This window comes from Lepidochelys kempii, chromosome 19 (assembly GCF_965140265.1).
Source record: "Lepidochelys kempii isolate rLepKem1 chromosome 19, rLepKem1.hap2, whole genome shotgun sequence".
Taxonomy (NCBI): domain Eukaryota; kingdom Metazoa; phylum Chordata; order Testudines; family Cheloniidae; genus Lepidochelys; species Lepidochelys kempii.
Window position 1 is genome coordinate 4,430,597 of NC_133274.1, and position 1,119,092 is coordinate 5,549,688.

A 1,119,092-nucleotide genomic window follows, 5' to 3' on the forward strand; every position below is an offset into this window, starting at 1 on the left:
CTCAGTTGGATTTTGATTTTGCAAAACCCCAAGCCAGGGTATTTCACATCTAGGTTTCTTTATCTAATTTACCAAAGTTTTGTGGGTTGGTGGAGGGGAAGGAAGAAAGAGAGAGAAATTGTTCATGTTTTGATCCCTCTCTACTGCAAACACTTTCTTCTATCTTGATTGATATGGGATTCATCCCTCTGCCCCCACTCAAGTTTCAAAGTTAAATGGACCTCAAAGCCACACAAGAAGGTGACATGCACGTGACACAAAACCCATAAAATTGCATCAGTTTCACTGAAAATGGAACCCAGATTTGCACTAAGATTCATGGACCTCAGCAGAAATTTGCCAAGAATCTGGTCTGTGTTCCAAGTCCATTTTAAACTTTCATTACAAACACAGCTCTCCATTTCATGTCAGGCCATGGTAGCCCAGACAGGCAGTGCTATTAGGTCTAATGAAACCAGGACCAAGGCCACCTAGAGTAACAATTTGGGGGCAGATTCTCAATTTGAGAACTGTCATAGCTCCTCTGATGTCCATGGAACTATGAGATCTAGAGTAAAGTACCAGAGCATTTTTTTTTTGTCGTCAACATCCATAATTTTCACTACATTTTGAAATCTGAAAAACACTGACCAATTATAGAGCTGACCCAGAGACATGAGAAAATAGCATGGATATTTCTTCAAAATGTCGTATGGGAGTTTATTTGTCTGAAAATGAAATTTTAACAAAGATGGTCATCAGAAAATTGGATTTCAGAAAATACAGACCTGTCCTACTTTCAGAGTATTCCAAAGGTTTCCAGGCTTGCTGCTTTCATTGTTTAGTGAAAGAACCCAGCTGTTACAGGCAAAGGATTATGGATCATGTCTAGCTGCTCTCCTGCCCATGGGGGCTAGATTCTGCTTTCAGCTACACGAGTGTCAATCCTGAGTAACTCCACTGATTACACAAGAGTCACCCGGGCTTTACACCAATGTAATTAAGAGCAAGGTTGGAACCCTTGACTTTCCATAGCCTCTTAGCTGGCTGCATGGAGTTGATAACCCCAGAAAGTCGCTGTTCATTAAGTCACAAGTCTTCATGCTTCTTCTTAAGGGGTTGTATCCGGAGAGTTACTCTCCTCACCTCTACAGACCCAACCCGATATGAATAAATGCACAAGCTACCTGAATGCCGGTTGCTTGTTGAACTGTAGCCTGCCAAAGGGCTCTCTCATCAAAGCAGAAGCCAATCAAATTCATTTCAATATTTATTTTAATCCTCCCAATGAAAACCATAAATATTTAATCCTGTGTCCTTCCTAAGGAAGCGAAGCTGAGGCTGGGGGAGGGAGTAACCACGCAGGCTGCTTGTTCATGCTAATGGCTGCCCAAGGATACATGGCTGATCTGGGCCATTAATATTCTTCAATGACTCTAGCTTGTTTGAGTCCTTAGAGAACCTGTATAGCTAGAGGTCAGAGCCAAGGTGCTTGAGGCAAACGGCAAGTCAGGTTTTGCTCCTCATGGTTGCGGGGGGAGGGAACTTCCAACCCTAGAGATAAATGTCTATAGCAAAATCCGGGTGCCCCAATAGGCTTCTGACAATGCTCTGTTACCCTGACCACCTGCTGGAGTAACCACCACAGCTCAGTGCCCACCTGCACCAATGGCCACCAGGCAGCTCTGCCAACTCCCCAGCAAAGCTCCTGTGATTACTCGCCCCAGCAAAGCAACATGCAGCTGCGCTCATGGGTGAAAATCTGCCGTGCCCTGTGCACCTCTCTTGCACTTAGATTTTGGGGAGATGGGTGTTATACGAAACTGATAGTTAGACAGGTATGCAAGGCAAATAGACCGATGAATAGATGTAGCAGAACCACATCATTTTCACTGCCACCCAACCCTTACCACCTGCAAAGAAGTGAGAAGAAGGGCAGTGAAAGACACAGAGAGATGAATTAAAGATCTAAGAGAAGAACCTGGACAGTAACTCATAGCTCTGACCAAACACCCCACCAGTGGGTTTTCTTAATCAGTATTTAAGGACACACGACTGATTTCTAAAGAACAGCATTAATAAATCAGGCTTTTTGACAGGGATTCAGTTTTCCAGAGAGAGCCATTTAATAAGTTTCACTCAGGAAGTCTCTGCTCCCCATAAAGGCTTAACAAAGTTAATTATACTAAACAGTAATTATCGTGTCCCTTCATTGTTCAATTATCTTGCTGAACTGGTGTTTCCTGATTAATTTTCTGATTAAAATGTATTAAACTGAGAAAAGCTTGCAAACACAAGATGACAGATTTTTCCACCACTCAGTGAGATTTCAGGCAGCCAGGAAAGCAAGAATGGGACGATGCCAGCTTAGGAACCAAGCCATTCCCTGACAGCAAGCAACATACGGTGTTTTGGCTGAGGAAGAAGAGCGGGCCATTGATGGGAGTAGAAGAGATCCCTGCATAATGTTCAGAAGCAAGGAACTCAACTTGTTTTACACTCCTGAGTTGTGCAGGTGAACTCACTGCACGGAAAAGAGCTGGGATAACATTGGGAAGGGGTTGTGCAGGCTGTACCCCAAGAACTCTGCCAATGCACCTCAAACCTAACCTGCAGCAATCCCAGATGTTCCAGCCATGGGCTCTGCTGATGCTGATCTGCCTTATCCCTTGCTATTCCAGCTGTGAGCCCTCACCACCACTTTGCCAGTGCAACTCAATTCTCCAGAAGCATCTCTTGTTATCTGTCCCAGGCCTCCACGCACCTCTGCCAGTCCACCTAACCTCGACACCATACCCGCTGCTAGTCCAGGTTTGGATCCCCACACTGTTCTTTTGGTGCAACTCGGGTCTTGATTGGCACCCCCCACAGATGCCCACACACCGCTGTGCTGATGCACCGCCATCCTGCTCTACTTGAAATAGGAATTAACTAGGAGAAATTCTCTGGCCTGTGTTATGCAGGAGGTCAGACTAGATTATCACAAGAATCCCTTCTGGCCTCCAAATCTATGTACCACAGCACTCCCCAGCTCTTCCAGTCCTGGTTCTTGTCTCTGTAGTGTCATGTTCACCTGACACAGACAAATATGCACCAGAACTTGACCACCCAATTCATCTCCACATGTGACCTAAATGAAGGCCTGGATGTTCAGCATGTCCCTGCAGGTGAGCCCCTGGTTCCCTGATCCATCTGGGTAACACTTCTGCATGAGTGTGGTTTAGGAGCCAGAACAACATGGCTTTCCATGAGGACCGTTTTAGTATGCACTCTTAGCAATCTGGTAATCATCGGCATTTTGATCAGTTGCTGCTGCCATTTGCATATCCTTTGTAAGACAAAATCAGAAAATGGGATTAATTTGTCTTTCTTCGCTTAAATATCACCTGTGGCTGAGGCAAAAACAAACAAATTCCTCGTCTTCTTCCCCAAATCCACACGATTAGGGTTATGAGAGCCCAAGACTTAAATTATTGAATGGATGCTGCTGAGGCCAGGCCCTACAGTGGGCTTATTTTGAGTTCCATAATGCTTGTAAGCCTTGATTAACTCACTGCAAGCATGAGGCAGGGAGGATGAGAGAAATCTTGGAGGCACCGGTGTGATTAACACTAGAATAGGAAGTTTGGCTCTGAATGAAATATTCAGTTCAGTACACAGTTGTGCATGGAATAAACACCCTTCCAGAAGAGGGTTTAACAGGCATATGGATCATTTTTTTTCCTATTTGCTCCTGAAGAAATTCAACAGAAAGCCCATCGCCACTGTTCCCTCTAAGCTGTGTGCATGTGAGCATGCACACAGATCCTAAACACCGTGCGCACAACAATTTGCACAGAAGCACAAAAATTTGCACAGCAGAAATTTTTTGCACACACAGCCTGTCAAGGTTCCTTCCCCACTCTGAACTCTAGGGTACAGATGTGGGGACCTGCATGAAAACCTCCTAAGCTTACTTTTACCAGCTTAGGTTAAAACTTCCCCAAGGTACAAAACTATTTTACCCTTTGCCCTTGGACTTTCGCTGCCACCACCAAACATTTAACCGGTTACTGGGAAAGAGTTGTTTGGAAACGTCTTTCCCCCCAAAATCCTCCCAACTCTTGCACCCCACTTCCTGGGGAAGGTTTGGTAAAAATCCTCACCAATTTGCATAGGTGACCACAGACCCAAACCCTTGGATCTTAAGAACAATGAAAAAGCATTCCATTTCTGAAAAGAAGAGTTTTAACAGAAGTAAAAAGAATCACCTCTGTAAAATCAAGATGGTAAATACCTTACAGGGTAATTAGATTCAAAACATAGAGAATCCCTCTAGACAAAACCTTAAGTTATAAAAAGACACAAAGGCAAGAATATCCATTCCTTTCAGCACAGCTTATTTTCTCAGCCATTTAAAGAAATCATAATCTAACGCATATCTAGTTAGATTACTTACTAAGTTCTAAGACTCCATTCCTGTTCTGTCCCCAGCAAAAGCATCACCCAGACAGACTGAGACCCTTTGTTTCTCCCTCCCCCCAGCTTTTGGGATTATCTTGTCTCCTCATTGGTCATTTTAGTCAGGTGCCAGCGAGGTTATCCTAGCTTCTTAATCCTTTACAGGTGAAAGGGTTTTTCCTCTGGCCAGGAGGGATTTTAAAGGTGTTTAGCCTTCCCTTTATATTTATGACACGGCCTGTCAAAAATTTGCACAGAAGACATTTTTTGTGCACACGGCCCGTCAAAAATCAGAGGGAACATTGCCTGTCGCTATTGTTGAGGCTTTGGTCCAGATCCTCAGCTGGTGCAAATCAGCAGAGCTCCGGTAACTCAACGGATCTACAGCTGCTGATTTAGGGCAGTGGAGAGTACATTTGCACTGCAATCAGAGGTGTGACCGCAGCATACGTAGACACCCCTGAGCTAACTTTCATCTTGCTAGCTCCAATGGCAAGAGCAGTGAGGCTGCAGCAGCATGCATGGTGATGTAAAACCAGCTAGCCAGTGCTGCCTGGCTTCGCTGCTATTGTTATTCAAGCTAGCTGGATCAAAGCTAGCTTGGGTGTGTCTATACATATGGTAGTCTTTTGTCTTATGCTTAGATTGTAAGCTGTTTGGGGCAGGGACTGTCTTTTTGTTCTGTATTTGTACAGCACATAGCACAGCGGGGTCCTGGTCCATGACTAGGGCTCCTAAGCGCTACTGTAAATAATAAAAATGTTCATCTTACAAATATAACTTCCCCTTTTTTAAATTTGGAATCTTTCTTTTCGTTCTAGAAAAGAAAACCTGAGTTTCTTGCCAATTTTCACTAGTGTTCCCATTTGCTTCTGCAGGATGTCATGTTTTGGCACCATGCAACACTGTGTTTGTTTGTGCAGGTATATACTGTAGGCGGCAGCTCTGCACCCAAGAATGATTTTGCTCACTCAGAAAGAGAGTAAGTCAGGCAAGAAGCTGACTTTGCTTGTGACATGCTCAGCTTCTGAAAAGCAGTACATCAAAGCTAACAACAAGCATCTGTCGAAGTGCTAACTCCTTATACATTCAGAGGAATCATAAGCAACAAGGCCACCTGCAAGAGTGTCTTCTACTGACTTCCAATAATGTTACATGGGACACATTTTTACAAACATCTTACATTTGCAGCAACTTTAGATCCGTTCAAAAGGCTACACAACTTTGTTATGGTTTTAATTTCCAATTCCCACAGCAAAAAAAATTTAAATGACCAGAGTAGCTTTTAAATTTGTTTTCATTAATAATATAGCTAAGTAATGAATCAAACTGCATTTGGGTTCCAAACTATTAGTTAGTAAACAATTACGCTTATGACAACCAAACCTAATCACAATGTTTTAACATGACCCCAGGTTTACCAGCTTACAGTCATATTTATCCTGCATCAGGCTGAACGGAGGTGTCAGTAGGGGGTTAGCTGTGAAATGTTTGATTTCAAAAGCCTCCAGCAAGTTGATTCAGGTCTATTTAATTTTTCCAGGCAGTTGCACTGGCGTGAGTGTGTGTATGTGTGTTTATGTGTGTGTGTATCACAAAGCCAGCAGCACAGTCTTACCAAGCTGTGCAATACCGCATATCTTTAATTAAAACACATGCACGTAAGGGGAAATAGTGAAGGAGTTGGGGGAAAATCCTATTATCCTAGTTAAGCCAGTATTTTTGTGCTGAAAACCGAAAAAGCCATTTTCTATCAAAAGTCCCAAACCAGCACTTTTTAATTATGCTGGAATTCACTACATAATCAATTTAAATCTGGGTGAGATTGTACGTCAGCACAGAGCCCAGTACACATTGCAACAGAGGTTAATTAGACTGAACTAGCCAAGCTCTGTCAGTCCCTTACTCAATACCGGAGATTTTGGATGCTGTGAAGCAGCGTTCACTCTCTGACACGTTACCTGGGCTATAAAGACAATACCATTGTACGGTACCCCGCTAATGGTTACAAGGTCATCTTCCGTATCTTCTCAGCGTGGCAGCAACACAACTCTCTGCCATGAGAGAGTAAAAGGCAGGTCCCAATCCTGCAGTCTGATCCACTTGGACTGATTCCTGCATCTACTCAGAGCTCCATTCCAATCAGAAGGGCTGCCCATGAAGATCCAACTGTAAGCTCAAGGCTTTACCATTGCTACTGGTATATAATTAGAGGAAGGATGGCTCAGTGGTTAGACTGCCAAGGCTGGTATTCTGGAGACCAGCGCTCAATTCCTTGCTCTGCCACATACTCTGTGTATGACCTTGGGTAGACCATTTAGCCTGTCCGTACTTCATTTTCCCGTCTGTAGAATGGGGATAATAGCACTGCGCTACCCTAAAAGGGGGTTTTATGCAGGAAGATAAAGATAGCATGTTACGGTTGGGGTGGGCATACAACATAAGTACCTTGGACAGATAGAAACCTTCCATGTGGCAGGACCAGCCATGGGAAATAAGGTGTTTCCTACTTAAAGAAGTGAAGTAGCACACACAACTTTGAAATGCTCACTGAGAATTCAAGATCAGTCCTATTTTTTTCAATATTTTCACGCTAAAATGAGACCAGGTGCAAATAACCTATTTATAATAGCATTCTAGTCGTGTCTAAAGGCCTTCTGAGAGCAGGGCTGTCTCGTGCTAGGCACTTTATAAAATACATACTTAGGGAACATCCCTGCTCTAGAGTGCTTACGATCTCAATAGACAAGATTGTCAGTGGGAGACAAAACCGAGATAGAGAGAGGTGAAGTGACTTGCCCCAGGTCAAACAGCTGGTCAGTGGCAGAACCAGGATCAGAAGTCAAATCTCCCAGGGTCTTTGCCAGCAGGCCATGCTCCTGGATAAATGCAGACACAAGTTCTTTACAAAATCTGGCTTCCAGTACAGGTAGGACATGGAACAGAGAAAAAAAATGAATTTCTAAGCTATGCTCATTTCCAAACAAGTCCAGAGTACACTATTAACGAAGATAAATAAAAAAGGTCCCACTCTGAGCTGCTACTCCGTAGCATACTGCAGCATGGTGCGTTTTGTCCAAATAGCTTGTTATATGAAAAGCATATTACATGATTAATACTGCAGGGAAGATCTCCTTTGCATTCATTTACTGAGTGTTCATGAGTCCCTCTCGCCCAGCAGCTCATCGCATGTCAACGGTGCATGACAAACACCAGGCACATTAAATGCTGTTACAACTAACGATACACCCTAGGAACCACAGCAACTTGACACACGAACAGAAAGAGACCTCTGTGCAACGGCGGGGGCGGGGGGCATTAGACCCCATTAAAGCCAGAGGAGCTGAAATCCCATGAGGTTCCATTGTGCAGAGGCTGTAATGAAGTTTGCAGGGTTTATTTCCAACTGCGGGATATTTACAATGCAACAGTTTGTTGCTGATGATGGCTGTTGTCTTTTTTCTTTCACAAACGCATTCAGGGAGGGAAGCAGACTAGAAAGCCTCCCCCTTAGGGGCTCAGTTGTTTAAGAAAGAGCACCAAGGAGCTTTCATTCTGGAAACAAAACAGGATGCTCTGTGTTTGATTCTGCTGGCACAGAGAATGCTCCTTGCAAGATGCCCTGAGCGGCCATTGGCTCCACCCTGCAGCCTTGGGTCCCCCTCCAAACACGGTCATTTGCACTGCAAGCACCAGCTCACATTTTTCCCATTCACAGCTGCTTCATTGGGGCTCTCGGAGAGACTAGAAAGGCTCGGCTGTTGCAGATGTATGGACCCAATACTGCTCTGCAGGGTGCTTTGCTATCTTTACACCAAGAACAAATAGGGCTGTAAAACGGAAGAGGCCCTCATTAAAAAACACACTAGCTGGAACTCAGAGTTTTTTTAATCTTAATTTAAGCCCACCCCCACCTCCACCCGTATCTGGCTGGAGGGGTGGAGTACAGCCAGGCTGCCATCCAAAAATTTTTTGCTACAGCCAGGAAAACTCTATTTTAGCTTTCCTGCTCTGCAGCAACAAGGATGCAGAGTAGGATTTTCAAAGGAGCACAATGGAAGTATTTGGGTACCTAACTCCCTTTGACAGTCCTAGCCAACTCCTGGCTATAAGCGTATGCAGGCCCAATGAAAAGGGGCTAAAGTCTACTAGGACTCCTTCCATTTCAGAACAGAGAAGAGGGTGGGTTGGTATAGTGGCTGATAGCTCATTTCAAACTCAAGGGGCCCAGTTCTCCTCCCAGGCCAGTCTAACACTGGTCTGACTTTCAGTAATGTCACTCCTGATTGGCACCCGTATAAATAAGAGAAGCAGAAGAACACCCAGTTTTTAATCCATAGATCTCAAAGTGCTTCACAAAGGAGGTCAGTATCATTATCACCATCCTATGCATGGGGAAGCTGAGGCACAGAGCAGAAGTGACTTGCCCAAGATGACCCAGCAGGTCAGTAGCAGTGCTGGGAAAGAACTCAGATCCCCACAGTGCCAAGCCAGTGTTCTATCTAGTAGACCTCCCTGCCTCTCAAATCCAAGCTCTTCCAATGCATTTACAATCAATGACTTGCACACTAGACCGTCATTGCTGAGGTCAGCCTAACCTCCCCTCTGTAAAAGGAGAACAATATAGCACCTGCTTTGCATATTTGGATATTTGTAAAATTTTGGACAGGGCCTATCTCTCACTTTGGACAGTGCCTAACAGCTGGGTTGGGGCTGCTAGGTTCTACTGTAATACAAATAACAACAGTCTAGAAACAAATGCTCTTAAAAGGAAAGCCACTCATGACTCTAACCCCCGTGATGCTGGTTCCCTTAGGAGCAGATGCAAACAACAAAGATAAAGCAAAGAATATTAGTTAATAATGGTTTGCCTTGGCGGACAGAGGAGCAGCACTCCAAATCCAGCTCTATCCCATACAGAGAAACCATTATACAAAAGAACAGCTTCATAAGGAACAAAACCACAAGGAATAAATGTTCCTAGTGTATTTAACAATGCTCCAGCCTCCGGTGTATGTAAAGAGCAAAGCAATTAATAAGGTATATTTAGCATGCTAAGATGAGGTGCTCGGCTCCCACAGCAACTGAGCTACGGCAATTTCAATAACATTTATCTTAAAAATCACCCTGGCTGTGCCTGCAAAGACCACTTCACACACTGTTGCATTAGCCTCTTAGACATTCAGGGCGCTGGACTGTGCTCAGAACCCCAAGCAAAGGGTCAGTTGCCAACTGCACCAGCCCGGGAGCCGCGACAGACGGGGAGACGCCCTCCGAGGAATTAGTCCCTCACCGTTTCTTCCTTGGCCTGGGAATGTGCGGCTGGCCTGTGCAAGCCACTCCCTGCACTGGCCAGAGAGCAGGAGCAGGGAGCCAAGCTTCTAAGCATTCCCCACCCCTTCCATTCAGTCCTGACCCCGCTGCTCTGTGTTGTAATTTCCAGCTTGGGTAGACATACAGACACTAGCTTTGATCAAGCTCACACACAAAAAATAGCAATGTCACCACAGCGGCATGAGCGGCAGCATGGGCTAGCTGCTGAGTACGTATCTAGCTTGCAGAGCTGGATTATACCTAGGGTGGTCCATGGCTACGCTGCCATTTTTAGTGTCCTAGCTTGAGAAGCAAGTATGGGTACACCTACCTGACCTGGAAATTCTACCTCCAGCTTCAGAGTAGATAGGAGTAAACAGACACCGGGAGTCTATGTGCCCACACAGGGGTGTAAGGCATGGTCAGATTCCCCCCTGCTCCCTTGGGTGTGTAGCCCAAGTTACAGCCTCACCCCCAAGGCTTGTTAGATCCCAAAGAATGGCTCTGCCTTTTGCGGGGGAGGAAAGAAATGTTACATACAAAAACAAGAACATTATAAAGATGACTAGGCAGGTAAAATACATCAACAAATCCGAGTGATGAGTTCAAGGGTTGCTACCCTGGCTAAAATGAAATTCTAAAAGGGTCTCAGTTCTCATACTTCAAGGCACAAGCTGATCACCATCCGGGCTCAGGAGGGAATTTCTCCTTCTGGCCATAGTATTGTATATTTAGGTGCACGGTGCAGAGGATTTCCTTTTGTCCTGAAGGAACCATGTGGCTCATCAGACTAGATGACTCATGGGGTCCATTTCAAAGCTGCAACCCACACATATGGCTGAGAAATTGTAGGCAATAACTGAGCGGAAGGAAGATAAACGCTCACGCTTCAGGGCTATGTAGAAATTTGTCCTCAGGGGCTTTCTTGGACCATATGCTCTTCCAGTGTGTGCTGTCTGAGAGAGGGGAGGAAAAGTGGAGAGAGATTTATCTCCTTGGCAGTTTTCACCCAGATCCTTCCTGGGCTGTTATACCAGAGCGACCCTTTTTGTGGTTTACTCCAAAACCACCCTCCCTGGGGGCTTTGTAAATGGGGCAGCTGAGTCAGTATAAGAAAGTTCAATATACGAAGTCATTGGGATTTGGAATAGCCTCCGAAAATAATTGGGTGAAATGACTTTTCACCTTGATCTTGCCCACTCCCAGCCTGTGTCAGTCTCGGTTTGACTGAAGAAGCCCTCACTGCAGCTGGTTTAAAAAGAAAAAATCCTGAAAAAACTTTGTTGAGAACCACAGAATGAAAAGAAAAGGTTAAAAAAAAGAGAGGGCGGGGGGGGGGGGGAGAGAGAGACCTGCTCCCAGAGGAATCTGTATGCAAATGAGGAGTTAAACTTCCAAAATGTAACATTATTGTCCTGGAAGTAAGAGTCATCATACAGACTTCGACTGCTGAAAGGAGATGAAGGCCTGGAACATATGGTTTTGGGGTTGTTTTATTATTATTTTAACGGCTTAGCTTTACAGAGCTTCGCATGTGATGGATGATCCAGCCCTGATCCATATAGGCCCAAAGGCAGATAGGTTTGGTGGTTTTTTGTTTGGGGTGGCTGTAAAACTGAAGAAGTTACAGGAGGAAGAGGGTGGATTTTATATAAATGGAAAGAGGGGAAAGGTGTCGAGCCGTGATTTTTTAACCCTGTCCTAAATTACAAAGTCATGGGTTCCATTCTTTATTCATATTTCACTAACTGCAAACCTACCCATGCAATGCACCCCACACATTATTTTGTGCTGACATCCAATCAGATCTTATTAATAAAGCAAGGCGCATGAGAACTGTTATAAAGTCCTTATTACCAGCCATTCTACACTCCACAGTCATCTGGTCCCTTGGTGGTAAGGTAGATGGCAGAGAAGACTGTAGGTCTTCCTAAAAATTTATCCTCCAGATCAACCACAAGTTGTCAGGTTTCATGCAGCGAAAACAGAGTGAAATTTATGGCCCGTGTCATGCAGAAGGTCAGACTAAATGATCATAACAGTCCCTTCTGACCCTAAAACCTATGAATCCACCACATCCCTGGCTAGCAGACAACATATTGATCAAATTCACCAAGGGAGGCAACACTGTCTAGTGATTTCAGCAGAGGACTAGGAGCTGGCACTCTGGAGCTCTAATCGCTGCTGTGACATGGATTTGTTTTGTGGATTCTTACTAGCTTCTGCCTTTCCATTTTATCCTCCTGTTCTGCAAAATGCATCACTCCTTCAACTATCTCACCAAAGCATTGAGAGAATTCACTGACTCATGTTTTCAAAGCGCTTTGGGATCCTCGGGTGAAAGGGAACACGTGAGCGCACGTTATTGTGATGATGATTAGCACGCGCCGTTCCCAGGCAGCAGTGCACAGCTAGGCACCAAGAGGAGCGAGCAGTGGAACAGGATACTGATTCTGAGCAGAGACCGGCCAACTGTGTTCAGTTCAAGGGAGATATTCCACTAGTCAGCCTGGCTTGTTTGGTTTTGAAATGGTTTTGAAATTAAGACATAAGTTGAGAGGTTAAGAGACCCAGACACGTCTAGGGCTAGAGAAAAGAGGGGATGCAGACAGTATTGGCCACTACTGGTGATAGTATATAGGGCTAGATGGATCCCCGGTCTGATCCAGTGTGAGAATTCCTTTGATAAGGGGACAGGAATTGAGTCTCACCAGTCCACAAGGAGAAAAGAAATGGTACAGTCACAGTCTTAAGCTGCAGAAGGGCTGATGTAAGGGAATACTTTGTAATTTTAAGAACAAAGAGGCAATGGAAGGAGCTGCCAAAGGAAGATGTGCAATCATTCATTGCCGGAGATGTTTTTGGGAGAGGTTCATTAGTCCTCTCTTCGGGACGGTTTAGCAATAGTGAAATCAAACCCACCATGAGGCACTGGGATGGGATGCTGTGGATCAGAATGGATCAATGGATCAGAACCATGGATTCAAGGGGTCAGCAGAATCCGAACCACATGCCCAAGTGATTCAAACCCCACTAGTTTCAGGGCCTCCAGAAAAGTATTCTCGGGCCCTGTTTCCACGGGGATTTTAGCCACTGGTGTAGCTGCATGACTGCAACTCTCTTACTTAGAAACAATCTACACCGGCACTGTAGAGCGCGTGGTACTGATACAAATCATGCTGCACCAATGTAAATCGTGTCCACACCAAAGGTCTGCACTGATGTAGCTAAAAACCCAGTGTGAAATCCTGGGCCCCATTGAAGGCAACGGGAAACTGACTCGAACGAGGCCAGGATTTCAATCTTCACATAGATCCTCTGTGCTGCTTCCCACCTGCGACTATTGGCATCACACTACTATAGTGGTAGGGCACACTATTGCCCTACCACTATATGCACCAAGGGAAATTAACGACGCTCTCCTCCAATGCATGTGTTTGCACACATCTTTGCATCAACTGTTTTTCTGTGAACATTCCTACAGACAAATCTTTGCTCATCCCATGGTTCATGGAGGGCAGATAAAAGGGGATTTGCAAAAACCAACCAAGTCAGTTTGGGGGTTTTATATCAAACAAATGGTCAAAAAATGGAATTTTTTTTCCCTTTTGCAATATTTTCCCCAGCTCTACCCTGCAGTTCTGGGAGACTGCAGTTTGTTGCTGACCTTAGCCCTCTGTTCCCCAAGATCTCACAAAACTATGAAAGTTCCACTAAAATAGTAACTAAACATCGGTCTCCTTTATAGCAGCTGCCACCTGGAGTATACCGCCGGAGTAAAGGCTGTTCTGACCTCACTGTTGCGAGAGTCTTTGGAAACGACATCACATCTAATAGGAGCAATAAGGACATGCTGCATTTCTGCACCAAGGAATTGTAAAGTGCTTTGCAAACACTGAATTAGCCACAGCACACCCTGTAAATTATTATGTCCATTTTACAGCTGGGGATACCGGCGTGTGGAGAAGGTAAGTGGTCTCCTGGAAAGCACGTAGGTGATCTGGGAACAGAACCCAGAATTCTTGAGTCCCAGGCCAATTGCTGTCACCAGCAGGCAACATCTGCGTGCCAGACCAGGGAACAGAAACCGGGAGTCCTGATTCCCGTCCTCTGATACCAGAGCAGAGGCAGTGTGTTCTTGTGGGTAGCACACCAAAAATCAGGGGAGCTGGATTGTACCCCTGTGTGGTGATTGAAGTGATTTGTTACCTTCAGCACACTGCTCCATCTCTCTGTCCCTCTGTTTCCCCTCCCTCCCTCCCTCCCTCGGCCTGCCTGGTCTGCACTGTAAGTTCTTTGGGGCAGGGTCTGTCTGCTATAGTATATTCGTTTGGCGCCTGATCTTGGCTGACACTTCTAGCCACGAACTGGTCTATTATTAGTGTAGCATAGTCTGTTACTAGTAGTAGGACTACTCCTCTCCCTTTGACAGCCGGGAATAGATACCTAATTCCTAGCCCCCTGCTCTAACAACGAGCTACACAGCCACATGACGCCTATTACGGCAACTGCAACACACTTACACTTGAAATAGTGTAATCGCTTGTGGATAACTGACCAGCAGCCACGAAAGATGAAGGGCTGCAGACTACAGGAATTAAATGTTTTAAAAGGGGGGGAAATAAACAGACGAGAAAAATGTAGGACAAAATGTAAACCCCATTATAAAGCAAACAAAAGCAGCTGTATATTAAAAAAAAACAGACAGACAATGCAGACCAAAAATATTCTTTATGATGCACTGACGGATAGACAGCAGGCTGAAATAATTAATTGTATCCTATTACAGCTGAATGAGCGACCAGATGTGAGTGTTGACAGAATTATCCTTTTTTTTTCCTGGGGTGGCAAGTTGCAAACTGTGTAACTCATCACTCCAATAAATTTAAAGAAGGAAACTGACACATTTTACTGGCCTGATCTACACTGGTGATATAGATGGAAACTCAGCTTGGGCTGAGGCCATTGCAAAGGGAACAGCATATCTGCTGTTAAAATGAAGTTTGGAGCTATTCTTCAGTTGTAAGACTGCAGAGTTAATTGAGCAGAATTGGGGTATAATCTAGAGGTGAATTTACAAAATCACATGAGTTGGGTGATTTAATTGATACCTGGGTTTATTTAAGGATGCCCCTGGTAGATTTCAAAATGCCACCTGAAAAGGTTGAATCAGAGTGAGCCAGCATGGGAATTCCTTATAGCTGCATAAATGACCTTCAAATGTAACAGGTTACAAGGGGCCTGATTCTGCTATTAGTTACACCGGCGGAAATCAGGACTAACTCTAGTGTTGTGAATGACATCGCCTTGGTATGAAAACAGTACACCTGATGGGAAAAAAATAATTTTTTAAACATTTTTCCTGTTTTTCAGCCAGCACTTAGAATAACAATCTTTCAAAAAAATTGAAATTTTGACCCAAAAAACCCCCAAGATTTTTTTTTTTTAATTTTACACGAAATATTCCCTTTTTTATGGTTCATGACAAGTGCTAGACTGACACACTGGAAGATGAAAGGAGACCTGCACAGCAGAGTTTTTAAAAACATCATTCTATGCTACCTCAGGAAGCAGGCTGCTTTAAGCTTTATGAGATACAATAGTCTCAAGTCTCAGCTGGTGTAAACTGGGGGAGCTGGCTTGAGTGAAAATATGCCAGTTTACATCAACTGAGAATCAGGCTGTTTGATTTTGCCATAAGCATTTAGGCCCCTATTAAGTCATTAATTATTATTATCATCATCATTATTAAAGCAGCATCTGGGGCCTCAATCTGTGACCCTGATGTGCTAGGCACTGTTCATACACACACACACAATCCTGGCCCCCCAAGAAATCTTACAATCTAAGTAATTAGAAAGGATGGTTCAAAACAATCTATAGAAAGGGCATAATTTATAAGGCTTTTCTATACAGGAAGGTATGTGAAATAAAGTTTATGGACTAAAAGCAGGCACGTCTCCATGTCAGCTCCAAGACATGCCAAACATCTCCTAAGAGCTACCAAAAGCAAAATCTTAAGGCAAAGGGAAACTAAAGAAGTCCTGTTCTCTTCTGTATTTAGCTACAAACTTCAGCTGAGCATCATTTGTTAAGAATTAGAGAGAAGCAGGATGCAATATGTGAATGCATCAAATCTCACCTCTGGAAACCTTAATACAAATTCTGATCTCTCACAACCGAAGAGGAGTTTAATGGTTTTTTTCAATTCACCCCAACCCCTACCAATGCTGTCATAAATATAAAGGGAAGGGTAAACCCCTTTGAAATCCCTCCTGACCAGGGGAAAGCTCCTCTCACCTGTAAAGGGTTAAGAAGCTAAAGGTAACCTCGCTGGCACCTGACCAAAATGACCAATGAGGAGACAAGATACTTTCAAAAGCTGGGAGGAGGGAGAGAAACAAAGGGTCTGTATGTCTGTCTATAGTCTGTCTTGGCTGGGGATAGACCAGGAATGGAGTCTTAGCACTTTTAGTAAGTAATCTAGCTAGGTATGTGTTAGATTATGATTTCTTTAAATGGCTGAGAAAAGAACTGTGCTGAATAGAATAACTATTTCTGTCTGTGTATCTTTTTTGTAACTTAAGGTTTTGCCTAGAGGGGTTCTCTATGTTTTGAATCTAATTACCCTGTAAGGTATCTACCATCCTGATTTTACAGGGAGGATTTCTTTATTTCTATTTACTTCTATTTTTATTAAAAGTCTTCTTGTAAGAAAACTGAATGCTTTTTCATTGTTCTCAGATCCAAGGGTTTGGGTCTGTGGTCACCTATGCAAATTGGTGAGGCTTTTTATCCAACATTTCCCAGGAAAGGGGGGGTGCAAGTGTTGGGAGGATTGTTCATTGTTCTTAAGATCCAAGGGTCTGGGTCTGTAGTCACCTAGGCAAATTGGTGAGGCTTTTTACCAAACCTTGTCCAGGAAGTGGGGTGCAAGGTTTTGGGAAGTATTTTGGGGGGAAAGACGCGTCCAAACAGCTCTTCCCCAGTAACCAGTATTAGTTTGGTGGTGGTAGCGGCCAATCCAAGGACAAAGGGTGGAATATTTTGTACCTTGGGGAAGTTTTGACCTAAGCTGGTAAAGATAAGCTTAGGAGGTTTTTCATGCAGGTCCCCACATCTGTACCCTAGAGTTCAGAGTGGGGGAGGAACCTTGACAAATGCACATTAAAAGACCCTCCAACAATGTAGAATGACAGAGGGTTTCTGTGCAGCAGGGGACCAGGTCAGCCATAGTTGGAGAAACTGAAGGAGAGAGGGTGGAGGTTCACTGACGTGGAGGCCAGGAATGGAAAAGCAAGGGGTTCTGAAGTGTTTTAGCCAAGCTCTATTGTTGGATCATATTAAAGAAGTTCTGTATTAAAATCACAAATGAGTTTGATTCCCCAGAGTTTAAATTCCAGGGTATTACTAATTAAGAGATCTCTTGGTTTTTGGTACTGTTTCTCTCCCTCTGTGTGAAACTTGCAAGCTGCTAATTGTGTTAGTACATTCTAAGACAGAGTCTGTTCTCAAAGCAATTCACAGAGAGAGAGAGACTCAAAGCAATACTCTAACAACAGAAACAGCACCCAGAGACTCCCCACCCTTTTGTTGTATTAACAATTGTGATTAAAATAGAGATAGAGGATGTATGTGGATGGATGCTTGGTGTGGATAATAACTGAATGATCAGGGAGGTGCCAGCCTAAGAATCCAGTGTCCATCGGCTGAAGAAGGCGTCAAGTGGAAATAACCAGAGGACCCCCCCGGAGGGCAGACTGGAATCCACCCAACAGCCTCAAGAATGGGAGAACCAAAGAACAAGATAACATCTTGGAGCCGTCAGGAATGTGCTATCTGCTGATTGATTCAGCAACAGCATGATGAAGCAATTCCCATAGACTGCCATAGGAAGAAATTCCTATAAAAATAGACTCTAAAAAGTGAGAACTTTGGGGTCTGATTCTGCAAACCAACTTCCAGGAGCATCAGATGAGCATCTGACAAGGCCCTGCTCCCTCCTCATGTCCAGGCCACCTGGCCAGTGACTTGGCATGAGCAACTCTAAGGCTGGTAACTATGATAACAACCTTGCAGAACCTGTGTGTGTGTGTGTGTGTGTATGTTTGTATGAATGAATGAATGTGAGAATAAATTTGAGATTGAATGGAATGTTATAACTATAACTAACTGCTTACTATGATTCTTTCTGTATTCACAATAAATGTGGTATTTTGCCTTTTTCCCTTTAATAAGATCCTGCTGGTTTTTATTTTATTGGTACAACACTATCCTCAGGACCAGGGATTATGCCAACTGAGGTAGATTGGCAGAACTGGAACAGTCAAAGTTGCTAGAGGGAGGGATTGAGGTGTGTTGGCAGAGCTGGGCGGGGGTCTGGGGCTGGACTAGCAAGGGTTGCTGTAGGGAAGGACTGATATGCGTTGGCAGAGCTGGGTGAGTTTCACAAGCATTGAATTTACTCTTTTTATTTTATATGTCAATATCAATTAAAAATTACAGTTGAAATTACTGTAAAATATTACACACCAAGCCAAGTAACTGTTGGAGATATTCCAGACTGACTGAGTGAATTCAGATGGAAATCCAGAGCAACTCTTCTGGAGTTACTCCAGACTGACAGTAATATACATGAGATCACATATAAATCCAGCCTAATTCTACCAAGTTTATTCTGGGCTGATACTAATCTAAATAAGATTAGATGTAAATCCAGAATAATTATTAAGGTTACTCTGGTTTTACGCCAACGTACATGAGATTTGATGTGAGTCCAGACAAACAACCCTGGGGTTGCTCTGGATTTAAAGCCAATGTACACAAAACCAGATTCTGACCGCTAGTAGCCAGCACATTTTTGAACTCTGCACATCCCCCCCATATTATATGTAAGGGGCCTGCTGGCCCCTTACTACAGCTCAGTGGGTTTTTTGGTTGGTTAGCTCCTAGTACCAAAAGAGACAGGAAGGGGCGATGGGGAATCAAAACCCTGAAACTGACAGTCCCCAGGAACAATGGGGAGAGGCCAATGCTCCAGGTCAGCCTGATTGACAGGGCGGGCAGGCTAATCAGGGAGTCAGAAGACCAGGGGGGTCCCATCTTCTTTGTGAGCTCGAATTGCCTGGAACAGAGTAAGGCCGAGATAAGGAGACAGGAGGGGCCCAGGGCCGTGCCTGCCGGAGAAGCAGCCCAGGGAGCAGACCTGTGCTGGGAGGAGAAGCTGCAGAAACCAGAGCCAGAGGGGCCAGAGAAGCAGCCCAGGGAGCTGGAGGCAGAGCAGCAGCCATGCTGAGGCAGGGTCAGGGTGGAGCTGAGGCCGAGTCATGGAGCTGGAGCCGTCCGGAGCCAGGTGCGGTGAGCAGCTGGGGAGACCCTCAGCCAAGAGGCCCTGCAGGCCAGACTTGGAGGGGGATTGTAACCCCAACACGGGGCGGGGAGCTGATGCTGGGAAGAAGGGTCCTGCCACCCAGAGCCTGAAGGCATGTGGCCACGGCTAGAGCAAGTGGCCGACCCACAGCATCCCTGCGGCACAGCCAGGGCCTGGGCAGGAGGCCTGGGACTTGTGAGGAACAGACTGAACTGCCCTGACATTCCGGAGATGCTGGTTGTGAGGATCCCTGTGCCACAGAGCGGGGTGACCGTTTTTCTTTTAACCTTTCCCATTTTTCCTTCTTTTTTTAATTGTTTGCTGTTTAATAAATTGTATTTGCTTTGAACTGTATGTGATCATCAGTGGGTCAGGGAAGCATCCAGTGCAGAGAGAGCACCCCAGAGTGGGGACACCCTAGCCCCTGCCCTGAGTGACCACAACAAGGTTGGGAGTCGAGCCCCCCAAGAATCCTGGGCCCAGCCTTGTTGGGGTTACGAGGACTCTGCCACATGGGAGGGAGGGAGGAAGGGGAGCCCTCGAGGTCAGGCAGGGCTCTGGGTGAAGGAAGTGGGAGCAAGGACTCAGATCCTTTCGCTAGCCCATTTCACTGGGGTAGTGTATAAGCCAGGAAAGTTCCCCACAATAGTGGGACTATTCCCCCGCTTACATATATACCAACCTCTCCTTCGCTTACGTTTTCATTTCATAGAGCAGAAAACTCCACTATCAATATTACAGTCAATAACTGCCTTAAACACACCTGCTGTTTGACCATGTAAATCAACCTGAAGGCCATTCACCAGAGCCAGGACAACACCTCTAATTGCAATGAAAGGGATGATGGCCAGGAACACTGGAATTGTAAATATTCATGTCACCTGTGGAGCCTCCTCTGCTAAAGGTCATTTGAGATTGGATAAACAGGCTGTCACCGATACTGAATGATTCTGTCTGCATTTTGAGGGCGTTGTAAGACAAAGGCTTAATGGACCCAAACAGTGTAGGTGATTCACGAGTGCAGTGAGTCTAACTACGCTGAACTCCTTTCTTACTCCCAGCCAGTTTCCTCCAGGAGCCCCATAACACCTTTCATTTAAAAGTGCTGTAATCTATTCCCTGTCTGCTACCTCTTAAAGTTGTGTTGATTTCCTCCTTGGTGCTTTGCAGACATGACATTTTCCACTGTGTTAGCTTCTTCTTTTGTGTGGCTTCGTTTGGATGAGAAGCCGCAGGCCTGCATTTTCCCTCTGTTAACCCTTTCTGTTAAGGTACTCATGCACAGATAGGTTTTTGTCCCTAATGCACAAAGACACAGAGCCTGCAGCTGGAGGCTGGCACACTCCCATCCACCCCAGGCACTGTGAAAAAGGAAATTAAAAAAAATAAGAAAAAATTCAAATACCACTGGTTGATTTTTGTTTCGTTGTAATTTGGGGTAAATCTGAGTGCTTGGGAAAGACAAGGACTGATATCAGTGGGATGAGCCAGACTGAATCAGTCATCGGCCCAACCAAAAACCTGGGCCCAATCCCCAGCTGGTGCAAATCAGGAAAATTCCATTGAGTTCTGGTTTGTGCCAGTTGAGGATCTGTCCCCCTCGGGTTCAAACACTGTATTGAAGCACCTAAAAAAGTGGCTTGATTTTCAATGTTTGCTGAGTGCCTGCTGCTCACATTAATTTTAGTGACATTTTTGCATGCTCAGCACTTCTGAAAATCAGGCCACTGTTATGTAGGTGTTTAAATTTGGATTTAGTTGCCTAATTTAAGAGCCCAAGTTTAAAAACGCTGGTCTAAATGACTTGCCCATGGTAACAACATAGTGACTCAGTGGGACCGCTGGGAATAGAACTCATGAATACAGATGTCTCATGTCCTGCTCTGACCACTGGACTCTCACATGGTTCCGGGATCACTTCAGGCTAGTCAAAATGTTTCATTTTGATAATGTTGAAATGTTTTCTTTCCATTTTGGCCTTTTATTTCCTTTAACTTTTTTTTTATTCTAAATTTTACAAAATGTCAAAAGCAAAAGTTGTTTTGACTCAAAAAGACCCAATACATTTTGTTTAGAAAATGTCAAAACCAGGACATTGTGACGATTTCAAAACTTTGTTTCAATTTGGGCATTTCGTCAAAACCAGCCCTCGTTTCTCGAACAGTTTTGGTTTTGACAAAATCAGCATTTCTTACCTAAAAAGCAGTTTGTCCAAAAATGTCTGACTAGCTCTACCAATCGATGGAAGAGGGACTGTAAAGAAGTGATTTTAAGCTCTATTGGAAGTTTGGGCTCCCACGCTCCTGCTGTAACCACTAGACCCCAGGTGCTCCCTAAATTATGGAAGAAGGGAGAGGGGGTGTAAACAAATAGCGATCAGAACTAGAAAGAACCTCTCTTTTTGTCTGACTGACCATATGTTTACCAGTGGAAATCACAAGCTTTCATTACAGGGTGGATATCGCAATGGGATGCTGTGTAAATGGTTCTCAATGCCACAGAGAGAAGACTGTTCCCTTGAGTACAGAATAAGCAATAGGAACAGATAAGCATTTTACAAGCAAAGTTCTTGTTTCCATGCAAATAGTCTCAATAATAAAAGGACCAGGGGAAAGAGATACAGAAAAACATCTGATTAGCTATGCAGAGTCCTTAATACACAGACAACGTGTTTGTAACATTCTCAGTGAGGCATTTTCTTAGTGCATCTTAATGTTTGACATCATTTATATATATATTTGGAGCTATTGTGATCAGGCTTCCACTTCAGCTGCTATAAACCCAGGCTGACAAGCCCTCTCGGGGTGGTGTGGGTAACCCATCACATGAGTTAAGTCTGCTCCTCAAATTTGTATCTAGCTATCCCAAGAAAGTTTGGGGCCTGATTCAACACCCATTGAACTTAATCAGAGTCTTTCCATGGTCTTCAACGTGTAATGGGCCAGATCCTTCTTCTTTTTATGGCACACTCCAGCTTTCCAGCTTCCTCTTTAATGATGGTGTACTATGCCAGCAGCACTTGTAAAATACAAACACCCTGGTGTTTTAATCTTCATTTGCAAAATGTAACCAACACATGCACTCCAGCCACTTGCCAATGGGGGCCCAAGGCGTCTAGTTCAATTCCTTACCTACTGCAACATGTGTCTTTGTGGAGTTTATTCAAAGGGGTTGTTTTTATGCCCAGAACCTTCGAAGATGGAGTTATTAAGTGTGTTTAAAAGGAGGAACTGGTCCCGATAATGCTTGGATGTAATTAGTTACAAGCTAATGTACTTTGATGACAAAGGGGCTTTGAGCTTGTGGACTGTTCAGAGGCCAATTGCTGATAGCAGTCACAGCAAGGCAAACTCTGACGTTATGTAACTCAACCAAAATTATATCACTTGGGTTTAACACTCCGGCTAATGCCTGGACTTTGGCAAACACCCTTAACAATCAACATTTTGTTTTAAAGCAAGAAATAAGAACTAGAAACACAGAAAATAAGCAAAAAGAATCCAGCCATTCTTGCAACAGGCAGTACCCGTGCTTTGAGCCTGAACTTCTGGCAGGTACCATTAGCACAGCAGAGAGAGGTAATAAAAATAAGTAAAACCTGTTTGCCCAAGAGATCTGCTCATTGTTTCTCATTGTGCCTTCTCTCTGCTGCATGGAGTTTGGGGCATTGGGAGCATTCATCATGCCATGCGCTGCAGGGACTGGGAGGAATTTGCCAATGAGCAGCATTGTCGCTCACCTGTGAATTTCCATCCAATTGACCAGGGGCCTCATCCAAACCCCGCTGGAGTCAGGGGGTGTCTTTCCTTTGTCTCAGTTGGGACCTTTGAAGACAACGTCCCTTGGCCCAGGAAAAGATCAGTGTAGGCTGTTTGTATCTGCGAGAGAGAAAAGAGACTGGATAGAGAAAGGAGGGGAGCACCGTGGGAAATGGGTGGATAAGGAAGAAGAGCCCACATCAGCTGGTGGGTCAAGGACATGAGGTGTTCAGAAGCAGGCAGTGGGGAAAGTGAGAAAGCGAGTGGGGAATGGGGAAGCTCAGACAGCTAGTGGAGAGAATTCAGGCTGCTGGCAAAGTTCAGACCGTGGAGGGATGTGGGGTGCAGGAGCTCCGTAAGCAGATGGCTGGAAGGAGATAGAGCATCTCAGGTCCCATGGGTTGCCAGCTATGGACAACTCCTCCTCAGACGTGCTCCTCTGTCCCTCCCAAAACACAGCAAACTGAGCAGGGCAACAGCACAACAAACTAAAGTCATCGTTGCCATGTCAACTGCCAACCTCCGGCTGACGGATAAGGAGTTTGTGACAGATGAGTCTTCATTCCCATTCTCCATTCTGTCTCCTCGATGCAGTATTAATGTCATCCCATCATCCTGCCTGACCTTGGCTACAGCTCATCCTGGTCTGCAGCAGCGCTCTGCCGACGGGAAGGAGATACCTAGGACTCCCAAAATGGGGGACATTTCAGGGTCTGCAGGGCTATGGTAAACCCAGCCTGATTGTAACAATACTGAGCCCTTCCGCTGCAAACATAACCAATCTGAAACTCACCTGCCACTCAACAAAATAGCCACGGATGCGTATTAATCTTGGGTCAATCGAGCAATGGGGACACAGGGATATTTTAATGAGTGGAGACATAAAAATTACCTCACTGTCATTATTCCTGCAGGCCATGGTGACATTTCAACCTCCTGACCTCTTGATCTCAATGCTGATGACCACAGGGTCATCAAATGAACCGGTATTTCTTTTCTGATATGGTGGTCTCACTTATCAGAGTTCACGGCTCTCATTACATTTCTGGATAGTTCTGAGTTTGTTTGGTCCCTTGAGTGGGAGCTGAGGGTCCAAGACAAATCTTATTACCCAGCTTTATGTCATCAGAGCCTCTCAAAGTTCCAGCCTGTAGGTTTTTTCTTTTCAAACTGACAGTAGATCCTGTTAGGCCCACAGACATGGCTTTGCAAACTTTGATACCCAAACTCTACATCCAAGAGCAAAATTCAACGCTGAATCCTCAGCTGGTGTAAATTAGCATAACTCCACTAGCTTTAGGGTAGCTATGTTGATTTGCGCCATACAAGAATCTGACCCATTGGCACAAAAACAATCAATTTTAAACTCCTAAGTGCAGATGGGAGCATTCAAACACATTGCATAATGACTGGGTGCATTACGGGTGGGGTTTTCTTCCTTCCTCCCTGCAATGGTACTAAACAAGCAACACCTCAGATCAGGGTAAGAAAAACACATGATGCTAATATTTCCATACACTGTACTATATGGATGTTAGACACAGATAGAAGCAGCAAAGTTCAAAAGATCCAAACTTTCCCAAAGTTCTGAGGTGTTAAGGCTTAGAATAGAGCTGGGATCTGGACTGTCTCAAATTTTGGGGATTCCTGTTTCCAGGATTTTGCACTGGGCTCCTCTCTGATATAAATACTTGTATAAACCAGAGGACCAAAGAGTATGTGCTGGTTATTCCATCACCCACAAATCGCCAGGAAGAAGACAAGTTGCTTGGGGGATTTTCTTGAATCCCCTAAATCCAATTACCTCCTCCCAGAGTCTGTTCCTAAAGAGTTCATATGGTTGATACCACTGTTGAATGTACAATTAACTTGCTGATCTGAAGCTGTGATAATAGATGTCTCCTGCAACTGAGCACACATTAAACAACAGAGGGAGTGGGAGTCAATAATTCCTCTTGTCATGCCAATGACATGGAACCGAGACGACTAATTTCAGCAATGCGGGGTCGGGGGAGTGGAGGAGGGTAGAAGCCATTTCCATATTTATTGACAAATTTAATTTACACCCTGAGTTTTCACTTTGGAGAGAATATATTTCACTTTAAATATATCAGTCTTTAACAGTCAGTCCAGCAATAATGATTTCTGTGCCCACAGACACTTTTATACTGGGATACTAAATTTATATGTAATACTTTTAAAGAAAATGATATTAAAATTCACCATTTAGAACCAAGCTGTAAATGTACTGTAACCAAGAACAAATGAGGGGGTGGGAGAGGAACTTTTGTTTTCAGCTTTTAGGATGTAATTCCATGAATACAACATGCCCAGCTGAGCTCGTTATTAGCTCTGGTGCTAGTACGAGACAGTGGTTAGGGAGCAGTGTCAAGAAGGCTAGAGTGTCCCACCAAGCAAGGACAAAGTTGAGTAACCCCTGCAATTCCTGCTGCCACAGGACGTATAAGGACATCCCTTCTAACATACCAAAGAAGAATCAAGATGCAAAACAGAATCTCAGCAGCAGGTACGGAGTTGAAATGAAGTCAGGTCACTTCCAGTCCCTGTTTCAAGGCAGGTGAGAAGACAGCATGGAAGAATGTTCTCACACTTTTCATCTGGCAATTTCAAGGCAGCTGCCAAACAAAAGTCATTTAGAGACACAACACCTACTGTGAGGCATATAAGAATTATTATACCCATTTTACTGACTGGAGCAGGGTCAGAACCCACAGACAACTACCAGTTAGGAGGAGGTTCCCAGGAGGCAAACTACACAGAGAAAGAGAAAGCTCGTGTAAAGGAAATTCCACCAATCAAATTAACACCTTGGAAGTTTAAAAGGGCTGGAGGAGCTACAGTTTGACTTGCCTTCCCCCTCAAAACACCCTCCTATACTTTTACATAAAATTGATATATCCATCTTTTGCGATTTTTTTTATGTTTCCCCACATAAAATGCAAATGTATGCAAATGTCTTAGCCACCATCTTGGGGATTGAAGCCAGGACCTCCAGAACGAAAAGAATAAGTGGGGGAGGGGGACGGGGAGGGGGCTACAGTTGGAGCCAAAGAGCTACGCCTCTGTAGTCAGCGGCTGTAACAGTTCATCTCCTTTCTGAATTGGCCGAGGGGGGGGAGCCTGTAACACAGGCTCATGAGCGGGTTACACAAATATTTTTTCAGTTGAAAAATATAATCAGTGCCAACAGCCCAGGATCCTATTTTGAGCAGCCCTATAACAACAAACCGACGCACGCCTAAGCAACCCTACAATAACAAAAACAGTATGCTCATGAAAAACCCTATGAAAACAAGAATGCACTTTTGAGGAACCCTACAACAACAAAAGAGTGTGTTACTCAACAAGCCGATGATAATAATCCAGTGCACCCCTACACACCCCTAAAATAACACACCAATTTCCCCATCAAGAACCATACAATAACAAAAACTAATCTTAAGTGAAGGGTGCTCATGACAGTAACAAGCCACTATGCTCCTGAACAATACCACAGAAACGAAATAGTCCAACATGAGCAACCCTACACCAACAAACCGAATTACGATAACACAGCAGCACGTGTGGGTGGTGGTGGGAGAAGATACTTTTAAGGAAACATTAAAGATCTGAGCTTCTCCAGTGTCACCAACTCTCACAATTTTATGGCAACTCTCATGGTATTTTGTGTTTATCAGAAAGCCCCAGCTCCTGGAGTCATGTGAATACGTAAGTTTCTAGCCTTCATGGTTGCAGAAACCACTTGGAAATATGAGCCCAAAAGACTGAAAAAAGCAGCAGGCAAACATGCTTGTTTTTTTTAAATCCCATGTTTTAAGCTGATCTACTGATTTTTGGGGCCCTGCCTCACAATTTTTGACTGCTTGGTGCTGGGAATGCTTCTTCTGAGATGTTAACAAGGAGGGAAAATAAATGACGATTTCACAAGGATTGGCCGTATCGTTAGCAGGTGTAAATTGGCAAAGCTCCACGAACGTCACTGGAACCAGACCAGGGCTTAATTTGTAATGAAAGAGGTGCCGGCACTCCAGTAATTTTTTTACTTTTATCACTGACAGGGCAGGCCCAGAGGAGCCGGGGCTACGAATTGCCAAGCCCAGAGGTGCCGGGGCTCAGCCCCCCCGGCACAAATTAAACACTGAGCCAGACTAGATTACAGCAGCTCAGGATCTGGCCCTATGACAAAAATATCTTTCTTAATGTCCATCTTGCTTCAGGAAGGGCCTTAAAAAGCACCTGTCTACCCACCTGCTGGAATCTGGGCAGATCATTTACAACTCTCCAACTGTCCTGGCTAGTAGCCATCTCATTTCTGGAGGATGAGGACAGTACTTCAACACATAACAATAACCGTACAAGCTGTAGTTATGCAAGGTAAACCTGACCCAGTCGGTTTCCTAGAAGTATATCCCACTGCATCCTTTTTGACACATAAGGGGCCCGTAGAGAACAATAGTCTTTGTAAGTGGAAAGCAAAAGACGCATCATAACAAAGGTTCTTTCATGGGCATGGAGTTTTCTCTTCTAAGAAGTTATTCTGGAGAGGGTGAGGTCTGGCATATACGTGGATTTGGTGTGAGGGGACAAATGAGGCCTCATTTGTCGCTGCCCTCAGGACACCAGCTTCTTACCAACATTCAGTAATTAGTGACCTATCTTGTCATGCACTCACTCAGTTAAAGGGCCAGGGTATGCGTCGCAAGGCTAATTGACATTTTATACCTCATTAAAATAATAGCTTTAGGTTACAAAATGTCACCTGCACCTGTATACTTGTTACACTGTTCTCAGTTACTCTGGGGTAAATCGCAGAAATGCAGGGCTAGAAAGGGACCCAAGAGGTTAATCTCCTCCATTACTCCATGTTGAGGCAGGACCAAGGACATACAGACCATCCTGGACAGGTGTTTGTCTAAGCTGTTAAAAACCTCCAAAGACAGGGATTCTACAATCTCCAGTGGTAACCTGCTCCAGAACTTAACTATCTTTAGAGACAGAAAGTTTCTTCCTACTATTTAACGTGCAACTCCCTTGCTGAAGATTAAGCAGATTACTTCTAGTCCTACCTCCCATGGACATGGAAAACAACTGATCACCATCCTCTTTGTAACAGCCCTTAACATATTTAAATACTGTTCTTAGAACCCCTTCAGTCTTCTTTTCTCAAGAATAAACATGCCCAGTATTTCTTAAGCCTTTCCTCATAGGTCAGGATTTCTAAACCTGGTATCAGTTTAGTTACTCTCCTATGGACTCTCTCCAATTTGCGAACCTCTTTCTTAAAGTGTAGCACCAAAATTGGACACAGCACTTCAACGGAGGCCTCACCAGCACCAAAGAGAGCAGGACAATGACCTGTGTTTTACATAGGAACCACTTGTTCATGTGCTCCAGAATGATATTAGCCTTTTTCTCAGTTGCATCACATAGTTGGGTCATAATTAACGTGTCACCCACTATCACTCCCAGACCCTTTTCTGCAGTACTACGGCGCAGCCAGTTCTTCACCATTTTGTATTTGTGCAAATCTATAGTAACGTCATTTAATCCAGAATAACTCTGCTTTCCGTTACACTGGTGTAAATGTATAGTAACTCAATCCAGAGTAACTCTGGTCTCAGTTACATGCATGTAAATCTATAAACTCCATTAATCTCAGTAACTCTACTCTTAGATTCACTTTGTGTAAATCTGAAGTAAGGAATTTGGACCAACCAGTCTCTGAACAGCCTGTATCATGTTCAAAGAACGTAAGAACCAAAGGCTGTCCCCTTCCAGCCACAATTCTCACCAAGCGAGCATTTTTCAGCAGCTTTGCTCATTAACACTGTGCTTACTGCGGACTGCCAGTCCACTCGGTAGAAGCAGACTCCTCTCCAAGGAGCTGTTCCTAAAGGAGTGTTCGAACCATTCATTCGCTCTGCGTTATAGCTCCACTTACTACTCGATTATCATTGCCAAAGAAGTAGAGCAGTGGGCTGCAGGAGCACGCATACTTATAAACAGAGGAGCAAATCAGCCTGGCTTTACTAATCAAATATTGCGGGCCCGTTTAGGTCTCAGAGCTTCACATGCCAACCCAGTCAGAGGGGACTGCCAGCATGTTCCTTGACCCTTTCCTTCAACTGACAGAGAGACACATTGTATATATTTTAGCAGGAAAGCAATTATCCGGTAACCTTACCACCTACGATTTGTTTCATATCCACATTCATTTAGTTGTTTCTTTGATGACTGGCCATGTAGCAACTGTGAGAGGGAAACCCTAAACCTACCAAGAGATTAATGACAGGCTCCAATGGAACAGATGTATATGAATAGCGAATGAGGCCACTGAAAGCTTCCTATAAAACTAATGACAGAAACCTTCACTGCAGCAGAATATAGTAGCAGAGATGGAAAAGTTCATCCCACGGCTCACCAATTAAGCAAGGCTTGGAGTAGGTTGGAGGTGGCACTGCAAATCTTCAAGATTAGGGGCCAGGTCTTCAGGGGGTATAAACTGGCATAAATTGATTTCACTGCACAGATTTGCACCAGCTCAGGAGTTGGCCCATCCTGCTGTGGTTCCCCCCACTCCATATGTTTACTGCATGTTTGCTAACCTGGACATTACACCATATAGGCTGATCCCCTACAGTGGTGAATATTGTGATGAATCAGGAGCTCAACTGGGTAATACAAGAAACTTTGAGCCAGCTCCTCGACTGGCCCTTAATCTTTAATTATTTGGCTGAGCACGCAAGGCCCTTACACTCAACTTGCTGGCATTTCTCTGTCTGTCTGTAATGCAATAATTTTTCAATGTTGAGTCTGATCAATCCCAATATTCCAGGGAATATTCTAGGCCTCATTGGGCAGAAGTGTATTGATTTTTGTGAAAATTGGGGAAAAAAAGGGGTGGGGGGCATACAGAGCCCCTGACATGGGGGGAGTAGGGGGTTACACAGAACCTTTCGGGGGGAGCATAGGGGATGCTGGCATGGGGAGACATGAGGGGAAGAAGGTTTGGGGGCAAATGGGGTTGCACCCAGAGGTCATGGCCTGGGAGGAGAGGGGAATGGGGAAGACACAGAGCCCCTCACATGAAGGATGGAATTGTAAGGAGACCTAAAATAAAGGGTGATGGGAGAGAGGCACCCGGGGAGCTTGAGGCGGAGAATGGAGAGAAGCTAGAAACACCCAAGCTCCTTGCAGACATCCGGCCTGTAGGAGTCTTTGATCGGGGGCCATAAAACAAATACTTGTTATTTATTTTAGCTCATCCATGGGTAACACAGTGTGGGAAACTGGACTCCGTTAAAGAAATGGATAGTTGTGGTAGTAGCAGGTATTTCCAAATCTGTGCCTCTCTGGTCCCTTGCTAAAGGCACTGACCGCGTGAAAACTACGTGATGAATTCTAACATGATTCCAAACCTGTTCACCATCCCCTCTTTTCCCATTGCCTCTGGAAAGTCCCTCCTGAGGCAGGGGAAGGGGAATATACTGAAGTTTAGCCAGTGCAAATTTAATGTTTTATCTGCCTAATTCTAATGCACTCGGCTCGGAAAGACAGGAACGAAAATCAGCCTAGATGACCCTGATGGTCCTTTCTGACCTTCAAGTCTATGAGTCAAAAAAAGGCAACAGTTAGCAAAAACACTGCCCTCCTCATGGACCATTACAGCTTGCAAAACGCTTTGAGCTCCTTAGATGAAAGAGGCTAAAAGTGAAAAATATTAGAAATGTCTTGGGAGAGCTCTGTGGCTGTCCTTTTCTGCTGAAAGTTGATCAAAACTGATTATATTGTTTCTTTTTCTCAAGCCTATATTCTGCAGGGCATCACACACACAGACTGAGGCAAACACACACACGCACATACATTCACACTCAAATACAAATTCACACACACATAGAGGCAAACACACACTCAACCGCAAATACGCATACCCAGCAACACATTTGTCATATTACCTTACATTCAGAGGTACTAACACACACATGAGCAAGTGCACCTCACACACTACACACACACTCACTAAAAAACTCATATGCCTGCAAACACACACACTCAAATTCAAGCGTGCGCTCGCACGCACGTACCCTTTTTGTCCATAAATCCTAGGCAGCAATCAGGGACTTATTCCATGAGTCAGACATTCACAAATCAGGCTGCCAGCCCTGAATAAAATTATATAGGTTGGAGCATTCTGCCATCTATGGAGGGTGTTTTTTCTCCTCTCAGATGAGGCCCTAGGTGAATCTGAATGTTGATCATCTGGGGAGTGAGAGAGCATGGGGAGAAAAAGCTTCATCTTGATCAGCCGCTGACACCCAAGACTTCATTTGCAGTCCTGGTAAAATTCAATCCAGTGTCCGCAACTCTCTAAAAATGCCAGTGCAGCAATACGCCCTCTCAGTCCTTTAGCAGCTGAGGCAGGGGGTTAGGGTGAATTTTGTTGGGGTGAGGAACTCCCTCTTTCATTGCTGTGTAACTCTTGCTATAAGGGACTGGATGGGAGTGTTCTTACTCTGCCCTTCTTGTACTGGAAATGAGACAAAGGGAAAAGACTTGGAAGTCTGGAGACATGCTCTTGAAGCATAAAGAGATGAAAAGTCAGGATGTGAAAATGTTACCAGGTGCCGGGCAGTCTTTAACAAGCAGTGACACTCAGGAGACTCCACTCTCAGATACAAGGACATAGATCGGGAGTACATGCCTCCGAAATGATGGAGTCAAGAGTGTTGCCAGCTCTTGCCATTTTATTGCCAATCTCACAGTTTTCTTCTTAAAACCCCAGCTCCTGGAGTCATGGGGTTATGTGAGAATCTTGCTTTACTAAAAAGGAAAGCTCTCTTTCTAGCCATAGTGGTTGCAAAGGAAATCTAGGAAATGTACCACATTCCCCTCCCCAAAGGCACAAAACCCAGAAGGCAAATATAACAAACCCTCAATTTAAAAAAAAATATTTGAAAGCCAAGCTCATGATTTTGGGGGTACCTGATTAACGATTTTGGAGCACTTGAAGCTAGCAATACTGCATTGGTGTAACTGAGATAAGAATCGAGGAAGGAAGGAGAGGGAGAGAAAAGGGAAGAAGAGGAGGAAAGAAACAAAGCATCTGAGGCTTGAGTTGTGCCTTTTGTTGCAGGGGATGAGGTATAAGTTGCACCACACCAGGAATAGCCGCAGGAAGCCTCATCACCCAAAGAGTCACAATCCATCCCCTATTTCTTCCCCGACATCTACCATCAGAACATTATGACACCCTTCTACTGTGGCTCACTTGCAATGACCAATGTTAAGAGCTGTATGTAAAGAGCCACCCAGCGTGCTCAAGAACCAGAAGTTTTACTGGGCCCAGAAAACCCAAAAGCAATGATGCATATTCTTGAGTGCCATCTGCTGGTGCCTTATCTATGAACTAGCTATTTATGTATGTCTAGACCTCTCTCTTTTCTGGAACACTCTAGTGACAGCCGGTTCATGGCCCGAGCGGAGCCATGGCTCCGCCCACTCTCCACCCACTGCCCCCCAAAGCCGACTGAAATGAATTTTCCGACCAAAAAAATCTTCCCACCAAAAAAATGCAACATTTTTTATGACATTTTTCAAATGGGGACAAAAATTGTCTGTTTAATTTCAAATGGCATTTTTCCTTTTGAGTTTTGGTTACTTGGTTATGTTCTGAAACCCACCCCCCCACCAGGGGCAAAAAAATCATTCATTATTTTTAATGGGGAAAAATAATACCCAGCTCTACTCCCCACCCACTTGCTTGATGAAGGATGCAGGTGAAAGACTCACAATGCTCATTTCCTCCACTTCAGAGGAGGCACTCCTTTGAGGTTAAGGGGTGTCTTGCTTCCCTGGGGACCCCCACATGAACATGCAGCCCATGGGACAGTCTAGCCCTTCATTTTTTGGGGAATGCATCCTTTGGAGTGAAAGAAAGAAGGGAGAAAAGTAAATATTTTTAGTCCGCGCTTGCTAGGCAATGAGAGGTCTGTTTTCAGCCAGGCCTGTTGGGACGCACCCCTTCTCCTTCCCTGAGGACATGTTGCTGAGTGCCTATAGCCATGCATCATGCAGCAAATGGAACCGTTGCCCCTAAGTTTTTTTATAGTGGAGTCTGAAGAAAAACTGGGAACCCAGCCCCTGGATCTGAATGGAATTTACAGTTCAAACTTAGCTCAGGAACAACTATAATAAGGTAAATCTGAACACCATGGACCAGATCCTCAGCTGGGGTAAAGTGGCCAAGCTCTTCAGTGGAGCTGAATGCTGATTTACATCAGCTGAGCGTCTGGCCCCAGTGATTGGAGACTCAACTGCCATGCATTTTGTGGAGTCCCTTGCAGCCAGGTGTGAAAGCAAGAATCGCAGTTTTCTGCAACCACTTTGCTCAGGTGTAAATGACCAGAGGAGGTGCAGCGGAGTGGAGAACCGGATACAAAACGTGGCTCGCCCTGGTCAGCCCCCATATAGGAGATCTCCAAAGAAAATCCAGAACACAGAGGGAAGCGATAACGGTGATCCAATAGGTGGCACTGTTTTATTTCTTCAATCTTCTGCCCTAAGACCCAGAATGTTGTTAGGAGGCGCCATGCAACCAGAAGTGCCATTTTTCAAACTAGATCTAAAACTCAGGGAGATCCCCAGGTACGACAGAAGATGTCAGATACAATGGGGATGGGTGAGGTATAGAAACCAAGAGAGAGAGACATAGACAGGCCATTCGTGGTCATTAAAGACCCCACTGAATTTTTCATCCAGAGTGGTCTTCAACGAACTTTGGATGCAAACTGCTCAGTGTAAGACATTGATATAATCTTAGTAGGAGATAGTAGGCTTTGCTACGCTACAGGAATATAGACAATAATCAGTAACTTCTCTGGTCAGCTTTTCCCCGGCATAACCTTCTCCTTTCTAAAAATCAACATTGAGAGCAGCTAGTAGTTCTGGGGCAGGGGGTGAGGGGTTGGGGGGCAGGAAGGCTGATATCTGTTGCCATTAAACTCAAGATAGCTTTCTGGTTTTCATAACAGATGTTAGTCTGTGAAAAGCACATCCCTGTGCTTCACATTTATGGCTCAGCTGGTGACTTGTGTCTCAAATCCACTCAGTTTAAAAGTCAAAACAGGATCTCCCTGCCCTAAACGACTATTGATCACATTACGACAAGGACAGAGTCAGACCCTAATTGAACGCACAACATGCTACCTGGCTTTGTCCGTCTATTTACAGTCGGAGCGGAATCAGTGTTTTATCACTGATGCTGTACACTTTGCTCAGACACAGTGGGCCAGGTCCTCAGATACAGTAAAGCAGCTTAGTGCCATTAACTTATTATGTGGATCACAGTAGACTCTGCAGACCCCAATCAAGGTCAGGGACCCCTTACACTAGGTAGTCTACAAACACATGGTAACAGAGAGCCTCTGCCCCTCTTGAATTTACAACAGAAACTCACAAAAGGTCAGAGGGGGACAAGAGGTGAAGTGACTTGCCAAGCGTCACACCATAGGTCAGTAGCAGAGCCAGAAACAGAACCCAGGTCTCCTGAGTCCTAATCTATTGACCTAGTAGTCCCTAGAGCACATTGCCTCCCCAAGCTAGCTACTCCTGTTTACAGCAACTGAGAATCTAGACTGGTATGTAAAACAATTCTATGCATGTCTTTAGCACCTTTTATCTCAGGGACCCTTTTCATCACACATATATTATGGGCCTCATTTTTAAAATGGACTCCAATAAGGACCCGCAAATGATTGAGGCCCAGCTGAGAGCTTTTCAAAAAATCAGCCCTAATTAATTAAGCCTCCGCCCTGCTGTGTGGTAAATTAGTATCCTTAACCCCATTTTCCAGACAGAGATATTGAGTCACAGAGAAGTTAAGTGACATATCGTGAAACACAAAGAAAGAAAAGAAAAGAAAAGAAAAGAAAAGAAAAGAAAAGAAAAGAAAAGCATGTGGGATGTATTTACCGGTTACCAATTTGATTTAAATAGAAAAATATAGAACCAGAGCCCCTTGCATTTTTACTCAAATAAGAATTTCTCTCCTGAAAAAAAAAATTACCCTGAACCAAAAAATTCATTGGTCAAGATTTTCAAAAGCAACTAGTGTTTTTGGGAGCATCAATTTGTACGTGGACAACTTGATAAACCTCAAAGAAGCCTGGTGTTCAGACAGCAAGTGCTCATCACTTACTGAAAATTAGCCCATTTAAGGCATCTCTAAGTTGGGCACCTGAAATCAGTAGCCACTTTGGAAAACCATAGCCACTTATTTTTGTACCAGTTGTGTCAAATCCATCCCTGGTGTAAACCCACACCCCTGATGAATCGCTCTGGGGAGGACCATGTCAATCAGTATAGCTGAGGATCTAGTCTCAGTCTTCCTATGATTTTGTACAGCACCCAGAACAATGGAACCCCACCCCTGACTGGAGCTTCTGGGCACTACTGCGACATGAATAACACTAAATCAGGCTAAGTGTGAGATCTGAACATCTAGCAGGGCTTTTTCCACCTAAAACACATTTACCAGGGATTATGTTGCTGAATGCAGCTAGACTGGGTCTTCAGTGCAGGCAGCACCAAGAATGCTGTCCTTGCCCATAACCTAAGCAGATAGGCTGTAGAGGTGGGCTCAAATTGCAGGACTGGGCCTTGAGCTCCTGGTTGCCAATAAAGCTAGTCCTTTGCGGCTGGGAGCTATCGTGTTAGCTCTTCATGGGTGTGAAAAAGAAGAACAACACACAACTAAAGATTGAATGAAGAACAACAAAAAGAAACGCAATGTCCCAGGGCAAAAAGCATGAACATTCTCAAAAAAGATGGAGTCTCTCAACCCAAACACATGGAAGGATCTACAAAGGATGGGCCAGATCATCTGGGAGCACAATAATCTACAGGTGAGGCTGCTTGGATGCATTTGGTATCTGCATCTACTTGAAAGAGGTGTAAGATATAGGTATTGGGCCTTTATTTTACTCTTGAGGTAATAGGCGAGTGCCATTCAAGAAGGAAGAAAGAAACCAAGAAAGGTTCTTTAAAAAATGAAATTACATTGCTCATCACCTCTTCTTTCATAGCAAGAAAAAGCCTAACACAGCTACTTAACATGAATCTGTATTACTCTAGTCCCTTGGCTGAGCCAAAGGAATCTCACTGCTTCAGCTCCACTTGGCCACATCTTACAGGTGTTGTCATGGCAATGATTTATGCAAGAATTAGTCACCTCTGCAGCACTTCTACAATAGGATGAAAAACAATGGGAAGATTGTAACATGTGGAAGTGCCTGTGACACACAGGTTGAGGGTGGGGAGTGGATAGCACATTTCCTTTTCCCCAAACAATCTCTCTGTGACATTTATACAGCTCAGAGAAAAGTTAGTACCTAATCAGAAATGTTATTAATAGTAATCTGACAATAAACCAAACTTCATATTAAACCTTGCCAGCAGCTGCCATAGCAAATTCTCTAATGGCCCATTCCTTTACTAAACTTCGATTGGGTAACAATCGGAGCGGGAGATGAAATTATTACATTTACATTGTTATATAAGATGAAAATTGGAATTTCTTGGCGATGGGGTCTGCAGGCTCTGCTGTGCCTTGGGGAGGCATTCGTGAAGGAGAGATAGCAAAGCAAAATTGCAAAGCTGCATTTGTCTCCTGTTGGCAAGATTGGCCCAGACAGGAGACCCAGTAGTTTACCAGGGCCTCTAAGGATATGTCTACACTGCAAAAAAAAAAAAAAAAAAAAAAGCCAAACAAACCCCTGGCGCCAAATCTCAAAACCCAGGTCAGCTGACTCAGGCTTGTCAGACCCAGGCTGTGGGGTTAAAAACAGCATGGGTAGATGTTCCCGCTCAGGCTGGAGCCTGGGCTCTGAAACCCAGCCAGGGGTATAAATCACATACGCTTAGGGTATGTCTACACTCTACTGTAAACCCAGGCTCTGATGGAGGTTTGAGCTCAAACCCCCTTCCATACACGCACAAATCAGTTTGTCTCGGGCCAGCAACCTCTCTGGACTCAGGCCCGCAAACAGTGCCGGGGGCGGGTCACAGTCTGAGTCCTGCTGAGACTCAGTCCAAGCCCTGTTCTTTTAGAGTGTGGACGCAGGTCAAGCCACAGGCCCGCACAGAAAGTCTGTGTAATGCAGTAGGGAGATGTTAGCACAGCTGTGAGACCTGGGCCAGCAACTGTAAACCCGGGTTTACTGTTCAGCGTGGATGCTTAAGTTCTGGTTTTGAAACACTGAGTTCACAAGTGTGGGTCCTACAGACCCAAGTTTACAGTGCAAAGTAGACATACCCTGAGCGGTTTTTGTAAATGTGGAATGCAGGTTAGGATCCTTTGAGAGGAAATCAGCCAAAGGAGAAGGGTGAGACTGTGGCTAAGGCACAAGAGTGGGATTCCCATGAGATCTGGGGTCACTTCATGGCTCTGCAACAGATTGTTCTCAGACACTGAGCAAATCCCTTAATCTTGCTTGGGTAAAATTTTCAACAGTGCCTAAGGAACTAAGGAGCTTAAGTCCCATTTTGAAAAGTAACAGGCAACTAGGAATCATTGAAAGTCAGTGAGTTTTAGACCCCAGATCCTCAAAATCTATTTAGATGCCTAACTCCGATAGTGTCAGTGGGAGTTAGGCACATAAATACCTTTGAAAATCTGCACCTAAGTGCCTAAGTCACTTTTCAAAATGGAACTTTGGCTCCTGTGTCCCCTGTGTGCTTTTGAAAATTGTATTCTCTGTGCCTCAGTTTCCCCATCTGTAAAATGAGATGAATAATGCTTGATTGTCTGTCTTCTCTAACTAAATGTGAACTCTGTTTTTTTGGGAGTGCGGGAACTGTATCTTACTAAGAGTTTGTACTGCACTGAGCATGCTGGAGGATTCAGCTGCTACTGTAGCACATATGAAAACTGTCGACCACATCATTGCAATCCAGTAGGAGCATGATAGCCCCACTACATAGCTGAGAACAGCATTTTGCCCTCCAAGTGTACGACAGTAATCATCAGTGATGGGTGAGGTTCAAAAGTGCTTGATTCAGTCAATAACAACATACATGTAGGGAAAGACAATGATGGATGATCAGATGAGCGCAGCATTAGGAAGACATTAACACACACTATCAGTAATGATTTATTCTTGTTTTCTTAAAAGGGCCAGATATAAATCAGCACCATTCCATTGATTTCAATGGCGCTCTACTGATTTACACAAGATAAGGAACTAGCCCTGGATATTTGGATGCTATAACAAAGGAAGTTCATTTAAAAAGTCAATTCCAGTGACAGTTACACTGAAAACTATGTTAACAGAACATTAAGGTTCCACTTAAAAGCTAGGAAAAGCCAGAATTAAGGTTGCCTGTGCAACCTTCATTTGGCCCTCTTGGGCATGTGCATTATGAGGCAATCTTTAATGACATGATCACATCCTAATTTTTCCATGTTTAATGTTTGGCAAACTTAGAAGCAACTAAAACAGGGTTTTATAATAATGGGAAGTGTCTGCAACTTTAATAGTAAGTAAAGCTACCAGCTCCACTGGTAATACAGGGTACAGTTCTGCACCCACATACTCTAACTTCATCTAAGCACCTAGACTTGATAGCAAGCTACAAAGCTATGGACTTCATTCCTCCTCTCTTGCTGGAATGAATTCAGAGATTTACCCAAGTGATGAGTTCAGAATCAGGCCCAACAGGTGTGAATTGAAGTTAAGAAAAGATCATTCAAAGCTAAGGTTGAACATCTGGATCTCTCACTCTTTCTGCCTCTTTTCCACCGGGTTCTGCTTTTCATCATCTTCACTGAGTTGAGGGGGTTATATCCTTCAACCTCAATCGCGATTTTCCCTTTTCTCTTGTGGGTTTCGCTCCCATCCTCATGGCTCCATGAACAGAGTTCTTCTGGAACTCAGCTTACCATTAATGTCTATTTCAGCTGACCAATAGATACACCCGAGAAAGCCTGATCTTCCCCTTTCCAGCCTATTGACAAGCTACAAATGCCGATAATTCCTCCAACCACAGTCCCCTCACAAGCCTAGACTTTGCAATCACTTTCATCCTCTTCCTCCTAAATTTTATTTTTTGGCTGGCAATAAATCTTTACTAACTTCTTAATAGTTTTTAAACATATGCATTGTCGTATCGGTTTACCATCAAACTCAGCTGTTAAGCCTACTGTAAGCCTCACAGGCACAGAACGTATCTGTTCAAATTATATCAGTTTGCGTGGATGTCTTTGGAAAATAACAGATCTGTACTGCATGCCAATGCTTCGGCAGAGGTAAAACATCTCCTCTCCTGGCTGCCTTTAGCCCATTTCATGCTGGACATCGCTGACCAGGGCACATGGCTGGTTAGCACTTGGAGCCCAGACAACAAAAGGCGGTGGTAGAGTGTCCATGCTTCACTGATAAGAAGCTCAGGGTGGGGAAGAAGATGGAGTGAAAGCAGAGGTGTCCGTCTCTGTTCTCAGCCTTTCTTCAACTCACACCTACACCGTTGACATTTACCAGAGCAAGGTTGGGTAAATGCACAGGGATCCACCACCTCAGAGCTATCACAAAATCCTGGAGTAACTTTTCTTCACCTGAAGTTTCAATGGCTGACTTTGGTGGTTGCTGGTTGTAGAAGTGCCTCGGGACATTTGCCTTCCATATTCTCAACCAGGACTCTGGAAGAGCCAGACAAGCAGCTGCACCAAGAAACTCTCCCCAGGTTTTGCACTGAGCCCAGCACTGGATGGGATAGAGCTTTGGGAGTCAGTCAGTGCTGTGGGGTTAATCATGCCATGTACATAGGAGCAATAAAACTCATAATCCTGAAAACTGCTATCAGTTCTCACTGACACCTCGAAGCTCCAGCCAAGCTTGGGGCCCCATTGTGGTAGGTGCAATACACACACACGCAGCAAGCTTCAGTCCCTGTGCTGACAAATTTAGTCACACAAGAGTGATTCGCTTATCCAGGGTCTTACAGTGAGCCTGTGTCAGAGGTGGGAATTGGATCCAGATCTCCTGGGTCCCAGTTCCATGCCTTAACCACAAGACCAAGCTTTCATCTTTGTACTGAGTTAATTTCATAAGCCCCCTGGCTGAAAGCCGTTCTTGCTTTGCTGTCACAGAGGTGTGGAGGCTAAATCTTGGACGATAACCCGCCAAGCAGCCACCAGCCTCAGGTGTGGATTCTGGAGATTGTAAACAGTAAGTGCCCTTCACAGCTGGCTCCATCCCCAGGTGACTAACACGTCTGGCTCTGAGCCATGCCTATGCATCCCATTTCATTCCTGATGGGTCTGAAGGCAAAGAGGGAGTTGGGAAAAGCCAAAAGTAAATGCCAAAATTAGACACGCTGAGGGTTTTGCCTGCTAAGCTGTGTCACTGATGCTTTCAAATAGATGCCCCAGGAGGTCCCTCACTTGTCAAGAGGCCACAGACAAGCCTCTCCATTCCAATGCCCACTGCATTCCCTATAGTGCTCAGATTCAAGAGATGATCGCCCCATCTGGTGCAATTGCCATGCAACTGTCCGAAACCACTTGGACCCATGTGACTTGAGGATGTTCCTCGAGTGAGAAAGACAAGAGAGGAACATCAACTAGGCACAATAATGCAATTGCATTTAAGTCAGCTGACTGATTCCAGGCACCACAGAGTCTGGAGTCACAGCCATCCTCTTCCACAATGGTACCGTAAAAGCGAGGCTTTCTCCAGAGCACTCAGAGCAGCCTTTGCCCAGCCAAGCAGCAGCTGCTTTATCCACTTTGCAGTAAAAGGCTTCTTCTGGTAGCTTACAGGACAAGCTGGCAGATTGCTCGAAGGCTGCAGGTGGGTGATGGATGATTGCGAGACTGTGTTTTGGGGTTGGAATAACAGTGTTCCCCACTGCAGACGAGGGTGGGGAGGCGGACTACACATGAGTAACGTTGCTGTAAGCCCAGAACCCTAAAATCAACCTGCTTTGCAGGAATAGCACTGATTAATTGCGGAAAAGCCACTCCCTTCAAACAGGCCAGATAGACTAGAGGGGCTAAAATCCTCGCACTGAAGTCCATTCCAAGATTCCCGTTGACTTCAGTGGGACCAGGATCTGGAGTCCCCTCTCACGTGGGGCAGAAAGAGCAGGGTGAATGATTCTGAGTGAACTGCCTATTCTGCGATTTCAGCCTGGGTTTGGTTTGTTCTTTTTGCTGGAAAAGGAGCTGAGACCAGGCTTCTATTTTGAAGACTGTGTTTGCTGTTCAAAGATACTCAGCACATGGTTGATACCAAGGTGCCTTGGCCTGTGGGTTGCTCACTAAGGGCTAGATTGCGCCTGTTAAGTGTTTAAGTGTCATTAACCAAGGACTAGCCCCAGGAGGCACCCCTCTGCCAGGCCTTTGCTCCTGATTTGCTGCTTGACTGGCTTAGCTGAACTGTCTGGTACATGGGGGGGTGGAACCAAGGCTCGGCCATACCTCACCTCACCCACCTGCTCTGCAAGAATGCAGCAAGCAGAGACTTATTCCTACATGCTTAGATCCAAGACCTGTCCTGTGTGGCCAATTCCCAGTCTTAGTTCTAACTATTTCCCATGCATCTTGCTTTAAGTGTTTGCTCTTCATACTTTGCACTGTGTGACGAGTTGCCTAAGGCACATGGGCCCAGATTTCAATAGGATTTTGTCTCCTAAGTGCCTAAATCCCTTTTGAAAATGAAAAGGCTCCTGAATCTGTAAGGCATTGCAATGCTGAGCAATGCCTAAATACCTTTAACACATCCAGAGCACGGCAACGTCTCAGTTCTCTGACTGGATGATTCCCAAACCTGAAAACAGCTGTGAAGGCAAGAACGCGAGAACTTCTTTATCAAGCACGCGTGACGATGTGGATCCGCACAAGTAGCTTTGGTCACAGAAACGTCTCCCAGCGAAGGCATGGGTTTATAGGGATAAATGCCCAAGTACAGCAGGGTTCCCACCATGCTGTTCAGATGCCGGCGATAACACAAGCCCTCGGTGTGTCTTTGAGACACAAAGGACTGTCCTAGGATACAGACCTGCAGCTGCTCCCCGACAATTCCCTTCTGCATCCTCGCTCCTGGAAAAACATTCTCCTTGCTGCATCCGACTCGGAACTGGGGAGCCATGAGCCACCTCCCTGCCTGTTGCAACAGATCAGCAAGCAGCTGATGAGCTTCAGCCAGGGCCCCTTTGGCTGCTTTATGTTACTTCTGAGGGAACACAGGATGGAATCAGCATCTTGGGCTGCACCCTGATCTGCACTGGAGCTACGCCAATGTCCTCTCGTCAAGGAGCGTGCCCTTTAGCCCTATTGCATGAGGCTGATAGAGGCCTGGGGCACACACAACATCGGACAAGCACAGCTGTGTCCAGCTGTCGCCGGGGAGGATCCTTAGCCTTGCTCTCTTCTATAAATGTCTCTCATTGCAACCGGCTGCGCGGACATTTGTTCACCCACCCGACTGACAAGTAGCCAAGCAGTGGGGAAGCAGCCATTGGAATGCAGAAGAAAGGAAGGCCTGGCAGAAAACCCTGCCCGGCAGGGTTTTATCTTGTGCCTGGAAACCTACGTCTCAGACATGCCTGAGCACACAAATGAAGCTGCGGATGCAAGCGGCACCGTTGGCTGGGAAGATCTGACATGCACAAATGAGATGCTTTTTCTCCTGGGTGGCGAAGAGGGACGGCTCTGGGGCAACTTCCTGGTGTGAATAATTGCCATGTGAGACGCAAAAGGAATTTAACAAGGAAGCGGACTAGCCTGGCACGTATTAGGCACAGACTGTGCTGATGCATGAGGGCTTTTTCTTCCCCGCTCCTCCTATTTGTTATGTGCCACATTGTGCCATGCGAGAGGGGGACCTTGCAGGAATGAGCTTAGGAAGACGGCGTCACGTCTCCTGATCCTCAGCTACCAGGCAGCCACGGGCTGACTCTATCAAGTGCTGGCAAACAAAAAGGGCCCTTTTTGGGAGCTCATGGTGTCAGCGGTGTTTGTCCTTGGGCAGCTGCGGACCGGCTCAGCAGTAGAGCACGTGATTCCTCCTTCCAGACTTCATAGCCTCAGGTTCCAAACAGCGTCAAGACATGGTCTGATGCCCAGGTAGCTCAGCTGGGAAACAGAGCTGGTCAAACTCTATACTGACCTACGCTGATGCAGCTGCGCTCACTCCAAACTATGCCTGCAGAAAAAAATTGGCTCCGAGTCTCAAATCTGGCTCAACTCTTTTCTTGTTCCCTTCTTTCTCCAGATGTCGTCCTTTTCTTTTGTTCCCATCCTTCCAGCATGTGCAGGAATTTGTCACTGGTGAAAGGTGATGGCTCAGCAGCTCTGGTTGCTGAAGCCCTGTTCACGCACAGAACAGGTGAAGCTCAGACAGCAGCCACACTAGATTCTTACACGTGGTCTCCCCACCACGACCTCTATCCTACCCCTATCGAAACTCAGCAGCAGAAGATCAGGCCCTAGGTGTCTCAGCCCTCCCTTGGGAGAGGTATCTTCGCTAGGGCCAAGAGGGCAGTTCAGCCCTGCAGTACTTCTCCATGCAGTGAGGCCATCTCAGAATAGCCACTCAGGAAAAAGCATGTTTTGATGGCGCACTTATTGCAAGTGCAGATTGCAATGCCCAGAGCAGGGAGCTGAGCCCAGCCAGCCCCATGGGACAGGAGCTGCAGAAGTCTCTGGTGTGGGGTGAATGCAGGGTAGGCTAACTCTGCAAATCCCTCCCTGGCACACATGCCTAACCCATGAAAAAACCGCAGAAATTGGGCTTGTTTTTGGCTTAACTAGCTTTTTTTTTTGATCGGCTCCCGGCAAGGGGGGGCAAGCAGGGGCAAGAAGGGGGAGAGAGTCAGGGGTGCACAGCGGGCCCACCACAGTCTCAGACTGCACGCTGTGGAGATCTAGTCACATAGAGTGTTGGGGTTCTTAGGGATTGTTTAGGTCTCTGTGCGCTGCCCCTCTCTGCAGGCACCACCCCTGCAACTCCCACTGGCCACAGTTCCCCATTCCCAGCCAATGGGAGCTGCGGGGACGGTGCTTTCAGGCAGGAGCAGCGTGCTGAGACCTCTGCTCTCCTCCTTACCCGCCCCGGGGCCATGGGGGTGTGCTGGCCACTTCCGGGAGTGGTGTGGGGCTGGGGCAGGCAGGGAGCCTGCCTTAGCTGCAGCCCCACTGCACCACCGGAAAGCACGATCAACAGGGAGCCGCACTTAGGGTCCATGGGAGCCGCCACTGGCTTGCGGGCCTTGCAATGAAGAACACTGGCATAGACAGATAGATCTGAATAGGGAGAGACTGATGGGTGTGTATGGGGACAGAGACGTAGACTGGTGTGTAAGGGGGTGGGGGAGAGAGAGAGATACCTCCCTGCTGACAGAGCTGCATGCCATCCTTCAGCATTATTATTCTTGCTGCCATGACATGTTCTCCCTATGCTCAAATGGACATGAAGATAACCTACCTTCATGTCAAGGTTCTGCCTCAGTGGGCTTGCTGGCAGAATCAGGGTCTACTAAGGAGGAAGATCTGGCACAAATCCTAAGCTCCTGATCCTCCTGCATCATCACGTTGTTTTGGAACCTGATCCTCCAGGCAGAGCACCAGAGGTTGGCCTGGGGCCTGTCCTTGCAAAGGCTGGGTTCATATGTCCTTGTTCAGTGTTTGCTCAGCTCTGACCATCAGATCAGTGAGCGGGAAGCTTGCAGAATTACTGTCTGTGCAGACATTAACCCCGCCCCACAAGCCCCTGTGAAGTCAGGAAGGATTAGCCCCACTCTTACAGATGAGGAAAGCAAGACCCAAGGAGGTTTCCGGACTCACCCATGTTCCTACAGAAAGGTTCCCGTGAAATCAACACAAGTTTTGCATTGGCCCAGTTCAGCCCTGTGACAGAGTGCTGGGCAACAGGAGCTGACCAGCATTCTGGTCACTACAACTCCAATTAATTACTGCAGAACAGACCTTGTTAAGAGCTAGGCTAATTGATGAGTGGAGGCGAGCTGGGAGGCTAATTAAGCCATTAGGCAGAGGATACAAAAAGGCACAGGAAGGAAGTAGGAAGGAGAGAGAGATTGCTTTCCCGTGCTTGCCTTAAGTGCTGAAGGCACCCTAAGACTGTAGGCACACGGCTGTATAGTGTAGAAGGGTAGTGGGAACCAACTTTGTAAAGAAACAGCACTGGGTGTCTTACCAGCATAAAGGTCTCTGTGCTGTTTGTGGGCTTGAACAAAAGCAAGAGAGAGCTTGGCCTGTCCTAAGCCCCGACAGCCCTAGTCCAAACCCCACCAAGGTCAATAGGAGTCTTTCTATAGACTTCAATGGCTTCTGGATCAGGCTCCTAGTCTGTGGGAGAGAGCCCAGAAGCCCTGACTTCCAGTTCTCTGTATGAGTCACTAGACCACACCCCCTTTAAAAGATGGGAATAGAACCCAGGAGTCCTGTCTCCCGCTCCTGTTCTGGGAAGACTACATCACTTTCCTTTCCAGGAAGAAATGAGGCTGTTGATGTGAAACAAAAAAGAAAAGGGGGGGGGGAAGAGCCATCTGCTGAATGAAAAGATATTTTCCTTTCCTCCTCCAAGAAAGACATGTCATGAGTATGTAAGTGAGTCAAAACTACACAGGTAATAGAAGTAGAATTACATTCGTATTAATATCTTAAACTGGTCCAAAGCATTTCAGCAATGTGAGTTGGCACTGGACCAGGAAGTTATAGCGGCAAGGTGATTCAGGGCAGGTAATTGCTAAAAACAGAGAGTGAGATTAATTAATAATTAACAGTGTAAGTAGAACTCGGCAGAAAATATAATTAGCACCTCACAAACTTGATGTAACTCTGCCTTCTTAAAGGCTAATAAAAGGCTCCGATGCTCCTTAGGAGGTAGCTGGGTTTTTAAAACTACATGGGGCCAGATCATCAGCTGGGGTAAATATGTGTAGCTCCAGTGACTTTGATTTACCCCAGCTGAGGTAATGGGGCCATGGTATTTCCTGCCTATGCACAGTGTGCGTAGATATAGGCATTTATTCAACTTCATCCAAAGCCTTTTATGGATATCATCAAAGCCTCCCAACAGACTTTTGAAGGACATTAATTATTATTACCCCTGCTTACTTCTAAGTGAATGGAGGTGAGGAGAGGTGAAGTGACTTGTCCAAGGGTCACAGTGCCAAATAAACACTTGTAGAATCAGGAACTCAGGAGCCCTGGACTCCACATCTCTAAGTGGCACTTTGCCCTGTAAGCAACTATTCACTAAATTGGGTTGCGTAATCAGCTATCAAACACAAAGGACCAATATATACCCCTGCCCTTGGGACGTTCTTCACAGCCTAAGAGACCTTGATGGTCCAAGTGACATCTCATTTGGTCATGAACTTCTACCATGGAGCTTTAATGCCATGGATCTTTTGTCTGGACTGGTACATGAAGAGTTGGAAACCACGGTTCACATCCTCAGATGGAGTAAATAATAATGCCAAAGACTTGTAAATCAACGTATCTCCATTTAAGTCAGTGGAGCTGTCCCAGTTTCCACTGACTGAAGATTCTGGCCCTGTAACTCATAACACTGCAGTAGGAAATAACTGGAACAAAGTGTTTTCGACTAAATACCCAGGAGGAAGCATCATGCGACAAGACTCACACAAAGCCATATGAGGGTCACCATGACCCAGAAATCATCTGTGAACGGTCCATGATGATGTGCTATGGATATGTGAAATACACCAATTTAGTTAAACTCACCAACTGAACGAACAATTCTAACCAGCTGTCTCAGACCAGCAGCGCAGCGCAAAACAATATTTTGTTCTGACAGGTAAATTAGATAGGGCACTGTTAAAGCAAAACTTCAAAGGGATTTCAAAGCAGAGTGACACATCTGCCATCAGCGTGTGCTATCTAAATCCGGCAGGATTCCGAACAACCATTTTGCTCTCCCAGCTCCAACTCCTGCTGCAAGCCTAAACCAAACGAATCTCCAATCCCAAGCCCGTATCCCCACAAATGGTGGAAGGAGGAGCAACTATTAGGCCAAGGTGCAAAAAAAACCAAAAAGCATAATAATGAAACCTAATACTAAATCTAAAATTCTAAAATGTTAAAAGAGTTATAAGTAAGATTGAAAAGGACATAGACCATTAAACTGTGTATGGTTACCATGCCACTTGCCTTTTCCTTCTTTTAGCGGCTGCCCATGCAGATAGAGCAACCACTTGGATCGCAGATATATCGTCAGCTCCTAACAAATATTCTGTTTTCTGAGAGGTTGTAGAAAAAAGGCATCTGGGACAAAAACACAGCAAGCCATTTTAACTTCCAGTGGCAATATAGGTTACAATGTCATAAATAATGGAGAAGGTCTTCCACACGTCCTAAGACACATGGGCGGTGGCAGTTACATTTCTTAGTGCCAGTATATTGGCCTTCTAAGTAGGTTGTCCGTACGGATTGCAAGCGGAGAGCTGTAAATGCCCTCCTTAGCGTGTTATTACACAAACTATCTAAATATCTGGCATACCAATGAGTCCTTTTAACAAGGGAAAACCCAGGTGACATATCTGAAAAAGAAACAACTGCCATATCCAGCTGCTTATTAATATACTTTATTCCCAACTTAATTATGGATTTCACATTTTTAAGCTTAAATCTAATTATTTCCAATTCTGAGAGGCCTAGAATAAAGGACAAGCTAATATTGCCCGTGGCGTTGCCAACTCTCATGATTATGTCTTCAGTCTCATGATCATTATTGTTTTACTTAAAGCTGCAGCTCCTGGAGTTAAGTGGATGTGATGATTTCAGCCACCACTCTTAAAGATAAAGTAAGTTTCTAGCCCTCGTGACTGTAGAGAAAGCTTCAAAATGTGACCCCCGTGCGCACTATAGGCTCAAATAGGAGAAGGCAAATAAAAAGAGCATCAAATCTATTATTTTTACATAATCTTATGATTTTAAAGCTTATCCCATGATTTTTGGTGAGCCTGACTCGTGCTTTTTGAACATTTTGAGGCTGACAATACTGTGCCCATTAGTTGGAGGAGGGGACCAGGAGGTCGGGTTCTGCCAATGACTTTGCTTTGTCTTTGAATGGATCTCATCAATACCTCATAGGGATGGTCTAAGGATTAATTGGGAAATGTTTGCAAAGTGCTTTGAACATGAAAAAACTTGCACTCTCTGTGCCTCTGTTTATACACCTGTTTAAAAAGTATCATACCTACCCTAGAGGGAGAATGGCAGGCTTAATTACTTCATGTTTGCAAAGCACTCCTAAATCCCAGATTAATGATGCTACAGAAGCAAATGGTATGACTGTTATTATAGACAGGTGCAAGCTGGAAAGTTCACAGCCAGGTCCAAACTTCTGCAAAGTTTGGAAAGAGTCCAGAACTGCAGTTTTGATTTGGATTCAAAATCTGGGTTCCAGGGACCTGGAGTTTTCTGTTAAGGTCTTTCTATATTTCATTACCTGTATAATGTAGGTAGTAAGTATTACTAGTTAAAAGCAAAAACAAAAGCCTTACCAGTCAAAGTCGTTTGTGCATTTTTAGCATGGTAGTACCGACAGACATCAGCCATGGCCAAGGCCCCATTATGTTAGATGCTGCACAGACCCATAGAAGGAGACAGTCCCTGCACTGAAGAGCTTACAAGCTAAGGATGGGACTTCCAAAGGGGCCTTCAGGAATTAGTCAATAGGAAGTGGGCACCTACTGTCCTTAGACACCTTTGAAGATCCCCGCTTAAAACAAACAAGACATGCTAAGAGAAACATCATTATCCCCAGATGGAGAACTGAGATGCAAAGAGGGGAAGTGATTTGCCTAAGGTCACACACTGGCGGTGCTGGGAAATGAAACCAGATCTACTGGGTCCCTAGCGCTTTCACTGTACGACCACATTTCCCATCATCAATGGACCGACTGGTTCCTTCCTCCCCGATTAAACAAATAGAACCAACTAATCTTATTTCCCAGCAGCCCACCCCTTGGGATACAATGTAAATTACCATTGAGTTTACACTCTGGATGGCATGTCATGGCACGGCATATGCATCTGCTTCCTTGGAAGAGCGTGGCATCTGAGCTGTGTGGCTTTATTTTAATTACCAGAAACAAATGGATGCCCAAAGGTGTTTGCTTCAATCATTTGGCATCACTGTGTGCCTCCAAGCTCCTGGGGTGACCGGTGATAAAACTAACCCCGGGGGGTCAATGGCTGTCTACTGTTCTTTCTCCGAAGTGAAATGCATCATATTGCTGGAGCCAGCTCGACCTGCTGAATTCTCCTCTCCCCGGCATAATGACGGCATCGCTCTTCGAAGCTAGCTTGCGAAGGAGCTAATTATGCTGCACTGAGGAAAGCTGGTGCACATTGCTCATGTGTCAGTTGCTCCAAGAGGGTTCAACCAGGAGCACTGGGGTAAAATTAAGCTCAGAATAATCTAGGCTGAACATTGGAATAAACTTCCTAACAGTAATACACACTCGACGGTGCAGTGAGCGGACATGGGAAGCACGGAAACATACTTTTTGAACCAGACAGGATGCAGCTTCAGCAGCAAGTGAAGGTGCCGGAGGGAACAATCCTGCATGGGACATCATGCTTACTAATCTCTTAAATTGTACAGGAGCAGTTTAGGGGTCTTATCCTTCCTTGGAGCCAGATTAGCAGCAGGGAAAGAAATATACAACGAGAAGCCTGCCCATCTGTACAAAATGCAAACAGATCATGTAATCCATGCACCTGGTCACTGGAAAAAAGGAAAGAAAGTGCAGTACTTGGGAAATGACTGCCGAGAGCCAGCCCTAAGGATCTGCATTCAGCACCATGGAGAGGGCTTGGGCGAGAAATTACCACCTGAAGAAGGAGGCAAAAGACAATACACACACTGGGCATTAACTGAGCTGGGGGGCAGGGAGAAAGCAAGAAAAAACCCTTTGTTTACAAGATCTTTATTCCAGTCATCTATAGGACTGTGGCATAATGGTTAGAGCAGGGGGCCAGGAGTGAAGGCTCCTGGGACCTAGTCCCACCTCAGAAAGAGAAGAGGCCAAGTGGTTAGAGAAGAGGCTTGGAGTCAGGAGGCCTGGGTTCTTTTCCCATCTGTGGCAGAAGAGTGTGGTTTGTGCAGATGTCAGCGAGACAGGACTCCTGGGTTCTCTTCCCAGTTCTGGGGCGGGGTAGGGTGATCTAGTGCTTAGAGAAAGGGGCTGGGAGCCAGGTCTCTTTAAGTAAACTAAGAGGAAGTAGAGTTTAACTTATTGCAAGGGTACAAAGAGTTGGTAGCAAAGACTGGAATAGAATCCAGGAGTCCTGACCCCCTGCTCTGACCACTTCAACACACTGGCCCCCTGACCTGGAAAAAATGAGGAAGTGGGTCTTTTGCCTCCCTAATTTTTCTGGATCCCTCAGGAGTGGTCCAATAGGGAAAATCCTTTTCTTTCCCCTGCTTTCCAGTTGTCCCCCATTTCTCTACTGTCTCTGCTGTCAGCAAACATCGACGGCGTTGGGAAAGCAACAATATTTCAGCTCTTAATAAATGCAGAGCAGGAACATACTTTGGCACCCATGCTCTTTGTTCTCTTGTCGTGACAACCTCGTGTACATCCTCTTAAAACTTGGTGGTGTGCATTCATGCCTTGGAATCAACCATCCCCCAGCTAGACTGTGTGAAGAGCTCAGGTAATTCTGATCTGCTCCTCTGCCTTAATGAAACTGATTTTCAAGCCACCTCTCCTGGTCGGTCAATAACCCATTCCCCATGGGACCCTGAAGATGGGCGAGTGAATTCAGGCCGACATTCCAGGAGGGATGGCTCTAATCAGCAAACCGGGACTATGCTTTCTAGAACTTTGTTTGTTTGTTTACAATGAAAGACAGAGCAGCCTATTAGGATAAGGGGGGATCAGAAGGGATAAATCCTACAAGCACCTCTAATAATTCCAGCACCACAAGGCAGTAGCCAGAGAAATCAGTAAGCCACAGGCAAGATTTCTGCCATCAATGAATATGGATTTTTTACTCCCTGGCTGATGACGTGACATGAAAAAAAATTATGATGATGTGTATTAAAGCTTTCCAATGAGTCCCCAAATGAAATCAGGGCCAAGTGATGCTATATGCTTCATGTATTAAGAGACAGCCCCTGTCCCAAGGAGCTTCCAATCTAAATAGATAAAGACCAGGGAAAAGGAAATGTTATCCCCATATTACAGATGTAAAATGGAGGCACAGAGAGATAAAGGCCCTGATTTAAGAAAGCACCCATTGCCCCTGACCTGATCTTGGAAAGTTTATAGTTTGAGGTTAAATTTAATTGATTTGCTATGCCTGTTTTCGGAATAATAGTTCATAATATTTCATAATAGTTATGAAATATTATATAAATAGTTTTATAATAGTTATGAAAACTGTAGCAAATAGGAGAGCACACGTAACTGGGTTATCAGCCTTTGCAATGGTTGAAGTCTTATTTTACTGGGGTGAGGCCTTGTGGGAGTAGTCAGGCTAAAGGCTGAATTTTCGCTAAAAAGTTTGCAGGCCCAAGAAAATAACCCCAGGTCGCAAATTCTGCACTTGCATTTGGAAAGACAAACAAGTAACCACAAAATGTCCAGTACACTGCAAGTTGCCCAAGCTGGAGGGAGTTTGGGGGACTTTTGTAATATGGTAACTAGACAGTAATGAGATAGGTAGACCACAGTGATGCACAGGAATGATTAAGAAATGATTAATGCAAGTTATTAATATTAATGATTAGGGGCATGATTATAAACACGTGGAATGCCACATGTGGATAATAGGCGGATATTAATCTTGTTATAGTTATGGAAATTGATCAGATATGGTTGTATAGCCAATAAGTTACACAAAATGGGGTACAAAAGACCCAGTCTAGTTTCCTAATTCTGCTGGTTCATCAGGTCCCCCAGATGTAAACTGAATCAGGACTTCCCTTCTGATTGACTCCACTTACTTTTACTTCCACCTTTGTTTTCAATAGCCTCCCCATGCAAGACTCTAAGTATGTACAAAATAAGATTGTAATTATGAACAATGCAAAAAACCACTTTAACTGCACTCATCTCACTCTTAGGCATATTGATTTTTTTTCATGATTTCAATTATATTTGTCTGAATTAACTATAAGACAATAAAGTTTCTGTGTGTGCGTCACCAGATTTTATCTTCTCAATTAACTCTAAGTAGCTGCCCGAAAAGGAACCTGTCATCCGCAACAAGTGCATGATGAACTCCAATAAATAATTCTTAATTATAGTAATTGATCAGGCTACACACCTAAGCACATCCTTGAGTCTATCCCTCATGTGCTCAAAGTTAAGAACACGTTTACGTGCCTTCCTGAAGAGGAATGAGCTGAAGCATAAGGTGAGCTGCCCTTCCTGGATCAGGGCCTAAATGACTTTTCCAAGGTCATGCAGGGACCCTGTGGCTGGGCTGGGAATTAACCTCAGACCTCCTGAGCCTCACTCCACTTCTTTTAAACCCAAGATCACCTTCCCCTTTGATATGGGGTTGTGAATGGATCGAGCTCCATCCATGGCTAGGATTATGATTTAATAGGCTGCCCTCCAGTGGTGGGTCTGGATACAACTGGACAGATAGCAAGGGGATAAAGATGGACGAGTTTAACCAGTCTATTCTTGTCCTGTCAGTATTGCAGGCTTTGCCTGGGGCACTCAAAGATAGTCTGTAAAGCCGTCTAGAATCCCCTAGCATTTGTTAGCAGCTGTCGGTCCCAGCAAGCAGCAGGGATAATGAAGAGCCTAAGTGGAAGAGTGATTTTTTTAAAAACTGGCAGGAAGGTCCCCAGCTGGAGAACCAACTCCACGCAACCCCATGTCGGGACTGCAGTTCGAATCCTGGCTTGGCCTTCTGATTCACAGTCTCAGCAAGAACTGGGAGAGTCGCATCTAGCCGTCTGTGGCTAGAAACGGACGCATTCTGCAGAGTGCTTTGCAGAACGGGGAGAGAGGAGCTTTAATAGCTTAGGAAGGACCAAACACTTAACAGAAGGCAGCTGCCTGTGGCTTTATCAGCTTCAGCTTCTAGGCCAGGCTGGCACTGCAGGGAGGGACCCGTCTCTGAAGTAAGGACGGTTACAAGAGCAATACAATACGGTTAACTCTTCAGTGTTTGAGCTCTTTACATGGTGGGAGGGAGTGGGATTTAAAAGAAGGGAAATATTATCTAAGGTACTTACATGGCCCACATTACCGGAGCACCCCTCAACCTCTGAGATATTTATCATCACAACACCCTGCAAGGTAATAGAAGGCTATTACCCTCAAAGACAGATGGGGAACAAAGCAAGGCACAGGGAGACATGACTTGCCCACGGTCACACACAAAGCCTGTAGCACAGAAAGAACTTGAATCCAGGTCTCCCATGTTACAGGTTAGTGCCTTAACGACTGGACTATCCTTCCTCTCTGGCAGCGAAAGGGCATCTTCAAGACTGCACTCTGGATGAACTGGATGGGGCAGGACTATGGATTCTATAGAAGTAAAAAACGATGATACTAATCACACAAATAAGCCCCAAATCTCCCATTAAAGCCACAAGGATTTGAAGAGACACATGACTATTATTGAGGCTACTGAAGAAACCTGAAGCCAGAGCCTCAGCTGATAGAAATCCTCAGACTGCACTTAAGTCATTGGAATTCCCACCAGCAGAGGTCTGGGGCCTTATGAACGTTTTAACAATAACACCCTGGCTCTTCAATAGCATTTACCCCCTACAGATCTCTACACAGGACAGCGAGCATCACTACCCCCATCTAGCAGATGGGGAAAAGGAGGCAGGGAACAAGTAAGTGACTTGCCTGAGGTCACTCAGAAAGTCAGGAGCAGAGCCTAGAATTGAAGCAAATCCAGCTCTTGTGCTTCCCAAGCCAGCACTTTACACACATGACCATCATTCTGCCCTAACTTATGACCCATTGATCTTATGTCACATGAGCCACCAGACACTCTCAGCAAATATCTCCAATGGCTGGAGCGGGACACTAGCTGGGGAGGGCTCTGAGTTACTACAGAGAATTCTTCCCAGTGTCCGACTGGTGGGTCTTGCCCACATGTCAGGGGCTAACTGATAGCTCTATTTGGGGTTGGGGAGGAATTTTCCCCCAGATCAGATTGGCGGAAACCCTGGGGGGAGGAGGGTTCACCTTCCTCTGAAAGCTGGGGCACGGGTCACCTGCAGGATTAAACTAGTGTAAATGGTGGATGCTCTGTAACTTGAAGTCTTTAAACCATGATTTGAGGATGTCAGTAACTCAGCCAGAGGTTCTGGGTCTATCACAGGAGTGGGTGGGGGAGGTTCTGTGGCCTGCAATGTGCAGCAGGTCAGAGTAGATGATCATGATGGTCCCGTCTGACCTTAAAGTCTATGAATCTATGGTAGCAACTTCTGACTCCGACAGGAAAGGATCTTTGGAGTGTCCATGCTGAGGATACAAGAAGGGCAAGTATCCCCATCAGCTCTCTCCAGGGGCAGGAGGCTAATTCAGAGTGAGGCGCTACCATTCCTTTCTCCACATTGCCCTTTCTCAGAACAAACTCACTGGAAAACTCTTTCAAATGATGCATAAAACTCAAAAGTGGATTCTAAATTTACAAGCCTGACCTTCGGAGCGCTGCTGTGCCCTAATAACTTAACAGAGCGGAGAGGATTCGCCAGCATGCTTTAAACTTTTCATGAAAGCAGAGCTCTGAACCCAGCCTCCTGCTTCTGTTCCCTCACACAGAGAATTATGCAAAGCCCCCTCTTTATTTTACGCCACTTTGCAGAACCAGTCTCTTGGTTGTGGCAGAATTGACAGGCTGGCTGAAGGGCAGGTGATTGGCAGAAGCCACTGAGGAGATGTCCACTCAGTGTGGAAAGGAGGGTGTAGCTAGCAGGGCATTACCCAGAGGCGCAGGGAAGTCTCTGCTGTGATATTCTCTCTCCTCGAGAGTCAGCTGCAACTCTTCATTTGTCTATGACTTTGGTGGTGGCCAGGGATTTGATGATAATAGATTTGCCCTGGTGTAGCACTCAGCTGTCCCACTATGGAGGAGTTAGGGGTCTCACTGGGCAGATAGGAATAGAAGAACACAGTGCAATCTAAAGCCCTGGTCCTGTGATATGACCAAGATGGCTGGTCTGCTGGGCCCACACACAGATGTCAGTGCAGCATCAGGTTCAGAGAGAATGGCTCCTTCCCAGGGGCAGAGGAGACAGAACACCTGCTTGTACCATGTACGACACCGCTCCCCTTACAATCCCTAAAGCTTTTCACCCACAGTTCTCCAAGCAGCCCGAGCAGAGAATGGAAGGGGAGGCCCAGAACTACCCACAGCCACACACAGGGACAGAGCCCGGGAGCCCTGTCCCCCAGTCCCAATCCCCACCCACTGGCACATGTGGCTTTGCTCAAACAGACCTTTCCCCTCCATACCCCCTAGAATGCTGGATGGAGCAGCGCTCGGTTGCCAGGATCAGAGCAAAGGGAGGCCAGGTGCTTTCTGCTTCAGCATTAAAAAATATAAACAGAAATAGTCCCTGAGCTCATCCTTTTCAGACTTGCTAATTTGTCCATCTGCAGAGGGGATTGGCTGGGGTAGGGGACACCAGAGCCCTCCCTGTACGGTTATAAAAATCACAAAAAGTGATGAATGACCCTGCACTGCACAGGATGGAGAGAAGCTGCTTTTTTCAGCGCAAGATAAATTGCTCCTGTCACAGCAGCTAGCGTAGTGATTTACCCGCAATACACCTAGGCCAGCTTGACTGTGACCTGGAATTGCCGGCCTAGCTTATTTCATCCCCAAGGGTTTGTAAAGACCTCCCAAAGGACGCTATGGGCAGTGCACAACAGTGGTCTGCGCTGGGCGTTCAAAGCCCAGAAACAATGCTACATATTCCCGAGTGCCATCTACTGGCCCATTTTTATTAACTGGCTATTTCCCTGTATGAAGAGAGCACACTTGGAACGATTTACACCCAGTGGAGCTTGCTACCCTTTGCCCTGCACCTTGTGCAATCACCGACACCAGTGCAAGGCGGCTATGAAACCTGGTTTCACACTCTGTATGTGCTAGGTTTAAGGACAGCCCAATATGATGGGCAGCAGAGAATCAAACCCATAGAGTGCAAAGGTGGCTTAAAGACACCAAGACACCTTCCCCACGCCATGTCCCAGTTGCAGCAATGGGGGCCTTGATCTTCAGAGAAAAAAGGCTGGTGCATTTAACCCCTCATATCCCCATCACCACAAGTCAATGTTACTGACCTAGAAGTCCTAACCAGAGGCAGCTGAGGAGGAGCATCGGGGAGGGACTGTCTTTTTTATTATTTCTTTGTATTACTGCTGCTCCTAGGAGCCCAGCTCATGGAATGGACCCTCATTGTGCTAGGTGCTGTACAAACACAGCCCCCAAAGGTTTACAATCTAAGTGCAAGACAAGCAACAGCAAGTGGATACAGGCAGACAGATGGGCGAGTACAAGGAACCAATATGACAGTATTGGCCAGCAGGACAGGCAGTGGTCTCAGCACCCCAGTGGTCTACACCCCGTCAAGTTTTTTGCAGGCATCACGGCAAAGGAGAATTTAAAGGAGGGGTTTGAAGCAGGGTAATAAGGCAGCTTTGTGGATGTCTGCAGGGAGCGCCTCCTAAGTACGAAAGGTAGCATGGGAGAAGGTACGAAGGTGCTTGTTTGTAAATGGAAGTGGCTTGGCTCTGTTTGTACAGCGCCTGGCACAATGGGGTCCTGACCCAAGACTGGGGCTCCTGGGTGCCACCCCAATACAAATTAATAAAAAGAGGGGAGTGATGATGAAGGCATGGCTGAGGAGGAAGAGCTAACAGTTCACAGGAGACATAGAAGACCTCCTCTCGCCACCCTCCTGTTCTGAATTTAAAAGATTTGGAAGTTGCACATGGAATACCCATTATCTCTGGCCTCTTCCAGGAAGCTGGCTCACCGTGCCACCTAATGCATTCATGTATGCAGGTTGGGGGATTGACAGATTTTTTTTTTTTATAAGCTGCTTCCCTGAGCCAGAATTCTCTTTTCATTAACGTGCTGATGGAGGAATAAACTTTTAACTCCAAGGATCAATCCTGTCAACCAGGAGAAGTTCTCTCCCTGCTGATCTGAAAGAGAAGTGAGTCAAGAGTGGAGATCTGCTCCAATCTAAGCAGGGGGCCTCCCTGGTCAACTTTAACTGGCCTGTTACAGCTGGTCAGAAGTGAGAGGAGCATTGTTTTCTTGCTTTCAAATCTACCTCTGATGTCTGGCTCCTTCCGTTAGGGTGTTTGGCTGTGCTTCTAATTTGATAATCTGCAGTGTTCAGTGGTTGTAACATGGAGCAAAGTTCCAGCTTGGAACGACAAGGCATTGGACCAAAAGGGATTCCAAGAGAGTGAGATGGAGAGGAAGGCGGGAAAGAAACAGAGACTCAGGAAGAGACAAAGAGAAAGGGAAAAGGTTACTTCTGCAAGAAGTGGAGGACATAGCTACTACAGAGAGAGAGAAAGAGAAAGATTGGCTGAAAGGGTTAATTTGATCCCCCTGTGTAGATCAGGAGTAACTCTTGTAAATTGAGTTCAAACGGTTCTGAGAGCAGAATCGGGCTCGATAGCTGCTGGAACAATGGGCTCAATCCTGATCTCATTTGCGCCAGTGTGAGCCTTGAGTAACTCCACTGATTTCAAGGAAGGTACTCCCTGTTAATGCTGGAGCAACCCACAGCAGAATTTTACCAGCATCCTGCTCTCAGTGTAGGATCAGCCCATCAGAGATGGTGCTGATGAACTTAGGGCCCGGTTCTTTGATTTAAATGAGGAGTGGCTCCATTAAAGCCAGTAGATCCACACAAAGGTCACCGGGAGGTCTTTTGTTACCAGGTTGCAGAGGCTGGAGGAGGGGAAGGGTTAAGGTCTGCGGGACCCATACAAACGTTCTCTCTCCCAGTCTTTCAGACTATGCATTCCCCAAGGCAGATGCATATTCAAACCCACAGCCTTAAGCAAAGAGATCTGGGTGATTTACTCCAGGCAAAGAGTGACGGGCATGGCTGTTGCTTTATTTTCAGCACGCAGTGCAAGACTCTCAATAATTTATTGCACTGTTTATCTGCTAATTCAATAAATCTCCATTGGAGAGGCCTCTGATTCCAGTTTTTGCTCTGCATCTGCTGGTCTTTTTTTTTTTTTTTATTTTGGGGTGAATCATCCGATTGCTTGTGAAAGAAGAAAGCCATGAGGAGAGGTGGGCAGAATGCACGCACAATGCAAGCTTTCTCCTGCCCCAGCTCTGCTAAAACACCTCAATCTTGACCCCTCCCACTCCCCCTCATTATTCCAGTCTAGTGCACCCCACCCCTCTGCTGATGCACCTCAATCCTGATCCACAGCCTCCCTGCTTTTCCACTTGAGCCCCTTCCCCCCTGGACTCCAGCTCTGCTAACACACTTCCTTACTGATCCACAGCCTCTCCTGGGATCCAAGCCCTGGGCTCTCCACCCACATAGAGCTCTGCCAATACCTTCCAATCTCAAGCCATAGAGCCACCTGCTAATCCAGTCCTGGGTTCCCCACACAGTCCTGCTGCTGTTCCGTAATCCTGCATCACCCCAACCCTTCGGGTTTTAGGCCATTCCTGAATGGAGGCTGCCAGCTGTAATTACTCCTACTAGTAATTAACACGTAGATCGCTGCTTTCCACCCAAGAATGTTCATAGTTTCTTCATAGAGGAGCGTGGGCATTAATAGTCCTATTTTATAGATGGGGGAATAGAAGCACAAAGAAGTGAAGGGACTACAGAAAATTAGCAGCACCGCTGGGAGTGAAACCCAAGAATCCTAAACCAGCCCTGGACCATCCTGCTGCCCAGACTGGCAGCCTCTTTTCATTCTCCCCCTCCCTGTTATTTTTGACCAGGCTAAACATGGAGAAAGAACCAGGCTGAAGGCCTGATCCATTGCCACAGTCACTGGGAGTCTTTATAGTGACTTCTGTGAACGCTGCATCAGGCCCTAAGAGACCACTACATCACATGGGGTGAAGGGCAAAAGGGACCCTCCAGCGAGGGAGCTAATGATAAAACTGTAGAAACGTAGGCCTGCTTCCCACTCACCACCCCCCTACCCTCTGACACCTGTTCTGTGGCCACTTAGCAACGACCTGGACCTAGGGCCCCACTACAATGAAGTGAGCAAAAATCTGCTATGGGAAGATAGCCAGGCTGAAGATTCTGAACAACCCCCATCTAAATTCCCAGCTGTTAACAGATGTGATGGGTCCTTTTCAAGCCACGCAGGAACCATCTTCCCGTGATTTTCACATCTCAACACCCACGTGCATACAAGTTGTTTTCCTCCATTTTACATAGAGAGTAATTTATTTTCATTTCCATATACACACACACAGATACACATACAAATCAGTTTCTTGGTGTGTTCTCTCTCTCTCTCTCTCTCACACACACACACACCACTTTCCAGGTGAAATGTAGCATGCATCTAAATTGTGTCCCTGTGAGACATATCGACAACACAGTCACTTTTCAGTTCTCCCCCGACCTCCTGGAAGATGTGTGTGGATGACACAATGACTCATCCTGGAGGTAAAAGATCCCCAGCAGAAAACACACTTAACTTGTCCTTATGAATCCAGTGCTCCCTCCCCCTCACTGGCCTGCTCCACTTATTTGTTTCAGTTTAACATCTTTAGGGAAAGCTGACAAACAGGGCTGGATGCAAAGGCCAGCCAAGCTTTGATGGATAGTATTTGACAATAAAGTAACCAGCCCTTTTTCACTTTTCAATTTAACTTCAGCCCTTCCCATCCCTGTGCTGGAAGGAGAAGACCTGCAAAACACTTACCCCAGGGGCAGCTGGAAAATTACTTTTCTGATGCCGTCTGTCATCATGATGCTCTATTGCAACTTATAGTGATGCCAGTTTCCATAGCGGACTGGGCGGACCTGAAATTGTTCAGGGTTCAATTCCGAAGGTCTGGACAACTTGTGCAAAGTTGATCCAAATTATCTGGATGCCTTGGCTCTGTGCTGGAAATCTCCTTCCTGTGTGTAGCCCAGCATGGGACCCATGAACCACTGGGACTTAAGTGATGCATAAGCCTTGTACTATCTATAGTATTTATATGGCCCCTTTACTCTAGTATCTGAGCCTGTCACAACCTTTAATGTATTTATCCTCACAACACCTTCGGGAGGCAGGGCAGTGCTAGTATCTCAATTTTACAGATGGGGAAACTGAGGCCCTGAGAGGTTAAATATCTTGCCCAAGGTCACACAAGAAGTCTGGGGTGGAGCAGAGACGTGAAGCCAGGTCTCCCAAACAGTTGGACACTGGACCATCCTTCCTACGCACCGCTGTGGAGTGAATTGCATCCTAGATGAATGGGTTCAGTGGATCAGTTCTCAAAGGTCCTGATGCCACCTGGAAATGTTGTGAAATGCTGGAAGCTGGACTGACCTGGGCACAAACACAGAATTAACAAGGGGCGGGGGTGGGGTGGGGGGAGGGAAGTCGGGGAACAAACAAAGAAAATCTACCTTAACACCGTTCCATTTGGATTGGTTTCCAGAAGCAGGCAAAGGTTCTGGGAGGCTCTTTGTTACATCAGCACAAAACTTGGCAAGTTGTTCTTCTCAGGGGTTCAGGGCCACCCCCAATATGCAAGTTGCAGGTTCCATTGACACCAAAAGCACCAACCCTGATCCTCCCCTGGGTTCAGATCTGCCCAGGGCCCAGCCTAAACCAACACAACAAATCTGGGGGAAGGTCCAGTTGGGAACTGGATGTCAAGCCCCCCTGTTCAGGAGTGTTTGGAGCTTGTTCAGCCAACTAGAGAAAGGGACCAGACCCTCAGCGGATGTCAATCTACTGAATGCTCATTTGGACCAGCAGCTGTCCTGGCCCATGAAGTTTGGCTCTGGCTTATTCAGTCTTTGGTTCCTCTGATGAGACTATCACTCAAGGGAGCAAATTAACATCCAGGCTGGCAGTGGTTTCATGGTGTGGACACTCATGCACTTGAACTGCCCAGTGGCCACTAGACTCATTTCACATGGGGGCCACTGAACAGCTGTCTGACCTCAGAGGGGTTGTAGTTGGTGGCCTTGCATTACAAGGCTTCCACTTTCCTCTGTCATCCCAGCACTTCCGGAATCTTTTCTCCTCTTGAAAAGCACCGGCTCTGCATCCATCCCAGCACAGCTCTGTCAGGCAGAGAATTCACAGCCAACTTTTGTCGTTGAGTTTGTTTTCAAGCACGAAGTCCCGAAGTCCTGTCAGGCCTTATTCAACCCAGCAGGGTCAAGAAGTGGCGACTCCCTCTAGTGCAGTGGGAGGATTTAGCAATAAAAACAAATCAATATGCTGAATGAAGACATAAAATGCCAGATGTTGCTCAAAGCTGCGTAAATTGTGTCAGTCAGAGGAGGAAGGGGAAAGGCAGAGGAACAAAAGCACCAAAGACCGAGGGAGAGAGGACAGCAAAGACCCAGAGACAAAGGTAGCAGTCCTCAGAAGGATGAGCAGTAGGATTTAAAATCAATTTCCCAGTCAAGACAAATCCATCCTACTAGAGTGATATATAATGTTCAAAACATAAAGGAGAAGGAGAGGGAGGCAAAAATTTTCTTCTAGCTGCCTGCAGCTCCACAGTTTATGAGACAAATAAATAACCTCCTAGATCATCATTCAGAGTAGCATCAGATGCGTCCATTTGACGCACCGGGAAATGAAGTACAAGCCCTCCCGGTTTAGACAATGTCATTCAGTGCCCATTGCCAGGCCTCGTCCCATCTGGGCAGTGATGGTGATTGCTTGGCACTGATGGGCGCTGGACACTGCACTTTGATTAGAAGAGACAGGAGCCCAGAAAGAGTCTTATGCCTCATGGGGGTTCTTGCAAGAGGAGGCCGAGAACTGGTGAGGCCAGCACCCTAAAGAACTTGGTCAGACGCTGCCTCCATTTTTCAGGGGAAGTAGTGGCATATACCATGCGTCGTCCTAATGTTGTGTCAGTCAGAAATGAAACCCATGGGATTATTAGCAGAGTGTGATGCTACGGGGAGGGGGCAGAATCTAGTCCTTACTGTTGGAGGACTGTATTCTGCTCTCAGTTACACCAGGATAACGCTGGAACAATTCCATCCCTGTTAGTTGAATTACACTGGTTTGAGGAGGGCATGACTGAGAACAGAAATGGCCCTAGTTTAGGGCCTGCTTCTACAATCCTTATTCACTTCGGTCTGGGTTGCTGAGCCCTTACTCACACTGGTGAGCTGTAGCTCACGAAAGCTCATGCTCAAATAAATTGGTTAGTCTCTAAGGTGCCACAAGTCCTCCTTTTCTTTTTGCGAATACAGACTAACACGGCTGTTACTCTGAAAACTGCTAATAGTGTTGCCAGCGTTGGTTGGATGAATTCCTGGAGGTTTCATCACATGACATTGTCTTTAATTTCTGGAGACACCGGGACAATCCTGGAGGCAACCCTAACTGCTAAGCAGCTGTTCACCTCAATAGTGCTCTCTGCAGAGAGCCTGCTCATGCGAGTGACTGCTTAGCAGTGTAAGAAGTTCACAAGCTGACCCCAGGAGCACCACCTTCCCCTGCAAGCTGTCCCCTCGATTTCAGTGCGACTAATCACGGAATACCTACTGTTCAACAGGTGCAGTTCCCTCTTGCCCTGCACCTCGTTCACACTAGTGTAAGACAAAAACAGAATAGCATCATTTTGCTCTGGTGTAAAGGACCGCAAAGGTGCAAGGGTATGGAGGATCAGGCCTAATGTAACTAAGGGTGGCAGAATCGGACTCTTCGACAGCACAGCAGAACCTCAATTATTGGAGCCTGTTGTCCAAACCTCTCCACCTTCTCTGGCCCCCATTACTAGAATATCTGAGCGCCTCACAAGTTTTAGCATATTTACCTTTGCAACCCCCCTGAGCTATTATCCCAAAGATGGGAAACTGATACCCATCAATATTAAGTACCTTGCCCGAGGCGTCTGCTATAGAGAGAGACTTTGAACAGAATGGAATCCAGGTGTCCTGCGTCCCAGGCAAGTGAACCGTCCTTCCACTCTATCACCCAAACCAGGGTAAAATCTCTTACCACCACCTAATAGTTACAGCAGGGAGTCCCTCAACTCTCCAAACCTTTGGCTATTCAACCGTTCCCCGTGGCCCACATGCCATGGGGACAATGGATGCTGCAGAGTGTTGCTGAAGAGCAGGGGCAAAGGACTATGACATCCATCAGTTGGATGAGTTAGGCTGGGCAGGTATATGTCCTTGTTTCCTCTCCCCACCAACATCGGAAATGTTAATGGGACTTGGATTTCGTTCTGGACGGTATTTCATAGCTGTGATCTCGGCGCTGGGAACAAGAGTTGATGGGTTAGTGGTGGCAGAGGAGTGTTTTTAGGAAGGGGTGCAGGAAGGAGAGGTACCTTAGCAAGCAGACGACCTCTGATTCCTTCTTATCAGAGCTTAGGAGCCAGGATGGGCTTTAAAAGGAACACCACTAGCTGGTCACGTCCAAAGCCTTTCTGCTTAGTACCAGCAGCATTCCTCCTCTCACCAGCACGCTCTTCCCAGCTTGCGAGTCTGGCTGCAGGAAGGGGAGTGGGAGGGGCTGAGATTTCACTTTGAGGCCTGGGAACTGATAGGTATAAACAAAGGCTGGGCATTTTACGGCCATTAATAATGTCTGTCATTATACAATCACAAGATTAAGGATAAATCAGCCTCATGCTTCAGGGCATGTGTCAAGCACCACAAGGGCCAGGAATGGGGCAGCAGTATTATTCCACCTGCCATGCACAGCTCTGCACAGTTAGCCAGGTGTGCTGTGGGAAACTATCACCTTCATCAGCAGCCTGAGCATAACCACCCTAGATACTGTGCTTCATAGTCTAAACTAATAGATCGTGTTTATTATTAATAATAATAATAATAATAATGGTAATAATTTGTATTGAATAGTGCCTAGGGACCCCAATCGTAGACCCCACTGTGTTAGGAGCTGTACAAACACTCAGCAAAATGACCGTCCATTCCCCTAGAGCTAACCAGCTAGTATAACTTACAGTTAAACCTTCCTTCTTCCAGTTTCAAAACACTTTCTAGGGATTTCCCATGTGTTGTTTTACCCATGACTCACTGCCTAGTCTCCATGTTCCAGCGTACCCATTCATTCCTGCAAACTACTGGCAGAGCTGAAAGCCAGATTTCCAAAGAGGTATCAACCTTAGCTATCTATCCCCAGGCCTCCCCATCTATCTATTCATCCATCCATCCATCCACCAGGTTTTACACCCCCCTCCCTTTCCAGGGTACCTTTATCTCCTATACTGAAGAGCCTTCTATTATCAAATTTCTGTTTCTCATGTAGGTACTTCTAGACTGTGAACAAGTCACCCCTTAACCTCCTCTGTCAAACTAAACAGATTGAGCTCCTGCAGTCTTTCATTACAAGGTACGTCTTCCAAGTCTTTACTCACTCTCGTGGCTCTTCTCGGAATCCCTTTGAATTGGGGACACAAGATCTGGGCACTTTATTCCGGAAGTGGTCGCACCAGTGCCCAATGCAGAGACAATATAACCTCCTTCCTCCTCCTCAGAAGTCACTTTGTTTTGTGACATTGCTTTCAAACTGTAGCCACAAGGAGAGGAAAAGAAATAACTGCAACAGAATTAGGTGAGTCCCAAAGTCCTTGCAGTGAAGTGTTCAGCAGCAGAAACCCAACGAACACAAAGAATTTCTTTAGTTAAAGCTCAGCTGTTTTTCTATCGCAATCTGTGCCTCTGAGCAGAGCGGGGACAGGTGCCTCGTGTGAGCCCTTACCAGACTGAGCAGCACGAGAAGACGGGTGCCTCACAAGAAGACATCAAGGTATGGTATCTCTTCTAGTGGTCAGAGCTGATTTGTCACGGAGCCAAAAGGGGGGATAGGGTACAGGGGTCCTGATTCTGTCTCTTGTTCCATGTAAGCTAAGTGCAGAAGATGGAGTGCTATGGAGGTCCTTCCCATACTAGATCTTTTCTCACTGCCGTAGCTGTTCCTATGTGACAACACCAGGGCAAACCCCCAGTGCAGATGCACTACAGTGATGTAGGACAGGGCTTGCACCACTGCAGCTTAGCCTGGCAGAGCAGCTTTTGATTTACACCAGGAAAGCAGGAAGAGAATCACGCCCAGTGACTTACAGCTGAGGTCTTGCTGATTTATTCAAGACAGATGAAAGGAGAATTGGCCCTCCTGAGTTCAGTGGAGTTACTCCTGATTTACACCAAGTGAGAGAGAGGAGAATCAAACCCACTGGCTTACAATGGTGTTACTCCTAATTTACCCCAGCATACGTGAAAAGAGAAGATCCCTGCAGCCTTATTATAAAACTGATCAGTTTGTTAGACAGGAAGAAACAGGAGGTCAAAATTCACGAGAGCGAAAACACAAGGTGCTTATTAATTCCTTGCAATTTCTGCTCATTCCTGCCAGTCTCTCTGATGTCCTTCGCTGCTCCAGAATAGCCATTCCAGAGGTGGCGGGGAGGGGTGAAGATAAGGGATGGTTATTAGACCTTATTTAAATTCCCTGTTTCTGGCTCTCTGTGTTTAACTGCTTGATTTCTCCTCACTGAGCTTAGATTTTTATTGGGAGGAATAAAAGACTGTGGTAAGTGGTATGGCCCTGCAGAGCCAGCTCATAATAACTGTTACAGAGCAATGCAGGCTTGTAAAACTAAAGGAAGCTAACTAAAGGCTCCGGAGATGATCAATCCTATACAGGAGGCTGCTGCACACACTTAATCTTCTGGCCCTGTAACAGCCCCTAAAACCAGCATAAAAGAGAGAGAGAGAATAATTCCAAAGCAGGGATTTGATGGCTCCAGTTAAAGCTCCTTGGACGGGGCAATGGGTTGGTAGCACGAGCCACCAGCAGTTTGTGCCTAGAACATGCACTCCTGGCAGCTCCTCTGCCTGGCAGCTCCTCTCTCTGAAAAGAGAATCCCTCGCTCAACCCCACCCAGCAGAGCCAGGCTTCAGCCCAGAGGTGACTTGAAAGGGAGACAGCAGAAGTGAGTGAGATGGAACGGTGTGTTCCAGCTGAGTGCGTGAAATGCACAGGGCCTTTGCCCAGGAAAGTTGCCCTCTGATAGTCTTTTATGCTCTCTCTCTCTCTCTCTGATAGGGTTGCCAGCCCTCCAGGCTTGTCCTGGAATTTCCAGGAATGAAAGATTAATCTCCAGGAATACAGCCAACCCCATCTGATACACATGCACGTATGCAAGTGTTCAGCTGACAACGTGAAGAGCAGCCCTTCCAAAGGGCAGCGCTCTCTGAAAACCCACCCAAACCCACCTTTTCTTAGGCAAATTTGGGCACCTGTCCAAACAGGCTCTTAGGCAAAAAGTAGGATCACAGAAGCCCATTAGATCATTAATTCTGTGCCCCTGCTGAGGCAGGTTACAGGCCCTGGTAGAGGACACATTAGCGACACTAAAGTGAGTGATTGAGGTGGTAGCTGTCTGCCCGATAAACATGGTGCAAAGGTGGCCTGCAAAGTGAAAAGGACCATGGTGCTTTGTTTTCGTTCTTTATGGAGGGTAAAAAGGGCTAAGCGGATTACAAATTCTGCATGGGTTTTTCTTAACGTTAGAAATTATGGTCTTGTTTAGCCTACGTGCAACTAGAGAATGAGTGAAATGGTGACAGTGCAAAAGGGCAACCGTTTAGCAATCAAGAGAGGAAAAGATTTCGAGTCAGACTGCTTAAGACTCTGTTTGACATTAATGCTTTATTTAACTCTATTCCCCAATACGCACTTCAGAGAAAGGACATCTTTAAAGATCAGCACCCCCACCTCTTCAGTTAAATATAGGCTCCAACCCATGGTCCATCTTGTCCAGTATCCTGTCTCCAACAGTAACCAGCCCCAGATTCCTCAGAGAAAAGGACAAGAAGCCCTGTAGCAGGCTGCTGTGGGATACTCTGCCCCACAGGAAGTTCTCATCCTAACCCCTAATAGTTAGAGGCTGACTTGAGCCCTGAAGCAGGAGGTTTTCTTATCAAAACTCTCTGTTTTAGCATTATCTATGTTAGCTCTGTAGATTTCTGTTATCCATATAAACGTCCAGTCCTCCTTTGTGAGGGTTCTGGTCTCAACAACCTCCTGTGGCAGTGAGTTCCACAGTCCAATTAAGTGTTGAACGAAAGACATGAGGCAGTTGCCAGCATATATCCCTGAGAGCCACAGGGAGTCCTCCAGTGATATCATCACAGCCAATCTTGACACAGCTGATGTAAAGTTAAAAATAAAAAGCGGGCAGACGGGGTAGGGGAGAACCCTTTCAGGCCATCTCTATCCACCATCAAGAACTGAAAAAGCGACATAAACCAAACTTTGAAACTCTCTTTGCAGGTCACAATTAAATACCTTTAGAGCAGAGGTGGGCAAACTATGGCCTGCGGGCAACATCCGGCCTGCGAGACCGTCCTGCCCGGCCCCTGAGCTCCTGGCCTGGGAGGCTGTCCCCCCTCCCCTGCAGCCATGCTGCCATGCAGCGCAATGCTCTGGGCGGCTGCAGAGCCCAGCCTGACCCGGTGCTCTGTGCTGCGCGGCGCAGCTGCCTGTCCTGGTGTGTCTGCAGTGCCAGGCACCGGTGCCCCAGGCAGCGCGGTCAGGGGGCAGGGAGCAGGGAGGGGATTGGATAGAGGGCAGGGGAGTTCGAGGGGTGGTCAGGGGCATGAATAGGGTCAGGGTGGTCAGAGGGCAGGGAACAGGGGTTGAATGGGGGCAGAGGTCCTAGGGGGGCAGTCAGGGGACAGGGAGCCGGGGGGGTGGGGGTGGATGGGGAAGGCGTCCCGGGGAGGGGGGGGCAGTCAGGAAGGAGAAGAAGGATTGAATGTGTTGGGGGGGGCAGTTAGGGGCGAGGGATCCAGGGGGCAGTCAGGAAGGAGGGGGGGTTGGATGGGGTGGCAGGGGGCAGTTAGGGGTGGGGGTTCTGGGGGTGGTCAGGGGACTGAGAGCAGGGGGGGAATGGATGGGGCAGGAGTCCCGGTGGGGCCTTCAGGGGGAAAGAAGCAGAAGGGTCAGATGGGGGCGGGGGCTAGGCAAGGCCTGGTTGTTTGGGGAGGCACAACCTCCCCTTACTGGCCCTCCATACAATTTCAGAAACCTGATGAGGCCCTCAGGCCAAAACGTTTGCCTGCCCCTGCATTAACCTGAAGTCCATTTGTCCTTGCAAACATTGAGGTTAGGATGGTGTGTACCAGCATAGGAGTTACATATATTGCTAGGACCATCCTTTGAAAACATGGCACAAGATACAGCACTTCCAATTGCCCAACCATCTGATCCCTGTTTCTCCGGGTAGATGCACAATTACACACTGTCTATTACACACAATTAATACATGTGTGCAGACAGACGGAGGGATCCAGCCATGTGTTAATAAAAGGCTGGGTGAAGAACAAAGCAAAACTTTCAGTTGCCATGAGGAAACGCTGCAGTATAAATAAATATGATGTAATGCACCCATCTGTAGCTGTGTACAGACATGCTCTCATTGTTCACCTATCCATAAAATCTACCCTTCGGCCATGCACAGCTCTAGCAACTGGGCCTGGCACATGGGGGGCAGATAGGGAGGCTGGACTCCCTGCAATATGCAACCCACTAGTTGCAACCCATGGGCTAGATCAGCAGCTGCTTCCCCTACCTACCCTCATATGGGGATGTCAAGCCAGTGAACAGGCCTGGTTCTCAGTTACGCCATTCCTGCACTTGGAACAGGGATGCAGCAGTGAAAGACGGGGTGGGGCTGAAGTGTCTTGAAGCCACCGTTGTGAACTCCAGGCAGAAGTCAGCCCAGTCCTTGGTATAAGTTAGAGGAGCCTTGAGGCTGCTCTAGTTATCCTTTGCCTTCCCTAGCTCCCAAGAGAAAAACAATAACCAGAGTGCAATGCGCTTTGACCACACCCGACCTGATCCACCCCAGATGGGGAGGTCTGTGTTTGGGGCCTTATCCTAACTCTACAGCTGTGTAGGGGGGAGGGGGATGTTCATATGGCCTTTCCCACATATTTAAGAGTCCTTTACATTGCCAGAGCAGCATGCCCAACGTATAAATAGGGAAACCTGGACAGATGACTAGGGAGGAGTATAAAGATATTGCTTGAGCATGCAGGGGTGTCATCAGGAAGGCCAAAGCACACTTGGAGTAGCAGCTAGCATGGGATGTGAAGGGGAACAAGAAGGGTTTCTACAGGCATGTTAGCAAGAAGATGATCAGGGAAAGTGTGGGACCCTTACTGAATGGGGGAGGCAACCTACTGACAGATGATGTGGAAAAAGCTGAAATACTCCATGCTTTTTTGGCCTCGGTCTTTACAGACAAGGTTGGCTCCCAGACTGCTGCACTGAGCAGCACAATATGGGGAGGAGGTGAGCAGCCCTCAGTGGTGAAAGAACAGATTAAGGACTATTTAGAAAATCTGGACATGCACCAGTCCATGGGGCTGGATGCAGTGCATCCAAGGATGCTGAGGGAGTTGGCGGATTGATTGCAGAGCCATTGGCCATTATCTCTGAAAACTCATGGCGATTGGGGGAGGTCCCAGATGACTGGAAAAAGGCAAATATAGTGCCCATCTTTAAAAAAAAGGAAGGAGGAGGATCCGGAGAACTACAGACCGTTTAGCCTCACTTCAGACCCCGGAAAAATCATGGAGCAGGTCCTCAAGGAATCCATTTTGAAGCACTTAGAGGAGAGGAAGGTGATCAGGAACAGTCAACATTGATTCACCAAGGAAAAGCCATGCCTGACCAACCTGACTGCCTTCTATGATGAGATAACTGGCTCTGTGGATATGGGGAAAGCGGTGGACGTGATATACCTTGACTTTAGCAAAGCTTGAGATACAGTCTCCCACAATATTCTTGCCAGCAAGTATGGATTGGATAAATGGACTATAAGGTGGATAGAAAGCTGGGTAGATCATCGGTCTCAACAGGTAGTGATCAACTGCTCGATGTCTATTTGGCAACCAGTATCAAGCGGAGTGCCCCAGGGGTAGGTCCTGGGGCTGGTTTAGGTCAACATCTTCATTAATGATCTGGATGATGGGATGGATTGCACCCTCAGCAAGTTCACGGATGATGCTAAACTGTGGGGGAGAGGTAGATATGCTGGAGGATAGGGATAGGATCCACAGTAACCTAGACAAATTGGCGGATTGGGCCAAAACAAATCTGATGCGTTTCAAGAAGGACAAGTGCAGAGTCCTGCACTAAGGACGGAAGAATCCCATACACTGCTACAGTCTGGGGACTGACTGGCTAAGCAGCAGTTCTGCAGAAAAGGACCTGGGGATTACAGTGGACAAGAATCTGGATATGAGTCAACAGTGCCAAGTGTTGACACTTGGCAGTGTTGCCAAGAAGACTAACAGCATATTGGGCTGCATTAGTAGGAGCATTGCCAGCAGATCGAGGGAAGTGATTCTTTCCCTCTATTCGGCACTGGTGAAGCCACATCTGGAGTACTGCATCCAGTTTTGGGCCCCCCACTACATAAAGGATGTGGACAAATTAGAGAGAGTCCAGCAGAAGGCAACGAAAATGATTGGGGTCTGGTGCATATAACTTATGAGAAGAGGCTGCGGGAACTGGGCTTATTTAGTCTGCAGAAGAGAAGAGTGAGGGGGGATTTGATAGCAGCCTTCAACTACCTGAATGGGGGGGTTCCAAAGAGGATGGAGCTCAGCTGTTCTCAGTGGTGGCAGATGACAGAACAAGGAGTAATGGTCTCCAGATGCAATGGGGGAGGTCTAGGTTGGATATTAGGAAAAAACTATTTCACTAGGAGGGTGGTGAAGCACTAGAATGGGTTACCTAGGGAGGTGGTGGAATCTCCATCCTCGGAGGTTTTTAAGCCCTGTCTTGACAAAGCCCTGACTGGGATGATTTAGTTGGTGTTGGTCCTGCTTTGAGCAGGGGATTGGACTAGATACCTCCTGAGGTCTCTTCCAACCCTTATCTATGATAAACTGAGGCACAGACATGACATGAACAAGAAGCTTACCCATGTGTTCTGCTATATCTTTGACAGCCTGGTCAATATGATCACCCCCAGTAAATAAAGGAGAAAAACGCCTGCCCAAGCAGTGAGTGGAACCCACCCCCAACTGATTCCCAATACTGCTTTTGCATTGACCACTAGATGGTGCTCCCTCCCATAGCCTTACCCCAGGAGCCTTTCAGTAGCCCCGGTCTGACTGTACCTATTGTTTTACCCCATCTACTAAAGTGACATTCCTTCAACAACCATTGCATCTTGAGGTTAATTATTTGAACAACAATGGCACCTAAAACTCAAGGTGAGATCAAGCCCCGCTGTGCATGATACCGTTCAGATGTGTAGTAAATAGCAATTCCTGCCCTGAAGATTCATAGATTAATTGATTAAATGGCCAGAAGGGAACACTGTGATCATCTAGTCTAACCTGCTGTCTAGCTAGGCTTTCGATTTGAATGGTGAGCCATCAGTAAACATCGATTTCACCTGGCACACACAAATTGACAACAAAAATAGCCACTGATAGTGGCAGGCAAGACCACCTTTCCTGGACTGGGAACCTCAACTTGGTGCTTTCCAGGGAAGGAAATAAAAGGTTTAGCTCAAAGAGGGGGGAAGAAAGTCTTTAAATCAAGCCACAATTATGGCCAAATGGGGCAGCAACCTTTCCCAAAGCGCTGTAATTGCTATATTCAGCACATGCAACCCCGGGTGCATGTGAATGTCTCTATCAATCACTGTGGAGAGGAATGAATTTTGGAAAGCGTCAGCTCGTTACAGAGCAGACGTGTTTTCCTTGATGCTTCTTCCCCCTTCTCCCACCCAATTAATACATGGTTATCAGAGATCTTTGGTGAGTTGGTGTCCAGAGTCAATTAGCTGCGTGAAGGCAGCATGTGCTCGGTGAGTGCAGAAATGGTGACTCTCCTGGATGTTATAAGAGAAGGTTTGTGAGTCCCTAATTGGAATGGGTTTGCCACCTCTTTATGGCTGTCTCATTAATAGCTTGAGGGTTGCTCAGACTCACAGTAATTGTTCAATCATTTGAAAGTTATGATTTCCAGATTATTAGTATTCATTAAAATGTCCCTTTTGATCTCAGCAAAGGGGCAACTAGCCCTCTGGGAGCTTGGCCTCTTTGGTTAGAGCAGCAGAACAGACCACTCACAGGTTTGCAGGCTACTGTCGAAGGATCTCTAACTGCGATGTTTTTCACTGGGGCGGTTTAGCGAGTACTGGCAATTGTCAGCTTGGGCAAGGCTTGTTTGGGGAACTGAAAAAAAAAAGTGACTTAAATCAGCTCAAGAAACGTTGTTGCTTTGCTCTTTATAACACCCTGCAACAGTGGTGTAGCCAGGACGGGACACCTGGGTGGGCCCCAACTCTGGGTGGGTGGGCAATGATGGGGTCAGGGGAGGAGGGGCAGAAGGGATCGGGGCTGCTTCCCCCTGCCCTCTCCAGTCAGCCTTGCAGGGGGCGATTTTGAGAGGTCTGGCTCATGACCTTTGGGTATCTGGACTTGGAAATACTGAACGTGTCCAAGATTCTCATTACTGGATCAGAGCCGGGTAAGAGTCCAAAAGGCTGGCATCATCTTTTTGTCCTGTGTTTGGACAGCGCAAACTATAACGAGATCTTGGTCTATAACTGGGACTCGTCGGCACCACCACGATACAAATATACAACAACAATAAAACACAGAACTCCTCTCCTCTTCAAACGTTGGAGGTCCAGATAAAATGGAACAGATCTAAACTGCAAAATCCTCCATGTTTCCGATGCTCAGGGTGAGACTCCTGGGGCCTTTAATGGTTTAAGTTGTTCAAAAGCTTTTAAGGGGCTTCAGAGGGACATTAGTAGTGCACAGGTTTTGTTCTGCCCTCCTGGGTAGGAGTGAATTTCACCTGCATTGAATTACAGCACAGTCAAAATGTGCCGCCCCCCGCACTCTCACACACTAATTGCAATCTGAATGCAGCAGAGCCGGGTGGAATCAGAGCAGCCCGGCAGCACCTCTTAGCCTTTTCAGCTGGGTTACAAACAACAGACACATTTATGGCCCCATACATTCCCAGGATAATCACTTCAGCGACTCAGTCCCTGCACCATACTTCCTTGGTAATGCGCTAAAGCTCCCCACTTATTAGCCAGGTCGTACCTTGTAAATGGTTTTTAAACTTAGGAAGCAAGTTGCACATGGAGTTCTCTGGAGCTGCAGCCCGCACCGTGCCTAGCAGAAGGAAGAGGCAAGAGCTCTGTGGATAGGATGAGATGCAGGAAATGGTTAAGGAGGTGAGGTCCAAAGGCACACATGGAAATTAAGCATCCAACCTCCATTTGTTTTTTAATGGGATTTGGGCACCTACGTCCTTAAAACATCCCAGCCTGTGTGTTGGGGTTGCTAATAAATGCGCTGTGGGTTTCACAACTGCTAAGGGGCAGGGGGTTAGAAATGAGCATCGCCAGCTGGATAAGCAGGCCCTACATCTTCTCTCCAGGTCCCTTCACCTTCTGTTCCAACAAATCGTTTTGTGCATCCAAAGACCGCTCTGGCTTCCTAAGTTCAACAGAAAGGTCCTGATTCTCTGCTCCATTACGCCAGATATACGTGGAAAATCTGCGGGATGATCCCAGGGGAAAAGTGGCATGATTAAGTGAAGAATCAAGGCCAATATGTTTACACTGATCAATAAAGTCTTGTGAGCCTAATGGGGACCAACCTGTGCTCCGGGACTGGGGGAGAGAGGGGGCGGCATGCCGCCCATTCACCCACCTGCCCAGTGCTGGGGGGTAGGGGAAGAGGGGAGGGCTCTGGGTTTCAGCGGGAGGGACGGGGCCTCAGGCAGAAGGGGCAGGGCGGGCCAGGGGCTAGCCTCCCCGAGCCCAAGGTTCATCCGCCACCCATGGTAGTGAGTACAATTCACCCCCATGCAAAGAGCAATTTACCGGTTATGTGAGAGTCATATAGAACTGTAGGACTAGAAGGGATCTTGAGAGGTGCACTCAAGGCAGGACTAAGTATTAACTAAACCATCCCTGACAGGTGTTTGTCCAACCAGGTGATTCCACAACCTCCCTAGGCAATTTATTCCAGTGCTTAACCACCCTGACAGTTAGGAAGTTTTTCCTAATGTCTAACCTAAACCTCCCTTTCTGCACTTTAAGCTCATTGCTTCTTGTCCTGTCCTCAGAGATTCATAAGAACAATTTTTCCTCCCTCCTCCTTGTAACAACCTTTTATATATTTGAAAACTGTTATCATGCCCCCCCCATCATGTTTTTTCTTCTACAGACTAAACAAACCCAATTTTTTCAGTCTTGCCTCATAGGTCATGTTTCTGAGACCTTTAATCATTTGTGTTGCTCTTCTCTGGACTTGTCGACATCTTTCCTGAAATGTGGCACCCAGAACAGGACACAATACTCCAGCTGAGGCCTTATCAGTGCGGAGTAGAGTGGACAAATTACTGCTCGTGTCTTGCTTACAACACTCCTGCTAATACTTCCCGGAATGATGGTGCAGAGGCTGTGGTTAGGCCTCTCTACATAGGTGATTAATTCAATACTAAATAGTTTATCTGAACAATTCCAGGCCCTGGGCTTGACCACTGACCACAACTGTTCATCATTTGTCATGTGCCATTGGTCACTGCAATCACCTGGCATTGCTCCAGCTCCCTGATTGGATGGCTGGAACTTTTTCTCTCCATTTGGGAACAAGAAATCATTAATTTTAACAAGTGTGCTAATGAGTGGTTAGAGTGGCCTGATGGGCAGAGCACTGGCCTGGGATGCAGGAGCCCTGGTTCTAGTGCCAGCTCTGCCACTGGCCTGCTGGGTGACCTTGGGTATGTCACTTCCGCTCTCTGTGCCTCAGTTTCCCCTGGGGATAATTATACTGACCTTCCTTTGTAAAACACTTTCAGATTGATGGCTGATAAGAGCTAGGCATTATTATTGATGGGGGGGGGCCCTCGCCAAAGAGCTCTTGTGTAGATAACTCCCATGATCCCAAGAAAGGCGTTGGGCCAAGGGCCACGTGGTGGTATGCACATGCCCCCGCATTTCCTTAACCTGGCCCTTTCAAGAATGATTCCTATTGACAAATGTGAGACCAAAGTTCTTGCCCTGACCACTAGCAGCCTCAGACCGGTCACTTCAGCCCATTGTGCCTCAGTACCCGCATCTGTAAAGTGGGGCTAATGATACTACCCCTCCCTTGTGACATGCTTTGAGAACTACAGATGGAAAGCTCTCTATACAAGTGTTATTATTGGGTATGGAACTGGAATGATAACCCAGCCTCTGCTGCATGGTCTTGCACTGTGTTCTTGGGTAAGTAATCTCCAATGTCCTGGCATATTGGAATGCATGGGCTGTTAAAGGCTGGGCGAGCAGCCTGCTTTGCTGCCCAATTACTGTGAGCAACACATCCCAGGTGTATCATCCTTAATTAGGAAAAAAGTCATCTCCAATACAGAATTAAATTTTTGATTCCCATGGCTGATCCCTGGCTTGCCTGCAACCTCCTCTACTGTTACAGAATAACATATTGAGAGAGAAAAGCTTGAAAGCATGCTCTGAACTGAAGACAACACTGCAATCCGTGTTCCTTGTTAAGAGAGAGTAAAGGGCTGGCATCTCACTTCTCTCGTTGCTGTCAGTCCAGCCTACTCACACAGTAGGAGTCAGTCTCCTGTTCTGAAGAGTTTGCAGTCTCAATGGACTAGACAGAAGGTGGGAGGGGATACAGAGGCAGAGAGAAGAAGTGACTCACTCAAGGTCTGGAATAGAAGAACCCAGAGGTCCCATCTCCTAGTCCAGATCCCTAACTGCTAGATCGCACTGCCTCCCCTACCATGGCAAAAATGACACTCAGAATCCATGCTGTAGTCCACTTTGATGTGTTCTTCAAATGATATTGTGGGCAGTGGAGGGGGGAAGAAATTGTAGCCTTCGCCCTTTCTCTTAAATGTCTCTGTGGCCTCCAACCACACAATCTCCTTTGATTCAATCCTCGTTAGAGCCTCCGTTCCACATTCAGCAGGCGTCCAAGCCAAGTGACCCATTGTCCCACACAGCATGTATGTGCGTGCGTGCGTGTACACACACACACACACACACACGGTGAGTGCCTTTCCTGCCTCTCCTTGTCATCCTCTCCGGAAACGGTTTGCCTTGCATTAGGACCCTCTGGAGTCCTGTTTGTCACTAAATGCTGGATGTGCAAAAATAAATCCAGAGAGGTTATATCTCAAATATCTAATGAATTGGGGTGGTTTCCTGGGGAGACCACTAACGAGAGCTGGACAGACAGTTGCAGGGGTTCTCAAACGTCAGTCCACCATGACTCCCTGCTGACAACAAAAAATACTCCACGACCCCAGAAGGGGGGGCCAAAGCCTGAGCCTCACTGCCCCAGGCAGGGGATGGGGGCAAAGCCAGAGCCCAAGGGCTTCAGCCCCAGGCAAGGGGTATGTAACCTGCCCTGCTGCCCAGGGTTGAAGCCCTCGAGCTTCGGCTTTGACGCTGAGCCCCAGCAACTCAAAGCCAGCCCTGGTGACCCCATTAAAATGGGGTCGTGACCCACAGTTTGAGACCCACTGGCCTATTGTTACTCTCCTTGATTATCTGTATTGCCCTGCTGCCGAGAGACCCCCCAGGCCCACCGTGCTAGCTGCTGGGCAAATACATCATGAAAAGGAAGTCCCTGCCTTGAGGGATTTACCATCGAAGTGGCCAAGGGTTGTGTTATTTAGGGTACAACCCAGTTGTGCCCTTTTGCCACCACCGCAATATAAAGATCAAATAAAATATAAGGCAAGCTATAAGGTGGATATAACAAGTCACGGAGCACAAGGTCAGAGAGATCAGAGTGGTAAGCAGTTGTCACAGCACGACAGCTGCCTATCCATTGCTGGACTAGCTGGAGCAAAACATGTATGTTACCTATTTAATGGACTGGGAGAAAACTACCTGGTGATACGAGACAGAGATAACCACACACCTTGGGCGGGGGGGGAGGGGCAGGTGGTGAGAAAAATAGTTTGGAGGCAGGCCTTGTGGCCCTGCTAAGTAAGTAACCAGCGGTAATTCTCCAGCCGCACTCTGCAGGAGATCCAACAAGATGATCTAATGGCCCCCTTCTGGCCTTAACATCTATGAATCCAGGTGAATATTGTCCAAGGGTGAAATCCACCCCCCCGTGCAATTTGCCTCGGCGCTACTGAAGGCCCACATTAGCCCTCCAAATCAGGAAGACCAGGTAAAGGAGTTATGAATGGGAGTGATTTGGGGGGCTCAGTTCTCCTTTTTGCTACCGCTAGCATGGAAATCAGGAGGGAATCTGTTAAGTTAGTGGAGTGACTCTGGTGTACAACTGTTGTAAGGGAGGAGAATCAGACCCTGTGATTCCAGGTAAGTTCTACATTTTGTAAAGTGAGTTCCCCCCTCCCCTCCACACATGGGACCCAGTCCTGATCCCGTTAGAGTCGACAGCTAACCGTCCACTGGCTGCTGCGAAAGAAAGATCAGGACTAACGCTGCTTACAGAGGAAGGAGGGCCTTGTGGGGCCTGGGCAGTAGGCAAAGATGGGTGCAATTCTTCTCTGTGCAACAGACTCCCTGTGTGACCTTGGTAAATCACTTAATCTCCCTGTGCCTCGCTCCCCAGCGGGCAAATGGAAGGCAGATTGGCCCTCTGGATGGAGCACCAGCGTGGGACTCCGGAGAGTTGGATTCTAGGTGCAGCTCTGCCACCAGCCTGCAAGTCACTTCCCTTCTCTGTAAACCAGGGACAATGACGCTGTAAAGTGCACGGAGAAGAGCCAGGTGAATAATCCCTCCTCCCTTCCACCTTGTCTGGTACGACGGTTAGCTTGTTGGGGCAAGCCCGGTCTCTGATAGCCCAGCACGGCGGTGCTCTGATCTCACCACTAACACGGCTGCGACTCGGAAACATGATCTCAGCTGCTATTAGTAATAAAATAAATGGGGATTAATTAAAGGGGTCAACCTTTACAGGGCCTGTAAGTCAGGGGGACTCCCTCGACTTCCTAGCAGGTACAGGCTCTCCCTGTGTTCGCTGCCATTTCACGTGGCAGTTCTCTTTCCCAGCTTTAGCTCACCCCCCACCCCCGCTGCCATTGGGGGGTTATCTCCAGGGCCCTTTACTATCCTGGAAAATCCAAAGGCTCTTCAGTGAGCAAAGCTCTTTCCTCCCACCAGAATGGTTTATTTTCTCCTGAAGCCGCGTGATCAATCAACCTGACACGCTTCAGCCTCCATGAAGCCTCCTCAGCTGTAAGAATAGTGCCACGACACATTTTGTCCCCCTTGCTCGGTACATTGTCAACGTTTAACTTCTATTTGTGCAAGCGGCTCGAGTCAGCCAAGATGGATGAGGCTGGCTAGCTAAGCCCCTTTCCTTATTCACGTAACGCTGGGAAATCTGTCCTGACTATGCCATTAAACAACCACAGAGCACTCACAGGATGACACCAGAAATGCACCCACAGGGATATCGATGCTCTGGTTGTACAGCCCAGCGTAGAATTCTCTCCACACTGCAGCCCATAGGAGCACTGGGTCAGAATCTCAGCTGATGCAAGTCACAATAGCGACATTGACTTCAATGGAGCCATTCTGATTAAAGCCAGTTGAGGATCTGGCCCATTGAACCCAATTTTTCTCTTCTCTACTCTGACGTAAATCCAGAATAACTCCGTCGATGCCAGCGTAAACAGAGCGATAACACAGAGTTTATAAACTGGGCACAAGTGGGACATAGTGTGGCGTAGGCCTTGTGCTGTGCATAAGAGTAAATTTCATCCTAAAAATATTTTTTAAAAGTGTTTCAGTGGCTCTTTTCTTTAAAAAGCAGGCAAGCGAACAAACAAATCAGTCAACCGTTTAATACTGAAGCATTCCCCTATATCCACCTAGCACACTGGGTCCCTGGATCCAGGATTTGGGCCTCTTGGCACTCCTACAACACAAATAATAAGTAGCAATACCACTATGGTACAATATCAAGCCAATGTGCGCAGACAAGATTTCATCAGGAACCTTACACTAACAGATGCACTCCCCAGACCTCACAGGCAACCCTAGAACAAGCCAGTGTTCACAGTCCAGCCTTCATGAACAATCTAGCATTAACAAAATAGTACGTATATGCATTCAGATGCTATGGCTAATAGCCTGGGCCAGGAACCTAGAGAGTAGAGCTGATCAAAAAACAAAATTTCCATTGCATGGGATAAACTCTAATATTTAAGCAGGGGGTTGGACTAGATGACCTCCTGAGGTCTCTCCCAACCCTAATATTCTATGATTCTGTTTCAACATTTGTCTTTGTCCCCAAAGTCAAAATATCAAAATTTTTAATAGCACAAAAAGTTCAGAAATATTTCACTTTGGAAATGAGAAAACGTTTCGTCTTGGGTTGGGTAGACATTAATCTTTGCAGCCACCTGAGATGCCTCCTGGGAGTTGTTGTTAAGGCTCCCTTGTGCCCCCATTCGTCCCTCTAGGCCTTGTTCCACAGCCAAACTACATCTCCCAAGATGCACTGCAGTCTCTCCCCGTGGTGGAGTCACTATAGTGCATCACATGATTCACACCATGAACCACGGCAGCTCAGGCACAAGAAGAGACTGCCGTCCATCATGCGATAGGTAGTTCAGGTTGCAGAGCGGGACTCAAGTCTTAGACTGGGAGTATGGCGGACCCAGAACTGCAACACCCATGAGGCACCATGATGGCGTAGGTAGATGCAGAGATTAATGTGGACCCCACCCTAAACAAAACACGTCGCGTAGGTTTTGTCTTTTCAGCTTTGTGTGTGAAATATTTCTCTCTCACCAAAATCCCGTTTTCAGATGTGAAAATGTTTTGTTCAAAATTTTTCAGTCAGCCCAACTGGAAAGGGAGGGAGGGAGCTAGCTAAGACAGATAGCTATCTAAGATCTCATGAGCTGACTATATAACAACAAATCAATATGCATAGGCACTGCAGCTTTTATGACATTCTCTCTGCAATAAAGTGACTGCATATCAGGCCCTTAAACAAGTCCCTGTAGAGCATCGAAGGTTTTATTGCACAGTCACACTTGCACTGCACATTTGGTGGCCTCAGCGGCTCGAGGCAAAGAGTTAAACTTTCTTCCCTGCCTCTTCCATAAAACCTTTGTTCCGGGAATGTAAATAAAACAAGAACACCGTTAAATCTGTCCTGTGTGGTTTAGATTTTTTTTTTTAAATGGTCCCACCTGCGATAAAAAACGTTTTCTCAGTGAATCGGCAGCTCTGAGTTCCCACAATCCCTTAATCCCCTGGTGAAAGAGCCCCATTATCTCTCCAGTACAAGGCACATTATTAATGGATTATGTTTGCAGCAAGTAAAGGTCATTTTTAATGCTTTTAATGATTTAAACCCAGATTTTCTTTCAGATTTACTGTTTTCAAGGAGCCTGGCGGTGAAATCCTCACCAAATAATTAATTTGCATCCAAAGGTGGAGACACAAGCCTATTTAATTCTCCAGTGTCGTGGCCTGGGATGGATAGTATATAACACCAACGCACGGTTTTCCAGTAGAGCTGTAACAAGCCAGTCAGGACAGAAATTAGGGGTCAGATTTTCAAGGGGCCTCTGAAATCAAGGATTCGCCAATTTAAAGAGCAATCTCACAATTTTGCATCTTCTGTGTAGACAACGGCCTGCTTTGCATGGCCAATGCCACTTTCTGCTGAGCAGATATTATGGGGTATTATTTCTCAGGTCTCTTCAGAACAGGCTTAGCCAGCATCTGCCTGCCGTGCCTCCTGGGTGGATTACACTGTGTTTGCCCATGCACAGCTCACTCGTCATGTGGTCTCCTATCAGCTCGGCCAGGATTGTGCAAAAGGTCTCCTACCTTCCTAGGGCACAGGTCACAATCCTGCAAAGCACAATCCTGTCAAAGATGATAGGAGGAACGAAGCTGTTCAGGCTTCAGAGAGAGACTGCTAGCCTAGGTCTGCATACAAAGGTGCACCAGTAGGGTTGCCAACCCTCCCAGTTTGGCCAGAAGTCTCCCGGAATCGGGCTCCATCTCCCGGAGGCTACCAAAGCTAATCGGGGAGATTTTAGACCTCTAAAAGTCTGGCAGCACAGCGCGGCTGCGGCAGGCTCCCTACCTGTCACAAGTGTCTTGCACTGGTGCTGCTTATTCCACAGCACCTACGCTAGGCAGGTGCACTCGAACAGTTCTGGTGTGGCCACCTCCGGGCCGGGCCAATGCATCCAGAGTGGACAGGGCCTCAGGTGTATTCCAGTGCGTGCTGTGAACTGCTAGGCCAGAGTGAGCTAAAAGAAGGAGAAGCTATGAAATAAATGTCATCCACTCTCACGCATCGGGCGCCTCCTCAGCCTCTGTGCTGCTTAATATCGGATTGTGTTTCTCCCAGTCATTGCAGCAAAGCTTAAGAACGTCTCTTGTTTAATTGGGCTGTCCAGCCCCTTCCCCATTCACGAGGGATCAGGTTGACAGCATGACTCACACAGAGAGACTGGAAACGTAATAACAGAGAGAGAGAGAAAAGGCAATACTTCGGGAAAATCACCCAGAATCAGAACCACACAAAAACAGAAGGAAGAGGAAAGAGGAAAAGAACATCATAATTCAGCCGTCTCTGGTCCTCCAAGAGCACCCACCGAACAACTGGAATGCAGCAGTACATGCCTTAAGAAATTCATCTGCAAGGGACCGGATCACAGCCGCCCCACAATGCCATCTCCCTGGCTGAGCCAATGGAGAGTTATCAGCCCCAAAGCAGGCCTGCACCCCCTGCCCAGCCCTTCTACGCTGGAATCTATTGAGGATTATTTCGACTACGGTAACATGTAGGAACACCAGTCAGAAATCAGGGCCCCGTTGTGCTAGACTTTCTATGGACAAGTAACAAAGACGACTGTCCCTGCCCCATATGGCTCCTGGTCTAGGATCCTGATTCAGGAAAGCACTTTCTTAACATTAAGCACATCCTTAAGTGACGTTCCTGAACAGAGATACTAGGTGGGATTTTCAAAGGTGCCTGAATTTTTTAGGAGCACAAGGCCAGTGGGATTTGTGCACTTAAGTCACTTAGGCACTTTTGAAAATCCACCAGGTTTTCTGAACTGGGGTCCAGGTGAGAGTTTAGAAACTAGTTTCACTCCTCGGACCAATTCACTGGAACCCAAGTGTGGTGCCTTTTTGAAGGTGAGACAAGCCGCATGCATTTTACTAGCTATAGGTGAAATTGATTCCTGTTCACATCAGGCCTGTGCACCATTTAAATCCTTCTCCAGGCTGCCTGCACCAGTGTGAATTTCACTCAGTATGTGTAAATGAATTGGACTTGCCTTTTGAGATCAAACACTATTTCCATTAGTTCTGTTCCCCGACCCGCATATTCCCGTCTGCCCAGTCCCTCAATCACAATGCCTGATACTCTCCACCATTTGCCAATTCCCCAACCCAGCTAATCAGCTCTCTCCTTTATTAATAATAAAGATATCGGAAATTATAATAATACCCATTGCCTACTGGAATGTCGCTGTGATGCATCAGCAAGAGAGGCTGATATCAGACACCTGAGACCCAAGGAGACACATTTGTCCATTAAGTTTTATTTTACTTTAGGAGAGCCCAGGAGCGAGCCAGGAAGTCACCTGTGCATCTAAGGCAAATGAAAATAGGTGCTGCTGACAAGGTAACAAAGGAAACAACACGGACTTTAAACAAAGGATGCAGGAAAGCGATGGACAAAACCAAGGCTGGAATTCAGGGCCCAAATCCCATTAAAGTAAATGAAATCAGCATAACTCCGTTTACTCTAATGGATCTACATTGATTGACACCTGCCCAGGACCTGGCCTATTGACGCTGATGGAACCCCACTGATTTACAGCAGCCGAGCATCTGACCCAAGAGGAGCAGGATGGATTTGGGTTTTGCAAACCTAAAACCAAGGGTGGTTTAGATCCTTGGTTCCATTTTAGCCAAGTCGCTGAAGTTCAAGCATCATGATGCACAACGTACAACAAATGCAAGGGAGAGACAAATCAGTATCTCTGTTGCATTGCAAAGTTCCCCCTGTTCCTGGAAAAGAAAACCCTCATTAGGGATTTTTTAAGCAAAGAGAAAACATCTTTAGATCATTGGGGGGAGGAATAATCACGCTAGTATCCAAAGACCGAGTAAAGCACCATTAGTCATTGTTTTGGTTTGGGCTTTTTTCCTCCAATTTTCCCCAAGCTATTTTGTTTGTATATTTCAAAATTGACGGATTGCACTCTGGGAAAGCAAAGATTTTGTTAAACGTTTCCAATATAAATTACAATTAACAGCCAGACTTTCACTGGAAGGCATTCATTTCAAAAGACTGTTTTAAATGTTATTTAAACAGGGACTCTAGCACTCATGAAGGCAAAGGGTTGATGCTGCGGGTGCCCTCTGTTCCCACTGACTTCAGGGAGAGCTCAGCACCTTGCAGGATTGCACCATACGATCAAACACTAACTGGGAGAATGCTAAGCTAGCTGCCCTCAAGAGGCTCTACCTATGTGTTTTAATGCAGACCTGCAACACCCACTGCTATGCCAGTCCCTGGGCCCCAACACCAACGCTTTGCCCGTGCCTCTTCATCCTCACCTGCCGGCCCTACCCCTGCTGTTCCAGTCTTGGAGCCCCCAGGCCACTCTGCTAACACACTTTAGTCCAGAGGCCCTCCCTCCCCCCGTTATTCCAGTCCATGGCCCCCTTTCTCTTCAGTGAAGATATGCTGATTTACATCTGTGCAGCATCTGGACCATAACGTCTGCCACGTTTGCCTAACACAGTCACTACATTATCAGTAAATGTAGTCATTATTTCAAAACACTTCACAATTGCTTGGCAGACTGCCTTGAGAGAGATGGACCAGGAATGGTGCTGTAAAAAGAAGCCACATTGTATTGTTCTCTGCTATCCTTTCCTATTATTCATAACAGAGATCATTTGATATTAAATGTGACTGTATGTCTTTTAAATGGAAGGTGGGTTTTTAAACACCTTTTTATTTATTGTAGTTTTTCTGGCAAATAATATATTAAAAGGTTGTAATGTGCCAGTTCTACCTGACAGCCCTGCAGGCTATTATTCATGTTAAATTACCCCCCCATCCCCCAAAAGGCCAAGAGATCTCATAAACATAACAATACCTTACATTTATACAACATTTTTCATGCACTGATCCCAAAGTGCTTTACCAACATTAAGAGCCTCATTAGACATCAGCCACAACTGAAAAGATATCAAACAAAGAGAGGAAGAATTCCCACTGATGGCCAGTCGACTTTGAAGTCATTGGAGATAAGTGAGTTAGCTAAGGGTCTGACCCCTTAGCTGGAATTTTCAGAAGGGCTCAGCACCCACAGGGGGCCCCAAATTTTTCCAAAATCTCAGCTCCTTTTCAGTCACCTAAATAAAGCATGGCTTAGTGGATAGAGCACTGGACTAGAATTCAGGAAACCTGCATTCTATCACTGGCTTGCAGAGTGTTTGAGGGCAAGTCACTTCCCTGCTCTGTGCCTTAGTTTCCCCATCTGTAAAATGGGGATTATGATGTTGCCCTCCTTTTTAAAGTGCTTTGAGATGGACTGATGAAAAATGCTATTGAAGAGCTAGGAATTGTTTTTTTTCCAAAGGGCTAGTGGCACTGGATGTGAGACCTATTGCAGATCTGGCCATCTGTATCGCAACAGGAGCTGCTGGGTTGTGAGCAGTGGCCCTTATGTACGCACTTAAATGAGAGCTTTGTGCTTGAAAAATCTACCCGAGTACTTCTGGGAGTCCAGCTCCATCGCATGCTCACCATCACTCCCACTTAGGAACATACAGATCCAAATCCTCAGCTGTGTGAACAAACAGGAGATGTTAGCCAGGCAGCTCATAGGAAGAAATGTTTGTTGGTGAAAGCTATGCATCAGGACTCCCAGCTTCTCTTTCTGGCTCTGCCACTGACTTACTGTAACCCTAGTCAAGTCACTTAAGTTCTCTATGCCTAAAATCCCAATTTATGAAATAAGGAGAGTAATTATAGCTTGTGCAAATGATGGATTTTTGGTTGTCTGGAGGTTCTGCAAAAATTTAAAAAAAACAAAAACCAGAGAACCAAAACATTTTGTTTAACCCCAAACAAAACTTTTCATTCAACCTGAAACAAAACAGTTTTGAGCTATTTAAAAAATGTTTAATTGTTTTAAAAAATGAAATGGGGGGGGGGAAGTAATTTTGAATAAAAAAAGTGAAATTTTTCATTTTGAAAATATCAAAAGAGAATATTTCATTGTTTTCTAAAATTCTTTATTGTTTTGTTTGATTTAGGTTCCTCCCCTCAGCCCCCAAACAAAGCTTGGTAAATTTGACACAAATTCATTAAATGTTTCAGGCAATCTGAATATGTATTTTTTGCCAAAAAAGCTTCAGAGGAAAACTTTTGACCAGCTCTAATAGAGAGCATTGGGTCATACTCATAGAAGGTTTGGAGATTGTCAGATGAAAGGTAATACAAGTAACAGGTTGAGTATTTATCATGTCTGCCCTACAAATAGGGAAACTGAGGCACAGAACGGTTAAGTGACTTGCCCAAGGTTACAGAACAGAGCTGAGAACAAAAGATAGGAGTCCTTATTCTGACTTCCCCTGCTTGAACCACTGAACACTCTCCCTCTGGGAATACAGGTGACAATAAAGACAGTCTTTATTATCTCATAGACACACTCAGTGCAGCTGGCTCCAACACTTGTGATCCCACAGACCTAGGCTGCCTGGATGCTCCTTCAAGTTTGTAGCACAGAATTCCAAAAACTGCATTTCTCCACACAGTATATTACATTAAAGCCTTCAGAGGAACAGCCTCTAAGGAATGTATATTTAAGCGGGACAATAGCCAAATGCCAAGGACCAAAATACAGGCCAGATCCTTAGCTGGAGTATATTGGCATAGTTCCTAGGGGCAGAGGGGAACAAAGCAATGTGTCTTCTTTTCTTTCTGCAGCACCGTTCGCAGCCCAGGTGTCTCTTTGCAGTGCCATTGTTAAGCATTTGCCATAATGACTAAAGTTATGCCAAGGGCATTAAGCAAACATGTCAAATATTATGGAGCTATGCCAGTTTACATCAACTGAGGATTCAGCCCCGTAAGCCTTGCTATCTTATCAGCCAGCTCCTAAAATAAATTAAAATCATTTGTTTCCTTCCTTTTTTCACCCTACAGCCCCTTTCCTAACCCAGGCAGCAGGAATCAGAATTCGTCCCATTTTCTGACCAAAGAAAAGTTAACTACCAAATCTATTCATCCCTACATCCTGCATCTGGTAAATAATTGTTACTTACTGGATGGGAGGTGATAAGGGGGGAAAGAATAAAAAGAAAGAAACCTGATGTTTCCAAGAAGTCAAATCACATGGGCAACATTACTGCTTTCCTGCGAGTGGGCATTCAAGCTAATGAGTTCTCCTGGTGCATTCAGAATGGTCTCTCCACCGTTTGTTTATTTGAAAGCTGTAGCTAGAGATTGGCAGGATTGCATGTTGCGAAATGTGAACGTTTTAAAAAGGGATGCGGGATTCAATAAAATATTCAAAATAAGGAAGCAGCAGCAAACATTCTTGGATCACTCCAGGAGGGATAGGACATCAAGCAAGCTGACGTCTGAGCAGAAATTCTGCATTAGACAACGTTATTAGTCTTTTCTCAGCTGGGAGCCTGATCCAAAGTCCCTGCATTAGGCTAGTGCAGTGGTTCTCTGCCTTTTCCATGCAGTAATTCCACATTAAAACAGCAATAAGATGAGGGACCTCTCACACATCTCGCCATAAGGAACGGAAGAGGGGTCATAATTAGGGTGGGTTCAGAGGTGGTAGTGGGAAGTTTCCCACTTTTTTTTTCTTTTTGGCAACAACAAAACGGTTTTCATTTCTGTCAGTATTTTTCTACAATTCTGGGGGGAGGTTTTTTATCGAACTTTTTTTTTTTTTTTAACTGGAAGCTGAAACATTTCCGCAGGTTGGGCAATATGTTGGTTTGCCGACATTTTCCACCTGACCTGATGGAATTTTTGCAGTTTCCAGCTGCGGAAAACCAAAAAGTGTTCAGCTTTCCCTAAGGGAATCTCCCCCCAGGATTTCATCAGAAATTAACATTGCCATTTTGATGTAACAGCTATTTTTCATTGAGAAAATGTTTCTTGTAAAAAAGTTTCTACCCACTCGAGATGTGACCCACTGATGCTTTTTTACCATTCTCCCCACGGGGCTCATGAGGACCCCGGAATGTGAAACCCAGGAGCTAGAATTGTTGAGTTCCATCTTTTGGATGAGGCATCAAGCGACGCTGATGACGAGGGTTTTGCTGCGCCATCATCGATTTCAGAGCTTAACGCCAGAAGGTTAAATCATCTAGTCTGACCTGCTGCACATTACAGGCCATTAAATGTCACCAAATATCCATTTACTGAGCCCGATGACTTTAGACAAAGCATGTCAGTCCTCAGGAGTGCCACAGGCAGAGCATGGGGACACCAGAGCCCAAGGCCCCTGCAAAGACAGGGAATTGATCAGGTGAGACATGCCCAGACAATCCCAGCAGGAGATCCACACCCCATACTGCAGAGGAAGGTGTAACCTCCCCACCTCCAGATCCGTGCCAATCTCACCTAAAGTGCTGCAGGTTTTCAGAGGCCGTGAGAGAGGGGCATGATCCCACACAGCACACCTGAGAGCCAGACAGCAGGAGCGCTTTCAATGATGGTTCGGATCAAAGAGGACTGGGTTTTAAGCCTGCCTTGGTGCTGGGGCATGACAGACAGCCACAGTCGGCCATGAGGAAATTTTGGGGTGGTCTCTGAAGGCAAAGCAGTTGCTGGGAGAAGCTTGGGAGGCAGGCCCCCCACAAAACACTTTGGATATAATTGCAGTCCTGGCTATCTGGCAATACCTGTCCTCCCAGGCACATGACGGCGTGAGTAAGAGAGCTAATAAGCCGAGAACGGAAGGTGGCTCCACTCACTCAGAGGCGCCGTAGACAGGCACGGGAGCAAAGAGACAGATTTCTCAGAACAACCCCCTCCTATTTGGAGAGTCACCTTAAAGAGATATTTTCTAACCCAAGTGCAGCGAGCAAATCCATATTTGTTTACTGCAGAGCCAAAAGGCCCAACACCAGACAGTTATCCATAATAAGTGCTGCCAAACACCATTCAAAGCCTATTGATCCCTACCGCCAGGACGCACTGGCAGAGCCGAATGACGGGTCATAACAGGGACTGTCTGAAAAGTTCTCTGGCTATGGGAGGAAGTAGCCCATCAATTTTGCCCCTTGTGGTGACCTTGATCATCTCGGGTTTACTTCAATCTCTTCATTATGCAAGATGCAGGCTGCAGAAAATTAAGTCAAGGAGAGAGGAAATTATTTTGGTTTGTGCCAGCATCAGTCATCTTCAGTAGGTTTTCTTTCCCCTGCAGCAATCACTTTGTTGTTGCGTTTGTTTTCTTCTTGCTGTCTGCATTTTTATTTTAAGTAACTGCCCAAGGAAATAAAGTTCAGACAGAAACCTTCTGCCATCCATCTGTCCACCCACAATAGTGTGTGTGTCCTGCTCACTCCCCTTGTTATTCTTTGATTGCCACTGTGCCGAGGGGTCTCAATGCAGATCAGAGCCCCATTGTGCTAGGTGCTGTACATACATATAGTGAGAGAGACAGCCCCTCCCTTGCCCTGCCCAGCTGAAAAACTAAATAGACCAGACAAATGAGTTGTGGAAGAAAGGAATGATTATTAGTCTCATTTTCCAGATGGGCTACTGATACTTAGACCCATGGGGTGTGTTATCACTAAACAGCCGAGCCAGGTTCTTAGCCAGGTATTTAACCCAACTGCTCTATCATCAACACAGAAAAATCCCTGACTTGCATATGGAGGTGCAGAAAGCCTGGGCTAGATGACTTGCCTGGGGCTATTGGTTGGAGCCTAGGCTCTGTTTTTATAACCCCTGCCTGCTTGGGGTGGTGCTCTGTCCCCATATAGTGGCATTAGACCATCTGGACATTGATGAGTCTGCTACAGCTGTAGCTAAGAGCAGTAGAGGCTCACATACACTAAACTTCAGAGGTCGCAGGTTCAATCCTGACTAGGGCTGCCAATTTTGGTTGGACGTATTCCTGGAGGTTTTAATCACATGACAATCTTTAATTAAAGATTGATCTTTAATTCCTGGGAGACTCCAGGACAACCCTGGAGGGTGGGCAACCCCAATCCTGTGTCAGCGTTATGCTTTCACTAAGGCTGGAAACTGCCCACTTTGCAGTGAGGGTGCAGGCAACAACAACAACAAAAAATCACTTGAATGCTATTAGCCTTCCAATGCCTTCCCACAATTCCTCTGAAAGACAGACAAGTTCTTCCACAATTGATACGAGTGACTAGGAAAGTCAAAGTGTCACAGCACAAAGAACCATGGGATACACCCCCAGACACAAGTGCAGAAACAGAGAAGACACACTAACACGGATAGGGTTTTGCTGCAGGGATGCTCACATCTGGGCTAGGCTAATCCATGTAGACCTAAGTGCGGATCACCCAGGTTAGCTGTGCAGTGACGATATATGAACAGAGTCTGGAGATGATCCCAGGTCTCCTAGCTCCTGCCCACAAGGCCACAAGCTTTCCCATTTACCCTGTACCTAGCAGTCTCAGTTTGATACGTACTCTCGGTCCAATTCATCTCTGAGGTAACTCCTTTGACTTCAGTGGAGTTGCACCAGGGTTGCACTTGACCCTGCAACTTCTGTGGTTCTTCTCAGAGTTGATTCAGCTTCTGCAATCTCTACCTGGATATTCCTAGAGCAAAAGAAAAACATCTCCTGGGCGTACAAAGCAGAGTCGGATTGCTCTTGCCCTTGGCCCTTGAGTGGCTATTCACGCCCGGGCAAAGCAGATGAGTGACACGGTTATTTGGAGCTCATGCTGCCAGGAAGCTGACTGAGGTCAGTGTGGGGCTGTGGGAGACCTGCGAGAACCAGGGAAGTTGGAGGCTTGATTACAGTGATGGCATCAGATTGGCACGAAAAGCCAGGGGTCTATTCCCAGGTCTGCCCCTCACTTCCTGGGTGACCTCAGGCAAACCATTTCCACTCTGTGTGTTTCTGTTTCCCCTCACACCCTTTATCTGTGTATGTTGATTGTAAACTCTTTGGCATGAGGACTGTATCTCATGATGTGTTTGTACAGCATCTTGCACAGTGGGGCTTGCATGCCAGCTGGAACCTCTGGATGCCACGGCAATGTGAATAACGTGAGCTAGAGCCAATCCCACCTCTGCTGGTGAGAGGAAGAGTTGGAAGGGATTGGTCGAATCCGCCTCCGTTTCTGCTGTTCAGGAATTACTCTTTCTCACACCTCCTCCAGATTCCCAATGCCTCGCTCCCAATGGGAACAGAGGGAGCGCAGCACTGCCTAGGTTCACATCTATGCCCAGCTGTGCTTATCACAAGATTAGCCCTGACCATTATACCCCCATATTTGAAGGCACAAAAATGTATTGGAATTGTTTCCATAAAACAGGAAAATACCTCCCTGGAGCCAGCAGCACTACTGCCAAGAGAGGCATTTGGACAGATATCTGCTATAGCAAAGTTAGGGTGACCAGATAGCAAGTGTGAAAAATCAAGTCAGGGGTGGGGAATAATAGGTGCCTATATAAGACAAAGCCCCGAATATCAGGACTGTCCTTACAAAATTGGGACATTTGGTCACCTTAAGCAATGTTCTAACCAAGGGGGAAATGAATGAGAAGTAGGGCCAGTTTCATCCCTTCTAAGCAGTATATTTGACCTATAGAGGTGGGGCGGGCGGGCGGGGGGGGTGGAATTCTGTATCTCAACCTGTGGCAAACTCTCTCCGCTGCAATAAGAACAGCTACTGCCCACTCCCCGCAGCTCTGAACCAGACCCAAACTTCTTAGAGGCTGCAAAAGATTTTTAAAACCCTTCTTTTATCATGATTACTGTGCCCTGTATTACACATGCACCTCGAAGCCCCAGAGGGGAAGGCATCATTCACACACAAAGTACGGGTGTGTCCCTGGCTGTTGTTAGCATGGTCGCTTGAGTGCAGTTAGCAGGAGCACATCTACCCGAGCTGGGAATTACCCCTCCCAGCTGCTGGGTAGACGGGGGCCTCAGAGACAGCCCGCGTCCTGAAGAGCTTACGTTTCAAACACACAACGGGTGGGAAATGAAACAGAGGCACAGAGAAGTGACCGTCTTTTCTCAGGTCCCCTAGCGAGCCAGTGGCCGAGCCAGGAATGGAACCAGATCTGTTGAATCTCAGGTCAGTGTCCTGTAACCAGCTGACCACACTGTCTCCATATTAATCCAGTTGATTCTAGGAGAGGCTCCCTGGCCCCAGACAAGGTTATGCCATGCTAAATAAATTCAAGTCCAAAACTGTTTATGGCTCCATTTCGTTAGAGACCTATTAGCATAAATGACAATATGGTTATTTGCATTGACCATCCACCGCCTTGTCGAGTGGATAGCTAAAAACACAGATGTGGAGCCTTCAGCTTCATGCCGGCTGCTGTTACAAACAAACAGGGGCACCAATAGCAGCAGCAGCCCGGATCATTCCTGTTTGGGGGTGATGGCTTCCCCATCTGGGGCAAACCATTCAGTAATTAATAGCACAGGCTGACCTACTCCTCCAAAGACCTTCCCTTTAACGGTTGCTAAGCTGAGGCTCTCCCTCATTTCTTCTGAATGAGAGGACTAGGGGATTCTGCAAATAAGACAGTTGCCATTTGTGTAGTGATTACTGACCTGGCCCTTTAATTTTGCCTGCAGGAAGGGGAGTGTCCAATTTAGAGGAACTCCAATCGACATCTCACGGCGGAACAGAAGAGATTTTGGTTGTGCGTGTTCTTTTTTAAAGGCTAGGAACACAAGAAACTAACTGTAGCATCAGCTGCTGCTGAATGATCTGCAATTGTTCTCCTACCTGTACAGGTCACGTAGTCACAGAAGCACCTGATTTACTCAGGGTTCATGCTTTCAGAGGGAAGAGAAGGGAAAACATGTTCTTTCCCACAGCATTTTTTCCAACTGCTTTAAACACTTACTAAAATTGCTTGTTCTTCTTTGCTTGCCCCAACCAATCCATATAATCTGCATGCTAAACAAGAGATGGTCTCACCTGTCACACTGCATCCCAGCCACCAGAACATATTATAATATCAGGCCCGCCGAGAAATTCTACAGGACGATCCCAAGGCAATAGGTTTTAGATTAGTTGGAAAGAGCAGAGTGACTTGAACTTTAAAGATGATGGGCTGGATCTTCAGATGGTATAAATCAGTGCAGTTCCACTGATCGTACACCAGCTGAGAATCTGGCCCTATATTCCCATTTCCTGACCCTTTTGTTTCTTTTAGGAGATTCCTGTTTAAGCTCTTCACTTTCTTAGCTAGTATTTTCCTTCTGGCCAGAAGAAGCTGTTGAGGATTCAGCACTTGAAGGTCTGTGTACAAGGCACATCACCAATATGAAGTGGATGAAAATTGAAATATCTTTCCCTGTTACCTGGGGTTTCGTGTTTCCTCTTCTCATTTATCACACTAACTTTATGAACCCTTTCAGACCAGCTTCTGACACGTTATACTTGGCAATAAAGAATATCAAGGGATAACGCAACAGCTCAGACACCGGCTGTTTTATGATTAACCATCTTGGGCATGTGTGTTTTCAATAAGGGTGTGATGTGCAAAGGCAGTGCAGTCATGCTGTTGGCAAATGGGCAGATATTTAAAATTTGTTTCATGGCTACACAGAATTCAGTTATCCATCTATATCAGCGAACTAGAGAGGCCTCAAATATAAATGAACTGAAGGATCACACCTTTAGTCTTCAGTACTCTATGCTTTAGTAAAAGGCTTTCATAAAAGTATATAGTAGATAACGGTCTGTTTTTCCATCCTTCACGCACCTGGAAGTAGGATGGATGGATAAACAGACTGACACTTTCCCATTGTAACAAAGTTTGATTCAAAAGGTGTTTGTTCTAAGCCTGCTTCCGCAAACCCTCAGTCTAACAGTCCCTTATTCAGGTGAGTAGTCCCATTAGTAGGGCCCTACCAAATTCTTGGCCGTGAATAACACATCACGAACTGTGAAATCTGGTCTTCCCCGTGAAATCTGGCTATTGTAGCCAGGGGTGGGTCGCAGTACCGCTACCCTTATTTCTGTGCTGCTTGCAGAGCTGGACGGCCAGAGAGAGGCAGCTACTGGTCAGGCACCTACCCCAGAGGGCAGCGTCACCTCCAGCTGCAGTGCAGAGGGGCAGCAGGGCATGGTATTGCCCCCCCCTTACTTCTCCGCTGCTGCTGGCATCCACACGGCCTTCAGAGCTGGGTTCTTGGCCAGAAGCCACCACTCTCCAGCCAGCCAGCTCTGAAGGCAGTGCAGAGGGAAGAGTAACGATACCACGACCCTCCTACAATAGCCTGGACCCCCCTCCCTGACCCTCTTTTTGGGTCAGGACCCCCCACGGCTACCATGAAATTTAAGATTTAAAAAAAGCTATGACCGGGAAATTTACCAAAATGGACCACGAATTTGGTAGGGTCCTCCCCCTTAGCGTCAATGTGCTTGATATTTCCTATCCTATCTACCATAGATGTATATAAATTCCCCCCTCTATCCATCCAGACTTCAATTTTATCCTTTAATTCTATCTAGCCAGCTAGCCTGGTTCTTATACCACACCCATCACCATGGCATCTGAGCACCACAATCGTCACCACAGTCTCTCTGCTAATCGCTCACTGCTTCTCTCCCAGTCCCTTCACACCTTCCGTGCTTGCAGATGTTCCTCCTAGAAGGTCTGCATTACACCCACTTTCACACTCCTTCTGCACCAACAGATGCCCTCCCTCCACATAAGTGAGCGTTATGCCATTGTTACGTTTGTCTCCAAAAATCTCCTTTCGCCCTATATCCAGGAGGAATAAAACTTGCTGATAGATGCATGAAGTTGCATTTGGTGCTGGTGTGTCAAGTTTTCAGAGTAATATATGGGATTGGCATAAGGTGCAATCCTGGCTCAGCATGTGATTAACAACTGTTTCTGCTACGATGAAAACAAGAACTTTGGCGAGTAATTATCAAGCTAATAGAGATGTTGAATGTCTCTGCAGGAGAGGCTAATTTATTGCACCAGCACTTTAAAAGTAATTCCCTGTCTGGTGGCCTTATTCAATACCTACATAAGAACGGCCATACTGGGTCAGACCAAAGGTCCATCTAGCCCAGTATCCTGTCTGCCGACAGTGGCCAGTGCCAGTGCCCCAGAGGGAATGAACAGAACAGGGAATCATCAAGTGATCCATTCCCTGTCGCCTATTGCCAGGTTCTGGCAGACAGAGGCTAAAGACACCATCCCTGCCCATCCTGGCTAATAGGCATTGATGGACCTATATTCCATCAACTTATCTAGTTCTTTTTTGAATCCTGTTACAGTCTTGGCCTTCACAACATCCTCTGGCAAAGAGTTCCACAGGTTCACTGCGTGTTGTGTGAAGAAATACCTGGAGGACAGGTGTCCACTTCACAGACAAAAAAGCACCTGGATGGAAGGGGAGCTGTTACCCATGTCTAGACAGATTGTGTATACACATACTAGGACAGAGCTTCAGCTGGTATAAACCAGCATAGATCTATAGATTTCCTAGTTTACACCAAATGAGAATCTGGCTCATTACTGTAGATACAGCTAGGAGTTGGGCTAACTATGTGCAGTCCCAGCTTTACCCCCTTCCTGGAGTTTGCCTTTAATAATAACTCATCAGCAGAATACAGCTTGCCTATCAGCCTAAGCTTTCTCCGCAAAACTGGTTGTTCTTATTGTTTCTTTGCAGGACCTCCTGTGTCCCAAACCCTAGATTCTTCTGCCTCTGACAGAGACATTCCAGCCCCTGTTATACTGTGGTCGGAGTTGCCACTCTAGGATCTTTTGTACCCTGGTTGATGACTTCAATGGCTGAGTATCTGGCTCTCAGGCATTGGAATCAGTATTAATAAGAAGGTCTCTTCCTTGCATTAGCTTTCTGTTAGCACAGCACTGCAGAAATCTGTTATTAATAAGCCTCTGAGCCATGTTTTCTAAATGTCCCACACAGGCTGTAATTTAGAAAGAGTGGTCTTCCCTGTGAAACACAGTATCTTGTTGTTTATAGGGCAGCCTTGTGGATTATTCATTATAGGTTTTCCCACTGAACATTTGCGGGATTTAAACCCTTTTAGGAGCGGCTGTGGGTTGAATCACACGGGGGGGGGGGGGAGGGGGGAAGCTGGGTTGCTATACAATTTTGGAGAAAAAGGAACACCCTGGCTAGCAAATCTGTAATTGCCATGTCAGGCTGACACCTTGTGTCAGGATGAATGTTCACTGACCTTAATGTCACTTTAAAATGTATGAACACCAGCCCACGCCATTGAATCAATGTTCAAAAGCATCATATGTCAGTTTCCCTCTGTGTTTGAGTCCTAATGGAGGAATGAGAGCACTCCTTTTTACCCAGTTATTTGTTGGTCTAAGCTACATGCTCCATGGGGGGGGGGGGGAGGACTTCTCTTGTCCCAACAACTTTTTCTTTTTTTTTTCTTTTAAAGAAAAGTCTCAATTTTCTGCAGTAATATGGGTAAAGAGAAAACTTTTCACAAACACAACATTAAAGGGATGCCACCAAGATAAGAATAATACATTGAAAACTGAAGGTTCATGAAACTGAAATCATGATATATTTCACCCTTAGTCCTGTATGTTTTACTGTTTACACTTGCTTCTAATTGGACAGTGCAATTAATAAATACTGTTTAGTTTCACTTCCTCTTCCTGGATCCCGTATATATAGCCTTGCCATCCTTTTATTGGATTTGGGTTTCTAGCACTGCAGGAGGGTAAGTGTTTAAATGGAAAGAACAGAACCTCTTCAGCGTTTGAGTAACTTTAGCTTCACACTGGCAGAACAGATCAGAATCCATCCAGATATCTCGGAGGTAAAGAGGTGCACAAACATCTTGTAAAACAGACAATGTAACCCGAAGTACTAGAAGGATTCCAGTAGCAAACTGCCAGTTTGTGCTCCAAAGTATGAGCAAAATATTCAACCACCTTTTGTGCTTCTAAAAACAAACAAGCAAACAAAACACTCCTACGCCATTTAGACATCTATCCCTGTTTAAATTGGTGATATACAATGGCATAAGTCCATGCCCAAGTCTCTTGTGGCTAATTTGTGTAGAATGCAACATGGTGGAACTTTCAGGAAGCGAGCAGTTGGCTTTATTCTCCAGGAAACTAATTATTTTTGACATACTTCTTTAAAACACCACAAAGAAAGATTTCCCTTTAATTTAAAGAAGTTGGGCTCCTTTGGACAAAGGAAAGAAATATGAGGACAAAAACATAGCGAAGTTGTTTTAACCAAATGCCATAAAAAAGCAGGTGAAGCATAAGATTTTATCGGAAGCCCCAGCTCAGGTGGGAAGGAATAATTTATTAAGTTACAAGCAATGCACAAAGCAAGCACCGTTGCACGTTTGACAGCTGGCTTCTTAGCCAACACACCAGTGATTGAACCAGGGACCTCCAGAGTTAAAGTCATCAGAGGCTACAGCTAGGGCTAAAAGCCAGGTTCTAGCTGGTGGAATAACAAACTCGCCTCCTCTGTGAAGTCAGCGCGAAGAGGAGCTTGCAGAAGCGAACGGTTCAATGTAAGAATCCCAAATATAGGAATTTATTATTCAAGGGTGAATTCAAGCCTGTGCAGAGGCCCAGCAGAAGCCCTATACAGCATGTAATTCCCACTTAGGACCTCAAAGAGCACAGCTTAAAGCGGGGTAAAGGCCCTGTGCTGTCTTTCTGCACAGGGATGAATTTTACCCCAAATCCTTAGAAAAGCTGCATAAAAATCTCTAAGCTGCAAACTGAGGTGAACAGTGTATCACAAAGTATGTATCCAACAATACTGCACACAAATTATCCTAAGGCCCGGTCTACACTTGAAAGTTATACCAGTATAACTATATTTGTTAGGAGTATGATTTTAACCAAAAGGGTGAACACAGTTATATGGGTATAAAGGTGCCTTTTACCCATATAGTTATCCCCCTTCCTGTACTGGAATAGCTACACCAAGCCTGGTCTACACTAGAAAAATATTACTGGCATAGCTATGGCGGTTATGTGGGTGGAAAAAAAAACATACCCCAAACCAGCATAGCTGTGCCAGCAAAAACCCTAGTGTAGATGCAGTTATACCGGCAAAATAGTACTTTGGCCAGTATAGCTTATTCTGTTCAGGGAACTGGTTGAACTCTTTTGCTGGTATATGCTGTGTCTCCACTCAGAGGGGGTTTGCTGGTACAACTATATTGGCTGAATTATACCAGTAAACATTTTCTAGTGTCGACAAGTCCCCAGTAGGAAACATCTTTATACTAATAAACTGCATCCACACGAGTAGAGTTTTACTCAGCCCTGGGAAGCAGCGAATGGCCATAGTGGAGTACATGATAGCCACATCTCTGATATACCACCTACACCGGGGGTGGCCAATCTGAGCCCGAGAAGGTGAGGCCTCATCTGGAGTAGTGTGTCCAGTTTTGGGCCCCACACTACAAGAAGGATGTGGAAAAATTGGAGAGAGTCCAGCGAAGGGCAACAAAAATGATTAGGGGCCTGGAACACATGACTTATGAGGAGAGGCTGAGGGGTCTGGGATTGTTTAGTCTACGGAAGAGAAGAATGAGGGGGGATTTGATAGCTGCTTTCAACTACCTGAAAGGGGGTTCCAAAGAGGATGGATCTAGACTATTTTTAGTGATAGCAGATGACAGGTCAAGGAGTAATGGTCTCAAGTTGCAGTGGGGGAGATTTAGGTTGGATATTAGGAAAAACTTTTTCACTAGGAAGGTGGTGAAACACTGGAATGCGTTACCTAGGGAGGTGGTGGAATCTCCTTCCTTAGGGGTTTTTAAGGTCAGGCTTGACAAAGCCCTGGCTGGGATGATTTAGTTGGGGATTGGTCCTGCTCTGGTCAGGGGGTTGGACTAGATGACCTCCAGAGGTCCCTTCCAACTCTGATATTCAATGATTCTAAGGAGCCAGAATTTACCAAAGAGCCACAGTAATACGTCAGCAGCCCCGCATCAGCTCCCCCACCCCTACTCCCAGCACCTCCTGCCCACCGACAGCCCCCCTAATCAGCGCTTCCCAATCAGCTGTTTTGTGGCATGCAGGAGGCTCTGGGGGGGAGGGGAGGAGTGAGGCATGGCAAACTCAGGGGAGGGGATGGGAATGGGTGGAGTGGGGACAGGGCCTGTGGCAGAGCCGGGGGTTGAGCAGTGAGCACCCCCCAGCACCTTGGAAAGTTGGCACCGGTAGCTCCAGCCCTGGAGTCGGTACCTAGACAAGGAGCCACATATTAACTTCTGAAGAGCCACATGTGGCTCCGGAGCCCCAGGTTGGCCACCCCTGGCCTAAACTGAGGGCTAAGAGACTTTACCCCAGCTGGGGAGGGCGTCGGCAGAGGAGTTATTCTCAGTGGGCTATTTCCACCCACTGTAAGATCCCAGAATAGTTACCCCAATTACAGAGGTCTGGGAGTAGACCTTACGAGTCCTGCCTCAGTACCAACCTTTGCTTTAACCACGAGCCCATTCTCCCAATGAAGCAGAGAGACCCAATATTAGAAAACTCATCTGATTCTTCCTCTAACGAGACAGAAGATAAGCATGTTGGTGAAAAGTATTAGGAAAAGAAGTTCCTGGGACAGATCCTCAGCTGGTGTAGATCAGCACAGTTCTATTGATGCCTGATTTACACCAGTTGAGAATCAGAATATCAGGGTTGGAAGGGACCTCAGGAGGTCATCTAGTCCAACCCCCTGCTCAAAGCAGGGCCAATCCCCAACTAAATCATCTAAGAGCTAATCAACTAAGAATCTCACCATGTAAACATACACACTGTACCTAATGTGCCTCTAACTTAGGCTGGCACACATCCGGAAGAACACCGCAAAACTGGTGGGAGTGATAGAAGAATCAGACAAAAATCGCCGACCATAAAAAAAAAAAAAAATCACTCAATGGATGACATTCGACCTTTCCACTACGGATTTCCACTTTGCATTGATTTCCGGGCATTTGTACAAATTTATGTCAGTGAAATAGACCCGATGAATTTTGTCAGGTGGCGTTTTGTAAACACAGGGCCTAATTCACCACTGCATTACTCCACTTTCGCTACTAGTTGAAAATCAATGGACTCTGATGGGTTTATAAGAGCAGTAACACAGTGATGAATCTGGCCTAAAAACGAGGGAGTAAAGCCAGTTGAAATTGTTTGGTCTAAAAGTTTCTCCAAGAAAAAATGGCTTTTGGCCCCAATTTTAGTTTGGTCTAAATTTTCCACGTTTTCAATGAAAATCAAAATCAGGGGGAAAAAATAGTTTGGGTTTTTCATTAAACACCGGGGGGGGGGGGGGTGTTGTGTTGTTTTTTTTAAATTTCCCATGAAAGACAAATGGCATTTTTCAAAGAACTCTTCTGGGTACCCTTCTTTTCTTACCCAATGCATTTGTGTTGATGCTGAATAGAAAGTCTAATGGAATCAAGACTTCTGTTTCTTCTCCTTATGTGTAGAACATTTGCATTAATGTGACGCAAACAAGGCAAAGATAATTTCCTTGCTCACATGAGTCATGGTTTCTCTGCACCTCATTTCCCATTCTATAAACATATCTGGTTTTTCCCCTTCTCTGACATGAGCTATTGTTTTCCTTTCCTAGCATTTCAAAATATACAATGTGCTAAATTACCTTGCACCGGGCCCTAGATGCCTGTTGTACATTATCAACCACTTTAAATTTACAAGGTTTCCAACACATTTGTATTTCCTTAGCTGCCCAGTTAATCACTCAGTTTAAACAACACTATCCAAAATTCATTTATTGCATTACTGGCCTTGTAATACACAACTGGACAATTTAATCCAGCTTTCTTTGATATGCAATTCTACAATACATCCCCAACTTTGGAGGCAGCACAGAGAAGATGACCTGGTCTTCTCAGATTGCATGATAATGATACAAAACATCCTATTTTAACATTTATTTCAAACAGCTACTGAATCGGAGGCACACTGGTATTTATGAAAGCAACCCAAGGAAATGAAATAATTTTTATCATCTGTCTTTTTGAGAGCAGGTTTTTGTTTTGTTTTGTTTTACACAAAATATCTAGACAGCTCTTGCAGACTACAAAATATTCTGTTGTTCCTGTCAAGTTTTGGACAAACCAACTTGGTTATTTTTTTTTGTTTTTGTTTTTCCCAGAAACAATTCTCTTCCCTTTCACCCCTTCTTTTATGGCATTCGCTGAAGGAAAGGTGCATCATCAGTGATAGGGTCTGCACATGACGAAATCTGATTGATGGGCTGTAATAAAAGAGATTATAATTCAACCTATATAATTATAATTCAGTGACTCCAATGAGGTAGCCAGATATATCAAAAGTGGAAGAAACAGGAGGGAATATCTGCAGAAAGTGATTATAGCTTTTGGCTATATTACTGGTTTCCTCTATGCATCTTGTGAAGAGACAGCCGTAGCGTGGTAACTGATTTGCAAACTGCTTGCAAATAAAGGCCATGTATACTAATCACCTGTATAATATTTCTAGCGACAGCTAAGTGGATTTTTTTTTTATAGAGCCACTATCATTAAAATACACCGTGGATGGGAACTGGATGGCTTAGGGGGTTGATATATGATTGAGAAGCCTTAGATCAGCAGGAATCTAAAGTCACTGGGTTGGGTCATTGTGGATTCCTGAGAGCGTAGAAGACCTCAGCTATACTGCCGTTTTACCTGCCACACCCGATAGAGCAACAAAAGAGGAAGGGATACAGCAGCCACTAACCACACCACCAGAGGATCCCTCTAAGATGGGTAATCCTTCCATCAGCAGCCATGCCAGCTTTACAGCCACTTGGCACAAAGTGCCATGGTGCCAAGGGGCTGCTCCACAGTGCAGAATCTGGGCCAGTGTTTCTCAACAGCAGCTTGGGGAGTAAGTAGCTGGCGGGTTCACTCCAGATCCCTGTGAAAAAAATTGTCACATTGCAAAAAGCATGACCTCAAATGGGCTCCCTTCCTGGCACTCGAAATGGAAAAGGCCTTGATGGGCCACAGAGAAGGAATTAACTGCTCACTCATGAAGATTTTCCAAAGGGCTCAAGTTCTCATCAGCTCCCACTGGTACAGCAATGGCTTGAATAGTTCTCAGCCTACCAAGGCCCAAATGTGGGATCCAATGTGTGACAGGCCCAAAAAGGGGGGTGGGGATGGGACACACAAATGACCAGCATGCAGAAATAATGCTGGAGCATTCCTTCCTCTTGTAAACATCTCTTTCTGCAACCTTGGGTTCATGATTCTTTATTTCTGATGCAAATAACTTTCAACGGTATAAGTAAGAGCACGGCAAATATATGTGGAATGGTGGTAACTTTGGGACTAAAATGAGCAATGTGCTATGAGACACACTTGGAGGTATGGTGGCCAGAAATTCAACATATGGTCTGGTCTAGTGGAGAGGACACTGAGAGCTGAAACCCCAGCATTCAGTTCTTAGTTCTAAGAATGACCTGTTGGGTAAGCCACGTCTCTGCTCTGGGCTTTTGTTTCCCCTCCCACCATTTGTCTATCTTGCTTATTTAAATTGTAAGATCTTCAGAGTCGGGATTTGTCTCTTGTTATGTATATATGAGACTGCCATCCTCTTGGCCAACACACTGGGGATTGAACTAGGGCTCTCCTAGAAAACCAAACTGCTTTAGCAGCCTGCTCCAGGAAAAAAAAATGTATTCTATCCCTGAAATCGCAGTTGATGACACACAGCTTAATGCAGTAGGAAAACACTGCTGTCTTCGCAGCACTTTATCTAATACCCTGTTCGATGGAGAAATCATGCAGTGCATTTTTAAAGCCAGTTCTGCCTTTGGGAGACTTTGTCACTGCCTGCAGAAGGAGTTAGACGCTAATTTTGGTGTGATGTCTATCATGCAATCGTGTTAAACACTCTTCTCTAGGACTGTGAAACATGGACACTGTCTAGCAGGCACTTGAATCAACTAGAGCATTTTCACATGTGGTCAGACAGGATACCAACCATCAAAGTCCTGGATCAGTGGTGCAGGTAGTGTTGAATCTCTAATCATACAGGTGCAACTTCTCCAGGCTGGTCACCTTGTACATATGGATAAGGGACTCCCCAAGGCCAGATTTTATAGCCAGTTGAAAAGGGCAGCATGTACCCTGGGAGGCCAGTGAACACAGCACAAAAGACACCCTCAAAGCTCACCTAGAAGCTGGCCAAGTCGACCTGAACATAGGCCCCAGTAGATCAAGATGGCAGCAGATCTACTGGCCTGCGGTTAAAAGCCATTGTGAACAGCAGAATGGGAAAAACCAAAAGAGAAGCGCGAGAGAAGAAAGCAGGCTGTTGTAAAAACACCTGGCCCAAAAAATGCACTGAAACAGACTGGCTCATCTGTCAACCACTATGGGAGACTCCAACTGTGGGGCCTCCCAGAACTGGAGAATTCAGCTGCCATATCTTGAGCTAAGGAGCTAAAACCTGAAGGGGGGTGGAGGGGGTGGGGCTGGAACAGCTCATACCCTGTGTGAATGGGCCCAGACAGGGATCTATAGTAATCACCCACTCACCATTGGGATACAGGTCTACAGCACAACAGGGCCCTGATCTCGGTTTGGCCTGAAGCTGCTGTTGTAACAAAAAAGCAACCTAATTTTCAGACGGCACCTCGATCTGTGGGCGCTCAGCACCACTTGAAATCAGGCAGGGTTACTATTCTGAGGAGGAATTAAAGGTGAAATGGAGGCAAAGCTCATTTAGTACGTTACAAAAAATCATCCCCCCGCGTGAGCATCAACACAGAGCCAAAAGTGGCACACCTGTCGATTGCATTGGAGTGATGTTAAGATAGCACAAATTAGCAAATTTTAAAACAAAACACGCATCCAAATTGGGTGAGGAGAAGAGAATGAGCTTTGTTTTACTTGTCACGATGCACAGCGGAGGGGAGCGGGGGAGGGGGAAATGCAACTTGCCTCACTTCATACATCTCTGGTCCTCTCCCCTTGCATCGCGTCCTTTCTCTTTACTCACTCCAGACATTTACACAAGTTGTTCCTTCAAGCATGAATGCTCCCCCCCCCTTCTTCCCCTAGGACATTACCTTTTTACAAAGTACTTTTTTTGTGGTCTCATGCGGTTGTTTTACAGCAGAAAAGGGGTACCTGGCTGTTAACATCTAAACTGCCTTCGGATTATTTTTCCTATGGAGAGAGGAAAAAAGAATCAGACCAGAGAAATTTGGTCATTTCATTTAAAAATTAACGGGGAGTGCTGCAAGTGGCTCATGCCCCTCAACGGCCAGGAGCCCTAATGCAGGGTGCAGTGAGTGACAAAGACCCAAAAATGGGGGAAAATTATCCATGCAGGAGCTTAAAATTCCTTCCATCAGGTAAATAACTCAGTTGTTGTTGTTGTTGTTGTATCAGGGGGTAGCCCTGTTAGTCTGTATCCCCAAAAATAACAAGGTGCCACCGGACTCCTGGTTATTGTTGTTGTCGTAGAACATATAGGCCCCAACTGAGATCGGTGCCTCACACTGGGTGCTATACAAAAACCTCAGAGACAGTCCCCACCCCAAAGAGGTTACAGTCTAAATAGATAACAAAGAGAAGGGGGGATTTGGCCTCCAGGTGACATAACAGAGTCGGGAAAAGAACATCAGTTACATGGGTTAAAGGTCAACACCTAATTTACTGGACCATGCGGCTTCTGTTGCCCTGCTATAGCTTGAATTTCATGAAAGTTCTCTATAGCTGATCTAAATCATGGTGCTAAACCAATTTACACCAGATGAGAATCTGGCCCAATACAAATGAATCCCCACCCTGAGATATTGTGAGGCTCAGTCAATGCTTCTAAAGAGTCGTGAGCCCTGCCGACAAAAACTGCACAGAATTGTTCCTCCTTTGACAATTGACTCCTGCACACTTAGTTCTGCACAGAATAGTTTGCCTGCATCCTCCTCCATGCACCACCACGTTTCGCTTACAAGAGATATTTTGATGCACTTTCTTATTATAACTATTAAAAATCATCATCATCCCCAACTGGTCATCAGAGACTCTCCTCTTCTGCATAGACAATACTATACCTCCCTCCCATCTCCCACACTTAGAGAGTGATTAATCTCATTACGTTTCCCTAGGGCTGGTTTAATCTGCATCCTTTTTTAAGAGATTGTGGTACAACAATTGCTAATCCTATTCCCGGCCCATCATCTGAAGCCTAACTTCTACCTGAGACAGTGAGAAGGAAGCTTCATATTTCACCTCTATTCTATTTTAACCACTTTGATTTATATTTGATTCCTCTCGCAACACAGTTTACCAGCCTGCCTGCATTCCCCACCACAACTGTGTACTGCCGAGAATTTTCCATAACAGTCAGACTTTGTTCTTGGTCAGTTTGTTACAATTGCCTGTAATCCCCCCCCCCAACCCCGCCAACAGTCTTTACTACCAAACCATTTGCTACCTTGCTTCAGCAGAGATCCTAATTCAAGACAGTACTTAAGTACCCTTCTTAAGTCTATTTAAAGTCACTGGGATTTAAACGCATGCTTAAAGATAAGTATGTGTTTAAATTTTGTCCTGAACAGGGATGGACCCCAAGCAACAGATCCTCAACAGGTGCAGCTTGGCAAATCTCCACAAATCTCAATGGAGCTACATCGATTTACATCAGCTGAGAATCTGGCTCCTAGATTGTTGTCGTTGTGAAAGACACATGGAACATCACAGCCTTTGTGGAAGAAGTTAAAACTCAATTACAGTCCACAAGTCCCTCCATGGAGGAGAGTTCTGACAGCAGACATCTCCTTAATCTAGCAGAAAAAGGCTTACCCAATCCAATGGTTGGAACCTGAAGCTAGACAAATTCACACTAGGACTCAGGCAAAAATGTCTAATACCAAGGGCAATTAACCATTGGAACAATTGACTGAGGAACCTCGTGGGCACTCCATCATCACTTGATAGTTTTAATCCAAGACTCAAAAAACTCTTTCTAAAAGAAGTATTATAGCTCAAGCAGAAGTGTAAATCCCGAGTAACTCCACTGATTTAAACCGAGTTGCTCCTGATTCAAACTGGTGTATCTAAGAGAAACATTTGGCCCTACACTTTTTAATCATGAGCCACAATGTCTCCATGGCATAACGCCATTGCCTGCCTACCAGGATTACACAAGGAGTGAACGCGGCCCAATGCACTTTGCCTTCACCTAATGCACCACTGGTGAAGCAGGTTGTTGCAGTAGGCTACTGCACCAGCATCGGCCTCCGAGAATTTTGTTTGAGTCGCTGTAAAAGTAGATTTGGGTTTCACTCTAGTGAAAATGTAACCTCTCCACAAGTGAAATGTATTTAACAGAGGTAAATCCCCCACCCCACCCCCGCAAGCAGCGGGTGCTGACATAGCTTCAAGAGAATGGAGCATGGACTGGAATAGCGGGGTGGGCTGTGGTTTGGGATTGAAGGGAGCTGTGGTAGGGGGAGCCCAGGAATGGGACAGCAATGGTGTTGGCAGAGCTGTGGAGGGACCCGATGAGCAATGGGTCCTGCAGGGCAACTCCGAGAAGTGCTGGCAGAGCTGTTCGTCCGGAGCCCAGGACTAGAAGGGCCGGGAGATGGGCACTTTCTGTAGGTCAGAACTGGGGTGCACTGGCAGCTAATGCACAGCACCCGACTGCACCATTCTGAGATCTTCTCACTATTAGTAGTCCCTCACTAAATCCACTCATGGAGGGTATTTTGCTGTTGCCCAAACACAGTCAAGAAACCCACCTCACTCTTCAGCAAGATCAGTAGTTTTTTTCCTTCCTTGTTTTTTCTAGATCATACAATATGGTGCCTCGCTAATCAAACTTCACACTGTAAGTCTTCCTCGGTTGTCAATGAGACAAATGAGCTCAAAGAACCTTTTGAAATAAAAAAGGAAGCATGCCCCAAATAAAAGCAAGCTGGGATGAAAGTGGCATCCAAAATTACTGATTTTTCCAATCTAATATTATTTATTTATTTGCTACAGAGAACATTTTCTGCCAGAAAAGAGTAATGAAATCTATCTCCCAAGCAAACTAGCTTCATCAGTTCTATTTTTCTGGGAGATTTCATCCGAGTCTCATACCAAAAAAATCGCTCTGCTTCCATGTCTGTACAGAAAGAAACTTCCCCTTTCATTCACTGCGTTTTCTTATACTTTAAGAATTCCCCAACATCAGCCGTAGACCTTCCATTACCCAACCGCTTTTCTGCCTGCCACCCGCAATAGTCTCCAAGAAGCAAAGAAAAGCCACGTCTCTCTAGATTCCTAAGTGACCCTCACCACCTAACACTCTAAGTACCTCATTAATGGATTTTAGCCTCACCATAACCTGAAGAGGTAGGAGAGTATTAGCTGCATTTTACAGATGGGGAGCTAAGGTACGCAGTAGGTTAAGTGGCTTGCATAAAGTCACATAGGATGTCAATAGCTAAACCAGAAATTAAAGCGAGTTCTCTCGAGTTTTAGTCGATCAACTGATCCACTGGAGCATCATTACCTGGGGCTTGAGGAGCAGTAGGACTGGTGTAGATCTTGTAGGCCAGTTCTGTATCAGCCTGGGAGTCCCTCCATGCAGAGGATATTCTCAGGGGGGCATTTATGGGCCTTTGCGGCTCCTTTAAGCTGCTGAAGTATACTTGAAAATCAGGCCTTGGGTCTTCCCAGCTTAACAATGAAATCATATAATGACTCTGTAAAAGTTTGAGGCAAGGGGGCAGATTGCTTAGGTAATGTCTGTGAGTTCTCAAGAGCAACATCTCCACGTGTCCTCAGGGCCTACCCCAGTGTGCACCTCTATAAAGGAGCATCAGACGCAGCTGAGTTTGTTGACTCAGTTCTTTGTGGGTTGTTTTATATCTTCCCCAGCAGATTATTGTTAAACTATGGTCCAGACGCAGCATCTAAAAGAGAAAATAACTACAGTTGTGTGGAATGGGATGGCAGTTCAAGGGACATCTGCTTTTCCAATATAAAAAAGGATCTTTATTTCCACTTTAAAAGTGCCCATAAAAACTTAAGGATCCATGAGAGGCTAAGATAAAATGCCACAGTCTCCTCTATAGCATGTATGGAAGGATTTTTTTTTTAAAGTGCATTTTTAATTATTAAAATCATGAAAGTCGCATATTTATCACCGCAGCAGAGTCTTCCCGATGCTACAGTATTTTTCAGGCATGCAGTAAAGGGTCATTCCAGTTACAACCCAATTTCCCTTGTAGATAGAGGAGAACCCTTTCCACAAAAATTAATAAATAAACTCCTGCAAATGAATCAGCTCATTATTTTCTGCAATTTAAAAAGGTTTCCTGGAGGAGCCAGGCAGGCGGGTAAATGACCCACACTAGCAAAGAAAAAGACACTTGTGGTTTCTGAAAAGCGATAGCAGCCTTAAGAAAAACAAACAAACCAACAACACAGATGAAAAATACCATCAGTGCTTCGCTGCCCTTAAAATGATCTGGCTGAGGATAAAGAATTCATCAGCTGCAGAGAATGGATATGAGTGCTAGGTAAATTACACACACACACACACACAGGGGGCAAGCTGGGATGACCACTCTGCTCCATAAACAGAGGCCTTTAGTACGTGAGCCACAGGTAATCTCTTTTGGCTGTTACACTACGTATGTTACGCCCAGTGAAGGCTGGTCAGCATGGGCAAAATTCTCTCTTGCATGCACATTTTATAATTTGCGAAATCATGGGGTTGTCTATTTTTTCCTTACTCTTCTCTTTTAATTCTACCCTTGAAAGCTGGAAAATGAAATATTTTCCTCTGAAAATACACACACACACACACACACCCTCTTGTTGTATCAAGCACATATTCATGTGTTGTCAAGCCATTGTTTGGAAGCGCACACCAGCTTGTAGCTTTCTCAGGGGAAGTGGCCTACCTGTATTTTTTACTTATTATGTTGCAGTAGCACCGAGAGGCTCCAACTGAGAGCAGGGTCCGCAGAGGCTGAACATACACATAGGAAGAGATGGTCCCTGCCCCAAAGAGTTTGCAACTTAAACAGAAAAGACAAAAAGTAAGAGTTAGGAAGTGTCATTATCCCCATTGTACAGATGGGAGAACTGATGCATACAGAGATACAGAGGTTGAGAGGAAGAATGGTACAGTGGTTTGGATGCTAGCCTAAGACTTAAAGATCTGGGTTTAAATCCCTGCTCTGCCACAGATTTGCCCTGTGACCTTAAGCTAGCCACTGCTCCTCATCTGTAAAATAGGGATACATAGCACTTATCCCACAGAGATGCTGTGAAGATGGGGGAATACACTGAAAAACTGAGGGGATCAGATAAAATGGCAATTGAGTGGCATACAAATACCACATAGAAATAGATTTGGCCAGAGAGACACAGGGAGTTATTAGCAGATCCAGGAACTGAACCCAGGTCGCCTGCGTCCTAAGCACCGCACCAGCCTTCCTCCTGATCATCATGCCCACACTGAGCCCAGATTCCCAGTCCAGTGCCTTCATCGGAAGATCATATTTCCTCTGTTTTAAAACAGAGAATCAGCACATCTGTGAGGGGCAAAGCGCATGCACGGAGAAAATCCAGAGGAGACTGACTTTCTAAACAGACCAAGGAAATAAAAGACTTAAAACAATGATCCTTTCAACACAAATCATTCCCCTTGGTGGATAAAAATTATAGCTTGGGAGGGTAATGGATGCAAAGCCAAGAACACGAGGCCTTCGATAAAGCATTTTTCTGCTCAGAAGTAAAATGCCTTTTGAAAAGATTAGTCTGAACTCATTTTTGCAGATAATGTACGTTACAGCTTTCCAAATGAATTTGGCATAAATATTTTACATGACACTATAATAAGCTTTGTGCAGAGAGCCTGGAAAATGTGGATTTTATTTACCATCATTCTGGAAGAATCAATTTCAATTGATCAATTTCTCAGAATCATTGTGCTTTTATTTTTTAAGCTGTTGCTGCTGCTGTTGTATTTAGTTTAGCTGTTAAACGGTGGAAATGGAAGTGGTTTCTTTCTTATATAAATAGTCCACTGCAGTCACTCTCTTTATGTCAACCAAGGGAACTGGCATAATATTTTGTAATAGAAGTGCAAGCATTCGAAAAGCTTAGAACTGACTAGGGAATCAATTCTGCAAAGTGCTCAGCAACCTCTCTGAAGCCACTATGTCTACACTGCAATGTAAACACAGGGTTAGTTGGGACTTGAGTTAGCTCACTCATGTTAGGGAAACCCTGGGCTTGAGCATCTACATTGTATTTTAACCCTACGTTAAGACTTTTCTAACCTCTGCATGAACCTTGGGCTCTGGAGTCCACACTGCAATGCACACACCTGGATCAAAATGAAGGGGGATGTATTGCAAATAATCTAAGAACATAAGAATGGCCATACTTTGTCAAACTAATGGTCCGTCAAGCCCAGTATCCTTTCTCCTAACAACGGCCAATGCCAGATGCTTCAGAGGGAAGGAACAGAGCAAGCAATCATCCAGTGATCCACCCCCAGTCATCCACTCCCCCTTCTGGCAGGCAGAGGCGAGGGACACCCAGAGCATGGGGTTGCATCTCTGACCATCTTGGCTAATATCCATTGATGGACCTATCCTCCAGGAACTTATCTAATTCTTTCTTTACCCATTATAGTTTTGAGCTTCACAACATCCCCTAACAAGGAGTTCCACACATTGACTGTGTGTTGTGTGAAGAAATACTTCCTTTTGTTTTTTTAAACCTGCTGCCTATTAATTGCCTATTCATCTACTGTTAAGACTGGTGTTAACTGGATCAATGTGGTCCAGTGGCTAGACTGCATGAGTGAGAATCAGGAGGTCTGGATCCCGGTTCTGATGGAGTCTGTGAGGGACCTTGGGGCAAGTCATCCCCCCCCCCCCGTGCCTCAGTTTCCCCATAGCTAACATTAGGTTGATGATGCTTACCAGACTTTTTAGAGACCAATTTCTATGGATTATGATGATGCCCATTTTACTGATGTCTCTGGTAATTGACCTAGACTTTTATATCACCCAAGGCCAGACAAACCTGGGTCACAGCTAGAAAAAGAACACAGGAGGCCTGATTCTCACTCACTTGCACTAACTAAATGCACATCCCTCCCAGCCTTAGTAAATGCCATTGCTTAAACAAGGATTGTTATGATGTTTCAACTGTCTTGGCAAATGTCTAAGCAGAGAAATATGAACAAAAAGAGCCTGTCAGCTGTTTATAATGCCATCAAATTTAAAGTTTATGTTGTTTAAACATAGTAATGCTGGTCTCGATGGCTTATGCAACAGAGAGATTGGGACTGGAGAAGGGAAAGCTCCCAGTGTGTTACAGGAGTGGAGGTGAAAGCCAGGTGCATGAAAAGAAGTCAAACCAGCAGAAAGACACTGACGGGGCTGGGAAGGATGTAATTTGTCATTTTCAAAAAGGAATCCTAATGACTCAAGGTTGGGTAGGAAGAGAAATTCTTCAGAGAGACCACAGTCCTGCCACTGGAGTGAGCAGTGCTAACCACAGGGGTTCCAGCTGTGGCGTCCCTCATAGATCTGTTCTGGTTTTCCTGAAAAGCCAGGGTAAAGCACAGTGGGCTACCCTCTTCCTTGATGTATAGAACTGAAGCTAGACAAATTCAGTCCAGGACAAAAGTTTTTAGCAGTGAGGTTTAACAACTATTTTGCATAACTTACCTACGGCCTTGGTGGATTCTTGAGCACTTGGAGTCACATCAAATCAAGATTGGAGGTCTCTCTAAAAAGATAAGATGATGAACTATTACCAGCAGGAGAGTGAGTTTGTGTGTGTATGGGGGTGGGGGGTGAGAAAACCTGGATTTGTGCTGGAAATGGTCCACCTTGATTATCATGCACATTGTAGGGAGAGTGGTCACTTTGGATGAACTGTTACCAGCAGGAGAGTGAGTTTGTGTGTGTGGTTTTTGGAAAAAAAAAAAAAAAAGGGGGGGGGGGTGAGAAAACCTGGATTTGTGCTGGAAATGGCCCACCTTGATTATCATACACATTGTAAAGAGAGTGGTCACTTTGGATGGGCTATTACCAGCAGGAGAGTGAGTTTGTGGGGGGGGGGGGAGCGGAGGGTGAGAAAACCTGGATTTGTGCTGGAAATGGCCCAACTTGATCATCATACACATTGTAAGGAGAGTGATCACATTAGATAAGCTATTACCAGCAGGAGAGTGGGGTGGGAGGAGGTGTTGTTTCATGGTCTCTGTGTATATAATGTCTTCTGCAGTTTCCACAGTATGCATCCGATGAAGTGAGCTGTAGCTCACAAAAGCTTATGCTCAAATAAATTGGTTAGTCTCTAAGGTGCCACAAGTACTCCTTTTCTTTTTGCGAATACAGACTAACACAGCTGTTACTCTGAAATCTAAAAAGATAGACACTAAATCTGCCATACGAGAGGGGGCAATTACTGCTTGAAATTCTATATCCTGTGGTATGGTGAAGGTCAGGCTAGATGATCATCAAGGTTCCTTCTGGCCTTAAAAATCTATCCATTCCATTGATTTCAATGACGACATCACTTTTCAAGAGGGGTAGACCAAGATTTTTTTTTAGAAAATGAGTGCTCTTGTGTGAGGTGTCCTTAGAAACAGGAGAATCTCAACAGAGAGAGGTGCTTATCTTGAGACATTTTGGTTTAGAAATCTCCTGCGATTCCATATGTCCATTACTTCCTGCCGCTGTTCAGGCTAGAAATATACACTCACTCATTAGATTTGACCAGCCGAAGCTTGGAATGGCAGAAGGCAGCCAAAACGGGTGGGAGGTATGTCACCAAACTCTTCTGAAGCTTTAGAAGGACTTGAGTTCCTTTTAGGCCCATTTAGATTTAGGCCCATTTTCGTCCCATTCAAGCCATCTTTCCACGTGCTAGCATAACCCTATGGTAAGGGTATGTGACAGGGCTCCATTTGGGTTTAATCCACAAGAGCGGAGTCTGTTACAGAAAGCCATGGCTCTAGCTCAAGCAGCTCTGGAGATCCCCAGTGTGTTGGCAGCTCTCACACTGGTTTATCCAACCGCCCCACTCTCCCAGCAAGCACCAGTGTTCAGAGAGCTCTAGAAAGGTGGTGGAGGATTTGTCTGCATCTTTCATTTGAACGATTTCCTTTAACAGCAGGAAAACAAAAGAAATACATGAAAGAGAAACATAAGAGAAACTGCCCTGGTGAATTGAATCCCAGCCCAGCAACACACTGCTCCCTTTTAATTCATTAAACCTGCATTTTTATTGCAGAGCCACATTAAGGAAGGAAAATAAAAGACATTTTATGCTGCTGCTGCGTTTCACGGCTGCCCGCAGGGTCAGTTTTAATGTTCGCCCCTTTGCTTACCGTGTGCACAAGGAAGAAGTGAAAGAGAGCCCATAGATACTGCATTTAATGGCACCTAGGAATTCTTCCAGCACACATCCAGTCACACCAGCTTTTTCGACAGTGCTCAGGCTGCGCTCACAAAGCCAAAGCACATGAGTATGCAAATAAATCACCATCCCCATAAAAAGGATCCTTGCCACAGCAACAACACCTGTAGGCAGCATGGTTTCAGAAGGCACATGGCAGCAGGGAGCTTTGGGAGGCACAGAGGGCATTTGACCAATGCAAGGTGCTTACACTGGTGTGCACTGCATAGATGGAGAGTACAATGAGCGGGGAGACAGAGGTCCTGGGTTCAATTCCCAGCTCTGCCAATGACCTGCCTTGTGACCTTGCGTCAGTGGTTTCTCCTTTCTGTGCCTCCGACTTCCTTCCCACCCTTTGCCTAATCAGCATGTAAGTGCTTTGGGCAAGGACTCTCTCCAACTGTGTGCGCATACAGCACCTAACACAATGAGACTTGGCCCTAATGGGGCTACCGTAATACACAATCATCATCTAGCCCACAGAACTAGCCACGGATAGTGCTATCATAGGACAAAAGTAAGGAGAGGATGACGATGGGCTCACCTCCATCAGGGGAATGGAGAAAGAACGTAACATCTTCAGACCCCCACAAAACTTTGGCTCAGAGGTAGTTAAAGTTTTGTGCAGAAGCTTGTGAGGGGAGGAGAACAGGACTGGCTCTTCTTTTACTTCCAGCACTAAAGGGTCCCAGATAACAGAGAGTAACAAAAAGCTGGGCCAGCTGCAGTCAAGTCAGGATGAACGTCCCCATGTTAGGGTGTATCTTGTGACTGCTCCCCTGGGGTCTCCCAACCCAGCTGCTTCACTCACCTTCAGAAATAACACACACCAAGCAAAGACGTTTTTCCTCGCGCTCTGCACTGCGGAACCCATAAAGCCACAGGAGTTGGTAACCAGAGGAGTGGCTTCAATGAACCCATGGCCTCACAGGACATTGCGGGGTTCCGCCCAGCATGGCTCACTACGCTTGCTACTTAAGATTCGGGAGCCTTTTCATCAATACCAGCAGAGCCATAGCATTCTCCTGTTGCCAGTCATTGCGATGGGACTCCTGGGTGGGAGTCTCAGCCCAGGAAGGTAGAAGAAAACTCTCACGAGCTTTCTGTGGGACAACTGCCAGAGCAAGACATGACACCCAAGTAGGCCTGACATTCCTTCCGGCAGAGACACTCATATTAGCATAAAAGTTGCAAGGATGCTAGGAATGGGTGGGAAGATAACCTGTCAACAATGCACTGGGTTAGCTGTGGGATGGAGAGAAACCAAGACGGGTACGAAGGAACAGGACAAGCTCCTGGTTTCCTGCTCTTGAAGAACTCCATCTACCTCTCCTTCAGTGGTACACCTAGGTCCTGACATCTGGAACCCCCAGAAGCAAAGGGCTGATGACAGCACAGTGGGGCGGTCTACCTCATTTGGAGTTGGAGGGGATGAGGGACATGGAAGTATGATCTCTCCTCGGGGCTGGGAACTAGGAAGGTGAAATCTTGATGACCCTTCTCAGCAGGATAGAGTTTTACATCCCAGTGTGTTCTGTAGACTTAAGTTCCAAGACAATGCATTATAAAATTGCTCCAACTTATTTCTTGGACTCCCTGCAGGTCTATGCAAAAGGGGCATTTTGCTGGAGATGGGCATGTGGTGGTAGGAGTAGGGAAGAGAGGCTGCTGCCTGACAGAGGATCTGGGATTGTCCCATATCTTCTTCCCTTTGGACAGCTGCTGTGATGGAAGCTGCCATGACCTTAGACTCCATAGGCAGGCTGATCCCAGGCAATCATGCTGCGGGCAGCTCTAATTCTTTGCACACTCCAAACTAGTGAGAAAGGGAGTTGGAGCCTCCTGTGGTTAACCAGAGCTGCCAAAAGGGCTGGTTCTGAATTGTTTGTTGTGGGAGTCATCCCCTTGCACAATTATGAATTGCAACATCCTCTCAGACATTTCACAGGCTTGCCTGGTGTAATTTCTCTGGACTCAATAGTTACACCACAAAAGAATCTGTCCTATAGCAAACTAACTCCCTTTACTCCACAATGCAGGGTGGATTATTACAGTCTTACCTGCACACCGAGATTGTAGGTCTAAGAGAGATCTTCTTTATTGTCTGTACAGCACCTAGCACAGTATGGCTTTGCTTGGCCCTTCTGTCATGGAAACAACAGATTATAAAACGTGGGGCCTGCTGCAGGACTGCTTTTATAGGAAGATGCTTTTCTAACATTGGCTGGCTTTCTTGAGTTGTGAACGGGCTCTTTAATCAATAATGTGATGTGTGTTTGGACCTGATCTGGTTTTGGGTTGCATTCTGGAAAGAGAAATTTCATCTGTAACTTCCCCCCGCTCCTTAATTGTTCCCTCTTTGTAGAAGGAAAAATATTTGAAAAATTCCGAAACTTTGAAAGCAGCTCATTTCTGGTTCTGTATCTCAGGAGCCCCTTGATGGAATGGCCTCAATTTCACCTCCCCCCATAAATTCTATCCGGGCCCTATCAACTTTCAGGTTCATGTGTCCCTTTCTGAATATTTTAAACAGAAAATAAGGTCTAGCCTTAACAGATGAATTAGCAGCCATTCCATAATGCCCATCATTACGGTGTACCACTCCATTAATTGAATTTATTGGTGACATGGTTAGCTTGCCCCGCTGTGAGTCTATCTGTACTAATTTTACTGCAAATGGCTTAATCAAATATTAATTTTAAATGAAAGGAAAGGCTAACGGCAGTCCATCCATGTGATGTGCATCACATCAACACGGCCGCCAGCCTAGTTCTCTGGTAGCCCTGTTGCTATATGAACAAAACTCCCTCTACTCCTTGTTTCGCAATTGAGATTCAGACCAGGTTCATCAAAGGGGTTATCACAAACCTTTTTGGAGAGCCTGGAAGTCGCTCAGAAACCAAGGTGACACGCCTAGAATTAAGAACCTCAAAAGATGTAATTTGGAAGCTTAATCAGAGGAACTCAGCAATTTTGACTGAGTTTCCCTTTGAGATTCTAACTCCAAACTCAGAAGCAAATGTCAGAGACTGGGAACCTCACACCAGTCAGAAGTGAAGTCACAACCCCTGCAAAGTAAAACAGGCAAGGTTTAGCTCAGCACCAGTACATGGCAGAAGGAGCACAGCTTGGTTCTCTGATGCTGGTTTGAAGCCAGCTGGGCAGGCAGTTAAACCAATTTTGGGTTGAGCTTGTGAAGTGAGGCTGTCATGGAAGAAATCAAAGGAGAATTGAAATGGATCTTCCAGAAGAAATGTCTATCCATAACTCAGCTCCCTTCTGACTTCTTTCTCTGTGTCTACTCATTAAAGAAGCTTCAAGTGACGCCCTTGTAAAACTAAGATCAATGGAACAGCGTTTGCAAGAAGCTGGGATATAATTAACACATGCTCATCAAAATTTAGGAGTAATTTCTATTACCTACGTGTTGCCTCAATCTTTGTAGGTTCCTACTGGTTTCTGCAGTTCTGTTCCAATTCCTGTGCCTCTTGACAAAAATCCATCAAAACAAGTTCCAAGTAACAAACCAAACTGAGGGAGCTGTCTCAGATTGCAATCACACTGTTTTACAAGTGGGACTACAGAGCTGTCATTGTTGTCTCTTTGATGGATGAGTCTTGATCAGGGCCAGATTCTGAACCATCATCTTCTTTCTGCAAGACGACAGTTTGAAAATATCCTGGTCGCCGTTTGCTATAATTCCTGGATATGCTGATGTGACAACAGCCCATGTTTAGTATTCACAGCTGCAGAGCCAGAGCTGGGGAGACAGAATATTACTCTGATACAGGCATGCTTTTACGGGTGCCTATTTGCTGGTTATTATTAGGTGCAGTGGTGTGTGGTGGTGGTGGGGGGTGTTGGCAGACTCATGGAATTTACTCCTTCAGAAAGCAGTTCAAACCAAGATGCAGCAAGTATTTTAATTACTCTTTTTTAAAAACATTGTTTATAATTTCTATTACAGTAGCATGTAGCAGGGCCAATCAGGGGGCAGCTCTGTTTTACCTGCAGTCCTTGCAGCATTTATAAGCAATCACAGTCTCTCCTTAGTCTCTGCTCCACCAGAAACGTCCAAAAATGACACACCAGCTTTTGAGATATACATTTCCTGGCACTGTCTTTGCTACTAGACCCCAATTCAGTCAGTCAATGGCAATATTCATATGTTCAAAATTAAGAACATACTTAAGCACTGTGCTGGATTGGGGCCCTATTTCCCCAAATCCGGTTCTCGGTCGATTCAATGGCAAGATTCCCACTGTAAAGCATTCTTCCTCAAAGCAAAGTGGTACATGCAGAAATGACATTGCAACGCAGAGTTTGGCGTACAAGTGGGTAACATACCCATGCTGTATCTGGTATCACACAACACAATTTCATGATAAAATTGCTCATTAATGAAACAGTGATATTTTGCCCTTATACAGCACCTTCCACCCAAGGATCACAAAGCTCCTTGCCAACTTTAATGAACCAAACCTTGTGTTGTCCCTGTGAGGGAGGGAGGCATCTCCATTTTTACAGATGGGGAAATGGAGGAACAGTTGAGATGACTCCTCTAAAGCTTTGTGGCAAGACACCTGTTGAACTGGGAAAACAAACCCAAAGTTCTGACATTCTATCCCCTGCTCTAAGCCGTAACACACTATCCCACATGCATTTTATGATGCTTACCCAGATTTTCCTCTTTGCATACTGCTATGGCATATTTTATTTCTCTCACAGCCCTAGCCTAGGCTTAGCCAAGTCCCCTCCTCTCATTATATCTCATTTTAGAGATAATAATCCCTTTATTTATGGAGAAAACATTGCAGGCCATAGCCTGTAACCAATACTGGAAGTGACCTGCATCTAATCCAGTCCTCACACCCAGTCAATGTACAGCAGGGAGGGTCTTCACTTTTCACAGCAGAGTCCCACCAAATTAAGGGATTGGTTGTGCACTTTAAGGCATCATTCTAGCAAGCTCCATTCAATTCCAAACTCAATTTAAGATGCAGGGGGTAGATGTAATGCACTAGCAAACTGCACAGTTCAGCCATTGCGATAGCCAATTTGAATTTTATTATCACCATTTATTTGCATTACAATAGAGGAGCCTAAGTAAATTAATGTTCATTTTGCTTTCTGCTTTGCTAAAGATCATAAAGAATCCCCTTGAGTGTAACAATTTGGTTAAATTCTCACATTTGCTGCAGCTGGCCTCTGCCTGCGCTCTTCTGCAAAATGGTAAATAGGGCTTATCATTAATAAATTGGGTTACAAAAAATAAAAGCAAAGAAGGGAGAAAAAGATACTTTACTGTTTATCTCAATATTTTATTCATGCAGGTTTGCAACTACTGGCCTGAGATTGCCAAGAGCCAGTTATTGTTCAAACTCTTGACTCTCCAGCCTACAGAAGCTACCACCATTGAAACAACAAGAAAAGTAGACAAAAGGCAACTTGTTTCTTGAAAGCAATTCTATTGGGTAATAGCCTTGATAGCAAACACCCCCAATATGATTTTGACTTTAGCTCAAGTGGTAAAGTTTAGTTTATAGTACAGAAAGTGCTAGGTTCAATCCTCAGTGATAATCTAGGCTATGGGTTTTGTCTAGATATTTAGGGGGCGGGGGGATAAAATCGGTTAAGAAAAGGGACCCAGAACCTCATCTGGTTCTGTGCTGATTTACACCACGTGAAGATCTGCCCCAGAAGACAGCTGGTCGAAAAATATATTTTATTTTCCATGGAAAGTTTCAAAGAATTCTACCCCTGCCCCCATGGATTTTTAGGGTTTCAGTGAAAAAATGAAAACTGAAAAATTTTGCAAAAATATGAAAAGTTTTTTTTCCTCTCTCTCCTTTTTTTTTTTTTTTTTTTTTTTTAAAAAAAAGCCATTTTTGTCCCCCCCCCCCCGAAAAGAAGTTTGCAGGAAAAAAATTCAACCATTTCTTCCGGGAAGGTGAAAGTGGAAGTACCCAGAAATGCTGCAATTCTGGAGATGCCACCATGCACTGGGACTTGTTTGCAGATGAGTAAGAACTGGGTTTTCATCCGCAGTGGGGGGAGGGGGAGTCAACACCCACGGAGGTCCCTGACCACCCATGCTTTTGTATATGGCTAAGTGGGACTAGGGTCCTGGTTAAAACAATAAGGGAGTGTAAGTGGGACCCAGATAGATGGAAAGGGACAGACTGGGCCTATTGATCTGAGAATGGGATTAAGAAGCCTGCTATGGATGTAGCCCAAAGAGAATAGTGGAGGAATATATGGAGCAGATGATTCTCATGAGGTTTCAAGTTCAGAAAAGCATCCACTGCAAAAAAAGTCTGCAAAATTAGACCTGAAATCTCATCTCAAAACCTGAAGAATGATGCTTTCCATTGTAGATATGAACAGTGGCCTCACGGGGTTCTTATTTGTCAAAGCTAGTTCACACACCCCTAAGAGAGACAGGTGCACACACATGGTCCCAAGTGATCTCAGGAAAACCACACCCAGAGATGAATCTGGTCTCGTGTACACAATAGCACTATTATGGTAGGCTGCGGTACTCCACCTAAGGTTACACTCGGTAAGACCATATTAAATACAGCACAATTGCTGGCTATGCACCTGTATATTACGTAAAACCTATTATATAGTTACTAAAAGTAATTACCCTGTAAAACAGTGCTCAAAATCACAGTAATATGCATGGTATAAGTGATACATTAGAGACAACCCAATAGATAGAGCCCTAGAGATACTGTAGGCAGACAAATAGATCTGGAAGCTGGTGTTAGGTGCTATTTACACTGAAACTTGTTACTACCACCAGGATTACTTCTTCTCTGGCCATAACAACAGGCTGCCTTGTGATGCATAGGATTAATATTGAGTTACTCTCATGGGATAGTGTTTTGAGGACAGGTAACCATAGTTAGCAGTTGGCTGTTAGCACAGATGGCTTTGTAATCACACAGTGACCTATTCTGCAGTCTGTGCTTCCCCTTTATAATCAAACTGATGTTTGCATTGAGCAAGAGTTGCCTGTTCAGGCCAGGAAGTTTAAATGAGTAATTATACTGTAGCTCCACGGTATTTATCAGGCTATTAAATAATCAATAGTTACTTTGTAAGAGGGCTTCCTATTAACCTCTGTACAGCTATATTCTGCAAGAGCCCTGAAACCCAAATGTCACAGCAAACTGCTTCTTACTGTATGCAGACTAGAACACTCCCAACTTGCCCTCAAGCCCTGACAGGATAGCCTGTTTTAATTCACTGCAATACCACAAAATGATGCAGACTCATTTTATGATGAGAAACCAATAAATACTTCTCTCCAGCCCTTTGGATTCTCTTCCCCGCTTGCTCTACAATTTATTACAAACGTCCCCCACCCCGGACCTGTGGTTGCTTTCCCTTGTTAATCTGCTGACCCAGCGAAGTCACCCATCTCTGAAATGCGTTCCTCTGTCATGGCCCAGACTTCTGAGGAGCAGCCTGCAGCTGATTCACCATGCCGTGCACTTTGTATGTGCCCCCACGTGGGACAAATAGAGGTATTGATTAAGCACCAGGTGAGTAGCCAATTAACAAAGTGATTCAGCTCCTCAGCTGAGGACTGTTGGGGCGGAAGAGGCTGGAGGAGGAGCCAGAGAAGCCCAGGATCTCAGGGAGGGGAGATCTCTTCCCCCTCTCCCCTCGTGTCTGGGAGAAGGTAAAAGCCTTATGCTGTAGGGAACAAGCACTTAATAGCACATTGTAAATGAAGCATATGGTGTTGCACATGCCACAGCATTATGGGAGGACTCCGCAACAAGGACTGCAGGATGAGGGAGCCCTGCCCTGTTACAGCTTCCTATCTCTGCATTCCTCAGTGTATTAATGACCTTGGAATAAGGAGATGCCAAGTCATTCCTCATGCAGACATCCACTGTGGTGCATGAAGTGTTTAGCTCCCTGGTGAAGTTTGTCATCTCCTTAGGTGTTGATGCTGGGTCTGCTCTTTAAGGGCGTGTAATGCCCATCAGTCCTTGTGCTTCCACCAGCCAACTTCTAAAATAGACTTTACCACTGTAGTTAAGTTTAGCTCTTAGATGCCTATAAGCAAAACCAACCCCACTCAGGCTAATCTGCAGGATTTGAACCTGGGACCTTCAGTGCTAAATATATGAGCTGCCACCAACTTCACTAGGTGAAACCGGAAGCAACCCCAAACCTCTTATATGGACCAGTCAGTCAGCAGGGACCATTAATCACAGCCCCATCAAGTTACAGGCAACGAGTATTGCATGGGTGTCCAAGTACAGAATTGGCTCTTAATCAGGAGGGTGTGCAAGTGCTAAAATAAGGTTAGTTCTTCTCCAGCGAGCAATTTGTATCATCTTGCTAATATGAGCTCCCTCTACTGGTTTCTTAAGGCTGGACTTCATGGACTAGCTTCAAAGGAGATCACACCCAGGGAAATGAGATCAGCATTTGGCCTCACCAGAGGCCAATGTATAAGATCAATAGTCACTAATATATTGGGAATTAGGCAGTGTAGCTAAGTGTGGTTTTCCATATTTTACAGATAATTTTTCTATACCTCAGTCACTTTAAGCAACTTGCAAAAGTCTGCAAAGAGAATTATTGTCAGAACCCTGGAGCAGGAGCCCCTTTGCTGGAGATGTACCTGCAATCAGAACTTAGGAATTCCTGGCTCCCAGGCCTGTTCTGGACAGGTAGTCCTTGCCTCTTATGCTCTACCCCTTATTGGTTTCCTCTGGTCCCTTTCTGCCCTTTGCCATGTGTTTTCAATGCCCTTGCCCCAATGCGCAAATGTAGGCCCTGTGAAAGATGGCTCAATGAAGGAGGTTCCACTATCCACAATCACAACCGTAGGGATGTTCAGTTTTATCTTGGCTGTGATACACTTCCTCGAGGAGGCCAATAAATATTTATAGGCCTAAACGCTCCGGGGTGAGGATAATCAAGTCTTCTGTAAATGGCATAGAATGAAACATTTCCTATGCTGATCCCTTCGCCACCCAGGCAGAGCGGGAGGATCCTGACCTTGCTCAGACAGAACAAGGATCAGTGACTGTGCAGGCCCCAGAGAGAGAAGTGGCTGGGGGTGGAGTGTGCCATAAGACCACCCCACTTACAGAAACGATCAACTCTCAAGTGCCTTACCAATGTCGGGTCGCATAATTATCAGCTGTATTATAGCAGACCCTGAACGAGACCCACAGCCCCATTGTGCTAGGTACTGCGTACAGAGAAAGAGACAGTTCCTGTCCCAAAGAGCTTACAAATAAGCCAAAAGTATTAATATCCCCTTTTTTACACATGGGGAAAGCATGGCACAGAGATCAAGTGATGTGCCCAAGGTCAAAGGGAATCTCTGGCAGAGACAGGAACCAAACCAGAGATCTTGTGAGTCCCAGTTAAATGCCTTAGCCAAAAGGCCAAGCTTCTTCTCTATATCTGATAGCACACCAAATCCTGAACTGAACCTTACATGGCTGGAGCTTTTGCTGATGGAATAGATCTCAGAGGACCATGTCTTGCCATCAGATTATGTTTCCCCCCCTCCATGTTCAAAAAGAACCTTCTCTTGTCCCTCCTACGAGTTGGAGAGCCAGGCTTAGAACCCTAGAATTTCATCTTCAGGAATTCAGACCTCCACTTCGGCAGCTCATCCTGCCACTGGGGCAGCTTCTTCAGCGGCAGGATGAACTGCCGAAGCTTCGGACAGAGGCTGGTGCCATGCCATAGCTGTGGGGCACAGAGCACGTTCACTCACCCACAGGTCCTTGGCCTTCCTGCTGGCTCCCAAGTGTTCAGACTTGCAGCCATTCTCTCTGCTTGCTTCGAAGGGCAGCGCAGCCCCCTGGTGTTGATCCTCGTGTTAGCTCTTTGGCTTCTGTGATGTCTCCGACACCTTGTGTTACCATGGAGAGCCGGGTCAGCCCTTTGCTCAGACTGTATGGGGATACAGGAGGGCATCCATCATGATTCACTATTGTTTCAATGGCTGGCAGATGCTCTAATGTCTCCAGCGACGAGATGCCAACAGAGACAAGGTCCTTACCAAGTAGGTTAATAAACTCTTAAAAATGCTTCCTAGATTAAAGTGTCTAGCACCCACTGTTCTCTTTACTCAGACTGTAACATCAGCCTGGGTGTGAACCCACCTACCATGACGAGCTGATGAAGAACACACCTTCTCACTGGCTATTCTGCTACCACAGAGGAATAGTTTCATGGCATCAGAGATTTTAAGAGATGTTCAGTACTGCCAACTCCCACTATTTCTGGCGCAAATCTCACAATATTTAGTGTTATTCTTAAAGCCCCTGGAATCTCGTGAGTAAGGGAGAATCTCAGCTTCCATTTTACTAAAGGAAGTCTCTAGCCTTCCTGGTTGCAGGGAAGAGCTGGAAAAGCAAAACTGAGTACGCACTCAACGTTCAAAAACCACAAGGCAAATAAAAAGAACCTAAAAAGAATTCACATTTCTTCAGTCAATCTCATGGTTTGGGGCAGAGGAGAGTAACTCATGATTTTTAAACATCTGGGGTTGGCAATATTATATCTTTCCCACCTGGTTTCTTTCATGATGGGATGTCTCCTCTCCACTGCAGCCCATCATCAGCAACAGTCAAATGTTCATTCATTCCACCCACGTGGGGCCTGATCCAAAGCCTACTGTAGTCAATGGGGCCCAGATTCTCCAAGGTATTTAGGCACCTAACGCCTAATATAAATGGTAATTAGGCACATATACCTTTGAGGATCTGGGCCAGGGAAGTCTTCCCACTGGCTTCCTTGGGCATTTGCTTGTTGCACATATACACTTACACCCTGTCTTAATTCTAAACCTGCCCAATGACAGTTTTATGGTCACAGAAAGAGCATAAATGCCTTGGATTGTTCTCCCTTCACCACATGGCACCGGTCAAGTCAATAGGTTTCCAGCAGAGGTGTTATGGGCTCAATTTGGAGTAGCTGTACCCCTGTACTAGGAAGTAGAGTCAGGAGCTGTCAAGGTCCCTTCCCAACTCTGAACTCTAGGGTACAGATGTGGGGACCTGCATGAAAAACCCCCTAAGCTTATATTTACCAGCTTAGGTTAAAACTTCCCCAAGGTACAAACTATTTTACCTTTTGTCCCTGGACCTTATTGCTGCCACTACCAAGCGTCTAACAAATATAACAGGGAAAGAGCCCACTTGGAAACATCTTTCCCTCCAAAATCCCCCCAAGCCCTACACCCCCTTTCCAGGCGAAGGCTTGATAAAAATCCTCACCAATTTGCATAGGTGAGCACAGACCCAAACCCTTGGATCTTAAGAACAATGAAAAAGCAATCAGGTCGCTAAAAGAAGAATTTTAATTAAAGAAAAAGTAAAAGAATCACCTCTGTAAAATCAGGATGGTAAATACCGTACAGGGTAATCAGATTCAAAACACTGAGAATCCCTCAAGGCAAAACCTTAAGTTACAAAAAGACACAAAAACAGGAACTTATTTTATCAGCCATTTAAACAAAACAGAATCTAACGCATATCTAACTAGATTTCTTACTGACTTTTTACCGGAGTTCTGACCTGCATCCCTGCTCTGGTCCCGGCAAAAGCATCACACAGAGAGAGAACCCTTTGTTTCCCCCCCCTCCAGCTTTGAAAGTATCTTGTCTCCTCCATTGGTCATTTTGGTCAGGTGCCAGCAAGGTTGTCTTAGCTTCTTAACCCTTTACAGGTGAAAGGGTTTTTCCTCTGGCCAGGAGGAATTTAAAGGTGTTTACCCTTCCCTTTATATTTATGACAGGAGCCCTTTTGCATCCATCCCTGCATAGGCCTGCATTGCTGGGGCTGCACAGGGTGATGGGAGGAGAGTGAATCATAGACGGTTAGGGTTGAAAGGGACCTCAGGAAGTCATCTAGTCCAACCCCCTGCTTGCAACAGGACCATTCCCCAATTTTTGCCCCAGATCCCTAAATGGCTTTGTGTTTAGTAGGCCAATGCTCAAACCACTGAGTTATCCCTCAAGCGCTGACTTGGGGATGCTCTTGCAATCATGATCTGCTCCTGGGACATGATGTTAGCAGCTGCACTTAGTAACAGAATTAGGTGCAACTACAGAGACCAAGGGTCAGGCTACTTCTTGGAAGGCTGGCACAGGATTGCAGGGAACTGCTGTTCACACCGCCCGCCATCTGCTTTTGTGCGAGAGTCACATGATGTTAAATACAGGCTCTCAGTGCCTTGCAAGAGAAGAATATCCCACGCGTTCCCCCACCCTCAGGCTGTAACATTATGATCTAGGCCTCTGGAATCAGGATGAGCTGATGTGGGTTGAAAGTTTCTCATCCCTGGTCTAACTGGGAGTCTGTAACCAAATGCTATTTGCTGCCATTTCCTTAAAATAAGGAGATTCACTCTTTGCCGAAGGGTTTGGAAAACGGACCCTTTTTGTGGCCACTAGAACTTGATGCCTCCAACCTGCAACATAGTTGCATTACGTTCATTACGTCTTCAGCAGAGACAATCTAGCTGCAATCAAGAAATCTCACCATCTTCTCCTTGGGAGCAATCCATCTAACTCAACATGATCTAGTGGAGGAGACAGCGTAGTTCTTTACAAATGGAGGGCAGAATCATTATTCAAGCTTGCAGATGCACCATCCTATGAACCCATTAACAAGATTAAGCAGGATTCCAGGCCAGTAGAGAAAACCCGGAGCCTCCAAGGAGAGGGGAAGGTTTGGTCGTTCGGTGCTGCTCTTCCATCTGCATCAGGGCTGAATCAATGCCTCAGCAGAGTTATAGGCAAATGAAGCGTGCACAGTTTCATTTACTTGAATTTGTCATCTACAGAGTAAAGGTCTAGTTTGTACTATGGAAAAATCACACTCATGCCACAAAGGACAGTGGTGATTGTCTAGACAGCTCAAACAAAACAAAAAAAACAACACCACACCACCATAAAAAAAGATAAAGAGAAATTGCAGTTATTCAGTGAATGGGGAGGGGGGAAAAGAATCCATGCCCAGATGAGATGACCCCTTTCATGTGATTGTGTTCCTTGATGGCTTCAGTGTTTGTACTATGGTTCAAACAGTTACCCAAGTCATGGTTCATTCTACACTGAAAATAATTATCTTGCTATTTGTACATTGGCAAGTCAGCATTACCAGGGAGAGAAAAAAAAATCCTCTCCTGTTTGGGAAGGGTGTTTTCTGTGCAATTGACTCACACGGTCACTCAGTCGGCAAGGACCATAAACAATGGGAGGAAAGGTAAAGCAACACTCACCCCTGCTCGTTTGAGTCTTCGGCTGGATGGCAAACTGGAGTTGATGTTAGTAGATTTATTATTTCCCATCTTTTTATCCTGAGGCCTTGGAAATGGAGGACTTCTAAATTACAGCCAAATAATTGCATGATCTGTATTCCTAGGAGATCTAAATTGAGACCTACTGAGTTTTTAAAGTGAACAGAACAAGCATTGCAACTTTTTATTCCCCTCCCTTTTCCCCATCTAACTTTTGCGTGCCATTTCTGTTAATTATTTTAACTCATTTGACGTGTATGCTAAGCACTATACTTCTCCATAAATGACATGAGTGCTTAGAAACTGCTTACAGGTGATGAAGGAAGAGACATAAGCACCCTTTCCCCCTCCCCCACAGCATGTCTCTGCCTTGACTGCATTCCAAGAAGCCTTGTTAGTAAATAATAATTTTAACAGATATAACTTTAAGTGTCCTGGAATAGCAGCAGGGGAATATCCTGAGACTGGGGCGAGAGGGGCAGGGGAAAACCAGCACCAGCAAGGATCACTGACTGACACTGGGTGCAGCTGTGCTGGCAAGGATTGCTACACTTCTTAAAGAGCTCTCTCTCAATTCCCCCAACCAAATTTTAAGTAAATAAGCCACTAACAATAACAGATGACTACATGACACCTGCATGGCACTTTTGGAACTAAGTATGTGTCATGGAGCCAGCAATAAGCTCTATCAATGCCCTACTTTTTAATTACACCATGCCTGCTTTCAAATCAAAGCCACATGCCCCAGCTAGAAACATGCAAACAAAGGCCCTGATTCTACTAACGGAGGCATTTACACTAAAGTCATCCAGGCTTTGCGCAACTCCAGATGGATGCAAAGATCCATAAGAATCCAACTGCAGGATCGATATCAAAAGAATTAGCTTCCTGGAACTAGACTAGAAGTCTGTCAAGCCTGGGGTCCAGCAATTGCCAAGAACTGTTTCTTTGAAGGCCAAATCTTCATTTAATTCACCTCACCTGTTGCACAATGCAGTTCTGGAATTCCTGTCTGACCATTGCAATGGGCAGTTTATACCTTGAAGCATGAACTTTGTGCACCCTGTTTTTGTAAGCCAGAGAGGGCACTGAGCATTCCTAACTTCCAACAAAGCCACGGGAGATGAGCCGCGCCACCCTCTCAAAAGCACCAACCAGATGCTGTAAACCATTGTCCAGGACAGCAGTACCAGTCTTCCCATTGAAGGAAATCAGCCACACCCTGAGCCTTAGCAACTCCTGTTGACTTCAGTGGGAACTACAGGTGCTCAGCACCATTCAGGATTTGGCCAAATAGAAAGACATGTGTAAGGAAGGGCTTGAAGGTTCAGGTCTCAGGCCTATGTGGGGTGGGGGTATGGGGACACAGGATGGTGCTTCAATTGAAAATAATGGCATATAGACAGGGGTGAATTTCATTTTCAAGCTCTGACTCAAAACTCAGTGAAGCCCACCAAACAGCTCCTGTTGCCTTCAGGCAGCCCCATATTGTATAACTCTGCATGCTGCAATTGCCCATAAAATGATCCAACCCTTTTAAAAATCCAGCTCTTCCCAAAGTGAATTCCAGGGGGTAAAATTGCAGTAGGGATCGGTAAAGAAAGCACACAAGACAAATATTTCACTTACAATCTTTGGTGCATTATCAAAACAAGCAGAATCCTGGGCGTCCTGGTTACTGTGTCACCAAGTTGTCAAGGTTTTAAGATCACGCCTTGTAAAAAAGCCAGGGACATTTCCATCAAGTGCAGAGAATATGGAATTAATGTTATTTATATTGAAAAATTAGATTCATTCACCACTGTGATAATTGATCTCCTAATCTGTTTTAGAGTTGGCAGCTGGTGATAAAAAAATTGCATTTTATTTTATTTATTAAAAAAAAACATTTTAATCCAAGTCTGGCAAGAAAAGCGGAGGGCGCTATTAAGTAAATTTACTGTTTACCAATCAGGTATTTCTACTGAATATCCTGAAACTAGATATGGAGGATATGAAAGGTGAGCAAGAGAACAATTGTGCAAGGGTTGGTGAAATTTACTAGGCATTGGGTTTAAGGGTCATGAAATGGACTCCTTTTCAGGGAATTAGCAGCACCGGGTCTACACACAAGTGCATACCTCCAAATAGGGTTGAAGTGGGACTTACACAATGCATCGGGATTTTTGTTAGCCGTCTGTCTAGGGGCAGTTTCCAGAGGGGTTGATTCTTCTCTCACCAAACTGCTTTTATGTGGATGTAACTCCACTGACCTCAGCGAAGTTACATCTGTCTGCTCAAAGGTAGCTACTACCACTCATGGTGGTAGATTAACTATAGCGATGGGAAAACTCCTTCTATCACTGTAGCCAGTGTCTACACTGCAGTATCTGTAAGGTAACATACCCTAAGGCTCCTGTATTGTTCTGCTTATGGGCACAGCTGTCCAGCCACACAGATCACAAGCTAATTGTACAAGGCAAGAAGAAAGGCACTATCATCATGCCCACTTGACTGATTGGGAATTGAGCTACAAAGAGATAAAGTGACATTTTCCAAGGTCATGTGAAAGCCAACGGTAGAACTAGAAATGTAACCCAGGTCTCTGGAATTCTAGTCTCATGCCTCAGCTACTAACGACCATCTTTACCTGCATTGTTGTCACATCTGTGTAAAACTGGTGTAAGCCTGCTCTGAATCAGCTCCTTGGTGCCGGTCATGGGTTAACATGCTCTGTAGGAGGAAAGCTAAACCAAGTAAGGGGAGCAGCTTAAAAAACAACAAATATAACTGCTATTAGACCAAGTGTATAACTGCTATTAGTCAGAGGTGTCTTAATTGGCCCAGTTCTGCTCCTGGTCATATGGGTGTGAAGGGGCTAGCCAAGATTTTCATTGATATTCCAATGAAAATGTCCATAAAAATCTTGACTGACTCCCCAAATGAGGAAAAAAACCCATTAACAAAAACTCACCTCTCTGTTTTTTGACTAGCTATAATGTATGATGCAAACGGCTTTGTTTTTCTTATTCCTTTTTTAAGACCATTGAGTTAAGACAGTCAGTCCTTGTTCTAAAGGAATCTATCTTCCCAAGCTCCCATCCTTCACCACATATCTACAAACATCACATATGTAATCTCTTTTCTTTCAGAGCATTAGCCAACCACCAACTACTGGGAGTTAAAAAGAAACTTTCCCTTGGAGACATATTATTCCACATTGTCCACAACAGGGTTTCTTGCACCTGATTCTGAAGAATATGGTACTAACCAGTGTGGCTATTCCTATACCCCTACAGCATGATAGTAAAACACAGGTAAGGTAGAAGGTTGGCTCTGGGACTACGTTTAACTTAATAAGATGGATTTAATTTATCTCAGCAATAATTGATGAATATTGATAAGATGATAATTTTGTCCCTGCTGTGCTGGAGATTGATACATCGCTGAACAAATTATAGTCGGAGTTGTCTTGTGCTCTGATTACACCAATAAATGATGCCTTAGAATTTTATTTATTTATTTTTTAAAACAGAAAACCTAAACTTCCCCAGAGTCATTACAATTAAGCCATTTTGACAGCACAATTAGGGTTAATCAGTCTCAAGATTCAAATTTGTTCTCTTCTGCATCTGTTCCAGTAGCAAAGGCAAACGTACACAAAATGCCACACGCACCATAACAGCACTGGCATAGTCGACAGAAATACCCAATTTTCACCAGCATGGGAAACTAAACCAGGCATTTGTAGAATACATCTGTGATTATTTATGCTACTATAGTGACAGGGTTCTGTTGCAGTAGGCTCTGAACAGACATATGGTAAGAGTGTCTCTCTTTGGAAGAGTTACAATCCAAATAGACCAGACAGACAAAATGAGGATTATTAAACTCCATTTTACAGATGGGGAGCGGAGACCCTGCATTATTAAATGACTTGTTCAAGGTCATCCAGTGAGTCTGCAGCAGATCTGGGAAATGAACACTGAACCTTCACCACAGGGCCCCCACCTACAGATTCTAACACATTTGTGTATTCTCTCTTCACCAGGCTGTCCCCAAAACTGATTGTCTGGCTAATGTTTCAGAGTAGCAGCCGTGTTAGTCTGTATTCGCAAAAAAAAAAGGAGGACTTGTGGCACCTTAGAGACTATGAAGTGAGCTGTAGCTCACGAAAGCTTATGCGCAAATAAATTTGTTAGTCTCTAAGGTGCCACGAGTCCTCCTTTTCTTTTGGCTAATGTTTGTTATTTCTCGGGGAGATAGTAATTCGGAAGCATAGTGCAAGATGTATCACTGTGACTGCAGTTTGCTGCTGGAGAACTATAAAGGAGGAGAGAACCAAATAGACTTGAAGTTTATGCAACAGACTTTCAGTGAGCAAGGAAATCCAGGCTAACTGGTTTGGTTGGAGGCACTGTTTCGCATCAAGCCCATCACTATAAAATAACCAGCCACAACACTGCAGTGAGGTTCCAGTCCAGCACAGTTACTTTAAGCAGCTGGATTCAATGGCACTATTCAGGGGAATTACATGCACGTGCTACGACTTTGCTGGATCAGTGCCTGAGGGTACAATAAAGATATTGCAGTGTCTATTGTCCTTTTCACATGGGAATTTAAAAACAAATTAAAGAAGCTTCACAAGCCCGCACTGCAAAATAGGTATCCTACAGGTAAGCCTAGCAAGAAACAGCAGGACTGTTTCAAGATAACATCTGTTCTAACAACTTTTCTGGTCCAATTTTGCAGGCAATAGAAGTTTGGCTAGTTAAGAGAAGCATCCAAACCCTCCTGAACACCAAACCTATGCAGCTGCTTCCTTCATTAGACACGGTATGTGGAGGTTCTTTTCTTTAGGTGCTACCATGAAGCGAGGTCCCAAATGAGATCTGAGGCACACTGTGCCAGGTGCTGCACAGACCCAGTGAGAGACAGCTAGGCCCCAAAGAGATTACAGCTTGAACATACAAGTCAAAGCATGGGAAGGGAAACTGAGGAACAGAGCACGGAAGCAACTTTCCCAGCAGCATACAGAACCAGGAAGAGAACCACATCACCTGAGTCCCAGCTGAGTGCTTGATCCACGGGTCCTCCCCCTCCCTCCTTTAAAAGGCTCATAGCCTTCTATTAACACAGGTTTGAATGTTTACATTTGGGATGTCAGTAGTTTAGACAAATACTCAGTGGAATTACACTGGAGGTGTGCAAGAGAGACGGACAGATGCCTGGGTCTATAATCAACAATTGACTGGCCTGTCATGAGGTATCAGCTGAGAAGCACAGGCTGAAGACCATGCCAGTTTAACAACATATGTGATAAGATTCCTGGTTCCTGGTTCACAATATATATATTATTTATATTGTGGCAGCTCCTGGGAGTGTCAATCATGGCCCAGGAGGCCAGTATGAGAGGCGCTGTATAGACACAGAACAAAGACCACCCCTGCCCTAAGGATCTTACAATCTAAGTAATCCACTTAGCGAGTAAATTACAATCACTGATTTACTGTCCGATCTTGAGCAAGTCACTGGCCCGCTCCGTGCCTCAGTTTTCCCATCCTTACAATGCTACCGACCTCAGGAGACTTAAGTAAAGGGTTTTGAGATCCCTAGCTAAAAGGCGCCAGGGAGGTACAGAGCACTGTGATTTAGAAAGCCTTGCATCTCACCGGGGCACACACGTGCATTGAAATGGAAATCAATCTATGGCTGTTATTTTCAGGGCCTTGTTTTACATGACAGCCTGAAAGCAGCACTTGTTGTACTGCATGGGGGAGGAGGAGATAAAACCCTTTTATATCACTACCAGGGAGTGAGGAGATAATTACTCAGTGAGTAAACTAGAATGCATAGGAACACATCTCTTATCACTACTCCTTGAAATATCTTGTCTATATTATTAAGACTTATGAGTTCGTGCCATGCTACTTCATATGGATTGAAATTTTGGGACTTTCATTACCCCATTATGTGTGCCCTGAACCAAGGAATGGCAGCAAATCTACTCAGTGTCGAGACGTATGTGTTAACAAGCTTTTCCCCTGAGCCTTCTGCCCATGGTGTTTCACCCCTCCACGCCCACCCCAAGGTAGCGGTGTGTGTGGGGGGGGAGAACGGGGAGGAGCAACTGGATTGGGGAGGGAAGGGAGAGCTTGAATTGCTACCCCCATTCATGGGAGGAGATGCCAAGGTTAGAAGGTCGGGCTGGGGGAGAGTGGGCAGGAAAGGTTCTACAGTCCCAGGAGGGGTTTAAACACCCTTGTGGTAGGTTTTGTTGTAGGGCAGAAAGTGAAGGGAAGGAATGTCCTGTCCCTTTAAGGGTCAATCCCAGCTACAAGAGAGTTTCCTCAGTCAAAGGCTAAAGCAACAGGCTGGGGCCTAACTCAAGATCACACCCCTGAGCGATGCAAGTTACATCGACTTAAGCGGTAGCGTCGACTTGCCCTGACTCTCTTAATCACAGTCTGGCCTTGGTCTGCTCCTGGAATGGTGCAGTTATGGGCTGCCCCTTGCTCCGGGCTTGTGGCAAACTCACTATTTACTATGTTAGGGAGCCAATTCATCCATGACTGTAGAGCGCCTGCACATTATTAACTAGTAAACAGGGCTGGTTGAAACCCAGTACTTGTTTCTTGCAAAATTCAAAAGAAATGAAGAAAACATTTTCCCATAGAATTTCTCCGTTTTCATCAATTCACATCAAAATGAAGAGTTTTCTTCATTTCTCTGATTTTTGTTGTTTTTCATCTTTTCTCCCCTCCATGGAGGAAGGCAGGGTGAGGACAGGCAAGAGAAACAAGTTTTTTAAAAAAAATCCAAACCAGTGTTTCATTTCAATTTTCTTTTGAGAAAAAAAAATCTTGAACATTAATATTTCTGTAGCCTTCGAAAAAAAAAATCTTGACAAGACCTGCAGCTAAGAATGAGGGTGAATCCTCCCCAAAATGACGGAGGAGTCACAATGATCCAAAGCCTCAGGATTTCAGCAATGCTTTGCCAGAACCTGTCCTGAGGGATGGAGGAAATCAGGGAGTCAAGTATAGGGATCCCCTCCCTTTTGTTACCATAAGTGATTTATGTTCTTACATATATTTATTGAGTTACATGATAAGATGTCAAATGCACAGATATACATTGTATTACAAGGAGCTATGCCCTAAAAGGTCTCTCTTACCCCTTGTAACTTATTAATAGGCGCTGTCATTGGGAGACTAGTTTAATGGTGCAGGAAATAAGTATACATTCTCTTTTACAGGTGATAAGGCATCATGGTCCATCGAGAAAGTAAATTAATTTACTATAGATGGGATTGAGGACAGAGGCCAAGGAGAATGAAGGCTAAACATGTCACCACAGACAAACACTGAACCTGATGCATTGTACTAAGCCTCTCTAAGCAGTTGCATTTATACAGCTCCTAGCAGCTTCTTATTTAAAATAGCCAGTATCCCTACCCCACACTACACGGGAGTGTGTCTGTGAGGGGTGGACGAACCAGATGGGATGAAAATGAAAAAGGTTCCCACTTCTCTTCCCCAACGAGCGCACAAGTCATTTGATTCTTGGTTACTCCATGCCTGCACTTGGGATAGGATTTAAGGTCACCTGTAAGCTAGAACAGCCTCACAACTCAGTGTGCAAGAGCAGTACAGCCAGGCAAGCTGTGTGACACCGTTGCAAAAAGAGCAAATCTCATTCTGGGGGTAGGTTAACAGGAGTGTTGTATGTAAGACAAGAGAGGTCATTGTTACTCTCTATTTGGTACTGGTGAGGTCTGAGTCCTGTGTCCAGTTTTGAGCACCGCACTTCAAGAAAGATGTGGAAACACTGGAGAGAGTCCAAAACAAAGAGAACAAAATATAGTTACAAAATGTTTAGAAAACCATCCCCCCTGAGGAAAGGTTGAAAGAATGGGGCATGTTTGGTCTAGAGAAGACTGGGGGGGACCATAGTCTTCAAATATGTAAAAGCTTATTATAAAGAGGACAGTGATCAATTGTTCTCTTTGTCCACTGAGGGTAGGGCAAGAAGTAAATCTGCTTACTCTACAGCTAGGGAGATTAGGTTAGACATGAGGAAAAACCTTCTAACTCTAAGAACAGTGAAGTACTGGAAGATGTTAGCGCTGTGCCCTCCTGTCACTGAAGGTTTTGAGAGCCAGCACCTGTCAGGGATGATCTAGATACACTTAAACCTGCCTCAGCATGAGGGACTGGACTAGAGGACCTCAAGATCCCTTCCAGTCCTACATTTCTATGATAAGTTCCTTACTGGGGATAGAGCTGATTCTGCGTACCCTGATACAGACCATGTTAGAGAGAGGGGCAACCATTTCTACTATACATGGAGTCTCTATACTGCATTATGCTCCGAGTACAGAGGGATTATATATATCCTGGACTTTTCCTTTTGAGATGGTTTGCCACCTGTCACGGGTCTCACTCACCGCTCACAGCACCTCCTGCTGGCCATCCTGGGGATTAGCTCTGCCAGCTTGGGCTCTGTCTTCTCCCATCTTGTCTCACTGTGCTGCCCTGCTCACTCCCGGGTCTGCAGCTTTCTTTCTGTGGCTTGGCCCTCCAGCCAGGTCACTAAAGTCCTCCCCTTCCAAGGAATTCACAGTCTTTCCAGACCCACTGCTTGTCTTACATCTCCCACACCGTTGCCACTCCCCACTGGCTGGTAGGGGAACCCAGGCATGCCTTCTACACTGGGTTCCAGCCCAGGGACCATATAACAATCAGCCACAGTCTCTGTACAGTCCTACCTCTTGCTGCTGTTTCCCTGGGCTTCTTCCTACATAACTGGCTTTCCCCCTCTCTGGGTTTGCCAGCCTCCAACTCCCTCCACTCTGAATAACCACCCTCTACTTCCCAACAGCAGCAGGCCACTCTGCAGCCAGCTGCCTGACTTTAAACAACCTAGGTGAACCTGTCCTTAATTAGAAAAGGAGTACTTGTGGCACCTTAGAGACTAACCAATTTATCTGAGCATGAGCTTTCGTGAGCTACAGCTCACTTCGTCGGACACATACTGTGGAAACTGCAGAAGACATTATATACACAGAGACCATGAAACAATACCTCCTCCCATCCCACTCTCCTGCTGGTAATAGCTTATCTAAAGTGATCACTCTCCTTACAATGTGTATGATAATCAAGTTGGGCCATTTCCAGCACAAATCCAGGTTTTCTCACCCTCCGCCCCCCCCCCCCCCCACACAAACTCACTCTCCTGCTGGTAATAGCCCATCCAAAGTGACCACTCTCTTTACAATGTGTACGATAATCAAGGTGGGCCATTTCCAGCACAAATCCAGGTTTTCTCACCCCCCACCCCCCCTCCAAAAACCACACACACAAACTCACTCTCCTGCTGGTAATAGCTTATCCAAAGTGACCACTCTCTTTACAATGTGTATGATAATCAAGGTGGGCCATTTCCGGCACAAATCCAGGTTTTCTCAGCCCCCACCCCCCCTCCAAAAACCACACACACAAACTCACTCTCCTGCTGGTAATAGCTTATCCAAAGTGACCACTCTCCTTACAATGTGTATGAAAATCAAGGTGGGCCATTTCCAGCACAAATCTAGGTTTTCTTACCCCCCCCCCCCAAACTCACTCTCCTGCTGGTAATAGCTCATCCAAACTAAGCTATTACCAGCAGGAGAGTGGGATGGGAGGAGGTATTGTTTCATGGTCTCTGTATATAATGTCTTCTGCAGTTTCCACAGTATGCATCCGATGAAGTGAGCTGTAGCTCACAAAAGCTTATGCTCTAATAAATTGGTTAGTCTCTAAGGTGCTACAAGTACTCCTTTTCTTTTTGCGAATACAGACTAATACGGCTGTTACTCTGAAACCTGTCCTTAATTAGCAGTCTCCAGACTAAATCTCCCCTGCTTGCAGCCTAATTAGCTGATTGGGCTCACCTGGCCCAATTCAGCTCTTGAAAGGCTAGTGTGGGGAGTCTACAGCATCCCACTCCTTCAAACCTTTCTTACTCTATCAGTTTTCAAAGCACTTTGGGAGGCAAGTGATCCTTATTCATTGCTAAGTTAGAAGTATTACTTAAACAGCCCCGAGGCTCCTGGTTTGTAAGTCAAAGCACAGCTGTGAGCAGGGTAGCATTCCCCATTTTGCCACTGATTTGCTGTGTCACCTTGAGCAACCCTCTCCCTTGCTATGTGCCTCGGTTTCCCCATCTGGGATTAATAATGCCTACCTTTACCAAGTGCACAGAGATCTTTAACTGGAAGGCACTAATATATGAAAGCTTTATATTCCCCACTATGACAACCATTACCAGAAAAAAATACAGAGGCACCAGCAAAGATAACTGTCTCTGCAACTTTCTTTTAAGAACCTTGCTGGCCTTTGGTGGGGTCTTTAAGACAGAGGATAATTCTATTCCAGTAAAGCTACTGGAGAAAACAAGAGCCACATCCAACAAAGCCCAATCTGGAGATCACACAGTGTTATGCAGGTCTTATACCTATTCCCTCTCTGCTCCGAAGCTGAGACTCCAAGCAGGGAGTTGAGAAAGGGAAGGGTGATCTTTAGCTTTGCATAATGGAAAAGGCCATTTAGCTGAGTGATGGGGGGGGGGGGGGAAAGAAATCTCTTTAGGAAACCAGATAATCCAGAAACTAGCGCTAATAAGTTATTGACTTTCCTGCAGTTCTTCTAGTGCATGCTGATAGCTTCTGGTAATCACTTTGCCACCATATTCAAGATGTCCAGCTGTGTCTCTTAGAAGAGCTCATTTATGGCAGCTTGTGATAATGTGATATTTTAGCAATGTCAGCTTTTATTCGTGTTATAAAAATCCTCTAATATATCGCCTCTTGCTCCCACCACACACATGGAACAGGAAAGGAACACATAAAAGTGTCTCTCTCATTCACATTTAGGTGAAAATTACTCTTTATTCCTATCTTCTCGCAAACTCCCTGCCAAGGATGAAGGAGCCACATGCCCTCCTTGTTCAGCTGCAATCATTCAGACTTTGGTATCAGCTGAACTACACTGAACAGAAAGTCACTAGGCTTAAAATGTGATACCACTCCTGCAAGCAACAAGGTAGCACAGTCTAGCAGACAGGGTGTGGGATGGGGAGTTATGAGACTGAGGTTCTGGCTCTTATGAGGACCTGCTCTGCTATGTTATGCCTCTGTATCCACTGGTCTGTCTAAGGGCATCTCTACACTGCAAGTGAAGGTGTGACTGTAGCATGGATAGGCATATCCGTGTGAGCTTCAATCTAAATAGTAGTGTAGATGTGGTGGCTTGGGGTAGCAACCAGGGCACGTACCAGGGTCCCCAGGGGGCTTGTACGCTAACTGCTAGCCCATGCTGCTCTATCTTCACTGCTGTTGTTACCTGTGCTAGCTAGATTGGGCCCTGCTCAGCACAACACATGTATGTTGATTTAACTGTGTCACTTAGGAGCGCGGAAAATCCACCCCCCAGAGAGAGGTCATTATACCAGCCTAACCCCCTGGTGTAGACAGCGCTATGGTGATGGGAGGGCTTCCCGTCGGTGTGGGCAGCACTTTCACTAAGCATGGCAGCGATGCCTCTGATGCGCTGTAAGTGTGGACAACTGCAGAGTCTTTATTATTGAAGATGTAGTAGCAGGAAAGAACTCAGCTTGACCCTCAGATTCCTAACTGAGTTTGCAGGGCTGGCATCATATCCTGTCCTAGGTGGAAGATAGACATGTCCTCGATGATCATCATTAATTCCATCCCAAACTATTTCTATCAATGCCTGTTGGCACATTCCATGGTCCAGCTACGATCTATTCACTTGGACACTCATTCAGCACAGCACTAAAGCATGCCGTTCGTTTAAACAGGACTTTGGCATATGCTTAAAGTTAAGCATATACTTAAGTGTTCTCCTGAATGGGGATAGTTTTTTTTAATATGGGCATTGAGTCCCGATCTGTCACCTGTAGAAGTCAATGGAAGCCTTCCCTTTGACTTCAATGGACTTTGGGTCTGGCCCATCCTAAGGAGATGTTATTTTGCCCTTGCATGCGAACAAATTTTGCAATTTTATTGCAAGTGGATTTCCCCATTTAAGTAGTAGTAATTTCATTCTCATCAATATTTTAATTGCTCTATAGTAATTCATTTAAGGGGATTTACTCTATTAAGGAAAAAATCCAAAAAACCCCTTCTCTCCTTATTTTTAAGAGCTGGCATGACAGCCCATGAATGACACCTTGCTATCACAGAGTACACGGGATGCCGAAAGCATTAAAACACTTCTATGTCCTGAATCAAAAATTGACCAGCAACCTGAGCCTGATATAATAAATCTTAGCAAACTGGAAGACATTATACTGTGTATATCACGCAAGACTGGCAGAGTCGCTCAGGGTTTTGGAAGTGGCAATAGTTCTCTCCAAGTTAAAAATGAAAAGAAATGATGATGCATGGTATGGTTGTCACCAAGGCCCATTGCAGTTCGAGTTGATAGTTCAATTTGTAGGTGAGAGTGTATACCCTGAGTCTTGGGGATACATTTCTTTAGCTGCCAGCCTACAGGGACTGGAAAAGGAACTAATTTTAGGAACATTCTTTAGGAATGGCAGAACTTCAGTGATCCTCAAAGCAGTTTGAGAAACTGTTGTCAGCTGGGGGAATTGTCAGTTTTGCTTGCCAGGAAAGAGCTGCTTGGACCTTAACAATCCTACCCTAAGTGCAGGGGAGAGAGAGAAAGAAAGTCTAGTTAATGTTCAAAGTGGAGTGACAAGTGCTAGAGAGGGGAAGGGAGCTGAGACTGTAAAAAAAAAAAAAAAAAGCTTAGCAGGTCTTCTTCTAAAAGCACTTCATTGGCTTGCTTTCTAGTCTTTGGTGTATGGAAAATAAGCTTTGTCTCAAAGCTGCTTTTTGCGAGGGACCCTTTCCACAGAGGCACAAGTGCAGGAAAATAGCTGGAGCAAATGATGAGCAATTAACACTAAGTGAGTATTAGCAGTATTACATTAGCACGGTGGAGACTCAGCTCCCTCTCAGCTGCCCTGGATAGAACTCAACCCTGATCTGGAATGACAACATTGGGTGAGACCCTCAGCAGGCGTAAATGGACGTCACTCCTTTGAAGTCTCTTCTTGAAGTCAATGGAGATATGCCCTTGTATGCCAGCTGGTAGCAGGGCTGTGGTGGTGGAAGCTCATGCTGCAGTCAGCCCTGTTCTATGGATAAACAGAGGCCTTCAGTTCAGCACCTTTCACTGGGATAAAAATTCAGCCCTTATTAAAAAAAAGAAAAAGAAAAAGAAAATAAAAAGGCGTCTGACCTTTTCCTGACTTAAAAAAAAAATCAATGCAAGTTTGGCTGAAGGTTCAGCTCTGATCTTATTCAACAAGTCACTGACTTGATGCAAGAGTTTCCGGGTGGAATTCCTGTTCTGTGTTATGCAAGAGGTGAGATCGTGGTGGGGTGCTGAAAAGTGCTCCAAAGTCACTTCGGAGTACAAGGAGAGGTTTTTCAAAATAAATAAATCACAACATCGTATTAGGAGTGCTCATGCCATTGGAAGTCAGTGGGACTTCTGCTCCTAAAGCCTTTAGTTGCCTTTAAAAAATCTTCCCCACAAGTAACATTGACTTTCAAGGTCATGTGCACGCCTAACTCCCTTAGGGGCTTTTGAAAAATTCCTCTCTAGATGATCACAGTGGTCCCTTCTAGCCTTAAAATCTCTGAATTATCCAGACTAGCTGAGACAGCTCCTGGGTGCAACGGAAGGGAAAGGGGAATCCTGATCATTAGTATTATTATTATTTTAATAGGAGGGGAAGCCACTTTTCAAACCGAAGCAGCTTTTCATGGAACACTACAGCACCAGACAGCCTCCCAGGAGATCAAATCCTGCCAAAGGTTCATATTTCACGGCTGCTCTTTCAAAGGTTAGGGTTTGCTAGGAGACAAAATGGTAACTTTGTCCTTCAGGCTAAAATTACAGAGCAGAACATATTTTTATTCAAATAAGAGCAGATTTTGTAGGATAAAGGGTAAGTGGGGCTGTGTGCGTGCATTGGAGGGGTAGTAGAATAGAAAATCCACAGCACATTGCCACAGGGGATCATGAAGGATATTGTGTGCCCAGATAGCACGGATGGTATTCAGGTGGGATCTGTGCACTGTTTAACCTACGCGGCTGAAGAGTTATGAGAAGCCAAAGCAAGGAAGTTATATCTGGTTAGAAGACATATAAATACATTCTGGTGTTTTCAAAAATACAATGCACTGCAAGAGAGAAAGACACACAGGCTATAGGAGCAAAAGGGTATCTCATGCAAACCGGTCTACTGGGGGCATCAAATCACTCCAACCATGCGAGAACAGCGTAGGAGAAATCAATAACCCAAGCAAGAAACCGTAATAACAGCTGACATTTATTTAGCATCTTACGTCCAGGTGTCCCGAAACACTTGATAAATATTGCAAACCAAACTGATTTAGAGACTGTGAGCCAGGGGGTTATTCCTGCACAGAGGCAATCAGCGGTCTTTACCAGAGCTGAGCAAATAGCTGATTTTTCAGTTTGGTGGCTGAACCAAAATAATACTCATAAAAAAATAATAATAATCCTCCTCCTCCCCCAAAATTAATTTTGGATCAAACAAAGCATTTTGTTCTCCCCCAAATGAAATTCTCTCGTTTCTCATATTTGTGGATAGGTTTTACCCTTTTATTAAACTAAATTTTTAAATAAAATGTAGTTTCAAAATGGAAAGTCAAAACATTTAATTTAAAACACATAAAAAAAAATTTAAAAAACCCCTAACCATTTCAACTTTCTCAAAAAAGATTCTTTGTTCTTTAGAGGCTTTTTGGCCAAAAATATTTCACCAAATTTGACGCAAATTCACTAATAGTTTCAGTGGCCATAAAACTGCATTTGGCAGCAAATAAACTATTTGACCAAAAAGTTTCACCCAGTTCTATTATTTACCCATTGCTTTGTTCCATGTACTCATGTCTTTTTCCCCATGCTGAGTGCTTATGCCCTTTACTCAGCTCTCGTCCACTCATGCCCCTTCTCTACCTATGCTACATTGATGACATCTTCATCATCTGGACCCATGAGAAGGAAACCCTAGAAGAATTCCACCATGATTTCAATAGCTTCCACCCCACCATCAACCTCAGCCTGGAACAATCTACATGGGAGGTCCACTTCCTAGACACTACAGTGCAAATAAGTGATGGTCACGTTAACACCACCCTATACCGAAAACCCACCGACTGCTATGCCTACCTTCATGCCTACAGCTTCCATCCCAGACACACCACACGATCCATTTTCTACAGCCAAGTGCTGAGGTACAACCACATTTGCTCCAACCCCTCAGACAGAGATCAACACCTACAAGATCTTCACCAGGCATTCTCAAAACTATGATACCCACACGAGGAAATAAGGAAACAGAGCCAGATGTGTACCCAGAAGCCTCCTGCTGCAAGACAAGCCCAAGAAAGAAACCAACAGAACTCCACTGGACATCACATACAGTCCTCAGCTAAAACCTCTCCAATGCATCATCAGTGATCTATAACCCATCCTGGACAATGATCCCTCACTTTCACAGGCCTTGGGAGGCAGGCCAGTCCTCGCCCACAGACAACCCGCCAACCTGAAGCATATTCTCACCAGCAATGACACACAGCACCATAGTAACTCACACAGGAACCAATCCATGCAACAAACCTCGATGCCAACTCTGCCCACATATCTACACCAGCGACACCCTCACAGAACCTAACCAGATCAGCCACATCATCACCGGTTCATTCACCTGCACGTCCACCAATGTAATATACGCCATCACGTGCCCCTCTGCTGTGTACATCGGCCAAACTGGACAGTCCCTACGTAAAAGGATAAATGGACACAAATCAGATATTAGGAATGGCAATATACAAAAGCCTGTAGGAGAACACTTCAATATCCCTGGACATACACTAGCAGATGTAAAGGCAGCCATCCTGCAGCAAAAAAACTTCAGGACCAAACTTCAAAGAGAAACTGCCGAGCTTCAATTCATTTGCAAATTTGACACCATCAGCTCAGGGTTAAACAAAGACTATGACTGGCTCGCCAACTACAAAGGCAGTTTCTCTCCCTTGGTGTTCACACCTCAACTGCTAGAAGAGGGCCTCATCCTCCCTGATTGAACTAACCTCGTTATCCCGAGCCTGATTCTTGCCTGCATATTTATACCTGCCTCTAGGAATTTCCACTACATGCATCCGACGAAGCAGGGATTCACCCACGAAAGCTTATGCTCCAATACGTCTGTTAGTCTATAAGGTGCCAAAGGACTCTTTACCGCTTTTACGGATCCAGACTAACACGGCTGCCCCTCTGATACTATGCCCTTTAAGTCCCACGTAGACAGTGCTTAGAAGAATTCTTCTGTTGACCTAGCTACTGCCTCTTGGGGAAGTGGATTTGCTATAGCGATGGGAGAACCCTCCCATCACTGCAGTAAGAGTCTACGCTAAAGCATTACAATGGTGCAACTGCGGCTGTGCAACTGTTTCCTATTAAGTATAGACATAGCCCTAGAGTAACATGAAGTATATAATATATAGGAGGGCTAAGCTACTTGCATTCAAATCCAAAAGTATTGTTGCGGTTATTTGTATGATGGTCCTGCCTAAGGACCCACATCCTGGAACTATTATAAATACAGAACTCGTAGATGGTCCCTGCCCTTTAAAGCTTAAGAATGTGCATAATTAACATAGAAAACAAGAACCCCAGATGATGGGCTTGAACCTGGATCTCTCAAGTGTCAGGCCAGAGTTTGAGCCTTAGGTCCTTTCTCCATCTCTAGATGCATTTGAGTACCACTGAGTGGAAGAGGGAGCTTGTCAGGTCTAACCAGAGAGTTTGTTTTCATTTTAAAAATATCAGTTTTTCCTTCACATCCAGAGCAGCATCTGAACACCCAGCATCTTCAAGCTAATGCAACTGTTTGGTTCTAATAATAATGCAAATATATGGGGGATTTTTTATTACTAATAAAAAAATTCCCCCTGAATTTTTCATGTGGTTTTCATCTTGTGTTTTCCTCCTCAGGACATCCCGCCCACACTGTGCAAAGAGCGTAGGAGGTAGAGACTGGAACCAGCATAGCTAGTGAGCCTCGACTGCAATGAGCGAGAGAACCACCCTCTGCAGTCACAAGACAGGAGAACTGTCTACTGCAATCAAGTGTCCCAGGAAAAAACAAGAAGCAATTCCCCAAACTTTCTTGCATTCCAAGAAAGGCTTCTTTCTATCTCTCCATTCCCGCAAATCTGATGTCCCTTCTGAGTCCCATTAGCCAGCGTAACTTCTTCACAGCATAAAGGCCAGATCCTTAGCTGGTGTAAATCAGCACAGTTCTGCTGACATCAATTTTAAACAGTCACCTTCCCCTGCACATTTCTTTGAGCAGAGGCAGCTGCTCTGTCTGTAGCTTGCTATTCGTCTAAATAAGTGTGTAAGACACATGTGGAGAATCAGGGGGAACAAAACTATGAAAAGTTTTCAAAGAGATCTTGAATTCTTTTCTCTCCCGTTCTCCCCCACCCCATGACATCATTGCTGCTGCTCATCTCTGCCACTCTGGGATGTGTGTGAATTTCTTCGCTATTTCACTAAGCCCCAGGAAATCAGCAGTCAGCAGAGAATGAATTTGCAAGTTACTAATGCCAAGGTTTCCAGAATCCAAATTATGAATGGAGCTTAATAGGAGGGCATCAAGGCTGACTGATTCCTCGGACAATAGACCCGGATTTCATTTGCTAGATCTCTTCACAGGCTTTTTCAAGTTCAGATACAGATAAATATCTCTGTATGACTTGTGAACGTGTGTTTGCTTTCCAAATGAATCCTTTCAAGCCTTTATAGAAGATAGTGGCCTAAATTTTCCAGACTGACTACTGATTTTGGGCCATGACCCTGAGACAACAGAAAGGGCCCTGATTTTCAGAGGGTGGGAGTCATTAAGCAACATAGGTGCCTAACCACCAGAGCTAGGCCCTTAAGTCCCCGAGCACAGCATTGCTATGATGCGTGAAACTCCCGCTCAGCTGCTGCCTAACCTCATAGGTGCCTAAACTCGCTCAGTGACTAACTTTCCGCAATGAGGGTTCCCTTCATATCTGTGTTTTAGACCCTGCTACCCACTGCTACCTCCTTCTAAGCGTCCGACACCTGCCTCCAGGAAGCCACAAAGCGAGTCACAAATGGGGGGAAGACAGGCATTTGGCTACCTATGTTGCATGTGGGCCCAAGCCAGTAGGCAGCCTCTGAGCTTGCCTACTCAATCAGTCCCATTCCCAATCCGGCCGGAGGAGGTGATGGTGGTGCCCGCCTTATAACTTTTAGTTCAGCAGTTTGAGCTCTCACCAATCCCCGTCCTGGAGGGGTGCGGAGAATTTGAATAGGGGTCTCCCACCACTCAGAAATGTGATCTAACCACTGACCTATGGGACACTGGGCTGCAGGGCTCCCTCCAGGTCTCCTGCTGAAGCTGTTCCACTGTGGATAACTAATAAAAGAGTGGCTGGAGCAGGGGGACTGGACCCAGGGTCTCCCTCCTCCCACCCAGGTGCCCCAACCACTGGTCTAGAGTCAGTCTCTCTCTCTCTCTCTCTGGCCCAATGGCTATCTTTAAGTATTTATCCACAGTGGAAGCGTCATTGGGCTAGAGAGAGAGAGAGAGAGAATGATTCTAGTCCAATGCTGAGGGCACCCTAACCCTGTTAATCTTTTCTCCCCCTCTGGCAGAGAAGGGGGAATTGAACTGGGGTCTCCCACATCCCAGGCGAGTGCACTAACAACCGGGTTAGAAGTCATAAGGTGGGCACCCGCACCGCCTTCACTGCCCCCATTTTGTGCAGCGTGGGGCAGGTGCCCCACTCATTCCTGCAAGGAGCTGCTTAGGCACCTGGTTCGCTAAGCGGAGATAGAAGCCTCCCAGCAGCCTGGACATCTCTGCACATAGCTCGGGGGGCTCAGCACACACCCCTCACATCGGCCTCTCCCAGCGGCTAGCTTAGGGAGTTCCCCACGGAGCCCAGTTGGCTTTTGGGGACTGCATTCTAGCAAGGCACCTGTCTCTTCCTACTCATTGTACGTGGAGCCAAGGCACTGCTCACAGTGTCTCTCCTGTGATTTTCTAGATGCCTAGAAGTTCGGCGTCACGATGCTCCGCATTGCAAAGCCTAAGTCACTTCCTGGATCCCACCCTGGGATCTCAATCTTTTCCTGAGAGTCAGGCCCCTTTCAAGTGTCTGAAGGAGGCCTCCATTTTTAGGAGCTCTCTGAAACCACTACTGAGGCCGTAAAATGTGGGCCAAATGGTATTAAGAGCCCATCTCGCCCTCATGAATAACGCTATAATTACAAATTAGTCTGTACAGCCCAGCATGTAAAACCCCACCATGAAAAACCATTAGGCACAGCTCAGTGCAAACAGGCAACCCTACAACAACCCCATGCACACTCAACCCAATCCGAGTTTGCACTGCAATACAGATCAACCATCCAGAGCCATGCTCCAAGGCACAAGCCGGCGCCAACAAATCCACATGTGTGCTGGGGGGGAAATGAATTTCATCTGGGAAGCAGATTCCAGTTTGAAGTGGACAAGAGATTATTGCAAATAAAAGAGAGGAAAAACATTTGGAAAATTCCAGAGAAACAGCCTAATCACCTGCACAGAGGCAAGTGCATGAAAGAGCAGAGAGATACAGGGGCAGACAAACAAGGGCAAGGAGGAGTGGAGGCATGGAGCTACACAAGAGCTCAAAAGGTACCTTTTCAAGGGCTCAGTTCCCACAACCGGAAGCCTCTAAGCGTCCGACACCTGCAGATCTTCAAAAGAGCTCGTCTCCTACCGAGGGTTCAAAACAAGGAGCAGGTTGTGAAGTGCTCAGCACTCAACCGCCCGCCTCGTGATGCTCCCCGCCAGATTTCCCAGAGGGCTCTGCACCCACACCCACTGGGCACTTCTGAAAATGAGGCCATTTGTCCCCGTGCCCAGATGGGAGCTCTTCTGAAAAACGTGGCCTCGATTGTAGGTTCTTTCAAATATCCCGGCTGACACAGGGCGGAGCTACCCCACCAACAGTGTTGAACCAGTGATTCTCAGACTATTTGTATTGGTGACCCCTTTGATACAGCAAGCCTAGGAGTGTGACACCTCCCCCCCCCACTTAGAAATTAAAAATGGGGGGAGTAAAAATGCATCTTGGATTTAAGCAAATCTCCACAGGTTTCCTGCACTCTTTGCTCATTTCAGCTAAATGGGAGTCTGCTCTGCTCTGGTGAGGGCAGAAATCTGTTGTGATAGGCATTCTTTATGCCGGCCAGAGAGCTAGGCCTGGCGGGAGCCTGAGGAAAAGTCAGATAGCAGACCAGGATTATGGAAAAGAACTATTGACCCTAGCACACTGTTGAGGAACCAGTAGAGTAGGGGAAAGATTTGTTTTGATTTCAGTGGACAATTCATCTGCGATGTTTTAATTAGTCAGATTCCATGAAATGGGAAAGGGGGATTGACTCATAAGAGTCTGGGTGCAGTTTTTGAGACCCCCAGTGAAGGGGAAAATGTGGCAGCAGCCAGGTCAGATGCTGGGTGCACTAAGACCCTGTTACATTGGCTAGTTGTTCTTTGGCTTTCAAGGCTTTTCAGGCCCTGGCAGAGCCAGAAAAGATCAGAGAGAAGAATTCCCTTAGCTAAACCGGCTGTTGCTTTTCTGATTGCTGCTAACGCACCTGCTGTTCTGTAGCCGCTTAGCTAGAAGCAAACTGGAATGAAGGTTTCTAGTTTGAAAAACAAGTTGTGGGAGGAAATTGGACTCCCAACATTTGTTCAGTGTTGTAAATGAAATCATCCGTCAAGCCCAACAAGTGTAAGCGGTTTCCATGAGAAGTGTTTCAGTTCTGTACAGTGCCACTGAGGTTTTGAGCCTGCACACATGGCATTTGCAAAGCCATTGATTCCTAGGACCTCTTTCTATCTCTCAATTGTATGGGCTAGCTCAGTGGTTCTCAGCCTTTCCAGACGACTGTACCCCTTTCAGGAGTCTGATTTGTCTCAGGTTATAACTCACTTAAAAACTACTTGCTTACAAAATCAGACGTAAAAATACAAAATGTGTCACAGTGCACGATTACTGAACAACTCCTGACTCATTTTTACCTCATAATTATAAAATAAATCCAATTGGAATATAAATATTGTACTTACATTTCAGTGTATGGGATATAAAGCAGGATAAACAAATCACGGTCTGTATGAAATTTTAGTTTACACCAACTTCGCTCATGCTTTTTATGTAGCCTGTTGTAAAACTAGGCAAATATCTAAGTGAGTTGATGTACCCTGTGAAAGACCGCTACGTACCCGCATGGGTTACATGTACCCCCAGTTGAGAACCACTGGGCTAGCTGACTCAATAGGTCTTTTTAGGCTCCCACTGGTCACACAGTGCCTAGCCTAACAGTACCTGTATGGCAGTGCAGAGCTGTCTCTACTGACTCATCCTGATAGACAAAGTAGGTGGAGCCAACTAGCTCTTTTCAGGAAGATAAAAGGCTGAAAGCTTTTCTGAAGCAAGCAAAAGCTATAGAAAAGGGCAGGAAGGAACACTGATGAACCCCCTCCAAAGGCAGCTTAGGAAATATGTACAGTCCTGTCCTAAATCCATTACTTTAAAGACCACGGGACCGAGGGAGAGGGTGAATTTGGGGCATTGTGTACCTGCTGGGTCACAAGCAGGGGTTAGAACCAAAATGGTAGGGATGGCTCTAAACCCACACTGCTCAATCCAAAGGAGTTTGGATTTTGAGGGTTTGCTTTTCAGCCACCTCTGATTTTTAGCTTTGCCCCCAAGTAGTCACTTTAGTCTCTCCAGTGGCTACAAAGTGCCAGGAAAGAGCAGCCATCACTCACCTGTGCTGAGAGCTCAAGCAGTAAACGCCTGTCTCACTGTGAGGATTACTTCTGGAAATTGCCAGCTCCTAAATCCCACTTGTTAACCTTTACTGCATGAGGGATTTGCCTCAGGGTAATAAAGAAGACTTGTTGTAGGAACAGTTTGTCAGCTTTAAACTTTACTACTTTTATATTCTCCTACTCCCCAACCTGTCATTTCCAATAACGGAGCTTTTTAATGAGATGCCAGAGGCAAACAGCCCATTTCTCTGCCAAGGTTATCATCGGGTTGCCAGGATTCCACTAACCTGCCCTTCCTAATTTGTTTTAAATGTTTCATCTTGTTTCCCTTCTAACACAACTCTTCCTTTTGCAAGTATGTTTCTGGTTCTCACATTTTAAAGGAGCAAAGATGCCTTGAGATGCATAAATCTGTTTAAGAAACCCAACAGCACATGAAATGTACCAGAATTAGCATCTTGATCCAAACCAGAAAGTTGGGCTGAATTCATCAATAGTTTTAATCAAGATCTCTAGCTCTTTTCTGATGCTGAATGTGTTTTTAAATGAAGATGAGCAAAGGGTGCAAGAAAACTCTGGAGATTTGCTTAAATCCAAGATGCATTTTTATTGTTATATGTTTGTGAACCTTATTGTTCAAACAGGAACGAAGTCATCCAAGCAGGGAACAGAAACATCACATGACTCAGGCCAGGTCTATGCTATCGCAGTAAATCGATCGAAGTTACGCTGCTTCCGTTACATGACAGGTTTCAGAGTAGCAGCCGTGTTAGTCTGTATTCACAAAAAGAAAAGGAGTACTTGTGTCTCTTAGGTGCCACAAGTACTCCTTTTCTTTTTCCGTTACATGAATAACTTAACTGATGTCGATGTAGCTAGATCTACTTACTGCGGTGTCTACACCGCGCTGTGTTGACGGGAGACCCTCTCCTGCTGACTTAACTTACGATTCTCAGCCCTGGTCTACACTGGGGCGGGCGGGGGGGGGGGGAGAATCGATCTAAGTTACGCAACTTCAGCTACGTGAATAATCTACGTGCGTAGATCGACTTACCGTGATGTCTTCACCGCCTGCGCCTCTCGGGAGAACACCATTTACAGATGGGGAAACTCTGGCACACAGAGTTTGAGCAATCTGGACCACCACGTCAGAGGAAAGCTGTTTTATACTCACATCTCCTAAATCCCAACCAAGTGCATCAACCACAAGACCATCCTGCCTACTGAGGCTGCCCTACTGAGCTCTTTATTTTGTATTTTAATGCAATCGTGTAAAATCTACCTTTAGCAAAAGAGAGCTTTCTCCTTTCTTTTGCATGTTGTAATAACAGCATTATACATATACTACAAAGAAAGTGTTAGTGGAACAGTAATTGGGTCTATCGTAACTGTGAGTCAAACAAATGAACATACCAATTACTGTCAAGCTTTATTCCACACTAATGTTCAAGTTAAACTCGCCAGCACAAACGCAAACAAAGTTTAACACCAGCCAGAAAGAAAAAACAGAAATAGTTCTCTGCGTAAACCTTGCACAAAGCCTGAGCCTACAGAAGATGCAATAGAAGCAACTTACTGTGCAAAACAGAAGGAAATTAAAAACAAATAGAAGCCATCTGGTTGCAGAAACCTAATTAAATCCCCATCGGTCTTAATATCAAGCCCCTCAGGATAGGTCGTTTCGTTTGCTCAAAGTTAGGGAATGTGTTTAGAAGACACAGATGTTTGTGGCTGATAGCCACCTAGCCAATTCTAGATGAAGGTGGTGGCAGGTTCCATAAGGAGGCAGAGGTCCCAAAAATTGACACCGTGGCTGCCTTCTTTCATGCCCAAAGTGCAAGTCATGGAAATTACGGCTGCTAGCATTCACGATGCTCCATTTTCCACTGCACTGAGACGGTGCACTGCATGCAGGCAGCTGAGGCTCAGTGGATGTCTGTGCTGGAGATCTGGTCCACTGTTGCTAAGCCAGACTAAAAATGCTGTCCATGTTTCTGGGGAGTTGCCATCCTGGCCCTCAGCTGGGCAAAGTTTGGACACGTGTGTAAAGCACCCAGCGCAGTGTGGCCACTGTCCTTGACTGCAGCTTTTACAGCCAGAAGGGAAAGATGTTCTTACAGTTGAGGCACTGGCAAGGGACTTAGGAGTTCTGGGTTCAAAACCTACCTCTTCCATAAACTCCTTCTGTGATGTTGGCCAAGACTCTTATTCTCTCTGTACCACCATTCCATTATAATGCTTCCTTTTATCTACTTCATGTCCATTTATATCATAAGCTCTCTGGGGCAGGTACTGTATCTTCCTGGACAAAGCTTAGCACAATGGGGCCCTGAATTCAGGGTTGCTAGACCCTGCCCTAATGCAAATAACAACAACGTAAGATACAGGAAGCCTACTCAGCTTCCCACTGGATGTAAATATTATTTTGAAGTCACAGACTAGAGAAGAGGGAGAGAGAATTTTCCCTCCTGCCCCGTTGCCAATAAAAGTTTGAGAGATAAAGCATTTACCTAGCGTGTGTATTTTAAGCGCATGGACAATGTTTTTTTAACTATCTAGAGAGCAAAGCATTTCCTATGTACAATAATCATAGTAGTAATTTGCACTTTCAGCGGTGGCCCTCACAGCACTTTGGAAGCAGTGAATTAAGCTTTATAAACCCCCTGTGACATAGGTAAGTGTTATTATCCCCCTTGTACATTATACACAGAAATTTCTGCCGCAACTGAGCACTACGGGGAAATGAGTAGGTGAGATTTTCTTTTTTATTATCTTTTTAAGCCTCAACGTTAAGTGATTGAAGCCTCCCTCAAAACCAGTCTCAGGACAGGAGACCAAAATAAATAAATAAATAGGCCTCAATTCTGGCTCTTATTCTTGCCCCTTTCCAAAACTCCTGTAGCATAAAAGAGACTGGAAAGCTGTTGCAGTATTGCCTATCCCAAATGGTCAAAAATCCTGAATTACACCCCCCTGACCCCCACCCAAGAAATAAGGAGATAGTTTTTCAGCCAATCACGAGACTTAAATGAAGAAATAAATGTTGAGTTCTTGTTCTTTTGCTTCTCATTTTTGAGCATTCAGAGGTCTGAGCTCTTCTCTGCAACCATGATGGCTAGAAACGCCCCTTTTTCAATGCAAGGTGCCAGTTTGGTGTAATCACCTCACCACAGGACCTGGGGCTTTAAAAACAAAGAAACAAAAAAAGAAGGATTGTGAAACTTGCAATAAAAATGCCAGAGCTGGCAACACCTCACTGGATCTCCCCGCTCAAGCATTCCTGGGTTCAGGAGGTTTGCCTAGGTGGTACAGGGCCAGCAAAACAGCCCAATGCCGCCACCCGCATGACTTCTCCCACAAGGAGGAATGGTGTGGCTGGGGAACGGGGGTGGCCAGAGCGTACTGTGCTCCACCTATTCTGCGTGCACCATTCATGTTCCTAGTTAAATGGAGACATGTAGAATTCAACGTATAGCAGAATTCTGACGCTGATGCTGCAGACGCTTCGTGCCAGATTTCCCTAAGAGCTCAGCTCCCTAAATGAAGCAGCCAGATTTCCAAAAGTGCTCCGCACCCCACTGATCTCATAGAGATCTTGTTGCAGCGTGGGGGAAATCTGGCCACTTAATGTGAATCTGCCTAAGTACTTCTTGGTCTAGGTATTTATGTGGCCACCACCACTGTAGTTTCTGTAGGCCCTGATTCAGCAGCAAAGTATTATGCACATACTTAAATCCATTCCTTTCTAGCAAAGCACACGTGCTTAACTTTAAACCTCACCCCACTGAAATCAATGGAACTTAAGTGTGTGGTTCAAGTTAAGCATGTGCTTCAAATTAAGCAGCGACTTATGCACCTTGCTGAAAAGAGATTGTTTGCTGAATCAGGGTCATACTGAACCATGCACAGAACAGAGGGCAGGCCACTTTATTTTTAGCAACTGGTGGATACAGAAGGTATCCAATTAACATCCTTTGCAACTTTTCTGACTACAGCTGAGTTTCTTCCCCCTCCTCCTTTCTTTTTCATATCGCGCACCACTTTAGATGTTTCTGTCCTATAAACACCGCATGCGTGATACATCAGTAAAGACTGGCAACGGTTGCTTCACTTTCACTTGTCAGCCGGTTACAGTCACCCTCCTAATTTAAGTTCATCCAGCTGGAAATGTACACAATTGATGTGAACTTGACAAAAAAAAATGCTTTGGGGGTTTTCGTCCTCCACATCTCCCTTCAGCACAGCGTGTACCTCAGTCAATCATGTGGGCTTGGTTAAGCTACAGATCTATTATCGCCTTCCATTTCCTGCATCTGCTCAAGCAGGACTTCCACCAAGAGAGAGCTTATATGTGAAGAAGGTGTAAAATAGATGGATCTATATATGTTGGTTTCTTGGTTGTCATTGGCACCTAAAAGTGAAATTGCAGTGAGGGGAACAAAAAAAACAAACAAGTAATATTTTTTTTCCCAATTACAATTGAGATTCTGCTTGGCTGATCACTGCTCTGACCTGCTTTCTGGGAGGGATGTAGGGACTGAAACACCTCCAGTTTTATGTGTATTCCTCTCATTTCATTCTCAGCCTCTTCCTCATGGAAGCTTATGCTCAAATAAATCTGTTAGTCTCTAAGGGGCCACAAGTCCTCCTGTTCTTTTTGCTAATATCTATAGTGCTTTGTGCTTTCAAACTGTGCCGAAAGCAGCCACTTGGTTATCAGTCTCCTCTAGCCAGATGCTTTCTCTCCCATCCACTCCCTGTGTTTCTCTCTCGGCCTGATTCAGGGCAGCACGCATGTATGTTCACGGCATGGTCAGAGTTAAACCCATGTTTTAGTGAATCAGGGCCTAAGGGTATGTGCCCACTTGAGCTGGAGCTGTGACTTCCAGCTCAGGTAGACGTGCACACAAGCTTTGAACGGGCTAGCAGGTGAAAGCGGCAGTGCAATGGCAGCGGTGCATGCAGCAGGACGGTTTAGCCCAGCGTTTCTCAAATGCAGCCACCAGGGGCTTTTCTTGCGGCCACAGCACCCTGGGCGGTGACTGGCAGTTTAGAGCCATTTACACTGTCTAGGCTAGGGGCGAGGTCCTGTGCTGCAAGTGGGAGGTGACGCACAGAACTTGCAGCCCTGGGGGTAAGGGACAAAGATGGTTTTACACCACATCTGCACCCTTGGGTTCCAGGCTACTTTAAGGGCTGAAGCAACCCCTGACGTAATATGCGCCCTTCCAGCCCCCTGCACTAGAGCTTGTGAGGGGAGCCACAGAGGATAGCCTCTGGTTCTCCCACACAGTGCCTAGGCCAGGAATATCTTCTTCCAGTCAGCGAAGGGGTTTTTGCCTGTTCTATTTGTATTGTGATTTTCATTGCAACGTCTGGCCCCTGTACCCTGCTAGGACATGCAGGGCTGAGGATCTCGCCCTAAAGGTCTGGGAGGTGAAATTAGGGCAAAACCCAGTGTAGACAAGGCCTCTGTCTCCTTCTCCCCGTCCTTGTTCTGCTTCACTTGAGGAAAAACCACCCCAACGGGCAGGGTCTTGCAATATCTGTCCTTGGGGACTCCCTCTTAACGCTCCCTGGATCTGGCTGATGATTCAATATCGACTGAAACAGGAGGGAAAAATCTACAGCTGAGAACCGAGTCTCACGTGGGCCCAAGTGGCATCGGTTCGACGTAAAATCAACATCAGGCTGGGAAAGCCAGGTGTGACGCAGACAGCCGCATCAAATTCGATTCCAAGACTTACGGGGGGAGAGGGAAAAATTTCACCCGGTGGAGCTGGAACTAAGACACAGCCTTTGTATCCAGCCTTTCCCAAACCAGTGACAAAATGACTCATTGAAAAATTCCCCGAGCTGTTCTAATTGTAAGCACTTTGAAGAAGTGTCTCTCATTGTGTATATGTACAGCACCTAGCACAATGGGCCCTGCTGTCGGTTGGGACCTCAAGGCACAACTGTTATATAAACCATTATGAGTAATAATAGGAGACCAGACTCCTGAGTTCTGTTTCTGGCTCTGACACTAAGTCCCTGTGATCTTGCGTGGGTACCTGACCCCTCTCTGTGCCTCAGATTCACCATGCTGTCTCACAGTAATACATTCAATAAAATGAGAGACCAGACAATTTGGCCAAGGGTTTCACATGGGCTAGTGATATTTTTGGGGGGCGGGGGGTCTTTGATTGCAGGGAGCCCAACTTGAGATGCCGTAAAGGATGCTCAGCTATTTCCTGAAAACCAGGCCCCCTTTAAAGGGTCTCAAATCAGACATTCCAAAATTAAGGCATCCCCAAATACGCTACTCACATTTGAAAAATCTCAGCCTACGATTCTCTGCTCTCGTCGTTGCCCCGGCCTTGGCAAGAAGGGTCTCAGAGGAGAGCAGTAAGAATCATGTGTGTTTCAAGCCTCTATTTTTTCCTTTTCGGCAAGAAAACGAAATAAAAAAATAGAAAAATAAGGGGGGTGGGGGAGAGTATACACAGCAGCTGTGGGAAGTCAGCTTTGTTCTGTATCCCGGAGCCCTAACGGGAGTGGACAAGAGAAGATGTAATGAGTTTGACAGCCAGGGTTTGAAAAAGATCGGTTATGTCAAGCGGCCTCACAGTTCCAGAAAAGCGGGGAACGAAAGGAGTGAGGACAGGAAAACGAGACGGATAAAAAAAAAATGTACGGTGTGTCATGGGAACAGCTCTGGCAATAAGACCCTTTCAACTGCAATCAATAGTGACACGAAGAGCCAGGCGGATGGGTGTTCGGTTGACCCCGCAGGGCTCAGAACAAGCCAGGGGTGCTTCAGCTTAGCGAGAATCTGACCTGATGGGTTGCCTTCTGCAATGATCAGCGTAGGCCTCAAAAGCACCCACGGTTCCTCCTTACGATTAACTGAAGGGAGAGGGGCAGAATATGTAAAAAATACTTGCAGAACGTACAGTCATCAGTAGGATCCGAACATCCACCTTTTGTTCCCAATACGCAGGCTCCTCCTCCTTGAGGTAAGGGATGCATTTTTCTCTCTAGCAGTAAGAATCAGGCTTTTGATGTCACTAGGTTTCACCACTACAACCACCTATGATCTCTCTTTCTCTCTCACACACACACCCCTCTCTTCAGAGGCAACGTGGAGGTGAGGGGGCGGGCATGGGGGATCATTTTCCGCCCTTCCCCAATTTCTGCCTTCCATTTAGCACAGAGGTTTTCAAACAGTTTGAAAACCACCGCCTCCTGCCAGGAGCCAGCGGATCGGAAGCTGGTGGGAGCCACCTGGCCCCTGGTCCCAGAGGCTGAGAATGAAATGAGAGGAATACACATAAAACTGGAGGTGTTTCAGTCCCTACATCCCTCCCAGAAAGCAGGCCAGAGCAGTGATCAGCCAAGCAGAATCTCAATTGTAATTGGAAAAAAAAATATTACTTTTTTGTTTGTTTGTTTTTTTGCGGTGGGAGCTGGGGCGTTGGCTGGCTGCCTGGCAGCCCTCCCTGCCCTGTTCCCCAAGCCAGGCCACCTCTGCACAGCCGGGCACGCCCCAGGCAGGGGGTGGCACAGCTCCGAGCTGCACCCCTTATGCCCTCTTGCCTCTCCTGGAGCCAGACCCGGCTGCCATGAGATGCTCCCCAAGGCCTTCTTCTGCCTTGGCGTGCTTGGCTCTGCTGCTGCTCCTCAGCCCAGGGGCAGTCACATGCCGCCCCCCCAAACTTTAAATTATGCCCCCTCACCATCAAGAGTTACGCATCGTCTCTGCCTTTCTCTCTACGATCCAGCTCCTTTGACATTAACATGAGGCTTAACATTAATTTGGGAATTGGATCAGGTCCTAACCTAGTAAATTGACACCTGCATGCTTAGAAGAACTATAGCTGACTGGGACCAAGGGGGCATGCTGGGAATTGGAGGGGCCTTGCTGGAGCTGAGCTACAGACTAACCCCGACCATCCAAATACAGACAGCAAAATTCAGACAGAAGTAACACAATGGAGAAACACACTAACCAGGATAAATAAAAAGAGAGAGACAAGGTGGGTGAGGTAATCTCTCGTATTGGACCAATGTCCATTGGTGAAGGAGACAAGCTTTCAAGCTGATAACTTGTCTCTCTCACCAACAGACTTTGATCCAATAAAAGATATCCTCTCGCCCACCTTGTGGGTCTATTATCCTGGGACCAACACAGCTGCAACAACATGGCACATAAAAAATAGACAGTTGAAGAGAAGCAAGAGGCTGTAAAATTCAGTAGAGCTATTTATATTTCTTGTAAACTTCTGGATATGGGTCCACAATGTTCCATATTCGTTCCAACGGAACCACTGATCCTTTTGACATTTGTCCAGCATATGGCTGTTTTTGACTTGATCACAATCTATAAATATGTACATCATGTGGCAAATTGCCAGTACGATTACAATGGGTCCTGCGCTTCCTCTTCTGGGGAGGTTCAGGGCGCAGTTTCCTGCCCCTGAACTAGGGTATTTACTGTCCCACCAGTAACCCAGAGAAGGGTAGTGGAGAGGGAGGGACCTGGGCCCGCCCTCTACACCAGGTCCCAGCCTAGGGGCCCTAGGGATAGTGGTAAACCACTTGAACTAGTGCTTCCTTCCCCAGGGCTACTTCCCTCTCCTGCTCTTCAGCTTGCGGGGCTTGTTCCCCGCTCTCTCTGCACAAGCCGGGTGTCTCTTTACCTAGGGTCTTGGTCTTCTAGCTAGCCACGGCACTTCTCCAAACCCTCCTCTGCTCCAAACTGCTCTCTGCTCTAACTCCTTCCCCTGGCTGATTGAAGCAGGGGGGTTTTATCAGGTGACTAGCTTCAGGTGCTCTAATTGGCTTCAGGTGCTTTTAATTAATCTATAGAAACCTTTCTTCCCTCTACAGGAAATAAGGCTTCTCCTCATCCTGGGACTTACATATCTCTCCTATATCACTCTCCTGCTGCCTTCTGGCCATGCTGTATCACATAGGGCAGAAAATTTCTGAAACCAGAAGGTTCTTTAATCCAGCAGAAAAATGGCATGATATGATCTAATGCCTGGAAGGTGAAGCTAGACAAATTCAAACTGGAAGTAAGGTGGAAATTTGCAAGGGTGATGGTAATTAACCACAGAAACAGCTTCTCAAGGGCTGGGATGGATTCTTGGAGTCTTTAAATCAAGACTGAACATCTTTCTAAAATATCTGCTCTAGTTCAACTAGAAGTTTTGGCCTTGATGCAGCAGTGACTTGGTGAAAATGGCCTGTGTTATGCACAGTCACAATGGTCTCTTTTGGCCTTCAAATCTACGAATCAGAACTAGAGACTTTGGTCTGTGACTTCACAAAAGTCCCACTGGTTGACACATCAAGCAAATAGCTTGTTTCTAACATACAAACTGGAAATTATATGTGTAGAAATCTCTCGTTTAACACCCATTTCACACTGGAAAAGGAACCGTCTTTGCTCTTCTTTGAACAATGTGGGCATCTTATTGAAGCCACCTGAGATGGTAGAGAACTGTTATAAAACCATGCAAAAGACAGGATAACGGGAATCATCTACTGAACAGCATGGCTAGGACGCCTTTCAATTGTCCACACGCTGGTCAGGAAAACATTGCTAGAATTCTACTACCAACACCACATTTAAACACTGCTGCAGATTGTGGTAATAACGGGGATTCCCAAATGTTGGAAGCAAGTTTCTTGCATCCATTAATGTAAAAGTCCCCAGAGATAAGGTGAGCAAATAGCAGGTGATTTTTGTCCCCATGGCGATTAACTGACAGAATTGACACAACTTTGCTCAGAGCAATTTAGTCCTACAATAACACAACAGTAGCAGCAACTCCCTGCTTAAACAAAGCTATGCAAGTTGAACACAAGCAATTTACAGCCCCTGTTGTACTCAAGTGATATTTGATTATATCTCAGAGAGCTGAATGGGCAACAAAATCACAAACCAATTTTGTAGCGTAGCAGCTGTACGACTTGTTGTGCAGTGTTGAGATGGCAGGTCAGACTAGGACATGAATGGAAGGTCTTCGCTTGCAAACACATATTGTCAGGCACACTTTAGAGTCCTAATTTTGAAAGATGTTAGATTGGAAGCTTTCCTTTATATGGAGGGCATGATGGGCTGAATATTATTTCTGAAAGCAGGGCAGCTTATTTCATAGTCTGAGAAACCAGCCTCTCAGAAATATACAGCCTTGTTGAAATACCTGGGAGTAATCACTTTTCTTCAGCTCTGCGCTATGTTACTGGACAAATAAATAAAACACAATTCAAACTCAGCCCCTGCGTTGTTGATAAAACCATATGACACTTTGACTCAGGATAAAGTCATTCTGGAAGGAAGGCAGCATTTACAAAAGCTCGATTGAGTTTGATTTAGGGGAGGAATACGTTGGAAGCAGTAGACGTCGACACTAAAATGTCTCCTTTTTTCCCCCTCTTAAAAAAAACGGTTTTTGCGGGATTGAAATGGATGAGAGGAATCGAAGCCAATTTCACACCAGCCCAGGGAATATTTCAAAGATGAGTGTTTCCATAAGCTAATTGGTGGCCATTATCGTGAAATTATAAGGCAGCGGGAGCAATTCAGCCTTGTCTTTTATTTTTTTTAACGATTATTTTCCAAGAGATGTCTCCATCTCTGAATAATTCCACCCACCCAAACACAGCCGATTCCATCTGCTCTGTGGCAACCCCGCTGCCAGAGCTTCACATCCCTTGTCAAGCAGGGGCTTCACACGGGAAGGTTCCAAGGTCCTAATAATGACAGTGATGGCAAGTGATAAGCATGAATCTGTGATGAAAGATTCCACAGATAACCAAGCAACACACCATTAAAATGTGGCCTCAGTCTCTTGTGAGATGCCAAGGTCAATAAAAGCCTCTCAGGGAAGTTTCAGAGTAGCAGCCGTGTTGGTCTGAATCTGCAAAAAGAAAAGGAGTACTTGTGGCACCTTAGAGACTAACAAGAAGTGAAACTATTTGGCTGTTTCCACTGTAAACTGGGTCATTACACACATTGAATCTATTTCCCCATGTTAAGTATCCTCACACCTTCTTGTCAACTGTCTAAATGGGCCATCTTGATTATCACTACAGAAGTTTTCTTCTCCTGCTGATAACAGCGCATCTTAATTAATTAGCCTCTTATTCCACCTTTTCATGTTCTCTGTATGTATGTATATATTGTCTTACTATATGTTCCATTCTATGCATCCGATGAAGTGGGCTGTACGAAAGCTTGTGCGCAAATAAATTTGTTAGTCTCTAAGGAGCCACAGTACTCCTGTTCTTTTTGTAAACTTACAGTGCCGTTCACTTAGGGCTCATCGACACATACAGCGCTGTAGCAGGGCAGCTGCAGCGGGTCTGGTGAAGATGCTCAATGCTAACGGGAGAAAGCTCTCCGGTTGGCATAATAAAACCACCTCTGTGAGCCCATGCTGGGCCATAGCCTGCTGGACTCCACTCATACAAGGAGCCCCATGGACTTTGATGACACGACTCATGCAAGCAAGGCAAGCAGGAGTTTGGCCCCTCTGGGGTTGGTTTATTGAAGATGATGCTCCAGTGAGATGCCAGAAGGTGGCAGCACGGTAGGGCCAGGATGCTGTCTTCCTCTGTGTTTGCGGTGTCTAGCCCCATGGGACTCAGCACGTCTACAACATCAGTATTAATAGCATTTGTATACTGTGGCCTAGTGGCTGGAGTCCTGGTTTAGGACTCTAAAGGCCTACGTTCTAGTCCCAGCTATGCAACTGAGTGAGCCTGGGGAAGTCTGTGCCTCAGGCACCAGTGGGGATTGTGATGGAAAGCTCTTTAAGACGTGTTGATGAAAAGGATTAGGTGTCACTGTTGTCCTATGGCCACACAGTGGCAGGCTTTGGCACAGCAGTCATCTTTGCTGTTTGTACAGCCCCTAGCACAGAGGGGTCCCAGCCCATTGCCATAATGAAGACAATCAACAATAAGTGGCAGGAGCCGAGTTTCTATCGCTAGAGACATCGGTGACAGATGCAGGGATGGTGCCGTTTCTTTATTTAAACGCTGTGCATGCATCCTGATCAGCTTTGACAGAGGTGGCTGGAACTGTGCAAAAGAAATGCCAGAGACCTCAGTTGAGTCACCCCTGCCCCAGCTTTGTTGCTGCCCCTCTCTGATTCCAAGCACCTTAGAACACCTTGTGCCCTTCGGAACACCTTGTTGCTCTCTCAGGCCCAAGCCCCTTGGCTCTTCACTGAGGATTACTCTACTCCAAAGTTTGCTCCATAGCACCACAGAAAAGCCTCTCCAGTAACTGTCCTTTCCTATAGCCCAACTCTCCTGCATGCAGAAACTTGATGGAGCATATGTATATTCCAGATGATGGTTGGGTGCTTGCATGGGCCCCTCAAAACGTTCAGCCTTTAATTTTGGATGCTTATTCAAAACCTCTTGAATGCAGGAGCGAGATGAAAATTGCATGGGGACATGCATTCTTTGTGAGATTTCTGTCACCATCCAGGCCCTTCTGTTCACCCGTTTCTATAGCGCCAGAACATTCGGTGACACCAAAATTTAAAACTAGCACAAGGCAATACCTTTATACACAAGAAGCAATTAGTCTGTGGAACTCATGGACACACTGTATCATTGAGGTCCAGAGCATAGGAAGAATCTAAAAAAAGGGCAGGAAGGGAACATAAGCTTTCCTTCAGCATGGGAGGTAGAAGATGCATAGATATTAAGGCCAGAAAGACAATTATAATCATCTAGACCCATGTCCTGCATCTTGCAGGCTACACAATTTCACCTTGGTCATTCCTGAGTTGGATCCTCTCTCATGACCACAGTCTCTATATGTGGATGCAGTCACAGCTCATTACACATGTGCGATTGATCTGGACACTTAACTCCCTTAAACTCCTTTTGCAAATCCCAGTTGCGGCCTCCACAAAGTTAAGTGATGGATCTTTGTCCGTTTATAAGTTGGGAACATTAACAGCCTCTCTCATGCTAGTGGCACGTCAGCAACCGTGTCATTTGGTTACAGATCGCAAAAATACCAGGGGTCCATCATGTTTTAAAGGCCAATTCTTGCAGCGGATTATTCATTCTGTGCAAAACTGAAGCTGCCCAGAATCCCAACACATCACAGCTGTTTGTTTACAGCACAGCCCTGAAGTGGATTGGCACCTCTTACAAACACTGTCGAAGAAAACAATTTGTTACTCGCCTGTAAGGAATCCCAAGGAAGCCCTGTTTATTGAAACAGAACTTCCCTTTACATTCTGCAGCTGCAAAAGTGAAATGAATCAGCTCCCGTATGTAACTTCCTCTGATTGTTGCCAGTGCTAATGGTGTGTGCTGGGAACTGTACTGCATAACTAGGTGTATTATGGGAGAGTTTTATACCTCTCCTATGCAGCATCAGCACTGGCCACCAGATACTGGACTAAACGGACCATTGGTCTATTCCGATATGGCAGCTCCTGTGGGAAGATTGTTCATTACTGAATTCTTATTAGCAGCAACAGGCAGATCTCTTAAATGTGCTTGATTGGTGATTATGAAGGCTGCCCGTCATTTTCAGCTCAGATTTAACTCCCTCCCACACAGATCTGGCGTTAGCTTGCTGTTTACGGCTGCAAATTATTGACATCACAAATGTTGAATCATGAGGCTGAGGTTAAAAGAAAGGATTCCTGCCTCGTTTCTAGCTCCCTCCACTTCTGGTCTCTGCCCATCCTCTTTCTTTGTGCACCTCACACTGGGTATGTGTCATGCATGGGAGTCTCAGAGGGATGAAAGCTATGGCAACAGGAGTTGTGCATCTAATTCTTGAAACGTACCGCTCAACCTCACATTTGCTATTCAGTGTAGCCAGGAGAATACAAGCAGGGCTGTTCAGATGTTTTTTTCCATTGAAACTAAACTTGGGGGAAAAACATGTAGTGAGAGAGACAGTCCCCGTCGTGAGGAGTTTGCAATCTAAGAACCTGATTTTCACAGGCGCTGATGACTGGTGAAGCCCATGGATTTTTAACAGCTTGGACTTACAATGGGATCCCGAGCTTTTCTTTTCTTGGCCAGTGGTTCAAACCCAGTTTAAGAATGAACGTCATTGCAATCTGAAAACTAGTAGATGTGCAATGAGTTTGGTTGGGTCTCAGTTCACTTACTAATGGGCAAATGTGCAAATCACCTCCATTTCTGTTTGTTCCAGCAGTGTCAGTAAGGGGGAACGGGTGTAGAAAGCTTCCCTAGGAGATGCTCTTTCCACATCAAGGCTAAGGCACATTGGGCCTGATCTAAATTTCTTTTGAAATCAATAGAAGAACTCCCATTGACTTTGAAGGGCTTTGGCTCAGGGCGGCCTGCGGGAAGTTTGCCTCACTGTCACCCATGCTGGATCTTTTCTGGGCATCGAATACTTGAATCTGCTGAAATTCAGCCCAGAATTCATGTATCTCCCCCTCCCTTCACAGTCATAAATAGAATGATCAGGCTTTAGCGAAGAACCAGATTGTAGCAGAGTTGTATGGGCTGGAGTTAAATTTGGGTCTAAACGAAGAACATTCCTTTGTAATTAGAGATGGATTTGAGACACAGAGTAATTAGGCAGGAAATTAACTGGACTGATCAGATGGCAAAGAGAGAGAATGTAAAAAAAAAAATTTAAAAAGGAGAGATTGAGATTAGATATCAGTAAACTGAGAAGAATGAGGAAGAAAAAGACCCCACTGAGAAAGGTCAAGGTGATCCAAGGAGATGGTGTCATTCCAGACAGGAGCATAAACAGCGAGAATGGTCCTCACAAAGGTACATAGGCACCTAAATCTGTGGTTTCAGAGCCTAAGTCCCTGTTTTGGTTCCACCACAACCCACACAATTCCTGCTGAACACTGTAGGTGCCTAAACTCACTTGGCACCTAAAATTCTGTAGGCATCTCTGCCCCGTCTGTGCACATGCCTACTGGATCAGGTCCCATGCAACATCCAAGGGGATGGAGGCAGTATTCACACCCTCCTTGTAACTTTTAACGCAGTGGCTAGAACACTCATTCTTTCTGTCTTTCTGCTGGGCCCAAAGTCTATTCTATTGTGGATAGAATAACAAGGAGCACAAGAACGACTCTGTATTGGGCACCCACCTGGGAGGCGGGAGACCCTGGCTCCAGTCCCTCTGCTCCACCTACTCCTTCACTGTGTCCCCACAGGCTTCAACAAGAGCGACTGAGGGAGCCCTGCACCAGGACGTCCCATAGTTCAGGGGTTAGAGCACTCTTCTGAGAGGTGGGTGACCCCTGCGCAAATCCTTTCTCCCCACCTCTAGCTGAGAAGGCGGAGGCGGGAACTGAAGCTGGGTCTCCCCCATCCCAGGCAAGAGCTCTAACCACTGGGCTAAAAGTTCTAAGTTCCCTTTGTCTCTAGCCATCTTGCATGGAGCAAGGCAGGAACCTAATTCATTCTCTCAAGAAGCAGCCTAGATACTTAAGGCACCTGACTCCAGATGGCCAGTGCTGCCCAGTGGCTTTCTAAACAAAGACAGGTGCCTGGACTTGGGTACCTATTTCCATGAGAGGGGGCCAAGCTTTGCCCATGTGGGCATCTCCTATTGGTTAAATTGGAGGTTAGGCGGCTCCTTACCTAGAGTCCTGGCTAAAAGTGAGACACCACAATGCTTAGTCTTGCACAGCCTCAGTCCCTGTGTGGCTCACACCCTAATGGTCAGATCCTTAGCTGGAGTCAATCAGCAGGTCTCCATTGTGTTCACTCACTGAGACCAGCTAAGGATGGGGCCTAGGTCAGTTCCTCTTAACCTTCCCAGACGACTGTACCCCTTTCAGGAGTCTGATTTGTCCTGCATACCCCCAAGTTTCGCCTTACTTAAAAACTACTTGCTTACAAAATTGGACATAAAAATACGAAAAAGTATCACAGCTACACTAGCACAGAAAAATTGCTGACTTTCTCATTTTTACCATGTCATTATAAAATAAATGAATTGGAGTATAAATATTGTACTTACATTTCAGTGTGTCGTATACAGAGTGGTATGAACAAGTCACTGTCTGTATAAAATGTTAGTTTGTACTGCCTTCCCTAGTGCTATTTATGTAGCCTGTTGTAAATATCTAGATGAGTTGATGTACCCCCTGAAAGACCTCTGCGTACCCCCAGGGGTACATGTACCCCTGGTTAAGAATCACTGGCCGAGGTACTTTGCTAGGCGGATGCTAGACTCTGCTGCTCCAGCTTGCCAAGAGTAAAACAGTTAAAATGGGCCAGAACCGCAGCTGGTGTCATGTGGTCAGCTGAACTGAAGTCAATGGAACTATTATGGTGATTCACACCAGCTGAGGCTCTGCCCCAGTGTTTTAAACTCTCCCTGGATGCCTGTGAATAGCTACATGCAGGAGCCTGGTTGACAGTAGAACTTCTAAAGGGTCTGTTTAGCCAATGACTCTGGCTTCTTCTGTGAACCAGGCAAAGTGGAGCAGGCAAGCCTGTAGGCGATGTGCTGTGAGAAAAGGAGTGTCTCTGACAAGCTTCCTGGTGTTTCCTGCTCACGGTCCCCTCAGGAAGCGGAATACGGGGCAACAGTGTAAAATGAATAAGCAACAGGAAAGAGGATTGCTAAAGTTTTTCAAAAGTGTGGGAAGGGATTGAGTTTAGCTTTAGTCTGGCGTGACGGTTCACTGGGGAGGGGGGTATTTTAATAAAATCAGTTTGCCTGTCCCTTAGAACTGACTCTGTGAGCATTTATATTCCACATAGGCCTGACCCAAAACTCTAACTCTCCTCACTCACCAACTGGTGGGTTTGAAATCTGGATTGGGCTTTGTGGGCTAGATTCTCCAATGATGTAAATTGGCACAGTGTAATGCTATCCTCCTGGGCGTATCCTCGCCCGTAGGAGTGAATCTGGAACCTCTGGTTCCAAAAGACCCTTATCTGTTAGGCCTGCTCCACTCTTAACATTCAGAGCAACAGAGCTACATGGCTCAGGGGTATGAATTCTCTTAGGAATTGCTATGCTGACCAAACCGTGAGGTAGAGGTGCCAAGGTGTATAGAAGAATGTGTCCATTGACCTAGCCAACCTGCCCAGGGAGGTGGGTTACGTACAGCAATGAACCAGCTTCTTCCGTTGCTGTACAAAGTATCTACAGAGCAGTGCTGAGGTGGCATGGTTACACCATAGCAGGGCTGCTGTAGTAGCCAGAATGTGGACAGAGCCTTAGCCAATGCTGCAGCAGGCTCATTAATTTCGAGCTATGGCCTGGCCACCACTAAAGCAGGCCAGAGTGGGCATGGATTATACTAGCTCCGGTGAAGCAAATGGGGTGAGGCCAATTTACCGCAGCTGAGGAGCTATTCCCTTCTCTTGAGCCCATCGCTAATTTATATGGCTGTGTTAGTAATGAGCCACGCAAATGGCCTGTTTTCCAGCTGTTAATGGCTGGAAGGTGGTGGCTGGCTTATCCAAGAGGTTTCACCACTGTATGCTAAGCACAACATATTTGTGATCCAAGAACAGATGCCGAATAAGTTTAGCTACTAAAGGATAAAGTTGCACCATTCAGTGTACTCTACGTATTTGTGCTGCTCAGGTACCGATTCCATTTTCTGCATCCTCCTGCTAACTGGCAAGAATCACCGGCTCTGATCTGGAAGTATCCTTGTTTCCTTTTCTTGAACTGCATCCAGGGGCAGTTCACACAAGGAGATTACAGAATCGTTAATACACACACCACGGTGCCCTCTCCAAACACGGACCTAGCGTGTTAATAAGTAAAGTAAACAGCGAAAGGTTCCACTCTGAGCTGATGGATCTCCTAATAACCAAAACCTTTCAGAGTCAACATTTGCCATCAAAACAATCTGCTAACTTGGGCACATATTTTCCCCCCCTCAATCTGTTGGACTAACTAGTGTCTGCTGTTGTGGGCTTCATGGCTAATCTCACCAAAGAAATGGCACTGGAGAATTAAACAAAGCTCCATAAATACCACACCTGGTATTTTTCCAACCTGCCTGGCAAATGAGTTTGCAAGGGGAAATCCTGGGAATGACTGCAGTTCACTGAGGGTTAATGTATTGTTATTTTTGTAACCCCCCCCCCCCCAAAAAAAAGAAAAGGAAATCATCAACTAATGATTAAAAAACAGACTAGCCTTTTACAAATCTCAAATGGGGTCACTGTAATGTACTGGGAACATGCTGACCAGGAGCTTGATTCGGTCACAGGCTAGATCTACATTTTTGGCAGCGTACAGAGCTCTACACCTTCAGCTAGCATGGGTATACATAGCAGTGTAGACAGGGAGGCCCTGCTTAGGTGAGTCGAGTAGAAACATGCCAGAACCCCTGGGCTATTCCCCTACACAGCTCTCTGCACACCCAAGTTGTACCTCCCACCTAAAAATGCTATTTTTAGCAGTGTAGTGTCTCGCAGCCTCTCACCTGCCAGAGCCTTTCCCAGTTGTCCTGTCTACAGTGGGGAAAGGCTCTGGCCAGGGCAGCTGCCAGAGCCTTTCCGTGATGTAGCCTGCCTGTCTCTGTGGCACGTAGCAATTACATGTATCCCACATGTCACCACAAGTGTAGACAAGGCCAAAGGTGAAACTGCCCCCAGCCTCAGAGAATCCGTTCCTGGTTTTGTGCTGAGCCCAGTGCATCTGGAGACAGAACGCTAGAGCTGAGGGCTCAGTCATGCACCCCTAAAGTCAAGGAGAGTTTCATGCCACAGACATAGGCTCTACATCAGTGGTGAGTGGATGGATACCATTCACCTACACAGGGCACAGCCTGCTCATATCTTTGCAGGTACAAATTGAACTGATACAAGACAGAAGCCACTAAACATCACTTAATAGCAAAGTTTTGGTCATTCCAAACATGGGCTGGATTTGAACCCACAGCCCTGAGGTGAAATTCTCTAACCCATCATCCCTCAGTAATCTTGGACTAAACTCCCATCTGTGTTAGAGTCTGGGAACAGAGGGAGAATGTTAGTGCTTTTCACTTTAAATAGGATATTTTTTTTTAATTAAAATTCACTGCATGTCTTATTCCACTTAGAGAACTTTGTAGGAAAAATATAAGCATCAGAAGGAATGCCTGATGGGCGTTTTATTTTGCATCTTGATATGAAAATAAGATGATGGTTCATAAGGCTGTAGGTAAAATCTCACTTTTTTAAGGTTTCAGCCAAACACTATCATATATAACTCTGGCAACCTGTAATTCTAGCAATGATATGTATCCAGCAGATGGTCTGTTTCTGCACAATATAGTCTGTTGTTCTTATTGTTCTGTATACAGATTACATCTATCATTATTTATTTGTATTCCAGTAGTGCCTACAATTTGCAAGACATTGATGCACACCACAAACACGTTGAAAGACTCAAGGTGAGCTTTCAAAAGTGCCTAATTGGCTCGGGAGCACAAGTCCCATTAAAAGTCAAAAACAGGGATTTTTAAAGGTGTTTAAGGGATTTAGGTGCCCAAATCCAATCACTTTTCAATGGAATATTTGTGCTCCTGAATCTCTTAGACACTCTTGAAAAATTCCACATTCCTCAAATCAAACAAGTCTCAGTCTAAGGTTGGGATTTTCCAAGCAATCTAGGGGATTTCGATATTATTAACTGAGTCGACATGTATCTAAATCTCCTGGACACTTTGGAAAATCTCAGTCTAAATGCCTGAGCCAAAGCCCATTGAAGATGAAGGAACCATTCCCATTGACTTCAATGGGCCTTGGATCAGGTCCTAAGAAGTTGCATGATATACAAAGGTTGACAAAGAGGGATGTTATCAAAATATGTATGCATTTTATATACATTAACATTTTTACATACACTGGGCCAAATTCTGCAGTCAGTGTCACAGGTGCAAATCCAGAATAACTCTTTTGACTTCAGTGGGAGTTGCTGGATGCTTGTTGTTTCCAAAATCAGATTTAGGTGCCTAAATAAGGACATAGGAGCCAACATTTAGACACTTGGCTTTGAAAAGCTGGCTCTGCCTCAAACACTCACACAGTCACCTTCCCGAAAGGACACAGCTACCTACTCTTGCTAGCCTCACTGTCTCCTCAAAACAGCCCAGCTTTTCCCAGGCTCTGGTGACTCAGCAGAGGCGCATTAAGCAAGAGGTCTTTGCATCCCTGTTGGATCTCCTCCCCACTGAGAACTGCTGAGAAAGGAGGGATGGGCCTATGGAGGAATATATAATAATTAGTAAAGGATCTGTCTTGTATACCTGGGTTCGTGTGCATTCCACAGAGGCTTCCAGGTGGCTTCCAAGTGGTTATGGGGACCTGTGAAGCTCAGAATGGTTTTGCTTTTTTGACTTTTCCATCCCTGTTTCAGATGTTAGCAGTTCTCAACATCTGAAGTGCCCAGGCCGGGCTATCTAAATAGCCCAGGTATGTAGATGGGCTCCATTACTGTAGTATCTCAGCACCTGATAATCTTTAATGTATTAATCCTCACAACACCCCTGTGAGGCAGGGCAGTGGTATCATCCCCCTTGCACGGCTGAGGACTGAGTGACTCACCCAAGGTCACACAAGAAGTCTGTGGTAGAACAGGGAACCAAACGCAGCTCTCAGAAGACTTAGACTAGTGTCCTAACCACTGGGCAATCCTTCCGCACTGTGAACTGGAGGGAGCGGATAGGAGGGAATCTGAACTTTCCCAGGCTCCTGGATTTCCACTTTGGGTTTGTGACTTTCTAGTACCAATTAAAAAGAACTTCACGGGAGCCTTTCAGTTTTTTTTTAATGGCAATTGGGTCAAATTGTAGAAAACTCTGGGCACTCCAAAGCACCTACAATTGTATGCCTAATCTAAGTAGACAAGTACATATGTAATGGCAGGAAACTAAGAAACTGTGTACACCCAAGTGGCTGTCTTCATGTCCATTATCTCATCTATACTTACAATGATGCTAACTCTACATGTGAATTAGACATGCAATTGTGTGAGCGTTTTACAGGCACATTTACATAGTGGCTTTGATAATAAAGATTTTTCTGTAGCGATTAAGCATCTTGTCATCACAGCTGGGTGAATACTACGAAACAAAACAAAAATTCTATGAATATTCATTTACATTGTAATATAAATTTACTCCAGGAATTCTTGTGTGTCTTCTGTGTGTTCACTTTCCATCAATAATTCTATGATCTGCTGATATCTGCACAAATATTTTCAGAAACCAAAATTTCCAAGCTGCATGGGCCAAGGACTTGTTAGATTTGCATCTGCTAACATTCGTGGCCAGAAGTGCTTGCATGTTCATCCAATCAAGGAACAGAAATAATGCCATGTGATTTATATGCCCAATCATGACTAATCAACCCAGGCAAACTGCAAATTCTTGCAGAGAACTGTTGGTTTAATAAAACTCCCATGAAAATTAATCAAATACTTTGGAATAACGGGGGGAAAGTTCAGGGCGACTGATCTCCTCTGAACAGTCTTTGAGCAATAAGACAAGCTAAATGATTTATTGCAAATTATTGGCTCTGTTCCTATGGTTGTGAACCAATTTTCTACCTCCTTAAATACCATTTCAAGAATCTCTTAAAGTTTTTCTGTGTGATGTTATGTATGCATTATGTGTCCCCTGCTTTGGTCAATCCACAGAGGATGTTACCTTTAGCCTGCAAAGCCTAGTTCAGGGGTCGGCAACCTATGGCACGCATGCCAAAGACGGCAGGCGAGCCGATTTTTAATGGCATGCTGCTGCAGCCTGCCGGGTCCCAGCCGCCGGCCCCGCTCAGCTCGCTGCCGAACCCAGGCCGGGATCCCGGCAGGCAGCAGCGAGCCATTAAAAATCCCGCCCGCTCCGGCCCGCTCTTCTCCGCACCCCCTGCCGTGGGGGCAGGGTGAAGAAGCTTGGTCCTGCCGGCTGCTGCTACAGGGCAGGCAAGGTCCCCCTGTCCCCCACCATGCTGGGTTCCTGCCCCTCCTCCTCTCACGCCCTGCCGCCGATCAGCTGATGGCCCTTGCGGGAGAGGGAGAAGCGGAGCCGCAGAGCGCTCGCTGCTCTGGGGAGGAGGCGGAGATGAGGTGGGGACGGGGCCTTGGGGAAGCGGGGGGAATCAGGGCATATCCCCTCCAGCCCCCTGCCATGAGCCACTCTGGGCAGGGCGCTGGGAGCACCCCCACAACCCTAGCCCACGCCCCCAGCCCCCTGCCCTGACTCCTGCACCCTCCTTACACACCCCCAGCCCTCTGCGTGACCTCTGCACCCCCCCACGACCCCAGCCTTTACTCCAGCCCCCCCCACCCCATGCCCTGACTCCTGCACCCTCCCCACACATACCCAGCCCCCCCACACCCCATGCCCTGACTCTTGCACCCCCCACATTCTCATCCCCACCCTGAGCACCAAATAGGAGCTCCTGCACCCCCCCATTCCTGCCTGCACCCCTCGCACCAAATGGGAGCTGCCCAGGTAAACACTCCACGCCCAAACCTCCTGCCCCAACCCTCCCTCATTCTAGCTCCTGGCCAGACCCTACACCCCAACCCCGAGCCCACTCCTTCACCCCCATCGCTGTGCTCAGTGCACTCCCACCCTCAGCTCAGTGCAGAGAGAGAGGAAGAGAATGGGCTAGAACCAGGGAGAAGGTAGGTACCTACTCTGTGTGGGCAGGGCTGGGATCCCAGGCCAGCAGCGGGCTGAGCAGGGCCGGCAGCCAGGACCCTGGCTGGCAGGAGCCGGCGGACGGAACCCCAGACCGGCAGCGGGCTGAGCCGCTCAGCCCACTGCCGGTCTGGGGTCCTGGCCGCCGGCCCCGCTCAGCCTGTTGCCGGCCCCTTGCCAGCCGGGGTCCTGGCCGCAGGCCCCGCTCAGCCCACTACCGGCCTAGGTGAACGGAACCCCAGGCTGGCAGTGGGCTGAGCGGGCCAGCGGCGTAAGATCAGCATTTTAATTTAATTTTAAAGGAAGCTTCTTAAACATTTTGAAAACCTTGTTTACTTTACATACGACAACAGTTTAGTTATATAATATATAGACTTGTAGAGAGAGACCTTATAAAAAACGTTAAAATGTATGACTGGCACATGAAACCTTAAATTAAAGTGAATAAATGAAGACTCGGCACACCACTTCTGAAAGGTTGCCGACCCCTGGCCTAGTTTGTTAGCACAAATTGTGGAAGCTCATGCTTGTAGGTCTGGAAGACCCTGGCTCAGTTCCCCGTGTCAGCCAAGATGGTGGCCATCACATCAACACCAGGGATTTTTTTTTTTTTTGCACCAGCACAGTGACACTGATGTTCTTGCCCTGGTACAAACTCCTAGTGCGGAAGCACTGCATCAGTGTAAAAAGTAGATGTCATTATAGTTTGATCATTTGCAAGTGACTCTTTGCACCAGGGCAGCTAAATCGGTATAGCTGCACCAGTGCAAAAATTCCCATTGTGCAGACGGGCTCTTAGATGTAAGAGTCTGAGGAGTGGTGTCACTTAATATATTTTAGGACTTGTCTATATGGGGAAATTGACCAGAATAGCTATCGTAGAATAAATGGCTATCCTGGAATAGCTTCCAGCGTGGACGCTCTAGAATAATGTGACTTTTACCTTATTTGGCAATAGCTATTCCACTGACTTCTCTGTGTACACGGGCCCTAAAATACCTTACACGAGATCGCCTCCATCTGATGGCTAAGAAATGTCAGTTGTCATTGTGAACGCTGTATCTTTCACAGCTTGTACGTGGTGTGAAGTGCTTCTCTTTTTCTGTGAATTTCCAGGTGACCAGGCTGAGCTAAGCAAAATGGGCAGGCTTTCTCTGTAACGGATGTTCCTCTTGTTAGACAGAGGGCATCCCTGCGACTGAGATGTTTTGCATCTCAGTGGATCTGGCCATGCATCAATAGAAAATAGAAGTGCTAAATATATAAACCAGCCTCTTTTTTTTTTTCTCTAGTGCATGCTGGGCCCAAGAGATTCTTTCCAAGGAACCTTCATGTTAATGTTAAATATACATAATATCTGTATTTATCTGAAGATTAGCTTCGCGGAGTAGTTACATTAACTTTAACAGACGCATTTGACCCAGAAAACAAGAACAAATCCAGACACGGAAGTTCAGAACTCGGAATATATGACGTGTCCCAAGTTTTACCTCATTTTGCTCTTGGGAATGCACATCAGGGCACGCATTGTGTTTCAGAACAAGCAGCTGTGTGCTTGGAGTCCAAAGAGCATTTATGTTGACTGAGTGAAACAAGAATAAATAGGGTAAAAGAAGTAAAATCTGACTGACCAAAAGTGCTAAATAGGACTAAGGAATCGCTATTATTATTATTTTATTAACGTAAACTTAAATTGTAAACTTTTTGAGGCAGAGAGTGTCTTTTAAAATGGGTTAGCACGACGCCTCGCACAACGGGCCTTTGATCTTGGCTGTGGTTCCTTGACACTAATAATAATGACTGTGAGGTTATACTATGGTAATAATATGTGTAAGGGGACTGTTGCCCCCTTACTAACATTCAGTGGGGGTGGTTTAGTTGCTAGCTCCCAGTACTAAAAAGGGGGAAGGGTCGATGGGGAATCAGGACCCTGAGACTGACAGCCTCCAGGTACAATGGGGAGAGGCCAATGCTTCAGGTCAGCCTGAATGACAGGGCGGGCAGGCTAATCAGGGAGTCAGGAGGCCAGGGAGGTCCTCTCCTCCGTGTCAGCTGGATTTGCCTGGGTCAGACAGAGTGGGGCTGAGCTAAGGAGAAGGCAGTGGCTGAGCTAAGTTGGGGAGCAGAGCTGGGCCAGATCCAGAGGGACCAGAAAAGCAGCCCAGAGAGAGCAGACCCTGTCCTGGGGGGCAGAGTTGCAGCCCCAAAGCCAGAGGCACAGCCCAGAGAGAGCAGACTTGCCCTGGGAGCAGAGCTGCAGCAACCAGAGCCAGAGGGGCCAGAGAAGCAGCCCAGGAAGCAGGTCAGTGCTGGGAGCAGAGTCACAAAAGCAGCCTGCAGAGCAGACCTATCCTGGGAGCAGAGCTGCAGCAACCAGAGCCAGAGGGGCCAGAGAAGCAGCCCAGGGAGCTGGAGGCAGAGCAGCAGCAGCAGTGCAGAGACCGAGTGGTGCAGCTGGGGCTGGAGCAGTCCAGAGCTGGGTGCGGTGAGCAGCTGGAGAGAGCGAGGGGGACCCTGGGCAGCAGGCCCAGCACAGGGACATGCCTCAGCCAAGAGGCTCTGCAGGCCAGGCTTGGATCATAACCCCGACAGGGCGGGGGCGACACTGGGCAGAAGGGTCCTACCACTTAGAGCCTGAGAGCGTGTAGCCACCACCAGAGCGAGTGTCCAACCCACAGCATCCCTGCAGCACAGGCAGGGCTGGAGAAGAAGGCCTGGGACTTAAAAGGAACAGACTGTGAACTGCCCTGACGTTCGAGAGACACTGTTTGTGATGTTCCCTGCCACAGAGCGGGGTGATATGTTTCCTTTAACCTTTCCCATGTTTTCTTATTCTTTTTAAAATTAATTGTTGATTAAATAACTTGTATTTGCTTTAAATTGTATGTAGTGGTCAGTGGGTCAGAGAAGTGCCCAGTGCAGAGAGAGTACCCCGGAGTGGGGACACCGTAGCCCCTATCCTAGGTGACCGCAGCAGGGTTGGGGGTCGAGCCCCCCAGGAATCCTGGGCCCAGCCTTGTTGGGGTTATGAGGACTCTGCCAGACAGGAGAGTGGAAGGGGAGTCCTCAAGGGCAGGGAGGCCACTGGGTAAAGGAAGTGGGAGCGAGGACTCAGATCCTTTCACTAGCCCACTTCACCGGGGTCGTGCAGAAGCCAGGAAAGTTCCCCACAATAGCAGGACTATTCCCCCTCTTACATATGCTTAGAATGAGCTGCCCTGAAACATAGAGTGGTGGGAAAGGACATGTACGTTTAAAGACCGAGAGAATAATGAGATCTAATGGGGAAAGAAGTCATTTGATTTTCAGGTTTCTGAGCGAAGGTGTCATAAGTAGTGGAAAGCTCAATGGTAATAGATTTTTAAAATTGCCCTTCCCTCCTCCCGGGCATAATTTTAATTTAAACGTAATAAAAACTTAAAAGGGAAAATTAAGATGCTGGAAGCAGTTAAGCAGCCTGTCTGGAGACATCTGCAAAATGGTTTTACTCCCAAGCAAATACAAGGAAACTGTGGGTGGTTGGTTGTGGGGTTTTTTTTTTATTGTCAAAAATAATAATGCCTGCTATTTCTACGGTGCTGTTTTCAGCCAAATCTTTTTCATAGATTACTTCCAAAGCGGCCCAGAGGTTGATTTATTTTTAAACTCTGTTCTTGTAACCCTTTTTCTCCCAGCGGCACAGCATCCGTTCATCATGGCAGCAGGTTATTGAGAGCTGAGCATGAGGTTATATATTTAAAACAGGGGCCTGTCTGCTGCATCACAGTGTAGCGGGAGCATGATTTTTGACCAGCTTTGATCCTTCTGTATGTCAGCCTGGTTCCCCCCTGTGCTTCAGTGTGCAGGGAGTCCTTTGGGAGACTTCCTATCTGCAGCCTTTTTTCCACTGGGCCAAACTCAGTCCCTGGTGTAATGGCAAGTTGGAGTTACACTCAGGCTGAACTGGGCCAGTTGTGCTCTGGGCACGCTCTGCAGCAGTGGGTGCTCTTTTGCACTGTCTGACCTTTCCCTTCTGATACCTTTATGCCACCTTCCCCCACCCACAGCACATCCAGGTGTTGGCAGATGTTCTCTGTGCATCCACCATTTATAGCCTGTCTCTTGCAGTCACTTCAGTGGAGGAGAAATCTTCCGGTGAGGTCCATGGGTTCAACTTACCCTGACCTCCCCTGGCGGGCACAAAAATCAAATGATCTGGTTGTTTCCTTCCATGAAAGATGAAGACAAAGGGGCATCCATTTCCTATATGTATCCTCTTCTTCTTTGCAGGAGGCAACAGGATTCTTGTAAAGAATATGGCTGCTATGACACCTGGCATATAGACAAGTCTTTTGGTCTGAGGATCTGAAAGTGCTTCTCAAAGGTTAGTCAACAGCGTTCTCACCATTTTTATGGGTGGAGCAGGAAATGAGGTACAAAGCCTAAAAGCTCACAGTGCGGATCCCATTGATTACTTGGAGCTGTAAGCATGTTTGTATCGAATGGCAGCATTAGGCATGGAGAATTTAAATGGGTAGACCAAGGCTTTTGATGTGAAGGTGGCTGCTTTGCAGCAGTCTCTTTAATGTATGTTGTTTTTTTAACGTGACCGGATACCCGCGGGTTCTGGAATAGTGATGCAGTAGCCAGATCAAGTGGGACTTTTTAGCTCCAGTGTAGGGATGTAATTCCATGCCTTGCAAAGAACCTCCTGTATGGAGAACTTGGAGATGCTCCAAGGCCCCGGGGCTGACCTAGGCTCAGGTTCAAGGATGTTTGCAAGAGGGATTTGAAAACTTTCAACATCAATTCCATAAACTGGGAAGATGCAACTAACAGGCCACATTGGATGGCTATGCTGCGCCAGGGATGGGATGGTCAAAGCGGCTGAAGGGAGGTGGTTGAGAAACCGGAAGGCAAAGAGAGCAAAGGGGAAAAGCACAGTAATGTGCCAGCTTCATGTTCTGACCTTGTGCCTTATGCCCGCATGATCTGTCAGTGGTTACTGTGTGTCATGCCAGACTTCTTAGCCACTTGCAATGCTGCAACGCGACACACAGTAACTGAGCTGCTTTGGCACTTACTCCATTGTCTTTTGAGACTGACAGTTGCCATAAGGAGTGTACAAGGGTTAAGAGGCCTCCAAAGGCAGCGGGGAACAAGGGGTAAGGATAAGCCATAGTCATAAGGTTGTTTGCTATTTATGTTAACTATTATGATGATGATGATTCAGTATTAATACAGCACTAGTGCCTTAGGAGGCCTCTTTGTGCTCCGTGCTCTGTCAACACACAGGGAGAGACAGTCCCATGCCCAAAGAGCGGATATTCTCTCTAGACCAGAGGCAGCAGGGGAACCAGAGGTCATACAGGTTGGTGGCGGAGCCAGAAGTAGAATCGAAGCCTTCTAAGTCCCAGTCCAGTACCCGATCCGCTGGGCCATACTACTGCAATAACTATAAAGGCAAAGCTGAAAAGATTATCCAATGTGTTAATGCGTTAGGGACAGAGGAGGAAGGCTCCATACTACAGTGAAATAGCCCAGTCTAATCTTGTTATTTGGTTACTTGATCCCACTTAAATAAATATATAAAACAAGCTAGGAGCAGGAGCAGAAGCAGCGCACTCCAGATTTCTGGGGATTTATATCAGGCTGAGTCAAGGATGTCTGCCAATTGCATTGACAATCTGTTCTCTTAGGTATCACGACTGGATGCCCCAGCCCCCTGCTAGGCCAGGAGGCAGGCTGAACAATAAAATGGGGGAAACTATGTGAAATGAACCTCAAGAGCCTGATTCTCCTCCCACTCACATCTGTTTTATGCCAGCGTGGGGGGAACTCCACTTCATTCCAGATTTACATGTTTGCAAGTGAGAACAGAATCAGGCCTGACCTCTACTCCCAGGAGCTGAGAAATCCAATCCCCAGGCTTTAGTGCCTTCCAGGAACCCACCCCTTTGTATTATATCTCTTGATATGCTCGTATACAGGAGGCAGGGGTGTACCGAGGGAGACCTTTTGTATCATGTAGGTAGGGGCGAAAGTAAGTCGAGTGATTTACCGGTACGCTGGGGCCAGCTCTGGCCCCTAGAAGGGGCGGGGCCTAGGGTGGAAGGGGCGGGGCTGAGGGGGTTAGAGCCAGCCCGAGCCCACCCTGTAAGGTAAGTGCCCCCCCCTCCCCCACCGGGATAGCAGCAGCGGCAGCCTGGGGCTCTGGGGCCTATTTAAAGGGCCTGTGGCTCCCCTGCTTCTACCGCCCCAGTCCTTTAAATAGCCCCCCGAGCCCTGGAGTAAATAGCAGCCAGAGCCCCACAGCCGCTACCCCAGGGCTCCAGCAGCGGGGCTCTGGAGGCAATTTAAAGGACCTGGGGCTCCAGCTACTGCTGGGAGCCCCAGGCCCTTTAAATTGCTCCCTGGGGAAGCCAGGCTGCCCCAGTACGGTGCACCGGCTCTTGCCGGTATGCCATACCGGGGCATACCAGCTTACTTTCACCTCTGCATATAGGCTCCAGTGTCATGGAACGTCGGATGTGTTACCAGTGGGATTTTAGCCTTTGGGTTCTACTGTTGGTTGGGCACAGGGTTCACCTTCATTCTCTTGTCCTTAAATGTCTTTTATGTGTGTGCTATTAAACGGCTGCCAAGTGTCACCCTAGAGGTGGCTGCATTTCAATGGTGAAGGGAGGTGATTTTTGTCGGGCACCCTCTGGGTTGGGAAGCACAGCATGGAAGATTGTCAGACCCTTTTTTGTTACTTTATGCACCTGGAGAATCGGCCGCTTTCCTAAGGGTTAGACAAATTAAGACACAAGGAAATTAATGTCCCACCCCGCTTTACGTCCTCATGCAAAAAAAAAAACACCTACAGACAAGGGACAGGAGAATGAGGAGGCTTTGAAGTTTACCTTGCTGGGTTTTCAGGTCCTCATTACAGAAGGACACAGAGTGAGGAGTGAACAGTGCCTCTAACCACGTGGCTTCTGGGCATGTGTAGAATAGGGGATGCAGAGAGCCACATGGGCAGGCTGCCTCTCTGTTGCTTTTCTCTCCATTCAGGAGCAGGGGTTCCACTGATTTACAGATTTACACTGATGTAAATGAGAGCAGAACTTAGCCCTCACTTTTTTTTTTCTTCTCTGAAGGGACTTTAAAGACAGCGGGGGAGGGAGGAGAAGTGGGATTTCTTTATAATCACGGTTGCATTTAACCTCATCACACCCCAGTGCATTATTACACGCCTCCATTTTGCTGAGGGGGAAAACTGAGGCACAAAGCGGTTAAGTGACTTGCCTAAAATCACAAAAATGAATCAGTGGCAGAGCCTGGAATTAGAACTCCTGACTCCCAGTTTGGAGTTTTAATTGCAAGAATTAAATTTCTCTCTGAAGAGAAATTTGCAGACCCGCAACCAATTAATAACCACTGTAAAAGAACATTGCAACCTAGAAATGCTGACAGAGCACTTATAGAACTCATGGAAGGCACGGGGATCGCAGCTTAATTAATTTAGGTTTGGAAAGCATGAGATCCTTGGATGAAAGGCTCTGTATAAATGCAACATGTGATTATTACTCATAATATTATCTATTCTAGTTGTGTAGAGACAGTAACCCTAGACCAGTACCAGTGCGAGTCATTGCAGTGACACCTGCCAAAAGGAAAAGATTGGGGCCTGATTCTCGGTTGCACTTATGGCCAATTTACCTCACTCTGGCAACATAAAAGGGACTTAGAGTGGGTGGAAATGGCCCTGGGAGATTCTCTCTCCCACATGTGCAGACATGGTGTCTGGCTCTCTTCTGACTGCTTCCCCTCTTTGATGTAAGGGTTGGATTGGGTGTGGCTGGAGTGCATTGTGGTTACTCTCTGCTTCCCAGGGCTCATGGGAAGCACAGTGTAAGTTAGAGCAGCCTCAGGCCTGCTCTGTCTGACACCAGGGAGTGGAAAGGAGGCTCTGAGTCATGTAACCCAGTGGTGAGTGTCTGTTATAAGTCTCCCTGTGTGCTGATCCACAGAAGACACGCATTGCTATAGCCTCGAGCTACAGAGCCTTGGCTTTTTAGCCCACGTTTCAGCACCTCACCCATTCAGCTCTGGAGGTGACTGGTTCATTCCCCATTGTGTTGACCAAGAAGGCTGCTGTCACAGTCACCTCCGTACTGCTTCTGCATGGCCCATTCCCCAAGCTCAGAAATGGAGTAACTGAAAATGCGTCTTGGAAGCTTTATCTTCCTATGAAGGTGCATACAGGGGATTTGTACTGTCCTTTGTAATGGACTCTGTTTGCAATGTCATTAAAATTCCCCTGTTCTGCTGCAAGGAGCTTCTGATTGTACCTCATACGAGCTGCTTTTTTCCCCAGTCATCAACATAAAAAAGACTTGTCACTTCCCCACAACAGGGTGGCCTATTTGTCACACTGCTCCTCTGCTTACGCCAGGCCCCTTGCTGCCTGGCTTTGAAGGAACCCTACCCAAAGAATCATGCTCTTAACTGAGAGCTCTTCCTTCCTGCTGAGCCGTGGCATGTGGAGATCACAGGAGCCAGTTTTCTGTCCTTGCCTCTCTCCTCTGACCATCAGCCAGTGCTTGGCAGCCACGCTGAGGACTAGAGATCTGGGGCGCGTCCTCTTCTTATTAAGATCCTGCATCTCAAAAGGCTTTGCATGAAAATGCCGTGAGTAGAAGGTGCATCTTGGAGAGACAGGTTGGGAAGTGAGAGAACTTCCCAAAGCTCTTTGCTAGGGCTAGGCTGAAGCATATGGCTCCTTGCATACACGGATTGCTACTGTCTGGTGTTCAGTGTAATTGCACATCTGGCTAACAGCCCTTCCAATTCAGATGTTGAAAAGGAGCTGCTGGTGACAATTACCAGGTTCCAATCCCTCCTCCCCCTTGCTGCCCTAATTAAGTTAAATATCAAGGTAAAACATTAAAGGTACTATAATAGACTTAATTAGACATTTATAACCCCCTGTCTAATCTGTTAGGGCATTCGTAATGCAAATAAATATAAATGAGCCTATGGAGGATGAGTTGCTAGAAGTCTGAGTAATAAACATATTTGTATCTTTCTCTGCAAGTGAGTTTAAATTGTTCCAAGTGGACTTAGAGTATTAAATTAGGCCTTATGCTCCTGAAATGTCTTGCAGTTCTGGGTGCAGTGAAATAAATCTTTAAACCTCCCAAAATAGTGAGTCAGGACCCCCCAAATCAAGAGTGGCTTAAAAACCTTGTGTTTTTTTTAAATTTAATGTTTGTGTTTATTTTAATTTGCTTTCCGATTTTTGAGCCTTTGGAGGCGGGGGTGGGGGCCCTCAGGTCATGTTTTTAAGCTCTTCACTGCAACCAGGAAGATAAAATGTGGATTTCTTTTATTTAAATGAATGATGAGATTCTCATGTAATCGCTTGACTCCAGGAACTGGAGCTTTAAGTAAAACACCAAGTATTATTTATGAGAGCAGGTCACATTCTACCTAGCTGCAGAGACTGCAGCCATTTTGCTCTCATACAAATCCCACTGCAGACAGCATCTTAAGAGCTGCCAGAGGAAGCCATTTTCAGTGCAGAGCTCAGTTGTATTGGTCCTTCAAAACCCAGAAACTGTTACCTGTTTTTAGGTGCTGTCTGCTGGCACCTTATCCACTAACTGTGTGTGTGCGTGTCCAGATACAGAGCACTCATGTAACACCTGTTACAGAAGAGAGATAAGCATGCAGGGGGCCCAATTTACAGCTCCCTGCAGCCTCCAGTGCAAAAGACGCCCACAAAAGCTGCAGGAGCCCCCTCCCTGCATGAATTTCCCCTGGTGGAGACCCTCTTCTTGTGTGCTCTTCCCCAGAAGGCTGTGGTACAGGGGGTGTTCCAGGGTATGGCTGAATGTTTTTTGTGCCCTTGCAATTCAGATGGCCTGGTGGTGACCTCACGACTGCCTTAACCTGCAGCAGGAACTCCAATGAGCTTTCCCTCTGCAGCCCCAGAATTAGGCTGGGACAAATCATCTCCCTGCTGTCCCAGCACTGAGCTCTGCAGCAACCAGAGACGAATCCAGGCCAAGGAAGACTGATTCTCTTCTTGCTTATTCCAGGCTTTCACAGGTTTCACTCCACTGGCCTCGATGGAGTTACTCCTGATTTACATGGGGGGGGGGTTGTGATCCAAATCAGGCCTCTACTCTTTGCATGCATATCTCGTTACAAGCAGCTTGCCTGTGCATCTGGGTTGGACATCTGGCAAGAGCAGGCTTTTGATTTTTGAGCCTCTGGTCACAACCTGGAAGTACCGATTCAGCACATCCATATCCCCTTGAAACTGGAAGAGAGTAGGGAGGAATGTACAATGGGCCTGAACCAAAATCCCAAATCCATTCCCCTTCTCCTCCCCTCCCCCCCCCGCACACACAAATGATACAGGATATATAGGACTAGCTCAGCTGTACACATCAACCCACATGGCCTTAGAAATAAACACCTGTTCTGTTCTCTCCTGTACCTTCAAAATCACAGAAGCAAGTGAGTGGGTAACCCGAGGGAGGATGGTCTGTAGTGAGAGGACTGGAAAGGGACTCAGGAAATGTGTTGCTCTCCCACAATTTTCCTATATTACCTTGGGCAAGTCACTTAATCTCTCCGCACCCATCGGGGATGGAACTGTGGGTGCTGCTGCACCCCCTGGCCTGAAGTGGTTTCCATCATATACAGGGTTTACAGTTTAATTCAATGTGTCTCAGCACCCCCGCTATACAAATTGTTCCAGCCCCCCTGTCTGTGCCTCAGTTCCCCATCTGTGAAATAAATATAGTACCCCCTTTTTTATCCGCCTCACCATTTAAACTACAAATTCTTTGGGAGTAGGGCCTGTCGGTTACTGTGTGTTTGTACAGCCCCTAGCACAATGAGGCCCCAGTCTCAGATCCTCTGGGTACTGCCATCCTACAAGTCACAATAATATTTAGGCTCCTCTTTTACTTTCAAGTTCAAAGGCAGCCCAGGATCAGAGCAGGGGTGCTGCTGGTATGATAGAAGGTGAGCTAACAGAGCACAGTGTGTCCAGTAACAAACTGTTTTGCTTTCTGCACTTTTTAGGGCATCCCCCAAATGAATCCGTATTTTAAAATGCACAGATAGGTGTGCCCAGTGCAGCCGATCACCTGTCTGCTCAGGCTGCTTTTGCCCATCTTGCAGCCGGTGCTGGACCATCTGACAGTGCCCCAGACAGGTGGGTTTTTGACGGATTCGTATGCGTGTGCACCCATTGGCTGTTGCTAAGGTATTAAAAATCTGGGCGATCGAACCAGCTGTAAGATGAAAAGAAAAACAAGGTACCTCACGCAGACAGTGCTGGGCAGGGAAAATCCGCTCAAAGGTGGTTTTTAAATACATCACTTCCCTTGGCTCTTTATGCATATGTCAGGTTGCATCTGATGGGCCTGATTCAACATGACATTGTGGCCCTCTGTGTGCCACCTAAGTGGGTACAAAGGGGATGTAGGGTAAGACCCCAAGGAATGCTCCACCAACACCCCTGGGTGGAGGGGGAATTCTGGAGGAGCTGGGAATGGAGCAGAGGCCAGGTAGGGCCAAAGGAGGAAGGGGCATAGCTGCAGAAGACTTGCACCCTAGTCATTCTGTGCCTATGCAAAGGTCAATAGGAGACACTGTTGCAGGGTCACTCGGATGTGCCCTGGTGTTTATACCGACTCCCATGGTCCCTTAAGAGGGGATGCCCCAGCTGCATTTCCTTTGTCCCTGCATTGGCTCCTGCGGTCGCTTAGAAGTGGATTCTTTCCTATAACGAGGAGTGTCTTCCTGTAGTACCCCCCACCCCTCTGAGTTTAATGACTGCATTCAGGTTAATGCCCTTGAAGTACTGTTACAGAGAGAGATGCACCAGGCTGGAATGGGCATTGTTATTCTTCAAAGAGAATTGGTTTAATTGCAGTGACGGCACCAAATAACTCCAGCCGCAGAACTGGATTGGTGTGCTGGAGTTTTATGGAACAAAACCTGGGGAGGGGGGTGGTTTTGTTTTTGTCTTTTTTTCCCCCCCATTGCCTTGTTCAGTTCGTTTTCTTGTTTTGTCTCGAACAATAAACTGATCAATGAGCATCTGCCCTCGGCTCGTCGAGCTAATTGCAACTAGTGAAGTGAAGTTACCGAAAGTCTGAACTGTTATGGAGATTGCATTTGAGAAGGGAAAAAGGCTGGAATGGGGGGGTAGGGGGTGGAGTAGGGTGACCAGATGTCCTGATATTGGGAGCTTTGTCTTATGTAGACCACCTATTGCACCCCCACCCCTTCCAATTTTTGACAGTTGCTATCTGGCCATTCTAAAGATGAGATCGTGACCAGGGAGCGCTGTGATTAATTTTGACTGGAGTCTGACAGTGAATCAAGAGCTCCTGGGGCTTTGGGGGAGGTCTGGATTCAGATCTTTTAGACTGTAAGCTCTTTGCAGCAGGGGCTGTCTTTCCTGGGGTGTTTGCACAATCCCGGGCCCAACTGAGCCCTGATCTGGTTTGGATCCTTAGGTGCTCCCATAATATCAATAATAGATGGCGAAGATCTGGATCCATACTTTGGGTCCTCCTTGTGCAATGGGCTAGATCAGAGGCCTGAATTTCAACAGCCACAGGTCATCGGCTGGGATTGACTCCAGGACCTTGAGCACCAAAGCACAGACTCTGTTAAATGAAATAAAAGAGCAGCTCCCACTCCTTGGCAGTAGCCACAGACTGTTACCCTGTGTGCGGATGAGCAAGTAGTGAGGGATGCCATGCTCTTCTCAAGCATATCATGTGAGCACTCCTGAAACTTGGGGAAAGTTCCCATCTAGATCCAAGTTTTGTTTGGGTCAATTTCTATCACTGAAATAATATATTCAATATGCAAATGAGGCTCTCTCAGTGTAAGTTACATGGCTAATCACTTCTGCTACATAAGGCAGGGTGGGTCAATCTTAAGGTCAGAGCATGGAGCTTGGACATCTGACTTCTGTTCCCAGCTCTGCCACAATGTCACTGTGACCTTGAGCCAAGTGCTCATTCTCTCTGTGCCTCAGTTTCCCATTTGGAGAATGGGGATGATGATCCTTCCCTACTTCATCAGAGGGTTATAAGGCTATATCCATTGAAGACTATGAGGTGCTTAGACCCACTGTGTTGTGAGGGCCATATAAGTACCTAGATAGATGTGCAAGTGCAGGACTGTTTGATATGCACAATGTTCAGCCCATCATTTCAAAACTATTCTGTCCCCTGGGTGTTGTGGTTAAAGACTGGAGTCGCATCAAACTGATCCGTTCAGTTAGACTGGACAAATGTATTTAAAACCTCAACTTTTCTGTTAGGATTAAATGGCAATAGGGAATAGCACCACCGTTCTGCACCTTACAGGCATAAGCAATGTTCTCACGTTCAAAACAGATGTAGGGAGCCAGGGTCTGCTGGAAAATCATTCACGGTTTAATTTTGAAAATAAGAAAGGCCCTTTCTGTACAGGTTGTACTGGCCTGAGGACTATTTTTGACAGACTCCGTCAAGCTCTCACTGAAGGTTCAGCTACAGGTATATCTAGGTTCACCAGATCTTTAAATGAGCGAAGGATTAGAAAGTCTGATTTACTCTAGTGCAGGAGAGGCCAAAAGATCTGAGATAGGTTATGAATTATGATAGACTGTCCTATTCATTCGAGCTAAGTGTGGCATAAGAAAAAAAAATAGAAGGAAACCATGTACTCTTTGGAATCCAGAGTGGATTAAATGATAGGGTTTTGAAATGAATAAATGTACTTATGTAACCTAATGTTCACACGCTGTTAAGTGCACAAATCTGCTCTGTATTTGTAATTCTGCAGCACCTCTAACACTAATTGACATAGAGTCCCAGGGCAATAACCCTACTTATAATTATAATCAAGTTTTTTGTTTTTACAATGGCTCTGAAATGCATTCAAGTCAAGTAGTGCATCTTACTTTTCCTCTGAATGTGTAGATCAGTGTATGAGAATCACAAGCCCCCCGTCACAGAAGCTGTGGGCCCCAGGTACCTTATATGGTTACAATACGTTTCTTAGCCTGGCATGCAGATGGGACAAAAGTAGGTTTTAAATGTGTCCCCGACTCATTCTAAAAACCCTGGGGGTAGTTCATGTTCTCAGCCTGATTCAGGGGCATGACTGAAATAAAGTTCAATTCTCTTTATAAGACCAGTTCACGTTTTAATGGCACTGGGCCCATCCATTTTGTGACTAGCCTCTGCAAACACAGTAGCTTTCTGAAGTGTCGATGGAAAAGTGACGTGGTATTGGAAGGAAGAAATGAATAATTGGTTAGTCCTTCTCTTGGGCATGCCAAATCCATTAACAATACACATGCTAGAAGTGGATGGAAAACATGGGGGAGACATTTCTAGGACAAATTTGATCCTTTCAGCAAATATCTGAGTACTACAACATGCGTAAGAATGGCCATCCTGGGTCAGACCAGTGGTCTATCTAGCCCAGTATCCTGTCTTCTGACAGCAGCCAATACCAGATGCTTCTCAGGGAGTGAACAGAAGAGGGCACTTTATCAAGTGATCCACCCCATTCAGCCAGAAACTGAAATATTTCCATTCAGAAATGTGTCTGGTGACTCATGGGAGTTGTAGTTTGGGTGACTCATGCTCCCAGTCTCTTCTATAAGCTGGACTTCTGGGTCAGACTACATTTCCAATCATGCAACACAGCTGCCCTTCTTGGTGAGGGGAGATGGTGCATCATGGGAGTCCTTGCTGGTGGTTCATCTTGGCAGATTTATCTGACTAGGCTATGGAGGTGAATGGGAACGTGGTACAATGTGAACTGCAACTTCCATTGGTATTGCAGCATCCTAGCCAAATAATATTTTTGGAGTTTGTTTTTTTGATGAAAAATATAAATTTTCCATGGAGAACAGATGCTTAAACATTCATTTAATCTAGAACCCAATTTTCGGTCAAAAAACTCTTTCAAGAGAAAATTTTCATCTAATCTGGAGTTGTCAGTGCCACTTCTTGGCTAAAGCCAATATTCCATGCTGCCTTTCAAATAACTTCTGGGTGTGAAAGGCTCTTTGCATTACCACACTGAGACGGCAAAAACATGTGCGGTAGTTGTGGCTTTGGTCCGTGAATCCTGCTTTCTTCCCATCATATGTTTGATCTTTGGATGGATGAGCTTTTTAAGTATATTTGAAGGTTATGACAGACACTTGTAAACAGACAGATATTGATAAAAATGTGTCTTGGAACCAGATAGCTGCCTTTCTTGAAATCCAATTACTGCTGATGGCGACTAGCCCAGAACTACCAGCAAAATGAATTAAACCAAACAGGGATGGGGTGCCCTTAAAGAGAACGTGCTAACAGCCTTATTTTCCTTCTTTTGCACAGGTGTAACTCCATTGGAGTTAATGGAATTGCTCCTGATTTACACCAGATAGCGAGAGAAGAGAATCAGGCCCTATCTCTGCTTATAGGTTTGCGGTGGGCCTATTGGACCAAGAGTACCAGTGGAACGGCACTGAGGACCGTAGCCAAATGTGCGAATCTTGCCAGCTTCTCCACTCACCTTCCGAGAGGCTTGCTCCAAAAGAGACAGTTCAGCATGAAAGATTCCTGTTGTTTGCTGCACTGTAAATCATGTTGAAAAATGTAAATGGGAGAAGCAAAATAGGAATTAACTAGGTTCATGAAGATCTTATTTTTAAAGCCGATCTCGTGCACATGGGATAGAAACACGTAACCCGATGGTTTTCAAAGGGATAGTGATTTGTAGTGATCCTCATTCCTAGGATCCAACGCGGGACATCTTTAAAGGGGCCTGATGTGCAGAGAGTGGGTATGCAGCACTTTCTGGAAATCAGGCCCTGTTAAGGCTTCTTAACTTGGACACCCAATAATGACAGCACCTAAAATCAGTTGTGTCTCTTGAAAATTTTGGCCAATATAACAAACTTTCTACTGGGCACATGTTCCCAACTAGACTCAGTTTGCGGCGATTTGGACCATGAAAATGGAAATCCTGTGGAATTTACCTGGTTTTATTCCACCCAGTCCAGGCTGTGAATTTCTTACCACTGCAATATCCACGCAGATGCCGCATGCACAAGTGAATATTCCATTGGTTCCAGCTGAGAAGCTGTAATTCTCCATCGCTTGCTTGTCCGTAAGCTCGAGAGGAGTCTTGTCACTTTGGCTACATCTATGCTCTGCTCTAGGACGGTGATTCCGCAGCTCTGGTGCGCATACTCGTGTGAGCATAATGTTGCTGCAGTCACACAGGCAGCAGGAGCAGCCATACCCACAGGGTATGCCCATGCCAGGGTTCCCAAACTGTTTATACTCCCGCTAGCTCTCATTGAGCTAGAGCGGGTACGTATACACGTGCAGGGAACCAGACCGCTCGTGTAGACGTAGCCTGAGCATCTAGTGGAGACTGCAGCCATTGTCCTAATTAGGACGGATTTGTGCAGAGAGATGATTCACGTGTGGCAAGACCTGAGCTCGTCCTGATCTTCGACTTTGAATGTGAGCTTGAAATGCAGTAATAGCAGAGACCACGGAGTTAGGTAAAAGGGTTGGAGTAGCAGAGAAAGGTGAAAGTAAGAGGATTTGGAAAAACAGAGGGAAGCTACATTTTCCAGGCGCTTGGAATAGGACCGCAAGGAGAGCTCTGGTGGTCAAGGCTCAGGTGATCTGGTTTCAATTCCCCGATCTGCCACAAACATCTCAGGCACATCATTTAGTCTAATTCAATGTCCCTATCCCCACACAGAGTAATGCTTTCCGTCTATCTTGCCTGTTTAGATTGTAAATTCCCTTAGACAGGGACTGTGATGAGCAGTGTCTAGCACGATGGGGTCTTTAGGAACTACTGTAATACAGACAATAACAACAAAGCCAACCTATTCACACCTGAGGTTTGTACAGTGTTTTGCTAGCATTATTGGCTCGGTGCATACTCCCATCACCATGGGACGTTAATGCATCTAACTTCTCATGGTTTCCTTGGCAGACGTGCAGAATGACTTTGCCACTTCACCTCAGCTGGGGAAACAACGTGTTTCATCTCTGTGTTTGGAAGAGGTCGCTAACGTCATATCCTTGTGGAAGATACGAAGGCACCTTAAGAGGATGCCATCCTGGCCCCGTTCATCACTGAAGATAATGTGGTGACACTGCAGACAGAAGAAATGCCTACATTCTGATAAAAGCGGCAAAGAGTTTACATTTTGATGTCCATTATTGTACACACCTAAAAATAATCATAAGAACCTGCTCTTGAGAACAAAGCACTCTTAACGTCAGGGAATATGTAGTCATTAACAACTGAATTCACTTCCCTGCTAACTCCCTCTGAGTGCTCCTCAAAGGTTGTGAAGGTAATATCTGTGTTTGGTATTAGGGAAAATCAAACTAAACAGCTTCATTTACCGGTAGTGCTTGGAAACACCAAGAAAGGGAGCTGAATCTTTTTGTAGGAAAACATGAATCGAAAGCTCCACAGAATTTTTTTTTTTAACTTTCAATATTTGAAGTGGAAGTTCTGGTTCTAATTCAACTCGCGCGCTGAAGTTTCCACACATGGAGAAATGGTGCTATTATAAAGCTCAGAAGCCAAGGTTGAAGTACAGAGCAGAGCACAAAGAGAGCAGTCTTCAGATGCAAGCATGGCTTTCAGAGAAGAAGCCAAACTGAGGAGAGGCCATTCCCAATCACACTTCACCTGGATCTCTCTCAGTCCTTCCCTTAGGAGCTTGTGTTCCATGCAGGTGCTTGGTTTCTAGCTTTATGTTGTCAATAAAACCCAACTCACTTGTGGCAAGCAGAGGATTAATGCAGATTTCAAGGACTATATTTAGAAGTAATTTAGCTATCACTCAAAGGGGAGGAGGACTTGTGGCACCTTAGAGACTAACTAATTTATTTGAGCATAAGCTTTCGTGAGCTACAGCTCACTCCGATGAACTGAGCTGTAGCTCACGAAAGCTCATGCTCAAATAAATTTGTTAGTCTCTAAGGTGCCACAAGTCCTCCTTTTCTTTTTGTGAATACAGACTAACACGGCTGCTACTCTGAAACCTGTCAAAGGGGAGGGGAGATCTGAGTTGCTTATTCATACCAACTGCATGTTCTGTGCATAGAGAGATTTATTTACCCTAACCAGGTCTCTTCCCATCACGCTTTCAGACCTCAAACAAAAAATTTGTCTCCTGAGCAGCAAAGATAAAAGGGGGTTGAATTTTGGTGAAGGGAGGAGCAGGGAGGCAGGTAGCTGGCTGGCTAATGAGACAGACCACTAAAGTTGGACTGATCGGACGGGAGGAAGTGATACATACCATGATAAGCAGAGGGATAGGAGACAGCTGGATGACAGTATTTTTTTTCTCGTGTTTTTTGATGATGCAGGTGTTCAGTGTAGGGTTGTTGTTGCTTTTTTAAAAGCTTGCTTCCAAAACAAGGAATGAAGCCCCTCACTAGAAGTTAAATTTATCTTATCACCACTCATTTAAAGAACAAAGTGGGTTTATTAGTTGAATAGATTTTTGTCTATTTTATGAAGGTGCAGTACTGATGGTTACCCCTTTTGGCCCACATGGCTAGCTAAAATCTGGGGTCTTGCAGGTTGTTCCCGTTGGGAGGAGAAATTGATCATGGAGTCTTTTTCCTTTCCTGCCATCTTGTTTGCTTACAAAGAACGTACAAAGTCATGATACCCTGAATGCAGGAGGAACCAAACAATTAGGAGGCAGTTTGCTTGGTCACAGCACCAAACTTCTTTCAGCCAGTACCCGCTAAAACTCACACTCTCAGGGTGGTGCTGCCAGCTGCTGCTTCAGGCTGTGTCTTGCTTTCTGCCCTCACTGTGTCTGTCCCCTTGTGTGCACCCCTTTCACCCAGATGGTTTGAATTCCTGAGCAGATTCACATATCCTTTGGTTCTGGGCAGTGAAATGTGCTTGACTGTCTCTTACAGCTATCTTAGATAAAGGGCAGTGGTTAAATCTATAACAATATTATTGTTTTATACCATTGTGCTAGGCACTGTACATACATACAGGAAGAGATGATCCTTGCCATGAAGAGTTTACAGTCTAAATTGACAGGACAGGTGGGAGAATGGAAATATTATTCCCGCCATTTTCCAGATGAGGAGTTGAGGCACGGAGAGAGATGAAGCAATTTGCCCAAGGTCACAAAGGAAATAATAAAAAGAAAAGGAGGACTTGTGGCACCTTAGAGACTAACCAATTTATTTGAGCATGAGCTTTCGTGAGCTATAGCTCACTTCACTCTGGGTTTGAGTGCACAAATGCGGAAAGTGTCGTTGTGCAAAGGTGCATGAATTTTTGGTATACACAAGTAGGCCCTAACCCTTTGGATATATGTCCCTCTGCTATCTTGACCTCCACCTAAAGGTCTTAAATAATTGCTCCCTGTCCTCTTCCCCGCTTCTTGCATTTCCCAAGAAGAGATTTCATTTCAGATTGCACTGCCAGAGCCTCACACTTTTTAGGGGCATTTATCAAATGGAATTACCAGAAACAATCATTGTACTGTAATAACATAGAGCGCTAGGGGAAGGAGATTAATTGCAAAGCTGTAATTCAGCTGAGGGAGGGTATAGACCGGGAGAGGGAAATTTGAACAGTTCAGCAGTAATAATAAGCACTTTTCATAGTACTTTTCATCCTAGGATCTAAATCCACTTGTCAAATGGTAATTTCCTAGGGTTCACAATCCCACTGTCAAGTAGGTTTTAATAGACCTTTCTTACAGATGGGGAAACTGAGGCACGGAGCCAGGCCGTGATGTGTCCAAGCTCATACACCAGGTTACTGTCAGAACTGGGACTAGAACCCAGGAGTCCTGACTCTAGTCCTTGCTCTCAGTGGAGAATAGTCCTTTCAATTCTATTGCAGCTCTTCCATATTCAGACAATAAAATTAAATGACTTGCCTAAGGTCACTCAGGAAGTCTGTGGCACAGCCAGGAATTGATTCCAGCTTGCCCGGTATTCAGGCTGTTGCCTTCACAGCAATACTATCCTCCTTTACTGGCTTCTGTCGGTCTGCACCCATTTACACCCACTGATAAGCTGGCCCACTATCTGTAACACAGTCTATTGAACACCTCTAGATAATTTAGAATGGAGCTGGGGCAGGGAGTAGCGAGTGTGGGAGGGATAGGGCAGGAAACTGTGGTGACCCCAAACCAAAGAGGATTTTTCATTCTAAGACAGGGGTTCATGTTTCTTACAGTGATTGCCGGGGAGGGCTAATTCCGACGACTAATTGCAAAATTTTTCTGTAGATGTAAGCAGTTGATTAATGACAGTTAGTAATCGACACCATGGAAACAAGGTCAAACCCAAGAACGAGACCCAATAAAAGTCACTTTCCCAAAAGTCATGTCAAAATTATTGCCAGGGAGCAGCTTTTTAAAACATAAATAAATAAATAAATAAAATAGATGCATCTGACGATGAGCTGTCTGACTTATGTAAATGCACAGGTATCTATGGGCTTTGACCTTTTTGCAGATGCAATTTAGCATTCAAGACACTGCTGTCTTGCCTACAAAGTCAAATTAGATGCTTGCTACTGCAACTGATAGCTGATCTCCGATCTGCTTCCAGAATAGGCAGTACAGCAGGTAGGCAGAGCTGTTTGCTACAAGAACAGGAAGCCACGTCTGACATACAAAGAGCTTGAAGGGTTGTGAATCAATTCTGATTAACAGTACACTTCATAGATGTATCTACGGGCCTGATCCTCAGTGGCATTCCGTGACGGTGCAAAATGGTTTAGGTGGAAATGACTCTCTGGGGCAATGCCCCCATCCCATCCTGGCTGGTTTACTACCAGCATAAGGGCTGTCTTCCAGCCCTGCTCCCAGCCTCCAGGACAGGGAGCAAACTGAGGGTGTGGCCCCATGGCACAGTACTACAGCTATTCTCTGCTTCCTAGGGTCCACAGGGGAATCAGAACAGAAGGTAGCACAGCCCTGAGGCTGTTCTAACTTATGTAAGCCAGCGGCTGGGAAGGCCCCAGAACAGGTGCAAAGGTGGCTTCCCTTCCCCAGCACAAGAAAGCAATAGCAGAGAATGAGCCCCTGTGTGTTGTGAAATGGGTTGGTGAAATGTTTTGCAGAGACAAGCTAATCCCACCCCCCTGGAGATCATTGACTTCAGTAGACCATGGATCAGGCCCCCAGATGCCCCCTGTTCCTTCCATTTGCAAACTCCATCAGATCCACGTAAGGAATAAAATAAAATTCTCTTCTCCACAAGACGGTCTAAGCCGCGACCATTTGCTGGAGGCTGCTCTAGTTCCCAAAGTGCCCTGACAATGTGCCGGGGGTGGGGTGGGGGGGGAAGCCGATCATGTTATGACAAGTCATGATTCAAACAGCTGCATCCGCCTCGACTTCATGGCGAATCAATGCCTGTCATAGTAAATGGACATGACTTGCTGGAGGACCACTTGCTCTTTCTGGCCCTCCTCTGACTGCAACATCTGAATAAGTCCCCACCATGAGACCTTGTCTCTGCAGCTGGAAGTTGCATAGCTGGTTTACTGTTGCTTTCCCCAATGGGCCTGATGCCCTGCCTCCCTGGCTAGTGCAGGGCTGACTCAAGACTTCTGCACCATCTCTATTCCCAGCCTCCATGCAGAGGGGCTGGCACAAGGTCCATGCACCACTCCAGCCCCATTCTGCTTGCTTAACTGAGACTTAAGTGGTGCATAGCCTGTCTGCACTAGCGCTTTTGTGCCTAGGTGAAATTCCTCCTGGATGCATAGGAAATGCCCACCGGAAATGGAGCACCAGGTTCTCCACAGCCTGGCACACCTTGCTTAGCTACTGACACCTCTGCAAAGTGGGCTGGTGTCAGTGAGTGGAGGTTTCTTATTTGGTCTGTTCTAGGGCCACTTTCTCTTTGGTAGTGATTTACACCGATGTTTTTCTATATTAGGTGGGACGAAAACATGGGGCGTGATTCTCCAACACTCTGCAGGTGACATTGACGGGCACCCCTGTGAAAAGAGGTGTAGAAGTAAGTTACTAAGAAGCAGCAGAAAAATCACGCTCTGTATCTTCCTTCTCCCTTGCACTGCAAAAGGCCAGGGGTGGCCAGATTCCAGTCTCACTTACATCAGCATGAATCCAATAGCTTCATTGGAGTTGTTCTGGATTTACATCGATAACTGAGAGCAGAATCTGGCCCTATTCCCCTTCCCTAACTCCTATGTTTATTGCCAGGAGCCAAATCTCATCTGGTGTAAACTGATGTCATTCCAGTGCTCTGCAGCTTGTGAAGTCATTTACCTTCAATGGAACTACACCAGTTTACACCAGGAGATAATTTGGTGCCAGGTATTTTGTTATATTCAATTCTTCACTTCTCTGAACTGTTTTGCTTCTGTCCCAGCTTCCAAATCAGGTGCTTTTATGCACTTTGAATCTGGCTAAGAGCACTCAAAATGGATCCAGCTGTGCCTCCTTTGCTCTTTAATGGCTCAGTTCAAACACAGGTTTTGTGTTTAATGCTTCATTATTTTTTTCCCCATTGTGTGACCGTTTGTAAACTGAAGATGAATTGCACAATCTGTTCTTCCTGAGCTTAAGGAGAGGACAAACCTCGGAGGATGATTTGGAAACTCCATTCCTTCAGTCTGAAAATAACATTTATTTTGTTGGAGTGGCTTTTACACATTGACATCTGACCACTTATTGCTACTGGCTTCATGTAACTGAGTCCGGAGCTTGTGCAGCCTGGTAAATTTCATTCAATGGGTCCCCATGCTTTGTTGCCCCAGCTCCCCAGAGTATGGTGTGCTGGGGGAGGGAGGGAATCTATCCATAGAACACTGCACGTCATCTGTTCTCAGCCACCAATGGCCCTATGGGGGCATGGGCAGTCTGAGCATAAGTTACAGCATCCCTAAAGCTGCTATAATTTATACCAGGGGAATTAACTGATTCCTGAATAGCCCCAAAATACGGGATGGCAAAGGTGGGGTGAGGCCACCTTCGTTTCTGTGCAGGAATGCAGCAGCAGACCCCAGTGGCTCTTGTTCCCCCAGGAACTTTCATGATTTTTATGGTGATTTGCTTTTGTTACGGACAAATTTTGGAGTAAAAAAACAAAAATGGGTGTGTTGACTTCAATGAACCATAGCAGTTAAGGCACCATGTCTGTCTTACTAGTTGACTTTAAATATTTCAATAATCACAGAATATCAGTGTTGGAAGGGACCTCAGGAGGTCATCTAGTCCAACCCCCCATTTGCTCAAAGCAGGACCAATCCCCAATTTTTGCCCCAGATCCCTAAATGGCCCCCTTAAGGATTGAACTCACAACCTTGGGTTTAGCAGGCCAATACTCAAACCACTGAGCTATCCCTGCCCCCATTAGTTTAGTCATCATCAATATTTAACTGTTTAGAAAAGGGCTTTCACATTAGGAAAGCATTTCTAATCTACCAAGCTTGAAAGCATAAATCGTTTTCACCTTTCACACATTCTTTAGCATGTTTCCCACTTGCAATCTCTTGAAAAAGCCTCTTGTTCAAACCTTTATTTTTCTCCCTGAAGATTTATGGAAGGCAAATGCACAGGAAATAAATATTGCGTCGAATTGTAATAAATATTTTTTTAAAAGGTAAACTGAAATGGCTTAAGTCAGAGCTCAACATTTAAAAGCAAAATGTTCCTGCAGGTAAAGGCTTGTTTATGCATTCATATTTATGTATCGTGTTTATATTGTTTGTGTTTCTGTTTAATACGCTATTAATATGTTTGATACATCACAGATGTGCTCACAGCTGGACAAGATCTCTGCCCCAATGAACTTACACTTTAGGGATAGTTGATGACTCTAGGGTTGGTAAGAAGTCAGCATACTTTGCACTTCTACAAAGTAAACCAGATCTCGGGGGGGGGGGGGCGCAGATTTCAATTTGGAGGACTTGGGATTGTACGTGGAAGTCTGTTTACTTTTGTGGCTCCCATTACCACAGTATCTGAACAGTCTTTAATTTATTTACCCTCACAGTACACCTGTGAGGTAGGGCAGCCCTTTATCCCTATTTTTCAGGTGAGAAACTGAGGCACAGACAAACGAAATGATCTCTGCCAAGTCACACACGAAGTCTGCAGCAGATCTAGGAATGGTGGTGGGGGGTGTCCCAACTCCCAAGCTATTCCCCTAGTCACTGGACCATCTGTCCTCTGCTGGTTTGCGGAGGCAGCACGTGCCTCAGTTTCTCCAACCAGAGGTGACATGACTTGCCCGAGGTCCCACAGTGAAGTGTTGCCAAATCTCACTATTTTGATCACGAGTCTTGTGATAATTGGTGCTCTTTTGAAAACTTCCAGCTCCTGGAGTCATATGATTGTGTGAAACTCTATACTTTGTTGGTTTTTTTGTTTGTTTGTTTTTGTAAAGTAAGTTTCTAGTCCTGGTGATTGCAAAGGAAAACTTGAGGAAGTGACCCCTAAATAGGACAAATAAGAATCCAACATTTATTTTTGATTTTAAGCCAATCTCATGAATTTGGAGCGCCTAATATAGAGCCTGCCTGGCTCTTGTTTTGAACACCTCGGGTTGGCAGCACTGCAGTGAGACTGTGGCCGCGCTAGGAAGGGGATCTAGGAGTCTGAGTTCCTGCTGCTCTTCTCTAGCCATTCTCTTTCCCTAGCACATGGGGAAGGAGTCATCAACATCCCCCTCTCCTTCACGAATTCAGCAGTCTTAAAGGATGCACTCTCTTTGTAAATGCAGTATCTGCAATGACACACTATGTTCTTAGAAGAATGTATTAATTTGTCTCTCCTGACAAAAAGCTATTAAACTATACAGGCAAGATTCTCTTTGTCTTGCCCTGGAGGCTTTGTCCACAGAGCTGAGGAGCAGGCAAAATATTTTCACTTATTAAAAACAAATGTCTGAAAATAGCGTTAGCCCACCTTCTCTCCGGCGGGATCCGTATGATGCAGAGGAAAATAAACCACTAGCCCAACTGGAAACAACAAATACACTTTTTTTTTTTTTTGGTTCGTTTGTTTGTTTGTTCTGTCTGCCTGCAGTTGCCGCTCTAAGAGTGTATTTAATCTGCGATACATACTCGAGCATAGCAACATCCACTCATGTTTCCGGATGGCCGAGCCCTTATTTACTGATAAAATAGCTAAAAAGATATATATCTTCCTCCCAGTGGCGGAGCAAGGCCTGTAGACCCGAATAGGCACTAACCCTTTTACACAGGCTTGGGGACTGACCAATCCGAAGTGTGTTGAGAGGAAAAATGTTATGACACTGGATCAGTACATCAGGAGACCTGTGTTTGGTTTGTAGCTTTGCCACAAACCCCCTGTGTGACCCTGAGAAAATCACTTAATCTCTACGAGCTTCGGTCCCCCACCTGTAAAAGGGGATGACAATGCATTGTCCATCCTGGCTATTCAGATCGCAGGCTCTTGGAGCTTGGAATTGTCTCTCGTTATGTGTATGCGTGGCACTCAGCACCAGAGGATGCTCGTTTTGGGTCTATAGGTGCTACTGTAACACAACAACAAATGAATGCATTGGCAGGGCGTACTTGTGGGTAGAATTGTATCATTTTTATTCAGTAGCAAATGAAAAAGTCTTTCCTCATTTGATTCTCCTGTGGTGACTTCTGAGGTTTTGGGCTCAGTCTAGTTCTGGGTAGAAAGACAACAGGGCCTCAATAAGCCAGAACTTCTCATGCAGAGATCTCAAAGGGAGGCAGGTATCAGTAACTCCATTTCACAGAGGCCACGGAGACGGGATGGGATTTGCCAGCAGGCTGACATTAGAGGCAGAGGCGTGGTCTCCTGAGTCCGCATCTATCCCCTTATCTACCCAACCCCATAGAGACAGACAAAGACAGATTTCATGAAGCCTGTCCCACAGCTGGCTCGATGCAGCACCTCCTGGCAGGTTCCCCCTCAACCTTCTCTTCTCAAGACTAAACATGACGAATATTTGTTAACCTTTCCTTGGGTCACTTATCATTTTTGTTGCTCTCCTTTGGACTCTCTCCAATTTGTCCACATCTTCCTTAAAGTCTGGCACCCAGAACTGGACAAAGTACTCCAGCTGAGGCCTCACTAGTGCTGAGAAATGGGGCAACTACCGCCTGTGTCTTACAGGCGACACTTCTGTTAATAAGCCCCAGAACGATGTTAGCCTTTTTTCGCAATGGCGTCACATTGTTGAGTCCTGTTCAATTTGTGATCCAGACCCTTGTCAGCAGTACTATCCCCTAGCCACTAATTCCCATTTTGGAGTTGTGCATTTTATTTTTGTTTCCTAAGTGTAGTACTTTGCCATAGTCTTTACTGAATTTCATCTGGTTGATTTCAGACCAAGTTTCCAACTTGTCAAGGTCATTTTGAATTCTAATCCTACTCTCCAAAGTCCTAGCAACCTCACTCAAGTTGGTGTCATCTGCAGATTTTATAAGCATACCTGCCACTTCATTATCTAAGTCATTAATGAAAATATTGAATAGTACTGGAGCCAGGACAGACTCCTGCAGGACCGACCCCACTAGATACATTCCTCCCCATTTGACAGCTAACCATGGAGAACTACGCTCTGAGTACTGTCTTTCAACCACTTTTGCATTCATCTTATAGTAATTTCATATGGATCACAGTTTCCTAGTTTGCTTATGAGACTGTCATGTGGGACTGTGTCAAAAGCCATACTAAAATCAAAATCTATCTTGTCTATAGCTTCCCTGCTATCCGCCATTAGGTTCATTTGACAAAAATTGTTCTTGCTGACTATTCCTTATAGCCCTATCATCCTCTAGGTGCTTACAAATTGGTTGTTTAATAAATTTGTTCCAATATCTTTCTAGGTATTCAAGTTAGGCTGTCTGGTCTATAGTTCCCTGGGTCCTCTTTGTGTTCCTTATTAAAGATAGGTACTATGATTGGCCAGTACTCGGGGACCTCAGCTGTCCTCAAAGATAATCACTGTCTGGAGACTGCTTCAGTGAGTTTCTTAAGTACCCTATGGTGAATTTCATCAGGCCCTGCTGACTTGAATACATCTAACTTATCTAAATATTCTTTAACCTCTTCTTTCCCTATTTTGGTTTCTGTTCATTCCCCTTTGTTGTTAATATTAATTGTGTTGAATATCTGGTCATTATTAACCTTTTTAGTGAAGACTGAAGTAAAATAGACATTAAACACCCTAGCCTTTTTGATGTCATCAGTTAAGCTCTCATTTATCTTTCTCTTGCTCCTAATGTTTTAAAGAGTCTATTTTTATTGCCTTTTACATCCCTTGCCAGGTGTAACTCATTTTGTGTTTTAGCCTTTCTGATTTTCTCCCTACATGCGTGTGCTATTCTTCGGAACTCCCCCTTAGCAATCAATCCATGTGTCACTTTTTGTAGGATTCCTCTTTGATTTTCTGGTAATTAAAGAACTCCTGATGGAGCCATATTGGTCTCTTACTATCCTTCCTATCTTTCCTTTGCATCGAGATCATGTTAAAGGCACAACTGCAAACTATCTCCTTGAGAAACTGCCAGCTCCCCTGAACTCCTTTATCCCTTCGATTTTCCTCCCATGAGACCTTACCTACCAGTTCTCTCAGTTTGTTAAAGTCTGCTTTTCTGAAGTCCATTGTCCTTATTCTGTTGCTCTCACTTCTTCCTTTCCTTAGAATCATGAAAACTGTCATTTCAAATCACTTTCATCCAAATGGCCTTCAACCTTCAAATTCACAACCAATTCCTCCCTGTTAGTCAAAATCAAGTCTAAAATGGCTGTTCTCATGGTTACTTCCTCCACCTGCTGAAATAAAAAGTTGTCCCCAGCACATTCCGAGAACTTTTTGGAAATGTTGTATTGTGCCGTCTTACTTTTGCAACAGCTATCTGGATAGTTAAGTTCCCCATTGTTAGCAGGTCTTAAGTTTTGGATATTGCTGTTATTTGTTCTACAAATGCCTCATCCACCTCCTCTTCCTGATCTGGTGGTCTATGTTAGACCTTTGCCATGATGCCATCCCTTTATTCCCTTTTATCTTCACCAGAGACTTTCAAATGGTCTACCTCTCACATGCCGTACCCCTCTATATCAATTTTCTAGTCACGAGATTTGTCCCATCAAATCTCTGTGACACCAGTTAAGCCATAATTTAGCTTATGTACTAATTTGATTGTGACAATCACAGCTGGTGCTGGGCTGGTTAGTTACATATATCATCCAATACCATGTAACCTGGACAGGTTCTCAGGGCAGCGTGAATATTTGGAAATTGAAGTTGATCTGGAAACCAGGAACTACGGTGGAAGAGAGTCACAATTCTGAATAGCAACTAAGTTAAAGAATTGTTGACTCAAGTTGCAAACGATCCATGAGCAGAACATGAGGGGGAAACATGTCAAATGATTCCCTGTAAATTATTCACCTGTCTCTAATAACTAGAGGGTAGAATCACCCCTACAGAGAGGGGCTAGCACAAATGAGTATGCATCACTTAAGTCCCAGTTAAGCCCTATTTTTAGGACATAAGTCATGCACAGCCCTTCTAGTGTCAGTCTGACGGGGGTGAATTTCACCCTCATGCGTAGGAATTTCCTGCTAGGTGGGCTGTGCATAATAGCCATTGCTGAGTCATGGAATATACATTTTGAAATGTTCTCCGTGCTCTGTAATGCCCTTTCACAGTCCCTCTCATAGCTCCACCATTCTTGTGTACACCTATGTGCACTACCATCCAGAATTTGCCCCTTCTCTGTATAGAGCCGGGACATAATCTGATGAACATTTGACAAATGACAGTTTGCTTCAAACTGGCTTTCTTACCATCACGCAATTCTCTCTTCGATGCGAGCTGTCTTTCACTGTGTGGTAATAACCTATTCTGTGTATTTCCTGCAGATTTTCAGATGAATTATTTGCAAAACAGAATGACACACAGGAAAATGTCATTGTCTACCCTTGGATCTGTTCTTTTCTCACCTCATTTTGTTAGAGAAATGGCACTTGGTCTTGAAAACTAAGAAAGAGACATACTTGAATATAGCCTGTCAAAGAAGCGTGCTATGATTAAAATGATATAAATCCCGTATTGGTGCTACTGATATTATTAAATGTTTGCAAGAGGCCCCAGTGGGGATCAGGGCTCTGTTGTGTTTGGTGCTGTACACACAGAGAGGAGGACATGGCCCCTGCCACTGGTGCACTAAGAGGATATTTTTTTCAATTATTCACAAAGTGACCCTGACTTCAGCAAATGTTGTTGGGAATTATTCACCAAATAGTTTCAATGAATTATTTCCAGACCATGGGATAGGATTTCTCAAAGCACCTGAATGATTGAGGAGGAGTGAAAGTTAATGGGACTTGAGTTCCTAAAGTCACACAGGTGCTTCTGAAAATCTCGCCATGTGTGTTGTTTACCGTGGTCCATATTCTGCAAAGTGATTGAGGATGTGCTTAACTCCTGTTGGATTAAGCACATGTTTAAGTGCCTTGCCGAACCAGGGCCTGATTGTTTGTGTCAGCAGTTGGTGGGATATAGTATGGTACCTAGTTCACATGGTATTGCCTCTGATCTCTAAAGGAAAAATGAAACACTTAACAGAATAAGAACTGTCAAATAACACACTGGTTGGTATGAATGTGTACCACTTGTCCACCAACTGGTGAAACATTCAGGATTTGGGAACTCTTTTCATTAATTGTCCTGCAATGTCTAATCCCTCACAGACAATTAAATGTGAATGGATGAGCCAGAGGGATCAGGACTCAGAGCTTTTATTCATGAAACTATTTGTCTTTTGGTTTGGTTTTACCATCCAACCAGCTCTGCTGGACAGTGGAGCCATAAAGGCCGCTTTCTGGATCTCAGGCAGCTGCATGGATGCTGTGTTTGGATTCCCCAAGCGGCAAGAGTTCTGTTTATTTTTTTTTTTGACAACACTTTTTTTAAATTGACCATTGAGGAAAATTGGAAACTTTTGGGGCCAGATCCTCAGCAGGTGTTAATTGTTGTAGCTATATCCACCTCAGGAGAGGAGCATCAATTTACACCAGCTGAGGAGCTGGCCCTATGTTCGTTAGATTTGGCTGGGCCTTGATTACACTAAATGTTGGGCCTAAGCCTGGCTAACAACATCCCTGTAAATACTGAAGGCCTCGTTATTATTTTTTTTCAGAGGGGCTGAGCACCCACAAATCTGGTTGACCTCAGTCAGTGCTGTGGATGCTCAGCACTTCTGAGTGTTTTAGGACGCACAGCTACTCAGTAATGCGCTCCATGCATTATTTAGATATTTTGATATTTTAGGTGCTGAGGTCAGCTCTGACACTGACTCCCTATGTGGCCTTGTACCAGCCACTTAATTACTCCGTCTTCATTCGCTGAGCTATTGAACAGGGACAATGCTGACTTCACAAGGTGATGTGAAGAAGAGCCAGTGTCTGCGGAGCGTTTTAAAGAGAACAGCCGAGAGTGATCCTCAGTGCATGCTCGGACATGACACTTAACCAGGACTCTAGTGACCTGAAGCAAGATCCTGGCTGCTTTGAAATCAATGGCAAAGCTCCTGTTGATGTCAAGCGTCCAGGATTTCACCCCTGGGTTACATTCCTATGTCTCTCTAGGCCTATTATATGACCTTGAACACGGGATTTCACCTCTGTCGCTGGTTTACCCTTTGTCTCTCCTATCCAGTTAGATTGTGAGCCCTGGCCTCGTTCTCTGGGTTTGTAGACATCTAGCCCAGTGGGGCCTCTGTTGTGGGTTGCAGGGCCCTGTTGATGTTATAAACAATAATAATAGTCTGGGCACGTCTGTCACTCATCAATATGCAGTTCTAAAGTCAGATTTTAATCTGAGCCGTTTTAGTGGATGCGATAAATTGTGCACTCGATCTTTGTTCCATTTAAACAAACAGTTTTCTCACCCCATTACTTAGGCGAAAGAGTATAAATGGGGTGATGCCTACCTGATTGGGAAAGGATAAATACAGCTAGGCATGGATGCCATGGTAATGCACTGCAATTAGAAATTGCTATATACGTTTACCGTAATTTCCCAAAAATTTAAGGAAGAATTATTGGTGTTCTCTTACTGGAAGCCATGCATTTAATTGGCACCTTAATGGAGACAACTGATCACTTTGCTTCTAAAACCGATTTAGCAGAAAACTGGCTGTTTTCAAGTTAAACCATCAAACCCAAATGTATGGAACCAGGTAATGAACTCCCTTTCCCAAGCTCGGCAGCGGATCGCCTCGTCTTCAGTGCAGCATCCAAGACAATCTGGGAAAGAGCTAGAGATTTCATGTTAATAATTTAGACTTTTGTTTAAACATTTATCAGTAAAAATGAACAGCCCTATATGAACAAAAGTGATTGCTTAAGTTAATATTAGAGTCTGTCTGAGGGATGTAAAAAGAATTGTGATAGAAAAGTAATAGGAAAATATACAGCTGGTTATTAAACTTGAGGCTATAGAGGAGAAAGACTGCACAACAAGACAAAAGAAATCATGGATCCTAGCGGCAGCCTTCAAACCCTGTAATAGATAAGCTCAAATACTGCAGTCCTTTGTCCTAATACGCCATTGTCCTCCTTTCTACTGGTGCACAGTGAGAGTAAAGTGGATGCCAAATTGCTGCACAAGCAGAGTGCTAGTGTTTTAAACCCAGTGTGCGCTCATTCTGCGCTGGTTTACAGGTACACATTTGGGGCCTGTTTTTCTGTTGCCCTTGCACCTAGGGTCAGAACGACACCCTTGCAAAGTGAGTTTTTATTAGCCGTTGCTCCTACTTTGCATGTAAACGATGACACAAGGGGCAGAGCAATGGGGTATCAGGCTCAAGATGGGGAACAATGGTGGATCAGGCCCCTGGATGTTTTGCAGGAGGTAAGAACTGCAAATCTTTACTCCTCCCAATCGTCCCATTGCCCTTGGTAGGACTGGGTGGTTGAGTAAGGACTGTTTGCATGTAGAAGAGTTGGTGCGATCAGGGACTTGTCTCACGCAGAGTTTCAGAGTGGGCATGAACAGAACCCGTCAGTCTAAAAGATGATCGGACTGCTTCACCGCCACCAAGTGGCTTCTGTCACAATTTACATGGGTGTAAAATGCTGCCTCTCTCATTTACACCCACCATGCCCCGGTGTAAATTAAAACAGACGGTGCCAGGCAGTTGGGAAGCAGGTTCCGGGAGGAAGATTTTGCATGGGATCTCTTAGGCCATATCTACATGAGCGAGCTTACACCGAGGCAGCTGCGCCACCGTAAGATCACTCGTGTAGACACTCTATGTCGATGGGAGAGAGCTCTCCCATCGGCATCATAAAACCACCTCAATATGCAGTGGTAGCTGTGTTGGTGGGAGAGTTGTGCCCATCACCACTGATGCCAGTGAATCTTATGCCGCTTAGGGGGTGTTTTTTTCGCACAAGCAACATGAGTTTTGCCATCATATGTGAAAGTATATCCATGGCCTTAGAAACAGACGTGTGTTTATTCCTCTAGGAGACGCATCTGCTTCCATGACTAGACTGAATTCAGCTCACAATTTTAGGGGAACAAAAAAGGCTCAAGTCAAATCATTCTTCAGTTACCCACAATTTACTCCCTAAAGTGAAGCAAAGGGTAGCAATAGCAGAGAAGTCATAAAAAAGAGGAGCTTGCATGCAGTGACATGCCATTTACAGGACTCGGTTCCTGTGGTTAATAGAGTCATTCGTGAAATCATTCTATAAACCCCGCTGCATCTTCTGCTGTGTCAAAGTGACATTGAAGCCCAGAAATAAGGTACAGCAGAATACATTTTGGAACGTTGATAATATTTTATACAGGTGCTGCATATTATTTTATTTTTTTAAACAAGAGGCTGGGGGGAAGGGGAAGGTTGCTGGCAATACTGTGACAGCAAGACCTTCCAGCTATAAAAGTTGTATCTAGGCAACACCATATTAATTGGGGTGAAGTGTTTACTCAACATCTTCCTGTTTGTCATCTACAAAGTATTCAACTTTACAGCCCCATTTACATGACCTGCTTCAAGAATTAAAGGCTGCCACTGTTGTTCTTGATCAGCAATCTTGCCAACCGTCATGATTTCCTTGTGAGTTTCGGGATAGCTGGTTTTTTCCTTAAAAGTCCCAGCAGCTGGATTCATGAGGATCTCGGCTGTCATTTTCAAGACAGGAAGCTTCTAGCCCCGTGATTCTGGAGAAGATCTGGAAAATGTGAAGCGAATGCAGGAAACAAAAGGCAAATAAAAAGAACACCAAATGTATCTTTTTTTAAACCCTCATGATTTTTAAGACAGCTTCATTGGGGTCGTGGGCGGTCTCAGTCTTGATTTTTGAATGGCTAGAATTGGCAGTACTGTATCAGTTCTATAAGAAGTGCTTTGGAAAGCCTTACTACTGTTATAAAACCATTAGCGAGCGCTGTTAAAATTCTGCTACCAGCACTCATTGCTGACTCCAGGGCCTGGTTTACAAAAGTCCCCTGGGTTACCAGCAAATCTTTGCAGTGTAGGCAAAACCTAGGTCACGACTGTGGGCGGCGCAGAGGGTGATTTGCTTGGGAACTGCTTAGAACCACTTTTTGAAAAGTGCCCCTTTGTGCTGTTGCTGCTAAGCTATTGCTAAGCTGGTGTTTCAGAGCCCCCCCCCCCCCCCCGTGGAAAGCGTGCACTGCACGGTTCTGGAATGAACCCCGCATGGGTGCTTCATGTCCCAGGGTTAGCCTGCCCAAGTAAGGCCCTTTGTGTACGTGAGTTGCCCATCAGAGAGCCCCTTAGCAAACAACGCAGGGGGAGTTTCAGAAGTGCCTAAGGGCTCTTTAGTTTTGACTTCCAATGGGACCTGCGCTCCTAACCCCCAGAGTCATTTCTGAAAATCCCCTGCTCAGACAGCAGGTCGTCGCTCTCCTCCTGTCTATTGCTGACTCCCTCTCACATGCCCCAACCATGTATCCAATCCCCTCTGCATAGTGCCAGACTCGGTGACTACATCCAGGTAGATAAACGTGGCTCAGGGAATGGGGAGATAATTAGTCTCTGTTTATGGAGAATGACCATCAGCCCTTGTACTGAGGTGAAATTCACTGCCTGGAGGCCTAAGCACCTCTTACATCCCACTAAGGACCACAAATTAGGGTTTAGCTTTATACCCGTGACCAGTCCCAGTGAAGGCAGTGGGATGGGGCACATTTATCAAGGTGAACGAGTGCATAGGACTTTGTAGAATCTCGGTGAGTAGAAACTGTTTCTATATCACGTTTCCTATATTCACATGTATTTGGCTTTGGCCAAATACCATTTCCAGTAACCTGATATTTAGCCAAATGCTAAAATCAGACACTCGGCAAATTGCCTGGTTTAGGCACCAGTGTTGCAATCTGCTTGTAATACACCAATGCGCACCTTCGATGCTTTTCGACAGACCACATGGAAGCCTTTTTTACCTTTGATTTCCCAGTTTGCTCAGCTCACTATCTAATCATTCTGTATTTGCACTTTTTAAAAAGGGAATCAGAGTTTGTTCTAGCCACAACGTCTTTATTTCCTCTTCCTTATGACCGATGTTAAGTAATTAAAGAACAGAGGGACAAATACAAATTAGACATTATAATTTCATTATACAAGTGAAAGGAAGTAAGAAAAAACCTTCTGAATATTATGTTCCATCATAAGATGCATTCAGCAGCATGAAAATAGTGAAGTATAGCAGCAACGCGTAGGCAATTACGAGTCCCTTATTCCAATAAGCAAGATATCTTACTGAAGGAGGGAAACAACTGTGCACACATCAGAATTCTCAGCTCTGTTCTTTTCAACCAGGATAAATGAGAGCAGAGTGCACCCACTTGGAAGAGAACTACTGAACTGAACAGGAAGTGGAGTCAGCAGAGTACTACAGAAATTAAATGAAGTGAGGTGGTGTCTTATCAAAATGTGTCCTACACTGAAATAGGTCTGTCCCATCCTCTTAATTTCCAGCAGGGCAAACCATGCTTGCATATTTTGGCACGTACTGAGAGCCCCAAAGGTGCCCTTCTCCCTGTGTACAGACCCAGCTGGAAGTGGCCACCTTGTGATGAGGACGGGGTGCCCATCCAGATATATATTACTACTGCATTTCTAACCCTGGCACCAAGACAGGCACATTCTGATGGGGTCCAGACCTGTCCAAATGTGCCCAGTTTTAGGCCTAGCCTCCTCGTTGTCTCCAGCCCGCATGCACTGAGGAGCACTCTTGGCTGTTCTCTTTAAAACGCTCCGCAGACACTGGCTCTTCTTCACATCACCTTGTGAAGTCAGCATTGTCCCTGTTCTACAGCTCAGCGAATGAAGACGGAGGAGGTTCCTTAGAAGTTTTTAAGGTCAGGCTTCACAGAGCCCTGGCTGGGATGATTTAATTGGGGATTGGTCCTGCCTTGAGCAGGGGGTTGGACTAGATGACCTCCCGAGGTCCCTTCCAACCCTAATATTCTATGATTCTATGATTCTACGAATTAAGTGGCTGGTACAAGGCCACATAGGGAGTCTGTGTCAGAGCTGACCTCAGCACCTAAAATATCTCAGCTCCTAGTCCTGAGTTCAAGCCCCTGGATCACCCTAATGCTCATCTACAGCACCATCCTCAGACTGAAAAGGGAGCAAATACTCTCTGTCGTTCAGGCTGCTTTGAAACCATCTTGCTTTATTCTCTCTTGCCTTTCCCAGCTAGCACTGATTTGCTGGAACCCCGCTGGGTACTGACATTTCATGATGCCTACAGAGAGAAGGGTTTTTCTTTATTTTATTTTATTTTATTTTATTTTATTTTATTTTAAATGTTCCTATCAAAGGTAGACTTTTTAGGGCCAAAGTTCCTGCTCGAGTATCTGAACTGGCTTCAGCGTCGAGAAGTCTGCAGAAAGCCTGGCACTTCAATTCCACACCACTCGAAAATCAAATGCTCCGATTCTGCAGTGGGGGTGGAGGGGACACATGACTGCTGTCAGCCAAAACGTCATTAATCAGAACAGGCCGTGCTGTCTTGTCATTCCCCTCAGCTTTGCCGTTCCCCAACCTCCTGCCCCTCTGCCGTCTTCCCCCACCCACACTCACTTTCTTCCCCGTTACAAGATTTGCTTAGGTCACAGCTAGCACAAAATATATAGAAGCAATAAGTCACCAGGGGCCCAGCTTCCATCATGGGAACTTTCTGTCTTATCAGCCGTGCTCCTTCTCTTTAATTGCACAGATGGAGAAGACCCTGACAGTAAATCATTGGAGTTCATCTCCCCCATTCTGTGAGGGAGCTGATGGGTCAAAGCGATAGCATTCAAGGCCCTATCGCTGTGTGACAGTGATGGATTGCTGGCAGACACTGATGAAGAGATGGTTACTAAATTCCTACCATTTCTAATCAATTCAAGGAGTTGGCAAACATTTTTTTCACCCCAGGCAACTTTACTTAAACTATAGAGAGGAGTATTATAGAGAGGTCTAGAGTAGCTCCTAAAATCAGAGCCAGGGTCCCATTGTGCGAGGTGTTACACAGGCGCAGAGAAAACGACAGTCCCCGTGAAAAAGAGCTTACCATTTTGGTTTAAGACAGGAAGTTACAGGTACATGATGTAAACAAAAAGAAAGAGTGTGGACTAGTGGATCAGCTGCTAACTGTGAGACAGGAGTCCTGGCTCCTATTCCCAGCTTGGCCTCTGACTTACTGCATGATCTTGGGTAGGCAGAGAGAGGATATTTCCCTATACCATTCATCTGTAGACTGTAAGCTCTTGGGGGGCAGGCATTGTCTCATATTATGTTTGCACGGTGCCTAGTACAGTGGAGCTTCTAGGAGCTACTGTCATATTCATAAGAGCAAAATTGTAATATGGGCCCAAGCCAGAACAATTTACCCTCTATTTCCCTATTCCACAGACATTTGGGACTTAGGGAAAATGGGACTTGGAATCCAAATGAACCCTTGGTTTGCAAAATTAAATACCAATTTAGAAATTATGGAATAACCAAAGCTAACACTTGTGTTGCATATCTCTTGATAAAAATAATAATAAAATAAAAAATTCCTTAGCACTGCTAGACTCTCCAGAAGAGAAATTAACAAACTGCCTACAGTTCTTAATCAATGGAAGAGATTTGCATCTAAATCTTTCTTTGTGTCTAAGAAAAAGTATAAAAGTAGAACCAGGAATGTATAAACTTCTCAAGTAGTGTGTGTCTTTTAAGCTGTACCACCTTATTCTGTGATCGTGTTAGTTTTTCTGCAAGCTAAGCAGAGCTGGGCGAGGTCAGTACTTAGAAGGGAGAGTGTCTAGAAAAATTTGTGCCAGAAGTGGTGATAGTGAAGGGAACGTCTTTCCCCCTCAGAACTGAACTATTGTTGTGCAGCTGCAGGCATGATGAGACAGAAAACCAAGGTGTTGGCTGCTTCTGGATGCTGACTAACCTATGGTGTTTCTGGCATTCCAGGGGAACTCAGGCTTGTTGGCACAAACATTTAGTTTGTGGCAAGCTGGGGTGTGAATCTACTGCACACTAAGTGTCTGAGTGGACTTTGCTGATGCGCATTAACAGATTGTTAGTGTGCTTTGATCTAGTCCCGTTTCAAAGTTCAGAGCTCACTAACAAACAGTTAATGCGTGACAGCAGGATCCGCACAGATGCTTAGGACAGGTCTACTCTACACACTTACTTCGGCATCACTACGTCATTCAAGGGTCCCTGAGCCTTGTAGTTGTACCAACCCTAACCCCCTGTGTAGACAGCACTGTGTCGGCGGGAAAGCTTCTCCTGCCAACATAGCTACCGCCTCTCACAGAGGTGGAGTAACTAAGCCGTAAGTAAGTTAGGGTTCTCTCCTGTCGGCTTAGAGTGTCTTCATCAAAGCGCTACAGAGGCACAGCTGCATCGGTGCAGCGGAGACCTGTCCTTGGTATGGGGCGGATTGACAAACCAGCTAGCTGCGAATGAAGTATTCGTGTAGACAAGCCTTCAGACTTTGTATGCTCCGCAGTCAGAGGTGCGTCTGGAGCACATGTAGACAGACGTGAGTCAGCTTCGATGTAGCTAGCTTGAATAACAGTAGCCGTGAAGCTGCAGCAGCACGGACTGTACAGCCCAGCCCGGGACCCGGGGTGTGTACTTGTGTGGCTAACTCGTGCTGCCGTGGGTGGTGCTTTGGTTTCACTGCGGCTATCATTACTCGAGCTGGCTCGATCAAAGCTGCCTCAGATATGCCTACACGTGCTGCACGCACACCTCTGCTTGCAGGCTTAAACCCAGTGTCCTGGGTAAATTCCAATATGGGTAGCTCCGTAAACCGTGGAACTTGTCCGCTTCTTGCTCATTCTGCAGAGATGCTTCTGCTATAGCAGCAGAACAGATAGTGACCTAGAGCAAGTGGTGTACAGACTCATGGATTACCAGGCCACTGTGTCCTCTAGCATAGCACAGACCAAACTCATTCCTGATGGAAGTAAAGCATATCTTTTGGAACAACATCCAATCTCGATTTAAAAATTTCCTGCAACTGAGAATCCAGCACAGCTCTTGGTAAGTTTTATAAGTGGGAGAATGTTGCTATTCTGCCCCTGTTCCTGGAATGGATGGATATCAGTGTCCTAGGGAAGAAATTGCATGGACCAAGTGTCTAGGGTGATCTTTACAAACATACATCAGGTGAGTGGATTGAAAGTAAATTACTGTATTAGACCACCAGCAGGAGGGAAAGGGGTGAAAAACCAGATAAGCAAAAGTGTATAGGCTTACAAAACAGCCTTAAAGTCCCCTTAAATAACCTATATGTCTCTGCAAAGCTCATACTACAGATAGAAACTAACATTTCTCCAATGTACATGGCCAAAGAATGGATGGTAGATATTAAGCAGGATTAACTCTGCACATTTTCCAGCAGAACAATCTTGTTCGTATCAGTTCTTTGAGCCTCCCTAAACCAGAGAAAGCCAAAGCAATCCAAAGCTCGCTTTCTGATGCATAGCAAATACATTTCCCCCAGGAAATGAACTCCCTCTACAGGCCCAGACTGGTAATGTTGAGCAGCCAAGGATTTAAAAATAAGAATCACTTGATATTTTTTTTAATCATAGTTACTAAAAGGCATTCCTGTCCCAAATAGAAGTGCAGTTGAATGGTGGAAAACCACTCATCTATAGAGGTTGATATATTTGACGAGAAGGAAGTCACAATCATCATATCTTGGGTCACTGTAAGAACATTTATTTTTGCCCATTTGGCTTTCGAAGAAAATTAAACTGATTTATAACTCGTGAATAAATGCTTGCACTGAGGTACCTGATACTTGTAATTAGCATTAAATGAATAATTTCTAATGATTCATTTTTTTCTGTTTGCAAATTGTCCAGATTTCTGGACGCAGGTTGCAAAATTCCCTGATTTCTTTTTTTTTGAAATTATGAGTGAGCTTTCTTCTGCCGGTGATTCTTCATCTCTGGAAATCATTCAGACTGTGAATATTATAAATGAATATACTGTCAACACCGTAACACAAACTTTTATACATACTGCAATAGCACCAAGAAGAGCCAACCATGAGCAAGGCCCTGTTGTGCGGGACCCTGTACCAATGTGAAGTCAAAGTCAGTCTTTGCTCTAACAACTTATAGTCTAGGCAGAGACAAGATGTGTCAGGTGCATATAGAAATACAACAGAGGTTTGGGGAGGGAGAATTCAAGATTCATGGTGATGAAACCATCCATCTATTGGTTAACTTCTCATTTCTTCTTTCTTATTTATTAAGACGTTTGTAGTTTATAAACTTAAATAACTTGACTCAGTGTGATTTTTGAATGGTATGTCGGACTGGAATTTTCAAGGCACCCTATTGACTCTAGACATAGGTGATCAATCACGGAATAGAAACTGCACCACATGGCTTATTCCACTGATGAACACAGAGCAAACTGAAAAGGAGGACTTGTGGCACCTTAGAGACTAACCAATTTATTTGAGCATGAGCTTTCGTGAGCTACAGCTCACTTCATCGGATGCATACTGTGGAAACTGCAGCAGACTTTATATACACACAGAGAACATGAAACAATACCTCCTCCCACCCCACTGTCCTGCTGGTAATAGCTTATCTAAAGTGATCATCAAGTTGGGCCATTTCCAGCACAAATCCAGGTGGGTGGGAGGAGGTATTGTTTCATGTTCTCTGTGTGTATATAAAGTCTGCTGCAGTTTCCACGGTATGCATCCGATGAAGTGAGCTGTAGCTCACGAAAGCTCATGCTCAAATAAATTGGTTAATCTCTAAGGTGCCACAAGTACTCCTTTTCTTTTTGCGAATACAGACTAACATGGCTGTTACTCTGAAATTTATTTGAGCATAAGCTTTCGTGAGCTACAGCGCACTTCATTGGCTCCATGGAGTGGAAAATACAGTGGAGAGATTTTATAAACACAGAGAACATGAAACCTCCTGTTCTTTTTGCGGATACAAACTAACACGGCTGCTACTCTGAAACAGAGCAAACTGAAATTCGCTGTCAGAGAATCTTGAAGGCATTTGAGCTAGAAATCCAGTCTTCGCACTTATTCATGTGGGGCAGGGTAACTGCTTCAGTGCTAGTGGAAAGATAACATGGAAGAATTGCGAATATGATCAGTCATGAATTTGTGTCGACTGTCTCCTGCAGTTTGCTCTGCTCTGGTGGTTACCTCTCTCCTCCCCGGGATCTGAACTCTGCTCTAAGGTAAGAGTGGAGCACAAATTCAACGAGACACTTAATTTCTGGTGAAGTCCCTCTTTTTGCATAAGCATCCAGCAGAGAATAACTGAGATGCACATTGGTAAAAGGTGAATATGCAGATAGAATTAGTTTTCATATCAACCCACTGGATACAATCCTGGGCCTCTGTCTCTCTCCTCTAACCCTGGGTAAGAACTAGTGACAATGTTCCCTATATCTCAATCACAGAGATGGATTTACCTGCAGAATCCTGTAGACAGCCTTCTTCCCTCCCGCAGTGGAATTACACTTACAGATTGATAAATACCTACTTTGTGTGTGATCTCGTCCCAAGGGGCTGCTAACAGTACAATACACTTATTACCTGTGTCTATCATGGTAAGGTAGAGTGTTAAGAGGTTAATGTGTAAAGCACAGCTAAGAGACTGAGAGAATTAAAGGCATGGAAGCATGCTTCCGATTTATCAACATAAATAAATGAGCTGCTCCCAATGTATAAGATTTATTGTTCACGACACTTTAAAGGGTGATAAAATTCTCGTTTTAAAATAGCTGGGGCAAGGTGTGATGGAAATGACTGCACAATGGACCTTACTCTGTCACAGGTGTAAATCAGGAGTGATTCCATTGAAATCGGTGGGGCTAACCTGGTGTAAAACCAGTATGGGAAGCAAATAAGGCTTGATAGTGTCTAATGGGGATAGTGTCTTATAATGGGGATAGTGTTTTATGCGGAAACGTAATTTATTATGTATGCTCTCTCTCCTCCCTAAATCATTCAGTTTCCCTTCTCTTGGTATAGAGGTGGCAGGCTTTGGTGGGAATTGGACATGGACCCAATCCTCCTACTTTCTCCTTATTGTTGCCCCCAAAATAGCAGCAAAAGAAACAATTTTATTGGTTCATTATAGTGACTTTTGCATTGCAGTGATCCGAATGCACTTTTTCAAAGACCAGAAGAGGACTGACAGCTATGGAGTGGAGCATGTCTGTTGTTTAACAGCATATAGCAACACTGTATGAGGATTTAGGACAGGACCTGGTGGCGGAATCCAATTGAAACCAGCTGCAGGGAGAATTGACAGTCCTCTTCAGGTAAAGCTCCTAATTTCTCATTTTAGGGTTTTCTGTCTTGTCAAATGATTTTTGCAGAATATTAGTGCATTCCTCTAAATCAGGCATGCCCTTCCTTCAGGAAGAAGGGGTTTTAAGTGAACATGGCTGTATTCCAGCAGACAATAAATGGTGTATGGTTAGCTCCCCTAACTTTTGCAGAAAGTGCCTTGATTTCCTTGGTTCTGACTTCCATTTTCCATGTCATTCAAGAGGCCTCTTCTCTTTTTTAGGGCTCTACAGTGAAGCTATCCCTAACTACAGCAGCCCCTCATGGTGCTTTTAGACCAGAGGGCTTTGCCCATTGATTGCATTGCACACCCTGTCATTTGGGCTCCTCTGTTCTGCTGTTGGAGCTGACACATGGATCTCAAGATCTTTGATTTGAGCACAGTTTTTTGTTTTTTTTTAAGTTACATTGGAAAATCAAATAGTGTTGGTGATGCAAAAGAGCCCTCACTTACTAAGCAGCTTCCCCAGGGGGAACCACCAAGGATCTGGGCACAATTCAGACCTGCTTTGCTGCTCCGGTTATTAATTATAATGGATGTTGCTTTTGCTGTGCCTTCTAGCACTGTCGTAGTGAATCCCCGAACCAGAGGGAAGAGAGTCAGCTACTGAATCATCAACTGCACACATGGGTTTTCCTTGGAGGTCTCCCATCCAAACACTAACTAGATTCCACCACAGTTGACTTGTGGGCTGTGCTGAATTCATAGCTGGGGTGGTATGGCTCCAGGGCACATGCTTAAGAATGTAATTCCATGACACTGCATTCCTGGGGGGAAATAATGACAATAGAAAAATGAGGTAACAGCAGGATTGGGGTAAATATGGGTTTAAAGGAAGGGGTGCTTCTTGACATGCTAGGCTTGTGACAAGGGGATGGTAACTAAAGAGTATAAGAACGTGGCTGGGGAAGAGAGGCGAGAAAGGATCTCGCTTCCCAGGAGCTGTCAGTAACACACCAATTTTTACAAAAATCTGCTCATCGCCTTGACAAATGAAATATTCCTGTCCTGCTGGGCTTTCGTGCCTAACAGGCCTTGGAGTGGGCTGGGTGGCTTTGGGCCATTCCTGCATTCCCTCTCTCACCGGGGACAGTGGAGGGCTGGAACAAGTCAAATCCTGGAACAAGTCAGAGCAGCGTCACTACATCAGCTGGATATTGGCAAAGAGGAGAGGTGTTCTGACCACGTCCCCTCCTCTTTTGACCATGCTGCCTAATCCAGTAGTTATGCCAGTGTTATTCTATGCAGATTCCAGCCCACTGTTAGAATCCCCAGCTGACCAGATGGGACATCTTTCTGGGGCCATGCACCAACAGCGCAGCACAAAGGTGATACAGTGGGGTCAAGAATCTGGACCAATGATTGTGTCTGATATTAACGTAACACACCAAGTGTCTTTCTGTCTTCCTCTTGTGGGTAGACTGTGTAATACATCTGTGAGTCTGCTACTGTCTCCAAATTAATCGACTTGATCCTTTAGATCAAAGCATAGAGGTTCATGCTTTTAGATACACAGAGAAAAGCTTTTATCTTAGGTTTTTCTCCACCCGTTGCAGTAGCATCTAATGTCAACAACAGTATAAACTTTTTGGCCTGGCATAACCTTATTCTGCATCAGTGACAATGAGTCTGTTTTGTTTTATTTTTTTTTAATTGCATTTTTATACAGTAGGGAACCTTTTAATTTTCTCCTCTTAGCTACATATACAAATATAACAGATAGGCAGAAATGTGTTATTAAAGCTATCTATTTTTCTTGGCATTCCAATAATTTAATAAACTGCTTGAGCTCTGCTACTGCACTTTATGACATCACGAGAATAAAACCCATCCTTTGATTAATAGCCATTCAATCAATCCCTCCTTCCCTCCCTCCCTCCATATTCTCTTAAGTGTAAGGGATTTGGGAGATGTGCAAGCTAATTAAAAAAAAAAGTTTGCTTTGGACAGAGGGGTTAACCATTGACTTTGCAAAGTCTGCAGTGGTGGCTACATGATCCATTCAGGGCAACTACATGTCATAAAGAGGTGAGGAGAGAGGGGGGGGGGGAATTGCTTCAGACCAATTGGTGTAGATGGTTATCTCACCACAGTAACATTGCAACAAATCTATGGAAACTTCAGACTTCTCAGTTGTCACTATGCTGCACAGCATGGCCACTTTGACCCACACACAGGAAACAAGGATAGATTTCAGACCCTCTGGGTGGCCAAAAAGCATAGGGACCCCCATCACAAGAGCTAATAGAAACTCACCATCAGGTAAAAGCAGTGTAGGGCATATGCAACATAGTGGAACAATTCTGATTTCATCCAATGGCCAGAAGAACAGAACCACAGCATGGTGAGAGAGGGGGAGAAATTCTGAAGATATATATTTAGAAGTGAAACTGCATCAGTGGTAGCAACGATGGGAAATTTGAGAGGGGAGAAGGCTGTTGAGGGCAAAGCTGCTAACGCTGCAACTGGCCTAGGGTCTGTTAAGAGCTTGACTTGGGACACGATTTGCAGTGCATAACAATTTTATTGAACCTACAAACATGTGACCAGTGATGCAACTCATATGTGCCAGAAGGTAGTGCTCATTGTATTAACTTTGTACATATGCAGATCGACTCCTTTATATAGAACTCTTGTAACACAATGCAGGTACCAGCCATACTGTTTACTCCTTAATAGCGGCGGTAGTGGACAAGACTGGAAAAAAGGCGAATTGTACTTTGGGGTGACTATGTGCTATAGAGTTACCAGCGGGATTATATTGGCAGAGTCTCTCTGCAACTCCAGCTATAGAGTTTCCATTTCAATTGTCTTCCGTCTGTGATGAATTAGAAGTGATAAAAACCTAAGAGGGGCATTAATCTTGAGAGGTTCTTGGATGAAGTCATGGAACCTCAGAGAATTACCTGAGTAGGTTTTTAAGGAGACAGAGAAGGAGGAGAGAGACAGCAGAGTTAGCATTCTCATCCAGACTGGCATTTCTGTCTGGAATGAGGGTTACCAACCTTGGGATAAGAGGGTTTGTTACTGTAACCCACATGCTTGCAGTGCAGCATTTAGTGGTGTAAATGGGGGAAAACCTGGAGAGGATATATAGTTTCTTAGTTTCGTTTTGGGGGACTCTGCCTGGAGACTCGGCAGAGCCAGGCAGTGCGGAACTCTGCGGGATGAGCCGAAATCATCCAAAAATTGGATGTGGGGAGTACTAGGCATGTTCATTAACTGTTTGAAGCTACTTAGGTGATTTCCATTGTGGACAAGCAGCCCGGCAGGACTCGGAGTCACTGACCAAGGGGAACTCAAGAGGAGGGGGAGGAGTTTATAAATAGGAAGAACGGGAGTACGAGCCACTGGAGTATTCAGTAGTGGAGCAGCACGAGGACCAGCAGGTTCTGCTGTAAGGATTGTGTTCCAGGGGCTTTGGGATTTTTGTTGGATTACGCTGCAGGCTCCCTCACCCACTGGAGAAGAAGAGGACTAGAATTTGCTTCAGGCTGTGCAGATGGCAGACTGAGGTTGCAAAGACTCAGTGGGAGTTTGAAGGAGCCGGTGGGGCTACCAGTCATTCCCCAACTTAAAGAGCTGGCATGCCCTGCAGAGGGCGTGGGCACCATTCCACAGAGTCTGAGAAGGGTCAGTCCTCCCAGAGAAGAGCCCAAGGGGAGGGAGTTCTGTATGTACATGCCGTGGTGGGGCAGATAACCTCCCCTGCCACACACACACATCAGTCCAGAAAGGGTTAAAGAACTTCTGTGGTTACAATCGGCCCCCACCCGATGCACCTGTAGGCTTGTCAGGCCTGGGGGCAGGCTCTGAAAGGAGATGAACTCAGCCCAGGTGTGGTGGGTGGTTCTCTGAAGCAAACAGAGCTAGAGCTCCCAGCCCAGGGCCACTTGCTGAGGAATGGCTGGAGTGCACTGTCAGCTCCTGCCTTCGGAGAGAAGGTGATGGGCTGATCTGTTGAAGTCCCCAGTACTAATTCTTGGCCCTAAACCCTGCAGGATGGCAGGAGCCGAGACTTGCTGAAAGGCTGCCTCCCCTCTTTTGGGTGAGGGAGGGGTCTGGCCCCTCAGGGGCTGTGGGGCCATTTCCATTTTGTTGGGGCTGTTTTATACCTACCCAGAGGACTTGGGAAGAGGAACAGAGAGAGGGCTATGCCACAGGACCAGACCACAGGACTGCAGTTGCCCAGGAAATGTCTGAGGTAAGTGAGGTGCCTCCCTTGCCCCCAAGGGGGCAACCTTGAGACATAACCTTCAACAGAGTATATATTTTATGTTGCATTTGGGCTTGTGTAATAATAAGCTCAACAACTTGGAGAAGCTCCCTGAACATTTTATCTTTAAAATGTTATTATTGACAAGAGTCTTATTTGTTCCATGAGTTCTAAGTCAACTGTTACATATTTATGAAAAGATTTAGTGTCACTTTTGTTCTCTCTGAGTTTTAACTCGGTGTATAACATATATAGAGAGGTTTCAGAGTAGCAGCCGTGTTAGTCTGTATTCACAAAAAGAAAAGGAGGACTTGTGGCACCTTAGAGACTAACCAATTTATTTGAGCATAAGCTTTCGTGAGCTACAGCTCACTTCATCAGATGCATATCGTGGAAACTGCAGCAGACTTTATATATACACAGAGAATATGAACCAATACCTCCTCCCACCCCATACCAGCAGGACAGTGGGGTGGGGGGAGGTATCTTTTTTTCATGCTTTGTGTGTATAAAAGATCTTCTACACTTTCCACAGTATGCATCCGATGAAGTGAGCTGTAGCTCACGAAAGCTTATGCTCTAATAAATTGGTTAGTCTCTAAGGTGCCACAAGTACTCCTTTTATATATAGAGAGATAAATTGAAGTCCTGAAAAGACTAAACTGTGGTCTGTACCCCTGTAGAGAGGTAAGCTGAGGTACAGGAAACAAATAACTAACATAAGCAAAGTGCTTTCCTCAAACCCGTTACATTCCAGTAGCTCGTATGCCTGTCTCTGCACATCAGCCTTCTGAAAAGCTGCATAAACCTTCCCAAGGTTCCTGAAACTTCAGCGTGTATTAAGAATAGACAGCGGGGAGTAACAGATCAAGATGACTGGTAAGGAGAGAAGTAATTAGCCCTTCCTTGGAGACTAACCTATCTTTAGGAAAGTGGCTGTCTTTGGTTGAAAAAGAACACAGCCAGGGGTTTGGAGAATAGATGCTGGTGGTGGAATATCAGAGTTGAATTGCGCTTTTAGGCCTTCTCTATGCTACAGTTAAAACTGTGAGCAGGAATCCTGTTATGATGTGGTTGGGAAAGGATCAGTGTTCTAGCATGATTGATCAGTTGCCTTCATGTGATTATAACATGATTTGGTCTCTTTGGAAAAACATAGTTAGGACAAGTCGATATTGGAACTAGGTTCCCTAACCTGGCTATTGCTCTAGCGCAGGGACTATGAAAGATGTGAAGGAACTGGAAGGGGTGGGGGTGGGGGGCTATCCTTTATGGGAGTGGGATTTTATTTTAAAGAGGGACTTTGTTTTGCACGTTTTGAGGGAGTCAGGTTGGAAGCTCATCACAACAGGGTTTATGGGGTGAAATCCTACCCTGTTGAAGTCAATGGGAGTTAATGACGTTTGACTTTAATAAGGCCAGAATTTTACCCCTTTTCTTTTTACACATTCTGTAAACCACTGAGGTGAGGCCACAGTCCTATACAGTTATTAAAGAACAATACCTCGTGATGATGGATTAATGGGAAAAAGCATGGTTAGAGAATTCCTCCGTAAAAAGAAATCCCTATGCCACAAACAGTAATTTTTTTTTAAAAAAGGTAAATTAAACAGACCTTTGTTTAATAAGCAGGCTCTTCTCAGACTATACTATGTTTTTAGGCACTGCAAGGGGAAGAGAGAAACAAAACAATACTTTCTCCCCAGCAAGGAAAGTCTGTGTGGTTGCATACGTAATCTATCACATTTACTGTGGGGCTGGGTTTCATGTACCCTGACCCAGAACCCGAAGGCTAAATGCCCTGAACTTTGGCTCTACAACCAAATTCATGGCTTTGGATAATCGCTGTCTTCCTGGGCTGAATGTGTCAGATGCGTAGGGAACACTAGACTTTCGGCAAAGGAGAAGATGTGGCTTGTCAGAGCAGGGCACCGAGTGTGGGACCTCCTGGGTTCTCTTCCTGGATTCCACGATCACTCTGCGGTCCCCACTTCATCTCTGTATTTTATTTTTCCTGCTCAGAAAAGTGGGTGCAAGAATACTTGCCTACCTTGCGGGGCACTGTGGGACTTCTTGTTTGGGCCATGAGATGGTTGGATGAAAGGTGCATATCATATTAGTAATAATCAGGGCCCTTTGATCTCTGGAAAAGGAAAGGACGTTAACTCTATCAAAGGTTCTTATATGGCATCAATTACTGTAGTATTTGAGCCCCTCTCAGCCTTAAATGTATTTATCCTCACAACACCCTGTAGGTCAGTGCTAATATCCCCATTTTACAGATGGGGAACTGAGGCACTGAAAGACAAAGGCCCAGATACTCAAAGGTGCTTAGGCACCTAACTCCCATTGAAACAATCCATTAGTGGTAAGCACATAAATACCTTTGAGGATCTGGGCCTACTCAAATGACTCACCAAAGGGCACACAGGAAGTCTGGCAGACCAGGGACATAAAGCCAGATTTCCTAGGCTCTAATCGCTGGACGAGCCTTCATGTCTGGTGCCCTTTTGCCCCCATGCCTCAGTTGAATGTTTATATGCCACAGAGTGCTGTAGAAAACAACTCGCAGCTTTCCTAAGTAGACTGTCTCTCCTTCAAGTTGACAGATGAGGATTTTTATTACATACTATTACTTAATGAACTCTTCTGTGGCAAATGTAATTCAATCTAGCTTCTGATTCCTAGTTTGTCATCAGTCCTTTACTAAGGAAGAAAAATGTAATAGGACTTGATGATGCTTTCATCTTGTTACATTAATTGTGTTAGGAATATTGAAGAAAAACCTCACAGCGGTTTTAAGGACTCGAGAACCCTACAATGTATTGTAATTCAGGGTGGGTAAATTCAGATGGAACCGAACCAAATTCTGAACCCTTTTTCCGGCTTGGAAAAAAGGTTTCGCTGGTTTTTATTTTGTTCCATTTTAAACTTTTTGCTCACATTTTCAGTTTTGTCTAGACTAGTGGATGAGAGGGATATTCTGACTTGGGTGGGACTAGGTAATGTTAGAAATCTCATGATATTTTTTGTCTGCCCACTGTTGGATATAAGCACTTGATTATGATGGGAACCAGATCTCCTGAACTTCCCAAGTTATTCCCATCCTGTAATCAAAACGTAATTGCTCTAATTGTCATATATGGAATAATCCTTTCAAATTGCAACACCAAGTGGGAGAAAATATGGTCCAGTGGTTATAGCAGTACCCTGGGACTTTAATGGTCTAGATTCTATTTGTTGCTTTGTCAAAGGCATGCTTGTGTTTTTATCTTACTATTACCCATTGGGAAACTGAGGCACGGTACAGGTTTGTTAGTTATTGACCCTTCATTTCCCCATCTGCAAAGTGGGGGTAATAACACTTCTATGTGGTGTTGAGAATTCATTATAGAGCTAGCTGGGAATTTTTTTTTTAAACAAATAAACATTTTTGCCTGGACAACCTTAATTCAGCTCCCTTGCACAGTTGATTATGTTACAGACTAATTATATGATCACAAACTATTTTTTGTGAGCCATGAGAGCCCACCTCATTCACTGCACAGAACGGACCTGCACTGGGGATGAATCAAGGGTGTGTGGTGAAGGAGGCTGTTGTGTGTAGGACCCTTGCTTCATTTGTTGCCAGAAGTTGAAAGGTGTGTAGTGAATGCGGCAGAGGGATTGCAGGGAAAGGAAGGACCATCTCATGGTTTACGCAGCTGACTGCTGCCCTAGAGAATCAGATTCTATCCCTGCTTCTGCCATAGAGTTCCTGGGTGATGCTGGGCGTGCAGACTTTTCAAAGTTGGTTGCTAATTGTGTGTTCATAGTTTCCTGGGTGCCTGACTTGAGAGCCTGGGGTTTGCCTTGCATCTGAGCACTCACATCTGCAGCTGAAGTCAATGTCTCAGTGTGCTTTGAGCATATAAAGTGCCATATAATGCTAAGTACTCTGAAAGATCAGGTACTGGGAGCTCAGATTGGGCACCCAAAATTAGTGGGTCCCCATCTGTAAAACAGAGATAATTCCACCCCCTCAGCATAAAGAGGTTTTATGAAGATAAATTCATGAATGTTTGTTGAGCAGGCAGGTACTACAGTGATAAGTGCTATTGAAAAGCCCATGAGGAAATGATTAATTTTGTCTTCAGAGCAGGGTTTGAATATTGTGCAGTAAATACATTGAACAATGAGGATAAAACAAAATATTGAATCATTAATTGAGTTCCGTCCGTCCTGTGCCCTGGCTGAGGCTGGGATGCTGTTGGAAAAAGAGTATTTGATCATGGAATTGAATACTGTATTACTGATGAATCATGATTATTGGTTGAGGGATAAATCAGAAGTTTTGTCCACTTGTTCAAGAGTACTGGAAGGGCAGTTACCTTCGTGTCCTTGCTAAATTCCAATTGGAATAACTGCATTCCTCTCACCTAAATTGCCCTTGCAGTATCAAACGGGTTCTTCCTTCCTATCCTAAACTGTGGTATAATGTTAATGGACCTAGTTAAACAGCTGCCATGTTCCTTCCAAAAGTGGGTGAAATTATCCCTGTATATAGCCTGTATATCAATGTGTAAAGTGCTCCAAGCCTTTCTGGATGAAAGGTGTTATAGAAATTGTCACTGACACCCATGAGAGCTTTTAGGGCAACATATGGCTTTGATTCCCCCCCCCTCGCTCCCCCCTCACCACCCCCCCCGCCCCCGCCGCCTTGGCATTCATTTAACAATATTTCAGCTTGTGTTCTATTATCAAGCTGTCACGTTCCCCACAAGCCATACATAGTGAAGGACATGGATATTTCACAAAAACACTGGAGATTCTTAATTGTTGGCCGAATTGTGTCTGGTAGAGTCTTTGCCTGTGGTTTGGCTTGTGGCACCTCTCCCCCTGCAGTAGCGTGGATTTCTTATCATACATTGTCATCAGTAGAATCAATCATCTGTACAACCTGAAATAAAATGCTGACACAGTGTGGAGAAAGAGAAAACGTAGGTTAATAGTATGTTTGAAATGTCACCTGAAGGATTGCTGTGAGATTAGATGTCAAGTGTAGCCAATATGGACGATGCAGCTCTGAAATCACTTAGGCCTTACTCATCTGAAGCCTGTAAAATATGGCAGGGCAAAAAAACATCCCCTCGGAGCACATTATGTGGTGTACAGGGAAGGGAGGTTTGAATTTATTTCCCAAACTCGGCTTTGTGGAGTGGGCTACCCAGAAGTTACTGCCATCTGTATTTGGGAGCTTGATCCTGCAAGATACTGAGCATTCTGCACCAATCCGAAGCCTATTAAAACAAGGGTGTTCAGGGCTGGTCCAAGGCACTTTGGATGACAATGTAGAGATGCCCAATATCTTCCAAAGTGCTTTGGATTGGGCCCTAAGAGAGGGGCTGAAAACCCTTAACTCCCATTGAATTTAAGATGGGTGTAGGGTGCTCTCCACCTTGCAGGGAACAAGTCTTGAAAACTCATGGGCAGGGATGGTGTCCCTGGCCTCTGTTTGCCCGAAGCTGAGAATGGGTAACGGGATGGATCACCTGATGATGACCTGTTCTGTTCATTCCCTGTGGGGCACCTGGAATTGGCCGCTGTCGGTAGACAGGACTGCGCTAGATGGACCTTTGGTCTGACCCAGTGTGGCCATTCTTATCTCTCTTGTCCCAGAGGTGTGATGGCAGAGATCAGCTTCCTTCTGTTTGAAATGAATGTATTACTCTTCCCAAATGTGCAGCTCATAAAGCTCATATATGGGTCAAGACTCTGTCTGGGAATTACACAGCCGTCGTAGTGTGGGCTTAATCTGATATCCCATTCCGCTGTGGTTATGTTCCAGATAATCCTTTTCCTCTCTGCATCAATTTCCCCTCATCATTCAGCAGAATGCAGTGCCTGCACAGAGCCCCATTATTTTATCCTTTGTATTGCAGAAGCACCTAGAAGACTTTTTCATGGACCAGGACCCCATTGGATGGGTGCTGTACAAACACAAAACAAAGAGAAGGTACTTGCCCCGTAAGGTTTACAATCTAAGGCCTTATCTACCCAAGAAATTATACTGGTATAATTAATCTATATAGTTAGACTCCCTGCGTGGACAGTCTTATCCTAGACTAGAGCGGCTTTTTCTGGTTTAACTTAAACTGCTATGAAAGCAACATAAGCTAAATCAAAAAAAGGCACTTATACTGGAAAGTGTTCACATGGGAGTTATACCAGTCCAACTTTAGTTATTGGTATTCACACTTAACCAGTATACCAGTATAACTCGCTATGTAGACAAGCCCTAAGTAAAGACCTACTGAAGTTAGTGCACAGGCAGACACTTACGTTATCGGTTGCAGGACCTTATAATTGCAGGTTGTAAACTCTTTGCAAGAGAGACGTTATTACCTTTATTTTTTTTTCTTTAAAAGCCAGAAGGGACCATTATGATCACCTAGTGAATCTGACCTCCAGCGTAACAGGCCACATAATTCCATTCAGTCCTTTCTGCATTTAAACCAACAGCTTATTGTTGAACTAGGGTAGAAAGACATCCATCATAGTTGTCTGTAGATCGCCTACCACTCTGAGGCTGTTTTAATGATATAGTCCCAAGCAAGAGCTATGTTGCAAGGGCAAAAGCTCACTTTCAAATGTTAGAGCCTGAAACTCTGAATTCAATAAAGGGAACATAGTAAAATAAGTTCCTTTGTACAGGCATTCTGGTTTCCTCTTCCTTAATGCTAAAACGTAGATCAGTATCATGGTTCCAGATACAAGACACAAGCATTTCCTCCACAGAATCAAGCCCCGTAGCTACTGAATGCCTGTGTGTTAATCTCACTTTGAATACACGACTCAAGTTATCGCCTCTGAAATTTGTGGTCATGATCCTTTTTATATCAGCCATCTTTATTACAGCAAAATTCAATTTTAAGCAGCTTAGGCATCTGTCATAAATAAAACATTTTTTTTATTATTTCTCTCCATCTTACCCCCCCCCCCCCCAAAATCTCATTTGCTTCCGCTAAACAAAACTCTCCTCTTTTGGATGAATTGTTGTATAGCTTTTTCTTTATGCACAAGTCATGTAGGCTCATTCTAGACAGAAATCTTCACTGTGGGAAATACAAAATAAGTCCTTATTTGACCTCAGAATTCCTAACAGTGACTGAAGCTTCAGGGTCTCCAGATGATGCGTCAAAAAGTTAGATGATCTAAAAGTTTATACCACTCCCATTGGAAGAGAAATATGGGTTTGTCCTCACAGATCCACCAGGTGTAGAACTAAACCTAAAAAACATTGAAATTAAATCCAGTTTCATTATGATTTCCTCCACAGTTTCCCCCCCACACACACACACGCTTCCTTTTGAAATTGTTTTTTGAAATCTTGATGAAGGGCCAGATTTTTAAAGGTATTTACATGCCTAAAGATACAGCTAGGTGCTTTTGAAAATCCCATCTGCATTGTTAGATGCCTAAATACCTTTAAAAATCCAGCCCTAAGAGTCATAGGCCTTGTATAGATACTTGTCTCTTCCCCCTAAACTTTCCCACTCTTGTTACAAACAAGTGGTCCTCCAGCATTTTAACCATCATGTCTAGGGATGCGTCTATACCGCAAATTAAGGTGAAATGTAGCTGGTAGACATAGCCCTGCTAGCTTTAATCTAGCTAGCAAGTGTAACAATAGGAGTGAAGATGCAGTGGTGTGCACCTCTGCATGGGCCAGCTGCCCTGGTACAAGTCCACCAGGGATCTTAGATTCATACTTGAGTTGCTAGCCCTTGCTGGGCTCCATAAATTCTACAAGAAATGGAAATTCAAAACATTTAGATTGGCCCCCTCTTGAAAAAGGGGAAGCATTTGTTTTCACAAAAGTCTCATCTAATTTTGTCCTATTCCTCCCACCCCACCCTGAATTTGGTGACTGAAAATTTTGTCATGACTTGAAAAATGTCCTAGAAATTCAAAACAACTTCCACCTCCCCTTTAGTGTTCTATCATTATTTTGATGGATATAGCTGTGTAACCATTAACATTTTGTTTCCTGAGACCCTTTACATTTTGAAGTCTGCCTGTGTGCAGGGACAGCTGTCATTTTTGCAAGGCAGGGCTGATGCTGCATGTTGCAGAGGAGACACACATACAAGGTGTTCTCTCTTTTATTTTTGTTCTTACGACTTTCCCTTTCTTTAAACTAAGACTCAAGATGAATGGTTTTGTGTCTGGAAGACAACTCATCTCAGAACATGCAGTGAAGGTCAGGGGTGGAGCTGATGGGGCTGGGGGAAACTTTAGATGGAGCAGTTTTCCATCAGATAGTATAGTTTTGTTGAAATCGAAACACTTTGCAGGAACATGGCAATTTTCACAATGTTTTTGTTGGAAAATAAATGAAATAAATTATTTTGACTTTTTTTAGATCAGGTAAAACGTTTGGTTTTGACTTTCATTTCATTTGTTTGGACTCATATTGAATTTTCTATAATATATTATAATGTTTCAACCTTACAGAAGTGAAACAAGTGAACATTATCACAACAAAACTTTTCTGGATTGATATTTTTTGGAAATTCTATTCGGTTGTAAATTTTGACTTTTTGTTCTGATTGGGTATTAAAAGCAGTTTGAAAAGTTAGAAATTCCAGCTGGATGGAAATTCCATTTTCCAACTAGCTCCAGTCAGTAGCTCCATGTGGCTTTACTGTAACTCACCAAACCCTCCCATGATGTGCTATGAGAACTAGACCACACATCAGTGTGGACGTACCCATATGAATGAGAAAAATGATACTGCGGCCCATCACCCGCCATTGCTGGTGGATCACGTACGCTGCTAGATGGTTTGGAGGGGTTCCTCTGCTGGTATGAATAACCGGGCTGGACCAGAGGGATATAGTTCAATAAAGGGGTGTAAGGTGACCGGAAAATCTGCTGTGGATTGTATGGAGTTACCTACAGATGGTAAAGAAACAAAGAGCAAGAAGTTGGTGAAATAAAATCTTTTACAGCCTGATCTGTAGATGCCAGTTGGAGCTAGAGATGGATGAAATATTTCAAATTTTGAAATGCAAAAATTATACTAAAAAGGGAAAATACTCCATGACATTTTTGCACAAAAATCCCCTTCTACTTTTTTTAATGACTGTGGGTCTCGTTAGAGTTTTGTTTTTTCTTAGGGTTGTTTTTTAAATCAGTGAATTTTCTAACTTTGATAAAACAGGGACATTTTAAAAAGAAATATATATATATATATATATATATTTCCCTTGCCCCATCACCATTTTTGACCAGATGAATTTAAGCGTTCAACTCTTACTGATGTCAAAGGGGTTGAAAGTGAACTCAGCACCTCCCAAAATCTAGCTCACAAGAAACTTAAGACATTATGATAATCAGCTGCAACTACAACAACAGGTATTTTTGCATTCATTCCTACAGAAGCCTTGCAAATGACACAAAACATGTCAAGGATATCAAAGCTGACAAGAGCTCCTCATTCTACTTCCTATTGTTCATCATACAAAGAAATCGTGGTGTCATTCAGATCTGATTCAGTTGCATTCAGCATGATGAAAGTGCTTCTCAGCCATGTCTCTGTTTGGAGAGAAAGTTGCAGTGATGTCTGCTATGTGGTATGCCCAGCTCTTAAATTTTGATCCGATGGGGTTTCTCCTTCACCCCACCCTCCTATAGAAGAGAAATGGAAGAGGAAAAAGCTGATATGTCTGAGTGCTGGGTGGGTTACATCTTGCTATAGAAGCCTCCTTATCTTGGAGTGAATGCCCAGAAGGGATTAGCTAATTTAGTGACTACAAGGGACCCAGCTCATGTTTGCCCAGAGAAAGGCCCACAAGTTGGTGACTTGGTTCCTTTTCAAACAAAAGTGCCATCCTTTTTGTAAAGTCTTGTCAGTTCTTCGGAAGGAAAAGATGGAAGAAGCAAGCAGAGCCAAAGCATCGTACAGACTGTCTAGGACAGAAGTGTGTTTGCTGAAAAGTAAACTACCTCTTGGACAACCCCCTAAGTTCCATTAGCTTGGCAGGGGCGTTTATGCGGCATGGGACACAGCATTCTGTTTTCCTTACCTATAGCAGTGCCGGCATATGGAACAGGGAGAGAGCCACTCCTTAGGCTGCAGTGATGACCATGGATCCACCATATGTATAGACGAGAATTTAGGCTATTGGACCAATGTAGTCCTGACTCCTGGCCACCCCCAAAACCATCTATGCCATCTATATTATTATTTATGAGCAGTTTTACTGTCCCAACTGAAATCGGGGCCTGCCTGTGGTAGATGCTGTGCAGTTATAGAGGAAAAGACAGTCCTTGGCCAAAGAACTTGCAATGTAAATAGACAAGACAGGTGAAGGGTGGGAGAGGACACAAGAAAATTTATCCTAGGTCACAGAGCAGAGTTGGGATGAGAACCCAGGTCTCTGGCTGTCAAGACCAGGGCCTTAGACTACACTGCTACACCATCTGGTAACATTTCTGTAGAATATGGTTATACTCTTTTCCCCCCAGCCCCCTGGGATAATACTGTGGGTGTTGCAGGACACTGCAAAATTCTCCGGGACTGCTGCCCTTTCAAAGTGATGGCATTTTCCCTAATTAATGTGTTAGCTCCCCAGCCCCAACTTGAGAAACCAGTTTGGATCTGACACCAGAAGCGCTGCAGTGACACGCACAAGATCAGCTCTGTTGAGACTCTCTTGGTGACATCCAAGCCACTCCAGCTCTCTGGGGTGCCTCCTACTGTCATAGCTTATCTCACTGCAGCTCATCCAGTGTTCTCCTCCTCATTCATACATTAACTCACAATAGAAATGCACCATTTCATGATGCTGATTGTACCATTCTTTACAAAGGAAAAAAAAAGACTTTCCTAAGTTAACACTAAATGGAGCAAATACAATTGGATATTTTGGTTAGAGGTTTGGGGCCAGGCCCTCAGCTAATGTAAATTGATGTAACTCCATAGAGCTATGCTGATTTACACCATCTGAGGATCTGGCCCCCAATTTTTTTTTTTTTGCACAGCTATCAATGACCGTTATGCCACATGACAAACAGCTCTGTCTAATTTTTGATGCTTAGCATCTGTGTTCTGCAAATGAAGGCATATTTATAACCATTTAGACACACCTGTCTTGAATAGCATCCTAGGGGAGGGTGTAAAGTCTGCTGGTATGGGATCCGTGCTCTCTGCTGATACAAACCCTGTTAAAATACAAAAGACATGACTGACTAGGTCTTATTTGTATTGTGCAGTACGCTCCTTTGTCTTTTCAAGGACATGCTATTTGTTCAAGGGAATGGAGGTCAGCTGAATTTAGTTAATATCTTTGGCCAAGACTCTCCACAAGTCTAGGTTTCTTCTCTACATTACAGCTCTCTGTGGTAGATTCTGCGCTCTCCATCCTGTTTTGCAATGAGCTCAACTTCCTGTTGACCTCCAGGAGAGAAGGATTAATTATGCATGCAGAGGATAGCTAACTTGTCATTGAACGTATCAAGTGGCTGGCGAATGCCTATTAAATACAACTGTAGTTGATTACAGAGTGCAAAAGTGCACCCACAAAATGATAGGCTGGGTTGAGGCCAGTCAAAGAACTTAGTCCTAAGGATGAGATTTTCAAAGTGGTTTAAGGGAGCTGGGTGTTCAAATCTCGTTGAAATTGGATAGGGTGAGCCAGTGTGAACAGGCCAGAGGGATGATAAGACTCTGCCTTACGGCTAGGGTGGTATCTAGTGTTAAATCTAACAGAGTGAGCTGAGGATAAGAGAAATGCAGAGATAAGATTGGTGGAAGGTGGGACATGACTGAAGAAACTATTGCACATGTTAAGTGAAAGGAGAAGAATAAAGCTGATTTGATTTTTTTTTTCTGGTGGAACATTTTTCCCTCACCAGAAAATCTTGGTACAGATAAATCAAAATATTCCACATATGTATTGAATGAGGCAGGGAATTTCAGGAAGAGAGAGGATGTTCTCATGGTTAAGGTAGTTAAATACCACCCTGGAAAATTGGATTCTATCCTTACCTCTGCCACAGAGTTCCTATGTGATGCTAGTCAAGTCACTTAAGCCACATTTTTCAGAGGGGGGTCACCAGTTGTGTATTCCTCATTTTCTGGGTGCCTGACTTGAGACCCTGGTATTTGACTTGTAGAAGTGCTGATTAAAGTCAATGGGAGCTGTGCTTTGAAGTGCTATTTTAGTTCTAAATACTCAGAAATATCAGGTCTTGGAGGTCTCAAATTGGGCACCCAAAATTAATGGATACTTTTGACCTTTATCGCAGTGCGTCGGTTTCCCATCAGAACCCCTCCCAGATCTTATAGGGGTATTGTGAAAATGAATTCATTCATGTTTGTGAGGCCCCCTAGATAATATAATGATGATGAGCACAATAGAAAAGCTCAGGAGGAAATTAACATTTCCATCTTCAGATGTGGGCTGTAATTGTGTGCAGTAAGTAAGGCCTGGGGCCATGCACAGAAGGAGGAGAAAACAAAATATTGATTAGTTGCTCATTGAGTGAGCATCATCCATTCTGTGCACTGAATGAGGCCGGGATCCTTTGGAAAAAATAGTCAGTCATAATGTATACACACAAGGAGAATCATAGAATAGAATATTAGGGTTGGAAGAGACCTCAGGAGGTCATCTAGTCCAACCCCCTTCTCAAAGCAGGACCAACACCAACTAAATCATCCTGGCCACGGCTTTGTGAAGCCGGGCCTTAAAAACATCTAAGGATGGAGATTCCACCACCTCCCTAGGTAACCCATTTCAGTGCTTCACCACCCTCCTAGTGAAATAGTGTTTCCTAATATCCAACCTAGACCTCCCCCACGGCAACTTGAGACTAAATTAAGGTTGTACAGGCAACCCTAGTTTTGGCATCCTTATCTGTAAACATGGCGGTCGTATCAAAAATCCATTTGGGGATCCTAGCAAATGAAAACTCTAAACTGGTGCTAACCTAGGAATGAAAACGAGTACAAAGCATGGTCAGTCATAACTCACTATGACTCATCAATTCAGCACCCTCCCAGTGAAGCATGAACACCCCTGATCACGAAACCACTTGTTCTCTTTATGTTTTGTTTGCCACCCAAAGTTATCCCCCGTTTTTTCCCCCGAAGCGCTCAGAGTTGGATAGCAGTCCATTTCCTTTCAGCTCCTTCCAATGGTACAAAGCAAAAAGGAGGTTTAGAAGCAGTGGGGGCTTCTAAGCAGTGGGGGCTTGCCAGGCTTAGATCTGCTGCATGTTTATTGTTCTGTTACCTGGAACTGTGGAAAGTTTGAATGGTTTGGATAGAGCGGGGGTGGAGGATAGTTCAGACTGAGCCACACTGGCTGGTTTAAGGAGGTGGTCGTTGAAGTGGTGGCAAAACGCGGGGTGAAAACGTTCCCATTGTATTTGAGGTTGTTCTTCTCTGATGCTGCCGTAGTTACTATAAAACAAAAGATGGTTACACACATTAGTCAACAGACGTGCCGGGCTTTTCTTTGCTCCAGTGGATCAGCCTAACTTAAAAGGGTGTGCTTTGCCCACAAACAAAATTTACTGAAGATCTCCACTACTTCCACTGGCTACAATCTTTCAGTATTGAGACCCAAGTTCAACAATTAGCATTTTAAATTCTCTAATTAGTAGGACCCATCCATCCAGTCATGAGAGGACTTGGAATTAAATGCAACTGAGGGATAAGGATGAATGAAATGGTTCAGCTAGAATAAGAATGGGACAAGACTCTTTGCATTGCATTCAAAACCTCTTTAGGGTTAGGGGGGAAAGCTGACTAGTTTTTCGTTTGCGTTAATTTTTTAGCATCTCTGGGTTTCAATAAACCTAGACCAAGATTTTCAAAATGGATTACTGATGTTGAGTGCCCATCCTGAGACATCTGATAGGGAGTTTCCGAGGATCGGTGCTCAGTACTTTCTGGCCCCTTTAAAGTGTTTTAAATTGGGCAACGAACAAATTATGGCCCCCAAAATACTTGAGTTAATTCTGGAAAATCTTGGGCCGTAGGGGTTAACTCTACCTCACAAAGTGTGAGATAATGCATTATGAACCCAATCAGTGCCCATTGCAGTCAATGGAAAGAGTCCTATTGTTTTCACTTGGCAGTGAACCAAACTCCGTATTTATCCCATAACCTTGATCATCTCAGTTTTGCCTACCATGAAAATGATACCCTTGCTAATACATAAGGAAAGAGATATGTGCAAGATTTATTTCTGACCAGGCTGGCATCAAGTGCTGCAGATAGTAAGGCAGTTCCATACAAACTTTCAAGTTGGCTTCTTTAAAAAGCTACCAGTCATATCCGCCAGTCCATGGGATTTCAATATTGGGGTCACCTCCCATCTTTTTAAGTGGGAGAAGGGTGTTGCATAGATCCCAGCTGGTTGACAGGGAGGATGCTGGGAGTGGATCCCACTATGGAAAAGGTTAAGAACCACTGAGTTTGTCCCCTATGAAATGACATCTCTATATATAGCAGTGAATGCCATACCTGTTGTCTATGGCTGCCTGCAATCACAGGGCACTGGACCTGACCCAGGGGTCCCTTCCCATTCGATGTTGGCTGCATTTTAAACATCTCTTGCTCTACTTTATTCCCCCCTCCCAATCATTCCCAAATTATGCTTCCCAAACACCCTGTACCTGTGTTCTGAAGTCCCTCAGGAACAGAGTCAGGATCAGTTTTTGAGCAGATCTTGGCAAACACCGGGAGCTGCTTCTTTGGCCCAGGGGCTTGGCTTTCTGCTGTTGTCGAAGGCGGAGGCACCACTGCACTCTCCTTATGGGTGGGGGAACTGAACATGTTACTTGGTAGGTAGTCCTTGGTCAGCCTGGTTTCCTCCGCCACCGTCTGGTTATCTGGCGCTTTGGCAGCCTCTGTGTGTTTCAACGGACACGGCACCAGTGACTTACTGGTCTCTTTGTTTGAAGCCACTGGGTTACTGCTCCCACTGTCCACTCCTCTTGCATTCTTGAAGGTGCATTTTGCAGGGCGCAGAATCCCAGCAATGGTGGATTTTGTAGAAAGCTGAGCGTCGCAGAGAGACCTGAGTTTCATCTCCCTTTCTTTGCTTCCCATCATTGCTCGATACATGCTTTCTACTGCTTCTGTTTCATCTAGCAACTGGTCCCTATCGGAAAGCAGGAAAAGGCTGTTGTTTGATGAACTCTGATTTAAAGTAGAGGCAGATTTTTTGCTTCCTTCTAAACCTTGCATATCTGTCCCGCTAATGTTCTCCTGGGTAAGACTCAAGTACTCCTGTTCCACCAGAAGGGAAATCTCATCTTTGACACAGTTCTGTTCCAACGATCTACATGAAAGAGAGAAATCTAACACGGTTAATGCACATTCAACAAGGATATCTGCAGACAACTTGGATGAAACACATTGTGGGAACGCAAAGAATTATTATGAGAGAGGTGCTTAAAGTAAATTCTGAGTCTATAAATATATTTTTGCTACAAAATGAAATCCAAGCCTTGTCTACAGTAGGAAAATGACTTACTGTTGTCAATAGGGGTGTATGAATTTGTTGCCAAGCCCAGTATGCTTGCAGTTTTGCAATATTTGCAGTATTGAGTTCAGCATCAGTTCACCTGGCCTTATCAGTTGTTAGCAGTGGGTTTTTTTCCGACAATCAGTTGAAAAATGGGGAGAGAGAATTGTCTCCGCCCCCACTCCTTTTTAACTGAAATTTGAAATGTTGATGAAATCATCACAATTTGGGGGGAGGGGGCCACCACAAAGCCCTAGTATAGATGAAGTTCCACTGAAGCCTACATTGTGTGACTGTATTTAAATGGCCGTCATCACTATAGTTTCATAATCACTAATGAATTTTGATCCTTCCAACACCCTTGTGAGGTAGGGACGAATTCTCTCCACTTCGCAGATGGGGAAACTGAGGCACAGGTAAATTAAGTGATGTGCCCCAAATCAGAGAGAGAGTTCACAGGTAGGCAGAGAATTGAACCTAGCTCTTGGGGGCAGGAGCTATCTTTTTATTCTGTGTTTGTACAGCGCCTGGCACAATGGGGCCCTGTAGCATCTGGGGCTCCTAGATGCTACAGCAATACAGATGATAATCTTTATAATAAAATTCCAGGTTTGTCTCTCTGTCTGGGTGCCACTCTGAAGCCAAGAATCTCTGTAGAGTCAGTGTGAAGTGATGGAAACCTCTAGAAGCATGTCAGAGAGCTTTTTATTGTTTAGAATATCACCAGGCTCAATCATCACTGGGATGGTCAGTCTAATACCATCCAATTTACGTTCTCAGCCATTTTTGGCTTTCATAGAATCATAGAATATCAGGGTCAGAAGGCACCTCAGGAGGTCATCTAGTCCAACCCCCTGCTCAAAGCAGGACCAGTCGCCAATTTTTGCCCCAGATCCCAAATGGCCCCCTCAAGGATTGAACTCACAACCCTGGGTTTAGCAGGCCAATGCTCAAACCACGGAGCTATCCACCTCCCCCCACAGTTTTACACAGTTTATGGATTATGCCTGTGTTACATCACAGATTGTCAGCTAGTAATAATAGTGTCTCTAGAATTCCAGAGAGACAAGACGGGTGAGGTAATATCTCCCAGTCGGTCCAGTAGCCTATTATCCACTAGACTGTCTTTCCCTACCTTTGGCCATTTAGGGGACCAATACATATCACTAGCTCCTTTGCAGAGGGAGTCAAACTTATGGTAGAACAAATGTTTACTGAAAGCATTGGGGGCAGGTTAGAGGTCAGTGAAGGCAGAGTTGGGTTTGATCTTTCAGTGCAGCTTGCAATGAGATTGGCTTCAATGTTAGAGTCAAGCTGATGCTCTGAGAACATAGCCCTGAATTTGAAGTCTAATGGGAATAGACAATCACCTGCTACATGCAATACAAATCTGTCTCTCTCAACACTCAAGTTCTTTATCCAAACTGCACACACTGGGTGCACAAAGCTAGGCTCCTGAATCAGTACTCTTGACCTAAAAGTGGTCTGATCTCCAGAGGAGCTTAGACTCACAACTCCAGTTGCAGTCAGAGATCCCAGTCCTAGAATGAGTTCTATGTGAATTCAATAAGTTTATGGAGGATAGGTCCATCAATGGCTATTAGCCAAGATGGTCAGGAATGTAACCCTGTGCTTTGGGTGCCCCTAGCCTGTGTCTGCCAGATGGTGGGACTGGATGACAGGGCATGACTGACTCAATTTTAAAATCTATTGGGCCCGATTCACCATTGAGCTGCATCTTGTGCACCACGCACACCAGTGCAGAGTATGAAATGCTCCTAAATCACAATGGTTATGTTTTACACCCATTCTGCCCTAGCGGGCTGTGTTACTATGTGTTTGTTTTGTGGCAGCACCTAGAAGCCCAGTCATGGGCCAGGACCCTGAGGTACTAGGAGCTGTACAAACACAGGACAAAAAGACAGTTCCTGTCCCACAGAGCTTGCAATCTATTGATGGCATATGGTGCAGGACAGTGGTGAAATGGGCACATTCATGGTGAGAAATTGGTTTCTTTTCAATAACTTTTTAATTATGGATCTTTCCAGTATGGTTGCCTGCTCACAATACTCCCGCCTTCTGTTGATTACTTGTGTGATGAGGGACCCAGTTTGCTCACTTATTACCAAATGTGATTAGTAACTTAATGCATAAACTGGTTATCCTTATTGGCTTGCGGGACGGGATGGCCAGGGTTATAAACATGTACATATAAATAGCTTGCCAAACTTCTTAATCATCAATTATAAATTCACCTAATTATGTCTGATTATGGACTCACTATGTAATTATCAGAGATTTTAAACTGCCTGGCTCTTCTCGTCCGAAAATAAAATAACCAAGAAACTTCAGTGAAATACTGTGGAGAGAAACAGCTGGTCAGTTTTGGCGGGAGTGTTTTTGGGAGGTGGTGAAGTGCAGCCTGTTTAATATTTTTAAAAGATATAACCTTTCTCCCCGCCTCTGACTTCCATTCCAGTTCAAAGCTACCTTTGCAGTACAGATTAGGGCCCTGACCCTGCAGTCATTTACACATGTGGTTTTGCCATTGGTTTCAGTGGGACTACTCATGTGAGTAAAGGTAAGCATCTGTATAAGGGTTTGGTGTGTCAAGTACCCTGATCACATCCAGTTCTGTTGTCTTGTGGTCAATCCAGGTATCCCAGAATGTGCTGGGAGAATAGGGAAGGGTCAGTTGGTGCAATCCCCATCACACCTGGTGCACAAATGGGGCCATCAGAGATTTCCAGCCTGAGGCTTTTTCAGGATCTAGGTGCTACAATGGCCTGGGAAGTCTTTGATAAAGACAGGAAGCCAAACCTCAGGAAGGGAAGTAAATTTAGGAAAGGGGAGTGAAGGTCTGTTGGTGGCGAGGCTGTTCGAGGCAATTCGTATCCACATAAAGGGAAAAAATATCTAACATGGAATCCCTACTGGTACAGTTTTCTGATGACACACAAATTAGTGACATGGTAAAAAATGGGCTCACTCAAACGTGTGTTATACTGTTAAATGTAAGGTTGTACATTCAAGGAACCAAGAATGCAAGTCTCACTTACTAGGATGGGGGGTATATTTTGGAAAGCATTGACTGAGAAAAGCATTTAAGGGTCATGGTGGCTAACCAGCTGAACCTGAGCTCCAGTACATTGCACTGGGAGAAGAAAGATGGGTTCCTTGGACGTATTAGCAGGGCAATACAGAGCAGAAGTAGGCAGGCGTTAAAACCATTCATTATGGTATCTTAGTGAGATCATTACTGGAATACTGGGGCCAGTTCTGGTGTCAATATTTTAAAAAGGATGTCAACAAATTGGAAAGGATTAAGAGCTGCAAATATGATTCAACGTCTGGAAATCCTGCCTTACACTGAATTTCTTTAGTCACTTGCTGTATCTAGTTTCTCCAAGGGAAGCTAAGAGGTGATTTGATCATAGTCTAGAAGTACCTATGCAGGGAAGAGATTTCTGATGGCAGGGGGCCTCTTTATTATAGCAGACGCAGGCGTAACAAATTCCTGTGGGTGGAAGCTGCTGAGATACATGTTCAGACTAGAAATAAGCTTCATATTTTTAACAGTGAGAGTAATTGACCAGATGAACAGTTTACGTAAGGGTGTGGTGGATTCCGCACCACTTGAAGCCTTTAAACAAGACTGGTGTTCTAAAAAAGATGCTCTAGTTCTCCCAGAACTTATGGGGCTTGATGCAGAGATGGTGAGATTTGCTTGGTGAAATTCTCTGGCCTGTGTTCTACAGGAGGTCAGACTAGATGATCATAACCGTCCCATCTGACATTAAAATCTACGAATCCATGTTGATCTCTATGATGGTTTATCATTATCGCTGCTTCCAAATAAAACTTCTCCTTCCTTAGAACTATTTCAAGCATTCTTCATATGGCACATCAGTTCTCAGAACCAAATTAATGCAAACACAGAAGGAAAGTTTTATAGCCAGATTTTAAAAGTGGGGAAGAACTTGAAAGGTGTGGCTGGCCAGTGGATAGGGCAGTGGGCTAGAAGTCACCAGACATGGTTTATGTTTCCAGTTCTCCATTGACCTGCTCTGTGACCTTCGGACAGACACTTAACCACATTGCTTCAGTCTCTCCATCCATAAATTGAAGAGGGTGTTGCTTTGATCTGTGGTTCAAGAGTCTGTGTAAGTGCTAGGTATTGTAAAGGGAGAGAGTCCTGTGTAGCTGGGACAGCTTAAAGGATCAAGCAAATACCATGAGCCAGCACTGAGAGCTGATGGGGTGAAAAGACACAAACAGGAAGGGAAACACCACCCCTTGGAAAATTCAGAGTTCTAAGATGCTACCAAGACTTTCCGTCTACTCTTGTATGACCCGTTCACCAATTCTTATCCAACCATCTGTAAAGAAATGCGGAGATGCAGACAAATCTTCAATATCAGATGAGCGCCTCTAAATTCTCACTGTAGCGCATAGTGTTTTTCAGTAAAGCTCTGCATTTCTACCATGCCTTTCATCCAACAAGTTCAAATTGTACCACAAATGTTAAACCACACAACCGTGTCTGAAGTATTGTTTCAATCATGTCTAAAATGCAGCCACTTCTGGAGTAGGAAATGCAGTTCCTGTTCAACCGCACCCAGGAATATTGCATAAAAGCTTAGGGCTGGAAGTGAAGACTGCCATATCCACCTGCAACTGCAGAAGAAATCAAGGGAGACAAACTCTGAGTATGTGGGTATGAATTTGCACACTAGACTTAAGAACACTAGTCATTCAAAAATAGTGACCAGATATCCCGTTTTTAAAGGGACAGTCCCGTTTTTGGGGGACTTTTTCTTATATAGGCACCTATTACCCGCCACCCCCATCCCGTGTTTTGCTATCTTTGCTACAGTTGCTATCTGGTCACCCTATTCAAAAAGGTCCACAGAGTCTTTAATGCTCACTAGTGGCGAGGACCTCCAGCATTACAGTAATCCCTGACACCGTACTGGGATATTGGGTTAAGTATTGACAGAGGCCCTAAACCTGCAAAAACGTGCTTAACTTGGCACAAATGAGCAGAGTCGTTTACTCCAATTGTACAGTCCCCCCCCCCCCCGCCCCCAAGTACGATTAAGCATGTGTGTTTACAAGATCACAATCTTTGAGGAAAAACTGCCACCTATCCATCCAATCTCTGAGCAGCAATCAGTGTAGGATATCTGTTTTTTGTGGAATATAGGACTCTGTGCATGCGAGCATGTGTATACACACACCGTGTGCATGGGCTGCTTGCCTTCGGCCTTCAGCTTAACAGCTCTTGAACAGTATATCATTCGCTCAGTAGTTCAGTATACATACCACCGAAAAAAAGGCAAAGTCAGTATAATCTCCCTGAATCAAACTACAGGTGAAAAATTGTTAGTGCTGGATGAGGACGCAAACATGAATCTCTACTGCCATGTTTCAGGCCTCCTTTAAAAATGGTGGTGAAGGCCCATCCAAAAATGTGTGTTGCCACACACAAGAGTGAATAAGAAAAAGAGAATGTCCCATTTGGTTTCAGTGCCTAAGTTGAGTCAAATTTTGACATCAGTGAAATATAAGACCGGTAAGTGCATGTGTACTCCACTGTCCTCTGCTGGATAGAATTGGAACTGATCAACTGTTTATCCTAGAGCCTATATGGCTAATGATGCTGCTGCTTTTGTGCAAGTGGTGGGGAACTTGTATGTTTTGGGGAGAAAGATCTGAGTTTTGTCTGTGCTGCTGCTGTCCTGTTTCAGGTAAACATGGTGCTGCTGCGAAGTTGCATGGCCACGGGTTACTTTTAATGCTAAAATACAAAAGCTAGAAAATGACCACGTGTAGATATCCCACTGGATAGATGTAAAATAGCCTAGACGGGCAAACAGCTCCATGAGCCAAATGCAGAGCAACGTCCTTTCAAACCTGAGAGAGTAGGAATGTTAATCCCAGAAGGATCGCTGAGGGGTTGGGAAGGGAGGTTGTATTGGACATAGACCATAGTGACCCAAAAAGCAGAAAATGGAGAGAATCAAGGATCCGTCAGTGGGGAAAGCTCACACGACGCAGGGAAGGTGTGTGTCAGGGAGGTGAAAGAGGAAGTCCTTTGGAGAGAGAAGGATCCTTAGCTAGGGTTGTGTGATACCTACAGGGGTGTGTAGGTATAACTGTCTGGCGCACCATTAGCTATTGGCTACAGCAAGGGACTGGAAGTCAGGAGGCCGGGGTTCTATTCCATGCTCTGCCACTGGGAGGACTTGTTTGTTGAGATTTTAAGGGGTTGTCCCTTAAGTGCTAAGGTAGTACAAATAATAATAAGGGGGCTTGGATACAATGCAAATTCTTTGCTGCAATATCGTCATAAGTCCTAGTGCAGCATCTGTAAAATGGGCTCAGCTTTTGTTTTTCCGATCGTAGTACTCGAATGGCATCTATTACCATCGTGTCTGAGCGCCTTGCAATCTTGTAATATATGTATCCTCACAACACCCCTGTGAGGCAGGGCAGTGCTGTTATCTCCATTTTACAGATGGGGAACTGAAGCATAAAGACACTAAGGCCCAGATCCGCAGAGATATTCAGGCACCTTTGAGGATCTGGAACCAAGTGATTTGCCCAAGGGCAGGCATGAAGTCTGTGGCAAAGAAGGGACTTGAAACCAGGTTTCCCAAGTCCTAAACAAGTCCTTAACCATCCTTCCTGAGCCATCCTTCCTGTCTACCTCATCTGTTTAGATTGTAAACTCTTCAAGGTAGTGAACTGTCTGTTACTAGATGTGTGAAAACACCTAGCAAAATGGGGCCCTGATCTCAATTGGGTCTACTAGGCGTGGTCACAATATGAATAAAACAGAACAGAGGCTCTGGATGTTTCCAGTGACTTGTCATCCTCCTATGCCTAAATATTCCAATAACAAAGCCAGGAAGGTGAAACTGTTTGTTCAAAAGATTTCAGATGCATTTAAAATGAATTTAGCTGTGATTTGCATAAGTCAATATTTTAAAATAATTAAAGTTTGCTAAATCAAGCAAGGTCACTAGGACTAATCTTGGCCCTCAGTGTTGTTGCAGATGACGAATCAGGTAATACATGGACCTTTATTGCCCATCAGCATAGACTGTGAGGTTTTTATAAATTCTCTTCCAGGAGAACGGATCTCCTGGCAGTTGGATAAGGACACTTATACCTCCAGGGTCAATGGTAAAAATATGGCCCAGGTTGGAATCCTCTCCCTGTCCTCATTTGAGCATCAGCGTTAGTTTCAGAGAGATTACTCAAATGAGTAGAGCGAAGCAGGTCTTGGCATTTGGTCAATGGTAACCAAAACCTATCTGAAGGCAGTTCGGTTATTACTTGTACAGGAACCAAGATCAGGGCCCCATAGCGCTAGTTGCTGCACAGACACAAAGTGAGAGACAGCCCCTGCCCTAAACAGACAAGACACAGGCTGTGAGGGAATGGGCGAGGTGACTTGCCCAAGGCCACCCAGCAGCTCCATGGTAGAGGTGTCAGTAGAACCCAGGTCTCCTGATTTCGAGGCTTAGTACACCTTGTCCACCGGCCCTCACTGCCTCTCTCATTGCATGAAAAACAAGTTTGATGGGTATCAGTCCAGTTTCTGTTTGTTCAGGTGTCCCCCTCAGAAGCTCCACCACGGCTCTGGTGCTCTTGTGAGCGGTCACGCAGCACAGATATAAAGGAAAGAGAGAGTATGGAACTACGCTCTAGTCTTCCCCTCTAGGTATGATAGTTTCAGGGCAGTTATGAGGCACTTTGGCAGGGGATAATGTTAGGTTGGTTGCCCTTGCAGAACTAACTAAACTCACTGCTAAAAAACAAAAATTCTGGTGCTTTAAGGGTCAATTTCATTTATTAAAATAGGGGAGGACTTAAAATTCAGATTTATAGTAGTTTAATTCTGTTCTACGCAGGCTCTTGTGCAGCCTTTCTCATCATCATATCTGAGCGCCTTCCACTAGTGCATTAACTGTTGTGATGAACATCTGGCTCATAAAGACGCTTGGGCCTGCATTCTCCTTTCACTTACCCCAGCTGTGCACTGGAGACTGACTTCAATGGAGTTACTCCAGATTCACCTGGATGTGAGAGGAGAAATGAGCCTGATTGACTCTTCATGTCTTCTGGAGCCTACCTTCAAGATTTTAGTATACTTAGCATGGATGGGGCACTGGATTTGGAGTCCGGACTCCTGGGTTCTATTCCTGGATACATATCACCGATTCACTATGTAACCTTGGTTAAATCCCTTCCCTTCAGTCTGTTTCCCCATCTGTATAAAGGGAGAAATGATACTAACTCACCTTTTATAAAGCAATTTAAGCTCTAATGTTACTTATTAACTGCATCAGAGCTGGCTGGGCCCATTCTGTGCAACCCTGACTGGTGTATTGCAGTTTTGCCTTAAGACCAGGACAGTTGCCATCCTCTGCTAATTCATTGCTGGGTTTGCAAATTTTACATTTTGTTTGTTTGTCCCACGTCCCCCCCCCCTCTGCTTCAGGAGAATACTATAAATACTTCCCTCTTAAATTTGAAAATTGTACCTCCTTCCCTTCCGATGACTTACCCCGTGGAGAGAGACTTGGCAGAAAAAAGTTCTCTGCCAAATTCAGCTTTCCTTTGTAAAGATCCGCTGTTTACAGTATCACATTTTAATTTTCTGCTTTGCTCTTTTGAATGCTGCTTTTGCTTCTTACTGTAAATATTTTGATCTTTTTTTAAATAAAAAAGCTGCGGTGGGGAACTGAATGCAGCAGCTGCTTACTGTGCTTCAGAATTACAGATGTGGCTCGGCATCACAGGGCGTTTTGCATAGGAAAATGAACGTGTGGAGGGAGAAGAGATCATTTTGCCCTCTGGGTTGGTGCTGTGAAAATAAACAACCACGGTGCCTTATCTCACCCAGTCTGAGAGCTTACCTACTCTGTTTGTACACATGTTCCCAAAGCTACTACAGGGAAGAAAGGGTGTAAGAGAGGGGTGAATTTCCATTTGGAGTTGGTCAGTGATCTCCTCTCTGACATTTTGAGAACACTCACTCTTTCAGGTAGTTGCTGCCCTCTTCTCTGAGGGGTTCTGATGACAAGACTGGGTGACAGGTAGGCTGCAGGACTGGTGACGTTGACGTAGGCTGGAGCTCTTCAGAAAGACCTTGAACCCGTTTCCAGATCTCGTGACAGGCTTTGTCCAAGCTGTCTTGAGGAGTGTTGTGGTGGATCCAGATGTGTCTTGGGAAAGGTCCTAGAGGAAATGGGCCTTTGGGGCTTATCGTCGGACCCTGGAGCCCACTCCCACGTGTGAGCATCTTTCAGTCTCTTCCCACCCAGGGACGAAAAGACAACTTTTTTTTTTTTTTTAAACAAAGTGTTTTTGTGGGTACAGAATAGAATGAAAAGCAACAAACCATGGTAACTCGGTAACCATAGAACCCCTGCGGCCTGGCAACTGGTATGAAGGACGACAAGCGGAAACAGCTCTAGGGTTGCCAGCACCACCCAAAGGAAGAAGTGGAAGAAGGAGCCACGTGTTCCCTGCCAAGCAAGGCTGAGAGCAGCCTCTGGGACCAGTCTCCATGTAATCGCCACTACTTCCAGACTCCATGTATTCTCAGGTCCATACATTAACCTTCCCCTCCTCCTTTCTTTGTTCTTTGCATTTAATGTACCCCTGGTGCATAGAGAGAGTTACCCCCAAGGTGTCTCCGGTGACGGTGTGGGGCCTCTCCTCAGCCATGTGTCCCTTCCCCTACGCCATATCAGGTCCCCTCCTTATCCTTCTCTCACAGAGATAAACTGAAGCAAAGAGACCGGAGGACTTACTTGGGAGAGGGTATGCATGTGTGGGACTCAGAACAGGGAGGTAAGAATCTCTTGTCCTGCTGTTAACCTCTGTTTCTCCAATCCAAGGAACAGGAGCACAGCTAGCCAAGTCTCCTCTTGTTCTGCAGATGGGCCCAAGAAACAACGTTTCAGAATTTGCCAGCATTTGCAGGTGTCTGGATATGGGATTTTGCTTTTGGAACTTTTTTTTTTTCTTAACGTTCTCTTTGAAGCATTGGGCACTGGCCACTAACTGATGCAGGATGCTGGGCAGTATAGCATGATCTGGTCCAGCAATTCCTGTTGCCGTGTGCTGACTTATGTTTGTCACCACTGCCTTTTGCTGGCTCAGCCTTGTGATTGCCACCCATGAAGGTATATCTACTACACTGCAGCTGGGAGCATGCTTCCCAGGGCAGGTAGTGGCATAGCCTGGCAGAGGAGACAATCCTTAATACTGCTACAGCTAATGAAGATTCTTCTTGCTCCCAAGCCCTGTTCCTGCTGATACGTAAGGCCATGAGGTGCGAGAATTATTAAACTAGGTTGTACCTGTGGACAGGTTTATCAGCTCTGGTTAAAACACATTTTGGTTTGGGGAGAGCAGTGGAATCTGAATGGGAAGAAGGAAGCCAGCACAGGCCAAGCTTCAGAAGCACTGGTTATATCTGCAAAAATTCATTTGGCAGTTGTGAGTCCAAAGCCCCCATGTCTGTGTGTGCACCGTGTGTATGACTGTGCCAAAAAAAAAAAAAAGGCGGGGGAGGCAGGCAAAAGTCATATTTTTACATGTAAAAGTGCCTTTGAACATCTGCAGGCACAACACTTGGGTGTGGATTTTTTTCATTCCTGCAGCTGTTGCACCTTCTTTTGAAATCTCCACTCCATGTGCAGTCTAATATAAAAAGTGAACTTTTCTATAATACATATGCAAAGTCACAGCGACTCCAGCCTCTGTATAAACAGAGATTATTTTCTGTATGCGGCTGTTGGCTAATACTTTATGCCCAGCTAAATGCTGCTCTTTTCACCCACAGCACCTGTGTTTGGTTAACAAAGTACACTTTGGGGATATTTTTATTTATCCAAACACCTTTCATATCCCTATGGAGACTTGCTAATTGTGGCGCTTTTTATCTTGGAGAAACATTCTAAGATCATGAGCCCTGATGAATTCTAGGACTCCTCATTCATAGCCACGGGGTCTGTATATACATGCTGGAGTGTCGTCTAGCAGCAGTAAGGGGTCATGGTGTCAGAACTCCCAGATGATGTCCCCAGTTTTGGCACCAATTCCCTTTGTGATCCTGGGAAAATTCTTTCTCCTTCCTGTGTCTCTGTTTCCTGATCTGTAAAATGGAGCAAATACTTCCTACATACCTCCAGACAATCATTGTGAGGACTAACTAAGCCCAAGTCTACATTACAGACCTATATTGGTATAACTACATTGCACAGGGGGATGAAAAATCCACACCCCTGAGCGAGGTCATTATACCCACCTAAGCCCTGGTGTGGACAGCTCTATGCCTCCCATTGACATAGCTACCGCCTCTTGGGTATGTGGATTAACTACATTGACAGGTGAAGCTCTCCTGTCGATGTAGTAGCATCTTCACAAACGTGCTACACGAGTGCAGCTTCACCGCTGTACGTGAAGACAAGTCCTAACATTTGTAAATCATGCCAAGATCCTTGGCTTACAGATGTTCAGCAATATTATGTTTATTGTTGTGTTTTGGGGGGAGAGGGTGTGTGTGTGTGTCTGTGTGTAATTATAGTCATTTACATGGCTTTGGCTCTGTTTGGAGAAATGATGGGATACAACGGGTGTTTTGAGCCTGGGGTCTGACTGTGGGTGGCAGTGCAGAGCAAAAATTCCCTGCTCCTTACTGGGTGGTTAGAAAGGCAAAATCCTGTGTCTAGTCTACTGTGGAAGTAATTTAGCAAGTTGTTCAGCTGCGGAGTGGAGGTTAAGAGCCGGGTTAACCAGAACACACACACACACACTTTCAGATGAGGGGCAAGTAAAATTAATCCTGAGAACCCTGATAGGTTTCTGCCACAAAAAAGAACTTGTCTTTACCAGTCATGCCCATTACCAAATATATGCAAAGCTTTTAAGAGAGATGGAGACCCTATGCCCAGCATTGCTATGAGGAAGACTTTTTTTTTTTAAAGCAGTTGATTTAGAAAAAGATATGATTTTACTAAGCAGGAATAAAGTGGGATTGTATCTCCCCAGTAACTTTATTATGTCTGCATATTGTTCTTGACCCCTTGCTAGTCTTCTTTGTCTCACCCTATAGCCTGTGAGCAGCAACCAAATCACACATTCAGCTGAATGCAACGCCAGGGGGGTTTCTCGGAGAGAACTGTCTGTGTAAGGGGCAAGGGATAGATGGAGCTGCGCAGTGGAGTACCCTCCTCTCTGATCCTTTTATATCTGGAGCCATGCCTTTGAACAATCAGGTCTATTTGAATAGGACACTGCAGTTTAAACAGACATAAAGCGACTCTTTCATGTACTAGCCCTGGTTGCTTTGGCTCTTGGCATCGGTTCCCGGTGGAGGGATTGAAAAGCAGAGGGGACAGAGTGAGAGAGAGGATTGATTCGCGGGTGGAGGGAGAGATGTACCAGCCCTGGGTATAAATGGTTTTCTAGCTGTCAGATGAGCTCATTCAAGGCAACCGTAACAAGTCTGAAGAAGGGGGTTTTGCAGCAAGGAACTGCAGCAAATGCAAAGCAATAACGTGTGTGTGTGGGGGGAGATGGGTGGCTAGTTCAAAAACACCCCCCCTCCGTCGCTTTAGAGGCGAGCCAAGGGAGGCAGGGATCGCAGCTAATTCTGGAGCAGCAGCGCTCACTCGCAGCTGGCATTGCAGACCGCCCAGTGGTGCCGCTGGACCGGCTCTCCCCCCCCCCCCCCACACCCCATGTGTTGCAGCTTTGGAGGAGGTTGCAATGGGAAAAGCAGCAGCAGCCCTTCCTCTTTCGCAGTGGTGCATGTTCTGGATGCCAAGGCAGTGTGAGAGCCTCAGATCTGCTGTGTGTGTGTCCCCCTCCCCTCCCTTCCCGAGGCGTGTCTCTCTGCCTTTCCCATGCACCCGCGCCCCCTTCTCCGGGGGGAGGCAAAACCTTCAGCTGGGGCCCCACCACCTCGGATCTAGTCCTGTCCCTTCGGCGCGGAAGGCTGAGCGGAATCCCCAGATACCTGGGGCGGGGGGGGTGTCTCTTGTGTTTGCCCAAAGGGACTGAGCTTAAAACTGTGTGAATGCAAAAGGGGGCAAAGGTGTGTGGGCTTTCTAATGTCTGGTGTGTCGCGGACGAGCCCCCACGGAGCTGAACATCATTGCGAAGTGCCTGAATGTGGCTTTAACAGGCTGGATTTTTTTTTATTTGCATGCAACCGTAGGGACAAATGTGCTAGTCCATGCAAAAAAAAAAAAAAATTAAAAAAAAATAATAAAAAAAAGCCAAAACCTTCCTCCTGCCAGCTCTGCAAAGCAGCAGCCCAGTGAAAAGAAGCATGCGCTGATTTGGGAAGAGGTGACGCAAAGCCCCCCCCGGATCTCCAAAAACATTTCCCCCTCTCCCCCGCTACAACCAGTCCCACCTGTCAGAACCTAATCTCTTCCCAGGAACACATGGTACTGGGAAAAGTAACAATTGCAAAGCGGGGAGCTTTCTCTGGGAGGTGTCTCCCCCCGCCCCCCAGCCTTGCAATCCCGCTTGTGTTTGTAACGCAATTTCCTTGGTCACGAAAAGGGTCCATGTCATCAAGGTGTTTACACAGCCCCCCAAAAAGACGGGGGGGGGGGCGTGGGAATTCTGGATGATGCATGCAAGATTTATTCTAGCGGATATGTGAACGCCAAGGAGAGCTGCCGATTGGACATCATATCTGTGTATTAAGAGGAATCTGCGGGAATTGCTTCTCTAAAGGAGACGAGACCTGGGGTGGGTATTAAAATGAACAAATAAAGGGGATCCTAAAACATAATGTGTTGTTTGTCGTTTCTGGGAGGATGGAGGGAAGGGGGGGGGGTAATAGTGGAATAAAAATCTTGAATCAGATACTGTGTGTGTGTCACACACGCAACCCCTCCGCCAAAATAACACAGCTGAAGTGCCCCCTTTCCCAGGATTTAAGAAAGAAGAGAACAAGGATGTGGAGGTGATTAGTCACCTGGATGCTGCTGATGTTGATCAAAAAGTGTAATTCCCTAGGAACCTTCTGCTGCTAATCCTGAAAAGCTTGATCCAAGATAGTCATTTTTAAGTGAGGGGAGGGAGGGGGAGAAAAAAGAGAGCCAGCCCTCCTCTCCCCAAGCCAGTGCGAGAGTTGGTTCATTCCAGCTGCAGAAGCTCAGAGCCTTCCATGCATTGGGATTTTTTCCCGAGCTAAAATAATAATCATAATCATCATCCTGACCTTCCCCACCCCCCCTTGCTTCCTCCTCTTCCTCCAGCCGATCCGAGGACCATCCCAGTTGTAAAGGGGAGAGGACCACAAAACCCCACGACCCCTTGACATGCAACCTTCTTTGGGATGGGACAGGACGGGATGCAGCTGCGGCTTTAGAAGGAATTGGGGGAAATTGGGGATCTTTGCTCTCATGACGGTGGAAGTGAGCTACTGGAGCCGGATTCTGCTGCTCTTTGTGGGGTTGTTGGCTGCATCAGCAACCGGTGAGTGCAATGGAGGAAGCTGGCAACTTTGGGAGCTTCCCCCCCCCCCTCACCTCTTGCTGCTTGATTCAGATGTAATTCTCTTGCATTTGGGGGGTTTATATATATATATATATATATGTGTGTGTGTTTTTGTGTCTCTATTTGGGTGGGAGGAGGAGATCCTCCTTTATAGCCCATGCAGGGATCACGTTTGTTGCTGTATATCTCCATAGGAAGATAAAGTTTGCAGGTACTGTATATCCTATGGGGGCAACAATTTTACAGTCTGTGTTCATAAAAAGGTGTTTTTGTTTCTTGTTTTACTCCCCAGCTTCAAAGGATCAGATCACTATGTCCCAATTGTGAGAGGACCAAGAAAAATGCCATCACTTCTTTTTTTTTGGCATCTTAGTTCATTATTTCTCTACCCCAGTGTTTGCCTACAGCCTATAAAATAGATTGAGGGACTTCTTACATGCAGATGGAAGCACTCTTATGATTCCTCCTTTCTCCTCAAACATTTCGGATTGCGGTGCTTTTAAGCACTAGCTGTTTGGCCCCGGCATTATATAGATATATATTTTTAGCCAAATATGTAGTTTTAATCTTAGGAAAGGTCAAAAATAGATTTTAAAGATGAGGTTTAACACTCTCCCCCCGCCCTTGCTTCTGAAACTGCCTTTGCAGCATAGCCGAAGCGAAGGATTCAGTTTGAAACTGAAGTTTGTGGTTTTTTTTCTGCTGTGGTCTTGTATTGAGTCTGGCTTTGTGTAATGGCGGGGGGAAAGGAGGGGGAAGAAAAACATTGTTCTTTTCTTCCTTTAACACTGAGGGGTTCCCAATTTCCCAATGTTTCTAAATAAGGTTTGTCTGAATGTGCCTCATGCAACAAGGCCAAAAGACTGTGTGTGTGTGTGTGTGTGTGTGTGTGTGTGTGTGTGTGCACATGGGGGTGGAAAACTGCCTTTTTTTTCTTTCTTTGTTTTTTGTTGTTATTGTTGTGTGTTTTTTGGTAAACTTTTATGTTGTATTTGAAATGCAACACTGATTTTGTGGTGTAAGGCAGACTTCCTCCAAGGAGACTCAGAAAGACCATCAGCACCTTTTCCTCCTGAGGTATCCAAAGAGTTTTACCAACCGGGGGCACCAATTAGGGTAGGAGGAAATCAGTTCCTTGGGAGTAAATATACAGATAGAGATCTTCTTGATTTTTTTTTCTCCCCTCAGCACAAGCATTGAGTCTGTCTGAGGACAGAGAAACCTCCCCCCAGCTCTGTGCTGTTTGGCTGGGTTGAGTGGAGTGCTGGACATAGACCTAAATGAGTGATTTACTATTTCAGGGGTTTACAATTCTCCTCTTTCTCTCTCCTTTCCCCCTTGCTCCCCATTGCTATATTTGACTCGTGCATGCAAGATTTTTGTTGGTTTTCTTTCAGTGCCTGGTTGTTTTGTGTTTAGTCCTTCTTGCTAGCACAGCTCCCTTCTTTTTTCTCCATTTTTGCTTCATTTAAAATTATACCTATCCAGGGTCCTTCACCGTTGGGCTGTTAATTGATTTGTACCCCCTTCCTCTTTTACACAAGTGCCAGCTCTGCGAAAGCTTTCCAGAAGTCCATCATTGTTTTAGCTGCAGTAGGATCACGAGGCAATGATCTCTCTGTGTGTGTTTGTGTGTGTTTTGGTTTTTTCCCTGCACGCCGCCACTTCTTCATGAGATTCTGAACAACCTTTTTATCAAAACAAGGGATCAACTCTGAGATTAGTAAGATGCAGCTCGTTAACAGCGATGCTGTAACTGTGCCTATTGGGTGAAGGTGCCTACTGGTTCCTGCAGTCCTCCGATCAGATATTTTCAGGTTAGCCTAGGGTTGGACTCGCTGGTCCTAATAATGAGCCTCTATGGGACCGCGTCCTCAACATGCTATCTCTTCAGCCTAGCCTTTCCCTGGGGATTGCGTGGCTAGCAATAACCATGAGTTCCCATAGTGTGGCACTAGAGGTGTATATATAAAACTATCAGTTAGTAGTTCTAGCCTGTCTCAAAAAAAGAAAAAGAGCAAAAAAAGAAAATTGAGAAATCATACTGTTATTACATTAACCTTACTCTATCTAATTATTTAGAGCTGTCAATATTCCTACAGCCTGATACAGTTCGGGGGCGGGGTGGGTGGGGGAATGGCAGATTGCTGCAGATGATCTCTACAGATGCAAGTGTTTCTCAGGAAATTACAAGCATGGTCAGTTGTCTTAATCTTCTGCAAGGAACTGAACCAACTGTAGCTAAAGCTATTCTCTTTATAAGGTAGGGGACATGCATTTTTCTTCAAAGAACAATAAATTTCTTACACACTCGCTGAATTTAAGAAGAGGTGCAGGAATAACCTGGCAGAGTTTGTTGTCTGTTTCGAGAAGATACTGGCGACTAGCAATATGCTGCTAGTCAGAGAGAGGGCATACCAAGTAATAGTTTTGTAGTTTTTCTTATCCCTCAAAGGCAAGTTCTTGTCATGATAATTTTTCACCCTAAGCTATCTGTGCATTGTTAATGAAAGATGTCTCTGAGATGGATTTGGGGTGCATAGGTTGGATAATATATATGGACAGACACATACAGCATATATTTTTTTAAAAAAGCCGTTGTAATGGAGGTCATTTGTACCATTATAGTTAAGACTGTGTTTTGGTGATTAACCTCCTGTTGATGACTGGATTATACAAAGATGTACTGGGTTGGAACATGGCCTAGACATTTGTTTCTTTTGTCCGGATAGAAAGTAGTTTTGGCTGATTTCTTTCTGAAAAGATGGGAGAAGGGAAGGAAAGTTGAGTATTCATTTTGAGCTGCTGTATGGGCACACAAATAATTCATTTTATTAATCATCCCCTTTTAAAGGGAGTTTCTTTCGTCGGATACGCCGGTACCTCGTACAGCAATAGCCTAGGATGTAACAACCTAGTGGTGCAATGGAGTTTAGGGCTAGACTAAGCCTGTAAACAATGTCCGATATAACTGTAATGAATTCCCTGCTCTCCCCTTATTCCTGGGGGAAGGGAAGCAGTCCTTTATTCCAGCCTTTTACTGGGTGCAGCTTATTTCCTCCTTCATGTTGGGACAACCCTGGCTAATGTGTAGAGGGCCGGGCAGAATAGGGGTGTCAGCCAATCCCTCTGCCTCCTTACATCCTTCCTGCCCACCTGCTTGCGAGAGGTGGGAAAACCAGGCACGCTGCTTCTGCTCTCCCTCCTTCCAGCAGTGTGGGGACCGTGGCTGCAGCCTCATGGGAGTGCGGGCTAAGCTGTGACTCCTCCTTCCCACATGAGACACTGCTAGGGCTGTAATAAACTCGCTTCATGCAAAGGTTTCCTTGTCTCCATCCATGCGCTGTTCATGCTCCTCAGTTTCCCATCAAACAATCAGGTTCAGACCCAAAATCTCAAAGCAGAATTTTTGGTGGAAAAACCTCTTAGTTTGGCCCAGTTTTGTGCTGGGAAGCTAAGAGTTGGGAATGAGCCTCCCAGGCAGAGAATTGGGAGTGTATTAGGCTGGGAGAAGTAATGGTTCCCCCGGGGGTTATCTCTTTCTCATTGGCAGCACAGAAGCAGTTCCTGCTGGCCAAGTAAGAACATTTCTGAGCCAGCTTTCAGATGGAGCACAACCGCCTAGAATCTTGGGGGATGTATCAGCCCAGTTCAGAGCAGGCTCCATATATCTGCATTTCCTGAGCCAATTGGACCAGGATGCTGGTGCGGAATTGCATGCGGTTTTGCACAGGGAGTCACACGGATTCTCTTCAAGTATAAACTGTTAGTGAATACGCTGGGGGAAGTGTTCCTTGAATGTTCACTACATGTCCTGAAGCTTTGGCTTTCTTTGCATTTGGGGGATCAGGATGGGAGTGGGAGAAAGTAATTTACTGGAGAGACAACATGGTGTAATGTCTAGGCCACTGCCCTATGATTCGGGAGACCCAGGAGCTATTCCATGCTCTGCCACTGCCTTTCTGTGTGACCTTGGGTAAGCCACTTCCCTTCTCCCTTGCCTATTTAGGTTCTGGACTCTCTGGGGGAGGCTCTGCCACTTACTTTATGTTTGTGTGGCAACTTGCGCAGCTGGGCTTGGGCTGCTCCACATTACTCAAATACAAATAATTATGTAGCTATTGAAATCTCAGACCTTAATTTCCTTCCTTGCCAGAAATATCTGTAGTTCCCCAAATATCTCCTGGTGAAATGGTTTATTTTCTGGATTGAGCCGTCTCCCAGCTGCAGTGCTACAGAGGATAGGTGTCTGATCAGACTAATCTTGAGTGGCCAGCTTCCAATTGTCTAGGAGCTTCTGTCCGAAGGGGAGACACATCAAAACGGGTTCAGGGAACATGATCCAGGCAATCTGCCATGGATCCCAATATTTGTACTCAGTGCCAAGTTGGTTCAGTTCTGAGACTATCACTGAGCAATTTGTCAGGATCCTTTGTACTATACCTGCTTTATAAGAAACCCTTTTTCCTTGCTCTGCAAAAATGGCTAGTCCAGTTGCTGGGAGAGGGCACAGTAATTCCCTTGTTCACCACCTTCACCTGTATTCCTGGCAGCTGCCAACCATGAGGCACACTGTGCTGCTTGCTGTCTGCTACTGTCTCCTGAGAAGCCACTTATCTATGAAATGTAGAACTTTGGTGTCTCAGATTTGTCAGTGTCACTGGTTAAGTCCAGGATTGTCTATTGAAAACGAGGGCCCAGAGCTGCAAACCTCGATAATTTGTTCATATCTGTTCTCCACATTTCTAAAAAATGAACTAAACTCGCAGTCTGTAGTATCCATCGTCTGCATTTCTTGGGGCGTGAGCCTGGCCTGACGTCATCATCATTATTACTTACGGTACATATTGCAGTAACGCCTCGTAGCCCCAGTCACAGACCAGGAGCCCATTCTACTAGGTGCTGCAAAAACACAGAACAAAAAGAGAGTCCCCGCTGCAAAGAGTTTACAGTGTAACTCCTGCATTCTGTTGGGCACCGGAAGGACAGAGGGATGTGTTCTTTGGTCCTCTAGAATGATGACTGCAGCACCAGCAGCCATAGGTTAAGGGATGGAGAGTAGGTGAAGGTTTACCAGGTTGGGACGTAAATCTTGCTTGCTGTTGATTGTGGTAGTATCTAGGGGTCCCACTCAGTTATCGGGACCCCCAGTATGACAGGCATTGTACAAGCACATCCTGAAAAGACACTTTTGTTTTTAATCCTCAGAAGATGGTGAGTATGTGGAGGTAGGAAGTGAGGGGAAGGAGAGTCTCCCTAATATATGAGACTCCTGCTGGGGTTTCTTCCATGATCCAAAGATCTGATGCTACCGGTTCTCTGGTCTCTTCTCTCCTCCTCCCACCAAGGAAAAATGAATTCTAAGCTGCTTGCTAGGCCCGGGTGTGAAATCTGAGCATGCTTTGCAATCTTGTTGAGGCAGGCTTGACACACAGATCAGTTCCAGCTTTGTTTCCCTGATGTGTGTTTGAGAGCCCCTCTGCAAGGCTGTGTGCAAGAAAAATGAGGACATTGGACTAACTGAAGCCTTGGATTTCTCTGAAGTTTGGATTACTGTATGGACAAAAGAAAGGTGCCATGAGGAAGAGTCCAGGGGGATCCCTGGCTTTTTGATACCTCCTGAAAAGAGAGGCTGGTCTTGCACCACTGAAATCAATGGGGATGTCGTCACTGACGTCATTGGGAGCAGGAGCAAGTCCTGTAAGATGTGGAAATTCTATAATGGTTATCTGTCAGTAAATGTAACTGGAAGAACACTACCGATGGCTTGTTCTGGGCTGTTACTTATTTTCAAGTTGGTTGTCATCAAGAGTATAGGCAACATCTTTCTATTTTAAGGTTTTATCATGCTGCTCATTACCATAGTATCTGAGAAGCTTCCATGTTAAAAAAAAAAAATCAATCCCATTCTTGAATGCTTGAATTACTCACAAAGCCTTTCTGTCATTAGAGCTAGAGAGTGCAAGCATCCAGGGAGGCTTATTGAGGATTGGCAGTCCTTGATAGCCTATTGTCACGATTATTGTAAAATAAACGTGAGTTTTTAGAAGGGGCATATAAAACCACCTGCTTCAAGGCCAAAACCAGCCTCTAATTCATGGCGGTCAGGAGGAAACTCTCCCTGAAGGCAGGTTATCCCTTAACTGAAAGGGTTCTTGTACCTCCCTCTGCAGCAGCTGGCTGGAGACAGGATACTGGTTTAGACAATCTGTTGCCGGGTGATCATTCTTAGGTTGCTATGGAGAGAACAGAAAAAGCATCTCAACTGCTGTACCAACTGTTGGTCTTTATAAAGACACCCAGGCCATGGGCGTACGTCGAGCGCTTCAGGGGCACTGCTGTGCTGCTAAAACTGCTGCGAGTCTGGTGAAGACGCTCTATGCCGGCGGGAGCGCGCTGTGCACATGAATGCTTATGTCGGTGTCGCGTACGTTGCCCCGGGGGGGGGGGTGGAATGTTTTCGCCCCTGAGCAACACAGGGTTCGCCCACATAGGCTGTAGTGTAGATTTCGCCGTAGGAATTACACGGGCGAGTTTAAAAAGTCTGTAATACGCGGTGACTTTAGTGCTGCGCGCTTGGTCACTACTAGTTGCAGAGTGGTGCTCTGCTCTACGTCACTCATTTTTAACCCTTTTCGGGCGGGGTGTTGTAAGTGATCAGCACTTGGTCCAGCGCAGCTGTGATCAGACTCCGTGGTAACCCCTCCCCCCCCCACCGCCCCAGACTTCAGCAGGAGCCGAGTTAGGGTGACACTAAGTGCTCTTGCAGATCACCCCCTCAGATGATTGTAATGTGAAATATACATCATTCTTGTCCAGAAGAAACTGATGACAATATTAATGGTCAGAGATATTCTGGAAAACTCAGGCAGTCTAACCTTATTTAGCATTGGTCATATAACATACGCCCTGTGGAGATTCCCAGCTGTACCTATAAAGAACTTTTGTGAGAGCTGACTCAGGAATGGCCTTTGAGTGTCTCATCTCTGAGCTTCCTTCAGCTGAAGGCAAGTCCTTAACAGCGTTTTCCACGGTGGAGCCCTAGTGTGAAATAAGGAAATGCTGTCTGCTGGACAGACGGGGACTTCCGATTCAATGATTCTGTTCCATCTCCGCAGCTGGCCGTGGGAAAGAGAACTTCTCCTGTCTGACTTCCATTTACTCATCTGTACAGCAGGTGGAATAATGCTTACACGACAATGTTGTTGTGTATAAAGTGCGTTAAGAGCCTTGGAGGGAAACTGCTATACAAGTGCAGAGCTTTATAGCAACAGCACGTAAGACTTCAACAGAGTCCTGCTAATCTGCCTTTGTATCAAGAATATCCCAAGACAGTGTGCCAACGTTATCTTCCATTGGTTTAAGTGGCATTCTATCGAGGCTGTATTTTATCCAGTAGGTTTAATAGGTTTTCACCTATTTCTTCTTTCTTTTCACCTATTCCTTCACACTGGTAGCTAGTTGGTCTGGCAATATCCGGAATGATCCAAGGTTTAAAATGTATCCACTTGTACAAATACAAAGCACAGAGCTCCCAAAGTGTTAGATAAAAGCTATAGGCCTTAAGAATAGGCCAGGAACTGGTAAGTTAACTCACAATGATCCTATATTCATTGAATCTATCAGTTCAGCAGTCAGTTTGCTTGTTCAGTCTATAGTGATTGCAAATGTCAGAGATGATATTATCACTGTTTAGGCAGAAGGGGGAATCCATCTTTTCCAAGGGCAGTCTCTGGCAGACGAAGATGTATGACAGGAGGTTAGCAAGTTCAACAGGCCGCTAAGTATTAAAAACAGGAAAATTTTTGAGTCCACCCATTGAAACCTTGGCAATGAAAAAGCAGAGGCGGCCTTATCAATTCTGCATATTAATGGGGGCTTTATATTCTAGCTCTGTAGCTTAATGAAGTCTCTGTGAGGCTATTTATAGGTACAGTGTACATATGAAATGTATTTATTGGGTCTTCCCTCCGTTTCAAGGAAGTGAGAAATCCAGCAGTATGTGCGCAAAGCATTTGACTTCTTGCAGTTACAGAGCAAAGCCTAGGTCATCATGCTCTTCTAATACCATCAAACCTCTTGGGAGGCTCTTTGGGAGAAGATACATACCTGGAACCAAGTGACTCCTATTTTCCTATTCTGTCCCTTCCACCCTCTGCTTCACCCTTCAGTCTTAGTGAGTGAGTGAATTTAGGGTTCATGAAAAGATGGAAGACTAGTACTGGCACCAACTCCTTAAACTGATCCAGAAGGCTCCTGTCAGAAGGCCCCCCTGCTAAAGTCCCTCTTCAAGACTTGTTTCTGCCATGTCGCTTCATGTGAAACGAGCTGACTCACGTAAACGGCCTCTTCATAGAATCATAGGACTGGAAGGGACCTCGGGAGATCATCTAGTCCAGTCCTCTGCATTCAAGGCAGGACTAAGTATTATCTAGATCACCCCTGACAGGTTGTTCCCTTTTCCCCTAACCGTTGTCCTTAGGCTGTGAGCGCTTCAGGCCAGGGACCGTCCCTTCTTGAGTGTTTGGAAAGCACTTTGTGGGTGCTGTAATAATCATCAAAGCAATGGCTAGAGTCAGGTCTTCTTTGGGTGAATGGCATGCAAGCTTCCCTGTTCTGCCGACTATTCCCCTCCTGAGTTCCTATGCAGCACTGTTCATGCATCTTGGTCCTGACTTGCAGCACACCCCAGGATATGGAGCGAAATAAGGGCTGCATCCTGCAGAAGTGCCCTTCTGGGGAATAAGAGAGGCCCCCTTGTACCTTCTAATGAGCACCAACATACAGAGACCATAATTCATCCCTTCAGCGTTTAAATCCTGGGGCTCCAACCAAAATCAGGGCCCTGTTGTGCTCGGTGCTGTATGTACACCTAGTAAAAGACAGTCTTTATCCCAAAGAGCTTACAATTTAAATTTATGAGCTAGGAGGGATGATTATCAGCATCTTACAGATGGGGAATGTACATCCAGAGAGACTGACTTGCCCAAGGTTGCGCAGGGTGGCTTTGTCAGAGGCAGGAATTGAACACAGGTCTTGAGAGTCCCAGTTGGTTGTCCTAACCCCAAGATCATCCTTCTCTGATTTGCCTATTAAAATATTTCTCTGTGTGGAGTATGTGTAACTTGTACTGGCGACAGGCCTTGGTAGTAGCTGTGTGTGCGCATAGTTAGAAGGTTTTGACACTCCCATCAGTGTGGTATCTCAGTGCCTGTCACCTGGAGTTTTGCTCTGGCACCTGATGAGCCTGCATTATTTTTATGGAAACCAGGATACAGTGATTAAAAAAATACTTAATAGTATCCCCCATAGTTACTGTATTGACGCTGCGCTGCTTGGAGTGAACTATGGTGCAATTATGGAAATCAGTGTACTTTGCTTCCAATACACACAATGCAGCGCAGTAATCTGCAAAAATATATACTCCAGACATGCAATGCAGTGGCAGACTAATGTAATGGTGGTTAATGTGTAACTGGGAAAATCCCATTGATTAAAGAAATCAAATTAACTCTGGTTCAGTCTCTTTGCTCGCTGCCATGGACACCGCCAGCCAGAATGGGGATATTATACTTCACACTGAGCCCAAATGTGTAACTTTTTTTAACACCTCCTTTGTGAAGAAGCAGAACAGAGGGTTTTTAATACGTCACTTCACAGTAGATTAAGTACAATGTTCTTCCTCTATGTTTAGATTCAGCGACGTCCCCATTTTCCTGATGGCGGGAATAATCGACGGTCTTTATTAAACGAAGGTTTTCTTGGTGTGGCAATGAACTATCTAGTGTGTGTGCACGTCCAGCAGAGGTTGGTGGTGTGGATTCAGATCTGCACAGCTCTAGCCGAAGCCCAGCGGTGCTAACAACCAGTGGAGATGCTCCATTCGGCCATGTGCTTCTGGAGCAGGAGGGTATCGTTTTTATCTCTGCAGCTGGGAGGTTCTGAGTGGCCTCCTCGGCTTTACATCCTAGGGGTGGCTGAAGTGCTAGGCAGCTGAGTGTCTGTTATGGAAAACCAGTGTAATGATGGGCTGGAGTAGCACAGAGTTCTGGGAAGCTGGTGGTGGGGAAAGAGTTGGGAAACTGCATCTTCCCCACTCCTACAAACACATGCAAAGCATGCTGTTTTATTATTTATATTGCGGTATTATCCCGGAGCCCAAGTTGGGATCGGGGCCCCCGCCGTACTGGGTGCTGGATAATGTAGTAAGAGACCGTACTTGTCCTGAAGGAGCTTGCAGTCTAAATGAAGATAATATGCAACAAACAGATGGAGTGTGGGAGGGTGTCTGTGATAGGGTCATGTAACGACAGACTGGTTGCATTCACAAGTTGCAGGTTTTTTAGTCGATGTTTTGTAAGGGTCTAAACATTCAAGATGGATTCATGGTAACAGTAACCCCAGCTGGCCACTCGCACATGGTGGTCATGTCTGACGGTAGAGTGCTGTTGGAGATAAGTGTCAAACTAGGATTTCAACAGAGTTCCCAAAGTGGGGTATGTGGACTGGTCCATCAGTGGTGTATGGGCCACTAATCTGGTGGTCCAGGGAGATCTAGCTGGTCCTGGCTGCTCCTCCTAGTTTCCAGCTGCCAAATTGCTTTGAAAGAAGCTAACAATAACTTAAATGCTTTGCTAGGGAGTCTTTTTTTTCTCCCATATAAAGCATCACTGTTGTTGACACTCATTACTGTATTACACTAGTAGTTAGAGGCCCCAGCCAGGAATGGAGTCCTATTGTGCTAGGCAGCATGCAGACATCGAGAGGCGGTCAGCACTTACATCTACGTAAGCAGAAAGTTGGATGGGAAACAAAGGCAAAGGGACTCTCCCAAATTAACAGAGTAAAGATTAGAGCCTAGATCTTCTGACTCCGAGTCCAGTATCTTATCCACTGGATTACATCATAGGGATGTTATGAGGCTGTTGATGGGAGAGGAGATGTTCATGAGACACTGTCTCTATATGAAAATATTGTGCCCATGCTAGCGGATCTGGAGGCATTTACAGGAGCTATGGTGAAACCAAAAAGTTTCTCAATCCATTTATCAAAGTGACTGCAGTCTTCGTTTCAAGGCAGATAAAACAACAATGAATATCAAGTGAAGATGTCTTTATCCAGAAAATTTTTAAAAAAGAAAAGGGAGAAGATCAGGGCGGTTGGCTGCTGTTTGTATCTGCTCTGTGAAAAGTTAAGCCTGTTCTATCCTAATTAAATTACTTTATTTGGATTTCCCTCACCTATCTTTAAAGCCATAGATTTCTTCTAGTATAAATCGTGCAGCTGCCTCTCAGACTGACTAGGAATTGAGAGAAAGACATGGTAGGTGTGGTAATATCTTTTATTGGACCTACTTCTGTTGGTGGAAGGTACAAGCTTTCAAGCTACACGGATCTCTTCTTGCGAGACCAAGTCAGACCAATGGACAATTTAGTCTGCTAACCTGTCTCGGATCATGATGCTGCTTCAGAGAAAAGTACAAGGAAAACTAGAAGTTGGTAACTATTGAATAAATTGCACAGGGAAGAAAGATGGTGCTGTTAGATGGCTAGTCTGGGACTTGCTACAGACTTTCTGTCTAATCTTGGGCCAGTCACTTAGTCTAATTTCCCCATCTGTAAAATGGGGACAACAGTGTTAGTGAATTCTCAAACTAATTAGGCTTTTGAAATGATTGTCAAACTTACTCTGCCAGCTGTTCTTAGGCTGGTTTGAAAAGCTTGTTGCAGACACTCAAAGTTCAAAATTTGCATTGTTAATCAGTCACATCAGTTGTGCTCTTGTTTCTGTTCCCTGAATGGACAGAGTGAATTATGACTCTTGCAATTTAATACACAATTTGAGCCCCACTTTCAATGACTATTTAGAGTAGAAGTTTTCTGTTTTCTAGTAAAGCTCAAATGCTGGAATATTCGCAGAAAGCCAACACAAAAGGTTTGAAAATAGAATCAAGTCAAAATCTGGTTACTATCCCAAAAGATATTTGCAGGTGAGACTTTCCACTGTTTGCCTGACTCTTTGTATGTTTGTGTACTTACGGTAGTGCCTCTTGCTGGAATATCTCAAAGCACTTCATAATTGTCCCATGCACTTTAGTATTGGTGAGAAAATAAGAAAATGGTTACAGATTAAATCAGTGCTTTTAAGAGGTGGCATTGGAACTTGTCAAGGACAAGAATTTTTAAACATCAGGGATCTGGATTCTGGTCACTGCAGTGGCAGGATACTGATCAAGAAGATGGTCCAGTGATTAGGGCGGTATCCTAGTCTGAAGGAGACTGGGATTCAATTCCCTGCCACAGACTTTGTGTGGTCCCGGGCAAGTCACTTACCGTCTCTGTGCTTCAGTTCCCCATCTGTAAAATGGGGATAAGATCACTTCCCTGTATGTTGTGAGGATAAGTACATTAAAGATTGTGAAACACCATTACTACATAAGAATGGCCAGACTGCATCAGACCAGTGGTGCATGTAGCCCAATATCCTGTCTTCTGACGGTTGCCAATGCCAGATGCTTCAGAGGGAATGAACAGAACGGGGCAATTATCAAGTCATCTCTCCCCTGTCATCCAGTCCCAGCATCTGGCAGTCAGAGGCTTAGGGACACCCAGAGCATGGGGTTGCATCCGTGACCATTTTGGCTAATCACCATTGATGAACCTGTCCTCCAAGAATTTATCTAATTCTTTTTTTAATCCAGTTATACTATGGTGATTATGGCTAGATAGGTACCATAGATATTTAATCATTTAGTAATGAAGACAAGAAGGTTTAGAAACTACTTTTATTAAATTCGTGGTGGAAAATACAAGAATGTTTCAAAGTATGATAGAATTAGGATTGATTGTGGATGAACCAGTGCTTCTGTGGAGACAGAAACTAGTGTGTTTTGTTTTGGAGATTATTGCATAAATCCATAGCTGTGTGGAGAGGCTGCCTTTTTAAGGATTATTTTTATGTTTGTGTACAGGATCACTGTAAAAGGTATCTTTCTGGCGAGGAAAAACACTCAGTCTAAAACCATTGAGCAATTTCTTAGATTTTGTTACGCTTTCCCAATCTCTTCTTTTGTTAGCAGTAAGTGAATCAGTGTTCCCGAACTTAAGAGATCTAATCACTTACCATGAGAATCCTTTGTTAATGCTCTGCTAGTTGAAATTAAACACTCCAGCTTGGTTTTAATCATCACTGAGGAAAGCTAGCCCTGCATTTTCAAAATGTAAGAGAGTAGCTGGGCCTCACTCTGTTCTCTCCCTTGCCTGTTTTACGTCTCTGAAACTCCATTGCGTTCGGTGGAATTACACCTGGTTTACATTGCTGTTTGTAAGAGGAGAATCAGGCCCACTGTTAGAATGAAGCTTGATCTGACATTTGATAAGACATTAATGCCAAGTTGTAGGTACAGAAAAGTGGAAGCTCATTTCTACTCTAACAAAGGCACAATTCAGTGTTCCTTTCCCGTTGGATATACTGAATAATACTATCAAGAAAAATATATTTCCTTCCAAATAGGAAGCATGTTTCCTGTTAAAGGTAATGAATCCTCGTGCTTTTTGAGAACCGACAGCATTTTTAAAGATGTTGCTCATATCACACAGCGTATCGATCGTCTCTCTGTTGTTTTTCGTGTATCCATTATGTAAAGGTTAGGCAATGATTGCGGACCCTGGACATCTGTCAGCAACTGTCTGGGAATATTTTCATTAAAGTTAAGCATCTTTCAGAGAAAGATGCAATATGTTAATAATAAAATGGTGTCACCTCCTGAAATGCTTAGCTTTGGAGATGTGGGAAAGCTGTACCTGATGGCAATGTTTTATTTTTAATCAGATGTTTAAAATGTTACACTCAAGGGAAAGCTTCTGAAAAGACTTAAGGCCATGAGCAGCCCCATTACTTACATGCTTCAGCCTCTGCGGAATTAGGCCCCAATTTTGCAGCCAAGATGAAACATCGTATTTTCTGTTAATGGAGTATGCCAAAGCTAGTAGATCAATAGTAAATAGAACTTGCTTTTAAACGTAAAATTACAGTCATCTGCGGAGTGCTTCCAGCTGGTCTGTTAAAGAAAATGACTGACATAGATTTAAAAATGAAAGGAGACCAGGGATGGGGCATAGGGGTAGAAGGCTAGTTGACAGGCTAGGATAGCTAGAGAAAAGTAGCTCATGGCAACTTTGTTGTTGTTCAAGTCGGTGGAAGACTGAGGGAGTTTTTCACTTCTAGATCATTTGGTTCTATCCCAGGTGAATAGTGTCAGAAAACAGTTCTTGTCCTGAAGTCCGCATGAAATTAGTAGGTGCTCTCAGATCAGTTTGTAGGGGGCTGGTGTTCATGTCACCCTTGACACTTAAGGCTTTGTCTGTACTTTGTCACTGTAACGTTTCACAGCACTAACCTTTTAACCCCTTGGTCCTCTAGATCTGCTTTGAGCTGGGTTAGGCAACAAGATGGTCCAAATGCCAGAGGCTGGTCAATGCTATGGAAGGCGAAGAGCTATTTAAGTTAAAGGACAATGATGGCAAAAGAACAAATAGGTCTAAACTGGCCATGAGTAAACTTAGGCTGGAAATTAGAAGAAGGTTTCCAGTCATCAGAGGAAGGAGGTTCTGGAATGTTCTTCCACTAGGAGTAATGGGAACCACCAGCCTAAGTGGCCTTAAGATGGAGCTTGACAACTTTGTAGGTCAGATTATACGACGGTTGCCTGTGATAGCCGGAGACTGGACTTGATTACTTAGAAGGTCCTTTCCAATCCTAAGTTTCTATGATACTAAGGAAACAGGATCCTTAGCAGTACCTTAGATAGTCCAGCTCCAAATGGACACTTGGTGCCAGAGCCAAAGGTCGTCGATGTCTCTCTGTTGGTTTAGTGGCTTTTGGATGAAGCCCTTGTGCCCTCAGCGTTTGGAAAAAGAGCAGCAGTGCATTTGACAGAGAAGCCAAGGAGACTCCTCTACCTTCCCTGAATCCTACCCGTGGTTCCTTTACATGGGCGTGGCGTGGGACAGAATCTTGTGCGGTCCGTGTGGCCCAGGCGGTGTGGATGCATAGCAGAATCGGTGCCCAGCTTGCAGTCTCCATGTAAAGAGTGAGTCTATTTCAGAGGATTTTCAGTGAGCAAGCAGCTAATGTTTTACAGAAGGGTCTGTCACTTATTCCCGCTAATCGCTGTGACAGTCTTAAACAAGAGAACAAATTATAGCCTTTTTCCCCCCTAGGAAATATGTACATTAAAAAAAGTTCACCCTGTGTTAACTATTCAGTTGAAAGCTATCTAAATTCGAGAAGAGAACAATTGATCTTTTTTTGGATTGAGAGGTAGGATTAAATAGAATAGGTCTAAGGAGGAAAATGAGGCTTTAAATGATCTAAGGATAGGAAAAAATAATGGCAGTGGAAACAGATTCCTAGACCCACATGAAAGCCATAAACCAGCAAGCATGACGCATGCACTTACAGCTCACACGTGTGAGTAGTTCATTGAAGTCGGTGGGAATACTTGTGCATAAACGGCAAGATGAGCACCAAAAGCGAGAATTTTCTTTAAAAGGATCTGCTGACTCCTATGTGTTAAAAAGAAGTCAAATGTAAGTGCCACGGTCAGTTAAGAGGAAAGAATTTGAACAGAGGGGCACTTAAAGTTGAGAGCAGAACTAATAGTTTGCAATGAAAATTCAAATTTTACTTTGTGTGAATCATCCATGAAGAGACTGGGAATATCCACAATCATTTCAAACATTCAATTAAATAACTTTTTTATTCTGCCATCAGTTCTTAGCTTGTTCACAAAAAGTTTGTTGCAGATACTCTCGGTTTGAAATTTTGAACTGTGCTGTTTGGCCACACAAGTCCTGTGCTCTTGTTTCTGTTGCCAGATTGGACAGAGTGAGTTGTGAATTTTGCAAATTAGTATACAATTTGAGATTCACTTTCAGTGACTATTAGATGTGGATGTTTCCTATTTGCTAGTAAAGTTCCAGTGCTGGAATATTCTCAGAAAACAAACACACAAGTGTCCTGAATAGAATTAAGACAAAATTTGATTAATATCTCAAATATTTGCAGGCAATATTTTCTACTGTTTGCATGTCTCTCTGTAATTTAGATGACTTTGTATTGTAATAATTAGCATTTGTGTACCTATGGTAGTGCCTTTTGGTGGAAGATCTCAAAGCACTTTGTCATAAATATAAAGGGAAGGGTAAACCCCTTTAAAATCCCTCCTGGCCAGAGAAGAAAATCCTCTCACCTGTAAAGGGTTAAGAAGCTAAAGGTAACCTCACTGGCACCTGACCGAAATGACCAATGAGGAGACAAGATACTTTCAAAAGCTGGGAGGAGGGAGAGTTACAAAGGGTCTGGTCTGGCTGTCTATATGCTGCTTTGCCGGGGATAGACCAGGAATGGAGTCTTAGCACTTTTAGTAAGTAATCTAGCTAGGTATGTGTTAGATTATGATTTCTTTAAATGGCTGAGAAAAGAATTGTGCTGAATAGAATAACTATTTCTGTCTGTGTATCTTTTTATAACTTAAGGTTTTGCCTAGAGGGGTTCTCTATGTTTTGAATCTAATTACCCTGTAAGGTATCTACCATCCTGATGTTACAGGGGGGATTTCTTTACTTCTATTTACTTCTATCTCTATTAAAAGTCTTCTTGTAAGGACACTGAATGCTTTTTCATTGTTCTTAGACCCAAACCCTTGGGAACAATGGTCACCTATGCAAACTGGTGAGGCTTTTTATCCAACATTCCCCAGGAAAGGGGGGGGGTGCAAGTGTTGGGAGGATTGTTCATTGTTCTTAAGATCCAAGGGTCTGGGTCTGTAGTCACCTAGGCAAATTGGTGAGGCTTTTTACCAAACCTTGTCCAGGAAGTGGGGTGCAAGGTTTTGGGAAGTATTTTGGGGGGAAAGACGTTTCCAAACAGCTCTTCCCCAGTAACCAGTATTTGTTTGGTGGTGGTAGCGGCCAATCCAAGGACAAAGGGTGGAATATTTTGTACCTTGGGGAAGTTTTGACCTAAGCTGGTAAAGATAAGCTTAGGAGGTTTTTCATGCAGGTCCCCACATCTGTACCCTTGCGTTCAGAGTGGGGAAGGAACCTTGACACACTTCATAAATGTCCTTTGTGCTTTTGTATAGATGAGAAAATAAGAAAATTGCAGCAACGAATAACTGAGTGCTTTTTAAGAGGATGGTGTTTGAGCTTGCCAAGGACAATAATTTTGTACATCGAGAAACTGGGCACTAATCACTGGCAAAAGTAGTCCAGTAGGCAGGGCGCTAGCCTAGAACTGTGTAGGAGAGCTGGGTTCAAGTTCCTGATCTGCCACAGACTTCCTGTGTGACCTTGGGCAAGTCACTTACTCTCTCTGTGCCTCCATTTCCCATCAGTAAAATGGGGATAACAGCACTGCCTTGCCTCACAGGGGAGTTGTGAGGATAAATAACTGAAGATTGTGTGATGCTCAGATGCTACAGTAATGGCCTGTAAACGTGTCTAAGACCGAAACTGGACATGCAAGACTTTTGCTTTGGAAATGGTAAATCCTGCATAGATATGGAAACAATCAGATTGCTACACTGATGTTTAGGGACATCTACCAGCAATTGAGACTTGAATCAGAACAATGGCTGCAACCTCACCTGAGGTGAGGTCAGACACATTTCTAAATAAGAATGTATTCCCAAGATGATGATCTCCCTGTACGCAGTTCCCCATCTGTAAAATTGAGATGATAGCACTTTCCTGCCTCACCGAGGATAAAACATTTTTGAGACTTTCAAGCATCAAAGTGATGGAGTCTGTTGCAGCTCTGCCACTGGCCTGCTGGATGACTTTGGGCAAGTCACTTCACTGCTCTGTGACTCAATGTCCCCATCAATAAAATGGGGATAGTGATACTGAACTCCTTTGTAAAGTGCTTTGAGAACTGCTGATGAAAAGAGTGACATAATTTTATTAATTTATTAATATGGATGCTATATACATAGCAAGTTAGATGGTAGGTGGAACTAGGTCAGATATCTTCTCTTATGGGGAGCGCCATTCCCACTGACCTTAAGAGTTCATTGACCTTTGTAGGTGGATACTTTGCTTCATAGTTAATAGAGATGAATGAAATCACAGCTAGCTTTAGATCGGTCCCGCCCAGGGTGACGGTTTTTTTGGTTGAAAATAAGAGTACAAAAACTAAGCAAGAATGAGAATCTAACAGGAAGGAATCTGTAAATTAGCCTTTTTCTTTGATTTGTGAGATGGTTCAAAATTAAATCCTGTTTTTTCCCCCCTTTCTATTTTTCTTTTCAGAGAAATGGACCCCCCACCACCTGAGCTGAAAGCGACTTTATATGTTTGAGTACGGTGTGTAAGCCATTTAAATGCAAATATCCTTCTGCCGCAAAATAATTGAAACCCAAATAGGAAAAACTTGTTTTGGGGATAATAATTAGTGCCTTTATAAATGAGGCTGCATAAAATCTCAGTTTGCGGGAGTTTGTACAAACCTTTTCATTTTAATTTTTATGGTGCTCAGCTTTGAGTTTTGCTTTCCCTCTCCAATTGAAATGAATCACACAATTCAAAGCAAACCACGTTTGAAATTGGATTGTACTATTCTTATTAAAATGTTTGTATTACAGCAGGGCTTGGAAGCCCCCACCTAGGTCAGGACCCCAGCATGCTTGTTGCTGCAGACACATGAGACAGTTCCTGCCCCAAAGAATTTAAATCTAAATAGACAAAGCATGGTATCATTGTCTCCATTTTACTGATGGAAGAGAGGTGACATTTTTCAAAAGCTCCTAAGACTACCAGTGAGACTGAGCCTTGTAGGTGCCAGATTGACAAGGGTATTTCGATGCCTAAAGATGCCAAGTGGGAAATACAATACCACCTAAACAGGGTAGATGCCAAACTCAGGCACTTCTGCAAATCCTACTAGATACCTGCCTGCATCTTCTGGTTCTTAAATGCCTTTGTAAATTTGCCCCAAGTGCCAAAATAACTTTCAAAAATGGACTTAGGATTCTAATTCACTTAGGCACTTTTGAAAATTACCCTAAAGGACTCGCCCAAGGTCTTACAGGGAGTGTATAGAGAGGCAGGAGTTGAACCCAAATCTCCTAAGTCCCAGCCTGGTGCCTTAACTGCAAGTTTGTCCTTCCTCTTGTGGGCCAGCTTCTGGTTTTGCATCAAAAACATTTGAACCTATGAGTTTGGATTCAAAGCCATCATGCTATCACGAGGCGGAATGTAGGAACTTTCTGCCGGCTCTGGCCCAGTTCTAAATGTAAGACATGGAAGAAACGCCAAATGAAGCTGCTGACTATTGCATTCCCTTAGAGGATAACCAGGGACATTTGAAAAACCGTGACAGGAAATCACTGAGAAAACCTAATGAGAATTTGAGGAACACTGGAGACAGCATGGGAAGAATGTGCATTAATTGGTTAATGCTTGTAAAGTGTTTTGAAGATGAAAATGGCTATATAAGTACTTGATATTATTACTATTATGCTGACAAAGGCTATGTAGAAAGGAGTCGTGGAGCTAAGGGAGCAATCGGAATTGATTAAGAGACAATTCTGAAAGAGTTTTTGAAGGGAGAAAATTGCGTCTCTTGAGAAAAGGCCATTTGGGCAGAATATTGGGATAACAGGCTTACTTGTCAGTAGTTAAGCAAATAACTTGTAGTGAGTGACTTTTGTTCCTCCTCTGTGTGAGTTGTCCATGCAAAGTTCCCAATTTCATCAAAATTATTTCTTCAGATCATTACGGGACTGTTGGTAGTTTTCAAACTGTTGGTTGAGTGTTTGATTTGTTGCTTAAAATTTGCTGTCCATGGGTATTCCTGCAAGATGAATATTTTAGTAAATGAGTTTATGGAAAGCAAACTCAGGAGGCACAAACAGGCAAACTATATTTTATTTGTTGAAAGCTTTTTGGAGTCTTCACCCAGCTGTCACTGTCCATGGTGAACCTCAGAAGGCTTAAAGGTTGGGCACAGATGAGCATTCTTGTGTTCAGATGCTTTTCTGCACATTATCCAAGCTCTCTGAACTGGTTGCATTTGCAGCCTCATGAGTGCCTCCGAGTGGGCCAGAAACCGTGAGAAGTTTCATGGAGTTTTTAGCACCTGCACGTTATGTTCCGTAGTTAGGTCAGAACATCACCACCGTGCTAGCTTGCTTCTGCCGTATTCTAGGAAGTTCTATCAAACATTAAGGATTTTAATGCCAAATAGTCTCATCAGTGGCATTTTCTAAACATTCCTTAAACTTCCAACAGAGGATATCGCAATGCTTGAGAAACATTAATTAATCCACGCAATCGCCCTATGAGTTAGGAAAGTTGAGTATGAGCTCTTTAGCAGTGGGGAATCTGAGGCATGTAGAGAGGAAAATGACCTGCCTAAGGTCATTCAGAAACTCTGTGGAAGAGCCAATTGCTGATGAGCCAGTGTCCTGGCTTCTGCTTCAAGTACCAGACCATACATTTGTAACCTTAGCATAGTGCCTTAGTATTCTCCTCCGCCTTTCCATCAGAGAATGCTTACACAGGTATTAACACCAGAAAGGAACATCAGAAGGTCAGACTAGATGCCCTTAAGTAAATCATGCCATGGAGATTCACCCACTGATTCCTGCATTTAGCTCAACAACTTGTGGTCGAACAAGAGCATGAGTTCTCATCCTTGGTTGTTGACCCATTGGGGGCTTTAGGGGGTTGCAACCACTCTCTCCTTTTGTTTATAGCTAGATGATGCCCACCCTCCACTTCCTTGAAACGTATGCCAGGAGGATACTGTAACTTGTGGTCAGGGTGTAGACGAGGTAAAGAACCACTAAATTAGACCATATTTCTTGGAAAAGCACCCTAGAATGATTTAGGCTTCAAGTGTTGGAGAATTCATTACCTCCCTGGGTGAGTTATCCCATGGGTTATTTGCCTTCCTGAAGTAACTTGAATCAGCATGCCATTCCCATCTTGGACCTGGAAGCAAAAATGAAAAATTATGATTGGTGGAAAGGATGGGGATCTTAGGTCAGTGTGACCCAGGAACCTTTTGATGCCAATTGGCAGAGGGCACAGGAGGTGCATAGAGTTGCATAGGGATCCCCTGGGTCAGATGCATGCATTATAATTCACTAAAGGATGGCACGTGCCAGTAGCCCACTGGTCATTGTAATCACTGTGAAATGTGTGTATGGCTCATATTTAAGGAGTTCTGTGTCTGTAATGAAAATTATGCTCATGGGGCAGGTAACCAGGAGGTGACACGTCTCGGACAGGTTCCTTTCAAGCAAGAGGTAACAGTTGCTTATTTCTGTCTGGTCATGTGGGTTGGGCATTGTCTACCTCACAATGAATGCCTGTTTGTATACTGAGCCAAATGCTAATCAAGACATTGTGAAATCTTCAAGAGAGGAAATTTTACAGGAAGAAACAAATGGCAGGAGATGTTCCTGTTTAGGGGTAAAGGCAATGGATTGGTGGTGTACATCGGGGGTTCTTCACTAAGGTACACCCTGAGCTCTTCATTAAGGAGGCAAGTGAATTGCGGGTTTGCCTTATGAAAGGAGGGGCACAGCCAAGCCTAGCTGTAAAGAGCTGGAAGGACTTTGGGTGAGCATTGCGCTATATGAAATAAAACTATCTAGTTAAGTAAGTCTAGGATCTAGAACATATGTTAGTTGTATTTTAAATGTAATCATTTGTGTCTAACACTTGCTATCACTTGACCCTATGGACTTCATTAAATAAACGTATACTTGTTTTCACTTACTCATATCTAAGTGCTAAGTGTTAAGCAAAGTGGTGGTCTGAGATGAAACTGGCAAGCTGGGGTGCACTGCACCTTTTGGAAGCAGTGAATCTGTGAACACTGCAAGTGTCCACACCGAGGGCACATGGCAGCAAGGGAGCTCACAGCCCTGGGAACCCCGGGAAGAGTCAAGTGTTCAGTTGGGCTTACGTTCATTCTTATTTTATCTGGCTGGTGGTTGGAGGTTAGGCTAAAGGAGAGAACGTTTTAAAAATTTGTCAGAACTCTTTTAAGAGTGGAGAATTCTCAGTGGCTGGAGAAGGTTGGATGGAGGAGAAGAGGTGGTGGTGGTGGTTGTTTTTGTGGTTTGGTTTAATTCATCCATATTGAAATATTCCCTGTGTAAGGCTGGCCTGCATCAGTGCCCTGCATGCCTTGGCTGCCACAGAAGATTAGCTCTGGGGGAGCATATTCACTTTGTGTGTTCAACTCTTCCAAAGAAGTTGTTTAACTTATTGGGCCTAATTCTTCATTGCTTTGCCCCCTGTGCAGTCATTCACACCCATGCATACACTTCCACACCAGAAGGTTAGTGTTTGACTCTCATTTGCCCTCCTATAAGTCATGCATGGGAATGATGTGAAGCTCTCACTTGGTGCTGATGTAAATGACTGCACAAGATATGCAGGGCAATGGAGAATCAGGTCCACTGTGGTGCTATCTCCTCGCTGCCCTGTGGTGGATGAAATGAGAAGTGCTCAGCCATGTGGCTTAGGCTTCACACTTCTCAGAGCTGAATATAACCCTCCCTTTTAGTTCATGTGGAAATGGCTCATGCTTCTGGAACAGGAAGATCTAGTTAAGGAGCTTTAATGTTTTACCTGTCCTGCAGGAGGCTTCCTGCCATGTAGGGTGAGTGTCACTGAGTTTAAATAGAGAGTGTGTGTGTGTGAGAAAACCCAGAACCCTGCTTGCTTGCAACAGGACACGTGGGAGTTTGAGGACTGTAAGTTCTATCCCTGTTGCTGCAGTCAAGTGGGAAAACTTACACAACCACTAGATTTGTTATAATATTACAGATGTGCCCAAACCAAAGCCCTGGAGCAGAGTACCCCAAACTCAAAATCTAGGTCCCATTTCTGTGGCTCAGGCCCACTGCTGGAAAAGTCAAGCCTGCTTCGGGCAGGCGCTGTCTCTTTTCTTCCTTGCCATGCTCTCCTTGGCTTCCTGCAATGGCCGAGTGCCCTGCGGTGCAGCGGAAAGCAATCTGTGTTGCTGAATGATGATGGCATGAATGCTGCAAAAGAAGAGGGGGAACAGCGTTATCTGTGAACCTCAGGAAACCTGTGACGTGGAAGGTCATTTTCAGACAAAGTAAGTTCCGAACTGGTGGCTAGTTGTTTGGCTTTAAAATATTTTTTTTTCAAATGTGTAGCTTTAATATTTTTTTGTTAAATTGCCAGCCCTGTGATGGAACTGCAGTTAAGCAACTGCATGTGTGCCTTTGCCTAGCAACCATGCCTAGCAACGTCGCAGCATCTCAGAGAACCCAACATTAGGGACTGAGCTGCTGGCTGTCAAGGAGCTGGTTAGAATGGTAATTTGTGATGAAAGATACTAGGGCCTCTCTTTATGAATCACGCAAAGCCTTGTTTCTAGTTTCTTGACCTTCAGGCTTCCTTGAATGCCTGCACACAGCTTTTCGACACTGTCCCTTGGCAGATGAGACAGGATGAGAACAGCCTTGGGGTTAGACCTTCATGAAACGTTCCTTGGTGCTTTTTTAAAACAGGACCAAAATTTAGCAGGAGGGCTGCGTGCAAACCCTGAGGGTTGGTCACCTCGTCATTTTCCTCTGGTAGATTCCACAGAGTTTCTTCTCAGGCTTTAAAAACCCCTTGCCTCTGGATGAAAGTGCTTGTCTGTCTATTTAGATCTCTTTTGTTATCGGCTACCAAAAGACCTTTTATTAAGAGCATAGCGTGCCCTCATGTTCAGAGAACTTTTTGCAGCCTGATATGATTGTTCTGAAGAGAGAGAAATGTTAACGTTTTGGAATGCTGGACACCAGCCAGAGTGTCTCAGGCTGTGGCAAAAAGAAAAGGAGGACTTGTGGCACCTTAGAGACTAACAAATTTATTTGAGCATAAGCTTTCAAGAGCGACAGCTCACTTCATCGGATGGCGACGCTCAAAAGTTGTACCACTATAACAGTATACAGTACAACCCCTGGTGCAGATGCGATTATACCAATATAAAATTGCGTATACCAGCATATCTTATTCCCATATGGGATGAGGAATAAATGATACCAGAATAAGATACTATTATTGGTATATCTGCACCCAAGCTAGGGGTTGTACCTGTATAACTATATTGGTAAAAAAATCACACCCCTAACCATTGTATTTATGCTGGCATAAAACTAAGATGTGGGCCAGGCTATAGCCGGAAAGGGAGAGAGCTTGATTCTGCCCTGCCTCGCATCTTGTGTTGTCATTTAAACAGTGCAAAGTGGATGTAAAATGCTACCAGATCATAGAATCATAGGACTAGAAGGGACCTCGAGAGGTCATCAAGGCAGGACTAAGTATTTTCTAGACCATCCCCGGCAGGTGTTTGTCCAACCTGCTCTTAAAAAATCCCCAGTGATGGAGATTCCACAACCTCCCTAGGCAGTTTATTCCGTGTGTGTGTGTATTGCACGACCATTTGTACCAGTGCCAAGTGAGGGTACAGTATGTGTAAAATGCTGCCAAAGGAGAAAGGGAGCATACAAAACTTGCTTCCAGGGGTGTAAATGGCTGCACAGGGTGCAGGGCAATGGAAAATTGGGCCCAGAGGTGCATCTGCACAAGTTAACAGGCCCGGTCTACACTACAGACTTCTGCCAACATAGCTGTGTCAGTCTGGGGTGTAAAGAGATGGGATCCTCGACTGGCATAGCTATGCTGGCAGAAGTCCCTCGTGCCGATGCATCTGTGCTGGCGAAGCTGTAGTGTTACTGGGATAGCTTATTTCAGTTGCGAAGGGTGTTTTCGCTGTCCTGGTACAAAGCACAGCTTAGCTGGTATAGCTGCGTCCACAGTGGGAGTGCTTTGCCGGCATAGTAGACCGGTATTTCTATCCTAGTAAAGCACGGCCGGTGTGGACATAGTCATGGTCTCATCATTGCAGGCCTAATGCACTGGCAATGTGCATTCTGAACTGCAGCTGCAGGTCCCTAGGGGATTGGAGCCAGTGTCTTAACTCTTGGACCCTACCTACGCTAGGAAAATAGGTGTATTTCAACCCCTGCTAAGATCCTAGTTTAGACAATGCAATTTGGAATTCTCACACATCAGCTGGTCAGAGTAAGCTCTTGGGTGGGAGCTCCAGGTTTACCTCAACCAGCTAACATGCTAAAACCACGCCTCCTCCACCCCCTCTAGTGGAGACAAGGCCTTGGATGCTTGTCCACAGGGATTTGAAGGTGTGAAACCTTTCACACGTCCCAGGGAACCGCTTGGATTCTGTACCAGTGGAGCTGATGGAACCTACAGCTCTGCAAATGCCACTTCTGTCTGTACTAGGTGTTGAGTGGTATTTTAAAGCATGTTCGCTGATGTGCTAACATACTTTTACCCCTCAGTGCTCAGGGTAGACGGGGTTTGACACCTTTAAAAATGTGTTCACTGGCTTTGGCCTACTCGATAGGGGAAGCCTAAGGATGCAGTCAGAGTGTGGAGAATCTACTCTAGGGCTAACATTTAAACCCTGTCTACACGAGTTGCTCTGTGGTGTTTAAAAATACTCTAATCAACACATTTTAGCTAAACACATTTTAAAGGACCACTTGTATTCCCAGCTGAGACAAGCCCGTAGTGACTTGTGAAGACCAGTGTAAGAACAGACGATGCCCTGTTAGTGCAGATACAGTTTGTACCTGACAGAGGTACTGAGTCTTTGGTATTGCAGTAGCAGGAGATGTAACCTGAACACTTGAGCAGGATGGGTGTGGCAGGCAGGAAGGAGACTGAGCAAACTAACCTCACTGGCTTGGCCTGTATAATGAAAGCCCTTTGCTGGCACAGAGCCCTGGGTGGTGGGTTATGCAGCAGATATGTGGATCTTAAAATGGGCGTGGCTCCTGGACAGATGAAAGCTCGTCTCTCTTGCAGACTGTGACTACATCGTTAGCATAAGGCTCCCGCCTATCACATCTCCCTCTCTTGTCACCTATAGGGCAAGTGGTCTAGCGGGTTCAGTAGAGGAGGAAGGAGCTCCTGTGGTCTAGTCCTGTTTCTGCCCTGGACTTTGTAAAGCAGCCTAGGGCCACTCCTCTAACCTCTGTTCCCTGTCTATAAATTGGGGATAACACTTATCCTCCTCCCAGGTTGGTGTTGGCATTTATGCACTTATGGCTGTATAACACTGTGAAAATGTAAAGTGCTAGAGAAGTTCTGAGTCTGATTAACCCTTTGGAAATGGCAGAAAATTGCATCCATCCTCGTAGGCAATCATTTGACTGGAAGTTTGAAAAATGTTCAAAGTACGAATGCATTTCAAACTCCTTCTCAGAGGCAGCAGCTGACTTTGATTGTTCTCTGGTTTTCAACTCCGTGATGTTTCAGCTAATAGTTTATCATGAATCTTGGGACGGCTTCTGCCTTAGGGTCCACACATGCACACAGTCCCTTTGCTGCTCCCACTGAATGCACTACCAAGGTGGAATTGAACTCAATATGATTTTCAAGAGAGAACCCCAACCCTGTTTTTGTTTTTGTCCCTGCGATTCTCACCAAGGTTTGTGAGAGGTGTTTGGGTGTCACGTTGACTGGTTGTCCATCATCCCAGCAGTGCAAATGATCTTGTGGTGCAAGCACAGGTTTGGGGTATGTCTGCACTGTGGTGGGGGGGCGGGGTTCCCCTGATTACACCCACTGGTGTTCAGGGGCCAGTGTAAACGCCTAGCATAGGCACAGCTCTGCCTTTGGATGTGTGGTGAAATTGTTGCATTCAGTGGGAGGAGGCACAAACCTGTGATTCGTATTAATGCAGCTTACTGTGCTTTCAGGCTGGTGCAGTGGTGCAAAGCAGTGGATGTTAGTGGCTTGCTTTGCTCACGCTAGGGTCTCGCTCTGGTACACCTCTGTTCTGTTTGAAGCTGGGGTGAGCTGTGGTACATATGGCTTTGCTGACAGTTGCCAAGTATTCATAAACTCTGAGTCTTTGTTCCCTTGTGAAAAGATTCAGGGTGCTTTTTTTCTTCCTGCTGCATGCAGCATCACTGGTATGAAGCGTGGTGATGTTGGAGGTGGTAATGTTTCGTTCCTGTCAGAGGAAGTTCTTCTTACAGTACCACACAGAGCTTGCGTAGTGTGTTGCCTACCTGGCCGATATATACTCGTTGCCTGTGCCCTAGGGCTAGGGCCTTTTTGTGGGGACCTTGCTGGCTAGCAGATATGAGAGCATAAATGTTCAGGAGGTCATGTATGTGCAGCCGAGCATGGTTGCTGAGGAGCAAGGTTCCTAGGGGAGGAAGATGTATCTGGTGCTCCTCATTGGCCTAGCTTTCAGGAGATGTAAGCCAGGCTTGTCACACGCAGCGATGCTGCAGACCAGGTAAGAAAAAGGATAGAGCAGAGAAGAATGCAAATGAGAGTGGGTTTCGGGAGATGGAGAGACATTGTTACAATCAAGTCCGCACTCACTTCTGGCTCTTCCGTTAGGCTCCCACCAAGCAAGCTTTTCTTGTCTGGCCAAGTTCAGTCTGTGCAGACTAGTAGAACAGAGAGACAATCTCTCCTTCTGCAGAATGGGCAGAGCCCATTTCTTTACCTTATGGTGCGGTTTTGCACATGTGTGTGCTAGGAGCCTCCCCAAATGACATGATCAATACGGCCTCTGTCATCTTCCACTGTGTTTTCAGGTGAAATGTAGAACTGAGTTCTGGTAAACATCCCAGGGTATCTTTGTAACCCAGGGTGGAAAAAGGTAACCCTGGTGCCCTAGGGTACGTCTCACTCTGCAATACAATACCTATGGCTGGCCCAGGTCTGCTGACTCAGGCTCACAGGGCTTGGGCTGCGGAGCTATAAAATTGAGGTAGAGATGTTTGGGCTCTGGCTGGAGTCCAGGCTCTAGGACCCTTCCCCATCATGGGGTCCCAGAGCCTGGGCCCCAGCTTGAACCCAAACGTCTACACTGCAGTTTTATAGCCCCGGGAGCCTGAGTCAGCTCACATAGGCTAGCCACAGGTGTTGTATTGCAGTGTAGACATACCACTAGTGTCCAGGCCTAATTCCTGTGGTGGTGATTTTAGGCTGCCTCCTTAAAGCCACCCTGCCACATCAACTAAATAATGTCTTCATTTCATGCCCTAAACTGTTTTCTAGGCTAGTTTAAGGGATATCGCGTCCTGCGCCAATGGTGAATTGAATGGAGTGAGTGTGTATGTGTGCGCGTGCATATAAATTTGAGATAGCAAAGCCAGAGTGCAATATTCTTTGAGTTGGAGTTGCACTGTATAAATATACAGGGAAATAGGTATTTTTTTATACCTCAATAAACAAGGATTTCCTAGTATTTTCTTTCTTTCTACTTACATTACCGAGCTTGCATAAGCAAAAATATTCTTTTGATGTGTCTTAGAAGTCAAACGCACTCCTGTTGTATTCATCAAAATATTTGTATAATCAATAAACTTCTGCAGAGTTCTCTCCTCCCAATAAGAGAGACTCATGGATAGTTGGTTATTAGGGACCCCTATGATGATTCAGGCCTGGCCTACACTTCACAGTTAGGGTGACCTAAGGCAGCTTACGTTGACCTAATTATGTCAGTGTACATGCTACAGCCTTGCTTCTACCGATGTAAGTGCCCTAGTACACCGACATAACACCACCACCTCCATGAGAGGCGTAGGGCTTATGTCAGTGTGTAGACAATGTGTTACTTACAGGAGCCGTGAAATTGACAAGAAAGCTGGGGATCTAGAGCCCAGCTGCTCCCTGCTGCTCTGTAGAGCTGGGTGGCTGGATCCCACTCCCAGCAGGGAGCTGGTGTGAGAAGCCCTGGTCGGCTTCCCCTCTGCGCCCAGCGAGGAAAGGGAGGTGAGAGGCCCTGGGAAGCCCTCCTGGAGCCAGTGGGACAGCCAGGCTCCCGGCAGGGAGCTGCTAGCAGAGAAGAGAGACCAGGCTCTCGGCTCCCCACGCTGCCCCTCTTAGGTCGGTGGAAGGCCTCCTGGTGAAGGCTGTGTACCGTCAATCCAAGGAAGGTAGTGTGGACATGTCCTACCGCAGTAATTACTGCGGTGGCTGTAAGTCAACCTGTATGAGGTTGACTTAAGTTTCTAGTGTAGACATACCCCTAGTTTCACCACCTGCATAGCAGAGGGCATAGAATTTCCCCCAGTTATTCTTAATCCTAATAGAGTTAATGAATATACTGCACATATACCCTGTCTGTATAGTCATCATTAGAACAGCAGTGAAATCCTTGATAAACGATCTACCAGATGCAGTTGTGATCTTAAGCCCTGGAAGCAAAGCTCAGCTGTTTCCTTCACACTCTGTTTATACTTTGCAAACACTCACGTACATATGGGCAGAAACTAACCTCGTTTTGATGTCTGTCCCCCGGAACCTGAGCAAGTCCTCTGTGGGCTGATAGGCTGTAGCACTGAATAACCCATGTGTAACGCTTATCCCTGTTCGAAGAAAGTTGGGCACAAGAACAGGTGCAAGGGTGTTGTGCATTGTCATAGCAACAGTCGCTGAGGTTCTCTTATTTTGCATTGTGTGTCCTCTTGCAAAGGCTGTTCTGTCTGCTGTAATCAGCACAAAATCTTTTTATTTGGATGATTTTTGTTATGTGTTGGATGGAGGTTCCCCCCCACGCCACCCAATATCGTCTCATCAGTATGCAGAGGTGAACATTTAGGCCTGTTTGTGTGTGTCTTGTGCTCTTTATACACACACACACACACACACACACGTACAGACGGTGGAGGGAAGGTTGTGGAATTGTTGTATTCTGAAAGTGGAATTGTAGGTTTTTCCCCTGTAAGGGCCCAGTCCTGCAGGGTGCCAGCTGCCTCTGCTCTGCAATGGGTGGGAGACCAGAGCACTCAGTGCCTCACAGGATTTGCCCTTGGTTCTGCATACATGCAACATTGCTCGCTCTTAAAGTTCACATTCTGTTACTGAGATGCTCTTCTCTCCCTCTCATGATGTGTCTTATGGCTGTGCCTAGACTGAGGCAGCAGCTCAGATCAGTGCCCCGTTGTGCAAGGTGCAGTACAAACGTGGTGAGACAGCCCTGGTCCTAAAGAGCCTAGAGTTTATAGACAAGACAGACAGATGGGGAGCTGAGGTATAGAGAGGTTAAGTGGCTCACCCACGGTGTCACAGATGTAGCAGAGCTGGGAATAGAAACTAGGTTTCTATAGTGCCATTCATATTCCCTAACCACAAGGCCATCCATCCCTGCTCTCCTTGCTTATGATATTAATTAGCTTTGTACTTTCCATGTAGTGTATGTTCGCTTAGTTTTTGAATTATTTTTCTTCCCCTAGATTTTGTATTCGCAGGACAAACTCTCATCTTTTCTAGATATGTCCTGTTTAATTTTCTTCTTGGATCCATCGATGCCACAAGCCTTTGCTTCAGCAGCATTAATGCAGGTAGAATCACTCTTGCCTTTGAAACCCTCTGATAACAGAGCTTCTTCCGATGGGAATCTGTCTAGTCTTTCCAGAGTAGCTTGAGGCTTCTTTGAAGTCAAGCAGTGACTTGGGTGGGGGGAGTGTTTTTTTGTCAAGATTCTAAGTGTCAAAGTATTTATCTGCTGGGCTTTGGGAGTTACAATATGTTAGAGAAATGTTGTTTTTATTTGATGTGATTTAGTTTTTGTTTCGTAATGTCTCGATTTCTTCAGTTCATGGGTGCCTACAAGCACCTTCCCCCTTGAGCTCAGGTCTCCCTTGCATCTAATTCCACCCTGGCATTAGAGCAGCTGTGGGGCTGCACTGATTTACATCAGTGAAAAATCAGCATAACAGAACTCCCAGTCCTCTCCAAAGAAGGCAGCAAATTCCAAGGTCTTGGACCCCCACCTAGCCTGCTGCCAGCTTTCTCCTGTGGGTCTCAGGAGGGGACTGAAGACGATTCTGCTATTTCTAATGTGGCAGTATTAGTGATGGGTCCCTGGATTTGCTCTGAGAATCCAGAACTGACCTGTCCTAGTCCCTCTTCCTCAAGCCTGTCTGAGTGCGGTGACGATGCAGTAAAAAGATCTGCCTGTTTGCTGCAGCTAATCTGCACCAGGACAGAGAACACTAAATCCCCAGCAAGGAAGAACGTTTGCAGAGGCCTGGTGAGCCACTACCGTGAGGGGTCCGAAGTTTATCGGGCACTATGCATGGGGACATAATGCTTACAAGGCAAAAGGGTGTCTGCAGTGTCCAGAGTTGAGGTATGGAGCTGGTTGTTACGTATGTGCTGGTTCCATTAGTGCTGTCTTCCTTCCATCTGTGAGAGTTGGGAAGAAGTGGGCTTGTCGCTTTTTCCAGCCTGCGGGGCACGTTATCTTCCTTTCATTGGAAACACCATCACCTCTCTGTGCCTAAGAAATATGGTAGTTTGTGTAACTTATAAGTACCTGCCATACCCTATTACGTTTCAGTGACTCCATGCATCGGGGCACATGACCAGTGTGGATAGTTACAGCTTTAGGACCAAATTCTTGCTCACCCTTGACTGCAGTGGAGTTACTCTGGATTTATACCAGTTTGTCCAGGAACAACATTTGGCTTTTGGCCTGCTAATGATCCATCAGTTTAACATCTTAGTTGCTCACTGAAATATTTTGCCTCCATCCAGTAAACTAAGAGGAGCTTTCTTCTTTAATTGCTTGCAATTTCTGTTCACGTCTCATTGAACCAATGGACTGATCTTACTATGGTTATAACATTTTAGGTTTGACTCACGTTCCAGCTGTGCAAGATTTTTTTGGTTATTGTTTTAAGAGAAGCTTTTACAAATATGTTCAGCTTTGCATGCAGTGGAATAGCCCAAAGCTTTGCCTTATTTGTAGTTTAAACGGAGGAGCCATTTTAGCATAGAAGATGGATGAAAGCCATTTTTCCTGTGCTTCACTACAGATCTCTCTTTACTTAGAAATAGGTCTAATTTTGCTTATTTTGTGCTTGGCAACAGTATGCATGTTAGCAAAATTACCCCCCCCCCCAAAAAAAAGGGTCTGTTGTAGAGATTGTGATGAAACGTGAAATCCCGAGTAGTTTTGCATTTCATTAGCAATATTTCAAACTCTGGTAGGGTACAGATACGGTGAGGGCTTCCCACTGCAGGTGTCTTCAGTGAGTACTGAGTGCGTGCAACACCTGAAAGATTTGTGATGTTAGGCCCTGATCCTGTAACGAGCTCCCTGTGAGCATACCCCTGTGCGTGCATGGATTTCCACCACAGTCACTGAAGCTCTGCATCTGCCCATGTTGGGCACTTAGGACTTAGTCCAAAGCCTGATGGGAGTCTTTCTGTTGGCTTAATTGGGCTTTGGATCAGGCCCATAGCTGGGATAAGCATCCAAAAATCCAGAGGGCAGATCATCAAGTGGTGTAAATTGTCTTAGCACCTTTGAAACTAAGGACGGTTTATGCCAGTTGAGGACCTGCCTCTGTATCTAAACTAACTGAGCCTAGAGCCTGAAAAATCAAAATAGAGACCTGTCGACAGGCTTTCTTTTGAGACTTCCCATGCTTTTTTGCTTCCTTTCATTTCTGGGGAACAAACATCCAGAGCAAGCTTTTTTCTTGGTGTACCTTCTGGGGCTTCAGCTCCAAGGCAGAATGAAGACATGTAGAAAGACTGAAGGAGAAAAACAGATTAATCAAACTTTTGTGGAACTCACAAAGTTCAGTTCAAGTTTTTGAGTAATGATTGGGGGAGTCATCTTTTAACCCACTTGCGTTTGCCCCATTCCAGTGATTAACCTCTGAGACAAGTGGGTTTCCAGTGGAAATACAAAGCTGGGCCAAATTTAGATCCAGCTTTGAACTGCTGCAGAATTTTGACTATTGGCTTTGGGGATGGGTGATTTTTGCAACAGGCACAGAAAACACAGTGAAGGCTCATCTGAATGAGAAACAGTAAATAGTACATCTGTGGGCCTATCGAGAAAGTATTTCTTTTCCCTTTGCACCTGCTGCATGGTTGTCTGTGGGGGACAAGGGGAGAGCTCTGTCCTCAGGAGAGCTGCCAGTTATTCCTTCCATTTAATTTTTTTGGCAGATACAAAATTAGCCATGTATTTGACTATTAGACCATCGCTCTTCTATATATGATATAGCCTTTTCCACTAGTCACTAGGTAAGGTCTATATATAACCATATGTGCCTTGGATTAGGTGACGGAAGGGATCTGCTGTAATACTGAGAGAGACTCTCCCCTCTACTCTAATTACATCATGCATTCATTGAACACAAAATCATGGATTTGAAGTAAATGTGCTGTCCTCAAAGGTGTCAGGATGGCAGCCCTGGAGAGTGAAGTCTTCTGCCACTTGACAGCTTGGGTAGCAAGAGTGAAAGCTAACTCCCCTTCCTCCAGCCCTGGCTGCTACTAGCATGCCTCAATCCTTGTCCAGCTAGCTGCATTCATGGCATGGAAGAGTTCATTCAGCCTTCGGTTGCCTGTTGAATCCTTGGCTCTTCTGTACTGTGACTGTCAGGAAGGGAGACCAGTTAATACCAACTGTGGGGGGATTTTTTTATTTATTTCTGTATGTTTGCGAAGCTGATATGTAAGGAATTTGTTGGAGACCCTCCGTCCCTAAACTCACTTTGTAGAGATCACCAATACAGCCTTCTGGGACGATGATTTTCAGCCCATCCTCTGCAATGAATTCCACATGGGCTTCTCACAGGCAGTCTCCTTTGCCTGAAATGGGGCTCGGCTGGGCGCCTTGTTGCAGGATTTGGTCCTGCAAATCTGCAGATATCCACGGACCAAGTCTGGGGATCGCAGATTGGATGTGGATAGACATTTTGCGGGTCTCTCCCTATTGGATTGGAACTTATAGCTATCGCTACTCTATTATTATTTATTATTTATTATTTTATTTTATTTTTTATTTTAAATTCACTCTTTTTTCCTTGTGGGGAAGGCTCTAAATTTCCAAGTATTTTTGATTGAAAACAAAACTCTTCTCTCATTTAATTTCTTTCCCCTCCACTTTTCCATTCCCTGTCCCAGTGGGAAAAAGAAAGGACGGAGGAAGGGAGAAGTCTGTGGAAGAATTAAGAAGGAAGCCATGGGTTTTTTCATTTCATTCCAAATATTTTCCAGAAAATATAACATTTTTTCAACCAGTTATACTGACAACCATCAAACTGAGCGCAGCAATTTAGAGGCTTCACCTCCATATTGCGATACTTCTCGCCTTTGTGTTTCCTGTCGATGGCCAAACCTTTTTCAGAATTGCTTTTCTAGGGCAAGAAAATGCCTCCATAACGTAGGCAGAGTTCTGCTCTTGAAACTGGTGTTCATTTAAGCCACTCTGAAGCCTTTCTCTTGGTCTGCAGATGGGTCAATTTTATTTGCTTGTTTGTGTGCCTGAGAAGAGACCAGCTTAATGCAAGGAACTCGATAGAATAATGAAATGACTGATGAATAGCTTGCTCTGGCAGTTACTTTCATAGCAGGTAGCGCTGCACGGAATTAGTACTCTGGCAGAGAAATGCTGCCCCTACCCATTGGAGTGATGAAAAGATGAGCACCTGAACTCTTCACAGAATAACTGACCGTGAAACATTACAAACCTCATCAATTATTTGTTGTAAAATGGGGCTTACGTGCTCAAGCGTTCTGATTGGCTAATTGCGGGCTGTGCAGCTATGGGGCAGCAGTCGCAGTGGGTGACACCATCAAACCAAACAGACTTCTCTCGAGGCAGGGCTTTTGGAGTGACCTTTATTTAAAATAAACAAATAAATAAATAAAGTGGCTTAAATAAGAATCTTGGTTGTTTTAGTATATCCGCAGTCAGGGACACACTTGAGTGTGCAGAGTTAACCCACAGCCGCATTGTGTTGGCTTGGGGGATTGGGAATGAGCAAAGGAGCCATTCGCTTCTTGGTCACTAGAGTAGATATGGTCTGGATGAGTAGAGATGGAACATTCAAGTTCCTCCTCCTTGTGTACAAGGCCTTGCATAATCTCAGCCCTGCCTACATCTCTGCTCCCCCCTGCTCTAACTTGTTATGTTTTCCCCATTGGTTAGTATGATTTGTATTGCGGTAGCACCCAGGAGCCCCAGTCATGGGCCCGACCCCATTGTGCTAGGTGCTGTACAAATTCAGAACAGAAAGATAGTTTGTGCACCAGAGAGCTTACAATCTGAGTAGTTGCATCTCTCTCTATCTCCCTTTCCAACTCTTGACGTGATACCTTCTATCCGGCCGACTCCATGTGTTCCATATCTGGACCATTCTCGTTGGCCAACCTCTACATCCCCTCCCCCACCATCTCTCCAGGCTCCCTCCCTTGAACCTGTGTCGTGTCTTGTGTTTGTCTTATTTAAGCAAGTTCCAATGGCTAGGCTAATTTAGACTGAAAACAAAAGTGCAGTTTTTTAACAGTGTGGGTAATTAATCATTGGAACAATTTACCAAGGATTGAGGGGGGACATTGGTAATTTTTAAATCAAGTTTGGACGATGTTCTAAAAGTTCTGTTGTAGTCAAACAGGAATTAATTCAGGGAAGCTCTCTGGTCCGTGTCATAGAGGATGTCAGACAGATGAAATCTAAAATCTATCCATAGATTATCAGGCCAGAAGGGACTTAAAGACTCCATCTGATGGAGGATCCCCTTCGTTCATGTGTAAACTGTTCTAATGGTTGTGATCAGGTGTTCTGGCATGTGTGTCTCTTGATTCGCAACAATCAGAGGCACTTATGGAGGAAGAAAAATCCAAACTCTTATCAACCTCAGTGAAATAATTTGGTTTCAGCTGAGGCTGAAGATGTGGTACATAAGAACAGAAGAGGGTCCATACTGCATCAGACCAAAGGTCCATCTAGCCCAGTATTCTGTCTTCCGACAGTGGCCAATGTCGGTGCCCCAGAAGGAATCATGGGTAATCACCAAGTGATCCATCCCCTGTCACGCATTCCCAGCTTCTGGTGCAAGGGAGAGATCTTATTTTGCATAAACCCCTCATTCATCCATCTTTATCAACCAATGACAAATTATTGCCCCTTTATCTTTTCATCTCCTGTGCCCTGCATTTCTACTTGGGAAGTCCTCAGAACTGAATGCTTCATCTGACTATTGCATCAGTGTCCATATGGGACAGGTCTCCCAGATAGTAGCCAGTCTCTAAGAACATGGGTTCCATTCTCAAGGTCCAGGCAGCGCTACATGAGACAGCGTGCAATGATGCTGAATGTGAGTGAAAGACGGACGGGGTGGATGGGAAGTAATGCCTGTCTCCAGAGTTCCCCCCGAGAGCTCAGTTAACATCTGGGAGAGCCGGTTCGATTTACAATAGTGCTGCATCATGGTGCTAGTCTGAAACCCCTCACTGCCACGGGTGCTACGTTCTCAGTTCCATTGGGGCAGGCACTGGAGTGCCTCCTCCAGGATGCAGGCAAAGCCGTGTGCTTCCTGTGCTTGCAGTCTTCTCCCGACGCAGAGACGGGCGGGCGCTGAGCATCGGAGATGGCAGTCTGCCCTTGAGTACATGTTCTCCTCAGTGCTGCTGGACTTTAACAGTTCTATTGTAAATGGAATCTCTCTGCATTATTTATTACCAGGCTTTGCTTTTGAGGCTGTAAGCTAAGTTAAGGGCTACAGCAAGCTGACAGTTTACTGAAAAGAGACTTAAATGTGTATATTTGCTCTGTGTGTGAATACATGTTGGCAAAAGTCATAGACACACCAGTAAGCTAGCTTTCTATTTAGGTATATGTATATATTGATTCCAGTGTGTTATGTATAAGAAGAATTAATTACTGATTAACTGTTCAAAGCAAGAATCTGTGAAAAAAGCCAGCTTGGGAAAATTTTACCTCCTTTTAGTATTTACTTGTTTTACAAGAGTTTTGAGTTACTTTAGAAGACTCTGATCCTTCAAAACCTGCATGTGAGTGACTGTGAGTAGTAACATGAGGCGATCTAGTAAGTAAAGTTATTTTTTCAGTGCTGGCAGAATCTTTCCGTTCTTTGTGTGTCTGAGTGGAACATATATGTGTGAAAGTAAAGTGTGCAGAGTAGTGGCTTTAGTTTTACTCTAGTGTCTTGTTTGAAGCTCACACATTTTATTGACTAGTAAAGAACAATACCAGAGAAAAACATACGAGTGTAAATAACAATAGCTAAGGAAAATCAAAACATTAAACGTCTACTGCAATAAGGAGAAAAGATGGCTATGTATCCTCCCTAGATTATATAGCTGAGAGGCAATGCATATGATTTGATTTTTGTCCTTTTTAAAATTGTGCTGTTGCCATATTTCAGTGTTGCTAAATTAGTTTTTGTTTCTGCTGAGACATTAAGTGCCTCAGCTTGTGTTATGAGAAACTGCAGAAATAAATTTTGCTTTCCCCCTTCTGCCATATAGTGGGCCAGATCCTTGGCTAATCTAAATCAGCATAGTTAATAGTTACGTTGATTCACACTGGCTGAGGATCTAGCCCAGTAAATTTAAGCCCTAAGAAGAGGCCAGAAGACAATAAAATGTTGGAAATTGCATTTTGTACTTCATGAACTGGCAATGTCAGGTGTCGGCTGTGTCTGTGATTTTAGTTTGATCTGACAGCTAGGAGAACATTTGTAATGACCGTGTTGGGACATGTAGGTTGTCTGACTCTGCTATGCTGCCTAAACGCTAAGATGGGATGGAGGGGAAACCATATGCTGAAGAGTCAAGTTTACTGAAAAGGGGTTTCCAGCTGGGTTTGCTCCTCAGTGTTTGTTTAAAAAAATTAAAGTCAATTAAAAATCTTAACTTCTCTCTGGCTCTTTTCATTTTTAAATGTGATTAAATGATTTGTTCATTTGTTTTCAGTTGAAACCTTCTGCAATGACGATAATTCTGCAACCCTTAGTTTGAGTGTTGCTAACACGGTTCAGAGCATGGGAACCTAATGCGTCAGACCTGCCGTCCGTCTAGTCCAGAATACTGTCTCCAACAGTAGTTGGTACCAGATACTTCAGAGGAAGATGCAGTTATGGAATCATTTGCTTATGGGGAGTTACCTCCTAAATCCCGTTAGAGTTTGGTTTATGCTGTGAAGCTTGGGTCTTATCATTTAAAAAAAAAGATCTGTCTAATGTAACTCTGGCTGTTCTCTGTCCATTTAAATGGCCAGTCATATTTTGAAATTTGCTAAGCTCTTTGGCTCCAGTGTTAATTTGTGGAGTCAGTTCCATAGACGGAGTGGGTGTGTGTGTGTGTATGTGTGAGTGATTTTTATGTAGTATTTCTTTTTATTGACTTAAAACATGCTGCTTTTTCAGCCATGTTGGAGTCAAGGGAGCCGCTCCCTTATGATGAGACATCACAGAATCAGGCCCATGTTTGTTTGTAACCCAGTCGTGGCATCATTTTGCAGGTGCACAAGAGCCAGACTATGAAACTGACTGCTCTGTTTATGTTGTTCAAGCTCAGTGTAGTGGATAAAATAGGCAAGAAGTAAATGGTGATGAGTAAAGGAGACTTTTCAGAGTCTTTCAGTTTCAGCTGTGGGTACTAATACTGATTGAGGTTTCCCTGCACAGGTATGAATCCTGCCAACTACACTTAATTTTTTACTTAGTTCTTGCCCCAAAGAGATTAGAATCTATCTTTTCATTATATAGAGCCTAGCACAATGTGGTCCTGCTCCTTGTCCATTGGTGCTACCACAATAAGATTAAATACATTCCGTTAATAGGATGCATGTTTTAAATCTGTCATTATCCTTCTAATAGAACACTTCCCAGAATTCCACTGCCAGCTGCCATTGTCAAGAACATGAGTGGAAGTGGCTCTTTTCTTGTTTACCGCCATCACAAAACTGGTCATGTCCATCCAAACGTGTGTATGCTGATGTGATTCCTGCAGCTGCAGTGCTATCATGAAGCTCTAGTCCATGAGCTATAGTATTAGAAGTTGGAAATGAATATTTACACTGCCATAAATATTTACTCTGCTGCCACATAGGGCTGGCTGGCAGATGACATCCAATCTGTTAGCTTTATCTATTTACCCTTTTTCATTCACTGTTGTGGCTCTTGAATTAGGGGTGACAACATGTAAGAGGAAGTGCTTTAAAAATACTACCCTCCTCGCCCCAAAATACAACAATTTTGGAAAAGTTTTAATCCTTCCTGTTTCAGAGCTTAAACCAACCTCTGACTAATGGGGGTCAGGAGGAAATTTCCTGGTACAGGCTGCTCAATATCTGCAGGGTTTCTTGCATCTTTCTCTGAATCGTCTGACACTGACCACTGTCAGAAGCAGGGTATAGGCCTGGATGGGCCACTGGTCTGATCCACTCTGGCACTTCCTACGTTCCCATGTGTATTGTGGGGAGAGGAGCGAAGTCTCATTTAGAACCTCTGGGCTGGGGAAAGCAAGTCAGAACCGTCACTGAAATATTGCTCTCCATTCAGAGCTCCTTTCATGTTGCATGGGACTCTCCCTAGCAAAGGCTGCAGCGATGTTTGCTACATTAAGGAAAATGTAAGCAACCGGGTTAACCGGTGACGGTTGTGTTTTACGTGGCTGTGCGCAGGGTTAGGGAATGGGTCTGATGAAATAGCGGCTCGGGCCATAGTGTATTTTGCAAGCAGAGTCCGGATGTTACAAAACCTGGACAGCATAGATCTAGCCCGGATTCAGGACGCTGCAGTTGCTAAGGGCTGGTCCCGTATGCAGAGTACAATGAATTTGGTTACTGTGCACACGACAGTATTGTTATAAAATGTGGCTTTTGCCCAAGTCTTCATGGTTATCACTGTGCTGCACTTCCTAGTGAGAGAGGGGACAGACCTCAGACCCTCTTTCTCCAAAAGCACAGACTTGATCTGGGTTTAGCTACTGGCAGATCTGTTAAGTGATTGCAATGCCATCCAGTAGGGGGCACTGGGGAGCCCACACATGCCATCAAGTTCATCCTGGTAGCTGGCACATTGTAGAAGAGCCGTCATGGCTAAGCCTACTTCAACGTATGATCACCTGATTTTAAGGATTTGTAACCTGAAAAATGGGGGGGGGAGCCTCTAATGTCTTATTTTTTATCATTTTTAATTGTGGTGGTGGGGGGTGGGGGGGTTGGCTAGATTGTGTCATGTAGACAGTGCCCTGAGAAGGGGTGGGTGCACCCCCCCATCTCAAGCCTTCCCAGTGCATAGTGGGACTATGCAGACCAGCAGGAGCCTGTTGACTTGCACCATCCTTTCTCATGCTCCCCATGTCATGCCTTGCCAGCTCTGCACTGTTTTTGGTGTGATGTGCACCAGCACCCCGGGGAGCACTAGGCGGGAGAAGCCCCTGGCTTTCCCTGAGTTCAGGGACTTTCCTTTGCCCTTGCACGGGACATGTGCTCCTGTTTCCCCCGAGGGCTCAAGTTTGCATGAGAAAGTATGGATTTCTTCTTGAGCACAGCACTGGCAGGCACACTCAAGAAGGCCCGTTGACAACACAGCCCTGAGGGCTCTCAAAGTATTAGTGTGGGTTTCACTCAAACATGCGTTCCTCTGTATTTATTGATGCCCCGGGGCCAAAGGGCTAAAGAGAATTGTAACCATGAGTCTTCAAAGGAGAAATGCAACATTTGATAGTCTTGTAACATAGACTTTAGATCAAGTCTTGGTGATCAAACCCAAAATGAACTAACTCAGACTTAAAACAGATGATTGGGTATGAGCAAAACCTCTTGTGATTCCTTGATCTATTCCCATGTCTGCCAGCTACTCTCATCTGTTTCCAACCTAAACAAAGTTCCTGGTTATTTCTGATGAAGGTGTATTGCCTTGTAGATTGTCAGCTCTTGAGAAATTAATTTTTGCGTCCAATAAGCAATTTTCTGTTAGCTGTGTCCATAAGAAGCAGAAGCTCATCTTGGGTCAGAATCATGAATGTGGAATTGTTTCAGTAGATTAGTTTGTTATAGAACCGTATCAGCTTTTTCTGTTGTCGTTTATTGTGTTTCTTCAGCTACTATAAGTTTGGGAGGATGTAGATTTTTGAAGCCATTGTTGTTTGTTCATGGTATTGATCTCTGAGCTAGGGCCACACTGGCATAACCAGATTGATTAAATCTTGTTTGTCCTCCAATGACCTTTTGTAGTGTTTGGAACACAGAATCTCTGACCTTGAATATGCTTCGTTAACATGATAGCTCGTAGCATCAACAGGTTTTATACCTGCAACAATTACATTGCTACAGCCTTTTTAATTGACCAATTTTCCCAAATCGTTCAGATGGCATTTACTCATGATTAAAATTAAGTGTTCTGTAGAGAAAATTATGTACCCACACTTCGCCTGCTGAATAACCGCCTCTGTGAAGGAAAGGGAATATGATCTAGTGGCTAGGCAGGGGAATTGAGAGTCAGGGCAGCTTATGGATCTCCCACTGTGGACTTGTGCTCAGTTTGCAATTTGTAAAATGGATTAATGTCGCCTGCTTTTCCAAGGATCACAGATATTCGCCCCTGCCCAGAATACCAGCACCAGATTTATGCATCACATAAGCCAAGTCCACAAACAAGTGCAATTTAACAGTGCATGGGGATGAATTTTGCTCACAGGGGTTGCACATGTGCTCTGTGATTGGTATTTGCAAAGCAAACCTAGCCACAAATGCTAGGTGCTGTAGAAATGCAAAGTTCTGTTATTTATCTTTGTTAACGAGTTTTTTATGAATGGGTCAGATTTACTCCACCGCTCTGGATTATAGGGCTATCCTCACTCTTATTCGTAAGATAGGCCATGTACAAAAATATTCCCCTTCGGGTAAATCTGATTGACTGCTGCAGTTCCATAAAGATACAAACTCTATCTTGCAGGGACAGAACAGGTTCTACTAAGCGTTTGGGTTCCAAGGCTAGGCCAATTGAATTGTAACTGGCTTTAATGAATGCTACTGTCATTCTTTACCTGTGGCTGGTCAGCACTCAGAAGTGCTAATAACTTTACTGATTTGGAAAAGAGCAAGGAGAAATCAAAGCCATGATTTCCAGTTTGAAATCCTCAGTAACCAGCATAAATAAGGGCAAACAAACCAGCATCAATGGAAGAAGCCAGACTTGTTTTGTAGAGCTCAGGAATCTCAACAGCGATCAGTCAAACTCAGCTTGATCATAGGATAACAAGGTCGCACAGTTTTTGTTTTGCACTGCATTTCCCTGCAAACAGTAGGGCTGCCAACTGCCTCATCGCACAAACCCAAACTCCCTTGCCCAGCCCCCGCGCACTCCATCCTCCCTCCCTCCATCGTTTGCTTTCCCCCACCCTAGCTCACTTTCACCAGGCTGGGGCAGGAGGTTGGGGTGCAGGAGAAGGTGTAGGGTGTTGGCTCTGGGAGGGCAGGAGGTGAGGGGTATGACATGGGGTGGGGGGTGCTTACCTCAGGTGTCTCCGGAAAGCGACCGGCGCATCCCTCTGGCAGCGGCTCATAGGCGGGGAGGTCAGGGGGTCTCCGTGTGCTGGCCCCAGGCACCGCCCCCGCTGCTCCCATTGGCCGCAGTTCCAATGGGAGCTGCGGAGTCGGTACTCGGGGCGGGGCAGTGTGCAGAGACCCCCTACCCCCACCCCCGAGAGCCAAAGGGACGTGCCGGCAGCTTCCAGGAGCAGCTTGGAGCCAAGGCAGGTATCTGCACTGCCAGACTTTTAGCGCTCACAATCTCCCGGTTTAGCCACATTATCTCCGGGAGATAGAGCGTGATTCTGGGAGACTCCCGGCGAAACCAGGAGGGTTGGCAGCCCCAGCAAATGGTGAGGCTGGAATTCAGCTCTGATGTAAACAGGAGCACTTCCACTAATGCCAGCAGGAGTTGTACCCCTTCATAGCAAGGGGTGAATTTGCCTCCCCAGGCTTGTCTTCACTGCAGCGGTTCGCTTTAGTGAGGCTGGCCGCACTACGAAGTAGTGCCAGGGCTACGCAGAGTGATCGGACGAGCAGCTGATGAGTTGCAAATCAAGCTGCTGCATCCCACTGCATTGCTAGCTGGAGCATCAGCCTGTGCCACGGATGGGCCAGCTAGCTTCAGTTCAAAGTGTTGGAGACTTGTGTGTGCGGACAGGAGCAGGGGCCAACCTCGAGTTCTACCTCAAACTAGCATTACAGTGATTACAAGTCCCGTGTTTCACAAAGCTTGAGTGTTCGGTAATAGAGTCTGCAAGGTTTAAAATAACACCAAAGGGAAAGTGAAGTAGACTAAGGAGAATTTCCATGTCTCTCAACCTTTGTTTCCTCCTACATTGGTCGAGGCTTCTAGGCATTAATGTAATGATACTAATAATCAAATAGCCTGCTTTGGCAATCACCTGTATACCTGGCCTACTCTAAGGGCATGTCTACACTACAGTCACTGCAGCTGTGCCACTGAAGTACTGTCGTGTAGACGCTTCAGACGTCAACTGAAGGATTTTTTCCATTGATCTAGGTAATCATCCCCACCCCTCCACCCACTCACACCCTGCAGTGCTGCAGTCATAGTAGCTAGGTCGATAGAAACATTCTTCTGTTGAGCTACCCCCCCGTCTCTCCGGAGAGGTTACGCTGACTTAACTATGGCACTCAAGAATGTGAATTTTTCTCCCCCTGAATGATGTAGCTAGCGCGAGCTAAATTTAAGTGTCGCCCAGGCCTCAACGAGTGCAAAGCTAGTCTGCCTCGTGATGACTCAGGCTTGTTTTATGGTCTGTTTGTGATGAGTGCAGCTCTAATAGTGCAAGTGTATTTCCAACCTGAACAAAAATCATTCTCCAGCAAGTGTTTGAAAATGAACAACCTCCATGTTGGCTCTGCTCGGAGGAGATCCATATCAGCGGTGATGTTGGTGTAGAATTATAAAGTCTGCTACAATAACCTGTTTGTCTTCTCTCTCGCCAGCCCAGAACTGCAGCTACGTCTTTCAAGGCCCAAACGGGACGATACAAAGTCCAGGATTTCCGTATGGATATCCAAATTATGCAAACTGCACGTGGACAATCACGGCTGAGGAGCAGAACAGAATACAGCTTGTGTTCCAGTCCTTTGCCTTAGAGGAAGATTTTGATGTATTATCAGTCTATGATGGACTGCCTCAGCCGGGGAATCTGAGAACAAGGTAAAGTGTGTGCTATAACAATTGATGGCCTTTATAAGCATGTTCAAGATTTCTGCCACTGGGATTAAAATACTTAGGTTGGAGGCTCGAACTGAATTAGGAGCTTATTTGTGAGAGAGATTCTCTTAACTGTTTTGATTTCTTACGTTTGATAAGATCCTAAATACTGCTGAGAGTGCCTGACAAACATGGCTTATCAATATATCCTAGACATCTGGAGAATTTAATTTAGAAAATGGAGCTAGAAGAGAGGAGGTCTGACATGAGGAAGATTTTCCCTTAAACCCAAAGCTTTACTATCTTAGAGAGACACAGGGTGGCCTTGTGGTTAAGGCATTGGACCAGGACGCAGGAGAGCTGGGGTTAATTCCTGGCTGTGCCACAGATTCTGTGTGTGACTTTGGGTAAATCACTTAAGCTCTCTGCATCAGTTTCCCCCTTCTGTACAATGGGGATAATAGTCCATTGATTCTGTAATGTCTGTTTAAATTGTAAATATTTTGGGGCTGAGAACTGTCACAGATAATGTGTTTGTACGATGCCTAGTGCAATGGCGCTTTTGTCTCAGTTGAGACCGCGACGTGCTGTCCTAATATTATGAATAATAAGTTAAACAGAGACGCTGATAATTAAAAATGGGTGTGCGAGAGAGAGAGAGAGAGAGAGACAGATATGTCGACTGGATCTTATGATTCAGAGACAAGACCCTAGATTTATTCCTAGGTTGTTGATTATGATGATAGGTTCAAAGGCTTCTTATTTCAGGTTTTAACCAATAAAACTGAATTTTGGTGTTGGCATTGCACAGTGAATTCAGTGACATGAAGTGGCTGCTTTGTGAGGAACTTGGACTAAAGGCTGTGATCTTGGGCGGGGAGAGTGCTCAAAGATTTTGTTTTATTTCATTTTAAGCCACTTGTTCACTGTGTGACTTAGGACAAGTCCTCTTGATGTCTCAGTTAACCCATCTGGAAAATCTGGGTTAGAGAAACAGAAACATTAAAGAAAACACTCTGTTGTATACAGTGGAGTTCAGGTGGGTGGATAAATTATGTCTTCACCTTGCAGCTATGCTAGAGAATTGTCTTGATTATGGGATTTCATTATTTCATCAGTGTTGATAAATGCAAAGTAATGCACATTGGAAGACATAATCCCAACTATACATATAAAATGATGGAGTCTAAATTAGCTGATACCACGCAAGAAAGAGATCTTGGAGTCATTGTGGATAGTTTTCTGAAAACATCCACTCAATGTGCAGCGGAAGTCAAAAAAGGAAACAGAATGTGGGGAATCCTTAAGAAAGGGATAGATAAGAAGACAGAAAATATCATGTTGCCTCTATATAAATCCATGGTATGCCCACATCTTGAATATTGCATGCAGATGTGGTCGCCCCATCTCAAAAAGATATATTAGACTTGGAAAAGGTTCAGAAAAGGGCAACAAAAATGATTAGGGATATCAAGTGGCTGCCATATGAGGAGAGATTGATAAGATTGGGACTTTTCAGCTTGGAAAAGAGACGACTAAGAGGGGATATGATAGAGGTCTATAAAATCATTACTGGTGAGAAAGTAAATAAGGAAGTGTTATTTACTCCTTCTCATAACACAAAAACTAGGGGCCAACCAAATGAAATGAAAAGGCAGCTGGTTTAAAACAAACAAAAGGAAGTATTTTTTCACACAACACACAGTCAGCCTGCGGAACTCTCTGTGAGAGGATGTTGTGAAGGCCAAGACGATAACAGTTCAAAAAAGAACTAGGTAAGTTCATAGAGGATAGGTCCATCAATGGCTATTAGCCAGGATGGGGAGGGATGGTGTCCCTAGCCTCTGTTTGCCAGAAGCTGGAAATGGGTGACAGGGGATGGATCACTTGATGATTGCCTGTTCTGTTAATTTCCTCTGAAGCACCTGGCATTGGCCACTGTCAGAAGAGAGGATGCTGGGCTAGATGGACCTTTGGTCTGGCCCAGTATGGCCGTTTTCATGCTCTTATTGAATCAAGAGGCAGAACATTACTTTGTTCTTGGTAATGTATAAAGGAGACCCACGTATGATCAGTTGAGGCTCAACTTCTTGTGAGGCAAGCTTTGCAGTGGTGGAGAGTCAATGCTGTGATTTGCCTCATCCCAAGTGGCCCCTGGGCAAATTACTGCATTCACCAGCATTGGCATTAACTACCTTTGCTCTCTGGAAGTCAGTGGGAGGTTCTGCTGAGGATGCAGAATCCATTAATGAGCTTAGATTGGAGGAAGGAGTCATGGTGGAGTGAATCAGTAAGGTTACTGTAGATAGATCACAACCAGGTATTCCTGTTCACTGCTAATTACTGCCAAGCACAATGGCGAGGAAATCTGAGTGTAAGCCATCAGTGCTAACAAACCTCTGGGATTCACAGTGCTTGGATGCTATGGTGGTTAGAGTTGTAAAGGGTACCTGGACTGATGGATATCATTAGAGGGTGAACAAATTCCCTAGTAAAAACATTTTAAGTTTTTTTGAACTGTAGTTTGAATTTACATAAACCTTTTTTTTTAAATGAGCAGACTTTCTGTAGTTTTGCTGAGTGTTAGGAATATTTTGAGTGACTGGCACATTTTTACTTGATAGTCCTGTTTTTGAGTGAAAAATCTCTTTATTGTAAAAAAAAAAATCACTGTTTAATTCAAAGGGTGAAAAAATAATTTTCTTATTAGGGAAACTAGTGAATAGTCCGACTTTCCTGTGTTTCATTGTGAACTGACTACTTCATGAGAAGCAAAATATCTGGCTTTGAAATGGCCTGGAGGGCAGTTGTGTGTTTAAACGAACAAAAAAGTTGTATGGCAAATCAGCAAATTTTGCATCAAAAATACAAATGGGGGAGATTTTCAATGGCAAAAAGCACAGCGAGGTTCCCAGCTCCCAGTGGCTTTCAATGGCAGTTGGTTGCCTTTGGAAATCTGGGTATTACAAATGTTAGAGCACTCACATAAAAGCATGTTTGCATTCTTTCTTACACTGTAAATTCGTTGAGACAGGGAGAGTCTCTTTTCATTCTGTGTTTTGTACAGCACCTGGCGCAATGAGGTGCTGGTCCATGATGGACTCTTCTAGGTATTACCACAGTTCAAATCATCATCATCATCATCATCATTCTGAAATGTGACTGCAAAAATAGCTTAGCAGAGGGTTCTACGTAGATTGTCTCCGTGACCCCAGATTAAATTTGCTCAGTTGATAAATTTCTAGTTTACCAGCCCTGCAAGCTCATTCTGGGATCTGAGAAATTAATGGGCTCTTCCCTCCTTATGCCTCATCAGTCGCCAACTGTGTCGCAGTATAGCTAGGGTTTATTGCCACCTGCAAAATAAAAAGTGAGTGTGAATTTCACCCTCTAATTTTTAGCTGTCATTTGTTTCCATGTCTACAATTGTGGAGCCACCCATAATAAAACTTCTGAAGCCAGCATGATGGGCATTTAGTGTGAGATTTTCAAAAGCATCAAAAGGGTTTAGGAGCTCAAGTCCCGCTGAAAGTCCAAAATGACTTTGGTGTTTCTCAGATTGCCCCATAGTTACAGAATGGCTCTTGAAATCAGAATTTGCTGTTTCTTGCCTGTTCAACATCTGTCTTTGTTCAGCTAATATTTTGTGCATCAATCTTTCCTTATTAAACTTTGCAGCTGTTGCCAGCGCTCAGTTTTCTTCTTTTTCTAGGATATCAATTTTATGTTTTTCCTCGGTCTGCTTTCCAAATGTACTCCATTCATCATCTAAGTGCTACGCTAGGAGATGGATGAACTGTACTTCATTTATCAAAGTTCATCAGTAAGCTGGCCAAAATAAGTGATAGGCAAGTGCAACGGGAGGGAAAAAACCTGCCTCTGTGAAGAGAATGTAGCTGTTCCATTCGCCATAATGGTGGCCATCAGTAAAATAGTTAACAGATGGACAATAATCTTCTCTTTTGGCCCTCCGGGTGTCCATTTGATTTTCACCTTAATAAACAAGAATCCCTTTTAAATGGAAGGAATTATAGTCTTCCTCTCAGTAGGCCAAATTCTGCGCTTGGTTGGCTGTGCATTGATTCTTTCAAATTCAACACAAATCGGATATGTGAGAATAGTGGTTCAAAGGGGGGGATTGGATGAATATTTGTATTGTAGCCATGTAGGGACACTGGCTTGTTTAGTGTGTCATTCTTCGCTCAACTTCTTGGTGCGGAAGAATGAGCTTGGTGGAAATTAATGTATTCCCTATTGGTGAAATTCACCCTTGTGCAGGAGGAACTTTACAAGGCCCTAATATTGCATTTAATCTCTGTATTACTGAGAATTTCCCCTGCTCTTTCTGCTGTGGGGCTTTGTGCGTCACGTCTAAGTGAATTTCTGAGAGGGAGTTAGTAATTCTATTCTTTGTGTTAGCAAACACCCTATTGTGTTGCGGTTTAATGTGGTATGAAAGTTCCCTAATACAATAAGAGTAAACTTAATTCAATGAGACACTTGCTAATAAACTGCTTTACTGTATGTTGGGAAATTTGCATCATGTGTTTGTGATGAGAACATGAGTATAAATGCATCTCCGTGTCTTCTTAATTTAGACCATCTAGAGCGGCTGTTGTCCTTATATAGCAATCAAGGAAGAATTGTGATATCAGCAGAGCTGACTCTTGGGGAGGGGTTGAGTCCTTATTTACTCCTGTAACATCTCATGAATGTGACCTTCTCAGATTCCTTCCTCTCCCAACACCTTACATATCTCCAGGGCTCATCTTCAGAGGGAATGTGGCAATAGAATCTCCTTCTTCTTTGGGTCTAGGCAATGCTAATAGCAAGAGATCACTTTCTTCCCTGACCAGAGTGAGAGGGTAGCATGTTTTCAATAATTCAGATTAAATGCTCCAGATCTTCTCTCAGATGTATGTGGGTAGCTCCCACTGGCTTCAGTGAGACTTGTCTGTGCATCATCAGGCCAGACAAAACTCTCCTCCATTCTCCAAGAGCAAAATGTGTTATGCTGGTCTTCTTAGGTCCCAGTCCTACGGGGCACTAAGTGCTCTAACTCCCTCTGAAATCGTCGGGATGGGTAAGAGGAATACATTTGGGGTTTTCTAATTTAAAGCTGCTCTTGTCCCAGTTCCCCAGTCATGCTTTGGTGAATGCAAAGGTGCACTTTGGTGCACTATAAGGTGGGTAGAAAGCTGGCTAGATTGTCGGGCTCAACGGGTAGTGATCAATGGCTCCATGTCTAGTTGGCAGCCGGTATCAAGTGGAGTACCCCAAGGGTCGGTCCTGGGGCCGGTTTTGTTCAATATCTTCATAAATGATCTGGAGGATGGTGTGGATTGCACTCTCAGCAAATTTGCGGATGATACTAAACTGGGAGGAGTGGTAGATATGCTGGAGGGGAGGGATAGGATACAGAAGGACCTAGACAAATTGGAGGATTGGGCCAAAAGAAATCTGATGAGGTTCAATAAGGATAAGTGCAGGGTCCTGCACTTAGGACGGAAGAACCCAATGCACAGCTACAGACTAGGGACCGAATGGCTAGGCAGCAGTTCTGCGGAAAAGGACCTAGGGGTGACAGTGGACGAGAAGCTGGATATGAGTCAGCAGTGTGCCCTTGTTGCCAAGAAGGCCAATGGCATTTTGGGATGTATAAGTAGGGGCATAGCGAGCAGATCGAGGGACGTGATCGTTCCCCTCTATTCGACATTGGTGAGGCCTCATCTGGAGTACTGTGTCCAGTTTTGGGCCCCACACTTCAAGAAGGATGTGGATAAATTGGAGAGAGTCCAGCGAAGGGCAACAAAAATTATTAGGAGACTGGAACACATGAGTTACGAGGAAAGGCTGAGGGAGCTGGGATTGTTTAGCCTGCAGAAGAGAAGAATGAGGGGGGATTTGATAGCTGCTTTCAACTACCTGAAAGGGGGTTCCAAAGAGGATGGCTCTAGACTGTTCTCAATGGTAGCAGATGACAGAACGAGGAGTAATGGTCTCAAGTTTCAGTGGGGGAGGTTTAGATTGGATATTAGGAAAAACTTTTTCACTAAGAGGGTGGTGAAACACTGGAATTCGTTACCTAGGGAGGTGGTAGAATCTCCTTCCTTAGAGGTTTTTAAGGTCAGGCTTGATAAAGCCCTGGCTGGGATGATTTAACTGGGAATTGGTCCTGCTTCGAGAAGGGGGTTGGACTAGATGACCTTCTGGGGTCCCTTCCAACCCTGATATTCTATGATTCTATGATTCTATGAATGTATCCTTGTTAAAGGGATGCTCCCGTCATCTTAGTTTGCAACGATTCATTTCTCACAGCTCTGTTCTGTGGGGCTATGCAGGAATGCAACTGAATCTGAGTAATAACTTGGAGCTATTTACGGGGCTGAAGTAATCAAGGGGAGTTGAGGGAACTTAGCACTTTCTAGGAACTGGCTGTCTGCACATGGAATCCCCAGGCTGAAGCTTCCTCTTTTGCCGCAGTGTTTTCTGGTGCATCCATCCGTGTAACGTTTTCTAAAGAATTTTCACTGGTGCTAATAATTTCCAATGACTTTCCAAATTTAAGAGCCCAAAATTGGGCAGCAGAATTCCTTATTTTAAGTCTCAGATGGCACTTTGCTACCTAGGCATGTATTTGCACATGTAAGTGTCTCATTAGATGGCCATTTTATAAACTACACTTGAAAGCTGAGCCAATAGGGAACAATGTGCAGGTGTAAGAAGATTTGGCAAGCTGGTTTGATGACAGCCAAAAATTCTAGAATATACCAGTAAGAATGCTTGTTGTATTAATTTAGATGGACTATATGGGCTAAAGGTGTATAACTCAGCATAACTCAGTCATTAAAGGAGGTTTTGGGGTTTAATATCTAGAGACTTTAGCTTGTTTAATCTTATGGTGAACATACTATTACAATTATTTTAACCTTTCATTAAAGATAAAGAAGAGAAGGAAAAACAGTAAAAATATTAAGGGAGGCTTTTATTTTAACAGTTTTTTAGAGAGTTTTTAGAAAGAAAAATTCCCTTGTTTGACCATTTTTTGGAGTGTTAAAGATGATAATAATTGTTTTTTGGGGGGGAAGAGAAGTTACCTGAGAGAGGCCAGAGTTGCTGTTTGGTTTGGTTTTATTTTAGATGGTGTCTGGGATTTAGCAGGAGCCAATCAAGGGCTGTGTCCGTTGGGTTCCCCCCTCCCCCTTTTTTTTTTGCCTGGGATGGTTAGGACACCTTTTAGGATTAGACAAAGAAGGGCCAGTGTTTAGGAGATTGTGTGCATAGCAGTTGTGATGGCGAAACTTGCTTTAGGAATTGAGGGTTAGTAAAAAAATTTTTAAGGAATTTAAACAGGGAGTGATGGGTGGAATAGCTTATTTGTATTATTTTGTGTACTAATTAGGCTTACCTTTTGCTATATTTATTTTGGTTTTATATTTTCTTAATCATGATTTTTAGATAGTTTTTGAGCTCCATTAGGTTTTTTTGTTTGGAAAAATTTAGTCTGTGATTTTGTATTTTTATGGTAGGCTATTGTGATATTTTATTAATTTAAATTCATTATTTATAATTAGGATACATTTGTAGGCTTAATTATTATAATAAATTTTAATGGACAAATTACACCTAGGGTTGGATATTGGTTCATAAAATTACAAAAAAACCTCACCTTTATTTTAGTTTTAAGCATTTAGAAGAAAGGAGGAAAAATATTTGGATATGAAGACTTATGCATTTTTTATTTTAAAGTTGGAATTTATAAATTTCATTTGACTAGACTTTATAAAATACTTAACTTTATTAAGATCTAAAAAGGTAAGAACTTGCAACTTATTTGTTGCTAAAAAAATTTAAAACTGCTTTAGTTACATGTTTTGTAAAATGTTGAAGAACAAATTGGCATTTATTACTCTTGGTTGTATTCTTAGGATGGATTTTTTTTTCTTCTTACACAGGTAAAGCCATATTTCTACATCAACTATGAAAATTTGCTGCAACAGTGGTTAAGATTACTTACTTGGAGGAAAAAAACTAGCTTTGATAGCATTTTACCTAAATGTGTTGCTTCCTTGAAAAAGAAGCAACAAAATTACGTCTCTTTGAAATTACTCTTGCATTGATGAGCAATTTGCAACACTCAAAGTGGTAAAAATGCAAAGGCATTTTTAGTCTGTCAGACCTTGCCCACCTGTTTTACCACTAACACTTGTTAGGGCAATGTGGCTGTTTTGGCCACTTAGCCCAATTGCTTGTCTGCCAATGTGCTACCTTTTGACTATGTATTTAACCTGTTAGGCCCCATGATGGGATGCTGAAATGTTGTATTAATTTAGATAGACTATATGAGCCAAAGGTGTTAGTATAATCCAATTACTATCTAATATTGAACAATGCTAACCAGGGTCAGGGGTTTGGCGTACAGAGACTTTAGCCTGCTTAGTCTCATGGCAAAATACTATTATTTTTTTTGAACTTTTTATTCAAGATAAAGAAAAGAAAGAACAACAGTTAAAGCATTTGAAAAGTAAAATATTAAGCGAGGCTTTTATTTTACCAACGTCCCTTGTCCCTTTCCCTTTATTTGGAGAGAGATTTTAGAACTAAAAAGCTCGTGTCTGACAGTCTCTTAGATTGTATCAAAGATGGTGATAACTGTCCTTTTTGGCAAAAGAGAAGAAGTTAGTTGAGATGGGCTGGAAGTGCTAGGGTTGTTAACATCTGGCCCCATTTTATTCCAGATGGTATTTGGAAATGAGATGGAGGTGGTAGAGGTGGCGATGTTACCTGGGTCTTTCTCTTTGTTGCTGGGCAGTCATGATGGTGAAGCTCATTCCAGTAGCTAGTTTTTCTTCCAAAGTCTCTTTCTTTAAGGACCTCAAAAGGGAAAGATGGGCAGAATAGTTCATGCCCTTATTATTTTGTCCAGGGCCTAGTTTTCGACACACCAATTTTGGTTTACTGATGTTTTGGTTGTACACTTTTCTTGTTTACCAAGCATGATTTTAATATGAGATATATCAGGAGGTCATTTTGTTTGGACTAATTCAGTTTGTCTCCCTTTTATACCTTTTCCCATTAACATTTGTTGTTCTAGGTTATTGCCACATTTTATGAACTTACACTCACTGCCTACAGTTAAATATACAATCAGTATATATTTGTTGGCCCGATTATTACAACATGTCCTGATGTAGATGCCATTCTTTCAGTTTTTAGAAATTCATTTAATTGTGTTTCACATTTTCCTGAGTTAAAATAAGTCATTAAGTAACTTGTTTTTTGTAATTAGGCATAAGTAATCTATCTAAGGCTAAGCCTACTACCATAAAATCTTACTCTTTTTTTTGTTACTGCTTTTACTGTTCTGATAAACTAATGTTTTAAAATATTTGACCATTTTTTACATTATTTGACAATATTTGGCTGGTCAACTGACCAAGTAGATTTGGACCAGTGAAATGCCCAATGCCCTTCGAGAGAGAATTGTGTAGCAGATAATATAACTTGTACTAAGCTACAATTAAGTGTTTATGGGCCAGATCCTCTGTTGGTATGAATTAGCATAACTTAGTTGACTGACTTCAGTGGAAATACGATGATTTATACTAGCTGCAGATCTGGTGCTATGGGTGTAGCATTATCAGAAATGGGTTCTAATTGTACAATTCATACCACACATGATGTCTGAACTTCCAAAGTCTAGGGGTGCTTGATTCTTGGGTTTATTTCAGGTCCTTCTTTTCAGTGTTCCAGGTTCTAGGACCTTACTATTAGATGGATCAGAAGGCTCTTCGGTTGGATGTTACCGTGATAAATTTTGCTTGGTTCGTTAGTTGTAAGACTTGCCAGTAAAATATAAGCTGATCCCATTTTCCTCAGGACTGGAGAACGAAGGTCCACACTTGGTCATACTGAGAACTGCTTCTTAAGAGGACAGTTTTTAATTAAAAGTTGCCACGTTATTTGTCCTATAGTAGCGTCTAGATGGCACGTCTTAGATCCAGGTCCCTTTGTGCAGCTTAGATCCATCTTAGTCCAGCTTTGTCCAGCTTAGATCCAGGTCCCTTTGTGCAGTGCCCGGCACAAACACATAGTGAGGAAAATGGGAAACTGGCACGGAGAAGAGAATGGACTTGCCCAAGGTCACATGGTAGTAACCCAGTGACAGAGCTGGGAATAAATGCCAGCCTTCAGAATAAGGAGGACTGGAGTAGAATAGATCCCATGTCTCCTAGCTCCCATTCTTGTGACCTATGTACTGGCCATCTTGATGTTGGCAAAGTGGCATCGTATAACTCTGGAGTGAGGAATGTGGTGCCTTAAGTGTTTGGAAAGAGCTCAGCGTAATGTGGGTGCAACTGGAACCTAGACAATGATGATGACAGTAAGTGAAAATCCTGTCGTTTGAGAACACGGACTGTTTTCGATACTTCCTTTAATATCGGTTCAAGCAATCAAGAAAACATTGTTTCTGTTTAAACATTAAACATTTTCTTTAAATATTTAAACAGAAACATTTTCTTCTGATTGTTCAGCCAGTAAAAGTAACTTGCCAAGAGGTCTTTTAAGGCAAGCTGCAGTGCTCATGTTAGTGTACTTTATTTTTAATAGGCTGTTGTGATAAGTGCCCGTTGGATAAATTTATGCATATTCAAGGGTTTAAACCATATGTTGCTGTTGTCTTTTATCTAGATTACAGTAGTGCATGGAGGCTGCAGTTTAGATCAGGGCCTCATAGCACTAGGTGTTATATTAATTCTTTGTAAGAAACAATCTCATTATTTTAAATAGTACAAGATTTTACACTCTAGATAGACGAGAGACAAAGAGCATAAGGGGAAAGACCAGCACAGAGAAGGGAGAATTCTTCTGCCATATTTTCATGGTTCTGTGTCTGGAGTTCCCAAGATAGAGAGCCCATTGTGCTAGGTGCTGTATAAATACATAGTATGAAACAGTGCTTGGCTTGAATAATTTACAGTCTAGATCAAGGATGAGAGGGGAAACTGAGTTACGGAGAAGGGAAGTGACATGCCTAAGATCGCACTGGTCAGTGACTGATCCAGGAATAGAACCCATGTCACTGGACTCCCAGTCCAGCAACCTATCTGCTAAATTGTGCTTCCTCTTAGAGCAAGTTAGCTGTACTGAGCAGAGTTCCAAGGCAAAATACCATGGTGCTATATCCTTATGTGGTAAAAGTGAAGGACAGTACTCTGTGCCCTTATAGTACCTGCCCAGAAGATCATTAAGGGCTATGCAGATATTAATGATTTGAGACTCTGATATCTGACGTGAGTATTGTGTTAAATTTAGAACCCACTGAGTCTTCGCTGCATGGTTATTTTGAGTTTAACTCCTCGCAAGTTAACTTAGCTCAGAGAGAGTGTTCACACTGCAAAACCCAGGAGCAGCACGGAATTCTTGCATTAGCAGCCGAGAGTACCTGAGTCCCCACTGCATTATCAGCTGTACTCGGGCGTCAGTCCACACCCCTGACGAAATAGCTAGCTTGAGTTTAAACCACCACTTATCTCAAGCTAGAGATTTTTGAGTACGGACAGGAGCCTGGTTAAGGGCAGCACTCACGTTACCTGAAGCTAACTCTGTGTAAAGGTTTCAGAGTAGTAGCCGTGTTAGTGTGTATCCGCAAAAAGAAAAGGAGTACTTATGGCACCAAGGATAAGTCCTGAGAGTGCCTTACCCACCAGATCACCTTGTTCCTCTCATGCATAGTAATGGTATTTAGTTCACTGGTGGGCCAGATTTCCAAAGGGACTCAGCATGAGAGTTGTATGGAGGATGGAAATCTTGTTTCGTGAAGGATTTCAAGTTTTCCAAACATTGGGAAATTCTCAGAGGAGGAATATTTTGAAAAAACAATGAAGTTTTGGATTGATTGAAAAGTTGTTTTGACACAATCAAAATGTTTTGTTTCACTTTTCAGTTTTCTGTTTTTATAGCATAATCCAAAATAAAACAAAAAACTAAATAAAAGATCATTTCACAATGAAAAGTCATAATGTTTTGTTCTGACAATGCTGAAATGGGAGGTTGGAATGTTTTCTTCCCGTTTTTCTCCTAAATGGCGTTTTGACAATATTGATGTGATTTCACAGAGTGTTTCAATTTTGACCATGGAAAATGGCTCCATCAAAGTTTTTCTCACCAGCTTTACTTAGTACACAGCACTTCCACTGTTCTTGATGTGGGGGGAATTTTCCATTGTCCTCAATGGTGAATCCCTTTGAAAATGACACTCCATGCTATTTCCGTCATCTTTCCTTATTTTCTTTTTAGCCATTTTAAATATTGTTGTCATAAAAAGGGGGAACAAATGTATAACTTCAGTACAAATAGAAAGCCTGATATTTTCTCTCACCAGTACACTGAATAAATGGATAAAGTAGCACATATGTGGAGAGGAGTCATTTAAGGATAAATATTTAAATAATTCCATATATAAATGAATGGCAAACACCCTTTCCCTTTTATCTCTTGCCTTTTTGATCATTTAATGGCTTCTCTTAGGTCAATGAATACTTTGCAGTGGATCCATTATGCAGCAGTTTTTAAAAGGTTTGTTCGAATACCATCTCATTCTTGTGTGCTTTTTGAGATATCTTTCCACCTTGCCTGGTCAAGATTTACTGTCCCATATACTGTCCACAAAGAATGTTGATGATTCTCTCTCCCCCTTTCCCCCCTGCCCCACCCCAATAACTGGCAGTGCAGCTGGAGCTATTTGACATTTTATCTGATCATGGAAATCTGGCCTGCAGTTCAGTATTTAGATGCTTGGCAAAGGGTGGGAACTGATCATAGAATCATAGAAATGTAGAATTCAAAAGGACCTAGATAGTCATTATAGTTGTTACCAGGTAAGTTCTGTCTTTAATGGCGTAATTTTAACTCTGGATTTCTCGTGTCTTGCTCATGCATCCAAGGGCTGGTATACGTACAGTTTTCATACTGCTGTAACTATATTGGATTAGGAACTGAAATAGTTAAAATGGTAATCCCCCCGTGGATGCAGTTAAACTGGTATAAAGGTGCTTTATATTTCCTCGCAAATGAAGTCTGACCCCGTACCCATTGAAGCCTATGACAAACTCCCATTGCTTTCAATGAAGAAAGATCAGGACCATGGAGAATTCAACTCCCAGTGACTATAACCCTTACCTGGGTTCTCCAACCAGTTCCATTTCTAAAGCTTATGCTCTAATAAATTTGTTAATCTCTAAGGTACCACAAGTACTCCTGTTCTTATTTCTAATTCTAACTCTGGGCCATCAGTGGCTCAAACCCTAACCTTATTCTGAAGCAACAAAGTAATCCTAACTCTAGACAGTTTCCAAGCATCAGTATCAGATGAAGAACCCAATTTTAAAATATAAATTGCCTTAATATGCTGTACAGCTGGGCCATTAAATCAGCACAAATGCTTACTAAGTGCTGATGAGAGCCTTCAGATATAGTGTTTGCACATCATGTTAAGATGCCCATATTTGATAATCACAGCTGTGTCCTCTGTTAAAAAGTATCCATAAAATTGTAACTCTCCCAGAGACTCTGTTACCATTCATGGTCACAGAGATTTTGGATGCATTACAATTACTGTTGGGAAAGATCTATTCTATACTCATATAATTAGATATGTCTGTCTTGTTCTAACTAATTGGTTCTCTGAACTTTTCTCAGCCTTCTCCCAGTATAGGTAGGTCTTCAGATGGTACTGAATTCAGTTGTTTGAAAAAATGTTTGGGTGGATGTTTCAAGAAAAGTGAGCGAATCCAGATTATGGGGCTGATTGAAACTGCTATAAATGGGTGTCGATCCATGGAATTCAATGAGATATGTGAACTTACTCAACCTTGAGAAACTGATCTGATATTTTCACAATATTTTACTGTTTCTAATTTTGCTCATGAATCTGTACTGTTAGAGACAATTGCTAAGAGTTACCACCGTGGCCTCCTACTCAAGGTACAGAGGCAATCTGTAGAATCTCAGATACAGTGTCACTGAGTAACTGTCTGGCACTAGATTCCATTTTAATGGCAACCACTGTATATAATGCAAAATATTGACCAGGATTATTGTAGGGAGACACCTGTTTTTTTTTTCCCCTGAAGAACTGTCAAGGAGGATTGAGGGGAATGATTGGTGTCAATGTACTGTGCATATATAGTTGCAAAATGCCCAGTCTCTTTGGCCATATTTAATTGACTGAAAGACTTAACAAAATACTGTATCTTAAGCTTGCAGGGCACTGCTTAAGGGAGATGAGTTACCTATTGGGGTGACCCATTTACAGATGATTCAAAAATATCTATTTTGTGCTGATAATCTAATTACCCTTCTGAAAAATTGGATTGGGCAATCTGTACTTGAGAGCCAGTGAGGAAAGCAAAACTTTCAAGCCTGTAAGTAAGGGGAAAATAAGACACTCTCTTTCCTCCTCGCCCTTCCACCCAAAATAGCTCCTTGCTTAAAATAACTTGCTGTCAAATTAATTCAGGCTTCCTGCATGAAAAATCCACCCATGACAAATTCACTTCCAAAGTGTTGGCAAAAATTGGTCTTTTCTCATAGGTGAGGTTATCATCCTTTGTCAGCATCTAGTACTTTACATGTAGAATACATATGATCCCCGTTTTACAGATGAGAAAGTGAGGTACAGGGAGATTACATGGATCACTGAAGGCTTTGCCACAAATCAGTGGCTGTGCTGGGGGATAGAATCCAAGTTTTCTAACTCCTCATCCTTTCACCCAGACCACGCTCTCCCTGTATAAGCACTGCAGAACTAAGTGTGTCTTTTCCTGAAGCTGCTCAGATCCCACGTTGCTGAGAGCTGCATAAATGCCTGGATGGATAGCATTTGTCATTGACCATTGGCAGACAGGAAACAGGACCCTTTGTCTATCCTGGTTCTCTGTGGGATCACTCTTGGTCCCATGAGACAGCCCTCTGCCGTCACCTCGGCTCTTCAAGGTGACCGTAGTTCATTCTGTTAAAATAGGGAAAATATCAGTGTCAACTAAATTCTTCTGTCAATCCTGGGGAACTTCTACTTCAGAATTTTACCACTTTTTCCCCGCCAGTGCAGTTTGTCATGTTGTGTTAACCCTGCAGGAATAAAAAGCACTTCAATCCATGCCCTCTAAATGGAATAAAATAAAATAAACAGTTGTATTTCTCTGAGATGATATTCACCCGAGCTGCTCCAGCGATGAGAAGATTGTTAGAGACTCTGTCCTATCACTCTGAGGAAATGCTGAGTATACAAGCCTCCTCTCTACCACAAGGCAGGTGCCAAATGTGAAGGTCAAGGTTGCCCCAGAGAAATTAATCAGGAACTTAAAAAAAAAAGACCCTCTGAAGAAATTCTGCCTTGGGCAAAATGTCCTTAAAGTTTGAGAGACTTTCAGTGCTGCTGTTCTGTGTTGGGCTCACATTTAGCAGATACAAAGATCTGAGGAAGGGGCATGAGCTAACAGCAGATTCTCACGTTGATGTAACATTGACTTCTGTAGGCTCTGAATGAGTCTCTAGGTAAGGCTTATTTTGGGTGTTTCTCTGACCTTCCGCACTTCAGATGTTGACACGCGTGGGAAAACTGAGAGGTAGTGTAGTCCAGAGGACTGAGTGTCAGGAGGAGCTGGATTCTCTTCCTGGCTCTCCCACTTACCTGCTTTGTGACATTACTTGTATTGTAAGCTCTTTGGAGCAGGGAGCTGTTTGTACAGCACCTAGCACAAAGGGGTCATAGTCCTTAGGCTTTGTCACAGCCCTAATAATAATAACAGGGAAAGTTGCTTCCCCTCTGTCTCCTGCCTTTTGCCTATTTAGATTGTAATCTCTTTCAGACAGGGACTATCTCTTGCATTGTGTCTAGCACAATGGGGCATTGATCTCTGTTGGAGCCTGAAGGTGCTACCATAATAAAAACAGTAAGGCTCTTGCCTGGAATTGGTTTCTTGTTCATCCTTTCCCTCCACACTGTGAGTAACTGTTAACAAGCATGGGGTTGGGGGGGGAAGACTCCAAGAAAAATCCTGGCAATGGTGCTTGTCCAGTATTAAGGTGTGCTGAATAAGGAAAGATTTTCTTTAATTAGATAGTACCTGAAATATTTAGTTAAGGCTATAAGATGGAATTTTCTTTGATTGGTCTCTCGGCTCTGGATGCCATTAGTAATTGAGGAGGTAGATTTTAGAGGTGTGTGGAAATAGTGTGTGTTTTGATTTCCTGTGTTCAAGTTATCGATGTGAGGTGAGAGAGACTGATCACCTGGATGCTTAGCAACAGCTCAAAGTGGGGGTTGTGGGGGATGCCCATAAATTGTATTTGCATCGTTATTCCTTGTGCAGTAGGACATCTTTTCAGTTTCACATTTCCAACTAAGATATTGTGAGGTTGCTCTGTTTAAGGAGGTGATGAGATCTAGTGGCAGTCAGGAGACCCCCAGTACTATTGCTGACCTGGCTGGGCAAGTCACTCCACATTTCTGGGCCTCCCTTTTCACACCCCACAGTTTCTCCCTCTTGTCTATTTGGGTAGCAAGCTCTTTGGTGCAGGGACTGCCTCTTACGATGTGTATGTACAGCACTGCACACAGTGGGACCTTGATCTCATGTTCAGATAATAATAATTTAGAGTCACTAGACCAAGTTCATCCCTACAGATGGTAAAAGTGGTGGCTCATTCGAGTGTCAAGTTAATTTTTTTAATATAGTAATTACTAGCTTTTAAAAAAGATTCTAGATCCTAATGAAGTTCCAATTATCATTATCTGCTTTAGCACTTCCTGTAGTGCCCAACACCACTGTATCAAAGCCTTTTGGATGTGGTGAGGTCACAAGCAGCCTCATGAGACCTGTGCTTTGCTCATTTTCCAGATTAGAAAATGTTACGGGGTTGGGGTTGCTAACTGCTACATTATGAGACGTGTTCTCCCGAGATGGACATTATCCCCTTTTTTTTATTTTTTTTTATTTTAAAAATGTTTCTTTAAAAAAGCAGCCACACATTTGTAACGGTTGAGTCGCAAGTTTCTTTTATCGGAAATGGCAATGTACAAAAGCCGGTTGGTGAGTGTTTGGGGTCATAGCAAGTGAGATTAAATTTCCAACACTAGAGGGAGAGAGGTGGTACTAATAATACTTAGCACTTACATGGTGCTTTTCATCAGGAGGATTTGGAAGGCTTTATGCAAGAGCTGAAGTATAGACTACAGTGGAATCTCAGTGTTACGAACTGACCAGTCAACCACACACCTCATTTGGAACCGGAAATTCGCAATCAGGCAGCAGCGGAGGTGACCAAAAAAAGAAGCAAATACAGTAGAGTACTGTGTTAAATGTAAACTACAAAAAAATAAAGGGGGAGTTTTAAATAAAGATTTGACAAGATCAGGAAACTGTTTCTGTGCTTGTTTCATTTAAATTAAGATGGTTAAATGCAGCATTTTTCTTCTGCATAGTGAAGTTTCAAAGTTGTATTAAGTCAATGTTCAGCTGTAAACTTTTGAAAGAACCACCATAATGTTTTGTTGAGAGTTATAAACAACCTCCATTCCCGAGGTGTTCATAACTCTGAGGTTCTACTTTACCACATTGCCTCTGTTTACCGATGGGGAAATGCAGCACAGAGAGGCTGACTTGCCAAAGGTGGCACAGTGAGTCATTGGCAGCTGAGAATAGAACCCAAATCTTCCGATTCCCACCCTTGCATTCTGGCTGCCAGATAAAGAGGAGGTGGTTAAGAGTTTGATCCTGGACCTATTGGAGTCCATAGCAGAAGTCCCTTTGACTGTGCGGGATCTGGCCATAAAGGAAAACCCTTAAATTCTTCTGCCCAGTAGTTTGTGGGTATTGGCCACAGTCTCCACCAATATTGACACTTTTCTCACCAAAAATTAGTGGCTATTCTCCGCAAAGAATAAATTCTGAGCAGTGCAACAAGCCATGGAAAATGTATGTCCCATAATGGAAGTATAGGCAGAATGTGTAGGTGAGACAGCACTGCCTAGTAAGAATTAGAGCCTCAGACAGGAGTCCTGAGTTCTGTTCCTAGCTCCGGAACAGATTTGCTCTCTGAGCTTGGGCAAGTCACTTAATCTCAGTTTTCCGATCTGTAAAACGTCTCTGGTAATACTTAGAGGTTTGGCGGGACTTAACTGTGGTTTGCAAAGTGCTTGAAGAGAAGGTATAAAGGAGGATTATTTGCTGGGGTGTGAAAATATGTAACAGAGGTGCACGATAGAATTTGCAAAGAGGAGTCTTAATTTCTTTTCCAGAAGGCAGGAAAAGTGGGAGGGGGAGGGGCAGGGGAGGGAGTGTGTGTGGGCCAGGGGAGGGAACCTTCTGAACTCAGTTAATCTTTAGGACAGTGCAGCTTTTATATCTGATTCTAAGGGATGACCTTCAAAGTTTCTGAAGCCGGGCACCTCTTCAGTCGGTGTATTTCCCTTTTATCAGAATTAATGACTGTCTGCAAGAAGCGATACAATCTTAGTAGATCAGGGGAGATACAATGACATTGTGGAGTGCTATTACTAGAGATATCAAATAGAAAATTGACAACTCTTCTGTGCCCACTGACTTTAATTCATTACTTCTGCTGCGTTGCAGAGGGTGGTGAGTCTTCTCAATTGAATACTCAGAATTGGTATTCGTCATGTGGGGAGAGCAACTGCAAACATTTGATCCTTTTAGTAGGTAAAGAATGCCATTGTCTGGTTTCAGTTTTATAAGTATTTGGAAAACAAAAAAAAGTTCTGCTCACTAAAAGGAGAGCCAGGCGGGGGGGGAGTTTCACTTAAATCGTCACCCCTTTGGTTGGCTAGTTCTCTGCTATGCCTGCGTGTCATTAACGTAACATAGTCCTATCCCTTGACTTCAATCTATCACGTTGCATATGGCTGATCTGATTTTTCCCCCCTCTTCATTTAGCACCTTGTTGTAGTCATTTGTTCCTGTGCAATGGTAAGTGTAAAATACTGCCATTCCATTTATTAGTGATGTTTGTTGGTGGTGTTATACCAGTCCTTAGAGGCTCCAACTTAGATCAGGGCTCCATTGGGCTAGGCAGCGTACAGACGCTCCTGTCCCCAAAAGCCCGTATTCTGCACAGACCAGGCAAATAAAGGGTGAAAGAAGAAAGAGAGGAAATGACTTGCCTAAGATCCAACGGCAGGCCAGTGGCAGAACCTGAATAAAACCTAGTGCTCTCCACTTGGACTAGGGCCTGTCTAATGGACCACATCATCGCAGGTCTGATTTGATAGCATTTTCCATCCACTGTGCACAGGTGTAAATGGCTGCACTGTGTGAAGGGCAATGGAGAATCAGGTCTGAAACGTTTAGCAATGCAGAATTCCTGGATGTACCTGCATCGGCAGGGACAAGATGGATTTTCGATTATCCAGATCTTTTCAATCTCTGATTTCTCAATCTAATTTCTCTGGCTCAAGTTTGGGGAAAAAAAAAAAAAAAGACAGCAGCTTCCAGCTCACCATATTTGCTGTCTGTGGCTGTGAAGAGTCATAGTTGAGTTTAAAAAAAATTGTTTTATTTTATTAACTGCGTGGGGACCTAGGCAAGAAGCTTTGGAGCAGTGAAAGGCTAACCAAGGGGAAAGATTGCTGATGCCAGATTCCTGAGCGCAGGCATAGAGTGTTATGAGTTGCTTTTGCTCATTTCAGATCCTTCTGTGGTAATAAAGCTGGTCTTGAGAAAAAGGCCTTGAGATGAACTGTAGCTCAGAACATAAGAATTGCTGGGCTGACTCAGGGTTCAGTCTAGCCCAGTATCCAGTCATCCACAGGTTTTATAAGCATACTCTCCACTCCATTATCTAAGGCACTAATTAACATGTTGAATAGAGCCAGACCTAGGACAGACACCTGTGGGACCTCACACCTTATTTCTCTCCCACCCCCCTGCAGTTTGAATGTGAACCATTAAAAACTACTTTTGAGTATAGTCTTTCAACCAGTTTTGCACCCATTTTATAGTCATTTAATCTAGACCACATTTCTCTAGTTTACTTATGAGAACAACATGTGGGAACTGTGTCAAAAACCTCACTAAAATCAAGATATATCATGTCTGCAGCTTCCCCTCTTCCGTTAGACCAGTAACCCTGTCAAAGAAGGAAATTAGATTTGTTTGATTTGATTTGTTCTTGATAAATTCATTCTGGCTAGTACTTATAACCCTATTATCCTCTAGGTGCTTACAAATTGTTTGGGGCTTTTTTTCATTATTTTGTTCCAATATCTTTCCAGGTATCTCAGAGATTGGATGTCACCAGAATAGCCTTTGGATTTAAGATCCAGGAAGCAAGCAGGTTCGAATCCCACTTGTGGCAGCTTTTCTTTTTCAAGAGCAAGTTTTTGGGCACATTACTGTTCACTTATAGAGCAGGGAAGAATAATTACTTCCACTGCAGGAATTCTGGAGTGAAACTCTAGGGTCTCTGTTATGTGGAATTCAGATTAGATTATTGCAGTGGTCCCGTCTGGTTTAAAATCTAGGGGTGAAATCCTGACCTCACTGAAGTCAGTGGGAGGAATCTCGGGAGCCGATTTATCCCTAGAGCATCAGACAAAGAGATGCCTCTTTATCAAGCAGACACAACCACCTCATTTTGCTCGTATCTTTTTCTTGCGCACAAACACATTTACTGTGGCCGACACAGCAGAGAAGGGGAATTGTTTGAAAATGGAGATACTCCCACGCCAGTCAAATATTTATGGAGCAAGCCTGTAATCGCAGGCGAAATCCTCATTTGTTGTGCAGATTTGTACTGTCTATACATATTTATATCGGTTATCAGCCACTGTTTATCGCTGCTAGATAGCATTCTTTTGTCTTAATCCCACTTCTGCAGTTAATGGCCTGTGTGTTCAGTTTCTATCAAGCTCAGATACAGAGTAAACACATATTTTTCAGTTTTGTTTCTAATCGCCCAAATGCCTGTATATCATGGAAACTTGCCATGTACATGAGGAATGGAATGATATTTTGAAATAAAACCTGTCCTGTTGAGCCATCGTCTTCTGGCTGCTGATTACAATTGCCTGAGTGGGTCTCATTTCTCTTCTCCCATCTTCCATAACACATTTGTGGCACACTGATGAAGGGGTAAATTTTGCCGGCTGCACACCGCTGAGACACAAATGGAGGTAATAAAAGAGATTAGCCTTGACCATCTGCATCTCTGGTTGGCTTTGCTCTGTCTGCAAGGATCTTTTTCTCTAAGCATCTCCTTGCCTGTCAATGGGCCAAATTGCCCATCAAAATTCATCTACCCCACCACCTTATTTTGTATTAAATCGCTCTTTAAACTTCCTTCTTCTGCGATGGCTGCAGATCATTCCCATCTGACATTGGCTAGGCTGGCAATCTCCTGTGACCTTTGGGTCTGCTGATTTATATAAACACACCATCTTGACTGTCACTTGTCTCTCCCAGCGTAACCCCATTTCTCTGCTTATCCACCTATTGTGTCTCAGCACAATCCTAGACTGGGGAGCTGTCTGTGGCAAGGGCTGGCTTGGTTTTACATGTTTGTACAATGGTCATCGTGGAAAAATGTCTGTGCAGATGGCAAGCCACCACTGAGGCACTTTGTGCAAGGGAATCCTGTTTTACTGTTACCTTGTCATCTACTTCCTTTTTCCTTGTCCCCATGTTTGCTTAGTCTGCCTGTTGTATCTGAGACTGTAAAGTCCTTGCGCCAGGGACTGTCTTTTTAATAAGCGCATGGGAGCGCCTTGAGTCTCACTGGAGTTTTTTGGGGTTACCGTAATACTAATTGAGTGTCTCTTGGGAGAAGATGGTAGCTTGGTGAGTCATGATTGGGATAGCTTTCAGCACAAAGGTGGCAGCATGGAGAAACACATGGAGGCAGCTGTGGGAGAAGGAAGTAGACAGAAGCATCACAGCTGGCTTCCCTGGTTGAGCAGAGGAGGTCTGGGGGAGGAGGTGTTGTGGGCATGATCCTGACAGAGGTGGAGTTGATTGCTAAGCTGCCCACTGGCTTCATTGGTGCAGGATCAAACCTTGTGAGCCAAGGTCTAAGGCACGGTTGTTTCTCATTGATGACATTGAGCTGTTAATTAAAAAAACACTTGGGTCCTGCCCTGATTCTGCCAATGGAATGCCTGCTTGCAGGATGCAGTAAAATGTCCCTTCCCAGGTGTCTCCCAAGGAAGGCCTTCCCGTGCGCTCTCAGCTGTGCTTTTGTCAGAAGAGGTGTGGGGATGTGGCTGGCATGTGCTCCCCCGGCTTTGCTTCTGCTTCATCCCTGAGGGGAAAAATAATCCTATATCTATTCAGAGCTTTGACTTTGGGCTCCACATGGTTTCTCCCCATTCTGTTCCTGAGATACATCGGGATCCTTGGGGCGTGGGGAGGGGGGGAAGGTATTTGAACATCTTTTCTTAATTGTCCTTTGCCTGCTCTTACAGCGCTGTCCGCTCTGCAGTTTAAATCACTCAGCATGCCCTTTGGGCTTCCTTCCAGATACTGGTTCACCCAGAAAGCTGTCTCCCTCCCTCCACCCCCAATCCAGCAAATTGCTTGAGCACATGCCGAACTTTAAACTCACAGGCAGTCCGATTGACTTTGACCAATTAAGAACAATTTCAGAGGAGCTACCCGTGTGGTTGAAGTGAGGTGTGTGTGTAAGAGTGTGGCTGATCCTGATCGGGGGCCTGATTCTCTTGTTTTCACTGTCATTTTCATTCCTTCTCCCAGGCTACCTGCTGTACCTGGAACTGTCCACCCTCTGTACAATTCACTTGTTCTGTGTGGGGCAAAAAAGCCAGTAAAAATGCTGCTTCCCAACCTGTTCTGTGCTGGTGGGATTTTTTGGGGGGGCGGGGGTGTATGTGTGTGAGGATTTAAGCTAGAACCTGCATCTAGGTCTCCAGTGTTAGGTGTTGGTGAAAGGACCTTATCTCCATAGGATACCAACTCTGGTGTGCTTGTCTTCTCTCCAGTCTGCTCCCTTTGCACTGCTGGGAAGTTAGCAGTGACTTGATTATCTGTCATGACACACAGGTCAGCTATGAGCTCCTGCCTCAGTGGGGGACAGGTGTGGCAAATAATTAATGCTGCTTTGGCAAATATCCAGTCCCTGGCCGTTTTGATGTTGGCGTTGGCTTATGGGCAAGAGTCATGCCCTTAATAGTCTGTATTGTCCTGCTGTTTTCAGAAGTGGACCGAACACTATGGCTATAAGTTAAATCCAAATGCAGTAGTGGGCTCTGATTCCTAAGCCAAAGATGTAAATGCACCATCAGCAGAAAAGATATTAGGCACCAGAATTAGGGGCATAAGGAGTAGGAAATTATTAGTAAAAAACTATATGATGAGTAGCTGGAGTGACTTTTTGCATGGAAACAGAAGCAGGGTCCCTGAAATGCCCCGAGAACAGATTTTCACATTGTTTGTACAGTATCATAACTATTCATTTGTATGTACACCACTGCCTCTACTGGATGGAATCAGAGCTGTGTACCTGTGTGTGTGTCATAGACTCCTTATGGCTGATGAAGATTCTCCTTTAGCTCTGGTGGCAGAGGCTGAGATTTTGGAGCAGGAGCATGCCATCACTGTGAATTTACAAGCAGCCCCCACTGTGACAGCCATGATGTTCTAGGCCCCCACCCTCCTTTCTGCATGCTGTTTTTTTAATCAAATAACCATCTTCTAATGCTAGTTGTGGATGATTGGTGTAGGAGGGGTGATATGGGCATGCTGGAACGCCCGCAGCTTAGGAGAGCACAATTTATGCCATGGCCTGTGTGTGGTGTAAGATGGTGGTAGCTGGACAACCAAAGGGTATGTATTGCTAGGTACCAGGCTTACCTTGCTTGTGTTGTGTTTGTGTGCATGGCAAATGCATCTGTTTTACAACAAAGGTCTTTGTCGGTTAAGTGACACTTATTCTATTTGGGCAGCCAAGCAGCCCATCTTTATTAAACAGGCAACTTCCATTTCAGTGAGATGCCAGGTGTCACAGAGGGGAAATGCATGGTAATTTGGGCAAATCAAAAGTAAAGATGCTTTTAGGACAGAAAATGGTTCTAAATGACTGCATTATAAAACCATTAAGTAGAAATGGAAAGGGGGGAAAAAAGGCCGTCACAAAGAAGAATGTTAAATTGACACTTACCCCAAACGACTTTAAATTGTTGATCAGAATGATTTAAAAATATATATATTGGATGTAACTGAACCAGTGTTTAAAAAAAGAGAAAGAAAAGAAGGGAAAAAAAATACCACCCCCAACATTTGCAGCAATTCCTGGAAGGGAATAATATTCTCTTTTGACATTATTGATTGCACAGTGCATATTCTCCTGGCAAGAAACATAATTAACCATTCTGTCATGCCCGCTAGATGGAACAGGCTGTCAGAATCTTTTCAAACTGACATTTTGTTGCTGCAGAAAAGAAAATAGCCCCACACAGAATAAAAAAGACCTTTTGCTTTGCACACGATATACATTTAATTGAATACATGCTAGTTATGACATGGAGTTGCCTGGTTCTTCTGATTAGTGTGTACAGTTATTGCAGCGTGACCCCAGATCTCCTCACTCAATCTTCCACCTCAGACCACTTAACCTTTCCTGACACATGAAGGCTCAGAAATCCCTCAGCGCTCTCTCCTCTCTGGATACTGCATTGTGGAAAGGCACCTGTTTGACTTATGCTGCCTTTGCATCACTGGGCCTTTTCCTTGATTTAGTATCCCCGGGAATAGCTTTGTGTTTCTAGTAATGCCTCTTAATTCACTATTCTTTTCATAAGTGCCTAGCTATTGAAGGCGGAGTCGCGTAGCTTGTTGGGTACGCACCCACCCTGCAGCATATAGAACTGATGGTGGCTCAAAGGAGCCCTCTCTACAGTTCACATGGTGGTCATAAAGATAATGCTTCCATCTAGGGGTTTCAGAGTGCTTCTCAAACAGTAATTAAGCCTCCTCAAAGCCCTGGGAGATAGTGGGGTTAGTCTTGCGATCCCCATTTTACAGACAGAGGAAACTCAGGTACAGATAGGTTGAGTGGTGTGCCTAAAGTCACTTAGCAAATCTGGGAATGTAACTATGGATTCCTGACTGTCAAGCCTGTGTGTTAAGCCAAACCCATGTGACCTCCCAGATGGGCAATCTTAAATAGGGTCGGGGACGTGAAGTTTCCGTTTGCAAGGTTTTGGGGTTTTGGTTTTCAAATTTTTGTTGTTTTGATGGAAACCCCAAAAATTTCAAAGCACAAAAATTGCCACTGCAAAAATTTCCATTTAATTAAAAAGTAAGTTTTGTCATGGGGGAGAAGGGAAGAATTGATGAAAAGTTTTCAATCAGCTCTCATGATATTGGGCATCTCAACTTTTAGGAGCATAATTTGAGGCAACCTTAGAGACTTGATTTTTAGACGGAGGATGTTTTCTGAAAATCCAAACCCTCTTTAAGGAGCTTCTGGTTGGGCACCCGAATACTCTTAAGCACCTAAAATCACTGGTCACCTTTGAAAATATTGGCCTGCATTACTTACAAGGAATCCATATCAATCTAATCATCCCATAAATCCTCGGTCTCGGCACAATCTCGATTAAATGTTGGATTTTTTTATTTACTCAATTTTTCCTAATATTTTGGTTTGCTCTACCACTAACAACCTAATTTATTTTCATTCCATTTCATTTTCCTTCTTCTATTTGCAGATATTAAGTGACTTGTATAACCAGAAGTAAATTTCTCCCCCAGAAACATTGTCAGCACAGAATTTGTTTCAATTTGTATATTTCACTGTACATTTTACACAGTTACCTGTGATTTGAAAAAGAACATTCTTCTATGCTAATTGAGTTCCTCCAATTTCTCTGCTGTTAATCATTCTGATTCATAGCTTTGGTGCTTCTGAGCCAGCAGGTGGCCCTATAACTTATTTTATGGCATTATCATATTTTAGGCAAGCTGGTTAATGCATACAACAGTTAGACAATTTCAGTAAGTGGGGAACTGTGTAGAATTATGAAAATTAAGGATTGGTCAGGGGATAATGTTTTGATTTTCACTTTCTAAGGTCTTAAGGCTCTGAGTTGAATTCTGCCAAAATGTTGCCATCACTTCCTCCACCCTGTGTCTGTCTTGTCTATTTTGACTATTATGTCTTTGGGCCAGGAACCGTCTACCATTCTGTGTTTGTACCGCACCTAGCACTGTGGAGCCCAATTCTTGTTAGACTCTTAGGCACTATCGTGATAAATATGATTAATAAAAGTCAAGGGTGTCAGATAAAATGATTTCTAGTCCGTCTCCTTTTTCTGTGGTTCTGTGATGCTGGATAATAACCCTAGTGATCCTTTGCACTCATACGGTGCCATTTGACAGGAAGGTGGGTTTTGTAGCTAAGGCTCTCTGGATTCAATTCCTGGCTTTCTCAGACTTGATCTGTGAGCCTGGGCAAGTCACTTAGGATATGTCTACACGGCAGCAGAGAGCATGCCTCCCCTGCTAACTCACTAAACATAGCAGCGTGGATGTTGTTGCAGGGCTGGTGACGAAGCCTAGCTGCCCAAGTCCAAGCCTGCCCAACCCCGTGGGTCCAGGTTTGGATGGCGAGCCCAAGCCACCGCCCACGCTGAGCGTCCGCACCGGTAGCGAAGCCAGGGTTTGAGCAGTGATGGAGGCGATGGTTCGTTGGAGATGCCACCTTTCCGTTATACCTATTGGCTTGAAAAGGAGCCACACGTACAGCCAAAGGCTGCTGGCTGGGCGGGGGTTGGATGGAGGGCTGGGAGTTGTCCCCCTCCAGCCATGTTAGCTCCTCCACTGGTCCACACTGCTGTTTTTTAGCATGCTAGCTTAAGCACAGCTAGTGAGCGTCTATCTACCCCAGCTTTCGGTCACACCTGGGACTGCAGCATAATCATATGCCCTTAATTGCTCAGTGCCTCAGTACCCCATTGGTAAAGTGGGAATGATAATACTTTTTCCCGCTCTTTGTGTGGTCTGTTTAAATTGTAGGCTTGCCAGGGGATGTCTCTTCCTATGTGATTGTATAGCATCTAACTTGACCGAGGCCTGATCTCAGACGGAGTCTAGTTTAGGCGTGTCGGTAATACTACTGCACATTGCATTTACATATATAGCCATATATAGTCGATGATACTTATTGTTCAAGCCTGCGTGGTTTTGAGTTTGCAGAGTTTTGCGAGAACTTTTTTCTCAGTCACTTGGGCTCGCACCCCTGAATTTCACTTCGAACAGAGCCGGAAAACAGGCAGAAACTACCACATTTCTGAGCTTTGCTTGATTTCCATCAGATTGGTCGAGATAGGCCCAAAAGTCGGCTCTAGTTCACCAAAACGCTTCTGAAACTGGGTTTCCTTGTTAGGTTTGTAACTAACACACCGTGAAACAAAGGACACTGCTGGCAAAATTTGGCGTAGATCTGCTTCCAACGCCGCAAGAAAGTAGAGGCAAAAATGAACGTGGAAGAGAAATGAGATAAAAATCTGAGTCCATGGATTTTGGATTGAGATGGTTACATGGCGTGAAAATCAGATTTATTGAGATTTGACGCTCAGCCTCTGATGTTTATGGATGTGAGAGATGTGAAGGACCAATATATCTGGTGTGGATGTGCAGACCTCATGCCCTATAAATAAGACTTGACTAGCAGGGATTCACCAAAACCCATTTTAAGTGAGCACGGAAATCCATCCACCCTGCAATTTATGATCCCTCTGACTGTCTCTAGAGATTGTGTTAGTTAATGAAGTCTTTTTCAGTGTCAGGTGAGCAAAGAACTCATTTTTGGCTTTATCAGTTACGTTCAGGAAAGAGAAGAGAAGAGAATGCAGGTGATTTCTCTGCCATATCAGCATGGGCTTTGATTGCATATTCCAATTTAGATTGAGCAGTGTTTGCAAAGCCTTAAAATGGTATTTTCTAAAGAGCCCAAGGGACATGTGTTTTAAAGGGTTTTCCTGAATTGAGGCTGTAATAGGTTGTCCCATCTGGTGGAAACCTGATCTAATAAGAGGTTCTCTGCCCTCCCCCCGCCCCAAACCCTTCCTTCACACGATTAGCAAGAATCAGAGCAGTTTCCAGCATTGGGAAGGCTGGATGCTCTTTCTCTGGTGGAGGAGATAATTGGTTGCGGTGCTGCAAATATACTATTGCTTTGTTATGTAACAGCTCAGTGCGGAGCTTGCTGGAGAGAAGTGGCTAGCTTACAAGCCCATCCAGAATATAACAACAAGATCTGAAAGTTGATGTAATTACAACACTCAAAACAGAAACAGTCATAGGCAGGGTACTTCTGATTTTCAAGAGCACTTTAGCCATCACGTTTGAAAATGATGGCCAGGAACTCATTCATTATCATGACCTCCTCTCTGCAACCTCTTGAAATAGGTAAGTATTTAGATCGATTTACAGATAGGCAAACCTCTCTCTGCCTCAGCTTACCTAAGGTCAGTAAGCAACAGAATTGGGAATAGAACCCAGGGTCCATACTAGCCTTTACCCACTAAACAGCACTGATTTTCTATCTGTTGAATTTACAGTGGATGTTCTGTCATCAAATCCCCTTTCATCTGTTCAAATTGATCAAGTGTTTTTGATGATTCAGTGTATGGACTTTTGTAGACCTAGCAGCTTACTCTTGTATTGCTGTAAAAACAAAGTGGACACATTCTACTGGCAAAGACTGATTATGAACGGAGTGAGTGTAAGGGACAGAGAAAGATGGTGGGTTTCTTAATGCCCATTGCTGTCCTCTTAAGAAAAATATATAATAATGAAATTCAGAGAGAGCAGGGAGTGAATTGATGATTTTATTTAAAAACAACTTAATTATCAACCAGCTAGGCAGACGGAATGATCATAAAGTGTCACAGAATAAAATAGGATCCTTGGCTTTGGTTGGCAGCAGAGGAGACTTGAGTTGTGCTCTGAAGTATGAACTGTGAATGTGCAAGGAACTCCTGGGTGGTGCTTGCTTGCAACATGCACATGATTGAAGGTGTTTGCTCAGGAATCTATTTGTAGCTTGACTGGAAAATAAAAGCAGCTTGATTTTGATCATAAATCATTCCAATGAGCCAAGTTAATCAGCATTCATCTCCACCATCCCGGTGATGCATTCTCTTTTGAGCTGAATGTGTGTCTTGTGCACAGAATTAAAAAATAAATAAAACTAGGGACTAAAGGTATGTCTTCACAGCCTGCAGAAGCAAGCCTCCCAGCCTGGGTCAACAGACTGAGGCTTCTTTAGCCCTCTAAAAATAGCTGTGTAGACAGCACTTGGAAGTTGTGGCTCAGGCTGGGGCTCGACCTCTGAAGCCTAAGGAGGGGGGTGCCACAGACTGTCTATCTTAGGGTTTTATCTACTGCCCATCACTGCAGTATCTGAGCACCTTCGATGTCAAATCAATAGCGAACTTCTTAGTGGACCTCATGGACTCCCTGTGTAATCATGTGCCAGTAACTGAATTCCTCTGCATGTCAGTTCCCCACCTATACAATGGGGATATACATTTTTCCTTTTTCTTTGTCTCTTTAGATTGTAACTTTTTGGAGACAAGAACTGTTTCTTAGGATGTGTATTTACAGTGCCCAGCCCAATGGGCCTCTGACCTTGGTTGGAGCCTCAGGTGGTACTCTAGTATAATTAATGGACATGGAAAGTGGGCTGATCTTACGCCTTAAAAGTTGGTCCCTGTGTGCTTGAGGAGCCACACAATGGCTGGGCAGACATGCATGGATTCTGTTAAGGTAGATTTGTGTTGTTTGGATGGAGAACTCCAGTCTTCAGCGATGTTGTTCTGAAGTGCTTGTCAAGAGTATGCTCTGTGTTATGTTTTAGCCCTGTGCCCCGCCCCCTCCAAAAGATATCCCCCCCTCAAACAAAACAGTGTCTTGAAAAGTCTCAGGACTTGATCTGTCAAGGTGCTGAGCACTTTGGCCCTGATCCTCCACAGCATGTAAGCACATGAGCAGCCTCACTGAAGTGTCTTGGACTGTTTGTGTGCTTAAAGCAAAGCCTGAGCGTAAGTACATTGCATGATTCGGGCTCTGCATCTTGCAAGATTGAGCCCTAAAAACACCTTCTCTAGCACTGAGTTCTCCTAAAACCCCACTGAAAACAACGTGCTAGCCGTTTCACTAGTTAAACTTCTGGTTCTTCCCATGGATTTAATTTGTCTTAGCGATAAGGGGGAGGGGGATTTATTTAATCACAAGAACATGGAACAAAAGCCATTGCACGAAGACAAATGGCCTCCAAGACTTGAACTGAAACTGTGCCTTTGTATTTCATTACAATATCATTTTAAATTGGTTGAGTTTTCTTGGCCTGGAGCACCATTCCTGCCTTGCAGGGATTCCAAATTAAAGGACAGCCATCTAAGTAAGTGCTGGTGAGTCTTGCCTTACAGTCAGTGCTGGCCTTTAAATGTTCCAAGATACGGCACGCTGCAGCTTGTCCTCAGTTTATACACAGCTCATTTTCTTGGCTGATTAATGAGGGCATTTAAAATATCAATTATGTTTCTACCAATATTAAAAAAAAAGTCAAACATTTCTCATTGTAATTCCTTGTTTTATTAAAAATTAAAGTAACAGGAGGAGGGAAAAAAAATTTGATGGCAGAGCTGCTGAAAACCCCCCTGAAGCCAGAAAGCAGTAGGAGTATGTGCGGCATACACGCAGTAGAGCTGCTGGCTCCTTAGATAGGTACCTTCCCTCAACCCCGGCTGAACAGAAGGTAAAGGATCAAGCCATTGGATGGGGCCGTTACCTAATTATGATGCAACCTGTCATAAATATAAAGGGAAGGGTAACCACCTTTCTGTCCACAGTGCTAATTTAATCCCTCCTGGCCAGAGGCAAAACCCTTTCACCTGTAAATGGTTAAGAAGCTAAGATAACCTCGCTGGTACCTGACCAAAATGACCAATGAGTAGACAAGATACTTTAAAAGCTGGAGCGGGGGAAGCAAAGGGTCTGTCTGTCTGTGTGATGCTTTTGCCAAGAACAGATCAGGAATGCATCTCAGAACTCCTGGAAAAAGTTAGTAAGTAATCTAGCTAGAAATGCATTAGATTTTCTTTTGTTTAATGGCTGGTAAAATAGCTGTGCTGAATGGAATGTACATTCCTGTTTTTGTGTCTTTTTGTAACTTAAGGTTTTGCTTAGAGGGATTCTCTGTGTTTTGAATCTGATTACCCTGTAATGTATTTACTATCCTGATTTTACAGAGGTAATTCTTTTACCTTTTCTTTAATTAAAATTCTTCTTTTAAGAACCTGATTGTTCTTAAGATCCAAGGGCTTGGGTCTGTGTTCACCTGTACAAATTGGTGAGGATTTTTATCAAGCCTTCCCCAGGAAAGAGGGTGTAGGGCTTGGGGGGATATTTTGGGGGAAGACGTCTCCAAGTGGGCTTTTTCCCTGTTCTTTGTTTAACACGCTTGGTGGCGGCAGCATAGGGTTCAAGGACAAGGCAAAGTTTGTACCTTGAGGAAGTTTTTAACCTAAACTGGTAAGAATAAGCTTAGGGGGACTTTCATGCCGGTCCCCACATCTGTACCCTAGTGTTCAGAGTGGGGAAGGAACCTTGACACAACCAATGGAGGGCTTAATTTCCAAATAGCTAGAAAAGGAAGTTTTATCTAGAGATCAGGGTTGGGACTGTATGTGGGAGAGAATCAAAGCAAGGTTGTCTGGAAGCTGGCTGCAGAAGGAAGGCCAGGAAATTGGGACTGGAAAACAGAGACGCACCCTTTGCTGGCATTAGCTGCTGCGGGAGGATAGAGATCTGGGATTTGGCCCATAATTTGAAAAGAGCATTCAGCTTCTTCAAAATGAAAGGCACCGTGTAAAGATAAGATATTACTTTGAATGCCAAGATGTTATTTCCATAAAGTACTTCACCCTTCAGAATACACCAGTAATTGTGTCCGTAAGGAAAACCAACCCCTAGTTATGAAATCTACTGTGAAATGGATTGACAGATAAATTTCCTTCTCTCTGTTGTATCTGCTCCTCCTTTTTCTTCATGGCATACTCTCCGAAGCAGCCTTGAGCATGACATCTGTGAGCAGTCATTGCCTTTCATATCTGGGGCTGGTTCACAGTCTCTTGAGGCTGCTTTTATTTTTCAGACACGCGGTGAGATATGGTTGAAGGTGTCATGTGCACACCAGCCGAAGTCTGAGGATTGCACATGTGTACTGAAAGGAGCATGTGTGGAGGAGGCGAGAGGGTGTCCCTTAGCTAGCCAAGATCCTTGTGTGTTCCTTGGTAATTGGTCTTTGTATTCCCCTCTGCATGATCTTTGCACCAGGGCTGATGTGAAGAGCTGCTGCCCCAGCTGTTTCAGTGAGGAGCCAGGCTTTGATCTAATGACTCCTTTCTCTGCCAGGGCAGTGCAATTTCTCCAAGGGTACTTCAGAAGACACCTTTAGGGTTATCAGCCGTAGTGGAATTGGAGAAGCTCCCTCATGTTTCTTTGTCTGACCTGCCATTTGGTGGCAGCAGTGGATGAATGGGATGTTTTAATCGGGGATTGGTCCTGCTTTGAGCAGGGGGTTGGACTAGATGACCTCCTGAGGTCCCTTCCAACCCTGACATTCTATGATTCTATGAATGTGCTGCACCCTTGGGGGAGCCTCTCTTCTAGTTTTTTTTTTCTTGCTGTGTCCTGCTGTGGGAAGGATGGGCTTGTGGCTCATAAGAAGCCAGGGGGTTGCTGTCCCATCTCGGCCACAGATTCCCTGTATAATTTTAGGCATATCAGTTTGCCTCTCTGTGTTTCCATTTCCACTTTTGTGAATTGGGGCTACCTGCACTCCCCTACTTCAAAGATGGCTTGTGAGGCTAAATTTGCTAATGATTGCAAAGTAGTTTGATATCCTTGGTTGTAAGGCATTATAGAACTGCAAAGTAGTAAGGAATTCTATACACACTAACCTTTCCCCTGGCTTTTTCCAGTTTGAATCCGTGTTGTCATGTCAGGAGCATTTCATCCCTTCTCTGTATCTTCATCACATTCTGCATGTAACTAAGACACCTTTTATCCCAGCATGTTTGAAAGGGGTTTAACCTATTCCTACGTGCTCACCACACTCTTGTGAAGTAGGTTTTGTCCCGGCTTCACTGATGGGGAAACGGAAACACGTGAAGATTGTGGGTTGCCCCAAGATCACATATTGAGTCAATGACCGAGAACCCAGGAGTCCTGACCCTCAGTCCCTCTGCTCTAAAGGCTGAAAACACGCTGCTGCTGGTGAAGATGAGAAATCTTATGGGCTAAAATGCCTTCTCTTAAGCACCGCACTGAAAGGTAGGTAAGCCCACGTCAAAGTCTAAGCACATGAATAATCCCATTGCAGTCAGTGAGACGACTCATGCACTTGAAGTTAAATCCCTTGTTAAATCAGGCCTGTAGGACACGCACTAGTGCCCACTGACGTCTTTCCACTGATGTCAGTTGGCTCTGGATCAGTTCCATATAAGTTTGATACCTTTTGCTTCAGGTTGACTCATGTTCATATCGGTTGTGAGACTGCCTGGCACCTGAAGAAAGAGTTCAGATATTAATTAGTACTCAGGCAGTATTTTACCAAACATTCCAAGCCACCTTTCTTACTTCACGGTGCTGTTTTTAACAGAGCTCCTTCCAACTGGCTTAGCTTGCGTTTTGTCCTGTGTCAGACAGGAAAATCAGTTTGGCCCTCCTGGCACCAATCATATTAATTGGGTATGGTTAAAAGTAAGAGAGTGGTTAATTTGATGAGAAATTCTCTTTAATGGGTGCATTTAAATTGCATGCAGGAAAAAAATCACTGAAGCATGATGTGGTGTAATTTAAAGCTGGGTTAAACGATGCAATCCAATAGGTTTTCATTAGAGGTGTGCAGAGAGGTTCTGAGGCATTTCTCTCGCCTTTGTGCTGTAAAGGGTGTTGGATTGCCAGCTGCAGTAACATTTTTGATTGCAGCCCAAGCTGACGGTGGGGCATCTGACCAGAAAAAGGAATGTGTGCTGTGTTATTTATGGCACCTGTGTTGCAAAATGGAGCCCATGTTGTGTTACATGACACAGTCAGGTTTGACGCACTGGAATAGCATAACATGCAGAGTGGGGAGACGAACACATTTAAAGGACTGAGATGGTCATCGACAGCTCTGTTCCTCAGGCACAATGGAGCTGACCACTGCAAGGGTAAAACTTGCCTTGCGCAGATGACAGATATCCTTCAGGGGCCCGTGTGAGACTGCAGAATGAACTTGCTCAGCAACTAAGTCCCCCATCTCCTCACTTCCCCAGCATCTCTTTGCTCTCCCAAATGCAATTTTGACTTTGCTGTTGCTAACATGAATACATAGTGCAAGGTAGAGCTTGTCTAAAAGTGTGTCCTAGTGAATGCATCCGATGAAGTGAGCTGTAGCTCACGAAAGCTTATGCTCAAATAAATGTTATTCTCTAAGGTGCCACAAGTACTCCTGTTCTTTTTGCGAATACAGACTAACATGTCTGCAACTCTGAATCCTAGTGGATAGTACACTGGGATTGGACTCCAGAGGTCTGGGTTCTATTCCAAACTCCGCCACTGGCTAGCTGGGTGACCTTGGGCAAGTCACTTTCCTTCCCGGTGCCTCAGTTTCCCCATTTGTAAAATTGGGATAATGGTGCCACTTTTGTAAATCTCTTTGAGGCTGTGCAGTGTGCGACCTAGATCCTATTATAAACAAAACAAAGAAAGTGGGGATGAAAACTGAGCAAAAGAAAACACTCAGCTGCATGTGCAATTTTGCCCATAGTGAAAGGATGAGAAAAGGAACCACATGTGACAGAAATTAGTCACTTTGCTGAAGTGCCCTACTTGAAGGCTCAAATGCTACAATGATGAGGATATGAGAACTAGCGTAGAATAGACCGTCCTGCATGCCTGTGGCCGTACCACTTCTGGCTGTGTCGTCTTAGCTCTCACAAGCTCTGAGCAGGATTGCCTGGGAAGCACTCCCCCTTGGCTTTATGTATTTCATTTGTTTGCCCGCTGCTCAGCAGATTGGGGCCCCAACCTGGTTGAAGCACTGCGTTGTAAACTTTCAGTAAGGACAGAATGTGTTGGCCCTGCTGAACAGCCATAGGTCAGCATGGAGGTGAATCTGCCCATGCTCTTCTCCTGTGACTGGGGAAGGTGACTTGTCTCTGGCAGGGGAGGACGGGAGCAGGTCCCAGAGGTATCTGAGGAGTGGGGCGTTGAAAGCAGTTGGTGGAGAGCGTACTAGGACCCACCAGGAGTTAGGACCCCATAGTAACTGAAGGATTTGCGGTGCTTGCTTAGGACTGGCATGCTGCTAGGAATTGGTGTGCGTGGCCCCACAGAGCCCCCATGAAAGGGCAGCGGGTGCAATAATGACTCGTTCATGTCAAAAATTGGTGCTGGGGCAGCTGCGTTTTAGGGCAAATTCTGCCCTTCTGTTGCACAGAGAGCCGTGTGCGCCTGGAACTCTTTGTGCAGCACTGTACTATGTCGCAGAGGAGACATGCACACTATGGTCTATGAGTTGGAGATTTGACGTAGTTTCTTTCCTGGTGTTTGCACTTAATTTTAAAATGGAAGCCATTCAGCTTGAAAGCACATCGCTGCCCCGTGTGTGTGTGTGGGGGGGAACCCAACAACAACTGGGCCAAGTCCCTCTTGCTCGTTTTATACTTGGTCCTTATTCAGGCAGAATCCGAGTGGAACCCCTGCACGCTGTGCCTGAATGAAAACCAAAGGAGAACTGCCGTATTTGATCCACAGCGGTTTCAGTGACAGTGAACAGAAGTGGAATGAGAATCCCAAATGGCTTCATTACAGTTGCAGTAATTTTTTCCCCTCCGCTTAAACTGAAGCGTTAACCCGGCTCTAGTTGCTCTTCATTCCTGAAAAAGTCCTAGTCTAATAATCCACTCCAAATGCCATGTTTATCACCTCCCAAAGCAAATACCACCTTTGCCTCTGCTCTGGCTAAGCCAAGGAGAGAGAAGTGGCAACTGAAGGAAACTCAGGACTTCTGGGCTGGCCACAGCCGATGCCGGCGTGGGGGTGGGGGCCCTGGAGAAATACCAGTCTGATTTAATCTAGCAATGTACACTGGAGTAATGGCCTAAGGATGTCCTTGCAGCTGTCATTGCAGGTAGTGGGGAGGCTCATGGGGTGAAAAGTGGCAGGATCTCTTACCAGCTGCACCCACTCCTGCTATACTGACAAGCTGCTGATAGTGGTTAAAAAAAAAAAAAACTCTTCCCTCTGAGTGGGTTTTGTTATGTAAGAATGTGTGAATGGGAACATTAATGAGGATGTGTAGGTGTTGAAAAGTATTTCTCTGTAGTGGCTCTTACTGCAGTGTGTTGCAGTTACTAGCAAATGCGTTTTATTAGCATAACAGATCTGTGACTGTAGTGTCCTTCAAGTGGTGGAATGGATACGTATGTGCGTTGCGCAACAAAGGATGGTGATGGGATGAACTTTTAAGTCACCTAGAAAATATTCTTCCAGACAGAGGAAGGTGCAGGAAGTCGGCATGATGATGCAAAGTGGCAAATGCATGTGCAGACAGGTACACTACTTATGTGCTCAAAGAAATATATTGCAGAAAGCAAACCTGTATCCTCTGGGAGTGGATTAGGTGACCTAATAGCTCCTTCCTCTCTGTCCTTTGGTTCCAGGAATTTTCACACAAATAATGGCATGTTTTTGCAGGGAGGTTCTGTTGTCTACTGGGCAGAGCTAGGGGCTGGAAAGCAGCCCTTGAGCATTTTGTCTCAGCTTTGCCACTGAATTGCCTTGTGAACTTGGGCACGTCACTTCACCGCTTTGTTTTCTCGTTTGTGAAATACAGATACTAGGCAAATATGTGGGCACCTAAATAAGTGGCATGATTTGTTTAGTGGTCCTGAGAACCCATAACTCCTAGTGAGGGATTAAGTGATGTGTCCAGGGTCACAAACTGAATCTGTAGCAAAGCTGGGACAGACTCCAGGTTCTCCCGAGTCCTACTCCAGTGCCTTATGCACAAATCAATCCTTCCCTTCTAAGGCCCTGCTTCAGGAAAGTACTTAAGCACATGCTTAAGGTCATCCCTATTCAGGATAGCACTTAAATCCCATTGTCTCCTGGCGTACTTAAATGCTTGCTTAAAGAAAAGCATGTTCTGAAGTGCTGCCCTGAAATGGGGCCTAAAGTTGCAAGCTGTGGTTATCTGAGAACGCTCGGATTATGTACATGAGCCCGAGCTCAAGTGTTGTAACAGCCTTTTCTCTTGCTGTCTCCGTCCGACAGAAACCACCACCCAAACATCAGTGCCACAATATTCCTGCGTCATGATGCTGTGAAACCAAAAAGGTTCTGTGCCTATAAGAATTCAGAATGCCCCTTCGTGTCATAGCTCCCCTGGATGTGCTATGATTTTCCATCCTTGGTCTTGTGACGTATTGGCCATTCAGTCTCAGGCCAACATTTATGCATCCGCAGTCCAAAAACCCCATTTACTGCAAAACGGGAGCAAAGGGGATTTGGCACTGTCTGGGAGCTGCTGTTACTCTGCACCATCATTATCAGAAGTAATAATAGGAGAAGCTGGTTGGGGCAAGTCCAGTTGTCTTTTGGTATATTTACAGGGGGTGATTGGAGATTTGCAATGCACGGTGGCAGGCCTACCTAATGCCTTTATTTGTATCAGTCAATTTTAGTGCTGAGCAGATGTAAAAACAATTCTGCCTCCGGTGGCATGAGACCCAAAGTCACCCCTGTGTGCCCAGTGGTCTGTGTGAAATGAGCTGGTGGCCGTTGGTCTCTTTCATAATGTCTATATTCCCCTATTCTTCTTTGATCCCAGGATAGTTGCAGTCAGCTGAAGCACTTGTCTGAATGGCTCATTTTACCTGTGTGTAACAGGAGGGGGCTGGGGAGCTGACATACTCAGCAAAGAGTCTTCAGCTCTGCCACCCGGCTTTGATAGTGACCAGAGTTTTTGACCCTCGGGGGACACTGTTGTTCTAAGCTTTCCCTCAGACAGTGGGGCAAATGTTTGTGTGTGAGAAGGGGTGGGAGGTGTCAGGGAAGAGGGAGTTTGTTGTGGGGCTTTTTGTGGAGACTGTGTAAAATACTCTGCTCGATGGCACCCTCTAGTTGTGGACCCATGGACAAGATAAAAGACTTCCTACTGCAGTGAGGTAAGGGGTGATCTTCTTTAGCTCAGGTGGTACAGATCTGTCTTGGAGATAAGGGTGCAGAGTTCTAATCCCCGCTCCCCAGGTACTATAATATCTATCTGTCTATATAGAGGGCTGGGGAGGAGAGGGGGTTAAGCAATTGTCTGTCATCTGCAACGCATGGTTTCATTAAAATTGTTCCACATTTCTGTACGTGCCTCTATTGTAAAAAATAGTGTGGTTTCAATAAGCACTTCTAATTAAATCTAAAAATAGCCACCTCGCTTTTCTACCCATCTATACGTGGTGAAAGGGTACAAACCCTTTAACATAGAACTTGATTTTTTTATTCAACAGAAATATGGGCTTAAAATACTGCAGACAAAGGATTTTATTCTTCACGTCTGTGCCCTTCAATATTTCCTAGCTTACATTAAGCCTTGACTATCATATTTAGCAACTGTAAGGGTTTTGCCAGTGATAACGGCGGAGTTTCTCTTTAATAAGGGTCTCGGGCAGGGCATGTCCAATTTCATTATTCAGTCAGGGCTCCGTCCTTTTGGCACAATATTTAGACATATTGAAAATGCGGGGGGAGGGAGGGGAGTCTGCATTTGTTTTTTAGACTTGAATTTTCAAAGTCGCCTGGAGGAGTTGGTCACCGAACTCTTATAGATTCCTTTAATAATCCTAGCCCTAATAGTTTACTTCTTGCCCTGAGAGAGGAAGGATGGCAGGGGCTAAGGTGCTAGTCTGGTCCATGGGAAATGGGGGTCACTTACCTGCTCTGCCACAGACTTTCTGTGCAACCTTGGGCAAGTCATTGAATATCTCTGTGCATGAATTCTTCATCTGTAAATTCTTCACTGCCCTGCCTAACAGGGTGTTGTGAAGATAAATACACTAAATAGATTGTGACATGCTTAGCTGCTATGGTGTTGGGGGTCATTTAAATACATTAGATGCTTTTTATGACTCTGCATTGTTAGTGTTATCTTGATGAAAGCTCTTAAAATAGGTATGGTTGTATGTCATGAGCGTGTTTAGGGGGCTGTGGTAGAACACATGACAGAGCTCTTCTGTCTCTAACCTAATGTTGTACAAGGAAGAGGAAATATTCTGAATAAAATTCTCAGTTGTTTTTATAGGACTATAGGAATTGTCAGACTCAATCAGACCAGGGTGGTCTCTCTGGTCTACGGCCCAGTCTCTGACTGAGGCTATCTTCTTCAAAGAAAGGTGCAAGAAACTCTGAAGTGGGGATTTAAATTGCCCATAAGGGAAAATTCCTTCCTATCCCCGTTAATGAGAGGTTGGCTCATACTCTAAATATCCCTTCAGAGCTTTTTAAAATGCCATCTCTGCTGTAACTGTAGATGTTCTCAAGATCTGAATCAATATTGAATTCTTTTTTGAAACCTGCTCAGCTCTTGACCTTGATATCTTGTGGCAATGAGTTCCATAGGTTAAATTGCTCTTTCTTACATGCTTTTGCAGCAGTCAGATTTTTCTGAGTGTTATCAGACAGAAGAGATTGTATTTGGATTTGTCTTTGGGAACGGCAGGCAAGAATTTAACATGAGTGGTTGAAAAACGTTATTTTTTTCATTCTGTAAATCTATTATGTAATTCGTCTTAGCCAAGTGCAGGGGGATGGATTATAAATCATAAAACTGTAATTGTTTGTCAGAAATGTACATTAGCTATTCTCAGTCTGTGTCAATATACTATCAGGGAATTAGTGCATGGGATCCTATAATGCCAATTAAAAAATGTTGATGAACAAACTTCTGTATTAAAATTAACAATTGCCTTGTAACTCAGAGTCAATCTGTCAAAAAAATCCCAAAGTAATTATGCTGAGGACACGTTGTGGAAGATTGTTCTTGCTTTGTTAATTGTACCCATGTTTTTGACACTGTTGTCACCTCTCTCTTGTGCGGAGTATCAGTCTCATGTCTCTTTCCCACTGGACTGAGGCTCAGGAGACCTGGGCTCTGTCTCCGGGTTTGTTACTGATGATCTGCTGGGTGACCCTGGTCAAGTTACTGCCACGCCATACCTCAGTTTCCCCATATGTAAAATGGGGATAAAGCGCTTTGAGAACTACTGACAAAAAGTGCTGTATGAAAGATAGGTATTATTATTTAGAGGGAACACTCTGTCTCACTCCTTTTTTCCCTTATAATCACAGACTGTAACCTCCTTCCCTTTTCTTCTCTCTGTCCCTCTGTCCCTCCATATATTGCATACAAAAGCTTTGCAAGAAGTCAATCATCTGAAGATCTTGAAAGCTCTGTTTTAAGGCATTTAGGGTGACCCACTGGCTCAGCTGATTGAGCACTGGACTGAAACTCACGAGATCTGGATTCAGTCCCAGTTCTGCTCCGGTACTCTGCATTATTTTGGGCAAGCTGCTTCCCCCTTGTATAAAATGGGGATAATTACACTGACTCCTTTGTAAAGTACTTTGAGATCTGCTGATGACAAGCAAGAGCTAGTTATGTCTGTATTGGCTTAGTCCAGAGGAGAGTTCCTTTTGGGGTTAGCTGGCAGTTCTGTTGCCTTAAGAACTCTCGGCTCGTAGCAAAAGCCTCGTCTCTGGTAGATATACAGAATAAACAGTCGATGTAAATCCAGCCAGATAATTGGCAATGTTGGTTTTATTGCTTCTCATCCTCTGCTACTTTAGATTGAGAGTCCAACTTAATATTATTCGTATAACACTCTAGGCACTTAGGTAGTGCCTTTACTCCAAGGATCTTAAAGCACTTCATAAATATTAATGAATGAAGCCTTGGGACTTTCAGAAGTTTGAGTATCATTCTCATGTCACAGGTGGTGGGAACAGACCCAAGGAGGCTAAGTGACTTGCCTTAGGTCACAGTGTGCGTCAGAAAAAGAACCAGAAATCAGAATTTGGACTTTGTCCCTTTCTCTGGTGTCTGGACTACACTCTTTGGAGTATGTGGGGGAAAGAATATGTGACCATTACAAATCTAAGCGAGTGTGGTTAGTGCTTAGGTACAGCGGTGCAGGTTGCTTGTGAAAAGCTTCAGGCAGATAAATAGACAATTGTTATGTTCCCTGTACCTTCCAGAAAGTGTGAGGTTTTGGTTTTTTTAAATGTCATGAAGCTGTCCCCAGTGAATGAAATGGTAAATATAAAATCTGACCAGAAGTAGACAGAATGGCTGTCAATGTACATAATGAAGAAATTGGTAACAGCCATTATAACCCACAGGTAAGTGTGTAAGAGGCCCCACTTGGTGCTCAATTCACAGAGGCTGTAGGTCTGTTGTAGCCCTAGTTAAATAGACTTGATTCTTGAGCTCAAGCTGTAGATGCTCATGCTTTTAGCTTTGGAAATCCCTGGTTCAGTCCCTGGTATGTTGGCCAAGGTGGTGGCTATCCCTGTGAGTATGAGTCTTTCTAGACTTGCTGGCTTGTCCTGTGTTGCCAGTCTAACCTTTCTCTTGGTGTCTTTCAGGTTAACAGGTTTCCAGCTGCCTGCTCCTATCGTGAGCACTGGAGTTGTGTTATCTTTATGGCTCGTGAGCGACTATGCTGTCAGTGCTCAAGGCTTCCAGGCAAACTATGAAGGTAGGTCCGCCCCATTCCATTTGTCTTACTGCTCCATATGCTGTATCCGGGACTAAAAACAAGCCCTTGTTGAAAAGTGTGGAAAAAAAGTGTGTGGAAATTTTGGGGGAAAAAAAATTACCAAAGGAAACAAAAATTTCGGTGCAAATTTGATTTTTATCCACCCGCTCTACTCAAAATGTTTTTAAAAGTTACCATGTAAAGAAAGGCAGAGCGCTGCTTTGGGATTGGAAGAGAAAGTAGAACGTTAGCTCCGGGCTCCTCAGCGTCACAGAGAATGCAGCTCTCTTTCCGGCCAACGGGACTGAGGACATGAGCTAATGGGGAATGCATGGCTGCATGGAGAAGGCAGCCCTCCAAAGTTCAGAGCTTTGTTTATGAGTTCCATGTGCATTTTCTTAAAAAAACCCAAAAAATAGGTTTTAAACCTTTTGCCGTACGTTCCTTTTAGGTGGGGTAAAATGTTCTGTATTATTCAAAATTGTGGAGGTAGTCTGTCCAGCTACAGAAATGCTTGGATCTCTATAACTATTGTTGGTATGGTAATACTCTTTTTCCATGTTCTGTGTGTGTGTGTGTGTGTATCTTCCTACTGTATTTTCCACTGCATGCAACCGATGAAGTGGGTTTTAGCCCACGAAAGCTTATGCCCAAATAAATTTGTTAGTCTCTAAGGTGCTACAAGTACTCCTCATTCTTTTATCTCTGCTGAGATTCCCTCAAATCTAGCCCCGTGGGTGCACGTGGGCATTCATGAACTTCAGCTAAACGTCGCATGAACCTGTCCCTAGTGCCAAACTTGTAGCAAGACAAGAGAATGAGGTGGGTCACACTTGGTTATGGCTTTTACTGCAAACGTTTGTGCACAGCCCTGTCTCCTGAGTTGCTTGCAGAGTCTTTCAGTGAGAATCAACATGCTGAGAATGTCAGCAGAATGGGGATCACCTTTCTGCCCCCCTTATGTTTGAACGTTACTCGGGATGGAGAGCTAATAATAGGTTTTTATTTTAAGGTTTAGCTGGCCACTTATGTGGGATCAAATTTATATAATTTCCATTTTTATACAGCTATCCCCTCTTTGGCTTTTGTCTTCTGATACCTTTCTTCTTGATCGTTCGTTTTATATTCCTTTGATATAGTAGATACGCGTGTAAAGAAGCTGGATCCAGGATTGGTTTGCACCTACATATATTTTAAATTATTTGAGGGATGTTTGACCGGATTCAAGAAGGTTTTATTTTTAGCCAAACTGTTTTTCATAGTCATTGAATTAATCAGAAATATGAAATTTCAGGGGGGTCCAGGGCAGGAGGGACACTGGAGCTAATTGAAAACCCCTCAGAGTTTTTGCCTCTGAAGGCCTGGATTCAGATCTTGGCTCAGGTGGCAAACAAAAATGAGCTGTAGGGTCTCACTCTAAGTCTGTGTTGGTGCACGTTGCAAACCTGCTATGTTGTTTGATGCATCTAGCCATCTCTGCTCGTGGGAGATTGAGGCTTACTGCGTAAGGGGGCTGAGCGGGCTGAGGGACCGTAACTTGCAAGAGTAGGTTGGGGATGAATAAAATCATGAATGATGTGGGGAAAATGAATAAGAAGGTGTTATTTATCCCTTCACACGACAAAAGAACCAGGGGTCATCCAATGAAATTAATAGGTAGCAGATTTAAAACAAAAAAAATGAAGTATTTCTTCACATAACACACAGTCAACCCGTGGAACTCGTTGTCAGGGGATGTTTGAAGACCCAAAGTATAACTGGGTTCGAAAAGAATTAGATGAACTAATGGAGGATAGGTTCATCAATGGCTATTTGCCAAGATGGTCAGGGATGCCACCCCATGCTCTGAGTGTTCCTAAATCTCTGACTGCTGGAAACTGAGGCTGGATGACGGGATGGATCACTGGATAAATTGGCCTGTTCTGTTCATTCCCTCTGAAGCATCTGGCATTGGCCGCTATCGAAAGACAGAATACTGGGCTAGATGGACCAATGGTGACCCCCCTGACGTCCCTTCCAACTCAGATATTCTATGATTCTATGGTCTGACCCAGTATGGTCACTGTTATGATTGAAGGGTATCAGTAGAGGTCTGTGAGGCCCAGGGATAAGAACAGAGTGGGAAAGGGCGTACGGGTGTAGGTAGGACTGATGTGTATTAGTAGAGCTGTTTGCGAGGAGCCCAGGGCTGGATAATGTCTGGTGCAGCAGATCAAGATTGAGGTGCATTTATATATGGGCAGCACACACGAATGCCTGTCTCTAGATACCATTATCGTCTCACTGCCTTTCAGAACCATAATGTTCCCATTGCACATAAATTGTTTTAATTTTACGTGTGTTTGGGGGGAACCCCACGAATGGATCCACTGCCCTCTTGCTGATCAGTCCAGTGGGACCAGTGTATGATATTCACATTATGCAAGTTTAATTTTAACTTCCGTTTCTAACTAAAATTAGAAACATTTTCCTAATTGGGGTCTTTGTAGTATTGGCAACTGGGAACACAAATCTCCCCTGTCCAGTCTGCACTTTGAATTGCTTAGGGATGCAGTTTTGAAACTTAGGCCCATTAAAATGAATGAGAATTGAGTGTCCAGTTCCCCAGGATGGCTTTGAAAACTGTTTGCCCAAGGTCACAGAGAAGTTCTGAGGCAGAGCTGGGAATTAAACCCACATCTCCTGAGTTCTGGGCAAGTCGCTTAACCACAAGGGCATTCTTTCTTTCAGTGGTTGCACCTCTGTCCCCAAACAAATGTAGGAAAAGCCAAATATCTGTCCTTGGAACTTGCATTTTGCCCTGAACTGCTGGGAACGTCTTCCAGTTGATCTTAAACGTGTTCAGAAATTGCAGCAAGGCTACAATTCATCTGCCTTCAAACTCTTTTAGTGTTGTTGTTTGTTGACTCACCAGGCAATAACATCACCACGCAAGAGCTTTTCTGGGATTGAGCTGTGGGCTTTAGTTTTAAGCAGGTATTTCACTCTGGGCTCAACTCCATATGAAATGCATTGCTCACTCTCGCTGCTGTTTGGCTTCTGCATGAATTCTCCGTTTGCTGCCGTAAGTGACGACTGATTTCATGACATATACCAGGCATGTTGTTTATCCCAATGGTTTCAGGTTTGTAGTCCTCATTCTAGTAGTTATTCTGAATGCTGGATATGAATTGTTTTATCATTAATAATAATAATGGAATTACAAAAAAAAAATATGACCAGCATTGTAAAGTAGGGTGTTTCGGCTGCAATGCTTTCATTATCGGAGTGGGCCTGGAGTAATATTTAAATACATTATACAGCCTTCAGTGATACAAAACATATTTTGTATTTGCCACCAGCTGAGAGTATTAGCCCCAGTTGTTTTATGACGACAATGTGCTCTGTAGGTGTATGAAACATTCCCACCCGCCACACATACTTTCCTTTAAAAGCTGCGTCATCCATTCCTGAGTCATCCACTCCCAAGGTTTATTTCAGTTATGAGGATGCTTGTTTTGATGTCTGTGTTTCAAGGAGGAAGATGTGAGGAATTCAGCACAAGAAGGTGAAACATACAAGCCAACAGCTTTTTCAATAGCTTTTATTTTTGTGGACTCGTAGAGGGTATGGAAGGAAAATGGCAAAGCCCCTATCTGGTCCCATCCAGTACATCTCACTGGAAATAAGAGGTTATTTCCATACCTGGCCAACCCCAAAGCATTGCAGTCCTAGGATTGCTTTTTAGGTTACTGTCTGGCCTGTACTGTACTGACTCCCTGCAATGCAGTTTGGTCTCTTTAATAAACACCCCTCTCCCCCAAGCAAGCCTTTCTGGGACAGGCTTAATTATTTTAGCAGAGACATGCAACTGAAGCCCTAAAGTGGCCATTCTGCAACTGGCAGTTCCTGGCTGCCTGCCTCTCCATTGCAGGTGATAAGTTTTTGGGAGACTATTACATAGCCTCATGTGATTTTTTTTTAATTAATTTTTAAAATCATCATCTCATCAGTGACATACACACAAAAAATACGAGGGAAAAGGACCCTTTGCTCTGTGCTAGGGACTTGTGAGGATTACATGGTGTAGTTATCTAGCTAACTGTGCAACAACCCCAAATTTTAAATTCCCCCGCATGTTTTCAGAAATGTTGACGTATTTAAGGGCGTCTATTATTTATATTACAATGTCAATATTTTCCATATTGAATGGTAGATGGGTGGACTAGATCATCGCCAAAGCATTTTCTGTCCTGCTTTTGATAGAGAGAAGCATGAGGAATTCCAACGTTTTTGGAAAGTTTGGTAAAGATCCTAATCAGCCACTGGAAAAAAAAAAGTTTTGAATATACAGGCATGCACTGTCCCGTTGCATATTTTGAAAGGGAACTAGGGTTACAGCAGAATTTTGCCTTTTCAATAAAACAGCTGAGTCATGCTGGGATTACTGCTACATAATAGGAGTAGGGCAACATTTCTGCTCAGAGACTACTTCAGACTCTAGGGCGATGCCTTCACTGCTGAAAGACACATGTTTTTGCATGGGTATCTATCTCAATGTAAAATACTAGTGAAGAGGGTGGTCTAGTTTTTATCTTTAGGTGGCTAGTTGGAGTAAACGCCAGGTGAGAGGGATAATGTTGACCTTGTCTAGATAGACGAAAGCAAAAGCTGCCTAGGTTTTGTCTCCATTAGGGTTTTACACTGAGATAGTTACTTCCGAGACAAGGATTTTTGGGGGTTTTTTTCAGTGAAGAGAGTGGGTTCAGGGCACGGTGTCACTGGAAAGAAAACAACCCAAGAAACCCTGGGTCAATGAGTGGATATTATTTTGCCTTGTCAAGGTCTTAGTCCATACACGCTCATGCCTCTGTGTGTTTGAGCTGCAGTGTTGACTGCCTGTCCCATCCTGGCTGGGATTAAGGCTACTCACATTTCTGGATTGGAAATTGGAAAGAAGGACCTGGGGCTTGGAAGCGAGGGAACATGAGGGCTGTGTGGAACGCACCTGGCCACTGGGTGGCAGTGTTCCTTCACAGACCTGCAGGTGAAGCAGAGTAAGAGGAGTACTTGTGGCACCTTAGAGACTAACCAATTTATTTGAGCATGAGCTTTCGTGAGCTACAGCTCACTTCATCAGATGTTTACCGTGGAAACTGCAGCAGACTTTATATACACACAGAAATCATGAAACAATACCTCCTCCCACCCCACTGTCCTGCTGGTAATAGCTTATCTAAAGTGATCAACAGGTGGGCCATTTCCAGCACAAATCCAGGTTTTCTCACCCTCCACCCCCCCACACAAATTCACTCTCCTGCTGGTGCTAGCCCATCCAAAGTGACAACTCTTTACATAATCAAGTCGGGCTATTTCCTGCATAGATCAAGGTTTTCTCACATCCCCCCCACCCCCATACACACACAAACTCACTCTCCTGCTGGTAATAGCTCATCTAAACTGACCATTCTCCAGGTTTAAATCCAAGTTAAACCAGAACATCTGGAGGGGGGGGGTAGGAAAAAGCAAGAGGAAACAGGCTACCTTGCATAATGACTTAGCCACTCCCAGTCTCTATTTAAGCCTAAATTAATAGTATCCAATTTGCAAATGAATTCCAATTCAGCAGTTTCTCGCTGGAGTCTGGATTTGAAGTTTTTTTGTTTTAAGATAGCGACCTTCATGTCTGTGATTGCGTGACCAGAGAGATTGAAGTGTTCTCCGACTGGTTTATGAATGTTATAATTCTTGACATCTGATTTGTGTCCATTTATTCTTTTACGTAGAGACTGTCCAGTTTGACCAATGTACATGGCAGAGGGGCATTGCTGGCACATGATGGCATAGATCACATTGGTGGATGTGCAGGTGAACGAGCCTCTGATAGTGTGGCTGATGTTATTAGGCCCTGTGATGGTGTCCCCTGAATAGATATGTGGGCACAATTGGCAACGGGCTTTGTTGCAAGGATAAGTTCCTGGGTTAGTGGTTCTGTTGTGTGGTATGTGGTTGTTGGTGAGTATTTGCTTCAGGTTGCGGGGCTGTCTGTAGGCAAGGACTGGCCTGTCTCCCAAGACTTGTGAGAGTGTTGGGTCATCCTTTAGGATAGGTTGTAGATCCTTAATAATGCGTTGGAGGGGTTTTAGTTGGGGGCTGAAGGTGACGGCTAGTGGCGTTCTGTTATTTTCTTTGTTAGGCCTGTCCTGTAGTAGGTAACTTCTGGGAACTCTTCTGGCTCTATCAATCTGTTTCTTTACTTCTGCAGGTGGGTATTGTAGTTGTAAGAAAGCTTGACAGAGATCTTGTAGGTGTTTGTCTCTGTCTGAGGGGTTGGAGCAAATGCGGTTGTATCGCAGAGCTTGGCTGTAGACGATGGATCGTGTGGTGTGGTCAGGGTGAAAGCTGGAGGCATGCAGGTAGGAATAGCGGTCAGTAGGTTTACGGTATAGGGTGGTGTTTATGTGGCCATTGTTTATTAGCACTGTAGTGTCCAGGAAGTGGATCTCTTGTGTGGACTGGACCAGGCTGAGGTTGGTGGTGGGATGGAAATTGTTGAAATCATGGTGGAATTCCTCAAGGGCTTCTTTTCCATGGGTCCAGATGATGAAGATGTCATCAATATAGCGCAAGTAGAGTAGGGGCTTTAGGGGACGAGAGCTGAGGAAGCGTTGTTCTAAATCAGCCATAAAAATGTTGGCATACTGTGGGGCCATGCGGGTACCCATAGCAGTGCCGCTGATCTGAAGGTATACATTGTCCCCAAATGTGAAATAGTTATGGGTAAGGACAAAGTCACAAAGTTCAGCCACCAGGTTAGCCGTGACATTATCGGGGATAGTGTTCTTGACAGCTTGTAGTCCATCTTTGTGTGGAATGTTGGTGTAGAGGGCTTCTACATCCATAGTAGCCAGGATGGTGTTATCAGGAAGATCACCGATGGATTGAAGTTTCCTCAGGAAGTCAGTGGTGTCTCGAAGGTAGCTGGGAGTGCTGGTAGCGTAGGGCCTGAGGAGGGAGTCTACATAGCCAGACAATCCTGCTGTCAGGGTGCCAATGCCTGAGATGATGGGGCGCCCAGGATTTCCAGGTTTATGGATCTTGGGTAGTAGATAGAATATCCCAGGTCGGGGTTCCAGGGGTGTGTCTGTGCGGATTTGATCATACTCTCAGCCCAGCAGAAGCAGCTGTTCTATCTCGGGGCCTCTCCTTCTGCCCCTCCACCCCCACGAACATGATACAGTTCTGTGGTGACCTAGAATCCTATTTTCGACGTCTCCGTCTCAAGGAATATTTCCAAAATACCTCTGAACAACATACTAATCCACAGAGGTCTCCCTGCCAACACTACAGAAAGAGGGATTCTAGATGGACTCCTCCTGAAGGTCGAAACAGCAGACTGGACTTCTACATAGAGTGCTTCCGCCGACGTGCACGGGCTGAAATTGTGGAAAAGCAGCATCACTTGCCCCATAACCTCAGCCATGCGGAACGCAATGCCATCCACAGCCTCAGAAACAACTCTGACATCATAATCAAAAAGGCTGACAAAGGAGGTGCTGTTGTCATCATGAATAGGTCGGAATATGAACAAGAGGCTGCTCGGCAGCTCTCCAACACGAGTTTCTACAAGCCATTACCCTATGATCCCACTGAGAGTTACCAAAAGCAACTACAGCATTTGCTCAAGAAACTTCCTGAAAAAGCACAAGATCAAATCCGCACAGACACACCCCTGGAACCCCGACCTGGGATATTCTATCTACTACCCAAGATCCATAAACCTGGAAATCCTGGGCGCCCCATCATCTCAGGCATTGGCACCCTGACAGCAGGATTGTCTGGCTATGTAGACTCCCTCCTCAGGCCCTACGCTACCAGCACTCCCAGCTACCTTCGAGACACCACTGACTTCCTGAGGAAACTTCAATCCATCGGTGATCTTCCTGATAACACCATCCTGGCTACTATGGATGTAGAAGCCCTCTACACCAACATTCCACACAAAGATGGACTACAAGCTGTCAAGAACACTATCCCCGATAATGTCACGGCTAACCTGGTGGCTGAACTTTGTGACTTTGTCCTTACCCATAACTATTTCACATTTGGGGACAATGTATACCTTCAGATCAGCGGCACTGCTATGGGTACCCGCATGGCCCCACAGTATGCCAACATTTTTATGGCTGATTTAGAACAACGCTTCCTCAGCTCTCGTCCCCTAAAGCCCCTACTCTACTTGCGCTATATTGATGACATCTTCATCATCTGGACCCATGGAAAAGAAGCCCTTGAGGAATTCCACCATGATTTCAACAATTTCCATCCCACCACCAACCTCAGCCTGGTCCAGTCCACACAAGAGATCCACTTCCTGGACACTACAGTGCTAATAAACAATGGCCACATAAACACCACCCTATACCGTAAACCTACTGACCGCTATTCCTACCTGCATGCCTCCAGCTTTCACCCTGACCACACCACACGATCCATCGTCTACAGCCAAGCTCTGCGATACAACCGCATTTGCTCCAACCCCTCAGACAGAGACAAACACCTACAAGATCTCTGTCAAGCTTTCTTACAACTACAATACCCACCTGCAGAAGTAAAGAAACAGATTGATAGAGCCAGAAGAGTTCCCAGAAGTTACCTACTACAGGACAGGCCTAACAAAGAAAATAACAGAACGCCACTAGCCGTCACCTTCAGCCCCCAACTAAAACCCCTCCAACGCATTATTAAGGATCTACAACCTATCCTAAAGGATGACCCAACACTCTCACAAGTCTTGGGAGACAGGCCAGTCCTTGCCTACAGACAGCCCCGCAACCTGAAGCAAATACTCACCAACAACCACATACCACACAACAGAACCACTAACCCAGGAACTTATCCTTGCAACAAAGCCCGTTGCCAATTGTGCCCACATATCTATTCAGGGGACACCATCACAGGGCCTAATAACATCAGCCACACTATCAGAGGCTCGTTCACCTGCACATCCACCAATGTGATCTATGCCATCATGTGCCAGCAATGCCCCTCTGCCATGTACATTGGTCAAACTGGACAGTCTCTACGTAAAAGAATAAATGGACACAAATCAGATGTCAAGAATTATAACATTCATAAACCAGTCGGAGAACACTTCAATCTCTCTGGTCACGCAATCACAGACATGAAGGTCGCTATCTTAAAACAAAAAAACTTCAAATCCAGACTCCAGCGAGAAACTGCTGAATTGGAATTCATTTGCAAATTGGATACTATTAATTTAGGCTTAAATAGAGACTGGGAGTGGCTAAGTCATTATGCAAGGTAGCCTGTTTCCTCTTGCTTTTTCCTACCCCCCCCCTCCAGATGTTCTGGTTTAACTTGGATTTAAACCTGGAGAATGGTCAGTTTAGATGAGCTATTACCAGCAGGAGAGTGAGTTTGTGTGTGTATGGGGGTGGGGGGGATGTGAGAAAACCTTGATCTATGCAGGAAATAGCCCGACTTGATTATGTAAAGAGTTGTCACTTTGGATGGGCTAGCACCAGCAGGAGAGTGAATTTGTGTGGGGGGGTGGAGGGTGAGAAAACCTGGATTTGTGCTGGAAATGGCCCACCTGTTGATCACTTTAGATAAGCTATTACCAGCAGGACAGTGGGGTGGGAGGAGGTATTGTTTCATGATTTCTGTGTGTATATAAAGTCTGCTGCAGTTTCCACGGTAAACATCTGATGAAGTGAGCTGTAGCTCACGAAAGCTCATGCTCAAATAAATTGGTTAGTCTCTAAGGTGCCACAAGTACTCCTTTTCTTTTTGCGAATACAGACTAACACGGCTGTTCCTCTGAAACCTGTCAGTAAGAGGAGTGTGTGACAGCTGGCTCTCAGATTCCTGCATTGCTCACAGCTCTTCAGTCCCTCAGGGAAGGGCAATTAAATAGTCTGGACTGGATTCTGGGCTGCTCCTCGGAGGGGCAGCCCAGGAGCAGCTGGTGCAAAGGTGGCTTCATGACACCTGCGCGCCTCTTGGCTTCCGGTGTGCTGTGGGGGTGAATGCAACCCCTGCTGTAAGTTTAGAGCAGTCCTACACTGCTTTCCTTATAGCATCCTTAGCACGGAGCTGCTCTGCAGGTCAGAAGCCCTGTTCTGAGCACTGCTTTGGACTTACCCCCCGTCTGCCTTCTGCTGCCATTGTGCCAAGCATGTCCCCTGTGCTAATGACTATGAGGAGGACCTGGTAGAGCCAATTGCTTTTGCCCTGCTCTGCCCCTGCACAGGGAAAATTCCCCCCGCCACCCCCCCGATTATAGCCCCACTATAGGCACTACACAACGTAGGGGTTTTGGCTTGGCAAAATCTCTTGAGCTGGGTTTTTGTTTTGTAATAATTAAACCCCAAGCCAGGGGTGTTCAGGATCCAGGCAGTGTTTTTATCCAGACACTCTAAAGTTCTTGGAGGCTGGGATCAATAGTTTCTGAGTGGTTCTGCCTCCCTACTACCAGCCTGCAGGGCCAGCTCCAGGCCACGGCTATGTAGAGAGAGAAGCGAGTATGAGCCACTAGAAGAGATCACAGTTTGCTTTGTGAGTGAGCTGCAACATAGATTTGCTGTCTGATGCTTGGGCATGGAGCCATAGGTTTCCTGGGTTACTATGAGATCTGACACGTAGCCTAGATCTAAGCTATACTGCTTGAGTGTAGGTATTGCCTGAAGTTTACATAGGTATGTATAGCTTGGCTAAACTGGGGGTGGAAGGGTCAGATTTCCAAGTGCTCAGTACCCACATTTGTAGCCAATGTTGAGTCCTGAGCACTTTTGAAAATTCTGGCCTCCGCTGATATATATTTCAAAGATATAAATACCAAGGTCGGACAATAGTTTTTTCAGGTTGTGCTGAGTGGGGGAGAATATAATTAGTCAGTGGGTCTACTGAGTTTAGAACATGCTTTGCTGAATCAGGGACTAGATGGATTAACATTGGTTTTCCCCCCCTCTTCTATAACGTTCTCTAGTTCTGTGTTTCTCTGTGATGCAGAACAATCTGAGATAAAGCTAATGTTGTTGTTAGATTTTTTTTTAAAAAAGGTTTTTTCTCAAAGCAAAACCTGAAGTAATTGATGGTGTTTTTAAAAAATCAAATGCAGAAGCCTGTGAGCAGCTGCTGAGATAGCAAAGATCCAAAATGAGTGACTGAGTTTATCTCCTGAGAGAAGAAAAATAAACCACTCAAAACCCAGCCTGCGCCACCAAACGTGAGGGAGAACTCATGTTTTAATTAAAACTTAATCCTGAGAGGTAAGGGAGGAACACCCACTAACACTTCAGCTATACACCTTTCTCAAAGACTTAGTTAAGAGTAAAGAAGGAGATAACTACGTTTCTGATGAAAGGGAATATGTTGTTGCTGCTGTTCTGTTTCAGTCCATTCATAATCTACGACTCACTGAATAGTTTGTGATGCGACAATTTGTGTTTAAAGACAGAAATGAGAGTCCTTGCTGTAAATGACTCTTTTATGACTTGCTATCAAACCATGTTTGGTATTCTCCCCCTCTTTTTAAACAATCTCTGGGAAATGCAAAAAAACCCAAAACACCCCACCTAAGCAGAATGTTAAAATTGGAACAAAACACTTCTCAGCAATTTTATTATTAAAAGGGGGAAATTAGTTTTTATAGGAAGAGCAAGTGCAAAGATGGATGCATCAAAAAGGATATAAAAAGTGTACTCTTGTTACTTTAGTCTCTCTTCCGCCTTGTTCCCTGGGAAAATGGGTGAATGAGGTCATTGAATCCAGCTTTTGTTATTATTTAACATTTATATTGTAGTTACACCTAAAGTTCCCATCAGGTTGGGCCCCATTGTGTTAGGTGCTGTACAAACAATGTTATCTAACGTAAGATATGATTCATTTATCTTGTTACCTTGGTGTTTGTGCTAGAAAACCAATAGATATTTCATATTTGTATGTGTAAAATTGTAAAAATAATTTTATTACCCTCTATATCAAAATAATATTTCTATCGGGACTCTTACTAAGTCGTATTTACATTGAGCTCAAGGGCACTATATGTGAGTAAAGGTGGCAGAAACTGGCCGATAATGTCTTCTGCTTTAAAAACATAAATTGGGTAGTCTGTACAACAGTCCATTTTAGAAATGATTTAATGCTACATAGGGAACATGAGTTGCTGAGAGTTTGTCACTTGCTCAAAGCCACAGATGAATTTGGTGTGAGAAGTGGGACTGGAATTCAGGAATACCTGACTTCCATACTGCTAGATCATGGCACGTTTCCCCCCCTCTGCTCATGCTTTTCAATCTTCCTTACTTTCACCTGCCTAATTGCTACATCTCTGTTTTTTTCTCTTTTCTCTCTTCCCATCTTCATCTGTCTTCTTTCCTTTTGCTTTGCATCTCAGGTCCTTGTCTCACCTATTTTTCATCCACTTCCATTCTTCCCTGCTTCTTTTTGTTTCCTAATCTCTGCCTTTTTTTGTGGTACTTATGTTCTTAATGCTGGACATATTGTTTTAAGCACCGAGAAGTGCAAGGAAAAGCTCTTTTGCGCTGTCTCTCTGTTTTTTAGCTGTGTGAATATGGAGCTGGTAAAAAGTAGAAACATTGTCCTCCCTGAGACTAAGCCGCCTTTCTGCCACAGCCCAAGTACAGTTTAGGCAGATGCACTGAAAGGTTCCTTATGTGCGTGTGTACATGCATGTGTGAAATATAAGCTAAATTCCATTCTGCACACTTTCTGACAAGATTTAGTACTGTGCAGACAGCACAGAGTTCGTTTTGTCTGGCACTGGACAGTACTGACTGCTACTACTTTGGGTCCAAAAGGATTTTCAACATCTGGTTGTGAAGATGAGCTGAACTTGCATTAGCTGTCTGTTGTATGCAGCCCTGTGCACCGAGTTGGGATGTACTCTGTGCCAGGGGTAGTCGATTATTTTTTTGTCATGGTCCACATTTCTTGGTCAATGAATAATCAAGGTCCAGACTCCGGAAAAATAATAATAAAAAAGAATAACAGTAATGAGTAAATTAAAAGATGTCAGGGTCTGTTCAAAAGTGTTTGGTGGTCCGGATTTGGCTATGGTCCACCTATTGACTACTCCTGCTCTGTGCCAAACTCCTTTTGTGTCTCCTGTTAAGACTCCTGTTTTGGAACATTATGCAAACAAATGCACTGAAGCTGGAAGAAAGGAAGTTTTGTTCTGGAATGTAAAACTTTCCAAACACACAGTGGTCAATGCAAGGACAAAATTGACATCTGCTGTAGTTTTGACTTTACCAGTCAATACGTAGAGCAGAATCTCACACATGGTTATTACAAGGCATACTGCTTCTTTTGTCCATTACATTTAATGGGATTACTTATAATAACAATTGCTGTAGGCCTGGTTTTTCAGAGCTGCTGATCACCCATAACTTCCACTGCACACTATTGGCACTATGCAAATAATTGCTACTAAAAATGATGCTAGCAAGGCTGGGTGCTCCTTTGGCTAAGGTGCTAGATTAGGATTGCAGATCTGGCTTCAGTTCCCAGTGCTGACGCAAACATTCTCTGTGATCTTGGGTAAATCATTCGGTGTCTCTGCTCCCAGTTTCCCATCTGTAAAATAGGGCCAGTAATATTTCCCTCCCTTACAGGTGTGCTGTGAAGATAAATTCATTAATGTTTGTGAAGCACTCAGATACTAGGGCAACGTAGGTACAAAGCAGATCAAATAGAATACTTGCTATACTCTAGTTTCGCATGCTCATCACATGATAATAAAAGAATACAAGTAGTAGCAGAAGTAATGCATCTTTACTTCAAGTCTGCAAAAATGTTTAGACACTAAATAAACCTCTGTGTTACCCCCATGACTAGATATTATCCCCTTTTACACTGTGCTTCCTAGCACAGTGTAAATCAATGGCAAATCCATGGAACAGAACCCAGAACTCCTGATTCTTTGTGCTCTTCAATAAGAGGTGTAAGGTGTTAGATACTTAGCCACACACAGCAATGCAACAAGTTAGAATTGGATGTGACAACCACTGCATCTCATTGTACCTGCAGGGGGAATTATGGAGGCGCATTTATAAATAATCCAAGTTAGGATTTGGCCAGGTCATCTTCCTACTCTTGTGAAAAATGCCATGGGATCTTTGAAGACCACAAGTGGTCAGAGCTTCGGTTTGATGTTTCATCTGAAAGAGAGATGCTAAACTAATGTTAGGACATGCTCTTGGGATGGCATGTGCCACTATTATAGGTATCTACAATATGAAATTAATTATAATCAGTGCTACAGCATACCTGATGACTACATAGTAAGGTGTTGTTTAAAATAAATTGGGCGAGTCTTTTACAGTAAGTGGAAAATCAGTAGGAATTCCACATCCTATCCTCAATAATATCAACAGTTCATCATGCGTGGAGGGTGTTTTGTTTTTAGTGTATTAATGTGGGTGAAAGATGAAACTGCGTTATAATTTATAAACTGCTACCTCTTGGCTGTGTTGTCATTAGTTTTAAGGGCATGAAGAACAATCAAGGGACTTAACAGAATGCTATGAACGCTCGCTCTTCATCGTACATGACTAAAGACAAAAGCTGTGCTAGAAAACACTGAGCTGAGCTTAATAAAACTTTTATAGTCCTTCGCAGTTCTGAATAGTGCCTTCTGTTTGAGGGTCTCAAAGTGCTTAGCAAATGCTAACTAAGCTGTCAGGTGCCGGGTATCCTACATAAAACTTGTTTCTATCTAGACATGTGTGTTAGCAATTCTGTAGGAAGGTGAAAATTCTTTGACCGCTAGTAGTGATTGGACAACTTTGTAAAGGGCTCCAATGCTGCAAGGTGCTGAGTGCCCAAAACTGAAATCAATGGGAGTTGAGGGTGCTGAGCAAAAGAGTGGGCTCAAGATTTGAGTTGGGGGTTTTGGCTGAGGTATGTATGTGAAAGTTCAGGTGCTGAACTTGGCACTTACATTTTCCAGCTCCTTTGTCCTGCATGAATGGGCTGGAAATCTCTCACGACAATACGCTTTTTGGAGGCATTGTGGTCAAACAGTTAAATCTCTGGCTCTGCCACAAGCTAGCCCTGTGACCTTGGGCATGTCACTTCACTTCTGCATCCTCCATGCTCATATTTGCACCTCCACTTAGCTAGAATTTACTCCAATTTGCAATGCTTTCCAATGCTCCCACTTTTGAGTAGCATTGTGTTATTATTGCGAGGCTCCGAATGAGATCAGTGCCCCATTGTGCTGTACATGCATATAGTAAGAGACAATATCTTCCCCAAAGAGCTTGCAGTCTAAATAGAGAATGGAAAAATTGTGTATTCCCATTTCATAGGTAGGGAATTGAGGGACACAGACATTAAAAGATACGAGGAGTTTGTGGCAGATTGAGGAATTGAAATTGAGTTTTAAGTGCCGAGCAAATGCCTTAGCTTTCCTCCCTCTGGTGACACATACTTAGAAGATACAGCGCTGTAGTCCTATACATTAGAATTTGTTGAGCACAATTGTTTCCAGACTTGCCCTACTGGGGAAAAAGCAAATACAACTCTTAATAGAAGAAAATGTCTAAATCTTTCTAGGAATATTATATGCTGCTTCATCCATGTTAAGTGAAGGCAAGGTCTTCATGGAAACAAAGTCTGGTCAGCCACCAAGCCTAGAGCATGTACCATTGCAAACACTGGGGTCTTTGGCTACAGAGGCACTAGTCCCTAATGCAACAGGATTTAACAGTAGGTGAAGATTTCCTTTTCTGAGACATCGTGTTTGATTACAGCTGCGACAAATTTGATAGCTGCAAACGCTAAGTGCCTGATTGAAAAGAAACAATTATGCCTAGAAGATCACTGCTTATTTTAAGAAATTAGAAGTGTTTAAATACAGAGAGAAACAGCCCCAAGTAAATGCTACTGTTTTCCTCCTTAATAAATACCCTCCTCTTTCGCATGTACAAATATCTTTCTTCACAGTGCTTGTTTGTAGACCTAGGCATGAATATTTAGATGATAAAATAAAAGGTTCTAGCCTCCTTTCCCCCTGTCTCTCTAACTAAACCTGAACTGGGACTCCTGAGTCCTATTTGCTGCTCTCCAGCTGATGGAGACATCAGCTCTCCTGCTAACATAGCGCTGTGCACATGACCACTTATGCCAGCAAATTTATGTCGCTCAGGGGTGTGTTTTTTCACACCCCCAAGCGACATAAGTGTTGCCGACGCAAGCGGAAGCATAGACCTGGCCTGAGTTACTGCAAGCTACAGGTAAGATCTCATTTTGCTGGTGTGGGGAAGAATAACAATGCAGCTGTCTTGCTCTTCCGTTTTTGGAAGGTTGATGCCATTTCATTTGCCTGATGGTAGAATCCCTTAAAGAAGTACTGGAATCTGGTCAAAACCAAATGACCTGCAATTGGAGGCATAGCTCTTAGTGCTTTCAGTGATTGATTAGGCTCTAAATAGTTTTTTGAGCTACTTAGTATCAGCCTGGGTGTGAAACTTTAAGGAGCTATATTCAATGCCTTTCAGGACTTCTGTGCATTCAGCTCATTCAGGTGACTGTTACTACATTTCATGAGACAACTGGTAGGTGAGACAGTATCTTTTCTTGGACCAGCTTCTGTTGTGGAAGGGACAAGCTTTTGAGCTTCATAGAGCTCTTCCTCAGGTCTGGAGAAGGTAACAGGAGTGTCCAAGCTAAATACAAGGTAGGACAGATTGTTGAGCATAATGAGGTTCACACATGCTATGGGAGACCTGTTAAAATGAAGTGGACCATGCAATATAGGCTTAGTAGGCTGCAGGTATGTTAAAAATTGTAATGGGCCACGAAACCAGCATCCCTGTTCAGTCTGTTTTTTAGTGTCCAGCTGATCTATGAATTTAACATCTCAGGGTTGTCTTTTGAGGTATTGTTCAGGTTTCCTTGGAGGACAGCGACTGATGAGTGTTGTCCATTGTCTTGGAGACATTTGAGGCAGGCAGCACGGCCGTCATGGCATATGTGTCATGCCCTTTATTCTAGGGGTCGTCATTTCATAGTTATCTGCTGCTGTTAACATGTCCTGGCTTTTGTGCTAAAAATGACAGACTCTTTTATTTGCCTGCCTGCCCTGCTCTTTGGTTTACTATGCTGCATCTGTGTGACCTGGGAGAGCTGCAGCGTTGCCACCTCTAGGCTGTGATCTCTTTGTATCTTACAAGCTAAGCAGGGTCACGCTGGGCTCGGTGCTTGGAAGGGGGATCTCAGAGGGAAATCCCATGATGTTGATGGAAGTAGTTGTAGTGATTCAGCAGGTAGCACTGTGAGTCAGTATTGAACCGGACATGACTGCCTGTCTTTTCTTTTCTTTTTTTTTCCAAAAGAGGAGACTATGCATACTACTAGCACGAGGAGCATGGTATAACTGCCTAGATTTTGCTGCTGTGAGTACTTTCTTTTGATTGTGGTATGCAGCCGAAGCGTCTGGCTTCCTGTGGTCATTAAAGAGCCCATAATATTTTCATTAGAGTTTTGGGGGTGGTGTGTGCTAATTTGATTATCCTCGTCAACTTCCACATTTGGACAATTCCAATTCCGCTCCTCTAAATTTCTCCAGAGTTTCCAGCGGATCCAGTGTTCTTCCTCCCTCCTGTATTACACTATTAGGGTGCTGTTGATTTGTAACTGTTAAATAATATCCGTGTTCCGCTCCATAAATGGCTGCATTCTAGTGGTGGGAGAAGTCATTCCTACATCTGAATGTAGTCCTGGTCCCTGTGTACCCCACAGTGCCTCTAAATGTACCTTTCCCCACTCTCCCTCTTTGGTGTGGAATTCTGTTCCAGGATCTAAGTTTTCGTTTCAAAAAAGTTTCTTGCCCTTGTGATCATAGAGAAGAATTTGTAAAGGAAAAGAGCCTGGGAACTGAAACTGTGATGTCTCACAGTGCCGACACCCTGAGATAATCGGTTCAAACGGCCCCTTTTGTCTCAAGGGGGTATTAACCCTGAAGTCTAAAGATGCTAATGGTAAATGTCACATTAAACAAAATGATCAGTGGTGAATTTAAGCACACTCATTCAGCTTGTGTGCTCTTCTCAGCATCCCCGACTGGCTCTCATTCCTCCCTACGTGCCAAAAGACCCAACTGTCTCCCGTACAGCTGCCAAAACCTCCAGCTTCAATCCTCGCCGCTTGTATGGCTGTGAGAAACCTGCTGCCCTGCAGAAAACATGGGGATATCATTAATTACATTTAATGGAATATAGAAATGTTAACGTGGGGGTTGCTGTGCTCCATTGCATTATTTTTTTTCCTGTTTAATTTATTAAAAGCTGTTATTAAATGAATCTGACAAGTTTCCCATCTGCCACACCAGAGTGCTGCAGAGTGCAGGAGCTTTGCTTAGGACCAGAACCTTACTTAGAATTTAGGTCCAGCTTGCTGAAAATATGTGGAGTCTTCTGTATGTGTAAAAAGGTGAGGGCAGGATGGGCCACAAATCTGGTGGCTCTGTGGCACCTGCCAGCCAACGGTGGCCCATCCTTGGCTAGGACAGCTGCGATTGGTTGATTGTTAGTGTTTCTTCCAAATGCTGGGTTTGGCTAGTGGGCCCAAGGGGAAACTGCACAAGGACACAGCAACAGCATGGGATTAAAGCTGATCAGGAATTTTTCAACAATATATATATATTTTCATTTGGAAAAAGCCAATGTGTCAAAACCAAAACGTATTATGGAAGTGTGTTGGTTTCAACAAAACTTTCTCAGGGCCGGGATTAAATTTTTGTGGGGGTTGGGGAGGAGGGAAGAGGGGTAGAGAGAGAGATACCCACCCCAGAGTAGCCAGTTGGTTAGGGCAGCAGTTCCTTAGTCTGCCCGATTTGTAGCAGGTTCTGGAACCTGTCTCCCCCACATCCCAGGCAAGTGACCTAACTGAACTTTTGCAGTCTCTTGGTTTGATTCAGATACAGAAAGCAGTGTGTTTCCAAAACTGCGACATGTTTTGCAAAATGGCATTCTTGTTCTTCAACCACTCCTCCATGTGGTAATCAGGCCAGGTTTCTTCCGGCTCTGTATTCTGATCCACTGCCATGTAAAAGCAATAAAGTATTTTGGGATGACAGGTGGAAATCATACATTGGAAAATGAATGCATGTTATTTCTCTAGCTGCGGCGCAACGTACAATACAGGGAACCAGTGCAGACCTCCCTACGGTTCATTTCATCTCCAGCATCTGTGTTATTGTGTGTTGGTGGCAAACTATTTTCTGTTCTTTAGCTTGGTTTCCAACCCATTCATTCGTCCATAACTTTGATGCTAGGGGTCTGGTTCTCAATTGTCCAGAACCTCGTTTTGTTATTGACACCAGTTCAAAGTCAGTGTAAACCCCAGCTATTTTGACGCGGTCATGTTTTATGTTGAAATTATTGCAGAAGGCGCTGGGTGATGCTGTACAAGCCACTTGGATTCTGATATGAAAACGTGCACAGCATGCTTCAGGAGGAACCAGTAGTGATAACATTTGCTCTGTTGATTCTGCCACGGTAACACCCAAATGAGACACAAGCGGCTGTCCTGTCCTAAATGAATTGTACTGGTGCCTCTTACTTTTTGATAGTCCCTAAGCTCTACTACATCTCAACCCCTTTCTAATATCGCTACCTTAATGGAGTTGTATGGGTTTGGGCTACGTTGGATTGCAGTGGGCCGTGTTCCGGTTTACAAATGGTAACAAGAGAAGTACCAGATTGAAAACAAAACCAGCTAAAAAAATTCAACAGATGATTATTATTTGTGAATATCGACGTCCCTGTGCCCAAAAGCTCCTTGGGCACCCTAATGCCCATGGATTGAAAGACTAATTAATCGTAATGGGCACCATTCCCAAAATAAAGAGCAGGAGCCAGAAAGCACCATTGTCCCTCCTCACTGGTATTCCTACGCATCAGGAGGCAAAGAACAAGCTACATGGATTGAAAAGGAAACAGAAGAAGCTTGAGAGTTGCCTGAGAGGGTGACAAATGCGTGCTGTACACTGGCAGACAGAGAAGGGACTCTGCAGTGGGCCCTTCCTTTCCCCCACCTTCTGCCCAGGAGTGCTGAACCAATCTGTATAGTGTGGGTGCTGAGAGGCATTGAACCAAACTGTAGATCCTGTAGCTAATGGAATCCACTTCAAGCCCGGCAGTGCGGGAGCACCCCTAGTTCCAGAACCTATACGTATACCATGGTGTCTGAAACAGTTTGGAGTGATTGGGGAGTCTGTTTGCAAGAGGCACAGTAACCATTGGGGTATTGCAGGGCTAATTAGCTAGATGAGCTAATTAGCAGAGCAGTAGGGGGAAAACACTTTCCTTTCTGTCTTCACGTCCTGGCCTTAACACCAACCTCTCATTTTCCTGAGAACTAAAATTTGCTCCAATGATCTAGATTTATTACAGGTATTTTGAACATTCAGGGGATTCTTTTATTTGTAGTTCAGTTGTGGTCTTCCAGGCTTGGTTTTAAGAAAACTGATTTGGTTTATGGCTTTCTATATCCATCGCTGGCAATTTTAAAATCAGGATTGGATGTTTCTTCTAGCAGACCCTGCTGTTAATTCAGGGAAGTCCCATGGCCTGTGTTAAACGGGAGGTCAGACTAGATGATCACAGTGGTCCCTTCTGGCTTTATAATCTATGAATATAGAAGGGACAAAAGTTTTAACTTCGAAATGCTTACGAATTCCCTAGCTGAAGAACGATTTTCATCTCTATCCATGTTGGCGTAGTTTAAATTCACACAATCACCATTCAAGTCCTAGAGGGTTTGCTAATCTGCTTTCCTCTTAATTTTCAGCTCCCAGTCTTTTCCAAGACATTCCTGACCTCATTTACCCCAGTCCTGCTTTTCTCTAGACGTATTCAGTGTATTCTGATTATATTTCTTTTGCTAAAATGCAACACATTATTCAAAGAAATTGACTGTTTCTCTTTTGCATATTGGACACACACAACACAGTTTGTGAGTGCATGTATTGTGGACACATCAGTAGCTGTTCCTCACGTATGGGTGCATTGAGATTTGCAGTTATACTGGGAATTTAATTCCTCCTGTTTTGCTTTGAGAATGAATGTGTTCATAACATTTGTTCTTAAGGGAAAGACTGAATTTCCAGGACAAATTACATGAGAACCTGTTGAGTAGCTAGAAGCAGTCAAAAATGACCCCTTTATTACATTTCAGACTCAGTCTCCTATCGTTTCAGTGACTCCCTCTAGCTAACAAATGACTGTGTTCATGAGATCAGAGTACGTGGGGGCTTGACTATAATGAACTCTTTCTTAGACTCATTGCCACTTAATGGAAATGTCCAAAATTATTACATTTGGACCAAATTACTACATTTTGGACAAAAGCGTTTTACGATTCCTTCCTGTTTGGGTCTGTGATTTTTAGGGCTCACCGTATACTTTATGTAGTTCATACACATAATGCTACTGTTGCCATGCAAACCTCAGTAACTATGCCACTGAGGACAATATATTTTAATTTATTTCTTGGTTATAAAGTAACAGTATTTGGGTTACATGAAACAGTATTACACAATAAGCACTATAGCAATGAAATGTCAATAATATTGAGTGACAGGATTGCTTTACACAGTCTATCAGAAAGCGAAGTCATTGTAAAATTAGGTTGAAAACATATCAATGGATAGATTCTGCTGTCAGTTAATTAATTTAAGTGTTGTTTTCTACCTAACCTCTAAAAATGTAGTTTGGCAACATGTTTGCATAACATATGGTCTTGGTTTATCTCATCACTGCTTTTGAAATGCATCCAGAATATTATCAGCTGTACAGTTCTTTCCCTTTCTATCATCAGCTGTTTACAAGATGCAACTTTTATGTAATGTTCCGTGCGCATATTGGGAATAACAATGATTCCTCACAGTCAGCTGTTCTCTGCACTCACATTCATGTTTGGAAACTTGACAAGAGAAACAGTAACCCATTTGGTTGGTCAAAGTCATTCAGCTGGGCTGTGTATCCCAAATTAGTCTTAGTTCCTGCTAAATCTTGATGTTAAACTCTACCATTGGCCAAGTGTAGACTGAGCTGTTGGCCAACTCTAGCACTGGAAGGCTAGGAGGACCGTTGTGTACATTGTAGTTGTCAACAGGTACATGAATAGCTGAACAACATCTGACATATTTGTTGTCAAGTTGAAGATGTAAGAGCTACTGACTCTGATAGCAGGGCTAAATATGGTTCTCTGAGGAGTTCCACAAAAGTGTGTTCCCTGACACAGAGAGAGAAATTTCTCTTGCATTTTCACTTTAGAGAGGGCACTGGTCTTGGGGTAAAATTGTTTTGCTCTGTGTGTGCATGTATGCGTGTGGATGGTTGAACAGCTTCTGCATTTACTATTAAAAAAACTTTTGATGCTGTAGGTTGTATTCCTTGAAATAGCTAACAGGCAAATGTCAGTTACAAATATATTGGATTCTCAAAACGTGTATTTTCCTGTTTATGATGGGGCAGTCCAGAAAACCGAGTTGGGGACCTGGGTGGAGGGAAACTTCCTGTGACAGAAGACTGCAGGTAATTAAAATAAGTAAAACTTCTTTTTTTTAAAAGGAAGCATGCAGTATCTAAGGTCAATTTGCAAATCTTAGTTTACTATATTTCTTCATTATTGGTGAATTCTCTCATCTCCCCATACACTTGTCTCCTCTGTGAGCAGCACTGAGTGTAAAGGTAGGTATCAAAGGAAGAAAGCAACCCAGTTAGCAGAGGCACATCAGTCACCAGCGGGAAATGAATGACAAATTGGTGAGACAGTGGTGAGTCAGTCATGTCTCTCAGCCCTGGCAAGAAACAGTAAGTGCTCTGGAGTCTGATTCTTGCGTGTAATACCCAATAATTTTGTTGAAGTAAAATCAAACAAATAAGCCAGGCTTTAGCTCCTTGTGCTGTTACGAGCTTGACCATACTTCAAGTAGTTAGGGGTTGGTAAAGCAAAAATATCTGGATGTGGACATTTCAACGCATCAAGGAAATATCTGTAAGTAGCTGCAATGGCTGTGTTTTCCCATATTGGTGTGATGCATGAATAGAGGCACTCAACCTGTTATGAAAATATGCTTTTTTTCCCCTTCTTCTTGCGGATGCAGGCAGCATTCAGGTGCGAGCACCTATGGATGCATAGAACTGAAATTCTCTCTCTTAAGGGATAAGATGCAGTTCTGCTGTAGCTAATGAGAGCTTCTCTTGATAGTTGCAAGGTCAAGTAGCTTACACAGATGGCGCTGACGGTAGCATTGGCTTAACAAACCAGGGAGCTCTGGACCCTGGTGATTCATATAGGCTGGCTCTGAATAAGAGTGTATGCCTTCGAAGTTCCATTTCAAACAATCATCCTGTCAACATTTACATCTCCCATCAGACCTGCGATGGTGAAAGCAGCATGTAGAGTAACAATGCTGGACCTGATCCTCAGCCGGTGTAAATCAGCATAGCTCTGTTCACGTCAGTGGAGCGGAGTTGTTCTACACCAGGTGAGGATGTGGCCTATTATATGTTAGTTCTTGTTGATTTTAGTTATGATACATCCACTATCCCAAGGCATTTGAAGCGCTCACATACTAGGCTGAGTATGACATAAGAATCTATATCGAGGAGCTGGGAACCTTTGCATAAAACCAAGATACAATTCTAAAAATAAATAAATAAAAATCTATGCCTTATATGCAACTAGCCATCCCTCTGAAGTAGGGCCTGACACAAAGGCTATGGAGTTCCATGACAGTCTTTGAAAAAGCTTTTGGAGCTGACCCATTAAGCCTGTAGGAAAATTAGCTTAAATCCAGGGAGCATTGCACATTTGGGAGGAGGGGCAGGGCATACTGCAGATCTGGGGCTTCAGAGCCAAGCCCGCTTGTGGTAACCTTGCAGATAGGACATTTTACACTCTGTGCCCATCAGCTCTTGTAAGCTAAGTAGAGTCAGCTTGGTCTGTATTTGCATGGGAGGCTTCCAAAGAAGACCTCACTAAAGCAAGTTGGGAGGTTGGTGGGATTAGAAATGGATACAGGTCTAGTTTTGCATCGCGTGGCTTGTCTGTTTGGGCTGTCGTGCAGCTTTACATCACATCACCCTTCCTGGGAAGTTAGTGGTGGTTATCATTGGAATGCTAATATCATACTGTCAGAGAGCCTGTGTTGTGACAATACGAACAGCCTAGGGGCACCGCTCTGTAAGTGATCTGCTTTGTGATATGAGTGCAGACAAAGTGCAGTTGCTCTGAAAGACTGAAGCCACAAAACAGAGGGATGGAGGCTTTGTGGCGGAGCATAAATTGCTCCACGGTCTTGTTTCTATGGGTTTTACTAGCACCCTTCAGCTGTTACCCAAATGGAGGGTGCGGAATGTTCTCATTCACTGAGTGTAGCAGTACCTGAGCTTGGTGTAACAGAAACCGACAACAAGAGTGGAGTTTTTCCCCATTATCATTACAGGTTTCCCCCCATGCAGTCCCAGGCAGACACCATGCTTTCCATTAGGACTCCAGCTTGGAACAACTTCCAGGGGACCCTGGGATGAGGAGCCTCCTTCTTCTTTTCCTAAAGCTCTTCCAAAGATTTTTATTACTTAAATGAGCTCCCAGCAAGTCTGGCTTAATATACTACTAATTGATTTTAAGACTTGAAAGCAGTGTAGCTAATTAGCATGTGCTGACTCAGCTAGAGAAAAGCAGGGTACTGGAGGAAGGTGTCTGATAGCTACCTCTGTTAGTTGCAATACGAAATGCTGAGGAGCGAGGACTGGGGGCTATTAAGTGGATCGTACTGGAGTGTGATTTGCATATGCAAATTAAATTAATCTGACTCAGGAGAGCAGGAATAATAATGCCTTGTGACTAGGAAGCAGTATTAAGCATTTGAACAAACAGCAAGTGATGCTTTCTCAGCAGCAATCCATGGATGGTCTGCAGTCCAGAAGGTCACCATGCTGTTCGTCCAGCTGACATGTTCTTGGTCAGCCCCACATAAAAGGTAAATGCTAGCAGGGAGACCAGAAGATGATGTGTGAATTTGCCTAGCTTTAACGAACCACCCCTCTAGCTCTATTGATCTTTACATTACAGTAACACCTGGAGACCCCGACTGAAATCAGTGTCCCATGGTGCTAGGGACCTAGTAGGTGCCACAAAGAGCTTGTGGCCTATATAGATAGGCAACTGGATATAATTTTTCCTGTTTTTCATATATGGAGAACTGAGGCACACAGATATTAAGTGTCTTGCCCAAGGTCACACAGGAAATCTGTGGCTGAGCCGGGAATTGAACCTGTGCGTGGAGAGCCCAGGACAGGAATGGTAGAGGTGAACGCAGGTCAGGACTGCAGGGGGATTGGTAGAGCTGTGTGTGGGGAGCCCAGGATTAACACAGCAGGGGGTGTACGTCAGGGTTGATGTACATTGGAAGAAGTGCATGGAGGCCCATGAGTGGAATAAGAGGTTGATTTTGTACTTGAGCTGTGTTGGTTAGACCTGTGTGCAGAGGGCCATGTTAGCTTTGTGGGGGCTGTTGCAGTTCAGGACCTCGAAGTCTTTACAGAGCTGTCAAAGGAAATCTTGCAAAGGACCTCTGATCTCCATGCCTGTCTCTAGTCAGTGCTTTTAATACCTCGATGATTCTCTCTCTCTCTTTCCCCTTTCTTTTCTTTCAGGTCTACTAGACAGCCGTGCTCTTTTCAAGCAGGGAATCTATTTGCAGAACATGTAGTCGTTAGATGAGTTTGGTTTTTGTTTCAGTGCTCATTTCCATAAAAAGTCAACACTAATGAGCTGCGAGAAAATTGCAGCTTCTCTGCCAAGCCAATTTGATTAAAAGGCCTGTCCGACTCTCATTGCCATTTGATCCTTATTCATGCACAATGCACGCAAACAGGTACAACCGCGGTGATTAAAAAAGGAAGGTGAGATACCTATGTTAACATCTCAGATCTTTGAAAAATTCCATGCAGCTGTTACTCTTGTTTTTATTTTAATTTTATTTTTAATCTCCATATGCTGGGTTCCGGGTTTATATCTCATCAGTGGAAGCAGGCAACTAGAATTAGAAACTGCTTTTCAAAGCCTGTGGAATTTCTTTTCATAGTTAGAATTGGCTGATTTTTCTTCTAATTATAGCCAGTGTTGAAAAATTTTAAAAGTCCTCTTATGTCACTTTATCTCTGAAATTGACAGAGGCTGAGAAATAAACAAAGCACATTGTGGCTTATTCCAAAAATATCCCAGAAGATGAAAATTCTTTCCTCCCCTTTATAAAATTAGAGGGTTTAAGGCAGTGCAATGGTAGTGGGGCTGGGGCTGGGGAGGGAGGAATGTAGCCCCTTTAAAACAGACAAACCATTCATAAGACATGATACTTGCTTCCTGATATCTAAATGTATGTCTTCCCCAAGTTCTATAAAACATGGATATTCTGGGTTATAGTCTCCACTGGTGCAAATCAATATAGCTCTGTTGAAGTCATTGGATCTCTGCTGACTTACAACAGTTGAGGATCTGTCCCTCTATTTTTATCCAAGGTGGTGGGACCGGGAGAGGCAGGGAGGCTAGTGCCCTCTCAGTGGAAATATTGTGGGGGTTTCACCCCATATAAACTCTCACACCCCTGGAAGCGGAGGGGTGGAGAGGTGAGAGCAGAACCTAGAGGGGGCTGCAGCTGCCTTCGCAGGGCCCAGTAGCATGCTGGGGAACAGGGAGTGGGACCCGGGGGGCCGGAGTACCTTCCGCACCACCTGGGATCAGGCCAGGAAGCAGGGCCCTTAAGCAGGTAGGAACCCCAGGATCCTGCTTCACAGCCTGGAGCTAAGTCGAAAGCAGACTGCGAAGAGTTACAAAGGGATCTCACAAAAATGGGTGACCGGGCAACAAAATAGCAGATAGAAAAGGAGTACTTGTGGCACCTTAGAGACTAACCAATTTATTTGAGCATGAGCTTTCGTGAGCTACAGCTCACTTCATCAGATGAAGTGAGCTGTAGCTCACGAAAGCTCATGCTCAAATAAATTGGTTAGTCTCTAAGGTGCCACAAGTACTCCTTTTCTTTTTGCGAATACAGACTAACACGGCTGTTCCTCTGAAACCTGTCAAAATAGCAGATGAAATTCAGTGTTGATAAATGCAAAGTAATGCACATTGGAAAACATAATCCCAACTATACATACAAAATGGGGGTCTACGTTAGCGGTTACCTCTCAAGGCAGGCCTTGGAGTCATTGTGGAGAGTTCTCTGGAAACAGCCACTCGGTATGCAGTGGCAGTCAAAAAAGCTAAGAGAATGTTAGGAACCATTAGGAAAGGGATAGATGATACGACATAAAATATCATAATGCCATAATATAAATCCATGGCACGCCCCCACCATGAATGCTGTGTGCAGTTCTGGTCGTCCTGTCTCAAAAAAAGATATGCTGGAATTGGAAAAGGTACAGAGAAGGGCAACAAAAATGACGAGGGGCCTGGGACAGCTTCTGTTTGAGGAGAGGTTAAAAACCTGGGACTTTTCAGCTTGGAAAAGAGACAACTAAAGTGGGGGATCGGATCGAGGTCTATAAAATCATGGCTGGTGTGGAGAAAGTGACTCAGGAAGTGTTAATTACCCCCATCACATAATTTCATGGGGTGACCTCTGGGTTCTTGGGTTAATAGGAAGCAGGTTTTAAACCAATAAAAGGAAGTACTACTTCCCGCACCGCACGGTCAGCCTGTAGAACTTGTTGCCGGGGATGTTGTGAAGGCCACAAGTATAGCAGGGTTCACAAAAGAATTAGTTAAGTTCATGGAGATATGGCTAATAGTCAAGATGGCAGGGAGGCAACCCCGTGCACTGGGTGTCCTAAACCTCTGACTGCCAGAAGCAGGGAGTGAATGACAGGGGACAGATAACTCGATGACTGCCTCTTCTGTTCATTCCCTCTGGGGCACCTGGCATTGGCCACGGTCGGAAGACAGGATACTGGGATGGATGGACCCTTGGTCTGACCCAGCATGGCCCTTCTTACAGTCTCCCTGCTTCCTCCTCCCACGGTTGAGTTTCCATACCTCCCCTCACTGCCTCCTACCCCACCTCGCCTCTCCCACTCACAGGGACCTTCAGGCTCCCCATTTTTATCTGTGTATTTATATGCAAATCTATATACAAATCTGTGCATTTATTTCTATTCCAGCACTGTACTATTGAATGAATTTATTATTCTAATCCCTGTGAGGTAGGTCTTTAGTATTATCCCGTTGTACAAGTGGGGAAACTGAGCCACAGAGAATTTAAGGATAACATTTTCAGATGTGCCTGAGTAACCTGAAAGCCTAGGTACCATTTTCAAAAGTAAGTTAGGAGCCTCAGTCCTGGTCACACTCATTGAAATTTGGACTATTAAAGCCTGGATCCTCAAAAGTATTTAGGAGCCTAACTCACATTGACTCAGAGAGAGTTAGGGAGCTAAGCACGTTAAGGATCTGGGCCTTGGTGCCTAAGTCCCTGTTGAAAGCAGGTCTTGTACTTCTAAGTCACACAGGTGCTTTTGAAAATGTTACCCTAAAGGACTCACACAGTGAGTCACTGGTAGAGCCAAGGGTAAATCACCCATGTCCTAGTTTGCTGTCTTAACCACTTGACCCGCTTTCCATTCCCCTAAGGAGAGTTTGTTATAAGAATGACCTCTCTTGGGTTTTCCATTTATTACCTTTCCCCAATTTCCTCACTTTTGCTTCCTGGGCTCCCTCCAGTAGTTCACGCTCTGCTTTGAATTCCAAGAGGGCGTTTTGTTTAATTATATTTTAATTGGCTTTGACGATGTCGTACAGCACTCTGTGCACCCCAGCAGGGGAGCAAATTCTCTTTATAACGACGGTGTTTATTATTTAGGTCTTTTGACATGAACAGAGATTTCAATGCGAGCTTGGTACCAGAACTCCCTGTACAAATTCACCGGTATGGGAAGTGCTCCTTGCTCCACAGGACTCCCAAACACAATTTTAGAGGTTGATTTCTGATAATAAATTTAATCAACTGGCTTCTGTGATGGAGAGAAGAACCCTAAGGGTATGTCTACATTGCAGTTAAACACCCATGGCTGGCCCAGGTAAGCTGACTTGGCCTGGAGAGATCCCAGGCTCCACCCTGGGCCCAAATGCCTGCACTGAAATTTTTAGCCCCACAGCTTGAGTCCCATAAGCCCAAACCAGCTCCTTTGGGCCATCTGTGGCTCTTTTACTCCAGTGTAGACATACCCTTAGTGTGAAGATCCTCAGCTGGGTAAATCTGTGTAGCTGTGACTTAAATGGGGATTTACAAACCCTGAGGCTCCGGCCCTGCTAGAGGGAGAATGCTCATAATTTAATTTGTGTTCAGTGTCCCAGCTTTTAAAAAAAAAAAAAAATTCTGAAAACAGGCTCCTAAATCCAGATTTGGGCACCTAAAGTGGCCTGCCTCATTTTTCAAAAGTTGCTGAGCTTCTAAAGAATCTCACGGGTTTCAAGGAAGTCACGAGGTGCTCAGAGCTTCTGAAAATTCAGGTACTTATTGGTGTGCCTAAATCTGTATTGAAGAGCCTAACTCTAGGCTGCACCCAGCATCTGTGGTGAGGAGATGATACCTGAGGGATTATGCGTCCAATGCCTGTAATGCAAAGAGGGACAGGTTGGAGCAATGGGCATAATTCTTAAGTGGCCTGCCCTGAAGTCGGGCTTTCATTGCTGACCAAAATAAGTGGGAAGCACCTGCTAGGTTGCAGGGAGGTTGTTCAAATGGCGCCTGAAGCTGTGAGTAATGAAGGGAAGAACTTATCCCATGAAATCCGCTGACCTGAGCTGATTGGATCTAAGCCCCTGTGAGACATGTTGTCTCAATCTGCTCAAATCTGCCTGGCCTGTGGACAGTAATTCTTTTCCCTCTTCTTCACCCTGTGGCATTTCTTTCCTGTTATGAGATTAAAATGTCATCTGTCCAAGTAGAACCTGCTTTATGAAGAAGTAAATAACTACAAAGCAGTTTGCTGAAGCTTGTCTTACAAGCACAAGTTACAGCTCTGTTTTGCTTTATGTGTACGTGTGCTCTAGGGTGACACGCCCTTTGCTTTATTTGCGTTTATGGCGATTACTGGGGTCTTTGAATGAAGGGCAGGGGTAGAAATCCTCCAGTGATTGATTGAGACTCTGCAGAAATGAGAATTTAAGGGCTCAAGGAGACAGAAGTGCTCTGTCATCCCTTAGCAGGCTTCATCCCTGAAGAACACTTCTGCGTAGGAAGGGATGGTCTTGTGTTTGAGGGACTGCAACTCAACCTTAGGAGTTGTATGATCACTTCTCAGCTTAGCCATGCATTTCCTGTGTGACCTTGAGTGAGTCGCTTCCTCCACTCCCCATCTGTAAAATGGGGATAATACTTCCATTCTCCCATCTTTTATCTGTCTTGTCTAACTAGATTGGGACTTCTCTGGGGCAGGGGCTGTCTCTTCTTGTGGGTATTGTCCAATGCCTAGCACCATGGGGCTCTCCTCTCAGTTGAGGTTGGCAGGTGCTACTGGGATAAAAAGAATAAATGCTGTGGTAGCATTGGTAATGTTGTTTACTACGTCTCATCACACAAGAGCCAGGGGTCACCCAATGAAATGAACAGGCAGCAGGTTTAAAACAAACACAAAGAAGTATTTCTTCACACAACGCACAGTCAACCTGTGGAACTCCTTGCCAGAGGATGTTGTGAAGGCCAAGACCATAACAGGTTTTAAAAAGAACTAGGTAAATTCATGGAGGAGAGGTCCATCAATGGCTATTAGCCAGGATGGGCAGGAATGGTGTCCCTAGCCTCTGTTTGATGATTCCCTGTTCTGATCATTCCTCTGGGGCACCTGACACTGTCCATAGTTGGAAAAGACAGGAGACTGGGCTAGATGGACCTTTGGTCTGACCCAATTTGGCCGTTCTTACATTGGGAAACTTGCCCAGTCACTGCCTGTTTTGTAGATAAATTGAGGGCGTCACTCTCAAAGGCCATCAGTCCAGTACTTTTCAGCCCCTTGCACACTGTAGAGTGTAGGTTCTTAGGGGAGACCATGTGTGCAGTACAGGCTGTTACCGTAAGTCTGGGAGCTAGAGAGACAGAGGAAACCACAGGGTGAGTCTGCATCCAGCAGCTTCAGTAAAGAATCTCCTTTATATTCATTACAGCTGTGTCCTGGTTGCTCACTACGTCAGAGACGGGCAGAAAGTGACCTTGATGGTTAGTTTGCTGTGTCTGAGATGGGGATGCAGAAGCATCATTGATATTAAGAGCCACGTGGAAACTTCTTCCTCTGTCTCACTGGGACATTCCTTAAAGAGAGAAAAATCACAACAGAAATGCAGTTGAAATCACTGCTGAGGAACAATGGGGAACGGGAATGGAGAAAACTTCCCTTGTCGATAAATTCGTTTTAAAAATGTAATAGATGAAATAAGTGGTAGTGGTTTAAAAAAAATTTTTTTTTAAAAATCTGTTGGTTTTAATGGTTAAAAATTGTTGACCAAAAATGTGGGCTCTTCATTAGGTGCTAAATAGATACCACTGCCCCCCTCTGAGCCATAGAGTTCCCAACAGAGATTGGGGCTAAGCAGACTACTGGATACATCGCTTGCAGGGGTGAAAACGTGGTATGCAGTTAATAATGGATAAAGGGATAGTCTTGGCTTAGATTTGGGAAGTCTGGGTTCAGTTCCTGGTCAGCCAGACTTCCTGTCTGACTGTGGTTAAGTCACTTAAAAACAAGGGGTTTAAAAGAATTATGAAAGTTAAGAATTTTAGGCCTCTTTGGAAATCCTAACCTTAATCTCTCTGGGCCCATTGAATCTCTCAAAAGCCATGAATCAGTGGGAATTGTTTCACTTTGGATCAGGAAATGTGACTTAGTTCGCCATCTGCGAAACAGGAATAAAATATACGAAGCTATATTATTAGTAATGGCTGTGAGGTGCTCAGGTCCTGCTTTGGTCAGCAGCCGGTCGATGCCTTGGGATGACGAGTCATGAGGCAGTGTCTTTTGGGTGTGCATGGGTGCCCTTGTTTGCTGTCAGAGCCTTGCGAACTGTGCTGAATGGGGAGTACACGCTGAGGCTGAAGGACCCCAGCGGCTGTGCAGCGTTCCCTCTAGTGACCAGATGGAGTGCACACTGAGAACAGAACCCACTCCTCCTGATTCCCAGTCATGCACTTTTCCCACTGGGATGCTCCTCCTTGTAGCCGAAGGGGAAGAGTTGGAAGCTACACTAGAAGATGGTGTGAAAAGGTCAGAGTGTGTATATTAGACTATGCAATTAGTGCATTCTGTATAAAATGTAAATGACAGTGAGACTACTCCTATATATGCAGTATACCTTTCCTTGTAGGTTTTGATCACCTCACGTGGAATGAAACCATCTTAATTTAAATTAAATGACTGTTTAATTAACTTTATCTCCACTTCCAGAAGTGAGTTCCCATGCCGCATGTTCATGTGCGTGTCTCTGATTACTGCGCCTTGATGTTTGATGAAGAATGATATTTTGATGAAGAACGCAGTATGTCAGCAATTTAAGATAAAATATCGGGCCAAACTCCCCTTTTTCCACTACCAATGTCTGTTAGTCTATATGATGCCACAGGATTCTTTGCCGCTTTTACAGATCCAGACTAACATGGCTACCCCTCTGATACTCAACTTATTCTTGTAACTATAAAATCAAAGCACATAGAGTCTGTTCCCTGTGACAGCTGTTTGCAGCTGAAAAAGGACATATGCAGTCATCAGTTCCCATGGAGGTGCTGGCTACCTTGCAGTCATGGTGGAGGCCTGAAGCAGATCATCAAAGCATGTCAAGACTCTGGCCATTCCCCCCGGCCAAGTGAACGCAGGTTAAGGGAAAACGAAGTGACAGCCATGCCCGCAATCCAGGTTAAGGGATCAGAGCTGCACAAAGTCGCTCCAAAGGCTGTGCTGAGTCAGTGGGATTGAATATTGTCAGTGGTCTCTTGCTCACACGTACACCGAATGGGAGCTCATGGCAAGAGGCAGGTCAGGTGCGCTGGGAGCAAGTGGATATATTGGGATATTGCCCTCTGGGTACTGCTAGCTCTCTGAATGCACTTGCTGATATATGAAGGATCAGATCTCTTATCCTCCTGCTGTAGGATGGGTGAAATTCCCCTTCTGTGTACACATCCAGTGCAAGTCGGTGCGCCATTTAAGCCCTCAAAATTGCACATAAGAGGTGCATGGACTTTGTGCTTACTCTGCCCAAGAGTGAATTTCATTTGATATGGGTAATTCTCCATCAGATCAGTGGGAGCGGCATATCACTTGGGAACTGGGTCCCTCTCTCACCCCATTGTGATCTGCCATGGTTAAATTAGGTTCAAAGACCGTGCTGGCGCTGGCTACTTATGGAGCGTGGTTCCACTCTTTGGGCTTCTGGTGCCCTCCCTCCCCATGCTTGGGATGGTGACGGGCTGCTTTCTTCAGCTGCGAAGCCAGTGGAATAGAAACACAGTTTGTAGCACCTGTCCCCGCTCACCCGGACAGTCTGCCCGGTTGGCCGTCGTCATCTCCAATGAGATATTGCCATTGGTGTGGCTGCTACTCCCAACTTCTGTGCGGCTGGCATTTCCATTGTGTCCCTAACATATGCTGAGTGGCTAATTAGTGTTTCCCACCCTATTCTAATGAGTTAAATCAATTGCTCCTTGCAGCCTTACGTTCAGTTTCACCTACACAGTGAAAGCCTGGCTCTGGTCTATATTTAGATGCTGCAGCTGGTGAGTAGCATAGATTGGAGAAATAGTTGTCAAAAATAGTTATCAACGTTTGTCATATACCAAAATCCTCAGGCAAACAGAAACAACATTACAATTTTTGTTTTGTTTTGGTTGGTTGGTTTTTATTTGTTGGGTTTTTTTATTACTTCCAAACAACAATTCTAAAAAAGGTCTGTATTTTCCAGTGGCCAGTTTTGGCATAAGAACAGAAAAAATGAAACCACTTTCTGACCTATATGGAGCTCTGCAAGCAAGTTAAGAAAGAGTAACAAGTTATATTTATTCTGCATGAAGTTTCCCAGATCACTGACAGACAGCTCCAGGTTTTGTAAATAAGCATGCTACTACGACCAGCACCTAGCTCTCTTATAGTTTGATTAGTCAGTCATTATTTTCTCCCTGATGACAGCATAAGGCGTAGATAGAAAAGTTGGAAGAGCTTAAAGCCTCTGGTGACCTTTCACACCAGGAAAGAGGATGTTGAAAAGTATCAATTTATAAAAATGGAGCAATTGAGAGAATGCTCATGCCGTTTTGCCTCTAGACACAACAGTGTGCAATCAGAACGATGGCAAAAAGGAGTCATGGATTTCCCCCTTTTAACCGCATTTCATCTCAGCATCTCTCATCCTTAAAAAAGAGCCAGTTTGCACTTTCCGTAGTGGTTACATGCTTCGAGACTCCCCATAACGCAGACCGCCATGTACACGCCTGACTGTGCCTGTCTCAATGCCGAATAGCAGAGCAGTTATCCATATAAAATGGCATTTTCAGCCTGATCCTAACAGAGCTACAAAAAACTGTTGAACATTAATAATCTCTTCACATATCAGTGGCTCGCACACTGAATGAAGTTCCAGTGCATCTTCTTTGCCTAAAATGTCTATATCGGCCATTTTTTCAGACACGCTGGCTGCATCTTCACATGAATAAATGCTTTTGCATGTTGCAGGAAAAATAACCATCTCAAAGAACCCAAGAGGAAGGCTGACAGCTGCGGCTTAGTGAAATGAGTTGTCTTAAACGGCTAGAAGAAAAATCATGACACACACAAACACATATGTATATGATATACACACACAGGCACGTAGAGAGACCGGAAGTATGCACAACAAAAATGAGCCACTAAAGAAGATGCTGTTAGCCAGCAAAGATGGAATTGTCAAATGCACCTAAGTGATTTAAATTTTATTAAAAGTCCATGAGACTCATCAGGCACTGTTGAAAATCCCATCCTAATAAGGTATGTGTTACCTTCATTACGGTATTTTTCGGGCAGTTGAGGGCCTGATCCTGCAGAATTGCTGAACTTCCATTATCAATGGGAATAAATGATCTGCAGAGGATGAAGACCTTGCTCCAGAGGAACTGTACAGAGCATTGGCACAATGTGGACTGGTCTACAAAGTGACACCCATTTAATTTAAAGATAGGATTTAACACTGATTTTGTTAACTTGGGTGCAGCCCCCTGGTGTGATCTATTTTAACAGGTTTAGCTTGTGCTTGTCAACATTAGGTGCAAGCTGAATCAGTATAGCCAGTCTGAAACCAAGGTATGTGGACCCACACAGAAGTCTGCACTGTTTTTTAAACTGATGTATGTTAAATCGCTACAACCCTGTGAGAAATCATTCGTAAAGAATAGGTTATATTATCCCCAATTCCCCAAAGCTGGCAAATCTCTGTTCTGTGCTTTCTGTCCCATCGTGATCGACAAAGGTATCTGTGCATCACCAGCACTGTTTCTTTTCTCTATACCTGTTGGGCTAGCCCCCAAAGACACTATTTAGGGTGGGTTTTTCAAAACTGCCATCAGCGCTGACCTAACTCTGAACCCAGGGAAGCTGACAGTAAAACTCCTGCTGACTTCCCTGGGACAGGCCAACGTGGAGTGCAGGAATAGCTGACTTAAGTGGCCAGTGGAGTTCCCCAACATAATACCCCAGCCCCCCACCAGCTGCTCTTCTCTCTTTGACTGCTAGGCCAGTATAAACTGCAGGCTTCTCTTGAAGTTCAGTCTGAACAAGTAACAATGCTAATGTGTTCTATTTGGTAGAGTGTCTCCTTAGAATAAGAAAAGGAGCTGAGAGCCAAAAAACGTGCATTGCAATCCAAGCCCTTCCCTGATTTGTTGCATTGTTTTGGGTCAGTTGCAATCTGTCTGTGACTCAAGTAGAGGGAAATTGCCATTTATTCTTCCCTGGTTCGGCCTCACACCCTATAACAGTTTTGATAAGAAAGGTGGAAAAGTGATTTGGAAAATGAAAAAAATACAAAAGTCAGCAGTTTTTCATTTGATTTTTTGTTTGTTTGGGGGGGGAAAAGCCATGTTTCTATGGAAGAAAATTGTGCAAAAATTTTTGATTGTTACTGAAAAAACAGCTTACACATTCTCCTCTGTATTGGGAATATTTTATGCCTCGGGTTTTCTATTAATGTTGAACTTTTTGAGCAATGTTTAATTACTTAATGTTACTTAATTATTAGCCACTCTGGGCCTGAGATCAGTGCCCGTTGAAATCATCCAAGATATTCCCATTGATTTGAATAGACATCGCATCAAGCACTAAAAAACAGCACATATATACATTCACCAAACTTTTAAATGAAATCATGAAACCAAAACTGTTTGGGTGTCTAAATACAACAAGAAACCAGATGTGTCCAAAGATAAATGGGAGTAATGGGCAAGTTAGACGCACATTTCCATGTATCCTGAACCTTTTACTTGCCAGACAACTGGCAATCCAGTTAACTTTATGTTAAGTCGACCCATGTATAAAGAACACATTTGTCTTGGGTGTACTGAACATAATGGTCTGAACACTTAGCTCGTGTAAATCGGTGAAGCTCTGTTGATTTCAACTGAGCTATGGCAATTTACATCAGCTTAAGATCTGGCTTAGTGTTTTAATATATACTGTACCACTTATGCATGTGGACATTATCATGGGGTAGGAGTTACTTTAGTTTATATGTGTAAGTATATGACATCTTGTATATGCAATATGTAGAATGTAGGTTCCTTATATCGCATTTATATGTTCTAATATATTTTTCCAAGTGTTAAATTTTCATTAGCTATCCAAGAGTGTATCCCTGCTGGAATTCATTACATGCCGTCTGGTTTTTGTTTTAAATAGCATACTAAAATTTTTACGGTGCATGAGTAAAAGGAAGTAACCTGATTTTCAGTGGTGTGGAAGTTCCAGCTGCTTTTCAACTTTTTGCCTCACTTTCCCCATCTGTAAGATGAAGAGAACACAACCTACCCCTCTGGGGGAACTGTGAGGGTTCACAAAGCACTTTGAGAGCCTCAGACAGAAGGTGTTATAATGGTCAGATGTTTTAACATTAATGTTTCAACATTTATTTCGGCGCCACGGTGGAGAGCTACGTGCTATTGCTTGAACAGATACTGTGCTGGGACTCATGTCAATGTATTTGTTAACTTGCCTGCCTTCAGTCGGTTTACAGTTTGGTGGACTGGAGAATAGCTAGTTGTTTTGTAGCTGGGTGGTATCCCTGAGTTTTGACTTCAAGATGTAGGTGACCTAGAGAAATGTGGCTGTTAGGTGTCCCCTGTGAAAGTTATGGTTGGAAGCCTAGGTGTAGTTTAGATAAGGCTCTGAGAACACTTGGTTTGTGAGCTGAACCTTGCAGGTGGTTTCACAGAGTCTGGAAATGAACCAGGTGTGCTTAGATCTTTGAGCTTGACTAACTCACTCAGTCGTCCAAAGAGAAGCCACCAACAGTAGCCCTCAGTTCCCCCCTGTACCTACCATCCACACTTTCAAGAGTGAATCAAGGGTTTGTGGGGAGGGATGTTTTCCAGCTTCCCAGGTGGGCACATGACGTTAGCCCTTATTTGCCAACTTCTGTGACTGCCAGTCAAGCTTCACTGAGCCCTCGAACCAAGGGCTTGGTTTGAATGAGTTTGAGGTTGGAGGTGGATATTTCACACAGCCCTGGTCTTGTTCATTTTCAGCACGAAAGTTCTATTTTGCTGTGTCTAATTCGGAGCAGAAGTCTTTGAAAATTCTGTAATAAATATATAAGCTTGGAAATCCATTATCATTGCTTAAATGGTACTGGGGTAATAATAACCTGCCTTTAACCTTGTTAAACAGTTGCTTTTACATGTCTCTTTGGTATTTCTTGTGGCATGAACACTAGAAAACCTGGGTGTGAAAAATAGCCACTTAGCTTCCTTTGCGCTCGTTCTTCCTGGAGCACTGCAATTATTAAATTCTTGCATCTTTTATATGTTATCATGTTTGGTGACACCTGAAGATAGAAGAACCACGTTTAAGATAACTATACTTATGCCTTTAATGTTTAAACATGGGTCTGATCTCCTGCAACAGCAAGAAGAGGAATACTTTCAAGGGAAGAGCCACTTCTTGCACAAGAACTCAAAGGACCTGATTACCCCATTGCCCTGCACTTCGTGCATTCATTTACACCAGTGCAAAATGTGGGTAAAATGCTACCATTCTGAGAGGGTAATGCTTTCCATGCATGCTGTGTTGGTGTATATGACTACTGTAACAAAGTTCCGAGCCTGTAATTGTGGGTCCCGCGCTTCCTGGCGGATCCAGGGGCCTCAGAAACTCACTAAGGCCCCAGTGTGACCTTCCTTTCACAGTGTAGTGGCCAGAGTCACAGCATATTGAGTTACTTTCATCACAGGCCCATATGGGAGATGGAAAGGGGGAATACCCCACTGTCTTTGTTGCTCCGTAGAGCTCTGTAGGCATAGTTCAGCCTCCTGAATGGACTGAGTCTTGCTTCCCCTCTCAAGGGAATCTCTGTAGAATATTGGGGGGGGAACCCGGGCCCACCCTCTACTCCGGGTTCTAGCCCAGGGACCCTAATGGTAGCAGCTGTTGGTGGCTTTCCCTCCACCGCTAAATGCTGCTTTGATTCCCTGGGCCACTTCCTCCATGGTCTCCTCTTCCTAGCTTCACCCTTTCCTCAGGATACAGCAATGCTTCCTCCTCCAGCTCCTTTCACCTGGACTCTCCAGAGGGAACTGGAAAGGAGAGCTATTAAGCAGTCTGAGTGAGATCTTGATTGGTTCCACCTGTCTCCATTAGCCTAACGACCTTAACTGGTTAATTGGCCTCAGGTGTCTTGATTGGCCTGGAATAGCCTTTGTTTGGCTATCTAGGGAACAGGGACCTGCTCATCCTGAGGCTGATATTCCGGCCTTCCACAACTCTCTTATAACCTTGTGGTCTGACTCCGTCACACTATGCATGGTGCAGCCTTACAGAAAATTAGGCCCAAGCAATTGTAGAGGTAAAGAAAACTACTCTTAAGGTTATGCTTTTCCCCAAATTATATTTTTCAGCAAGAAAGGCACTCTGAAAATTTGTTTATTGCTGAGAAGTCTAGCTTCTGATGTACTTGAATCTCAGGTCAAGCGGAGTTAGAAGTTTCTCAGGTTTTAGGAGAAGGAGCTGAAGCATTTGGTGTGTGGCTTGCTCGGATGCAATGGAAGATTTGGCAGAGATGAAAATACTTATTGGAATGTCTCCTCATTAGAGCTTCTGATTATTACCAGGAGATATTCTCATTATGTGTGTTTATAGTAGCACCTAAAAACCCCAACTCAGATCAGGGTCCTATGATGCTAGCACATAGTTAGAGGCAGTCCTTGCTCTGGAGAGCTTACAATCTAAATAGGTAAGACAGAGAGAGTAGTATCTCCATTTACAGATGGAAAACTGAGCCACAAAGACATTAAGACCCATATTTTTAAGGTATTTAGGCATTGCCATGCTCAGCATTTCTATGCCTAACTGATTTAGGAGTCTAAATGTGAATTTTTTTCTAAAAGGGGTTAGAATTATGTATAGGTTACCATAATTCTTGACTTTTTGTGGGTGTCCTATAAGTAATGAGTCTTCAGGAGGGATGTAACTGGGTGGTGTTCCCTTTAAGAGCCAGGGAGTCTGGGGCCAGCCAGCCTTGTTCAATTATCTGGCCCCAGCTGGGGAAAGGGTCAGGTGATCCACATGAAAGGCTAGTGGAGCTGAGCTGGAAGCAGCTGCAGGTGGGAGATCTACTCCTGCAGTAAGCTCTGAAGCAGGGTTATTGAAGGGATGGGACAGGTGGGATGGGGTGTGTGGTTTTTATTTTAGCACCGAGAGAGGCAAAGGGAGGAGCCTCTGGCGGAGCTGTAGTCCATGGAGGGCAGAGGAACTGTTTTTTGTTTTGGTGTTTTGCCTAACCGCTGCTGTTGTCTTGTTCCGCAATAATCGCTCCAGGCCATGACATTCAAGAATGAATTTGGTGACTCTTACAGGATCATTTGTGAGATCCAAGGTGTCAGATATGAAGAGCATCACATTCCTTACAATATTGCATTCACAAGCATGGGCAGGTGTCACAGCCTGCTCTGGACGCAGCTCGCAGAATGGATGTATCTAGGTCCCATCTCTTTAGTGAAGACCATCCCTACCTAAAAAAAAAAAACCCAAAAACAAAATCCCTGGCTAACTGGGCTCTGGCAATGATATTCCCACCATGGAGTTGTGGAAAAGAGTTTTGTATGTACAGGGTAAAACTTTCCCCTGAAGGAAGGCCTGAAAAGACTCTGGGTGTGGGTTATCATTTCGTGGCTAGATTGATGAGCTGGCAGCTTGTACTGGGTTGACTTTGGTGGGTTAAAATTGGGTGGGATGGGGGTGGCGATGGTGTAAGGTGAAGACCTGGTTGGGAAGAAAGTAGATGGAGTGGGGCAGACTGGCTGATCGTTGGGGGCAGGAGGTGAAGGTGCAATGGATTGATCAGAGAGCCTGAGAGAACATTTGGAGCTACAGCCTACAAAGCCGAGATAGTGACAGGTATAGAAAGGCCAAGTTTTACCAGCTGAAAGAGTAAGGAAATGCACCCTCCAATGTCTGAAAGCTCAGTTCGGCATGATGTTATCCTGAGGCTTTGCAATCAAAGGAGATAAGAAAACAACCTCTGGTTTCAAAACAAAACCCTCCCTGACATCATTTGTTTAACAGCCTTATCCATTCGTTAACACAAAACTTCGACTGCAGTTTCCCCTTGAGGGGTGGCAGGTACACCCCCCCCCCACACACACACACTCTCTCTCTCTCTTATAGACCAAAACATTTAATGTGCGCTCCTACAAAGTGGTTGACACATGCAGTAATCAACAGAGGGTTGCCCCCAAAGTTCCAAATTAAATTCAGCTGGGTCTACTCTCAGAGGTAATTGTTTATTTGTAGCCTGTGTTGTGGCAGAGGAATTGTATGTGAGTAGATAACACTGTGTACATGCTTTCTGCTGGGTCAGCCATTTGCTTTGATCTGCTCATGGATGTTACTTTCTTTGGGCTGCCACGGCTGCCAAACCCTCAGTTCATTATTTTTGTTATTTGCATGAAAATTAGAAATCATTACTTGATAAAGTGATGGCAGCAGCCATCTGCCCCCAGGGAAGTGATTTACATGTCTTTATCTTGGAAACTTTGCAGTGAAAGATCTCATCTAGAAGGGTATAAATGAACAGTAGGTTTCTTCCCTTTGCTTACCTCCCTGGAATGGTGCGCCCTTCCCCACACCTTGGCTAGAGCGGATCAACAGTATCGGTCTTCTACAGTTTCTCCCCTCACACGGGAAACTCCATGTTTAACAGGGTGAATGCCCCTGACTTAGTTTTACTTTTTGTATTATACACCATAACTAAAATCAAAGCCCCATTGTCCTAGGCACTGTACATACATAGAACCAGTCCCTACTCTGAAGATCGTACAATCTAAATAGACAAGATGGAAGAAAAGAGGTTTATCCCCTTGTTATAGATGGAGAATTGATGCACAGAGGGACTCCATGATTTGGCCAAGGTTACACGGTGTGTTTGTGGTAGAACCAGGAATTGAACTCAGATCTGTCCCACAAGGAATAACAACATTGAAGCCATCTCCTCATCAAATGCAACCTTTTAAATTTGTTTTACAGTCCTTTCCGCAGATGGTATGAAGGCCTCTTAAGGTGAGATCACATCGGCATTGCTTGACATTGAGATGTATCCTCTTGAGCATGTTGACATCAACATTTTCCAGGGGAAACGAGTGCCATTTTTTGTTATTAGGCTTGCATCTAGATCAAGTTATGTGATCACAAAGACATAACTGAAATCTCAGAGCTTTGCATCAAAGGGTTCTGAATTCTGCAGTGAAACAGCCTGGAAATTGAACTCCAGAATTAAATGTCTACTTTCTTAATAGCAATATTTAACTGTGACTTTAGGTCAGATGTGGATGCTGTTCTGATATGGATGTAACTTTATTCCTGTCTTGGGGTTTAGAACCGGCACCCAGCATTGTAGTATCTGAGACTGGACCAGGTTATAATAAAGAGGTTCCTCTTGGACTTCATCATTTGGTATATGAATTCTCAGCCTGGGCGTGCAGACTCAGTGGAAATCTGAACCTGCCTGTGCATTACGCCTCTCATCCCAGGATTTCAAAACACTCTGTGAAGTTCACAAAGCATAACTCCCATTTTTATAGTGAGAGAAACTGAGGCACAGAGAAGTGAAATAACTTGTCCAAATCAAAGTAGAGAAAGGATTAGAACCTAGGTCTCTTGGATTGAGGTTCCTGTATTCTAACTGCAAGACCACTTGGCTTCCTTTTCTGCTGCAGCCTACTGAATGCCATTAGCAACTTCTGCCAGACACTTGTTGGATGCCTATGTGATTACTTTGCTTCATTCATGAACGGTGTGGACAGAAGTTTGGATATATTTTATTTTGCTAAATTTTGTATCCAATAACCTGAAGCTCTTGATGTTCTCCATTGTGTACCTCTTGCCACCTGTGATGCCCACATATTTGCTTTACACTCATTCGGTTTCAAATTCCTCTGCTTCTCTGTTGTAGCGGGTGCTGTGATCAGAGATTTATTCTGATCTCTCACCAGTTTGAACCAGGAGAAACTCCAGTTAAGTCACTGGAGTCCTGTTAGTGTAAAACTGCCTCCAGAGAGTTCAAAAGAGGGTGTCCTGTGTGGGTGTGATGTGTGTGTTGGGGTAGACACGGATATTTCAAGAACACTTTGCAGTATCTACTTCTGCTGGGTTTCTCTGTTGTACATGTTTTGTTTAGAGATGTCCTTGGACTTCTATGCCCTGGAATGCAGACTTTTCTTTTTAATGCAGGGGGAAAAAGGACTTACAAGCTGCCCTTACTGTAGATGGATGAATTATATATATCTGCTGTTGGAGTTGGATTGTACCCCCAGCGCCATCAGGATAGAAGTCAAGCTCACTGGGCAAACGCTAGGGGAGCTCAGTCCTGGGATGGAGACACGGGACTTGTGTCAGGTGGAGACATACTGTAGAATTGTTTGGTCGCTGGTGGAAGTAAAATTTGTACCTGGGAATAAAGTCGAAGAGAGAGGGAGGACACAGGATTTTGTGATGACTGAATCAGCTCATTTATCAAGCCTGCTATTCTGCGGGAGGATTGTAACCATGTTCAGTTGTGTTTTGAGAAACAGCTCTGGGGAAGGCCCAGAAAGGGAAGCACTAGGCAAATGGCGACGCAAGTCTTTTTTGCCAGGAGAACAGAGCAGCTCATGTGCAGTTCATATGGGACTCATTCATCAAAAACCCGGTGCTCTTTCACCAGGTTTGTTGTTTATCTCACTTATTTTGTAGCTCCATTTTTTCCAGTGCTTATCCAAGGCTCTAAATGCTTTGTTAGACTGTATCAAGCAAAACACAAACTCTTGCAATAACACGCACCGGGTAGGTTTCTGAAACATCAGGTAAGGGAAATAAGATTTCCTAGGAATAAGCTTGCCAGTATGAAAGGTGCCCCCAAAATCTTCTAATCCAAAAGAGATTTTTCTTTTATCCTTCAGCCTATTAGCTTTCATTCGGCTGTTTAAAAAAATAAAGATGAATCCACTTCCTCGGTTCCTGCTCAGATCCATCTCTAAAAGGAGAAGGGGGCAGAGAGGGAACAATGAGCCTCATTCACTCAAACTACGTCTTTCTGCCAAAACGGTATAAATATGAATTATTTCTCCGATATTGTAGCCTCCATTCCTGCTCATAAGTAATTGAGTGTGTTTGGGGTGGGAAATTTGGCAGCTCTGTCATTACTTGAACAAGCAGCAGTAAGGACACATGGATATTTTCAGCTTTGCACAAAAACTCAAAGAAATAAATGGGGTGGGGGGGGGCAGAGAGTGAAAACGCTGGTTCCAGCTAATCCATTAAAGTTCATTGCTGCGAGTGGACTTAGTTTCTGAGCATTTCTCCTTGTTACTTGTGTGGCTGATGGTTTCTAAGACCATTAATCCCCCGAGTGATAATTTGTGCACCATGCAGTTTCTGAGATGTGACAAATGCATTCATTCTGCTTCCACACAAACCAGGGGCTTCTGGAAGTGACCTCAACGGGATTCTGGTAAGAGGGAAGAGATCTTGCAAGGATGCTCTTTTCCCTCCCTCCCTTCCCACTCCGTTTCAAAGCCAGGCAGATTTGGATCGTTGTGATGTGCTTCGTGCTGACGTGTTTGGATTCAGATCATTTGTAAAGCGTTTCAGGACACAGACTCTGATCCAGCTCTGGGTTTGGAGTGGGGTTATGACTCAGGCCTCTCTGTGTCTTTTTTCTGTGATTTCATTCACAATGACTTTATTTCCTCCACCAGCCTGGGCGCTCGGTGACCTTAAAAAAAGGGGACTTTGCTGACACTTCTGATGGAAACACAAGCGCATGAGAGATCTATGAAATCATGATTGACAGCCTAATAAAAATGGTGATTGAACTATCTTGTGATGTAGGCCCCAATCATGCAAAACACCACAGAGCCAATGGGGCTACCCAGGGCAGTAAAGCACTCGGCTTGGTACCGATTACAGGTGTTGGTCCCTACATTGCAAGATAGAGTTTAATTCCCCTTCAACTGATCTATGTTTTGCATCCCAATTTACATACCTCCTGCTGCTAGACAGAGTTCTGGAATTAAAGATAGGGATCAACTGATTTCAAAGTTCTGGGACCGACAGAACGTACTTGACTTCATGTTGATCTTATATATATAATCTGCATACAATTTGTATGCATGTGAGTGACTAAATGCCGGTGACATCCTTTGCATTGAAAATACAGGATGTAGCAGCCAACCTGAAACGCTGAACAAAAAGGTTTGGAAAGAACAAAAACAATTAATTTATGCCTAGCCTGTACCATTAGCCCTGACTGGTGGGCATGGTTCTTGACCTGCACCGCTTTAGGAATAGGCCTGGAGGCATTCTGACACAAACCTCTTTCTGAATCACAGTTCCTCCCCTGCTCCTCTCCTAAGCACTTATGCTTTGCCAGTAAAGTGTATGGGACTTTTGCCGTTGGCTTCAGTGAGCATAGGATCAAGCTCTTCCTTTGAGGGAAGAAAGTTACTGCAGCCTCTTTAAGTTGTCTGAAGTTGGGCCCTCCCCCTCATAAATGGAGGCAAAAATGTTGTTTTTGAAAAGTTGGGCCATGGTTCCCCTGCAGAGCACAGAATCAAATTTGAAACAAGATCCATCAAATGAGTGTAACAAACCTTAGGAGGGAGAGGGGAAGGGAACATGAGAGTAACAGCAGTGAGCACATGCATTTACAGTGGCTGGTTACGTGCATAACTTGATGAATAGGACGGGTATTTTCTCACTTCCAAAGCTGTGAGTGACCCAAAGAGTTTGACCTATGGATGACAAAATTAGGTACTTGGCAGAGGGCATTTGAGTACATAATAAAACAAAAGTCTGGAACGCTACTTAGTGAAAGGGTCTTTTCTGATGGAGAATGCTGCCCAGGATTGTTGGTACATTGGTGGTAGATATTATTGACTGGTGGGAGGGAATCCTCCCACATCAGCAATCTCCTCTGGCCTGTTGGGGTAGAAAACCAGGTATTCTCCTGAGGTAGCTGGAGCTTTGTTCTTCTGGTCAGTCTACATATTCTTTGGGAATATCCCTTCTTGCAGACTTATTCTTTCAGCCTTTATTCTTCATATGCCTCATCCAGAATCAAGGAGTGCTGAAGAACCTCAAATTAAAAAAAAAAAATAGAATTAGCCCAGTGTGTTTTCCAGTCTCATATTGATTTGTAATGGCTGACTTTATTTTATACACATCACCCCTACTGCTAATGGAACCAGCAATCTTCATTGGACTTGGATACTCCATAGGCTCTTTCCCATGTTCCTAATCAAAATGATACAGGGATGGATCCTAGAGTTGTCCCACAGATTTCCAGAAGGAAAGCAATTTGTCCCAGACACTGGGCCAAGAAACGAATGTGATGGGTGCCCTCTAAATGATAGACACAGATGGAGGCCCCAAACTCCAGGCTCCTTTGAAGTTAGCCTTCCAGCCATTGTCTTGCCTTTCTTTTCTGTGACAGAAGCTATTTCTGAGGAACCTTGGTGATAATTAAGGTTTCCTGTAATCGTTGATCGTGCTATTATCCGGTTCCTCCCACGCAACCTCTCCTCCTGTAAAATTAGACCAGCTTTGGAGAAACATACAGTGGGAAGAAAACGAGTTTGAGCTAGTGTGTTTCAAGCAGTCATCTCAGTAGTGGTTGTGCTCTGTTGTGATTCTACAGCAAAGCTGGGTATAAATATGCCTGACGTGTTTTATTCTAAAGCAGCTTCCTGCATCTCTGGCTGTTCTGCTGTTTTCTCGAGTGCATGTTCCCACGTCCTAATCATTAACCCGATAATGTGTTTGAGCAACACAATAGGAGTTAGAGAAACTGAAAGAGGTCAGGAGTTGAAGGGATGCATGGTTTTAGGAACATAGGGTTCACTGCGTCAGATCAGAGAGTTGGGTCTACAAACTCAAACCCATCTAGGAAGACTGTGGCCAAGCCAAGAACAGGACATAGATTTCTTTGGCCTGACTGTCCCTTGCTCTGCACCTTGTGCAGTCATTTACACCAGTATAAAGTGTGTCTTTCTCATTCGTTAGTGTTGTACACCCCCTTGGTACTGATTGCACACGGGTGTTAATCACCACTCATGATGCAGGGCTGTGGAGAGGCAGTCCCCTGGCATGGAGTAGGAGGGTGATCTTCTGGTTAGGCCACTGGACTGGGACTCGAGATCTGTGTTCAGTTCCTGGCTCTGGTGCAAACATCCTGTGTGACCTTGGGTAAGTCACATGATCTCTCTGGGTTTCAGTTTTTCCCATTTGTAAAATGGAGCTAACACTGATCTCTCTGAGTGAGGAGTGAAGGTATTGTGAGGCTGAATTCAGATCCTTAGATGGAAAGGGCTGGCAAAGGACCAAACCTATATTAAAATAGTTACTTTATTTTATTCAATCCCAGGCTTTGGATGCTTTACAGAAAATAAAAAAAAAAAAAAAAAAACGGGACTTTTAACTAATTATAGCACACTCAATGGACTACCAATGCCAACAGAAGTATAAAACAGAGCTGGTTTCAGTCTGGAAATTGCAACCCTGCAAACAGGCACCAGCTCAGTGTGTCTGTGTCTCATGATGGGAATAGCCCCGTTCTGAGACCCTGACACAGCAAACATCATTCTGGGATGTAGTATCAGCAGTGTTGTAAGAAAGATACAAGAAGTAATTTTTCTGCTCTAATCCACGCTGATTAGGCCTCAACTGGAGAATTGTATCCAGTTCTGGGTGCCACGTTTGAGGAAGGATGTGGGCAAACTGGAGAAAGTCCGTAGAGAGCAACAAAAATGATTAAAACATGACTTATGAGGGAAGATTGAAAAAACTGGGTTTGTTTAGTTCAGAGAAGAGAAGACTGAGTGGGAACATAACAGTTTTCAAGTACATAAAAGATTATTACTAGAAGGAGGGAAAAATTTTGTCTTGTTAACCTCTGAGGATAGGACAAGAAGCAATGGGCTTAAATTACAGCAAGGGGAGTTAAGGTTGGACAATAGGAAAAACTTCCTAACTGTCAGAGTGTTTAAGCACTGGAATAAATTGTCTAGGGAGGTTGTGGAATCTCCGTCACTTGACATTTTTAGGAGCAGGTTAGACAAACACCTATCAGGGATGGTCTAGAAAATACTTAGTCCTGCCCTGAGTGCAGGGGACTGGACTAGAAGACCAATCGAGGTCCCTTCAAGTCCTAGGATTCTGTGATTGGGCTAGGCGCTGTACAAACACACAACAAAGAAAGAGCCTCCCCAAAGTGTCTACAATAGCACCTAGATGCCCCAACCAAGATCAGGCTCCCACTGTGCCAGGGGCTGTACATGCACATTGTAAGCGATAGCCACTGACCTGAAGAGCTTACAGACCAAACAGATAAGACAAAGGCAGGGTGTGGGAGGTGGAAAGAAGTTCAAAGAAGGGAAGTGACTTGCCCAAGGTCACCCTTGTGGCAGAGCAGGGGATAGAATCCAGGTTTCCTGACGCTCAGGTCAGGGCCTGTCAGTTGGCCTACGCTGCTTCTCATAATGGTGCTGTAATTAGTCAAAGGCAAGATAGATCTAATCCAGAGGGGCATTGCTGTAGGCACTCCTTAAAGCTTATCTCTTCTTAAAATTTTAGCTGTTGCCAAAAGGCTTTCATGATGTACAGTGTGTATCTATTGGGTCACATGAGCATCTTTTGGATTCTGGGTGGTAATTCATTGAATGCTGTTGTTTTCTGTTGTAATTAAAAACAAAAAGCTGAAGGATTATGAGCAATGCCAAAGTCATGCCAATGAAAAACAAAACAAGCTTTTATATCACACCACCGAGTATTTCCTCTCCCTGTATATTCACTTTCAGGCTATGTAACTCTAACTGTATTTTTCCGTGGTTCTGTGCCGACCCCCTGACAAAAAGTGGCACTGTGTAAAATTCAGAAACAACTCAGTTAGCAATTTCCAAACAGGCCTCATGAGTCCTAGAGGTGCAATTAGAGGTTAACTGAAAATACGCCCTTATGGATGGGGAGGATGGTAGTGAAAGGAATTATATTTCATGCTATGTTCAAATATATTTACCCTTGGAAGCTGTCTCTATGGGCGTAACCCCTCTAAATGCCTTTGCATCAAAAGATCCAAAGCATTTACTTCATTTACCATCTAGACTTTTCATTTCTCTTTGCCCAGCCTTGCCTTTGGATCTGAGATGAGCAGCAAACACGTTATGTTCCATCAGGGATCATGTGGCTTTGTCAGAGACGTTCATGCTCCAGACAGGGATTTCTGTTCCCTGTGTGCCTAGCTTACATCGGCCCAAACACATCTCCCAATGTAGGGGCATAGCCTGGCCTTACAAGGGGTATCTTTATTCTGGTGACCACAGTTGAGGATTTCTGTTTTGAAATTTGTTGAGAATGAAGGTGAGAATTAGGCAGAAATAAGGCGTAAACTCTCATCAGCCACTTTGGTTGCAGAAGAGTTAGGCAGCTGGATGGATGTTCCCACATTTTAGATCTTTCAGTGTAAATGTCATAAAACAACTGTTAGCAATCTAAATCAGCAAGCTGGTTGTGGATGCCCCTGGAAGACATGTCTTATAATATCCCACACAACTGGGCTGGCAGCTTATGAAAGATACACAGTGCTTCTGCATTGTCCAAAAATCACATGAAATCATACCCACATTCTTCAGGCTGTGTGCTCAGAAGTGACAGGAACTTACCTTTCAACATGAAAGAACTCAAGTGCGAACTCAAGTGCCTTGCCCCCCAACCCCCTCCGGAAGACGGACTTAATTGAGGGCGACAGTGGCACGTGTGGTTATTTGTCAGGCTGTACTATTGTATTACTAGTATGTGCCCATCTCCAAAAACAGCTGTTAGCAGCAGCTAAGTCCAAATAAGATTCTCTTAAAACTCAGGCTTTGGTTTGCGAACTCCTGAAAACGCTTCCTTCACCCTGTTGCATTCTGGGTAATAGATTCATGCACATGATACGGCATGTTTTGCAGTAAGGATCCAAATGACCAACACTTCCATCTTGTTGCCTTTCCTCAGGTACGGCCTGATAAAATGCTCAATATGTGGTTTAAATAGTCTCAACCCAGCTAGAATACTTGTATTTAGTCTCCTTTTCAGTAAATAGATAGCATGGGGCTAATTTGTCAGAGGTGCTGAGCACCTGCTGTGCTCCCATTTGGTTCTAAGTGGAGTTACGGTTCTCAGCACCTCTGTGTAGGTATGTCCCCCGTGCGTCTAGACCGACTTCTGTGGGTGAAAGAGATGAGCTTTCGAACTACACAGAGCTCTTCTTCAGGCCTGGGAACGGGATGAAGTTTCACAGCTAAATACAAGATCAAATAGTTAATTTAGTATAAATTGCTAGCGCGTATTCTAAGGGGACATTCAAGGGGAACTGTGGGTTTAGGCATGCATGCGACAGGTGGACCACAGAGAGCATTTTTAATTTCCTTTGCTAACTTCATTTTGATCAGTAGGTTTTAACACGCTGTTAGATCTCAGTCTGATTGTCTCCAGCAAACACAGTCATCACAGAATATATTATGGCAGTCTTACGTGCTGCTTTGTGGCTATTGATATATTGTCCGTGTATATGTTTGAGATTGTTGCTCTGACTGGTACTTTCCCACCCTTAAGTTCTGAGCTCCTCGGAGCAGGGACAATCCTCCTGGAGTTTTTGGAAAGCTCCTAGCATGGAGTAGATGCTACCATTGATGAAGTCGTAATAATAAGGGAATATTGTAATCCTCTTCCAATTGGCCTCCTATCTTTGGACCACCTCTGCGTATCTATTGTGTAACCTTCAAATCAAGTTCCTTGTCCTCGTAATCATGACCCTTTGTGGAATAGTGCTTGGTAGCTCCAAATATGTAGTTCACGTGCATTCTGCAGCTGCCTATACATTAGGTAGGTAGTGAATATTTGCTGGAGATTTCCAGCTTGGAGACACAAAGATTTAATATGGGATCAAAGCCAGAGATCATTTACACCCAGACTGCAACTTTAATCTGTCATATTTCCCTGGGACTAAGGATGTCTCTCTCTACCAGAGGCCTAGATTTTTTCAGTGCTTTACTTAATGGGTCAGAGAGGTGTTTGTTTCTTGGTCTCGCTAGTGAACACTTAATGCCTTGCAGCATGAGGTTTGATTACTCCTGCCTTAGCTCACATAAATATCGTTCATGGTCCTAAAATAGCTTGGTCTGATTAAAAAATGACCATCTGAAAGGAAAAGGCAACCCTGAAAACACCTTAATTCAGCCCCACAATCACCGTATCTGAGCAGCTGCCAGAAGAAGCTTTGAAATTGGATAGAATCCCTGCCTGCTTGTGTGTAAAGGTCTGCAGGGATGGTAGTGAACCCATGCAGGGCTCAAACTTGTTCTCAGATGCAGGTGCACATGTTACTGCGAGGCTTGCAAAATCACACCTGTGGCCAATTTTGCAACATAGACTGCTGTGAGTGACTCCATGAAACAGGGCTAAGACCCTAGGCATTTTTTGTGACGTAATTATATTGTTTTACCTGTGTTGTGTAGTGTAGTGTAATAGAATTTGTTTCTGGATTTTTTTATGATCACAAATTAATAATGAATCTCCCCAGTGCCACGACAGAGGATGCTACATATCGCTACAAGAGCGCAGTGGGATCCTGGCCCATTTGGTGAAATGTACTTGGCCTCCTGTATCTCACGGTCAGGTGTTCATACTATGAGCTCAGCATTTCTGCGGGCTGTTATTAATGGCTTTCCTATTGTGCAGTATAATATTCCACCCCTTCCAAACGTACACGCTCCCTGATTTGGAATTCAGCTAATGTAGCAATTTTGTAATGCGGTGGTAAGATTTGCAGTTACAGTAATGCCTCTGATTTTGGCCATTGGACTGCATAAAACAGTTGTTCAGCACTTGAAAAGGTACATAGGAGGGCAGGAAGGCTCATGGTGAAGATAGAGAGAATGAGTTATAATATGAAGGCAGGTTGAAACAGAAAATGGTGCAGGTTAAATAAATACTGTTGTGGGATGGTATTGGCATGCCCTGCTTTATCTTTTTAATTAAATAATTTGTTGGACTAGGTACTTGAACGGAAGTTAAAGCATCAGATGTGTCGGACTGTGGAGGTTTCAGGGCCTACTTTTAAGAGGATAATTTATCCCCATCCCAAAGGCAGCACAGATTATGGGAACACGCAGCTTGATTTTTGTTTCTTGGTCCAGAAGGTCTGCTACCAGAGGAGGACTGCAGGTAAGGACTGAATGTGGTACTTTGGCAGAGATATAGGCAGCCCATGACTGGAACAGCTTGGATACTGTGAGCCAGTATTGAGGTGCGCTGGTTGGCAGAGCTGTATAGGAGGAAGGGGGTGGAACTGGAAAAGCAGGGGCTGCTGCAGGAAAGGATTGCAGAGCGTTCTCTAAGATGTTTGAAGGCTAATGGTTGAAATGGCAAGTGCGGTAGGTTAGCATTGAGGAACATTGCCAGATCTGTCTATGGGAGAAATAGCAGGGAGTATTCTGGCAGAGCTGTGTGGGGAAGTTTATACAGCTGCTGTCTATGGGGTGCCCAGCTTTAAGGATTGTTATTTCTCTTCACTTTCTGTGACATGCACTGCTTCACCTCCCCCATCCAAAAAAAGAAAGAGTGAGGGTAAAAAAAATCATAGCTAATCTCTCTATCTCTCTCAAATTACTTTTTCATTCACTTTATTTATCAGTGTACTTGGCAGTAGGTTTTTATTCCTCTGCAACTGGCCAGTAGCTAGAGAAAGTCGATAAGGAGACAAACTTTGTAGCCCTTACAGTTGGAAGTATTTAAGTGGTTTCTTCACAAAAATGAAAAGTGTCCCTTGTCAAAAGGGAAACTCTCCAGCATAATACAAAGTGGATCAACACTGGCACCCAGTGTCTGTATAGAATCACTTCAGATCTGGATTTCCAATTTTCGCACCCTTTTTCCACGCTGGTGTTATGCATAAAGGAGGGAAACATTTTAAATGCAGAGTTGGCACCTGCAGTCTCGGGCTATGTGGTACCTGTGTGATGGTTTGGTTCCTATATTGATAACCTTCCCTGTAGCTGTTTTTTGTTACTGGCCTTTGATGTTATGAAGAGAACATAGGATTTGTTTTTTATCTTGAAACTTTTGGTCCTGATCAAAGACTAAAAATAAAGAAATAATGAAAAAGCAAACTTGTTTAATTTTATTAATCTTAGCATAAAAGGTGTTAGACCCCAGTTCAGCAGAGCGTTTAAACCCCTGCTTAAGTCCGTTCCTACTCAGCAAAACACTTAAGCAAATGCTTAATTGTAAGCTTGTATTTAAGATGCATTGAAGGCAGTGGGACAGCAGCACATGCTTAAAGTTAAGTGCTTTGCTGAATAGGGCCCCAATTCCAGAATGCATCCTGATTCAGGAAGCATACGTAAGAGCCCTTTTAATCAGTGGGGATTAAGCACCAGCTTAAAACTCATGCGGTGCTAATGTGCCCTGATTCATGGCCTACCTATGGATTGGCACCTCAGTCAGTGGTTTCATCCTGGTCACATTTTCTCTTCTGAACTCAGCAAGGTGATTATATTTAAATTCAGAAGAATAAATAATGAATAGCTTGAAGTCCCAAATGTTGCAGATCCCAACTCATCGCTTATCTGGAGACCTTTCTGCGTGTGATTTTATTTATGTTTATCAGTGCTCAAAACAGATGATTTTAAAAAATGTGATTCATAAAGCCACTTTAATTAATTCTGCTTGTAATGACAAACTGATTGTATGAAATCTGTGATTTTTTTTTCTCCTTCATTATTTGATTAATTATAACAGGCCAGATTCAGCTGTCTTGTTTTCATGCAGCGCTGTTAATTTTTAGTGGGACTACTCGGAGTAAGGGACTGCTCTGCATGAGCCTGGACCTATAACACCACCTCTGCAGTGACAGTCAAATCTGCCATCAGAAGACTGAAGGAATTGAAAGACCAGTAGGAGCTTCTACCTGTTACCGTGATTCATATCTTCCTTCTCCAGTGTCTGAAAATCTCTACCATTCTTTTGTCAATAAAAAGGGTGTAGTGGGAAAAAAAAAGAGCAGGGTGGTCACTGTGTCCATGCATTGTCTTTCATAAGCCCTTGGAAGCTACTTGAATATGGACACGTACTAGATCTCATCTTTGATTGTTGTGCTTTGTATTTGAAGCCTATGGCCTCGAACTGCAAACATGCATAACTCTCATAAAATCTCAGTCTCACATAGCTCAGTGGGATTGTTCATGGCCCCAGATCAGTGAAGCAGGTAAGCTCGTGTCTAAATCTCATTGAAGTCAGTGGGTCTTACGCACTTGCCTAACATAAAACATGCTGAAGTGCTTTGTTGAAGAAGGGTGGACTGATGTATTGGGACCCATGCTAGCAAAATTATGCTCATGAGAAAATAATTGGAAGCTCGAGCTCTACATTTTTTTCTTTCAAGTCTGTAGTCAATGAAGCACATAGGGGTCTAATGCTTCTGGGCAAAATTGACTCTAGAAGTATGTCAGGTATTGCATCTCTTATGGCACGTTTCAGTGTTACGTTCAGTGAAGCTTTCAGTGCCTCAAAAGCTCTTAAGGAAAAGCTTTGAAGAATGGATGTTCAGAAATAAAAGTCCTGATTCAGCTGATCAGTTGTATGTTAAAGTTAAGTATTTGCTCCAGTCCCACAGAATATGTCTTAAGCATGTGCTTAAAATGTTTTGCTGAATCGAAGCTATAGTCTGTAGTCTTAGGAAACCATAGAGAAGATAAACAAAGTGGACATTAACTTCTTGGTCCTTGACATACACAGTCTATTTGTGATGTGCTCTGTACAGGAGTATACTCACTGTATATTTAAAAAGTCAACAATCGGAAAGGAGAGGCTTGTGATCAAGACATTGGACTGGAACTCAAGAGATTTAAGTTCTGTACACAGATCTGCACAAACTTCTGCAGCCTCGGGTGAGTTGTTTACTTTCTCTGGCTCCGTTCCCCATCCGTAAATGGCAGTAATAATCCTTTTCTATCTCAGAAGGGGGTTGTGAGGATAAATCCATACATATTTGGTAGGCATATAAATACTACTATAATTGGGGTTCTGTAAGTGCCTAGATAGACTCAATTAACAGTGGGTCTGGAATACAACAATCATTTCTTATTCAAAGTGCAGGGAAAACATGTGGTGTCTCCGATACTGTTGTGTGATGATATGTTGGCATAGGCTGATGCTTTACTGATGAACTGCCTGTCCCCAGTTGGACTGGAAGAAGAAGAGTTGCCTTTTTCACGGCATTTTGGTGCCTGCTCCAGCTGGATCCAGGAAGCACAAGGGAATGCAAAGGCAACTGAAAGGCAACCTCCAAAAGTGTTTCTAGGATGAGCAAAGCTGTCCAGGTAGGTCACTTGTTCTATCTTGACAGGTTTGTCCATACTCTCGATGTGAAAGGGCTGAGGGAAGAAAAAAATACTGAAGAACACAGAAATGGTGAGATGATATAGCTGGGGCTCAGCTATATTCCTATTTCCGTAAGGAATGATTTCTTCTTTTTTGTTCGGCTGATTGAAGGGCTCCTTACTTGCCTGCATGGTACTCTTGGAAGACAATGGCAAACTTGCACCAGCATACTACCGCAAGGGAAACTGAAAACTGAAAGTGGATCTGCAAAAAAGCACCAAAACTGCTACCGCAAATAAGACGGATGATGAAGTATCCTAGTCCATTACTCTCCAGGAGTGTCTGACTGTTTTTTAGCGAACAAAGAAATATTAGAGGAAATAGAGAAAATATTTTTCATTTACCTTTATCTCTTTTGGCTGTACTGGAAATGAATCACGACATAAAAAAGAATAAAACGAAATGGAAAAGATACCATTTATTTCCTTTTCTGGAGCACATGGTGAACACTTATTTTGAAGGTTAAAAATGTCCTTCTGAACTAAAACAGGTCACACTAAAACACAGATTATATACATTAAAGGACTGTAGGGCATCCCCAGCACACTTAGCTGAAAAGTTATGGGCAAGGAAAGGAGAAAATGGTATTTCTTCACGTAAGTCAAAATTCACCCCCGTTCCAGCAAAAGGTCTGTGCAATACTTCCGTGTTGCATAGGCTTTTTGCTGGCATTAAGCTTTCTTATTACAGTTCACCCCTGTGGAAAGGGAAAAAGCAACATATGAAATCGTAAATTCGGGTTACTCCCTGGATTGGCTTCTGGTGATGTTGGGTCCATCAGGAACAAGAATGCAGATGCAAGGTTCCACTCCTGAGATTCTGCCAAAGTAGATACAGACCATTTAGGGGGCCAAATAAAAGCGTTCTTCCCTGCAAACAAAACCCCTCTGTCTCTAATGATTTTTAAGCCTCCTCTTCCCCCCCATACTGTAGCCGGTACTGGTGTGGCAGAGCAGTGACACGTTATGATCTAATTAATAAATTAATTAATAAAATTAAGGATGTCTTTTTAAATCAGGTGTTGGCTCTTGGTTTGGGTTCTGCAACCTCTGCCTGGACACATCAGCTCTTGCAGGTGGTTTGGATTCCCTTGTGTTGCCAAGAAGGCCAATGGCATTTTGGGATGTATAAGTAGGGGCATAGCGAGCAGATCGAGGGACGTGATCGTTCCCCTCTATTCGACATTGGTGAGGCCTCATCTGGAGTACTGTGTCCAGTTTTGGGCCCCACACTTCAAGAAGGATGTGGATAAATTGGAGAGAGTCCAGCGAAGGGCAACAAAAATGATTAGGGGACTGGAACACATGAGTTATGAGGAGAGGCTGAGGGAGCTGGGATTGTTTAGCCTGCAGAAGAGAAGAATGAGGGGGGATTTGATAGCTGCTTTCAACTACCTGAAAGGGGGTTCCAAAGAGGATGGCTCTAGACTGTTCTCAATGGTAGCAGATGACAGAACGAGGAGTAATGGTCTCAAGTTGCAGTGGGGGAGGTTTAGGTTGGATATTAGGAAAAACTTTTTCACTAAGAGGGTGGTGAAACACTGGAATGCGTTACCTAGGGAGGTGGTAGAATCTCCTTCCTTAGAGGTTTTTAAGGTCAGGCTTGACAAAGCCCTGGCTGGGATGATTTAACTGGGAATTGGTCCTGCTTTGAGCAGGGGGTTGGACTAGATGACCTTCTGGGGTCCCTTCCAACCCTGATATTCTATGATTCTATGATTCTATGATTCAGGGTTTCGCTTTGTCAGCAGCAAATTGTTGAAGTATATTGATGTGAGTATAAATTAGGAAGATCCCAAGCTCATTGGGCCAGATTGCCATGGAAAAATCTATAGGAATGGGAAGGGTGGAAAATGAGAGCGGTTCTTTCTGGTGGATCCAGAAGAAGTCTTGCCCCGCTATGCAGTGGGCAGCGGGTTCACCCACCCCAGAACTTACAATCTGCTGCAAACTGTGGCCATCCATGTGGGAGGTCTTGTGCCTTTTTCCAAAGTCTGGGGCACTCTTCCCCTCTCTCGTTTCTCAGCAGCACATCTCCAGGGTCTTCGCCACTCACCGCCTCCTGTGGAGCCTTGAAAGGGGATTCCACAGCGCACGCATTGTCCACTGGAAAAGGGGCACCTGATCGGTCATCAACTTGTCAGCATGGGAAGGTTGTTGGTGAGGCATGATGGGTGTAGCCCGCCCTTTCTATTCTGTCTCAAGTCTCCTATGATCCTCCGGAATTCTGGGGAAAAGAAAGGAACCCCATGCCTCTAAGGCAGTGGTAGGCAAATCTTAGCATGTCCTGGTCTGGGCCTGGCAGCCACTTGAAGCCTGGTTACTCTTGTGACTGCCATTCAGAGGTGGAAATCTCATGGGAACATGCTCTCCTGTAAGGTTTTCCTCTCCCGCTTGTTTCTGGGATGGTGAAAAATATGGTGCAGATGTTTTGTTTGTTTTTCTTGGAAGAACCCTGGAACTTCCTGTCCTGGGTTGGACTGGAATTAGAAGAGTTGCCTTTTCCGTGGCATTTCGGGGCTTCAACTTCCAACCGCAAATGGATCCAGGAGGCACAGAGGAATGCAAAAGGAAGTTGGAAAAAAGCAACTGAAATGAAACTTCTGAAAAATGTTTCTAGGATGCGCAGAAGTGTCTGAGTTAGTTGTATCCTGACAGGTCTGCCCATCTCACTTTCTCTCTCAGCTCCCTCTAACACTTCTTGAAGACTTGTTTTGCTTCACTCATTTTATTCTGGAGCTCACCAACGCATTAGCTTTGTTTTTTTGCTGGGAGTGTGAATTAATTGGGACAGAGATTACATGAGGCCCTGTATCATAAAAGTTGTCCTCCTTGTTAAGGCTTCAAGGTTAGAACAACAACAGCATTAAAATATAGCTGTTATAAACAACCATCGATAATTCAGGCCATAAAAATGTTTCTTTTAGACATGTAAATAGAGTAATAGAGTAGGAGACAGTACCTAGATCTATTAAATGTTGGCGTTATTTTACACTCGAGCAATATAAAGGGAGAAAATAAGTCCATAGATCATAGAATCATAGAATATCAGGGTTGGAAGGGACCTCAGGAGGTCATCTAGTCCAACCCCCTGCTCAAAAGCAGGACCCATCCCCAATTAAATCATCCCCAGCCAGGGCTTTGTCAAGCCTGACCTTAAAAACTTCTAAGGAAGGAGATTCCACCACCTCCCTAGGCAACGCATTCCAGTGTTTCACCACCCTCCTAGTCAAAAAGTTTTTCCTAATGTCCAACCTAAACCTCCCCCACTGAAACTTGAGACCATTACTCCTTGTCCTGTCCTCTTCCACCACTGAGAATAGACTAGAACCATCCTCTCTGGAACTACCTCTCAGGTAGTTGAAAGCAGCTATCAAATCCCCCCTCATTCTTCTCTTCTGCAGACTAAACAATCCCAGTTCCCTCAGCCTCTCCTCATAACTCATGTGTTCCAGACCCCTAATCATTTTTGTTGCCCTTCGCTGGACTCTCTCCAATTTATCCACATCCTTCTTGTAGTGTGGGGCCCAAAACTGGACACAGTACTCCAGATGAGGCCTCACCAATGTCGAATAGAGGGGGACGATCACGTCCCTCGATCTGCTTGCTATGCCCCTACTTATACATCGCAAAATGCCATTGGCCTTCTTGGCAACAAGGGCACACTGCTGGCTCATATCCAGCTTCTCGTCCACTGTCACCCCTAGGTCCTTTTCCGCAGAACTGCTGCCTAGCTATTTGGTCCCTAGTCTGTAGCTGTGCAGTGGGTTCTTCCGTCCTAAGTGCAGGACCCTACACTTATCCTTATTGAACCTCATCAGATTTCTTTTGGCCCAATCCTCCAATTTATCTAGGTCCCTCTGTATCCTATCCCTGCCCTCCAGTGTATCTACCACTCCTCCCAGTTTAGTATCATCCGCAAATTTGCTGAGAGTGCAATCCACACCATCCTCCAGATCATTTATGAAGATATTGAACAAAACCAGCCCCAGGACCGACCCCTGGGGCACTCCACTTGACACCGGCTGCCAACTAGACATGGAGCCATTGATCACTACCCGTTGAGCCCGACAATCTAGCCAACTTTCTACCCACCTTATAGTGCATTCATCCAGCCCATATTTCCTTAACTTGCTGACAAGAATACTGTGGGAGACCGTGTCAAAAGCTTTGCTAAAGTCAAGATACAATACATCCACTGCTTTCCCTTCATCCACAGAACCAGTAATCTCATCATAGAAGGCGATTAGATTAGTCAGGCATGACCTTCCCTTGGTGAATCCATGCTGACTGTTCCTGATCACTTTCCTCTCATGTAAGTGCTTCAGGATTGATTCTTTGAGGACCTGCTCCATGATTTTTCCGGGGACTGAAGTGAGGCTGACTGGCCTGTAGTTCCCAGGATCCTCCTTCTTCCCTTTTTTAAAGATTGGCACTACATTAGCCTTTTTCCAGTCATCTGGGACTTCCCCCGTTCACCATGAGTTTTCAAAGATAATGGCCAATGGCTCTGCAATTACAGCCACCAGTTCCTTTAGCACTCTTGGATGCAACTCATCCGGCCCCATGGACTTGTGCACGTCCAGTTTTTCTAAATAGTCCCTAACCACCTCTTTCTCCACAGAGGGCTGGCCATCTATTCCCCATGTTGTGATGCCCAGCACAGCAGTCTGGGAGCTGACCTTGTTCGTGAAGACAGAGGCAAAAAAAGCATTGAGTTCATTAGCTTTTTCCACATCCTCCGTCATTAGGTTGCCTCCCTCATTCATTAAGGGGCCCACACTTTCCTTGGCTTTCTTCTTGTTGCCAACATACCTGAAGAAACCCTTCTTGTTACTCTTAACATCTCTCGCTAGCTGCAGCTCCAGGTGCGATTTGGCCCTCCTAATTTCATTCCTACATGCCCGAGCAATATTTTTATACTCTTCCCTGGTCATATGTCCAACCTTCCACTTCTTGTAAGCTTCTTTTTTATGCTTAAGATCTGCTAGGATTTCACCGTTAAGCCAAGCTGGTCGCCTGCCATACTTACTATTCTTTCAACACATCGGGATGGTTTGTCCATGTAACCTCAACAGGGATTCCTTGAAATACAGCCAGCTCTCCTGGACTCCTTTCCCCTTCATGTTAGTCCCCCAGGGGATCCTACCCATCCGTTCCCTGAGGGAATCGAAGTCTGCTTTCCTGAAGTCCAGGGTCCGTATCCTGCTGCTTACCTTTCTTCCCTATGTCAGGATCCTGAACTCAACCAACTCATGGTCACTGCCTCCCAGATTCCCATCCACTTTTTCTTCCCCTACTAGTTCTTCCCGGTTTGTGAGCAGCAGGTCAAGAAAAGCTCCCCCCAGTTGGCTCCTCTAGAACTTGCACCAGGAAATTGTCCCCTACGCTTTCCAAAAACTTCCTGGATTGTCTATGCACCGCTGTACTGCTCTCCCAGCAGATATCAGGAAAATTAAAGTCACCTATGAGAACCAGGGCATGCGATCTAGTAGCTTCCGCGAGCTGCCGGAAGAAAGCCTCATCCACCTGGTCCGGTGGTCTATAGCAGGCTCCCACCACTACATCACTCCTGTTGCTCACACTTCTAAACTTAATCCAGAGACACTCAGGTTTTTCTGCAGTATCGTACCGGAGCTCTGAGCAGTCATACTGCTCCCTTACATACAGTGCTACTCCCCCACCTTTTCTGCCCTGCCTGTCCTTCCTGAACAGTTTATAACCATCCATGACAGTACTCCAGTCATGTGAGTTATCCCACCAAGTCTCTGTTATTCCAATCACGTCATAATTCCTTGACGTCACCAGGACCTGCCTGTGCTTCCTCCCGGTATCCTGCTTTCCCACTTACCTCAGGGCTTTGGTCTCCTTCCCCCGGTGAACCTAGTTTAAAGCCCTCCTCACTAGGTTAGCCAGCCTGCTCGCAAAGATGCTCTTCCCTCTCTTCGTAAGGTGGAGCCCGTCTCTGCCCAGCACTCCTCCTTCATGGAACACCATCCCATGGTCAAAGAATCCAAAGCCTTCTCTCCGACACCACCTGCGTAGCCATTCGTTGACTTCCACTATTCGACGGTCCCTACCCAGGCCTTTTCCTTCCATGGGGAGGATGGATGAGAACACCACCTGCGCCTCAAACTCCTTTATCCTTCTTCCCAGAGCCACGTAGTCCGCAGTGATCCGCTCAAGGTTATTCTTGGCAGTATCATTGGTGCCCACGTGGAGAAGCAGGAAGGGGTAGCGATCCGAGGGCTTGATGAGTCTCGGCAGTCTCTCCGTCACATCACGAAGCTTAGCCCCCGGCAAGCAGCAGACTTCTCGGTTTTCCCGGTCAGGGCGGCAGATAGACGACTCAGTCCCCCGGAGTAGAGAGTCCCTGACCACCACCACCCGCCTCCTTCTCTTGGGAGTGGTGGTCGCGGAACCCCCCACCTCAGGACAGCGCATCTCATGCCTTCCAACCAGCGGAGTCTCCTTCTGCTTTCTCCCCCCAGACATATCATCTGGTCCACTCTCCGCAATGGTACCTGTGGAGAGAACATGAAAGCGGTTAGTTACCCATGTCCGTGTTGCTGGAACCCGGACATTCCCCCTTCTTCTTCTGGAGGTCACATGTTGCCAAGCTTCTTCACTGGCCTCTTGGCTCCACTATGCAACCTGCTCTAAATCTTTAGAGCTTTGTGCCCGTAGAAGAATATCCTGACTTTTGTCCAGAAAATCCTCCGTTTCTCGTATGCAACGCAGGGTTGTTATCTGTTGCTCCAGACCTTCAATCTTCTCTTCCAATATGGAGACCAGCTTGCACTTTGTACACACAAAGTCGCTTCTGTCCTGTGGAAGAAAGACAAACATGGCACATCCAGTGCAGGTCACAATAGCTGAACCCCTCCCTTCCATATCACCTTCTTACTATGAGCTTCCTCAGAGAAGTTGGCAAGATGTAAGCCTCACTGGGCTCACTCCAGGCGAACTCCCAGGCAAACTCCTGCTGTGTGCTGCTCTGCTGTCCCCCGCTGCTCAGCTGGTTCGCCAAGCTCTGGCTATTTTTAAACAGCCAGGCTCCCCTGAAACAAACAAACAGACCGCCCTAGTGCCCACCCCCTGCAGGCTACCAGCCAATCAGACACTCGCTCAGGCTCTCACACTGCCCTCCCAGCAAACACACACTCGGATACTTACTCAGCAAACGCACTCAGATACTCACCAATCCCAGGCAAACTCCTGCTGTGTGCTGCTCAGCTGGTTCGCTGCTGCTCAGCTGGTTCGCGAAGCTCTGGCTATTTTTAAACAGCCAGGCTCCCCTGAAACAAACAGACTGGAGGTCCTGGTGACGTCAAGATTAATCTGAGTAGGAGTGAGCAAAGACATTTACCCTGAATGGCTAATAAGTAGATTGTTGTTGTTCATGTTTGAAGCTACCTGAAATGGTGCAATAGCTCAAATGTTTCACATGACAAATGGGACGGGAAGCATCTTTTCTTTCTTTCTTTCTTTCTTTCTTTCTTTCTTTCTTTCTTTCTTTCTTTCTTTCTTTTGAGTTGATGAAGGTTTAGGAAAGGCTGATGCAATTAGGCTGAATACACCTTGATGGTGGGATTCTGTCGAAGGATGCACCGAGTCATGGCTGATGACTTCGAAACTACTAATTAATTTTGAATGAGCAGGAACGAGGAGGAGAGACAGCAAGTTGTGGCGGTTGTGACTCCCACTATCTTTTGCAATTGTCCAGCACAGTGATGCTTAACGTAGGGATGAAATGGGGTGAGAACCAAGTGGAGCCAGTTGAGAACAACAGAGCACAAAAAGGAATGGGGAGCTGCACCCAAGAGGAGTGAAGACAGGGAAGGGTTTGGGATCTCTGAAATACGACGAGTGTGTCTCTGGGCCTGGGGGGAGCTTTGGCAAGTGCTGTGCTTAGCTGGCAGTGAGGATAGACAGTGGCAGGTGCTCAGCTCTCTTCTGGCTCCCTCCAAATCTGTAGCTCCGTTGCAGGCCACGTGCGACCGGAACCAGCGAGCGACTTCGTGGATTGGGGCCTGCGTACCTGGGGTGTGATCAACTTCGTGGAATCTGGCTTTGCCCAGGAAGTGGGCCTCAGGTAGGGTTTGAAGGTGGGAATGCAGGGCACGTGGTGCACAGGATGTGGGAGGATGTTCCAGGAGAGGAGGGGAGGCGAAGGGAGAGAAGTAAGTAGGGCGTGAGAGTGAAATGAGGGAAGACGCATAGGTGGGGTGAGGGGTGGGGAAACCAGCATGGCTGCCTGGAGACGAGGACAGCGGAGCTTGAATTCAAATGCAGGAGAGAGGATGCCAACAAAGGGGTCAGAGACAGGGAGCAGCCGGTATGTACAAATTAATTTGAAGTTTGTTTTTGGGGGACTTTGAGGGATATGCTGCAAAATCTTAGGAAGGCTGCAGGGAATTACAATTGGATGTTTAGGCCTGGCTGAGCTTTTCCTTACCTGAAGTTTAATGTCTTCGGAAGATTATTTTTTTTTCTTCTTAATTGAGATAAATCATAAAGTTTAAGGCCAGAAGAAACCACCCCCTAGTCTGACCCCCCCCGGCACGTCACAAGCCGCCCACACCACCCAGCACACACACACCAAGCCCAACAGCCAAAATTAGACCAAAAAGTCTTACACCCTGCAGGAGACCAGATTGTTATGTGCTACAGGGAGGCAGTCGGTGCGACCGACGGGCACCAATGTCAGAGGACCCCACAATGGCAGGAAAAAAAAATAAGTGAGAGAGACCCAGGTAATCCTAGCAAGTGACCAGCAGCCACTCACAGTGGCTGCGCATAACCTAAGCGGTAATTGAACTGAGTTGGAGAGGCAGGGCTGTCTAGTGGATATTGGTACTTCACTGGGATTCAGGTGAGCTGGCTGCTGTTCCTGACTCTGCTACTGCCCTGTTGTGTCACCTTGTATGTACAAATCACATACCCTTCCTGCCCCTTCCATCTGTTTCGATTGTAAGCTCTTCAGGGCTGTCTTTTTAACAGGTGTTTGTACAGCACCTAGCACAATAGGGCCTGAATCTTGGCTGAGCCCTTTAGGTGCTATTGGAATAATAATAAAAAATAATAATACATTAAATCCTCACCCCCATCTCCCATAGCAAATACAACTTGACACTGGGTTGAAACCAAGATAAATAAACCAAACTGCCATCAATTTATCATGCAGAGAAACAGACTTTTAGTTCAAACAAACACAAAAGCCAGGAGCTTCAATTCAGCTGTATCAGTCTGGTCTATGGCTGCATTCATTTCCATACAGTCACTGGAAACTATTATGTTGATGGTTAGGAACACAGCTTTTATGGGGAGAAAAATCCATGCTGCCAATTTACAGTGGAATTGGTGAACGGGCAGGACAAAGCTTCAATAATACTCTTCCATGTGACATCTGGGTAAATAATACCGTTTCGTTAACCTCCTGGGCAATCAAAGCGGCTGGTTGTTAGAACCAGCCAAGTATGAGCAATAATATCTCCTCTAAGAAATTTTGAAACAGAAACACACATTAATTGCTGCAAAAGCGTCTGTGTTGAAGTGGGCCCTATAAGTCATGCATGGAACTCAAAGGCAGGCCTTTGCTTGCGTTGCTGTTGGAATGAACCAGGTGGGAGACCTGGAAGGACCTTTTTTTTTTTTTAATGCTTTGCTGCTCAAAGGCCTTACAGACAGCGCAGCCCTAGTCAGAAGCAGCATGTAGCTGCCTTGGCTCAGGAGTAGGGCAGTAAGCTGATTGCGACAGTGAGAGTCACATTCTGGTCCTTGACTTTCCCCTTGCTCCTGAAGGAAGTAGTCTGTACTAGCCCTTGTCTTGGGACACATTTACTTCATTCTCTGCTCCAGCATGACCTCATGGATGTGGCAGCCAAAGGATCCAGCCACTTGGTGCGCCTGTCTGCCCCCAACCCATGCGAGGCAGGAGGAAAAGCAGCACCGTAGAGCCTGTTCTCCTTCTGGCACATGGTGACAGGGTGCGTCTGTCTGCCCAGCGAAGGCATGCGGCAAGGGCTCACGACTGAACCCGAAGTGAACAATGAGCTAGCGCCGTCTTATCTCCTATGCGCAAAAGGCCTCTGGGCATCATCTGCCCAGTAACACGACGTTAGTTAATGTAGACAAATGAAGCAGAATTTTTAAATGAGATCCCATTTTTTCAAAGATGATCTCAAGATATGATGCAGGTCGGGGTTGTCCGATTCTTAACAGTTCATTAAATAAAGAGCAGCTAGTGTTAGCGAATGACTTTTAAAAATGATAGATTCATATTTATAGCGAAGTTCTAGTCATTAATTTTAAAGGGAGAAAGCACAAAAGAAGGAGTGGGTTCATTAAAAAAATTTACATTAGTAATTTAATTAAATTGAGTCTTTGAGTATCATTGCAGAAAATGAAACATTAGTTCTACACCGATTCTCAACCCATTCGGCATATTTAACACTATCTCCCCCCGCCTATGAATTTCTTTTTAATATAGTTAGTAACTCCATGTGTGTCTGCCAAAGCTGTTGGTGAATGCCTATTCATGCACTCCACGGAGGCACTCATTTTAATAAAAAGAAAAGGAGGACTTGTGGCACCTTAGAGACTAACCAATTTATTTGAGCATAAGCTTTCGTGAGCTACAGCTCACTTCATCGGATGCAACCGATGAAGTGAGCTGTAGCTCACGAAAGCTTATGCTCAAATAAATTGGTTAGTCTCTAAGGTGTCACAAGTCCTCCTTTTCTTTTTGTGAATACAGACTAACACGGCTGCTACTCTGAAACTAATCTTAATGTAAAGCGCTTAATTCTAAGCGCTTTCCAAAGACTCAGTTATAAGCATCATCTTCTCTTTTTTGCCCTATCTGGGTTTCAATATAGGTAGGCATTACCATGGTATCTCAGAGGCTTTCTGGGGGAAACTGAGGCACAGGGAGGGGAAGCCATTTTTATTGGAGGTAGTATTTGTATTACAATAAGTCCCATTCTGTTAGATGCTGTACAGACACCTAGTAAGAGATGGTCCCCATCTCAAAGAGCTTATATTTTAGATAGAAGAGATGGAAAAAAGAGTGGGAGGGAAAACAGGGGCAGTGCTGAGGTTTTCAAAACAGTCCAAAAAGATTTCGACGCGTTTCCCATTAGAATTAATGGATCCCTTGGCAATTCAGGTTCTGTTTAACCTGGGAACTGGAGCACTAGGGAACCGCAGGGTCGGTCAGTCAGTCACTTTGTCTGTTTGTCCAGCAGCCTCAATAAAAGAATCCCCTCTTATATTCATTACAGCCAAGTCTTGCCTCTTCTTTACCACAATGGACAGTGTCTGTTTATAGATGGCAGCATAGAATTCCTTCCTGCAGGGGCTTGGCTGTTTTAGATGCAATGAGGTTTAAAGTGATTTGATGCTGGTTCTACCAGCTGGGCCTGGCTTTCTGTGCAAGGCACAGCAGAAAATTGAGTCACTCTTCTAAAATGTTTCCGTGTGGCAGGGCGTAGCACGGTGCCATTACGCCAATTACAGCGGCTAAATACATCGTGATGAATGTTCACTTCATTTCACCTGGCTGTGCACAGTTCTAGGTTTGTTTTCCTCTGCTACCTCTACTTAGCATCTCATTTTGCTGTTACTCATGCTCTTCTCCTTAGCAGGATCTCAGACTAAACTTCCCTGTGCTCTCAGGAATTCATCCTTTTTGTGCATGCCCTTGACAAAATTCCTGTATGTGCAGTAAACACTAAATCAGCTCTGAAACAGAAACTCTTCTCCATTATATTTCCTGCAGTGTTGCATCGCTGAGGAAGGGAGATGGTTCATAAGGGCCTGATTCAAAGCTGAGTAAGCCAGTAGTAGTCTTTTCATTGTCTTTGTTGGGCTTTGCATCAGGCACGAAAAACCTGAATAGACTTGATCTTTTTGGAGTGTTTTATGTGAGCCTGTAGAGTTTGATACTGATTCTCTAGGGCTGCTGAACAGAGGCATTGGTGAAAAATTGTAGGATTTATTACAGTTTCTGCTGCTGCTGCCTACTTGACATTAAAATTGGATATTGTGGGCCAGATCCTTAGCTCATGTAAATCAGTGTAACTCTGTTACCTTCATTGGAGATACACTAATTTTACATTAATTGAGGATCTAGCCATATATGTGAAACCTAAAGTGCTGACTTTGGAGCCTTTTTGTCTTGAATAATTGCTTATTCAAGACTTTGCCATTTCATATACCATTACACAAAGACTTACATAATTTCACCTGTATTGCAGAATATTTTGTGCCCCACCTAGTGAATGCCATTGAATAACATTGAGTTCCTGAGTAAAACATCATCTGTTGAGATTTTCATACTGTAAATACCTAAAATGGATAGAGAAAATATCGTGATTCTGTGGTGGGATCCCCAGGATGCAGCCTGGGACTGTGGAACCGCTGTGCCCCCTGAACTGTCTCCAGCCTGGGCTGTCTCTCACATGCCTTGCTAGTGACCAGCAGCAAACCCCTCCAGGAGCTGAGATCGCTCAGCACAACCGCATGTGGAGACCCAACACCCAGCTAGATTGCATGAATGGTCCCAGAGCCACTCATGAGTCACACAAGGAAAGGCAGCAGTCAAATCTCCCCTCAGCTCCCAGCACTGTACCTCGGGAATATACCATCTTGCACTGCTCAAGACGAGCAATCAGATTTATTAATTGGTTCACCACTTCATCAATGGAAAGTGGATATACACCAGCCTTTGCAAGATCTGAGCAGATTTGCCACACACTTCATACAAACTCACTGGTAAAGATAAACAGTAAAAGAAGTGTATTGGCTACAAAAGATAGATTTTATGTGATATTAAGTGAAAGCAAAAAGTCAGTTAGTTACCAAAATAAAATAAAATATAAGCACGCAGTCTAAGCCCTCAATCCTATTAGACTGGGCAACATCTAGATTAAGCAGTTTTTCTCACCCCACTAGATATTGCAGTCCACAGTATACAGATTTCACCCTTGAAGTCTGGGCTAGTCCCCTCAGTTGGAGTCTGCAGAGTGTCCTTGTTGCTTGCAGAGTAGGTGGGTGAAGGAGAAAGGCCCAGCATGTGGCCACTGTGTCTGTTTTATATCCTCAGTCCATGTGCTTGGAAAACAGGCATGTCTGGGTGCATTGCTGAGTCTCCAGGCAAGGTTGATCGATACCTCTGGTGTGGCCTCGTGCAGGTGAGTCATTGCATTGTAGCTCCCTTGCTGGACAATGGTGGTTGATGGGTTGATTGACACCCCGCCCCAGGTTTTGGTTACTTTCCTGGCTGTTGCCTCTGGGGAGCTAATATCTGGCTGATTCCCGAACTTGCAGCATGTTTTAGTGACAACCGTACAACACAATTCTTATAACTTCATATACACTTAGGATACACATCTATGGATAGAGAAATGACTTCCAGCACATCATGACCTTTCCTCTTATATCTTACAAGGCATGCTTTATATGTAAGATCACAATCATATATAAAGGAGGAAAAAGGGGGGTTACAGGGCACTCCCCCAAGGTACAGAATGTCACAGATTCCTCGTAGGAGTTGGGAAGGAATATGCTTCTCCTGTGCAGAGCTTGGCACAGTTGTTTCGGTGAGTTACTGGAAGAGGTTACCCTTTTGTGAAGCATTATCACTAGGGAAGGTAACATACCAGACTTGATGGGCCATGAACTAATCAATATGGTAAATCCTATGGTCAGTGAGCTTGCTTTTAAGAGATACGTTTTTGCTTTTAAGGGATACGTTCGCTTTGGTACTGGAATGGTGCTGAACTGACAGTGCATTTATTTAATTATATAATTGGGTTCTGTATCTGATGTGATGAACCTTGTCATAATACATGAGGCAAAAAAAGAAGGAGGGTGTTTTAACTGGATGGAGGCAGTGGAATTTGCATCTCTCACTAACCAGGAACAATTTTCTCTCTGGCAGTTTTACTGAGTCATACATGTGGAAACCCGGGAAGACTCCAGAATGGGATCCAGCAAGGGACGACATTCAGCATTGGAGACAAAGTGAGGTATAGCTGCAACCCGGGCTTCTTTTTGGAGGGACATGCCTTGCTCACTTGCCATGCCAATTCGGAAAACAGTGCCTCCTGGGATTTTCCACTGCCCTCCTGCAGAGGTAAAGTGCTTCCTTATGTTCATATTTAGATCAGTGGACACAAACTAATGATCATGAGAAAACTATAGCTAGAAAGATCATCCAGCTGTAGATGGAATCAGAGATGCTGCAGCATGAGCAGTTACATGGGACTGGCAGCATTGCATTCAGTGGAATATTGGTTTGAAAACAAAACCAAACCAAGTGAAAGCCAAACAAGATGCAGTTGAGAGCCAGGCTTAATTTTAACAGAATCCCTAAAGCTCCAGAGATGTGGAGGAACAATAATACTTACAATTTATAGAGTGCTTTACAGTGCTTTAATGTGTGCAACCATTTAATTAACTGATTCTTACAATCCCTGGTCATTGCCATCATCATCCCCATGTGGGGAAACTGAGGCAGTGACATTAAATGACTTGCCCAAGGCCACAGAGAGAGACTTTGTGGTAAAGCCATAATTAGAAACTGGGACCTCCTGATCTCATGCTCATTCCTCCAGTGCAGCTTCTTACATGGCTCCAGCTTTGCCCCATCTTTAGAAGGGGGCATGCATACATGTCACTGGGTTCACTTTGTGCTTAGGGGGTGAAATTCACCCCAAGGCTGAGGGTCTGCACAAGACTTTATGCACCCTTATGCCCTGGAACTGTAAAGCAGACTTGCAAGGAATAGAGATCTCCAGATGAGTCTCAAATGAGGGGTGCCTCGGTGTTCAGAGGTATGTTTCTGCAACTGATTGACTGTAAGATGTTGGAATAGTCTTCTCAAGGGAAATGGTGGAAGGTCCATAGCCTGCATTGTTTCAGACTGCGCTGGAGAATAAACCATGGGGAACAATCCTGCCCTGGAATGGGGCACAAGCAAGGTAGTCTAATAGTTATCTTCCATCTCAGTGTTCTCTGACTCTGGTTGATAGGTTCCATCATGGAATCCTCTCTTCCTCATGTTCTTCATATATTGTGTTTTCTGACCATTTTCTATTTCCTGTTGTGCGTTCTGACCAAAACAAAAGCTTCAACAGGGTCACTTAAAAAACCCAAATACCCTCTGCTCTGCAGGGTAGGTGACCTATTGGGACAGCAGGCTGAGAGTTTTGTTGGAAGCCCACAATAGAACAGCTAGTTAGTTGTGTTAAAGGAAGCTTAGAGTCTAGGGACTTTCAGATCCAGCGTAGTGACTTTTTGTTTTTTCCATGTATTTTAATAAGCAGAATGAATTGCGGCCAGTTTTAATAGGCCAGCTTTATTAAAGTGGCAGATAAACAGTGCCAGGGTAGGCCAGGCTGACTTAGAAAGCTTGCCACTGGATCTAATTCTCCACTGCTTTGCACTTTGGGCCTGCTGCCTGCATCTTGTGCCATCATTCACACCAGTGTAAAGTGGGTATAAAATGCTACCATTCTGACTGGGTAGGGTTGGACACCCACTTTGCATTGGCTACAGGCTGCACACCCTAGAGGACAGCAGAGAAATAGGCATAAAGTCTCTGGGCTGGAGAAAGTTTTATACAGGAGGTAAAACTTGATTTAAAGCACTGCTTATGTAAAGGGCTACAGCCTCTGGGAGCTAGTGGAATTTTAGTTTCTTTATGACTATGGCGAATTGCTTCTTGGTAATCCTTTGTGGATTCAGGGAGCTTCAGACGACTAGTTTGTTAGTAAATATACAAGTGTCTGGGTTGTTTTACCAAAATAGTTGCTGGTTCCCAACTTCATTCCTGTTCAATTCCTTGTGTACTTCAGCAGACCATCTAGTATCGATCCTTTTATTGACCCTTTGCTTGTGTAATCAATTAGCAAGCCTGAGCCAGAGCATACATCTTGAATTTTAAATACAGAAATATTATTTGCCTGATGATATATGTTCCTAACACTTCCCTTGATGAGTCATGCAGTCGGGGTTCCTGCTGCTTATTGTGATTGTTACTCTATTGCTTATCTATTGCTCGTGTGTGTGACCCCTGGTCCCAATACAGGAGTGGTTGATGCATAGGTTGGTGCCAGGAAGGGATGTTTTATCTCCATTTTTTATCTCCAAATAGCATTTTCAGTCTTGACTTTCAAGTTTCATGCTAAATCGGTGCTTCCATCATAAACCCTTATTCTTAAATGTGTTTACAACTTGGCTGGAGAGGGGAAGGAAAAAGAAAAGCACCCTCAAGGCTGAAACATGGTATAAAATGTCAGATCGCTCTCAGATTAAAGGAAATGCCATGCAAGAATAGACCAGTGCTCCATCTAATTTGACATCTTGTCTCTGACAGTGGCCACTGGTTGAGAGAGAGGTTAAACATTGCCCCACTATTTACAGGTGTTTGTGCAATGCCATTCCATAGGGGAGGCAATGCCTCCTGACCCCAGCAGGTGCTGTTGCCTTGGAGCATAAGGATTAATAACCCTTGTAATTTTTGTTTGATTTTGCTGCAGATGGTCTTCTTACCTGTGTGCAATCCTTTTGTTCAGGAAGCCATTACGGTTACTAATTAACCCCCCACCCATAAAATTACCACCACCTTCTTGATATTTCATATACTTATGATTGAAAAATATTAAAATATACTGTGATGGTCACATTGCATTGTGGCAAGTATTAATTTATTTCAAATCAGTTTATTTGCTCAAGTGGTATCGTGTGGTGATGTGTTCCAAAGGTTACCATTCTGTACAGCATGTAGTCAGATGTTTGCTGATCATTTCAGTAGACTTAAGAACTTGGGACGGATTCTGCACCATTTGAAGTTAATGGTAAATGCTCACTGAATGTAGTGTAGTTGATACAAAAATGTAGAAAGCAGAAAAAACTGACAAGAAATTGACACAATAGAGAACTCAGAACCTGCCCAGCCATATGAGCTGATTTTACCATAATAGGTTTTTCAGTGGTCAGATTTAAAATTCATGTCCGACTGTTACACTGCCACTACAGACTGTTATGACTGCAAGGGTCAAAAGATTTGCATAAAGGGTTTTAGTGTCTCATTCTGCTGGGAAAATAATGTGTCTTTAGAGCTACTGCCTGAATAGAAATATATATTTCCTTGATAGAAATTAGACCTTCTCAATGTCTGCACATCATGTGTTCAGCCTGTGGATTTCCTTGCCTTAGGAAATCAATCAAATACTGTATCTGGATTCTTTTTTGAAATGGACGGATAACCTTATGACCAATATTTTTAGCTGTGTGAGCTAAAATAAGTCAGTCACATGCTTCAGGGCATAGGGGTCAGGAAGGAATTTGTTCCCCATGTAGAACATTGCACAACTGGTGGGTTATATTCAGGTTTAAAAAGATAGCGTATAATTTTTGATGCATCTGGTAGTGGCCACAGATGGGTATTTGAGACATGTGTTATGTGACCGGATGCTGCATATCTTACTATACTATAACACTGTGTATACTCCTATAACTGTTAAGGAACTGATGTATTTCTAAAGGAACCAGTGTCACTTAGACTGTGAGAGTGATTCAAAAAATTTGTTACGATCTGCCAGATGAATGACACATTTGCAAATGGAAGCCACTTTGTTGTTGCTGTTGTTGCAGTTAGTTTGTATTACAGTTATAGAGAAAAGCTGTAGTTATCTTAAATATTGCTGTGTGGTATCTGCCGACAAAGGTGGATTATTTTTTTAATAGCAACCATTATACCAATTTATTTGATTCCAACTATGGATCAATATGATGGGCAGCAGAAAAGAAGCCATTTATCGCTGCTGAGAACCTCAACTGTCCGACAGCTCCAAGGGCATGCTTTGTTTTTTGAACTGTTATTTATTATGATGATTGTGGAATAGTTTGAGACTCAGTAACACATCAGCGCTCCATTTTGCGAGGTTCTGTACAAACAAAAACAAAAGCTGGTCCCAGCCCCAGAGACGTTACAATCTAAGTATTGTGAAACAGCTGGACACATCTGATTACCCTTGAAAAAGAAAAGCTCTGTGTATGTAACACCTATAAAATGTGTCCTGTCCCTTGCCAGTGGTTGGCCAACATGGAATATAACATACTGCTAATACTGCTAAATAATGCCTTTTGCTTAAGTGCTGGAGGCCCGTTCTTGCATGTGGAAAGCCTCATCTTCAAACCCCGCAAATGACTCTTGGAGTATGAGATGGTGATGTTAGAAATAGGCTGACTTCCATTGTCTTTCACCAGATATTCACTGATGATGTGTGCGGGGGGGGGGGGGCGGCAGGCAAAATCAGACTTCTCTTACTCAGTATCACTTTCTGCTACCTCTTATCTTGTGTTTTGTCCTAAGTAGGATGCTATAAAGTGAAAGGAAGGAACAGCAGCTCATGCTGAGACTTTTAATGCTTTGCTTAGCTGGTGCTATGACCCTTTCCACATTTTATGTAAACATTAGCATTTTGTTCTGTGGTTAAACCAAATTGAGCATAAACCGTGTAAGAACACCTGCAGCTCCCTTAGGAGGCGGAATAGTCTTAAGTAACCCATTTTGTTCTGGAAAATAAGGTCACATCCCTGCACAGCCGGCACTGGAAGCATGTTCCCTTAAGTCTGAGTTGGGTTCTGTTTTATTTACCCAATTCAGTCTTTTGTCTCTTCCTGCCACGTTCTCTCTTTCAAGTAGATTCGCAGTACTCTGGACCTGCTTGCCCCAACATCCAGTCTATACTGTAACATCTTCTTGCGGTAGAAGATAAATAAGAATGTATGTCGGCAGCTGTATGTACTTACTGGGGAAGGCATCACCAGGGCTGTTGGAATATTTTGCATCATATCTGATGATATATTAGTCTTACATAAATGAGTGTTGTGTGGGGTTTTTTTTTTAACCCTCCATCTAAGGAACACTTTACTCTCTAGGATGTCTTGTAGCAGTGTGGCACCAGTATTTTAACAAGAGGTTCCCACAAAAATTAAATTCCTTTCCCTATATCCTAAGGGATAAATGTGCTGGGGAGAATCTGTTTGATCTTATTCCATTCAACCAGTGCTTCCTCACAACAAAAGGGAGGAAACAATTCTCCTTGGGACACAAACCTTTATTAAGTGCATTTTCTGGAAATCTTTCTAGCTTGTTCCCTTCTATAACAGATACATTAGAGATGGGTCAGGCTGCTGAATTCAGGATTAAGTGTCAGGTCATAGAATCATAGAATATCAGGGTTGGAAGGGACCTCAGGAGGTCATCTCGTCCAGTCCCCTGCTCAAAGCAGGACCAATCCCCAACTAAATCATCCCAGCTAGGACTTTGTCAAGCTGGGCTGTAAAAACTTCAAAGGATGGGAGATTCAGATACAAGAATGGTGTAATCATGGAAACTGCTGCTTTGAGAGCAAACTGGTCTAATGTTGCTGTCTCTATAATGTACAACGAGTGGGCCCAGGCTTAAGAGAAAATATTGTTGTCCTAAAAGCATCAAAAGGGCCTGAGGGGAGAGCAGAAGTTAGAAAGAGGGGATAAACCACCATCACCTATCAAGCTGACCAACGTTGTCTCGTTTCATTGTTCCTCCCTCATTGATGTTGGTCTACTTGTTGTCTCTTATCTTATGTTTAGATTGTGTGCTCTTTGGAGTAGTGACTTTTTGTCCTGTGTCTGTACAGCGCCTAGTGCAATAGGTTTCTGGTCCTTTACTGGGGCTTCTAGGTGCTACTGCCATACAAATCATGAATGTACCCTCCATTTTCTCTTGCTAAGCGGCTGTACAAACCAGAAACCTTTTTAATAAACAGGTCGTTATTTTGGCTTATTGTAGCATCATAACTTGCAGCAAGAAGCCTCATACTCTGCGATGATCAAAACTAGGCTGGAAAAACTGTATGGTAGGGAATTAATCCTATATTAACCTGGAGCTGATAGAGTAAAGGGAACTATCCTGCCCTGCCCAAGGGTGGTGGACTCAGATGATCAAACATAGATCTCTTTTGTCTTTACCTTCTGAGAGGAGCCTGTTAATTGAGTTGCCAAATTCCAAAACTCTTACTTAGATAGGTCTGTATTTGTGCGCATCTCAGGAGCAAGCTGGCACTGCTTTGCACCTGAGTTGTTTAGTGAAGCACATTTACTGTACCCTGAATAGAAATAAAATAGTGGCTGATGTGTGCGAGATACTCGATCTGAATTCACACCAGAAGAGCAACATTTCTTAAAGTAGCCTAGATCCCTCCAATCCACAGCCCATGTGAGTGTCCTGACCTGCATACAAAGCTCCCTTGAATTTAGTGGGGCTGCACCTCTGAGTAAGTATTACTTCCACGAGTCGGGCTTGCAGGAGCGGACTCAAGGTGTGGGAAGAAGGGGTTGTTGAAGTATTTTTGCCCAGATGACTGGGAGTACTTAGCCCAGCAGCAGTTTTGAAAGCACGGTTATATTGAGACTGACTCTTGGAATCCGCTGGAACCCATGCAGGGTATCACTGAACAATCACAACCCATACTCGATGGGGACTATGTCCTGAAAGAAAGCTTTCCTGAACTCCCTCTTCTGGCCTTAAATAACCCCCCCAACCTTGCCACGCTCATCATCAGAAGCGAGCTCCCCACAGGCCAGGACTCACAAACTCAAAGTGTGACCAGAGCCTGCCATAGCAACAGATGCAAAGCTAACATATCTCAACTGCTAAAATGATCACCATCCCACACAAGACACCTTTCAAGACCCATGGATCCTACTCATACCTATCGCATGTGCTGTATCTCATCCAGTGCACTAAATGCCCCAATAAAAACTACAGGAAAAACTTTGTTATCTGGCATGTTGGGGGAATGGAGAGTGCCGGTTAGTCAAAAATTCTGGTTAACTAAGATTTATACTTATCAATGGAGGGAGGGAGTTTGGGTGTCGGAGGGGGTTTGGGGCTGGGGGTTGGGGCGCGGGAGAGGGTGTGGGGCACAGGCTCTGGGAGGGAGTTTGAGTGCAGGAGCAGGCTCAGGGCAGGGGTTTGGGGTGCAGGAGGGGTTTCAGGGTGCCAGATCCGGATGGCGTTCACCTCAGGCCTCCCCGCTTCCAGAGAGCCATGTTCCTGCTGCACTGAGGCGGCTTCCTCCGCCAGCAGGTGCCGCCCCCGCAGCTCCCATTGGCTGCAGCTCACGGCCAATGGGAGCTGCAGTGCCAGCGTTTGGAGCAGGGTGGGGGCAGTGCATGGAGCCCTCGTGGCTGTTCCTCCACCTAGGAGCAGCAGGGAGCGCTGTGTCCAGTTTTGGGCCCCACACTACAAGCATGATGTGGAAAAATTGGAAAGAGTCCAGAGGAGGGCAACAAAAATGATTAGGGGACTGGAGCACGTGACTGATGAGGAGAGGCTGAGGGAACTGGTCTTGTTTAGTCTGCGGAAGAGAAGAATGTGGGGGGATTTGATAGCTGCTTTCAACTACCTGAAAGGGGGTTCCAAAGAGGATGGATCTAGACTGTTCTCAGGGGTAGCAGATGACAGAACAAGGAGTAATGATCTCAGGTTGCAGTGGGGGAGGTTTAGGTTGGATATTTCACTAGGAGGGTGGTGAAGCACTGGAATGGATTACCTAGAGAGATGGTGGAATCTCCTTCCTTAGATATTTTTAAGGTCAGGCTTGACAAAGCCCTAACTGGGATGATTTAGTTGGGGATTGGTCCTGCTTTGAGCAGGGGTTTGGACTAGATGACCTCCCGAGGTCCCTTCCAACCCTGATATTCTATGATTCTAACAGAAGTCGGTCCAACAAAAGATATTACCTCACCTGCCTTGTCTCCCTGGGTTCAATAGTGTCCCTTAGCAAGCAGCGAAGAATAATTCCCTCCATTACAGGAATCACGGGGTGAAATTCCACAGCCTGTATTATGCAGATCAGATTAGAATAAAAGATCTTTAGGATGGGGGACTGTCTTTGTTTTGTTCTGTGTTTCTACAGCTCCCTAGCACAGTGGGATCCTGGTGCGTCATGAGAGCTCCAAGGCAATTCTGCAATACTATTACCAATAACAATAAATGGTCCCTTTTGGCCTTAAAGAGTGGGAATTTCAAGGGAGCCTAAGGGATTTAGGTGGCCAAATCTCATTGAAATTCACTAGGAATTGGGTGCTGCACTCCTTCAGAATTGCCCTGGAATTTTCAAAGAAGCCTGTGAGCTTCAGAAGAAGCGTGAACATGGAAAAAGAGGGTTTAAAAATAAAACTAAATTAGTCATAACAGACTTCTTAAATTTAAACCTTTAAAACCAGGTCAAATTGGGTTCAGATCTAATTCTGGGTGCAAACTTGGGTCAGTTAACTTTGTTAAGTGGGATTTTCTATTTATAGCTCCAGTACAATATTCTGAAATATGTGTCAGTAGATTCTGTTTGCTAAAATGCACGCATGCCTTCGGAGACAAAAGTCTTGCCCAACTTGTTTGCTGTGTGTAAATAGAATTGATAGGTTTATGACTTTAGTAGGCGGTTGAGTAAAAAATCGGTAAGCCAGCTGAAGAAGTCAAGAACATTTGTGATGCTGCATTTTAAGTGTGTCAAATATGCATTAGCTCATTAAAAGTGTCCTGTCCTATTATAATTCAAACAGCTGCTTAGAGTGTGATGTGCCCAAAACATTTTTAAGAGCTGTTCAAGAGCATTTTAAAATGTTTTAACGATAATATCAAGCTCATCAAGCCAAAGAGCAAGTTGGACAAACTACAGATCTATCCATATCTAATGAGTGTTGGAAATCGTTAATGTATTTTAAAAGATTTTTAATTAAAGTTTTTAAAAATAGGGGGCTAGGTTTTTCGATGGAGCTACACCAGTTTCCACCAGCTGATTTTTTAAAGAATGTTTTTAAGATAGATGCAGCATCAAGAGGCAGAATTTTGTAGGATTTTCTTTTCTCCCTGGGAAAGAACATTGTCCCGTTTTGCTTTATTCTGAATTGCAGAGAAACCCAGGAATTGGCTGACTGGATGAATCAAGTTCTTTTAGTCCACCATCCTCTCTCTGACAATAAACTAGATGCTTCAGATGAATCTTCAAGACCCCACAGTAGGCAGCTAGGAGATAACCTGACTATAGGAAAAGCTTCTTTCAAACTGCTGTCAGTTATGGGCTAGTTTCACCTGGATACTCATCTTGCTAAATTTTTATTATTAATGTATTAATAATTTATTTACCCTAGTTCTTAGGGAGCCCGGTTGTGGCCCAAAGCCCTATTGTGCTAGGCAGACACAGAACAAAAAGACAGTCCCTGCTCAAAAGGGCAATCCCTCTCCTTTAGGTGCCTAGAGTCCCGGCATCCTGGAAACCTGGTTATTTTGGGTGCTCCAATTTTGGAGGGTCCAACTCAAGACACCTTTAAAGGGGCCTATATTTTTCAGGGAGTGTGAGCTCAGCACTTATTGAAAATCAAAAGTCTCCAGCTGAGCATCCAAAAAAAAAAATTGCTCCCCAAATCACCAATCACTTTAGAAACTGTAGGCCCCAGCTTTCATTCACCTTTTCACTGCCGGGCCTCCAGGCTGCCTGCTTTTGCCTGGGTCATTCGGTAGACATTGGAGAAGGTTTAAATTAGGTGTTGGCTCTTGGCTTTGTTTGCAGTCGGTGCTTTCTGCCAGATTTACCTGGGCACATAGAAAAAGCTCATCGCTGTTGCATGTATAATTCCCCCAGGGCATTAATATTAAAATAGCCCCATGAATGTTCCATGTTCCTGTCTGGCAATAATAATGTTTAAAAGGCAACCTGTGCCATGCCGGAGGTGGCTGTCCTTCTGCAGGAATGCCTCTCTGCAATAAATTGCCTCTGCTCAGACCTTTGCATACATTATTCAAGCCGTTAATGGCCTCATCCTGTCTCCGTTATATCTTTCTGTCTTTCTGCTGGGCATGTGGCTTGCAGAGAGCTAGCTGATTGAGAGTAGCAGCATCGCTTCTACATTTACTGCCTTTCCAGTATCCTCAAGGGGTTATTGAAGAGAATAGTTTGAAATTAGTCTGTGCGTATCTGCACATGCCAGCAAATGAGTGAATCGTGCTTATCCTTTGTGGCCAGAACCCATTCACACACCAAGAATTAAGAAGAGCTCCTGTAGTCTCAATGTACTGGGAAGAAAAAAAATCCTTATGCTTCTCCCCGTATTCCTGATCCCATTTTAGCACCATGGCTGCCCATCTCCAGGAATCAGAGGTAAGACAGACTCATGCCTCTTGCATGGGCCGGGGCCCTTGAAGCTACCCCTGTACCTTTATCTTGGATGAGTTAATATGTAGCAGAGAGGATCCTCTGGGTAAAAAAAAAACCAGAAGAACCAGACATGCAAGGTCAATGGGAATATCATACCTTGAAATTGGAGACTCTGACAAGGTGTGCAAACGCTACATGGGTCAGGGGAAGGGTCAGTGGGCAGCTGGACCATGCTCTATGACACACGAATCTCAGGGGTAAGGCTGTGAGGGAGGAGCTAAATCGGTGGGGCCTTGCTCAGTTATTGCCTGGCTGAGAGGGAGAGCAGGCTGTTAACCGTCACTGTGGGAGATCAGGTTAGCTGGGGTTGGGGTAGGAGCTGACGAAGATTGGTGCCTGTCAGGGCCTCCCTGGAGTGGGGTAGAGTTGGCCTGTCAGGAGATGATTGTCTCCTTTGGCTGCCGACTCCTGCAGGTTTGCCCGAGCCCAGGTGGGGCGCAAGCATTAGCTTTCTTGGTACTCAGCAGAGCCCGGGAGAGGCAGAGAATCTGCTGAGGGTTGAGCCCAGAAGTGATGGAAGAATTGGTTTCTTCATGTTTATTTTGGCCTTTGGGCACCTTGGACAGGGTGGAGCTTTTACATGGCAGAGCTCGGCGGGGCTAAGATGCCCCAGGCCAAAAGGAGGCTGAGTGGATCAGTTGAAGACTAGGAGGGATATCACTTGAGTCTGGGAGTCTAGCTACTTCTAACCTGAGTGATTGCCCTCACTCACCAGGAAGCTTGCGTTTGTGCGATGCATTCTGCATGTTCGGCTGCCTGGCTGCAGTTGGGTAGCAGATGGCCATGAGAAATAAGAGTTGGCATGAACCAGAGGTTTGTTTTTCCTTTCCTTTTGCACCTCCATCAGTCAGATGCTGCAAGTCCCAGCCCTGCTGATAGCGGCTTATACTGTCAGCAAGGCTCAGGCCTGAAAAGGTTCTGATACTTTCACACTAAGAATTTCCTGTGGAGCAGTATCCCAAACCCTCCTCTCCCACCTCCCCAGAAAAGTGCCTCAACTGCTGCATAAAACACATGAGAATCCCTTTGCTGAGTTTCAGTCTCAAAGGATTTTTATAGCGTTATGCTGGAGTTTTACACACTTGAAAATAGGTGTTTATAATGTAAAGCCTGAGAGCTCCTTGACTAAAGCATCTGAAATGCCATTCTATAATGTGCATTGTAAAGTTAACAGGCTTTTCATAGTGCATTTCATATAAATAGCAAGGCATTTGACAATGCTGTACATACAAAAGTGACACACTGCCACAATGCAAGTCAAATTAATTCTCAGTTTCCTTTATCTTCCTGCCCATGTTTTCTCTTGATCCTCCTCCTTTATTTGCTCTAATAGCTTCTGCTAATAGAGTCTAGTTGTAGAAGAAGATTACGTGTAGCAAACAGCAGTTCCCATTTCCAACCGGTAAATGCCTTCAGCTTTAATGACACATCTGCTTTTTCCATAGGTTTTACTTTCCTATTTTTAAGTAGCATACGCTCATAGTTCATTCTAGAAGGGCAGCGTGCGTGAATTACTGCATAAGGTTTTACTAAACTCCAGGATGCGTGTGTTCCTATCCAGTCTGCTTGGTTTTAATGCTGATTGCTAATGCCAAGAGGGCAAAGAATTAGGACCAAACATTCAAAGGGACTAACATGCAGCCTCTGAAATTGCACTCCCATTTTTATGCATCTGTTTTTCTGTTCCCCCGAACTGTGGCTCACATGCACAAAATTGCTGTTGGCTGGGCAAATGGAGTAATCATTAAAACTGGCTTTGTCTGTGCCCTTTAGTTTCTTGGGCATCTCCTTATCCCATTGCCACAGGCACATAGTAGCCTGTGCTCTGAAATGTGGGCTTTTGGATGGAGAAAACGAGAACAATGAAAAATTGCAGATGCAGTTTTAGTTTCTGAAAATGTGACCCTTAAAGGCAAAACAGTCAATGCTCTTATATAGTATACACGTGTCAAGATCGGGAGCTGCTTGTGGGAGGGAATGTAAGTTTGAAAGCTGTAAACAAAAGGGAAAAACGAATAAATTTTGCTTAATGCTCAACTCAGACATGGGTTCAGAGCTTTGACTCAGATGTGAACTTCATTGGATTTGCATCCTGCTTAGGACAGATTATATTGGGGAAAAGATGTGCTGATGCGGGAAACTGAAGCAGAGGACAGGCAGAATGGGAAAGCGGAGAATGAAAATGGGAGCAGAGAGATGAAGAAAGATTCTGCTGATAGAGTGCACCCTCATAGTATATACAACACCACCTGGCTGTACCAGCTTCTGCAGAGCTCCTCTGTTCCCATGTATGTGGCACAGGCATCTCTTTGGGTTGGAAACCCTTTGTGTTTAACCCAGCTCTCCTTCTGAAGGAAACAATGGCTCAAAGGACAGGAGGGGAAAAAAAATGGTTTCATGCATTTTTGTGAACCCACAAATTCCGTTTGAACTTCACAAGGTTCATCCATCCCTAGCAGACAGCGAGAAGAGGGAGCTACTGAGGATGACTCAAGGTGGCTTAATTAGGAGTAAAGAGTAAGAACTGAGAAAGAGAACTCGGACAGAATGTCAGGAAAGAACTTGATGTATTAGGCTGTGTGGAACTGCTTCCCCCAGGAAGTGGTAGAAGCTCTGTCACTTGGGATGTCTAAAATTAGACTGAACAAATCACTAGTAAGTGTACAATAGGGAATAAGCTTTCGCTCGCAGGCAGATGGACTGGATGACCTAATAGGTCATTGTATCCTGTAACGTCTTTGTATCTTAATGGGTATAGAAAACAAAACAAAAAAAACAAATCCACTGCCAGCTAGTAAAATACAGCCAATTAATATTTTATAGCTATGATGGCACCAATAGGCTATATTTTAATGGTTCTAACATCACAACCCTGAAATACGACTTTAAGTGTGATGGGGGAGAAGAAAAGAAGCTGCATCACTCTTACGGTGTTTTAACTTCAGGTGTGCTCTGAACCATCTCTTTTGTCCCAATCCCTCCACAAACAGTGGCCCCTGTCCTACAATGAGCTCCCATATTGGCAGATCCCAGCATTCAAGCCGAACTACGTTAGCCTCATTGTGGGACTCCACATGAGTCCAGGGGTTTGCCCGTGCAGAGCTCGTGGCAGGATCAAGCGCAGTGGATGGTTCTGTAACTCTGGAGTTCAAGGTGTGTCTGTATAGTTGGTGTGTGCAATATATACAGATATCATGATGGAGCGATACTGAGACCACAGTTAAGCTTGTATAAAGGGTCTTAATTTCAGGGAGAGTCATTTATTCTATGTAGGGCCAAAAATTAAAACAACCCTGCCCCCCAAGTTAGGTTTGTAAGTCCAAATTTAGGCATCTGCCCTAGATTTTGAAAAGCCCTGAGCACCCAACATTTCCCATTGCCTTCTTTGGGTGGTGAGGAATTCTCAATCAGGCAGATGCCTAAGGTGTATTTAGGTCGCTGAAATTAGCCACCTGTTTTCAAAAATCTTGACCTATATAAACATTTCCTGTAAAAGTTTTCTTCTTGGAGTGGGGCAAATATCTGACATCAGAGTATTACAAATAATAAATCAACATCCATTAAAGGCAGATGGGATTTTTTAAAAGGATTTAAAGAAAAATATTTACAGGTATTTTAAGAAGACTCAGCAATGTGTGTATGACTACCCAATGCAATCCTATGATTTCATATTGGCGTAACCCCTGTATTATCTTTCCCTCAGCCCCTTCATTGCTCTTGTTTATTGTGTTAAATCTTAGATTGGACGCATGGACAGAGTTTACTATCCTCATCATCTTATCCTGCACTAATGCCCATGGTGTCCAAATACCCACAGTTCTTCAATGCAAGAACTTTGTCTCTTACTGCTCTCTCAATTGCTATGCAGTCCTATGTTGTTAAATACTTTATTAATCATACAAATTCAGTTTTAAAGGTGTTGTGATCCACCAAATATATAAAATGCAACTCTCAATTGCACAGATATCACCACGGGCATCACTGCATAATAGCACAGTTCTCTAAAGCACTGTTTTCCTAGGTGCTGTATACATACCTGTAATAACCGTGTCACATGCTGCTTATTCTGCCTACCTATCTGAGGGTTCTGTTGGCATGAAGAGGAACTTAAGCTTTACTCTTATAGTTATCTTGTCATTATCCTCTGTATAATAGACACCTACATGTCAGAAATCAGTTGTTCTGTAGAGCTGCAGCAGGCCAGCTTCTCATCTAATTCAAATTGGCATAGTTCCACTGAAATCAAGGTAGCTGTGCCAATTGAGACCTCCCTGGGGATCTGGGTGGACGTTTGCAATAACACTGGTTTCTCTGGTGGGTTTGGAGAGGGGTGAGAACCCTGTGAAGTTTGGTGGGTGTTCCCTACTCTAACTTTTCCACCTCTGGAAAGGGTCTTCTGGTTTGGGAGGAAAAGCAGGTATGCCATTGATGTGACACATCCACTTTCTAGTCCACATCTCCATCAAAACTCATGCCAGCCATGTTGGGTCTCTTCTTCCACACCATGGTGAGGAGCACTGGAGTTGTAGAAGCTAGAGGTGTCAGAGGTCTGTTGGATCATGTTTGTTCCACTCCTGCCCCTGGCTACTGCAGGGTTACCCATGGCTACAGAATGATGGAGGCTTGAGTAGCCGGTTTGGGAAATGTAAACATGTCACCTCTCTGTCTTCTGGTGAGAGGCATCTCTTCACATGCCATGCACTTGCTGAATGTTCTAATGCCCATATGTGTCTGATCAATGTGCCAATAAAAAAATCACAGCACTTGAAAAGAAAAAGAACAACAACAACAACGAAAAACAAATACCAAAGTATTTTTTTAAGAGTTCAGCCTTGATCTTTGCAGTGCACTCCAATCTCCCCAATCTGGCATTATGTTTTGCATAGTACCTTTTTGATTTATGCTACTCTCTCCAGCCTTGGTTTAGTTATTGTTATGTTCCAATCAATGGCCTTTTAAAATCTCCTTCCCCCGCCGTTTGAGTTTTGGAGACATTATTGATCACGATTTCCCTCCGTTGTCTCAAATGTGGCATATGAGTCATTCCCCCACCCCCTCTCAAAGCCTTAACACATGGAAGGGAAGAAAAAAAAAACCCTCAAGGCTGTGTTGCTCCAATGCCTTGCTGGCATATTTGCATCATGCTCCCTTCCAGCAAAACACCCATGATATGTATTTTCTGCCTTTCAGCCGATGATGCTTGTGGAGGGACGTTACGGGGACAGAGTGGAATTATCTCCAGTCTTCATTATCCCTCAGAGTATGGCAATAATGCAGACTGTACATGGACTATCCTAGCAGAGCCTGGAGACACCATTGCTCTGGTTTTCATGGATTTTCAATTAGAAGATGGATATGACTTTTTAGAAGTCACTGGAACAGAGGGATCCTCACTCTGGTAAGTGAGTGGCTGTATGTCCTTTTATGGCTGTACACGTTTAAGTATATCTGCACATGTATAACTTTAGGTGTGAAATTAACTGCAGCGGGATCCAGTGTGCACTTCACCTCGTACCTGAACGTCACGGTCAGCACTAGCAGTGGTTACAGCCACAATTCGAGATTTTAAAGTACATTGTAATGAAAAATCTCTGCATATATTTTTATGGCTTTAGTTGAGTTTTACAGTGAATGATGTCTGCTTTGAAGCATGGTCTTTCTTAGAGTCCTGTGGTGTGTAGTTGGTTAACTAGATTAAAAACCTGTGGATGTAGAAATCTTGAACTTGCTTTCTGCTCAATTGTTTTCTGATTATTGGTAAATCTACTGCTGACAAGTTAACTTTACTGTTAACGACCCTGTGGCACATGTGCTACTGTTTGATTTGCTTTATATACAGCAGGATGCAGACAGAATTTAAGTATTCCTATTCTCTCGTCCCATTAAGTCTAGTTTGATTACTCCACAAATGTGCATGCTTTGAGAGAACGGGTTTATTTTGTTGGTAAGAAACTTATTCCGCTGCAATCATTTCATTTCTTTTGCTTTCTTCAAGGTAACAATGATGTCTCCACGGTCAGGGCTATGAAATTTCAGGTCGGGGTTCGTAGCATAAATTTGATAGCTGACGTATGAACTAATAGCGTCTAACAAAAAAAAAAAATTGCAGGATACCCCATGTTGATGATTTAGGTTTGTTAATGTTTGGGTTCCGCAGTTGATCACATTATAAAGATCTCGTTTGACATTAATAGTGTTTCGCCGGTGGTTGAACCTCTTGAGATTTTTTCAGCTGCATTTTGAATTCCCTTGCTGCTTAGTGGAATGGAATGTAAAAAGGAGGAGCCCAGTGTGCTCACTGTGTGAGGTCTTGTGTACACGACGAAGACTTCATGGTTCAGTTATGCCGGCAAAGCCATCTAGTGGAGGCCCAGCATGTGCTGACAATAGGAATTATTTTCAGAGTGTGGTTAAACTGGCAATCCAAACAACGTAAACTGTACAGGCAAAAGGTCTCTGGCTGGTGTAAGCTGCAGCTATATCTGTGTGTGTGTGTGTGTGAGAGAGAGAGAGAGAGAGAGCGAGCGTTCGAACATAGATATGTCAATTACAGCTGTGGGGTTTTTTGTGGGTTTTTTTTTTAAACACTCTTAAGGGACATAGCTATGCTAGGAAAACATTGTAGCATACACTAGGCTTCAGATGCATGTGTAACAAATGAAGATGGACACATGGTGAAAGCTCCAGATCCCATCACCTCCTATCTCCAATGGAAGTTCAAGTCTGGAATCTAGTTCTGTAGCTGGTTCTTACTTTGGATTCAGGGTGTTGGGGGCGGCCCGTTACAGAAATTTTGCAGAGGTTTGGACTGAGATCTGAGCTTTGTGGTTCAGGCCCATCTTTAGTGCTAAGAGAATTATCTTTTGTGTGGTTTGAAAACAAGACATGTAAGCTCCTGTAAATATAAAAAGAAAAGGAGTACTTGTGGCACCTTAGAGGCTAACCAATTTATTTGAGCATGAGCTTTTGTGAGCTACAGCTCACTTCATCGAATGCATTCAGTGGAAAATACAGTGTGGAGATTTATATACATAGAGAACATGAAACAATGGGTGTTACCATACACACTGTAACCAAAGTGATCACTTAAGGTGAGCTATTACCAGCAGGAGAGCCGGGGGTGGGGTGGGGGGGAACCTTTTGTAGCGATGATCAAGGTGGGCCATTTCCAGCAGTTGACAAGAATGACTGAGGAATAGTGGGGAGTGGGGAGGGACTTTCTTGTCAGCTGATGGAAATGGCCCACCTTGATTAATACTACAAAAGGTTCTCCCTTCACCCCCCCCCCCCCCGCCCCGCTCTCCTGCTGGTAATAGCTCACCTTACCTGATCACTTTGGTTACAGTGTGTATGGTAACACCCATTGTTTCATGTTCTCTATGTATATAAATCTCCACACTGTATTTTCCACTGAATGCATCCGATGAAGTGAGCTGTAGCTCACGAAAGCTTATTGTCAGATAAATTTGTTAGTCTCTAAGGTGCCACAAGTCCTCCTTTTCCTTTTGCGAATACAGACTAACACGGCTGCTACTTTGAAACCTGTAAATATAAACTATTTGATTTTGCGTTCTCCTCTGAGAATAATTGAAAGAGAAATAAGCATCATCATAGAAGAGAGGAGTGGAAGGAAGGAGATCTTCACTGTTTTCCTTCCCAGTTTTGGAAAGCATTAGAATAAAAGTGATGCTTAAGGAAGATTCATTTAAGGAGTAGGGCCATTAAATTATGAGGTTTGTCATAGCCCACTGGGCCACTCATAAGAGAGAGAGAGCTCCATCTGTGAGTTGCAAAGGCTGGGGCGCTGGAACAATTTGTAAACTGGGGGCACTGAGAGCCATTGAACCAAACTGTAAATGCTGTATATAATGGAATCCAGTTCAAGCCAGGGGGTGCGGCAGGACCCCTATTTCCAACATCTGTGTGCAGAGATGCAGTGGTTTGGTTCTCTGGTGACTTGAGATTTTCTCATTGGATTCCCTTGGTGATAAATAAGTTAGCTCAATATCCTCATGCTTGCTTAGACACTGTACCTCTCTACTTGTCAAGGCCTGAATATGGGGCACAGTGTGCAAGGCCCCCAAAAGAGGAGGGGAGAAACATTACTCATGCAAGAGACTTAAAATGCCGTGGGCTTCATCTCTTTAGTGCAGCTGATTCCTCCTGCATCCTCAGAACTGTGATTGTTATTTTGGGTGTAAATAATTTCTCAAAAAGTGTGTGTTGGGGGCCACACACCAAATATGTGTGGAATGGAGGTCACTTTGCCACTAAAATGAGTGGGGTCTTGTGAAACGAGGGGCACCTGAGAGATGTGTTGAGCACTCTTCCAGAGGCTGCAGAGTTATCTGAGGCATTGGAAATGGCAACAGGGTAGAGAACCAGGTCCAGGTGGAAGGAGCAGATGAGAGAATTAATCTGAGTCAGTTTCAGAGTTGTAAAGCATTTTTGCAGAACCATTATTTCCTGCACCTGAACGAAAGGCTGGTGGATTGATGGGCAGAGATAGAAATCATAAGGGATACCCAGTATTGGAAACAGCTGGTAATAGGAGAGCTGAAGATAAGGAGGGCAGAGTTTAAATGAGAGGTTACTGTGGAGGTTCTTCACGGCCAAAACAACTCACCACTGCAGTTGCTATAGAGGAGAACAATGCAGGGAACATCAATTTAATATACAAAAGGTCAGACTAGATGGCCCCAAACAGTCATTCCCACACAGCCTTCTCCTCCACACCCCTGAGTCCCTCAGCTCTTGTGGGCAGTCAAGTGCTCAGTGCCTGGTGGGTTCATGTACTGCTTTCTGCTCACTCAACAAGGAGTTAAAACTTGTAGCTACTGATTGATGGAGACGACTGTTCTTTGGGACCCCTCCCTGTCTCAGGAAGGGGAAGAATTAAATGTCTAAAATAATTAAAGAAATAACCTGGGATTACCAGATATAAGATTAAATTACGATGATTTACAAGGGTCCTGTCACTGCTACAATACCTGAAGAAGAGCCTGGCGTAAGCTCGAAAGCTTGTCTTTTTCGCCAACAGAGGTTGGCCCAATAAAAGATCTTACCTTACCCACCTTGTCTCATTAACATTCATTTATGTAATTTATACTTGCCTGGCAAATATGGGGGATTAAGATTAATATTAGGTAGCGGCCATTTATTATGTACCAGTTGTTTACTGTTCCCCAGGACACCTTTGAAAATTAGATGTAGGTGTTTTATGAGCAAACTGTTTTAATTAGCATACATTAATATTTTAAGGCACTCTTACTTCTTAGCTATTCGGCACTTCATGAAGGATCAGTAGGCTGTGCGATACAGCAGGGCTGGAAGTTATCGGGTGGACTCTGAAGACAAACATTCTTCAACTTGTGCGTGTTGCTTCCTGAAAGTAAAACCACACTTGTTTGGGGAAACCTATGTTAAAACCAAATGATAACAGGGAATGCATTCACAATCCATAGACACACATTTTCAAAGCATCTAAGTGACTTAGGCTCACAGTTGCCAAAATCCCTTTTGAAAATGGGACTTCGGTGCTTTCGAAAATGTTACCCCAACATTTACTTCTTCAGGGGTGAGACTCACCCCCAAGCAGAAGGCCCACACGTGGACTGTGCTCTGCTGAGGACGTTAAAATAGGTGGTACATATCCAGTGACTCTCTTCCCTCAGTGGACTGCCATTGGGGTTTAGTTTAAAGACCAACACTATGAGCTGTGTCCAGTGGATCGGCCGCTACAGCAGGACACTCAAGACCCTCTGAACTTGTGCAGGTGTGAATTTCACTCTTAAGAGTCCATGGCAAGGTTTGTTTTCCAAGGCGCATTCTTCACTCCTCCTATATTTGTGAAATACACACAGGCAAGATTTATAGGCTCCAGTCAATTTGAGGGACCCAGTTTAGTATTCTCCAGAAGCAAACTTGTCAATTCCATAGGCAGAATTACAGAGTCTTTTTTAAATTTCACTTTTCAAAGCTGGCTGTCGCTACCCTGAGCCTGGTAATTAAATTCAGATGACTCATTTTTTCCCATTTTTAAATAATTTTTGCCTGTGGGGAAAAACTGAAGCTCATATCTCCTCTTTAAATATGTTGATATAATTCAGCTTGAAAATATTGCTAGAAACCCCTTCTTCTTTCTTTTTTTTTAATTTGCTTTATGAAAACCTAGTTTTAATTATTGGTAATGTGGCAGATAAACTCCTGGCCAAATAAACCATTACATCTAAGTACCTCGCAACTACAATGTTTCATTTAATAAGTATTATAAACTGTTTTAATCAAGTCCAGAAATGCATTCAAATAAACAAAATCCAATCTAGCCCACTCTCCCACAGAATCACTCATGTCTCGTTCAAGCTACAGAATATTACAATGAAAAAATGAACAAGAGCACCAAGCCATGCAAATTATGAGAGTTTGGTTCGGGCCGGTGCCATTACTGCTATCTTCCTCCAAGAATGGATTGAGCTACACATCTAGAGCCAAATTCTGCAGCACTCAGGCATTGAAAGGCAGCACAAAGGTGCTAACCATTGTACCAGAGAATAGATTTGAGACTCTGTGGGACAGACTGCATTTCTTACCCGTTCCGCCCTGGGTTGAGGTTCTGCCGAAGAGTGGGGGAGAGCAAATTTAAATCACTCAAGGGCTTCGGTGCAAGTCCACCTTCTGCAATTTATGCTCACAGTGCATGTCTGTAGGAAATGCTTTGAAAGTGAATGTGAGCTACATCTCTCTTAACAAGAATATAATTTAGCTCAGTTGGCTAAGTTGGCCTAGGAAGGATGGTCCCATGACTAAGACACTGGCCTGGCACTTGTGAGATTTAGATTCTCTACTTTGCTGCAGACTGTATGTGCCTTTGGACATGTTACTCAATCTCGCTGCCTCTGTCCCCCATCTGTAAAATGGGGATAATGCTTCTTTCCCCCACTCTTATCTCTGTAATGTCTGCTGAGATTGTAATATATAGGGTGGTGACTGTGTCATGCTATACATCTGGGCAGCGCCCAGCACAATGAGGCCTCTGTGCACTGCTGACATACAGCTAACCAGGAATAACAATGAGGAAAACCGTGGAGTAATACAAGTTAATAAAAGGATACGTCAGTTTTACTATGTTTTAGATGTCATGAAGGAGTGAATGGGAGCCGATAATCTTCTGGGAAGGTTCTTGCAAGTTAACGATGACGCTTGCTGAGTTCTAACACTAAACTAACTCTGATTAATTTTTAATAGGCAAAGTGCTTGGACTGACTAAATATCTTGAGGGGGAGACAAGTACTTTATGCTGCTTTCCCACACAACCAAAAAAAGTCATCTATAGGTAGAAAATCTGGAGGGAAACACATTAGAATCAGGCTGTTTTTTGACTGGGAGAAGAATTAAATCCAAACTTTTCAGGGACAAGACGGTAAAGACAGGAGATATAAATTGCTAGTGTCTATTGGTTGTATCACAATGTGCTTAGGCTGCTCAGGTGAGATCGGGGCTCCATTGCGCGAGGTGGAATACAAACACGTAGCAAGGAAAGAGGCCACACATCAAAATGCTTACAGACAAAATAGACAAAGTATGGAAGAAAGTAAGTATTATCCCATTTTACAGATGAGGACTGAAGCCCAGAGACAGACAGCTTCTATTAGATGGTAAGCTGTTTGGGGCAGAGATTGTCTTTTTGTTCTGTGTTTGTCCTGGGGCCTAGCACAAAGGCGTGCTGATCCATGACTTGGGTTCCTAGAGGAGATGGTAATATAAATAATGAATAATATCAACAGAATGTGTATTGTCCAGTGTGTGACAATACAAGCATCATCTGCGTGCCCCCCTCTGCTGCTTTGTGAGAAGCACCTGTAGCAGTGAAAGAGGATGCTACCGATTTTGTGCCTTTCTGCAGAGTCTGCTAGCAATGGTGCCACTTAGTGCCAAATTGTATCCTGAATCTGAATTTGAACGTAGATTTCCCTAGAACCAAGTGACTTGTCACTCCATGCCAATTCATTTCAATGATGAAGCTGTATTCCCATCCCCTCCAAAAGGAATTAGTGTTATTTAAAAAACAAAACACTAATGTTCATTTGTTTGACTGCAGCATGCTGTCTGGAATGCTGTGATGTTGATTCAGTATTTCTTGATTGATTGTGTGTCTCTTACGGGCCTAATCTTCAGCTGAGAATTAGCCCTGAGATGTAAGGAGTTTTGAAATGTTCATTATGAAAGATAAACTCCTTTTTTTAAAACGACATTAGGTAAGTGGACTTCCTAGATTGTGAGAACTCAGGAAGGCAAGAAAGTGTAATAACCCAGACTGGAATTCAGCCGGAAGGATGCGTCCTTACTGTCCCCCTTCTATTGCTGCAAAAAGTAGTGTGTGTTCTTGTGGAGCGAAATTCATCCCTGTATGGAAGAGCAGCAAAAAGCATATGCACCACTCAAGTCCCACATGAGCACTCTAAATAGGATGCAAGTGGCACATAGCCCTTGGGTTAGTTTTCTGTACAGGGTAAATCTAATTATAAGTCATCAGGACATTAGGTTTAGGTCCCATATGAAAATCAGAACCTCCGATAGCACAGCACCTCTTAGTGCCATGCTGGGGAATCGCATAATACTGACTCACAAGGATGCTAGGCAGGCGAGTGGAGCTCTCTCTTTTTTTTTTTAGCATAAGAAACAGATTCAGGTGCTTACATCGAGAGGTCCTGAGCCCAGTGCTCACAAGGACGATGTAAGAAATGGACATTCTGATACAATTGTAGTGAAAAGCCATCGGTGGTTTTTTCTCAGAAATATTACGCTGGTAGAGTTTTGAGTATTTGCAATTGAGATTTTTAATCAAACGTCATTAAATAATGATGATTACATGAGTAATAAATATACTATAATAATTTTAAAATGCATGCAATTGTTTAATGTAGCTGCTCTTGGCCATTTGGAAGATGAATATAGTGTTTAAAAGTGTGATATGTTTGTTTTTTTTATAATATTAGCTGATCATCATTAAACATTTATACAAAACAAAAGTTTCCTGAATGATCAATTTTTACAACTATTCTATCCCTGGAATGTGAATCTGTCACAGTTGCTGTAGTTAATTATTGCTTTACAGCCAAATGTTATTCCCTCTAATGGTTACAAACTGCTTCTGATTTTAGTGCTTAAAGCTCATATAGCTTGGTGGGAGAATCAGAGATTTCTACTTTTCATATCTAGGTAGAAAAAGAGTCTTATATTCTGTGGCAAAGTTAAAAATAAATCTGCCAATTTCTTTGAACTTTTGAGAGCAGTTGTGTATTTGGGGAAATAATGAGGTCAGTAAACTCAACAGAGAAACCAAACCTGAAACTGCTTTGGGAATTCAAAAAATGTTTGGTAAATGTTATTATTTTGTTTAAAATGATATATTGTATTAATAAATAAATACATTAACATATACTTTTAAACAAAATATAAATTGTATTATATTTATTGATTTTACGTTAATAAATTTATTTAGAATTATATATTAATTTTGGCCTGGTTTTGAACATATTTTGTTGGTTTGAGAGAATGGTCCAGTGACTAGCTTTGCCACCCACCTGCTGTGTCACTTCACCTCTCTGTACCTTTCTTTCCCCTTCCACCCTCTGTCTATCTAGATTGTAAACTTTTCAGGGCAGGGATTCTCTCTTACCATATGTATGTACAGTGCCCAGTGCAATGAGATCGAGATCTCACCGAGAGGGTAGGAGGCACTATACAAACCATATTGTTATGGGTTTGGCAAAACCTCCCTGAAGGCTTTCATTTAGAGAGGTAGGTATATAGACACTGACTGTGTATAGTGCTTTTCATGTGTGGATCTCGGTGCATTGTACAAATCTGTGGGTAAGTATCATACTTAGATTTACTATAGATTCATAGTTGATAAAGCCAGAAGCATTGTAATCACCTAGTGTGACCTCTTGTATAACAGAAGTCCTAGATATTCTCTGAATTAATTCCTGTTTGAACTAGAACAGATTTTTTAAAAAAATCTAATCTTGATTTAAAAATTGCAGGAGATGGAGAATCCACCACAACTCTTGGGAAGTTATTCCAATGGTTAATTAGCCTCACTGATTTTTTTTTTAAAAAAGTACTTTATTTTTGTCTGAATTTATAACTGAAAAAGTCTTGTGATGAAACCACTGGACTAGGTCATGAGTGCTGAGTTCAATTCCCACCTCTGCCAGGCTCCCTCAACCAGTCTGTGCTTCAGTTTTGTGTCTGCAAACTGGGGATTGTAATTCTTCTGTGCTAACAGGGAAGTTGTGAGATGTCACTCATTAACGTGGTAAACAAAAAACATGTGAACTTACCGAAGTACCTGGTTCTTTATGAAATGTTCTCTAATTTAAACACTCAACTCCAGTGGTGACGCAAAAGAACTATATGAGAAACTAGCAGCCCGGACATGTGGGGCCAGAGGGCACAGGGCAAGCCTTGCTTCTGTTAACCCAGTGCGAGGAGCACCCTGGATATCTCCTTCCATAGAGCAGGATGCAGATGGTCTGGTGCACTGAAATAACACACACATCCAAGTAACATCCGGGCCCTGGAAGGGTGCAATGACATGATAAGGCATAACGGCTTCCCAAGGAGTTGTTATGATATGTCTGCTAAAAGGCTGAATGTATAAGTAATTGTGTTCTATGACATGGCATAACTTATGTCAGCTATCTAATATGTAAGCTGCACTATATTGCTGTGAGATGCCAGCATTGAAAGGAGTGTGGTGACTGCTTTTAATTCGGATTTTTCTGTCCCATGTGAGTCAGGGTAGCTGAAAAGGCTAAAAATAAACTCTGTAAGGCAAAACATCACATTCACTGTCTGTAGCTCCTGTCTTTTAAGGGAGTCTATGTTCTACAAGCATGGATGCTCACAAAACCCCAGTAGGATGTGATGGTCACCAGGTGATAGGCAAACGGAGGTGCAGAAGCTTGTGACTTGCGCAATTGTACTTGAGCCAGTGGTGTACTGGGAAGACAATCCAGAAGTTCCGAACCCTTGGCTTCTTCTCTAACAAGCATACCCTACGCCCTCCTCGGAGCTGGGCATGGAGCCCACGAGTCCTGATTCCCAGAGCCCAACTCAAACTACAGACAAAACTTTATAACACAAAATGTTTAAGTGTCCTTTCTTCAGTCCCCCACCTCCCTTCAGAGAGTTGGGGGAATTAGGAATTCTTTTCTAATCTCATAATGGCTGCGGCCATGACAAAACCAGAATGGGATGTTGAATCCCTGCTGTGTTTCAGGTATTCAGGATGAGGAAGTTGGGCATCTTAGGTACCTTGCAGCCCTTAGGTATATAAAAATCTTCTGCTTAGTTTGATGTGTTGGCTAAAATTTCTTAACAGGATCCTCCTTCTCCTCCTCCTCCCACTCCCAGAATTGTCCTGTGGACAGTGGGTGGAATACATGCCTTTTCCCTGCCCTACCCCCACCTCATATGTATCATATTGCCTCTATATAAATGCATGGTATGCCCACATCACGAATATGGCATGCAGATGTGGTTGCCTCATCTCAAAAAAGATATATTGGAATTGGAAAAGGTACAGAAAAGGCCAACAAAAATGATTAGGGGTATGAAACAACTTCCACATGAGGAGAGATTAATAAGACTGGGACTCTTGAGCTTGGAAAAGAGACTACTAAGGGGGGATATGATAGAGGTCTATAAAATCGTGACTGGTGTGGAGAAAGTAAATAAGGAAGTGTTATTTACTCCCGATAACACAAGAACTAGGGGTCACCAAATGAAATTAATAGGCAGCAGGTTTAAATCAAACAAAAGGAAGTATTTCTTCACACAACGCACAGTCAACCTGTGGAATTCTTTGCCAGATGATGTTGTGAAGGCCAAGACTATAACTGGGTAAGTTCACAGTGGATAGGTCCATCAATGGCTATTAGCCAGGATGGGCAGGGATGCTAAACCATGTTAACTGGTGTATAATATTATCTGACTGGTTCTCCAGTATCAAATCTGCTTTTTGCTCACCTCTGATATCAGACATTCAAAACCACTGAATGGGCTAGTTCAATACTACATGTCATGGTCTACCCAGCAAACTGAGAAGAGCACAGTACCTGTTCTTCAGAGGGTGGGTGCTTACAGTTTCATTTCATGATGATACTTAGATTGCAAACTCTTTGGGTCAACCACACTCTTTGTTGTTGTTGTTCTGTGTCTGTACAGTGCCTAGCACAATGGGGTCCTAGTGTCCCTGACTAGAGCTCCTAAGTATAATAAATGATGATGAGGATTCATAGCCATTCATATTGCTGTTTTACATAGCTACTTGTAATGAATTGCAAGTTTTATTTGCATGGTTTATTTAATTGCATGGTTTATTTTCTTATGTCTGCAAGTGCTTTCTGATCCCCAACTTCCAACTTCCGGGCTTTCTAGAGAGAGTTTGCATTTGAGCGCTCTCTCAGGACCTGATCCAAATTCCAATGGAATGACGTTTGGCTTCACTGGTCTTTGGATCAGCTCCTTAGTTAAGCAGATAGCCCACTGCCTGTTGAAGTGTTTCTCTCTTTTCTATCACTGCTGCAGCTCAACTGCCCTAATCCTCCATTGCCCTGCACTTTGCGTAGTTGTTTTACACCAGAGGAGAGTGTGTTTAAGAATGCTTCCAGTTGCCAGTGGTTTGCACCGACTTTGCGTTCACTCTGCATTAGTGTGAATGATTACACAAGGTGCGGGTCAGCAGAGGATTAGGCCTACTGGTGTATTTTCATTTCATTTCAGTTTCCTAGCTAGTTGCCAGTCGCAACAGAGAGGCTGTAAATGATACAGCCCTATCGCTGGGTAACAATGGCTTACACCTATCTATTGTGCTTTCCTTGGGATTTGTCCTACCAGTGGTTACTTTTATTTGAAAGTTGACAACCGTTCTATCGTCCCGCTGCATGCAAGAGGCAGAAAACTTGAGATTAGTTATTGTGCTCCTTGAAATAACCTATTTCATCATGGGTTGAAGCCCAGATAATGCAAGTGTGAAAGTTTCCCTTTTTTGTGCAGTGAATTAGGTTTAAGAGCCAGTTAAATAACAGATACTTTTATCTGTAATATTTGGATGCTTTTCTTCCCTGGTCCTATTTTTCAGAGGACCGGGAATGAATAAAAAGTGTATGTGCGGTGGCTTTTTTTAATCCACTGTTTAAATGTCAGCTACATCTTCATCAGGGTGTGAAAACAGATTTCCTTATTCAGTTTGTGCACTTTTTAATTTTTTTAAAGAGCTCAGTAATGTTTAAAACTGGAAACAAATACTCTACAGATGGCTTTTTATTTTAGCGGTGATATATAAGTTGTTTCTTGCATGGCAAATCAATGTCTCCTAGCAAGCCCCCCCTCCCTTTTTTTAATCTTAGAATTTATATTCTGCAGAGATACAGCACCTTTCATTTAAGGATCTCAGAGCACTTTATAGAAATTAAAAAACTGGTCAGAAAAAATGGATATGTTTGATATTTTGAGGAAGAATAAGGAACATTTTCTGTGATTTTTTTTTTTTATTAAAGGGATTCTTCCCCCTTCCCCCCCACAACACACTCATCTTTTTACCAACCACTTTATTTACAACCCCTTTGTGAATCGGGTGAGTATTATTATACCCAGCTCCCAGGTGGGTAAATGGAGCAGTGGAGAGAGGCTGTGATCGCTGGGTAACACTTCCTATCATCCTGAACTCAAGACAAGTGATTCTCCATTGCTTTGAACCTCGTTCACTCATTCACACCAGTGCAAAGCAGGTATAAAATAGGCTGTCAGATCAGAATGGTAACATTTTACATTCTCATTGCCCTAGTATAAATAACCACAAATGATACAAAGCAATGGAGAATTAGACCCAAGGGAATTATTTTGGGGCTTGTCTATACACACAAGTTGTAACATTCTAACTATACCATTATAGATGGTACAACTTCCCTTAATGTGGACACAGTTATACTGGGAAGGGGAATAAGCTATACAGTTGTCTAAGGTATCTTTATATCAGTATAACTGTGTCTACACTATGCTTGTACTGGTATAACTGTATTGGTAGAAAATCACATCCCAACTGACATTGTTATGTGTAGATCAGGCATCTCTTGGGGGCCATCTGGGGTCAGTCCCAAGGGGCAGAGTTTTCTCCCTTTGATTTCAGGTGTAAAGGTAACGTTTACCACATCAGTATGCTTGTCTCTTGGAACCCCTAGGGTGAAGTAAATGAATGTTCCTCACTGCAGCATTCACAGATAAATCTGTGCTTTGATATGGAAAATTTAGTGTCATTTGCTGTAGGGGCCATAACAGTGCAGCTCTTTTCAGCTGCCTTAGTCTCATGTTATACCTTTCTTTCCTGTCTCTCTCAGATATTTCTACAGGTAGGCAGTTTCCAGTGGAATAAGCTCCAAAGCCGATAGGTGTTCCCCATATTCCAGGCTGCATTGGTTAATGTTTGTTTAGCACCTTGGAAGCCTAGAGTGGTATCTGATTGTATGCTCTTGCCTTCTCGGTGTTAAGTACCATGCACACCCATGCTGGCAGAGAAGGGCACTGGGGGACAGCATTTCTCCCATCAGAGGAGGAAGATCCCTCAATTTGTGTGAGCATGGGGAGAAGTTCACTCTACGCAGAGATCCTGCGCAAGGCCTGTGCATCATTTAAGTACCACTTAAGCCCAAACTCATAGGCATCATGTCGGTTCTGTTTGTGCCAGAGTGACTTTCGCTAGTTATGTTTCAGAGTAACAGCCGTGTTAGTCTGTATTCGCAAAAAGAAAAGGAGTACTTGTGGCACCTTAGAGACTAACCAATTTATTTGAGCATAAGCTTTTGTGAGCTACAGCTCACTTCATCGGATGCATACTGTGGAAACTGCAGAAGACATTATATACACAGAGAACATGAAACAATACCTCCTCCCATCCCACTCTCCTGCTGGTAATAGCTTATCTAAAGTGATCACTCTCCTTACAATGTGTATGATAATCAAGTTGGGCCATTTCCAGCACAAATCCAGGAGTATTGTTTCATGCTCTCTGTGTATATAATGTCTTCTGCAGTTTCCACAGTATGCATTCGATGAAGTGAGCTGTAGCTCACGAAAGCTTATGGTCAAATAAATTGGTTAGTCTCTAAGGTGCCACAAGTACTCCTTTTCGCTAGTTAGTGTATCTTTCAGGTTGAATTGCACCAGGCGGGGGCGCTGTCTGTTAAGAGTTCAAAAAACTCAGGAAGACTGACTGGAAATAGAAACGTTATTTTACTGTTATGATTTTCTTCAATCTCATGATTTTCACTGATTTTTTGGGGGGGTGGGGGTCTGTGTTGTGATTTTTGGACTCTGGGTCCGTGGAACTGCCCCTATCTGGAGAGACAGTCAGGAGGGCTGTCTGAAGTGAAGACTTCTCCGGGCCTGCAGCCAGCTTTGGAAATGCTAGTGACTTACCGCGCAGGCAGGGCTGTGCTATCATGTGAGGTTCCCTCTTTGTCTCTGGCAGGCATGCGTCAACTCGCTGGGATGATCCCGCCTCTGCCACTTGCTGGGCTGTGCTTTGGCCCTTGTTCTTCAGATTGCAGATTCATGTTAAAATAGGAATTGCAGGTCAGTGAACTGAACTCTCCGCAGTGGGAGGTAGCTGGCACGGCTCTTGTGCGTGTTCGTTCTACTGGCTGCGGTTTGGAGTTGGAGTTCATCTAAAACGCTCCCCCCCGGGTGGATCTCATGCAGCTGAGCTTTCTCATCTCAATACAGAAGCCAAGTTGGGAGGACGAAGAGCGTGATAACTTAGGGTATTTTATGGGCTGGGTTTAATATTGTCTGTCTTCATGTCGGCCTACTGCACTATATAAATAATAATAATAAAAAATGGAACTCTACAAGAGTTTTGCCCAAGTAAGCATTGCAGGATCAAGTTTGAATGGAGAGTGGGGGGAGGCTTCACAACAATCCCTTTGAGTGTCGGTCCACAGAGGGGCCTTAAGGCCCAGGAGGTATAAAGCCCAAATCTTGCAAAGATTTAGGCATGTGCTTAATTTTAAGCCTATGAGCAGTGACCCATGGAACTGCTGCACATGATTAAAATTAAGCATATGGCTTAATCTATGTAGGATCAGGACCTAAGTGGTTTGCCCAGGGTCGCATGGTGAGACTAATGCCTGGCTATTAATAGAACTCGGGAACATTGTCTCCTGGCCCGTTGTTCCCACTGTTAGAGCAATTGCATTCTGATATTGTTGCTGTGCTACTTAAACTTATCAATAGCAAAACGGGCCAGATTCGCTCAGCTAGTCCATACGTTTGGCCAAACTTCACGTTGACTCCTTGGTAACATGAGGTCACTTCCCTTCTGTGAACGCGGCTCTTGGAAACCCATTCCTTCCCCGATTAGCTTCTAAACTCTCTGATTTGCTTTTGTTTTTCCAAAGTTGTTGAGCCCTTGCAGCTCCCAGTGATTTCATCTGGACTGCAGGGTTCCTCCTGCTTCTGAAAGCCCAGCCCTGTCCAACTCGTTTGCCAGGAGCATGGCAGAGAGAGAGAGACTTTTGTAACAAATTACAATGAAAGGGCCCCTTGACCTCTCCCGCTTTGTTTCATGCAATAAAACATGATTAGATTTCTTATACCATTTCCTGACTAATCTTATTTTCCCATGCATTAATATGATTAATTCCATTTGCCTGATGGTAGAGGGCATTCCTATGAATATTCAGGCAATTTTCACAGCCTAAAAACATCTTCTCTCATGGTTTACAAGCTACACTAATCATCCTTTAATTGTCTTTATCGTCTTACTTTGTCCCTCTTTCATTTAACTGACACAATGCTCACCTCCCCTAAGCACAGAGAGCCCTGAATAACTAAGGTAGCTGTTTGGTGGACAGTGTCTGTGTGGGAAGGAGACTGCAGGACATGGAGAGGGACCTGCAGGCTTTCCAACAAGCAGAAATTAGCTTTCAGAAATCCCTGTCAGATAGCTGGAATGGTTGCTCCCTTCCTCTTCCCCCCCAAAGAAGAGGACAAGCTAAAGCTTGCTTCTAAAAATGTTGTTACTCACAGGCTAAAGAGAGGTCTCAGCAAGATTGCTCTTGTGTACAAACTTGGGTAAGACAAATCTTTGGATGGAAATGGGGCTACAAAGTGAGCAGTGGCTTAGTGATGAAGGGAAGACATGCTGAACAGGATTCTCCACTGCCTTGTACCTTGTGCAGGATTTTACATTTGGGCAACATGGGTGTAAACCACTATGATACTGATTTAGGCTGGGGGTGGCATTTCAGACCCATTTTGTACCAGTATAAATGACTACACAGTCTGCAAGCTGATGGAGAACCAGGACCTCTTTGTACGTATGGGGGCCTGATCCTCTGCTGTTGTAGTTTGGCATTAGTCCATCAAAGTCAATGGGGCTGTGCCAGTTTGCACCAGATGAGGATCTGACCACCTAGGACTTTGAGTTATTCTTGATGGGGCAGGAATCACATCATAATCCCTGAGTCATTTAAGGTGAGAGAGAGTTCCCAGCCCAGCCCACGGCTCAGCCTTTGGGTATAAATTTGGGATAGCTCTTTCTTGGTTAAGGCTGGTTCATGTCATCTGTACATGAGTCTCATAGAAGGGAACACTGTGATAATCTCGTCTGCCCTGCTATATAACACAGGTCCAAAACAATTCCTGTTTGGATGAGAGTAGATTCCGGCCATTTTACAGTTTTTATATTTAATGAATTTTGCATGTTTAATTTTGTTTTCCTCTCTTGGTTTGTTACAGCTCTTCCTCGTATGAAAGGATAGGAGGATGCCGCTTTACATGTGTTCTGGCCCTGTAGCTTTTCTTCCTGTGCCTTAGTTGGAAGTCACAACTAATTGATTCAGTTTGGGGCTAATTCGCATCGCTATTGTTTGTTTAAATTCATTTTAAATGTCAGATGCTAATGTATATCATGTACCATGATTAAGTCCAAACTCCAAACTCTCCTCTAATTTCCATAGCATGTTAATTCATGAGGGGGAGAAGAATTGCATTTACCATGCCTTCCACAGGCTGAAATTATGGAGACGTGCCATTAATTTTCTGGCAGAATCTCTCAAGTCTCATTTCTTATTCATATACATCTGTCCCATCTGAGCTTTACAAGTGCATGGAAGCCAAGGAGGACGTAGCTGCAGAGTGTCTGCAGGAGAGCTTTATTTATCGTTGTTGCAGTAATCATAGGGCGGTGCATGAGTGTATTATTTTGAGCCCTTTAAACAGAACTCCATGTTGATGTCCAGGGCAGTCCTGCACTTAGGATGGAAGAATCCCATGCACCGCTACAGAATAGGGACTGAGCAGCTAGGCAGAAGTTCTGCAGGTTATAGTGGATGAGAAGCTGAATATGAGGAAACTGTGTGTCCTTGTTGCCAAGAGGGCTAACGGCATTTTGGGCTGTATACGTAGGAGCATTCCCAGTAGATCGAGGGACGTGATCATTCCCTTCTGTTCGGCATTGGTGAGGTCTCATCTGGAGTACTGTGTCCAGTTTTGGGCCTCACACTATAAGAAGGATGTGGAAAAATTGGAAAGAGTCCAGCAAAGGGCAACAAAAATGATTAGGGGGCTGGAGCACATGATTGATGAGGAGAGGCTGAGGGAACTGGGATTATTTAGTCTGCAGAAGAGAAGAATGAGGGGGGATTTGATAGCTGCTTTCAACTACCTGAAGGGGGTTCCAAAGAAGATGAATCTAGACTGTTCTCAGTGATGGCAGTTGACAGAACAAGGAGCAATGGTCTCAAGTTGCAATGGGGGAGGTCTAGGTTGGATATTAGGAAAAAACTATTTCACTAGGAGGGTGGTGAAGCACTGGAATGGGTTACCTAGGAAGGTGGTGGAATCTCCATCCTTAGAAGTTTTTACAGCTCGACTTGACAAAGCCCTGGCTGGGATGATTTAGTTGGGGTTGGTCCTGCTTTGAGCAGGGGGTTGGACTAGATTCCTCCTGAGGTCCCTTCCAACCCTGATATTCTAGGATTCTATATTGTAACACTGACTTGGGGCCAGCTGTCCACTGAAGTCTCTTCTATATCAACGGTAGTTGGGTCAGAGTCATAAAAAGCAGCAAGTTGGCAGCAGACTAGCATCTAGATAGGGGAGGTCGTGCGTTTGAGACATTAGACTGAGCCTCAAGAGATATGGGTTCAATTCCTGGCTCTGCCCATATTTGCCATGGGATATCACTTAATTTCTCCTCTTCTGCTTGTATATATGTAAATCAATGCAGGGGGCTGGACTTGATGACTTCTTGCGGTCCCTTCCAGCCCTACTTTTCTATTCTGTGTTCTAGCCCTTTAGCACCTCCTTTGTCTGTCTTGTCTAGTCAGGGTGTAATCAAATGGGATTTGACAACTGGAGGGCATGTCAGAACAGAAGCCAGTAGTGCTAGTGAGGTCAGAGCAAAAGATGGCCTTCTGCCTCCACGTGCCTCTGATATAGCTACGGGGCTGTGCATATACCAGGGATAGGCAAATCAGTCCAGAACAGAATAAGAGCATGTTCTTGCTGTTCACTTCCCATGCTCCTACAACAAACCTTTCCCCTCTGTAATAGCGAACTATTCTGCCTGCTCATTCTGGTTCAGCTGGGAGTTGGAAATGCCAGCGTATTAATGGGATCGTTGGGTTGAGTTGGGAGACCTGTGAACCAATTCTTGGCTCTACCGCTGACCTGTATGAGCCTGTGGCCAAGTCTTCTCTGTGCCTCAGTTTCCCCTCCCACTTTGCTTAGCGTGTAAGCGCTTTGGGGGCAAGGGCTGTCTCTTACTTGGTGTTTGCTCAGTACCCAGCACAACAGAGCCCTGACCTCAGCTGAGCTTTCTCGGGCACTCCCATAATATAAATAGTAAGACCAAGAGAGAGTCTATTCTTTTTGTGATTTTGGTCAATATCAGTAGAACATTTGGTCATGATACCAACTTCTCCTCCCACCAAACTATTGTCTTCTGAGGGTCTTCCAATGCTAGTGTAGGCTGCATGTCTCTAATCCTGTGGAGCTATTGTCCCAGCTGAGTGTCTTCCCTTAGATGGCCTCCACCTGAAATGGAAAGAGATATTTTTTTAAATTTTGTTTTAGGTTTCAGAGAAAGACAGGGTCAGAAATTACTCCTAAATTAAGTATCCTCAAAGAAGCAGGAAGCAGGAAGGGGTATGAGATGGGAGGACAAATAAGGAACATTTCGGTGCTGAAAGAACTAGAAACATTAATTAAACGTATCAGATGCAAAGCCCTCTACTGTAGAAGCCATGAAACAAAGGCGCGTGTTATCGTAGCCATCTCTGCAACAGTACAGAGAGAGAGAGACGCTTTTGAGATTAAGGATGGGAAAAAGTATGTTTGGAGCCAGTCCATTGTCCTTATTTCAAGATATTTTTAATAGGTTTGTGTTTTCTCTAGCCAGTCTTTTGAAGTTTAACTTGACAAATACGCTGTAAATTAGGGAGGGCTTTTGTCCTTGAGTAACAACCTTTCAGGTGGAGTGAGAAATTATTCATCTGCTGCTGCTGTTGATTTATTTCAGGCCTGAGCTGCTATTTCTTTTAAAAGGAATAAATTCTGCTAATGATCAACCTGTTTGGAGGGCAGGGTTTTGCTCCACTGTACGTCTCGGAGTTATGGCTCTGGAAAAGTCCGTGGTTCATAAGAGAAAAGTCCCAGTCATATAAACAGGAGAAATAAAACAGTTATTCAAGGTGAGAGAAGGGCTTGCCATCTGTACTGCCCTTATGGAGTCACTGTTAGTTTATTATTATGGCAGCACCTAGAGACCCCACATGGCAAGAGACCGTGAAGAGCCTGCACTCGAAGATGACAAGACAGTCAAAGGATGGGACTGGAGAAAGAGAGTAACATCACACAAGAATTTTGTCAGACCCAAGAACTAGACCCTGGTCTATGGAGTCATAGCCCAGTTCCCTCACCACAAAGCATCCTTCCTCTCTTCGTTGAAAGATTATAGAGCTGGCTTGCAACTGAACTTTTCTGGCCACACTTGTTTTCTCTTCTTCCTTTGTTGACCCCTCTTGGTATGTGATCAGTTCATGCTTCCTTTTTCTTGACAGTAACATGGGGACCTGTTGCTGATTCAAACAAATGTCTTCAGCACTTCAATATCCAGAAGCAAGCTTCCCCCCCCCCCCATCTAGAAATGGGCACTGAAGCAAATTGCCAGACTGGAAAAAACCCTACATGCTTTGTGGGAGTCTGAATCCATTTCTAAGGGTTGAGTCTAAGCCCTTTCTCTACAATGAGCCGATCCAAACACCTCCCAAAATTATACCACCAAGGAGCAGGACAGTGAAAGGTGGGTTGGCAAGGTGGAGGACCAGGTGTGTTTAATAAAATTCAATCTTATTTCAGCAGGTGGCAAATGGACACTGATATGCTTCAGTGATTAGGAGGTATTTCCCATCTCTCCCTGGTACTCACATCCCTCTTGACCAACATGTATACAGCTCTTATCAATGCTCTTTGTGGTTTAGTTGCTCCTTAATGTAAACCTCTCAACTCCAAATCTCTAAGCCCCTCTCAAATGCTCAGTTGTAATGTGACCTCCCAGCACTGCGGGCAGCAAAGGGAGAAGCTGGTTTTCTGATTCACATGGACCACAGTCTGTTTGCTGCTTTTTTCTGGTGGTTTTTCTGATGATGTTTGAGCTCTCTAATGCCACAAAGTTTATGGTCTTCATTCTAATAGGCAGCATTGGTCTTTAAAGATCTCCTTGAATGCCAGACTTCACTGGGACATGTGTGTCCTCTCATTTTGTGGCTTTCATCTTGAACTTTGCTGTGACAGGCAGGGCTCTCCCCGTGGATGGTACTGTTGGGAGGTAAATAATATCTTTTTCCCCAGTGGATTCTGGCAGCAAAAGAAAGAGCAGGAGCTAACGGTATGAGAGAGCTCTCAAAGGTTATATCCAGAATCCAGAAATAATAACAGGTTAGCGTTAGAACAGGCATTTTGATTCAGCTTTCACAGATGTCACATCAGGTCAGGGTAAGGCAGGCTGCATTCTGCAGTGAGTATTTGTGGGATGGACACTGAACACAAAAGGTAGGCATGGTGGCTGGGGCCACATTTGTGTGTCTAAGCTGGATCAAGCATCACAGCAAATCTCTGGTATTGTTGTCATGGTAATTCCCGCAGTGAAAAAATGATTCTAGTTCTGAATAAATATTAGAAGGTTGAGGCAAAGTCAGGGAAGCCTTGGGAAATGAAGCTAAAATGGACAGTCTGTCCTTAACTCAGCATTGCCCAAAGAGTGGGGCCCCTTGAACAGTGTGGGGCTGAAGGATTTGCTGAGTGAGATGTGGATAGGCCTTTCACTTGGGCTTCGGAACTTCAGCATTCATTAGAAAGAAGTCAGCAGCTGCTAGGCATGTGATGGAAACCTTGAAAACAGAAGCTAAGTGTACCTACTGCAGCAATGCCTGCCTCAGTCTGCAGAGAGCTTGAAACTATGGGTCTGCCGTGTGAACTTCCCCATTCGTTTCAGTGGGTGCTACCTTGGATGCTAGCGATGATACATTAAATGTCAACATTGTTTGCTGTTTCACGGCTCCATGCAAACCAGAAAGGAGAGGAAGTGTATCTCACTGTGAAGATGTACACAGTCTCATCTCAGTGACTGCTCATGTTGGGCAGACCTTTAACAAGAGGCAATGTCATTGCAAGGGTACTGTGCCAGGACGATTGGTTTCAGTTTCCTGAAGAGGGCTTCACCTTCATATGTTCGGGAATCACTGCCTGACTTCTGCCTAGTGTGCTTGCTTCGACATCTGCTTGACTGTGCCCCGCCTGCCTGCACTTGTTTCAAAGACCACGTTACTGCTAGAAACTCTTTCCTAAGAATGGCCCCCAGCTCCAAGCTGCATGATCTAGCTGTTGTTACTGCAGGGGCCCTCAACCTCCTTTGTCTGTTCAAAGCTTGCTACAGCGTTAATTTTTTCAATCATGATCTGTATTCTGAATTTTAATGCTGCACAGGTACCCTGGCCTGTCATCTTGTTGAGGATGCATTTCATTACTGTCAGAGGTTTATACATTAGCCCAGATTTCAGACTGTCACTGGAATGTGTCTTTAAAAATAAAATCTCCCTTCCAAGCAATAACTCTGAATTGCCACAAACCAAAGAGAGACTGATTTGCCAGGCTGAAGAGCTTTTGTCAGTTTAAATGCCTCAGAAAATAAAGGAGCCCTCAGCCGGATTGGCAATTCTGAACACATCACCAACTTCTTCTTCTTAATCATGTTTATTACAGTATTGCCTACGGACCACCCAAGAGCAGGGCCTCACTGTGCTAGGCACCGTACGAACACAGAGTAGCAGATAGAGATGCTGCCCTGAAGAGTTTACAATCTAAATAGACTAAAAGAGAGAGACAGGTTAGGGGAAAAGGGCCTAGCCCACAAGGAGAGTTAACAATGTGGTAGTAGCAAACATCATGTTAGTTCCATGATTTTCCAGCTTGGTGCTGCAGTCTGTTAAACACAAATAAACAAACAAGGACAAATAGCCTGAAGACGACACAGAACAGATGGAGTCCATTTAAACCAATATGAGCTATACTTTTTAAATTTTTTAAGCTGTGCTCTGGTCTTATTCTGCATTGGAGACTGCTAAAGGCTGGGGTGATATGAAAGCCTTTAAAAGTCAGCCAGGTATGCCACCGCCAACGCTGTCATAAGAGATAAGGTGGGTGAGGTAATATCTTTCATTGGTGAGAGAGACAGAAGTTGGTCCAATAAATGATATTACCTCGCCCACCTTGTCACGCTACTATCCAGGGACCAACATGACTGCAACACTGCATTCCTTCGTAAAATATCCGAGTTGTGCACTGTGTACAAAAACACCACTGGGCTCTTTGTGTGTGTTGAATATGCTTTTGCATGACATTATTTACCCCCATGAACCTTTGTTAATATGTGGCAGGCTGGCTTGTTAAACATAAATGATTCAACATACAAACATAGTAAAATTTTCAATGGCTTAGACAACCGAGATTCCATGAGAAAATACTCCCGATTAGCAATACCATTACAATATAAAATTACCTGTTTAGATAGGTCACAATTGAAGATCATATGATCACTTTCCTATTCCCTGCATCCTTTTCCACACCCCATCTTTATTCAATATGTGTTTTCTAAATTAATTTTAATTATCTTCTGTGTGACAGAACAATTCAAATTAGCACTTTTAGCCCAAATTACCTGCATTAAGGATCTCTTCTTTTCTTTTCTTTTTTAAAAAAAGCATAAATGTAATTAATTGCATGAATTATAATAATGTGGCTTAGCTTGGGTTAGTTTTCTCATTATAAAATCTGGTTTTGATAAGTCAGCTCTTTTAAAAAGGAAAAAAGTGCTCCAGACAGGGAGTTGGTGTTGAAATGGTTTTGATCTAGGAACCTTTGAAGGGAAAAGATTTATATATAATATATAGAGGATCTGGGGTTGGTGCTGGGATGTGGAGCCTTCCCCTTGTCAGTGACAGGCTAGAGAGGAAAGATGGCCTTGTGATCTAAGTGCTGGCTCAGTATGCAGAAGACCTGGGTTCAAGTGTTGGCTTTGCTGCAGACTCCTGCCATGAATCATTTACGAGTTGGAGGAGCATATCAAAGGCACAAGTGGCGTTTGGGTACACAACAGCCAGTGACTTTAAGGGCCTCGTTTAAAATAACAATTAATAAATTAATTAAATAGTAATTTAAAAAATACATGTGTAAAGTTCTAGCTACCCTGATACATAATTCCCCATACAACAAAATCCCAGCAGCGTAAAAACAGTCATTCAAACAGGAGCATAGCCAGTGAGCCACTACTGGGAAAAGAAATCCCCTTTCCACCTCTCCACTGTCTCCCAAGAACCCTGTAAAACAGTGGGTCCTTTGCAGCTTGCCCAGAGGGTCCTCAAATTCAGGCTGTCTCAGACCGGGAGGACAAGTTTCAGAGTCTGCAGAGGGTGGTGTCCTGTTAGCTGTCCCTGCTCCTTTATAGTGAGGGTGATCCAGCTAACCTGCCATTGCTGTCCTCAGCTATGGCAGTATAGCAAGGGGAGAGAGGTAGGGATGGAATGGGGATGGTGGTGCTGGTTTACATTTCAGAGAGGGCTGTGAGAATGCATTCAGTATGAATCGGGAATGCTATGGTGATGGGTGGCATACAATTAGGTATGCAGCCTGTGTTTCAAACTCTGACCAGCAGCATGGAAGTCACTGCTCTCCGGTAGTGGATGGAGAAAAGCATTGCTGAAAGTCAGTCAGTTCCCTAGTAAGTGGTTTCTCAGTCTGGGTGTTGTTTTCATGGCTAGATGGGGAGGGGAGGTGGGATCCTGAACTTTTATTTCTGTTGTAACACAGGGTCTCATTGTGAAAAAGATGGTCATCCCTGGCACTAAAATCACACACACCCCTTTTCCCCCACCCTCCCATCACTGAAAATTTGCCACATGGTTTGTTGGCCGGAAGAAAAATACTTGAAAAAAATCAAAATATGACTTTCAACATTTCCTTAAATTTTTGAAAAAGCATGCAAGAAGTATTTTTTTAAAAAAAGCTCAATTCAAATCCTCCATTCGACTCAAAATGATTTTTACTTTTCCTTGAAAATTTTAAAAAGAATCATTTTCAGGTCGACCCAAAACAGGGTTTTTTGTTTGTTTTTTAATTGCTGGCAAACCAAAAAAGTCCTTTATTTGCGCAGCTCTTCTCACCACTACAGGGCATGCATGAGTGTGCATGAGCGTGTGCTTTTGCTATTGCTCCTTGTATTGTTCTCCCTGTTGTCAGGAGTAACCAGAATGCTGCACTCTCCCGAGTGGCTGGTACAGAACCATCCACCAGCACAAACTTTACTCCTCATACTGTGCACACATATTATATGGTAAAAATAAGAAAATAGTAATAAATAGAAAGAACCAAACCCTGCCAGCGGACTGTAGTGTGTTTGTGCTTGCAAAATTATAAAATAAAAATCTTTAATTGCTTAAATGAAACTTGGCAAGTGATCAATTCACAATTCAAACAAATCAAGGGCTTTTACAGTGTACGCTAACGAAGGGCCAGAGAACAAAGGCTGGTGGTGCTCAGTTCCTTTGCTCACTAGCTTGTGCCTAGAAATTGTAGTTTGTGTGCAGAGAGAGATCAGGTCTCCCCTTGCCCAGAGTGCTGCTCTTCCACTCATCTGGATTACTTTGTTTTTGTGCCTTTAGACCTTAGGCTTGTTGTTGTTATTCAAACAGCATGTTTCTGTTTGGAATCACTTTGGTATCCTCCTCTTGAGTGTGTAGGACCTGTATCATGTCAGTGAAAGTGAACTGGCTCCTACAGTTTGCACTCCCCTGGGGGTGTTCTTAGAAGCAGGCTGCAGTCCAAGGGAACTCCATAGGGCAGCAACACAATCTGTCAGTCCCTCCTTTCTCTGCACCAAGAGCCTTTTGTTTGGCAGCCTGCAACCCACTGGCGTCTCTGGGCTGTGAGCAAGCAGAGTCTTCGGGCTCGGAGGAACTCGGTGGGGCTTTCTGCAGTGCTAGGTGGGATGCTGGGAAAGCTGCACAAAGGGGGACCTAAACATTCCTCCCACAACACAACATGGATGTTTAATTTTTGGTGTTTCAGAACGTAGCAAACCCCCCTGCCTAGCTGACTTTTGATTAGTCCAGGTTGCCAGTTCTCTCAGTATATCTGAGTGCCTCACAGACATTAATGAATTCATCTTCTCCATGTGTGTAAGGTAGGGCAGTGCGGTTATTCCAGTTATAGTTGGTACAGAGGTTAAGAGCCTGATCTTCTGAAGTCACCTGATGCTGGTGCCGCATGGGAGTGAGCCACTGCCATTCCCAAAGAGCAGCATTTTAAACCAATGGGAAAGACGGCAGAGAGGGCAGTGCAACGGAGAACCAGCCCATAGGTAACTTATCAAGGTCAGATACTCATAGTTTGAATAACAGCCAGCAATTGAGCCCAGTTTCCCAAACTAATGCCTTAACCCCAAGACCATGATAGAAACCTCGGCGTGATTTTAGCCAACAGATCCTGTTATTTATTAGGTACAGCAATGAAAGTGTCCATGATGCTCTATAATGGGTCCAACATATCCCTCAAAATATACAGTCTAAATTTCGTCCCAAGCTGGGTATCATGTGATGTAAGACCATATGGGCACACAACATACCTGGTAGGTGACAGAGTGGCAGGTGGGCATTTTAGCTGCCCTCAAAGAAGTTAAAGAGAAGTAAATTAATACATGGGCACTTTTATATATTTTACATGTATTGGATCTTATGGGGACTCTGGTATAAGCATCGTCTTTAATACACTCCTGTCCACACACATCAGTAGCACATATGCATACTTCATGGAGAGCGTGCTTGCCCTCTGCAATTCTTCACCATCAGTCGTCTAGGCTTGGCAATTTTCATTGGATGTATTCCTGGAGATTTCATCCCATGACACGATCTTTAATTAATTAAAGATTGATCTGTAATTTCTGGAGACTCCAGGCCAGTCCTGGAGGGTTGGCAACGCTACTTGGCGGACTTGTCCCTGCCCCTGTCGAGCCAGGGGAGTAGAGGTTGGGTGTGTTCTCGCTTCCCATGGTTCCATCTGAATCAGGCCGTGTCCGAACTTTGATGCTCACCAAAGCTGCTCTGTAGTTGTCTTGGGTCACTGTTGAAACTTTTTAAATTTGGAGTCAGCTCACCTTTTGTGCTCACTTTGCCTTTTGGCTTATTTAGTGTTGGAAACAGCATGGCCCAGAGGATGTGGGATTGGACTGTGAGACGAGAGACCTGGATTCTGTTCTTGGCTGCAGGACCATGGGCAAGTCCCTTAACCGCTCTGCCTCAGTTTCCCTAATCTGCGCAAAGAACAAAGCCCAACCCAAAAAAAACCTAACAAACCAGTGTTGACTGTTAGGTGTTGCATTAGCCTTTTATCCTAAATGGCCTGTTATGTTGTTTGGCACATTGTCTTTCGTTCTCTGGACCATGTGGCCCAGTTTTATTATATTAATGTCACATTTTTTGTACAGCATCCCAGATACTGTGTGGGTGCTGAAGATAACGGCCTTTTTTTAAAAAAAGTATTAATTACTTTGAAAAAAAGGCTCAAGTGGATGTGATTTAAATCGTTGGCTGGGCTGACCCTCCCCTGATCAAAACAATTAGGGAAGCAAGGCACTAGTGGGAACGCAGCTGTGCTTGCCGTTGTAACAATAATAGCAAAACGAGAATTTATCTGCCCGGCATATTAATACTACTCGGGCTTTAATGACATTTGGAATTTGCAATGCACTTTGCCAACATTAACTCATTAATTCGCATAACCCTCTGTCCTCTCGGAGAGATGCAGGGCTTAACGTGCATTCTGCGGATGCGGAAAGGACTGACCCAAGACCACAGAGGGGAGTCAGGTTTCAAAATAGCAGCCGTGTTAGGCTGTATTTGCAAAAAGAAAAGGAGTCGGTATCAGAGCTGTGCTTAGAAGTTGAGAGCTCCTGGCTCCAAGTCCAGAGCTTAAACCATACTGCCTCTTTCCCATTGTTGGATGTGCATTGTGTACCATGTCATTGCCATAGTAGTGTTTGATCAGTCTCCATAGCAAGCCCTTTGTCCTGAGAGATGAAGCATGGGGGTGGGCGGATTCAAAAAGTTTCTGCTTTATTTTGGGGGGAGGGCAGAGTTATTCCCAATATGGGGTAAACCCATAACACAAGGCCGCTGACACTGATGTTGCAGTATCATCATGCCAAACCCGCCCGGCAGCATCCATGTTTTCGGGATGGAGTGCAGGGTACCAGGAGTGGGCAGGCTGCAGTTCTCTCCTTCGAGAGTGCGGGGCTCTTCCTGGCGGAACACGTCCCATGCTGCCAGGAGACGCTTCAAATGATGTCTGTGTGGAACTGTTGCACCATTAGAATGTGCTACATTGAGCCTAGCTGGCTTAGTTGGGGCCGGGTTGGAGTAGCTTTGTATTGTTTTCCTGACCCCTGAGACATAATGTGGAATGCTGCGTTCCATGTATTCTGTTGACCGTTGGCTGAGGTTAGGAGACAGAGTAGAGATTACTTAGACTGCTAGCTCTTTGGGGTAGGGACTGTGTTTATGTGCTTTGTATCGCTCCTAGCCCAGTGGGATCCTGATCTATGACTTGGACTCCGAGGCACCACTTCAGTGCGAATAATTAATAATATCTAGAGACGGAATAAGGACTGGTGTAGGGAGCTGTCATTTGATTTGCCAGACTTTTGGCATGGAAGATTATCGGTATTTTTTTAAAAAAAAAACTCTAAAGGGCAAACACAGAGCAGCAAAAGCAGATGAAGGAGAAAAGAAATGAAATGCACAAGGATACTTCTCAGAGCGAGAAACAAAGGAGACCCCCTGTTGACAAAATCTAAAGGGCTGTGGCAGATGGAAAGAAAAGTACTACCACCTAATAAAAGCAGAATAAAAATGCATGGAACCAGCATGGAGGCAGCTTTCAAAAGCCGTACTAGAATTGCTGGATCCTGGAACAAAAATTCAAGGAAAGGGCAAGGCAGGGGCATACCTTGAGGTGGTTAAACTGAAAGGTCTAAAAGTGTATTCCTGTCATCCCCTCCCCCCCACTCCCTCAAGTATCTTTTAGAAGACTGACAATGATGCTAATAGGACTTAACATCCAGTGTAAGATGCAGTTTAAGGATTGAGAGCAAATGGTGAAAAGATGCAGAGACAGTTAACAAGACTTTCTTTAAGTACGTCAGAGAAAGGAAGCCTATAGAAGATTCACTGAGGCAGCTAGACCACCACAGGAATTGAAGAGGATAGGGAAATTGCAAAAGAGTAAATAGTACTTAGCACTATTGTGCTTTACTACTTCAAAGCACTGTAAAGACAGTCATTAATCATGAAGCAGTGTAATGGGATTTTTGCATCACCTTGCACCAGCTCCATAGAGGATAATGGAGAAAACCTTACTCTGGGTTTACTGTTAATGCCCTGCAGCTAAATCACCTGGTGCTATGAAGCTGGTAGCACTCGGAAGCAAAGCTGAAACCTCCACAAGGGCATAGTCTAATGGATGAGACATTAGATGGGGAGTTAGGAAACCTGGCTTCTGTGTGTATCTCTAGCACGGACCTCTTGTGTGAACTTGGGCAAGTCACTTCCCTTCTCTATTCCTCTGCCTCCCCTCCTGCCCTTTGCCTTGTCTATTTAGATTGCAAGCTCTTTACTGTGTGTGTTTTCACAATGCCTCGCCCAGTGGGACATGGATCTTGGCTGAAGCTTCGGGGCAGTAATTCTATAAAATAAATAAAGATAATGGTGTTGGTAATCCCGGTACTCGTGTCCTGGTATGAAACCAGGCATTGCTGATGCGTTTCTCTGTACAGCGAGGCCTCCAAATGGTTGGAGCTCATTATTTAAGTGGTGCCATGGGTGCACATGGCATTTATCCCTACCAAATGTAGGACCCTTACGGCATTTGTGTGACAGATAAGGCAATTTCCTGCAATATCTTTGTGATATTATTGAATTAAGTTTAAGTGTCTTTGTAGTCCATTGCGTAGGTTCTGTATTATTTTGGTCCTGGAGGATCAAAGGACTATATTGGACTATGTGACAGACAAGAGTGAACTTTTGGGATCATGAATGTGAAGTGCATTCCTGGGAAATACCTAGGGGAAAGGGAATGCGAATTTGTTCCCTACACCTTCTCTGGTTATGCAAAACCCTAGCCTTTTGAAACTATGGCCTGAGGAACATGCCAGTGTCTGCTGCTAACCTGTCCCTAAGGTACCAAGATCAAAGCCCTAAACTATATGAGGAGTGACTGACAGATTCATGTAGGAGCTGTGAGTTAACAGCTGTTTTAGACTTAGAACTACAGAAAACCCCCATTGGTGGGGTTTGAAGGACTGATCACCTGCCAAAGCCCTTGCTAGAGTTGGGGGTGATCTCTGGTAAGCTTATTAGCATGGGTGTAGGTTCTTTTATTGTTATAATATGTTTTCTTACGTTATTCAACTTTGTTTTATGTACATAATTGCTTTGAATTAAAATTAAGTTTGGATCAAAGTCAGGTGGCATTTAGATCTGGGGTTTCTGGTCTGGGCCCCTCTGTAATTAAAATAGGACATATGCATATAAAATATTTATTTGTATTCATAGGGGGAAATGTGATGGCAGATATTTAAGTAGATGATTTGGGACACTGCTGTTTAAAACTTGTCCCAATATGTCACCAAAGGAAAAAGACCTCAAGAGGATGAACTCATTCAAAGGGTCTGGTCTTTTTTTTAACCTTCTTAAACAACTATGGGTTTTAACATGAAATTCACATATTTCACTTTTTGTGGAAGGAATAAAAAACCCATTAAATTACACAACACCAAAATATACGTAAAACCGAAGGCTTGCAATTAAACTTCCTTTTGAAACAAGTTAACAGAAGATTTGTTAATGTTTAGTATCTTTATTGGTGTCATCCTTTTGTAAATTTGGACTGATTAAGTCCAAAGGGACAAAACAATAGATTATATATGTGTTATGGTGCTAGGGTATATATGCCAATCATAGAATATCAGGGTTGGAAGGGACCTCAGGAGGTCATCTAGTCCAACCCCCTGCTCAAAGCAGGACCAATCCCCGACTAAATCATCCCAGCCAGGGCTTTGTCAAGCCTGACCTTAAAAACTTCTAAGGAACGAGATTCCACCACCTCTCTAGGTAACACATTCCAGTGTTTCACCACCCTCCTAGTGAAAAAGTTTTTCCTAATATCCAACCTAAACCTCCCACACTGCAACTGTCTGGATCCATCCTCTTTGGAACCCTCTTTCAGGTAGTTGAAAGCAGCTATCAAATCCCCCCTCATTTTTCTCTTCCGCAGACTAAACAATCCCAGTTCCCTCAGCCTCTCCTCATAAGTCATGTGTTCTAGTCCCCTAATCATTTTTGTTGCCCTCCGCTGGGCATTTTCCAATTTTTCCACATCCTTCATGTAGTGTGAGGCCCAAAACTGGAGACAGTACTCCAGATGAGGCCTCACCAATGTCAAATAGAGGGAAATGTTCACATCCCTCGATCTGCTGGCAATGCCCCTACTTATACATCCCAAAATGCCATTGGCCTTCTTGGCAACAAGGGCACACTGTTGACTCATATCCAGCTTCTCGTCCACTGTAACCCCTGGGTCCTTTTTTGCAGAACTGCTGCCTAGCCATTCGGTCCCTAGTCTGTAGCAGTGCATGGGATTCTTCCATCCTAAGTGCAGGACTCTGCACTTGTCCTTGTTGAACGTCATCAGATTTCTTTTGGCCCAATCGTCTAATTTGACTAGGTCCCTCTGTATCCTATCCCTACCCTTCAGCGTATCTATCTCTCCTCCCAGTTTAGTGTCATCTGCAAACTTGCTGAGGGTGCAATCCACACCATCCTCCAGATCATTATTGAAGATATTGAACAAAACCGGCCAGAGGACCGACCCTTGGGGCACTCCACTTGATACCGGCTGCCAACTAGATACGGAGCCATTGATCACTACCCGTTGAGCCCGACAATCTAGCTAGCTTTCTATCTATCCACGTTATCGTCCATTCATCCAGCCCATACTACTTTAACTTACTGGCAAGGATACTGTGGGAGACTGTGTCAAAAGCTTTGCTAAAGTCAAGGAACAACACGTCCACTGCTTTCCCCTCATCCACAGAGCCAATGATCAGTTTGATTTTCAAAAAAAGAAAAGGAGTACTTGTGGCACCTTAGAGACTAACCAATTTATTTGAGCATAAGCTTTCGTGAGCTACCGCTCACGAAAGCTTATGCTCAAATAAATTGGTTTGTCTCTAAGGTGCCACAAGTACTCCTTTTCTTTTTGCGAATACAGACTAACACGGCTGTTACTCTGAAACCAGTTTGATTTTGACACTTTTCCTTTAGTGAAAGTTCTCCTGATTTTCATAAATTGCTAAAAAACAAAAAAAAGTTACGCATTTAACTTTTTATACCAAATTACTAGAAGTCATCTTTTCCAGCTTCAAATGGACAATCACCTTCCTATGCAAAACCCCTGTGCCAAAGGCCATTAAGTCAATGGAAAGACTGCAGCTAACGTCAATGGGTTTTGGATTAAATAGGCAGCATGAAGGCATATTTTAGTTTATGAAAACCTCGGGTTTCCAGTGTGATGCAAGATGGAGTTAGGAGATTGTGGCCCAAGTTTGAACTTTGGGATTTCCTTGTTGCTAGACAAACCTGTGTAAAATGTAAGTAGCAAAGAAATTTTGCATAAGCTCCTGCATTTACCAGAGTTGTGCTCTTTACCCCATAAACCCAAGTTGTCTTGCTACTCTATGAACCAGTGAAAATATGGAAAATATCTTCTATTTAAAAGGCTTAATCCTGCAGGGACCATAGATGGAAACAGATCTGCAAAACGTTCTCTCAGGAAGTTGGTGCTGTGGTTAAAGCACTTGGTATGGATCCAGGAATTTTTAATTCAATTCCTAGCTCTACCACAGAAAGTCACCTGATCTCTCTGTGCCTCAGTTCTTCTATACAATGGTAGGGGGAGGGGACAAACAGAGCAATTGCCCTGGGATCCCATGCCATAGGGGGCATCGCAAAGCTGAGATGCTCACGCTTCGCTTCAGTCCCGGGTGGTGGGGCTCAGGAGCCCAGGCTGCAGTCCTGTGGTGTGGGGCTTTGGCTTTCTGCCCTGGCATGTAGCAAGTCTAATGCCAGCCATGCTTGGCGGACCCTCTGAAGCCTGCTTGTGTGCCCCCTGGCCTCCCCGGGGGCCTCCAACACCTGGTTGAGAACCACTGAAATAAGGTCTGTCTTGCAGGCCTCTCCAGGCACAGCCAATCCCTTTCAAGGAATTCCAACCGAGCAGATGGTAATTGATCCATCTGGAGAACTTAGACTAAGGAGGGAAAGACTCTGAGGAAGTGAGGAGCTGCTGATGTTTTCTCAGGGAAGGTGGCAGGAGACTTTGATGGGGTAGTAATAACTTCAGGGAGACTATGCAAGAGGCAACAAGTACTAGTGTAGAAGCCTGCATGGAGTGGCTAAAATCATCCCAAACGATTCCCCGGTCCCTAGAAATAAGACAGTTGTAATGTTAGTTTTGTACTTATACAAACTTTCATCCAAAGAGCTCAGCAGGCTTTTTAATACATGCCCATTCATATGTTAGTTAAACCCCATAACCTTCCCAGGGAGGCAGACCAGTCACAGTATCCTCAGATGAGTGAATTGAGGCACAGGGAGGTTAAGTGACTTGCCCAAGGTCAACCAGCAATGAGTGGCTGCTTAGCCAGGAGTTCTGACTCTTAGTTCCCTGCTGTGACTGCTGGCAGAGCTTGCTGTAATCTGATAAAGCTCTTCTCGAGTGCAGCAAGGAAGGATTAATATGTTTGCTTTGTTTTAGGGGATGCTTGATGCAGGGCTGTGTTTCAGTTACCTGATGTTTCATCCAGCATTGGAATTAAGCCAGGCAGTGAACTCTATTGATTTTCTGAAGAAACAAGGTCATCATAAACTCTCCTTCTGCCTTTTAAAACTCAAACGTGGTTGAAACAAGGTGTGTGTGGGGCTAGCATGTACACTGACCCAACCTTAACCAATTGCTTACAAGCAACCAGTGGGATTCTGTAGCAAGCATTTCATTTCAGATGGGTGCTGACTAATTTATCCTATGTTCTGTAAATTTTGTGAATTATTATTAATTCAGTTAATCCTCTGTAAATGCACTTTGTGCTGTTTGCTGTTCTTAGAAGGACAAAAAAATCCTTGAAATTTAAAAAAAAAGTTCAAGAGAGAAAATATTTTATTAGATTGGGAATGCTTGCTGTGGCTTATTAACAATGTGTAATGTACCTATCCTTAATTAACTGTTAGCGGGGTCTATTTTCAATGCAGAATTTATTTTTTATATGAGAAGATAGTAAAAGGCACACATATATGTAATAATGTATATGTCTATGTATATATTTATATTTAACTTGATGTCTCAGTCATAATTCCATCCCACTATAGATAAGAAAGTTCGCCTCATATACCCAAGTTAATAATGTCTCTAATGATCTGCTATACCTGTCCTCATTTTAATTTAGGCTGGAAGGAACAAAACCAAATATTTATTTTATCAGTCTAGTTGGTAATGTCTTGAAACATCTACGGGGGGAGAGAGAATCAGATCAGTTTACGAAAAGCAAAAACATAAACCTCCCCTAATGGCACTTTTAATAACATAGCATCTGTCTTTTTGTTGCTGTCATTGTTGTCAAATAAATGAAACAGATGGTTACACGGTTAGGTAATAATAATGCACTCATGAAGACCTATGTTTCATTAACCAAACTTCAGTTTCCAGTGAGGATGCTTTTGCATTAAGGACTGCAAGATTGACAGAAGGAATGGATGGTAAACAACTCACCATGTTGAACAGTGATGCTTAGGTTTAAGAAATAAAATATATTATTTGTATCACAGGGCAGCATTCGGTAAATCGGGGTTCCATTGTGTTAGGTACTGTACAGATATATAGCGGAAGCCATCCCTCTTCCCGTGATTTTCAGTCTAAGCTGGAGAAAGACACAGGGGGACTACAGGGATCCTGTTACCTTTATTTATCTGTCATATACATCTACAGAGATTAAATAAACATAAAGGAAAAGTGTCAATGTTTGATGGAAGATGCGCTGTTGGATTGATTTGAAATAGGCCAATTACTGCTCTTCCTTCTGCAAGGAGTGCTGGCAGCTTTGTTATGTATTAAATAAATAAATACCGATGCCTGGTGGCCAAATTACGATCATGTTGCCAGCACATTGGGCTACTGATCTTTTCCAACAAAATGGCAGGTGGTTTGCCAGGAAGCCTATGCACATAAGGTACCTAAACAACCTCTCGTATCTTCTTTTTAAGTAGGAAAAATGTTTCTCTGATTGCCACAGATGTGAATTAGCTCGTGAGCAGTTATTTCCTAAAAGGGCTGTGCAGGATGAATATTAATTTGAAGGTTCTGGAGAGCTTAATCTCGGTTGTTTGTTGTTTTTTAAGATATACTCCAACTGCCTAAATGTTTTTTTGGTTTTTTTTTTTCCCTTTTACAGAAACCTCTCTAGTTTCTCACGTTCTGCAAACGATATCATTGTCAGTTTTTCTAGATGCCATCATTTTCTTCAGTAGGTGTCAAGGTTCCTCCCCCACTCTGAACTCTAGGGTACAGATGTGGGAACCTGCATGAAAACCTCCTAAGCTTACTTTTACCAGCTTAGGTTAAAACTTCCCCAAGGTACAAATTAATTTTATCCCTTGTCCCTGGATCTCCACTGCCACCACCAAACTCTAACTGGGTTTACTGGGAAACGTAGTTTGGACACGTCTTTCCCCCCAAAATCCTCCCAATCCTTGCAGCCCACTTCCTGGGGAAGGTTTGGTAAAAATCCTCACCAATTTGCATAGGTGACCACAGACCCAAACCCTTGTATCTGAGAACAATGCAGAAGCATTCAGTTTTCTTACAAGAAGACTTTTAATAGAAGTAAAGAAATCCCCTCTGTAAAATCAGGATGGTAGATACCTTACAGGGTAATTAGATTCAAAACATAGAGAATCCCTCTAGGCAAAACCTTAAGTTACAAAAAAGACACACAGACAGGAATACTCATTCTATTCAGCACAGTTCCTTTCTCAGCCATTTAAAGAAATCATAATCTAACACATATCTAGCTAGATTACTTACTAAAAGTTCTAAGACTCCATTCCTGTTCTATCCCCGGCAAAAGCAGCATACATACAGCCACAGACCCTGTGTTTCTCTCCCTCCGCCCAGCTTTTGAAAGTATCTTGTCTCCTCATTGGTCATTTTGGTCAGGTGCCAGCGAGGTTACCTTTAGTTTCTTAACCCTTTACAGGTGAGAGGAATTTTCCTCTGGCCAGGAGAGATTTTAAAGGGGTTTACCCTTCCCTTTATATTTATGACAGTAGGACTAAAGATTGTGGTTATGTGCTTTGCTGAGTTGGAGCTTAGGAGAGGTAAAGTAGGGTCCCTGAGCTCTTGCACAGAATCAGTAGAAGGGCCAGAGTAGAGCAAGGATGTAAGACTCTAGGGTTCGAAACAGAGCAAGTTTTCGGCAAGAGCTCAGCCTGGATGGAACTTTTGTGTACTGTATTCTTAAAAGCTTCCGGGTGGTGGCGTGCTGGCCAGGGTGCAGTGAGGGAGTGGAGAGGCTTATAATGGAAACTGTTGACACAGCTCTAGCTCCCATGTTGGCTAGATATAACCTCCATTAGAAGGGACTTACTGGAAAGAGAGCGTAAAGCTGGCAGAAGTTTGCTTATTTCTCCTGCTGAAGTAATTCACCTTCTGTACCAGCGATAGGAACACAAATCCAGCCAACAGATTACTTCAATTGCAGGGTTGTTGGGGTTTTGTTATAATCTTTTTAATTTTTTTCTCCCATTTAATACTTACTATAATTTGCTGAAATGCCAATAAGGCTAATAATAGCGTTTATTTAATCAGTCTGCCAGGGGAATCCTAATCTATTTAATGTCATCGCAGGATTGTTTTGACCTTCAAAAAATAAAACAAGTGCTTTCAAAAACATGCTCTCTCATCAGGTTTGCAACATCCACCAGGAATCAGGATGTTCGGTCCTGGAGACTTTTCTTTCTTTCTTTTTTTTTAAATGCAGCAATGCGGGATGCGATGTTTCAGAAAGCTTCGGTAGACTTGAGTTTTCTTCTTCCTGCCTAATTGACTCAGGAAAGATAAGGAGCGTGTCTGAAGGCATTAAAGTAGAGAAGGAACCCCACTAACCTAATCTGTTTTGGGGAAATTCCAGTGCTGAAAGGAATTTACGTTCCCTTCTATTATCAGTATTATGATAGCATCAAGAGGCCCCAACCAAGATTGGGGGAGCCCTTGTGCCTGGCATCGTACAACCACCTGGTAAGAGAGTTCCTACCCTGAAGAGCTTGAGATTGGACAAGGAGTGACAGAAAAGTGTCCTTGTTCCTGTTTTGTAGCTGGAGAAATTGACACAGAGAGAGGTTACATGATTTGCAAGAGGCCAGGTAGAAAGTCACCAGAAGGGCTGGGATTAGAATTCAGGTCTCTCCACTGTAAATTCAGGCATTTTCATTTCTGTCCAGAGCAGCAGTTTTCAAGCTTTTTTCATTTGCAGACCCTTAATAATTTTTGAATTGAAGTGCAGACCCCTTTCGAAATCTTAGACAGAGTCTGTGGACCCCAAGGGGTCCGCGTACCACAGGTTGAAAACCACTGGTGTAGAGCATTCCAGAACAGTTCTTGAAACTTGTTTGTTCTTTTATGGTTTGAACTTTAGCCAAATTTTTAAGGCTCTGAAGTTTTCAGATAAGAGAAGTAATGAATCTGACATCTGAAGTGCAGAAGTACCGCCAGAGAAGTGGCAGTAGTTCTGTATTTCTGCCTGTAATTAGAACTGGAAGTGTGGGAAACTGCCAAGGAAAGCAGATTTCTGCAGACTTGATGTTTGGATAAGCATCTCAAACTTCTGGTTGCTTCTCCAAGCTGAACCCTAAACGTTTTGATATCTATGCATCAAGATGACAAGAAAACTAAACACTTGTCTAGTTTTGTACCTCTGCCAATGATCCAGATTAATCCATTTAGTTGGCTCACTAAAGGAAAGTGGCATTCCAGCTAATTTTCTTCTGCAAAACTTAAAAGGTATTCTTTACCCATCTTTCCCTTAGCAACGGGAACAAAGGCTGCATTAAGCTGTGTAAAAATGTTATTACGAGATCTATTATAATGTCATTATCATTAGTTTTGAGTATGTGAAAAGCATGTGCAATGGCTTTCATGCTAAGGCTTGTAATGAGCCTCAGCTGAGCTGGATTGTTTCAATATTGAACGAATCTATGGCCTTCAGATACGATTTGATCGCCTGTTTTTACTGGTGCATAGAAACTGGATGGGGGGGAATCTGCCCATGGTCTTCAAGGTGACTAGTGCTAGCTGGGGAGGGCTCTGAGTTACTACAGAGAATTTTTTTAAGGTCAGGCTTGACAAAGCCCTGGCTGGGATGATTTAATTGGGGATTGGTCCTGCTTTGAGCAGGGGGTTTGGACTAGATGACCTTCTGAGGTCCCTTCCAACCCTGATATTCTATGATTCTATGAATTCTTTCCCAGGTATCCTCATAGTGGGCCTTACCCAAATGCTCAGGGTCTAACTGATCACCATATTTGAGGTTGGGAAGGAATTTTCCCCCAGATCAGATTAGCAGAGACCCGGGGGAGGGGAGGGGGGAGTTCGCCTTCCTCTGCAGCCTGGGGCATGGGTCACTTGCAGGTTTAATCTCGTGTAAATGGTGAATTCTCTGTAACTTAAAGTCTTTAAACCATGATTTTAGGACTTCAGTAACTCAGCCAGAGGTTCTGGGTCTATCACAGGAGTGGGTGGGGGAGGTTCTGTGGCCTGCAATGTGCGGGAGGTCAGACTAGATGATCACAATGATCCCTTCTGCCCTTAAAGGCTATGAGTCTTCATTTGAGTAAGTCTAACAATGTAGAGCTCCCTCCAACTTCAAATTTCATCAGCAGGTCCTGAGAAAGAACTGCTTCCTTCAATAATGCTACATGGCAACTGAGAAAGTGTTTGGGGTTTTTGTTTTTTGTTAATAACTCTTCTATAGTGCATTTAATCTGTAGCTCTCAAAGCAGTTAAAGGAAGGTAAGACGCATTCTCCCCATTGATAGATGTGGGAATAGAAGCCCAGAGGTGTGAAATGACTCTCCCAAGGTCATATAGCAAATGCACAGCAGAGTCAGGATTAGAGCGGGGCAGCATCAGGTCGAATTCGGCAAAGAGTTTTGGCCAAAAACGGGGCGGGGGAGCGGAAATTCCAAGAAAGTCCCAATGTTTATTTTGACATTTTCAGGACAAAATGTTTCAACATTTCATTTTGAAACACATTTCCTTTGAAAATGTAGCAGGATTTAACAGTCTAAAAAGATCACCTGCGAATTAAACAAAAATTTCATTTTAGATCAAACAAAATGTTTCATTCAACCCAAAACAATTTTGGGGTTTGGGGGTGGGAGGATTTTCCTGTTTGGCCATTGAGCTGAAAAATCAGTTATTCACCCTGTTCTAATTAAAACACACTTCCCTTAGTCTAGAGACCTACTCATCAGATCACACTGCTTCCCTTAATAACGACTACTTAGAAGGGAAGCTATTTAACGGAGAGATGAATGCTATCTGCTAATGCAAACCAGCTAGTGTGATTACTGGTGCTCCGTGGAACTCTGAAACATTCAGGATTCTAAAATTACTTATGGTCACTTCTTCTTTTGCCAGTTCCCTCTAATAGTCTGTCCTGGCTCACACTTCCATTGAGATGTGTGGCCCAGTGCCTGAGGAAAAAAAAATTGGGAATCCAAGAACTCAATGAGTTCGAAACCCAGGATTCTTTCATTAATCTCTTTGACTTTGGCCAAATCAATTAGGCGGCTCAAGTTTGGCATCTAAATAAAAGTGGTTTGACTTTCAGAGATTTGGAGTGCTGGTAGCTCCCCCTGAAAATCAGGACAACTTTTATTTAGGTACCCAACTATGGATTTAGTTGCTTAACTTTCGGAACCCAAGTTTGAAAATATTGGCCTTCACCTCCGTGCCTCAGTTTCCCCATTTGCATAATGCCTACCTTTTGTAAAGTGCTTTTTTCCCCCAGGAGGTATTAATACATGCAGTAAACCTTGAGCTGCTCTTATTCTTACTTTGAGTGACACTCCAGAAAACCAGCTGGAATGGCTAAAAAATAAATCCTCTTCTGTTGATCACAAATTCCCCGAGCTTGCAGTCATGGGAGGGCTGAAGGATGCATTTCAGTGGTAGAGGATTGGTAACAGCAGCCATATTGAGACTCTGTTGGAGTGTGTGCATTTGCAAAAAGGTGTGTATGCATGGAGGCCTGGCTGCAGGAATTTAGAGACGTTACTCATGAGCAGACGCCGATGCGTTAAATTGAGTGGAACCTATGTGGCATCTTCACAGAGCATGATTTTGCCTGCATACCAGTCATGCCCTGGCATTTTGTGGCGTATGTGACTCAAAGAACCAGAGACTCCTACATTTCTTTATTTTTAAAAGTTTGGTGGGATGGATGATGCCTTGTTCATTTTTGAGCGTGTGTATTAACCTCTTTGCATTTGCTGTACGGGACAAAAATAGCTAGACAGCCTGGAGTTACCCTCACTGGTGCAGCTGGAAATAGATTTTAATTGATGGGGCCTGTCAAGCTGTTAGTGACCATGCAGTGATGAGAGCCATTAATGTGATATTTTCTTGTCTCTGCTCAGTTAAACACTCTGCCACTGAGTCAGAGAAATTATAGTAGAGAATTACTTTTTACTTAATATGTCAGCAGTGTCTTTACTGACTATTTAGTGGGCCATGCCTCTGAGTTTTTCCTCTGCATGCAGTGAAAGTGGTTGGCCACGGTGACTTGTTCTCCTGGTATTCCAGCAGATGATGCCAAGATCCCAAAGAAGTCCAGTTGGTGGAATATGGGACAAAGATCCCATCACCACCAGGGCCAGTTTTGTTTGGAGTTTGGGGAACTGAAATGATTTTCCGGATGAGTCTGGAAGGAAGGTGAGGATGGGATTTGACTGAGTTTATAACAAACACAGACCCTACCAAAACAAAACACGACACTGCACGCGCAATTCTTCCTCTGGGAGCGAGGATGAGGGAGAGTGAGCCACATGAGACAGCGGTTAGACTTGTTGTATAAGGTATGTCTGCACTGCGGCTAGGCGGTGTGATTCCTGGCAGTGTGCATGTTGCTGCATGGGCGCTGGCTTGGGCTAGCTGCCTGAGCTCAGACCCAGGGCGTCAAGTGGGCTTGGACTTGGGTGGCTCGCCTGAGCTGTTGTCCATGCTGCAATATTTTGCAACACGGCTAGTTTTGGCACGCTAGCCTGGGCTGAGCTAGCATGAGTCCGTCTACCCCCACTGGGAATCACATGTTCCCACTGCAGTGTAGACGTACCCTCGATACACTGATGAAAGGCACTCAGAGACTGTGGAGATGAAGATGACTTAAGAGCCAGTATAGAATATAATAGGGTGTTTGGGTACCAAGCAAAATGCCACCTTCCCAAATCTCTGCCAGCTCAACCTCAATCCCTGACAGCAGTGCCTCTTGCTCTTCTGGGGCCTGATCCAAAGCCCACTGGAGTCCATGGAGAGACTCCCATTGTCTTTAAGTAACTTTGGGTTGGGCCACCTCATTCCTGCCCTCTAATGTGTTCTGTATCTAGGTTCTCATGCTGTGTTCAGGAGCATTGTACCGGCGTGCTCCCCGCGCTGCTCACACCCAGCTCCCCTCGCCTTCCTCTAACAATCTCAACCCACAAACACCCACTGTTAGTTCTTCCTCCCTCCAGAATAGAAACTGACAGCCCTTCCAAATGATGCTGTGATTCCAGGATGCTGAAAAATGGAGTCTGGAGCAAAATAATCAAACTTGTTTTCACTTAGGAAGCTGAGCTGGGATTAGATCCTTGGTTTAAGAGGTCTCCAGAGTTTTAAAAAATGGTTTATTATCCTCACTGAACTTGCACTCACAAATGAGTTTTTTCCACCGTAATCAAACTGCGGGTTGGCTTTTTTTAATCATAAAGGGAGGAACAGCTTCCCTGCTTTGCCACAGTGTTGTAAGTCAGCTTAGCCTTGGGAAATGGTGAATAGAAACCATTTTGCAAAACCACCCTTCCTCCACCAGACCAAGGAAATGTTCAGTCCCATTCAGATCTGCCCTATGGAGTCAAACCCAATACTTATACAAACTACAGAGCTAGGACACCAAACATTTAACAAGGCGAAGGGTGCACTTTCCCTCCAACGTTGGAATAGGGGAACTGAGAATCGAGACCTCCGTGTTCAATTCCTGAATGTGCCCCTGGCTTGCTGTGTGACCATTAAGGTATTTAATCTCTCTGTGCTTTAATTTCTGTACCTGTAACATGGGGCCAAGAATAGTTTACTCTGCCACACAGGGGCATTGTGAGGATCAATTAATATTTAGTTTTTTGAGATATTCAGGTAAGCTACTTTTGAGTTGTGGAAAGTGTGTGCGTGTTTGTTTGTGTGTGTGGGGGGGGGGTTCCTGCCCACTTCCTTTATTTGAAGCGCTATTGTGTCACTGTATCAGTTTTAATAGAAACAAACTCCCTTCAGCTACTTCCTGATCAAGCTGATCCCTGTCCACATTTCATATGTATTTAGAAAATGTGTTTAAAAGCCAAGCAAAAAATTGCTCTTCTGTTTTTATTTGGGGGGGGTTGCGTTTGTATGCACACGTATGCGTATGGTGTGCATATGTTGGTAGCCTGATGAAAATGATGGTGCCAGAGCTGCTTATGCCTTGGTTCACTATAGATCCAAACCAATGTGCTAACAGAGGTTTCAAAAGGAAAATCAGTGGGAACGAGTGAGTTGTGCAAAAGGACATTTTGTTGTTGTGATTCAGTTGGGTTTGTGGGGAAGGGGGGTTGTTTTGTTTTGTTTTGGGGTTTTTTTGTTTTTATTTTTATTTTGTTTTGTAATAATGGTGAAATCTTTGATTCAGGAATTTGGAAGGAAACCATCCTGAGGTTTCCAGAACTATAGCCCAATGAGCTTTGAATCTGAACCAGTTGGATCTCTCTCTTTTTTGTTTTCTTGTGACAATGGTTGACTGAATAAGTATCAAGATCCTGTTTGGATCTTTGGATCCTTTCTTTGCATGAGGTTTACCTATCAGATCATTGGAATAAAGCTTTTTGACATGCAACCCATCTGGTTTTAGCACCTTTCATTTTTAATTTCCTCGTAACTTTTTTTTTACAGGACTTTTTCCCCATACGATGTCCCGAGTTAGCTGAGATATATACTTTCACTATACTTTCTAGCACTTCGTCTGGTTGAGTTTTTATAGGTCAGATTTTCACAACAGTCTCCCAAAACGTGCATGTCTAATATTGCAGGCCTGCACCATCATGCAGTGCTCAGTCTGGGGGTAGAGGCACAAAAAGTTACATTCAAATGCACTTTGTGCAACCACTTCTGAGATTTTGCACGGGGTGGGGGGAAAAAAATTCCAGGAGCCAAAAAATGCGGGTTCAGATGCGGTTTTAGAGGCTGAGCTGAGATTCCTTTGAAAATCCAGCCTTAAGCGTCCCATGTTATGACTGGATTATTAAAACCAAGTGGCTTGGCTGGGACGGCTGTGAAGTGCAGCCTATTGTTGGTGTCTCAGCTAATGCCTGTGGACGTGACGTCGTCACGTCTTGCTAGTGAAGTCGAGCCTGAGATGTGAAAATGCTGAATTTAAAATCTGCTCCTCTATGTTTTAGATTATACTTTGTTCCAGTGTTGGGCTCTCATTGCTCTGCAGTCATTTAGTAACACTGAAGTATAATATGCCACTACACCCTTCTTATGTCTTACTCTGTTTTTAACTAACGCTGGGTATTGATACAATCATCACCACATGCTATGTCTTAACATAACGATCACTAAACATCGAATGATCAAACCACTGCCACAACTTAATCCTTGAGGTAACACTGTGACCTGGGGCCCCACTGGCGTCAGCTGCCAGAGGGAGTGCATAGGGTTTTACAGGGATTCCCTGGGTTGGATATGTACATAATAGTTCACCAAGGGGTAGAATGTGAGGTCTCTATTGCGAGCCAGTAGCCCACTGGCCACATCTGGAATATTGCATCCAGTTTTGGGCCTCCCACTACAGAAAGGATGTGAACAATTTGGAGAGAGTCTAGCGGAGGGCAACCAAAATTATTAGAGGGCTGGGGCACATGACTTATGGGGAGAGGCTGAGGGAACTGAGGTTATTTAGTCTGCAGAAGAGAAGAATGAGGGGGGATTTGATAGCAGCCTTCAACTTCCTGAAGGAGAGTTCCAAAGAGGATGGAGCTCAGCTGTTCTCAGTGGTGGCAGATGACAGAACAAGGAGCAATGGTCTCCAGTTGCAGTGGGGGAGGTCTCGTTTGGATATTAGGAAACACTGTTTCACTAGGAGGGTAGTGAAGCACTGGAATGGGTTACCTAGGGAGGTGGTGGAATCTCCATCCTTAGAGATTTTTAAGGCCCAGCTTGACAAAGCCCTGGCTGGGATGATTTAGTTGGGGTTGGTCCTGCTTTGAGCAGGGAATTAGACTAGATGACCTCCTGAAGTCTCTTCCAACTCTATTCTTCTATGATTCTATGATCATACTCATGGCAGAATGTATGTACAGATAACGTTTGAGGAGTTATGTATCTATACTTAATATATTAATATATATTCTTAATATATTCTTAAATTTTGGAGTTAAGGCAGGTTACCAGGCAGTGACAGATCTCAAAGGTGTTCCTTTCAGGCAGGCAGTCACTAACACCTATCTCCCTGGCTGGGGCCTGATGTGTGCCTCCCATTGTAAGCCTATTTGCATACTAAGTCAGATGCAAATTGAGATTGCATAATGTACAAGAGAGGAAACCTACAGGAAGAAACAAACAGCAGGGTGTGTCCTGTTCATGAATAAAGAGAGAGGATTAGTTTGTGAATGCAGAGGGACACATGGAATCCTTCACCAAAGAGAGATGCTGACAGCAGGCTGGTCTTCGGCGTGACTTAGGAGTGAGCTATATTCTGCAAGACATGAGTGTCTCATGAATTAAGTCAAGGCTCTAGAATGCATGTTATGATTTTATTTGATAGGTATCCATTTGTCTCCCACACATCTACTTGCTGTTACTGGAATCTCTGTGCTTTGTTAAATCAACTTATACTTGTTTTCACTGTAAACATACCTGAGTGCTGTGTGTGAAGCGTGCTGTGATCTAAAGTGGAACTGGTCAGCGGGGCATACTGTTTTCGTGGGAGTAGTGGATCTCTGAATACTGGCAATGTCCAATGGTCAGGGGCTGGACCACTTGGATGTCTTGAGGATTGGGGCATGTCATTTGCTAACCTGTAGAGTATCAGCAGGGCCTACTAGGCTGAGAGGGAATTGCCCATGGCCAGTGGAGTTGGGGAGCTGACCCAAGGCAGGCACGCTAAGGGCAGGTGATAGCAAGGTACTCACGGGAAATGGCATAGACACCAATGACATCACTGGAGTTATTCCAAGGATAAATTTGCCCTGCCATACACCACCCAGGCCTGTTCTGCTAAAGAAGTTGTTACCAACGGATAGCCTCGGCGAAGCAAATTTCTGCGTCTGCTCTAAGGAGCAAGAGTTCACGTCATAAAAATCATTCCCTCTGTGGGTGTGAATTGGCACCTCTTTGAGCCTCTGCCAAGGGGGCCAGAGTCCTTTTCCTCTTATGGAAGGACCTCATTCCAAGCTGTGGCCAGGGGGAGCCCGCACTGCCATTCTCCACACTGTGCCTTTGCTGTGGGTAAATGGAGGACTTCTGTCTCCGGGCAGCGGGAACTACTTGCTTTTCCCCAGCACAGGTTTCACTCTATTAGTTCTGAATTGTCTCCTGTAAAGAATCACACTTACCATAAGTCTGCTCTAATTTTTACTTAAGTTCACAAGGAGGGGCACTCAAGCTTCCCATTCAGCTGCACCAACATTAACGAGGAGCTGAACTTGATGAGTTTTATAAGCTTAGCAACAAATAGCACAATCAAAATCATCAGCTGCTTCCCTCCTCTTGAATCCCCTGCGCTGTGAACCTCCTGTCTTTCTTGATCGCCTCCGGCTTCTGCCCCGACCTCCTGCTTTGCCCTTTCGTTTTTTCTGCCTCAGCTGAGCTGCCTGCTGTTTGTACTTCTCTTTGTCTTTGTCAGGCTGCTGGTGCCACATTGTTCCCAGCTTCTTGGCGATTTCCACCATGGTCCAGCCTGGATTTGACCTCTTGAGTGCTGGGCGATGGGCAGCCATGAAGAGGAAGAAAGCAGACAGTGGCCTCTTCCTTGTGGTCTGATTACCTCTCTTCCCATATCTCTTTCTCTGTGATCTCCTCACACCCCGCAGAGGATCTGATTTTTGCTTCTTCACGCAGCGGGCGTTATGCACCCTTGCCATCTCTTCATACTTCTTTTTCTCCTCCTCAGAGATGGTTTTCCATTTTTCCGAGCACTTCTTGGATAGTTCTATGCAGTTCAAGGCAGGGTCTGTTTGGTTTGTCTTGTATTGCTCTTTGAAAGATATGAAAAAGAGCAAATAGGAAGATAATTTTCCCTTTGGTTTTATTGCAGCATGCCCGACCATTATTTCAAATGTTTGATCTTACATAATGATGAAGTTTGTCCAGTGATCTGCTCTGAGCTCCTTTGGTGCAAATCAAATGAACAAACATGATTTTAAATGCTAGACAGACCGTTCCCTCCTCCTTGTGGCATGATGATCACGGGGAGAGGGTTCTGCCTAGTGTGGTGTTACAGAAGACAAACTTGATGCTGTACTCAGGTTTCTTGACATTATTTGGTACGTAGTCTGATTGTGACATCAAGTGAAACCTCTCCAGTCAACCTAGAGCTGAATTTGGTCATTTGCATACTCCAGTCCGATTGGCTAAATGGTTGAGATGAAGTCATAATCGTCGTTATGCAATGTAGTCCTCTACAGACTAGGATAGGATTTTTCCAGCTGGCTTTGAGATTCCTATCTGTTTAATGTACAGTATATTATAAATGTATGTAATATCCAGAGAGAGAACTGGATGACTCTAATTCTTTGTCATAATAAAATGTGAAGCCACTGTTAGCCTCTGAGAGGTGGTGGCTCATAATGTGAGAATGGTTTAGTAGCGGCCCTAAAAATAATTGTATCTGACAGCTGTTTCTTGGTTCCTGTCAGGATAATGACCATAATTTAAATCTGCAGCACTTGGCCTACCAGTCTAATTTACTTGGGTAGACTTTTCATTAATTTGAAAGGTTCTGAGGGTTTAAAAGCCTTCATTAATTACATTTTTTGTAAATGAAACAGTGAGAAGATGCTGCAGTTTTGGGTGGCTCACAACTAGCTGGTTTCCCAGGTTGGTTGGTTTGTTTAAGGTTAAAAAAATCCACACAAAGAAAACAGACCCCAGTTCTGGTCCCATCAGAACTTTCTTTTGTGAGTCTGACTGCTGCCAAGAGCAAACTTATGAATCGTTGTAATGAAGCCGACTGAAATTTTGGCCACGCAGTTTATGTTCTTCTTTGTATTACTGTAGCGTCTAGAGGTGTTAACCAGTGTCAGGGCCCCATTGTGCTATGTGCGATGTATGCATAATAAGAGAGAGTTCCTGCCCCCAAAGAGCGTATAATCAAAGGGGAGAATATGCCTGCATGGGAGAATAGCCCGGAAAGTGGATCAGGCTAAACTGCAAAAAGGCACTAAACGCAGAATAAGATTGTCCGCGTGGGGAGCAGTTCCAGAATGGCTAGCGTGCTTTCAGTACAAGCCCTAGCTAATTTTGCAACAGCATCCCCATGTAGGCAAGTCCTGATTATACAAGACAAAGGAAGGGAAAAGGGAAGTGACATTATCTCTCTTTGCAGGTGGATAACTGAGGCACAAGAGACTTGACTCATTTACGCACCTGCTTAATTTCTATTAAAATCAATGGGATTTAAGTAGGTGCTTAAAGTAAAGTCTGTGCTTAAGTGCTGCGCTGAATCAGGTTTAGAGAAATTGAGTGATTTGCCCTCGGTTATATGGGGAAAACGAGGCAGAGCCTGGAACTGAACCCAGATTTCCATCAAGTGCCTGAAACACAAGAGGAGCCTTCAGCCCATTCAAGTGTTGAGCTCTTTTGTGGCGTGCAATGCTGAACGGGCTTCTTTTCAGTCAGTTTTGTGGTTTACGAAGCAAAACAGAAACATGTCAGGTGATCTCTAGCATATTCCATTACTGTGCTTACCTTTTAGCGGTGACCTTGCAGTAGGAAATAAAAACGGAATAAACTCCCAGTCTCTTTGGAATTAGCATAAGGCTCACTTCTTGTATGTCATTTTAGCTTTCCGTATGCCTCGTGAGGGAGATTTGAATTCCATTTATCTATCCTGCTTCTCCTTCTGTTGATTCTTTCTTCTGAAAAGGGAACCCGCATTTGTGATTATTCTGGGGCAGTGAAATAATTTGATTACTGCACTTGGAGGTCTCTTCAGCAGGTGCTTTATTATCTCACTAATTCAGCCTCGGGGACTTTCTGTATTCCCCAGTTCCCAGAGTTTGAGAGCTGCAAATAAAGCTCTTCCGCTCCTTTCCTGATTTCATTTATTTGGCCTCATTTATCTGAGTCCTTTCCAGATCTTACCCAGGAATTTCATTTAAATGTGGAATTGATTATATTCAATGTGATTATCTTAAGGAGCGTGTGGTGTTAAAATGCACTTGAGATGGACAAATTCACATTTGGTTTAGGTCATTTATAAAAATCACTTTGAGTTGAGGCTGTTAATCTAATCCCAATAGAACATTTGCTCAAGCCCCCAAATTACCTACCTAATTTAGCACGATAGGCAGAGAGAGACTCAAGAGAGACCCAGGGCTGGAATGTCAGGGAGTAATGCAGGTCAGGGTTGGGAGGGATGGGCAGAGCTGTGTGAAAGCCTCATTACTAGAATGGCAGAGATTGTAGGCAGTGAATGAAGGATAGCTTCAGTGGTTAGGAAGCTCTTTTGGGACTAAGAAGAAGAGGGTTCAATTCCCTGCTCTGACACAGACTTCCAGAGTGCCCATGGGCAAGTCATTTAGCCTCGTTGTGGCTGTTCCCCATCTGTAAATGGGGATAATAGCGTTGCCCGGCATTGTGGCGATAAATACAACCAAGATTGTGAAGTGCTTTGAGATTTACTGATGAAAAGCACTGTACACAAGAGATGTATTAATATTATTGTTCTTAACTGAGCTGGCTGGCAGAACCTGGGGAAGGGCTTCACGACTGGAACAGCAGATGGCCGGAACGGTGGTGTATGGCGAGAAATGTGTTGGATCCAGGGAGTGGAAGACTGATCTTGCCCAGACTCCAGATACATCTCTTTATCCTCACAAGCAGACTGCCCAAGAACCTGTCCTTGTGTCAAGCGTGCCGGTTTCCCCTCCACTTGGCTACATGGATGTAAATATAAAAACACTTGAACACCATCGTATTATTCATACACTCTCTAGAAATTAAATTTCTAAAGAGCTATTTTGTGGCGGTGAAACTGAATTGACCTAAAAGGTGACCTAAGACCTTCTTTAAGGGCTAGTCTAGACAGAAAAGCTGGACTGATATAATTCAAGAGCTGCAACTCCCCACCCCCTCTGCTTGTGCAGGTGCAATTAGATCAGACTAGATATGCTTATTACTAGTATAGCTTATTCCTGTATGGGAAGGGAAATAAGAAATACGGGCATAAGGTGCCTTTATGTTGGTATAATTATGTCCATATAGGGGCTGTAGCCATAGAACTCTATTGGGAAAAGAAAACAATGAGACCCCTAATCACCAGACTCATACCAGCACAAGAACTATGTGTTGCCCAGACCTAAGTAAAGATTAAAAGATCTTAAATTGCCTATGTTTAATTGACTTGCTCTCTTCTGAATCATAGAATCATAGAATATCAGGGTTGGAAGGGACCTCAGGAGGTCATCTAGTCCAACCCCCTGCTCAAAAGCAGGACCAGACTAGATTGATTCTGGATTGATTTTCCAAATTTAGAGCATATTTTATAGGGTGTCTGGGTGACGGCTGGGTTTGCTTGCATCATTAACATTGCATCCTCTATTTTTGTACAGATACAGGACTGATTAACGGTCATCTGTAACTAATCTTACAGTTTTGAAGGAATTTCTCCTAGGTGACCAAAGAGTATTTTCCCCTTTAGAATGTAGCTTTTTCATGTGTTTTCCACTTTGTGTTAGTTGAATTAAAAAAAAATACTTGTTGATGAATTGTTCACTGAACTAGAAACTTGGTTTTGATTTGGCATGTTTTATTCACTGCTCATGGATATTTGTACGAGCAATTTTTTTTTCATTCAAATATTCATGGGCAGTTAATTCTGAGCCTGTAGCCAAGCTTTGTTCAGACAAAAAAAAAAATCTGCCCAGGCTGGTATTCACCCACATGCGATGGGGCCAGCACAATGACTATGAAGTACCTAAATTTCACTTAATCTTCATTTGGAGGGTTTTGGTGCATAGGCTGTGTGCTGGCCCTCTGCACAGGAGTGAATCTCACCTATCTGGTAAACGAAATTCAATTTGAACGGAAAGGTGAGTAGTTTGTAAAGGTTGGGATTATCCAATAGGGAAAGAGAAGCAGTACCATGTGAGGTTTACAGTAGCTGCCCTATCGCAAAGCACCAACTGTGCTTCTAAATAAGACTGTGCATGAGCGGTTTGCATCAAGTATTCAATCTATATGCTTAAATACATTAATTGAAAACTCTTTGCCTAATGATTTCAAGCAACAAATGTGTAAAAATCATGATCTGTTTGCTAGTAATTCAGTGCACTGGAAAAAAAATGGATGAAATCATTGCATAAGCTATTGACAATGAATAGTTTGACCATCTTTAAATTCCCTGGAATGGCTACTTTCTTTCACAGTAAAGCAGCTCATCTGCTGAGTGGTGACAGTGATCTTGACATTCCCATGGTATGTTTGCTCATGTACACACCATATCTTTGTGTCTGGAGCTCAGCTTCTCTTTCATCTCAGCAAAACACTTAATACTTGTCTTAGCACTTCTAGAGCTGGCTGAGGCTAGGAATGGTTTGTGTTGTTTTTCCCCATCTGTCATATATGATAAGTCAGCAATGCCACAATAAAATAGCACAAGAGTTATCTGATAGTAGCTTATAGGGAGCTATAATTTAAAAACAACTGTCCCTACCTGATAACAAAATAAGGTACATCGAGTCTGCTTTGTGTTCTGATATATAGGGAAACTGATGGTGTTGAAGACACCAAATACTTGGTGCTTTAATATGCTCCCATTCACTTTTTCATTTTACCTTGTTGAACTTAAAAGCTGAGCTCTATCTCTGTTAAGAATCCGGCCTCTTATTTACAAAATGAATGTGTTTCTGTGCACTGGGACTTAGTTCCTTCCCCTCTTCCTTTCCATTGTATTGCTGATGGGGTCAATTCTTGCCTTGGTCCCCTGTATTAGTATCATACAAAGGAGGCTGTTGAAGTTTCTAAGTGTAGACAGATTGGAAGCAGAGGACATAAAGGGTTGTACTTGAACAACTATGAGTTGAAAAACGGAAGCCATAATTAGGGTATTTGAGGGGGTTTTGCACACAGTAATCACTTGAACAGAAAAGGCCGCTGTTTTCTATTCCAGGTAATTTGTCAGGGCTGCGGTTCTTTGCTGTTATTTATGTCTAACAGGAAGAACCTTTCTGATCTCCATATTTTACCTGTGCTTATGATGGGACTTGGTTGGCACGGAGTTCTGATCACTGTCTTACACACCATTTCTGAAGGGAGATTCCATTGAGTAACATTAGGCTCCTGTATGAAAATCACGTATTTTTTTCCTGCAGGACAGGTGGGATATTAAATCTCTGGGATTGTTCTACATTCTTTAGCTTCAGAAATCACGTGGCAAATCTGTATTGAACTACCTATGGATGGCTTGTTCTTCCAGGGCCCTTAGTGCTTTGTGCAGGTCATCTGACTTGGTTTCTGCCCTTCAAAGTTAGAATGGGATGTTGTTTCTGCTAGTGGGTGAGAGAAGACTAGTCCAGTTTGCAGTGTCCTCAAACTTATTCTGTAGTGTGTGCATCCTGCACGTGAACACAGCTGGCTTTCAAATGAGACATCAGGGGATATGCTGGAGAGGCCTCTCCCCTGGCCTGAGTTATTAGGAGCTGTTGCAATAACTGGGGCCTTGTAGGCCTGCACCAGTTAGGAGTCTAACTGTGGGAAAGTGAATAAAGTGTTCCAGTCACCAGTTAACACAACAGAGCCATGCTAAGGGCATCTCTAGGAAAAGGAACTCAAAATTGTGGAAGAATCATCATCCCTGTTTTACAGATGGGGAAACTGCCATACAAAGAGGGTAGGTGACCATTCCAGGGTCACCCAGTGAGTGATTGGAAGATGGGGACTAGTCTGGCCTTTAACACCCACTCCCCCTGACTCAAGTACTTGGCATGCTTCCTCCCTGGGAAACAGTGGCTTTCAGAAGGGGGCATTGGACAGTGAAGGCCTTTTTATTTCAGTGGATGTGCATGAAGAAGACATGTTGCAGTGGTTCAGTAAAGAAAGTTTCAAAACCCCTGAATCTTTGTCAATTTCCAAAAGTGAGCCTGAGCAAAAGCCTTGGGAGGTTCTAGAATGTCACCTTAATGTCTTTATCTCGCCGCTTGCGTACTTACGGATTCCTTCCAGGACCATAAACGCCAAAACACCATGACCACGGTTCTGCCAGCTGGGACTTGGAGCAGGAAATTTTTGTTGTGGACACAGCTTGTTCTTGTTAGATTCCTAGCTAAATGGTTTAGAATTGAGAGATTCATATAATGCATGTAATAAACAGAAATCCTTGAGAGAAACTGATAAGTATCCAGACTTCAGTCCTTGACCTGCTTGGCCCTGGAGCCCTTTTGAGTTCCACCAAGTGGTGAAATTTGAGATGATCTGCCATGGAAGATAGAAATCTCTGACCGAAGGGAAAGATGTGCAAGGCGGTGAGGAGAAAATAATAAAAGAAAAAAAAACAAACAGAAGACCGTGCCCTGGTTTGTTGCCCCAATAAAGATGAATCTTCAGCTGCATTCATCTGTGGCCTGAATGTTTTTTGAAGGTCAGTATAACCAGTGATGACAAATTAATTCTGAGACACCTTCGCCACATACGTTAGCTGTTAGTTTGAAAGCACAGTTTTGGACTATTTCTTTTTTTAAAAAAGGAAAAACGGCTCCCTGACAGAAGCCATCAAGAAACGAAAAAGCAGGAAGATGATGAGAGAAATGTGTCTGCTGATAATGATGTTAATTATAAGGAAAATGAATGTTGACATTCAGTTGAAAAGATCAGACACCCACTTGGGCATACAGGATCCATATACAATCTGATGTAGTGAGAAGCAGAGCTATGTAACATCTGAAACCTTCTGTGTTTATAGAAGAGTGGTAAAACGTTGAAAGTTCTGTGCTGTGTATTTTAGCGTTGCCAGATCTCATGATTTAACCATGATTCATGCAACACTTGCTGTGTTTTTTTTTAAACTTCTGCTCCTGGAGTCATGGGATTGTATGATGATCTCGGCTTTCAATTAAAAAGAAAAGTGAATTTTTAGCCCTGGCAGTTGCAGAGAAAAGATTGAAAATGTGACCTGAGTGCACCTAAAGTCTCAGAAACCAGAAGCAAAATAAAAAGAAGCCCAAATTTATTATTTTTATCATGTCTTAATATTTTGGTGCCTGTCTCATGGTTTGTGAATCTTTTCCTCACATCATGGAAATTAAAGGCCTGGCTATTCAGCTGGTCTAAATCAGAACTCCCTTGACTTGGGTGAAGCTATGCCCATTTACACCTTAGGGTCTGCCTGGGACTGAAAAGGCAATAAACTAAGCTGTTTTTTGACACATGTTTAATTTTAGATGAAATTCACCGGTGTGCTGGGGACCAGCCCAAGACCTCTGCACCACTTAATTCTCATTTAACACGGGAGGTGCTGTGTCTCAGACGAGGATTTAAAAGCTGTATAGGCCTTTTGTGGTCCCTCTGCCCATGAGTGAATCCCATCCTTTTGGGCCCAGTTGTGGGAGGTGCTCTTCAAATGTGGAGCTCAGCCCCTCTGAAGATCAGGTGCTAATGTGTCAGGAGCCAAGGGAGGATGCTGCCTGGAGCATTTACCACAAAGCGTGAAATGCGGGTGCAGTTTACTTGATCATCTACTTCTCCATCCTGCTCTGTTTAGCATTCAGTGGCAGAACCTCCTGTGGGTTGGGCATTTGGCCCTTTCATCTCAGAGTGGGCTGGTGGTTCTATTTCAGTGAGACACGTGGAGCTGGGCTCACTTAAGAGCTCGCAGGTCCGTTTGTGGAGGAATGTTCACTTCCTGCTGGCGTTCACCATCTCTGAGTGGCTTTGGCGTGATGTTCTGCAGGTTGCTTTGTGTTTCACGGTTTGCACCTTGGTTCATCTGAAAGTACATAGCAAAGCTTGAAGGTGAGAACAGCTGGGCGCCAGAGTCAAAGGGAAAGTTCTTGCCCAGCCCTGTGCAGAGAGACCGTTGAGCTCAGCACAGCTCCATCTCCAGTAAGCTGGAAAGTTGGGGGATCTTAAATTTACCATAGAGATCACATGCTTTTTGAGAAATGAAGATGATGTTGATCACTCGTTACCTCTCTTCAGAGGACTTGAGCTGTTCTGATGAGGAAGACAAGAAGGGGATTTGAGAACCCCTCGATTATTGATCTCTGATGGTCACTCAGAAGCCCTTCCAAAATCCCCTCCCCTCTCTTCTGTTCCCCGTTCCAGTTCAAAAAAAGGCAGGGAGATCGTTACAGATTCCTCCGAGCCACGAGCTACCATCCTCCCATGTAGATGGAAGACCCTTGCATATTGAAAAGTACTGCAGCTATCTCTCCTGTGTAGTGGTTAGAGTAGGGAACATGGGCTGGGCCATCTTCCTACATCTTCCACTGGCTATCTGTGCAACCCTGGAGAGATCAATTTGGGCCAGATTTTTTTTGTTTTTTAAGAGAATGGTGCACTATTCTCCTCACATGACTTGTGAGTCTGCATGCTCTCACACGTTAGGCAGGCGTGCACGCCACTCTTGGATTGCACACACGCACCAAAGCTTGAGAACATGCAAGTTGAGGCGTGCAGAAATACACAGTCGCTTTCCAAAATATGGCCCTTTCACCCCTGTGTCTTGGTTTAGTCATCTATCAAATTGAGACAATAATACGGACTATTGTACTGCACAGTGGGGTTGCAAAGCTTAATGAATGTGCACACAAAACCTAGAGACCCATGGTTGGCACGCTATCTAAATGCTAAGTGTTGATGATGTTATAATTAATAATACAAGGTGCTGCATATTTCAGTGGACACTGATGCTTACGAGGAGAGGCTGAGGGAACTGGGGTTATTTAGTCTGCAGAAGAGAAGAGTGAGGGGGGATTTGGTAGCAGCCTTCAATTACCTGAAGGGGGGGTTCAAAGAGGATGGAGCTCGGCTGTTCTCAGTGGTGGCAGATGTCAGAACAAGGAGCAATGGTCTCAAGTTGCAGTGGGGGAGGTCTCGGTTGGATATTAGGAAACACTATTTCACTGGGAGAGTGGTGAAGCACTGGAATGGGTTACCTAGGGAGGTGGTGGAATCTCCATCCTTAGAGGTTTTTAAGGCCCAGCTTGACAAAGCCCTGGCTGGGATGATTTAGTTGGGGTTGGTCCTGCTTTGAGCAGGGGATTAGACTAGATGACCTCTTGAGGTCTCCTTTCAACCCTAATATTCTATGATTCTAAAGCACCATCTTTGTGATTATTCCTCAGGAAAGTTATATCTCTTGGAGCACCTTGTCCTTGATCTACTAACTGCATAAGGGAGACCAGTTTATCAAATTTCATTGAGTTCCCATGAAGAACGTACAGTTAATTTTTATTCTTTCCTTCCTTGGTTCCCTATTATTTTCCATGATGTGATAAACCCATGCAGCTAAGAGAGGAACGGTCCCTGAAGTGCTGAATTCGTTTTTCAGAGGCTACTAAAACATGTCAGATCTTTCAGCTATGTGTAATAAAGTATTTATTTTCTCTCTCTGTTGCACGCTGTGTTGCCTTTTTATTCCTGATCCTTTTTTATATTATTAGGTAGTGTTTTCTGCTTTAATACCATATTTAACTTTTCACTATTTCAGGTTGCTGATTCGTTTGCTCAGCTGTTACACAATATTAAAGGAAGTAATTGCAATATAAAGTTCCATTTAAGGTGTGATACCACCTACAGACCTGGTGCGACACGTACCTATTGGTTAGATGCTCTGATGAGGCCATGTATTACTCCAGGCTCTGTGTGAGTGGGTGTGAGTGGATATGGGTAATGTGGGGCTATGCTGTTTTCATGACCTCCAAAAGTCTGACCTCTGATAAGGGAGTCAACACAGATATTTATTCCAGCGCCCTCCTTATGATGTACTTGTTACTAAGACGGGGACAAATTTATCAGCTGCTCTGTGCATCCTGGACCTTCAGTTGACTTCAGTGGGTGCTAAAGATGCTCAGCACCTCTGGAAATCAGCCCCCCATCCCTTTTTAAACTGTAAACATACGTAACCAGGCATCTGACCAATCCCTGGATGTAGCGTCATGAAGGGGGTTTCTCCCCTGTACCCAGGGGCCAACTCAGTGAGGAGTTTACCCTATTCTGCTGCACTGAGTGGGGTCACTTGTTGTGGTCAAGTGGGTATATTCCACATAACCAACTTCTTATGGTATCAAGGCTCTGGGCCTTGGTGGCCTTTTCATACCCTATTTCTGGGCGCTAAGATGTCCGATTCACATTGTGGTGCATGTAACAATGGGGCTGTTGTTTTCCTGCCTGCGGTCTGCACCTTGAGATGCCTAGGAGGAGTTGTCTGCAGCTGTTGGCCGCCTTTTTGAGAGGCAGAGTTTCAGCATAGAGCATTGTAGAGGAAACACACACACACACACACACACACTGCTCGAAAGGAGAATCTACTTGTATCCTTGTTTGTTTAACCTAAAGGATGGGTGATTTTAATGCGAAGTATAATGGTGACTCTTTGTGGATGGCAGAGCATAAGACATTGTCACCTGTCCGGAAAGGAAAGGGGAAACAGACATTGGTGAAACGGGCACCCATTTTGATTTAGAAGAGTAAATAAGTAATTTAACGACATGGCGTTGAAATGTTCCAATAAACATCAGGTAAATTGCGGAGTCGTCCCATTCTGGGCAAGCAGTCTGGTTTCCTGGGAGCCAGGACTCCTGTTCTTGAGTCTCTGCAGTGCCTATGCCATTTTGCTTGAGTCAGAGGTACTGCCTGTTTGCTCTTACCATTAAGAACATTTCCCTGCTGGCCCACTAACAACTTGCCCCACTGTAGCTCTTTGTCTTTTATACTGTGCAAAATGATTGTGGTTGTTCTCTTTTGTGTCTAGTCTTGTCAGAGGTGTTCTGTTAAAGGGGTTGGAGTTTTGTTTCTCTTCCCACCAGCAGTCTGCTCTGGGAAAGTGGGAAGCGAGGAGTGGGATGTTGTAGCTGTGAATGAATGAATGTTGTAGCTGTGAAAATTCATTCCCGGCTGTATTTGTTAATGGTTTAACAGTGACACAGCAAATATTAAATGACCCCACTCAGCTTTAATTAAGTCAGCTTAATAAATTAAATGTACAACACTAGCTAGAGTAAGTTATTTATGAACAATTACAGCAGTGGTTTGTTTCCAAATATTTTGCGGTATTGATTTTTCAAATATTAAAAAGCTTCAGCCAACCTGTAATGATACTCAACTCTTGTACAGCATTTTGTACCCATACATCTCAACGTGCTTTATAAAGGAGATGAGGATCTTTTTCTCCATTGTACATATAGGCAGGAGAAGCAACTTTCCCAAGGCTACCAGCAGAGCTGGGGCTAGAACCCTGATCTCTTGAGTCCAAACTAGGGGCCAAGCAACTGGGTGACACTGCGCCCTATAGCTGCAGGTGATTAGATACTAGGATGGTACATTATAGAGAACCAATAACTAGATTACGATGATAGGATTAGCTTGGATACCCTGCTTCATGGCCCTTACCTGTTTGTGGTTAGGGGTGCAGTTAAATGTGATCTGTATTAATAGCAATATTTTGGGGAATAACATGGCCCAAGGAATGTTTCTGTAGTGGGTCCTTTGAGGAAAGGCACCACTGAATGGCAATACTGGGTTGGTTTCATATAGAGTTTGGAAGATCAAGCATGCAGATGTTTTGGCTTCTGAGTGTAGACAGTGTTAGCCATCTCAGGTAACAACTCCTGTGTCCTCACCTGTCTTGACAGGGGTCTGTCCTGTGTCCTGCAATATTATTGCCCATTCCACCTGCAAGGAGCGTAACGAATCATCTGGATTTGTGGATCATGGGAGAGTTTTAAGGGTTATGGATTTGACTTCAGAAGTGCTCAGTGCCCCCAGCTACCAGGACAGTCTATGGGAGCTGGAAGTGTTCAGCGCCTCTGAAAATCAGGCTTTGTATGACTGATGCGTGTGTAAGTGTGTGATAGGGAGTAAAGATGGGCTTGTGGTCCAGGTGCTGTTCTGGGACGCAGGAGGTCTGTGTTCAAGTCCTGGCTGTGCCTTAAACTACCTGTAAGAGACCTGCGGTGAGTCATTCAGTCTCTCAGTTTTCCCCTTCCGTAAAATGTGGGGAATACTTCTTCCTTTGTCTTATCTGTTTGGTTTGTAAGCTCTTCAGTGCTAGGATTGTCTCTTACTCTGTGCATGCACCTGGGGCCCCGTTCTCAGTTGCTGTTATGTGCTACTGTAATACACATAATAATAATCATTAATCTACCACTGCTTCAAATCATTCCTTCCACAATGGTAAAGGGGCTATTTTTGTCCCCTTGCAGGACGTTTTTCCAGGCATGTTCAGGAATAAAAGTCCCTGCCCCAATACAATTCAAGGACATTTTTGATATCACAGCTCTGACTAAAGGTAACAAAGCCCTGGTTTGCTACCATCTCCTCCACAGTGGCCAGTGTCAATAGTGGTCCACTGGGCTGTGGCAGGTCCCTCTCCCACCCAACCAAAAATCCCATTGCGGAGGCTCATTCAGATAAGGTAATGGAATTAGCATCCCAAGTGGCGGATTTGTGGGTCTTAGAGTATGAGAGAGAGACAGCGCAGAGAAATCGATTCTGGTAAAGGCCTGAGGCACAGGGAGGAGGGAAGGGGTCTAGTCTCCAATCATAAAGGGTATATTTCTCCAGGGAATCTCTAGGGCAAATCTAGCCCTTCTGTAAATAATTTCTAAGTGCTTTCACATTCCAGGCATTCATCCGGTCATGGGCTGATTTGGAAAGTGTAATTAAAACTTTTAGGGATTGGAGATGGATCTGGTTTTATTTTTTTTGTTTTCAAGAAAGCTGTGAGATAGTGTCATAGAATCCTAGAATATCAGGGTTGGAAGGGACCTCAGGAGGTCATTTAGTCCAACCCGCTGCTCAAAGCAGGACCAATCCCCAATTTTTGCCCCAGATCCCTAAATGGCCCCCTTAAGGATTGAACTCTCAACCCTGAGTTTAGCAGGCCAATGCTCAAACCACTGAGCTATCCCTCCCACCATGGGGGGCCCGTTTGGTTTCAGATACCACCCCTCTTTTGGTGATAGCTGGTAATGTGACAAAACTGCTGCCTTAGGAGTATTCGTGAGCCAACATGCAGGACAGCAGGATGTTCGGCATGATGGGGTGATCTAAAAGGGGGGGAGAGAGAGGCTTTAACATGTGTGAAAGTTGCCTGTTTAAAAGTCCTGGCTCGAGTCTCTCTGATTGGTCTGTGAGCTGTAATAATACCACCTAGTTCTTACATATCATTTTTATCCATGGATCTCAAAGCACTTTACAAAGGAGGGAAGTGTCACTAGCCCCATTTAACAGATAGAAAAATGAAGGCACGGAGAGGGGAAGTAACTTGTCCAAGGACACCCCGCCGGCCAGTGGCAAGCAGCTGGCTGGAAATGTAGGAATCATGGTATCTTCATCTTTTCAGATAGTGACTAATTATAAAAAGGGCAAATCCTGATTGCAGTCAATTCAGTGCCTCGCTATCCTCAGTGGGGCCTGTGGGTGGTCACACGACACTCCTGGAATGATTCCTTTCTCTTTTTTTTAGAGCTACACAAACCCAGAGACCACCTGTCCTCTGCCCTCCCCACTTATTCTTTTCCTTCCATGAAGCCCCCAGCATCACGGTTACCAGAGGTGCTGTGCATACAGATTCTGTGGGCTGCACTGCCTCCGACTTGCATTTCATTGTGTCTAAAGCTGCCATGTCAGGCTTTGCAGCCATCAGCAGGGACAGAACTCACTACATTCCAGCCCCCAAATCTCAGGACCCAGCCATGTGAGCTGACCAAGAATTTCCGTTAGCTGCAACAATACGAATGCTGATAGGTGCTTGAGTGCCTCCTCTGACACACGGACATTGAGCAGGGATGACACGCCCACCAGTAGAGGGAACAGCAATGCTGCCCTTTGCACCTGGGGTGGGTTTTTCTAAGCATTCTGTGAGGTGCATCACCACCTTCCCCCCGAGTCTGTCTGTTAGTCTGAGGGGTATTATATATGCCATTTGCCATAAGATCTAAACGCCAGGGCTGCGTAGTTTGCCTCACGGTTGCATCCAGCCCTTTTCTGCCTGCCTATCTCAGAACTCTGCTTCCCACATGGAATGACGCTGGGCAGCTCTGAGACAGTCGAGTCAGTCTAGAATTAATTATCTTTAATTATTGTTATGGATGATGCAGTTAATTTAAACGGAGAGCAACATTTAGTCAACCTTGGCACGTCCCATGAATGTCTCATAGTTTCAGGAGTTTGCCTGTCTTGAGTTATACAAAACTTCCATGCTTACCTGTCAGTATCTGATTATGGTCAGAGGAGCGAGTGTTACATTGACACCTAGTCACTGGACAGCTCCTGCCCTACCCGAACATGCCTGAGCTTGGATCTGTGTAGTTTGCTATTGTCAGAGCTGAAGGTCAGTTGTGAACAGTCAAATTTTCCGACCTTAACTGGTTCCAGCTGTGTGTTTGCTTGCACAGATCAGCCAACCAGCCGAATAACTATTTTATTGCAGTTTGCACCCAGGCCGTTTGCATGCACAGCTATTCTATGTGTGGAAGAGCTCAGGTGAGAGAAATTGTGGCCGCAGTTTTAGAATATGTGCCTGCCCTCTAGCGCACTCAGATATCTGTGATGTAGGTAGTTTGTGCATTAAAAGGGCTTGGCGCGGTCTAGCAAAGGTGCGTGTTGTATGTGTAAGCACAGGGTGATAAGCAATGTGCAGAATGGCAGAGCACAGTCCAACCTTAATGAGACACTGTGCAGCCACTGAAGCCCACCTCCCAGCCCTGCAGGAGAGAGGCTTGAGAGGGGAGTGCCTAGCACCTCCTTAGCAGGATGGGGATTGATATGACCACAGACATGCCCAATTTCTCAACCTATCATAGGTAAAGATAGAATATTTATGGCCTCCATTACCATACTAATGGAGCACTTCACCGTGTTTAATGAGGTAGGGAAGTGCGATTATCCTTACACTGCAGATAGGGAACTGAGGCCCAGAGAGACTCGCCCAGGGTCTGGGCGTTGTAATCTGGGTCTCCAGAGTCCCACACTAGTGCCCTAACCACTGGATGCTCCTTTTCCACCATTCCCTGCCCTGGCCTCACCCCTGTTATACCTTGTGCCCTGAAGAGTAAAGGAGCGGGCATTCAAGGTGCTTGAGACGTGCAGCTGCTCAGTGTAAAGGATTCCTGCTGCTTAGCCTTCTTGTGCCCATGTGTATGCCTCTGCATATCCTCATACTGGAATGCAGCAGCTTTTCATTCCTTGCTGTGTGCCCAGCAATGACATGCATTTTTCAGCCTCTTCCTGTTTGTGTTTATTAACCTAAAGCCTTAGGCAGCCCGTTGGATCACAATGTGCTGTACCCAGCCATGGTGCGTTCTCTGGCCTGACATTGCAGAACTTCTTTTTTTAAGATCTTACCCAGACAGAAGGCAGGTGTTTCTGGCAGGCCCTACCTTGGGATTCAAACCAATTAAATCTGCATTGCTCTCTCTATCCGGTTCTAGCACATAGACAACTTTAAATCCATTGATATTGAGCAGAGAGCATGAAACAGCCCTGATGTAAATAACAGCCTGAATTAAAAAATAAAACAAAACAAAACAGCAAAAGGGAGAGAATGCAAAGTAAGTTACTTTATAACTACCAGGCTGATCGCACAGGAGTGTTGTGTTTCTGTATTGCACACTCCATACATGCTAAAACGTATCTTGCTGGGTTGATTCTGGCCCTGACTTTACCACTGACCTGCTGCGTCACGTTGGCCAATTGACTTCCCCTTTCTGTGCCTTGATTTCTCTTCCCACCTTTGTCTGTCTGGTCTGTATAGACTGTAAGCTCTTTGAAACAGTGAGTATGTACAATGGGGTCCTGATCTTGGATCTTTGGATGCAGCTAATACCAGTGGCACCAACTCTTGTGATTTTATTGTGATTCGTGGGTTATTGTTTTGTTTTTTGCTATTTTTCTTAAAGCCTCAGTATGTGGCATCAAGTGATTATGGGAGAAACTAAATTATTATTTGGGGTTGGGGGGGGGGGGTTTAAGTCTCATGAGTGCATGAAAATGAGACCCTAAAGGCTTGTGAACTATAATGCAAATAAAAAGAACCCCAAATCTGTCATTTATTTTTTAATTGCATAATTTTAAGTGAAGTGCAATGATTTATTTGCTGCCCGATGCTCATTTTTTCCAATGCTTGGGCAATACTGCAGTAAAAATACTGATAATTTCTGCTCTCCGTGGAACAAATGCAGAGATGCCTTTGGCAGCCAGCCATGGTACAGGATGAAAAGCATTTTCTTTCTTAAAGCGAGTGCTCATGAATGGTGCCAGGTTGGAGCTCTGGAGACTGAAGTCCCCTGCGTATCCGGAGAGCCAGGACTGCACAGACAGTGTTAGAGCAAAGCTCCCCCATGTCATCCCCAGCTAGTGGGCATTGAGCGCAGGGACACGCTTTCTAGGGGCTGAGGAAAAATCTGTTTCCATGGCTCATTCAGTCCTGGGTGTGTCTCGTGGAAAGCTTTATTTATACATAAAGTACGGGGCGAGTTCGCCCCTCATCTGTGCTGCTCTTCTGGCTGTAATCCAGGGCCAGTGTTGGTGGAGAGTCTGCAGGGTGAGTAGTGGCTGTGACACAGGGCACCCCACATCTCCCTTTAGGGGGAGCTGCTGACTGGAAAGGGAGGCAGGACATGTCCAGAAAGGTCTGGGGCCACCTGTGGATTTCTGACTGCAATTTACATTGGTCCCAACTGCCATGTCCAAATGCCTCTCCAATAAAAGCCAGGTTGTGCAAAGGGGGCTGAGCCTATAGAGGCTCCTGCATCCCCCTTGCACCTTCTCCCAGTGGCCATAATCACATCATCACGACCCTTGAGCTCTTCTAACCTCTCCAAAGGGGACTGGGAGGAAGTAATGCCATCTCCCACAATCCCTCTGCATCAGCCTGTGCTGCCCAGTGCAGTAGCTCCCAGACTGCTGCACTGGGCAGCCCAGCATGGGGAGGGGGCGACCAGCTCTCTGTGGAGAAAGAAGAGTTCGGGACTATTTAGTAAAACTGGACGTGCACAAGTCCATGGGGCCTGATGCGCTGCATCCGAGAGTGCTAAAGGAGGTGGCGGATGTGATTGCAGAGCCATTGGCCATTATCTTTGAAAACTCATGGCGATCGGGGGAGGTCCCAGATGACTGGAAAAAGGCTAATGTAGTGCCCATCTTTAAAAAAGGGAAGAAGGAGGATCCTGGGAACTACAGGCCGGTCAGCCTCACCTCAGTCCCTGGAAAAATCATGGGGCAGGTCCTCAAGGAATCAATTCTGAAGCACTTAGACGAGAGGAAAGTGATCAGGAACAGTCAGCATGGATTCACTAAAGGAAAGCATCGTTCCCCTCTCTTTGACATTGGTGAGGCCTCATCTGGAGTACTGTGTCCAGTTTTGGGCTCCACACTACAAGAAGGATGTGGAAAAAGTGGAGAGAGTCCAGCGAAGGGCAACAAAAATGATTAGGGGACTGGAACACATGACTTATGAGGAGAGGCTGAGGGATCTGGGATTGTTTAGTCTATGGAAGAGAAGAATGAGGGGGGATTTGATAGCTGCTTTTAACTACCTGAAAGGTGGATCCAAAGAGGATGGATCTAGAATATTCTCAGTGATAGCAGATGACAGGACAAGGAGTAATGGTCTCAAGTTGCAGTGGGGGAGATTTAGGTTGGATATTAGGAAAAACTTTTTCACTAGGAGGGAGGTGAAACACTGGAATGTGTTACCTAGGGAGGTGGTGGAATCCCCTTCCTTAGAAGTTTTTAAGGTCCGGCTTGACAAAGCCCTGGCTGGGATGATTTAGTTGGGATTGGTCCTGCTCTGAGCAGGGGGTTGGACTAGATGACCTCCAGAGGTCCCTTCCAACTCTGATAATCTATGAGTCTATGATTCTATGTGACCGCTTGAGGCCAGGGGAGCATGCTACGCCCTCGCTGGGTGGGCTGGGAGTCCCACCTTGACTCAGTGGCACAGTCTAACCCTAAATAAGTATCTTGCTGACTTGGAGAAACAGGAGGAAATTGTCAGGTCTCATTACAATTTAGTTTTTCTTTCCTATTTGAAAACTTTCAGCATGAAACACTCCAACTTAAAATTGCCAAGGAGTTATTGGGTGCACAAACATATTAAGACAGAGACTCCGGGGTCCCAATTTCACTGAACAGAACACGCCGCCCATTCCTAGGAAGAGATGATTTATTTACTCAGATCGAATGCTTGGAGTGCTCTGTCAACAGCAAACCATTTTGTGGCACCATCTCTTTGAAAATGGACACTCTAAATAATTCACCAAAGAGTTTGGAGCCAGGCTTGTTTTATGCTGTTCTGCTCTAATTATTCAGCTCTTGTTAAGTAAATACACGGGATCTCACGAGTGCCTGTCTGAAGTCTCTCTCTCGCCATAAAGAGCTGAATCCATTAACGGTGGGTAGGGCAGGGGGCCAATAGGAAGACTGAGCAAAGAAAGGCAGCTCATTTGCTTCATAACTTCTTGGCAATTGATGCTGTTGAAGATCCTTCCCTTTTCCAGTGTTTCTGCTTCTGCTAGTGACCTAATAGGATGTGAGTTTGTGCCTAAAGTAAGAATGTACTTATGTGCTTTGCCGAAGAGTGGATGGAGTTAACCACCTGTTTAACCACTTGGATGAACTGGAGCCCTGGAGAACCTATCCAGCAAGATTCTATCACCCAAATATTAACAGATGGCCACTCAGTCCAGGGGTTTGGGGGTTTCCAGGCCCACCTTGAGACACCTTAAGTCTAATTTTCAAAAGTGCTGAGCACCGAGCTGAAGACGATGAGAGCTATTGCTGCTCAGCACCTCTGAAAATCAAGCTGTAGAGGTGCCAACTTGAACACCCCAAAACTGACACATCAGAAATGTTGTCCTGTACCCTCTTATCCTGTCTCTTGGGCTGTCCAGCCTGCTCACATTCCCTTTGCCTCTTTCCACACTCCAGCCCTCCTTTCCTCAAAAGACACATCTCACATTCCATTTTTAGTGATGCAAGGATCTCAAAGTTCTTTGCTAAGCCTTGCAGCACCCCTGTAGATAGGTAGATAATTATCATCGGCATTATACAGAGGGGTAAACTGAGGCAGCCAAGCAACTGTCCAAAGGCTGCTCACTGGTAGAGCTGAGCATGGAGCCCAGGGATTCTTTGCTTTAACCACTAGACAGCACCTCCTATGACTATTTTAATATTCTGACCAAATAAAATATTTGATGGGACTCACTTTAAGAATTAGCTTAAAATGATCATATCCAACTGAGTGGAGAACCTGCTTCATTCTCAAAGAGTTGCCTGCCATGATCCTGTGTGTTCAAGCTCTGTAATCCCTATAGAAACTACCCTGGGGCCCACTCTGTACCCACTCCTGCTTCTTCAGCATCATCACTACTGTGTTGTTACTCCCTTGTCAACATTCCTCTCGGGCATCCCACGGATAATTTTTTGTTGCCTATCTTGTATTTTATTATCCTACCCGAATGACATTAGTAGTGATGTTGAAGAGAAGGAAAGGCTCTGGAAATAACTTGCCTTTGTAAGAATTGGATCAGTATATTTGTCTAAAGGGGTTAGGGGGTGAGAAGCCCTGGAGTCTGATGTCTTTCTCTATTCTTGGGGCAGTCACCATACAGTAAGGAAGAGGCAGTGTGACTCAGAGGTAAGGCCAGTCTAGTTCAAGGGCTTTACAATTTAATGAGGAAATCCTTAACTATCTATGGCTAATGTGCTGGAGTGGCTGCTTCTCCCACTTAGTCCCTCTGGGGGACCTCTGTGCTGTGCTGGGCCTCAGAGCTGTAATCCCCATGTGTATTGTGTCCCTTTAGTTCAGGCATCCCATATATATGGTGCTGTCTTCCAGAGCATGTCACCCCAGATTTGTTTGGTCTAAGGCAGCATGACCCTATTGGAAATTGACAAATTGGATAATTGGTCTGAATTGAACAAGATGAAAGTCAATGAAGATAAAGGCAAAATACTTCACTTAGGAAGGAGAAATGAAATACACAACTACAAAACAGGGAATAACTGGGTAGGTAATGGTTCTGCTGAAAAAGATCTGGGGGACATAGCAAATCACAAATTAAATAAAAGTCAGTAATGTGATGCAGTTGCAAAAAAGGCTAATATCGTTGTGGGGTGTATTAACAGAAGTGGTGTGTGTAAGACATGGGTGGTAATTGTCCCTCTCTGCTCAGTACGGGTAAGGACACAACTGAAGTATTGTGTCCAGTTCTGGGCGCCATATTTTAGGAAAGATGGGGACAAATTGGAGACAGTCCAGAGGAAAGCAACAAAAATGATAAAAGGTTTAGAAAACCTGACTATGAGGGTGACTTGGGTGACCTTGGGCAAGTCACTTCCCCTCTCTGTGCCTCAGTTCCTCCATCGGTAAAATGGGAACAAGAATACTTCCTTCCTTTGTAAAGTGCTTTGAGAGCTACTGGTGGAAATTGCTGCATAGGAGCTCGTTGTCGTTGTTATTAAGGCAGCTTTCTCAAGCCATGAGACATATACCACTAATGGTAGGTGGGCCTCGATCTGGCTGGTTTAAAGTATAGCATCGGAATAAGAATGCATTGCGACTGCAGCAATTAAAATTAAAATTCCAAAGGTGATTAATTGCATCAATGTAGAGGGGAAGCTAAGAATTATTTTGTATGTTATTGAGATTGTTAAATACTTTTTTTAAGAGATTCACCAAGTTCCTTTGAGTTCTCAGTGAGGTACACTAGGTCTCAAACCTGAGAACCATTAGTCTTAGGCTTTCATATTTGGATCACTGCCTGTTTTCCTCCCCCTGCTCCTTTTTCACCAGTTCTTCCTTCTCATCCTCTCATTTGATTTTGCCCATTTTTCTGGGAATCGTGCCCAACTGTTTAATTTTGTGCACAATCGCAGATAACTCATCTGGAGAATGGGAGCTTCGTAAATTAATAAACTAAACAAATGTTCATAAACTGAAACAATCTTTACCTGTGTCTCTCTCTCTCTCTTTTGAATCATATCCAGAGATTCAGGCTTAACTCTGGATTTCCAGCCTTTTATGGCTTTCATTCAGAGGCTTAATAACATTTGATTTTTTTAATGTTTTAATGTACCAGGCATATATATTTCAGTTTTATGAATCCACAGAAAGGCCTCATTTGCTGAGAGCCTGTCACAGTGACCTTGGAGGCTGACATAATTCTTTTTTTCCCACTACCGGCTTACAGGCATAAAAGGTTAGGATGGTTCATACTGGAGACTAGGAAGCTGTTGTGCCCCTTCTCATTAAAAGTGAAGGAAATGCCTATAAAACAAAGGTATTTATTGGTGAGAGGTTTGAAGTGACTGAGATTTTGCTGATGCTGCGTCTACAATTATACAAAGCTGCAGTGTGAGCTTTGGTTTCCTTTTCGTCTGCCTCGTCGGTCTGACCATGTCAGATACTTCAGCCTTGCTTGGGTCCTAAAGTTTAGGTACGTCTGCACTGCAAATGACAGTGTGATTGTACCATGGATAGGCTTTAACCTAGCTAGTACAGGTAACAATAGGGGGTGTAGATGTCATAGCATTGGCTAGCAAGCTACTAGTGGGTTTAAACTCTGGTTACCAGTTGATGTGGAAGCCTGTGCTGTCACCTGCACGTGATAGATCAGAGCTGGCATGGGTATTCCTACCTGTGCTAGAAACACAGATTCCCTTGCAGTGTAGACATATCCTTTGAGGAAAGGGGGCTGAAGTGTGGAAAGAGGGGAAACAACTCTAATGAGAGGAGATACGAAGAGGGAGAGGGATAGAGGAGGCAGAGGTAATAGGGGAGAGGAGAGAGGTGAGTGGGGGCTGTGGGTGCTTAACATCTCTGAGAATCCAGGCTATTAGTTAGGTGTCTAAATATGGATTTAGGTCAGGGTGGATTGATTTGAATAACTGATTTTAATCTTGTTTTGCATTTGTCCTTCTTAATTATTTTCCTGAAGAAAGGTTGATTCTTATTGGTTGGTAACCATTCAACATTTAAATAAAAACATCTGATTTAAAGAAAAATAACAGATTTTTTTATATTGTCAATTTTTATCTGCCCCAATGTAGGTGTCTAACTTTAGGGGCCTAAATTGAAAGATTTTGGCCTTGGGTTCTGATTCTCCTCTCAGCCGATGTGGGCATTGGTGTAACTCCATTGGCCTTGGAGGGGGCCCTGATTTGTACGTCTATTTGCGAGTAACCTTTTAGTGCTTCCACTACCTTAGCATAGCAGGAGACTGGAGATGAAGAAACTGGTGAGCCTCGTGGTTTTGGACACAGGAGGGTTTGTGAGTGGACAGTGATTTCTGTCAACTTTTGGCATCTGGAGTCTCCCACGTGGTGGACGTCAATGGAATTACACCAGCGCCTCTCGTTTGCATGACATTTCTGAACAGTAGTGCGAGTTGAGTGAGGCTGATGGGGACGTTTAGGCTGGAGGATCACTGGAGCTCCTTTGACTTCAGTGGAGTGATGTCAATTTGCACCAGCTGAGGAAGCTGGTTTTTAGTCTTAGCTTTTTTCTTAAGAGTTTCAATCCTTGAATGAAAATGAAACATGGAAAATCCCACAGCACTGGTTTCCCTTCAGTAACTCATGTAGAGGGAATAAAAGCCCTGCTGATTTGCTTTCAACTCACTTTCATTATACCACCCAAGCCTGGGCTCTCTTTTCCCATTACTCTGTCCTACTTTTCATTCCTTTGATTTTCCCTTTCCCTTGTTACCTATCTTTCTGTCTACCTTGCTCTTTTAACGGCCCCCTCCCTAGGCTTGAGTCCCCATTGCCTAGCACCTTCTGTGATCATTTACACCAGGGCAAAGTGGTCATTAAGTGCTACCCAAATCAGAATGATATCAGTTTGCACTGACTTTGTGCTGGCATAAATGACTGCATGAGGTGCAATGCAATGGAAAACCAGGCCTCCAGTCTATATTTCTCTCCCTTTCTCTCTCTCTCTTTCCCCCCTCAGTTCTTTGCCTTCTTTGGCCTTTCTCCTTCCATTCCCTTTCTACAACGTTCCTCATTAATTTTGTTTGCTTCTCCTTTGGTGTTCCCCTTTCTGTCTCTGTCTGCTCATCACCTCTCTCGCTGACAGTTTTCTACACTTTACGTGGTAGCAGACATTCCATTCGCTCAGCACAGCACCTATTATGCAGAAGCACGAGAACTAGCTGCCCAAAGATTGGCCTCTCTCTAGCCATAGCTATGTTCAAGCCATAAGCTGCTCGCTCACATGTGTCTTTTGGGGAGTGTGGTTTTGCTTGTCCCTTCTCTTGGGTGCAAAAAAATCATCACTTTGCTTGACTTTATCCTGTTTGTTTCTATTGCAGAAAAGTTGAGTTCTGTCTGCTCCTAGTGCACCTCTTGGTGCACTTAAATTATTTCTGATGATGCAGGTCATAATCCTCTTGTTTTGTTTTCTCTTAACAAGAGCCATCTGAGCAACAGCCTCTGTTGCTGCTTGTGTCATCTCGGCAGTAATGAAAGTTAGAACCAATGCATGAAAATGAGGCAAGATACATGGTGCATACCAGCTAAGTCCAAATGCCGAAAGAGGGTTGATATTCAAGAATTTCACGGGAGGCTAGGGAACAGGTGTTCCATGTGGGACTGTGGTTGTTGAAGACGTTCCTCATTGAGGCTTTATCCCTCATTTGCTTCAGAGGCCAGGATTCCCAGGAGGAGGAGAGGTATTTTTTTGTCTTTCTGCGTCCTTAGATGGTCCCTCTTACCATCTGAACATCACACAGCTATTAATGTGTTTAGCCTCCCAGTACCCCTGTCGAAGAAGCATCGTTATCCCATTTTACAGATTAAGTGAGTTGCACAGGGTCAGACAGAGCAGAGAAATGTGCAGAGCAGAGAAATGAACCCACATGTTCTGAGTGACAGCACACTGTCTGACCCACGAGACCATCCTAATTTAAAATGGTGGAGCATGCATTGTGTTGTGTGTAGTTTAGTGGTGACCTTAGAGATAAGACTATAATTACCATACTGGATCCATCCCTCTAATCCGGGGTCCTGTCTCTGACAGTGGCCTATGCTGGTTGGTTCAGAGGACAGTGTGAAAAAGCTCAGTAGTAGGCCATGATGGATATCCCTCCTTCCGAACTCACAGGCTGGCTGTTGCGCTGAGGGTCCGTTTCCTTTCCAAACTTAAACAACCCAAAAATCCTAAATAATAGAACTCTGGAAGCTTGTGCTTAAATTTTCTTCAGTATGTTTTTATTGCTGCAAAAAGAGCACATCTCATTTCCAGCTGCTGCAGCCGGCCGTATTGCTCCTCTATCTGATGGGAGAGCGAGCAAAACAACAGCCTCATCTTGTCACATGCCTGACATCCATTTTCTAATGACCACAGCAGAGACTCGGCAGTGGATATTTAATATATTTGGTGTCATTAATATACAAAACGGCCTTAGCCTGGCAGCATGTCCAATCTTGAAGGAATTGTGGCCGCAAAGAGTTTTTGTTGAAATCCAACATTTACAAAAGCATTATTTTGCCTTGTTTCCTATGGTAGGTTATTGCAACTGACAGATACCAAGCTAAGAATTTCGAAAACCTTACTTTGGCAGCTGCTAGCAGAGAAGCAAGAGTTGTGATTGAGTAAGCCATTACTGGAGGCTAATGTCTAAGGACAAGCTTTAAGTGCTGCTGTTAGAAAAGAGCAGACTGCAATTGGTTTGCATGCAATGTGATGTGCTCTGAGAGATGGAAGGTTAGGGCCTGATTCTCAGAAATGCCTCTGAGAATCTTAAAGCCACCCTTGTTACTTATGTAAAACTAAGAGGGCATGTTTAAAACCATCCAACCAACCAAACTTCTGGATATAATGGGGGGGAGGGGAGGAATCCCCTACCCGAACCAAAAATAGAGCTGAACCTTAGCTGCAAAGCTTGGATCTGAATGCACACTATCCCATATATTCTGGGGTGTTTAGATCCATCTTTGCAGGAAACTGGAATATTGGGGCGAATTGTCTGCTGGTATAATTGGCTTCAGTGGAGCTGCGCCACTTTATACCAGCAAAGGACTTGGCCAATGCCCTGCAATTATCCCGCTGTACTCTGTGGTTTCAGTAGACCTCACAAGCCAAGCCGGCTTGGGCCTGGATAATACCCAAGGGGGGCACCCCATACAGTGAACATCATGGCCTTGCAGGAAGTGGTAGTGGTTATTCAGTAGGAGGTTCTCTTCTTTCTCATTCAATAGTAAACCACCACCCCTGGGCAATGCTAGGGAATAAGTGCTGCTGAAGGTGCTGTGTTCTGCACGAAATGAAGAATGGAGTCCTTTAAAAGTAAAGATCTCACGTTTCTTACTGGAAAAGTAGATAGGTTCGCCCTAGTAAGCTAGGTAAATGCCAGTTTTAGTAACTAAATCTGCTTCTCGGGAGTTCCCTGTGATTCCAGCTGGATGCAGTATTCTTGATTTAGGGTGTGTAGCATTGCTGTGCGCTCCCAAAACAACGGTCGTGACCTGCCCCAGAAGTGGCTGAATGGTGACTGTGTAGTTTATACAGTAGAGGCACTTTAAAAGCTTTTAATGGTTTTTTGGGTTTTTTTCCTGGTTCCTTAGATGCACTATAAAATTTCTACTGTTTTTTTTAAAGGTTTCTGTTTTATTTTGTCCCCCGATCTGTTAATAAATGCAAAAACAAACTTGAGCTGCTATGAACTTTCATGCTGGTAGAAACATTTAAAGTGCAACCCACTGTCTACAGCCTGTGAAGTGTTGGAGGATGAAAGGCGCATAACAATCAGGGATTATTCCAGCACAGAAGAATCTGGGATAGACTCTTCTTAGCTCTTTCTAGTTGCTGTGATGCACAGTGCAGTGGAAATGTGATAATTAGCAAACAATTATAATCATACCTACTCCAGAAAACAACCTGTCTCTGTAAATTGGTAGATGTCTGACTATCAAAAAGCACAATAATGCTTAAGGATGTTGGGGTGTTTTTCAACTCCCTGTTTAATAGGATTTCTTATTGCAATGTATGTGTTAAGTTAAAAGGAATGCACTTTCTTTCACACTGTGTAAGCAAAACAGCTCCTTTCTCCTGCATGAAATAGTAGTTTCCATCCAAGGGATGGTCTCTCTTTTTGTAGGGTTTGAAATGCTTTCCCAGTTCCTTGCCTCATGTTCTGGGATATGTATTTTATTGGGGTTTTGTTACCTTCTCGGGAAGAGTTCAAAATTGCGTGCATTTCGGGCGGACCACCCTTCATCACTGAATCACTAAGAGATCATTCTTAGAGAAATAAGGGTGGCAAAATGGGTTGCGTTTGGGTTTGCATCTGTGTGTATCAGTTGGAGATGTTGTGGCTTCGAAGAAAGGGATTTCTCTTCTTTTTATTCACATAAATGCAGTATTTAAAGCACAGTAATGGATAATCCTTTTCCCACCAGGATTATGAGCATCAGACTCTAATCCAGATGATGTTCTAAACTTTGCTCTGTTTCTAAGAAGATCTAGGGTTGTTTCCCCAACTACCACCGTTCCAAGGCACTCACATCTATATTTACCTGATTTATTGAATGCTAATTCCCTCAGGCTAACAATTAGGTAAAATATTAGCCCTGTTAATTTGCTTGCCCTATTGAGTTTTTGGTCAAGCAAGTTTGCGTGCATTGATTGAGTGTGTTCTGCGTGCTATTGCGTTTTCAGTGCCCTGGTAGATCTTTCTGTCACTGGTGAAGTTCCCTAGCAGAAGTAAACACTGTTGGCATTAACACTGACAGACTGTGTCACAGTGGTGAATGGGGAAAGATGACGAAAGGGGAGTTGCTAACTACATGCCATGCTGCCCTGAGTTGGGGCAGTCCCTGTTCACCTTGCTGAGCGGACTTAGCAATATCCAGGAGGACAGGGCATCCAAAGTGGAGGGATCATAAAACCGAGTACAAGATACAATACTGCACATCTCTCCCTGCCCCACAGATCACCTATTTTGCCCCCGTCATAGCTGTGAATCTCAGGGTGCAAGCAGATTCCCCTCACTCGGGCCATGTTCCGCACGTCAAAATTCTCATGCTGACAGTGGTTTAGCTCTCGGACCACAAAGCATCTTTGCTGCTGACCTTTTGGCTTTGTTTTCAGTTCCCCAGACCTGATATGGGCCTGGATAGATGAATGCCTCATTAAGCTTGATGAGAGAGCACAGGTTTAAAAAAAAAGAAGAGTTTGGAAAATCAAATAAATGTTCCCATTGAAGCTGGGCTTTGCACAGTGGCTGATTACAATTAGAGGCATTTTTGTACCTGGAGCTCTGTCATTTAACTGTTTCTCTGGCTTTTCAAACAGGGACACATTGTGCACAGAGGCAAATCAGACATCTCTAAGCTACATGTGGCTCAGCAGCTTACCCTGCTGGGCTCTGGGTCAAGCTTTTCAAAAGTGGCTAGTAATTTTTGAGTACCCCAAATTTTGGGTGCCCAGCTTGAAACTCCTAAGAAAGAGGCCTGATTATCAGAGGGCAGGTTCTGAAAATTTACGTCCCTTTGACATGTTTCAAGTTAGCGACCCAAACCACTGTTGGGGCACCCAACATTGCTAGTTGCTTTTGAAAAATCTGGGCTTTGGTCTGCATTGGGCACGTGTGTGTATGCAATTTTTTGACCCTTTGGGAATTTAAGGAGGCAACAATAAACTTTCATGTAAAATGAGAGCCTCTCCTCCTCTTCTCGAAAACTATTTCCTCCAAGAGACTGGTAGCTCATCAGACAGGGCCAGAGTGACCACCTGTCTATATCTATATCGAAATCTATCTATATATTTAGTGCATGGAGAATGAATAACCAACAAAGGACTGCTGGTCAAATGAACTCAAGATAAATACTAAAAAAACTGATCCAAAGCCAATAGAAGGACTCCCCTCGACTTCAGTGGGATTTGCATCAGGCCCTAAATCCTAAATAGGACCGTGATGATGTTTCTGATGGCTGGAGGTCTAGAAAGAGTCGATAAGTGGTGCCACTCAGGCACACAGCTAATGGGCAATCTTGTTTAGTACAAAGTAGCCAAGAGCTGTGTTGGTTTGAACCTGAAGGTCCTGTGTTCTCTTTGCCGTTCTGTGTGTGTACCTTAGCAAATGACCACAATATCTGAATGTGTTTATTTACTTAGCATGTTTTATTCAACATTGAGTCATTACAGGTGATTGCTTCAGTTTGTCAGCCCTTTGCAATCAGTGCATTCAAAGGCAAAAAATTTCCACCTTTTGTTTCTGTGTGTCAGTTAAACCAAAATGCTTTGTTCTGAGAGGATCGTTAGACCAAAATCCACGATTTGCTTTCCCCATTTGCCTGTTGGAAAGAGAATTTGCTGCGGTCACACAGGCAACATAAGAACATAAGATCGGCCACACTGGGTCAAACCAAAGGTCCATCTAGCCCAGTATCCTGTCTTCCGACAGTTGCCAGGGCCAGGTGCTCCAGAGGGAATGAACAGAACAGGGAATCATCAAGTGATCCATCCCCTGTTGCCCATTCCCAGCTTCTGGCAAACAGAGGCTAGGGACACCATCCCTGCCCATCCTGGCAAATAGCCATTCATGGTCCTATCCTCCATGAATTTATCTAGTTCTTTTTTGAACCCTGTTATAGTCTCAGCCTTCACAACATCCTCTGGCAAGGAGTTCCACAGGTTGACTGTGTGTTGTGTGAAGAAATACTTCCTTTTGTTTGATTTAAACCAGCTGCCTATTAATTTCATTTGGTGACTCCTAGGTCTTGTGTTAAGAGAAGGAGTAAACGACACTTCCTGATTTACTTTCTCCACCCCAGTCATAATTGTATAGACCTCTATCCTACCCACCCTTAGCCGTCTCTTTTCCAAGTTGCAAAGTCCCAGTCTTATTAATCTCTCCTCATATGGCAGCTGTTCCATCCCCCTCATCATTTTTGTTGCCCTTTTCTGAACCTTTTCCAAGTCTAATACATCTTTTTTTGAGATGGGGCGTCCACATCTGCACATAGTATTCAAGATGTGGGCGTACCATGGATTTATATAGAGGCAATATGATATTTTCTGTCTTCTTATCTATCCCTTTCTTAATGATTCCCTGTTGAGCTAGGAAGAGGACTGCAAAACCATCTTGTGTTGTAATTGTCACCATGAGAATAAGGCAGCCTTATTCCAGTACCAGTTCTGTTTTGTGCTGTAATTTCTGTTGAGGGCAAGGACTATTTACTTTATGTAAATAGTGTATACGGCAGGGTTCCTGATCTCACCGAGGAACTCCTGTACAATAATAAAAATGTTTAAACTTTGTGGCCATGACCATTATCAGAGTCTGATCACTGGTGGTGGAAAATAACAGCAACAATGCACAGCGTAACTAAGAGAGGGAAGCCGGAATGTAAAAGGGGTAGTGGATGAAGGGTGGAATAGTGGAATGGTGTGTAGCATCTTCCCTTGCCCCCTACAGTTTCATAGGTCCATTTGCTGAAATAGCCCTCCAAGATACAGTCTTCAGAAGAGCCCTTTCCCCCACACCCAATCTCTCTCTTTATGCAGGGCTCTGGAGAGTTGACTGTCCAACAAACCTGGAACCCCAATGTCCAGCAAATCTTTTCAAGCTTTTATATATACAATTTTGGGTTTATTTTGTTGGTTGCTAGAGGGACACATTTCATTCCCCTGGCAGCTATCGCAAGGGATGATGCCTGTTCTGGATAAATAATAGTTTGGAAAGGAATTCCCAGACAGGCGACCAAAAATGGTTTGGAAAATGAGATCTCCACAGAGAGGCATGTAAGAGATGATGGAGGCAGATACTATAACTATAAAACCATGTGTGGCTATACCAAACAGGAAGGGGGAAGGCTTATTCTCTGTAGTAGTCGAAGGTAGAACAAGAAACAATTTTACAGCTGTCAGGACCATTTTTAGGCAATGGAACAAGCTGCCAGAGGGCCATGTTGAATCAGCATCCGCTGGAGACATTAAAGCCAAAAAGGCTGCACAGTGGGAATGAAATGAAAGAAGCTATGAAAATTTTCTGGCTCTAGCCTTCAGTGTAGTTGCCTATGTGGAAGTGAGGGCCAGAATTTGGCCCTGTAGTGAGTTAGGATTGTGAACGTAGCCACTCTACAGGGCAGACTAGAATCCAATCAGCTCTCAACCAGCTGTGTTGGCTGCTCAGGGGTAGTGGGAGAGCAAAGGAGTAAACACTTATTTTCCATCACTAAAGCAAGCACGTAAAACATGGAATAGGTTCAGAGAGCAGCTCTGAGGCGTGATCAAAAACCTACTGAAGCCAAAGATATATTCATATTACAGTAGCCCTTTTTGAAGCCCCAGTCAAGCGGGTGCTCAACAAAGCCCCATTGTTCTTGGCACTGAAGAAAAATAACAAAGAAAACTGCCATGCCCTGGTGAGTTTATCATCTAGGTTTTAGGACAAAACTGAGAAATTGGCATGGGGCCTGGGCTTGGGGGGTGGGGAAAGGACAACAATAAACAATTTAGAAAAAAGAAATTAAGAACATAAGAATGGCCCTACTGGGTCGGATCAAGGGTCCATCTACCCCAGTATCCTGTCTTCCGACAGCGGCCAGTGCCAGGTGCCCCAGAGGGAATGAACAGAACAGAACAGGTAATCATCAAGTGAGCTGCTTGCCCTTGCCCAGCCAATGCCAGGTGGTAGTGGTATTTTATTATTTATTTGTATTGTGGTAGGTCCTAGAGGCTCCACTCAGGGTCCAGACTAGGGAGGTAGGGGCTGTACAATCACAGAATAAAAAGACAGTCTCTGCCCCCAAAAGGTCAGTGATCTGTGGGCATGGTAGCCAAGGTAGGTTCCAAAGCAGAGAGGACAAGGCAATTAGAGTGGGCTTCAGACCAGGCTTCTACTGAATAAGACGATGCCATTTTTGTCATTCTCCTTCAGTGCTGGACTTCACTTGAAGAAAGTATGGCCTGTAATGTTGCCAGATGTAACCAGACAGACAATTCCGCATAGCCCTTGTTTAAACAGCTAGACAAGATTTTGCCATCTGCTGAAAGGGTTGGAGGTTCAATCCTTTCATATAAGTACCCAAAGGTGCAGACATGGTGTTGGGTGCTCATATGTATCGTCCCTTTAGAGTGTAAAGTAGCCCGGGATGGTCTGAGTAGCTATCGTTATGCTGTTCTTTAAGTATAATGCATTAGCACTGTATAAGCAGTCTGGACAGGTTTTAGACTAGGAAGGAGGTTGTAATAGTCCCAAGATTTATCAGACCGTATATTTAAAAAATTAAAGAAGTCTTCCCAGCCTCTGTTTGCTGATGTGATGGGAAAGGTGAGCAGCTTATTTTATCCCCTAGCTTTGCCGCATTGTTTCCATCAGTCAGCGTCTCACTACAGGAACAGGTGAGGATAATCCAAACGATGGGCTGCTCCAGACTCCCAGCACCAGAGATGCCGTTTATCACTTGATTAGTTAAGACTTCTGATTTGAGGCGGAAACCATTAGGCCAGGCCTGTGCCTTCCTCAGGAGGCTTCAGTACCTCTCCTGGCACAGCCCATCAGTCCCTTTCATCCTCAAGGTGTTGATGGAAGCACCATGCCTGCAGAGACACTCTCCTGCTCCTGGTCCACTTATGATCAGTTCTACCACATATCCCTGAGGCCAGTTAGCAGGGGTTGTGACTGCAATCTCTGTGGCTATTTTATTGTTTGCGTAGTATGTTTGAATGGGACTGCCTATATGCAGGGCTCAAATGGTGAATGTTTTGGGGTTTAATTTACCTCTGTGGCATAGTTGACAAGTTGCAGGAGAATCTTTAGCCACTTCAAAAGCTGCTCCAGATGCTGGAAGAAAGCCACTTGCAGTCCTAAATAGTGCATGAGCTGGTTTAGTGGCAATCCCTGGTATCTGGGTCACTAGCAGTGTCTTACTTCCCTGGGGCTAGCATCTCTGCACATGCCAGGCAAGCCTTGGGGAGCATCCTTTGCAACTTTAAGGAGGCGACTAATCTTTCATGTAAGTGAGAGCCTCATCCCCCATCTTATTGTTAGGTTTCAGAGGAACAGCCGTGTTAGTCTGTATTCGCAAAAAGAAAAGGAGTACTTGTGGCACCTTAGAGACTAACCAATTTATTTGAGCATGAGCTTTCGTGAGCTACAGCTCACTTCATCAGATGTTTACCGTGGAAACTGCAGCAGACTTTATATACACACAGAAATCATGAAACAATACCTCCTCCCACCCCACTGTCCTGCTGGTAATAGCTTATCTAAAGTGATCAACAGGTGGGCCATTTCCAGCACAAATCCAGGTTTTCTCACCCTCCACCCCCCCACACAAATTCACTCTCCTGCTGGTGCTAGCCCATCCAAAGTGACAACTCTTTACATAATCAAGTCGGGCTATTTCCTGCATAGATCAAGGTTTTCTCACATCCCCCCCACCCCCATACACACACAAACTCACTCTCCTGCTGGTAATAGCTCATCTAAACTGACCATTCTCCAGGTTTAAATCCAAGTTCTTATTGTTGAAACCACTTCCAGGTTTTGGCAGCTTGTCAGACTGGGCCTGAATGTCCATAAATAGTCAATGAACAATGGCTGGTAAAATGATCTCAAGTCAGTTATTAATGGCCTGACCCAAAGCCCATAGAAGTCAGTGGAAAGACTCCCAGGGACTTCAGCTGAATTTGGATCAGGCCCTAAGCAGGACCCTGAGAATGTGTTGACCCCTGGCTTGGAGCATTCCAGTTGTGGATATGACACTCAGAAGTTGGATGAAGGTTAGTGACCCTTTGGACCCTAGCATTTTCCAGTGAACTGCTACCCCAGCAAATACTCAGAAGGATCTATGTAAGTTAGTTTTTGTGTATTTGAAAGCAGTAGTGGCTTAAATTGAATGTTCAAGGTCTAGTTCCCAAAGAAACCACGATCATAAAAACGCATGTGGGCAGTCCCAGCAGAGAGGCCAACCAAGGATTCATAGAGACTGACTTGTCTTCCTACTCCTTGGGGTTGGTCTTTGGAGTTCAGGGTTGACCACTGTGTAAATACATGCCCTGCTGTCATGCATGCTCTGCCTAATCTATGGATAAAGAGAGAGCTTCTGATTCCTGGGTTATCAGTCCAGCACCACTGCCTCCCACCCAGCAACGCACTTAAGCATGTGCTTAACTTTAAGCATATGACTAGGTCCTGTTGAAATCACAAGTAAATTCACACACACACACACACAGCATTTATTATTTAAAACAATAACTAATAAAATGTAGTGGCTCTTTGCTGTCACCCCACTAGCTGTGTGTGTCCTGAGAAAAAGCAGTCTCTGTAGCATTGGTAATAAGGTGGAAAGAGGTTACAGGGGAGTGTAATAAAAGGGTAGCAAATTTCTGTGGGGGATTTGCACACGGCATTAGCAGCTTTCAAATGCATTAGCTATTTTACCTTGGGTTAAATTAGTATCTGTTTTCTCCTGAATAGAATAAAGATAATCATATAAGTTACCTTTCTTTTTCTATGACTTGAACCTAATGTTATTGAAGTAATAGAAATACCAGGGCAAGCACTTTTATATATATAATTTGACCCATCCATCCTATTAGGGTAAGCCTCCTTTTGTGACCATTCTTATTGCAGGTTATTGTGTCTATGCATTGTACAGGCTCCCCATTCTTTTCTGTTGTAAAGCCCGTGTCATGTTTACAGGGGTTGTCTTGTATCAAGTCACTGTACGAATATTTGCATTAGGACTAGCTCAGCTAATTGGCGAAGGGGATGTGCAACTTTCATTTCTAGTTCTCAGGTCACAGATCAGTAGTAAGGGAAAGTCATTTCCATCGGATGTCTGTCCAATAGCCATAGGTTATTGTACATGTGACCACATCACAAAACCATCCCCCCATAATGGACAATATTTGGCTCCTGGGTTGGGTGTGTAACCAGGAAGGCCATGGACTGCTCATGGAACATCACTTCTCATGCCTGAGGGTATGTCTACAATGCAATAAATTATGTCTGAAGTATTTTCAGATATACCCCTGTGCTAGATTTGATCCAGGTAGCTCAAATAACAATAGCAGTGAAGTCACTGCAATACAGGCCTGCTCAGTACCCTGGGTATATTCTCTAGTGGCTAGCCCATGCTGCCATGGCTTCACTGCTATTGTTATTCCAGCTAGCTGGATTTGTCTACAGGTGCTGCTGTCACATCTCTGATTGTGGTGCAGACATATCCTGAGGCACAATGGCAAGGCAGTTCTCTCTTCATCTACTAGGTCTTTTTTGGATTAACAGAGGCTGTGATGGACCTCATGAACCTCTCATCCATATTAAATATGCTAAGGGATGGGGCGGGGTACTGAGTGGCTCAGGATCTGCGTCTCAGCAGACCTGGGTTCTATTCCCAGCCCCCTGTGTGGTCATCAGTAATTCACGCCACCTCCCTTGTGCAAATGGGTGTAATCATACTTTCCCTCCTTTGTAAAGGGCTTTGAGACCTAGGAATGAAAAGCACTATATAAACACCAAGTTTTGCTACATATTAAAAAAAATTGCCAAAGGCCAGGGCATGGAATATCTATTTTTAATATCTGAGGGTATTGGGCACAACTCTTATTTTGAAGGCACCAGTACAAATCTTTTTGCAAGATGATGAGCAGGGTCACAGGAGGTTCTGTATCAGCTACAGCTGTCTGGCTAATAGCTAGAATAGCCCTGGCCACCTATTAAAACAAATTCTTCTCCAGAAGTAAGAGTCTCTTTCTTTTCCTCCTGAATGGCCCTGGGTGGAGATCTATCTCTGCTGGGTCCATTTCAGAAGTATTATTACAGCAGCATTTTTTCCTCCTAGTTGTACATGCAACTTCCCCACCTGTTGGTACCTGGACAGGCCGAAGGAAATATTAGCAGCAGATGTCCTGTTTTCACCTTCATCACTGGTATGCATTTCTTCTGCAACAGAATGTGATAATGCTCTTATAGGATAGGTAGACTGGATAGGTAGACTGTTTGTGTATTAAGAGAGATTTTAGAGTTATCCAGAATTTTTGAACTTCAAAGTTTAGGGTCAGGATAAGTTTTGAGTAAAGTTTCTTGGTGGATTTATAACTGGGCTATAGCACCATTATACTCAAGGTTGAGGCTCGCTTAATGTTTAACAGCTGATTTCTGTAAGTGCTCTAAATCTATATACAATCCCAAATCTTTCACCCGTCACAGCAGAAAATCCTTCTGCAGAGGATAGTTGCATCTTTTGAGTTCTTGTCCTTGAATGGAGTTGAGAGTAGCATTTATGGGAGCAAAATCCACCTTGAGAATGAAGTATTTAGAAGTAAACTGGACCGTTTGCTTTAACACGTATGTGTGGGGAGGGAGAGGGTGAGTACACAAACTGCGTTAAATTAAACAAGAAATCTTTAGCATCCAGACTTCACCTTGTCACTGTGAAGCCATTTAATAATTTCAAAAATGCCAGTGGGCATGTAAATATATTAATCTGATTCATTTTAATGAAGCAGTTTTGTATGAGGGGGTCCAATAATGAGTAGGCTGAGGGGGAGTGAACTAATTTTGAAACGTTTTGTAGGTCAGGAAAATAAATTGCAGGGAAAATAGGTAAGGCCAGACCCTTAGTTAGTGTAAACTGGTGTAGCTCTTTTACACCGATATATACCCGTTAAGGTTCTGGTTTATAATTTTATTTTAAATGAGCTGGGGAAATCAAATCCTGTGTCACTTTAAAAATAAAAAATTAACAGCAATGTAATTCTCTTGCAAAAAGTATTGATTGTTTTTAGCCAGCAAATTTATCTGGGAGCAGACCGTAATTAAAGTTGACGGCCATGGCTGATTTTTTGCTGCTATGCGGAAGTACTGTCATCTTTCAAGGGAATACAACCAGAAGAAGAATGCAAACCTAATGATAAACGAACTTGGTGTCACTTCCAGCATCAGCTTTTGTAAGGGATACCAGCAGATGCACTCAAAGGCTGGAAACTGTATCTAGGAAGCAAAAAGAAAAGGAGGACTTGTGGCACCTTAGAGACTAACAAATTTATTTGAGCCTAAGCTTTTGTGAGCTACAGCTCACTTCATCGGATGCATCATTGGATCTAGGAAGGACTCAACACTCAAGTATTGGAAAGTAGAGGCTGGATTCTCAGACAGTGATGCTCCATTTATGTAAACAGGAAGATGGTGAGAGCTTGAAGTCAGCAGAGTTATGACCAATTTACAGCAATGGAGGGTCTTGCCCTAGAGTTGGGTCTAGGATGCAAAATTCAGAGGAGAAATTGAAATCAATGGGAGATTTCCCATTGACTTCAGCAGGGCCAGGATTTCACCTGAGATCTGTAAGGCTGGAATAGGAAACCAGAGCTGCCTGCCTCTGTCTCAGTGAATGCCCTAGAGCAAGTCACAATGGACTGTTTTTTCTAAAGATCTTGAGCTCCTGTTAGCTTCATTTGGATTTGTGGGTGCTTAGCACCTCTGAAGATCAGACAGGTAACTTCTTGGTGCTTCTGTTTCCCTGTCTATAGAAGGAGAAAGTAATTTAATTCCTTTCTTTCGCAGGGTGGTGGGACGAGGGAGCCAGGAGACTCAGTTCATGTGTGTAAAACGCTTTGAGGTCCTTGGATAGACGGTGCTATTGAAAGGCATTGCTGCTAGTCTTATCAGTGTATTTTTTCCCTTAGTGCTGCAGTGGGCAGGAGTCACGTGCTCAATGGCAGTTCAAGTATAAATATCTAGGGACTGTCAAAGACTTAAGCTCAGCATGAGAACCCAGCGTTACATCATGCTCGATAGGAGAACTCCAGGCTTTTTCATTTCTCTTTCCAAATTATGTAGGTGTATTTAGGGGTGCTTGTTTTGTCCTCCCCACTTCCTGGCATTTACTCTCAAACAACTTGACCTAATTATGTTATCTTTGTGGAAGTCCATCCTGACGAAGTTGCTCTGATTTCAAGTGAATGAGGTGTTAGGTTCTCGCTGCATGCTTTCCTGTAAGAGGGTGAATACCCTAAAGTACAATGTTCAAACTTAATGACTGTTCACCTCTCAAGATCATTTGAGTCGAAGTTTGGCTGAAAAGGCAGAAGTACAGATGAAGGGAATAATAATAAATAATGCACTAAGATAGGAAGAGCTTCTGAAATATGGCCCCTTGTCTACAGAAAGGATTGATTAATGTGCAAGTCGAGGTAGCGTATCCAGCCTAACGCTGTCCTACCTTGCATTGTGACTGTCATGTTTCATAAGTTAAGCATAGCTCATCAGGGCCAGAATTTGCCTGGGAGACTGGGAGCTGGTGGGCGGCCTGACCAACCCAGCACACAGCAGTGATGTGCTCACCTGATTTGCTCTGTGACTCTGGGCATGGTTAAACAGAAACCTGTTTGGTTAAACAGAAAACTTGCAACACCAAAGCAAAGCAGTTCCCTTGGCCAATGCAGGTTGCACTCTGCAGAGGCTTTTCTCTTGCTTCTCTGTCTCCAGGGCACGCCCTACTGTTAAACCCCTTGCTGGGTCATGTGACTGGCAGGTACCCTTAACCCTTTACTGGCTGCTTCACAGAGGCCTTTAGGGAAGACCATCTGGTGCTTCAGAAAGTAGTATGTATTATTTAAAGAGCAGGTGCTCTTCTTTCTGAGTCAGTGATTAACCCACTGCGGTGCGAGGGAGTGCTGTGCTGTTGGGATTGCCATCTTGCAGAAAAGACAGATCCTCCTGCCTGTTCATAGTTGTTTAAGATCTGATGGTACTCTTCACAAGAGGAAGTGGTGTTAGTTACATCCCAGCTGTAGCAAGTACAGTCGCCCAGCCTCTGTTTGCCTGCAATTTCTACTGGCTACAGGGCCCAGGGTAGCAAAAAGCCTAACTAAACCTCTGGGATGAAGACCACAGTCAACAGCTTTGCTCCTCTGGCACAGTGGGACCCTACAATAAGGGTAACACTCAGCTGTGCAGGATGCAAGGCTTTCTAGGGTGTGGCCCAAGACTGGAATGAACTCATCCAAGGACCATCAGAAATCTCACCACCTTCTGCTCGAAGTGCAAGGTACGTTTCTTTCACCTTGCCTTCTCTAACCAACATTGTGTCTGTGTGTACACGCACGCGCGCAACTCACTACACAGACTTTGTCCCCTGGGGGGAAGGATAAGAGAACAAACAGGTTTTAATCATGTTGCTTAATGCACTACTAGAAGGTGTCTCAAATTCTACGGTGAGAACCTCTATAGAACAGAATAGACATTTCTCACTACCTGTTGAGTGTTTTTTTGCGTGCGCCCGTCAAACATCTGCCACAATCTGCACCAGGTACACAAGGGGCTAAAAGGCATTGCTCTTCTAGTCTGTAAGACAAGGAGTGGAAATCCACACTGACGAATGCTGGATTGGAAGTTCACACCCCAGCCGCCATTGGTAAATTGACTGCAGAGTGGAACCACAGGAACGCAGTGTAACTGCGACAGGTCCCATTAGTCGGTGGGCAGGATTGAACCTGGGGCCACTGGATCTAAAGCCATATGGCCATTAGCTACGGCTGTAGAGCAGACTCGTTAATCTCCAAATGGCCTCAGTGCCACAGCACCGCACCCAGGAGGTGTGTGGGTTACAATAGCACAGTGACTTTGCAAACCAGATCACGCAAGCCCCTTGCCAATGTTCTTTTTCCAAGGGTGCAGGAGAAATTTTGATTTTAATGTACAAGAATAACATAAGGATTTCCTTAGGAGCTCTCGCACTCTGGACATGCCCATTTAAATGAAGGATTCAGAATCCCCGAGGGACCCTAAGTGAGAGCAGTGGCTATAAACGGAAGTCCATTAAAGGATTCATCCTGAAGATACAAGCCTGTTAGAAAATGAGAGGCTTTGTTAAGAGGTTCATTATGGCCCTTGCATGAGGGAAAGCTTTGCACAATTCCTATCGAATTTGCAATTAACCAAATGAAATGGGGTTTCTTGTGTTTAATTTATTCAGCACAAAGGCTGGCAGCTCAGACGATCTCTTCTTTGATTGCCAGCTTTTAATTACCTGTGTTGCAGCCCTGCTTGAATGGGATACTAAGCATTAGGAGGCATTAATTCTAGGTGTGCCTGTGTAAAATTCAGGGGTCTGGGACTGCAGGGGCTCATGCATGTAGGAACAGAGAGAGACAGAGAGACTGCTGTTTTGATCCTATCTCATCCAATATACTGGATTGGAAGTTGGAGGAAGGTGCAAGAAACCCCAGAGGGGCCAGGTATATAATAACCTTCTACAGGGAAGGTTTCTTTATAATCCCCATTAGTTCTTAAGAGATCCGGGTTCAATTCCCAGCTCCGTCCCAGATATATTTTGTGATGGTGGGCAAGTCATTTCAGCTCTCAATGCCTCAGTTCCCAGTCTGTAAAACAGGGACAAAGATCTGCCTTTGTCCGATCCTTTATCTGTCTTCCCTATTTGGAGCCCGAGTCATGAAGGGGTTTCAATTTGGGTTTAATTCTTCCTATTCTGAACATCACTTAAGCATATGCTTGAAGCTGAGCATGTACTTAAGTCCCATTAATTTATAACAAGACACTTACTTACGTGCTGTCCTAAATAGGGTTGCTTTCTGAATTGGAGTCTTAGAGTGTAAGTTCTTTGGGGCAGGGTCTCTCTTACCATCTGTTTGTACAGCACCTGATCTCATCAGAGGCCTTTGGGGGCTACCATAATACCAATTATTAATAATATAATAATGCCAGTAATTTGGAGGGGGGGTGTAAATTGGCATTTGTCTGGAAATACTCTCCTTCTAGTATTCTACTGCTTCTGACTTACATTTTGACATTTTATTGATTTAGAGGGGAAAATGGAAACTAAGTAAAAGAGGAATCAGGTATTATAAATGGATAATGGTGCCTGAGAGCCGGAGATTAATCAATGCGGTATGCATACAGTAATACTGATCATGCTGAGGAAGGAATGGCTGAGTGAACGGTATAAATATTTAATGACTAAATCCAATGTAAAATACAAGAATGGAAGAAAAAAAACAAGTAAAATAGTTTAGAGCAGGGGACCACGCTTCATTGAGTTTGCTTGAAAGGCAAATGTTTGGGGGCATTAACCTTTCCGTAGTATGTAAGAAAGGATGCGGAAGAGATGGCCAGCCCTCTGTGGAGATAGAGGCGGTTAGGGACTATTTAGAAAAGCTGGACGTGCACAAGTCCATGGGGCCGGACGAGTTGCATCCGAGAGTGCTGAAGGAATTGGCGGCTCTGATTGCAGAGCCACTGGCCATTATCTTTGAAAACTCGTGGCGAACCGGGGAAGTCCCGGATGACTGGAAAAAGGCTAATGTAGTGCCAATCTTTAAAAAAGGGAAGAAGGAAGATCCTGGGAACTACAGGCCAGTCAGCCTCACCTCAGTCCCTGGAAAAATCATGGAGCAGGTCCTCAAAGAATCAATCCTAAAGCACTTGCATGAGAGGAAAGTGATCAGGAACAGCCAGCATGGATTCACCAAGGGAAGGTCATGCCTGACTAATCTAATCGCCTTTTACGATGAGATTACTGGTTCTGTGGATGAAGGGAAAGCAGTGGATGTATTGTTTCTTGACTTTAGCAAAGCTTTTGACACGGTCTCCCATAGTATTCTTGTCAGCAAGTTAAGGAAGTATGGGCTGGATGAATGCACTATAAGGTGGGTAGAAAGCTGGCTAGATTGTCGGGCTCAACGGGTAGTGATCAATGGCTCCATGTCTAGTTGGCAGCCGGTATCAAGTGGAGTGCCCCAAGGGTCGGTCCTGGGGCCGGTTTTATTCAATATCTTCATAAATGATCTGGAGGATGGTGTGGATTGCACTCTCAGCAAATTTGCGGATGATACTAAACTGGGAGGAGTGGTAGATACGCTGGAGGGGAGGGATAGGATACAGAAGGACCTAGACCAATTGGAAGATTGAGCCAAAAGGAATCTGATGAGGTTCAATAAGGATAAGTGCAGGGTCCTGCACTTAGGATGGAAGAACCCAATGCACAGCTACAGACTAGGGACCGAATGGCTAGGCAGCAGTTCTGCGGAAAAGGACCTAGGGGTGACAGTGGACGAGAAGCTGGATATGAGTCAGCAGTGTGCCCTTGTTGCCAAGAAGGCCAATGGCATTTTGGGATGTATAAGTAGGGGCATAGCGAGCAGATCGAGGGACGTGATCGTTCCCCTCTATTCGACATTGGTGAGGCCTCATCTGGAGTACTGTGTCCAGTTTTGGGCCCCACACTTCAAGAAGGATGTGGATAAATTGGAGAGAGTCCAGCGAAGGGCAACAAAAATGATTAGGGGACTGGAACACATGAGTTATGAGGAGAGGCTGAGGGAGCTGGGATTGTTTAGCCTGCAGAAGAGAAGAATGAGGGGGGATTTGATAGCTGCTTTCAACTACCTGAAAGGGGGTTCCAAAGAGGATGGCTCTAGACTGTTCTCAATGGTAGCAGATGACAGAACGAGGAGTAATGGTCTCAAGTTGCAGTGGGGGAGGTTTAGATTGGATATTAGGAAAAACTTTTTCACTAAGGGGGTGGTGAAACACTGGAATGCGTTACCTAGGGAGGTGGTAGAATCTCCTTCCTTAGAGGTTTTTAAGGTCAGGCTTGACAAAGCCCTGGCTGGGATGATTTAACTGGGAATTGGTCCTGCTTTGAGCAGGGGGTTGGACTAGATGACCTTCTGGGGTCCCTTCCAACCCTGATATTCTATGATTCTATGATGCTGGTGAGCTGTACTGAGCTTGGAGGATTCCATTCCAGTTAAGGAAAATTGCTTTAATGCTGTGGTTATAAACAATATTAGGAGGCTTCTGGGATGAAACCTGGGAAAGTCTTTGCCCCTCTTCTGACTTTAACAAATAGATTTTTCACAGGCCACTTTTGTAAGCCGCTGAGTAGTTCCTGGAAAACACTGTGGTCCTAATTCTCTTCTTGCTCGCATCAGTGTAAATCTGGAATAAGCACGTTCCAATTAGGTGTCGTACACTGGTTGTGACTCCATTAATTTCAAAGGAGTAGTTGCCTGTTGTTTATACAGTAGCAGTTAGGTGCTTCAACTGAGATCGGCAACTGCTTCGGCTCGGCCATCTACATACATGTAATATGAGGCAGACCCTGTGCCTCTAAATAGACAAGACATTAAACAGTAAAGGCGGGGTGCTTATCTTCACTTTGCAGATGGGAAACTGGGACACAAAGATTCTGTGACTTGCTGAAGGTCCCATAAGGAGTGGAACAGAACCCAGTGTCGAAGGCTAGTGCTGTTAACCACAAGAGCAGCCTTCTTCCCCAGGACGTGACTCCTGATTCACCCCATGGGGAGTAAGAATAGAATCAGATCCTGAATGTCCTTTACTCTGGTTGACATTAGTGGGAATTGAGGGTGCTCAACATCTGACAGGATGTGCTCAGCACTCAGCTGGCTCTGGTACATGCTAACAGGTTGTTTTGCATGAGAAGCGCCTAGTGTTGCATTTTGAGCTGTAGCTCACGACAGCTTGTGTTCTAATAAATTGGTTAGTCTCTAAGGTGCCACAAGTCCTCCTGTTCTTATTCCAAATGGTTGTTTGCATTTTCCAGGTTTCCTGTCTTAGGCACTTGTGTTTAGGCATGACATAAATTGAGATGTCTGAAAATACGGCTCTCACAGCACATCATTTTAGGAAAGCAATAATGATCAAGCCGACTTGTTTGCTTTTTTTTCTCCCACCAAGAATCATTGAACATGAGGGCAATAAAATAACAAGTGTGAAAATCCACTTCTGCTCCAGCCAAAACCATCACATGACTTTGACACCCCATCCCACCCCCGGCCTCCATTGCGCCTTGCATCCAGAAAAATGATCCAGTCTTTTCTAAGCCTCAGCACTTTGAACATCATTTTCTCATCCACGCCCTGGTCTGAATGCTCCCTGTATTAAAAAGAGGGTTTAATTTAGAATGAACACTGTACCTCCATGAGTGAGTAATGTTGGGTTTTTTTTTTTTAATATGTAGCCAGCTAGTCATCCAAAACCTTAGAATTTCCAATTAACATGTCACCGTATTCAGGAATCTGAATACTTAATCAGGTGATTCATATCTCCTGATGATGATGGCAGGAAAAACTTGGGAATGGTTAAAAAGGCTTCAAAGTTGCGAGTAGTCGTCTTTTTCAGATAAGATCCAGAAAGGTTCAGTAGCAAGGATCCAAAATAGACTTTCATTTATTCCAGTAACTCACTGAGCTATTAGAAATGCAATCATTTATTGGGCTAATGGCAGGGGTTGGAAATTCATTGTGCATCATATAGTAGAAATGTGTCTTTGGGAATGCAGAAAGGAGAAGAGGCATAATTTATTGTCTGGATAGTTAAGCCTCTAGAATTCGCTTTCCCCTTTCTTAATAGACAATAGCCCTGCATTTTGTGTCAGATAGGGGTGCTCTGTGGGTTATACACCAAGCACAACCCTGAAAAGTTAAGGAATGAAAATTGAAGGCTAATCACAGTACAGTCCCTCAAATCCCCATCTAGCACAACCACTGTACACTGCACAATACGTGCCACAGCCTTAAACTCTGCCCCATGCCAGTCTAGCAGCATCTCTGCTCCCAAATTCCATCTACCGCAAACAGAACTGGCTTCCCGCTGCACAGTTCAGTGAAACGCCACTCACGCCGCTTTGGAGAAGGAATTGCTAGATGGCCTAGCATCCTGGCCGGGGCCTCTAGGTGCTACCTCAATACAAATGCTAAACCATATAATTATTGAAAGACATTTTGGGTCCAGATCCTCCCCTGGTGTAAAGGGGCATAACTCTAGTGAAATCTATGGAGCGATGTTGTTTCACACCAGCTGAGCATCTGAGATTGTGTGTCTGTAGTCCACGGCATCTGCATTCAGGGCCCGTGCAGCTGCTTCCGTTCCATATGTGTTTAATTGTAATGAATTATTCCATTATCAATTAACCATTAATGCTTCCTAGTGATTATCTGAAACCTGTGGGATCCCATCCTTAGAGTGAAAAATGAGTTATTAACTGCTGGAGAGCAGCATGTTTCCCATTAAATACATGGTTCCAGTCAGTCATTTCTTTTTCAGAGGATTCTCCTCCCTCCTTTCTTGTTACTGTTGTTTGTCCAGTCCAGTGCTGTGGTTCTAAGTATTTGCTTGTAATTTGACATCCCCTCCCGCCCCTGGTATTATCAGCCACCAGTGTCAGTAGTGGCTAGTCTTTGGGGGGTGAGTGGAGGGGTAGCCTTGTTGGTCCCAGGATATTAGACCAGCTTCTGTTGGTGAGAGAGACAACATTCCTGTATCCTAAACCTTAATCTCAGATCTGTGTATCTCCAAGTTTTGGGACAAGTTCAGATCCAGATCCAAGTTTACTGCTAGCACCAACCTTCGTTATAATGAACTGGAATCAGAACTGTGCATCCAGGATCACCCAGAACGTAACACAGTGGATTGGACCTTTGCTGGTACAAACAAAAATTGCTTTGGTGATACAAAGACATGAAAGGCTTGATCCAAAACCCAGGGAAGGCAGTGGAAAGATTCTCATCAATTTAGGCTTTGGATCAGACCCAAAGTTTGTACAAAAACACTTCGTGCCATGTAAGCTTTAACACCCAGGAAGGTTATAATTAGCAGCAGCACCCACAGACAAAATGTCCCTGTATATCTTGTAGAGATTTCCCCTCTTTGGGTCATAAGTGGAGCACAGTCCACATGTATAATTTCAAGTTATATTTTTTTGTGCAATTAAACTAATTATAAGATGAAGCCTTCAGGTTCTTGAGCCAGTTTCCATTAGTGAATCCCTATTTAACTGGAACCAATTAAAAAAATCACTTTAATTGCTTAACTACCCCTTATGTGGTGTTGGAAAAGCAATTTGGTGGTGGGGTTTGAAATGCTCCTCACCTGTTGTGAAGTTAATGTGGTCAGAAACCCTAGCGAGGGTGGGGATTATTATTCTTTTCTCTTTAAAGAAGCGAGACAAAATAGGAAGAATTCTTCTGCTAGTGTTCAGAATCCAGATATAATGCTACCAGCTTTTCCTCACCACAGCTTAATAAAGTGGATCAGCTGACTCATTAGCAAAAAAAAAAAAGTGGGGGGAGAGGGTATGAACCAATGGCTTTGTGATGCTCACACTTCATTAATTGCAAGTCTTCGTATGTACACATGTGCGCACACGCATATCCCCACACAAGCAATTCTCAACCCAGCTGTGTAACACTCACTCACATTGAATGGTACCTTGAGACACACGCAGCCTTCGTGATCTCAGTGGCACTATTCATCTAGCAAAGTACTACTCATCTTTAGTGATAGCAGCCCAGTGGTTGTGGATAGCCAGAGATGTGGGTTCAATTCTTGTTCTGTCACAAGCCTCTTATGTCATCTGGAGTAAGTCACTTTGTCTCTCTGTGCCTCGGTTCCCCATCTGTGAAATAGAATCATAGAATATCAGGGTTGGAAGGGACCTCAGGAGGTCATCTAGTCCAACCCCCTGCTCAAAGCAGGACCAATCCCCAATTTTTGCCCAAGATCCCAAATGGCCCCCTCCAGGATTGAACTCACAACCCTGGGTTTAGCAGGCCAATGCTCAAACCACTGAGCTATCCACCTCCCCCCGAATAGGGACAATAGCACTGACCTACTGTTCAGGGTTTTGTGAGGATAAATTCACTAAAGATTGGGAGGTGCTCAGATGCTACAGTGGCTATATAAGTACATTAAATAGACAGACACTTCTGGGTGTCCTTAAATTCCAGCTTTAGCTGTATAAGTGTTTCGAGGAAGGCCGTCTCTTCACTGTGCGTGGGTATGGTGCTTAGCACTATGAAGACTTAATCCCTGATTGGTGCTCCTGGAGCACAAATACTAGGTGGATGCTAATGACCAACAATAGCTGTGGTCGGACATAATGCTGCAGGAGGCCACCCCGCTGTGATGCAACATTTTACATTAAAAGTCTAATTTTGTTCAGAAAATAAAAATGAAGCTGATCGGGGCGGGGCGGGGGCAGAGATGAACGAGGACGTTTTGAGAAGTGGCGGATTGTGGCATTGGTGCCTAAGAGAATACAAAGGATTTAAGCAGGTGCTTAACCTTAAGCACATGAATAGTCCCGTTGAAGTCGGGGTTTGATGCTCAGATTGGGCAGTGATTAATGCCTTCAAAATCCTGTAGATGGATTAGGCAGATGTTACAAGGTGTTGATGAGTTCCATACAGAAAATATATACTGCTCGATTCTTCCAACCCACGCCTTACACAATCGTTTATATCAGTGTGAGGTGCATAAAAAACACTACCACCCTGATTTACTAGCATTTTACACTCCTATCAATAACTACACAAGGTGCAAGACAAAAGGGAATCTAGCCCATTTGTAAAGTAGCTTTGCAGAATGATCATGTACTAGGATGGACTCAATGATAGATTTCTGGCATTTAACTTTACAGACACAGGGTCAAGTTGTAGGACCATTGATTCAGAATACACAATAACATCATAGCCTCTGGGTTAAGACAAGGATTAAGTTTAATTATGCTGCCATTGTAACCATCCATAGTAACTTTCTCAAAATTGGTAATAAACAGCCCATGTTTGATCTCAGCCCAAAGATGATTATGTTTGAACTTATTTATTTAGAAAGGTTTTAAGTGAAATTGGTTCAGCTCTCTTTGAGTTATCCGTCGGTGGGAAAATGCCAGATGTGATCCATTTCTATAACATCCCAGGTTTGCAAAAATCAAATCTAAATAAGCAATAGATAAATGACCAGGAACAATCTTAAGAATTAGTATAAGAGAAACATTTTAAAGTGTGTTTCACAGTTGCCTGGAGTTGCGCCACCTGGGTGGGTATATGTTGAAGGTTAAACTTTGTTTAAAGGCTGTACAGTAGGTGGCAGAGAAGTGTTAGCTATGCAGTAAACTCATCAGGGCTGCTTCATTAACACATAGAACTGGGATGTATTGAAGTTCACCGTCGTTAGTAAATGTACTGCACAATGTCATCCCAGCAGCTTGCTGTTTGCCAGAAGGAAAGATACAAGTTATCGTTGGGATGTTATGTTGGGGTGGGATTTCTTATGTTGCTTTGGCTGTCTGGTCTGTTACTGGATGTGTTGGCTATAAAACGTGCAGCCTATCTCTGAGAACGGAATTGATTTACTGGGATTCTTTTCCTCTCGTCCAGAACAGAACTAGTGTTAGAATACTGAAATTTTTTAAATAAGTGGCATAGTCTTATAATAAAATATTTTAAATGGGCTTCTGTTAAAAGTAACTGGATTCTGTAATAGCTGAAATCATGGCAATGTTGTTTGCACTGCTATAGTAAAGGCTGTTAATACTCCTATTATAAACCCCAGTTTTCAAGGGTGCATTCGTGCATACAACTCTATTATGTAAACATTTGTTCCAGGCTAAGACATGGCACAGGACAACTTAGCTAAGAGGTTTTTTTTCTTTTCCTGCCGTGTATTAAAGCAATCAGCTTATCATTAAACAAGGAGTTGTGGGAGTAGGTGGCTCAATGGGTTGTTAATGGGATATGGTGCTTTCCACCTGTAGTTTGAGGGCTCCAGTCTTCTCCACTTTGGTGTGGATTGCATGTTATCACTGCACAAGAGCTGTTTGGTGGCCTGAGTGAAGTCAGTTGGTGGACCTGGCTCATTTCTTTACAAGAAGTAGCCTTCCTCGCACCTGCCCTGCCCTCCCCTCAATTAAAATCAGCACTCTTGTTAGCAGTCTGAACCAAGTGGCCAGGAACCAAATGACGTGGAAGTCAGACTAACCTCATCTGCCCTAGAAGCAGCTCATGTTGAGGTATGTTGGTTGAGTAACTTCTCTGCCATGCCCACACTGCCAGAAGTGCACATCTGGCACAAACAAGCAAGGCTCCTTAGCTCTGAGAACATGAACAGAGTGTCCTTAGTAAAGGATCCTGACCCTCTCCAGACATGCTCAGTTCTTGGTCACCTGCATTCCTTGTCCTAAAAATAAGAGAGAGAGGGAGACATAGCCAGTTATGAATATAACCCTTCCAATTGAGAGAGGGGGAAAATCCCTAGCACCTTTCACAGGAAAGACAGATGACTTCTTTATTTTTTTATTTTTTACAGTGGGATCAAAAAGCAGTCCTGAATGCTTTAATGACCTTCCTCTTCTGTTTCACACTCTATCATCCTGCATTCAGCAGAAGTTGAAAGGCCCAGAAAGGAGAGCAAGTGGTAGCTCACCAGTGGGTGGCTCTAGATCAGGATTTGGGATGGGGCCCTGCATTTCTTCTGGCTCATTCATCAACTAAGAATGCCTCTTGGAAGCTTTCCAGCTTGCTCTTTTGCTGGGCTGTTCCTTTGAAATGGGGATGCTTTTCCTTTGACTTCCCCTTCTGGAATGCATGCTGAACAATTTGGGGTCCTGAACCTGCACGAGTCCTTGAGGTGAAAGATGGTAACACTATGTAGGGAAATACTGTCTATGTATTTTCATTCAATTTTCTTCAGAGTGGAACAGTTCCTGGGACATCTGAAGGGCAACTTTCCGGTTAAGTTCACAGAAGACCGTTTCCAGCCACATGCATTTGACTATCACTGGTTGATTTTCTTACAGGTTTACTGGAATGAATCTGCCCGCCCCAGTAATCAGCAGTAAAAACTGGCTGCGACTTCACTTTACGTCGGACGGCAACCACAGGCAGAAGGGGTTCAGTGCCCAGTATCAAGGTAACTGCTTACTGACCTTTTTGAATCGTTAACCAATGGTTTTTTACATCCTTCCTTTCAGCTCTAGGGGGAGATGCTTTAGCTTCAAAACTACACTGACAGGTTAGCTCGGGTACTTCTTTCTTCTTCCACGTTTTTCAGTGTAGAGGGCCTGGAAGCATGAGGGCTGCTTCTACTTCGGAAATAAACCTGCATATGTATAAAATAAAATAAAAAATAGAAACACACACCCGTTTGCTCTGTTTGCACTTGCCTCTGGCCTTGGCACATTCTCTTTTTGTCAATAGAAAACGGCAAGTTAATCAGTTCGATTTCCTCATCCTGAAGAGGTAGGGAGACAGTGTCTGCAGAATGCATTTTCTCCTCACGGTGCAGTTGGGTACCTAATTTGCCTCGATAAGTGTCCATCTAAGTGAGTCTTTCTGTAATGATCCTGTCTATTGCTTTCTGCTTTCTGCTTGGCTCGGAGCAAATCTACACTACCGCACTATGTCGGTGCTACAGGAGATGCTCTCCCGCCAACTTAGCACTGGTGTGGACAGCACTTAGGTCGATGTAACTTGTGTCGCTCAGGGGTGTGTCTTTTTCATGCCCCGGAGCGACATAAGTTACATTGACTTAAGCGTAGTGTAGACCAGCCCTCAGTCAGAATGTTGGAGCCCAGATTTATTTTTACTGATCCTCATTTAGATCTCACGTTGGTTAAATCAGAAGTTCCAGTACTGAAGGTGGTGGAATAGCAAACTGGTACAATGGAGATGAGAATTAAAACCGTTGTGTTGAAGGCCTGATTTAAATTTTGTTGGTGGTAAGTCTCTCTGCCCGCTACAGAGCTACAAAGCTCAAAAGTTGCATCGGGGGGTATGATGGACAACTCAATCATCCAGCCAAAGCAACGTAAGTTTTTGGGACACTCGTGTCATGATGTCCAGCTCTCATTGGCTAGTGCACTCAGTGTGGGGGACTATCTCTAGCAGCATGTGGAGGCTGGAGAGCTTTACAAATGTGTAGAGGATATCAAATGTGTCATGTCCCCCTCTAGTGACTGATCCACAGAGAGGCGATCAGCCTGCTATCGCTGCTAATTCAGTTAATGTGGCAGAGGTTGATGCTGAAGGTCCTGGGTTCAAATCCTGGTAATGAGCCAGGGTTGGGGACTGTTACAGGAGGCCAACATGGACCACAGTTTAGCACTGGGATGTAAAGAACACTGTCTACTTGTGCTATGGAAGGAGATGGAGTTTTCTCATGTTTACAAAGAGATGCTCAATGAGTTTTTTGTTTTGTTTAAATCAAAGCACAGAGCAGGGATCTGTATGAAAAATAATCATTGGGGATGCAGTGTTCAACCCTGTTCACAGGAACAGCTCAAGGCCCCTATGCCACTTGTGTTCCACTAAAACTTTATTTTGAAGGCTTAAGTGGGATTTAAGTGACATGCAGGGTTTCTGTAGAGGGCTGAATTTCACCAGGGGTTTCTTAGGGTGTTACTGAGTGGGAATAGGTTGGGTTCAGTGGTTAGGGATGTAGTCTGGGATTTAAGACCCAACTCCAAGTCCCTTCTTTGCCACGCACTTCCTGTGTGACCTTTGGCAAGTCATTTAGTCTTTCTGTGCCTCAATTCCCTGGTCAGTAAAATGGGGATAACAGCACTGCCCTGTCTCACAGAGGTGTTATGAGGGTAAGTTAAAGGTTGGGATGCACTCCGATACTACAGTGATGGGTCCAGATAAGTGCCCAAGATAAACAGAATAAAACTGAGCACTGTAGCAGCAGCCTAACAGGATCACCTAAGGTGCTGCAGCGAAAGGGCAGAATTAATAGTTAAGAACATGCTATTATTGGTTTGCACTGCAGGGTGTTTTATGGTTATTAGTAGGCAGAACAGCCACAGTAAAAAAAAAAAAAAAACAATGAGATAAATAAATGGGGAGAGAGGCTGTTCCCACTCTTAAACATATCCAAGGTGTAGGCCCGCAGTAAGCAGAAAGCTTGCTGAGATATATCCAAACGGCACCCTCCCAAATCTTCTGAGGTTTTCTCTTTGCTACTAAGCAAGTGACATGCCTCGCCCTCGGTGATGAAGGGCTTGCCTGACATAAGGAGCAAAACGATGGTTATTCAACTGTACCCATTTGCCTCTAAGGCAATGATCATCTCCAACAAACCACCTGTGAGCTTGGCTTAAACCAAGGGGAGCTGCTTGTGACAGGATCCCCGGGGTTCAACCTGGAACTGTGGGATTGCTATGCCCCCTTAACTCTCCAGTCTGGACTGTCTCTCACAAAGCTATGCCAGTGACAAGCAGCAAACTCCTCCGGGTGGCATGATCACTCAGCCGTGAGCATGTGGAGACCCACACCCAGCTAAATTGCATGAAAGCTCTCCAACTTTTTCCAGCACTCATGAATTATACAAAGACAGACACCAGCAAATCACCCCCAGCTTTGCACCCCAGAAATATACCATCTTAAAATGCTCAAGACTCCCTTGAACAATGCAAGCTCATTAATTAGTTTGCCACCCCAACAAAGGGGAGTGGACCTACAACAGCCGTTGTTAACCTGAGCTGAGATTTCCCCATGCACTTCAAGCAAAAACCTACTGTTTTAGATAAAATACAAAAAAGATGTATTAACTATGGAAAGATAGATTTTAAGTGATTATAAGCAGTAGGCATAGAAATCAAAGTTGGTTACCTAAGAAATAAAGAATAGAGTTTAGACGGCAATTCTAACTTTAACAGACTAAGCAAGATTTGAATCAAGCAGCTTTTCTCACCCTAATAGATGTCACGGGCAGCTCGTAGCTCTTAATACACAAGCTGGCTTTCCCTCTCAGCCTGGGACCAATCTCCCCAGTTCCAAGTCTTTGTCTTCCAGAGGTTGAGATTGGGGAGGGGAGAAGCCAAGTGGTGTTGTCATTGACCGTCACTTATACTTGCTCTCCAGGTGCTAGAAAGATCCCTGTTGTGACATGGGTATTAGGCAGCCCCCATTGAGAGAGTGGATTCTTCTTGATGGGCCATCAACGCCTCTCTGGCCAGGGATAGTTGCTTCTCAGTTGCCACTGGCTGTGGGGGTTTCCCACTTACCACATACTTCAGTAACGATCATATAGCAATACTTCATAACTTCATGTACAATGATGGTATATGCAACTCAACGGGATATTGATGTTCAACAGATCAAGATGATGAAATGATACTTTACAAGGCATGCATTGTACAGAACATATAATCATATCACCGTGGTGAATATGGGAGTTCCAGGGTGCTACTTTGAGGTATTATCACACTGCTCGTTTCTCCCCCATGGGGACATACTCCTGACAGGACTCAATTCAGGAAATCATCATATTTAGGAAATCACTCGTTTAACTGTAAGCATGTGCTTAATTCCTCTTGAAGCGAACTGGACTTGTATACATGCTTAAAGTGTTTAAGGATTTTCTTGAATAGCAATGGATTTAAGCATGTGCCTTCTAGTATCAGGGCCTTTGTTAAAACCTCAGTCTGAGGTTTTCAAAATACTGTATGGACATGAATGAGTCAAACCCCACAATCCCTCTTCGTTATTACCTCCTTTTGTACAGAAGGGAAACTGAGGTTTAAATCTGTACTTAAGGCCGCAAAGGGGCAAGAGATCCCAGATGCCCTGATTCCCAGTCCCATGATACAGATACACAAAAAATCCTTCCCTTCGCATAGCTCCAGAAATCACTCTAGTGGCCTTAATCTGGGCCTTGTTTTAAAATCATTTTTCAGTTCCTCCCCCCACTACATAGCCACACTTTTAAATCAAAAAACTCTGCCGTAGCTTTTTGTTTCTAACATAGACTACTGCACGCCTTTGATGGCTCTTGATCTGACATTTTCCTTCCACAGTCATGATTGCTGCTTTCTGTTAAAACACCTGTCTGAATCATGCCTTTTTTCTTAAATAGAAAAGTAACGATTAATGTTATAATTTTCTCTGATTAGATAAATGTCAGGGGGTTCTAATCTAGCGAGCTCCTCGGAAAACGTTTTGTTGGATATAATGAGCTCTGCGTTTGTGTGTCAAGCGCTTAAAAGATTAACTTAAAAAAAACCTTCACAAAATGGCAATGAGGCAGGACCTCAATTGAGGTGGTGGAGCGCATCCCATCTGCTGCACGTGTCTTGCTCTAAAGGTGCATTTGTGTTACGACTTCAGCGCAGAATCCATTAGTATTAATGGGGCTTGGTGATTGGGCATTTTTATCCTCTGTGTGGAACCGGGAGATTTTGCTATGCACGCTTCAGTGAATTGAGAAATCAATGCGTGATATATGTGACCAAAATTACAGCCAGGTAAATGTGCTCTGGGAATCTAGAACACACATCAAGATCGCCTGGGTTGGGTTTTTGCTACAAACTCTACACTGGCTGTGATGACACATTTTGATTCCTTTGGAAGGTTTGTGTTCCAGATGGGGCTGTTCCATAGCACTCCCTGGAAGGCCACACATGGTAGTGCGAGCACTCCCTGCTTTAGTCCACAAGTTCTGGCTACCTGCCATAAGCTTGGCATCAGTCTCTACACAGTTAAATAAAAATAACAAACTCAAAATGTGTCCCTTTGTGCTTTTTAAATAAACAAACAAAAAAACCCAAAAAAGCAGACACGCCCTTTTAACTGGCCTGCTGGTGCTCAATTGGTTAGTATCTCCTCCTGGCCCTTCTAGGCCTCTGGAAGATTAAGTTGTTAGCCTGGCCTGAGCTGGTGAGTGTCAGGGTCCCAATACTTCCAGCAGGGGGCAAAGAAGGTCTCTGTTACAGTTTGTGATCTAATTCTCTCTCTATGTACTCAGCTAATCTCTCTCAAGATAAATCTTTCACTGTGTGGGTTGGTTTTACACATTTTTTAACCAGTATAATTATTATTGGTTTAGAAACTGAAATAGTTAAGATGAAATGTTACATTCTCCTAGTCTAGATGCAGCTGTACCAGAATCACTGAATCACAGAATCACAGAGCTGAAATCACTACACAGCTATCCCATCTGTCATACATAGCTTCAGTTTCTACACCAATGTAGTTATAGTGGTACGAAACCATGTGTAGACCAGCCTCTCGTCATGGAAAGAGAGAGTTTGTCTAGCTATGTAGCCACAGAGAGAGAGTTATATTTGATTCCCTTGAAATAGTTCTGAACGTTTGGTGGAAGCTAGTTTAGAGTTTGTAGTTAGAGCTGGGTGGGAAACAGTATACCTATCCACAGTGGGATGAAACCAAGATTTTCCATATTTATTTATTTATTTATTTAATTTATTTGACAGGGATCCCCACCCCCAGCTAGCCAAGAGCCCAGTGATGATGGTACCTGGGATGCACAAGACATGGGCAAACCAGGTTCAAGTCTGTTCTCTAGAGTAGGGAGTTGGACCCAGATCTCCCTTATCCTAAGAGAGTGTCCTAACCACTGGGCTATTGGCTATTCTGGGGTAGGTCTCTCTCTCGCTCGCTGCTTTGGAGCAGAAATTCTCCCCTCAGTCTGAGAAACCTTCCCTTTGAAAGTGCCCCTTTTGCAGAAAAAGTTTGGGTTTTGATGAATTGGTGTTTTTCGATTAAAAATAGTTTTGTCAAAAAAAATTCCAAGTAGCTCTATTTGTATCTCTCGCTCTCGATAAAATCTATCTCTACGTAGCTAGCTAACCCAGATAGGTTTTTGTTCCATGCTCATCATCTGAGCACCATACAAATAATAAGAAACACAGGATCTCAGATGCTCTCTGCCCTGCAGGAACTCTGTTCCTCCTTGTAGTTATGCATTAATACCACATGGGATTCACAGGCCCAACATCTGATGGCATGACCCTTGGCAGTTTTACCTGAATTTTACTTGGAATTATTGGGTTCATTGCAGCATGAATCCTACCCTTGGCCAGAACTGAAGAAATCATTGATGTGTGAACCTCTGTGAAGGGAATTTGAGGATTTTCACGCATCTCCAGTTCTCTGTAACGTGCAAATTTTCATACTTTGGATCATAGAGAATTTAGTTTGATAATGTCCAGTCCTCTCATGTGCCCCCTCCCACACAAATTCCTGCTACCTACTCTCGTCCTTCCACAATCTTGTCAACCTCAAACATTCAGAATCAAGAATTAGGGCCCAAAAATCATGAGATTTGCTTAATAGTCATGAGAATTAGAAAAACAAATTAAATTTTGCAGTCTCTTTATTTACTTTCCATTTGCGGTGTTGTTGTGGTTGTGTAGCTCCCAGGATATTAGAGAGACAAGGTGAGTGAGGTAATGTCTTTTGTTGGCCCAACTTCTGTTGGTGAAAGAGACAAGCTTCTGAGCTTACACAGAGCTCTTCCTCAGGTCCTGAAAGCTCGAAAGCTTGGCTCTTCCACCAACAGAAGTTCCTCCAATAAAACAAGTTACCTCACTCATCTTGTCCCTCTTATTTGCTTTCTGATTTTTGTGCCTTTAAGGGTCACATTTTCAATATTTTTTTCTGCAACTGTGTGAGCTGGAAACTTACTTTATTTTTTCAATCAAAAGTGGAGATTCTCACATATTCCAATGACTCCAGAAGCTAAGTCTTTAAGAAAAAGCACAGAATATCCTGAGACTCGTAGTAAGGTCATGATAGCTGGCCACTCTGCTTCCAGCCTGGTTTTCATTGTAGAGTTAGTTCCATCCTATTAATAAAGACTTGAAACGGTGCAAAGATCCCATCTTTGTCCTTTTTTTAAATGAGTTAGTGAAACCATCTTCCACCCTAGTGGGGCCTCAGAAGACTGTACCTCATCCTTTAAAAAAAAAGAAAAGAAAAGAAAAAAGTATAAGGTGGTTTTAACACAAATATTAAAGATAAATAAATACATGCAAAATAGGACACGTAATCAACCCACATGAAGCACACAGCAAATAGTTTTAATCACCAGAGATGCAAACTGAGCGGGGGATTACTATAGTGCCAGGCTTGGGTTCTGAAATGCATAGATTTTATTTGTTGTCTGTTTTCCAAGGGTAGGGATGTAACTTATTAGCATCTGAGATGCTCCCTCTCTGTGATTGTCATCTGCATTTTCAGATTATCTATGAGAAGCCTTTCCCCTTTCCAACTTCTTAAACTTGATTTTAACTTTTACCAGAATATTTTCCTTGTATGTGTCTGTTCTGATGTTCATAATTCAGGCCTTAGCTTTGAGATCTTGCTCTCTGTAAATGTACAAGCAAAGTTGCATACAATCAGGCTATAAATTAGTGCTCTTTCTATTGATGTAGACATGTATAGGAAATCCATTCCTTTCAGTAGTAATAATCAGGCTTTACTCTTCTCCAGCACCTTTCAACGTGAAGTCTCCCCAGATGCTTTGCAAAACTTAATTACATCTTCCAACACCCCTAGCAAGAAAGGAAAATGAAGCAAAGAGAAGTCAGTGGCTTGACTTTCAGAGGTGCTAAGCACCTGCACCTCTGAAAACCAGCCCATAAGTACTGGTCTGAGGTCAGTGGCAGCTCAGTGGCTAGAACCCTGAGTCCTGACTCTCAGTCCTGTGCTCAAGGATGAAGTGTTGAAAGTGAGCTAATGAAAAAGCTGCTGAGTTTAAAACAATGCTAAACGGATCTAACGAATAATCTGGCCCTCTCACCAGCACCTATTTTAGGATCCCAAATTGTTTTTTAGCTGATTGTTACCAGCACATTATTGCTTCCTATATTACTTTTTATTTTTCCCTCCCCTCCCCCCATTCAGGAAATAAATGTGGGTCTAGTCTTGGTCCAACCAAGCCGCTGCAGTGCTCTGAAGGGCAGATGATCTGTGATCTTCAGTAATGGGCTGATAAACTGTTCAGAGAAGACCTGAAAATATGACACCACATTAAAACAAAGTGCCCTCAGATATTCTTGTTCTGTCTTCATCAGATCTGTCCATCTGAATCCCAGATAACTGAGTTAGACTGCAAAGGAATACAGCATGCATTGTATTGACCTGCCAAATCCACTTTGGAGGGCCAGCCCTGAGAGTTTAAAATACAGAACCCTAATAATAGGAACCATTAAATCCCACAGGAGAATAATTTCACACTAGCTTTTCAAGGCCCCATTGTACGAGAGAGCTCCACTGTTGTAGGGGCTGTACAAACACATAGCGAGAGCCACTCCCTGCTCCAAAGAAGTTACAGTCTTAAACAGATAAAAGAAGGGGTGGGAGAAAGGAAGGATTATTGTCCCCATATTAAGGAGGGAAACTGAGGCACAAAGAGATAAGTGACTTGCCCAAGGTCACATTTGGGGTTCGTGGTGGGGCCAGGAATTGAACCCTGAGCTTCTGAGTTGCAAACCAGTGCCATAATCTCTCAAAATCCTTCTGCTCAGTGTTAGGCCCACTACAAACACCCAACCTGACTTAGAGGTGCTGAAATGCCAGAACCCTCATTGATTGCAATGGGGATTTTGGGTACTCAGCAGCTCTGAAAAACAGATATGCACATACCCAATTTAGCTATAAATGATGGCTACAATCTTTTAATTCGGCTTTTAAAACCTCAACAGAAAAGATACAGGTTTTAATTTGGCTGTTCATTCCGATAGTCAGAAAATTTACATATGGATTTCAGCTTGGATTCCAAAGCCTTTAATGTTTGAGGATGGTGCTTATACAGATTTATTTCTCTTGCGGATTGGTTAATTGCAGGCAGAAATGCATGCCAGTGGAAGGCATGTCTGCGTACTCTGCTCTGCGTGCACAATTTCCATGAGTACCCAAACCAGCAAACAATCCGCTCCAGCCATCTGAATGGTGCAGATTGCAGCCCTAGTATGCCAGCCCTGTTCCTCGGGACTGTGGTCAAGGGGTGGCATGGAGCCACAGTGGCTTGCCATCTGTGGGACAGAGGGAGTGAGTCATCCCTGCTCACAGGGATTCCTACAATCACTCGCTCTTAAGGTTTCTTGCAAGCCACCTCTGTCTGCATGCAGATCATGATCTGGCATTGATTTGGGATTGTTGAGTTCTAAGGGGGGGCGGTGGATGGTTTTGTCCCTAAGGCAAAGCAAACTCCCCCTGTGGTGTATTTTTGTTGTTGTTGTATTTGTTAGTTTTTGTTAGTTTTTGTTTGTCTTTTATTAAAAAGTAAGTCAAGGTGAGGAGGGGGAAATGAGTTTAAATTATAGGCGAAACAACAGTCCTAAAACACAAGTTCATTTGTGCAAGCCCACAAAATGGTTCAGGGAGTTATAAAATCAAATCAAATCCCCTAGCCCCCTCTCCCCCTCTCCCCCCGCAGATTCCCCCCACCTTTTAAGCAACACTTCGTAATAGAGCAAATACAGTATTGGACTTGTCAGCCAGAAGAGTCAACAGAAGGGAAAGAAGGAAACAATCTCCAATTCCACATAGAGCTCTTCAATAGCAACCACAGCAAGGGGAATCGGGGATAGTACGGACACAAGGAACAGCTTTCTGCTTAAATGCGCTCTTCCGTTTATTAAAAGGTTTTCCCATGAGAAATTCCTATTCAAAAGCAACATGAACCAGCTTTTAATACACCAGATTGTCTGCTTGCCACAACCGCTTTGTAATGTCATGCTTCGATTTGACAAGACATTGAATATTCTGTTAGATCTGTCAGTTTTTTATGTACAGCGAAACCCTCCAGAAAACAGCACAAGTTTTGTTGGACCAGTTATCTTGACATGATCCTTTGAGGTACTGTCCCGCATCTGAACCTGGAAGAACATTGGGCCTTCCACAATCTGATTATGTATTTTTGGGAAGGGGGGAGGGTTGTTCTTGCTTTCAAGTTATCCAAGTCATTAAAACAAAACAAAAAGAGAGAGAAAATGTATGTCTTGAATTGTCCTCTTTTAAATTAAAAAAAAAGGAGTACTTGTGGCACCTTAGAGACTAACCAATTTATTTGAGCATGAGCTTTCATGAGCTACAGCTCACTTCATCGGATGCATGCCGTGGAAACTGCAGCAGACTTTATATACACACAGAGGTCATGAAACAATTTGTGCTGGAAATGGCCCAACTTGATGATCACTTTAGATAAGCTATTACCAGCAGGACAGTGGGGTGGGAGGAGGTATTGTTTCATGATCTCTGTGTGTATATAAAGTCTGCTGCAGTTTCCACGGTATGCATCCGATGAAGTGAGCTGTAGCTCACGAAAGCTCATGCTCAAATAAATTGGTTAGTCTCTAAGGTGCCACAAGTACTCCTTTTCTTTTTGCGAATACAGACTAACACGGTTGTTACTCTGAAACCTCTTTTAAATTTACGCCTTTATTACTGGTAATGCCTTAAGATGTTACCAAAGTCTCCTGTGAACTTGACTTTCAAAATTATGTCTCCATGTAATGAACAAAATAAAGGATTAACTGGAAAACATATAGGAATCTCTCTCCAGTTATTATTCCTAGAGGCCGAATGCAACTAGTGTAATATAGGGCACTGAAGTCATGGGAGAGAGACTGTGGCTTACCAGTTAGAACACGAGACCAGGCCTCAATAAGGGCGATGTGGTTCTGCCCACTTTGTGACGCACTTTGTGATCTTGGGTGAGTCATTTAGACCTACATTTTCGACAGCGCGCACTAATTTGGGGTGGCTCTGTTTTTAAGGCCCCAAAGCACTAAGCGCGCTCTTCAAGTTACGCTTATAGCTGACATTCCATCAGCTTCAATAGGACTTACGCATACACTTAATTGCTTTCCTGAATCGGGGTCTGACTAAATGCCCAATTCGAGACAGCCGAGGACCTGATTTGCACAGGCCATGAGCACCTGCAGCACCCCCTGACTTCAGTTGTAGTTGTGTGTGTGCATTGCTTCTTTGAAGCCATTGGGCGCTGCAGTTGTTCTGCACTTCAGTAATATGCTGCAATCAGAAGCACTGTCAATCCTTTGTAAAGCGTTAGGTGTGTTGGGTTAAACCTTGTCTAAATCTCTGACCTCCATCCCTCATGTACGATAGCTGTGAGAGACAGCAAAACAGTCCCACCTCAGCCAAAGGGGTTCTGTGAACTTGCCCAGTAATTTGGACTTTGTGGGCGGGAAGCTCCACAGGGCATTGTTTGTGTGTGTGTCTTTGTGTGTGTGATGGGACAGAGGCAGCACAAGCAGAGAGATACACAGGGACCGAAAGAGACAGAAGCAGTGAGAGAATGAGCCAAGCAGCCGCAGGGTGGAAGCACAATAATGTTGCCCTAAAATAAAGCTAAGAGAAAAGTCTATTTGGGTACAAAGCGTCAGCTGGAAAGGCAGACTTGGGACAGCGAACAAAGAAACTGTCTCCTGCACTTTGATTCCTACTGTGTCCAGAGAAACAGGACTTGGTACGTTTCTTGTAAATAAACAAGACCACATCAAAAGACTCCACTATCCGTTTCTGTTCTCATCTAGAACACTTGCAAGGCCCTGAACTTTGACGGGCTGCTTGGGTCAAAAGGAGCTAACGAGAGAATATCCCAGCCACGCCCACAGAGTCCGCCATAAAGGCTGTTTGTCCCACTGGTGTCAGTCAGGTGTGGAGTTGTGGATGGAAAGCATTAAATTTCCCTGTAAAATTAGAAATTTCTTTTCAAAGATGAAGGACAGAAAAAGATGTGTTCGATCAGTTGATGAATTCCCTGCGAGCATATGACAGGCAAAAGATTCATTTTTATCTGTGTGCATTTCAGAGCTACCAAAAAAAAATCCTCAAATGTCACTCATACAATAAGATGCATGATGAAGCCGTGCAGGAAGTAGAGGAGAATTTGGTTTTATAAAGCTCCTTTCTTATTTAAGGTGCCCCAAAGCATTTTACAAAGCAATGAGTTAGATCTCGTAAAGTCAGGAGCCATTATGCATCCTGTAATAGCTCAAATGGCACTTCAGACATTTGGAGTTGACTGTATTTTATTGACAGAGAGGGAATGTTGCCCAGGACTATGGGGTTGTCCCTTAGTTGCCTGGTAAGTGCCAGAGGATCATTAACTTCTGCCTGCAGAGTCAGCTGGGGCAGGTAGAATGGGACCTCAATTTAAATTTCGGCCAAATTACAGCACTTCTAGCCATGCATCAACCCTTCATTACTGCACTGCAGTGTTGGCATTCGAGCTGAGAGCTCCAGTTCTGTTGTGATGCTGCAGACTTGTGTAGGAATTTCTCCTGCAATAGAGATGGGAAAGGACTCCATTATACTGTATATGAAAGAGATTCTTCATTGAGGCTGCAGGTTGCAGAGAGAGCCTGCCTTTTTCTCCGGTTCTCTAGCTCCCAGGCTCACTAAATACAGCACAGTGCCACCCCAAAGGGCTCCCCTAAATCCTGGCCTGGTTTAAAGCATTGTGGAAAGGACTGCTGACTAGTGTACAGTGTGCATCTGTACAGAGGGCACAGGTAGTCTTTGTAGCCCAATGTCATATATTATACAGGGGCATATTCCATCCATGAGATGATTTGCAAGATTGGATCTAAAGTACCAGTGTTTGCATACTCCTTAGCCAGTGAAGATTCTGACAGGGGATTCGGTGTGCGGCAAAGGATTAATTCCTTCAGTATAAATAACATCTGGTTAAATGGATCTGCATTTCTGTTGCGAATAGTTTACGCTGATAGGAATTACCTCCAATTTTTGTGGAATGATGGTAAATATGGATCTGTAAAGAGTGGGTTACTGGTTAGTGTAAGTAACAGATGCTTTTGAATTGCTATGCTTGTTTCCTAGCCATTTGTGAAGTGTCCACGCGATGCTTTGCTGTCTTCACACAGACTGTTTACTCCACATATACTTTCCAAAGAGATTCTTCCCTCCCTCACCATCATGGTCCCCTGAGACTAGCATTAGACCTCTTTTGACCTGCTTCTATATGAAAAGGTTTTATGGGAAAAACCCAGACCAAATGCAACAGGATTTCAATCATTTTCTTACATCAGAACTAAATTTGCCCTGTGCCTTTAACAGTGTATCTAAATACCACTGCCCTCTAGTGCCTGGAATGTGATAGATCACCTCATGCTTTTTCAGTTCTCATTGCTAGCTGGAAATTTGCATTTAGTTTCAGTTTTTGAAAACCAAAACAATTCAAGGTTTCCAGTTTTCATTTTTCCCATTCTTTCCTTTTTGACACTGATTGCAATCAAACGAGTAATGTCCTGGGTTTTTGGGGTTTTTTTTTTCCTGTCACTTTTTTTTCCCCTCTCCCACCATCCTCCTTCCCCTTTTTCTTCTGTTTCTTTCCCAAGTTTCTCCAATGTTGTAAAATGTACAGGTCAAAGAATGAACAAAACATTAACTGTGAGACTGCGATTTTTCCAAAGTTGAGGGAAATTTTGGAAAGTTACCGATTCGCTGAGGTAGAAATAGCTCCTTGGCTTCCCAAAACAGTCTGGGATTTTGCAGATGAAGTTAGCATTTTGGCATGCAGCAGGTTTGCTGTTAACTAAGGACTCAGGAGACACTGGATTGCCTATATCCAGGCGTCAGTATGCTATATGACCGTAGAGGAGTATTGTCAGTTAAGGCATTCTGAGACAGGTGTATTCCTTAGCATATCTGCAACTGGTTTATATTTAAACAAGATTTGTGTGTGTTAAGTTTTCCTCTCAAATCAGCATACTGTTCATTATTTTGCCCCACCCAAAAGATGAAAGCCATTAATGCTTGTAGGAAAGACAGGAGTTGCCTAAGCCCACATACTTATATATTTATGACTGTGGACCTGATCTCAGCTTGATATTTTGATTGCTTTATTTTAAGATAAGGAAAAAAATCCCTCAAAATGCAATAGGCTCATGAAAAAGTGAAAAGGTGCCAACAGACATGTAGGGCAGAGAACGTGTTACTTGGGGTAAGCGTCAAGAAAAGGTATTTGACATCTCCCTGCCTGAAGTTCTAGCACACAGATGTATTAGCAGGTTTTGTTTTAACACACACACACACACACACACACACACACACACACACACACACACACACACACACACACACACACACACACACTGATTAAAATTCCCCCTAGTTTTAGTCATAATTTTTCTTGACAACCTTTAGAAATTTGCTAGTGTAGAGATGAAAGCATGAAACAATAAAGTGCACAAAGGGAACCACTTGAGATGAAATATAAACTGGCTGAATAGATGAAAATAAAACTACAATGGAAAGAATCTTGTCAAATGACTCTGGGCGCTTTGCTTTCAGAGGCAAGATTACTCTTTTCCCGTACCAAAACCAAAACCCCACTAAAATCTGCTCTCCTAGCCCCCCAAACATGGCACTACTGCTCGTGAAAAAGCCACCCCCCCGCCCCGCAACGACAATAGTTACACGGACCTAAGTGCCAGTGGAGACAGTGCTATTTGTGCAGGAGAAGTTCTCCCACCTACGTAGTTGGGGGTGGATTAATTAAGGTGACCTCAAGCAGCTACATTAGAGAGTTTACAATGGTGCAGCTTCATTCCTTTGGAGCCACCCCCACGCGTTTATTGGCACACGGATTATTCACTGTTGGTTATTCATACTGTGTCTCTTGGTCATCTAAGTCACAAGTTATTGATTTTGCTTCCTGATTGGCCAATTCAATGGGAATAATAAATAGGCAACATCAAACTATTTGCTATGGAAGCTGAGATAAATAATCATGCTAGGGTTATTGTGAATTCTGGGACCTGGGGGCATTTTATTATTTTGCTTGGTTTTACTCAGGATCAGGGCCACATTGTGCAAGGTGCTGTACAAACACTGTGTTAGCAGGGGATGCCTAAAAAAATTGATGCTTCGAAGTCTCTGAATCAAATCAGTAATCCTTAAAATCTAGCTAAAACTTTTTTTTTTTTTTTTTTTTTTTGGTTAAAATCTCTTTCTAGTCAAGAAGCAGATTGAGCTGAAATCCAGAGGAGTGAAGCTGATGCCCAGCAAGGACAATAATCAGAAGACATCAGTGTGTAAGTTTCGCTGCTCCTAGATTTGCACTCTTTGCAAGATTATCTCCCTGAACATTTCATATGACAATAATCTCTAAAAATTTTTTCACTCTTAAAAGGTTTAATGTATATCCCTCCTCCTTCCCCCTGGCATTACCACATCACCTCCTTCCAGTGCTCTATTCACAAACATGTACTAACTCCTTAAACTGGGACTGCAGGGGAGCTGGTGCATGTGTGTATGTGTATATATACTGTATACATATATCTGTTGCTAAATACCAGGTAGGGGTTCATTACTTTTGTGTTTTCTTTAGTCTTAAGAGTATCCAAATGCAAATGAATTTGAAAACAAATGCATGTATCTAGTGTAAAAGTAAGAGGAGTCAGAGCTGCAATGAGGAGACTACAGACAGAAAGTTTAGTGAAGATGTAACAATAACTGTGACACTAATCACATCTTTGCTCTCTTTGCAAGTTATTTGACTTAATTATACCTCTCTGCAGAAAAAATCATAACACTGTGCTATGAAAGGACTAGTCACTGAAATACAAACTTCAGCTGCATCCCACATCTCTGTCAGTTTCTTATGCAAAATGCGTATAGCGGATGAAGTCTATTAGAGAGGTGCCTAGAATGTCATTTTGTCCCCAGTATGGTTTCCTGCTCCAGTAGGTGAACCCATTTGGTCCTTGCAACTTTGTAAATCAGAAGTGACATTCAGAACGTCATTAGGCTTATGTTTTTAGACAGGTGACTGTGCTCTTAAAGGGCCCCCTCTCTACCCTTTGTGAGATTAAGTAGGAAAGGTTTGGTTCAGAGTTGAGCTGAATTTTGGATAAATTTGGATCTTGACAAAATTTAGCCCTTTTGGAATGAACTAATCATTGTGAGGAAAAATAATTGCTCATCCATTGCGTAATACACAATGCCCATCCAAGATGAACCATTTTGATATATTGCATCTGTAATTCCAGCAGGGGAAATTCAGTTAAGAGAGAAATGGACACAATGAAAAAAATATAAAATATCACTGAGCATCTATCTGAAATGAAGTTCTGCTCCTTGGCTCAGTTCTAGCCTTAACACAGGTGTGTTGATGCCCTCTGGTTACTCTGGAAGGAGGCGAAATGGGCTAGTTAGGCATTGTTAGAGAAAACAAGTGGGATTTTATTGGGATGGAAAATCCATGTGCCCAGGATACTTCTGTCCCTATGAAAGATTCTAGCCAAGAGGAGTTTGCCTGATCCAAGAAGCTACCATCAACGTTCCAGTCTATGCATTGATGGTTAACGTGTGTTGGAAGGTACCATTCACTTTGGTGTTGGTTTGGACACTGGAACTCTTAGAGAGGTGGGCATTGAGGGGGGATGTGGGGATGGGGATACATTTTGTTTTGGACACCTCAAAAGAGATGGGGGTCCTTATCTAGAGAAAAGCCTTGGCCTGGATTGGAATCATAATTTGCTCACACACAGGTATTCCAGACAAAGAATTTGTTTTCTTAATGGAAGGGGTGCAGGGCTTCCCCCATTTGACATGGTCAGGAGCGTTGGGTTTCCTCCACTCCCTAACTCTACCAGTTGTCATTGATCATTATGGTGATTCAGAAAACCTAGAGTAGCAAAATAATGATGAATCCAGGCACGGGCTAAGAATTGAATGTTGTGGTTGCCTGCTCAGCGATCCAGTGACAGTTGGTTCCGACTCTGGTTTCCATAATACAAGGCTACCCCCGCCAGTGGCCCTCTAGGTGGCCATCTCAGCAGAAGCGCTGAGAAATAAGTGGGAAATAGAGAGTTATGCAGGCTCGGCTCAGACTGTCCCCATCCAATGGATACGCGACTCGTCACCAGGGCTGTCAGTCCAGTGCCTTAGATGGTGCCAATTTTGCACAAGACACAGCTGCCCCCTGAAGCCATGGGAGGCAGAATTGCTTGCAAGCAGTTGATCTAAAAATACGTGTCAGAAACTATGACCCAAATTCCTTTCTGTTACCAGCTTGGAGTCTGCCACGGGCATTGGGTATTCAGCCCATTCAGGGTAAATCGCTCTCAACTCTGCCTTGCTCATCGCCTCAGACTTACTTGGTCTAGTACAGCCTGCTGCTGTTGCGCATTTGGTTTTAGCAAATTCTCAACTTCAGAAATGCTGACTCAAGAGGCTGTGGCACCAGGAAGTGTTGTTTATGGATTCTAAACCATTACAATCTCCTTACATGGCGGTTTCCCTTGCATACCTAACCATGTCTCTCCCACCTTCCCCTCATATATATAAGTAACTTATTAGAGACGGTAGTACAGTTGAAAGGGATGATTAAAGAACCACAGAGCTTGTTTTTTGTGCCACTACAATTTCACGTGGCTTGCTTCTCAGACGTTTCTAATAACATGTCTATATAAAGGCTAGTGCTAACCCCTTTCCTACAGGTAATATTTTCTGCTGTACATTGCACCTCTCCAATAATTCCACTTTACAGAAGCTTGTACCAAGGGATAAGGCAGACTACAGCTATGTTCTTAATATCCTGCAGGTCTTTCAGAGAATTGTTGCTTTGCTGAACCGTCGCCATGGATGGCTGCCAGTTTCCAACTGTCTAGATTAAAGCCTGCAAGTTTCACATGACCCACTGGAGGCAAAATGTATTTCACACCCTTAAGCATGTCTCTTGTGTGCCGAGAAATAAAAATGGGAAATAATTTTATCTACAAGTCCTGGTGCAAATTGTATTGCATTGAACGATGATGGAACATTTCAATGTGAAATTTTACATCGGCTACATATTGTCCACTTCCCCTAAAATGAATTGGACATCTTTCTTTTAAACATGCTTTTTAAAATTGCTTTGGAGAATAAGCAGAAGAAATGTAGCTTAAAGCTGAGCCTTCACTTAGGGGATTATGTTTTTGGAGTCGCGTTTCTGTCACTGATACTAATTGAGAGAGAAACTTCTTTCAATATCTGCAGCATTCCCGAAGCTGCGGAGTGGCATGGATATTGTGTACAATATGTGTATTTTGTTCTTATTTATCTGACACGGATAGCATCTTTTCTAGAGCATCTTTCCTTCCTCTGCTGCGTAAATACAAAAATAACAGAAGTAAGTTTCTCTGATCTGTCTGCAGGATATTCCTAAACTTTTGCTGCTGAATCTTATTGGAAAGAGGTGTGCGCAGTAAGGGCATTTTCCAACTTGCTTAGATCCGAATTAAAAGAATTTCAGAGGTGCTGAGCAGCACCTAGATTCTAGCCAAGTCAGCGGGAGCTGCTGGGTGTTCATCACTTGTGAAAAACAGCTCACTTAATTAGATGCTTAACTATCAATTTTAGAGTCTGGTTCTCCATTACCCTGTACCTTGTGCAGTCATTTACACCAGTGCGAAGTGCATGCCATACAAATGTACATCATCACCATTCTGGTTTGGGAGCATTCTACAGACGCATTGCACTGGCGTAAGTGACTGCAGAAGCACCAGAGCACCAGGCTCTGAATTTCTAGCGGTAGGCATCCAACGTTGAAAATAGAGGTTGAAGGGAGGAATACTCTAAATGTGTCTCTTGTAAATTACGAGTAAATTCAGTTTCTCATCAAAGTCTGAGATGGTTAGAAGCTGGAAACATTTGTGATGCTGGATTTCTGGATACTCTGGATTTCTGGATCCCTGGTGTTCAGAAGAGGTCTCTGGATCTGTGCATTTACTTTGATCTATTCTAGAGAGAGAGAGTGGAGGGCGGTGACGTGGGTTTGGAAGACCCTCCTGTTCTGGGGTAACCAGATATGGCGTGTAGCACATGGACACCTTTCCGCGTAAACACAGACTAAAATTGCAGGGTCCGTTTGGAGATTTGGAACAAAACAGACACGGATGGAAACCATCCAGATAGTGGTGTCTCCTTTCCATGAAGCCATGTCGGAGTCATGTGATGTGAGATCATATGTGGGTTGTGTGATCTTATCCTCTACCCTTATTTTTGTATGCTGATTTCAAAATCTGTATCTTAAGCATGATGCATGCTCCCTGCTGTAATGGAGGCCTTCTCTGAAGTCTACATGCTCGAGTCCCTGTGAACCCTCTGGCCCTGGAACCCTGATAGGAATGAGAGGGTGGGGGTCCCAGGAAAGTCATGAAGCTGAAAGTTTCCAGAACCTTGGTGGAAGTGGCCAGCACCTCACAATATCAAACCCTTGTGTCCCAAATCCTTCAAACCTACTAGCACCTGCATAGCTTGAAGCACGTGAAGAGTTCAATGCCTGATCTTGAACCACTGATTTCAGTGGGATCCACTCACATGCTTAAAGATACCTAAGTGCCGAAGTGCTTTCTTGGATTGGGACCACAGTAAGCATTTGCTTTGTTTTGCTAGAGTATGTTATCAGGGGATCATCTCTTTATATTTGAGAAGTAAATTCTTCACCCTGTTATTGGACAGAGGTTTGCATGGGAGTAACTGGAAGCAGAGTTTGCCTCTTAGGGTATTTCTGAGCTGAAAAAGAAGGGTATTCTTAATTTGGGTTAGTTAACTCGGGTTAAAATAGCAGTGAAGCCCCTGCAGCCCTGAAGCCCCCTTTGAACGCAGGCTACAAGCTCAAATCAAAGCCTGTCGAGGTGCATCTGCACAGCAGCTGGGAGACAAACTTGTGTGGGCAGGCTCATGCTTGCACCCTAAAAATAGCTGGGGCTGGAGCTCGGACTCTCAAGCCTAACTCCAGCCTGAATGGCAGAGTCTACCCAGCTATTTTCAGCATGCTAGCATGAGCCCTGCTGACGCACGTCCGTCTACCTAGACTTGGATTCACGCTCCCAGCTGCAGTGTGGACATAGTTTAGAAGAGCCTGGGTTTGAACTCAGGCTAACCCAAGTTAAAAGCTGAGCTGCTTTGTCTTCACTGCTATTTTAACCCAAGTTAATTAAGCCAAGTTAAAAATACCCCCTTTTTTTCCCTGTAGTCGTACCCTTAGAAATCATCCAGCTTAATTTTAACCTCTTCAGAACATGATGGCTACTGAAATCCTATTTTTAAACAGAAGAGATTGCTTGCATCTCTTCTCTGCTTTCCTCGCACGGAGAAACTTTCGGGCGGGGGGGGGGAGGGAGGGAGGTTGTACCTCTCTATTAAATACTTCTCTTTTATCTTGTAGCTCATATTAAACAATCCTAAATTCAATAGAAAGCTGCCCCCAGGAGAGGCATCAATGAAATTCCTTTATTAACATGAGGGAAAAAATTGAGGGATCATCCTCTTTAGCTCTTCTTTCAGTAGAAGGAGTAAATTACTTTGGCAAACAATGCAATCACAATTGGCTGCTTCTGAATAAGGGATGGAAAGAAATTAGAGTTGGCATAAGGAGAAGAAGAGGGAAGGAGGGGGAGAAGAAACCCCCCCCCCAACCCTTTAGGGAAGAAAACTCTCGAATCTGTAATTTATAAAGTCAACAGTTCATTAAGATCGAGGCTTATTGTTTCCCCAGTAACCTTGAAGAATTCATTGACAACGCCAGAGCCTGGAGCTCAGCTCAGTCAAACCTCTTGTAAAATGAAAGCAAATTGTCAGCATGGCAAATATGGATTTTAGCCTCGTGCAGGGTTAAATCAAGACATTTCTCTCTATTTAAAAATAAATAAATAACAGAAGAGGGAAGGTTTGTGCATGATAGTCAGAAGCAAGAGTTGTGGGTGAGCCATCCAATGCATCCTCTCCCCTCCTTCTCTATCACTCCCATGCTGACATTTATAATATTCCAACTACCACGACATCCGGGTGACTTTTCTCTCTTCCCCTGCTTCCTATTTTATCACCCCACCTGCTGGCTTATCTGTCCTTTACTATGTGAATAACATGCTAGCATACAGGGAAATAACCATTTCCAGTAGTCACAGATGTGATGGATAGTTGAGTGTTGCTCCTCTGATGCCTTGGGGTTATACGTGACTCTGTTTGGTGCCCCACTTCCTCGTATCAATTCCGATAGGCCGCTGGGTTCCAGTTGCACCATCATCTTGTATGGGGCTTAGTAAATTCCATGGAATGGCTTTTAAATCTGCTTGGGACAAGTAACTTTGGAGGATACGTGGATAATGTTGTTGTCTTTTTAGAGAGCTGAAAAGAAGAGGATGGGGTAGGGGGATACGTGTTGTCTGTGGTGTTGGAATCTGCTTTGCAAGATGCTTTGAGAACTCGAGTGCTTAAATGCTGACCCCGTCCCCAGTAAAAGTATTGGAAAGCACGTGGCACATACGTTGTGTGCATATCTGCACAACAGTGCATTTTTGGTCTTGGAAAAGGCATAGGAATGAAAAGAAATCTTAGTGTTTATCACCTTGAACACTTGTGATTTGTACACTGCAAATATGGTCAACACCCACTCTCTCTTCTCCCCCCTCACCCCCCGGGGCCATAGACCATTTCTTTTTCATTGTTGCAAAATCTCTGCACATGAAAGTTAGGCCCAGCATATTTGCCTTGAGGTGGGTAATTCATATCACATGGGTGCAGGGAGGCAAAATAGAGTTAAGAAACCCAAAGGAAAATGAAGTGACTTGATTGACCCACCCTACAGACCTCTCCTTTCCCACAAGTGATTTGTTATTTCCAGCACTTTCATCACCCCACTGGGTAGCACTGATGGATGAAGTTATTCCCACAAGTACCGCCTCCATCTTTAAAGAGCTGATGTCCTGCTCAAGAGTCGCTCTGGGAGGCAGATATTTGTTGCTGGTTTTGTTTTTTGTGAAAGTAATGCCTTTCCTAAAACATGCTCCCTTGTTCCTGGAGGACATTTTACCCTGACCTTTCTGTTTGTTTTGGCAGAGGCCTTTATTGCTGGAGCCCCATGTCCACCTTTCCTTGCTGCTAATTCCAAGGACACACAAAGCACTTTCACAGAATATCACAGGGTTAGAAGGGACCTCGGGAGGTTCTCTAGTCTAACCAGGACCAATCCCCAATCATCCAAATGTAATTTTTTTTTTTTTTGGCCCCAGCTCCCTAAATGGTCCCCTCAAGGATTGAAGGCCAATCCTTTAGCAGGCCAATGCTCAAACCACTCAGCTATCCCTCACCCCCTTCAGCAGAGGCACTCTCTGGCTTGAAATACAAAGTGGGCTCCTCTTTCACTTCTGCACAGTCAAAACAAGCATGCATGTGTTTAAAACCAGAGCACTAGCTGCTTATTTGCCCTTCTTGGCTATTTTTGAGCTGTGTTTGCCAAAGATATTTTCATAAGCAGGAGGACGCCTCGGGATTGTTCGACCCACAAAGATAATTAATAGCCAGGGATAATCTCTCAGGCTGCAAGATGATCCTGGATCACAGCTGCTAGAGGTTTCAGTGAGCTGAAATAAGGGGTATCCTAGGATAGTTTGTCAAAAAAGGGTGGTATAGTGGTTAGGACAGTAACTAGGGACTTGAGAGAGGGGTTCAAGTCCCTGTTCTGCTAAAAATGTAGAGAGATGGTGGGGATAAGTACTTGTACCTGGTGGTGTGGGCCTTGCCTAAGGGCCCCCAGACACCACTTGACCCTTCCTCTTGCCACTGTGTAATAACAGAGCTAATTTAGACACAATTCAGTGTCTTGTTACATGCTGCACTTTCAAGGTGCGCTGCATCGTAGCAGATCAGCAGCCCAGGAATGCATCCCGTTTAGCAGCACATGGTGCATTTAGTAGCCTGGTTTTCAGTATACCATAAGGATCACTTGCATGGTATTAAGACTGAAGGAGCACAGGTCTGGCTGGATTGCCCCTGTCTGAGCCACTGTGCTGGGTTGCAGTTTAATGAATCCCTCACTTGGCTTCAGGTCTCAGAGAAATTACCTTTGTCATTCAGCTGGTTTTCCAGGTTGCGTACACGTTCTATTCTAAAGCTTCTGCGCCCTGTTTCAGACTATCAGAGCTGTGCAAAATGTTTGCACCAAAATACAAAGTGCTTTCCTAAGTTCGGGGTTTGCTTAAGACTGAAATTCAGGCCAGTCGCCTTGATATATTTCTTGAAACTGGCAGACCCCTCCAGCAACTCTGGGCCCTCTTTATGATTTCAAATCCAAGTTACACCACATTCATTTCAATAGAAATCCAGGTAAAACATGGCGCTTTCATCTGTGTTTTGCTTTGAGGAGCTGTGTGTGTTTGAGTATGATGTTCAGAGGGGGAGTGGGGGATGGATGGTACAAATTCTCACATCTCATAACCAAAGGAAATATTTTCATAAATCTCTGCGAAGGAGAAACCACTGGGTATCTGGCAGCTCTGTTAACTCATGGAGGTGCCCATTCAGCAAACAGGGTTTTTTAATGGCTGCCTACATTATCAGATGATTGCTGTCTAATCTGACACTGTATTGCAAATATATATGGCACAATCTCCTTCTCTAAGGAGAAGTTCCCTCTCAACTTCTCCACACATTCGGAGTCCCCAGGATATATAAAAGGTGGCAGCAAATTTTGTTGTTATAAAGTGTAGCCAACAGGAAATAAAGCATTGACCACTATATTGTTGCTTGTGGCACCTTAGAGACTAACCAATTTATTAGAGCATAAGCTTTCGTGAGCTACAGCTCACTTCATCAGTTACTCTGATGTTACTCTGAAACCTATATTGTTGCTGTTTCTTTTGCTTGTTTCCCTGGCTGCTCTGGCATTCCTGAGCCTGTGTGTATGAATTAATCAGAGGGTTCTGAGGATGCCCCAGTACCCACAAGGTTGGAAAGATGCTTCTAAGAGAGATTGCTCGTAAAGCCGCGTCTTCCCTGTGAAACAGGGCACTTGGAGATGGCAGGACACCACATCTCCCCTTGTGGTTGCGTAGCTCCTGCAGTGTTTCAAAGGAGTTGGGTACGAAGCCCTGTACTAAGATTCTGGGGAGCTTCTGGGCCCTGAAGATAGGGAGGCAGATGCCATGTTGGGGTGAAGGGGGCAGTTTAGTGAAAGGATTGTGGCTGAGGCAGAAGGTAAAGTATCTGTTTTATATATATTTTAAATCCTTGTAGAGCAGCAGTGGCAAAGATGTCAGGATTAAGGAAAGGGAAGAGAAGGGCCTTGTTGTTCCTGCCTCTCAAAGAAGGTATGGCATTCAGATACTACGGGGATGAGCTGTATAGAAAATCCTTTAGAAAGAGAGATGTGTCTACCTCGGCATGCAGCTGAGGACCTCCACCCCACAAAGTCATGCTCCGGTAGCACTGGAACCAAAGGGGAAACCTGTATTTGCTCTAATATTAAGGCTTCCAGCATGTGTCAGCAGCAGCTCCTTGTAAGGCATTGGGATTGAAGCTTTGAACCCCTGGAAGCAGATGGCTCCTTCTATCCGTCTGAGAGCAGCAGCGTCCCCCGCTTGGCAAGCGCAGTACCTAACAACAAAGTGGCGTTTAACCGTACAGTGAAAAATTGCTAAATGCAGCTTTCTTGCCTTCAGCGTACTCAGTGGTGCGCAGGGCCATGTCTCCACAGACAGCGCATGTGCATCTATTGTTCCATAGTCACATTCCCACACCGCCACACCGTTTGCAGTGTGCGCGGTATCACGTGGCACTGATGCGGCGGGTACACACGTGCTGTGTGAAAGGCATGCTTTCCATCACATTGCCATCCACTCTTGAGTGCTCTGAAGGCCACTGCTCTAATTAAATAAATTCTGGCGTGTAACTGAGAGGATGGTTTGGCTTCCTTTCGTTTAGGCTGAGGCAGGAGGGAAGCATGCTCATTTATGTTTCATGCTTCATCACTTCAGCAGCATTGCGGAGAAATGCCACCTTTTCCCCCTGCATCTTTTCCTCTGCGACGTGAGAAAATTGAATCATCTAGATTTCAGCCACTCCATGACAAAACTGTCCCTTTTCTGATCTTCGTATACATGAAAAAAAATGTTTTGGTGGTTATCAAAATGTAAAGTTGAAATCAACATATTGCCAGAGCTCATTTCATCCTCGTTGGGAACCGTCTGTGGTTTATGCATTCTCTGCGTCTATGCTTGTTTGCGCCATTTGACAGATTTGCGGGGGGAAATGGGAAAGGGGTCAAACATACAGATGTGTTTATTCAGTGCTGATTATCTCTTTATAAATCTCTTGTTTATAAGCAGCTATATCAAGGTTGCTCCATAAAAGTTTTCATATTCAAACTTAATGACTTGCTTTAAAACTTCAGACTGGCTTTTATTTTGGGCAGTTTGTATCACACATCCACCTTTTATTGAGTTGCTTTCTTTCACCGGCACCAGTCAGGTGGCATTTAGATGGGCATTGGGAACACACCTTGTCATGCTGCAGGTGACCTTTTTAATAGCGGTCTTTGGGAACATTCTCTTTAATTGGTATAATTTTGAAAAATGCAAGACTTCTTTTACAATGGTGCTTCTGTAGTGTAACGAAGGGAAAGCCATGTTGCTCACTGGCATTGAGCAGAGAAACATGGTACATAAATTGAGCTGAAATGACTTCAGTTACACTTTTTTCCAAATTAAAACAAAAAGCTAATGCATTCCAACTAGCAATTACCCATTTTCTCTTCACATCCGCCTACCCCAACACAGTTGATGTAAGATGATGGTTTCCTGTGCTATTCTATCTCTGTATGTGCTGTTTTTGCTTTGTAGTAACTCAGGTTGGTGTGTCCCAGGGACATAATATGTGTCCAGACCCTGGGATTCCAGAGAGAGGCAAAAGGATAGGCAACGATTTTAGGTAAGAACCTTGTATGTGTTTCTTTTGCATGCAACAAAGCTACTGTTCATAACCATCATATGGGCTCTGTGTGTTCCATACTCGTTCTTTAGCGACCCACTGTACGCCTATAAATGGTTTGTGTCTGAAAATCTTGCAATGATAAGTGACACAGAAAAATTGTGTGTGTGTGTGTATATGTGATAATATGACAAGCAGAGATTATAATGAATCCCCCTCCTCAGGAATGTTTTCTCTTGTCAAAGTCAGCCTTGTAACCAAGGTTTTGCAATCAGGGTTCTTTGTAATTCATTTTTTTCCTTTTGGTTAAGTGCAGAAAGAAATGTTTTAAAACAAACAAACAAAAGGCCCTGTTTTACATTAGCATGAGTCACCACAGGGTTCTGTCCATAGGGGCTTCTGAGATGGCTTCCCAGAACACTGTGTCAACCCTTTGTCAATAAGCATATGTGCTGTTGGATAATTGTTCTCATCTAACGTTTAAAACAATGCCTTTGTCCTACTTTAGTAGCTGGCCTTCATGTGAAGTGTGCAGGAGTAAATCAGCCAGCTGTTAGCAATGACAGATTAGCAATAGTTAATCTTATTTCTCTGTCGATTGCTGTTCTGTTCACTAAAAATGACTAACCTGAAACCATCAAATTCCCCCTGAAATCCACAAAATGGATTTCTGAGCGAGGGAAGAAGAGGGGCTCCAAACAGAGTCCTTAAATACTATGGGCCAGATTCTCAGCTAGTGTAAATCAGCATCACTCCATTTTCGTGAATCGGGCTGCACTGGTTTATACCATCTGAGTCTCTGGCGCTAAAGCCACGGAATTAACAAGTGTTTCCAGTACTAGGTGATTTTTTTTCTTGTTTATTTTGTCATTTGTAAAAATGCTGAGCATGTAACGAATTAGGGTGCAAACCTAAGCTTCTGCATTGAGGAAATGTCTCCTGAAGTCCTGTTGAAAGCTCTGATCTCCTATTCGACTACAATTGCTTTAGGAAACGAGCTCCCAACACAAGCAAATGCATGAGAAAGGAGACTGACCTTTGCTCATCCCATCCTATGCCCTGGAAGCCAGAGAACTATTGTTATTCACATTATGGCGAATCACTGAGGCATCAAAGAAGGCAAAGGACAAAACTCTTGTTTTGGTAGTCTCTCCAATGCTAATTAGCTCCCTTTGGTTCTGTCTACTAGGTTAGGATCCAGCATCCAGTTCACCTGTAATGAAGGCTATGATTTACAGGGGTCCAAAAGCATCACCTGTAAGAAACTGAGTGACATGATCGCTGCCTGGAGTGACCAGAGGCCGGCGTGCAGAGGTGAGGGAGCATTAGGAGTTAACCTAGCTATGGTGATTGATGAAAAATCCAGCTTCTTAATCCTCCATTCTGTCCTTACATTTGTGTTTGATAAAGCCTTGGTCTTTCGACTTTCTCCTTTCCTCACATCGGAATTCTTTATCCACCCTCACGAGTGCTGTTGGTAGTGGCCTTTAAAGGGATGCTCTCATGTCGCTAAGACCCAAAGGAGCAGTGCCCTTTGTTGTGTATCTTTTGGCAAAGCCAATGCAACTCTTAGCTAGGGGGTCTTGAGGTCTCTTCGCTCTTTCCTTGTTTGGCTCACGGCTTGTTCACTCTGCAAAGAGAAACTGTTGCCCAGCAGAGAGGGCCCAGGAGTGGATGCAAGGACTCCTGGTTCCACTGTCTGGCTCCAGGGAAAGTTGGCAGCTCCCAGGGACAGCGAAAGCTCCCTAAAACTGGGGGGCCTTGGGCACCCAAACCATGGCCCCACCCCTTTCACGTCCCCTTCCCCCAAGGCCCTGGCCCCGTGCGCCTCTTCCACCCAGGAGCTTGCCCCCCACTCACTCCTCTTCGCTCCCTCCCCCCTTTGTCTCCCACTTTTAAAAGTGAAGGGGCCATGGCCCCCTGCCCCTCCCTGTCCCCCTGTTCCAGCACCCCGGACAGCTGCCCACCTGCCAAGTGGGGGTCATAGTGGCTACCTAGTTCATGCAGTGGCTGTTAGGCTTAATTATTTCAAGCATGTTAAGTGCAGTGAAATCTTTGGTTGCAAGGCATTAGGGGAGAGCAAAGTATTGTTGTTAAGGGGAGAAGCCAATGCCATCAGCTCAGCCCAATGGTGGATAACCCAGTTTGGTCCCAGAAGTTGGTCCCACTTTCCCAGGGGGTCACTATAAACAGCAAGTAAAAAAGAAATCGAAACGATGGAAGCTATGCACAGCCCCCTGATGGGTGTCGCTTTCAGGATAGAATCCCTGATACCTGGCCAGCCTAGCGCTGCTGAGGCTGGCCATGAACTGAGCAGTTAGTGCTGCCTCCATGGTACCGGGGTCACTCTAATTGCTTCCCTCCGGTGCCTGTGGTTTTCTCTATGGGAGCTTGTATCCTTAGAATGGTTTCCATCTAAGTTATCAGGTTCAGTGTTGATGGTGATGATGATAAAGACATCTTGTTCGGTCTCTAGCAGAAAAGAACTATCAGCGCAGAAGTGTGCACTGCGGGAGAAGGTCCCTGATCTTGCTCCCTCCCGCAGGCTATTTCCACAAGGTCTCATCAAAGACCCAGAATTCCCCCTGCCTCCCCTTTCATGGGAGCCTGTTGCAGAGAGACGACTAGGAAATGGCATTGTCTAAATATGTCCCCTCCTCATCGCTGGAAGAAATACAAGCTCAGGGCTTGATTTGCCATTGCATTGAGCCTGGTGCCGCCATTTACACTAGTGCAAAGTGGAGACATACCACCAGCCAATCAGAACAGTTGTGTTTTGCACTCCCTTTGCATGGGTGCGAACGGCAGCAGGAGATGCCAGGCAGTGGCGAATCAGGCCCCCAAAGTCTGTAGCTAATACAGTTTAAGGTAGGATTAGCCCACTCTATGGGGAAAGTCTGGTGCAAGGGGGGAGGAGAGGGGTTAATGACAGCCCCTCATAGCCCAGTCATGAAGGGTCTCCTCAGAAGTGCTGAGCAAGCCCCACTGAAGATGGTGGAAGCTGAGCTTGCTCAGTGCCTAATAGGATTATGCCTTTGAGGTCAGCATTGTAAGCAGCTTTTGCCTTATGCTCTCACTTTTGCACTTTGCGGTGCAGTGATCACTATACACCCTGGCCCATTTCCCTGCTAGATGCTTAGTCGTGACTGAATTAAGTTATCTTTTCGCCCTCCACGTCCTTTTTATTATATATATAGTAGTTGGGATCAGGTGACAACCATGCAAAAATCACATGCCTGTCTCTGGTGTGACAGCGATAGATCAGTACTGCACTCAGAGCTGGAACATGGAAAGGATTTTCTGTGAAAAATATCTTTAAAAAAACGGAAAACTTTTTTCATTTTTTTCAATGAAAAACTGAAAACCAGAAAAGAATTCTGCTTGTTTTTTTAGTTTGAAAATTGAGACATTTTTGTTGCGATACCAGAACATTTTCAAAGAAGCAAAATGTGTTCAGTTTGAAGAATAGCTCTGTTTTGTCAACAGTTTTCAACCAACTGTAATTTCAACGAACCTGCTAGTTTGCATGCTGCCATTTACTGGTGAGAATGGGAATGGCTCAACTGTGTTTCATAGGCCCTCTACTGCTGTATGTACTGAGATACCGCAGTGTTGGGTGTGTTATAAACATTTAGAGGACGTAAAGGCGAGTCTCCTTTAGCTCAAGAAGGTGGGTCTTGGACTTCTGGAGCAGGAGGATCCAAGTTCTATCCCCACTGTTCTGAATATGTTCTCAGTGTGCAGCATGTTGACAGCTGTGAAGTTGTAGGTGGGCACAAATTCGTTGCAATACCATTAACATGGCTGCAGATATTACATTTGTTAATTAGTACAATTTCTTAGAGAATGATTCCAAGTAAAGTCAACCCGATAGTGATCATTTAAGATTTAAACTATGCCTGGAAGGACATGAAAATGGCTTATTGATTTGCTGTCTTTAGTAGCTTCAGAAGAGTTAATAAATGATGACTTGTGCTTATATTATAGACTTGACTTTCATCCCAACGAGAATGTCCGGTATTTTGTCTGAACCACCAGCTACTGTACATGAGGCTCTTTCCTCCCATAACTGATAGCTCTATGCACGCTGCCCTTTACACTTTGCCGTTTCAAAAGTAATGGATGGTGCTGTAGTATCTTTGAAGGCTGTTTAATGCTCATAGGCTACAGAATTGCCCCCCTTTCACGTGAAGTAGTGTCAGCTGACTCACTGAATGTGATTGGATGAGTTCATCCAATGCTATTGCAGTGTGTAATGTATGCTTCCTGTACATTTGGGACAGAACCCATGGAGCTCACTGCTAAAACATAACGTTAGAGCCAAGAGTTTAGCAGCATTTTAAAAAGAATTAAGTATTTATATGAACAATAAAACATCCATAGTTACATTAGATAAAATACTGATAAGGGATATATAAACCTTCGTGTTTCAGGACATAAGGTAGCCACTATCTGGTACGAGACACTATTGGAAACGGAATACTGAGCTAGACAGACCATTGTTCAGATCCAGTTTGGCAATTTTGATGTGACTTGAGCCTTTGTCTCTAAAGGCACGTCTACACTGGAGTTAGAGGCGTAAATTCCAGCTTGAGGAGACGTACCCGCCCAGCTATGATTAAGCTAGCAAACTAAAAACAGCAGGATAGTTGCTCTGGAATGGGGTGGTTAGCCCATTTCATCACTCATGCAGCCGCAGCTACGCTACCCTTTTTAGCATGCTCGCTTAATGAGAGCTAGGGCAGGTAGGTCTGTACCTCCCACTCCAATGTAGACATACCCTAACAGGTGAGACTGGAAAATGGCCACACGCGGGGGAAGTTAGGATTTGGATCAGAGTCTTAACTTCATGATTCGGTCTTATTTTCAACAATAGAACAATGTCCCTGGGAAAAATGGACCCCAGTAATAAAGACTGTCCTGAAATTAGCGATGCCGTACATGCTGATGAACCAGCTCGTTGTCCTTCTGTGATCAGCCCCACAGTGTATTCATTCCAAACAGAGGCAAAGGAACATGAGGCTGCTTGCATTTTTAAGTAGTAGTCTTCGTTGTTGTTTCTTTTCCTGCATGGAAGCGAATGCCTCTAATATGTGTTATTGCTGGAGGATATTTGGTTGAACAGCAGGTCTCTGATGGGCAGTATTTTCCCAGCAATGCTCATAGATACTCCATTGTCTAACCATCAGCAAAATATTGACCGCTGTGCCTGGGGATGCTTAAGCAAGATGCATAACCTCTGTCCAGTTATCATTCCCTTTATGTACGTCAGCTCTTTTATAAGTATCCACTTTCTAGATTCAAACCGCCAGGGGACACCTTCAGCAGAGGTACGTGGCTGTGGTCTGTGCTGAGAGGCCTCTCTGGGCTGTGATGAAAAGAGCTGTTCCCATTGCTTAGTTCCGCATGCAGCGGCGCTAGGTCATTGGGGCTGGCCTCCAGGGACAGCTCCTCTGAGCTGCCCAAAGCGGGGCTAGCTCTTGGCCTTCGTAACCAACCGTCTGTTCTGTGGCGCTTTGGGACACGGGATGCGTGTTCAAAAGCTGCTGAAAGACCCTGCACCGGGGACTGGGCTCTGATCAAAAAGTACGAGTAGGTTGGTCAGATCAAAAGTGCAGAGTCCAAAGCTGCAGGTAGCTTAGGGTCTCAAAATAGTCCAGTGGGGCCATTACGATTCTAGCTCAGCCATTGTTAACAGCTCTGTTGCATGTGCATATTTTGTGGACACCCACACCCACGGGAGAGCTAGAGAGAGAGAGAGAGTGTGTGTGTGTGTGCACTAAGGATTCTTGATCACTGGAGGTGAATTTCACAGTGTTCGCAACCTCAAGCATTCAAAAATAAGTCAGGCCCCCAGATTTTTTTTTTAATTTGGTTCTTTTTATGTGCTTTCTCAGACTTTAGGGTGCATTCAGGTCATGCTTTCGTTCTTTTCTCTGCAACTATAACAGCTAGACACGTTTTTGTTTTTTTTTTTCCCCAATGAAAGCTGAGATTTTCATGCAATCTCTTCATCCTAGCAGCTGGGGCTTTTATTTCAGGAAACTTGTGATAAATTCTTGAAAGTTGCCTTCACTGAATTTTCACCCCTCTGAAGAGGGACCTGCACAAAGCCTGTCCGTCAGTTACATCCCACTGAATCCTACCTGAAGGATTCAGTGGGATGTTAAGTGGTTCGTAAACTGTGTGCTGAGCTCCTGCTGCAATGGACAGAGGAGAGGTTTTTCACCACAGCGCTAACTTCTCACCTTTATGTCACTCTCCCTCAATTCCCATCCAGTCCTCCCACAATAACTGGGCTTCACCCAGGCCCTGCTTAATATGGTTCACATTGCAAGCCCTTCTATATTACAGCTTCAATGGAGATATGAACTTCTGGGACAGGTATGCGAATCTGGGACAATGCAGATCCTAAAGCTCAGAACAAGTGCATGAGAGCTGGTGTCAAGGCATTCTTAGCTGAACTTTCAGTGGAAACTCAATGAACCCAGAGCCTGATCCATCTCTTATGGAACAGTGCAAATGCTTTGTTTGGTAAATCTTTTCCAGCCACAACCTGAATGACATTCACAGCATCAACCACTCCCCACTTCCCTACCCTTATTGAAATACAGAAAACCCGATCTTCCTACCCTTAGCAGACTTGTCTGTAACCTGAAAAGGAAGAGGAGCCAGAGACGCTATGAAGTTAAAGCACAGAACTCTTAATGCACGATAGCAGGGTCCTCATAGCTGCTTAGTGCCCTGCAAGTAGAGTGCAATAGAGTTATACCCTGGCTTGCTGTTGTGTGCTAAAAGGCTGTGTGGACAAGCCCGTAGTTGTAGTATACGCAGGGGCTTTAGAACAAAACAGTCATACTAGGTCAGACCAATGGTCCATCTAGCCCAGTATCCTGTCTCCGATAGTGGCTAGTACCAGAGCTTCAGAGAGAGTGTACAGAACAGGAAAGTTGGAGTGATCTGCCCTTCTTTTCCCCTCCCAGCATCTGGTAATCAAAAGCGTGTTAAACAAAAGCCAGTGATCCTGCTCATTATGACTTATGGCTTTCACTAGGCAATGAGCAAGAAGCCAGCAACTGGCAAAATTTGGCTGTCCCTGTAACCCAGCACCAGGGAACGTGTGAACGGAGTTTTACTTAAGAGGACAACACATACGGATGCACATCTAGGTCTTGGCTGTTTTGGTTACGTTTTCTTTTTAACCAGCATGTATAATTGTGATGTTTGTAATGCTAATAATGAACAACTTGTAATACTTTTAATTAAATCCCTCTGAAGCCCTTAAAGTCATGAACTGTTATTTGTTCAGTTCTGCTTTTTTCCCACCTTTAATTTCCTCTGCAGATTTTTGCAAGGCTGTAGAATACCACCTGATTCTTTGAAACAAGTACAGAATAAACTGAATCAGTGTAAGAGGATATTTGGCATAAATATTCAACACTATAAAGCAAATTTACAGCGTCCTCTCATCTGAGATAAGAAAGAATTTGCCTGTGTTATTATGACTCTGTGAATCATCTTGATTTTTTTTTGTTCCTACCTCCAGTTTTTTTTATATGGTTTTGTTTTGGTTTGTTGCTTTTTATTCCGGTTCCAAACCATTTTTAGCATTGTTGCTGTTTTTATATTTTTAGGTTTTAAATGACAAACTCCTTTGAAATGCAAAGGTCATTCTGAGCCAACCCTATCTCACTGCAGTGTAACAGGAGGCCACTTTGTATCTAACTCCTGATGGTCCAGCTGTACAGTGGGGATAACACCACTCCTTGTTTCAGAGGGGTGTTGTGAGGATAAATCAATTAAAGATTGTGAGGTGCTCAGATACAATGGTGGTGAGGCCAGATCAATTTGTAGATGGATCTTCTCAGCTCCTCTACAAATGACTCCTCAGTTCTGCTCCATTTCATCCATGCTGCCTATGAAGTCCAAAGGCCCGTGTGAAATTTCCTATGCTTTGCCCGTGTGTATGAGCAAACAGAACCTACCCTTGGCTAGGGAATCCCTTGGAGTTACTCAGGGCCTGATCCGAACCTGATTGCAGTCAATGGAAAGACTCCCATTGACTTTGGTGGGCCCAGAGAGCTCCCACTTCGGACCTGACCACCATATCCTTGCATAACTATTTACTGGCTTCTCCACTATCTAAATGGTGCCCCCTACTGGTGACGCCTTCCTGCTGACAGCAACCAGCATGATCCCTTCCAACTTCATGGGCCATAGCCATGGAGCCTGTTGATTAGGTCCAGTCTACCAGTGCTTACACCCAAAGGTGTTTCCCTCCTCGTTTCCACTTATCAGTCACAAGGGAGCGGCCTCCGGGCAGGCTGGTACAAAGGGTGCCCGTCGATCTCACGTTAACAAGATACAGTATTCATATCAGGAGACTGACCACTATGGGGCTCATTTGGAATAAGAGAGGAGCCTTGTTGTGAACCTGTTCCATTAACAGGAGGCCCGTTTGTCCCCATCAGTGGCAGGATGCAGCATTGCAGTGTCAAATCACTGACCGGGGAGCCACAGGGAAGAAATGGGAGGGTGAGACTTGGATCAGGAAGCAGAATGCCCCCAAATATATGTCAGCGTGAAATGATACAGCTCAGGTGAAGTAGGAGGGACCTCCTTTATTTTACACCGCTTCATGGTTATTTCACTTGCTGCAGCCCCCAGTTTTATGGCCTTCGGGTTGTAAGTTACGCCCTTTAACACCACCATTTACAGGAAATTTGGCCCCGAGTTGGTTGCTCTGGGCTTAGACTCTGGGTAACTGTACTAAAAGGGCAACAGTTTAGCTCAGGAATGGGGTGTTGTTTGTTTGAGCTTTTCATATGGCGTAGCCCTTAATCAGCAGCTCTGTGTAGCTGTATTTGTTCTGTCTAGCGATGGACCCAAGGCAGAACCTTTATATGAACGCAGGCACATGCATGCACGCCAACCCGCTCACACAGAACACGCACACACGCAGCCCCTTCGGACATCAGGGAGGTCCAGTTCCCGGATCTGATGTGTGTGGGCCAGGCCCACTTGACATTCAGCTCAACAGCAAACGCCGATACAGAGCCATGACTCTGCACTTCACGGTTGCCAGTGGAGAGGGAGATGGGGGCTGGTTCTGACAAAAGGACTCCATGGGCCTTTTCCTTTCTTTTACCCTTATGCACTTTCCCAACTCTGCTTCACTTATGCTGTTGTTAAGATGCTAAGCAGAGCTGCCAGCCCGTGGAGAAATTGGACTTAACTCAGCCTCTCCTCATTAACCGTTTGCTGTGTTGGTCTTTGCTCAGGCTGTCAAAAGGAGCATGGAGAAAGGAAAACAGGGCCCGCCTGGCCCAGTGGAAAGAAGCAGTGCTTCCTAGTTGGATTCTGCAGCGTGTGTTGCAGTACCCTTCGTGAACCAGGGCTTACAGAAGCCCCTGTGCGGTGGCCTTAGGTGTTGAATCAGTCTGAGCCACAGGGCCTGTCTCTGTTCAGCAGCCTTAATCAAGAATCCCCTTTCTGATCATCACAGTGGTGTCCTGTGTCTTCTGTTCTACAAGGGGCGCAACAGCCCCTACCTGCTGAAGACAACGTGAAGCGGTTTGTTTCCCTCCTGATTTTATGCAAGCACTCTCTCCCCTCCCTAAATAAGGAGCCAAATGTACATCCCAAGGCTGATGAACCTCCCCCAGACACTGTCTTATTTTCTTCTTCACAGCCAGGATGTGCGATACATATCTCCGGGGCCCCAGCGGAGTGATAACCTCTCCCAACTACCCTGTACAGTATGATAACAATGCTTACTGCGTGTGGGTGATCACCGCCCTCAATCCAGCCAAGGTAGGTCTCTGAGAGATGTCTCCATCTTAGTATCTTTAGTCCCTTTTTTTTTTTTTTTTTTTGAGTCACCGTTCATCTTTCTTTCTCTCTCTTTCAAAGCTGCTCAGGTTTTTGGTGCTGCTGTTTCCACCTACCACATGTGTCTCAACTACTTAGGGAGGCTGTGACACGTCGCCTACCTCCCGTTTAAAATATCTTTCTTTAAGGGATGTAATTAAAAGTCAATGTAATTATTTTTAATCAAAGCCTGTTCGATATCTCGGTGTGAATGGTGCTGAAATGCCAAACAGCTTAGCAAAGCATTTCATTAAAACTGGCTTTCAGTTAGGGCATGGAACGTCCGTGCCGCGAATGCTGATGTTCCCTGATCTTAACTGATACCAGGCCCCCAGCCAACTGGGATTTACTGTCTAAAGGGTAGAAGGCGAGCCAGAGAGGAGGAGGAACTGGCTCTCTCCACTGCTAATACTGGCCAGTCCTTCCTGTGCTTTGGGGTTTGAAGCAGGGAAAGAAAACACTGCGTTTTCTCTGCCATTCCCCACTTGCCATGTGCTGGGGGAGAGTTTTAGATGGCTGCCTTTGCACCCCAACCCAGTGAGGCTTGATAACACAGAGAGTTCCAGGCTATAATGCTTTAGCCTTGCTTTGGGTCCACAAGGTACTGGAGAACTGTGGAGAGTTCCCCAAACTTCGAGAGGCTCTGTTAAACAGGCTAGAATGTACTGCTAAAGTCCTGAATTCCCAAAGAAGAACATTCAGGTGTCTCTCTCATTTTGTTTCTTTCTCAATCTTTTCCTTTTTCTTTCTTTCCCTCCTAAATTCTCCAAAATCTTCCCTGGCTGATTTTCCTCTGCATTTTCCCCTTAGCCCTCATCATGCCCACTTGTGACAGCTTTTGCTGGTTGATCTGTTTGGTCACTTGACAAATATGAACAAGTTGCAAGAGGGCTTTTGAAATAATCTTAAAAGTAAGAATAATCCACCTCCGTTCAGAGCTGTTTGGGGCAAAGTGTGGCGTACATTATGTTTTCATTGTTTTTGTTTAATTTGTTCCATAGTAAATGTCTTGTGAATTAATTTTTTATCAACTGAAGATTTAAAAACAGATTTCAGGCCAACAAAAATGCGGTGTCATTAATTCCTAAACCTTTTGACTCTAAACAAAAGGGAAGTAGAACTAGCCGGGTCTAACCATGTGATTGCAACTGATATTTCCAGTAAACTAGCAGGATTTTTAGAAGCCAATTGGAGCCACAGGGGTTCAGCATCTCTGAAAATCAGGCCTAAGCATGGGGTAAACGTCTCCCTGAACCCAAATCTCTCTCTTCTCCCATCCCTTTGAACCGTGGCAGGGCCGGCCATGTCTGTGCAATGTTCCATGTGTTGGCTGTGGGATCTCAGTCTTGGAGCTGGTGACATGAGAATATAGAAGGGGTGATGTGAATGAGGAGAAAAGATCTAAAGTGAAGCCAGGCTTGACTTCTGAACAGCTTAGCTGGCGATCAGCAGGTACAAAGGGCACAGTTGAAAAGCTGCCAGTACCAGTGACCAACTAGTGCTGGTGGTTTTTTCTCCCGGGGTCTGAGGGTTGTGCTTTCTCAATGAACATAGTGTAAACCTGTGTGCAAGCCCTTCCATGCACCTGCCACACTGCTGCACCCTGTGCGACACATGCCAGGTGCAACGCACAAGAAGTGCCATCCGGGGTGTCTGAATCGGAAGGGAGGATGTTCCAGTGGAACATTAATGCTTTAAAAGACTGCAGCTTGGAAGCTATTGCCGAGGTGCAGCAGAGGGATTAGATACAGCTTGTGTGAGTGACAAATAACATCATGCATTAGGCTGTATAACGTGCACTCGGGAGTAGGTTTTTGGACACAAGGACTTTGGGGCCATAGTAGAAATTGCTGGAGAAGAGGAGAGAAGCGATGTATTTCCTGCATTTTTCTTAATTATTTTTCTGCATCTTTTTTGTATAAAAAAAGAAAATGGACCCAAAATTTTGGTAAATAAAATTTTCAGAAAACAGTTCTCTTTGTTCTGGGGCTTGGATAGGAAGTTGCAGTCAGCCAGGCCCTGTCTACACTGGCTTTCAAATAGGCAAACCCTTTCGAGCTTGGGTGCATGACTTTTGGGCACCGAATTACATAGTTATGGCTGTGTCAGGTGCTTCAGTGACCCTAAACAAGAGAACTGCCTCGTGCCACTTCCCCGTAGTGCTTGAATGGGCAGACTCCAGACATTCCCATTTGCTTTTTCACCAGGCACGGAAAATCTGGTAAACGAACTTCTCTGCTTCTCCTCCAGTGATCTGTTTCATGGGTTTCCCTCTACTATGCACAATGGCTAGGCGGAATGGCCAATCGCATGTTTCCCAGACTCTGTCTCCACCCTGCTGCAGCTTCCTCCATCCCCACTGTTCTTTCTCCAGTTGGTATCTTCCTTAGCTTTTAAACATACTTTAATAATAATAAATAATATTTTTTTTAAAAAAAACCTTGATTAGATAACAGATCCATAGGACCTGATCCTCAGCTGGTGTAGCTTCACTGACTTCAATACCTAATAACTTCCTGTAGAGAATACACGTTGTTCTCTATGGGCCACATCTTCAAGTGGTGTAACTCCCTTAATGTCTGCAGCTATATCGATTTACACCAGCCCAGGGAGAATAAACCTAATCTTTTCCCTTAAGTAACTAGATAATTATCAGCCTATAAAGGGTTTCTGGGAAGACTTCAGACTGTTGAGTGCTTCATCCCAGAGACACGATTTCCAGGTAGGAAATAATCTCTCCATCTTTTTGTGGCACGTGGGGTTGGGTGAAATGCACTGATGTGTTCGGAAAAGCCATTGCTGTGCCTGCTTGTCACGTGCGAACAGTTGAGCTTCACGTTAATCTGAGATGCACTTCATGACCGAAGAATGATATCTTGCGCCCTGTTAAAATGGCAGAGAATGCTCTGCGAGGTCCCAGGGGCCAATCCAAGGAGAGGGCTGCCTTTTGACACTCCCCAGGAAGATGGCAAACAGCAAAAACAAATCAATTGCATTTAACGTTTGCTGCTACTGAAGGAATCTGTTGAGGCTGCAGAAACCCCAAGCTGTGAAGAAGAGAGCTCATCGGCAGGGAGAAAACACATGTATACAGCTCCAAATCATTGCATTCAACAACAGGAAAGTATGATCACTAAATAAAATACATGTGCTGATGACAAAGGCCCCAATCTAGCAAGTAGATTGACTGGCATGGCCAGTTCCTTGCGCCCACGCAGAGTCCCGTAGAAACTAGCTGTCTGGGTTAGTTCATTGGCTCACAGCACATGTCTGTTATACTGGGAGCACTTGAGTTCTAATCCCAGTTTTGGCACTGACATTCTTTGGGTTGTTGAGAAAGTCATGTAGACCCTGATTCAACAAGGTACTCAAGCACGTGAGTATTCACTGCATTAGGCACATGCTTAAATACCTTACTGAACTGGGACTTTAACCTCCTGGGTTCATGTTTCCCATCTGCAAAATAGGGATAAGAACACTTATGTGCATTCCATCGCAAGGTGGGAAAGTTGAAGATTGATTAATTGCATCTCTGTAAAGTCCTTTAGAGATAAAAGCATTATGGGCCTGATCCAAAGCCCATCCAACTCAATGAGAGATTTCCCGTTGACTTGACTGGGTTTTGGATGAGCTCCTACATGAGCTCTTAATATTAGGGATGGGAAAACCCACTGGGCCAAACTCAGAACTCATTTGAAAATCATGGGTTCTGTATTTAGAAAAGAACTGTAGGGGCCACATCCTCAGCTGGTGTAAATCAAGTGGATCCACTGAGTGCAATAGAGCTATTCCAGTTTACAGTAGCTGAGGATCTGACCCTATATTTTTAAGGTTCAAGTGTCCTTTGGCTTGGGAAAAGGAGAGAGCTGGGCTGCTGCATTTTTTTAAGTTTTATTTTTCTTCTCAAGAAGCAAGGTATTAAATAGTTTTACAACCAAAATGGGGCAGTAGCATTTTGCAAGGTTGATGTTCTGTATGTGATATCAGCAGGTTTGGAAGGATGCGGGGTTTTTTTGGTCAGTGTTGGTAAACGTCAATTTCACTGTGCATGCTAAACCAAGGGGGGGAAAAATCTCAATTTATGAACAGCCAAAGTAAGAAAAATGTTGCTTGAGAATTTGAGAGTGTGATTTAAGGATAGTTACTTTGTATATCTTGACATGCGATATCGATCATTTGTATTTCAACGGTTATAAAGCTTGAACTTTGTAAATCTCAGCATCTGCTGTCATTAAATAATTGTCTGACCCTCTCCTAATTTCTCAAACCTGTAAAAATTTAAATCAACAGAAATTTTAAAAAAAGGCTTTAAAGCCCCATCAATGTCATTGCTGTACACGGGGACATATCCTAGTGCTCCTCGCAGTGGCGAACTGGGGCCAGAGATCAGAACTGGAGTTAAAGCCAGGGTCAGTAGCCAGTGTTAGGGTGAAGAAGCAAGAACCAGAAATAGGACAGGAAAGCAGGAATCAGGGACAAAGCATGGCCCAGGGGTCATGCAAGAAGGCAGGGTCCAATATAGCAGCGAGCCAGGGAGTCATCTAGTTACTCAGACAACTTTCTGAGCCTCCTTCTCACTTCAATAGAGAGTCTGAGCCAATCGGAGAGGCTGGACGTCTCCTCCAATCGGGAGCTTCATGGTGGTGCTGGTGAGCTAGGTCCACCAGTCCACGCTCCCAGCCGGTACCAGTGAGCGGCTGGGTGGTGGCTGCTGTTTGAGGACGACTTATGGACCCGGATTCTAGACCTGCCGTCCCTCACAATTATCTGTCAAAATGTTGTTCTGCAGAGCCTAGCTATAGGGTGCATTCGTTTAGCGAGCTCACTAAGAATGGAAGTGAGGGAGCAGCAGTGTGAGTCTCAGTACTAGCAGCCAAATCCACCTGCCCACCCCCCTGCCCTGGGTATGTACTCTCTTGTGCCGCCTATACTGAAGCCGGTGGTGCTAAGATGCTGGTTCCATTTTTAGCGAGCTAGCCAGATGAAAGCTAGTGTGGGTATGCCCGTACGAGCTGGGAAAATCACATCCCAAACAGTGTAAACCTACCTATCGTGAGTCCAAACCACTGAGTTACATAATCCGCCCTGGGGTGTGCTTAGACACCCTGAGCACAGTGCAGCGTTGGTTGAAAACTTTTGTGTACAATGGGGCCCATGTACCACATGGGACCGCTCTCCGTAACCACTCTTTTGAGGACTAAAGTCTTTGTGCTTGCCCCTGGGCTGCAGGCATTGGTTTCTCAAGTGGTGAACTAGAAGCAAACTGAGAAGTGTCTGGGGAAAAACAAGATTTGAATTAAAATTGGCATTTCTGAGCCCACTGCTGGTGACGCCTCCCCCCCTTCTTAAAATAGAACTGAGCTCATTTGTCAATGTTTCTTCTGAGAAGGACTCCTAGAGCTCAGTGCTACAAGACGTGGAGCAGGAATTGCTCACATGCTTAAAATAAAAGCACGTGCTTATGTGGCTTGCTCAAATTAGGCCAAATTGCTCAGCAGCTTACAGGTTTGAGATGCTAAACTGGCTTCTGATTAACTGAGGCGTGGGATACAGTTTCGGGTAAACCAGCCAAAATATTTGTACTCCGAACGAGCTGGGTATCTAGTGATCTGACCCAGAAATGCCTGAGTTTCTGTGCTCAGCTCTGCCACCTGCTCACGCTTTGGCCTTGAGCAAGTCCCTTGACCTCAGTGTGGGTTTGTTTTTTTCTCCAGCTGTAAAGACATCCCCTGCTTTGTCGTCGTATCTGCTGGATAGCAATGTTGACTTGTTGACTTCAAACAGATATCGTGGGGCTTAATTAATATATGTAAAGCACTTGGAGATGAGCACATTGAAGGTGCTATACTACATGGACAGGATTATTATTGTAATTTTGTTCTCCAAATGTGGCCTTCCTTCCTGTCAGAAATTGCAGTGGATCAAGCCTTGAAATCATGAGGCATATTTGAGCCCATTTCTTTGACTTCGCCAATTGATTCCTGTCTTGTCAATGAGTTAAAAATGAGGTTTTGTGGCATTAGTGTTCCTGCATGTGCCAGGAGGTCTTGTGGTGTTTGTCCCATTAAATAATGTTCAGTCTTCAACCGAAAGCAAAACAATATAAACGGTGAGGGAAAGATATGTAAATAAATGTTACACTCGCTAGCCTGTTCTCATGCAACAAGGTTATGGTCTACAGTATATTAGAATGTAATTAGCTATTTAATGAGGGTCAGACTCTTTAAAATGCAGTTTACTTGCATGACTGGTGTAACTAATGATGTGTGCCATTTTACAGCCCTGTGTTCTTTGTATTAATCACATTATTTCATTGTTACATGGTTCAATAATATTCTGCGTCCGTGAATATTTCAGCATTGCTGCTAATATTGGTAGCTTTTTATTTAACATAAAAAATGAAGATTGGGGATTTTAAGAACATTTACTGTAAGCCACAATCAGGAATTGGAGTTGATCAGTACTAAAATATATATAAGTTCCTCAGCCTCCATGAAATACTGTGAATCCCCTTGTTTTAGAATCCAAAAGCTTTTGAATGCTCTGCTCTACCCAAGATGTGATAGCCACAGTGTCTAATTTTGTTAGATTTGCTAGATTAACACATTTTAAAGAGATTAGTTATAGTTATAAGAGAGGAACAAAGAACATTTTGCCTGAATCGTGGTGTCACGGGGGCTCAGTCTGTCCCATGGGTGTTGCCCCCATTTGCCCAGGGCAGGGTTGATACACCCTGTCACACAGTCGCTGAGATTCCCTGCTAAGTCAAGTGATCACAATCAGGAACTGCAGACCCTTGGGCAGGGCAGAGCAAACAAGCCATCTATAGCCCATGGACCTCCTGGCCAGGGCAAACAATAGTATTTAGGGGTTCTGACCCCCTGAGCAAGGCAAAGCAAACAATTAGTCTATATCAAGAGTCCCCGGCAGCCATGCCTAGTGGCAAGTGCAGGGGGATAGGAGAACCCAGGCCCATCCTATTCCACCGGGTTCTGACCCAGGGTCCCATGAAGCCAGTAAACTCCCTATTAAGGGTTCAAGCCTCAGCCCCTAACACGTTCCCTGGTTAACTTCCTACCATAAAATCCGCCTCTGGCATCTCCTTTGCTGGCAGCGGCGTCGCATCCCTGTCGGTCTCTGCGGTCGGCTGGGCCTCCTCCACGTAGTCTAGGTCCATGACCTCAGTAGTCTGGAAAGTCAGTGGTTCCTCTGCAGGAGCCTGCAGCATACATCCTTCATCCTCAGCCAGCCCCAACTGAGCTGGGCCATCTCCTTTTATCTGTGCCTTCCACCTGGAGCATGCACAGCAGAGGTGAGGGGGCGTGGTCTCCTGGGCCCACAGTGATTGCTCAGCCCCTGTTGGCCCAGTATAGAATTTATACACTGGTCACACATATATATACCCATTGTTCTTAAAAGGGTATTGTCCTTTGGATACCAGGTCAATTAAAATAAATATATAGATAGATAAAATTAGAAGTGGCTTAAGATGCTACTTCTTCCCTTGAGCCAATAGTTGTGCTTTTGCAATCACATTTTTTTCTGTATTTTTAAAATGTTTTCCTCTCCCTGCTGCTGTGTGAAAGACCCACATAACATGAAGGAAACACAGGAAATACAACGAAATGAGTGTTAACAAAGTTCTGTCAAATGTAAGGAAAAAAGAGAAACAGATTTTTCTCTTCTCTACTGCAATTATAGTAATCTTAGGCCCCCGGTCCCCAAATATTGGCACACTCATGTAACTTTAAGCATAGGGGTAGTACCACTTAAATTAATTGCCATTGAAACCTTGTTCGTTTTGAATTCAGTGGGCTTACTCAGGTGCTTACATTTATGCATGTGCTTAAGTCCTTGTATGACTGGAACCTTAAATGCTGCTTTTAACTATAGTAGATAAAAAATGTTTAGACAGACATCTGTTTGTTTTCTTTTAATGTTAGTGGTGTCCCTTTGGAGAGATGCTTCCAAATATAATTGATCCCTACATACTTCTTAAATAATTATTATTTCCCCACAATCCAATAGGAATAGACAGATCCAATAGAATTTTATTTTAAATTTCAGTGGCAATCGGTTTTAAACATTCCTCCCTCATCTTTGGTAACAGGCTAGTGCATGACGGTGAAACTGACGGGAGTCAGAATGTGAAATTGACCAACCTAGGGTCAGATACTCAATTGATGAAACTTGATGGAACTACATTTGCTTCAGTGCCTAATAACTTCCCATAGAGAATTGACTGTGGGCAACGTTCCTCAACTGGTGTAAATTAGTGTAACTCCAATAGTGTTAATGGAGCTTTGTCAGTTTACACCAGCTGATGATCTCATACCTAACCCCCCTGCCCCAATCCGGATGAAATTATTTATTTACTGGCATCTGCTCGTGTGCTGTTGTGCCGACATTTGGGGTGACCAGGTTCCTGTCTTTATGATCCTGAGATTATTTCTAATCTGAAATGCAACATTAAATAAATATCATAAATAGTTGAAAAACAGGTTAGATTTAATAAATAAATAAATTCACATTTGATAATCCAAGGGGTTATGAGTATCACAGTGAGGTATTTTTCATATAGGCACATGCATAAGTGCGTCTCTAAATAAGGATGCATTTAAATACTTGCTTACATACTTTCCCGAATTGGGAGCCTTTAGCTGGAGTTGTGGATGCTTAGCCCCTCTGCAAATCAGGCCATTATTAGCATCAGGTTACATAGCTTGCCCAGGGCAGAATTAAGGTCTAGTCAAAGTAGGCCGGTGCCTATGGCCCCAGTCCCCAGTTTCAGAATGAAGCATTCATTTTTTTAAAAAAAACGAGTGGAACTTTCAAAAGCATCTAAGTGACTTCAGAGCACAATTCTCTTTAACTTTCAGCAGGACTTGTGCTCCTAAATTGCACAAGTGCTTTGGAAAATCCCATCCAATGTTTATGTGAAAAAAGTCTGAAAACTTGAACTAACTGTAAACTAATGTAGTGATGTCTGAGTCTGCAGAGAGCCTGAAACCGTTGCTCTGAGATGGCTCCTGCCCCAGTGTAACCAATGCAATCATGTCTCAAGCAGAGGGAGAAAGAGCAGCCACTAAAGCCAAGGAGGAAACCCCCTGAGTACACCCCACCACCACCACCAAATTAACTACTCTAAGGCCCCAAGCTGCTTTAAACCTGCCTGCACTGCGTTTGATTGATAAATGCCACTTACACGTGCATTCAGATCCATCACCCAAATCCAAATCCCCAATTTGCAAAGAAAATCAAATGGTAATAGTGACCAGCCAGCAGAGCGAATATAAACCCTGTGCTGTAAGCTCAATGGGCACCTCTGTATCAGTAAATGCATCTGGAAAATCGATAGACACAGCAGAGAAATGAAAGATGATTTCAGTAATAGCTGTGTGCGTCTGGGGAGAAATGCCACAATGCAATAAAAAGTGAGACCAGACACCATTTCCATTGTCCAGAAGATTTAATGCACCTATAAATTGCTCTTCAATAGACACACACACAGAAATAAACAAGAGGACCTGCAGGCTGCCTCAGTGGTTGACTCGTATTAATATGCTGTATCTTTGCTAGGTTATCAAACTTACCTTCGAAGAATTTGACTTGGAAAGAGGATACGACACGCTGACAGTGGGTGATGGAGGGCAGGTTGGAGACCAGAAAACTGTGCTCTATGTGTAAGTAGTTTCTTTTAGCACTGTGCAAATCAGTACATTAATTTTGCATCAGGATATTTACCATAGGTGTTTGCATTCTGGAGGGTCCAGGGCCTATTTGCTCGAAGCCAGTGAATGTTTTATGTCATGGTCTGCAATAGAGAATGAATGGAGTGTTCTTTCTGGTGCCTTGTATTTTCTTCCTAGTCACGTTATCTTCAGGCCCATCCAGGGAAGCCTTCAGAATTGTAATTCCCTCATCCGGCTGCTTCCTTCCTTCTGGAATGTCGCTGTGTCTGGACACTTGACAGAGGAGAAGAGAAAGAGAGAGACTAGCAATAGCTAGGAAGCTGAATGCATGGGGTCAGAAATCTAGTGCAATGGTAAATACTGAAGAAGCAGGGTACACCTGTGAATACATAACTGCATAGCAGGCTTTGACTACCCTTCTGCAACATGAAGATAAGTCGAGTTCTCAAACATCAAGCAGGGTGGGACAAACCTGAAAGAGAAAATGAGGCCTGGAAGCCCCCGTCTCCAATCTACCAATTTCTGATGGTCTGCCTCTGATCTTATTCCAGTAGGTCTCATCTCCCCTCCACAGCCTGAAGGATGGGGGACGAGGGGGAGCACCAACTGCTGAAGATGACATCAGTTCAAATCCAGCTCCAGTATATGGAAGGAGCAGTAGCTGTAATCATAGGATACACTGAAGCAGAATGCAGTGTAGTTTTGTGTAGCTTTGTAGCAGGGCTTTGGAGCGGAGCCCAGAGCTGGAGCGCGGAGCAGTGGAGCTGCAGGTTTTTGCCTGGAGCTGGAGCGGAGCCGGAGCACAGCTCCAAAGCCCTGCTTTGTAGAGAGAAACAGCCTGTGATGATGGTAAGAGCAGGCGACTGGGAGCTTTAGTTTTAATCTAGCTAGCACGCTACAAATAGCAGTGAAGACACTGCAGCATGGACCCTGATGTGAGTTAGGAATGGCAGTGTGTTCTGGGCAGCATTCTGCAGCCCGTGCAGAAGCCCGCTTCACCATGTGTTCCGTGATATTTTAGCGGTACTTGCTAAATTAAAGCTGGCCTGGGTACACCTACCCACGTGCAATTATACTTCTTCACATTACAACGTAGATCTACCCTGCGGTGCCGGAACGGGTACTCACCTCTTCTGCAAGTCTGACCTTTAACCTTTTTGTTGCATCCCTTTCCTGTCTCTGACATGGAGAAGATAATAGCACCTGACCATTCGGGACTGGTAAACCTCATTGCGTGTGAGGTTTTGAAAACTTCTTTAACTCTGTTTTTTTGCTGGGGCCGGGAGGGGGCTGGGTGTGGAAGAGGTTACAAAATTAGTTCATGGGAAGGGTTATCATCTCCATATTATAAATGGGGAACTGAAGCGCAGAGTTTAAGTAACTTTCCCAAGATTGAAGAGTGTTTGTGAGACCTGATCCCAGTTCTCTGGAGTCCTAGTTCAGTGCCTTAACCACTAGGCTCTCCTTCTTTATGTAGATATATAACAGCAGGGATTCTCAAACTGGGGGTCAGGACGCCTCAGGGGGTCACGAGGTTATTACATGGGGGGCGTGAGCTGTCAGCCTCCACCCCCAAACCCCACTTTGCATCCAGCATTTATAATGGTGTTAAATATATTAAAAAGTGTGTTTAATATATGGGGGGGGGGGTCGCACTCAGAGGCTTGCTATGTGAAAGGGGTCACCAGTACAGAAGTTTCAGAACTACTGTATTACAGCTAAATAAAATGTCTGCCGTGCATTATGAGTAGAATAACTGCCCAAAAGCTAGGCCGGCATAAGTGGCTGCCCTCTTTACTGTATGTAACCTATTTCTTATTATGTTCAAATTTTTTCTCCTTTTTTTCTTCTTTTGTCACAGTCTGTCTGTCTGTCTGCCTCTCTGATTTCATTTTGTTTAATTTTTCACTCTTTTTCCTCTGGAATTTCTCTCTGCCTTCTCTCCTTCTGCACTGTCTCTGTGCAGCGGAGTGTACACTCCAGTGACATTTGAGTCACCGTTTCTCACCCGTGGTGTATATAACTCTGAAGTATGACTTGGGAAAGTACTTGTAATTAAAGTGTCGCAGAACATTTCACAGCTGATTGGTCTGACCATGGAAATTAGAGCAGAGGAAATAGTCTGTAATAAATAATTTAGTCAGTGGATAGTCCCTCATTTTGGCATTGTGAGATGTCCATGAACAGCTAGAATCGGTGTGATCTAGTGGATAGAGTACTATGTGGGGACCCAGAAGACCTGGGTTCTGTTTCTGGCTCTGCCACTGGCCTTCTGGGTGACCTTGGGCAAGTCACTTCCCTGCTCCATGCCTCAGTTTCCCCATTTGTAAAAGGGGGGTGATGACACTGACCCTACTTCATGAAGCGCTTTGAGATGTGCTGATGAAAAGCATAATGTAAGAGCCAGGAAATGGTATTATTATCAAGATCATCCCAGATTTAATCTTAGTGCTTAATCCGGCCACATTTTTTAATATTAGATATTCAGCACTTTGCTACTGCAAATATTTGGAATCTCTGTTGCCTAGCTGTGATTGGTTGCACAAGTCACACAGTATAGTTTCTGTTTCCTGTCTGAAGGAGTGTAACTCTTACCATCAAGTGAATGGTGCAAAGACACCCAGGGAGTGAATTTTCAATCCTAGAGTGCGAGCTGAAAAGTCACTCGTGAGAGCAGGTGCAAAAGGAGCACGAAGGCAGCAGACGTGAATGAATATCTGGGAGGTGACGTCCTGCAGCATTCACCCAGCTCTAGTGCAGTCAATGAAACTTGCATGGCATGCATACCTGCTGGCTACAGCTACTGGCTGTGTCATAAATATAAAGGGAAGGGTAAACCCCTTTGAAATCCCTCCTGGCCAGGGGAAAGCTCCTCTCACCTGTAAAGGGTTAAGAAGCTAAAGGTAACCTCGCTGGCACCTGATCAAAATGACCAATGAGGAGACAAGATACTTTCAAAAGCTGGGAGGAGGGAGAGAAACAAAGGGTCTGTGTGTCTGTCTGTGGTCGTCTTGGCCGGGGATAGACCAGGAATGGAGTCTTAGAACTTTTAGTAAGTAATCTAGCTAGGTATGTGTTAGATTATGATTTCTTTAAATGGCTGAGAAAAGAACTGTGCTGAATAGAATAGCTATTTCTGTCTGTGTATCTTTTTTGTAACTTAAGGTTTTGCCTAGAGGGGTTCTCTATGTTTTTGAATCTAATTACCCTGTAAGATATCTACCATCCTGATTTTACAGGGGGGATTTCTTTATTTCTATTTACTTCTATTTTTATTAAAAGTCTTCTTGTAAGAAAACTGAATGCTTTTTCATTGTTCTCAGATCCAAGGGTTTGGGTCTGTGGTCACCTATGCAAATTGGTGAGGCTTTTTATCCAACATTTCCCAGGAAAGGGGGGGGGTGCAAGTGTTGGGAGGATTGTTCATTGTTCTTAAGATCCAAGGGTCTGGGTCTGTAGTCACCTAGGCAAATTGGTGAGGCTTTTTACCAAACCTTGTCCAGGAAGTGGGGTGCAAGGTTTTGGGAAGTATTTTGGGGGGAAGGACGCGTCCAAACAGCTCTTTCCCAGTAACCAGTATTAGTTTGGTGGTGGTAGCGGCCAGCCCAAGGACAACGGGTGGAATATTTTGTACCTTGGGGAAGTTTTGACCTAAGCTGGTAAAGATAAGCTTAGGAGGTTTTTCATGCAGGTCCCCACATCTGTACCCTAGAGTTCAGAGTGCGGGAGGAACCTTGACAGGCTGTGAAAGCTAGAGTCCGGAGTCTGATTCTGAACCCACCACCAGCCTTGCTTCTGCCACTAGCCTTGACCAGTTCTCGTCCTGCGTGTTAGGAGCTGAATCCTGCCTCCCCTGAAGCCAAGAGGAAAATTCCGAATGACTTTAATGGTACAGAATGGTAAACTTCTGGAGTGCCAAACTGAGCTGTGGGAGCTTGGTGGTTGTCATTCTCCTTTCTTGCACCCCAGTACGACGTCCCTGTCCTTCAGATGAGATGGAGACTCTTAGGCTGAGATTTTGGGGATTCAGCTACCCAGTGTCCATTAACGTTAATTGGAATTGGGCATCCAAATCCTTCCTTCAACTGTGAACCTCTCAGCCTGACTGTCTTTGGGAAGATGGAGTTTGAAAGCGTGTGTGAAACTTTGAGGCAATGATCTTTTCCTCTTGGTCAATCTTCCATCTCCCTTCCTGCGTCTGCCTCTTTCAAAAACCCCAAAGAGGAGCTGGTGCTGTCGGTGCACAGCCACTGTGTTTGCTCACATGCAGTGCTGGCTTACAATAATTTTGCCTCAAGAGCTCTGGGATCAATTTCATCAAAAACACTTTCAGGCACTGCTATGGCTGGATCCGTGGATGATGCAGGACATACAGCAACTCTGTGTGTGCGTGTGTGTGTGTGTCTGTTTATGCAGTTGTTACAAAAAGTTACCTACTCATCCCCTTGTTTTTTCATGAACATGGATCTGTTGTGGCATTTCTCTAACGGGTCGCTGTTTTCAGCTCTCCTGAGAATGGCTTTCCCGGGTGAGCCTTGCTTAAACAACACTCCAGTGCTTCGATAGGGTGTGGCATCATGGCATCATCAAGGGTTCGCCTAGCATCAGCAGATGCACGAGAGTTTGTGCCCATCTGCAGTTTGTTTGTGGTCCCTGTGAAAACTTTCCTGTCAGCAGAGAAGTGCTGCATGAAATGCCATTAAATTCAATTTCTAATATTTGACTACTTTTTTGCTTTATAAGTAACTGCGAGGGGGGAGAGGCAATGAAGGTGACTCAGTCACCCGCTTCCCTCACCTGCAGGTTTTGCGTCCTGTTTCAGTGACAAAGGAAGATGCCGTTATTCACATTACAATATTGCCTCACTGGCTCAACTGAGATCAGGGCTCCCTGAACTGTGCACTGTGCAGACACTTAGTGAGAGCTTGACTCTTGCCCTGAAGAGCTTACAGTCTAACTGGAGAGCAGGTGGGAGAGGAAAGAGATTAGGGCCTGGTCTACAATTTTAGCAGACATAGCGACAGTGCTCAGGGGTGTGAAAAATGCACACCCACGAGCAGTGTAGCTGTGCTGACCTAACCCTGGAGTACATGGAATAGGTTGATGGAAGGATGCATCTGTCAACCTGGATACTGTCACTAAGGGAGGTGCTGTTCTACAGTGATGGAAAAACCCCTTCTGTCGTAGGCTGCATCGACACCTCGGGGTTATGCCGGCATAGCCACAGTGCCGTAGCTATGCTGCCTGCAGTGTAGACAAGGCCTAAGTGGTTTGCTAAGGTCACAGGCAGAGCAAAACCCAAGTCTCCTGATTAACAGACCAGTGCCCTGTCCACTAGACCTAACTGTCTTCTGATACATTTTTGTTTCTTTCTACCCTTCAGAGAGGAAAAATAAACCATTGCAAACCTTGGCCCCATTATCATTTTCTGTTGCTAGTCATTTAGGACTGGCCCAGGGAAAAGGAGCAGTGTTGTGGGTTGGGATTGAGAGAAGGATGTGGCTGAGGTGAGGTTGTTCAGCCTTTGCCTAGAGGGTGTGTCATTATTTTATTTTCAGAAGCACTAAAATTTGCTCAATTTGTTTTTTTTTAAAGTGAGATTTGATAGCACTGATGCAAGTTATTGTCTACCCCACAGAAAAGGGGTATGTGGTCTTTGAAATGGACAGCAAGCCAAATACCCCTGTAGGGAAAATAAGCATTATTTTTTTGACAGTTTGACAGGTACAACGGTTCCTGATCTGATTGTCAGCACAAATCACCAGATGTGGCTCCTCTTCCAGACAGACAGCGTCCGCAACTTACTAGGATTCAAAGCAACCTATGAAGGTAATCTAAGTTCCGTTCTTGGCGTTTGGTTGCCTCAGAAGAAGCAGGGATGTGGTCTCGTGTGGATCTTGTCATCTCAGGACACATAATCCCGCTGCAGTTTTGACAGCTTCATGGTGGGCATTGCACTTGGAGGATTCTGACTCAGAGCTTTTGAATATTTATTTTTAAAGCACCTTAGAGTGTGATACATTCCTGACACTAGGTGATAGGGGGCTGGGTTCTGGGCTTTGAATGACTGACTCTATACAGGGAGCATGGTGTATTTGAATACGTTGATGTGCTTCATATTACAAAGGGAGACGTACCAAGAAAAATGGAAAATTTATGGCAGACTAAGTTCCAAATAAGCAGGAGATTATCCTGTGAGTCATAGCTGTCACATATCTTGTCTTGCAAGCTGTAAGAGTTTTGAGGGCTTTTCTCTCCAATGATTTTATGCAGCATAATTCAGCACTGGGAAAATATTGGCTTCCTTCTTGTAATTTTAGTTCTTGTTTTCTTTGAAGGTTCGATTTTTGTTGCCTTGTTTCTTGTTTTATTCTTTTCACAACAGAATAACATGGATAGCAGACAGTAACTTTTTTACAAGGGAATTGAAAAGCTTAGGAGTCTTTTAAGACAATGTCAAAGAATACTTTCTATAAACAAAAGAAGTGGAGGAAGGAGGTTGTCAGATTCCCAGAGATGCAGATGCTAAGCACCTGCAGTCCTCTTTGAAATTAGGGATTTGGCCCAATATGAATAGAAAACGTTTCATAATATTTTGTTTCCATGAAAACGGCCAGGGTAGGTTTTCTTGAGCGTTTCCCTTGCTTTGATGGGAGTGCAAATGCTGTAGCAATGATCTTGTACATTTCCGAAAACAAGTGGGAGTGAAAATAGCCAGCCTGATTTCCTTGTGTGAAGTGTAAATAATCAATCTCATCAATAGGGCCTAGTGAATTTTCAGAATAAACATATTTAAATTGTAATGGTCTAAGCAAGGTGTGAAAAAGAAAGGTAAGAATGAAGCCTGGGATTTTCAAAGTGGACTACTGCAATTCATTGAGATTGGAATGCTGAACTCCCTTAAATTTCTTTAAAAACCCCAGCCTTAAATAAATAAATAATCCAGGATTTTGTATCTTTGCAATGGTCAAAAGTGTTTGCAAAATTGGGTCTGTAGATCCCAGATCATTAGAAAACGTGTAAAAAAATCCCAAAAAGTACATTCTTCTCCCAACTTGTTTGAAGTCAGTTCTTTCCTCTCTTACCTTACAAACACCTCAGAAATTTTCAAAAGTGCCTGGTTACTTTGGCTGCCTCCATTTCTGGGTGCCCAACCTGAAATGCCTTTTCAAGGGGCCTGAACATCAGAGAGCAGGTGCTAAGCACTTCTTGAAAATCAGTCTTTTTACCATGTCTCAAGTTGAGCGCCCAAAATCACTAGTCACTCTTGCAAACTTTGGCCCTGAGGTCTCTGTCTAGTAGTCTGATATCCTCAGTCAGTGAAAGGACTGTTAGAGGGTCTATTACAGGAGCGGGTGGGGGAGGTTCTGTGGCCTGCGATGTGCAGGAGGTCAGACTAGATGATCATGATGGTCCTTTTGGCTTTAAAGTCTATGGGTCTATGATTGCCAGTCCCTGTTCTGGGCATTAGCAGTACAGAACTGCAGAAGCGGGTTGGAACTCAAGGTTGGAACTCAGGTGGTCGTAGCTGAGCAAATTTCATTTCAATTTTTTTAAAAGCTCTTTTCACTGTAGACCAGGCATCTCGATTAATCTCTTTCTAAATCCCGTTGGTTAAAACCATTTCGGTTCCACATTAAACTGGGGCCAACACTAAAATGTGGTGTCTAAAACCAGATACAAAACCCATATCTGGGACCATAGATATGTGGTTGTAAGAGGTGCTGAGTGCATGCTGCTGCCATTAACTGCAGTAGCAGTTTTTAAGCGCCTGGAACCTGAAAAATCAGGCTACTTTTATAGTTGATTCACCCACCTTTGAAAATGTTTGCCTAGGTGTGGGGAAATTGTCATATTGCTTTCAGGCTGAGAGCTGCTTCAGGTAGGATTGCTGATTGTAGCACTCCAGCAGCGATGTATGGGATCACGAAGGGGTGTGATATGCAAGAAAACCTAATAGAGCTAAATATCGGTATGTCTGGCTTGGTTGAGCAATGCCTTGGCGGGATGGGCCACAGTGGTTTATGAATATTTACAGGATGTCAACATCGTGTTTGCAAAGAGAGGTACAAGGAAGAATGTTATTAAGCCAAGCACAGGAAAATAGAGGCTGAACATCAAAGTTATAATGGTGAGAGCTTAGCTGTTGGAATAGCTTCCCAGGAGAAGTGGTACTAGCCCCATTGCTTGGGACGTAAAGATCATAAGTACGTATTGTAGAGACCATCCTGCACTGGTAGAGGTGACACTGTCTCATCTAATAGCTCCTTTCCCTCTGGAATTTCTGAAATTTTCGAATGAACCCGTCTTTACTCCTAGGTTCAGTTACTGTCTTTGACCTGCTTAAACGTTACAGATGGTTTGATCTGTAGCAGCGCTGAGCACTGGCTGCTTGGCCTCTGGCTGGGGTTAGGGTGACCTTTGCCTCTCAGGATTGGGGCCACAGTGCTGGTCACACAGTTCTAATATATTCTGTAACAAACGCTGCTGGTGCTTCTCCTCCTCCCGCTCCCTGCACCTTTAACTGGGTGCTGACTCCAGTGGTGAGTCACATGCCAAGGTTTCCCATAGTTTTCCACACTTTGCTACTTCGTTTACTTCCCAGAACCTTACAGCGAGAGGAGAAAGGGGAGCACTGTGGCTTTGCAGGAGGAGGTGACAAACGTCCTATCATCAGCGTGAATGCACCTTCCTCTTCAGCATGGAAGAGGCTGCTTGACCAAGAGCCCCCTCGGCAGTAGGAGCCAGGAAGTCCCAGGCTAATGTGTCCCTACAAAGTAGCAAGGTGTGAACTTCATGCCCCGTCCCATCTAAGTGAAAGATGCACGTTCTTGGTAACTGCACCTCACTTAGAAGAGACTGAAGCCACCTTCCTCGAGCTGTTCATTGCAGCAAGATGACCTGCTAATAGGTCCTGTTGGCTAGTAGCCCAAATTAACCATCTCTGTCCAAGTGTTAGACAGGTGCATGAGTGAGTTCAAGTTAGTTCCTTACCACATAGCCAGACTCACCGTGTGTGCATCGTAGCCTAAACTCACTAGATATCAGAGTGAGCCTAAAGGCAGAGAGCCTTCCTTTGAGTGGCCCCTGTCCCAAGCTGTTTCTGAGCTGTAATCCACCCTTGCATGGTTTACAAGTGAAGAGCCACACCCTAACTAGTGTCCTATGTCATTTTGCTAAGCGCTTTGCCTTGTCTTAGGGCAGCAATTTGGTTTTGGTCTTGCTGAAAAACACCGGTGCATGAGCCACAGAAAGCACCTCTCTCTGCTGTCCCCAAAGCCTGTGCTGGAACTATCCCATAGCTTGGCTTTCCCCTAATCAGCCAGTTGCATAAAATACATTTCATTTTGTAAACGCTTTGAGCCAAATGACAAAGCAAAAAACATCCAAGTAAGAGGCAATTAGTGCTTGGCAAATACAAACGAAATTATACACAACTTACTAACAAGTTTCATCACCAGTTTTACAGCCACCCTGTTCCCTAATTGCAAGAAAGAAATCACAGTTAATGGCTCCGTATAAAGTCAAGATGAAGAATTTGCCTAATAGGAAGTTAGTGTTGCTGATGTAGTGTGTTTAAATAGCTATATATCCTAGCATACTTCTTGGCTTTAGTGTACCTTTGAAGTGTAATACAATCATAGCACCTGTTGCTGGTGTTCAAATGCCTGTGCTAATCTTACTCCTAAGGATGTGTTGAAACATGTGTTTCAGGACTCAGAGAAAGGAACATGTTGAGTGGTTTAAGAAGGAGCTCCCGGAAAAACCAGTCACCTTTCTTAGCCATGTCCTAGGGATACACGTGCCCACAGTAAAGAAGGACAGCGAATCTAGGCTAAATTCAAAGCATGTTGGGCCAGATCCTCAGCTGGTGTAAATTGGTGTAATGCCATTGATTTCAATGAACCTATGCCCGTTTATACTAGCTGGACTTTCCAGAGCGATGGAGACTGTGTGTCTGAATCCACTAGACAACTCCAAACGTCTGAACCACGGCCTTTCTTTTCCCCTGGAAACAAAGACGCTCCCTTGGGACCATCACCGAGGAAGGCGGCCCTGCTGTTTGTCAGAGAAATGAATATTAAGTTCCGCTTTGCTGGAAACATCCTTTGTCTCTGAAAATGGTACGGAGCTGATTGATGCCACAGTGCTGTGTTCTACTTGCGAAATGGGATTGGGTCTTGTAGGAGGGTCGTGGATGTCTTCTTCTCCCTCCCATCCCTCTATCCAACACAAGGTCTTTTGACATTCAGTGCACGCTGGTGCAACCCAAAGACAGTCATTGCTCCTCAGAAGACTTTTTATGAGCGCCAAAGAGAAATCATCTTTGACAGTATCCATAGAGGAAGTAAACTCCATGAGTAGCAGGGAATCATGTCCCCTTCTGACTCGTCCTTTAATTTGCAGGCAGAATTCTACCATGTGCTTCTAGGAGCCCGCTCCATGACATCCCTGTGTGAGAACCTGGTGTATGAAAGGACTGCATGCCTGTTCCAACACCCTTTGAAGGACTAGTCTTCAAACCCCATCTGCAGTGTCCATTAATGCATCTCAGGATTACATCACAGCTGACCATAACTTAACTTTGAAAGCTGAAGCAGACTGGCATGAGCTGACACTGCAGAACACAGAGTGAAAACATGATGCCTCCCTTAGAATGGGAGGAACCAGACCCTGGGGCATTTACAGTTACCATTGAAGTTCATTGCAAATTCTCTGTGCGTTATTGTGCTGGATCCTGCTTCATTGATTCAATGGGAGCTTGTCCATTGACTTCAGTCAGAACTGGATCAGGTCCTAAATGAGGGATGACTTTGGCCCACATATTGTTGCTTGAAAATGGGCAAACAGGCTCTTTGCGCATCATAAAAAATTAGCAAAGCAGACCTTCTAATGGTGTTTTAAACTTGTGGTTCAGAGGCACTGGTGGATAAGCAAACAGAAACTCCCCCCTCCCTTTTTTTAAAAAAAAGTCATTGAAAAGAGGTTTTGCTTCCAATTTAGGTGTATCCCTGTGGAGCTGGGAACAAAAAGACATGCCAGTGAGCTACCAGGAAGTGCATGAGAACCAGAAAGTGCAAGTGACTACAGAAAGAAAGTGAAAATAGGAAAAAGTGAACTAGGGGAAAGTAAGCCCTCGGCATTAAGGGTGAGATTGAAGAGAGTCTTGCGGTTAAAGCACTCAGCTGGGGGTTCACAGCTCAGGGGTCAACTCCCAGCTCTGCCGCTCATAACTGTTTGGGGTAAATTCACTGACAGCATCTAAGAAATTTCGTATCAGAAGCTCCATGTCATTGGGACTTGTGCTCCAAAATCCCACAGAGAACCCCTTTGTGCCCCATTTGCAAAATGGAGATGGTAATCTTTCCCTGCCTGGCAGAGGCGTTGTGGGGATAAATCACTGATGTGGTGATGACCATCAAGTGACCATCAGAAACCTCATCATTTTTTTCAAGTCCAAGGCATATTTTGTTGACGTGCCTTTCTCTAACGTAAAAACATATCAATTTAAAAACAAAACAACCAAAAAAACCACTCCACCTAAAACCCTACCAAAACATGACCGTCCCCTGCAAGTGCTTCTCTGCTTAAGAAGCGGAGAAGAGAACAGATATATGGCAGATGTTGATCACATTGTTTAATGCCTTGCTGGAAGGCAATCAGAAACTGCAGTGAGGAGTGGAGTATAACAACCTATCAAGAATAGAATAGGCACCTAGAAAGAGAGAGGAATGAGATTTTAGAAACTCATTCAGTTTTCATCATGTAAAGTGGTGCTAGAAATAACGCTAAGAATATTGTTAATGAATTCCTTTTTGATAGTTCCCCAGTAATCCTGAAACTGTATATCAAAACTAATAATCTTTTTTTCTTTCCAAAATACACCATTTTGAGAATATTAGCCCTTTAATTATTTTTTGTTGCGTCTTTCAAATATGATATCAGTGTCTGTTTGCAATATTTTCTTTTCCGGACTCAAGTTCACAGGGTGCTTGGCTGTCCAATCTCATCCAGCAGATTCCCACAAACCATCAGATGTCTGGATTCACAAGTTTTTGCAGCCTGGCGTCCCTCGGAGCTTTCTATGAAGCACTGAGTGGACTCATTTTGCACAATCCCTTCCCAATAAATCAAGTCCCCTGTGTGGATGTCGTTTTAATTTATTGCAGTCTTGTCTGGCTAGATCCCCTTGTGTAATATCCGTTGGTTTCTTCCTGTGGTTAAAATCTAAAGAAATCCCGCTGCAGATGGAAAAGGAGGAAAATTCCTACGGAAGGAGGGTCTCTCAGTCAAATACGCCCTTCATAATTCTTTTTGATCAGCCTTCTTGGCTGGACACCATTACGTTAGATGAATGCCTTGTTTAATCTCCCCTAATTTAAGTCTTCAGGGGGGTGAATTTCCATGACACTCAACTCTATCTCTCATTCACTACTGATGCAACAACCACTACCACTAACATGTCAGAACCGCTACAGGAGATTAGCTCTTGGATGAAATGCCACTGGCTCAAACTGAACCCAGGCAGGAGTGAAGTGATGCCTGTTGAAAAGGGGAAATGCTTCAAAGAACTAGCCAAGAAATTGTCTCCACCTTCTATCAAAGGCATACAGCTCCCCTTCATCAAAGTGGTTCCAGGTTTCATGGTCCTGTTTGACTCCTTGCTAAGCTTGGGTGATCAGATATGATCTGTTTCCAAAATGTCTTTTCACCTCCATCTCACTAGGAAATATTTCTTCCTCCAGCATGAGGATCTGGCCAGAGTGATCTATCCAGTGTCACCTCCAGGCTGGATTACTGTAATTCATTGTATTTGAAGCTGAATGTGAAAATGATGTGCTGCCTAAACTAAATCAAAACTAATAATCTTTTTTTCTTTCCAAAATACACCATTTTGAGAATATTAGCCCTTTAATTATTTTTTGTTGCGTCTTTCAAATATGATATCAGTGTCTGTTTGCAATATTTTCTTTTCCGGACTCAAGTTCACAGGGTGCTTGGCTGTCCAATCTCATCCAGCAGATTCCCACAAACCTGCCTTCTCCATGGCTTAGGCCCCTCCACTGGCTCCCAGTCAGCCCCTGATGCCAGTTTAAGTCCTGGGTCCTAATTTTCAAAGCAATTAAGGGATCAAACGCCAGCTACATCAAAGACAGAAGCACAATCTATGAACCATTGCCCCTCTGGGAAAGCACAGACCATGCAGCCCAAGATGAAGTGAGAGAGAGCTGGGGATAAAGGATCTCAGTCAAGGGGATCCAGGTCTAGAGTGAACCTCCAGAGGAGATCAGGCAAATCCAGAGTCATAAGAACGGCCATACTGGGTCAGACCAAAGTCCACCTAACTCAGTATCCTGTCTTCCGACAGTGGCCAGTGCCAGGTGCCCCAGAGGGAATGAATAGAACAGGTAATCATCAAGTGATCCATCCCCTGTCTCTCATTCCCAGCTTCTGGCCAACAGAGGTTAGGGACACCATTCCTGCCCATCCCGGCTAATAGCCATTGATGGATTTCTCCTCCATGAATTTATTGGAGACCATCCCTGCCCTTAAGGGCTCACAATCTGAATAGCCAAGGGTAGAGGGGAAAGAGAGGCGAAGTGACTTGTCCAAGGCCACAGAGCAGGTCAAGTGGCAGAGCTGGGATAGAGGCCAGGTTTCCTGACTCCTAGTCTAGTGCTCATTTCACTGGGCCTTTCTTTACATTACTACATAAAAGCGAATAAACAAATTGTAATAACATTAACCGGTGCTGTATTTGCAAGAATTCTGAGTTGGTCAAAATTTGACCCTTCTCCCACACAACAGACCTGTTATATTCCCGTGTGTCCTTTTACTGAGCTTGTAACAATGCCCTGGCCAGATCGTGCACATGGTTGAACCTGAGACCTCTGAATCCAAGAGTATGGGTCTCTAGTGCCTGAGCAAAAAGACCAACTTGTGCATATCTGTGTGTGGTTTAACCACTCGTAGAGATGAAGTGTCCACACTGTGTTAGCATGTGGTGTATTCTGGCCATCAGAAATGATGGACTGTAGAACTGAGGCTAGGGAAGTCAATGGCAGTGCTGGTAAAGTCGGGAAAGTGGCTGTTAACAAGTAAGTGACTTTCTTATTCAATACCCTGTGGGCCTCATTCAAGGGCCATTAAACTCAATGTGTTTTGTTTTTCTATTGAATTCAGTGGGATTTGGGTCAGGCTCTGTGTGTGTGTCTTTCAATTTATATCTCCTTATATTGCTACAAAGATGAAGTCTTCTGTTGGCCCAATAGAGCAACAGGGGAGTGAGCCGGAATTCATTGCATTTCGTGTTCAGCAGAGACCCGCTGGTGGATCTTTATTCCTGGCGACAGCGTATAGCTTCAGAACATTGCTTGAATTTCAGATCCCAGGAGTTTTAGTTCTGATGGATCAAAATTAGGGTATCTTGGCAGAGATGTGTAAGGGAAGGTTGGCCAGAGCCTGTGCCCCCTATGGCTGGCTATTTGCCAGCATGATCAATCCTTTCCTTCCAGAAACTCTACGTTCTAATGATGGGCAAACTCAAATTCACCGAGTTTGTTGGTTCAGCTCCGATGAAGACACAAACCTGAAAAGGTGGTGTTTGGATCCGAATTTGGACTGGGTTTTTAGACTAGGTTTCAAATCTGAAGCTGGCTGAGGCCTCTTTCCCCAGCTAATGGTGTGCTGCAGGTGAAGGCGTTTGGCGGATGAAAAATGAATAGTATTTACGATCATTTAAATTCTGACTCAGTGCTTGGCTCTGGAGAGCCCTGATGAAGCTTAGCTTTAGTGCTCAGCTTTAGCCCCATGGAGCTAAGAAATATAGGAGCTCTGCAGAACTGAAGGCATAAGATTCCCTCTGTACCGAGCTCCTGGGTATTTCAATCAAATCCTGCTACCCAAGCAATTTGGATCACTGGGTTTCTATGTGTTTCCCTACCTCTGTGTATGCATACACACTGTGTATGTAAATATGCACATCTGAATGTATCCATATGCAAATGTAAGTGTTTATACACATGCACATAGATTGTAGGGGGAGCTGATAGTGACCCCTATATTTAGGTTGCATAAAGCTTTCAAATTATAAAATATTTTCCTAACTTTTGCATGTTTGAGTTTGGAACCTAAGGAATGTTATTTGAATGTAATTATTCTGTATGTAATATACACATCAATACATATTTGAGTGTATATGCATTAATATAACATAATTAATATAGAGCCTGATTGTTCATTGTCTTGCACCTTGTCATGCCACGTACACCAGTGTAAAGTGAGAACAAAACACGAACACTCTGCTTTGGGAGCACTTAACACTCGTTTTCTACTGATGCAAAAGTCTGCACAAGGTGCAGTGGGGAATCACACTCATACTATAGTGTCACAATGGGAACTGATGGATGCTAAAAGATTTTATTCAAAATTTGGCCCTTTTTATGTTCTTGGGTGGGAGTTGAGCACTCTTGAAAATCTGGCTCATAATGTGAACATAGGGCTTTGGGGAGGAAGGATGGTCCAGTGAGTAAGGCACTATCCTGGGAGTTCTAGCTTCAATTCTCTACTCTGCCACAGACTTCTTGTGTGATCTTGGGCAAGTCATGTAGTCTCTCAGTGCCTCTGTTTCCCATCAATAAGATGGGATAACAGCTCTGCCCTGTCTCTCAGGGAGGTTGTGAGGATGAATACATTAAAGATTGTGAGGTGATTAGATACAACAGTTATGGGGGCTAGATAAATACCTGTGATAGATGTCCATGCTTACATCAGTGCAAATGGCCACCTGCTGCAAGAGACGATCAACTTTTCCCCTCCCCTCTGACGGTTCCCCTGTACAAACCACACACATGCATGATGCATTTCTCCTGTACTCAGTAGTCCGGATTATAACCAAAAAGAAAAGGAGGACTTGTGGCACCTTAGAGACTAACCAATTTATTTGAGCATAAGCTTTGGTGAGCTACCGCTCACTTCACCGGATGCTACTCGGAAACCGGATTATAACCATCGCTCTGGTGGCTGCTATTAACAGGTTTTCGCTGTACAGAGACCGACACCCGTTGATCTGTTTTGCATCTCAGTCTTTGTTGTGTAAAGAGCTGTTCCCAGGAACTACATCTGGTACTGCCACAGAAACACCGGGGCCCAAAGGCATCTTCTGAACTACTTGTTTCTTAGGATCCCACACCAGATCTGCTAGCACAAGCCAGCTCCCGCGGGAGGCCATGCATCATATTTACTGTGTGTTTCTTTTCCTGAATGCTCTCCATCGATTGGGTGTGCATATTTGTTTTTTATTTGGTCCTACATTATAGAAACGCCCCCTGCCCCAGTCTGCCTGGCATTGAAGTCTATCAAACCAGCTTCTGTTTATTTCTTCCCCCTCCCGATTTCCATTAAACATATTGACTCTTGTCATAAAGCAGGAGGGCTGGAGACTGCTGAACCAACACCCATTCAGGCTTTTAGCTTACAGTGCCACTGACCTGAGCTACATTCGGAGTAACCTGTCTCCTATTTACCTTTAAAGATGAGCATAAAACTTCACTGGAGTGGTTTGACATTATGCCTTGAGGGATTTTAATGAGTGACAGCCTGCTGGATACAGGTTTTCTTTTTGCCCGGGAGCTCTGGCCTAGACAATGGGTATGAGCAGAGGTATAAGGCCAGAGGAGTTTGTTTCTTTTTTGTTTGTTTGTTTCTTCTCTTGACATTTTTTCCCCACTTCTGGAACCAACAAAAGAAGATAGGCTTCTTGCAGCTTGTGCATCCTGGATCATGCTGCAGTTCTCTCCAGAGGGTGGCTTCTTCCAGCCTTAACTATTTGTGCAATTGCACCATGGCATAAGAGGCTAGACAGCTGAGGCAATTAACTATTTTGCACCAGGGTTAAGCACTCTTTTAAAGGTCTGATTCCCACTGCCCACTGAAGTTAAGGGAAAGGCTCCCATGCGGACCTGAGATTGGGTTCTAAGAAAACAGTGACCTACATTTTAGGTGCCTTCATTTTTGACAGCAAAACTGTAGATACCAAAATCAGGTCCCTTTTCAGTGTCTCAGGTTGGACCCCTGGATGCTGAAATACCCGCAGTCATTAGTAGTTTTGAAAATCCAGGCTTACTTCTACCACATTATGTGCCAATGTGCAGAAGGAAAGTCTTTCTGCCCAAGCAAATAGGAATGAGAGAGAAGCTTGCAGAGACCTTTCATTCAGCTTCATGGGAGGTGTCTGTGTGAGCTCATTCTTTCCCTTCGTTGGGTCAGAAAGAAGATATTCCTTCCTGTCTTTGTGTGGCTGCACTTCTCCCTTTTCCCTACCTCATTCTGAGTATCCCGCGCTCTAATCATAGCCTGGTTTTACAAAAGTGATGAGCACCTGCATTCCCATTGACTTCCGTGGCAGGTGGACTTGCTCAGCGCCTCTGACAGCAGCCCCCTAGGTGTGTTAGGGTTCCTAGTGCCCTGTGCCTCCCATGCCAGAGCTGAACATTTGGGAGATGGTTAAAAAAAACCCAGAAAACAACCTGGGGTGAAATTCTGGCCTTATTGAAGTCCATTGGCAAAACTCCCGTTGACTTCAGCAGGGTCAGAATTTCACCTCTAGGGGTTGTACGTCACCTCCCCAGTGCAAACTGACTGTTTTAAAGGGACACAACGTTATTCAGTGACACATACTCTGCAGTGAGGTGTACATTTCACCGACCAGTCCCAAGGATGTTCAAGCCACAACAGCAAAGAACATGGCGAGTGGTTTTAGCACATTCACCCACAGAAGGAAACTGAAAGAAACAACCCAGCTGAGGTTTTAAAATGGGCATTTTAGTAGTATTTCAAAGGGCCGTGTCTCCTACCACAGGTATGCTAGCGAGAGTAAATGGTGTCGTGCAGAGGGGGAGAATCAGGCCTGGGTTCTCTGCAGCTTCATTACTTAGGTCCCAGTGCAATGAAGCGCTTGATTTCAAGGATGCTTGACTCCTTTGCTGAATAATCCTATGACAAAAGTTAAGCTTGTTCTTAAATGCTTGGCTGGATCTGGCCCTTAATCTTTGCAAATTGCTTTCAGAGATGTCTTGATGAAATATGTTTATATCAGTGCTGCAGTTAATAGGATTTAATGAATCCTAAGAAGATCATATTCATATTATGTTAGGATGGTTGAGGTGTGCGTGCAAGAGGCTTTCGTGTGAGTTGGGAGGAGGGATCAGTAAATGGAGGCATTTATAGAGGGGTGCCCATCTTTCAGGGTTTGGGATATAACCTGTTACAACAAAAGAGAGGGAGGGATGGTATTGTGGTTAAAAGCCCAGTGCTGTGAGTCAGGAGGGCTGGTTTCCACTAGTGAGCCATGAGGCCTTCCGAACTCATGCCACTAAAACCCTTTGCTGCTACATCATGGCATTGTGTCTCTCTCTTTCTCTGCATGCCTGTCTGTGCATGTCCATAAATGCTTTGGAGAGCAGGTATGTGTTTTTATACAGTATGTGGAATATCTATTCATAAGTGTTCATTGTGTGTGTGTGTGTGTTTATTTACTATATGTACAGTGGGTGCAGTATTTGCGTTATATATAAATCCTGAGCCTCCAAAGAGCTGACCCATTCAATCCCGATGACGGATAAGAAGCAATAATCGATTTGTATTTGAAGTAGCAGTTCCAGAAGACTCAATAAAACTCAGGCATCCCAGCATCATATAAGTAGCACATCCACATTTTGTAGCCGTTAGTTTTGTTTCCAACTGCTGTGTGGGTTATTTATTTATTTTATATTATTTCCTATTAAGCTCTGAATAGGTTCTTCCTCTGTATCAGACACTTCAACATTACCAGTTTTTAAAAGGAAGTAGGTCAGCATGGATTGCTTTCTGGGTGCATCAGCTATTTGTAGACAGAGTTTTATGAGCTCACAGACGTTCCTAATGGATGTTTGCAGAACATTTTGAGGAGGGTTTATTGCTAATGAAATCCCTCCCACCTTCCACCTTTGTTTTCTATTATTTCTAACTGCCTGCTATTGACCTCTGTTAACAACTTCAGCACTCAATGCGGTGCAGTCTACAAATGGAAAAATATTTCTGGTTGTCTGCATGCATGAGGAAACATCAACACAAGGATACTCCACGGGCAGCTTTGGATGGGTTGTTGGTTGTCAGAGCTGGGGGTGAGCCCATGTGGGAAAGTTCTACAGAACTGAAGTAATGGTGGAAATCAATAGAACTTCTACAGAAATGTGGGCATATTTTGTAGTAGTTACTCTAAGTAGTGTATAATTTGAGAGAATTTGCTCGTTTCTAGAGTTTTTTGGAAACTGCAAAGCAGGGAAAGAATTCTCTATTTAGGATGCTTCAAAAACCCTAAGGGAAAAGTAAACATTTTCCTTACATTGCATTGGACTTTTGCATTAGGTTCGGGCATGATGCTTTGAATGGTGGTTTCTGGCCTATTGCAACAATTCCAGGGACACAGGACTCCTGGTTAAAAGCAAAGATAGAACATGGAACTTCCTACCCAAGGAGACAGACCTTTACTAGCTGTGCTAAATAAGGCTTTTGCCATTAGCTGGGGGAGTGTTAAGAGCTCTTCTCTGCAGCTAATCCAAGTACTAGATGATACCTTGACGTCACGCATTTGAGCAGTCCTGATACTCCATCCAGCACGCACGCAAGTCAGTACATTTGTTGGTGGTGTGGGTTTTAAATATTGTAGAAGTGGCCAGTGGTAACTGGCCAAGAACTTTGTGTATGAATATAAATGCCTTGTGACTTTTCCAGCTGAGGTCATTGTGACAAAGGTCCCTGGAGGAGACCGTTGTAAAATGATCGCTTTATGGTGCCTTCTAGATGCCAGGAGCTCCATGTATTTAGCTTAACAAAGAGCAGGTCCATGGGTGACTCAATTATAGTCTGGAAGTATCTATATAGGGACCAGATATTGAATAATGGGGTCTTTAATCTAGCAGAGAAAGGTGTAACACGATCCAATGGCTGGAAGTTGAAGCTAGACAAATTCAGACCGGAAATAAAGTGCAAATTTTAACAGCGAGAGCAATTAACCATTGGAACAAGTTACCAAAGGTCATGGTAGATTCTCCATCCCTGGCGATTTTTAAACCAAGACCAGAGGATTTTTCCAAAAGCTCTGCTCTAGGGCCTATTTCGGGAAGTTCTATGGCCTGTGTCATACAGGAGGTCAGGCTAGATGATCGCAGTGATCTCTTCTGGCCTTGGGATCTATGAATTTGATGCCAGTGTGCATGTAATGCACGAATTACATGCATTCACCTGTCAGCCGCATCCGGGCAGGGGAAAGGGAATGGAGTTCACCACCCTTTCTGGATGCAGTGAAGCTATCCCTGCCCAGGGATGTTTTTTTATCTCTGGCTCATAAAGATGCTTCTGAAATGCAGACATTTCTGGTGTTGGAATGCACCAGAGTGAATCTAACACTGTAGCACTTACAACAGCAAACATTCCTCTAGGGGGGAAGATGATTCTTCACCACCTCACATGCTCGTATCACCTCTCTCATTTACCGGATCCCTCTGCAAAGCACTCCAATCAAATAATCCCATACAGCAGTCCTTAAGCCACTACTTGTCAGCCCTGATCATCTCCATTCTGCATGAGCGCTTGGCCACAGGCTCCTCATAGCTGGCAAATTTGGGTAGGCCAAGCATGGATGCGACTATGTTAGCTAAGCCAGTATCTTGACAGAAAGAAAAGGAGTACTTGTGGCACCTTAGAGACTAACCAATTTATTTGAGCGTGAGCTTTCGTGAGCTACAGCTCACTTCATCGGATGCATACCGTGGAAACTGCAGCAGACTTTATATATACACAGAGAATATGAAACAATACCTCCTCCCACCCCACTGTCCTGCTGGTAATAGCTTATCTAAAGTGATCATCAGGTTGGGCCATTTCCAGCACAAATCCAGGTTTTCTCACCCTCCCCCCCCCCACACAAATTCACTCTCCTGCTGGTGATAGCCATCCAAAGTGACAACTCTTTACACAATGTGCATGATAATCAAGTGCACATCCTGGGCCCACTCTCTCAGGGACTGCTGCCCCTTCAAGTCTGAGTCTGCGAGGACTTCTAGGTTGGATCTCTTTTACGAGGAGACTAAACAAGGCCCAGGATGTTGTTTTCAAAGTTACACTGAGGTCCAAACTTCATAAAGAAGCCTAGAAATGTCAATCTAATATAGGTATTTGAAATGCAGCCCTCTTTGTGCATAAATATGTGCATAAAGAGCCTGTTTGGAGAATAGCAATAAACTGGTCAATTTCCCTGTTGTATCTAGTCTGTTTCACTCTCTGTTTCTTATCATTTGCAAAGCCTGCAGGGCAATACAAACTGTTAGAAATACACTTCATGAAAACTTTTCTCTTAATATTAAATTGTTAGATCATATTTCTGGACCCCATTACCTGACGATGACTTTTTATGCAATAACAGAAACCAGATGCTCTGTCATGGCTTCTGTTGAAAATATACCTGTATCTAAAGATGCCTTAAGTCAATATAACAGTAAGAGAAACTTCTTGATATTCAAATCACATGGGAATAGATGGATTAATACAAATCTTGATTTATGCGATTTCCTCTGTAAGGGAAATGTCATAAAAGAAGTTTCCAATTTGGTGTTAGAAATTGAAAACTGGGAGAAAAGACAGTGAGCCTGATCACAGATGATGGGGATAAAAACCAGAGAACGTGGAAGATGAGATGAATGCAACACAGATTAATAGGGCTGAATCACTGAAGAAGGCTTCAAAGGAATAAAGTCTCATCACTAATAGCGATAGAGAAGGAAGGAACTCTTTAGAAATGAAACTGTATGAGAGCAGATAACAGAAAATCGCATACATGATTTTCCCTAAGTCAGAATACAATTAATCTCTTGCTACCTGTACATCTCCATATGAGAAGGTGTCATCTGTCTACTTTAGAACTGCATGGGGGAATTGATATTGAAATGGAATACGGTAATGCAGAGAGATAATGTCGACACATTTAGCAGCCCAACTTGCATTTTGTAGGTATCTCCCTCCACTGCGACGGAGACTTCGCCCCCTGTCATGCAATGAGCTCTCCAGGGGTGGGACCTTGCAGTGAGGCGCTGCTCATGCAGAACAACTTCCAGGCCTCCTTATTATGACAAGGATTAAATGTTCATATCATGGTAGTGCCCGATCAGGATTGAGGCCCCAATGTGCAGGGTGCTGTACAAACATACAAAAGAGAGAATCCCTGCCTACCCATACAGTATATGCAAAATGAGAGCTTTAAGAACAGAGCGAATATCACTCTAGGTGAGACCAGTGGTCCATCCAGCCCTGTATCTGACAGTGGCTAATACAAGATGAGTGTAAAACACCCATAATTATGTCAGTTATGCAGTAATGTCCCCCGGGGGTAATTTGTTCCTAAACCCAAGTGTTTGGGGGTTGACTTGTGACCTGAAGAATGAAGGTTGATACAAGTAAAAGTGTTTACCCTGGCTGGTATAATGCAGGTGATATTATTCATATACATGTCTTATTGCAGAGAGTTCCATGGGTTAATTATGCACTGCATCAAACCACACCAAATCTGTTTCTTTTTATTCTTTCTAAGTGTATTGCCTTTTAATTTTGTGAACTGCCCCCTCGTTTTTGTATTATCAGAGGGTAAAAAGGAATGCATGGTTGCTTTTCTTCTTTATATTTCAGCCACTATTGAATAGTTTGGTAGCAGGGGGTGTCGAGGGATACTTTTGCCTTTAACATAAAGTTAAAAAAAGGATAAATACAGAAGACAGGATGGATTTATGCTGAGGTACTGGGACTCAAATTTGGGTTTGAATCCCAGTTCTGCAACTTACTTACTTTCTGTGGTTTTTGTCAGATGATCATAAAAACTATGAAGTCGGACTAAGTGTGTTTCATTCCTTATTGGATACACTGTGGCATTTTGTGGTTCTGTGATGCAGTAAGGAAAACAAACACATTGGGGTTAGAAGACTGCAGTGAAATTGATCTGGACTCAGCAGGCTGTGGATATGGATGTGGTTGTGGATCAAGATGTGAATATAGAACCTGTTGGACCAGAGCACGCTCAAGTTTTCTTGTTTAAAAACCGGGTGACACTTTGGGAACTGTCTGGAGATCAAAGAATCCAAAGTTGCGGTGTGCAATGTAGAAGAGGATCTTTCCAGGATAACCCCATATTTTCCTTTGGTCATTGTTAGTTGGGGAGTGGTGAAAGCAGAGAGACAGACCCCATCTCACTGAACACTTTCCTACAGTGGACTTGCAGAGCTTCTCTTGTACAGTCATTACAAGATGCCTTTCCTGAAGCATTAAAGATGCGCTAGGCATTCGTGTCTTCATGAAGGAGTATCATCAATTGCTTCAGGAGATGGGATTTACTCTCAAATTTCCATTGGGTTGAACTGTTCCATCTGTGACCTGAGATATTGCTCCTTTTATTAGCTCAGATCAGAAAACGGAGTGAAAGTTACATAGTTAGTAATGGTAAATGGGATGCAGAGCTTTACAACTCTCAGGTCACTGTTTTGAAACCAGCAAGATCGATCACTCGTTGCCCCCTGTTTGTTGGGCTCTATGAAATGGGCTGCCGGCCTCAGTCCTGTCTGTTGATTGAACTGATGGCCTTCCATATAATAAAACCACCCTCGTGGTTGGCACTGTTCTTAGTTTCAGCATGGGGCAGAGGATTGAATCTGCTGTGTGTAGCCCCTTCAAAGGACTTTGGGCTCAGCTTCACCTGTGACTATTTTATCTTCCGGATCATAGGACTGGGAATTCAGCAAGGGAGTTCCCAGTGTCTGTGAGGGACACTGCTCACAGGTGAGGCTAAGTTCAGACTCTCTTAAAGGGGCCAGCTCACCCTGTGACACACTGTATAGGTGTTCCCTGCAGATGCATGAAGTCCAGGTGCATCCGGATGGAAGCTTGTCCTATTTCAACCAGTGATCTGTGGATCTAGGATTTCAGTATCCAGGGTAGTGAATCTGTAGCGATAAGGACCCTCAATTTAGGGCCACATTCTGCTTTACTCATCAGAGCACCTCACCTCATTCCCATGGGGCTACCGTAGAACGTCAGAGTCACGAACGCCTCGGGAATGCAGGTTGCTGAAACGTTTTTAACTCTGCACAGAACATTATGGTGGTTCTTTCAAAAGCTTACAACCGAACGTTGACTTAATACAGCTTTGAAACTTTACTATGCAGAAGAAAAATGCTGCTTTCCTTTTATTTTGTTAATAGTTTATATTTAACACAGTACTGTGTTGTATTTGCTTTTGGGGGGCGGGGTTCTCTGCTGCTGCCTGATTGCGTACTTCCGGTTCCAGGTGAGGTATGTGGTTGACTGGTCAGTTCGTAACTCTGGTGTTCATAACTCCGAGTTTCTCCTGTATTTGATAAGGCCAAGACCCTCAGAGGTATATAGGCAACTAACTCCCATTGCCTCAGCCTTATACTCAGTGTAACAGAATCTAGCCTTTGAGAAGTAAATGAATATCTTCAGGCTCCATGTGGATTTTAATTGCCGATGAGTAGTATAGATGTTTTTGTTTACTCCTGAGATAGAACGTGAGTTGATGGAGACCGAGAGTTCCTTTACCGAGATCTACACAACCTTTTTTTCTTTATTAAAATGGATTTTAAAATCGTTCGTTGTATGTCAACGGCCAGGTTCGCAAATTAGATTCCCCCACCCCAAAGGTTTCATAGGAGCTGTGTGTCCACTTCTCTTGCCACCTGGATTAAATATTCAGCTGCATGGGAAATCAGTACCACAATCAATCTCTCTTTCCCTGTAGTACTTTCGTATTTAGAAAGGGAATCAGAAATAGATCAGTTACAAGGATGGATGGAAAGGGATTAGCAATTCAGATCAATCAACCAGGAAACCCATCACCGTGCTTGTAAATACAGCTGTTTAAAATAATTACTTGCTTTAGTTGTTGTCCCAACACTGATACATGTACCATTCACCCAGTCAGTGTAACATGCTGCCCCCCTGTAGTGGCGGCTGGGACATAGCTAGGGGACCATGAAGCTGCTGGTGCGTTAGCTAACAGAGGTGGATCTTTTAATTCAAACAATAGAGGCCCATGCACTGAGATACAGAGGCTCCAAGTTCAATCCCCCATGCCAACAACCCACCAGGGGTGTGTCATTATGTAAGGGTAATGCACACATTATCTGTTGATAGCATGTAAGCAAGAGCATAATAAAAACATTACAATAAAGTATCCAGTTGCCAGAACGTTTTTTCCCCCCACTTTTTTTTTATTTTCTTTCAGAAATTGACCAGGGAAGTTGCGGCGATCCTGGGATACCAGCCTACGGCAAGAGAGGAGGCTCAACATTTCGCCATGGGGACACTCTGAAGTTTGAATGCCAGCCTGCCTTTGAGTTGAAGGGACAGAAAACTATTACCTGCCAAAAGAGTAGCCAGTGGTCCGCTCAGAAACCAGTCTGTGTTTGTAAGTCAGTGAGGAGACTGCTTTAAAGTGTTTGCAATGTCCAGTGAAGTAGCTACATAAACAATACATTTGTGCACTGGATTTAGTACCTAGAATACGGAAAATACTGGAGATAGAGAGATGGAAGCCGTACTGCACAATATGGATCAAGATTTCAACTACCCCAATGTTTGAGAGTGTTTGAATCTGAGAATTTGGTTCTGTCCATTACAGGGGAAAGGGGACAGCCTCAAAATTTGGATCTGGCTTCAGATTCCAATCTCTCCTCACAATTTTTTTTTTTTGGATGGTATTTATTTCCAGGATTTGGGTTCACGTTCATCTCTGAGAGAAAGTGGAATCTTCCATGCTGGTGAAAACCCATTAAATTAAATTAAGTTTTTGGCCATTTAATTCTCCTTTGTAACCTGACAGCTCTCAGGTCCCCTACCTCCAAATCTCAACTTTAAATTTCTTGTCTTAAATCTCAGCAGAAATAGGGTTTGATGCTCCCAGTAGTGACTTGTGGGGGCGGGCGGGGATTTTCAGAGGCATAAGGAGGAGTTAGGCGCCCAGTTCTTTCTGGCTTTCAGTAGTCCTGACTGACCTTGGAAAATCTCCCCTTTAACTCATAGAATCATAGAATCTCAGGATTGGAAGGGACCTCAGGAGGTCATCTAGTCCAACCCCCTGCTCAAAGCAGGACCGATCCCCAATTTATGCCTGACAGCGTTAAGCACAATACAATTATAAATGATCTGAACCTTCACCCAAAAGGAAACTGTTAACAAGGCTCACAAAAGTATTTACTTTATTTTGTTCCCCAGCTGAGGGCGAGTGAACGCATTGTGTCTAATACTTTACCCACTTGAGCACTCTAGTATCTGAATGTTCAGCTTTGAGGAGAAGAGACGGGAAAGTCAGTGAAACAACAGGATGATAAAATGGAGCTGGGAGTGAATAACAGAAACAGAGGAAAGGCGAGTGTGAGGAAGAGCGTGCCGAGAGGAGACAGCAGAAATGTTCCTAAAATAATACAGTGTGTGTGTGTTTATTATAATACAATAAGTGCACACACACATCCTGTCCAAGGTGCTCACTTGTAGTTTACATAGGTTTCTTCTGTACCAAAGACATTGCAAAGCCTAGAAAAACAAATATATTATTTCAAAATTGAATTACCCTTGCAAAAAAAAAAAAATCCTACAAGGGGCAATGCAGAGAGGCAATTGTGGAAGAATGACAGTTGCAAATAAGTAAACTTTCTTTTAAATTATAAGGTAAATGTTTCACATGCTTTAACAAATTTTGCAAAACCTCTAAGCGGCTTGCACAATTTGTGAAAGCCACAAGGTTTGCCCATTCCTAAGTGTCACGCACGTTTGCACTGCGTGGCTTTGTCCAGAAGCAAACACACCCTGAGACATTTGAGGGAAATTGTCCTCCTTGCATTTTCCTCCTGATCAGCATGGGAAGTGCTAGAATTCTCATGTGACAGCCCCCTTTTTTGTCAGACTCTTCAACCAGTTTTTTTCTACCCAAAACCATTCAGAATTTGGGATTGTTAACAAAACCTTCAGCTGTTTCTGAGATTCCCCCGACTGACAATTGATAGAGACAACCGAGATGCCTGTGATTCACATCTTGGGTACCCAGAATGACACAGCTCCATCAAAATGTTATCACGGTTAAAATTTCCCCATCTTCAGTCCAATAAATGTGTGGATTTTTCACCTACTGTGTCCATAGATACAGAATTGAGGCGGGGGGATCATACCAAAGCCCGTATTGCCCAGGGCAGGGGAAGAGAAGCATGATCACTAAGGAGCCATGAATCCACCAGTTAAAATCATGCAGCACCTTCCACCCTCTCTGGTCCAGCTTGGATATTTTCTAATCAAAAAGGCAAAATGTATAGATAGTGCAAAAAAGTTTTGCATCTCTTTTGCCCGTCCGCCCCCTGCCGCTCTTGGGTTTGGTTACTCTAGACACCATCACATGAATGTGTGTCAGCAGAAGTGGCACAATAGAATGGCATAAGAACATAACTCAGCATAAAATCTGTATCTGTACCTGTGTTGGGCCTCAGGTGGAAAAACAAGGTAACCTGTTTCATATGCTGCTAGTTGGAATATGCAAACGATTCAGTGCCTCCAATTCTAGCTACAAACGCATGACAAATGCAGAAAGGAGATTAAAGCAGCATCTGCTGGCCTGAGCAAATGATTTATGTCCATGTTGTATGTGTCTCAGAGAACTCATGGCCTGAGCTTTTGTGTGATGAGGCCACACAAAATCATCATGTACCTGCCTTATTGCAAGGGGTTCCTGAATCCGCGATTGTCTGTGCCTTCACGATAAAAGACCTTCCATCTTTATCCTCCTTGTGGGTGTCATCACACTTCTTAACCATTCATGCTATGTACGTGGGGCCCTTAGGAATCTTCACCAGACTGTCCCATGCATGCACTGTGCTGCTCACTTAGGGACAGAGTATGTCTGGCCTTGAGTGCATATAGGTTCCCTCTGACTGCACTGAGCTAGTGGAAATGGTTCCTTTAGCTCACTCTGTTTCTGTAGCTGAAAGGGGTGAGTGCAGTTATCCATCCACATGTTTGCTGTTAGCTGATGATGAAAGTCGTTGCACTCAGCCATGACCATCATGACATTTGCAGTGTCAAACTAGCTTCATGGTTACAGTTAATCACCCTGATGTGCATTTTGAAAGCTACCGTTTGTAAATCATTCCAGGGTTGGTATCGTTTTCACAAGCAGGTGTGATCCAGATTTCATAGCACAATAGAACCAAGATTATCACTTCGGTATAAAGTTGTGGTTGTCCTTCAGGAACTTAAAGGTATTGAAAACAGGGTGAGGAAGTGTCTAAGGGAGAAAATTAGTACCTCAGACATGCAGTTGTGTTAATTATTTAGGAGGTGCTGCATCCGGGTGCATTGGTGGGATCTGATGTGTATATGAGGCAATAATCAAACTGTAGTTACCTGTGAATGAATAGATAAGCAGGTTTAAGAATGGGGAACTAGCCCCACGGTAACAGAACTTTCATAAGAAGCAGACTGGTTGTTCATATACCACAGTGATGAGCCTGGTATAAATGTATGGCCAGATGGACTGGAATGGCCCATTCCATTGCACTAAGTGTAACTTTCAGTCACGTGTCTGTATTGCTACTTAAACGCACACATCTATATTATGAAAAATAAGGCGTTTTGTAATTCTTATCTGGATTTTAGATGGACTGTTGCAATCCTAGGTCCTGATTCAAAACAGATTTCATGGCCAGGCTTTGCATTTAAAGTATAGATTTTACAGCGTGTGAATTACAGCGCTAAAGAAAAGGGAAGGACTAGGGTTCCTGATTGGAGCCAGCTAGTGTCTAAGATATTCTGACAACTTCCCCTGCACAGGTCTATTCTGTCCTCCAAAACTCTTTGCTCTTCTAGTCTGGGGTTCCCCGCACTGTCCTGTTAAAGCACCCAAACCCTGTCCAGCAATGCCCGATGGCCCAATCCTGGGCTATGAGCAAGTGATTCAATTGCGCCAAATGTGTGATCATTTTACGTTGTGGATAATTATGGAATAAGCTGTAACTGGCAAGTGATACCTTTTGACACCAAATCCTGATGAATATGGGTGATGGTTTCACCTTCCACTCCCCCTCCTCCATTACTTGTGCTGGTGAGTGTCTCAGGAGAATTATTTCTGAAATGGAATCCTTTTCTGGCACATGTTAGTTCAGTGTCTTCACGCTCGTGGAGCTGTAGGTTGCTGGACCCGTCAAGCAGTGTAAAGGTAAAGTGTGTGTCTGTGTCTGTGTGTGTGTGGCTGTAGATGATTATCATCGTGGGTTCGTGAAGAGGACATGGGGGCAAAGCTCAGGGTTTTACATTGAAGTTCTGATACAAGTGCCCCATAGGTTACGTGTGGAACCTAATGAAGAGTGGTGTTTTTGTTGGAGGATCCATATTTTTGGGTCTGTTTTGAGATATGGTAGGGCTGAACCAGAAAGCTTGGGTCCGTGTCCTGATACAAACTTCTCCAAAGTTTCCAGGTGGTTCTAATCTGGGGTTTTAGTTCAGGCTCATCTCTAGTTTGCAGTGATTTTTCCTTTATTATTATTAGTTATTTCATTTTTTAAATTAATTAGTATTGTGGTAGCACTTAGAGCCTCTGTCATGGACAAAGGCCGCATTGTGCTAGGCTTTGTACAAACCCAGAACACAGGACAGCTCGTTGCCCCAAAGAGTTTAACAAGTGACATTATAATCCTTTTTCAGAGTAGCAGCCATGTTAGTCTGTATCCACAAAAAGAAAAGGAAAATCTCCCCACTGTGTTTTCCACTGAATGCATCCGATGAAGTGAGCTGTAGCTCACAAAAGCTTATGCTCAAATAAATCTGTTCGTCTCTAAGGTGGCACAAGTCCTCCTTTTCTTTTATTATAGTCCTTGCGTCTTTTATTTTTTCCTTAGTTGCAGTCCGTGTGGTGCACTCCCCCAGTTCCTTGCGTTTCAGGTTTAAGAGAATCCAGTACACGCCAGTGGAAACTTTTTTTTTTTTAATTGTGAAAGTTTCTGCCATCTCTAGTTGTGAGGTGCTGGTTTACAGCACAACTTCACATGGTTGTGTTATGGGTCTGGGTGGTTATGACGTGGCATGGTGCTTTGTGTTGTGACAGTGTGTGTGTTGAACTGCAAACTTGCAAGTTCCCGTGCCCTGGAGCTGACTGGAAAGGAGACTCAGAGTTGTCACACTGTATGGTTAGAAATGCTTTTTTCTACCCAACTGTAGTTTCCTATTCACCGCTTGAAACCTCCCTCCAGTCTGTATCTCATTGCTTTGACATATATACCCTGTAAAATGGGCACTTACCTGATACTGGGGCCTATTCGTTAGATGTTTTAGAACTGGCGATTTGTGCCCCAAACCTCTTATAAAGTAGCATGGAGTGAATCAGCTGCGCCTGTTGCGAGTTGTGGCGATTTTGAATTTGTCCCGCAAAAGCACCAGCCATTGTGTGAGCACTTAGCAGCTTGGCTCTGAGCTCCTAGCCTGAACTCCCATTCAGTTATACAGCACTAAAGGTTTGTTTTTGTTCTTCGTGAATCCTTCCAGCCCATCTGTGCACCTGATGTTTTATGCCTCATGTATAATTTTTCTCCCCTTTAGCGGTAATTACTCTTCCTGTTAATCCCATATTGGCTTTTTATACCTGCTGAATAATCCTAACCCCCCCATTGCAAATGGTATGTTTTCTAATTTGAAACTGAGTGGCTAACCTTTTGCATTCACTTCCTGATACATACATATAGGATTACGAGTCGGTAATACAAACTGTGATAGACGTTTTCCCAGCGCCATACTGAACAGCACCATGTAATTTTGTGTAACTCGACAAATTTTCAATTTTAGCTCTAAATTAACCTGTCAATTGTTTACTCTTTCTTCCTCTCTTTCCTGCTCTCACTGCCGATGATTCACGGCAGCAAATGGAACCACCCTAACAAAAAACAATTTGCGGGTTTTCAATAAGTGGCAATAAGAGGCAAAAATCTTCTCTGTATTTCTTTATTTTAAATTATGGAAATTTATTTTGAGACTGGGGAACCCAGACAGCCAGATTCCAGAAGGCAATAATAATCTGTTGAATTTAGTTGCGCTAAGCTTTGTCAAAAGCAGAGTAGGTCTGGCGGGGGTAGGAAATCCAGTTCTGTTCGAAGTACAGAGATGCCATTTTTGTGTGCGCAAATTTTCAAAATTTCAACAAAGCTTTTTTCACCCCAAATTTAAAATTTGTTTCACAGAAAACATTTACTAACCACCTACCCCTGCAAGTTATAGAGTTGTTCATTTAAAATATATAAAATAAAATATTACTATTTTTTAAAAGTTACCCATGTCTGACCCATTCTAGGTCTATTAAAGAAAAGGTAAATAGCTCCTGTTAAGTTATTTGAGAAGAAAGGCAGTTTCGCTAGCTTGTGCATATGCAAATCCAGCCAATACCCAGCATAGAAAGAAATAGTTGGATAAAATAAATAACCTGAACTTTTCTCCTGAATGAAAAATAAAAAAAATGACCTGAATCTTAGCAAAGGGGCCAAACCAGAAAAGGGGGCAAACCACAAAATTGGCTCTGGATTCTAATTTTCTAAAAATCTGTGTGTGTTTGGCTCTGGGCTTTTGGCTTGAGTCCGACTGTAGGTCAGATAAATGCCATGGGGTCATTAGTAGATGGCTTTTTGTGCATCTGAGAATTTACATAGTCCGACTTGGACTCTAAGGCCTAGTCTCCACACCGATTTTGTACCAGTCTGACTGTTTGGGGGAGGTATGTGATGTTGAAATAGTTATGCGAGTACAACCCTAAGTGTGTATGTGGTTATACTAATATGAAAGAGCTCAGGTTGGAATAGCTTATTCCCCTTCCTGTACAGAAATAAGATATGGTGGTAAAAACACTTTTATGCCAGCATATTTCCACATTAGGATAACTCGAGTGCTCTAACTATTCCAGTACAGTTAAAGCAGTACAAAATTTGTGAGTAGACTAAAAGGCCTAAGAGCAAAATTGAGAGGTAGTGTGTAATTAGACTGCATAAGGGTACATTAAATTCCTTAGACCTATTTACTCCCACTTGCTGACATGTGACAGTCTATGAGAGAGGCCAGCACCAGCTTCTAAAGAGGATGGTGTAAAAACCATGCAAAGGGCAGCTATGGAAGGGGGCTAGTTTCTTCCTGTCCCTGCCACTCATTAGTGGCTGGTTTATGCTGTGAAGCAGAGAGAATCACATCCCTTCCAAAACCCTTGGTAAATTTCAGATAATTATTCAAGGCGACTGGGGTTGTTCAAATCTCCAGGAGTTCGATCTTTACAGGCACTGGGGGGTTTTCTCATTTTAACAGCCATGGAATAAGCTGTTTCCTTTCTCTAATGGAAATTGTTCCAGTGAACTCCGTGTAATGTTTCCTCTTTATCATTCTTTTTCCTTTGTTCAGTGCTGATTGAATATGGTGTGTATAGCGTATGTTGCATCTGCAGGCTGCTCCACCCCTCTGTTGCTAAGGGGTGAGACCATTCTTCTAGGTTATACCTGTTGTGGATGTTACTTGCTCATCTGTTTGTAAACTCAGTTTGTTTAGTGGATTTTGGGTGAGTAATAGGACATTTGTCATTTGTTGTTTTGGGGCTGGTTTTTGCCTTATATGCTCAGGAAAGGTACTGGAATGAGATCCCTAGATCTGCTTTTATCCACCAAACAAATAGAGGATGGGCACTGGCAGGGCAAGCTCTCCTGCCAGTGTGTGTCCTCTCTGACTGCTGTGGGCCATGAAGACAACTTCTGGCTTCAGACAATCAACAGAGACTGCCATGAGTGAGACTAGTTATTGCTGAGTGATGGCATGGTGTGTGTGTGTTTGCGTGCACGTGTGTGTGCGATATGAACATGTATCCACAAAGACTCATTAATAACTTTGGTTACTGTTGGCCAGAGTCAGGTTCAAAGAGGTTAATTATTCATGAAATGCTCTGAATCCTCTGAGGGCTCCCCTGATCCCTTTGGACCATTGTTTCTTGTATTACTCTGATCTCTATGTAGATGTGGGATTTGTAGCTCTTATTACCAACCTTGTTTCGCAGTTGCAGCCATGTAAGAGTGTCCTGTTCTTAAAATTAAGCTGTCATTCTGCATCCAAAGTCTTTGTTCTCCATTATGGCCCCAATTCATCAAAGCACTTCAGCACTGTGATTTAGGCACATGCTTAAATGTAGCATGTGCTTAAGTGCCATGGTGGCTAGGTATGAACTTAACCATGTGCTTAAGTGCTTTGCTGAATTGGGGTTTATTGTCCTATGGTTCATTCCCAATCCATTTCTTATTATGATCCACAGGGATGTTTCTGTTTCCCCGTCTATGACTCAAGAGATGGAACCTGCTCTGTTGCTGACTGGTGGGCCAGACCCTTCCGATAGAGCTTTAAATAGAAGGGTGCTTGTTTTGTGTTTGAGTGTGGATGTATGCTGTCCATCCAGCAGGGAAGTCGCAGAGCGTCCGATACCCCACACCACTTCCTTCAGTTGTTGTAGCTCTCTTAGCATCTATATGGAGTTGGCTTTGGTATGCACAGGTCAAGCGGGAGCCATGCTTCTTGTTTCTGTAGCGGGTACCTTTAGTTTCAGATAGAACTTCAAGTGGCCTTCAAAGACTGCCCAGGTCTGTCTTTGCCCAGCAGTGGAATTCTGTAGACCCATAACAACATTTTTGGGGCTTGGACAGTTTTTTCAAATACTTCTTTTGTGTCTCCAGACTGGCAACAGACCTGGCTTGGAAGCTCTTAAGCCCAACAGACACTGTGTTGCTCTTAGTCATAATGAGAACCTGAGCTCCTGGATTCCTGACTCTCAGTTTAACTAGGAGACCAGCAAGTATGGTGTTCCAATAGTGGACGCTGCCTATTAGGATAGCTTGAATAGCTTTGTTGCTGCACATTCTGATTGTCAGAGGTGCTGACCAACTACCGGCTGGCTGCTCAACGCCTTTGAAAATCAGGTCTCCAGTGCCTTAAGATCCATTTCCTGTGCTGAATTCTGCTCTTATTTACAGTGGTCTGGAGTAACGATTGTGGCTGGTTTACACTGGTGCATCTGAGCCTCCCTGGCCTGAGGATTTTTCCTTCTTCCTGATGGTGCTGCTATTTGCTGCGTGTGTCTCTCTGTGTACCTGGGTCGGGTGGGATCCTTACTAGTGGTTTATCTGATTTTTACCTTTACACCCTTTCTCCCCTCCCCGGAGAAAAGGAAATGTCCAGTGTGTCACATGCCTGTCTTTAATCTGGACCATGGAGTGGTTTTCTCATGTCTCTTGCATTTGTTTGCCTGTCCTAATTTTACGGTGTATTTTAACCGAATATTTTATCTTTGCTACTGTTGTAGCTTGAGGAGATTATTCTTGTTTGAACTGGTTTCTTTATGATGCAGAGTGCCAGAAGCAGGGGACTGCAATCTCTCGAGATTCTTCTTCTTCTCATTATTTAACATTTATATTGCAGTACCTCAATGTTTTGCTAAGTAAAGGGACACTCTCAGTTTGCATGTCTATTAATATACATGGCCGTATCCTCACTTGAGGCTAACCTGTGTCTGAGACAGTGTATAGTTGCTTTATTCCAGGAGCAGATCAGGAAGAAGATTGTGACTCTCAGCCAGTCTGAATCCATTTTTTCCCCCACTGCTCCAGGGCTAATGTATCCTGTGTCAGCCCAATACCTGGCACAGCGCAGGTCTTCCAGCATGCCCAGCCTACCTCCGCCCACTCCTACCCAGCTCTGCATGGGCTGTCCGTCCCCCCACACCCACATGCACACTCTACTACCTACTATGGCGGTAGCCAGTGCAGGTGTGCAAGTGGGCCATAATCTAGCCCGTGGTGTAACTCAACATTGCTCTATTTACTTCTGCTGCTGGTTGCATGGATCAGCAGATCACAATGTTATAGGTCCTACATTATTATTATTTAATTATTGGTATTACTGTAGCATCTTGGAGACCTAGTCATGGACCAGGACCCCATTGTGCTAAGTTCTGTACAAACCCAGAACAAAAAGATGGTCTTATTTGGATTTATAGGACCTTCTAGGAGTCACCTATCTCATACTTCCATAGTAGTGATTCTCCATATTTTTCAGTGAGTGGACGTGGGGTTTTTTTTAATAGACAGATATTCCCAGACACATTACAATAGGGTTTAGTTGTCAAAAATATTTGACAGCATTCCTTTTAATAAAGATTCCTACATACACCAAATCCTTGGTAGATGCTGCAGCTCGTTTCTTTTCTCTTTAATCTAGCTGCCTATTCTTTTTGTTATCAAGAGCAGGAAATGGCTTGTAGCTCTTAGCCTCAGTAATGCCTGGTAATGTGCATTTTATTTGATTTAAGACCATTAGGTATTGAAGATAAAGGAAGCTCATACTAGGGGGAGGGCAAACGTCAGACCAAATAACTGTATAAATGCCAACCCAAAGCCATCCTCCGAGTTATAGCCTCGTACCAGGAATTAGCGTGAAAAGTATACTGAATGATAACTTTTAATAAATGTGTATCAGGTGATGTGGTGGGGCCGGGGAAAGGAGCAAGCAAGATGTACGTAAAGCATAACAATCATCAGGTAGGTATCAATTAGATAGGAGCATTGCACTTCAGAACTAATGAACCCTATCAGCTAAGATACAGCCTATACTGAAAACAGTCACCCCCTGAGGGCTGAGGATTTTTCGTTTGCACTGGTCCCCCCCACCCGCAGCCCCACACATTTAATTATGTTCATAGGGGCAGGAGTCCAGTGCGATTCTTCCTCTTGACATCATGGTAGTCCGGTGAAAGTCAGTGATTTATTCCTATTGGAAAGGGAGCTGTCCAGTGCACTCAGCACTGTAAAACTTGACCAATCATATGTTGCCATGTCTGTTTGAACCAAGCAGTGTGAGTATGCATGGCATTTTTCAGAGAAAATCCAGTCACTGGGCCTATTCCCTGGGAAGTGATTGACCCCAGTGCAAAGTGGCTATCAAATCACAAGGGCACTGTTTTATAGCCACATTATTTTGATGCAAATGACTGCAGAAGTGGCAGGCCAATGGTGAATCGAGCCTACAGCTCCTTCCCCCAAGGAGCTTGCAGTTTGTAGCCCTGTCCTGCAAGAATTTAACACGTGAGAGTAATGCTATGCATAAGAAGAATCCTGTTGAGTTCAGTGAGGCTGCTTATGTGCATCAAGTTATGTGGATTTGTAGCATGGAGGCTTAGGTTAGAACTGCATTTAGCAAATGATCATGTAAACCAAATAGCACCCTGAAGCCTTCAAATGCCCCCGTCCTGCTGGGAAGGGGATGGTTGAGGGTTGTTTTTTTTAAACAGCTCAGTGTTATTCAATGGATTCATCCTGCAAGGTGCAAACTCCCCTGCAGGGTGAATTCCATTAAGTAACACTGAGTTCTTGTAACAGACAAACACACAAATCCACATGCTACTTCATGCAAGGCTGCTGGGGTGGGTGGGTGAGGACATGAAATCCATTGCAGGAGTGGTGGGACTTTAAAGCTTCAGGGTTACATATAGTATAAAGAAGGGGACAATGCAATCCCTGGCTGGAAAATTATTGACGATTCAGAACCAAGGACCAGAGAATATTTTTTTGATTGAAGATATTTCTTCTTCCCCTTTATAAATAAATCACTGATGCCCAGCAGTGAATGGAGCACTGATCCCTTCCCATCCTAAATTATTTGAGAAGCAAAAAGGTTATGAATTTGCATGGGGGTGAGTGGGGGGAGTAACAAGTCAGGGTTATAGGAACTGTGTGCTGAATGATTGATGGCGATTTCTCATTGCAGTTTCCTGCTTTTTCAACTTCACCACCCCGTCTGGGATTGTCCTGTCACCAAATTACCCTGAAGAATACGGGAGCAGCTTGCACTGTGTTTGGTTAATTATAGCTAAGCCTGAGAGCCGGATCCACTTGGCTTTCAATGATTTTGACGTGGAGCCTCAGTTTGATTTCCTAGCCGTGAAAGATGGAGGGACCCCTGAGTCCCCGGTGCTGGGGACCTTCTCAGGGAGCCAGATCCCTTCCTCTCTGACCAGCAGCGGCCATATAGCCAGGCTTGAGTTCCAGACCGACCACTCCATGGAGAAGAGGGGCTTCAACATCACATTCACCAGTAAGTGCAGAATCCTTCCTTTCTGCTGGCACCTGGAGAACAGGCATCTTGCCAAGTGGAATTGCCATCTTCGGCCAGATTCCGATCAAATGGAAACCAGAGTAAGTCCAGAGTAGCTCTGATATCTGTGCTGTTACTCTGGATTGACACATGGTGCAGTAGAGGTCAGAATGTCAGCCTTTGGGTCTAAGGCACAGAACTCAGGGACAGGAGTCACAGGTTCTGGTTCCTGGCTCTGGAAATGCAGGTGATCTAATGTGGAGAGGAGTGAACGAGGAATCTGTCTTTCTAAGGTTCTTACCTGGCCTGCATCACTGGAGCATATGAGGGCCTCATAGTCTTTCATGCATTTATCCTCATAACCCTCCCTGTGAGATAGGACAGTGCTATTATCCCTGCTCACAGATGGGAAACTGAGGCAAAGAGAAGTTAAATGACTTGCCTAAGGTCACATGGGAAGTCTATGGTGGAGCAGGAAATCGAACCTGGGTCTCCCAAGTCCCAGGCTGGTGCCATAACTACAGGACGGGTAATTTTCCCAGCTCGGAAAGGAAGCAGGATCTAGGGTAAGAGCAGGGGATTGGGAGTCAGGATCTCACGTGCCTCAGTTTCCGCATCTGTAACATATGAAAGCTTATCTGACAGAGGTTTGGTTGATTTTAAAAAAACCCTGTGAAGTGCTTTAAGTTCTTTTGTTGGAAGGTGCCGTATAAATATTCCGTGCTATCATTATTCACTGGGAGGCATGCAGAGCCTCTGGGGACAGTGGGAGAGACACTATACACAATGAAGGAAGGAAACAGACAGGGTTATGTTTGGCTTTACATAAATTCAGGCCTTCCATGTTCAAGTGAATGCAAATGACCATAACAGTTGACTGTCATGTTACCCTGTAATGTCCCAAAGAACTTTATTAAACCTGCTCAGCAGAAACGATAAATGATTCAAGCTATAACAGCAGTTAGTGGCACTGCTAAATTCATCGTCTTTCCTGCTGATGACTGCAAATCAGCCATTTTAAAAAAAATGCAGATCTTGAGAACTCATTTGCCACCTCAGATCAGGCTCTTCAGGTAGGGTGGCCTGCTTGTGGCCATGACTAATACTTGGTGCTTCAGAAGAAAAGGCACACCAGCCCCTCTGCTTGTGCTGCTTTGCATTGCTGTTAACGATGAACTGAGGGCAAGGCCCGCAACATTCTGCCCCCAGACAGAAGTCTCTTCTGTCCTGAACTCCTGAGGACGGGAAAGTCACGTGCTGGCTACTCCCTGTATGAAGAGGTGTGTAGGCCAAATTATCTGCTGTTGTAAATGAATCCTGTCAACTCCAATTCTTTTTGCCCATTTATACCAGCAAAGAATTTGTCCCTTTTCATCTTTTCTAAAGCTGTCAACCATTCACTTCCTTGACACTGGTTGAGAGGATAAAAATGTAGGGATGGAACCCAAGTTTCTACGTTTCACAGTCCAGTAGATACCACTGTTAGCAAGGGTGTCCTTGTTATTTATTTATGTTCCATTAGCACCTAAGATCCCCAGTCATGAACCAGGACCCCCCAGTGTGGTAGGCACTGTATAAACATGTAACAAAACACCTGCCCTCCTCTTCCCTCCTCCAAAGAGCTTACAACCTAAGGATCTGATAAGGGACAGCAGATGCATACAATAGACAGTCCGGGAGCACAAGGAAATGGAGACTGTGATATTCAACCCAGATGTTCCCCCTTTCTTAATTCAAAGCGGTCTTCACAGATCATAGTAGCGCTGTGCCGATAAGATTGCTCCAGACGTAGTCCAGAACTCATCTCAGACAGACAAGTGCATTACACTTGTAAGAGCATAGGTGTGCAATTGATCTGGGTACTGCTGCCTTTCACATGACGCTAACCAGAGAAGAAACTTTGTTCAGGCATGGCACACATAATTCTAAACTTAATGGAACATTAAGATTGAATTCTTGCTTTTTGATTGATTGCTTTGGTTTTTAACTGCTGGTAAAGGCCAGTGCTGAAAACTACCCTGTATCTATGGGTACATGCAATTCCATTTTCAATTTTGCAATACATAAAAAGGTAATTACTTTGTTTCCTTCATTTTATAATAGCAGTAATGACTGAGGTCAGATATTTCATGGCAGACCGTGGTTCAAGTGCTCTTCGTGTTAGCCTCAGGTCCTCAAACCTTTCATATTCTGTCAGTTTATTGCCCCTCTGTGCACACATGCCCCTTGTTAGCTGTTTATTTTGTAGCATTTCCGGAGCTTTAGGGAAATTCTCTCAGGCAATGTTTTTGTGCAATTTCAAATCTTTCAAAAGTGAAGATTTGTAAAGGGGGTTATTGCAGGTGTTTCCGCGGCTCCCATCCCTGTATTATCTCAGCACCTCTCAAATGTCAGTGGTTTTGTCCTAACAGCACCGCTGCGAGGGTGAGAAATTATCATCCCCACTTCGCAGGTGAGGAACCGAGGCACAGGGAGATGAAGTTATTAGCCCAAGGTCATTCAGCTTCAGGGAGGCCAGGATTTCAACCCCCGAAGTCCCAGAATAGAGCCTCATCCATAAAGCCACCCTTAATTCTGCCTGTTGTTATCAAGTGAAAAATACCGTTTGGGTCGGTGATGCTGGAGTCATGAAAACCGTGTGCGTATGGAGAGAATGGACGGCTCAGGGGAGTGGCAATGGGGCAGAGTTAGCCCCTAGTTAAGTGGTTTGAATGCAGCACAGGCTGGAGAAGGGCACACGTCATTGCTGTCTGATAGCTGGTCATTGCTTATGTGGAACAAGTTTACCGTCGGAGGCTCTGTCTACACTGCAAACACTACAGTGGCACAGCTGCAGCCCTAGCACTCGCGCCGTAGTGTAGACATTTCCTGCAGCGGCAGAGAAGGTTCTTCCATTGACCTTGCGCTGTCTACACTGGGGCTTAGGTCAGCTTAACTAGGTCTCTGAAGGGTGTGAATTTTTCAGACCCCCTAAGCGATGTAGCTGGGTTGACTTAACTTTCTAATGTAGACCAGCCCTCAGTCTCCACCTCAGAGACCCACCAGTGCAGCCGGCCCTCACTGGCACCATTGGCATCCCTGGACGCAGAGGCTGGGAACCTAAAAGGACAGGGCAACTGGACACCCTCACCCGAAATTCCAAGGCTGAGACACATTGGTGGGGAAGCTTGCAATGCCGCTGCTCAGCCTGTACCTGCCATATGGACAAAAAATTTTAGGCTGGGATTTCCTAGAGCCCATGTGAGTAGGGCACTCAAATCCCATGAAAAATCACTGGCAGTTGGGTTCCTAACTCCCTTGGCTACTTTGAAAATTCCAGTTTCTAGAGCTTTCAGTCTGATGAATAGACTTACTGTGTTTGTATGATTTACTTAGCTCGAGGAGCTAAAAAGTGGTGTTTCCTCTGGGAGGGCCTGCCAGAGACCACAGCATGGGGAGAGTAAGGTGGAGGCTCTGGACTGGGACTCAGGAGACCCTGCCTCTGTTCCTGGCTCTGCCACTGACCTGCAGGGTGACCGTGGGCAAGTCAAATCCCTTCTTGGTGCCTCAGTTTCCTCATCTGTAAAATGGGGATAATGGTACTGACCTGCTTTGTAAAGCACTTTGAGATCTATGGTTGAGAAGCACAATGTAAAAGTTAGATGGTATTATTGTTTCCACTAGGGCTGCTTGAAATTTGTTTTGAACTTTGACCAAAAATGTCTAGGAGGTGGAAGTTTTGCATAAGCTTATGCTGTGTTTTTCAACCAGCTCTACCCTTCACCTCCAGCTGAGGGACCTGATCTATCTATCTATGGTGCTTAGAGGGCCCCATAACCATAGCATCTGAGTGCTTTGTTATCTTTACCATAACTATCCTCACAGCGTCTCTGTGAGGTGGGGAAGTGCTATTAACACTGTTGTACAGATGGAGAACTGAAGCAGCACAGAGAGACTAAGTGACTTACCCAAGGTTACAGATGAATTCTGTGGCAGAGCAGGGACTTGAACTCAGGTCTTCTAAGTTTTAGGGTAGCACCTGACCACCTGTGCTGTTCTGTCTCTGCTTGGGCCAGCTCCCATTGAAGTCAATGTTGCCTTCAGTGGTGCAGGATCAAGCACCATGAAGCTCTGTGAAAGTGAAAATACTGGATTTGGGTCTGACCTGGTTATTTCTACATTGGCAAGAGGTTGGGCGGGGAAGCTGCTGACTCACCACCATCTTGTCACCCCCTGCAGCATTCAGGCACAATGAATGCCCCGATCCTGGGGTGCCCATCAATGGGAAGCGGTTCGGCGACAGCCTCCAGCTAGGCAGCTCCGTATCCTTCCTCTGCGATGAGGGCTTCATACGGACCCACGGGTCGGAGACCATCACCTGCATCTTGAAGGAAGGCAACGTGGTTTGGAACAATGCGGTGCTGAGATGTGAAGGTAAATTGCTGTATCCCCTCCCCGACCACAGGGATGATTTAGTGCCAGGACAGTCTCTTTTGGTTAGGAGATTAAATACATGAGGACTTGAGTCTGGCCCTGATCCAGCAAAGCATGTGCTTAACTTTAAGCACATGGATAATCTCATTGAAGAACATGGGCTGCTCATGTGCTTAAGATGAAATTCTTTGCTAGATCAGGGCCTGAGTGCTTAGCATGTTGCAAGATCAAACCCTAAATACACAATTTAATGGGCTGTGTGTGTGTTAGTGTTAGAGAGAGAGAGAGAAATCTCCCACTAGTGGCTGCAGACAAGAGAGAAGGAAGCTACTACCACTTCCCACTGGTGCCCCAATCCCACAAAGCTTTCTTACGTGCTTTACACACTGTGAAGAGCCCCAATGACATCAAAGGGCACCACACCATGGATAAAGTTCAATTTATGCATCATTCTTTGCAGCACTGGACCCTAAAGGAGACTTCTGTTGTCTCACACATAGAAGCTTGTGTTATTTCAAGCTGAAAGACCAGGGAGGGTTCTAATCCCCAGCTCCAGATGTGATTTATGTACCATTGGACTCTTGTCTTCACCCTATAGCTTCCTTAGAAACTTAAACAAACCAAATAATCACTGAGTGATTAATTCTGTGACTCTTTTTTTTTTTCAGATAAATTATGGGATTTTTTTATTAGTTCAGATCTGTCTACAACAGGTGTTTTTCTTCACACACACAGACAAACACAAAAAGCTTTCATTTGCTAATAACAAAAATAAAATTCTTTACCACAAGTCTCATGGTGAGATGTAAAGAAAAGAAAAAGGAAAATGTTGAGACCAAAAATCTTATATATTCTTTGAATAATAGAAAAAGCAAAAGGCCTTTGCAGTGAAATGAACAATGAATTTCTTGCTATAGAAATTCAGGCCTGTCTATGAATCTTCAGTCTATCAATGACTGTGTAGTACATCAGACCCCTATAATGAACTCTGGAATTGGATGTTTTGCAGTTACAGCTCCATGCCAATATGTCTGTGACTACACACACACACAAAAGGGAGTGGGGATAAAATTAAAGGTTCTGATATGGATTTCAAAGCAGCTTCTGGTGCTTTAAAGTTTCCAGTGTGGAAAACAGAAATGAAATGAAAAGAGCTTGTTAGAAATTAAAAGGCCTCTTTCCCTCTCTGTTCTCAGAGAAGAGATGCCAGGAAGTGATATTTGCAAGTGTTTGAATTACAGATGTGCTGAAGTATTGAGAAATAATTTCAGCAATTGGCCATCCATGCTTTAATGCCAGTCTGCAAATAGCATGGAGGATACTTTATTGTCTTTTCCATTAAAGGGAGAAGAGGGTACTTGCTGTCCAGAATGATTGTAATTCAGTAGGAGAATGCTTTTTTTGTTTTGTTTTTATTTGATTTTTGCAGGGAGTTGGCAAATGAAATATTTGTGGGGCTGGCTCAGTATTTCCATTCCCTTTGTGAGCCTGAGTGTTTAACTTTGCACATGTCTCTAGCTGGTCAGGGGAGGGGAAATATATAAATAAAATTATATTTTTATCGACTTTTATCTGTGTAAGCTTTGATAACCCAGCTCTATTAACTTGTACTTCTCTCTGCGTGATCTCTTGGCTTGCCTTTGACTTGCCCTCCAGTATGTTCTCAATTAAATGCAAATTTTCTAATTAGTTCTTAAAAAGGAAAAAGTATGTGTGTAAAAGTGAATAACAGCTTGTCTCTCTCACCAACGGAAGTTAGTCCCATAAAAGACGTCACCTCACCCACTTTTTCTCCATGAAATACTGGTTGGTGTCTGGAAAATTACTAGACAAGAAGTCCATATCTGGAAAAAGAGCATCTTCTCCCACAAAACCAACAAGGTGGACAGCAGGTGGGAGGTTTGGGAGTCACTGGATGGCTCATGTTTTTGAGAAACTGATTTTCTGCTTTTGAATCACTGATTAGGACACAGCGTGGGAAGGGCTGGTCCAATGCCCTGTCAAATCAATGGATCAGGCCCTTGGGGTTAGACTTGCAAAGGCATGTAGGCACCTAGTGGGCTTTACTAAAGCCTCTGAGCAAATTAGGCAGCTAACACCCATTGAAAGCCAATGGGAATTAAGCACCTAACACAATAGTCACTTCTTAAATTCCCACTGGGCCCCAATCTGCATCTGTAGGTACCTAAACACCTTTGTAACTCTGGTCCTTAGTGACTGAGAGTCATTAACGCCTGGTAGCTGTTTGTTGGCCTGTGGGAAGTGAGTTTGTTGGGTCTCAGCCCTAGTGCCCATTTCGTAAACCCGCTGCCAGACCTGGAACTGACTGAAGGCTTTGATGGCTGTCACAACAGAGAGATATTAAGTCCCAACTGGGCCGTGAAGACCAAGCTGTCCTCATGCCTACAGGGCAGGTTTGAGGCCTGTAAGTTGGGGAGTATCATGGGGAATGTTGCATTCGTAGATTTCAGCCTCCCAGACTGTCCACTTTCATGAGCCCTAACTTCACTGTGAACATAAATTACTGACCCTGCCAGTCTAGGAACTGGCATGTCTTACATCAGCATCCTTACTGTCTGAAGGGGACTCGAGGGAGTAAACTCCGCTAATTAAACCTTTCGCCTGATTCCTGTGTCCTCTTTCCCCAGCTCCATGTGGTGGCCATCTGACTTCTCCGAGTGGAATGATCCTGTCCCCGGGCTGGCCTGGCTTCTACAAGGACTCTCTGAACTGTGTGTGGGTGATAGAGGCGCAGCCGGGATATCCCATCAAAATTACATTTGACAGGTGGTCATTAAGGATAAAAAATAGCGTGGCTTCTATTAACTAGTACTGCCTGTGTGTCTAATCCTGTGCTCACTGAAGTCAATGGAAAGATTCCCACTGACTTCAGACAGATCCTTCGTCAGGCTTTATATCCAGCACTACAAAGTAGCACTTATGAGCTTTCTGTTATAGTCAGGTGATGTATTTTGCACATTTTTTCAAAAATTTGCATAACGATCAGGTATTTTTGTCAGGTTTCAGAGTAGCAGCCGTGTTAGTCTGTATTCGCAAAAAGAAAAGGAGGACTTGTGGCACCTTAGAGACTAACCAATTTATTTGAGCATAAGCTTTCGTGAGCTACAGCTCACTTCATCGGATGCATTCAGTGGACTTTTTTTTTTTTGTGATATTTTTCCCGTCATTCAACCAACTCTACAGCTGGTAATCTCTTCCTCCACCCCATCTTCCTCTGAAAATGTGAAATTTTGAAATTGAAATAAATGAATAAATCAGGAAAGGTTTTTTTTTTTTGGTTTTTTTTTTTAAAGGAAATATTTTCCCTTTTTTCAATCAGCTCTCCTTTCTGTCTACGAACTAATCCTCACCACAGCCCTACCAGCTGGGTAAATAAGTATTCTTACCTCCATTTTGCAAATAGGAGAACTGAGGCCGAGAGGTCATAGAGCTGCAAATGGATTCAGTGTCACAGTCATATATGAGCCATCAGGCTCCTGTTTCCCAGTTCTGCACTCTGACTACCGTTTGCTAAAATCTAGACAGCATTGAGGATGAGTAAGCCAACAGGTTCGGAGGGTTAAAATAAGAGCTAACCTACATTTTTAGCCAGAGCTAAGAACAAGTTGAGCTGTTTCTGATTTTCAAACTTACGAGAGGAAGCATGGTGCAGTGGGTAGGACAGTTGCTTGAGACTTGGGAGACTCCGGAATCAATTCTGTGCTCCAGCACAATGACTTAAGACGAGTCACTTTGTATCTCAGTTTCCTCTCTGTAAAACCTCCAGGGGTGTTGCGGGGATAAGTACATTCTGTGAGGTACTCGCGCATTATGTTAATGAGGGCCAGAGAAATAACTGGGATACAATTTTTTAAAAAACATTACATTCTGGACGTGACTTTGCTTCAGAAAGGCTGCAACAAATTTCTTTTCCCTTACGTATTACAGAGAACTGTCTGAAGAACTGTGGAAACATTTTCATAATGTTTTTTTTCCATATTCCAAAAATGAGATGTTTGGTTTAACTCCTTGTACATCACGGATGAATTTAGCACATTCATTACATGTCTCTCTCCTGAGATAGGACTGCATGGAGAAATTCACACATGATGGATTTAAATCAAAGCCCTTATTTTAGGGCTAAATCTTCCAAAGTGGTCGCTAATTTCAGAGAGGCTGACTAGCCGCAATTCCAGTTGACCCCAAACAGGAATGTTGCTCAGTGGGGGAATTGACTGGGGTTTGGCCCACTGAGCGCATATATGTCTGGGATTATAGAATTGATACTTATAGTGGCTGCTGCTTCTCACAGTCATTCTGATAACCATGCTTCTGTATATTACGATTATTATTTCTATTACAATAGCACTTGGAAGCCCTATTGGGCTGTGCACCGCACGTACACCTAGCAGGAGTCACTCCTTGGCCCAAAGAGCTTACACAGGACAGAGAAAAGATGGGAGAGGAAAGAAAGGTGCAGAGAAAGACAAGAAAGAACTGATTCATTCCAGATGACAGAATGGCTCTGTGGTAGACTCAGGAATTGAGCCATTTCTCTTGAATTCCAGCACAGTGCTCAGTCCGCTGAGCCACACCATCTTTTTAAATCAACACAACAAAGTGCATGTACGCATAGGGAGAGACAGTTCCTGCCACAACAAGTGTAGGGCCAGATTTTTAAAGGCCTAATGAAATTTTCAAAAGTATCTTGGGGCCTAAAACTCACTGACTTCCATGGATGTTAAGTGCCTAATTGCTTAAATACCTTTAAAAATCGGGCCCTTAGCTTCTAGATAGACCAGACAGACAAAAGGTGAGCAAGGAAATGACTTGCTCTAGGTCACACAGCTGGCCAGTGGTAGAACCATGAATTTTGCCCAGGACTCCTAGTCCAGTCTCCTGTGCACTGGACCGCGTTGCCTCTCTGTTATTAGTCTTTTCAGAATTATAACATGGAAAATGCCAATTTCTTTGTGTCCCTGGCAGGTTTAAGACTGAGGTGAATTACGACACCCTGGAAGTGCGAGACGGCAGGTCCTATTCCTCCCCGCTGATAGGGGTCTATGATGGGACTCAAGTGCCCCAGTTCCTCATTAGCACCAGCAACTACCTCTACCTCCTCTTCTCTACTGACAAAAGCCACTCCGACATCGGGTTTCAGATCCGATATGAAAGTAAGTGTACTATCTAGCAGCACAAGGGACTCAATCAAAGGCCCATTGGAGCTACTTCTCCATTCTGACATGCAGTTAGCGCTGTTACTCCTAAGTGTTTTGAGGACCTCAAGCTATTGCTATCTGATAACGGCCTCTTCATTAGGATCATCTTTATTGGTATTTATTTTATGTCATTTGCAACAACGTGAAACAACATCTTCAGAATAGAATTATTTTGTAAGGAAGCCGATTCGACTCCCTCTTTCTGTGTTATCCCCTCACCTTGAGACTAATCAGTGACACCTCAGAAGAACAGCCTGTGAGAATCCCAGCTTGTCAACTACCCATGACAGTGCAATCCTTGCAGACGTTCAAGTTATTGTATGGGAGTCAGAGGAGGGTGCTTGGCTAGAGAGAGGAACTTGGGTTTGTTAAGCATTGTGATTATTATTCGGTGGCTGTCGTTACCTGCATTGATTAACATGCCCATTGCAGTGGCATCTGGATATGCATTGACTGAGTGAAACACATGTTTATGGGCAAGCTGCGTTCTCAGATACTGTCTGTGCAACTCATGCATCTTCTGTTGACTTCAGCGGCAGTCTTTTTTTCTTGTTTTCTCTCTTCAAACATCACCTGTCAGTTGCTCTAAGGTGTTGGTGTGTCTCTCTATCAGTCTGTCTATCTATCTATACACATAGATATAAAATATGTGGGTGTTTGCATATATAAATAAATATGTCTCACACAGAGGTAAATTATATCCAGCAACAAACTACAAACAAACTCAACAAAAGCAAGGAATATATTTGCTATCTGGGACTGTACGGTCCAGAATAATCACCCCACAATGATGTTGATAATGACAACACTTGTCAATCATCATCTCCTTCAACAAAACCTTCACACACACACACCCCCTTTGCTCAGTTGAGGAGCTTTGCTGCATGCCTGGAAGGGTATGGGCTCTAGGCTCTGGCATTCCAAAGTGGAAGCAAATTCCATCGTCCAAGGACCTGAAGAGAGAAACCCAATCGCCTGCTGCTCCCTGTTTAAATTGAGAGGGATCCAGCTGGAGCCCTTCCACTAGGTGCAGCACCAGTCATTGTCCTGGGAAGTTCAAGGGCAATCTTCAGCCCTGCTGCAGCTGCTGTCAGAACTTTTTGGTGGAGATAGCCCCGACCCCCACCAATCCTTGGTATCCCGCCCCACCCTTTCGCTGGCACTCCTGAACAGCTGAGTGACACCAAACTTTCCCATTCCAGGCAGTGAACACCATGTTGTCTGAGTGCTTCCCAGCCCAGGGATGATGCAGGTCTGGGGAGCAGAATTGGGGCCAGCCCAGGTCTTGTGCACATTTCTCAGATAACATAGGAGTGATTTAAAAGTTCATGATAAAATTCCTCCTCCTCATGCAGCCGCCTTCTGGTTGCTCCCGTTAAATCTCTGATGGTTTCTTTGCTGCAGCTGTGAAGCTCCAGTCAGACCATTGTTTGGACCCTGGGATCCCCGTAAATGGACAGCGACATGGGAACGATTTCTATGTGGGAGCTCTGGTGACATTCAGCTGTGATTCAGGCTACACCCTGAGCGACGGAGAGGCCCTGGAGTGTGAGCCCAACTTCCAGTGGAGCAGGCCTCTGCCCAGCTGTGAGGGTAAGGGTTTTGGAAAAGAACATCTGGAGGAGGGGAACCCAAGAGTGGTGAATTCTCAGAGTCCTGTGTCGGGCTGATGTGAACCACATGGCTGAAGCACACGGCACTACAACCTGGTCTTTATGTCCAGTCAATACGATTAACCCTCTGCAGTGACTGGAATGCCACAGGACCTCGGGTGTCCAGGGCAATGATCGTGATGCTGTGTGTCTCCACTGAAGCTACCACAGTACCAGAGGGGCCCGGAGCAGGGATTGCTGAGTTTTAACAGCACCTGCTCTGTGACTCTGATTTGTGATTTCACAAGCAGAGTTTCCCCTGGGGGGGAGGCATGTTGGTGTTCCCCAAGAATAAATATCCTTCTGAATGTCTGTGGTTTGTTGGAGGGGCTGGTGGGGATGGGTTTTAGGGTGAATTTAGTTTGCATCAGAGGTGTCCAATTTACAGATCTGGACAACAAAGGTCTCTGTTGTAACTTTTCTGTGTAGCAGCAGCAGAACGCTTTCCCCCATACTGCCCCCTGAGTGTGCACCCGGTCTGATCTGGGACAGTTTCTTGGCGGGCAAACAGGTAGTTGAATCCCCATGGCCCATTCAATCCTTGGCCATTGGGCCATTGGCTCTGGCATTCGGTCTCTGGCAATGCCCAGAGTGCAGGTGATGCAAGAAAATGAAGGCACGTATAATGCAATTGGCCACAGTGCAAAGCTATGCATAGGGAATGGGGAGGGTTATTTTCCCTGACCTGTGCAATAATCAAGTGTATGCCCTGATGCAGGAGTTTAAATTAGCCGTAACTATGGGTATTATCACTGGTCATAAAATTAGTCATCCATTGTAGCTAGCATGGGTCCCCTCCTTCAGTGGGTGCCATAGGCTGACTGCTACATGCCACATAGAGAAGTATTTCCTTTGTACGTTCTAAATGTACTTAGTGAGGATTTCATCACATTTTCCCCAAGGGGAAGGGAAGAAGAGCCTTTTCTGTCCTAAATACCCCTGCCTAGTTCTCTCTAGCTCGTCTCCTTTTTCACAGTCACTCCATTGGCTTGTCTGATTTTAGCATGTTTGATTTTTGCAGCTCTTTGTGGAGGTTACATCCGCGGCTCCAGCAGCACCATCTTATCCCCAGGCTTTCCTGATTTCTACCCCAATAACTTGAACTGCACCTGGGTGATAGAAACTTCTCACGGCAAAGGTGAGAAACCTTTAGATTAGGGTGGTTTGGAAAAGAGGCAATGCTGCGGGATAGTGAGGGGACAGCATCCCATGAAAAGATGATGGTTGGCTTGCAGAAAAGACAAGGGCAACCCATAAATAGCCAGTGTGTGTTGGTATCTCTCTCTTTTGTTTCCCGTCAGTCCTCGCAAAAGTGATATGGGAATGACCCCGAGGGTTGGGTAATAAAACCAAGGCTTTCTCAGAAGCACCTTGTCTTTCCTCTGGAATGGGGAGAGGTGGCATAATAACATAGGTAGGTGGACCTAAACCCTCACATTCAAGCTCTGCAAGCTTTGGTGAAGTCCCAATCCATAAGTAAATCTTACCTCTGGTACTGGTCTTCCATATGGCCTGAAGCAGAATGCCATATCTGAACAGATCCTCATTATAGAGGGCCCTGGGTCCAGCTCCTTTTTGCTGAACTGAACTGCTCAGGTCCATCTGTGTAAGGAAGTGAAATCATTCTCAGTGGCCTTGCGGCGCATCCTAGCAGACCCATGTCTACTCAGAAGTGATATCGCCGTTCCACAAGAGACAGCAATGATGTCTGGTGGTCAAAGAAAGGACTGGTAGTCAGGACTCCTGGGTTCCACTGCTAGGTCTGCCACTGAATCATTGCATGACCTTGGGCAAATTAGTCCGATTCTCTGTGCTTCTGCTTCCCAACCTGTCAGTCTAGAGCAAAAAACCAAAGCCACCTTTTGAAAGCATGTCAGGATCCTCGCATGAAAACCACTGCATGCATACAAAGTATTATCGTGGTCCGACTGCTTAATACTCGGTCATTCCATCATGTAGGTTCACTCTTCTGCCTCTCATTGAGCTGGAGGCCAGGAGTCAGGCCCCCCAGATGCCTGGCTTCAGCGTGCAAGGAGCTACTTCCAAGCCTAGGTTTACTTTGTGACAGCGTCTTACTGGAAATCAGATTAGATTTGATACCCAGGCTGCTCTGGCTCACTGGGAAGTTTCTTCCTAAACCAACCTGGATTAAGGGTTGGGGAGGAAGGTTTATATCCCTTATATAACCATGTCCCTCTGTTCATACCAGGTAGCAGCCCGTGAGAGCTAGCATTAGCCAATTTTGCAAGACCCATTTTTATTAAAGCATATAAACGTGTCAGTGAAAAGCACAGGGCATTTCGGGAGCCTTCATGTGGCGTGAAAAGTCTCCCGTTGAGCAATGCCAATCCACTCTTCATTAATCCACTCTGCCCTGGATTCAGCTCTTCTGATGAGAGACGTTGCATTATCCTGTTGCTAAGCTACTGCACAATACAGAGACCTGACACCCTCTCGTAAGAGGTAATGCAGACGGTGGATGTGCTCCCGACCCCCAAAGAAAAGAATATCTCTTGCCCAAGACAAGCTGCATTTTCAAACTGTGGGGCTGTGTCTATACTAATCTTTCTTTTTGTAAATTCTCCGAAAGTGTCCTGCCATTGCTACAGCCGGTTCAGCAATGCACGCAGCAGCCTGAGCTCTTTGGAAAATCTGGCTCACGGTTAAAATTCGCGTACCCCCCCCCCCAGCGCTGTGTCCACAATAGTATCTGACCACAGATGGGAAAATATAAAGTGTAAAAACAGCCTATGAGCCAGAGGGAAGAGAGACTGTGTTACTGTGTATGTGTTGGGTTGTCTTTTTATTCCCCTTTTTCCCTTGCTAGGATCCTTCCTCCAGTGCTAATTGCCAGCAACCTGCTGGAAATAAGTACCAGCGAGCAGTGGAATCTCTTTCCTTGCCCCAGCAGGCTGTCTGCATTCAAAGGCACTTTGCTTGTCAGGGTTTGACTCAGCAGTTTGGGACTCTGCCCCTGTACCTCGCTGAGTCACCCTTCCTGTATTTCTGCAGCACCCTGGATTAGGCATGCAGGGGCCATGCTGCTGTGTTAGTGGGGGAAATCCGGAGAACATGAAACCAAATTAGAGTTGAGTGGGAAAGGAGAAGATACAACAGAGGACATAACCCAATTATAAGAAGTTGGCACCAAGCCGCCTTTTATGTCAGCCAGTCCACTCCCTCATTGTTCCTGGAGTTCAGACAAGCCGCATTTATTTACCGACACAAGGAAAGGGGAGCGTGCCTGAAGTTTTCCTTTTATCTAATGATTTTGTGAATGGCAACAAAATGTAGCCAGAGGCCGGACTGTGATGTGCTGTATATACATTCTGTTTTTATTGAAGCCGTGCACAATTTCGTAATGATCTGTTTTTGCTAGGCTTTACTGCATTAAATTGCAGAATAAGGCATTACACGGAGATCTCCCAGCCCTGTTCAGCAACCTCTCTCTTACCTACAGTAAGAAGCAATGGAGCTGATTGATCCCAGGTGAAAGTAACAGAGATTGAGATGGGATGAATTTGGGTTGGTGGGAAGTGAAGAGGCTTGCAGAAATTGGGGCAAATTCTGCTCCTAGTTATTCCAATGTAGCCTCACTGACTTCAGTACCACCACCCCCTTATTGCAGAATGTTGTCTGTTGTTACATCCTCATCTCTGAACATCTGTTCTCTAACATTGCAGTTGAATTTGGTGCTCATTAAAGGCAGAATGCTAACCGCTCTGGTGTGACCAGCATTGCCAACAGGCATGCGATGAGTTCCCCTTTGCAACACTCACTTATTGACCAATGCCAGCTTAATTTGGACTTGCAGCACCCCATGCTATTCCAGTTTCGGGCTGCTCAGAGCTCTACTGAAGCATCTCCATTCAGAATCGCACCGCGCCTTACTGTTCTAGTCCTGGGCTCACAACACAGCTTTTAAAGCATACCTCAGTCCATACCTCACTCCAGAACTGAGCTTCCTCACAGCTCTGCCAATGCACCCCAGCCCAGACCTGCAGCATCGTCTTGCTGTTCCAGGCTTTGACCCCCCTCATACACAGCTCTGCCAGTGCATTTCAGTCCAGCATCTTCTTCGGTACCAATATTGGGGAGCTGACACAGCTTTCATTGTCCCGTTGTTGGACTGGCAGCACTCGTGGCTGGGAACTGATTGAGTTTCCAGCTGCCGGGTTCTGAATCTGTTCGAGATTGTTGTGCCATCTTGCATGGGGATTGCTCACATTGGAGACACAATAAACTGTACTTGCTGGAGCTTTGCAGTGGTTCTGCTTGGATATTTACTGAGTCTTTCGGGGGGTGGACCAACTTCTGATAAGATGCTGAAGTGAGGGATCTTTTCCTGTGTTCCATAGCGTGTTTGCCATCTCTTTGCAATTGGGCTTCCTAATGCGTGACTGACACTTTGTTGTTATTTCCATGTTGTCTTTCACAAAGCAGCTTGTGTCTGTGAGTGGGAGAGAAGTTTTCTGATGTAGGTTAGGAGGAGTTTAAGGCTGTGTGCACTGATAGCTACAGAGTGGCCAGGTCTTATACATGAGATCAGCCTGATACCCACAGGTCACAAGTCAAAACCGAGACCACATAGCAAATCCGTGGAAAGTTACCTTTCCAGTGACATACAGTCTAGAACAGCTTGCCATTTCTAACAGTGTGAGAGGACATTGTCCCGCCATTCCCACAGCACTGCCAGATTATAAAATGTGTCCCAGTCTGCATGTTATTCTGAATGTTCCTAAATGCACGCTCCCTGCTAAGCCCCATCCTTTAGATCACTGGTGTTCAACCTTTTTTTATTTGCGGACCTCTAAAAAATGTCAAACAGAGGTGGGGGCCTCCTTTGGAAATCTTAGATGTAGTCTGCGGCCCGCCAGGGGTCTGCAGAGCACAGGTTGAAAACCACGGCTTTGGACATTTACTACTCCTTTCTTTATTGTCTTCAGGACTCCTTGTTTGGTTGATGGGGTGCTTCCGTAACCACCATCCACCCTTCCATTCATGAGCTCTTCTTTCCCACACCTCTGCTGCTGATTTAACACTTGCAGTGGCAGCTACTTTCCTCTTGAGATTCTTGCAAGGTTATTAACTTGCTTTCTGTCTCCTTCCTTGAGAGCTGACACGCAAAGCCCACTCTCGCTTTTCTCTTTCGCTCACTTGCTTTTTGTCTTTTGTTTTCTCCTGCTTTTATTCCTCTTTCCTTGGTTTTTTTTTTTCATTCCCTCTGTTTCCTCCTTTTTAAGGCGAAATCCCTTGTTTTGGGGTGAGGAAGGGGTTGTTGAGATCAGTTGTGAAAATCTCAAGCCAGCTCCTGCTCCCGTGGAAGTCAGTTACAAAAGTCCCATGTTTTTTTGTGGGGCATCTCCCCAACTCTTATTGCAACAGGTCAGCTGAGCGCCCGTGTTGGCTGTCTCAGTGGAGAGAAAAGGATTTCACGGTCCAGAGAGACAGAACTGCCATCTGCTCCCTCTAAGCTGCCACTCCTAGCTCAGGGCCATGGCACAGCACCAAGGCAGTTAGCCTTGCCCCGGTTTGTGCCAAACTCCCACAAATGTCCTCTTCAGGAGCCATCAGTCTGGCCTCTCTCACCAGCAATAAACTCTTAATTTCATTGCCAGAATAGTGGCTCTGGCCTCCCTCCTGCTTTGCAAGCACATTTTCCTCTTCCCCTCTCAGTTCTCCACTCTGCACGGTGCCCCCAAGGGCACAACCCTTCCCTTTCTCTCTCTGCACTCCCTGAGATTGGGTTTTTGATTTGCACTGACCCCAATGAAATATTTATAATGGATGATTTTTCAGTGACATATCAATCCCGCCTCCTCTCCTGTGGGGCGGGCTCACTTTCTCTCAGACATTGCCTGGGGCTTACCTAGACTCTCCGTCTTCCTGCTCACATCTGCTGCAATAGCCTTGATCTTCCGATCTTTCGTAGGGGTGTTACTTTCTAGTCTGAACATCAAGGATCTCACCATCTCTGATCACTGGTTCTTTTTCCCCCACACTACATCCTCTTTGAAACTCTCCCTCGCCCCAAGCTAAGTCCAAACTTAACACTTCTGTCATGCCATGAAATTCTATAACCCTTGTTTTATAATGCATCTTCAAACAAATTGCCCTATCTGAGCCTCTTTCATAATCCAGGTTCTACAGTTATTTTACATTGGTGCTAATGCCACCCCCACCTCAAGGGGGGGCGGAACTTGGTGGGGCCAGCGGAGATTGGCGGTGGCCCCAGGTGAATTGGGGAGGGGAGCACTTGCATGCATGCAGGCCTGGCGCCTCCCCCTCCAGAAGCTCTAGCCACTCATTGGTCAGCTGGGGGAGGAAGCGAGCCGATTGGTCCCTCACCCTCCCCTTTCATTAATTTAAACTATAGCCTGGGCCACGTGGAGTGTCTTTTTTGCTCCGTTTCACCAGCCATACATGTGAGCATCAGTGAAAAGTAACAGAGTCTTGGTGTCAAACCGGCACAATTCCCATTGTCTTCATTGTTGTTGGTCCTTCTAAAAGGCTCGCCCTTGCTTCTCCAAGGACATTCAGCATGCTGCCATGATTCCTGAAAGCCAAGGCTGTCCAAGATTGGGAGGGACAGTCTCTATACGAGGGCAGGTTGACTTCCTAAGCCCATCAGGGCTTAAAACCATCAGGAACGCACCCATGTGCCATACAGCCCTTCCCTGATGATGCAGCCTCATTCTCCAGAATCTCAGTTCGCAATTTAAAAAGAAAGAAGTTGGCCTCTAGCTGTGATGGTTGCAAACAAAACTTTTAAAATGTGGCTTGAGTGTGACTGAGGCAGAACTGAGTCTTCAAAGAGACTGGAAAAATAGCTCAGAGAAGAGTGAGCTGCCCCATGCACCTCAGTGAGGGGTTAACTCAGATGCCCAATTATTTTATATATATATATATATATATCGGGGGGAGAGTTGTCACAGATGGATGCAATTTACAAAAGCATGGCATTTGGGAGAGGCCGACACTTAATTTTCCCCCTTCTAGTCAATTAAAATCCAAGCCTAAATTGTCCTGCAGAACTTATGGGCACATTCTTTCCCCCCGAAGGGGAGCCAAGCCCAGGGACCTCAGCAATGCCAAGCAGCAAACACAATCATATTCTAAACATCTTTACAGTGTACTGTCTCATTTGGTGACTCTGATGTGGGGGCAAGACTCATTTTGTGGGTGGAGTCTGGAAGACTACTGCCCCCCTTTTTTCCCCTTTCCCACTCTGGCCCTGATGCCCATTTAATTATTTCTGAGCCGCTGTGTTGAGACTGCCAAATGTTATGCCAGTTGAGGCCAACTGCATTAATGATTTTTTCTGGCGGAGCTGGTCTGAGGAACACCAATTCTTCTGATAGGCCACAGAACAGCTCTCATGCGGTAACTTTTAGTCCTTCTTCCTGCCGTGTTCTGGGTTGAAAATAACAGTTAGCTCTCATAAAGCGCCTTTTCATCTGTGGATCCCAAGCACTTTACAAAGGAGCTCAGAATCATTATCCCCATTTTACAGAAGGGAAAACCGAGTCTTAGAGCAGTGAAGGGTATTGCAACTCAGTGGCAGAGCTAGAAAGGGAACTGAAATGTTCTGACTCTCAGTCAGCTAGACCACTGAACTAGCAGTGACATACTCTGCAGCACAAATACCAATTTCATGAGTCATCTGCTCCCAGATATTTCTGAATTTTTGCTCTGCTTACTGCATGTGAGCAATACACTTGTTTTCTAAAGGAAACAGATGGGTTGTTGTAATGGCTTTTTTTAGGTGCCCAAAGGCACTAATTTACATTACTGACTAATGGGCTGTAAAATTTTAGTTTAAAAAGAGTTTAATTTTTAAGATACTTAAGTCTGAAAAAAGGATTTTTTTGTTTTTAATCTCATAACTTCTGAGTGACCAAAATGATTTCTTTTCCCCCTCATTTGGTAAAAAGAAATTGGCTTTCAGGCTGACACATTTTGTGCTGCAGTAAATTTCAGACCAGAGCAAAGGTGTGGTCAGAATTGCAAATTCTGTTGAATGAGTCTGTAGTCAGCCCTGTGGCTTTAGTTATAGAGCTGTTAACAGGTTCTGTTCTGTTAACAGTAGAGGCTATGGCCTTGTCTACCCTGGCACTTTACAGCGCTGCAACTTTCTCACTCAGCTGTGTGAAAAAACACTCCCCTGAGCGCTGCAAGTTTCTGCGCTGTGAAGTGCCAGGGTAGACAGGGCACGGCTACTCCCCTCGTGTGATCCCCTCGTGTGATCTAGATGGACCTTTGGCCTGACCCAGTTTGGCTGCTCTTATGTTCTTAATATCCAGAGCGATAGTACTGAATGCCAACAGACAGTTTGGAAGGGATGTTAAGTCTCATGCTTCGGGGCTTTACCCAATCTTGAACGGTTAGAAATCAGGACGAGACCTAACGTGGGAACCAGATTATCCCGCATCTGCTACTGTGTGGAGTTCTTGCACCTTCCTTTGACACATCTGGTGCTGGCCGCTGTCAGAGACAGAACTAGATGGACATCAGACCTGATCCAGTCTGGCAATTGATACATTGGCAATTAGGGTTTTTTAATGAAATACCTTTGTTGTGCCACTGGGCGCTACTTGTGTCACTAAAGGGGTTACAGTTCAACTGTAACTGATTAGAATCCAGATTGGGATATTCTTATACTTAATCCACCAGCAGCCCCACTGATTTCAGTGTATGGCTAGTGTAAAGCAGAAGTCAACATGAGGTCAGATATCACAGTCTGGTCCTTAAAGTTTGGAGTGTGCATTGAGCTCTTCGGATGAAAGAAGCTGTACAAAAGCCAAAGGGGTTTATTTGTTGCTTGATGTTTCTTTAGTCCGTTAACGTCATCGGATGGTTGATGTGACAAGTGCTGAAGTCTAGGAGCCCGCCTTTCCTGTCTCTACAAAAGCTGCTGCTGCCATTTCTAATTGTGTTTGAATTCCAGACAGCTGCAGGCCTCCTTGGAAATTAGAAATAGTAGCTGTTTTTGCGAGTGTGTAGGTTTGAGGGAGATGTTAAAAAATCCATTGCTGACTCTAAATACTTAACAAATGTGGCCGGGTCAAACCCTTCCAGCTTCATTGTTCAAACTATGGAAACCTAGATTTTTAGGGGGGAAGAGGGGAGAGCTTTTCTTTCTCTGGCTGGCTTTAGTAGTTGTTGGTTCGGTTTTAATTTCTCTTTTGGCCGTACGCTGTCAGGATGAGAGTGCAGAATCTTTCTTGCTCATAGGAATTGCAATACCAGATAAGACCAGGGTCTATCTAATTCAGTATCCTGTCACTCACAGGGACTAATACCACAACTTCAGAGAAAGGTGCAGGGATTTGGCATAACCTCCCCCCAGGGAAAGCATCTTCCTGACCCCTATTAGTTTTTCCGTCTTGCTCTGCAGCGTGGGGCCTGGGATCACCCGCTGTGATCATCTGGGTATATTTCACCTCATCAGTTCACTGCTGTTGCAGGAGCCTTAGGCATTGGTGGCACCTAGGTCTCTCCTGTTCTCTGCCTGTTTCTGTCCTCTCTAAAGTAAATGCTCCCAGTCTTTTCAGTCTCCTTTTTCTTTTTTTGGGAGGCGGGTGTTGAACTGCTGTTTTGGGGAGCGGGAAGGTTAACAGGCTGCACTGAGTGTTTGGGCACTGTAGAAACACCTGTTGAGCTGGGCGCCTCTCTTCTCTTCCCCACAGGTGTGTTCTTCACCTTTCACACCTTTCATCTGGAGAGCGGCCATGACTACCTGCTCATCACCGAAAATGGCAGCTTCACCCAGCCGCTGAAACAGTTTACCGGGTCCCGCCTGCCTCCCCCCATCAGCGCCGGGCTCTTTGGGAACTTCTCCGCTCAGATCCGTTTCATCTCGGACTTCTCCATGTCCTACGAGGGATTCAACATCACCTTCTCGGGTAAGAGCAAAGACTGATTCTTGTCACGAATTGAGGGCTGGTGGGAAGGGCCAGGTTGTGTGCCTTGGAGATCAATCCTCTGCCTAGCCACATTCACGCCACTGATGCACCTAAGCCCTGAAATGAAGTGGTTCGAGGACTTCTACAGGATCCCTCTCCGCATGGTCGTTCAGTCCTGGCTGCTGTACAATTTGCAATCAGGGTGACCTGAGCCAAGATCAAACTAATGACCAAGTAGAAAAGGCCCATTCCCCTGAGCCATCTGATGATGATGATGATGATGATTAATTTTATTTGTATTACTGTAGCTCCTAGGATCCCTAGACAGGGACCAGTATCCATCCATCCAGTCTTCATTTTAAATCAGGAATTTTAAGGGATATTTTGCTTTTTAAAATTTTATTCCATGTCTTCTGATCCATGCAAGTACAACATTAATAAAAATGTACCTGTGTAATTATATTTCTTCATTCTTGCATAGCATCAGCCAGTGGACTAAATCTGCTGAAATTAAATCCCTCTGCACTGGCATTTATCATCCCCTCCCAACTGGCTTTTTGTTTTCTCCTCTGTTCCTGGGAACCCAGTTTCCTCTCTCTCGTTTCCTGTGGGTTTGCCATCCCTCCTTGCTCCAGATACCTCCATTCCCTGCACAGCATTTCCATTCTCAGCCCAGGAAGCTGTGGCAGATGGGATGCCTTAGAAAGAGACTCCAAGCAATCTGGACTCTTTGGGGAAAGGAGCTTAGCTGGTCACTCCTGTCGCCCGGCTGGTCTCCTTGTACATTGGTCCAGTGCCCTGCTCCTATGCCAAGGGCACTTCATCAAGCAGCTCATCCAGTGACCCAGCCTCTGCAGCTGGCTCTGGTTGATCTTAGAGAGAATACATGCTTTGCAAAGCCTCAGCCTTTAGACTAGCCTGATGGCATTGCTGGGAAGCTGGAACAGTACATGCTTGCTGGGCTTCCTTTGCTCACGATGCTGTAATAAAAGAGTTGCTGGTAGAAGCCGGCACCCTGGAGCCTAGGAGGGCATTCAGGAATGTAGAGCTCTGAAACTGCTTGGGCCTGATGCTGGGCACCTCAACTTCTATTCATCTCAGTGGAGCTTGCGGGTTTCTAAGCGCTTTGCATTATTAATTATTTGTATCACAGTAGCATCTATGGACTCCAACCAAGACTGGGGTCCCATTGTGCTAGGCTGTGTATAAACACATGTAAGAGGGAGCCCCTACCCAAAAGAGCTTACAATCCGTACAAGAGGGACACAAGACAGGAAGTGAAACTGAGGCACAGAAAGGGAACGTGTCTTGCATCAGGTGACACAGTAGATCAGTGACAGAACCAAGGTCTCATGAGTCCAAGTTCAGTCCCCTACCCACCGGACCATGCCACCTTCCTCACAGGTTCAGACCCCATGTAATTGTACAATAGACTGGTTTCCCTAAGACCAAATTTCACATATATAAACATCTCTTCTGCCCGCAAAATATACATGGTGCAGCTAGATAAAGACCTAAGCAAATGCATATTTGCATATGCAGAACAGGTGAGTGCTCATGCAAATGGTCACTTGACTTGTGTAAGCTCCCTTTACAGTGTGTTAGGTGGCTGTTTTGCACTCACCAATCTGAACATGTGCCCATGATGTCTGGCGTGTTTGCCCAGATGGCACTGCCTTTTGAAAATACAGTCGGTGCTGTCTGGCTCTTCAGGATGCTCATGCATTATGGCAGGTTTCAGAGGAGCAGCCCTGTTAGTCTGTATCCACAAAAAGAAAAGGAGGACTTGTGGCACCTTAGAGACTAACCAATTTATTTGAGCATGAGCTTTCGTGAGCTACAGCTCACTTCATCGGATGCATCCAGTCCAATGAAGTGAGCTGTAGCGCACAAAAGCTTCTGCTCAAATAAATTGGTTCGTCTCTAAGGTGCCATGCATTATGGTAGACTCTGTATAGAACAAAATCACTGGGGCTAAAAGTGACAAAAATTGTGGTTGTAATGCCTGATGCTGTGCTTGCATTTAGGTCTCTAGGCATAGATAGCTAGTGTGCCCGCATGAGCTGCTAGGGATGGGTTAGGAAACGAAGCATTGATTTTAAATACCTGTGTTAGGGCTTCTGAAACCAGGAGTTCAAGCCTGATCAGCTTAAATCCCCGCAGCAAACAGAGCTAGTCAAAAAAGTTTTCATCCACACTTTGATAAAAAATGGCTTTTGACCAAACAGAAATTTGCACAAGAATATGTCCCTTTCTATTGATATTTTTCAGGGGTTTTGTCAAAATTGCTTGTTTTCTGTTTATGTCAGCTAAAAATGGGACTCCACTATGTTTTTTTTAATTTTTGGTTGCCATAAACGAAATAACTTTTGGTTTTGGGGGTTTTTCTTTTTTAGCAAAACCCTGAACAATTCGTTGAAAAATGTTTGTCTTCGGAAGGTTTTGCGGCGAATGAAATATATTTTCCAACCTGCTTTAACAGCAAATGCCCTTCCGGTTAGCAGTGTAGCCATTCTCCCACGGTCCCTTAGCAGGATGTTGTGTCCCACTCACTCTGTGGATTAGCAATTCAGAAGCAGCAGAAATCCCAGTCCCATGAATCCAGCCTCATTCCATTAAAGCAAATAAAGTGAATATCAAGCAACTTACTGTACGTGAGTCTTTTTGGATGACACTTTTAAAAGCTAGCTCTAAATGGAGCAGACGGGAAGTGAAAAATTTCCATGGCATTTTACAGAAGTGGCAGTTTTGCCCTTGGTTTCCTTGGCTCAAATTCCTCACATCCCGTTCTGCAAGGTGCAGCAGTCAGTTGGCTTCTGGATTCCACTCCAGAGGTGGGTGCATTTCAGTGGTTTCTGCAGTCATCATTTCAGGATAAAAGGTGTGACAGTAATGTAGGGTATGGGCTGTCTCAAAGGCTGACTGAATAGAGCAGGTCTGAGAGAGAGCAATGAAGACTTGAATACAACACGGGGTGCTAAGGGCTCTTGGGAACAAGAGAAGATGGGAGAGAACCACTGGGTTGACTTCCCATGTCATTGACACCTGTCCAACGGGAGAAGAAAATGTCTCCATTCTGACTTGGTACCATTGGCATTGCTGTTCACTCACAGTAATCTGGTGTCAATGATGGAGAATGTGGTCCAGTGTCGGGTTAAATCTAGAGCCCTGTTGACTGCTCCCCTAGGATGGAACTCACCCCTGTTTTGAGGAACTTGCGCTGGCCTGGTGCCGGCCCCTTTGCCCCGGCATGAATTACACCCAGCTGCAATCAAAACACTGAGCACTATTGTTTAGGGTGACCAGATGTCCCTATTTTATAGGGACAGTTCCGATTTGTGGGTCTCTTTCTTATATAGGCTCCTGTTACCCCCCACGCCCTGTCCCGATTTTTCACATTTGCTGTCTGGTCACCCGACTATTGTCATCAGTGCATTGTTTCTGTAGCTCCTTGCGGGCGGGGTGGGGAGCCTGATGAATCAGCCCCCTAATGCAACATCCTCATACCCCTCCTTAGAGTACGACCTGGAGCCCTGCGACGAGCCGGAGGTCCCGGCCTACAGCATCCGGAAGGGCCTGCAGTTCGGCGTGGGGGACGTGCTGACCTTCTCTTGCTTCCCCGGGTACCGGCTGGAGGGCGTGTCACGCATCACTTGCCTGGGGGGTAGACGGCGTGTGTGGAGTTCGCCTCTGCCAAGGTGTGTTGGTAGGTGGTCATGTGCTTTCATTTTGCTTGGTCGATGTATTCTATCGTAATGTGAAACGGGCAGGGGCATGCGCCGGCAGCGTGCGGCCTCCCCCCACCCCGGGGCCGCGTCTTTGTGCTTGCTGCGTGGGCGGGGAGGGAGAGGGAACAAGCGGCGGCTCTGGAGATGGTCCACGGAGAGGCAAGTAAATCGTAGGGTGTGGGAGGGCCCTGCATCCCTGATGAAAAGTCTCGTGAAGATGGCTAGAAAATGATACCCTTCCCGCTGCATCCTCGAGAAAGGAAACATGCAGCACGGGGGACTTCAGAGGAGACGTCCACAAGAGAGCGGACTAGGAGTTCATACAGAGACTGTCTCCTGGAAACCACTGCCCCTCCTATGTCCCCACCCTGCCCTCCCATTGCCTCGCCCCCCGTTGCCCCACCCCCAACCTCCTCCCATGGCCCAGTCCCCACCTCATCCTCCCATTGCCCCCTGCCCTCCCCTCCCTTTGCCCAGCACCCCCCACCTCTTCTTTCCATTGACCCCTCCTTTGCCACTCATTGACCAGCCTCCTCCTCCTCCTCCTCCCTCTCCCATTGGCCCCTGCCCTCCCTTCCCATTGGCCATTGCATATCATCTCTGGGGTCCTACAGCAATTATTTACATAGAGGAGTGATCCTAAGGCAGTATTTAATGTACATTTTTTAGTTTCTTGTAACGCAATCTGGCAGTTAGAAATAAACAGCCAGCACCATGTTATCAGCCAGCTCCCTGCAGACCATGAGCAAGTCCTCTGCCGACAACCAGTGGGCTAGAGCATGCAGTTTGAGAGCCCTCTGCTTTAGAGAGAATCCCTGATCCATTTATCCTGCCACTTCCAGTCTAGCAAATCCTGCCATTTCAAGTCTGTCTATAAATGTGAGTAACCTGTTGTGGCCAAGGCAAAGAGGGCACCCCACTGAGAGCAAGGCTGTCTCTGCAGTCTGCAGCGCGTTGCCTGTGAGTCCTGTCATGCTGAATCCATTTCCTAGCACTGACAAGTAATGTCTTGGTCACAAGGTCACATCATTCTGCCATGTCAAGCAGCCATTCCAGGGCACACTTAATAATCAGGTTACAGGGAAAGCTAATCAGGGAAATGGAAATAGAAAGGAGTCATAATACTGCTTTACATTCGATCCACAGACATCAGCACTAAGCCAACATAATGGCTTCCACTTACCCAGTTCCCCTGGTTTTAAATTAACATGTTGGTTTTATAATAATGGATCAAATTTATTGTCTCATGGTTTGCAGGAAACTCTGGTGTTTGAGTGACTAGTTCCATGATGCTGCTGATCAGATTCTCAACTCTGTGTGTTAGCCTTGTGTAAAAGAATATAGTCAGGAATTTTATGCCTGATCTTCCACCACCTGCTACTGCTTTACGTGCTTGCAGAGTGCATGCCACAGCCTTTTCCTGTCAAGAAATAAGCACTGAAACACTTTATGTGAGAGAGACTAGGGTCAGCAGGTACAAATGAGCAAATATCTCCAGACATTCCCCATTGATATTTGCTTGAATGATATAACACGGTTCCTTTGGCTATGCTTCCACCACCTCTTTAAAAGAGGAGCAAGCACCATGGAGAACCAGCCCTCTACACTGTGATCAAGTGCTTCCCAGGCTATGGTTAAGGGAAATAGGATGGACAGATAGGAGCCCAGCAGAACTGACCAACCCTCTCACTGAAAACTGGGGCTGCCCAAGAGGACTCACTGTCCTATGGCAAATGCATAAAACCTAGTAGTTCTTTGGCTCTCTGAGCTCTTATAGAATCATGGGACTGGAAGGCTAGTCCAGTCCCCTGTACTCATGGCAGGACTAAGTATTGTCTAGATCATCCCTGACAGGTGTTTGTCTAACCTGCTCTTGAAAATCTCCAACGACGGAGGTTCCACAACCTCCCTGGGCAATTTATTCCAGAGCTAAACCATCCTGACAGTTAGAAAGAACGAGGAGTACTTGTGGCACCTTAGAGACTAACAAATTTATTTGAGCATAAGCTTTCGTGGGCTGAAGCCCACTTCATTAGATCACGGCTACCACTCTGAAACCTGACAGTTAGGAAGTTTTCCCTAATGTCCAACCTAAACTTCCCTGGCTGCAATTTAAGCCCATTGCTTCTGGTCCTGTCCTCAGAGGTTAAGAAGAAGAATTACTCCCTTTCCCTTGTAACAACCTTGTATGTACTTGAAAATTGTTAGCCTGTCCCCTCTCAATCTTCTTATCCCTCGTTAGTGTTACTAGCACCCTCTAAGAGCTGGTGAGGGAAGGAACAGGACACTGCTCTAGTCACATGTCCATGTAGACTTCATCCTGAGTTGTTCAGGAGGCTCTGTGGTTTCTGTAACTGTCTCAGGATGCCCTTGGGGCCTTCACTGCTCAGGGAAGATCATGTTAGCCTTGCCCAGCTTTCTCCTTTACAGGGGAAGGGTTTGGTACACACATTGCCTTGAACAAATGCTGCCTTATTCAACCTGTATTTGGTCCTCTCTTCTGCACGGACATGAGCTTTACATCAATCTGTTCTCAGTGTTATCTACCTGCTCTTATGCTGTTGGCTCCCTTAGGAGCCTGCTTGTGCCTTGCTAGCTTTGGAGGAACATGCTGAAAATGGATCACCATGAGTGATGCAAAAGAGACCTGGCGGTTCTTAGACACAAATAAAGCAAAGCGAGTGGCCACTTAGAACAACACTCTTGTGTAGGCCCCATTTTCCTTGGAGGCTCTGTCTTATCTCGCTCTCTGGTAGTAGGTTTGGAGGGGAGGAAAAATCAAGCCCCTGCCAGAACTTCATCCCCCCACCCTGAGTAGCAGGGTCAAAAAGGGAAGGCAGCACCTTGCTTGATTTACCGCCCTCACTGGGAACTTCGTACCTCATGAACCATAAGGCCGGCCAAGTAACAGAGTAGCTTCAGTGATCAGAAGAGGTGGGGAGCACAGAAGGTGGTGCCCTTGTGAAGGTACAGACTTAACCCGCAGGGTAAAGATACCTAGCAAGCGTGCAGGTGTCTGAATCAATATTTGCCTGATCAATTCCGCCTGAGAGTCTTTGGTGAATTCCTTGTGACATAACTGAAGATACTGCGGCGGGGGAGATGCTTTGTTCTAGGGTGAACGCCAGCCTGGATGGTTGTTAATGCTTTGAAATGTATTCAAAGGTGCTGTGTGGGGGGGGGGGAGGGAACCTAGCTTCTTAATGGTATCTGATGCACAGAATCTTGAAACCATCACATTTCCAGGCTCTTAAATTGCTTTGCACAATAGATTGCATGTGTAAATGAAAGGTTCTTTTTAGTTCTGGAGGGAGAAAAGTAACTTTGAAAGCCATGTGCATTAGATTACAACAAAAGCCGATGTGATTTCACTGCAGCCTGCTAAGGCCAATTCTTTGCCCTGGTGAGTCTTCACAGCAGCCTGCTTGATGCAGTGCTGAAACAGCTGCTGGTGTGGCAAAGAGTAGGTAGGGATCAAGGAGCTAATAATAATATTCTGGGTATTGTGTAGTGACAGGGTCTCTAAGGAAAGGGCTGTGGTTGATGGTGAGAGCACAGGACTAGCTCTGGGTGGGAAATGGTTTTCTCGGATTGTGAGAAGGTTTGAGATTTAAAATGTTTTTCCTGTTCTGAATTGGACTGAAAAGTCAAAATCTCAACATTTTTCACCAACCGACAGACTGCTATTCTTTTTTTTTTAATTGGGTCAGTCAAAATGTTTCATTTCAGCAGTTTCAAAATGTTTGCTCTTGCTTTTCACCTTTTAAAAAATATTTTTTACTTTTCTCTTAGTGCAAGTTAACAAACAAATTGAAACAAAAAGTCATTTCAAGCCCAAAAATGATTTTTTTTGTTTAGAAAAAGTCAACCGGGATGTTTTGACAATTTCAAAACGTTGTTTAAATTTTCGAATTGGGAGACTCATCAAAACTGACCCTTTCCCACAAATCGTTTCAATTTTCATAAATCAGCATTTGCAAGGAAAATTTCGGACCTGCTCTACACAGGACTAGAAATTGGGACTCCCAGGTTCTATATCTACCTCCTCCTCCACTGGTTCACTATTAGACAGGCCACTTACAGCTTGATTTTCAGAGGCACTGAATGCTCATGGCTTCCTTTGGAAATCCTATGCACCACTACAGACTAGGGACCGAATGGCTAGGCAGCAGTTCTGCAAAAAAGGACCTATGGGTTACAGTGGACGAGAAGCTGGATATGAGTCAACAGTGTGCCCTTGTTGCCAAGAAGGCCAATGGCATTTTGGGATGTATAAGTAGGGGCATAGCGAGCAGATCGAGGGACGTGATCTTTCCCCTCTATTCGACATTGGTGAGGCCTCATCTGGAGTTCTGTGTCCAGTTTTGGGCCCCACACTACAAGAAGGATGTGCAAAAATTGGAAAACGTCCAGAGGAGGGCAACAAAAATTATTAGGGGACTGGAACACATGAGTTATGAGGAGAGGCTGAGGGAACTGGGATTGTTTAGTCTGCAGAAGAGAAGAATGAGGGGGGATTTGATAGCTGCTTTCAACTACCTGAAAGGGGGATCCAAAGAGGATGGATCTAGACTGTTCTCAGTGGTAGCAGATGACAGAACGAGGAGTAATGGTCTCAAGTTGCAGTGGGGGAGGTTTAGGTTGGATATTAGGAAAAACTTTTTCACTAGGAGGGTGGTGAAACACTGGAATGTGTTACCTAGGGAGGTGGTGGAATCTCCTTCTTAGAAGTTTTTAAGGTCAGGCTTGACAAAGCCCTGGCTGGGATGCTTTAGTTGGGGATTGGCCCTGCTTTGAGCAGGGGGTGGGACTAGGTGACCTCCCGAGGTCCCTTCCAACCCTGATCGTCTGTGATTCTGTGAGTCAGTAGAAGCTGTGATTGTTCAGGACCCAAGAAAATCAGGTTTATTAATTCCTCTGTGCCTTATTTTCTCAAGTGCTTTTGTTGTGTTATTTTCCAGTAACACGCAGGGCCCCCAACCAAGATCAAAGCCTTGTTGTGCCGTGCGCTGTGCAGACACTTAATACGAGACACACCTTGCCTAGAAAGGCTTACGATCTAAATAGACAAGACAGCCAAAAGAAATATTCTCATCCCCACCTTACAGATGGGGAGTTGAGACCCAGAGAAATTAAGAGATTTGCCCAGGGTCACACTAGGAGTTAAACCCACTTCTTCTGAGTCCCAATCCAGTGCCTTAATGCCAAGGCCATTCTTCCTCTAGAAAGTAGCTTGCTTCGAAAATTTTGAGCCGTTCAGACACTGTGGAATCCAACCTTTGGCTTGAACTCAAATGCTACAGGGTTCATGTTTGTCTTAGGAGACAGTGTAGACAAAGGATCCAAGTAGATGGGGTAGGGGAGAAAACCCAGTGGAAACATGGACTGTGACAAAAGGAGCAAAGAGAAATTCTAATGACAAAATAAATATAGTTTATAGCCTGTCTATTGGTCTGTCCGTCAGGGCCAGCTGAGCATTTTTGCAATTCTCTCCCTAATAAAGAGTGCTGGATTCTGTTCAGCTACAGAAAACGGGGTGGGGTTCAAGTGACTCACCTTTGAAAAATCTCTGGGCTTAAATTTTGGGAGGAACCAAAGGTGCATGAACTTAGACTAGTTTGGGAAACAAAAAATGAATATGAGGGAGGGGGAAAACCTTCATACTGTATCTCCACAAGCGTCTCCCATTCCTTGTTGAAATTACGAGAGCTGGCAGCTGCAAGGTGGGAGAAAGAAGTGCTGGGTCAGTAAGTAAATAGGAGGTTTTGAAATAATGTCAAATAGTGTATCCCCCATCTGCTATTGTATCGCTAGAGCTAAGGGCATGATTAACAATGAACAGTGTCTCCAATTTTGCCTGTTCTTTTGTCTTCAACTTTATTCTCGGGAAGATTGTGAAATTCACTGATTTAGTTACTATTTGAAATTATTCGTGAATTTCGCCTCAGCATATTTCCCTGAGCAACTAGCCTTTACCGTTGTAACAGTCTGTTACCAATATTCAAGGGCTGAACTAGGAGATAGTCTCTGCGTGGGTTAGTTAAATAAAGGGGTCTGGTTTGGGGTTTTTTGTGTTGGGTGACTTGTAGAAGCACACAGGCAAATGGTTGAAGAGCACAGTGCAACATGCACTTCAAAACCTTCTTTCAGGCCCTAATTCAGGAAAGCATTTAAACATGTGCTTAACTCCCATTGATTTCACACTTAGGCAGGTGCATAGGTGCTTTCCTGAATCGGGGCCTCAGTAAGTAATGGTACATCCAAGCTTAAACTGTGATATTTTTTAATTTTTGCAAATACCTGTGCTAGTAAAGCTCTTCACAGTCCATACACCATCATATTAGGATTAATTTTTTAATCTGAATATTTGCAGAATTTTCTCAACACTATTCGCTCAGCCCTGCTCGTTGCTGAAATGCCAGCTGCACTTGAAGAGAGAGCACAAGGCAATGTGGATTTGGGGTGTGTGTAAGGGACCAAGTGCCCTATACACAAACATGCAGGGATTCAGATATTATTGTATGCATGTACCATATTGCGAGTATTTCCATATGGTTATTAAAATGTTTCTTTGCGTCTTCCCACAGCTGAATGTGGCTCATCTGTAACCGGGACTCAAGGGGTTCTGTTGTCCCCCAACTATCCAATAAACTACAGTAACAACCATGAATGCATCTACTCCATCCAGACCCAGCCAGGAAAGGGAATCCAGCTGAAAGCCAGAACTTTTGAACTGGAGTCAGGGGATCTTCTCAAGGTAATGCCTCTCTCTCCTCTGTTGGAAAGTAACACTTGGGAGAATTTATGGAGACACTTTTATGTAAATGATGTAGTGTGCTGTTTAGATTGATAAAAGGTAATGGAAATATCCTGCACAGACTAGCTAGGAGGCTGGGTATTTTTTCCTATAAAAAAAAGAAAAATATTTTGTATCTTAAGGTAGATGGATAGAGATGGGGCTCTAATCTGGCAGCTTCAGACACCCCACAGAGCAGCAAACACTGCACAATGTGCAGAAATATTTAGAAACATCCATTAATAGAGGGAAAAATGACTCCGTTTCAGAGATTTTCTGGAACGCGGGGTGGGGTCACTCCCTGAAGCCAAACTTCCATTCTTAGCCACATCGTTGTAAAGCAGCAAGTACGAGCCTGGAGCATGCGTGAGGTTCTTTGTATGATTTTTGTGTGTCAAGGCTGATTTGCCAAAAAAAAAAAAAAAAAAAATCATTTAAATGCAAAATGCCAGACCCGAGCTCTTCAGCAGTGCAGCGCCCAGTGTTATTTTCATCTGCATTTAGAAGTTTCAGGACTCGTATGGAGGGAGACAAATCTAGGCCGCATTATATTAACCACAAAGAACTGCCTTTTGTAGGGAACATTGTTGCAAGCTCCTTGCTACTGTGCTAAGCCATCTCCCAGGAAAACATCTGTCCTTATTTGAGTGTTGTATTTATTCGGTGCGAGGTGAGCAGAATCCCCCAACATGCTATTCATAGAGTCACTGGAAAGAGAGAGATTTCCTATTTGCGCAAAGCAGGATTCGGTTGTTGGAATGTTGGCCTACCCTAACGTGTTCTGACATCAGCTCCCTGCCGACTAGCGCTTGTATGCTGGAAAGAGAAAGATTTGAGCAGAAAGATCGGAACACAATGTTAAGCTCCACTGAAATACCCTGGAATGGGGGGAACGTTCCAGTCAGAGCAGGAAACGTAAATGTTTCATTAATCTCTCTGTCGTACTTATATGGCCCCCATTACCATGGGATCTGATCTCCTCATAACCTTGAATGTATTTATCCTCACAACGCCTCGTGAGTAGGGAAGTATTTCACTCCTCATTTATGGGTCTGAAAATGAGGCACAGAGAGACTAAGGCCTAGTCTGCGCTAGAAAACTAGGTCAGTTTAATACGTTGCTCAGGGGTGTGAAAAATCCACATCCATGAGTGGTGGAGCTAAGACAGCGCTAGGTCGACAGAAGAATTCTTCCATCAGCCTAGCTTCCACCTCTTGAGGAGGTGGATCACCTATACTGATGGGGGAATCCTGCTCATCTACATACGTAGTGTCTACACTGAAGCCCTACCGGTGCTATCGCGTTTGAAGTGTAGACAATCCCTAAGTGACATGTGCAGGGTCACACAGGAAGCTTGTATCAGGACAGGGAATTAAACCCACGAGTCTCAAGTCCCAGGTTAGTGCCCTAATCCCAGGCCATCCTTCCTCACTGCTGACCCAGGGACAGGTGTTACTGACAGACATCAGGAAAGTGATCCGTTGTTTCATCCCTGATTGTCTGTATCCTGGCAAATGACAACTTGTAGCACCAGGCAGCAGAGGTTGTGTGTATGTTTTTGCCCAACAAATGGAGGTGCATTAGGTTAGCCACAAGGCTAGATTCTGTGTGTCTGTACTTCCAAAGCACAACAAGGGTGAAATGGATGGCTGAGGTCATTGGCAAACATGGTAAGGAAACTTTCCCCTCTGGGTCATTAATTAACGTGGCCATTTGGTGGCCGAAGTGAAAATATTTGGTGGTTTCAGACCAGTTCCTACTACACAGGTGACCCCAGTCACAAAAGCCATCCTCAGAATTGACCACTGAAGTGTCACTGTGACAGAGTGTACTCTTACCTGGTGGGGGGAAGCAGCTGGAGCTGGTGATCTATTTCTGAAAATAACACGCAGGATGTGACCTAGCTGGCTGTAATCAGCCCCCCATCCTCTCAGAGTCTGCTGGAAGTGGGAGGGGTTGGAGTCCCATGTAAGTCCAGACCCGCTCATTCCAAAGGGTGGCAGGAAGCAAAGCAGCACCAGAGAAGGGTGTGCTGCTGTAGGAACATCAGAGGGGTGAGCGTCGCAGAGGGGATCTCTAAAGACAGCACCAGATCAGTGTGTGGGGAGAATCAATACCTTGGAAAGAAGACACTTAATTCGGGAGAGTTTGGGCACAGCCCGAGGCCTGCCTTCCTATAAAGACATTGGACTAACCAGTGAGGAAAGAGAGATTTTGAACACACTTTGGGCTTACAGAGCCCGGAGGGAGAAATGGGGAAATGGACCTAAAGCGAATGGGGGGAGGTGATGATAAAATAAACACTGATGCACCCCTTTTTAAGAAGTGCTGCATTCCCCAGCTTCCTCCCCTGACTCCATTCCTTCCCATTTCCACGGTGGTCCAGTCATTCTGGCCCATCAGTCAATAGCCCGGTGATAGGCATCCTTGTGGATGTTGTCATTAGGATTATCAATGATTAAACGGATGCCACCGTGATTATACAGGGTGGCTCTCTGTCCCCCTCTAGTGGCTAGAGCCTTCAGGCACCAAATATTCAATGTTTTCATATTTTTTTTAATCTTCCAGGTCTATGACGGTAACAATAACTCTGCTCGCTTGCTGGGCTCCTTCAGCCGCACTGAGATGCTGGGCATCAGTATCAACAGCACCTCCAGCAGCATGTGGCTTGAATTTATCTCCAACCGTGAGAACACGAGTAAAGGCTTTGAGCTACAGTTTTCTAGTAAGTCACGGGCCTGCTGGCTCATGAGACTACAAATCCGGACTGTCATTGTTATTTCTTATTGCGCTGACAGGCTCCAACTGAGACTAAGGTCCCATTGCGCAAGGCGCTGTACAAACCCATACTGAGAGAGAATCCTTGCCGTAAAGAGCCAGTAGCCTAAATAGACATCACAGAGAGAGTGTGGCAGAGAAGAAGCATTCTTATCCTCATATTGCAGATGGAGAGTTGAGAGACAAAGAGATTAAGCCCTGGTCTACACTTAAACATTTTACTGGCATAGCCATGTCAGTTAGAAGTGTGACAAAGTCATCCCTAGCGTAGATGGAATTATACTGGTAAAAAGTCCTTTGGCCAGTGTAGTTTATTTCATTCATGGAACTAGTATAAGCTGCATCTCCACGAGGCAGCTGTACCAGGATAGCTGTATGGGGATAGTTATCCCGGCAAACCCTTTCTAATGGAGACAAGGCCTGGGGAACTTGCCAGAGGACAAACAGGAAGTCTGACAAAGCTGGGCACTGAAATCTCTGGATTCCCAGTCCAGTGCCTTAATCACAAGACCATGCTGCATTTAACATTCCTTCTCTCCCACTAGCCGTGAGATCGACATTAGGAGAAGAAAATTCTCACACCTGGTAACCCAGGAAAAGCAGTAACTATTATCTTCCCACTTATTAGCGTACCTGACTGTTAAATATCTGATGAAAAGAGCTTCCTCTTCTCTGGTTCCAGGTTTTGAGCTCATTAAGTGCGAGGACCCTGGCATCCCACAGTTTGGCTACAAGGTCCGTGATGAAGGGCACTTTGCGGGCAGCTCTGTGTCCTTTAACTGTGACCCTGGTTATACATTACGAGGCAGCAGGGCGCTGGTCTGTTTGACAGGAGAACGCAGAGCTTGGGACCAACCGCTGCCGGTGTGTGTAGGTACGACCGACCACTGTCATTTCGGTTCTTATTTAGCTAAGTGCTCTATTTGCATCTCCCATCCCAAATGCTCCTTTGGCCTGCATAGCCAGCCTACTAGCCTGAGATGGAGTCATGCTGATCACACCCATCTGCACTAACAGAGACAGCACTGTAGAGCCCTTTCCACACGACCTTTTGTCTTTATGTTCCTTTTGTGACTATAGATTGAGAGGACCGGCTGTGCGCGTTCCACAAACAGCCCCCTGTTTAATGTGCCCCAATCCTCACCTGAAGCACCCCCTTGCAGTCATCTTCAAGCTCTGGTCCCTTCAGCACATCTCTGCTAATGTCCTTCATTCCTCATCTGCACCTCTCCTGTTGTTCCAGCCTTTGTCCTCTCTTAAATGTGCTAAGCTGAGGGGTGATTTCCGATGAAACATCAGTAGAGATCTAAGTTTCAACAGTCCAAAATCACTTTAATTTGAGAGTGACACAGGATTTAATCCCAGATTCTCAGCGGTTTTAACTCTGTTGCATTAACTCTCTTAATTTGCCTCCTCTCCACAACTCCCAAGTGGTCCATTCTCCTCCTTACCCCACAAGAGCAGTACATTCTTGCCTAGACAAGTCTGAAATTAAAACCTTAGTATCCAAAATGCGAAAATGTCCCCCACGGGCTACATTTTCGAGGAGGATTCTTAAAATTCACTTGCAATGTTGACTTTATCGCTTCTTGTGATATTTTCAGTGGCATCCATTTGCTCATGAAACATGGAGAGCTGTGTGCACAAACAGATCATTGTTGTTTAGATGGAAGTGCTCAAAATATATTATATGCTGTACAGACTACATAGGAAGACAATGTCCCTATGCCGAAGATTCTATAATATATATAGATGAAGGAGGACGATACAATATACAAGGAGTGGTCAGTGGACAAATAGCATGTGTCTGATTAGTTCCATGCGTGTACACTGTAACCTCAACAGCCCTTTACCTATCCATTGTTAGTTCTTTATTTTAGATCGGCAGCCGGTCACATATTTGCTGTAGCCAATGTCCATGTACATGCACAAGTCATGGTCTTTGTGCATGCAATTAAGGAGAGCCATCAAAATGTCGACCCTCAGAACCCTTCAGCATTGGCTTAACTCTTCTTTGATTCCATGCTAAATTCTCATCGGTGGTAAAACTCCCCTTTGGCTTCAGTAGGCGCAAGGTTAGGCCAAAGCTGAGAGAGTCTTCACCTGATGAAATTGAAAGTTAAGCCCAGAAAGTCCATTGTGGGAAGAAAACTCCTCCGATCTGCTGAATACGAGGAGTCATTTTGACTCCAAGTAAAGAAAGTTGGTTGCTTGTCGTCATCAACGTCATCTTCGTGAACCAGGTGTTTTGGAGTTTGAACGTCCACATGGAGTATAGACCAGACTGTGTGCAACAAAAATGTGTGTGTGCACGCATGCTCTCTCTCCCCCCACCCCCTGGAAACAATAAAAAAAACATTTAACACCCACGAACAGGGGTGTGTGTGTGTACACAATCATGGCGAACTAGTTAAACAAGATAAAATAGGAGACCCCTTTCTTAATGGAAAGATGTATATCCCCATCTGCCAATAAAGAAGATATACAGTAGCGTCACTGCGTAGTTACTCTGAAAGTTATTACACAGTAACTGAAAGATAAGTAAGTTGGAAATTATAGCAGTTAAAACTGCTGTAGATTCTTATAACTAGGCTGGACAAAACATTAGGAAATACATGGTAAGAAGCATGTAGTATTGACTAGAATATCCAATAGATTTTTTCCACCTCTAACTACTATGATTCAGTGATGATCAGCTCAGCCCTAATATCCTGTTAACTGATAGCTGCATAATTAACCTATATTTCCAGGGCATGATGAAATCTCTTGGAGCACCGTTCCATAGGAAGGTCTCAACAACTGGTGGGTTATTTTCAAGCTCAGAAATGACACCCTAGGAGTTGGGTCAAAAGCAAACTGGCTTCAATTTATGCAATGACCTTACGCTGAACTTTAGCTCTGGCTGCTAAAATTAAAAGGCCACGTTTTTATAATCTGCTGATCTTCTCATCATCTCCTCAATGCTGTGTGTGTGTGAAATGTCACAGAATTTTAACAAATGTTTAACAAAACACATTAAAGGGGGGCACTACATTCTTTATAAGCCAATTAAGCAGGTATGTAGATAACTTGGCTTTATTATACTTGTGAATCATTATTAAAGATTTTTGCATATGCATGGCAAAGATATTATGCTCTCTCAAATCGCCCCACAAAGTGTGAATTAAAGAAAGCTGAATGCTAATAAGCTCTAAACTTGTGCACTGTGAAGCCAAAGGGGGATGAAATAATCTTTGGTTCGCTGTGAGATCATGTCAGGTTATAGGAAGCTGTCCTGCAGAGAGGTGCAGAGCTATTCTGCTGACTCAACCTGCAAGCCAGATGAGGTGAGTCTCATTAGCTTTAGTATAACAAGGTTGAGAATCTCTCTAAAGGAAAGAGAGATTCCTGCCTAGGAACTGCCAAGAGATGTAGTAATTATAGGCTGAGATTTGCATCTGTGATTAGTTACATTAGTGATAAAAGGTTACCCCAGGAAGGAGATGTATCTGTGCAACATCCTTTGTGTGTGAGCCATGTTAGGGGTTGTTGCATGTATATAGCTACAAAACATCAATAATCTTTTCCTAACCAGTGCATATGGGTTTTTTTTTCAGCTGAGTGTGGAGGCACTATCAGAGGAGAGTCATCAGGACGGATATTGTCTCCAGGATACCCAACACCCTATGATCACAACCTCAACTGCATTTGGACGATAGAGGCAGAAGCTGGTTGCACAATAGGGTGAGTTGGGAGCCAAATATAGGGGCTGTTTTGCTGCTTGTTTTTACTCCTAGCTCTTCTGTGATGAGGCTTTGATTTATTGCATTCTTTTGCCAGCAAAGCTGAGCGAAACTTTTTGGATGAATTGTTTATGTGCTAAAAATGCAGTTTTGGTTTGACAGAAATTATTTGTGAATTTGGGTCAAATTTGGTGTATAGTTTTGGCCAAAAAAGAAGGAGAAGAAGAAGTGATGACTCAAAGAGCTCAATCTATTTAGCTTAACAAAGAGAAGGCTAAGGGGTGACTTGATGACTGCCTGTAAGTATCTATATGGGGAACAAATATGTAATAATGGGCTCTTCAATCTAGCAGAGAAAGATATAACATGATCCAATTGGCTGGAAGCTGAAGCTAGATAAATTCAGACTGGAAATAAGGCATCCATTTTTAATGTGGAGAATAATTAACCATTGGAACAATTTACCAATGGTCATGGTGATTTCTCTATCACTGGCAATTTTAAAGGTGTTTTTCTAAAAGATCTGCTCTAAGAATTATTTGGGGGGAAGTTGTCTGGCCTGTGTTATACAGAAAGTCAGAGTAGAGGATCATAATGGTCCCTTCTGACTTTGAATCTACGAAACTATGAAGAAGAAAAAAAATCCCCCCAAATCAGAACATTTCCTTTTAGAAGGAGATTTTGTTTTGAAATGTAGCTAGATTTATTTGAAAAGAATAACAAGAAGAAAGTGAGGGGGGGACACCCAGAAATGAAACAGAAAAGCTGAAATAAATGTTGTTTCATTCAACCCCAGACTAACTCTTTTCAGTCGTCTGTTTCAGCCGGAAAAAAATGGGAAAAAAGCAAAAAAAAAAAAAGAAAAAAGCTTTGTCTTGACCTGAACAAAATGAGGGGCTCTGGAGAGGGGAGGAGGGTTCGGCCTCTTAACTGGAAAATCAGTTTTCAGCCCTGTTTGCTCTCTTATCTATTATCACATTATCTATTTTCTCTGTTATCAGTTCTTTTTACAAGTAGGCTGAGGTCAAAACTGCTCAATGGATTTGAATGTCCAGTTCCCATTAGACATCCAACTCCCCGAGACAGTGTTGAAAACATGACCGGTAGTTCTGCTCTAGGGAGGCTGGGTTACCATGTGCTCTTATGCAGTCTTGTTTGTTATGCTGGGATTACGTGGTGGTTACTATAGGCTTGTTGATTTCCCGTTTGCTGCTTCTGTGATGCTAGAAGACGGCTAGCAATTACTTAAAGAGGTTAGAAAGAATGTCATTTCTCTTTGCGGGTCACAAATGAGCCGCCAACCCTTGCTCTTCTCCTGCCAGGATGGTTAAAAGTGGCACCATTCCAAACACACACACACACAATCTGGCTTTGGTTAATTTATATCCCCTATATGGCCTGTCTCTGACACCTTATTGTCAGAAACATCTGTCATTCTACACTGTGGAGAAGGTCAGGTAATTTGCTGCTGCTTCTGCTGTTGTCTGATATTATTGCTTTATTAAACTTTCATCTGTTAGCCTTCAATCCTGTGTCTGTGTGCCATGCAAGAGACTTTGATTTTGTTTCCTCTTGGGATGTATTTCAGAGTTGAAAACAGGCTTGCCGCCAGAGTACTGCACTGAGATTCCCCCGTTCGGTCCAATGCGCTTCCAGTTGGTTTTTCTTACCAAATGGGCTTGTATTTGAGATCCAAGCACCTGCAAGATGATATCCTAGGCAATTAGGGGCTTGAGCCATCTCCCGCTCACACCACCAGTGTAAATTAGGAATAGTTCATCCGAAAGCGGTGGAATTACTCGGCTCTAGATGACAAAAGAATCTGGGAGTGGGTCTCCAGATGTGAGCAGTGAGTGGAGGAGCTGGAAGGATAAGATCGCAACACATGGCATCTTTTTATTATAACTTCACTGTTTTGTAGTTTTAATAATAAAAAAGCAACGTACAAAAGGGAATTATCCTTCCTAAAAGAAGGATTGAAATAGTTCACAAACATCTGGCGAGTAGGGAGACCAGAAACCGTTTCCTCCTCCCGCTTCTCCCCCACCTGTTGTTATTGCTTTCCTACCCTTTGCTTCACTGCAGTTTAAAATGTAATGTATTCTAGATTTTAAGTTACGTGAATTTGGCACTGAGGCAGGTGAGGCTGAGAACACTGGCTCGTAGAGTTAGTGCAGACACCAGCTTCCCTAATCCAGCACTGAATTCCCCCCGCAGCCCTGCCACACCACCTCAATACAGCCCTGCACTTAACTGGATATTCCAGTCCAGCTACAGCTGCCTTCAATACAAAACCAACACCTATTTGCAAATACATTTTTTTGCGAATAGATGGGGAAGTGCACAGAATTTATTCAACACATTGTTATTTAGACCAGCTCTTCCATTGCCCATCTATTCACCTTACTGCTGTTGCTTCCTATAAAAAGCTCTGCAGTAATACGTCTCTACTGATCTGCAGAATCCCTTACTATTCCAATGCTGTGTTCTCACATTGCTCTGTCCCTGCACCTCTGTCCTGACCCACAGCATACCTGCTACAGCAGCACTGGTCTGATCTTTACCAGAGACAGTTAATCACGTTGAACTGTGTGGTGTTTTTATTCAGTGGGTTTATGCCAGGAGTGAATTTGGTCCAGCCTTTTTAAATGCAGAAATTCCTGCATGACTTCAGTCTTCTCAGACTGATTCAGTGATGGATAGTTTGGGGAAATTGGCATGAGAACTCTTAATGGATGCAAGGGGGGGACTTTCAAAGGAACATTTCTCAAAAAGCTCTTCCCCTTTTCCATCCCCCTGCAAAGGACTTTGTAATAGCCCGTGCAAATCTTTTACGCTCCTTGGCTCCCATCAGGGAATGATGTCTCTTGATTGAGCTTATCTCCGCTGATGTCTTACTCGCATCCTTGTTGCAACTGATATATTCCAATTAACATGTACATGCTCTGTCACTATTAATAGAACTAGTTTGCATCACCTCTTGCTGATTTAAATGATGATCTGACCCATGATCCTTGTTCTAAATTAGCAGTAGTAGAAGCAGGCATTAAATTGCAGCAGTAGGAACAGTGGTTCTTGCTGGAATCCTGGGTACCAATTAGGTAATCAATCTAGGGAGAAATAAAATAAATGTGAATTTAGTACTCGTGGATGGCACTGGCTTGACAATGAAAAAGATCGGAGTTCTGTATTTATTCATGGAATAAAGACTGCATGTGTAGTTAGCATAAACTGCACATAACAGTGCCCTAGATGAATATGGCTCTGCATATAACATGCACAATTAAAATATAAGGTCCCAGTCTTGCAGCCTGATCCATGCAGACAGATTTCTGACCCTATCAGAGCCCCATTATTGTCAATGAGATTCACTCTGCCAGACCTATACGCCCACACGACGTCCCCTTGAAGCCCAGAGATCTGATTCTCATTTATCCCAAAGCCTTTCTACATCATTGTAACTGTGCAAAGGGGCCTTAGAGTGGGTGTGAGTATAATTCACCTGCACAGAGCCCAAAAGAGTGTAGCAATGGTGGCTGATCCTACCTCCACTAAAGCTTGTGAGTAAATTTACTCCCACACCTATTCCTATCCACTTCAATGGGAATACATGAATGAGTCATGCTATGTGCTAATGTTTGTAGGATCAGACCCATGGTTTGGAAGGGCTCAAGAATGGAATGAAATTATGCCAGGTGATAATACAAATTGTGACCCTCCCTTTCATCAGTGATTAAGCCCCCTGTTATGTTCCTCCGAACATCTGGTTTTTGTGCAGCTCAAACAGAACAGATGAATTTTGGTTTGTTGGGAGAGCGAATTTCCATCAACTTCATTTGTATGGTAATCCATCAGAATAATAATCCTCTTCACTCATGATACAATTGTATAAAGCTCTGATTTATAACTTCCATTAAAATTAATCACCAAAGCTTTTTGAATAAAGCTGTATCTCTTGGCAAGGGGGGGGGGAGAAAAGGAGGAAGATAGAAAATGGAATGTCCATTATTGCAACAAATGTTAAAAGGGGTGCACTTCAAAAGGGGATTAACCATCTCCCCCACCATAAAATTGCAAGTAAAATGTCTTTAACTCCAGTAAAGAGGTGCGGAGGTGGGGCTGGGGGAGGGGAGTATTGTAAAACAAATTAAACTTGTCTCCGACATCTGTTTGTATGCTCAAGAACAGTCTGTGAATATGCTGATTCGGTGGTATTTGATTGTTTAGCAGCCATCTCGGGGTTGTAAGAGAGTTTATTGTTGTTGCTAACCCTGGCCTAATGAATGGCACTGTACTGACAGGTCCATTTTTCAAAGTCTCATTTAAAAATATGAGTAGAAATATTTGTATGCTTGGATCGGCTTCCTTAGAGACTTCTGGGGGCACAGAATTTGAGCAATTTTTATTTTGTTGGTATGGCGCTTTCGGGGGGGGTTAAGAGGAGCCCCAAACTACTGACTCTGAAGGTCCTAGTCTTAAACTGAGGCTTGAACCTTTGGCTGATTGGCTATAAATCATTAGCATTACAATCATTCTGCTTCTTAACCAGTTCAGGACCTGATTTTATGTTGTGTAAACTGAGCAGAATTGGGCAGGGCCAGTGCTTGAATGAGAGACATTAATGGAAAACCCTGATGGCCGCAGTCAGTGAAGGTGTTGGCTCAGTATTATTAATTGTATTCTCGTAATGCCTAAAGGCTGAAAGCCAGATCTGGGATATCACTGCGCTAGGTGCTGCATATACACCTACTAAGGGGCAGTGTCTGTCTCAAAGACATTACCATCTAAATAGTCATAAGGAGGGAAACAGGCTGTATTAGTATCCCCACTTTATAGTGGGAGTCAGGCACAGAGAGATTAGGCGATATGCCAAAGGTCATCTCAGGAGCCCATGGCAGAGCCAGGAGTTGAACCCCTCTGTCCCTGTACTGCAGGAGTGCCCCTCTTCCACTGCAGGCAGGTCTCACCCCTGAGCAGGGCTGGATTTCTCTCTGGGAAGGGGTTAGTTTTAATGTTAGATCCACTGTGTTACATCATTACTTCTTCCCCTCATGTTTTCTCGGGTTCCTGCCATTTCCATTTCAAAGTGTCTCCTTTGCAGCGGCTACCGGTGAGATTTTCCTCTCCTTCTCGTTGAGTGAGCACCCAGGGCAATTTTCCGCCATTCTGCACCCTCTTAAAAATCCCTTAATGCTTTCAGACATTTGGGTAATAGAGTACAGCATGTTTCACTTGTTCTTTAGAGGACTTATGTCACTCTGGTGTGGAAAGCCTCTTTGACCAGCATCTCTAATCATGGCTGCCTTACATACCTAGCAGCAAAAGCCAGTTCTCTATGTATGGCATATCCTTCTGCCCATTTTATCCAGGGTTCAGAGAGCACTTGGGAGAGGCTTGGAGCAGAAAGGGTGGCACCTGGAGTTGTTGCTCAATGAGGCAAACTCCTGCCTGCTCCAGGGGCTCCACAGTTTTCACTGGCTTATATTCTTTAACAACAGTGGTTGAGAGAAAGAAGGAGGTAGCCGGTGTAATAATTCTGTGGCTCCTTGGTGGCATTCATCTGAAGATCTCAAGGCCCCTTATAAATGGGATTTGCCTACCTGACTGGGGGCTAATTCATTATGAATGCCATTCTCCAGCTAAGAATATTGATGGAGCTAAAGGATAAGGCCCAAATTTGCAATAGCACCCCGTAATTTGAGGTGTTTCAGTTCTGGGGTGTCCAACCGGAGGTGTTTACAGCCTGACTTTCAGTCCCACTGAGCACCCACCTCTCCACAGGAAGTTAGTGTGAGCTGTGGGTGCTGAGCACCCTCTGGAAGTCAGGCCCTTGATTGCCTCAAATTGGGCTTGCTAAACGAGTTGGGCACTTTTTGAAAACCGGGGCCTACGTGACTCCTCCAAGACCACACAGCAGGTCAGTGGCAGAGCTAGAAATAGGACCCAGAAGTCCTGCCTTCCACCTCCTTCCCCTCAGCAGGAGATAACTGTACTGTGGTTCATGTATAGAACCACTGCCTCATTTGATTTTAGCTGCATTTTAATACATCTAATAGTGATTGTCAGAATGCAAAAATAATTGTCCTCCTCCATATTGTTTGCTACACCTGTTTGTTGTCTCCTGCCGTAAATGACACTGTCAGCTCTTTGGGGCACAGGGAAGGGAGGGTGATGGTAAGGAAAGTAAGGGCATGAAGTTACATGAGCCCCGGTTGCATTGATCAGTTGTTCCCGAAGGTACCTAATCTCTTAAATTAATACATAAAATCAGCTATCCCTGATGGATGCACAAACCAACCATCCATCTGTTGACTCTTGTCTGATACTTCGATTGTAAGCTCTTCACGGCAGGGACTGCCTCTTTGTTCTGGGTTTTCCCTATGCCTAGTGCAATGGAGTCCATGACTAGGGGTCCTAGATGCTGCAATCATTGGTCAGCCGGTCCCTTGTCATTAGATCATCAGGTTGTCATGTTGATGGCTCCCTGCTTAATGGTTGATGGTTTGTGAGTCGCTTCTTAAAGCTCCATTAGGAAGTAAGACACTGTTCCCGGTAACTGGAGAGCTTTTTGGGGTTTTCCTTTAACAGCTGGTAGGACAAGATGTTTATAGGAATTCCAAAGTCTTCCCTGGCTATACTCCTCCTCCTCCTCCCCCCCCCCCCACTCCCCGCACTGCTTCCTTACATGTGTCTTTCCATCCGCTCTGTGTTCCAGTTGCTCCTGTGAATTCACTGATGAGTTTTCATTGCTGGTAAATTAGCCCTGAAGCAAATGCTATTGCACTGAGATATGTGAGGTGATTCCAGTGTGATCCATTCTTATTTTGCCTGAGTCTGTCCTTTTTTTTTTTTTTTTTCACTTTGCTCGAGGTTCCTGCTTAGATAGATTTATGATTCAGCACTTTTGACTGCTGTCTGATTCTGTGGACTTCATTTCCTTGCTGAGTACATTGCAGGGTTTGTTTGTTTGTTTTTTGTTTTGGACTGTTTGGGGTGGGGGGTTCTGTTCCATCTTGTTTGTTTATTGTTGCTTTAGATAAATGGGAACACAGCTAATGTTTCCTTGTTTTCTTCAGTAGACTCTTCGCCGAGGTTTTAAGCCTACTATCTGGTCATTTTATTTTCAGAGGTTTCCTCAGCACAGCACATAGAATGGCATGTCTAGAGTTTGTCCAGTTTTAGTCTGATTTCATTGTGTCATGCAGTGTTTTCCCTGGTGATAATGTGGCAATGAAAAACAGGCAATTAAATGACCATACTGGGTCAGACCAAAGGTCCATCCATCCCAGTATCCTGTCTTCCGACAATGGCCAATGCCAGGTGCCCCAGAGGGAATGAACAGAACAAGTGATCATCAAGTGATCCATCCCCTATCACCCATTCCCAGCTTCTGGCAAACAGAGGCTAGGGACATAAACCCTGCCATCCTGGCTAATAGCCATTAATGGACCTATCCTCCATGAACTTATCGCGTTCTTTTTTGAACCCTGTTATAGTCTTGGCCTTCACAACAGCCTCTGGCAAGGAGTTCCACAGGGTGCATTGTCTGAAAAAATACTTCCTTTTGTTTGTTTTAAACCTGCTGCCTATTAATTTCATTTGATGATCCCTAGTTCTTATGTTATGAGAAGTAGTAAATTATTTACTTTCTCCACACCTGTCATGATTTTATAGACCTCTATCGTATCTCCCCTTAGTCGTCTCTTTTCCACGCTGAAAAGTCCCAGTCTGATTAATCTCTCCTCATATGGAAGCCGTTCCATCCCCCTAATCATTTTTGTTGCCCTTTTCTAAACCTTTTCCAAGTCCAATGTATCTTTTTTGAGATGGGGTGACCACATCTGCACACAGTATTCAAGATGTGGGCAAACCATGGATTTATATAGAGGCAATATGATATTTTCTGTCTTCTTAGCTATTCCTTTCTTAATGATTCCCCACATTCTGTTCACTTTTTTGACTGCCGCTGCAAAAACAGCGTCCCATTGATTATCCTCATTCCACCAAGTTTCTGTGATGCCTATTATATCAATATCCTCATTTAATGCGAGGCACTCTAATTCACCCATCTTATAATTTAGACTTCTAACATTGGTATATAAGCACTTTAAAAACTTGTCACTTTTTAGCTGCCTACCATTACATGATGTAATTGAATGGGACATTTTTTCATTTGATGGTTTCTCATCAGATCCAACCTGTATTTTATCATCTTCCATCCTCTCCTCCTTATTAGGACAAAGGGAATCTCCATTTATAGATGCCTGTCGGCTTTCCATTTTAAATGAAGGAATGAAAGGGGCCGAATCCTGATGTATTGTCACTTTGTGCTGACAGCTCCCCTGGTTAACAATAATAATGACAGTATCTTACACTTAGATAGCTCTTCTTATCCTGGAAGGTCCAAAGTTCTTTGCAAACTGTGTGTGTGCAGCAGTCATTTCACATCTTTTTGAAACAGAAGGCAGATGGCCACTGAAAAGTGTGCTTCTATCTGACACAAGTGTTTGGGACAGGAAGTGAAGCGGGATCCCATATCTAATTGTAGCAACATGGGAAAGCGTTGGCTAAGTAGAATGGAATTTGATCAGGGAATCAGGGTCATGAGTTAACCCTTCTGCAAAGTTCCAGAGGAACTTCAAGAGGACAAGTGGACAGAACCTCTGTCTCCCATGGAAAGACGCACCACTTCTGCCACCACACTGGACCATTAATTCAGTCCTGACTCTGAAGTGGAGAGCCATCTACTGACTCACCGACCCCACTTCTTCCCAGGGTCTCTGCTCTGAGTGCTGGCCAGGCATGACCCTGCTTACCTTACAAGGACAGGCGAGATAACAGCCCACAGTGGCAGTGGTGTAGGCAGTAGCATACTGGGAAACCTTTGATACAAGGCAGGTGAAGCAATGAAATATATGGCGCAGAGTAATGTGATCTGCATTCAGAGTATTACAATAAATACAAAACTGAGAACATTGTGTAATTTCACTGGCTGTTGTTCCTCCTTTTTCCTCTCCATTCCTTTCTAACTGTATATTTTGGAGAGCTGGTCATAATTTCTTACTATACAGATATTCTCTTGGAACTTATTCTATCAGCTGATTGCATTTAGCTTTGTAATAACTAAAGTTTTGTAAACGATGGTGTCCAAAGCAAACTTCAGTACAGGGTACATCTAGGACAGAAATCCACCTCATCTGCTATGGCACCTTTTGCCTGAGCGTCCCAGAACTCAGTCTCAAAGGAGCATCGTAACATCTCTGTGAGGAGGTATTCTTGTCTCCATTTTGCAGATGGGGAAACTGAGTCATGGGAGTTATGGGCCTGAAATAAAGCCCACAAAAGTCAGTGGAAAGACTGCCATTTACTTCACTGTAGAACCTAAGGCACTTGCCTCAGGTCACGCAGCAGAGCCAGGAACACAACCCAGATTCCCCGATTCTATGAGCTGGTGCCCTTAACCATAAGACCATCGTTCCTCACCCTCCTGGTTGTCTGCTCGCCCTCCAAGGAAGTCAAGGTGAGGGGGGGCACTGCACACCTTCCAATCCTCTCTCCCTGGGGTGTTCCCTGGCATGCAAAGGGGCCTCTCCTAGTCCTCCTCACCTGGGAGTTGAAGCCTTCAAAGTTGGTTTAGATGGGAGGGAATTTGAATGAGGAGAAATTGGGGGTCACCTCTCAGAGCACTACATGGGGAGCAGAATTATAGGCTGAGAAGTTATAAGAGGAAGCCGGTAAAATGGAGGTTGTTGGCATTAATATAAGGTAAGCTAGGCATGCTGCCTAATAAATAAGCAGGAGAGCCCAGGAGCTGAATTCCTCTGTGTTTTAATCAATATTTCATTGTTTTTCCTGTACAAAATTATTACATTAAAACAAACATAACAAGCATATTAAATAAAAGCCTAAAATGCAGAACCCTCCCGAGTAGTCAATTAATAATATCAAATCACTGACTAACATATATAATGCATTACTATAGTAGTAACCATTATCTTGCATAGGGAACTAAAATATTAAAGCGGCAGCCAGGTGCCACTACCTCAGGAGAAATGAATAAAGCAAAACAAATAAAGGAAGTGAAGCCCTTGAAAATCAATTGATTGAAAATCTCTCAAAAGCTTTAAGTGCAGCTATTGTTCCTTCTCCAAGCCGGTGGATAGAGGGGGCGCTGGAGGAGACGGTACTCCCAGTCAGCTTTAAGAAATGGATTGCTGTAACTATTTTAGTGGGCAGAACAATTATTCTGAGAACATGGACATCTGCAATTCCTCCCTCACACACAGACCGGCTGAGTGAGCTCTTGACTACTGCATTACACTACTGGGGAAAAGGACTTTGCCTAAGAGAAACGCTTGGAAAAAAATATGAGGACATTTGGTCACGCAAGAAACGATTGCCTCCATTTGCAGCTTGGTGTGTATTAGTCCCTGATGCTCACAGGCTGTGTTCTGACTTATTTTTTTTGTATTTAATCACTTTAATAACTGATGCCCTGCATGATCTCTATAGATTCAGGGGTTTTTGGTTTTCGGTTTTCCTCTCCAGGTTTTATAAATAGTGACATTGAATTGTGTTGTTTATAGGCCATTTCCCTCTTGTGCATATATTTAGAGGGGGTTAGGTTTTGTTACGTGTTTGGCATTTGATATAAAAACAATAAAAATAGAGTTAAAGAAAAGGGGAGGAAAAATCAATTGCGCCCCAGGGACCTCGCCCATGTCCATTGCACATACCTGCCCTGACCACATGTGGGGCAATTCCTAAAGTTTTAGTGTTTCACTTGAGTGTGGCAAAGGATTCAAAGATGGAAGTAGCACAATGAAAGGAGAGAAGGAATGAAAGCAGGAAGAGAGGAAGATTAGGGAGAGGTTCATACGTTTGCTCCCCCATGGTTTCCCATTTCCACAATCACCTGTTACTTGGATCAGACCTGTGCTGAAGCCTAATGGGAGCTTCCCAGCTTGCCCATTTCCTTCTGTGCCCTGCTACCCAGTCCAGCCCTGAGCTGCACGTTACAAGAGTTCCCTGGCTTTCGTCTCTCCACTCTGCACTCCACTCACACCTGTGTTGCTCTGCTCAGACCCACCTTGCAGCATCACGCTTCCTGTCCCCTGACTCAATCCAGTGCTTTGCTACCCAACTCAGCCTTGCCCTGCACCTTTACAAGAATTCCCTTCATTTCCTATTTTCCGCAGTGCTCCCAGCTCAGCCCTGCCCTACAATGTTCCAGAAGATCCTTTCCCATCTCCCCTTGTTTTACCCTGCTCCCCATTTCAGATCTGCATTCCAGCATTCAGGATCCACCTCCCCCCTTTATCAAGAGATGCAGGCTTGTGACAAAAAGCTCTTCCACTGGGAAGCAAAAGGACAGCCAAGTTTGACTCAGACAACATAGGGATGATATGTGAATTAGATGCATGCAGGTCAATTATCTTAAAGGGTCCCAGCACATTTCCTCTGGGTTTAGAACAGCTTCCCCGTTTTACTCTGTTTGTCTTTATCTTTAATAAAAAGAGCTCAAGAAAACACTATTGGATGCACCTTGGCTGCCCCTTAACTGCTCCTCCACAATTTCCTTACACTTTTCCGTGTCAGCTTAACTTTAGTCTGTCTTAAGGTTTTACCCTCCCGCCTGTCACCGTAGTATCTGAGCACCTTGCACGTATAATCAATGGCAGTAGTGAAGTCCCTAGTGGAGACGTTCCCACTGACTTCAGTGGGTTTTGAATCAGGCCCTTCCTCTCTCTGGAGAAGAGTTTTAGGATCGGTTAGAGATTTTGGATGCCCAGCTAGACATACCATGAAGGGGCCTGATTTTCATAAAGCGCTGAGCACCTTCTCCCATGGAGTCACTTTTCATCTGTAGCTCTCAAAGTGTTTCACAAAGGAGGTTATCTCTGTTTTACAGATGGAGAAGCTCAGAAATAGAGAGGGGAAGAGACTTGCCCTAGGTCAACCATCAGGCCAGGGGCAGAGCCTGGAACAGAGCTCAGGTCACCCGAGTTCCCATCAGCTTCCCTGTCCATTCAGACGTGCTGTCTCTTATTGGCATCAAGCCCATTTTTAGCTGCATCCACAAAGGACACAGATTGTGCTGTAGTCAGGCCAGATCACCCTGGAATGACCATACCAGTACTTTTGCCCTCATGTAGGATGCCATTTTGTTCTCAAATGGTGTCCTCCACTCAGCGTGGGGTGTGCGAGGACACACAGAATGGAGGACTCCATTGGGTAGAGCAAAATGGCATCCTCTACTTAGCTTGCATGTGAGGTAACATTGACGGGGGTGTTCTAGTTGTTGCCCATTCTGGACTACACCGCTGGATGCCTACCCCCGTATTTAGTTTGCAAAGGGTTCTCATGAGCGTTTGTTCGTTTTCCTCCACGCAGTCTCCATTTCATGGTTTTCCACACGGAGGAATTCCACGATGTCCTGAGGATATGGGATGGGCCGGTGGAGAATGGGATTGTCTTAAAGGAGATAAGCGGCTCCAGCTTGCCCAGCGACGTCCACAGCACCTTTAACTCCATCGTCCTTCAGTTCAACACCGACTTCTTCACCAGCAAGCAGGGCTTCGCGATTCAGTTTTCAGGTAGGCACCACGAAGACTCTGTTTCCTCAGGGTTGTACGGGGCTGGTGATGAACAGACACGCACGCCGCTCAGCATTCATTGGGCTGGCCACTCCATTAAGCGTCGCTGCTGTGTGATTACCGTGACGTAATGTAACTAGGAAGAGCGCTGCATTCAACTGCGCCGTATCCAGATTCACTGTGGTGAGCTTGTAAATGGCACAGCTGATCATGGGAAATACGTTAGGAGGAATTGTGGGTATTTGTCCCCACATTCCCACAGTTCCTTGTGAGGTATCCCACGGTGCCGCAATGCACAGTGAAAATTTCCCGCAAGGTGATGCACCTGCAGGCTGCATGGAGGGCACTGGGATGCCTACCCACAGTGCACCATGCTTTTGCCAGTGCTACCTGAGGCTGCGTGGACACAACGCTGTGGCACAAGGAGCCAAATGTGAGTGCACTCCACTGGAAATCGTTCGGTTGATGGAACTTTACCAGTGCAACTTCAGTGTGTAGACAAGGCCTGAGAAGTTGTGTCCAGTCTGGTGGCCCTATTTGTAATGTTACGTGCAGTGAGGGGTGGAGACTAGTGCGAGACCTATGCATTGTATTTTGAAAACATAACTGGTGCAAGGTATGTCACACCAGTGCAAACCCATTTTGCACCAGTTTAGTGTATCTGCACTGAGGGGATTTGCAATTAAACCAGTGCAAATTTCCCTAGGCTAGACAAGCCCAAAGAGGATTTTGCTTTGCCCAGAAAATATTAATGGACTGATTTTGAGAGGCACTATGCCCCCAAACAATGGGAACCGCATGCTTACCGCATGTCTGAAAATCAAGCCATAAACATGGTGTCTCGTGCGCACCTTACGTGCTGCACCAAATCTGCAGATGGGAAGCCAGGCCAAGTTTTGAAAATGACTAATGATTTTCGCTTCCTCCATTTTTTTGGTGTCCAATCTGAGACACCTTAGAGGGTCCTGATTTTCTGAGTGTGGGTGCTCAGCAGTTTCTGAGAATCAGGCCCCTTTATGATGACCTAGGTTGCCCCCCCCCCCAAAATTGAAGCAACCCAAATCAGTAGTCAGCCTTGAAAATCTTGGCCTTAGTCTGTTTATAGCCCAGAGTTGTTGTTTTGTACAGCGTCACTGTATGTAACGTACATGGCCTGACCCTGTGTTCACTGAACAGGCCCTGAGCCTGCAAACCCTGATGCACGTTGATTTCAATAGGGCTACTCAGGGTAGTAACATTAAACCTGCACAGACCTGTCAAAGAGTGAGGGCCATAGTCTGCAGCTGCAGCAGCAAGGCAGGGATGTATCAGTTTTACTGCAGTAGCCAGGCAGCAGTGTTCCTGGATAGCTGAGCGGTGGCTTCCTCGGTAGCTAGGCAGCAGCTCTTGTCTCTGCTTCCAAGTTGTTTTGCTAGCTGAGGGTATGATTCTGCTCTTGGTGCCCGAGTGTGGGCTGGATAGGGGCGTGCATTGCGGGGGGAGCCCTGCAGGCGAATCCTACCTGAGTCAGAACTCCTCCTGGGAAGCACAGGTCAGAGAGGTGGCCCAGGGCCCTTGGAGACAATGCTGCATCTTCTGCTCTATGCCTGGCTTGCTGCATGGGCTGGAGTGGAGCAGGCCGATTTTCCTGGCTCACCCTAACTGCTGTGGGGTGCTGGAAGAGAGCAGGGACTATGCTCCCCAGCAGTATTTTGGCCAGCTTCTGCACCAGGGTAACAAAGTGAGTTACTCCCTCCAGCTCCTTATGCTGGAGCTTGCCATAACCTGGCTCTGTGCAATTAGCAGAAAATAAGCTCCAAGCAGCTGTCTGATGTAGCGCTGCAACCTTATTTACTACTTCGTCTAACAGCCTTTGTTCATAGGGCGTGATCATGTAGCCAGAGACCTGAGCTCAGACATACAGGCTGGGATCTGGTATAATTTAAATATATATTTATATAACCTCCCCTCCCCCGTCCCCAACTCCAACACTAAAATGCATGAGGCTAAATAGTTTTATTGCCATGGGGACATGACGGTGCAGATCCTCAGCTGGTGTAAATCAGCAAGGACGTCAATGGAGCTATGTTGATTTACAAGGACTGAGGACCTGGCCCATTGTATTTTTTTTCTGTTGCCTGGTAAGGACAGCTGCAAGCATGCTAGGTGAGCACGTCCAGTTCTAAAAGTTCAGGCTTGATGCTTCCCAGGGCTCGAGGCTAAATTCCGCTTCCGCACAGTGACAGTGAAAGCTGCGAGCATATCAGCTTATTTTATAGCATATGTTTGAGGCAAGGTTGTATAAAAATGCCGTGTAAGATTAGTGGATGCCTGGGTGTATTAAGTAAACATGTATGTGCAATGCATGATTATACATCAGACTTGCACTCTGTGTTGCACACTTGAACTTACCGTTCCCCGGAGCCTTTCCCAGCTGGAGGAACAGATGCTCACTGCAAAATAAGAGTGTGAGTGTGTGAGAGAGAAAGAACTTTAAGGGGAAACAGAGAAAAGAAAGAGGGAGAAAACTCATTGCTTGGCATAGTGTATTTAAAGAGGATAGTGCAGTCATCACTCATCATCTGCATTATGCATCTTGGTTCTTCTCCCCTCCCATCACCCAGTTACTGCAGTTGAGTCAACAACACAAGATGAAGGATGATCTTGGGGTTCAGACACTGGTCTGGGACTTGGGAGGTGGAGGTTTATTTTGTGGCTTTGCCACTGATTTCTTCTGTGACCTTCAGGAAGTCATTTAGTCGCTCTGTGCCTCCGTTTCCCCATCTGTAAAACCAGGGCAGCACTACTTTCTTCCCACTTACAGATAGTGTTGGGATAAAGGTATTAGTGTGCATGGAGAACAAGGAAAATGTGGCAGTGGGTACCATATTGAATCCTAGCAGAACAGATGTTCACCTCCCGCTCTGTTTTATGGAATCTGCACTTACGCTGAATGCAGCAAGAAAATTAACATTTGCAGCTAGCAGAGTTCCCTGCCGCAGGCGTATCATTAGGTCAAATAACAAGGCTGCCTTATTATAAAAGTCTGGATAATTTTCTGTCCAATATTTGCAGTGATGTAGGTTAAGAGTTCACAGATGTCAGCGCTTGAGAGATGAACAGATTGCCACAAGGATAAAGCAAGGAGGGTTTAAAGTCACAGTATAAACTGTGTACACTAGATCTAGCCAAAAATGATGGGAGAGGGACATGGTAGAAATAAATCCCAATTTTTCCCAAAAAAATTCAAAATTCCAAAATTGTGAAATTTGAAAAATGTTAATTAGCTGTATAATTTCCTGAAACACTGGGAAATAATTTCCTAAATAGTAGAGCTGCTTGGAAAAATATTTTTTGCAGAAATTTTTTAAAAAGTTTGTTTTATCAAAATTCTACACAAAAATTGTTCCTATATTTATAGATTTGTTTGTTTTTTGATACTCCCAGTTTCCACTGCCACCTCCTGCAACGACCCAGGGATTCCCCAGAATGGGAGCCGGAGCGCAGACAGCAAAGAAGCAGGTGACTCCATCGTCTTCCAGTGCGATCCAGGGTACACCCTGCAAGGGGAGACCAAAATCAGCTGCGTGCAGATTGAAAACAGGTTTTTCTGGCAACCCGACCCTCCCTCCTGCATAGGTATGATCCATGCAACATTTCTCTGATTGTACAGTGAGGGGTCTAGATTCCCCTTGCTAGGGTGTGTTGGAACATTTTGCATATTGAAAGGGGTAGAAATCCCAACTGGTTTGGTGAATAAGTACAACAGGGTGCATAGGTTTCACACAGCCAGTGGCAAGGAAGGGGTTAGAATCCATATCAGAACATGAGGACATCATCAGGGCTCTGTCCTGCCATGTGGGTGAGGAGGTAAAAGTGGAGAAACCTATCACCTAGCTACACTGTGCAATCGGTTTTGCCAAAGGGGTCTGGCATGCAGTCTGGCATACAGAGCCCAGCATGCTCATGATCCCTGAGCACAGAGAGGAAGGAGAGTGAGATCTTAGCTAGGAGGCAGGGGATTGTCTGGGCAAGCCAATTATTTTTGGTTGGGGAAGGACCTTGGCTGGGTGACTTTTGTGCAAGGAGGTAACTTATTCTGAATCACAAGAGAAAACTATCTGACATTGTCCATGGGTTCATAAAGTCATAAAAGAAGCTCATGTTTTTTTTCAATACGGCCAGGACATATAACAATTGTCATGCTATGCACATAAAAGCAATAAATGTTAAATTAGCTGGCTAATTAAATGTTAGCCAGATATTAGTCATCCTGTAACCTTTATTCATGTTTATGCAATGTTACCCCAAGCAACTTAAATTAATTAACTCCATTTCTTAAAACAGATTTAAAGCCAGCTGGGAAACTTTTATAACATGCCCAGAATTTGTTTGCTGCAGGACATCTTGATTTTTGAAAGACTCTGTTAATAATCTCACATGGCATCATTTCTCTCTGATGCTGACAGACCTTCTAGTTGTCGTGGAGCTGTAACTAAAATCACAGTGTTGTGTATCTAGGTATCTAGCTAGTCCCCATTGAGTTCTCATTCACATTGAAAGCTGAGATCTTAGCTCTTCTTTCCAGGAAGTGGAACTGAGGTTAGATGATCTGGGCTAAGGGAATTCTCACAGGGAATTCTCTTCAGTGAAAGTCAAGAAAGAGCCATATTAGTGGGTTGCTTTTGGAAAGAGCCCTGTTGATCCTTTTTTAGAAGATCTCCCAATAAGCTGTGGGGGGGAAAGAGCAGCAGCAAGGCTCTCTTTCAGTGACAAAGGGCTTTTGGAATTTTGGGTAGTAAGATGCTGTAAACGATTCTACAATAGCCTTACACTATGTTGCCTAATTCGAGCTGGTTGAAAAGTGTTCGGAGTTTTTTTTCCCCCAATGGAACATTTCCAGGTTTTGGTGAAAAATCAAATACTTTGATTCTGAAATACCTTTGCGGTGCTTCCGGGGAACCATGGGTCAGGTGTCTCATGCTTCCATTCTTCTCTCTAAACTGGGCTCCCTGGTTGGACGACATCTCTCATGACGCATCATGGTCTCCCCTTTTGGGCAGAGGAGGCAGAGCGTCTTGGGAGATGAAGTTCAGCTCGTAGAGGAGAACGGGAGTAGGTAGCAACTAAACTACAGCTCCCTGGAGATGCTGCAGCAGCATCTCGTATCTATATAAATGTGTGTTTTGGGGTGTTCAGCTTTTTGACAAAAGTATCAAAAATCTCCCCTGGAAAGACAACACTTTCTGAGAAAAATGTTGTTTTCGTGAAAACCCAATTTTCTGTCATAAAACACGCTGAATTGGAAATTTTTTCAACCTAATGCGTAGCCTCCCTGGCAATGCAAACTAATTGTTAGTCCCTGACATCACGTGTTTTCACTTCTTGAGCAGGAGCCTTGATTTTGACTGGGAGCTGCCTAGATACGTGGAACAGGAAGGCTCAAGGCATCTTTTCTCTCTGATGATCCATTTGTATCTCTTATGAAAATTGTAATCGGCTTGGACTGTCTCTTGCTATGTGTATGTCCAGTGCCCAGTATAACAGGGCCCCAGTCTCGGTTAGGGCCCCTCAGGGCTACTGTATCACAAATAGTATCTTATCTGTCTGGCAGTCTAGCTGTCTGTCTTTCCATCTTTCTCTCTCCATATGGCTGTCTGTTGCCATCTACCCATCCATATTTCCATCCATCTCTTTGTCTCTCTACCCAAATCTCCATCCATCCATTTCTAAATCTACCCTCCCCATGACTTCCAGGTGCACCTAGTCCACAGCTCAACCCAGAAGTCTAATTCCCACCACTGTCTGTTGTTTTCCCCATGTGGCAGACCATGTATCACTATTCCCCCACCCCTCACTTTCTTGTTTCAGCTCCCTGTGGAGGGATCCTGACGGGGCCGGCCGGGGTCATCTTGTCACCGCAGTACCCGGAGCCCTATCCCCCGGGGAAGGAGTGCGACTGGAAGTTAACGGTCTCTCCCGATTATGTCATTGCCCTAGTATTTAATATGTATGTACCCGTGAGCAGCTCAGCTGTTCCCTTTCACTTCTGCTGGGACCTGTGGGGAGAGGGGAGGAGCTCAGAGGTGGGGCAAGGCCTGAGGTAATGGGCTTGTCATTTGCATCAACTGCTCTCTAAAGAGGCTGTCCTAGGGCTCCATGGATCAGTTTCCTAGAGAGCCCCTAACCAGACATGCCAAACCTGCGAAAAAAACACAGAAATTGGGCTTGTTTTTGGCTTAATTGGCTTGTCAGTTGCTTGTTGGCTAGTTTTTGGCTTGTTGCTTGTTTGGCTTGTAGTGTGTTGCTTGTTGTAGCTTGTTGCTTCTGTTTTTTTATGGGCTCCCGGCAAGCAGGGGCAAGGGGCAAGCAGGGACACGGGGGGGGGGGCGGGGGAGAGAGTCAGGGGTGCACAACAGGCCCATCACAGTCCCAGACTGCACACCGGGGGGATCTAGTCACATAGAGTTTTGGGGTTCTTAGGGATTGGCTTGTTTTGGCCTTGTTTTGAAATGAGATTAGCTTGATTTTGGCTTATTGTGAAAGTCGGGGTGCTTATTTACTGCGTGAAAGTTGGCAACTGTGCCCCTAACCCGTGTCCAGAAAAAGGGCTCTCCAAAGCAAAGAAAACCACTTATATCTGCCAGCCCCTTCTCCCTCCAGTCTCACCGAGGATGGTGTCTGGTTTCTGTAGTGCTGGCTGATTTACTCTCATATTTAGCCTCAATCCGCCCCTGTTGGGAAGAGGCTAGGTATATTCCGACCGCAGTCCTGCTTTATTTGTGCATGTATTTAAAGAGCGTAAACCCCGGAGCTATTGCAGAGCGAGTGTCTGCCATGCCCCCTGTGAGCCCCCTGGCCCTTCCAGCTCTTGTTAATTCATTAGTGGGTGTTTTCAAAGGACTGGATCCAAAGTGTGGCTGGATCAACAGGTTAATCCTTTGGGCCACGCTGCCTGTGGCCCATATGTAAAATCTGCACAGAAGCTTATGGACTCCTCTACCCTCCAGTGCATGGAGAACTCAGTGAGAGCTCCCTCTTCCTGCTCACGCCCACGCCTGTGTCAGCAGAGGAGGTCGAGCAGCCTGCCCCAAAGGCCAGGAAACGGGAGCTTGGTCAGAGTCACAGGAGACACTCAGGCTCCACTGGAAATGCCCTGACCCTGTCTCCCAAGAGCCCAAATCAGGGGACAATCAGCCAGGGTATCTCAACCGATCTCCACTGTGTAGATGCCACCTAAGGAGAGGGGCCTGTTGGGCCATACTGCCCTGTATCGCCTGAGGAGATTGACCATGGTAATTCCTGGACAGCATCTAGTGAAAGACAGAATCAGACTCAGGCTACACCTGGCACAAAGCTTAGGCTGGATCTGGAGCAAGACTGGAGTTAAAGCATTGCGGTGCTCAGCCCTCTGCTCTGCCTACAGTAACCCTGAGGTGAAAGGGGCTTGAAAGGGGCATCTTCCCAGGCCTGGGTGGCAGACTCAGGAGCAAGGCCTTGTCCTTCCAAGCAACAGCTGCTTGTGTTGCTGGAATCTTTGTCTAATGCTTATGCCCTCTCCACCTTTAAACCTTCCCCAGTACATCAAGGGAAAGAGCCATCCTCTTGTGCTCCTCACCTTTAATTTGCACTTTTCGGTAACCGCGGTAATGGGCACCTCGAGAGACTCTCTGCATGGAAGAGCAGAGAATGGCGGCATTAGTAGATGTTGGTTTGTGCAAGATTTTTTTTTCCCCACCCGCCACCAGAGCAGCCTTTTGGTTAAGGCTGGACAGAGGCTCTGGAGAGCTAGATTCAATTCCTACCACTGCTATGGGCTCTCTGGGAGACTTCAGGCATGTCGGTTAGTCTCTCGGGACCTCAGTTCCTAATCTGTAAAATGGGGATAACAATCCTCCATTTCCTCCACCTGTCTGTCTTGCCCACTTAAATTGGAATTTTTGGTGGCGAGGCTGTTTCCTTACTGTGTATCTGTACAGCACCTAGCACATTGGGGCCCGATGTTCTGTTAGGCCTCCCAGCGCTCCCACAATACACGTAATAGTTCAAGCTGTGCTTGTTTTATTTCTTTCCCAGCTTTAATTTGGAGCCTGGGTACGATTTCCTCCACATCTATGACGGCCCCAGCTCACTCAGCCCCCTGATCGGGAGCTTCTACGGCTCCCAGCTGCCCGACCGGATAGAGAGCAGCAGCAACAATCTCTTCCTGGCTTTCCGAAGCGACGCTTCCGTGAGCAATGCAGGCTTCGTGATCGATTATACAGGTAACCCCCCGGCCATAGCATGTACCGTACTGTGCCGTTCTTCAGCCCAGCCCGACCCAGTGGAGTATGGGGGGGAATGGGTTTCGATGAGCATTGTCTTATATAATACTCTAGGAACAGCTGGCTCTGCCACTGATGCTCCTGTCCTCTGATAAGTCATTTAACTTCTCTGTGCTTCAGTTTCCCCAGCACTCTGAGATTTAAATGTAAAGCTCTATGTTAGATTCCCAGAGTGAAATCCTAGCCCCATTGAAATCAGTGGCAAAACTCCTACTGACTTCTATGGGGCCAGGATTTCACTGTCAGTGCTTCCAGTTTCTCATCACCATTACACAGACCCTCGTGTTTGACATAGGAGCATGGGGGCATTTCAGGTCCCTGATTGGAGAAGAACGGGGCAAACAGTTGTGTGGACTGGTCTGAACCCAGTCCGTTTCAACAGAGCCTGTATTTTGCAAACAGAAACAACCCCCTTTGCGTGGACTAAGCTTCGGGTTCTCTTCTGAGGTCATTTTTTATTAGTATTATTTGTGTGGCAGTAGACCCAAGAAGGCCCAGCCTCATTGCGCTTGATGCTGAACACACACCAAACTGAAAAATAGCCCTTGCCCCCAAGATCTTATTTCCCCAGCCCTGCCCTTCGAAACATTCACAAAAAAGCTGCCAGTGAGCTGGGCTTGATGCTGCTCCCTTTGCCCCTTATCTTTGCTCATTTACTCAGCTTAAATTAACGCAGTGTTGTTGTTTTTCCTCCAAACATTGTATTTTACCCAGCGCTGAACAATTTGGACATTTGCTTGCCAGGCTTTCCTTTGCTGAAATGTTGCCAGTTGAATTATTTGTCCATGCTGAATTGCATGGGCCTTACACAGACCTTGCCTGGTGCACAGGCTGTGTGGCTGCAGTTCAAGGAGAAGACGCGGTTATGTCAGTGGGACATGGATAAGGCAATGAGGGAAATGTCCTTACATTGCAGGCGGCTGGGTATGCCTCAAGGATTCTCTTTGTTGTTTGACATCTGTTCTCTGTGATGTGATATTCCCCACAGCTGGGGCTGGCTGTGTTAGCGTCTGGTTTGTGCTCTTTTCTGCCAAGTGCAGGAGAGCCAGGCTTGCTTTCCATGCACCAGCAGGGACTTGGAAGGTTGAGATGGCAGCATAGTCAGCCTCTAGGAAGTGGAGGGAATGCTTTGTGAGACTCGGCACCCGCACTTCATGAAGATCAAAGCTCAAAAAAGATCTCCTCTCCCTAAACTGGAAATGTAGGTCCTGATGCTAAGTGACTCCCTCCCTGTGCTCACAGCAGGAATGCAGGAGATGGGTTTCGGATGGTTTTGAGCCACCTTTGCACTCTTCGTACTCTGCCATGCAGGCACCTGTCCACCGTCCAGTATAAGCTAGGGCACCCTCAGGGGTGCTTTAACTTATCCTTTGCTCCCTGTGTGGCCTGGGAAGCACAGAACTAATGCAGGTTTTGGCCACACCTCCAATCCACCCCCCCTGCACTGGGGGCTGGGAGAAGAGACCGTGTAGGGTTTGTCTATACTGCAGTTGAAGACCCACGGCACAGCCACGGCTGGCCCAGGTTAGTTGACTCGGGCTCGCGGGGCATGGGCTATAGGGCTATAAAATTGCAGTGTTGATGTTCAGGCTGGGGCTGGGGCTGGAGCCGGAGCCTGAGCCCCACGAACTGAGTCGACTAACCCAGGCTCTGAGACTCCGTGCTGGAGGTTTTTTTACTGCCAAGTAGACGTACCCGTAGAGTCCTTATACTGCTCTGGAGGCCCATTGTACAGGGGGGATTCTCAAGGCTAAGGTACGGGTGTCTAGCCTCACCTTACAGCCCCTGCATGCTGCCAGAGCAGCACGTGGGTCTTTTGGGAGAGCAGAAGGAAATAGTCTGGCTTGCTTTTCACCATTCATTTTTCCCAGTGAAACTAGTAGCGCCCAGATACCCAAGCCGGGTTAGCGTTCTAGAAATGGGGCTAGCAGAACTAGACTGGTGAGTTTCACATTCTGTTCCTAGTCAGTTTCACACTCTGGTTCTCACCCCCTCAGCTCAGAATTTGAAAAAGGGCTCAGCACCCACAATTGGGAGCAGATTTTCAAGAGTTCCGCAAGTGTTGGGTGCTGAGTTTTCTGGGACAATCCGCTGAGACGTCCCTCCAGGGGAGTTTCTGGGAGCTGAGCTCAGGACAATCTGACCCTTATTTAGGCCCGTTTGAAAAGCTGGACCAGAAGATTTGAATCCTGCCCGGTATCCAAGCACTTCTGTTAGTTCTTAAGTGGCTTCACCTGGCATTTGCAGGATGGAGCCTTAAGACAGTGGGGTGGCATTTGCATTCCCAGAGCTGCAGGGGAATGTCTGTAACAGGAAGAGATTTTCTTCCGAGAGTTTTAGTTAAGTAGATGTTAACACCAACAATGTGCAGCCAGAGGGCCAGCTCCGCTGCTGGGGTAAATCAGTGTAGCACCGTTGAGGTTAATGGAGATGTGCCAATTTCTTGCCGCTGAGCATCTAGCCCAGCCCTTCCGTCTCAGTTAATGAGGATCCACCTCCTTGGCCTCTGATGCCGTACATCTACCAGTTCTCTGATCTTCCTGTAACCCACACACCTTCTGGGTGCGGGACACTCTCCCGTCCAGCGGAACCGAGACCACTTAGAGGGATTCAAATGTTTGCTCTACAGCCTTAGCGAACAGCCAGTTAGCTTTTAGCTCATGCGCTAAGCTCCAGAGGCCCCGGGTTCGATCCTGCCCGCTACCGACCAGGGTTGTTGACGTTACATTCCCTCATGTTTTCTAGGGCAGACCAGACCCCAAATTGTAATGTAAAAAACCAGCAGATTCCTTGGCAGGAGGGGTGGCTGTTTGGGGTAGCTTTTAGCTATCATAAGGAAGCAAGAAACCAGCATTGTAACCCAATTCCCCCCCCCGCCCCGACCCTCCCGGGCAGCTCACCTTTTAAAGAACGAAAGGACTTAGGCCCCAAAGTGTATTTATAAAGGGAACCGGTTGCCAAGCCAGGTGTCCTTTCTTATTAAAGCAGTGGCTTTACGGCCTTTAAAGTATTTTATTTGTTTCTCCAGGAAATCAAGGGTAAAACACACCTTCTGGAGGATTCAGCTCTAAAGGCGAGGGGTGTAAGAACTGATTAAAGTCTTAAGCTGGTCTTTTTAGCTATTCTTTGCTTTCAAGCCAGGCTGGGAAGTGGCAAAGCCAGCACAGTTATTCAGGGAGACTTGAAATTAAAGCACACCCCAACAGGCTGTTGTTCTTAGCATTGTTGGAGTGTGCAGGGTGAGGGCAGGGCTGAGGGTGGAATGAGAGAAATCATTTGGCAGGGTTTAGTAAGGGATCAAGCTTGAGAAACTGGGTGTGATTAGAGGCAGCGTGGATTTATTTGGGGGAAGCTAGCTGCTGCTGAATAAAAAGAAATGTCTAAATGCTGTGTGGTGTTGGGACTGTCTGAGGGTATATCTACACTGCAAAATCTACACAAACAAACAAACAAAAAACAACCCAGCAGCCAATCTCATGCATGGGCATTAAAAAACCTGGCTGGCCTCGGTCAGCTGGCTCAGGCTTACGGGGCTCAGGCTCCAGGGCTGAAAAATTGCTAGGTAAACATTCAGGCTCAGGATGGAGCCTGAGCTCAGACACCTTGCAAGGGTGGAAGGCCCCAGAGCTTGGAGTCCAGTCTGAGCCCAGATGTCCATGCAGCGATTTTAAGCCCTGCAGCCTAAGCCCGTGAGCCCGAGTCAGCTGACCCCGGCCACCAACAGGGTTTTTATCCTTGTGTAGACATACTCTGAGACTCGTTGCTGTGTAGTTGGTTTTTTTTGCAGGGGGAGGGGGGCGTTTCAGTGTAGACATACCCATAGCAGCATGAGACATTAGACTAACACATGTCCAGAGCTAAAGAAAGTTTTCCAAGTTTCCTTTTTAGGCCGCCTTCACAAGGACTTGGATTTTCTCTCTCTCTCACACACACCCTCTTTTACATACATACAAATGTGATTCGCTGTAGGATGTGATGAGAATTTGACTCTCAGAAGATTAGCTAGTATCTTAATTGGATTCAATTTGGGGAGGTAAAATAAAAAGGCATCCAGGAAAGTACATTGAACAAACCATCTTCCTGTTCTCTCGTCACTTAAGTTCTTTGGAGCCAGACCATCTATCCATCATGAGGTTTTGTACTGGTGCCCACCAGTGAAGCGTCTGTTCTGCTTTAGCCTTCAGGTATTCTGGGTTTTCTCTGTCAGACCTCTTCTAGTCATGCCCACAGCCAAACAGTCTGATTGAAACCGAGCAAAGAGCCACATGGGCCAATAGGTGTTGTGTTGTGGGCTTAATGCATTCTTCTCGTGGTGGGGCCATTTGAGTGGTATGGTGATCGGGATCTCATGTGGATCTGAGGAAAAATGCAGTAACATTCCAGGAAGGCTTTTCTAGTGGTTATTTCAGGCTCATCAGAAACAAGAAACTCTGTGAATCTAGTGTTGTCCATCTGAGACTTCCAGCTCAGATTTATAATTCCAAGAGGTTGGCAAAGTTTGGTTAAACTTCATAGAAGTAACTGAACTGCCATCAAAATTCTTTTTCTTCTTCTTTGACTTTGCCGCGTCCCATTAGTCGGGGTCAGTGGTTCTTGTTCTTCATCTCCAAGTATTCCTATCAACTTCCTCTTTTAAGCTGATGCTGACTTTCTTCATGTCCTCCTCTGGTGTCTAGAACCACCTCTTTCTAGGTTTTCCTCATGGTCTTTGTCCCATGACTCCCCAGTCTTGGCTCTGGCCATCACCCATCTCATCAGCTCACATGACCAAGCCAGCTCAGTTGATACTCCCTCAACTTTTCCATGATGGGGGCTATTTGCATCCTGACTCATGCCATGGCACTGCACAGCCTATCAGTTCTTGTCTTACCCAGCATCCACCTGAGCGTTCTCATTTCAGTGTTGTGTCATAGCTGTTCTTCTTTCTTCCTTGTTGGCCAGCATTCTGACCCATACATCGTGGCCACCCTAATCATGGTCTTATATACTTTGCTCTTTAGTTTACTTGGCATCTCGTTATCTCAGAGAGTTCCCATCAACCCTTACATTTTCACCAAATGCTCTTCATGCGACTCCTAACATCTGCATCCGCAGTCCCATCATAGCTCAACACTGAGACCAAAGTATCTGAAATGTTGCACAGACGTTAGCTCTGTACCATCTTGTTTTTCTGGTTTCACCATGCCCCGTTCAACAAAGCACCATCTGTATCCTGTCTTTTGTCAGCTGATTTGTAAACCATTTTCTTCTCATGCAGCCCTCCATTGTTCTAAGTCCCTTTCCAGTTTGTATTTATCTTTGCGGTTCAACGTAATGTCTCAGTGAAAAGCATGCTCCATGGAGCCTCTCCACTAATCCCCTGTGTCAAGGTGTCCATTAAATCACAAATAGGAATAGGCTTCAGGCTGAGCCTGGGTGTACTGTAGACCTACCCTCACAGTGAATGGATCACGGTAGCTGCAATTGCTTCTCACGACCATTGTACTACTCTCATACGTGTCCGTGGTGGTCTGCACATATGTCTCCGGCAGCTTGCGTAACCGCAAGCTTGGCCATATCAATTCTCTAGGAGCGCTGTCAAAATATAGGGCCCAATTCGCCCCTGCCCCGCACGTTGTGCACTTTTTCACGTCCGTGCCGAGCGAATGTGAAAGGGTCCCATTCTGACAGGATGGCATTTTATACCCACGTGGCACTCCCTTAGTAGTGGTGGTGATGACTGCATGAGGTGCAGGGCAGCAGCGAACTGGGCCCGTGGCACTTTGCATCTCTTCGGCGCTTTCCAGCTGGGGCTCTCGCAGCCAATGGTGATTTAGCCTCACCTCTCCCTCCTGAGACTGAGGTGACCTCTGTCACCTTAGAATCCCTCCGTACGATCATCTCCATTTTACAGATGGGGAAATGAAGGGACAGAGAAACTAAATGGCTTCACATTGAGTCAGTGAGAGAACAGGGAATAGTACACAATACTCCTGCTGCCCAGTTCTCTGCACTGAACACCCTCCCTCTCCACCAAACCAGCCTTTTCAGGTTCATCCCCTCTCTGATGGGAATGGACCTGGTTTAGTTGGGGATTGGTCCTGCTTTGAGCAGGGGGTTGGACTAGATGACCTCCTGAGGTCCCTTCCAACCCTGAGATTCTATGATTCTCTGATGACTGAAAATAGTGTAGACAGTGCTACAAGTCAAGTGGATCCTTGCGACAGCCATGCATTTGCATTTGGGATCCTCTCCTTGGCTCCCACAATTCACAGGGACGTGAGATTTCTTTTTTGCCACCACAGCCTGCCTATCATTGCAGAGTATTCCATCACAACCAGCTGGCATTTTAGTTGAAGTTTCAGGGGGGGGAAATATAAAACTCAGCCTCCTGTGCCAAAGGCAGAGAAATGATGTATAGAAATCATGGAATGTTTCTCTATAGTGCAGAGCCCAGAAGAATGAGAACCTCGCTGCCCAGTTCTTGCAGAGCACGTGGATGGTTTGAGAGGTGGAGCAAAGAGTAGAAGGGTGTTGCCAGGGATGCAACAATTGGCAATAATAGAACATGTCCTGCCCCGTTCGCTCATTCCTGTGAAATTTCAAGCTGAGATGCTGCCTCTGCTAGGTTTCAGAGGAGCCGCCGTGTTAGTCTGTATTCACAAAAAGAGGAGGACTTGTGGTATCTTAGAGACTAACCAATTTATTTGAGCTGTAGCTCACGAAAGCTTATGCTCAAATAAATTTGTTAGTCTCTAAGGTGCCACAAGTCCTCCTGTTCTTTTTGCCTCTGCTAGGACATTTTTGTCATCAGGTCCCCTGTCCAAGCCAGGCTGTTATTTTGTGAGTGATGGATTCCTGGGAGGAGGTATTGATTGAAGCGTCTGTGGAAAGAAAGGGCTTAGACTGCCAGTGAGCTTTACATGCCCAGCTACAGTGAGTCTGCTGTTCCAAAAGCACCCCGCTGCTCACCAGCAGCTGATGGGGACAGAGAGAGGAAGCCAGGCCTATGCAGAGGGGGTAATTAGGACATGGTAGAAGTAGGGGCTAAAAAGAACTGACTCCTCAAACACACCTCCTCCAGATTCAGATGAGGTGCACCATTGGGAAGGCTTGCCCGCTTTCAAATGCATCAGAGACAGAATGCTAGAGTTGCTGGCCCAAACCTATACATGGAAGCGGTATGATCTAGTGAATAGGGTGCTAGATGGGGATACAAACGCTGCCACTGACCTGCCGAATGTCCTGAGCCAAATCTCATCGCCTTTCTGTGTGCCCATCTGTAAAATGGGGGTGATGATACTGCCTCCAGGGTTGGGGGTTCCACCGCTCACTGTGGGGAAACTATTCCCCGGGCCCATGTCCTTGGGGGTCTGCACCTGGATGGGGACACTTCTTCACTCTGCAGCGACCTCTCGCCAGACGCCACCTCGGAACCTCCCTTTCCTCTCTACCTTCGGCCTGTTCCCCTGCCTAGTGCACCCATTTCTAGGGAAAATGTTTTGAGGTCTACAGCTGAAAAGCTAAGTAGTATTATAGTCAGACATGGCAAATCCTGTCCATTTCTCATCCTGAATGAATGGACGCATCTCCAGTAACTAGCTATAAACTAATAAGACAATAGTAATTAGCGGCTCTTAAAATTGAACAAATTAAAAAATTTCCAGCCTTTAATTAGAATTCTTTTAGTATAAATGAAGGACTTTGGTTTTGTCTCCGTTCCCCCCCTTTTTGGCAGCCAAAATATAGTGAACAAAAGGTGGCCTCATTAAATTAGGGCTGTTGTACAGTGTTATTTTTTTCCCTAAACATGCCTACAGAGTTAATCACGCCTACATACTTCCCACAAAGCCAAACTGCTGGGAGAAAAGAGTGAGGCTTTAACTTTGCTCATTAACTTCCCCATGCATTAGAAGGAGACAGCAATTAGAGTTTGAGAAGCTGCAGAAAATGGAACTTTGGGGAATTGGAGAAAGAAGAAAAAGAAGGGGAAAAAAAAGGAGAGCACATGAAAGAGAAATCAAGTATCTCGTTGGGCTTATTGCCAGAGCAGAATGCTAAGTACAGTTCAAAGATGCTGGCTTGTTTGTAACATCTCAATGCATATGGTCAGTCCCACAGTCCATAGACAGACTTCACTGTCATCCCCAAGCTACATCTCTCAGCGATATCAGCCACAGACGAATCAGTACAATTACCGGGGACTTTGTAATCTTCCACTAGTAATGTGCAGGGAAAGACGCCACAACCATCCACCAGCCCCTTTTGGAAATCCAACATCTTCTCGGGGACTGGGATCAGATTGCTAGCCTTGAGCTACAACACGTCAGGTGAATTTCAAACAACCCCAGCTCTTCATGTTAAATTGATTCAGGGACCTATGGCTCTGAAAGGGCAACTTTCACGGTGGGTAGGGGAAGGAAAAAAAACATGTAGAAACATCATGGTTTTGGTTCTGCTTCTGCCAGAACTTGTGCTGGGCACAGCAGGGAGAGAGCAAAATGTGGATGCATATAGGTATGAAGTTATCTTAGGCCAGATCTATACTAAGAGTGCTTTGCTAGCATAGGTATACGCTTATCCCAACAAACTGCGCTTTTGCCAGTATCATTTATTTCAGCGCCCCCTCCCCCAAGCGAAGCAAGCTAAAAGTGCAGGTTTGCTGGTACGCAAGGTGTCTGTCTTAGGAATACTTCAATGACACAGCTATGCTGGTCAGGGATCCCACTTCTTCACACTAGAGCTGGGCAAAATAATTTGGGCAAATAGATTTTTCTTCCAAAAATGCATTTTTTCGTGCAACTGAAACTATTTGTAAATTCAGGCAGAATTCAACAAAAAGCTTTGGCTGAGGAAAAAAAATATTTTTTGTTTAAAGTACAACTGCTTACTTGTGACCATTTTGAAATTTTTTGACTTTTTTGTTTTGAAATGTTTCGTTTTGATTTTTCATTTCAAAATGGTGTTTCTAATTCAAATTTGGGCAGTTTTTTTACAAGAATACCCCAAAAGGCGTGACAAGCACCTGAAAAACAGCCGAACGGAAACAAAAAACTCTCTCTCTCTCTCTCTCTCTCTCTCTCTCTATATATATATATATATATATATATATATATATATATATATATATTAGTAAATGGAAAAGTTTTGGTGTATTCCTTTTTTCCTGTCATTTTTTGATTTGCTGAAAAATTTTCAATAAAAATTGTTTCAGTTCAAATCAAAATACATTCCCTCCCCACCCCAGATTTTTCATTTCTGTCCCCAAACTGAAAAATCCATTACTCACTCTGTTTTGCTTTACATCCCTGATCAATACACCTATGCCAGCAGACGTCTGTAACGTATGTGCCGGTATAGTTTACTCCCCTTCTCTTACACAGGAACAAGCTATACTGGTCTAAGCACTTTATACTGGTGTAACTGCTTCCACACTGGGGTTGGTACTGCTTTCACCATACCAGTGTAGTTAAAACAGCACAACTTTTGTGCGTAGGCAGGGCCTCGGGGACAGAATCAGCATGGTTGAGGAGACTGCTTTGAAAGCAACCATCATCCTGTTAATGTGCATCTTGCTATACACTCCCCATTCCCCACTCTCACTTTTGCTACGAGACAGGAGTGACTTGTTCTCATTAACACAGGACCCAGCGTCCCTGTATTCCCCATTCAACTGATTACATTTTTAGCTTGTGCTTATGCATGTGGAGCCTAAATTTCCAAAGAACCCATAGCAGGATTTTCCAGTGCTCACCACCCAGAATTGGGGCCAGATTTTCAGAAGAGCTCAACACCCTGGGTGCACCCAGCATGCTCTTGAAAACCACACTGCTGTGGAGGAGAAACCCCTTACATAAAAAAAATTGCAAAAAAAAAATTCTTATTGCTATTTGTTAGCTCTTTTTCCTCCAAATGCTAAAATTTACCCTGTGTCTCTGCTTGTTCATCAAGACCCTGCTCTGAAGTCACACTCTGGTAGAGATGGCATCACAAGCTGTTGACTTGCAAAGGGCTTTTGTCCCAGATTCAGCATTATGATGACTTCTCTGGAGGACTGAAGAAAGACACTGGTTCATTCATAGCCGTTGCTGAACCTCAAAAGGATCCGAGGTTGCACTGGGTTTTAGTAAGCACTCCAGTGGTTTGGATGCTTTGATGCTTATCTGAATTTTCCAAACCTCCTGAGCCTTTGGTGATCACATGAGCGCAGTCCCTCCAGATAGCCAGCCTGCCATCAAATCTTTCTGCTTTGTACCCCAGTGGCATTTTTTACTTTGCATCCCAGCTGGGACCAGGAAGTGCTAAACTGGGATTTTGGGGAAGTAACTCCATTTTCCTGAACCTCAGGAGAGGTTTGATTTGCAGTCTGGGCACTGGCTGAGATCCATTCTTTCTTTATCTATATTGGTTAGCTCTTCTATAACGATAGCTTAAATGCAGCATCAAGAAGAATAAGAAAGGACTTAAAGCTATATCATTGTCCATCAGGAAGAGAGAAAGTTAATCTATGGAAAAACATGCCCATGATGAGTGGATTTAAGTTTCAAGCGGCATTTAAAATGAATCCCTAAGCTAGAAGACACTTGTTTGCAGTGACACTATGAAGGGCTGTTGGAATCATTGAGCATTACCCAGTAATGCTAGTAACTAAAATGAACAAACTGCCAGCTTGTCATATCTTGCTTGTATAGAACATATGATGGCTTGTGGCATCCAAAATGAAGTGCGTGCATTATTTGAAGGTCTCAGGTGAACACACAAATATTGGAGGACAACGATGCTCTTCGGGATAACGGGGGAGGGAAAAGGGGCATTCCAAATGGGAAATTTAGATAAGCAAGTCCCTGCTGAAATCAGTCCTAAAGCTGTTCAGATTTAGTGCAGAGGGGTGCCCCAAAATTCGGTGGAGGGATTCTGCCTCTATATGTAGCTCTGGCAGGGTATAAGGGATATAAACATCCTGCAAGGGGGTGGAGGAAAAATCTCCGAGGGAGGGCACTTTGTTGGGTTACTATAGACAGTCCTACACAGGTTCCTCTTCCTCCACCCCCCTCACTGCATCCCTAGCTCAGGGAAAAGCACAGCGGTGGAGTTGGAGACAGGAGAGGCTGGGCTGTAGCTCATGTTCCTGCCGCAACAATTCTGGCTTGTGCGCTGCAGGGTATAGGCAGGCTTGGGGAAGCTGACATAACTTAGAGCAGCCCCTAGAGCTGGCTAAATTATGCCAGGAACTTAACACAAAGGTGGGTTAAAGCTGCATTTGCCTCCTCCTCCCCCTGGGCTATACCTCCTGGAAGCTCAGCACAGCATCTGACCCTAGATGCTTATCCAGACTTCTTTGGTACAGGAGGCATGATAGAATGTCACGGTTAGACATTTCACGACATTTCTCGCACTCTTTGAATGCTTCGCATTCTTGTTCCTGGCTGGAATCTGGAAGTGAAGAGGCATGGAACCAAAAACAAATGAGGCACAGCTGTTTATTTTTCACCCTTCCACAAACCATCCACTGCGAGTCAGTTATTACTTGATCAAAGCGGCTTTGCCCATACCAGGCTTATAAATAACACACAGGGCGATTCTTTCAACAATTCCTGTGTTCCCTTTTTGAAGATGGAAATTCCCACGGAGCTTCAGCACGCTTAGAAATATACGGCAGGACGTGGTGTAGAACATCCAGTCGTGTTTAGCATTCAGAGAGACCCAAAGAGGGAGAATGGTGCAAACGGCCCCTAAGAATGATTCATTGTATTGCACTTGGAAATACGGGTATATGCATTGTAAAGGCACCCGGCTTTTTTGTGTCTTGTGACCTGGCCGTGCCAAAGGAATGGAGGCCGCGCTTCTTTCAAGGCAGCATTGGCATTGTCCCTGGAAAAGTGACACCCCCGCTAGTGGCTCTAGTTGAGCAGCGAGGGCTCTGTGCAGAACCGAGGAGCCCAGCGTGGTAACACTCTGACTTATTTTATTTTTTTCTTGCTAAATGATACTTCACGCTGATTATTTTCTTTTCTGCAACTTCTCAAAGCGTTGTCTGGGGATTTAGTGGTCATGAAGAGCCCCGTATCAACAGCCTTAGAAGCTACTGTCCTCTGTCTGCAGAGCAGATGCAAAGTAGACAGCTGCTGCAGAAGTTTCCTTCACAGTGTCCCACTGGCATGTCCAGGCTGTGGCCGGGAAGGACTGCCTCTAGGTGTCAGAGGACAGGTTTATATCCGTGCCCCATTTGGCTCATTCATTCTTTGCTCTTAGTGCCACGTTGGCTAGGCAGAGGGCCAATTTTGGTTGTGAACAGTTATCTGTGTGTGAGAGAGAGAGATGTGGACAGCTGTCCCTTTGGAACTGGAATGAGACACCCAAACTCTCTTTGTGCAAGATGTCAAATGCTTTTCAGTCACTGTTTTGAACCAATCGCCACTTTCTTCACAGACGTGGAATTTGTGGAGGTATGACACTCATTTTGCAGATGGGCAAATCAACGGACAGAGAGATTAAGACTTGCCCGTGATCACATGATGAGTCTGGTGGTGGTGCTGGGTATCCAACCCAGGAGTCCTGACTCCTGCTCCTCTGCGGCCACCACTGGACCAAACTCCTCTTTAAACTGGAGAAAGTCCTGCCATTTTGCTCTGTGAACACATTCATAGGTCAGCGCTGGCTGTTGTCACAGAGACTTGCCAATGAAGGAGGTGGTGGATTGGGGTGGGGGGTATTATCGGCATGCCAAGGGGAATCTTCTGCACACCTGGCTAAGGTACATACTGTCCCTAAAGGCATGGACTCTCCAGGGAAAAGAAAAACAGCCAAGAAGGAAGAAAACGAAAGAGGTGCAGGGGGACACTTCAGCAATCAGCCGCCAGCCCCCGTCAGCAGAGTGACTGGAGCATGGAAAGTCATGATTTTTCAAAGCGAGAGCAGAGACTGAGATCAAGCGTATGGCTAAGGCACCTGACGGCTGGGTGGGAGGCTGATTGGCAGGTTGAGGCGACATCAACATGTGAGATGAAATGCAGGGAAATGGTTCAGAATCACAAGAAAGGCATAACGTGGCCATGAGGAACCCTGTCGGGTGCAGCCTTGTTAGGGAAGAGGCCAAAAACGAATGCTAGCATTTCAGCGGCATCAAGGCCAGCAGAACTGAGAAACAATTTGGAAAAGCACGTGCAACGTTTACTTTTGCAAATGTCTCCTGAGCAGTGATGTACTTGGGTTGACTTTGCCGGTGCAAATTCAGGCACTGCCTGGGGCCCCTCACTCCCAGGCCGATGGGGCCACCGGCGCACTGCAGATGTGCAAGGGGGTGCTCGGCTTCTGATCTTGACCCCAATGTCTGGCACTGGTTCTAGCGATGAGGTCCGGGCCCAGTTTTTGGCCTCAGCTCCAGCTGAGGTTGCTACGCTCAGCCCTGCAAGTGTTTCTTGAGCGGTATATGTTAAAACGGATCTTTAATGGCCCACAGCTGGGCGGACTGTTACCGGTACCAGTGAAAATTCGGATTCAATATGCTTAATGCACAGTAGTTTATCTGAGAAAGAGTTACACAAGCAGTAAAGGTTACAGAATACACGTCTCCCTAATAAGCGTCAATTCCCCAAGGATAAACCCTCAGTAACTGTGTTGGCCTACACAGTATCCTGATTGGCAAACAAAGCAGGTATAGCTACCAGTCCCAGAGGGAGACTTCTTTTCTTTTCTTCTTTTCCCACCTCAGGTACTTGGTCTGTCAAATGTCCCCCGATGCAGGGTCTTGGTTACCCCAAGGCCTTCTGATTCTTAAGTCCTACACAAGTCTCTCATAGCAGGGTCTCGGCTACCCTGACCCTCTGTCTTTTAGCGTCACAAACCTCTTTAGATGTCAATTGGGGAACTAACGAACTAATGTACTCTCCTTAGCATTGATACCTTTTGTTCTCACAGGTGTCACATATCCCAGAAATATGCCCTGTGGGCATTTCATTACTGGTTTTCTTTAATTAATCTTTTAGAAGGGGACTGCAAAACAGGCACAGACCAAAGCTCAATGAATGTTTCCCCCTCTCATCAATCATTCACTGGAGCTCCTAGTGCTGTGTTCTCCAGAAGGGGTTATTTTGACCCGAGTCAACCGTATCAAGCTCACTGATGGCCTGTTTTTGCTTTTTCTTTACTTTGTGAGCTGGTCAATCGGCTGACAGGTTTCAAAGTCTCATGTTGAAACACACGCACAGATAGAGCCTTTATTAACCATTCAAGTGCAATTTCTGTATTCTCAGTAAATTTCCACACCAACTGTCTGATGCTAAGAGAATCCTGCTCCCAGAATCCTCTAGCAAATTCAGACGTACCAAGCCATACCAAACTCATGCTTACCACACTTATGCATGTCAGCCACAGTAATTCATAATAATTTGGCACCATCTCAACATTATACAGAAGAACCTTAGTATTGTTGAATGCTTCCTGCTCACTATTATAGCCTGGCTGAGCAGCAGTGGTCATTATCCAAAGAGTGAGGGTTAAAGAAGACAAAATGGTGGCTCCTTGTCTGACTGCATAGCCTGGTGGTCATGCTCTCCATTGCCATGGGTGAAATGAGACCTCCAGGCCTAGTCTCTTCCTATTCGGCATGGCTAATGTCTCTTTATTGCATCCAGCTTCTGCTCAGGCTGGAACTGCATGAAATGATGGAATAAAAACAAAGTTCTTTATATCTTCTGAGAACAGAACTATTCTGCCACCTTATGTCTGAGCATCAAGGCCCTTTACAAACAGATGGCTAATTATGCCTCACAGCACACACACTTCCAGAAGGCAATTAAATTGCATTTTCCCATTTTACAGTTAAGAAAATAAAGTTGCAGAGAGGAGCAGTGAGGGGGCCAAGGTCATGCAGCAAGCCAGTGGCGGAGCCAGGAAAAGAATCCTGGAGTTCTGTCTCCTCATCCTGTGCGTTGACCACTAGACAGTGCTTCCCTGTCGAGAAGAAGAGAGGTTTTACCTCTTGTGGCCCAGTTCAACTGTCCCTAATAGAAGCACTTCAAACTCTTTGTTCTCTGCCTACCTGAGCTGCTGTCTAATCGCACAGCTGTCAGAAGAAGGAGACCACAAAGCTAATCCTGCTTTTCTCTACAAACAATGAAGCCAGGGCAGGGCCTGATGGGAGTGGGTTGAGTCTTTTTTCTTTCAAACAAAATTAAAACAGCACGATATAATTCTTAGGCAATTGTGATTGTTCACAGACCCCACTGTTCACCAAAAGGCCCTGAGCTTTAATCAGCAGTTTCTAAATGACAAAAGCACAGGAATAATCAAGGCACCTAATTATATTTCATTAAAATAGTCCCTCTGAAGCAGAAGAAAAATATGCACAGCCTGACAGATCTGCAATCTTTAGTGGAATTTTCATATATAAATGGGGACTTTAACTCTGTGGAGCATGGGAAAGAGAATGAAAAATGTCTTCATTTTGTCTAATTGCATGTAGTCATTCTGCAGTAATCTGGATAACAAACCAGCTAGCACATGGCCCTGTATACCACTGTGGGTAAGAGCACTAAGCTGTTAGATGCTAGACTGATAGGTGCCTGAGAGATACTGTGGATAGATGTAGTGCATTCAAACTATATTAAGGGAATAGATCCCTTACTTCGCAGGCCGCACGTGCAATTACATGCTCTGGTTTGCAAAGTTCATTGCATTCTGTCTCCAGTTCAGAAAGCATGTGTGCAGCTACTGAAATAAAAGCTCTTCCTTTGTGCCCGATTTGGTACCAGTAAATACTTGCCCCATCACTATTTCCCCTCCTCCTCCACCACTCTGTGTTTTCTCCGGTAATTTAGAGATGGGTCTGGACCAAAATCTGGGATCTGAATATCCCCAGATTCCTCCGTGTGTGAGAATGTGTTTGAAATCCGGGCGTGGATGTGGATCCAAATCTTGCGATGACCCCCATCTGTTATAATGGGCTAAAGCGGAATCCCAGATCAGAAAAGCTGGTTTTGAAATTGGGATCTACCTGTTGTGTGGAAGAGCATAGTTGCCTAGGGATGGTTTCAGAGACATGTTTTTAATATCGTCCATCATTTTATGTCCAGGCTTACTTGTAGAGATACACTATAGGACTTGGGGGAAATCTTCAACAGTGCCCAAGTGATTTAGGGGCGTAACTCCTATTGACTTTCATTGGGATTTCTCTACATGTCTAAGCACTTAAGTCACTTAGAGTCTTTTGAAGCACTTAAGTCACTTAGAGACTTTTGAAAATTTTGCCCTGAGTGTCTAACTCCATGACTATGGTTTGTGGTGCCCACAGCGGAATGTCTGTGCAAAATTAGAGACCCAGTTGAGGGCCTATAAAAAATGGCCTGTAATATCAGCAAGACCACACCATTTCCAGAGCTTGCATGTAATAAACGCTCTTCATCTGAAGATCTAAAAGCTCTTTACAAATAGTAAATAAGGCTCACAAAATCCTCTGTGATATTATTCTCCCATTTTAAAGATGGGAAAACTGAGTCATAGAGCGGCTAAGTGATGTTCCCAAAGGCACCCAGTGAGTGAAAGTTTATCTTCACTGCAGAGTTAGCCCACGTGACTGGCATCTGAGTTAGCTAGCCCAGGTGTGAGCAGCCATGCTGCAAAGCCCGTACTCAAGTTAGTGGGTCCTCACTGGTGCTGCACTTCCCCATGTGTGTTGCTAGGGCTCCTGGTGGCATATCCTGTGGTTCTTTGCATGCCACGTAAGCTGAGCTGCTCTGTGACTCTTTCTGAGTGAATTGTCAGAGATCTTGTCTGTCCTTCTGGGCACTTTGGGGGGGGGGGGGGATTGTGGGAAGGCACTGGAGTACGATCAGCACTCGAGTGATTTAGCCACTGCAAAGTGGGTAGTTTCCACCTGAGTGAAAGCAGAACCTGGGCTCTCACCCACACCCGCAACTTTGCTAGCTTGAAAGTACCACTAAACTCAAGTGAGAGGCTTTTGTGTGCAGACAATGGGGGGATGGGGGCAACACGTGAGTAGGATCCCAGGCTGATTCTGTAGTGAAGACAGAGCCTTAGTGACACAGCTGTTAATAATAGGACTCAGTCGTCTTGACTCCCAGTTACCTGCTGTAACTGATTAGCTGGTGCCACGTATTATTTACCTGCAGGATGCGCATCTTAAACAGTCAAATCAACACACTAAACCTCCTTGCAATGTTATTTTGCAGAAAATCCCAGGGAGTCTTGTTTTGATCCCGGGTCAGTTAAGAATGGCACCCGAGTGGGCACAGACCTGAAACTGGGATCGACAATTACCTACTACTGCGATGGTGGCTATGAGATCGAAGGAGTCTCCACCTTGACATGCATAATGGGAGGGGATGGGAAACCCGCGTGGAACAAACCTCGGCCAACATGCACAGGTAAGGTTGGCCGGGTGAGCAAGGAGCTGGCTCCGAAATGTCCATGCTGGCTGCTGAGCCTCGCTATGGTACAAACCATTCAGATGCACAGGTGTCCCTTTCATAGAGAGCTTGATAGGGGTGAGGGGAAGCTTTTATTCCTGTACAAAATGTTGAATGAAAAATGAAAGCTCTCACTGTCTGAGGTCAGAAAGAAACTTACTCTGTATGCAAATTACTTCGTAGTTGTCCATTATGAGGCTTCTTACCCCTTCTTGGGAAGCATCTGACAAAGACAGGGTATTGGAATAAACCGATTATCGCATCCAGCAGGACAAATTCTGCAATCCTAAGACAGCATCTGATTCCGGAAGCCACTTAAGCCTGTGCTGAAATCCATTCTCATTTAGGAAGGTACCTAAGCACGTGCTTAATTGATTTCCTGAGCCAGGGTGGGAGCTGGTAAGAAAACAGGAAAATGTTTTTTCTCATAAGTTTTTCCTGTTTTTCATCAGAAAATTATTTTGATTAAATGTTTCCGACCAGCTCTGTTTGCTAACGGGAGCTGGACAAGAGACAAATATGAGGCTCGAACATGGGTGCGGACAGGAGAAATGGATGGTTTGAAAATGTTTGGATGGGGAGTGCTGCGTTGGTCCCTGAGCCAGTCTCCTGTTGCTGAGAAACAATGAAAAGATTAAGAACCCAACCCTCCAACTCCTGTGCTTTAGAATCACATTAGGCTACATACTGTACTCGACATCCACCCAGTTCCTGGTATGGTGGTGGTAATTTAACGTGAAGCAAGCACGAACTCGAGTTAGGATAAGCAGTATTGTTATTAATAAGAACTTGCAGTGAGTGCTGCTCCACCTGAAATGTAGAATTGATCACAGACTTGGGCAGCCTGCCCTGCACAGAATCATAAGCACATGGCTGGATGTATTTTGAAGCAGTGGAGAAAATGGGTAATGCTTGAAGCCAGGGCTTGAATGACAGCTGCTCCAGTGATTTCTTCCTGACTTTGTCTTTCAGCACCGTGTGGTGGTCAGTACACTGGATCAGATGGAGTAGTTCTGTCTCCAAATTATCCTCGGAATTACACCAGTGGACAAATCTGCCTGTATTTTGTCGTCGTGCCGAAGGACTACGGTATATGCCGTGCAGTCAGTGGGCTAGATTCTCAGCTGGTATAAATCAGCAATGCTCAGTTGAAGCCACTGGAGATAAGTCCGTTTATACCAGCTGAAAATGTTCCCCACAGTCTCTTTTCTACAGTTGAGTGTGACTGTATTATTATTGTGGGGGGAGGGAGGGGAGGAATGGGAAATACGGCAGAAGTGGCACTATTGACTGTAAATTCAATTTCATGTATAGAGATATTGGAAATTTTTTAATTTGAAAATACATGGAAAATGGCCCCAGAAAATGACAACATTTTTGTGAAGTTTTTTTTTTTAGCTGCTCAACCAAATCTGAGAGTTACTGATTTGAGGGGGAAAAAAAAGTGAAAATTTAATTTACAGTGATTAACTTTTGCAATGGAGCAGTGGCAGCAGTCTTCTCCTTCAGAAGACATCTGAGTGCAAATGTATTCAGCCCAAATCTATGCTAAATGTTGTGCTAAAATAATCAGTGTGTGTGTGTGTGTGAGACGGAGAGAGAGAGAGAAAGACCTAGGAGTAAAAATCAATCTGGTGGCCCTTTAAAAATCTTTCAGAAAATACGTGTTTGTTGAATGGATCTTTAGAAGGTAAATATTAATGTCATACAGCTGTTAGAGCTGATCTTTGCAATTCAGCCACTGTCAAGTGAAATACTATCACAGGCAGTAGATAGAAATGTCGCCCCAGCGAGAATGCTAATGCTTTCTGCCGTTCTAATATGCACAGTGAGGAGGTGCAGTCACTTGTATCATATTTATCACGTCTTATGAGAAAAGCTATCTCCCTCATGCAAAACTCCTTTTGAGATGTTATTTTTCCTGTAGGCTTGTCGTGACCTTCGTTTTGCTAAAGCTACTGCTTGGAATATTGGAATCTGAGACTAGAGCAAAACTCTGTCTCCTGGGCGGGGGAAGGGTTGGTGATTATTCTGTGACAACGACAGCACTATGCCCTAATTCAGCAAAACAAGCTGGGCGGAACGAGCTGGGCGGAATGTGGGAGCATTCACGTGCTTAAGTACTTTGTTGAATCAGGGCCTAAATGCGCATCGTCGCCAGATTAAATCCATGCACCAACATTTTAGTTATAGACTCTGATGTTGCTTAATTTTGTACAGTGCCTGGATACCAGCATGATATGTACCTTGGAAACCCTTGAGACAGCTAGATGGATGGGTATTAATATTGTGTAACATATTTTCTCTTTTTCAAAGTGAACTTAGGGCTCATGAAACTTGCTGCACTGACAGCTCTGTAGAGTGAAGCCCTGTAAATTTTATTCCACAAGGCAAGCTTCTGTAGGCTGCCATGTTATATTGATCTACAGTGGAGTCAGTCACCATAGCCCTGGAGACAGCAAGGTGGGATAAGGACACTCAGTTCTATCTGGGACTGAATTAGGGCTACCAACTTCTTCCCCTCAGTACCTAGCACACAACAATGACCTTCACTCTTTACTGACTTGAGGTGGATTTAGACCCGTGACCAAGCTGTAAAATACACCATAGGTGGTTACCATTCCACAGTGCCGTCCAGCCCTGTTAAGGTGCAACTGTTGCTACTTTTGCTGATCCTTATGCTTGAATCAGTCAAGTATCTAGTGGCCTAGGCACAACTTCTTGATGAGTGGCCTGACTTCCTATCTACAGTATGATGACAGCTAAGTTGTTTCTTTCCCCCACCCACCATGTTCCAATAGCTTCATTAAAAGTGAGTGGGAAACTGCAAGTAGCAAATACTGTAGGAATCCCATTTCCTTTCCTTTCCTGATTCTCCAGACAGCAGGTGTCAGGGGGCTGGCCCAGCCCCCTCGCATGTCCTAGCATAGAAGCCCCGCTGTAAAACTGAATTTGCAAGTAACAAACATTGCAGCCTGGTTGTTGATACACAGTGAGGGACCTCACAGTCTGTGAATCTGTAACTGGGTGTTTACAACGTACCAATACACAGTTCAGGGGGAAAAATAGAGCCTTGGGGTCTTGAGGAAAATACTGTTGTTGTATTTTGAAAAATATACAAAAATAAGTCAAACCCGTACACACCAACTGGAAAATGGCCTGATCATCTCATTATCGTTTTCCCAGGGATGGGATCTGAGGTCATCTGGGTGCATTTACAAAATAATCAATAAAATGGGGAACACAGAGTGACTTCCTCATTGGCAGTCTTAGCAGAGGTGCCTAGGACTGACTGGAAATTCAAATATCTTTTCATCACTTCCAGGGCAGATGGGCTTGGTGCTGGAATTGGGCAGGGATGGTGTCCTTAGCCTCTGTTTGCCAGAAGCTGGGAATGGATCACTTGATGATACACAGACTCACTTGATGATGACCTGTTCTGTTCATACCCTCTGGGGCACCTGCGATTGGCCACTGTCAGAAGACAGGAGACTGGGCTAGATGGACCCTTGGTCTGACTCAGTATGGCCATGTTTATGTTATGTTCTTAATTAAGGGCACAATTTTTTAATTTGAAATAAATCTCGCCCTAAGCGTTTTGGGGCAGGGACCAGCTTTTTGTTCTGTGTTTTGGCAGCACCTAGCACCATGGAGTTCTGGTCCATGATGGAGTCTGTATATGTATATATATATATATATAGCCTGTCTTATATAGCCTGTCTTATGTAGGAGGCCAGGCTAGGCTCTCCATAATGTGATCCCTTCTGGTCTATGAATCCTTGGTGAGCCAGCATTTTGGAAGCTTGCTGCTGCCCATGTTGTGCCCACTTTATGGATAAATAAGGGATTTCCATCTGGAGGGCTGACAATCAGGCACTTTCCTCTGTGGTTCTCAAGACAGCCCAGCTGAAGCATCTCAGTGTTGAGGGTTGGCTTTTGCTGAATTTCAGTGTGTTCCCTGCTTCTTGCCCTTACTGCTTCCGTTCTCTCCGTTCACAGTGGTTTTCGGGCAGTTTGCCTTCTTCCAGACCGCTCTCAATGATGTCATAGAAGTTCACGATGGACCCAACCAGCTCTCCCGGCTCCTCAGCTCACTCTCAGGCTCTCACACAGGTAAGGATGAGTCACCGGTGCTGGCAGAGATGGGACGCTCCGTAACAATCAATGGGGCCTTCCCTCTCAAAATGTCATTGCGCTGACTGATCAATGACAAGCAACGATACCAGGCTATGGAGACTATGGCAGCACTGCTAACCAGTTAGGGTAAGTTGGGCAAGGCCCAGTGGGTATGTCTACACTGCAGCTGGAAGTGAACCTCCCAGCTCAGGTACACAGACTCATGCCAGTTTGACCGTGAACCTGGGCTGGGAGGCTCACTTCAGGCTGCAGCGTGGACGTACCAAATGTTGCATGCTGGGGAATGGCTATTTAGAAACAGAGAGGGATTAATTCCCTCTATTAAACACCATGTACACCAGTGCGGCGGCATACAGGGGATGTGAAAGCTCTTTAACCAGGCAGGGGAGAATTCCTCCTGTGCAGGCATTGCGTGAGTCAGCTATAGGCTGCCCTTTGCACAGCCCCTCACCGGCCCTTGCAAAAGGGGGGGTGGCAAGGTCAGGGGAGAAAGGGGCCATAATGCAGAGCACGATGGTAGATCCTGAGCAGTTCCAGGCTGCTAAGCTCTTCATGGGCAGCCCTGGCAGGGCTGCTGTAACTTAGACCATCTTCCTGGTTTGCCAAAGTGATGCTGGAGGCTGATTCAGTTCTTGGCCAACACACAATCGCATTTCCCTGCAGGAAGTGATTGCAATGTCTCTCCCCTCGTAGCTGGTGTTATTGTCCAACTGAACATTGCCTTCCCTTCATTTTCAGGACCCACCCATCCCTTGTTTGGCTTTATCTCCCCAATGCTGTACTTAAGGAACCTGTTTCCTTGATGCGTGTGTGGTGTGAGATCCCCATTAGTGGGCGAAATCCATCTAGGCCAAGATTTTTCAATATTGACCATTGATATGGGGTGCTTCATTTTTGGGAAGCCTAGCTTGAGACACCTTAGAGGGGCCTGATTTTCAAAACGTGCTGAGAACTTGTCCTCATTGCTCATCGCTTCTGAAAATCTTCACCAGGGATTAGACTTCTCAGGACAGTGGTTTTGTAAGATGTGCATCTGACCTTTTCCTCCAGAATTTGAGTTCAGGTCTTTTAAAAAAAGGGAAATTAATTTTTTTTAAAATTGCAGCCGCAATTGCGTTTTTCCTTCCTGAAAAGAAACCCACCAAAGGCAACTCCCAGCTGTGAGAGCCATGTGCTTCTACAGATAGATTCTCACTGATCTCTTGGTACAATTAACAAGTGCTCTCTGTGTAAAGAAGACTCCTCCATGCCAGCTTCAGAAAAACCTATACCGTAGAAGTTTCCCACGTTGAGAAGGTCTTAGTAGAAAGACCTCAGTAAACCAGTTCGCGGGGTGATGCTGTAATGCGTGTATGCCTGCCGTCTATTTCCCTCTCTCCCTATCTAGGTGAATCATTGCCCTTAGCCACCACCAATCAAATCCTCATCAAGTTCAGTGCCAAGGGTCAAGCAACTGCCAAAGGATTTCATTTTGTCTACCAAGGTAGGTGCAGTTGTGGTCGAGAGATACCTCCATGATGAGTAAATATCTCATTGACATTGACGAGCACTTTTTTTTTTTCAAATAGGTGGCCCAGATTTGAACCCGAACTTGCAAAGTCCTGAGCATCTTTGATCACTCTTGTTTCAGTAGATTTAAAGGCAGGAGATCAGTGGAGTCAGGCACATGGGTGCAATTGTTTCGGTAGCTTGGAGAGAGGCGAGGCACATGGTTGGTTGTCTGTCCACTGCAAAAATGATTCGTCCCATTCACCCTATTGAGCGGCAGTTCAGATTCACAGGAATCTCTGTTATCGTCCGTTTGCACAGAGCAGAATGTGCTGGCAAGTGGACCCTTTTTTTCAAAAAACACAGATGGGCGTCAAAGTCTAACTTCCTGCTTCCCCATTTCCTGGCTGTTGTGTATGCGTAGGTGGGGATGCCTGTTGGAGATCTGTTAGAGGGAGAGGGTGTGCAAGGCATCCTGGGTAAAACAAAACACACAGCGCACTGACATTCATCTCTCTGGACCGAATTAAAATCAACCAAAGTACATCGCTAATGTGCTTGTAATCTTTGTTTTTCCCCCTCTTCCCAGCAATTCCCGCCTGAAGTGCTAATAAATCTTAGAGCCACTGAGAGATGAAAATTCATTGATTTTCTACTCAGGAATAATCAGTGTTTTGACTTCTTTATTCCCACGGGGAGCAATTGCCCACTCACACAAAGGTCTGAGAGAGTCAGTCTCTCGCTCCTTCGCTCTCTCTGAAGCTCAGCTGTTTCCCGTACCATACAGTTCACAAGAGCATCATCCACTAAGTGGCAGGAGCTCAGGCACTTACAGAAATAAGGGAAGTGCCTGGGACCAACTCTGTTTTCTCTCCCTCTCAAATGTCTGCAAGTATTTTTGTTTTAAAGTGTTACAATAACACACTCCATTGTTACAATCCCTGACAATAACGAGACTCCTCGTAGCTTGAAAGAACCAAGTCAGTTTCCTCTCGGTGCCAGTCCCAGCTTCATTGCTAGCTCATTGTGGCTATGGGCAGGTCACTTAGGGTGGAATTTGCCAGGGAGCCGAATCAAGTTAGGTGCCCTGTTCCCTTGAGCGCCATTGAAAAACTCAGCCTCTAACCTCTTTGTGCCTCGCTTTTCCCATTTGTAAAAGAGAGGTATCAATACTGCCCTGCCTCGCAGGGGTGTTGTGAGGGGAAACACATTAGCACAAGTAACACCTGAGACGGTGACAACAAAGAGGTTAAAGTGAAAAATGATCTCTCTTCTTTGTTCACGTTTGGATATGACGGCATTTTTCAGCATCAGTTGCACCCTCTATCGCCAGTTTTCTCTGTTGTTTGTGTGGGTCTTTCACACAGGAGAGAAAAAACACCTTGAACTAATAGGAAAAGGTGATTGTAAAACCACAACAATTTGTCAGAGGACTCAGGAGCCTGTGTTCTACCAGGAACTACTTTAAATTCATTTTTTAAAAAAGTCCATATCTTTAGCTGGTGGTGTCCATACATCACTGTGAACATGTTAAGTGCTAATCAAAGAATGATTGTGTGCAAGGACTGATCTATCTTGCCATCCAGACAAGCTTGACTCTGTGACAGATGGTGACTTTACCCAAAGAGCACAAAATACTGAGGTTACTCCCAGTCCCAAAGGAGCAGTCACTTACCTCAGGTCAATTTGCACCTTCGATCTCACACCAAAGACAACGCTTGTAGCCAATCCTGTAATAAACTAGCTGAAGATTTAGTCAGCAGGAAAAAGAAGTGAGTTATTTTAGAGGTTAAAACAGATAAATGTGCACACACAAATGAGTTGCTGTCTTAGGTTTCAGGCGGTGAAAGAGCTGCTGAAATATGCCAGTTCTATATGTCCATTAGGGCTAACCCAGGTTAATCCTGGGGATCTCTTGCTTATGTTTAGGAATCTTTGTCCCTTAGAGTCCAAACATCATAAAAAGACCCTAATTCCTTCTGGTCAGGGAGTCCAAGCTGATGAGATGAGCACTTCTGCACCTAACCTCTTTGTGGGTGGGTGGGAGGAGAAATTGACAAAGTTTTTGTTCCACAGTGGCCCATTTGGATTCAGTAGTCCTTCCTAGTGGCCAGGAGATAACACCTTCTATAGGAATCCAGCATTTTGCATTAGTTGAAGCTTTTTTCCCCCCTGTTTGGTGAATTACATAGTTTCAGAACAAACGTTTCACAGCTATAGAGCGAACACTTGAGAATCACCTTATAGCATGGGAGACAGGTATTATAAGTAGGACTAATACAAGCATGCCATAAAGTCTAAGCACATTCTTATAACACTAATATTTGTTTTAACTATACTAATCCACAGGTGAACCAAACTGCTTTCCAGCTAAGCATTACTCTGTGTTCAGAGAGCCCCGGGGCCTTGGCATGAGCTGGCTCTGGGTCTCCTAACATCACACTCCCATTTCCTCCCTCTGTGTTCAAAGCGGTTCCTCGCACCAGTGCTACACAATGCAGCTCCGTGCCGGAACCCCGCTACGGGAGGAGGATTGGCAGTGATTTCTCAGTCGGGGCCATTGTCCGATTCGAGTGCAGCGCCGGATATGCTCTCCAGGGCTCCCGGAGTATTGAATGCCTGACTATGCCGGGAGCGTTAGCTCAGTGGAATGTCTCCGTGCCTACCTGTCTTGGTTTGTAAACCTGGTTCAGTGGGGGATAAAAGGGGAAGCAAGGTTCTCTGCATGCCTAGCTCTTTGTATTCCTTGTCGGAAAGCCCTATAGAAAGTCATGGAAAACCATTCCCTTTCTCTAGGGGGCTTTTAACGGAATATTGAATTCTATGGAAAGGTTACAGTCACCTATAGAGAGGATATCGTTCTCTACTAAGGACTCTGCTCCTGCTCGCCAGGAGTGCCAGTGAAGTGCCGAGCACAACTGGCCTAAGTGGGAGGGTATAAGTGGCATTATGCCACCTTTCTTACCACCCTTCACAATGCTGGTGGCTGAACCAGGCCCTGCTGTAAATTAGACCAGCCTTAAGGCTGCTCTAACTTGTGCCCAAAGATCATGGTTTCCACAAGATCTGCCCACTGATCCGGATTGCTGAAATGTGGTGCACTCCTTCCCCATCCCCACCAACCCCCGATTTGGGGCCAAGATCAGGTTCCCATTGTGCTGCACTGTCAGGAACGGTGTTGCCACCCTGATGGTTTTATTTGCGAATCACTTCCTTGAGTAATCCCCCAATCTCAGGTACTTTTCTGCCCATCCCCAGTGAAGTGATGGTATTAAAGCTGAGCTCGCACACATTCAAGTTCTCATTTGCTTTTTTTTTTTCAGTACCTTGTGGTGGAAACTTGACCGAGCGTAAAGGCACCATCCTTTCCCCTGGCTTCCCTGAGCCCTACCTGAATAGCCTCAATTGCGTGTGGAAGATAACCGTCCCTGAAGGAGCAGGAATACAGGTACCGTATTAAACAGCTGTCACTGCAGCATGATATTGAGAGAAGAAACATACTGTATCTAGTGCACTTGTAGAGGTCAAGTACCATCAAGTCGCTGCTACTCAGAAGAAGGAGATCAATGGAAAGCGTCATTCTTTTCTGGAATCAGACATTCATTTTCACCAAGGCTGCCCAAGGTGGGTGAGATTTCAGTGGGAGGATTACTACATGGGGAAGTTGGCCGGCAGAACTACAGGGGGATAATTAAACCGCTATAGCTATGCTAGTACAACTCTCTGTGTGGATGCTCTATTCTGGAATAAAAGTGAGTCTTTTTTGGTGTAGCTTACGTTGCCTAAAGCAGCCACATGGTGCTTAATTATGCAGGTTTAAAGTCTCATAAACAATATAAACCAAAATAAATCATTTTTAGTCTGGATTAGATTATCCGCACAGGGACTATACTGACATAGCTAGAGCGGTATAATTCTACCACTGTAGTTCTAGTGGTCAGTTTCTCCATGTAGTGTTTTGGTTTCTCTGGCACTTATCAGTCCTCCACAGAAAACCTGCCACAAACCTGAGGAGACTAAGAATTTAATTCATTCAAAACACATCACAGAGAGCAGTCCCTTAGATAAAGTTCCCATCCTCACAGGAAGGTATCTAGCCACATGTTACACTGGCATCAATTGATGCAGATAAGATGGATTCATTTAATAGGTTCATTCATTCCAAGAGTCTGATAATCGCTGGGCTTCTTTCTTCTTCTTCTTTACACCATTTTATCTGCAGGGGTTTTGTTTATTAAAAGCTCTTATTTTTCTATCAGGCAATAGGTTAATAGAGGGTTTTTCCTCTCTCTCTCTCTCTCTGCAGCAGTCATAGCTGTTGGCACACACAGTAAATGTATGTCTTATGACATGTTTGTTCTGACTTCAGGTACACTTTTATTACCCTGTCCCTACATGCTGCAGATCTGTGTCTGACACGAAGCGACCAGGCTGCATTCTGATCTGTGTGACTCCAGTGTAAATCTGAAATGATTCCATTGACTTCAGTGGAGTTACTCCAGATCTACAGTCACTGAAATTAGTATCTTGCCTGACCATGGCCTGTCACATCAGTGACAGTTTGTTAACAGGCGGAATGGAGGGAATAAGTGCTCTGTGGCTTCTAATAGGGCTGTCACTGCTTCCAGACTGGCAAATTCCTGCTTCTTGTTTTGTATTTTAAGTCCAATTAACAGAATGTTTTGCAAAGCTGCAAAATGCATCACAGATTCCTTCCCACTCATCTGAAATGTTAGCCATTAATACAACCAAATTGCAGGAGGCTCCGTTTAAACATTTAAACAGTCGATGCATTTTGCAAAATGTTTGGGACTCACATTATCAAGAGGTGATAATTAATTCACAGATTTTTTTTAAAGTGACATCAATTGATTCTTCCTTCCACCACTTTTAATGCAAAGCTTCAGTGAGAATGTTCTCAGTATGTGTAGCCAATCATTGTTTTTACATTCCTACATTGGGTATGGAAGGAAGTGACTAATAATGTAGGCTGGTCAGAAATAACATGTATTTCATTCATAAGTGCTCTCCCCGTGATTTCGTCCTCCCATCATCATGATGCATCTAATAAACCTTCCCACAAACCATAGTGGGTAAAACTAGGAAAAGTAATATGAGGGAAATCAGGAAATGATCCAAAAGCCCTTTTTCCACTATGGGTTTATCTACAGGGGGACACTCAGGAAAGTTAAAGTGGATTAGTTAAACCTCACTAAACCCATGTGGACACTCTTATTCAAAATTAAAGTGGCCTTAATTCAGTTTATCTTAATTCACTCTGGAAGTAAAGTAACCTAAATTGAACAAATCCAGTTTAATTCTGAATACAATATGTCCACACTAGAGTTTAATGTGATTTAAATAATCCAGTTTAAATTCACCCCTTTCCTTAATTTGGATTAATTATCCTGAGTGTCCCTGTGTAGACAAGCCCTAAAGGTGACCTGCAAAGAGGAAAAAAAACAAGTTTGGGTTTATGCACATGAGAAACAAAAATCATCTTGCCTCTAAGTGTGCATCAAGTCAGTCATTTCCAAAAGTTTAACCATTTGGCATTCAATACCATGGTGATGTGTAGGGCCCTACCAAATTCACAGTTCATTCTGGTCAATTTCACAGTCCTAGTATTTTAAAAATAGTAAATTTCATGATGTCAGCTATTTAAACCTGAAATGTCAGGGCGTTGTCATTGTAGGGATCCTGACCCAAAAAGGAGTTGTGGGAGGGTCGCAAGGTGATTGTAGGGGGTTTTGCGGTACGGCTACCCTTACTTCTGCACTGGTGCTGGCGGCAACGCTGCCTTCAGAGCTGGGTGCCCGGCCAACAGCCGTTGCCTACCGGCTGCCCAGCTCTGAAGTCAGCACAGAAGTAAGGGTGGCAATACCGGGACCCCCCCTAAAATAACCTTGTAACCCCCTTGCAACTCCCTTTTGGGTCTGGACCACCAATTTGAGAAACGCCAGTCTCCCCCGTGACATTTGTTATAGTATAGGGTAAAAGCACACAAAAGACCAGATTTCACAGGGGGGAGACCAGATTTCACGGTCCGTGATGCATTTTTCATGGCTGTGAATTTGGTAGGGGCCTAGTGATGAGTCATCAGCAAGGGACTGGTCCTTCCCCTTCAGGACAGGCCTCTGCTACTTGAGCTAAAGAAATAATTCTGTTAGACTGGAGCAGCATTTCTGTCCATGCCAGTCTTCTGAGGGGGCCACAGTGCATTTATGGTATGAATGGGGATATGGATGATGGATAGATCCACAGCCCCCTCAGTTTTACCCAGGAAGATGCACACAGAACAAGGGACAGAGATGTGAATCTAGGTGATGTGACTCCTTCTGCAGAGGAGGCTGGTGTTGATTTGTCATTCTTTTTCTCTGCTGGAAGTTTCTCAGCTGAAGAAAAGTTTGCAAGAGCCACTGGGCTTCGACAGGTGGAACATGTCACCAATGAAGTCTGCCTCCAGAAACTGTCAAGAAAAAGGATGCACTAAAGGCAGAACAAGAGCGATCACTCTGTGTTTGACCCACATAGAAGCAAAGCCGGCATCTAGTTATGCTTAGGCACCCCAAGACTCTCTCTGCACACAATGTAACCAGAACCACTTAGCCCTGAGCACCTTATGTGCCCCACCCCCTAATTACCTCCTTTTGTGTGTGACATGTTCAGAGTTATTAGATACTAATTTAAGTATCAGTTTACCCCCGTTTTGTACAACAATTAAAGGTTAAACAACTGTAAATCAAAGGAGGAGGCGAACTGAAAGCTTTCTTAGCAGCAGTGAGTCACCGGCAGGGGTTTTTATGTAATCAATGCACCAGCTTGCACTTCTGCCATGAATTATTCATTCTGGGAGCAAACCTTCTTGTGAATTAATTTCTATACATGGCAGAAAATAGATGCAGCTCCCTCATGAATCCACATCAGTCTAGAATTAGAACCTTTAAAATGTTTATGGCTTTATAAACATAAATAAAGGAATTTTAAGAAAGCAAAGGAAACCCACTTTCCTTTGTAAAAACATAAGTAATAATTGGGGTGCAATTATACAGGCTGACAGGTATTGACTCTGTCAGTGTGATAGGTAATGCCTCCACAGGGGTCATTAGTATTCCAGCTAGATAGACGCCCTTAGTTTAAAAAAAATAAGGCCACAAAGTTATTTTATCATTCAGAGTAAATCAAGCAGGAAAACAGGTTAAAATGCCAGAAATAATGGTTTGATTTTTTTTAAAACGACTTTGCATTAGCAGGCAAAAGGAACTCAGGCATTTGGACTGGATTTGTAAATGCAGAACGCGGGCATTTTAGAGGAAAAGGGGGTGTTTTCGTAGGATTTTTCCAGATGGGCGGGGGTGGGAGGGATGTCTGGGAGTCTGTGTGATTATATATAAATCAGGATTTGTCGTGTCTAAAAGTACCTGCAAGTGCTTAGTCCTGCAAATTGTCTCCTGTTGAGCTCAGTGCTTAAAAGAGTAATTTCATTGAATTTAACGGGACTTCTGCTGATCATAAGCACTGGGATTGGTAAGAAATATTTACATCATCCAAGTGAATAGCAGCAATAGGTATATGCAAGAGCTCTGGAAATGAGAGCGATTCCATCTAGCCAGCTAAAATGCCCAAATGAGGGTACAAAATTCCATGGAGTTAGGCCCTAGATAAATGGTCTGATTTTTGTCAGGGGCTTAGCAACCACAGCCCCCGTAGATTTGAATGGCAGTTGTGGGCACACAACTCCGCACTTTTGAAGATCCAGGCCTCCTATATAGGAGCCTAAATATGGGTTTAGGTGCCTAACTTTAGGCCCCCACTTTTGAAAATTGTAGCCATTGGGTAAGCGTTAAGCCGGGGACTGTCAAAGAATGCTAAGGGTGCCCCACTGCCTTTGACTTTCAGTGGGAGGTGGGCCCTTAACTCTCTTAGGCTGCCTTGAAAATGCCAACCTAGAAGCACAGAGCAACTTATTTCTCCAGCACTTTGAATTCCTTGTCCCCAGAAATACTGTTAGAATCTGTCTGAAAAGGCATCAAGAGAAAAAAAAAATCCGCTGGTAATTACTCGAGGTGTTCTTGCTGAAGAATAGGAGCTATTTCAGAATGCAAATACCATATCACCAGCTGTAGCGATTTTATTTATTTGGTGATTTTTGAAGCCCCTGCTCCTGGAGTCATGTGATTACATAAGAATCTCAGTTTTCATTTTTAAAGTAAATTTCCAGCACTTCTAGTTGTAGGGAAAAGCTTGAAAACAAGACTTGAGTGCACCCAAAAGGCTCAGAAACTGAAGGACAATATGAAGAACCCCCAATTAGAAATAATCATCATCATATCACGAATCTCAAGACATTCTCATGATTTCTGATCATGGAACATTGGCATTACTGTACATGGGAGCATCTTCCTTCTGAAAACATCATGTTTTAGTGTGAAAACCTACAGAACTCTGCAGGAATTTTACCAAATTGAAGGAAGGGACCAGATCCTCAGCTGGTGTAAATCAGCTTCTGAAGTCAAAGGAGATGTGCCAGGTTGCACCAGCTGATGATCAGGCCCAGCATGTGGACTGATGGTTTCCGGTTTTGCTGTAATAATTTCACCCAGCGCACCCAGTGACATTCTGAGACTGTAGTTCTGTTAACTTTGGTAATGCATCATCACAGGCAGAATGACAGTGAGATCAAACCACAGGACACATTGTTATCTTTATTAATGGCTCTGTGGTTGGTATTATTTTTGCCTATTAACAACATAGGTACGAAGTGAATGATATTCTTTTCTTTTTTAATGTTTCAGATTCAAGTGGTCAGTTTTGTTACTGAGCAGAACTGGGATTCCCTGGAAGTGTTTGATGGAGGGGATAATACTGTCACCATGCTGGGAAGTTTCTCTGGTAGGTGGCTATTTAAAGTCCTATTTGCAGTATTCAGCAAAGCCCTTAAGCAACAGCTTAATTTCCACTGAGTTCAACTGGACGTCAACACCTGCTTAAAAGATAAGCACATGCTTAAATGCTTTACAGACTCAGGACAAATTTAAGCATCTGCTTAAATGGGACAAGTGTGTTTTGCTGAATTGAGGCCTTAGGCTATGGTCGGCTTCAGAAGATGCCAGCAGAGAACCTTAAACATGGCACTGGCTGGTCACCTTTGTAGTGTTATTAGGTTGGTAACAGCAGCACCATATCATCTTAGGGAAAATGGAGGAACATGGTCTAGTAAGTAGGACCTGGGAGTCTGGACTCTTGACTCTTATGCTCCAGTGATGGGACTGACCTGTCACTTGGTGACTTTGAACAGGTCACTTAGTATTGCTGAGTGTGTCCACACTAGAGCGCGTCGTACCCATTTTCCAGCAACGCTCCAGTGGTGCAGTAGCAATAGTGTCAACGCTAGTGTCAGGCATAGGTGTTTGGACCACCCTGCTTGTGCAAACCTGCTGTAAATCCTGCCTGCACAGGCACTCTCACCATTGCTGGCATTCCTGAGCTGCACCATTGCTGGGTGCAAACGGTTGTGCTGTAGATAAGGCCTCTGTGTCTCATTTTTACTCATCTGTAAAATGGGTACAGTACTGTGGGACTTTCCCTAAACTGCTCTACCAACCCAGTGCTTATACATTGTAAAGTCTGAGATTGCCGCCACCTTTGTTAACAGTGAAAACAGGAAAAAGAGAACATCACAACTAACTCAAGCTTTCTCTCTAGACTTGGTTGCTACTGTGGTTTCTCCCTCGGTACCACTCAGCCATCACCCTAGATCCTCTCATCCCAGAGAATGAGATTACCTTACATCCAAGTGGGGGTAACAAGTCACCTGCATCACTGAGCCTCTAGAACCCTTTTAACCCTTTCCCTGCAGAATCAACACCTGGGTGCAGTGTTTCTGGCAAAAACTTGCCGGTGGTTATTCACAGCATTGTGAGATTTAATTGATTAATATTTTTAATGTTTTGAGATCCTCAGATGAAAGGTTCTGGGTCAGATTCATAAAGAGCAGCGGCCACTGCATCCAGGGCTGTGCTCAGTCCCACATATCAGATAGAAACACTTGGACCTGCTACTTTAATAGCTAACAGACTTGGGGCAGCGCTGGCTTCCCCAGCGGCTCAAGGTCTGTTCCCACTCATCCTCATCACCAAATTGACCTCTCAATCCCTCAGTCAGGCTGCTCTCTGGCTGATAAGACTTTACGTGATGAAATGTGTCTCTAGGCTTTGGAAACGTCTTTTCCGACAGGCCTTGGCTATTCCTCTGCTGGACTCATTAGGACCTGTTCAAACTGAGCGGGGTCGTTAAATTAAAGGACTTTCTGTTCTCAGATTCTTCTCAGATTTATGCAGCAAATCTCGGACTATAAAGGGGAGGAGAAAAAACACCTTTCAGTACCATACATCCCTCCTCTTTTCCCAGGTACGACGGTGCCTGCTTTGCTGAACAGCACTTCGAACCAGCTCTATCTGCATTTCTACTCGGATATCAGCGTGTCTGCTGCAGGATTTCACTTGGAATACAAAAGTAAGCACAGCTCCCAGATGGGTTCCTGGAACAGCACATGCTCAAACTTTCATCCTGCAGGTCCTAGCATGGTGTGTAGGGTGGTGACAATTCAGTGCAAGTGGAGGCTACATAAGGTGGGTGCTGCAAGTGAGGTTAAGTGCTAGGTTTTGACCCGGTGCTCAAACACCATCCATGCCTGCTCTCTTACAGTCAAGTGCACAGAGTGTAAAAGAGGTACTCATGTGGGCATAGAATGGACATGGCCGAGGAGATGTTTTCATACATGTGATCCTCGTCCTGCTGCTGATGCGCTTAGCTGTGACAAACCCGGTTTAGCGTCGCCTCTCTTACAAGGCAGGAGTAATTTGGCAGCCTGCAGGTTAATAGATCGGGGTCCCCTGCGCTTCCTATCCTGCTCGGCACTTTATCCCTTGCACTTACACACACACTATACTCTGCTGCTGCACAGTGTCAGTCCCCCAGTGCATGAATGTGTGTGGTGAGCCTATGTGCACAGCTGTCCTCCCACCTTGACTTCCTCTTGTGCCAGGATGCAAAGATTGTTGCTGTGGGCACTGCTGTGTAACAGCATCTGGCCCTACGTGGAATGAAAGAATAGAAATGAACGTGGGCTTGTGACAGTGTCTGTCTTAACCCACCTCCCATCCCAATGAACTTTGTGAAGCAACAAGGTAGATGCTGGCAACGCAGCGATGGTGTAGGTGAATATGGCAGGGACATGCTCATTAATGACTTTCACAGCCTCGGACATCAGACCTGGGAGACTTGTTAGCATGAACTGAATAGAAAGCCCTGAGGAAGACCTTCCTGCCAAAGCAGCTGCTACCCCAGGCAATCTACAGAGTGTCCCATTGCTAATCTCTCAGTCTTTACTGGAAAGATTCAAGTGTTGGTGCATCCCCAATCGCTGTTAAAGGGCCTGACCACTAGGGATCTGGCGGTAACCCATCAACCAGACGTGACGTAGGTTCGCTTCCCATTCTTGGACCTCCATTCCAGGAGGATATGGGAGCAACACATGGGTTTGGACAGGGAGCATGGAGCCATCCATCTGGAAGGGGGCCTGGATCGTGTATATCTCTGCAGGACGCTGCATCTGACTAGAGTGGGGGTGGTAGGGATTCTCATTAAAGAGAACTGGCAGGTTTTGATCATGAAGCCAAGGCTTCGTTCTTCCTGCTGCCTGTACTTTGATTCCTCATCTATGACCAGACCTGGTCAATCCAGAAAAGCTACAGCAGGCAGCCATGCAGAGGTGGTTGCTTTTACCTCTCCAGCAGGACGGCAGTGGGCATATGAATGACAGCTAGAGCAAAGTCCAGCAACGTAGGAGCTGTAGGTAGCAGAATGATCGCTGTTATGAAATTGAAGGTATCTGTAACAGCAGGGGAAGCAAGCAGGCTTGTGCATTTACAGTGGAAGTCTGCAACAACCAATCCAGGGCATTCTCCGCTCCCTACGTGCGTGGAGGTTAATGTACAGAGATATTCCCACTCTCTGACTCATGCCCGAATCGGTATCAGCAGCACTGAGCTGATGAGAGATGTGCTGGGACTATTGTCTCCTTTAATGGAATCTTCCTGTGGGCGATGTGAACATAATTGTTTCTTGCTGGACACCCTGTTTTCACAGGTGCTCACAAACACGACTCTCGCCTTCAGATCTCGAGCCAACAGATTGTGGGGATTTCTCTCCCCAAAGCCGCAGATAGATTTCAACTGTCTTTCATTTGCAAAATGTCCACAAAATGGTATACGGTCCTGTGCTGTACAGGTGCTTATCTGTAGAAACTCTGCGCCCTTGAGAAATGTCTGCTTGCACCAGACTTTCCAGGTTGCTTCTGTTTATGCATCAGAAGCCTGTGTGTGCTAATGGTTAAAGCAAAACTGCAGGAGAGGAGGAGGGCTTGGGAGAGGCTAGGACCCTGGAGTGGGACTCAGGAGATGGAGGTTACGAACTTGCATAAGTCTCTTCCCCTTTCTGTGTCTCCTCCCACCTTTTGTCTGTTTAGTGTGTAAGCTCTTCAGGACAGGAGCCGCCTCCTACCATGTGTGTTTGCAGCACACCACACAGTGGGGCCTTGATTTCATGGGGACCTCTAGGCACTACTGCAAAGCACATAAATGATTCTTGATTTTATTTGCATTGTGGCAGCACCTAGAGGCCCCAGATCAGGTGGCTCAGGGCCCCATTGTGCTGTTTGCTGCACGCACAGATAATAAAAAGACAATCCCTGCCCCAAACAGCTTACCGTCTGAATAGATTCTCCTTGTAGCCATGCCACTGGCTTGCTCCGTGGTTGGGATCCCAAGGGATCCATGTAGTGGCCCAGGAGTCCTGCAGCTCTGTCCGTGACTTGTTATGCGAGCTGGTCACTTAATTTCTCTGTGTTTCAGCTCCCCACTGTAAAATGGGAGTGACAGTTTGCTATGAGGATCAGTTAATATATGTAATGCATGTTGAAATTGTTTGAGATCTTCCTTTGGGGCCAATCCCTTGTGCCAACGTGGGAGCTTTGACACCTCCTGGGAGCAGAGCCGGCCCTGTGTTGCCTGGTGTTTGGCACGGTATAATGCTTCGCTGTTTCCGCTTGCTTGTTATGGGTAGGTAGTAGGGCTGTTTATTTCTCCCTCCATGTGGTGGTGATCTGTAGAGTATTCCTCGCCAGTGTCTTGGCCAACACTGTGCTCCAAGAAGCTTGGTTACTGTGTCGGGAACCACTCCTCTGTTCAGAGCACATCCAGAGGTGGAACCCGGAGCAGCAGATGCTTCAGTGAACTGTTAACCACAGCAAGAGCTGCTTGAGATCGGCTGGGCAAGTGTGAGCATTCAAGGTGTGTTACTAGATGGTAGCTTATAAAAGAAAATTACCTCCGTATTGCATTCCATTGCTGAGACTCTAAGCTCTTTGGAGCAGGGACCTGGCTTTCTTTCTGTGTTTGAACAGTGCCGAGTACAAGGGGGGCCTGCTCCATCAGGGTGGCTCTTAGGCACTACAGTAATACAAATAATAAGACGTATTATCCGGCTGCAGTTCCTACCCAGATTCTCTCTCTCTCTCTCACCTGGAGATTGTTTGGCGTCGGAGCTTTGCTCTGTCCACAACCTGGCTCCCATCGTCTGGAGTGGAGATGTGAAGGTCCAGGTTGGCCCCAAGGCTGCCTTCTGTGTCTTAGGTCTCTGGCAAAACTGCGGTTGTGCCCAAAAGCTGTGCCAGGCCCTTCCTGGCCCGGCTACAATTGCCCAGGGAGGGGGAAATGGGGCAGCCTCCAAGCTCCCAGCACGTCATCTCACCATTCTTCCGTCCCTGACCAACATGTTGCACTACAGAAGCTTCCATAGTAACCGCAGAAGGGTCCGTCATGTCCTGCCGTCTCCTCCACCCTCACCCCCATTTCCTGCTGCTTCCCTTAGTCCCCAGGGTCATGCACGGATGTGCCCTCTCCCGCTTGTCCTCCTCCATGTTCTCTCCTTGAAGCCCAATGTTCCTCTTGTTTACGGCTTGCCTGTCCGCAAAAGATGCTGTCTCTGGGTCTGTGAAAGTGAGACCTGCCATGCAGTCAGCTGCCCTGGGCTTGTCATCCCCTCTGGGCTGGTGTCTCTGCTGCGGAGTGGCAAGGAGCCTGGGAAGGAGGGTGCAAAGGATGCTCCCCGGCACGATGAGAAAGGGGCTGGGCAGGCATGCTTTGACATTGAGACGGCGGTGTGAGGCATCTGCTGGGCCACCAGCCCACCTGGAAGATCTGCATCCCATCTGTTTCTTCCTCTCTCCATCCAGCCCATTGTTCCCAGCAGTGTACACATTTGTAGCCAGATGCCTCTATCTCTCTCTCTCCATTCAGCCTGGGAGCACCCCCTGGTGAATGCTGCCACACAGGGACAGGGAAGAGGCTTGGGTGGGTCAGCAGATGAGTGACTTGTTGTGGAATACATTAGTCTCCCACATGTGCCCTCCTTCTCCAGGGCAGGTCACCCTGGTGCTTCCTAGCACTTGTTTGATTATTGAGGGAGATCGTCAGAACTCTGTGGGGATCCCAGGCCCCCCTCATTGCACTTCCAACCCCTCCTCCATGCCTACCAACTCACTTGCAAGCATGTGCTAATCCAGCCAGTCACCACCAAGTTCAGCCGTGGTTATTCCTAGCAATAGGACAGCATGTCGCCAGATGTGCCCATATCCCATGACTTTCTTCCCACCGGACTTTTTGTTTCTTTACTTGAGGAGACTTGGTTGTAGAGAGAACCTGCATTCTTTGGGACTGCTGTGACCAGCGGGCCAGGAACAGTCAAACCTGACCCATCAGGCGCGTCCTCGGGTGGTGGTGGTGAGATTGGAGGCATGATTAGAAAGGGTGGGTTTGACAGCTTTGGTAGCCCAAGAGAGGTTGGTCATTTTGCTATGAAGACTCCTGGGTTCTGACCTGTTTTCTTCTGCTGTGAGACCTTGAGTCATTTCACCACCCTCTGCCTCAGTTTTCCCTTCTGTGAAACGGGGATAAGAGCACCTCGCTCCTAATGCATTCATTAGTAAAGCAGTACATTAGTGTGAGGTACAACAGCGAGAATGCCAGCAACTCCATGAAGTCCAGCAACTATATGGCTATTGCCATTGAAGGCACCCAGATGCTACGGTGATGGTCAGCAGTATAAAACCCTGAGATGGATAGATAATCATAGTTCTCAGCTGAGGCATTAGCTGAACTATACTGGGTGCCCCATTCTGGGGTCAGGTTTCCAGGCTGGGACAGGAAGTTTCCAGCTTGTATACTTAGGAACACCAGAAGGAAGCAGCGTGAGGTGAGCTCATACATAGTGTTTCTTCCACCTCTCACCCAATCTGATCCCTTGAGAAATAGCCCTTATCTCCACATGCCCAAAAACCAGAGGGAAATTAATGGACTTTAGCACTGAGGATGACTCGGTCACCCACTGTTCTGTGTGAGAAGTTATTCAGATCTGCTCTCACTACTCCCTGAAGGTCAGGAGATACAGCCACACATGTGGCCATGCATGTTTTCTTGCCAGAAAGCATGACTCTGATGTCAGAAGGGGAGTTGCCATCAAACCCATGTCAAGGTTATTTTTTTTTCCCCTTTCTAGTTCAGCCTCCAGATTGTAGAGTTGAAGCAGAACTTTAGCCCTTGGAATGACGCTGAAGGTTATCTTTTAGTGACAGTTGTTAGTGTGGAGAGTGAGGGAGGTTCTGGCAGACAGCTAAGCTATGGTGGGCTATGAGGTGAGCTGAGGTGACTGCAAACTACTGTCTTAGTTTTATCTCCATGTGGCGCCATAGAAGTGGGAGACGGGGGAATACATAAAGAGGGGAGCACCTCACTGGACATATGACCTCTGGGGTTGCTAATCCTGTTTGCAGTGGGCCTCCTTCTCATTGTAATTGTAACCTGGAAGGAAACAGGATTGAGTAAAATCTTCATGGAATATTCAATTTAGACACTATCAGAGACCCAGGTCTGTTAGTTACCTGTCTCAAATGATAAATTCATTCCATAATTAAAGAGAGAGGGGGGGAGGGGGCAGAGAGAGAAGGGGAAAATGGGATTGTGCTGTCTCTGTCCCCAAAAAGGGTAAATTACATACGAGAAAAAGAATGGACTCTTTGTACTACAAGCGTGACTCAAATAAACTGGAGTTTGTCAAGCAACGGACAACTGGGATTGGCTCCCTCCTCTTACAAATCAGGCAACATCCGATACAAAACGATGTACAGCAACATGAATACAAACACGATTTAACATTCTCAAGGGGGCTTTCGTTGCCTCAGTGCTTTGCTTTTCTACTCTTGGTTACTTTAAAGACTGATGTATTGTTGCTTATGTATAATACAGCAATTATTACACTGCTGACTAGCCCTGAGTCAGTGAGGTCTGATCAGTAGCATTCATGCCTGTCAACCAGAAGGTTACATCTTACTTATTCATATCCGACAAATACTCTCCCCAAGGGAAGTGTTGGGAGCCTGCTCTTGCAAGACGAATAAAATTGGACTGCATAAAGCACTAGAGAATAGAGCGTGGGGAACTATTAAGATACCAGAGAAAGCTGCCAAGGCCAGAAGTGTAAATGAGATGCTGGAGGATGGAGAAAAGCAATTAGGGTGGTGTTAGGAAGACGGGCACCATGGCATGGGCATACAGATCAGGTTAGGTGGCAAGAGAAAGTCACACGGGATGCAGCACAAACTTCATTCTAGGGATCCGTTTTTCTAGCTGATGGCCCTTGGGAAGAGGTGTTGGCAGGTAAAAGTGTTCCCAGCCCAGAGGTACAGGGATTGTGTAGAGGAGGGTTTAGAACTAGGACCAATGGGGTAAAATGGAAGACGGGTGAATTTGAGGTGACTATCAGGGGGAAATACGACAGTGGTAACTTCTGTTAGACCCTGCAATGGTCTCCCAGTGGAAGTGATGGAAGCCCCATCACTAGAGGCATTCAAAGCTGGACTGGGCAAAGCATGCCATGATACACTGTTCTTCGGGGGGATTTCATAGGGAGATGGAAATGGCAAAATGTAGTTTCCACATCTGATTTCTATGGGGGAGGTCATTAGCAACCATTGAAGGGACACAGTGAGTTAAGCTTCAGATTCCCCTCTATTCACACTCAGTTGCATTGAATCTTTCTCAGTGTTTGCTCCTGTGGTCTATCTCCCCCGTGTTTGTCGTGTGTCTGTAAGTATGATGTCCTTGTCCCATTGAGACCCAAAGTTCTTCCTTCTCTGCCTTTGCCATAGTTCACATTCCCCTCTCTCTTTGAGCATTCAATTTCACTCTTTCTTTTTCACAGCCGTCGGCCTGTCCAGCTGTCCAGAACCCGCAGTGCCTGGGAATGGCCTGAAGATCGGAGAGAGGTACTTGGTTAATGATGTCATCTCCTTTCAGTGTGAGCCAGGCTATGCACTCCAGGTACTATACACTTGCAAATCCAGAAGGTTTTTGTTTTCTGGACTTCAACATTGCTGTGAAACAAAGAAACCCCAAATCTCCTAAACATCTTATTTATTTTTTTAGGGGCACTCACACATTTCCTGCATGCCAGGGACCGTCCGACGCTGGAATTATCCACCTCCACTTTGCATCGGTAGGATTCGTGCCACAGCTTAGTTGCTTCTATATGGTGCCCTCTTAAAATGTGGGGGAATAAGCGTGGGTGAAAAGGGAAGGACCAGTAGCACTGGGACTGGTGTCCAAAACAACAACAAAACCTGGTTTGGTTTGATTCATGAAACCCCCATCCATGAATCTACATTACAGAACCATCACTCCTGTGTAGAGGGAGAGCCATTCCCCCCACCTGTCATTCAGTGGTGTTCACCCTGCAGGAAAAGAAGAATGTTAAAGAACCAGACCCTCACCATGCTTCGTCCACCATTCTCGCCTAGGGTGATGCCCTGGGGAAAGGTGATGATGAGTGGCCAGCAGCGTGAAAGGTGGTGGACCTTAGGGTTCATCCTGCTCCTGTTGAGGAGAACAAGTGTCAGGCTTTTGACACAGGGCAGGAGCAGTACTGCAAACAAAGCGGCATGAAGGCAGCTTGCAGGACATTTTGGGTTATTTTAAGGCAATATTTTGCTTTTTAACAACTCTAGATGTTTAATATTCATATTCTGCACTTTATGTCTTTGCGAGAGAGACATTTATGCATTTAATAGCGTTAGTTAGTTAACAGTTATTTCAGGCCCCTGCTGCTCCAGCTCACATCATTTAGCTTTTAAGTAATTATAATAGCTGCTGGCTCTTTTATCTGATGATCTACAGGCCAGAAATAAATAGAGAGATACTTACAGCAGAAATAAGTGAGTGGATGGGACACCTGCCAATGGGAGCTGCTTAGAAAGGAGCCAGAACCCCTTTGGCTCAGCATTATAGTCAAGGAATTCAGGCGCTGGGAACAGGGTCTGCAGCCACGGGGACGTCCAAGATTAATGCAAGAACAAAAAAATCTGACATTATTGTTACTAGGATGTATTTCTGTTGGCATAGCACCGAGGAGTTCAGTCATGGACCAAGACCCTGTTGTAGACATTAGTGTCTGTACAGTGCCTAGCACAACGGGGCCCTGGTCCATGACTGAGGCTTCTAGGCGTTACCACAATGCAGATAATACTGGTGTTTGAGCCAGATTGTCCCTTTAGTGTAGTGCTGGAAAGTTACGTCCGTGTGTCCATCCCTATACTTGCCCGTCTACCTACCTACCTACCTTCCCACTTCTCTTCTCCTCTCCTCCAAATCCCAGTGATGTCACTGGGAGGCGACTGCTTTGCAGGACCCGGTCACTGCTGTTTTAATAAAGGAACACAGTGTGCGTCTGGGGTTGGGTTGTTCAAGCCCAGGAGTCTACAGCTGGATCCATACTGAAGCACCTTACATAAGGGTACATCTCCACAGCCAGTGACAGCCCACGACAGCAAGCCTCTGAGCCCAAGTCAAGAGACTTGGGCTTGCGCTTACCGCACTCAACACAGCTGCGGAGACAGCCCTTCTAAGTTGCAGCTCAATCTCTGAAGCCCACCCCCTGCCTAGACTTCAGAGTCCAAGCTCCAGCCCAAGCCACTGTGTCTACACAGCTGTTTTTAGTGTGGTATCCTGAGCCCCATGAGCCTGAGTGTGTCGATTCGGGCTTAGAGGTTCGCTGCCGCAGGCTGTGTCGCCCTGGTTTTTAGAGATGCTGAGCACCTGCACCTGCTTGAGTGAAAATCAAGCAACTTAGCAACTTTTTTCAGAGTGTGTGTGTGTGTGTGTGAAATTCTATGTATGTGTGCCAAGCATCTCCCAAGTATGACAATTTTCACCTCACTGTAAAACCAGAGATTGGATTCTTCATCATTCTCTCATTTCCAGACATTATACAAAAGCCCCCAAAGCACTGGAGAAAACATATTAATTCCCTGGCAAGGCTTGCTGGCTGCTGTCAGTTTATTTAATCCAGATGTTTTCCTTTTACATAATTTAAGAGCAGTTATGTTAAACAGACATCAAGTGGGGGGAAACCCTTACAAGAGAAGCATTGTCAGACGTGAGCATGCATAGTGAGATGCTGGACAAAGGGAAATCTGTACCTTCAGTGTCAGATTGGATTAGGGATATGAGTGCATGTTATTGGAACATATTACAAGAGTAACGCAGAGGTCAGTCAGATAAGATGATGTCTTGAGTTGAAATTTAATCTGTCTTCTTGTTTGTTTTGATGTTTGTGCATTGGTCTTTGTAGAGGTTTCATTTGAGCCAACTGCGTATGCAAATTGTTCTGTATTTATAATTGTCCAGAGTTTGCTAAATATACCAACAGTTCCATCTTGATTTGGATCAAGCAGAGGCATTCAGAATCACCGTAAGGGGCTAGACAGATAGATTTCTTAGCTGTATTTTGTGCCTTATTTAAGGAAATTAAGTCGTTACCACTCACAGGCCCCACTGGGTTTGATACTGCACATGCACATGGTAATAGGTGCCCCCTGCTTCTAACACCTTACAACAATGCTGTGACCAGAGGTATCGATCCAGTCACAGGATCAGAGCTTTAATAGGTCAGACACAGAGGGCAGGAAAAAGATACAACGTACTAGGGGGGTGATCAGGGTGATGCTTGGCAAATATCATGTTAGCTCTGTGGTGAATTTTTCTTTTCTTTTCCATAAAATAAATTGATGGCAGTGGCTGTCTCCCTGTGTAAATGGTAAGCGACCTTTCCCCAGATCCTTTCCATTAACATCAGGCCCCTGTCGATCTTACAGCCCAATGCGGTGGGACCACAGAAGAGATGGAAGGAGTGATCTTGAGCCCTGGGTTCCCAGGAAACTACCCCAGTAACATGGACTGCAGCTGGAGGATCTCCCTGCCTGTAGGGTTCGGTAAGGCTGCCAGTTCTTCAGATGAACACTGTTGCTTCTGGGTACCTATTTCTGCTTGTGGCCTAAGTGATGGTAGACACTCAGGGGTTAATCTGGAAGGTCTCACTGCACCTGCAAATACAGCTGATTCTCTGGGTCACTTCTGAGTTTTCTGGACTGAAGCTTTCCCCCTTGTTGTTATTACGCATGCCTCTGTATGTTGGGGTGCAGTCAGGAGTGCAACACCCTTGCCTCTCCCAGCACCCCAGCTTGCCCCCCGGATCATGGCTCGGCTGCACACCAGAGCATACGGAAAGGGGGAGAGATTTGCCTTGTGCTCTCCTTCTCCCTTCCTCATAGCACATCTGCTAAGGACCCAGTCACAATCCAACCCCAAACAGTGCAGTGTAGGAACCCCAGTAGCACTGGGCCATTAGCTTGAGAAGCATCCCTTATAGAACAATTGGAAGCCAGCTGAGTTGTTTAAAGAGCAAATCAAGATACAATTAGATCACTGTCTCCCACTCAGCGGTGCCTGAATGCTAAACTCTCATGCTGTCTGTGCAGGCTGGGAGAGTTTGTCTGACTCATTTCTGTCAGAAACCTGGTCTTCACAAGGCAGCGGAAGTGGTGATCCAGTCCCCATGCTGAAATTATCCCTGAGAGAGCATTGGTCTGAGCCAGCGGTTCTCAACCCGCAGCCCATGGGCCGCTTGCAGCTCAGTCAGCACAGAGCTGTGGCCAATGTGACATCCTCAGGGCCATATAGGTAGTACTGGATGCGACCCACGTAACACATTCTGGGCCACATATGCAGCCCACACTGGTAAATAGGTTGAGAACTTCTAGTAATAGAGGGACTCCTCTCTTTCTCTCTCTCTGGATGGAGGTAAAGTAAGGCGTGAGCCTATTTCATGATGTGTGTGGCTGGAGGTTTGGACATAAAGGGTGTGTCTACTCTGTCCACTAAGCCATGTTTGTGAGACTCGGGCTTGTGGACTCACTGTTTCCATGCCCAGGCTTGAGCGTCCAGGCTGCTTTGTAAATCTGGGTTTGCAATTGCTGGACCTGGGTCTTTCAGCCATGCTAACATGTCCATACTGTACTGCACAGACCTTCTGACTTGGGTCTACAGCATGACCTGCATCCACACTACAAAGTGACAGGGCTTGGACCCGAGTCACAGCTGCACTCAGGCTCTCACCCATCCAGCTAGCCAGATCTTAGGACCTGGGTCGTGAGTGCTTGCTGACCCGAGTCTGATGGATTTGTGTGTGGTTGGGCTCACACCCGAGTCCGAGCCTGAGCCTCGTGTACAATGTAGACATACCCAAAGGGCCTATGTTCTTAAGCAGTGGTTCCCACTGAAACAGTGGGGTGAATGATTTTGAAAAAGAGTACAAATGTTCAACGCTCCAGCTACGTGTCCACTTTGCCTGCTGTGTTGCAGCACCCCACTGAAATAACAGGAATGATAGAGCCTCGCTGGTATAGTCGGAACAACAAGTGCTTTCTGTCTGGACGTTCCTGGGACATTCAGCAGCACAACAAATGTATTCTACCTGCATATAAACAGGTTCCTTGAGTCCACCTGCATGCACCCGGTACATTCACCATCAGGCTCATTCTGGCATCAGACACTTGATGAATATAAGAAAAGGAGGACTTGTGGCACCTTAGAGACTAACCAATTTATTTGAGCATAAGCTTTGGTGAGCTACAGCTCACTTCATAGGATGCATTCCAGTGAAGTGAGCTGTAGCTCACGAAAGCTTATGCTCAGATAAATTTGTTAGTCTCTAAGGTGCCACAAGTCCTCCTTTTCTTTTTGCGAATACAGACTAACACGGCTGCTACTCTGAAACTTGATGAGTAAGGTTCCAGGTCCTGCTGCTTGATCCACCAGTATTTGCCGATTTCCGAACTAGCAGACTGACTTGACCGTTGCGTTTATTTCTTCTCCTCCTCCTCCTCTTCTCCTTCTCAGGTGCCCACATCCAGTTTCTGAACTTCTCCACCGAGCCGAACCACGACTTCATTGAAATCCGGAATGGACCTTACGACACCAGTAATGTGATTGGCAGGTTCAGTGGCACTGAAATCCCAGGCTCCCTGCTGTCGACGTCACACGAGACAACCGTGTACTTCCACAGTGACCATTCGCAAAACAAGCCAGGATTTAAGCTGGAATACCAAGGTAACAAGGCCACCAAACAAGCAGGGAGGGAGAATCCTGTCCCCAGGGCTGGCACTGGAGAGGGAGCAGATGGAATAAGAGCTGCTCTTTTGTTGAATTAGTACCATGAGGACTTAATCCAAATTAGTGGAAAGGTGTTACATGAGATCCATACTTAATCCTAATAGCTGGGTTCCGTTCATCCTGCTGTTGCCTAAGGCAAATAACAAATGTTCCCGTAGTGCTTTGTAACAGTGAAATGCCTCAGAATTAATTCTGGCCAGACTCACTTTGATCTTGGCTCTCTAGACTGTCGTGCGCCGTAAGAAGTCGTCCCCAATGGACACAACTTTGCCTTGGAATTTTGCAGGTGCTCGTCTTTCAGGGTCAAAAGTAAAGTTAGGATCCTGAAAGCTCCTCTCTGTTTCCTAGAGCTGTGATGCACTCTTGATTTGTGCTGATATGGGCTGTGGATAGGGGAACTGTGCATTTTAAAGAAAAGAGACGCAGTAGTTTAATTGAATATTCATATGCCATGGAGCTGGGCATGGTTTGAGAATCTTAACCGAGAATGAGAGTGGGGGCAGAGAAATAAATTAGCACCAATTAATAAGCAAACCCTGGCCTAAAGTTTCACAAGTGACCAGTGAATTTGAAGAGCCTCTGGTTTTGCATCCTCAGCTTGAGATCATCTTACAGGGAGTCATGATTTTCAGGGGGACGGGGCTCAACTCTCTCAAAATCAAGCCCCGTTTAAGGTGTCTTAAGTCAGGCACCTGAAAAATTGAGCACCCCCGATCCCTAGTTGCTGTTAAACATGTAGGCCCCTGAGCAGTGAATTCCTGTGAGTCTGTGAAACCCTCTGGGCAGGAGCTCTCTGGGTGTTTTTTGTTCAAACTTCTCAGAGTGGATTTTCTGATTTTGGAAGGCGCTGGGTTGACAGCCCTGGATTCCTTGGTTCATCCAGCTGCAGCATGGGCAACAGCTGTGCTGTTTCCCCTCACAATGTCCCTTGACCAATGTGCCTTTGGAAGGGCCGTCTCTCAGGCTGTTGAGTCTCATGGCTTATTCGCCTGTTGGCCTCTCTGCGGAGGGGCACATTGGTCATTGCAATACACTGGCAGCCTCATTAAAAGAAGCCAAGAGCTGAGCAGACCAAAGAAGCAGATTTCCATTTATATACCTAGAAACAGCCACATTTCTATATGTACCTCAAGCGGAATGGGTCAGTGTATATCTGAGTCTGCAGGGCTGTCAATCCGGAGCTCTCGTGAGTACTACATTTCCCAAAACACTCGGCCTTCTCTGCGTCCCCGTCCTTGGGGGATTCGAGCATTGAAGGGACCAGGTGTCATGCAGGGGAGCTGTGTGTTGTGTAACGAAGGAGATGGACTTCAATGTGCCGCAGCTGGGAGCTGAGTGATCCTGCCGCCACAGAAGAGAGGCAAACTATGAGTGGAAAAGGCAGAGCATATCTCTCTGTCCCTGTGATGCAGCCAAAGGCTGGCAAAGGGCAGACTCCCCAGAAATAGCACTAAAAGCAGCTACTCAGACCTAATTGAAAACATTAATTTTCCTTTGGCTTTCCCGTGCGTATACCATATAACTCATGCGCTGTTGTACGATTTAGGGGGAAAAGCACAGTCCAAGGCACCATGGGTAATCTCATGGAAATTGCTATGAAAATTAGATCTGGCTGTGCTGACCAATAATAACTCATCGTGACAGGCAGCGCATGTTAGCCAACTGCCATCCATTTATCACCAAAACCACTTCCATTTTGTTGAAAAACCTGGCAGATTTCCCCCATTAGAAGCGAGCTGTGGGTTGACCCAGTGGACATAGGCCTCATAGAGACAGGATAAACCAAGAGCGGGGCCCATTGCTCCATGACCATGCCTGCCACAAGTAGCAGGATTTTCTAATCGCTATCGATCAGAAGAATGTTTGGCTCTTTAAACCCTTTATAGAGTCACCACTCTTAAAAAAACCCAAAAACCAAAAAAAAACCCCAAAACGAAACCAAACCAAAACCATCAAGCATTGTGAAGAATCTAACAGTGGCATTCTGGCCGCACTGCAGTCAATGGCAAAATTCCCAGTGAAATCAGTGGGGCCAGAATTTCACCCGAAATCCCTAATCATGCCAAGGGGTAGATTTTTATGTGGGAATTGCCATCCCGGATCAGACCACTTTTATATAGCTTCAAGCCCTTCTGGTCCTAAATCCAGCTATGAAGCAGGGAGGAAAGGGGTATTTACTGCCATAGGACATGCATTTATCTAGGGATTTTTGTCCATTGGGGTGACATTTTGGCCGTCTCTCCCATGCCCCATTTCCTCTGCACGCATTAAACCTCCATCCTCTAGAGTGACAGCCAAGATATGGTGAGGATGGTGGCTCGAGCACTACGAAACCCTTGGCAGGAGGGGAAAATGACTCCAGCCCTTAGAGGAAAGCATGAAATACAGAACTTGTCTCCTTATTGTATTTCCAGCCTATGAACTCCAAGAGTGTCCTGACCCTGAGCCTTTTGCCAATGGCATTGTGAGAGGAGCCGGTTACAATGTTGGCCAGTCCGTATCTTTTGAGTGCCTTCCTGGATACCAGCTGATTGGCCACCCAGTCCTGACATGTCAGCATGGGACCAATAGGAATTGGGACCACCCACTGCCCAGGTGTGAAGGTACGACTTTATTGGGTCACCTTTGAATATCATGGGGATTTTCTGGGTAGCCCGAGGAGTCTGCTCAGTACTGGCTTCTGGTAACTTGCTTGCCTTTGATTTTGATGGATCAGCTGGGAGGAAGGAGGAAATGACATTGCCTTGGTATTTTAAATCCACCTTCTTTCTAGGTCAAAGCCCAGATTGCTGACTCAGGTTCATTCAAACTCATATGCAGTCTGGCTTTGTGCCGATGCTGATTAGTGGGAAGGGAACAAGCTCAGAACAGCAGCTCAGTGATAGTGGAGGATCCAATAGAAGAGATAAAAATATGGTCTGCAGTTTCTTTGTTATATGCATGTGGTCCTCGAGGGCATAGCTCTTCCTTTCCTAAGCCTTTGTGTAGCGTTGCTGTGCACTGTTTAACAGCTGCTTTGTCTCACCCCAGAGCCAGCTACATTGCATTGTAGTTTGTACAGACCACGGCCCTTTACATTTGTAAAACCTAAAGTGCTTTGTGATCCTACAGGATGCAAGTTTCTCTGGAAACACAAGCTGCTGCTAGAGACAGGCCTGAGCTGTGTCGTACGGCTACAGGTCTCGACCCTGGTAGTGTTAGGATCAGTGAGTTGGGGTCAGCCCACTTTGGGAGGTGTGGGCGAGTGGCGAAATTCACACCCAGACCTGGGTTCATCTTCCAGAGTTAGGGTGTGTTTGCATCTGGGGTTATGAGTCAAGCCCCTCTCTGGCTAGCAGCATTTTGTTCTTTGCTTGTTCCGTCGCTGACTGTCAGTGGGAGTAGTGCTTGTGCAATAAGGCAGTATATGGCCCTGAGAAAAACATGCCTGCTTTTTGAAAGTGCTGAGCACTTAAAGCACCCATTGTCAGAACCTCTGTGAACCAGTCCCATAGCGCCTGTCTTCCACGGATAGAAGTGGGCTTCACAGATATTAATTATCTAACCCTCTCAGCTCCACTGCCTTGTGTATTATTATTAAGTCTATTGTACAGATGAGGGAAGCTGAAACACAAAGCGTTCAAGTGACTTGCCAATGGTCACCCAGCAACTCAGTGGCAGAGACAAAAATTAGAACCCAGGTCTCATCCATTCTTAACCTCTCCAGGGACAATGGCTCCACATTGCAAATGCATTGATTTGTCTTCTCTGCAAGCTCCCCACAGAGCACGTTTCCCTGAGCACTGTCACGTGGCAACTTCAGAATCTGTGCTCCCTGCTTATGCTAAGAAACCATCATCGTTTTGCTGATTTATTAACCCCTGAGAAATTACTGCCGGCTCTTGGACAGGTTTATGGCCACACAGGGCCAGCATTCTCTGCCTGGTTTTCTTTCTATTTTTTTTAACTTTTCCTTCTTTCCCAGCCTGCTATTTCATGCTGACACTGAGCCTGATTCAAACAGTGTTTTATTGTTCTAAATAAGTTTTGCCTTTTTCCCATTCAAACACCTATCAAAGTCAGAACTTTATGATGTGTCGGAGCAGCTAAATAACTAAGGTAAAGAACTGGGGCTTTGATCAGCTCCGCACTTTGTGTTTGCAACACCCAGTACTGCGCTGAAGTAAATTTAATCACCCCCACTGTGCTGAGCCCCTGCTGAGAAAAGACCCTTGCAGCTATCGGGATTCAGTAGTAGGGTTGTGTCAATGCGCAGTCTGGTCTCCCTTATGCAGCGATGGCTGCATCACTAAAATGCTGCTGAATCTTTCCCTGTTGGAGGCGGAATTCTTTAAAGATCTTAGCAAGAGGCTCCATTTGCAAGACTTGTGTCTGCAGCTCTGATTTCCAAGAGTGGTTTCAGGGTGTTAGCCGGAGTGAATGGCTTGGTGTTCTTGACATCAAGTCTGAAATGTGTAGTTTCTCTGTTCAAACCCCAGCAAGGCTATCTTGGCCTTTCATCATTTCAAGAGAGAGAGATTGAGTTCTGTGCAGTTTACTGTAGAGGGGTCTTTTATATGAAACCTTAAGAAGTGCAAGCCTGGTTATTGATGATTCCCCCTGTAAGCAGGATGGCTTCTACCAGTCTCTTTGGACCAGTTGCTCCCAAACTTGCCTTGTATTGGGGAGCTGCGTTTGTTTTTCTCTTTTGAATCAAGACTCCTTAGCCCTAGAGGACATAAAACATAGAGGGCCACATCCTCAGCTGGTGTCAGTTGACTTCAGTGGAGCTCTGGTGATATACACCTGCTGCAGATGTGGCTGAATATCCGCCCATTAGCGCTCCGTCCTGCAAGGGGCTGAGCTGCAGATGCAGCACACCCTCAATGCTCGTTGACTTCACTGTGCCTTGAAGGTAGCAGGAGCGAGCCCCTAAGGTATTTGAATAACCATTCTGCCCACATTTTCCATCCAGCCCTGTCTTTCATCCCTGCTTGCTTTCTTTAGCAAGAACCCTGCTACACCACGAGGAAGGGAGTACAAAGCAATTGGCATGTCCTACAGTACTTCTAAACGTGACGCTTCAGGGGCCACATACTTAGGCACAGGAAGAGGTGGTTAAGTCCAGTTTTGGTTGGGGGGCGTGTTTTTGCTGAGGAGTCACTGTGCACGCTGGATTGTTAGCACTATTAATATCATTGCAAACGCTCCCTTTCCAGATACTTTCTTTCTTAAACACAACCACCAATCGCTGTCTATTTTTGCATAGAAGCTGCCCGTGAGTAATAGTTGCCCTCGTCCATCAATCTCCCCTTCCCATGCAGGTCACAGTGAAAAGTCCATTGAACTGTAAGAGAAGCAGTGATTTTGAAATAAATCAGTAGAGGCTGAGATTTCTAAAGCTACTGAAGGGATTCCCTTGGGAGTCACGGGGTTGCACGGGTTTTATTACAATTGAGAGGGATTGAGCATCCCAATCTCCAAGGTGGTTTTGCAAATCTCATCCTTGTTATATAAAGTAAGTGTGTGTGTGTGTGTGTGTGTGTACACACTCTCACTTGGACTGCTCACGTGAACAGGCAAAGCGGGATTAGGCACTAAATACACAGGGCCTGCCTCAGATCTGATTTACACCATTAATTGGAAATAACTCCCTTGAAGTCAATGGAGCAACTCCGGCATGAAACGCTGTGCGTAAGCAAGAGGAGAATCAGGCGCACAAGGTGTGAGAGACAGTCCTGTCTGCAGGGGGCTAATCACGCGCTGCAAATCCACCAGCGCTGTTCCAAGCAGATTGGAAAACGTTCTGTACCAGAAATCATGCGTCCTAGAGAGGCAGCATGATGCAGTGGGTAAAGCCTAGATGTGGGACTCAGGAAGCCTGGGGTCTGTTTCCTGTCTGCCACTCATCGGCTGTGTGTCTCTAGGCAGGTCACATCACCTCTCTGTTTCCCTCCCATTCTTTGTTTGTCCCGACTGTTTAGCTTACAAGCTCGTGGGGGTGTGTGGAGCATCCGGCACAGTGTGCCCCAGATCTCAGTTAGGGTAGAGGTGCTGCTGTCATGCAAATAATAACTACTAATAACCCCCACCCCTGCTCTCAGATCCGCTCTCTAAAACACCAGCTGTTCAGCAGCTCTGGCCCAGGTCGTGGTATTTATGGTTGGATAGTTTTGCCCACTGACAGGTTCAGGAGCATGCTGTTCCCCATGGGTACACACAGCTGGTGAGCCCTAGTCCCTGGATTGGAGCACAAGGTGTGGTTTCTCAGCGCACCTGGTTGTCAACTGGGTACCAAAAGCCTCTGATTGTTTCCATCCAGCCCCGAGGCACTAAGCAGGGTTTACTGTAACAGGATGGAGCTGAAAAGTTTGGGACAGGATCCACAGATTCCTAACGTGCATATTGGGTTCAGTCCAGGGTTTTGGGTTGGATCCATGTGTAATCACAACCGCTGTCTTGTCTAATTGCTCTAGTTCTGTCATCTCGTGTATTTGTTGAGACCAGTCACTGCAGCCCCTCAGTGCTGGCTTATTCCCTGTTGACACTGTGGAGTTTAAATCTTGCCTTTATCTTGAGCACTCTGGGCTGAGGGGAGCTGGGAGCTATAGTTAGACATCTGGATCAGCCTCTGATTCTCGGATCACCCCTGAATCGTCCAGTAGGGTTGAGGAGATCAGCATCGTTGGGCACAGGAGTGAGTTGTGCATCCATCTCTGCTCAGCTGGAGGGAGGAGGTTCACCGCAAGGGGAGGAAGGGAGGGAAGGCAAAGAGGGGCAGGGGATCCAGGAGGGGTTTGTTAATTGTACTTGTGTTTCTGTTCATTGTTAATTCCGTGCAGTCCCATGCGGAGGAAATATCACCACCCAGAATGGCACCATCTACTCCCCAGGCTTCCCCAACCAGTACCCCAATTCCCAGGACTGCGCCTGGCTCGTCACGGTGCCTGCAGGGTATGGGATTCATCTCAACTTTACACTGCTGCAAACGGAGCCCTACAATGACTTCATCACCATCTGGTGGGTGCCTCGGCGGGAGCATGAGAGCTGACTTGGTTGGTCTGTCTGCCTGATCTGTAGGGATTTGGGCCCCCGTTCAGCAAAGCACGCACGCACGGGAAAAGTTCCATTGACTTCAATGGTGTTATTCAAGTGCTTGAGTGCTTTGCTGGACGAGGCCATTATGAAGCATTCGGGGGGGAGAAGAATGCTTCAGGGTGAGGTTTGGAATATAGCTAGGAGTGATGGGAATTTGGCCTAGTAAGTATCAGCTCTGTATCTGATCGGCCCTTTCTCCATAGAACCTTGTGCTGTGTTGGCTTAGGGGAATGGTCAAGATGAGCTGAGAGATCTTCTCCAAACTTAGCTTCTGTGATCTTAACCTAAAACTCTGGCTGGATTTCAAATGAAAAGTCCCCAAGGGGAATGAGACTGAACATGGTCTGGTTTCCTAAAGGAACTGGTGGAAACCCCCTTCATGTGGGACTGGACAAAGATCTGTAGATGGATCCTCAGCCGATGTACGTTGGCTGTAGCTCCAGTGACTTTGAGCTCTCACCATCTTTTTCCCATTGACTTCATTAAAGTTATGCCGTTTACACCGACCAAAGATTTGGCCCCTGGAGGATAAATACTGTCTAGCGACTGAGTGGCAGTGAGTCTCTCCGAGTCCTAATTCTGTGATCACCACCTGTTCAAAAACAAAGAAATCAAACCCATGCTGTGCGCAGTTTAAACAAATGCAGCCCTCTTGCATCCAGTCTGACCCAATTACTCTCTCTAGACGCTGCATCTCTGCTGGGGGCAAATGCAGGACATCATCCCAGCTGAGACTGGACATTGTTAGGTTACAGGTAACCTCCTCCTGCTGGATTCTCTCCTCAGCACGGCCCTTCATCTCTGAAATGCTCTGCTAAACGAAATAAGAGAAAATCTCTCTGGCAGCCAAAGGGGCTTGACAGAGGATACTTTTATGAATGGCAAATGGGGTCTTTCCTTCAAGCTGAATTTAGAGGAAATGAATCTGGTTCAAACTAGCATAATAGGAATTGCCTTTCGCTTCAGATTTCCCCAGCAGAGGTTTTCCCAGGCTTGTTTATTCGTTTGCAGAACGACTTTGTGGTACTGGATAGATATAGAACAGTGGGGAAATACGACATTTGCTGGTGTCCTCTTTAGCTTTTGCTTTGTCATCAGACATAAGTAGCTGAACAGTCCAAAGTGAAATCAAAGAACACTTTCACTCAGAGCAAGGGCACGGCATTGCATCAGGGATGGAGAGCTGGGTTCAAACGCAAGCTCCCAGAGATCGGGAGCCAGGTCTTTAGCTGGTGTAAATGGGCGTAGCTCCACCAAAGTCAGTGTAGCTATGCTGATTTACATCAGCTGAGAATTTGGCTCCAGGAGCATGGCAGGGTAGGATCTTCATCTCCCCTTAGGAGATGGGAGGATAAGTCATGCACGGCACAACAATAACTCCACCCACATTGGTCCATTGAGGGGGGCACATGGGGCCAAACCTCCTAAAGAGCTCAGAGGTACATTTTCAAGTGCTCAGTGCGCACTGTTGGAGCTGGACGTTAGAAGGAGCTCAGCATCCACTGTGCACCGAAGTGCAGAGCTCTTTGGAACATCTGGCCTTAATTCTCCAAAGGCAGGTGATGAAAGTTCAGAAGGCGGAGATGAAGCCTTTCTTCAGAAGCAGATTATTGGTCACATCTGGAGTCCCTATTGCCTGCAATTATATGGGCCAACCTGGGACGAATCCACTTGTACCACTCTGGAAGTGAAGTTATTGGCTGCCGAAGGAGTCACGGGAAACCTAATGTCGCAGATTGGGGTGTGAAAACAAAGATAGGGCAGGAAAGAACAGGAGGTTGTGTGTATGTGTGCATCGGAGTGCCAAGAGGCTGGTCCCAACCTGGGATATGGGGAAAGGTGTAATTTGGTTGTGTTCTTTCTGACTTGTGCTTTCAGGGATGGACCACAGCAAACAGCCCCACAGCTGGGCATGTTCACGGGGAACTCAGTGAAGAAATCTGCCCAAAGCTCCTCTAATCAGATCTTGATGAAATTCCACAGTGATGCAGCCAACGGAGGGATCTTTGCTATCTATTTCTATGGTCTGTATTGCTCATTGAGCAGCCTGTGTTTTAACTTCTTGCCCCACAATTTTGCAGGATGTAGAGGGGTCTGGGCCAGTTGTGGGTCATCAGGAGGAGGAATAATGCTCGTGAAAGGGAACTATTTAGAGTGCAAGATACAAAAAATACCCTGCTGCTTGAAGCACCATCTTTCAGATGAGACCTATCATAAAGGGTCTGGCTCTCAGAAAGTTGAGACCTGCGGTCTCTGTGCAATTTTGCATGTGCAAATGCCTGCCTTATGCACACACTTATAATTGCACATGCAAAGGAAGAATGTATACACCATGCAGAGGTAGAAATATATCAGCAACTTCCTGATAATCAGAGCACAAATCAAACTCCTGCAAACTAGCAGCTGTGAAAGATCCTATGGCATATCTCACAAGGTGACAACTGTTAATACTGCTCTCCTGGGCAAATTCTATTTTGTGTAAATCCATTTTGGTCCCTAACACTCCCACTGCTTGCAATTTCAGTTGGATATGGTGGTATTCTTCCAATCCCAGGCTAAACTGGTTGGGTAGCCGTGATGTGCTTTATTAAACCACAGTCACGTTCCAGCCCAGAGGTGGCTTCATTTCCCAGTGAGAGAAATGATTCCTTAAATTATTTGGGGATTCTTGCGTCTGAGTGAGGCGCATGCTCGAGAAATGTTAGGTATGACGCTGAAATAAGAGCATTTTCACCCCATCACTAAACAAGAGTCCAACTTTAAATTGGATTAGCAAACAAGAACCTGTGACAATTCTGGGAGTTCGGAAAATGTGAACAGGACCTTCCACTCACCACAATAATTCACTTGTAACAACTGCAACAAAGTCTAATATCAGTTACATGCCAGTCTGTACAGAACACCAAATATTATGTCCGATAATGGAAAGGCCAGTGTTACATGGCCAGGCTAATTTTAAAGAATCTTTGCTAGGCTTCTGGGGGAATTGCCTGATTACTGCAAAACACAATAAGGTGTGTATTAATGCACAAGAGATGTGTGTTTAACAGTTATGCAAAAAAAAATACAGAAAATCTGACAATGGAAGGGAGCAGTACATAAATCCCACTGCAATTCAATTGACACTTCTTTTACTGGGAGTTAGAGACCAGGGTTACTAGAGTGAAAGCCCACCAGAATATATTTATATTCAAGTTTTATATTAAAGTTATTTTTCTGAATGTTCTTTGTGATCTTAAGATAAGTATTGCATAAGAGTCAGGTATTGTTATTAAATGGTTTAGACACAAGTCCTGCATCTTGGTGGGAAGTTAGACTAGATAACCCTTGTGGTCCCTTTCAGCCCTATAATTCTATAATGGACGAGTAAGTGATTAATAAGATGTCACAAGCATTTGAGCCCTGCATCTGACCTGAACCCACCCTAACCCCACTATAACTGTCAGGTGCGAGTCGGTTGGGAAAACAACCAGACCTGATCGGGTCAGCTCAGCTCTTTTCCTGCTGCCAGGGGAGTTGATGTGCAGTCGCTCACTGTGCCCTGTGTGTATGAGTGTGCACAGTGAGTGTGCCAAGGAATCCCAACACTGCTCAGTTTGCAGGACACGCACAGCACAGCACTTTGCTGCCCACGCCAAAGCCATAGGAGGACAGCCGACCCCATGGGCAGCAGGCAGCCATGGCGCTGACCCAGGCTCAGGGACAAGAGTCGGTGCTCGGTCAGGTTTGAAAATGACTCTACCCTCTTGGATCAGGTTGGGTGGGCTTGGGTCCGGGTCAGGCCTAATAATTAGGCCCAAGCAGATGTCTAAGGAGCATGTTCTGGTCATGAGTAGTATGTATCTAAGCACCTCAGCAGAAGATGCTATAGATGGTTATAAGCAGGCTTGGAAGGATTAGACTTTTATCGGTAAATGTCACGAAATGTCGATTTCACCGTACACAGATTAAAAAGTATTTTGATAATAACTGAAGTTACAGTTGGGCAAAGTAAGAAACATCCTGCTCAATAACTTATTAGAGTTTGATTTAAGGATATTTTCTTTTATTATTTTGGCCATTTGTGTTTTAATGGTTGTAAAGCATTAACTCTTTGAATCTCAGCATCTGCTATCCTCAAATAACTAGTGTCTAGCCCCACAGCATCTGACACCCCCCCCCCCAATAATTTCCCACAATTGTGAAAATTTAAATGGATACAAATCAGAAGAAAATCTCAATGTCCATATTGCACAATTGTGAATATTTAAACTGATAAAAATCAAATTGTGCAAAGCCTAGTTATAAACTCTGGTTGTGAGCAATTGGACTCAGGAGCAGTTGCTTAACTATCTATTAAAGCATCTATTACTAGTTTATTAACCGCTTTATAAAATACATAAAAATGGAACCTCAGTATAAACTGTGGCTAAAAACTTCATTGATTGAACTGGTTGAAAAATGCAAAAAAAGCACATACATTTCATCCATTATTTTTTCATTGAAATTCAGAATTTCAGAGAGAATTTTCATTTTTTTAAAAATGACCTATCAGAAATTGTCTGCAGCTGTGTTCATGGAATTAAGGTTGCTTAGATCACCTATCCCACCAAAGCTAACCAGAAAACAACAAGGAAATAAGCAGCTGAATCATCCAATATTCATTCCACTCATCTGATCCCCATTTCAGCCTCAGGCACCTTCCTTCTACCAACTCATACCTTCACCCTCATCCTGAGCACCCAACTTCCACAAAGTATTTAAAGATTGACTGCCGGCTGTTTAGCCCTCTCCAAATCATTCAGTTCCAGTGCTAATCTTCATCGTAGTGTGGGGGGAGGCACAAGGCCTGGGTTCTGTTTAATGCTCTGCAACCATCTCTCTGGAGGACTAAATGCTTTTACTATTAATGCCTAGCCACAGCTCTGCAGTGTTTCTTCTCTGTGCAAACACCATGATAAAAAGACATTGGGTCACATTCTGCACAAGCTTTGTATACTTCAGTGGATCAGTTGCACATGGTACCGCAGAAAATTTGCTCGCAGGTGGCTCCCTGATTGACCAAAGTGAGTGGATTCATTGACAGTGCCTACCATATGCCAGTGTAAGTCTACAGAAAGTCCACTGAGTTCCACAGCGTTTCTCCTGGGTCTGCCACGATGTAACTGAGAGCAGAATTTTTCTCTTTGTGCATGCACAGACTTGCTTAGATTGGGCACACAAGACATCCCATTAAATATCTTCCCCAACGCAATGATGAGCATCATCTGCTTACGGGAACCATTCCCCCTTTAAACACCTACAGGGAAGCATCTCCTGGAAAAGGAGTGATTCAGGGAGGCTGAATGGTTGGCAGCATCCTTGAAACTTGATGACGTTGCACCTATTATGAAATGCTTATTCCAGGTTACAGCCCAAGAACCTGATGTGTGAATGTGATGGGAAAGGGTGTTTATGGCACAGTAACTCAAGGGTGGGTCTCAGTGGTGTTTCAAACACGCACATCAGGGTGCTTTCAGAGGAAGGTTTATCAGTGCTGTGTTATCCAGATGCTGAAACCAACTTAGTCGTGGCCCTGTATTGAAATGTAGCCCATTAAGGAATAGAGATTGATGCTCCAATTGCAAGGTTATCTCTCCACTTAAATAGATGCTGTCAAGCACTTTTAAAATAGCATTTAATTTAATTTTTGTCGGGGTTTTTTTTTTTATTCTCCACTGTCAAACATCCATTTTAAAGCTTGCAAATAGCATTTCTCTCTGTCTCTCCTAGGTGTGTTGTTTGGATTTCCGCCGGGTTTTTTTTTTTTTTTTATATTCCACAATCAAGGGGATTAATTCAGCCTTGGACTCTGGAATCTTTATTCCACTCTGACATAAAGGGAAGGAAATTATTCTCTCTTTTACTATTGCACCTACAGCTAAGATCAGAGCTTCCTCCCGCTAGGCGCTGTGCATACCTAGTGAGAGGCAGTCCCTGCCTCAAAGAGTTCATAGTCTTTATAGAGAAGGCAGAGGTTGGGAGGGAACACAGAGGCAGAGAAATTTTCACATGGTCACATAGCAGGTCAGTGGCTGGGCTGAGATTAGAACCTGGGATTTTTGAGTCCCACCATGGTACCACCTACTTAAAGGGGGCCGCTGAGAGAAAGTGCTGAGTACCCAGACTCTGAAAATCAGGCCCCTTTATGGTGGCTCGCATTGAGCTCCCCAAAATGGAATAATCTATCGCTGTTGAAAATCTTGGCCTAAAGCCCAGTCTGCCACTTATGTCTACACTGAGATCAACAGGGTGGACATACATGAGCTAGCTTTAATGGCGCTGGCTCGGGTACTGGAGCAGTGAAGTAGCTGCAGCCCACACTTCAGCGTGGGCTCACCTCCTGAGTTAAGCACCCAGGCTTCCAGGCGTCCACTGCTTCCCTGTTCTGGTACCCCAAATTAGCTGGATTAAAGCTAGCTCAGGTGTGTCCACAAGCCGCAGTCACACTCCCCGATTGCAGTACAGACATACCGCTAGCGTGGAGTTTTATTTCAATTAAAATAAATCTTTGCAGAGATGCTTCTGCCATTAAAACAGTTGTCCGACCTTTGCTCTTTCTTCTGGGGCTTTTTCTCCCTCTCCTTGTTTTGTGTTGGCCATAATAAAGCACCTGTTGTTTATCCAGAGGCGGAGTGTTCAGGGGAACAAAGGTTTGGAATCTTCAAGCAACTGTTTATTTCAGGGAGCTTGACAAAATGGCTGATGGGAAATTCACTCCCATTTGCTCCCCACCCCTTTTATTCCTCCATGACCAAAGAAGCTTTGCAGGAGAAGTGACAGGTTCGGCAGTTAAACTGCCCAGATCTCTGGAACATGCATTGTTCTCCTGCTCATTAGCTCATCATTTTACTGTAACTTTTTGATAAGTTGCAAAGAACTTTATATAGAAGGCATCTCACAGAATTACAGAGCTGACAGTTCCCTTTGATCTTCTCTGTTCAAGCTTAGCTCATTATGATGTCAGGATTTTTTTTTCTTTTGCAAACGTTGGGCCATGCACTGCCCGTAGGCTGTGCATGGGTAAAAATAAATCACCCTTTTCATCCAACTCTTTCCAAACATGTTATAAACATTAATTGAGCCTCACAACCTCTCTACTGAAGTGGGGAGGGTTGTTGTACCCCAAACATATAGATGGGGAAACTGAGGCACAGAGAGGGGTGAGTGGGTGTCTAAAGTTAAGCAACTAAATCCTAATTTAGGCATCTAAATACATTATAATAAAGTCTTTGGAACACTGTTCATCTGCTGCCGTTTCCACGAGCTTTGTAGAATTAGTGAAAATTAGCTCCTCTCTAGTAGGTGGATCATGTACATCTGGTCTTAGCAGGCTGACACCAATTGCAGAGAAGTTTATGGTGGCCCAGGCTTGGTGGGAGGAGTATAATAGAATAGGACTAACCTCAGAAAATGCTTTCCAAGAAGAGTTACTCAGATCCAAAAGCAGATGTTTTAACCATGTTCACATCCCTTGTGTGTTCATCTCCATAGGGATTCGAGCATCTGTTGGTGAGCAGCAAATTATTTTGCTCAAGTTGTAGAATATTTGCTGATAGTTCATTTCAGGCTGTATGTTCGATTGTAAAATTTGCTCTTTGTTGTGTTTGGCCTGGCTCATAAATCAAACGGTTTTGTTTTTGTTCCCTGGCTGGGTGGCTTCTTTATTTCACCAACACAGCGCCAGCTGAGAAATGTAGAATTAAACATCTGGTTCAAACCTGCACTATTGTTTTTACATCACATACCAGGGAAGTTACACTGTACACTGCAACCTGCCTCTTCAATTTTAATATTTTCCATTGGAAGTTTAATCCAGCTGCATCCCAGGAATTATTTGCAGAATAAAACAATGAATAATTCCAAGTTACAAATCAGTGAATTTTGCAATCTCAGTTCAAGGGCAGGGACCAAAGATGAAATTCTCAGAAAAATTATTCATTGTGAGTTATTCAGTTAGCTGGAGAGCAGAACAAGATTTCCACCCATCCTGGTTATTCCCAGATTGACCTAATCCAATTGAGGTTGCCCAGTCTCTTCCACGAAGTATCCCAGACTCTGTGGATGATCCCATCACCTCAGCACAGGAGTCACTCAGTAAACACCAGTCACCCTTTATCTGTCCATGAACTAAGCCCTCTACTCTTTGCATACAAATAAAGAGCTTTCTTCCCAGTGACTTCGGGCGTGGAAGGTGTGTAGTGTGCTATAGATGGCATTCTAGGCAGACCAAGACTGATGAGGAAGATGTTCTTGTGAACAAATTGCCACAGCCCAACATCATATAGTATTCTTCCTTTCACTCTCCTCCCATTCACCTGTTTCCTGGGAGCAGAGGTGCTGCATCGTGTGCTCTCCATGGTGCTGATTCTCGACACAGACACCATCCCAAGGACCAGCGAGAGACAAGGTGGGGCGAGGGGTCCTCTGCAGTCATTGGACAATGGGGAGTTAGTAGACAGCAGGGTGTTTTAGAAATTGTTGTAACAGGCAGAAAACCAGGCAGAAAACAAGTCCATGTTTTTTAGTGTCCTGCTGCCTATTAACTCTCCATTGTCCTATGACTGGAGAGGTGTTAACTGCCCACTTCATTTTAAGTGGTCTCCTACAATATGTGTGAACTCCTTATGCTTAATAATTTGTCTCACCTTATGTTTAGCTTGGGCATTCTGGTTACCCTCTCCAGACCTGAGGAAGAGTTCTGTGAAGCTCATAAGCTTTTGTTCTTTCCACCAACAGAGGTGTGTCCAGTAAAAGATATTACCTCACCCTCCTTGCTGCTCTCATATCCTGGGACTAACATGGCTACAACAACACTGTAATAATACCTGGGGGGGGGGTCTTGCATCTCCTCACCTGCCCTTTCTCAGAAACCAGGTAGGTTGGACGTAGGTTGGAATCCATTGGCTATTTCAGCAGTGGCTCTGGATGTAGCAGGCACTGACAGGGACTGAATAAAGCTGGGATAATGTAGGTAGCCTGAGCCAGAACTGTACAGTCCTGATAATGGGGGTTCACATACTGGGGAGGGAGGGAGTGGATGATATTTTCATAAGGTGTTAAGTGTAAACTACGGCTCAGCCATGACCCTACCAAGAAAGAGAGAGGATGGTCCAGGGGTTACGGGGCTAGCCTGGGACTAGGGGGACATGGGTCCTGCTGCAATCTTCCTGTGGGACCTTCCACTAAATTTAGCAACTCTGTGCCTCAGTTCCCCATCTGTACAATGGGAACAATAGCACTGCCCTGCCTCCCGGGGATGCTGTGAGGATGGAAGATTGTGAGCTGCTCAGGGTAATGGGGACCAGATAAGTAACTTGAGATCGATACTGCTGGGTTCTCCACGCCGCAGGGTGGCAGTTTGTTTCAGAGAAGCAGATCCTTACACCACACTGAGCTGTTATTAGGCATGTGCATGCCTTATCCCGACGAGTCACATCCCGTTGGAAGCAATTCCATGCACTGACTGGTTTTCCTTCTTTTCAGCCTATCAGCTCTTCAAATGCCGCCCTCCGACCATTGTTCCCAATGCCGAAATCATCACTGAGAATGAAGAATTTAACATAGGTATCTTCTCCCCCACACCCATCCCCATAGGATAGGCTGCATCAGAACAGATGAGAGCTCCCTCTAGCTGGTATCTTGGCTCTAATGCTTATGCTTCAGAGGAACCCCGGAATGCATCTAATTCTGCACTATTCAGTATGGGGGGTTGGAGGGCTTGCCCCAGTTTGGTGATAGGCTTATGCACTGAATCAGCTGGATTTGATAGTCTTTAGGATTTTTATCCTCACTAGTGTAACTGCCAGGACGCATCTCCTAGGAAAGCCCCATCCGTGTTCAGAAACTTACAGAGCTATTTGCCTCAATCCTGTCCTGCCTCATTAAGATGTTTAAGGCGATTAAAATAACGCACTGGGCAGCAGGCCGCAAGGCTTCAAACAAAAGTTTTCCTCTTTTTTTAATTGTCAGTGTCGTGTCTGTGTTTAAAGTATGTCTGCAGCCAGAAAAGTAGCCATGATCAAAAGCTACCTCATTCACTGTATCTACTCCTCCAGGCCAAATCCTCAGCTGGTGTAAATCAGCATAGCTCCACTGAAATCAGTGGAGTGACACTGCTTTACCCCCACTCAGAATATGACCCGCATGTGCCACATTTTACTTGTATTGTCCTGTATAATCTATCTATCTATACTGCACATATTATCCCCATATAACTAAGGGGAGGATCCAGCTGGACTTGTGTCTGTCTTGCGCATTATGAACACCATGGCCAGCTAAATTCTGGTTGCAGGATCCGTACTGGTGTGAGAGCCAGAAGGAGCTGGGTTCTCAGATCCTGGGGCACTGTGCGGCACTGGCTGTTAGAAAGGTCATGGTATGTCTGCAGGCTCTCAGTCAAATTCACTGATGTGCAGTGGATCCGTGTCTCACTGAAGTCCTTAAAAGATGGTTGAAGTGGGAATTAAGTGGAGCTGCACATGGGTGAATTTCACCCCTGTGGATTGGTAGTCTGTGGCTATAGAATAGGCGAATTGTGTGATTGATGCACTGGGTCCCCTGCAATCAGGCCCTTTGAGCAATCTCCTGAAATAGCAGAGGGAAGTGTTATGGCTACAGTGGGAATGAAATGGTACCTGAGCTTTGTACTGGCCACTCTACATAGGGTTGTGAATTTCATCCTTCATAAACCAAACCTTCTGCCAGCTGAGAGTGTTGTCTTTCTTTCCAGGTGATATCGTGAGGTATCAGTGCCTCTCTGGCTTCACCCTGACCGGAACCGAAATCCTGACATGCAAGCTGGGGACTCATCTCCAGTTTGGAGGGCCACCCCCAACCTGCGAAGGTAACTGGCCTGGGTCCCAACACATTTGCAAAGCTTTTCTCCCTGAAAGACCATAGTGAGGGAGTGGCTCTTCTCCTGCCGTGGGACTCAGTCTAGTCAGCTGCAGGTACTGAGCAAAGCAGGGTGAATAGTAAAATATTTATCAGTTAATTTATGACAGTATCCATCTGAGAAATGATTTGAGAAATTATGTGTGGGAGCTGATGGCTCTCAACCCCTCCTGGTAGAATTTGTCTAGCATTGGGGAGCGCTGCGTTATGCCTTGAGGCCTCAGTTGAGGAAAGCATTTGAGAACATGCTTAATTTTAAGCATAAGTGTAAGTACTTCCCCGAGTCACTGCCCGGACAAAGCCTTTCCGGGCACTGTTCTGACATAGCAGACACCTGGCTACATCTGTGAAGTCATTAAAACCACAATCCAAACATCCTTATTTTAGGAGAGACAAAAAGCCCTCTCTGACCGTTTGCCAGTGATTCACGAACCCCCGTAGCACCGAGGAACTGACTGCATCTAAGTGCAGTCCTCCTGAGGGCAGAGTCTGTGAGGTGCAGTTTCTGGATTAGTACTACATAGTGCTTTAAAGAAGAGAAAATTGAATGCCCTGAGTGTGATGCATCACACCCCTTCCTGTTACTCAGGAGGAATGCCAAAGATGCAACCCTGTTACCTTATTTATCCTATCGCTTCCTAGTGATCGGTTTTTTTTCCACTTCTCTTCATCGTCTTTCCTCCATCTGAACATTTTTGCTATATAATGGGAGATTTTTCTATAGCTTTGTCTCTCTCTAATAGTGTGAACTAAAGGGGAGAACGGGGCGGGAGGGGGCCATCATTTAGTTATTTACTGGTGGTTGTTAGCCTGCAAGCCAAGAGATTGCTTAAATTATATCTGATCACCAATTTATAGCGGTAAAAAATCATTAATGGGATTAAGGATTTGGAAAGAATCCACTGTCCCTTCTGGACATCTCTTGCTGTTTTCTGTAATCCAAGTATAGCACTAACTACAGCATTAGACACAATTGCTGATGGATGGATGTACAGATAAATAAAGATCCTGTTGTGTGTTTGTCTTCCAGTTTCTCTTGGGTTAGTTTTTTGGTTTGTTTTTACACCAAACTTTTATTTAACACTTGCTTCTGGTATAAGCACTTCTGAGGTTTTGTGAGATCTAGTAATTAGAGCAAGCAACTAGGACTTGGAGTTAGGAGCCTTGTCCCTTCAAACCACTTTGGAAATTGTAGCCTAACTTTAAGCTCCTGCATTTTAAAACCTTGGCCTTCATTTTCTTCTGGCCCCTGAAATGAGGTCTCATTTTCTGTGGACTCTTGTTTGGGTTTTGTTTAGTGCACTGCCTGATGAATGAGGTTCTGACGGACTCCACCGGCGTGATCCTCAGCCAGAGCTACTTGGGGCGTTACCCCCATTTCCAGACCTGTTCCTGGGTGATCAAAGTAGAGCCCGGATACAACATCACCCTCACCATCGAGTACTTCCTGAGCGAGAAGCAGTACGACGAGTTTGAGATCTTTGATGGTAACTGTCGAGTGAATCACTTGGACGATGTCTGTTGGGGGTGGGGGAAAGAACACAACCGCGTAGCAGTGAGTGTTGCTGTTAGTCACTAAATGCTGTCTTCCCTGAGCCTAGGCCGTTCTTTCCACCAACATACCTATCACCCTGTTGTGCTTGGAGAAAGTCCCCCTAAGTGGGTATGTCTACACTGCAGTTAAACACTTGCAGCTGGCCTGTGTCGGCTGACTTGCGCTCATTGGGCTTGGGCTACGGAACTGTTTGTAAGTGTGGCGTAGACATTCAGGGTCATGCTGGAGCCCAGGCTCTGGGATCTTCCGCTGTCACAAGGGCCCAGAGCCCAGTTTCCTTCCTGAGTCTACACCACAAATATAACAGCCCCGTTGCCCAAGCCCTGCAAGCTGGAGTCAGCTGATGTGGGCCAATCGCGGGGTGTTTAGCTGCAGTGTAGACATACCCTGGGGGAGCAATTCTACTTGGGAATGCAGCACAGTGAGAAGCTCTACTTTGTGCTTCACTTCCAGGTGAGGGAGGGGCCGTGATTTCATCCGGGCGGGATGGCTCAGTGAAGTAGTTGGGATAGCTTTGCACGGAGAAAGGGAAGTAGCTGGAGGATGTGCAAGGCTGAAGAACAATGAGGAAGGTCGTTGGGGAGGATGGTTTGAGAGGGAGGAATGAAAGGATTTTAAAGCAATCCAAGGACATTTCCCCTAAACCACACACCAGGGAGATGTGTCACTTTGCAGGAGAGCTGAGGAGCCTGTATTCAGTCAGGTTCTCTTGTGTCACAGCTAAGCAGCTCCGTTAATGCACTCAGAAATGCAGCCGCATGGCTGAACCCAGAACACAAACCCCTTGCACATTGTCCCAGTGAGTGTGCAGAAGGTTCTGCCCTGGGGAGAAATGCTGGCCCCGCAGAACTCAATAGCAATGTTCAAGGGGAAGTTAAAGCTCCCACAGTGTGGCCAAAAACAGGTCTGGCCATGTGTCCCTTCTGCAAAGATCAGGTCCTGGTGTGTGAGGCTAGGAGTGACTATTGCTGAGGGGAGGTGTTGCCATGTGCCAGCCCCAACTTTCACTTGTCTGATCTTTCCCTAAAGGTCCCGCTGGCCAGAGCCCACTGCTGTTGTCTCTAAGTGGGAATTACTCTGCTCCTCTGACTGTAACCAGCACTGGGAACAAGGTCTATCTCCGCTGGTCCTCCGACCATGCATACAACAGAAAGGGCTTTAAAATCCGCTACTCAGGTGAGTTCGTAGTAGAGACTGGAAACCGGCCCCTGAGAATGTGGCTGTTCCTTTGGCTAACTCCCTTTGCTTTTCCCATTTGAGTGTTGTTCCTGCATGAGCCGAGCAGGGCTGGGTTGGGCGAGTGCAGCTGTACAGAGCATTCTAGAGCAGCCCAAAGCCTGCCTAGTTTTCAGTTCACTGCACAGGTCACTGATGTTTGGGAAACTGGGTCAGTTTGGGGTTTCCAAAGGAACCGTGCAGCTTTTGCCTGCAGTTCACCCTGCATTTTGTATTTCTGATGCCCCCATCCCTGTGATATCTGGGCATCAAACCTTTAGTTATTTTGTGGGGGGTGTTGGGAGCAAAAACTCCAGGGAACCCTTCCTGGGGAACCGAAACCAGAAAAATGTTGCATGATCTCAGTGACCCGAAACTAGTTCCACACAGCTGTCTGTAGACAAAATTCGACGAGGCGTAGAGTTGAGTCCCACTGAAGTCCAATGTACAGCATAGGCTTTTTGCAGACTCTTGGCATGGGGGGGGGGAATTTTATCCACCTGTTGTGTGGATCTGAAGCCCTGATTGGACAGCTTCTTTAACCGCTAAGTCCTTAAAACAGCATTTCCCTAGCTATGATTCGTTTCAAGATCACTTTGATGGTGTGTTATTGGATCCTAATACTGAGGAGGCCGTGTGGCTGCTCAGAGCTGTCTGGTGTGTAGCATCAGAAGCACAGTACTTGGAACTTGTTTGAGAATCCGTTTGGTGCATGAGAAGTGACTCAGGAGTGACTTCTTGTATTATGGAACCCAAAGGGAAATACTGGGGCTAAAATCCTGCTCCCATTCCAGTCACTGGGTGTTTTGCCATTGCTGTCAGAGGGAACAGGGTTAGTTTTAATGTCTCATCCAGCATAAACCAATTACTGGATACTAACCGTTTACTAAGAATTCCTCAAAATTAATTAGCATCTTTTGGAAGCTAGCAAATTTCAATTACTTAATGACGGCCATAAAACTAGAGTGTGACCCTGAGTGAATGTCATAAATAAATGCCATTACTCAGTAAATGAATCAATTAATATTTAATTACTAGACATTACTCCTAATTTCCAGAGCTGGGTAAATCTTGGTGGTTTTGCTCCTCTAGGGATGGGCTTGTGAACATTTTCTTTTTGATTTCTGACCTGGACCTCCACTGAGAACATAAAAACCAAAAGCAAAACTCATTCGAGCTCACTGAGTTTCACCTGTTTTTGTCTCCAAAAAACTTGCAAAATTGAGAGTTTTGCCCAGCTTCCCATACAAGAAAAAGTACTTGAATGATAGCCCCAACCCGACTTACAGGATGTGGGGGACTCTATCCTGAGAAGCAGTGACTCTAAAAAAAGATTTGGGGGTAGTGGTGGGTTATCAGATAAACATGAACTCCCACTGTGACCCAGTGACCAGGAGGGCTAATATGATCCTGGGATGCATAAACAGGGAAATCTCGAGTAGGACTAGAGAGGTTATTTTACCTCTGTATTTGGAACTGGTGCGACCGCTGCTGGAATCCTGTGTCCAGTTCTGGTGTCCACAGTTCAGGAAGGATGTTGATTAAACTGGAGAGGGATCAGAGAAGAGCCAGGAGAATGATTAAGAATTACAAAACATGCCTTCTAATGATAGACTTCAGGAGCTCAATCTGTTTAGCTTAACGATGGAAGGGTAAGCAGTGATGTCATTATAGTACCTATATGGGGTACAAATATTTAGCAGAGAAAGGTATAACTTGATCCAATGGCTGGAAGTTGACGCTAGACACATTCAGACTGGAAATAACGCACACATTTTTAACCATCAGAGTAATTAACCATTGGTGCAATCTGCTAAGGATTGTGGTGGGTTCTTCATCTCTGACAACCGTTAAATCAAGATTGGATGTTTCTCTAAAAGGTCCGTGCTGGGAATGGTTTGGGGGCAGGTCTCTGGCCTGTGTTATACAGCAGGTCAGACTAGATGATCACGGTGGTCCCTTCTGGCCTTGGAATCTCCGAAAAGCACGGCAGCGTCTGGATTGTCACCTGCAGCGTTTTCAGTGCTTACTCTGGAATGCTGTGGTGCTTTGTAATAATGGCTCCGGTTCTGGCCCCAGTTCGCTCAAAGGGCATGTGACTGTCAGACCAACCCTGCCGGCTTGGAACAGAACCTGAAATCAGCCACGTTCAGATGCTCTCGGTGTTCAAGAACACCCCCACCCCTTGCATACAGCTCTCTCAAGGCCCCATCGTGAGCAGTGCTGAGCACCCACAAAACTCATTGGATCCAGTGGGAGTTGGGGGCACTCAGAACCTCTCAGGGTCAGACCCTTAATTACTGAGGGCAGGACTCTGAGCTGCCCTTACTCCGGTGCTGCATCTCACGGTGCTGTAAGGGCCATCTCTGTGAGCAGCTGCTCCTGGTCCCATGCAGGTGGGCAGAGCCTTGACTCCGTTCCCCCAACATGCCAGCCAGCAGTGCTGAGCTGGTGCAAAGAGCGGAAGTCATCTGGCATAGACCAGTGTAGCACGTTACTTTCCCCTTTGAGCAAGGATGGAAGTGTGTCTCTGAGTCACAGTTCCCTCCCTGGTCTGCTGCTGGAGCAGTACAGTCTTGCCCTAAATATGGCTGGAAATCACTCGCAGAGCGGACAGGTTCTTTGCATTGCTGTTAATAATGCCCGTTCCTGATTATATGCCATTGTAACATTTCCCCCTTTGGCTTTATATTTTTTTGCAACCCGTCTCTTTCCTTGTAAGCTCTTGTACCAAAGCAAACCCTGTCTAACACCTAAGCACAGAGAGGCGCATTTGTCTCGACACGGCACCTCTTTTGTTCCAGGATATGTCCGTGTGTGTGTGTGTGTGTGTGTGACATATTTTCCCCCTTCTCCAGCTCCTTACTGCAGCCTCCCTCCGTCCCCTTTCCACGGCTCGATTCTCAGCCATACCGGGCTGCAGCCAGGCAGCGAGATCCGTTTCGGCTGCGACGCGGGCTACCGTCTCACTGGCCACAGCAGTACCCTGTGCACAAGGCACCCTCAAGGCTACTACCACTGGAGTGAAGCGGTCCCGCTGTGCCAAGGTGAGGAGAAGGCAAATGAATAATTTTATTAAGATGACGTTGAAGTAAAAAGAAAACGGTGCAGAGTTTTAAGCATAGAAATTTCTGGTTACCAGGGAATAAGGTACAGATTATCAAGGGGTGCGAAATTCGGTTTAGGAGTGGGTGGCGTAAGGAATACATAATCTGCAGTCTCCCCGATTGGGGGTAAAAGTTTAACGGGTCAAAGTACAGACATTGAGATATGGGGGTATGTTGTTCATATCATGGCTATGTTCAGGTGTGGAGTATAATGAGTGGGTACGATGTTGAGGATGGATTTACCCTCATTTGGTGGGTTTGTACTAAGGGGACACCCAATCCCCTGAGCTCTTCCTCAGTCTGAGCTCAGATGAAGCGCTGGCTTGCTTGGGGGCTTGGGCTGGATAGAACTGCACTGCTGCGGCCCTTTTTCCTCTGCGTGCTAGGTGCCTCTGGCTGCAGGTAGGGGCAGTGGGGAATGTTCACTCAGTGCGAGCAAGGGGCCAGGAGGTGGGGTAGATGTTACGGCTTCGGCTGGAGCTTAGGCTCTGAAGCCTTAGGGAAGAGGGGGCAGGGTTCAAAGCCTGTGCCGCAATGTGTACCATTATGGAGGAACTGGGTCATGGTACAGTCCAGCCTGGAGCGAGGGCTTTAGGGGTTGGGGCGGGGTTTTCAGAAGCACCTAAGGATCATGGGTCTCCTTGACCTGCAATGGGATTGTGGCTTCAGTGGCAGGATTGTGCTTCCTAACTCCCTTAGGCACATCTGAAAATCCCAGCCTAGGCTAATTATTGTGTGCTAAGGGGGAGATTTCTCAAGGCACAAATGACAGATAGGTGCCCAGCTCCAACTGGCTTTCAGTAGGAACTGGGCACATAATGGTCCTTTGTGAATTTCTCTCTTATTGATCATGTGTCTCAAGCACATGGTGCTTTGCACATGCATCAGAGGGAAAAGCTCCCGCCGGAACATCACCGGCTGCATCACCATGTTCCATCCATTTTTTTTAAGCCCAGCTCTCTCCTTCTTGCTCACTGCTGTTGGTATTTGTACCTGTTGTGACGGGGCAAGGCCAGATGGCTATGGAAAAGTAGTGGGAGATAGATATGTTAGCTCCAGGCTAAACAAATCTCTGGTACCAGGTTAAGTAAAATGAAAGCTGCTCCAGGTCAATTAAGACAATTAAGAACTTTTCAGAAGACAGGGAGAATGCTCGGTTGATTGGGACACCTGAAGCCAATCAGGGGCTGGCTGAAACTAGTAAAAAGCCTCCCAGTCAGTCAGGTGGGGGTGCATGTCAGGAGCTGTGGGAGGAAGTTGCGCTGTTGGAGAGGCTGAGTAGTACACACCATATCAGGCACAAGGAAGGAGGCCCTGAGGTAAGGGGGAAGTGGAGCTTGAGGAAGTGAGGGCTGCTGTGGGGGAAGTAGCCCAGGGAATTGTACATGTCATGTTTCTAAAAGGTCAGCTACCATAGCTGATACTATTAGGGTCCCTGGGCTGGAGCCCGGAGTAGAGGGTGGGCCCGGGCTCCCCCCCCCCCTTTTGCCCCCTGATTAATCACTGAGACTGGGAAACAACAGAGACTGTGCAAGAAAGGATAATTTCTCCTCACCTCCCTTGCTGGCTTATGATGAAAATGGCTCAGTAGACCGTGACCCTTGTCTCTAGAAAAAGAAGGGTTACGTGGAGGGTCATAGTGAGCCTCTGAGGCTAGCGAAATCCACCAGGAAACGCGGGACCCACAGAGGCAAGGACAGAGCTTTGTCACACTGTTTTCAGTCCAACGATCATCCCTGCTTTTCTCTGTTGATAAAACACTCCTCTTTATCCTGACGGGGTTTTCCAATAGCTCTGAATGTTTCTTCCTGTAATGTTCCAAGAATCCAAGTGAATGTAATGCTGGGGAATCAACATTGTATTGATGGCTCAGGAAACTAGCCAGAGAACAGGTACCGTGTAGGCAAGGTGTTCTCATACTAGCGTTATCCCTCACCCCATGGAGTAGCAGGATAGTTCAGGGTGAGATTTTCAAGAGATGCTTAAGTGTTTTAGGAGGGTAAGGTACACTTGTGCTCCTAAATTACTTTGGGCCAGATTTTTAAAGGTATTTAGGTGACTAATGCCCATTAAAAACCTGGGTGTTAGGCTCTTTTGTAAATCCTGTCCATTCACACCTTAGCTTCTCTGAGGACTTGGAAAAAAACCCAGATGACTACATCTTTCAAAATGCAAAACTCTGACGGAAACAGTTGCTGTGTGGGGAGGATAGGGGAAATTTTGCAACATTGTCTCTATTTTTTAACCATTTCTCAATAAATAGCATTTCGGGGTGATGTTGTTTGGTTGAAATTTCGACACAAAAAACTCGGGAATAAAATTTGCAAAAATGTTGCTAACTTCTTCCTTTGTTTTTCAATCAACTGCAGAGGGCAGGAGGGGATACGGACATTCCAGACTGCTAGGTCTTGCACTGGGACCCACCCTCTCCAATTGCAAGGGCTGCTCTGTGTTTGGTTGCCCTGAGTTCCTTTTTAGAGTTCGTACTAATAGAAGGGCGAGTGGGGTACAGCAATCCAAGCCACGGAAAGCGGTGCTGTTAACAAGAGACGGATAAGGGACGGGGCTGGGGCAAACAAGTGAATAACCCTTGGGTAAAAGCCGGTTAGTTGAATAGAGCAGCTGAATCCGAGCATACGACACAGTTATGTTAGCAGCAGGCTGTCATAGCAACCATAGCTCATGAATCCCGATGGAATGAGACATTAAACCATGTGTGAAGAATTTCTGTCGGGTACCTGAGAAAGCAGGAGTTACTTGTTGAAATCTTTCTAAACCAAAGTCCCACCATCCTTGTTGCTGCGTCAGAGGATAGTAACACTCCTGAGCGTTTACTAGATTGGCCACTTGAGATGCTACCTGCCCTAAAAGGCGATTTACATTGGGGATCACATTCCTATTAAACAAAACAAAACCACCCTCCAGCCTAGATCCTGAAAAGTATTTAGGAGCCTAACTCCCATTGGTTTGAATGGGAGTTAGGTGTCTAAATACCTTTGAGGATCTACTCCTCCCTTCCTGCAAGACAGGGGGAATTTTACTTATATAGAGTGTGTTGGTTCTTGGGTTGTGCGGGACATGTCCTGCAGCTGCACCGAGGTGGACATCAACAAGACAATAAAAGTGGGATGGGGGGCCCCGAGTCCCATTCGGCCTCCCTCGGTGATTCCATGGAAGCTGACTCTGTGTTGTGTGGTCCATTAGTTACAGCTACAAGATCTGGAAGCCAGAAAGCCCCTGTGGTGTTATTGAGAGCTTGGCAGCTCAGACCCTGCATGAAGCCTGCTCCTTCCAGAGTCATTCCAGGCCTACGGCTGTTCCTAAAGCAGCAGGGGCCGCTCTGGAAAGTCAAATGCTGCCTGCGAGCAGAGTTTCGCTCGGGAGCTGCTTCACCAATAACAATTGCATGTGCCTGTGGATTGATTTACTGGGTGTGACTCGGCCATGCACCCTGCCCTGTAGCCACCTGGCATGTTCCAGTGAAACGCTCATGGTAAAGCAGCAGGAGCGTGCAGGGAGACCCAGCAATGATGGGGTGAACAATCTGGCCTTTATTTGGATTACTTCTTTTATCAATGCACAGCAGGCCAAAGTCCTCCCTGGTGTGACTCTACCAACTCCGTAGAGTTACATCAGGAATGCGTATGCAGGAATGCGTATGGCCCGGTATCTTTACAAATATTAGATAGGTGAAGTTGGGGGAAAGCTCATTCTTTGGGACTAGTGGGTGAAGTACAGGCCTGGGAGTCAGGACTCCTGGATTCTCTCCTTGTCTCTCTGTATGGCAAGTCACTTCCCCACTCTGTGCTGTAGTTTGTCCCCCATTTTTAAAATACAAATCATATTTCCCCACCATTATCAAAATCTTTGAGCTCTGTAGTACTGGATAAGTAACACTAGCTAAGTGCTACTTATCACTGTAATTCACAGTGGTAGCAGCTCCCCCATCTGGCCTTGATGAGATGAGATCAATTGCTGGCTTGTCTATGTTGCCCAGTACAACTACATAAACTCCAGCACGTATTTTTTGTTGCTCTCTTTCAGCCAACTGGCAACCTTTTGTTTTTGGCTGTCCTCAGCATCTCTCTTTTCCAGTAGCTAGCATCACACAGCAGGGATTTGGGAACTCGTCCCACAACATGGAATAAATTGCTCATACAATCAGCCGTGTCGGGAGGATGGGAACTGGGGTCCCCATAAGCACATGGTTTAGTTAACAATGACATTTCCCATAGCCCCCTTCTGCCAGCTCAGAATCCTCCATTCCTTTCCCCATCCTCTCCAAGCAATCTTCATTGGCTGTTGTGTCCTGGCTGACATTTATGGAACTAGTACAGAACATTCTGCGGGGAACAATCCTGCAGTGGCACAGAGGGGACAATACAAGATGATCTAATGCATCATTTCTACCTCCGCTGTCTATTTTTAAGCTGCCTTCTTTTTGCAGTTTGCCATCAGAGCCTGTGTCCTTCCCTAGCACACGTTTTCCTGTAAACACCGCTCTCATACCTTCCCGCTCCCTCCCCGGCAGTGCCCCCCCCCCGCATCCTGAGAGCTAGGCTCTGAATGGGTCCCTCAAAGATAAATGCTGACTTTGCTTTCCCTGGGAAGAGTTCCAATATTTCGTCCTCTTCTCTGACTCCCCTGGATTGCGGCGCTTGCATTTCAACCTGGGTTCTGCTGGGGCAGATGGCAAGTTTACTGCAATCCCAAAAACCAAGCCTCTCTGCTCCACACCGGACCTGTAAATAAAGACTAAATAATCCCACATTCTGTTCAAGGATACCAAATTTGCAAATAGGGACATCCTTCCATTGCAAAGCGCAGGGCACCAGAGCCCATGTGGTGCAGCAAGCGGAATATCCGAAGGCCCAGCCAGCCGTCTGTGATGGACTGTTCACATTTCAGCCTGGCCATCTGCAGGTGAAGAGGGTTTTGTGGGGAACGGAGGGGATTAGTAGCATAATGAACTTTTTATTTAACTACATCTGGCCTGAATGGCCCGGATTATTGCTGACTACCCCCTGTGTCAACAGAGGGTTTATGCAGTGGCAGGTGTCCAAACAAAATCAAACAGGCAGCTACAGAGACACAAGGAAACCAGCATAACAAGAAGAAATAACTGGCTGGAGTGCTAGAAGGCCATAAATAGCATGGGACTAATTCTTCTCTGGGTCGCATGGTGTCACTGCAGTGGGGTTACCCCAGGGTAAAATTAGCATAACAGAGAGGCAAGTCTGGCCCCTTTGTTCTAGTGCTTCTTCTCTGGTCATTACCCCCTCCCCAATATTACGTCCGTGTGGCTAGTTGCTTTGGTGTCGCTTCTCCACTATTATTTATTGTGTGTATTACTTTAGCTCCTAGAGCCCCATTGCACCAGGTGCTGTGCGCACTCCCAGCAGGAGGTGGTGCTCACCCCCCAAGAGTAAGGGTGGGCAGAAAGAGGGATGCTTATCCCTGCTTTACAGATGGGGGAAGTGAGATACCCAGCTTAAGGTTGGTGGGATACCCAGCTTAAGGTTTTCACAGGAAATTTAGGGAATGATGTCTCCAAGTCTCTTGGAGTTTCAGTGGAAAGTGGGCACCCAGTTCTCTTCAGCACCTTTGAAAAGCCCCGCCTTAAGTGCTCAGTGCCTCAGTTTCCCCAAACGGGGATGATAATCCTTGTGTCATGCTGGGGGCTTGTGGCAGAAGTTGGTTCTGCTCAGTTCCAGTACCTTGCCTCAGCCACTAGGTCCTCTGGTTTGCAAATGGCATTGGTGCTAAAGGATACCTGCACCAGCAGAAAGCATGGAGCAGTCTCCACTCTCTGGTTCCATACACACTAAAGCTCAGATCCAAATCCCAATGAAGTCAGTAGAAAGACTTTCAGGGGAGGTCTGCGTCGCAAAGAAACAAGACCCTGCAGCAGCTAAAAACAGCAGTAGCAGTGTAGGTGTTGGGGCTTGGGCGAGAGCCCGGGCCCTGAAACCCGGCCTGGGGATTTGGTCTTGGAGCCCAGGCTCAGCCCAAGTGGGAATGTGTACACTGCTGTTGGTAGTCCTGGAGTGCGAGCCCGAGTCAGTTGACCCAGGCTCTGAAACTCGCTGCCGTGGGGTTTGCTATTTTTTTTTACTGTGTAGACGTACCTGCACTGACTTTAATGGGCTTTGGGTCGGTCCCTAAGTGTTTTCACTTCTGAGAGTTCTCTTTTTGGCGAAGTCCCTAAACACCACCATCTCCTTGTCTCCTCTTTCTCTTAGACTCTGAGAGGCAGACAGGGTGAGGTAGACACCAGAGGAAAAGCTATTGGCTTGGTGGTTACCTCTTGAGTTGCTTTGATCAGATATAATGTGTGGAAAAAAGTGATTACCAAATGACAGCTAACAGGCTAAGAATGATATGAATTTCCAGCACCGTCGTCTTTCACCTCTGAATGAAATTGGTATTCAGCATGGCAACTTGTCTAGACACCCCGTCTCCTAGCCGGATTCATCAAGCTCCTTAGCTCGCTGAAGTGACATACGTGCGATTATCATTTCAACCGGGGATATGCCTGATCCCGCTAATACGTGTTTGCTGGATTACCCACGTGTATTAGCAAGACCAGCTTATGTTAGGTGCTGCTTAATTGCTTTCCAGACTGGAGCGTTGAGTGGCTCAGGTGCTGGTAATGAGATGAAAGTGCTTTGCACCTGCAAGGGTGGAAAGCCATGCCACCAATGGCAGGTCTATGCGGAATGAAATGTGATGGGTCTGTCCACTCAACGCCCAATGGGGCCCGTATCACAAAAAGCCACTCTCCTGACTGGCTCTGAGTTTTGCAACCTTTCATGGCCTGTTGGGTGAATAAGAGGAAGGCTGGTTGTGTGGCTGAAGTGGTGGGCTGTGACTTGCTCTTCCAGACTTCCTCGAGTGACACCTTGCACAAGCCACATCACCTCTCTGTGTTTTAGTTCCCCACCGGTAGGATGGTGATCAATACTCTCCCATTGCATGCCTTGTCTGCGTGGCTTTTAACCTCTTTAAGGCTGTCTCTCTCTGTGTGTTTATACAGCACCTAGCATAGCAGGGCCCTTATCACAGTCGAGGAGGAAGGAGGACGACTGGACATTCCTCTCACCACTAGAGGGGGGCCCATCCTGGTGAAGCTTGAATGTGGCAACTGTGATCTAGTAGCTAGAGAACTGCTGTGGCATTCAGGGAACTGGGGTTCTATTCTTGGCTCTGCCACTGGGTGACCTTGGGGAAGTCTTTGTGCCTCAGTTTCCCCATTTTACAAGCCCTCCTTTGCAAAGTGCATTGAGTCTGGCCACGCAGTGGCTGAGCAGAGGAAGCTCTTTCTCTAGGGATGGTCACTCGCATAATACATTAACTTTAGACCCTTTTAAAAAGAGACACCCACATGTACCATTGTTTGGTGCAGGGGTCCATCCCAAAGCGGCAGTTCCTACAAGTCCTGTTATCTTCTTCCACCTCCCTAGCCTGTGGTGGCATTTTGCGGCGAGGCTCTGTTGGCTGCTTTCTAACAGCAGCGTAACATTGCACAAGCTCTCCATTCCCATTTGCTGTCCTACGCCAGTCCAGACGGGTGGGCTCTGAGTCATCAATCCAAATGGACCAGCTGCCATCTTAACCCAGACTCGAGAGGAGTGGGGCAGGAACCCGCTTGTTACATTTGGAGGCGAGCCCCAGACCACTTTTGCAGCCACAGTGAATGCTAATGAAGAAAAGGGGATTGAGAGACAGCCTCTGCTTGCCCAATATTCCAGCTCTGTGGGCACGGGAAGAGATCAGCATGACATGCAGTGTGTTGTACAAAGCTCAGAGCACGGACACACACCATTCCAGTCTGCCTTTTGCTTGGGTGACAAGCTTCTGCGTCCACTCCCCTCTGTCCCCTAGGATCAGCCCCCTTTCTAAACCCTCTAAACGCTCTCTCTCTCTCTGTCCCTGCTGCCCCATTAAGCCAGACACTTTCAGGGCCTTGAACTCCAGCCCACCACACTGCATAAGAACGGCCACACTGGGTCAGACCAATGGTCCATCCAGCCCCAGTATCCGGTCTTCCCACAGTGGCCAACGCCAGGTGCCCCAGAGGAATGAATAGAACAGGGAATCATCCAGTGATCCATCCCCTGTCGCCCATTCCCAGCTTCTGGCAAACAGAGGCTAGGGACACCATCTCTGCAGCCTCTCACTTTACAGGGGGGAGTGCCCAGAAATCAGTTGGGATAGACTCATTCAGGAAGGGCTCTCAACACTGCGGCACCCAGTTGTCAAGGGCAGCCTCGCCTCTAATGATCTGTTATGCTTAGTGTAGTAAAGTGGTCATCACGAGGTCAACTGGGTTACCCGGAGTACATGGGGATGGAGCCATGTTCTACCCATCTTTACTTCCTGGTTTTCAGTGGGAGCTTTCCCCCCACTCATTAGGTATGGTGCAGCTGAATAGAGCAGCGAGTCCCCCATTCTGCAGTCCTGTGTGTGTAAAATGTTATTTTTGTGGCACTGAGCAGGTCCCTTTACAAAACACAGCAATAGGGACAGAGGCTAGTCATAATGCATTTGTCTGTGGTGACCTATTCATCCCAGGAGCCGAGAGGTTCTGGAGCTACGTTTGGATTGGTTTCCTCTTCCTGATGCTTCAAGAACCTGACCCATAGGGAAGCAGGGCCCCATCGGGAAGAATTTGGATGGGTGCCCCTTTCTGCCTGGACTTGGATAGGTGAAATGAAGAGGAATTGGTGTGTCCCCTTCAAGCTAGCTATTTTGTCTTAACTCTGGGTGTGGAATCCTGCCCCACAAGTCCTTGAATGGAAAGGGTTAATAGAATCTCTGTTTCTTGGACCCCGAGCTGACCACCAAACCATTCCCTCTGGCTACTACAGTGAGTTCCTTAGCAATAACAGTGTGAGAGCCTTCTCCTCTGCAGCTCCAGTCACCTTGCACAGCCTCCCTGCCTCACTCCACTTTGTTGGCTCCATCTGATTTCACCTGTCATCTGACCACCATTTTTTCCCTCTTGCCTGTAACTCTAAATTTAGTCCTGCCTCTGCCACAACTAAACTATACAATTCTCTGTATTATATGCTCCCGGGGTGTCGTACAGGTTAATTAATTAATTCTAGGAATACGTTTTGAGGTCCGGGGTGCTATGGATCTAAATACAAAGGTCATTTTCTTATTTAGTCTTGCAACTCTGTTGTTAAAACGGTGGAGCACTTTGTGATCTATTTAGAATTACAGGCACTGTATAAAATGTAGGTCGGGGTGTAACGCCATTGACTTTGAAAAATGGAGCGGCCCTGATTTACACCAGCTGAGGATCCGGCCCTTTGCGTTTATTAGAGATGGGCCACAGCACTGAGTTTGAATCTGGATTCAGAAATCTCAAAATTAGGAGTGGTTTGGATCTGGGAGGTTAGCTCAGTCCATCACGGCCCAGCTATGAATCCTTGACCTGGCTTGAAATCCCCACCAGTGGGGGCACCTGGAGTGGGCCCAGTTCTATTAATTAACCATCTATCAACATTTCAGCTCAGAGGGCAATATTTTTTCCCCTCCCCAGCTATCTCCTGTGGAGTGCCCAGAGCCCCAAAGAACGGAATCGTCTTTGGCAAGGAGTACACAGTGGGTACCAAAGCTGTCTATCATTGCAATCAGGGATTCCACCTGCAGGCCGGAGAAGAGTCCACCACAGAGTGTCTGCAAACAGGGCAGTGGAGTAACAGCAACATCCCTCCGCAGTGCGTGGGTGAGTAGCCCCCAGCTGGGTCTGGTCACCTTATCCGCGAGGTGGTTTTAAAAGGCTCTCCAGCCAAGGGAACGTTACATTATGGCTTTGTTTCTGGTCTTCAATAATATGCATCACTGCCCCCACTGCTGGATGGAACGTGTGGGTGAGAGCTACGACGTCGCCCTCGAGGGGCTGTTCGTGAATTCCACAGTACATTTTTGGGGTGACTTTTTTCAAGACCCACCTGCCCCTTGTAACACTGTGTAACAGCAAAACAAACCAGAAAAATTAAGGACCTGCCCCAATGCCTTACGTAACTTATGGACAGCCCCTAAGTGGCAAAGCCCTAACCCACTGTGTTTCACAGGTTATCGTCGGCTGTTTTGTAATTAGCTCTGTTCAGGGTAAAAATAAGATATTCAGGCAAAGGACGGAAGAAGCCCTTAAAAAGAGGGTGTGGTGGCCCTTTAAGGGAGGCTGCAGGCCCAGCACAGTCTCCGTCCAGTTTCAGCCCACGACAAGGCACTTCTGGGAGGAATAATGCCTGGGAATTGTAGGCTTGGCAGCAATGCATGCTGGGAGTGGGGGACAGAGACGTGAAAGAGCTTTCTTTCCCCTGACCTCTCTCTCAGCAGGCATCCTCTCTCCCCTTCCCAGCATCCATTGCTGCCAAGCCACCAACTCCCATCATACCTAGAAACTACGTCCCCCAGAATTTCCGGCTCTGGGCTGGTGCTGAAGCCTTCCTTAAAGGACCAGCACACCCTGTTACAAGCCCTGAGGCAGAAGGAGCCCCAAAGCGAAATCCTGAATTCATTCCCGTGTTTCTGCTTTTTTCCCCCCCACTTTGCTCCCCCACGGTTGTGGTGGCTGTTCAGCCGTCACCTGCCCCGATATCAACAGCATCATGGTGGAGCATGGCCGATGGAGGCTGACCTACGAGACCCAGTACCAGTACGACGCCCAGCTCATGCTGATCTGTGACCCTGGGTACTACTACACGGGCCAGCGGGTCATCAAGTGCCAGGCCAATGGGACGTGGAGCATAGGTGACCCTATGCCAACATGTAAAAGTAAGGATGGCAAATCTCAGTGGCCTATTCCTGGGCAGACTGCAGTGTTAAACATCTCACAGAGGAATCTGTTTTCCTCCCCACCCAGCCCACAAGCCCCCTCCCCTGCATGCACCCCTACCCTTACCCCTGCCTTAGTTGCTGAGCTGCCAAATTCCTCAAGTAGAAGGAAGCTAGGAGCAAGGGATGGACCACATGTTGATCTGCTTCTTAATTTAATTAGAACAGCTCTACATGGACCCAAATGCAATTGTCCATCCTTTGCTGTCAGATCCCAGCCAGCCAGCTGTCACTAGCGCCATAGTGAACTTTGCATTTAAAACCAAAAAAAACCCCTACTTTAAAATCATACTTGAGCTTCCAATCTGACAAAAATGCCAAGTTTACAAGAGCAAACTGTGTAGATCTGTAAATCAAAATGCTCTTGGCAAATGAATTAAGTGACTCCTCCAGGCATCCTGTCTGTCCTGATGCAACTGCTGTGTTTTAGATCTTTCCTTTGTGAAAGGTCTTTTTCTCTCCTTAAGTGCAGATAGAGACAGAAAAATTAGACCTTCGAAATGGCACTTTTACTCAACCTTTGTGTCTGGAGATGCAGCTGCCGACTTCACTGTCGGACGCAAGATTTTGCTCTTGTTGGCATTTCAGGGCTCAACCTGTTCTGGGAGTGAGTGAGCTCCCATTCTGCCTCGTCAGGAGCATTGTCAGCTAAATTCCAATTGCAGAATCTTGGTGGCAAGAGAGGAGGCAGAAAGAACCCAGCTCAATCCTCAAATCTCATGTTGAGTTGGAAGCGTTAGGGAGTTTGAAAATATTAGAGACTGGCCAGACAGAAAGCTTGAAGAGGGTCAGATCTGAACTTTGTGGGCGGGACCTCAGTCTAAAGCTCGTGATAACTAAACTTTGGATCCACACATTCCCCCCAATCACTGGGGAAGTTTGGCATGTCATCCAAACTTTGGGCACCTTCCCTGGAATATATCTTTTGACTTTTAAGCTGATCTGGCAGTCACTGGAAGGGAATAAATACAAATGTCTCTGGGGTCACACTTCTGATGTCAACTTCATAGTTTCTTTAGAACCCTGGTTGCCCGAACGTTCATAGATTCATAGAGTTTAAGCCCAAAAGGGAACATTAGATCATCTAGCCTGACCTCCTTTATATGTCAGGCCATTAAATGTCACCCAGCTACCTCTGTATATCTACCCAAAAGGCATCTGAAATACAAAAATGTGGAGATTGCCAACCTGCATCAGACTGTCTAGTCCAGTATGCTGTCTCTGACTTTGACCATTGCCAGATGCTGTAGAAATCCCATACTGAACAATTATGGAAATACCAGTCCATAGGGGATGTTTCTTCCTGATCCCCATCAGTTAGAGTTTGGCTTATGTCCTGAAGCATGAGGGTTTATACCCCATATGTTTTCATCTTGTGTCATGCAACTGTGGATGTTCTCATTAGCCATGTAAACGTCTAATCCTCTTTTTCTAATCCTGATAAATTCTTGGCCTTAGTAATAATTTGTGACAATTCGTTCCACAGACTACATTGCATTCCAAAGCATTCCCCAGCTGCTCTTCCTCACTGCATACTTTGGGATCTCTTTCAGTTATCTCCTGTGGAGACCTGCCAACGCCTCCCAGCGGGAACAGGATTGGGACTTTAACCATCTACGGCGCGACGGCCATCTTCTCCTGCAATACTGGCTACACGCTGGTGGGGTCACGTGTGCGGGAATGCATGGCTAACGGGCTCTGGAGTGGAACTGAAGTGAAATGTTTGGGTAGGTGCTGGAGTGATATCTGTGTAAAGTGATGAGCTATGTTTCACAAAGGAATGAGAGACCAGAACCCCATTCAAGAATTTATGCATGTGCTTAAGTCTCACTCCCACTGAATTCAAAGGGGTTTAAGCACATGTTTAAATGGGATTTGAGGCTCAGCTGATCGATGAGTGTAACAAACTTTGGATTGTGAAGACGAAAGAGGTTTATAAAAGTGATACATTATTTTTATTTGTTGCTATTTTATTTACTACTGCGGGGACTAGGCCCCTTCGCCCTCTTAGGAAATGCCTGACCCCAAAGCACATTCCAGTCAGTGGAAAGGCACCCATTGGCCCCACAGGCCTTGGGTCAGACCCCATATCCCGAAATGGCAAGTCCTTTGCTTTGTTGCCACCGGCCCCTGCGTGCTCACAGTTCTGAAAGGATTCCCTTGTGTGCCCCATCCAGCCGGGCACTGCGGCATACCCAACCCCATCGTCAACGGGCAGATCAACGGAGAGAACTACAACTACCGAGGCAGCGTGGTGTACCAGTGCAACCCTGGCTTTCGCCTCATTGGGATGTCGGTGAGGATCTGCCAGCAGGACCACCACTGGTCTGGAAAAACTCCTGTCTGTGTGCGTAAGTATGTTGTCAGGTTTCTTTAGCCCTGCTATTGAAGGGACAGAGGCGGAAGTGTCAGGCCATTGTTCATCTAGGAGTTCAGAGACTGAGAGAGCAACTGGGGGAAAAGTCACTTGAACAAGCAAGGAAGGACTGGTTGGAGCCGGTTAGGGAGGGAGCATTTTGCATCTAGGTGATTAGTTGAGGTTTCAGCCCTAGTGAGAAATGATTGCCAGCTAGGCTTGTATTAATGATTGGAGGTTGGGAAGAGAGTCTCAGTCTTGTTCCTATCTCCTACAATAAAAAAATCCCCCGTGCCCCTCTGAACTGATACTGGCGTGTTGCATTGCCGTGGAGTTGAGTCAGCATGGAGGCTACTTGCCATCTCAAGCCTGCAGCTGGTCCTTCCGGCTCAAAGTTGAAACACATGGATGAGAAACGTTGGCTGCAGCCCGTTCTGAACCGCCTGTCCTCTCCTTAGCCAAGCACCAGCCTCAAGGGCTGTGAATCTGGCACCTTTCACAAGCATTAAAACTCATTTCAAAAAGGGAGAGAATAAAATGTAATCAGGTTTCCAAAAGATGCCCTGAATTAGAAGCAAACAAATTAATTCTCAGGGCGTTCCAAAGAGCGAGGGTGATTTCAGCCACCGTGCTGGGAACAAAATCAGACTGGCAAACTGTGTAAGCGAGCATCCTCATTTTGCTAACTTGTGATTTATGGGCTTTCTTATGAGCTGTCCCCCTGCTGATTTTGTGCCTCTAATCTACCATCTGTTCAAGAGATCCCTACTGCACAAAGAATTTCCCGTTGCTAAAATACCTGTGGCCAGATTTTCACAAATTGCCTCCCTTAGGAGCACACAACTATTGTGAATGCAAAATGTGTGTTTGTGTGCACAAATATCTCACCTGCATGCGCAAGAAAATACTTTGTATGTGTAGTGTGAGTGGCAAGTTTTGAAATATTAACCACTGATTTTCTGTGCACATTTCAGTGTCAGATCCACAAACTCTCTCACCTTTTTCTTAGGTTTATTTTATTTTTCTTCATATATTTTTAACTGATGAGGGCTTTTGAAGTTGCTGCACTTGTGTCTGTGCCAGAGGACCATGTCCTGGGTGGTACATTGGAATGGAATAATACCATTCTATATTTTGATCTCAGTTCCACTGGTATCAAACTGGAGAAACTGTATTGAAGTCTTATAGAAAAACCTCCATGGCAAGGGTGGATCTCTGCCCTTGGGTATCGGTCTGGATGTGGGGGTGAACAGGTGACATTCTCTGGACCTGTGTGTTGCAGGAGACAAAATCATAATGGCCCATTCTGGCTTTAAAATGTATGATGCTAGTCTGGATTTAGACCTGAGGCCAGAATCTGGCTCAAAATACTGATTCTCACCTCATTTACACCTGGGCAACTTTATAGACATCAGTGGAGTTGCTCCTGATTTACACAAGTGTTAGTGAGAGGAGAATTAGTCGCTATCCTATGACACATTCTTAGGAGTCACCTTGCTCAGAATGTTAATTTTTCTTTTCAGTAAATAAGCTAATGAAATAATTCACTGGATTTCTGACTATGATGTTAATATCTTCCTATCAACAGATGACGCAGTCCATATATTTCATATCCTGGTTTGCCAGTTGTTTGCTTCCAACCTCCTCTATCTCTGCTATAACTTTATGTGCTCAGATATGATAGCAACATCCATTTCAAAGCAAGATACAGAGCAGCCAGTAGCTGCCCTGCAAAACAATAAATAACACCGACACAAGTCTAATGTTAGAGATGGGCTCAAACTGCAAAACTTTATGGGTGCTCCAAAATTCAGAGCCGTTTGCACCCATTTTTCCCTTCATTCTGTTATGAGGATAACAGTCATATAAAAATTGCGCTCAGGGTCTGATACCAGATTTCAAATACACCCAAAGTGTGCGAGTGTTTAGCTGCAACATTTTGGTTCATCGTTACTAGCCATCTGTGAACCACAATGAGAAGCAGAAAACACATTTAGTCCGTGAGGTGAGTAATGAGCCCGGGCCAGTAAGTCAGATTGCTGGGTAGCCAACTGTTATTGACTGGCGGGAATTTTCAAACCACACCTTCAGCCAGTTAGATTAATTAAACCACAGCATTTGTAAAGCACATGCCTTTTCATGGATCGGTTGATTTCTCATGGAACCAATCCAACAGAAGGTCTATACGCCCAGCCCATTAGAATGAAGCGGGTCCCATGGCCTGACTGCATCAATTCACTTTGCACTGGTGACATACCTTTCAAACACAGGGGCCTTAATGGGACTTTCAGTTGCTTAGCTTAGCGTCATTTCCTTTTTTGGCAGTTAAAAGTTGATTTGGCTGCTCGTGGATTCAGAGCATCCTGTGCAGGGGCCTGATATTCAAAAGATGGCCTCAAAGTAATTAAAACTACAGCAGCCCTTTGGGGTAACATGCATTTAAAGTAATTAAAATGGAGCAATGTTGGGTTTTGAAAATAGATGCCTTGAGGCTGCGTCATTATTTATATAGAAGTGGGGCATTGTGTTATCCCATCATAATTCCCTGTCTTGTTAATGTTTCTTTTCTTAAACCTGCTCCACAAGAGTTGCTATGCTATGTACGAACTGGAATTTGAGATAGGTGCAGTCTAGAGAGACTCTCCTTTTTATGTTGACAAAGAATCCACCACCTAGTTCACAACTGCTATAATAGGACCCTAATGGTGACTCATGGATACCTCGGAGAGAGCATGACGTCTGCTTTGTGTAGCACCAAAAGGCTGTCAATCTTCATGCTTCAAGGCCTAAACTAGTCACCAGCTAGGGTCCAGAAGAAATTTCTCTCCCCGTGGTATAGTCTTGCCCAGTTGACCAGGTATATTATTTGTTCTCACCTTCCTCTGTAGCATTTGGCTCAGCTGCTGTCGGAGACAAAACACTGCACTTCTGGTAATGGATTATCAGTTTGTTCCACCATGGCAATTCCTATGTCTTCCAATCAATGTTGCTTTCTTATTGACTATCAAAGGATGCCATGTTCTTAACGTGGCCAGAAGGCTCTTAGCTGAAAATCCTCAAGCTTGCTTTGCAAACCGAAAATACTGCTGTACTCTGGAGTAAAGGTTCCCAACTTTACTCCTTCCAGTAGGGTTGCTATGGCTTTAAATCCTTCTTTAAGACTTGTTTCTGTAGGGGTCTATTAATTGACCATGCTTCTCTCAGGGGGGTAGGAGGCCAACCAGCCATGAGCCAACCAAGCCTGTATTAAATCCAAGCACTGTCTCTACTGGTTGTCCACGTAATCCTTTGTGTGTCCGTTGTCTCTCTGTCCCCATCCTGCCCCTTGCATTATCTTCAGAACATAAGCATCCCACAGTGGGTCAGAGCCCTGGTCCATTTAGCCCAGCACCCTGTCTCTGACAGGGGCCTATCTGCGCCAGAGGAAGGTACGAGAAAATCCTGCAGTAGACACTCTGGGTTTCCTCCTAACCCCCATCAGTTAAAAGCTGATTTACGCCCTGGAGCCGGAGGGTTTATGTTCCTTTCTCTCATCTCAGGCCATTTGGATTGTAAGCTCTTTGAGCTAGGTACCTGACTTTCTTCTTCCGGTTAAATCTATTTCCTCTCCCCTTCTTCCCCCCGGCCCTGCCCAGTGTGACTCCATGGACTTCAGTGGGGTTGCTCCTGATTTACACCAGGGGGAGCGAGAGAAGAATCAGGCCTCATGGCTTTGAATGTCTGGGTGGTGCCTAGCACCTCTTTGGGTGCTCCGCGAATGAATTAATAATAATGGCTGGGATTTTCAGAAAAGCCTAGGGGCGTTAGGTGCCCAAATCACAGTGAAATGTAGTGGGAATTGGGTGCTGAACTCCCTTAGGAAATGCCCCCAGCAGGAACAACACAGCAGGTGTAAATGAGTGTCATTCCAAAGACATGGACCTCGATGCTGTTGTGGAATATGGTGGTATTTTCTTGGTGACCTTATTGCTTGAGAACTGTCCTTCCAGGCTCACTTTCTGCAACCATGGGGGCCACAGAGGTAATGTCTCCACTTTCTGATTGTAGCCATCACTTGCGGTCACCCAGGCAACCCAGCCAACGGCCTGACGCAGGGGAACCAGTTCAACCTGAACGACGTGGCCAAGTTTGTCTGCAACATCGGGTACCACTTGGAAGGGGCATCCCAGTCACAGTGCCTGGCGAACGGCCAGTGGAGCAACTCCCTGCCCACCTGCCGCAGTAAGTCATCTTCCCTCTGGTCCTCATTCGACCACTGTGGTTGAGGCCTGGAGCGTATGAATGCCTCAGTCCCTTCAAAGGAAGCTGCTGCTGGAAGGGGTAGAGGGTGGCTAGAGCTATAGTCCAAGGATCAGAAATGCCTTCAGGCATAACCGGGTTGTGACAAGGGAATAGCAGCAGCTCAGCTTCCCCCTCCTCACGCACTTGGGTGCATCAGAGGGGCTGCGTGGGAAATGGAGGTAGAAGAAGGGTTTGTTCCATGCACGGAGCAGAGCCCCTGGGCTAAGCCCCAACAGGGGACTCCTCTTCTATTTTCATCGTGAACTTTTTGATTTCTAGTTACCAACCCTGGGCCAGATCTTCCACTGGTGTAAATCGGTGCAGTGCCGTCACCTTCAGTGTCACGTCAGTCTGTTGACGTGGGTGGAACTCCATGAGTTTTCACCAGCTGCGACTCTGGCCCAGGGAAAAACCCTTGCAGACTGGGGCTGTGTTTTGTTTTTCCTGCTTAGTCATTCCTTCAGCTGACATGGTGCGCTGAAGGCAGCAGGGGGAGTGTAAGTGGGAAGCACAGAGAGGATGTGATGGGGGTTTTGCTGATGAAGGAATGGTGCAAATGCCACCCCCTGTGATCAAGATGAGTTGGACTTTGTTTCTCTCTGTGCCACATCCTTGGTTACTCCTGGTCCCTGAAATCCAGTTAGATGCCAACATGAGTCAACATAAAGCAGAGTTTGCAGCTCAGTAGGAACATAAGAGTGATGTTTGAAGGCCAAACATTCCTATGTGGCATAAGCAGATACAACCCCTCCCCCCCGAGTTCAGGGGCGCTGCACCTATTCACCCCAGAGCTGATCCCGATCCTGAGGCTTCACCCCCTTCCCTACCACCCTATCGAAGTGTGAATTGCTAATAAGAAAAAAAATCATTGGGCCATATCTGCAGCTGGTCTCAATCAGGATAGGCCCCACTGAAGTCAGTGGGGATACACCAATCCATACCAGCCAAGGATCTGACCCAGAAACACTCAGTCATGTTCCCATATGCTAACCTCTCTTCCCTCTCATTTCCAGGGCTTCCTGCCTCCTTCGGTATTAGCATAAAAGTTCACTTACCAAATTCCCTCCTTCCCTCCCCTCCCCATCCCTGCACTCCATTCCTCTACACTCTGTCAAGCCACTTATCTCTGTCCCTACTGCTGCCTGGTCAATGGCAAAGTCAGCTCTTCTCACCTGCTCGCTAACTGCCCGATCCTGCAGTGAGCCAATGAGTGAGGCTCTGTCTCTGCACGTCACATGGCAGGATCAGGCCCAGAAGATGATCTCTTCTTTTAAATCCAATTATTTTGTTTGATTTTTTTTAAAAGACAGAAAAAAGAAAGAACCCAAACTGCAGAATGTGTGACTTGAGATTTCTTCCCCTTTTTCTCCTTGTTTGAGAGAGTCCTTTGTTCTTTGTTACACCCTTTGTTTTGTATTTTTGTTTTCTGTTATTTGTTTGCAGTTGTAAACTGTACTGACCCCGGGCACCTGGAAAACAGCATCCGTCAAGTGCAGCCAAGTGGTCCTCACAGATTCAGCTTTGGAACAACTGTCTCATATCAATGCAGCCATGGATATTACTTATTGGGCACACATGTACTTTCCTGTCAGGGGGATGGCACTTGGGACCGGTCCCTCCCACAGTGTCTTTGTAAGTTGTTCAGAGCATAACCCTTTTGTTTAGGGCATTGCTAAAGAAGTCATACTCAAATGATCCATTGCAGCCTTTCATCTCAAAGGGTTTCCATCACTCTTTAGCTGAATGATGCCTACAAGGTTTCATCCAAAGCCCATTGGAGTCAGTGTTCATCTTCCTATCCACTTCACCAGGCTTTGGATGGTGCCCCTAGAAGGGAAAAAATATGGTCTAGAGAGAGATTAGATTAGATGGGGATCCTTTCACCCACCAATGAAATGCAGACGCCTTTGAGTTTGGATTCCTGACCCCATTCCGCTGCAGCGACAATATGGTAGGTGGTGAAGAGAAGCGTCAGTTCTCCAGTAGAAACCAGACGGGGAATTTATAGCAAGGCAGCATGTAATTAGCCACAGCAGATTTAGCACAGCTCATATACATCCGAACTTCCACACACCCACTCGCTCACATGTCTTTGGAGAAAGGCAACGTCAGCTCAGTATCAAAATAAACACCTTCATTGCTTTTACTCTTTTGCAAAATGCATGTTCCAGAGGACTCGCTTCTTGAGTCATGCTGTAGACTTTTTTTCCCCTTAAAGTAGCGTTAATGCTTGCTGCCTTTAAGTTAGTTACAGATATTTATAAGTAAAGGCACAGTGAAGAAAGATATGGGATGCTGTGCCAAGGCTTGGGTTAAGGGAGCAGTCTGATTTGGGAGATGGGAACTCTGAGCTGTGTGGTTTTGAGCCAGTAGCCGCACCGCTCAGAACTGATCAAAACAACCATCGTAATGCACTCCAGGATGTGCAGTTTGGGTTCGAGGTGCGCTGCTCAGGTGCGGGAGAACTCTTTCTGTCTCGTGAGACATGCCTTCAGTGCAGCCTAGGGAACACACCCTGCGGTGTATTATTGCTTGTGAGTGCTTGATAGCTCACCTGTGTGCGTGCACACACACACACTGCTGTCACCTTAAAAGCATATTAGACCCAAGAACTTGGAGCCCAAACCAAGTCTGGACCCATATAACCCCCAAAATTGGCGTTTGGAACCAGGCAGGATGAGACACTGTATAAGAAAAACATTTTATAACAATAATGACAAATTTCAAGTAGTACCGCATCATCCAATCCTATGGTGCTTAGGTACAATGGGGGAGAGGCAGTGTACAAACCCCATCAATACAAGATCTGTAACACAGTACGGGAGGTTCATTCTAGTCAGGCAGCTGGGGACGCTGGACTAGTAATGATAGTAATACCTAGCTCTTCATCACTAGATCTCATCACTTCACAGGAGGTCAGTATCACTCTCCCCTTTTTCCAGATGGGGAAACTGAGGCACAGAAAGGCAAAGTGACTTGCCTGAGGTCACCCAGCAGCAGAACCAGGAATAGAACCCATGTCTTCTGAGTCCCAGTCCAGTGCACTAGCAACTAATTCACACTGCACTTGGGGCCTGGCTGCAGAGTCTTTCCGCTGATTGCAATGGGCACTGGATTAGGCCCTGAGAAAATGGCATAATTCACCATGCACCTAATGGTCCCCAACAGAAAATCCAAAGCAGCCAAATGGGTCATTGTAACCCGGTAAAGGTGATTGCAAATTATATAGCTGCTCAGGCAGATAGAGAAAGCAGAACTTCTCGATGGATGTGCTCACTTCCTGCACAGCTAGACATAACCTTTCAGTTAAAGTCTCCTCAGTGGAGCCAGTCAATTTTCCATGAAACCCACAAAGCACTTAACAAGGAAGAAAGGCTATGTGGTAGGGACAGGGGGCAAGTGAGGCGAAAGGGAAACACACCAGCTCCAGATGAGCGATGGTTATTGATTTTCGTGTTTACATCCCTTCTTCAAGAGTAAAATCGTTAGGATTTCTTTTACTTGCCGTTGGTGCATCTGCTGTTCAGGAGTTGTACCTTGCAGGACAAATAGATCAAACAGTCAGAAATGGAGGGAGACAATCAGTTCTCCTACCTAGCCCCTTAAGTTTCATTCAGCTGAGCTGTTCCAAAGCCTCAATCTTTTTAAATTCCTTTATTTATCCTTTTCCCACCAAGTCATAAAAACTAGTTTTTTGGCACATTTTCTTTTCCTTTGTTACCAGCATGTCACCATCTTACATTTATAAGCATGCTGCACAAGCCATGGGAAATTGACAAGTGATAACCACTTACCTTAGAATCTACAGGCACTCAAATCAAATCGCCAACCTTCTCATACCTGGGTGCCTCAAGCCGGGCTCTTGACATCCATAGCCAAGGAGCTAAAGAAACGTGGTCCTGTGGTTTAAAAACATTGAGCACCTACAGCTTCCATTGACTTCAGAGGATTTTATGGGTGTTTTCACCACCTTTGAAAATCAGACTAATTTTATTTAGCGCCTGTAATCACTACTCACTTTTTAAAATGTAGACCCAGGAATCTTACCTTCAGGTAACCCAGGTTTGAACATTTTGGCTAGTGAGTATTTTAGAGAAGGAAAAAAACCTGTTCTTTAAGGGGTGGAAGAGGGACTCTGATACAGTAAGTGAGATCTACCACAGCAAAATCTAGCACAACAGAAGAAATTTGTTCCAACTGTCTGCACAAATGCTTTACAACCCCCAGTACGGTCACAGATGTTTAGCTTAGATGTGTCTGCTGGAGTATCCGTTATTGACTTGTTAGTTTCAGTATGAGTTTATTAGCTATCAAACTAATTTCTTTTGCAAAAGGCATTGGTTTTAGTCACAGCTCTGTGTCAGTATCTTTCAGTGCCCACGTACTCTATATAAACATCCACACCCTTTTCTTTTTCTTGAAGAATACATCATGCATTCCACCTACGCAGAAGGGGGAAATGCATCCATTGCTGATATTTCCCTTCAGAAATTCTAATGGCCCTCACATAAAGACTCTTTTAGATCAGATCATATTTAATCGCCTTTAGAGTTGTCAGCTTGTTTGTGAATAGCCAAGCTTCATCTACCCTAATAGCTAAGCTAAATAAACCAATTGATTATTGTTAACAGTGTTTTTAGTAGCAATCATAGGGCGAGCGGTTCTTACAAGCTGCCAGAGTAATTTCATCAGGTGTGACGTTGCATCTAATATGGCTATGTGTTGACAGAATCCCATACTGCCAAGGAATATGTGTATGCGTGTGTGTGTGTGTGTAAATATTCATTTTTAATAGGGGATGGATGTTCACGGGAATGTGCAAAGTGTATGCCTGGAAAATCCTTTTTCACGTGTGCATTTGGGTATTTGCATGCACAGACCTGGGACAGCCCCTGTGCAAACGTTTACATGACCAGCCCCGGTGAAATCCACCCCAGGGACCAGTGCCAGGTTTGTGCACCATTGAAACTCTGTTTTGAGCACCTCAATGGTGCATGACACTCTTGCCAGCTCCTCTGAGTAGGGAGTAAGGGTATGCAAGATTTCAATGGGCAGTTCATGTAAGGTCACATAGGGCCAGATCCTCAACTGGTGTAAATTGGTGAGGCTCTGTTGAAGTCAATGGAACTATGCTGATTTACACCAACTGAGGGGTCTGGCCCATAACTGTTGATTGCTCTGTGTCTGCAAATTCCACTTTGTGGGTGCAAAAGGGGAGTGTTTTGCAGCTGCATCCATTGCACCTTCCTTTTGAACGCTCGTCCCCTGCAGTTAAATAGTAACGCAAGCCATAATGTTGTTCTCTTTGTTTCAGTGGTTTCCTGTGGCCATCCTGGCTCCCCGCCCCACTCCCAGATCTCAGGCGATAGGTACACGGTAGGGTCTGTCGTCCGCTATAGCTGCCTGGGGAAACGGAGACTGATTGGCAACTCCACTCGCATGTGCCAGCTGGACGGGCACTGGAGTGGCTCCCTCCCTCACTGCTCAGGTGAGAAGGCCAGGAGACTTGGCCAGGGTTAGTGCGATGACCCTTTGCTTCTTCACAGGCCCACAGAGGGGCAGTCCACCACATTTCCACCCGGACTCCAGCTGGAGAAGAGAAGCCATGAGGCCTCTCAGATCTATATTCTTCTGAACAAAGGAGGGATCTGGATCCTGCAGGACTTGGAAAGCCCAGCTGGAGCTCAGGGGTCCAGCCTCCAGCACCTTGGACAGTGGGTGCCGATAACGAGTAAACCTTGTCCTGTGGCCCAGGATGAATAAATCATTGCAGCGAATGCCCTAAACATAACAAATAACACGGCAAAGTCAATACTGCAGCCTGCTCTTTGCTATTCAATGGTTCCTGTTGTGCTTCTGTGAAGAGCATTGATTTGTGGGGGAGGTTTCATACTCACAAATTGCTCCTTACAATGTAACTTCAGATTCTCCCTTCCTCTCTCCTGCAGACAGATAAGTCAGATGCTCCCATCTCAGGCTTCACAACTGATCTGTTGCTTCATGCAGCAGCGCTGTCCCATGTGCCGCACGTCAGTTTGGATGTTGCACATATACATGGGATGTCCTGTATCCACGACAGGCAGGGATAGACTCGCGGTAACCGATTTCCAAGTGCTCATTGCCTGCAATCAGGGCCATATTTTGAAAAGAATTCAGGTGTCAAAATAAGGGATAGATTTACAAGAACCCTCAGCTCCCCTCTCAACACTTGCTGGCAGATTTTTTGAAGATCTGGCCACTCATCTTGGTGCCTCATGGAGAGCTGAGCTGTTCTGAAACTCTGGACCAGAGTGGGGTTTCTCCCCACCCCCCAAGTTGAGAAATGTCCTGATACACAAACATCACATGCGATTTTGAGAATCTGAGATAGGGCATCAGGGAGGGGGATCCATCCCTGTTCCAGTCTTGTCCCTCACCGATATGCAAGTCTCTTCAGTCACAAAATCAGCAGATTCCCTCCCCGATGGAACTGAAAAACTGCCCGAGCTGAGTAAAACCCCACTCCCACCCCATGCAGCCTTCCATCCCCTTGAGAGCAAGGCACCAAGGAGATGGGACTCTAGATGGAGCAGAAGCAATGGCAGCGAGTGGTTAATTTTTAATTATGCCACTTTAGACTTAGCAGCTCCACTTGACCAAGTTTAACCTGCACTTAAAAGGGGAAAAATATTAAGAGGCAATTTCATCCTCTCTGAAGGACGTATCTACAGAACAATTGGGGATTTGCTTAGTGATTTATGGCCACTTGGAAAGTTTCTTCTTTAATTCATATCCATTTTTTTCAAAAGCCTTCAGCATTAGCCTAACTGTGCTCCTATTGAAACCCGTGGGGTGGAAGGTCTGCCAGTGACTTTAGAGGGAGCAGAGTTAGGCCAATGCCACCTGCTTTTGAAAACTCCACCCTCTGCCACAAACTCCAAACCACTTGGGACCTGATTTCCTCCCCGCTTCCCCTCCCAGCTTCCTTGCACCCTATGTGAGTCGTTTCCAGCCCCGCAAAGTGGGCGTGAAACATGACCACTGGTACGTGTTGGCCAACGATTCTGATTTGCTACTTTCTCACACCAAACTCAACTTGCACTGGTGCAAATAAGGACCAAGGTGATAGGGAATCGGATCTTTTGTCTTGTGCCTGTGCTTTAATAATCAGCAGTGCAAACACATCAGTTGAGGGCCTGATTCTCCATTGTCCAGCATGCCACCTCCTGCCCCCAGCACTCCCCTACAGTGAGGGCAGCATAGGGACATCTATGCCACCCCTACAGTGCTCCTGCACTGGGGGAATTCTCCTCCGGGGCCATCCTTTACAGCCCAGAGAGATGCACAGAGGTCAGAATCAAGTCGAGGCTGTTTCCAATGGAAAGGCTTTTGCCATGTGCAGGCAGCTCGTTAATTGCGACAGTGGCTTTAGCAAATCAGAACAAGCCGTTTTGGAATAAGTCACCTGCAGAGGAGAACAGTAAGGCCAGAGAAAGGTATTCCCTTCACCCTTTTAAAAACTAGTATTTTCCTGGATGACAAATGTCTTCATTACTTTTTACATCCGACATGATGCCGCAAAGCTCATTACTGTAGCAAAACACAGAGGGCTTGGGAGCCAGGGGCTTCAGCTCTAACTGTAGGAGTGAAATATTGCTCCCTGGATTAGGGCTGGTGTGTTTACAGTGATCATTAGCAGAGAGAGCTGATAACAGACAGACGTGGCATGAGCCTGGGATGTGGGGAGACGTTCTCAAAGAATCCCTGCAAGGCAACCTTTTCAGCTGCCTCTCTCTTCATGTCCCCCTAACTTTCTGCCAGCAGTGCTGAGCGTTAGCGATTTCTGCGAGCGGATGTTTCTTGGCTGGGTTCCTACCATGTCTGTGCTTCAAAGCTCTGCAAGGATAACGGGGTTGGGGTGGGAGACTTTGAGCATCTCATCATTTCTGCTTGGAGGGGAACCATCCGCCTGACTGATGCTGGCAAAGAAACCTCTTGCTGCCTAAGCAGCTGCTGCAGAAGGTCTCTGCATCTGTCTAGGTTTCTTTCTGGAGATTCGGGAGTAATGGGACCTCTTTTGCAAGTGCTTAAAGAGCAATGAGCTTCCAAAGACAGTAGACACCTGGGATGAAATAACCACCTGTGCAGAAGGTCAGCACAAGGGCTAAATTCGGACTTTGCTGGCTTTCCACACCGGGTGAATTTCGCCCTCCTCACTTACTGCAGTGATGCGTGCGGTATGATGAATGTGCCATGCCAGCACTGTAACGGCCACCACGTTTAAGGCTTGGCTGACTTGTGGGAGAGCAGTTTTAGGCACCTCCCACCCCGCCACATCACCGATGGGCAAAAAGGGAATGTGGAGCTCACTGGTCTGCTATGTAATTCTGCTATATGGTCCCCAAGGGAGTCACCAGGAACAGAGAGGTGAAACTGAGGGAGAAAATTCAGGCTGGCTATAAGACAAAAAACATAGTGGCTGTGTATAGTCTCCCAAGGGAAGGGTGGAAGCCTTATCATTTAGGGGTATTTAGAGCAAACCGACTGGGCAGAACACTGGAAGACATCCGTCCCTGGGACGGCAGGGAGAGGGAGTGGATGGGTTAGTAGGTGGTTTTCCCCCTACCAAGAGAAATTCTATGGGCCTGCGCTGTGAAGGAGATGAGGCTTAAAGATCACAATCGTCTCTTCCCACCTTAAAATCTACGAGTCTCCAATAACTATGGTTTCATGATCCCAGTGGATAACTAGAAGGCTAATGAGAGGATGCAGTGTGCAGACTGGCTACTCGATGGTAGCTTCTTGTGTAGCACTGGTAACTCCTCTCTGCCGCTGCGGGGAAGATGGGCCAGGACAGCCGCCTGCCCTGGCTGTTGCTGACAAAGTGTTTTTCTCCGCTCAGCAGGAGGCAGCCAGGGAACATGTGGTGACCCAGGGATCCCTTCGCACGGCATCAGGCTGGGCAACGAGTTTGGTGTGGACAGCATGGTTCGGTTCAGCTGCGAACCAGGCTACACCCTCCGGGGTTCGTCAGAGAGGACCTGCCACGCCAACGGCTCCTGGAGTGGCTCACAGCCGGAGTGCGAAGGTACCACTCCCCTCCTTACAGGCTGGTCTCTTCAGGGGAACGATTGAGGCTGCTCAATCATGAAGTACGCCACACCCCTTACGTTGCCGGTATGTGCCCCATGTACCACAACTCAGAGGCAAGCACCGTGATTGCCTCATCGGTGAGGCCTGGTGGGGGCTAGTCCTGATGGGTCCCAGTAACCACTCGGACACATGGCGAAGGGCCAGGGTATTTTACTAAGCATGGCAGGAAAGGGAAAGGTTACAAATAGCCTAGGTACAGAGGCTGAAACGGTTACAGTTCAAAGTGAGCCATAGCAAGAAATGTCTGGGTCCCAGGAGCCGTCCAATGTAGAGTCCGGGCCTAGAGTCTCAGGTGTCCTCTCCAATCCAGACTCTGTTCAAGCAAATAGGAGCTTGTGGGTTTCCAGGTCAGACTCAGTTACTGTGTCTCACTGGGGCCTCTGCAGTGGTTCCCTGCCCAGCCGCCGCCACTGCGCGGTAAGGTCCCACACAGCCCTGCACCCCGCCATCATGTACGGTATTCACAGCCTGGTCCACACTTGGCTCTGTATCCTGTTCCTGGAGATTCCCCTTTGCATTCAGCTTCTCTGCAGCTCCCTGCCGCCAGGCAGCCGCTGCTTCCGGACGGAGCCCAGTTACTTTCTGGTGCAGGACTTTTCCCCTCGCTTGGCCAGGAGATTGGGGATGTGCAGCAGGGAGGGGGCTCATGGGCATTGTAGCTCCCTACTTAGTGGAGCCATCACAGTAAGATAGTTAGGGCTGTCTCACAGCCCGCCTTGCTGTGCTGGCAGGGCAGAAAGCATACCAAAGCCTCCCTTCCTCCCCTAATGGGGGAGGGCAGGAGCACCCGGCTGCTCTAGTTGGCAGAAAACCACGAGGGGAACCTGTTTCATTAGTTTGTTCCAAGGTTTCCTGCCAATCTTTGAGGGGACAATGGCTGAGTGAGTTACGTGACACACCAGTGCATAATGCAAATTAAAATCTGAATAAACATTTTTTTATTTTAAAAAACGCCTTTTATTTTGTTTGAAGAAAAAGAATAAAACCCCCTAATTCAACTTAATAAACTCTGGGCCAGCTCCTGCAAGCCACTCTGTTGCTATTACAGAAGTATTTAAAAATCAATCCGCAAAAGAACAAAAGCCCCAAACTAGGCAGGAAACCAATAAGCAAGGAGACCGGTGCAAGTCCTTCTCCTCAGCTGATTTGAAAGCCAAGAGCTCGGAGAGAGTTTGCAAATGAATTGGAAATTTATTCCAGATTGATGCAGCCCTTGATTGAAGACACCGCGTCACATTTATTAATATACTGAGGCCTTGGGGTGGGAGGGGCATTATTTTTTCTTTCCCGTTTTTGTTTTTGTTTTTTTGGTGGAGGGGATCCACAGGGGCTGTATATTAATAGTGGGATAAATAACCCCTCAAATTCAAAAGGCACCAGGATGCAGTGGGGTTATTTTATTTTTGAATCACAGCTGTATGAGTAATAGTAACATTATTCCTATAATGTGGTGGTTTACTGTTAGGCCCTCGCCGACCGAAATAGGCAAGTCATTCTCAGTGTTGAGTCGTGCGCTGTTCTCTGCCGTTTGTATTCATGGCAAGGTGCAAACACGATCAGGTATCGGTGGGGCTGTACTCTTCGAGTCTTCGATTCAACTTTCTGGAGCAGGGATTTCTATCTTTTTGTTTTATTGTTGCGAGTACATTTAAGGCAGGCAGGAGTGAGGACGAACAGCATTGAGGAGGCACAGGCAGGGTTATGCAAGCTCTTCACCTGCAGTTATTTCACATCTTCTTATTCCTGACCCGCAGCACAGCCAGCCATTCAAGACCCAGCCTCCCCCCACACCCTGAACCAACACAGCTCTACAAGAGCATCCCTCTCCTAATCTGCAGCACCCCTGGCTGTTCCAGTGCAGGTCTCGCCACGTGCGCCTTGCAGCCCCTCTGCCAGGCCAGTCTTGGACTCCCTAGTGCCTCTGCGCCGGCTACGCCAGACCTGTCTCTCCTGAGCAGACTGTCAGCAGTGCCAAATGGTGCAGGGGAAGGGCAAGGTGTTTGGGACGTAGGCTGATCGGAGATTTAGGCCATTGGCTCACTGGTGCTTCAGACCTGAGTCACGCTTTGAACCCAGGGTTTGAGAATTGAGCCAACAATGCTGACTCTGCTTCCCAGCCTGGCATCCCCACAGTCACTGGTATAGCCGTGTGCATGATCATTTTTGTCCCACGCTGCACGGTGGTGGGGTTTTAACCAGCAGCGCTCGAAATATGGCTGGCCCTGGGCATGTGCATTTTGGAAGATGTGGAAAGCAGGTGGCAAAAGTCCTTTCTCCCATCTTCATGTACCTCCACAGGGGGCAGCCAGTGCAGCTGACGCAATTATCTACCCAGACAGGCATGTTTGGGCAGGATGGGGGCCGAGCCCTGACCCCAACCCACTATCCACCAGGTTGCACTTGTGGGAAGAGCGCGGGCAAGTGAAACAAAACTTGTTCTTTGCTCTGTTTCTGCCAGTGTCCCTGAAGCCTGTAGGCCATATCCAGGCATGGTGCCTGCCTCCATCATTGCTGAAGGTGCTGTCCCCAGCTCAGTGCCCCCAAATCTCTTTGACCCCTAATCAGCTCTATGTATTTTTAGCTAAGGATATACATGTAGTGGGTAAGGCCAAAGCTTTCAGTGCCCAATGGGGCGTGAATCCATATTTATGCAGAAGCACTATACTGAACAGAAGCTACAGGGGCTCAACCCCTCTGCAAGTCAGGCCTCTTATTTAGGTGCTTGACTTTAGTCACCAAGGACCCAATTTGGCAATGCACATCCTTAACTTAGAGCATGTTCTTAAGACCTATTGGCATCAATGGGACATAAACACAGACTTCCCTGCTTTATAGAAATGCGGTAGGTTTAAATGCATGCTTCAGTCCCTCTGGTGTGCTTTAAAGTTAAGCATGTGCGTAGCTGCTTTGCTGCATTGAAGCCCAAACGTTGACCTTTGTGGCCAGCATACTCTACATGTCACTAGCTGATTGGTCTGCTTTAGAAACCACACACAATGCGGGGCTTTTTTAGCTTCTGCAGAATGTAATAGTGGTTTCTCAGTACTTAACCAAGTTCCCAGACTAATGAAATTTTATTGAAAACTTGTTCCGACCCAGCCTCTCATATGTCTGTAGGTAATTGCATCTTCATCAAAGGCATAACTCTTGGATCGGGTTCAGCAGACCCTCCGTAAATAAGCCCAGGTCCAAGGAGAACCCCCAGAGCCAGGAGTTGTCTTTTATTAGCAAAAACGTTTTTTTTTTGGAGGAAAGGAGGGAGAATATCCCCAGCACCCAAGTTCCATATTTCCCGACTCATTAAAACCTGGTGATTAAAGGTCTCCAAGGCATGATCTGAATCAGAGTGATTAATATGTTCCATATCCCTAAATTGGGGCTAATCATATTTAAAAACCTGCTAAGTTGCATTTCCCCTTCCATATTTCTGAATTAGCCCATTTGAATGTATGGACGTCTCCATGGGAACCCCATTCGGCATTGGAGTGGCAAAGCTCCAGCATGCCAACGCAGCCATTCAACTCCTCTGTAGGGCATTGTCTGTCTCTGACTCACACCTCAGGCTCGGCGGCTAGGAACAGAAAGCATAATCAAGTCAAGCGGGGCCTGCAGGGCTTCAGTTCGACCCTGCCCAGCGAGTGAAAATCCTTCCCTTCTGTTAGCCGCGATGCAAAATGAGCATGGAGGAGCTCTGTCCGTTCTTGAATAGACCAAGGTCTACGCCACAAACAAAGCACCGTTAATTAGTTGCCATCCTTGTTAATGTTGCCAGAGAGGCTGAGAAATGAAAGGGGGCAGAGATCAAGCTGCCATCTTGCCCCCTGCAAAGCAAGGCTGCGCCAGCTCACTACAGACGCTGCACTGGGCAGAATCTTCTGTTGCCACTGCCAGGTGGTGTGGGTGCAAGTTGTTTATAGTCCCTAGAGGTCCCAGCTGAGATCAGGACCCCATTGCACCAGGTGCTGTATGGACACATAATACAAGACAGTCCCTGCACTACAGGTCTTACCATCTAAACAGACCAGGCGGGGAAAAAGTGGGAAAACTGCAGCAGAAAGAGGTGATATCCCAGCAGCTGAGCATGTGCTTCGCTTTGCAGACCACGGAACTTTAACATGCGCTTAACTTAAAGTAAGTGTTTTGCTGAATCAGGACCAAAGTGACTCGCCCAAGGTCACAGAGAAGAGGTGTGGCAGAGCCAGGAACCGAATCCAGATCTTCTGAGTGCCCAGCTGGGTAAGGAAGAGGATTTATACCCTCAAGCTGGCAGGTGCCGTTCGCCTGTTCTAAAGTTCAAACAAACAGAGGAGGAATTATTTTTAAAAAATCCACAATCATTTTTTCAGAAGGTACAAATGGATTGAAATCAAACGAGTCAATTATCGGTAGTGGCTAGAACTGCGCAGTGATGCTGACTGTGTTAGACAGTAGAGGCCGCATCGTTTCCAGTAAAACCAGCTTTCCAGGCTTTCTAAAATCTCAGGTTTCAAGCCCCATTTAGCTTTAATTTCCAGCAAGTTTTAAAGTGTAAATGCAAATTTACAAGCTCCCCTCCCTCCCCCTGCTTTTGTCACCATCCATCTCTCCATGCACAGTGTGAAGGAATGAGGGGGTGAGGGGAACAAAACAAAAAACACTTGCTCTCCTTCACAATAGATGCTGCAATTGCATTTTTAGTTGCTGTTAAGCTTTATAGTTTCTCCCCTTCCTTGAAAAGCTGAATGGAACATTTGCTTTTAGTGTGTTTATTGTCGCACCAGATGAATTAATCAAAATTCGCAGCCAGAATGAGGCAGGACCCTCGCTGGTGTTTGCCAGTTTAAGTAAACAGAAATGTGTTTATTTTAATTGATCCCAATTTGACCACTGAGAATATGCTTGTAACAGGATTTTTTTGCCCTCTGCATGTCGGGTGGAATGTAGGCTACTATTTAATTTAAACAGTATGTAAATTACCATCTGCAAAGTGAAGGCTTCAGGACTCCAAAGGCTCTCAGCTATGTGTTATTCCCGCAGTGGATTTTGCCTGATGTGTCAGGCATTGTTAGGAGACCAATTCAGCCTGTCTGCTGAATGGCAGCAAGACCCAAAAGGACAATTCTGTCTGCTGTAAGGATTAGACCGTGGGGCATGTGTGGGACATTTTATTTACATGCTACCTAGACTGGAATCCTCTTTAGTAAACAGCTTTAATCTGTAGGAGAGAAGAGACACTTTATTGCTCTTCCTGGAGGGACTTGCTGTGCTTCTTGTTTAACAATCATGGAGCCTTAAAGTGCCACCAGTTTTGAAGGGGAAGAACTTTTTTTAAAAAAAAAACAAAAAACCCAAATTAAAAAGAAACACCACTCCATGTAATTCCACGGGATTCACCCTGCTGGGCAGATGGAATATTAAAAGCAGCACTGTATGTAACGGTATGTAAGGCGAACGCATGCCCTAGAAGCCTCTGTAGTAAATAAATAATAATGTGGCCCCTTCTTCTGATACTTGTGATGCCCCTTATGCCAGATGGTAGCTGGTGCCTGTGGCCTTGTAGCGTGGCTTCCCGGGGAGGATAAATCAGCGACATGGTCTGAGTGTTATCTAAATGTAACTTGCTATGTTTCGGCACAGACATCAGTCCTGAACTGAGATGGTCAAGCAGCCCACAGGACACTCCCTTCTTCTGGGAATCTCATCCCAACACCCCTGCCTGGTTCTCTGGAAGCAACTGTGCCTCAAGAATTGACTCTAATCAGAGCCCAAGGCAGACACCAAACTCTCCTGTTCCCTCTCTCCCCAAGCTGCCTCTGCACCCCCCGGCATAACTCAGAATTAACCACCACACGGCATGTCTTCCCAAGAGTCCAAACTTGCTCACAGAAGAAGAACTCAGAAGACTGTGTGACAGCGCTGTGACGGGCTGCCCCCCTTCGGATGCCACCTGATGTGCTGAGATACCACTGAGCCTGCCTGTTACGCCAGCCTGGGCACCCTTTTTATCTGTCTTGCTGAGCCAAGCTAGTAAGCTTCCTCAAACCCACACACAGGCAGGACCACACCAAACTGCAGAATGAAACAGACACTGAGATCAGTTCTGGGAAAGTTCAGCTTAAGGGACTTGCCCCAGCACTCAGGTGTCCACCTCCCTTGGAGTGAAGACCCAAAGATATATTATAAAATCTGCCACCTCCCTCCATGTGGAGGAAGGTATGCACAGCCTCTTATCTTCCCCACCCCCTTCAATTATGAACTGTACACACGGGGTTATGTTATAAACAAGAAATACGTTTATTAACGACAAAAGGTGGATTTTAAATGGTTAAAGAGATAGCAAACAGAACAAAGCAGATTACTGAGCAAATAAACCAAAGTATGCAAACTATGCTCAATATACTTAAGAAACAGGTTACAAAATGTAATTTCTTACCCTAAATATTATTTTAGGCAGGTTGCAAAGTTTCTGTGGTTCCAAGTTCCAGTTATATTTCTTTTCAGACTGGACCCATCTCAGTCTGGACTCCCCCTCCCCGGCCTTCCCTTCAGGTGGCTTTAGCAGTCTTTTTTCTTGGGCAGACAGGCCATGGAGAGGAGGAGTCCTGTTTGCCTTCCTCCCCACTCTTAACTAGGATTTACGTAAGATGGGAATCCTTTGTTTCCCCAAACTTGACCTCCCTTCCCTTCCAATGGAAAATGACAAGTCCCAGGTAATGTTTAGTAGCAGGTGACAAGACCACCTGACCTAGTAGTGTCACAGTTATGTCCCCGGACACCTCCCAGGAGGCAGAGAGATTAGTATCTTCCTGGTTTTGTTGTTCCTTTCTGATGGCTCATCAAATTTGATGGCCTGTCATCTGGTGGGTGTCTTCCCAATACACACCAAGCTGTAATTGTTACATAGTCCATATTCCTAACTTTAGATACCGAAATGATACATGCATACAAAATGGATAATCACATTAAGTAAATTATAACCTTTCCCGTTATATTTTACAAGACCCATCTTGCATAAAATATGTCTCAGTTACGTCATATTCATATCATAAGCATATTTTCGTAAAGAAGATGGAGTTAAATATCACAAGCGCCACCCGGTGAAAACTCCTATACCAATAACGGTTACTACTCGCCTTCATTTGAAGTCACTCTTCATTAGTAGCCATCTTTATTTAAAAACTGCAACTTGAATAGGTAGGAAGCCATGCAGGAAAGCAATCAAACTTGCCCTCGACTTAACAGCAACGAGGGAAAACAATTACATGTTGAAAGGATCTACCATTTCCAAACTACATCAGTGGGCAAATTTTCAGAAGAGCTCACAGCCAGATTTTCAAGTGCCCAGCTCCCAGCAGCTCCCATTGCTCCATTTACAGCCAGATTTTCAAACGGTCTCTGCACCCAGTGCATTGAGCTCTGTTAAAAACCTGAGCTGGTGCTGAGGGTTTTTTTTTTCATAATCCTGGTCCAGAGGTGTGTTTTGGGGTCTGGCCACAGTCTGGTGTTTGTCTGTGTGTTGATCTGGATTCTCTAAGCTGCCCCGACTTCCTTCTGACTTTGCTGGCCAGTTCAGATAACTCATGCAGGGAAATAAGGATGCTGCTTATGCTCTGTTACTGTCTTGTGTAGGGACACAGCCAGGTTCACAACTGAGCTGCTGTCTCCCTGCATAATAGTATTAGCCACCCCATTAGTGAATCTCATGCACCACCACAAATGATAAAATCCCATTACTTCCCAAGCAATGCTCGCCTTCCTCATTGTAATAATTCTCGGCCTGATCTCTCTCGCCGCCCCCCCCCCAGCACGGGGCTCTCTCCTTATCTTTAGCAGCAATGGTGATTACTTTTAACAGCCACATCTATCGTGCTGGCTTCAGAGGGACTCCATCAGAATAATGTAGGCACAAAATATAGGTGTGCTACGGAAACAAAAAGTATGGGGTGAAGAGATTGACAACAATTAGTTATTAATAGAAATGTTTGCAATTAGATGTGTGTGTCTATATACATCATTTTTAGTGGTAAGCATTCCACGGCATTGCTCATAAACCAGAGTGTGTTGTGCTAACTCTGGAATACAGTAAGGCTGTCTTAGTGGTTAGAGCAGGGGATCGGGAGTCAGGACTCCTGGGTTCTATTCTCAGCTCTGCGAGGAGAAGATGCCTAGTGGTTAGAGCAGAGAACGGGGAGTCAGCATTTCTGGGTTCAGCTTCCAGCTATTCCACAGAATCATTATGTGATCTTGGCCACATCATTTCATCTTTCCCTGTCTGATTTTCCCATCTGTTAAAATCAGCATAATAATGCCTCCCTTGAGGGCATCATTCATTACTCATTTGAAAGTGCACTGAGACCCTGAGAGGAAAGGCGCTACAGAACAGCACGGTATCATCATTGCTTGAACCCGAAAGTGAAACTGACTAAACAGATCAATCTAATTTCACTTTCCACGGCTGAGGGGAAGTTCAAGAAAATAATCAGCATAAAGTGTGAAAAGTGAATTAGATTGTTAAATTCCTCTCCGTTTTGGCAGTCTGACAAGCGGTTAGTAATGCAGGTGAAGATTTATAAACCCAGATTCAGAGCGGGAGTATGGCTGCTTCGCACCACATTCCTGGCAACAATCCAGTCACCGTAACAAGCCATAGGAGGCTCACCGCAGTTTAGGGAGATGGTGGTACAAAGCAATCACAACAGCTCCCCTTCCTGTCCCCAGTGTGGGGGTGTGACCAAGGGAAAGGGGCCAGGGCCATGGGTTCCCTACACCTTTGCACTCCTTCGTGGCAGCTAAAGATCTGACCCTTTTTGTTAAAATCTATCATTTTATATGGGTCTCGTCCCTTGAAATATTTTCCAGTTAAAGAAGGAACAAGACCAACAGTTCCAACCAGTGTATTTTACTTGTCAAATTATTTTCTTGTTTGGTGGGGAGTGGGTGAGTGATTTTGTTACGTGCTCCCTCCAAACACCAATGCCGCTCACTTTTCTTCTGTCACTTGATCGTGCAAGGTGCTCTCAGCTCCCATTCATGCCATGGGAAAATCTTTACATGGATCGTGACTTGCTGGATTGGGCTCTGAGTTATTTTAAATATGACTTGCAAGTCTGAGCACTTGGCCATAAGTTTGAGGTCTCTTTCATATCCAGGGCAATGCAGGCTTTTGGCAGACGTCTGATTGGAATTACTACTCTATATTCACGTGCTTGGCTGTGCTGTAACATTACACCGTCGTCATTCCTTTCCCATGGACACCTTTTCCGGAATCACAATTCATTTTTGTAGCAGTGACTCTTTAGGCTGTGTACATTTTGGTGTGTGCGTACGCAAGACAGGTAGGGGTGGGGAGAAAGAGGATGAGGCATGGACACGACAGTGAAATATTAATCCAGTGCTTTTCCTAAAGTGATAGAATCTGACTTTTATCCCCACATTTATTGGAAATGACACTATGTATCATTGAGACTTTGGCTGCATGAGGAATCTGTAACTAGAGAGCACCCCACATGATTTTCGTGCCACGCAAAATGTCTGCACACAGAAGCTGGAATGGTTATTCGTTTCTCCCTGTCAAACAGATACACATCCGACAAGCTCATATGTTAACCTGCTGTCAGCAAGCCAAGTAACAAGGAAGAAGGGGGCCTCTCCTTCCATTGAGCAGCTGTGCACGGTGCATTCATACCGTGACCCAAGTGAGATTCATTTCCCTGTGGAGAGTGGCAGACAATATTCCACTCCCACAGGTGTCTGGTGTGGGGGGCAGCGATAGAACATGGAGACTTGGGGACCTTGTTATTTCCAAACTGATGCTCTTGCAACGTGTGAGATGGTGCTGCATTGCCAGGGGAATTTCCTTGTCAAATAGTCAGAGACGAATGGTTTAAGCCTTTATTGATTCATGTGATTTTCTTTCATGTACTGTAATTCCACAGTAAATGAGAGCTGGATGCAATTATTGCAGGTACTTATTTTGCCATGACAGGGCTGTGCGTACTGCCATTCAGTCGGATGCCCTTTTACTGCAGTTTTACCAAGGCAGTTTAGACATAAAACCTGGGTGCTGACAAACCTTGTACATAATTGTACCCTTGCAATATTCTCCCCCAGCTGAAAGCATAATTGGATCTACACAGGCAATAAGCAGGAGCGGCTGCCATTATGGAAGGGTAGCTGAGTCCCCCACTGCTTCGATTCCCTTGAAGTCTGCAAAGATTGGCTTCCAAAGCAGATATGAGCTCCAGCTATGAAGCTCAGATCCCAAAAATGTAACTGTCTAAAGATGCTGGGACCTAAGTGTTTGGTTCAACCCATGATAGAGACTTGAGGCCATCTGTGAAATTCAGAGCCAGATCAGGGTGCCGATTCCCAGGCCCAGATGTGTCGTAATCTTGAGCTGCAAGAAGCATCTGAAGGGAAAACAAGGTGTCTTGTGGCCCAAGTCAGCCCCTCTATTGACACTAATTTGACAGTCGTTGCCAGGTTCTCTGTTGGTGCAGCCACTTCTAGAAACTGGGCTGAACACACCTTGTTTCACACAGCTCACCGAGCCATCACTCAATGGTCATAAGTTTTGGTCACTACCAATCTGGGCTTGAATTCAGATTAGCAATGAGAGACTCCAATAACCGGCTAGTTCTGAGTTGTCTAGGTGCCACCTCCTCCTCCCCTGAGGTGCTTTATAAGAACTGCCTCCATCATTCCACCCAGAGCCCAGCTGTGTCTCTTTGAGCTGCATGTCAGGTTGGGCTAATTTAACGGCTCGATCCTGCAGAGCGATCAGTATCCAGGGGCATAAAACCTGCACCTCTTTCAATTCAGTAGAGACCTGTAATCCAGAGGTTTGCAGCCGGGGTGCGTTCTTGAATCCCAGTGTGAAATCAATGGGGTATATGCCGGAGTATCTTGTGCTGGAGAAATTAGCTTCTGGTGCAGGAGAACTTCTCAGTCGCTTACCACGGAAGTCACACAGCATTGAGATGTGCTTCCTCGTGCTTTCCCAGGGCAAGGTGTATCCATCGCTCTTGGGATACTTTACTTGCATTGGTAGGTACAGTTGGTTTCACTCCAAAACAGCATGCGGTCCACTGATTAATCCAGAGGTTTTTGCAGCTAAATTGCTTTCGTTGAGACTTGGGTCATCTTTAATTTTTTTCTAATTCTGCTATTTTGGCTTTTTAGTTATATCTTGTGGAAACCCAGGGACTCCAAGCAACGCACGAGTTGTATTTAATGACGGCTTGGTTTTCTCCAGCTCCATTATTTATCAGTGCCGGGAAGGCTATTATTCCACAGGAGTGCTGAGCAGACACTGTACTGTCAATGGAACCTGGACAGGCAGCTCTCCTGAGTGTACAGGTGAGCATCTGAGTGGATTCCTGGAAGACAAGGTAAATAACAATCATAAGGCCCTGGGGCTAGGTTTTCAAAGAGTGCATGTGACTCGAGTTTAAGACTTGCAGGCATCAGCATGCACATGTCAACGCATCGTGTTCAGAAGTGTCATAAAACTATCTACTGCCAGTGGAAATAATTCTTCGGGCAAACTCCTTGAGGCCCGTGAGTGCCTCATGGAATATTCCAGCTTCAGGTGGTCTTTTCAGCTGAGCTACATGCTCTGCAGTCATAAATCTCATGACTAGACGTAAGGTCTACTACAGAGTAGTCCTGACCTATGGTGTGTCAGCTCCCAGAACGTGCCCTGATTTGGCCATAGCCCAGAAGCTTTTGTTGAACATATAGTGTGCTCACTTGGGTCATTAGAATGATGGATGAAATAAGGCCTGTGTTAAGGAAATGTATTCTGTCAGCAAACAACATACAGCATCTAGGACAAACAGGGGCAAGTCATGTGTAAAGGCATGTTAACTGGTTATGATTAAACCTCAGGGCCCCCATAATGTGCTAATTAACACGTTGTTTTGCACAATGCTAGGCCTTAGTGCCATTTGTTATGATTATTGTCCACTCCACTGAGCATGGGCAAAGTTTTCTGTACACACCTCTTCCAAACTTTGCCCTGGTTGATCCAGCTCCCTGGTTTGCGCTGTAGCCCATACCTCTCGGTGGCTGATAGATCACCATCATCCATTGAAAGTCAGCGGGGACTGTGGGGTTTCTAGCCATTGCGTATCCATATGCTTGAGACAGGCGACATGCACCAGAAAATTTAACCATTGCATCTTCTCCTTTCCCAGTGATAAACTGTGGGGATCCTGGTGTACCAGCCAATGGCTTTAGGCTGGGAAATGACTTTAACTACAATAAAACTGTAGTGTTTCAGTGCATACCTGGCTACATGATGGAGTCGGACAGGGCATCCTCTTTGATTTGCACAAAAGACCGAACCTGGAACGGCACCAAACCTGTCTGCAAGGGTGAGACCCCATTTCCTATAAATGTCTGAGGATGTTAGGTTACAGGCCTCAAGGCTCCTGTAGCTAATGATATCTTAGTAAGCTTTACTGCGAAAGTGCCCTACAACTACATGGGGCCAGACTCTGAACTCTTTGCTCTTATTGATGAAGCAATTTTATGAGTAGTCATTGTAACTACTGGTGAGTAACTGGTCACCAGTGGGAGTTAAAGGGCTCATGCTCTGAACCATAGCAATTCCTGACTCATCCAAGCAAATTATGCTGAGTAGGTCCAAAAATAATGACCATCTAACCTGTACTGTAGTTTGAAAGAAAGAAATGCTCCTATATTTACCTTGCAGGGATACCGTTTACTCTGAAATTGCCCAGGCACTGTATGATACATCACATGCAGCCAAATAGTCACAAATAGGACATTCACTGGACTGCAGTTCAGCATGGCCAGTGAAGGTAAATCTTCTGCTTCCTAGGAGAACCTGGATCTGATTCTCCATTGCCCTGCACCAGGGCAGAGTGTTTCCATTCTGAGTTAGAAGCACGTTGCTATTCCCCCACCCTCACACACATCCTTTGCCCTGGTGTAAATAGCTGCAAATGGTTACTTCATGCAGCTCATTCTCCTTGGAGGGACACTTGGCACCGTGCACATTGTCACATTTGCCCTGTTAGTGTCACCTGACAGATAGCAGGAGGTCAAGATGCACAGAACACAGAAGGCTTGCAGGAGCGCGTGCAATAAATGATTTTTAAAGGTAGCAACCACTCCAGCTCCTCTGGGCAGCCCAGTTGTATGCATGATGTGCAGTAGGAGGGACGATCGGCCCCAGCCTGGTTAAAAGTGGGCTACAGAGTCTATCGTTGTAAGCATCCCAATGCACAAGAGGATCCAAAAGTAGCCACCACAGTGTGGAACCTGCACTGTAGTTTAGAAGATATAAATAATCCATGCCTTTACCTTGTAGAGAGATACTTTGAAATTACCCAGCCGCTGCAAAATGCTTAACCTGTGCAGTTTATGGTTTCTTAAGTATGACTTACTAATCCAGTTGCATGAATATCTCAGGTTCCAATAACTGTTGCATTACGCTCGTAAGTACTTCCTGTAGAAATGATTGACGGTATTATAGCTCTGCCATGCTTAACGTTCTGTTGAGCTGTGTATATACTCTAGTCTGCAGAGGAACTTTCACACTGGGGTAATCCGTCCAGCCTACGGTAGCTCAGATTTAAGAATCACATCGTTTTCATGTGTTTGCCATAGTTTCTTCTTTGCCACTGTTCGATGTTTAATGGTTTTTCACTCTGTCTTGACCCACTCTCACCACCTTGGTATCGCACAGAGCTGAGCACTATCCACACCCAACGTTCCTTTGGCAATCCCAGCCTAAATCTGCAACTCAGTATCTTTCAATCAACGTAACAGTGTGTGATGGTTGAGCTAATGCAAACCATTCTTAACAAACCTCAGAACCAGCCGGACACGCCATGGTTTGAAAGGGAGAGTTGAAGAACCTATGGCCCCTATTAAAGATCAAAATGTGTCCAATTAAAAATATGTATATATGAAAGCCACACTTTATTTGAAAACAAACATGGACAGCAAGTGCCCTCTAAAACAGAGCTTTCTCCTAACTGGGGTAGCCTCAAAGGGTCAGATTCTGATCCCATTTGCACCAGGATAACTCTGGAGTAACCCCATTGACTTCAGTGGGATTATTGGGGATTTACATCATTGTAAAAGAGATTTGAGTCTCCCTCATTATGAATGGATGAAGCACTTTGCATAAATATGCAAGTCTTCACCCCAAACTCAAATCAAACCTGAATGAAGCATTTTCTTCAGCCTCCCAAAAGGTCTGGAAAGCTTTTCTACCCCCTGCTTGTATTATTTTTTCAGTGCTGTGGTTGCCTCTGCTTCTCTGCTCAGAAGGCAGATGCACTGGGCATCTTGCAAGAAAGGCTGATTTCTTTGTCAGTGTTTGGCTGACCCAGGGGTGCCGACAAAATGGGAAGCAGCATCTGGATGCTCGTCTGATCTCAATCTGCGAAGTTCTTAAGGTCCACCTGTCAGAAATGCAGGTCACTTGGGATCTTCCATAAATACTTCACTCCCCTGCAAGGCTGTGAAGATAAATGCTTCCTTCTTTTTTCTTCTTGCCACTTTGAGCTAATGTAGCAAGAGCAAGACACAATGTGGCTAGATTCTCACTTGGGAGCTACATTGATTTACACGACCAGCTGAGAATCTGGCCCAGTGCTCATATGCACTTGAAAGCAGAGTATTATAAAACTTTCCAACCAGGCAAAATTCAACCTAGTTGTTGAGTTAATCACTAACTTGAAACTTGTCTAGGTTTTCCAAAATCTATGAAACTTCTGGAGAATGTGGGGTGATGTTCCAACTAAACTGGAATCAGATTCATAATCTTAGGTGGAAACTAGCAAAAGCCTGGTGATCTGACTGTGACGTTTGGGATTTGATTGACCCTAAAACTCAAAGCAAAATCCCAGGATTTACAAACACACATGCATATAACAGAAAGTTTGTACAGACCCCCCCCCCTTATAGCTAAATTCCCTGTGATGCATTCAGTTCACAGGAAGTAACTTTGATTCTATGTGGATTTGTTTGTTTATCGAAATAACTACACTGAGAAGTCATTAGAACTGAATATGCTTTTTGTTTGCTGCTCAGCTATCACCTGTAAATCCCCACAAGTCATCCCCAATGGGAAAGTCGTGGGCTCAGATTTCAGCTGGGGCTCAAGCGTGAGCTATGCCTGCCTAGAAGGATACCAGCTCTCACTACCTGCTGTCCTGACTTGTGAAGGGAATGGGACATGGACTGGAGAACTGCCACAGTGTTTTCGTAAGCAGACATCCATGTGTATTCATATGCAAATGGGATGGAGCACTAGCCTTAAAGTCCAACCCCCCTGTGCCCCACGACCTCCAAAGGATTAGTCATTCTTGATCCAATTAATGGTCCGTCCAACCTAGTATCTTCTCTCAAGCAATGGCTGGTACCAGACGTTTGAGAGAGAGGTATGAAATCTCAGTAATGGACAATTATGGCATAACCTGCCCATAGGAGAAGTTTCTTCCCACCCATACACAATTAGTGATAGACTTATTCCCCCAACCTTTAGATAGCATCATGGCTCATGGATGCACCCACAGTAGCAGGAAATATTTTGAATGAAAGGCAAAACACTTTTCTACAAAGCATAACCTTGGCTGCTGGTCTGGAAATTGCTTGGTGCATAAAAGTTAACTGCACCTCGGAAGGAGATATTAGAGATAGTGACCCAGTTGTTAATACTGTCCATTAAAGGTGTGCCTGATGGGAGATGAAACTCATGGTGGGATTTTATACATTGTTTCTCAAATAATGGGAATTAGCTATTGTCTTAGATCAGGACATGGGTGGTCAGACCTAGCGGTGAGAGCAGGAGTCTGATGCCTGGAACCAGAGGTCAGAGGCAAAGTCAAGAACTAAGCCAAGGATCGGAGCTGGAATCAGTAACAGGGATGTGGTGTAAAAGCAGGGATCTGGAACAAGCAAGTAGGGCAAGAACACAACAGGAAGTCAGGAATCAGGAAAAAGGCAGGTCTCAGGAGTCAGGCAAGAAGACAGGGGTCCAATGTTGCAACCAGCCAAGGATTCAAATAGTTACTCAGGCAAATTCCTGTGCCTCCTTCTGACTTAAATAGTGAGTCGGAGCCAATCAAAGAGGCCAGTTGGGAGCTTTGTGGGCGGTGCCTAAGGTGACCTAGGTAGGGTTCACCAGCCCACACTCCCGGTTAGTACCAGTAAGCTGGTGGGTGGTGGCTGTGGTCTGAGGACTGTATGGGGACCCAGGCTTGAGACCCTCCCCCCACAATCCCTCACAGCTATGTCTGTGCCTCAGTGGGAAATCCTTGTCCCATCCTCACAAGACAAGGACTTCCCAATGGGGCATTAAACATTCATATGGGTTTGGAGACCTAACTCCAGTGATTCTTGACCCCAGGTGAAATCCTGACCCCACTGAGATCAATGGGAATTTTACCACTGACTTCAGTGAGGCAAGGGTGTCACCCCATCGGGACAGAGTTGGATGGCAGCATGCTGGCGAAAAGGAAGAAGTATAGCGCTCTGAATGATAGGGCCAGGAGTTTTGGGTGCTCTCCCCATCCCTGCCACCTGCTTGCTCTGCATGTTAACCAATTGCTGCGTGCCTCAGTTTCCCCTACTGTTGCAACATGGAGACAACTCATCGCCACCTTAGAGGGGTGGTGTGAAGATAATCAATCAGGACCCAGCTTTCCAAGCACTTAGCATGCAAAACGGGGGCCAGATTTTCAAAAGACCCCAACACCCACCATGCACCCAATGTGCAGTGCACTTCTGAAAGTCTGGCCCTGACTTAAATGCCTCAGTTGGAGCTGAGCTCTTCTGAAATTCTGGCCCCTGCGGCGTGTGAAGGCCTTGTATGAAAAGAGCTCCGTAGTGTTACAGCAAGCCTTGGAATGTGCAGCAAAGGCAGGGCCCTGTGGCTGGATGAAAACCTGTGTGTGCGATTCAATACAGATTAGTGAAACAGCTCAAAATGATAAAGCCGGATTTTAGCTTTGAGTATTTGGCAGCTGCACAATAGCCATTTTCATATTAAACAGCACAAAGACCTGACCTTACACCTTTCCCCGGCTATTATATAATTAACGGACTTTACATGTGACATGGCTCTGCATGACAATTTGACACTGTGCAATTAAAGATACAGTCAAAGTTAAGCACACCATTGTGGAGAAAAAAGACCAAAAAAAAGGATCCAAACCGTCTGTTCCTCCTCCCTGCCAGGAGATGCTGGAAAGTGAAAGTTAATTAAACAGTAATTGACAAAAAGACAGAAGTGAGCAGAAAGCAGCCAGCGTACCTTCTGCCACTAGTAATTTCCTGAGCCATTGCAGCGCTTGAAAGCTGGGGTTGGGAGTTTTTGGCCATTAATAGAATTGTCTTTAACCCATTAACACTATTTGCCTTTACTGAGATTCATTGCCATCCTCTGACTACCCTTTGGCTTTTCTAGCTGTGTTTTGTGGTGATCCCGGGACACCAGCTCAGGGCAGGAGAGAAGACAGAGGATTCACTTACCGCTCATCTGTTTCATTCTCCTGCCTGTCCCCACTGGTGCTGGTGGGCTCAGCTCGGAGGTTCTGTCAGTCTGATGGGACGTGGAGTGGAACACAGCCCAGCTGCATAGGTAAGGGGGCATCCTGAATCTGACTTCTCATTCCAAACCTTCAACTGTCCCTTCCCTCATCAATCTACTCAGTTTCTCTTCCACAATTTCTCCTACCCCCTTTCACCTACTTACTCGGCCCTGTCCCCTGTGGATCTTTTTCTGCAGAGAAGACCAGTACATGGCAAACTCACTTTCCTTCTGCTAACTTGTCAGACCCTCCTCCCCATTAAATCTCAGAACAGATCTGGGTATGGGCTCACCTCACTTGCAAGCTTCCCAGGCCCCAGATGCTTGCTCTGCCTATTGGCCATCTGCACCGTCCATCCGTATTTCATGGCAAAGTCCCAGTCCCTGGAACCTGTGGGAGATTTTTGCTGTTGGGACCCAGGGCCACATTTCCAGAAGTTCTCAGCACCCACAACTGGGGCCAGATTGTCACAAGAGCTCCTGGTGGAACAAAGTAAAGTGCAGCATGTGTGTCCTCTGTAACATGCTGCATTTGAATGGGACCCAAAATGGCAGCTGCTCCCAGCAGAACAGGAGACCTCTGGAAAGGTAAAGGTGCTGTCCATAGAATACAGAACCATATGAGTTACTGTGCATAGCTGTGGAGTTGAGCTGCTGACTTGGACACAGATCCCCATATCCCTAACATATTCCTTGTCTGTCACTTCCCAGTGGTTTCCAAGGCCCCACGAAAGCTCAGAGCAGTACATAATCATTAGTAGTCGTACCATTCTCATCTGTTTCTAGCTTCAGTATTTGACTCGGGCCTCTGTGGCAATGAATTCCACGGGCTGATGACATGCCATCTATCCCTCTAACTTGTCCATCAAACTATTCATTTCTAATGCCACAATCACCTTATTATCCAGGCACCAGGAGCAGCTGCATTGCTCTAAATTTACCTGCCATCAGTCACATCCTTGGTCTCATATGTGGGTTGGTGTGATGAGGAAAAACTAATCAGATTTCATTTGACCATTCATGATGTTTAATCTAGCAAGTTAGCCAAGTACACATGTACCATTAGCTATGCATGTAGGCATTTAACTACCACAGTTGGGTTCGCCTCCAATGTTTCATCACTTCTCCACGATTACTTATTCAGGGCCCTGTAATATACACTCAGGATGTGGCATCCATACATTTGGAAGAGTGTAGCATTGAAGAGCGCAATAACAGTCGTTTGAATTGCCAGAGAAATTTACTTTCATACTTCAAATTTGTCTCCCTAATACAAATCACAGGAAAGGAAAAAACTTGTCTGCCTGTGAAAACCTTGATCCAACATGTCTATTTCCAGTCCAGGCAGCCAATAAAAAAGCATTATTTATTCAGATCCCATCCGATCTTGAGGTTCATTAGATGGCCGGGCTCTCAGGTCCCCAAAATACAGCCTGGAGACCCAGATTTAATACACCTCACCTGGCGTGATCCGTCAGCCTCCACCTCATCTGTGGGATGGGACTTCATTTTAGTTAGTTAGTTAGTGAGTTTAGACACTCTGATTTATCTGGGGGCCTCCATCAGATGCCATGGAAACCGCACTGGTGATAAATGACAAAAGGTCAGCAGAGCTGAATAAGTGAAATGAATTAGCTTGTGTGTTGCAGCCCCAGACCAGCTGCACTTTGTATCCCTTGTTTACTGACTCAGTGCAGTTCCCAAGGACCTGCAGAGAGCTCAGGGAAGCACGTAAGGATGCTGTATGGAGAGGCTGATTAGTCAGCTCATAAGGAATAAAAATCCAGGCCTGTTAGTTACAGCATTGGTGTGCCCTTTTCCTCTTAACTGCCATGAGGAGAGGGAGTGATCTCTGCTCCTGCTGTGTGTTTGATTGTGAGGGCTTTTCTCACTGTGTGTGTTTCCTATGTCTGGATACATCCGATTCATTTGAGTCTCTTTTTAGCTAAGGGAAAGAGTTACCAGGGAAGGTTTGATCCCGCTCAGTGCGGTTCAGAGTGCTTCACGTAGCAGCTCAGTGTAAACCGGCATGAAGAACAGGCTCGTGGCCACAGGAGACCCCGATCCGGCATTGTGGAGAGTCTGCATGCACTCCTGTTGTCTGTTGACATCTGCCTGTCCTGTGCACTTACACCAGGCCCTCACCAAGCTGTCTGAGCCCCTGCTAGTGCTAGTGTGGCTAATGTCGCAATCACACTCCCTGTTTTTATCCTGTGCTCCAGCACACAGGGAGCTTGTGACTTACTTCTGCTCGGTGCACACGGCGATGGCTAGTGTTTAAACTTCGGTGCATCTGTGCACTGCCTATTCCTGCTGAGCCCAAGTCAAGGACTCGGGATCAAGGCCTGAATGCAATGCCCATGTACATTGCCCACAGCCGATTTTTCACCCAGGTCACCTACTGATCCATCCTAGCCGCTGTGCTCAGCCCATTGCTGGGCAGAGTCTTAGTCAGAGCTGCTCCTCCTGTTCCAAACATTTCGCCCATTCTCAGCCCCCTGCAGGAGAGGGGGCTTTTCAGCTTCACGCTGTCCTATCAAGCTCATAGGTTCACAAAAGCACACAGAGTCTGCAAGGAAATGGCACTTTGTCAGCCAGTACTGCTTCCCCCATGGATCCAGCAGGGGACTGTCCATCCTCAGTATCTTTGCTTGTGTGTTTGGTTGGTTTGTTTTTTCATCTCCCAATCAGCCTTGCTGCTGCTACCTATCAGGCAAGGATTACAGCTTCTTTGATCAGTTTGGAACTCGAGGACAAACTTGATACATTTCAGCTTTCATTCAATTGATTCACAGCTCTTGTCTTCGCACTGGAAGAAGAAAGTGATATATGCTGTAATGGCAACGGCAGGTATTTCTCCTGACTTGCATGTATCCATCTTCTGATGGATTGAGACCAAACTAGGCATAAAGAGAGATTATGTATCTGAGATGCATTAACATCTCCAGTCACCATCAATCACCATGAAATAGCAGGGTTCTGAGATGAGCGTTCGGTGACAGAGGCAGCCGAGCGGAATCCTGATGGAAAACCACACCGAGCAACTTTCATAACACTGCTTGTCCCCCGCAGCAAGGCAGAGAAGATATAAAGGGAGCTAGCACCTCTCGTAGGCCAAAACCAAAAGGTCATGTCAGAGCACAATTGCGTTGCCCATGGGTGACCCAGTACCATAATAACTGTAGCACAGATGGGATTTACATGTCAAGACTGGGACCTGTTTCACTGCAGATTATTGTAGCAGAATCCAGCTATTCCAGGGCGGTGCATGGAACTTGGAATCTAACCACTATTATTGCCTGTGTAAACCCTGCCTGGAGCATTAGAAAATGAGATTGAACAAACAACCCCGTTGATAGAGAGAAAATGACCAATAAACCAAGAGGCTGCACATCAATGCGCAAAGTGACAACATCTCGGCATCGTCCAAACGGCCCGGGAAGGGGTTTTGTAATACTTGAAATGCCCAGATGGGGGAAACATTACCAATATGCCTTTAAAAATGCTTGGATCTCCCATCCCACCCGGGCAGTGATAATGGAACAGTCTGTTAGACATTCTGTGGTGCCAGGTGCAGCTGGGGGAACTGTCTGTGTCTCTAAATTAAGATTGTGGGTTGGGTCCTGCTTACCCATGGGCTTAAAGACACTCTCTAGAGGTGCTTGAAAAATGGGATTTGGGGGAGGATTTTTTACCCCAAAAAAATGGTTCCTGTTATAAGTTACTAAATTTTTCCAACCACTTTTGCACTTTCCTCAACTATGGCCAGGTGACTTAGGAACTCCTGCTGTAGCTTTGGTGCATGCTATTGGAATGCTCCCAGGCCAGCCTGGGATGCCACGGTACCTGCTTGTGCACGGATCCCAGGTCTAATAATGTACTGAATCAACTGTTGCGAATGGTGTGTAGAACTGGAAAAGAGAGGGAAATATACCTCACTGGTGGATTTTTATCTTGTTTATTTTTCCCTGAGGGGTGCAGTGGTTCCCGTTACACTGTGTTGGACCCACCACAGACTAAGAGACAGAAATAGTTGTTTAATTCTCTCTGATGGTACATATTAGTTCTGTCGCAAAATACATAAGTCCCACGTGAAAAGGAAGGTGAAACAGCTGTAGAGCGAGCCGGGAGGATGCGTAGCTCTGGAATGGATTTCACTAACACCCTCAGTCTCTGAGTCCTTTTAATATTGCTGTGTTCATTTTTTTTCTATTTAAGATCCAACTCTCACTACCTGTGCAGACCCTGGTGTGCCGCTCTTTGGAATGCAGAACAATTCCCAAGGTTATCAGGTAATGTAATTACCATCATATCCCCATGTCACTTTCTCCATTACACAAGTACAAATTGCGTAGACTCTGCAACCTGTACTGTTGTCGGTTAGCGCTGACTTGCTCAAGAAGTCCCTGGGACCTCAATTAGACTTCACGCCTATGGGCTCTTGCCAGAGTGTGCAATGATTCCACAGCGAACCTTCAGTGTGTTTAAGTATTAGATTTATGCTGTTAATTACGCTGCTAACTAAGATTTATTATTAGTGGAATTGGTATTAGCATTGCATGCCCTGTTTCCATTACTTTTAAATCCAAATCACTTAAGTGGCTTTACTAATCTCAGGCTTGATGGGGGAAGAAATCAATGTAATGTCCTGGAGAGATCTCCTCCAGGTTCCACCTGTGCATTCCCATCCTGTGTTTTACACAAGACCCCTTACATGCTAGGGTGGGATATGAGGAGGGATTAGTTAATTGGATGTGGGCTTTCCTCCGAAAGTGGATTTTTTGAGTAAAGCTGCTAATTTGTTACCTTGATCCAGGGGTTAGTGTGTTAATTCTAGGTCCTCATTAATATGGAGATGCCGCAAGTGTGATTTTTTTTTTTTTTTGGTAAGTGGCGTTGGCGAGATTGCTGAGCCACACTGGTACCCATGCTGTGAATGAGACTGGTCTCTTGGGCTGTGTTAAGGAGAGCCGGCCATCATCAGCCAGGTGGAACCCCGCAAGAGCCTGCACATGGCAAAACATCACAAAATCAGAATGTTTGTAGATTGGCTGATGAGGAGGTGGTACTGTGTGGGAGAAACTGCAGGGGAAAATCTTATGTTACTTTTGTCCTTGTGGGAGGCGGAAAGATGATCAAATGTGCCAAATTTCCAGTTGTCTTTGAATGTTGAGCCTGCAGAAAAGATTAGTAAGCACCCACACGTGCAAATGCCAGGAAGTTGTGATAACTGGAGTCAGAAAGGTGTGTACACCTCAATCAGTCATTTCCCTCTAATCCCTGTGATCACGGGTGAAGTCCTGGCAACATGCCCATTTGTCTTAAGAGCGGGCTAGGATTACACCCCACTATGCATCTTGAACTTCCATGTAAAAAAATGAAATAATGTTTCTGATAGTTTGTTAGTTTGGGGGGTTTCTTTAATGATCAAAATGTTTAAGCAACAAAAACCCGCCAACAGCAAAAAACAACTAAAAAAGAGCAGAGTTTATACAGAATTTAGAAGTGAAAAGTGCTCTCTCACTTTTTTTTTTAATTTTTAATGTATTCTGTCTTTAAAAGGAAATATTTGCTTGCAGTGATGGAAACCCAAAAGAAATAGCATCATGCTAGGAGCCTATGAAAACAGGACCTGAAACTGACTAGTCTGGCTTTGCTGTCCCTGTAGAACAAAATGTGAAAAATAAACAATAATGGTGTAAAGTAAACTAGATTTTTAGAATCCTTTTCAGGGTCCATAAGTCAAGGTGGTATCTATAATGTAAGTAAGGGATGTTTCCTATTATCATTATTTATTTTGAATGTCACTTTAAACATTTATCATAAGGAAAATAAACATTGTTCCTTAAGGCAAGGACCATATATCTTCTTGTGTGTTCGCACTGCACTTCGCATAATGGGGCCCTCATCTTGACCAGGGCTTCTGAGTGCTACTGTAATAAATAACACCAGAGTAGGTGAAACGTGGACTACACATTTTAATGACATTTTATTCCTGGATTTTTTTATGGATACAATTTTGATGAACGCTGTAATCAACATTTTGAAAAAATTTCGATCAGTTGTAAATAACTTGTGATGCTGCTAATTTGGGGGTAATTGTATGACAAAAAAGCCACACGTGCCTCTGTGAATGGAGCAGCACTTTGCCCACTTAAGCAAATGCAGAGTTTTTTCCAAGAGCTCTGAACACTCTGGGACTGGCGTAGAACACAGTGTGTGTCAACTGGTCGATTACACTGGACAATCCAGCTCTTTATCTTTTGTCGCGATAGGTGGGAAGCATCATGTTCTTCAGGTGTCAGAAAGGATACCTGCTGCAAGGCTCAACCACTAGAACATGCCTCCCCAACCTGACGTGGAGTGGAGTACAGCCGGATTGTGTTCGTAAGTGTCACGGGGAAGCTTTGTCCGTACTACAGACTCCTTTGTCCATGTCAGCGGGCTTTACACAGCAAAACTTTGGCCGTTCTGCGTTAGAGGCCAGGGGGCACTGAAATATCATATGTTCTGATTCTCTGTTTGCAAAACCGTAGGGCACTTCTCTGCTGACATAGATACAGCAGATGAGAACAGCCAGATTTGTTTTCTGGTGTTTTTTTTTTCCTTCAGCCAAAGAGTTTGATCTTGTGCCGAGATGAGGCTTGGTGTGTTTCATACTTTTGCAACTGTGTTTAATGGTCAAGACACAGAATCTCAGGCTGGAGGGCCCAAGTAATACTTTTCAGCCAGAAGACCACTTCAGTGGGATGATGTTTCTGTAGGTCTTGAATAAATTGTAGTTTATCTCATTCAGTTCTCCACCATCTTCTCCCTGTTATACAGGGAGGAATTTAATTCAATGTATTGAGCTCTAATTTGGTATCGCGGCATCTAGCGTCTCATCAGAAATATTAGAATTCTTCTCCCTTCCTCTTCTGGGGTGACTTATTACCATGATCTTATCCAGTTAATGTAATTCTGTAAGAGCATGTACTACATACATTTAATTAATAACTCTATATTGGCCCAATGTCGACTGAAAAGCTACACAATCTACAAGAACTAAACCTGCTGAGGGTATGTCTTGACTGCAAAAACAAGGTGTGTTCTTAACTCAGGTTAAAACGGCACTGAAGTCCCAGTAACTCAATTTTTAATTCAGGTTAGCAGCTTCAGTTCAAGCCTGCTGGGGAGTCTGGAGTTGAACTCAAGCTGCTAACCCCAGTTAAAAGCCAAGTTGCTGTGTCTTCCCTGCTGTTCTAACCCAAGTTAGCTCACGCAGGTTTAGAAAGCGGCTTTTACTTGCCGTGAAGACATACGTTTACTGTGGTGCTGGCGAGCTGTGCCACGCATGGTGGTGCCTTGCAACACATGGTTGGGGACACGTGACTTTAATACAGGTGTCTCTTTCTGTGCGCTCTGAAGATGTTGAGATGCCCCACTGAAAGTTATACTGTAAGCATGGGCCCTTAACTGAGAATGGAAGCAATCAGGGTTATGTGAAAGCAGGTCCTTCGATGGGGTAGGGATTGGCAATTTGTGGCATGGAGCACCTTATTACTCTTCCTTTGAGCTGCGGATGGAGGTGGGGAATCTCCTATCAAATGTGGATTGGGATTTTGTGCTATTCTGTTCTACTCAGCTCATTACACTACTTTCCTTACCGTGCTGAGTGAACACCTTCAAACACTGGGCATCACGCTGAATTTAACTTCAGACCAGTGGACTTACTCAAAGCCATAAATTGCTTTGAGCCCGATCCCGCTACCATGGACATCCATGGAAAAATTCCCAATAAGAGCTGGATCAGGCCCTTTACGGGACAGGAAAACATCATTCATAGCCCAGTTCCCTTTAATCACAAGGTCTTGTTCTCTCACTCCCTTGCTCCTAGAGTTCTCTTGAATGTGTTCTTGGCCTTCTTCAGTAGGTTATTTCAGATGTTTATTGTCGTTAGGGCAAAGTGTGCCTACCTGACGTGGCTTAATTGGGCATCAGCCGTTAAAATTCCTAACATGGAGAATCGGAGGAGAAAGATGCAATTGTGTGGTGTGTGGCTGCTTTGCCCTGGCAGAGAGCAGTGTTTCTCCTTAGCTTACCTTTGTAATTAGACTAGATCATACACTCACCTTCCTTGCTGCTGGACTGGAAGACACTGAGTATGAAAAGCAGCTACGGGTGTGAGTGGCAGTTAGTTGCTGCTCTTATGAGAGTTGAAGCAAAAATGTTTCTGTTGCTTGCTTATAGCAGGGAGAAATACCGACTTGCCATCTATCAGTTCTTCTTGAAGCCTCCTCTCCACAGGAGTAGAATTAGGTGCAGTTACTCTAATTTACTGAAAGCCGAATTATCATCTACTGATTAGCATAGAGCCAGGACTCCTACATAGTTACCTAGATTTACCATTTGATTTTCGGGGTGACTTTGGGCTAGTCATTTCTCTGTCTTTGTTTTCCCATCTGTAGAATGTAGATTATAATAACAATAATACTCACCACACAGGGTCTGTTGAGGCTTCATTCATGTTTGGAAAGTGCTTTGAGATCCACAGAAAGGGAGAAATAAGTGGGAGGTTTGGGGAAAGCTTCCTACCAATGAGATGATTAGGTTTGTGTAGTAACCCCCTGCCCCTAGGAAACTGTGGTATGTTTAACAACAGGGCTGCATAGAGCAGTAAATCACACACACACACACACACACACACGATCTCATCGATTTTTAATATCTAAGGGCCAAACCCTGAAAGATTCTGAGTAACTATGGGAACACAGATATTCAGCACCTCTGAAGATTTTAGGATGACCAGACAGCAAGTGTGAAAAATCGGGACAGGAGGTGGTGGGTAATAGGTGCCCATATAAGAAAAAGCCCCCAAAGTCGGGACTGTCCCAATAAAATCGGGACATCTAGTCACCCTAGAAGATTTGACCCTGTGATTCTGCAGACAGATAGGTATAAATTATTAGGTAGGAGGCCAGTCAATAGGGATCCTTGGAACAGAGGCGAAATAAGGAGAGAATCCATCACATGGCCACCGTGTAGAACCACTGATACGATCACAGCCTTAGCAGTTTTCAATGTTCTTCTGCAAAAGTAACTCAAGATTAAAGCAGGATTTGCCTTCAGGCCATTTTCTATCTGCATATTTACACGGTGACACTATGCTGGGACTACGGCCAAAGGAGGCAAGGGGGAGATTAGAAGATTGTCTTTCTTGGCTTTTTTGGCCAGTTAGGTTCAGATAAGGGACTGTGTAAAAATGGCCCCTTCTTGCCCCATGTATTTGCTCACATGCCTGCTGACTTCAAGGTGCAAGGTCTTGCAGAGCGGCAGGAGAATGAGCTAAATTCTATTCTGCCTTGTGCATCGGCAAGGGCCTCTTCAGCACAGTTCCAATTTGGGGATCTTCGTACTGAGGAGGACCTAAGAGGTGTGGGACGAACAGGGCTCAGCTCTCAAATCCTTGGTAGAATTGGAGGCGCCACTAGATGGGAAGCTCGTTCGTTGACTCGTAAACTGATGGCGTATCGGGGAGTGAACTTGAAACCCGGCAGTGTGGCTTTTTCTGCCCATAGATGTGCACGTCTGAGGAATCCTACTGTTCCTTGACACCATTTGCAGGAGTGTTTGGGAGTGCACAGGCTCTGGTTCAGGAGACCTGCTGAAAGTGGCACTCTGCGTTCACACAAATGGGCATCCAACTATTGAGGCAGGCGTCTTTGGCCTGTTGAATTCACTGTATCTGTGAGATGCCCGACCTGGTCATCTTCACTGAAGGGCTTCAGAGAGTTTTAAGCAGGACAAAACTTCCTTGGGTTCAATCCTGACCGCACTGAAGTCAATGGCAAAGCTCCCACTGATTTCAGTGGAGTCAGGATTTCACCCCTTGTGTCGATATCCAGGCAGGTCTTCTCATCTCCACCCTTTCTGTTTTTCCAGCTCATCACTGCAAACAGCCAGAGACCCCATCCCATGCTAATGTAGGTGCCCTAGATTTGCCCTCCTTGGGCTACACCTTGATCTACTCCTGCCAGAGTGGGTACTATCTCACAGGAGGATCCGAACACAGAACCTGCAAAGCGGATGGCAGCTGGACAGGGAAACCACCCATTTGTCTTGGTAAGAGCCCTGAGCCCGCAGGGAGGGAAGGGACTGATTGGCTTGGGTTGTGTCTTGGAGGCACAGGGATGAGCAGTTGTGATCCAAGGGGAATTTGCTGTCTCACAAATTCCAGGATACATCTGAGAGAAGCTGGCAATAGTCTTGTTGTTTTGTGACTGCAGGTCTTGTATAAACGTATAAAGCCTGATCCAACTTGCGATGATGTCAAGGAAAACACTGTCATAGGCTTCAAAGCCAGGTGAATCAGGTTTTTTGACACCAGGGCTAGCAGCTAATGGAGAGTCTCTGTTTTACCTACATTGGCATTTGGCTCTGAAGAACCCTAGTTAAAGTCCCAACAGAAACAGACTCCTCACAGAGATGCAGATGGATAGGAGGGGAATTCCAGATCCCAGAGCTATTCCAGCTATCAACAGGCTGTTTGGGAAGCCGTTTGGGGTACCAGTTACTGGGGGTGAGCACACACACTGTGGGCATAAGAAATGGTAGCTCGATGTTTCTCTTCTCTTGCTGCTCTTTTCTGAGCTGTAACAAATATCCAAGCACTGGGAAACGAGTGTGAAGCGACTCCCACGCATAAATCATGCATTGCCACAAGGGAAGTGATTAAACCATACTTCAGTGTCCCGTAATATTAATTGGCTGCATTTTTGCCCATTCTTTTTAGCTGATATACGACCTAGCGGAAGACCGGTTGGCACTGCCAGGGATCCACCCCTTGCTAAAGTGTCAGGTACTGTAGCATGGCTATTTATGCTGTTGGAAGCATTGATATTCAGTTTTAACACAGAAATGTGGAAATAGAAGGTGGCAAGAAGCAATCTCCAGCTCCCCTGCCTTTCCCTGTTATCAAATCGATCGGAAGGCTAACAAATAGCTTTTAGATTGTTCCCTGCGGTTCTTTAAACTACAGGGCTGGTGGAAACACGCAGAGTCCCCTAACCACTGGGTTCTGTGGTAGGACCACACTTAGACATCCGTGAGAATCACAGCCCAAGGGAGTTAGGCACCTGGCTCCTATTGAATTTCTCTTTTGCGCCGTTGAAAATCTCTTATATGCCTTATATGTCCCCTCGGAGTAGAGCTGGTCAGAATTTTTGAGTCAGAAACTTTTTTTTAATGAAAAATTGTTGTTGTTTTTCCATAAAGAAAACTTACCTGAAAAGCTGTATTGTTTGGGTGAGGAGTTATTTTTTATTTTCCAGTGCTTTGTCAAAACTGGAGATTTCAAAATATCAGAGTTTGGTTTTTTTCCCTTTCTCTCTCCTCCTTTTTTCCTTTATTCCTTTCTGCTGTCAAATACCATAGACTGAACCAGGGCTTGGGGGTTTTCTCACTTTGTTTTTCTTTTCATTTTCCTTTTGCCACTTTTCAAAACTTCCTCAGCACTGGACAAATTGCAGACAGAGGGGCAACGGGACAAATTAAACTTATGTTTTCCAAAATTGGAGCCATTCCAGGGGCCTTGGTCATTCATCTCTCCTGTTTACTCTCTCTGGCACACAAGTTAGGCTCCCAAGGAATGAAACGTTTTAGTCTAATGGAAATCTTTTGTGTTAGTATAGGGGTATCTGGGTGAAATTGAATGGCCCTGTGTACAGGAGGTGAGACTAAATGATCTCTTCTGGCCTTAAACTCTGTGAAAAGTTTGGAAATATAATATGGATCAAAGCGACAGTTTCACTTTTCCTTTCATGCTCCTGGGCAGAAAAAAAAAAGAGGGGGAAAAGGAGGAAGAGGGGGAGATGCTAATTTTTTCAAAACACAAATTGTGATAATTTTTTAAGAACATGACAGGTGGGTCCATGTTCGAATCCTGCAGAATGGAAACCACATTTTTTCACCATTTTTTACATGAGCCCTTTGGGGGAGAACTTTAAAAATCAAATGTACTCTTTAGAGGAAGGATGGTCTCATGATTAAGGCCCTAGTGTAACACTCAGGACTCCAAGGTTCAACTCCCAGCTCTGCCACAGGCTCTCTGTGGACCTTAAACTGCTCTGTGCCTCTGTTCCCAGTCTGTAAAATGGGCATAATAACATTTCCTTTCTTCTGCATTTTGTCTGTCTTTAAATTGTTATTTCTTTGGCTAATACACTATGGCCCAGATTTTTAAAGGTACTTCAGTGTTGCTGTGCTCAGCATTGCAACACTTAACTCATTTAGGAGTCTCAAACTCATTTTCAAAAGAAATGTAGCACTTAGGAGTCAAAATCCCTTTGACAATCAATGGGATTTAGGCAAATGAGATTTAGGCTCATAAATCACTTAGGCCTTGTAATGCTGAGCACAGCACCACATAAGTACCTTTAAAAATCTAGGTCTGTCTCCTACTATGTGTATATACAGCCTCTAGCATGATGAGTCCTCAAACCCAACTGGGGCCTCTCTGCACTACTGTAATACAAATATTATTAATACTTTTGACATTTTGTGCTGTTTGTTTTCTTTCTACCCTTCCCCCACTTGAACAAGGAAACCAGACTGATCAGTTTCCCTTTAGCTTCTAGTCCGTTACACTTTGTGTTTCTCATGTGTTTAGTGAGATCTTTGTGCATCTGAGTTTCCAAACGTGACAAACAATTTTCTATTCATATTCAATTTTTTTTAAATATATTTTTAACCCAGCTGAAATTGCACCTTTAAATAAATTCATTCCTCTGGATCTGCCTGTTGTTTGTCTTTTTTTCTGCCTGTTGTTTGTCGTCTTTTCCTCCCAAGGGATGTTCGCAATATTATCAATCATCCAACAATATGATAGGATATACCTTGCATTCATTCAGCTCTGCTCAAAACCCCCTCTTTCCTCCCCACCCCTCTTTCTTACTGTTTCTAGTTCCCACTGATGTGTTTGCAAAGAATTCCCTGTGGAAAGGCTCCTATGAATACATGGGAAAGAAGCAGCCCGCTATGCTCTCTGTCACTAGCTTTGATCCCACTACCAGTAAAGTCAATGCTACTTTGATAGACCACAGTGGCGTGGAACTGCTGGTATCAGGTAAGGAGTTCTAGCACAGTGGCTTGTATGGATCCACACTCACCGTGGCAGGTGCAGTCAGTCTCTCACACTGAAACGGTGGCCTTTGAAGTCACAAACTGAAGCAGCGTTGTTCTGTTTTGTGAATAATATTGATTGCCTGCTGGATCTTCAACAGAACAGCTGAGCTTTGAAACCTCCACTCTTTGTTAGCGTTAAAGAGACGGAAACCAAGGAGTTGCTGCATCTGGAGTTGCTTGTATATAAGATACAGACTTTTGTTTGCTCTGATTCCAGCTGAAAGCCAGTCCTGAGCTCATGCTTGGGTCCCTTCACACTGCCGTGGCATTCACAATTAGTTAATACAAATGAGGTAAAAAGGCATAAACACCTCCGCCTCATTATCCTCCGTTCCGTGCTTCTTATAATGAACTGGTTATAAAGCTTAAACAGTGACAGGCTAGGTTCTTCCCGTCCTCCAGATGGTTTATTATCCTGTGGAGGTCTGTGGGGTGGTGTTTTGTTCTGGTTTTATCGCTTCGCAGTGACACTTTTATATGGTGCAGGAGTTGTTTCTTGCTTTGGGAAGAAGCAATTATTGTGCCACCATCTCTGGCTCAGGTAGAAAATTCTCTTAAGCTACTTTTATAAATCCAAGCATTATTGTCATCTCAGACTATTTGTTTCACTGGCTGAGCCCCCGCACCTCCATATCGAAATATGGCACCTGTCAGGTTTGCTAGACCAAGAATGTCTGATTGGTAAAACCCCTGTGTCCTTTTCCAGGCATTTACAAGAGAGAAGACATGCACTTGCTTCTCCAGGTTTATCAGATAACAGGACCGGTGGAGATCTTTGTTAACAAGTTCAAGAATGATAAATGGGCTTTAGATGGGCACGTAAGTATATCGGCAAATGTGTACTGTAAGTACAAAACTCTCTTGCGTGGCAGTGTGTGTTAGTGTAGCAGCCCCTTCATGGGTTATCAGCAAAGTCTGACCTTGAGAACCACAGCACAGACCTCTGCCACCTAAGCTGAAAGAGTAACTCACTTAGCTGGTAGCAGTAGTAGGTTGTTATCCTCTGCTGTTAAAAAGGGATGCAACGCTCTCTGCCAGGGCATTAGATTAACATTGCACAAGCAGCCTTTCTCCTATCACTTATGGCCATAAGGCTTTTCATTGCCCAGTGTTGTTAAATCTGCATGTTCTCCAGATAACACAAAAGGAATAGCCAAGAAGGTTCATTCCAGCTCAGCATTATGTCTCGGTTCAACATCCAAAAGAGCTAATCTTTCCCTAAGGACTTGGCTTCCCACACCAGCTTTTGTCTCTGATAGCTTCCCTTGTGCCTCAGAGGCCTCCTGGAGCTTAGGAGGAGGCTTCATCTGACTGACCCATGACCAGATGCAGCCTTGGCTCTGGCTACCTCTGTTATCTGCAGTGTGTGCAGCAGTCATTACAAACAAGATTCTCCCCCCCCCCCCCCAAGGGACAAGTTGTTGGGTTGTTCGGGGTTTGTTTGTTTTTTTTAAATGCTTTCAGCTTTCTGTGCAACTGAACTAAATTAATGCTATGCGTAAACTTGGAAGAGATTGCAAAGACGAAGCAAGTTCTGCTCGTAAACAGGTGGCTAATGTGGCGTCTCGGGTAAAATCCAGCTGCTGCATTTCTCAAGCTGCTGTTGGGAGCCAAGTCCTAAACTTCATGTGCTGCGTCAAACCGCGCATTCCAAGGGTCTGGGTACTTTGCTGGTCTTGTTTTAGGGCAGACTCAACAGTCGGTTGTTTAGTGCCACTCTGCACCTTCAGCTAGAACCTCCTAACAAACAAGCACTTTGCAGGCCTTCAGGACATCCAGTGGGGCATCCGTCTCGCTGGATGCCAGTATTCTATGCAGTGAGAGAGTAGAGCAAGACTACCGAGAAAATCCATGGCGGGCTTCCATTCTCTCAATAGCTACCGCAGTAAATTCACTCATTTTACATGTCACAGGATTATGTTTCGAGCTGCCATTGCTACAGACTCCATCTGGCATCCGAGAATCACGTTGGGTCCTTTCTGCATCTCCTCTCCTCACTATAAATGTTCTGCAGTCTGAAACTTTAGCTGGCAATTGCTAGCCAAAGCAGAATAGACTCCGCTCATTCACCCAAAGCTGGGTTGGCTCTGCAAGACCAACAGGAACAACCCACTGGTTTTGGCAATGAAGTCAGCTGCTGAAAATGCTAAGATTAGATTTCACCCCTGTGCAAAGGGCCAGCATGAGACCTTTACACCTCTTGAACTTCAAAATAAGGCTTCGATTGAAATTATGTCTGTGCTCCCCATGTGGCACTGGGGTGAATTTCACCCTCAGAAAGAATATACATTGAACAGGAGAGAGTGTCATTTGTATGTGGCCACGCTTCTAATGTTAACCAAGCATATCATTAATGTTAATATCGGCTGTTTAGCTAAGTTGATCTTTGTGTGAGTAAATGTGTCCAGGCTTTTGCCGCACACTGTGCTTTGAACAGATTTATGGCCTCACCACAGGGTTGTGTTACATCTGCAGTAAGATGCAATGAATTTTTGAGATGCCATTGTAAATATGATTTATTTGGGCTCCCACGATTACAGGTCTCGTCTGAGTCGTCAAGCGGCACTTTTGTGTACCAGGGCTTTGTACGCGGCAAAGGGTTTGGGCAGTTTGGCCTTCAGAGACTCGGTAAATTTTATTTTATTATTATCTCAATGTCCAGATGGTTTAAGCTGGATTTCGGCACTGGTGAAAGTTTGGAAACATGAAGAGTTTGACCATTCCTGCATTTTGGTTTTCAAATATACTGGGCCCTATCTTCACGTGGTGTAAATTGGCTTAATCCAACTGATGCTAGTGGAGTTGCACTTATTTTATACCAGCTGAGGATCTGGCCCAATATTCCTCGCTGCTTTGGCTGTTGGATCTGTCCATCTTTTAAACATCCGTGCCTCGTCCCTTACTCTCAAGGCAAGTAGGCTTGCTCCTGAAGCAAGGACTGAACTCTTCGTTGGTGATTTCATGCAAAGGATGTCTAGCCTTTCCAAAAAAAAAAAGTATGTTCTTAACTCAGGTTAGCTTACTCAGGTTAAAATAGCAGTGGAGACATGGAAACTCCTCTTTTAACTCAGGTTAGCAGCTTGAGTCGGAAGCCAGGCTTCCCTGCAGGCTTTCACTTGTGCTGCTAACCTGAGTTAAAAGTTGTTGCCATGTTTTCACTGCTATTGTAACCTGAGTTGCGCCCAGGTTCAGAACACTCCTTCTTTCCAGTGTCGGCGTCCCCTTACATCCACGGCGTAAGGCAGTAGCTTTCCCTATGGCAGGGGGATTGGCAGAGTCAATGAGGGCAAAACACACCTCTTTAAGGGTAGCAGAAAGATAAATATCGATCATGAAGCCAAAGGGAAAGACAAGCCATGTGGTCTAGTTGTTAGAGTAAGAGACTGGAGCCAAGACTCCTGTGGATGAAATCTCGGCTATATTGGAAGCAATAGCAAAACTCCCCATTGCCAGCCAGAAATCATGCTATCTTCACAACCTGGCCACGCAGCCCAGGGAGTGAAGTTCAATGGATTGAGGACTGGACTGGCAGCCGACAGCCCTGAGGCGTGGCTCTGTCACTGTCCAGCCTTGGGCAAGCCACGCCACCTTTCTGTGCCTCGGTTCCCGCATCTGTCTAAAGGGGGTGAAACTACTTTCCTGCCTCGTGGGGGTGTTCTGAGGACACAGTCAGGACTATTTCTGACATGTTAATGTCCTGTAGTGGTGGGGGCCTTTGCAGTACCCGGGTACAGCAGACAGAACTGGAGTCTTTTCAGAACACTACCTGCTAGAGAACTGACTCTTAGGTTTTCCATCAGCTGTTGCTTGCTAGTATCTGAGGTATGATTAGCCTGCTGTTACTGCAGCGCCGTGCATGACAACATAAGCAGCTGCCCCACTGCTCCTGTTCCGCCCCTGTCTGCAATCACCCAGTCGCTAGCGGGCCAGCACTAACATGGGGGCCCAGGGAACATGAGTGGTACTGGAGACATGTGCAGCCTCTCACCTCTTACTACACCGCGCTCAGGAGACCCGAGTGCTGTTTGTTCATTATAGTTCTCTGTATTTTCCTTGAGTACAAGTGCCCCATGCAGATGCTAGTTGGCTCCTTTCTGGTGTCGTATGTCCAGAGGGCTCCGTCAGTAAAACGTTAAGGAAAGTTTACAAGGGGGTTCTTACTTTTATTGTAATATGCCAATTTTATTATCTTGTATTTACACGGAGCACCTTTCCTTCCACAAACACCCAAAAGACTTTACACACTATACATAGACTCACGCTATGCATTAGAGATGGGCCCATAACAGAAATCACTCCTCCCACCACTGAAATGCAGCTACCTCTGGGGTGAAACTTGTCTCTTGAAAATTTGGAGGTATAGTTTCTGTGCACCAGCCCACAGCAGGTGATGTTTGAGACTAAAACTTGATGCCAGTGTTTTCAAATGTTCATGCTTAACGTGAGTTACCTAAATCCATATTGAGGCACCTGGAAAGGTGACTTGGTTTTCCAAAGGCATTGAGAATGAAGGGTAACATTTTCAGAAGTGCCTGACTTAGGAGTCCAAGTGCTGTTGACTTTTAGTGGCTCCTGAATAACTTAGGTACTTCTCAAAATTTTACCCTGAGTACCTGCAGCGCCTGTTGATTGCCGTGGGTATTCCAACAGCCCAGTGCCTCTGAAAATCAGGGCAATTTTATTTATGGTTGTATATCTCCTTGGCTCCTTTTAGAAGCCCATTCTTTTCTGAGCAGGCTATACCCTTCCCCCTAAGGGATCTATATAAGAGAGAGACAAACAAACTGCCTGCCCTTAAGGTCTCAGCCCTAAGTGTGCTGGGAGATCCTTCAGAAATAAAAGCCTGCCCTCGGGACACAACCAGTCCAGGTGCATTGTGCAAAGTCCTCCGTGAACAGGTCAACCAAAGCAGTTCTTGTCAGACAGTCCCCCAGTGGGGGCGAGGAGACAGTCGAATGATGAAGCAGGATTGTTTCTGGACCAGGTTTCCTTCAAAACTTTGGTTCAAGGGCATCAGCTATTTCCTTTCTCTCTTTTTTTTAAAAACAAGCTACAGCAATTTTCATCGCTGTTTTATGTACAGAGCAGCGTTAAGCCAGCGCTTCAAAAACTCTGCAGTTTATTTCCATGGCCAGGTGCCAGCTCTCTCTGAAAGTAAATGTGTTGCATTCAGTTCCCACCACTTGCTCCCCAGCCAAACCCAGGAGAGACGTTAATAAGCAGTGACTGGCAGATTGGTGTTGAGGGCACAGGTCAAACTGGCTCCTGAGGGGAACTTTGGAGGGGCTCTTAGGAAACACCCCTTCCTCTGAAAACCAAGCCCTTTTTGCTGCTTCCCGTTCACCCCCTGAACTTGAGGCTCCCAGAGTCACTAGTTGCTTTAGAAAATAGAGGCCTTTACTTTTAGACTTTTTTTCTACTTTATTCATTTAACAAAATACTCCTTTGACAGTAGGTTGGGTGCCAGCCGGAGACTTGGGAGATCTGGTTCAATTCCCTCCTCTGCCACAGACCTCCTGTGTGACCTTGGGCAAGTTACTTAAGCCCAAATCCTCAAAGGCATTTAGGTTCCGAACTCCCATTGAAATCAGTGAAAAATGGGAGCCCAAATATCTCTGAGGATCTGGGCCTTAGCCTCTCTGTGCCTCAGATAATCATTAAAAAGCAGTTCATAGCACTGGCCTGCCTCACAGGGGTAGGTGAGGATAAATTCATTAAAGGTTGTGAGGTGCTCAGATGCTACGGTTGTGGGTGCCAGAGAAGTACTTTAGAGAGTACAGAAAATGGTTTGAGAGACACCACTGATTCTTCTTAATGTTTTCAGGCTGGGATTTTCAAAGCTCTGGTGCTAATGCGAGGCACCGAAACGAACAGCCCTCTTTTCAAATGGGAGGTTAAATTTTGAAGGCACACCTGGCACTTAGGCACTTTTGAAAATATTATCCTACATGTCTAAATGATTTAGGAGCCTAAGTCCCATTGGCTTCCAATTGCATTTAGGGTATGATTTACAGAAAGCACCTAAATCTCGTTTTCAGGAGAGACGTAGGCACTTAGGAGTCTGAGCAGTCAATGGGATTGCAATTCCTAAGTGCCTAAGTCACTTTTGAAAATGGGACTTAGCCTAAGTCACTGAGGTGCATTAGAAAATGTTCCCTCTCGCCTGTGTCGGGTGCCGTGATTCCCATTCCCCTGAGAACCCTGCCTTTAGGCACTGACACTTCAGCATTCTGGTGTTCGTATTTTTACTTTACTTAGGTCTCTGCTGTGTGGTTTGGTTTTTTTAACCATGAAGTCAGTGTTGAAACCTCAAACTAGGCAACATTATGTATTGTACGGTAGCTGCAGTCCAGCCTGTATATGAATCCAAAACTTTAAATTACCTTTACGCTGAAGCATGGAATGAACTTGTTCTAGCATAACTTGAGCAAACCCCAGTTCCCAGCAGCTGTGGTTTAAATGTATTTACTTTCGTTGTGTTTCAGACATCAGCATGATTGAAAATGATCCAGAATCAATAGGACATCATTTTGCATCGAACAGCAGTTCTGTGGCAGCTGCCATTCTTGTGCCTTTCATAGCCCTGATTATTGCAGGGTTTGTGCTTTATCTCTACAAACACAGGTAGGTTTCAGGAGCAAAGCGATTAAAAAAACCTGTTTCATTGCTGAGCTGTGAGGGGCAATGTATGGAGAAAATGGGATCGAAAAGAGCTAGGTGCTGAGGGGAATATTAATATTTCCAAGCTTAGCTTAAGAGAACTCCTGATAGTTCTGCTTTCTGATGTGGTTGGTAAGGTGAGGAAATACTGTAGCAGCATATTTGCAAAGAACTGGGTAATTTAACAACTTCTAAGAAGATTTATAGCAATGCCAGATTAGATAAGGCAAGCACATCTCATGCTTCAGAGTTTAAGACTGATCCTGCCGGTGTTGCAAAGAATTTTTTTCTCAGGATTGGTGCTTTACAGTGAGAGTTGTTGCTTTGGTTTGAAACTTCATGTATGTTGGTCACTGCAGGAGATACGATACAGGACTTGCCTGCCCCATGGTCTGGTCTAGGATGGCCAATCTATGTTAATGATGCCTTTGGGAATCTGGGCATTGCAATGATAGGAAAGCTAAGGGTGAGATTGTCAAAAGTACCGAAGGGGTTTAGAAGCCCAAGTCTCAGAGAATGCTGGTGGGATTTGTGCTGCTCATCATCTTGGCTGCTTTTGAATGTCTCCCCCTCAGTCCATATGCTAGTGACCTGAACATAATTGCTCGCTGGCTTTACGCAAACGACAGATATTTACATCTTGGTAATGCTACTCCTGCACACCACCCGGGGATGAGTCCTACCCCCTACTGTGAACCGAGACGCAGCAGTGGGAACTTGTGTCACTGAATGCTTGAGAACCTGGCCTGGTTAAGCGTAGTTGAATTACCCACAACTCCAGCTGAGGACAGTGGAAGTCCCAGTTGCTTGGCACCTTTCAGGATGACCTTGCAGGCTCAGCAGCCTGCAAACAGATTTCACCTTCCATTGTTTTTTTTGGTTTGGATCCATTACTATTTCCTCACAACTCTTTGTCTTGAAAAGAACAAGATGAACAATGTGGTGGATGGGAGAGCTTAGTCTTGTTTTGCCTTGCAGCAGGCAATTGGGTGTCTCTGAAAAACCTCAAGTCCCGATCAGATAGCAAGACCTCTTTTACAGACCTGTCCTGCTCGCGATTCAGGGCCAGATCCTCAGCTGGTGTAAATCAGCGCAGCTCTGTGCAAGTCAATGGAGTTATGCTGATTTACACCCACTAAGCATCTGGCCCTCCATTCCTGCTTAATGCCATTGGGGCACCACCAATGAGGTAATATTGACCAACTAAGGAAGCACCATAGATATCCTGCAGGCCATATGGGCACATCTGACCCTGCTCAAGTGTAGTGAATTCATTATTCATCATTCATATCTTTCAGTGAGACTAGGTGGGTGAGGTAATATCTTTCATTGGACCAACTTTTATTGGAAGGGACTAGTTTCTGAAATTCAGAGAGCTCTTCTTCAGGTCTGCGGTGGTTAACCAGAATGTCTAAGCTAAATACAAGGTGGGACAGATTGTTAAGCACAAGAGGTTCACATATACTGTAGGAGACCACTTAAAATGAAGTAGGCAATAAACACCTCTGCAGTCATAGGATAATGGAGAGTTAGCTGGCAGTGGGGTGTGTTACAAATTGTTGTAACGAGCCATAAAACCAGGGTTTCTGTTATGTCCATGGTTTTTAGCATCCAGCAGACACTATTTAATTTAAGTTCCCAGGCTCATCTCTGAGTCCTTTCAGTGTCATTTTGGCTCAGCATCCAAGCTGGGAGAAATGGTCACAAGCCAGATACCGTGAGGAACTAGCTGTGATCTCTTTGGATTCTGTTTCTGGCACCCTGCAGGAGAAGACCAAAAGTACCATTCAACGGTTACGCCGGCCATGAAAACACCAACGTCCGAGCAACGTTTGAAAACCCTATGTACGACCGAAACCTACAGCCCACGGACATCATGGCCAACGAGGCGGATTTCACTGTCAGCACCGTGTGCACGGCGGTATAGCACTCATTCTCTCGTGCGGTGAGTGTGAGAAAAGAAAATACTTTGATACTAGGCTGTTGAAGGCACCCGCAGATCGGTCTACCTCCATCTATCTCGTTGGCCCAGCCGGGCTGCAGCAGTCACCATTAAAATGCCAATGTTATTATAAATAGGGTCTCTTTAATGGTGACCACTGTCTGTCTAAACTGACCCACTGTAATCCACACATGCAGTTTATACAGAGCCTCGCTTTTACTTCAACCCAAGTGCCGTGCTGTTAGTTGGACTGAAATGGGCATCCATTCACAGGCAGACCCCTGTTTGCCTGTGAAAAACTAACTTTTAATTGGCATCTTTTGGAATTCTAAGTCCAACCTCCCCCACAAGAGGCACATGCTCACCCCTCATTTTCCTCCTCTGCCCTTTTCCCGCCAGTGAGGAGAACAGACACCTGGTGGTGGTGCGAGGCGTGAGGGGTGGCAAGTGAGTCCAAAATTCAAAATGGAATCATTCCCTTCATAAAAATAAAAAATTACAGGCAGGGAATCTCGCCTAGTGGTTTCAGCAGGAGGCCTGAGTTCTAGTCTCTTGGGAATTCGGGGAGCGTGACTAGCCTTGCAGTGAAGGCACTGGATTGGAACTCAGGAGATCAGGACTGGATTCCTGGCTCTGGCACAGACTTTCTCTGTGACCTTGGGCAACTCACTGAGCCTCTCCCTGCCTCAGTTCCCTCTGTACAATAGGGATAATAGCCCTGCTCTACCTGCTAGGGGCATTGGGAGGATAAATACATTGCAAGATTGTGAGGTGCTCAGATGCCGTGGTGGTGGGGCCCAGATAAGCACCTAACAGTTAGAAAGTTATTACAGTCAGATCTGTGACTCATCTCAGCTTTTGTTAAGGGAAGGAGCGACAGGTTCAGTCAGTCCACTCCGGTGCTTGATCTCAAATGTTTGGGAACCCATCACTGGCAGGCAGATACACCAGGTTGTTATACAGGGGAAGAGATTTGAGATAGTCCCCAACACCCTAGATCCAAACATTCAAACACTGGATCTCATCACTGCAGTTTGGTTCCATCTTTAAGCAGAGGCCGTGATGCTGTTTCTGACACTGCCTTGTGCACAGTGGGAGGAGAGGAGCAAGGTGGCCCAGTGGTATGGGCAGGAGCCTGAGACGTGGAAAAACTGGCTTCAGGTCTGCTCTGCCACTGACTTCTTTTGTGACCACGGTCAAGTCACTTAGCTTCTCTGTGCCTCAGTTCTCCATCTATACAGTGGGAATCATAGCCTTGCCCTATGACATAGGGGGTGGAGGTGGGGATGGGAGGGTAAATACATTACAAATGGTGAGGTGCTCACATATTATGGGAGCAAGATAAGGTATATCTTAGGCCAAGTATACACTAGAAAATATCACAAAAAAGTGCTTTTGCTGGTATATCTTAGACCGGTTTGACGATCAACATAGGTTACACCAGCAAAAGGACTTAATTTTGCCCGCATAAGTTGCATCCCCACCCGGCATTGCTACATCAGAAAAAGTTTATTGCGTAGCCCTAGCCTCAGAAAGATAGTGAAACTGCCCCTGGTTCTCTGGTTTTTGCATGTCTTAATAATAACTTTCTCCTTTCGCTCTCTCTCTTTCTCTCTCTCCTTTCCTCCCCCACTGCCCTAGAATTCTCAAGGGGCAGGTGTCCTGTTGATGATTGTGTTTCACCTCATTTGTCTTCAGTCATTATCTTCCCTACCCCAATCACGCTGAGGCTGTGGAGAAGCTGCTGCTCCTTTGTTGGACTTTGAGTTACTCCAGAGAGAGCCTGCTAGGCTGTCATCCATCCTCCTCATCTTCACCCACCCACCACGTCTTGCAGTGGATAATCAAGCCAACCAAAGTGTCTCCTCCAGCACAGCTCGGGAGAACCTTTCCTTTTCCCCGCCATTGAGCCACTTCCAGTTCCTCCTGGCCAACTTCAAGATCCCAGTGTTGCTGCTCAGAAATCAGACAGTGCCCAGCTGCTGAGCCTTAGAAGGCAGGTGATCTCCTTCTAAATTGCCTTGCCAACCTGCTGTTCATTATCTCAAGAGAAGCAATTAATGCCTGGTGAGGTCTTTTCTAGTGGAGGAAACAGTTGTTTGGGGGCTTCTGTGAAACAAGCACCCCATTGCTTTTGGGAAAAAGCTTTCCTGGCAAAGGGATGGACACAGGTAGCGTGGCACAAAATGCATATGGGTGTAACTGAGACCTCTGACTTCTGGAAGGGAGAGATGATTGGTTTATTTGTTGATTTTTGTTTTGTTTTTTGGCAAGGGCTTTTAGTGATGTAAAAGTCCTGAACAAGGTTTTTTTTTTCTTTTGTTAGAGAGAAGGAAACTCTTTTTTTCCCCTCCTTATTGATTTTCCTTTGTTTTCTTCTGCTGCTGCTGCTAATTTCAGCATCCTTTCCCTGAAATCTCAGCGGTCGCCATGGGGCCAATAGGAATTGAATCTCTCAACCAGTGATTCTTTTTCCCCCCTGTCCCGGTGGTTAATGATTGCTAATCTTCTGTAACTCTTTACACAAACAAAAATGTAGGGGGACAGAAAAAAAAAGAAAACTTCTTTTCCAAAATAAACCCTACCAACACAGATAACTTTTTCCCCTAGTGAGTTCAGAAACCTTTGCCCTTTCCATATTGATCCTCCACAGGGCAACACAGTAAGGGCTTTAATTTCAAATGCAGCACTGCGGGCTGTTTTTCTCAGAGGCCAAAAGGTTGTTTTGACCACAGTGAAAGCAGATAAGACGACTTGATGTTGTTATTGCTCCCTTCAAAGAATGACGCTTTGGTGATGAGACTGATCAGCTCTAATAAAGGGACTTAGGTTTTGATTCGGGATTTAATTCTGTTTGGTTTGAGAACCTAACTTCCTTCGACAGGGCTGAAGTCAGAGAAAGTAACAATGCTGTTTTATCACACCGTGAGCCGACCGCTTAACAGTGTGTGTCAAATGAACTTCAAAGAAGCAGCTTTTTGTTACTGAAGAGGAAACAAAACTTAAAAGCTCTTATTTACATTTAAATTTGGTTTTAAACAGTATCTTTCCCCTGTCTAATACTGTCTAGGTTTCTGTCTGATTAAAACCACGTGGTAGATCTTTTCTTTGCTTTCCCCTTTACTGGAGGTATATATATTTATATTTACATCTATCTATTATTTAGACAGCTGTCTTACAATAAGCAGTGATCTATAGCCTAGTTGCTGAACAGTCAGCCTGCAAAAAAAGGCCAGTTGCGAACCCAGAATCCTGCTGCTCAGATTGATTTGGAAGAGACGCGTGTGTGCATGCGTGTGTGTTTGTGTAGGTGTGCATATTCAAAGCACGGCCCAATGACTGGACGTTGAAGTTACACACACATTCAAATTAGAAAACAGGCATACCTTTTCAAGAGTGCGAGTGAGTCACTACTGGAACAGCTTAGCGAGGGTTGTGGTAGATTCTCCATCACTGGCAAATTTTTAAAGGAAGAGGGCCTGTTTTTCTAACAGATCTGCCCTAGGAATTACTTGGAGCAGGTCTCTGGCCTGCGTTCTACAGGGGCTCAGACGAGATGATCACAGTGGTCCCGTCTGGCCTTGGAATCTCTGAAAAACCAAGGCACCAATCCTGCAATGGATGCCAGTGAGCCATTCAGGTGCCATGGGCTGCTCATATATTGCTCCTTGCCAGTTTGGGTAGTGGGCCCATGCTGACAAAGAGCAGCTCCCCCAGCAGGACACTAGCAACAGGTCATACCAAATGCACTGATGAGGCTAAGACAGCTTCCTGGTGCTACTGGGAGAGGGGGAGTTCCCTTTTAAGTGGGGATTAAAGTGGTGATGAGGAGCTCCCTCTAAAGCAAAGATTTTGTGGGTTATTGTCCCCATTCCATCCCCGTCCCACTTGTGTGCATTGATAGAGGGTCTGGATCCAATTGCAAATTGAGTTAGACAGAGGCATAAGAAAAGAACACCACAGCGTGTGACTGAAGTATGCTGCAGCAGTCAGTATCATAGCCACAGGGCCAGCTTCTTGCCTTTGCCCACGTGTCAATGTGGAGTAACTCCTGTGAGCTCAAAGGAGTTGTCTCCCATTTACACCGGTGTAACCAAGATAAGGATCAGCCCAGGGATTTTAATTTTGCCTGCAAATGGGTGACCAGCTTCAGATTTGAAGATTCGAGACCTCTCTCTGGTCTCCCTCCATTATCCCAGCCACTAGTTTAGCCAAATAAGATCCCTGGCTGATTGCACAGAGCATTATTCCTATCCTTTTTAGCAACCCCATGGTACAGTGTGAGGACCCAGCTCCCCAAGAAGGAGAACTGTGCATTTAGCAAGAGAACATCCTCTTGCAATCATTCATGCTCTGCTGATAATTATTGTATCAAATTGGCAGCCATCTTGACCTTCACACTTACTATTCTGCGTCAGAACTTCAGACCAACAGTGGGGACAGAAATGACTTCCTCCTGCTTCCAGCATACAGACCCCCTGCCACTTGGCCTAAATTAGAATCTTTGGCAGCTGTGAGCAGGACAGGATATATGACACATATTTGAGCAGTTCTGATTCTGTTCAGTAGAGGGCAGTGGTGCACACACCCCCCCCCCAAAAAGCAAGCTCCGTTAACAAAAGAATTAAGGGCCCCACATTCTACTTCTCAGCCTTTATGATTTGTTGAGATAATGCATCAGTACAGGAAATACATAGAGGTTTAGAATCCACCAGATGTCTTTTAATAGCATGGCAGGACGAACTGTGGCTCTATTTAAACACAGCACTAGCTGCTTTCAACCAATTAGGTACCAGTTTTCATTGCTGTTCATGCAACAGTTCAAGGGTGGTACTGCCCCATTTTTTTGCAAGCTGGCCGGGTCATGAAATGTGACATTTTTTTTCATTCTTGTGCCCATCGGACTTGCATTATGTTTAAAAGAAAAAAAAAAGAAAGAAAGAAAAAAATCCCTCTTTTGTACAGAGATATATTTTTATGAAACAAAAGTTTGTACAGTTAAAAAAAGACACAATGTAAATGGGTTTTTTTTTCATTATTGTAGTAAACAGTAGTGGAAGATTGGCTTTTTTGTAAATGTAATACAATGTATAAATATGGTTTACATTAAAAAATTGTAAATATGTAATCTATACATACACTTGGCTTGTCTGCAGTATATTCCATTTAATTTATCTGTCTCTGTATATGAGGCTTCTCATTGTGTCCAGGCATACTTTACTGAATTTGAAAGCTATTTTAAATTTTTGAATTAAAATAAAATATAAATTTTTGCATTGCTTTTCTTACATTTTCCTGGCATTTTTTCATATGCTTCCAAGGATCTCCTCATTCTACTCTGCAAAGAGGCTATAAACACCAGCCACAAAAGCTGGGAAAGGCCTCTACATATCTCCTGAGAACAGAGGCTATGGACACCAACCACGGAACCTCTCCACATCTCCTGAGAGCAGGAGGTTTCAGACAGCCTGTAGATAAACCTAGATATGGATGGGCTGAGAGCACAGAGGAGTCTCGTTGCTGTACTGAATCTTTGCTGTCTTTCCTTCATGCAGTTCTAATCTAGAATGGGAGTGGGGGGAAGGCTGCAGGTCAGAACTGAACAGTATTGACAAAGCTGAGGAGGGGAAACCCAAGACTGGCCTTGCAGGGAATGCGGCAGAGTGGGAGTTAGATGCAAAGGTAGAGAGTGCCCAGGACTGGAATAGCAGTGGGGTTCAAAAGATGTGTTGGCAGAGCTGGGGGAGAAGCCAAGGGCTGGCTTAGAAGGGCACTGTCGATCTGACTGAGCTGCATTGGCAGAGGGACAGTAAAGGAAAAAGGAGGACACTTATGCCAGCCACTTTTCTTGCTCTGTGCCCGGCTCTTCAGAACGCCCTTATTCCTTTGCCTTCCTGAGCACCATGTTCACAGACCCATAAAGTGAACAATAGGAGCAAAAGGCGGGAAAGGGACAAGACCCTTTCCCCCTCCCACTTCACATACTAGTCTCTCCTACCACAGCCAGCAGACATCAGGAATCCTTGGAAGACCTCCCCAGTCTGGATTCAGTCCGTGCTTCCTGGCTAGCAGCAGATTCACGGACAAGGAGCTAAACTGATCCAACAAACTGATTCCTCTCTCTCCAATTGCTCTGCTAACGGGGTGGGATGATATTCCACCTGTAACCCTGACCTTTTTTGGTTTTCATTAGCAAGCTGTTGATATTTCATCCATGGGGGAGGGGAAGCAGTTGGGGGATTCGAGGAGGTTATAGAAAGAAAGAGGGCTAGATCCTATGCTCGTTTATGACAGCTAACAGCTGTAGTGAATTACTCCAGTTGTGGAGCTTGGCCTAAAATTAGGAGGAGCTGCTGGATGAAAAGCGATGGATTTAAATCTGACACCTCCTTGATTCATCCACCCTGCTCCCAATCAGAAGAGCAGGGGCCTGTGTTCCCCCTCTCACGTGAAGAGCCCCTCGCCCTTCAGTGTGGTCAGTAAAACAAAAGAGAAGAAAGTGGAGCTAGGTGTGGCAAGTAAGTGAGAGGTTGTGAAATGAAATCAGCTCCTTAGCACAGTTATTCCTCTGGACACGAGACAGCTGCAGGACTTCACCCTCCACTGGGGAAGCTGCGTTCTCATCTGGCTCAGCAATTATTGGTTACCTTCAAATGCCCCATTGGCGCTGATAGACATTTTCCGTTGGAGTCCGTGCCGTAGCATAGGGCTAGGTGGGCCTGGGGGTCAATTGGTTTGTGCTCCTCAGTGATGTGAAGACCAAGTAAAGATCCTGCTGACAGCTGGTGCTCAGTGAAGATCCCATAGGACATGTAGATCAGAGGTTTTAGAATTTTATGTCCTGGCCAAATTATTAGAAAACCCACATTCTTCCTCCCCCAAGTCGACCTGCAGTTTCAGCCGGATGGGTTGCTCTTCACTTGAGACCCTAGACCATTGCATGGCATTGCTGTGCTGAGCCTCACTGAAGCAGTGGCTGCAGTTTTAGTGGCAAATGAAATGATCCTTCGATATTCCTCGCCGACCTCACAAGGTGTTTGTGAGACTGAAGGTGCTTTCTGGACAACAGCAAACTCTGATTGTTGGTAAAACTGTGTCAAAGGAGTGCAAAGTGTTAGAACCGTCGTTTTAGTCCTGATTTGGGTAGAGGGACGACTGTTCAGTCTACAACTATACCATGGTTTTATGGGAATTAATAGCACTCTGGATATTGAAGGGAGCCATGCTGGTTGGACCAGGAAGCATTCACCAAACTTGTTCCCTAAAGCACAGAGTATGCAGTTAAACGACACAGAACTAAAACGTTGGCCATGCTGCCCTGTGCCACAAGTTTGTGCCTATCGGAAGGAGGGAGGGGTCTTAGTTACTACGCAGCAGACTCAGCCTTGCCATGCGTATTTGGCCGGATTTTTAGAAGGGTTGAGAAGAGTTGATTGAACTATTTTGACTTTTCAACCCAATTTTTCATCGAAAATTTGGCAGAAAAGAGAACCCAAAATATCAACAAAATCTTTCATCGGATTTTTTTTTCCAGTTTAGCTGGTTTGAAGTGTTTTAATCTTTTGCAAAATTAGGAGGTGGGGGGGGTCCAAAATATTTACAAACTATTTTACTGTTTCTTTGTCTAGGGATAGTGCTGAACACATGTTGCTGTGAATTGGAGCTGTGGGGGCTCATCTCCTCAGACAATCAGGCTCATGAAGACTAAAATGCTCCTGTGTGTGATTTTCAGAGCTGGATGGGAATATAAATGGGGAATTACATGCCTAACTGGGTGCATATGGGAAAGTTATAAGCCCATAGATTTTTTTCATAAATTGAGCATATTTTTAACCACGGTTTCCAAAAAGCACCCTGATCATGGGCTTTTTTTTAGTCTAATCCTGACTTTAAGACATGTTCAGCACAGTCTTAGCTGACACCCAGGGAATTTTCCTAGGGTTGTATATGTGGCACCCGTGTGTTATTAGCAGTGCTTAAAAAACCACCTCTTTTAGTTTATAGGCAGGCACTTCTGCCCATTATCATGGCCCAAATGGAGAATAACTTGTTTTGATGTAGTGCTTTGCATTTGGAAGGGATCCCGAAGCATCTGCAAACCACATATTCATGGATCACGTCTGCCAACCATTGGAATGCAGCCCCCTCTGGGAAGGAGCACGGCAGCTGTTCAACAACACGTTGCAATGTTCCTCAGCAGTTTAAGTCAGGAAGAATAATGCACAGAGGGCAAATATGGGTAGGTAGAGAAGGCATTTCCTCTTCTACCCCCAGCCCACGTCTTTCCTCCACACCCCAAGGCAGAACGCTAAATAAACCATTTCCCGGTATGAAATCAAGACCATAAAGTGAGACATCTGTGGCAGTGCACAACTTTAATCCCTGTGCCCCCTGGAGAAAGGCTCAGCAGAAAAACAAATTAGCAATTTAATTGCTGTACTGAGCAGCCTGGAAGAAAAAGCCCCATGTCCCTGCCAACATGGTTCAGTCCACCCAGCCCCAGAATTGCTTCAAAAAGCTGTTTGCTGAGGTATTACATTTCTAACCATGAGCCCCCAAAGTGAGCTCCTGACAATGGCTGGGCTGGGTCCCGGGCTGGAAACCGCCCCAGCTGGATTAACGCCTTGTTCTCCCAGCTCTTCTCTTCCTCTTCTTCACGCAGTGGCCAAAGACATTATTTCTTTTCCACTGGTAATTGAATGGCCCACAGGTGGGTTTTAATCTCATGACTGGTAGCAAACAGCCTGTAGCAGCAACAGCCCCTCGGGGTGCTTTCTGAGCACTCATGGCATTTCAGCAGAGTGAGTTAATGCAAATCATAGAGTCATAGAATATCAGGGTTGGAAGGGACCCCTGAAGGTCATCTAGTCCAACCCCCTGCTCGAAGCAGGACCAATTCCCAGTTAAATCATCCCAGCCAGGGCTTTGTCCATTGCCAAGTCCATTCAGGAAGGGAACAAAAATCTTGCTCCTATGTTCCATGTGCTGACATGCCAGGTAATATCTGTGCTGATGTTGGACAGGGAGAGGAGTTTTGGGGTTGTGAGTGTGTGGTGGGGGGGTGGGGAGTAAAGAGGTCTGTGTCATAGTCTGACAGGAGGTGGGAGGTGTTTGGAGAGCAAGCCCAGCCCACACTCACCCCACAGAAGTGGCCTCCTGTTGCACAGGGCTAGTCCCAGCTCCATGCTCCAGGCTTTGCCACCTGTCACATGGGTTCATAGCATTACTCAGGTTTGGCCCAGCTGCCCTCTCCTCCTCACCTTGAACCTGCCTGCAAGCACTTGGGGGTCTGGACCGGCCGTTTGGGAAATACTGACCTCTAGAGTGAGAGCCTTTCTGCAGAATCCTTACAGCAGTTGAATGTGTGTCTGTTTCCAGACTGCGACCAGCAGTGCCTGATATATGACTGCGAACAGAACAGGGGGTGAACTGTGAGGTGGGAAAATTCAGTCCTGAACGGCATCTCTGTGGGCACACAGCCCCTTGAATTTGGGCAGGAAATTGAGCAGTCTGGAATTATTTTTTTTAAAGCTGTCTCTCAAATAAAAGCCCTCCAATTCTCTGCACGTGATCGGGGACAATGCAGAAAACTGCCAGCTCTGGCTTGATTCAGATGTGCAAAAGGCTCCTGAGACGGCACAAGCTTCGCATGGCTCAGCTTGGCTGGGAGTGGAAGCAGCCCATGACAGTCCCAGTGAGAGGCTCTGCTGCTGTCCATACAGAATATACCCATGGCAAGTCCAGGCCCCAGAGATGGGACTCGGTGTCTCTCTCCTAATGTCTGCTGCAGGATGGCAGGTGCAGCAGGCTGGGCTTCTCCCAGTGCACTGAGACGGGAAAGGCTGTAAGTCTGCAGCCAGCTGGTAAGAGCAAAAAGCCAGTCAGTTTCTAGGCCCTGTGGTCAAACCAGCCTCCCAGCTCAGCAGGGTAAGGTCCTGGGTAGCGCTCGGAGGGGTGAGCTTCATAGAGAAATGGGTGCAGGCAGTAGTGTGGGTGAGTCCGTAGGGGGCGCTCTTCTCATGGAGTCAGTACTGACCTCAGTGCAGTTCTGTGGGAGGCTTTGTTTCGGGGAGCAATGTAGTTGACTCACGAGGTGGGCACTTCCCTACCCCAAAGTGTTTGGGGGGCCAAGGGGGAGCGGTGCTGTGCTGCTGAGGTTTCTTTCAGGTGAGATGTCAAACCAAGAACTGACCATTTGTGGACGTTAAATATTCTGTGCTCTCCTGTCAAGATCTAACACTGGTGTCAGGGACAAAAAGTCCAACCTGGGCAGTGCCATTCCTCCCTCGTTAATTGCTGCCGCAGTGTCACCGGGACGTGGCCCTCATCAATTCCTGTCCTGAGGAGCGGCCCTCTTAGAACAGCTGACATCCCCCAGAAGTGGCTGCACTCAGGTGGTGAGTAGGCGAAATTATCTGTCTCTGCGCAAAGCACAGCGGGATCCCATTGAATGAAAGGCCCCGTAGAAAGGGAAGCTACTTTCCTTTTGGCTTGGATTGTATCATGGCTGCAATGCTTTTTTGTGTGCGTTTGGGGGCTCTGGAACAAGGAAATGCCTCTCGCTCGAGTGCCGTCTGGGCTGGTAAGTGTCTCCTTCACACCGAGGGGAGAGGTGACGCAAACGGATGGAATAGAGATGTCATAGGGCAGGGTTGAGAGATCTGTGGGAGAGAGGGGCCCAAGGCTGGAATATTAGGGGGGCAGTTGATTGAAAACATCTGCAAAGCTGGATTAAGCTGCAGAGCAGGCCTGGGGGGCACCAGCAGAGCTGGTGGGGGGTCATAGGGCTGGAATAGTGGGAGGGCTGCAGGTAAGGATTCCACAGCAGAGAGCCTGCCCATTCCTTGGGGAAGAGACCATACCTGGCTGGCTACTTTCCATGGCTAGCACTTTTGAGGTCTAAATAATCAACAGGGTCGTTTTTGGGGGGACACCTTACACATCTCCTGCCTGTACAGAGCCTGCCTCTGACCTGGGCTTTTACAAGCACGGAGCCTTTTAACGTTCCCATTTTGATCACAGGCCCAGGACGCCGTCCTCCCAGCCTGGGCGAGGAAGATGAAACAAAGCAGTTACAAAGAAACCCTATAAACCTGTTGCTGCCTTCGGTTCAGCCACAGTAATTCAGTACCACCCGCTAACCGGCCTGAGTCATTTGCTCCTGGCGAGTCTGCATTATCTATAATAAGGGAATCGTTTGACTCCCAGAGGGAAAATCAGACACGGAAAGGCGCCCATGCTCCTGGGAAACTGCACACTCCTTTCAGCCGGATCGTCGCCATGTGATCTTATGTCCCTCCTTCTCCAGCCTGCATCTCCGCAGTTTGGATCGCCCCGCAGGGAAAGGCAGACAGGCATGACACATGGCTGGGAGCCAGGACACTGAGGCTGGGGCTCGGGGGCTCCATTCACACCCACTTTAAGGCCCTTTGCACTGCCAGGGCTACATAAAGGCGACTCATCCTGAAGACCTGGGTGCAGTTCCTGGCTTTGACAAAGGCTTCTTGCGTGACTTTAGGCAAGCCACTTAGGCCTTGTCTATTGTTATTATTTGCACTGTGGTAGGAAACAAGGGTGCATCTATCTACATTTGAGCTGGATGGTCAAATTCCCACCTTGAGCAGACAGCACCCTAAAAATAGAAGTGGCGTGGTGGGAGGGGCTAGCTGCCCAAGTATGTGCCTAGCGTCTTGAACAGGATTGTGCCCTGGCCCCTGGGCCTCACACAACTCCGGGGACACTTATTTTTAGCTCGCTAGCTCTGATCAGAGCTAGTGCGGGTATGTCTTCCAGAGCTGCAAATTATATCCTCCAGCTCAAATGCAGACATACAGAACAAGCCGGTGCTGGTCAGCAGGACGGGCAGCGGATCAGCTCACCTGCTGCGCATCTATTGTCACGTTTGGGTGGGGGTTTTTTTGTAGGCAGCAATGCAAATTTAAACTTAAATAAACTAAATAAACCAGGTTTTTAAGTAAGTGTCCATGCAGCCTTAGGCACCAGTTTAACTAAATTAGTTTAATATCGCACCTCAAATTAAGCCTGTACAACTTTGCGGTGTAGACAAACAAATTTCGCCCCGTAATCTCTCCCCCGTGCAAATCAGACCCTTCAGGGCGTCTTCTGTCAGGCATCCAGAATCACTAGTGACTTCTTACTATTCTATTTATGCAGCTGTCAAAAGGTGCAGCAAAGAGATTGCCCTTTCCTTGTGGGAAAGCCGTTTGGGGAGCTGTAAATCCCAGTGGCAGGTTTGCATTAAGCCCATTGCTGTAAATTTCTTCCTTCCCGCCCCACAAAAGGTAGATCCCCTGCCCGGTTCATGGAGAGATGACTTGTCTATGGAGGATTCCCTTCCGGGGTTGGTTCTGGCAATAAGGGGCCATCCCCTCCGAGATATTTTGAGATATTTGCCTTCTTACCTTTACCTTTTGCTCCAAACGGAAAGCAAAGACCGGTGAGTTCCTTCATGCTTCTGCTCACTGTCTCTCTGTCACCTGCACACCACACTGCGTCTGGCACCAGGCCTGCTGCCTCTTTCTTGGTCAGATTTCTTAATGCTGGCACTTCCTGGCAGCTTTTGGAGAGGGGCAGGTGCCGTGCTGAGCCAAGAATAAGCCAAAGGAAAGTCCTGGCACACCTCAGTCCTTGTCACGCATGGCACTGGGGTGCCAATCCACAGCCCCCGTCCTGGAGGTCATGACAACCCATCTAGCCTGTGTGTTGGTGACCCGCATTCTGCTCAGGGAACAGATATCTGAGGGAAGCAGGAAGGGAGGGGAAGTAGATGGGGGAAGTCTGGTCTACTCAAGCCCATCTGCACCTAGGGGGCTGAGGTGAAGGGCGGGGAGCTAGGCATGCCTGGATGTGGGGTATTCGGATGGTAGCTGGTCCAGCGGTTACAGCCTTTGCTCACACTTCCTCATGTAGACCCAACAAATTGCAGCCTCAGGTGATCTCTCTATAGCCTGCAGTCCAGGGAGGCCCACAGGAAAGAATATGTAGGGGAGATCTTTTCCCCAGTGGGAATTATGTTCTTGCAGGTGAGGGGCTGGCTGCAGCCCAGCAGAGTGGAGGTAGCTATAGAGCCCCTGGAGGAACAGGTTCCATCCCCCCGATTGACCAATTATCTCTCAAGCCAAGAAAATCCCACATGCCAACAGCACTCTGAGAGCAAAGCCAGGTGCTCACAGTGACGCTAACCAGAGCCATGTGGGTGGCCTAACTGGAATTGCTACTGTGAAACGGATTCATCTGGAGAGCAGCAAAGAGTTGGAGGCCTCGGGGGAGGTTAGAGGAGGATTCTGAATGGTTGCTGTGTCAGTACAATTCTTATTATTTCTATTCCAGTAGTGCCTATAGATCCTGTGTGGGATCCAGGCCCCACTGTGCTAGGTGCTGTATGTAATAAGACACATTCCCTGCCTCAAATTGCTTGCAAGCTCAATAGACAGGCAACCAAATACCCAGTGGACAGATGGGGGAACTGAGGCAGAGAGAGATTAAATGACTCGGTCAAGGTCACACAGGGAGTCCATCAGAGCCAGGAATTGAACCCAGGGCTCCTGAGTTCCCCAGACCATGCCCTTACGCACAAAGCTTCTTAAGGAGTGTGATGAGTCACGGCACAATAAAACCTACAACAGAAATTCAGTCAATAGAGACAAAATTTTCCTCGGAGAAGAAGGGGTTAAACGTTGTTTGAGGTTGTGTGCGGGAGGGATGGCGAGAGAGGAGTGGGGTAGCTGAGGACTAAAATAAAATGAGTCAATTGCTTAACCAAATCCAGCAATCCCGTCCTGTCAATTGGTTTCCATTCCCCTCTCGCCCAGAATTCAGCCTCACTCCAGGTCACAGACGCTCAGGATAGAAGACAAAAGCAATTTCTCTAGAGTTGATCACCTGTGAGATCAAAACAGAAGGATTGCTTTTTTACAAGCGAACCTTTTACATCTAATCCCCAGGCCCCTTAAGTGTGAGTCCCCCATGGGAGGGGAGGGGGCAGCAAACAGGAGAGACCCAAGACAGGATAGAATCAAAATGACAGGAGGGGGAAGGGAGACCTTTTGTTCCTCCCATTCAGTTTTTTAGTCTGCATGTATTTTCAGTCTCTCTTATCACTTAGGGAAGCAAAGAAGGCACAAGAAGCCATCCCACCACCTGGAAACTGGCATTTCCCCTAAGCTCAGACTTTGTCCTGTTACACTGGGCAGGGAGCTCTGTAGGGAAATCACCTCCTTCTCTCTGTCCCACTGAGCAGTGGGCAGTCGACGGGGGGCACTGCAGGGAAATCGCACCCTGACCTTAACTCTGCCCTTTGCCTGGCTGTAGAGACAGTTTAGACCTCGGAGGGAAATGGCGGCCAAGATACCAATCCCCAAAGAAGGAGGGGCAGCTGGTGCAAACTGGCCAAGCACCATTGACAGAAGCTGAGAATCTGGCCCCTTCTTTGCTTTTCTTCTCAGAATATCTCTCTGCCCCTTGCTCTCTCTGCCTCCCGCCCTCGTTACCTGTTTCTTTGTCCCTCAATGCGCCAACTTCCGTCGTCCACCCTCCTTCCTGTCTCCCTCCCAAGCCAATAGCTCCCTGCTGGAAAGAGAATGGATTGCTTGGCAGGCAAGAAAAAGCTAAAAGCCCCAGGCAGTGACTCGGGAAGAAAGTGCCTGTTGTAGAATAGATCATTTTCACTTTATACTTGGGGAAGCCTCTCTCCTCCCTGCTTCGAGATCCGGGGTTCCTGGTATGCACCAGGCTGCTGGCACAATGCTGCACTCCATGGGCTGGCTCCAGGAGGAACAATTCATTTAGTTACTGCTCCTCTGTAAGGGGAAGCAGTGCACCTGGGACAGATCGGTCCTTGCCAAGAAGAAGTGATCATTCCCCTGCTGGGAGCTGTCACTATGATACCTCACTCCTGCCAGAATATGCTTTCAAAACTAACAAAGGGGTGTACGACACGGGGAGTAGGGATGGGTTGGGGGCGGGGGCGCTGGGAATAAGATTCATTGGCTCCAGTCCCAACTCTAGGAGGTGAATTGGGCGGAGAGGTTAGCACAGAGGCACAAGAATCTGGATTCTATTCTTACTTCTAGTTTCGAGTGTGGCCTTGTAGTTAGAACTGGGGTCTGGAAGTCAGGACCCTTTGTTTCTATTCGCAACTCTGGGAGAAGCGTGGGGTATAGTGGTTAGAACAGGGGTCTGGGAACAGGATTCCTGAATCCTGGCGGTGGTGACTGGAGCAATAAGCTGTGAATTTGGGCTCCAGGTCCCCTACCCAGCTTCCTTCCAACAAACTCGGCACCAGACATAGAACTCCAATCCTGTGAGGGGCAGAGTGCCTCCCACTGGGAGTTAAGGGTGCTGCACCTTGCAGAATTGGGCTGCTTTCCAGAACGCATTGCTATTCCTCTTTTCTGTCCCTTCAAAGGCTACTTTCTTGGTCTAGCATTTTGACCCTGGCTGCCCCAATTTGCTTGAATGGGCCTGGCATTCTCTCTTCAATCCCTCCTTGCTTTCCTCTTGCTATTGATTGACTGCAATTAGCTTGCATCTTGACTTCCATTGGTGAAATTTGTTTTTAAAAGGGCATTATGTTGCCTTTGATATCCTGCTGCCTTCTTCCGCTCCACCCATGCTGACTTCTCTGGATACAAGTTTAACTCACCCTGTGGTTTTCCTTTAACTTTCTATTTGTTTCTTCCAAATCAGAGGGTACTTTACGTGTCTCTCACTTCATTTATTCCTCCTCTAGCTAGTTTGCTCACCTGGAATAAGGCCAGCAGTCAAAGGCAGTAACTCCCAGCTTCCTTTGGCTATGAAGATTTCAGCAGATGGTTTACGCCATGGACCTGACTGTGCTGAAGTTTGGTAGAGACCATCCATCACATGCTGAGAGCAGTCTGTCTTTTTGCTTTGCATTTCAGGGAACTAACAATAGTCCTGTTGGATCTGGGAGGGCACCGCTGGAGGAGAACTGCCGAGTCTTGATGCAGGATTGATTTAAAGACTTCCAGAATGGGCCATTGTTGCACACTATTCCAGCTTAGATCCTCAGAGTAACATTCTTGTTCACGTCCCATATCTGCCAGTGAGGAGTATGACCTGGTTGGTGGTGGTCTAGCTATGGTAGCAGGCTCTGAGCTGGGTTTTTCAGGGTTAAAGCATGTTGGATCAGAGCTAACATTTTTCAGCCTCCATGTTTTGCCACCCCTTTGCTTCCCCTACTCCCTCTCTTGCGCCGGGAGTTCCCACCCCTGCTGTATACACATGGGATTTGGACAGGCAATAGTGAATCCTTGGAGCTAGGAATCATTAGCATACTGGAGTTAGTCTCCGAGCTGGAAGTACTTGTCATGTTCAGAATATTTGCTTTTTAAACAGAAGTTATTTAAACTACCATCCCCCGCATGCACCTGGCCTGGTATTTTTGAATATTTTAAGATTTAAGGAAACACCTTTAAAACTATCAAGTAGCAACTGGGACATCTTGGCTGGAGCCTAAGGGGAGTTAGACACCCAACTCACACTCAGCTATCCTCTGAGCACTGGCCAAATGAGGTCCCATAGGATACCGTACTATGCCATTATAAGAGATTGAGGTCTTCATGCAGGTCTCTGTGGGGGTGATAAGAACTTCTCTTCATTCATTTGTAGAGGGGGCTTTCAGACTTGCAGAGCCTCATTAGCAACAACCTGCTGCTAAGTTTCCTCACACTGAAATCTGCCTATGGAATACTCTTCCCCAAGGAAAGTAGCAGAAGCCCCGTTGCTTGGGTTGCTTAAAATTGGCCAAAGCCTTGGAGAACAGATCATCCTGCTCTGACAGAGGAGAACAGACAAGAACCAATCAATCTCTTCCATCTCTAATGTCCATAGCTCTATGGATATGAGGTTTCACAGCCCCATGAACATGTGCAATGGGGGTGTGAATAGACCAATCAATATCAGTGCACAGTCTCGGACATAGGGCCCAGACTCACCCTCTTGCTGGGATTTGGTTTTACGGTAGCCCACAAACATAAACAGGAACACCAGCCTAAGCTTCTTCTCTGCGCTCAGCTGTCCCTAGGGTTCCTCTTCTGAACTCGAGAGACTTTCCCACTCCCTGACGTCCTGGTTGGATTTAATTGGACCCACCTGCCAGCATGATTCAGCAGCAAATAACCTGAATTTTTTAATGCAATGGTTTAACAGCAGTCCCGAGGGGGTGGCAACAGAAAAGTCCTGCATCACTATGCAGGGTGTTAAGACCTGATCCATTAAAGTGAGTTGGAGCTGGATCAAACCGTTGGCATCTGTTGGCTTCTGGGATTAGATGGGGAAAATGCATGACTCAGCCAGTGGCTTTCAGAGGTGGGGCTTCAGCTAATCACACTATAGTGCAACATATTGGTCCTGACTTTTCATCCCCACTGCTCTCTTTCTTGGCAGGTTTGGAAAGCAGGTTTCTGTAAGAGGATTTACTCTCAGTTCATTAGTGCGCTTTGTCCTAAGGGTAGTTGCTGAAATCATCTGCGTTTGATATGACATTCCTATTAGCTGCATGACAGTAGCACTCAGAGGTCTCACCTCAGGTCAGGGCCCCATCATGCCAGGCGCTGTACATATATCTAGTGAGAGACCGTCCCTGCCATAGAGCTTAGACTCTAAATACGTTATACAGAGAAAGGGGGAAGGAGGGGAAACAGAGGCATCGAGAGGGGGAGTGATAAACAGCAGGTGAGTGGCAGAGCTGGGGAGAGAACCCAGGTCTCCTGAGTGCCAGTCCCCTGCCTTATCCTGGTGTTTCTTAACATCATAACCAGCCGAGCAACTCCATCGGATCTAGGTTGCTACTGCATCAGCCAACATTTTGAAATACAGCCTGAGAAGCTGAGGGTGAAAGAGAAGAACTGACTGTCACAACGCCAGTGGCCTTTGAGTGTTCCCCATTTCAGTCAGCTCCAGGCACCCTAATCGACAATTTCCTTCAAAAACATCCAATAACCAAAATCAATCAGGATGGTGGCACATCTAACCCCTTCCAGCAGCTTCTAATTTAGAAGGCACAATAAGCATTTACAGAGGTAATTAACAGCAATTTATATCAGTGCTTTGTAAATGAGCGGTTAATACTAGGGGTATTCCATATGTACAATCCACCCATGGCTCCTTCTCCCCCTGCATTTTCCAACAACATTCAGCACGTTACAAGGAAATTTTATACTAATAGTTTCAATTAGGTAAAGCGGTCGCCCTGTTTCCTATCTAGTTTATCTTTTAGGATCATTCCATGCAAGGAGTTTGTTTATTTTTATGTATCTGTTATTTTCACTTGCCAGACCCCTCTGGCTCTGGCAGCGTAGGTACCGTCTGCTTTCCCGACTGCACCCCCTTCATCCTGGTGCTGCTGCCATTCTGTGGGATTTTTGTTGTGCTCGTGCCATTCATCAAGGAAAAGACAGCCAGTAGTCCGGTCCGACAGAAAGTGAGCCAGGTACGGAGCGCCTTGTGTGACCATCACGTGTCTCTGAACCTTCCCCTCTGCAAGATGACACGGATGTTCTCAGTAAACCTAAATGTGATGGAGGCAGCAGTGAAACAACTCCGACCCCATCGTGGCAGGTAGGGACGCTGCTGCTCTACTTAAATAGCTCCTCAAAACTGCCTGGCTGACACCAACACAGAGGACTCTAGCCTACCGCAGAAATGGGCACGAGTCAAAACAAGCTCACCCTTCCCTAGCCAGTGGGCCTGATTCACCCCTGCCCTGCCTGTCACATAGACAGGGCCTCATCCAGGACCCTGCCTGAACTGCCACTGCTCGAGCTAAACAGCCACGTCTCCTCCCAGTGGGGGCCGTAAGACTCATATCCTCTGTGGATCAGGCACAGAGATGGACGGGTAACACATACTGTAGGTGTGGGTTACACCTTCACCTTGCAACTCCAAGATGCTACTGTATATTCTGAGCAAGTACAGTACAGCTGTCCCGGAGAGTTATAGAATCACAGTCATTGGCATTGATTTCACACAGTAAAACTGGACAGAGAGTCCTTGGAAATTCATTTATAGTAGAGCAGGGGAACCAACTGAGGTGGGTAATTAAGTGCTGTGATCATTAGCTTCAGGGGTAAATCAGCCAGGCTATGAGAAGCAGAAGATGGAGGCATGGAAAAGGGCTGAGGAAAACCTGCTCAGATCCCTACTTCATTTATAGTTTCAGGGCAGGATTTAGTTTTGGGCTCAAATTAATTGGTGCTGAAATGCCGCAAGATTTCATTTAGCACACACAAGCTCAGCTAATGGGGTGAGATTATTGTTATCTGGCATGGTTGGAGAAATTTCATCTGCATCCACCATGTACCTGCATAACAGACTCCTTCCTACTTTGTATCCAGCCAGGAGCAGGTGGTTTTGGATCCAGAAATCTCCAACACCTATCTTGGGTTGGAAGTTCAAGCTCTTCGTCATCTATGGGAGGCTGACTGCCAATCAGTTGCATTTATGTGTCCACGAGCCAGCTGGTATAAGTCAGTGCAGCTACGTGGATTTACACCAGCAGAGAATCTGGCCCTATTTCTCTACACCTGACATTGAAACCACAATCTCCTTTCTGTTTTCTGACTTAAGAGACCATTACGTTCCTTAAAGAATTTTTCAGTGCTACCCAGTACTGCTCTCTGCGTGGCGAATCTTTGATGCAATTTTTAAGTCAATGGGAGCCCAATTAGGCCTTAAGGGTGAAATTCACCCTTGTGCAAAGAACTAGCCCCAGGCATATGTATCACTTACCCTCTATTTTATATCTATATGGATAATAGAGAGAGAGGCTCTATGGCTTACAGCCATCTAATGATAAGATACATGAGATAAACTGCAGCCTTAATGCTGCCTAATTACTTGGTGAATGTTATTTTATCCCTTTCCAATTTTCCTCATCAATTTTTAAATTTCATTATAATGATCCTGGTTTGTACATCCCTCTTTCCAGACTTTTATTATTTTTTAAAAGGAAAACTGTAGCCATTCATTTATTTTTTAATTAAAATTGTTGGAATTTTTTTAATCACCCCCCAGATGTCATTGGCTATTTTCTTTACTGCTAGGAGAGGAGAAAGAAGAGTGGCCAATTGTAGGGGCTTAATGAGTGTCAGCCCCGATTTAAAACTCGTGGTTTCATTATTATTGTGGATCATGTTATGTTAGTACCTAGAGGCTGCAGTTGAGATCTGGATCTCAGTGTGCCAGGTGAATTTCAAAATTTGAATTTGAATTTCAAAAACTGTGACTTCGTGCAATTATCTTTGCAGCATGCACCCCAGCTCTAGCACATTAATTACAAGACATAAAGAGAACATTTCCGTGTCTGGTCTTGGATCCCATTGTGCATTTATTCTGGAATGTGGAATGTCTTCCTGCAAGTGTCATTTTCCAGCTTTACTGGTGAATATCATACACTCCTACATCCATAAAAGAAGCTAGCGAATCTGGGCGTGTATAGATATGTGCATATCCATGATCTTTTCTTGCTTTGTTTCACTGTGGCAAGGGACACGGCAGTTGGCGCAAGTGCTAATCTTCAGGCCTTGGTTGTTACTCCCACCCAGTCATGCTGCTAACTGCACCGGGTGAAGAATTAGGTGTCTTCCCATTGCTGAAGGCCAAATCCCTGAGACGCTTCATCTCCGCTGCAAAATAAATAATTAACAGCATCCTCCACATTTGCTTTATCATACAGATGCAGGCTCTACCCATTACCACTGTCTTTGTCAAGTGATATTGTTCTGTCTGAATTTGTAGCTCCAGACAAGGGAACCCCACCATATGGGTGAATTGCAGATTCTCTTAACTCAGCTTTACCCATTGCATTATCACAGCAGGATGTCATCATAATAATACAAAATACGCAGGCTACCTCCTTGTCTTGTTTCCTAAGGCTTGGAAACAATCAGCTTCTCTACCAGGGCACTGGTGATTTTAAAAAATCCAAACCCCACAACCCTAAGAAGCACTAAAAGAATAGCCGAAGGGAATGAAATAATCCCAGGGCTGCTGGCACCCTAACAATATAGCTTGCGATTCCACATTAGCTGAGTAATGGCTGCCACAAACCAGCTCTTCGCATGGCTTTACCTACTGGGATAGTGATGCGGCCGGGGCTGACAGAGACATGAGAATAAGTCATAGTAACATTGCTTCGCTGAAGAGTTAAATGGCCTGATTTTTAACTCCCACAGATGGGAATTGCGAGGGCCCAGTCCCTTTGAAAATCAAGTCACGTATTTATAATTGGCCTTGTCTAGACTAGGAAAATAGGTCTGTAACCTGTACTCTGGCTGAGTAGGATTTACTTGACACTGAGCTCAGCGTGTGTCTCATTTCTCTGAACTTCTCTCTTTTCTCCTCACAAAGATTCATAGATTTTAAGGCCAGAAGGGACTCTCCTGTACAACACAGAACTCCATCCAGTTACCCCTCTCTTGAGCCTGATTGCTGACCTCCCAGAAAGGCAGCAATATGGATGGTTGCTATCTTGGCGAGTGTTCCCTGATGGTATCGCACTGAGTAGCCATGCTGCGAGAGAGATGTAGAACATCACCAGGTCGTGATGACATTGCATCCAAACATAGTCAGGTTGAGATTTTGATCATTCCATTGGCAGTGCCATGTCCACCTTCCAAAGGACGTGGGAATGATCCGGGACCTGTGAAATGCGCCACACCAGGAGTACGATCGCCCCACTGATGCTGAAGCTTTCCCACAAAACCCTGAACTGGTGGGAAGCCTCGCTCAGCAAACTAGGACATAAAGGATGGCCCAGTAGTTGGGGGCATCCTTTATCTCCTAGGGTGTGGGACTTGAGAGACCTGGCTTCAGTTCCTTGTTCTGCCACAGACTTTCTGTGTGCCCTCTGGCAAGTCGCTTACTTGCTCTGTGCCCTCGTTCCCCCTGCATAAAATGTAGATAATAGAACTGCCCTACTCCATGAGGGTGCTGTGAGGAGAAATGCATTAAAGATTGTGAAGTGGTCAGACACCACAGCTATGGGGGGCCCCTTAAGCACCATAGATAGAATCCTGTTTGTCCCGGCCTTCGATTTATCTGTGGTGCAATCCCAGTGCTGGAGCCCAGTGTACTCACTTCTTCAGTCAGGAGGAACTGTGCTGGCTTGGGACCTGCAGACATCTGCTGAACCAGTTGTGGTGTTGTTCTGAGGCCCACATGCTATCGTTAAAGTGACTTTGAAATCAAATGGAGCACCAGTTAATATCCGAGGTGTCTGCCTTTAGTGCCTGTCACACACACACAGATATAATGGCTCTGGCCCATAGCTTGCATTTGTCTGTGGACCTCATTTGGCAAGAGCCATCAAAGGGCTGGGAAACAGGTTCTTGCTGAAGACAATTTCTCTCTGCCTAAGAGGTGCTGAATTTCCAGTCAGGTTATAGCTCTAAGCTAGGATTTTCAGGTACCCAGTTCCCACAGAATGCTGGATTCGAACCTTCCCTGAAGCTCTGTGCAAGTAATGGTGTTGCACAGGTTGACTCGAGATGACTTGCCCCAGAGATCAGGCTGATGCCCCTCTGCCACTGTAGGTGGGTGTTTAGTGCAGGTTTGGTGGCTCAGCTGCGTGCAGAGAAGACAGTACTAGAGCCAGCCAGGGTAGTGTTCAATGTAGTAACATTTGCTAGAGAGATGGAGTTGCAAAATTATTCTTCAACTGCAGAGAGAATTCCATGGATTAGGGCGGAGTTCCTGTAGATGAATGACCTTTCTTTCCTACTAGGATTTTCATGCTTTAGGCAGGTAAATACACAGTTATCCGAGCTGGCTGGGAAGGAGTGTATTACCCCTGGGGCCTGCAACCTCGAGGGTCTGGGTGTAATAAAGGAGGTGCCCACATGGGGCAAAGCTATTTAAACACAGATAGAAAGCTGAACAGAAGAGCAGGGACTAGAAGCCATGCAGGCTGCAATGGGCAATGGTCTCTTTCTCTCGCTCAGGCTCCATGGGACTAGCCTGCTAAGGTCTGCAAATAAAGTCTCTGGGTCTAATGTTTGGAAGCTCTAACCCAGGTCCTGAGGTGAGGGTGTTTTGAACTGTTGTTACAATTACTCCTTCCCTGACACCTTTGTGAAGAGGAGACATGGTTTGTTGGTTTGTTTTTGGCTTCCCCTTGCCCAGATCCTTTGCAGTGAACTTACTGACCATTCAAGTGGGGAAGAGGAGGCAGCATGTACCCACAGCACTGCACCTGGCCAAAAGGCAACGCAGGGGGACAGCACACAGCTTTTACACTGAACAAAACAGAGTCCCGTGATGACAGTAACACTGAAAGTTGCAAAGGAGATCAGGGCCTGACTGTGCTGGGCCACCTACACACACCTAGTAGAGACAGACACTGCCCCAAAGAGCTAACACCCTAAAGAAACAAGATAGCTCAGGAAGGATGGTCCAGTGGTTAGAGCACTAGCCTGAGAACTGGGCTCAAGTCCCTGCTTGTGCAACAACCTCTCTGTGTGTGACCTTGGACCTCACTTAGCCTCTCTGGGCCACAGTTCCTCATCTGGGGATAACTGCACTTCTGTAGCCCTACTAAAGACTGTTGGAGGCTCAGATATTATAGCAGGGGGTGGAGTGGGGCTAGATATCTACCTTGGATGGATAAACGCAGTGTTAGCCTCATTTTACATATTGGGAAGTGAGGCAAAGAGAGACTAAATGATTTGCCCAAGGTCACATGGGGAGCTCATGGCAGATCCTGAGTCCCCCCTGCATTAAATCATGCCGCCCCTCCTTGAGTAGCATCCAAGTCCTGAAGTACACATGCCTTGTGTTATCTCCCTGAGATGACTGCAAGGTTATACAAATTCCACACAGCCGTGAACAGACAAGTGATGTAAAATCCATCACCAGGGGATGATGGATGAGAGGCATCCACAGTAAATCTGCAGCTAAATGAAAAACACAGATGTGACTTATTTTCGTGTTACTTAACTGAGCTCTTACATCTGGGGGCAGGGAGGAGTGAGGGAACAAACCAGAGAATGAAGGAAGAGGAGAAGGCAGGTTTCTTTTCCTTTCAGAAACACTCGAAGCATTAAAAGCAGAATTTATAATTCAGCCCTGGGAGGAGCAGGGCAATGTGTAATTCATTTTCCATACATGGGAAGACAAAAAAAAGTGGCATTTTCATTTGTGAATCATAGATAGAGCCGTTCCCACACCAACCTTCCCGTTACCTGAGAGTCGTGCAACGTTGTAGCTCGACATTGCTGGGCTGTGGTTCATCAAAGCAGGGAAGGTGGTTGGGGTTTATTTGGGACCATGTGGAATGGCCATGGCGATACGGGTATGTAGTTCTTTTCATATAGAAGCCATTTTGCCTACTAGCCATGTGCAGTGTTGCTGTCTGCTGTTTAACAACTGCCATGTTTCACCCGAGAGGTGGCTACCTATCAGAGATCTACTTCCCAACAGTACCCCAGAAAGAAACAACTTTTGGTTAAGGTACCAGATGGGGAATTGAACCTGAGATGTCCCAAGTGCCCATCTTCTTGTGTCAGCCTGGGCAAGTCACTTAAATTCTTTGTACCCATATCACTGCCAAGTGCCATAGGTTGGTTAGTATTATTCACAGAGCTAGTCAGAGGCTGCTTCCACTGGAAATTTCCACTCTTCGGTGAGATACCAAAGCCTGAAATATTACTATTCAAAATAGTGCCTGGGTGGCTCATGGGAGTTGTCGTTTGGGTACCTTCTGCCCCCATTCTCTTCTATGGGTCACTCTCTGGACAGACAACATCTACTATGAAATACCATTTTCTCCTCACTTGGTGAGGGAAAGGGATATGTCATAGGAGTCACTGGCCATGTTGCATCATGGGAAATGTGGCCTGGCTAGAGAGCCTGTCTCACAGAGGAGAGTGAGAGCATGAGGAACCCATACAACAGCTCCCATGAAGCACTGTGGTACCATTTTGAATACATATTTTGGTTTGAGGACATTGCTTTTTTCCAATGAAATGTCAAAAATGTCCACATAAAGCAAACACTTTTCTCAAAAAAACAGTTTTCTGCTGATATAAACTGTTTTGCTGGAAATTTTTCAACCAGCTCTAATTATTAGGCCAATTTTAAAGACGGGCAAATTGAGGCACAGTGAGCTGAAGTGACTTGCCCAAACAACATAACGAGATAATTGCAGAACCAGGATTTGAACCCAAGAGTGTTTGGCACTTACCTACAGGCTCAATCCACTTGACTCAAGTGGTTCTCAACATTTTCCATACCGTGACCCCCCATGTTATGACAGGAAAAAGTTTCAGGACCCTTCCGCCACATCTGGCCATAAAGAATGGGATGTTGGTCCTGACCCCCCTGGAGCACTTTACAACATCCCTGGGAGGTTGTGACCCCCTCCCCAAGCTGACATTGGACTAGACCAATGTCCTGAGCAAGGTCCAACTCAAGTGATGACATCCTGCCTCTCCAACTTCTTGCAGTTCCAGTTGCATACAGTATTCTTCTTCTTAACGCCCTGTCCCAGCGTCTCATAAAGCTGCTGTTTAACAGCTGCCATGTTCCACTCCAGAGTTGGTTGCATTTCAGTGGTGGGCAAAGTGATCCCAGAGATATCCCTTAGCTAACCCCCCAAGGGGTGCTGTGCCCTAATTAGCCAACAGGTGTGAAGTGCTTGGATTTAAGGTGCTGCATGGCAGCAAATTGGTATTCGTGCAAGAGATATTTTAGCTACTCAGTTGAGAGGAAATTATTCCCCTCGTAGACAAGTGGGATAATTAATCATTATCATCTCACCATTAGATTTAATATTCCAGGATTCTGTGCATTCCCCAGCACTGTAGCCTTTATCAGACAGACGTTGACAGCCGCAGACGGTACTCAGCACTGATTAAACCCCTCCCTCTTTGAATCCGTTTATTCCCTTTTGAGGATGTCAGTTAATTGGTGGCATCCATCTCCCTACAGATACAGAAGAGATCACTCCTATGCAAACACACAAGAGCCAGATCCTCAGCTGGCAGAAAGCAGGATAGCGCCACTGAAGTTAATAGAGTTACACCAATTTACGCCAGCTGAGGACCTAGACCACAGCCTTTCATGGCAACCCCAGAGCAGCATCCATGCCACAGGACATGGCTCTGATATGCCCTGGGTTTTACAGGGGGCATATCTGCACTGATTTCTTTGGAACAGTCTAGTATCTTCTCTCCACCAGGGGCTAGTATCAACTGCTTCCAAGAAGGGTGTTAAGTAACCCTGCAGTCGGCAATTATGGATTAATATGCACCGAGGAAAAATTTTTTCCTTGCCCCCTTGAGTTAGAGATTAGCTTCTGCCGTGATGTAGGTGGATTTATAGCCCTTCCAAATTAAGAGCAGCTTCACTGAATAATAAGGAATAATACTTTGGGGAGGAGGGATAGCTCAGTGGTTTGAGCAGTTGGCCTGCTAAACCCAGGGTTATGAGTTCAATCCTTGAGAAGGGCTCTTTAGGGATCAGGAGCAAAAATTGGGGATGGGTCCTGCTTTGAGCAGGGGGTTAGAATAGATGACCTCCTGAGGTCCCTTCCAACACTGAGATTCTGTGATATTTAGCTCTTCTCTGGGGTTATACCCCAGAAAGGCAGGGGAAGAAGTAATCCATAATCCAATTTTCTCTGCACAGGACACACCAAATTTTTCCTCTACTGAAGTCCGTGGAGTGACACGAGGGTTAAATTTGATCCATTGTTTCAAGATTTTGCTGTGCAGAGTCTGAGAGTGGTTGAATGAGTCATCGCTATTGAGTGAGGCTCTGTGTTTGCGAATTTCACCACGATTATTCTCCCTATGCCAGTTTTTCTGTTTCAGCACTAAGGTTTTTGGCTTCCATTCTTGCTTTTTTTAAAATTAAAAATGTAATTAAAGTTACACAAAGAAAGTTTAAAAAAAACCCTTAAAGCAAAGGGGATGGGGAGCAGGCAAAAACAATTCTGCTGTAAATCTACTGCACAGGGTACTGCCTTTGTGTGTTTCTTCAGAGAGCTAACAGCAGCGCCCTTTAACTTGGAAGGCACACCAATAGGATGCACTTGTCTTGTCCTTTATCATTCTCCCATGCAGCAACTTGAAACTCCACTGCTTGGTCCTTTAAGATGTTTTATCTGTGGAGACTCTGGGTCCAGTTTGTCCCTCTTCTTCTTTTCTCCCATTTGATACACCTGTGCCAAGTGGTCACTTACCTCTTTCTGTTCTGAGCCCAGCTGGGAACAGAACCAAATGGAAATTGTGTCTTTTGCAGAGGGCATCAAAAATGTTCCTTGAATAATTGCCAGCAAATACAGTTGCCTGAACTGACCATTGATTTTTTTTCTTCCTTTCTTTCTAGAAGGTGAGAATATAGCTCGTTATGAGGGAAATCAGCTTCTATTGATCCTAAAGCCTGGATTCTGCTTGCAAAGCTCAGCTTGATTACAGAGCACGCTGCAAAACTTTCAACTGAAATAAAATTCTTCTCCTAGACTGGGAGGGTTGTCTAGCAGTTAGAGCAGGGAACTGGGGCTCGCTGACAGCATGCTCAGTGTTGTATCAAACAGAGGAAGACATTATCCCAGCACAAAGAAGTTACAATCTGTTAGACAACCAGTACAATCCAAGCACTAATGCACTGAGTGACAAGAACTGACCAGCTTCTCTCTCTCTCTCTCTCTCTGTCAGATATATATATATATAAAGAAGGAGCTTGATTTTTTTCCCCAAGGTGTTGAGGATCCACAAACCCCACTGACATTTTGACAACCTGGTTTAATGCTCTGAATAGTTGGATTGGATTAGTTCAAGAGCACTCCCAATCAGAGAGGTGATACATAACATCAGGTGTCCTGAGCATGGGGCTGGAATCCTAATCCTAACTCTGCTGTTGATTTACTCTATGCCTTTGGACAAGTCACTTTGAACTTCTCTGGGCCTTTGTCTAGTAAAGGCGGAGGGGGGGATACTACCCGCCTCACAAGAAGCTGGTGAGGTTTAGTTTATGAACGTTTGCAAAGCACCTTGAGAATCTCAGATGGCAGAGGAGTGGAGAGTATTATAGCCAGTGCAGTGTCTCCTCTTCAGAGGAACCGAGGAGACAACATTTGGGTCAGACTAGATTCATGTGAGGGTTTGGGTTTGAGCCAGACAGAGTACAGTGATAGGTGCCCATATGAGAACCCAGATAGTGGACAGCTCAGGGCTGCGGTTCATGTTTGCATTCAATGACACCGGAAACTCATGAGAACATACTGAGTTTGCAGGATTTCCATCATTTAGGGTGGACATTTTGGGTGAGTTCCGGTGCATCTGATCTGGGAGAAATGGCCACTTTTGCTTTTGGATCCACTGGGACAATAAAAGCATGGGGTGCTGTGGGTGGCTCTAACCTGGGGATTGAAATCCCACTGTCCCTGAAATATGAAGGATGTCAGAGCTTCAGTTTTGTTGTCTCGCCACTCCCCATGGGAGTTTTGCCTAAGTAAGAACTTCAGAATTAGGTCTATTGACTTTAATGGGAGTTTTGTCTCACTAAGTGGTTCAGGATTTGGCCCATTAAAACAGATGTCTCTGTCTATCCAAAGAAACACTTTATAGCTATCTCTTTATCAAGCTACTTTATATGCATATAACTGTGTTTACACCTCCCCATTTCCCCACCCCAATCCAGCCTTAATTTCCAACAGTTAATCAGGCAAAGTGCTATGGCATGCTATCTTGTAATTAAAGAATTAAAGGCATACCTGGAGCATGCAGATGTGATGGCAAAGTTACATTATTGAAATAAATCCAGGCCATTAATTATGCATGTCCTTCAATCTTTCATCTCTTGATAAACCCAGCAGCTTTTGGAATGAAGGCGGGGGGGGGAGGAGTTAAAAAGTCTGGAAGAATTAATGAGGCAGAAGAAGCCCCACCAGGGGCATTGGGAACCGCAGCTGCTGAAATGCAATTTGCAGAGAGGGCAGATTTCCTGTCATTCTGGTCCAAACTTGGAGCCAGCTGCATTTACAGGAAAAGAACGTGGCTGGCTTGTGGTTGGTCATTTGCGTACGTTTTGAATGTCATACCCAGAGTGCCATGCTTCTGACTACTGATCACCATCCCTCGTTTTCCACAGGTGGAAGGGACACACTAGCCCCGCCAGCCAGAGAGGGTTCTTGGCTGCACCTTGATCAGCCTGCACTGGTTTGCAGGTTCAAGGGAATCTCCCACGAGAGACGGCTGCTGCAGAAGTGTGGTCTAGTTGATAGGCCTCTCGGTTGGGACTCAGGTGAGCTTTTTGCAGTGTGACTTTGATGCTGTGCTTCTGTTTCCCATCCTGCTTTTTCCCTATCGGGGCTGTTTAGACTCTAAGCTAAGGATTGAGGTGAGGGAGCAGTTTCTCTTATTCTGTATTTGGCCAGCACAGCAGCCTGATCTAGGCTGGAGCCTCAACTAATAAAAGACACAGGTTCAAACCCCCTCATTCCTGCTTGTAAAGGTGGGATGTTCTTCCTCCTAGAAAACATAACACAATAGTCTATGAAAGGCACTCCGATGGAGGACCCCAACGCTCGTCTATGTGGTGGCCATGGGGTGAAGCCCTCTGCAAGAGCAGAGGAGGAATGCTGTGTGAACAAGCCACAGGACATGCTGGGGCGCAAGTCTACATAACATCACCTTAAACCCCCAGTTGTGCGGCTGAAAAATCTATATAAAGAATGAGTTTATCAGAACCATGTGGCTAGGGAGGGAGCAAGCATGTCACATCTGCCCAAATCTTGTCATCAATAAACTTCAGTAGGAAACCAAGCGACAGTACCGTGCCTCCAGAGAAAGGAGAGTAGCAGCAAGTGGGTTGGTAGCTAGGGATGTGATCAAGGGCTGTCAGAAAATTAGTGGAGGCAGGTGCTGGACAAATGGCCAAGACTCTTCTCCGGCAAGAACTGGTTTGTGTGTAGTAGTATAGGTCTGATTTCGGGATTAGCTCATGACCCTCGGCAGATGTTTCATGCCAGGATCTGGTTTTTGCGACTTGACAAGAGTCTCTGATCCAGGGAATTGCCTTCTAGCAATGAGGGGTGTCCGTGATCCATGGACCAACCCTTGGGAATTGACAGGAGCCTTTGATCTGCAGTCCAATTCCTGGCCCCAGCTAGCTGGCTTTGATGCAGAGACAGAGCTCTCAAGCCTTGGCAGACGTCAGAGATCCAGAGGCCAGGTTTTTGCATATTGCCAACTTTAAACTGGGAACTAGTCCCTTAGATTTTGATAGGCTCCAAGTTTGTTAATTCAGTGAGCTTCACAAAGTGAAAAAATCATTTTAAGACCCTCCCAAAAATAAAGTCCTTGGTATCCTAACTTCTTAGCTACCGTCTAAGGCCCTCGTCTGTTACATTCCGACGCACCCAAGTAGCTTTTGGCATGTGAGTAGTTCCATTAAGATAATGTACATAAAGTTACTCTGGTGCCTAAATGTTCATGGGATTGAGGTTAAGTGGTGGCAATGCTTAAAAGGCATCTAGTTTATTCTGTGACCAGTTCCAACTGGCTGTGCTTAGAAACAACATGAACTTTTCTCTTTGGGAAGCTCAGCCCTTAAAGGCACGGTCACCAATACCACCAGTGAGTCACTGGGGAGCACCTTTCTATATAGGAGAGTGTACAAAAGATATAAAAAGGGTTGTTTGGGGATATGAGTCTTTCTTACAAGAAATCTGAGAATCAATTAACATTTCATTCCATTTATAATCTCTCCAGAGGGGCTATAAACCCCCATGGTCCAGGGCATAAACTAACCTCTAATATTAGAAGGTCAAGAAGAAATTTTCTGCAGGAGCAGGTTCTCACCTAACTGCCTGCTACGGGCCCTATCACGGCCGGGATGTAGGCGCCGAGCCTAGTTGTTAGCACAGGCCAGGGGCCGGGTCCCCATGGAACCAGGGTTCAGAACTGGAAGGTCAGGAGCCAAGCTCAGGAACTAGGCCAGGTCAGGGAACCAAGAGACAGGACCGGAGAGTGCTAGGTGAGTGGTCTAAAGCCAGATGGAGCCCAGTTGTACAGATGACTTCCTGTTCCTTCTTCTTGCTTAAGCAGGGGGAGCCACCAGCCAGGAGCTCTGGTGTTCCACCAGTTGGGGCCCGGGACTGACGTCTCCAATCTGAGCTGGGCTTGAAGGAGTCCTGGTTCTAGCTGATGCCAATAAGCCATTGGTTGCAACATGATGACACCCGAGGAGTGCTACAGACCTGCATGCATGACAACCACTTGGCTAATTCTGGCTAGCAGCAGAGGCAGGCTACTGGATTAGATGGATCCCTGGTCTAATGCAGTACAGCAGTTCCTATGATCTAGCAGAGAAGAGCTCTATTTTAACTAATTATTCAATGGGAGACCAACACATGCTCACCTGGACAGTCACTAGTGATTTGGCATGGTTGGTACATTACTGGGCTCTTTTACATTAACTGGATTAATTCATTACACAGATAGTAATCCTGCCATGCTGGATCTATGCTTGAGCTACTATAAGTGTCTTGACACAGGCAGCCAGCTCTCTGGCACTGTCTGAAGGCAGAGAAAGTTGTCTCTCTTCTCCATTTGGAGAAATTTTATGAAGTCAGAGGAAGGATGGTCTAGTGATTAGGACACTAACCTGGGATTCAGGAGACTTGGGTTTTATTCCTTGCTCTGCCACAAGCTCCCTGTGTGACCCTGGGGAAGTCATTTAGCCTCTCTGTGCCTCAGTTCCCCATCTGTAAAATGGGGATAATTTCAGTGCCCCGCCCAGAGGGGTGCTGTGGAGTTCAATACATTAAAGAGTGGGAGGTGCTTGGAAACTATGCTAATGGAGGATCATATAAGTACCTTAGAGATTTAATAAGAGGTTCTGTAATGCCACTTGCTTTGGGAGAGGGACTGTGATTCCACGGACTTTGAGGTGAATTGTTGGAATTTCTTCATCCAAAAATGTCCCGAGCATTCTTCCCCACCCCTTATACAATCAGCTGTGTCAATGAGCCCCCAGATTTTGCTTTTTATTCTTTTTAAAGTAGATTCTACAGCCTCAGCCAAGATCAGGACTCCATTGTTCTAGGCACCAAGCAAACACAGAGCAAGAGACAATCCCTGCCCCAAAGAACTCTCAGTCTAAAGAGATAAATCAAACATTAGGAGGGGAAACAGAGGAATGGAGACTTGCCCAAGGTCATACGAGGTAGTCCGTAGCAGAACAGAGACCTGAACCCAGGTCTCTCAAGACTGAGGTTAATGGCCTGTGCACTGTCTCTAGTTTGCTTTGCTTCTGGTGATGTTTTACATCTCTTTCTTCCCAAGGGGTTTTACAAGCAACAGCACCACAGAAATGCAGCCACTTCTGGATTGGGGCAAAAGCAGCTAGTCAGGCAACTAGCACAGAAAAGATTTCACAGCAGGGAATAGGCAGGGTACATATTTTGGGCTAAGAGTATAACATGCAATCCAGTATTTCAGGCTGCCTCCACTTAGTAAACAGCATGCAATTCAAAGCATCTTCATGAGGACGTGGCACTTAACTGACCCAGCTGAGGACTGAACCTTTCATTCCAAGATGACCTGGCAGCCGTGTTTCAAAATAAGCTTCTGAGCCAGTCCCCTCCGGCTTTTCCTGTTGCATAGGACTTAATGTCAGAGTTAAAAAGGGAAAAGTTTAAATTCCCTAATTGGCTTTATTAAGAACAAAATGGACTGGAAAGGTAATTTTTACATCTTACTGAGCAATTAATAGGATCCATTCCGTACATTTCGGGAGAGCCCGTCAGTGTGCGTGGTGGAGAATAGAACTTCCATGCCCCGTAATAGTGCACAGTGGTATCCTCTAACCAGTGATGAGCTGCCAAAATCTTAACAACGGGTTCCCTTCTCACCCCACGAGGGGGTCGTTGCCCACCCCCGCCCCCCGGGACTCCTGCCCCATCCAACCCCCCGCGTTCCTTGATGCCCCCCCCGGATCCCTGCCCCATCCATCCCCTTCCCCTGTCCCCTGACTGCCCCCAGAACCGGGCAGGAGGGTCTCGTGGGCCACCATAGTGGGTGCCCACCTCACTCCTAAGAGCCAGAGGCACCTGCCGGGGGTCGAGGTGGGGAGTCCCAGGGGTGCTTACCTGGGGCAGCTCCCAGGAAGCATCTGGCAGGTCCCTCTGGCTCCTAGGGGCGGGGGAGCGTAGCTACGGGGGGAGCAGGGGGAATGGCTGCTCCCACGCTGATCACATCAAAAGTGGCGCCTTAGGCACCGACTCCCCGGGTGCTCCGGGGGTGGAGCCCCCACGGGGAAAATTTGGTGGGAGCAGAGCCCCCACCGGCAGCTCCCCGCCCCACGCCCAGCCCCAGATCACCTAAGCTCCGCTCCGCCTCCTCCCCTGAATGCACTGCTCCGCTCTGCTTCTCGCCCCCCCGCCCCGGCTTCCTGCGAATCAGCTGTTTGGCGGGAAGCCAGGGAGGGCTGAGAAGCAGGTGGCAGCTTCGCGCTCAGGCCGAGGGAGGCGGAGGTGAGCTGGGGTGGGGAGCGGTTCCCCTGCGCCCCCGCCAGGTTACCTGCTGCGGCGCGGGCAGCCCTGCTCGTGCCCCCCCCCCCAGCTCACCTCCGCCTCCCTGGGCCTGAGCGGGAAGCTGTGGCCTGCTTCTCAGCCCCCACAGCTTCTCGCGTGAACAGCTGATTTGCGGGAAGCCTGGGGGGGCAGAGAAGCAGAGCGGGGCGGCGCCTTCAGAGGCGGAGTGGAGGTGAGCCGGGGCTGGGGGTGGTGCCGGGAGCTGCCGGTGGGGGCTCTGCACCCACCAGATTTTCCCCTTGGGTGCTCCAGGGCTGGAGCACCCATGGAGTCGGTGCCTAAGGTGCCATTTTTGGCCGGTTAAATTTAAAAGCCCTTTTAGAACCTGTTCTCCCTCATGGAACAACCGATTCTAAAAGGGCTTCTAAATTTAACAACCGGTTCTAGCGAACCGGCTCCAGCTCCCCACTGCCTCTAACAAAAATTTACTGAGGTCAAAATGACAATCAGAAACTGCTGCTGTAACTGGAAATTCCTGCCAGGATTCCTGGGGCATGGTCAGCTGCCTTTGCCCGCCGAGGGCTGCAGGGAGGGAGACAGGCACTGCTCCACTATGGAGATGCTTTCGCAAGCTGTGCCTGTCTCCCTCTTTCGTGTCACACACCAGCTTTATAGCTGTTTATGTTGTGACATTTCAGATGAAGTCCTTGGTGCCTGTTTGATTTTACAGCTGCCGTAAGAAAGACTGGAGACCTGGGAGGCTGGCTCATACTGCAGCCCTGAGTCAATTTCATACGGGGATCTCAGACATGGCGTCTGGATTTTAAAAGTTAGACCCACTAGAGTCTATACCTACTGCACTATGTTACTGCCACGCTTCTGCTGCCTTGTGACCCAGACAACTGCAGGTGATCAAATGATCACACCACCTAATGCTGATGAACACTGTGTGTTCAATAAAACCTCCTCCTCATTGATCCAAGGAGTGTTGTGGTCCAAAGCTGAGATCTTGTTCTTACTGAGGCAAACTCCAACTAGATTCACGCAAGTAGAGGCCGAGTAATGAGCTCCTGGACCTGGCCATGTGGTAACTTTACAGCAGCTAACATTTGGGGCAAACCACAGTGTGATCACACGCCCTACGAGTCCCTGGGTAGTTGTAGCTCTTTACTAAGTGATGCAACCAACTGCCGTTTTACATGAAATATTTAGGTCCTCACGACTCTGACTTTCTAGCTAATCCAGAAGAGGGAAGTAATTGGAGGCATTTCTAACAGGTACTATGTGATTCAATCGTATCACATAGGTATTCATGTGCTAGGGACAAAGCAGACTGGAAATGTGCACTCAGAGCTTTCCAGATGAATGGGCTAAATTATTCAGTTTCCAGATGAGTTTAGCCCTTGTATTTCTGCCTGTGACTGCAAACCGATCCTGATGGATGTGAATGTATCCGTTTATTCATGGGACTTCACGGAAGAGTTTGTGTGACCAAACGTTAGTTATTAATGATTGAAACGATCCGTACAATTTGATTTTGGGTGCAGTGGCGCTCAAAGGGTGAAGTCAGGATTGGTCCCCTCCTTGTGTTAGGTGTTTTACAAACACACAGGAAACCACAATACTGGCTTTCAAGTGTTTTCTAGGGGTTATTTACATACTATTTGCTTTTGAGTATTTGCTCATTGGGTGTGAGACTGGTTACTTGAGTCACATGGCATAGTTCCAGTGACTGACATTTTATAAAGAGAATGGTGAATAGCCAATAACAAGTTGTTATGATTATTATTTAATTAGTTGCATTACACTCGCATGTCAGGATCATTGTGCTAGGTGCTACACACAAACACACACACACACACACAGAGTCCCTGCCCCAGAGTGCTTTAGGATCTAAAAAATATGCAAATTCTGGTACAAGTTTTCAACCCAATCATCATTCTTGGTAAAACCTTTGAAACTTTCAGGATTCCCAAACGCAGTCGGGAATAAACCAGGGGTCACCCAAATCCTGAGGAATAAGAACTATCGAGACCTCAGGTGTGACAACAGCAAACTCACCACATGAATCCATTAAAATATACATAAATATCTATCTGTACTATTCAGCCTGCTTCCGTGTTCAGCAGATGTGACTCTCATGGCAATGAGATGGGAGCTTCTGAATATGGATGGGTAGCTCAAAATAGAGCCTAATTTCCTTTTTTTTTTTTTTAACAATGGCTCATTTTAAAATCTGGTACAGCTGATCCAGTGACAAAAGAAGAAAGAGATGGAGCAAAAGTGCTTACAAATAACCCTGGACCTCTGCCTTCTTAAGGCAAGGTCAATGGTCTTTTTGGTCTGATAGATCGGTCTCTCGTTTGAGCAGTCAGGATTCCCCAGCACTCTCAAAGCCAGGTGGCCTCATCCGGTGCAGTGCTGAGAGCCTCCTGGCTTTCAGTGGGAGCAAAGGGTGCTTGGCTGCTGGCTAGAGGCACTCAGCACCCTGCAGGATCCGCTGGCTATTTTGCAATGAATCTTCTATCACGCGTGCTTTGGAGGGCAGGGAATGCTGACCTCCTTCTTGAGAAAGTTAGTAAGAATTCCTTGTTGCGGGGCAATGGATGTTTGTCTGTAAGCTTTCTGTGTGACCCTGGGCATGTTGCTTAGGCCTGGATCCTCTAAGTACCTAATTCCCATGGGAGTTCGGTGCCTAAAATGCTTTTGAGGATCTGGGCCTTCATCTCTCTGTGCCATCTGTAACATAGGGGATAATAATCCTTCCTTTATCAATTTCCATTGCACAATGCCTGTGTCCAGGGACTGTCAATTAGTGTGTTTGCACAACACCTGCACAAGGGGGCCCTGATCGCTGCTGGGGCTTCTAGGTGCTATTGCAGGGCAACCAGTGATAATAAATTCAGAAAACAGCAATTGCAAAGTCATACCAGCAAAGCTAGTCAAATAATACCACCGTCTCCTTCATTCAGAGACGGAAACCGCTGCACCGTAAGAGGTCTCCATGGTAACATGTTTTAAGTTGTGACATATTTCTCCCCCCCGAAAAGCTAGAGAAAAGTAATAAACCATTTCTACTGCTGAATCAACAAGTTAGACTTTTCACTCCTCTCCAGCACCCTAAATTAAATCCAGACTGAGGAAGGGCAGACATTGCTGTACATAATGGTGGGTAAGTACTAAATGCACAGTGTGGGTTGTCTGTAGCGCCTTTCATCTTGAATGACCCAAAGGCATTTTACAAACTATTCTCAGAGGCCACGTCACCCACATCTCATGCCCTGCCACCTCTGGGGTTGGGCAGCACCGCAGCTGGGTTTAACAGCACACAGCCACACGACACTATATAGGACAGGGCAGCGGCACTCGAACACTTTTAAGAGTGGGGGTGCTGAAAGCCAGCCCCCTTACCCCTGTCCGTGCCACCGTCCCCACCCCCGAGCTGGGGCCAGGAGCAGGGCCGTGTCTCCGAGAGGGGGGACCGAGGCTGGGACTCTCAGCCGGGACCCTGGGCATGGGATCGGGAGCGAAGCCCTGCCTAAAGCCTGGGGGGGGGCTGCAGCACCCCCTGCACCCCTAGTTCCCGCACCTATGGGACAGGGAATGCTGAGGCGTGCTCTGTCTAGTGGAAATGCAGAATGCAGGCAGGAAAAATGTAATTACCCAGTTTGGAGCTTAGCCAGGTGACCATTGCTAACATACAGAAAGAGTCAAGGGGACCTTAAATTACCATAATAGGCCTTGATTTCAGGGAATACATTTCATATGAAAGATGGCACAGTCCCATGGAAAACAATGCTGCAGCACTCGTTCAACTCTGGCTCAGAGCACCACCTACTGGAACTGCAAAACCTCTTCCTCCAGCACATGCTGTTTTCCATCAACACATCGCAGATGCTGGCCCCCGCCTAGCTGGTGAGCACGGATGAGGCCAGTGCGCAAGGTCAAAGTAGCAAGACTTTAGGCACAGCACAGTCGATGATGCTTTTGGATTCAGAATTCAGAGCCGAGCAAGTCACAATAACTGTGCACTGAATAGCGTGGTGAAGCCTTGTTGAACATCACCAATATTCTGGTCTTGGTCCTATGCAAAGCAGCTATAGCACGGGGGAGAATCGAGACTTCTCTGTTAATAACCTTCCGTGTTGCTCACTCAGGCAGAAAGGAGAGGTGTTTAAAGCTGCTTATTTCCTTTCACCCAGCGACATAAATAAATGATGATGCCCACTCAGCAGGAATCATCCTCCACCCAGGACTCTAGCTTTCAGAATGCATCACACCGGGGCTCTGTGATTGCCTGTGACCTAGTGAGCCGGGTGCCTGTTAAGTGTTCTAGTCTTTTGCACAAGGACATGAAAGCACATTTCACCTTGCAAGTTTCACACGTCCATCCAGCGGAACCTCTCCGCAGCAGAGAGAGGCAGCCTTGCCCTTCAGAATGAATATGATCAGGCTCCGTGTTCAGGTTGCTTTTATTGACTTGTGCAGGTGGAATAGTTTGAAATAACCCAATCAGTGGGGGCCAGCCAGTTCACTCTCTGCAGTGACAGTCGCTGGAGATTATTAACCAGCCATGGTCACCCGTGAATCTTAAATGATGAGCTCAAGCAGCAGGAGGAAAACACTTCGATTTTTTTTGCTTATTACATTTTATATTAATTAGCACCAATTACACCCTAGTATTAAGGGTGAAAAATCCAGTGACGGGGATATTGCAGTGGGAATTGCAGACATAAATATGGGAAGCTCCGGTCCTTGAGACACTCAGAATTAGATGGTACAAAACATAGGCAATGGGGACTCGTTTACAGAGGCCCTGAGCACCCGCAGCTCTCACTGAGTCCAGCTGGGACTGGAGGACAGATTGTGGAGAGTTTCCCAATTTGTGGCCCCCACCTGTAAGGGTCAAAGACAGTACCCTCCCTTCCCTGAGCACCAGTCTCTCCAAAAGGAGTGGGGAGGAGGCAGAAAGTACACAGCATCCTCTTTAGTGCAGTGGCTTCTTAACAGCTCAGGGAGGCATTATGCCTTCTTGAGCAATGTCTCCCTGGAGTATTGTGGCTCTGCTCTGTTCCCTTGTCCCCCACATCCCCATGTTTAAGATTGTGCCTTAGTGGCAGAGGCTGACCCATAGGGAGAAGAAGATGGTTAAGGCACTCATCGGGGCTTTAGCACACATGGGTTCAGTTCCCAGCTCTGCTCCAGACTCTTTGTGTGTCCTTGGTTGAGTCATTTAATCTCTCTGTGGCACAGTTCCCTACCTGTCAGTTGGCCCTAGCCCTTCCTGTGTTGGTCTTGTCTATTCAGGCCATAAGCTCTTTGGGGTATGGGCCATCCCTTGCTGTGTGTATGTATAGTGCCTAGCACATTGGGGCCCAGATCTCAGTTTCGGGAATGGTCATAGCGGGTCTGGACTAAATGGGATCTCATAAGGCCTGTCTCTCTCTCACTTTAGTGATTCCATGTTGTTGGTGGCTTGCACTTCTGTTTGCCAGGAACACCTACTTACGGGACTTCTATCACTCTTCCTGACATTCCCTCCCGCAATCTGCCTCTGTCTCTCTTCTTAAAAAGGCCCAAATGTTACCTGTGTCTAAACAAGAATCCCAATCAGCCCCAGTAACTTAGAGGCCAATGAAAAAAGGATGCCACTCAAATGGGAAATTATTTCTGTCCCTCATTTGAATGCCGTTTAGTGATGCTAATATGGAAACGTATCTTTGATCACTGCCACCCCACAAACAGAGAATGTCACCGCTTTCGTTAGGCCGTTGTTCCTGGCTTTCTTCCCTCCACTTGCCAACTGCATATTTATTCATGCCCTGGCCTGGGTCCCGGCAAAACAATGGTGGCCAATAAATGTGTCAATAACAATTTGGAATCATCAGGTCGTGATGTCCTTGAATTGGTTTTATTCAGGGGGATGATCTGAAATATTTATATACAGAAGCTGGCTAGTGAAAGAGTAATAGAATAGACAGGGACTATTAATGGTTGACAAACAGATTTACTGGCATATAATCAAATTGTCGCGTATGCTTTGGGTCTGTGGGGGGTGGGGGGGTTGAAGTCAACAAGTTAATGAATTACAGTGTAGACATGGGCTGTGGTAGCCCGCCAGTGACTGTATGCTGTAACAGTTCAGATTGCAATTGTCATTCATAGCGATCGAATTCTTACTTATAAAATTAAAAGATGCTTTATATATAATAGGCATGATACATTTCTGCATGCCTCATATGCCAGGCTGCTGTGTTTAGGTAGCATATTACAGTGGTTGGAGCAAAGGATTGGAAGTCAACTGTAAGGGGGTCAATTTTTATGAATTTGCCAGAGATGCCTGTTAGATTTTAAAGCTGAGATCTAACAAACTAGATTTGCTAATTGGATAAGTATTATAGACTGGATAACCCCTTTTTATTGCGTAAAGGGCGTGTGCTTTAACTAATGTAATATTGGGTTCTTTGCAGGTCAGATTTTAAGTTGAAGAGGTTTTTTTTCAAATCAGGACACCTGGTTATTCTTAAGTAATCAACAATGTATTAATTCACCCAGAGCCGCGTGAGTAGACAGTCAACAGTTTCACCCTCGAGTGTAGACACAACCCGAGTTCTAGGTGTGTACTGAACACACAATACAGCCTTGCAAGCAATTTCCACAGACTATAGTTGAGACCCAGCAGTTATACCGAGGAACACTGTAGATCATCAAGATTTCTTATTGCATTTACTTCTGATCATCAATTCTTTAGTACCTAACACATTTATCACACGCCCAAGAATCCATTTGGCTTTGAGGCATTTTTAAGAGCATGGTCCCTGCTGTTTCAATGGATTGGTCCAAAAGGGACAAGTTTAGAATATCAAAAGCAATTGCTTTAAGTTAATGTTTGAAATCTCTCTCAGGCTGACTGGTTTGAACTTATAAAGGAGCTTATGAATTAATTAAAATCTACTTACTTGATGTCTCACTGCAGAGTGTAGACTTTCTCAAGGTAGACTTCAGGTTTTTGTGTTAAGGAATGGAAGGGGAAATACAGTCTTTGAAACTGAATCTCACCACATCTTATTCTCTTAGCCCAGGGATGTTGGGAGAATTCTTTCCACACAGTCGGTCTGGTTGTTCATTGCACAGGGGGCTCCGCAACTTCCTTGTGGGTTCAGCCAACTCTGGGGTTCACCTGGTAACCTCCGGTGTTATCTATCTATCTATCCTGGTTTCAGGGCTCCTGGGGAGGGGGCATTTTTGATTTCTATTGCACATTTGCCAACAGAGTGGTCAGATTTCAGTTGTCTCCGTTTTTCTGCTGCTGCTATCAGGGGTGGAGCGTAACAAGTGTCGTCAATCCTTTCCTTATCAGAGGCTTTTTATGTTTGATTCATTTCAAGGATTGTATTTTATTTTTAACCTATGTTATTCATCAGAATTTCCCCCTTTTTAAGCAATTTTTTTAATAATCCAAAATTATGCCCTGTTTTATATCTTTCAACATTCCTTCTTCCTTATCATTCCTATTACTGCTAGAGTGCCACAATTATTCACAACGCAAACCAACAACCTCCCCTGTAATCTTACAGATTTGATGGGCATGCTTCCTACACTCTTTGATTGTACATCAGCATTTCATGGCATTCAGGGTTTTCAACAGAACAAGAGATACCATCCACATATGCAGAGATGCACATCTGACTCACAAGGCAAGCAAATGTACAGTTTCCAAAGGAGGGCGAAACACATATGGAAGGGGGAAAATAGATTAGCCATAGTATATTTGGTTTACAAGGTAAACAAATGTATAGTTTAACATTTGGGGAGAAAGCAAGTGCTTTGGATTTCTTGGGGTAAAAGGCAGTTGGCCCTATTTGACCTTCTCATAGCAAGTTATTTCTAGTTTGGAGCCATCTCTGGATCCATTCACACTGTGCAAAGGGTCCCATTGCATAGGAAAGCCATTGCCTGCTAACTTTTTAGCATTCATTTTCGCTGTGTGGTGAAGGAAAAAGAGGTTTTCTCCATATGCAAATTATGAGCAATTCTTGCCTAGGTGATTTACAATAATCTCATGTAACCATTTTAGTTTTTATCCTTGGGGCATGAGCTCTCAGTTATGTCTCCTTTGTGGGTTCTATTCCCAGACGTTCCACGGACTTGTTGCTTGAGCTGCTCTGTGCCTTGTTTTCCCCATTTGTTCCAAGAGGGGTATTAATACTGCCCTTACAGCAGGGTTGTAAGGGATAATAAATATTGTAAAAAGGCCATTTGAGAGGAGCTGCCAGGTCTGGGTTAGTGCATAAGGCGGTGACACAGATTTTAATAGAATGTGAGCACATGCGGCTTTTATCTGCAGAGCCACGTTACCTCGCTGTCTATCTAAACATTTCTAATACACCCATCACAGTCGTATCTAGGTACATTGTTGCCACTTTGATGCACATACATTGTGCTTAAACATGCGTATAGCTTGCTCTTAGAATATTGTGATGGATCTCTTGTGGCAGCATGGTTTGATAGATTAATACAACCAGTTCACTTCCACAGCAAGGGATTGGGAGGCTCTGAAGGGCCTGAGAAGTTAATCCTGGGATGTGCCTGTGCCTAGATGCACTCAGAACTATTGATTTTCTTGATTATTCTTATTGATATTGTTGATATCTGTTGATATTCTTATTGATTTATAAACAAATATGTTTTCATGAGAACCCCACAAGTTTGGTCCACTCTGGAATTTTGCCTTTTCTGCTACAGAACTGTTTTTGGTGACAAAATACGATGAAATGTCACCACTTTAAAGCAATCACCAGGGGTCGATTAAGGAAGGTATGGGATGGGTGGAGAAGGGGCTTTTTTTCTATGCCAACACTGTGGACTTCACAGTTCGCTGTTTGTTGTGCCATAGCCAAGTACAACATCATAGCAATGGTGAGAGAGCTCAGAACATCCATCTTCGAAAAGCCCATGGGCCTTCCACTTGAGCTAGAGGCTTGCTGCCAATGGTTAGCGGTACAAGACCTATGACACACAGCTGAGTAGGTCTGAGTCCATCCAGCAGGGGGCAATGACACACACGCACATGATATACATAGACATTTTATTTTAAAGCAGAGATACGAGAAAGCAGGGTTAAGGTTAAGCATTCAACCTTTTCGAATTTTCTGACTGTTGACCAGTTATTTCCTCAGCTTCAGTGATGCATTGATACTACGCCTCTTTACAGTTGGGGGAAAAAAGGAGCAAGAGAAATGTAATGTGTGTGTGATGGCTGTGCAAATCTAGTTGGGAAAGCCCACTGCAGTCCTGTAGGATGAAAGGAACTATAGTTATTTAGGTGTATTTACCTACACAGGAGCTGAGCTCTTTGGAAAATCTGGCCCTTAGCAGTCATTGCAGGGTTGCTTAGCCAACTCCCAGACTTTTCTTTGACCGAAAAAAAAGGGCTCATGTAGTTGTTTGCAAGCTGAGCCTCTGGCTCTGCTCCTCACATCACTGCCCAAGGTGGGATTGGTATTCAGCATCAGATCTTCTCCTGCAGGGCAAGGCTGACAAGCCACAGAGCAGGTGTTATAAATAAGAGACCCACAAGTGGCTGACTTGCCACCTGCAACAAAAGCCAGACCTTCTGCCTCCAAAACATGGCTCTTCTGACCTTAAGACTAGTTCAAACGAGCCAGGCCAATTGCCAGTGAAACCCCAGGGCCAAGCGGATTTGAGGTCAGAGATTACTGAAGTTCATCACGTCCATATGTATCGTCCTCTGGACTTGCTGTCCTGGCCTCACCTCTGCCTGGATCCCTTTCTCAATAACACATGACTGGTGGCAGCTCAGCTGAATTATTCAAATGGGACTTTCCTTTCTCTTCCCCCACCCCCACCTTGCATTATTTATCTAATTTTCTGTTTCCATGTGTTATTTATCAAGCTTTCCATGTCAGCTCCTTTGCTGGCAGCTGATGGGGAGGCCTGCAGAGGCAGCCAGCCTGTTCTGCATACAAGGCCATAAATAACCTGAAAACTGCCAAGCTGTGACACATTTGGGGACTTGGACTTAATATCAGGCAACTTCCATGGCATTGTGTGATATTTCTATCAGGATCCAGCTAACTTTAGGGCCTGTCACGCAGCACCAGCCGATTTCCCCCCATTAGTTCTCCCTGCAAAACAAAGGACAGGAAAGGTGACGTTCTAATAACATCTCTTCAATAATGCCATGAGTGAAATTGACCCCTTGGCAGAGGAGCCAGCAAAAAGACTATTTATGGGGTGAACAAGGCTTGTGCTGACAGTGGTGAATTTCACCCAGTGTGATCAGACTGTAAAGTTCATTATTTTAAAAAAATACAGAGCAGTGATGCCGGCTTTCTGATCTCCTGGGGAAGGAGAAAGGAAGGACCAGACTGCTGCAATTTAAGCCTTGACAAGTCAGTTTAATTCATTGTGTTCGGGAAAACAAAATGTTTTAATCCAGAAGTGAGTTAGAAAAATAGCAACAGCTGGATTTATTAAGACAAATGAGACACCAGAGCTGTGGTGAGAAGACCAGGACTGGAACAGCGGGTCACTTGTGGAGGTGCATTGGCAGAGCCAGGAGCACACCGCTTGAACAGCAGTCCTTCCTGCAGGTCAGGATTTAGGGGCATCAGCAGATCTGTGCAAAGGGGTCTGGAAAGGCAGCGATGTTGAAGGTTACGACAGTGACTCTTAGCAGACCCCAGTGTGGGGAGCCCAAAGCTAGAATATTGGGGGGACGTATGGGGGGATTGCAGGTCAGGAGGACGGAGCATGAGAGCCCCTAAGGGAATAGCAGGGAGCCTGCAAGTCAGGACTGAGATGCACTGGCTGAAGAGGGAGGCTAAGCCAACACTTTCCTGCAAGCTGCTTGATTCTAACAACCCCTTTCCATTAGTCTCTGGCTTACTTCAGTGCCCCCAAACCAGCACAGGAGTAGCCATTTTTCTTTGGCCACGCAAGAGTAATTGCCTTAATTAATTAATGGTTTTTGTGCTGGACAGAGCTATTGTCAGCAGTGCAGAATAGGGCCCCAAGACACAGAACAGCTCCGTGCTCCGAGTGGCAGCCGGACAGTTTTGGACCGGTCCAGGGCCAAGCCTGGGAGAGAAAGCCTCTTTCCCTAAGGGCGTCTGGAGAATTATTAAAAAGAACAGGAGGACTTGTGGCACCTTAGAGACTAACAAATTTATTAGAGCACAAGCTTTCGTGAACTACAGCTTACTTCATCGGATAAATTTGTTAGTCTCTAAGGTGCCACAACTCCTCCTTTTCTTTTTACGGATACAGACTAACACGGCTGCTACTCAGAAACCTGGAGAATTATTGTAACCCAACTGATTGGTCACAGGTGAAGATGAAGAATGGGAAGCCTGGGAAGCAGTGCATTGGTGACAGGAGGTGCATTTAACTCCTGGGCGCTGCAGAAGGGCATGGTGACTCTTTAATGGCTGTTCTCCATCATAGTTTCTCCTGTCACCTCTGCACAAAAAGGCAGCGTTTCCAACCAAAAAAGAGGAGTCAGCCCGTGTTGTGGAGGGGACAGGGGAGCCACCAGGCTTTACTGCAGTTGTTCCTATGGTTGGTAGCATTCTTTGTTATATCACAGTAGCACATCAAGGCCCCCACTGAGCTCAGACCCGCCCCCCACGGTGCTAGGTGCTACACAGAAACACAGCAAGGCAGTCACTGCCCCAATGGGCTTATGAGTGAAAGCGGCAAGACAGAGAGGGTGGAAGGGGAAACTGAGGCACAGAGCGGGGAAATGGATTATCCAAGGTCGGCCAGCAGGTCAGTGGCAGAGCAGGGATTAGCGTTCAGACCCCCAGTGCAGTGCCTCATCTGCCAGCCCATATTGTTGCTCCTTGTGCTTGAGTTTGTTCTCGTTCTCCCAAGGGAGAGGGGGCTTTTTCTCTCCTTTTGTCTCTCACTTCCAGTCTCTGCTTCCAGGGCTTGATGTGAGTGCTGCACATTTTCCACCAAAGCTTTCTCTTAGGGCCAGATCCTCAGGTGGTACCCATAGATGCCGCTCCATTGAAGTCAATGGAGCTACACCGCTTGACACCAGGCGAGAATCTGCCCAAGCCTCTTCTCCATGGCAGGATGAAATCAGTGGGCATGATCCGAGGTTGGAGCCCTGTCATCACTGACTCAGCTCTTTGTCCTTCCAAGGCAGGTTCAGTGGTTTGCTGTGCTGAGGTTCTTCTGGGTGGGACCTTTCAGACTCCAAGCTTCGGTCTGCTCTGCAGTGACATTTCATACATTAGCTCAAAGATCCTGAGCAAAATTCTACCCCAGACCTCCGTGCATTTAGCTGCACCTCCTTTCCCCCGCAGTCTCTTGCCATGCTGCCTGCTTAAATATATCTCAAAAAACACTAGCAACAAGTAACTCGGTCCAGAGCAGAGGCTGGCCTGACTTTGGGACGAACAAACGAGGGAAGCAGAGCTATCATCAATGCCCTTCACTGGCACATGTCCTCTTTGTGCGGAGTTCTCCTTTGCCATGCTGGTAGTGCCCTTTGTTGCAAACTGACAAGGTCCCTGGCTATTGCTTCTGGTAGGCAGGATGTTAACAGCAGAAGGGCAGATTGCTGAGCTGCTGCTGTTAGCATGAATCTTCATTCTTTGCGCCTCCCCTCCAATTTTCTAACTCTTCTGCCCCCAAATCCTGACAAACATGTTCATCCCACAGCAGTTGGGGTGGGGGGTGGGAGGAGCAAACCTCTCAATGGAACCTACATTAGGAGGTCGATCTTTGTCTCCCTCTAGTGGCTACTCCACATAAGAGGTTAAGAGCCTGCTACCGCTGCCAGCTGACAGAGTTAGTCCTTTAGCTAAAGTGGTAGAAGCTCATGCTTTTAGCACTGACGTTCCCGAGTTTGCACCCCACCATGGCACTGAGGGCAGTCAGCACCCTGAAGATTGGATCGCTGATGAGTGGGAACTCTGCCCACAGAGGAGTAAGATTCCTTTCTCTCTACAGCTGCAGAAACAGGTGAGTGTGAGTTATCTTCCACCCAGCGTGTTCCCCTTTGCAGGAGGTTTGGTATTTGGCCCCTTTTCTTTGAGGAGATTTCAAGGGTAAGAGCATTGTTCCTCCTTTTCCCCCCACATGTCATCAGACCCTTCTCTCAGCTGTTGGTTCCAGTCAGCAGGCACTAGCTGGGGCTGGAGGCCGGTGATGGCAGCTGTTGGAGGGATGCTCACGTTTCTGGCCATTTGCCACAGTTAGCTCCCTGGTAAAGGATATTGGAATCAAATGAGAATATATGGATCTCTGCAGGGAAATCACTGGGAGAGAGTTCATCGGCCAGAAACACTCAGTCGACCTAATTCCAACAGAAACCTTTCTGCAAAGAGAGAACAAACAGTGCAGGAGTCTGTGTCACTCTCTGAGGGCCAGAGCCTGAATGCTCTGCTTTTGGTTTCTAAGCCTGGCTGTCTCTCTAAAGTCAAGTTAGGCATGGACCTACATGACTTCCTAAAGGCGGCCCTTAGCACTTGTCGTCCAGTAGCTAGCAAAACCCAGCCATACTCCTGGAAGTTTGGCTGCCACCATTTTTTGGGTGTCCAGCTTGAGACATCCTGGGCCTGATTCTGTGATGTGCTACATGAGAAAGTGAAGTCAATGGGAGCTGCAGGAGCCCAGCATCCCTCTGAAAATCAGATTCTATCTGGGCACCCTAAATCAGGCCCTTTAGAGCAGAGCATTTAAGCACGTGCTTTGAAGAGGTGCTTAAGGGCCAGAGAACGCAGCATCAAGCCTATGGTAAGCGCTTGTTGGTTTAGTGACATGCCCAAGGCCATATGAGTCAGTGTCAGAGCTGAGACTAATACTCCTGTTTAGTGGCTCCGATTCCTATCCTCATGCCTCATTTTTCCAACCCTCTTGACTATTTTGCATTTGGGTTCTTGTGTGCCAATGATCTCCAGTCACCGCTGGAAGTGTTGGTGATAGAGTGTCCTGACCAATGGCCCTCCCTTCTCCCAGTAAAGCAGCTTCCAAGGCAGTGCAGGAGCTGCTGTTGAGGAAATGGATGTTGTAGCTACTGGATTGCCCTTTGAGGCCAGTTTCATCACTAACGCTTTCTCTCTGTAGCCAGACATGCGGCCGGAATTGAGCATTGGCCTGCTAAACCCAGGGTTGTGAGTTCAATCCTTGAGGGGGCCATTTAGGGATCTGGGGCAAAAATTGGGGATTGGTCCTGCTTTGAGCAGGGGGTTGGACTAGATGACCTCCTGAGGTCCCTTCCAACCCTGATATTCTATGATTCTAAGTTTATTCACCTGGATTCTAAGGCCACCTGTGCGTCCCCTAGCAGGGAAAGCAGGTTTTGCAGCCGACCGTGAGGAAGAATGGGTCATCAAAAGATGGATAATGTAGCCGCTCCTCAACCCCTCATCCTGCCCCAGGGCACTTCCTGCACATGGAATCTTTCATCTCAGTGCTAGTGGCTTTTAAAATAAATAAGAGGCTGACATCTCTGAGTGCACTTCCCTTATTGAAGTTTCTTACATAGCACATATTTTTCCCCCTTTGTCCTCTTTCTTTCTTTTTGCTGACATGTTAATTTGTGCTGGGGGTTTAAGAATAAAAGGCACCTCCCCCCAGTCATTTCACAGAGAAGGGGAAACTCTGGCAAAAAGATCTGTACCTTCTGAGTTCTCTGAATATATATATAAAACACTTCCCATCTGCTTTTCTTTTTTTATCAGCAAAATGTTTCCCCAAAGGGAAGATACATCACAACAAGAGACCAAATTTTCTTCCCAACCCCCCTCTTTGAACTGGTAGGAACAAAGTAGCAGATTCCATTTCTCCAGGAATACCTGGCCCTGCACCCCAGCTAGATGGGGATATGCCAAGCCCTCAATGCTGCAGGCATTTTAATTCTTCAGGAGGGGCATGGTGAGAGCTTTCTACTACTTCACCGACCTATCACACCTCCCATCTGAGGTGTGCAAAATTCTTTCAATATAGTAGATTTAGCTTCACAGTTCCCCTAATTTATAGATAAGGAAAATGAGGATCTTGCTATAGGGTGTAGCAGAGCCAGGAATAGAACTCAGGAGTCCTGACGCCCTGGCCTGTGCTGAGCTAATCCTTCCTTTTCAAAGAGGAGGAACCGGAGTCTATTAGAAGAGGGCCATAATCAAGTTGTACGGTCATGATCTGCTGATGTCAAAACTGACTTTCTTGTTTTAAATCATCCACCAGGTGACCAGCTGCCCTAGTCAAGAGCTCATGTAAGTTTCTCCAGGGAGTGGGGGAAAGATGGTTTGTTTACGCTCTTCATTTCACCTGCGTTTCTGCCGCAGAGTCATAAACCCGAGGCTGGCTGCAGCAAGGGGAGCTTTCTGCTCATTCCCTCTTCTATGTCTTCCTTTTGACAGAAAGCCCTGGAACTTGATTTTTCTGGCTTCGTGGTGGCTCCTTTCCACCTCCTCAGCATCAATTCACACGTTGTTTATTGCTCTCGGCTCAGGGCAGTTGCCATATGCGCATGCCGCATCTCGAAATGGTGAAGGGATGACTTGATATGCAGAAAACCCACAACTGCCAGGGATGTGTTGATCTCGCCCCGATGTATGATGGCTCCTCAGCTAGTCAGGATAGCGTCATAAATCAGGTAACAGCCACCTCCACTTCTTGACATTTGTGTGCTAGGCTCTGCTTCAGAAATAATCAAGATATGCTACAGAACTAGGTGTGCTCACTGGCAACAAACTTCCATGTCCACTCAGACAACTTAATGAGAATTTTTCCCTTGAGTTCATCCAAATTAGGTGAGAATCATCACTGCATTAACTAATCACAATTTAATGTACAAAATTAGGTTATACCACTCCAGTTCCAACTGGGCAAAATCCTATTTCTTTTTCCAGTTCTCCTTGGAAGGTGATATGCTTATATATCTACTCATGCACACGACCTGGTCCTGCTTCGAGCAGGGGGTTGGACTAGATGACCTTCAGGGGTCCCTTCCAACCCTGATATTCTATGATTCTATGACCTGCTTATGCCACTGAGGTTGCTTAATGAGTTGCTGCAATGGATTTGCATAGCAGAGAGGCCTGAAATCTCCACTGTGATGTGCTCGATCAGCTTCTATAGAGACATCAGGATATTTCACAGCACCTGAAACCAATTTGTCCATGAAGGTCGGCATCAGAAGTGGCCTAAACTTTGATACTTCAGAGGCAGATGAGCCGCACCCCAATAAAGCTGGCCAGTTGCACAAGGTTCTATAGGTAGGAGCTGTGAAGAGATTGAGCATGCCCGGTACAGAAGGAATAGTCAGAGACTTTAGACGCCGAACTCTAAGAAGTAAAGGTGGGTGGGAACTGGTTTTCCTGTCCCATGAACATTTTCCCATCCCAAATCGGGATGAAAACATTTGAAATCTCAACAATTTTTGCAAACTGAAAATCCCCCACTCCTCCCCCAAAAATTTCAGTTTCAGTCAATTGAAACATTTTGTTTTTATAATTTTGAAAAATGTCATGTAAATTGTGATCACTTTTAATTTTTTTTTAACTGGAATCAGCTTAAATTTAAAATTGAAACATTTCAGTCACTTGGAAATTAATAGTTTTATTTTTGATTAAACAGCATTTCTGATGAAAATGAACAAATGCATCATCAGATAATTCCTGACCAGCTGTATTAAAAAAGCCTCTTTGGAGCATAGGTGACCTGTGATTTCAAAGGCTGTGATAACGTGGCCAAAACTGGACACACATCCTCGCCATCCCAGCAAGCTCCCCTCCTCCCACCTCCAATGTTCAACTTCTTGTGCCAAAGCAAGAAGGTGCTGGAGCTTCTCAATGAAAGAATTATGAGATTTTTTTTTAACCTGGAAAGAACAACATATTTTCCCCTAATTGTTTCCTTGGAAATGGATGAACCATTTTAGCTGAAACTTGCCAAAATAATTCAGACCGAGGCAGATGCCTAGAGTGGAAAATTTCAGCCTGAATACTTAAAATTTGACAAAATTATAAGCAACTGAAAACAGGGTCTTATAATGGTATCGGACACCAGCTCTACCTGTAATATATGTAAATAGATTACATTATAGATAAGGTAGATATAAGGTATAGATATAGATTACGTTATAGATAATAGATAAGGTGCCAGTCGATGTGCACTCAAAAACAGGTAGCCATGCTCCTGGCCTATATAGGACCAATAAAACTTGATCCTGTGCTCTGCAAAAGGCTTCCTTTAGCAGCTTCATACATGTAGCTCTTAACAGTGGCAATTCCTATCTGACCCGGGGTGATGGCCTGAAGCATGAGGTTTGATGGCTCCACTCTGAATAATTCAGGTTCAAGTGGTGCGGTTACTCCAGATTTACACCAGTATAATGGAGAGCAGGGATTTGGTGATGTGGGCCAGCTCTGTGGGCCATTGCACCGGGATTATAACCCTCATCCATTGAAATCAAAGGAGTTTCTGAAAATGTAGCCCCCAATCCTGCAGTCAGATCTGCCATGATGGTGTGCACTTCATCACGGACTTTGCTAGGATTCTGTGCAGGCAGAAGGGCCTATATAGTTAAATCGTTGGTGCCACCCTTTATATATACACTGATTAGCGGGTCCAGTCTTAGCCAGTAACAATAAAATAGTAAGACAGGAGTAGTCAAGCTTGATTGCTTAATTAATAAAGTTGCCCTTATTATTTAAGAATAGTGCATAACAAGGAGAGATATACAGTGCCCAATATTCATGGAACCGAAGCTTGCAGCCAATGACACAAATGACAGTCTGGTCTCAGTCTGGTCAAATTTCTCTTCTTTTCTTATTGTCTGCACTATAGGCCATCTATAACTTCCCTTTTGTCAGACACGTGACAATGATGCAGCTCCCTTTTTGTCTGGTACATGTTGCTGATTTCCAGCCACATATTCAGGTACCCCAAACTTTCCATTCTGGTGTGGTTCATGCAGTTAGAACACTGGTTCTGATAAACAGGATATTATGCTAAAGATTAATCAACTAACCTGTCCAGTCTTACGAGCTAAGGTGTTCCATTCTTAATAAAGGTTACACAATTTATTATTATTATAAATTATTCTTAAGACGTGCTAGGGTTTTGGTTCCCTTGACAAGAGGCCTTTACTTAGGAATAGGTCCTTTGGCTTAATGGTCAACGTTATCAGTTGGAAGGGGTTCTACTGTAGGAGGCTGGGGTTTGGAATCAGCTGGAAGGCGGTTGTCTGTCTGTCTGTCTCTTCTGGGTTTTGACCAGAAATTCTATCCTGGACCTGAGAAACTTTCATCAAAACTGATACATTTCTACAAGAAAATTTCAGTTTCAATGAACTGGTGTTTTCCTACGAAAAATTGTTTCACTGAAAAATTCCCAACCAGCTTTAGTTATAAACACCTAGATACACAAGTGAGTGGGAAAGTGGGAGTTACCTAGCAATTACAATAGGTCTGGAAGGCAGGTCTCCTGGGTTCTCTTCCCAATGCTGCTCTGCTCTAGTGTGAATATTGGATGAGTCTGTTGACTTCTCCATTCTTTAGTAAACGGGATGACAAGGGCTTGTTGCAGGTTTGTTACACACCATGTTTGAAAGCTGCTGCATAAGTGTCAAGCCTTGTTCGTGATAGTCTTTGCTGTGGCAACATTTTCAGTTTGGCTGAACCCATTCTAGTCGTATGAATTTGGACAGGCCCTGGCATGATAGGAGGGGACCAGAAAGTATCTCCTTTGGGTCTTACCTCCCTGCTTTGATGTGTTTGGATTCACCTACATGGTCCATTGGCCTTTGCTTGCTTTTCTCCACAGGATGATGGAATCTCAGTGCTGATGGATGTTGAGTCTGCAGTTTCTGGTTGCTGGGATTAGCCATAATTTAGTCATTAGCCTGTAGGGCAACTGCAAATCAATTGTTTCTATTGCTCTTTATCCCACATAACAACCTTCACCCACATGGAGTTCTGTGCTGCTTGACAGTGGGAGTTTACCCTGCAGCCCTAGTTGAAAACGATTGCCCCATGAACACAACCAAGCTAGTCATGAAAGGAGCTTAGGCTTTTATCGGCAAACCCTTTTCTCAGTTCTCGGGGCCAGGCAAAGCCATCCTGTGAAGTTCTCTCCAGTTTATGTCACTGTGGCTGTGTTTTAAAATCCAAGGCTTAACAGGCCCTCTGAAGCTATCTGGGCGTAAATCCAAGCCAGTTCATCATTATTAATATATTTTGTTGCAGAACATAATGAGAGGAGCTGTGTGCCTCCCTCGCATGTGAGTCTGCATAATGGAATTCACTTTTTATCTTAAGTTGCATCTTCTAGTTTGTCTGTCTGAATTCTTCAGAGAGGTTGTTATTTTGCTTTGGGAGAAAGCATAGCCCAGTAGTTAAGGTGCCAGCCTGGGACTTGGAACACTTGGATTTAATTCACTGCTGTGCCACAGACTTCCTGTGTGACCTTGGGCAAGTCACCTAGCCTTTCTGGGCCTCAGTTCTCCATCTGTAAAATGGGGATAAATAATATTCCTTCCGTACTGCACAGGAGTGATGTGAGGTTACTGGTGGGGTCTTCACCTGTTTGGTCAGAGGTAATTTGACTCAGGGCCTCTTATTATTTATATTACAGTGCTCCTAGAGAATCCAGCAATGACCAGAGCCCCATTGTAGTAAGTGCTGTGGATTCACAGAGTCTGTGCTCCAAAGAGCTTCTTACCTAAATAGAGATACAAGGTGGTTGAGGTTATATCTTTTATTGGACCAAATTCTGATATCCTGGGACCAACACTGCTGTAACAAGACTATAATCTAAATAGACAAGACACACAAAGAGTAGGAGGTAATAGAGTACCAGAGAGGAGAATTGTCTATCCAAGGTCGTACAGAAGGTTACTTGCAGAGCTAGGAATAGAATTCAGCCTGTCTCCTGAAGCCAATGCACTAGGCATTAGACTACACTGTTTCTCTTCTATTGCAAAGCCACCTGGGGAGGAGGTGGTGATAGTGAATGTCGATACCAGAGTGATAGGCTGCTTAGAAACACCTCATACACAGAGATGTTAGATGGAGGAGATGGAGTGTTGGCTGCCTCAGGCTTCACAAATTCAATCTCAAAATAAGATAGACATTTTTAAGTGTGAGGGCAATTAACCATTGGATAGCTTGGATTCTCTCTCAAAGGCTATTGGACTTGAAGCAGGAATTACTTCAGGGAAGTCCTGTGGCCTGTGATATGCAGGAGGACAGACTGGATGATCCCAGTGGTCTCTTCTACAAATCTGAAACTGTCCTCCTAGCACCATGGACAAAGCTTAGTGCAACTAGTGAAGGAGGACATGAAGGGGGAACTGTGTGGAGAGAAGACTTGTCTCTGAACTATGCTGTGGTCTCTCCCAAATCACATCTCTTTAGACTATGGGCCTGTGCCAGGTTAAGGAGTGGGACAGCAGGTGGGGGTAGGTGGGTGAAGGGCCATATCAGGGTTCCTTGGCAAATCCAAAGGATGCTGCAGATCAGAACAGGTGCCTTGACAGAGCTGTGTCCAGGGGGCAGGACCTGAATCACAGAGCTGATCCAGGGACTGTAGTCATGTGCATTGGCAAAGCTATGCAAGTCTAGCTCACACATCACCTTGGCTTCATCCAGTCCCTCATTTTCACCACCGCTAACAGATTTAATGTAGCACCAAGAAATACCCTCTCATGGACATTTCTCAGGACACATCCAATAAAGGAAATGGAGAAAGGGTCAGGAGGGAGCTTTTGCACATGCAATTAGAGTTCCAACAGAAGGGGCTCTTGACAGATCCCGATGCAGACCACAAGGCTAAAGAGAAGCAGTTTCAACCACTTCTTCCAGCTCTTTGAAGGCCCCCATGAATTATTCAAGGCAGAAATTGAACTTAGTCTTTCAGCACTTCACAGGATTCAATATCAAAGGTGACAAGGTGATGGGGAGCAGCATTTGGGATTTGTGCATCTCTTGTGCTGCCATATGGCTTGCTTATTCCCACTTAGATTCTTATTCAAACCTACAGAGGCTGTTCTGCTCAGCTAACTCCCTGTGCATGGTAGGTGAGGCTGCTGATCGATGTGGACTATGGGGAAACCAAATGTAGACTTGCTTTAGGAAGTCAGTGTTGTACCGTATACATTAGTGGGCCCCTATCATTGTATTGAGATATCTGGGATTGGTCTCCTTCGGTTATTAGGGGGATTGGAGCTATAGCATGTTGGGTTTTCCTCTCTCAGTCCCAAGACAAAAAAAATGAATAATAATATAGATAATGGGCCAGATTCTCCCCTCAGCTATGCCAGCTTAAATCTGAAGTAACATTTGAAATTGATGGAGTTAGTCTGGATTTCATAGAATCATAGAATATTAGGGTTGGAAGGGACCTCAGGAGGTCATCTAGTCCAACCCTCTGCTCAAAGCAGGACCAGTCCCCAACTAAATCAACCCATCCAGGGCTTTGTCAAGCCTGGCCTTAAAAATATCCAAGGAAGGAGATTCCACCACCTCCCTAGGTAACGCATTCCAGTGTTTCACCACCCTCCTAGTGAAAAAGTTTTTCCTAATATCCAACCTAAACTTCCCCCACTGTAACTTGAGACCATTACTCCTTGTTCTGTCATCTGCTACCCCTGAGAACAGTCTAGATCCATCCTCTTTGGAACCCCCTTTCAGGTAGTTGAAAGCAGCTATCAAATCCCCCCTCGTTCTTCTCTTCCACAGACTAAACAATCCCAGTTCCCTCAGCCTCTCCTCATAACTCATGTGTTCCAGATCCCTAATCATTTTTGTTGCCCTCCGCTGGGCATTTTCCAATTTTTCCACATCCTTCTTGTAGTGGAGTAAACTGCTGCAAATGAGAGAGTACAATTTGGGCCTATGGATTTTCTCTTCTATGCTATGTTGACCTACCCCAGGTGAGCAGCTGGACCAAGGAATCTGAACTTCCCTTTCAGTCCCTAGACGTGGTGCCTCCAGATCCGCGGTGGCGATGCCTCCGCAAGGGGCAGTCTGGCAACGCTTGCCTTGCCGCTCCCCATGTGTAACGTGTGCGTGGAGAGGCAATGAACTTCGTTCTCCAAGGGTGTCACTCTTCTCCAGCAATCAATTTTGTTCTAAAATAAAAATAAGAAACCCTTGCAACCTCCCATGGGATTGGAAAGAAGAGGATGTTGATGGAGATCAGAAATTTCCATCTGAGCCATCTTAGACTGGCAAATTCCAATTTTGTTGTTGTGGCAAACTCTAAGCGACTTCGGAGCAATGTTCAGAGGAAAGTTCAGAGCGGGACAGTGCACTGGGCCAGCGGTTGGACTGGACACGCAAACAAAGAAGAAAAGATTACCACAGAAACCTCGGACTGTGAGCCAAATGGGACCTGCTGCCCCAAAGCAGGAGCATAGGGCAATGAGAAGAAGAAATACTGGATAAAAGAGCCCTTCAGAAAACACATCCTGAAGAACAAGATACATCCTTCTCTGGAATATGTGTTTTGGGCTCCATGAGCAGCAGAAATCGTAGCACTTACCAAGGAGATGGCGCAGATGCTGGATGTTGGGCTGCTAAGGAATCCTAAGAAAAATAGCTAGCACAATGGTATCCTAGCTATACTGAGGCCTCTGCCCTACTCTAATAAGGCTCTGACTCTGCTCCCAGGGGTACAGTGAGATGCTGAGTCAGTGTATTTCCTGAGTGGTGCTGGCCCGTGGAGAGAAGGTGATTGCAGCTGCTTTGGGCTGACATAACCCTCCCCCAGTCGTGGATTTTCTGCGTCCTGTAGATGAATAGCCAGGGGTTGATGATAGCATGAGCCCGAGTAAAGTCAGAATGAGTATTGGCTCCAAGACTCTTGGGGGCTTATCTGAACTAAATCACTGCTGAATGCCAGGAGGTCTTGGCCATGCTCCCCTGGCCTGTACTGATAGCTCATTCCAAGTAATCACCAAAGTCTGGATGGGACATGAAGCTGCCCAGCCACTGTGGGGGCCCCTGCTGAGATCACTCCTGGTTTCTACCAGTGGGTGTCTCCTTCCTGGGGGTGCTGGGAGCCAGGCTGAATCAGCCCTGTTGCTTGTAAGCATAGCAATAGGTATTACATTACAAGAGGTGGGGGGAAGTCAGAGGGCAGCCTTGAATATAGTACTGACTTCTTCCCAGTGGTGTCATTTCAAATGAAGCTAGTAACTCTCCAGCTGGTGGCAAGAAGTCCATTTTGCTGAACCCATTTGACTCCCCTCCTGCCATGTCCTAATCCTGTGCAGTGTAAATCCAATCCAGCCCTCGCAGTGCAGCTCTGAAGACGTTAATAGTCTCCTGCAGGGTAGATTTCTCACCCACCCCTGCTGAGGGCTCTTTCCTCTTGGTGGGAATCTTGGAGGTGACAAACACATCAAATGATGCTTGAGAAAAGGGGCTCTTCTGCCATCAGAGGCTGGCAGTGGGCAGACTGGGACTGTCAATGGCTTTGCAGGGTGGAAGCAGATGCAGATCATGGTGGGCAGTCAAAAATCTCTGGCTGTATCATACTCCCTGGCTTGTGAAGCTCAGATTCAGAGTGGAGGTGACATTTACACTGTTCATGAAGTGGGTGGAGGAGACAATACCAGACCTTATATGGCACCTTTCCTCTGAAGATCTCAAAGTGCTCTAGCAAGGCTGGTAAGTCTCATTTTCCCCATTGTGCAGAATGGGGGAAACTGAGTCACAAAGAGCTTTAGACTCCTACCCCGCAAAGCACTTAAGCATACGCTTGACTTTCAGGAGGTACGTTGTCCCATTGACTTGGAGGAGGTTGCTCATGTGCCCAGAGTTGTACTTCTCTGGATCGGGACCTAAGGCCAGATCCTCAAAGATATTTAGGTACCTAACTCCCGCTGAAATCAATGGAAAGTCTGGGCCTAAATGACGTATCAAAGGGAAGGTCTCAAGAATTAAAATCTCCTGTTATGTAGTGACAGCGTCACCCCATCTCTCCCCATGTTGAATATAAACATAGCGAGAGGCAGTGCCCTCCCAGAGGAGTTAACATTTTAAATAGCCAAGAGAGACAGAGCAGAGGAGGAAGGAAGGACCATGACTCCCGTTTTACACATGAGGAACTGAGGTACAGAGAGATGAACTGGCTTGGGAAGCCAGGGTCACACAAGGAGTCTGTAGCAGAGCCAGGAGTGGAATGCAGGTCTTCTGGGCTCTAGTCCAGGTCTGTAACCATAAGGCCCTCCCACCAAGTGAGGTTTCCGGGTTGTCTCAGCATCGTTCCTGGGGGGATTTCCTGCTTGTCCTGTGGATGTTTTGTGGAGTGAAACACTTGCACAAGGGTGAGGGGAGAGACTCACTCGAGAGCTCCCCCACCCCCTGCACACCAGTAGCCAACTCTTCCCCACCCGGCTTCATTTCCTACTCAGTCCTTGTTAAATCATTACTGGAGATCAGCTTGCAAGACAGGAGCTCAAATTCCCTGTTTCCATGGGAAACTGACCAGCCTGCAAGCTCCAAATGCCAGTGCTGCAAGAGCCACTTCCCAGCCTCCCTGCCATGAGCCAGAAAGGAGCAGAGCTGCGTCCTTCTTTGACTGACGCTGAGAATTACACGCATGAGAGCAGGTGCCGGCGTGGCTCTTGGCCGGCGGGGGAAAGGGAAGTGGGAAGGAAGAGGCTTTGATACTCCAGACTGAGTTGCCATGTAGTTCAGGTGATGGAGGCAAACTGGGGTCAGGACAAGTGAAGGCAGGTGACCCTCCTGCTGCTCCTTTAATTACCACTCACTTTGCTGGCCGGTGGATGTCTGAGGCTGCTGACAAGCATCTCCAGCTTCTGAACACTCCCTGTGTTCCAAATAAAACACATTTTTTGCTTGATTTCAAAAACAAACCACCCCCGCTCCCCACACCAACCCAGCCTGCCTTTGCTCGGTGTAAACTCTGTCGAGAAAAGTAAAAGAGGGCAAAGGTAAGTTGCTCGCTCCTCTATATGACCCCCATTACCTCAGCAGCTGACTACCCCCACGATCTTTAATTCACAACACCCCTGGAAGGCAGGACAGTGCTGTTATCCCTGCTGTGCAGATGGGGAACTGAGGCGCAGCTGCACAAAGGTATTTAGGTGCCTAATTTCCATTGATTTAACTGGACGCTAGGAGCCTAAATGCCTTTGTGAATATGGGTCTATGTGACTCACCTGAGGAGTCAGAAGGACTTGAACCCAGATCCCCAAAATCCTAGGCTAGTGCCCTAACCAGTAGGGAGAGCTAGTCCAGCACCTGCTTGCACTAGCCCCATCTGTTCCAGTTCTGTCACACCTCTCGCATCCAGCAACACTAATTTCACTAAAAGAAAAATTAAAGGAAAAAAATAAAACCAGGAGGACCAAGCTCTCCTGTCAGCTTCTCAGCATCCACGTGCTGCTTGGACTTCAGATGCTCCCTTGCTCCATGCCACTCTGGGATTAATTGCTGAGCTGACTAACTACCTTTTAATCTTCTTTGCAGCCATTCTGTGTCAAGCAGCCCCACTACACTGAAAACAGGACACTGACTGGGCCAGATGGCTTGTTAATTAGGAGCCACTGACTGGCCTTTCCTAAGGGTATGGGGGGGGCGGGGAAATACACTGGGAACTCTTTTCCTACTCAGCACCTTCAAAGGTGCGCTGGGCTGCAAGTTCCCTTTTTACAGCAGACTCTGGAGAATAATCATGTTGTCCTTTACTTAGTGCTGCCGGAGCAAACAGCGTCAGGGGAACGTACTGGACTCTGGGAGCAGGGTTTGCGAGTTAATGGGTTTTAGAGCGTGAATGTTAAGGCTTGTCAAAGGTGTCCGCTCCACTGGTCTGGAGGCAGATGATCCATGTTTACGCACACAACGGGTAGAATGGGCAGAAGAACTGCAAGCTTCTCCCCCTAGACATACCCCAGCACAGACCGAGAGGGCCAATAGCTAGGGCTAAGGATGCTTCAGTCCCCAGGGTCCAGTCCATTCTTGGCCTCTCTGCTGAGCTTGCCAGTGAAGGAGCCAGATGGTGCAGCAGCTTTTGTGCCATGAATATCTGTGCACTAGGAACATCCTAGTGCCATGGTGACAACTTTTCATCACTACTACCCTGAGCCAGGTCTGAATCCTAGAGGAGTCTAGAATCCATCCCCAGTCACCGGAACCATCCCAGTCCCCAGCTGTGTCTCCTTGTTAATACACTCTGTGGCTGGTAGAAAAGTGATGGGGAAAGTAAAGGAAAACCTTTCTGCATTTTTCTCCCCAGCATTTTCCCTTAAATCAGGTCTGGTCCCTGGGGGGCAGGGGGGACAGGTAGCCGAACAGGGGCCTATAGCTCAGCGAACTAAACCTGGAGCAGGAGAGATTTGTAACCTCAGTCTGGCTCAGCCCGATTTCCAGTTGGGCTGCTTCAGATGAGCCCATCCCTATTCCAATCAGGCCATGTCAGTAGCTATTGATAGGCCAGTGGATTATCTTCCTGATGTGCATAGCTGTGCCCGCTGGCATCTGTGTGCAGGAGGCAGGTTGCAGTTAAGCAAAGGCACTTGGTCATATCTCTGCCCAGTGCAGGGAGGGAAAATGAGGTGAGTGGAATAAGAGAGAGAGAAAGGGAGAATGAGCTGAGAGGAATGTGTTACCCACACTCACGCAGGGTGGCACTCTGTCTGCTGCTACTGGTGGCTAGGCCACACATAAAACCTGCCACAGCCAAGTCAGCGGGCAGCTTTCTTGTAGTGCCGGCCGTTGACTCTCTTGCTTTCAGTTCTCCAGGTCTTTGGTTTGAGCCCCACAGCTGATGGCTCACTGAGGGGCTTGGCCTTATGAAAGCATCTGATATTTTAAGTATCATCAGGGTGATGGACCAGGCTCATCCTGACAGCAGGTAAGTCCAGCGCCCATGTGGGGCCCTAGGCCAAGTGGAATGGTGGCTGAACGATGATGGCGGTTCCATACCAGGTGGTTAGCGGGAATATGGTGTGACTTGCACTGATTTTTCATGGGGTGGAGGAATTCAGGAGAGAGTGGAGGATAGAGAATGCCATGAAAAGACGCCAGCAGTAGGCTCTAAGATGTCCCAGAGAGTGGACCTGGTTAAAACTTTCTGTTGGAATTGGGGGGGGGGCAGGGCAGAAAATTGTGGGTTTTTTCAATAAAACAGAAATTTTTGCAGAAAAAAATCCATTTGGGGGGCCATTATTAGCGTGGGTTGGAAAATGGGGTTTGGTTCTATTAACTATTTTGACTTGATCAGAGAACCCCAAACATTTTTAGCTGAAAATAAAACAGCAAAAATTGTTTTTCAGTTTTCTAGTGAAAAATTAAACTTTTCTATGAAAGCAGCCACTGTTCACGTAGTTACAAACCCAGTTTTCTGTTGGGGGGAAAGGTTTTGGTGGGAAAGGTTTGCCCAGCACTAAACAGCACATGTGCACATCAGGCAGCTCTTGGTCCTGGCTTCCAGTCACGCTAGGAGGCTGAGGGATGCTCTTGTGGCCGCAGAGGGAAATCCCAGAGCTTTGCAGAGCCATGCGTCTTCCTCTGAGTGGGTGAAATTCAACCCTGAGCAGAGGATTTAGAGTGAGGCCTGTGTGCCACCGAATCCCGCTTGCGCCCCCTTGTTTGCGTGTGTGTTTGTATGAGGCACGCGCATCTAGCCTCTGCATTTTTGTCACAAGCCGGGGCTGAGGCTAAGCGGTGTGGCATGTTCCTCTGTGTTCGACTGCAGCGCACACACGTCAAGGGGCAAACAAAAGCCCAGACTCGGTGCATGAACACCTCACATAGCAAAAGCTTCCCTTCGTGCGATTCTCTTGCCAAGGTCACCACGGAGATCATGCTTCAGTCCCAGCTTTGCTGCTCGGTGTCCGGAATGGCATTCCTTGGGCTCGTCAGGTGGATGAAGATCACGGCTGGATTTATCCTGGGGGGAGAGCAGGCAGGCATTACAGGATCTTTTTTCCATTTAAAGTATTTTGCACCAGTTAAAAAGATGCCATTTTTTTCTGAGAAGGAGAGGAGAGGATGAACAAAGAGGCAGCCACAGGGGGAGCTGGGTAAATGGCTGTGCCTTGAACTCATGCTGCAATATGTGCATCATAAGAGGCCTAGAAGAAATTGCACCATTATGGGAAATTGGAATAGATGGAGCTAATAATCTAATCCAGCTTCTGATGCTGCTTTTACTTGATGTAGTTTCCTTTGCTGTATCAAAAAAAGTAAATAGCAAAAAATCTATCCCATACACCCCCCACATCTATCTATCCCCATCCTCCCCATCTATCTATCTATCTATGTATCTATCTATCTCACCACTGTAAGATCTGAGCTGCCCCAGCTCCTGCCTCCAACAATAAAACCAACCAGCAACAGTGAAATTGCACCACACATTTCATTGCTCCTACTTAAGAAAAAAAATCCACTGCCCTAGATGAGGGGTGCAAATGGCCCCTCTCCATCGGTTGGGCTCCTATGTACCTCTTACACTTTCCCTTCCACAGCCCCCGCACCACCAAGAGCCCCACCGTGCCCTTTTGACGCTCACTTTTCAGGGCAATGCGGACGCCTGTTCAACTAGCATCTTTCTGAGTCCAGTCCTCTGGCCTGTGGCACAGCTCTCACGCCCGCTCAGCTTAGCAGCAGTTTGGCCTGACTGATGGGCTAGTCCGTAAGCAAACTTAAGTGTTCAAACAGCAAAGTCCTTCGGCTTGCACAGCCGGAATCCCAGCCGTCTCTGTGTGGAGGGGAGGGGGAATGAAGGATGCTGGGTGTGCCTGGCGGGAGCCGCTTCCAATTAGAAAACAGGGCATCAAGGAATATGACAAGCCATTGAGTGAGACTGATAGAGAGACGCTCCCTGTGTTACCACAGGAATCCGTTTGCCGTCAGGTACAGAGATGTCTCATCTCTTCCAGCTCACCTGTGAGACTGAAGATTCCTCTGACCCAAATAGCGTCTGATCTTTCTAATCTCCTAGGTAAAAGAATCTGTCCCTTCCCACTGATTTCAATAGACATGTTGTCTGCCTCAGTGGTGGTTTCTCTGAGACCCCTCATGCGCTGAAGAGGGGCAAGAGGAGCCTGCTTTAGAATGTCACGTGCTGCTCTGTCTTTCGATCGGGTGCTGTCAGAATAAATGCCATCAGGCATGTGTGCCAGTTTGGTTGATGAGGCAGCTGACTGTGTTGGTGCTTTACCCACCTCCATCTCTCGTTAATTTGCCTTCTCATCTCCTGGCACTTTATGCATTAATGCCTGAGATGCACCCTGAGCTGCAGCCCAGAAATGCCTTCACCAATCTCTTTCACGGAAATGTAATTAGGACAAATGCTCCTGGCTTTTATAGTTCTGAAGGACCCTGGCAATTATTATCATCACTCATTGCGTGTGCTCTGCTCCTGCCCGCTGAGAGCGAGACCCCCATTGTGCTGAGTGCTGTACTGCACAGTTCATTTGGGTCCAGGCACCTGGGTTTTCCTAGCCCGGATGTGAGCAGCCCCCGCTGCAAACCCCACCCATGTTTCTGTGGCCTCGCTGTACTGGGGCTCCCCTGTGGTGTCCGGAGGCCTAGCCCACCGTTCTTTGTGCTGAGATGCTCTGAGGCGATTGGGTGAATGAGAGGAGAACTTGTCTGGCCTTCAGGATGGGTGAGGGGGGAATGGTGGGAAGGCACTGGAAGAGTAGCAACAGCTCGGCTTGATTGTGCAGTGAAGCCGTCCCTGTAGCAAACCACAGCTCCTGCCCTGAATGCTCACCGTCTAACTAGAGAAGACAAATAAAAGGTGGGAGGGGAAACAGGAATGAAGAGACTCACTCCAGGTCACACAGCAGATCAGTGCCGTAGTGGGAAATAGACCAAGCTCTTCTGACAACCCCCCTCCTGGCCAGGGCTCAAGCCGTTTAACCATGCTGTCTTTGTCAATACGTGTGTCCCTCACTTAAAGTGATAATCCCAATGCTCCAGGTATCTGCAACTACAAAACCCTCAGCTGCATCTCCCATTAACACACTTTGGTGCATTGTGGCTTATGTATCTTTACGCTGTAGCTATCTTATATCTGGCTGTGAAGCTCAGGAGCTGGAAAAGAGCATGCCCAAAAGCATTAAGGGACGCAGTGGGAAAGAGACCAGCTTTTTCCTTGCCTTTTAGTTATGATGCGGAGAGAGATACACAAAACCCTGTTACATTCTCTGCCTAACAGTTAAATTCCAAAATAAATCCAGATCTCCTATTCAGGGAGTTAATCAGTGGAGCTCATCCATCTATCTTTGGTCCATGTGCGTGTGCACATCCACACATGCTTTCAAAGGAGAAATAATTATCTCTGAGATAAAGCTTCCATTTTTTTTAATATTATCAGATCCACATGGTAAGTTATTACAGTAATAAAAACTAATTAGATCCCTGGTGATATGTTCTCCCCCTGCACCCCGCCCAATTGCCTGATCGATCATTGTTACAAAAACACATAACAGTATATTTAGGGCATTGGTAATAATGGCTGGGGCTGGTGTTTCACGGCTGTATAAAATAAGATACATATTTCATGTGAATAACTGTTTATCCTTATTTAAAAATCTGAAAGGAAAAGCCCTGATTTATTTTGCAGTGATAGTTATTTGTTGTGGGTTCAGCTGCAACCATGGAGCCAGTGGATCTGGTTCCAGCGATGACTTGTACATGTTCTCTCTCTCTCTCATAGTCTCCTTTTAGCCAAGCTGCTATCCTCAGCCTGAGGCTTGATTCACAACCCCTGAAGTCAATGGAAAGACTCATATTGATTTCCTTAGGTGTTGGATCAGAACTCTAGACTCATAGATTCCCAGGCCAGAAGGGACCACTGTGATCAACTTGTCTGACCTCCTGTATAACATGGGCCATTAAACGCCCCCATCTATCTTATGAATTTATCTGTTCACATCACTGTAGTATCTGAGCATCTCACAGTGGTTAATGTATTTATCCTCACAGCAACCCCGTGAGGCAGGGTAGAGCCATTGACCCCATTGTGTATATGGGAAACTGAGGCCCAGAGCGGTTGAGTGACTGACCCAAGCTCACACAGGATGTCGATGGCAGAGCAGAGAATTGAATCCATCCCTCAGGCTAGAGCCCTAACCATTGGACCATCGTTCTCTTCTCTGGACTCTGATGAGATTGAGCAGCTTTCCAATCTTCAAGTGGCTCAGCAGCTCCGTGTACAGCCATCTGGGGATGGGTTCATGCTGCTTCCAGGACGGCAACAGGTGATCTTACAGCAGACTGCTGCTGTCGGCTTAAGACCACAGTTACTACAGCGTGAGAGTTTACATCTGGAGTTTTTGCACGTAAGTCCATTTTTTCCTGTTTCCTCCACATGGGGGTGAACTCCTGGAAATCAAGTGTCTGCATGTAATTGACTGGTGGCACCGAACCAATGGTCAGGACATCAAGGCTACCGCCAAGGAGGAATGGTGCTACCAGTCCCATTTTGCTGTGAGCCAGTTCCAACTTCAGTCTTCTCTGAGGATCTTGGATTGCTGAAGACCTGCAAAGATATTCGTTTTCCCTGGTACCCATTCTTTGTTACCAGGGACTTACATTTTACATACAAACAAACTGAGCTTGTTTATAAGATGAGCTGGTTTTAACCACCAACCATCTTTGGCAGCGACCGTGCTCTGATATATCATATGAAAGAGCATGACGTGGTTTCCAACTTTCCAATTATTTTAATTCTTATTTTATTGACGTAGGCCAATTCTAACCACTCTGAAACTTTTGTCAAATTATGTTAACAATTGTAAAATACATGACCCATAAAATGGGATATTTTTTTAGTTCGGATGCTAATTTTGATGAAAACCCCCAGTGAGAAAACATCTGTTCTACCAGGGCTTTAGAAGTTGCATCACCCTTTAAGGGAAAAGCTTTTACTCACTTTGAAAAAGCCAGTCACCATCACCTGCCTTTTGTGTAAGAGCTAGTGGTCCTACAAAATCAATTTGAGGAGTTTAGTTGGATTCCCTGATATTTTCCAAAAGAAACATCTGACGCCGAGAGTTTTACCTACCAAGTTGGTTTTACAATATTTTTGTTTTCACTGTGTAGGACTTTAAATTAAGGATTAAGTCCCTTTGCCTTCCCTTAATCAATGAAATTGAAGGGAGTGACAGGCTGGCCCATAAATGTATGGTAGCCTGTTTCCATCATGCCCTTTAAACTTCTTTTTGGCAAATAAATTAACTTAAAGGGTCCATTTTACATTGACGATGACTTTTTTACCTTGCGAACATAAGGGAGTTTGCTAGTGCAAGAACTCGGAACATGTTTCAGGAATGTTATACAGTAGAATCTTATAACTTTATATACAACATTCCCACGCATATTTTACCAGGATAATATTGATCAGTGAATTATGAGTTTTCAAATGATACCTCACAGGGCATATGTTGTACAAAATTTATCATAGTCTTGTAAAAGGGGTGAATATAGGGATCCAGACTGCCACCACCAGGACTGAAATGGTAATCTCTGATGACATGAGGACTGTGTCATCTGACTACAACCGTGCAGAGTGGGGATGTTCCACTGTCCAATTTCTGGCATTATCAGATGAATGCAGCATCTGGGTCATAGGTTAGTACATTTGATTCCAACACCCTGAACACAAAAACCAAAGCAAATTTACTATGGTAATGCAACACAGAGATGTTCCAGAGCTGGGGGGGAAATGTTTGCACTGGGATTAGTTGCTTAGCTGGATACATAAACAGAAGGTTTAAAGATTTATATGGAAACAATGCTAAAGAATAATTATTTTTTACCTGGGATAAATTTTATATATAAAACATAAATAATTACAACACTCACTGCCACTGAATTGTGAGCTTGGAGTATAAAATGCATGGAACAGCTCACAGAAATCTGACAGGGCAGTTTAGGACAGAAAAATGAAGAAAAATAACACAGCCCCTATGAAAGTGTAGGAGGAGTGTCTAGACACCATTTACAGGTGAGTATTTATGCAGCACGACTGACTTCTAAATTCCATTATGCATCAGCTAAAGTCAGGCTGGAATCACTTAAAATCCTTAGTGCTATTATAAGGCCAACTGTGACACCCTTATGTACAAGGCGTAGTAGCTTACTCCACAAGGAGCGCTGCTGACGTCAATGTGACTACTCATGGTGCCAGATGAGTATTCCTTGGGAGTAAGGGAATTAAACTCTGGCCTTCCCTTTTTCATTCTGGGCTGGAGAACTGCAAAATAACTGTCACATGACTGGGTCGAAATATTGGGAATGATCTTGCAAGCCTCAGAAATTTCCAGAGGATGATTAAGCCATTAAAAGGCCCATGACTGAGTCTAAAGCCAGATTCTGATTGGCTGGAATGCTCTCATCGCACTTAGGTGTAGTGCTGTAACCGTGGGTCATGGTCTGACAGATTTCTGAATAGCTAGAAACAAACATTTTCTATAATGTATGAGTTACTGTTGTTGATTTGTTTGTCTTACAGGTGGTGGTACCCGGAGGCTTGACTCAGGATCAAGGCCCCGTGGTACAAACACATAGAAAAGAGAGTCAGTTAAGCATCTATTATATAAGTATCTGAAGCTATGGACAACAGGATGGCACAAATCTAAGTAAGTTCAGAACCCAGCTTCCTGCACTGAGCCAATATTCAGGATGTTTCTCAATCAGCTGTATAAATGTCTATCATGGACTAGTTCAGTTGGGACTTTTCAAATTAAACTTTGTTTGCTTGGAAAATGCTGATTTGTCAAACCCAGAACTTTTCATTGGACTGTACCAGTTTCGATAAACCTTTTGTGGGGAAAATTTCTGACCAACCCATAATAACCATAATAGCCACTGGTCTTGGGTGTAGGACACACACCTGGGATGTGACATACCCAGCTTCAAGTCCCTGGTCTGAATATTGGCTACCCTGGGGAAGGGTGATTGCAGATATATTTTTGGTAGAAAAATTTCCAAATGTCTTGATTTTCTCCAAATGTGTAATGGGAAAATTTTTGAGATCTCAACATTTTGGAGGACAGGAAAACCATTTCCTGCGTGGTTCTATTATGGACATTCTTTGCTGAATTTCTTTTTAAATAGTCATATTTATTTGTGTCCATGCATGTGTTGTTGTTATTTATTTTGCGTATTATTGTATAAGTCAGGATCGGGGCCCCACTGTGCTAGGTGTTGTACAAACAAGGAAAAAATTTCTCTACCCCTGTAAAATAAAAGGGATTTCACAAAGAAATAGCAAGACAACGTCCCTGCTACCAAGAGCTTTGGTCTGGTGACCCAAGACCAAAGTTCACCCCATATATTTTATATTCCCCCTAAAGAGAGGATTGATGTTTTGGGGATATTCCTTTAATTTGTCTCAGTGTTGTCAAGTGGCTAGGACACCAGAAGGGGATGTGATTTCCAGTCCTGGCCCTGCCACTAAGCTTCTGTGTGACCTTGGGCATGTCCCTTTGCCTTTGTTTTCTTCTCCTAGGCTTTGTCTATTTGGCTGTCTGCTCTTTGTGGCAGGCACTGTCTGTTACCATGTGTTTGTACAGCACCTTGCACAATAGGGAACTAATTTTGGTTGGGGCATCGAGGAATAACGATCTTCCCCCGCTCTTTTGCACCTGACCTAGCAACAATGTGTGACTTTATTGCATGTTTTTTTTTTCTCCCTCACCCCAGAAGGTCTGGAGGGAGAGTACAAAAAAAAATCTGAAAATCCCATTTTAATGAGGAACTGCTTGTTTCTGTTGTGGAAACCTGGGACTTTAATTATCCAGCAGCGATACACTGACAAGCCACCCAGACACAGAAGATCTGGGTGATAATTAGACCTATGGCTCTCCGATCGAGGAGAACAGTCATTTTCGAGGGCAGCGCTTCTCTGCCTCCTAGAAGGAAAGCACAATCCTTCAGAAATTGGAAGCTTGATAGGATGCCTCTTGCAATACAGCCATTGAAACATTTCCTTGTCGACGGTGCTACAGACACATGTCCATCATGAGCATTTTCCTCCAGAAAGTTTCTGGCAAACAAGAAATAACTAGGAAGTATCTGCCTCTCTCTGCATTTTGGGGATGATTTTATTTCATCCTGAAGCCAAATAACAGGGACAACAGTCTGGAGGCCCTAGTGAGATAAATATTCCCCATCACGGCTGATGTGTCCTTGTTGAGAAAGGGCTATCAGCCAAATAGGCCACAGAGATGAGACCGCGTTTACTAGCCTGGATTCAGATAAAAATGTTCCTAAAGATCAGGGAAGCAGAGCAGGGCTGAGGGTCGGCATCAGGTCCAGTGAGTAGGCGAGGCCTTGTCACTAATGGAGGCTGAGCTTTCTTCTCATGTCTGGAGACCTTTGGTCCTTTGGGCTCAGGGTCAGGTGCCCAGACACCGTAGGCTGGTTGCAGCTTATCCGTGCTGTCCCAGATCTGTAGATCAAATGTCCACTTCTGTGAGCATTATCTTTGATGTGCTGGATGCCCTCAACTCCCACTGAAGCATTGACAGGATTGGGCCCAGCAGGAATCTGTCCCTTTCCCTACCTGACAACCCAGCATCTTTCAACAGCGAATCAGCCACTTAAAAATATTCCCATGGGTCACAAGTGGCTCCAAGGTTATTTGGTGATCACATGGCAGCCCTGCTAACTTTATCGTTTCAGAGTTTACAGCCAGGAGGGACCACCAGATCATACAGTCTGACCTGCTGTATATCTCAGGCCATTCATTTCCACCCAGATACCCCTGTATTAAGCCCAAAGACTTTAGTTGAATCAAAACATTTCAGGGTTATGCAACGAAATTGTCGTATGCCACAGGTGGAGACCAGGAGAGACCAAAGCCCTACCAATGCCGGAGGCCAATGCGATGGCAGAGAATTGATTAGGTGAGACATGCCCTGATGATACTAGCAGGGGATGCCCCATGTTGCAGAGGGAGGTGAAACCACCCCTCCCCCACAACTTCTGCCAATCTAACCTGGGGGGAAAGTCCTACCTGCCCCCAAATCTGACGATCAGTCTGACCCAGAGCATGTGAGCAAGACACCAGTCGGGCATCTGCTATCAATGCAGAGCACTGTCTACCCGGTCTGGAGTTCCATCTGCAGCTGGAGCCAATCTCTGAGGCTTCAGAGGAAGACAAAAACAAAACAAAACTAAATTGAATGTGCATTGGGGATAACAAGTCCCTTTGCCAGCCTTACAGCGAGGGTTGCTTCTAGTGGACTGCATTTAATTTCTGTTCACTGTAATGCTGGGATCCAAGGGGACAAAGGATGAGTCAGGGACCTGGCTGAACAGATGGCAGGCAGACTCTCCAATCTAGACAGCTATGCTATTCCAGTGCTGGGCCTCTCCTGAGCACAGAGGACCCATCAGGTTGTATCATTAGGGAGTTCTTTCTGTGGCGCACACAAATATCCATAGGGACGAGCCACGCTCCTTTTGACTTAGATCCCCGTTTTTGACTACAACTCAGCTATCCAGAGGTGTGAATTGCAAATGCAAAATGGAGGGCATGGGGGAGCTGTGCTGAAAAATCAAAGTCTAAAGTTCATCTTTACTGACCCTTAGGTGTTCTGCGTTGCACTGGGCTGGAACATCAGCATTCATAAATCGCTAAGGACCTTGTATTTCACTGACATTCACTATGGCACGGGAAACACCAAGCTAAACCTTGTGGATCACCTTCCCTGAGTTCTCAGAACGTGCAGCATGGAAGGGGTTACCAGAATATGCTCTGTGAGCCTCTGAAAGGATGAGCTGCTTTAGAAGCTGCAAATTTGCTCCATTGTTTCCGTTTGGCGAAAGGCTCTGAAGGTCTTGGGAAGTTACCCCATTGCTGAGATGGGAGGGGAACATATCAATCCTGGAGCACTGGAGACTTTTGTCCTTTGTGGTATTCCTGTGTTGCATCTATGGCTCCTATATGAATGCCTGGAACTCAAAAGGGGACGGTGGGAACCGTACGGAGAAGTAGAAGGCATTGGTCGCTGGTAGCTACCCTCCTTTCCTAGCTCATTAAACAGAGTCACGGAGCATGCATTTGAGCTGGCTGAGTTCCCTCCATCTCTCCACTGCCACCCTCCTCTTTCATTTGTAAACATCCCTTTATTGCCTCTCTTTCCCCCCTCATTTTTCCCCATTGGTTTCCAGTGCAGAGAGAAGCCTGGTCACAAGGGAAAAAAAGAAAAGGGAGAATTAAAAGATTATTTGCTCTAGAAATAAATGTCATCGCTGGCTGAGTGGGACAGCTGTGGGACAGCAAACACTAAGAGAATGTCATTCACAGTGTAGACTGGTCCATCCCCTAGAGGACTGATACAGAAGCTGGGTTTTGGAGAAATGGATGTGGGTCGGAAATCTTATTCTTCAGAACCAACGGCGCCACTTAAAGCAGAAAGGAAATTGGTGGCTTTCAGTGTCTGTTAGCTTGCTGCCCTTGCTGTACACTAGGTCTATTAGTATTCGTTATTACGGCTGAAATCTGCTAAGCTACATGAGGCCTTGATTCAGCAAAGCACTTAAGAACATTTTTAACTTTAAGCACTTGATTATGTCTAACTGACTTCAATGGGATTTCAGCACATGTTTAACTGCTTTGCTGAATTAGGGAAGTAACTGATTTGGAAGCGCAGTTCCCATTCATTTTAATGAGCCCTCTGGGCATGCTTCCCAGCTACACCTAGGCTATTGTACACGGCTCTGGTAGCGTAAAGGGTCTTGAAGTGGGTAAAGATTACATTTACACTCAACTTACGTAGCTGTATAAGGCAGCCTTAGTGTAAATGAGAATCAGATCCCAGGTGTCCAAATCCCCTAGACAGCATGGACAATCTCAGCCCACACATTTTACTCTCAGCACTGTACAAAGCATACAGGAGTCAAGTCAGCTCCTGTCCTGAAGAGCGAGAACGCTAAGAATCAATCTATGGGTTCCTTGTGGCTTAGCCTGCGCGCGAGAGGAGCAGAGATACTACACCCAGCATGCCGAGGTGAACCCAGGTGCCAATGTATGTGACACCAAGGAGCGTAGTTCCCTTGCATGAAATGAGCTGATGCTTGTTGAAGTGAATGGGATACAGGCTTAAACTCCCTGGCAGTATAATGCTAAAGACAGATTCATTCTAGACCCCCAGGTCCAAACGCTTTGGGGCAAATTCTCAACAAGCCCCTACGTGATTTAGGCGCCCACGCCCCCATTTTCAAAAGTGACTCAGGCAATTACGCGCCTAAGTCCCATTGACTTTCAGCTAGGTGCAGATGGGTGCCTAGGTGCCCAACTCCTATTGAGTTTTATGAGAGTTAGGCACCTGGGCCCGTCAGAAAATCCCACTAAGTCCCCATGTGCATCATTAGGCACCTAAATACCTTTAAAAATTTGGCCCTGAGTGGCATAAATCATAGTGAAAGTCAGTGGGGTTTAAGCTCCCAATTGCCTCAATCACTTTTGAAAATGGGACTTTGGCGTCTAAGGGTACGTCTACACTCCCAGTAGCACGTAGCATGTAGACATTGCCCGCCCAGCGAGCAGGGATCTAAATAACAGTGTGGACGATGAGGCCTGGACTAGAATTGAGTAAGTGCCCTTACACACCTGAACCCCCAGGGTATGCATCCCACATGGCTCTTTGCACACCCAAGCGGTGTCTCCGACGTCTACACTGCTGCCTACCCACTGCTGGAGCCTTTCGTGGTGGCATGTAGCTACGTGTATAGAGCCTGCCCTCTACCCGCTACCGAAAGTGTAGACATAATCTAGGGATACGTCTACCTGCCCAAAAAAAGACCTGTGGTAGTGAGGCTGAGAGCCTGGGTCAACTGTCTCCAGCTTGTTGGGCTTGCAATGGAGACTTCCCCACTTGGGCTGGAGCCTGGGCTCCGAAACCCAGCAAGGGGGATGGGTCTCAGACCCCAGACTCCAGCCTGAGCCTGAATGTCTACCCTGCTACTTTTAGCCCCATAGCATGAGCCTTGCCAGCCTGAGTCCGTTGACCTGGGCTGTGAGACTCGCTGACGCGGGTCTTTTTTAGCAGGGGAGATGTACCCTAAGACACTTAGGTGCTTTCAAAAAATTGACCCTTTGACATTCAGGGATACTTGAATGTGGGTCTGAAAAGTGTCGCCTGGCTCTTGTTTCTATAATTAGCAGAACTACCCCTCCCTCCTCTGAACAAAACAATCCTACATTTTAGGGGTGTTTAGATGTTGGTGCTGGGAGTTTATTAACAGTACTATGGCACTTTATACCCAGTGTCTTTAGAGCTGAGCAAACAATCTGCTTTAAGATTTGAGCTTCATTCAGTGGATTTACCTTATTGCTCTACATGCAAATCACTGCTTCTTTGAATGTCTTTTTCAATTTTTATTTTCCTCTGGATTGAATGTGAGTATGGCAAGTTTGAGCAGCGTTGCTTATTTGTGATTGAGCTGTTTCTGCTCCCTGATTGGATCAGGGCTTTGGAGCAGAGCCCGGAGCTGGAGCGCGGAGCAGCAGGTTTTTGCCTGGATCTGGAGCGGAGCCGGAGCTCAGCTCCAAAGCCCTGGATTGGATGCCTTGAACACTTGCACATATGACTTTGAAATTTCTCTAAAGCATGGACTATTGGTGACAGATACTGGAAGCAGGATATTGAACTAGATAGACCTCCCATTATACATGTAACTCTCTGACTTTGTGCTCCGGAGGCTCACCCTGAAATGCAGGGCTTGAATAACATTTCAGGAGGGGACACTGGAATCAGCTTCACCCTGACTGGTTTGATTTTCTCTGCAGCGTTATTCTAATAGTCTCTACTGTCCCTGGCTTGGATTCAATTTCTCTCGCCACTCCTATGTTTTTAATGGCCTGAAGAGAAGGATTGGGCAGCCTGAGCTTGATTCATGTGAAGTAAATCAGTGTTAGTTCCTGAATTCTAAGGCGCATCATTGTGTTACCGTAACCTGCCCTAGTATTGTGCCAGTATATATCTTCTAACTCCTGTTGAACAAAAGGAAATTAAAATCACAGGCATTATAGGTACTCTGCATGAGTAGCTTTATGTATGTATCTACACACACACACGTATTCATAGAAAGCTGTAAATATAAAGACCAGTTCCTGCACTCTTTGCATTGCTTTGACATTGCAATGGGGCCACAAAGCTGGCTTAACCAACCAGTTGAAGAGTCCTCTGGCCTGGGAGAACCCCAGCTGTTGGTGTAGAGGGAGTGTTGAGTCGGGCTGGTCAGAACTGTTAGCCTGGAATCACTTTTCTAGGGTATTGAAAACATCTGCTCCTCTAATTAGTACAGAGTGAACCATCTTATTTTCTTGCTCAGATGTCTCTAGTTTATTGTAATGAAACAGTTTGACACTTTGAACAAGAAAATGAGATAAGCACACCGTACGAATAAGAGAAGCAGTGTTTAATCATTTTAGAACTCATATATAGTGTGCACGGCATGTCATATTATGCACTACCATGATTGACATAGCATCAAATAATATAAAAGTAATATTAAATAAATAAAACAAAAGACATTTCAAAGGGAGATTTTCATTTCAAAGCAAAATGTAGAACTTTTTTCTAAAGGAAATTTTTTTAAGATGAACACTTTTCAGAAGTTCTGTTGAGCTGGATATGTCAACGTTGTTTGGTGCTAGGTCCAGAGCAGAATGCAAACAAACTTTGAGAGGTCAGAAACTGAAATGCTGAGTTTCGATCATCTTGAGTTTTGAGGGCGTGGCCAGGGGAAAGGCGGTGCGCTGGGGGCATGGTGAGGGGAAGAAGGTGTGTTGAGGGTGTGGTCATGGAGAAAGGAGATGCACTGCAGGCCTGGCTAGGGGTAAGGAGATGCATTGCGGGGTTGGGCCAGGGAGAAAGGAAGCGCATTGAGGGGCGTGGCCAAAGGAAAGAGCTGCTTCAAGTAACTCCAGATCAGGCAGCTTCGAAGGTGGCTTAGAACCCCATTTGCCCTCAAGCCCCACTTCCACTGCATCTGTCAGAGCGCAGCTGCGACTGAGGATTGAGCCCGCTCGTTCGACAGCCGCTGGTGCATCCAGCACTCGCTCAGAAACCAGTGTGTCTCGTTTCTTTCAAAAATCAGCGCTGTGTTCTGCTTGATTCTCTGATAGCTGGTTGTCAGTGCCTGCACTGTCTCTGCTCAGGAATTAAAGCAAGGCTGTGTTTGTTCTATTGCTTCCTAACAGCTTTACTCCTGGGGGAGACACAGAGAAAGCAACACTCTCTACGGCTTAGACGACCATTGCTGCTGGAGCAAATACATAATCTACTGCCCTCCCGAGTCTGAGTCTAGACATGTCTAGACTCGGGTTCTCGGTTCTAGTGTAACCATTGTACAGACTAGTCCAAAAGGACTCCGCAGCCACCATCCAATAACATATCAGCAGTCCCCAGCAACCCTACAATCACGTACCGGTGTCCATAGCTTTCCTCCTCAAAGAACGGATGGCGCAGTGATGAAGGCGGTAGCTTGATGTTCAGTTCCCTGTTCTGCTACAGACTCATTGTGTGACCTTGGGCAAGTCCTTTAGTCTCGCTCTGCCGCAGTTCCCCATTTACACGCTGAGGATAATAGCACTGCTCTGCTCAGCAGGAATGCTGCGAGGATGAATATATTGAAGATTGTGCTCAGATACTATGGCAATGGGGGGCATATAAGGACCTAAGATAGGGATATAGCAATGCTACAATAACATCCCAAAGTCCACAGACCAGCACTCCTTAAAGGAATGTTATGCAAACACAATCCCAAGGAAATATCCAATGACAATGCTTCCTTTTTCAGAGAAAAAGAACTTTGCACAATTAGACATTTCCCCCCGCCCCCCAAATCAAATGTATTCAAATCTTTTATCCCAAGGAAGCCTTGAAAGGTTCAAACCCAAATCTGGTTTTGGCCTCTGAATGCCAACTAGCTCCCAGCCAGCTGTTTGTCATCAGTATTCATTCTCCACTATGCTCATATAACCTGGGGTCAAAGCCACAACCTTGACAGAAATCCAAATCCTCGATGCCCCAGACCCTTTCCACTGGCCCCTCCCACAGCAAAATGCTTTCTGCTGCTTTACTCTCCATGGCAACTAGCACTAAACACCGAGTTTTCGACCTGCTTCTCTGCATTTCCTAATGAAAATAAAACAGCTGTCAGAAATAATCCTCAGCCGGGCATGGGAAAACTAATGATGCTGTATTTGGTGAGTGCAATGCAGCAGAACGGTTATGGTGTCAAAGGGGCAGCTTCCCCGCCCTTTCATGATCAAGAGTCTTAACCTCTGAGCTGCCAGCCCTGGGAAGCTCGCCCGCTAGCCCGATGCCTAGAACCAAGTACAATGCAGCCTCATTTTGCATAGAGTCTTTCACACAAGCTCTAGCCCCAAATCAGAGAGGGGCACACGAAGCAAACTTCAGTGCTATAGCTTTATTGTCAATAGCAGGTTGCCTGTAACTCCCGTCCTGCAGCCTGCTGAGTAGAACTGGTTGGGAAATGGAATTTCTGTTTCATGGGAAACACCGACATTGCAAAATTTCTGTTTATTCCAAAACCAGAACAAAAAAAATGATATTTCAACATGTTTCAGGGAACAGAAATTCTGAAAAATGTCAGAGGAAATATCAAACTGCTTTGTTTTGGTCGTATTGAATGATTTCATTTCGATAATGATGAAACATTATAATAAGACCATAAGAGCATAATAATTGTTATGCTGGGTCAGACCAATGGTCCATCTAGCCCAGTATCCTGGCTTCCAACTGTGGCCAATGCCAGATGTTTCAAAGAGAATTAACAGAACAGGTAATCATCAAGTGATCCATCCCCTGCCATCTAGTCCCAGCATCTGGCAGTCAGAGGCTTACATATTATATTATAATATAATATCAAAATATTCTTTAACCTTTTCTTTCCCGATTTTGGCTTGCATTCCTTCCCCTATTTTTATAAATATGTATGGAATAATATTTTATTAGTTAGATGTAGTCAAGTCAGCAGGATCTGATGAAATTCACCCTACAATACTTAAGGAACTAGCTGAAGCAATCTCAGAACTGTTAGTGATGATCTATGAGAACTCATGGAGGATGGGCAAGGTCCCAGAGGAAGGGAGAAGGGTAAACACAGTATCTTTCTTTAAAAGATGGAACAAAGTAGGCCTGGGGAACAATAGACCAGTCAGCCTAATTTGGATACCTGGAAAGATACTGAAACAAATTCTTAAACGATCAGTTTGTAAATATGCAGAAGATAATAGGGTTATAAGGAATAGCCAACATGAATTTGTCAAGAACAATTCATGCAGAACCAACCTAATTTCCTTCTTTCACAGGGCTACTGTCCTAGCTTATGGGGCGGGCGGGGGGGGGGGAAGCCGTAAACGTGATATATCTTTATTTTAGTAAGGCTTTTGCCAGACTCACATGACATTCTCATAAGCAAACTAAGGAAATGTGGTTTTGATTAAATTACTATAAGATGGGTGCGAAGCTGGTTGAAAGACTGCACTCAAAGAGTAGTTACCAATGGCTCACTGTCAAACTTGGGGCGGGGGGTGTATCTAATGAGATCCAACATGGGTCTGTCTTAGATCCAGTACTAGTCAATATTTTTATCAATGACTTGGGTAATGGAGTGGAGAGTACGCTTGTAAAATTTGTGGATGACACCAAGCTAGGATGGATTGCTAGCACTTTGGAAGAAAGGACTAGAATTCAAAATGACCTTGGCAAATCGGAGTATTGGTCTGAAATCAACAAGATGAAATTCACTAAAGACTAGTGCAAAGGACTACAAGATGAAATGCACAACTACAAAATGGGGAACAACTGACTAGGCAGTAGTACTGCTGAAAAAGATCTGCGGGCTAGAGTGGATCACAAACTGAACAGGAGTCAACAATAACAGAGAGACAAGGTGGGTGAAGTAATAGTTTTTATTGAGCCAACATCTGGTTGGTGAAAGAGACAATAGGTTGGTCCAATAAAACATATTACCTCACCCACCTCGTTTCTCTAATATCTTGGGACTAACATGGCTACAACTACACAGCAGTCAACAGTGTGATACAATTGTGAAAAAAAGCTAATATCACTCTGGAGTGTATTAACAAGAGTCTTGAATGTAAGACACGGGAGGTAATTGTCCCACTCTACTCAGCAATGATGAGGCCTCAGCTGGAGTACAGGATCCAGTTCTGGGTGCCAGACTTTAGGAAAGATGTGGACGGATGGGAGAGAGTCCAGAGAAAAGCAACAAAAATGATAAAGGGTTAACAAAACCTGACCTGTCAGGAAAGGTTAAAAAACCCTGGGCCTGATTTTACTGAGAAAAGGAGACTAACGGGGAACCGATAACAGTCTTCAAATATGTTAAAGAGGACGGTGATCAATTGTTCTCAATGTCAGCTGAAGGTAAAACAAGAAGTAATGAGCTTAATCTGTAGCAAGAGAGATTTAGGTTAGATATTAGGAAAGCTTGCTAACTCTAAGGGTAGTTAACCTCTGGAATAGACTTCTAGGGGAGGTTGTGAAATCCCAGTCACTGGAAGTTTTTAAGAACAGGCTGGACAAACACCTGTCAGGGATGGTCTAGGTTTATTTGATCCTGCCTCCGAACAGGGAGCTGCATCAGATGACATCTCGAGGTTCCTTCCAGCCCTACGTGTCTATGATATATTATTAAATATAATCAATAAAATATTAAAATTAACAGTTTAATATAACATAAAAGTCCAAACAAAATGAAATTAAACGGGAAAGTCAAAATGGCTTATTTTGACACTTTGTCACTGAAAAATTTCATCAAAATCAGCATGTTCCCATGAATCATTTTGAGATTCACAGAACAGTATTTTCTAATGGAAAATTGTTCGGTCTCAAATGTTTCAACCTGTTCGACTCCTGAGTGGTCAGTAAAGCGGGCCAGAGAAGCTTTGATGGTACCATTTTCAGTCAGAATATGTGGTTACATAGCAACATTTCACAAAATCAAATTCATTTCCCCAGAATTTTATTTAAAATAAAATGACGAGGGAAAAATCCCCATGTTGAGATGTCCTAATTCAAGAATTTCAGAATTAAACGTTTTTAGTTTTCATTTTGAATTTGTGTGTTTTATATTATATTGCATATTGTATTACAATACACAATATTTTGAAAGTCAAAGTCGAAACACTATGTCAAATCAAAACATTCTGAATAATGCACAATGACAGAGTTCTCTAAAGTCATTCCTTTGCAGAGAATATTGACAATTTCAATTTTCTCTTGGTTCGGAATGAAGCACAATCTCAAAATCCCTAGTGAAACAGAACTATATGGGGTTCTAGGTGTCAGCTCTTCAGAATACTTAGTTGTTGTGCATCATCTCCATTAACTTCAAGCTTTCAATGTTTCTTTCCCATTGGCTTCAACAGAGTTTTGCCAATTTATACCAGATGAGACTATGACCCCAGGGGCCTCTGTCTGTTGGCTCAGTCCATGGGCCCAGATAAAAACTCTAGCACTGGCCAGCCCTGAATCTTAAAAATAAGGGGTTTCTATGAAGAGGATGGTGATCACTCCGAAAATCTTGACTCCCAGCCCAGTGCTCCGTTTCCAGCCCTCTCAAAGAGACCCATAAGCGCACACTGCTTTGAGCCCCATCCCATCTAGCTCTTCTCCTTTCCAGACTAAACAACCCTAAAGTTGATGCCTGTTAAGGCCATATTTACACTAAGGGAAAAAACCCTGTAATTCTCCAGGTGCAGTTCAGTCACTGCTGGCTCCCCCTCCCCTGCAGCACACCTCGGTGATGGACAATCTTAGGCCTTTGATAGAATCTTTCTGCCATGTTATGCTACAGAAAAATAAAATAAAAACCAACGCCTCCAGCTAGGCTAATGAAACCATTAGAAGTTAGGTCGCAGCCTCGCTGGATAAATAAACATAACACCAGCAGCAGCAAAAGCAATTTCCATTCTTTCTGCAAAGAGCTGAGGCTTCTTGATTGAAACCTCCTTATCTTTTAGTCTCGCCAGGGGCTTTTCCTGCACAAGCCGGCGCCAGAGATAAATGCAACTCAGCCGTGGAAAACTTTTCCCTGTGGTCTTACTGGCCCTTAAAGAAGAATGGGCCTTCCCTGGCTTATTAAAACTTCAACAAGTTTTTATACACCATGCTCAGCCAGCAAAGAGAGTAGACGCCAGAACTGAGAAGCAAAGCTGGAGAGCTGCTCAGACCCTGCAGTTCCCAGAGACACCAGTGGTAGTCACAGAGGACCTCCTAGGGTTTCACCGATAGATGTTAGGGGCCAGGTCCTCAGCTGGATAATCTGCCAGAGGTCTATCAACTGAGTGCTTTCAGCACCCCCTTCCCTTGATTTCAGACCAGCAGTGCCACATTACACCAGCTGAGGATCTTGCCCCGAGCAGCTACAGATTAACACCCGGAGGGCTGGTCACCCAAGGATTTTTGAGGGGTGTTTTTTTGTGTGATTCCCAAAGGTTTCTGGTGCTGGGCTGCGATTCAGGAGAGCTGAGTTCAGTTCCCAGTTCTGCCATGGCTGCCCAGTGTGATTCTGGATGAGTCATTTCACTCTTCTGGGCCTCGGTTTCCCAGCTCTCAAACCGAGATAATAGCACTTCCCTTCCTCACACAGGTGAGGCCAGATCTGTTCATGTTTGGGAGGTATGCAGATACCCTGATGATGAGAACCACACGAGTGCCCAGACAGACAGAGCCAATATGAAGAGCTGCTTTTTGCCTCTGGCCTCCCTCTCTCTCCAAGCCCCTCTTTGTGGAGAATCAAAATCCCGGATTCTGGAGCCAAATTTGGTGCCCCATCCAGTCCTTTCCTTCAGCCAGGGCAGGACTGTTCCTTGCAGTATGGTCTCTAGTACTTTGCACAGTCCAGGTTGACATGACTGGGGCACTGGGCATTTTTATCACTTTTCCTTAGGAGACTATTCCGAAGCCTACCAGACCTTGCTATTAGGACATTTTTCCTGATAGCCAATCTGCATGCCTACTGAAGAGACGGAGAACTTGCTTGCAGGGGCGGGGGCAGGGGGGTTAACTGATCTTTGGGGGAAGTAGTTATTTGCTTGTTTTCATCCTTATTTTCCTAGTTACACCCCCAGTGAACGACCGTGTACCATAGCGGCGTGGTGGAGGAAAGAGGAGCCTTGAGGCAAATACAGTAAACAAGCAAGAGATGTCAAAATGAGCTAAAAGAATGGGCTGGTGTAACACAACCAGTTGAATTTGGTGCAGCTACACAAGTTTATGCCAGCTGAACATCTGGCTCGTGTTGTTTGGGACAACAACTGAAAAGCTTACTTTAATGTTGCGCTGAGGGTCTAACCAGCAATGAAGCATTTACTCGATGCATGTAGCCTTTCTTTCCCCACTCACGGAATATGCCGCCAACACTGAATATTGGAATCTGCGGGGAATTTTCCCTGAATATGAGTTGAGTAGCTACTGTAGGGTTTGGCTCTGCTATATACTCACAGCCTAGGGCTGCGATGGTTATGATTGAAATATGGCCATATCCATTAGAGATACTGCCACTGTTATGCAATTGCAACAAATCTTTCAGCAAGCCCATATCATGACAGGAAAAGTTATGATTTGTTAAATAAGATTCTCCTGATTGAATCCATGTATCATCACTGTATCTGAAGTTATGGATATTGGCTATATATCTGAGTCTCAGATGTGGTTGTTCCTGGGGTAACACCCACAAGATGGTTTACATCCCGTCTAGCCAGCCCATTGTGAATGGACTATTCAAGCTGGATGGCCCATTAAGAACACTTCTCTCTAACAACGGGCCACAGAAGAAACTCATTGCATCCAGATAGTTCTTCTTACAGATGCTCCAGGCTCCAAGGGGCCAATGTCTACCTCCTGTGAGTCATCAAGCCACGCAAGGGCATGTGATATGTTCATGTGACCCTGGACTCAAACTTGTGCCAATAACTTTCCACAGACTGGTCTGTGAGCTTTGTTTGAAACAGAAAATGTCTAGGCACATGGCAAGGGCTATAAAAGACCCGTGGAATGACTCCATTTTGCCGCCTCTTTCCTGCCCTGATTCTCTGGACTGTGGATTTACAACTAAAAAGAGCAGATTAAACTATGGACTGGGGACCTTCCAATCTTTTGGAAGTTACCAGAGAAACTTTACAAGCTAGCAGTCTATGCCATCACTGCTATCAGCCTCATATAACAACATTGCAATTATATGATCTATTAACCATTTTAACTCTCTTCTTCTTTTCTTTTCTTAATAAACCTTTAGATTTTAGTTACTAAAGGATTGGCAGCAGTGTGACTATTGGGTGAGATCTGAGTTACAGATTGACCTGGCTATGTGGCTGACCTCTTGAGATTAGAAGAACCCTATATTTGATTAAATTGGTTTTCAGTAACCATTTATCATAAAGTCCAGTGTCTGGGTGGTGAAATAAGGGTTAAGGAGACAGTATTTTTGACTTCTTGTTAACCAGTGTGATGAGACAGAAGTTTACTTTTGCTACTGGCTTGGTATAATCTAATGATAGATTACCTCAGCAGTTTGTCCTGAATCTGGCATTCTCAGCTGTGACCCACAGATCCATGGTGACAAGGGATATCACAAGAATTAATTTCTGTTTGTACAAAGCACTCTGAAATTCTCAGATGAAGAGGAGTGTACAAGTGCAAAATACTGGTTTGGAGTCAAAATCCTGACAGAGGTCACTAGATTTTTAAAAGCAGCATTTACTTGTAACTGCTCCTGCTCTTAATCAACATGCACAGCAGGTCATGTTTTTATTTAACTCCACGTGTTAACTGTGCAAATAGCTTCCCACACACAGAGGCAGCAAAAACCTGACCAGTGCTGTAAGACAAGTAGTTCCCTTGGACCAACTGCCTCCTTTGGTGAGTATGGAAGAATACGGAAGACAGATGAGCGGTAGTTAGGTTAGCCCAATAAGTCGTTCTCTCTGGCAGTACAATATAGTGCCGAGACACTGTTGGATGCCAACAAATATTCAATGTATTTCTTTCAGAAATGAAACAATTGCTACAAAACATGCATTATGCAAACACATTAGCTACCAAAACAAAGACATGCATAATTAGAAAAGAGAAAAGGGAAAACTCATTTGAAGAGAAAGAAGCAATTTAACAAGCTACATCTTTTCCCTTGTATAATTTAGGATCACAAAGAACTCGGCTTGGAGGAGCTGGATGGCTCAGAGGATGGGAAAGGCGCTGTGTGGCCTTTCAGCTCTAGGTTTCTGGTTCACATACAAGACCATTTGTTTGACTGTTAAACGGCTGTCTGATTGTGCTGTCCTTATATGCTCTGGTTTTTTGCTGTTTGTGTGAGTGGGTGTATATTTGAGAAGTGGCCTCAGATGACTATCCGTCTTTGCAGACAAACAAGCAGATTTGCTAGTCATTATTTGGTATCCTCCTGTTTAAAAAGTTTGTCATCCAATCAGGGCTCAGAAAAAAATCCCATGTGATTCATGTGGCCAGTCACACATTACGTAGCCAAATTAGCAGTGCATGGTTGGTCTATCTATCCTCATACACACCCCTCTATCTGTCTATGGATTCCTCTAGCATTTACCATCTGGGTATCTAAAGCCATCTTCTTCTTTCAGACACGTCACACGTCGATAGGGTGACCAGATGTCCCAATTTTATAGGGACAGTCCCAATCTTTGGGTCTTTTTCTTATATAGGCTCCTATTACCCCTACCCCTTGTCCCGATTTTTCACATTTGCTGTCTGGTCACCCTACTTGTCGATATCTAGATTCTTCATCCATCTAACTGCTACATCATCGAGGATAGCCAGGTGATGCAGTCCACCCTCCAGTCTTCTGATTGTGCGTTCCTCTACCACATGTCTGACGGTCTGTGGTACACTGAAGCCTGGGCTAAGCCAAATTTCTGTGTTGTGGCAGCTACTCACATGTCTACTGCCTTCTTGCGATGTCCCCCATGCATAGCGTAAAGTGGAACAAAAGTAGGCAAAATGCAGAACACAGGCTTGATGATTCACAAACAGAAAAGATTTTTTTAAGAAGGGCTAGATTGGTAATGAATAATCCAGGGCTGGTCTACACTGAAAACTTACATCAGCATTGCCATGTCCATCAGCAGTGTGAAATAGCCAGAGGCCTGAGAGACGTAGCTATCCTGACCTAATGCCTCAGTGTAGAAAGCGCTAGGTTGATGGAAGAATTCTTCCCTCGACTCAGCTACCACCTCTTGGGCAGGTGGATTAACTACAGCAATCCTGAAATGAGCTCTGATCTCATCACTGAGGACCGGGGGGAGGGAGGGCTAGACTCTCAATCCAGATCTGTTGTTTGATTCCTTCTGCAATGGGCCAAACTGAAACCCAACATTCAAACAGCACCAAAATCCAGAGCCTGAGATGTATTTGGTGGCTTGGCTGCATCTGGTCTCCCTCTCCATCCCCCAGCAGAAGGAGGGGAGGGCAGCAGCTACCAAGCAAAAGGAGATAAGCGAGGTCCTCCCTAGGAGGAAATGCAGCCTGCTCACTGCGAAAAGCATACAGCATAACCACCACGCCGCGTGCAGGCTTGCACAGGGCCCTGTTACTGCTGCCTGTTATTTTCTGTGGATCCAATGGCCGCTGGCTACCAGGAGCTAACAGTAGCTGCTTTCTCCTCCATCCCTGCTCCTCACAGTGCCTTTCCCCATTGTGGGATGCCAGGTGGCCCAGCACAGGGAATAATAATAAGTAATGTACCTTCTACATAGAAAAATGCTTCATGAGAGAAGCCAGCTAGGCCAGCAAACTAAAGACAGGGCAGAGAGCAGAGAAGGCCTGATGTCTTTCAAGCCTGCAGTAGCAGGAAGATGCAGTGGATGGTCTCTTCCACCTCAGTGATTCTATATAAGTTACATATACAGGATTCACCTCTGACACCAAACAGCGCCCACCTCTGGGGTGCCACACAGCAGTTTACAGCTAACGTTGCAGTGAGTTGATTAGGACAGGAAGTGAAGAAGAATCCCATATCCAGGTGAAAGTGCAGGGAGGGGTTTTAGAGAAGTAGAATGTACCCACGTTAAAAGTTGGTCCGGATGACAGTGCTAACACCTGACTCGTGCAAAAAACAAAACAAAACAAAACAAAAAAGCCCCATGGGATCACAAGTGTGTGTGGGGTCAGGTTCTTGTTTTGTGGTTCATCAGAAACCATCCAGTTTATTACTCTGTCTAGGGGGTACATCTATATGCGATCCCAGGGTCTGAGGGCAGCTTGAGCAGACAAAACCAAAATAGATTTAATCACACCCAGAGATTGCAGCATAGACATGCCTTTAGTTGCGGCCTGATCCTGAGGTGCTGATCAAATGCAACTCCCTTTGACATTACTGGGCCTACTCCTGATTTATGCCAGTGAGCCAGGAGAATCAGGCCCATTCACTTCAATGGGGTTGCTGTCCTTGTGCAAGTCATTATTTACTTCGGGGTTTAATTGTGCTAGATGCTAGTTACGGCTACCCCCGCACGACGTGTCTTCCTTTCTGCTCAAGGCAACAAATATTCTTCAGGCTGCTGTTTCCAGGCCAGACTTTATTTATCATGCACGTGCTTTTATAACTCCAGACACTAGAGCCTCTCATTTTATCTCTGCTGTAGAGGTTTGGCATCAGCTTGTTGACCACGGGCTTGTTACTGTCAAGGAATAGTATTTTTACACATTTAACCAGTACGGAAAGCGGTAAGTTAATTGAATCAGGCTTTAAATAACTCACTTGTCTCAAGAATATTTCTTAATTTGGGTCTCCTGGCTGAAGGATCTGTAATATCTATTGCCGGGCACGAGATGAAGGCAATCGACTTGGTTAAAGCTTTTTCCAGGAGACGGAGAGAGAGTAAGGGAGAGCGAGTGAGAGGAATGGTGCTGGGCAAGAGAAAAGTGCATGCAACAGCCAAGTTGGGTGGGGGAAGCCCAGGACTGAAATAGCAGGGGAGCGGCAGGTCAGGATTTAGGACATCAGTCTATTTTGGTGGGAGGTAGCCAATCAAACAGCAGAGATGGGATCATCCTCCACAGCAACCTGCCACTGGCTCAGGAGAGGACGCCGGGGACAAGCGGAAACAGCTCAAATCCCAAATACCTCACGAAGCTCCGTCCTGGGCAGACCCTACTTGCTACTGATATACCTGACAAGTCTGCCTCTTTTACACCTTGGCAACAGTTGTCATGGCAACAAAGTGGTATTGAATTGAATTGTGTGTGGGTGTGGGGGTGGGTGGGTGTGACAGCTCATGTGCTGATGGATGTGTCAGAGAGAGAGGATCCAGGAGCGTGTTTGTGTGTGGGGCTGTTTTTGAGCGTGTAAATGTAAACGCATGTGTGTGCGGGGACGTGTCTCTGCTGAAAGATGTGGGGGGGGGGGTGCATTGGGGGGTGTATGAGGGAGATGATGTCTATGCCTGTGTGTGTGTGTGAGTGTGAGTCTACATTGTGTGGGAGTGGGCGGCTGTAGTGTTGGTCTAGGTGTGGACGAATGTGAGTCTCTGTTGGTGCTGGTGTGGGGGGGGGGACTGTGTGAGTCTGTGTGCATGTCAGTATGTGTTGGGGTGCAGGTCTGAGTGTGACACTGGAGGTGTGTCACAGAGACGCCATGGAGCCCTTTGCAGGCTTGGCAGCACTCATTCAAGGGGAAGTTCCTCCCTCCTAGGCGTAATGCGCTCAAAGCAGCTTGAGGATCAGGACTGTGCTCTTTAAGGAAAGGAGCAGGGGGAGCCCCTGCCTACATGACAGGAGCCGGGCCAGCTCTGCTCGGAGCTGGCAGGAGGCGGCCTTCAGTTAGGGGTGTGAGGAGAAAGGCAAATCTGTAGAGCTGCTGCCATCTGCAGGGGCCTGGCAGTGTGTTCTGCCGGCGTGCGTATTTCTGCCTGTGTAGCTGGAGTGCCTTGGTCTCACCGGTGTGGGTGGAGCAAACGGTCCTCCCCTACTTCTCCCCACCCTTTGGCAGGCTTCCCAAGGCGGCGGCAGGCTCAAGGCCTGACGCATCCATCCGCACGGCTTGATAATCACGATGGATGGTGTTTTCTTTCTTCGCCCCAGTCCTGAGAGGATCGTCACATAAAAATGGAGGGGAACTGACTAAATCTTGGTTACGCTTCCCACCAGCCAGTGTGGCGAGGGGACCTTGTGTCATGGTCAGACCTTGTGTCAGAGGAGACCTTGTGTCAGAGCACGGAGGGATTTGAAGAGCCTCTTAGTGCCAGCCAAAGTCAGGTAGATCTAGAGCAGAGGCAGAATCTCCCCTCGCTATCTGCTGGGCCCTGCAGCACCCCGGCAGGTGGATATTTCCCCAGACTCGTGCCTAGAGTTGGGCGGTACCCTAGGACGGGTGAAGAATAGCAACTGAGACCCAAAACGCAGAGAAACAGCACAACAGACAGGTGCAAGGACAGGCAGAGCCCCCCAGAGAAACAGCCTCCCCAACACACAGAGAAATACACACGTCTAGGCAGGCACATGGAGGGACACATGCTCACAGAGATGCTCACTAGCACAGTTGCACTCGGACACCCACATGCACTGATGCGCCAACTCTTGGACAGACACTAATCTCAGCCACAGCCTCCAGCTGTTAAAAACCAAATAGCCACTTCACAGAAGAATGGTTCCAGGAGTCTGTCTGTTTTACACCAGCGTGAGAACAGCAGCATGGCCTAGCGACGTTGACTGTAGTAAAGATTCAACCATACAAGAGCAGATCTCTCTTTGCCATCTACCTGGACCCCATCACTATAATGCTGAGTACCTCCTTAATGCATTTATCCTTACCACACTCCTGTGAGGCAGGGCATGCTGTTATCCCTGGTGTACAGATGGGAAACTGAGTCACTGAGAGACTAAGTGACTCACCCAATGTCACGCAGAAAGTCTATGGCTGAACAGGGAATTGAAGCCAAGTCTTTCAAGTCCCAGCCTCGTGCCCTAACCATTGGGCCATCCAACTCCCTGGATAGAAAAGAATAAACCGAAACTGAGTCAACCCACTCAGGGGCCCAGTTTCCTGTTTCTCAGCCAGGAACTTTTGGAGTCATTGGCTTCATCCAAGTGCCTCTCTCACCCCAGTTCTCCCTGAGACAGTTTTGAATCTGCTCTGGCAGTTCCCCCTCGCCGCCTCCCTCTGCTGCGCTTACAGATCAATCATTCCTGTGATGCAGTACCAGCAGCCCTTCTGAAATGCAGGTGAATTATAGCTGCTGACAGTCTCGCTAGAAAGGCCCCAGTTCTGATTACTCCGGGGTTGGAACTTGCTCTCACTTCCCAGAAGCCACGCCAACTCTCCCACAGCCTTCGATACGCTGCTTGACGTGAGAGAGCCTCAGTACCTGCACCAGCTTGGAAGCTGAATTCACAGGTCTGTGCAGTCCCCAGACATAGTGGCTTCCTTTTAACTTTTCTCTGTGTGAATTTCAAACTCAGGGACTAATGCAATAGTCTGCAGACGCAGGAGCATTATGACTCGATGCTGTGCAAGCTTCCCTTGCATTATCTTGCCTGTGCACCAATCACTCCACCCGGCTGTTATTCCAGGCAGTATTAGTGTCTTGATACTGTGGTGATGGGTGCTTCATAATTGCCAGAGATGGACAGAACTGGATTCCTGCAAAGCTGTCCCTGCTGTTCCAGCCCTGAGCTCCCCTCAGACCTCTTCTGCCCAACCCACTTTACTGCCAGGCCGCAGCTCAACAAGGGAGCCGATTCAGAGCCAGTTCCAAACTGTAGCAAACCCGGCTCCTCTTTGAAATGCTCCTGATCCAGAACCATGGAATCCATTTGCCGTCAAATTTGAGGAACGTTTTGGGTCAGACCTGAATTGGGATCCAAACATCCCAGTGTTAGCCCAACCCAAATAAATGCCCTTATCTATTTATTAATTATTATTGGTTCATTCAGCAGCTGTTCCTTGCTGGGCTCCCGGCAGAGATGGTCATTACTTCACTGAGCTATTTGGCAGCATGCTCGTATGGCCTGAGCACAATGAGGGTGAAATCCTGGCCCGGTTGGAGTCAGTGGGCATTTTGCCATCGACTTCCATGGGGTCAGGTGTTCACTTTCAGTCTCCTGGATTCTATTCCCAGCTCTGCCACAGACTCACTGTGTGACAAGGGAGCGTCGTTCACTTCTCCCACTTCTCACTTGCCCCATAAGCAAAAAGGGGATCATAATGTCCGCCTACCCAACGGGGGAAGAGAGAGGGGTCTGAAGACAGGACAAGAAGTAATGGGCTTCAATTGCAGCAAGGGAGATTTAGGTTAGACATTAGGAAAAGCTTCCTGACTGTCAGGGTAGGTAAGCACGAGAACAAATCACCTAAGGTGGTTGTGAAATCTCTGTCACTGGAGGTTTTGAAGAACAGGTTAGACAAACACCTGTCAGGGATGGTTTAGATCAGTGGTTCTCAACCTGCAGCCCAAGGGCCACTTGCAGCCCAATCAGCCCAGAACTGCAGCCTGTGTGAAATCCTCAGGGCCGTACAGGTAGTACCAGATGTGGCCCACAATGGTAAATAGGTTTAAATAATACTTAGCCCTGCGTCAGTGCAGGGGACAGGAATAGATGGCCTCTCGGGGTCCCTTTAATTCCTACAGTTCTGATTTCTATGATTATGATTTTGTAGTTAATGCACTAGCTTGGGACTCAGGAAATCTGACTTTACTTTCTTGCTTTGCCGCTCAATCCCATGTGACCTTGGACAAGTCACTTAGGCCAAGCTTTTCAAAAGTGGCTAGTGATTTTGGGAGCCCAGCTGAACTCCCACCCTCTGACTTCAGGCCACTTGGTCTCAAGTTGGGTAGCTGAGATCACTAATCACTTTTGAAAAGCTTAGTCTCAACCTCTCTGCCTCAGCTTCCCCATCTGTAAAATGGGGATAATAGCAGCTACTGCCTCCACCCTTGCCTATTTAGGCCTGGTCTACTCTACAGAGCTAGGTCGATGCAAGGCAGCTTATGTGGACCTAACTATGTAAGTGTCCACACTAAAATTTTGCTCCCACCAATGTAACTCACCCGCGACACCGACTTAACAACTCCACCTCCACAAGAGGTGTAGAGTCAATGCCGATGTCGTGAGATTGAAGCGGTGTCAATGTAGACACTGTGTTGCTTATATCAACTGTTGCTGTCTCTCAGAAGCCGTCCCACAATGCCCCACAGCGACAGTTCAATCGGTGCAAGTGCTCCTGGTGAGGATGTGCACAGCCAGCCCAAGGAGCAAAGGGTGGACATGCACAAACGATACCCGCTGACATAAGTTAGGTCAACTTGATTTTGTAGGGTAGACATGCCCTTAGAGTGGTTGCTCTCCAGGGCTGAGCCTCTTTCTTATTCTTTGGGGATACCTCACTGAGGGTCTGGAGGGCAAGTGTAATACAAGGCGTCATACGCATAACAACGTTTGCAAAGCACCTCGCTGGTGGGGCATGCTGGAGAAGTATGATTATTTTATTTCCCAGCCTTATATCCTCTACCTCTTTACTTTCATTTACATCGCCTGATGCCTCCATTGTTTATCACGCGTGTTTGCTGCTCATGCCCTAGCCTGGGGTTCTCTCCCCCTGACTGGAAGGAGGACAAGGAGGAGACGGCTGTAGAGAAAATCTCCAGACAGGTCCTCACAAGCCACCAGCAGAAGTGGACGGAGTCCCCTATGGAGCGCTGTAGCTGTGGCCTTCAATTACCTGCAGCTCTGCAGCTAACACTAGTGGCCTAAGCGGCTTGAATATTGATGAGGGAGGATTTCAGAGTGTGTTTTATTATGGCTACTAAAAGTAAATGTGCCATTTTCCTCTCTGGGCGGCAGAACATAAAAACACGCTGAACAATAGCATTTCATTTTCTATCCGGGATGGTGGGGATGAATTATTCACAGGGGGTGGGGAGGGGCGGGGTGGGACAAGACAGGACCCTGTTTCATATTCCACCTGCAGCTGCCACCCTTCCATTAACATGAAATGAGCCCGGCGCTGCTGGGACCACATGGCCCTTTAAGAGCAGAGCTGGGAGGGGATCTCCCTTCAGGTTGGATGCGAGACGTTTTGTGTCTGAGACTGAGGTCCTTAGGCTGTTTGTCAGGAGCACCAGCATCATGGCCATTCATCCTCAAAGCTCCCACCTCAGCCGGGGTGGAGGTATCCACTGGTGACATGAGCTGTCTGTAGGCAAGGACTGGCCTGTCTCCCAAGATTTGTGAGAGTGATGGGTCATCCTTCAGGCCAGTCCTTGCCTACAGACAGCCCCCCAACCTGAAGCAAATACTCACCAGCAACCACATACCACACAACAGAACCACTAACCCAGGAACCTATCCTTGCAACAAAGCCCGTTGCCAACTGTGCCTACATATTTATTCAGGGGACACCATCACAGGGCCTAATAACATTAGCCACACTATCAGAGGCTCGTTCACCTGCACATCCACGAATGTGATATATGCCATCATGTGCCAGCAATGCCCCTCTGCCATGTGCATTGGTCAAACTGGACAGTCTCTACGTAAAAGAATAAATGGACACAAATCAGATGTCAAGAATTATAACATTCATAAACCAGTCGTAGAACACTTCAATCTCTCTGGTCACGTGATTACAGACATGAAAGTTGTGATATTACAACAAAAAAACTTCAAATCCAGACTCCAGCGAGAAACTGTTGAATTGGAATTCATTTGCAAATTGGATACAATTAACTTAGACTTGAATAGAGACTGGGAGTGGCTAAGTCATTATGCAAGGTAACCTATTTCCCCTTGTTTTTTCCTACCCCCTTGTTAAACCCTGGATTTGTGCTGGAAATGGCCCCCACCTTGATTATCATACACATTGTAAAGAGAGTGGTCACTTTAGATAAGCTATTACCAGCAGGAGAGTGGGTTTGTGTGGGGGGGGGGGGTGAGAAAACCTGGATTTGTGCTGGAAATGGCCCAACTTGATTATCATACACATTGTAAGGAGAGTGATCACTTTAGATAAGCTATTACCAGCAGGAGAGTGGGGTGGGAGGAGGTATTTTTTCATGCTTTGTGTGTATATAAAAAGATCTTCTACACTTTCCACAGTATGCATCCGATGAAGTGAGCTGTAGCTCACGAAAGCTTATGCTCAAATAAATTGGTTAGTCTCTAAGGTGCCACAAGTACTCCTTTTCTTTTTGCCTAGACTTAGTACCCTAACTGCTGAGCTAGCCTTCTTTTTGATCAGTCTTCCCTCTGTGCTGTTCTGATGCCTGAGACTACCTGGCCAGCTGGTATAAATTATAATGTTAAAAATCCAAGCAGAAAGAAATTAACCAAACATTTCAAGCTGCCTTTATCCTGCATGAGGAACCAAAAGTGGCATAAATCTAATTATTTGTTTTCCTTTGCAGATCACCTCCAAGACTAAAGAGACTCCAATTTACACCCAAAGCTAAAAACAAAAGGGCCACAAACAAAACCCAAGGCTGTGTTTGAAGAGAAGGATGGCAATGCCTGGTGCAATAGCAAAAGTCTGAATTATCCACGGCACTCTCTCTCTACAACTTGATGCCTTTAAGAAAACAGAAAAGAAGCAAGGTAGCTTTGAAACAAAGCTGTTTGACAGGCAGAGAAGCAGAGGTCTCAAGAAAATTTTGCATATCTAATTGGTCTCAGTTCAGAGTCCAGCCATCCAGCCATCAAAAGCCTCCAGTTTTGCTTTTTAATGAGAGATTTTCATACATTAACACTTCATTAAGTCCGTAGCCAAGTAATTTTTAGGCCAATTTAAAATGCATATGCCAAGCGGCCTTGACTCTCGCCTGACTTCTTAAGATAATAGTTGACACAGCCCCATGTAGCCTACTCTCGCTGTCTGCTTCACCTCACTGATTGACCTGGAAGAGCAGGGGAGGGGCAGAAAGCTGCAGCAACTGAGAGATTAAGCAACTTTGCCAGAGTCAAACAGAATGAACCGGGACAAAAGCTTCCATGCAGAAGAAGACAAAGCCAGCCAAGAGGAGGATAAACCGTTCCCAGGGCATTTGCACCCACAAAAAAATTACTACACTCTCTGTTCCTGGAATGGGGATAAAAAGGAAAAGGAAGGATGAGAGCAGAAGATGAGTGAAATGAACATTGCAGTCAATGCTACCCACCCCGTACAGAGGGAGCGGAGCGTAGAACCATGTCTCTACATAGATCACTCACTTAAATAAATGTTGTGAGCTACTCAGTCAGATATTATAGTTCACTCTATAATATGAGTGGAGGTCTGGAGGTCCCAGCTGAGCTCAGAGCCCCATTATGCAAGGCACTGTTCAGACACTCATGCCTTGTCTACATGAGAAAGTTGCACTGGCTTAATTTAAATCAGTTTTGAAACCAATATAGTTAAACTGGTGCTAAGCTCTGTGCAAACACCGTTATTTCAATTTAACTTAAACCTGTTTCCAGGCTACTTAAACTAAACTGAAAAAGCCACTCTTATACCAAAATAGGACAGGGGTTTGCACCAAAGTAAGTATATTGGTTTAAATTCAGACCTTCAGGTATAAAGTTTGGCAAGACCATAGTAGGTGACATGCCCTGCCCTGAAGAGTTTACAGTCTAAACAGATAAAGACTTGTCGGGAAAGTGACTTGACCAAGATCAATATAGCAGATCAGTGGCAGAGCCAGTCTCCCAGGCTAGTGCGTTTGCCACTGGCTCACCCTGCCTCTCAAGTGAAGGCTCTAAGACATCTCATGTAATAAGGGAACAGGACCTGATCCTATACAAAGAGAAATGTTTTTGTGAATTTAGAAACTTATATATCAAAAAGTTTGGGCTTTTTTCCAACACAAAATCTCATGTTGGGCTAATTGATGCATGTTTTCCCATTTTCCTACCAGCTCTACAAATATTTAAATAATAATTTTACTGCCCTAGGAATTCCCTCCCCATCCTAATGGGAAAAGGGTCACTCAGGGCAGAGTCCCTGGTGGTGGTGTAGGAAAGAGGTCAGGAGACACACAGTTGCAAGGTGAGAGGAATTGGGTTACGGTTAGGGTTTATCTCAAAAGCAAGATGGACTATTAGTTTATCTGCTCTGCCCCCCTGCAAAACACCAGCTGTAGGATTTCACCCAGTTCCTCCTGCATTGAGCCCAGTCACTTGTGTTTGACTAAAACATCTTCCGGAAAGGCATCCAGTTGGTCAGGCAAACGGGGACCCTAAAACATCCCAGAGTGTCTCTCCAGCCTAACATGGTCGAAATCTGGGGTTACTGGAAGTTGGGCGAGTTTTCAGGTGAGTGCATTTTTAAGGGAGAAAAATTGATTCTGAACCAAGCATTTCTTTAAAACAAACAAATGAAAAAAGCCACTCTAAATAACCAAGGCTTTTTAGTTTGAATTTCTTTCCCTTTTTTTCCTCCTCAGCCATTTGCCCTCATAAAACAGTAATTTCAGTTTGTTATCTAAGCTACTGCTCTGGCTTCTGAATAATTCCTTACACTGACATTGAACCTTCCATTAAAGGCTCTTAATATACACCCCCCTGCATTATTTCGTTAAGCCTCCCAAAATAAGAAATGGGTATTAGCCACCTTTTACCCAAGGAGGTGAAGAGATTAGCCCAAGGTCACATGAAGGAGTCAGTGGAGGGGGGGGGGGCAAGAGGACTGGAACCCATGCCCCCAGATGCCTGGTTGAACAACTAGACAGACCCCATCTCTTCATCCGGAAGGCTCAAAAAGCAGTTCCTGCCTTTAAAGTTAAATTTTCCATTCTCACTCATAACACCTCCTTCCAAACAACTGGGCTAGTCTGAGGTGTTAGGAATAGGCAGCGTTTCAATTCAGGGTCTGGGTTAAAATACGAACCACCCTCTGCACTGTCACTTGCTACTGCTGCACTCAGCCTCGACCTTTTGTGAGGGTCCTAAAAAATCATTCAGCTGCCTGCCAAAACACACAAAGCCACACTGCACACCACTGCACTTGACAGCTCTAGTCGGGCATAGCGGCAATGTCCTCTAAGACTCTGTTTGCGTGATATTTCCAGCTCGAATGGAAACCCGTCAGAGAGCGGTTAGCCAACCCTCCGAACCGGATGAGGCTCCCTCAGCACTGGCTTCAGTGAAGTCATTTTCCCCTGGAGAGTGGGCTATAAGGGGTGGCCTCGAACCTAGGAGTGGGAGAATTTGTTTGATGGCACGTAGGTGCCACTCTAAGATCACAGAGGCTGGATTCTGGGAACAAACTAGAAGTGAGCTCAAACCACTAAATTCAGATCCAGATTTTGATGTACCCCCTCTGCTCCCACACACACTGGCCTTGAAAGGGTTACAGACGCTGACAAGCTCAATAAGTGCCCCCCCATTGCACCTGGAAGCTGGGCCAAGCCTTGTGAAAGATGGATCCCAGCTGGGGGCTTACTATAACGAGAGGAAGCCCCGCGTAAAAGGAGGGCTGCAGGGACACCCCTGGGGGGAGGGGTAGCTCAGTGGTTTGAGCACTGGCCTACTAAACCCAGGGCTGTGAGTTCAATCCTTGAGGGGGCCATTTAGGGATCTGGGACAAAAAATGGGGATTGGTCCTGCTTTGAGCAGGGGGTTGGACTAGATGACCTCCTGAGGTCCCTTCCAAACCCGGTATTCTATGACACAGGGAAAGACTCTAGTAGTTTTTTCTCTAGGCAGTAGAGAGTGGAGCCCAGTGAGATATGGAGCAGCTACTACAGGACAGCAAGATCCAGCAGTGAGTCCTGCTAAAAGGCAGGGCCCAGCTCTCCAGGGAAGAAATCCTGGGTAGTGGTCAGCTATGGAGGAGCTTCAGGAGCATCCTTAGACCATGAGATTGCCCTGAAGGGAGAGGGCAGCAAGGGTGAAAAAGTTCCTGAAGTGGGCCTAAGACAAAGCTGAGCCAAAGGCAGGTGTCTGTGGGAGAAGGGTGGAGTTGAGAATCCAGCCTAGGGGAAAGGCCTGTAGGGAAGAAGCCTTGAGGGTCAGTGGCTAGGTAGGAGCCAGGCCTCCAGGGGAAAACCCCAGGGAGGTAGCACTGCACAACAGAATGGGAAAGAACTTTGCAGAGCCCAGAAGGGTGGCTAGGATTGGGTGCTAAGGATTGGGCCCAGGAGGGATGGAAGAGTTTGTTCCTTTGCATTTAGTTTAGCATCTGGGTACCCTGCAAGGCATGGGACTATGTAATCTGGCTAGAGGGCTGAGTCACAAGAAGAAGCCGACCACTGCTGGGCTGGAGCACCTGTCAGTGTGGGAGAGTTCCAAAGGAGGAGAGACTGCAGTGCCATGCCCTGCCAGGACGGGGGTGTGCTGGCTGGTGAATTGCTCCTCCACCAGGTATTTGGACCTGAGTTTTGGTTCTGCCGAAGATGACGATAACTGAAATATTTGTAAAATCAGATCAGGATTCCCACCTCCCAGAGTTATGGCTGTTCAGGGCTACAGGCTGGGGCTTGCCTGCTTTCAGAGGGGACTCGACACTAGTTTTTTAGGTTTGGGTTCTATCTAGCTTTAGCAAAACATGGGATCTAGGCTGCTGCTTAGGGGTGGGGTATTTAACTGCCCCTTCCCCCAAAGTCCTGAAAGTAGGACAAAAATCCCCTTCAAAGCAGAGCACAAGGGAGCTACATTGACTGACATCAGCTGAGGAGCTGGCTCAGGGTCCTTAGAGCTCAGGTGTCTGGCTAGTTGTAGAAATACTTGGTTTTTAAACTAAATTTCCCTGGAAACAAAATATTGTAAGGGGCGGTGGGGGAATTGCAAACAATTTTAACTCAACCCCAGACTTAACAAGACCCAGGCTGAAACCTTGGACCCCATTGATGGTCTAGGGTAAAACTCCCACTGACTTCAGAGGGACCAGGACTTTGCCCAAGTACCAAAAGGGCCCAGGGAACTCATAAGATGTTATGCAAATGAATCTCAGACATGTAATGAGGATGGGAGCTGTTCTGTCTCTTTAGGCGTATCCACCACTCGCGTGACACCGAGCCAGCCAGAAGCTTTGAATGGACACATTAAATCAGACCCAGCCGGCCCGGGGTCAGCTCCCTCACCAGAGGCAGAAATAGATCTAGTGGCCGGGAGAAGCTGCCGGGGGCCTGAACTGTAGCTCCAGATGAGGTACTCGACTGTCATGAGCGCAGTTTGCCCTGTCACTTTGTCACTGTAAATAGCTTTCTGCACGCTCTCAAATGAGGCCAGCGACATGTGGTGTGGAACAATACACACGCCAGAGCTTTGCTTTCCAGTGTCCTTAGGCCTAGTGAAGCCATATATTAAAAAAGGAAGGTAGGAACTGCCATACTGCATCAGACCAATGGTCCATCTAGTCTACTATCCTATCTCTATTATTCCCCGGTCCCATCTTCAGAGGAAGATATAAGAAACCCTGAAGTAGACAATTTTTGTATAACTTGACAGAAGCAATTTCTTCCTGACCCCTATCAGTTTTGGGTTAGTTTGTGCCCGGAAGCAGAAGGACTTAGTTAAAAGATGGCAAACCACTATTAAGGATTCTGGGGCAGCGACTGTCTCTTGCTGTGTGTATGTACAGCACCTAGCACAATGGGGCCCCAATCTCAGTTTCAGGCCTCAAGGTGCTACTGTAATAGACAGAAGAGGTTGCACTGAGGGCAAACACTTCAACTGTGGCAAAACATGGGTTGCTCTGGGGCTCTTCTTTTGTTCCCCAAAAGGGGGGTGAATAGAGAACACCCCTATAGAGACTTGATTCTAAGACTGACTGGGGAAGGAGGCAGAATTTGATGACATCTCAGCTCTATAAAATGAAATGGATACAAAAATGTATAGAGAATTTTGAGTGGTCTCTCCCCCCTGCCCCCTCCCCAACCTGTCCAACATCTTCCTGGTTAGAAATGTAATTTAAGTGATAGATGATTCCTACTCAATCCCTGTAACATCCTCATGAAAATTTTAAACAGTGCAGATTAGTTTATTATAAATAGCTGGTTAGGTACCTTATTCGCTGCAGGGAGACAAAGAACAGGGGGGGCTTGTCTGATTGGAAACAAAACTTTGAACCTTTGGGGGTTTTCTTTTATGTGTTGTGTTCGTGCAGCGAGCTCAACCGTTCACAAAGTGAGGGGCATGTCTTTTCTTATTCTAGCACCTCACACTCTCCTGTATTTATCCTCACACACTCCTGGGAGGTGAGGCGGTGCTATTATCCCTGTTCTATACATGGGGAACCGAGGCACTGAGAGGCGTGGGGTAGAGTTGTGCGGCAGTCGCTAGGTGTGACTGCAGCTCGTGTGGAGGGACCCAAGTTAGCTTTAATCTCGCTAGCTCAGGTACCAGGGCAGTAAAGCTCCAGAAGCATGAGCTTGCTGCCCATGTAAGTACCCAGGGTTCCGAGCAGACTTGTATGACTTGGGCTGCAGCCTGTGTTGCTCACAGTCCCAGGAACCTCCGGGGGTGGAGGGTCTGAGCCTGAGTGGAGCCAGGGTTCCAGCCCTATTGCTTTGCAGTGTAGACGCAGCCCCATTGGACTCATACTTTGGGAGTCTGCCAAAAGTATCCTAGGAGCTGACTTTCTTTTTCCTTTGGACAGTCAAGTTTGGTGGACAATCAAGCTTTCCCACACTGCACCATGAACAAAGGACTAGAGTGGCCACATTTGGGGAGGGCACTAGGCGGTCTGGAATATGAGTGGTTGGACTTGGGACCACATAATGCAGCATAGGTGCTGGAGACCCAGCTTTCAACAATTCCTAAGATGGGGTTACAAATGAGTGTAGACGCTCAAGCCCTAGGTTAACAAACCCAGGGTTTGCTAACTCGAGTTCTAACCCTGGGCTCACATTGCAGTGTGGACAGACCCTTAGTGACCTGCCCAAGGTTACACACGCAGACTGTGGCTGAGCAGGGATCTGATCCTGCAGCTTCTCAGTGTCAGGCAAGTGCCCTAATCACTGGGTCATCCTTCCCCTTAAGGGACAGACTCTCTAGTAGCTCCCTCTCCTGCCATTCATGGCCATGTGAGTCTCCTTCCCTCTGTGTGAATCTGCAAACCCACTTCTCCTGCCATTCATGATCCTTTCAGCACTTGCTCCCATTCAAGATATATATATATATATATATATATTTGGAAAGCATTTGAGGCATTGTATGGAAGCTTCGAGGATCTGAAGTGGTCAGATCTTTAAAGTCAGCACCTCCAGCCCCCATCTTCCCCTAGCACCACCATGTGGGTGTGTTTGCCCGGAAGTCTTCAAAGGAAGAGCTGCACCATGTGGGAATCACACTCTCCAACAGCACTTCCCGTAGCTGTCTGGGTTTTCCAGGAAGGTCTTCCATTCACATTGTTACCCAGCCTTCCACTGCTCTGTTTGTGGTCCATGGAGACTAGGCTGCTTGCTGGCTAACCTTTAATCCCATCCTGCCCGCTGATGAAAAGCTATTATAGATGGGATACATTAAATAGATCCCTCCCCAATCCACACCTGCTGCTTGGGCTGGGCCAGGCCAGGCCCCATAAAGGAGCATCTGTGCAGCCCTCTCTCCTTATCACCTCAGAGCTGTGCTGCCTATGACTCCAGCCAGCTGGGAGCCCTCTTCATCTCTCCCACACTGCGGCTTTCACTTTCCCTTCACGCTCTTAAGGAGGCTCTGAGCTTTCAGTAACACCTTTACGCTCTTCATGGCACAGTGTTTCCAAACTTCTGCCCTTTGCTGCCTTGGCCCCAGCCCACCCACCACGTGCCTTTGGAGAGTAAACTTTTTCCTATAGCATCTATTTTAGGAGGGATCGGGGACAGGAGGTGCAGTGCGTGCTGCTCCCTCCCATCTGTTCCTCTCCAGCCTGCTGCCAGCACCGATAACCATCATGTTGCTAAGTGTCCCTCGGCTATGGCTGTTCCCCATCCCGGCCATCAGGCGCCGTGAGCTCGTGCCAGCTACGTGTGTGTGCGGTGCTGGGCATGGGCGGGGGGATGAGCATCGTGTCTCTCACCTTAGCTACTTCTCCTTCCCGCTCTACGGCCTCTCCAGCGCAGCCCAAATGCTGCTGGCCTGTGTCTCTGCACAGACGACAGTCAAAATCTCCCCATGAGTTTGCACCAACCTCCCCAGCATCCTCTTCTCCCACCTCACTTCTCCAGCCTCCGCTGCCTTTCTGCCCCTTCGTGCCACGCAGGCGAAAGAGCCGGCTCCTGCCCTTCAGACTGCCCTCCCCTGTGCTGCTCTGCTCCGTCAGCTCCCTCCATCTCAGAACCATAGGGTTGGAAGGGACCACAGGGGTCATCTCGTCTAACCCCCTGCCAAGATGCAGGATCTTGGCCGGAAGCATCTCTGTTCTCCCCGTCTATGCCCCTTCCTTCCTCTCTAGAGCATGGAGAGTTGTTTCTCCAAGAAGGCCGGTCTTGTGGCTAAGGCACTGGACTGGGACTTCAGAGCAGTTAGTTCAATTCCTGACTCCACCGTGGAATCGCTACGTAACTGTGAGCAAGAACTAGAGAGGCAGAATGGCCTTGTGGTTAAGGCAGTGCACTGCACCAGGAGATCAGAGTACAATTCCTGCTTCTGGTCACCGATTTACTATGGGATCTTGGGCAAGTTGCTTTTCTCTCGCTCTGCCTCACTTTCCCCATCTGTACAATGGGAATTCCTCCTTTCTCCTCTCCATTGTCCATTTTGTCTATTTAGATTGCAAGCTCTTCGGGGAAGTTCTTCTGTGCGCACATGTGTGCCGTGGTGCCGGAACAATTTTTTATAGTGGGGGTGCTGAAGGTGGAAACCAGGTATCTGGATTGTTATTACTACTTCAAGCCATGGGGTGTGGCAGCAGCCCTAGTTCCAGCACCTGTGTGTGCGTACAGCGCCATGGGGCCCTGCTCTCAAGTGGGGCACCCCTGCTAATACTCAGATCAAATCACGTCATAATAGCGTGACAGTCTAAGTACCCAGCAAACCAAATGGCTGAGGGCCTGTTATAGAGTCTAGCCCCCAGAGGGCAGATGTGGCCATCCCTGACCTTAGGCTCATGGCACTCGCCCTATTGCTACGCTATTGATATTTAAGCAGCTTCTGCTTGCCTCCCTCAGCCATGCACCAAAAACTGAGCCAATGGGTCTGGTTTATAATGCAGAAATCGCCACCTCATTCTGGAGAAAGAGAAACATGTCAGTGGCTTGGCTACACCTACAGGGTCCCTCTGCAATGGGTGGGACTGGGCAAGCTTTGTTGCTGTTGTACGCTGTTTCCGCTGAAGACTGCCCGGAGCTCAGAAATGCTGCCTGCCCGTTCAATGCCATGTCTCTCTACTATGGGCGGGGTCCTCTGGGTAGCAATAGCATGATCTCGGTGTTGCCAAATCCCATGATTTGTCTCATGATGGTTAGTGTTTTTGTTACAGCCCCAGCTGCAGAGGCCAAGTAATCAGGTAAGAATCTCGGTTTTCGGGTTGTTTTTTTTTTAAAGTTTCTAGCCCTTTGGTTGTGGAGAAAAGTTGATCAATGTGAGCTGGGTGTCCCCTGAAGACACAAACCAGAAGACCAATACAAAGAACCCTAATTTATTATTTTCCTTAAAACTTATGATTTTTTACCCCAATCTTATGAATGTGGGGTTGGCAGTACTGTGATCTATGTCTTGCACCTCTTCATTCAGTGTTTCTAGCTGCTCCCGTTGCTGGGTACAGGAACGCTTAATTTTTCATGTTGAGGAACAAAACTAGAATTTTAGGTTTTAAACTAAAAAGTAGAGATGGGACCAAGACACAAACGTCAGAGCTGGATTTTGAACCCGACCCAGTTAGAGGTAGTCAGGGAATTTTCAGGCAAACACGTGTTTTCATCGGAAAATGCTGATTTATCAGAACAAGAAAGAGCCTGTTCTGACAAATTTCCTCCTTCGAGTTGAAAAGTGCGAGACATTTTGATGTTGTCAACACACCTGATTTCACCATTTGTGAAACAAAAGTTTCACGCTATTGGTTTGAAACCACATTTTTGTTTCAAAACATTTCAAAATTATTGAAATTAAACCTCTTAATTGACCTGATCCAAATTCCGCCCCCACCCCTAGATTGTTGGTTTGTGAAAATTGTCGAGCTTTCAACTTTTTGTCCAAATTTGGGGTGGAATTTTTTTTTTTAATCTTAAACTTTCATGGAATGGGAAAACTACTCTTGCGAATAGCTCTAGAATGAACCAGAATGTGGTGTAAGCCCATCTCTGGTAACACTGTATCAGTGGTTTTCAATGAGGGGTACACGCAGAGGTCTTCCAGGGGGTACATCAACTCCTCTAGGTATTTGCCTACTTTTACAACAAGCTACATAAAAAGCACGAGCGAAGTCAGAACAAACTAAAATTTCCTACAGACAATGACTTGTTTACACTGCTCTACACACGATACACTGACATGTAAGTACAATATTTATATTACAATCCATTTATTTTATAATGATATGGTGAAAGTGAAAAAGTCAGCAATTTTGCAGTACTAGTGTACCGTGACACTTGTATTTTTGTCTGATTTTGAAAGCAAGTCGTTTTTAAGTGAAGCAAAACTTGTGGGTACACAGGACAAATCAGACTCCTGAAAGGGGGACAGTAGTCTGGAAAGGTTGAGAACCACTGCACTATATTATCATATCCTCTGTTTCCATGGGATTATAATGATTGAATCATAAATAGTTTAACATGAAACACTGAGTCTGAAACTTCCCTGTACTTTGTCTTCCCCAGGTTAGCATTTCAGCTTTGCCCTGACTCCTCCCATGTTCTGAGGCCACACCCACCCCTTTATTGGAGTTTGCAGAGGACCCTCATGGAGATATTTTTGTATGGCTGGTTGGTAAACTGTAGCCTACCAAGTGAGGAAGGTTTAGGCTACTGCAGAGCATTTAGGGGCAATAAACTGATATGCTTTTTGGCTTGAAGGTTACAGCAGTATCTCTCTTCTTCAGGAATGCTTCAGTGGAAACAAAGAGGATTTGATGACTATTCATACACTTATGACAATTAGTCACTATGGATCAAACCACTGGTCTAGTATCCTGCACCCCAGAAGTGGAATACCTGATGCTTCAGAGGAAGGCTTATCCTGATGATAACTGCCTAGAACACATTTGCTCCTGTTGCACATAGAGTAGAAAAATTCCTTCCTGACCCCTCTAGTGACCAGCATGGCCCGTGAAGTATGACAATGGATGAGACCGGTATTGGCTTGCATAACATTGCAAAACCAACTGCAATGTTAGTATAAACTGGATCAGGTAAGCATTAAAGCTGGGGATTGATGGGAGCTGAGGGTATTTCCCTGGCTGCTGTTCCTTGGCTGCAAACTGCATTGGGGAATGGAGACAACTGCGCATTTATAGGGCAACACACTGGACTGGTGCACAAATGCACAGACGAGCTGTACCACTGTCCCCTGTGTCCTCTGACCGGCTCTTTTTACCCTCTGCTGGGGTTCTGATGGCATTGAGTGGCTTTAAATAGACCTGTCCCCAGGATACCTGCTTGGCTAGCCAAGGTCTCATTCAGAAATGTGAGCTGGGCTTCCCAGGTCACTGTCAGCAATTTTTCCCCCCTTCCAGCTTGTAGCCTATGACTTTAGTTTACTATTCATTATTCTCTGCTTCAGAAGAGAAGCAGACAGGAAATTATTGAGGAGTGCGCTGGGAATAGACGGAGCTGGGGGTGGAAGGCGACAGGGCGAAGATACAATCCATTGCACTGGCAGCTGAGACAAGCTGAGACAAGGAATGTTGTGCTGTGCTCAACAGCACAGCTGTGTAGAGGGACACGTTCCCAGGGTGAGCTGGAGTTTGCCCTGGTAGCCATGAACAACAGAGAGCAGAAGAGAATCTAATTCCCTCACTTCTCAAGCACCTGACCTTATAATGCTGGGCTCCTGGAGTTGGTGCCGCCTGTCTGGCTCTCCGTTGCTCACAAAGAGTTGCCTGCATGGGTTGACCCTTCATTACAAGTTGGGGAAAATGGAATTTTCATCCGACTCCCCAACACCCTCCATAATGCCCCACTTCCGTTCTATGAAAGGAGGGAAGGTGGTCTAAGGAAGAGTCCTGGGCACTAAGACTCCTTGGTTCCATTCCCAACTCCACCACTAACTCTCAATATGACCTTGGGCAAGTCACTTCCCCATTCTGTGCCTTAGTTTCCCCATCTGTGTAATTGGGGGTAATACTGATGCATCATTTCCAGGCTGGTGTGGGGGCCTCAGACACTGATGTGCCTCAGTCCTTCCTATTCTCTGCCTGTGGCACATAATAGCTTAGTCTCCTGAAAGCTCTAATTTGGGTTTCGTGTAGAGTGCTGGGCGGTGTTGATAGCCAGTGTTATACAGGAGATCAGATAAGATCATATGTTGGTCCCTTCTGGCCTTAGACATTGTGACTCTATCTTTGCAAAGAGCCTGGAGATTTAGAGATGTGAAAGCCCTAAAACCTGTCAGTGCAAAGGACTATCAGCCAGGCCTGTCACCTCTCCAAGGTGAAATCGTTTCCTCTGAAAAGACATGGAGTTGCAAAGGCTAGAGTAGAACCGTCAAATTCCTCTCCTAGCAGCAGCTGAGTGCATGATGCCTTTTTATTCAATGCAACTGGCTTCTGAGCACAGCTTCTCGTCCCCTCGTCCCCTGTCCTGGAACTAGAGAGGGAACAGAGTGAGACCCTGAAGACAGAAAGCCACTCAAATGCTGACCTCTTGCCCAGAATAGTATCAGTGGAGAAGGATCCAGACCTTCTTGCTCAGCTCACACTCAGGTAGATACAAGTAGTTGGACACAGACCCTGAACTGAACGTGGGTAACCCCTGTCTTCAGACTTGGCCACCTAAATGGGAAGCTGCTTGCCCAGCTCAGACAGTGGGCACGTAGGCACGTCAGATGGGTGTCCTGCTCATTGTGAGTGCACAAAAGTAGGAGAGAAAAGCAACACACGGACAGAGGGAGCATGTCGGCAAGTGAAGGAGAGTCACGCGACACCGTACGCGGAAAGTTTGCTCGCCACCTATAACTTTATAGCAAGTCCAGCCTCTCTGGCAGAGTGCTTGCTTCTCTGGATAAATAGGTTCCACTGACAGGTGAATGACTGGAGTCTCTGAGAAAGTTGAAGGTTATATTACTGGTGTATTATTGATGATCCTGCTCTGAAGAGCTTAGACTGTTTCCCCCGTTCTGTGTCTGTGCACGGCAGCCGAGAAATGATTGAGCAGCCCAAAGCCCAGGCTACAAGGGAATAACTCTTTTTCAGTCCAGGCCCTAAGGAGAGTCAATGATTAACTGCACCGCGGCAGAAGAATCCTGATTTCCCAAGCTCGGCTCTGCCACGGATGATCCCGCTGCCTCAATCATTAAACCCACTGCCAGGGATTTCTGCCCCACGTCAGTGCGGAAGACAGGCCTGTGGCTTCTGTCCCTGTAACTTTGTAATTATTATTTCTCATTTGTATTTCGCTAGCCCCTAGAGGCCCCAAATGAGAATGGATCCCCACAGCGCTAGGTGCTGCTCACACACAGAGTAAGAGATGGCCCCATCTCCCCTAAAAAACGTACAATCTAAACAGCGTGTGGGAGAGGAAACTGAGACACAGAGTGGGGAAGTGACCTGCCCCAGGTCACACAGTAGGTCAGTGGCAGAGTCCGTTCTGACTACAAGGCCAGGTTCCTGTCCACTTGACCACACTGCCTCCAGGAACCAATGTCACTGCTCTTCGCTCTCTGCCAGCTCCAGTTCTTCCCTGACTGCCGTGAAATGATTCATAGACAAAAACAAGCTGACAAACAGCAGAAAGCTTCCCCCGGCTCTAGAAACCAATCATCAAAATCTCCCACAGCATCTCCCCAGATGGCCTAAAACCCCAAATGCTCTTCAGTGTTTGCAAAGCATAGATCCTTGCTGACCCCCATCTTCCAAAGTGGGAGTCACCAATTCTACAGGTTGTGTAGAGAGGCCTAAGAAAGCAAGGAGGATCAGCCTGACAGGGACAGCACCCAGAGGTGCAGGAGTTGAGAGGACCATGAAGTCAGCCTGAGTGTTTGCAGAGTTTTTAGAACAAGTTTCTTGGGAACCTGGTGGATGTTTTAACCTAGGATTGTTCTGGTTTAATTTTCTTTTACAGCCAAATAAAACAAAAAGCTTGGCTGGCCAGCCATTGGCTGCATAATAGAATATCCTGCTATGTGGAAAGGTTTTGTCACCCAAAGCATGGCTCTATGGCACAACTGAGGCTACGGGGATGCATATAATGGGTTTTTCCCCCAGCTTCCACCATCAGCCAGCTACCTTGAAAGCACATCTGTAGCCGCTCACTGCCAGTCCTGGGCAGTCTTGAGACGGCTGAGTTCAGATCAATGCACTCAAGCTGTCCACCAGCACACTCGTCAAGTATTGTCAGAAGCGCACGCGCACACATACTATATAGGAACACACTAGGCATGCTTAGCTACTCTTATCATGGGCCCCACTGTAAGAAACTAGCTAGCTAGATCCTCACCATGGGTTAAAACTGGTCCCTGCCCCAAAGAGCTTATGATCTAAACGTGAGTCAAAAGGTGGACACTGGGAGACAGACAAACGAGAGCACAAGGCTTCAATATTTTTTTAAACAACCTCTGTGGCTGGGCAGATATTATTTCCTTAACTCACTGGCAGGTTGTGAATTCATTAATGTTTGTGAGGCGCTCAGGTTCGGCTGGCCTGGGTGCCACAGAAGTGTTTAGAGAGACCAGGTGAGGGAGATAAAATCTTGTATTGGACCAGTGTCTGCGGGTGAGAGAGACAAGTTTTTGAGCTTAAGCGCAGCTCTTCTTCAGTATCTAGATGGAGCTAGTCTACAATGCTGTGTAGAAAACAATACTGGTTGGCACTGCTGACCTTTCAGAAGGCATTGACTTACAAATCTGCTTTCTGCTCTTAATTATGTTTATGTTCTCATCCGGTTCCACACCAATGTCAATTGCAAGAACAAACTTAGGTGTTTGCCTTGCCACCTTCTGCTGATGGCTAACAGCAAAACCAGAACGAGTGAAGACAGCCCAATAGCAGCCCGAGGAAGAATCTAAGGAACAGCTGGATATTGATACATTGATTAGCTCCTGCAGTTCCCTTAACTACAAGATCTATAATATACAACAAAACAAAACAATGCACTTTTCAAGCTGTTCTCAGTGGGTGGATGTGCATCACCTGTAGGTGTCTAGGCCTAAATGTGGCAAAAGTGACCAGGGATTTTGCATGTCTCCATTTTCGAGGGGCCAGGTGCTCACCCCTCCTGAAACTCAGCCCTTCTGGAACTCAGCCCTCATGGTGTTTCAAGTTGGATTTCCCAAAACTGAGGCACTTAATATACACCAGTCAACTTTGAAAATGTAGACCTTAGTTGGTAAAGGAGTGGGTGAATGACATGACATATCCTGGTTTAATAATGTTACACTCAAATGGATGGAAGATGCACATTGGTGCCAGCTCTCACGATTTTATTGTGAGTCTCACCATATTCGGTGATTTTTTTTCTTAAATCCCCAGCTCCTGGAGTCGTGAAAATCTCAGCTTCCATTTTTTTTTTAAAGGAAATTTTTTGCTCGGACAGTTGTGGAGTAAAGCTTGAAAACTTGACCTGAGCGTACCCAAAAAGCTCAGAAAGCAGGAGACAAAGAGCAATGACCCCAAAATTATTTTTTTAAAATCTCATGATTTTTAATCCAAACTCATGATTTGCTGACTCATGATTTTGAGTGCTTAGGGTTGGCGATATGGAGATCCCAAAAGCCCACTAGAAACTACTATGTCTCACCCTGTGAGAGAGGGTTGGATTATTGCACCCATTGTACAGAATGAGACTCTGAGGCCCAGAGAGATTAAATTGATTTCCTCGAACCCTGGGCCAATGGCACAGGCAGAAAGAGGACCTAGGAACCCTGACAACATGTGTCACTTCCTCTAAGCACTAGACGAAAACCCCTCATCTGCAGTGCCACAGAAAGACAGGCAGCTTCCATCTTCCAGCAGTTCCTTCTGCAAATGATTGCAATGGGCAGAGAGTAAAATCCCAGAGAGGGCATGATTCTGTTCTCACTCAAACCAAGGTAACTCCTTTGAAATCAATGGAGTGAGTTCAGTGTAAGTGAGAACAGAATCAGGTCCAGAAATTCCTTAATTTGGAGCAGTGCCCAGAACTCAGGCTTGTGTGGAAACCAGCCAGAGTGCTGGGCCTTCTTGAAATGTCCCTGACTTCTCCTCTACCCCCTCTCACCAGCAAGGGGCCTTCCTGTGTGACAGCACCTCTCCTTGATTAGAACCCATTCCTGGCATCTGCTGAGGTTCCGCTTATGGTATTTAATTAGTTCTACAGCAAACAGACATGAGGAGGCTCAAACAACATTATTTCATTTATAAGCAGGAAACATCTGCCCCCTTTTTTGCATATGGAACCAATTTAAAAATGCGTTAACCCCTCCCTGTAAGACTACCTGGGGGAAGAAGTGCACTGCTGATGTATAACCTTAGGTGACATTGTGCTGTCTGAGTGTGTTATGCAAATGCCCATCAAGCGACTCAGGGAGCATTCTGCTTTCAAAGCAACATGCCCCTGCATTGCATAGTGCACAATGTAATGAGCAGAGCACCTGCCAGGTGAGGAGAGGGGGTGGCACACCTCTAGGGGCCACCAAAGTAAAGGATGGAAAGGTCTGCAGAGGTGCTATCTGGTCCCCACTGACCTAAGGGCGAGTCTTGGCTCAACTTCCCTTCCCCTGGAACAAGCAAGTGGGGAAGGACTGTAAATTGGTCGCTGGGTTAAAAATAGGAGATAGAAGCCTTTGGGGAAGTCGGGCCCTGTCATGATGTGTGGAATTTCAGATCTTCTTTAACAGGTGGCGTTTATCAAAGAATTAGCTACAGGCTTCCACATAGCTTGAATTCCAGCTTTTCTGTCTTCTTTACCAGGGACCACACTATATGCACGCTATGCAACACACAGAGATAGCTAGTGGTTGAATAATATGCTGCAAGTAAACACAGCATCACAGACTCCATAGCCAGGGTCATAGGGCTCAGTTGAACGCCAAGGTGAGAAATTTTCTGTTTATTGTTTCTGCATGTATCCCCCTACTTTGCTGCTATAAACATTGTTCCCTGGAGGAAAAGACCTTGCCGACCATAGAGATATGTTTTGTGCTGAACCACTCCACCTGTTTACAGTCATCTAATGAATCCTTGGTCAACACAGGATTGTTCCCTGCAGTATATTCTCCAGGCTTGGCCTGGTTTCAGATTATTCTAATGCTGAAGATTTCACCTGAAATGCCCCCACCCTACTAGCATATGTTGATCCTACTGGGGAAGAGGTGAAGGGGGCTCTGCTGAGTCACTGAAGCAGCTGGTTCTTACCCTACTTGGATTTAAGGGAGTGGGAGGGGCTCTCTAGGGAAAGAGGATCTAGGGTGTGGGTTGGGTAGCCTTGAAGGAGGATCCCTATAAGCAGTTGTACACCTTGGGAGAAAGTTTGAGCTGATAACTGCAGATGTTTATCGTAGCGACTCTCTAGTCATCGTCTGATATGGGTAAATATTTAGCTCCAGATCCTCAGATGGTATAAAATTGGCACAGCTCCATGGATGGAGCGATACCTATTTCAACCAGCTGAGAATCAGGCCCTTCGTTTTTTTAATCTCCTCTCATAAGCCTGTCTCTAGTCTATCAGTTGTGTTTGTTGACTCTGTTCTGAATGATCTCCAGTTAGCTGAAAAAAAATTTTTTTAAAGCTTGGGATCTGGCTGTGACTGCATCGATTTGGTGTCATTGGCCTCACTGAAACCATAAGAGAGACTCAGCAACGTGATACAAGTGTTTATTAAATGGGCAGTAACAAAATGAGACTCCACGTGGCTCAAAAAGAACATCTGGCACATTTCGCTCCGCAATGCTCAGTCATTCTCCCTGGAACGTGGGTGTTATCCCCTCCTGCAGCCCCCTGCCTTATTAATAGGAATAACTGAATAATAACAAATAATAATGTTTTGTAGTTACAGCAATAATTGAATAATAATAAATAACAATCATAATGTTTTGCAGTTACAGCACTTTCTCACCAGGGCTCTCACAATGTTTTACGAAGATTAACTGGCCCTATTACCTACAGATGCGTAGTCAGAGTCACACAGAGATCTGCAAAGCTAGCAAGTAATCATGACTAGAACCCAGGAGTCCTGACTTGCAGTCCCCTGCTCTCAAGGTGTTGTCTATCAGATGGTTATTAACAAATATTTGATTGGCAATTGCAAGTGGAGCCATCTGGAATACGCCTTCAACCAGCTGTGAAATACTGGTGACAGCTTTCTTTGAAAAGCACGGAAATCATCATCATCCTATTAACATGTACAGCCAGTGGAGGACTCGGCTCCAGGAATCTCCCCCAGGCTTTGTCCAAGGGCTTTATAAATTATTATGATTTGTTTGTACTGCAATAGCAGCCAGAGGCCTCATTCAGGATCAGAGTAGCCCGTTGTACTGGCTGCTCTGAAGACTTATAATGAGAGACAAGTAGGGGAAGCAAACAAGTGATAAAGGGTAGGGAAGGATAGTACTAGGAACACATGGTTATGGAGACTAGCTATGAGCCGCTCTTTACTAGTCAGTCAACCTCTAACTGGTGGGGGTTAGCAAGAAATTCTCACTGGTGGCAGGTTATCCCACAGCTGTCAGATTTCTTCTTCTGAAACAGCTGGCATTGGCTTCTCTGTCAGCTACAGGATACCAGACTAGATGAACTGCCAGTCTGATCTGGTTTGGCAAGTCCTATGTTCCTAAACACCAAAGAGCTCAGAAACGATCATAAAACTTGACCTTTTCTCTAGTGCTTGCTACATGAGCATCTCAGAGTGCTTTCAAACATTCATTCATTCTCCTAACCACCCTCTGTGAGATAGGTTATATTATTATCCCCTTTTACAAACAAGGAAACTGAGGCACAGAGAGGGGAAGGCCCACATCTGCAAAGCTATTTAGATATCTAACATCCATTGAAATCAATGGAGCCTAAATACCTTTGAGGATCTGGGCTGAAGTGACTTACCCAAGATCAAGGGTGTGTCTACACTGCAATTTTAAACACCCACACCTGGCCTGAGTCAATTGACTTGGGCTTGGGCTGTGGGGCCGTAAAACTGCAGTGTAGACATTCAGGTTTGGTCTGGAGCCCGGCCTCTGGGTCCCAGGGCTCAGGCTCCAGCCCAACCCCGAACGTCTACACTGCAATTTTGTAGCCCTAGTCAGCTCATCCAGACTAGCTGGGGGTGTTTTATAGCAGTGTAGACATTCCCATGGTGAGGTAGTGACAGGGCTGAGAACCCTGGAGTCCTGGCTCTAGACAACAGTGCTTCCGTGGAGCAGATTGGGCAGAGCAGAAACACTCTCTCTGGTGCAGCAACAGAAAGTGCCAGCTTCAATACGTTTCTAAGTTATTGCTTTGTGGTTGGTGCTATAAAAAATAGAGGGACAGAGGGAAGTTCTTGTTCACATGGTTCTCTGTGCCCTCATCCTCTCCGTTGCAACACAACGGCTGTTTCTTAAAGAGATGAACCGATACCTGATCCCCAAGCCCCTTAGACCCAGTGAAATAGCACACGCAGGACGGGGTCTGAACGTGGGCCTGGTCCTGCTGCCTGGTGGTCTTGGCAAAACACAGCCACGTTCATGCTCCACTGAGGTAAACAGGTAAACACGAGCTCGGGCCCACGTGGAGAGGGCTTTCCAGTAAGTCACCATGGAAAACTAGCCCGAGAACCCAATACATTCCCCAAGAGGGGAGAGGACCAGGCGAGGCAGTGCGGGATTGCCCCCGTTTCTGCAGGGAGACGTCTGAAAGTGAAACACCAGAAAGAGATCTCAAAGGGACACTGTCAAAGCCCGTTCGATATGTATGATTGCAGCCAGGCTGTCCAGCGGCCACATTGTTTCAGATCTAACAAGCTGGTGTTACAAGCTGGGCCTTTCACAGCCCGAAGGGCATTAGTACCATAGAAGATGAGCACGGCATCCGTCCGCGGCTATGCTTGGGGCATGATTTCTCCACGATGTCATTCCTGCATGTAGGGCAAGGATGGGAGCCGGGGGAGGGGAGGATAAGCTTGCTTTAAGCCACCTGTGTGCTCCCTGCATTCTGGGCCTGTGCCAGGCCCTAACCAGCCCCTGGTGTGAGTGAGAGCAGTCTTGGGGCTACTCTAACTTCTGCTCTGCTGCCTTCTGGGTTCAGGAAAGCAGAACTTAGCAGCAGCAAGACGTACTCCAGACACCAGGACCCAGGTACAGCGCCAATGGAGAGTACCAGCTCTGCACCATGAAGGAGACTCACAACACAGAGGATATTCTCGGGATGGGGGGGGCTATTTCTGCCCCTCTAAAAGCTCTTTATACTGTCAGAGTGATATCATGGGACCTTAGTAGAACTGAAAGTCAAGGCCTTTGGTTTCCAGGGTGATGTCCTCGGGGAAAAGGCAATCGGGTTTGCAGCTGGGGTAGGAAAGGCGTCACCACACTGCCTTGCCTGTTGCTCCCACCACTCCGCCCAGTCCGTCGGTATTAACTCTCTAAACGCTTCGGTGTAATTTGTAAACTGCTCGGAGCCATACAGCCCTGTCTGGCAATCTGTCCTGCATCGTGGAGCTGTCATAGACCTTGGTGGCTCTCACCGCTCTCCAGCCCAGGTCACTGGTGCCTGCCACCCAGGAACAAATGTGTCCCATCTCTTCCCAGGGCACAGCATTGATGCCTGCGGTGGCAGGGGTCCCATTTTCTGCTTCACCCAAATCTTAGCATCGCTGCTTGGTCTGGGCTCTGGGGGAGGCTCCCGGCTGCGGTCTGTTGGATTATATCACCATCCACTGAGCCCCCCGAGTGAGAGACGGAGCTGTGTGGTGGGCAATGTTTCAAGGAATGCGGGACTCGAGCAGAGGGCTGCGAGGAGAGAAATCTCGCTGCAAAGGGCCGGCTGTCAAAGCTTCCGGTCGTTATTCCCAGCTCAGGTGCAGTTCTTGTTTCAGTCCTACCCTCCTGCAGAAACCCAACACCCAGGGTGATGGACACCAGCGTCCCAGGACAGCAGCGAGGGCAAGGCAGCTGGAATCTGGCGTCTTGCCTCAGACATGGAAGGGAATTAAGTCTTCATGCTGCAGCCCTGCTGGAAACTTTACAAGCCTGTTTACTGCGAGAGTTGCTGAGTCCCACACTTAGGGCAGGCCTTCAGCTTGTGCGTTGGATTCATAGCTGCCATCCTCAGCAGCCCCTTTTAACCCACTTGACAAATACTGCAGTCTCATGACTTGCTGCACAGCACAGAGGCTCCCAGATTACATTCTCTGAACACTGATGCTCAGGGTCTAACTGATCACCATATTTGGGGTCAGGAAGGAATTTTCTCCCCGGTCAGATTGGCAGAAACCTTGGGCTTTTTTTCCTCTGCTGCCTGGCTCACTCGCAGGTTTGAACTACAGTAAATGATGGATTCTCTGTAACTTGAAGTCTTTAAGCCCTGATTTGAGGACTTCAGTAACTCAGCCAGAGGTTAGGAGTCTGTTACAGGAGCAGATGGGCGAGGTTCTGTGACCTGCAATATGCAAGAGGTCGGACTATCTGATCACAATGGGCCCTTCTGACCTTAAAGCCTAAGAGTCTGTTCCGCCTTGCAAGGGAGTAGTGGGGATGAATAATGGCAGTTTGAGGGTGTGTTTTCAGCAGGCAAGGGATGTCTCAGTACAACGGGTGACCAAGGCTGAGTCAGTCAGCATGACCCAGGACACAGAAATGAACCAGAGCTGTTCAATTCCAGTTTGGATCCAACAGCTACTCAAGCAAGCATTCACACTCACACAAAGCATCCCTGATAGTTAGGGACTGTCTTAAAGTTTGGCCCAAGAACCCACAAATGTATCTTGGTCCAGACAGAACTGTGAAAACGGATATCAAACGCACAAATCAGATTGCACTCCGGTCCCAGCATGTGGGTCCCACTTGGAAAATACAGCAGATTGCCGGGGACATGATTAGAATTCAGGAACAGAGGCAGCAGAAGCTGGGCTTGGGTTGCTCCTGACGGATAAACACCATCTGTGCCTTTCGAGTGGGCTCCAAATGCCTTCCTTGCTCGCTCGCTCTCGCTCCTTTCAACACATTCCAGGTTGTGACGCCGGCTTCAAAGAGCTTAGATGCAGACAAACGCGGCTTGGTGAGATGCCCTGGAAACTCCGCCCTCCCCTCCCCATGTAAGGCATAAGCAAGGGGCAGGGAGTGGAGATTGTGTTGGCCAGGAATCAGCTGGCTGCAGAAGGGAAGCAGAGCTAGCGGGCAGGGTGGGGAAGAGAGATGAGCTGATTGCTAAGACACTGACCCTTTTTGGATTATTTTATTCTTCCCTGGAAGTGTAAATATTAACAAGATGTGATGGGGCCCATCATGCTCTGCTGGACTGAATTAAGCACTGTTTCTACCTACAGCTTTCGACACCTTGAAGTCACATCTGCTGCTCAGCCCATTAGAAGTAGTCCGGCTTCCCCCTGAAATGGTCTTGGGTACAAGGAGAAGCTTTAACATCCAGGCCTGTCCGAAGAGGGCCTGGTTTTTTTACATCCCACTCAAGTTGCAATGCAAGTTTCATAAAAGTTCTTTTTTAAAAAGTCCTACATGGGAAATTTCACTGGTTCTGCCCCATTTATCACACTCAAGACAATTAAAGCCTGAAGATTCCTTATCCTATATTCAAACATCCTTCCTTTCCTTTCCTTCTTTCTCCTAGTTACGGTCCCATCAGTGTAGCCTGGCCTCAAGATACTAGACATGTAGTGAGTGGCAAAATGGCCTTTGAAATCCCAGCTGTGCGGTTGAGGCTCTGGAGGTTGGAGGGAACTCAAACAAGGAACAGAAAAGAAAAGAATTAGAGCTGTGATTGCAAAGAAAAAAGCTCTGTGTAGAAGAGAGAAATCAGTGTGGGTGGCTGAAATCTAGTCATGTTTTCAAGAGGAGATGACAGAAGTGATGGAATATTTCATCTGAGTCTCTGTACAACAAAATCATCCCAAAACAACTTGGCGAGTCAAAGTAATCAGCGATGGGAAAACCCTAATGCCAGATCTTTCAGTCCGCATCACTCCAGCAGAACTGTGCTGATTTACATGAGCGGAAGCTCTCATTCCAGGTTAATTATAACCATTATGTGCGATAACCTGAAAATACCCCCCTCCTCATTCCTGACCAGGACTTTGGAATCACCACCGGGATTTCCTCCAGAGAATCTATCTTGGGTTTTGTGTCCTTATTCATTCTGGGCCAGGGATCTGAGAGTTCCAGGTACGTACTGATGCACAGCCGGCATGGTCAGTCGAGCTTGTAGTTACATCTTTCACACTCCAGTTTCAGAGCCACGATTTAAGCAGGTTCCGCATAAACTCCACGATCTGCATCTAAGCAGGGACACAAGTGGACACCTCTAGCTCATCTCTGGATTATTCTCTGCAGCATATTCTTCAGTGCTTTGGCCAAGCCGCCTGCACGTCGCATCTTTCCGCACAAATGCCGCTTAAAGAGCGGCAGCCTGCACTTCACAGAAAACCCCAGACCTACCCGGACGCTCCACATTTTCAAGGAGTTCAGATCCAGACCAGGATTCAACTCTGAATGGAGTGGTTCACACCCATCTCGGATTAGGATGCAGGCCGCAGGAGACAGGATACAAAATAAAGTTGCCTTGTATTGCATGGGTGTTTGCTGTGTGCCTTGGCATTTTCAGTTTCCCACCACGACCAGAAGTGAAGGTATCAAAATACCACCAGGGAGTGGTCCTTGAATGACCAGAAGAACCTAGTAAATGCCCATAGGAAGTATTATCATCATGTGCCTGCTAGCCCAGTTTCACAGAAACAGGAGGTTCAGGTCATTCATATCAGAGTATCCCACCCAGAACAACTCTGTGATGTATGTGAGATGCACCTGCTACAGGAATAAGTAGTGGCTGGTGTCTGCATTCTTACCTGTCCGCTGGTAATGGGCTCACATCTTTTGTGATAGTCCTGGACAGAACGAAGGCCAAGACTTTCAGAAGTAACTAGTGGTTTTGGTGCCTGACTTGAGACACTTTAAAGTGACCAGCTCTTCAACATCCGTCCTCTGAAAATCAGACCCCTCTAAGGGGTCTCCAAGCAGGGAGCCCAAAATCACTAGTCACTTTTGAAATTGTGGCATGAGCCTTTCACATAAACCTGGGGCAGTTTCAAGCAAACCTGAGGTAATTCTGCAGTTTCCTGTTAATGTTAAAATTGGGCAGAAGCTCCAAAATGTGGATCTAGATCCAGGTTCTGGACCCTTCCCTCTCCACTACTCTTCCTCCCCCACAAAGTTCAGTGGAGCTTAGAAAAAACTTGCCCTGTGGACAGGCTATTCTGTAATTTCCTACTTCCTGGTGTCCTGCACCTCCCTCTGGCCCCGGTCAGAGACAGGATACTGGACTAGATGGATCTACAGTCTGACCTGGCATGGCAATCCTTTCTGTACCTCTGGGGTGTCAACTCAGCCCATTATAAACTCCTTGATTTGTCTTGAAACTCATCCGTTTCCACTGGAGTTGTGCTTTAAGATATTTTCAGGCTTGATTAGAAATTGCAATGCAAAAGGAAACGTGCAGGTTGTGAACCCCTATGAAAGGAAGCCAATGGTCCACTAGAAAAAAACCTGCCAGGCTCAAGACAGCTCTGTTCGGCACCTTAATTAAATTAGGGCACTTCATAACATCATAACCAACTTTTCTGCCCACTCCACTCACAGTTTATTCATGCATTGCTCATTATTTCCAAAATCCCTCCATTTTTCCCCCCTGCAAAGGTGTTTCTCTTTAAATCTTAATTATCACCTATACTCCAGATTGAGCTAGTATTTTATTACTTATAAGGAGCCCATTTGAACTCTGCCATTGGTGCCTTCAAAGGCTTTAATAGTCTATTGAACCTGTTCCATTGCCATTAGCATATGCGGTAATGTATACAGTGATTTTAATTGAATACTTAGACCTCAGGGTCACATAAGGTAATTTAACAATACCAGGAGCAGCTTCAGCTACTTAAACGATTAGAAGCCCACACGCACACACAAGGCAATTGGGTTTCAACAGAAAGTAAAGCTAGATTTCAGCAGAATTTCTGTTGCGTCAGCAGACAGTTCAGAGTGGTAGCATGAGCTGAGAAAGCCCCTCACTGGAGATGATGGACTGGCTGCTGCCCAAGCCATGGTAGATATGCATGGGGCAGCTGTTGTCCAGAGGACTTGGGATCAGTACATGGGGCCTCAACTCCCCCCTCATGCTGCTGTAAAGCAGGAGTAACTCCACTAAATCACTGGAGTTTTACCAGCATAAATCTGGAGTGAGAAGAGAATCAGGCCTCACTCTGCCGGTGACTCACTGTGTGACCTTGGGCAAATTACTTCCCCTCATTGCCTCTGGTTCCCCATCTGTCAAATGGGAGGTGATAATTCTTAGCCACGTTTGTGAAGCACTCTGGGCTCTAGGGATGCAGGGCCTGATTCTCTGAGTGGGGGGAAGAGGGTTTCAAAATCAAAATGTTTCACGGAGCTGGTCTGGCAATTGCCGTTGCTTCTGCTTGTGACAGAAAAGGACAGAAGGAAGGGGGGAAAAAGATTGAAAGAATAAGCACTTGATCCAGCGCCCTTCAATGGGAGAGTCAGGAGAGAGAAGGGAGAAAAGTGGAGCCCAAAAGACTGCGATCATGTAAACATTTTGGATAACAATTTCGGAGACTTTGTGGATTTTGATTTATTATTCCTTGGTAGCCTCACCTGTTGCATTAGATAAGTGCAGCCAGAGCCCAGCGAGGAAAGAGGGGAGATAAGAGGCCATGCTGTTAGAGAGGAAGGAACAGAAGTGCATACAAAGGCAAAGCCAGCAGCTTGGGCTGGGAGAGGGGACCCAGCTCAACTGGAATAATTTCAGCTCGTGAAACCCGCCCACTATATCGGTTATAATGAGATCCCGGAGGCCATCTCGGTATCAGAATCAAGTGATAAATAAGCACATCCCACTTGTCTGGAAACCATCATCTGCTGGTGTCTCTGTACTCGGCTCCTTGAACACTGAATCCACAAAGGTGAAAGGGGAAGAGGCCAGTGTGTGCCATATTCCCTGCTCTCTCTCTCTTTGTCTGCATCTAGACATGGAGCCAAGGGTACTGCTGATGGAAGGGAAAGAGAGGCAGGTTTGGCCATCCTGGGCCCTGAAACACTCAGAGGTGTGCCTTGCTTTTCTGGAGCAGGTGCTGGGCAGATATCTCACACAGCTCTGCTGAGGCATTCTTTTGGCTTTTCATGATTATGTAAGTATGTTACAACAGTTCCCAGAGACCCCAGCATAGGTCAGGGGCCCAGTACGCTAGGCCCTGTACACATACATCGCAAGGAACAGCCCTCGCTTTGAAGAACTTATTTAAAGAGACAAGACAGACAAAAGGAGAAAGGAAACATCGTTAGCCTCCTTTTACAAATGGGAAACTGAGACACAGAGAGAGACTAAGCAACTTAATCTTTGTCACGTGACCAGAAGAGCTCTTTACCTGTAAATACCATAGATTCCCATTCAGCTAAACACCTCAGCATGTGACTAATTTTAAGCATACAAGAGCCTTATTGAGTAACAGAACCATCTTATTGCTTATTGCTTGTTCTTCCTTTCCACTTCTCCCTTTTGAGTCCATATTTGATCCTCCCTCTTTAGGTCCTGCTGAAATGAAGTTGTAAACATTCTAGGCCTTCTGTTTGTTTGTTTCTGTGAAGCATCTATTAATAAATTAATTAATAATAGTATGAAGTGATCTGGTGACTCAAGGGTTAATCCCACTCCATACGCAGACAATTATTCTTGAAATGTAAAACATTTTAACAATATTGAGGATGGAAGCGACGTGGGGCTGCTTAAAAAAAAAAGAAAGACGGTTCCGTTAATTCTTTGTTCGATGGATGCATATTCAAATTATATAAGTGGGGCCCTCACTGTTTCCAATTAGCATTAATGCACTGGTATTTTTCTCCATATTTATGCCGCTTTTGCAGGGCACTCAGTTTTTACATTTGTATGTTAACGCAGTGTTTAAAATAGCCTTCTCCCCCCACTGGTTTCCTGATGATAAAATAAAATGAGAGTGGGGGGCGGGAAGTTCATTGCTAAAACAGCAGAGAGAGAAAAGACTGCCTATCAAAGAGAGGATAAAACCCTGGCTTTTACCAGATTGGAAGACGTAATCCCAGCTAGCATGGAGATCTCATTATGGAATCCAGCCACTCCCGGATGATATTAACTCTCTGAACCTTTCTGCTTTTCAAACTGCCCATCCAACTAATGACTTGATCCTGCAATGCAAGAGCGGGAGTTAGCCTGTAGGGGGCACCGGGCTGGTTTGGCTCGGCACAGCGTGGCTCCTAGCCAGGGTTCCGTTGCTCCAAAGCAGTGGTCATCCAGCACCGCCTTTCTGTCACCTTTGTGGGCGGCGCCCCCAACCATGTCCCTGGGATTGCATGCACCCATCAGAAGGGGCGACAGGTGCCATGCTGAGCACCGAGCACTTCTAGCTGCACTGAGTGATTGCTTCGACCTGCCAGAGATACGTGCGCAGCTGGGTAAGTGCACACACCCCATCGCCTCCTTCCCTCACACCTTAGTGGAGCATACGTGGTTGAAATGGTTGTCTAAGGGATTTAAGCACACAGTGTGCATCTAAACCCCCAGGCTGGCTTTGAAAATCTTACCCATTGTTGTTACTGTTATCTAGGTGTATTAATGCCTAAAGCGGCCAGCTGACAATAGGCCCCATTGTGCCAGGCACACAGCAAAAGGCTACATCTGTACAGCAAAACCTGTATATGGGCCAGCCTACCCAGGCCGAATCCAGCGGGCACCGGTCACTATAGCAGGGAAGAAAGGGCACTGCCGGCTTCTGCGCGGGCTAGTGAACCCTGGGTCCGTGCTGGCCTTGTAATCTCTGTGCTGAAGCCCACGCTGCATTGTGTTTGCGGCTATTGTTACCCACGGTAGCTGGATTCAAGCTGACTCAGGTCGGCTGGGCTGTGCCCAGCTTTTGCTGCATAGACATCGCTTGAGAAACAGTCCCTGCCCGGAAGAGCTTACAAATGAAATAGTTAGGGCAAACTGTAAGAGTGGGAGGGGAAGCAGAGGCCCAGAGAACTGAAGTGACTGGCTCAAGCTCACGCAGCAAGTCAATGCCCAACTTGGGAAGAGAACCAGGTGCCTGTCTCCCAGCCCAATGCCCTGCCCACTCGATCAGGCTGCTCACAGTGAGGCCTGCAGTTGCCAAAGGGTTAATTGCAAGTATATGCAATGGGCCTATTTCTGCCTGAAACCAACATGAAGCCCAGCTGGTATACAACCTCGGCTCTAACACCTGCTCTATCCAAGGATTTGCCGGTGTTTGCATCCCAAACTAGACTCTGCTTTGAGTAAACCTGGCGCCAATTAGCAGCTGCCAACTGCCCTCGCTGGCGTTGTTGTCTGTGACTCCACACGTGCAAGTGCGTGAGAGGAAGGGGAGGATACCGAGACATTTTTTCTTCACTAGCTGGAAAGAATCAAGTGGTGCAGCAAAGAGAAACCCATCCAGAAAACCCCTGGGGGACGGGAAATTGCAGGGCCATAAGGCAAAGGGTTTGCTGCTGCTTTGTCTAACCACAGTGATAATTGGAGCAGCTGCCTTCTTGGGTGCTTATTATATTTTCATGAACAGGTTTCCTTGGATGGGAAGCATTCTGCAGAGAACTGTGGAAATCTGCAGTCCTGTGAACATCACCAGAGTCTCTGTACGCAGCATTTTAATCGGATTTTCATGCGCGGGAGGGGGTGTGTGTGTGTGTGAAGGTTTCCCCATGGAGTCCATATAGGAAGTGTTATCCACTGGATAAAGCTGCTGGAATCAGAGTCAGGACTCCTGGGTTCTGTTCCTGGCTCTGCCCCTGATTTGCTGCATGCTCTTGAACAAGTCACTTAGTCCCGTAAGGACATTCATGCAAACTAGGCACCTTTTAGTTGGTGGCAGCAGCATCCGCATGGGCCACATAGTGTGCGACAGTTTCATGCACTCTGCAGTTGATTCCCCCATAGTTCAGACTACAGCAGAGCATAGACACAGCCTTAGCAATGTTGTTTCTCAGTTTCCCCTTGTATGCAAGCACTATGATCACTGTATAATTTAGGTTTCAGAGTAGCAGCCGTGTTCTGTATTCGCAAAAAGAAAAGGAGGACTTGTGGCACCTTAGAGACTAACCAATTTATCTGAGCATAAGCTTTCGTGAGCTACAGCTCACTTCACCGGATGCATTCAGTATAATTTAGATGTACATGGGGACAGAAATAAGGCCTGCATGGGCTGTAAATCTGGTATTTCCTCACTTGCAAACGCTTTACTTTGCAACTTAAATAACTTTCTTTAAACTTAGTTTTTTGGATGTTATATGTATCTTACAAGAATAGACAGAGAGATAAATAGAGGGACCTATGGGGATAGATAGATAGATAGATAGATAGATAGATAGATAGATAGATAGATTCTTGTCAAACACCAGAGCCCTTTAATCGCAAAATATTTCATCATTGTGCAAACTTGAGATGTGCTATTTGCCCACTGACATGCAAATGCATCTTCTTTTCATGTCAATAGATCTTTGCCTGAAGGAACGGGTGAATTCTAAAATTTCAAAAGCACTTCCCTCTCACAGGATGGTAAAAGCTTTGTTTAAAAAACTAAAACAAAAAAGGAAAGGTAGGTTGGACAACAGAATTTCCTCAAATCCCACAATTCGTGGCTCTTGCAAAAACCTTGTTTTTTGACCAGTTTGCATTTTCCTTTGAATCTTTCCCAGCTTTCTAATATCTAGCCCCATAACCCTGATTGAAGTGAAGACATGCAGTATGAGTACATACAGTGCCTAGTACTACAACTGGAAAACACTTTTTTTTTGTTTGTTTGAAACACTTGTTTTCTATGAAAAAATGGGTTTTTCATCAAAATGGAAATTTCAGCAAGAAATGTCCATTTCCTGTGGTCTATTTTGGGTTTCATTTAAAAAAAAAAGAAGATATTAGGGAGGTTTCGCAAACCCCGTCCTCCCACACACACAAAATAATCTTGAGTGTGGGAGGTTTTGGTTGTTTGTTTTTTTAATGAAAACTCAGAAATGCTTGAAGAAAATTTTGTACAAAAATGAAAACTTTTTAGTTTTCCTCAAACATTTTCATGGGAACAAAAACTATTTCCTCACTGGCTCTCACTAGCACAAGGCCCTGATCTCGGTTGGAGCCTCTCGAAGCTACCATAAGACAAATAATAGAAGAATATAATATCATTTTCGCCACAGCCACTCCTCGGTTCAACCCCCTCTCGGCCTAGCTGGGTGAGGGGTGAACACGCTGATTAATGAACAGGTTTGCTGGGATGACCCACCCCTCAAGTGTAAGTGGAACTGCTGGTTCCTTTTGTGCTGCTGAAAGCTCTGTTTAGATAGAGCCCCTGCTTTGGAACAGAACCGGCCAGCTCTCAAAAGGACCTCCGCTTGTTTTCTCTGCTAAATTCTTTTGCGTTATCTCCCTGTCAGCTCTGCTTGGCAGCTGCTCGAGAAGCCATTCCGAGGGAGAGCTTTTTCCATTAAAACGTCCCCAAGTCTCCCCCGAGGCAAATTCTGTTTATCAATCTTCCGACGGCCACTTCTGCTGCATCGGTGACGAGGAGGCGGTGGAACGGATTGTACCTGAACAATGCTCATCAGCAACGGATTAAAAAAAAATAGTCCATCTTACTGGAGAGATGTAACGGCTGTTCTAGCCTCTAGAGGCGAGAATGGGGCCCAGCTTAGCAGGGCTCCAGCCAAGAGACAAGTGCTGCCGACATCTGACGAATGTGCATTTTGCACCTTTTTGTACGCCAAGCTTACAAACATTTACATCAACTTCACTTTGAGAAAGGAAGGGGGTATGTTGAAGCCAGGACTTCTGGCTCACCTCTGGACAATCTGTTTCCCTCTTTGTATCACAGTTGGCTCTTTTGTACAACTGGCCTGGCGTTGGACTTCAGTCAGTTAACCTTTGCAAAGCACCTTGAGCTAGTCAGACATAAGGTCCTATATAAACACAGACTTGGTAGTAAAATGCCCAGCTCTGCTACATTCAGGTTTCTACGCCTTGCCTACCACTCTGGCACCTGGCTAATCCAGGCCTCACTGGTGACTCCAAGATTTGCTATGCCAAACATTGCCATGGCGTGTAGCCCTTGATCGGTGTGTGGAACCCACGCAATGCTGAGTGTGAGTCAAGGACAGTGTGTGGCTCCTAGTTGGGGTAGCAGGTTGTCAAATCAATTCCCCTTCATCCTCCATTAGCAGCACCACAAATCCCACCCTAACCAGCACCGTGATGTAATATCAACTTTCTGCTTTTGTTTATGGGGGGGTTCTAGTCCTCATTGAAGCAACAGGCGGCTAGCTTTGGTTAGTCAGCCAGAGGGTGGGCAGCTGGGTACAGCTGCTTCACCCACAGTGTTGATGGTGCAACCTGAACCTACCATCTCTCCACTGACCCTAGCAGTTTAATGACATAGGAATTTCCAGACTGGATCTTTCTATCCCAGTATCTTGTTTCTGACAGTGGCCAGCATGAGCTGCTTGAGGGGAAGAAGCAAGAAACCTTGTAGCAATTACAGGATAACCTGCCCCCAGAGCCTGCCTGACCCTCATTAGTTAGAGACTGGTTTATGCCCTGAAGCATGAGGGTTTAATCCCTCCTCCTCCCCTAGTGGCTCACTCCACCTTTTTCCCCTGGCCTATGACTTTTATTTTTGGTAGCACTTCCTATCAAACTTCATGGAAGGAAATAATTCTCCTGTTTCCCCCACACACATGCACATTCACACACACACAGTAGGGGCCTGACACTTGCTGCAGAAGTTCCAGAACTAGAACAATCCTGCTTTGGATCCATGACTCCCTAAATCTGGCATTGATTAGAAGCCATTTGAAGCAACAGTCAGCTGCCAGGAAAGGCTAACCTGGACCAAACGTGGCAGGAGCAAGATCTCTCACCACTGAGCTGGGTTGTAGGGCCTGGACCACACTCTCCCCACCACTGTCACCCAAAGAGCTTTGCCGTGGCATACAGTCCCATTCCCCTTCACTTGGTCAGACAACATTTGGGGACACGCCGGGAGAAAGGAGGGGGCCTTTAGGATATGTCTGCACTGTAGCCAGGACGTGTGATTCCCAGCATGGGCAGACAGACTCGCGCTTGGTCAGCTGGAGCAGTGTGAATGTTGCAGCACCTCAGGCTAGCCATGCCTGTCCAGGCTGCCCGCCACGGTGGGTCTGAGCTCGGCCGGCTGGCAGGGAATTAACACCCAGGCTGCCATTTTTAGCGTTCCCCCGCCTCCCCGCAGCTGAGCAAGTGTGCATCTGTTTACACACTGGGGAATCACATCTCCCAGCTGCAGTGTACACACACCCTGAGACGCCATTCTGTTGTTCTTGCTTGACTTCCCTGAGGATCTACCCAAGTGGCATAGCATAGACAGGGCTATTTAGGGACCATCCTTCCTCTCTGGGGGAAGACAGGTGGGTGTGAGAGTTCTACATATACGGAGAGGTGTTCACAGTGGCTCGTATGTGTCTATGCTGAGTGGTTTTGTTGGTGGGTTTGTCTGTAACCGGCAAGACTGGATCAAAACCCTGGATCCTAAACACCCTGGCAGCTGGGGGGATATCGACACCCAAGCTCTGAGTAGGTCACAGCTTTGGTGTCTACGACGGCTTGCGAGTGTCTTGAGCGTGTGCCCACATATTGTGTGTGTGTCTGTGCGGGTTTCTAATGCGTATGAGATCTAACCTAGATGAGGGTGTTGGTAAGCGGAGTGAGTATCTGTAAATGTGTGTGCACGGGCGTGCTGGCAAAAGAGGGTAATTCTAACGCAAATGCAGGGCCATCTACAATGCAATTTGTGTCTCTACATCACTCTCCACATGCAAAAAGCTGATTAACCTGCTTGTTCCAGGCCCTTTGATCAGAGCTCATTAAAAAAAAAAGATACATTCAAATGAAGCCATTTAGAGCTTCAAAAACATCCCCTCCGATGTGCGTCAACTGCAGCAGGCAGTCCCCAAAGACTATGCCACTGAGTGGAGGAAAATGCTCCAAAGCACCTTCCAGCTAATAGCTGGGGAGCTGCCAGCCCATGCTGCTAGAGGAGGCCAAGACTAGAGGTGAAAGCTTAAAGGAGAATTGAACTAAACTCACACCCAGGGAGGGCAGGAGAGTGCGGAGAAATTCGCTCCTAGGAAAGGGCAGGTTGGGGGCTCTGTTGCGGGGTGGACTTTCCCTTGCTGGTAGAAGCTGATGCAGACCCTGGATAAATCTGTCTCGCTCGCTGCTCGGATAGAGTGGAGGCTTCTGCAGGCCCATCTTCCTTGTTTTTCCAGCCTCGCTGACCTCCTCAGGCTGGAACATTGGGGCTTAGCAGAAGAGGAGAGAATCCCCGGAGAATGGAAGTGCAGGTGGCGCCATTGTTCTGCAGGTGTCTCCTCTAGTCCCTCTGTCACTTTCCAGCTATTGACCTCTTTTCTCTACGGTTTAACTTTGGAGGACCAGGATCCTACAGCCACAGGTTCAGGTGTGTTCTTATCAATGCAGTGAAGTAGAACACCATGCTCTAAAAGTATTCATCCCTCAGGCCGGCATTCAAGACTGCTGGACAACAGCATCCAAGGTACAGGAGCTCCGTGTGGCTGCAGTAGATTGGATGTTTGTTTTTGGACAGACCCGACTGGAAGCTTTGGTCACTAAGGAGGCAAGGAAGGCATCTCTCAGTTCACAGATGGGGCACAGGAAGTGGGAGCTGCTCTTATATTGGACACACACGAAGGAAAGGAAGTCCGTCCCTGCTAAAACTCAATGCTCCATGGATTTGGTTCTCCACCATTCCTTGCTCAGATTTTGACTCCAGGGTGGAGGATGAGTGGGGAACCATTTCCTGTTGCACACTAAATTGGAAGGCATTCTGCAGTGTGTAGCTACACCTCTTCTAGCTCTGCTGGTATCAAGAACGCGGTGGCCGCAGATGCATAGATCATGGACGATTTAGCAGCGCACTGGAGAGGTTCAGAATTCCTGGAATATAACACTCCCTTTCACTCCCCGACCCACTCCACTTGAAAAGTACAGTGCAGCCAGTAATCCAGAAAGCAACATAACAAAGAGGAGATGGGAACTGAGAGGCGAGAGAGGCAGAGGAGAAAAGGGAAAGGATGAAGGGTAAAGAGAGGAGGATAGAATGATAAGAAGGAGAGGGAGTAGGTGAGAGGGAGAGCTACCCCCTAAGTGACATTGAAAAGTGAAATCCTTTTGAGGGAAGAAATTAAAGAGCCATTACCCATGCAGCTCTTGCACTCTGTGTCTTTTATTATGACAGAATACCGGTCTCCAAGGCTGAGCCAGTTTAAGACACACGCTCTTGTCCATGTGTGACGGTGGGCCCCCTGGGAAGGAGATTGGGCCTGAATTCTAGTATATTCTAGTATATCCCACTAGAAGACAGCAGAGGAACGGGATATAGTCCTTGACCCAGGGGGCCGCGCAAGAATGGAGGCAGAGAAGCCTGGATGATGAAAAGGGCATGGGGGAACAGGCTCTTGGGACAGAAAGCAAAGCTAGCTGTGGTAACTCTGGTCAGGGGGTTAAGACACTGGATTAGCCCTCAGGAGATCTCAGGCCAGTGCCTGGTTCCCGCCCAGACTCCCTGCGTGACCACGAGCAAGTCCCTTCTCATCTCTGTAATTCTCCATCTGCACAATGGGGAATGAGAATTCCTGGGTCTGGCAGCTCTGTTTAGACTGTTTGCTCTTCAGGGGAGGCACTGGACTGTTTCTTGGGGTATGTTTACAACTGCAGCTGGGAGCACGGGTCCCAGCTTGGGTAGGCAGACACGCATTAGCTATGCTCGAGCTTACCCCTCTAAAAATAGCCATGTAGCCAGGGGAAGTATGGGTGACTCGAGCTTGCTGTCTGAGTACAAACCTGCCTGGACCTCTGGACATGTTCTAGGGTGGCTAGTCTGAGCTAGTGCATGTCTGTCTACCCAACCTGTATACATACCTTATGTATGTCCAGTGCCTAGCATAAAGGGTCCTAGATTTCAGCTGGGGTCTCCAGGTTTTACTGGAATACAACCAATAACTCCACACCTAAAATAATTTTAGCTCATTAATGGATTAAATTGTAAATTCTCCAAAAACTGATTCTGTACACAGAGAGCTACGTGTTGGGAGTTTGAGGAGGCCACACTTTTTTATTCATGCATAATATAGAGCAGTGATTCTCAACTAGGAGTACATGTACCCCTGGGGGTATGCAGAGGTCTTCCAGGGGTACTTCAACTCATCCAGAGATTTGCCTAGTTTTACAACGGGCTACACAAAAAGCACGAGCGAAATCAGTACAAACTAAAATTTCATGCAGACAGTGGCTTCTTTACACTGCTCCATATAATCTACTCTGAAATGTAAGTACAATATTTGTATTCCACTTGATCTATTTTTAGAATTATATGGTAAAAAGGAGAAAGTCAGCAATTTGTCAGTAAATGCACTGTGACACCCTTGTATTTTTATGTCTGATTTTGTAAGTAAGTATTTTTAAGTGAGGTGTAACTTGGGGGTATGCATGACAAATCAGACTCCTGAAAGGGGTACAGCTGTCTGGAAAGGTTGAGGGCCACTGATCTAGAGTATGAATCCCTGCTTAAAGTGCAAATCTTAACTCAGCCTTCAGGATGGAGCTGCAATGAGTGCCTTTAGCCGAGATTCCAATTCAATGTATTTATTTTGTGGTCTCTAAAAACTAACTAAATGAATACAACCAGGCAGCTGCTTCTCCACATGTCAGAATCAGAAAAGGGGCGGAAGGAAAAACAACACAGTGGAAACGTCTGCTTGTGACTCAGGAACCTGTCTCCCAAAAAGCTGGAGCCTCGCTGCTCTGCTAATGAAATGGAAATAATAGCCTAATGGCACCGTACATACAGCTGAGGGGTGTATAATTTGCTGTGGAAATGTGCAAAAATCTCAGAGGCCAGTAAATATTGGCTTTAGCAGCTCCTCTCAAAGCACAAAATTACAGGTTGCCAGGATGATATCCTTAGACAAATGTGCAGGTGAACAATTGGAGGAAATGGAGTTGGTAATGCACCCATTATCCACACCATGGGGCTGAGGAAACCTGTGCTCACCAGGTGTTGTTTTCTGAGGCCGTCGCCACCGGAGATGGTAAGGGCTTTTAAAAGGCAGAGCAAGGAGGCTTTCCAGAGCTTGGTGCTGAAGTTTGGGCTTTCTGGTGCTGGCTTCCAGTCCCAAACTGGCCATGGATTCCCTGTGGAAGTTCCTTGGACCAGTCCCCTAGGCCCAGACTTGGATGAATAAACTTAGATTCTTAAAATAAGTGACCTGAAGTTCAGTGCTGAGTGCTTTCAGCTACCACTGACCTCAATGGGAGATGCAATTGCTCTGCACTTCTGAAAAACAGGCTAGTTATTTAGGTGCCTTAGCAAGGTACCATAGGTAGATTAGATTACATCTCCCACTGACATCAGTGGGAACTGTGCCATGCAGGAGCAAGTCCAGAGTGTGTCAAGGAAGCCATGTGTCCAAATGGTTTCTTAGCCATTACACTGCTTTTCATTTAAAAGGAATTAACGGTTCATACCCTGGGACCACTGAAGGGACTGACCTGATGGCACTTTAATAAAACTGGAGATGCTGGTCTTTCCTTCTCTGCTGACTGGAGACAAATTTCTTCTTTATTCAGCTAAAGACAAGGTTCGCACACTTGACCAAGAGATGCAGGATTTAAGACCTGATTTTCCATTAAATATGTATACACTGAAAGGGACCAACAGGAGTTCTAGTGGCCATAAACATCTGCAGCAGCAAGTTGAGCAGCATAGGGATGGAGATATTTACGGATCTGTTTACTTAGGTTCCTTGCAGGAGCTTTTAACGATGCCCTTTAGCTCAGTATAAGTTGCTTCTTGTTAAAAATACAAATCAAGAGACCAAAGCTGATCTGAGACTAGCGTGAGACAAAGGGAGAAACCAAGGGGTAAATGACAACAATTCTATATTGCAATGAACCCTGCAGTGCACAGAAAGCTACTCCAAGCCCAGCAGGGACTAGGAACAGCTGGGAGTGTTTTGCCCAGTGGCACACGGCGTTTTGCCTAAGCAATTGACACCCATGGGACAGTGTATTTGGGTGTGAGGCCAAAGACAAAGGAATGCCAAAGACATCTGCAATGCAGGATGTGTTGTGACTGGGATCACAACATGAGGGTTGACTTTTTTTTTCCTTTGTAGAAATTATAGTGATGCACAACACTTCCCTGCCCTGGTAAGGTCCTGGGGGCTTGGCAGGCACAGAAGGCCTTTCAGAGTTGAGAAGGGGAGTAAAATCAGCTTTTCCCATAGGCTCTGTCTCAGGAGAGCTGCTGAAGTTCTAGCTGTCGGTGGCGTAACATAACACTCTGCCCTTCGGCAGCCCCTTTCGGCCAAGGAGCTCAAAGTGCTTTCCCGTCATGAATTAAAAGAGCCTCACACTCTCAACCCGAAGCTGGTAAGCATTATTAGAACCATTCTACAGCTGGGTGAATGGAGACTGAAAGAAGCCAAGAGACAGAACCAAGAACAGAACCCAGAACGCCTAGAACCACTAAACTGTCCCAGAATCGTAGGGCTGGAGCAGACCTCAAAAGGTTATCTAGTCCATCCTCCCATGCTGAGGCAAGGACCAAGTATACCTAATATACTGTGTGCTCTTGCAAGCTACACTAGGGGAGTGTGGGGTTCTTTGTCCTCCTCTAATAGCTGCTTTACATAAGTGGATAAAAGTCTACTACAGCTGCCAGCTAACAGAATTACTCCTGTATCACAACAGTAAAAGATCATGATCTTTGCAGTGAAGTTCCAGAGGGACCATCGGCCAACAATGGGTCATTAAAACTTATCGCAGAGAACACTAACCAGGATCGCAGACACTACTGTGATGAAGGACACAGCAGTGCCTGCAAAGAAAGATTGCTTTCCCTTCGCCCACATTTCTTTGACTGGTGTGGCACTGTACAAGTCCCATCAATGGAGCTTAACTTGCCACTCGCTGTGTGCAAGGCTGTATCTGCAGATAAGCGGTAATAACAGCCTGTACAGGAGGGCAGGCTGCCTGCTATTACCCTGTCTCCTAGGGGAATGACGTTCCAAAAGGGAGTGTGCAACGTCTAACCCTAACTGTTATGATTGGAAGGAGAAAGCAGGGCAGGAGAAATTCAGTGCTGAGCGGCTGACATCTCCCCTAGCACAAAGCACTTCCTTGCATCGCTCAGCAGGTTTCAATTATTAATGAGAAACTTAACTTATTCCTTCTGCTCACAGCAGAATGCCCCGGAGCGAAGTAAAGGGAGGAGAGTTCCATGGAAAGTAAACCATTCCAGCGGACGGACAGAGAATCCATGCGTGGAAACTGGTGTTTCCACAGGGATGGGCTTTGCCCTTCTGGAGACCCCCACCTCCAAGTCCGACATAAGTCACATGAAGTGAAATGCATGAATACCTACCTCAGGTACATATCTGGCCCCCATGAATATGGTACCTGAGCAACTCACAATCTTTACCTTGGCCCGTGAGGTGAGGAAATGCAATTAGCCCAGATGGGGCACAATGAGACCATGTGATGTGCCCAATGTCTCACAAGAAGCCTCTGGTAAAACAGGGAATTGAATCCTGGTCACCTGAGCCCCAGGCTAGGACCCTAATCACTGGACAATCCTTCCACCAACTGAGCTCTGGGAGGGCTGTCTCCAGTTGAGTTGGGGCCAACCTATGAAGTTCAAACCCCCACCAGCATGTGACTTTCCCACAGTTCAAGGGGGGTTACAACTTAGGAGCTAGGCTCAGGCCCATCTTCAGCATCACACTGATCTTCTGAGCAGCTAATCAATGAGCCCTTTGCTCCAGCAGCAGAGCGTCAGAATCATCTACCTGGGGCTCTTCAGCCAGTGGCTGGAGCTTCTGAGCTATTTATGCAACAGGACCAAAAGAAGCAAAAGGCAGCAGACGCATTCACAAGGGCTCGATCCTACCCCCTACTGCGGTCAAGGCAAAAACCTGTATTAGGAGCAGGACCAACCCCAACACTTGTATCAGTGAAATTAGGTCATAATATCCATCTGCCAGCCAGAAAAGAGCCAGACAGCTGGACAAACCAGCAGAACAAGCCAGGTGTTCATGCAGTCACTTCCCCACCACCACACACCCACAGTGCCTCAGTTTCTCCATTTTCAAAACTGGGGATAAGTATGCTCATCCAGATTTGCAGTGCACTTTGAGGGCCTCACATGACACATACTGTTTCTGTGCAAATGATCATCTATGACTCAAAGTAATGATTCCTTTAATGATGCCTCATGCTTGGAGCCTAGATGCTACTGTGGTGGATGCATTTGAAATCCATCATTAGATGGGAGAGAGGAAACTAGGAAATCCACAAAAATATCACGTTGAGAACAGAAAGCTGGGCGAACATGCGATTTAAAAATGGATGATGAGTGAATCTGTTACTGCACATGGGTCTTTGCCAAGTCAGATCACAAATTAAAAGTGGTCTCAGCTCAACTCATTGGACCAAGAGAATGGCCATATTAGCGAACCAACACCAAATACGGACCTGTACTGGCAATTTCTGCTAAGGACAAGTGCAAAACTAGAAGAGCAAGAGTTGCTGTGGATCAGGATTGGGGTGGATTGGCAGAACAGTGGTGAAAGCCCGGGGATGGAATCGTAAGGGATTCTGCCAGGCAGTACGGAGGGGCATTGGCACAATTATGTAGGAGGAGCCCAGGACTGGAAAAGTGGGAAGTGCAGCTCACTTGGCAAAGAGAGAAAGACCAAATGGGCAGGGAGAAAAATCATTTTCAAGTTTCTGGTGTTAGGAACCTTGGAAAGTAAAACACGAATGGGGGAAGGGGACAATTTAGAAAGTAACCGACAGTGTTTTTATCAAATAAGCTAAGGAATTTAGTTGGGAATTTTCTAAGCCTCCTAACTTTGGTAAACATCTTCGATAGCTCAGGAGAGATTCTGATGACAAGAGTTCGCTCACCTGCCATTCAGTCTCTTAATTTCATAGTTCAGTGTGTTAGAAGATAGAGAACGAGTCATAAAAAGGAGGAAATACTGTAAAACATCTCACCGCTCTTTACTGCTGGGCAGCCCTTGCTCCTGAATTTCAGAGGATGGGGGCAGGTGGGTCTGTGAAGCACGTGTGTTTGTGTGAGTATGGATTCTGGGGATGGAGAAATGCAGGGCTGGAAGTGACCTTGAGAGGTCATCAAGTCCAAGCCCCTGCGCTGAGGCAGGACCAAGTAAACCTAGACCAGCCTTGACAGGGGTTTGTCCAGCCTGTTCTTAACAACCTCCAGTAATCGGGTTTCTACAACCTCCCTTGGAAACTTATTCCAGAGCTTAGCTACCCTTCTAATTAAAACAGTTCCCCAATGTCTAACCTAAATCTCCCTTGCTGCAGATTAACCATTACTTCTTGTCCAGTGGACATGGAGAACAATTGATCACCATCCTCTTTACAACAGCCCTTAACATATTTGAAGACTTTTCAGGTCCTCCCTCAGACTTCTTTTCTCAAGACGAAACTTGGCCAGTGCTTGGTTGGTTGGTTTTTTAGGGTGGAGGGAGAGGGGGCGGTGCAGGTATGCATCTAAATATGAATGTGTATTTAAAGATTTACGTGGATGTGGAATATGTGGATGTATCTGTCCATGTGTGCGCGCTCTTGTCCAGGTGCGAATACACATGCATCATCTCTCATTCACTACCAAGATGTCCACTCCCACCTGCTATCAGCCCATGATGCCAGCCTCCATTGTCCATTTGTTACATTTTCAAACAAGCACCTTCCCTTGCTGCCCCTCTCTCCTGGGAGGAGTGCCCCAAAAACATCTGCAGAGCTAACTCACCCCCCCCCTTCAAATCGCTCCTTAAAACTTTCCTTTGCCGGGATAACGACAAAAAACTTGACAGCAGCTAAGCGATGGAAGCCACTGCCCGTCGTGCTGACCAGGACTGTCTCATTCTTTCCTTGTGCTCCCTTGTCAGCCTGTCTGTATCCACCTGTGGCCTCTGGTCTTATACTTAGATGGAAGGTCTTGGGGGCAAGGAGCAGCTTTTTGTTCTGTGTTTGTACAGCGCCTAGCACAGAGGGACCTGGTCCATGACTGGGGCTTCTAGGCACCATAGTAATACAAATAATAAATAAAATAATAATAATATGTGGAATGCATGGATCTGTCTGTCTATATATGTATGCATATTTCAGTATTTGTGTACAGGTGTGTCTTAAGTGTGGGTATATTGTGTGTGTACATGGAAGTATGTGGAATATGTGTAGGAGTGTGTCAGCACACAGACATGTATTTAAGAGTGTATGTGCATGAAATACTTGTATAGTTGTGTGTGCACACACATTTGTACGCATGTGGCTGCACAAATATACGTCTGTGCGGATGTGTGTGTTTTAATAAAAAAAAAACATGACCCACTTTCCTACAGGTTACTGAGCAGAGCCAGAGAGCTTCTGTGCTGCTTTTGTAATTCGAAGGGGCTGAAAAATAATGCTCCCAAGCCTTGCCAAAGGCTATTTAAAATCCTATGGCTTTAAGAATCAAAATGAATTTTCTGTCTCCACCTGCAGTTGCATTTCACCATTGCCTAAAGAGCTGGTTTAAGCGGGAAGGAAAATATTAAATAGTGCAAAGTCAATATGGAATAGAGCGAGTCATTCACGTCTCTGAGAATGGACTTAGCACCTCTCTTATTTATTCATTTTTCTAACAAATCATAAAATAAAAAGGAGATACGCATTTCATGTCAGGGAAACAAGTTCTGAAGGCATAAAAGGAAGTCAGGATGGTGCCTTCAGAGTGAAATACATAATTATGTGTTGGGATCTAAAGAGGGAAGGGAGGAAGTCTGTGAGTTGAGATGGGAAACTGAGACCCCCTCAGGGACCAGTGTCAAAGCCTCTTTATGTGAAAATAAAACCTATATACCGGGACACATACAGAAACTCTCGTTAGTTTGCCATACGGTGAATGAGAGTTATATAGTGACTAGCAATGTACACAATTTACATGGGCCTGGAAAGAAGAAATGTATCAATAACCACTATGTATGATTGATTATTAATTATTATAGTAGCACTATGGGGCCCCAAATGAGAGCAGGACCCTATTGTGCTAGGTGCTGTTCTTATTATCTTAGTAGCACTGAAGTGCTCCCTAGCTTTGTGGCTGAATTTCATCCTCTGTGACTGCTGATTGGATAAATAAATCCGAAGCCAGGTGAAATTGCTAGGTGATTTTTTTTAAGTTCCTTTTCTCAAACCACCACCAAGATTTGGTTCGCGCTCCAGTACAGGCGGCTTGCTGTTATTATCTGTGTTACACAAAAGCACTCAGAAGCTTCATGCGTGAGCCCCACTGATTCACCCATCTTTGCTTTGACAATACACTGGACGGGGTGTTCGAGCCAAGAAAAAAGCATCTAAAATTGGTGATCTGCAACTTGGAGTTATTTTTCTGGTCTGATTTTTTATTTCTCCTGCCTGCCAGCTCCATCTTGTCCTTAGTTGTCCCCTCCCAACCATGCAAAGTTTCACCCCGGAGGGGTGAAGAGGTGAGTTTAGAGCAGCCATGCTGAAAAATCCATAACTGCAGAGGCACAGAGACTGTCAATGTGATCAGATTGTCTCAGTGCTGCAGCCGATGGCCCAGTCTCCCCAGCAGGCCAAGAGGGATTAAGGCACAGAGATTGCTAAAACCACCACCAATTGGCGTCATGGACACACGATGGAGTCTTGCTTCTGAATTAAGCTTCCTTTTAAATGTCCATTGCCATTTCTGCCTCTTTAGAGCTGGTACGTTTCTCCTAGTGAAGGACCGGAGCAGCGAGGGAGAGGCACGGAGCTGGCTCATCCCCGCAGCGATGCCAGAGGAGCAGAGTCGACAACTCAGTCCTCCCAGGAGCAGTTACAGCCTCTCATATGGTGTCAGGAGACTGGGTGAAATGACCTTACTGGGATGTGGCAGCTGCCTCGGAGATCAGGGTGTGCTCTCTCCAGCTGTCTCTGGGATTCAGAGGTTTCAGAAACACACTTCCTGGGAGAGCTCCCCACTCTGAGCAGTTTCTAAGTGAGGATTCGCTACCGGTGTCTCACAACTGGCCCCTTTAGAGACTGCATATTCCAGGTGAGCTCTCCCTGCAAACATCTCCTACATGCACCTGTCCGCTTTCCACCTCTTCTCTGTTCAGCTAGGTACTTCTCCTTAAAGGAAATCTGGTCTCACCCCATGCCAGGCATGCTCCATTGGGGACGCTCCCAGAACATCAGGTCTCCTCTCTGTTCTGTGCGCGCTCGGTCTTCCTGAGCTGTGTTGAGATGCATGAGCAGTGATGATAGCGTTAATAATACCTTCCCGGGCTATATGCTGCTTTGGAGAGGTACACAATCTCCCTAATATTATCTCAGCCGCTCACACTAACAAAGCAATCCAGTTTTAAAAGCTTACATTTTAAACTGGAAATCTGAATTTAAAAATTCCTGCTCCTCTGCTCCCACAGGGCTTGTGTAGCCTTGAAAGTTAATTAGGATTAAAGTAGGGTGTGAATTTAAAGCGGAATAGCTATTCCTGAATGACTCCAGGGGCCTGCATGCCTTGGATCATCATATGAAGGAACCAGAGGCCAGGCATGAGTCTGTGCTGTGGAAGAGCTGATTGTCTGGAGCAGCAGGGCCAGCCTGCTACATTCACAGTTCTCTTTCCCCACCTAGTGTCTGAGGAGCCGAAGGAGAGAAAATCCAGGTTTCCTTTGCTACATGGCAGCCTCAGAAGCAGGGTGTCATCAGGAAGCAGCACAGACTTGGAAAAGGGTGGGGAACTGACCAGGAGATGCCCTGTCCTGTTGTATGGTGCCACTAGTGGGCACCACCGTAAAACAAATGTGCATTGAAAAATAAATGGGCAGAGCGTAAACTGCATGGTCGGTTCCATCTGCACCCATGCACAGGTGCCCCCTCCCCAGGCTCGCAGTCCCCCAGATCAGCATCCTGTACAAATGCCTCCAAATTGTAATGCCTAGCCTTCACCTAACTCTTTCCTCCCACAGACCTCACAGTGTTTTACAAAGGAAACTGAGGCACCGAGAGGGGTAGTGACTTGCTAAAGCTGATACCTCAAGACAAGGCTCAGAGTAGTACCCAGGGCTTGTGCCCCAGCCTCAGGACCACTTTGGCTCCCCTATCAACTCTCACACAGACCCACACAGTGAGCAGAACCTCCCTCCTTCCATAGGCACCTTTCCCATACACAGATGTTCTTGCATTCACCCATACACACGCAGCGTCGCCAACTCGGCCATTTAATTGCAAATCTCATGTTATCTGGTGCTTTTCTTCAAATCCCAGCTCCTGGAGTGATGACATCAGAGACTCAGCTTGCTTGGTTTATTTTTTTAAAGTAAGTTTCTAGCCTTCCTAGGTACAGAGAAAAGTTTGAAAATGTGACTGAATCCTCTGTAAAGGCTAAGAGAATCCAGGTGGTAAATAAAAATAGTCCATAATGGATAGTTGTTTTAAAACCTCGTGATTTTGAAGCTAATCTCATGATTTTGGGGGTTGATGTATTATCTTTGACTGGTTTCAGAGTCACAGCTGTGTTAGTCTGTCTTCGCAAAAAGAACAGGAGGACTTGTGGCACCTTAGAGACTAATCACTTTCCACAGTATGCATCCGATGAAGTGAGCTGTAGCTCACGAAAGCTCATGCTCAAATAAATTGGTTAGTCTCTAAGGTGCCACAAGTCCTCCCGTTCTTTTTATCTTTGACTGCTTGGCCTTGACAATATTGCACGTACAATTTATCTGCAATCTCCCAGGCACTTGTGCATACGTACTTTTGCGTTTCTTCAGCCATAATCCTTTCTGCCCAAAGGGTTTTCGGTTGAGATTAAGGGAAACAATGCAAGAAAGTACAAAAGTAAATTCTCTAGGCCAGTAGTTACAGTGAAGTCAATGGAACCAGGAGGAAGTGCTCCAGCTGGGGATCTGACTCTGTGGGAGAGTTTCCACTGGTGCTGCATTTGAAACACACGCCCCTGGAAATTTACAGGTGCTGCACACAAAAAACAAAATCACACACTGTTTTGCCCAGTTCTAACATCAGCCCACTAATCAGATGGCTCAGCTGATTCTCTGCAGCGAGACTAGAATTCAGTGCAGGTGTTTAACTCAGTGGCCCCCAGCAGATGCCAGGTTCCTTTAGGAGATGCAGAATTTGTACTCCACCTCTTCCCTTAATCTGAACTAAATTACAGGTTGAGAAGCTCATTTGTTTTGAGTTTGTTTGCAATTTTCTGTTTAAATGGCATATTTAACTTCTGGGACCTGGATCTGAGCCGGTAATAATCACCCAGACTAGAAAAAAAATGAGCTGGGGGGGGGTTGTTTTGTTTAGCTGCTGCTTCCTCCTCCCTCGCCCCACCCAAGCAATTGCCACATTTCTATGTTGCTACAAATATTTATCTTCTTTTCACAGTCTTCAGCTGCGGTTAATCATGCTACTCGTCAACCCAGCCGAAGTACTATGGAGATAAATCGATGAGAATCAAAAACTCTGCTAGGTTGGCCTTTCTACTCACCACTGGAGCTGGGCAAAAATTTTCCACACACAACGTTGTTGGTTTTTTTAAGTGAAAAATGCAGATTTGGAGACACCAAACCAGTTTTTGAATGTGTGTCGCTTTTGCCCCCTTGTTTCAGCTGAAAAAAAAAATAAAATAAAAAAAAATCAAACCATTTTGTTTCAACGTTAAGAGCAGTTTTGATTTTTCTGCTTGAAACGACTTTTCATTTCAACATTTCCTTTGGTTTTATTTGTTTTATTTTTTGTAAATCAAATATATTTTAAAATACTCTAAATTGAAACAAAACCTTTTGTTTGACCCAAAACCATTTTTTTCACTTTCTGGTTTGCTGAAAATTTCATAGAATTTCAGTTTTGGTTTAAACCCAAAACAATGAAAAATTTATATATATTTGTGAAATTGCCCAGCAAACCCCAAAACCCATTATTTGCCCACTCTATTTCCCACTCCTTGAAAAATGCTGACTTTAATGGATCTCCCTCGCAGTTCTCCAGTGCCCACCACTGTAGTTAGTACCAAGCACCTCCCAAACACGAATGAATTTATTCCCACAAACAACCATCCTGTGAGGAAGGGGAGGGCTATCATCACTACCTGAGAGACAGCCAACCAAACTCAGAGAGATTGAAGACTTGTGTCGAAGCCCATTGAAGTCAATGGAAAGACTCCATTTAATTTCAGATCGCTGTGGATCATGGCTAGTCTGCTGTGTAAAAAGTCACAGGAAATCTAGGAGAGAGCTGGGTACTTAGTTTGTGCCTTGACCACACCACCAAATCTCTTGCGGCATTCATTCTCAAGTTCCATCCCTTTCCGGCACTGTCCCCACTCACTTCAGGACCTTTTGGAAGGGTCTGAACTGTTTATTTAAGCTTGTTTTCCAATGTCTCTGCCTCAATGTTCTCCCCGTTCCTGGCCAGCAGCAAAAGGGCTGAATACCATGAGAGAGAGGGTGTTTGCCTTGTGTTTCTAGCTTAGCCACTGGTGAAGGACCAAGAATCTCATGCCGACAGAGCCTGTTACCTTGAGATTCTCAGCCTTGTTTTACAGACTCAAGTGGTTTGGGTAAAGCATGCAGATGAAACAGACCCTGGAAGGGGTAAGCAGGAGGAAAGTGGTGCATGGGTTTTACGCTGATCCACTGCATAGCTGATCCACTGAAATTCATCCCATATAAACAGATGAATAGTAAAGGGTTCATCTCAACCACCAAATCTTTAGCACTTTGCCTATTAATACTCCACACTGGAGAGTTTCTTTGGAGACTTCAGAAGAGATGGGCCTAAGATGTGGGAAACCTTCAAGCCAGATCCTGAGCCAAATAGATCAGAGAGGGGCCAAACCAAACCTTCAGGTCCAAACTTTGGGAGCATTCAGTTAGATGCAATCCCTGCCTGATCTACTCTCCACAATTTACCTGTCTCCACTTTTGAGAGGCTATTTTGTGGTTTCCTTTACACTGGGAAACAACTAATTTGAATGGAAAGTTGTGTTGTTTTGGGGTGTGAATCTGCAGCTTTGTGCAGTTGGATTTCCCCCCACTGGACACCATGCTTTGTTTTTCTCAAGCACCTCCCATCTAAGGATCTCAAAGCACTTTACCAATGCTCACTAGGTCTCACAACCCCCATCCACTCGAACGCAGCCAATTCTTATGATGCTTATGTTACTGACTAGGCCCAAACTGAGACCACTGCAGAATGAAGAGTTATGATTTCCAGACCACTGCTCTGACCATTAAATCACTCTAGAAACTTTAGAAACTAGCAAAAAGAAAAGGAGTACTTGTGGCACCTTAGAGACTAACCAATTTATTTGAGCCTAAGCTTTCGTGAGCTACAGCTCACTTCATCGGATGCATTCAGTGGAAAATACAGTGAGGAGATTTATATACACAGGGAACATGAAACAATGGGCGTTACCAGACACACTGTAACCAGAGTGATCAGCTGTAACCAAAGTGATCAGTGGGGGGTGGGGGGAGGGAGAAAACCTTTTGTAGTGATAATCAAGGTGGGCCATTTCCAGCAGTTGACAAGAATGTCAGAGGAACAGTGGGGGGGGGACATGTTTTCCCCCCCTCCCCCCACTCTCTTGCTGGTATTAGCTCATCTTAAGTGATCACTCTCCTTACAGCCCATTGTTTCATGTTTTCTGTGTATATAAATCTCCCCACTGCATTTTCCACTGAATGCATCCGGTGAAGTGAGCTGTAGCTCACGAAAGCTTATGCTCAAATACATTTGTTAGTCTCTAAGGGGCCACAAGTCTTCCTGTTCTTTTTGCGAATACAGACTAACACGGCTGCTACTCTGAAACAGAAGATTCCTGAGGCTCCACTGGGCAAGAAGCAGTTACTGAAAGAGACTGTATTACACGTAATGCCAACTCTTTCTTAATGCGCTGGAATTGCCATTAAAATGATAAGTGGCAGGAAATGAAGATTGAACGGTCTCATAAAATCCTCTTTTCTCGCTTCCTGGAAGAGTAAAACACAAAACAAACCACACTTAGGGAATGAAAATGGAAGGGTGGGATACTTGGGGCAGTGTCTTGTGGGATAATCCCCTGGCAAAAAAAACAAACTCAGATTGGTATCTGAGCAGACGCCTAAGACTGAATGGGACATGAAGTCTGAATTTCCCCTCACCCTTTGAGATGGCCAGGATGGAAAGCCACATTGCACATCCTGCAAACATTTTTAAGATTTTGGGGAAAAAAATCCTGTCCCAAATCAGGACGAAAAGTCAAAATCTTGAAAATTTTCACCAACAGAAAATCTGAAAAATTATTTTGGCCCAGCTCAATTGAAATGTGTCCTTTTGATAAATTTTGAACCATTTTGCTTCCATTTAGCCCATTATTCATTTAATTAGTATTATTAGCTTACATTTTAAACTGGAAATCTGAATTTAAAAATGCAGAAATGAAGGACATTTCGAAGTTTGCAAAAAACGTTTGTTTTTCTTCAAAAAAACAAAAACAAAAAAACAACCTTTGAGCTGAAAAATTTGGCAGACCGGACCCTTTCCCACATGGAAGTTAATGCCAAGCACTGCCATTTTTCAAGCTGCAAAGCGGAAAATAGTGCCTTGAAAGTAAAGAGAGAGAGATACGGGGCTGGATTTGAAACAAAATCTTGCTGAGCAACGAGCAGAGATGATTTTCTGTCTTGGAGGACACTCTCTTAGCAACAGAGACTCAGGCTTGACGGTGCTGGGGAAGTGAGCCAGGAGGGATGGACCAGCAGTGGCCATAGCTCATGGAAGAAGAGGACAGATACAGGGAGGTGTTCATCAGTCAGGACTCTCCTTGTATTTCGTCTCCACAGTCTTGATTGTGAAACTCAAACATGTGACAACATTGGCTAGAGACTGTTACTATTGTTGCCAGCTCTGGGAGAGTGACTTACTCTCCTTAACACCATGTCTTTAGAAGAACCCCATAGCATTTTGCAAATGGACTAGAATCAGTGGGCCCGTCACTGAAATGCAACCACCTCTGTAGCCACATTAAGGCAGGAAAGAAGAACCTCACACATCTGATTGCAATGGCTGGAGGAGTTTAGGACAGCAGATTGTCTCTTCGCAGATGACATGAGCCAGGGCAACAGGGCTAAAATCCCTTTGTCTTGCAGAAAAGGTCCATGGGATCTTTAAGGACTCCGAGTGACCTCAGTTTCGCATCTCACCCCAAAATGGCAACTCGAGCAGCATGGCTCCCTGCTTGGTTCAGAATTGATTTCAAAGAGTGCCTCGCATGCTGAAAAGAGCAGTGCCACTCGACGCCTGGGTATGTACCCGGGGAGCCAGCCTGAGCCACCACTCACACCACTGCAGCCAAATGGCTAGTTTTAGCACGCTTGCTCGGCGCTAGCATTCCTGTCCGCCTGCAGGAGGCAGCAGGCTCCCAGCTGCTGGGGAGACCCCAAGAGAGGCACATCCCCTGCTGAATCAGCCACACCACTGAATCCTGCAGCACCCAGCTGGTGCAACTGAAGGTGTCACCCAGGCCCAGCCCTGCTGGCGAGATCGAACATCCCTAAGTGGTCTGGGTGCACTCACTTCTCATGAGCCCCAGGGGATGGTGGCACTCCGAGGCAGAGAATCCCTGGTTTAGCAATCCAGTTGCTGCCAAGAACACTTAGAGGGAATACCCCCGGCTCCGGAAAGGTTGGAGCAGGCGAGGAAGATGGAGCCACTCCCTCTTCCTGTATGCACTGGCTCTGGGATCTGCTCATGCACAGCTGGGAGGGGAATTACCCCGGGAAAGGAGCTATTGCTTTAAAAGGCAGAGGAGGTGCAATTTCTGCAGTGGCCCTGGCTTTACAATGAGGCTGCTCGAAGATGCCATCATTCGATGGCTCCTGCCCGAGGCAGCGCTAAAGAACCTTAGTCTTGGCTAAAACAAGAAGCCCCATATAGCTTGGTGTCCAGGGCTAATGTTGCAAAGAGAGCAAACTGCTGGCACCATTTGCAGCTTGAGTAGCTGTTCTCTTGCAAAATCATAATTACCCTCATTAAATCCATCTCTGCAGCTATGGAAGCACAGGATTAATAATACACACAGAAAGTTTCAAGTGTGGATTCAGGGCCCTGCAAACCCCAGACAATGCCGGGGGCCTGTTGACAGAGGGGATTAGGGCCGTTGACCGAGCGCTGAACAGCCTTTAGCAGAACTCCAACTGCCCTGAGCCCTCCCGCCAGACGCGGAGAGAAGCCTTCACTTATTAATCAAGCCACTCACACGGCGCTTCCTAATCCTGCTATTGTTCTGCCAGATCGGGCGGCAGGAGCTCTGGCCCTGCAAGGAGCTGGCTTCTCTCAGTGCCAACCTCTGTTCAATCTCAACACAAACGCAATGGCACCGTCAGCGGCCACTCTGGATTCAGCAGCCACACCTTTGCCTTGTAGCCACTGCTGTGTCTATCCATCACTATATACCCATCGAGCCCTGCACCTACCTATCTATCACCCTATCGTTGTTCGTATGGACCATCATACATGCTTATGTATTGCCCCACATGCGTATATATCACCATGCATAGATATCTGCCGTACATAGCTAGCTGACCAGGCTTACGGCAGTGGAGTTACTCCTGATTTGCCCTGGAAGGAGAATCAGACTATAGTTCGCAAAGTAACACCAAACTGCATACTAGTCTCAGGCTCCCATGCAAAGGCGGCATCACCTACTCCATACTCCGTACCAGAAGGTGGAGGGTAAGAAATGTTTGAATCAGAGCCCTTAATTTCAAATCAAGTCTTCTTTCTCTGGCACAGATGACTCCCCACCAAGCCAATGTTCAGAGCTGTCTGCTGAGCAAACTGGATCCCCACTGCCTTTAAGCAATCAGCAGAATGGGAGATTTCAGCTCTGTGATATTTGGCTGGTTTGGAACTCTCTATTTCTATAGGGCTGAAGGAGGATTTAGCGGAACAAAGCTTGTTAAGCCTCCATAAATAGGTCTCTAATAACAAACTAGCATGCTCTTAGCAGACAATAGCACCCATTATTAAATCACAATCAAATCCTTTCCGTACACACAGAATTTAAAAGTGTGACCGGTAAATAAAGGGCTCCTTTGAGGAATTAGACTTTTGAAGCTTGAGTAGCTTATGGTGGCTGTTTTGCAGCTTTGAAATATAATGACCACATCATCCGATATTCCAGTATTCCCATAATAACCACTGTCTGCCTGATCACTTTAGATAAGCTATTACCAGCAGGACAGTGGGGTGGGAGGAGGTATTGTTTCATATTCTCTGTGTGTATATAAAGTCTGCTGCAGTTTCCACGGTATGCATCCGATGAAGTGAGCTGTAGCTCACGAAAGCTCATGCTCAAATAAATTGGTTAGTCTCTAAGGTGCCACAAGTACTCCTTTTCTGTCTGCCTATAGACATTCTCAACTGGGGCCATTTGGTTGGACAGAATGGGAAAGAAGACAACACCCTGCAACTGACCCCTATGTATGGTGCAACTCTGCTAAGAAATTTCAAGCAAGAATTGTTATTTTTGTTACTTTCATGCCTGAAACACCATGGGCCAGCCCTCAGGTGATGTAAATCGGTGACACTCCCTTGCAGTCCTTTACACTCGCTGAGGATATGACCCCATGCGACAAAAGAAAGCCAAATACATGGAAACACATCCTACTCAACTTACGGGAGACTGAATGGCTTGTGATGTGGGGGAAGGGGTTCTGGAGCTTTTCATCTTTCAGTCAACTCAGCTGTGAAACTTCTGCCCAGTAGAATGGTAACCAACGTGCCTTTTCGTGAAATAAGTAATGTGTCTCTCCTAGTAGAAGCAGATCCTTTGCCTCAAAGCCATCAGGACAGCTGGCACGAACTGGGGCCTTTACTGACAGTCGTATCAGAGGGCCAAGGACTGAATGGGCCATAAAGAGTGGGTCATCTTCTCAACCATAAAGCTGGTGTCTGGAGGTCATGCTTGAGATACGTAAGTGGGAGGCTTTCATGGCTTCAGGCTATGATTTTGCAGACGGCTAGGGGGTTTCCGTGTCCCGGGCTGTTATCTGGTATCTTTCACTAGCAGTAAGTTCACGCTGAAGCAGTGAATAAGGCTAGGCTGGCAATTAGAAGGTTTCTAACCATCAGAGGAGGGGGCGGGTTCTGGGAAGGTCTCCCAATCGGAGTAGTGGGAGGGCAAACAACCTAAATAGTTTTAAGAAGTCATTTGATATGTTTATGAGCAGGATTGTATGACGGAGATGCCTGTCGGGGACTCGACTTGATGACTAAGGGTGTCCTACTTCATTCTGTTAACAGAACAGCATACCTTTCACATGTCGAAAGGAAAGGCAGGTCAAGTGCAAAGGCAACTTTAAACCTGGTTGGAAGCCAGGGTTTATGTGGGAGGGAGGTACATGGGGGTCTAAACTGGAAGGCATCCCAGCAATAGGAGACATTAAGAGGCGCTATATTAACTATCCAGTCGTTAACCATCTGTCTGTCTGTCCATCATAGGTATGTCTAAGGCACCCACCACTATAGAATCTAAGTGCTAAGTCAGCTCACGACCCATCCGTGACTGCTATTAGCAAACCTCTCCATGGCCAGAGTTGGGACACTAGATGGGGAGGACTCCAAGTTACTCCAGCGAATTCTTTCCCAGATGCTCTCGTTGGTGGGTCTCGCCCACATGCTCAGGGCCTAGCTGATCACCATAATTGTGGTTGAGAGAGAATTTTCCTGCGAGTCAGATTGGCCGAGACGCTGGGGGAGGTTTCACCTTCCTCTGAAGCGTGGGGCACAGGTCACTTGCTGGTTTGAACTAGAGGAAACAGTGGATTCCCTGAAACTGGAAGCCTTTAAATCAATATTTGAGGACGTCAGTAATTCAGCCAGAGGTTATAAGCCTATTAAACGAGTGGGTGCTGAGATGTGGCCTGAGATGTGCTGGAGATCAGACTAGATGATCACGATGGTTCCTTCTGGCCTTCAAGTGTACGGGTAGCAAAGAACTCCTATGACTGATGCTTCAGAACCTTCCCAGGGTTTCTACACTTGAAAGCGTCCTTCATAAGAATGGGTCGCCTGATTTATTGCAGACCCCAGCATGTCCATTCATGCTCCCACCACTCAATACTGCCCAAAGCCTCCTTTCAGAACACGAGCCATGTTGAATGCTGGCAGCCCCATAACTTTTTATTTTACTTTAGAAACTTTCTCTTGGAGAAAGCACCCTGGGAAATAAAAGCTGACATGACCCTGATGCAATTATTAAGGCTATTGATCAGGCTGAGAGAGTTCAGCTTTGCTAATTCCATCAATGAGAAATATGATATGGCAACAGTTGGGGCGTGGGGACAGGCAGCTTGTCTGGGGCTTTAATAATACTTTGCAGTTACACTGCACCGTTCTTCTGAGGATCTCAAAGTGCTTTGCAAACATTGATGAACTAACATTTACGGCACCTCTGCAATACACTGAGAGGGTAAGCGACTAACTCCGGATCACTGAGCAAATAAGTGGTAGAGGCAGGGACAGAATCCAGGGGATGTATTCTTCCACAGCTGGCTCTGAGTAACTTTCCTAGAGAAGAGGGACCCTTGAGACAGAGCAAGGCAGTTAAATGCTTTCTCTTTCATCTGTTCCATGTTGGCGCAGAAGAACTGTTTCTGTTTAACAAAAATACCTCTTGTTGGTATAATTCACAGTTCTATTGTTCACTTGACTGCTCGGCTGGATAATACACATTGCTTGAGCAAGACAAGTGGTTGGTGTGTGCATTATAAAATATAGCCTCACTGATGCTCTCCATGCATAACCTTTGAATTGTGACCTCTTCCATTTTCCTACTGCAAATCAGTGATGGAACAGTCAGACTACAACTAGAAATGGACCGGAACCAAACCCACCCTGATCCAAACACTTTGGAACTCAAGGGTAGATTGCCATCCAGAACCAAATGTTGCAACTCAGGCCTGTCTTCGATAACACTTAGCTCTTGCCAGTCACAGATCTCAAAGTGTTTTACCCACGTAAGGATCATTTTCCCTGTTTTACAGATGAAGACATTGAGACATAGAGAAAGGAAGTTGCTTGCCAAAGCTTAAGCAGCAAGTCAGTGGGATAGCTGGGCATAGAAACCAGGGCTCCTGGTCGCCGCTCCAGTACCCCATCGTCCAGGCAGCACTGTTTCCAACCAGAACTATTCCTGGTTGTAAGCGTCACGGTGAAGCCGCAGTCCAACTTGGATGATGTCATCACTAAGCCTAGCCTTCCCTGAGGAGGACAGTTCTCTCCTCTACACTAGCCTTGCTCCCTCCTCCCTTTACACAGAGTTTAGTGGCCACAAATAAAAATCTAGGCACTTCCTTCCTGATCCAGCCAAAACTGCATGTGATCCAAGGAGACACAATGCAGCACAAAAAGGGCGAAAGGAATGACACATGTAGAGATGTAATTAACTCCTGCAAAGAGACCTTTCAGTTTCATTTCAAACTCTAATCCCCCCCGCTCCCACCACAGGTGTCTGAACATGACAGGCACCTGGCTAAATTGTCTGAGACCTTGTTTATTCAGACCCTAGAATCACATTGTACACTTTGCTGTATTGATTTGCTCATGTTGAACAGGACTCTAGAAACAGCAAATCATCAGGGGATTTTCTCTCTTTTCCTGCATGACAGGGAATGAAGAAGGAAAGAAAGGAACAGATACCTCCCATGCAGATTAGAAAAAACATTTTCAGGGAGCCATCTAAATGGATTTGTCATCCACAAAGCTTTCTGATGGGAGCAAGATGATTCCAATAGAAATCATCTCTTAAAAGAGATGCTAGCACCTCTTGGGAACCAGGACCAGGTCCTCAGCTGTCTCAGTCAGCAGACCACTGCCAAAGACAATAGGGCCACACTGATTTACACGAGCTGCGAATCTGGTCCTTAGATTTTGACTGAGACAATTCTGCTTACCCCTTATAGATTTTCTGTGTTTCACATTCCATTATTCTTTTACTACCAGGAGACCAGATTCAGTTCTCAGTTACCCTGAAATAAATCCGGAGTCACTCTGCTGAAGGCAATGCAGCAACTCCAGATTTGCAAAATCTGGTGCAAAAAAAGTTTACTTGGAATGGAAACTGGAGGGCCAAATCCAGCAGTGAGTACAGGGAGGTGTAAGCCACAAGCAAGCCTAGGCTCATTCCTGGTGTAACTCCACTGAAGTCCGGGGTTACATACCAGGGATCAGTTGGTCCTGTTGATTACTGAATACCCACGTCTCCCAACCAAGTCATCCCAGCCTCTACCTATCTAGGTCAGGATCCACTCCGGGGATAGCCCTGTGTCCTCTTCAGCCATTTTTGCTTTGATAAATCTGTCCTTTGGATTCTCATTGTTACCTTGGGTTCCCACATTACACTGCTTGAGTTCCAGGAGGACAGGTTACCACAGTCTGCCCAAGATCCCACCAAAGAGTCTACCAGACCTGTTGGATTGCCAAATGCACTGCCTTGCCGGTACTCCAAACTGTGACAGAACGAGCCTACCCTACACATTGGGCTCAATTCTCTATTTATGTTTACACAGGGGTAAAAATCAGGAGTAACCCCTGAATCTTCACTAATGCACTGGTGCAAGTCGAGGAGAATTAGTCCATTGTTCACATGCTATATGAAGAAAGGGCACGATATGAGGCAGAGCCTCTTATGGCGTAAACCATCATGGCTCCATTAAAGCCAGAGGAGCTATGCCAAATTTATATCAGCTATGGATCTGGCCTCAAAATATATAGTGGCCTGATCCTGCTCTCCCTTAGACCGATATAAAATTGGTGTGACTCCACTGACTGTGACTGGGTAGCTCCAGATCTGCTCGTCGGTGCAGGCATCCCTGACCGCAGCACAAATATTGCTGTTCAAATCCCAACACATGCCAGCTGCTGAAACCCTAGATGCCGAAACCAGGCTACAACTCTCCAGTTTACATGGATGCAAAGAGACATTATTTGCCTTGAAGGCCCTGAGTGTGTGTCATTCAGAGAGGTCCCGTGTCTCTGCCGGTTCCAGCGAGGTGACAGCTAGCAACATGAACATGTCTCCTAGGATTAGTCTGGGAGGCTAATGACTCCTTGTCCCGGCAGAGAGCATGGAAACAGCATCAGATTGGGAGAGGGGGAGCATGTCTGTCCCGGTGCACTTTTCACTGAGCTGCCGAGGACATCATTCACCAATGAGAGAGAGGGATGGATGGATGGAGAGGTGACAGCATGCAGGTGGGAGACACACACAGTGTAGACACAGAGATGCCTTCGGCAGCCAGGTGAATGGATGGATAGGTGAATGGCTGAAGAACCCATGGGAATTTTGCCTGTATCAGAACTGCAGAGCCAAGCGCTGAGTGATGTGGCTGCTGCCTAGCACCCTTGAAATCCAGCGGCACAATGGGTTTCCCAGGGATCAGAAATACAGTTCACTCGCTATCGGTCCATCCATGAGAACGATTAGGAATCAATGGTCATTTTGCCAGCATGAGGGCTGCCGCACTAAGCGTCTGCTTTGCAATATCTCCTTTTTGCAGAATGGGAAATTCTCAGCCCTCTTTCTGCCTGAAAGACCCAGGGGGAGGGGAGGGGGAAGGAGGGGCTCTGCATAGCGCCACACTGGGCCTGGGAGACCCCCCACCTCCCATAGCAAGGTCTCTGGCTAAGTACGGAAAGAGAAGCAGGGTTCTCAGGGTTCCAGGTTGGTGCTGGTGAGTTGCATCCCATGCTAGGAGCAGGGCGGGGTATGCGGAGGACGATAAAGTTTCCCTGTGCTGCAGACACAGACATCAACGTGAGGGGCCAGATCTCCCGCAGCTGTAAACTGACGTAGCACCATTAAAGCCTATGGGGCTACACTGATTTCAAGCAGGTGAAAATTTGGCTCTAAATGCAATCGGGTGAGGGTCAGCGATTCCTCCACTCAAAAAAGAGGTTGGGCAGGAGGAGGGGTGCACCCAAAGCTTCAGAGGAACCAGGAGAGAACTGGTTTAAAATGCACCCCAGCAAAATGAGCCTCCATTGGAATCACTCCTGCCTTTCCCATTTCTTAAGCCATACAACAGAACAGGCCGTAGATTTCCTGCCAGGTATTGCACAGCCTGGGGCAGCCGGAGTGACAGGAACACTGACAGAAAGTGCCCTGGAAGCACAAAAATCCCTTGGAAATACAAAGCCGAGGCACAGAATGGGGACTAAACGCTGGTTCAGGTGCGTGAGTTGAGCTGTGTGGGGGAGCTAGGACGGGAACAGCTGGGAGGGGTGGGGGGGTGAGTTGCACATCAGGACGGAGGTGCATCAGCAGAGCTAGGTTGGGGCCTATGGCTGGAATATCCGGGTTGCAAGAGGCGGTAACTTGCTCCCTGCCAGAGTCAGCCCCACCTCCCCGTTACCCTAGGAGCTCGAGGCACACCGCAGTCTCAAATAAAGCCCCTCCCTGCCGCTAACACTGGCCCCTATGGCCTGGTGACTGCCCCTCACTGTGGCTAAGGACCCCACAGATCTCACAGGCCCAGCGCAGGGGCAGCTGGTCCTACGGAGCCATGTTTTCTGTGAACGGAGCAGCTGCCAGCAGCTCCTCCGAGCGACGTTTGCCTGGGAATCGTTTCCGCCGCAGGCCCCGGCGGCGTTCAGTGTCAGCTCCGATCAAGGCAGGCGTCCATCAGCAGCCCTAGCCCACAGAGCCTCCATTAGCCAGAAATGATGAGGAATTACCCTTCATTACAGGTGCACTGAGGTGAAAAGCGCTGGCCCAGGGACCCCTCAGCAAGGGAGGGCTGGGGAGGTGAAGCTGCCATCCACAGTCCCCAAGCCAGGGGCTCGCGACCCAGCTGTGATGAGCTCCTTGCTCCTGGAGAGGGGAGAAGGGCATCCACTGGTAAGGTACCACCCACGGCCAAAGCCTCGGATCTGGATGACAGGGACAGAAGAATGACCTCGTGTGAGGAAGGTCCAGAAAAGGCCAGTGTCATCTGCACCATCCAGCTGCCCCCTGCATGGACCAAGTGTAACTCCAGCATTGTTCTGCACACAGGACCCGTTGCTCACTACGCGCTCAGCTTAATCCTACTGCATTGTCTTGGTCTCAGGCTAGATTCAAAACTGTGAAAGAGCCAATTTTCCATCTGTGGTTCAGGCATGGGCCCGAAATCTAGATTAATCTGGAGCTGCTCTCTCCTGGGCACAGCTCATGAGACGTTGGTGCCTTGGGACCTGCTGAAATCCAGTTCTACACCTTCATGCAGACCTTGATCCCCACCCCACTGGCCTCTGTTAGGAAGAGAACCAGCCAATTTGTAGTCACCAGAGTACAAACCTGTTTAGCCAGGCTTGGGCTTCCATAACGAGAGGCTCTGCAGGCTGTGTGTCTGTATATAAATATATGTATGTGCCACGTAAGGGGATTAAATGTTTATGAGCCGTTATAAATTCGTTCTTTTCATATTTTATTCATGAATCCTTTAGTAGCTCGGGCTGGGTTAATAGACCCATTTCCAATGTATTTCCCCTTTTTCCTTTGCCTTTCGTGGGGCTAATTTGTTTCTCTCACACCTCTTTTATGAAGCCATGCAGTGCAGAAAGGATGGAAAACCAGATTACACCACCTGCCCCAGGGAAAGTCCTAGAGCAACATGGATGAATTCAGAAGCCAGCTCGGTGATTGGCAGAGTGGAACTGACTGTTAAAATGTTGCCTAGATGCTTTAGTGATCCATGCTTCCTAAATATCCTGGGTGACATTCTGGCTCCATTGAAAGACATTGGGAATTATATCACTGACTTCAGATGGAGGCAGGATTTCACACAGTATGTAGATAGAGAATTTGCATTTATATAGCACCTTCCATCCAAGGATACTAGACCCTGACTCAGAGGCCCATAGAAACATCAGTGGAAAGACTTCCAATGACTTGCGATCAGGCCCAGAATGTACTTTACAAACATTAATTTAGCTTCACAACTCCATAGAATCATAGAATCATAGAATATCAGGGTTGGAAGGGACCTCAGGAGGTCATCTAGTCCAACCCCCTGCTCAAAAGCAGGACCAATCCCCAATTAAATCATCCCAGCCAGGGCTTTGTCAAGCCTGACCTTAAAAACTTCTAAGGAAGGAGATTCTACCACCTCCCTAGGTAACGCATTCCAGTGTTTCACCACCCTCCTGGTGAAAAAGTTTTTCCTAATATCCAACCTAAACCTCCCCCACTGCAACTTGAGACCATTACTCCTTGTCCTGTCCTCTTCTACCACTGAGAATAGTCTAGAACCATCCTCTCTGGAACCACCTCTCAGGTAGTTGAAAGCAGCTATCAAATCCCCCCTCGTTCTTCTCTTCTGCAGGCTAAACAATCCCAGCTCCCTCAGCCTCTCCTCATAAGTCATGTGTTCCAGACCCCTAATCATTTTTGTTGCCCTTCGCTGGACTCTCTCCAATTTATCCACATCCTTCTTGAAGTGTGGGGCCCAAAACTGGACACAGTACTCCAGATGAGGCCTCACCAATGTCGAATAGAGGGGAACGATCACGTCCCTCGATCTGCTCGCTATGCCCCTACTTATACATCCCAAAATGCCATTGGCCTTCTTGGCAACAAGGGCACACTGCTGACTCATATCCAGCTTCTCGTCCACTGTCACCCCTAGGTCCTTTTCCGCAGAACTGCTGCCTAGCCATTCGGTCCCTAGTCTGTACCTGTGCATTGGGTTCTTCCGTCCTAAGTGCAGGACCCTGCACTTATCCTTATTGAACCTCATCAGATTTCTTTTGGCCCAATCCTCCAATTTGTCTAGGTCCCTCTGGATCCTATCCCTGCCCTCCAGCGTATCTACCACTCCTCCCAGTTTACTATCATCCGCAAATTTGCTGAGAGTGCAATCCACACCATCCTCCAGATCATTTATGAAGATATTGAACAAAACCGGCCCCAGGACCGACCCCTGGGGCACTCCACTTGACATCGGCTGCCAACTAGACATGGAGCCATTGATCACTACCCGTTGAGCCCGACAATCTAGCCAACTTTCTACCCACCTTATAGTGCATTCATCCAGCCCATACTTCTTTAACTTGCTGACAAGAATACTGTGGGAGACCGTGTCAAAAGCTTTGCTAAAGTCAAGAAACAATACATCCACTGCTTTCCCTTCATCCACAGAACCAGTAATCTCATCATAGAAGGCGATTAGATTAGTCAGGCATGACCTCCCCTACTAAATAGAGGGGCAAATCTTACCATCCTCACCTTACAGATGGGGAAACGACACAGAGGCTAAAGCTGCTTACCCGGAAAGTCAACAGCAGAGGTGGGAACAGAATCCCAGTCTCCTGACTCAGGGCTGTTTGCGCAAGGCCACCTTATCCTCTTGCTCCATCACAGAATCATTCCAAGGGCTTAAACCCAATTGCAGCAGAATTCTTTTTCTGACTAGATGAATGAGGATGTAGGATGAAAATCCCCAGGTGTTTTGTGGGGCTCAGTTATTATTCAGTATCTGTAGTATGGCAGTGTCTAAAAGCCCCACTTGTGGACAAAGACCCTACCGTGCTAGGAGCTGTACAAACACAGAACATACAGCTGGTTCCTGATCAGGGCACCTACAATCTCTCCTAATGGACAGTAGGGGCCTGCCCCAGGACTCCCGTCATTATTATTAATTATTTGTATGACCGTAGTACCTAGGGGGCCCCCAAGCAAGATGGAAGCCCCACTGCTCTAGGCACAGACAGTACAGAACACGTTGCAAGACAAAGAGCTTACAACCAAAAGAGACAAAGATGGGAGGGGAAGCAAGGTCACAGAGGAGGTCAGTGAGTGGGGACTAGAATCCAGGTGAGTTCCAGTCTAGTGCCCTGTTCACTGGATCACACCACCCCTGGGGCATTTGAAAAGCACTGGTGTGTGTATGGCAATAAGCAAATGATAGAGAACCAGCTTTCCAAGCCTGTCCTCTAAGTCTATTATCATTCAGAACCAGGCTGGGCATTTATAACATGCTCAGACCCAAGCCTCAGGGCCTGGACAGGGAGGGTCCTAGGGCACCGTCTGATGGAAGGTTTGATTTCTCAACATGGGTGGAGAATTAGGCTGTGAATTAATTCTGCTAATGAAACGTCAGGATGAGTTTGCATGCCCTTGTCACCGTGTCAGGCCGACGGCACGTGAGACGGGTTGAGAGGTCCCTATGCAGAAAGCGATTAGCGTTTCCTGGAAGAAAATAAAGCATTTCCTGGATGATTCTGATCTCGGTGTCGTGGAGGACAGGGAAGGGATGGGCTAGGCCTGGCTGGGTTTAGCTGCCTTGGGTTGCAGAGTGAAGAGCAGTGCAGAACAGTTGTTTGAAAAGAATGTTGTACCTTTATGAATAAGAATCTGACTATCCCAGGGTACATCAGGAGTCATTACCTGCCCCAGTCGGGAAAGTTACATCAGCATCAAACCAACGTGAGAGGAGAATTGGATCCAAGCCACTTTCCAATGAACTAATTTGTTCCTATCGCAGATGTACAACAGACCTGGAGTCTTTCCCCACCTGTCACTCACATGCTGTGTGACCATTAGCTGGATCCCTTCCCCTCTCATCTGCGGGGGGTTGGGGGTGGGGGCATGATTCTGATCCATTGTGTGGCACTGAGCTAGGAGACAGAACTGCAACTTTCTGCAGGCTAGTCTGACTTGCAGAACGTGCCTGTGTTATCTCCCAAGGGGTAGCTCCGACCATGGTGAGTGAAAGCTCAGGGACACCCGTGCAGAATAAAACCATGATCCCCAGCCTGGAAAAGCAAGGCCGAGTGCGTTTCCTGGCACCATCGACTGCCCCCGAAGTGCCAGTTTCCTCCAGAGGATTCAGCGCAGCAGCAGCCCCTGTCCCAGTGAAAAGCCTCTGGGTCAAATCCGTTGCTCAGCTGCACCCTGTGCAAACCTTTTGAATTCAAGGGCCTAAATGGGAACAACATTCATCCCACTCTGGGTATGTTATTACAAGGGGGAGGACTTTAAACAAACAGGAGGCAGTATGGCCCAGTGGGTACAGCACTGGCCTGCGGCTCAGGTTCTGCTCCTGTCTCTGACAGGAACAGGACTCTTATCTAGATTGAGGCCTGGAGGTGCTAATGTAATTCCGGAAGGCCAAACCCTGAGAGGCGCTGAGCACCTTCCAAACGTGTTGAAGCCAGGGAGAGCCCCGCTCTGACAGTGGGGCTAGATTGCAAATTGGCACAACTCCACGGACGTCACCGGAAGCTTACTGGCTTACACCAGCTGAGGATTCAGCCCCACGTGCTTTAATGCTCCGGTGGTGAGCGCAGCAGGAGAACCTAGACAGATCTGAGATCTTCAGACGAAAGGAGCTATTATTAATTAGTGATAAGGAGACTCCTTTGGGAGCCTAGCTAAGGAGATGTCCTTCATGCTGCGGCAGACCTACTCCTCCAGGTCTCCCAGGAAGAGACCCTGCGCCTTGCAGCATGGTTGTCTCTCTCCATCTTCCCAGTTGCTTCCTATCAGCACGAACTAATTAAGTTCATAAGGCATCAGACAATCAGCCAGCAGCCCACAACACTTTGTGTTTAATCATGTACTAATGGCATGTTCTTAGCAATAATTACAAGATAACAGTGTTTGCAGGCTGTAATCAGAACAATTCCAATAATTAAATCAGCCTTTTGTCAGCACTATTCTTCCCCCTTTATCCTGTGACAGAGGAGCACATTAGGACCCCTTCAAAGGAGGAGTGTGCACACTCAAGAGAGCACTCACTATGCCCATGGCCCTGCGCCACCTCGCTGCAGTTGGTACTGCTAATTGAAATCCGAGAGAGAGGCTGCTCGCAAAGAGCTGCTTCCTAGCTGCGTGGTGTGTTTCCTGGCCACATCTGGCTTAGAGTGATCTCGTGCAATTAAAAAGCACCCAAGTCAAACGACATGGCTTAACTTCGCAAGCATTGCATGCAGCGCAGAGGCCTGCATCATGCACGCCCCACGGCTGCACCCATGCAAAGTTGGATGGACGACACCTGCCTTGCAGGTGCAAAGGGGCACACGTGCAGAGTGCAAAGGTCAGCATGCAAGTCTGATGCCACATACAGAGGGGACAGCTGCATGTGCTATACACAGTCTCATTGTCTTTTAACATCACAAGCATCGTGAGCGTGCACAGCACCTACCTCTTTGTTTGGTGCAGAAGAGCTTGCATGCAGCTTTTGCGTGCATTTTGGTGCTCCTCAATGCCTGCATTTTATTCCTGCAAAAAGCCAGATCTAAAGGTCTAATGGCTATCAAACTGGCCAATTCCACCCAGTCAGAAGGAACACGCTGCATCATGTCACTCAGCAGAACTGCCATTCTTCTTGTAATATAGTGTGATTGTGGCTCCCCTTAGTGGCTGATGCTAGACTAACATATCTGCATTCTCACAGATAAAGGGGTTTTCCTTTAGTGCAAGCAGTAGAGACTTGGGTGTTCAGCACTTGGGAGTCCTGCATTCAGTCCCTTTCATGGAGCTGTCCATCTGCAAGCAGTTGTGTGTTACACACCCACGCTCTGTCTGGGAGGTTTATTCCTATTCCAGTACTGCCTGCAGACCTCAACAGTGATCAGGGTCCTTTGGGTTGGTGCTGTAGGAAGAGCAACAACGTGTCCCTGCCCCCAAAGGGCAACACAGACCACCTACAAGCAGAGGGTGGTGCCGAGAGATGAAGTGATTTGCCCAAGGTCACACGGCAAGTCATTGGCAAAGCCAGGAATTGAATCCCCTTTCCCCTGACTCCTCACCCAGTGCCTTAAACATGCAATCATGCTTCCTTTGGCTAGAGCCAGGTTTTATAACAAGCTAGAAATTGTGCACGTCTCTTTTCTTTTTGCAACAGATGCCCAAAGCTCCCATTCATTCCCCCCCCCCAACACACACACCCCTTCAATTCTGCCTCTAATAAGATTTCCCAGCATTATATTATCAGCCATGCTCACTAACCATGTAAATTTAAATGAATATGCTATTAGCAAAGGTGATTCTCTGAAGCCTGGGCCTTCGTCACATCATATACCTGCCTTCTTCCATTTGGGAGGGTCTTGTCACTTTTTTGTCCCTTTCCATAACTAGATCCAAAACTCAGTCTTTTACATTTGGAAGTACATTCAAACTGTCACGCCCGTGCCAAGGGTGCTGTCTGTCCACCAGCCAGATGGGCATGGGCTGCACAAACATCCCAGCCAGATGAGGATGGTTTATTACAGTTTTTATTTTTAAAATGGGTAGGAGCCCAGAATCAACTGACGGCCCAGAACTGGGAATTGTTTAGGTAGGGTCAGTCAGTGTTCTGAGTGCTTTGCAAGAGAACAGCTTAGCAGCCAAAATTAACCAACGACCCCAGTTCTGAGTGCTCCAAATAATGCCCAGAATGAAGTCATCAACAGCACACTCAAGGTGATGATATTTAGCTCCCAGTGTAGGTAGGAATCTCCAGACTGTAATGCCCATTACAGAAGGAGAACATAACAACTATACTGCATCAGACCAAGGGTCCGTGTAGCCCAGTGTCCTGTCTTCCGACAGTGGCCAATGCCAGGTGCCACAGAGGGAATGAATAGAACAGGTCATCATCAAGTGATCCATCCCCTGTCGCCCATTCCCAGCTCCTGGCAAACAGAGGCTAGGGACACCATCCCTGCCCAGCCTGGCTAATAGCCAGCATGTGGTGATCATTATATTAAGAAGGCACTTTATTGAGATTATTGATCTATCTAGCCCAGCTGCTTCCAACCCTCAAGACTACAGCGAAAGATAAGCTCTCTTCACAATCCCCACCAACCCCTGACAATCACTTAGCTGATTTTCAGAAATGCTGAGCACCCTTTGCTCCAGTGACAGTCAGTCAATGGGAGATGCAGGTTCTCAGCACCTTGGAAAACAGGTTCCCCTAGTCTATTGTGCAGTGTCGGACAGATGAAGGCAGTCTTCCTTCCTGATCCTTATCAATGCCAGGCCCTGAAGCATGAGATTTAATTGCCTCCATTGCAGCCGGCACAGCTATGAATGTTGCTCATGGTCATAACCTGCAGGGGAAAAAAGCGATTTCTAAAATAAACCCTTTTTAAAAAAAAATTTTGAACAATAATCTGAGGATAAAAATAAGCCAGTTTTATGGCTTCTCGGGTAATTAACTTAGTTCTCAGCCATTAATTTACATACCCAGAGTCCTCTGTTTAATATTCTAATTTGTGGTTAATCATCTATCAAGAGAGAACAAATGGTGATTAGCTCATTTTTACCTCCTTGAGGGCTAGGGAGGCAATTTGGTCCAATCAATACATTAGCTTGCACAAGGAAAGTTTATCTGAGCTCCTTGAATTATTCATGTCATGATGGTGCCCATCTCACCACCCATACACATCCTCCATCCTTCCATACCCCCATTTCTGGCTACGTTTCCCCACCCAGAGCCAGACACAACACTCATCTTTCTGTTCACTGCAACACGAGCTGGATCAGCCCCTCCCTGCAGAAGCCAGAGCCCTCTGCCCACAGCCACCCGCATACCCCTGGTCTCACAGCCAGTCTTGTGCTGCTGCCAAAAGCGATCCGGAAGATCCCTGCAAGAAGGGAAACGTTCCCTCGGAGGAAAGGACACCTTGCTGTGTGAGCTCAGCAGCTAGGCTTTGGCTAGGGTCTTGTGTAGCCACTGAACCGAGCCTGGAAAATCTGGCCCTAAAGTCACCCTAGAAATCATAAACTTAAGGACAGGGCCTCAACATATCAGCTTCTCCCAGGGGGGCCGGCTATGCCCTAGTGCTTACACAGTGGTCTTCTTCCCTCCGAGGCAAAAGGCCAAGAAAGGTGCTAAGGTGCTCATGCCTCACAAAGTAGGGTGACCAGATGTCTCGATTTTATAGGGACAGTCCCGATTTCCGGCGCTTTTTCTTATATAGGCTCCTATTACCCCTCACCCGCCGTCCCGATTTTTCACACTGCTATCTGGTCACCCTAACACAAAGCGAGGCCAGAGTCTCAGTAATGCCTCAGTCCCCTCTGTCGCTGTGCCTGATGTCTTTGAGATGGGGTGTCAAGCCAAGGTCCTGATTCACAATGAATTTTGTCTACTAAAGGCAAAATCCTCATAAGAGCGGGGAGTGAACCCAGGGGTCCTGGCTAAATTTCTGTTAGGGTAAATACATTTTGCCTGACTTCGTTCCCTGCGCAGGTTCAGTTTGGTATGATATTCTCCCCTCCTGCTTTGTGTCCCATCCTAGCTGTTGGGTAGCATTGTTTTGTACTGTTTATAACAGGTGCCACATTCCACTCCAGAGGTGACTGCATATTACTGGTTATTGGAGTACATATACATCTATACCTATCCTTTACCTATTGTACCTAATATGGGGACTTGGAGGGTTTAATTAACATTTGCACACATTTGGGGCTTACCATACTAGGTCCAACAATTGTAATGTCCTGTCTCTGGCCAATAGTTGATGTTTCAAGGAAGGGAAAGACCCGTAATGCACCTGGCTAGTTTTTTAGTTCTTGCATGCTCGGATACTATGGTGATGGCTCCGCTAAAAGGCCAGACAGAAGTTATGTTGGGAGGGTTCCCCTTCGCAACCCCTCCAGTGATTATTTTATACCGACAGTGGATTTCTCTTCTCCTAACTCCGTGAGAGAAGAGTCTTGATTCTACGTACAGTTCCACGTAGGAAGGCAAATGGTTTCCTTCGCCTCCTGCCTGAGATGGGCCTGAGTATTACCAGTGCATTCAGATGAAACAAAGGCCCTTGAGCGGATCAAGTGGTACTTGACCAAAATGCAAACTTCAGTCCCATGCGGCAGCCCTCATCAGCCCTGACTGCCAGCAATCAGGGCCCCCACAATTACTCAGGGCTTCAGAAACTGGGCTTCCCACACACACAGCTTTCAAAAGAGACAGAGCAAGAGAAGTGAAAGAATAAAAACTGCAACTTTTGCAGGAAGGCTGGACAGGCCTGCCAGGGATATGGCTACTAAGGGTTCTTCAGACCCAGGGAGCATCTCCCTCAATTTCCTGTTCTTTCATTGGGTTTGTTTCTCAGCTCAGAACAGCCTCCCCCTTCCTTCCAAGGTACTCAACTACATGGAAAATAAATCAATACATTAAGCCTTGGGTGACTGGAGTTTCCAGGAGGTTTGAAATCAGAGCCGTCTCCTCTGGGTTACTGGCTCCAATCCAGACTTGGCCAGAATGCACTACTTTCTGATGGCAGCTCATCAGTGGGTTGGGTGAAATGAGTTGGAAGGTCTCAGCCTGACAAGTTAAAACCAAAAAGCTCTTGGCCCCCCAATTCCTAGAGAAGGCCAGGAATTTTTTCATGGGCAACTAAACAAGAGCCTGGCACTTCTGGGTAGGAGGTTATTTTCTTTGTTAGAAGCACAGTGCCTGCATCTGGTTGGTCTCTACTCCCCCCAGACAGTCTGTGTCCCTGGACATAGCACCCAGGCTGCCTCCTGAACAGAAGAGATGCAACAGAAACACTTAGGAAGCTAAAAAGCTTTACTGCAGGGATATGGACTTCAGTCACTAAAGGGGGACACAGCCCTTATAGCCAGAAGGAGATACAAACCCCAACACTCTCACTTCTCATCTCAGATGGGGAGGAGCAAATGGTGACAAATGAGAGACGTTAAGGGGACTTTTCATACCCGGACAGAGCTGGTCGGTTCATTCAGCCCTAGCAGCTATCTCCATAGTCAAAAAGCACAATTCTCCGGGTTGCGGCTTTGCAGAAAGGGAGCAATCTGTTCTGAAAGTTTTCAAATGGAACCTAACAGCCTGTTGCCCATTTTGGTCTTAGTTAAAGCTGGCAGAGTTACATGCAAAGGGACACGGGGTCCTGATTCTGCAGCAAGCTCAGAAAGAGGTGAATGCTTCTGCCAGCTATCTACCGCTCCCAGTTCTTATTACCAGCGGCCAGCACCGCAGCAGCGAACATCAACATGATGGAGAGCTCTGCAGAGAGAACCAATAAGGTGGATGGGCCGTTAGTTAGAGCTGTGTCTATGCTACAGGGTTCTGTCGGTCAGCAATCGCACCTTGCCACAGCCCACACCAACAGAGCCGGTTGGCCGAAGTCAAACGTAGACGTGACCTGAGCGGAAGGCAAAAAGTAAAGAAAGGGCACAAGGTGGGGAAATCAGTTCAAATATTCCAGGCACTCGTCCCTAACTGAGGCAAGGAAATCTTATTTTAAACCCTATGCAGCTGATTCTCCTCTCTCTTGGAGGAACAAGGCAAAACAGAGCCATGCTGTTTATGGGTTTTGACTATGTCCAGCTATAATTTGGCAATAAGATTCTCCTAAGGTTACCTTGCAGGGGATGAGGTTGATACAAGGCTTTTCTCCCCACGGAGAGTCGTTAGAGTGATAAATACAGTACAATGGGGAACATGGCTGAGATCTTTCTCTTTGCACCACATACCAATTCCCCTTCCCCCCCCCCCCGCTGCAAAAACCTGTGTTCTCATTTTCCATCTCTTACTCTCAAGATGGGCATGATGTTTTCACCTGCAGCACAGAGCATCAGAGGAAACAGGGTGCAGCCAAGCCGAGAGACAATCATTTGATTTGACCAGCTGTGTTGTCACTCCCCAAGCATCACTCCCCAGAGGAGCTGGGCCACAAAATAATCAAGAGATTGAAAGTATATATAAATAAATGTTGGGACTTGTTACTTTCTGGTTTTGGAGCCTTTGGGAGATGCATTTTCAAGCTTGTCTCTGTGACTATGAGAGCCATAACTCCAGAAGCTGGGGTTTTAAGAGAAACACCAAAAAGCTCAAGATGACCAGTAAATAATGGGGCTAATTGGCAACCCTGTGATGGCTTTAACTCAACTGGCATAAAGCCCAGCTTTGCCAATACAAGCCGTGTCCGCTCTAGGAGCCCTTTGCCGGGATAGTGTTTTGGGATTCCGAGAATAATAAACTGCTCCCACTGCGGACGCAGCCCTTGAGAGCACAAGTAAGTTTCATTGACTGGCTGTCCTGCGCTTGGGTTCACAAACAGCAGAGGGGAAGGGTTAAAACCCAAAACTCAAGGTGGTTCCCTTGACGTTTAGTTTTAAAATCATGTCACTATTTTTTTTTTAAACTCACACTAGGTTCTCTGGTGCGGTAGAGCAGACAAGAAGCCAAGGGGGCTCTGAAGCCAAAAGGCCAGTAGGAGTCAAAGAAGGATTGTACATATACATGGATAACGAGCATATGCAGGGTTAGAACAGTGAGGATTTAAAAACAAACACACACCCCACCAAGTCCCCAAGAGTTTGGCTAGAGATTGAAACCCTCGTGCTTCAGGGCAGGAGCCAACCTCTAACAGATGTCAGGAAGCAAGGGGGTCCCTCTCATTAAATCAATTCCCTGCCCCTGCACAGCCATCGGTGCACCTTAGTCTCCCCTGCTCTCCATCTGTGGTGGACAGCAGTTTAGCCTCCTGAGAGCTGTCACACTTTGGGGCGAAGCTGAGGTGGGATGGGTGGGTAGCATATAGTGGCTTGTGTTATACAGGAGGTCAGACAAGGTGATCTGGTGGTCCCTTCTGGCCTTAAATTCTATGACTGTTCCCAGGGCCAGGTTCCTCAGAAGCAGGTGGTGCTGACCACTACCAAAGCCTGGATACTGGACTAGGTGGGTCTGATCCAGTAGGGCAGTTCCTATGTTCCAAAGCATAAGAACACTGGGAGCTGGATCTACAAAGGCTATGAAGAGAACCTACAATGTGAACTACAAGCACGCATGGGAAGGAAAGAAAAGAGACCGAGACGGAGACCGAGACAGGTGCTTGGCTGGAGCTTTAATTAAAGTCTAATCTTCCCAGACACTGGCCTCACCAGCCTCAGACGTGTAAGGCTGCAAGAACCCGGCTTTAATTGGGATTGCCGTGTGGAGCTTTGCTGGCTGGAGCTGTTAAAGGCAAGATTAACAGCTGAAGGTCGAGCTTCCCTTTGCTTAACTCCAGGCTCAGCAGCCACTGCAATTAACACCTTTCACCGGTAGCTGTGCAGAGATCAGCAGCTCAACTGGGGTGTCGCTGGTCCCAGGAGAAGGTTGCTTCCCATGCCTCACCCCCTGACATGCTTCCTAGTGCACCTCTGTTTGTTTGATCAGTGACCATGTTCGTTCATTTCTCTGCATTGTCTCCTCTAAAAGTTGCCCAGCTCTGGGTGCCCAAACAGCAGTGGAGGACACACATTGGAATACCACCAAGAGGTCACTTTCCTCTGACTTGGAGCTCTTGGGTTCTCTCTCATCCCCAGATTCCCCACAGCACCCATGAGAATTTAGGACACTCAGCACCTTGCAGGATAGTGCCCTTTAAATATACAACCTCTATCATGACCTAGTTGGAGGCCCATCATGCATGCGTGAGGGAGACATCATGCTGGCATCTCTCAGGCTATCACAATAGGGAACGGTGCTTTATCTGGCACAGATCTGGACAAATGCTGCTATCGTGTTATTTATTATTTGTATTGCAGTAATTCTGCTAGCCCAGTCATGGACCGGGACCCCGCAGTGCTAGGTGTTGTACAAGTCACACCCTGCCCCAAAGAGCTAAGAATCTAAATTATAGGTTCTACTGCGGACCTACTTGCTAAGTGGATACCCCATACCCTGGTCCTGAACTACACTAACTATGGGCTGCAGCCATAACCCGTGCTGGGCAAGGCCAGGAATCCAGATACAATTCTTCTTCATCCAGGGGCTGCAGCAGGAATCCACTCTTAGGAGCAGGTAGTTTATGGGGTCTATCAGCTCTACCCAGAGCTGCTCCAAGCACTTCACTGGCTAACACTTACCACCAGCAGCAAGGTCATTTCCAAAGTTCAAAGAATTAGCCAACAGCAACCAGCGTGTCAGGTGACTTCTCACACATTTCCTCTGCAGCCTGGCCTCGGTCGGGGGGTAATTAAGCTCAAACTACCCTGGGGAGCAGGAAGACAAGAGAAAAGGAGAAGGAGCAGAACACAACATGCTGATGGTGGCCAAGACTAGCACCAGGAGGGGTTTCACTTCTCTAGCACACTGAATACCAGCTGTACTAGAGGTAAGGATCTTAAAATGAGGGAAACGCCATCACTAGGTGGCCTGTTTAGACCCCAGAGCAGTTTGGAGGAGTTTTATGGTGCGTAGGATGTGACAGCTGCTTGGTGGCCGGAGTGAAAGGCCCCCGTAGATCCGCTGCTATGGGACCGATGGCAGCACAGACTGGGACACGTAGCATCCAGCTAATTGTAATTAAACCCTGTTCCAAGCAGGTCAGTTGGGGGTCAGCAGCACGTCATCTAACTCGACTCAGTCAGATTTGCTGGTCCTATTGCCACTATTAGACCATGTGTGTGTGTGTGTGTGTCAGGAAGCTCCAGGCCCGTGTTCGTACCTAGCTGGGGAGACGAATGGAGCCAAGACTCCTCTGGGCCCAATGCATTGTTACGTTGTACCCAGTGCAGTCATTTACACTAGTACAAAGTGGCGGCAAAATTCTCGTTCCATAGTATTCTGCACTGATGCAAACGACTGTTCTACAGGGAGGGCAACGATGCATCAGCCCCCTTCTACCTTTCCCCACATCTGCACTGATCTGAGCACTGTCTGGCCCTATATATTTACAACATTGATCTGAAAGGCCAAAGTCCTGGGGTGGTTTTTTTTGTTTGTTTTTTAAGTTGTTCTAAAGCTCCCACTAAAACGTCAGTGACTTTTCAAACTTTAACCCCCACCCTCACCCCTGCTGCCCTCAGGAAAGGCAGCAAAGGATGATTACGGAAGGGAACAAACATGCAAAGTGCCAAAAGTTGCTTTTCAAACATGGAGCGGTCTCCCCCTCACCCCCGGTGATATCAGGTACATTGGAAGAAGCTCCTGACCAAAGGGATGAAGGTCTGTGTCACGGACCGATGACACCCGCAGATTTCTTGACACCTTGAGAGGTCGGTTGATATCAGCATGTTGCCCCCACCGCCACAGTATTTGCAAACTGAACAATCCCAGTCTCTAAATCCTCACTTGGAATTGCAAATGTCATGGTTGGAGCCCGATTCTCCCCTATCCCAGGCCTCCACAACTGACTGACAAGGTGGTTCTGTAAACCCTCAGCATGCCTTGTCTTTTAATGAGCACATCTCTGGGAAATGCTGGCGGAGATTTAAAGGGCAAGACTGCTCAAGATCCCATGGTCCTTCCAGCAGTGCTTCGAGATACAGATCACACATATCACAGAACCCTCCCTTGCTGCACAGGGCGAGAGATTCAGAAAGAATTGCACACATCTGCTTCGTGTTACGGCTGCAGCTGGTCCCATGTGCTCATCAAAGCTGTTCAACATGACACTGCTTTTACAAACAGATTTGGGGGGGGCGGGGAGAGATTGCTGTAAAAAAATTAATTAAAGCTTTTTCCAAAATTGAATTTTAAGAAAAATATTGTTTCCTACCCAGCCCTATTTGAGGGCCCGCTTCTCCCACCTCAGCTTGCTCATGGTCTCTACCAGCAGAGATGTCTTGGCTTTTAGATTGGGAGCTCTTCGGGGCAGGGGCTGTCATGTACTGTCTATTTGTACAGTGCTGAATCCACTGGGAGGCAGTATTGGCTAGAGCACTGGCCTAGGATTCAGGAGACCTGGATTCTATTCCCAGCTCTGCCACTGGCCTGCTGGGTGACCTTAAGCAAGTCACTTCTCCTCTCAGTGCCTTGGTTTCCACAAGTGTCAAACAGGGATAAGGATACTCTCCTTCTTTGTAAAGCGCTTTTGAAATAGGGCTATAGAATAGCTAGATATTATTATTAGTGCAATGACATGTTAACTAGGCCAAAACAACTTAGGCTTTTGTTCTTGACCCACAACTCCTTACTGAAGCCCCAGAGATTTCCCCCAGTGAAATAACCCTTTCCCCTCTTCCCTTTACATTCATTTGCTCTTATTGTGCAGCCCTGTGCAGGAGGTAGCATGGTATTAATATGGATCCTGATACCTCCTATGCAAGGGGCACCTTGCTGACAGCTAGTCACGTTACCATGAAGGAGGACACCTCACAGAGCGAACCTTCCAGCCCAGGAATCAGCCCTCGCATAGTTATTTAGCTGACAGTTTAAGTCACTTCTGACGTGGCTCAGAATCAGAGAAGGGTTGATATTATTTTAAGAATTGCAGGGTTCGTGTTTTTCAAAGCGAAGGCGGAAAACAGTTCCCCAGAGCGTGTGAAAAATCAACAAGTGGAAAGAACGTTTCCCCGTTTAACTTTGGGGGTGTCAGTCTCCACGCACCGCAGCATCCAGAGAATTGTCCAAGAAAAGCTACTTCACCACCCTACATCCTGACCTCTATTGGAACAAATCTGTGGCCAGAGGCTATAGTTGTTTGCCTCTACATAGCTCCATGGGCCTTTACAAGAACAGACCTCAGACCTTCCAGCTCCAAAGCCACTGGCCCTCGCCACGTGAGCTAATGGAGAAACTCCATTAGCTGTTAAGAGACCCTGGGTCACATGCAAATCACGGCACACAGTCAAGTAGTTTTGATTGTATCCAGTACAAGGCAGTGACATACTGCAGCAGAGTGCAGCAGGGCCCCCTTGGCTCCTGCCTCTGCCAAGTCCACAAAGTCACTCTGAGACCCTGGGGTTAGTATCCACCGGTACAGTTTATTCACAGGCTTGTTCCTACCACTGTTTCACCATATACAGTTGGCCCTTCACCGTCTGAGGGCAGGGAAGAGCTACCTCCTTGCTCCCACTCCCTGCCTTTTCCCTTTCTTTCTGCTCCCCCCTGGCTTCCTTCCCCTGAGGCTTTTATACAGCCCCACTCTAACTGGGCAGCAGCTCTCTCTGCCTCCCTAATTAGGGACTGGTATCTCCAGCCAGCTCTAATCTATCCCCATAAATGGGAGCTGGCATGACAGAGGTCTGAATCAGCAACCCTTTGCCCAGCACCTTGTGACACGTACACTAAAGCACTTACGTGCCCTGCTTTCCCCCAAAAAACCAAACCAACCAGGACCCTAGGCCTGAGTCTGTTGCCTTGTACCTTGCAGTCATTTACATTAGAGCAAAGAGCGTAAGATGGACCATTCTGATTTGGTAGCGTTTTGACACACACAAAGTTGATGGGTGAATCCAGTCAAGTGGGTCTAGACGCACCCAAAATCTAGGTCCCAACTTTAAGCTGTAACTCTCTATGCTTGGGCAACTCATCCATTGTCTCTCATCCACCATCCCCACCGGGACACAAAGATTAATATTCCTAACAGTTTATTCAAACTGTCCATTTTTATTAAGGAGCAGGCTGAAAAAATTAGGATAGATCTCTTTTGATTTGTCCAAAAGCCACGACAACAAGCATTTGACAGGCCCATTTCTTAACCTCCTCATAGCAATGATTTATTATTATTTGGGGCAAAGCTTGGATGTCATCCAACCCTTTCAACTCCACAGAAATATTCCGATTTCAATCTCTCTCCTCTCTTTAATGGCATCCAATCTTCTATTTGTTTGATGAATATTTATGAGGGCTCTGATGAGGAAGACAGATTTGATCTTATTTGCGACTTGGTGGAGGTGCATTGAGTCCAGACCCTAATTAGTATTCAGGCTGCTTAATTTCTTGATTAAATTTTGTCTTACAAATAAAATATTTAAAATTAACTTCCACCTTTCATATAAAAAGGGAGAGTCCTATTAAAGTTGGATGATTGGACATAATAAGGCATGGGGAGGCAGTTTGTGAAAGGCTCTTGGAAGCGGGTCTGTGATTTGAAATGAAAACGGAATTAATTTAGTTGAAGAGAAGCCTTCGCAGAGCCTGGGGAAGATGGATCCAAGCTAAACTGAGATGAAGGAACTTGTGGGGGAGACACTGCTCTGAGCGCACGTTGGGCAGGGGGCGGGAACCCCACACTGTACTCCTCTGGGCACGTTATGCAATTCTGACAGGAGCAAGAGCTTTTTGGATTGCGTGTGTTGACGTGAGACGTGTTTTGATCATTCACTCCTACACCCTTTCTCTTCCTGTTCCCATCCATCGGCTGAGTTTATTAGTAACTCTTCGCATTCTTTCCAGCGACCTGCATCTGAGGATCTCAGAGCACTTTGTGAGCATTCATTCATCCCCTCAACACATATGAAGGGGAGGTGGGATAAGAGTAAGGATTTAGTCACTAGATAGAGGCCAAAACACACACCCTCTATACTCATCTCCACACACCTGGGTCTCTTTGCAAGCCTCCTATGCGCATTCTGCCATGGGGAGTAGGAAGTAACAGCTCTGAGTTTATACCTCAGCCCATAATTAAACAGGCAATTTGTCCTTCCCCTCCAAAACAGTTTGACACCCCTGCTCTGCGTGACTCACACGTTACATAATGACTTCTGGGGGTGGCACCAGACTTGGAAAGGAGAATTTAGTTGGACATGCTCTGTGTGGGGAGGTCTAAGCACCTGTACAGCTCATCGATCAGAAAGGTTTTAGTTACCTTTCAAAGTGGACCATGCATCTTTTTAAGCAGGACCTTTACAGCGTCACTGGATGTGTTACCTTGAAAAGTTTAAACCACACTTTACTAATAAAAAAAAATATCAATTTTTAGTTTCCTTGCAGCCCTAAACCTTCCATTGCAGAGCTTGTAAATAGTGAGAGCACGCAGCAGGTCTGGTTAGAGTCACAGGTCTCTTTTTTAACTATTAAAAGATCAGTAGCTTTCCCCAGCATTGCCAAGAGTTTCCCAGAGCTCCTCACAGCAAGAGGGCTCAGCTGAACTCCAGATTGGTGCATGGTACCCAGCGGCTTTCCTCCAGCAATTCTACCCTGTTCAATCCAGCTGCTCCTTAGGGAGAGAGACAGGTCTTGGACACTAAGAAATGAGGATCTCAGTTCTTTCATGCCAATGCCCCTGTGCCCCACTCTGGCAGTACAAAGTGGGCAGAAGTTACTTTAATGCCCCTTTATGCTGCCACTGTGGTATAAAGAGGTCTCTGTGCACCAGAGAGTTCAAGGCAAAAATCCCAGCTGGCCAAGGTAACTCACCATGAATAGACTTGTAGGGAACTCTTTACCCGCAACTCTTTATGTGAATTCAATGCTCACTAACTGTGCTTGTCTGGCAACCCTGCAACTGGTTCTTTACTCTCCAGCTCTCCTGCCTCCTATCTGCCTGTGAGGTAGGGTTAGGAGATGCTTAAATTTCCCTCCTTGTAGAGGAAATTGGCTCTCCAACCAAGCTAGAGAGACCTTACCTTCCAGCACTCCAGGCAAAACCCAGGATAGCCCCATCACTCTGCCCGAGGCAGGGCAGCTCCTTAAGACAGTTGGTGCAGGGATCTCAATGTCTTTCGTTCCTTCCCCAGGACTATAGCCCATTCAACACAGGGGATGGAGGGGCATTCTTCCCACCCCTGCTGGAACTGGATCTGTCAAAAAAGGAAACTTATTTTTTCCTCCAAAGAATTTTATGAAAAAACACAAACAAAAAAAACCCCCCAAAAACAAAAAACCCTTCTTTTCAGTAGAAGCGTTTTAAAGATTTCTTCCCAGCCCTAAGCCCCAGTCTTGTGGCCCCTAAAGAAATACAAGTGACCAACCGCAGGCCTCACTCCCACACCAAGTCTCATGATATTTGGTCTTCTTCTCAAAGCCCAGGATCCTGGAGTCAGGGGATTACCCAAAAGCCCCTGCTCTCTTTTAAAGAAAAAGGTAAATCCCTAGCCCTCCTGCATGCAGCAGGAAGCTTGAAAACATGACCTGAACACAGCCTAAAGGCTCAGAAACTAAATAAAATGAGCCCACAACATCTCTTTCTTTTCAAGCTCAGGATTTTTGAATGCTTGGAATCAACACTACACACCCCTGTACTATCCCAGGCCTTCTGCCACAGATGCCTAACTCCTCCCTGGGAAACCTTTCTCTCCCCTTGCCCCTTTTTCCCAGCTCACGCATGGGAGAGCCCATAGTCTAAGTCTGTTCTTCCCATACCTCCTACCTCAGAGAAGTCTCCTCCTTTCTGAGTCCCAGGAAGCTATTTATATAGCCTGTCAGTCACATGTTCCTGCAATCATATGATGTGGGTCTACCACTCCCATCATTTCCCTTGGGGACTACATCTCCCAGAATTCACTTGGGTCAGCCAAATTAAAGGTTTGGTGGTGGGGCCTGCTGTTAAAAGGTCCACCAGACTCTGTTGCAAACCCCACTATCAGCCACTTTCAGGATTTGAACCCAGGCATGCCCCTATCAGAAAACAACCACACAGCCACTTGAGCTACAGGAATAATTCTGTTGGATAGCAACACCAACAGGTCTTTATCTTATAAGTGAGTGCACAGACATGCAAGCACTTACCCAAGATCATGTGGTAGCTCAGTGACCAAGTGTAGACTAGAACGCAGGTCTCCTAATACCCAGTCTAGTGCCTTATCAACTAAGGTACTCAAGAGAGCTTTCAGCTTTAGTGCTCACCTTTGAAGGCTTCATTCCCTAAGGGCTGCCATGCCCCAACCAAGCCACAGGGCTTGAATGGAACAGGGCCTCATTTTGGCCCCCTTTGCAGGGCCAGGCAGCTATCTGGTGCTGCAACAACAGAAGGAGAGTGTGTCTGCGAAGGGCTGGGGGCAGAGCCATAACTCCACCCTGCCCCTAATGCTTCAGCTATTGGGGAGCCCTGAGCACCCCTATAGAACTGGCATCTGCTAGGGAGCATACACCTTCTCCCGCCTCAGAGATATTTTGCCTGTTCCTGTCTTTCTCCCTGTCTCCCAGCGCAGCTCCCTGTGCAGGAGCCTAGATCTAGATCTACTCAATGATTATCCAGGTTTGCCTTGGGTAACTGGCTGTCACCCTGGCTGTCAGCGGTCTCCCCTCTATTCCTACTAGGTAATAGCTCTGCCTGTGTGTGTAGCTAATCACCTAGCTGGAGGCAGAGGCTGTAGATAGAGGTGCACTGAAATTACAGCCTTTGCCATTTCCTGACACTCGCACCTGCCTCCCACGCACAACCCCAGAGGCAATTTCTTTTTGCTCATATTTTTTTTTAGCCAAAGACTGGTGCAGGGTGAGTCTCTGTAGAGTCAAGCCTACAGCTGTGCTCCAGCTCACTGCCCCGTCAGCATACCTCCTCCTTGCCCACCTCCTGCATGGGGCCAGAGGGGAGCTCGGGGTCCGGGCTCATTCCCTCCCTGGCCTCTCTGCTCGGATTGCTGCAGCATGGGTGGGGGAAGGGGAAAGGAAAGCCGGTCTAGCGGGTGTTTTGTGCGATGTTGACACCCGTCCACAGGCGACTGGACTGAGCCCTGACAACCTCGTCTCACTGAGCCGCTTTCACACAGCAAGAGACTTTCCATCACCTTCAGCCTGTGCTGGGTTTGTGCCAGGGAACCTACAGGCAGAGACAGCTAGAAAAGGCCAGCACTGCCCCCTGGTGGCTGTGAGCTAGGAGAGCCGGGCCAAAGAAGTGCTGATGTCCCTCCCCGGAGCTCATTCAGGCCCCGAAGCCAAGCCGAGGTAGTTTTAAAAACCAGGATGTCCCGAGTGCGAGGAGGCAGATTGCAGGATGTGATGAGCTGTGTTGTTCTGCAGCGGGTATACTGCCAGCATGGCTCTCCCTGTGCACCACGTTGCCTCCTGTCACCTACACTGTTCCCCCGACAGTCTCACTTGCCCACATCTGCCTGTCAGTCATTTGCAGCCTGATCCTTTGAAGGGGTCTGGTCAATGCTTTTACCATAGACAGAACAGCTGATGGGAACCAGGGACACATGCAGATAACTCCAAACTTCGGGAAACGTCTGGATTCACACTCTGTGCTTTGGGTTCGCGATTAATGAAAGCGGTGAGCCAGATGGACAATGCATACAAATGGTGTGTATAAAACACTCCCGGACTGTGCTGAGTGTAGCATCGAATGTACCAGCCACATCCCCCAGGGCCCTAGAGGGTTAAATAATGGAAGGCACAGACTTTGAGAGGGAGAATGTACAGCTGCTCAGGCCAGCATGGGTTAGGCTGCTCCATGTGCTGGACATGATAACTTGTTTTTATTTTAGTTTAGAGCCAACATTGTCAAGTGCTGAAAGGCTGGATGGTCTGGTGCCTGCAGCACCAGCGTGGTCTGTGGGAGACAGGGGGTTGAGCCTTGGCTCTGCTACAGGCTCTCTGCATGACCTTGGGCAAATCACTTAATCTCTCAGTGCCCTGGTCCCCTATCTGTCCATTTAAGCTAACAATGCTTCCTGACCTCCCAGCAGGGTTGTGGGATTAAATCCGTTGATGCTGAAGAGATGCGAATGGGAGCCAGATAAACTCCTAGACAGGGTAAGAAGGAAGTGACCATTGATTTCAATGGGAGTTAGGTACCTAAATACCTTGGCATATCTGGGCCTTGTACCTTAATTATTTTTTAAGGGAGCAAGACCAGTGATTGAATGGGTCATGGAGATTGCACGGCCCTTTCTCTCCTACAGATGATCCCTGCAGCTGAGGGACAGTGGTGGGGCAATGTGAACAGAGCATGCCTGGCTGATGCCAAGACTCTGTAGTTGCTCTGGATGAAGGGAGGACTTTAGTCTCCAGGGGTCTGTCACCAGCACAAGAATCAACTTAATAACAGGGAAAATTAGGACTAGAAACAAAAAAAATTAAACTTCTGCCCATCTAAATCCAACAAAAAATAATTCCACCAATTACCTTTATTTTGTGGACAGCTGTGCAAGTTTATTACAGTCTAACACACAGGGTATCAAATGTAAACAGTATTGCCACTTGGAATTTGAGACTCTTTTGGGTCGGCACCTTGGACAGCTCCTGAAACTCAACCTCTCTCTCTCACACACACATACACCCCACCCAAGAAGAGCCACACCATCTCCCCAACACACACAAAATAAAAAACTCTTGTTAATGAAGTTAATCAAGAGGCTGGAATAATTTCAACAGGGAGGGTACTTAACCCTGTAGGCACCCACCAAAAATAATAATAAAATAACAGTAACAACAAAACAGTTGTGTTTTGTTTTGTTTAAAAAACAAACCAACAAACCCCTATTTTGTTCAAAGAAATCAACGCATTGATTAAGTTCATTAACGTTCCATCTTGATTTTATTGTCCATTTGTTTTTTAAAAGTTGGTCTTTTTTATTCATTCTTATTTATAAAACAATCCTATTTTACAAAGATTTACAGCTCGGGGTGCGCCTGACACTGATCTGGTGATTCAGTTAAATATTAAACCACAATTATTTTGTCCCTTAAAAATAGCACCAAAAAAGGGCAGACACAACAATAAACCCTCCTCCCCTCCAAATATAACATCAAAGAATAAGAGAATATTAATAAAAGGCCATTTATTTACTTTAGAATGGTGTGGAAAATCATAATGAGGTAATTAATGGACCCTAATACTAAGTACAAAATATTGGAGTAAACCACCCCTTCTCCCCCCACTCCTTTGTTCCTCTGGATCTTTGCCCTGCCACAGTCCAAGGTATCTGAGCATTTATAATTAAATCCCCATTGGTGCCTTTTATTCCCCTTGTTTGGGTTTTCTCAGGTTGGCCAAGTGCCATCTTCATACCAGAAGAGCATGGATGGTTTTGATACCCAAGCATATAGGCATATCATCTATCTTGTTTTCATGTGTTCGGAGTTCCCCATTTCTTTGGTTCCCAGCCCCGGCCTGGCCATGTCTTGATGGTGTGTTGCCAGCTTGGTCTATAAAAGTTCCCGTTTTCATTTCCCCCAAGGATGCTGGCACATGTCACTCAGTACGAAGGTCCCTTGATGGTGCCTGGTTCGGTCAGGCGCCCTGAGGTGAATGCAGAGGCTCCTAAACAGGCGGCCAGCTCACAGAATCCAGGAAGACCAGCAGGCCCAGGTAAACCAGGCCGGCCTGCTTCTCCAGGGACTCCAGGGGACCCTCGATCTCCATCTTTGCCATTGATGGCATGTCCAGAAATGCCAGGGAGACCTAGAATGAGAGGAAACACTCAGTGTCCAGTGGTGTATATTCCAGGACAGGTCCCTCTCACCTGACTCAAAAGCCCACTGAAGTCAATGCAAAGATTCTCACTAGTTTTTGGATTGGGCTGCACTTAGGGAAAGTGTCCAGTTCTTCCCAGGCAGGGTACAATTAACTCCCACTGAAATCAATGAACTTCCTGCCGGGGGGAAAAGTCACACTCTGGGACTCTCTCATTGGTCAGGAGACTGTTAGCCATAAACATCAAGTGAAGTTTTAAGCAAGCAAGTATCTTGACATCTTCCTATTGGAGGCCTCACGGGTTCCTATATCTGAGCCCTGCCCTGAGCAAGAAGACAATGTCTGCTGAGCTGGGAGGACAGACAGTTACTGGCTGGTGTCATTGGGCTGCTCAGGACTGGGGTTCATCCACAGAGCTGTGTGAGGGGGCCTGAGGATGGGAACAGTAGAGGGGCTGTTGGTCAGGACTGTGGTACATTGGCAGAGCTGTTGGGGGCCCAGGACCGGGATAACTGGGGGTCGGGAATGTGAATAAGGATGGAGGGGCATTGGCAGAGAGGCATGAGGGGAGTCCAGGACCGCAACAGCTGGGGGTGCCACTGATCAGGACAGAGAATGAGTCTATGCCACAGGGAGTAGCCTCTGTCCTCTTAACCTTCCGCTCCCAAACATCAGAATAGGGGTGTCAGAGTTCAGCGACGAGCCTACCTGGGATGCCTGGTGGTCCCGGCATACCCTGATGTCCACGCCCGACCTCGCCACGCTCTCCTTTCTCCCCTCGTTTCCCTGCGTGAAAAAAGGGGGAGATTTGTTGTGACTGCAGCGTAAAAGTGATGGCTTAATGTGTCCAAGGAGAGGACCTGGGAGGCAGCAACTGTGCAGGGCCAGAAGAGAACTCAGTGACGATGGGATGCCGAGAAGGAAGAGGAGAAGTCAGCCCATGCGTGTGCGTGTTTGTCCCAAGGGAGCCTGAGTCTACACAGAGACAGCAAAATAAGATCCGGGGTCCAGCTAGCAGAATATACAGGGGTCGTTCGAGGGGGAAAAATGGTTTTGAAAATCCCATCACGTGACTATGCTGACCAATCAAAAATGCCCATTGGGGATTATATAAACAAAGCACAACCTGGGGGGAATGAAAAAAGTGTTTTAACAAAAAAAAAACCCAAAAACATCAATTTTGGGGGGAAAATGGCCAAATTTTGTCAATGTTTTATTTGCAACGGCAGTTTCTAATCAGGAGAGGAGGGGGCAAGAAGAGGGCAGCCCCTTCCCTCTGATCCCCAATGATCCCCCGTCTCAAGGCAGTGGAGCTGGTGCCTCACTCACCTTTGGGTCCGGTATTGCCAATCTGCCCCGGGGCTCCTAGAATACCCGGGATGCCGCGGGGTCCAGCGTGCCCATGTGGGCCTTGTTCACCCGGTGATCCAGGGGGGCCCGGGGGCCCGGGCGGCCCCATCACGCCTGCTCCGCCCAGTGCTGCTCTCTTGGCGCTCACTGCCAGCTCTGCCAGCTGCTCTGTAAGGCAGACGCAGGGAGCATTGTGGTGGGGGGCTCAGCAGGGGTTCCCCACGTCCGGGTGGGAGGGGGTGAGGCCCATGCTTCTACTCACCTTGCAGCATCTTCAAGACCACATCAACTATATGCTGGTCCCCGGCATCCCGGCCCTGAGAGCAGGAGACAGGAGAGACGCTCAGAGATTCGGCTGCCTGCTAAACAGAGACTAATGCTCTTTCCCAGCTGCTCGCTGCAGGGCCAACCCCACCCTATCTGGTGATGCGAGTTCAGTTGCATTGCATGGGGCGCCCCACTGGCTAGGCTGCCCCCACTAACACGATCAAGAGGGTCTGCTACTGTTCTGGAGCCTGGTAACCCAGCAGCCACTGGACGGATCATCTCCCCTGGCAGGACTGTAGTATTCTAACACAGGGGTTCTCCAACTGGGGCCCACAAGGACTTCCCAGGCCATCCCCGACCCCCACTCTTGGCTCCACATAGGCTCAGCTGTAGGGAACTTGTGCGTGTTCAGGGTCTGGGTGGGGAGCTGTAATTGCAAGCCCAGAGATGCAGTGGCTGGCAAACCAGCCATGTGTCCTACACACTAACATGCCATGTGCTGGCTGCGAATAGAACCGAACACACCTATTGGTGAGGAGCATTGCCCAGTGGAAACCTGGCTCCAGGCCATTACCACTGCCCCTTGAATGACCTGCTGCTAGCTAGGGAGGGGAAGGTCTCTCCCTGGGGGACCCCAGCAGGTGTCAGGGATCATGACCACCCTGTCCATCTCACGCTGCTGAACACGATGGAGATCCGGTGGTGGAAATGGAGAAGGCTGAGAAGCCCTAAGCTAAGGGGCAAGCCCCAGATCCTCCAGCTCGGTCTGACCTGCAGGCTGAGGATTTGTTGTTGCAGATTTTTTCCCCCCTAAATCTGTAAACTTAGGGCAAAATCCCCCCCCCCCATGCAGAGGATCCAGCACAAGGCCGAGGCCTCACTTAAGACTCGCTTCAGCCCTATATTGAAGACTTAGGTAGTGCAGAGACCTCATGTCGGGGGTGAAACACCCAGAGCAACAATGAACAGACATTTCCAAGGTGCTCTGAACATATGCACATGGCAGGGAGGAGGAAACACATCCCTTGTTTAACCCTATTGACTAGGCCTGTGCACCAGCAAGCCCCTTCTCCTCCGTCCCAAGGGGCCTGTGCTATCCATAATAGCTGCTACGATTATCACCAGCAGCAAGTTTTAACCCGCTGCCTATGGCAAGAGGGAGCCTCAAGTCCAACAGCAGCTAAACCTTTGGCACCAGCTCACATTTTCAGGTGGAAATACAACTCCCCAGCCTTCCCGGAGTCACTCCTTCCACATAAAACCAGCATTTGAAGCATTTGCTCAAGAGACACGGGGAGAAGGGGGAAAAAAAAAAAGTCCACCCCTTGTGATCTCTCCAGTAACCCAATGATTCAGCCAGCTGGGCCTGTCCTTGCAGTGCTCAGTATTGGCCATAAGAGGGCACGGTTGCCTAAATCCTAGTAAAGATACCTACCTGCCTGGCTCCTACTGCTTAGGACCCTCCAGCCTGTACCTTTGGCCAAGCAGCAGCTGCTCCTGGTCCACTGATGTCAGTGCAGCTCTGGCTATTCATGTCAGTGGAGCGGGGTCAGGCCCAGATCCCGCCCCCCTTTGTAGAGCTAAATTATGAGACAAAGCTCTGGCTGGTTTCATTGCATCTCCCCACCCATCCCCACCAGGGGACCAGAGGGTTAATCTCAGTGATGGCCCTATGGATTTAAGATACATTTCACCCTGAGACATGTAAGGGGCCCAGCCAGGGTACGGGACAGGGAGTTACTCACCGACACGCCTTGCTGCCCCGGCATTCCTGGCACACCGCGCTCTCCGTTGAGCCCTCGAGGGCCTGGGGGTCCTGGGTAACCTCTCATGCCAGGTGACCCTGCATCCCCAGTGGGGCCAGTAAAGCCAGGCTCACCGTGGACACCTTGCTGCGATGCACACACAGAGAGGGGGTCAGCAACAGGATAATCTCAGGCCAATTGGTCTGGACGCTAAAGAGGGAGCCGATCCTGAAGGTCAGCACTTTAGGGGAATCCAGATTTGATAGCTGGCTGTACAACAGGCTGGCCCAAAAGCCTGAAGCTGACTGTAGGGGGCATTTGGATCCTGGTCTGAATATGGTGGCTGAGGTCTCTCTCTCACTAACAGAAACATATTCACCCTCCCACCAGAGAGCAAAACACACAGGACTTGGGTTCAGTCCTCAACTGGCATCAATCCATGAAGCTTCACTGAGTTCCACAGAGTTATGCCCATTCACATCAGCTGAGGATCGGGCCTTCTATTCTTTAAAACAGCTGGTTTCATGAAATCAGGTGTCTAGGCTTATTCTTCTCCTGTCCCTGTAAATCTACAGCTCCCAAGAAGTGCCAGGATCCCTGGAGCATGAGGTCTTCTGTGTGTCCACATGAGAGACACGCATCCCCCAAGCCAACCTCTGCTGACGTGTTTCTCAACCCTGACCCAAAGGGACCCAGCCTGGAGCTCAGACGCCTTCGCCCCATTCGGCCCTTGGCCTCTCTGCTGAAGTTCCAGCAAGGAGGTTTAGTGGTGACAATGAAGCTTAATGCAACGCAGGCCTTTCTCCCGTGGGACCTGGACATCAAGTGCCTATGGATCTTTCAGCAGCATCGGCTGGCGATGTGGGATGGCCCTGGACTCAGATCATCCACAGACCACTAAGAAGCTTGGCCCATGGAACTGAAACAGGATCATGCCATACTGAGTCCATCCTGGTTCCTCATAATTGCCCAGTTTTCGGAATCTCTTAGAACAATTACAGGGAGAGAAGAGTTCCTGCCTGACCTCCACCAACCCACGCAGACTCCATCCAGTGATGAAATGAGCCATGAAGGGCTATCCGGAGGGAAAGCTGAGAGCGGAGGGGCAGCGAGTTGTTAACTCCTAAATTCACAGTTACTCACCTGGCCCTTTGGTCCTGGCTCGCCTGACTCCCCCTAGGAATAGAGGAGAAAGTGAATGTGGTTGGCAGATACAGCCACGAGCCCTTGTGTTACCGCTCAGCACCCTCCCCGGGGAGATCACAGAACAATGAGAGTGTCGGGCTGAAAGGAACCTTGAGAAGTCATCAAGTCCAGCCCCCTGTGTTGAGGCAGGACCAGGTGAACCTGGACCTTCCCGGACAGGTGTTTGCCTAAGCTGTTCTCAAAAACCTCCAGTGACGAGGATTCCATAACCTCCTTAGAGCTGGAAAGTTTTTCCTCAGATCTAACAAATTTCCCTTGCTGCAAATTCAGCCCGTTACTTCTTGTTCTCCCTGTCCACTGGAGGTAGGACAATTGATCACCATCCTCCCTATAGCAGTTATCAGGTCCCACCTCCGTCTTTTTTTAACCTTTCCTCATAGGTCAGGTTTCCTAAACATGTTAGCATCTTTGTTGCCCACCTCCAGACTCTTTCCAATTTGTCCACATCTTTCCTAAAGTCAAAAAACTGGACACAGGACTCCAGCCGAGGCCTCACCTCCTGTGTCTTACCTCCGACACTCCTGTTAATACACCCCAGAATGATATTTGCCTTTTTCGCGACAGCATCACGCTCTTGGCTCACATTCGATTTGTGATCTTCTAGAACCCCCAGATCGTTTTCAGCAGGACTATCACCTAGCCAGCTAGTTTCCATTTTGTAGTTGTGCATTTGATATTTCCTTCCTAAGTGGAGGACTTTGCACTTGTCTTCATTGAATTTCATCTTGTTGATTTCAGACCAATTCTCCACTTTGTCAAGGTCCTTTCAAATTCCAATCCTGTCCTCGAAAGTGCTAGCAACCCCTCCCAGCTGGCTGTCATCTGCAGCATTTATAAGCATACTCTCCACTCCATTATCCAAGTCATTAATGAGAATATTGAATAGTACCAGGGCAGCAACAGGGTCAGCATCTGCCCTGATTGTTGAAGGATCCTCTAGATTTCAAGAAGGAGCCCCCGGAAATGCTGTCATGCCCTAAAGCAGCCAATGGGGCCAATGTAACATCAGGATGCTGCACCCTGGTGTAGCAAGGTGTGCTGTGGCTTGGCTCAGTAATGCTGGTGTATCATGATGGCATCACAGACACACACACACCGACAGCCCAGGAGGAAGCCTTGTCCAGAGAGTACCTTACCTTCTCCCCCTTCTCCCCGGGAAGGCCTTCCACGCCAGGGTCTCCCTAGAGGGAAGGAAAACCAAGTCAGTCCATGTGATGCCTCCTCCTCTCCCTCCCACCCTGGGGAGAACAATCTCAGTCATGCATCCAGGGCCATCTTTTCAGCTTAACCAAGTCTCTGGCTTGAGGCCTGCAATTTTGCATTTCCAATTGTTTGCAGATGCTCTAGGTCACTGAATTGGGCAAGTGCCTGATTTGTGGATACAATCAAGTCACTGGAGATCTAAAATACCGACATTACAGTCAATAATTTGCTGTGCCTATAAAATGAGCAACAAACCAGAGGCCAGTGTTTAAAAGCCTGGCTCTGCATGAAGATTATAAAGAAACGGGAACTATTCCATGGGTCTAGCTCAAGGATTAGCCATGTTGTGATAGGCAACACCTCAGACAGTAGGGAGAAAGTCAAGCATCACAGTGGTCAGGAAGGAAAATGTCCACCCCCAGGTGCAGCACTGAATAATTGGCCAGATGCATCCTCTGAAGCATCTGGTACCAGTCACTGTTGGGAGGAGAACACCAGAAGTTGATGACCCAGTGCCAGTGTGGCAGGTCCTAAACCCTTGTGCCCTTCCTTTTCCTGACCAAGACTTTAAACTAACTCCCAGAGAGGATTTTACATGAGACTCAGTGCATGCTGGGATACGATCTGTGGGAACGGAGTTAATTTCTGCTCAGTGCTCAGCAATGCCAAGTGAATCCTGCAAACTGGCTAGGCTCTTGGCTTTGCTGCTGAGTTTGCGTGTACTGTATTAAAGGCTCCAGGAACCCCAGCATGACACACAGCTAAGAGCCACACTTCCAGGGAGCCACTTAGGATTTAACACACAATGATGGTGACACAGGATCCAAGCCACTGAGCTATGGATTGCTCAGGTTGTTCTAGAAAAGAAGGTCATTACAAATGTGCTCCCCACCTGGGAAATACAGTGGCCAGTATCTCTCCAGCCCACAGTCCCAACCCCAACGGAGTCAGCTCCCCAGAGCAGTAAGAAGGTCAATTACTTACGATGTCGCCTTTGGATCCAATTTTTCCTGGGGAGCCCTAGACAAGAGAGCAGAGAACAATCAGGACCGGGGATGCCACGGCTGTGTCTTCACCCAAGAAGACAAGGTGTGTTGCACCATCAGTGTTTTACATCAGAGGCAGAATGGGTGTGGGGAGGTCACACACTATGCGGGGGGCAGAAAGATCCCGCAACATCTTTCTAACCAGGACTTTGGACAACCAAAATAACAGCCTCCCTAAAATCTCCTTCCTGGGTTACACCAGACCAAGTGCTGTGGCTGGTTCCACCTAGCTATCTAGCCAGCCTGAATGTTGTGAATAAAGCCACTTACTCCTTCCATTAAAACTGGGCCTTGGGGCCAACTTTTCAGCCAGGCCTTCATGGGGTCTCCATGTTTGTGGGTTCAAACAACTGCAGGCTCAGGGCTACCTCAGCATTCATTTGCGCTCACATTTTAAGCCACTTCAGTGTGTCTGGGCCTGAACCATCCAATGCCCATTGAAGCCAATAGGAAACTTTCCCATGACTCCAACTGGTTTAGGATCAAGCCTCCATGTTCCTGACTGGGCTAGTAAATTAGGGATGAGCTGAGCTAAAATGTGACTGTAAAGGACTGCCTGGGCAAGTTCATTGCCATTCCACTGCATGAGGCAGGAGGAGCCGACCCAGCCCGTCAAACTGCAGGAGGCAAAGCGAGGAAGATCTGCTGGCACTGGGATCTGAGCCCAGCCTTCACCTGCGCCGGGAAAGCATATCCTCGGGCCACATAGACATTCCCATTCCCACAGTATCCATCCATTCATCCATCAGCTGCATCCACCCACTCACCACATCCACTGTATCTATCTGTCTGCAGGGTTTCTACAGTCCCCATCACGGTAACCTCAATTTTTGCTGACAGATTAAATCTTCATGGGGAGGTCCCTAGTGGATCTCATCTCCCTTCTAAGCTTTGCTCTTCGCCTCAGCCCTCATCACCATCTTGTCCCCAGTCAGAAATTTCATGATGTTACCTTGTCTCCTTTGACACCTGGCAGGCCCTGTGGCCCTGGGATCCCTGGAGGACCTTGCTCGCCTTTCGATCCCTGGAAATCAAGGAAAGAAAGAAAGAAAGAAAGAAAGAAAGAAAGAAAGAAAGAAAGAAAGAAAGAAGTGTGGGTGAAACCAGCAGTAGGAAAGACACAGACCTTCAGCGGGGAGGGGGGTGGCAGCTCTGGTGACTAGAGCAGGGCCAAGAGAAATTTGCGGCTATTCATTTGAATTGGGTGCAGCTATGTTGAGGCTACAGTAAGATAGATAGTGAATGAATGAGTGTATTCTAGACTGCAGAGCCACTGGACCCCCTAACCCCAGCTTTCCCCCTCGTGCTGGTGGGAGCAGTAAAGCAGGGCCTCCTGCACCCAGTGCAGCGTGTCCCAGATGCTGCCCAGACATAGGGAGCCCATCGGTCTGTACCACGACGTGTTTGTGGAAACCTCAGGCACAGAACTCCAAGGGGACTGCTCTCCTTTCCGCCTGCACGTGTAACTCCCATGAACACAGCACAACATGCTGATGTGCCCAGGAGAGGCTAATCCACCCCTCCATGCATGTGTTCATCCTCTAGTGACCACTGACAGGAGGAGAGACCCCTGTGAGTGGCATGGCCTGTGTTTCCTTTGCATCCTGCATGCCAAGAGGGAGAAGATCCTTCGGCCTCCCTCTTAGAATCACCCAAGCTCCGGCTGGCTGGGCATTTACAGCACGATCCTGGGTCTTCCCGGATCAAGCAAAGCGATGAGGCCCAGATCCTCACAGGCCTTTAGAACCTAACTCTCATTTCCGGGCTGTGCATCCTAGCAGCTGCAGGACACTGTGGTTCCCTGTCAATCATTTAACAGCCGTAGCCCCATTTAAATGGAGTTTCCTATTCAACTTGTTAAAGAAAGCGGGGTGGGGGGGGTTTCCTCTCAACCTCTTGTGTCTTTGAGATGAGCCCAGGAAATGGGAAGGTGTCTCCTGCTCTCCCAAAATAGCCTTTTCTTACAGTCTCTGTTAAACCCTGCAGGGCGAAGAGCCGAGATGGAATCTGTCCTCCAGGAGGGGACGCTCTTGCTCCCAGATGATTTATCTCAGAAAAAGGAGGGGGGGTGCTTTAGAGCCCACCCTGCAGTTATAAACTGCCCAAGAGCAGAAAAACACACTCCCTGCTGTGTGTCCTTCTCTCTCTGGGCTGGGGAGGAGACCCACTCCCCGCTTTGGTTGAAAACACACAGTCGGTTCCTGTGGGCCGTTAATCCCCAAGTGATTCTCTCCTGCTGCCTAATCCCCTCACCCTGTCTGGCCACTCGCAGCAGGGGCTGGGCTGGCTCAGTCGCTCCTTCATGTTAAACTGCTCGGGGGGGGGGGGGGGAGGGGATCGTCCTGGGGTCTGAGCCAAACTTATGCCTCCCTCCCAATTAGTGCACATGCTAGTTCTTTCAAAATGCACCCTGGTGTGCAAAGGCCAAACCTTTCCAGGCATGGGTCTTCCGTGGCACATGCAAAACATCTGTGTGCTGCAGAGAAGCCAATCTGTGTGCTGCCCTCCAGCACAACTCTGAGGGCTACTTGGCGCCTACATGTAGGCACAAGTGTGGATAACCACAAAGCGCAGCCCCCTGCCCTGAGCCATAGGAAGTCGCGAGTCCATTGCATGTCTGGCTTCCTTGCTCTCCTGTGCTGAGGGCATAAAATACTAGTCACGACCCCTAGCTCTTAAACAGCACTTTACATCAGAACATCTCAAAACACGTTTTGTAGATCAGCAGCAGCATCCCCGTTTTACAGATGGGGAAACTGAGGCACGGAGCGGGGCTGTGACTTGCTGAGGGTCACCCAAAAGGCCATGAATGGAACCCAGAGCTCCTGAGTCCTAGTCCAGTGCACTATCCTCTAGACCACACCACCTAGGGGTGTGAGTGCCTAGGGGCAAGGTGTGGGTGGATTATGATAGGAGATACAGGATTAACCCCTTCCTGCTAAGACATTCCTCCCTTCCATAAGTAGCTTAACTGCCATGCTTCAGCATCTGGGTCCCCATCCATCCTGTGCTCCCGTGTGCAGCACAGTGCATCTGAGCTGGGCAGGGACAAGCAGGATGTGTGTGGCATTGAGGGATTCATTGGGAACATGCCCAACTCCTACCTTGGCAAACAGCCTTGGAAAGTAATTGCAGTGCAGGCCACCATCAGAGATGTGCCAAGGTCACACTGCCGATTTCTTCTCCCTCTGAGCAATGTAGGTGAAACCTCTGCAGCTTCCAAATGATACGGAGATACTGGAGTGCCCGGCCCAGCCTGGGAGCTGCACACCGAGCTGACTCTTCCTGCTCTGTTGATCCCCTCCCTGCACATGCTGATTCTGGACCCCAAATCCGAAGAGCGGCTTTGCTGGCCATTCACTTTGCAGGCCCTTCTACCACTACATTGGCCTTGCAGCGAGTGGTAAGAAACCTCCCTTCCACTGGTGATCTCAGCAGACCTGACTGGGGATGCCCACTGGGTCCTACGGTGACCCTTCTCTGGCTACCAACCCGATCCAAGCAGTGCAATCCCCTGCACTGAGCCATCCGGGGGGGTTGGAAAAACCGGTTCCCTGAGCTCAAGCCCTGGACACTAGGTTTTTGCTGGGTGCAGATGCCCGGGTTGGGGAGGAGGAAAGGGTAAAGGGCCGTTTCCTTTCCCAGCTTCTGGCTCTGGATCTTCGCGCGCGCACACAAATGCGATCAATCAAAGCCACACTCACCACTTTCCCCTGGAGGCCTTGGGGACCCACCGGGCCCCGCTCTCCCCGATCGCCCTGCAGAGAGGAAAGAAAACAGACCCATTTGGAATAGCCAGGTCTGTCTGCACCCTTCTTGTACCACCTGGCTAATCTCTCCACATCACTTCATCCCCGCCTTCCACGCAACCCTCCTTTGCCTGCACCCGTGCTGCCTACACCCCCACCCCCACAGCACCCTCCTAAATACCCAGGAGAGGGTGCAGGGATGCTACCTGGCATCCCACGAACACGGGGTTCACTCCAGCTTGCCTTCCCCTTTCCCCAGGCCTAGGCACTCTGGGGAAAGGGCTGTAGGAGGGGGAGATGGGGCGAGCTTGCATGAGCAGGCTGGGTTCCACACCTGTGCTTGCAATGCCCTCAGCTATTGCCCTTTCCCCATTCCGGTCCCACTCTTCCCACAGGCAGATCCCAGATGCAGGGACTCCCCCAGGGTGCATGGCTGCCAGACACTGTAATAATGTTTGCCCTTCTAGAGTCCCTTTCATCCGCAGTTCTCAAAGCAAGGTACAAACATTAATGGATTAAGCCTCATTACCCCCATGTGAAGGGGTATGGGATAGACCCAGTTTACAGATGGGGAAACTGAGGCATGGATGGGGCAGGGACTTGCCAAGGGTCACACGGTGAGCCAAGGATCGAACCCAGGAGTCCCGACTTCCATTGTCTAAGCACTCAAACACATTCCCACCCAGATCGAGGAACAGAACCCAGGAATCCTCGTTCCTGGTCTAACTATTATTCTCTTACGCAACATGACACTCCCTGCCAAAGCCAGCAGAGAACTCAGGAACTCTGGCTCACATTCCCTTGTGACTTTCTAGACTTACCTTCACCCCGGGGATACCTTGTGGCCCTGGCTCACCTGGAGGTCCAAGTTCCCCCTGAAAAAAGAATCCAGAGCAGGGCCTGACTATTGGACTGTGATAGAACAGCACTGCCTCCTGCCACTCAGCTAGAGATCTGCTGGAGTTACACAGGGGCGGCAGCTGCCTATCACCTCTCTTGGTGCTCAGATGCAATCATTTGCCCTTGGGTGCTTTCCACAGGCAAATCACATGGTGGTGGGGGTTGGCATTCTGTGACTTCCCTGTGCCCCTCCTTGCCAGCTGCACCTGCCATTTGCAGCAAAGCCAGACCTTTAATTCCCCCTGTTTAATTCAGAGCATCAGGGAATGCTAAACTGGACCTATGACCAGGCCACAGGGGCTTCTGGGTCACAGAATTTGGCACTGGGGCTGGGCAGGGCCCACGGGGCTCTGGGTAACCGAGAACATGGCACTGGACCTGGATCTGACATTCTTTTTATAAGTTGGTGTAGGATTAAAAAAAAAGCCACTGAACACCCTGCCTCCTCCATGGCTTTACCTCAGACCCTGGGACCGACACGCAGGGCTTGGAGATGCGGCCAGAGCCACAGCTCCAGATCTTTTGCAAATAGTGAAGGGGGCGGGGGTGGAAGCATCCGATTTTGTTGTCAACTTAATAGAGAGACAAAGAAAAACGAACACGAGCAAAGACGGACGAGAGCGCCCTCGTGCGCTGATGGGACAGGAGCCAGAGAGTCACAGGGATAAACAGACGGAGTCTCTTTACTTACAATTTTCCCAGGGGCTCCGGTGATTCCTGGAAGGCCACGGGCACCTGGTTCACCCTGTCAATGAGCCAGAGACAAGATTCATTGTATGTATTATTTGTATCTTGTTACTGGCTAGAAGCCCCAGTCATGGAGCAGGGCCCCATTGTGCTAGGAGCTGCACAGACATGGAACAGAAGAGTTTATAGTCTAAGCATAAGACAAGTGGCAGACCGACAAAGAGGGGAACCCAAGGAAACAATGAGACAACCATGATAGGCGGTGGGCTCAGCACACCTGTGGCTTAATCATTGCAAAGATTTTGTAGCCATTAAGGCAAAGGAGAGTTTTAAGCAGGGATCTGAGGGAAGATAATGAGGTAATTTTGCAGGTGTTCACGGGGGCGCTCTTCCCCAGTGGGAGGGGCAGCATGGGAGAAAACACAAAGGGGCTTGGTTGGAAATGTAACAAGTGGCAGATGGAGGCTGGCAGCATGGGCCAGACTGGAGGTAGAAATTGACAGCTCAAGAGATGAAAGGTAGGTAGGGATAGGCTATGAGGCCAATTACAAGTAATGTTGGAGGTGATGGAGAAGGGGGAACCAACAGAGGGGTGACATGGTCCAAGCGATGAGCTAGGACAAGGATATTTGCAGCGGGGTTGTATTTATATTTACTGGGCGATTTGTTCCTGTGTGCACAAAGGATGCCATCCCATTCTCCAGAGGTGTACAGATGTAACTTGCAGAGACCATACAGATGGGCATATCATTTGAAGAGAGGGTGACAGTACCAGCATGCTACATAAAGGCTCTTTTCACCCACCTTAACTCCTGGGCCACCTTTGGCCCCAGGTTGGCCTGGCAAACCCTGGGGAAACAAAACCAGATTAGTGACTGCCTGTATTAGTGACTGCCTGTATGTAATGTGCATTTTGGATGGGCAGTTCCTGAGACACAGTCCTGGCAGCTTTGAGATCCCCCTTGAAGGAAGGGAAGTGTCTGATTTACAGGACCTTAGTGCTGGTCAGTGGAATTCAGCCCGCAGGGCAACAGGGTTATTACAGCCTCAAGGAATCACAGACTCATAGAAATGAGGGCTCAAGAGGTCACCTCGTCCAGCCCCCTGCAGAATTAAGGATTGGATTAATGTATAGAGTACACAGGGTGTAGAAGCCAAAAACTGGCAAAAGATAATGAGAAGCCAAACATAGGGACGGACAAATCTCAGAAGGCTTGGATTGAATAAGATCAAAAGTTCAGAGTCTTTAAACCTCTTGAGCTGAAATCTTCTGGCACCAGCCTTCCTGTACAATGAATCCTGTCTTGGACAACCAGGGACCAACAAAACCCAGGTGGCCTTTTGATAAAGGTGGAACAGAATGGGCCGCAGATGCCATAAGAAAGGTTCTCTCTCACAGCATCTTTCCACGTCTGCTTCCAGTCCCCAACGCCATCCAGAAGTACCAAAGCAGTGGCAAAAATGGAGGACGAAAAAGTTAAACTGAACTTTTCTGGACTTCTAGAAATGTTTGGTTCGAGTTCTGGACATAGACTTCAACCAGTTTACCCTGTTCAAAATTCAAGGCCAAATTTTAAGCTAGTCTCAACCAAGGGCTTGATTCTCCTTTCACAGACATGTAAATCAGAAGTAACTCCACTGAGACCTGATTCTGCTCTCACTTACACTGTGTGTGAATGAGGAGTGAGTCCACTGAGGTCAGTGCCTTCTGATCTGACTTACAGCAGTTTTACACTAACTTTGGCAGAGTTAGTCTTCATTTACACTGAGTGTAAGTGAGAGCAGACTCAGGATCAAAGTGCAAAGAGGTCTGAGGAAGGTGAAGCAGGAAGAATGATGGGACTGAAATCTCAGGACAATGAACCAAGTGGCATTCCAACTATTGACTACACCAACGTCTGCACCGGAAGAGATGGAGTAACCGTTCAGGTGGGAGTTCGGACAAGACGTGGGCCGTATTTGAGCACCGCTGGATGAGGGAAAAATCAGATCTGGGTCCAAAATTGGCAGCTTAGGTTGATTTGTAGTTAAAAGAGATTCCAGATTAACCATTTCACTGCCGGTCCTCCAGTGCTGCAGCATCCTGCACAACACTAACGCCCAGGGCAACACGGGAGAGATGCGTTACCTGGCGTACCAAGCGCATTCAGCAGCAGGGAAGCAGTTACGGGAGGTCAGCCCCAAGTGAAATGTCTGGCTAGGGATGGCTCTTGTGCTCCGATACTTACGGCTAATCCTCGGTGGCCTGGTGACCCGGGGCGGCCGGGCTGCCCTGCGCTCCCCTGCAAGGGACATGACAAGTCGTTACTGGGAGGCAGCAAAGAACAAAGCAATTGGAGGCAATCGGGGGCTGGCAGAGCACAGCACACATGGGCTGATTTGGGGACAGGGCCCGAGAGCTTCTGCTGCTCCAAGCAGGATGAGGGGAGAGTGCCCCAAAATGGGAGAATTTGCAATGCAGGGGCAGTTATAAGAGAGTGTCCCGGGCAGCCCCTCGCTTGAAATGGCCCCACAGAGGAGGTGGCATGGGCACTCCCAGCAACACAGAAAAACTCTGGGTCCCTATAAACACCCAACCCCACTTGCAGTGACTCCAGTCTGAAGTCACCAATTGGGGGGAGAGTGGGGGCGCTCTCCTGGGAACCATCCATGTGCCACATCAGCATCCATCTGATGATGGTAAACCCCACGGCACTCGTCAGGGTCAAAGATGCGGCGATCCCGGCCCAGGCTGCAGCCAGGAGTAGCAGTGCCCTGTTGTGCTGGCCAAGCGCCCCTGGTTTCCAGCAAGCACTCAACTGACCCGCAGTGCACGTTCATTCCCACTGCCACGGCAGACTGAAGGCAAGAGACTCGGGGGTCTGGGGCTGCCTGATCCCAGCCACAGGGAATCTAACATGGAGCAGGGGAATTAACGGTCTGATCTGTACAGGGGCAAAGAGAGACACTGGGAAGTATGGAGGAGCAACTGGAGACATCCTGGTACTATCCAACCTCTCCCCACACTCCCTCCTGGCCTCTCACCTTCACACCAGGGGTGCCGGGGGTGCCGTCTTTACCATCGATGCCAGGGAGTCCCTGCAAAGGAGGAGAAGGAACAGTCACCATGAGAAAGTTGCCGGGGGGGATGGGGGTGGTGCAGGTTAGGACCAATCTGCTTGGAAGCCCAGATGTGCAGAGCCTCAATGGAGAAGCCAGGTGGATCATGAAGAGAGGATCTGGGGACAGATGCCTAGGGGCTGATGCCCTTTGCTGCAGGTGTGGCCACACCATCTTATAGCAACGTCCTCTCCGTCCCCCCTCGTTGGCAGCTCGCAGGGAGTGGGACAGGACAGAGGGCAGCCCCAAACAAAGAGATGCAAGTGGCTGCAGGTTGTGAGGGAGGGGGAGTGGAGGGGCAGGCGGGGAGAGGGGGAACCCCAAGCCCCTTGGGAGAGAAGCAAATCAGGTTTGATTGAGGAGCTTCACCCCTGAATCCAGAGCGGCTGGTGCAGCCATATGGGCAGGAGCATCTCTGCCAGGCCCTTGCCCAGCACGGAGCAGAGGACAAATGCAGGGGTGCAAGATGCTCTTGGTAAGGCTCTCCGCCTGAATCCAGAGACATGCTGTACTTACATTATCCCCTTTGGGGCCCATTGCTCCCTGGGGACCCCTGAAGCCAAGGGCACCCTAAAAAAAAGGAGAACAAGTATTATTTTACCATCCCTCTTGGCTCTGGGGACATCAGCACAACCCTAGTGGATCAGGTTGTAGGTTCTGCGCCCCATCTTTAGGGGGAGTGTTAACTCGTGCAGAATCAAAGGGAGGTATCGCAGCACAGCTGGGTCACAGTGGGGGAGAAAGGAGGGGAGACTGGACCTGATCTGGGGCTAGGTGGCGAACAATTCTCCCAGCCCTCCGCCACCCACCCACTTTGGAGGCCTGAAGCCCCCATGACTGCAAGAATAGGAAACCGAATATCTGGGAGCTGCAGTTCCTGGCGTTCCCAAGCTACCTGCAGAGGCATGGCTCAGGATGGTAGTGAAGGAAGTCAGGTGACTTGGAGCAATTTCAAACACACAAATCCTTATTTTGATTCTTCCGTTGTCTGGACTTTATCCCCGGGGGTCCTCTAATCCCCTAATCCTGTTTGCATGGGATCTGAGTGGCTGGCATTTCTGGTCACACTGTGGCGGTGGCGAAGACCTTGAATCAGGCTGAGGGAATGGGCTGGTGGGGGCAGGGCAGGGGCACTGCAATCTGCAGACCTCTCGGACCCATTTCTGCCCCATGGGTTGTAGGGGTATTGGGAAAGGCCGGAGGGGTTCGAAGCTGCGAGAGCCTCTCCATTCAGGGAATGCACTCAGCAGCTTTTGGAAAGCTATGTGAAGCCACCAACTTCCTGACAGAGACCGTTTCCTTTCTTGTCCTGGAGCCAAGTCTGGCCACCGAGTTACATGTTGCCAGTGTCCAGTACGTTAACTGACCCTCCACCCAGCAGCTCTGGAATCGGGCTATCACCTGGCTTGTGAAATGAGCTGGTCTTAGGAACGGCAGAGGAGTCCCTACTGGATGTTCGTCCATATCGCCAAACGATCCGCCGCTCTGCTCGGGAGAGGCGCTGGATGGGAATAGCAGCTCAGGGTTGGGAGTGCATTGGCAGAGCTGTTTGGGGGAGCCCAGACTGCGATAGCAAGGGGGACCGTGGGTTAGGACAGAGGGGCATTTGGCAGAGCCATGTGTGAGGAACCGGTCTGGAACGCCACAGCTGGGGGCACATCTGCCCACAGGTGAAGCATGGAACAGAAGCATGAAGCGCTCTGGGTTTAAAGCACTTCTTCAGGGATGTGAAATATGACCTGGGCATAATGCATGGCCACCATACCTGCCTCTTAAACCCCATGCAGACACCTGTGCATGGAGCACAATGAAACAGTTAACTTACGAGGTCTCCCTTCTCGCCGGCTCCACCAGGTGGCCCCTTAGGGCCTTCCTCGCCCTAGGGGAGAAGGGAAATACAGAAAGGCTTAACAGGGCTGTTCCATGCCACAGGCCTACCCTGCCTCACAATCCATCCTGGAGTGTAGACAATGCCAGGTGAGCAGGAACGATCCGAAGGGGAGAGAAGAGCCTCAGCCACAAAACTGCAGATCAGCTAGTACAAGGGCTTGTATTTAACAACAAGACCAAGACAGTTTTCATCAGCCGATCGCCAAAGGAAGTCAATATCATCGCCTCCATTTTACAGATGGGGAAACTGAGGCACAGAAGCAATTTGTCCAAGATCACCCAGCAGGCCAGAGGCAGAGCCAGGAAGAGAACCCCAATGTCCTGAGTCCCCAGGCTGGTGCTCCATCCACTAGGCCACACTGCATCCTGTTTATTTAAACTCATCCCCCTTGTAACAACGTACACAGATGGGGATGAATGTTGCTCCTATTTAGGCCAGTGGATTCAAAGGGTTTGCACAGATGCAGCTGAGAGAAGGGTTTGACTCACAGACGCTTCACTGGGACAGGGGCTGCTGCTGCGCTGGATACTCTGGAAGAAATTGGCACTTTGGGGGCAGTCGATGGTGTCAGGAAACGCACTCAGCCTTGCTTTTCCAGACTGGGGATCTCAGTTTTATTTTGCATGGGTGCCCTGAGCTTTCACTCACCATGGTAGGATCTACCCTTTGGGAGGATAACAACAGGGCTCTCTGCGAGTCAGACAGGGCTGCACAGATGCTCCCCATGGATGCTAGGTGGGACGTGATCTGACACATACATGGAATCATTGCAGCAGCCCAGGAAGAGAGAGGAAAGGACTTACCGGCCTGCCAGCAGCTCCGATAGACCCAACCATTCCTTTATAGCCATGGGGACCCTGAAAAGCAGAGCACAAGTTTAGATTATGGACATGTTATGAACTGTCCTTCCCTAGCACATAGGAGCCAGGTCGGTGTGTGAATTCCCTTCCCCTGATGCTCTCAAACATGGACGTCAGTGATGCTCACTAGGATATTGAAGGCTGGGAGTTCAGCAACAAGCAATGATGATGATGATAATACTCTGTGCCACACACCCTGCTATGGGTCGGATCATTACCCCCATTTTACAGATGGGGAAACTGAGGCACAGAGTGCGACGGGACTTGACCAAGGCAACACAGCAGATCAGCGGCAGAGCCAGGAACAGAAACCAACAGTCCTGACTCCAAGTCCCCTCTTCTGACCACTAGATCACACGCCCCTCCCAGAGCTAGCAGAGCCCTGACTCCCAGAACCCATCACCCTGCTCTAATCACCAGACCCCATTCCATCCCTAGGGTTCCATTCCTTAGAGCAAAGCATGGGAGTTGTTTAACACCTCCCTGGCGTCCTTACCGTCTGGCCCTTTGGTCCCGCCATACCAGGGTAACCTCTCAGGCCTTGAGGACCCTGTCAAAGCAAGAGAAGAAGCAGGATTAGTCAGAATTGGTCAGATCTTGCACCCAAAACAGGGTGTCTCTCTGCGGAACACCTCCACCCAGGAATAAAGTGATTCTTTTTAGAAGTGTTATTGGAAAATACTATTTTAGTGTTAATTATGAAACACTGGCTGAGCCCTCCCCTCCCTGCAAGTGCTGCCAATTTCCACCCATGCCCCTTCCTGGCCAACAGTTTATTATTATTAATGGATCCGAGCTTGCAGTCCTTACTCCAGCAAAGCTCCCACTTGATTTCAGAGGGATTTCACCTGCTTCAGGACTGAAGGATTTGGCCATTAATTACTTTTCCTCTTCAAAGTGCTAGTTAATCATGAATTAATCAGTCCTCCCAACCCCGCTAAGAGTAGGTGTTATTCCCATTTTTGGCTGGGGGAAACTGAGGCATAGAGAGGATTTGCAACTTCCCCAGGCTCACAGAGGGAATCAGTGCCAGGATCAGAGGCACAACCCAGGAGTTCCTGGCTCTCAGGTCTGTGCTCAGACCCCACCTCTGTGGCGAATCACTGTTCCCAATCAATTTCATGGGAGATTAAAAGAAACCCCCCACACACACACTATAGCTGGAAAATTGAGCCTATTGATTTTTCCATTTACTGGTCATATAAAATACAAGCTCTTCATGCACATTTCTTCCCTGTTTATAAACAACATAACCAGGATGATACATTCCTGTGTTCTCTACACAGGTAGTGAGAGGAACTTGCTTGCTAACTCCCCCTCCCCCCAAGATTTAGGAAAGGAAGGGTCATATAAAGGATTTGCAGAGGTGACTGGATACAGGGAAACATATTGCAATGCACCGGCTGCTGGCCATATGCACCACTGCCCTCTACTGGGTGGAATCAGAACATCTCAGCTGTGTGTCAGAGGACGTACACCGCAGTCAGAGATTCTCCTTTAGTGAAAGTGGCAGGACTCTACATTTGGAGCAGGAGAATATGCCATGGCGGTGGTGTGCAGCACAGTGACAAAAGTGAATGCCGGGAATGTGCTACACTGGGAGAAATATGTTGTCAGCTGGCTCTGAGACGCATTTCACTTCCATCTATCTGCCTCACTGGTTAGAGGGGGAAGGCAGAGTCCTCTCAAATTCTGACGAATCACCGTGTTGTATTCATGCCTCCTGAGGGAATGTATTTGCCCTCTCAAGTCTTCCCATTTCTCCAGCTTGTTTGAGGCAGTGCCTGAACAGGAAGCCCAAAGTAACAACAGAATTCCATATTCACGGCTCACAGTATTAGCACGACTGTAAGACACAGAGCCAGATTCTGATCTCTGTTACGCTGGCATAAATCCAGAGCACCTCCGTTAACTTCAAGGGACTTACAGCGGCATATCTGAGATCAGAACTGGATCACTCTGTTTTTAATCAAGGAAAAGCAAACTAGATGGCCCCAACGCGGTGAATAGTTGGCTACAAAGCCTGTCACTGCCAAGACACTGGCTCAGATCTGTCCTGGACTGGCAGTGAAGAGACGGCATTACTATTCAGCAGCTTGGATGAAACAAGTGGGAGATGAAAGAATAAGAAAGGAACCTGGCTCCCTGTTGGAACAGCGAAGCATAATAACACATCGCTTCTACACAGCACCGTTTATCCATAGAGCTCAATGCACTTTACACAGCAGAGTCAGAATCATGTATCCCCACGTTCCAGTGGGTGGACAATGAGGCCCAGAGGAAGAGACTTGCCGAGGGTAACCACTGCCTGTGAGCGGCAGAACCAGGAATAAAACCCAGCTTCCTAAAAGCCTTTTTATAGCATGGATAGAGATTTCTTTCCTGGGTGTCTGGCTGGTGAATCTTGCCCATATGCTCAGGGTTTAGCTGATCGCCATATTTGGGGTCGGGAAGGAATTTTCCTCCAGGGCAGATTGGAAGAGGCCCTGGAGGCTTTTTGTCTTCCTCTGTAGCATGGGGCACGGGTCACTTGCTGGAGGATTCTCTGCTCCTTGAAGTCTTTAAACCACGATTTGAGGACTTCAATAGCTCAGATATAGGTGAGAGGTTTTTTTGCAGGAGTGGGTGGGTGAGATTCTGTGGCCTGCGTTGTGCAGGAGGTCAGACTAGATGATCATAATGGTCCCTTCTGACCTTAATATCTATGATTCTATGAATCTATGTCCTGACTCCCAGCCCAGTGCCTCTTTCATTTATCCCCTTAGTGGTAGGCTCAGCAGAGAGACCAAGGACTGCACCAGCTTCAGAGCCAGATGTCCTTTCTCTCCCTCGGGCGGGGTTGGAGGTGTTTTGGTGACACTGTGTGCGGGAACCTCGCCTGTTCTCACTGTGCTGGGTGTAAATAGAAGACTTCGCACTCCAGGGCTGCTCGAGACATCTTCAGCCCCTCCTGGCACTGGCCGGCATGGCCAAATGCCCGTCCAGGAGGAGGAAGCTGGATGGGGGAGCTCTCTGTGGCTGTTGCCTTTTTTCCAGTCCCTGGTTTGTAGAGTTCCTCTGGGCCCTATCCTGACTCCTTCGATTCCTTCTCATGACCGTGGGTGCTGTGGTTACTGTCCTCGTGGGATCCCTTGCTCTGTCCCCGTGAACTACATCCTCATCTTTTCACCCTTTGTCTCCTATAATCAGCGAAGTTCTGGGTTCCGTGGCCCCGCCCTCTCAGGGGGTGGGGCTTTTGTTGGCTCCACCTTGCATCCCAGGACTTGAATAGGCTGCGGAATCCCTCAGCACCGCCCCAGAGGGCCAAGGGAGACTGAGGCAGACTAACCCCCCTAACAGTGAGATGGGTCAGACTGTGGGGAGTAGCTGAGCCATAGGGAGCTATGCTGTGCTGGACTCGGGGGGGGGGGGGGGTCCCTAAATGCCTAATGTGACAAATAAACTAATCCCCTGGGCCATGAGTCTAGGTCAAAAGCACCAAGCGATAAGAACAGTAAATACGTTACTGGAGGGCCGGGGATGCCTTGTTCTCCGGAAATGCCCATGTCGCCCGGGGGACCCTGGGGGGAACAGGAGAGAGGAGAGACGTCAGTGCAGGAAAGGCTCCGCGAACTGGCTCCGAACCCTGGCCGTTGAGGTCTAAACTGCCCAGAGCCCCTCAATCCCCGCACGCGGGACCCTAGGAGGGATGGTGATGGGGGATGGGATTTGAATACCCTGGGGAGGATGAAGAGCCAGTCCCCAGGCAGCCACTCAGCGCTGGGAAGAGCAGGCAGCCTGGGACACGCTATGGGAAGCTCCAGCTCCATTTACTGGCCCTCCTGGTGCAAGCCCGGGGGCAGGGACCCCCCTCTTTCCCCTATCCCTCACTCTTATTCCTCCTAACCCCCAGTATCCCCTTCCTTCTCTCTCTCTCCTGGTGCTTTTCTCTCCTCACCCATCCTTACTTTCTCCATCCTTCGGTCTCTCTTTCCCTCCAGACCCCCTCTCATCTCCACACAGGAGAGAGCAGAGATTCCCCCTTCCTGTCCTCCCTCCCCCCCACCCCAACCCTTCTCCATCTGACTGGGACGCCTGGTAAGGAGAGCTGTACTCACCGGCCTGCCCTGTCTGCCAGATTCCCCGAGGGCACCGGGGCGGCCTTTGTGTCCCTAAAGGAGAAAAGAGATGGCAATTAAGGCTCCCCCGAGTCCCGCACTCAAAGTGATTCCCCCGGGGGCGCACTCAGCGTCTGCCCTGTAAATCCCCCAGCTGTGGCGTATCACGCACGCATGGGCAGGTACCGCAGGGCGTTTGCACACAGGCAGAAGCTAGGGTGGGCATTTTTCTGCTGCAGCCCACCGTGTCCTTCCATCCACGAGGACAACAGAGGGCAGCCAAGGACCACAGAGGGCAGCAGTAAACAGCTCACCCCCGGGAGACTCTTCTACCCAGCCCAGGAGGTGGGGGTGCTGCAACCATGTATATAGTGGGGATGCTGAAGGCGGAAACCATGTAATTTGGGTTGTTGTTACTACTTCAAGCCAGGGGGGCACAGCAGCACCCCTGCACCCCTAGTTCCCGCACCTATGCCAGGAGGGGGCTGTGCAAAGCAAGCAGGGCTTGGGGAGCCTGGCAGAAGCACTGGACCCTTTGGAAGCTGCTCTCAGATTTGGAGGTGGGGGCTGGCAGGAGTGCGGAGGGGAGGTCCCCAAGCCTGTGTCCTCAGTGTAACACGCTAGCCAGCTAGGGGCCGGATCCTGGATAGTAGTTTATGCATCCGCTACGGTCTCCAAGCTAAGAGAGAAGCAGACCCTTTATGTCCATACAGCACCTAGCTCACTGGGGTCCTGGTCCGCAACGCAGGCACCTAGGTGCTGCAATAATACAAATAAGAGCTCAAGAACTCAAGGCTGATGTGTTGAGGTCCCCGGTTCAACACCTGGGTCAGGGGTGTCGTTACCTTACCTTCAGTCCCTGAAGTCCCTGGAGGCCTTTGGGCCCTGGCGGGCAGTTGGTTGGACACTAGTGGGTGGGAGAAAGAAAAGGAGCTTGTTTTAATCAGAAAACAGTATTAGGCTGTAGAGAAGCGGCACTTGGGGTGCGCCCAGCATTGGGGCTTCGCGTGAGTGGAGCTTTTCCCGATAAAGCTCTTGAGGGAAATTGCAGAGTCACTTGCCCCTTGCAGGCATTTAATTCCAGGCCTTCCTCGCCCTGTATTATTAGCACAGCACAAAGCAAATGCTCTGCACATCCTTCCGCCCCCGAGATTGAGCCCGCCTGTCTCCTTCTGGGGCGGGGGGGTCTGTGCTGCTCCGTGAAATCACACGCAGAATGCAGAGTAGGAGGTGACCAGGGAGGTGGGGGCGATCCCAGGCAGCGGGGGGTAGGGGAAGCCTGAGCCACAGATCCACAGCCCTCACCCCTCAGCGTGGCAGACCTGCCATCACACACTCTCCGAACGTTGATCTGCCTGCCACTGAAATCAACAAGAAGTCCCGCCATTGACTTCACTGACCATCGGACTGGGACCCTTGGAGAGATCTAGCCATGAGTCAATAAGAGGGCTGGGGATGTGCAAAGAGAGCCAGGCAGTCACCACGAGAAATACCCCCCAGGAAGTAAATATTTTCCCCCTGTGCATGGCATGGGCCTGCCTGCAGGTCGGAGGAGGCCCACCCTAGTGAGGACAAGAAGGAAGGCAGGGAGCCACTGCCGGGTTACAACGGGGACACCCAAGCTGTATAACCAGCCACCTGCCAGCGAGTAAAGGACTGGGGGCAGCCCATGCAGCTGGGGCAACTCAGAACTGGCTCTGTAGGGACAGACGTGGCTCTGTGAACCCACCCCAGGGGCCCAGTCGCACTGTCAGCCCCCACAGCAGGGCCTGACCTGGTTCTATGAGCAGCCCAAAAGGGACCTGGCATCTCTAGGACGCTGCCCTAAGGGGACACACCTGACTACATGCCAGCCCCAAAGGAGAAGCTCGGCTCTGTATATACACCAGTCTAAAGGGCAACCATCTGCATATGGCACATGAAGGGAAAGGCAGGAGCTGGCAGATACAATTTGCTCCCAGAGGTCAGAGCAGGATGAGGCCCAAAGGCTGCAAGCGCTGATGGCCCAGTGAGTGTCACCTTGGCTCCCAGCAGCACAGCGTTTCAAAGAATGGGGCAGCCAGTGCAGGGAACATCACAGCTCTGAAGGAGTCTGAGCACTAGAAGTTGCTGCAAAACATCTCTTCCCTGCTACCAAATGACACTTGTTAAGGCATTTCCCAGGAATGAGCTCTCAGCTGCTGTTACACTGGGAGGGTCTGTTAAAAGCCTAATGTAACTGCAGTGCTTACCAAGAAATCAGCACTGCCTTCCAGCCCTTGGATGTGTCCTGGGGGGCCCTGGAATGAAATAAAACCATCAGGCGCCCTAACATAACAGTAACAATACACAGCTTTTTAATCTCAGAACAGCTTACAGAGGTGGGTAAACATTGCATCCTCCTTTATAGATGGGGAAAGTGAGGCACAGAGCAGGGAAGCGACATGCCCAGGGTCACACAGTTGAGTCATTGGCAGAGCTGGGACTAAAAGCTGGGAGTCCTGGCTGCACGTCTTGTCTTGCTCTAACCATAAGATACCCTGTGTTCTCAGAGCAGGAAATAGAACCCAGGAGTCCTGGCTGCCAGTTGCCCACCATTGGCCCAGGCCACAGCCCTTGGAGCATTTCCATCTGCAAATAGTCCCTTGGGAAACCATGCAGCTCACATCTAGCCCAAATCCCAAATATTAACCTTAATAGCTGACTGGTAGAACACAGACCTTGCTGTGATTTGTCCACAGTTTAAATGAAGAGGGTTTAATCAGACTAGCCCCAAACACTGGCCCATCTAATCCATTAACCCACCTCCCTTCATACCAGCTAAAAGTTTAGCCAGGTATCCCACTCCTCACCACTCCACAAAGACTCTAGCAGCCTGTCTAAGGCAGTGCCCAATTCCTGAGGTTCCAGAGGGACTGCGCACAGGGACGTTTCCTTCCTGACCCTCACAGAGATCAGCTTTACACCCTGAAGCATGAGCCTTGATTAGCTCAGGTCATCTCCACCCCATGCAGGTGGCTGCTGAGCAGGGTTCAGCAGTGCATTACAGGCCTGATCGGGGTGCTGAGTGCCTCCCTGGATCAGGCCCTTAACCACCACTTGCAGTTCTGATTCGGACTTTCTGATGCATATGGATTCTGTCCAATCCCGGGGCCTGGATCAAGGACTCTCCCTTAATCCACCCTTCACGCTAGGACCTCAGATGAGAAATTCCAGGGGAGATGGGTTAATACTCACAGGTTTCCCAGGGGGACCTGGGGGGCCTCGTGGTCCATCAGGTCCAAGTTCACCCTGAAAAGAGGCAACCCCAAAATAAAGTTAACATGCAAAAGGCTGCAGTTACTAAGAGAGTCAGGTCAGGGAGAACAATGCAGTACCCCTGAGGGGGGCTACATAGCATGGAGACTGCACTAATTCAGTCATTCATGGGGCTTGAACCCGTGACTTTCAGCAGCAAATGCAGCTGCCCCTACTTCTTGAACTGAAGCAGTAACTTGCGTAGCAGCAAGCAAGTAGCCCCCTGAGGCCAGCTCTTTGAGAGGGCTGTCACCAGTAGGAGTTTTTCCATAACGGTGTGTTTCCATCCGGGGGCTGAGCTCCTGCAGCCAGAACTGACCTTTGAAAATCCGGCTCATCCCTAGGTAGGGTCAGAGGAACAAGCCGGTGCATGCGCAGATCGGTGCTTCCTCACCTTAGGGCCCAAGACTCCGATTTCACCAGGAAGTCCAACCTGACCCGCAGGCCCCTTGGAAAAAGGAGACAGTCATTCATTACACACGTTGGTGGATTTCAAAATGTGCTGGTGATAGGACACAATATCCATTGCCAGGGGATCTTGCACAGAGCAAAGTGCTTTTGCACAAGAAGATTTTAGCCCTTTGCCTAGGACTGAATGTATTAGGGTCCCTCGGGCGCTTGCAGGTAGGTTGTGCCTTCTACGTGAATCAGGCGCAGGCAGGTAGATAGCACCTGCTCTGCTCCTGTGGGCAACAGGTTACCTCCAGGCGGAACTTAGCTGCTGTGATGCTAAATGTATCTGTTACACCCAGGTAGAATGGGAATAACGGGGCCATCTGCTGCTGAATGCAGCAGCCATATACTTGCCCTGCTCTGGTTTTAGGGGAATAATAATGGGCCAGCCGTGAGAGCGTTAATGTGACTGTATTTACATTGTTCCTGGGACTCATCTCTGATCCTTTAGATCCACTCCAGTTATTAATGTGCAGGCCCAGACTAGGACACCGGAGGTTAAATCTTTCCCATGGCCAGGGAGAGCCACAGCATTGGGATCGATGCTAATGGGAGTCATAGAATCACAGAATATCAGGGTTGGATGGAACCTCAGCAAGTCATCTAGTCCAACCCCCCGCTCAAAGCAGGACCAATCCCCAATTCTTGCCCCAGATCCCTAAATGGCCCCCTCAAAGTTTGAACTCACAATCCTGGGTTTAGCAGGCCAATGCTCAAACCACTGAGCTATCCCTCCCACCCCTGAGCAGATAAATTCCCCACTCACAAGTTGCTGAGAATTTTTTACTTAAAACTCCATTCTGCCCCCACCCCGTCCCAGCCAAAGACACAAACCAAGCCGCGGCAGCACGGCACTTACAGGAGGTCCTGACAATCCAGGGCCCTGAAACAAAAAGAAAGTTATAATGGGCTGAAATTCTCTGACTCAGAGACAACACTGAGAAAACACAACAGCCCCTTTGCCCACCCGGGGCTGGGGGAGACATGCAGGGACTCCATGGGGGGGTCAGATTCTGGTTCTCACTCTATAGAGAGCAAAGGACATGGGCACACCCTGCTCCCCATTACAGAGCAGTTCCACTGGCTTCAATTTCATTGACCTGCCACTACGCAGGAAGTACAATCGCTAGCTTCAATACTCGGCTGGCTCCCTTCATAACATCTGAGCACCTCGCCCTCAATGTATTTACCCTCCCTACACCCCTGAGAAGTAGGGCAGGGCTATCGTCTCCATTTTACACATGGTAAAGTGAGGCACAGAAGGACTATGTGACTCACCCAAGGTCACAAAGAGAGTCGGTGGCAGGGCAGAGAATGGAAGCCAGGTCTCCTTCGTCCTAGGCTAACACCCTAGCCACTGGGACATCATTCCTCTCAGATTGAACTCAGCCCAAGACTGTGTTAATTTTCTGGGGGGAAGTCTCTACAGGGCAAGAGTGGGAACAATATACATCTCTTCTGGCTTGCCTGCTCCTTGACCTTCCCTATAGCCCCGTATTCCTTGCTGGAGGGGGAGAGCTGCATGCTGAGGGTCCCTCCATGCACGGATCTCAGAGGTACCGGGGGCTTCCAATGTTCTTGCCAAACAGGGGGCACTGCAGGGGACAGCTGCCGTGGGCCCCCCGGGGATCTTCGTCAAAAGATGCCGGAGGTTTGGACAGCTCATAAGAACGGGAGCAGGGCGGTAGCGGCAGTGGGATCTCCCTCAACGAAGGCCACGTTAGTGATGGGGGAAGAGTGTTTAGTGGACAAAGCCACAGAGGTCTGGACAGCTTGCGTGGCCTCTACGACCTCCACAGAGCAACAGGGACCAGCTAGCCACCTCTGCTGCAAGAACCAGCTGGGGGGTCTCAGCCTGGTTTCCAGGAGACAAGCGCTCACAGCACAAAACCACCCCTGTGACGGGCACCAGCACTGGCCGACCCTCTGGCTGGCCCTCTCAGCAGGCAGGCCAGAGACTGGAAGGGCCAGGGACACTGAAATCCCCTCTCATTCTAAGCTCAGGGGTGAGGCACAGGGAGAGGGGAGCGTCGGGAAGCCCGTCGCAATCCTTCCTCCGGCGAGGTGGGCCCGTGTGAGCCTACCCATGGGGGAAACTGAGGCACAGAGGGGTTTATTGGCTTGCCCACGCCTACAGAGTGAGCCTGGGATTAGAACCCAGGCGTTCCCCGGCTCCCACTCCCAGGCCACTAGGCGACAACAACAATAGACTTCTCTGACCAGCTGATGTGACAGAAGCTGATACTCACGGGGAGTCCCGGTGGCCCTGGCAGTCCAGGCTGGCCCTGGCAGGGCAGAAGAAGAGAGTCAATGTTAGGTCAGGGTGGGAAATGGGACATGGGGGGCAGGGGAGATTCATTTTAAAATGTGCATCCAGGCTCACTCCATGGGCGGAAATCAGCAGCACCTTCATTGGCTTCAAGCAGGGCTGTGCAGACGGTCGGCTCTTTGGGGCGGGGACTGTCTTTTTGTTGTGTGTTTACACAGGGCCTAGCCCATGGGTCCTGCTCCTTGGCTCGCACTGGGGAACCTAGGGGCTATTGTAATCATAATTAATAGTGCACAGGAGTGGAGGACTGGTCTCCCTCTGGATCGGATTCAGCTCCCGTTGGCACCAATGAGACTCTCCGCTCGTTTCAGGAAGCTTGCCCACATCTCACTGGCCCAATCAAGCCCTTGCTCTTGGGAGGGCCAAAGCTCACCCCCAGGGACGTCTCCTATTCCGGACACGTACAGGGCTGGGTAATGGGGCCTGATCCTGACTGGGCCTTCTGGGTGCAATGAGTAGGGTGGCTTCTTATCTCACCTTCGTGTTGGTCTCAGCCCAGGATCCTGGCCTATGGCAAAGGTGAAATCCGTGAGGCTGCACCGTTTTACACCCGTTGAGGGCCTGGACACACCTGACTAGATCCCATATATTCCCTGACCCCAGCACATGGCTAAACTGGGCATCCACCCAACAGGCCTCACCACCCCAACCAACTCCCCCTTCTGCGCCCATCTCCTCTGGGAGGGAGGGACAAGACAGCGCTGGAGTTGGAGCTCGAGAGCCCCAGTCACTTACTTTAGTCCCTGGCCTCCCGAGAGGCCCTGGTTCCCCCTTTGCGCCAGTCAGGCCCTGCGGGAGGAGAGATGGCAGACAGTCATTCTCATTATTAGACCCTCTTCCCTGTCACTTCCCATTCCGTTGGGCTCTCCATGCAATTGGATTTATGCTGGGGTTGTTTTAGCCACCTGGTTTGCTGGGTTATTAACAAGCTACTAAGGGCTCGTCCATCTGTTCTGAAGACAAGAGGCAGCAAACGTTGAAATGTTGCTTTTGCCCTAGATCTAAGTTGTGGTGCCACGAAACACAGGGAATAAACCACCGTCCCGCCTCTTCACAATGCCACTGCTGCTGCCCATCAAGCCTTCCTTCTTTTCAAGCCAAAATTAGACGGACCTAGCTACTCCCTCGTGCCCTGAGCACCGCAGTTAGGTTGACCGGACCCCAGTGGTAGACACAGCTAGGCAGACAGAAGGATTCTTCCATCGAGCCAGCTACCGCCTCTCGGAGAGGTAGATTAATTACAGCAACAACAACAAAAAAACCCATCCATCAACGCAGGAAATGTCTACGCCACACCGGTACAGCAGCCCAGCTGCAGCGCCACGTACTGTTGACATGGCCACAGATTTCAGCTTTTTTGGCATTTGCCCATGACACAAGCTCAGTGGGCCAGATCTCAGAGAAGGGACTTTGCCCTCGGGAGTGCTGCATTCCCATCCCACGGGGGAGTTCCTCTGCACTGAGACCTTAGTGGACATTTGTCCACATCAAAGAAGGCACCGAACATGAGCAGGCTTGGTTTACAGGTGTCAGTCATGTGAACAATCCCAGTGAAATCATTGCACCAAATTCTAACCACATTTACGTCAGTATAAATCAGTGGAGTTACTCTGGGTTTACACCACTTTATGAATGAGATTGGAGTCTTGCTTGCAGGAATTTGTTCCCCTGCGTGAGGGCTGCAAGATCAGACAGAGAAACACAACACACAGCAAATGACTTGCCATCACATCATTCCTGTATTGAAAATGAGGCTTTTAGTCTCTTGCTGAGACAGAATGCCTTATAACTGTCTGTGTGTGTGTGTGTGTGTGTGTTTTCGGATGAGTGGGAAGCTCCTATTTATAAAGGAAGAAGGGATATAACAGTCACTGAGACCAAAGAATTAAATTTCAATGCCATCACTAGGGCAGGTGAGAGGAAGTTACAAACCAGAGGTCCCATCCTGCAACCCTTCCGGGAGCAAATCCTTCCTTGGGTGAGCAAGGATTATTTGTGGGATTGAGGGTTTCAGGATCAGGTCCTCAGAGTGAAGAACCAGCCCAGCTCCAAAGGTCCCCACTCCTCCGCAGCACAGGGAACGAAAATGGTATAAAATAAAAGTTAGAAAATAATCAAATCAAGTGTCCTTTGTTATTGAGATAAACACTAACTTGGTGTTCAGATACTGCAATGAGATGGGACGGATAGATATGTGACTCTGGGTGGATAACTAGACAGATGTAATAATATGCATAGTCGCATCTCAGTTACACCAATGTAAATCTGGAGTTACTCCAGATTTACACCAGCATGGGCCACTGAGATCTGAATCTGGCTCACTCTGAGGAGGTTTTCATACCCACCCCTGACTGTTTGAGCTACACACTTTGCAACGTCTAATTCCTAGCTCTTTGTAAAGCACCCTTACATAGCGAATATGAAAGACTCTCTATTCAGCCCAATTCTTTTCTATTTTATTCTAATAATTGAGATCTGTAGTGGGAGGATTAGTCTGGATGAATAAAACATTGTTGTAATAAGGTTTATTATTCTATTCATTTATTATTGAAGGCATGAATTGAAGTCAACAGGTTTAAGAAATCGCTTCCAATTGCAAAGTATATGTATATATATGGGACTGTATACTTTAACTGTGTTTGTTTCTGCCTGTCCGTAATAGTCTGTGTAGCTCTGCCTCTCAGCCACAAACACAACTGCCCTCCGGAGATACATACCCACGCTTCAAACTCAAACACCCCTTGACACCCCATGCTCAGACAACATGCCGCACATTCACCCACACCCCCCTGCTAGCTGCGTATCCTGCCCCCCATCAATAGACTCCCCTCAGTACCCCTCCAAGTTGAATCAAACACCTCAATGCACATATCTGAATACCAGCCATCTCCCCCTCTGCCCCAAACACCCTCAGCCCTGCTCACACCATAAAACATCAACATGCTCTCAGACACATAGATACACCCACCTCCCCAGTACATCCATCCCTGTATTTAGACGCACTCTACACACAGACACCATGCAAACCGGTGCACACCCTCCACACACACACTTTTCCTTCAGTCCTAAAAGCATTTTTAAAGCCACAAACCCTGCAGTTATTATGAACAGCCCCTGTGAGCCCCAAAACCCAGTGATAAAAATGTGGGCGCACCCCTGAGCCCTGTCTACACTACAACTCCTACTCATGCTACCACTCAGGAGCTGTCCTGCTGGAGAATTACAGATCCCATTTTTGCCAGTGCAGACAAAGCCTATGGGATGGCTTCTGATCTCATTTACACCAGTGTAAATTGGGAGTGACTCCAGTGGATTTACACTGGAGTAAACGAGATCCAAATCGGGGCCTATCACAGCAGCTGTGGTTAGAGAAATATGTGTTGTAGGCTGGCTTGGTACCTGGTGCCTCTACGTTCTGGGGGTTTCTGACCCTGATCCAATGCTCACTGATGTCTGATTTCAGTGGGACCAGGCCCTGTACGGAAAACTCTATGAGGCCACGTGCCCTTTTAGGGAGCAGATGGATTGGGGTGGGTAGGCTGGTAAACAGCAGCAGCCTGAGAAGCTTCCAGTCAGCCTGGATTTCTCATTGCAAATAGGACACCCTGAGCTTCTGTGCAAAGGGATTTGGAGGCAACAGAAATGGGTCCAAAGGATGTTAGCAGCATGCAGAGCTGAGCCCCCGCCGGACTGTGGGAAGCAACTCTGCATAAGAAGACGCCTCTCGGGTCTCTAAAGGGCCTTTCCGGCTCACGACAGAGTTAATAACAAACTGTGCCGAGTGCAATAATAGGCCCAGATTCGGTAGAATAAGTCCCAGCCCAATTCCTCCTCATCCTGCTGCCAGAGATCAGAGTTAACCTAAAATCCCACTCAGATTAAAGACCTTCAGCTGGAGAATTCCCAGCCCTCTGAGCTCCCTCTAATGATCTGGGGCCTCAGGCGGGGTGGCTGCATCACTTCAGAGCCACCGGGCAACTACCCAATGGCCCCACGCAGGGTCTAGCACAAAGGGACGAGCTGGCCCAGTGAGCGGATGCACCAGCCATTCCTCTCCACTGTCACTGTGCTCTGATCCTGCTCCAATTCCCGCAGCCGAAGGAGTTCGGGGGGGTCAGCTGTTGTCCCCCCAGGCTGTAAACACACTGCACTGCACAGCACAGCACAGCTTGCCACCTCTGGTCGGCTCTCAGAGCTCCAACAGCAGCGGGGGTTTGCGAGGCAGGCCCGAGGGGCATGGCAGACATGAGAGGGCAGGCCAGGAATGGAACCGTGGAGGGGACGGCAGGACAGGGTTGAGGTGCATTGGCGGAGCTGGGGAGGAGGGAGCCCAGGGCTGCAGTAGCAGGGGGCCGGCATGAGAGGACCCAGGTGCCCGGGCGGGGCTGTGGTGGGTGGGGCGGCAGGCGTGGACTAGCCGCGGGTTCGTGCTGCTGCCGGTTGGGAGGGAGCGTCGGCGGAGCTGTGAGCGGGGGAACGACTGGAGCAGCGGGGAGGCTTCGGCGGGGTGCTGAAGCACATGAGCGGAGCGTTGTGGACAAACAGCTGCCTTTGCATAATCTGAGCAAGGCTGGAAACATGAAGCACCCTCTGGGCTACTTGTTTCTCGAGCCGGCCCTCCCACCTTTGGGACGAGGGCTGTTTCGGAGAGCGCTTTTGATGGCCCCTGGGGCTCTCCGTCGGGCTCAGCCATTCTACTGCACGGTCCCCTTTCTGTGAGTCTCCCCTCCACAGGTCAGACAGGCGGGAGCCATGACAAGTCTCTGCTCCCCAGAACTGTCTCCTCACTGGCCTATGGGAGGTGCTCCAGACACCAACAACCCCCCCTCCGACAATGCTCAACCCCCCTCCCCCCACTTTTTATCCCCTTCCCCCCTCCTCCTGCCCCGACACATGAAGGAAGGATCATTTCCTCCTCTGAGATCAGCTGTTTCTTCCCACCTTAAAGACTACATTTCCCATCAGGACCCTCTTCCTTTTAGCCTTGCGGTTGGACTCCAGTTCATGAATATTCATATATAAGCCAGGCAACTGTGACTCCAGCCCCTGGATCCCATGCACACGACGGGATCCCTGAGGATGGGATGGGATCTGGAAGCTCAGGACGAGGGCTAAGTTCACGAAGCACAGCCGTGAACAGGGGAGTCTGGAGCAACTAATCAAAGGTGCAGAATGGGAGGCAACTCTGTCATCTACTAAGCAGCTGTGAGAAGAGAATGTGATTGTACTCACATCAATGCCTGGCTTCCCGGGGGGCCCGTCCGGACCTGGAACGCCTGGTTCCCCCTTGGAGCCCTTTAAAATAGGCATTGGGAAAAATTAAAGTCAACGTCCTGAAAAGGCGTGGAAATCAAAGCATGTCGGAGAGCTGGTAGCATACTCACCGGGGTCCCAGCAGCGCCTGGCGGGCCTTTGTCACCCTAGGGAAACAAGAGATCATTATAAACAGGAAAGAATCCTGGGCTTCTGCAGAGCCTTCCATTCCTGAGTGCCGGATGGATGGTCTGCGGAGCACACCCAGGTGGATGGCCTGCGGAGCACACCCAGGTGGATGGCCTGCGGAGCACACCCAGGTGGATGGCCTGCCACAGCGGAGAATCGTCAGCCCCCAAGACTGGAGGCAGATCTGCCCTGCTGGAGGATTTCTATCCAGGCAGGTGTCAGTCTCCAAACAGCTTCCTCTCCCCATCTGGGTTACCACACGGGGACTCAGGTCTGCTGCCAAGCCGCTTCTTCGGTGTAAAATTCAAACAGGGTCCCATTTAAGAGTCATTCAAAAACTGACGGAGCAGGAGCAGTGAACGCATGGGGAGGGGACAGAACTGAAGGGTAAAGTGAGCTGGAGAGGTTGGAGCAGCAGGCCGGGAGAGGAGAGCTGGTCCCAAATGCTGCAACCAGAGAGAGGAACTAAGCACATACAAGCTAGGGGGGTGTATCCCAGCTGCACCACCTGCCCCTTGCAGTAAAACAGGTTTGTCTCCAGGGTTTCTCCGCATGGTGCTCTAATATCCCTCTGCTCTGCAACCAAGGTCTCTGGGTGCCCCGGGGATTAGAACCAGGATTCGTGCTCAAGGGTATCTTAACTTTAAGAGGGGAGCCATACTGTGGGCTAGTTTGGGAATTGCTGGCCTAAAGGGATTGCTCCACCCTGCCTTGAAGGGCAGCCCCCTCTGGGATGGGATGTGGCAGCTGTGGAACACAACACAATGCACCAGCTTAGGACCGGGTGAGAAGAAAGCTCTAGTCAGTTGAAACCAGGGGGAGGAATTCAGGGGGTGCAGAATGACCCGAGTTGGAATGTGGCCTGTCTGACGAGGTAACAAGGCGCCTCACAACCCAGGCTTCACTCATATTTCTCACCCAAGGGCCGGTGTCTTAACACGAGGACACTGGGGCAAACGCGGATTTGATCTGGGCTGGCTAGTTCAAGGGGACTGCCTGCATTGGAACGAAGTGCAGTTTAGTACTTCAGTCCTGCTTTAAGGGATGACAGCACCAGGCACCAGGCCTCTGAATGTCTGAACCAGCCCCTCTCACCCACTCCTGCTGGGGCCCCAAAAAGAGAAACAGACTTTCAGTTCTGCACAGAGCCCTCAGGAGGCCTCAGGTTCTCTAAACCTGCCAAGAAAAGTGCATCATTAGCCCTCCGATGAGCTAGCCCTAAGCAGCACTACATGGTTACCTAGCTGCCTGAGATGAGAAGAATCCTTCATGGGCTGCACGTGATCACACTGGTCTGGAGATGACGCTCACCACCCAAATCAGGCCGCACTCAGCCTGTCCAGACTACAGCAGGCTTGGTCCAAATGCTCCACAGGATTTTGGAAGAGAGACAGTTCGTCAAAAGCCATTGCTCTTCTCCCCCACCCTGGCTTCCAGCTTCCAGGGGGTGGATCCCAAGGAGAAGGACACAGCTACATTCAGTGTATAAATAGCACCAAAATCCCACACCACGGATGGTGCGTCTCTCTGGAGGGGCTGGGCCCAGAGAACAGGTCAGTTCTTGATGACTTACAGGCCTGGCCTATCTTCCAGGCACCCTCCCTGAGCCTCGGGCGGAAAGCCTCAGGCACCGCACGCCCTTCAGAAACCTCACCACTGCATCCCCAGTGAGCAGGCAATCACCCCATTGCTCCAAATGCCCCGATCCCTCCCCCTGCACTTTCAAACCCCAGATGAACCCGTTCTGTCTGCCCCAACCGCATTTTCAATCATGCTCCCTGCAAGAGCCACGTGTAGACCCTTTCCCTCCACCCCTTCTTCCTCCCTTAGGATCCCCTCTGCACTTCTCATCTTTGGGCCCAACCCCACAAAACCCTCCCTTTGAAATCGACGGGAGCTGCCTGAGTGGGGGAGCCTCAGGATTGGGCCCTTTGCTTGGCGCTTGATGCAGATGGCTTTACTCCAGGCTTGTTGCATTTCGGTACATTTCAGAGACGTTTTACTCATTTCTGACAGCACCCTGAGCGATTTGGCCGGGGCTCCAGGGAGCAGGGAAAGAGGGGCTTTGCAAATACAGTTATTATTTTAATTATTAACCATTCTGAACCAGATTTGCAAAGGTATTTTGGCGCCTAAAGGTGCAGATAAACATCTAATGGGATTGGGAAAATCCCTTAACTCCCATTGATTTCAAGGTGCTTTTGAAAAAAATCTCACCGGGTAACTAGCTGCACTTTTAGGGATCTAAAGACCCTTGAAAATCTGGCCCTTGGAGACAAGTCTGTCCCTCCTGGCTATCAATTTGTATCCCAGAAAAAACAGCCTTTGCAGATCCACAGTCTAGTGACTTCAGAAGGGACAACCCTTGCCCAGACTACTCTGAAACGGACAAAGAAAGACGATGCTGAGCCCTTGCGTCTCTTTTAAGACACAATGGTGGATGCCCTTATTTTTATCCATATTGCAACAGAACTCAGAGGCCCCGATCAGGACCAGGGTCCTGTTGCACTGCTCGCTGCACAAACACATGGAAAGAGGCAGCCGCGTGCTGGCGAATCTAGGAGAGCCGGCAATGAGAGGGTTAAAATATAACTGTTCCAGTTTCTCTTCCCTGACCTGCCCTGCATTGTTGGAATGAAGGGGTTTGGGTCCTCTGAGTTTAAGAGGGTCTGTGCCTTTTATTTCCACCACTAGGCAAAACAGCAGCTCCTGGCTAGTTGCAGAGACCCATAGATGTGAAGGCCACAAGGAAACTAACCTGGTTAGTTTCAGGACGAAGCTTGGTAATTTCATTAATAGAATTACATGGCCAGGGGGCCTGTGATGGCAGAGGGCTGGATGAGCCAGGGGGTCCCATCCACTCCTTTGTTCCCTATTATCCTGACCTCCTGCATACCACAAGCCAGAGAACATCATCCGGTGACTCCTGCAGCCAGCCCAGTGGCATGACAAAGGCTGACTCTGCGGAGGTGTGCATGTCAAGCCCGATCCTGCTGCTACAGGGAGTTTTATCATGGACTTAACTGGAGCCAAGCGGGGCCCTAAATTAGGAGAGGAGGGATCTTTGCAGAAGGAGCTCCATCCTACCGCACACAGAGACCAGGGGTTCAGCACACAGACTGTGCACACCTCCGCCCTCTGCTGGCCACAGCTGGGAAGTGCCACTATGTACCCTGACACAATGCCCCTCTTTGTCCCTGCCCCTCTCCTTCCCCCACCCCTTGCTCAGGCTAGTGAGCTGTGTACTCACATCAGTGCCGTCGGATCCTGGCACTCCTGGCGGACCCGGGGGCCCCCGGGGGCCGGGCTCTCCTGGAGGACCTCGCTGCGGGAAAGGAAAGAGAAGCACACGTTCCCGGTCAAGAGAATGCCCCAAGTGGAGAGCTCACGGCCCTGCTAACCCAGAGAGACATCTGGACTTCAGATCACAGTTTGCAGGCTGGCGGGGCACTCAGAGCAGCAGGGAGGCCTGGTGTGAAGCTCCAACCGTCGGCCATGCGAACAGTTCCGTGCCATGGGGACCCCTTCCCCGAGACACAAAGCAAACAGCCCAGGGCCTGGAAAGTGACAGCTGCTTCTCCCCGTCCAGAGCTGCCCTTGCAAAACAGCCCATCCAGGAGCAGTTTTGTTCTGACTGGCAAAGGAAGCAGGCACGAGGCTTCTCCCCCGTAGCTGGGGTTTATATAGGGATGAATGGGGCAGGCCAGGGACAGCATCTAAGCAAGCTGGTCCCTGATTCTGCTCCTTGTTCTCAAACAGCCCAGCCAGGGTTTGCGTTTTCTCCTTTACAGAGTGAAACCCAGAGCCTGACTCTGAGCTCAGGCACACGGGGGTAAATCAGGAGTAGCTCCATGGAAACCAGTGGAATTACAGCAGTGTGTGTGTGTGTCGGAGATCAGAATCATGCTTCCACCCACCCATCCCGCTTCCAAAAGGCAACTTCGATCTTAAGGATGCGCTTTAAAGTAGCCTCTGTTTTTGCAGCTCACCTTAGTTGATCCAGAGTTAAAGATGCAGGCTGAACTATCCAAAGTTGCTATGGGGATTTAGATGCCCCAGTCCCAATAATTTTAAAGGCAATGGAGTGTCCAAATCCCTTGGGCAATTTTGCAAAATCTCACAGTCTTAAACTCTGCTAGGGGACTTAATTGTGCCAGCCCCTTGGTGAAACACTTAAGGCACGTTCCACAGTATCTTTGCAATCTCACAACATGCTATTTAGCCCATGTCAAGAATAGGGATCTCTGCAGAAGCAGCCTCATCTGCAGCCTTGAGGCTTTTGTGGTAGGAATTCCACAAATAAATCCCTGCTCCCCTCTTGGGGCGTGCTAAGGAAAGAGAGACTAAAAGCAGAGATGGAATTCAGGGATTCATGGAAACAAAAACCAGACGGGCTGGTTGCATCTGACATGGCCAGCGACAGCTCGGGGCTTTGTTCTTCACTCATCAGTGCTTATTTATTCTAAAGAGAAGAGGCCAGTTGGTTTTGTACATTTGTTAGAAAGAAAAAGAAAAAAGATCATTATTGCTCCTTATATGTAATAGCAGCCAGCCAGCAGGAGAGAGCAAAGTTTCCTGGAAGTACCCAATGAATAGGCACCTTTGTCCTTGCCAAATGTTTCTTTGTTTTGAGGGCTCCCAAGCCCTAGGCGCTGTTGTGGACTCAAGCCCGCCCCTTGCAGTGGATTCAGCTTGCTCCCAGGCTACTACAAGCCACGATGCATCCACCACAAGCCTCTTCTGTGCAAGAGACTGTGTGCTCCAGCTCTCTGTCAAGGGAGAGCTTCATTCAGAGCGGCCCTGTTCAGCTCTGTCCCGTCTTCTCTCCCACTCGCTGCTTGGAACCTTTCTTTGGAAAATGACACTTCCACTTAAAAAAGTATTAATTTTCATTTTTCTTTTGTTGGCCAAAAAAAAAAAGCCAGTCTTGGGGGTAAGAGCTCAGCAGGGGTGTCCCTCTGTAGCACTCAAATTGGGGGCAGAGGGAGTATTTCCTTCCATTACTAACCCATCCCCTAACAGGGCTAGCTTATCTCTGGCACCTAAAGACACTTCCAAGGAGCACCTTCCTTCTCTTTAGAATGCCCCAGGTTGTATCTGAAGAAGTGAGCTGTAGCTCACGAAAGCTTATGCTCTAATAAATTGGTTAGTCTCTAAGGTGCCACAAGTCCTCCTTTTCTTTTTGCGAATACAGACTAACACGGCTGTTACTCTGAAACCAGGTTGTATGATGCTTCCAAAAATCATCAAGGGGGATGAGGGTGGGGGAGAGAATATCCCCAACCTGGCTTCATCCCTGCTAGGGCTTTATCCCCATTATCCCTCTTCGCAACTATCCAGGGACCTACAAAAGGCCTGCTGCCTCTCTGCAAATCCTTCCATTCAAACCCTTCCCTAGCAGTGGCTAATGAACGCAGCCCTCCTCCCAGAGTCTGGCTGACACCAAGCAGTTCTGCAGCAACTCAATTGCAGCAGGATTCCACCTAACCAAAAACACGTAGGCACGGCCCCGAGGGGACAGGAGGCAAAAGACACGGATGGTGAATGAAAGAAAACCTTGTGAGTCTGAAAAACTCACAAAGAACCGTGCCACTCAGGTGTCAACACAGGCGCTCCCTTTCTCCAGGGCCCCCTCATTCTCCCGACAGAGATGAAGATGGTTTCAAGTAGTTAGAAGTTATTTCGGGGTATGGGGGCTCTGGATTCCCCCTGGGAATTTCCCTATGGATTTTCCCTGGGCTAAGCACTGCCGGAATGGGAAACTAGCTGAAAGCTCATAGAAAAATAAGAGAAGGCAAAGAATCAGAAAGCAGCTCAGCGTTGCAAGCAATTTGACAAAGAGCTCAACGTTTTACAGTGGGGTGCAGACAGGGGACAGTTCCCCAGCCCCCCAGCCCAACCCTGACACATTCCAAGCATAAGGATATAAAGGAGAACACTTACAAGCTGAGCCAGGCATAGGCAGGTGGCTTGGAGGAGAAGGCAGAGTTTTAGGCTACCAAAGCAGTTAGCCATGGTGAGGGCTTCTGGCTAGGTCAGAAGCAGGGAAGTTTCCCCTTCTGCTAGCTGAAAGTCCAGGTAAAGCCAGCCAGCCAGCCAGCCAGCCCTCAAATGCACAAGCTTGCAAATCCAACAGCTGGACAGGCTTTTGCAATAGCCTGGAGGAGGAGAGAAGGTGGGGCAGACTCATTAATATGGAGCAGCTTCCTAGTTGAGGGCAGAGAGATTGGCTGGGAGTCCCCTTCACGCCCTCCTCTGTCACATGAGACCCCGGGGACTAGCTGTAGTTCATGGCTCAGGTGAAGGGGAATTTCTTCCAGGCAGGGCAGGCCAGGGGAAAGAGTCTAGCCAGAGATCCTGTGCTTTCGAATTGAATGAGAGTCACTGGTATAAAACGGCTGTAAAATAGCACAAGGGCTGTGAAAGAAGCCTACAGCTTAGACAGAAAATTCACCGCTAAGGCTAAGGCGGTGTTTGTGTAGCATCACGCTGCTAAGCAGGTTGGGCCTTGTTTGGCCCTTGGATGGGAGACCTGTAAGAGGCAGGTGAGTACTCCAGGGCGTGGGAAGAGTGACTCCTGCCTCTGAGTCAGGGCTGGTCTCAATGCTGCGGTGCTAGCCGAAGCAGTGGGGGGGACTGAATCAGGGGCGATCTCTTGTCGGTATCAATGCTGAGCTGAGGCGTGATCTCTCCTCATGATTGGGGGGGAGGGGTGTGACTCCAGAAAAGGGGTGCGCTCCCCTCTGAGTCAGTGCTGACCTCAGTGTCGGGCTGCAACACCTGCTCTCTTTTGGCTGACGTGTAAAACTGGGTCCTGATGAGTCTGTGCAATCCACAAAAATCAATGTTAGCTAGAAAGGGGCCACAGTTCAGATTCAACCCCCTTTGAATTTCAGTGGTGATCAGGTCCAAATCCCCAGATTTTAATCTGCCCTTTCGGTTTCATTGTGGGTCGAACCGGGGAGCCCTTTTCCCCTGGTTCTGGTTCAGATGGGGCTGACACGTCCCAAGAACTGCAGTTCACACACAAGATGTTGTTCCAAGACAGTGAAACGCCCACAGGGTCAGTGTATCTAGCAGGTTTCAGAGGAACAGCCGTGTTAGTCTGTATTCGCAAAAAGAAAAGGAGTACTTGTGGCACCTTAGAGACTAATCAATTTATTTGAGCATGAGCTTTCGTGAGCTACAGTTCACTTCATCAGATATCTAGCAGGTTTCTGTCCCTCTGGGCATCTGTACAAAGTCTAATCTGAACCCAATCCCTAACTCCTGATTTCACTTCTAATCTAACCCTCGCCCTCCGAACCTGTTTCAGACCTGAAGGCCACCCGTTGGGCCCATCTGCCACAGACACATTGAGCCACTGACTGTCCAGATGGAATCAGTAAGAAAGCAGGCTTCCTGGGGACTAAAATAGCAGAGGCCTCTCCATTGGGAAGGCTGCCAGAAAGTCACTGAGAAATTCCTCATTGGATTCTGAGTGATGTAGGGAAAGGAAGGAGAGAAGCTATGCTAGGAATTCACCCGGACCTTATGCTCCGAGTAGAAAGGAGGAGATGGGCCAATTTCTGTAGGAAGAATGTGCTCATCACAGATCCTACATGGTGCCAGTGTAACCCACTGGTGAGTGTGTTACAAGTCCTGGTCGGTGCTGATCCGTAGAGCATATGAGTTGTTACAGCCACGATCTATGGTGCTTTGGCTCATGCTGGACTTGCCTGTGCTCTTTTTTCTTTAAGCTCTGAAGATCCCTGCTTCAATCGTGTGTGTGTGTGTGTGTGTGTGTGTGTGTGTGTGTGTGTGTGTGTGTGTGTGTGTGTGAGAGAGAGAGAGAGAGAGAGAGAGAGAGAGAGAGAGCCAGGCCGGTACCCATTACACCAGCAGGGGGGTTTATCTAGCTGGGGTGCTCAGAGTAGCCCAGCACTTGGCTACACACTCTTGCTGAGCATTGAGACATGGAATTGGGTCTGGCCAAAGATCCACCACGACCAGCAGCCTGCCCCAAATTCCCAGGTCCTAAGTGCAGTGGAAGTCAGTGTTGTGAACTCTCATGAGTTTATCCTAAGCCTTGTGGTCGTCAGTGTTTTCCTTAAAGCCTCAGCTGCTGGAGTCCTGAGACCCTCAGATCTCTCCTTTTTTTTTTTTTTTATTACACAAAAGGAGATTTCTACCCTGGTGGTTCCAGAGAAAAGCTGGGAAACATGCACTTGAGTAACTTAAGGCTCAAAAAACAGAACGTAAAGAAACAGAACCCAACATTTATTATTTTAAAAAAACAATCTCATGACTTTTAAGACCCTCTCACGATTTTGGGGGGCCAGACTCAGGATTTTGAATGCTTGGGGCTGGCAGTAGTGAGAAGTACTTCTGGCTTACCCAAGAAGGTAATTATACCTGCTAACATTAAAAAATGATCAACAGCATGTCTTTTTACACAGCACATAACTAGTTCCAACTATTAGGCCACATGCCGCCGTTACAGGGTGAACTGTGTTTTAGGCCTCTTTGCAATCCCTCTTCAGTGCACTGCTCGGATGGCAGGTGTGGCTTCCTTCCGCTTTCTCTGGTGAAACACCGCAATTCAACCCTTCTTGGACTGGATCTCTGGTGGAACACCGCAATTCAACCCCTCTTGGACTGGATCTCTGGGTCCCAACCCATTTCCTAAACATAAGAACACGATAGGCCCGGCTGTATTTGGCAATGACAAGAAAACTTCTGTCCGGGAGCCTGGGACCCGCTGTTGGTTAAAGGGACCCAACCACGACTTCTTCCAAACAAGCATATTGTTTATTCACCAAAAGGTACATAGCCAGCAGAGGAAAGGGTTAAAACAACAAAAGTCCGGATGCGTCTGGTCTCACCTAACTTTATCCTTTCTTTAAGTTTTGGTAAGTTTCACTTAACCCAGCTACCTCCATCTCAGAGCTGGGAGAGACAGCCCCTGCTGTTGCATTCTCTGATCAGTGTCACTTTCAGCAGCTGCTCCCTAACTTCCTCTGCAGGCAGAGGTTTTTAATGGTTTCGTGTCCTTTGATCCTAAATTCTGGTCTTGGGAAAATAAATCTGTTAACCTGGCTGGAGCCAGGTAGGTAGACATTTCCTGATTAATAGCTCCCCCATTGTCCTCTTAAGGACACTTGGTAATCTCTCTGGAGGTATCTTTGTCATTGGTTCATTTCCCTCTTGATCTCTCTAACGGCCTCCTTTGATTGAACACCATGTAGTCAGATGGAATAATATCAAGCAGGTAAACTGAGGCACATATGCTACTAATACAAAAAGAGATCTCTCTCATTCTCCACTCTGCACCCCTTGCCAGAGTCAGCAACAGAACCAATCTCATTTCTCAGTCTCTTACTCTGACCAGTAGATCACACTCCCCTTGATTACTCACCTGCCAAAATTCAGCCTGTTGCAGGTAAACAAAGGAGGAATATTTTATTTTAAAAGGGGTTTTGTGAGGATGTGTGTGTTTAGCTTTGCAGTCTGTGCACACACTCTGCTATTGATCCAGAATCTTAAGCCGTTTATGTGTGTTTTGGCACTTCGCTGTTCACCTTCAAAGGTTGCACTGGTCACTGTAATCAGAATATTTGTTGTTTGCAAGCCAGCTTTTGAAAGAGACTAGCACTGGGAAACAAAATATGCATGAACTGGTCAGTGCAGTGGGGAGATCTTCTCTATCTACCTTAAATGCTACTATGGCCCCTTTCCCTTTAGGGTCTATATACAGAAACAAGGGGTGATTCCCCAACAAATTCAAAAGTTTAATTCAACATCACAGAACTGGCCTCTGTTGGAAGTCAGTGGTGCAGCTAATTACTAACCACAGTGGGTAGCTAATAGCAGTAGAAGCCATTTAATTGGGAGCCCCCAGTGGATGGCTTATTGTCCTAATCAAAGGAAGATGCTGGGATGGGGGAAGGTTGCAAGTCTCAAAATTAAATTATATTATGTATTAATTATTCAGAGACCTGAGTTCTACTCCTGGCTCTGCCTCTGACTTTGGGCAAGTCACGTCACCTCTCGGTGCCTATATTTCCCCTCCCGCCCTTTCCCTGCCTTATTTATTTATATTGAAAGCTCTCTGGGGCAGGAACAGTCTCTTGCTAGGTGTCTATACAGCACCTAGCACAATGGGGCCCTGGCTTCATTTGGAGCCTCTAGGCCCTTTTGGAATACAAACAACAGTTATTATTATTTTGTATTACGGTAACGCCACCAATCAAGTTTGGGGCCCATTGCACTAGGCGCTGTACAGATGCTGAGTAAAAAGACAGTCCCTGCCCCCAAAAACTAGATGTAGGTTATGACAAAGATGCACCAGGTGGGGAGACAAGGAAAGTGGGGGAAGGGAGGAGACATGGTAACAGCAAAGTAAGCAAGTTATTGTACAACCTTCATAGCGTTCGATGGGAGCTGCAAGCGTGCAGCACCTCCTAAAATTCCAGCCCTCAGTGAAAAAAGTTCCACCCTATATTACATTACAAGGGATGGAAATGCACTTTGTTGCACTTGTCCTCCTTTTGATGTTGCAGAGATGGACTGAGCAGTACTGTATTGCTAGTCTCCCTTCCCACAGTTTTCAACCACATTTTGGCATTCTCCGTGGTCCTTTCCATGCTGCGTGACAGAGGAGAGCATGCGGCCCTTGGGAGATTAAGGACCAGATGCTCAGGTGGTGGAAATCAAAACCAATGGAGGGATGTGGCTTGACACCAGCTCTGAATCTGGCTCTTGATAGCAGCATGCCAAGACAAGGACAGAACCATGCAGACGGGAAAGGGAACGGTGGAGGGCAGCAGAGAGCAAAGCAACTGTCTCTGTACATGAATTGGGAGGGTCACCCCTGCTCTGCAGTTTCCCTGTCTGAGAAAAACTACTTGCTAGGCTCCAGGAGATCACTTGTGCTGTTAAATCTCTTGTCATATGGTCCCAACTGAAAAACTTGCACTGTGGGCCGCTAAGGAGTCTCCCCCCAGGATTTCCCATGGCAAAGCCCCTGGCCACATCCAACCGACATCGTTTATTGGCATGCCAGAGTTGGGCCATTTAAACAAGCACTGCATTGTTTTAGAGACCCCGCTGATATCTCTGGCAATCAAAGGTGTGCAGCTAACGGTGCGGCGCATGCTGAAATCAACCGACAAGATTATCCTGGAGACTGAGCTGCGTTTCCAATGAATTATTTACGTTGAGCAGCATGGAAAGTGGGGATCATCCTTTAACTGCTGTTTCCCAGAGAACATCTGAGATCAGCTGAAAAAGGGTGGACAGATGTGGGGTACAGGAACTGGGTGAAACTCAGGAGATAAATGTATGGCTCTGCTGCAGACTCCTGGGTGACCTTGGGCGAGTCACTTAGTGTCTCTGGGCCTCAGTTCTCCATTTGTAAAGTGGGGATAGTAATACCTCCCTACCTCATGATGGTGCAGTGAGGATAAATGTTTGAAGGTTGCTTGCTTATTATGGAAGCAGGGGCCATATAAGTACCTAGTCAAATAGCTAGAATAAAACTTTGAGATCCATGTTATTAAACAGAGCAGTGGGCTCATCTCTTCTGGTATCCTGAGAGTGAGCAATGCCAAATGCTTGCATGTAACGGCAATGCTGCAGTGGATATTTTCTTCCTAACCTCGGCTAACATCTTGAAGCAAGAAGATGCTTTTCCTACTAACTTATTCATAGATGTCTAGTCTTTTAGTTTCTGAAACAAGGCACTTCTGTCCAACCACACTGTCTCCACTCAGTACACCAGATATTCCCATGGTGAGTTCCTTTTGCAGTCAATCCCCATCTGGTGTTGGGAAGAAATTCCCCTTCATGGTGATGACTGTTGCATAATTCTCTGTATGCATTTTGCAGGGAAAAGTCACCTATTTTAGAGGCATTATTTATTGTTGGCCAATAGCATCTAAGACAGTGGCTCTTTAAAGGTCAGTGTTGCACAGCCAACAGCATCCTTATCTGCGATCCAGAGATCCTGGGCCTTAATACACTCACGCAGCATACCGGCAATTCCTACTGGCTTCAGTGAGAGTTTCTCATTTGCAAAGGCAACACACTCGAGCCCCCTGTGTTCAAATCTCACACCAGGTCTTGGACTCATAGAAGCACTAAGTAGGTCAAAACTTGGGGTCTGTCAACCTCTCCCTTGTCTCGCTAGGCCATATTCCACCAGAAGGAAGCCAAAGCAAGAGGAAAGTCCTGAGGATAATTAGACCTCACAAATCCAAACTAGTTAAAACCAGCCATGACTCTCTAAGACAAAACAAGAAAACCAAAAAAGCCACAGACTAAATCTTCAGTGTCACTAAGTACAGGACTGTCCATTCACTTCATAGTGAGTTAATTTCATCGAATAAAGACATACCTGTGACAGAATGGAGCCTATTTTCTCTGTTGTGTGTCTCTATGTTCATTCAGCACCACAGTCCACATTTAAGGCCAGATTCTCCTCTCACCTGCTCCAGTGAGACTCTGTTGGCTGTGGTGGAGTTACTCCTGGTTGACATCAGTGTAAGTGAGAGGAGAATCGAGCCCTTTGTTGCTTAAGAGAGCTGAGAAAGGGAGATGGGGGAATAAATGAAACTGAGTCCTCACCGTGTCCTCTAGCATAAAACACTGCCTGCTTTAAAGGGACTAGTATCCTGTCTTCTAAAAGGAAGGAGTGTTGGCTAGTGATTAGAGCACTCAACTCTGAGAAGCAGGACTCCTGGATCAGATTCCCAGCTCTACCTCTGACTCACTGTGTGACACTCAGCAAGTCACTGTCCCTCAGTTTATCCAGCTATGAAATGGGGATAACAATTCCTCAAATGAGTGCAATGGGCTTTTGCAAAATGCCACAAATTCCCTGGATGAAAGGAACTGTCAAAGCTTAACTACCCTTTCCGTTTTTGCTCCTTGCCCATTTTATGGCCAGCCTCCCTAGAGTCTAGGTCCCCCTGGTGTCTAAGTCTTACTTTTTACTTTAACATCTAGACACCCTTTAAATTCACTGCCTAGAATGCACCATCTCAAGTATCACATGCAGAGTATGTTTTGGGAATTCATTGGTGATTCATCCTTCCCAGCTCCCTCCTCTGTGAGGTTTTGTGTATTGGGGTAATATCAACAACAAAGCACATCAACAAGCCTGGACCAAATTAACACTCATTAATACTCTGAATCACATTCACTAGTCTCCCAGAAATCATTGGGCCTAATTCTCCTCTTACTGAAACTGGTGTAAATTAGGAGTAACTCCATGACAGTCAGTAGAGTTACACAGGTATAAGACAGGTCTGAAGTCATTAAAGCTATGCTGATTTACACCATCTGAAAATCTGGGCCATAGTTCTTAGTGGCTCTCCTGTATTATTCAACAGCGTTGTTTGTACTGTGGTTCAAGTGTCAGAAAGCCTATGATCTTTGCAGGGTTACACCTAGATACTGGGCATGACTGGTTATGATAGTTCTGAGTAAATAACTCTTAAAGGTAATTAGCCTCTGAGGGGAAGATTTTCAAAGGCAAAAAGGGCAGTCACAAACCCAGTTCCCACTGAAAGTCAGGTAGCTCATTCCCACAGTGCCTTTTAAAATCTATCCCCTCTGACCCCATGACTAACTGGAGAAACTATGACAGGTTTCAGAGTAGCAGCCGGTGTTAGTCTGTATTTGCAAAAAGAAAAGGAGGACTTGTGGCACCTTAGAGACTAACCAATTTATTTGAGCATGAGCTTTCGTGAGCTACAGCTCACTTCATTGGATCCGATGAAGTGAGCTGTAGCTCACGAAAGCTTATGCTCAAATAAATTGGTTAGTCTCTAAGGTGCCACTAGTACTCCTTTTCTTTATGGAGAAACTATGGGCTCTTGCATGTCTCTATGTGAAGTGGTTTGCCCAACTAGCTAACTTAAATGAAACTGGGGAGCAAGTTTAAAATTTCACTTTTCATTCTTGCTGTTTACTCTTTGCATTTCAGCAATGAAAAGGGACAAGTTAATTTCACTGTATTAGTTCCCAGTCAGTTTCCCTCCTGCACTAGTATAGCTACATTGTTTGCGTTGCATTGAAGTGTTTTCATTCATACAAACAAAAAAGTGGGTGTTCTTTGCATTTACAAGGGGCATTTCTGGACTTCAGTATTAAGGACACCTTGTTTTCACAGCACTGAAAACTGAGGCCTAAAGCTCATCATCCAGTTGTGATTTTTATTTATTTTGTGCCAGTGCGAACAGAATTCCATAGATATTACTATGAATACGTAAGTGTTTGGGATTGGAGTGTCACTTTAGGAAGTGTCATGTAATTTGAAATGTCTCATAGACTGTTGCATGCGGCTTACAGTTTTTTCCCAACACCACTTTTCAGTTGATCACAACTTTTTACATAGCGTGGTTGCTTAATTACTCCACTTAGCACCTCCAGATGAGGCCTCAGGGATTTGGGAAGCGTGTGTTTATAATACACATGTCCTTGTTAAAAAGCCTCAACTAAATCTTTTTCTCTATAGTTATTTTTACCTTGTGTTTAAACTAGGACACTTTTTTTCCCCATTTGATCTGATTCTTTCCTGAGATCTGTCAGCCACTTGAGTCAGTGGCAAAGCTGTGGAGAAGCTGAACCTGACATGCTCCTTGTTTTGTCTCACTGCATTTCCAGCTTTAGTGGCATTTATCTTCCTTTCCAACAGGTACATGCATAAACCCCTCCCCCCAGTATTGTTAAAGGGACTTAACATGTTGCTGAAAATTTGTGTACACAGTGCCCAGTCTGTTGCCCCTGATGTAGCCATAACGTCCCAGATAGTTGTGAATGTATGGGGCAATTAGAGAAATACAGTTGTGTTAATAAACAGCCTTGCTTCCAGGAAATTAAAACCTATTTGTCCTTGGCCTTTCCCCTTACATCCATAGATACATTCTCCAAAAGGGAGCAGAGCCCTTGGGCATGGAAAGTCAGGTGAGAGACACTGCCAAAGAGTTCAGGGCAAAGTCCTGGCTAGGTTGAAAGTGATCTGGGTTTCTGTGATATCTCCCCTGAGAGTCTGCATAAAGTCCTGTCCCTGCTCCTGCTACCTACCTTCCTTCCTTCCTTCCATCCACTCCCTACCCTCCTCCTGTCCTCCCTCCCTCCCCTTTATAGCCTCCCTCTCCATCATCCCCCTCCTGCTACCTCCCTCCATCCCCCCATACTTCCTCCGTCTCCTCCACTCTCTTCCCCCTACCCCCTCCATCCCCCATACCTCCTCCCCATCCTCTTCCCCGCCACCTGCTCCATCCCCTCCCCCTCCTCCTCTTCCCCACCCCCTCTCCATCCCCCCACACCTCCTCCCCCTCCTCTTCCCCACCCCCCCTCCATCCCCCCACACCTCCTCCCGCTCCTCTTCCCCACCCCCTCTCCATCCCCCCACACCTCCTCCCCCTCCTCTTCCCCACCCCCTCTCCATCCCCCCACACCTCCTCCCCCTCCTCTTCCCCACCCCCTCTCCATCCCCCCACACCTCCTCTTCCCCACCCCCTCTCCATCCCCCCACACCTCCTCCCCCTCCTCTTCCCCACCCCCTCTCCATCCCCCCACACCTCCTCCCGCTCCTCTTCCCCACCCCCTCTCCATCCCCCCACACCTCCTCCCCCTCCTCTTCCCCACCCCCTCTCCATCCCCCCACACCTCCTCCCCCTCCTCTTCCCCACCCCCTCTCCATCCCCCCACACCTCCTCCCGCTCCTCTTCCCCACCCCCTCTCCATCCCCCCACACCTCCTCCCCTTCCTCTTCCCCACCCCCTCTCCATCCCCCCACACCTCCTCCCCCTCCTCTTCCCCACCCCCTCTCCATCCCCCCCACACCTCCTCTTCCCCATCCCCCTCCATCCCCCCACACCTCCTCCCCCTCCTCTTCCCCACCCCCTCTCCATCCCCCCACACCTCCTCCCGCTCCTCTTCCCCACCCCCTCTCCATCCCCCCACACCTCCTCCCCCTCCTCTTCCCCACCCCCCTCCATCCCCCCACACCTCCTCCCCCTCCTCTTCCCCACCCCCTCTCCATCCCCCCACACCTCCTCCCGCTCCTCTTCCCCACCCCCTCTCCATCCCCCCACACCTCCTCCCCCTCCTCTTCCCCACCCCCTCTCCATCCCCCCACACCTCCTCCCCCTCCTCTTCCCCACCCCCTCTCCATCCCCCCACACCTCCTCCCCCTCCTCTTCCCCACCCCCTCTCCATCCCCCCACACCTCCTCCCCCTCCTCTTCCCCACCCCCTCTCCATCCCCCCACACCTCCTCCCGCTCCTCTTCCCCACCCCCTCTCCATCCCCCCACACCTCCTCCCCCTCCTCTTCCCCACCCCCTCTCCATCCCCCCACACCTCCTCCCCCTCCTCTTCCCCACCCCCTCTCCATCCCCCCACACCTCCTCCCCACCCCCTCTCCATCCCCCCTCCATCCCCCCACACCTCCTCCCCCTCCTCTTCCCCACCCCCCTCCATCCCCCCACACCTCCTCCCCCTCCTCTTCCCCCCCCCACCGCCATTCGTCCCCTCCACTCTCCTTCCCCCCCCCCCGCATCTTTCCATCCCTCGGGCCCCCTCCCACGGCCTCAGTCACGTGACCTGCCCCATTCACGTCCCCCTCTCTCTCCGCCCCCACCCCCGGCTTCTCCCCTGATTGGCTCGCGGTTGCTCCGCCGCGGCGTGACGCGGGGCGGCGGCGGCGGCCCGGGGCGCGGCCCGCCACGTTGCCCCGCCCCGCTGTTGGCCCCGCCCCCGCCCCGCTCGCTCCGGCCGGAAAGAGGAAGCGGCTGCGCCTGAGGCGCCTCCCGGAGACCCCAGAGCCCGGGCCCCGCCGCCGCCTCCTCCCCCCGCGGAGCCGGCTCCCGCTCGTGGCTGCCCGGGGCAGAGCTCGTGGCTGCTGGGGGGGCCGCGCCGTGTGAGGGCCCGGGGAGGGAGGGGGGGCCCCCGAGTGAGCGCTGAGGGGCCGCGGCCGCAGGGACCCTTGAGGGGGGGGGGCCCCCGCACCGCCTGGGGGCGACCCGCCCTTACAGGGGCCCCGGGGGCGGTTTGTTTCCGGGGGGTGGGGAGCAGGGTCCGCCCCCCGCCCTCTCTCTCTCCCACCCCCCCCCCCCCGCGATGACGGGCAAGTCGGTGCGGGACGTGGACCGGTACCAGGCTGTCCTGGCCAGCCTGCTGCTGGAGGAGGAGAACAAGTACTGTGCCGACTGCCAGGCCAAAGGTAAATGCAGCCGGGGGGGGCGGGGGGGCATGCTCAGGGCTCCCCCCACACACACACACCACACCCGCCGGTAGCTGGGCTGCGGGCGTGCAAGGGCATCTGGCTGGTCCTGATCCCCTGGGGAGGGGGGGGTGTGTGTGTCGGGGGGGGGCGTGCTTTAGGGCTTGTACCTGCAGAGGTTATTGGGGGGGTGGGGGGTGGTTTGCAATACAAAAGAAAAGGGCTGTGTAGGTGGGTGTTGCCCAGGGCAGCATGGGTTGTGACTCTCTTAGTGGGCTCCCTGTTCTCTTTTTTTTTTTTTTTCTGGGGGGGGGGGGTGTCTGTAATGGGGTGATGTCTTGTGCAGGGACACCCCCACCCCCCCGCCGTCTCTGAGTCACACATGGTATCTGGGTGCAGGCGGCCTCTTGAATGGGAAGGGGAGCAAGCAGGTTGTGAAAATGATCCCTGGCTCGGTAAGTGAGGGGAGGACGGTTGAAAAGTCACTAGCTTATTGTTGGCGTCTGTAGAAAGAGTGTATATCGAGGGATGGCTAACTGCGGTGATTATGTAACCGTGTCAACCGGGCAACTTGAGAACTTAGCAGTCAGCAGCTGGTGTATTTATAAATGCTGTAGGTTGATAGATGAAGAGGCATGAACTCATTTGCATGATGACGTACAAGTCATTGTCAAGAGAAGGTTGTTGAACAAAACGTTGTACATCAGAACTTGATCACGGAGGCCTTGGGGTGTGGAGGGAATTTACTTCTGGCATGTGTGGGATTAGTTTTGACTAGGCCAAAAAAGCCTTTTCTTGTTGGAGTTTTCTGACAACCCAGTCCTCATCGGGGAAAATGAGGCTTCCATGGTAGTGCCACACCTTCCTGGACAGTGGAGGTGAGATTCATTTGTGGTGGGTGTTGGACGTCAGCTGATGCTCATTATCACCTGACACACTTTGATAACACAGGTGTTCAACATAAGGAGTCAATCCTAAAGTGCTAACTTTATTTGCACTCCATGCTATTTTGGAACACACATTGTCACTAAGTCATGCTTCCATCTGTTACCTTACTCTTATTAATGAAAGCTCTTTAAAGAATTTTTTGAGGGAAGCAGGTAGACAGTGCACTTTCATCGGACATTTTCTACCCTCTGCTCTTGAGGATGAGGGTAGAAAGACGAAATGCTATTGAAAACTTCATAACACCTCAATATGTGACAGTTTGAGGTCTAAAATCTTGTAGTCTAGGGCTGTTGCTGCGTATTCAAAAACGTATTCAGTCCTCTTGAGCAGATGCTAAATACCAGTTTAGTGCAAACAAAGGAGCAATACCTGCCTGGTTTGTATAAGTGTGTGGGGTGGAAACTTCTCCCCAATTTCTTCTCAGTAAGTTTCTCCTTCATATCACAATGGATGCTTCCAGCTCAATTGGGAAGAGTGTTGGCACTAAAAGCCGCTTGGTTTTAGCAAAACTTCATACTGTGGTTAGCTAATAAATCCTGAATTACAGTGGCCTTTGCTAGCATCACATCAGTCAAGAGTCAGATGCCATTTCTGTGATTGTTTCCTGAAAAACTGGGTTTTGTAGCTCTGCTGTTCATGTCATTTGGCAAACGAGTTGAATAGAAAATATAGCTAAAATCTGTCCGTAAGGACTCTTCAAACACCCTGAGTAAATGATGGCTGAATTTCAAATACTGACAATTTGCAAAAAGAAAAGGAGTACTTGTGGCACCTTAGAGACTAACCAATTTATTTGAGCATGAGCTTTCGTGAGCTACAGCTCACTTCATCGGATGCATACCCTGTGTGTGAACTGAACTTTTGCTAAGGTAGAATTATTTTTAAGGGAAACTTTTAAAAACTGGATTATGTAACTTTGCAAAACATTCTCAGCCAAAGCATATCATCTATTGTGTCTTCCTTCAGACTGTAACTTTAAATTAGAGCTGTGGCATGGGCATGGGATAATGTCTGAAGAAGCACATAATAGTAGGATCCTGTGGGTATCTGAATGGAAATGGACCTTTTATGAAGTAGCCCTAGAGCTGATTAAGTGTCACTGGAAGAATGTCACATTGCAATGGCTCCAGATGGTATGTTCAATGTCAGAATTTTTACTGTTTTCTCTTTTAAGTACTCTTATAGGAGAGGAATAAACTGTTAAAGATCTGACTTCAAAAGTGCAAAGGCAAAGCAATCAAATGCAAAAAGGCAACAGCTTCTCCCCTAACTCATCCTCTTGCACGTCCATGTATTTTCACATGGCCTACTGTTCTGAGCCCTCTGTGCTATTTTTGCTAGGACAGTAACTTAAGGACAATTGGCTAGTGGCTCTTGGAAATGTTTGTCTAATGAATTTCTGTAGAGGGTTGGAATCTGGATTCTGTTCCCAGTTATGCCAATAACCGATCTTGGGTTAATCACCATACCTTTCTGCCTCTCTATCTCCATTCTACAGAGGGATGATATTTATGTATATCCGATCAGTATGAGGCTCTAATTAACAATTGTAAAGAGCACTTTTGTGATCTGTGGAGAAAATGAGTAGTAGAAATGCAAAATTATTGTTCAAGTACTGCTTTATTTTCTTGTGGGAGGTATTTGGGTTGAAGTTGGATCCATATCTTTGGTTTCTAATGCTTTGTGTGTATTGGAGCTGTAGCAAACTGCACAAATGGATGAAGCTGCACGTTTTGGAGAGAAGATGGCACAGCTTAGAGAAGTGTGTTTTACATTCCAATTATATATTTGGGGTGGGGGGGGCGTGTTAGTTGACATGTAAGCTGAATGTGGTCTTTTTTTCTTTAGGGGTAGAGGTCATTGTCCCATTTGCTAGATCTTAGATATATATTTCAGCTGTTAAATAGAACTGGGCATCTAAAAGCTATTCTTAGATCTCCTAATTGCATTTTGAACAATGAGGATTGGTACTTCCTCCTGTTAATGTAGAAACAAACAAGCTGTCCCAGCAGAGAAGACTCCTGGATAAGTGTGATTATTAAAGTGTCTGCCTATCCTGTTTATAGATAGCTGGAATGTTACAATTCCAGAATGCACTGATGGGCAGGAAGTGAGGTTTTACAATCCAGCATTATTACCAAAGATGGTGAATTACTTGGTAATGTGAAATCCTTCATGAGACAGGAAGAGGCTTTTTGTAAACGAACAAACTTAAATTGATCAAGATTGAACCAGTTTTCTGTTGCGTTGAATGGTAGTTGCTGTTTCTGCAACAGAATTGTCATTTGTACTAACAATGAAAGGGTGGAGGGAGCCTCAATTCTCATGAACCATAAGTGAAGCAGTCCATAGTTTTCTTTAGCCAAACACACTTCCTTTGTGGTTATTGGGTATTTCTGTGAACACTGCCAGCCAGGCATAGTCTGTTAACTTCCTGAGGAGATAGGCTATATTACATTTCTGTAACTGTATATCTATCTTTCCATTGCCAACTGTTAAGGCCTGCTCATGAAGTATGGGGCTCCCACAATTTCACTGTGTTGAAATTGTGGTTGCTCATCACCATTTTTACCATCAGGCACTTGCTGCAGAAACTAACCTAAGGCCTGGTGATATTGAAGTCAGCTGAATTCCCCTTCAGTGGGAGTAGGCCTTTAATGTTTGTGCAGCATAAAAAAACACTTTTTGTTTGACACACACCTCTTCCGTCTAGGTAATTTAAAGCTCTTAAGTAAAAATGACTTCTAATGAGAAGATCAGCTGGTGTATGCTAACTCCTCTGTAGGGTTTACTTCTCTCCTTGTAACATACTGATTGTTTTGGTAGAAAGACTTACCTGGTCTTAAGTACAGTAGGCTATTTTGTATGCTTCTAATCAGTTGCACATCTGACTTCTGTTCCATGAAAGCACTCAAATAGAGTGCAAGCATATGGAGAATCTTGCACCATGACATTTTGATATGATCAGAAGAATATTCATTGAACTTGTGCAATGCATGAATACGTATCGCCCAGTTGTGAGGGTGGTAAAAATCTTGTTTTAGTTTCTAGCTGACAAATTCTGTATCCCCTTCAAGATTAAATAAATTCTTCCATTAGTAGCCATTACTGCTGACCTGCGGCAGTTGTCGCTGAAAATGGCAGTTTTGCAGAAAGTAATTTATCAAGATTCCCATTAGACTATACCTTCACATTAAACCTGTTCCTTGGGGGCATTTTTGTGCTCATTTTCTTTGTCAGCCAATTCAGTGCAACATACTTCGTTTAGGAGATGTGCAACACTTAGATGTTGAGATGGAGTCCAGGAAAGATGACCAAGGAATGAGAGGGAAGATTGTTCACTGATTTGGGGGAGGAGGGGGAAAATCTCTTTTCTAGCCAGATAAACTACCATAAAAAGTACTTGTAGGTTTATAACACTACAGTTTAGTTCCCCGTCTTTTTGCTTTTATGCTCGGCTTACTGGCTTCTTGCAATTTAGTACTACTTAGGCTGTATCTAGCTCCTTTGAAAGGTAGCGTTCAGCTGCTAACCACACTTCCAATTCTGTGAGATGTTTCAGATGACGTCACTCTACAAGTTGGATTGTGAGTTGTCATGCCCTCTTTCCGTAGAAGTAGGAAAGAAATAAGAACTGAATGACATCCCAATGCTGCAAAATGGCTGTTTGGTTCACCTGGAGTCCTGTTGTGTACCCACCTCTTCCTTAATTTCAGTCTGCAGAAGAGAACTACTCAGGGGATGTCGATAATAACCTCATTCTCAGTAACATCAGTGGTTTGGTCCTATCCACACTAGAAGCATAACTGTGCTAAGAACAACTTAAATTTCTATAACGCCATATCCCAAAGGATACCTACAACTTTTTAAACACGGTGGTTTGTCTTGAGGATTCTAACCCTGTTTTTCTGCCTGTTGTGGACAGGAAATGCCTCCTTTCAGAATAGTAGGCATACCTCTTTGCCTGACTAAAGAGTTTTAGGTCTGTAGAGAGTGATAGTATTTGTTTTCCTGGTGAAGAGATGCATTTCATGCAAGAGATTAAAAGCCAAGTTTGCTTGATTCAGAACCTCTACTCATTTTGTGCCTTAATAGGACACAGGTAAAATACTACATCCCGTACCAACATGGGGTGTAATATCTCTCACCCCTTGTCGGGGTAGTGCCTATCACTATAGATATACAGTACCTGAGAGGTGGGGTGCACAACATTCTGTTCTAATGAGGAGGATGGCATGCTTCCGTGGGCAAACACTGTAGAGAAATGTATCGCCTCCCCAGTGACTCCGTGCATAGGCCCCAATCATAGCATGACTGCATCCTAGTCAGACTCCTTCTAGTGTCCCAGAGAGCAAAGTTTTCCTTGATAGTCTCTCATGAATCTGGCCCTCCTTCAAGGAGTGATCAAGTAGTTCCGGCGAACCCCTGCTTTAGTCTGAAAACCCCCGAGAGCACAAGTGAGGAACCCATTAGTTGTCCATCCTAAACTCTCTCTGGGAGATCTCACGTTCTTGTGCAGATCCATTGGTCGGACCAAGAGTGGGAGTGCGGGTGTAGACAAGGCACTGTCTCTTCTACCACACTGCTTGGAGGAGGTCTGAATGATGTGATCATAACACCAAGACCCTGTTCACTCTAGTGCTTTACAAAAAGTTTAGGTCTCTGGCTGCAATAGTGTTCAATCAGTGGGGATAAAACGCAACTGTCCCTCCCCTTTCAGGCCATGTAGTATTCTATTTAGTGGTATCTTGGTCGCAGAAATCTCTGAAAGGGCAAACTTTATGCTGTTTAGCTTCTCCTTCACTGTCTCTCAAATTCAGACTACTGAGGTTTATGCATTGCATAGAAATCTTTGTTCTCAAAAATTTTTTTCCAAAAGAGCTGTTGAAGGCATTATCAGCACCTCTTCTGATCTATGTTCCCCACCCCTAGCCCCAGGAGAACTCAAGTACTGGAACACAAGCTTTAGCTAGCATAGTCTGAGCATGATAGAGAGAACATGCTTGTTGAGAAGATGCACTGGCCTAAGGCGTGAGCAAACATGATCTGTTATATTTAGAGACACTCCATAGATTGGGAATTGTGGGTATCTTCTTAGAAATACAATGCTTGGTCCTGGTGCTATGGAGGGAAGAGGATCATCTCTGTGGTGAAAATGGGGAGAGGTTTGAAGAGCTGAAGCTGCTAATAAACACTGCAGGCAGTGGTTGCAGATGTCTGTTTTGGAGAACTGAGAGGAAATTAAGCAAAAGCTCTGCAGTGTGGGAAAGAAAAAAGTTACAAAATGCTGCTTAATGTCTACAGTTGTGAGGAGAATGAGGGTACTTCTACACTAAAAAGCAAAAAACCCTACTGCAGTGAGTCTCGGGGATAGTCCACGCTAGACGTGCTACATCAATGCAGCGGCACCGCTGCATTGCGTCTGGTGAAGACGCTCTAAGCTCTCCCGTTAGCATAATAAATCCACCGAGGTAGCACTGTCCACGCTGGCGCATAAGTTGATGTAACTTGCATTGCTCGGGGGGACAGCTTCTTCACACCTCTGAGCAACATAAGTTATACCGAAGTAAGTTGTAGTGTAAACCTAGCCTCAGAGGCCAGATCAGTTAACTCAGGCTTGTGCTATGGGGCTCTGTAGATGTTCCTGCTAAGGCTGGACCCTGGACTCTGAAACCTGGCATGGAGGATGGGTCTCAAAGCCCCCAGTCCAGCCTGAGCAGGAAAGTCTGCACTGCTATCGTTAGCCCCGTAGTGCAAACCTGAGTCAGAGGACCTGGGCTCTGAGACTCACAGCTGTGGGGTTTTTTTTGCCGTGTATACATACCCGGAGTACTTTTTAATCTGAATCAGATTAGGCGATCTGGGGAGAGGAGTGAACAAGATACACCCTTTTAAAATAAAGCTTGGCTGTGTTGGTTTCTGGCAGCAGAAACTTGGGAATGAGTTGCTTCTGTCTAAACAAATGTGTGGGCTCTGGTGACATGAGATCATAATTTCAGGCTGATAACTATTGATCATGACATGCTATAGATACCAAATCACAAGATTAATGGTAGATTCTACCTTGCTAACATTTTCTCTAGGTCACTGGGTTTAGTGGCTACATACCTGCAGCTATTAGGCATGACCACAATGCCTAATATTGATTATCAAAGGCCCCATTCTGGACTGGAGCCTCAACTAGGTGGTGCACACATGGCTCTGCCCCAAAAAGCCCCGTTTCTCATGATTTCTTCTCATCTTGCTGCATGAATGACAGCTGGGTGTACTTATGTAAAAAGGATGCTGCCAAAACAGGCTGTGATCTGCTTCCCAACCAAGTGTGTGGGATTTTACCCAAAGCTGTGTCTCCTTACTGGACTGCCAGATTGGAACCATGGGAAGAAACATTTTTCACTCAAGTTGCATTGCAACTGTGAGGTTGTCATTCTTTTCAGTATATGTTTGGGGTTTTTTTTTTTGGATAAATCAGTCATTAAAACATTCCCTGACCATCAGGTGATGTTTCTTCCATCTGTTGTGCACTGCTGCTGTCGCTGTGGGCATTCTGGGAAATAGTTGTTTTGCTATCGTTATTAGAGAGCTGAGTTGTATGGCATGACCTGCCTACGCAGACACATGTTCACCAACAGAGATATTGAATGGGTTGGGATATGAGTGGATATGGAAGCTATTTAACGCCACAACTGTTAATTTGAGGGTAAATTTGTGAAGTACAAGTGTGTGAGGGAGGTCTCAATCTGGGCAATGATACAGACTCCATGATTTGAATGGACTGGAAACTTTTTTGTTTTAAACTAGCCCGTGTTAAATGTCTCCAACTATTATAGGTGGTAAATGTGGGCACTGAGAATTGCTGTTAAATTAACCAAGGAGCTTCTATGCATTTCTAACTCTCTGAATTTTTACAACATGAAGATACTGTATTTGACTCTCTTCCCTCTCCCAAACTTTTTCCCTCTACTCTTCCAGTCCCCGTCTTTCCCACAGGCTCCTTGGATCCAGTATCGTTGATGGCAGAACTGCAGGTTCCTCCACAGTGGAGTACCCCAGCGATGACCATTATGCAACTTCTCCTGCATCCACTCGTCAGTTTAAGGTTGCCCCGCACTCCTCCTTCGGTTTGTCTGAGTACCCCTCCCCTGTGTGTTATGGGAGCTCTGCCATGAGTTCCATTTTGAAGTCCAACCCTCTTGTATAACTCATTGCCAATTAGATGCAAAAAAAATTGTACTTGTGCATTATTTCTTGATTCTAACATAAAATAGATCTACATACAGAGTTAGGTCAGGGTTTCTCTGTTCTCAGTATTTCCTCATCCAGAATTACAACACAGAGGTTTTTTCTTGGGGACTTTTAAGTACATACAGTGCTGATTAAATGTGCAGTACAAATGCAGAATGTTAAAGGTGTTGGTTGAAAGCTGCACTTGACTTGCAAAGTCTGTCTTGAAAGATCTTGCTTCTTTCTGTCCTTAGTATTTGATATTAACTACTGGAATTCAATGGACATACTTAGCTTATGATGATCTCCATATTGCTTCTAAAGTGACTGTCAAGTTATTGGGCTCAAATTAATGGTGTTAAGTGTATTTTTCTAAGTCTCACTAATGGAGAAATGTTCACTGCTTTCTGATATTTCAAATAGCTTCACTTTTGCATTTAAACATTGCCTTGCAGTGTTAGCAATACAAATATTGTGTTTATATACAAGAATCAGGAAAAGAAACTGATAACCCTGTACTCACAAGCCGAGAAGTGTATGAAAAGTAAGATTTTAAAATATCTAAATTCTAAATATATGGAGTAGTGCTTGTAATAAAAGTAAAAGGACTAATTAACTTCACAATATCTTCTCAGTTGTGGTGCTTTTGGCATGGGCAGTATAGGAACCCAGTGTTGGATTTTAGGTACAGCATTGTAATAGGTGAAATGTGGCAAACAAGTTACCAGTCCTTCTAAAAAGCTGAATCTAGAGCAGGTGCAAGGCAGGAAAACAATATGAAGCTAGAAAACAAGTACATCATTGTCATAACTAGAATGACTCATGGAATAAGTAGTTGAAATAGCTTTTGAAAGAAAGGGATGGAATCTGGTGAACGCTAGTTGTGAGGCTGTTAAAGGCATTGGATGAGGGGAGAAGCCGTTGAGCTAGGAAGACAAAGAAGGCAAGACAGTGGTCCAAAGCATGGGTGGAGCAAGAGTGGTGAAGGTTTGGTGACACGTATGAAGAAGAGGGCTTAACATACAACAAGAAGTGCAAACAGGTTTTCATCTTAAGTTTTTCTCACTCTGCCAAACGGTTAATGTTAAATATGTCGGGGGGGGGGGGCTTATTGAATAATGGAATTTCCCTACTAAACCACTGTCTAAACTTGCGTGAATCACAGTTGAGCTTCCTCTTTTAGTAAGGGCAATGTGCATGGCGTTTTCTCTTTAAATTGCCCTGTGTAATGGCTGCTTGTGGTGAAGAGAGAACTAACCTATGGTTCCCTAAGAACAGTCTTTAGATGCTACTTGTTTGCATGATGAGGCACTGGATAAGCCCTGCAGAGTTTCCTCCTCCTGTGTGTTAAGACTTTCGTCAGCAGACCTTTACACAGAACTGAATAGCAGATGCAGTGATCTGCACTGCCTGGCTACAATTATAGCTGCCTGCAGTGAGTTAACATTCTCTTTTGAATTCTTACAACATGTTATGCTTGAAACTGGTGAAGAATTCTTGGATTAATTTAAACCCATAACATCTGTGAAGTGGAAAGAGGATATCTGACCTTGATCTGTGTAGGGTACATACTGGTGTATTCAGTAAGTCTCCCTGTATGACAGTTTTGTAATGTACTTCTGCCTTTGAAATTGCAGCATCTTAAGCTGAGAAATCAAGAATGTGTTTTCCTCTTTTATACTTCTGCTTCTTCTACAATCACTGTAAGTGGCAGGGTTAGAAATGGGAAGAAAAATAGCAAATCCAGTCACGGTAAACTTTAAAATTAGGTAAACTCTGCAGTTCTGTGGTGGCTGACTGAGCATCATTTTTTGCAACAGAATGAAATAGGTCTAATAGTGGTTTAGGTACAGCAATGCAACTAGTGTGAACACACTGTCCTCTTCCAGATAAAGCTAAATCTGATCAAGATCATTCTGTAGGAAAAGGGTTCTTAGAATCCCTTTTCAACAGCATTTACTATTCTAACAGCTGCCACTGTACGCTAAAGAGACTTTTTGTCAGTATTGGTGGGGATACAACTATAATGACAGGTCTGCCTTACTCTTGTGTTTGAGCAGCCAGCAGCAAATATGGGTCCAAGAGAATGTTGGAATGGCGGTCATTATAGTTGCCAGGGTATGGAAAGATCAGCATTCGAGGGGAAACTATTTTGGAAATAGCTGTGCATGGTGAGAGGAGTGTTCGAGATAGCAGCAGCATCATTCAGAAATAAGGTGTGGAGACCTGGGAGCCTGGAACATCTCTGTGCTGCATACAGGTGCATTAATTATGCAAACCTGGGGGAGAAGAAATAGAGGCAGGTGTGATGAAATGCACTGAGCAGTGGATATCGAGAGAGAAACATCCTGCCTTCTAATCTTATCTCTGTCTCTAACTTTGACCTTGAGCAAGTCACTGAGACTGTTTTCCCATCTGTAAAATGGGGAATGTTGATGACTAAAGTAATCGTCATACAACATTTAAATACGATGTAAATCCGGTGATGCTCAGTTTTACAAATGACCGAGTGCCCAGTTTTTGTAAAAATACACCACTATGCTTGGTTTCAGGAAACTTGCACTGCCATTTAAGTACAAATAGTGGGTTGGTTACTGTAGTAACAAACAGATAAATTAGTTAAGATGTCAGACTGGTATGTGGTTTTGTGAAGGTGTTTATCTCACCAATATCTTTGCCCTTTAAAGATAATTCATCTTAATACAAGTAGATTATTGACACTAAAGAGAGAACAAAAACTAACTCCATAACTCTAGTCTGGAAGGAAGGACTGATCAGAAACAGCAGTTTTCTCATGTATGCCCCTTGAAATTTAGGACAGGAAAAAAAAGGGCCTGGAACAAAACTGATCCTTGGAACATGCTGTAATATCTTTCTCCCCTCTGATTAGTGACCAAGTCCTATATTTATAGGTGAAACTGGTAGCAACGCCTGTTAAAGTTGCACAGTGCTTTCCATTATATATGTTTTCAGTTGCTGGTAACTTTGCCAAACTGAAACAATTTGTGCTGAACTTTTTCATACTAGATGTCTGCCTAAGGCTGACTTTTTTGCTGGGAAATTCTAGCTAAAACATTTCAGCTGTTTCCAAGAACAAGATTAGGGAAATACACTTCGCCCATGTTTTAAAAAAAATAAAATTAAAAAAATCCCCTTTTGTTGAGAAGCTCTAGCAATTTCACGCTTTGAAGCAAGGGTATGAAACTTGACAGGTCCCTGGTGTCTGTGCCTTTTGCGGTCACCTTGAAAACTTCCTGCAGGCTCAGTAGAAGCTTGCTAGAGTTTGGCAGGTGAATTCTCTGATTTTGTTTATACTGAGCAGCTCCTATGCACAGACTGAACTGTTCATGCCTGTCTCCACAGAATAACTGAGAATGCTCCAACCTGGTGCTGCAGAGGCTGAGCTAGACTTGGCCGGCTGTTGCCCTTCCGAGTAGCTAGGGACAGCTGTGGTTCTGGGCACCAGAACTGAGCAGGGAGAACCTCTCATCTGCTTTCCTTGCTACTCCTGCTTGCACACAGCAAGAGAGGAAGAAACCTGACTTGAATGCAGAGGGGTGAAGAAAGGGGGTGGGGGATCAGAGGAAATGCAGAGCAAGGGGATGGGCAAAAGCTCTGGTGGGGGGGACCCAGAGCAGGAACAAGGGGAAGGAACAGGAAGAAGTAATCGAACAGCCTCAGTGCCCTAAAATCTGAATTCAAACACACACCAACAATGTGTTGTCTTCAGAGCTGGAGTGACTGACAGAAGGACTGACTTTATTGATGAAGTCCGTATAGGAAGGCTACATTGGATGAGAGTTAAAATCAAAGGAAGAAACTACATTCCTAATACAGTAGAGATCTTTACCAAGAAATGTCTGAATTGCAGCAGCCCCTTCTTGCTTCCATCCACTTGCAACAGCAAGGAAAAGAACCTGTCTGGCTCAGTTCTGCTAACCACCTCCAAACCCACATGTGACAACTACAGGTGTGTGGGGAGTGCTAGACACATGCCTGTGAGCTGCTAAAAATCTTTCCAGAGAGGTGTACTTCTGAGTGCTTGAATCCCTATATAGTGATGCTAGAGGACTAGTGCATAGCTTCACTAGATCGCAGTATATAATAGCAAATGCACAAATACTTGAGAAGAGATGGAACTATTGCCACTTGACAAGGAAATGAAGCAGAAGTGTTCAAGTATGAGTGCAGCTTAATCCAACGTCTCCACTAATTTAGTCACTTCTTTTGGTCTAAAATTTTTAAAGCCTCTTCTGAGATGGAAAAAATGCATAATCCCTATCAACTGAACTCTCTAGTGTCGCTAATCCCTGGTTGGTTGTCAGCTTCTGACCTGTCTTTTTCAGTCTTGGTAACTGGTGGAATTTGTCCTTGTTTTAAGATTCTCTTTATAAACCATGTCATTGGCTCTATCTGCTTGAGACCTTCAGTTATACAAAATCTGATGCATTATTGGACATGGCCATGTGCATGTATCCTGAGGGGGGAGAGTCCTGGCTGTACTAGCAATTGTTTTAGGAAGCCAGAATTACTACTTGGCAGCTCCACTGTCCTGATAAGATTAAACCAATTTATTTGAGCATAAGCTTTCATGAGCTACAGCTCACTTCATCAGATGCACTCCTTTTCTTTTTGCTAGTAACCTAGTCATTCCTCAATTAGTTGGTTTAAGGCAGTGCTCCGAAGTGTTAGCACCTGGAACAATTTTTGATGGTTGAGTAAAATCTCATTCAGTCTTGTATCATCCTGCTAAGGAGGGCAGATGCTGTATGTGCCAGTAAGTAAATTTTGTGACAATTGCGCAGTTTTAAAAAAAAAATCCTTTAAAGTTGACCTGTGAAGGAAGAGAGAGCTCCTCAGAGTGGCTTCTTAAAGTCAAGCTTCTAGATGTTTTAGCCAACTTCCTGAATGGCCTATTGTTCAGTTTCCAAAGTATCCCTGGCTCACGACATTGTCAACAGGGACTCTTCTGCTTTTGCTTCCTCATATAACAGCAAGTTCAGTCTTTATGCAAGAGAAGATGGGAGCTGAGATTCTGCTTTGTGCGATGCATAGTGGCAAGGAACTGGACTAGATGCCTCTTGAGGTCCCTTCCAGTTCTGTGATTCTACAGTATCTAGATTTTGAGTCACTACCTCAATTTACCATGGGTCACATCGTACTTCAAACCAACTATCCATAGATGGGGGAGGGACTTATATAAGTGTGTTTCTTTCAGTTAAGGTAGGGTGACTCCTAAATTCTAATGGGCTTGCATTAAGGACATAGTTTAATCATCTAGCGCCTTTGTGGGACGCTGCGGAGACTGCATTGACTGTCCTTGTAGAACAGTGACAGATTTCTCAATCCTTGGGCAGAAGTGTACAGCATACCAGACTGGTGCAAAGTGAGTGTTTGCATGTGCGAGGGGGGGAAACCCAGAGGAAGCTGCAATCCATAATATCGTGAATTCCAGTCAGTCCTCTTACGCAATATCATTTCCGGAAGAGAAATTATAAGTCAGTGGAAAGTACTGGGGGCTCTTTTTTAAAAAAAAAAAATCAACCAACCAAACAAAAAAAACTTTCTGTTCATCAGTTGGCTGACTGGAAAGCAGGGAAGGGGAATTTATTCTCAGTTCTAGCTCAATGGAAAGTTTCCAGTTGGCTACCAGTGATGGCTTGTACTAGCTGATGTGGGTGTTATCTTACTGGGATCTATCCCGCTGCCTGCACAATTTCCCACATAGTCTCTCCCACACATACTGTTGAGGGAGATGCTTGCAGGATGTCTGAGTCCAACGCATGCAATAGCATTGACATGGATCATTCAGTCCCTGCAGCACATTTCCCTCTCACAGCTGGGCTTTTGCTGGAGTAATTGCAGGCAGGGAGCCGGCAAGTTGAACAATTGTGCGCACAGAGATTGTTTCATTAGGAGTTGAATAGCTAAGCTCTCTCCTTCCTGTCCCATGAAAGCATCTATTTTACCTCATCCTCCCTCTCCCACTCCCCTTCTCTGCAGTCAATTTCTGCTTATTCATAAATGCCTTCAGGGTTATTACAGAGGAAGTTGACATAAGCAGCTTGAGCCAAAATGCCATGTGCTGAATAGAGGAGGGCAAAAAGTGAATCCCTCTAGGATTTTAAAAATGAAAATTCCCTCAAATGGCATTCTGTGTGTGTGTGTGTGTGTGTGTGTGTGTGTGTGTGTGTGGCAAATGATAAAAACCATTACTCTCCTTACAATGTGTATGATAATCAAGGTGGGCCATTTCCAGCACAAATCCAGGTTTTCTCCCCCCCAAACAAACCCACTCTCCTGTTGGTAATACACATTGTAAGGAGAATGATCACTTTACATAAGCTATTACCAGCAGGAGAGTGGGGTGGGGGGGAAGAGAACCTTTTGTAGTAGTAAACACCCATTTTTTCATGATTTGTGTGTATAAAAACATCTTCTGTATTTTCCACAGTATGCATCCGATGAAGTGAGCTGTAGCTCACGAAAGCTTATGCTCAGATAAATTGGTTAGTCTCTAAGGTGCCACAAGTACTCCTTTTCTTTTTGCGAATACAGACTAACACGGCTGTTACTCCGAAATATTTCTTTCAATGTTCTTCAATTATTTGGCAAGTCAAACGTTTTTCTTACTAATTTGGTTTTTAAAGGGCTTTTGCGATAAATATGTTAGGCCAAATTTTACCTTTAGTGTCTTCTGTAGTTCTGGTGAAAACAATGAGATTGTACAGGTGGAGACAGGATAAAATGTGCCCTCTTACCTAATGCTCCAACTCCTAACTCGGGTGGGCAAACTACGGCCCACAGGCCACATCCGGTCCTCCAGCCGATTTAATCCGGCCCTTGAGCTCCCGCTGGGGAGCAGGGTCTGGGGCTTCCTGCGCACCAGCGGCTCCAGGAATAAGCAATATGTCCCCCCTCTCCAGCTCCTACGTTCAGGGGCAGCCAGAGGGCTCCTTGCACTGCCCATATCCACAGGCACTGCCTCCTCAGCTCCTATTGGCCAGGAACTGCGGCCAATGGGAGCTGCCGGGGCAGTGCACAGAGCCTCCTGACTGCTCCTAAACGTTGGGGGTGGGGGGGGGGGGAACATGCCACTGCTTCCGGGAGCCGCTTGAGGTAAGCGCCGCCTGGAGCCTGCCCCAGTCCTGATCCCCTTCTCGCCCTCTGAACCCCTTGGTCCCAGCCCGGAGCTCCCTCTTGCACCCCAAACCCCTCATCCTCACCCAAGAGCCTGCACCCCCAGCCAGAGCCCTCACCCCCTCCTGCACCCCAACCCCAATTTGGTGAGCATTCATGGCCTGCCATACAACTTCCAAACCCAGATGTGGCCCTTGGGCCAAAAAGTTAAGACAGTGGTCGGCAAACTGCACACAGAGCAATTAGCAGGAAGCATTTGGGTGGATAAAGGCTGCAGGAGAGGCATACCACTACTTCAGCAATTCTTGTGGCTACATTGACAAATACTTCCAGGGCTGGGATTTTGCATTTTTCCCCAAAAAAGTTGTTTGTCTAAGGTAGAAGAAGCAAAGCGTTATCCAAAATATTGTATGTCTTAATTTCGTTGTTCATAACCTATCTAATCCTATGCCTCTTGCATTAAGTTCCCAACTGAAATTGCAGGTCACTAGGATAGTTTTAACTTTTTGCATCCTCTAGTTTCCTCAAAACTAAATTCTTGTAGGACCTAATTCCGTTCTGTAATATTCTCTGAACCAGTCCATAAAGGGGCTTTTGCAGATCTAATCACGTTGCATAAACAGCAGCAGCACTCTTGACATTGACTAGAAGTACAGAATATAAACAATATTCTCTTGCACCATTTTTTCAGAGCTGGATGTTTCATGTGAACAACTTCCTCTTTTTTTTTAAGAATCCCATGATTACAAAAATCTGCATGGGGAAGTATAAGACTTGTTTGCATTTACATTAGCGGGCTAACCTTAGCCCCAAATGTTTGCAAAGCTAAGTATGTCATGGAAATTAGAAACATCAAAACAAAAACCTGTGTTAGCCTTTAAGGAGTAAGTAGTGACTGTTGCAATTGAAGGATCAGTGAGGATGTGGAGGGCAATATACTTAGTCTTGCATATTCATCCATTTTGTTTGAACAGCTGGACTCTGCCCAGCATTTCGTAAAGGGTAAGCTGTTCAGAACAACCTAAATTTGGCCTTGTTGCTAAGACAAGGGCTCTCCCAAGCAAGAAGTCATGTAATTCCTTCCATCTTCCTTATTACCTGAGAAGGAAGGGTCCTGATTGACATTAACTTTAATATCCTTTGGCACTTTATACTTTGCTGTGTGGCCGCTGCTTCAATTGTGTAAGTCTAAGCTGCCCTTGCATTGCTATTGACAGGCTGATGCCTGTGTTCTCCCAATCACTAATGCTTTATTTTTATAGTTACTCTTTTTCCATTGTACTGAGCCTTGCCTGTGTCAATCCATCACAGCTCTTTCAGCAGACAGTTCCTGCTGCACACTGCAGCCGCTCAGTTTACAGCGTTGCCCTTTCTGCCCAAGGGGAGCAAAATCATCTTCCTTCTCTTTGAAGAGTTAACATTATCTGGATGTAATATCTGAACTTACAAGAAGACTAATTGATTACTGCTTTATGCAATAAAGAGCAAAGGTGAAGGTGCATACCCGGCATTCACATGCTTTGCCCGCTTCGTAGGGCTGGAGGAAAAATGCAATGTATGTTTGATAAAATATTTAGGCATCTTTGTGTGTTTGGGATGTCTGTGTATGCTTGTAACTCCATCACAATAGTATCGGAGCATCAAGGTTCCTAACAATGCATTTGAATCAAAATATTAGCCTTCGTTCTAAAAAGCAGAAGAACGTCTTTGTAATGGTTCTGCTTTGCTTTTTTGATCTGCATTTTTTTTCCCCTCTGACATTTCATTTGCTTCTTTCTTATCTCATTTCATTGTTAGTTTCTGTGCTCTTAGCAACAAATAGGAGAAACAAGTCTGTTACCTCAGAGGACAGCATCTGCTGCTACCAAGCAAAAATATTGGCAACTAACAGGATTTTTATAGCTTAAGTATTAATTTAGAAAATGTCAGTTAGCAGAAAATGGTTCTAAACTTTCAACTCTGTATGTGTTCTGGATTTTTCCTGAGCTTGGAACTCAGAATATGGTGGCAGACAGCTGTCATTTTAATACCCAGTCCTAGTTGTTTCTGATCCTACCTCCTAAATGAAACACAAAAATGATGAGCGAGGGACATAGATCACTGCAGATGGTACTGCGAACAAGAGCACTGTTCTCATCTGGTATAATTGTGTAGAAGGTGAAATGGCCTTAACTAGCACCATGGGACACAGTAACTAGAGGTTACTATGGCCCCTGATGTAGTATCTAGTTTACTATTAATCCGTTTAGTCCTATAAACACTAAATATAGCCTAGGGCTTAAGTTTAACTTAAGTATAACCCTGAAAAATTCCTGGTAGTTACCTCGATTGAACAAAGTTAGTCCCTAAATTAGAATGGTCTGAAATGAGACACAAATGAAATCTATAAATGGGACAGTTTTTATTAAATAAGAGGCACTTGTAAATTTGGCAACTGGGCACTGGGATTGCAGTCTTCCTAGTTTTACTGCTGACTACTGTAACACCTTCAGCAAATCACTTACCTGAGTGCCTCTTTCTCAGATACCAGAATACTTACCTACTGCAAAGGGGTTGTGGGCTTTCCTTCCTGAATAATATATCCATAGTGCACTGTAGGTGCTTCTATGCCATTATTGTGTGATGGCTATTAGGTGTCCAAAGCACACTTTGCTTCACATTGAGGTGTTCATCAGGAACTACTTTTTGAGTTGGGATGTGAAGTCCAGAAATGGCCTTTTTAAAGAGGCAGTTAAGAGAGCAATGGTATTGTAGACTAGAGATTTCCTACTCATTGTCCTTGGAACTTTGATTAAACCATACAAGGTCAGCTGAAAACATTAGCTTTCCTTTCTGTATTTGTGGTTCTTAAACTGTTCTCTGTGGGGTATAATTCCTCCATATTGCTTGTTTGCTATCCTGCTTGGTTGACAGCAATCAGTGTGTGGCCACGGGGAGGCCAGAAAATAAGGAAATGCTGCTAACCCTGAAGGCTGACTCTACCTAACAATGGTGAGAAGTTCCATCTTCTGAAGGATTTTTCTCCATGAGTTCCCCTTCCTCTCACAAGCTTCCTCCTGAATCTCCGCTGAGCTTTCAGGTCCTGCTTTCTAATCAGATGCAAGGGAGTTAATTACCCTGTCCCTGAACAAATATCTTGATGGAGTAGAGCTCCTTATCTAAAAGTGTACGCTGCAGTTTTCTAAATGAAGGAGTTCAGTGACTAAAACTGTCTGCTCTTCAGGGCAGGAACTCTGCCTACCTCTGTCTGGAAAATAGCTACCATGGTTTGCGCACACGTATAACATAATCTTGCATTTTCTCTAAAGTATTGAAAGGGGGCTAGCAACTGCTGGGGGGACAGGGTGTATATGACATTGTCTAAACTTAAGTTTTGCTACTATGTTGACAAAGTTAAAAACAGCAAACTCCCCTAGTGTAGGTGCTGCTATGTCCTGTATAAAAGGGTTTGTACTGGTATTATTTATTCCAGTTTGGCAAAGCGAAATAAGCGGCTTATACTAGCATAAGTGGTGGTTTAAAAAACAAAACAAAAAACACTCCCCTTTCAGACAGGCCAATAAAACAGTTAGTGTATAGGAGGCCTGCTTTTTTGTGTTTTCCTGCAGGGGTGGGGAATGGGAAATCAAACACTTTATAGTTGTCCAGTGAGTGGCTCACTGATCTACTTCTGTATGCTTCATTTAATTCCAAGTGGAAACTACTTGAGAGAGCTCTTCTGGTTTGGAATTCAGATTCAGCAGGAGAGGGTGTTAATGTTCAACAGCTGTCATCTGTTAGGTGCTAATCTGGCCACTTGTTAGTGGAAGATACCTTCCATTATATCAAGCATAGCTCTGCTTGGCTGGGGTGAGGAGACTTTTTTGCAAACTTTTCTTTAATGAGCAAGTAAAATACCCGATTTTGTATTGCATCCATGATTTTGATGTAGGGCGGGCCAATAAACTTTATATGATTGGTAGTCCTAAATTTGTTTTCAGCATTGCTGTAGCTTTGTTGGTCCCAGGATATTAGACACGGTGGGTGAGGGTAATATCTTTTATTGGCCCAATTTTTGTTGGCAAGAGACAAGCTTTTGAGCTATACAGAGCTCTTCAGACCTGATGCTTGTCTCCTATTTAGCAACAGCACTTGGTCCGATTAAAAGACAAATGCTAAATTTAATCTGTTTTAAACATGGAATATCTCTCCATTCAGAATCCTGATCTTTCAACTGATTTCTTTTTAAACTTCCAATTCTTATTTATGCATTCTGTCTTAAATAAATCTGATAGATCTGAAAACTCTCAGGAGGGAAGAGAGGACATTGAGTTTGATCCAAGCTTTAGCACTGATTGTGTGCCCAGACTTGTTAACTTTCGTTCAGGTTTGAAGAGCATTAGCATTACTAGAAGTAACAGAAGGGGAGGAAAAATAAAAGGTTTTAAATAGTAAAGTATCTACATTGGCACACAACCGTATATGCAAGTCTTGAACACTTCTGCTTTCTAAAATTACACAACTTTCCCTTATTGCCTTCTATCTACTCCTGTATTTCTTGAGCAGGTGTTATTACTAAGTGTATGGGTATCTACTCTAAGTGCTCCAATGCATGCCTCTATCAGTTGATCACTTTTTTGGCCTGCCAGCCTTGATATTGTGTGTGAATTTACATTGCATGAGGTACAGTTTGCAAACCAAACTAGCTGTAGGCTAGCTGGGCTTTTGTAAATATTCAGCAGGCCTTTGGAACTTGGGTCAAGTCCATCTGTGGATTTTGGAGAACTGGCTGTGCTCAACAAAGGAAGGTTATTTCCAGAGTTGTTCATGCCTTGAAACTGGCCTGATCACTTCATGCTGGCAGTGATAGTCAGAAACTTCAAATGCTAATCTTTCTGGAGAGGAGTTGGGATGGGAACAGTAGTGTGAATGCCACCTGGTGGCAATGAGTAGCAGTTCACGAGGCTCTGTATTTCACTTGGCGATGTATCTCCATGCTTATTTCACAGAAAGATTAATGTTCTAGTTTACAATGAGTGAAATTAAACTTGTAAAGCTTTCCCTTGTTTTTTCCCAGCATGACCTCCCTTCTTCCAAACCTTGGAGCTCTCCTGTCTGTTGAAAGTTGCATGTTAACCTTGCATCTAAAAGCAAAACTGTCTAAAGACTGAAGAGTAAACTGTGTATCGACTTCTCTCTCAGATCACAATCCTAACATTCACTCTGCCGAAGGTGGAGAATCAGTCAGGCTATTGGAATCAGGAGAACAAATAAACTGCTGTTCTGTATTCGTCTTCTGCTGTAACCTAAGCAACATGGCTATATCTCGTACAATACATTTTGTTTCTTTCCAGGTGTAGAGGAAGACTTATAGTCATGTTCCTTGTCTTAAGGTCAAATAACTCAAACACTAAGTGCAGCTCATCTTTGAGCAGTGGTGTTTGTCTGGCATAGTCTGATAGTGAAATTTGGCTCTTAGGTAACATTGCCAGTAACATTAACTGTCTCGCTCCATGCTAAACTTGAGATTTTGAAACCACCCTCCAGTACAGGTCTAATGGCTGGACACTAGCTGCACGATATCGAAAAGGTCACTTAAAAAGAATGGGGGTTAAGCGAAAGGATGTTCTTGTGGTGCATCCTTTCTCTGTACCCCGGGATTATTCTGGTTTCACTTTGAGAGCGTTCTGTTATGTTACACAAATAACCCAGATTGGAGGGGGAAGGAGGAAACATAAAACATTTGTTCCCTAAGTCTTACACTTGGACCTGTCTTTTTTTTTTAAGAGAACACACTGCTAGTGTCTAATCCCAGTTTCCATTCTAGATGAAAATGCAAAATCATCAATCCACAGTTCACTTGGTGCAGTTTCTCATAAGAGATTGTTCGTGGCAGTGGGGATTTATGAATGTGTACATGACTGCCTCTTTTGATGTCCTTTTGCAGGGCCACGATGGGCATCCTGGAATATTGGCGTGTTCATTTGTATTCGCTGTGCTGGGATCCACCGGAATCTAGGAGTTCACATATCCAGGGTGAAATCTGTCAATCTCGACCAGTGGACTCAAGCGCAGATACAAGTAAAAATGGAGCTGGACCATATAATTTGAACAGAACTGTTGCTCTGGCAAAATGGGATTCAGTAAATCTTAAAATACATGTCTGAGAGAGTCCAGTGGAAGGAGACTTTAAAACGATCACCAAAGGTTTCCTCCCTATATGGTTAAAAAAACCACTCACAACACTGTGTTGACTGATTAAAATAATGGCCTGTAGGAGTGTGACAGACTTCCCTGAGTTAAAAACAGGCTCTGGTTATATTGATAAAACATTTGTCCGAAACAAGTAACTGCTTCGAGAAGCATGCACTTGTCTCTGGCTTTAGTTGGTGGATCTGCCTCACCTACTTTGGGCTGTACAGAAGGGAGATCACAAATTAGCCAAGCCTGAAAAGGTGTCTCATTGCCCTAGCACAAACACACCCCTAAGCGCCGGTGTGTCTTGTTTGAGTTTGGTTAGCCCTGGAGGCTGATAACAGCTGTTGCAATAGGAATCCTCTGCTCAGCCAGCTCTTGTTCACTCCTAAACTCTAGCATTAGATAATTCTCAAGACTTATAGCTATTATTCCTTTAATTGGGATCTCAAAGCTTATTTCTAAGACTTTATAATGCCTCCAACCTAGAAACCTAGTAAGCTTCCAAGCTAGAAAGTCTGTCTTATGGAAAGACTAAGCACTATATGTATCACATGGCATACAGACAGCTAAAGAGCAGGAGGCAAGATGGGCACAACCCTAATACATGGAAGCGTGTAAATGCTGGTGAGGGAGAGCTACCTGGGGTGGAACTAGAGCAATGGCATGGGATTTAAAAAGTGTAGGTTGACTATCGGGAAACATTACCAGTCAGGCTTCGAGTTACAGAATAGTCTCCCAAGGAAAATGGTGAGTCTTGGAGATGAAAGGACCAGTCCTGCACTGCTCAGGGGATACACTGTCTGACTTGATGGGGTTTTCTTTTCTGTATGTTCTGAGTATGAAATTCCCCTAAGGATGAAAACCTCCCTCGTGCACCTCCTGTGCAACGAAGCTTCAAATCCACAGGGTCTCCTGGCTGCTCAAAGGTTTAAGGCTCAGTTTATTCCAGTTAAGTGATGTTGAGCACTCTCAATATTTGGGTTTTCAGTCTGCTGCAAAGGCACAGAACAGGCTTCAGAGATCTGTCTAAAAATACTTCTGCTAGTTTAATAGAGGAGCTTAAGACTCTTGGAGGGCGGCCTTGCACCATGGGTCTGTATGACAGAACTTTCGTATGCTGAAACAAATGGCTTACAATCTCTCTTTTGAATTGCAGTGTATGCAGGAGATGGGAAACAGAAAGGCAAATCGTCTCTATGAAGCCTACCTGCCAGAGACCTTCAGGCGGCCTCAGACAGACCAGTATCCTTTCTTTGCTTGCTACTTGGGAATATAGGAGACTTAACCATGAAAAGCCTCTCTACAAAGAGGGCAACTGCTCATCTTTGTGCCTGAGTGTCAGCCATGAAAACAAGTTCCTAGCTAGGCACTCTCTGTGCAATGCTTCAGATTTAGTACATTACTGTTTTCAATGGAAGAGCTCTGAGTGATCCTTGCTGAGCTCTGTAGAGTATAAGAATTAAGTAAAACCAGTCTGTTACAACTTGAAGCCCTTGCATGGCATATGCCTTGTCAGTTCGCTAGCAAACTGAAGGGTTGAATTTCAAAAGCACCAAGGACTTTGAGTTCCCACTGAAGCTGGTGGGAGCTGCACGTGTTCGGTGCCTTTTGAAAATGTTTGAACATTTTAAGTTAGAGAAGGTCTCCTAGACTGCAGGGGCATAGTGCTGTAAATGGAGTGAGAAGCAGGATTGTTGCTCAGTGGCCCATTTGTTTGTAATATAAAAAGATAACACTGAAGACAGGCTCCCAGGGTATGTCTATACAGCAACTAGATACCTGCCTGTGCCAGCCGATTTGGGCTCTCAGGGCTCAGGCTGTTTCATTGCTGTTGACTTCCAGGCTGGAACCTGGGCTCTGGGACCCTCCCACCTTGCAGGATCCTAGAGCCCAGGCTCCAACCCGAGCCTGGAAGTCTACATGGCAGTGAAACAGCCCCGCAGCCTAAGCCATGCAAGCCCGAGTCAGCTGGCATGAGCCAGCTCTGAGTTTTTCTTTGCTGTGTAGACAGACCTTCAGACACATGGGATCCCGTATCTCAGAATGATTTGTGCCAATGCAAGATTGTAAGGAATGTGTGCACAAGGTAGATGCTACTTAGTGTTGGTGCTAACAAATGACTAGATAAATACTGATCTTTATTAAAAACTTCTCTAATAGTTACTGTGCAGTTTTCTTAAAGTGCAATAGCAGCAAAGAGTCCTGTGGCACCTTATAGACTAACAGACGTATTGGAGCATAAGCTTCCGTGGGTGAATACCGACTTCGTCTGATACTTAAAGTGCAATGTGGCCTTCACTAGTAACTCTGTACGTAACTCCTTTCTGTATTGCTCATGGTCTTTAGCAAAGCTTACTGGGCTGTGGCATCTTGCTACAGTGGACCAAGAAATGACTATTTAACTTGCTCTAATAAAAATGTCACCTGAGGAGGCAAGGAAAGCCAACACCTTGTATGGTGTGTGGATCCCAGTGAACAGCAAGTCAGCCATTGCTGGGAAGGAATGTTGGTGAGGAAACTGCCTTGAACAAAGACAGTAACTGAAGTTAGGTCTTAGCCTGTAGAAAGCATATTTTTACTTTGTTTGCTTGTAACCCTTCCTGTCTTGGTATCATGTAAACCTATGACTTTCTGTTAAATGTGTTTTACTGTAAACTGGTGCTGTGCTGTGATTGCGATAAGTATTTGTCAAACACCAGTTGAGCTGCAGTGTATTGACTCTAAGTTCATTGCTCCTTTATATCTTTTGTGAATGTACAGTGAAGGGGACTGTGCCTTGTGGAGAGACACATCCGAGGAGCTTGGAGGCTAGAGTTCATTGATTGTTAACTGCTAGGCAAGGTTAGGACTGGTAGAGGTTCAGGGAGTTTGCTGGTAAGGAAGGCAGACTGGTGTGGCAGGAAGCTGACACACAGGCTAATCTCCAGCAAAGCTCACTCTTGCTGAGGCAGGGGTTTAACACAGTGGCCTCATGGCTCTGGCTATCCTCAGCAGCTTGTTTATATAACTTTAGATCTAATAACTTCACCCACTCACTTCAGGAGAATATTTAGCATTGACAACTTTGACACTAATTTAAAGGAACAAAAATAAAATTACTGTTGCAAGAGAACTTCCTTAAACTGCCATTATTTTGTGGTCACAAAAAGTGTTTTGTCGAACTATTTAACGTGTCTATATAGACAGCTTCAACTTTTGAGTCATTCATCCTTAACCAGCCTCTTGCAGAGCAGTGGAGGGCTTTATCAGAGACAAATATGAAAAGAAGAAATACATGGATCGAAGTCTTGACATCAGTGCACTTAGGGTTAGTCTCTAGTTCCTAAGAACTTTTGTGTAGAAGACCAATCATAAGCTTGTAAACGCTGACCTGATATCTTTGTCTTATCCTGAATTTACTTGTTATCATAAAATTGTCTCCAAAACCATCAGCTGACAAATGTACAGGACTAGCCATCTTGACTTATTCCTCAACTGCAACTGGGTAAATTGTATTTTCAATAGGGTCACAGACTTTTTGGAAGTATTTCTCTTGTGTTGGGAATTTTAACTATTTGGAACTCTACTCATTCTCCAAAAGCAGGGACTATCTCATGGCCATGCTGCAGTTGTATCCTCTGTTACAGCTCTAAATTACCATGTGTACACATGGCAAAACTGGTTTTAAACTATTAACCAAGGCACTGGGGAAAATTGGTTGCTGGCTAAGGGGAGGTGTTTATAAGCCAAAGTAGTTATCTAACTAGCCTCTACTTTTCATGTTGGTAAAAGGTGCAATTCATTACGAACTTGCTTGGAAAAACTCTATTTCTATTTTTATTTTAACTTCCCCATTACTATGGGCTGAGCTTTGACCCTCACTTTTGTTTGATTCTTTGTACAGAAAGAAAAAGATGACAAATGGAAAAGGAATAGTGAGTCAGCATCAGAGAAGAAACTGGAACCTGTTATCTTTGAGAAAGTGAAAATGGTAAGGCAAAAAGTACAATCATGGGTCAATTGTAAAGGTCTATCTAGAAAGATACAGGGGTTTTTCAAGTGTAGTAGAGATGGAACAGCTTACTATGGAAATATGAGATTTTTCTGGTCTCTTCCTATTAAGAAGTTAATGCATTGAATCACGCTGGTGCTCTGTGTATTTCAGTGTCTTGTCTATAACAGGCCAATACCAGGTGCTTAGAGAGGGGTTCATTTCTCTTCTCGCCCCGCCCTCCCCCCCCAATTTACAGACAGCTCTCAATCACAATTGCCATTTCTATGTATTCTCCAACCCTGGGATGCTGTTTGTCTCCTCTCTCCCATTCCTGTCTTGTCATGGTTTATCTAGTGACTATAGCCCTGTGTTGATACCTTCAAACCCTAATTTAACAATAAGAAATTAGTCTTTTTGTGGCATTTCATCTCCAAATAAGGGCTGCTCGTTTCTCCTGGATCAGTTTAGTTTGCTCAAAACAATGAAATTCTTGTTTTTGTACCATTCCTCTCCACACTCCCTACCCCCAATAAGCGTGTAGTAGATTCTAGCTCCCTTCTTTACAGTAAAGGCATGTGACATCTAATTTTGTGTAACCCCACAATGACTTTTTCAAGGGACTGAGTCTTATTCTTCTCCCATCTGGCTAACTGCATTTTACTAGCTAATAAACTGAAGTGTATAGTGGTTCTTGGTATACCACAAGCCGCTTAGTTTGATGTTAAAACCTACACTTGTATTCAGTAATGGAAACTGAAAACATAAGACTAATCCTTTTCCAATTAGGGTAAATTCTCCTCCACCTGAATCTTAACGCTATTGCAGTTACTCCCAGGACAAAGGCAAACAGAATAGCAGAAGCAAGTAGTCAAACTCCCCCTTTGGCTGTCAGTCCTGATGCTCGTTCTTAAGCGATAATGCCTGTCAGTTAAATAAGTCGCATACATAGTTGCGGAAGTATAGTTGGAGCATGGGTTATCAGCTGAAGTTCAGAGTGCATACTGGGCAAGTGTTCACAAATACGTAGCTTCCTTGTCAAGATAAGCTGTGTCTCTTGACTGTCCCTCCCATTAACTTCAAGATGGGAAATGCAAGACAATACTCTGGAGGTTTGGGACGGGATATGTTTCAGAAAATCCTAGTGTTTACACTAAACCTCATAGTACCAGAATGGTTCTATGATCCTGCTCAGGGTTTTCTGAAGATACTTCATATGTGAACATGCAAATCTTGTAATATCATATCTCATCTGGCAGTACTTCAGAGTAGAAGGGGCAAATGCTGGGAAGCTTTAAGTCCCCTTCTGGCTGATTTTATAAAATGTATAAAGTATATGGCACTCTGAGCTGTCCAGGGATCTGTCAGCAGTGATCAGAGATTCAGCCCTATCTTTCCTCTTTAGATAAGTAACTAGATCTAATGACTTTTGTCTAGTATTACTGTGTATTTATTTATTTATTATTAGACTTGCTTGATTATGGCAGAAGAGTTATCCCAGTTCAAGATACAAGCACGGCACTCCATCCGATTTGTTTACTTGATTTGGTAGGAAACTGAGCCTGACTCTTTAACTGCTTTAACTTCAGTTTTCAAAGTGTGTAACCCTGTCAATTTGAACTGGATCAAATGCAGTCATAATTCAAGCCCAGAATCCTTATCCTTTCCTTTTCACAAAGGTTAAGTAGAAGGTTTGAACAACTGCAAGATTTCTGGATTTTAATATTGTCGTTTTTTTTTTAGCCACAAAAGAAAGATGAAATGCAGCCACCAAGAAAAAGTCCCCCTAAATCTACTGAACCTGTAATGGATCTGCTAGGACTTGGTAAGAGAATGTTCCAAAGCATGTGACTCTCTCTGAAAAGTATTGAGTAGTACAGAATGGTCTTAAATGTGGTGCCCATAGGTAGGTGGCAGCTGCTAAAGCCCATAATCCTTTGGGGATATATTCTGGCAAGGCCATCTAGAAGGCAATCTAAATTACACTCTTTTCTTCTCTTTCTCTCTCTCCTCTACCGGGCCCTTCCCTTCCCCCCAAAAAAGGAGGGGGACAAACAAACCTTTTTGGAAGTAAACAGTTGAATGGCCTCTGGAAATGAGTGCGCCTGCCTGTTTCAGTGAATACTTGCTGTTTCCCTGAGTTAGAGCAGCCTTAAAAGCTCACTTCTCCCACCACTCCCTAAGGTGAAGGGAACTTTCTAACTGGAAAATCGGACATGACATCATGATGCAGGAAGGGTCTCTTTGACTTTAGGTTCTTCTTAAAGGTACTTGCCAATAGTGCTGTGAGGAGGCGGTAGCTATCCCAGGGTGGATTGATTCAAATCGTGATTGCAATCAGTGATTTAAATCTGCTCGCTGGAAATGTTGATTTAAATCATCAGTTGTAATCTTGTTTTGCATCTGCACTTCAGTTATTTTCCTAAAGAGGTTGATTCCTATTGGTTGATACCATTTAAACATGTTGACTTGCAATTAAATATAGCTGTTACACTAAATTTTTGGTATTGTTTGCTAATCGGGAGGCTACATTATATCTATATACATTTAAGCATACACGCTTATTTAAACATTTGCAGCTTAACAGACGTTTATTCAGATTCTTAATTTTTACATTTTATTAGAAAAAAATTATCCAGCACATTTAGGGTTGTTTTATTTAACTGATTTATTTAACAAAGGTCGTATCTGTCGTCAGTGTATTGAGCAGTCGTCATGGCCTTTAAGATATAAAAACTAGTAGCTCCCATCCTCTTCTGTTCACAGATTAGAAGGGGTGGGGCTGGGGAATTGTGTTTTTTGTGCTTTTTTTAAAATCCCAGTCAGTTTCTCAACTTTACAGGAACTAGTCATTGAACTAAATTAACTGCAATGAAAAAAATATTCTCTATACCTGCAGAAGAGGCTACTTCTGTCAAAAGCTGACTTAGCCAACTCTGGTTCCAGTTACTTAGCCAGTGACTTCTACCAGTTCAGTGGTTTGTTTCTTTAAAACTTCAGCTGTAAACATTGAATATTTTTATGTAATTGACTTGAATAGACCTGATATAAGTTTAGGCCTTAATATGGGTTGTCATAATTTTAAATTTAATTTTAAATATTTTATTTTTTAAAAGGAAACTGTATTTAACTTTAAAAATCCTTTAATCCACTTTAGCATGCTATATTACAATGGGTGAGGATTACAGCTATGGAAATTACCTGTGGTATCTAGGGCATTCAGCGCACATACATTTTTCCTATTATAGATACCATCTTTTGTGATGTCCTTTGGAGCGTAGAGGTAGCCTATGGGCGTAATTTTAGCTTTCCAAGCAGTTTGATTCTTTAGGAATCTAAATATAAGTGAAACTAAACAAGTCAGCTTTCTATCCCAGAGGGGTATAATCCTCCCTGCAAAACTTTATCCCAGTAACAATATGCCACCTAAAACTGACATCGTATGGCCCTATGCCCCAGCAGAGCACTCCTACCTTGCTCTTTGGTGCACGAGTCTATTGTGGTTCAGGTTTTACAAAACGTTTTGCAGGTTACCTCTGAATAGCTTTGTGCGTGAGGCATTCCTGCCAGCATAAGATTCTCTCAGGGTGGCAAACGGTAGCACTAAAGATCCATGCTTCAGTGATTCCTAATCATGTTCGGGGCAGAATGTGCCTCTGAATGCCGCAGATGGTGATTTGTGAAGGGCTCTGAATAGAAATGTGAGTTCTAATAAGACTTGTAGTGCTTATTTCCTGCTGCAGGCGAATGAGGGAAACGTAACTCCCGAGAGTAGCTGAATCAAAGCCCTCCAGTGCACCTAATGCAGCTCCAGCACTTGGCGTTGCAGCAGAAATATGCACTGTCCCCTGCACAGCAGCTGCACTACGATAGCAGCACGACATGTGCAGCAGTCATTTGCTTCCACCCGCGCCTGCTGCTTTGAGTTTCAGGAGGGGTGGCGGTGGCTCAGCATACGGCAAGATGCTTTTTGTACCAAAAGGGCTTTTGCTGCACTGGGTGGGGAAGCAAAGCAAAGAGCCAAGCAGTGGGCCGCTTGGGTCACATAGGGCTCCACCTTAATCTGCAGTCCCTGCACATGGCAGCTTATTTGGCGGACCACTCGCCACCTTACCTCAGCTGGCAGGAAGGCTGGCTAGCCATATTAGGCGTCTAACCTTTATATGTCACTCAGATGTTCCTGTGACCAGCACTGTCCCAAATGGAAGACCCAGCAGCAGTTTAGAGAAAGATCTAGATCTCTTTGGTTCCGTGGAATCTAACTCGCTCTCTGACTCCAAGGTGAGTAGTGTGTGGTAATAGACTTCCCCAAACACTGCCAGGTGGCTACATTGAGCACGGAGAAGGCCTGCATGTTTTCATCCTCAGTGTTCACAAAGGTGAGCGTGTCACAGTCGTCTGTTTCTCCCCAGGTCACTGGCTCTATGCCAACAGCTGGAAGCGCTGGGTCTGTTCCTGAAAACCTGAACCTTTTTCCTGAGCCAGGAAGTAAAGTGGAGGAAACGGGAAAGAAACAACTCTCTAAAGACTCCATTCTTTCCCTGTATGGTTCTCAGACACCCCAGATGCCTGCCCAAGGTACTGCACATCGTGGGGGAAGGAGGGAGCAAGCTAAAAGTTTTCTGCCACTGATTGGGATGTCCTGAGAGCTTTAAATTGACAGATCTGAATTGCTTCTAGTGCAACTTTTTTGGATTAATGTGAGACCTGTTACAAGTGGGCAGGTATTCCTTGAGGAATTCCTTTGTTTTGGGGTGTAAAATGTACAATCTATGAGCTGGCTCTGGCCCACAAGGTGTATTTATGTAGCCTGCAGAATGTATTTGGACTGTCCAGATTCTAAGCTCTTTTTTTTTCTTTTCTTTTCTTTTTTTTTACAAAACTCTAGCCCTCATGGTTGTGAAGAAAACCTTTCAGGTGTGAGCCAAAATGTAGTCCTATCTTCAGGCAGCTTTAGGGGGTGGACTCCTTGTATCCTGTTAATCTCATCAGAGTGTCAACTCTACTTCATTGCCAGCATTAGCTATTCACTTGCTGATCCTTTTAGTGGGTGGAATGGGGAAGGGCATGAGGGATGCCCACTAGTAGGTGAGAATTGTGTGTTTTAGGGAAGGAAATGGAGGGAAGAGGGAAGAGCTGGAGATTCACAAGAGGAGGGAAAGAAACCAAGAAGATAGAGCAGTGGCTTTGAAGGGGAGCATATTTCTCACTGATCCTTACTGAGTGAGATGATAAGGTCCTGAATAATAATCCCCAGTTTAGATCCTGCATACGGGCCCCTTGATCTGTGTGCAGACTTCCCTTTGCCATTGGGGATTTCTACTGTGTCTTGAGAGTTGTACGTAGACCTCCTTATACCCCCGTCTATGGGCAGTAATTACAGGGGAATTCTGCCCTGTCCTCCAAGTAGGTCTGATATTCCTGTTGATATTTGCATTTAAAATGCTCGTGATATCTCCTCGCTCTAGCAAGGGTATCGCTATGCAGTGACAATACTGAAGTGCAATTGCAATTCAGCTCCTTTAGAGTTAGCAAGAGGAGCCGTTGTCCACGGATGCCTCTTCCTCCCCTGATTTCTTGTCTTCTAGTCCTTGAGTTTTATTCATCCTGTTTTGCATGCTGTAATACCCCCGCTCCTCCCCAGAACTGCCAGCCTCCTGGCAGAGGACAGATTACATTTGGATCCAGTTGGTGCCCTGTCCCCTGCTCAGGAGTCATGGTGATCAGAGGAACTTGTCCCAGGGATTGAATATGCTGCATCTACGTTGCGTGTGTTGGCCCGGGGAGTAATGGACCAGAACTGGAACTTCAGTCTGCAAAATACTAGCAGTCGGCCAGCCCTATATTTCTTTTAAAAGGACCTATTTCAGTTCTTGCAATAATAAATAAGTGTGTGGCAATTCTGCTCAAGGCATATGTCAGCCAAATCCCAGTTTCCCAAAAATCAGCATTGAGTGTATTTCTTTCCCCCTATGGCCACTTACCTTCTTGCCCTGTTCCAGGAGCAATGTTCATGGCCCCAGCTCCGATGGCATACCCTGCAGCGTACACTGGCTTTCCAGGTGTTGCCCCACCCAGCAGCGTGATTGGAGGCATGATGGCCCCGCCAGTAGGAATGATGGCACAACCAGGAGCTCCAGGGATGGTGAGCCCCATGGCTATCCCAGCTGGATACGTGGGTGGCATGCAGACGGCTGTCATTGGCGTCCCCAATGGAATGATGTCAGCACAGCAGGCCGGATACGTTGCTGGCATGGCCGCAGTACCACAACCAGTGTATGGTGTGCAGCCAGCTCAGCAGCTTCAGTGGAACATTGCGCAGGTGAGAGGGACTTGTTCCTGCTCGAATCAAGCTTTAGTATTTGCCTTTCTTCCGAGCATCTTAAAATGCTTCACACATACGAAACGAATGATAGCAGCAGCCTGGAAGGTGGATCCCTTCTTGGAGATAGGCAGACGGAGGGATGGAAAAGCTAAAACTTGCCCAGGGTATCTTAGGACGCTGGCAGAGCCAGGAGCCTTGACACCTAAGCCCATTCTAGTCACTTGTTGTGTCCTCCTTAGCATCAGAGCTTTCTCCGTGGTGGTCCAAATTGCAAAACCATTGTGCAGTTTGGTAAAACCCTGCCCACCAAACCTCAGAACTGAAATAAACGTGCTCCAGCGCAGAGCTCGGTCGTTTAGCCCAGGGCTGGAATAGGAGGTGTTGCATGAGCAGACAGAGTTGCTGCCATTGGAAAGTTCTCACAACTCTCAGTGTGGCCTAGATGCCAGCAAGGCACAGGCGAGAGTTATTCCATGACTACCACGTCACCCAGAACTGCAAAGAGGGGAGCTGGCTCCAGATGAATCTTCCTGCATGCTTCTACTCTAAGCCCCATTGCCTGTGTTATGTCTGACTTCATAAGAAGTTGGCAGGGTATGATACTTCTGTACTGGGATAAATAGGGTGTGTTTTCAATCTGGCTCTAATTAGATTGTATGTAAGAGGCCTCTAGGATACTGTAGGAAATGAGACTGTTGCCTTGTCTTTGGCCTTTCGTTTTAGCAAAATACATTAGATTAAGCTGTCACTTCTTCAAGCCTCTTGCCAGAGACGGCTGTCAAGCAGCAAGAGCTAGACTCCTTACCTTACCTTTTGGTTACACGGCTTTTCCCCCTCCAAGACTTGGATCCCCAGCACGTACTTTACGTGAAGTCTGTGCTTTAGTCCCATAAAAGTCAATAGGACTATCCCATGTGCTGAACTTTAAGCCTGTACCAAGTGCTTTCCTGGCCTGGGGTCTAGATTATTATTTTTTTTCCTGCTGTGTGTTAGAATGATTTCCCTGACCTGGCTTGTCTCCTTTCCTTCTCAGATGACCCAGCAGATGGCTGGGATGAACTTTTATGGAGCTAATGGCATGATGGGATATGGACAGTCAATGGGCGGAGGAAGTGCCCAAGGAACCAATCAAACCCTCAGCTCTCAAATGTGGAAATAACCCTCTTCCTCCCCTGTATTATGACCACTTTTTTTTTTGGCCTTTTGTTCTGTTTTAAAACTGCTCCATGAGACATTCAGGGTTTGTTTCTGCCTCTCTGTTCAGCCTGAACCTTTGTGTTCCCCATAACTGAGACCCATCTCTTCCTTTAACTGTCAAAACCACAGGGAAACCTCAGTGACCAGAACACCACTTTCAACTCCTGCATTCAGCACAGTGAAATGCAAATGCTCTTGGGGGCACTGTCTCCCCCTTCTCGGCATCTCAGGGGAGGGATGATTGAGGTAGCTGAATTGAATTACGTTACTGGCTTCACATCGGGCCTTTGGGGAGTTGGATTTAAATAAAATGGTATTGGTGGGTTTTTGTTTGCTAAGGGAAAGCCCCTGAGGAACTGGATTTTAATCCAACCTAAATCTTGCCACCTCGGTTCTTCTCTCTTGCTGTGGCGTTCTTTCGAGCTGAGGCCTCTCTGTGCTTGGCTAGTCAAACTTCATTGGAACCAAAGTCATGTTGAAGACCCCTCCTGTGACCAAACAGGAGTGTCACACAAGATGGAACGCACACTGTGTTTGGAATGTGAAACTTTGCACTTCTTCAGAGTGGCTTTTTCTGTCTAATCTGTGGTGTTGATGTAATTTAAAACAAACCAAAACAAAAAACAAAAAAAAACTTTTAATGAACTAACCAAGATAATTAATTTATAGAGGGCCAAGAGCCCATCACAAGTATTTCTTACACTTTTAAAATTACCATGACATCCTAATTTATACTTTTTTCATATCTGTTTTTGTTCTTGTGTAGTCCCCATCCCCAGCTTTCTCTTGACATTCTGATACCGAAGCATAGAAGGGGGGAGCATGGGGGCAGGTTTTTCTTGTCCTTCACAGCCACCTCACTAGAAAGCATACATTTGAAAGATTGCATCAGCGTGAGCAAAAAAGTGCGACATACTTGGTTTACTTTATCCTGTGTATATGTAAATTCCTTAATAAAACATTGCAGTGAAACATCAGTTGACTTCATATTCTTTTTGGCTCTTAAATATTTCATTTGGAATCTGTCAAATCACCAGTGATACAATGAGTTAATCACCTCTGGGTTCAGGGGTTCAGATCCCTAATCAAATGTTTGCTGTCCCTTTAGTCCACAGTGGGAACATGACCACTTTATTAGACTAGAACACAAATGTACTGCTTATCTGGCCCAGGATTCTAAGGGCTTGTCTACATGCAAATTTGGACTAGTTTAACTAAGTGATTTGCAAATCAACTGAGTTCATACAGTGTTTGCACCTGGTTAACAAAAATCCATCTACCTTAACTAAATTGTGCATACAGCAAGGCAAATAAAACTTGAACACTGTACACACAATTCTGTTCTCTCTGAAATACAGCCGTCTTAACTGTCAGGGTTATAATGCTGTAACCAGATCCTCTGATAAGTTTTTAATATCTTAATGAACCTTAAAGAATCTGGTTTCCCACAACTTTTCAAGACTGGATAAATTTAGGTGATCTTTAAGTTCCATCTTTGCTCAGTTTGTCAACAGTCCTACTAGGTCTTTTGCAGATGAAATTGACACACTGAATTTGCAAAATTTGTCTTATATTTTTGCTGGTAAGTCATTGTAGATTCGTGGATAATGCATGTACTCCTATTGTGGCAAAATGTTCCAGAGCAAGGACCTCTTGTAGGAAAACATCCTGCACTAATATTTTTAGTAAACTTGTAGATGGCAGGGTGTCAAATTCTCTGCACCGAGGAAGTGGCAGGTGGAGAATGTGATGTGAAATCATCCACTTTGGTCAGCAGTTGCTGCTTCTGTATTTAGTCAACTGCACGTATATACAGTAGAAATGAAGAATAGCCTAAATTTCAGGGTGTTTCTATAGGGCTGGTGCAGGGGCTGGTGCAGAGCCTGTTGTGCTGATGGCATAAGGTTTGTGGAAAATGAGAAACAGCATCAGAAAACACACAATGTAGTGAAGGCAAACTCTTGAAACTTCCTTTATCCTGTAGTACAAGAACCAAAGGGTCACCTAACCTAAACGATGACACAGATATGAAAGGAAATACTTTTCTGGGACTGGATAATAAAGGCAAATACCTTGGTAGGAATATGCAGTTATTCTAGATGAGAACTTGAGTGCTTTCAGTTCTCATGCCTTAGGGTGCTACCTGAACAATGGCTGGGTGAGGAAGAAATCTACCTCACTGTACAGTGTTCAGTCACTTGCATATGGTTCTTTTTCCCAATCCACTAAAGTATTCTCTGCCATCACTGTTGGGAGGTGAATGGTATACCACATCCAGCATTGCATTGCATTTCCTTTTCCTCTGAACTGTGGCCATTAAGTTTGTGCATCAAACAATAGTGACCATTTCAAAAACAGCAGAAGTAAATCCATACTCTGGTATCAAGAGTCTTCCAGAATTCAGCTCACTTTTGAATCTAGCAAACAGCCTCAAACATGTAGTTGGAAGTCAAAGGTTAAGGGAGTTTCCTATATGAAAGGTTCTGCAGCCCAAATGTAGGTGAAGCAAACAGTTTTCAAACTGGCTTTAATCATCTTTACTTGCTGCCCAAATACTGTACATGCAGGTACAAGCCAATGAAGAATATGAACATTTCATTTTTGTTTCTTCTTGGCAAATTGGCTAAGAATATTTTACAAAATAACGTGCACCCTCAAATCCATCAGTCCTGCTGCATATAAACCACAAAAATACAAGTTTTACATTAGGAAAGACCACACACATATAAAACATTACATAGCACAGGTATAAAATTGCCATTTGCTTTTTTAATCTATTACCTTTCTTGAGTGCCCATCATAGGCCCATCCCCTTGTCTTAAACAATGGAATTGGGGTTAAAATCAGTAATTCACCCCCTACTGTGAATTTATTTCAATACAAAGTTGCTGTTAGTTATGAATCTGTCATTAAGACACAGCTTATTTCAAAACTATAAAACCAATAAGAGACCAATTAATTTAGTAAGGAATCCCCAAACCTGATGCCAATTTATCTGATTTTAGCAAATTAGTTCTTCCCTGTTAAAATAAAACTATCCCAGCACTGAAGAGGGGCAGTAGCTTCTGTTACAGACTGCATACCTGTTCTGACTTTCAGATGAAAAATAGGGGTTTGCCTAAATATGGTGTATGTCCTTTGTGCCATCTGCCACTTAATCAAGATGCCTGTAGATTTTAAAAAGCTTCTGTACAGTTCTTAAATCATGGTTAATAGGCATTTGAGGCATGCATAACCTTTTAAACCATGGAGTGCCAATTGCAAGTGGACCACTAACTCCTATTACTGTACTGAGTTCAGGAGACGGTGTTTGGGCTTTCCGTACATAATGCTCATATTGGTGTGCGTGATCCAAACCATCTGTTACAACTGGTGCAGTACAGGTTTAGATAATCTGAATGTAAGGTGGTACTGATTCACCCTATACCTCTCTAAACCAACTAATAATGCTGCACTTACCTAAACAACAAAAGCTTGTTTTCTTTTCAACTTTCTAAAGCAATGACTAGCTGTACAGGCAGGGCTCTTGGGCATTAGGAAGGGCTCTAAAATACCACCTGGTCTGCTTAAGAGAGTGTTTAATTTTGGACCCCCTCAATGAAAACTCTCTCCTTGTTGCCAGTGTGTGCTACTGGCCCTTTGAATCTCTATCCTATGCTTGCTTTTTAAATTAAGAGCCCAGCCCAGATTTAAATGGATGGCCTATATGGCTACAAGTTGAAAACATTGTAGGAGCTGAAAGTGAACATCGGCTTTTCCAAAAGACCTTGGCAACTTAGAAATATAAATTCCGTTGACTTTTGAGGGGATTGGCGCTCCTATGTGAAGTAGGCCCCAATCCTCAAAAGTACCTATGTGCCTAATGCCCATTAACTTCAATAGGAGCTAGATGCCTGAATACCTTTTGGGGGATCTGGGCCTTGGGTCCTTCTGAAAACTCCACCCTCTTTCGTAATTGCTGTAGCTTTAAAATAGCCAAATGTCAAAGACTGACTTTAATTCTGCACCAGGGCTGCTCGAGCAATTCTTCCCCCCCCGGAGGCAGGTTTTTATAGTCAAGCTATAAACTCTGGCCATTAATGACAGACTCAGTGGGTGCTGGACACTGCTGTAGTGCTTGTTAGAGTCAATATTTTGTTTGAAGTGGGGAGTGGGACAACACGATGGGGGAAATTTATTTAGCTTTAACTGCATGAAAAGATCAAGCCCTTTTCTAAGAAAAACAAGGCCACCAACATCAAAGTGCTAACGTCCGAGAGGCATTCGATGCCAGAACACCTGGCCGGTCGGTTACAGATGAGGGTAGTGCAGCTACAACCCGAGGAAAATAAGATGCCATCTCTGGCATCAGAAAACATTGCATCAAGTTCCTTGCAATAAACATAAGACAAAAATCCACCTTTCTCACAAGTGCTAGGAAGTCTTGTCAATATCCAGTAATCGACAATAATCCCTTTAGAAACAACCAAGTCATTTACTAACACACGCTCTTCAGATCTCAATAAAACCCCTTTTTGCATGGTTCTGAGGCATCCTTCTTCCATCTGAACTAAATGCAAATGCTGCAGTGAGGGAGCAAGATCCCAACAAAACCCTCACTTCTCAATGGCTACTTAAGTGCCTTCATTTTCACATCTGAGACATACTGACTTCACGGCTGGCTTTTTTTATTTTAAAAAAAAGGGGGGGGGGACCTCATTAGGCAGGGAAGCAGTATTCCTCTAACATCATTGTGTGCCAAGTTAAGTAGCAGCCTTCTGGATAAGATGCAGGGTTAGCTACACCTTTTAGAGATGCCCGGGTAGATGAAAGGAAGAGAAATTAAAACCAGCTTTGCAGTGATGGTGTACTACCTAGCTGAATTCTAACAGTCCCGAAAACCTTCCTGCTTCTTGCATCATTTCCCATTTAGCTCAGCAATCACTAGTTTGATAATCAAAGCAAGGACCAGACCTACTACAAGCAAGCATTTGGCGCCGATGTGTTAATGACTGCCCTTCGTCACCAACATTTAAAATAAAAAACCCATCCAGAATACAAGACTGTGTGCTAAACTCTGATTATAAAAACATGAGGTATACCAATGATCTGAGTTCTGAAAGGGTAGAGAGAGCCTGCACCAGTCATTGGGTCTTGTGCTTGCAGCCAAACTGTGAGTTGCTTTTCTGGGGGGTGGTCTACGCTGGCAGCTTACATCGGCATAGACGCATCTCTTGGATGTGAAAAATCCACACTCCTGAGAGACGTAGCTATGCCAACCTAACTCCTGGTGTAGACGGTGCCAGATTGACGGAGGAAGTCCTCTGTTGACCTAGCTACCCACCTCTTAGGGAAGTGGATTGACTGCAGCAATGGGAGAACCCCTCCCATCGGCATAGATAGTGTACATACTGAAGATCTACAGCTTTGTGATGCTACTGTGTTACCTTCCAGGATCCAGGGAAATACACGAGACAAGATCTAGGATTTTTTTTTCTTTTTTTTTTTTTTTAAAGACATGACCGCTTTACTCTAACAGTGAGACAAGCATTTACAAAACTTTTCCTCAGTTCTCAGATCTCGCCTTAAGAACCTGCTTTTCCAAGTCTTCGGCCCAGGCTGATGCTGATTGGTGTAATCGATTTCACAGAGAACAGTTGTTATAGGTGTGACCGCCTAAGATTCTATTTTACATAATTTTCTTTCTACACTGTGGTGGTGAAGGTTCTAGTTTCAGGTCTTTACCACACCTGTTTCATTTCCTAGCTGCCACACACGCTTCCAAATTACATGTAAAGCAGATTCCCACCCCCCCTCCCCTCTGGGCAGGCTTTTCTACAATCTGTCAAACTTTCCTAGCACACCGTGACCCTCTAACAACTGGTTTAGCCCCTGCTGCTGCTTCCTACGCTCGCCCTTGTGAACCCTGCTTTTACGAAAGCCTTTGGAAGGCAGGGGATGTCTTTCTGCCCTCTGGGATGCAGAAGGAGTCCTTCCTGTGCTTCCAATGCAACCACCAAGCACCATGGTGGCTGAAAGCTCTTGTTTAACCCTTCAAATGCTGGTATGTTCTAGCACAGTTAAACACATTCCTCAGAGGAAGCATACGGGTGCGTATGCCACAAACTGCCCCACCGATCCGAAAAAGTTTTACGCGGGGTTTGTAAGAGTCGAGCGGAGGTGGATTATTTAAGCCTGAAACAGTAAAGCCAGTGCTGTTTGTATAGATGGCTTTGTACCGTTCAAGGCCCTCCTCTGCTCCAGGCTATGCCAACACCCTTTTCAGTAATACAAAGGTATTTATAAGTGCATTAGAAAAACACACATGCTGTGGCTTTCAGTCATGTCAACTCAATGTTTACAAGTTTCCAAGACACTCAACAGAACAGGATTCCTCGTATCAGCAAAGGTAACCCAGACCCAACTCCTTTGACCAAAGGCTTCGTTCCAGGCTTTGAAAACCAATCAGCTTCATCTATAGAAGTGGGCCCCGGGTGACACATTTGTTTCTGATGTCAGAGAGGGGGGCTGAGAGCTGGGGTAGATACCTGTACAGGAAGCACTTATTCTAATCTCAGCTGCCCATGGCTTTTTCTGGTACAGCTTCACGGACTTAGAAACCCAGCTGCAGAACAGCTGGATGCCCCTCCCCCCCCCACACACCCCCAATTCTTCATTCCTTTTCAACATACCATGAAGCTGACAGAACAGTGATGGTTGTCAGGCCATTCCTCCCTGTTTGCTACTGCCTTACGTACCAGCTATGTGGGACAGAAATCATCTGCTACACTGGCCCATGCACTGAGTATATGTTTTTGGACATACCAGTGTTTTAAAGAATCTTCACAGCATCTTCCAGCAGCAGTGGGGTGAGTCAGTGCTTGTCGTCACATCTGGGCATGCTTTCTTTCTCACGGTTACAGGTGCCTTCAGAGCCATAGCACGGGCTCTTGCCTTTTCAGTGTAATAATGCCCTCGGCTCGCAAGAAGGCCACATGAAAAATGTGCAACAAAAGCTGAAGCTGCATGAAAAGATTCATGTTTTATTACAAGCTTGGAGCAAGCCTCAGCAATTGTGGGAATGCTTCAGGCTAAGCTGGGGCTAATTTCCAGATGAGAAGAGCCTGAGCCAGTTTCCTGGACTCTGGGAAAGTTTCGGTCCCTATCTAAATTTGCTAGATCAGGCCTGTCTCTAGCTTCCAGCAATTTAGTTATACATAGAGATGATGCAGTGCTCCCGCCGTGTTACATGGCTATAACTGGTTTTGCTTGGACTTCATTGCAGGTTTTTAGCACCGGACCTCAAGGGGAAACACTCTGGGCCACGCTCATCCTTTTAACTCCACCAGGATGTCTGGGGTTGGATTCTGATCTCACTTGCACTAATGTAACCCTGCTGACTTCTGCCAACTCATTCCTGGTGTACGTGAGCTCAGAAATAAGCCCTAAGTATTTATTATCCTCACATCTGGCTTCCCTTTTTGGGGGGGGGCATGGGCACTGGTTAGGTCCAGACTAAAACAGACAGTCTGCAAATGCCCTCATCAGCAGTGCCCCTGGGCAGTAGAGGCATGCGGGTGGGTTTGAGGTTCCTTTCCTGACCAAAGAAATGATGGGGAGAGGGCGCAATGAGTAACTGATGAGTAATGCTCGCAGCCAGCCATCACAAACCACGTAACAGACAAGAAATGCCCTTTTGCAATAGAACATTTCCTCCTGCCCCCCTCAGCTGAAGCCTTGTTCTCCATTAGGTCTGTGGGGACTTTCATGTAGCGTGTAGAAAAGCAGCTCGGACTGAGGGTTTTTTTGTCTGAGTGAGGGAAATGTCTGACACTGGATCTCATGCATAAGAAAATAAAAAGGAGCTGACGTCACAGTGTAAACACGATACTTGAGTATTGTCTTTTTTTTTTTGCAACCCAAAATAAAACTTGCCCTGTCCCCCTACAAGTCCCCCAATGTGAATGGGGTCAAGTGGGCTGGGCTGGCCAGGCAGCGCTGAGAGTGAAGCAACAAAAGCTTTGATGAGGCTACAGTTTGTGTAGAGGACGACGGCAGCCATCTGAAGTCCTCAGCGTGGTGGCTTTGCCATGCCAACCCGTCTTGGGGAGCAGAAAGAATCACTCCCTCGAATCCATGTGCTTTGCTTTTCGGAGTTACTGCCTAGCAGCAAGACTCCAGTTTATACTGAAAAGGAATCCGGGGTGGAATTTGTTCTGATTCTAGTTACATTGTTATTCTCCAAAGCATAGAATGTTTATTAATAATAATAGTAATAATAATAATAATAAAAAAAACCCCAAACACTCAGGAGTGTCCAGGTTGTTCCCTGGAGAATCTGAGCATGTCCTTCAGATTACAGTTCTTTTGTTCTGGCACTGGATTTTCCACACATCAACATGAGTAGATTTTTCCAGCTACTGCTCACATGAGAGCGGCGGACCGTATTGGAAACCATAGGATTTGTACGTGGTTGTGGATATACAACCCCAATTGTCTTTGTTCTAGGTGGCCTTAGAGTGCTATCCTTGAAAAAGTCTCTGCAGATGTCCCCACTTTATCTTCAGCAAAGTATTATGCTAAGAGTTGGTTGGGGTTGAAGTTGCCATATCCCTTCCATTGGTTCTGAAAATAATGGGTTGTTTGTTTGTTTGTAAAGCTACGGTACTAACTCAGATATTTAGAGACCGCATGATGTGTGTTGGAGGAAAGGGAAAGAACCTGCTTACTTCAGTCCAAGTTAATGAGAAAGACATCTACCAAACTTTCATACTTTGTCCAAGCTGGCCTCTCAGGGCTCAGCTCAACTTCCAACTCAAATCAGACCTGCTAATTTGTCCAGCAAAGTAAGGCTGGGTTGTCCTTTTCTTTCCTTCTAAAACTTGAGTGGCCAAAGCAAAAGCAGAGATGATGTTCATCTGAAGGAGAAGATCACTCCCTTGAAAGCTTGTCCTCTTCAGACACCTGCCCTCCTATATATTCAAAAATCCAGCACTCAGGAGCAAAGAAACCAAGTCCAGCCAGCCAAGGTGGACATCAGGTAACAGGATCATGCTCTGGAAGGAACCTAAATTCATGTCATCACCTTCTTCCAGTTCCAATAAGCCGGGCACAAAATGGGCTTCCTCAAATAACCCACTCTGGCTCTAAGGTAAAACCGTACAGTGGACCAGCAGGGCCACCGTTAAGTCTGAACTTGGAAATCAGTGTATATTGCTTGTACTGAACAGTCACTCCTCCACCATAGCAGACCAGGCTCTGGTTCCTTGGAAGAAAAACATGAGATCCTGGGGACTGGGGAGCAAACAGACCTATCTCCATCTGTAGTCAGCAGAATCCAGTCTGGTCCCCACTCAGCGATCCCAAGATATTTTGGTTTGGTGAAGTTGCAAATTCAATGTACATTTATAGCAGCTGAAATTCCTTGACACAAAGTTGCTGAAATCTTGATGGTGGTTGTGTGTCATAAGACCGCCACCAAAGAGTAAGTACATTGCCGACTGGCAGTTTCCATTTTGTGGAGGGGATGGTTTCATAGCAAAGTTCTTACCCTTCAGGTTTACTTTTTTGTTTCTTTGCGGCAATAAGTTCTTGTTGGCTCATCCTTGCTAGCAATGCAGGAGGAACCATAGGATGTTCCTTGTGCTCTGTGCATTGTGAAATTCTCTTTTTGCCAATCAATACTAATAAAAACAAACCCTCAACCTTGATTTTGGTTAGTTGGTATTAAAGACTGAAGGTCAGAGATATCTGCTAGGTAGAAATACCCCATTAATCTCATGTCCTTTTCCAGTCTGACCACTCTTGGTTTTGGAAACTGATCCTTCAGGACAGTCGTGTAATTTTTATTTATTTTTAATGAAGAAACCGCAGTTTCTAGTGGTGTCTCCCCTGAGTATTTTCAGCAAATTTCATTAGGCACCTTCATAAAAAGCTTCCATAATTCTCGGTTTTGCTACAAGAACTGGTCCTCTTTGGGAACCAGAATGCTGCTTTAAAAACAGAACAAAACAAAAAAAACACTCATCATAATAAATTCAAAACATCTAGTTTGTTTTGTGTAACCTATCCGTCACCCTTACGCCAGATCCACAGTGAGTACAACTGAGATGTTTCCCTGCAGCATACCAATGAATCGAGGGTTGGAAAAAGGTGCATTCAGCCCTTCTTTCTGATTACGGGCGGTATATGTTCTGACAAACCCTCTGTTTGCTCCCTGAAATGCAGTAATGGAGCATGGAAACCTTTCAGCTACAAGTTGGACCTCGCCTGGGGGTGAATGAGCAAAGGTGAGACTGACTAGGAGTTCAATTCAACCATCATTGCAATCTTCCCATTGCATCACCTCCTCCTAGTTGGAACTGTTGTATGAGGCATGGTGTCCATTACATTTTGGGGGTGGAACATCAAGTCAGAACCATAATACACTTAAATAACAGTCAGGTCAAATGCACCTCTTTCTTCCCCTACTGCTTTGGCAGAGTCACTTGTCACAGGCTACATGCTACCAAGAAAAAAAGTGATCCACAGATTGCTTGCTCAACCTTGCAAGATTTGTGTTAGGAATCTACCAAAACAGCAAGTGACTGGCGGATGGTTCCTGTCGGTAGGGAGAGTGTCCCTCCTAGATATTGCAGAGAGAGAGAATGTGTTTTAAATTAGCGCACGGCAGGCTACATAATATCATAAGATGCTACATTCCGTTACAAAAAGTAGCAGTGCTAAATATATTCATTTTTCTTTGTTTTAAAAAAAGCTATTTTTCCCTCAATGATCAGGAAAACAGAACGGAGGCAAAACAAAATAGAGTTAACATGCTACTTGCAGTGGGATTGAATGAATCGGATCCAAGACGCTCCCGCCAGCTGTTCAGATGAGAAATATGGTCCACAGTTTGACTGCTTTCCGAATATGACTCGATGAGATGCGGTAACAGTCTTGGGATCAGTTGTCAGTCAGTCATGTCCCTTGTTCTGTGTCACAAGTTTGTTCTTGTTTCTCCTTCCTGCCCCCTTCCCCTCTCGTTTAAAGTCCCCTGCCTGCGCGGTGGAACATTGCAGCTGGCGAGGAACATGTCGAGAGCAGCTTGTTTCAGGGAGGGAAAAAACCAAAACAAAACCAGACACAGAATATTTACAGCCGTGCCACCAAACGTTTTGGTAGGCCAGCTTGTTTCCTTCCCTCCCTCCCACCCCCGCCCTGAGTCCTGCCCCTTAGGGGCAAGAAGGACTAGTGGAGCTCTCTAGAGAGGACTGGGAGAGGCGACGCGTCAGAGGGCCGATGGTGGAGTCCGCCAACGAGGAAGTGGGGAAGAGTTTGTACCAGCCTGTGACCATGTTGGAGAGATCCAGTTCTTCCAGGACAATCTGTGCCATTCCCATGAAGCACTTGTGGTCCATGCGGCCATAATCTCCCCAGACGATCACCTACAGGGAAGAACCCTCATTAGCTAAACTGAACCTGTCCCAGACGGGGCTCCGTGCATCATATAAACCTTGGGACTCTTCTCCCGTCCCCCAGCACTTACCTGGGGGAAGCCAGGTGTGTCACACCAGAAATAAGGCATCTTGTCTTATTCTGAGGGGGGATCTGAGCTAAGGGCATGAGCAATGAATTTCAAAATCAAGACAATGGGGGTGCTATATTCCCATCTCTGACACTGATTCCTTGTATTGTGCAGCCATGACCAAGTCTCTCAGCCTCTCTCTGCCTCAAGTTACCGAACTGCAAAATGGGGCATTATAGCCTTAATGTCACAGGGATGTTGTGAAGATGTTACCCCACTGAGAAATGATTGTAAAATGATATGAGATCTTGGCTGCAAGGTGCTGCCTGCCATTTCTAAGCGAGGAACATCTCTTAGTGTCTGTATGGCGCCCGGTCTGTACAGGTCCTGCCCTTGGATGAGGCACTACCATAATATGAACATATACAGTTCAAGACCTGCCTCTCTGAAGCACTGGATAGCTGCAATTCCAATGGGACCCACAGGATCTCAGCATCTTCAACATTTGAGCTCTCCCTCACTCAGCCTAATGGTCACCCAGTTGGATGCTGATGTCGCACCTCAGCGCACAGCCATCCTGGCCACCCATAAGGTGTGGGCACTAAGGTAAATGATGCCATGTGTGTACCCATGAGCAACTTGATCGAGGGAAAGGTCAAAAGTCCCTTCCATCCCAGGATCTTAAAGCACTTTACAAACCTCTATGAATGAGCATATGAGAGATGACCATGCCCCTGCATGATACGGCAGGAACTATTGCCCCTTGGTGCCAAGGAGTGACACAGAAAGGGGAAGGGACTTCCCATGGTCAGGGAGGAAGTGAGGGGCAGAGTTGGGATGGAACCCAGGAATCTAGACTCCCAGTTCCCTCCCCTTTCCCTCAAATGAAGCGTTCATGGATCTGCTCCCCCAGTCAAAGACCAGATGTTTGACTGGGTCTTTTTACAGCCAATGAATAGGGGGGATCTGGCACCTGCTGCTGGGGGCATTTCCTCAAAGATGTCCAACTTTCTCTTTAAGAAGTGGTCTTTGCCCACCTCCCCTTGAAAAAGGATTACTTCACCTGCAAAACTCTGCCCTGTGGGCCCTCGTCAAAGAGCAGCGCCTGCTGGTAGAATGGGTCCCAGGTCTTCTTGGCCATCTTGGTCTTCTTCTTGGCCAGGCAGGTCCCATTCTCCAGCAGATAAACTTTTACATAAGTCGCTGCAGTGAAAAAGAGAGAGAAGCACAGATGCAAACCGGCTGTGATGATCCTCAGCAGAACCACCTAGGCACTGGGCCTCATCTGCAGCGGGAGAAACCAAGGCAAGCACTGCCAGGAACACACCTCAACCAGAGCTCTGCCTCCTGCAAGGATGCTGGCCTGCCGAGACCCCCTCCCCAAGCCCTGTGTGTGTGTTTTGTAGTTTCCCAGAGCTATGCAGAAGGGATGGGTGAGGGACGTCTGGTCTGTTTGGTGGGGCAGGGGGGAATGGGCACCAGGAATTTCGGGAAGGGGTGCTGAATTATTGACATCCTGCTGTATTGTGATGCATTCTCATGGAGGAGAGGGGCTGTGCTGTGCTGGTAGCTTTGATTTTTCACTTCCTTGTCGGATAGGTTTTGTGTTAGGTGTGTGGGTTGTCAAACAACCTTAACTGCCCCCGGTCATGGGGGTTATTTGTGTTAATGCCTGGCTCTGCAGTGGTGAAACGCCGGTGCACTCAGCCAGTCAGACCCGCTGCTGCCCACTCCAGGCAGAGCCAGACCCAAGGAACTAACCATAACATGACTGGAGGGGGAGCCCCAAGGGATGGGGGGGGGCATCTGCCTGTTATTGGGGTGTATCATAAAGCAACACTATCAAGAGCAAAATAGAGGCATGAACTCCTTTCCATACCACCCCACCCTCACCGCACACCTTCCCAAAGCTTCTGGATTCCACTGGCTCTTCCTTAAGGCTTGTTGGCACAGATACCTACCAGGGATGGACTTGGGACCCAGCTTTGGGGTGAGGCCCCTGGCCCGGATCACCTCCACCTCCAGCTGCCCACTCCTATCGATCATCCCAATGTGGACATCACCTAGGACAGAAGGGGAGAGGTGAGACTCAGGGGTCCCATCCTGTGTCGGGGACAAATGGCCGCCCTCCCAGTTAGCATCCGTGTCGTTCCCTTACTCGCCTGCGTACTGGCCTGGGGCTTCCACTGTCCTCTGCTCCCTTGCTCTGAGGACCCTGTTCTAAAGCACCAGGTGCACTGCAGAGCAAGTCCCAGAGCACCCAGTATCTTGAAACGGCTGCAACAGGGGGTGGCGGGGACAGCAAAATGAAAGCAACAAGAACGTGGAGCTGACAAGACGACAGGACATCACAGGAGAGCCATCTAATCCCTTCCTCAAGGGAGCTTTGATGGGAACATGTCTAGGACCCGGAACTCGATTCTGGGCATCTTGTTACCAGAACAACATAGAAACAGGGGATATAATTCAGAGAAGAGCGACATGCAATGGGCTTCATGCACCTGAGTGCCAGTCTGAGCATGCTGTCAGGGTACCGGGACAACTTCGTGAGACATCAATGGCTGGCTCTGCGGAATTTCGAAGCGTCCACAACTTCAGGTGAGTTGTACCCTCTGGAAATCCAGCTGTAGCATTTTAAAAATGAGGCTCCCCTGGTTTGAGAGAGAGCTTGTTCCTCCTGCTTTTCCGACAACTCAATTAGTTGTCCATGTACTTTTGTATCCGTCAGGCCATTTTGAGATACGCCCTCTCTGAACCCAGAATCAGCCCTTTGGGAGCTTTCCCCTTGCCAGAGGGTGAATATGCTAAGATTAACCAGAGCCATGCCTTGGGAAGGGGAGTTCCTCGGCATGGCATGTACGTTCTGGGGCTGCCCCAAGAAGTTGAGGAGGTGGAGAGAGCATGGGTCTCATCTCCATTCTACCTTCAGTACACTGCATGTCCTTGTGGGCCCAAGCCTGGCTGAGTACCCAGCAACTAGTTCCCTTCAGATGTGGGGTGGGCAATTTCCCTGCCTATAATGCAGTTCCTCCAGCCCTTTTTGAGTCCCATGAAAGCAACCCTAGAGATGGTCCGTGTCCTTTTGGGCCGGGTTCAAAGGTATTTCTGACGGGCCCTTGGCATGCCCCCGATTCCATGTCATACACTTTACAGTAGCATCTCCAGGGATAGCCCCAGCCCCCTGTTTACAAACCCTGAATCTTCCCTCTGTCAGTAAGTGAGTTAGTAAGTTCTCCACCCAGATACCTCTCCCCCACCCTCTTCTAAAATGCTGGCCAGCAGAGGGCAGCTGAGGAAAGCATGTTCTCAAGCATTAGGCGCCAAAGGAGAAAAATGAAATACCATGACAGTGGATGCAGGGGGGAACAGGTGGGTTTGTTAAAGAAAAAGGGAAAGCAAAGACGATGCGATTTCTCAGCTTGGTGGTGTGAGGATGTGGCAACTCGGCTGGCAAAGCCCAGAACGACATGAACAACAGAAACCACCATGGAGAAAGAAAGAAAGAAACCAGAAGGAAAACAAAAGAAAATGAACTTTTTTTTGTTGTTTTAAGCTCACGACACGGATTCGGTCTCCCACTTACGACGTCCGCAGCAGCCCCAGCAGGTACAGCCCTTGGGATGTGCACGGAGGTGGGTCCCCGTCGCTCCACCGGTGTGTGACAGGCCTACGGCCTGCACCCGTCGCACCGGTGCAGCCCAGGGGAGGGAGCGGGGGGCGGCGCAAGGGGACGGGGGGGCTGTTGGTGTCACGCCGGAGTTTAAGAGAAACAAGATGAACTTGGAAATTCTCAGACACACTTTGCATTTCAGAAACGCGTCGGACTCGGAGCAGGGGACACCATAAGGAATGGGATGATGAGGACAGAGAATGAGCTGAGAGCCAGGCAGGGTCTCACCTCTTGAAAAATCCCAGGGTGGAGAGGAAGTTATGGTTTGGGGGTGTCACCTATCCCAGTGTTTCTCAACCTCTTCGATACCAGGGTCCAGCTTGCTGCCTTCCTAAACTGTGTCAGGGAGATCTTAGGGACCTGCACGGGTCCACGCAGTGGTCATTGAGAAACACCGACCTAGCCCACATGAATGGCCTTAAGGAAAAGAAAAATGCCTCCTTTCTCCCTCCGGCCCCAAACTTGCTATAGAAAAACCAGGAAAATACTTTAAACGCAGCCGGTCTGATTCGGATCTCCCTCCCACCAGTGACACTCAATTGACTTTAAAGGGGTTACTTCTGATTTACACCAGGCTCAGCGAAAGCAGAATCAGGGTCAGGGTCAATTTGTTCATGGTGGTTTTTTTACCAGGGAGAGGAGGGTTTCACCTTCCAAACATTAGGCATGAAACACCTCTTCCTCCCCACCCCACCTGGCTCAGCTCGACCCTTCATCCTGCTGAGGTGGAAAACAGGCACCAAGCCAACTACTGGTCTTTAGAACATTTCCACCAGCTGCATTTTGAACATGCAAAATCTGGGGCAAAAATCTTGAATGGAAATTTTGAATTTTGATTTAAAAGAAAACGGGTATGGGGGAGTGAAAATGTGAAATTCCACACACACACACCCCGCCTACCCTTGTTCTTTCCAATTAAATCAAAGGCCTGTCTGTTCTGTGCGTACATAAAAGATCTGCTGAACCTGGGGAAGGAGTTTTGTTCTACTGCCCTTCCTCAAAAATCACCCCACCACTGTTCTGAAGAATGTTTTCTGCCCTCTTTGCCCTCCCCCGCAGAGGTGGCCGCATTGCGGGGCTGCTGCATATAGGCTGTGGGATCCTTAGGACTCAAAGGCAGTATGGAACTTAAGCCAGGGGCTTACAGAAAAAAGGACCTGCTTCACTCAAGGTGAAAGGATCATTTTCTTTTATACAGAATAAGGCCGGTATTCACCTCATTTGCAGTTGCAATCGTTGTCCTAGCACGGTGCTCCTCCCAGCTTAACATCTCAAGAGAAATCCCAGCTATGGAACACTTCACTGGGGTAAGACAGGTCCCTCTGCAGTATCTGGGCATTGCCACATGTATGCCCAAAATCGGCACTCTCTTCCCCTCTTCCAAAGGGGCCACCTGTCTGCTCCTATGGCACCTGTGTTCTAGTCCAGACACCTCGCTGCCCTTCCTGCACCGCTGCTGGTTTGTCAGTGACCCTGGCAATGGCTGATCTTGAGGCAGATTATAAAACTGGGATTTTGGTTCCTAGCCCCCTTCGGTCCCTTTCAAATCCCAGCCTGACCCAGGGAAAGAAACGAACCCCATCGGGCCTCCCCGTCTGTTGTTTTGGGCTGGGTCCCTCCTTCGGGCTGGGGCACAGCTGTGACATTAAAATGGTCTCGCTTCAGGCCCTGGAGAGCAATCCCCGCTTATTTTCATGTGCTCACTCGCCTCTTCACTGAGAAAGCATGCGTCAGGCCCCCGACTCCAGCCCAACTCCCACCAGGCAGGTCACAGACACCCACTTCCCTTAACCCCGTGGGAGGCAGGGTCAGGGCCTGATCCTGACCTTGGTGCCAGTCACCGGCAGTCCTACAGTGAGATCTGGCTGTTCAACTCCATCCGCGAGGAGACACGGGCCAGGCATAGGGCTTGGAGCCTAATCCAGTGTAACAACTTCCCCTCTTCCCTTGGGCTGGGCCACCCGCTCCAGCTGTGAGCACTCACCCATCGGAGGCGTCGCCAGTGTCTGCCGGCCAACTATCTGCGCCGGCCCGAGCCCGTCTAAAAAGTCACTGAACTGGCTCTCGGCTCCCAGCCGGGTCATGGGGAAAATGAATCTGAGATAAAGGTTGGGGGGGGGGGAGAGAGGGGATGGGACAGTATGGGTGAGACAAGCCCCCGGGTAGCACTGGATTTCCCAGCTGATAGTTCTTTGCGCAGAGATAATGTGCCTTGCATGAGGATCTCAAAGCACGGAGCGAACATGAATTAACCAAACCTCCCTTACCGTTTGCTGACAGTGGCATCAGCTGCGGAACGGACCCTCCCAGGGCACTGGTAGGATACCCACCGCGTATGGATTAGAAACGCGGCTGGACAAAGCACAGAAGACTCTACAGGGAACAACCCTGCCCTGGAGGAGACAGCCCCCAATGGACCATCACTACCTCCGATTTCTACAGGACCCTGTGAACTCAGCACGAGGAACCCCCAGACTGATCTGACACTCTGTGCCCAGGGATCTGGGGTGCTTGAAAGCTGGGCAATCATCACCCCAGGGGGTCGTGAGGCTCTGTAGGAGAGCATTGGCTTGATGCTGATAGGCACAGATGACAGCCGGGACCGAGAACTCTGGCTCTGCACGCCGCCTGGGGGCCCAGGGGCTTGGTCTGATTTGGGGCACCAGAAGAGCTGACGTTAGCCCTGCTCTGAAGCTGTGCCCTGTGGGAGAACAGCAGAGCCGCCAGCATCCTCCCCCTCTGTGAGGAGAGCAGCCTCGGGGCAGTACATGCTTCCTCCAACCCACTGGGACAGCCTGAGTGCCGCCTCCGAAAGGAGAACTGGAGCAGGGCTTCTGTGCCTCGCTGGATCAGTCTGGGTGCTCGGATGGCGCCCTGCTCCCCGCCCCTCCGGTCCCATGCAGTACAGGGCCGGTCACCCCGCACCCTGGGCCTTACGTGCCGTCGGAGCTGTTACTGTTGGTGCTGCCGTCGGTCGATTCCCGGCTGCCCTGCCGGGTAACCCTGTTCCTCATCTCCACCGCGATGCCGGTTTCCGTGCTCCGCCGGATGGTACTGCGCAGTTTCTTTGGGCCGCCATCTGGAAGCAAACATGCAGATAAGCCGGGCTGGGGAATCGTGGGCTGGGAACTAAAGAAACTCCCCCTCCCGGACAGCAAGATGTCAGAGAGCAATCAGCACAATGCTCCCTGCACCCCCATCCTCGTCCTTCAGGGGTTGATGGTACATGGGCATGCAACATGACACCACCCTACTGGGACAGGCACCCCAGGTGGCATCTTGAGGGATGTTGTGTCTAGTGGTTAGAGCAGGAGCACAGCAAGACAGAATTCCTGGGTTCTAGCTGCAGCTCTCTCATCGACCTCGAGCAAGTCACTACCCCCTTGGTTTCCTCATCTCTAAAGTGAGGAGGACCATAGCCCCCTCTGAGGTGAGGTTTAGGGTTAGCTGATTGCCAAGTACTTTGAGCTCTGATACAAAAAGAGGCAGATGGCTCTTTGCAGCAGGGATGGCGTTTGTACAGCGCCTAGGCCCCGTCCCTGGCTGGGGCCTGGAGGTGCGACTGTGATGCAGCTCTGCTCTGCCAGTCCAAGGGAACTGCATGGCAAAATGGTAACACTCATTTTTGCAGGAGACCAAACTTCCTCGGGGGCTCCTCCCGGACTGGAAGGCACTCCCCCAGCAACCAGGAACCACCTCAGATCTCGCCACCTTCTGCTCCTAGTGCAACCTGCCTTTGCTCCTCCCAGCAAACAAATAACAATTGTCATTTTAAAAAAAAACCAACTAAACCCACATGCAATTTCCCCCTAGGAAGGAAGCAACGAACAAATCAACCACACACAGCAGATGCTCGTCCCCTCTCTCGCTGCACTGCAGAGCCTAGGGCACTCAGATGCCATGGAGATGAGCACAGTGTAAAAACTCAAACAGAGTCAAATAACTGAGGACCAGGGGCTCAGCAGGATTAAACAAAAGGACGGGTGTTTCCATGGCTAGTGAGAGTATCCACAGGTACATTTGAGGGGTAAAAGCAAGTTGTTTGGAAGGGATGTGAACATCCTGCTTGGGGACATGGGCCAATCTCTGCCTGATGGGCCTTGGAAAGGAGCTTCTCCTCGGGGCAGATTAGCACGGAATTATCCACTCGAGGCTTCTTGTGCCTTGTATTAGGAGTCGTGTGGTAAGCAAGATGCGAGAAGTAATTCTTCCACTCTCCTCAGCACTGCAAAGGCCTCGGCCAGCAGCACTGGGCCCCACACTTTGGGAATGATGGGGACAAACTGGAGAAAATCCAGAGGAGAGCAACAAAAATGATGAAAGGTCTAGAAAACATGACCTGTGAGGAAAGATTGGGTCTTTTAGTCCGGAGAAGAGAAGACAGGGTGGGGAGGAGAAGACACACATGATAATAGTCTTCAAGTAGGGAAAAGGTTGCTCTAAAGAGAAAGGTGATAAATTGTCCTCCTTAACCTCTGAGGATAGGACCAGAAGCAATAGGTTTAAATTGCAGCCAGGGCGGTTTAGGTTGGACATTAGGAAAAACTTCCCAACTGTCACAGTAGTTAAGAGCTGGAACAAATTCCCTAGGGAGGTTGTGGAATCTCCCTCTCTGGAGGTTTTTAAGAACAGGTTAGACAAGCACCTGTCAGAGGTGGGCGAGATAATACTCAGTCCTGCCTCAGCGCAGGGGGCTTGACTAGATGACTTCTCAGGGTCTGTTCCAGACCTACATTTCTTTGATTCCTCTAAAGCAGCTGGTACTGGGCAATCAGAGCCATGGGGCCCAGGTCTGATGCAGCCTGGCACTGCCCGGGTTCCTAAATAGCAAGCAGCAGATGGAATTCACTCCCAGGAGCACCCAGTCACTTGGCTGGCTGGTGGAACACAGCAGGTAATGTTGCCAAGGAGTGAGATGGGCAAAGGCTGGCTCCCACCTGCCTGTCCCTTCCCCAGCAGGGGAGCTGTAGATCTCTGAAAGTTACATGATGGATAATGCTCCCCTGAAATATCACGCTCAAGCTGAGATGCTTCAGATCTGCTGTTTACCTGCCCTTTACAACTGACCTTTTCCTTCTCTGGAGGGGAGAGGGAGTGGGGGTGGCTGCTCTGTCCAATGGGAAATGCTCTCTGCCCTACAGACCCCAAGGGAGGGGGGGCACTTTATAGCAGATAAAAGAATCAAAGCAGTCCACACGGCGAGAACTCCACCACATCTCCCAGCCCGCTGCTCTTGGGCCTTTGATAAATTATTCACTGGGATTTATGCAATCTTTGCCCAAAAAAAAAAAACAAAAACAAAAGCCATCCAGGCTGATTTTCATGTGCTCACTCGCCTCTTCACTGAGAAAGGGGTCGCTGTGTGAGCAAACGTGAGCCCAGCACCTGGTTTTCTGCATATAAAAGCCAGGGCCAGCATTCGGGGTTAGCCAGCAGGGCAATTGTCCAAGGCCCCATGGCTGCTGGGTTGAACCCACTTACAGTCGAGGGCTTTTCCCAACCACCTGGAGTTTTATGCGGACCTTCTAAAAGTCCCCAATTTGGTTCAGATGCTGCACTAAACTCCCAGGAACTTTGGCGTTGGGCAAAAGCTGAGCTGGATCCAAACCAAATTGCTGGAGCTGGAGGGGTGTCTGAAATCCTGTCCAAAATCCAGGTCTAAACTTTGCAAATGGTAAGTATATAGGGCTGAACTGAAAGCCCTGATCCAAACTGCTCCAGTCTAGCACCTGAACCCCAAGCATGCAGAAGAGCAAAGACACCAAAACACGGGGGAACATTTCCCAGTCTCAGCAAAGGTTCAGATCCAGCTCGTAAATAAACAGACACAGACATAGGTTCCAGAGCCTGATACCTTGCAAAATTCTACTTGCCCGGGGCTAGTAACTCCTTTTGATGGGCAAGTCAAACACCATTCAATTTTCCACTGTCACCAAGGCAAAGGGTAGGTGAAGAGATTTTTATACCTGGGCTGGCCAGCTGTCAGAGCAATTTTGCAAGGCTGGAGAAGGGGACTGTTATCAAACCTGGGTCCCCTGCCAGCTCTGAATATGGGGGAATCTTGTTCCCTGGATGACAGTTTTATTTTATTTTGAGATGAAGCAAATGTAGAGCCAGTTCTCCCCGGTAAACTCTTAAAGGAGGAGGGGAGTGCAAGCCAGTGCCTGCAGCGGGGCCCGAGAGGGAGATGGGAGAGGACACCCCAAACAAGCCTGGAGTTGATTTCATCTCCCCCCACCCCCTTCCCTTTCAGCTTGACTCTGCCTCTGTGCAGCATCTTCCTGGCGAGTGTTGCCATGGTAATTTTGTCTGCAATGCAGTGGGACCCCCTACAGCCAGCCCCAGAGTCTCCTCCCTGCTGGGATGGACTCGGGTTCAAGAGAGGCAGGAACACGGATCGATTGGAGACGCAAGAGAGAGGAGGAGCAACTGAGAAAACTCATTGATGCAGCAGGGCCGGGAGCACTGGCTCTGCAAGTGGTGGCATCCCTCATTTGGACTTGGATATGGCTGGATCCTTATCCAGCTCCGAGAGGCCGTCAGGCCGACATGGGAGCAGCCACCCAGGGGCTGCTTGCTGTGCTCTGCTTTTGCGGGCTGGATGGCTCGGGGGGGGGTCACAGGTGCTGGCAGGGAGGCGGGGTCTGGAAAGGCTGGGCCCTGCATTTATGCCACAGCTCTTTTGACTTTGACTGGGGGCAGGGGGTGCTCTTATCCTTTCATCGGGGGTGAAATTCACCCCAGCGCAGGGGGCGGGTGCCAAGCCTTTACCACTGGTGTAGACAACCAGTGCATCCTTGCTTTGGTCCGCCGAGCTCAGCTGAGGCTCTTGATTCGTATTGTTTGCCAGAGCCAGAGGGTGCCAGGGGAGAACACGCATGCAGGCACACAGGACGATGGCCTGCGTCATTCCTCCTGGCTCCCACACCCCTGCCCTCTGCATGGGCAAGGCGGCATCATACACACCCAGTGAGGTGTCCCGGGGTGGTGAGGCTTTTGCTGTTGTAGCAGCTGCCGGGCTGGGCTAGGCATACAGCTGGCATAGCCCTCTGCATGCTGGGATCCCTCTGTTATACTGTCCTGTTCACTGCCGCTGTCGCAAGGCTTCTCACTCCTCCACGCCCTTGGGAACTCAAGGAGTCCTAGAGAGCCGCCTCCCTGTGCCCAGCTCACATGCGTAGCCCTCCTGCAGCTCAACAGCCATAAGCAATCAGCAGCCTGATCGGGCCACGTACCCTGAATGCGAGATGGAAGGAAGCAGGGTGTAGCAAAGCAGGCAGCTGGGAATCCTGGGTCCGTCCACTGACTCGGCACATGATCTGGGGTAAGTCACTGCACCACCCCGTGACTCAGTTTCCCCATCTATCTCATGGGGGTGGTTGTCTTTTCCTACCACACCGGGAGCTAGTGAGAGCTGAAGTCAATCCGGATCTCGAAAGAGTGCTGAACTCCTTGGGTGGAAAAGGCTAGAGGGGAGCGAAGAGTCTGATTCACCCTCCCTTACTCGCAGGGAACAGCCCCGTTCCGACCAATGGATTATTCACATGCTTCAGGGCGTTTGAGAGGCAGGGTAGGAACAACACAAAGCAAAACGACCTCCGAGGAACGGTTGGAACCTCAGGGAGAAAACGACGCTTCGTCTCATCGTGATGTGCACATCCGCGGCTCTTCTGCCACGACCCGTGACCTATCGGGCAGCCCTGCACCCGGACAGCCGAGCTGGTTGGGGTGGGATGCCCCTACTGGGTGACGGAGGAGAGTCAGGGCTTTGTTAACGGGAAGCGTAGCGAGCTGGCTGAAGGTCCGGGAAGACTCTGGTTTTACTGCAGTGGGGTTACGAGGCCTTCGCGGCGAGGAGTAGGGGAACGCGACGGTGGGCGGGAGGATCCGTGGCCGGAAGGTGTCATAAGGCTGCAGAATTGTAAGCTAGAGAGAGGAACGCCAGGGTTTGCCCCTGCGGGAGCCACCTGAGCTCAGACCCAGAGGGTGGGGCGGGGCAGGGCGGGGCGGGGGGCTTGAGCTCCTGAGCTGCACCCAAGCCGCGACCTCCACGCTGCCGTTTTTCGGCTCGCTAGCCTGCGCCGAGTTAGCACGAGTCTGGCTGCCCATGCCGGGAGGCTCGCTGCCAGCTGCGGGCAAAGCCTAAGACTCCCAGGCCCCATATTCTGTGGGTGCAAATGGGGTTACATTGGCAGGGGATTTGACCTCCGGCCTCTCCAGCTGCGGGGACTCCCCGCTGCCCAAGCCTCAGCAGAAGGGGCAGGAAAGGGGTGGAGGGGTTGGGGCTCAGTTTTCCCTTAGCCACTGCAGCCTGAGGCAGAGGGGAGGGGAAGAGAGAGAGAGCGAGCCCCCCGCAAAAGGTGGCCAGGTGGGGCTAATCAGGCAAGCCAGGTGAAGCTGCGGTGGCAGAAAGCCAGGCCAGGCGGCCGGTGCGCCGTTCCCCACGGGCACTCCCGCGGCCCCTCATGCTCCCAGATTATTTCTGACCAGCATTTTACATGAGCTTCCCCTCCACCACTTTCATGGTCCAGTCACAGGTTACCATGGCAACCCTTCCCCTCTCCCCCCAACCCCCCCCTTCGCCTCCCCCCCCCTCCCCGTGAGCTGGTTCATGCCCTGCCTTCCCCGCGTTGATGCTAATTCACTTTGGCGTCTCTCAGCCACCCGCAGGGTGGGCCAGTGATTCATCAGGCACCTGGGGGGTTTAGGGGGGTCTGCGAAGCCTCCTCTTCAGCAAGGAAAGGAGGCCCCCTTCCCGGGGGCACGAGGCCATGGCTATGTGGCCACCCAAGGGGTGCAAGGTGGCCAGCTGTACTGCAGCCTCAGTGGGGCTGAATTTGCCCCTGACCTCAGTGAAACCAATGGGTGCATGGGGGGGGCAGGGCGTGACCCTTAGCTAGTTCTGCGCTGGGCTCCAGTTACTCAGAGCCAGTGGGAGAGACCCAGGCCCAAGGACACATGGACAGTTCCATGTACTGAGCAAATGAAAACCAACATGCCCTCCTCCAGCTCCCTGCCCAACGGCTGAGCCCCCCCGCCCGCCATCGGTCTGTCTGTCTGTCCCCACAAGACACACAGCCCCGCTCCCCACCCCATTAATTCGATGCACCTTTCAGCCGAGTCTCAAAGCTCTTCATAAACAGGCGCAAACTGAGCCTCACAATCTCTCTGAGAAATAGATTGGTACCACCATCCCCCTTTTACAGATGGGGAAACTGAGGCACTGAATGGGATGTGCTTTGCCCAAGGTCACCCTGTGAGTCAGTAGCAGAGCCTGGAAGAGAACCTGTAGCATCCTCCGTAGCAGAGAGGAGACAGGCTGTGGTTGTAATGATTATAGGGGCCTCTCAGCAGAGGCTGCTGGACACAGACAGACCAGTGGTGTTTTCTGGTCTTCTACTTCGCAGACTGACATGCTCAGCCTGAGCTGACTGGAACCACCACGCAGGGTCTCCTACACCTGGTCACAGCAGAACCCTGGCTCCTGCTCTGCTCTTTAGACCATGCGCCCTTCCATATTTTGAACCATTACTATTTGTATCGACACAAGTAAAGATAACGAGCGGGCCAAACCAGTTTCATGCTTCAGGGCCTATAATGATTGCTGCCAGGGTCAGGAAGGAACCTGCCCTCCCCCTCCCATATACTGCATTGCACCACTAGCCAGATGCATTATGGGACTAGGAGTGGAAAGAGATTGTTTCCCTTTTTTGTTTTCCTCTAAAGCGCAAGGCGTTGGCCGATGTCAGAGGCAGGAAACTAGACGAGACACTGGGCTGATCTGATATGACAGTACCTGTATGCCGATAATTCATGATTCAGCTCCCTTGACTAGACAATAAACCTGGGCCTGTGTCCACATGCCACCTGCCCACAAACAATCTGCATCACCCACTCACTGGGAAAGTGCCAGCCACTGTCCTGGGGGGAGCACAGGCTCACAGGGGGCCAGCCCCACACCGGGCCCAACTGCCCACCTCAAACCCTGCAGGGTATGAAAGGAGAAGCCTCTGGCTGGGATTTAAAAAGCATAGCAGCTTCTCTTGACTTGCCCTAGTGGATTGGGCACTAGCATGGATGTCAGGAGACCCGAGTTCTCCACCTCCCCCCCAGCAGCACAATGGGGCCCTGATCTTGAGGGAGGCTTCTAGGCATGACTGAAATACAAATAATACCCAGCAGGAAGCCTGGAAGAGCAGCTGGGTCCTGTTATCCTAACAGAGGGGGCCTCCCCTCAGCTGGACAAAGACAGATGGGGTTCCCTGGCCATCTCTCTCCTGCAAGCTGAGGCGGACCTGGATTTGACAAGTCCATTTGGTGGGGATGAACTCAGCCTGTACCTGGGGCTTTTGGTTCATTTTCTTTGTCTGGAGTGAGACGGGCACCTTGATAAATCACTTTCTACGCTTTCTCCAGCCCCCTTATTATAGTGTATGAGCACCTCACTCACTCTAATGGATTGAGGCTCACCACACTCCTGTGGGGTACGACAATGATATTCTCTCCAGTCACTGATTGGGAACGGAGTCTAGGGTCCCGCAGGAAGTCTGGCAGAATAAGCAACTGACACTAGTCCCAGTCCAACACTTGAACCACTAGCCCATCCTTCCTTTCTAAATAAATGGCCCCCAAGCCGGGGCCTTTGTTAGGAACCAGGCCCCATGTGTCTGGTCTTTCTTAGAAGTACAGCTTGGTGACATTTTTCAACTCACACATTTTTCTGATCATTTTAAAAAGGGCTTATATATATATATATATATATATATATACACAGTATAAGGGGGATGGGATGAAATCTTTGTGAAAAAAATATTTTCCTTTGAAATATTCTGATTTTTACCCCCAAAATTCAGTTTTTCCATTAAAAAGATGGAAAAAATTTTATAAAAAAAAACCCTGGAAAAACAGGGAAAATCTTTCATTTAAAAAGTTGTCTCTGGAAATACTCACTCTCTATGGACTGGCTCTAATATGAAGTGAGGCCAACTTTCTGTTTTAACTTGGTTACCCAATGTTAGGCTCCTAACTCCAAATGTAGGCACCTAAATAAAAGTGAACTGACTTTCAGAGGTGCCGATCACCCACAAATCCCACGGACATCAATAGGAAGCTAGAGGTTCCTACCTAAAATGAGTAGAGCATTGAGAAATGGGGTATGCTTGCCCTTTAAGGCAAAATGGGGACGTCTCGGGGCCAGGTTACCGTGTTTCAGGCATTCTGGGGCAAGCAGAGGCCAAGGGAACAACAGAGGCAGATGCTGGGAAAGAGAAAATCATCCAGGGATAACAGTTGGCGTCTGGGGGAAAAATGAGGCAACTGTTCCTTTTAGGGCCCAGGACTACGAGCCTTTTAGTGTGGAGTGGGGCAAGGCTTCTCTCTCTCTCTCTCTGTCAATCAGGGCAAACGCTGGGAAGCAGAGCAGTATATAATCTGCCTGTCCTCCTTATGGTGGGGTGAGAATTGCTGGCTAGTCCCTTCTGAGCCAGGAGAATGGAGACAGAGTCCAGACCAACTTGGGCTCCAGCCATGGAGGAACCCTGGAAAGCTGCAGCCCTGCTGAGGTACCCGGGGAAGAAAAGAACCCTTTGTTATGAAGGTTTTTGTTTCAAGTTTTCTTTATTTGAAAGACTTTGCTCCCAGATCAGGCAGAACTGGGCAGAAGTAACCTAATGAGCCAGCTGAGTTGCAGTCTGCTAGTCCTTGCTGCAAGCAGGCAGGTTCACAATCGTTAGCCTTGGTTTTATTGTTGTGGTCTGAACCCCCTGCCCCCTGACACCCCTGAAATTAGTTGGGGAGGAGGCAGTGGGATGGGTAAAGCTGTGGAAGGGGATTTGGAGATTATGGGGGTTTCGTTTAGTTGAATTAGAGCTTCTATGAGCAAACAAACGCAGGAGGACAATCTCTTTCCCAGGCCACCTGTTGCTATTCTGGCATTTGAAACATTTCCAGCCCGGACTGGTAAATTTCATTACCCATAATTATCTCCCTTGAAGTATAGCGGAGGGTTGGTGCCTGTGATGCAAAGATATATATATATATATATATATACACTCAGGGATGTGACACTTATTGATTGGCTAAATCTCCCTTTCTCCACCCAATTACATCCTGGCTAGAGCCTAGTGTCAAAAGGGTCAGAACGCGTTGGCAGGAGGATGCAGGCAGTGAGATGGATGGCAGGGAATAGAATGGATGAGAGGCAGCCAGGAACTGCCATTCCCGACAACTTGATTTCTGTCTAGTGTGTGTTTGGAGATGCACCATGGCTTCTGCCTGGAATGGATCACATTTGTCCTACTAACTTAGGGCCAGGTTTTGCAACCCTTACTCCCATGGGTTCGTACTTATACATGGCGCCCTTGATTCCTGTGAGAATGCACCCATGAGCGAGTGCTAGTCACTATGAGCAATGGGATGCAGGAACTCCTCTATATTCTTTGAGGGCCTATTTCATTTTGTTTTAATCTAAGCAGTTTTTAAGCAGAATTGGGCTAAGAAATGGACAAAACAGACTAAAAGGCTTCGGCCTGAGTTGTGTTGAAGTTTCATAGATTTGTACAGCTCTCAGGGATCATTTATGATCATCTAGTTGGCCCTTCCGCACCACCCAGCCCAGAGAATTTCCCCCCAGTAAATAGGGGAAGAGGAAATCCCTCAATTTCAGCTCAGCAGCTCATCAGGAGGGACTTGAGCTACCCATACTGCCCATATTCAAAACTGGACTTGAGATTTGGACTCTCAAACCCCTGTGGTCAGGGGGCTAGTTTAGGAGCCTGGCTGAGCTGGGGAATTATGAATAAGAGAGAACTCTTTCTCACTCAGGTTGCAAGATCAAACCCAGCCCAGGCTGGGAGAGTAAAAGTTGTGGCTGTCAGACCCTCCCTCTCATCTGAAATGAGTTGCTAGGATCTCAGTCTAGCTCCAAGTATTCCTGTTGCAAAACTCCAGTGGGTCCCTTTCGTGGCAATCTCAGCAGAGGAGGAAAGGATTCAAGAGCTTTGTTTCCTCTCTCAGCCGTAAACAGCCCCAATTTTTTTTTCAGCCTCCTCCTAGGCAAGTCTTGCCCATTCATGATGCCCAACCGGAATCGTACTCTGTTTCTGCCATAGCATTTCTGAGAGAGCGATCGGTGCAGAACACAGGTTCTCCAGCTGTGTGCATCCTGCCAAGCCTGTTTTCCCCTAGCCCCATTACTAGATTTGAGATTTGCCCTGTCAAACAAGCAGAAGGAGGATGGCCCAATGGTTAGAGAACTAGCCTAGGAGTTGGGAGACCTGGGTTTAAGGTCATCCTCTGACAACAGACTCCCTCTACGTAATCTTGGCCAAGTCTCTCAGATAATAGCCTTTCTCTACTGCACAGAGGTGCTGTGGGGATATCTGCATTAAGATTTGTGACATGCTCAGAAAGATTAAAGTTTTTTATTATCAACAGAGCCAGTTATACTATCAGGATGCCAGTAAAGGCATCCACAGCCCTCCCCCCCCGGCCAATTTCTTGCACCCTCGGGGTTTAAAGGAACAACCCCAGCAGCAGGGTGTGGTGTAGAGAACTCGTAGTGCTGGTGAAAGGTGCTGAATCAACACCCCTGGATAGCGACGTCTTCTCTCCAGCCCAGAGCAGGTAAAGCCCAGGCAGCTGGAGTGAAACTGCTCCACAGCCCTCCCCTGCCCAGGAGGTCAGGCCATTCTCCATGGCCCTTGGCTCCTCTGAAGCTGCCAATCAGGGGGCTCAAGATAGAGCCAGGTGTGGCGTGGCTTTCTGATGTGGGTGCTGGACTAAGCCCAAACAGTGGTAGTTTCTAATAGACAGCTCCCTGGATATTAGGGGAGAAAACCACGACAACTGAGCTCCTCTTAATCACACTCAGTCCTGTGACTTTTAGGTTTTCTTGTAAAGGAATTTCGGGCCAGGTTCTCCGCAAAGAGATTTCCCTGCTGGAAGGGCTAGAAGCAAGAGTTTGTAGGGGTGAGGAAGGGAGTGGGGTCTGCCAGGCAGGCAGAGAGATCTATTGCCCCATAGAGATTGTGTGCATGCATGGGAAAGACAGGCCAGGTGCCAACCCAAATCACCTCCACAGTATGATCCTGCTGCCTAGGTTGGTTGTGAGCCTCCCACTGGTGACCTCCTCAGCACGTGGGCCCCACCAACCCAACCCTACAGACACTCTTCCTAGGGAGCAGGGCCTGGCTCCATCAGCCTAAATACCTGTACGGACCTGGACCTAGGTCTCCAGCAGCCCTCCCGGAAGCTCTCTCTATGGTAGAGCCTGCAAACACCTCCGCCTGCCGAACTTGCTGAGCCCTGTGTCACTGAGTCTTGTCCATGGTGCTGAAAGCGACAGTGTGCTCATGGACAACTCGCAGGCCCCTCTGAACTCTCACACCCCGCTCCTGCAGCGGGCAGGCCTATTCTGGACCAGTAGAAACCGGTCCTTTTGAAGGAGCAGGCCTATTGGAAAAGGGCTGGCTCTCTCGGCGCACACCCATGCCCCAGCCTGTTTCCTGACTTTCACCGTCAATTGTGGCTTTTTTCCCACCTTGCAGAGTCCATCTGTGAAGTGGCAGCTGCTATTCAGGAAGGGTGGGGTATGTGCATATCACCAGTTCAGATCTACCCATTTGGAAGGCTCCGTGGTTCAGCGGGCCTTGAGAATTGTCTGCCAAAGTTGCCAGCGCATCCATTCTGCATTCAAGAGACCCATATTTAGGCACACAAAGCCGGTGACTGTGGATGGAATTCACCCCCGAATGAGGGGCCCGCACAAGGTCTCTGCGCCATTTCAGTCCCCCCTCAAAATAGGGCTTGTGGGGGGGGGGGGGGAGGCAGGAGTTTAAGTGGTGTTGATGCTGCATGTTGGCTCTTTGCTCTGTGGGTGGAGCACAGATGCACTGACAAATTTTTCAGTTTAGAACATTGGTGAAAAATTGAGCTCCTATTTGTTTTGGGAATGGGGGCTGCCTTTAGAGTCAGTTGCTTCCAGACCATTTGTTTTGTTGCATGGATTAGACTGTCTCTCACTCAGTCCTAGGGGACCTGAGAAGGTATGGAGTCTGTTGTCTCTGGGTGGAGTTTTGCCCAGCTTTGTTTTTTGGATGCTCTTTGCTTAGCTTTCTAGGGTAATGATAACCCTTCAGAAACATCTCAGAAGTGCAAGTCTTGCCGGCTCAAAATTAACTCCTTCTCCCTATATAACACACTTTACTGAACCATGAAATGCCAACAAGAACCAAAATTAAAAAGCAATAACTCAGAGAAAATGCCGGGGCTAAGATGGGCTCACCAGCTTCTTTTAAAGATCTATGTCAAGCACTTAAAAATTCCCGTAGCCACAATATTTGACTAGTTCTTTCTCTGAATTAGCATCTTCCTCCCACTAGCACCTTTTATATGAAGGTTTCATGGAGAAACAACTACAACTAGATGCAGAGAGCCAGATCCCGAGCAATTTACTGCTTATGCTGGCAATGCTCCCACTGACTTCTACAGGGTTGTCCCACCCTCAGAGGGCAAAAATCTCAGGATTTGGCCCAAAATTTATCTGAGTCGTTTGGTCAAGGGGTTCCAATCTGCAGCATAAACTCTACCCCAGCTCCTAATGCTCCATAGCAATTTCATAGGCAATTTGCCTCTGCACGGGAATTTTAGAGCCCTTTGCAGAAAAGCCACCTTTCAACAGAAATGCAGTTTTAATTATGGGGCACAAAACTCTTCAGAACTAACGTGAGTAGAGCTCTTTGGACTAGGAGTTGTCTTTTACTCTGTCTGTACAGTGCCTAGACCAGTAGTTCTCAAGCAGGGGTACACGTACCCCTGGGGTTATACAGAGGTCTTCCATGGGCTACGTCGACTCCTCTAGATATTTGCCAAGTTTTACATCAGGCTACATTAAAAAGCACTAGTGAAGTCACCACAAACTAGAATTTCATACAGACCATGACTTGTTTATACTGCTCTACACACGATACACTGACATGCAAGTACAATATTTACATTCCAATTGATATATTTTATAATTATACCGTAAAAATGAGACCTGTTTCAGTAATAGTGCAGCTGTGACTCTTTTGTATTTTTATGTCTGATTTTCATAGAATACCAGGGTTGGAAGGGACCTCAGGAGGTCATCTAGTCCAACCCCCTGCTCAAAGCAGGACCGATCCCCAATTAAATCATCCCAGCCAGGGCTTGGTCAAGCCTGACCTTAAAAACTTCTAAGGAAGGAGATTCTACCACCTCCCTAGGTAACGCATTCCAGAGCTTCACCACCCTCCTAGTGAAAAAGTTTTTCCTAATATCCAACCTAAATCTCCCCCACTGCAACTTGCGACCATTAGTCCTTGTCCTGTCATCCGCTACCATTGAGAATAGTCTAGATCCATCCTCTTTGAAACCACCTTTCAGGTAGTTGAAAGCAGCTATCAAATCTCCCCTCATTCTTCTCTTTTGTAAGCAAGTAGTTTTGAAGTGAGGTGAAACTTGAGGGTACACAAGACAAATCAGACTCCCGAAACGGGTACAGTCATCTGGAAAGGTTGAGAGCCATTGGCCAAGAGCATTGGAGCCCTGATCCCATTTAGATGACATAACCTGGTCTGCACCTTCCCTGGCCCTTTACCAAAATCGCTAGATCAATGCCACGACTAGTGTGGATACAATGTGCTGTTATAAAGATGCCTTATACTGGTACGTTTAGGGGAATAGCCTATACCAGTAGAAGGCGCCTCTATGCCCACACAGCTATGTTCATACTGCAGGGAGCTACTGCTTTAGCTATGCCAAGATAGTTAAAGTGGTACAACTTGTGTGTAACCATAACCCTAAGCCTCCAACAATCCCCAGCTTGGTTTTAATACCAAGAAAGGTCAGAGTTCCAGACTTTCCTGACTCTGGATCTGTCTACATTACCATGTGGTTTAAAAACCAGTGACCTGCATGTAGTCTCCATCCAGCGTCCCACAGCTGGAAGGAGAGGTGGTTTGGGCAGATTTATCATGATCTTTAATGCGAGTGGGAAGTTTCATTTCTTTCCCAGTGTAGGTTCTGGAAGGGTTTGAGGGAAATGCCCCTAGCTTCTTCCATCCAATCCATTCTTCTTCCCTTTCATTTCAAGCTCACTTGCAAAAGACCAAGGAGACAGAGCTACTAATGATGATGCTGAGGGGGTGTCAAACTTTCAAAAGAGCCTAATGGTCTGATTTCTCAAAGGTGTTTAGGCACCTAAATTGTTCTCCATAGGAGTTGGGTGCCTAAATACCTTGGAGGATTGGGACCATAGGTCCCATTTTCAAAAGTGACTTTGGCATTCAGGAACTTAAATTTCTGTGAAAGTCAATGTAACGTAGGCTCCTAAATCACTTTGGGGAAGGCTTTTCAATGACACAAAGGGCAGTTAGACACCTCATGCTACCGAAAATCAATGGGAGTTTCGTGCCCCACCTCCTTCTGTGACCTGGGACATCTTCCCCTTAGACACGCTCTTTGAAAATTTTACCCACAGTCTCATGCAATGGGATTAGAGCAGAAGGGACGAGGGGCCTGATCCAAAATACCCTGAAGTACATGGAAAGATTTCCATTTGTTTCAACGGGGTTTAGATCACACTCTAAGATGCTGGACCTAGAACGTATCCAGAACCCTCAGTTCCCATCATGCATCTCTCAGCCCTTTGCAAGGACAGGTGTGAAAGCCACAGCTGTTTGGGCCAGCGGTAACCAAGAGGAAATGGTGAGTTGGGTCCATTCTCCTGCATCACCCCCATGGATACAGTGATCGAGGTCAGAGGGGACAGAACCGAGCAGGTTCTGCAGTTGAGCACTATTCTGGCAGAGGGAGGGAAGGGCAGCTGGCTTGGGCATGTGCCAGCCATAATGACAGCTTAGTTTGCATGCCCTGTGCCAGCAGCTGATCCCGAGCTGGGTGTGAGCGACGGGACTGTGCCCAGTGCAGCGTTGCAGCCAAGGATACACAGGGCGCTGGGCAGGAAGCGAGGGATCTCCCGACGCATCCCCTCCAGCGAGCACAAATATCCCGCTCTTACCAGGCTGGTTGAGTTGCAGGGTGCTCTTGCTCCACTGGGACAGCCCCACGATAGCCACCATCTTGGCCCCGAGGCTAGAGCGCCTCTTCTTGTTGGAGGTGATGCTGGCCGAGTCCGGGTTGCCCCTGTTGCTCTTCTCGACGTTGTACATCTCGCCGCTGATGCTGGAGCTGCGGACCACATTTTTAGCCGAGGAGGAACTAGTCTCCCCGTTAAACATGGTCAGCTAGTCGCTCTCTGTCTTGGGGGGGCTGCTGGGCGGGGTCAGCTGCAGGGAGAGGAAAAGGAGACAAAGGGGAAAGTCTGTTATGCGCTCTCCACTCACGCAGCAGCCTGGTCCTTCCGAGTACTGGGGAAGGGAGGCTGCAGCCCGGGGGCATCCCCCTGCCCCCGATCTGTTTGGCGGAAAGACACCTGACTGTGCAAAGGAAAACCAGGGGCGTCCGCTCCGATCCAGAGAGTGACATCAGCATGACACAGCTCGGAAGGGAGCGGGATGTGCAAAAAATCTACCTGGTGCAGCCCCATTTCACAGGAAACTCTTCCGGGGCCTTGTGGCACAGAACTTGCAACAGGCATCGCCGCGGTGCTATTTTAGGGTTCCAGCCAAGACCAGGCCCCACCGTAGTGCCTCTGAGAGACAGTCCCTGCCCCAGAGAGCTCGGTCTGAACAGACAAGTAACGGGGATGGCTTTCCCTGGCCCACAGCTGCAGAGCTGAGGCACAGAGATGAAGTGACTGGCCCGTGGCCACACAGTGTGTCTGTGGCAGAGCAGGGAATTGAACCCAGGTCTGAGCCCCAGCCCTGAGCCTTCACCACATGACCAGCCTTCCTCTCTGGGAAAGTCAGGCTCCCAAACGCCAAGTGTCCCAGGCCAATTATCTTGTGACGCTGGGTCTAGGTCAGAGTAGCCCATGTCAAGGCCTCCAGAGCAGCCATGCAGGGGCGGCAAGAGTCCAGTGGGTAGCGTGGAAAGGGAAGCGTTATGGCCTCCCAGCACATCCTAGCCCTGGGAGCAGGAACCACCGCAAACACAAGGGTGGAGCCCCTGCAGCCTTTGCCCCCAGCATAGGGGCTGCAGCTGCTAGTCCAGCTCATAGGCTCAAGAAACAGAGCTGGAGCTGAGGTGTGGCCCAGCATTTTGGGCAGTGGGGGAAGTGGGCCAGGATTTGGGATTTTTTGCCTCTTAACTTCCCTACAGCTGCCTCCCAACAGGCTCTGGCTTCGGTTTAAGGGCACAGTGTGAATCCGTCCCCCCCCAACTTCTCCAGCTCAGGGCATTATGTTGCCATCACCTTCAGTGTCGCGGATGTGGGGAGGGAAGCCTGGTACTGGCTGGAGGAGCCTGCACGGGGCTAGCGGGGATGAGCAAGGGACTGTGTGCGTGTGAGAGCTTGTTCAGACGCAGCGGCTTTGCAACAGAAATTGTCAGGGGAGAATGAAAACCTGCAATATGGGGAAGTGGCTTTCGCAGGCGCTTTCTGCAACTTCAGTGAGAACAGCCAGCCCCACGCCAAAAACACCTTGGCTTGTTACCAGGCTGGGCCCCCGCACGCCAGGGGGATGAAGCTGGGGCACAGGCCAAGGTTCAGGGTGGCTGTAAACAAGAAATCCCCAGGCTCAGAGAATTTACCTCCGTGCAGCCTCTATATTTATGTCTTTTGAGCAAGAAGCAAAACCAAGGCCCTGACAACTAGCCATCACTAATGGTCTCTTGTAATCCTCCTGACCCCACAGATTCTGCTGTTAACCCAGTGTCCTGGCCAAATTGCATCCTGCTTCATGTCCGCAACACCTCCCCCGCCAAAAAAAAAGGGGGGGGGGTACAGTTACTGTGCACTGATAAACCAGTCGCCTTGTTCCACATCAGAATGAAAAAACGAGGAGCAATGGTCTCAAGTTGCAGAGGGGGAGGTCTAGGTTGGGTATTAGGAAAAAGTTTTTCACTAGGAGGGTGGTGAAGCACTGGAATGGGTTCCCTAGGGAGGTGGTAGAATCTCCCTTCCTTAGAGGTTTTTAAGGCCAGTGTTGACAAAGCCCTGGCTGGGATGATTTAGTTGGGGATTGGCCCTGCTTTGAGCAGGGGCTTGGACTAGATGACCTCCTGAGGTCCCTTCCAGCCCTGATAGTCTATGGTAAGTAGCTACATTTCAGTAGGACAGGAGGCAACTCGTGTGTGTGCATTTGTGGAAAGCATGTTGGTTTTGCTAACAGGTTTTTTAGGGAGGTGGGGAGTTCTGGTCTGACAACGGTATTTACAGGGAGCCACGACTGACTGAAGTGTGCTGTGAAGCCTTGTGCACAAGTCCCCACCCCTGGGTCTTTGCTCCTGGCTTAACACAAATGGGCAAAGGCAGGTGTGACCTGCTGCTGCTGTGTGTTCATGGAGAGCTGATGGGGAAACACCACTTCCTTTCCCCTTAACCTCTGCTGCCCAGGGCGCACTGATCACAGCAACCCATCCGGGCTGCACCAGCTTCCTTTGTGCACTTCTATAGCAGGCCGCATCTCACAGCCTGGAAGTTCCAGACCCGTCTTTCTGAGCCCTCTTCAGGGCCGTGTAGGCGGACAGAATTCAGTAATCAGGGAGGCTCATGAGGCAGGGTGGCTTAGAAATGTGAGCCTTTCAACTCTGGAGACTTGGGCACCACTCCACTGCCTTGCATCACAGGGGAAACGAGCGCTGTTGTCTTGGTCTAGCCCCTGGAGGGCTGCCCAAAGCACACGACTGCAGGAATTAATACTTGGGGGCGGTCCGGGGGCTGGAATAGCAAAAAGTGCCCCAGCAGAGTGAGGGGCATGGCCGGGGAGGAGCCCAGTACTGGAAGAGCAGATGGGCTACAAGTCAGGCATGAGGTGTGTGTGGGGGGGTGGGGGGAGCTGGAACAGCAGGGAGCTATAGGTCAGGACGTCAGTGGACCTTGAGGGGGTGGGGGAGAGGAAGGTACCACAGACCTTCCTGGATAACTGCTGCCTTTAGCCAATTCCTCACCTTCATAAGTACCACCATTCTCCAAATTCGCCCCCAGAGGTCAGAGAAGAAGGAGGTAGGCAATGGCAGAAGCTGGCTGTAATTATCAAGACCAGACCAGCACACACAAAATAATGACCGCCCCAACCCTCCTAATACATAAAGAAACACCAATTACTGCTTGAAAATGCAATCATCTCACTTGACTAAAAATCCCCTCTGCGTGTACTGCTCTGTGCTTTAATATTTCTGTGACCAATGCCATCTACCAGACACCGTTAAATTTAATCCACGCTGGGCTGATGAGCTAAGCCAGCCCTAGTGTTCAAACCAGCTAACAGCTTTCAGTGGCTGAGCTAGGCAAAGTCATGGGGGGCGGGGGGAGCAGAATAATATGAGTATATGTGCATGACAGCTTTAACGGAGGCCCTGATCCTGCAGTTGGATCCCCACAAGCAGATCCTGCAGGGTCCCAGTGAAATCACCAGGAATAACATGAGTTCAGGAGCCAGCCTGTGCAGATCCGATTGCAGGATTGGGGCCCAGGGTTTTGGTGCAGTTTGTGTTAGGACCCACCGGTTTCAGCGGCTCATAACTTTCTGAGAATTAAAAATTACTCTCCGGGCTGTAACTTTCCATGTTGGAACTTAGCCCAAAAGGGAATCTTATTGAAGTTTGAGGAAAATCCTTCTGGCCATTTCTGAGCTGTCCCTGGGGTGTATGATGATGGAGGGGGACTGGATTACAGTTATCCAAAGACTCTCTTCGCTTCATGGAAGACAGGAAGGATGGTTTTGTGCTTAAGGCACTAGACTGGAACTCAGGAGACCTGAGTTAAACTGCTGGCTCTGCCACAGATTCCCTGTGTGACCACGGGTGAGTCATTTAATCTCTTTGGGTCCCGTTTTCCCCATCTGTACATCAGAGACAATAAGTAAAATTTTCAAAAGCACCTAAGTGACTTAAGAGTCTAAATGCCATAGACTTTAACTAAAACTTTGGCTCCTAAATCACTTTTGAAAGTGGAACTTAGGCAGAATTATTGGGTAAAGCTTTCAAAAGCACCTTTCTCCCATCACTTGTCTGTCTGGTCTGCATGGACTGTAAGCTCTTTGGGGCTTTGTGTGTACTGTGCCTAGCACAGGGGAGCTTTGGTCTCAGGTGGGGCTTCAGGCTGCTACTGTGACATTCATGACTCATGAATTGCTCAAATCCTAGGTTTCAGAGTAACAGCCATGTTAGTCTGTATTCGCAAAAAGAAAAGGAGGACTTGTGGCACCTTAGAGACTAACCAATTTATTTGAGCATGAGCTTTCGTGAGCTACAGCTCACTTCATCCGATGAAGTCTCTAAGGTGCCACAAGTACTCCTTTTCTTTTTGCTCAAATCCTAATAACTTGAAATGTTGCATACAGCCAGACTTCAAAGAAAAAACCTAATTACACAGTGGTAATTGATTAAATGGGTCTTTGCACAGGTGCAGTGAACATCTTTGCTGTTTTAATTAACTTTTGGGGCTGCAATCGCAAAGATGCGCACGCATACACAAGGAGAATGGCATATTTTGGGCCAAATGCTGCTGTTCTTTACACTGGAGAAATGACGCCTTCCTCCCCCCGATTGTAATAGGATCAGGATCTTGGCCACGGTGTTTCTAGAAAATCACTAACTTAATGCTGAGCTGAGAACACTTAGGGGATACGGTGTTGCTAATGCAGCAAACTAAGAGAGGACGGCAGGGTTGGTCCCTGAGCTTGGAGCTTTGCATTGCACGCCGGCACAGGTCTTGTCACCTCCCTCTGAGTGGTCTCAGATGTCTTCAGTCTTGCAGCCCAGTTTCCCATTGGAGGAGAAATCAGTGCGTCTGGGTGTATTTGTAGTGAAACTTGTTTATTCACCCTATATGCACCAGTCCTTGGACAGAGATGGTCACAAACTGCATGCAGGCAACTCCTTCACCCACCAGTCTCAGCCCAATACCAATATCTAGTTCCCAGGGAACAACTCTGCCCCAAAGACTCAACTCCAGTGAGACAGATAAGGGCAGAGAGCAAACTCCTGCCTTGCTGCTTGCAAGTGCTCCCCCAAAGAGAAAATCCATCAAAAAACTAACCACATAGCATGTCTGCCAAGACTGAGCAGTGCTCACACCTCTGCAAACAGAACTTGTAAGACAATGCTACAGTGCCACCTGGGGATTCCCGCCACAATATTTGAAGGGAGCGAGTGAGAGGTCAAGAATCCACAAAGTGGTGCTACTTAGGAATGTGACGTTCTGGTTGCAAGCCCAGGCCCAAACCTGTCCCGTTCACACCCATGGACCTACGCCTTGAGTTGGAGCAGACAGATCAGGTTGGTGGTTATTTGAGTTCATGTGGCAGATACTTAATTTCTCTCTTGAGGGTGAAATTCACCCCCGCGCAGAGGACTAGGCACTTGGCCCCAGCACCTATTCTGAGCCCTTAAAATAGACTTATATGGTGCGTAGGCCTTGTTCTTGCCCTTCTGCACACAGGTGCATTTCACCCCAAACTCACTTTCCCATTGGTGAAAGGCGCCACACAAACAGCCCTGGAGCCTAATGTCCTCGTTCTCTCCAGAACGTGCATGACATGGGCAGCTACTTCCCCTTCCCAGCCCACACATTGTCTACTATTTTGGAAGATTTGCCCCTAAGGGGCAAAGAGGAGCTCCTTGTTTCTAAAGCTCACTCCTTCCTGGGCCTCTCTGCTAACCCTACCCGGGGTGGAGGGGTGGTTTTTGTGGTGAGATCTCATTTCCCATAGATTCGTCCACATTAGGAGGTTGTGGAATTTGGTCACCCCCAATAGGATGGGGGACTCTATCTTGGGAAGCAGTGACTCTGGAAAAAGACTTCAAGATCGTAGTGGATAATCAGCTGAACGTGAGTTCCTGCGGTAACCTTGTACCCAAAAGGGCTAATCCAATCCTTGCATGTATAAACAGGAATACTAAGTAGGAGTAGAGAGGTTCTATTACCTCTCTTTTTGGCACTGGTGCGACGGCTACTGGAGTACTGTGTTCAGAGCTGGTGTCCCTACTTCAAGAAGGATGTTGAAAAGTTGGAGAAAGTCCAGAAAAGAGTCACAAGAATAATTACAGGATGGGAAGACGTGACTTCTCGTGAGAGATTCAAGGCACTCCATCTATTTAGTTTATCAAAGAGAAAGTTAAGGCATGACTTGGATCATAGTGTACCGGTACGTCTATGGAGAACCAACATTTGTTGCGGGTTGGGTGGGTGGGTGGGTGGAGGGGGTGTCTTTAATCTGGCAGCCAAAGGTATAACAAGATCCAACGGCTGCAAGTTGAAGCCAAATTAGGTGCACATTTTTGACACAGGTAGTTAACTACTAGGACAATTTACCATGAGCTGTGTTGGGTTCTCAATCACTGGCCATTTTTACATCCACATCAGACGTATTTCTAAAATCTGCTTTAGTTCAAACAGGAGTTAATCCTACGGTCTGTGCTATACAGGAGGTCAGATGAGATTATCACAGTGGTCCCCCTTCTGGCTTAATACTCCTATGAATCTCATCTGAAATAGCTCCTTATCTTACAGTTTACTAATCCCTTAAACCATCCAGCCTCCCTCAGAGGCTTAGAAAGGTAGGGTCAGTATCTTACAGATAAGGAAACTGAGGCACAGATTGGGGCAGTGATATGACCACAATGATGCAGTGAAGATGGTGGCAGAACTGGGAAGAAAACCCAGGTCCCCTAATTCCCAGCTCAACACCCTATCCCCAATGCCATGCTGCCTTCAGCCCATTCCTAGCCTGGCTTTCCATTCACAGAGCTGTGGGGTTTGAGGAAGGTATGAAATGGCGGCCAGATATCCTAATGGATATTTCTCTTCCGCCCCATGAATATTTAAACTCCGAGGGGATGGAAGCATCCATCTTCCAGGGAAAGGTAAATTATTAACTCCCTGCCAAGTGAAGCCACTTTATAATAATAGAGAGAGGCAGCGTCTGGAAAAATGTTTCTCTTTCAAGAGAAGCAGCTGCAAATGGGATAGGATGAAAGCAACTGGGCATGCCGGCGAGCGGAGACATACAGGTGCCCCCAGTACCCAGTCATGCTCTGTCCCAGTTCCACAGACCTACCCAGAGCAGCTGTATTTGTTGTAAGCTGCAGTTTCAGCCACAGTGAGCTGATTTAGTGCCGCCTGCCAGCATTTGATTTTCTCAGCAACTTTATGTTCCTTTGAGAAGCTGATGCTGTCTTTTGCCGAGGAGCAGAACAATGGCTTGGCTTGGCTGGGGCAGTGGTGAACCACTCGGGAATGATGGGAAGTGGGTGTAATGGACCCTACGGACTGATTCACTAGTGCCCTGCACCTTGTGTTGGCATTTATATCCATGGGGGTAAAATGCTACCAAAGCAGCATGCCTGGGTCTTAGACCTGCTTTGTGCTGGTGTGAGTGATGAGACCAGGTGCAGGGCAATGGCGAATCAGCAGTCAGTGAGTTAAGTTGTAATTTCTGTGCCCGGGGCAGGGAAAGGTGTAAATTTAAAGTAACAATCTTGCTTCGACTTACACCCTCTAATTGCTTTATCTCCTACACACTGGGGACCTGCTATTACTCCCAGTTACATGGTCCGTGAATAATATGGACCAGACCCTCAGCAGACCTGTATTGTGGTTGGATTAGATGTTTACTTTTCAGGACAAACTCGGAAGCAAACAAACTACCCTGGACCCCCATCCTCAAGATCCAGGTTCCAAATTATCCAAATTTATTCCAAATTATCCAGGCTCAGAGACTGGGTAAATGGTTCTGTTTTGCACCATCACCCCTCCCCATCTCTGCTACATAACTGAGCATTGCAAGTGAGTTTGCCAAAATGATGCCCACAACCCTCAGTTCGTGTCAGTTGGCCTTGTGCCATTGAAGTAAACTGGCATGGCTGGATTGAAACCAGCGGAGGATCTCGCCCATAATTTCTCACTGTTAGTTACACATCTGGAAGTGCATTGTTTGCAGTGAAGTATATGCTACATCTGGGGTAAAATCCCATATTTAATAGAAGGGAGATACCCAGGGGTCTCTTGGCCATTAGAGTCTGCACTCCAGATCCTCATTTGCAAGGGGATATGCAGCAATACAAGCTGATGGCCCTTTGGGCTGCGCATGTGAAAAGGCAAAATCCCAGCAGAGGGAACTCCGCAGCCCCCTGCATTTGACATAGGCACGGCTGCACCTACTGGGTCCCGGGTACCTCCTTGAGCAAGAGACTGACAAACTGGAGGTAATTCACACAGGCAGAGATTTTCAAAGCTGCATGAAAGCACTTGGACATCATTTGCCATTACAATTAATGGGAACAGAGCATCCAGATCCCCTAGTGCCTTAGCAATCTCCGTCTCAGCCATCAATGACAACTGACTGCACCAGTTTACACCCTCGATAATGGGCCTGTGTGTTTTATAGCTGACTGATGTGGCAGCACGGTGCAGGGCTGAGGACCGCAGAGTGAAGATAGGATTTCAGTGCCCAGCCCTGCCACTGATCTGCTGGGTGGCCCAAGACATATCATTTCCCTTCTCTGTGCCTCAGTTCCCTTCTCACCCCACAGCTGTCCAGCCTGTATAGTTCGAGCTGTTTGGGACAGGAAAAGTCTCTCGTGATCCATGTGTGCCCACCACAATGGGCTCCCAATCTCATTTGGGGCCTGTAAGTTCTACTGCAATAGAGACAGGATGGCCCAGGGGTTAGAGCACAAGCCTAAGACACAGGGATACCTTAGTTCAAGTCCCAGCTCTGCCACAGACTTGGCCAAGTCACTTAGCCATTTTGTGCCTCAGTTTCCCCATCTGCACTATTATTGCTTCCCTTCTCCAGAGGGGTAGGGTGAAGATAAATCCAATGAAGAGGGTGAGGTACCCAGATACTATAAGGATGGAAGCCAGATAAATATTTTAGATCAGCATTTCTCAACCTTTCAATACCAGAGAGCAGCTTGCTGCCTTCCTAAACTGTGTCAGGGCGATCTCAGGGATTGGCGCCTGTCCACGGACCAGTTGTTCAGAAATGCTGCTTCAGAGAGATGCTTGGGTCTGGATCCACTTAGGTGCCTAAGTCCAAGATTCGGGTGCCATTGGGATCCACAAAGCTTCCACGCAACTGGTGCCTAAACTCATTCAGCGCTTACATTTCTGCTGTCAAAGTTCCCCCTCGGTACCGAAGTTTCCGCCTCCACGCGTGGGCACTGCTGCCTCAGGCTTCTCTCCCGCCTCAGCCCCAGCGTGATCCTCAAAGCCCTGGAGGCAGACAGTCCCCGGCCTCCCTCACCTGCAGGGCCCGATCCGGCAGGCAAGCTTTGAGCAAGTGCAGCTCCGCACACAACGCCTAAATCCCTCCCCGGCTCTGGGCCATTGCGCCTTCCCTCGCGGCCGCCTGGCTCGTTAGCGGCATAGGTGCTGCAAGGATATAGGTTGCCATCCCGGCCAATAAAACTGCTTCCACACCTGCCTGCCTGGCTCCTCCCCGTGCAGAGCCTGAAGTGCGTGGGTGGCAGTTGAGAGGGGCGACCCTGCAGGTGCTCCCTGCGTCTGCCTGCCGGGCTAATGAGACGTTACGGGGGGCTGGGCTGGGCTGTCACACCGCTCTGCATGAACTCACACATTTATCAGTTATAAAGGGATGTAAATAGGTTCGCAGACAAGCTGGGCAATTACTCATAATATCGTTAATTAGAGCCCGCTCCTGGAGCACGGCAGCATTTCAATATTTACCTTCTGGCTGCTATTTCTCACCCCCCAGCCTGCTGCCCTTCCAGTAGGCGTGGGAAGGAGATTAAAGGGTTTGCTTGGGAAGGGGTGCCGGCCGCGTGCCTGAAACACGGGCGGAAGAGGAACACAGTCATGTAAACGGCCTCTCTCCCCCAGCCACTGACTCAGTGTCACAGGATCTCCAAGCTCTGTGCTGAAGAGATTTCACACAGAGTGGGGGTGTGGGGGGGGGGGAGCTTCCCTGTTAATGCTTTCTCTGCTAGTCCCTCACCGCACCTGCCTGCTGCCACCTTCCCAGAATGATTTGGATCGCAACAGCCCATAGGAGCCTCAGTCATGGCCCAGGACCCCATTGTGCTGGGCGCTGGTCAGAGTCAGACACAGAACAAAGCCCGTTCCTGCCCCATGGCGCTTTCAGCAAGTAATAAAAGGCTCTTCCCGAGGGGACTTTACGTGACGGCTTGAAGATTCAAGCATGGGAGCAGGGGGAGGGAAAGTAGATGGGTTACTCCTGCAGGGGACAGACAGCTGGCTCATAGGGGTAACAGCATTCTTCTGGCTGCATCCATGTCAGCCGAAGTCATTGTGTTGACCTCCAGGCTCCGTTGTGGGAGTTTAGCCAACCCAAGTTCAGTTGTCCCCTGCACAGGCCCCGTTCTGCCCTCCGTTAGCCCTATGCGACCGCACTGAAGTCAGTAGGGCTGTCAGAGGACATGTCTTCATAGAAGAGGCTTGTGGTTAAGGCACGGGGGAGGGCTGGGTGCTGCTCCCAGCTTTGCCACTGACTCTTTGCATGACCTTGGGCGAGTCACTTAATCCCAGTCTCCTTTCGGGTGCCCAAATTTAGAGGCCCAGGCCCTGATTTTTCACAAGAGTTGAGCCCCCATTGACTTCAGCTGCATAGTTTCTTATCACCTGCTCATCACCATGGTATCCAAGTACCTGCGTGTCCTCGGTCCTTACTACAAACTAAGGACCTCCCTTGTGTCAACGGGATGCTAGAGCTAGCGATGGCATTTAGAAATGTGAATTCCAAGCCAACAAATATATTAAGGTCAAAAAAATAGTCAAACCTAGTTAGAATGACCCAGAATTAGCCATTCTATTTTATGCCTAAAGGAGGTGCTGCATCTCTCCTTTGGGGGCGTATAGCAGAGGCAGGCTTGGTCAAGACATGGGTGAGAGATTTCTCATGGTCTCTACCCTGCCCAGCTGTTGCAGAAAGCAAGGCTGGTGTTTCATTCGGTAGCTCTAAGCAAGTACAGACTGTATGCCTGCTTGGGGCCCTCTGGGATTGCTCTGCTGCTTGGTACTTGCCTCCAGTACCAGTGGAGAGACGGGAGACTAAGGTACTGCCCAGCTGTGGTTAGTAACGTCAAAGCAATTTCATTTCATTTTTTATTTTTTGCAAGATACTATAGGGATTTTAGACTGGGCACCAGATTCTGCTCTTGGTCACACCACCAGTGTAAACACCACTGGGATAAATCGGAAGTAACTGAGACTGGACCCTAGCCCTGGGTGTCTGGCTATTCTGCCAACAGGATATACAACTTGCACAGAAAATGTCAAGTGCATTATTTCATTGGAACTATGGCCTGTTTGTTGGGGCAGGGGCCTACTCTTCTTATTGTACCTATTTGAACAGCAGGGCCCACTGTGTAGACATGTAGTAAGAGGCAATGCCTGCCCCAAGAACATGGAACCTAAAGACAAAGGGTGGGAAGGGAAACAGAAGCACAGAGAGGGCCAGTGACTTGTCCATGGACATACAGCATATCAGTGGCAGAGCTAGGATGTGCTTTTGACTCCAATTGTTCTTTATTAGCCCTCTGATAGGCAAATTCCATTTGAGAATCTCTATGGTGTTTCAAATCCATTGGTCAGCTCATCCTCACCCCACCCGGTGAGATAAGGATCATCTTCATTTTCCTGTTTGGGGAAACTGAGGCACATGAAGGGTAAGGTCATCCATATCCGAGGTGGGACTAGAGCCTGTGGGTTCTGACTCAGCATGCTCCTTTGCTGGGGTACCTCCTCTCTGCTAGACTTGTGGTGAGGCACTTTCTAAACACAGGCTTTGTAGAGACGTTTCATGTAGGGTTTAAACAAATGCAAATGCCACTAAAAAAGGGACACGCTCAGCTCCAAGACTCAGCCAACCCCAGAGAAATTTGGATAAGTATACCATTCCTGATTCCCTTTTTTTAAAAGGAGCCCTGAGCTAACAACTAGCAGATTTGGCAGTGAATCAGACTATTAACCCACCATTAGACGCACACAAAAAACAGGTTAGCAAGTCGTTTTTCCTCCCCTTCTCTACAGATGTGCATGGCAGGGGTGCTGTTTGCTAAGCAGACCATAATTGCCAAAGCAATACTTAGCACCAGGGTAAAATTGAAGGAGAACATAATGCACAAAATGAGGTCTTTCAAACAAAAATGTCAGTTTTACAAGTGCCCTGTAATATGACTTTTACATCTTCTGACCTTACAAATGAAGGGCAGGCCAGAGCCCACTGAAATTGGCGGACGTCTTTCCGGTGACTTCAATGGGCTTTGGATCAGGTCTGTAGCTAGTAAATAGTGGAGGATATGGGCTCCCAACTTCAACCTCCCTTTCTTTATAACTAGCTGCGAGAGTGATCCTGAAACTCTAGTTCATTGTAACAAAGGATCATGGGATGAGAAAAGCTGAGAATTGCTGCACTAGGGAATCATATAGGGTGCAGATTCTGGGGGCCACCACGGGTCATCACAAACGAGAGGTCCCCTTTTATTGGAGGTACCTCAGCTGGAACAAAATGAGCAAGTGCGTTCAGGCTCATCTCCTGGCCTTCCCGCCCCTCCATCCTACCCAGAAGGCCTCTACAAAGATCCTCTGCCCAGCCTGTCCTCTGCCGCAGTGGAATCCCGGCACTGGAGCCCCATCTCCTCCCATGGATGGATGGAGTTACTCCACCTCCTTTTCAAGGCCCTGCGTAAGCTCCCTCCCGCGTGCCCCGCTGCTGCTGGTTCTGCCTTTTGCACTTTCTGATCCCCTCCATCTCCTTCTCCCACGTTCAGCTTCAGTCCCGCCCTTTTATTTAGGGCCAGCTCCCAGGTTACTCGACCCTCTGCACCTCAGAGCCCTGAGACTCAACAATGAGCTACCTAACCATGAGGTTTATTGCTCCAGGGCCAGATTCTCCCTCTCCTTTATGCCAAGGCGCTCCCATTACTTTTAGTTCCTAGACAAGCTGCAAGATGAACTCCAGGTAAAGCTATGGACAGCACCACATGCAGGCCCATGACCTGGGCATCATCCTTGACTCAACCCTGTCTCTGGACCCCCCCATATCCAAGCTGCCTCAGTCTAGGACAGTCTCTGCAGTTGGTGAGTCGTTTCGTGCAAAGTTGAAACCTTTCATTTTGAAATGATTTTTCATTTCGAAACAGCATTTCATTTAGAAATTTAGCCAGCTAAAAAGAGGGATGAATCAGCTGAAAGTGACTGCAAATGAGAAATTCATTTTGTGGCTCATAAAATGGTTCAGTTGACCCAAAATGATTTTTTTATTTTTCAATGGGGGGGGAGGGGACATAGAAAAATCAGTTTCGGTTCAAACCAAAGCATTTTTCCCCCAGATTTTTATAGCTTGACCCCGAATCAATTATTCATTCGGGTCGAGCAACAACTCTATATGCAAATGTTATTAAGACACTTCCCATCCTGATTCCATGAGCAGAAGGTTTGCAAAGTGCTTTGAGATCCTCAGAAGACAGCTGCTCTATCATTGCAAGGGGTTACTATCAATAAGCCTTCAGACATGACAAAAAGAGGACAACTCTGAAATGACCATGCTCAAGACCCTTGAAAAACAAGCTGCCGCTTATAAGCTTCTCACCTGCAATTTCTCTGTCAAAAATCCCTTCAAACTTACAGGCAATACCCCCTATGGAAACAGAGAAGGCAACACAGCCACTGGCCAGAGCAAAGGGCTGGGCTCCATCCCCAACTCTGCCACTGACCCACCATGTGATCTGGAGCAAGTCACTTTACCTCTCTGTGCCTCTGTTTCCCCCTCTGTAAATTAGTGGTGCTCCTTTGCAAAGCTCTTTAAGATAAGATGGATAAAAGGTACTTGGTGTGTGCAAACTAGAGGGCCAAAGTCCTCCCTACTACACAGGTGTAACTTGCGGGTAAATCTACTGGTGTAAGCAAGAGCAGAATTCAACCCAGGGGCGCTACTTATTTCAGAACTGACTTGATTGGGAGACTGCCCAGACCGCAGAACTCCAGACCGGGTTTGTCTCTTCTCTGCGCGTTAATTCAGCAGATGGGGGAGCCCTTTACCTGTCTGGCGCCAGCAGAGACTTCATCAGCTCAGCTTTCTCCTTTGCAGAGTGGCAGGTAAACCTTGGACTGGGTTTCTGGGTCCAACACACAGAGAGATTCTGGCTGCCATGCAGCCTGGAATGACCACAGCCTTGAAAGCCTTTAGAGGGTTCTGCCTTACAGCTTCCCATTCCTTTGAAACCTACATGGCCAGGACCTGATCTGACACCTGGTCGCAGCTTTTTAAAAAGGGGGCTCGCTGCCCCTGTGCCTGTGTCCTGACACCTCCCCAGCTGGGGTTCTGTGGGGGAGGGGGCAACAGCTGCTGGCAGGGAAGGAAATTCTACAATTCAGGACTTCAGGAAGCTTCAAGACTGTCAGGTGCTCCTGCTGAGTCATTAGCTTCCCCTCTGGGGAGCAGTAACTGCTTTGCAGATGGCCTTTTTTCCTGGCAATGCTGAAGGAGCACAATGGATCGTGCCTGCAGTCGGGTGGTATCACCCACGTTAAAGAGGATATTGGGATGGCTAGATCCTGATGGGCTCCCCTTGCCCTGTTCTGGGGGTTTACAAACCCTTCATTTTACTGGAGCATAGAAATCAGAGATGGAAGAGACCTAGGTGGCCAAGCTAGCCCATTCCCCAGGGGACCAGTGCAGGATTGTTGCCTCCTGGCTTATTTCCCAGGGATTTAAATGCCTTGAGCAGAGCTCGTTGAATTCTTTGTGAAGCCCCAATCCAGCACAGCACTTAACTGTGGGCTTCGTTTTTGACATGGGGAGTTGCTCCAATGCGGTCATTGGGGTGCATCCTGTGCTTAGAGTTAAGCACACACTTAAGTGTTTTGATGAGTCAGGCACAATGAATATATGTTATTCATTTACCCCCTCCCCTCCCCCCTTGTTCCTTAGTGAACTGATGCTGATCTTCTTCAGACTGTTCATTTGTCACTATGTAATTTGTATCAAGAATTTTCAATCTGGAGACTGTTCACGAACTATTCTCTTCAGTCATCTGGTAGTGGATAGGCCAGATGTGTGAGTGTCTACTGCAATCACACGGCACTATTATTAATTATCTGTATTATCGTAGCACCTACGAGCCCTAGTCCTGGACCACCAGGACCCCACTGTGCTAGGTCCCATACAAACACCGAATGGCATTGTTTCTCTGTCCGTACCAGGATGGCAGACATTTTTCCATAGGAAAACAGGACATTTCAGGTGAGCGATCATTCATGCTAAACTATGTAAAATGTTGGGGATCCGCAGATATTTTCACTCAAACCTTGGATGTCCAAATACTCACCAGTTATCTAATACAGCTCCACCAATCACGGAGACGGAGGTCAGCTGTTATTTACCAGCGAGGGGGCTTCAACCATTGCTCTGGGAGAATCACCCTAAGCTCTCTGGGGCAGGCACAGTCCTTTCGTTGTGTGTTTGTACAGCATCACAGGGTCCTGGACTAGGCCTGGGGCTCCTAGGGGCTACAGCAATCCAAATAATTCTCACTAATGTTCCTAGAACAGGGAAGCACTTCAGTTGTGTGGTTAAAGCACTAGGAGGCCAGTGCTCTGATCCCATTGTCAACACTGGCTCCCTCTGTTGCCTTTGGCATGTTGCTTCCCCTTTGTGTGCCTTGATTTTCCCATCTGTAAAACTGGAACAATAATATACAACAGAAGTGATGCCATGTAGTAGGTTGGAAGAGCTTGATTTTTTCTGAAACTGAGACTGTTCTCTCTCAGCACTCAACAGAAACAAACTCCTGAATTATAAATCTTGTGTATATAAATCTCATGATCGCAAATTCCTATAAAATATGGATCATTTTACCTACCACTGAAATGCAACTGCTTCTGGTGTGGAGCACAATAGCTGTTTAACAGCACCCAGGAGCAACATGACAAAAACCAGGCCCCGATCCTGCAAAGACTTCAATGGGGACTACTCATGTAGTTCAAGTTAAGCATACGTGTGAGCCTTTGCTGGATTGGGACCACAGTTAGGACAGGAAGTAAACAATACAGTATTCAACTGATACTGCAGCGGAAAATTTGGGAAGGCAGAATGCAATCACCCAACTGGAATTTAACAAGGGCAACACCCTAGCTTTTTCACGTGCACACGTACACTTACACACACACACACACACACACACAGTGTCATCATTTTTAATGTCATTTGAGAGGGGTACCCCTGGCAACACAGTGCCCCATAGCAACATGCTGGGGCATTGGCTCAAAACTGATAAGAAGATAAACGAGGGGGTTCTAAGGTTCCCTTTTACCTCCATTTCATCATTCCTAAGAGAACTACAGCTGAAAAGCTAAGTATCCTTAGTAGTTATAAAGCCAGAAAAAACACAAGATCCTGCTGCTGTTTTCCCTATGCTGTTCTTCCTCCACCACTGAGAATTGCTAAGCTCCGGTAGTAACAAATTAGATCATTACAGCTAATGGGATCACTTGCAATACAGCACACAAAGAATAAGCTGTGCCAAAGGACAAGGAAAGCATGCTCTTGTATTGCTGAGCGTAGAGGACGGGTATTTGTTACCCTGCTCTTAATTTTACCTCCATCCATTCTCCCCATCTTCTTATGGCTCCCTCGGAGAACGAGTAGTCAGGGGTGGGAACTGGAAGGACGTGCTGTCTGCTGTACCAAGACAAGCTTGGTTACAGAACATATCCTAAGTAGCTGGGGAGCATACACAGAAGCCATAGGCTCTGACTGGTACCAACCTGGCAAATGTAACATATTACCACAAGAATATCCTTGGTCCAAAATCCGCAGCACTTGGGGGGTTTGTGCCCCCTCTCTCTCACACACTCGCCTTAACCAAGCGGGGGGTTGCAAGGCAATTTCCAATTCCCTTTCTCTCTCCTATTTTTATTTATTTTATTGCAAAATCCTAACCGTTCTCAGAGTAAATTACTGCAATGCTCAATCAGTGATTGGATTACATTAAAGCTTCCTTCCTTCTCTACCATGAATCGCTGCTCTAAGATAGTGGAGGGTGGGGAGAAGAAAAGAGAGGAGATGGAAACCAAGCTTGTAGAACCTAATCTGGTTGCTTATCAATGACCTTCACCATTCTTACAGTTGAAAAAAATAAAATAAAGCATTTTGAGAAGTTCTCCAGTAAACGAGCTCCATGTCTCTACACAGACTGGAATCCGTGCTAGGGCTTTTGTGGGTAAAATCGCTTCAGGACGTATGGAATAGTAGGAAATCAAATAAGGGCAATCAAAATGAAAGAAACATATCATGTTAGTAGCATTTCTCCTGCTGATCTGTCACTTTAATAGAAACACACACAGACCCACAGGGAGACGGAAAGAAATCTCCCTGTTTGTGCTTTAGCAGATGTATAACACGCAACGGTACAAATTGTCTAGAAAAATTAATTCCCTGTTGCATTTGATTAAATATTCACCTCTGCAAATGCTCCTGAAAAGAGAAACGGGGCTATTACTCCCTACTCTCCTTCCTCCCACGCACACACCTTTAAGGAAAAGGGGTAATAAGAAAAAATGATGCATCTTACCAAATAGAGGAGTCCGACAATGCTGTCCAGGTATAACAGGAATAAAAGACACCCCTGCTTCTTCTCCAAAACACACACACACACCCCACCTCTTCTTTCCCCCTCCCCAAAAAAAGAAATCTGCCCCAAATGCTTCAAACCCAAAATCCCATCCCTGGTGTGAGGAGACGACAATCTAGTTAATCTTTAAAGGTTTCTGGAGAGAGACAGGAGCGGAGCTGTAGACTCTTTGCTTAAGCATCTCCATGGTTACCTCCCTGACCCAATTCTCCTCACAGCCAAAAGCAGGGGTAGGCAAGAAATTCAGAAGTGAGATGCAAGGCATGTGGGGACCAGTCATCACCGTTATTTGGCAAGCACTTTTTTTTTTTTGAGTGGGTGGGGAGGATGGTTCTTTACTAGGTCGTCTCTTCCCTCCCTCTCCCCCTTATTCCTCATAATCCATGGTTTGGGGTCCCACTTCTCTCCCTCACTCCCGTCAGGATGCAAAGACATTGTTTGGGGTCTGTAATAGCGTAACACTGTAACTAGGCATGGGGCTCAAAGCCAAATACTCCCAGTCTTTGGCGAGCCTGGATTCTGACCCCCACATCCAGCTCTTAGCCCTTTATAATGGGGGGCACGTGAAAGCACTAGAGCCAGTTCCCAAAAACTTGGGACAATCTGGAACCTGAGCTGAATATTGCTGCTCAGGGCCTCCGTTTTTGATGGGCTACGTTGGAGCTGGAGTGCCTGGTTCAGGGTAAGAAGAAAGCAAAGCTGAACCAAAGGTGGTGGATGGTGAGCCTAGAAGAAGCACCATCATAGAAATGTGGGGCGGAAGGGACCTCAAGAGGTCACAGAGTCCAGCCCCCTGCACTGAGGCAGGGCCACGTAAACCTAGACCATTCCTGACAGGTTTTTTTCCAACCTGTTCTTAAAAACCTCCAGTGAGGGGGATTCCACCACCTCTCTTGGAAGCCTGTTTCAGAGATTAACTACCCTTAGGTTTGAAAGTTGTTTTTTTCCCCTAAATCTTCCTTGCTGCAGAATAAGCCCATCACTACTTGGGATGGGTGGGCAGTAAGAAAGCTCTGATCATTTGCTTTAGACCTCCTGGCTGTCTTATTAATAGTAATTATCTGTATTCCAGCAGTGCCTACCAGCTCCAGCTGAGATCGGGGCCCATGGCGCTAGGTGCTGTACGTACACATAACAGATTCTTGGCCCCAAAGGTCTTCTAAACCTAAATAGACAAGACAGACATAGGAAGTATTATTAACCCCATTTTATAGATGGAAATTGAGGGACAGAGAGACTACAGCCAGATCCACAAAAGGACTTAGGTGCCTAAGCCCCAGACTTAGATGTCTATGTCCCAGTTTTGTCTCCACTGCAATCCACAGAACTCCCGCCGACCCCTGGGGGCACCTAAACTCCTGCAGCAGCTAAGTATTTGTTCCCTTGGCGTCTTTGTTCCTGCCTCTGGGCAAGTGCGCTGCAGCCTCCCTCTAGGTGTCTGGGCACCTATCTCCCCACTGAGCCCCACAGCAATTCATGAACTAGGGGAAGATCGGTAGACAAATGCCTAAGTTGCTTGTGGGGCCTGATCCAGGTAGCGTGCCCAAGGGCCACCGAGTGGATCGGGTCCTATTCAAAATCCAGCAGGAGGAAAAGGCCACCGTATAACTTTTAGCTCAGGGGTAAGCGTGCCCACCTGGGATGTGGGCGAGCCAGGTTCCATTCCCCCATCAGGCAGAGAGGGGAGAAAAAGTTTGAACAGAAGTCTACGACCTCTCAGGAGGCTGAGGTAACCACCGAGCTATGGGATGTTCTGATGCAGGGATCCCTCAGCCTCTCTCTGTTCCACTGTGGATACACAATGAAGGAATAGTTGGAGCGGAGGGACTGGACCCAGGTTCTTCTGTCTTCCTGGGGGGTGCTCTTACGGCTGGACTACAGAATCAGTCTCTCGCTCTCCCACTCTCCCCATGACTATTTAAGTATCTACCCACAGAGGAATGCAACATCCATGTTGTGGGTTTTTGTTTGGGCCCCTCTTTATTGGATAAGGTAAGTGGTGAGACCGTTGTAGCATGAGCGTAAACTCAGCATCCATAGATCAGACAGATGGTAGGACTCAATGCAAGAGACTTGGGACAAAGTTCTAAAATTTGGAATAGATTTTTTTTCCAGGGTTCTAAAATGCCGATATGGATCACTGAAGCTGGGGGGGATCCAGAACACTATCCAAGCACCAGAATAGTGCAAACCCTGCCGGGGGAGGGATGGGGAAACAATCTCAGAATTTGAATGAAAATAGAAAGCTCTGGGTACATCTTCACTGCAAGTAGACACCAGCAGCTGGCCCATGCCTGCTGACTCGGGCTCGCGGGGCTTTGGTTAAAGGGCTGTTGAGCTGTGGTGTAGTTATTTGGGCTCAGGCTGAAACCTGAGCCCAGACATCTACATCGCAATTAAACAGCCTCTTAGCCCAAGCCCCGCGAGCCCGAGTCAAGTGGCCCAGGCCAGCCACAGGCTTTTAATTCCAGTGTAGACATAGCTTCTAAGAACTATTAGTCTGTGATCCTTGCCATTTCTTAATGTGAGGTAAAGAATGGCTGAGATTAGAAGGTAAGAAACACTGGTTGTGTGTGAAAACTCATGAGCCCACATGAGTTTGAGTTTCCCAGAATCCTGTCCGACAAACCCCACTTGGACACCTTCAGTCCGGATTTTTCTTTTTTTTAAAGTTAGAGGAGCCATTGCTCAGCAAATCTGAGCAAGCAATTAACTGTGCAACAAGGTGAATAACTGAATGTCGATGAATTAAAAACCTGCAAGTGCAATTCCCAGACCTGCACACTTAATTGCTCACAAATTGGGTGCATGAAACTTGTTTCAATCAGGTCCTTAATTTAATGTTCATGGAAAATAATCTTCTCCAATACAAGCTATACTGGCTTCTTCTACCTAAAAAGTAAGACGTGTGTATGTGTGTGTGTGTGAGAGAGAGACTCCAGAATCATTGTTCTTCAGCAAAATTGCAATAGGAGCTTAAGAAAGGACTGCAGATTTTTGGCCCTGTGTTTCAGTAAGCGTCTTTCCCCAAAAGAAGCATTTAAAATCCATGTGAAATTATTAAATAGCTTAAATCTGGGACAGTTGTGCTGCTCTGCTGGAGTATCAAACTTTGGACATAGAAACAAGAGCGGAGCCTGCAGGTTGCATGCTGCCATCTAATTGGGTGGCCTCCAAATCATGCACAGAGTGCCACCCAATTGAATGGGAGGATGCAAATGATGGTGCCCGTTGCTAATTCCAGTGTTGCAGTGCAGGGGACTAGGCAGAGGATGCTGGAGTGGGTTGTTAGAATTTACTGCCGAAAAGGGAGGGGAGAGGCAGCTGGAAACAGGACTAGACTGGCAGGGAATCTAAGTCCAGGCGTATCATGCCCGAATTTTGCTCTCCCTCAAATCAGTGTCGTACAGACTGTGACTCTAAAATCCACGGAAGCAGCATAGCGGTTGTTTATGAACGCTCCCTTACTCTTCCCCCCTGAAGCTGTTCCTAACTTATCAAAGAAAAGTCTCCCTTCTTGAAGCTAGGAGTCATAGCCTATTGGAACGATTCCCCTGCAGAGATATCAAGCAGTATCTGCTGTTAGCCCACTCCAAGTACACGACCAAAAATAGCCCTGGGGGTGGCCAGATCATATGGGACCCATGCTGCCACCGAGGCAAAAGCATTAATTACTAATACTCTATCCACAAATACAAGATTAAGCCATGATAACAGGACTGAGTCACAACCCTCTCTTCACCGCCGTGTTGAAACACGGGTAATGCCGGCGTATACCCAGGCTTTGTATTTCAGCCTCTCGAATGCCCAGTTTCTGCAGGACTGAGTATAGCTTCTCCCCTGGGCTGACCCAAGAAACAGCTTCTCCCAATAGCCAGCAGCTGTTTCTCCAACTATGCCCAAGCAGGACATCCAGCCTCTTCATGTAACAAGGAGTAGGACTGGATTAAAATCATCTGAAGGATCATTTAAACCGACGACTGTGGAATGCTCCCTGGAAATTGAGATCTATTAGCCGTTGGAATGGTATTGCCCAAGGGAATTAGGGGCAACCCAATGGATTTTCTTGGATCCCTTAAAAATGAGGACTGCGGTGGGAAAGCACACGCCACTGGTTGAAGTAGGGACTAAATGAAGCACCAGAATAATAATAAATTAGATGCAAAGGTCTTATGATAAAATAGCTAAACTTGGCAAGCGTTAGTCTTGCGAGGTTCTATGATTTTATCCCAAGTCTTGTGATGTTTCCTAAAGTGCAGCTCCTGGAGTAATGTTATGTGAGACTCCACCCTCTGCTTGCAGTGAAAAGCTTGAACATGTGACCACTCCCCCCCCGCAAAAAAGAGCTCAAAACCAGAGAGCAGATATAAAGATCTTAAAATGAATTAAATCTCAGGTTTGTTACGCCCATCACGACTTGGGGGCAGGGGAGAACTCATGACTTGTGAGCTCTTGGGTTGGAGACACTGTTACTATCTGGGAGATGGTGTTGCTTCACTTCTCTCTCCCAGCATTCTGCCTTGGCCAAAGCTCTTCTGACCCATGTCCATATTCCATGATCCATTACTCTTGCAAGAGGCTAATTAAGAGGCACTCCCTTATGTGACTCGCCCAATTCAATGCTCACCCAGGGCCATCGTTAACCACTGTCTAGATCTGAATCTTGCCCAAGACTGATGGTGCCTTAGTCTCTTCTGCACCCTTCCGATAGTCCTCTTGTTCTGTCCCAAATAGCTTCATGGGCCGTTGGACTTGCCTGAGCCATTAGGTCTATCTGGAAATATCTGGAGTCGCGCCGGGTTGGGAAGGCAGTGGATGCTGTATGTAAACAGACACGGACAGAAGCATGAGCACATTTTGGGTCTGCTTTGCAACTGAGCTGTTCTTGCTGTGTCCACAGTTATGCTCGCTGTCCACCATGGACCTGAGTCTATCTGACTTCGCTGCTCACCCAGCAGAGCACATCCTGGGTCCCCGGTGTGAAAATGGCCAGGGACTGAGAGCTCTGTGTTCCAAAAGCAACTCATTCTCCTTAATGCTGGAATGAGGATGGAATCCAGCCAGTGGACCGAATGGAGGCTTCCATTACAGATAATGTGAGAGGTTAGCCTCCTGGCCAAACTGGTTTCTGTGATGCTCGGAAAGGAAAGATGAGCTGCAGATCAGGAATGTAGGGATTGGCTCATGTTTCCATATGCTTTAGCTCAGAGGTGGGCAAACTACAGCCCGTGGGACCGTCCTGCCCGGCCCCTGAGCTCCTGGTTCGGGAGGCTAGCCCCTGGCCCCTCCCCCACAGCCTCAGCTCACTGCTCCGCCAGCGGTCGGGGCGGGGGTGTGGATAGGGGTTGGGGAAGTCAGAAGGTGGGGAACAGGGTGGTTGAATGGGGGCAGGGGTCCCCAGGGGGCAGTCAGGAAGGAGAGGGGGGAGTTGGATGGGGCGGCAGGGGGCAGTTAGGGGCACGGGCTCTGGGGGCAGTCAGAGGACAGAGAGCAGGGGGTGGATGGGGCAGGAGACCTGGGGGGCCTGCCAGGGGGTGAGAAGTGGGGGTGGGGTCAGATATGGGGCAGAGGCCGGGCCATGCCTGGCTGTTTGGGGAGGCACAGCCTCCCCTTACCGACCCTCCATACAATTTCAGAAACCCGATGCAGCCCTCAGGACAAAAAGTTTGCCCGCCCCGCCTTAGCTCCATCGGCACGTGTATGTGGATCTACCACCATGGCAGCCAGAAAGCCCATGGTCTGTCTGCGGCACAGACTCCAGAATCTGTTACAGGGTGCAAAGAACTGGCTATTTCAGCTCCACGGCGGAACAAAGTAAAGCGAGGAAGCCCTCTCCCCATCAAACATTTGCAAAAATCCTGCTCCTCCCTGGTTCAACAGAGTCTGTGCATACAGCGGGTGATGCCTTGGAACATAGACGTATCACGTGATATTGGAAAATTAAGCCACTGCTCTCTTAGCAGAAGCCTCTTTAAGATTGACTTCATTTGATACTTCAGGCCCTGTCTGAGTCTAAGGGCTGAGCGGTTTCCAAGCCACACGCTGGATTTAGGGCCTTGCTTGGAGCTGGGAAAACAGGCAGTACGGGAAGCCTGTGCTTTTTGCCTAGCTCTGTTCCTCCTCAGCCAGCGCTGCGTTCTCCATCCTTGGGCAAAGGCAAGGCAAAGAACGCTGGGCCTAAGGGAAGCTGCAATCGGGATCAATAAATAATTCGCTCCGAAGGGCTGTAAGGAGGGTCTCGGTGCACTCTGGGTGGAGACGACGGAGAAGGTGATTATTGATTGCGTCATGAGAGCGCATGCAATCTCCAGCTCTGAGGCACCGTGAGGCGTGCGGAGCAGTTGAGTGCCATCTGAGTCACGTGCATGGTTATTTATTCATGACCTGCTTCCATAAAAGACCTGCCCATCGCACGAGCCTCCCTGGGCTCAGTCACAGCATCAAATGCTCCATCAGTCTCCAGAAACATTCATTACAAACCGGCCGCTGGCAGGGAAGCCTCAGCGTAGGGGCGGAGTTGTGGGGCAGCCAATCAAATGGAGACGAGAAGGCTCCGAAATGGCATCCCTCTTGCAGGCAGCGTACGATCTGGCCTCACTCTGGCCGGGGAACCTGCCTTTTACAATGGCTCGTGTGTGCAGAGGCTACAGGCCAGCAGACTGGGAGTCAGACCCGGGTTCTAATCACGGCCCTGCTACGTGGCCGTGGGCAGGCGACATTGCTTCTGTTTCTCCTCCTGCCCTTTGTCTGTGGCCCTTAGACTACAAGTTCTAGAGGCCAGGGACTAGTGCCGTGGCGTGCCGAGCACACGGTGAGCCCCAGCTGCCACTCGAATAGAAATAACGCAATGGGTGCATTGGTTCTGCTACTCGGATTGGTTCTCCATGGCCCATCCGCAGGACCCTGCAGTAGCTGAGGTGGTCTTGCTCGGGGGGGGCGAGGGGGGAGGTGTTTAATCTCAGGAAGACTTCTGCTGCCCACCTTCCACCCCCACTGCAACATCTCCAGTTGCTGGGCTAATCCCTTCAATGACAAAGTAACAATGGAACAATCATGCCTAGTACATCTAAATAACCAGCACTCGTCACACAAGCCCAAGCTCCCCCAGTAAAGCAACTGGTCTGTGGTTTCCTTCGCTAGCTTGAAGATGTAAACTGGCTGGGACTTCACCTGTGTCAGCTTGCAAAGGGGACTGCAGCACCGAATTTGGGGCTCGCAGGAGGAGGGGTTGAGTTTGGGGGCATCTCAGCAGGTCTGCTTTTGGAGGGCCTCATCTCTGCCCTCCTCCCCCCTCCTTCACTCACAGTCCTCACTCCCTTTCCATTCAGACCCCCCACACACACCCTTCAAGCCCATGGTCCTGCAAACTGGGGGCACCCTCTCGTGAAAGGGAAGGGCGGGGATTGTCTGGGTCCCTTGGCCATTGGTTTTGTGCTTCCTTAAAACTGCTCCTGAGACTGATCTTATCACACAAATGCTCTCCCACTGCACAGAGGGGAGGAAATGTTAAATAGTTCAGCAACTCTCATCTTCATTGTGTCTAATGCTCTGCAAACTCGACACTAATGAACTGGCTGGTGTGCATGTAGGCACTGCTGCTCCGGACTGGAGGGAATCAGAACTGCTTCATAGCCCCTATAAAGGAAGTTCTTCTCTCGCACAAGCGGCAAGGGCCTGTGCTCTGGAGTAGGAGGGCCTGATGTTATCCCTGCAATGGACACAGCATACAGTACACCGTCAACTACCCAGGCCCTGGGTAGCTACCAATGTCCCAGTAGAGACGGGAATCAGTTCAATAGCCCAGCTGTCCACGCAGGAGGTGTGGCGTGTTACCCAGCACTGCAAGAAGAATTATGTTGGCCAAGGACGCCTCCTTCATGTGAAAAGAGCCACAAGGTCTAACACCCGCGCAGAGCTTCTGTTCTTAACCAACGATGCCCCCTTGAGCAAACCGAACAAGTTAGACACATTCTTATCCCATGCTCATCACTGTGGTATCAGAGTGCTTTCCAGGACCACATTAAGCAACGTAACTGCACATCACATGTTCTCTCGCACTCTCCCCAGCGGGCGAAGAATGTGCAGTGGCCTGTCTTGTTTTGGTAGGGGCTGAATCTTATTTTAAAGATTTGTCTCCACGTATTTCTAGTGGAGAAGGCACAGGCATAGAAACCCCCTCCAGGTGCCGAGGCCTGTCTCAGGAGGAAGACAAGAGATGGCAGCTAACGGGCAGGGGGAGCTCTTCGTCACTATCAGCTTCAGTTTTCAGGAAGGTGGGAAGCAGTGGATCCCACTGCTACCCCCGAAGCGACCTGGTTCCTCGAGTTACTGACAGCTCCCACCAGTCCCTCATCCACTGTGTAGAAGAGAGTTCCCAGACACTTTAGTACTTGAACTGTCGCCGTGTGGTGAGTCGCAGAGCTAGGAACAAGGGTGCCGGTGGGGGTGGAGGGGTAGGGGCCGCTTTCCTCCGGCAGGGTAGAGGCCAGCATGGAATCCCCTTGGCATAAATGAGTTCTACAAAAGAAGCTTCTCCTCGGAGATCCAACAACCCCTGGCTTCGCGCTGCTGCGGGGGTCTGAGATCTGCAATGCAGCTCACACCATTCCAGAGGCTGCTGTGTGTGAATCCTATCAATATTTCATGGAGCAGCTTCCTCTAGGGAAGGGATGCTCTCTCGCTTCCTGCCTCTCGGATGCTCCTACCAGCATTGGATTTCTTGCGGAGAATAACATCTGATTTCCCTACCTACCCTGCAACCACCACCCCCCTCGCCCCTGCCAAGTTTCCATCCGTTATGTACCATCTAAACACAAGGGGCAAAAGCTGTACAGGTCTTGAGCAGACTTTAGGTTGGGAATGTAGGATCTAGCATTCCTCCACTCCCCTCTTAAACTGGCAGAGTTGCTGTGTGGTGATTACAGAGCTGCTGTGCTCCTCCCCTGAGGCAGCAGGTGTCCAAATGGCAGGCATAGGGCTGGACGATCTACGTTTAGGCATGGCAAGGGCTGCCATCAAACAAAAAGAAAGCAGGTGGGCACTGGGACGGGGCACCTCTCAGATTTGCCTTAGCTCCCACTCCAGCAGCAGGCGTGGAGGTGAAGGAAATAAGTTGGCACCGGCCACCACCTGCACCCCAGGGGCCAAAGTGGGGACAGCAGTTCAGTGCCTGATCCCCCTACTCGGGCAGCTTGGAACCTGCAGGCAACAAGCCTCTCTGTGCCAGACACAAGCCTCAGCTTTCCGCCACTGCTGAGCACCTAAGCACCCACTGAAGCCAACAGGAAGTGACTGATGTTGGGCTATTTCAGGGCTTTATAAATGCAAGTCCTGCTAACACCACAGCACAGCTGCTTAAGGGGCCAGCAGGAAACTCACCTGCCTCGGGGAGAGGCGAGACATTTGTGTTATAGCACCGGGAGCCCCCAGTTGAGATCAGGGCCCCGCTGTGCTGGGCAGGGTATATACACCTAGTAAACAGCAGTCCCTTCCCTGAATGCCTTGCAATCTAAGCTGACAAGGCACAACACGGGGAAGGGACTTGCCCAGGGTCAGATAGCAGGCTAGCGTCAGAGCTAAAATAGAACCAAATATCCTGGATTCCAGTCTAGAGCCTTATCCACTGGAACAACCTGCCTCCTCCCTATCAAGGGGCTGGGGAGGGATCATTCTGGAGAGGAATGAGGACATCTGAAGGTGGCTGCTTAAGAGAGGAAGTTGCCTGCCAGAGTTGGGACAGGGCACAGGTTTAGATGCCCATGTGTCTCAAATGTTGAGACCCTCCATCCATGTCAGCTTAGTGCTGATGCTGGTAATAGTAGGCTGACAACACAACTTGTGATTAAGTGAAGGGCGTATTTGAATCAAGCATTTGTTCTGCACCTTGCCACTTCCAAATGTAAAACACGCAAGCTGACCCTGGCTTCCCCTCCTGAGTTGGGGTCTGAAAGAATCAGAAATAGGCTAAGCCCAGGTGGTTTGGATTTTGCCCAAACCAGCTTGTACAGCTTAGGTTTTGCAAATCAGCGGTGAAGTTTAGCTGTGGGATTAATCGGCCTCGAGGCAGAGACAACCTCCACAATCGCTGGCAGCTCTGCTTCTAGTGTGGAAACAGCAATGGGCATCTCGCAAAGCTTCAGCTTTACAATGTAGCGTCTCAGTGGATGCAGTCTCACCGTGTGGGTAGAAGTTCCTGGATTTCTCTATCTAGTCTTCTTTGGGACCAAAGTTGCCCAAGCTGCACGTCTCTCGGGGTACATCTAGCCAGCAAAGAAAAACCCGCATCTGGCCCGAGCTATCCGACTCGGGCTCGCGAGGCTTGGGATGTGGGGCTGTTTCATTGCTGTGTAGATATCTAGGCTCGGGATGGAGCCTGAGCTCTGGGACCCTCCCACCCCAAAGGGTCCTAAAGCCCAGGCTCCAGCCTAAGCCCAGAAGTCTACATTGCAATTCAACAGCCCTGCAGCCCAAGGCCCGCAAGCCCAAGTTGGTTGGCACGGGCCAGTCACAGGTTTTTCTTTGCTGTGTGGACATGCAGGTCCCAGGAGACTGAGGGTAAGTGTAGACTTTGATACCTTTTATTGCAAGGGCCATGGATTCAAAAATATGTCCAGTGAGTCCTTTGTTTCCTGAAGCTTCCCCACAGCCTATATCCCCTGCTTGCCCACCTTTGGGCTACTGTTGGGATCCATCTCAAGCAGAGGTGGGCAAACTACGACCCGCGGGACCGTCCTGCCCAGCCCCTGAGCTCCCAGCCCCTCCTCGCAGCCTCAGCACACCATGCCGCCAGCACTCTAGCCCACTGCTCCTGCCGGGCAGCGCAGCAGCGTGGCTGGCTCCAGCATGGTAAGGGGGCGGGGAGTGGGGGGCAGTCAGGGGACAGCGAGCAGGAGGTGGTTGGATGGGGCAGAGGTCCGGGGTGGTGGTGGTCAGGGAATGGGGAACAGAGAGTGGTTGGATAGGGCATGGGAGTCCCGGGGGGGGGCTGTCACAGGGTGGTGGTGGGGGGTGTCCCAGGAGGGGGCGGTCAGGGGACAAGGAGCGGGGCGGGGGTTCGATGGGTCGGGGATTCTGAGGGGGGCCAGTCAGGGGACAGGGAGCAAGGGGCAGTTGGATAGGGGATGGGGTCCTGGGGGGGGCGGTTGGGGGGGGCCCAGGAGGGGGAGTCAGGAAACAAGGAGCAGAGGGGGTTGGATGGGTGGGGGATTCTGAGGGGGGCAGTCAGGGGGCGGGGGCCAGGCTGTTTGGGGAGGCACAGCCTTTCCTACCCGGCCCTCCATATAGTTTTGCAACCCTGATTTGGCCCTCGAGCCAAAAAGTTTGCCCACCCCTGGTCTAAAGAATCTACACACCTGTGGGGTGGCCTCGAGGACTTAATTGCTAATTGCTGCTCAACTCTGTGTAGCCGCAGCAGCTGGTTGGTTTGTTCTCTAAATGGGAGAGACCAGGAGCCACTGCCTCATGGAGATGGAAGACGGCACAAAGTTCTGAACATTCTTCTATATTAAGGGACACGAGGCTTCCAGTAACTTTTACTTGAGAAAGCAGATTTCCAAAGAGTGGCTTAGAAGATCCCAGAGGTTCGGAGAAGCATCTGGACAAGATGGCTCTCGTGAGACTTGTAAAAGGTAGAGATTAGAGGTAGAGAGACCTGTTGATCATCCAGTCTATCCGTGCAGAATTGTTCCCTGGTCTGCACCTTTCCTGGTCTTTTCCTCATTCCTAGGGAAGCTATTCCACAGCCTAGGAGATAGTGGGTGGGGGCAGGGGTGTCAGATGTTTCCAGCATGATGAATCATTTTATATTCTCTGCCTAACCCCTTAAATCCCTAAGGTGACTATTACAAGCTCTCTGGGGCAGGGACGGTCACGTTGTGTCTGTACAACACTTAGCACAACAGGGGCTCACGTTCACTGCGGGCGCTAGATGCTACCACAATATTACTGTTTTAGTACGTCCTGATGTTGACAGCTCCTGGCCTGTTAGAAAGCAGCATCTCTTTGCTTTACGGTGTGGGGAAGACAAAACCCCACCGTTTCAGAAAGGGAAACTTACAAATATATCTAGCCGGGGTAGCAGAAAAATCCAGGAAAGCAGAATTGTTTTTCAAACAGAACTTGGAGAGTTTTCTGAGGCACTGGCTGACGTGAGACCAGCCGCTCGTGCTTCATTAGAGCAATGCAGCAGCATTAAAAAGACTCGCCTCCCTTCGGGAGTATTGAAGCCGTCTGGGAGAGAATTCTTGCAGGGTTGTGCTACCCATACATGCTGAATGCAAACAAATAACTAAGCATCCCCGAGACCTCGCTCCTACTGGGAGGAAAAGTCTAGATCTTGTCTTTAGGGGCAGCAGACACTGAGAAGGGGGGCTGCCTTTGCTATGTGGAAGAGGGGGGATACTTAATGGTCCAGAACTTGTGACCACTCTGCATGTCGCTCAGAACTGTTCCTGCAAGAGTTAGATGGAAGGCTGGTAATGGGATATAAAGCTATCTGCCTCAGGGTTGCCTGTTCCTATTCAGCTTAGGTCACTAGTGACCAGGAGGAGACATTATCAGCTGATGACTGGTGCTGATTCTCGGGCAGCCTCTAGGTAGGGAGACTCACAAGAAGCTAAGAGACTAACAAATTTATTTGAGCATAAGCTTGAAGTGAGCTGTAGCTCACGAAAGCTTATGCTCAAGTAAATTGGTTAGTCTCTAAGGTGCCACAAGTCCTCCTTTTCTTTTTGCGAACACAGACTAACACGGCTGCTACTCTGAAACCTGTCACAAGAAGCTGTCACAGCAGGAACCTGGCAGAGGCCAAGGACAGAACAGTCTCACAGGTGGTAAAGGGAGGTGTGGGTCCAGGCGATCCTGCTCTCATTGCAGTCAATAGGGAGTTCTGCCATGGGCTTCAATCGGAGCTGGGAGGGGACAGAGGTCTCTTCCATTTGCAACTTGCCCCAGCACAAGGACAAAGTATCCCATAGCCCATCCAGACCAGTCACATCAAGGATCCTGTGCTGCACACACAACAGTTATGGAACAGGCCATCACCTCACCTGTCACGGCAGTGCTAAATCACTTTAAAACCATTAGGCGAGCTGGTTTCCCTGCTAGTTAAGATAGATGATGTGACACAATACGTTAAGCGCATTGAAACGGCTTTGAGTACATGGTGCCACACTACCTGGATTTTAATCAGCTGGAAAATTAGACACGTTCATAACACTCTAAATGCATCATGTCCAACGTGACCATTTCCATATGGCTCCACCGAGGCAAATCAAGTGAACAAATAGTAAGGCCTGATTCTCAGGTACCCTGGTCCTGTACTTGCAGGAGTGGTGGGAGTACAGAGACTTTAAGGCCACTCTCATGCTTCCTGACTCCCCTCCAGTGTAAGTTGGAACAGCCCTGAGCCTACTCCCTCTAATACGCTGCTTCGCATGACCCCATGTGGCCCCTGGGAAGCAGAAGAGCCACAATACAGGGCATTCCAGGTACCGGATACTCCACCAAGCTCTATGCTGGGAGCTGAGCCAGTGTCAAGTTTGCACCAGCTCCACACTGTCTGGAGAGCCCCAGCACACCACCCATCCCTAGGGGACAGATTTCACTTACTCGGAGATCCCTCTGCTTTGCTAGAGCTGCACAAAGGGGCCTCGGCTCCCCTGAGCATCTGGGCTCACTGGGCAGAATTGCTCCCTTCAACAGAGGCAAGGATTCTTTGAATCCTTGTTTTCTCAGCTCAAAACAAAGCAGCACTCCGGTGGGGTGAGGCCGATGCTCTGTCTTGGAAGCTGAAGAGAGACATCTACTCCCCCTGGCAAGAGGGGATCTGCAGGCCAGCTAGTTCATGTTCTTGCTCCGCACTAATTAAATAAAACCACCACAGGCCCGTGGAATATTCCCCATGCACCAAATGATGCAATTCAGCTCAGGGCTAATTGTTTTGTTCGGCCTTGAAGAACCACTTTAAATTCCTCCTCCTCAAATATCGGGAGCAGAGAGCACTCTGGGAGGGTCTGCCCAGCCTTCCCGTTAATATTCTAACGGGAGCTCAGCTAATACAGCAAGACTCTTCCAACGTTCAGACAATAACCCCAGTTCTCTGCAGCGCCCCTGTTTGCCTCTCATCACCGTTTGCACCGACAAACTTTCATTCAGGAAGAGTTGTCTTTGCAGCACCTGTGGGGCAGCGTTAACCGTTCTTGTGCACATTTGCACCAGTGCAAGCCCTCCTGCAGCCATCTTGAAAGTTCTTGTCTAGGAGGAGTCCACCAATCAGGGTGGCAAAACAATACATGTGACTAAAGCGACCAATTACCGCGCGGCACCTGCGACCCTGTTTGCATAAGCCATTTGTCAAAGAGCCTTGAACAAACAAATCCATGGGCAGTGAAGTATTTACATGTCATGTGTGCACATAAGGAGGAATGAAATTTGCCAGATAAGCAGTTTGCTACTCAACTACTGTGCCCAGCTCTCATTGTAACAAAGCTGCTACCCCTAGGGCTCCACCATCACACAGAAGTGATTCTCCCAGTGAGGAACTAATGCCTCAGCAGTGTGTGTTGGATCACACTCGGGTGGAGGGGTAGGGTGCCGGGGCCCCACCTTCTTCAATTCCCATGGCCGGGGGCAGGCCCTGCTGCCCCAGAGCCGGCGGGCTGGGTCCGGGAGCGCTGGCAGTGGGGCCGGGCCATGGTGGGGATGCTGGCACTGCCCAAGAGGCCCAAGCTGCTGGACAGGAAGCAGCACGGCGAGCAGGTACTGGACAGCCCCAACTCCAACCAGCCGCCCAGCCACCGGCTCTGAGCACGCTGCACCCCCCAGGCTGCCTGAGCCGGACACCGTGGGCCGGGCACCGCCAGCAAGTACAGCCCTGTGCGGTTGTATCTGCATCCAGTCCACTATCCATGGATATGAAGCGGATATCGGCAGATTTGCAGGGCTTTATCTGTATGTAGGCATGAGACAAGCAGGCTGGCGTGTCTGTTTAGTCAGGGGACCTGCACTGAGGAGTCCGAGATCCCACCACAGGGGACACCGTTTTCCATTGGAATGTAGAAATGTGTCCAACCCATATATGTGGAAGCTTCCACATAAGATGCTTCTGCTGATCTCCATATCAAGCCCAGAGCTTCCCACAGCTCTGGATCAAAGCCATGGAGGGAGAGGAGAGCATGTACCCCTCCCAATCCTTCCAATTTGCTCCTGGGGTGGGCACACTCCCCTTGCTGCTGGTTTATATTCCCAGCATTCCAGGCCATGGTGCATCTGCTGCTGCCAATTAGTCTTGCCCACATTTCCCCTAAGGGATTGCCGCGGTCTTATTAAGCCTAGCTGGCAGCTGCAGGGCTTCTGGCTGCCTTTAGGCTGGATTTTAACTCCTTGCTTGTCGCCGGTCACTTATGAAGGATTCTTTCATCTCCAGAGAGACAAACAGGACTGAGCCAGGAGTGTACTTGGAAGGTCAGAGCCGGGTTTCTCACAGGGAGGAAAAAGGATACTCCAGAGCCCACCACAACAGAACTTACTTACAAATAGCAACCCCTAAAATTCAGCACGATACAGCCCAACCCTGTGTATCTCTGACCTCAACTCCTAAGGGCTCCAGTGTTGTGCAGACAAAACTCAGGGAGCACTCACTCCTTGGCAGGATCAGGCCACAACAGGAGACTGTGCCCTCCCCTGAGGGTGCAGCTCTAACCTTAGCCTGATCCAGGGGTGCTGCCCTCACACCTCATCTGGTGGGAGCTGACACTGCTCCCTTTCACCCGGTTTTATGCTCAAATAAATTGGTTAGTCTCTAAGGTGCCAATAGGAACAGAGACATTTTCAATAAGCCTCTTCTGGCATGGGGAACATAAACCCAACCACATGCAGCTAGTGCGTGAAAGCCGGGAAGGGACATAGACACGTCCAGTGTCTGTGCAAAGTGAGCAACCACAAAATGACAGAGAGTAAGTTAGAGGGTGTAAAGTGATCCAATATGTGACTGCCTGTAGTCACACCCCTGTGCAGTCAGTCACAGAGCAGGGCATGGGAGGTAAAGCTACTTCTTGAACTGGGAGCTGCATGCATGGTCCCTTCAGGCCAGGGAATGAGACTACACAATGGGGCAGACTCCCAGTTGGAAGAAATCCCTACACAACTGGGACGGTGTGTGTCTGTCCGCCTGTCTCTTCTTGCATAGTGTGGAGGTTAGAGAGCCCTCCAGTGGACGGTGCTTCTGCTCCAGCCACAGTTCTGCCTGGATTTCTTTTCCTTTCTAGAACAGCTATCAACTGGTACGGCATCCCTGGGCTGGGAACAGGGACAGTGGGCAGGACACACCCACTCTGCCCAATGCCAACAACTCGAACCCTCTCAGAGGAGCCAAGAGGTCACTGGATGTAGCCAAAAACCCTCAACTCCAACAGCCTTAACTGGGCGGAGCCCAGACTCCTCGGACACTGCTTTTCTGGGCCTTTTTCTACCCAGGAGTTTGAAGGCGGCCGGACTGAGCCGCCTCATGCATTGGAAAGAGAAGCCACCAAGGAGGCCACATACACCGACCGGTCGCCCACTTCTATCTCACCCACCACCCCAAGAAGTGAGCTCCAGCAAAGGCCCTTTCAGAATGGTCACACGCACGTGTCCCTGGTCTAATGCTTCCTATGCAGCCCTGTTTGAGTGCTGTCCTTATGCCCCACACAAATACACTTCCCCAGGGTCTTCCCCTGCCCCACTCAGAGCAGCCGGTGGTGGTGGCCGGAGGCAGCCTAAGAGAGAGGTGCCGCTCAAGCTCTCTCCAGCCTTAGCAGGTGCCACTCACTTCCATCACCTTCCCCGGAGGAGGGACTGCTCAGCCCTGGCAATGCCAGAGCCAAGGTGGCCGGGGACCACTAACCCCCTGCCTTGCCTGGTTGGGGGGGGCAGCAATGTTAGGAGTTCGGACTTTCCACTGGCATGGGCCCTTCCAGGCAGGAATCTTGGACGCTTGCCAGCACCCCATTTTGCAGGAAAGGGGAAATCGAGGCACGGCCGCGAAGGGGCTCCCCCAAGGAGGGGGGGGGGCAGAGCAAGGAATGGAGCCCAGGGATCTCGGCCCCCCGCCCTACTCCAACCTCTGACCGGGACCCCCAGGAGCGGGTGGGGCCGGGCTGCAGGTCTCCGCCTTGGCCGGGCTGCGCTCGCCACTCACCTGGCTCCCAAAGGCTGCTCGGATCCGCTCCGCGGGGCGCTGCCTCCGCGGGCCGGCGGCTGGACCCTGGACGGGAGGGGGCGCGGCTGGGCTCCGCACGCTGGCGGGACGCCTGGCCCGGCACCCGCTGGTGCCCCCGGCGGCCGGGCTCCAGGTCCTGCGGCGGGGAAGCGCGGTGCCTCGGCCGGGCGCGCAGCTGGCCGGAGGGAGAGGGGGGGGGACCCCTGCCGCGCCCCGCGCTTTGTCCGGCCTGCAGCTCCCCTCCACCGCCCCGAGGCGAGCCTGGGCCAGGGGCTGGCTGGAACGGGCCGACTTTAACGCCCGCTGTAAACGGGGCTCTGCCCGCATGTCACAGCCAGGCTTCCCGCAGCCCCAGCCTCCCTCCAACACGTGGCTGCCCGCAGCCAAATGCCCAAGGGGAGGGAAACTCCCAGCTACAGCAGGTCCCCTTCCCCCTCTTCCTAGAGGGCAGCTCTCAGCACCAGCCCGCTGACAACAAGGCGACTAGGGGTTAATGAATCCCCCACAGCCGGCCCAGCCCTGCGCTCTAGGCAGGCGACTGCCCTCTCCTTCCTCCAGCCTGGAAGGCGGGGACGCTGAGAGTCATTGAACCAAACTGTAAACCCTGGATATGATGGAAACCACTTCAAGCCAGGGGGTGCAGCAGCACCCCCCCCCGCACCCCTAGTTCCAGCACCTGTGCTCAAAGGAGGGGATTAACCCTTCCCCTGCCTGCCCCTGGGTGGGGTCTGTACCCCCAGCACATGGAGGTAGGGACAGAAGCAGGGTGTGTGTGTTTTATTTTGAGGCGCTGGGTTTTGGAGAAAACTGGCCCCAGTTCACATCCAGGTCCCATTTTTAGCTGAATCCCCAAAGCTGGGGGATGGCAGAGGTTGGATAGGTAATTCTTGGGGCAGTTCCTTCTGACCTGTCTCAATGCTCCCCTCCTTTTTCCACACTTGTCACTGTAGTATCTCAGCCCCTTACTCTTTGAAGACACACACAGGGCTGTCTCTCCACCCAAATGCAGCTTTGGTGCCCACTGGCCCAGGTGAAATTCCAAAGTGCTTCGCACCTTGGGGATTGATGCCAGTGGGCCTGCTGTCGCACTAGGGTCTGGTCCAGGCTACAGAGTTAGGTGGAGGTAAGTCACCGCATACTTTTCAGTGTCCATGCAGAACCACAGAGGGGTAGCCCTGTTGGTCTGTATCCACAAAAACAAAGTGGAGTCAGATTTATTTGGGCATAAGCTTTCGTGGGTAAAAAAAAAACCCACTTCTTCCGATGCAGAACCTGCAACTGTACCACCCAACAGGACAAAGTTGGGAGTCAGACCAGGTGCATGGCAACCTGCAGTTCTAGGCCAAGAAACCATTCCCCATGTCAGTGCAGAGAGTTCTCCTCTCCATAAGGCTACACTGGCTTTCCTCTCCCCCATCCCTGCCTGCGTTTGTTTTATTCCATTTCATTGGGGGGCACATGTTGTCCTTTGTACCTTGCCCCTCCACCACTTGAGCAGATAAATAACCAGAGCAGGCTGTGAACACAAGGTGAAACTCCAGTTTGTGATGTCGCATGTCCAGGCAAATGTACCAGTCCTTCCTGGCAGTTACTTCACTTGGATGTGAGCAGAGGGGATGGGGACTGGGCAAAGGGAAGAGGGGAGGGCCCAGCTGGGCATCTCAGAGCCATATCTGAAATTTAAGCACATGCGGTATTGGAAGGCACTCCCCAAAATAATACGGAGAACATGATATCTCTCTCAAGGCCATATGGAGAGTTCCTAAAACCGCCTTAAGGAAGCACCCACTAAGGTCTAGCAGGAGCACTCTGACAAGAGCCTATCAAACCTGCACTGATGAGTCTTGGGAGAAAGCAAGCACTGACCTGGGAGAGACCCGGTCAAACCCACACCCAGGCTGCAAAGCATGGGGACCGGTCAAACTTGCATGAAGGGTCTGAGGTGTAATATATTATCGGCCACTAGATGTCTCTGTGTCCTTTATAGAGCTCCAGACAAGGTGTGGCTGCTTGGTAAACAAGTGAGGCAAAACTAGAACTCAAGCTGCGTGGAACCTATTTGTATCTATAAAGCAGTTTGCTTTAATGAACGCCGACTGTTTAAGAAGGACTGGGATTTTATATATTGGGAGGGCTATCTGGGGAACTCGGCTGGTAGAGGGCTGGTAGAATGTCACGCATCCATGGATTAGACCAGCATAAAAATCATATCCCTGCTGTAAATGGGTGTAACTTTAATGATTTCATGCCAGGGCTTCATTTGTCTCCTTAAGTACAAATACTAATGAGCAGCAATAAGATTCTTGAAGGCAATCAGACAACTCACCATAGGAGTATAATCTGTAGTAAGTGTGAGAAAGATTGGGCTCTAAGTGGCTGCATAGCCAGAGGCTGGTGCAGAGACAATGCTAGCCTATTGGGGGCCCTAATCAGGAATATTTTGGGGGGTGGGTTCCCCCCACGCACAACACATAATAAAAAGCAAAGGGGGGGGGGCTTGAGCTGCTCAGGGCCCTAAGCAATTTATGCCTAGTGCCGGCTCTGGGTTGATGTAATTGCCATGTTTTAAAAGCGCTTGTGAATTCACATTGTTTCCCCTTTATCTTTGGTGCACAGAAGGGGGCAACAGTTTGTAGAGAACCCAGAAGTTGTTAGAAATATGAGCAAGAAATGAAATGTGATTCAGCCTAGAAAAAAGACAAACTAATATAACCCAGGGGAAAAAATAATCCAAATCACAGCGTCTCAATGGGAGAGCAAAAGTAGGAGAATGGAGAGGCTACAAAAAACCTAGAGGGTAACCAGAGATGTCAAATTAGATAGCTGATTGCAATGGGTAAGGAGTGGGAAGGACGGAGATACGAGGAAAGCTCAATAAGAACTAAATACAGCGAGCGTGGCTGAACCATAGCTAAAGTGGGATATGCCTGTCAGCAGCATTTAAAGGATACGTATAAACACTAAGGAGAGAGAATTGTTGAAGGTGGCCCCTTTGGCGAGTCAGATGAGCATACGAATATTTAGCAGAACTGGCTGAACATTTTCAGCTGGACAGTGCTGTTTTGTTGAAATCAAAAGTTCCTTCAGGAATGTGCGGATAGGAAAAACATTCGGGGGAGGGAGAGCATTTTGATAAGGTCAAAATGTTTTTTTTATTTGTTTGTTTGTTTTGCAACAAGTTTTCCTTCTTATTTTTTATTTTATGCTGTAAAAAAATGACAAGCCAAACAGTGAAACGTTTTATTTTGATAACATTGAAATCTACCTCAAATGAGGGTTTTTTTTCTGAAATTTCATTTCATGGGACATTGCAATATTTGTTTCCGATTCAGAACAAAACGAGTTTTGAAATCCTGGAGTTTGCCACACAGCTCTAATTTAGGCTGAAGAGCCAGTAACTTTTCCAAAGACTTGCGCCTGACCATCCCTTGCTCATTGAATAGCAAGCCCTGTGAGTAGCTCGCTTGACATCACTCAGAGTTCTTGCAGGATGAGATACAACTCCGTGCTGTAAGGTTGTCACAATCTGATGCAGCGAGATCCATGCGACCATGGAACAGTCTGACTAAAGGAAGTGGTGGAAATCTCCATTGCTTGAGTCATTTGCAGTTGGGCTGTACATAGCATTGGGAAATAATCCTGTGTTGGCCAGAAGGATGGGGCCTATTAAGTCTCTTTCCCATCTCTAATTGCTATTAGCTCTTTAAGGAGCTCAGCCTCTTAGAGGTGTTGGATCCTCGCCACTCTCTGCTTGGTGTTTTGGTGTGATGGGGAGAAAAGGCATTTGTTTAATGGGATTATTCTTTTAAGGCATATGTAAGAGGATTCCAGTGCTTTATGGTGCTCCAAGGCCTATCAGCAACCTGCATTCTATGCCAGCGAGCACAAGTGTGAAGGTAAAGCAGGTGACAGGAATTCTGCAGTGCTGCTCACTGGGCACACGGCCCTGTGACTTTATCTGATTAGATTATGACCAGGCAAATCACTGTTGCTACCACCATTATATAATTGCAACGAATGTTATATGAAGTATGATGCAAGGCCAGAAAGGCTTAAGCATCCTGCAGGATAAATGACCCAGATTCAACCTTCAGAGACATGTCAAAAAAGTGTGTAAATGGTAATTAAGGCCATTCCATGTTAGATAGACTAGAACTTTGAAATGAAAACCTGTATTGATATGGCTGTGAAAAAAGCTAATGTCGTCTTGGGATGCATCAGGAGAGGTATTTCCAGTAGGGATAAGGAGGTTTTAGTACCGTTATATAAGGCACTGGTGAGACCTCACCTGGAATACTGTGTGCAGTTCTGGTCTCCCATGTTTAAGAAGGATGAATTCAAACTGGAACAGGTACAGAGAAGGGCTACTAGGATGATCCGAGGAATGGAAAACTTGTCTTATGAAAGGAGACTCAGGGAGCTTGGCTTGTTTAGCCTAACTAAAAGAAGGTTGAGGGGAGATATGATTGCTCTCTATAAATATATCAGAGGGATAAATACCAGAGGGAGAGGAATTATTTAAACTCAGTACCAATGTGGACACAAGAACAAATGGATATAAACTGGCCATTAGGAAATTTAGATTAGAAATTAGACGAAGGTTTCTAACCATCAGAGGAGTGAAGTTTTGGAATAGCCTTCCGAGGGAAGTAGTGGGGGCAAAAGATCTATCTTGCTTTAAGATTAAACTCGATAAGTTTATGGAGGAGATGGTATGATGGGATAACATGGTTTTGGTAATTAAATATTCATGGTAAATAGGCCCAATGGCCTGTGATGGGTTTTTAGATGGGGTAAGATCCAAGTTACCCGGGAAAGAATTTTCTGTAGTATCTGGCTGATGAATCTTGCCCATATGCTCAGGGTTTAGCTGATCGCCATATTTGGGGTCGGGAAGGAATTTTCCTCCAGGGCAGATTGGAAGGCCCTGGAGGTTTTTCGCCTTCCTCTGTAGCATGGGGCACGGGTCACTTGCTGGAGGATTCTCTGCTCC

At 45.8% G+C, this 1,119,092-nt stretch overlaps 6 protein-coding genes across 21 annotated transcripts; 2 read left to right on the plus strand and 4 right to left on the minus strand.

Moving 5' to 3' along the window:
• Window positions 1-223,997: 223,997 nt before the first annotated feature.
• C19H1orf94 (chromosome 19 C1orf94 homolog) lies at window positions 223,998-241,647 on the minus strand. Its single transcript, XM_073318085.1, has 6 exons — window positions 241,382-241,647; window positions 231,478-232,145; window positions 230,088-230,257; window positions 227,938-228,012; window positions 225,557-225,741; window positions 223,998-224,073 (listed from the first exon to the last, which is right to left on the minus strand). Exons 1-6 carry the CDS (start codon window positions 241,645-241,647, stop codon window positions 223,998-224,000), a joined length of 1,440 nt encoding a protein of 479 aa, XP_073174186.1.
• A 4,869-nt stretch (window positions 241,648-246,516) lies between these two features.
• Window positions 246,517-794,613, plus strand: CSMD2 (CUB and Sushi multiple domains 2). Of its 11 annotated transcripts, XM_073317329.1 has the most exons (72): window positions 246,799-246,854; window positions 265,190-265,243; window positions 290,754-290,970; window positions 332,700-332,812; window positions 401,977-402,171; window positions 417,500-417,707; window positions 512,342-512,454; window positions 527,294-527,371; window positions 537,941-538,028; window positions 539,218-539,342; window positions 547,720-547,841; window positions 557,478-557,581; window positions 563,307-563,419; window positions 582,915-583,097; window positions 594,494-594,820; window positions 599,039-599,233; window positions 601,882-602,020; window positions 604,220-604,407; window positions 605,857-606,045; window positions 607,126-607,242; window positions 615,794-616,009; window positions 619,527-619,715; window positions 626,325-626,494; window positions 629,102-629,258; window positions 629,994-630,185; window positions 632,908-633,034; window positions 645,427-645,629; window positions 649,056-649,247; window positions 651,480-651,618; window positions 653,685-653,872; window positions 671,101-671,295; window positions 672,310-672,426; window positions 675,337-675,450; window positions 676,862-676,957; window positions 679,433-679,636; window positions 680,286-680,410; window positions 685,758-685,854; window positions 687,373-687,477; window positions 694,282-694,400; window positions 694,506-694,575; window positions 697,229-697,345; window positions 699,312-699,521; window positions 701,999-702,187; window positions 706,406-706,583; window positions 708,540-708,685; window positions 716,166-716,246; window positions 717,412-717,525; window positions 718,874-719,062; window positions 720,160-720,306; window positions 723,204-723,392; window positions 733,003-733,188; window positions 734,049-734,243; window positions 735,857-736,030; window positions 736,481-736,654; window positions 740,707-740,880; window positions 742,384-742,572; window positions 746,255-746,428; window positions 749,825-750,007; window positions 761,233-761,409; window positions 762,249-762,428; window positions 765,124-765,297; window positions 767,501-767,674; window positions 771,842-771,915; window positions 773,899-774,010; window positions 777,545-777,724; window positions 778,395-778,460; window positions 780,564-780,725; window positions 781,491-781,603; window positions 783,325-783,412; window positions 787,270-787,408; window positions 789,212-789,389; window positions 791,028-794,613. In XM_073317329.1, the coding sequence occupies exons 2-71, from the start codon at window positions 265,231-265,233 to the stop codon at window positions 789,369-789,371; spliced, it is 10,650 nt and encodes a 3,549-aa protein (XP_073173430.1). In that variant the 5' UTR covers window positions 246,799-246,854; window positions 265,190-265,230; the 3' UTR covers window positions 789,372-789,389; window positions 791,028-794,613. The 11 variants fall into 11 exon arrangements, with proteins under 11 accessions (XP_073173426.1, XP_073173427.1, XP_073173431.1 ...); XM_073317325.1 differs by lacking the exon at window positions 265,190-265,243 and having other exon boundaries at window positions 246,517-246,854; XM_073317326.1 differs by lacking the exons at window positions 265,190-265,243; window positions 778,395-778,460 and having other exon boundaries at window positions 246,517-246,854.
• On the minus strand, window positions 392,345-398,047 carry LOC140900496 (uncharacterized). The gene is made up of 4 exons (XM_073317863.1): window positions 397,956-398,047; window positions 394,939-395,092; window positions 394,733-394,859; window positions 392,345-394,555 (listed from the first exon to the last, which is right to left on the minus strand). Exons 1-4 carry the CDS (start codon window positions 398,045-398,047, stop codon window positions 393,915-393,917), a joined length of 1,014 nt encoding a protein of 337 aa, XP_073173964.1. The 3' UTR covers window positions 392,345-393,914.
• Window positions 794,614-960,975: 166,362 nt separating the features above from the next.
• Window positions 960,976-1,001,918, minus strand: COL9A2 (collagen type IX alpha 2 chain). Its single transcript, XM_073317498.1, has 32 exons — window positions 1,001,794-1,001,918; window positions 999,101-999,175; window positions 995,793-995,828; window positions 995,641-995,703; window positions 991,144-991,197; window positions 990,329-990,364; window positions 988,939-988,962; window positions 988,021-988,074; window positions 987,567-987,620; window positions 986,582-986,629; window positions 985,201-985,257; window positions 984,351-984,404; window positions 983,760-983,813; window positions 980,750-980,803; window positions 980,197-980,250; window positions 979,328-979,381; window positions 978,019-978,072; window positions 977,428-977,481; window positions 976,632-976,685; window positions 975,208-975,252; window positions 974,408-974,461; window positions 973,638-973,691; window positions 972,772-972,825; window positions 970,020-970,091; window positions 969,006-969,041; window positions 967,955-967,999; window positions 966,756-966,788; window positions 965,613-965,759; window positions 963,863-963,917; window positions 963,580-963,768; window positions 962,959-963,036; window positions 960,976-962,238 (listed from the first exon to the last, which is right to left on the minus strand). The coding sequence occupies exons 1-32, from the start codon at window positions 1,001,863-1,001,865 to the stop codon at window positions 962,033-962,035; spliced, it is 2,073 nt and encodes a 690-aa protein (XP_073173599.1). The 5' UTR covers window positions 1,001,866-1,001,918; the 3' UTR covers window positions 960,976-962,032.
• Window positions 1,001,919-1,012,595: 10,677 nt separating this feature from the next.
• SMAP2 (small ArfGAP2) lies at window positions 1,012,596-1,047,021 on the plus strand. Of its 4 annotated transcripts, XM_073317808.1 has the most exons (11): window positions 1,012,847-1,013,063; window positions 1,020,984-1,021,132; window positions 1,034,302-1,034,435; window positions 1,035,709-1,035,794; window positions 1,037,781-1,037,859; window positions 1,038,436-1,038,522; window positions 1,040,266-1,040,347; window positions 1,042,697-1,042,803; window positions 1,042,935-1,043,100; window positions 1,044,525-1,044,844; window positions 1,045,881-1,047,021. In XM_073317808.1, exons 4-11 carry the CDS (start codon window positions 1,035,712-1,035,714, stop codon window positions 1,046,004-1,046,006), a joined length of 1,050 nt encoding a protein of 349 aa, XP_073173909.1. In that variant the 5' UTR covers window positions 1,012,847-1,013,063; window positions 1,020,984-1,021,132; window positions 1,034,302-1,034,435; window positions 1,035,709-1,035,711; the 3' UTR covers window positions 1,046,007-1,047,021. The 4 variants fall into 4 exon arrangements, with proteins under 4 accessions (XP_073173907.1, XP_073173909.1, XP_073173906.1 ...); XM_073317806.1 differs by lacking the exon at window positions 1,020,984-1,021,132 and having other exon boundaries at window positions 1,012,596-1,013,063; XM_073317805.1 differs by lacking the exon at window positions 1,012,847-1,013,063 and having other exon boundaries at window positions 1,021,033-1,021,132.
• A 4,822-nt stretch (window positions 1,047,022-1,051,843) lies between these two features.
• RIMS3 (regulating synaptic membrane exocytosis 3) lies at window positions 1,051,844-1,098,023 on the minus strand. Of its 3 annotated transcripts, none has more exons than XM_073317815.1 (7): window positions 1,097,985-1,098,023; window positions 1,079,240-1,079,507; window positions 1,064,137-1,064,278; window positions 1,063,184-1,063,296; window positions 1,059,491-1,059,592; window positions 1,058,593-1,058,732; window positions 1,051,844-1,057,449 (listed from the first exon to the last, which is right to left on the minus strand). In XM_073317815.1, exons 2-7 carry the CDS (start codon window positions 1,079,457-1,079,459, stop codon window positions 1,057,237-1,057,239), a joined length of 930 nt encoding a protein of 309 aa, XP_073173916.1. In that variant the 5' UTR covers window positions 1,079,460-1,079,507; window positions 1,097,985-1,098,023; the 3' UTR covers window positions 1,051,844-1,057,236. The 3 variants fall into 3 exon arrangements, with proteins under 3 accessions (XP_073173916.1, XP_073173913.1, XP_073173915.1); XM_073317812.1 differs by lacking the exon at window positions 1,097,985-1,098,023 and adding an exon at window positions 1,096,843-1,097,094; XM_073317814.1 differs by lacking the exon at window positions 1,097,985-1,098,023 and adding an exon at window positions 1,095,869-1,095,944.
• Window positions 1,098,024-1,119,092: the final 21,069 nt, after the last annotated feature.

Bases quoted from the DNA above. Each gene is read 5' to 3' on its own strand.
- COL9A2 (XM_073317498.1), bottom strand. From the start codon at position 1,001,865: ATGGCTAACTGCTTTGGTAGCCTAAAACTCTGCCTTCTCCTCCAAGCC. The intron at 990,365-991,143 runs GTAAGTGACTGG...CTGCCCTGCCAG, and splicing joins TCGGGAGGCCAGGGACTAAA to GGCCAGCCTGGACTGCCAGG. The intron at 987,621-988,020 runs GTGAGGAAGCAC...GCCTCTTTTCAG, and splicing joins TCGGAGTCTTGGGCCCTAAG to GGTGAACTTGGACCTGATGG.
- SMAP2 (XM_073317806.1), top strand. From the start codon at position 1,012,961: ATGACGGGCAAGTCGGTGCGGGACGTGGACCGGTACCAGGCTGTCCTG. The intron at 1,013,064-1,034,301 runs GTAAATGCAGCC...GTCCTTTTGCAG, and splicing joins TGCCGACTGCCAGGCCAAAG to GGCCACGATGGGCATCCTGG. The intron at 1,042,804-1,042,934 runs GTGAGTAGTGTG...GTTTCTCCCCAG, and splicing joins ACTCGCTCTCTGACTCCAAG to GTCACTGGCTCTATGCCAAC.
- LOC140900496 (XM_073317863.1), bottom strand. From the start codon at position 398,047: ATGCCTTCGCTGGGCAGACAGACGCACCCTGTCACCATGTGCCAGAAG. The intron at 395,093-397,955 runs GTTGGGGGCAGA...TGTTTGTTTCAG, and splicing joins TTTCCTCCTGCCTCGCATGG to GGGAGCCTGGCTGTTTAAAA. The intron at 394,556-394,732 runs GTCAGGATATTC...TTCTCTCCACAG, and splicing joins GGAGGATTTTCTGGACAAAA to GTACCATTGCGGAGAGTGGA.
- RIMS3 (XM_073317815.1), bottom strand. From the start codon at position 1,079,459: ATGTTTAACGGGGAGACTAGTTCCTCCTCGGCTAAAAATGTGGTCCGC. The intron at 1,064,279-1,079,239 runs GTAAGAGCGGGA...GTTTGCTTCCAG, and splicing joins CCTGCAACTCAACCAGCCTG to ATGGCGGCCCAAAGAAACTG. The intron at 1,059,593-1,063,183 runs GTGAGTGCTCAC...CTTCTGTCCTAG, and splicing joins ACTGGCGACGCCTCCGATGG to GTGATGTCCACATTGGGATG.
- C19H1orf94 (XM_073318085.1), bottom strand. From the start codon at position 241,647: ATGCTCACACGTGGGAGTGGGCTCCAGGGTCCGACGATAAGCCCCAAA. The intron at 230,258-231,477 runs GTACAGGGTGTT...TTTGTTTTATAG, and splicing joins TGAGGGACTTCAGAACACAG to TAACTACGGCAGCATCAGAG. The intron at 228,013-230,087 runs GTAACAGAACAA...GTATTTTAACAG, and splicing joins CAAACTTTCCACAGTTCCAG to GGTTTGTATCAGCAGAGAGC.
- CSMD2 (XM_073317325.1), top strand. From the start codon at position 246,698: ATGCAACCTTCTTTGGGATGGGACAGGACGGGATGCAGCTGCGGCTTT. The intron at 557,582-563,306 runs GTAAGTAGTTTC...TTTTTTTGACAG, and splicing joins CAGAAAACTGTGCTCTATGT to TTTGACAGGTACAACGGTTC. The intron at 672,427-675,336 runs GTATATGCCGTG...CTCCGTTCACAG, and splicing joins CGTCGTGCCGAAGGACTACG to TGGTTTTCGGGCAGTTTGCC.